The 1,135,206-nt window shown below is 45.0% G+C and overlaps 8 protein-coding genes, 6 long non-coding RNA genes and 1 other non-coding gene across 48 annotated transcripts; 12 read left to right on the top strand and 3 right to left on the bottom strand.

Moving 5' to 3' along the window:
- Positions 1–2,747: 2,747 nt before the first annotated feature.
- On the bottom strand, positions 2,748–91,387 carry CLCN3 (chloride voltage-gated channel 3). 9 transcript variants are annotated; one of them, XM_045164977.1, is made up of 15 exons: positions 91,146–91,387; positions 80,202–80,377; positions 33,540–33,697; positions 30,458–30,557; positions 28,996–29,183; positions 27,855–27,977; positions 26,567–26,773; positions 24,502–24,582; positions 23,043–23,588; positions 21,426–21,612; positions 18,331–18,729; positions 13,180–13,396; positions 6,707–6,782; positions 5,178–5,358; positions 2,748–5,136 (listed from the first exon to the last, which is right to left on the bottom strand). In XM_045164977.1, the coding sequence occupies exons 2-14, from the start codon at positions 80,359–80,361 to the stop codon at positions 5,200–5,202; spliced, it is 2,601 nt and encodes an 866-aa protein (XP_045020912.1). In that variant the 5' UTR covers positions 80,362–80,377; positions 91,146–91,387; the 3' UTR covers positions 2,748–5,136; positions 5,178–5,199. The 9 variants fall into 9 exon arrangements, 8 of the variants coding, with proteins under 8 accessions (XP_045020912.1, XP_045020911.1, XP_045020913.1 ...); XM_045164976.1 differs by having other exon boundaries at positions 2,748–5,358; XM_045164978.1 differs by lacking the exon at positions 91,146–91,387 and adding an exon at positions 90,934–91,115 and having other exon boundaries at positions 2,748–5,358.
- A 19,337-nt stretch (positions 91,388–110,724) lies between these two features.
- Positions 110,725–241,420, top strand: NEK1 (NIMA related kinase 1). Of its 6 annotated transcripts, XM_045164970.1 has the most exons (34): positions 110,726–111,165; positions 114,558–114,706; positions 115,109–115,205; positions 122,938–123,035; positions 123,906–123,989; positions 124,106–124,173; positions 124,294–124,380; positions 126,610–126,664; positions 128,911–129,111; positions 133,566–133,626; positions 137,017–137,168; positions 151,766–151,825; positions 152,058–152,117; positions 152,212–152,259; positions 152,426–152,500; positions 158,058–158,221; positions 169,526–169,628; positions 195,720–195,803; positions 196,227–196,310; positions 196,672–196,749; positions 197,629–197,724; positions 200,500–200,631; positions 202,514–202,579; positions 202,660–202,888; positions 205,304–205,456; positions 209,258–209,434; positions 213,662–213,782; positions 221,967–222,055; positions 223,274–223,521; positions 229,023–229,165; positions 234,478–234,689; positions 235,889–236,019; positions 236,190–236,322; positions 240,191–241,420. In XM_045164970.1, exons 2-34 carry the CDS (start codon positions 114,590–114,592, stop codon positions 240,202–240,204), a joined length of 3,720 nt encoding a protein of 1,239 aa, XP_045020905.1. In that variant the 5' UTR covers positions 110,726–111,165; positions 114,558–114,589; the 3' UTR covers positions 240,205–241,420. The 6 variants fall into 6 exon arrangements, with proteins under 6 accessions (XP_045020910.1, XP_045020905.1, XP_045020906.1 ...); XM_045164971.1 differs by lacking the exon at positions 151,766–151,825; XM_045164972.1 differs by lacking the exon at positions 195,720–195,803 and having other exon boundaries at positions 110,727–111,165.
- On the top strand, positions 161,827–161,933 carry LOC123465621. Its single transcript, XR_006640896.1, has one exon. It is a non-coding gene; the product is annotated as a U6 spliceosomal RNA (small nuclear RNA).
- A 23,669-nt stretch (positions 241,421–265,089) lies between the features above and the next one.
- LOC102391771 lies at positions 265,090–274,132 on the top strand. 2 transcript variants are annotated; one of them, XR_006549719.2, is made up of 5 exons: positions 265,090–265,384; positions 268,586–268,731; positions 269,379–269,519; positions 271,024–271,497; positions 272,181–274,132. It is a non-coding gene; the product is annotated as an uncharacterized LOC102391771 (long non-coding RNA). The 2 variants fall into 2 exon arrangements; XR_006549718.2 differs by having other exon boundaries at positions 265,101–265,384; positions 271,384–271,497.
- Positions 274,133–321,194: 47,062 nt separating this feature from the next.
- SH3RF1 (SH3 domain containing ring finger 1) lies at positions 321,195–479,947 on the top strand. 5 transcript variants are annotated; one of them, XM_025281298.2, is made up of 12 exons: positions 321,195–321,354; positions 322,704–323,191; positions 427,374–427,649; positions 428,366–428,461; positions 446,970–447,272; positions 448,292–448,402; positions 456,081–456,229; positions 457,191–457,361; positions 459,599–459,855; positions 460,896–461,200; positions 465,781–466,073; positions 478,036–479,947. In XM_025281298.2, exons 2-12 carry the CDS (start codon positions 322,799–322,801, stop codon positions 478,202–478,204), a joined length of 2,523 nt encoding a protein of 840 aa, XP_025137083.2. In that variant the 5' UTR covers positions 321,195–321,354; positions 322,704–322,798; the 3' UTR covers positions 478,205–479,947. The 5 variants fall into 5 exon arrangements, with proteins under 5 accessions (XP_025137083.2, XP_044795610.1, XP_025137085.2 ...); XM_025281299.2 differs by having other exon boundaries at positions 321,196–321,354; positions 322,709–323,191; XM_044939675.1 differs by lacking the exon at positions 448,292–448,402.
- A 53,090-nt stretch (positions 479,948–533,037) lies between these two features.
- On the top strand, positions 533,038–553,963 carry CBR4 (carbonyl reductase 4). Of its 3 annotated transcripts, none has more exons than XM_006061824.4 (6): positions 533,038–533,254; positions 534,045–534,066; positions 535,303–535,423; positions 536,051–536,187; positions 539,074–539,208; positions 553,035–553,963. In XM_006061824.4, exons 1-6 carry the CDS (start codon positions 533,246–533,248, stop codon positions 553,211–553,213), a joined length of 603 nt encoding a protein of 200 aa, XP_006061886.1. In that variant the 5' UTR covers positions 533,038–533,245; the 3' UTR covers positions 553,214–553,963. The 3 variants fall into 3 exon arrangements, with proteins under 3 accessions (XP_006061886.1, XP_006061885.1, XP_006061884.1); XM_006061822.4 differs by lacking the exon at positions 533,038–533,254 and adding an exon at positions 533,400–533,880; XM_006061823.4 differs by lacking the exon at positions 534,045–534,066 and having other exon boundaries at positions 533,039–533,387.
- Positions 553,964–569,916: 15,953 nt separating this feature from the next.
- PALLD (palladin, cytoskeletal associated protein) lies at positions 569,917–938,580 on the bottom strand. Of its 9 annotated transcripts, XM_025281296.3 has the most exons (23): positions 938,433–938,580; positions 925,247–926,275; positions 779,850–780,028; positions 770,583–770,649; positions 769,043–769,148; positions 767,688–767,762; positions 763,224–763,365; positions 762,142–762,165; positions 747,638–747,757; positions 744,853–745,162; positions 600,953–601,459; positions 596,066–596,201; positions 593,038–593,136; positions 592,245–592,295; positions 590,794–591,015; positions 587,804–587,953; positions 583,631–583,725; positions 581,965–582,097; positions 575,456–575,663; positions 573,355–573,520; positions 572,873–573,006; positions 572,701–572,745; positions 571,672–571,797 (listed from the first exon to the last, which is right to left on the bottom strand). In XM_025281296.3, the coding sequence occupies exons 2-22, from the start codon at positions 926,209–926,211 to the stop codon at positions 572,732–572,734; spliced, it is 3,903 nt and encodes a 1,300-aa protein (XP_025137081.3). In that variant the 5' UTR covers positions 926,212–926,275; positions 938,433–938,580; the 3' UTR covers positions 571,672–571,797; positions 572,701–572,731. The 9 variants fall into 9 exon arrangements, with proteins under 9 accessions (XP_025137079.3, XP_025137080.2, XP_006061887.4 ...); XM_025281294.3 differs by lacking the exon at positions 572,701–572,745 and having other exon boundaries at positions 569,917–571,797; positions 938,433–938,579; XM_025281295.3 differs by lacking the exons at positions 572,701–572,745; positions 592,245–592,295 and having other exon boundaries at positions 569,917–571,797; positions 938,433–938,579.
- On the top strand, positions 606,472–606,991 carry LOC123332736. Its single transcript, XR_006549716.1, has 2 exons — positions 606,472–606,611; positions 606,867–606,991. It is a non-coding gene; the product is annotated as an uncharacterized LOC123332736 (long non-coding RNA).
- LOC112583824 lies at positions 647,413–648,700 on the top strand. The gene is made up of 2 exons (XR_003108077.2): positions 647,413–647,574; positions 648,457–648,700. It is a non-coding gene; the product is annotated as an uncharacterized LOC112583824 (long non-coding RNA).
- LOC123332735 lies at positions 876,738–878,255 on the top strand. The gene is made up of 3 exons (XR_006549715.1): positions 876,738–876,845; positions 877,668–877,755; positions 878,134–878,255. It is a non-coding gene; the product is annotated as an uncharacterized LOC123332735 (long non-coding RNA).
- On the top strand, positions 899,721–902,594 carry LOC123332733. Its single transcript, XR_006549712.1, has 3 exons — positions 899,721–899,852; positions 901,316–901,410; positions 902,468–902,594. It is a non-coding gene; the product is annotated as an uncharacterized LOC123332733 (long non-coding RNA).
- LOC123332734 lies at positions 929,900–936,244 on the top strand. Of its 2 annotated transcripts, none has more exons than XR_006549714.1 (3): positions 929,900–930,038; positions 930,223–930,357; positions 936,186–936,244. It is a non-coding gene; the product is annotated as an uncharacterized LOC123332734 (long non-coding RNA). The 2 variants fall into 2 exon arrangements; XR_006549713.1 differs by having other exon boundaries at positions 930,223–930,419; positions 936,186–936,241.
- A 12,134-nt stretch (positions 938,581–950,714) lies between the features above and the next one.
- Positions 950,715–997,820, top strand: DDX60L (DExD/H-box 60 like). Its single transcript, XM_044938439.2, is given in 5 exon segments — positions 950,715–950,771; positions 951,704–951,772; positions 952,698–952,732; positions 952,734–952,790; positions 997,568–997,820. Coding segments are annotated over 5 exon segments (381 nt in total). The 3' UTR covers positions 997,731–997,820.
- Positions 997,821–999,643: 1,823 nt separating this feature from the next.
- DDX60 (DExD/H-box helicase 60) lies at positions 999,644–1,055,247 on the top strand. Its single transcript, XM_044938438.2, is given in 30 exon segments — positions 999,644–999,748; positions 1,004,088–1,004,204; positions 1,008,706–1,008,903; positions 1,009,301–1,009,358; positions 1,009,599–1,009,759; positions 1,011,413–1,011,562; positions 1,014,257–1,014,376; positions 1,015,262–1,015,372; positions 1,021,222–1,021,331; positions 1,022,415–1,022,560; positions 1,022,659–1,022,772; positions 1,024,989–1,024,993; positions 1,028,755–1,028,814; positions 1,028,816–1,028,854; positions 1,029,397–1,029,525; positions 1,030,536–1,030,629; positions 1,030,632–1,030,678; positions 1,032,185–1,032,313; positions 1,032,315–1,032,343; positions 1,036,383–1,036,530; positions 1,041,078–1,041,087; positions 1,046,954–1,047,096; positions 1,050,219–1,050,291; positions 1,050,294–1,050,322; positions 1,050,904–1,051,072; positions 1,051,075–1,051,103; positions 1,051,803–1,051,907; positions 1,052,039–1,052,108; positions 1,052,111–1,052,182; positions 1,054,404–1,055,247. Coding segments are annotated over 30 exon segments (2,871 nt in total). The 3' UTR covers positions 1,054,505–1,055,247.
- A 3,606-nt stretch (positions 1,055,248–1,058,853) lies between these two features.
- On the bottom strand, positions 1,058,854–1,134,810 carry ANXA10 (annexin A10). Of its 5 annotated transcripts, none has more exons than XM_044939669.2 (13): positions 1,134,563–1,134,810; positions 1,085,052–1,085,146; positions 1,079,020–1,079,133; positions 1,077,569–1,077,702; positions 1,077,315–1,077,405; positions 1,076,264–1,076,343; positions 1,068,124–1,068,279; positions 1,067,240–1,067,293; positions 1,067,056–1,067,149; positions 1,066,101–1,066,196; positions 1,065,521–1,065,579; positions 1,061,520–1,061,642; positions 1,058,854–1,058,990 (listed from the first exon to the last, which is right to left on the bottom strand). In XM_044939669.2, the coding sequence occupies exons 4-13, from the start codon at positions 1,077,617–1,077,619 to the stop codon at positions 1,058,922–1,058,924; spliced, it is 873 nt and encodes a 290-aa protein (XP_044795604.1). In that variant the 5' UTR covers positions 1,077,620–1,077,702; positions 1,079,020–1,079,133; positions 1,085,052–1,085,146; positions 1,134,563–1,134,810; the 3' UTR covers positions 1,058,854–1,058,921. The 5 variants fall into 5 exon arrangements, with proteins under 5 accessions (XP_044795604.1, XP_044795601.1, XP_044795603.1 ...); XM_044939666.2 differs by lacking the exon at positions 1,077,569–1,077,702 and adding an exon at positions 1,091,478–1,091,559 and having other exon boundaries at positions 1,134,563–1,134,808; XM_044939668.2 differs by lacking the exon at positions 1,077,569–1,077,702 and having other exon boundaries at positions 1,134,563–1,134,808.
- Between the last annotated feature and the right edge of the window lie 396 nt (positions 1,134,811–1,135,206).

The raw sequence follows: 1,135,206 nt of genomic DNA, 5'->3' as shown, positions 1-1,135,206 counted from the left end.
CCCATGGATGGAGGAGCCTGGTAGGCTGCAGTCCATGGGGGTCACAAAGAGTCAGACATGACTGAGCGACTTCACTTTCACTTTTCACTTTCCTGCACTGGAGAAGGAAATGGCAACCCACTCCTGTGTTCTTGCCTGGAGAATCCCAGGGATGGGGGAGCCTGGTGGCTGCCGTCCATGGGGTCACACAGAGTCGGACACTGCCGGGAGCCTGCGAGAGACATTCCACTCATGACAAAGGTCATGAGGAAGGAGGCTCGGCACACGCAAAGGTGGGATCGAGCCTCGGGAGTGCCCCCGGATATTCTCGAGCATCTACCCCCAAAAACCAGAGTCTGCCTACTTTATTGCTTTGTGCTCTCACCTCTGACTTTACTGGGGGCTGTCCCCCACCACCATCTCGCTCTCTCTGCCAAAGAGTTAACTTACAGCTCCAATTAATAAAGTTCCTGGGCAATTAGGAGTGTTTAAATCCAAACCCCTCAGATGGCTCTCTAACTCGCCTGACAAGTTTACCCGGACACCTACAGCTATGCATACGATTGTTTACAGTCTCCCAGCCTCGAGAGGCACGGGAAGCTTAAGATATTCAAATAGCTTAGAGCCTCTCAGAGAGTTAGAAACTGTCAGAATAAAACTAGTAAAAGATTTCATTGATGAGCCAATGCTTGTTGCCAAGTTTTCACATCCCCTGTATTGTATCCTTGAATATGTATTAATTAATAGTTGGTATGTAGAAAAAATAAGTAGTGGCCTTGGTGTTAGTAACTTTAGACCCTTAAGGTAATAAATTCTTTCCTTTGTAAACCCATTACACATCCGCTCTATAGGAATGCAATTTTATCTTCGAAAGATGGCGCCAAACCTTAAAATAATTACTCTTAGAGAAAATGTCTTTGTTGATAAGTCCTTGTCAAGAGTCATAAAATGTTAATAGGCCTTCTGGCCAGATGATGTAAATCACCTAAACCATTTGTATACGATAAATTTGCAGGAAAGAAACCCTGGTTTTTGATAAGCATCAAAGACTGCTGACTTTGCATCCCCTATTATCTATGTGTAACTTAGGGTATATAAGCCCCTGTTGAAAATAAAGCTATGGGCCTTGCTCGCCAAAGCTTGGTCTCCCCATGTCATTCTTCCCCTCAATTTTCAGCTGAGTGTCCATCTGGAGCGCGGATATCCTCTGCAACCATTTATTTGCCTGGGCTTCTAAGACCCACTCGAGAAGGTGTCTAAGGTGGGGCACCTTTCACTATTTGAGAGGGCGCCTGCGGCCTCCATGGTCAGAGCTAACCTGGTGTCACAGGTTATATTGGTTTTCTGCGTAAACCAAGCCACTCAGCTTCTTTTCTCCACTGAATTTTCCTACTGAGCTATCCTCTTTTTATTACTCTTTATATCTCTAATTAACATCTGAATAGGTCGCATAGCCTTCTCTCCTTCGAATACCCTGGATCAGCCGGGGCTGGACCTCGGCAGGACACGACTGAAGTGACTTAGCAGCAGCAGCAGCCTTCCAAGGACTGAGACTTGTTCATTCAAGAGCGAGCTCCTGCCAGCCCACACCAAACTTCCCCTTCTTACCTCCTTCCTGCACTGGAGGCCTGGTCCTTCAAAGTTTCACCCGACATTTCCAGGTCCTTCCAGTGGCTGCTGTGGCTCCCAGGTGCCACCTGCCTTCCTGTTCATGTTCACACAGTACCTGGGTTCTTCCATGAATAAAAGCAGCTTCACCCAATTTAACAAAACCGTTACCCAACTCAGACTTAGCTAAGCGCACACCTGGAGCTTACAAACTGTCTTCCATACAACTTCTCAAGCACGTGTAGAACGATCCAGCCAAGAAAAAAGTGGAAGTGGTGAAACCTCACCGAAGACCGTGCTCTCATCTGTGTCCACATGGACTCACCCCGTGTCGCCAGCGCAGCGCTTTCTGCTCCCTGGCATCTGCAAGTCCTGTGTATGCAGACAAGCCAGCTGACACCCCAACCCTGCCAAGCCCCTGCCCTCGTCCCTCCAGCACGAAGACCTACCTGGTGTCCTAACACCTGGCAGTGGGTCCCACCCGGGGACAGGTGCTCCTGCCCCTCCCACGGGAAGCCTTGTCAGCCCGCTGTGCGCTCAACCCCTCGTCACCACGACCAGCATCCCTACCCCCGAGGCCATGTCGTGCCCCTCTCCCCCCGGCTGGGGGATTTCTGCCCAGACACTGACCAGAACAGCACGAGGCTGCCCAGGATCACATAAACACATGTGCTTGACAACCGCAACACCAACTCATGACATGTACCAGCATCTGATGCTCGTGCCCAGCAGTCCCAGGAGCACACTTGTGCTCAGTCGTCGAGTGAACAGCACGAGAGGAACAAAACAAGGTGTCCTGGGCGTGTCAGGACCAGGTTCACTCCCTGGACGCCATGGATACCGCTCCACAGACTGTGTGTCTCCCCTCCCCGTACGCAGTTCAGTTTGCAAACCTCCGTGCTTGTTCTCAGAAACAGTCTGCAGGTGACTTACCTGTCTCCTTTGAGGTGTGTGGTCCCTGCACCCACACGCGTGCTGGTGCACACACCCTGCTGTCAGCCTGGGCTCTGCCGGGTCCCCACGACTCCTGCTTGCCAAGGACAGCAGTGCCTCGCGGCCCGAGAGACGCGGGACACCCCGGGAGGCTGCACGCTACCCGACACACAGCGGCCGTGACCCCGGGGCACGCTGACCGAGGGAATCAAAGGCCAAACCACACGTTGTCATATAGATTTTAATAGGTTTTCTGATTGACTCATCACAGTCACCACGTGTACTGTAATGATATGCAGCTTTACTACACTAGTATAAATAAACAGATAAATACAGCTCTAGGCAACATCGCAGATGAACAAACTAGGCATTCATGAGTCAGAACTGAACACAGTTATTAAGGAGAAGAGATGCTGACACCCTGCCCATTCTCATCATACCTTCTCAGAAAAGGCACTCCAATGAGGCTCCGCCTGCGCTCCACTGGGCCGGGCACTTCCACCGCATGGTCTCCAGCTCCCCTCGTCGGGCTGACACGCAGACACACCCAACACACCAAAAGGAAAAGTGGAATGGAGTGACAGACACAACCACGAGTGTGCTGGAGGCACAGCCCGCCCCCTGCATCTCAGCAGGAAGGGCACACACTGAGGAGAGAATTGGCATCCGCCCAAGATGTCAGTGTGAAGCAGGACCCGAAATCGGAAAGTAAACAAGGGAGACAAAACACGCCACGTGTGACGCGGTGCGGCCACGGAACCCGCACACTCACCGGGCCTCAGGCAAACGCACGGATGAGAGGTTGAGAGGAGACCAGCTGACCGTGGTTCAGGAAGGGCTGTCTCCACACGCTGGGAAGCAAGTGCGGAGGTGGCCGGAAGGGGGAAACAGGACACAACACTAACTGCAGGCAGAGCAGAGCTCAGGTGTCGTGGAGTTCCTAACGTCTGCTCACCTCTCAGTGGTTGTTCTCATATGGCTTCGAGATCTTATAAATCCTCAGCATCATAAAATCTTCTGTGATCTCCCAGACCTTACAGGTTTATTAAGAATCAAGAGGTGAACAATCACTTCCAAAATATAAAAACAGCTCATTGCAAGATGTGTTTCAGAAAAATGTCTGTCTCTAAAAATTCATTTTGCCTCCCAAGATGCATAATCCAGAATTTTCAGGTCGGTGCTTCAAGTGAACTGCCTTTGCTGATGTGAACTGAGACCATGATTAAGACAGGTATTTTCCAAAACCCCAAATTCCAAACATATGCAGTACATTTTCAGCCCACTGTGCAAGAAAGTGCAGCATGGATTCAAAATGTCACTGGACACCTGGACGTGACCTCCACGAAGATTCACAAGTTCTGTTCAGATCAACATTTCAACTGCTACCTCTGCCATTCTATTGTTTTCTTTTCTGTTTAAGGTTAACATTATTTAACTTTTAATCTGCGAAACAATACATAGTGTTTCAGCTTCCAGTTAATGAGTCAAAATGGACAAGCCGGAAACACAACCCAGAGGATGGCAGTGAGAGATGAGAAAAGGTTTCCGTACACGTGTGATCACAAAGAAACAACCACACCACATCTTAGACCCTCGTTCCCACTGTAAACTTTGTTCATATCTCCATATTTCTGAGTTAGTCTATAAAAATCACATTAAAAAGGTAAAAGTATTTAAGTGTGATATTAACTGATCTGTATTTTATAAATTTTAATCCATAAAAATATAAATAAGAATGGTAAATTTTTAAGAAAGAAATATACATTTAGTGCAAGTTATGAATTACATTTCTTCTTCAGTGTCAGCAGTAAAATACCTTAAGGAAAGGGGAAGAAAAAAAAAAAAACCAGACTGATCTAATTTCAAGAAAAAGAAAATTCCAGTGTTTAAACATGCAACTCATAGCAGGTGCAGCTCGACACAACACTTCCTTCTTGTCACTATCAAAGCAGCATCATTTCCTTACGCTCAATGGTACTTGTGTTATAGGAGTTTTAGAAACAGAAAAATCTGCGTTAAGACCAGTTCACATTATCCATCAAGTCAGAGAGGGTGAGAAAAGCAAGAAGAACACTGTCCATCCTTATCAGTCAAGTCCCCTGTGGTGGATGCTGAACCCCTCCCCCTGCAGAGCTTCCACGGCGCCTCGGCCCCAGTTGTGGTACCAGGCTTGCCCCAAGCACCTCGTGTGGGGACACAGCACCCACTCCCTCCCTGTGACGAGACCCCGGTACGACCACGCACATCTCAATATGAGAAAGGACTGCTCCCCACGTGCACACCACTCTCAGAGGCTTGGTGACAGCTCGCGGGGGAGGGGAGAGGAGAGGAAGAAGCTCGTCCGGAATGTAGAAAGGTAATGCTTTACCTGTACAGTTCAGGAGTTAAACACAACAGTTTTGATTTTAAAAAAAAAAGGGGGAGGGGGGGGGCAAGACCTTGCAGTCTTAGAGATGGCTCAATTCAGAGGGATCCCTTCTGACAGGGGGCCTGCCGGCCTCTCCGCAGGGCCAGAGAGGACGGGGTCGGGTCAGGGCCGCCTCCAGCGCTGAGCGCATGGCTGGGACGGCCCCGCACTGCTTGCCGGCGCCGGTGGGGAGGCCCGGCCACCTCCGCCGCCCCTCCCCGCACCACCGCAGCGTCGGCAAACCCGCCGCAGGAGCCGGTCCTGCCTCCGGGTCAGAGCGAGCTGCTGCTGAGCAGGCAGGCCTCCTCCCCGGCCTCCTCCCCCTCCTCCAACGCGGAGCTCAGTTGAACATGATGGAGGCGGGGTCTTGGTTTGCCGTCTGGGCCATATGACGGAGGATGTCTTTTTTTGTGATGATACCAAGGAGGCGTCTGAAAAGGACAAGCAGAAGGTTACCATTAAAAGGAAAGGAAAGGAGAAGCTAAACCCACAGCTAAATCCTTTCGGCTGACAGAAGGAGAGCAAAGCAATCAGCCCGAGTCTGTATTTTCAAACAGTATCTTGGTCGAGTAACTCAACACCCAGCAGCCATGCTCGGAGGTATAGAGCATGATGCCCCTAACCGCTCAGTGTCCCTGCCCTGAGACTGAGAACCGGACCGCGGAGGCAGAGCCTCTGAGTCACGTGAGCCAGCGCGTGAGAGAGCAGAATGCAGAACAAGAAGGGGCGCTAAGCCCACCTGAGGAGAACAGCTCCTTCCCACCAGGCTGAGAGAAGAAAACATAATGACCAAGTCCCCTTTAGAGTGCACTTTTCTTTAAAGCCAAAATTAACTGTCTTTAAAAAAACTGATTTAAAGAGTGCCCAGCGGTATGCCGAATCTTCATGAAAGCACATACAATTCAGGTAAAATGCACTTAAAATGGTCAACACAGAATTTCAATCCCAAACTTCAGAACCCCAAGAATAAATCTCTAGGATGACCCAAGTTTCTACTACAGTCATCGATGTCTTCCTTTTCTGATTTTAGTCAAAAAAGGTACAGTGCTTTTATGAAAGTCTGAGTTGTTAATGCTTACGTTAAAAGGTAGGTGAAAAAAAAAAATCAAGAAGCACTCCTAGAAGATTATCACAGATGAAGCAGAAAGCAGAAGGGATGAGTAGTTACTTATTTTTCTGGCCAGTGGTTTCTTCAAAAAGGATGCATGGAGATCAGTGCTAGATTGAAGTCTACAGGGACAGGCCTCATGGAGGGGTGACAACCAGGCAAAACAGCCCAGCGTGAGACTGCCAGAGCCAGACAACTTAGAGAACTCAAAATCCTCTTTAGTCACGACTCCACTGGGACCCACAGCCACACGTGACCCTCAGCTGCTGCCCACACTCTAGAAACAGCCTACAGAGGGTGCTGGAGCCCAGGCCCCGGGATCTGAGGCTGTGTGGGGCGGGTGGGCCGCTGAGCTGGGTAATACCACGTGTGCACACGTGGGCTTAGACTCCCCACGACACAGCCAAGACCAGGGAAGAAAGACAGGGACGGGCTTCGGGGGGCTCCTGGGTGGAGTGGGGATATCTGCTGTAGGATTGTACAGACCACACTGCCTACAGTCCTAAAGCCAAGGAGAGGCTCTGGTGGCCAGGAGGTAGGCCTGCTGCTTCCCAGGGCAGGGTGTGCACACACCCCCGTGTGAGGAGGAGGAAAGGTCTAACAAAGCTGATGGGGGAGGCAAGGGCATGGAGCCACCCCCCGCCCGGTCTGGGGAGCAGCCGCGTGATCACCAGGGGCTCGGCGCGCCGCGTCAGCTCCTCCAGGTGTGCTACCATGTTCTTCTTGGTGATGATCCCCAAGAGGCTCCTGCAACAGACCACGTGATGCTAATGACTGCGGGGGACTCGGGGAGGGGTCCTACCATCATGATACAGAGGGCTAGAAAGAGCTAAAATGTGATGGGCTTCAGAAAAATACACACAGAAGTGCTCTGAAACCCCAAGTACCACTGCATTACCTCTACTGGCTTTTGCATGTGACACGATCCTACTTTAAATACTGGTAGGTAGCTGTCCTTCTTAAATTAAAAATCAAGATTATAAAAACTCAAAATGAAAATGACTCCAAAAAAAAGTACAAAGAAACGCCATTGATATAGAGCTGCACAACTATGAACTGCAACTTCAAGTTCTCTCCACAGAAGAAAGTGCTTCTCTTTCCTCAAGGGCCAGCCCCCGGCCCTCCTCACTGCATCCACCTTTATAATGGAAGTCAATGAATTCAACTCATCTCAGGGGGTATACACAATGGGTGTTGAGAACCTTAAAAAGCTTTCATCTTTAAATTCTGGAAGCCCCTCCAGGACACCCTGCCATCTGGCTAGGTCAGTTCTGTGTCACACTGCCTCAGACCACCCCGGCTTCCTGAAGAACAAACTTCAGCAGGGGACCTGCTCAGTCAAGGGCTCTGGGCCCACGGGAGGCTGCTTATACAGCGGTCAGTCACGGGGCAGGGAAGGCCCCCAGGGAGGGATGGGCAGGAAGCAGGCAGGGAAGGGACTGGGAGAGGCAAAAACCGCTTCTTTGCAAATGTCTTCTCATCTTTTACAACGACGCACTTATCCTTAAGAACAAAGACAAGCTGAACAGTTCTCAGAGCGTGGGAGCACGTCTCCCTCTAATAGCTCAGAACATGCCCCACATAAAATAAGCACCCACTCAGTTCTAAGAGAAACAATCACCAATTCACCTGCATATATAGTTGGAATCAAGAAAAGCGAGCATCTTGACATTAAAAGAACCCCAGTTTAATTCTTACTCGTTCTTCTCTACCTGATTACATACAGTGATTAATTTCAGTGAGTAAGTTAGTAAGCTCTGCCAAACCTCGAGGTACTACGCAATGAGGTCAGTCATGAATTTATTAAGGACAAAATGGCAAACTTATACATTTATAAAGTAATCTTTGTATTTACAAAGTAACGGCCATAAAAGGAGGAAATACATATGTTTCCTCTCTTTAGTTACTGGAGAAAAGCAATTTCAGAGTAATAAGGACAAACTTAGTACCGCTTTATTAATTTCAGAAGTCTGGGGAAAATCAATGCAAAATCTGACTCCCGTAAAAGATGATTTTGTTCCTTGGGGCGCACAATGCTGTAAGAGCAATAAAGCTCGACCAGCACCCTGCCCCAAGGTATCTGTGTCCAGAAACACCAGGCCCAGGAGCCCCTCTGCCCCCCGGCTTCCTCCCCCAAAGGTGCATGTTTGGAAAACCATGTTTACTGTCCGCCCCGTGTGCGAAGCTCCACAGTAAAGAAGCCTCTACAGCATTTGATCCAACACTTTCCTGACCCACACGGCCACAGAACTCGTTCTGAGCAGTTCCTGTGAACGTCCTGCTGGTTCCACCAAAGCTGAAGGATTCTGAGAGATTCTGCTTACCAGAACACGAAACGTGGGCAAGACCCTCCCCCCAACCTCGTTTTCTCCTTTCATCTGCACATCTGGATTCCTCAAGTCTTCTTCCCCCAAACACACAGCTGTTTTCCACCTCTAAGGACTCAGTAAGAAACCCTAACATGTTGACCATTAGACTCTCCACTAAAATGCAGAAGACACGCGCTCTCTTCTTATATCAACCTATTTTCCTTAAAGGACAAAAATAAGGAAAATGTAATTACGGCACCTCCCACCCCAAGCTGTCTTGTAAAAAGGCAGGCTCAAGCGAGAACCTGATCTGTCCGCCCTGACCAGCGCCCTCCACTCACTCCTCTCTAGCGCCTGTGCCACTCAACAACCTGGCAGGGTCAGCGGAGTGCACGGCGGTAACGAACGCCAGGGCCTGGGACGTGCTTCACCAGGACTGCGCAAGGACACGCCCACTGTCACGACTGGGGAGGACCAGCCACAGGAGGCACAGAGAGCAACACGGAGCAGGTCAGAGTTGAGGACGACCTGGCCTGGCTTCTGACTGAGCCGTTTATTACTAAAGGGACCCCCACCCGTAAAGCTTTCGAAAAGGTACTCCATTTAGCGTCTACTTATTAAGCTTTTAAACAATGAAGTTTGGTACCATTATTCTTTAAACAACCCTAAACAAAAGAAAACAGCTATTCTGCTGACATACATCTCTTCTCCCATCAGTATCTGTGATATCTGATCATCCAACGCCCTGCCCATCACTGAAGATAAGCCTGAGGGTAAAACTGCCTTGCACACCAGTTATAAACCTGGAGGCTCACACCCAATAGACTTGTTTGGTCGATGGCCATTTATCTTTCATTAGTTGTAAAATAATGTAACATAAAATCCAGATTTCTGACGACACATCAATAACTACAAGATATGCCCCACATAAACAAACCCAGGTTTACGCTGTCACCTGACAGCTGACACGCAGTTCACCCCAGTTCCCAACCTTCCTGCCCCAGCCTTTCTGGAGCCACTGCTACGCTCAACCCCAGGCCAGCTGATGCCCATTAACTGGAGCAAACCACAAAGTGGGAGGATTTCCCCTACTTTCTCATTTCCCTATGGTTACACTAAAATAAATGGAACAAAAATAATCCTTAGAAAACCTCAAAAGTCTCATTTTAGGGAAGGGATGTAAGAGGAAAGCTGTGAGAATCTGCTTTTCTCCCCCACAGGGAGTTGGAGAGGAGAAAAACCTTAATTTGAAGCAACTAATCATGAACATGAAAAATACAGTCAACTAATATTTGCAGAAAACCAACCATGTGCAAAATTTAGTGCCAAATAGCCTAGGAGGCCAAACCACATGCCTGTAGCTACATAAGCTCATGGTCTGGTGCCACGACTCCAAGTGTGAGGCACATAAACCAACCTTAGCAGTCCACTCAGTCATATTTGACCACTGGTTACTAAGTCAAAATGAGTCAACTCAGTCATCGCATATATACACGCACAAACATGGCTTTGCAAACATGGGATGCTGGTTTAAAAACTAAAATTCAAACATTCAAATGCAGCAGTATCACTATGTGATGAACAGCGAAACTGTAAGTGTCATCGTGTCACACGGGACCAAGAGAGCCTTTATACTGAAGAGAGACACTTGAGCACGTTAACACTGAAGGAAAATTATTTTATAGGATAATGTGAAAATATCTATTAAATTTTCAATGCATTAACTTTCAAATTTTTCACTTTTAGGACTTTATTCTTCAGATCAGTTTTGTTCAGTCACTCAGTCATGTTGACTCTTTGTGACCCCATGGACTACAACATGCCAGGCTTCCCTGTCCATCGCCAACTCCTGGAGCTTGCTCATGCCCATCAAGTCGGTGATGCCATCCAACCATCTCATCAACTGTCGTCCCCTTCTCCTCCTGCCCTCAATCTTTCCCAGCATCAGGGTCTTTTCCAGTGAGTCAGTGCTTCATATCAGGTGGCCAAAGTATTTGAGCTTCAGCTTCAGCATCAGTCCTTCCAATGAATATTCAGGACTGATTTCCTTTAGGATGGACGGGTTGGATCTCCTTGCAGTCCAAGGGACTCTCAAGAGTCTTCTCCAAAAAAAAAAAGTCTTCTCCAACACCACAGTTTAAAAGCCTCGATTCTTCGGCGCTCAGACTTCTTTATAATCCAACTCTCACATCCATGCACGACTACTGGAAAAACCATAGCTTTGACTAGATGGACCTTTGTTGGCAAAGTAATGTCTCTGCTTTTTAATATGCTGTCTAGGTTGGTCATAGCTTTTCTTCCAAGGAGCAAGCTTCTTTTAATTTCATGGCTGCAGTCACCATCTGCAGTGATTTTGGAGTCCAGGAAAATAAAGTCTCTCACTATTTCCATTGTTTCCCCATCTATTTGCCATGAAGTGATGGGACCAGATGCCATGATCTTAGTTTTTTTAATGCTGAGTTTTAAACCAGCTTTTTTACTCTCTTCTTTCACTTTCATCAAGAGGCTCTTTAGTTCTTCGCCATTAGGGTGGTGTCATCTGCATATCTGAGGTTATTGACATTTCTCTCAGCTATTTCTTCCTGCATATTCTTCAGATATGCATATATAAATTAGTACATACGAATGTTCACTGAATATTCTTTGTAACAGTATAATTCAAGAGAATGGTTACAGTCAACTAGAAGGCAGGACAATGAACTGACCATAATCCTTGGCAAGGCTGTAAGCTCTCGGCATCCTGCCCACCATCATTTGCTCACTGTTATCACACTGACTACTACCTATTTCCTGTTCTCCCCTTTCGTGAGCAGTATTATTATGGTTGTTTTGTTATTTCTCATCAATGCAGTCTGAGGGCATTTGAACCAGAAAACTTGCCCTTTGGTTTCCAGAACAGTGAACATTCCTTCAAGGCTAAAGACACTTTGGACTGTGAACATCAAGCCGGGTGCAGTGGCTGAGGAAGACCATGGAGCTCTTTCATAAGAAGGATAAGGGTTATGATGTGGCAGGAAGAGTGTGCACAGATGAGTATTTTAGTCGCCCAAGGAGTCTAGACTACCTGATGTCAATTCTCAGCCTTTCTATTATTAGCACACTCTGAGAGTTTTAAATATTAAATTATGCGACGACGCTCGCATCTAGAGGCCACATGGCACCATTCTGGGGGGCGATATGTACGCAGAAGTTGCAGGGTAGGTCTCTGTGGAGAACTCCTTGGAGGAAGAGCCGACAGAGACGGCACCGGTAAGCCTGCAACGCCCTGAGCTGACCAGCCATCCTGCAAGCTCAGAGCAACCACAGAGAGCCAAGGAAGCCCTGGGACTTTGTTCTGGACACCCTGAACCCACCACCACTCCCAGCAACTACCTTGCCGGGCTTGGCAAGAGTACCTCGACTCTATCATATAATAAAAAGAAAACCCTTATCTTGGGAAAAAACAAAAAGAGAACTCCCTGCCCTTGATCAAGAGCTCATCCCTCCATTGATTCCTCCCTGCTTCCTGGAGTTACCTTCAGTGGCTAGCACAGTGCAAATACTAGCCATGAGTCACGCTCTCTAGCTTCTATTTGTATTCCAGACCCTTATGGGCTAATACATTATCCAAGAAATCACGGCACTTTCCTGGTGGTCCAGTGTTGAAGCCTCTACTGCCAATGCAGAGGGCATGGGTCCCATCCCTGGTTGGGGAACTGAGATCTCACATACCACACAGTATGGCCAAAAACAAACAAAAAAAGAAATCACAAAGAAAGAGATGGACTCTACTGGTCAACAATCACATCAAACAGCAAGAGGCAGGACTTCTGAGCTGGGGGGCTACTGCTCCTGGGACTACCTGTGCTGACCACCGGCCTGGGCACAGCGTCCCACTTGGATGACCACCTCCATCCAGAGGGGCCGCAGGGGGGCTGCAGCCAGAGGCGCCCACCTCCTGCCGTCCCCTAGAGAGGGCCTGCCTATTCTGTCTGCGCAGGATGGCTGTGGGACTGCTGGGTCCTCCCGTGTGCAGGGTCTCCAGCAGTCTCACATGGTGCGGGCCAACTGCCCCACCTACTCCACCCAGCCTCGCTGTCCTCAGCCTTCAGGTGCGGGCTCCAAGCAGAAAGAGCAGCGTGGTGGGAACCAGGGGGCCGGAGAGAAAGGGCGGCAGGGAGGCACACCGCAGGCCCGGGGCGGGGAGCGGCGCCAGGCAGCAGGCTGTCGTCAGGGCCAGAGGCGCAGTGTCTCCCTGCTCCCCAACTCCCACCAGACCATACTTCCCCAAACTCCCACGTGGAGAAACACGGCCAGGTTATGTGCGAAGGGCAGAAAACCAATGTGTGCATTTTAAATACATAAGTGTTTATCTGCCAGACTGTATTCACAGGATTTGCAGATGGAGACTGTAGAAAAATGGAAACAGAGCATTTGCAAAAGGCTTTCAGCTAATCCACCAACTTTGTCTAATTATACACAATTTCCCTCACCACACAATTAATCAAACAGTAAACAGCCAGCTATTCAGAAAGTTATTACTGTCCTAGAGACAGACACTCTGACCATGAAATATCTACAAGAACAGGCTGCTGCAGTGCTCCATGCAGTGGGGTCCACTGCTCTCCGAGAAGGGACCCGTCAGCTTGGAGGCCCCCCAGTCCCTCTGCGACCCCCTAGGACACATCACCTCCCTGCAGCCCTGAAGCGTTCCTGGTTCAGCAGAGACCTGGCAGTCAACACTTCGCCCACCCTTGGTAAGTGGGACTCTGAGGGGCTAATCCTGAACGGCAGACCTCCCCCGGGGGCCCCCCACCTGACCCCAAGGGCCCCGCACGTGAGGGGGACACACCCACCCGTTGTGCGTGACGAGGCACTGCCGCAGGCCCAGCTTCCGGAAGATGTCCACCACAATCTCCATGGGTGTGTGGTCTGTCACGGTGAACGGGCTCATGTCCAGGATGCTGCGGAGCTTCAGCGGCCGGGGGCTCTCGGCCGGCAGGGACGGGGTGTGCTGCGCGAAGCACACACGCGAGCTGCCCACAATCCCCTCCTGCTTTTTCCGGGCACTTTCTACAGAGACAGAGAAGACCACCCATTACACACTGACAGGGCTCCTTCTGTTTTAATAGTGACCTGCTTATTCACAGCCTTAACAAACATATCCTTTAGACCTCTTCATTTTTTCCTCTCTTCCTAACCAAGAAAAAAAACCCACTGAAAAGCTATTTCGTGATCTCCTGTACTCAACAGAATCAGAATCCACTAATAACAAATCATCTTTGTGCAAATAAAATATTTTTGGTGTAATCATTAGCACGGCATGATTTTCACTGCTGCTGTCTAACACTGACGGACCAGGAAGCGTGCTGGGACCATGGGACCTGACACCTGCACAAGCAATGAGACAGCCCTCACTAAGGGAGCCTCCCCTCCAGGGCCCACCCGTGCCAGATCCACAGAGAACTCCAGCCTCCGGCCAGGACCGACTGTCTGTCCTCTGCTGTGAACCAGCTAGTTCGTTCTCTTTTCTGGCATTCAAGCTTAATGTTCTTGGTGAGCCCTGAGTGGGGTGAAACTATTCATACAGTCACGTTCCTGAAGGACACCGGCCAACTTTCAGGGCTTATCTGTGAAGGCCGTGAATTCCTGCTCCTGGGGCCCCGCTGCCGGTGCTTCGGCCTTGTGTCTGCTTCCTCTGCCACCTCTCAATGTGCGAGACAGGACGTGGCCAGGAGGCAGAGCACTGCCGAGGAAGAACACAGGCCACGGGGCGGGAGGAGGAAACCCACAAAAGGGAGAGCATACACAGGGAAAATGAAAACGCTCGTGTTCCTGCTGCTGAGTCAGTGTGAATTCAAAACTGCGTACACATTTGGTATCTGTCATAACTGAACATTATTTTGAACAGAAATTTTGCTACAAAAACATTTAAACAAACATACTAAGCATCAGTCCTGCATGAACAGTGAGCACAACTCGTAGACACAAGCTGCAACCCTTTCCACTCTTCCCGATCACTAAGGCCCAGCTTCACCGTGCGGTAACGCCCAGCAGGGTTCTAACACTGGGACTCCCGAGCACACCTCGAAAGCATGAGGAAGACACAGGGGAGAAGAAAGCCTCTTAGCAACTGACATAAAGGACTTCTGAAAACTGCTTGTTGAGCTGCTGTCAGCCCAAGGAAGCATCAGGTTACTGGCCCATCATGAATGACAGTCATTTGAGTGCTTTTAGAAAGCTAACCCCAATGGTCAACCTGAAACCTTAACTGAGCACATATTATACCATTAGTGCACCAAGCAGAAAGACTGCTTAAATATACATCCAATGATAACACAATCCCAGAAGAGTTTAGAAAAACACTAGTGATGACTGTAATTCATTTACTTTTTTCCTGGAACTATGGGCCTTTACACCTGCACAAGCAAGGAGACAGCCCTTACTAAGGGACACAGAGGCACACGCCTAGGGAGTCCATCTGGGACTCTAATGTGTTGTCTGAAGAACACCACTTTTATATGAAGGCCGGCATTATTCACACAAGCACACTTACTGAACACGTACTAAGTGCCAGGACACCTAAATTTGGTTTTTGGGGAAAAAAAAATTGTTTTTGAATGTCATTCAAAGGCTTTTGAAGCAGAAATCATCATCTGAGTTTTGACGTGATTCACTTTTTTTTTAAGGAGTGCATGCAGATACAGAGTTACACTTCCAGGGGAAGGGCTTACTTGTATTAATTTAGGAAACAAACAGGTCTCTATATTCATAGCATGGTGCTTCAACTACCTGAGCAGGTACAAGGCTCCTTTTAACTCCTACAAAGAGATACACAAGAGACTAGTCCAGGGACCAGCGTTTGGATTCCTGAGTAAGCACCATTTCACAGTCTGGGGTTGGTAACCCTGCTGTGGGGAGAGCCTGAGCAGGGTCTCCCCCAGGTGCGCTAAAGCTTTACATGGCACAGAAGCTCCTGAGGGGGCAGGAGAGCCGTGCGGCGAGGGGGCAGCCTGCCCCTGTGCCCCACCTTTCTGACCCTGGCCACTCTGTCCATGCCATTCAAGTTCTCACACATGAACAGTCTCCCTGTAAAACCCACAGTTCCTAGTACACAAACGGAAAGGAGCAGGTCCACTTTTACACCCTAAGGTGGAAAACAGAAAAGACAATTCCATTCACACTATAAGTACTGTTAAATATATGCTTCATTTTGCTTTTTATTTACTTCTTTATTAGTATTTTGGTCACACCACAGGGTATGTGGGATCTAGTTCCCTGACCAGGGATCGAACCTGGGCCCCCTGAATTGGCAGCATGCAGTCTTAACCACTGGGCCACCAGGGAAGTCCTGTGCTTTATTTTAAAGAAACAAACAACATCATGCCTTACTAATACATCTGGACCCAGAAAGGCAGGAGGCGTGTCTCTCCATTTGGACTAAACTTGAACACAGTAAACTGCTGTTCACTCCTGGTGAGGGCATGTGGCAGAACCACGACTTAGAGTCTGAAAATATCTTACGAAATTACACGTGTGTCGCTCTCTGACTCAACAACTCCATTTCCAGTATTTGCCTACTTCTGTGCACAGAGAAAACATCAACTGCATGAGGTTATCAGCTGTGTGAGGAAGCAGTGTTTATCGCAGCAGAAGAAGGGAAACATCTTAAGCGCCCCTCAGCGGGAAGCTGACTTATAATCACAATGGATTTCATGGCACCTCCACCCAGTGGCGCTAAAGCTGCTGAAGATAAAACATGGTCTGGAGAGAGGCGCAAGAACACACTGTCCAGTGGAAAAGATGAGACACAGAACAGTGCACGATACAATCTGCTGCTGAAGAAAAAAAGGGAAAAACACACACACTGATGTACCTGAGTACAGAATGCTGCCCACAGACACGGCGGGAGCACGCAAGTGCCTGCCTGCAGAGGTAACCGGTGACCATGGCGTCACAGGTGAGAGGTTTTCACTGTATGTTTAACCTTCTTGAATTTGAACTTTGTGTGTGTACTGTCTACACATAGACTTAAAAAAACAGTTTTAATGAAAATAACATAAAAATGGGGAATTTATAAACAAATCTGGGGAAAAGTGGTCTTTTAAATCTTGAGTTTTCCTATCTCCAGACACAAGACAGCTCATGACTGACTTCAGCATTCTTTCTTGCTAAAGTCTTTTTAGAAGTATCTTATATAAATATATATAAACAATGTATTATCTTATATAAATATATTGAACTACATACTATATCTTACATAAATATAAACTACATACTATAGTTTATGTAAATATACATAAACTACATATTATATCATATATAATATGTTGTTTATAACATAAAAAACCTAGTGCACAGGTCTATTTTTCCCATTCAAAAACTAAAACTTCAGCAAAATATATGTGCATGAACATTTAAGGTATGGTACAACAGACCACAATGTAATCAAGCTTTCTAACAACAGGGTTTGATAACTCATAGACCTAAGGCCCCTCGAGTCCCTGAAACCTGTCATGACAATATTTTATTTCCCAAGACAGTAATAAAAAATATTTTAAAATATATCCACAGAATCAATGGGAGTACAAATAATTCTTAACTTTACCACTGTCTTATCTTTTAAAAACCTGGGCTTTTTCCTTTAAATTTCTAACACCAAAATTCCGACCCTTTTCTTCTTCATTTACTATTACAGCTTACAGTGTAAAAAAGTAAAGAAGGAAGCTCTTCTCTGGTGGCACGTCGGCCGTGGTGGCGGCCCAGAGGTGGACGCACCTGCGCGCAGCCCTGACGCCACACACACTGGAACCCGCACTCCGTGGCCTCCAGAAGAGCTCACAGCGCCAGGACCGCTGGGCTATGGAGGCCTCGAGGCTCTATCTCCGCAGCTGAACTGGCTGATCTCTGCTGCAGACTTGCTCTCCTGTCTCTGCGTGAACAGCTTTTGTAGCTGACAGTTTCCAGTCTTTCGTGACTGGAAAAATACTGCTCATCACACCATCAAGCCTTCCCTCGTAAATGGTGCAAGAACTCAAATACTTTACAACCCTTCTGCAGCAGTCAGAGAGATCAGCTGGAGGGAGGTGCCAGGTTCACAGGAATGACCTTTGGGGACAGGCTGAATGCTCTGCGTGTTCAGCTCCAAGTCCTCTACTGAACACTGGGAGTGGGTATCAAAGCAACAGCTGGATGAAAATACCCTCTGTCACCTCTGGGGTTTTGGGAAGAGCAATCAGACTGTAGAAAAGGAGTCAGATTATGCAGAAGTCTTACCAGCCTCATCAATACTGCAGGACTACAAGGAAAGGGGATAAATAAATTTTGGAAGAACAAAATTGGCTTCCTCCTCAGAAATGGTTTATCTCCAAAAAATAACACAGATGGCTAATAAACTATCAATACATTTTCAGGAATGTCAGCACAGAATACAGAAGGACTTCCTTTTTTATCCTGGCACTTAACCAAAAATAAAATCTCAATTATCTTTTTCACTTGAAACTATACATTACAAATTAATAGTATAAATCTAAATTCCAAAATCAAAAAAAGCAATACACTGTGGATTGGATATGAAACAGACCAAAGATGATGGGATTTTCAATAACTTGCATTCAAATATGAGAATGTATTTAGCTGAATACCTCAACACTTACTAAGGCCTCATAGTACTAGTTCATGTTATTATGAAAACTGTCAACAAAACTTTTCTGGTCAAGTAGTCTGACTCCAAGCTTTCGAAATAATGCCAAATCAAAAGTTCAAATAATATTTAGGTGGGAAACAACCCATGGAAGCATAAATGCCTTTCCTAAAAAAATCCTAAGAGATTAAGAGATACACAATATACCACTTGCCCCCACAAACTAAACAGATTATATTTTCCAGTTTCCCTTTCTTTCAGAAATCTGTTATATATTTATATCTGGCCACCTAGGTACCCAGATACCGACAGCCAGTCAGAGATGGGCGTGTGTCTGTGTGTGTGGGTTTCTTTAAAAGGGTACCTATGGCAATGGTCAGGTCTCTCCTGAGGGCAAAGCCCACGAGTCTCTGCGACTCCCTGGACATGATGACAGGAAAACCGTTGTAGCTGGTCTCATTGATCATGTTCTCTATGTCGTCCACCGTCATGTTGTCCTGGGTCAGCACGGCCAGCGGGGGGTCGCTCCTCCGAGGTCTCATGACATCGGCAGCCAGGGTGGTGTGGGTGAACTCTTCTTTGGCATCCAGGAAGGGGTACCCATTCAGCCGGATGTGGGCTTCATAGATGCCTTCCCTCCCGAAGGCGTCGCCCACCCATTTGCTAGTCATCACCGCAGCCATGAGGGGCACGATGTACTCCAGGCCTCCCGTGAGCTCAAAGACGATAACCACCAGGGACACGGTCATCCTCGTCACGCCACCTGAAAAACAGGAAGGGCCCGCGTCAGGAAGCACAGGCCTCACCAACCCACGGTGGCAGAACTGCTCCACGAGGCAGGTGAGCCCAAACTATGAACACAACTTAGTGAAGAGGACCACGACTATTGTGGTAAGATCCCGAGAAACACACATCTTCTTTATAACCTTTCAAACCTGTTATACTTCAGATTAAAAAAAAAAAAAAAAAACACAGCTGACCAGCTAAAACGGTCTGCTGTTTTGGTTTAATAGCGACATAATCTCACCCCTATGAAAGCTGATGGTTAATTCTTAAAACAGTTTAGTGAAGCGTATCATAGCTAACTTATTTACCACCCACTTACAAATTAAACTCCTGTGGGTAGAATATTAAATTAATGCATCTGTCCTCTAAATCTCTTCAAGATGAGTGAAAATGTTTGGACACCTTGTAATTTCTGTTAATACTGTAATACCCCCTTAGAAAGCCCTTCTGAACCATTCTCAGTGTCCACAAGACCACCACAGGAACCCACCCTTCCCTAACCCAGGCCTCTCCACCCACTGAGCTGTCTGCCCCCCATCTCCAGCTACTCATACCTTATCTTATTACAGTCCTGCTTGACTCATTTCCAACTGTGGAGACTTCGGGTGACCCCTTGGTGCAGAAACCACCACACACTCAAAACCAAACTCCTCCTCTTCTCCAAAGAGCTCCCCATGCAACCTCCCTGATGCCAACACCAGGCACCACGTCCCTCCTGACAACCGAGTGGCCACTCCTGATTCATCCCTTTACTTGGGCACCAAGACTCTCAATTCGTCCGCTCAGATTTGCCCTGCAAATCTCTGTGCAGGGGTCCCTTTCACAGTATCTTCACTCCTACCAGCCTAGTCGGCCCTCAGGACTCTGTTCCTCAACCTGAGTCGTTTCGTCTTCCTTTGCTGACTGCAGCCCCCATTACCTTCCACCCACCTGACTAGCCGCATTCCCAGGTTAGCCTCTCCTCAGTGCTACTTCTACCACGCTGCTTCTCTGCTCAACACCCTACCAGGGGATCACAGTCTATACAGTACCAAGCTTAACCTCACTCTTTTTGTTATTAGCCTAAGAGCAGAAGGCAGAAAGAACCCACTATATATGACATATCTGCATTATGCTATGGATGCCCCAAGCAGTTTACAAAAGCTTCTATTATTTTTAACTACACGCACATTTTATCAGGTATTATGCTAACAGTTTTATATGCGTATCATTGTATATAACCCCCAACAGCAAGAGACAAGTAGTTATTACTTCCATTTTGAAGAAAATAAAAAATCAAGAAGTAAAGGAACTGTCCCAGAGTCCTCACGTTGAAAGTGGCAAAGCCACAACCCTGCTACAGACCTGACCTATTCCAAACACAAACTCGTCCTGATGAGAATCACGCTCCTCCTCACCAACACAACTCCACTTCCTGAGGTGCCCGCAATGCTCTCTCCTGCAACACGGCCAGTTTCTTCCAACCCCACGAGCGCCAGGCCCAGCATCCCAGTTCTGCTGTCTGCATACTCCCAGCCTCGTGAACGAAGTCGCCCCTTGCCAAGCCCGCGCCTCTCTCAGCACAAAGTGAACGTCCACCCGAGCCGAGCCCCTGCTACCCGCTCACCTCGAGGCTCTGCTGACCCCGGTGGCACGAGGGCCTGTGTTCACACTTCTTTCTGTGTCATTCCCCACTTCCCCATGGCACGGATGAGTACCTGCTTCTCTAGAGAGAACCACTCTCTCCGTCACTTTCAGCTACAACACACCTGAAGATCAGTAACTACACAATTTTAACTCACTGAACAGAACTAAGTCAAAATACCAAGTATAACTAAATATAGCCAAAATTATGCTGACATTTTAAATATAAAATAAGTAACAATTTTTCATGTTTAAGAGGATAAGAAATAGATTCTTAGGAATTTAATGCCAGTATTTTGCTTTTCTTTTCATTAAAACAGAAGCTATCTTTTCCCCTTCTGCTATTGATGAACCTTAAGCAGAAGCAGCCTGATAAAGAAATCTTTTACTACGGCTCACAGTCATCACCGCAGAGCTGGGGTGAAGGTGCTCGGAGCTCTGCTGGAGTGTGGACCCAGGAACCATGCCAGAGGTCACAGGTAAGCCAAGCAAAGAGTAAGCAACTCCTCGGACAGGACTAGACAAGCCTATGTTATCCGAGATGTTTGCTGTCATAAAGCGTTACACGGTATTGAAATGAAGTTAACCACACCTACAGTTTTGCACTAACACGTGCTCTGCTGCTGCTGCTAAGTTGCATCAGTCGTGTCCAACTCTGTGCGACCCCATAGACGGCAGCCCGCCAGGGTCCGCCGTCCCTGGGACTCTTCAGGCAAGAACACTGAAGTGGGTTGCCATTTCCTTCTCCAATGCATGAAAGTGAAAAGTGAAAGTGAAGTCGCTCAGTCGTGTCTGACTCTTCGTGACCCCATGGACTGCAGCCCACCAGGCTCCTTCATCCATGGGATTTTCCAGGCAAGAGTACTGGAGTGGGGTGCCATTGCCTTCTCCGAACACATGCTCAGGGACAGGTAAAGTGAAAACTAGTTCTACACAGGCTGATGTCCCCGCTGTGCCCTTCTCCCTGACCCCACTCCTCTCTCAGCCAGCCAGCCAGCCACACACACACACACACACACACACACACACACACACCCCCAGTCTCGTTACCTAAGCATGCGGCCGCGCCGACCATGGCATACAGGCCGGGGGTGATGCAGTCAGCGCCGACCTCACACCACTCCTTAAAGATGAACCAGTCGTGGTGATAGTAGGCCAGCTGCTCCACCGCGATGCCCACGATGCGGCCGGCGATGGCGCCAATGGCCATGCTGGGAATGAACAGGCCAGACGGGACCTGCGACAGGGCAGATGCTCAGTGAGGCGAGTTCTCTGCGCACCTGCCCTGCATAGGTAGTGGGACTCTCCTCTCACAGGGCAAAAATAAAGCTGCAGCAAACCCCTGCAACAGTCTCCCTAACAATCCCAACTGAGTTACAGAGTAACAAACCACCTTCTCCAGCCCAAAGAGATGGTAACAAAACGTCTCCTTAGAAGGGACCAAACAGGCATCTCATTCTCCTGCATGTTAGAGCTTCAGCCAGGGTGGAGGAGGGTGGGGGTCTTAGGGGCCTGCTCTGCAGTGACACAGGAGGCTGAGCTGGGGCTCCCCACACTGGAGAGCCACACCCTATTTCCTGGGAATCTGGTCTGCAGTACACAAGGAGGAATTCAGGGTGTTAATCAGCTGACCTTAAAACAGATTATCCAGGATGATGGGGATGGGCCTGAAGTATCACAAAGGCATTTTAAAGGTGAAAGAAAAATTTAGAAGCGTTGTGTCAGAATGCGGAGATAAAACGAGATATGACCAGACACACTGGTTCTGAAGAGAAGGAAGGGGGCCATGAGCCAAGGCTCCTGGAGGCTGGAAAAGGCATTAAAACTGATTTTCCCCAGAACCTCCGTCACTCCTGTGTACATGGTAACTTCAGCCCAGCGAGATCCAATTTGGAGTTCTGATCTCTGCGATTGTATTAAATGTGTGTGATTTTGTGGTGACTTGTGACAGCAGCAACAGGAAGCTAATATAAGTGGCTTTAACACATGATCACAACTCTGACACCACTCCCGAAGTAGAGAGTATGTCCTCCCAAGAACCCGGGACCTTGGTGACCATATGCAGAAAGAAAACACAGCAGGCGGCATATGCAGGAGACAGCTTGGGCTGGGCTAGAAACGGTCCTCTTAGGACCCTCGCTGTGGGGACCCTGAGCTGCCACGAGAGGCACCTACCAGGCTCACCCACCCACATCCCACCCAGGCCACCATGTAGGAAAAGGCAGAGACAGGAGAGAGACAGACAGAGGGACAGACAGGGCAGGAGCCCTGGCGGTCCATCCCAGCTGTCAGAACCTGCTCAGCCCTGCTGCCTGACATACAGGTGGCTCTGAGATGCCCGGCCCCAGCCGTGTCTGTGGACAGCCACAGAGCTGACCACACACAGCCTCGCTGCTGAGTACCCCTCCTGCTGACCCAACAGCGAGAACACAGCGAGCAGCTCTCTTAAGCTGCTGGGCTTGAGGTCAGCTGCTATACAGCAAGACACCGTGCTCAACAAGACATCCTAACAAAGTCTTTTTCCCACAACTAAAAATTAAACCCCAAAGACAGCTTTCTCGGCCTGTATTTGTGACTCATCTTCAGATAAAACCTTCGTTTCTCTTTCCACGTACAAGTCTTGGACCCGCCACGGTTACCTCAGGATCCCCTCACACGGACACTTACCTTGATACCAAAAGTGAACACAGTCATTATGATCTTAAATATGAGAGCCAGGCACAGCTGCCATATGGCGGAGTACACCCCCAGGCCCGCAGGACGGTCGGGGATGTCGTCCACGATCTTGCTGGCATTCATGTCGTTCCTGTAGTCGCACAGGGAGGAGGACTCCAGGGGTCCGCAGTCCGTGAACAGCTCTTTGATCAGCTCGCTGGTGTTGAGCCGCGTGTACGGATTGGGGAAGGCGACCACAGCGGTGATGGCTGCCACCACGATGACCTCGAGGACCGGGTACTTCCCGAACTTGGTGGACTTGCGGCGGCGACACCAGGCAATGTTGGCCCTGATAAAGAAGGCTCCCCAGAGCCCGCCGAACACCCCCAGGAGGATAAAGGGAAACAGTTCAAACAGGTACCATGGAGTGTGATACTCCACGTAGAAGAGGACCAGGCGGCTGTTACCGAATGGATTGATGGATCTCAGAACAAAGGCAGCCACCAAAGCAGCAAAGAACGACCTCCACAGAGTCTTCAGAGGAAAGTAATAGCTGACCTAGGAAACCAAGGGAGAAATTAATGTGGTGATTTTAGAAAACTGTTCTGATAGGTTACAACTTAGCAGTAAATATGAACGCTCTAAATTTTTCTGCAGCTAGAATTTATACATAATGGATTTTAATGCAGTAAGAAAAACACCACTATCTTAGTAACCTTGGCTATCACACCATTACAAATTCACAATATTGACTGATTATAAATGTCTAATAACCATTTAAAATACCTAGCATTGTGTTATTTTCAAAATGAGCTTCACCCCAGTTCAGTCATGTTAGTTAAGAATAAATGTACCATTGCCGCTCCTGTTAGTTCACAAAGAAAGGATTAAATTTCCCTCTTCTCTACTGAAGCAAAAAGAATGTAAACAACTGGGGGAGAAAAGTAAATTTTAAACCATTTCTGAGTCACAATTTTGTGTAAAAACTCTCAAGCACCAATGAGAGAACAAAAACAAAATATTCCCCTTAAGTGACTAGAATTATTTCCTTAAACATCAATAAGAGCCACAGAAGTAATCACACACAAAGGTTAAAAAGATGACTGAGAAACTGATTAAAAATCTTAAATAAAAACAAAGCTATAATTTAGCAAATAAGGACTGTTTCAAATATTTTCTATTAAATCTAATTCATTTGTGCTTACTTTTAATCAGGTCAAAAAGGTTAAATTTTAAATAACCACATACATGGATAATATTTTTTAAGACTTCTCAATAAAGAACATACATATTACTTTTTATGACTTTTTAATGGAAGAAAGAGTGAAAAGCAACTATGAAACAAATTTGAAAACTCAGAAACAAAGTATCTATCACACCAGCTAACAAGACTGAGAAGTGCGCCAAAATACACACGTCATGGTGCTTGTGCCTCACTTTATTGCTGGTGGCGGCTGTGGTCTTAACTTACCTCTTCCAGACTGAACAGCACTCCTCCGATCGGTGCGCCGAAAGCCACAGAGACGCCTGCAGCGGAGGCAGCCGACAGCACCTATGAAGACGATGCAGCCATTTCATACGCTTACAGACTCAGCAGGCCAAACTCAGTGTCTGCGTGTACTCAGAGAGTCTACATCCCCAGCCAAATTTAACTCACATGTCACCTTCCTCTCCAAGCAAACACAAATATTTCTTCTAAAAACACTTTTTTCTCTTCTGCTTTAAAAGTCATTCAAATATTCAATACTCAGTCAAAAAACATTTGCATGAGATATACCAACATAAACAGGATGTAAAGGAGAAAAGGCAATGAAGTCAAGCATCAAGATGCCTGCATGCCCGCGTGAGAAGACCAGCAAGCCAGGACTGGGGCTCAGGGAGAGCCGTTTGTTTTTAAGTAGGATATCATTTCTTCAGATTTCAGGGCTCACTGCTTCATTACTATCATTACTTCAGTCCACATTCTAGTGAAATGACCAGGGAACTGCAAACCCATCCCGTTTCCCTACATTTTCAGTCAACTGAGTCCCCTGAAGAGATGGCTGCTGCCACCACGGGAGCCTCATGTGAAGGTGCAAACCCCAGCTGCCCCGAGGGCCCAGGCTGACCACCCCGAGACCCCAGCACACAGGCCACGGGAAGGAAGGAACAGAACTCAGGGTCCCCCTCCAGCTCCCACCAGCATGAAGTCAAACACACACAAAGTCACTGGGCATCTACTCATAATTAACCACTTTTCTGAAGAGTCTTTATTCCTTCTACTAATTGACTCCAGCAAATATCTGAGGCTACCAATACATTTCCTCAAATGCTGAATTTGTACATCTTTGAAAGAGAAATCTGAAACAATAAAAAATTAAATTCTAAGTGTTATGAGCATGAACTCCATAGTCAGGTTGCTGGTTGATAAATTAAAAATGAACAAATACTTGTTTTACCTAAACTGTACCTGGCCCGAGAATGCAGACTCTGACACGGAGAAGCAAGTCTAACTTACCATTTCAGTGTTTTTTTCCCAACAACCCGACTGTAGACAACACACCTTACAGAATTCTCTGATTCTACCTTTAACAGAATTTATAATCAAGCTAGCACCTATGTATCTACAACTCACAGATGTTTTAATTTGTTCCATATAAGTATCTAAGAATCATTTGAACATATCAAAAGAAGTGGGCAAAGGAAGAAAATCAAAATATGAGGCCTAAATGCTTTCAATTAACGTGAAAGCCAGCCATGTATACTCCAAGGTGTCAGAATTAAGTTAAGTCATAAACATCACAATGTGTCTACACCAAAATCCAGGTAAAGTTAATTTCTATAATATTACCTAATAAGGTAATTTTTGCACTTATAATGAACAAATAACAAATCTTCCCCCACAACATCAAGGTCCAACAGCAAGTAATGGAAGTGAACTGACAAATGCAGTCCGGAGCTAATAAGAAGGTGCAAGGAGCCCACTTTTCTTCTAGAAAATATCCACAGCAACCTGGAAACATCAGGTTTCAATGTCTCCACGATCTCAGGATGACCTAAACAAAAGGGCAAAGGACGCTGCCCTAAAAAGCTGAGTAAAGAGCGGGTGCTACATGCCCTTCACTGTGAACCAGTATCAACTTCAGGTGGTTTGACGCCCTCTGGGTTCCCTAAGGAGCCGCAAGCTCCCTGAGGTGGCACCCCTCCTCCAGAGGAGAACAGCTGGTGAGATGCCCCACCCTAGGAGGAACTCTGACGGGGAGAACCAGGAGAGAAAGCGATGCCACATTTGGGAAACACGTCAGAGAAGGAAAGGTGTAAGGTAAAGCAAAAGCAAAGGAAAATATTTCTGAAATCCTACTGAAACCAACAGACACCAGGCCAACTCCAGAGACCATTCAGAAAGGGGGAAGGAGTACAAGGAAGTCTCACGTTACAATTTGAATCTGAGTACAGAACTTACCCAAAAAGGAGACAGTAAAATATGCGAAACTGTTCATGGACTAAGTGTATGTAATGGATATTCACCTGTTAAATAAATGACAGAATACACTCACCTCTCTTTTTTTAGCTTCATTTGTGCTGTACTTCGGAAAGAGGTAGGAAAAGATGTTTCCACAGCAACAGGCCACATGGACCAAGGGCCCTTCTTTTCCTAAACTCAAGCCTGATGCCACAGCCAGTACTAATGTGACGGTTTTAATCATTAAAGTCCATTTTCCCAAGTAGCCTCGGATGATGAATCCACTCAAAATAGTTTTAATCTACAAAGGAAAGATCAAAGCAGCTAATTTCCTTTAAGAAACTGCAAATTTCAGTGGGCAATGGAAGACTCACAATTCATTTTCTGAAAGTCTGAACTATTATGCTCTATATAATAAATCTGTAACGTATTCTAACTCTCTTCCCCTGCAAGGGTAGGAGGCAGCCCTAGCTCATGAACAAAACTGAAATACCAGGCCATGATAAGGGGCTACAGGCTTCAGTACGGGGGTACAATTACATAACCAGCTAATGGTAAATTGCAATATTTCTACTAGAGAAATACAATACAGTTAGATACATTTCAGACACTCTGTGTCAGAAATAAAGGTATTTTGCCTTTAAAGATATTATGTCTTCTCAGAGTAGAATGTGTAATTACGTGTAATATTTTCTTATATATTAAGAAGGATGTGTGACAACTGGTGAATACTATATGGTATTGTTCCGTATTAAAGATGTTCCTAATACAGCTTTACGATCACAAACATTGCTTTTAAAAGCTATGCACTAGAAAAAGTTAGTAACTTATTCAAGACAGAAAAATAATAAGGGGGAGGAAAAAGAAGTAAGTTCATGTTCAATCCTAAACGTATTCTTCACATTATTACTGATAAAATATAAAACCTCAAACTTTATACTATGATCAAATATTTAAAGTATAAAATCGTTATAAATATTATTTGCCAAATTCAAGGATTATCTTATCTAATTAAAAAAGTTATAAAAAGAGAATAAATATATTCAAATCCAATTCATAAGAGAAAAACATCAACTAATTCACCAAAGAATTTTAGGCTGACTTTTTCCAAGTTCTTGGTGTTTAACTGAGTGCTGATATTTGTTTAGTTATGTATTACATTAGAGCGAGAAGAAAAAAAAATCGACCTCTCCAGAAAACAATGAAACAACTATGGGGAAGGATTTCTTTCAAAGTCTACTATCAGTGGACATTTTAAAAATTTTCTTTCTTGTATGACAGACCAACTGTTTCCCCAGCAAAACCATTATCTCGCCTCCCACGGGCAAAAACCTAAGCATCAGGATCACAAAATGTTAAGACACTGAGCACTGCAGGCTTACCTCTGGGATGCCAGAGCCACAGGCGTATGGTGCGAACACCTTCACCAGGGAGACGGCAAGAAAGGCGAAACTCAAGGCCCAGAAGATGTACATCATGTAGTTCATGATGTACGAGCCAGGACCCTGAAACCAAAAGGGTCAACAGAACGAACTCACTAACAACTGACGGGCACTGCTAATCCCAGTGCTTCCACCCAAGCAACTTGCGGCAAACTCGGCAAAGGCTCGTGGTTTACTGCCACAACTGTAACAGCTCTATGGAGCAAACTATTTAAGTAGAATCTAAAACATATTTGTATACATAGAAGGAGACAATCTATTTAATATTTTCCCTAGCTGCTTTCTGATCCCCAAAGTCTTGTTGCCAAGAATCTCAGCTGCACTTCAATCTCTGCCAACCCACAAACCAGTTTTTGAAAACAGTTGGTGAAGACAAAACTGCCTTCACACTCAGCTTTCATCTGCAGCAATTCTGGAGATCAAGTGAGAGACAGTAACTGCCCATCTCATTCTTTCCAGCTCTAAGATTCAACTACAAGAAAATTCTAAAAACATATCCATAGCTCCTCAAAAACATATACATATAAAATATATATATACTATTCTAACTTCTAAAATGTTCTTCATACATATATATGACATTCTGACTTTTAAATGTTCTTTATAAAATATCATCAACAGTAAAATAACCATGTAAATTCTGTAATGCCACAAGGAAAAATCTAAGGATTTCTATAAAATTATCTCCAGTTAAAAGACTTACTTTATAATTCTTGATAACCTATACTTCCCAAACAACTGTGATATAACAATGTTAATGAGCAGTTTTGATAACTTGGCTTCATATTAACCTCTGTGTTTATACAGCTCCTACTGCACTTCATTTCCACAATAAAAACACAGTTTACATCATAATGCAGTAGACTTGTTTGTGACTATGCAGTTAACTAATACCAGAGCTTTTGAAACAATACTTAAATTCTACTCACAGCAATGCAGTCTCATATTTTCCATTCTACCCTCTTCATACACTTCTCTATTTCCCTTTAGGACAGGTGCAGTCCTCTAGCTTGTTAAGTGAACTAGAGACCAGCTTCACTGTACTGACTGTTAACCCACTCGGACACAGCGCAGGACTCACCTCGGCCTGGCCTATGATCAACTCTGCCCACGTTTTCCACTGTGGACACTTGTCCCTCTCTTCGAACGTGGTTTCATTGGACCCCCAGCAGCACTGCTCGTGGTTGTACCAGAGTGCGCTCAGGCAGATACCCTCCTTCAGGTCCGTCATCCAGTCGGCCGCAATGTCTATTAACCCAGCCAGTGCCCCTGCAAAAGATGTTGGAGACACTGAAGATGGTCCACTTCTGGGGCGTCCAAAACTGTCAACTTACAGGGTCAAAGAGAGCTGGGGACGCCCTACAATAAATGGTCATGTGGGAAATACTGCACAAACCTATGAACCTAAGGTTTTCAAATCTTACTATATGTACGTTTACACTACTTCTTAACAACCGTAAATAGATATTCTTAGAATTGTTCTTCTTTGAAATTAAAACTAGTTAACGTCATTGAAATTGACTGTAACTTTTTATATGTGTCTGACTCTTTCAAAGGCTGTCCCTTGGCAGAAGAGCCTCATCTCTGGCTGTGACATCAGAGTTTTTACTGGTGTTTTTTAATTGGAAACCCAATTCATAGACTTACAAAGGATCTTAAGCTCACTATAATGGAATAACCACTAGATTTAGTGAAACTCAAGGCAGGAATGAATTACTGTGACAAATAATCAGGTTTTTTCTTTTAACAGAAAAATAAAACATCTCAAGATCATATTACAAACAGAATACAAAGAATACACAAATTGATGGTCAAAATCTAAGTCCTTCTCATATAAGGTGAACGGGTCACATAAACACCTCAGAATCTCAGGACGTCCCTCTATTCTCTCCACAATTGTATATTTTTCTGTCATGCTCTTCAGGACATACTCTTCCATGGTGGAAGCTCAAAGTCAGTAAAGCAGCCCTTCCTGCTGGTTTGTACATCTTCCACTGCTATTCCAGTCGCGCCCAGGGCTGCTGAGCACTCTGCGGCCCACTGGAGCCTAAAGTCCGGCCCTAGCCGTGGCCTGCCCACTTGTGAGCTGTGACACCTCGTCAAGTCGCTTAACCTCTCTGTGCTCAGCCCCCCATCTGCACGAGTCAGACCACGGGACTGCCATGAGGTCTACATACACACAAAGCTTTTGGAACAGGGCATGACCCATAGGAAGCACTCAATAAATATTACCTATTTATTATGATGTTAACACTAAAAGACACTTTACCGACCATCTGGTGCAAACTAGGTATTTTACAGATAAAGACAATGAGTGAGAAAGATCAAACTGGACACTTAAGGTGATCGAGCCAAGCCCAGAGCTCTGAGCCTCCCGCCTCCCACTCTTACATTTAAGGATTTTTTTTTGAAGGAAAGAAACAAAATAAATGCTTCTAAAAATCCAAAAGTTTCTGGGGAAAAAAAAAAAACTGCAGGTAGGAGGGGAGAACTATTTATCGTCCTGTTAACCAGAGCAGCATTGCGTGAACAGTCCTCTTTACCTGATGCCAACCCTGTGAGCGTTACCACGAGCCACCCTGACCACGCGTCGTACAGGCTTTTTGTCATCTCCCATGCTGATTCTTTCTTTTTGCTGTTGATCTGAAATTAGAAACAGTCATGCTTCATTCTTCAAACTGTGAGTAGCAGCCACAATTCTAGAATCCAACAATTTCCTCAGTTACTATACATGGAACAGTACTTTCTCAACTAAACAACAGAGTGAGTGAGTTTGGGGCAGAAACAGCAGGTCAGACGGCTGCCGCACCTGTGAACCAGATGACAACCATCGACCCAGAGCCTCAGAATGAGAGCGAGGGCCCCACTGTCCAAATGGATGCTGACCCAGATTGCTTCAGACTGCACCGAAGTTAGCTGGCATACACCTTTTATAGTGACAGAAATAAGACGTTACAGCTCAAACTGGCTGTCACTCCCTGCTCTTCCTCTGGTTCCAGCAGTTAAGTGGCATGTAGTGGTCCTAAAAGGCAAGGGCAGTGACGAACAGTACTGTGCCCGTAAACGCAGTACCACACAATGCTGTGAATACAGGGGCTGCGAAGCATTCAGGCCTGTAGCATGCCAGTGTGCCAATGCCACAGGCGGGGTGCCGTCGCTGTGTGAGGCAGAGGATGCTGACAGAGGTGACGCCAGCTCTCATCCGTAGACGCCCAGGGCCAGTCTGCTCTCTGTCAGCATGTGCTTCACAAGAAGCCCCCGGAACTGCCAACCCCTCCCTGTCCTGCTGCCTGGCTGCTCCACATGCCACACTCTCAGGCCAGGCATTCCCTGCTCCACCGACCCGTGAGAGGGCTACAGCCAGAATTCAGTGATCTGATCCCTTTCAAACATCTGGTCTATTTCAAGCCACAAGGCCACATTCAAAAGGCTGAATGAGGCAATTTTACTCCTCCTATGTTATAAGCAACCAATTACAGATATTCACCTTGCTTTAGGGTTGAAGGTAGGTCATTCCTTTCAAAAATAATAAACCTCACATTGCTTTTTCTTAAAAACTTTTAATGTTTAATAAAATACAATATTAAGCAGAAATTTGAAAGTCATCTAAACGTTCATCAATACAGTATTGGTCCAAAAAACTGCAGTTACATCTATGTCATGAGAAACTCTGTAGTCATTAAAAAAGAATGAGATAAATGCAGTATCATGTGGGGGAGAAAAGCAAGGCATCCATGTGTATAGGATGCTACCATTTATCTAAGAAAAGTAAGTATATAAATATATATGATTGTATTTTTAAAAAATAAAGGGACAACGTGACACTGGAAGCGCAACTCCTGAAGGCTACGTGTAAAGACTGCACACAGCACTTCTCACACGCCGTGAAGGAGGAGGCCTGAGGAAAAGCCTCTGTGTGGTCTTTCTGAGCTGCAGCATAAGCCACTTTCACGGAGCGCCATTCTTACTTGAACAAAAAATACTGCAACTATGGTTTTTCAGACTTGGAAATCTTTTGAGGTATTTTTCTCAAAAAACGAACCAAGTAAGCTTGTCATTTAAAGTAAAATGTGTATTTGGTTCCAATGACAGATTTTGAGCTTCAAAATAAAAATGAGAATTTTAAAGAACTTATATCCATTACTGTAAGAATGACAGATACCAACAGTTAAAGACTTTTCCAAGGAGATTAGTGTTGACATTAACAAATGTGGCTTTTTTGATACTGCATACTGATAAGGTACAATGAACATGTCAACTATTCAGAGAACTGCATGAATCAAGTGAATCAGTATTTGCCAAAGAATCACGGCATAATGTTACAAAATCATTCACTCAAAGTTCAAGGCGAACCAAAGGATTTTAATGTGACCAAAGACAAGAACTTCGCTGATACAGTTTTAGGTCACACACTGCAGCTAGCCTTTAAGAAACTAACCACATGTCCCTGTCACTGTCTTGCAGTATCAAAGAAGAAAATCCACAATGACCTGAAAAGGTTATTAAAATACTCCTGGCTTTTCCAACTACGTGGCTGAGGTTGGATTTTCTTCATGTACTTCAATCGAAACGCCCAGCAGTCTGCAGCAGCAGGTAAGAGAACCCAGCGGCTCTCAGGAGACCAGACAGTAATGAGTGAGGTTCATGAAGATGCAGTCCAAGGCCGCTCTCTCACTGAGCACTTTTTATCTCGGAAAATAGCTATTTTTCATACAAACATTGTTTGTGTTAACACATAATGAGCTTGTTATTGTTACTTTTAAGTGTATGTTTTTGAAATTTTTCAGTTTTATCATCTAATATGGTGTCATGTCTTATTTCCAGAAAGGGTGAATATTGACTAATGAATCTCAGAAGCAGTACTTTGCATCAACAATATAATCTAAGTCCAATTTCAGGTTTAATAGATATATAAACATTATTATGAAAAGTAGTAACTCATTTGTACAAGCAATTATTACATCTATGAGTTAACTTCAGAGCTCAAATTTGCAAATGGCCTTTTAGAATTTGGAATTTTATTTTCAAGAGATTTTTTTCTCTTAAAATTTTTGAATGACACTATCAATAAACCACAAACAACAACAAAAAAGATAACATACGTTGTAGTTTCTAAGCAAAAGCCATTCTTTTATTATTAGTACTGTACACCAACATTCCATATGTCCACACAGGACTCAATTTGAGAAATAGCTCAGGATTTAAAACCAAGAAAGGAGATAAAATAGCAAAGCCCGGGGAAACTATCTCCCCAGTAACCTGCTTCTTTTTCCAACAACTGAAATTATGTAACACATTTCCTCTTTGGCCTGATGCTCAAAGTCAAGAGCCATGCTGACTGCTACTTCCTGAACTTGGCTTGATCTTCCTCAACTCTTAGGCCTCTGCCTTTCCCTCCTATTCTGTCTTCTTTGATTGTAAGCTGCTTCAAATCCCTTCCAGAAAGATAAAGGATATAAATAAACTTTTAAAACTTATAGAGAAAAAACCGTATTACTTATACTATGTGGAACCTGACTTAAGTGTGCTTGTACCACTGGCAGCCTGAGATCACTGGCAGAAAGACAACGTTATTCAAGGCTCTCTCTGTGCGCTGCTGTTGTGAAGATTACTGAGCAAACGTACCCGTCGATGCCTTTCTCTGTCTTTACACTTCTCTCGCACCCAGTCGATGGTGTGGAAGTCATCATAGGTGCCAACCCCGGGGATGGGCTCGTCCAGAAGATCCAGCAAGTGCGTGGAGCTGCTGATGCTGCCCCCGTTGGTCATTGTGTAGTGAGTTCCTGCAGAGCCAACAAGGAACAATGAGCGTGTTCTGTGAGCGACAATGGAGAGCTATGCGGCTCATTAGTAATTCCTAAAGAAATAGGATCACTTGAAATAATTACAATCAACAGAGGAAGGAAAGCGTTAAAAAAAATGCATCTCAATCTTGGAAGTAAGGAAAAGGACTAGGGCACATCCTGCCCCACTCACATGAGAGTATGAGAAGCCACCTTCCTAAGTCATCTGAGGGACGCCCTGGGGAAGGGAGTTCTGCAGGACTTCCTGGTTACCACCCACCAGGGCACAGAATCCACAAAGTGAGAACATGGGGCAGAGGATGGATACACTGAAATGTATGGATACATTGAAGATAAAGATGGATACATTGAAGACGGATACATTGAAGATGAAGATGGATACATTGAAGGTGGATACATTGAAGATAAAGATGGATACATTGAAGAGGAAGGTGGATACACTGAAGAAAATTACAACTGCCCTCGCAAAAAGGCAACTGTATTCTGTCCAGGAGAAAAGACAATGCTCAGTGGAGGTGTGGGTTGTGGTCAAGATTCTGTCCCAGGAGAACTTCTTCCTCTCCCTGACAATGTCTCTCTCCCTCTTGAAAAGCCTCCTCTACATCAGCTGTGTCAGCAAGCAGGTTCCCTCGCTAGAACTCAATATATAATATTTGACCAGCGTCCACTATGCAACAGACTTGAGGGTACAAGGAAGGGGACTGAAAGACAATTCACAAAAACACAACTGGCTCTTAAATTTGAAAAGAAATTCAATCTAACACACAAAAAAGAAACGCAGAGCAAACCTTCAGTATCATTCTCCTCTATCAGACTGGTAAAGATTTAAAAAGTTGGCCAATGCAATGAGTTGGCAAAGATACAGGGAAAAGAGGTCCTGGAACAAAATCATTAGGTTCAGTATCAACCAGTGCAAACTCGTTGAGACAGGAAAGCTGCACACGTGCTGTCCAACCCAGCAAGCAAAGTCCGGGAACTCTTCCTGCACTTATACTTGTGTAAGCCCATAAACTGTGCACAGTGTGGGCACAGAACCGCACTAGAGCTCTAGGAAGAAAGCGAAACAAACGAATGCCAAAGTGCTCACAATCTAAAACTGGGGTCAGCAAAAGAGCCAAAGAGTCTATCTGCTAGGCTTTGGAGGCCGAAGAGTCATAACTACGCAGCTCTGCCATGTTGAGTCCAAGTCTGCCATGTCAGTGCAAAAGAAGTCCTAACAACACACAGATGAGTGAATACGGCTGTGTTTCAGTAACAGTTTATTTACAGGAGAAGAGCAAGATTTCACCTAATGCCTGACCCTATTTTCAAAGGCAGTGTAGCAAGTTTAACTGGAAAATTATTTGGTTAAATTTATTTTGGGTTAAATGTTATGCTTATGGTATATTTAAATACAGAGAAAATACTATGAAGCAAAATGAACCAACATGTTAATAATGGTTGCCTCTGGGAAGTAGATTTGTTAGAAAAGGCAGAGAAGGAACTTTAATTTTCTGCATAGCTGTCACAGGTGTATCTATACCCACATATACACATGTGCATGTGCTCAGCTGTGTCTGGCTCTTTACGGCCCCAAGGACTGTAGCCTGCCAGAATCCTCAGCCCACAGAATTTTCCAGGCAAGAATACTATAGTGGGTTGCCATGCCCTCCTCCAGAGGATCTTCCCAACCCAGGGATCAAACCCGGGTCTCCTGCACTGCAGGCGGATTCTTTTTCATCTGAGCCCCCATAATTTCAAACAGGTGATCTTCACATAATTGATTACAGATTACATCTTCAAATTATGCAGCAGTAATAGATTTTATGCCAAAAAATAAACATCTAAAACTATGTTGTTTTAAAAGAAATGTACGAATTGATACAGAATATAAGGAGTGGCACTATACTAATGTTTAAACAAACACCATAAAAAGAGACTCAAGAAACCCATTTAGTTTATTTTGTGGTTTTATGGAAAACCAAAATTCCAGACAGCAGAATTCTCAGACTACTCTTGCAGTCTGATGGTTTAAACGAACTTGTCCTCTTCTGTTTACAAAGAAACTATCGGAAATGTTCAGTCATTCACAAAAAACGACCCTGGCAAAGCCAGAACCTGCACTTTGCCCAGCACTGTGAACAATGCCAGGCTAGGGCAGGAGAGGCTCCTCAATCAGCCAGGAGCGGGAGGGAGAGGCGCTCGGAGCCCCCACATCCGTACAAGGACTCGTTTTTATTACTGTCCAGATAGAAGGAAATAAACTATACCGGGCTGCAAGTTCTGTTCTTTGATCATTCAGAGGCAGTTGAAACAAGCATTATCACAGAAAGGGTTATTAGTATTTCAAACGATGTAATACTGAATACTGGGCTTCCCTGGTGGCTCAGCAGTAAAGAATCTGTTTAGAGACATGGATTTGACCTGTAGGTTGGGAAGATCCCTGAAAGAGGAAATGGTAACCCACTCCAGTAATGTTGCCTGGAGAATTCCATGGACAGAGGAGCCTGGCAGGGCTCCAGATGGGGTCGCAGAAGAGTCAGACACAACTGAGCCACTCAACAACAACAAATACTGAATATTCTACAATGAACTTAGCATTTCTTTACTTCTACCAGATAGAACGAAGTCCCTCTTTCCTCTCCACTTACAACATTTGAATGCTCGGCCTGGAAAGGTTTAAGATTCTAACAGGAGACTGAGTAGTGTACTCACTTCAGTGTTTTGGCAGAAGCACTCCAGGATAAATAATTTCTCATTCTGGCTAAGGTTTAAAGGCCCAGTTCCTCAATGGCCCATGCCTGCTCACGTAAAACACAAGCCCTAAACCCTCCACCGCAACCTTGACATGCTCCAGGTCCCTCTCCCCCTGATTTTATTCAGTAGTTTCCACTTTGTCAAAACTAACTGAAAGGCCATAAATTTTCTTAAGAAAAAGCAACTGGAGAGTAAAAACAATGACAGCATTTATAATGCTTTGACAAATTTCCACATCTCTGGCTCCACCCTCTGTATGATAATATTAAAAATGGTCGTTTTGAAGATATTTTTGGAGGGAAGCATCAAAGCCTCTGTGATACCACTCAGGAAGACGTCTGGGGTAGTCTGCCCCCAAAGCATAAGCAAAACAAACTGAGGGAAATTCTATAAGGTAAGTGGCTTGCGATCTTCAAAAATGTCAGTCACGAAAGACTAGCTGCACTAGATAAAAGGAGACCACAGAGACGCGCAACTGAACTCAGTCTGTGCCTGGGATGGGCAGCGCAGGACCAGGACAGCCAGGGCAACACTCAGTACACTGGAGAACCATTGGAATAATGACTGAATAACAGGATCAGCGCCAACTTTCTGATTTTGAAAACTGTACTGAAGCTATGGACGAGCTATACATCCTTTCATAAGGAAACACACACTGAAGTATTTAGCAGTTGCAGTGCATCACATCTGCATGTGCGCATGCTCGGTCGCGTCTGACATTTTGTGACCCCAAAGAGAGCCCTCCAGGCTCCTCTGTCCATGGGATTCTCCAGGCAAGAACGCTGCAGTGGGTTGCCATGCCCTCTACCGGGGGATCTTCCTGACCCAGGCATCAAACCCACGTCTCCTATACTGCAGCCAGATTCTTTACCACGGAGCCACCTGAGAAGCCCCATTGCGTCTGCATCTTACCCTTACAGGGTTCAGGGAAGAAGAACATGGTGCATCCCATACGTACAATTAACAGTGTGTGACAGGGAACGGCACACACGACAGAGAGAGACAGGATGAAAGCATGAGGTAAAACGCTAACACTCAGGAATCTAGGGGAAGGGCTTATGAGACGCTCTGCACTATTTTTCAACATCTCTAAGTCTGAAATTAAAAAGAATTTTTAAGTCTACTGTGATATATTTTGCAAACTTCAAACTTTGCCCTATTCACTCTTATCTGGGTAGAGATGGAGACACGCATTACTGATCTTAATTATTACTATTCTACACAAAAAATCAAAAGCAAAATTTCTGTACCACCTAACAGGCATCGACACAGTAAATTAGCAGCCGCAGGCTAAGCATTCCCAGCCGCCTGCAGCATGAAGATACTAAGCAAATGAAGCGTGTATCCCCAACAGGCTTCTGAACTAGGGAGGAGAGAGAAGAGACTAGCATTCTTATTTTCGGGGGCAGCAAAGGCCTAGTCCCCCACACATTCACAGAAGCCGTGTGTCCTGCCTCAGTGACTTTCCAGTCACTAGTCTGTAGAAACTACCCCAACATCGAACATACAGAACTGCACAGTAATTAAAAATTTGTGAAAATCAGAAATAAAGCATTCAAGCTTTTCCCACCAGCGGACCCCATGCACCAACATTTCATGTCTGGGGCATCCCTTGACACTTCTGGGGCTGCCACGGCATGGACAGGTAGGAATTCGCCTGTCAGTCTGTGTGCCCGGCAGACTTCCGGGAGGTCAGCCTGTCCCCTCAGGCCTATTTGCTTCCGCCAGACACAGTGACAGTGCACAGGAGAAGAACTGACGGGTCTTCCTGCTTTAGGGGAGCCCACACGTTTATCTGTTTAGATGCACTGTCTCCCCTCTAATTATTCCTAAAAGAAGTCTGAGTCCTTCTGTGACTCTTGACATCAAATTGGTTTCGGAATTAACAAAGATCGGTTTTGGTATGAAAATAAAAACTTTTTGCTAGTTGATTAGAATATTTCTTTGGCTCTGATAAACATGATGAAAAGGCATCTGCAGAGAAAGGCAAACAGTCCAATCTGGCTTTAACCTCTCTCCTTGCATTCTGCTTCTTACTGGGCTATAACTGACAACTGAAAAAAAAAAAAAATCTATCATATTCAATGCAAAATCGAGTCTGCTTTAGGATTGCTAGATAAAATTCAAGAATTACCTGGCTATTAAAAAACAAGGGGGGGGGGGTTTCAAACTTTTACTTCATATGTGTGTGACATCATTTCACATATTTTCTTTTATACTTTGTTCTACCAAACATGGAAATCTGAGTAGTTTAAAGAAGAAAAGAAAAGCCTGGGTCCTACTCCAAACTGGATAGGAACATTCGTTTCTCACAGGATCATAGAAATGCCTATGCATCATTGCATGTTAGCAGTAATTTCAAAGATGTTACGTTTCCTAACAGTAACAATGGCTTTTAAATATTCCTAATTATTATTTGTGTACAGTTCACTGCAATCTATATTTCACTTAAAGATTACCTTACAAATGATAAAATGAGACAAACACAAATGACTTACATCTCTGTGTTAATAAAATCCTTGTAAGCAGGAGTGTAAGTTACCCAGCGCCATCGCCCCACTCCATTTCATGCGTGACACAGCACACACCTCAGAGGCAATGCCACAAGCACAAGTGAAAGCTCTCTCACAGGCAAAGTGCATCTCCTTTTCTTTCCTAAAACAGTATTTCAAGGATCGGGAAATTAGCAAATTGTAACAGGGCTTCCCAAATCAAGCGGTGAGGCCGCACTCCCTCATAAGACCTCTCCCTGCCCTCCTTGACAACTCCTCTTAGAGCTGGGGGAATACAAAGTGACACCATTTACTTGGACTTCTCTCCAAGAATGTGCAGCGCTCATTGACGCAGACACACCAGGACACCTTTTGGAAATCATCCAAGTTCTCTGTCCAACAGTATCTCCTCATCCTCTGTGCACGTGCTTCCCACCAATTCAGGAAACGCCCTCCACCACAGGGAAAATCAGAGTACAAGATTCAGCACTATAGCTCCTGAGTTTCAAACTCAGGCTTCTGAAACCAAAAAGAACAGGCAAAATCTTAAACGGCAATACTTCTGAGTTGTAAGCAATGGGATTCTGGGTTTCAGAACGTTTTAAGTAAAAAGGAGTTTCTGAAATAAGCCTTGGACTGAAAAGAGAACAGACAAGAAGCAAGTCTATACAGTTACGTAAGGTTTGCGGGGGAAGCAAGGAGAGGGAATTGAGTAAAGAAGAGAGTTAAAACAGTTAAACTGGCAACTGGCTTCACCTTTCCACATTTTCTACAAGAAAAAAAGGTAAAATCAAACTAGCCACATGTATTTATAAACTTTCCATTACTTAGCATATTTTCACTACTCAACATACTTCGTAAAAACCATTTCAGGTCATTAAATGCATCAGCACATCATTTTCAATGGACTTCAAGCTGCTGTATTTAATTGCTATGATGCACTATCATTTAGGTTAGTTTGCATTACAAACAGCATATATAATGAACATATGTGTACCTACTTAGTCATCCTCTTTCCTAATTTTTAAAATTTTAACCTTTTTCTTGTTCTTAACTTTCTTTCCCAACCCTATGTCCAGATATTCAATATTAACAACCAGATGTACCTCCAAACTGAAAATAACTACATTATTTCCAAACTGAAAACAACTACATTACCCAGTATTGTCCTCAGGTTAGGTTAGTATCTATGTGATGGAGCTTCATTGTCTCTGCCTACCTCGAAACCCTTCTCCCATCTTTCTGAAACAGAACACATTATTTTTAGGAAACTTCTATTCCTCAGGGCATGCAGACTTGGTGGGAGAGTCAGTCAAAGCATCTTCACACTTCCCTCCCTCCCCAACCCCAGCTCGCCATTCTCATCAGAATCGACCTCCTGAAGAAATAAACCATAGCCATCACCGTCAACAAAAGAGTCCGAAATGCAGTACTTGAATGAATGCAATCTCAAAAATGACAGAGTGATCTGTTTGTTTCCAAGGCAAACCATTAAACATAACAGTAATCCAAGTCTATGCCCCAACCAGGAATGCTGAAGAAGCTGAAGTTGAACAGTTCTATGAAGACCTACATGACCTTCTAGAATTAACACATGAAAAAGACGTCCTTTTCATTATAGGGGACTGGAATTCAAAAGTAGGAAGTCAAGAAACACCTGGAGTAACAGGCAAATTTGGCCTTGGAGTACAGAATGAAGCAGGACAAAGGCTAATAGAGTTTTGCCAAGGGAACGCACTGGTCATAGCAAACACCCTCTTCCAACAACACAAGAGAAGACTCTACACATGGACGTCACCAGATAGTCAACACCGAAACCAGACTGATTATATTCTCAGCAGCCAAAGATGGAGAAGCTCTACACAGTCAGTAAAAACAAGACTGGGAGCTGACTGTGGCTCAGATCATGAACTCCTTATTGCCAAATTCAGACTTAAATTGAGGAAAGTTGGGAAAACCACTAGACCATTCAGGTGTGACCTAAATCAAATCCCTTATGATTATACAGTGGAAGTGACAGATTCAAGGGATTAGATCTGATAGACAGAGTGCCTGATGAACTACGGACAGAGGTTCATGACATTGTACAGGAGACAGTGATCAAGACCATCCCCAAGAGAAAGAAATGCAAAAAAGTATAATGGCTGTCTGAGGAGGCCTTACAAATAGTTGTGAAAAGAGAAGCAAAGGAGAAAAGCAAAGATATACCATTTGAATGCAGAGTTCCAAAGAATATCAAGGAGAGATAAGAAAGCCTTCCTCAGTGATCAGTGCAAAGAAACAGAGGAAAACAATAGAATGGGAAAGACTAAAGATCTCTTAAAGAAAATTAGATACACCAAGGGTACATTTCATGCAAAGATGGGCACAATAAAGGACAGAAATGGTATGGCCCTAACAGAAGCAGAAGATATTAAGAAGAGGTGGCAAGAATACAAAAAAGATCTTCAGATAATCATGATGGTGTGATCACTGACCTAGAGCCAGACATCCTGGAATGTGAAGTCAAATGGGCCTTAGGAAGCATCACTATGAACAAACCTAGTGGAGGTGATGGAATTCCAGTTGAGCTACTTCAAATCCTAAAAGATGATGCTGTAAAAGTTCTGCACTCAATATGCCAGCAAATTCGGAAAACCCAGCAGTGGCCACAGGCATGGAAAAGTTTTCATTGCCATCCCAAAGAAAGGCAATGCCAAATGCTCAAACTATCACACAATTGCACTCATCTCACACACTAGCAAAGTAATGCTCAAAAATCAAGCCAGGCTTCAACAGTACATGAACTGTGAACTCCCAGACATTCAAGCTGGTTTTAGAAAAGGCAGAGGAACCAGAGATCAAATTGCCAACATCCCTTGGATTATGGAAAAAGCAAGAGAGTTCCAGAAAAACATCTATTTCTGCTTTATTGATTATACCAAAGCCTTTGACTGTGTGGATCACCAAAAACTGTGGAAAATTCTGAAAGAGATGGTAATACCAGGGCACCTGACCTGCCTCTTGAGAAATCTGTATGCAGGTCAAGAAGCAACAGTTAGAACTGGACATGGAACAACAGACTGGTTCCAAATAGGAAAAGGAGTTGTATATTGTCACCCTGCTTATTTAACTTATATGCAGAGTACATCATGAGAAATGCTGGACTGGATGAAGCACAAACTAGAATCAAGATAGCTGGGAGAAATATCAATAACCTCAGATATGCAGATGACACCACCCTTATGGCAGAAAGTGAAGAAGAACTAAAGAGCCTCTTGATAAAAGTTAAAGAGGAGAATGAAAAAGTTGCCTTAAAATGTAATATTCAGAAAACTAAGATCATGGCATCCAGTCCCATCATTTTATGACAAATAGATGGGGAAACAGTGGAAACAGTGACAGATTTTATTTTTTGCAGCTGCAAAATCACTGCAGATGGTGACTGCAGCCATGAAATTAAAAGACCCTTGCTCCTTGGAAGAAAAGTTATGACCAAGCTAGATAGCATATTAAAAAGCAGAGACATTACTTTGCCAACAAAAGTCCATCTAGTCAAGGCTGTGGTTTTTGCAGTGGTCATGTATGGATGTGAGAGTTGGACTACAAAGAAAGCTGAGCGCCAAAGAATTGATGCTTTTGAACTGTGGTGTTGGAGAAGACTCTTGAGAATCCCTTGGACTGCAAGGAGATCCAACTAGTCCATCCTAAAGGAAGTCAGTCCTGAATGTTCATTGGAAGGACTGATGTTGAAGCTGAAACTCTAATACTTTGGCCACCTGATGCAAAGAACTGACTCATGTGAAAAGTCCCTGATGCTGGGAAAGATTGAAGGCAGGAGAAGGGGATAACAGAGGATGAGATGGTTCGATGACATCACCGACTCAATGGACATGAGTTTGAGTAAACTTCAGGAGTTGGTGTTGAACAGGGAGGCCAAGCGTGTTGTGGTCCATGGGGGTCGCAAAGAATCAGACACGACTGAGCGGCTGAACTGACTGTTGACTGACTGACAGTGATATACAGACAGAAGAGTCTATTTTTTTTTTTTTTTTTTTTTGACACCTGAACTTCAAAAGGATAACAGGACACAGGACAGTCCCAGATCTTAGAGTGTATAAGAAAGCATGATCTGAAAGCAGGAGCTCCCAGATTTAACACTAAAACTTTCCTGGGGGTCTGATGCCAGATGCCGTGACCACCCTTCTACTGCCCATGGCTGGAAAACAATGAAACTAGAGAAAAGATCACTTTCTCTGCAGCATGGCCCAGTAGAGAAATCCCATGACCTAATGCACTCTGAGGTCAGAAAGACCTAGATTCAAATCCCAGGGCTGCCACATAAGCCAGCAGGAACTACCTACTAATCTCTCAGGTACCTAGGTAATGTCACCTACCTGTAGGCTGTGGTATGTGAACTGCAGATAAGCCGTGTAAGATACCTACTATTATATACTATATCTGACAAACAGTAGGAAATCAATAAACACAAGTTACTGTTTCTGCTCAAATATTTTGGAACTTAAAATGGGCTTATTATATTACTCACATGGTATTAAAATTAACCAAAAGACTGACAATATGACGAACAGAAGAAAAAAATTGTATTACAAATATGAGCAATAATTTCTTCTTAGAACTATATACTGAGCAAAGTCCTATAGATTTTTAACATAACTTAATTCATTATACCTGGTATGGCCACAAAAACAAATCTCTAAAATGCACAGTAAATGACCAACCTTTCCATAAAACAGACATCTTATAATTTAAATATCACCAGCAATATTTCATAGTTCAAGTATCAGCAAGTACGATGTGTTTTAGTGATTCTAATTAGTGAGTGAGCTTTCTTGCATGAGTGAGCTTTCTTGCAAAAATAACTTTATTTATAAGAGGACTTTTGTCTTTTTTCCCCAGACACAATAGTTTATAATATTCATGCATTCCAATGTAAACACGTTTTATTAATACCTGTAACCTAAACAAAGAGTTTTTAAATTACCTGCAGGAAAATTCCACTTTAAATGTATGTTATTTATGTTGTTTTGTTTTTTGTACTGAAACGTCGTTGATTTACAATGCTGTGTCAGTTTCAGGTACACGGCAAAGTGGTACAGTTATACGTGTGTATCTGTTCTTTTTCAGTCTTTTCTCTTACAGGTTATTACAAAATATTGAGTACAGTTCCCTGTGCTATACAGTAGGTCCTTGTTGGTTATCTATTATATATATATATATATATATATATATATATATATAGTAGTGTGTATATATTAATCTCAAATTCCTAATTTATCGTTCTCCACCCCTTTCCCCTTTGGTAATTATGACTTTTGTTTTCTATGTCTGTGGGTCTATTTCTGCTTAGTATGTAAGTTCATTTGTATGATTTTATTTGTGTGTGTGTGTGTGCTCAGTTATGGCTGACTCTTTGTGATCCCAAGGTCTGTAGCCCACCAAACTGCTCTAAGGGATTCTCCAGGCAATAATACTGGAGTGGGTTGCTATTTCGTTCTCCAGGGGATCTTCAAGACCCAGGGATTGAACACGTGTCTCCTGCTTTGGCAGGCGGATTCTTTACCAGAGTCACCAGGGAAGCCCCATTTTATTTTTTTATAGTCTACATATAAGTGATACCATATATTTGTCTTTCTCTGTCCATAATGCTTCACTATGATGATCTCTATGTCCATCCATGTTGCTGAAAATGATACTATTTCATTTTTATGGCTAAGTAATATTCCACTGTATGTATGTACATCGTCTTTCTCCATTCGTCTGTTTATGGACACTGAGGTTACTTCCATATCTCGTCTATTGTAAATAGTGCTGTTATGAACCTGGAGGTACATGGATCTTTTCGAATAATGGTTTTTTCCAGAAATATGCCCAAGAATGGGACTGTAACATCATATGGTAGCTCTATCTTCAGTTTTCTAAGGAACTTCCATACTCCAGAGTGGCTGTGCCAATTTACATTCCCATCAGTAGTGTAGGGTTCCCTTTTCTCTATATCCTCTCCAGCATTTATTGTTTGTAGATTTTTTGATGATGACCATTCTGACTGGTCTGAGGTGATAGCTCATTGTAGTTTTGATTTACATTTCTCTATTAATTAGTGATGTTGAGCATATTTTCATGTGCTTTTTGGCTATTTATATGTCTTCTTTGGAGAAAAGTCAAATTTTTTATTAGGTTGTTTGTTTTTTGTGATATTGAGTTACATGAGCTGTGTATTTGAGATTAATCCCTTGTCAGTCGTGTCAATTGCAAATGTTTTCTCCCATTTCGTAAGCTGTCTTTACATTTTGTTTACAGTTTCCTTTATTGTGCAAAAAGCTTTTAAGTTTAATTAGCCTCCACGTTTATTTTCATTTCCATCACTCTAGGAGGTGGATTCAAAAAGACAGTGCTGTGACTGTTGTCAGAGTGTCTGTCTACTTTCTCCTCCAGAAGTTTATAGGCACTGTGAGTTTACTCTTGTGTTTGGAGTTAGAGAATGTTCTAATATCATTATTTCACATGTGGCTGGCTGTCCAGTTTACCAGCACCACTTACTGAAGAGACTGTCTTCTCTTTTGTATATTCTTGCCTCCTCTGTCAAAGATAAATGCCCATATGTGAGTAGGTTTATCTCTGGGCTTTCTTTCCTTACTTCTGATCTGTATTTCTGTTCTTGTGTCATGATTACTGTAGCTTTGTAATATGCTCTGAAGTCAGGGAGCCTCATTCCACCAGTTCCATTTTTCTTTCTCAAGACTGCTTCGGCTATTTGGCATGGGGGTGGGAGGTGGGGGGGGCGGGGCTCTTTCCATACAAATTGTAAAATGTTTTGTTCTAGGTCTGAGAAAAATGCCACTGGTAATTTGATAGGAATTGCACTGAATCTGTACATTGCCTTGGGTAATATGCACATGGAAAAGCAAATGAAAAGATGCTCACAAATTGGAAAAGACCGAAGGCACAAGGAGAAGGGGGTGGCAGATGGTTAGATAGCATCACGGACTCAATGGACATGAATCTGAGTAAACTGGGAGAAAGTGGAGGACAGAGGAGTGTGGCATGCTGCAGGCCACAGGGTTGCCAAGAGAAGGACATGACTTAGCCAATGAACAAAAACAAAAATCACTAATTATTAGAGGAATGCAAATTGAAACTTCAGTGAGGATCACTTTACACTGGTCAGGATGGCCATCACCAAATCTATGTCATTCTGACAGTACTGATTCTTCCAATCCAAGAACACAGTATACCTTTCCATTTCTTTGTGTCATCTTCAATTTCCTTCATCAGAGTCTTATAGTTTTTGTAATACAGTTTTTTTTGTGTCCTTATGTAGGTTTATTATTTTTAATGTAATAGTAAATGGGACTGTTTTCTTCATTTCTCTTCCTGATCTTTCATTGTTAGTGTAGAGAAATGCAACAGATTTCTGCATATTAATTTTGCATCCTGCAACTTTACCAAGTTCATTAATGAGCTCTAGTTTTCTGGTTATATTATTATTTAAATAAATATTTTCACCAATGGGAAAAGAACAGTCTTCAACAAATGATGCTGTGACAACAGGCTACCTACATGTAAAAGAATGAATTGGACCCTACCTACCTCACACCATAAATGAAACTTAACTCAAAAAGGATCACAGGCCCAAATGTAAGGGCTACAATTATTAAACTCTTTTAAAAAAGGGAGAAGAGTAAGTCCTTGTGACCTTGGATGTGGTAATAGCTTTGCAGATAAAATTCCAACGCACAGATGGAAAAGAAAAAAACATAAATGAGACTACAACAGAAATAAGATAGTCTTTCCCACCTAGAGGCCATTAAGACTGTTGATGGTGCCTTCTCCCAAAACACGCATGTGCACTGAGCTCAGACAATTAACAGGACTTCACGTCACCAGCCCTCTCTGCCTTTGGCTCCAGACCAAGGTGGCCGCGACAGTTGTCACGGGCCCTGCCTTGGTCCTGCCACTCAAATCCCCGTGCTTCAGCAGAGGTCAACGACAATAACACATCCCATTCTCATCCTCAGATTGCTCCAGACTCATCTGAGGCACAGGAAGCCAAGCCAACTGACCCTCCACAGGGACTTACTCATAACCCGGTTATCACACTATTTTTCTTGCTCACAGCTAGAAACATTTCTGACATAGTGTACAGATATGTACCCTAAGTAAAAACAAAGTTTAGCATATTTACTAGTTGGCATATACTCTGATACTTTTACTATTTGCTTCCTTCTTTTTTTTTTTTCTTTCTTTTTTTAAATACTGGTCACAACCTAACATGTTAAAACTTGTAATTTGACAAAAAATAAACAATAGAAATACAGACATTTATTATTATCTGGTTTCCCACCAATAGAAACGTTTATATTCCCACCCACTAGTCCTCAATATGTATTTGCTGAACTGAGCTAAAAATGGTATGTAATTGTTACGTCTTAAACTGAACTAATTAACCAGTAAATTTCACTGTCATACACCGTCAGCAGTCTAAAAGGAACATCCAAATTCCATGCATCATCGCTCAGTCATATCTAACTCTTTAGTGACCCAGGAGACTGTACCGCCAGGCCCCTCTGTCCCTTGGGGATTCTCCAGGCAAGAATACTTGAGCGGGTAGCCATTCACTTCTCCAGGGGATCTTCCTGACCCAGAGATCAAACCTGGGTGTCCTGCATTGCAGGCAGATTCTTTACTGTCTGAGCCACCAAGGAAGCCCATCCAAATAATAGTCCTGCATACTGAAGCAGGTATATGCTTGTTTACTAAGACTAGTACTTATTAACTCTGGAGTCAATCTCAAAGATGGGAGAGCAGTGACCCTTGCCATTTAACCTCAGAGGCAGATTACTATCCATCACACACACACATATTGTTATTGTAAATTATGAAAGAAGGCAGACAGAAATCTAAAATTCTGCACATTTCCTACAACCCAGTATCATGTGTCCCTTAAATAAGAGCAGGAAGTCTAGTCCCCAATACATTTTTTTCTTCCCTCTGTGACATTACTGATAAGAAACAGTCACTTTGGTGAGGGAGGGGAAAGTGAATGCTCTAAGTTGATAGTGGAAGTTCCAGAATCTTAACAGACTTCCAAACGAAAGATTAAAGACGTAATGGCAAGCACAACGCTAGTACTTAATAGGTGGTCAATTAAACATCTGCTGGATAAATATGATAAAGTATTTGCTCTTTACATTTGTTCTGCCATCCAGTCATATTTAGCTCCCATCTGTTTGAACTGCAAAAACCTGGAAATTAAAACCAAATGCCAAAGAAGCTGACAGAAGATACACAACCAGTCAGTAGCGATGCTACATTACTCAGTTCACTGTTTCCTTCTCAGTTCTATTGACCTCAAAATAAAAAGCCAAGATCTTGAAGGTAGGGATGATGAAGTGGGGATTAAGACACCTGTATGACTGGAAACAAGTTCTGTGCTCATTTATTCTCTCTGCGTGTAAGATATGTGCATATCATGTGAATAATAAAATCCACGAAATTTGCTCTCTCCAATGGCAAAGAATAAACTGACAAACTAAAGTGAATCTCCATTCTTGATCTGATTAAGGTTTTAAAGGACTACCAAAAAAGTATAAATTAAATGTTTATTAAAAAACAGACACAAAACTTTAAAATACAATTTAAGCCACCAGTCTCCCGTGGCCTCATGTCAGCACAAAACAGTAATCTCAATGCTGGTAAACCAGCCAAAACCATAAACCTAAAGTATGGGGCCAGAGACTTGCTCACATTTTAATATCTAGAAATACAAAGCATTTTTAATTTACAAGTCATGAGATGGAATAAAATTAATCATACCAAGTGTCAGTTTTAGAGAACAGAGCCAGACACAGTAATATGAAATACATTTACTGATGATTTTAAATTCATATACTATGTGCAAAATAAACTTAAAGGCAGGCTTTGTTTCATACTATTATTTTATAACAGAAACACTTTTTGACATCAGGAAAAGAATCTCTGGGCTTTCCCAGGTGGCACAGTGGTAGAGACTATGCCTTTCAATGCAGGGGACGAAAAGATGCAGGGCCAATCCCTGGGTCAGGAAGATTCCCGAAGTAGGAAATGGCAGTAGGAGTCAGTAGGAAATGGAGTAGGAAATGGCAACCCACTCCAGTATTCTTGCCTGGAGAATCCCATGGACAGAGGAGCCTGGTGAGCTACAGTCCATGGGGTCACAAAAAGTCAGCAATTGAGTGAGTGAGCACACACACACACAAACAATCTCCATTTGTTCCTGTAATTTACACTCCAATGAACCAATCTGTAAGAAGAGATTTAATTTTCTAGGGCTAGAAGATTAAAGGCAATAGACATATAATAAGGATTTGAATTCTAAAATCATTTTTACAAAAGAACCTATAGAACACCCCTATGGCAATAAGAGTATCATCCAGAACATGAATATTCAAATAATGAGCAAAGAATGTAACTACTGATACTTTCAGGAGGGAATAAAAATGGACAAATTCATCTGTTACAAAAGGAAGGAAAAAAGCTTTACTTAAATTTGTCTCTGAGCTAATAGATGTCAAGAAACAACTTCAGTTACAAACTAAAAAAACTAACTTGGGAATCCCCCTGGTACAGTGGTGAGGACTCCGCACTTTCACTACTGTGGGCCCGGTCTTCAATCCTTGGCCAGGAAACTAAGATCCTACACGCCACAAGATGCAACCCGCCCCTGCCAAAAAAAAACACACTCAAACTTATAAAGGAAAGGCATACCTCTTACTGTTTAAAACTGGTTCGTCTGGCATTCAAGGTCCGCTGGGACCCAGCATCCCGCCACCTTCCTATAGGACCCTATGACTGACCCCATGACACCACAGCACTAACCAGCACTCAGTCCCACTGGGTCACTTACTAGCCTATCCTCCCACCAGGAACGCACATCAAATCAATCCCCTGTGGACGTGCCAACTTTGACAACACTCGTCAAAAGGAGACTCACCTCCTCCCTCACTGCCACGTGTGAACAGATTCACAGAGCATGCAGTCTGTATCATTCATGAGAAATGTGTTAACTCCCTTGGGTTCTGTGTTTTTTAAAAACTGGGAAGCCTTCCTACGTCCCTACCAGGCTGCACATGACAAGTTACTGCAGGGACGTACACAATGCAAAGCAGTGTTTCTATGACTAGAGTATGAATCTCATCATCTGCTTCGAACCCTGACTCTTCTTGCACATTTCTGTACTTCAGTTTCATCAACAGGAAAATGAGGATTATAACAGTTCCTACTCCACAGTCTGTGAAGATTAAAATGGTTTGTTACACATCAAGGAACTGGTAAAGGTAAAGCACTTAAGTCACTTCAGTCATGTCCAACTCTCTGTGACCCCATGGACTGTAGCCCGCCAGGCTCCTCTGTCCATGGGATTCTCCAGGCAAGAATGACTGGAGTGGGCTGCCATTTCCTCCTCCAGGGCATCTTTCCGATGCAGGGACTGAACCTGCATCTCTTGTGTCTCCTGCATCGCAGGCGGGTTCTTCACCACCAGCACCGCAACAGTGTACACCTCTCAGTTATTAGGTGTATCACTAACCCGACCACCTCCAGTTCTCCAGCACCCGGGTGTGCCTTACACACACACACACACACACACACACACACGAGCTCAACAAAAACCTGAATGAAACAGTATTCAAATAATGCTAAAAATCCCAAAGATCAAATCCACTATAAGGGCCTGTTAGAATAAATAAGAATTCTACCTCCAAACTACCTAAACTTCAGGAAGGAAGTCAAGAGTATAAAACTAGCAGTCCAAATCCAAATCCAAAAATCAAAAAAAAGTAAAGATTTTTTTTTCCCCCCTGATAAAGATGGAAGAGGGCTTCCATGGTGGCTCAGAGGTTAAAGCGTCTGCCTGGAATGCGGGAGACCCAGGTTCGATCTCTGGGTTGGGAAGATCCCCTGAAGGAAATGGCAACCCACTCCAGTATTCTTGCCTGGGGAATCCCATGGAGGGAGGAACCCGGTAGGCTACAGTCCACGGGGTTGCAAAGAGTCAAACACGACTAAGCAACTTCACTTTCACTTTCAAAGATGGAAGAGACATTTTATGAAAGAACTTAATAGTGTCTGTATAGGAAGGAAATATACCCCAAAAGATAACTATTTCTAAAATGTCATCTTAATTTCTAATACATCAAAAATATATTAACTAATTGTATTTTTATATCTACATACATTTGTAGCATCTATATTATTCACTTAAGTTGGAACCTTCATCATTTACCATCTCACCTTGACAAGGAACATTAAATTTAATTTACTCCACACAGGTAATTCCTAATTCCAGCACTCAGTAATTCAGTAAACAGTCACATTTGCTTTATTGATATCCTTCACAATTTTATACTTTGGTTATCTGCCTCTTCACTCTTTCCCAGCCCCAAGAGATCTTTACGGTCATTGCCATTTTGTCCTCCTAGGGTAGCTGACTCTTTTCTTGATTTATATTTCTCCACTCCCAGTTCCTTTGTTTGACCCAGGGTTAGAAAAGGTCATAAATTAAGGAAAACCTCTTATCCATAGATACTAGGATACTACAGAACAGTCAAGTAAGCCTAATAACCAACTGATTTGTACTACAATGACACAATGTTACTTCGAAAATATTGGCTTAGGTTAGCTGGGAAAGGTCTCCTTAAGGGACTAGGAACCCATCTGTGATGCAAACAGTGGAAGAGACTTAGACTTTAGGCAAGATTTCTAAAGGACTATTTGTGAAAACATAATAGAAACAAAAAGCTTCTCTTTTAGTAATAACCATATCAGGAACCATGCCTACTTGCACATAAGCTTTGGCTGACTTCTTATTACTTGCATATCTTATACAGAGGTGAGGTACATACCTAAGCCATGGTAAAGACTGTCAAACCTGCCACGGGGAATTTAAATTTCCCAACCACATGTCTCCTGGTTTATTATAAATTATAAATCAACAAATGGATGTTGCAACAGCTCAAAGAAAACACAGTTTAACTGCTGATTAGCAAATACTGTGACAGTTGAGCAGTCACATTCATTCACATCCCTTCCTGTTTAAAGAAATTCCTACCAGAAAAGGGATGATGAGAGCATAGGAAAAAGGAGAGCAGGAGGAACATGTTAGAACTGGAAAAACAATCCCAACAATTCCGGGTGCAAAGTCCATGAGAAAATTTAATTTTCTTCTTTATGCTTTTAGGTATTTCCCCAAATGTTCTAAAATAATTTATATATATATATAAACATGTATATACACACATAAACATATACATACTTTACTAAAAAGGTAACTAAGAGAAAAGCACAATATATGTAACATGATCTTCATTTTCTCAAGCATGCTTTTATTAACAACAGAATACCACAGGATGGTACAACTGTTCAGAGCCTAAAATATTGTCTAGAAGACACAATTCAATAAATTTGTTAAATATATTACCTTTTTTTAATCCTAATGGAACTTAATACCAAAAGAAGGTGTTATCAGAATAAAAACTATATTTTATACGGTCAGGAAAATCATGACTTCCTTACTTTAAAAAGTGAGTTTATAATATGAAGGTTATAAATTCAAACTATGAGGGTCAATTTTTTTTTCTAAAACTGTCTATTTTTAGAACAATCAGTTTAAGAAAAATGAAAAAAGGGCAGTTTAATTAACATGTAATCTGTTCTGGCAGTGCCTGCCGAAAGATTTACATGAATGCTGGGCGCTTTTCTGGTTTTTACAAACTACTATTATTTTTTCTGATGTGTGACAATGACTCCATATGTTGGTATCATTCCATTAATTTTTACCAGATACCTATGGAAGACAATGTAGTCACTCAGCTGAAAGCACACTAAATAAAAAATATTGACATGAAAATGTGTTCCTCTTTAAGCAGGTAGAGCTTCTCCTAGGAAGTGACTTCGGGGTGCAGAGCTCCACAGTAAGCGACAGCAGCCGAAACCCAGTGGCACCTGAATTAAGGAGGAGAAGCACCGCCGCCCGCGCCCCACGACAGGACCTGTGCGCGCAGTGACGGCGGCTGCGCTGCGCACGGAGGGAACCGCCGACCAGGATCTCCATCGGCCTCACCGCGGCCGGGACCAGCCCCACAGCCCGCGTTACCTCGCTTGTGCAGCTCCCGCAGGGGGATGCAGTCTCCGCCCCCGTCGTAGGGCAGGTAGGGGTCGGAGGCAGCGTCCATGGCCGAGGTCCGCAGAAGCCGAGGGAAAGCTCGCGAGCTCACCGCCCGCGCGCGCCCCGGAACCCCGCCGCAGCAGGTTGGGTAGTCGCCATGCCCGACCTGTCGGCGCGCGCAACCTCGCGGGCTGACGTCACCCAGGCGCCACGGTTGCCAGGGCGACGGGCTCGCTCCCCATCAATCAGGCCCCGCTACGTATGATGGTGACTAAGCCCAGGGGTGACAGACCAAACAGCCTCCACAGCAAGGGGGCAACTACAGCAAGGCAACAGAAACCTACTTCTCGATTTCTGAATACAGAGCTGTGCAAAGAAATTATACGTGTACACAGGAATGAACCTTTTCATTCCCAATGTAGGTAAGTGGGAATGGCATGCTAAAAAGGCCACGTGATTTTACCGTATAAATACACAAATTTATATGTAACCACGTCACGTGAATCATAAAGACAAAGAAACAGAAGATACCAAAGTCTTCAAGACACTTGGCTTTAAAGTCTATTGTTAAGTATCTAAAATGTACTAATGCATACTTCTACTGTGGCTTCAACATTTCAGTAACTGGACCATTACTAATCCCCTTCAGCAGCCTCCTTCCTTCAGGAACCAGCTAGTTAAGAAAGACATCGAGGTTTAAGAAAGAAACTTAACATCCTAGGTAACTTTGCTAGTTGTCAAACTATGCAAAAAGAGACTTACTAGCTGGGAGATTTTCCTCTCTCCTGACTTCTACTTTTTCTGTCTCACAAAGATTTTCGTTGTGCTTTGTAAAGGTGGGGGGATGGGGCTTTAGTGAAATATGTCTCAACGTGTACTCTAATGGTCTCCTTACTAGACATTTTACGAAATTTAGAAATAAGGGAACTCAGGCTACAGAACGTTTCAAAATGTATCATTTTTATTTTCAAAATGTATCATTTTTATTTTTCGTTGTATGACCAAGTTGTAAATCAGGATAAACAGGTTAAGAGAGTGCCCCCAAATACCAGGAAAACTTGCAGAGAGCTTTTCATCTTATAAAAAGGCAGGGAAGAATGTAAGTAGTATAAAACTAAATTACTTATAAATGCCATACAGAATGCATTTTTTTTTAAGTCTTTTAAGAGTAGAACTTAACATACCAAAGTATGTTTCGTTTCAAACTGTCATTCCAAAAGAAAAAAAAGCTGATGCTCATTTAATCCAAGTTCAAATTTTTACAGCTGCCTCTCAGGTGATTCCTCCCCAGACTACAAGATTCTTTTCTGAAATAGCTATGATGGGGCAATGCCACTAAACAAAAATTCATTAGAAGCTGTTCCACAGGGCTCGGGGGTTTTGTAAAATGTATTTTTGTAAGCACTGAATGTGCCAACCCTAAGGTCTACTCCAATTCAATGATTTTATATGAGAATCGCAGGCAAGAGAAGGAAAGAAAGGACTCAGACGACAGTAAAGATAGGAGAGAGATATCCAGCTTGTCTAGTTGTTGCTCATTCGCTCAGTTGTTTCTGACTCTTTGCAACCCCATGGACTGCAGCATGCCAGGCTTCCCTGTCCTTCAGTATCTCCCAGAGCTTGCTCAAAATCGTGTCCATTGAGTTGGTGATTCCATCCAACCATCTCATCCTCTGTTGTCCCCTTCTCCTCCTGCCTTGGATCTTTCCCAGCATCAGGGTCTCTTCCAATTAGTTGGCTCTTCACATTAGGTGGCTGAAGTATTGGAGCTTCAGCTTCAGCATCGGTCCTTCCAGTGAATATTCAGTGTTGATTTCCCTTAGAATTGACTGGTTTGATCTCCTTTCTGTCCAGGGGACTCTCAAGAGTCTTCTCCAGGACCAGAGTTCAAAAGCATCAATTCTTTGGTACTCAGCCTTTTCACATCTGTACATGACTACTAGAAAAACCATTTGTCTAGTACATCTTAGTTATTATTAGTGATTTGGGAACTTTTTGCTGCTAAGTTGCTAAGTCACTTCAGTCGTGTCCAACTCTGTGCGACCCCATAGACGGCAGCCCACCAGGCTCCCCCGTCCCTGGGATTCTCCAGGCAAGAACACTGGAGTGGGTTGCCATTGCCTTCTCCAATGCATGAAAGTGAAAAGTGAAAGTGAAATCGCTCAGTCGTTTCCGACTCTTAGCGACCCCATGGACTACAGCCCACCAGGTTCCTCCGTCCATGGGATTTTCCAGGCAAGAGTACTGGAGTGGGGTGCCATCACCTTCTCTGGGAACTTTTTAAAAGTTAGATTAAATCAGTTTTTTTATTTCAAAAAGTTTGAACCTCAGAAAGACATACCTTCTTATAAAAGCCCACCTGGGATTTGTGAGTAAAAGGGTTCTGGGAAAGGAATATAAACAAGTTACTGCCACAGGAATGTTCTATCTAATTCTCTCTGGTTCTGGTATTAGCATTTATGATATGACTATGGGTGGCTTTTTCTGTTTTCTTCATATTTTCTTGGAAATGATATTTTTTCCCTTTTTTACACATGGAGAAAGGCATGAGAGCCTAGCCCACGCACCACCCTACTCCCCCTCGACAATCCTGTCCTGTCCCAGCCCACAACCTCTGAAATGATTTTTTTAAACAAGGAAATCTAACTTTTAAACAAAGAGCCAACTTTGCTAAATTAACCAAGAGTAAATTTGGTCCTTTTGGTACTTTGGTATGTCAAGTTCTACTATTACAAGACTTTTAAAAATGCATTCTATATGGCATTTAGAAATAATTTTGTTTTATACTACTTATATTCTTCCCTGACTTGTTATAAGATGAAAAGCTATCTACAAGTTTTCCTGGTATTTGGAGGCACTCTCTTTTTTTTGGAGGCATCTGTTTGTCCTGATTTACAACTTGGTCACGCAGGAAAACTAAAAATGACTGCTAGCCAGCAGTAACTAAAGGGGGAAGAATATTTTCCCTATAAAATACATTGACGGCGTTGCATAGGTAAACATTTTTGTAGCCTGAGTAAAATGAATATTTTTAAAGAACACTGTATTTCTGTATGTAGGCATGTATATATTATATACAGTGTATCTGTATAGAGTTAAATTTAGAATGAGATGCAGTAGACTTAATTGTTATCACTCAGTATAGAATGAGATGGAAGTGGGGAGGCTGATGGTACATTCAGTTTTTACTGTATATAGCTCTACATTGTGGAAATTTTTAAAAACAAATACATTACTCATTAATTTTGAAATAAATCTTTTAAAATAATCTGAAAATTTAAAGAATTTCAGAAGTAAACAAATTTCTTATGCTTATGGGGTCCATGGGTGCCACATTCTCTTCCAGTAAAAGCATTATTTAGGCTCAGGTGCTTTCTAATTATACTTTAGAAAAAAGGACAAGGTAAACTGGAAGGTGTGGCCAAAGAGGACTTTGACACAGATTAGGTGTTATCAGACTAAGAACCTGAATTACAGCTAAAGAGAGAAGACACATTCAAGAATTCCAAGGCACTGGGGTGGGGTGGGGGGATGCCTAGATCACCTACAAATCGGCACTTGCCATCTGCCTCTACGTGAGATCAAATTCTGAGCCGCTGCAGCTGCTGACCTTCAACACCCCCTGAAAAGAGTGCAGGGTGGAGAGCAGGAACGGAGCACTCTGTGCTCTGGGAAAACTGGCAGGACAGGTCTTCAGAGGGTTAGGTATTTTCAGAAGCCAAATTTTTGAGCCCATTTCTCACATCTCTTCTTATCTAGAAAAGCACTGAAATCCTCCATGGTGACCTCTGCTCCTCATGACTAGCCATGAGCCTGCTGATGACCCTCACCCGTCCTCTCACCCTCACCACCACAATCACATACTCACCTCCCCGCCTCCCACCTCTTTGGAGCAGTTTCTCAGGGCTATCTGAGGTGCTGTCTCCCTGACTATAGTCATCATTTTGCCCCAGATAAAGTTTAACCCACAATTCTCACACTGTGCATTTTAAGTCAACACTCAGGACAAAACCTCTGAAGAACCAAAACCAAGAATTGGCAGCACATAAAAGGACTTAAAACTTCAAAGGGAGAAGGTGTCTCTACTTCCAAACACGCCCTGATTCTACCCTCAAACTGATGTGGGAGTCTGGAGGTATGTGAATCAGGGAGGCAGGTATACACAGGATAGTGTGTAACCATACACTATAACTACACATGTATAGCTATATATAATCTTTCAGCCCCTCCTAACCCACAGGACCCAAAAAATCTACATTAGAAGTACTTTAAAAATAAAAGTATTTTTTTCCTTTAGATCTAACTACCAATTTACCAGAAACAAAAAAACATAGAAACATGTTAAGTGAGAGCTCAGGAACACAATTAGGAGAACCCAAAATGGGAAACAAATGACCAGATTTCTTCATCAACAAATGAATGAAAAATAAATAACAGGGGCCGGGGGGAGGGACCTGTAGAAATTTTTTTTAAAAGATTTAAAGGATTTATCAACCAGTTTCAATGTAACAACTGGGAAATGATTGGGAAAATGTGAAATAGACAAGATCACTGATTATAAGGAATTACTTATTTTTTAGATGTAGTAGCCTTTAAAAGAATCATCTTTTACACATACATAATGCAATATATACAGAAAAACCACCACCACTACCTAGAGCTGAACAGTAGTTAAAACAGACCTCAGTGCAGAGGTTGGCTCGATTTTCCACTACTAACCAATGATATGACTGTATCATCAAGACATCATAAATAAGTCATTAGAATTAGTAAGAGTTAAAGTGGATAAATTTTTAAAAATCAATATTCAACGAACAACTGAACTTCAAAATATACCAGCAGTTAGCATGTTAAATTTTAAAATAAAAATTGCACCAAATAGCAATAGCATTTAAAAATTACCTAGAAACAAGTGTAATAAAGAATGAAGACAAAAGTCAATAGGAAGACTAAAGGCATTTAAAAAGACAAGTATAAAAAAAAAAAAAAAGACAAGTATATGGAGAAGTATATCATGTTCACGAACTGAAAGATTCAAACCGATCTACAGACTTCATAAAATGACAGTCAAAATCCCAACAGGAACTAACAACACTGTGTATCAACTATATTTTTTAAAAAAATAAGATTTTTTTGTGGCAAACTCTGCTAAAACTTACATGGAAATAAAAAGGCCTGGGAATAATTAAGACACTCTTAAAGAACAGGGGAGACTTGCTTTATTTACCAGGCACTGAGACTATTTATAGACTTATAGTGATTTAAACAGAGTGCTTTTGACATAAAGCTATGAAAATAACCAAAAGTACGTAATAGGGAGTCTAGAAATAGACCCTCCTTTATATATGACCCTTGATATATAGCAGAGGTGGCACTATAAAAGACTGTGTAAACAATGGTTTTCTTAAATAAGTGGTATTTGGACCACTGGCTATTTCCATTAAAAAAAAAAAAAAATTATATACACCCTAATCCACACACATTTACAAAAATTGCTCAGATGATTATAGACCTGAATGTGGAAGGCCAATGAAGCTCTCACAAAATAACAGGGAGAAATATCTTCATGACCTGAAGACAGGGAAATTTTTCGTTAAGACACAAAAACCATTAGTCATAACACAAAACATTATTATCCAGGATCATATTACAATTAAGAACATCTGATGAACAGGGTCTGTCCATTAGGAGAATGTTACAACTGAATGTATGTATCCCACCAAAATGTATACAGAGAGAAATAATCACCAGTGTGGTGCCATCTGGAGGTGGGGCCTTTGGGAGGTGATTAGGTCATGAGGGTGGAGCCCTCATGAATGGGATTAGTGCCCTTATAACAGAGCTCCCTGGAGGTCACAGAGAAGATGGCAGACCAGGAACCAGAAGTGACCCCTCTTCACCAGACAAGGAGTCTGCCGGCCTCTAGAGCTGTTAGAGACACCCAGCCTGTGCTATTTCTGTTAGAGCAGGCCAAACAGACTAAGACAGAGAATAAGACACCACCCACAGAATAAAAGATACTTACACTCATGTAATGGGAAGCCTGTATATTGGAAACGACTAACGTTTACATATCTCTAAGACACACAGGTCGATAGAAAAATCAGCAACTTGAATAGGTACTTCAAAAAATTGTTTTCAAATAGTCCATCAGCATAAAAAGATGCCAAGGAAATGCAAATTAAAGCCACAATCAGAATCCATGACACAGTCAGCAGATGGACAACAGCAAAAGTCAGACAACACCAAGCAGTTGATAAAGGTGGAGCTGTCATACATGCTCACCTGAGTGTAAACTGAATCAACACTATAAAAAATAAAGCCTACAACCTGACAAGTTCACACCCAGGCCAACGAAACTTGTGCACATACCCACCAGGATACATGAACCATATTTAAAACAGCAGTGTCTGTACCCAACAGAAACAGTTAAGAACTAGCAGACCCATCAGTAGCAGAATGAATATCTATACTGTGGTATATTGACAAAAAAGAGTGACATAGACTAGGGCAACGTCACAACAGCTACTCCCTGCAACAAAGAAGATTCTTGAAAATCATGCTTTGTAAAAGCAAGAAACAAAGGCATATGTAGTGTATGATTCAATTTATTTAATCTTAAAAGCAGGGTATGCTACATGACAATCCTGATGATGCATACCTAGATGATCAAACCATAAAGGAAAGCAACAAAGTGACCAGACAGAGAGATAATTGTATTTATCTCTAGGCAAAGGGAAAGGGGTGTGGTCAGGAAGCTGCTGGAGTGCAGTCATGCTTATTTTCTTAATCTGAGCAGGTTGCAAAAGTGCTTGCTGTGTAGTAACTCATTCTGTACAAGTATGCTTTATGCATCTTTTTGATGTGTGTTATAAGTCACAATTCAAAAGTCTTTGAGTTAGAAATTTATCCTGCCATCTCTGAGTCTGTTAGCATTTAGTGTGAATTTATTATTCTTTTTTCTTCCCTATCCTAACCCCCTCTAGTCGAATCTTATTTACAGTCCCAAACAAGTTACAAGTAACAGGTTCATAATGATCTACACTGACAGGTTCATAATAATCTATTCTGACTTTCATTTGTTCTAAGCATAGATTCTTTCAAGGAATATCCTCTAAATGCTAGTGTTTTAGAACTGTTTAAACAAGTCCACTGACTCCCTATGATTTTAGGTATTAATATTTACCTCAACTGATGATTTTATAGGTTTACTTCATAACTTCTGAAGCCTTTTCAATTCTTAACTGGAACCACTGCACAAAACAGGATTTAACTGACTATTTTCTCAATTCTCCCAAGAACAGTTCATAAGTAATTGTCTCCATGCACAGAGCAATAATTCATTATATCATGACATTAGGGTAAGGAGGTAGAGTATGCTGCTGCTGCTAAGTAGCTTCAGTCATGTCCGACTCTGTGCAACCCCACAGACAGCAGCTCACCAGGCTCCCCTGTCCCTGGGATTCTCCAGGCAAGAACACTAGAGTGGGTTGCCATTTCCTTCTCCAATGCATGAAAATGAAAAGTGAAAGTGAAGTTGCTTAGTTGTGTCCGACTCTTAGCGACCCCATGGACTGCAGCCTACCAGGCTCCTCCATCCATGGGATTTTCCAGGCAAGAGTACTGGAGTGGGATGCCACTGCCTTCTCCAGGTAGAGTATAATACTAAACAATTATTTATTGACCTAGTAATTTCAGTAACTTTCTATGGACTTCTTTCTGTAGAACAATTAACAATAATCACAGGTGACATGTGAGGTAAATATCATCACGTTCTATAGATGATAATCAAAACTAAGCTCACATCTTCCCAATGATCTTTCTGAGAATATCCAACCACCATTTGATTGCCATTGGTACAACAGACTAATTTCATTAAGGCACCCCTTTACCACGGAGAAGGCAATGGCACCCCACTCCAGTACTCTTGCCTGGAAAATCCCATGGACGGAGGGGCCTGGTGGGCTGCAGTCCATTAGGTCACTAAGAGTCGGACACGACTGAGCGATTTCACTTTCACTTTTCACTTTCATGCATTGGAGAAGGCAATGGCACCCCACTCCAGTACTCTTGCCTGGAAAATCCCATGGACGGAGGGGCCTGGTGGGCTGCAGTCCATTAGGTCGCACAGAGTCGGACACGACTGAAGCAACTTAGCAGCAGCAGCAGCAGCACCCCTTTACCAGACCAACTTCTTTTTCCTAGTTTGTTAGTAACATCTTGAATTACAGCACTTCATAAACTTAGTATGGGTTAGCTCTCCCTAAACACATGACCTTACCTATATCCATGCACATAAATTCAGGAAGTCCCCTACTCCACGTATATTAGGTAGGAGATACAGGTGCAGAGAAAATTTACAAGTTAGTTGGCAACAGAATCTGAAGGGTGTCATATGTATTAAGAACATGACAGTGCTTAGAATGAGTATCAGATGAAGCCTAGAATTATTTGCTCATTTCTAAAAATAATTCTGAGCGGAGTGTTTGAAAGAGTTTTGACCTTCTCCTGACAAACAGCCATTAAATGATGGTGGCCTTGTTTTATTATGAACTTTAAGAATTTCTAAAAACTCTTTTACTGAGGACTCATGATATGGCCATTTCCTGTTCTTTTAAAGGGTTGAGCTTATGTTGCCAAATTCAACTTTAAAGGCAAATGCCTCACTTGTTAGAACACCACCAATGTTATTGGGAGATGCCGGATGAAACTAAAATCAACTTGTCACCTGCTGAAGACCTCATGCACAAACATAACCTCTGAAAAGCTGTACCACAGTCAAATTATTCTAACTCAGAATAGATTTCTTAGATTTCTGAGCTGTACCATAATCTTACACCATCAGTAATTTGTTTCTGCTTACAAATTGCCAGGCGAGGATACTGAGTTTACTAAAAAATTACTGTTGGATTATGTTATTAATGTGTTTTCCCTGCAGCTGATACCAAATAAACTTCATTATTCTTATTCACAGAAACTGACCAACTCCAACCATCTTAGCAGCATTTAGAGTCTTTAGCAACAATTCTACCATCCATTTTCAAAATGTATTCACTACACATTAACTAATGTTAATAAATGCCTTCCTCCCAATAATTTTTTTCCAGGAATTTAGAACACATTCATGTATTCAAATATTATGCAGCCATTAAAGCTAAGGTATGCTTTTGTAACATAAGGCAATGTTTTTAACATTAACTGAAAAAGGTCCCAGGTTCCACCTTGTACATGGCACTACCAGCTTCACATGCTAATAACACAGAACTCTCCCTTGCACCCCCAGCCCCCATCCCGTCAGCACATCTGGCTTGATTCACCTGGGATTCTCTATTGACTCCATCTGCTCTGCAAGTCACTCTGCCCATCAGAGAAGCCGTCACCTCCCTTCTGACCTACGACACTCACCTCCCTGCTCTCACTACCTTCCAATCCACATGGCAGCTAAACAATCTTCTAAAATGACTATCACCATGCTCCTCCCCCATCACTCTTTAGGGAAAAGGCCCAACACCTAAAATGCAGAGTTTCAACCTTGCTTAACCACCCCTCCAGCCACAGTCCCTTCCCACTCTAGCCCCTAACTCCATCCTCCCCAAGGATCTCCCGACTGTACCCACACTTGTACCCCAACTCCCAGCACCCCACTCCTTGCCCCCATCACCTGCTCGACTCCTCCTTTTTCACTTCTCACCTCCGTTGATGCATCTTAGATTCCCTCACTTACATGTCCTCACAACCATACTGCTGCTTTACAGCATTTACCTTAAGACCACTGTCACTTTTTCCTGTGGGATTACTATTTATTTCAGCGGTGCTTTCTCTCTCAGTGGAGCCCAGACTCCATGAGAGAGACTCACATCACTCTTGTTCACTGCTCCATCTCCAGCACCTGGCGTGGTAGCTGGCCCATAAAGGAGCCTAACAATTACTTGCTGGATGGAAAATACATAGAAGTCTAAAAAAAATACACCAAAACTGTCAGTTACCTGTGGGTAGCAGGATTATGAGGGATCTTAATTAAGCATGTTTAATTTCTATCAATTGCATTTTCTACAATAAGCACATTTTGCTTTTATTATTTATCAGTTAATGCTTTTGGACTCATTTTTTTTAAATAAACATTACTTTGGACTAATTCTAGATGTGTAAGACAGTGGCAAAGACTGTACAAAGAGGTCCTGAGTATCTCTCGCTCAGCTTCCCAGACTACCATCCCAAATATTCATTCCCAGTTAATATCCTATGTGGGCTTCCCTCATAGCTCAGTTGGTAAAGAATCTTCCTGCAATGCAGTAGACCCTGGTTTGATTCCTAAGTAGGGAAGATACTCTGGAGAAGGGACAGGCTACCCACTGCAATATTCTTGGGCTTCCCTTGTGGCTCAGCTGGTAAAGAATCTGACTGCAATGCGGGAGACCTGGACTCAATCCTTGGGTTGGGAAGATCCCCTGGAGAACGGAAAGGCTATCCTCTCCAGTATTCTGGCCTGGAGAATTGCATGGACTGGATAGTCCATGGGGTTGCAAAGAGTCGGACACGACTGAACAATTTTCACTTTCCCTTCACTTTCACAATGTCCTGTGTGTTCAGGGCATGTTTTTCTCAGCTAAGAAACTGACATCAGCACACTTCCACTAAGGAAAGCCCAGACATTCTCTGGCTTCACCAGCCTCTGCCACTGTCCTCTCTCTACCCCAGGGTGCCATCCAGGACACCACACTGCATTTAGGTAACACATCTCTCAACTCGTCTGGTCTTGACAGTTTCTCAGTCTCTCCTCCTTTGTAATGACCTTGTCCCCATCAGTCTGGCTTTGTCTACAGTTCCTCCTGTGCTTAGACTGGGGTTATGAGTCTTTGGAAAGGCAAGTGTCACCAAGGCAAGTGGTCTTCTTGTCACATGCTGGGGGTATGCGATGTCCACACGGCCTCACTGGCAGTGGCACCTCCAGGATCTGGTATGATGGTGTTGGCCAGCTCCCTCCACTGCGGAGTTCCTAGCATCCCAGGCTCTAGTCTTGGGAGGTCAGCCACCACATGCAGCCCATCATCAAGGGAGGAGGGTAGAAGGCAGCTCCTCCTCCTCAAGGGTGGACAGCTACAGAAATTATCCAGGAGACTTGTCTTTTCTCCCCCACTTATACAATGTTCAGTCATTTATATCAGTTCCTATCATTTACATTGCATAAATGAACTCATTTACATTGATCTTACACTTTGGATATAATCTGCTGCTGCTGCTAAGTCACTTCAGTCGTGTCCGACTCTGTGTGACCCCATAGTCGGCAGCCACCAGGCTCCCCCGTCCCTGGGATTCTCCAGGCAAGAACACTGGAGTGGGTTGCCACTCTACCTTATTTTTGTGCTCAAGTGGTTCCAGGTTTGGCCACAAGGCGCGCTCTCAGGTTCCCTCCAGTGTTCCTTTGACCGTCCTGATCCTTTTGTTTCTGAGCATTTCCTTCCTTCTCGTACTACACACCGTGTATCTTCCCTGCCCCAGGTCTAGAATCAGCACTTCTCCAAGGCAACCCGAGTCATCACTAAACCCTGCAGTTAACTGTATGAGATTATTATGAATCCAGGATAACCTATGTGAATGTCATGATGTAATCTACTTGACTAAGTACAGATAGCCTTTGAGAACCCAGGCCAAAACTGCCACAAAGGACTCACACATGTAACAGTAACATTTCCACAATGTCTTCTACTATATTCTTCTATTTTGTTTCCAAGATTAATCTGAGTTGGGTGAGTAGACTAGATATTTCACATTTATTTTTTAGATAAGAAAGATGACAAACTCAAGTGCTGGCACGACTAACTCCAGGGCACTGGATATAACGTAGCCCACCTCTTCTATCCTGTGGCTTTTCCCTCCTGATGACTCTTCATTTGGGGCCCCCGTGTGACACCGTTGTGACAACGTGGGTGTGTGACAGTTCCTGCCACTCCACTGGCGCCACATGTGTCCAGTTAAACCAAAACTTTTCTCAATACACCTATATTAGTTCAATAAATAAAAAAGGAAAAAACAAGACTCCTAAACATTATAAAGTAAACCTAGCTAATATGTTAAACAGGATGAATATTTTATAAAGCAGTAAACTTTAAACAAGCTTCTACTGGATGTATGCCAATATATTAGACATTTTAAGAAGGGAGAAATAAACCACACCCATGGCTGACCATGGTTGACTAATATCCCAGTGCCACAAAGTTTAGAAATAAAGAAAATAAGATTGCTCATCAAGAGTTAAGAAATGCCATTAGTACATAATGGATAAGCCCTAAATAGAACAAAGCAGACAGAAAAACAAAGGATAAATATACTGAAAGATGGCAAGCTTAGTCCAGGAAGAAGGCAAGGTACAACCAAAATAAATAAGAAAAGCCAAGAAAGCAAACACAACAGAAGCAACGTAGCTCACGACACAGGAGGGTCTAACCCACACCTGAGAAGTCAGGGAAGGCTTTCCAGGGGCGTGAGGTAAAACCTGAGGAGCAAGGCACAGGTAATGACAGGCGTTACAGGCAGAGGAAAGGTGTGCAGAGACCTGGAGTTCAGCCAGCCAGGCACAAGCTCAACTCTAACATTCGCAAGGCCCAGCAAGAGAACGTCACAGAATGTTTGCCATATGGCTAAACATTTCAGTTATAACGCAAGTTAAACTGTTCAGAAAACACTTTCGATCTTTCTATATGGACAAATACACCTTACAGTCAGTTGGAAGTTTTGGCTCACCGTTTTATAAATCTGCAGACAAATTGGTGACAATTTGCAAAACAACAGAAAGCATTAACAAGGGGCTTCCCTGGTGGTTCAACGGATAAAGAATCTTCCTGTTAATGCAAGAGATGAAGGTTTGATCCCTGATCTGGGAAAATCCCACACACCACGGTGAAACTCAGTCAGCGCTGCAACTTCCGAAGCCTACACGCCTAGAGAAAGCGTGTGCTCCACGGTAAGGGGAGTCACCGCAGTGGGAAACCTGCACCGTCACAACCAGAGCCCCCGCAGCAATAAAGACTCAGCACAGCCAAAAATAAACAAACAAAAATAATTGTAAAGCATTAAAAAAATTCCATCATCCAGAGAAAAATCACTATTTTGGTTAATCTCCCACCAAACGTGTGCAGGGTGTGTGTACGTGTGTGTATTCAGTATTTTGAGAACTGGGATCACATTATACATGCAGATTTTGCCCTTTTTATATAAGCCCTTCCATTCACATAGCTTATAAAATACCAGACAGCAAGGCACCATACTCAGTTCCCCATGTGCATTTTGCAGCTGGCTTATCTCAAGTCAGAACTCCCACAGTGCGGTCACAGAGCCCTGGAGACACCAAGGTCTGCAGCATTTTTCCTGAGATGAGACTTCTGCGCGGGCCACCTACCACAACGGTGACAGATGAGCACAGGTTCAGTGGTCTGAAAGGACACGATGTGTTCTCTTCCACTTATGGAAGTCAGAAGTACACAGTCCAGGTGTCTGCAGGGGCGCCCCTTCTGGAGGCCCAAGGGAGAATCACCTCCACACTGTTCTCAGCTTCCTTCCCTGGCCGGCGGCCCCTTCCTCTTGTTACTGAGTCCAGGCTCCCTCTGCTCGCCACATGACAGGCCAATGAATCTGAGACGTGCTGAGGCAAGGAAGAGCCAGCAGCCCAAGAAGATGGCAGGCTAGTGCCTCAAAATAACCATCTCACTGGGGTGTGGAAGCCAGGTTCTTGTATAGATTAGAGAGAAAGAAGCAATGAGGAACTAAAGTCAAAAGGCAGGAACGGGAGATGCAGTGGGGAAGTAAAGTGAAAGGGTCTTCAGTCTAGCAAAACATCTTCAAGGGAGCGGCCAGCCTTTGGAAGGGGTGTGTTTACCTCATCTATTCACAGGTGTTCAGGGACAAGCTCTCTCTCCATGAGCTGAACAAAGGCACTTTAGTTTACAGCCAAGCAGAGGGGCAGAGTTCTCCAGGCAAGCCATTGAGTATGATGAAAGCAAGTCAAAGAAACAGTTTCCAACATGGGGTCAGAACTGGCTTTCTCCTGCAACTCTCTCAGCTGGCCAGCCCCGGTTTCAGACTCATCCTCGTGCCCCTTCCATTTAAGGATGCTTGGGATTTCAATGGAGCTACCCAGATAATCCTGGATAATGGCTCCATTTCAAGATTCTTTACTTATTCAAATTGCAGAGTGCCTTCTATAATGTAAAGTAACATATTAACAGGCTCCAGGAATCAATCACAGGGGTGGGGGAGGGAAATTATTCAGCCTCCACAAGACTCTCTTTTTCACTCTATTCATAGCGCAAGAGCAATGCGCAGTAGGTAGTGGCTGGCGTTCAGCACAAATCCCAGTAGCACCAGAACCTCCCTGCTGGCTCAACTGGTAAAGAATCCACCTGCAATGCAGGAGACCTGGGTTCGATCCCTGGGTTGGGAAGATCCCCTGGAGAAGGAAAAGGCTACCCACTCCAGTATTCTGGCCTGAATTCCATGGACTGTATAGTCCATGGGTCACAAAGAGTCGGACACGACTGAGTGACTTTCACTTTCACAAGTGACACCAACACAGACTGGTGGGCACTGAATTCTCTACCACCACATTACCATTAGACAATAAAAGCCTGATTCCCTCACAAATGCCCCTCATGAAACAGCAGAAGCTATTCAGTTTATGAAAGTGCAACTCTTGAGTGGACATCCTTTTAATGGAAAGAACACACAAAGCCCTTTTGCATAGACTGTTCAGCAATGGTGTCATCTTGAGGAAAAGCAGATATTAAATTTTGGGAAAGGTGTATTCACCAGTGGGGGCCTGACACCTTCCCAACAGATGAAGACTTCTGATAGGATTGTGGGATTATTGGTGGCCACACTGAAAAACATGACTCACTGGTTTTGTGTAATAAAAGAATGTGAACATTATTAGCAAGATCTAAAGAAATCTGTTATGGGCTGAACTGTGCCCCACCAAATAGGTACGAAAACACCCTGCCCCGCCCGGCACCCCCCCTCCCCTCCCCGGCCCCAGCACCTCAGAATGTGACCTTTATAAGAGTAATTCAGGTTAAGTAAGGTCACTGGGGCGGGGCCTAATCCAGGAGCATTAGTAAACTCATGCCATCAGGCCGCAGATATACACAGACCATGTGAGGACACCAAGAGAAGACAGACGCTTACAAGCCAAGGACAGACGCCTCAGAAGAAGCCAACAGCCCCGCCAACACCTCTGTCTCAGGCCTTCAGCCTCTAGAACCGTGGAGAAGTTCCCAGGTCTGTGAGGAAGTTAATTTCTGTTGTTGAAGGCACCCAGTCTGTGTTAAGGCAGCCCTAGCAAACTAATAAACTAGTGACAACTTCCAAGTGACTAATGCATATTATAGGGGTTTCCTAGGTGGCTCAGTGGTAAAGACTCCACCTGCCAATGCAGGAGATGCAGGAGACTCAGGCTTGACCCCTGGGTCAGGGAGATCCCCTGGAGAAGGAAAAGACAACCCACTCCAGCATTTTTTTCTTATTTATTTGGCTTCACCGGATATTAGTTGCAGCACAGGGGATCTAGTTCCCCGACCATGGACCAGACTCAGGCCCCCTGCACTGGGAGCTCAGAGTCTGAGCCACTGGCCCACCAGGGAAGTTCCAGCACTCCACTGTCCTTGGCTGGAGAATCCCACGGACAGAGGACCCCGGCAGGCCACAGTCCATGGGCTCACTGAGTCAGACACGACTGAGCGCTATGCAGATTACAAATGCATGTACGGGTGACAGAGTCACTCAAAGCACAAGATGGGCTCATGGATTTTAATTAACACAATGCAAAACTTTCATCACTATGGGTTCAGTTGCCATACTGCAATTAACCTTTAGGAAATTATCATCTGTTGAGTTTGGTGTAGTACCAAAGAAGGAAATCCACAATGATCTGAAAAGGCTATTAAATTATTTCTTTTTTATCTAACTATATATTGGGTTGGCAAAAAAAAATTGTTTGAGTTTTTCCATAAGATGTAATGGAAAAATCTGCATGAATTTTTCAGCCAACTCAATATTTGTATAAGGCCAAATTTTCTTAAATATTTCTCAGATGTTTCAACCAAACAACACATCACAAGGCTTAGTGGGGAAACAGATCTAAGAATCTAGATGTTTTGTTTCCTATGAAACAGACATTAGACATAGTTATAAAAACATGAAACAACATCACTCTTCTCAGTTTATTTTTACTTTTGAATATACAGCTAATTTTTAGCTTAAAAAAGTTATTAATGTACTTTTGCTATTTTTTAATGAATTTAAGAGGATTGATATTTTGGTTTTAATTCTTAATATGGTAAATATTGATACTGTAATCATCTGGCCCCATCACTTCATGGCAAATAGATGGGGAAACAGTGGAAACAGAGGCTGACTTTATTTTGGGGGGCTCCAAAATCACTGCAGATGGTAACTGCAGCCATGAAATTAAAAGATGCTTACTCCTTGGAAGGAAAGTTATGACCAACCTATCAGTTTTAATATGATAGCGTATTAAAAAGCAGAGACATTACTTTGCCAACAAAGGTCCATCTAGTCAAGGCTATGGTTTTTCCAGTGGTCATGTATGGATGTGAGAGTTGGACTATAAAGAAAGCTGAGCACTGAAGAATTGATGCTTTTGAACTGTGGTGTCGGAGGAGACTCTTGAGAGTCCCTTGGACTGCAAGAAGATCCAACCAGTCCATCCTAAAGGAGATCAGTCCTGAGTGTTCATTGGAAGGACTGATGTTGAAGCTGAAACTCTGATACTTTGGCCACCTGATGCAAAGAGCTGACTCATTTGAAAATACCCTGATTCTGGGAAAGGTTGAGGGTAGGAGCAAAAGGGGACAACAGAGGATGAGATGGTTGGACGGCATCACTGACTCAATGGACATGAGTTTGGGTAAACTCCAGGAGTCGGTGATGGACAGGGAGGCCTGGCGTGCTGCAGTCCATGGGGTTGCAAAGACTCGGACACGACTGAGCAACTGAACTGAACCTATATTAAAATTTAAAAAAAAACAAAACACCTTGTTAGAGTCCTCAATAATCTTTTAAGAATAGAAAAAGATCTTGAAAACAAAAGATCTGAGGACTACTGCCTTAAGAGACATACTTGAGTAAATTAGTCAAAGCCAGGCATTTTGTGGATACATGAGAGAATGTTTTGTTTTAGCTTTTTTCTTTTTAAAATGTCTATGGGTAGCTACTTCCTTTCAAATTTATCATAGCTGCAATTATTGTGACCTTGTCACATGGAATATAAGTTCTGGACCTTCTGTTCATCATGTACTTGTATCTTCCAGTAGATACAAAATGATTTTCAAGAAAGGCCCCTGACCCTGCCCATGAGTACAGCCTCCACTTTTCATTAAGGGGACTTCTAGTGCCTTCTATTCAGTCTTAGGTTGTGTTAGGCTTTTCAAATGCTTAAGGAAAATGAGCTGAATATAAGTACGTAGATGTTATAATTCCAAAATATAATTCTAAAATCACTGCTATGTAATGTTATATAAAACCTTCCAGCAAAAAAAATAAAATGACAACAGTGATACACTTTGATGACTTCTGAAACTCCATGCTGTCCGCCTGTTCCAAAAGAGTCTGAATTATATCTATGGATCCTGCCAGAACACCATCAATAATCGATGCCTGTACCATATAGTAACAGGCCCTCGTGGAATCAGGCCTTGGGATTCAAGCTGGTGATGTTAATGGGTGTTATTACAAAAGCAAGCCCTGTGGAAACCACTGCTGTTTACTGCAACCACAGTCCTGAAAACCAGCCTAGCGCGTAGGAAGGAATCATTCCATCATGTCGCTCAAAAACGGATTACCTTAAAATCCGTAACAGGGAATCTGCTGAGAAACTGATTGAGTTTTTCTCTCATAAACACCAAGAATCACTTAACTAAACACGTTTCCTAGTTTCACTCACCACTACAAAGCTTAGAGCCAAATTCCCAGTCTCCCCTCAGAAAGTACATAGCTATTAAGCTTTCACCAACATTCATCTCTAGATTTCCTGCATTTCAACCTGTTTTCCTTTTGCTCCATTCCTCTCAAAAACATAGTTAAGTCCTGAATTCTGTGTGTCCTTACATGCTGCTTTACGTCTTTTCTTTCAAGAGACGTAAAACATCAGTGATTAATGTATTTACTCATTGTAAATACATTAGCAGTTTTCATCTAACAAGATCTAAGATCCTGGTTAATATGAATCCACTTCTAAGCAACAGCTCAGTTGGCGGGGCTAATGCCCTGCTTCCAGGTTTGCAGGACTAAGGCCTGGACCCTGGACTGTAAGGTCTGCCAAACCCTGAGAGGCATCCAAGGAGAAGGCCAGCCAGCTTCTGGCCTGGCCCCTCAGCTTCCACTTCCCAGGCCTCCTGCCCTGAAATCCCTTGTGTAGACAGTACTGGTGAACATGCCACCCAGAGCGACATGAGACCCAAACACAAACATTCTGAATAAAGCTACATCTATTCAAATGAAATGCTGGACTCTCTGTAAGAGCTCAGAAGGGAAGGGAAGTTCCAGCAGAAGTGGACAGGTCACAAGACCAGGACAGACAGTCCACCTTGCAGTCCCATGTGCCATGTGGCTCTCCGAGTTCTGAGGCTCAGCTTGTGGTATGCATGTGAAAGAGAACACAACAATCTTAACATGTGGTGTCTCTGCATTTCAGACCCTGTGATTATGTGCCCCGTGGTCTTGGGAAAGAAAAAAAAAAAACAGCTTACGTTTGAATCTAGTATTTCCAAATGTTTAAGGTTCTTTATATCCATGGGGTGGCAAAGCATCAGACATGCCTTAGCGACCACACAACAACAGACACGGAGGGGTCAGGAGTGAGCCCTCTGGATGCTTCCGCTCCTGGAACGCTTTCCCTTGGACTGTGATGCTGCTGCTGCTGCTGCTAAGTCGCTTCAGTCGTGTCCAACTCTGTGCGACCCCATAGATGGCAGCCCACCAGGCTCCCCCGTCCCTGGGATTCTCCAGGCAAGAACACTGGAGTGGGTTGCCATTTCCTTCTCCAATGCATGAAAGTGAAAAGTGAAAGGGAAGTCGCTCAGTCATGTCCAACTCTTAGCGACCCCATGGATTGCAACCTACCAGGCTCCTCCATCCATGGGACTTTCCAGGCAGGAGTACTGGAGTGGGGTGCCATTGCCTCCTCCGGACTGTGACACTACCATTCACAAACAATCTAGAAACGTGGAAGGGACTCTTGACACACCAAGTAAGCTACACTATTCACATTTCATGCGTGATAAAAAGGGACGTAAGAAACTAAACTTTAAACTCATTACCGTCATCAACACAAACTAATCATTGAGAGTTACTTTGCTGAACAGTGGCTGACTCTAGTTTTCAGTTTTCTTACTCCCAGTGAGGCCAGTACATTTAAGAATAACTCACGGTTATGCAGAGGAACGCATGTGTGTTTCATTTTCAACGAATCAAGAACCATATGGCTTTCTTTAATGAATACAACTCAGACAACAAAATCTTGGCCCTTTCTTCCTGCTACTTGTAATGAAAAATTTTGCATTCTCCACAGAATTTAAATTACAGACTAAAGTGACTCACTCAATATACTTAAACACATATCAAGTCTAATTTTTCAGCTTTTCACTAGTTTATAGACTTTTGATACTACCAATTAGTCATCATTATCATTATGGACAAGCTCTATTTTTTAATCACAGCATATTCTGTATCATTTAGGATTCACTCTGAGCAGATAAGGCTGATCTCATCTTTGAGATCCATGGGTCCATCTTTTTAAGCTATTTTCAAAACAAGAGCTATGCAACATGTAAGTAACTCGATTATTCACTGGAGTCAGGGGACTCCACAGTGGTTTATCTCTGCAACCTAAATCTTAGTCCAGTGTTGTATTCCAGTTTTAAATAGGGCTACATTTCTTTTTGATACTACCAGGAATGTTCCCAACATCTTACCTGAATGCTAAATTAAAAGGAAACTGGTCAAGTTGGGGGACAGAGCCTAAGGCACCCAAAGGGGAAGGAACACAGAAGACAGAAGAACCACTATGAGTTACAGAGGAAAGCTCTAAGGCAAAGCGACTGGCTGGGGTTACACAGCTAATAACTGGCAGAGCCATGATGTAAGTGCAGGTCTGCAACTGGAGAGCCAATGAACATGAGGTTTCTATCCAACACACAAGCCGAACACCAACAGTTCTCTCTAGTGATTGATGACTTTTTGGTGTTCTAAAGAGAAATTAAGTCAAAGACTATTTAACTCTCAACCACGTGTCCCACTGTCCACTTCCATGCTCCAGACTCAGAGATGACCTCTGCCCTCAGACACCTGTCCCAGCCCAGATGGAGAGGTCTCCCTGGGGCCGCACTTCCTCCAGGACAGCCCTACCCAGCTACTGTGAAGAGAACCATGTCCACTCTGCTGAGAGAAGAGCTAGCACCAATCCTACCAGCTACATTCGCTGTCTCACAACATAATCCCTTTTCTCCCAACTGGGCCCTCATGCATTATCTCCCGTTCTAGAACGCTCTTCACAATTCTAAACAGGTATCAAAATAATATCCTTTTGGAGACTTCCTGCAGCCCAGTGGCTAGGACTTCGCCTTCCAATGCAGGACGTGTGGGTTCGATCCTTGGTTGGGAAGCTAAAATCCCACATGACTCACGGCCGAAAAACAAAAACATAAAACAGAAGCAATGTTGTAATGAATTCAATAAAGACTGGAAAATAGTCCACGTCAAAAAACTTTTAAAAATTAATAGTAATGTGCTTTCTTCAAGATGTAACATTTAGAACGTGTAACCGCCCAAGTTTACACTGACATAGCTGTTGTCAGCTGCTGTTCCACAACCTGCACCTTCAACCAGGCACTTCTGAGGACAGACTGTGCGTGGAAAACATTGATAGCTGCTTACCCCCGGTCGTTCCAGCTTCTTCCGCTGACAGAACCTTCATTTTGTGTGGCTGGTAAGATGCCTAACCGCAGGGAACAAATGAGGATTGTTCTAACCGGTCAGCAATCCTCCTAGTCAGTGATCAGTCTAGGTGTGGGCATGTAACTCAGTTCTGGCCAGTGATGGAAGAGGAAGTCTACTGATGGGGTTTTTGAAAAATATCCTTCCTGGTTAAAAAAAATAATAATAACAAAAGACAATTCTTCTTTGTCCCCTTGCTCCTTCCTTCTGACTTGACACACTCTAATGTGGAAAACTATAAATGAAGACATCACCAATCCTGGGAAGATGCAAAGAGCTGGTCCTCCTATGTCTTTCTACGACCTTCAGTTTCTAAAGCGCTTCATATAAAGGGCCAGGGAGCTACTTAAACACAGAAAAATGGGTATGTTCTCAAATTATGAATACATGTGTTTATCTGGTTTATAACTTTGTAATTAAAATTAGGGTAAAAAAAATCCACCAACAATGAAGAGAGCAAATGACCAGTAACAGCAAAACACTGTTGTTGCTTTTCTAAATCAAACATTCAAGATACAAGATACAAGATACAACCTGAACTGCCAACACTGAAAAGAAGTCAAACAGGTACTCCCAGACAGCCTTGTCTATTTACCCCGAGCCATTTCCGGTTCACAGCAGCACCATGACGGTGCCCTCCAGCTGAGAGCTCTCGCCCATCTCCTGGGGCCACAGAGACAAAAGCACTTGGGAGTGGACTTGAAGGGGCCAGCATCCTGGAGAAAAGAGATGCAACACTTCATACCAGGATACCTTTCTCCTCAGTTCAGTTCAGTTGCTCAGTCGTGTCCAACTCTTTGCGACCCCATGAATCGCAGCATGCCAGGCCTCCCTGTCCATCACCAACTGACCTTTCTCTTCAAACAGCTACAATTCCTAGACTTCAGGAGAGAGAGGCTGAGAAACCAAGCACAGAGCAGCGGTTTGGAGCCTGAAGCAGAGAGCAGAGCCGCCATCAGTCTCAGCCAGGCACACAGAGACCGAGAGCCTTCATGAACATGCCAGGCTTTCTCCTAGACCCTCAGGGGCTCTGCCCTAAAACTAAAGTGAGCCAAAAACAGACTAAACCTCAGGAAGCCTGAAACCAGGCTGTAAATTCTCTCCATCTTTGATGGGATCATTGCAATTGGCTCCCAGACTACCCGTCTGCCAGAAACTCTATATACACTCTGGTGAAGATGTCACCTTCACCAGAGCACCTGTAAGTATTTGCACACAACATTCAGCATTCACTAAGAATTACAGAACCCATCTGCTGCTGCTGCTGCTAAGGCGCTTCAGTCGTGTCCAACTCTATGCGACCCATAGACGGCAGCTCACCAGGCTTCCCCGTCCCTGGGATTCTCCAGGCAAGAACACTGGAGTGGGTTGCCATTTCCTTCTCCAACGCATGAAAGTGAAAAGTCAAAGTGAAGTTGCTCAGTCGTGTCCGACTCTTAGCGACCCCATGGACTGCAGCCCACCAGGCTCCTCCATCCATGGGATTTTCCAGGCAAGAGTACTGGGGTGGGGTGCCACTGCCTTCTCCAACCCATCTGCAGTCAAGGTCAAAAGACAGAAACCAAGAGGAAAAGAGCAACAGATATAGACTCACAGGTGACCTTGACATGAGAAGATTCAGACATGAACTTTTAAACAAGTGATTAATACAGAGGTGAAAAAAAGCACACGCATACACAAAAACCACAGAGAATTTCTCCCAGAGTACAGAAGTCTATTTAAAAACAAGTGGGAATTCTATGGCTGATAAATAACTGAAATTCAAAACCTGACAAAAAATAATGAGACAGCGCTACACACCTGTGACAAAAGCCAGCCTCCAGAGCACGGACACAGCATCAAACACCAACAAGAACAGCACAGCGGGAGCTCTCAGTCACGGAGAGTGGGAGAGTGAACAGGTGCAGCCACTTTTGGCTGCTGCTTAAAAAACCACACGCAATACTTGATCCAGCTATCTATCACGTTCCTTGCTATTTACCCCAATGAAGTGAAACATCCAAATCTAAAAAAGAAAATATAGAAGAAGGCATAAGAGACACAAGTAAAAAGATGTAGCAAATGTGATTGGCATCTTAAAACGAAAGCAGAGGGGGAATACTAGAAACAATACTTGAGGACACCAGGTCAGAATTATCCAAAAATGAAATTAAAAAAAAAAAAAAAAAAAAAACAGGTCACAATTCAGGAAGTGCTAAACCCCAGCCAGGATAAACAATAAGAAAACTACACTTAGGCACACTATGACTAAGCTTAAGTTTCAGAAAAACCAAAGACAAAGTAAAAGGCATAAAAGAAGCCAGAGTGGGGGGAAAATACAACTGACAACTGACTTTTCAACAGAAGGCAAATGCCATGAGAATTATATCTTTGAAGTGTTCAAAAAAGATCAATGTAAATCTGGAATACAGCTGCAAAAATATCCTTCAGAAATAAAGATGAAACAAAGGCTTGTACAAAAACTAAGTGAAATTACTGCTGCTGCTGCTAAGTCACTTCAGTCGTGTCCGACTCTGTGCGACCCCATAGACGGCAGCTCACCAGGCTCCCCCGTTCCTGGGATTCTCCAGGCAAGAACACTGGAGTGGGTGAACTTACTGCTAGCAGATTGCAATTAAAAGAAATACTAATGAGAGTTCTTCAGGCAGAAAGATAATTATCCCAAATAGAAACACGAAATGCAGGACAGAATAAAGAGCACCAGAAAAAGTAAAGTTGTGAAATCTAAACAGGTATCAGCATAATACAACAACAACGTCTTGTGCAGTTTAAAATATATAAAGAACAACAGCACAAAAAGCAGGAGGGGAGAAAAGGAGCTAAAGTATCCTAAGGCCCTTACATTTCCCATAAACTGGTAAAAGCACTCATTTATACCACCCCAACCATGAAAACTGGAAGGAATCCACTAACTTTAAGTTTCATCCTAATTCTTCCAATATTTTAGCTCTGTCAAATGACTTATGTGATCCTTCAGCTGTCATGAATGAAATGAAGGCATATAACCAAACTTGATGACTCATTTTATTTGTAATTAATTCACTCATTCAATAAATAAGTACCAACTATATGTCCAAAGGCTTCCCTGGTAGCTCGGTGACAAAGAATCTGCCTGCCAATGCAGGAGATGTGGGTTCGATCCCTGGGTCAGGAAGATCCCCTGGAGAAAGGAATAGCAATCCACTCCAGTATTCTTGCCAGGGAAATCCTATGGACAGAGGAGCATGGAAGGTTATAGGCCATGGGGTCACAAAGAGTCAGACATGACTTTGAGACTGAATAACAACAACAAATATGTCAAGAAAGAAAAGTACTAATTTACAGTAGAACTAATAAGAATACATGTTATAATCTCTAGAGTAACCCATCAAACAAAACATAAGAGAATGCATAACTAACAGTATTGGAGGGAAGAGAAAGGAAGCAAGATGGAAAAAAAAAAAGCCAACTGTGACAAATAGAACAGAAATAGAAAGACAGTAGACTTGAGCCTAAATATATCAGTGGTTACATTAAATGTAAACAGTCTACATTTACATAAAACCAATGCGAGAAATGAAACTCATATATATGCTGGGTTTCGGTACATCCATGCGTGCTCAGTCCCTTCAATTGTGTCCAACTCTTTGCGACCCCAAGGATGTAGGCTGCCAGGCTCCTCTGTCCATGGGGATTCTCCAGGCAAGAATACTGGAGTGGGTAGCCATGCCCTCCTCCAGGGGATCTTCCCAACCCAGGGATCAAACTCTTATGTCTCCTGCATTGGCAGTTCTTTACCACTAGCACCACCTGGGCTTTGGTACAAAGATAGCCAAATATTTCAATGTAACAGAGGAAAAAGTCCAGAAACAGACCTATAGAAATATATCCACTTGATAGATGAGAAACAGGTCACTCCAACACACTGGAAAATGGAAGATTTTTCAATATATGGGCCGAATAGTTATCCATATAGGAAAAAATGAATCTGAACACTTATATCACATATAAAAATTAACTGCAGTTAGATTATAAAACTAAATGCAAGAGACACACAAAAATAAAACTTCTAGGAGACAAGAAGAGAATACCTTGAGAATACCTTGAGGTATGTATGGGAAGCTATCTTAACACAGAACAGGAAAAGTATAAAGAATAAAGGAAAACATTAACTGGGTTTCATTAAAATTGACAGTATCTTCATCAAAAGATTCTATTAAGAGCAAGAGAAGACATCTGCAATACATAAATCTAACTAAGGACTCAATCAGAATGCATAAAGACCTCTTAGGCAAAATGACTGAACAGGCACTTCAAAGACTCTATCTAAAAAGCCAAACAACACACAAAAGGCATTTAAACTCATAAGCCATTAGGCAACTGTAAATCAAACCCAAAATTTGAGACTACTGCACCCACATCAAAAGAGCCAAAATTTTTAAACCGATAACATCAGGTATTAGTGAAGACGTGACGCAAGCAGAGCTCACACACTGCTGACCAATGTCCAGACTGTAACCACCTTTCACAGGGTCTGACATTCACACACCTGTCACCCAAGAGGCCATCTTGAGGGACAAATCCCACACAACTGCATACATGATATGCACTAAAATATATGTACCTGAAAATTCTCAGCACCATGATTGTTAATAGCCAAAATATAAGAAAAATTAATTTAAAAAACCTAAATGTGTTTCACAACATATGACGGATAGAACAGATAAACTGAAGTGTATTTACAAATGGCATACTACATGGCAATGAAAATAAATTAACTGCTGCTATATTCAACAACATAGATGAATCAAAACACAAGTAAATGGCACCAGACTCAAAAGAGTATATATAGTATAAATCCTTTTATATAAAGTTTAAATACCTGCAAAGGTAATCTGTGGTGACAGAAATCAAAATAACAGTTACCTCTGAAATTGGAAGGGGGAACACGGGCGGACTGCTGGGAAACTGGTCATGTTTTATTTCTTAATTGAGGTATATGAGTGTAACTACTTTGTAGAAATTCATTCATTTCCATGCTTGTGACATGGTGATTATTGTGCTGGCTAATTTTATGTATCAACGAGGCTGGGTAAAGAGATGCCCAGATAGCCAGTGTGTCTGCGAGGGCCTTTCCGGAAGAGATGAGCATTTGAACTGGCAGACTGAAAACTCTGCTCTTGCTTGAGCGGCCCTTGGACATCAGCACCACGGGGCCTGGGCCCTCAGGTGCGGACTGGGCCTCAACTCACTGGCTCCCCTGGTTCCCAGGCCTTTGGATCTGGACTGGAACCACACCACCAACTCTCTTGAGCTCCCACTATGCAGTTGGCAGCTGGTGGGACTTCTCAGCCTCTGCCATCACATTAGCCAATCTTTCATAATAAATCTCTTTCTATATGTCTCTGTCTCTCTCTATATATAATATATACCCCATAAGTTTTGCTTTTCTGCTTCAACTACAGTTGTGTACCTCTCTGCAGTATATTATACTGAAATTTTTAAGTTTATCCATATATGAGATTTTCTTTTGGGCTTCCCTGGTGGCTCAGTGGTAAAGAATCTACCTGTACTGCACGCAACTCAGGTTTTATTCCCGGGTTGGGGAAGATCCCTTAGAGAAGAATACGGCAACCCATTCCAGTATTCTTGCCTGGGAAATTCCATGGACAGAGTAGCCTGGTGGGCTACAGTCCATGGAGTTGCAAAAGAGTTGGACAGAACTGAGTGACAAAACAACAAATGAAAAGTAGACACCAGTGGTAGCTGTACAACATCGTGAATGGACTAAATTCCAATGAATTGTACACTTTAAAATGGTTACATGAATCACTGCAATTAAAATAAAAACAGAGGCTTCCCTGGTGGTCCAATGGCTAAGACTCCAAGCTCCCAATGCAGGGGGCTCAAAGTTCAACCCCTGGTCAGGGAACTGAATCCCATATGCCGCAACCAAGAGTTCACATGCCACAGCTAAAGATTCCACATGCTGCAACTAAGACCCAGCACAGCCAAATAAATAAGTAAAAATTAAAACAACAAAAAAGCCATCCCAAAACCCAACCTCAATAAAACAATGTCTAAAACAATTCATGATGACAAATATTAAGAGCTATAATGTCACACTTACCCACTGCTGTGTCACCATCTAACAAATTGTCATCTTCAGAAGTCTGGAAGTCCATAATAACACCTGCCCCGTCTAAAAGCTCCTCATCACTACTCACACTGGTTATACTGTTGTAGCTGTTTCTACAGTAGCCTCTATGGAACAGCTGCTCAGACTCCATTTAGCTGTCTGGTTATCTGAAAAAAAAAAAGTTGGGGGGAGAAATGGCTTTAACATTTTCCCAACATATAATAAAAACCATCTACTTTAGCAATGTAAAGAAAACTTCTGATCTCATATTAAAAAAAAAAATACTAACTTCATTACTGTAACAATAGCTAACTCTATTGGGTTAAGTCTTTGGGGATCATTTAATAATTCTATTCTCACCAAGCAGTTGTAAAAAGGAATGAAGAACTTCTTCAGGTAATGGTATAAAGTAGTCTCTCAGATCCATTGTTTCAAAATACAAAGTACAGAGAAGTGTTTACAATATACTATAGTATACGCAAGGGCTTCCCTGGTGGCTCAGATGGCAAAGAATCCACCTGCAATGCAGGAGACCAGAGTTCAATCCCTGGGTCAGGAAGATGCCCTGGAGAAGGGAATGGCAACCCACTCCAGTATTCTTGCCTGGAAAATCCCATGGACAGAGGAGCCTGGAGGGCTACCGTCCATGGGGTTACAAGAGTTGGACATGACTTAGCAACTAAGTGACAACCACAGTATGTGTGGGGCTTCCACCCAAAGAATGGGGGCTGTGGTAGAGGCTGACCTGCAGCATATAACTGGCTGTGTGTGCACAGACCACCTCTGGAGAGAGTTCTAAGAAAGTTGCCCACAGGAGAAAGGGACAGTGGCTGACGCACCAGGTATGAAAGGGAGACACTATGTACCTTTTGGATATCTCACCAGGTGTAAATATTAATGTTAAAGTAATGTCATTTAAACATCTGTAAAATTCCATTCTCCTTTCATCACTTTAAAATTTAAAGCTTCAAAGCCCATAGTCAAATATCAGCCATGAAAATATGGTAACAGGTCACTATTTGCATTTCTTTCCATAAGAGAATTAACAAGCAAGAACATGTTTTCAAGGCTCTTACTCCGTGCTTTAAGAACCATGTAACTCCTGAATAGCTTGGTGTTTTAAATGCATCTACCTACTTGCTCAACATCAAAACAAGTGAGCGAGATACCAGCAAGAGGTTCAAAAGGTTTAGGGGTGGGACTTGAAAGCTAGAATCGCAGGAGCAGTTCATCCAGTAAGCCTGGTAAAACGAGATTTGTCAGCTCTGTCACGATGAGCACACACATGAGTAAAGGTGAGTGGAACTATGCATGGTCCACTTTCAGTGCTGAAATCTAGCACAGAAGACTTGAAGGTCAAAACACTCTCTAGTCCTCAGGATATTTTCCTCTGGCCAGGTGGGGTTGGGGTGGGGGAGAAGTAACCTCTAATTAAAAATTACGGGGTCGCAAAGAGTCAGACATGACTGGGCAACTGAACAACAACAACTTTTAAAAAGATGTATAAATTACCTAATTTAAAGAGAAGTTAAGAGAAGGTGGAGCTGGAGAGCTCTGGTCTGAACATCTTTCGCAGTAAGTAGAACATAATACACAGATAACAGTGATCAAATATCAGACTGTTGACTTAATCAAGCAGGTAAAAAGAGAGATGTATTCAGTGTTCAATAAACAAGGCCTTTCGACAACAGTGCTAATCTGGTCGTGGTAAAATAACCAAAAACTAGCACCTAAGTTACAAAGAAAATCTTAAATATTTACTGCTTTACAACTTTACTGATGTTTCATGATTACCTCTACCAAAAATGGTCTATTATACAGAGATCTGTTAGAATATATTAATTAAAACAAGAGTTTTATTTCAAGGTAAATGTTAGAATAGTGTGAATATAACTGTTCATGCTAAGAACTTTGCAGTGTCCACAAAGGTGATAAAATTAAATATTGTGGCTCTTGAGTAAAGAACTAAAAGTTTTTTTTTTTTTAAAAAAAGCATTAACAATTCAAAAGTCATTTTCATTTTGATGTAGCAAAGCACATCCACTAAGGTTTTGCAAAGAACACAGACACTATTCACTTCTTTACGTGACGGTCACGCTGGAAGCGCTTAATACTTGTGATAACGTGCGTCAATGGACATGCATTTGCTAAAGGCTGTACAACACCAAGAAATCACGCTCAAGTAAAACTGTGTCCTGAGCCCTCCATTAGCAAGTCCCAACACAGCTCCTCCATTTTGTCCCTGGAAGTCTCTCAAAAACTGTTAGTGATAACTTGTAACTTAACCCTTTCGCAGTGTTTAAAAAACTTCATTTCACAAACTTTACCTCTGATACATCTAAACTTCACAGCTTTCTTTGTAACAAGAGCAACCAACTCCGTTTCAAAGTTTGTTAAAATCAGGTCTGTGTGGGTTCTTATTTCTATAAATTCAATAACTTTAAAAAACTATTCTTATTAACCCAGAAACCTGTAGAGCTGAACTGTCTGACCAGCAGCCACTAGCCCTGAAATATGGCTCTAAGGAGAAGTATCTACTAGATTCCTGTGATTTCATAAAAAAAGGAATGCCGAATATTTCATTAATAATTTTATATTGATTCCGTGATGAAACAAATGGGCTTTCCCCAGTGGCTCAGCAGTAAAGAATCTGCCTGCAATGCAGGAGACACAGGTTCCATCCCTAGGTCAGGCAGATCCCTTGGAGGAGGAAATGGCAACCCACTCCAGTATTGTTTTCTTTTTCCCCCCTCCAATATTCTTGCCTGGGCAATCCCATGGACAGAGGAGCCTGGCAGGCCACAGTCCATGGGGTCGCAAAGAGTCATATAAGATTAAGAACGCATGTGTCTGCTATAATAATACTTTAGATATAACGGGTTAAATAAAATATATCATTAAAATTAATCTCACCATTTTCTTAATGTGGTTACTAAGAAATTGAAAGTTATACATGTGGCTTGATTTGCAGCACAGGTGTTTTTATTGCACAACACCGCTATAAAATAGTCAAGAATCTATGAAAGCATAAAGTAAGTACACAGAAGGAATCTGGACACCAGTGTTAAACCGCTTCAGGTTCTAAACTCCATCCCCAGGCTTGATCACGAAAGGGTATTTAAACCGTAATACAGCAACTGAAATTCTGCATATAAAAAAAAATGATTACTACAGTCTTATTTTTCCTTTTAAACTGTTAAAAACATATTTAAAACCATTTCAAATCATTTTAACAGACACAGTGACTTGCGAGTATACTCCTGTAGAGCTATGAAGAGTAGAGCTAATCCGAGAAAAGTCCCCAGGGAGAACACTGGTGCGCTGCGGTGACTCCCTCAGTGATCTGTGCACCGTCACCCCGGCCCTTCGCATCTCTTCTCCACCCCGCAGCCAGCATGATCTTTTCCCAGGGCAGGCCTGATGCTCACCTCTCCCCATGCCATGCATTAAGGCCTTAATCACTTGTCACCACATTTTGCCAGCAAAGGAATCAACACAGCAGACAAGCTCGTGCAGCCAGGCCTCTCCCACCTCTCCCAGACACACACCGTCCTCTGGGCCCTGCGAGGCTGCCCTGGTGCCTGCCCAGGCTCAGCTGCTCCCTGGGCATGGAAAGGGCCCTCCCCTCTTCATGGAGGTGACAGTCCCATGTATCCTTCAGCTCTCACCTCAAGCACCCTCTAGTCAGTGAACAAACTGTCCAGCAGAGTTTATATGTCAGGCACCACCCTAAGCACACTACAAACTCATTTAGTATCTGTACTAACCACAACCACAGCCCCAAAGGCTCTACTGTCATCCCCATCTCACAGGTGAGGACACTGACACACGAAGAGCTGCAGTAACTGCTGCAAAGTCGTGTGCTGTAACGAAAGCTGCCTCAGCACCCGTCCGCCTGGGCTGGCCGCCCCGACCAGGCCCAGCGCAGCGGTGAGTCCCTGCCTCCCTGACGGCACATGCCCAGGTGCAGTGTGGCCCTGCTTCGCGGGATAACTGACGGCTGTCTGCCCCCCGGAAGGCGGCACAAGGCCTGGCCGTGCCCATTTCTGCACAGCACCATGTGCCTAAGAGGGCTTCACTTTTTTAAACTTTTTACTTGGAGACAATGGAGATGAGATGGCTGGGCGGCATCACCAATGCAATGAACATGAACTTGGGCAAACTCTGGGAGACGGCGAGGGACAGGCAGGTCGGCCTGCTGTGGCCCATGGGTCGCAAGGAGTCGGACACGACTGGGAGACAGAACAGCAATGGTGATTTCGCACGCAGCTGCAGTAAGGAATTCAAAGAGCTCCTGCGTCGCCTCCCCTGAGCATCCCCAACGGTCACGCTCTGACACTGACACAGGGCCTCCCCTCACGAGGACCCCTCCTGCTGCCTCTACAGCCACAGCACTCTCCTCCAGTCCCCCAGCACCGCCTCCTAACCCCTGGCGACCTACAGCCCGCTCTCTATTTCTGTAACTCTGCCGTGTCAACAGCACTGCACGAATGGAGTCGTGTGGTCCACGCCTTTGGGGACGTGTCCACTCGGCACCCAGCAGGGCTCTGCAGAGCCGTCCAGGGCTGGGGTCTGTCAGCAGTCTGCCCCTCTTTATGGCGGAGTCGTGCTCCGTGACACGCACACCACGTATGTTTGTTTAGCCATTCACCTGTGGAAGAACATCTGGCTCTTTTCCAGGTTTGGGCTATCACAAACAAAGCCACAATAAATACCCATGTACAGATTTCTTTGTGAACTTAAAGTCTTCATTTCTCCGGGATAAAAGCCAAGGACTGCTATTACTGTGCCATATGTTAACTGCATGTCTGGCTCCTAAAGAAACCGCCAATTTAACATCCCTCCCTACGATGTCTGGGTGAGTCTGGTTTTCCACATCCAAGCCGGCACTCGGTGGTATATGTGTTTCACCATTCTGACAGGTGTGTTTTGGTATCTCGTGGTTCTTTTAACGTGGTTTCCCTAACAGCTAATGTTGAACGCATTTTAAGTGCTTACTTGCTACCTGCATATCCTCCTCAGCAATATGACTCTTCATATCTTTTGCCAAATCTAACTGAATTGTTTTCCTTCTCAGTTTCATATTTTAGAATATGTATCTTAGATACTAGTCCTTTGTCAGATGTGTTGTTTGCAAATATTTTCTCCCACTCTGTAGCTTGGTCTTCTTCTTTCTAACAGGGTCTTGTTTGTTGTTTAGTTGCTAAGTTGTATCTATTCTTTTGTTACCTCATGGACTGTAGCTCACCAGGCTCCTCTGTCCATGGGATTTCCCAGGCAAGAATATTGGAGTGGGTTGCCATTTCCTCCTCCAGGGGATCTTCCTGACCCAGGAATCGAACCTGTATCTCCTACATTGGCTGGTCTATTCTTTACCACTGAGCCATCAGGGAAGCCCTTTAACAGGGTCTATCATGAAGCCAAAGTTTGATGAAATTCAATTTATCAATATTTCCCTGAAGGATTATGCTTTTGGCATCAACTCTAGGAAATCTACTACCAAAGATTTCTCCCAAATTTTTTTCCTAAAATTTTTATAATTTTACATTTTATATTTAACTCTAGTCCAGAGGACAAGATAGTTGGATAGCACCACTGACTCAATGGACGTGAGTTTGAGCAAGCGCCACGAGATGCTGAAGGATAGGGTAGCCTGGCATGCTGCAGTCCATGGGGCTGCAAAGAGTCGAACACGACAGAGTGACGGGACTACAACTGTAGTCCAGGTTGAGTGAATTTCTGTATAAGCTGGAAGACACAGGCTGAGGCTTGTTTCTGGATGTGTGGATGTCCAGTTGCTCCAACGCCATTTGCCAAAAAAGTTATCTTCCTCCCACTGAATTGTTCTGGGGCCTCTGTTAAAAATTAGTTGGGCTTATTTGTGTGAATCTGTTTCAAAGTCCTCTGTTCTGTTTCCGAGTTCTCTGTTCTGTTTCGTTGATCTGTGTTTCTACACCTACAGCAATAACACACAGTACTGACTACTGGAGCGCCTGACGCTGGAGAGACTGATTTCTCACACCTGATTCTTACTTTCCAAAATTGTTTTTGTTATTCTAGTTTCTTTGCTTTCCCATATTTATTTTAGAATAGTCTATCTGTATCTACAGAATTTTCCTGGATCAGTTAACTATGGTGTGAATAACAAACTGATCTATCTGTACTTGGATGATGTATGAGAACTGAAATTCAACGAGACCTAAGCTGAACACAAACCTGCTTGTCCTCCCCCTCTCACTATCTCAGTTTACAGCATCACCATTGACCTAGTAGGCAAAGTCAGTTTTCCGAGTTACTGATTAATGTATTTGACAAACTTTTTGCTGAGCAACCAGCATGTGCTGGGGGGTCCTGAGTAAGAAGAGGTCCCTATTCCCAAGGTGGTGAAGGTGCAAGACACACATGTAACTGCACACGGTATGAGAGGCACACAGGAGAGGGGCACAGCAAGTCCACGCGATGCCAGGAACAAGCTGCTGCCTGGGAGAGTCTGCAAACACTGAAAGAGGACACAGTGCTGCAGGGTTAGGATGGGTTAGCTAGGCCAACCATGCGGCGACAAGCTGATGAGGGGGAAAAGCAACGTAATACAAACTGCTCGGGCAGCTCAGTAAGAGGTGGGGACTAGAGAGTAGCTGGGGAGGCGCCCAGAAGCAGGAAGAGGCTCTTGGGTTCTGCTGAGGAACCAATTCACTCACTCATGTCAACACATGGTAAACCACAAAGTCTTTAAGAGAAGTCACCTGATGGGAAGTGAACTTTAACAAGCCAACCGCTGCAGCAGTGTGGAGGACAGACAAGAAGGGCAGGAGACTGAAGACCAGCTCTGGGAAGGGGTCCAGGGGCCCTTACTCCAGGAGACCCTTCAGCAACCCTGAGTATAACACAATGAGGGCATCACTGCACTGAGTCACAGTGACATGACAGAGCAGAAAGGGCTGTAAGGACCGCAGAGGAGGCCATGGCAACTAACAACACACGAGGAAGGGAGCAGGGGAAATCTAGATTTCCGCTTGGTTTCTGACTTTATTAACTGATTCAAAAGAGCTGGAAGAAGCAAAGCGTCGTCTCCTGAAGCTTACAGGACTGAACACCAGAGCGTGCTTTCCAAACGTAGGATCAAGGCCAGACTAGAGAAGGGGGTGGTGACCCTGAGCACCAGTGTGGTCCCCAGACTGCACACACTGAGCAGTGCGGCCCAGAACGGGGGGCTGGGGAGCAGAACAAGGGAGACTGGACATGCGACTCAGGGGCCCAGAGCTGAGGGAGGCACAATGAGTCTTCAGAATTCCAACAAGGCTCTGGGCTCTCATCAAGGGAACTGGGTAGGGCTAAGGACCACGGCTAAGCTTCCAAGGCGTGTCTGTCAGCTGTCTGAGAACAGCAGGCACAACCAGAGAGGGGCAAAGGAAATCCCGGGTGTCCGCAACCAAGAGATGAACGAGAGTCTCAGGATTGATGACAGCAGCGAGGGGGATCCCTGAGTGATCTATCACTTGGCCCCAAGGAGCTTTCTGGTAGAAACATCACAGGAGCTAAATGAGCAAGATACTAGTCCAAGATTAAAATGTGACCATGAATTTCAACAGAATCACTTATTCCTTTACTGAAGCAACTGTAAAAAAATAAAATATAATACAAATAAAATTTTTATTGATTGATGGCATAAATTACATTTCCTAGTGTCCTCAGGGATATGAAAACTTTTTCCTACAAATTTGTAAGTTTGTAAATATAATAAAAGGGGACACATGTAGACACCAGAACTGTTTGAAGAGTTCAGAGAGAAGACCACATCCCACTGTAGCTGATGATGACAAGCATTCTTTGGAAGAGATACATGACCTGGATCTTAAAAATGAGGGGAGAGGGCATTCCCTGGCGGTCCAGAGGTTAGGACTCAGAGATTCCAGTGCTGGTGGGGACCTGGATTCACACCCTGGGTGGTGAACTAATGTCTCACAAGCCACCACGACACAGCTGGATGGAAAAAAAAAGGTCGGACCTACTGGGGCAGAGATGAGAGAAGAGGTTAGTCAGGTGAAGCAAAAGCACTAGCATGAATCAAGCTATGGAGTCAAGAGGGTAACAAAGACATTTATGAATGAGAGTTATGCACAGAACACAGGTCCAGCGCAAGGTTCATGGGCAAATAAGTTTGGGTAATAAAACACACCCCCTAGAAATGTCAAGGCTAAGAGCCCGAGCAAGGTTCTTGAGAAAACAAAACTTATTAATAGTTTCTCAAATCTATTTTACAAAGGATCAGTTCCTCCATCCCTTACAACATCATGAAACGTAGATCACATCAAAACATCACCAGATTAAAGAATGTATCCTGATACAAATAGTCAGTACTTACAAGAAATGACGATAATTAAACTGATTTCTTCCCAATGTAACATTTGTTGATATTTTATCCTACTGTCTATTAAGATAGCTGCATGTCTAAATCACTGCACCTTTTGTATTTTTCTTCAAAAAAGTACTAAATGCATAACCTGCTAAAGGAAGTGGCTATCTATTCTGAAGAAAATTTCCTAGATTCAAAATATTTTTTAGATCCAGTAAAAAAAGTTAAATGCCAGATGATTTTAAAAGGAAAAACACACATACAAGTATAAAGCTCAGACTATCACAAGCAAAAAGGTAAACAACCCAACAATAAGATGCGGTGGAAGATGTACACTTTGAAAGCTAATTTTCATGACTTTATAAGACAGAAACTGTTCCACTACTTCCCATGAGGGCAAGAAATATGTTTACCTGACTTCATTCCAATCAAAGCTGCAGATCAAATCTCTCTATATTTCAGTAATGCAAATGGACAGTTTCCCCATGTAGATTCACCTTTCATTTTATTCTTAACTGAAGAACAATGATCTTTAAGAATCAAAATGTATCATAGCTACTATGCTTAAATATACATGTGAAAGTATAATTTAAAAAAACACAACAGTTTATTGAGTCGTGGAAGAAGAATTTTAAAAAAGGATACTCCAGAGCTTCTATGATTTTATATTACTTTTATATTGAAGAATGAATGGACCTATGATACCATCTCTCTCACCCTACCTTTGCTTCCAGAATTTTGTTGAGTCTTACTTGCCTTGAAGGGCAGCCACTGATAGTACGAGGTCTGAAATCACACTGTCAGGCTTCAGTCTCCAGTCTGACACTAACTGAGACCTTGGGCAAGGTAGTCAGATCCTCTATGCATCAGTTTCCACGTCTCTATGATGGGAAAAATCAAAGTACCAACTCCAAGGATCTGACATGAGAACTCAGATAATACACAGAACCACTTCAGAAAGATCCTTAACCACAGAATTTGCTCAGTAAATGCTAACCCTTATCATATTTTAGGTCCCTGCTGAAAAGTTTGACTAGAAACTAAGCTGAAAGTTCCACAAAGCAGTGACAGTGGCCCAGCTTCCCAGGACGCTGCTCTAGCAGCTGACCCACCACAGAGATCAAATCCGGCTTCCTGAGCAGGCTGAAAATTATTACCAACAGGTCACAACAGGAAATGGAAAGCCTATCACCAACATGAGCTGGAAAACTGCCAACTCACTAACACAAAACCATAACGCGAGCAAATCTTTCCCCTGAACTGGATCTATCCAAAGCTAGGTTATTTGCATATGATTGAAAATATATGCTAAAACTCAAGTTCCAACTAAAGATGTAGGTACTATACATTCATATTGACCTCTTAAAATAATTTCAGGTGTTTTTCAAACAAAGAATCAGTCTTTGAAGAGTGTGGGGGGTAAGGTGTGGGAGGAGATGCAATCTGCTCTGGGTTCTGCCAATAATAGGCTGTTCCTATCAACCAGAGGTCATAAACTGCAGGCTTAATCTGAGTAAATATCTGCACGGCACACACCTGGCTTTTAAGCCCTATTGTGTAACAAAAAACAATCAGCACTGGCACCTTTTAAGGTGAAAATCAACCATCTATACAGGAGCATTTTAACTCCTGCATGTCCTCCCCTGCTACACAGCATCTTCTAGTGACTCACAAAGCAAGTAAAATAGACTGACATCAAATTATTTATGTAAAGACTCAACAATCCTTTGATTGTTGAATAAGCCACATAAACCACAGTGATGCTGCAGGAACTGAAATGCATGGCTCAAAAAGTTTATAGTTTGCAGAACTGAACTTCTGAATTATCCAAAAAGAAATAATAAAGTGTAGTCATTCATAAAAAAATTTATCTCATAAAAAAGAATTTTCTTCCAAAGGAAACACAAATTCCAGCCCCTAATATGCATAAGGTGTACGTAACTGTCTTCTATGAGCTCCAGTTTTAAAATGCTGTGCAAATAAACCACATTATATAGAAAGTCAATTTCTGTGTCTACGGTGGTTTCCAGTCCAAGTTTAAGATCAAAACACAAATGCTATGTATACACACAAAGTATGGTTTGATATACACATAAATCTTTTAAAAAGTGACACTGAACAGTAAGTTTATATTTGGGCAAATTTCGCGAACGTGAAACCCACAATCTCGTCCTGGCAACTACGTCCACTCTGTTCAAAGGTCTTTTGGCAGTTCCTGAAGCAGGTGCAAGCTTAAAAGAACGGTCTCGGGCCTCACCTGCCGCTGGCGGGGTCAGCGTCCCGCAGGCCAACCCGTCCCAAGATCTGGATGGCGAGGCAAGCGACGCCGGCCCCGCCGGCTCCCGGCCCCCGCCCGCCGCCGCCACTCACCTCGCCGCTCAGCGGCAGAGCAGCCCCGGGGCCGCGTCCTGCGCCGCCGGCGGGCTCCGCATTTGAGGGCGGCCGCCGCGCCCAGCCCCACAGTGACTGCGACCCACGGGCTCAGCCAGGCGGGAGCCGCATCAGGTTGGAGCCGCCGGCTCTGGGGCCCTGGACTCGACCCGCTGCTGCCCCGAATCAAACACGACCGCCTTAAAGCTCACCTCCCTCTGGAGGGACCACAGCTGCAGCCATGCTCCAACTCGGGGAGAAACTGGAGCGGCCGGCCGCCAGCACCCCTCCTCGGCACTCGGCCCAACTCCGGCCACAGGCTGACGGTACCGCAGGAAGCGCTGCGGTTCCGAATCTTCCAGTCCGATCCACCGACCCCGGGAAGCGGACAGGAGCGGCTAGAGCAGGGCCGACAGGTGCGTCGGCGCCTGACGTCACCGCGTAGCCGTGAACGGCCGTTCAGCGTCCAGCCCGGTTGGAACCGCGTCGGTGCCCATTGGGCCGTGAGGGGGAAGGGGGCGGGACTTGTGGAAATAGTAGGCGGGGCTTATGGAGGCAGGGGGCGGACTTTGTGGGAGCAGTGGGCGGGTCGTGAGGAAGGAGTGGGACAATCAGGTGGGAACAAGGGCGGACCTGTTGGGAACAGGGGGCGGGCCGTGTAGCTGCAGGGGCGGGCCTTAGGGGTGGTGGGCGGGCCGTGTGGAGGCAGGAGGCGGGGCTCGGGCGCCTTGGGGCGGGGCCGATTGAGGTGTGACCTTTCCCAGGTGGTTGGTCACGTCCCGCAGGCGGTGGGGTCCTCCTGGTGGTGACCTCGCGAGAGGACAGAGGCGGCACCTGACCGCACGCGCCGAAGGGCGCTGCGCGAGCCCCGGGCTGGGAGACCCTGCGGCCCCCGCAGGCGAGCCTGCAGTGGCGAGAGCGCTGGTTCTGGAGACAACCAGCCTGCCAGCCCATACAGGGGGCCCCGATACCGCGTCGGCACCCGGTTAGCCGTTACGAATTCTCAAAAATGCTTGGAAATTGACTATTTTGGAAAAAACACGCAACCTGAGGAGGATTTGAATGGCAGAGCTGAATGGACTTCCTCTCGGCAAACGGTTGAGGAACTCCTAGGTGTGCCAGTGCGGATTCCAAGAACAGGGAGGGCTGCTCAAGGACAGGCCGGTATGGGGCTCTGCGGAGTAGGGACGGCCTGAATCTCAAAGGGTGACCTCTGACCTGGAGCTGGGGAGAGGGGATGGTCAACAGCACCTGGTGGCAAAGAAAGGTAGAAGGGTAAAGGCGAATGGTACCCTGGTGTTACCTGATTATAGGTGGGAGGGGGATAGGAGGGGAGATGCAGGAGTCAGCCATTGTGCCCACGACTTTTGTGTTTTATCCCAGATAACTGGCAGCTGTTGGAAACCTTGTTGTTGTTGTTGTTATTGAGTAGTTTTTCTTCCCCAAATTTTTCTATGAAAATTTTCAAACACAGAAAACCTGACAGATGAAATGAGTTCATTGAAAACTCATAAATGGTTTTTCACTTATTTAAGGTATATGATAAATGCTCTAAGATTTTATGTTTTAGAAGTCTAAAGTCAACTTACAGTAACTGCATATAACAGGGAAATGTTTTAATCATGGGCATGACAGGATCAGTCACCTAGATTCAAAAATTCTGCTGTGTTAGCTTCATTTGTATTGAGGTGTAATTTTTTCCCCTGAAGTTATAAAACTCTACCCAGAGTTTTATCTCCTGAGAATAACAACCTCTGGGCTTCTGTGGTGGTCCAGTGGTTAAGAATCCGCCTTGCAATGCAGGGAACAGCCATTCCATCCCTGGCCCAGGAAGATCCCACATGGCTCTCAGCAGCTAAGTCCATCAGTTCAGTTAGTCACTCAGTCACGTCCAACTCTTTGTGACCCCATGGACTGCAGCACGCCAGGCCTCCCTGTCCATCACCAACTGCCGGAGTTTACTCACAGTCATGTCCTTTGAGTCGGTGATGCCATCCAACCATTTTATGCTCTGTTGTCCCCTTCTTCTCCCGCCTTCAATCTTTCCCAGCATCAGGGTCTTTTCAAACAACTCAGTTCTTCCAATCAGATGGCCAAAATATTGGAATTTCAGCTTCAGCATCAGTCCTTCCAATGAATATTCAGGACTGATTTCCTTTAGGATGAACTGGTTGGATCTCTTTGCAGTCCAAGGGACTCTTAATATTCTTCTCCAAAACCACAGTTCAAAGGCGTTGATTCTTCGGCACTCAGCTTTATTTATAGTTCAACCGTCACATCCATACATGACCACTGGAAAAACCATAGCCTTGACTAGATGTACCTTTGTTGGCAAAGTAATGTCTCTGCTTTTGAATATGCTGTCTAGGTTGGTCATAACTTTTCTTCCAAGGAGCAAGCATCTTTTAATTTCATGGCTGCAATCACCATCTGCAGTGATTTTGGAGCCCAGAAAAATAAAGTCTGACACTGCTTCCACTGTTTCCCCATCTATTTGCCATGAAGTGATGGGACCAGATGCCATGATCTTAGTTTTCTGAATGTTGAGCTTTAAGCCAACTTTTTCACTCTCCTCTTTCACTTTCATCAAGAGGCTCTTTAGTTATTCGTCATAAGGGTGGTGTCATCTGCATATCTGAGGTTCTTGATATTTCTCCCAGCAATCTTGATTCCAGCTCGTGCTTCATCCAGCCCAGCGTTTCTCATGACGTACTCTGCAAATAAGTTCAATAAGCAGGGTGACAATAGACAGCATTCATGTACTCCTTTCCTGATTCAGAACCAGTCTGTTGTTCCATGTCTAGTTCTAACTGTTGTTTCCTGACCTGCAAACAGATTTCTGAAGAGGAAGGTCAGGTGGTCTGGTATTCCTATCTCTTTAAGAATTTTCCAGTTTGCAGTGATCCAAACGGTCAAAGGCTTTGGCATAGTCAATAAAGCAGAAGTAGATGTTTTTCTGGAACTCTCTTGCTTTTTCTATGATTCAGTGGATGTTGGCAATTTGATCTCTGGTTCTTCTGCCTTTTCTAAATCTAGCTTGAACATCTGGAAGTTCATGGTACACGTACTGTTGAAGGCTGCCTGGAAGAATTTTGAGCATTGTGTGTGTGTGTGTGTTAGTTGCTTAGTGGTGTCCGACTCTTTGCAACCCCATAGACCCACCAGATCCCTTCATCCATGGGATTCTCCAGGCAAGAACACTGGAGTGGGTTGCCATTTCCTTCTCCAAAAGGAACTATAGAAAGGAAGAAAGTGAAGTTGCTCAGTCGTGTCCAACTCTTTGCGACCCCATGAACTGTAACCTACTAGGCTCCTCCATCCATGGAATTTTCCAGGCAAGAGTACTGACTTGAGTTGCCATTTCCTTCTCCATTTTGAGCATTACTTTGTTAGCATGTGAGATAGGTGCAATTGTGCAGTAGTTTGAGCATTCTTTGGCATTGCCTTTCTTTGGGATTGGAATGAAAACTGATCTTTTCCAGTGCTGTGGCCACTGCTGAGTTTTCCAAATTTGCTGGCATATTGAGTGCAGCACTTTCACAGCACCACCTTTTAGGATTTGAAATAGCTCAACTGGAATTCCATCACCTTCCACTAGCTTATTTCGTAGTGATGCTTCCTAAGGCCCACTTGACTTCGCATTCCAGGATGTCTGGCTCTAGGTGAGTGATCACACCATCATGATTATCTGGGTCATGAAGATCTTTTTTGTATAGTTCTTCTGTGTATTCTTGCCACATCTTCTTAATATCTTGTGCTTCTGTTAGGTCCATACCATTTCTGTCCTTTAGTGTGCCCATCTTTGCATGAAATGTCCCCTTGGTATCTCTAATTTTCTTGAAGAGATCTCTAGTCTTTCCCATTCTGTTGTTTTCCTCTATTTCTTTGCACTGATCACTGAGGAAGACTTTCTTGTCTCTCCTTCCTATTCTTTGGAATTCTGCATTCAAACAGATATATCTTTCCTTTTCTCCTTTGCTTTTTGCTTCTCTTCTTTTCACAGCTATTTGTAAGGCTTCCTCAGACAGCCATATTGCTTTTTTGGATTTGTTTTTCTTGGGGATGGTCTTGATCACTGCCTCCCATACAATGTCATGAACCTCTGTCCATAGTTTATCAGGCACTCTATCAGATCTAATCCCTTTAATCTATTTGTCACTTCCACTGTATAATTGTAAGGGATTTGATTTAGGGCATACCTGAATGGTCTAGTGGTTTTCCCTACTTTCTTCAATTTAAGTCTGAATTTGGCAATAAGGAGTTCATGATCTGAGCCACAGTCAGCTCCCTGTCTTGTTTTTACTGACTGTATAGAGTTTCTCCATCTTTGGCTGCCAAGTATATAATCAGTCTGATTTCTGTGTTGGCCATCTGGTGATGTCCCTGTGTAGAGTCTTCTCTTGTGTTGTTGGAAGCTGAGCCATGCTCTACAGCTGCTGGGTCTGTGCTGTAGGACCAGGTAGCACAGTACTGAGTCCGTGTGCCACCCTCCTGAAGCCGGTGTGCCCCGGAGCCCATGCTCTTCAACAAGAAAACCCACAACATCAAGAAGCCCGTGCGTCAAAACTGGAGAGTTGTCCCCATTCACAACAACTACAGAAAGTCCACAAGCAACAAGGAAGACCCAGTGCAGCCAAAAATTAATTAATTTAGAAAAGAGTAACAACGTCTCCTGGAGAAGGCAATGGCACCCCACTCCAGTACTCTTGCCTGGAGAATCCCAGTGATGGGGGAGCCTGGTGGGCTGCCGTCTATGGGGTCACTAAGAGTCAGACACGACTGAACAACTTCACTTTCACTTTTCACTTTCATGCATTGGGGAAGGAACTGGCAACCCACTCCAATACTCTTGCCTGGAAAATCCCATGGATGTAGGAGCCTGGTAGGCTATGGTCCATGGGGTCACTAAGAGTCAGACACGACTGAACAACTTCACTTTCACTTTTCACTTTCATGCATTGGGGAAGGAAATGGCAACCCACTCCAGTGTTCTTGCCTGGAGGATCCCAGGGACGGGGAGCCTGGTGGCTTGCCGTCTATGGGGTCGCTAGGAGTCGGACAGGACTGAAGCGACCTGGCAGCAGCAGCAGCAACAACCTCTCCAACACAATCACAGTATCACAGCTAGGAAATTAACAGTAAATCCCTAATATTATCTGATAGCTAGGCTATATTTAAATTTCACCAGTTGTCAACAAGAAAAGAGTCTTTTGCAGATTTTTTTTCAAACCAGGATCCAGTCAAGTTTCAAACATTGCATTTTGGTTATGTTTCTTAAATCTCTTTTATTCTTCAACAGTCCCCTGCAATTTTTCATAACACTGATGTTTTAAAGACACCAGACAAGTTGTCTAAAGAATGTTGCAAGATGAACAGTTTGGTTTTTTAATAATAATAGTAATCGTGGTTTCTGTAGATTGACCGTGTTCCCAAAGAAGATCCTCCCACATCCCACCCCACACTTTATTTGGGAATAGGGTCTTTACAAGTGTGTTCAAGGTGATGGGCCCTAATCCAACATGCGTGACATCATCAAAACAAAAGAGACACAGAGAAGATGGGCACATGAAGATGAGGTCGAGACTGGGCTTATGCAGTCCAGACAAAGAAGTTCCTGGGGCACCAGAAGCTGGAAGAAGAAGGAAGGACTCTTCTCCAGAGCCTGATTTCAAACTTCTGGGCTCCAGAAAGGTGCAAGAATAAATTTCTATTGTTATAAGACCCCCAGTTTATGGTAATTTGTTACAGCAATCTTAGGAAACTAATATTGGGTTGACCAAAAAGTTCATTCAGATGTTTCATACGATGTTATGGAAAAACCCAACCGAACTTTTTGGCCAACTTAATGTAATGGCTTGAAACATTTGGAAACAATACAGAAAGTCTAAAATGCAAGCTAACTTAGTCCTTGTACAACCGGACCAACCTCAGTGCTCAAAAACATACTATTAAGTATATCTTGCCTGTCTTTTCAGGGACATTTTAGGCACTACAAAGATGCTATTGATACATACGTCAAATGATGGAGGAAACTATTCACCAGAAGCCCTGTTAAGAGAACTGGCTTGGTCAGACTTTTTGCAGTGTTTAGAGGGTGCCGGCAGGCTAAGTCACTTCAGTTGTGTCCTACTCTGTGTGACCCTATGGACTTGTAGCCCACCAGGTTCCTCTGTCCATGGGATTTCGCAGGCAAGAATACTGGAGTGGGTTGCCATTTCCTTCTCCAGGGGATCTTCCCTACCCAGGGATTGAACCTTGGTCTTTTACATCTGCATTGACAGGTAGGTTCTTTACCACTAGCGCCACCTGTAGGAAATCCTAGATGTGTCTCAGCTGGTTCCTAGAAGAGGAGTTTGTCTTCCTTTTGAGAGAAGAAAGGGAGGGGAAGGAGCAAGTTGACCAGAAGAAGGTGGGGGTAAGTGCTGGAGGAGAGTTAGCTGTCAAGCTTTGTACAACAGGCTCTGCAAGAGAGGCTGCTTTGCTTCCAGACCAAGTTGCATCAAACTCTGTATCACACACTGGTTTTGGTTACATACACTTTGGGGGCCCTCCAAGGAAAGCACAAGAGAGTAATGAATACCTGATTGGAGTGTATTTTTCTGTATCTTACCCAGAGATTACCTGCATAGTATGGTATAGGAGGTTACCTCGATGCAGTGGTGGTGGTTTAGTCACTAAGTTGTGTCCAACTCGCGACCCTCTGGACTGTAGCCTGCCAGGCTCCTCCATCCATGGGATTCTCCAGGCAAGAATACTGGAGTGGGTTGCCATTTCCCTCTTCTCAATGCAGTGGTACCCTCAAAATGCACAGGCAGACAACTGTCCCAGAGGTCAGGGAAAGCCAACACACCCTGAGAAGCCAGGGGGGGAAGAAAGAAACACACTCAGGATAGGCTGCAACTGGAATGGAAAGATTTAAGGCTGTGGTCATGCAGCATACATATGTCTTGTCTGTCTTTGTGGCCTCCCATGGATTGTGGGGTAGTTAGAACTAGAGGTGAGCTTTGAGTAAGAGTCCAGAAATGGAAGGTGCTTCAGGCCCATGACACACACCATTGGAGAGAAGCAAGAGCTAGAGTGCCTGAGCATAGCCCAGGTTGCCAGTTAACCTGTTGAGCCCTTCTGGGGCAGGACGTGCGCAACACAGAGTGTCACCGCTGGGTGGCAGGATTAAGACCCGTGTATGCCGGTGTCTTGTGGATATTTAGTGTGCCATGAATATATGGTGCTTGATACATGTCTGATGGGTCTTGTATGTTTAGTGCCTTGTGAACATGTCACATCTCCTGGTCCTTCCAACTTTTTCAATCTCAGCTCTCAATTCTGCTGCTGCTGCTAAGTCGCTTCAGTCGTGTCTGACTCTGTGCGACCCCATAGACAGCAGCCTACCAGGCTCCCCTGTCCTTGGGATTCTCCAGGCAAGAACACTGGAGTGGGTTGCCATTTCCTTCTCCAATGCATGAAAGTGAAAAGTGAAAGTGAAGTCGCTCAGTCGTGTCCGACTCTAGCAACCCCATGGACTGCAGCCCACCAGGCTCCTCCGTCTATGGGATTTTCCAGGCTAGGTAGGCCCTAATGACCTGTCCACCATGCCTCGCAGCTGAGTAATTTGCATCATCTGTGTTTTGTCCATGAGCTTAGTCTGTCCTATTTATTTCTTTTCTCCAAGGCAGAATTGAATATTCTCAGACGACACAGTCCTGGGTTTCAGGGCTTGTATGGTGCCCCTGTGGTGATGGGAGTGCCCACAACACAGTCCAACTTCTCAGGACTCTTTCATTGCTGGTATCATGATAGAATGTGTGAAACCATGGTTATATCTAAACACGTGCATCCATGCATGCTCAGGCACTCAGTCGTGTCTGACTCTGCAACCCCATGGACTGTAGTCCACCAGCCTCCTCTGTCCATGGTATTTTCCAGGCAAGAGTACTGGAGTGGGTTGCCATTTCCTCCTCCAGGGGATCTTCCTGACCCAGGGATCGAATCTAAGTCTCCTGCATTGCAGGTGGATTCTTTACCACTGAGCTACATAGGAAGCCCATATCTAAGCACAGTTTTCTCTTATTTTACTTGGGACACTTTTGGACAAGTTTTGTAGGTTCTTTTTTCAGAAAAAATGTTGGAAAGTAATTGAAAACTTTTCTAAACTAAGTGGATTTTTTCAAGAGATTTACAGACATATGTTTTCTTCTCTCACTGCAGATAATGGTGCCTAATATGGGGAGAGGTGCTCAGATTTGCGCCTAGACAATAGTCAGAGCCATGTAACTTTGGTATCATATCCACCCTGAGGAACTGTAGTTACCACTATAGTTAATTGTATGGTATATTTGAATATTGTTTAGACACCAGGTACTAAGAGTTCTCATCACAAGGGGAAAAAAAAACAAAACATGGTTTTCCTTTTTTCTTGGTATCTACATGAGATGGCAGATGTTAACTAAGCATTGTGGTAATGATTTCACAATATATGTGAGTTAAATCATTACACTGTACACTTTGAAGTTATGCAGTGCTGTACATCAGTTACATTTCAGTAAACTGGACAAACCCAAACCAAGGAATAAAAACTGACAAAAGCCTATCAGTCCACAGGAAGTACTTGGAGGCAGAGCAAAATACGTTGCGTGAATAAAGCCAGGCTCCTGTACATTAAATCATAGTTTCTAGTGAGAACTGAGCTGAAGCACTAATAAAAAGAGCTCTACCAAGACTTCTATTAGCTCTATTCCTCTGCTACTGACCAACCAACAAAACCTTTAAGCTCTCAAGGAAAGTGAAAGAGTAACTCACAGTGCTAAGAGTGTATTTACTCCAGCCACGTCTGGTGCCCTGGTATATCCAGGGCATGGTAGGCATCGCCCACCAGTGGCTGTGATGGCAGCCAGTCCTTCCTGCCAGGACTTCTGTCCTTCTGGAAGAGGCAGTTTGGAACGTACTATTTTATAGGATTAGCAAGAGAAGTCAGAAAAACACTGGGGAATCCTATTTCAGTTCTTCCTAGATTCTTGCTCTCTGGCCCTAGTCAAATTGCTCTGAGCTTTTCCTGAAGTGAAAAACCTAAAGATATGATTGTTTGCCATAACGACATTAAAAATACATTAGAAAAAATGTTCCACAGAAAATCAGAGATATGAACAAGGTCGTATAGATGTACTTCATACGTTTGTGAGCTCTCTCAGAAAAGGAACTTTTATTTAATCGCCTACGTTTCAGGCACGTGGGCAAGAGGGAGAGAAAGGAGCCGAGATGTTCTATTAGGAAAATGGAGGTGTGATTCTAGTCTGGAAATTCTTGATATCACCAGTATTGGGGAACTAGTTGAAAAATGGCCTTTTCTTGTCTTTGGCCTTTTCCCTAAGGAAGAACGTGAAATGAATAGATTTGCAGTCTTAATTACATTTTGAAGGCTTTGGCATTACTGACAGTCTTCCAGTTTCATGATTTTTTCCTGTGCTTATCTATGCTCAGGTCATGTCCAACTCTTTTGCAACCCCATGGACTGTAGCTCACCAGGCTTCTCTTGCCTGGGATTCTCCAGGCAAGAATACTGGCATGGGTTGACATTTCTTCCTCCAGGGGATCTTCGAGCCCAGGGATTAAACCCATACCTCCTGTGTCTCCTGCATTGACAAGTGGGTTCTTTACACTGAGCCACCAGAGAAGCCCAAGATTCTTTCCTACAGATCCCCTAGCTAAGCCTCCCTGGAACTTGACACTGTTGAGTTAGGAAAAAATGCACAGTGTGAGAATTGTGAGTTAAGTTTTATTTGGGGCAAAATGAGGACTGCAGCCCAGGAGACAACACCTCAGACAGCTCAGAGAGACTGCTCCAAAGCAGCAGGGGAGATCAGTATATATATGATTGTGGTGAAGGGGGAATACATGCAATGAAGCACATATTTTTCCAGAAAGTTTCTGCTGGTCTCATGAAGCTTTGCCAGCCACAAGGAGCAGACGTCACCATGAAGGATTTTAGTGCTGTTCTAGATATGAGGAGATACAAGAATTGGGTTCATAAAGTCAGCTCCTGAGACTGTCTAACTCTCTGAAGACCTGTCTTGCCAGTTTTTCTCCCCTGGGCACCCAGCGTGTCATTCCTGCTCTCCCCCTGGAACTCCTTTTCAGGGAGTGCTGAAGGTCAGCAGCGGCAGCAGCACGTGACTTAATCTTTGGAGAGGCAGATGGCGAGCGCCCATGGCAAGTGTCCTTGTGTAGTTGACAGTATTCTCTGAGCTATTCAACCAAGCCCATCCCCAGTTCAGTCTCATGGTGAGACTCCTCTCTCAGGTGCTGCACAGCTCAGGGCTCAGTGTTTTATTTTACTCTTCCTAGAAATGACTGTGATCTCCCTTCTCAGAGCTCCCCCTTTTCCAACCCGGAAAGCAAAAAACCCAAGACCTGACTGGATGTTTCCTCTTTGCATATCGAGCTAGGCCTTCTAGACTAAGACAAGCACGTGCAGCAGGCTGCTGCCATTTCACTCCGAGCACCCTCCAGCTAATGCTTAGTTCACGCCGCACACCCAGCACAAGGCCTGAGTAGGCCTTTAGGAGTGCAGCTCAGAACTGAGAGCTCCCACCTTAGAATACAGAAAAACGGACTGTGCAGACACTGACCTTTTTTTCCTCTCAGATTTGAGCATCACATGTTTTCAATTTTAGAGACTGTGTTTGTTCCTATTTAAGGCTTTAGGTCTCTCTTCCCCAACAAAAGATGGCTGGTGTGTCAGGATAGTTTGATCCAGTACATACACCTACATAAGCACGTGACTTTTTAATAAACTCCCAAAGGGAAGGTACTCAGTGTAAGTGGACCGCCAGCCACCTGCTCTGATTTGTTGTCGAATTGTTTCACTGCTGCCTGCTTTCTGGAAAGAATGAACCACAATACCCCATCATCCGGCATGGCACTTAAATCACTGTGTATGAATGACTGGGTGTATTTCTGAAAAACCTCAATAGAAGAGAACTCTGGAAATCGCCCCCTTTCCCCTTGCCTTGTTAGATGTTGTTTTGTCACCCAGTCGTGTCTGATGCTTTTGCAACCCCATGGACTGTAGCCTGCCAGGGGTATACCACTATTAATAAAGGTGGGAAGAATTTTCATTTTTTTTCCTACCAGAAAGAGGTCTACAAGTATAACTTTATAACTATATTTAAGATAGAAGTTCTGTTTATTATCATAATTTTAAAAAATTAATTTAGGAATTCCCTGGTAGTCCAGTGGCTAGGACTTGGCGCTTTCATTGCCATGGGCCCAGGTTCAATCTCCACAGTCAGGGAACTAAGATCCCACAGGCTGTATGGCAGGGTTAAAAAAAGTGAATTTAGTGTTGGCATTTCTTTTTTTTATTTTCTTCAAATGGAAATATTGTTGAAACCAAGCAGGATCCTGTGGGGTATTCCTGGGGACAGACCCCATGCTTCCCCAAACCATGTCCCCTGCCTCTTGTTTGTAGAAAAACATCAGCCTTCTAGGCTTTTCCCAAGTTCCAAAGAGCCAATTTAATCAGAGAAGTTAGAAAATACACAAAGGAAAATACTCAAACAAGATGGAAAAATAAGAGTTTACCCATAAAATAAAGTCAAGGACTTTTACTTCCTCCTTAGTGGCTAGAGGTAATTTCCTAGAGATAATCTCTAGCAGGGAGATCAAATCAGCCCATCCTAAAGGAAATCAACCCTGAATACTCATGGGAAGGACTGATGCTGAAGCTCCAACACTGTGCCACCTGATGTGAAGAGCTGACTCTTTGGAAAAGACCCTGATGCTGGGAATGATTCAGGGCAGGAGCAGAAGGGGGCGGCAGAGGATGAGATGGTTAGATAGCATCACCGACTCAATGGACATGGGTTTCAGCAAACTCCGGAAGATAGTGAAGGGCAGAGAGGCCTGGTGTGCTGCAGTCCATGTGGTCACAAAGAGTCAGCTTAGCGACCAAACAACAATGGCTGAAGATGATTTCCTAAGCCATACCCTTGAACTGTTTTGTAGTACTAAAACCCCCTCCTGTCAGAAGTTAACTGTGTGCTGATCACGAGCATCAGACCCCAGACTGGTCGGAGCCAGAAAACTGATAATTGAGTTTCCTGGAATACTACCACGTCAGCTCAGCATCAACCAGTCTGTACATAAGCTGATCACACTGTCTTCAACCCCCTCCTTCCCCTGGCCTTTCAAAACCCTCCCGAAGGCCAGGCCGGCAGGGAGATCAGGTCTTTGAATCACTAGCTACCCCTCCTCCTGGCTCCATGCCCTGGGATGAACTCTGCACTCTCCCTCCTCACACCCTGGCTTCACAGAGCAAGGGTGACCAGACCCTAGTTTGGTTTGGTAATGTTGTTATAGAATTTTTTGATTACTAAAACAACTGATTCTTTCTAAAACTGACACATTGAATTACAAATCAATAGTTAAATGGAAAAGAAATCCACAAATGGATACAGATACAGATAGTAAATGTAATATATGATAAAGTTGACATTTGAAATCAGTGGAAAAGGAAATCACATTTGATGAATAATTCTGGCATTATTAGATTTCCTCCAAAAGAATACAAAGTCATTCTCCCTATGTTACTCATATATAAAAATAAATTTCAAATGCATTAAATCTATTAGACAATTGAAATACAAGAACACTGAGATTATTCATCGAACTTTGGGGTGAAGGAATACTGGCTTGGCAAGATGAAAAACGTGAATGACAAATAAAAAGACTGATAGATCTTGGGGGCACAGGGCCCCCCAATTTGACCACAAATTGACAAATTTCTATATGATCAAAGATACCATCAGATCAGATCAGATCAGATCAGTCGCTCAGTCGTGTCCGACTCTTTGCGACCCCATGAATCACAGCACGCCAGGCCTCCCTGTCCATCTCCAACTCCCGGAGTTCACTCAGACTCACGTCCATCGAGTCAGCGATGCCATCCAGCCATCTCATCCTCTGGCGTCCCCTTCTCCTCCTGCCCCCAATCCCTCCCAGCATCAGAGTCTTTTCCAATGAGTCAGCTCTTCGCATGAGGTGGCCAAAGTACTGGAGTTTCAGCTTCAGCATCATTCCTTCCAAAGAAATCCCAGAGCTGATCTCCTTCAGAATGGACTGGTTAGATCCTTGCAGTCCAAGGGACTCTCAAGAGTCTTCTCCAACACCACAGTTCAAAAGCATCAATTCTTCGGCGCTCAGCTTTCTTCACAGTCCAACTCTCACATCCATACATGACCACAGGAAAAACCATAGCCTTGACTAGACGAACCTTTGTTGGCAAAGTAACGTCTCTGCTTTTGAATATACTGTCTAAGTTGGTCATAACTTTCCTTCCAAGGAGTAAGCGTCTTGTACTTTCATGGCTGCAGTCACCATCTGTAGTGATTTTGGAGCCCAGAAAAATAAAGTCTGACACTGTTTCCACTGTTTCCCCATCTATTTCCCATAAAGTGGTGGGACCGGATGCCATGATCTTCGTTTTCTGAATGTTGAGCTTTAAGCCAACTTTTTCACTCTCCACTTTCGCTTTCATCAAGAGGCTTTTGAGTTCCTCTTCACTTTCTGCCATAAGGGTGGTGTCATCCACATATCTGAGGTTATTGATATTTCTCTCGGCAATCTTGATTCCAGCTTGTGTTTCTTCCAGTCCAGCGTTTCTCATGATGTACTCTGCATATAAGTTAAATAAGCAGGGTGACAATATACAGCCTTGATGAACTCCTTTTCCTATTTGGAAGCAGTCTGTTGTTCCATGTCCAGTTCTAACTGTTGCTTCCTGACCTGCATACAAATTTCTCAAGAGGCAGATCAGGTGGTCTGGTATTCCCATCTCTTTCAGAATTTTCCACAGTTTATTGTGATCCACACAGTCAAAGGCTTTGGCATAGTCAATAAAGCAGAAATAGATGTTTTTCTGGAACTCTCTTGCTTTTTGCATGATCCAGTGGATGTTGGCAATTTGATCTCTGGTTCCTCTGCCTTTTCTAGAACCAGCTTGAACATCAGGAAGTTCACGGTTCACATATTGCTGAAGCCTGGCTTGGAGAATTTTGAGCATTACTTTACTAGTGTGTGAGATGAGTGCAATTGTGCAGTAGTTTGAGCATTCTTTGGCATTGCCTTTCTTTGGGATTGGAATGAAAACTGACCTTTTCCAGTCCTGTGGCCACTGCTGAGTTTTCCAAATTTGCTGGCATATTGAGTGCAGCACTTTCACAGCATCATCTTTCAGGATTTGGAATAGTTCAACTGGAATTCCATCACCTCCACTACCTTTGTTCATAGTGATGTTTTCTAAGGCCCACTTGACTTCACATTCCAGGATGTCTGGCTCTAGGTCAGTGATCACACCATTGTGATTATCTGGGTCGTGAAGATCTTTTTTGTACAGTTCTTCTGTGTATTCTTGCCATCTCTTCTTAATATCTTCTGCTTCTGTTAGGTCCATACCATTTCTGTCCTTTATCAAGCTCATCTTTGCATGAAATGTTCCTTTGGTATCTCTGATTTTCTTGAAGAGATCCCTAGTCTTTCCCATTCTGTTGTTTTCCTCTATTTCTTTGCATTGATCGCTGAAGAAGGCTTTGAGAAACTGCCAGAAATATTTGTTTCAGACCATAATAAATGGTTAATTTCCACATTGTACAAATATCACCTATAAATTGATAAAAAGATACTCAAATAGAAAAAGGGGCAAGTGGTATAAAAGGCAGACCCATGGAGGAAATTTTAAAAATTTGCAAAATTAAGAAACATCCAGAGGAAGTGGTAGATGGTCTGCAAACACGGCCACTTTTAACTCCCTGCCTCCTTATAAATCGTGACTGGCCTTGAATCTCCTTTTCACCAGGAATGTGCAGAAGTGACACCTCGCCCTTTCCTGGCCTCACCTTTAAAAGGACTAGCAGAGTCTATTTCTAACTTATGGGCGTCTCTGGTGGTTCAGTGGTAAAGAATCTGCCTGTCAAAGCAAGAGACATGGGTTCAATCTCTGGTTGGGAAATCCCCTGGAGGAGGACATGGCAACCCACTCCAGTATTCTTGCCTGGAGAATGCCATGGACAGAGGAGCCTGGCGGGATACAGTCCATGGGGTCGCATAGAGTGGGACATGACTGAGCACACGGTTTACTTCTCCCTTACTGTGAGGGCAGCTTTCTGAAAGGGGTGTGGCTCTCCTGAGACTGCAGTGCTGTGTGTGTCCTGCGCCCCACATAGTGGAGCAGCAGAGCTGCCAGGCAGCAGGGTCTGCAGTTGAAGGAAACTGAGTGAGTGGTTCTAGCTGGAACCACAAAGAGCAAAAGCACCACCCACAAGAACCCCGTTTGACTTCCTGGCCTCAGAATTGTGAGAAAAAAGAAATCACTGTTGAGCTTTTGGCCACTAAGCTTTAGGGTGGCTTGTTGCACACAGAAATATGACCAAAGCACAGGAGTACCTATTAAAGTGAAAAAAAAATTTTTAAAGCATACTTTTTGACCCAGCAAGCTCACTTTTCAGAATCTATGAAGATAAATAACAGTGCCACTGGAAACCATCTCTAAGTCTATTGAGTGGGATCTAATTAAATAGATTCAGTACATCCATCTCATGGAGTATTGATACCATAAACAAGAATTAGTTGATCTCTGCAGAAATGTTCATGATGTACTGTTAAAAAGTTCAGGTTACAAAAAAAAAAATTCAGGTTGCAAAATAATGTTTATACTATAATCTCGTTTTTTAAAAGATTAAAACTAATATATATGCACATGAGTTCATTTATGTTTTCATGAATTTAGAGAAAAATGTAGATTATATGCATGAAAATTAAGAATTTTCATTGTTCTGGGGAGTTCTGGAAACAGACTGCATGTGGACCTTACCTTGCATGTTTATGTCTGGAGGTTGTTGCAGAGAACAAAGACATTTTGGTTGTTTGAAAGAAAAAAAAACAATAAAAATTTTAAATAAAAAGAATCAAAAAAACTCAGACACATTCTCGTTGTCAAAGAAAAAAAAATTACAGAGGTATGTAAATCAGAAAGGGAAATAATCAGGTAATCCTTCTAACTCAGGTTATGAAAACAAGTCCCCCTAAAATTGAGTTTCCTTAACCAAGTCTATGATTTATCTCTCTACCCCAAATTTTATCCCCCTTCTTGTCTCCTCTGACCTCAATTCTGTGCCCACCAAACACTCATCAGCCAGATGACTCAAACTGCTGTTGAGAACATCGTTCAAATACTAGTGAGAGTCACTCAGTCATGTCTGACTCTTTGCCACCCCCATGGACTATACAGTCCAAGGAATTCTCCAGACCAGAATACTGGAGTGGGTGGCCTTTCGTTTTTCCAAGGGGGTCTTCCCAAACCAGGGATCGAATTCAGGTCTCCCGCATTGCAGGCGGATTCTTTACCAGCTGAGCCACAAGGGAAGTTCAAGCACTAACGCTGCTATTATAGACACCATCATTAACTACAACTCAGGTGGTTGCTCCAGGGAAAGATGAGATCACAGACCCCCTAGCCATGGACCACCTGGCTAGAAAATGATAAACCAGAGACGTCTTGACTCCTGAAACCATGATTAAGAAATGTCACAAGACAATGGTTGACCCCAGCGTCTTTGTCCTTCCCGTTTAAAAAACCCAACTCAGACAGCAAGGGGGCGTGGCTCTAAGGCTGGTCTCCACCCCCTTGCTTGGAGTCAGTCCTGCACTAAAGCCTCCTTTGCTGCAAACTCCTGCCTTTCTGTGCCTCTGGAGTTCGAGTTCAGCTTTCTGTGCCGCGAGAGCCTGATCTTCGCCCCATTACTGTAAAGACTAAACTGCTTTATTTACTCAACAATACATCAAGGGCAAATAGCAGGGGAAGAAGTGGAAACAAAAACTGGTCTCTAAAATCACTGTGGACGGTGACGACAGCAATGAGATTAAAAGATGCTTGCTCCTAGACAGCATATTAAAAAGCAGAGACATCACTTTGCTGACAAAGGTCCATACAGTCAAAGCTGTGGTTTTTCCAGTAGTCATATACGGATGTGATAGCTGGACCACAAAGAAGGCTGAGCACCAAGAATTGATGCTTTCAAATTGTAGTGCTGGAGAAGACTCTTGAGAGTCCCTTGGACTGCGAGGAGATCAAACCAGTCAACCCTAAAGGAAATCAACCCTGAATATTCGTTAGAAGGACTGATGTTGAAGCTGAAGCTCCAATACTTTGGTCACCTGATATGAAGAGCCATGCCTGAGTGTGTGCTACCTTGCTTCAGTTGTGTCCGACTCTTTGTGACCCCATGGACTATAGTCCACCAGGACCCTCTGTCCATGGGATTCTCCAGGCAAGAATACTGGAGTGGGTTGCTCTGCCCTCCTCCAGGGGATCTTCCCCACCCAGGGATTGAACCCATGTCTCTTATGCCTCCTGCATTGGCAGGCGGGTCCTTTACCACTAGCACCACCTGGGAAGCCCCTATGAAGAGCCAGTTTATTGGAAAAGACCCTGATGTTGGGAAAGATTGATGACAAAAGGAAAAGCGCGCGGCAGAGGATGAGATGGTTGGATGGCATCACCGACTCAGTGCATGTGAATTTGAGCAAACTCCAGGAGATAGTGGAGGACAGAGGAGTATGGCATACCACAGTCCGTGGGGTTGTAGAGTTGGAGTTAGTGACTGAATAACAACAACATCAAGGGCAACTTTCTGTGTCAAAAAATTCTCAGTCACTCTTTTAATATTTTCAGAATACTCCTTTGTTTGACTTCATTGTAATGTATTGTCAATTTCATATTGTTAGACATCTACATTCTTCTTAGTTTTTCTGGTTATAAACAATGGTTGCTTTGTCTTAGAAGTGAACTTGCTGTCTAGGGTATGCCTATAGCCAGCATGCCTTCTGCAAAGACTCTAGCAGTTTATGTTCTCACCAATAGTTTATGACAGAAGGCTAAAGAAGGAGCTGACTAAGCATTCTTTATGAAAACAACAAAATGAATTTACTTATGTTAGTAATTGGCAATGTTTTCATATTGTTTGCTGAACAAAGGGATGTGGGTAGAGCCAGAGTCACTGTGCATTCAGACACCAAAATTCCTACTGACTGGGGGTGGGAGGGGTCACAGGAGGTTAGCTGAAAAGTTCAGAAATGAGGAAAACAAGTGTTTCACATGGAGATGGAAGAGAGGAGATAGACCAATGGTGACTTGCCTAGCTTGCCAGGTTGGATGACTTGCAGTGCCATCTTCTGGCAAAGAAGCCAAAAAACGTTCAATTTCCATGCTAGCAATAAAGTGCTTCTTTAATACAAGCAGGGCTCAATCACACTGGAGAACCCAGAGAGGCTTAGACTTTGGTGTGTTGCAGAGGACATGAGGGGAAGGAAACTGATTTCTTGGAAGCAAATATATGAATCATTTACATGTGAGGTCTCTGGCAAAATCTGTGGTGTCTCTGCCAGCTACACACAGCATGTATGAAAAGTATAACCTGGAGAGAAATTAAGACAGCTACACCACCATCCTCCTTCAGCTTCAAGTTTGGATTCTCCAGTATCCCGGGCTACTCTCAGAAAGGCAAGTTAGCAAAGGGCTACTCAGGACTACACCGAACCTGATCCCTTATTACAGAAAAATCTGTCTCCATCTTTGAAACTCCTGCAATGGAGAAGGGTACTTAGACCACTGAACCTTTCAGTGTACCAGTAAGAAACACATACAACTCAGCAGATGTAAAGGTGTGGAAAACCACGTTATACTTATTTGTTTTTTCTTTGTTTCTTAATTTTTTTCTCTTTAAACCATGTTATATTAAAAATTCAAGACTTAAAAATACTCTTTTGCTTTAATCATCCAAAATATAGTCGGATTAGTCTTGCTTTTTAAAAACATTCTATTTATTTATTGAGGTACAGTGTACAATATTACATATGTTTCAGGTGTACAACATATTGATTAAAATTTTTTACAGGTTACATTTCAGTTATAGTTATTAACCAACAGTATCTATGTTTCCCTGTGCTGTATAACATGTATCTTTTACTATTTATTGTATACACAGTAGTTGTACATCTTAATCCCATATCCCTATCGTGCCCCACCTCTCTCCCCACTGATAACTAGTATGAATAGTTTGTTTTCATCAGTTTCCTTTCTTTTATATTCTCTAGTTTACATTATTTTCTAGATTCCACATGTGACATCATTACAGTATATGTCTTTGATTTATTTCACTTGTCTTGCTTTTTAAAGCAAAATCAGTTTTCAAAATGTGGCATCCCTGGGCTTCCTTGGTGGTTCAATGGTAAAGAATCCGCCTATCAGTGCAGGAGATAGGTCCTTGGTGTGGAACGGATCCAACAAGCCACGGAGTAACTGGGCCCTGTGTCGCAACTACTAAAGCTCGTCCTCCCGAGCAAGAGAAACCCCCGCAATGAGAAGGCTGCACGCTGCACCTGGAGAGTAGCCCCCGCTCTCTCTCTCAGACAATCCCATGCAGCAAGAAATACTCAAAACAGCCAAATAATTATTAAAAATGGGACATCTCTAACAAAGCTAAATTAAGTCCCTTTTCCCTTGCATATGTGTGGGACGATAACAGGCTTTACTCCACATCACCTTGCGTAGCGGTCCCGTTGCCGCCTGGCCTCACTCCTGGGAATGAGGACGCTCCTGTCCCTCTGCGCCTCCCTCCCCTCCTCCCGCAGCCTGCGGCACCTGCAGCGCCCTGACCTCCGGAGCCCGGCCCCGCCTTGGCCCCGCCCTGGCCCCGCCCCCGAGGTCCTTCCCGGCCGCCCCCGCTCAGCCCCCGCGTTCGCGCGCTGACGTCACATGCCCGCGCCGGGGCGCCCCGCCCGCTGCTCTGCCTCCTGTGAGGTATTGGGGCGTCCTGTGAGGAGTCTGAGGCGGGACCTCTAAGCGCTTCTCCACGTCGCCCGAGTATCAGGTGTCCGCGTGGCGAGGCGGGGGCACGAACCGTCAAGGAGCCCCCAGACCCAATGCGCCCGCCCCGCAAGGCTGCTGGCAGCCGCCGCTGAGAAGTTGGGGGCGGCGCCCGGGGCACTCCCCCTGCCGCCGTTGCCAGGGGCTCGGAAACCGGTTGGTTCGGTCCGGAGACGCGGAGTCGTGTCCCGGGGTGTTGGCCCGGGCGGCGCAGGCTGCGGCCCGATGCGCTTTCCGGACCGCGGAAGGTCTGCTCTGCCTCGCTGAGCGCCAGGGGAGGCGGCGGCCCGGAAGGTGCCCACGGCCTGAGTCCTGAGGTGAGCGGCGCTCTGGGAGGCGTGACGTGCAGAACTGAGAGGTCGTTCTCTTGCGGGAGACCTCGCCCTGACTTCCTTTTGGGGAGGCTGCGGACTCCTGCCCTGAGGTGCACGGAAATAGCCGCATCTCACTGAGATGTTAATTCTCTAAGGAACAGCGTTACTAAGCAATACTTGGACGTTATTAATAGGCGATATAAAAAAGAAAAGCGATAGTGAGCATGGAACTAAAGTAATATTAGAAGTGTTGTTATCGATAGCAAGTCATTTACGTTGCTTATCTCTTGTCTCCAGTCTTAAATTGCATACACGGTTTAATTAGAAAACGAGTAGCAGTTAACTGGTTAGCTCATAATCTTACATTCCACTTCCCGTAGTTTCAAACAGTCTACATGTACGGCATTGAAAGTTCTAATACTTTTAGAGTTCATAAGGCTTAAAAAAAAAAAAAATATATATATATATAGGCCTAATTTTTATTCTTTATTGTAAGATCCGCCCCAAAACAGAGATTTTTGTTGTTGTTCTTGCCATGGTAAATTACATCGGAGATACCTTGAAGGATTAAAAATAATTGGCAATCTCTGCTAGCAATGGCCTTTTCTTATGATGCAGCAGTATTATAGAGACCATGGAGGGAAGCCATATGTGGAGAGAGTAGTTCTTTGTTTCTGTTTTAGATTTGTCTGAAATGAGAGGATCCACAGATCTGTTTCAAGATTGCTCACTTTTTTTTTTCCTTTGGTGAGAGATAAGGAGCCTATTTTGTGGAAAAATAGGTTTTTCTACAATAAGAGTCACCAATTGGGAGTTTCGTAAAGGTTATGGAACTTGGCCAGGGGAGTTCTTTTGAGGTTATTTTCATAATGCATTGATACTGTGTTCCAGGTAAATCTTAACTGTAATCCCGTGGACATGGCATCATCTCATGAATATAAATCATTTACATGTTCATACTTTCCACTAGGGAAACTGTTTATTGTCTGAATAGTCTTACAGAGAGGACTAGACTTCAGAGAAGGAGATTATTTTGAACCAACTCTAGTAGGAATCCCATTTTTGTCTTCAGCTTTTTTGAATTATTAGAAATGAGACAGGGCCTTTCCTCATTGAGGAGTTAAATTGACCTTCTCCTTCAGCCTAAAATGGGATTTATTATTTTGGGAGAACTATATGTGTGGATCATAGTTGCAGTTAGTACCGTAAGTTCTTGAAAGCTGTTAACATTTCTTCACCAGTGTTTCCCTTTAGGACAACTTGCTTGTCCGTCAAATAGCTGAAGCAGCTGAAAAGGCTTGATTCAAGTTCCATATTATTGAGGATACAGTTTTTCATCATATACTGTTAACATTTTTCACATTTGGTGCACATCATTTTATTATATTAAACCTTCATGACTTAAAGATGTTCTTGTAACATGTGAGGAAAGATGTCTAACTTAACTAACAGACTGCTTTTTCTGGAACATAGTTGACATACTTAAAAAGAGTGATGTCATATAGAAAAATTTGAGGGACATTTAACTTTTATCATCTGAAGTTTGTGTTGGTATAAAGTGAAGAAAATGGATTTAATTTTTTTTTTTTTTTTTTTGCCACATGGTCCCCTAGTTTTTAAAATACTGTTTGTTTCAAAATCCATCTTTTGCTTTCAGATTTAAAATGTCACCATGGTCATCCACCAAATTAAAAAAAATTTTTTTTTAATATATTTCTAGACTCCCTGTGATTTGCCTCTTTCATAATTAGCTTTCTAATGTCTCTTGATATCAAGTAAACAAGTCTTCCTTCATTGTTCTTTTTTTTTTTTTTCAGTATTGCTATGGCTGTGGTGGTGGTGGTTTAGTAGCTAAGTCATGTCCAACTCTTTTGACCCCATGGACTGTAGCCTGCCAGGCTCCTCTGTCCATGGGATTCTCCAGGCAAGAATACTAGAGTCCGTAGCCATTTCCTTTTACAGAGGAACTTCCTGACCCAGGAATCAAACCTGTGTCTCCTGCATTGCAGTCAGATTCTTGACTGAGTTATGAGGGGAGCCCTTAAGTTTTCTATGGCTATTCTTGCTCTTTTTTTCATGTTAACTTTAAAAATCAGCTTGTCTGATCACTCTCACACCCAGAGCTTATGTTTATATTAGGGAAGCATTAAATTTAAAGATTAAGAATTAAAATCTTTCTGATATTGAATCTTCTTTTCCTTCCATGTCTTTTTGTTTGTTCTTTATTTTTTCTGTCCTCAATATTTTTTGATGGTTTGTTTTCCAGATTACTTAATCCTGCTGGCTGTAATGGCTGTAACACCCATGCAATGAGTTCTTAATTCCTGGTATTTTATATTTTACTTTTAGGAGTTCATTTAGTAAAGATACATTTCAGTTCTTTGTTGAAATTCTCCTTTTTTTAAAAAAATCACTTATTGTTCCCTCTTATTTTCTTGAACATATTAATCAAGGTTATTTGAAGTCTCCTGCTGATAATTCCATTTTTGAGTCATTTGTGAGGACTAATCTGTTTTGGTCTTGCCTTGTGTTGCATAGCTTAGGAGTGGGCTGTCTGACAGGAGAGACATTTACATGCACATTTTTGGACTAGTTCTGTTCTTTTTCCTCCTCCTCAGGATTTTTGCAGCCCTAAACTTTGACCGCTTTCTCCTTAGCGCCTAAGGCTGTTGTTTTATATTCAGGCTTTGTTCTGTTGCAGAAATTTAATCTGAAGTTCTTTTATAAGAACAAACACTGGAAACAAATGTCTAATGAGAGGGGATTAGACAAATAAGTTTAGGAAGTAGTCTTATTAAACTTGTATTCTTATTGCAGGTAGTAAAGTAATCCTGACAATAATTACTGTAGGAAAAAGTCAGCTTCTTTCTCCATATATGACAAGTCTATGTAGTATTTGACTTTTCAAAGTATTCTTATAGAATTTAAATATCACTAGTTTTCTCCTTTTAGCTATTCCTACATTGCATGAGTAAAAGTGAGGTGAGGTTTATTTAACTTCAAGTAGATTTTATATATATATATTTTTTAAAGAAAAATAGTCACTGAGGCATTAGAATTTGAATTAAACATTATAATTGTTATAGATGTCATGGTTTATCTCTATTCAGATCAATTCAGTTCAGTTCAGTCGCTCAGTCGTGTCCGACTCTTTGCGACCCCATGAATCGCAGCATGCCAGGCCTCCCTGTCCATCACCAACTCCTGGAGTTCACTCAGACTCACGTCCATCGAGTCAGTGATGCCATCCAGCCATCTCATTCTCTGTCGTCCCCTTCTCCTCCTGCCCCCAATCCCTCCCAGCATCAGAGTCTTTTCCAATGAGTCAACTCTTCGCATGAGGTGGCCAAAGTACTGGAGTATTAACTGATACTATTTTTATTTTGTATGTCTAGCATATCTGTTAAGATGCCTTAGAGAAAGAACCATGGAGAAATACATTAGAGTGCAGAAGATTGGAGAAGGTTCATTCGGAAAAGCCATTCTTGTCAGATCTACAGAAGATGGCAGACAATATGTCATCAAAGAAATTAATATCTCAAGGGTAAGTGTATTTTTTTGTTTGGTTATCCAAGTAGAAGTCTGGTTACAAACAGATTCATTGTTAGAGACAAAAAAAAAAAAAGTATGGCAACATATAAAGAGAGACTGTTGTAGTTGCAGAGAAAACCACTCACTTCAGAAGAGTCTATGAATCCTTTTAGACTTTTTTCTGTGATGTGTGCTGGTGTTTATGTGTTTAAAAAAGATACATCATCTACTGCTCTGTAACTTAATCTAATGTGAACATCTTAAAATGTATCTTTTTGTGCATTCAACTCATTCTTTTTAACTTCTGGCTATATTTTATTACTTTGGGTGTGATTTATGGTAACATTATTTTTAACCACTCTCTTTCTTATATCATTTATTTACTTAATTTACTATTTTTCCCCTTCTATTTCAGATGTCCAATAAAGAGAGGGAAGAATCAAGGAGAGAAGTTGCAGTGCTAGCGAACATGCGGCATCCAAACATTGTCCAGTATAGAGAATCATTTGAAGGTCAGATACAGACTCCTAAGCCTTGTGACGACTGCTGCGTACTTTCCTCTTAAGGATCTTTTTGTGAATTATTCTCAGAAAGAAAAGTATATTATTTCTGCTTGAATACACATGCATATGAGTGTCAGCCTTCTTCTCCGATAGTACTAATGCCACCCTGTCCCTTTGTAGCTTAGTACTGAGTCACGTCACTGAGGTTGCTTGTAAAGAGGCAGTGTGGTAAGTACAGAAATTTAGACACAGCAGGAACAGTCATCTTCACCTTTTAAAACTAAACTCCCTTTAAGTGCTGCCACCACTGCCACTGAGAAAATGTTGTCATTTTAGAAAGTACCCCACTTGTTAGTGTTCTCCTGTATATGTCATTATTATAATATTGAGATACTGTATTAAATACACCTTGTATATAATATATATGTGTATTATATATAAAGTATTCTCAGGTGCTTAAAATATTATAAAATATTGCTATTTTGGAAATATCTACCATTATATTTGGTAATGCAGGAACTAAGGTAAGACAAAGCTTCTCTAAAGGGAGGTCAAGGTGGTTTATTCATTCCCATTATTGTCAGAAATTTCTGTCCATTGCAAAATAAAAAAATAGTCTAGATTGAAAGTAGAAGATAGTTTAAATGACCATTTCAGGCTCTTATTACATACAAGTTTCAGCATCTGAATTAGAGTATCGTTGTTCCCAAATAAAGTTATCTACTAAAGTAGAATATACTTTAAAAAAATATATGAATCAGTTAACACCTTATGTCATAAAGTGCTCAGTTTATTTTATGATGACAGTGAAGTAAGGCTTTTATAGCTCATGGTAGAGAGTACAGTGTTAACCGTCTCTTCCTTCCCAGGGCCTTGAATTTCCTTTATCTTTCCCCTAGTATCTACCTTTTAGTTTCTTTTTGCTTTCATCACCAGGATCTTAGTATTTCAAGAGAAAAGGTTTAAATGTATGTCAACAAATATTCTATCAGACGTTTTACTTAGAAGCATCTGAATGGTTCAGAAGGGATGGCACAGCCTTTAAATAAGGTTATATTACTACTGCCATTTAGCTTTAAAGGATTAAATGCTCATGGGAAGTGTATTCAGGAGTACACACGTGCATGGACCCCAAGCTCCCTGTTCCTTCCACTCTGCTCATTCTCATTCCTTAAGGATAAGCTTTGCAAATAATCCCATGTTGATTCCTTACTGTGTTTTCTGTGCCTTTGTGGAACAAACAAGTATGTAGCTTTTGATGTTTAAAAACAGGTGGAATAAAAAAAAAAAAAAGCAACAGGTGGGATCATATGTATGTATGTCTGCTTCTAGTTCTTTACACTTAATATCTCATGGGCGTTTTCCCATGTCACTGTGTATTGTTGTGCCCATTCTTTACAACTTTCTTGTAACATTGCAGCGTTTCTCATTGTGTGCACTTTATGGCTCTATCACAATTTGTTTAGCCCATTTCCTGTTATGAATACTTAGGTTGTGTTTAGAGTTTTACTGTCACAGGCAGAATTATACTGGACATTCTTGTCTAGGTGTCTGTCCTGTGGCTGTATTTTAGGAGTGGAATTGCTAGACTACAAGGAGTGAGAGTTCCTGTGTCTCACAGAATCTCCAACCTTGGCTTATACCCATGTTCATTATCAAATTTATAAGATGTAATTTTATCTGGTGAGTCTATTCATTTGGTCACAGTTCCTTTTTTCTACCCCATCTGAACCATCTTCTCATTTTATCATGGGCCTCTTTGGTTTCTTACAGACCTTGTGGGAGCTCTGAAACAGCAAATTTTTCATTTTTCTCTAAAACGGTAAAAAAAAAAAAAAAAAAAAGAACATTTTAAACCTTGAGCAAGTTGTTTAAAAAATGAGCAAGTTGTTTAAAAAAGTGGAATTCTGATGATGTTTTGAATGGCTGTCATGAAAGATGAGGAAATTACTATCTTTGGAGTTCTTCCCCACTGATTTTTGTTCATCTTGACAGAGTAAAAATCATCACATCAGTTCAGTTACTCAGTTGTGTCTGACTCTTTGTGACCCCATGGACTGCAGCATGCCAGGCCTCCCTGTCCATCACCAACTCCCAGAGTTTACTCAAACTCATGTCCATTGAGTTGGTGATGCCATCCAACCATCTCATTCTCTGTCATCCCCATCTCCTCCCACCTTCAATCTTTCCCAGCATCAGGGTCTTTTCAAATGAGTCAGTTCTTCACATCAGGTAGCCAAAGTATTGGAGTTTCAGCTTCAGCATCAGTCCTTCCAATGAATATTCAGGACTGAGTTCCTTTAGGATGAACTGGTTGGATCTCCTTGCAGTTGAAAGGACTCTGAAGAGTCTTCTCCAACACCACAGTTCAAAAGCATCAATTCTTCGGCACTTAGCTTTCTTTATAGTCCAACTCTCACATCCATACATGACCACTGGAAAAACCATAGCTTTGACTAGTCATGCCTTTGTTAACAAAGTAATGTCTGTGCTTTTTAATATGCTGTCTAGCTTGGTTATAACTTTTCTTCCAAGGAGCAAGGATCTTTTCATTTCATGGCTACAGTCACCATCTGCAGTGATTTTGGAGTCCCCCAAAATAAAGTCTGTCACTATTTCTACTGTTTCCCCATTTATTTGCCATGAAGTGATGGAACCAGATACCAAGATCTTAGTTTTCTGAATATTGAGTTTTAAGCCAACTTTTTCACTCTCCTCTTTACTTTCATCAAGAAGCTCTTTAGTTCTTCTTCACTTTCTGCCATAAGGGTAGTGTCATCTGCATATCTGAGGTTATTGATATTTCTCCCGGCAGTCTTGATTCCAACTTGTGCTTCATCCAGCCCAGCATTTCTCATGATGTACTCTGCATATAAGTTAAATAAGCAGGGTGACAATATACAGCCTTGACGTACTCCTTTTCCTATTTGGAACCAGTCTGTTGTTCTATGTCCAGTTCTAACTCTTGCTTCTTGACCTGCATACAGATTTCTCAGGAGGCAGGTCCAGTGGTCCACTGGTATTCCCATCTCTTTAAGAATTTTCCACAGTTTGTGGTGATCCACACAGTCAAAGGCTTTGGCATAGTCAATAAAGCAGAAGTAGATATTTTTCTGGAACTCTCTTGCTTTTTCAATGATCCAGAGGATGTTGGCAATTTGATCTCTGGTTCCCCTGCCTTTTCTAAATCCAGCTTGAACATCTGAAAGTTCACGGTTCACATATTGTTGAAACCTGGCTTGGAGAATTTTGAGCTTTACTTTACGAGCGTATGAGATGAGTGCAATTTTGCGGTAGTTTGAGCATTTTGAAATAAAATCATAATCTCTAACAATCTTTTGTTCTGAAATTTTAATTCTTAGACTGTTTTGGCCTTGATTCTATGTTTAGACAGAGTGAATTCTTATTATTAATTCTTTTATACCTTAGTTACCCCTTTTCAGAGAAATTTATCTCCTACTTGTCGGGATTTCATCAGTTTTTTTTCATGATGAGCAAATGGATGATGTATTCCCTCAAAGCAGTTACTATTTGCATTTCTTACAGTGTCTAACTCTTGTTTTTATACATGATAGGTATCTTTAATGATACTTTCCTCCTCAAAAGCACATTATATCTTCTGGTATTGAATGTTTGTGTAGAAAAGTTTGACTTCGGCATAAAGCTTCTCTTCTTTTTGAAGATAATTTGCTTTATCTTTTCTTGATTCTCAAAGAATTCTTTCTTCAGAATTAAATTCAGCAGAATATGACTTAGTATTAATACTTCTGATTCATTTTCCTTGGAACATTTTGAACCCTTTCTGTCTGCAGATTCTGGTTTTCCTTTGTTTAAGGAAAGTTTTCATCTCACTATTTTTAAAAAAATCCGTTTATACCTTAAAATGAGGAAGGACACTCCAAAATTTGTCATATTACAAATGAATTCTTTCTTGTAAAGTCTCTCGTGTTACAAGATGTGCTCTCAAATTTTTTAAAGAACGTTACATAGCAAAATGTTTTTGGGGAAGAAGACTAAACTGAGTTAATTTTGAGTGCTTATAGAGGACCTCCGGAGAAGGCAATGGCACCCCACTCCAGTACTCTTGCCTGGAAAATCTCATGGATGGAGGAGCCTGATAGGCTGCAGTCCATGGGGTCGCTAAGAGTCGGACACGACTGAGCGACTTCACTTTCACTTTTCACTTTCATGCATTGGAGAAGAAAATGGCAACCTACTCTAGTGTTCTTGCCTGGAGAATCCCAGGGTTGGGGGAGCCTGGTGGGCTGCCATTTGTGGGGTCGCACAGAGTCAGACACGACTGAAGCGACTTAACAGCAGCAGCAGCAGAGGACCTCAGCAGAATCAGTTTTTAAAAGAGACATCAAAGAAATTTAATATTGGTGTCATAATTGCAGATATCAGATACTGTTATAAGTCTTCTAAAATCACTCAAATTGCAGTATGATTATGTTGTAACAATAATGCATATGAACTCTTTAGGATGAATTTTTGAAGTCCCAGTATTTTGCATATGGGGATTAGGACACGGAAAAAATTCCACTGACAACATAAACAGATTTTAAAAGTGCTTTCAGTTAAAAGTTAATGAAGATCATGTGTATTGGGAAAACATAGGTGAATCAATAAAGACATTGATATTGATGAGAAATGTGAAAATTTTGGATAAAATTTTTTGTAAAATTGGAGAGTGGGCTGAAAGTATTTCCAGGTGTATAAATTTATAATTAAATTTTAATATTAAATATGATAAATAGATACCTTTGGTCTATATTCTTAACATTTGTAAATTTTAAAAATTGATGCTATCATTGAGAAAGTCTTGTGTCACTGTATATTTGGGTATCTGTGTTACACATGTTTGTTTACTCTGTGAATCATGTATTGCTATCTATCTTTAGTTGTCTGCAGCTATCATCTTCTAATTGGTTTCATATTTTTGTCTTTGCTTTTTGTCCTGTATCTTTAATGAAAAAGCCTCATATATGGAGCTGTGTGTTGGCATTCAACTTGTTCCCCATTGGTGCTGTCAAAATCCAACTTCTCTAGTTCCTTAAAGAACCCTTTTCTTTCAGGCTAAATTTGGATTGCTTTTTGCTGTGGGTAATAATAATAGAAAATCTGGCCAACATTGGGTTAAGTGAGAAAGATATTTAATGATCTTACCTAACAGGAAATCTAACAGATGGGCAGTCCTGCATATAGAGCGTATATGACAGGTTAGACTCTGTCTAATTTCTACTCTGGCATCCTTAATACACACGTTTTTAGGCCTAATGCTGAGCCTTGTCCTGAGATGACACTTTGTAGCTCCAGGCGGCGCCTGCATCCAGAAGATGCTGAAGAAACGGACTGAGGGCTGTCTGTTCCTGGGACCAGTCAAGCTAGGTTTCTCACAAGCGCTTGTTCAGATTTCCTCTTAGGTCATAGTGGGCAAAATGGGGTCACTGACTACTTCAGTACTAGGGAAGACTGGGAGTTAGGGGATCTGGGGTTATTTTCAGCTTCTCAAGTGAGGGGCAATGAAGGGAGAAAAGTATTAGAATTTTGAGGTTAGCCTTCCTGCAGGTGTGCTCACTGAGGGGTCAAGCTTCCTGTTCGCTATTAAACTCCTGGTGGTTTTCTAATAGGCATCAAGGCTTTGTCACTTGCTTAACAGTCTTTTTGCCTCAGTTTCAGGCAGTTTCTAGGTGTTCATTCTTTGAGGGGGGGGAGGGGTTTGGAGGGTGTCTCTTCAGTGCTGTGTGAGTCCCTTGGTGACAGGGGTTGTGTTTTATATTTCTGTATCCCTGGCATCTCACTCAAAGTGCCTGCCACATATTAGTAGTTGGTACCCAGATGTTTGAATGATGGAGTACAAAACAGACTAGTATTTCCCTCATGGAGAAAAGACTTCTCTGTTAACCTTAGGTTTAGCTAGTATTTATCCCAAAACAAATAGTAAATGTTTAAGCAACAGAAAATATTACAGAACTCAGGTATTTTCCTTCAGGATTGCTTCTCCATTCCTTTCTCAGGTCCTCTTTAACCTGTCCTTTCTGTCTCTGTGTCTGTCTGTCTGTGTCTATCACACACAGATACATCTTTTTTTTTTTTAATCTTGTAATAGTTTTAATTTTTGATAAATGCATATTGTACAGAATTCAAAGGTTACATAACAGTAAAAAGTCTGCCTTCTACTTCTCTTTAAGTTACCTGTTTCTACCTCTTGGTGGTACCCATTGTTACTACTGTCTTGAGTTTCCTTCCACATGTACTCTAAGCAATGTTAAGCATATGTAAGTCATAGCATACTATGCTTAATTTTTTATGTATGTTTCGCATGCTGTGTAAATGGTGACATTCTATACATATTTTTTATAAGCAGTTGATTATAAGGTTTTCTGCATTTTTTTCCACATACTGACTTCTCATATGTGTATTTGGATGTTCTTTTCATGTCAATTATAAACAGTTATACAGCTTAATTAGCTCCTTCATGTAGGTTCCCAGCCCTTGGCACATTAGAAGCAGTGTATCCAGGAAGAATGTGGGCATGGAAAGTAACAAGACCAGCACCCAAGCCTACCGAGAGTAAGGCTATGAGCCTGAGGCAGCAGGAGAAGTGAGCTCGAAGAGGGCTGACCTTGAGCTGTGACAAGTGACCCTGGCCGCTCCTCCTGCCGGGGAAAAGGTCCTGTAGTCCTATTCCTGTGGAAGAATGAAGGCGGGGAGAAGGATGAGAGGTGTCCTTCTTGTCCTGTCTACCCCTGGAAGGGTCATGGATGTCTTTTTTTCTGTGGACTGAAGCATAAAGATGATTAGGGAAGTGCCCCATCTTTATGTTTGTTCACAGATATAGAAAAAGAGAGTTCCCTGGGCGTAGAGACTGTCTTTCGTTTGAGTCATAGCATCTGTTATTGTGTTTATTTGACATTTAATTAAGTGCATGAAACAAAGGTGAAAAGTAATTGTCAACTGGAAACCAAGATTACCTATTTCTGACAAATGTGTGGAAAAATCTGTTTTTTTAAGATGATGTTTAAGAAGTTATATCTATTAAGTGAAATCATATATATCTGTCTGCATTTTGTACATATTCCAGATATGTTTATGTCAGTGAGGACATCCAGTGATCTCCACTGGATTGGTGTATTCTTGGTAGAAAAATCATTAATGATGGAGTTGCCTGTTAATCCAAGTTATCACACAGTCTATACAACCAGTATACATACTTTGCCTTTTGCATTTCTTCTGTGTCTCTATTTTTAGTTTAGTGGAACACATTTAATTAATTGCTGCTTTCTATTAAACCTTTCAGTTCAGTTGCTCAGTCGTGTCTGACTCTTTGTGATCCCATGGACCGCAGCACGCCAGGCTTCTCTGTCCTTCACCAACTCCCAGAGCTTGCTCAAACTCATGTCCGTTGAGTTGGTGATGCCATCCAACCATCGCATCCTCTGTCATCCCCTTCTCCTCCCACCTTCAATCTTTCTCAGCATCAGGGTCAGGATCTTTTCTAATGAGTCAGTTCTTCACATCAGGTGGCCAAAGTATTGAGTTTCAATTCAATATCAGTCTTTCCAATGAATATTCAGGACTGATTTCCTTTAGGATGGACTGGTTTGATTCTCCTTGTAGTCCAAGGGACTTTCAAGAGTCTTCTCCAACACCACAGTTCAGTTAACCTTTAGGTACCTTTAATATAGCTATGCTTTCAATAAACATTTTAAAAAAGAAATGTAATGTTTATATTTTGTAGAAAATGGCTCTCTCTACATTGTGATGGATTACTGTGAAGGAGGGGATCTGTTCAAAAGAATAAATGCTCAGAAGGGCATTTTGTTTCAAGAGGACCAGGTGAGTTAGCATATAGGCTATTGAGTCTTAATCCATGAATGTTGTTGAGAAGTCATTCAAAGCTTATTTTTTATACATGTGTTTCTTTATAACTACAGGTGCTGACTGAGTTTTGGCCGCATACTCCAGCACTGCAGTCACATTTCTGCTCTCATGAGATGTTTTATAATTTATGTTGGCAACTTTTCTTGTGACTTGTGGGTTTGGTATCATGTTTTGAGAGTCCTGTGTCAGTCAAAGATATTATAGAAAATCAGCCTCTGTTTTCTTCCTCACTTTGTTCTTTAATTTTTTCATTTTTAAAAGTGCCATCTACTTGGATTTTCTTTTTTTGTTTTTTTTTTGGTGTTAGAAGCGAGGTAGAAATTCAGCTTTTTTACTTTCAAGTGGCCAACTGCAGAGTGTGTATTTATATGTGATGAATGTAGGGCGAGAAAGAAGTCAGAGGTATCTTCCAGTAGTCCAGCTTGATTTTTTTCCCTCTCGTGATTTTTACTTTTGTAGAAAAGTGGTATATTTAACAACAAAGAAAAGTCACTCACCATCATACTATCCTAAAATATAAAGTATTTCCATTTTTCATTCTTCTCTGAAAATTTCTTTCCATATTAATTCTGATTTATAAAATATGCTTTAGGAGCAGTTCTTACATTTAAATGTAGTGTGTGTACTGCATGTAATGTGACTGTTGATTTGAATATCTACCTGATGTAAATGACATTAATTACGATGAAATTAAAAATTATAACTTTTTTTTTTAAGGATTTAGATCCTCTCTTCCCCAGATATTCCTGAGTTCTTTTAATGAACAAGGAAAGACTAATGTGAAATATAAATTTTTAAAGAAATGATCTGATTTATCCCCCCTAGATTTTGGACTGGTTTGTACAGATATGTTTGGCCCTAAAACATGTACATGATAGAAAAATTCTTCATCGAGACATAAAATCACAGGTATGTTTTTTCTGTCACTACTAACTTCTAAGTAGATTCGGACATTGGGTCAGCATTGTCTTGGGCAAAGACTGGACTATAACAATATTTCTGGTTTTTTTCCTTCTCTTTTACAGAACATATTTTTAACCAGAGATGGAACAATACAACTTGGAGATTTTGGAATTGCTAGAGTTCTTAATAGGTAAACTTTGGTTTGATACAATGTTTTCAGTGAAGTTTTAATCCATGGTGGTATACTTGTGATAATTTATAATATCTTTAAGTATCTTAAGTTTCTCCAATAATTCTCTTTTTGTTCTAGTACTGTAGAGCTGGCTCGAACTTGCATAGGGACCCCATACTACTTGTCACCTGAAATCTGTGAAAATAAACCTTATAATAATAAAAGGTATTTAAAATGATACTTATTTCATGTTGTATAATATTTTCTTTAAATCTTTCATTGTTATACTATATTAGGTTTCAGAATATTATTCTAAAATCATTAAGGGACATATGTCCACATATGTATGTATTCATATGTATATATACTTTTTTAATGTATAATGAAGGGAATTGTAAAGAAGCTGTTTCACTCTCTTGCTGAAGGAACTATAGAAAGAATTACTTTCTTATCTAAGTTATAATGGGAAACAGTGCTTTCTTTGTCTTTCTTTTCATAATAGTTACCTCCTGTTGAATGACAATAATTGATATTTATTGAACACTTGCTGTATACCAGATACTGTTTTAAATGCACTGTATATATTAACTCTTTTTATCTTCACAGTAGCCTTGTGAGTTGTAGGTATTTGTCATTCCTCCTTTCCTTAGAAGGAAAACAAATGCAGAAAGAGGTGAAGTGACTTCATAGTCCCAGGCATCTGACTCCCAAGTCCAAATGCCTAATCACTGAGTCATAGTATGGCTAACAGATTGAATAGTGTGTGTGTCAGGAAGAGGAATTCTGCCACTGAATTCCAGTTACCTTTTCTTTTCTCTCACACACACACATTTAAAAATCCCAACCCAGAAACATTCACCTTAGTTTTGAAAGCACCCTACAAGGCTAAAAGGAGGTGGTGGCTGGCAATAATGCATGTATTCAGGATTGCTATCCACCCTGCCCCCCTTTTCTTTTGAGGGTAGGGAAACTGTATTTCAGACCTGAGCAGAAGGGATGAAAGCATCATCTGAGCAATGTATTTAAATCAGTTACGATGATCAGTCAAGTCCATGGAGTGTTTTATTAGTGGATATTCTAAAGGAGAGCAGTATTTTCTTTGAGCTAAAGTAATTTTACATGTTAATGCTGTTTCAGTGTCTTTTGGGTGATTCAGTTATGAAAATATTAGTCTTTAAATTTGAAATGGATTTAATCATCCCTTGGAGAATTTTATATAAAATTTATTTTATGAAAAAAATGCTTTAAAACTGTAGTGGATAAACATCATTAATTATGCTTGTAAATTCATATTTTCCCAGATGTTTCTTAAAGAATTTTATTAATAAGATCATTAATGTTTTTCGGAGAAGGCAATGGCACCCCACTCCAGTACTCTTGCCTGGAAAATCCCATGGGCGGAGGAGCCTGGTAGGCTGCAGTCCATGGGGTCGCTAAGAGTCGGACACGACTGAGCGACTTCACTTTCACTTTTCACTTTCATACATTGGAGAAGGAAGTGGCAACCCACTCCAGTGTTCTTGCCTGGAGAATCCCAGGGACGGGGAGCCTGGTGGGTTGCCGTCTATGGGGTCGCACAGAGTCGGACACGACTGAAGTGACTTAGCAGCAGCAGCAGCAGCATTAATGTTTTTATTTATAGCTTTTAGTTTATAACATGTTCAAGTTAGTAAAGGCTTTTTACATTTACTTTTTTATCTTAATGGAATCTTAAAATTAAACAGATTTTGGGGTTACAGTTTTGACTTTGTAGATTTTTGTGAGAGATTGGGTAGATAACTTTAGGATTTCAATAATGGGCTTTATTCTTTTCCAGTACATTCAACTTCCAAGAGCAGTGGTTTTTGCTTTTTTTGACTTGTGGCTCTGAATTGTGAGGGTTTGTTTTTTTTTTTCTCTCTTAAAAATAGAAATAGTCTTTTAGTTATAAAAATATCTGTTTATTTAAGATAAAAGAGCAGAAGAGACTGTGGATAAAGATGATACTGTAACTAAGTCTTGAAATTAGAAAATAAATTAATGTATTTACTCTTTAACATTTTTTAGTTGGTTGTCACAGATTTGTTTCAGATTTACTTTTAGTAAATGAATATTTTCTTCATTAAAGCAGTATTTTACTTTATAATATTTAAGAAATTGTATTTTGCAAATGATTAAATAAAGCATTTTGATTTTTTGCAAAATAAGAAAACTGAAATATCTGAAATTTACTGATTTTGTTTAAATATTGTTTTGTTAATGATACTTAAAGTAATTATTTAGGCAACTTATTTTTCTAATCTGGGATACCTGCTTTTGTCATTTAGTTATGGTTGAAATTTTAAGTTTGAAAGAACACGTTTTATGGAACCTGTATTTTTGCAAAATATTTTCAAGCTGCTTTGTCTTCTTAAAGTGAAAATCTTTTAAAGTAATTTCTGATCCTTGGAGATCTCTCATTTTTCTGTTTTCTAGTGATATTTGGGCTCTGGGGTGTGTCCTTTATGAGATGTGCACACTTAAACATGCAGTAAGTAGAAGTTTGTGAAATATTTTACAAATTGTGTAAAAAAAACCCTATAATATTTGTTTAAAAAAACTCATTTGCCATCTTTCAGATGACCCACTTGTACTAGGAATTACTCTTCTCTGTTGGTTTGTAAATTTCTCAGTATTTTCTGAGGTGTAAATCTAAATCAATTTTCCCTTAACATATGTGCGTATTTCACATATGCATGGTTATATATGTTGTTATAATATCATATATCATACTTCATTCTAGAAAATTATTTCTAAAGACAAATCTGCTATCTTTTAAATGTTAATTGCATAATGAATTTGATATTTTGGCTTAACAGACTATTAATTTCATTTTAGTAATTTTTCTCAAAACATCCAAATTATTTGACTTTAGAATTGAAATTATCTAAAGAACAGTTTTCAGCATATTTAGGGAGAGGTGATTTTACTGATGCAAGTAGTCTTTAATTCAGAGTATTTTAAAATTTTTACTTTTTAGGTGGCACATTATTTACCAAAAAGGGGAAGTTCTTGTTCTAAGTAGGTTCAGTTTTAATCATTTTCCATATTAAAATCTTGTTTTTTAAAAATGCTTTCTCTACTGATTAAACAGTAACATATTTTTATTACAGAAAACTTAAAGGAATAAATAAAACCATAAGGAAGTGAATAAATATCAAAAGTGATTGCTCTAGTCAGTAATGTCTGCTTGTAAATTGTTTCTCTCCAGATTTTCTTCTAGAATAATTTATAAAATGAGTTCCATTTTTGGTTTTTTTTTCCCTCATAAGTTTCATTGTGTTGTATAAGCAATTTTCTAGCCTATCTTTATTGCCTGATGTTATTTGAGTATTTTTTTTTTTTGCTGTGTTTTTTCATGGTTGCATTGTCTTCCATTGTATTACCTTAAGATTTTATTTTTCTTAAGGAAAAGAGCATAGACTGCCAAAGTGCTATAACCTGGTAGATATCAGATCTACATTTTAAGAAATTGGTCAGTTTTTCTGTGACATATAGTGATTTAGGTCTAAATCTATATATTTTTATTTATTTGGTGTTTTTTTTTTTTTTGGCTGCACCTTGCCATTATGGAATCTTAGTTTCTGACCACGGAATTGAACACTGGCTCATGGCTGTGAATGCAGAGTCATAACCACTGGACCCGTCAGGGAATTCCCTAAACCTATTTTAAAAAGTCTTTTCATTTGCATTGTTCTGTCACTGTTGCTTCTGTATTTTGGAGTTATTTACCCTTAAGTGGACACATGAAACTCAGTAAGTCATTAATCTTTATTTTATGAAGAGCTTATCATTTGAGAGATAAGCGAAATTTCACTGTAGTGAAGAAATAGAGTAATAACCTGTTTCTGCATTTAGGATTCCTTCTTAGGTACATAGACATTTCTAGACGATTGAATTGTACTCACATTTTAATAAATAATATCATATTTTATGTGCTAGGAGAACTCAACATTTAAGAGAACTCTTTTATACTTTGTATAATTACCATTGCCTACTTCATACTATTTTAACATAAGTGTACAACTGTTCCATACCATTTTAACTGAGATCTCAAAAGCTTAATTTTACTCTCAAAATCTAAAATCCTTTTAGATTTTAAACTGCCCACCTTTTTTTCCCCCCACTTCAGTTAGAGTTTATATTGTGTTTAATCCTAAAATATATGTTTCCATTGATAAGGTTTATATTCCCCTTTGGAATACTTGCCATGTTGATGACTCCATATGGCTTTTGGGAGCATCACACAATTTTTTAATTATTTTTAATAATGAGCAATGTATAAAAGGAAATTAATTAATACCTTTATTTATTTCATTTTCCCCAAAGGCTTTTAGTTCTCTAGTTAATTTCCTATTCTGGTTGCTACAGCAGGGGCACAGGAAGGCAGATCTTACATGAAGAGTACCAGGTGTGCTTGTTTTACCACCTTGGTAATTGTTATCTTTTATAAACCCTTTACTTTGATTAGTACCTGTCTTCCATCTTTCAGTTTTTTGAATATGTAAAAGCTAATCTTAGAGCAGGTTATACCATTTCATGAGAACTGGTATTTTCTTTTAAATGTGTTCGTAAATAACCAAGTGAATCTTGCTCTGGAGAGCATGTGCTGATTAAAATATTGGAAAGAAGGTTGCAGTTCTGTTGTTTGTTAATAGGAAAAACTCTATTTCTCATTGTTGATACTCACATTTTCAACCTATGTTTCATATGTTTCATTTATTTTCTCAATTTTAGTTTGAAGCTGGCAATATGAAGAACCTGGTACTGAAGATAATATCTGGATCTTTTCCACCCGTGTCTTTGCATTATTCTTACGATCTCCGCAGTTTACTCTCTCAGTTATTTAAAAGAAATCCTAGGGATAGACCATCAGTCAACTCCATATTGGAGAAAGGTTTTATAGCCAAACGCATTGAAAAGTTTCTCTCCCCTCAGGTATGTGTTTTTTTTTTTTTTTTTTTTTTAATTTTGTAGTTAAATTGAGCAGCAGGGTTGTGGAGCTTGACTGGGGCGTGGCCTCTTTTGTTTGGAGGAGAGCTCTTTGCAGCTCTGGGTGGTGCATGCCTTTCCCAGCTGTGCTGGAGTCACTTTCCTTTCTGTTTTCCTGCTACTCTTCCCCTTCCTGTTTGCTTTCCAGTTGTGCATTTGCATTCCTCCTCTGTTTCCTCTTAACACTTACTGCATAACTTCTGATACCTCTCGTCACCATGTGTATAGCAGTTTTTATACATCAGGCAGAATTCAGTTCAGTCCTGACCCTATGTACCCGGATGTGGCATCAGATCCTACAGTTCAAGGGCTCAGTCTCTCCCACAGGACCACCCCCACTTCAGAAGCCATTTGTAAGTGGCAGGTTGTCACCTGTGCTTCTGACCATCCGGTTTATGTGTCAGGTTCCCATGACCCCTGCCTCTGGTTCCATTGATGTGCTTGCTGGAACAGTTCAAAGGACTTGGAGAAATTTACTTCCATTCACCAGTTCATTATAAAGCATATAGTAAAGCATATGCTTGCTGGAGCAGCTCACAAGACTTGGAGAAATTTACTTCCATTCACCAGTTTATTATAAAGCATGTAGGTGAACGGCCAGGAAAAAAGGTACATAATGATGAGGTCTGGAGTCATCCTAAGTGCGGGAACTGGGGTCCCCCCTTGAATGTTTGCCAATTCAGAAGTTCTCTGAACCTTTTCCCTGGTTTTTTATGGAGTCTTTATTAGTAGGCATGATCAGTAAATCTTTGGTCCTTCGTGATTGGTTCCAGCCCCTTTCCTCTCCTGGTTAGGGGAGGGCAGTGACATTGGAACTTTTAACCCTCTAATCAGGGAGTTGGTTTCCCTGGCAACCAGCTTCCATCCTTAGGTGCTTTCCAAATGTCATCTCATTAACAAATTTTGGTGTGTCTCAAACGGGCTTGTTTTGAACAACAAAAGGCACCTTTATGTGCTTCTCACCAAGGAAATTTCAAGGATTTTAGGAGCTGTGTGCCAGGAACTGAGTGCTTACCAAGTATGTATTTCTTAGTCAAAATATCACAAAATTATTCCTCTGTCTCTTCAGTTTCTGTTGTTTTGTTTTCTAGTTTTGTTTTTTTAATTCTGGTAAAATAGATATAAGATAAAATTTATTAATATCACCAGTTTTGAGTGTACAATTAAATGCGTTCATAGTGCTGTGCACCCGTCACCTCATCCATTTCCAGGTCTCTCTTCCTCTTAGAAAACTGAGTCTATACCCATTAATCAGTAACTCCCCTCCGCCTCTCCCTGGCCCCTGGTATCCATCTTTCTATATTCTCTGTCTTCTTGGGTTTCTAACAGTAAGACTATTCAACATTTGTCTGCCTCCCTTTCCTCACCTGTGAACAATGGGATTATAAATGTATCTAATTAATAATGCCTTGAAGTGGTAACCAGAGTCAAAAATGATAATGCTTGTGAAGTGCTTAGTGTCTAATACTTATTAAGTACTCAGTATACCCAATATATGTTAAGTATTATCAATATATCACTTTACTATGCTAATATATTATCTTTATAATTGCTCTTTCTCTAGTAGAAGATGATTGCAAACCACTGTGTGTGGGCATGTATATGTATGTATAATAGATTGCTGACTCATGATTCCTCCTCTACTACTTGCGTGCAGGTGTATAATAAATACTTGTTGAGTTGAATTTTTTTATTTTTTATTTTTATTTTATTTTTTAACAATACAATATTGTATTGGTTTTGCCATATATCAAAGTGAATCCGCCACAGGTATATATGTGTTCCCCATCCTGAACCCTCCTCTCTCCTCCCTCCCCATGTTGAGTTGAATTTTAATTGAACACGATTTATCAGAAATCTATCTCAAGTCAATTAGTATTGGCACCCCATACTCTTGCCTGGAAAATCTCATGGACGGAGAAGCCTGCTGGGCTGCAGTCCATGGGGTCGCTAAGAGTCGGACACGACTGAGCGACTTCACTCTCACTTTTCACTTTCATGCATTGGAGAAGGAAATGGCAACCCACTCCAGTGTTCTTGCCTGGAGACTCCCAGGGACGGGGGAGCCTGGTGGGCTGCCGTCTATGGAGTCGCACAGAGTCAGACATGACTGAAGCGATTTAGCAGCAGCAGCATGGTCACCTGAAAGTGGAATTATCTTATATAACTTGTGTGACCTTTGTTGATTTAAATGATCACTGTTAAACTGTTCTATGAATCAGATATCTAGCAAAATCATAGTTTTATTACTTTAAATGTTCATGAGATGAGAGGGAAGTGTCATATATCCTCTGACTTTTAACAGAATATCCATATGAGCAAATAATCTTAAGGAAACAGAGCTGTGGATTTAACTGTTACTACCAAGATAATACATTAGTAAGCAAGAAAGCCCGTTAAAATTTGGCAGTTAAAGGCCACTAATATAGGACATAGCTACAATCTCTGAAGTGTGGGTGTTGTACAAGACTCCTTTGTTACAAATAACATTTTCAAGCACAAATTGATGGTGCAGTGTGCTATTGTTTTTGACAGCTACTGGAGAAGAAAGAATCAGTTCAGTTCAGTTCAGTCGCTCAGTCGTGTCTGACTCTTTGCGACCCCATGAATTGCAGCATGCCAGGCCTCCCTGTCCATCACCAACTCCCGGAGTTCACTCAGACTCATGTGCATCAAGTCAGTGATGCCATCCAGCCATCTCATCCTCTGTCGTCCCCTTTTCCTCCTGCCCCCAATTCCTCCCAGCATCAGAGTCTTTTCCAGTGAGTTAACTCTTCACAGGAGGTGGCCAAAGTACTGGAGTTTCAGCTTCAGCATCATTCCTTCCAAAGAAATCCCAGGGCTGATCTCCTTCAGAATGGACTAGTTGAATCTCCTTGCAGTCCAAGGGACTCTCAAGAGTCTTCTCCAACACCACAGTGCAAAAGCATCAATTCTTCGGCTCTCAGCCTTCTTCACAGTCCAACTCTCACATCCATACATGACCACAGGAAAAACCATAGCCTTGACTAGATGAACCTTTGTTGGCAAAGTAATGTCTCTGCTTTTGAATATGTTATCTAGGTTGGTCATAACTTTCCTTCCAAGGAGTAAGCATCTTTTAATTTCATGGCTGCAGTCACCATCTGCAGTGATTTTGGAGCCCAAAAAAATAAAGTCTGACACTGTTTCCACTCTTTCCCCATCTATTTCCCATGAAGTGATGGGACCAGATGCCATGATCTTCGTTTTCTGAATGTTGAGCTTTAAGCCCACTTTTTCACTCTCCACTTTCACTTTCATCAAGAGGCTTTTGAGTTCCTCTTCACTTTCTGCCATAAGGGTGGTATCATCCACATATCTGAGGTTTGATATTTCTCGCAGCAATCTTGATTCCAGCTTGTGTTTGTTCCAGTCCAGCGTTTCTCATGATGTGCTCTGCATATAAGTTAAATAAGCAGGGTGGCAATATACAGCCTTGACGTACTCCTTTCCCTCTTTGGAACCAGTCTGTTGTTCCATGTCCAGTTCTAACTGTTGCTTCCTGACCTGCATACAGGTTTCTCAAGAGGCAGATCAGGTGGTCTGGTATTCCCATCTCTTTCAGAATTTTCCACAGTTTATTGTGATCCACACAGTCGAAGAAAGAATGACTTCAGTCAATCTCTCTGAGTTTCTTTTCTCCCATACCAACAGTTAGGACAGACAAATAGATAGTCTCAAGGCTGAAGCACTGGAATTCAACTCAGTTCAGTTCAGTCACTCAGTTGTGTCCGACTCTTTGTGACCCCATGGACTGCAGCATGCCAGGCCTCCCTGTCCACCACCAACTCTTAGAGTTTACTCAAACTCATGTCCTTTGAGTCCGTGATGCCATCCAACCGTCTCATCCTCTGTCGTCCCCTTCTCCTCCCACATTCAGTTTTTCCCAGCATCAGGGTCCTTTCCAAAGAGTCAGGAATTCAGCTAGCCAGCAACAAAAGAAAATACTCAAGCCTGATATGTACATAGAATATGTAACATGGAAAGAAAAGAGGGCAGATGATGGCTACTAGTAACAAGAATGTTTGACAGACATGCTTAGTAAATACATGGTATCTCGTTATGTACCCACCACTTAGATTTCACTGTTCACCAGAAATGTTCTGTTCTTCTGATGATTTTTCTGCTATATATCTGCATTTGATTAATTCTAGAAGAAAGCTTGTCCAGAGAAATGATAAATAAGTTGGTAAGATTGGAAAGAAATTAACATAAGAGAAATTTGATGAATGGACAATTTAGATTTTAGTACAGTTTATTTGGCAGCATAATTGTGACTGAAAAAGAAAAAAAATGTATTCTGATTAATGGCTAGGTATTTTTTTAATTTGAAAATTTCACATCTTTTCTAACTTTCCCCCCACCTCTTTCAATTTAAGCTTATTGCAGAAGAATTTTGTCTAAAAACATTTTCCAAGTTTGGAGCACAACCTCTACCAGGTAAATGGAATTTAACATGAATCCTTTCCTGTGTTTGTGATAATCAAATACAGTATGTGTTTGATACTAATTATATTGGAGATATTTGTAGATAAAATAAGTTGGGGTAGTTGTATGATAAATCTAATCCAGAGGAAATGAATCCAAAATTTTTTTATGATATGTGATAAGTTAATAACAAAGTTTCCATTTTATCTGCCTTCATTTAAATGAATTCTATTTTGAAATCTTCTTTCTTATTCAAGTGTTCAGCTTATATTCTGAGAATATTGTTATGAAATGTTATATAATGCCCTAAGTGCAAATACTTTTTTTTAATTTATTTTTTTTAATTTTTGATTGTACTGGGTCTCACTGGCTTTAGTTGCAGCAGTAGTTGTGGAGCATGGGCTTAGTTGCCCCGAGGTGTGTAGAATCTTCCCTGACCACAGATAAAACCATGTCCTCTTCATTGACAGGTAGATTCTTATCTTCTATACCACCAGGGACGCTCCAGTGCAAATCTTTATGTAAAATAATTTTCTTTAAGAAATATTTAATATTGTAAAATACTTTAAAAGTAAATCGGTGTGAAGTCAGACACCTTAGCAAGGATAGTTATTCTTTTAAATATGGGCCATCAGCAGTGGAGTTATTTGTTGGATTGTCAGCATGGTTATATATTGTTTATGTATATATCTTTTTGAGAGGGAAATCATTTATTCCCCATGGAGTGATTTCAGATGGATTTTTGAAATCCATGGAAGTTATTAAGACTTGAAGATTGTGGTTTTTTAAGCATAATGCTTTGCATGTCATACTCCATTGTGAGTAAAAATACATTAATAAAAATGAATTCCATATCATAAAACTTGAGCCCATAACAGCTGAACATGGAGTGGCAATGTGCTCTTGGGAAGGCCAGATGTGTCAGCTCTTCTTAAACACCTCTAAGCCTAAAGAAGCTGGCCATCCTGACAATCAGCCCAGTGGGAACCACATTCATGAGACAGACACAAGGCAGGGTCAGCATGTCCCTCTTGGCGCTCTTGTCTCATGAGAAGTCACATCTTCATCAAAGCCTCCTTGTCACACAGACAGGAATCCCTGGGTCAGCACAGTCTTCCCAGTGGGTGAGCCTCCCGGGCAGTGGAGCGGGATTCCCTAGTGGGAGGAGCTGGCTGGAGGAGTGTGTGACTCAAGGTGCTGACATAGGAGTTGTCGAGCCCCTCGTGGACTCCCTTCCTGACAGGAAACTTCCTCCTCCTGGGAGGCGCACCTCTGAAATGGGGAATACTCAGAAGCCAGATGAGAGCTGAGTAGCCCTCCTTCTTCTCTAGGGGGTGCAGGGTACTGTTCCTGTGGTCTCCTGGGACCCCTCCTGTTTGTGCTTTGGTGCCTCTTGCCCTTTTTCTGGCACGCATGTGGTTATGTTAATATATGCAGCCAGGTTCCAGTGGTGTGGCTGTGTACCTGTCTTCGAAAAGAAGCTTACAATTCTCAGAGGCAAAATTTTTTTCCTCACATTTCCTAATTCCTGTCACACTACAATTGAAGTATGTGTTTAGAAAAACTTATTCTCAGGTCTTCTACACACGTTAATTGTGAATATAAACTGCCAGTCAAATGGCTAATGTTGCTTTTATTTTTATAAGCATTCACGAAATTGAGTAATATGTCATTATAAAAATCAAAAAGAAGAAAATAAAAATTACCCTACTCTTAATACATTTATTTGGTATATATATTTCAATAACATATGCATAATGATTGGAAATTGGGGTTGTGTTATAAAGAAAGATTGGGTTTTTTTTAATTCACAATATTATATCTTGATCATTTTCTAATACAGTTAAACATTCTTTGAAGAACAGAGCTTAATGGTAGTATTTCCTTGTAAACTCCTAGTTAAATTTTTTTCTCCATTCCCCTCCTAAAGAAGAAGCATGCTGGTTGGCAGAGATCGATCACGTGGTTCTCAGACAGGGTGTAACCCTGGGGTGGAGGGCAGACTGGGTGGGGAGTAGGGCTGAGCAGGGAGAAAGAGTCAGGGAGGAAAGGACTTCAGGGAGGTCTAATGGCACCCCACTCCAGTACTCTTGCCTGGAAAATCCCATGGACGGAGGAGCCTGGTAGGCTGCAGTCCTTGGGGTCGCGAAGAGTCGGACACGACTGAGCGACTTCACTTTCACTTTCCTGAATGCAGCTGGGACTCTTTGACCTCCTTTAGTCTCTTTGAGGGAGAAGGAAATGGCAACCCACTCCAGTATTCTTGCCTGGAGAATCCCATGGACAGGGGAGCCTGGTGGGCTGCTGTCCACAGGGTCCCATAGAGTTGGACACGACTGAAGCGACTTAGCAGCAGCAGTCTCTTTGAGGAATGTGAAGTGTAGACTTCCATTTTCATTACTTTAGTCTTCACAGTTTATCTTCAGTTTGCCATTGTTCTAAGACTAAACCCTGTCTGGGCTTCAGTAAATGTTTAATATTGATATATAATGCTGAATGTGTATATATTTTTGTGGTTCTCTAATTAGTTTTTTGACATCAATTAATAAACATTGTCCTTTTTGTAATTTATTTTTTAATTGAGGGATAATTGCTTTACAGAATTTTGTTGTTTTCTGTCAAACCTCAACATGAATCAGCCATAGGTATACATATATCCCCTCCCTCTTAAATCTCCCTCCCACCTCCCTCCCCATCTCACCCCTCTAGATTGATACAGAGCCCCTGTAAACATTGTTTCTTGATATACGTTGTTTTCTGAACATTTTGACCAGTTTCTACTTCTACCAGCAGTGCATAAAATGTACTCGTTTCCTGGGACCCTAAGCTATAGTGATTCTTTTAAAGTACCTGTTTTTCAGTGGGTCTGTAGGTGTAGGCATTACTCAGACTATATAAGAAGCAAATATTAATTCTCATAGTGATGGAATTATTGTTTAACAGTTGCTCTTGAAGTTTATGTTTTGTTTTTGAGAGTAATTTCTAAGATATGGAAAATTCTTTATAAAATTTATTTTTAATGTCTTTATTGGAATGTAACCCACATAAAATTCAGTTTACCCATTTAAAGTCAATGATTCAGTGTGCTTTAGTATATTCACAGATTTGTACAATCATCATCCACCATCAGTTTTAGGGGTGTGCTTTTTCTATATGCGAAATTTCAGCATCTTAGAGGAGTGTCGCTTTTTGCTTCTTTCAGAAAGTGGCTTTAGTGTAAAATAGTCACTATGAAGGCATTGACACGTGGTAGGGAGTGAAGGAGATGTTTAGTGAAGGGTCTCAAACTGAACACTGTCAGTGATTATGAACATGAAAAAGTTCTTTGTTGAAGAATTTTGAAATTGAAGATTTAACACTAAGAACTCTGAAAATAATTCTTTGTATTATTTTCTCATGTAGCTAAAAGACCAGCTTCAGGACAAAGCTTGGCTTCTATTATGTCTGCTCAGAAAATTACAAAGCCTGCTGCTAAATATGGAATACCATTAACAAATAAGAAATATATAGATAAAAAATTGCATGAAAGAAAACCACTCCAGAAATATAAACAGGTATGATGTGGTGATGATATTAGAAACTGTATATTAGTAATGTTCAATTTGACCTTATTTTATTGCAGCTCAGTTCAGTTAATCTTGATGTCTATAGGATTGTTTTTATTGAGTTATTAAAGAGCATTGCTGTTCACTGCTTCACCAGTCTTCTAAAACTTAGGACACTTACAGAAGTCATGAAGAGACATTAAGTAGATACATGAAGTAAAGTATTTGGTGCATTAAAAACAAAGTGACATTATAAGTGAAATCGTTGTTGAATAACCTAAGCAGAACCATTTGTTTTTGTGCATAAAATAAATAAACATCTGAGATAAACATCATAAAAATCTGGGGAAAATTTGAATTTAAGGATTCATGATGAGATAATTAAACATGTGGAGGGATATGACCTTATGGTCTGTCATGTTTCAAAAGAAAATTAAGGCCTGTAGCATTTAGGTGCTGTGCCTAAAAACGTAGGTTAGTTGCAAGAATTTGTCATTTTTCTTCATGTCTGTAGCTGCTGTATTCTCTGGAATATGGGACCTGTTGGTTTTGCTCTATGTCTGCACATACATGTACACAAATGCTCAGAAAAAAAAGTTTCAGTACATAGGTGTGCTATAAGACAAACCTCACAGTAGGGGAGTTCTTTGTCTTTGGCATGCATGATGTGTGCACTGTCCAGCTCCAGGGTCTTGAGCAGGGCAGTGAAGGGTAAATTTCCAGCTGAAGGGCACTGTGACAGCTGGCACCCTGGGTTTGTGGATTTTACTTTTTTTGTTGTTGTGTTTGTTGTTTTTGTTCAGTTGCCAAGTTGTGTCCAACACTAGTGACCCCATGTACTGCAGCACGCCAGGCTTTCCTGTCCCTCCCTATCTCTTGGAGTTTGCCCAAGTTCATGCCCACTAAATCAGTGATGCCATCCAACCTCATCCTCTGTCGCCCCCTTTAGCTCCTGCCCAGCATCAGGGTCTTTTCTAATGAGTCATCTCTTCGTATCAGGTGGCCAGAGTATTGGATCTTCAGCTTCAGCATCACTCCTTCCAATGAATATTCAGGGGTGATTTCCTTTAGGATGGACTGGTTGGATCTCCTTGCAGTCCGAGGGACTCTCAAGAGTCTTCTCCAGCACCACAATTCGAAGGCATCAATTTTTTGGCACTCAGCCTTCTTTATGATCCATCTCTCACATCCGTACATGACTGCTGGAAAGACCATAGCTTTCACTATACAGACCTTTGTCAGCAAGGTGATGTCTTTGCATTTTAATACGCTGTCTAGGTTTGTCATAGCTTTCCTGCCAAGAAGCAATTGTCTTCTTATTTCATGGCTGCAGTCACCATCTGCAGCAGTCTTAGAGCCCAAGAAGAGGAAATCTGTCACTGCATCCATGTTTTTCCCTTCTGTTTGCCATGAAGTAATGGGACTGGATGCCATGATCTTAGTTTTCTTAATATTGAGTTCTAAGCCAGCTTTTTCACTCTCTTCTTCCACCCTCATCTGAAGACCTTTTTACCTTTTTAGTACCTCTTCACTTTCTGCCATTAAAGTGGTATCTGCATATCTGAGGTTGTTGATATTTCTCCTGGCAATCTTTATTCCAGCTTGTAACTCATCCATCCCAGCATTTCACGTGATGTGCTCTGTATATAAGTTAAATAAACAGGATGACAATAAACAGCCTTGTCATACTTCTTTCTCAATTTTGAAGCAGTCTGTTGTTCCATATAAGGTTCTAACAATTGCTTCTTGACCCGCAAACAGGTTTCTCAGGAGACAGGTAAGATGGTCTGGTATTCCCATCTCCTTAAGAGTCTCCACAGTTTTTTAATGATCCACACAATCAAAGGTGTTAGCATAGTCAATGAAACAGAAGTAAATGTTTTTCTGGAATTCTTTTGCTTTCTCTATGATACAGTGAATGTTGACAATTTGATCTCTGGTTCCTCTGCCTTTCCTAAACCTAGTTTGAACAACTGAACATTCTTGGTTCACATAATGCTGAAGCCTAGCTTGAAGGATTTTGAGCATAACCTTACTAGTATGGGAGATGAGTGCAATTGTCTGGTAGTTTGAACATCCTTTAGTAGTGCCCTTCTTGGGAATTGGGATGAAGATTGAACTTTTCAGTCCTGTGACCACTTTTGGGTTTTCCAAAATTGCTGACATATTGAGTGTAACACTTGAATAACGTCATCTTTTAGGATTTTAAATAGCCTGCTGGAATTCCATCACCTCCACTTGCTTTATTGGCAGCAGTGCTTCCTAAGGCCCTTTTGACTTCATACTCCACAATGTCTGGCTCTGGGTGAGTGACCAAACCATCGTGGTTATCAGGGTCATGAAGGTCCTTTTTAAACAGTTCTTTTGTGTATTCTTGCCATCTTTTCTTGATCTCTTTTGCTTCTATTAGATCTTTACCATTTCTGTCCTTTATTGTGCCCATCTTTGGATAAAATGTACCTTTGATATCTCCAGTTTCTTGAAGAGATCTCAGGTCTTTCCCTGTCTGTTTTCTCCTCTGTTTCTTTACATTGTTCGTTGAAAAAGGCCTTCTTGTATCCCCTTGCTGTTCTCTGGAAGTCTGCATTTAGTGTTGGTATACCTTTCCCTTTCTCCTTTGCTTTTTGTTGCTCTTCTTTCCTCAGCTATTTGTAAAGCCTCCTCAGACAACCACTTTACCTTCTCACATTTCTTTTTCTTTGGGATGATTTTGTTTATTGCCTCCTGTACACTGTTACAAACCTCTGTCCATAGTTCTTTAGGCACTCTGTTTACTAGATCTAATCCCTTGAATCTATTGTCACCCCCACTGTATATTCATGGGATTTGATTTAAGTTGTACCTGACTAGCCTCATGAATTTCCCTGCTTTCTTTAGTTTAAGCCTGAATTGTGCTATAAGGAGCTGATGATCTAAGCCACAGTCAACTTCAGGTCTTGTTTTTGCTGACTGTATACAGCTTCTCCATCTTCCGCTACAAAGAATACAATCAATCTGATTTCACTATTGATCATTTGATGATGTCCATGTGTAAAGTCGTCTCTTGTGTTGTTGAAAAAGGGTGTTTGCTATGACCAGTGAGTTCCCTTGGCAGAATTCTATTAGCCTTTCCCCTGCTTCATTTTATACTCTAAGACCAAACTCCAGTTATCTCTTGACTTCCTACTTTCACATTCCAGTCCCCTATGATAAATAGGACTTCTTTTTTTGGTGTTAGTTCTAGGAGGTCTTGATAGAACTGATCAGCTTCAGCTTCTTTGGTCGGGACATAGACATGGATTACTGTGATATTGAACGGTTTGCCTTGGAAGCAAACTGAGATCATTCTGTTGTTTTTGAGATTGCACTCAAGTACTACATTTGGAACTCTTTAGTTGACTATGAGGGTACTCCATTTCTTCTGTTGGATTCTTACCCACAGTGGTAGATATCATGGTCATCTGATTTCAGTTCATCCTTTCCTGTCCATTTTTGTTCACTGATTTCTAAGATGTCATTGTTTACACTTGCCATCTCCTGCTTGACCACATCCGATTTACCTTGATTCATAGACCTAACATCCCAGGTTTCTATGCAGTACTGTTCCTTACAGCATCAGATTTTACTTTCATCCCCAGACATGTCCACAGGTGTCATTTCCTCTTTGGCCCAACCGCTTCATTCTATTAATAGTTATATAATCATACTATTAGTAGTTACATCAGATCAGATCAGATCAGTCGCTCAGTCGTGTCCGACTCTTTGCGACCCCATGAGTCGCAGCACGCCAGGCCTCCCTGTCCATCACCAACTCCCGGAGTTCACTCAAACTCACGTCCATTGAGTCAGTGATGCCATCCAGCCATCTCATCCTCTGTCGTCCCCTTCTCCTCTTGCCACCAATCCCTCCCAGCATCAGAGTCTTTTCCAATGAGTCAACTCTTCGCATGAGGTGGCCAAAGTACTGGAGTTTCAGCTTCAGCGTCATTCCTTCCAAAGAAATCCCAGGGCTGATCTCCTTCAGAATGGACTAGTTGAATCTCCTTGCAGTCCAAGGGACTCTCAAGAGTCTTCTCCAACACCACAGTGCAAAAGCATCAATTCTTCGGCTCTCAGCCTTCTTCACAGTCTAACTCTCACATCCGTACATGACCACAGGAAAAACCATAGCCTTGACTAGACAAACCTTTGTTGGCAAAGTAATGTCTCTGCTTTTGAATATGCTATCTAGGTTGGTCATAACTTTCCTTCCAAGGAGTAAGCATCTTTTAATTTTATGGCTGCAGTCACCATCTGCAGTGATTTTGGAGCCCAGAGAAATAAAGTCTGACACTGTTTCCACTCTTTCCCCATCTATTTCCCATGAAGTGATGGGACTGGATGCCTTGATCTTCGTTTTCTGAATGTTGAGCTTTAAGCCAACTTTTTCACTCTCCACTTTCACCTTCATCAAGAGGCTTTTGAGTTCCTCTTCACTTTCTGCCATAAGGGTGGTGTCATCTGCATATCTGAGGTTATTGATATTTCTCCCAGCAATCTTGATTCCAGCTTGTGTTTGTTCCAGTCCAGCATTTCTCATGATGTACTCTGCATATAAGTTAAATAAGCAGGGTGACAATATGCAGCCCTGACGTACTCCATTACCTATTTGGAACCAGTCTGTTGTTCCATGTCCAGTTCTAACTGTTGCTTCCTGACCTGCATACAAATTTCTCAAGAGGCAGATCAGGTGGTTTGGTATTCCCATCTCTTTCAGAATTTTCCACAGTTTATTGTGATCCACACAGTCAAAGGCTTTGGCATAGTCAATAAAGCAGAAATAGATGTTTTTCTGGAACTCTTGCTTTTTCCATGATCCAGCAGATGTTGGCAATTTGATCTCTGGTTCCTCTGCCTTTTCTAAAACCAGCTTGAACATCAGGATGTTCACAGTTCACGTATTGCTGAAGCCTGGCTTGGAGAATTTTAAGCATTACTTCACTAGCGTGTGAGATGAGTGCAATTGTGCAGTAGTTTGAGCATTCTTTGGCATTGCCTTTCTTTGGGATTGGAATGAAAACTGACCTTTTCCAGTCCTGTGGTCACTGCTGAGTTTTCCAAATTTGCTGGCATATTGAGTGCAGCACTTTCACAGCATCATCTTTCAGGATTTGGAATAGCTCAACTGGAATTCCATCACCTCCACTAGCTTTGTTTGTAGTGATGCTTGCTAAGGCCCAATTGACTTCACATTCCAGGATGTCTGGCTCTAGGTGAGTGATCACACCATCGTGATTATCTGGGTCGTGAAGATCTTTTTTGTACAGTTCTTCTGTGTATTCTTGCCATCTCTTCTTAATATCTTCTGCTTCTGTTAGGTCCATACCATTTCTGTCCTTTATCGAGCCTATCTTTGCATGAAATGTTCCCTTGGTATCTCTGATTTTCTTGAAGAGATATCCAGTCTTTCCCATCCTGTTGTTTTCCTCTATTTCTTTGCATTGATCGCTGAAGAAGGCTTTCTTATCTCTTCTTGCTATTCTTTGGAACTCTGCATTCAGATGTTTATATCTTTCCTTTTCTCCTTTGCTTTTCACTTCTCTTCTTTTCACAGCTATTTATACGGCCTCCCCAGACAGCCATTTTGCTTTTTTGCATTTCTTTTCCATGGGGATGGTTTTGATCCCTGTCTCCTGTACAGTGTCACGAACCTCATTCCATAGCTCATCAGGCACTCTATCTATCAGATCTAGGCCCTTAAATCTATTTCTCACTTCCACTGTATAATCATAAGGGATTTGATTTAGGTCATACCTGAATGGTCTAGTGGTTTTCCCTACTTTCTTCAATTTCAGTCTGAATTTGGCAATAAGGAGTTAATGGTCTGAGACATAGTCAGCTCCCGGTCTTGTTTTTGCTGACTGTATAGAGCTTCTCCATCTTTGGCTGCAAAGAATATAATCAGTCTGATTTCGGTGCTGATCATCTGGTGATGTCCATGTATAGAGTCTTCTCTTGTGTTGTTGGAAGAGGGTGTTTTTTATGACCAGTGCATTTTCTTGGCAAAACTCTATTAGTCTTTGCCCTGCTTCATTCTGTATTCCAAGGCCAAATTTGCCTGTTACTCCAGGTGTTTCTTGACTTCCTACTTTTGCGTTCCAATCCCCTATAATGAAAAGGACATCTTTTTTGGGTGTTAGTTCTAAAAGGTCTTGTAGGTCTTCATAGAACCGTTCAACTTCAGCTTCTTCAGCATTACTGGTTGGGGCATAGACTTGGATTACTGTGATATTGAATGGTTTGCCTTGGAAACGAACAGAGATCATTCTGTCGTTTTTGAGATTGCATCCAAGTACTGCATTTCGGACTCTTTTGTTGACCATGATGGCTACTCCATTTCTTCTGAGGGATTCCTGCCTGCAGTAGTAGATGTAATGGTCATCTGAGTTAAATTCACCCATTCCAGTCTATTTCAGTTCGCTGATTCCTAGAATGTCGACATTCACTCTTGCCATCTCTTGTTTGACCACTTCCAATCAGGCCTAAATGGATGAGTTCCATTATATCCTTTCACCTTCTTTTCTTTAGTTACTACAAAGCACCCATGACTCCTGGCATCCCCTCATTACGTAGTTTCTCAGCTCCCTGAGGCTCTGGTCCTACCGTGCTCCAGCCCCTGCCTCTGCAGAGCGCCCGAACTATTCCTCAGAGCCCTCAGCGAGTCCATGGTCAGCAAGATGCCCTGCATTCTCAACTTGTCAAGATCTCTGCACCTTTTTACTCTAAAACCTGGCTTGTCACACACACTGTTGTGCCGCTCTCTCGGGGACCATTTATTTTCTCTCTGGTCCCTCAGTCCTGCTGGGTCTGGAGGAGGACGATCGCGTTGTGTTCCTTGATGTCGTTGCTGGATTTGCCCTGGCTTCCTAAGCCCCGCCACCAGGCTCTGTGTCATGTGCTGCTCCTCCCTCTTCGCGGCGATGTCACGGTTCTTGGTGACTTCAGTGTCTTGAGATGATGATCCTTTTGGTGGTACACTGCCTTTTTGTTTTCTGATTGTTCTCTTTGATGATCTTGTCTCCTGCCTCACTTTGGATCTCTCCCCTGTGGCATGCCATCACATTTGTCATCAGGAAGAACACCTACTTCCTAGTCTCAATTACAGGGACCCCACTCTGACCACTGCTTCCTGTGTTTCCAGCTTAGTCTCTGAGAACCTGCCTTGAAAACGTGTTTGTTCTGTTTGGATCCATGGATCTTTCCTGGTTTCATCATTGTTCATCCTGTCTTTGTTTTTATTTTCCTTTACCAGCTTTAATTTCATGTTCTCTCATGGTAATAGTTTCCAAAGCTTTTGACTGCTCCGTCCAGTGGATGTGGTTGGAGGAAACCTGCAGCCCTCTGGTCTCACTTGAGTTTAAACCTACGGTGTCAGGTGTGCACTGTCACTGCCCCCCGCACCCCCCCATCATGTTTCCGCGGGCCAGTCCCTCTCCTACTTTCTAGATGGTTATCTCCTACTTTTCCTTGTTTATCCCCTCAGGGTGATGAACGTTGCTTCCTATTTCACTGAGAAAAAAGAGCCAAGTAGAGGAAAATTGCCCACACTCAGCAGCACTCCTGCCTGTCAGTCCTGCCTGTTGCCAGTCTCCTGCTTTCTTCCTTATACTTGGAGGATCTGTCTGTTTTGATCTAGAGTCGACCTTGCTGTTTGTATGCCATCTCTTACTATTATTTTTGCCTTTTAAAGGACTTCTCTTTCTCTTCTGTATCATATTTTTCCTCTGTCCTTAATCATTCCTGTTAGCAAACAAATGGGCTTCCTTGGTGGCTCAGAAGGTAAAGAATCTGCCTGCAATGCAGGAAACCCAAGTTCGATCCCTGGGTCGGGAAGATCCCCTGGAGAAGGGAATGGTAACCCACTCCAGTATTCTTGCCTGGAGAATCCCATGGACAGAGGAGCCTGGTGGGTGACTGTCCATATCATATCTTCAGTCTTGTTAAGAAAGCCCTTCCTTCTCTCCCATGTCTCTCTCCAGCCACTTCCCTGGATCTCTGCTCCTTTAATGGCAGAACTTCCCGAAGGCTTGTCTGAATGTCTCCGCTTCCTTGTTTCCCCTTCTCTCTTGAACCCCTTCTGCCCAGAGCTTGCTCTGTCACAGCTGTTGGGTCACTGCTCCTGGCAAGGACTTCTGGGAGCCCCAGTGGTTCCATCCAGTGGTCAGGTGTCTTCTTCCTCTGCCTCAGTTTCGGTTCACTTGGTTACCCTTTTTTAAACTTTTTGTTCACTTGAGTCCAGAGTATCCCACTCTGCTGATTGTCTCCCTCACTGCCTACCTGCTCTTCTCGCCTCCTGTGTGAGTTCCTCCACGTGTCCCTGACTCAGATGCTCAAGTGGTTCAGGAGGCCGGCCGTGGACACCCCCCGGACAGCCTCGCTCTCTGACAGCACCTCTAAACCCACACCCCGATCTGCATCTCGAGCCTGGACTCCTTTCCTGAGCTCCAGACCTGTCCTGTCCTTGCATGTCTAAGTGGGTTCTGCTGGGCTTCTCAGCGCCAGTGTGTGTAACTGTGCGTTGTGTGTAACTGTGGGTGCCGGGCCGCATGGCCTCCCCAGGCTGTGGGTCCTTGTCTCACTACACACTATTAGAATCGCTGCTGACCCCTGGTCACTGTCACCATCATATCCTCTCCTCCTGCCTGCAGAGTCTGTTCCCAGTGTGACTGCTGCTCACCACTCAGTCTCACCCTGGGCCAGGCTACCTTGCCCACTTCAGTGTGCCCACACTCAGCAGGCTCAGGGCAGCTCTGACAGCAGAGGGCGATCGTTGCCCTTTCCTGTTTGAGACTGCTAGTGCCCCTGCACGTCCTGAAAACTTTCTTTGTTCCAGTTCCTGTAATAATTACAGCTGTTTTCTAAAAGAAAAGGAGTGGTTATTAAGCCATCAGAGGGAGCTCCATGAATGTGCTTCAGTATTTTGGCTCTCATTTTAGCAAAAAAACACAAAACAACACATTTTCTTTTAGTATGGATGTTTTACATATTTTCTCTTCTTTGTAGATTGTGTTCTGAAAATACCTATGTGATCTCAGAGGAACCCCTTTGGCATTTTTATTTCACAAATATTTGAGCATCTTATATCTGTGACAGTCTGGTGCACTGAGAGATAATTTTTCCCTCCATGTGACTTACCTAAAAGTACATAGGTGTCTTAGTTAAACCTTCTCTTGTTGCAAATGGTTGTATAATCTGGTTTAAAGCTAGTCATGTATAATGAGCTGCTGTTATCACTCAGGTTAATATTTTTAAGATTTTGAGTGTCGTGTTTTCACAGATGTTGAGCCCAGTGCTCGATTTGCTAGGCAAGTGTTAACCTGGGAAACTTGTCAAAATGCAGGGCTCTGTGTCCAGAAATTATGATTCAGCAACTCTTGAGGATACGTGTTTTTTGAAAATAGCTTAATCAAGTTATCACTCACATACTATAATTCATCCATTTAAAGTCTGAAATTAAATTATTTCCAATGGATTTGCAAGAATTGTGCAACCATCCCCATAATCAGTTTTAGAGCACTTCATTGCCTCCCCTCAAATCCTTTTCCATTAGCATTCACTCCCCGTTCTCCACCAAACCCCATAGCCCTGGGCAACCGCTGGGCTAGTCTACTTCTGTCTGTGTGGATTTGCTTGTTCTGAATGTGTCATGTGAATGAAGTCATGCAGTGTGTGGTCTGTTTATTGCCAGGTAATTCTCTTGTGTGGAAGCAGTATGTGTTTTTACAAAGCTTCTAGGTAGCGTCCCCCACTAGTTTAAGTTGTATGTACATAAAACGTACTTTGAAATGTTAACTTTGTAATACCATGAAGAGCATTATCTACAGCTGGTTTTTTTTTCTTGTAGTTTAGTAATAGTGCAGCCAGAAGCAGTCTACTATTTAAAAAGTGGGGATTGCTGTCTATTAGAGGTGGCAGAATCATTTTAGTGAGTGAGGAGCGGGCACTTTTTTTTAAGTAATAGAATGGAAAGTAACAGACTCAGTTAAACATAGTAAAAGTATTTTATGGAATGTATATGTGTGTATTTTTATTGGGTCTGAATGTGAAATATCTTTCTTACTGTGGGTTGCTTTTAGAAAAAGTTTGAAAGCTACTGTTCTTTAAGTATTTCAGTATTATTGTCATCTCATTAACCCTAGTGTTAATGGGGTTAGGTGGTGAGATACATGGTTGGCTTAAGGGGAAAACTGAAATAACTAGCCTAAGTTTGGTTAGGAGTTGGGATCTAATAATACAGTGAGGAGGTGGGATAGTTCTGAGAACCTATTGCTTCTGTCATTTTGTCAGGGAGCAAAGCTACTATTTATTAATAGTCATTGTGTGAGATTTAATACCACTTACCACATTGCTAATGTAACTTTGAGTTAAAACATCTATAAAATGGATATTTTATGATGGTCATTTAATTAAAATGACAAAACACAGTAAAAGAAAATCATTATTCTCCTCTTACCAGTTTATCAACCCATTATCACATAGTTTAAATATCATCATTTTATTGTACTCAAATTAAGTAATGTATTCATTAAATTAATTGCATTTCCTAAGAAGGAAGTTATGTTGAAATTATGTATCATGTTGCTTTTTTTTTTTTAATAAATTTTTATTGGAGTGTAGTTGCTTTACAATGCTGTGTTAGTTTCTGCTGTACAACAAAGTGAATCAACTTTTTGTATGCACTAGTCCCCTTTTTTGGATTTCCTTCCCATTTAGCTCACCACATAATATTGAGGAGAGTTTCCTGTGCTAGACCGTAGCTTCTTACTGTTATCTGTCTTATACATAGTAGTGTGTACATGCTGGAGAAGGACATGGCACCCACTCCAGGGTTCTTGCCTGGAGAATCCTGTGGACAGAGGAGCCTGGAGGGCTGCTGTCCATGGGGTCGCACAGAGTCGGACACGACTGAAGTGACTTAGTATGCATGCATGCCTTGGAGAAGGAAATGCCAGCCCACTCCAGAATTCTTGCCTGGAGAATCCCAGGGACGGTGGAGCCTGGTAGGCTGCCGTCTGTGGGGTCGTACAGAGTCGGACACGACTGAAGCGACTTAGCAGCAGCAGCAGAAGCAACTTAGCAGCAGCAGCAGCAATGTGTACATGTCAACCCCAGTCTCTCAGTTCATCCACCCCTCTCATATTGCTTTCTAAAGTGGGCAGAAATTTTAAATATCTTTTTTTGTTTTAGTGAAAGAAAACTTTTGATCCCTTTCTACTTCTTTTCTGTATGTTGTGAGCTATATAATATATCTTAACAGTGATATGTTGGGATTAATTTTATTAATTTCATATTGATTGTGGATCATATTTTTTTGTATTATTCTGAATTCACTTTTAGAGTTTTAGTGCTTATCTGTTATAGTCATTTTACAAAATTTAGGAAATTGAAGCAGTAAGTGGCAAATGAAAGTAATTTCTTATAACATTGACTTTTGTCAAAATACAGCCACTACTAAAATGGAATTGTTAGTGGAGATACTTTACTGATTTAATCAAATGCTGAGTTATTTTAATAATAATGTAAATGATCACTGAAATAAAGTAACATTTCCTTTCCTTTGAATTGAAGCCTAACAGGTCAATGTTTTTATACAGTGTTTCTTTTTATATATTTTTTCCTAAGGTAGCTGGAAAATTTTAAAACTGATGCATTATACATAACTTAAGAGTTTTCTGTAAATACTTTTAATCTGTTTTTGGTATATTCAGAACTGTACTTTGAATTGTTTGGAAAATTGTCCCTGTAGTAGGCTCAACATTGATCACAAAATTGAGTAGCTAGCACAGGATATAAAAGAAAGAAATCCATGGGTCATTTATACTTACGAGCACACATGCAGAAATCCTTAAAAATGTTTTTAAAAAAAGTTAAGTTAAATCAAGCAATTAAGGAAAAGACTGGCAGATTTAATTATATAAATTACAGACTTCTGTACAGTTTAAGATACAATAAATAGCTGTTCAAAGACAAAACTTACTAAATAGGATACATTTCAGAAGTGGAAAGATAGTTCAGTAGTCGGAAACTGGTTAATTTCACTGTTAGCAGATTAGAAGAAAAAATCATATATAAATTATCTCAGTAGATATTGAAAGTTCAGTAGAATTTAACTCTTTAAAAAAGCTTATTTGGTTGTTTACATTAACCATGTATAACTTTTTGTATGTCCATCATACCTCAATAAAGTAGTTTTAAAAAAAAAATTCAAATTTCTTTGATTCAAGAAATAGAGGTGAAAATTCTTAACTTGACCCAGTTATATATACCAGAAACCTACATCAGGCATTATACATAATGATGAAAAGTTGGAAGCATTTACATTAAAGTTAGGAACAAGACAAGGGTGTTTGTAATGACGCTATTATTTGATGTTTTTCCAGAACCCTAGCCCATGAAATTAAAAAGAGAAAGAAATAAGAAACATAAATATTGGGAGAGATGAGAAAATATAGACATTTACAGATATGATTCCCTACCTAGAAAATCCTAGTGAAGCAGCAGAACACTGTTAATGAATTCAATGATGTGGCCTGATAGAAGTTGAGCATGTGACAGTGAATAATTAGAAAAGGAAATAGACACTCCCTCAGTTACTATAGAATAGCCCTGCTGTGAAAAGTGCAGGATAACTGTGCAAGAAAGGACTCCACATCAGTGGAATGTTATTTATCAATGAAGAAAGCAAATGCAGATAAATAAACATAATAACAAGGGTTATTCTGAAAACAGTGTTGAGCAACAGAAGTGAGATACAAAGGAATATATATTGTATGATTCCGTTTATATAGAACTCAGAACATTTAAAAAAAATAAAACTATATTGTTTAGGAAAAGGTATCCAAGTGGCAAAGCAACAGAGACAAGTCAGGTAGTGATTAGTGAAGTGGGGATGGTGGCTGTCTCTCTTGTGGAAGGACATGTGGAGGTTTTCTGTGTGTTGGCATTATTCTGTTTCTTGACTTGGGTAGTAGTTACTGGGTTTTTCCTTTATTTTTGCTAACCTCTGTGTATCTCCTTTATCTACTTTTTTATAGGTGGCTTTATCATAGTTAAAAAAGAAGATGGATAGATGACATAGAGAATTCCAGAAATTGGAATTTATTATGTGATTAATGTGTATTTGAATTTATTATGTGATTAATGAGGCATTTCAGACCATTGTGGAAAAAGATGTATCAGCCAAGAAATGGCTATGAGATAACTGGATTTTCTGGAGAAAAAAATTAGATTCCCAACTCATTCCATGAACAAAAATTTATTCCAGATAAATCTAAAAATAAAAATTAACTTTAATATTTTAAAATCTAAATTTAAGTTAGATTATATATAACTTCTGAATATAAAAATGAAACTATCCAAGTGGCAGAAGCAAATGAGGTCTGAAGTGTCTTCTTTAGTAAAATAGTTTATGCTGATACCATAAAGGAAAAGACTGGCAGATTTAATTATATAAATTACAGACTTCTGTACAGTTTAAGATACAATAAACAGCTGTTCAAAGACAAAATGTAAAAAAAATCTGCAAATCTGAAATACTCTTTATTTTTCATAATATACAAATAGCCCATAAAATTAGAACAACTATAAAATAAGATGAACAATTAGTGTATTAAAGAAGAAATGTAATTATCTAATATACTGGAAAGTAGTCTTTCCAGATATTAAAAATTTAAGACATTGATAATGCTCATTATTTGTGAGGTTATGAGAAAACAAATTCCTTGATGAGAGTATAAGTTGATGCAGCTTCTTAAGGTGGCAGTTTTTCTCAACACTTAAATTTCATTATTACTTTATGATTCCATTTAGAAATTGCCCTTTCGAAAGAGTTGCATATGATACAAAATGTACCTACAAGAATGTTTCTAACAGTATGGGGAAAAATTAGAACCAACCCAATGTCCTTCCTTCAAGAGTAGTTGAATAAATTAATTATATCCATGGTTTGGCATATCACCATTGTTAAATTGTTTACCACAATGTGGAAATGTCAGGGAACATTGTTAATAGTGAAAAACATTTTCCCATCGTAATACCTTGTTTATTATATTTATGTAAAAAGTATAAAAAGCTAAGACTATGTGTGTATGTATATACACATATATATAGTTATGTGTGTATTCATGTTCATAAAACAGTCTCAGAAAAGATATTTATGAAAATGTTAACAATGGTTATATCTGGAGGTGGGGAGAGAAGTTAAGTGTTAACTCTTATTTCATTTTTTTTTTTTAAGAAAAATTTCTTCAGAGTTGGGCTTTCTAGATGACATTCTGTTTTCATAACGTTAGAGAACTTACAGTTAGCATCTCTACCTGAGTACACTTTTTACTGGATGATTAGGGAAGACCCTTTTTCCATGGTTTCTTTGGATCCCGTGTTTCTCTCTTTTTTGAACAAATAGTGTATTAGACACTTAAGTGGTTCCTTTCTTTTTTTTTTTTTTTTTGAAGGATAATGTATTTTGAAAGAGAGTTATGGCAGTATTGGCTTTACGTTTTTCTTATTTTAAATTTCCATACATTTGAATTTTTCAAATGGATACCTCAAAATCCTTAATCTAATTTGTAGTTTTACTTTCTGTCCAGGCCCGTCAAACCCCAGTGAAGAAAGTGAATCCTGGAGAAGAAAGGAGGAAACTGTTTGAGGTATAAACACATCTGTGTGCTTATTTCACAGCTTTGTAAAACTAATTATGAAAAAAAGAAACAAATTTTATAAAACCTCCAAACCTTTCCTCCTTATTTCTTTCAAACAAATACCTCTAACTTATTTCTGTTTTTAAACCTTCCAGGATATACGTCTACCATCGGTATGCTAACTTTACTAATTAAGCTAGAAAAAGTATTATTTATTATCGATAATTTTTTTTTTTTTAAGGAAGCACCAAGAAAAAGAAGACTGGAATTGACTGAAAAAGAAAAGAAACCTAAGGATCAGGTAGTTATTTCACTGTTATTTTTCTTCTCCGACCAAGTTGGAGATGATAATTGTTTTAAGAGTTCTAAGAAGTTTGTCTTTAAAATTATTGCAGGTTAGTCTGATGAAGGCTGAGCAGGTGAAAAGACAGGAAAAGCAAAGGGTGAGAGGATTGTCCATTTTCCCCAGCACACTCCACCACCTCCCCACACACATGCCCCCCCTTTTTCAAAGGATTACCCTGGTTTCCTTTTTATTACTAAGTATATTTCATGTACTTTATATTAAATGCTTGAAATGGTGTTTTATTTGTTTCTTTCCCCACAAAGTTGGAGAGAATAAATAGGGCCAGGGAACAAGGCTGGAGAAATGTGCTGAGTGCTGGTGGAAGCGGTGAAATGAAGGTAGGTCTTGGGTACCTGTACATGTACACTGCTGCTCTTTAACTCCGGTTTCACCCTGCTCTGTGAAATGTATACACCTGGCTTGTTTCTACTAGAGTTCTTCAGCATCTGTTAGGACTTCTTAGTCTTCCTGCACGTACTTATGTAACTTGTACTGATAATTCATATGTGACAGTTAAAATTGCTTAAAAAGTTTGCTGAGAAGGCTATGATTCACCATTCCTCTGCCATCTTTTTAAAATCACACACCTGGCTGTGTGCTCTAGTCACACAGAGCTGAGGACCAGACTGCAGTCTCCCCACTGCACACAGCTGCTGCAGCTTCGTCCCCACACTTGTGTTCTCTTCACCTGATGGCCCCTGCCCACCCACCCACCCTCCCCACTCCCACTCCCCACTCCAAGCATTTACTTAGATGATCAGTGACCCAGCTAGCCATGGACCTAGATAGGTTAGTTCAGACATTTTCTTTGGGCAGATCCAGACTATATAACCTTGGGTAAGTTATTTCACTTTTCTGAGCCTTAATTTCTTAATTTAAAAAAAAAAAACGAAAAATTTCAAGAGCAGTGCCCAGAGCTCAACTCTCAAGGGCTCACCTGTTAACTTCCTTTTCCCTTCTTTGTTCTGCCAGTCTGAATCTTGCCTTTCCTCTCTTGCACTCACAGCATCCTTTCCAAATCTGTGGTAGGCTGAATTCTAAGGTGGTCCACAAATTCTTGACTCCAGGTATTACACCTAATGCTCTCCCCTCCACTGGAGTGTGGGGAAGACTGAATTTGGAGTGCAGCAGCTGCCTTGGTCAGGCTGTGTCCTATGGCATTGCTGATGCTATATCCACTGCTGTGGTTCCGTCACTGCTTTATTATAAGACTCCCTCATGGCAAGCTGGAAGGTTAGAAGGTCAGGGGGACAGCTGCTGGCCTGGAAGAAAGCCCTTGTTCACATGGCAAGAAAGTGTAGGCATTCTCTGGGAGATCATCTGCTGGCTCTCTGACCGACAGTCAGCAAGAACGTGGTAAACTTAGCCATGACAGCACAAGGAGGTAAATTCTGCCAGGAACCAGTGAGCTCGGAAGAGGTTCCTGAGCCTCAAATGAGAATTGCAGCCCTGGCTGACACCTTGGTTTCTGCCTGGTAAGACCCTGAGCAGGGTTCTTATTCCTCTGTATTGTAATTTTTAATTCACATAATCCAATCAACTATTACTTAAGGTCTTTAAACTGTGACTTCCTGGGACCCATCTCAATAAACTTGATGTTTAGGCACCAATTAGATATTTATTAAGTAGAATTGATTACCATTCTCACTTGTTTCTTTTTCCCTAAAATTTATGATTTGAATAAAAGTTTCTCTGTTTTATGTAGACATGGGCTTCCCTGGTGGCTCAGATGATACTATATAATAATCGTACACATTCATTTTTTACTGCTGTGCGATAAATGACCACAGACTCCATGGCTTAAGGCACAGCAATGTGCCTTAAGTTGTCTCAGGTGTGTGGACATGGATAGTGGATCCCCTGCTCAGGGTCTTACCAGGCAGAAACCAAGGGGTCAGCCAGGGCTACAATTCTCATCTGAGAATCTGCCTGCAATGCAGGAGATCCAGGTTCTGTCCGTGGGTCAGGAAGATCCTCTGGAGAAGAGAATGGCAACCCACTCCAGTATTTTTGCCTGGAGAACTCCATGGACAGAGGAGCCTGGCGGGCTACAGTCCATGGGGTGGCAAAAAGTCCGACATGACTGAGTGACTAACACACACACATTTTTTTACTGTACTATCCACTGTACTGTGACATTGAACTTACTACCCTCTGAATGATAAGGAAGTATCAGATTTGGCCCATTCTGAAATAACTAACCCGTATCTTCTAAGATCTGAGAATAAAAACTTACCAGGATACAGGCCCTGAGATCTGGTCAAGTATTTTATATCAAGTTCATGATTAGTGTTTAGAATTTGGTCATGTTTTTCCTCTCCCTTTGCATATGTCTTCTTTATGCAAGAAAGCATCTTTTTTCCTATGATGTTTAAAGCTGTATTTAATCCTAAAGTCCAGTTTTATTAATGTTTGATAATAATTAGTGTTAGATATTATGTGCTTATTAAGTTTCTGCTTTGCTTTGTAAACTTCTATTCTGATTTCTGTGAGGATTAGTAAAACTATTTTCCATGACATAAAGCAAATTCAGTGCTAGTTTCTGTACTTATTCCGCATGAGGTTTGTAACAGTTAACTTCTTGGGCTGTTTGATTTCTGTACTATTGATAAGTACCTGGAAGCTCAGTAAAATTTGAATTGAGTTAAGGAGATTCCCCAAAATAAAGATGAAACAAAAATAAACATGAAGGGAAATATTTCAGAGTTCATACTATTATTATATACTTCTAAATATTAAGACATTTTGCACAGTATAAATAACCAACTGTTTTTGATTACTTAGTGTCTGCAAAATCTAGGACTTACCTGCTTTATCCATTTTTTTCCTTTGGTTCTTCTGATAGGTATTTTTTCCTCTTTTTAAAATTGCAGTTGATTTGCAAGGCTTTATCCGTTCTTTATCTATCTTTTATAAATCTGTGTTCTTAGAAAAATTATGAAATATTCTTTGTATAGTTTGATTACATAGATAACCATGACATGTAAGAGACATTCTGTTGTTTGACACTATGTTGGACTACTACTCAGTAATGAGAAGGAATAGTCTATTAATACATGCATTGACATGGGTCAGTCAAAAATGTACTGAGTGAAAGAAGCCAAGCACAAGAGTGCATATTGTGTGATTCTATTTATATGAAATGGTAGGAAATGGCAAACCCAGTCTCTGTGACAAACAGATCAGTGTTTCCTGGAATGAGGGGCCTTGGATCCAAGTGAGAAACAGGGAACTTTTCTGGGTGATGAATATGCTTTCACTTGTGGTAGAGGTTCCATGGGTGTCTGTGTTTATTAAAACATCAGTCCATGCTTATAATTGGTGACTATAAAGTGAAAGTGAAGTCGCTCAGTCGTGTCCGACTTCTTGCAACCCCATGGACAGTAGCCTACCAGGCTCCGCAGTCCATGGCATTTTCCAGGCAAGAATACTGGAGTGGGCTGCCATTTCCTTCTCCAGGGGATCTTCCCAACCCAGGGATTGAACCCGGGTCTCCTGCATTGCACACAGACGCTTTACCGTCTGAGCCATCAGGGAAGCCTGGTGACTATAAAGTGATGTTTAAAAGATTCCATTGTTTCAGTATTCCAGTACAGTGTTTTCAGCATTATTTTGAGTATAGATATCTTCAGAAGTGAAGTCGCTCAGTCGTGTCTGACTCTTTGCAACCCTATGGACTGTAGCCTACCAGGCTTCTTCGTCCATGGGATTTTCCAGCAAGAGTACTGGAGTAGGTTGCCATTTCCTTCTCCAGGGGATCTTCCCGACCCAGGGATTGAACCCAGGTCTCCCACAATATAGGCAGATGCTTTACCTAGGCAGATATCCTAAAAGATATGTGTATATACATTATTTTTGCTGAACAGAAACCTTGAACCTCAAAGTTAAGGTGATACTAGTGCCAGACACTAAACTCCCAGGATATAGGAGCTGTGACCACCTTTTTTTTTTTTAATAATAATTTTTTTTTTAAAGCACCTCAGCAGACACAAGATCTGCTGGCACATTTTAAAAATAATTTTTATTATATTTTGACTGCGGCATAGGGCATACAGGATCTTCATTCCCCAACTAGGGATCAAACCTGTGCCCCCCTGCACAGGGTCTTAACCACTGCTCTGCCGGGGAAGTCCCTGTGACCACCACTTAGCAAAATTCTGATTCAGGAAATCTTGCCTTGAGATGCAGGTTTGAAAATGTGTATGAAGATCACCTTGATGGAGTTTCCTGGCTAATTAAGTATCTTCCTTGTTTCTAACAACCTTCATTTCTTGCTTTTCAAGCTTCTTGAATCAGTTATCTGTATTTATCTTGAGCTAATTTTTAAAAATCTAGGCTTCTTATAATATTGTATGTAGCTTCCTTTGTCCAGATGTTAACACAAATTTTACCTCATTGGGTACTGAGATGTCTTTTGTTTGGTGCTTGTATTTTTCTTAGCCCGACTTCCCCATTAGGATGTCATCACCTGAGAGCTCCTCCCCATCTCCTGTCAGTGTTCTGGCTTCTGCTCTCATCTGAGTTTGAGCACATCCCCTCCACTTGAGTCACATCCGTTTGTCTTCCTTTCGGTGCTGTTGGCCTTGCGTTTGAGGGTCCTAATTTCCTCTTCACCTTGTAGTTCTTGCACTCTGAGCCTCTGTATCATTGTGCGCTTACTCAGCTCTCATCTTTCTACCTGTTTTCCGAGAGTTTTCCATGTGCTGAGGCTGCATCCTACACCTTCGCCCTCATCCTGTGTTACCCCCACAGAGAACCAGTTCCCTGTAATGCTGGCTTTTTCTCTGATTGCCTTTCTTTACTCACAGGCTGCTTGGCTTGGCATCAGTGCAGCAGCCTTCCGCTCAGTTTCTCTGCCTTGTTCTCTCTCTTATTCTTGTTTCTCCTATGTAATTTGACTTACCTGCTTAAAAACGGTCTTAGTGCACTTTTCCTGCTATAAAGTGTATCTGTGCTTTCTGTTATTGATTATGTGAACTCACACACCCTGGTCAGTCAGTTACCTGTAGTGACCTTTTCTGACCAAGTGTAATTAATACTCCCTGTTTGCCTTCCTCATAGTTACCTTCGTCTTCATATGTCCTTTATCTCCCTACTGCCAACATCTAAATGTATACCTTCTGTTGCTTTTTTTTTTTAACTTTAATACCATGGATCATATTTAATCATTTAATCTATCTGTGTTACCTTGTGTTAAAGGCTGGGTTGAGTGTTTTTCTCCAGTGACTTTTTTATGGGTATTTTTATTTCTCTTTTTTTTCTGTTTTGTAAATTTACTCAGTACTTACTACTGTGGCGAGGGTCTGTTGCCATTCATTTGGAAATGAAATGTTTTTCTAGCTTTATACTTTGTTTCCCAGTTTGTTTGTAAAATGCTTAAGGATGGATATATTGTTTAGCTTCTTTTAATTACACTTAGAGTGTATTCCAGTGGTGTTTATATCTTCATTGCTTGTTGAATTGGATTTGAAGTATGTTAATTGCTGTATGTTTTGTTAGGTATAATTTTGAGTGTTAAAAAAGCAGGCTCTGTTTTACGTATAAACTATACATATTTAACCTTAATAGGATGGGATCACATAAAATATATAAGAAACTTGTTGCAAAACTTAAGACTAGTTTTTTTCCCCACAGTTACATTCATTTAGTGATATTTTATGTTTTTGTTATATTGAATTGTGCTTTACTGTTAGTAACAAGGTATACTATTTTTGATTGTTAATGGTTATAATAGGAAAACATTTTTCTCTAGGCTCTGTGTTTATTAGTATGTTAAATTAGATAATTTGCTTTGTAAGAGGCAAGTGTTGAGGTTCACTTTTTTCTTTTGAAGGTAGTAGAGACCTTTGAGGTCTTGTGAGATAAGCATGTGAGAGCTTTCTGTTTGATTCCTAGGCTCCCTTTTTGGGCAGTGGAGGGGCCATGGCTCCATCATCTTTTTCCTCTCGAGGACAGTATGAACATTATCACGCTATTTTTGATCAAATGCAGCAACGAAGAGCAGAAGATAATGAAGCTAAATGGAAAGGAGAAATACATGGCCAGAGGCTTCCAGAAAGGTATGGCTGTTCTGCAGAAGTCACTGTGCTTTGCTTTAGAGGGAGTAGTGGAAGTCATGTTGTATATTTATTGACAGAGGAGTCCCACCTGGAGTACATCTAGGATTTCCCAAAGGGCTACAGATCACCACCAACCCTCTGATGCTGATGCTCTCGGAAAACTTGAAAAGGTTTAAAGGTGGTGTCTAAACAAGTCAGTATCAACGTGTTGGAGTGTGATGATCCACAAATTCACCCTTTGGTATAATTTTGTCTTTTGTTGTGTACAGCCGAATAACACCACTTCCTGGCTGTTTTCTCCATTATACATAGACTGTCTTTTGCCATCTGAATACAGTCATTTTCTTCTGTGCAAATTTGGCCCTTGACTACATGTGACAAACATGTAGCTCTTCACTTAGGCCTAATTTATGGCTTATATATGTTATAGCTTATTTATGTTATAGGCTGAACATACTATTTAAAGGAACCTGATAACTTTGAACCAGCATATGGTTGTAATAACTTTATCTATGTGCTTTAAATAAATCAGAATATATTTAAAATGGAATTGCATTCTATGCAGAACTCCAAAGCATGTTTTGAGTCTTCCTTTTCCACATCACTTAGAACCCCACTTTTCTCATGGTCATTTCCTCTTCACTTTCATCTCTGATTGATGACTCACTGTGATCCTGTTGGCTAGGTTTTTCCTTTTTCTCCATAAAATTAATTTAATCTGGTGGCACTCAAGTTTTAATTTGTATGCTGCTGCTAAGTCACTTCGGTCGTGTCCGACTCTGTGCAACCCCATAGACGGCAGCCCACCAGGCTCCCCCGTTCCTTTTTAAAAAAGTATGCATATTTCAATTTTTTAGATTTTCTTCTATAAAAATACTCTGGTAAAGGAAGAACATATCATTTTATGAAAATTTAATTTGTCATTTTTACAAAGAATTTTTTTGTGATAAAAATCTTTATGGTTCTCCCAGTTATAAAAGATTATTAAAAGGTAATTGAGCAGAGGTAAATAACTGAGGTTCATATAAATTAATATTATGAATTATGTACCATAGGCTGAAGTATTAAGCTAGTTGTAAATACTTCACATTTTTTGAGAAAAGAGTGCTACAGACTTACACATGTGCATATTTTTTATGAAATAGTAATGAAGATTTGGTGTGAGGTTTTTATCCTGGGGTATTATTGGTCTTTCTAGTATATAATTTGTATGGCTTTGTTTTAATTTTAATCAAATCTCCTAAAATACATGTGTATAATATAAAAGAAAATAGGGAAAGTTGTGTTATGCTTCTTCACACTGTTCATCTTCCAGCACATTTGTTGATTCTTCACAGTTCGAGTGGCAAGCAAGGGACTGGATTGTTGCATTTGCATCAGGCTCCCATATAGTCGGACACGACTGAAGCAACTTAGCAGCAGCAGCAGCAGCCCATATAACCTTGAAATATTTACATATATTTACACTTGAGTTTCAAGTTGTGTTCAATGGCTGTGTATCTCAGTTACTTCTGCCTCTGGAACACAGCTTCCATTCAGTCTTTGTTTGAGTTTCATTATTTTAATTTTCAGCTTTTAAACCATTTGTGGCTGTGGAGATCCTCTGTCATTTCCTTTTTGCCAGCTTTGGTGGGCTTAGCATTACTCAGACACATGGTATACATTCTCTTACATTGCTTTGAACCTGTTTTTATAGATGATAGATATTATTTATTGAACACTTACTGTGAATCAAGTTATATTTATTCATCACAGCATCCTTTTAATTACGTATTACTCTTTTAATCAAAATGAAGAAACTAGGACCTGCAGAGATTTGAAACTTGAAACTAAATAGTGGATGCTTTAATGATTATCCATGATCTCAAATACTGAATGAACTTTTGTGTATACTCATTGAATTTCATTTTATTTTTTTCTGAGAACATGAAAGAATTGGTAAAAAACTGGAGGTCATCAAGTATCATATAATTTTCAAGAGGCAGATTCTATAAATTAGACTAGCTTTCTCCATATTGATTATAGGCAAGACTACAAATAGAGCCTGCAAACATCCTAAAAGGAAACAGTCATCACCACAGTGCAGTATAAATTCACAGAGAATAGATTCTGTCAGATACAGCTTTTATTTCTTCTTAGATTTATAGACTGGAACTGTAGTTCTCAAACTGTACTGGGCAACCTGTAGCATCACAGTGGCTTGGATATTTCTCAGTTTTGAGGAACACACAGCTGTATCTGTCAAAGTGTAGAGCATAGCGTTAGCAGCTTTGACCTAACTAGTCATTGACTGGAACTGCTAGGTATTTCTGTTGGCCTAGAGGCATTGTGAAAATTTTACTTGGATACCTAGTAGAGTATACAAACTTCATTAGGATACATCTTTTAATTTCATGCAGCCATGAAATTAAAAGATGCTTGTCCCTTGAAAGAAAAGCTTTGACTAACCTAGACAGCGTATTAAAAAGCAGAGACATTACTTTGCCAACAAAGGTCCATCTAGTCAAAGCTGTGGTTTTTCCAGTAGTCGTGTATGGATATGAGAGTTGAACCATAAGGAAGGCTGAGTGATGAAGAATTGATGCTTTTGAACTGTGGTGTTGGAGAAGACTCTTGAGAATCCCTTGGACTGCAAGGAGATCAAACCATTCAATCCTAAAGGAAATCAATTCTGAATATTCTTTGGAAGGACTGATGCTGAAGCTCCAATACTTTGGCCACCTGATGCGAAGAGCCGACTCAATGGAAAAGACCCTGATGATGGGAAAGATTGAAGGCGGGAGGAGAAGGGGACAATAGAGGATAAGATGGTTGGATGGCATCAACAACTCAATGGACATGAGTTTGAGGAGGCACCGAGAGATGGTGAAGCACAGGGAAGCCTGGTGTGCTGCGGTCCGTGGGGTTGCAAAGAGTTGGACATGACTAAACGACTGAACAACAACAAGGATACGGTCGCCGGGGCGTCTCAATGTAGACATTGTAAGGTGAAGAAATATAAATAAAGGTTGTTAGGTACATTAGTCATTGGTTAAGGAATTATATTCAGAGGATGCTGGTTAATAGTTTGATGTTGTCCAAACTTAGAACGTTTTAGAAGCACGTCCTCTTGAAAGTTTTCATTTTTAAGGAGGACATAGAAAAAGTACTCACAGGATATAATTATCATATTTCCAGAAGACATGAAGTGAGATAAATAGTAAATATGTTGTATGTCTCCTCCAGTTCGAATATTATGATTCTTTTGGCTTGAACTTTGTTGTATCATTGACATTACAGAGCATTTTCTCCACACTGTCCTCACTTTCATTTTTATAATTTGTATGTCATTGGCCTACCTGGTCAGTTCTTTTCCCTGACCAAACTGAATCAGCAAACTGAAATCTGTAGTCCTCTAAGACTCATTCATATTATCTTTCTCATATTTTTGATAGCCTGTATTTGCTTCTTCCTTCTTTATCGTGTTATTTTTCTTCTTCTCATTTTATCAGTTACTTTGGCTAGTCTAACTTTGCTTATATCCTTGTCTTAATAACACACCTCCTGCATTAGCTTTAGACTTTAATCTTTACAGCAATCTTAGTTTCACAACAAAACTGAGGGTGGTACTCGCTTCTGCAGCACATATACTAAAATTGGAACGATACAGAGAAGATTAGCATGGCCCCTGCACAAGGATGACATGCAAATTCGTGAAGCGTTCCATATTTTTGTGCTGGGAAAACTGGTCAACCACTTGTAAAAGAATGAAACTAGAACACTTTCTAACACCATACACAAAAATAAACTCAAAATGGATTAAAGATCTAAACATAAGACCAGAAACTATAAAACTCCTAGAGGAGAACATAGGCAAAACACTCTCCGACATACATCACAGCAGGATCCTCTATGACCCACCTCCCAGAATATTGGAAATAAAAGCAAAAATAAACAAATGGGACCTAATTAAACTTAAAAGCTCCTGCACAACAAAGGAAACTATAAGCAAGGTGAAAAGACAGCCTTCAGAATGCGAGAAAATAATAGCAAATGAAGCAACTGACAAACAACTAATCTCAAAAATATACAAGCAACTCCTACAGCTTAATTCCAGAAAAATAAATGACCCAATCAAAAAATGGGCCAAAGAACTAAATAGACATTTCTCCAAAGAAGACATACAGATGGCTAACAAACACATGAAAAGATGCTCAACATCACTCATTATCAGAGAAATGCAAATCAAAACCACTATGAGGTACCGTTTCACACCAGTCAGAATGACTGTGATCCAAAAGTCTACAAGCAATAAATGCTGGAGAGGGTGTGGAGAAAAGGGAACCCTCTTACACTGTTGGTGGGAATGCAAACTAGTACAGCCACTATGGAGAACAGTGTGGAGATTCCTTAAAAAACTGGAAATAGAACTGCCTTATGATCAGCAATTCCACTGCTGGGCATACACATTGAGGAAGCCAGAAGGGAAAGAGACACGTGTACCCCAGTGTTCATCGCAGCACTGTTTATAATAGCCAGGACATGGAAGCAACCTAGATGTCCATCAGCAGATGAATGGATAAGAAAGCTGTGATACATATACACAATGGAGTATTACTCAGCCATTTAAAAGAATACATTTGAATCAGTTTAATGAGGTGGATGAAACTGGAGCCTATTATACAGAGTGAAGTAAGCCAGAAAGAAAAACACCAATAAAGTATACTAACGCATATATATGGAATTTAGAAAGATGGTAACAATAACCCTGTATATGAGACAGCAAAAGAAACACTGATGTATAGAACAGTCTTTTGGACTCTGTGGGAGAGGAAGAGGGTGGGATGATTTGGGAGAATGGCATTGAAACGTGTATAATGTATGAAACGAGTCGCCAGTCCAGGTTTGATGCACGATACTGGATGCTTGGGGCTGGTGCACTGGGACGACCCACAGGGATGGTATGGGGAGGGAGGAGGGTGGAGGGTTCAGGATGGGGAACACATGTATTCCCCATGTGGGGAATAAATAAATAAATAAATAAAACTGTGGTGGATTATTTTCAATATTTGGCAAAACCAATATAATATTGTAAAGTTTAAAAATAAAATAAAATTAAAAAAAAAAAAAAAAAACAACTGAGGGTGGTGCAGAGGTTTCCCATGTGCTGTCCCTTTACCCTTGTCAGCTTCTCTCACCAGAGTGGTATTTTTGTTACAACTGATGAACTTAGGTTCAATTAGCTTTTACAGTTAGAACCTCAATCATGTGAGATCATCTTCTGAAACCTTTGAGTGCCTGTCTTGTTTTTTTTTATTTTGAGTGCCATTGTTTTTTATTTTGAGTAAAGTAACATATGTACTTTACTGAGCTTTTACTTTCCTAAGCCCTTGTCTCTGTATAGCTTTATTTGAGTAAAGCTGAGAAGAATTCTGCTTCCTCTGATAGACATTATGGCACTTAAACAGAGGAGGAAGCTTAATGAATACACCCTCAGCATCCTTTTTTCATTTCATTAACCCTGAACCACCCCAACTCTTCTATACCATATTGACTCATTTTTCATTACTCAGACTATTTCTGTTACCTAGATTGCTGCCTATTTTCATGTTTTCACCTCTTGAAATAATTTTTAATCATCCTTCAAAATTTTTAAATTTCCTTTATCAGTAAAGGTTTTGAGTCATAGATATGAGGTACCTTACCCAGACCCACTTATGCATGCATTTGTAATAAGATGGAAAATAAGTTACTCCTTTTTTTCTTGTCAGAATAAAAAGGAGTTTATTTCTTTTTAGCCTTTTAATGTCTGTATTTCACTTTCCAAATTCCTAATTTTTTTACTATGTATTTGTGGCTTATACAATATTTATGTTAATCATTCCTTTACTCTTAATCTAGATTAGAGTTCTATTAATTATAAGTGTTAATAATTTTGGAACTCAAGAGATATAGTCTGTTTAATTTGTCTAAAATAGAATATGCACGTGTAAATTCTTAATAATGTTTAATGAAGAGAATGACTGTAAAGAAGCTCATTTCCCTCTATCCCTCGGAACCTTGTACACATATATAATTTGTGTTCACAGTTCAGTACTGTTTTACTACATCAGTGGAGGATAAGAATATGAGTATGAATTCTTCATTTTGGTATATATTAAGTAGTAAATGGAAATGCGTGTGAAAAATGAAGACAGTATAGATTTCTAAATATTATAAGGAATCATAGAATCAATTATAAACTAGTTTTGTCCTCTGTTAATAAGGTATATTACTATACAGTCAGCAAAAACAAGACCAGGAGCCGACTGTGGCTCAGATCATGAACTCCTTATTGCAAAATTCAGACTTAAATTGAAGAACGTAGGGAAAACCACTAGGCCATTGAGGTATGACCAAAATCTGATCTGTTAAAGTCATACAGTGGAAGTGACAAATAGAGTCAGGGGATTAAATTTGATAGAGTGCCTGAAGAACTATGGACGGCAGTTCGTAACACTATACATGAGACGGTGATCAAAACCATCTCCATGAGAAAGAAATGCAAAAAGGCAAAATGGTTGTCTGAGGAGGCCTTACAAATAGCTGAGAAAAAAAGAGAAGTGAAAGGTAAAGGAGAAAAGGGAAGATATATCCATCTGGATGTAGAGTTCCAAAGAATAGCAAGAAGAAATAAGAAAGCCTTCCTCAGTGATCAATGCAAAGAAATAGAGGAAGACAATAGAATGGGAAAGACTGGAGATATCTGCAAGAAAATTAGAGATATCAAGGGGCATTTCATGCAAAGATGGACACAATAAAGTACAGAAATGGTATGGACCTAACAGAAGCAGAAGATACTAAGAAGAGATGGCAAGAATACACAGAAGAACTATACAAAAAAGATCTTCATGACCCAGATAACCACGATGGTGTGATCACTCACCTAGAGCCAGACATCCTGGAAGGTGAAGTCAAGTAGGTCTTAGGAAACATCACTACGAACAACACTAGTGGAGGTGATGAAATTCCAGTTGAGCTATTTCAAATCCTAAAAGATGATGCTGTGAAAGTGCTGCACTCAATATGCCAGCAAATATGGAAAACTCAGCAGAGGCCACAGGACTGGAAAAGGTCAGTTTTCATTCCAATCCCAAAGGCAATGCCAAAGAATAGTCAAATTATTACAGAATTGCACTCATTTTACACACTAGCAAGGTAATGCTGAAAATTCTCCAAGCAAGGCTTTAACAGTGCATGAATCAAGAATTTCCAGACGTTGAAGCTGGATTTAGAAAAGGCAGAGGAACCAGAGATCAAATTGCCAACATCCATTGGATCATAATAAAAGCAAGAGAATTCCAGAAAAACATCTACTTCTGCTTCATTGACTATGCCAAAGCCTTTGACTGTGTGGATCACAACAAACTATGGAAAATTCTTCAAGAGATGGGAATACCAGACAACCTTACCTGCCTCCTGAGAACCTGTGTGCAGGTCAAGAAGCAGCAGTTAGAACCAGACGTGGAACAACGGACAGGTTCAAAATTGGCAAAGGAGTACATCAAGGCTGTGTATTGTCACCCTGCTTATTTAACATATATACAGAGTACATCATGCGAAATGCTGGGCTGGTTGAAGCACAGGCTAGGATCAAGATAGCTGAGAGGAATATCAATAACCTCAAATATGCAGATGACACCACCCTTATGGCAGAAAGTGAAGAGGAATTAAAGAGCCTCTTGATGAAGGTGAAAGAGGAGAATGAAAACGCTGGCTTAAAACTCAGCATTCAGAAAACTAAGATCATGGCATCCAGTCCCATCACTTCATTGCAAATAGATGGGGAAACAATGGAAACAGTGACAGACTTTATTTTCTTGGGCTCCAAAATCACTGCAGATGGTGACTGCAGCCATGAAATTAAAAAATGTATGCTCCTTAGAAGAAAAGCTATGACCAGCCTAGACAGCTTATTAAAAATCAGAGACATTACTTTTCTGACGGAGGTCCATCTAGTCAAATCTATGGTTTTTCCAGTGGTCATATATGGATATAAGATTTGGAGTGTTAAGAAGGCCAAGCACTAAAGAATTGATGCTTTTGAACTGTGGTGTCAGAGAAGACTCTTGACAGTCCTTTGAATTGCATGGAGATCAAATCAGTCAATCCTAAAGGAAATCAGTCCTGAATATTCATTGGAAGGACTGATGCTGAAGCTGAAGCTCCCATACTTTGGCCTCCTGATGCAAAGAGCCGACTCATTAGAAAAAAACCCTAATGCTGGGAAAGATTGAAGGCAGGAGGAGAAGGGGACGACAGAGGATGAGGTGGTTGGATGGCATCACCAACTCAATGGACATGAGTTTGTTCAAGCTCTGGGAGTTGGTGGTGGACAGGGAAGCCTGGGCTGCTGTAGTGTGTGGGATTGCAAAGAGCTGGACACAACTGAGTGACTGAAAACAACAAAATTCCTTTGATAGATTTTTATATGTTGGACACACCCTGCATTCCTGGAATTCCATTTTATACATTTTATATCTTCAGATACAGATACATTATTGGTAATAGTTGATACTCAATGATAAATGAGAATAAAAAAGAAATAATAGTAAGCAAAAATCACTACAGGTTTTAAGTGTGTGATTAAAAGCAGTGAATTATGTGTACCTGATCATTTAAACTAGTTTAGGAAAAGCCATTCAATAAAGCAGAACTTAAATAGATTACATAAGTAAATAAAATAGATCTATATATACATAAATGGTGTGAACATTCTTTTAATCAAAGCTGTTACGTGTGTGGTCATGTTCTTATTAAAATAATTTGTTTCTGCTAAAGTATTTGAATTATTTGATTTAGTGAATCTGATCAGCCAGTGAATATAAATTATTGTATGTCAGTTGAAGGCCCACACTGACAGTGGACATACTATCTTAGGATGGGAAATCAAGCATAAAAATGTTATCGATGTTTTACTTATGTAAAGGTTAAAAGATGAGTCAGTTCAGTTAGGATACAAAGCAGAGATTCTGTCTAATTGTATGCAGTCGTGTAAGCATCCAGGACGCCTCAGAAGAGCCTTATCAGTAGACACAGTTTCAGGTGACGTGTCTGTTGTCGTACTCTTTGAAAGTTTATCTGCCCTCTTTAGGCCAGTCTTATATAAATGGGGCTGTAACAGCCTTGCCTATATATATGAAGGACATTTTCCTAGCCATAGCAATCAGAGAAGAAAAAGAAATAAAAGGAATCCAAATTGGAAGAGAACTAAAGCTGTCAATGTTTATGGATGATACGGTACTATACATAGAAAGTCCTAAAGACACTACCAAAAAACTCCTAGAGTTCATCAGAGAATTTGCTCAAGTTTCAGAATGCAATATTAGTAACCAGGAAAGACTCTTAACCAGGTATAGAGATGATCTAATCCTAGAAGATTCCGGTGGTGAAATTTCACAAGAATCTGTTGTAAGCACTACGTAAGTTAAGTGAATCTTAGGCCATTATCATCCATAGCTTTATGGTGAGTCATTTAAAATTTTTACAGCTTAATTTCACATTTCAAATTTTTATGTATCTCAGTACAGTTGACCCTTGAGCAATACAGGAGTTAATCTGCTTGTACTTATAGTCATCCCTCCATTCTGAGGTTCCCCTGCATCTGTGGATTCAACCAACTATGGACATGTTCTTTAGTTGCTCAGTCGTGTTGGACTCTTTGCAGCCCCATGGACCGCATCACACCAGGCTTCCCGGTCCTTTACCATCTCCCAGAGTTTGCTCAAACTCATGTGCATTGAGTCAGTGATTGCCATCCAACCACAGGATGCCACTAGTCCTGTAGTATTTACTATTGCAAAATATCAATAATAAGTGGACCCATGTGGTTCAAACTTGGGGTGGTCAATGGTCAATTGTAATTGTTAACATATAAAAGAAATGACTGGGGTATGAAAATCAGAAATGTTTATTGGAAGAGAGAAGGCATTATTTCATGTATTTTTCTGAACATAATTATGGTCCTAGACACATGGTCCTACACTATAGGAAGCTGGTGCACTTTCATAGCCAATATCCAAGATGCACAGCCAATAACTCCCTGATCTTTCTTCCTTACTTACAAATTACTGCAGTTGATACTATGCAGTGAGTTCTCTGTTTACGGGGAGTTAGTTTTATTTATTTTTGTATCTTTCTTGCTTAGCACACGGTAACAGGCATAGTATATATTAGATGTACAAGGAAATACTTGGAAAGTTCCATATGTGTGCGTGCATGCTCAGTTGTCTCTGACTTTTTGTGACCCCAGGGACTATAACCTGCCAGACTCCTCTGTCCATGAGATTTTCCAGGCAAGAATACTGGAGTGAGTTATTATTTCCTTCTCTTGGAGAATCTTCCTGACCCAGGGATCAAACCCGCATCTCCTGTGTCTCCTGCGTTGCAGGCATGTTCTTTACCACTGAGCCATCAGGGAAGCCCCATAAAACATACTGTTTTAACCATATTTAACTGTACAGTTCTGTGTCACTAAGTACTTTCATGTTATTCAAGTCTCACCATCATCCATCTCCCTAATTTTTACCTTCCTAAACTGAAAGTCTGTCCCCATTTAACACTAACTCCCGACCCCCAACCCCTGACTGGGGGTTGGGGTACTTTTGTGATTTTGACTATTCTCGGTACCTTGAAATGTTACTGATATTTTTTCATTGTTGTCTAAGCCCAACATGTTTACATTGTTTTGTAGCTGTCAGAGAAAGTTACAGAAACATAATCAGAAAAGATTGAAACAAATAAATGTGCTTTTAGATTTTCCCCCAATCTGTCCATTTTACTTTTTAATAGTTATGACATACAAGGAATTCAGATTTCACTTTTTACCCTAATTTTTAAAATTCACACAAACTTTTCATTATTTTTGATGACCTTTGAAATTGCTGCTTTGCAGCTTTAATCTTACTTTTCTGCTGATCAATATATTTGATGCAGAGTTCTGAAATAAGCTTAACTGCTAGAAACTATGGAGAGTCTTCTATAAGTATGGTCTGAAATAATTTTATGTGTCTATAAGTAGCATAGATTAAATAAACACAAAAGAAGACTTGTTAAGATTTGGTATAGTAGCGTAGATTTTGCCCCTTTTTAAAATAATAGTGACTGATTTAGGTAGTTGATACTGATATGTGTGTAGCTATTGATTCATTAAATAGGAAGACGACTTCATATCAGCCTTCATATTTTGCAAATATTTCTAAAGAAAATATTTCCGTGTAATTTTAAACTTTCTGTAATATTTGATGTTCAGAATTTTTAGTTTTGCTGTTTGTCCGAATTCCTCAGGCAGAAGGGGCAGCCAGCTATGGAAAGAGCAAAACAAGTAGAAGAGTTTCTACAGCGAAGACGGGAAGCAAAGCAGAACAAAGCTCGGGCCGAGGGGCATATGGTAGGATTTTGTTTTTGAGATTTTTGAACATAGTGTTCAGAGTGAAGGACTGAAACAAGGTAGGTATAAATGACAAGAGTCACCATCCTTTTCAAACACTACCTCTGAATATTTGCAGGGTGTTAAACCTCTCTTTGTGCAATTTCTTTTATGCCAAGTGTGAAGTTCTGTTGTTGCCTTAGTTAATTGAAAGTTCATAGTTGCATTCTTCCTTTTAAAAGAGTCAGAGTAGGTATAGCAACCCAGATATTTAGGTTAAATAAGTTCTTACATTGCTTTTTTTGGCCCTAGATGCTTTTTGTTTTAAATACTTTAGCAAAGAATTGTAGAAGAAAAATGAGAAACAAACATTTGGATAGGTATACATGTAACTGTGCATTTACTCAAAAGCAAATTAGGACCAAATGAATTTTAAAGCCTCTAATTATTCAGTCAGGTAACTGAATAAGTCATGTGTTCAAGAAAATACTAAGTTTTTAAATGATCATTTTAGTAGATGTTGGTTTTGATACGCACATATTCACAATTGTGGTACACTGCCTTTTCACCTTTTCTCCACAGAACAAATGGTGACTGTTTCTGTCAGCTCAGCACCCCGTGAAGCAGCACGTTTATGTAGGAAATAGGTCAATTGTATAGTTAAATGTTTTTTTATACTTACATGTACTATAAGTTGATAAGTAACATCATTATGAGTTAATATAATTATTCCAATTTAGGATATTTTTTCTTTGAAATAATATTATTGAAAAATAGTAAATTTTTTAATGATTACCCCCTTTATATTTTTAACACCCATCAGCTTGTTTTTCTAGTATCTGGAATTAATATGTATATGTATCCTTTCTGTGGACAGAAGAGAACCTGCTTTATTTTTCGCTTGCCCCATTTCTCCCATGTTAACAGCATCTGGAATTTTAGTTACAGATATTAATTAGAAATATTTTCAAACAATTATTAGACTTAGCAAGATGTACACATTTCTCACCTCAGAACTGTTTCTTACATCTACTGTCCTTCCCTGAGTTTATTGTCTTCATGATGGAGATGACTCTTGGAACCTTTGAGAGAGAAATTGTCCAAGATTTGTTGGAAATGTACTTATTTTGTCTTCACACTTAAATGTTAATTTGTAGTAGTGGTCTACTGTTGAATTTGCTTACCATTTATATGTCTGAAAAAACATTTTGCCTTGTTTTTTGAAAAATATTTTTTCTGAAAATAGTATTATACATTGAGAGTTCTTTCTCTGTCCATTCTTTAAAATGTTTCTCCACTTACATCCTGGCAGTCCTGTTCTGACCAGCTGGCATTCTTACGTTTTCCTCAGTGTTTGATGTGTCTTTTCCTTTAATGGCTTTTAACATTTCCTCTTTATCACTGGAAGTGAATTGATTATGATATAGCTTGGAAAAATTCAGCCATTATTTCTTCAAAACTTTTTTTTGTTCTCCTCTTCTTTTTGCTTTGGGTGTTGAGCACCTATACGCCAGCTCACTGATGCTCTGTTCATCTCTTTTTGGTCCCTTTCCAGTGTTTCATTTTGGGTAGTTTCTGTTGCTAAATCTTCAAGTTCACTAGTCTTTTTGTTTGCTTTTTGCAATCTGCTCTCCTTTTAACCCCATCCAGACATGTATTTTTAAGATACTTTTTTTTTCTCTTAAAGTTTATTTGGGTCATTTTTATACTTTCCATGTCTGTCTGTATAATACGTAACACTTTTCTCTCCTTTCTTGAACATGTGGAATGTAATTATTATAGCCTTCTTAATCACCTTGTCTACTAATTCTTACCTCTTTGTCATTTCTGAGTCCGTTGGCTATTTTTCTTCTCATTTTGGTCATCTTTTCCTGCTTCTTTACCCACCTGGTAATTTGTGGTTGGATGCCAGGCACTGTGTATTTTATCTTGGATTTTTTGTATTTAACTGTGTGGAGACTTTACCCTGGGGTGCAATGTTGTTAGTTAAAGATAGTTTGAGTCTTTCAGGGCTTGCCTCTAAGCTTTGCTCGGCAGGTGGAGCACAGCCATTGATCTAGGACTCACTTGGCTGCACCACTGAGACAGTGCCCTAGTGCTGTGATACTATGTTGGTGTCCTCCAATACTCTGTTGACTTGAAGGCCTTTCCAATCTGGCTGTTGGAAGCGTGGCGTGTTCCCAGCCCTCAGTGAGCCTGAGGAATTGGTGTTTTGCTCAGTTGCTCATTTGTGTCCAACTCTTTGCGACCCCATGGACTGTAGCCTGCCAGGCTCCCCTGTCCATGGGGATTCTCCAGACAAGAATACTGGAGTGGGTTGCCATGCCGTCCTCCAGGAATCTTCCCAACCCAGGGGTCGAACCCAGGTCTCCTGCATTGCAGGCCAATTCTTTACCATTTGAGCCACCAGGGAAGCCCAGGAACGCTGCAGTGGGTAGCCTATTCCTTCTCCAGGGTCTCTTCCTGACCCAGGATTTGGTGAGGTCAGGCTAATTGTCACTCAGAGGAAACCTCTGCAGCTTCCAGCACTCTCTTCCTGCAGATATTAGTGCTCCTCTACCTCCCACACTCTGACTGCCCTTTCCTTGGCTCAGGGACCCCCTCTCCCTGTGCTGCAGCCTAGAAATGGGTAGTGACTGAGCTTACCTCACTTGTTCTCCTCTCCCAAGGATCACTGTCTTGTGCTGCCTGTTTGCCCGTGTTTGAAAATCATAGTTTCGTATACTTTGTCCAGTCTTTCCTTGTTGAAGGTGGGAGGGCACATCTGGTCTGTATTACTGACTGCAGGTGAAGTCTTGGGTGGTGGTTTGCTGGATGAAGAATCTAGGTTACAGGCTCCCCCCAGACCATATTAAAGCTGCTGCCTTATCATCATCTCATTGTGACTTGTGAGCATGGTGACGATGTTCTTTGTGCTCCTCTGTAAGGGATTTTCATCTCTGAAAGCATGTTGGACTATTTGTTTCTACCTTTCATATTCTGAAATAATCACGAGTATTTATCAGTTTGTTTTTTTTGACTGACCTGACTTGATGCTAATCAGATGTTCTCAGTCTGAACACTCACCTTTAGTTCTGGGACATTCTCAGTTACCATTTCTTCAGGTATTGCTGCTTCTCCTTTTTCTCCTTGACAAAGCTCCTATAAATGAATAGATTGGAACCTCTGCTTCAAATGTCTTTTGTTCTGTTCTTCTGTTTCTTTTTTTAATCCCTTCCTCCCTTCTTACTGTTTTGGAAGGATTCCTAGCCCAAATTTCAGCTCATAACACATTCTTTCATTTTGTCTGCTCTGCCCTTCAGCCTATCCAATGAGATTCTCTTAACTTTAGAAACTTGTATTTTCATGTCCATGAAGCTACTTAGTTTTTCTTGAAAGCTCCCTGATCATGTGCTCATTTCTCTTGTAGTACTCTAGGTATTGTAGGGTCTTGTTCTTGGTGCTCTCTTGGCAGTGTTGGTGTCTTCAGTGTTTTAAGTCTGTGTCCTGTTTCATGGTACTGGTGTTCCTTGCACGGTTGGTGTTCTTGCTGGTGTAGTCACGTATGGGGCTCTCTGTTTCACTCTTCATTGCCTCTGTTCGGGTGGGCCCCTGGCGAGATGGTACATGCTGCTCTGCTCAGTCCTCTGCCCAGTTTTCCGTCAGAGTAGACGCCAGGTGGGACACATTGCTGTTCTCCCAAGCAGATCCCTGGCAGCTTATTTTCTGGGCTTTGGAGAGCCCCTTCCTTCCTGGTATCACCAGTCACCTGGAGCACTGGCCTGGCCTTTCCCTCCAACTCTCTTGTCATTAGTGTCTTTAGGGAGCTGCTGGGGCCAGACGAGCTCTTCTGGAAGCATGTGGCTACTGGCCCCTTCGCACCCCCTCGCTGAGGCCTCGCCCCACATGCTGTGCTCGTGTTACTTGTCATCATAAACCCATTTGTGTACTTGCCTCACCTCTGGGTTCCTTCCATTCTTGGGATTGCCCAGAGTTTTGCTTGTTTTTGAGTGCTGATGTGCATTCACTTAACACAACAACTTCTCTAGTCTAGAATTTTGCAGGATGAGAGGCCATGGTTTCGTTCTTCCATCTTACAGTCAGAAATTATTATTTTCACTATGTTGTGTTATTTTTAAAAAAACGTGCTTTAGGGACCTCCCTGGCAGTCCAGTGGTTAAGATTTAATGCTGTCACTGCAGGGGACGCAGGCTCAATCCCTGGTCCGGGAGCTAAGACCCCACATGCTACATGGCCAATTAATAAATAAATGCATCCAACTAAATCTTTTAAAAAATTTTGCTTTAGAGATAAGTGATTTTTATGTGACTTTTCAAGATTCAGTTTTTTAAAGCTATTTAGGATTTCTTTGTTCCCTAGGTGACAATATATATACATACATAAAACTTTAGAAAAGTGAAGAATTTTTACTTTTTGGTGTATTTGGGTGTGTACATTGTATATTACTTGTTTTATTCACTAATTAAATAACAAAGGCAGTGTGTTAAACATTTTGGGGACAGTAGGTTAATTAACTGATTGAAGACTACTTAATTAAAGCTTAACCAGACATAGTTTGTCTCTGGAGTAGTTTAGAGTCTCGAGTTAGACAAGAATATGTACACTGGAGACCGAGCCAGAGAACCAGAAGCAAGGGCTGAGTGGGGAGAAAAGGTCTCGCAGATTTTAAGTTCTAAATTGAAACGTTTTTATGATGAGATAGAGGGCCTGTTTAAAATTGATCTCTCCTTTTCCATGCTTTGTGACAAATTACCGTAAACCAAGGAGCCTAAGAGCAACAGAGATTTATGACCCACTGTTTCTCCAGGCCAGGACTCTGGCACATTGTGATCGTCCTCTGCCCCTCGTCTCCTGAAGCCCAGGTAGCAGTGTCAGCGGCTGTGCCTTCATGGCGTCAGCAGGCCGTCCCTCCCTCTGCTGTGGGAATCAGGTCTCTGCTATTGGAGAGATTGACTGAGACCATGCTCAGTTGTTTGCCACATAATCTCAGCAGCAAAGAACTCCATGTGCATCAACTCCCTGCCTCCTGCTTCTTCAACCAGCCAGGGAAACTCGGCACTTAATAGTCAACCCACTGTTTTAATGCCACTCATCAGAGGAGCCTGGTAGGCTGCAGTCCATGGGGTCACGAAGAGTCGGACACGACTGAGCGACTTCACTTTCACTTTTCACTTTCATGCATTGAAGAAGGAAATGGCAACCCACTCCAGTGTTCTTGCCTGGAGAATCCCAGGAACAGGGGAGCCTGGTGGGCTGCCGTCTGTGGGGTTGCACAGAGTCGGACACGACTGAAGCGACTTAGCAGCAGCAGCAGAAGCATCCCATTTAATGTGACTCAGTCCTGGGGGTACACCCCATAGTATTCCCAGCCCTGGGGATCATCTGTGCAGGGCTTGCAATTCTGGGGAGTAGGTGAATGTCAGGAAACCTTGGGAGCCGTCTCCAAGTCCTGCCCTCCATGGTCCCTTTGCCTTTGACTTTAGAGAGTGTGTCAGGGACAGCAGATGAGGTGAAGTGGAGGAGCTGACTTCAGCAACATACTTGAGGGAGAGCACTACCCAGGAGTCCAGACAGAGCTCTGTAAAAAATTGGTTGATTAACATGAAGTTTAAATACAGTGATATTCACCAGTGTTAGGTGTGTGTCTGGATGAGTGCTGACAAGAGTATGTAGTCATATAATCCCTGCCACAGTCACGGGATAGTGCTGTTCCATCATTTCTTAAAAGCTTCCTCCTCTTACCATCAGGAAAAAAAAATTGAATGTGATATGATGGATGACAACTAAACTTACCATAGTGATCCTTTCTCAGTGTATGCGTATATTAAATTATTTTGTGCACCTTAAACTAATGATGTTATATGGCAATTGTATCTCAATAAAACCAGGCTTCCCTGGTGGCTCAGATGGTAAAGAATCCACTTACAATGTGGGAGACCTGAGTTCATTCCCTGAGTGAAAGTTCCTCTGGAAAAGGAAATGTCATCCCGCTCCAGTATTTTGGCCTGGAGAATCCCATGGACAGAGTAACCTGGCAGACTACAGTCCATGGGATCGCAAAGAGTCGGACGCGACTTAGCAACTACACACATATCTCAACTAAACAGGAGGAGGAAGTTTCCTCCTGCCTCTTTGCAGTCAGTCTGCTGCCAGCCATAGGCTGCGCTCTTGTTTCTTCTAGAATTTCATATAGAAATATCTTACAGTATATATGGTTTTGGGGTGGTGTGTATCCTTAGTTCTTTTTTATTCCTAAGTCTTAGTCCATCATGTGAGTATACCTTAAATTGTTTATTCAATCCTCAGTTGATGGACGTTTGTGTGGTTTCTAAAAGAGATGGTTTGAAAACTCTTGGGAGTCACTGGACTGACTAGCCCATGCTCCTGGGAGCCCTTCTTTCTGAGTTGGCATATCCCTCTCTATTATGTGTAACTCAGTTAGTAATATTTTTACACTCAGGTTTCTGAACACTGCTGGAGAAAGTCACAGCTGTGATGGCCAGTGTTAGATGGGTTTATGGCCTCTAGTTTCAGCAGAAGTGTGGTCCTTTTCAGCACTCTGTTAAATCTCCATGGTCAGCAGCCTATTCCCTTGTCCATTTGCTCAATGATTTCATCCTTCTTCCTTCTCTGTGAAGATAATCATTACAGAGAAAGTTGGCTTATGAACCCCACATTTCATCAGATTTTTCTGCCTCCGTATTTAAAAGTGAAATGAAAGTCGCTCAGTCGTATCCGACTCTTTGCGACCCCATGGACTATACAACCCATGGAATTATCTAGGCCAGAATACTGGAGTGGGTAGCTTTTCCCTTCTCCAGGGTATCTTCCCAACCCAGGGATCGAACCCAGGTCTCCCACATTGCAAGTGGATTCTTTACCAGTTGAGCCAACAAGGGAAGTCCAGGAATACTGGAGTGGGTAGCCTATTGCTTCTCTAGCAGATCTTCCCAACCCAGGAATCAAACCAGGGCATTGCAGGCGGATTCTTTACCAACTGAGCTGTCAGAGCTATCCCTCCATACTTATAAATTTATCTACAATTATACCCAGTACTTCCTTGTTTTCGCCAGTCTCAGAGGAGGATAATAATTTCTTCTGTTCAAAAGTAATCTTCCCATTCCATTCTTCCCATTCTATCCTATTTGATGATTATAAGGCTACTAACTGTTGACATTGGTCAATTTACTGGGTGCGTACTGTGCCAAAGAATGCTCAAACTACCACACAATTGCACTCATCTCACATGCTAGTAAAGTAATGCTGAAAATTCTCCAAGCCAGGTTTCAGCAGTACGTGAACTATGAACTTCCAGATAGTCAAGCTGGTTTTAGAAAAGGCAGAGGAACCAGAGATCAAATTGCCAACATCTGTTGGATTACTGAAAAAGCAAGACAGTGCCAGAGAAACATCTACTTCTGCTTTGTTGACTATGCCAAAGCCTTTGATTTTGTGGATCATCACAAACTGTGGAAAATTCTGACAGAGATGGGAATACCAGACCACCTGACCTGCCTCTTAAGAAGTCATGCAGGTCAGGAAGCAACAATTAGAACTGGACATGGAACAACAGACTGGTTCCAAACCAGGAAAGGAGTACGTCAAGGCTGTATATTGTCACCCTACTTATTTAACTTACGTGCAGAGTACATCATGAGAAATGCTGGACTGGATGAAGCACAAGCTGGAATCAAGATTGCCGGGAGAAATATCAATAACCTCAGATAATGCAGATGACACCACCCTTATGGCAGAAAGCAAAGAACTAGAGAGCCTCTTGATGAAAGTGAAAGAGGAGAATGAAAAAGTTGGCTTAAAACTCAGCATTCAGAAAACTAAGATCATGGCATCAGGTCCCATCACTTCATGGCATATAGATGAGGAAACAGTGGAAATGGTGAGAGACTTTATTTTTTTGGGCTCCAAAATCACTGCAGATGGTGATTGCAGCCATGAAATTAAAAGACCCTTGCTTCTTGGAAGAAAAGTTATAACCAAGCTAGACAGCATATTAAAAAGCAGAGACATTACTTTGCCAATCCATCTAGTCAAAGCTATGGTTTTTCCAGTGGTCATGTATGGATGTGAGAGTTGGACTATACAGAAAGCTGAGCGGCGAAGAATTGATGCTTTTGAACTGTGGTGTTGGAGAAGACTCTTGAGAGTCCCTTGGACTGCAAGGAAATCCAACCAGTCCATCCTAAAGGAAATCAGTCCTGACTATTCATTGAAAGGACTGATGCTGAAGCTGAAACTCCAATACTTTGACCACCTGATGTAAAGAACTGACTCATTTGAAAAGACCCTGATGCTGGGAAAGACTGAAGGCGGGAGGAGAAGGGGACAATAGAGGATGAGATGGTTGGATGACATCACCATCTCAATGGACGTGAGTTTGTGTAAACTCCGGGAGTTGGTGATGGACAGGGAGGCCTGGCGTGCTGCAGTCCATGGGGTCGCAAAGAGTCAGACACGACTGAGTGACTGAGCTGAACTGAACTGAACTGCTATATGTCAGGCATAGTTTTGAGTTCTCTACCTGTATTAACTCACTTCTCACAGCAGCACCCTGAGGTGGGTTCTGTAGTGTTCCCGTCTTACATCTCACTGAGGCAGAAGTAGAGAAGCTAACATGACAGTTTGGGTTTTACAGAGACTGAATGGTAGATTGCGTGTTTAAATGCCATGTTCTGACTGTAGAACCCATGCTTTCGTGGCTTTATTTTCTGTGCCATACTGTCTGTTTACTTGAGGGTCCTCCTTACTCCATCACTTGTTTCCTCTCCCTCCTGATCATTTCCTTCTTCCCTGATGCCCTCCCATAGCCTATAAATACATTCATGTTTCTCACATTTCTGCTCCTAGGAGGACCTCTTCACAGCTGGCCCCTCAAAGGAATGAAGCACTACTCTTCATTGTTGATCACCCAGTGTTCAGAATCCTGTTGATATAGAAGTTATCACTGTCCATCTTCTCAGATATAATATAGTATTTTCAGTCTTTATCTTATTTGACCTTTCTGTGACATTTGGTCTCATGAGTTACTGCTTCTAAATTTCTTCACTGCCTTCTATGGTACCAAATTCTCCTTGTTTTTCTTTCTCTGTTTTTTTTTTTTTTTTTTATTTCTTAATATCTTTTCCTACAGGATTCTTTTCTGCTCATTTTTTAAAGGCTGATATTTTCTGGGGTGTTCTGTCTTTGGTTATTTTCTCACTATAAATAATACCCTGCAGTGATCTCATTCTACAAGGGACCAGTGACCTCACAGTCTGTCTCAGTTACTCAGACTACTCTTTAATTTCTATCCTGTCTAGCTGCCTTCTGGACATCATTTCCTGGGTGTTTCATTGGCACCTTAATTTTTAAATTTCCTTTTATTATTTAATGTATAATACAATAACTTTCTTATACCATTTTCTTATGACTTTTTTATAATACAATAACTTTCCTTTTATTATTTAAATTATAATACAATAATGGGTTTGCCTTGTGACTCAGCTGGTAAAGAATCTGTCTGCAATGTGGGAGACCTGGGTTTGATCCCTGGGTTGGGAAGATCCCCTGGAAAAGGGAAAGGCTACCCACTCCAAGTATTCTGGCCTGGAGAATTCCATGAGACCCCATAGTCCATGGGGTTGCAAACAGTCGGATACAACTGAGCAACTTTAACTTTCACAATAACTTCATTTTTCTTCTCCAGTTCTATGAATTTTAGCACAAGTATAAATTCACATACCCACCACCATAGTCAGGGTATAGAAGAGTTGCATAATCCCAAAACTCTTTTGGTGTCTCTCAGCATAGTCATGCTGTCCCTATACCATCAACAGCCTGGCAGCTATTGTCTGTTCTCCATGACTACAGTGTTGTCTTTTCAAGAATATCTTATGTGGTATATATGTATGGTATCAGTTCAGCTCAGTTCAGTCACTCAGTTGTGTCCAACTTTGCAACCCCACGGACTGCAGCCAGGCTTCCCTGTCCATCACCAACTGCCACAGCTTGCTCAAACCCATGGCCATCAAATCAGTGATGCCATCCAACCATCTCATCCTCTGTCGTCCCCTTCTCCTCCTGCCTTCAGTCTTTCCCAGCAGCAGGGTCTTTTCCATTGAGTTAGTTCTTCGCATCAGGTGGCCAAAGTATTGGAGTTTTCAGCTTCAGCATCAGTCCTTCCAATGAATATTCAGGACTGATCTTCTTCAGAATGGACTGGTTGGATCTCCTTGCAGTCCAAGGGACTCTCAAGAGTCTTCTCCAACACCACAGTTCAAAAGCATCAATTCTTTGCTGCTCAGCTTTTTTTATAGTCCAAATCTCACATCCATACATGACCACTGGAAAAACCATAGCTTTGACTAGATGGACCTTTGTTGGCAAAGTAATGTCTCTGCTTTTTAATATGCTGTCTAGGTTGGTCATAACTTTTCTGCCAGGGAGCAAGTATCTTTTAATTTCGTAGCTGCAGTCACCATCTGCAGTGTTTTTGGAGCCCAGGAAAATAAAGTCTGTCACTGTTTCCCTTGTTTGGAAAGTATGAAAAGGCAAAAAGATATGTACGGTATATATAATGAAATATGAACCTTATTGGTTGACTTCTTTCACTCACCTTAATCATTTTCATCCAAGCTGTTGCATTTATCAGTAACTTTTTCTTTTATTTTTGAGTGATTTCCATTGTATGGATGTGCTATGGTTTGTTTATTCATTCACTCATTGAGGGACATTTGGGTTGTTTCTAGTTTTTGATGATTATAAGTACTGCTGCTTGTATCATTCATTTACAAGTTTTTGGACAAGTGTTAAGTTTTTATTGGGTAAGTACCCAGGAGTAGGTTTACTGAATCATATGGTACATGTATATTTAACTTGGGTTTTCAAAAAAGTCAAACCATTTGCTGGAATTCTTGTACCATTTTACCTTCCTACCAGGAGTAAACAAGAGTTCCACTTGCTTTGCATCCTCATCAGCATTGGGCATTGTCACTATTTTTTTATTTTGGCCATCTAATTATGTATAAGGGTATCTCATTGTGATTTAATGTGCATTTCTCAAAATGTTAATGATGTCGAATTCCTTTTAATGTTCTTATTTGTGATCCTTATATCCTCTTTAGAGAACTGTCTGAATAATTTGTTGATGTTGATTGATTGTTATTGGTTTAGCTTTGCGTGTTCTATATATTCTGGATAAGTCTTTTATTTGGTTGCCAGGGTCCATCCCCAGCTGATCCAGGGTATTCGAAGCAGGGATGGCGTCGGCGACCTATTTAATTATTTATTCATCAAAGATATAAAGAGTAATAGAATGAGGATAGCTCAGTAGGAAAATTCAGTGGAGAAAAGAGGCTGAGTAGCTTGGTTTACACGGGAGACCAATAAAACTTCAAGACAAGAAGTTTGCACCACTTACGTAGGCCGCAGGCGTCCTTCTGTTCTCCCGAAGGAGAGGAGACACTGAGGCCTCCCTGGTCGGATCTTAGAAGCCCAGGCATAATTAGTAAGCATGGCGGATTCCGCGCTCCAGATGGAGACTCAGCCAGAGTGAGAGAGAGAGCGACATGGGGAGACCAGTATTTCGAGAAACTGATCCCAATTCTTTATTTTCCAGAGTCTGTTTTTATACACTGAGATGTTATACAAAAGTCACGCGGGGACAGCAGTCCTGACTTTTATTAAAGTCAGGTGCTTCACACAAATATATACAGAGGTCTTAGGTGTGTTACATCATCTTCTGGCCAGGGGGGCCTGCTGACAATTTATGACCCTCTCCTTGTGACAGCGGTCAGTCAACACTTATTTCTCCAGGAGTGATTATTCTTAAAACAGACGTCACTCAAATAAAGTTACATTCCTGTAGGGTGAGGGTGTAGTGGGTTTTAGTTAAGGAAAGAATTTACTTGGCCTAAGGTCTAACGTGATTTATATCAAAGGTTAATACTTATTTCTTCTATATATTCATTAATGTGTGTAAGGGCAGGGGATATGGAGACTTAGCAAAAAACATTGGCTCAACAAATGAAAAACTCTTCACCAATACAATTTCTAATCAGCCCATTATACTTATACTAATAGTTTTCTAACTTTTCTAAGGAACCTGTTTTTAGAAGGTTTAAAGCATCTCATGCCTCTCACAGTTGGGAGGCTGTGAGCAATCACATGTGGCCGGACAAGCCTGTCAGGCAGGCTAGAGAACCTTCAGAGGAGTTTGTAGGTTGAAACACTCCTGTCACGCCCAGAAATTATTATTAACTGGAGCTCTAAGTTAACTCCTTCTCCGAAAGAGGTGGTGGGGGACAGCCCCCCGTAAAGTCAGAGGTGTAGGTGACAGCACAAAGTAGTAAAGTAGGCAGGCTCTGGTTATGGGGGTAGATGCTCGAGGATTTCCAGGGGGACTCCTGAGGCTCAATCCCGCCTTTGCGTATGTCGAGCCTCCTTCCTCATGACCTTTGCCATGGGCGGAGTGCCTCACGCTGGCCCCCAGCATTTGGTAAGTAACTTGCCAGTATTTTTTAAGTGGTAGTTTGCCTTATCATTCTCTTAACAGTATTTTTCACAGAACAAAAAGTATTAACTTTGATAAAGTGTTTTCAGATTTCTGGTTTATGGATCATGCTTTTGCTGTTGTGTCTAAAAACTTTCTGCCTATCCAGCAGTCGTAAAGATTTACCCCTACTTTAAAAAAAATTTTTTATAGTTCTACTTTTAACCTTTAGCTCTATGATCCATGAAGGATGGATGTTTCCATATAAAAAAAAGAAAATGTTTTTATTATGGTAAAATACCCAAAACATACAATTTTCTGTCTTAATCATTTAAAAATACACAATTCGGTAGCATGAGGTACATTCACAGTGTTATCATCTTTCTGCTTGATTTCTGTTTATTTTGCCCTTTTCTAGTTTTTTAAGGTTATAGCTTAAATAGCTGAGGATGAGACTTTTCTTTTTTTCTAATATTGGTAGCACTGCGTTAATTTCACCCACAAATTGTGCTGTGTTCTGTTTTCATTTTCATTCAGGTCAGAATTCATTCTGATTTCCCTTGAAATTTCTCTTTGGCCTGTGAATTACTTAGAAATGAGTTGTTTAATTTCCATGTGTTTGGATGTTTTCCTACTTTTGCCTGTAACTGTTTCCCAGTTGTATTTTATGATCAGAGGACATACTTTCTTGAACTTCAGTCATTTTACATTTGTTAGGATTCGTACTTTGACCTAGGATATGATCTATATTCATGAGTGTTCCACATGCACTTGAAAAAAATATGTACTCTGCTGTCGTTGGGTGGAGTGCTGTGTGTTTCAGTTAGACACAGAGAGTTAATGGTGCTTTTCAGTACTTCTTGATCTGTGCTGACAGTATGCCAATATGTTTGATATTAAGGTAGGAGAGTTGAAGTCTTCAAATATAATTGTAGATGTATCTGTTTTTTCCTTTCAGTTCTGTGAGGTTTTCCTTTCTATTTTTTTTATTTTTAAAAAGCATGATCACATTTAAAATTATTGGGTTTTTTTGGTGCATTGACTTTTTTTTTAATCAAAATATAATCTTTTTGTTCTTTGTATTAGGCTTTTGTTTTTGTTTTTCTGTGTAACAAATTAGTATAATTTAGTGGCTTTTAACAAAGCAAAATTGAACACAGTGCTCATCTGCTTAGAGTTACTTAATGGTTGTCTAGTGTTTATAGGGTAAATTACACCTGGGTAGCTTCCCACGAGGCTTCTATCCTTTGTCTTTCTTACTGCTCTTGATTCTCCTGTTCCCTTTTTCATCCCTTACACTTCAGCATTACCAGACTTTGCAGTTCCCTGGTGGCACAGTTTCTGGATTTTGCCTGAGATTCCATCTCGCTTATCTTCATGGAGAGAGCTTATGGTTCCTTTCTGTTGCCTTGTTGATTTGTGGGCTATGGCTGAGGATGTGGTAGAGATTCCAGGGCAAGAGTAAACATGCTTCTACTGCCACTGTGTTGGTTTCCTGCTTAGGAAGGGATGGTGGTTAACTGTAGCAACAGTTACTGTTTATTTGTGCAGCATCTTAGTTTACGTAAAGTTTTCTGATTCTGTGACCTTTGTGTATCTTCATAGAGTAGACACTCCATTACTGCTGTGAGAAAACTATTGATCCTGTGCTGTAGGTCTGTACTGTACATTTATGTTGCATGGGCTGAAACCGGGAAACATGGTCTCTCCCCAAGTTCATCAGCTCTGATGAATGAGCTGGGGAGTCTTGAGGAGAGGCATGTGGCAGACATCTCAGGGAGACCTTTGCAAGCTGCTCTGAAAACAGTCAGGAACCTGGGACCCGACTCTCATATGAGGCGCAGTCAGTCAGCCCTGCATCTCATGCAAGAAACCCTCCTTAGCCCAGCAGTCTTGATGCCGGAAAGAGCCACTTAATGTAAATCCCCACATTTTGTAGTAAAGAGAGAAAAAAAAGCTTGTTTGGGATTTTACCTTGAAAAATGCCATTTAAAAAATTATTTTGTCTTATATTTATCAGAATTTTGTATATATTTGCAAGTCTATATTCTCAAAGTAACTTGAGAAGGATTATAATTTTTCAGATAGAATTTTATAATGAGTAATATATGTTTTTTATCAAATCCAAGTTACAACTATAAGGCATAGTGTTATATATGATTAAAAGAGAAAAAGTTGCTGATCTAACTTGATACAGTGCTTTTTATCACTTAAACTTTTTGTTTTATACTTGTTGAAATAATTCTCTGATTTTTTTTATTATATTGAGCATTCGTAAAAAGGAAAATGAATAAAATAAATTGGTAAAGGTGTTCATTCCTAAATCTACTTTACATTCATAATTTGTTTTTCCAATCATTCCTTTTAAAATTAGGGTCATTGCTATTCATGTTTTCCCAAATATTAAACTCTGTACCACCACGTGCCCTGAGATTTCAGCATTTCTTAAGAGGACCCAAATTTTGTTTCTGGTATTTTCTTTCAAGAGTCAGCAAGCTTTGGTGCTGGTGCTTTCTTGCTGTCATCAGAGGGAATCAGTGGAAGGTCTTCAGTAACTACTAGGCTCCTGTTTCCTCTTGAACAAGCCACTAAGTGAATTTTTTACTTGAAACTGAGGAACTAAGGTTGCCCAGTTATGACACTAAGAAAGAAGAAAACTAATAAAGTTCATATGTTTACACCTATGTTATAACTGCTGCCTGGCCTACAGTTTATAAGATTATAACAGATCATGAAGATGCCATTGATTATAAAGATGCACACCATTTCAGAGATGTTAAAATGTGAAAAATTTTCATGTTAGGATTGATGAAAGATGGTGTACCCTTCACTTCAAAATTTCTGTATGGTTTACTTTTATAACTGTGTTATGAAAGAAGGCGATTTTTATTTTAAAGAAATGGTTGAGATTTTAGCAGTTTTCCAAAGATCATTTCTGAATTTTTTGATTCCAGTACTATTTTGAAGGACCAACACCATAATTCCTTGCAGTTTTTAAGAATTCACATAACTTATTCAACCACTGAGTATTTGTAAATGGTTTTTCATGTAATTTGAATTATTTTCCAGCATCACTATCATTATTTTCATGAAATCCTTTCATCTTTAGCAAGTTTTATAATTTCCTTTGTCAGTCAGTTTGTATTAGACATGCATTATATTGTCAGATATGAATGGGACAGACTAGAGATCTCTTCAAGAAAATTAGTGATACCAAGGGAACATTTCATGAAAAGATGGCCACAATAAAGGACAGAAATGGTATGGACCTAACATAAGCAGAAGATATTAAGAAGAGGTGGCACAAATACACAGAAGAGCTATATGAAAAATATCTTCACAACCCAGATAATCATGATGGTGTGATCACTCACCTAGTATCTTCACGACCCAGATAATCACAATGGTGTGATCCTGGAATGCGAAGTTAAATGGGCCTTAAGAAGCATCACTACAAACCAAGCTAGTAGAGCTGATGGAATTCCAGTTGAGCTATTTCAAATCCTAAAGGATGATGCTGTGAAAGTGCTGCACTCAATATGCCAGCAAATTTGGAAAACTCAGCAGTGGCCACAGGACTGGAAAAGGTCAGTTTTCATTCCAATCCCAAAGAAAGGCAATGCCAAAGAATGCTCAAACTACCACACAATTGCACTCATCTCACACGCTAGTAAAGTAATGCTTAAAATTCTCCGAGCCAGGCTTCAGCAATACGTGAACCATGAACTTCCGGATGTTCAAGCTGGTTTTAGAAAAGGCAGAGGAACCAGAGATCAAATTGCTAACATCCGCTGGATCATCGAAACAGCAAGAGAATTCCAGAAAAACATCTATTTCTGCTTTATTGACTATGCCAAAGCCTTTGACTGTGGATCACAATAAACTGTGGAAAATTCTGAAAGAGATGGGCATACCAGACCACTTGACCTGCCTCTTGAGAAACCTGTATACAGGTCAGGAAGCAACAGTTAGAACTGGACATGGAACAACAGACTGGTTCCAAATAGGAAAAGGAGTATGTCAAGGCTGTATATTGTCACCCTGCTTATTTAACTTTTATGCAGAGTGCATAATGAGAAACCCTGGGCTAGAGGAAGCACAGGCTGGATTCAAGATTGGCCGGGAGAAATATCAATAACCTCAGATATGCAGATGACACCACCCTTATGGCAGAAAGTGAAGAACTAAAGAGCCTCTTGATGAAGGTGAAAGAGGAGAGTGAAAAAGTTGGTTTAAAGCTCAACATTCAGAAAACTAAGATCATGGCATCAAGTCCCATCACTTCATGGCAGATAGATGGGGAAACAGTGGCTGACTTTATTTTTCTGGGCTCCAAAATCACTGCAGATGGTGACTACAGCCATGAAATTAAAAGACGCTTACTCCTTGGAAGGAAAGTTATGACCAACCTAGACAGCATATTAAAAAGCAGAGACATTACTTTGCCAACAAAGGTCCATCTAGTCAAGGCTATGGTTTTTCCTGTGGTCATGTATGGATGTGAGAGTTGGACTATAAAGAAAGCTGACTGCCAAAGAGTTGATGCTTTTGAACTGTGGTGTTGGAGAAGACTCTTGAGAGTCCCTTGGACTGCAAGAAAATCCAACCAGTCCATCCTAAAGGAGATCAGTCCTAGGTGTTCATTGGAAGGAACTAAGGCTGAAACTCCAATACTTTGGCTACCTGATGCAAAGAGCTGACTCATTTGAAAAGACCCTGATGCTGGGAAAGATTGAGGGCAGGAGGAGAAGAGGACGACAGAGGATAAGATGGTTGGATGGCATCATCGACTCGATGGACATGGGTTTGGGTGGACTCTGGGAGTTGGTGATGGACAGGGAGGCCTGGTGTGCTGTGGTTCATGGAGTCCCAAGGAGTCGGACACGACTGAGCGACAACTGAACTGAACTGTTGGATCATCGAAAAAGCAAGAGAGTTCTAGAAAAACATCTGCTTATTGACTATGCCAAAGCCTTTGGCCATGTGGATTACAATAAACTGGAAAATTCTGAAAGAGATGGGAATACCAAACCACCTGACCTGCCTCTTGAGAAATCTCTTTGCAGGTCAGGAAGCAACAGTTAGAACTAGACATGGAACAACAGACTGGTTCCAAGTCAGGAAAGAAGTACGTCAAGGCTGTATATTGTCACCCTGCTTATTTAACTTATATGCAGAGTACATCACGAGAAATGCTGGGCTGGATGAAGCACAAGCTGGAATCAAGATTGCCGGGAGAAATAGCAATAACCTCAGATAATGCAGATGACACCACCTTTATGGCAGAAAGTGAAGAAGAACTAGAGAACCTCTTGATGAAAGTGAAAGAGGAGAGTGAAGAAGTTGGCTTAAAACTCAACAGTCAGAAAACTAAGATCATGGCATCCATTCCCATCACTTCATGGCAGATAGATGGGCAAAAAAATGGAAACAGTGACAGACTTTATTTTCCTGAGCTCCAAAATCACTACTGATGGTGACTGAGTGACTGAATCGACTGACTGACTGGCTGATATTGTCAGATGTTTACAACGTTGAACAATCAAGAGAGACTGATCAGCAGAGACCTCGATGTGATGAATGAGGAGAAACATATTATTTGGGGACTACATTCATAGTGGTCATTACTGCTTATTTTGGGGCTCTGACAGCATTCAGCATTCTAACTGCTGAGACTTTTACATAACAGCTATACCTACAGAACAGTACAGTGATGGTTATTTACTCTTTAAGAAAAATATATTAATACCACTGATTTAAGGAAGCACATAAATATCTTTCCATTAAGAAATATTAATGTTCATGACTTGTTTGTACAGTTTGAAAATGTATACACCTTTACACTGTGGTTTATTCTAATAGCCAGTTGTAAAATGCCTATTTTGCTGAGAAACAGAAGCAGTTGTAAAGAGGTTGTGACAGATACACATCTGAAACCTAAAATGTGTTTTCTCATACTAAAATCTCTTTGTAAATAATCAAACCTAAACAGTTAAGTTTTAAGTCTTAAAGATTAACCTTCTGAAGTTGTAAAACTGCTGTAGTTAAATTATTTGATCAGTACCTTTTGTTAACTGCTTTATATTGGAATAATCCTAATGAATTACAACATTGTTCCTGTGGCAAAATGAAATCAAAATTTCTGTCCTGTGAACAAGCATTTGGAACATAAATAATTTTTAGGTTGAATTGTGATTTAAAGTAACCAGGTATTTCAGAATAATTCCATGTGTTTGTATGCAAATTCAAAATTTTCCCTTTTCACGTAATATTAATAGAAAAAATGCAGGTTAAGGAAACTCTTAACAAGTAGGACCTCAAGCCAAGTGGTTTGTCTTTCTCTGAACAGTATTCATAAAAATTAACTAAAGTTACTTAGAATCTAATCCTGACAGGAATTTTCTGGAGTGGGGGTTTTGATTCCCAGGTCACAGGTTTTGAAACTGACTCAGAGTCATGTGTAGTTTGCCCAAGATCACTTGATATGTCTGGAGGCAGCGGGCAAACCCAGTATGTCTGACTTTGAAGATCATTCTTCCAAGTAATTTGCTTTGCTGTTTGTTCCTAAATCCCATGTTAGTGTTTGCTTTACTTTAGGTAAAACTTGTGAACTTGATGATTTTGTAGTGCAGGGATAGCAAACATTTCCTGTTAAAGGGCAGATGGTAAGTGTTCTAGGCTTTGCAGCCCATATGCTGTCCTAAGTAATGGCTCAGCTCTGTGTGGCAGAGAAAACTTGAGCGAATAGGCGGAGCTGTGCTGGTGAAACCTTCAGTCAGCTGACTGGATGTGACCTGAGGATTGTAGTTTGCTCATTCTTGTTGTGAAGTATCCTAGCAGCAAATTAGTTCTTCATCACTAACTTGTTTATTTTGAGAAGATATTTTTTTCAGCTCTTAAAAAAAAAATTACTTCGTTGTCCTGCTCAAATACAATTTTTGGTACATAGAAAAGAAGATATTTAATATATGTATAAATTATCAAGCAAAATAATAGACCCAGGAGGTAGAACACTAAGTTTGGTCTGTGTACTGTTCCATAATCTAGAGATTGGCAGGTATTTTTCTGTAAATATCTTAGTCTTTTCAAACCATAATATCTCTGTCATAACTAGCTCTGCATTGTCACATGGTAGTAACCATAGGCACTGTGTGAATGAATGAGCATGACTGAGGTCCAGTATAATTTTACTTAGCGACTGAAATTTGGATTTCATATCATTTTCATATGGTCATGAAATACTTTTGTTTTTTTGACCATTTAAAAATGTGCAAAACCATTCTTAGTGTATAAAACATAAAAACATAGGTGGCGAGCTGGATTTGACCTGTAAGCCGTAGTTTGACAACCTCTGTTCCAGAGTTTGCCTCTGGGATTGCTGTAAAGACTAAAACATAGTCGTATGGTAATTCTGGAACTTGGTGCACAGTTGAACCTTGAACAATGTGGGGATTAGGGCGTTGACTCTCCTTGCAGTTGAAAACCTGCAGGTAACTTAAACCTATGCTCTGTATACTTGATTCCTCCAAATCAGGTCTGCAGTTCAGCATCCATGCATGAACTCAACAACTGCAGGTTGTGTGTTTACTATTGAAAAACATCTTTGTATCAGTGGACCCACCCACAGTTCACATCCACAGTGGTTAAGGGTCACCTGTACGAGTCTATTTTTTTTAATATATTTTTTTAAATTTATGTACATATTTAACATTTATATAGTTGATGAATAAATACAAATTTAAAGGCATAACTTAAATATATTCATGGTTCTAGAGATTTTTAAATTTTATATACTCATATATCAAAGTACATATATATATATGATATAAAACTGGAGAAGGAAATGGCAGCCCACTCCAATGTTCTTGCCTGGAGAATCCCAGGGACAGGGAAGCCTGGTGGGCTGCCATCTATGGGGTCGCACAGAGTCGGAGACAACTGAAGTGACTTAGCAGTAGCAGTACTAGTCTTACAGTGGGAGTATATTGTAGTACCCTCACTACTAAAAAATAACTTCTCCACTCTTCCAGGACCTACTTTTTCCTGCTCTTCCCTCTAAATACAGTAACACTCTGGAAATCACCTCTCCTATATTTCATGAACTGAGTGTTGGACATGCCTGCAGTCCAGATCCACCATGAAAGTGAAAGTGAAGTCACTCAGTTGTGTCCAACTCTTTGCGACCCCATTTACTATAGCCTACCAGGCTCCTCCGTCCATGGAATTTTCCACACAAGAATACTGGAGTGGGTTACCATTTCCTTCTCCAAGAGATCTTCCTGACCCAGGGATTGAACCTGAGTCTCCCTCATTGTAGGCAGACGCTTTACCATCTGAGCCACCAGGGAAGTCCCAGATACACCATAGACATAGATAAAAAAACAAAACTAAACAAGAAAAGAAGGCCGAGTGCCAAAGAATTGATGCTTTCAAACTGTGGTGTTGGAGAAGACTCTTGAGAGTCCCTTGGACTGCAGGGAGATCCAACCAGTCCATCCTAAAGGAAATCAACCCTGAATATTCATTGGAAAGGCTGATGCTAAAGCTCCAGTCCTTTGGCCACCTGATGCAAAGAGCTGACTCATTGGAGAAGACCCTGATGCTGGGAATTATTGAAGGCAGAAGGAGAAGGGGACGCCAGAGAACAAGATGGTTGAATGGCACCACCAACTCAATGGCCATGAGTTTGAGCAAACTCCAGGAGATGGTGAAGGACAGGAAAGCCTGGTGTGCTTAGTCCATGGGGTCACAAAGAGTTGGACTCGACTGAGTGACTGAACAACAACAAAAAACAAGAAAATCCTCTCACTCGCCAACATACTAGGAAAGAGGAATCCCACTGTCTGCCCCAGGGGGTCCTGGTGGGTGGGTTAAACTGTGGGCAGCAGTGAAGCCCCAGGCTGTCCCAGCCCCATTCCACAACTAAAGCATGAGCAGGTGACTTGGAGGACAGTTAGACCCACCTGTGGCAGCAAAGCCCTGGACTATCCCAGTCCACTTAACAGCTAGTACATGAGCAGATGATCCATCTATCCACAGCAGTTTACACAAAGCTCTGTGTCCCCATGCTCTGCCTAATGACAAGGAGACCAAGCTCAGTGGCAACCCCCCCACCCCCGCCTCCCATCAGGATATCTTCAGTAACAGCAGGTGACCTGGAAAACAGCTTCATCTTCACAGAATAATACCAGGAGGGCCTGAGCAGGAGCTGCATCAGCACCAGAATAATGAAGCAGACCAGAGTAACGTTACAAGAGTTCAGAATACCAGACTTGTATTGAAGTAAAGCCCACAAAAGCAGGCCAGAACCTGAATTTTAGTAAATTGAATCCAACCACAACCAAGTAGGATTTAGTCTGGAAACCCAAGTCTGTTTTGTTCTACCCTGTCAACAGGCTAAAGAAAAATCATGTGAGCGTAACAGTTGATGCAGAAAATCTTTTGACAGAGATCAACATACATAATATAAACTGTCAGTAACTGAAAATCAGTGGGATTCTCCTCAACCTCATAATGCACATCTATAAACAAACTCACACCTAACTTAATACTTACAGGTAGAGGACTGAATGCTCTCCCACTACAGTCTGGAAAAAGACAAGGAAGTTAACTCTCACCACTTTTAATCATCATACTGCTGGCAGTTTTGGAGAAGGCAATGGCACCCCACTCCAGTACTCTTGCCTGGAAAATCCCATGGATGGAGGAGCCTGGAAGGCTGCAGTTCATGGGGTCGCTGAGGGTCGGATACGACTGAGCGACTTCACTTTCATGCATTGGAGAAGGAAATGGCAACCCACTCCAGTGTTCTTGCCTGGAGAATCCCAGGGACAGGGAGCCCGGTAGGCTGCGGTCTATGGGGTCGCACAGAGTCGGACATGACTGAAGCGACTTAGCAGCAGCAGCAGCAGCTGGCAGTTTTGGTTAGTGCAGTAAGGAACAAAAAAGAGAGTAAAGGCATACAGATTGGAAAAGAAGGAATGAAACTATTACTGTTTCCAGTTGACATGATTATCTGCATAGAATATCTCAAGGGCTCTATACCAAAGCACTCCTAGAACTAAAAAATGAACTCATTATAGTTACATGATATAAGGTCATTTCACAAAAGTCAACTGATTTCTGTATGTTGACAATGAAGAAATGGAAACTGATATTTAAAAAACAGCAATATACCATTTACAATTGCCCCAAACAAAGTGGGGGGAAAAAAGTATAATAATAATAAACATGTAAGATTTGTGCCATGAAAATGATAATATCTTGACGAAATTGTTAAATATTTAGAGACACATGCTGTGGTCGTTAATTGGAAGACTCAATGTGTAATAAAAAATGGCAAGTCTTCTTAAATTTGCAATTCTTAGTAAAATCTCAGAAACATTTTTAAATAGATTTAGACAAGCGTGTTTTGAAATTTATAAATTAGGTCGAAAAAGTAATTGCAGGTATGGACTGTGAATTTTAAATCATTATGACTAGGCTCAAACACATCTTTATTAATCAAAGTAGGAACAATTACAGTCAACACATTTTTGCAAATAAGAAATAAGTTTGTTTGTTCCTGTAGTGTAAAAATCTGTGCTTCGGGATTGAACGAACTCTTGGAAAGCATTTTCTGCCTCTTGCTGATTATGGAAGCATTTTCCCTGCAAAAAGTTGTTGAGACGCTTGAAAAAGTTTTAGTTGGTTAGCAAGGAGTCAGGTGAATATGGTGGATGAGGTAAAGCTTTGTAGCCCAATTCATTCAACTTTTGAAGCATTGATTGTGTGATGTGCAGTTGTGCATTGTTGTGGGGAAGAATTGGGCTCATTATGTTGACCAGTGTTGGCTGCAGGCATTGCAGTTTTTGGTGCATCTTACCAATTTGCTGAGCATACTTCTCAGATGTAATGGTTTCACTGGATTCAGAAAGCCATAGTGGATCAGACGGGAACCAGACCACCAGTGACCATGACCTTTTTATGGTGCGAGTTTGGCTTTGAGAAGTGCTTTGGAGCTTCTTCTTGATCCAGCCACTGAGCTGCTCATCACTGGTTGTCATGTAAAACCCACTTTTTGTCACTCATCACAATCCAGTCAAGAAATGTCTCATCGTTGTTAGACAAAAGTATGAACCTTGACTTCAGCCTCACACTGTATAAAACAGAACAGTTCATGCACTCTAATGTAAAAGAGAAAATTGTAAAACGTACAGGAAAAGAAGAAAATTTAAGACCTAAGACTAGACAAAGAGTTCTTAGACTTGACACTAAAAGCACAATCCATAAAAGAAAAACTTGATAAATTTGACTTCATCAGAATTTAAAACTTTGGCTCTTCAAAAGACCCTGTTAAGAGGAAGAAAATACAGGTTATATATTGGAGGAAAATATTTTTAACCTCATGTTTAACAAAAGATTTGTATCGAGAACATATAAAAACTCAACATTAACTGTACAAAGTTATATAAAACTTTGTATATGTTTGGCACAGTGGTAAAGAATCTGCCTACCTATGGGCAAAAGACAGTCTAAACCTTTCATTGAAGAGGATATGCAGATGGAAGATAAACACATGCAAAGATGTTCAGCATTATTAGCCATTTGGGAAATGCAAATTAATTAAACCACAAGAATGTATCACTGCCTACCCAATTGTGATAAAAACAAATGCTGATGAGGATGTGGAAAAAGGGAGTCATCAAACATTGCTGGTAAGGATGTTAACTGATACAGCCTCTTTGCAGAACTGTTTGGCAATCCGTTTTAAAACCGCAGATGGATCTGCAATACCAAGAGTAGGCAATTCTACTTGTCCCAGAGAAAACTTATTTTCACAAAGGAACATTTTGTTGTTGAGTCACTAAGTCATGTCTGATTCTCTGCGACCCTTTGGACTATAGCCCACCAGGCTTTTCTGTCCATGGCATTTGCCAGGCAAGAATACTTGAGTGGGTTGCCATTTCCTTCTCCAGGGGATCTTCCCAACCCAGGAATTGAACCTACTTCTCCTGCATTGGTAGGCAGATTCTTTACCACTGTGCCACCAGGAAAGCCCAAGAAACTTTTAACATGAGTGTTATTAGCAACTTTACTCTTAATAGTCAAAAACGGGAAATCCAAGGGTCCTTCAGCAGGTGAATGAATAAATAAAGCATAGCATTTCCATACCTTAGTCTACTACTCAACACTCATATAGAACAAACCATTGAGTCTTGTGTCCAGTGCCTTGAATGGACTGCAGGGGAGTAAAATCAAGTGAAAACCGTCAACTGGAGGAGGATACATACTGTGTGTTTATATATAGAAGTTGTTGAAATATAATTGTAAAGATGGAGAATAGATCAGCAGTTGACAGACAGGGATAGAGTAGAAAATGTGGCTGTGAAGTGATACAGTAATGGTACAGTTAAGTATCTTGATTTGATGGTGGTCTAACAAAGCTGTGTGTGTAATAAGATGGTCTGTTGCAGATACAAAAATGTGCATGTGTAAGCAGTGAAATCCTGTGGTTCATGCAGGCCCAGCTTCCCAGTTTGGATAGTGCACCGCAGTAATACAAGATGATACAGTTCGGAGAGACTGGATGAAGGGTACATGGGACGTCCCTGTACACTCCTTTTCTTCTTTCTGTTGTTAGCTATAATATTTCAAACTAAAATGTTTGAATTCCTACATGGGCACATAAGGAAATCTGGAGGAAAATACTGTTAAACTTTAAGTTTCTCTGATGGTAGAATTTTGAATGTCTTGCCTTTATTTTATATGTTTCCTATGGTGAACATATATGATTTTTATGAGAGAAAAAGATACTGACATAAATAGATACAATCAAAACTAATTTCCAGTGGAAATAGTAATTGCACAATTTGCTCAAAAGCGTACATTTGCACTGTGAACTTGGAGGCCATTGGTAGCCTTGGAAATTTTTCAGAGCCATAGTGGGATCAGAACCCAAAGTGCAGCAGATTAAAACATAAATGGGAAGCAGAAAAATATAGGTGACAAATACAAAAAGTATACTTTTAGCAAGCTCATAGAGGCGAGATGGGCAGAGGGAAGAGGGCTTCGATTAGTAAGCTGGGAGGCTCTTGGAGCACCGCTGCTGCTGTAGGAAGAGGGCGGGGTCCTTACGAGTCATTTTGGCAAGGAGCTTATTGCACCCTTGGGATACACCATGAGATCATGAGTCCCTGTGTGGTTGGGCGGGTCACTTGCAGTCTAGATATGCGGCGTGCATGCGAGCAGGGAACTGCAGCTAGCACATTCCCTGTCGTGTGTGTGCTTAGTATGTAAGCAAACATGTAGACATGATGGGCCTTTGTAGAGAGAGATTTTGATTTGGAGTTTAGCTGACCTCCAAAGCAGTTTTTAAAACTCTGTTGACTTAAGTGGCTAATAAAAGTGTAGCTGGTCTCTATTAATATTGACTAAGTTTGGGATTTAATTGCTTTTTTCTGTTCCATGAATGCATTGGTTAAATTGATCAAGGAAAATGCCAGGGTCTGTTTCCAGTTTATCAGCTAATCACCTAGATGTGATCAGTACTTGCCAGCAAAAATAGTGGCCCCAGGCTGTTCCTAGGTAAGATGCTGCTGTAGCTATAGTCATTCTTTAAACTTAGTACATTACGTGACGCACAGGGCATCCTGCACAACCTGGCAGCTCTCTATGGAGGCAGGCCCAGCTCTTCACGAGGAGGGAAGCCAAGAAACAAAGAGGAAGAGGTACGCCTCCCGCATGCTCGCTGCCTGGCACCGTCACTTTGAGTTGATTGCCTTCCTTTCCTGCATGGTTTACGTTCTTCACGGTGATTGGAGGATTTGTAGGTCTGTAGGGACCTATTAATAATATATCTTGGCTGACATACTGTGTTATGATTTTGCTCCATAACTGCTTTTCCGTATTCTGATTTCAATTTCTTTAAATAAAATTAAAAATTTTTGTCACTGTAATGTATTTCTTTTCATAAATAAATTGATCTAAATTAAACACTTGAAAGCTAATATTACATTTCCATTAACCAGATCTCAAAATTTTATTTCTTATATTCCCATTAACACTTTTCTTTAAATTAAAAACATTTTAGCAATAAAAATATTGGTAATTTTTTTTTTAATTGAAATGTTGCCTTTTTTTTCTGTTTGTAGGTTTATTTGGCAAGACTAAGACAAATAAGATTGCAGAATTTCAATGAACGCCAACAAATTAGAGCCAAGCTTCGTGGTGAAAAGGCAGGTTGAAAATCTATTTTTCAAAAAGTACTTGAATGACATTATAATATATTGAGATTAAAAATGCTGTGCCACTAACACAAGATAAAATCTCATGAAGACAGTGAAAGTCAAAGACCAAAAAAACTATATAGGAATACAGAAAATTGTATTTATATCATATAAAAGGGGACATTTTATATCACTCTCTTTTTATCTGTTTTTCCCAGTGTCCATAGGAGTTGATGGTTCTGGAGAGTTTGGTTGTAGCTCTGAATAAGTTACCATTTTTCATTTTTAGATGTTTATTTATTCATATAAACTCTGCAGTGAATTTGAGGTTCTATCCTAAGTGCTGCTGTGCTCACTACTTATTTTGTAGAAGGAAACTGACAGCTCTGAAGATCAAGAAGGAAGTGAGGAAGCCGATGTGAGGCGTAAAAAAGTGGAAGCCCTGAAGGTATGTACTGGAAGGTGATAGGGGTTTTCTTAGAGAAAAGGGAACCCAATAGAAAATTATGTTCTTAAGTCTTTCATCGTTAAATCACCTTATTCTTTTGCCTTAATTTTTCTTTGTCCTCGCTTTGTTTCTGAAAAGTAGCATTTCTCTCTTTATATCTTATTTATGGAGAACAATTTGATGAAAGCATGGCATAAATACATGAAACTATCACACAAGTAATCTTAAAAAGAGAAAATGGCAACCGTGAAAATGAAAAACCATTTCTGTGAAGACAAGTGTGTGCATAATCATCATGTTTTAAAACTTTTCCGTGTTTATTTCCTTTTGAATGTACATTCATTTATTTTCACTCCAGAGATACTTATTGAGCAGCTGCTGTGTTTTGACACCTGATTTAGGTGCTGGGTTTGCAGCCTATTTGTATTCTGGAGGGGCACCCCCCCACCAACACACACACACACATACTCTCAGCCACACTGTCTCACATAGACATGCATTCACATGTACTGTTGTTGTTGTGTAGTCACCCAGTCGTGTCTGACTCTTTGTCACCGCATGGACTGTAGCCCCCCCAGGCTCCTCTGTCCATGGGATTCTCTAAGCAAGAATACTGGAATGGGTTGCCATTTCCTTTTCCAGGGGAATCTTCCTGGCCCAGGGATCAAACCCAACTCTCCTGCATATACAATGATTCCTTTATAACTGAGCCACCTAGGAAGCCTGTACACATATACACTTACACACAACTCTAACCAAAAAAGATTAATGTGTGTTTGTATGTAAGCATATATGGAAATACTTTTTAGACCAGGAAAGAAAGGCAAACCCCATGCCTTTCTTTCTGGCGTTAATTTTGTGGATTGTCCTCCTTTCCAGGCCCAGGCAAGTGCCCGTGCAGCCGTCCTGAAGGAGCAGCTTGAGCGCAAGCGGAAGGAGGCATATGAGAGAGAGAAGAAGGTGTGGGAGGAGCATGTAAGCCAAGGCCCCTGTGAGGACCCTGCCTTTGCCACCGTCCCAGCTCTCAAGGGAGCTGTGCCAGCCACAACCCTGTGATTCTGTGTTTTTATTCTCATTCATTTTCCTGCGTCTCTGTCTCTTTCATCATTTAAGGATGATGATCTATGTGGAAGTTATTTTGGTGTTTGATGTGAGGTGAGATAAAATAGCATTTGTATTTATCTATACTTCCAATAGTAGTTAAGTTGACAATTTCATATATTTATAAATCTGGCCTCAGTATTTGGTGAAATTTTGAGTTTTGTCATTAGGTGTCACTGTTAATTTTTCAGCAACGAGTGTAATTGACAGATAAAATGGAAACAGTTTTACAGTGATAATTAAAAACCTTTTGTGAAGATATAAACAATATAGAAAAGTCTTTTGACTGTATTAACCTGGTGATAAAATAGCTAGCGGAAAAAACTTCAAAGCAGCTTGTTTCCTAACCCTCACTTATGAAACTTTCAGATCAGTGTTTTATTCCTTTTGCACATTAAAAAAAAAAAAAAAGTTTGATTGAATTTTTACAAAGCTTGTTAGAATGAAGTAGATATTCTAAAATTAGCCAGGTAATCAATTTGTAACAAATTGGGTTATATTTGTTTTGAAGTTTTATGTTTTTTCTTCTATGAAACTTTTCTTCTTAACTTAGTTAATTTTTATGTTTTTTTTTATGTCAATCATCTTTCTGAATTACAGACTCAATCTAATGTTTTCTTCTTTCACAAATTAAAAAATACACGATGGTCTTCTATCTTACAGTCTGGTTAATGTTGAATAGCATTAACATTTCTATCTAAAAATAATATATCCATGATGTTTACACAGAAGGCTCAAGTTCTCCTGTATTAATAAATGTATTGCTTGGCTTATAGTGGTGTTGCCACATCTCAGTAGTTACTCTGAATTACCCTTAATTTTTTAATAACTGAGTTAGTTTTGTTTTAAAGTAATTATGAGAGTTAGGAGGATGTTCTGTTTGTTTTCGTTATTTGGTTTAGATTTCATTTGCCTTTCTTTACTTGTTATCTCAGGTTCTTTATGTCTGTTTAGTTGACCTGGGGAGAGACAAGTAGATGTTTGATCATAAAGTGTAAGCATTTCCTGGAGGCTGCTCGGGATCCTTCTTATTAGATGCCAGTGACTTTCTTAGACCATGGATCAGATATCTTCAGAGACTCTGTCTGTACTAGTCATTAGCCACATATGTGGCAGCCATATAGATTTTAATGTAACACGGAGTAGATTTTTAATAATAATGTGTGAAACATTTTCTTCATTAAAATACCTTCTGTTGATTAAAAGAAAAGATTTTTTTTTCCAAGATGAGTAGTGTGAAAAGAATGTAACAGCTCTCCCTCCTGTATCTTGATCCTGCTGGACTGAATTTGGTGGTCTTTGTTCTCATGCCCTGTTTAACTCATAACATTTATCAATAAGTATTTTTGTCTATAACTTAAGTTTTCTCTTAAGGTCGAAGTTAATATAGATTGTGCCTTTGGTGTTGTATCTAAAAGTCATTGCCAAACCCAAGGTCATCTGGATTTTCTCCTGTGTTATCTTCTAGGGGTTTTTATATAAAGTTTTGAATTTTACATTTAGGCCTGTAATCAGTTGTGAGTGAGTACTTGTCGGGGTGTCAGGTTGTTTGTGTGTTTTCCTGTGGGTGTCCAGTAGTTCTAGCATCATTTGTTGATAAGCAGTCTGTGCTTTCTCCAGTGAATTGTCTTTGCTCCTTTGTTAAATGCAGTTGACTGTATTTGTGTAGGTCTGTTTCTGGGCTCTCTGGTCTGTTCCGTTGATCTGTTTTCATTATTATTACACTGCCTTGATTACCTCAGCTTTCAGTAAGTCTTGAAGTCAAGTAGTATCATTCCTCCAACTTAGTTTTTCTCCTTCAGTTTTATGTTGGCTGTCTCCATCTCCTCTTGAACAGAATAGTTGTTGGTATAAAATGAAAGACCAGAGAACTAAATGCTAGAATTGGATTACTATCTTATGCTTAGAACATGCTCAGTAAATACTAGTTTGAAATATTGATATTGATACTTTCTCATCAGAAATTCTTGTTTACTTGTTTCAAGAAGAGATAGAAGTTGGGAGTGACTTGCTGCCGTGTTCCTGTGAGCAGACTGAGAAATGCCATTTCCTTATACTTACTGAAAGTTCAGAACATGATTTCACATTGTTTACAGAGTCTCCATGGCAAGATAAAAGCAAAAACATGTGAAAATAACAAATGGTATTTTCAGTGAAGTAAATCTTATTACCTGTAGTTTTCACATCTTCCTTTCTTATTTATGTTGACATTTTATAATCAGGGCTCTCATGATGGGTAACTGATGTTCACGTTAAGATTGTGCCAAACTTTAGAATTTGCAGAAGCATCCTTTTTGAAATATAAGATTAGTAAGTAAGCTTTTTTTGTTTTTGCCAGATTTTGTAAGGGTTGAAATTAGAGCACTAATGTTTAATCTTTTAGAAGGCAATTTGTAAAACATTGTTAATGCAGTGGAAAGGAGTTATTTAGCACCATGGGACACATGGCTGTGTATGTGAAGCCAGAGACGTGTCTGTCTATTCACTGATATTTCCCCAGCACCTAGTACATTGCCTTGCACAACAAAAGTTGAGGAATGAAAAAACTTCTTGCAGTTAGAGTGTATAGGCAGTGATCTTATATATATACACCACTTTGTCTCTTCATGCAAATGTAAATTTGCCAATGTGCTTACATTCTAATTACAGTTGGTGGCCAAGGGAATAAAGAACTCTGATGTGTCTCCGCCTTCAGGGCAGCAGGAAATGGGGGGTTCTCCATCAAAGCAGCCGATGAGACCTGTTATTTCCGTGACTTCGGCTTTGAAGGAAGTGTGTATGGTAAGCTTTCTATGATTTAGAATTCCTCAAAGTCAAAGAATACTAAAGGGACTAAATTTAATTAAATTACCTTAATTCCTAATGTCTGATTAGGTTTTTCTAGGGAAAAAATTCTGAAGATTTTCATGTATGGTTTACTCTTGAGTATTGGAGCCTCACTGCTCTTAGGTTTCACATATAAGACCACCTGATAGATAAAAATATATTAAAATGATTCCCTAATACTCTAAAAGACTCTTGAACATATAGAAATGTGTGAAAAATAATGCAAAAAAAACACTTTTATTCCCTGGCACTCAAAATTAGCAGAAGTTCATTTCTTGGTATAGCAAATGTTAGAGGACTCAGCATAATTGCACTTAATTAATCAGTTATTTCTTTAAGTTTCTACTTTTGAATCTCTATCATGCCATATGGAGTGTAAAACAAAGAACTGTGGGTAGGTAAAAAGTTTAAACTTGGAAGTACATATCGGGTATCCATCGCGATGAAATGTGAAGCACTCTATTCTGAGGTTGAGGGAAAGGGACTCCTGATGTGGGATTCTAGCCTGGAACTCAGCAGGCCGAGGAACAGTCTCCTGAGTCGTGTTACACATTAACCTGATTCTTTCCTTTCCTGGTTGTTGAAGTCTGTGCCTATTATTTGTTGATTTCATTCAGTTTTGGCAGACAGCACTGATATTATTGGCACACCAATTTTCTGAAGCCTCTGTGTTTATCTTGGAAATAAGATTATGTAGGAAGTACCAGTCTTGGTTAACTCTCAAGAACTTCCTGTAGGAAAGCACTGTTGCTCAGGCAGGGTTCATCTCCTCTCCTCTCTGGTAACGACTGTGTGCTGCACTCTTCACTCCACCCCTCAGATGCCATGTGTGGGCCCTGCCCGGTCCCAGTCTCACCCCATGTAGCTGCTCACCTCTCTGGTTGTAGCGACTGCTAATTCCTGCCATTTCACTGGGTAAAATGCTCTTTGTCTGATTTACAGGTATAACTCTGAAACTGACCACTATTTAATAAAATTTGAGGTAATCCATGTAACCAAATGCTTTTCCTTTATGGGTTTTCTTGGTAAATATCACTTCCTTAAAACTTTGAGAATTGCTTTTCCTTACCCTGAGTCTTCCAGGTACCTTTGATTTCATGGTTTCTGTAACTACTAATTTCTCTTTTTTTATGTATTTCATATATTAGTTGGTCTAATTACTTTGATTATACTAATCAGAAAACAAAATTTATTTTAGCGTTAGCACAAAGTACATAGGACTCTTTACTGTTACTCTTTGCTTAGGGAGAAAAGCCAGTTCTCAATTATGTTTAATAACTCCGGGAGTTGGTGATGGACAGGGAAGCCTGGCGTGCTGCGATTCATGGGGTCGCAAAGAGTCGGACACGACTGAGCGACTGAACTGAACTGAACTGAATGGCTTAATAACAATATATGTACCTGAAACATAAAGACAGCTTACAAACAACACACACTCTCTTGATTATTCATCTGTCAAAACATCCCTAATTCTAATTGAGTATAAAAATTAATTTTAAAAAAATTTCTGCCATAAATTTATATTTATCAAAAATCAGGTGCCAAAGTGGAAGAGGATATAGTTAAATAAGAGGAAGGGGATATAGTTAGATATCTGATCTAGTAACCCAGAAATGTGACAATAATTGAGAATTGGCCATTCTAGCATATATCACAGCTATTAGATGATAATAAGTAATTATTTCTCATTGCTGATAATGAAGGAAGCTATGTTAACATTTTACAGGAATAAAAAAACAAGGAGCATGGAATGCTAATGAAAAACAAAAAGTAAAAATATCAAAAATTTTAAGGTATGCTTTAAAATAACATTATTTCTTACTCTCTGTGTTTAAAGGACCGAAGTCTAACTGATGCCCAAGAAACCTCAGAAGAAATGCAGAAGAGTAACAGTGCTGTTTCAGTAGGTACAGTTTTCAAATTTCCTGTCAATCAGTCCACTTAATCATATACTATTAAAATACAACATTTTAACTGTTTCAGAGTAAACGAGAAATACTACGTAGATTAAATCAAAATCTTAAAGTTCAAGAAGATGAAAAGGGAAGGCAGAGTCGTCCTGAAATGGGTACAGTAACTGTTCATGAAGATGCCAAAGAGCTGGAAAAAGAAAAGTCAGTTTCATCGGATCGAAAAAAATGGGAGACAGGAGGCCAGCTTGTGCTTCCCGTGGACGAACTGGCCCTGGACGCTTCCTTCTCTGTGACAGAAAGTACGTATGAGTGTGCCCAGGTGCCGTCTGATCCGCCCCCACCCCCATGTGGTCGGACACTGAGGAAGCCCCTCGTAAAGGGGCTGAGAGCCTGGAGGGGGTTCTGTTATAAGTGAGACATGGAGAAAACCATTCGCTTCAACATGGGAGGGCTTTCACCTTTTTTTTTTTTTAACACTCTTTTAAGCTTTCTCTTTTTAAACATTTTATTTATTTTTGATTGCACTGGATCTTTGTTGCTTTGCTTTCTCTAGTTGCAGCAAGCAGAGGCTGCTCTCTTGGTGTGGTGTGCAGGCTTCTCAGTGCAGTGGCTTCTCTTGTGGAGCACAGACTCTGGGTGCACAGGCTTACAGGCAGTTGCAGTACATGGGCTCTAGAGTGCAGGCTCAGTAGTTGTGGCACACAGGTTTAATTGTTCCGAGACATGGGGAATCTTCCAGGAGACCCATGTCTCCTACATTGGCAGATGGATTCTTATCCACTGTGCCAGCAGGGAAATCCCACGAGAGGATTTTTCCCAACGATCTGTGATGTGAGAGCAAGAACGAATGGCACGCATGTAACCTGTGTTACTCCAGCCCTTCCTCCCACCTTAGAGTCACCTGTTACCAGGAGTAATTCTTCGTGAGAATCAGAAGAGTGCACTTGGGCAGAATCTGGGAAGGTCGGGGCGGTATTGAGCAGGCCTGTGGAGAGTCTCATAGGCCATCCCTTTGCTCAGCGAGGATTCCTGAGCCCCTGCCCTTGTCTCACGTTGTCCCGGCCCTGGAGTGCAGCAGGGAGCTGACGAGACACATGCTGGTGGGGGTTCGCCTTTTAGGCGGCTGATCTGATCACCGCCTGAGTGCTGTTTTTTGTGGTTTTTTTGATGGGCCATTTTGGTAGAATTCCTTCTTTTTAATACCCTGAAGCAAAGTTCACAGACTCCACAGCAGGCAGTTATGTATTGAGTCCTACTGTCTCACACAGACACACACACACACAAGCTTGTAAGGGCTTCATGGGAAGTCTACAAGTGTGTCAGAGGAGTAACTTTGAAAAGCAAATGAGGATGTATCAGGGAAGGAAAATTGAGAGTGCGATATGAATTTAAAGGGAAGAGAGGAGGGCAAGATGAGGGCTAGAAAATCTGCACGGTGTTTGTCAGAGGAGGCCTTGTGACCTTGGTGAAAGCAGTGTCGCTAGAAGTCAGGGGGCAGAAGTAGAATCTGGGGATTAAGGAGTGAGTAAAAGGTGAGGGAGGAGCACCTTCTGGTAGCTGAGCTGTGAGGGCAAGGGAGGGATGCAGTGCCCCCTGGTGGAACCTTACAGAAAAGAGCCTGAGAGTCAAAGTACAGCCTGCCATGCTTCTCGGTATCTGATTGACCTTGGTTTCAGGGAGCATGAAAATCCAGTGTCCTTTCCCATGCCTGAGCCAGGCTCCCTGTGGTTTTCATGCCACTTGCTTTGTCCTGTCTGCCTCCTCACCGCTCACTTCGTGTCACTGGAGTCTAGCCACTTTATTTCACGGCCCTCCTCCCCTCTTTTCTTAAGTCATTTGCATGGTGGCCTTGTTTCTTTCCTCACCCCATTTCTGAATTCCTCCATGTAGCAGAGCTCTTCACAGTGTTGTCTGTGTACAACTCTGGTCCCCACCTTCCATCCCTCACCCCCTTCACCTGACTTCTCAGCCCCTCAGCCCCATTCAGCTGCTTTGTCACCTCTATCAGATACCATGTGGGTAAGTTATGGGTCTCTTCAGTGTTGTTTGATCTTTTTAACCATCCTTTTAAAAATCGTTTCTTACTGGTAATCATTTTGCCTAAACAAAACCAAATATTGTCTGATAAATTGCAGGTATTTACTTTCATGGACAGGTACACAAAAATATGTATCATGTATTTGGTCACCGTTGAAAGTTGGTATCACTTACATAACCCATAATATTTGAGAGTATATCCTGTCTATTACTGCTGGGTACCTATATGCTTCATGTATTAATTATTACCAAATGTTCTGAAGACTCAAACTTCAGTAGGTGATTTTCTCTGTTTTGCTTTGCAAAATTTTATTCAAAAGGTTAACCCCAAATTATTTATTGTCAAATAGGAAGTGTCATTTGCTTACTTAGATTAAAGAAGATAAAACAAATTTTCTTAGAGTACTTTTCTCTACTTTTAATCCATATGCATGTTTGTCTTAGGATTTTTTTTCTATTCTCTGCAATTTATAGAAACAAAATATTAACATATTTTATCTATTTTTGTACTATCCCAAATTATTCTTAGTTTAAAATTTTTTTTCTCAAGTAAAAATGTTATAGAAACATAACTTACATTTTTTCCATTTTTATATTTCCTAAAACTAGAATCTGCCTTTAATGCAATGTTGTTATTAGATTCTATCACTGAAATTTTTTATATCTTTTTATTTTAGAACATACAGTGGGAGAGGTTATTAAATTAGATCCTAGTGGATCTCCAAGAAAAGTCTGGGGGAAAAGTCCTACAGATTCTGTTCTGAGGATACTTGGAGAAGCTGAACTACAACTTCAGACAGAACTACTGGAAAACACATCTATTAGAAGTGGTGAGCAGAGAAGCTATTTTTTTTTTATATTAGAAGTAATGTTAAAAACATACTTAGTTACCATTTTGTGTATGTGATGCCTGAACACTTCAGATTTACTCTCTTAGCAGCTGTACATTTAGTGGTAACTGTAATTAACCATGCTGTGTGTTAGAGCTCTAGAAATTTATGCATAAACATAAATTTAAACAGCTGAAGGCTTGTACCCCTTAGAGACATCTCCCTGTTTCTCCTACCTCTGAGGCCCTGGCAACCACTGTTCCAGTTTCTGTGAGTTCGGCTTTTTAGATTCCATTTATATATATCATAGAGTATTTATCTTTTTGTGTCTGACTTATTTGTAACATTTAGAATAATATCTTCCATGGATTTCCTTCATTCTTATGGGTGAATACTATTCCATTGTGTGTGTGTGTATCTGTATATATACACACATACCCCATTTTCTTTATCCATTCGTTCGTGTACACTCAGTTTCTTTCCATGTCTTGGCTACTGTGAATAGTTCTCCAGTGAATGTAGGAGTGCAGATTTCCCTTCAAGACTCAGATTTAATTTTCTTTCAAGAAATACTTGGAAATGGAATTGCTGTATAGTTCTATTTTCATGTTTGAAGAACCTCAGTAGTGTTCTCCAGAGGGGCCACACCAGTTTACATTCCCGCTAACAGTGCACAAGGGTTCCCATTTCTTCACATCCCCACCAGTATTTGTCGTCTCTCCTTTTCTCCTTTTTTTTAATAATAGCTATGGTAACAAGAATGAAATGATCTCTCATTGTGATTTTGATTTGCATTTCCCTGATTATTAGTGATATTGAGCTCCTCTTTATATATCTGTTGGCCATTTGTATGTCTTTGGAGAAATGTCTATTCAGTTCCTTTACTTTTTAAAACAAATTTAATTTTTATTGAAGTATAAATTTACAGTGTTGTGGAAGTTTCAGGTGTACAGCAAAGTGCTTCAGTTATATATATATACAGAAAACCACTCTTTTCTAGATTCCTTTCCCATATAGATCTTTACAGAATATTGATAGAGCTCCCTGTGCTATACAGTAGGTCCTTGTTAATTATTCTTTGCCCACTTAAAAATTGCTATCATGAATTAATAATGGTAAAAAAATTTAATATGCCAGTTTTTTTTTGCGGTTGAGTTATATGAGTTCCTTAAATATTTTATGTTAAACTCTTATCACATATATAGTATACAAATAATTTTTATTATTCTGTAGATTCCCTTTTTATTTTATTGGTTTTTCCTTTGCTGTGCAGAAGCTTTTTACTCTGATGTAGTCTCGCTTTTTGTTTTTCTTTTTTTTTCTCTTCTGTTGCTCATGCTTTGGTGTGTTATCTAAAAATTTCTTAGTAAGATGTATACAATCTTTTTTTGAAGTGCCTAGTCAAGTGTGTTGCTTATTTTTCCATTACGTTGGTTTTCCTTTGGTAGGTTACATGTGTAGATTATATCATCAATAGTTGGAAATAGTTTTTTTGTCCAGTATTTATTTGATCATTTCTTTTTCTTCTCATTGCATTTGAAAGCCTCTAGACCAGTCTTCAGTCCTCGTGGTGCTTGTTCCTGGTTTTAATAGATACTTTTTTATAGCAGAAGAGTCAGACTGAACAGATCACAGGTGTGACCTCTGCCACTGTCAGACTGTTGGTGAGGCTTGGTGAAGGGAAAATGTTCCAAAGCATGAGCTACACTGTAATTTTGTTCTCGTTGACTAGGAAGAAGTAAGGTAAAACAGCTCACAGATACCTGTTCACAACTTTGTTCCCTAAGTGGGTTAACTGAACCAGGCAGCTCCTGCTGGTCCAGCGTTACAGATGGACTGTGGGCAGCAAAGAGGGCCTGCCTGACTTTAGTGGTGATGATGAACTAAGCTGAGACAGTGAGCAAGGCTCTCTGCTTTTCCCCACCTACTTCAGTCACGTGTGTTCAGACATGGCAGACAGAAGATGGAATTGTTTGCTGGAAATATAGTGGGTTGAGGACCTTTGGAGGAGAATGTTTTTAATGATGGACTCTTGGATAAATTTTAATGGGGAAGGTGAGGAGAGTATCTGTGGTAGGATCAGTGGGTTGTGAGTCCTGGTCGGGTTTGGGTGGGGTAGCAGAGGGTGATGAGTGGGAACACAGGATGTTAGGGGTTAGGAGGTGGGACAGTTAACTTTGAACATTCTGAGGAGCTGTGTTTATTGACAGGATTTCTAAGATGTGAGCATGGAGTGACTGAGGTGGGGGGAAGAAAGCATCATGGGGATGAATTGACCAGCCCAGATCCAGGAGGCTTGTTCAAGGTGTAGACATAACTCTCACAGGTTAGCTAAGACAGAACCCGGGTGGGGGTTCCCAACAGTGAACTGGAGAGCAGCATCTCCAAGGAGTGATGTGGCTGACTTGGGTGTCTTCCAATCATTGCAGTGAGCTGTTCGGGCAAATCCATGCTCTCCAGACAGCAGTGAAAAGGATGGAAAGTTTCTGAGCATTTGCCACAAAAACACACAAAAACTTGAGTTCATAATTTTAAAGATAGCACTCTGATGTATATATATACACATATATGTATGTGTGTATGTAATTCTGACATTTCTGTATAGATGTAAAAGTTTCACCCAAAGGAAGAGGCAAATAAACCATGTTAACCACCTTAGAAATTTATTTTTATTTTTAAATTTTTTCACCACTTGGTATTTGTAGCTTTATTATCAAGTAACTGTATTATTTTGTAACTATTGTCAAGCTTCAGTATGTTTCAAATAACTAAATGCTGCAACTGAGACATTAAAAATGCAAACTAACTTACCAAAATAATTGTATTCTGAATATTATATATAATATTATACATTTTATATTATATAAAGGGTTTTTATACAAAGTTAAGGTTTGTTTATGATCATTGAAAATCTGAAATACATTTGAACAAAGTATTCCTATGCATACATATGTAATCACTCAACAAAACCATATATGAGTGGTTTTGAAAAATAAAATTACATTCATACAACAAAGGTGAAATATTTTTATTAATTTGACAGTATTATTACAGAACTACATACATATGAATGATATGACTTAATTCTGTATATTTGCAGATTTTATTTTAAGAAATAAATTTTATTTTAAGAAATTTGTATAGTTCATAATCATTAAAATGTCTATCCACAGGCATAATGTAGACCCAGTCCCAGTGAATAGAAGAGTTTTGATGGTCAGTCATATCATCTGTGTATGACACCATAATTTTAGAAAAATATCCTATTCAGTTGTACAGTTTGATACATCTTCATAGCTCTGCTTGTCATCAGTAATTACAGATGAGGTACAGAGCTTAGAGGAGAATGTACAGAGAACTAGGTACTCAGGAAAGAGTATCACTGGTTTCTCAAGTGGAGAACACCATAAACACCCAAACACAGTAAATTAGTCATTAAACTAAGTGTCAGTCCTTCAAAAAGGTTCGTACACTGTTGTGTCATACATAGCTTTGATGCTGAAATGTCTTAAGTTCAAAATACTTTTAAACTGAATGAGAGCTGTGATTTTTAAGTAAAGTCAAACATTTTTCTAACTGATCTGAAAAACCTGAAAAACAGTATCTTTATAACAAAAATGCCTTTGAATTTAAATTTAATTTGACTATCATGTGCCTTAATCATTTATTAATTTCTAGTACATAACAGAACTTAACTAGTAGTTACCTGCTGTGAGAGTGAACTTTGTTCTAAATGCTATTGCAGATAAAAGTCAAGTCAGTGTGAGAACATAGCATGATTTTTCATTTTTGTTGTTTCAGAGATTTCTCCTGAAAGCGAGAATTTCAAATCCTTAATTATTGAAGAAGAAAAAGTAAAATGTATTCCACTTGAAATGAACCCACCAGCTACTCTTGATTCTTCTGTTGAGACAAACAGTCCGAACATTAGTGAAGCATCTCCACAGACAGCATTGAAACCAGAAGGAGATTTGGAGGGTATGTTTTCATGGGGCAAAAGATTTATTTGGTTTAATAATACTTCATTGTCTTCCTTATAAACAAACCTTCAAAATATTTGTTTATGTTTGGGTGATTCATCTCACATTAGGTTCACTATTTTTCCAGTACCGGGTCTTTTTTTAATCACCACATTGCAAATCACCCCAAAACGTAGTGTTAGAACAACATCCATTTTACTCTGTCTCCAGTTTTAGAACAACAGCCAATTTTACTCTGTCTCCTCATTTTGTGTGTTGGGAATTGAGTTAAGCCCTGGCTCACTCCCGTGCTTTTCTAGTGCATGTGCTGTCATCTCTGTGATGACCTGGTCTCATGGGTCCAAGAGGGCTTAACTGGTGTCCTGACTGGTACAGCTGAAAGACGGTGAGGCCTGCCCCTTCCTCTTCATACAGCCTCCAGGCCTTTCTCTGTACTCTGTCCAGCAGGGTGGGTCCGATGTCTTCCATGGCTCACAGGTACACAGGCAGAAGCTGCTTATACTCGTAGAAGCTAGTCTCCGAACTGGCACAGGGTTGCTTCTGCTGTACTTCATTGGTCAAAGTAGTTACAAACAAGCCTGGATTCAGAGGGAGGGGAAACAGACACCTCTCAAGGGTAAAAGGGTTAAATATTTTGTTATTGTTGTTGTTGAGTCATTTAGTCGTATCCAACTCTTTGCGACTCCATGGACTGCAGCACGCCAGGCTTCACTGTCCTTCACCATCTCCCAGAGTTTGCTCAAACTTCTGTCAGTTGAGTCAGTGATACTGTCTCATCTTCTGTTGTCCCCTTCTCCTGTCTTCAGTCTTTCCCAGCGTCACGGTCTTTTCCAGTGAGTCGGCTCTTCATACCAGCTGGCGAAAGTATTGGAGCTTCAGCATCAGTCCTTCCAGTGATGATTCAGGGTTGATTTCCTTTAGGGTTGACTGGTTTGATCTCCTTTCAGTCCAATGGACTGTCAAGAGTCTTTGTTTTTGTAGCCATCTTTAATGTTAATGTCTGCCCTTTTACCAAACTTATTTACATCCCCTCACATGCAGAATACACTGACTGTTCATAGCCACATCTTATTATGACATTGGCTCAGATGTTGTCCTCAAGGTCAAGTCTGTGTTTAAATGAGGTTCTTTGGGTGCAGTTCTTTGAATACATTTACTTTCAATCTGAAGACCTAGAGAGTTCTTTTCACTTGCTTTTTCACTCATAAATCTAACAGTGATGAAGAGGATGTGAGACTCCTTGTCAAAAATAGGGAAGGTACAAGATTGTGGGTACATAGAAATGGGATCCCACCAGGAGTAGCTTGGCCGGCTTGCTTCCCTCCCACCAAACATTGGTACCCTCAAAGGCTCTTCTGTTGGGCTATATCTTTCCTTTCAATCATGCTGGGGAGTGCTTCTGCAAGTATTAATGATTTTGTGAATTGTGTATGAATGTTACTGACATTTAGTGAAAAACCACTGGGGTTTTTGGTTTGGGTTTTTTTTTTTTTTTGAGACTGTGCCCTGTCTGCCTGCAGTTTCTGTGAGGAAGGCAATTGAGATGCTCAGCAATCTTCTTGTCCAACAGCAAGAGTCAGAAAGACAGACCTTTAAATCCTCAGTGCCCCAGCAGAAGGTCTTACGGCCTTCTGTTTTTGACCTCTGTCTTTGCCCTGAGACCTCAGGCATACTTTGCCTGAGGTTAGTGTCTATCTGGAGGCATCTTTTCCCTTGAGAAACTTCCTCTTCTGAGTTCTCTTCATGAGCTAAACTGATCTTTCTTCAACTCACCTTTTTCTCCTTGTAGTTTATAAGTGGCTGCCTTAGGAATCTCATTGGCACTGTAAATGGTCTACTCAGATAGCTCCTTAGCTCGGTCACTGAATCTCTTAGGTGCATTTTCTTTCATCTTTTTTCATGTCACAGGGCCACTTTCTGCCACCAGGTCACAAGAATGCCCTTTCCTCCAGCCTCCAGTAACTGCCTTTCATGGGCCAGGCTCTCACCACAGCCTCCTTGAAACCTTTCAGTGTCAGATGCTGGCCTGTCCCCAAACTAGTGCACATATCTAACCTTTGTTGTGTCAACACCCTATCTACAGATAGGAAATTCTGTTTCAGTTATCTCTCACTGCAAAGCAGTTTGCTTTCCAGACTTAGTGACTTAACTGTCTTGATTTATCTCACACTCTGTGGATCCAAAATCACTGCAGATGGTGACTGCAGCCATGAAATTAAAAGATGCTTACTCCTGGGAAGGAAAGTTATGACCAACCTAGATAGCATATTGAAAAGCAGAGACATTACTTTGCCAATAAAGGTCCGTCTAGTCAAGGCTATGGTTTTTCCTGTGGTCATGTATGGATGTGAGAGTTGGACTGTGAAGAAAGCTGAGCGCCAAAGAATTGATGCTTCTGAACTGTGGTGTTGGAGAAGACTCCTGAGAGTCCCTTGGACTGCAAGGAGATCCAACCGGTCCATGCTGAAGGCGATCAGCCCTGGGATTTCTTTGGAAGGAATGATGCTAAAGCTGAAACTCCAGTACTTTGGCCACCTCATGAGAAGAGTTGACTCATTGGAAAAGACTGATGCTGGGAGGGATTGGGAGAAGGGGACGATGGAAGATGAGATGGCTGGATGGCATCACCGACTCGATGGACGTGAGTTTGAGTGAACTCCGGGAGATGGTGATGGACAGGGAGGCCTGGCGTGCTGCGATTCATGGGGTTGCAAAGAGTCAGACACGACTGAGTGACTGAACTGAACTGAGCTGTGGATTAGGAACTGGGACATTCCTTCTCCTCCTCATGGCATCAGCTGGTATCGCTCAGTGATTTTGAGCCATCAGCTGTGCTTACTTGGGTGGGAGATGCTGTCACTCCACACCTGGCATCTCGGCTCAGCTGGGCCTGCGCTGCTGGGTCCCACTCCTGTGCTTTAAGTCTCAGGGCCTTGCCATGTTGTCTCTCCAGGGTCCTTAAACTGCTTTCTTGGTGGTTTAAGCTTCCAGATTCCAAAGTGGAAACTGCTGATTTTCTTAAAAGGCTGGATGTGGCCAGGCCTACAGGACTCCAGCTGTACCCCACAGGTCGAGGCAATCACACTGCTGATCCAGACTGAAGGACTTGGGATGACAGAGCCCCCTCTGGATGAGAGGAAGGCTGGACATCTGCCACATGTGTGACCTTGTAGTCTTGAGAAATAGTCTTGTTCATTAGAATCTTAGTTAATTGGTATCTTATGAGCTGGGACACTTTTTCTGCAAGAGCCATGTAGTAAATATCGTTGCCTTTGTGGGCAGTACAGTCACAAATCTAGTTTGTGGAATGAGTCACATTGATGTGGCTTAAGGTGCCAGAGAACAGTTACTCGTTTAAAAAATTTTGAGCAGGACACCCCTCCTCCAAGTACTTAACTTGTAAGGGTGACCAAAAAATCATTTGAATAAAAGATAAAAATTTTAAGGATTGGTATAATACCAATCATCTCTCTAAAACAGGAGAACTAATTAGAAACTTTTAAAATAGAGAAGGAAAAAAAGGAATGGCCATGGTGGCTGAAACAAGAAAGTATCGATAATTTGGATAATTGGACAGGAAAAAGAGAAATTAACAAACGAAAAGAGAAACTCTCTTCTCATTGCTGTTAACTTTCAGGATATATCACCCAGGTGAAAAATGAGCCACTGCCAGAGAACAGAGATAGTTCCCTGGTTATTAATTATTTGAGGGTTTAGGAAAATAGGTTTAGCATCCCAGTTATATTTGCCTTTTCACTGTGAAAGTCCAGGTAAGAGGGTTTTTTTGTTTTGTTTTTTTTTTTTGATCATTGAACTTTCCCATCAGTTACTAATCAATCGTATTATATTCTACTTTCTGTCCATATTTCTGGCCATAGATAGTGTTAATTCTATAAGTTTTTATGTCATCTAGAAAGCAATTTGTATATTACTGAAATGTTAATGAAGAAAAACTTTTCGATGATAATGAAAAATACAGAGTACACTATATTTCTTCTGGGTATTTTTATTGCAGTGAAAATGCAAAAGGAGAAGTCTGTTATTTCAGAAACAACTAGAGTGTAAAGACAGTAAGATTAAGGATCTATAGATAAACTACTGAGTTTTTGTTGCAATTACTACATTAGCCTGAAACGAGGTATGATCATTTATAAGAGATTTATTCTGTTTTCTCTAAGTGGATTTTGCTTTGAGACCTGTTTCTTGCCCTGTTTTTGCCTGGCAGAGCCTGATGACTTGGAGGCAGAAGTGCTGCAGGAGCCAAGTGGAGCAGACAGAGATGGTGGTTTGCCCCAACCCGTTCTCGACATGTGGGTCACTGAGAGAGAAGGAGCAGAGGAGGTTGAGTACGTCACCTCTTCCCTTGCATTTCACACCTGCTCCCTTCATGTCATGCCTTTCATGGAAATACTGGAGTAACACTATATTACATTAAATCAATTACGAAAATAGTTAATTTGGGAATAAGTATCACATTCATGAGGTTCAGAAATCAGCAAGTATATAAAAATATACAGTAAAAGGTCTGTTTCCCACTTTTGTCCCCACCCAGCAAATTCCCACTCTGTCCTCTTTTCAAACATGATTAATATATACAGAAGCAAAAGCGAAGATATAGCCTCCCTCACTTTTAAATGGACTTCCCTTGTGGCTCAGATGGTAAAGATCCGCCTGCAATGCGAGAGACCTGTGTTTGATCCCTTGGGTTGAGAAAATCCCCTGGAGAAGAGAAAAGCTACCCACTCCAGTATTCTTGCCTGAGAATTCCACGGACAGAGAAGCCTGGAGGGTTACAGTCCATAGGGTCACAAAGAGTCAGTCACGATTGAGCACCTTTCACCTTCACTTTTAAATATAGTTGTCATTATAAGGCACAGAGTTTTTTCCACCATTTTATGTCAGTAATTGGGGAATTTTTTCATATTAATACACAGAGGGCTTCCTCTTTTTTGCTACTTTAAGGCTATGTCATGTTCCAGTATATGGATATACCATAGCTCTAATTAGTCTCCTATACTAGTTGCTATGACAGATGATGCTACAGTGGATAACCTTTAGTGAGGTTACTTTGCATGTATATAAATATAGTCGCCTGCCCTTCCCACCCAATTCAAGCTTTCATGTAAGCTCTGCACTGTTATTGGTAAGCTTATTCCTGGCTATATCATCTTGTGATTATTTTATTAATGATAACTATAAGATGGTATATATGAAAGCTTACACCTTCTTTGTGTTGGTTTTGTTACCACTCTCTTATTGGGATCCTACTATTGTTCATGGAGACTTTCAGTTGAATCTTTTGTATGTTTCATATGCACAATCATATGAAAATAATGATGGCTTTCTGTCTTTCCAGTTTTTTTCACACTCATTTCTTTCTCTCCAGTTGCATCACTTAGTACATTTTATACAGTTAAATATTGGAAATAGGGTTCCCTCTTGTTCTTAACTTCAGTGAAATGTTTCTAATGTTAACTATCATTAGGCATGACTATAATTTCTAGCTCAAGCAGTGTCTGCTCATTTTACTGGCTAAAAAGTCTGGAATGTATTATATCAAATGACTTTTTGGCATCAGTGGAACCATTCATGTAATTGTTTTCCCTTATCTATCAGCATAATAAATTAATAGGTTACCTAATATTGAACTATCCTGCATACCTTAGTAAACTCTGCTTGGTCTTCTGTTTGCTAATTTTAATGTACTTCTGTTTGCTAATACTTCATTTTGTGATTTTTTTTTTTTGCCATTAATTTTTAAAATTAATTTTTATTGGAGTATAGTTGATTTACAATGTTGTATTAGTTTCAGCTGTACAGCATAGTGAATCAAATATACATATATCCACTCTTTTTCAGATTCTGTGCGCATATAGGCCATTACAGAGTATTATCTATTTTGTATATAGTAGTGTGTATATGTCAATCCCAGTCTTCCAATTTATCCCCTTCCTGTATCCCCTGGTAACCATAAGTTTGTTTTCTACAATTGTGTCTTTATTTCTGTTTTATAAATAAGTTAATTTGTACCTTTTTTTTTTTTTGAATTCCACATAGAAGCAATATCATATATTTGTCTTTCTCAGTCTGACTTACTTCACTCAGTATGACAATTTCAGGATTTTTGTATTAGTACTTGGGAGAATCCTCTTATAGTTCCCTTTTGTCTGGGGAAATCACTGTCATATTTTGGTGTTCTTGTTACCTTCCTTCTTAAAATAATAATTGGAAGTTCATTCCTTTGCTCTGCTCATAACAAGGGTTGTCAGATGTTTTCTGTAAAGGGCCAGATAGTGAACTTTTTTGGCCCTGTTGACCATATGCTCTGTGATGTGGCTGTCCGGTGCTGCCTTTGATCTGCAAAAGCAACCATAGGTAACACATAAACAGGTGAGTGTGGCTGCTCCAGTGCAACTTTATCTGTGAAAACAGGAGGTGGGCTGGACTTGGACGTGGATACAGAGAAGCATGTGCAAGAATGTTTATTTCAGGAGAGTCACAGGAAATCATTTGAAATAGTCTGATCAGGAATAAGGAAGTGGCTCAAAACACTGTTCTAAGTGTCCTGCTGAGCTACTTCAGGTCCTAAAAGATGATGCTGTTAAAGTGCTGTACTCAATATGCCAGCAAATTTGGAAAACTCAGCAGTGGCCGCAAGACTGGAAAAGGTCAGTTTTCATTCCAATCTCAAAGAAAGGTAATGCCAAAGAATGTTCAAACTACTGTACAATTACACTCATTTCACAAGCTAGCAAGGTAATGCTCAAAATCCTTCAAGCTAGGCTTTAACAGTACATGAACCAAGAACTTCCAGATGTACAAATTGGATTTAGAAAAGGCAGAGGAATCAGAGATCAAATTGCTAGCATCTGTTGGATCATAGAAAAAGCAAGGGAATTAAAAAAAAAAATCTACTTCTGCTTCATTGACAATGCTAAAGCCTTTGACAGTTTATCACAGCAAATGGTGGAAAATTTTTAAAGAGATGGGAATACCAAATCACCTTACCTGTCTCTTGAGAAAACTGTTTGCAGAACAAAAAGCAACAGTTAGAGCCAGACATGGAACAATGGACTGGTTCAAAATTGGAAGGAGTACATCAAGGCTGTATATTGTCCCCCTGCTTATTTAACTTATATGCAGAGTACATCATGCCAGATGCCAGGTTGGATGAATCACAAGCTGGAATCAAGATTTCTGGGCGAAACAGAAAACTCAGATATGCATATGATGTCACTCTAATGGAAGAAAGTGAAGAGGAACTGAAGAGCTTCTTGATGAAAGTAAAAGAGGAGAGGGAAAAAGCTGGCTTAAAACTCAGCATTCAGAAAGCTAAGATCATGGCATCCATCGTGGTAAAGATGGGGAAAAAATGGAAACAGTGACAGATTTTATTTTCTTGGGCTTCAGAATTACTGTAGATGGTGACTGCAGCCATGAAATTAAAAGACACTTGTGCCATGGAAGAAAAGCTGTGGCAAACCTAGATAGCATATTAAACAGCAGAAACATCACTTTGCTGACAAAGGTCTATCTAGACAAAGCTGTGGTTTTTCCAGTAGTCATGTTCAGTTGTGAGAGTTCGACCATAAAGAAAGATGAGTGCTGAAGAATTGATGTTTTTGAACTGTGGTGCTGGAGAAAACTTTTGAGAGTCCCTTGGACTGCAAGGAGATCAAATTAGTCAATCCTAAAGGAACTCAATCCTGAATATTCATTGGAAGGACTGATGCTGAAACTCCAATACTTTGGCCACCTGATGCAAAGAGCCGACTCATTGGAAAAGACCCTGATGCTGAGCAAGATTGAGGGCAGGAGGAGAAGGGGGCGACAGAGGATGAGATGTTTGGATGGCATCACCAACTCAGTGGACATGAGTTTGAGCAAACTCTGGGAGATGCTGAAGGACACGCAAGCCTGGTGTGCTGCAGTACGTGGGGTCACAAAGAGTTGAACATGACTTAACAAAGTCACAACAACAAAGTATACTGTGTAATGGGTAGTATGCAGCACTGAAATTAAATGGAACTCCTTGTATAAATACGGAAATATGTCCAGAGTATTTGATGATATTGAATAAAAAGCATTTCCATATATTAGAACAATACTGTGATAATCCTATAAAATGTTCTTAAGTGCATATATGCTGCTAAGTCACTTCAGTCGTGTCCGACACTGTGCGACTCTATGCCGTCCCATAGACGGCAGTCCACCAGGCTCTGCCATCCCTGGGATTCTCCAGGCAAGAACACTGGAGTGGGTTGCCATTTCCTTCTCCAATGCATGAAAGTGAAAAGTGAAAGTGAAGTTGCCCAGTCCTGTCTGACTTGTAGTGACCCCATGGACTGTAGCCCACCAGGCTCCTCCATCCATGGGATTTTCCAGGCAAGAGTACTGGAGTGGGGTACCGTTGCCTTCTCAGCATATATAAATGTATATAAATTTAGGGGAAAAGTTTAATAAGATGTATATAAAACTGATAATAGGAAAAGCAACTTGGATTTTCATTGTTTGAGGAAATCCTAAAAGGAAAAAATTTTTTCATTGAGATAAATATATAAATATATTTATTTATATAAATTTTATCATTTTAATAATTTTGAAGTGTACAATTTTATACTCTATGGTTCCAGTACATTTTCCTCGACCCCAGTGGAACCCTTGTACCTATAAGCACCCACTCTTCATGTTCACCTCCCCAGCTCCTGCCACCACTGATCTGTCTTCATGGATTGGCCTATTCTGGACATTTCCTATAGAATCACAGTATGTGGCTTTTTGTATCTGCCTTCTTTCACTTAGCATACTGCTTTCAGGGCTTGTCTGTGTTGTAGGATGTATCAGCTCTTCATTCCTTTTCATGAATAATATTCCTTATATGACTATAGCCTATATTTTTATACATTGTGCAGTTGATAGCATTCAGCAGATGATGGTGGTCATTTCCAGGGTAGTTTCTGCCTTTTGCCTGTTTTGAATGGTGCTTCTGTAAACATTGTGTACAAGTCTTTGCACATCTGTATTGAGTTCTTTTGAGTATATATCCAGAGTGGAATTGCTGTAGCAAATGGTATTTTATGTTTCCCTTTCTGAGGAATCAAGCATTACATTTTGAATGAAAAAATATATTACTTGTATGATTAAAAATAAATAACTTTTTAAAATAAAAATAAGAGTTACTTAAAATTTAAAACTGCAAAAGTAAAAAATTATTTAAATTTGAAATGAACTAAATGAGTTCACATTTATGGGACTTCCCAGGTGGTGCTAGTAGTAAAGAACCAGCCTGCCAATGCAAGAGACATAAAAGATGTGGATTTGATCTCTGGATTGGGAAGATCTCCTGGAGGAGGAAATAGCAACCTATTCCAGTATTCTTGCCTGGAAAATCCCATGAATAGAGGAGTCTTGCAGGCTACAGTCCATGGGGTTCCAAAGAGTTGGGAGGAGAAGGGGACGACAGAGGATGAGATGGCTGGATGGCATCACCAACTTGATGGACATGAGTATGAGTGAGCTCCGGGAGTTGGTGAAGGACAGAGAGGCCTGGCATGCTGTGATTCATGGGGTCACAAAGAGTCGGACACGACTGAGCGACTGAACTGAAGTGACTCAGCAGCAGAAAAAGTACTAGCAAAATTAAAATTGCCTTATAATCAAAAAAAGAAAAGCCATCCCCAAGAAAAAGAAATGCAAAAGGCAAAATGGCTGTCTGAGGAGACCTTACAAATAGCTGAGAAAAGAAGAAAAGCAAAAGGAAAAGGAGAAAAGGACAGATATACCCATCTAAATGCAGAGTTACAAAGAAAAGCAAGGAGAGAGAAGAAAGCCTTTCTAAGTGATGAATGCAAAAAAAATAGAGGAAAACAATAAAATGGAAAAGGCTAGAAATCTCTTAAAGAAAATTTGAGATACCAAGGGAACATTTCATGCAAAGATGGACAGAGTAAAGGACAGAAGTGATATGGACCTAAAAGAAGCAGAAGATATTAAGAAGAGGTGGCAAGAATACACAGAACTGTACAAAAAAGATCTTAATGATCCAGATAACCACTTGGTGTTATCACTCACCTAGAGCCAAACATCCTGGAATGCGAAGTCAAGTGGGCCTTAGAAAGCATCACTACGAACAAAGCTAGTGAAGGTGATGGAATACCAGCTGAGCTATTTCAAAACCTAAAAGATGGTGCTGTTAAAGTGCCGCAGTCAATATGCCAGCACATCTGGAAAGCTCAGCAGTGGCCACAGGACTGGAGAAGGTGAGTTTTCATTCCAATCCCAAAGAAAGGCAATGCCAAAGAATGTTCAAACTACCACGGAATTGCACTCATTTTACACGCTAGCAAAGTAAAGCTGAAAATTCTCCAAGCAAGGCTTCAACAGTACGTGAACTGAGAACTTCAACTGGATTTAGAAAAGGCAGAGGAACCAGAGATCAAATTGTCAACATCTGTTGGATCATAGCAAAAGCAAGAGAATTCCAGAAAAGCATCTACTTCTGCTGTACGCCAGAGCCTTTGACTCTGTGGATCACAACAAACTATGGAAAATTCTTAAAGAGATGGGAATACCAGACCACCTGATCTGCCTCTTGAGAAATCTATATGCAGGTAAAGAAGCAACAGTTAGAACTGGACATAGAACAACGGACTGGTTCAAAATTGGGAAAGGAGTACGTCAAGGCTGTATATTGTCACCCTGCTTATTTAACTTATGCATAGTACATCATGCACAATGCTGGGCTGGATGAAGCACAAGCTGGAATCAAGTTTTCCAGGAAAAATATCAATAACCTCAGATATGCAGATGACACCACCCTTATGGCAGAAAGTGAAGAGGAACTAAAGAGCCTCTTGAGGAAAGGGAAAGAGGAGAGTGAAAAGGCTGGCTTAAAACTCAACATTCAGAAAGCTAAGATCTTGGCATCTGGTCCCACCACTTCATGGCAAATAGATGGGGAAACAATGGAAACAGTGAGGGACTTGGCTCCAAAATCACTGCAGATAGTGACTGCAGCCATGAAATTAAAAGACACTTGCTCCTTTGAAGCAAAGCTATGACCAACCTAGACAGCATATTAAAAAGCAGAGACATTGCTTTGCCAACAAAGTTCTGCTTAGTCAAAACTTGTTTTTCCAGTAGTCATGTATGTATGTGAGAGTTGGACCATAAAGAAAGCTGAGTGCTGAAGAATTGATGCTTTTGAACTGTGGTGATGGAGATCTTGAGAGTCCCTTGGACTGTAAGGAGACCAACCCAGTCAATCCTAAAAGAAATCAGTCCTGAATATTCATTGGAAGGACTGATGCTGAAGCTGAAACTCCAATATTTTGGCCACCTGATGCAAAGAACTAACTCATTGGAAAAGACCCTGATGCTGGGAAAGTTTGAGGGCAGGAGTAGAAGCAGGTGACAGAGGATGAGATGTTTGGATGGCATCATCAACTCAGTGGACATGAGTTTGAGCAAACTCTGGGAGATGCTGAAGGACAGGCAAGCCTGATGTGCTGCAGTCCATGGGGTTACAAAGAGTCGAACATGCCTTAGCAACTGAACTGAACTATAACCAAAAGCCCAGAAATAAATTACTGGTACCTTTGGAATATACTCTTCTCGTCTTTATAATTTTGTTAACAAATAGTACATGAATTTAGTTCCCAACATTTATTGAGAGAAAAATTGTGAATTCTTTACATAAATCAGTTCACTTCCTTTAAGAGTTAAAACATTTGTGTACAAACTCTTCTTTTTATTTTACTGTGCTGAGCAGCATTGTTTTAAATCTAACACCATTTTATATCATTTGGTCTGAAAATTATTTTACTTACTTAATAATATACCTTGACCGTTGATGCATATCCGGTTATACAGATCTGTACTTCGTCTTTTAAATAGTTGCAAGATATTGCATGGTACTTTTACGTATTGGAGAAGGAAATGGCAGCCCACTCCGGTGTTCTTGCCTGGAGAATCCCAGGGATGGGGGAGCCTGGTGGGCTGCCATTTATGGGGTCACACAGAGTCGGACATGACTGAAGTGACTTAGCAGCAGCAGCAGCAGCAGTATGTTATTATCGTGTTCTGTTTTCTGCTATTATGAGGCATTTTGATTAAAGTGGTAGTTCTTAATCATTACAACATTTTGCTATAGTGGGATACATTTTGTTGTAAAGGGATACAGCTTGCTCAGCTGTATCCCTCAAAGCTCCTGACACACAGGGCTAGGGCAAGGCCTGAGAATTTGCATTTCAGACAGGTTCCCATGTGTTACTGGCATCTAGGGGCTTCACTCTGGGAACCATTGTGGTGAGAATGTTGAGGCTGGTGTCGTGAATGAGCCTGACTGGTGGAGGTTTGAACGGCTGAAGGATAGGATGTGCTTGTGAGGGCCACTGTAACTGTAAGTGAGAAGAATATTTGGAAGTGGGATCACAGGACACTAGTGACCTGTGCTCTACTTGTCTGTGTTTGAGAGTATCTCTATTGCAGGTAAATTTTGTTTTTGTAACTGGTGTATCTATTTATGGCAGATTGGAAGATAGGATCACCATTCAACAAAATGAACTTTCTGAAGATAAAGCCCCGAGCAGTGTGGATCACCTTAGTGAGGTTCATGTAGGTGAGCATCACAGCATTGGCCTGATTACTTTCTCAAAGGTTGTTAGCATACCTGTTCCATTTGGACTGTATGTTAATAGAGAGCATTGCTTACCATTCACCTTAATCACTTAAAAAATGTTACAGGCATAGTGCACTGGACTCTGTATTTATTTTTTATTACATTTTTGGGGTAGAGTTGATTTATAATACTGTATTAGCTTCAGGTGCATAGCCTAGTGATTCATTTTTTTAATTTGCAGGTTAGATTCCATTATAGGTTATTACAAGATACTGGGAATTGTTCCTGTGCTAGACAGTAGGTTCTTTTTGGTTATTTATTTTGTGCAGAATACAAAATGAATAATAATAATAATTGTTAATGATTGATAAAATATATCACTATATTGATAACTATATAATTATTACAATAGTTATATAATTATTATAATTAATAATAATTAATCCCATACTCCTAATTTGTCCCTCCCCATCCGTCTCCCTTTTGGTTTATACATGTTTGTTTTCCATGTCTGTGAGTCTGTTTCTATTTTGTATATAGATTCATTGGTATTATTTTTTGGATTCCACATATAATGATATCATACAGTATTAATCTTTCTCTGTCTGACTTATTTCACTAAGCATTATATTGTCTTAATCCATCTATGTAGCTGCACATGGCAGAATTTCAATCTTTTTTATGGTTGCTGTACTCTGCATTTGTAAGCCTGTATTGTTTGTCAATGTGGGCAATAAAACCTTTTTGATCAGTTATCTTACTTAATGTTCAAAACAAAAAGAATTGCTTGCCAAAGCTAAGCCATTATCTGAGGACATTAAATAAGTGGTCTTCTTATTTCTAATAGTATTAATTAAAATATAAGAAGTACAGTTTTTTAATATCTTACCTATAGAAATGAAGTTGAACTGGAACTATTAAGTATGAGTGTTTAAACAGTATTTTCTCACGTGTCTTTGGATTTGTGTCTACATTTTCTAACTTCTGATATAATGGAAGTATTTAACAAATTAAATCTCCTTTCTGATAATAAAACATACCCTGGGGTTGAAGATTATTTGTAAGGTAGTGAAATCACATACATATTTTGATTTTGGTTTTCTGATAGACATGGAGTTTCTTGCCTATAATTCATGTTAAATACTGAACTTTTTCATTATCACTTAGAAAGCTGAGTATTGTATAGACTGTTCATGTAATCTTTCCTTTATTCCACAGAACCTGGAGTGGATGATTCTCCACCCTCTAAGCGCGATATAGATAAATCTATGCAACCAGAACCATTTTTCCATAAAGTGGTTTATTCTGAGCATCTGAAAGCAGTTTCTCAGGTTCAGTCAGTTCTCTGTTCACCAGAAGAATCCTTTCCACTTCGATCTCACTCTGATTCACCACCAAGAAATAAAAAACAGAATTCCTTGCTGATTGGACTTTCAACGGGTCTATTTGATGCAAACAACCCAAAGGCAAGTATGTTCCTCAAATGGAAAACTATCCATTTGATAACATTTCACATTTATTATTTTTCTTTGATAAACTATAATATTGACGGTGTTTTTCTTTTTATCTATTTATTTTTTTACTTTTTGACCCTGACATGTTGCATGTGGAATCCTAGTTCCCTGATCAGGGGTAGAATCTGTGCCCCACTTCAGGGGCATCAGGGAGCCTTAACCTCTGGACCGCCAGGAAATTCCCCAAAGTTCTTTTTTTTCAATGTTAAGTCATTCTGTGCTTGTCCTTTTTTCTGTTAAAGGAAATTCTTCTTAATCTTTGGAGCCTAACCTCCCTCAGCCTCTCGAGGAAGCTGTCTCTTTTTTCTTCTCTGGCCTGTGTTGTGAACTTCTTTCTCTGAGATGGGCCATTCCATCCACACCCACACTCTGATGGTTCCCATCGTGAACGGTAAACTTCCATGAGCTCACATCCCCCTCAGCTCACACCCCACAGCTTTTTGTTGTGTCTTTGCTTTTTCCCCTCTCCTCATTTCCCAGTACATCATAGTGTGGCTGTGAGCCACTCCTCCATTGAAGCTGCTGCTGCCAAGATCATCACTTACCAGCAGATCTCCTATGCTCTTTTCTTTCAACAGTTGAAATATACTCTTCTTTTATAATTATTTTATCTGTTGCCTTCTGGCATATCTTGTGTCACTCTCCAGTTTCCTTTCCTTGACTGCTACTAACAGATCTCCTTAAGAGGGTGTAGATTCTTTTGTCGTTGGGTGAATTGTTCTGTCAATGTCAAGAATTAAGTCCAGTGTTGGTGTTCATGCTTTCTTTGTCTTTACTGATTTTTTTTTTTTTTTTTGGTCTTTAATACTTTCACATTAACTCTTAGTTGCTGAGAATAGAATATTGAAATTTTTAACTAGTATAATCATGTGTTTCTTCTTTCAGTTCTGTCAGCTTTTGCTCTATGTATTTTGAAGCTCTGTTATTGAGTGAGTAAGACTTTAGTTTTGTTCTGTTTTCTGGATGAATTGATATATTTATTGTTAGGAAGTCTCTCTGTGGGATAGTGTGATTCAAGTCTTCTATATCCTTTCTTCTCTTTCTGTTTGTTTATCAATTACTGGGAAAGCACTGTTGAAATTTCCAGTCAATTGAATATAAATTAATAATATCTTCTTAATAAATTGACCCCTTTATGATTATGAAATGACTCACTCTATCCCTAGACCTACACCTTTGTTCTGAAATATACTTTGCCTCCTGGTTTTAATATAGTCATTCTAGCTTCCTTATGCTTAGTGTTTACAAGGAACAGATTTTTACATCCTTTATTTTTTAATTTTATTTTTGTGCAAGGTTATTTATTTACTTATTGGGTGATCTGGGGTTTGTTGGTACACACAGGCTTTCTCTAGATGTGGTGAGTGGGGACACTCTTCCTTGCAGTTCGTAGACTTCTTATTACAGTGGCCTCTCTTGTTGCACAGCACAGGCTCCTGAGGCAGGCTTCAGTAATTGTGACACACAGGCTTAGTTGTTCCGCATCATGTGGAATCCACCCAGACTGGAATCGAACCTGTGTTCCTTGCATTGGCAGGTGAATTCCTAATCACCGGACCATGATGGAAGTCCCTACATCCTTTCCTTTTAATCAGACTTATTTCATATAGATTTTTTGTACTTGTCATGTAGTTGAGTCTTGCTTATTAACCATATGACAGTCATTTAATCAAAGTGGTTGGGTCATTTATATTTAATGTAATTTTTGACATTATCAATATGATTGAATTAAACTTATCATTTTGCTATTTGTTTTCTATTTGTCTCGTTTCTTTTTGGTTCCTTTTTTGCTTTTATTCTCCCTTTTTGATTGAGTTTTTTAGTGTTTTATCTCTACTGTTTGCTTTTGGTAGACTTCTCAGTTTTCAGTATACATCTTTAGATTATCACGGTCTCTATTCAAATAATATTATGCCACTTCATTTATAGCATCAGAACCTTACAACAGTACATTTCCATTTCCACTCTCTTGCCTGTCCTTTGCCTGTGGAATTGTCATGTATTTTATTTCTTCATGTATGATAAATTCCATAATACATTTCTATATTTTTGCTTTAAGCATTCTATTATCTTTTAGAGAAAGTAAAAATTATGACAGGAAGTCTTTTATATTTACATGTTAACCATTCTTCATCACTTACTGTAGAATTTGAAGATATTTGGGTTCAGTTCCTGGGTCAGGAGAATCCCGTGGAGGAGGAAATGGCAACCCACTCCAGTATTCTTGCCTGGGAAATCCCATGAACAAAGGAGTCTGGCGGGCTACAGTCCATGGGGTTTCAAAGAGTCAGACACAGCTGAGCGACTGAGCACATACACATTATTTTTCTATCACTTTAAAAAATTCGTTAACGCCTCTTAGGTAGCCCTGTTGGTAATGAATTTTTTTCAACTTTTATTTTAAAACATTTTAATTTTACTTTTACTTTGAAGGAGCATTTCCACTAGATCTAGACTTAGACTGTCTTCTTGGCTGCATTGTTTCTGATAGGAAACACCATATATAAAGTGGCAGCTTTCATAAGACAGTTATAACAGTATCAGTAGAATTGAAAGTGTAACACATAAATGATTATTGAAGGTAAATTTGTAATGAGTCAGGAAAAAGTAGTTTAAAGATGAGATCTTCTCACAATCTGAGGTACATAAGGATAGACACTAGGTTGCCCAATGGAAAACCTGCTTGTCCTTCCCACTGCTAAGTTGCTTCAGTCGTTTCCGACTCTGTGCAACCTCATAGACGGCAGCCCACCAGGCTCCCCCGTCCCTGGGATTCTCCAGGCAAGAACACTGGAGTGGGTTGCCATTTCCTTCTCCAATGCATTAAAGTGAAAAGGGAAAGTGAAGTCGCTCAGTCATGTCCGACTCTTAGCGACCCCATGGACTGCAGCCTACCAGGCTCATGGGATTTTCCAGGCAAGAGTACTGGAGTGGGGTGCCGTTGCCTTCTCCGGTCCTTCCCACTAGACCTTCCTTATCTAATGGGATAGTGAATAAGGGCTTGAGAGAGACCAGATGTGTTCCACTGATACTTTCTCAAATGGGGAGTAGAGTGGAAGACTGATCTCTATAAAAACTTGAGAATTTCTTGCCTTGGTACAGCAAATACAGAGTCAGGGGAAGTATTAATGTACAGTTCACAAAGAGCACAAGTGCCTTAAATGTCTTCTTTTGATTTGCTAAACTATCAGTTCTTAGATAATGTCCATAATTTTTGCCTTTGTTAAGTGTTCATGATGTTTTGATGTTTTAATTCCATTTTTAGCCTTGTTTATGGGTTGAAGTGAGCAAATATTTGTAGAAGCTATTTTGAGGGTTTAGTGTTATAGTTGAATTGCAATAGGTAGACATTAAACAAATGTGCTCATCATGAACAATTTTGTAGTATAGTTGGGGAATAATACATAATTTTATATGAAAAATACTATAGATGAAAAACTGAGTTGATAGAATTAAGTAGCATTTCATGTGAAGTTCTAATTAGTGTAACTAGCACTTAATTCATTCACTTTTTACATGGTTGTCTTCATTGTCAAGAAAAAATAGAACCAAGGATGAGAAATCCAAAAGAACTGCATTTTTAAAAATGTTTTGAGGTTTTCTAAAACTTTGCTTTCCATAAAGATGAGATCTTCTCACAATCTGAGAGGATTTATAATGGTACCAAATGTTAGCTGCATAAATTATGCTACAAAAAATTGTGGAAAAAATTAGTCTAACTAGAAATGAAGTAAGATTTCAGGCAACATGTTCTGGATTAGTAGCTATTTTCAGGAGGATTTCTTTCTGTGGATGTCAGAACTATAGAATATTATTGAAACAGTATGAAAAAGATCTAGTAGACTCAGAATTACAGAACTAAAAGTGTTCCTATATAAAATTCTTCTGTATGAAGATGAATGAAGATGAATATCCTACCAGAAACAGTGATAGTCTGTCAGAAAAGACTGTGAATATTAGGATTTTAAATACAGGACCTGTAGGAACTGTTGGATTGATGAGTGTGTAAACCTGTTCCGAGAGGTACATACCTCTTGAAATTTCTTTCTAATTCTGTTATTTTGTGTTGGGCTATGTAGTTTATTTAATGAAGTTGATTTTAATGAAGGAAACTAGAATTGAGGTGATTTTACCAGGGCTAAAATTTATTTCAGCTTAAAAAATACTGTGTCCCTTTGTGTGGTCCCCTTGTATTTAAATATATAATGCATATATGCTGTTTGTTTTTATTGATCAGCATGTATCTGGGTAAACTGTTACTGGCTGCATGTTTTGCAGCCTCTGGGTTTCTAATATACATGGCTCAAACCATTAGAAGAACAAAGAAGTCAAGTATAAATTCTGCTGACAGTACCATTGTTAAATATTTTAACCAGGCAGTATGTATCTGTACCATCTTGTACCATATAACCATTTTTTTCCTCTTGTGTGCTGTAATATGTAAATTATCTTCAAATAATAGAAATCTATTCTTTTTTATTCTCAAAAGCAGTTTGTACCAGTAGATTTGGCCAAGTACATACCTTTTCTTACTCAGTTAACATTGTGTGTTCTGCACAGTCTCCTATCTGGTGTTTGAATCTTATCTGGGCCTTAACAGTCATGTTTCAGGTCTTACAGATCCTGTAGGGTTGACCCAGCCCTGAGACTGACTTCTCTAGATGTGTGTATCATAGCCCTGTCTGTCCTTCACTCTGATTGTTGAGAGTGCTGGACAGGGGCTATTCCTATTATTCTGGCTGTGTGCAGCACTAATTCACATTTTAAGTACCTCCACTGTGCTGTTCTTTCTCATCTCAGTGTGCTCAGTTCCTCTTCACCCTGTTGCTCCTGGTGCTTCTCAGCGTGAACATCGAGTGCCTGTCTTTCCAGCTGTCTTTTCTGGTGGGAAGGGTACCACTCGCAGTCCATTGCTCAGGGAGGCAATAGTGGGAATTTCTTTGCTCTAATTGAAGGCCTCTGATTTAATCAGTGTTGACCAGTAAGATAAAGTAATAGAAAGGGTAACCAGTTTGTGTGGGATGGTGCTTAGCCAGTTTGGACAAAAGCACACAGAGCATCTTGGACAGTGTACATTTCAGAAAGTGAAAGGAAGAATCAGCAGACATGCCATGGCAGAGGGATGGAGAGCCGTGAGTGAGAAAGTCCTGACCCAGCTCCAGCTCCACTCCACGTGTGCTCCCCAGATAAAGACCCTCTGTGACTTATAAAGGCCACTTCTCAGAGAAACCCAAGCAGAACTCACTCACAGGCTTAGTTTCATCTTTGATAAAATACTGAGCTAAAGTTTAAGAGAAGTAGATTCTCAGCTTAGATTGAGAAGCTTTTAGCTCTAAACGGGTGGTTGATGCATATATATATATTATTACTAGCTCCAGTTTTCTAATTTTTTCCTCTCATTTTAATTTTCTCACTGTCTCACTCCTAATAAGAAATCTGTTGCTTTTTTTCAGATGTTGCGGACATGTTCACTTCCAGACCTCTCCAAACTGTTCAGAACACTGATGGATGTCCCCACTGTGGGAGATGGACGTCAGGACAATCTTGAAATGGAAGATGAGCATGTTAAGGAAGGGCCGTCAGACTCTGAGGACATGTGAGCACAAATACCTTTAGATACCAACTCTAACAGAATTTCTGAGTGTACACATGTTCTAGCAGGGTGACCCCGCCACACTTTTCAAGCATGATCTGTAGCTGACCTTTCACTACTCCTTTAACTTTTTAGAACGTATTTAAAGTACAGTGAAGTAAACTTTGGTATGTGTGTCTGCCTCTAAATACTGTAAGTTAACTTCACTTGAGGAATGTAAGGACATGGTCACCATTGTGTTCTCCGCCATTTTTATTCTTTTTAGTTTTATTTTTTATTTATTAATTTTAATTAATTATTCATTAACTTTAATTTTATTAATTAATTTTTGCCTTTGCTGGGTCTTTGTTGCTGCACGTGGGCTTTCTCTAGTTGTAGCAAGCAGGGGCTACTCTTCATTGAGGTGTGAGTACTTCTCATTTTAGTGGCTTCTCTTATTATGGAAATGACCTCTAGGGCCATGGTTTCATTAGTTGTGACTCATGGGCTTAGTTGCTTCACAGCATATGGGATCTTCCTGGACCAGGGATTGAACCCATGTCACCTGCATTGGCAGTGGATTCTTAGCCACTGGAGCACCAGGAAGTTCTCTGTGTTATTGGGCCCTGAGTACCCATCACAATGCTTGACATGGCTGGTGCTTCACTGAGTGAATGTCAATAAGCTGATGACTGTTTGTAGTGTGAGGCCACATGGTGCAGGGACTGCAGTGGGAAACTGGAAAGCGCTCACTGCTCTTCCCCAGGGAGATGCCAGAAAGCTCTGTCCACACATCTCTGCTGGGTGTGACTCCAAACCACAGCAGTGGGGAGTTAGCAGGTGGAATGGGGTGTGTGTGTGTGTGTGTGTGTGTGTGTGTATGTGTTTGCATACACACACACATACTCCCCTGTGAGTTCTACATGTAACTTAATTGCTTTCACAAAATTCCCTCCTTATTGATTCCTGATGAATCTTACTTAAGCCTGGAGGAAAATTTAACCAACACTTCTAAAAGCGGCAGGAACTGGCAGTGCTTAGACAGTAACACCCTTCACCTCGCCTGATGCCAGTCAGCCTGCTCAGCATCTGACACATGCTGCTGACCTTTTGGGGAAATAAAACCAGAGAGGTTGAGAAGTGTATTCAAGTCATCAGGAAAGTAGGTTGCCAAATGTTACTGTTTTTATTATTTATTTTTTGATCTTTTGAAATTTCAGGCCAGTTCAGTTCAAGTCACTCAGTCGTGTCTGACTCTTTGTGACCCCATGGAATTTAAGTTTCTCCTTTTTACCTCTGCCTTTCCATAGAAAGAATGTATGTTTTGATCTGATTGAAAGCTTGGTACCAGTCTCACAATTTTTATCCCTATAATTCTTGAGCCAAGACCACTGTATCTGATGCATTTTGTTTTTTCTTTTTGTTTTTCTTAAGGCTTGCCTGTTAGTTTTTAAATTTTTTTTTTTATTTATTTTTTATTTTTTTAAAGGGAAACACATGTATACCTGTGGCAGATTCATTTTGATATTTGGCAAAACTAATACAGTTATGTAAAGTTTAAAAATAAAATAAAATTTAGTTTTTAAATTTTTAACCAGACTTTATCTTTTCAAGGTTGACTTTTGAATTCCTTGGTGGTCCAGTGGTTAGGACTCCACGTTTTTACTGCCGGGGCCCAGGTTTAATCCCTGTTTGGAAACTAAGATCCCACAAGCCATGCAACATAGCAAGCAAAAAATAAAAGTTGACTTTTTTTCATATAGAGTTCTGTAGATTTTAGCTGGTACCCTCAAAATTTGGAAGAAAAGTCGCCTTTTTATCTTTGCTTCTGCTTGGCTATGGTTGCTCATTAAGCACTTTATGTTGTATTTTTATTAAGCCAGTTGGAGAACAGGGCAACATTTCAGCACCTCTGTGGTTGACAAAATCCTGGGTAACAGTATTCTTCCAAAAAATTTTTGTAAGTAATCAATTTCTATCGGAGTAGCTATAGCTTATTTACGGATATTCTTTTAATTACTGGTTGATAATTTTATTTTCAAAGTTAGAAGCTTTTAATATTATTTTGAAAATTTGAAAACTAAGTTTTTTCCAAGAAAGTTACTCCATATATAGGGAAATTTGACTTGACATTTTTCTTTGGGAAACATATTTCTTGATCCAAACTTTATATGTTCATTTATCCAAAAAATCTACTAAAAAGAAAATTCAGGACCAGATTTTAAAGTCCCCAAGACAGTTTTTTCAGTGCTCGTATCATAAAAGATCTTAATCTTCTTATTAAAAGGGAAAAGTTGGCTTAAAATTCAACATTCAAAAAACGAAGATCATGGCATCCGGTCCCATCACTTCATGGCAAATAGATGGGGAAACAATGGAAACAGTGACAAACTTTATTTTCCTGGGCTCCAAAATCACTGCAGATGATGACTGCAGCCATGAAATGAAAAAATACTTGCTCCTTGGAAGAAAAGCTATGACCAACCTAGTTCAGTTCGGTTCAGCCGCTCAGTCGTGTCCGACTTTTTGCAACCCCATGAATCGCAGCACGCCAGGCCTCCCTGTCCATCACCAACTCCCGGAGTTCACTCAGACTCATGTCCATCGAGTCAGTGATGCCATGCAGCCATCTCATCCTCTGTTGTCCCCTTCTCCTCCTGCCCCCAATCCCTCCCAGCATCAGAGTCTTTTCCAATGAGTCAACTCTTCGCATGAGGTGGCCAGAGTACTGGAGTTGCAGCTTTAGCATCATTCCTTCCAAAGAAATCCCAGGGCTGATCTCCTTCAGAATGGACTGGCTGGATCTCCTTGCAGTCCAAGGGACTCTAAAGAGTCTTCTCCAACACCACAGTTCAAAAGCATCAATTCTTTGGCCCTCAGCCTTCTTCACAGTCCAACTCTCACATCCATACATGACCACTGGAAAAACCATAGCCTTGACTAGACGGACCTTTGTTGGCAAAGCAATGTCTCTGCTTTTGAATATGCTGTCTAAGTTGGTCATAACTTTCCTTCCAAGGAGTAAGCGTCTTTTAATTTCATGGCTGCAGTCACCATCTGCAGTGATTTTGGAGCCCAAAAAAACAAAGTCTGACAACTGTTTCTACTGTTTCCCCATCTATTTCCCATGAAGTGATGGGACCAGATGCCATGATCTTAGTTTTCCAAATGTTTAGCTTTAAGCCAACTTTTTCACTCTCCTCTTTCACCTTCATCAAGAGGCTCTTCAGCTCCTCTTCACTTTGTGCCATAAGGGTGGTGTCATCTGCATATCTGAGGTTATTGATATTTCTCCCGGCAATCTTGAGTCCAGTTTGTGCTTCCTCCAGCCCAGTGTTTCTCATGATGTACTCTGCATATAAGTTAAATAAGCAGGGTGACAATATACAGCCTTGGCGTACTCCTTTTCCTATTTGGAACCAGTCTGTTGTTCCATGTCCAGTTCTAACTGTTGCTTCCTGACCTGCATATAGGTTTCTCAAGAGGCAGGTCAGGTGGTCTGGTATTCCCATCTCTTTCAGAATTTTCCACAGTTTATTGTGATCCACACAGTCAGAGGCTTTGACATAGTCAATAAAGCAAACACAGATGTTTTTCTGGAACTCTCTTGCTTTTTTGATGATCCAGTGGATGTTGGCAATTTGATCTCTGGTTCCTCTGCCTTTTCTAAAACCAGCTTGAACATCTGGAAGTTCACGGTTCACATATTGCTGAAGCCTGGCTTGGAGAATTTTGAGCATTACTTTACTAGCGTGTGAGATGAGTGCAATTGTGCGGTAGTTTGAGCATTCTTTGGCATTGCCTTTCTTTGGGATTGGAATGAAAACTGACCTTTTCCAGTGCTGTGGCCACTGCTGAGTTTTCCAAATTTGCTGGCATGTTGAGTGCAGCACTTTCACAGCATCATCTTTCAGGATTTGAAAGAGCTCAACTGGAATTCCATCACCTCCACTAGCTTTGTTCATAGTGATGCTTTCTAAGGCCCACCTAGACAGCATATTAAAAAGCAGAGACATTACTTTGCAAACAAATGTCTGTCTAGTCAAAGCTATGGTTTTTCCAGTAGTCATGTATGGGTGTGAGAGTTGGACCATAAAGAAAGCTGAGTACCGAAGAATTGATGCTTTTCAACTGTGGTGTTGGAGAAGACTCTTGAGAGTCCCTTGGACTGCAGTGGTACCTAGCAGATTTGCCTGGTATGTTAGTATGATAATGAAATGCTAAACTAAATGCTCTGAGAAGGATGATCCAAAAGATTAAATACTCTCTCTCTTCCTCATTCTGATGAGATCATGACATTTGCTTTTCTGTAGCTGCTGCAATGTCAAAGTATAGGTGTTTGTACACATAAGTACAAAATAAAGATATTTCTGCATTAAAAATTATTTTTCTGTTAATGAAAGTTTTGTATAAGGTCTCATAATAATATTATTTTAATTCTTCAGTATAAACTTGTTTATTTCATTAGAGTCTAAACTTCAAGAAAGGCCTTCATCAGTCTTGTGTTCTGTTTAATATTGCTTTTCTGCAAGTTGAAATCCTCAATATGGGTCCCTCGTCTTTCAGAGGACTTCATGCATCTAGCATTCGAATTAACTCTTAGTCTACAGGTTTTTCCATTTGCTTGCCTCAAGGAGAGAGAGCAGCTCCTCAGGAATGGAGCTGCTGAGTGCTTCTGGGATCTTGAAGAAGTGAGCAGAAGGCCTAGCACTAAGTCTCGTATTTGTCATTTATTGACTGTCTGGCTTTGACAAGTCACTTGAGCACTTTGATTCATAGTTCTCATGTTTCTAAAGTGAGTTTTGTGTGGATAAAATTTAAATAATAGGATAAACCGCTTTAGAAATTAAGGCGTTATATGAATGTAAGGTATTACTTGTGTAAATCAGTTCATTTCCACATTTGTAATTGAATGAAAGCAGAAGAGGGCATGACCCCTCACCTCCACCCCAGTGAGGTTGGTGCGTAGCTGTCATACATCCACACCAAGATTTTGCTGAACCTTTAAAACTATATGAAAATAGAATATTTAGTCTGGCCCTTAAATGTTGAAACATTTTTTAAAACTTAAGGAATTAATAATGTTGATAGTTACATGATTCTCTTTGATGAATCAGGACAGCTTTATATAAGCCATCTTTTGGCTTATGTATTCCAGAACATGTGTTGTATACTTTATCAGTTGTGTGAATACTTAGTTCCTTTGTTAAATACTACTAATAGGTGTTTTCCAGATCACGAGTATTTTAAGTGGAAAGGAGTGTGTGCATATCGAATTGAAGTAAAATTTCAGAATAAAGAAGAGTTTTGGTGATATTGTAGTTTTTAAATTACAGTGTGTTTGAAGAGGCTGACACAGACTTACAGGAGCTCCAAGCCTCCATGGAGCAGCTGCTGCGGGAGCAGCCAGGGGAGGACTACAGTGAAGAGGAGGAGTCGGGCTTGAAGACCAGTGATGATGCCGAGCAGGCCGCCAACGGCACGGACGCGGGCGAGGAGGACGACAACCCCAGCAGCGAGAGCGCCCTCAATGAGGAGTGGCACTCGGGTGCGTGGTGGCCCTGACATTGAACAGAGTGTCTCTCTCTGACCTCTGACACAAGCCACTTCCAGCCTTGAATAAGACTGACTCTGCTCTGCATCCCTGACTCTCTTTCTCACAGTGTGCATGCATTGTTGCTCCATTTCTTTTCCACTAAAATATGGCTCAGTGGTAAGGAACCCACCTGCCAGTGGAGGAGACGTGGGTTCCAGCCCTGGGTCAGGAAGATCCCCTGGAGAAGGAAATGGTAACCCACTCCAGTATTCTTGCCTGGGGAACCCCATGGACAGAGGAGTCTGGTGGGCTATTATAGTCCATGGGGTCGCAAAGGACTGGACATGAGTTAATGACTAAACAATAACAACAACAAAGTATGGAAATGCTTTTTTGAAGCATTTTTATTCTGTTATCCTTCACTTCTTGACTTATTTTCCTGGTAATAAAAATGGTAACTTAATTTTCTTAGCTGTTTGTGTTTTACAAAGGGCTTCCACATATAGTGCTCAACCAGCAGGATTAAACTAAACACAGTTTTTAAAGCCTTGATACTTTGTTTTTGATTTGCAAACATTCCTTATTCATATCATTGACCCTAAGATGCACAGAAAAATTGTGTATTTAAACAGTGATTTATTTGAGAAGAACAGATAATGTGAAAAGGAATAATATTGTATTAATTTTCCTTTTATTATAATTTTTCAAATTACTTTGGTTGAGCATGTACATGACATAAAACTTACAAAGCACTTATAATCCTTTTTAGATGCTTTCCAAGTTTTATGATACGTATCTTAGGTCATCTGCATGCTCTTTCATGTTTTGCCCCATATTTAATATCAAGTTTTTAAAAATAGTAGTTAGGATTGGTTGCTTCAGTATAGAATATATGGGTATGCTTTTTCCTTTTTTTAAAAACTCAAGTAGCTGACATCTCTTAGAATGTTTTTATTCTTAATCTGATTTACTGCTAATGTCTGTGAAAGAAAACATTTCTAAAGTATCATTGTTATTAAGACATTTATATATACATATGTTGGTTAACTATATACACGACAAGTATTATAGTGACAGAAACTTTATATTGAAAGTATATTGAAAGTACAAGTAGTCTATCCCAGTCACGGGAGTAGAATCAGTCATGGCAAGAATTATTTTATTCAGTCTTCTAAATCATGAAATGTCTTCTTTTTATTTATGTGTTTTAGATAACAGTGATGGGGAGATAACTAGTGAATGTGAATACGATAGTGTCTTTAATCATTTAGAGGAACTGAGGCTTCACCTGGAACAGGAAATAGGCTTCGAAAAGTTCTTTGAGGTTTATGAAAAAATAAAGGCAAGTAAAATGTCAGCTAAAACATTTAATTTAATTGTGAAATCTTCTGTGTTTGAATTAGTAGTGAAATGGCAGTGATTTTTATTGATCAGTAGACTTACTGGAAATAATAAAGCCTCCAATAAGAGAAGGTTAACATTCAAATATTTATATTTGGAAATTTGGTATAGGCTGTTCATGAAGACGAAGATGAAAATATTGAGATTTGTTCAACAATAGTTCAGAATATTTTGGGAAATGAACATCAGCATCTTTATGCCAAGATTCTTCATTTAGTCATGGCAGATGGAGCCTATCAAGAAGGTAAGATTTCCTCACATCCTTATATTTTAAATAAATTTGCAAAAAATGAAATGACAAATGTAAACTGATTAGATTATATCACATGCATTTTGTGAAATATGTATTGGAATTATATTAATATCTAGTACTTTTAAGCAATTAACTGTATAAGGATACTACTTGGATTCTGGGATAAACTTTTATTGGCTTGTTTTTTAAGTCAATAATTTGCAAGTAATGTTTGAACTGAGATTTTTAAAAAGCCTCCTTTTTGGACAGCTCTAGAAATTAGAATACTTTCTTATCAAGGAGGTGGAATTAAATTTTTGACACATGTAAAATTTCTCCTAAATAGTACCAAATGTAATGTCTTCTGTTGACAGTAAGTGCAGTTCATCTATCATGATTTGAGTGTAAACCATTTTTATATTTCAAAAATATTTACTTGTAGAATCACTCAGAATGTGTTGACTTTATTAAAAGTTATTAAAGAATATTTTTTCTCATTCACTTGGTCATGGCAGAGCACTAAGCATTGAACCTAGAGACCAGAGTTATAGTCCCGATTCTATGACAAGCTGGTCATGTAACAGGAAGTGATTTATTTTGTCTCAAATTAGTTTCATTTGCTATCAGATGGAGCATGACCTCCCATCTCATGCACTGTGATGGGTTTTCAGAGTGTTTATGGAGGCTCCTGGGTACCTGGCACTTCATTTTTGTGGCCAGTGAAGGGCATGGTCTACTTACATGTTGTATACCATTTCCTTAGGAAAAAGACATAGGAAAGAAGGTGTAAAGCCATACATAAAATGCTCATCCTGAAATGTTTTCAGTGCAGTAGGGGCTAGAGAAGGGAGGTTGGATTGGGAGAAATGAAAAGAGACGTAGAGGATGTGACTTGTGGGGAAAAGAACAAAACAGCGATTACTGTGTTAGGATAGACTGACCATACTAGGAGCTTCCTGTGGAAAATTAGTCTTTGTGATGAGACACTGTGACATGTTTAAGACACATGGATGAAACCAGTGAAGGATTTAGAAGTGAAAGGACAATGTAGTGGAAGAAGCACTTTGTGGTGAGAAGTCTGGCCATGGTGCCATGTGTTGCCAGCTGCAGTGAGATGGGAAGGAGCACTTGATGGAAATGGTAGAGGTATTTGGGCATGAGGAGGTGAGAACTTGGACTGCATGTTCAGAGGAGTGCTCAGATGACATATTTCAGAGGTAGGATTTTATTAAAATATGTGGTATTTGGACTCATGAAAAATTAAGTTTGCTAAAATCGGAATTCAAGAGTATTTTATTTTGGGAGAGACTTTATAATTATGTAGACTTATTTACATTGACTATAAGCTCAGCAAAAAATCTTTCTTGAATTACTTTAATGGAGGTAAAAGTCTTGTTAAAATTCCAACTAGAAAATCTTTCAGGTACAGTAAGTAGTCTTACAGCTTTAAAACCCACTGCATTTTCATTACTTTTCTTCATAAGCCCACAGAGTAACTGCCAGGGCCATTAGTGGCAAGGAACCAATTGAATGTAAACCAACTTCCTTTATAACAGTTCGTGCTACTTGTGTGCCTGATTATGTAGTAGTTAAGAATTATCACAGATAGGCACAAACAATCATGTTTTATACTCTCAGTGGTTGCTATGGAACCTGTCAGTGGAAATTTAAGGCATCTCTTCTTTATTAAAAAAAAGAAGTCAGTGGACAATAATACCACTTAGGGGAAAAAATACAAGAACGTACTTATCCAAATAAATATTTACTATCTTCGAAGCAGAGATACAGACTTATTCTAATGAAGATACTCCATTACACAAAATATCTTGAAACTTCTCTTTCATAAATTCCCTGACATCTTATATACCATATTCTTTTGATCATCTTTCTTGATACACATCCATTCTGAGAGCTTTCAGTTTTTTTGAGAAAAGCTTAAAGTTACTTGTAATCAAGTTTAGTAAATAAAGTAGGTAATCAAGATAAATAATACGTGATCTTTTTGTTTTAAGTATCTTACCATGCAGTAATGAACCTAACTTTTATAGTGAGTTTAAAAACAGATTCTGAATATTTTGAACAAGAAAGTGAAAGTAGCTCAGTCATGTCCAACTCTTTACGACCCCATGTACTATACAGTGGGAAGCCTTTCCGTTCTCCAGGGAATCTTCCTAACCCAGGGATCAAACCCAGGTTTCCTGCATTGTGGGCAGATTCTTTACCAGCTGAGCCACAAGGGAAGCCCATTTTGGACAAGAATTCATTTCTAAAAATATTTGTCACAATTAATATTATTACTTTAAAGGTATGATTTGTAGACAGAAGTTGAGGATTTAAAATGTTGATGCTTAATTTGGCCATAGAAATTTTCATAAGATTTATTTATATTCTATCTTGTTCATCCAAAAAAGGTTTGACTACATTATATATAGTACACTGTGTATACATACATATATATACATATATACACATACATACATAGAGAAGAAGATGAAATTAAGTTAAAAACAAGTGTTTGGAAAAGTCAACATATTAGGCAAATGAGTGCAAGCAATATAATATTAAGCCAAGTTGAAGTAGGAACACAAACTCATAGTCAAAGAATCTACAATTTGGGAAAATAATAATCAGCACCAATTTGGTGCTGATCTTGGTAGCAAAGCAGGAAACCTAATTAATTAGCCTAATTAATTACTTGAGACAAAATGTGTCAGTTACTCAGAGGACAGTGTTTCCTGGAATTGAAACAAGGAACAATGTCCAGTGATTCTTGAAAAGAGCAAACTATGATAGTGTTCCTCCAACTGAAGTAACATGTGAATTCCTCTAAAAAGGAAAATACTTTTTCAGACTCCAAGAATCTAAGTCCATAGACCTCAGTGAAAAACTCGTCTTAGTCTTTGAAAATGTCTGTCCATTGTGAATTACTGTTATGGAACATGTGGTTTTTTTCTATATATAAATAATTATTTTTTATCAAAATGAAAATATAAACATTATCTGACACTTGTATATTCTTGACTTATTTGAGATCATGAACTCCATTTTATGAAACAGTCCTATAATAGACTGAAAGCATGCTCAGTAACTTTTACAATATTTGGATCTCATGGGGCCCTTTCCATATGGCATATGGAAGTTAATGGCATGAGGCCAGAAAAATGATTGTATTTGAGTGAATCTATGGAGAGTATCAAACTAGTTCTGTTCATATTCAGACTCTTCATCCTTCAGGTTAAATTAAGCAGTCTGTTTAATTTATTCCTTAGTGTTTTTTAGGCTAATGAAAAATTGGAGATAACCACAATGTCTTTAAACATAAATGGTTAATTTAAATACACTATATCCAAAAAATACTACACAGCCATTGAAACTGTCATGGAACTTACCCATAATTTATTCTTTTTCAATGCTTTATTGTAAAATTTTTATGATACGAAAACGTTGAAACCGTTTTACAGTTACCTCACATATGTCCACCACCTAGATTCTGCCATTAAGCATTTTATAATCTTCCTTTATCCCTTATTTATCCATCTTTCCATCCATTACGTGTTTTAAAGGCAAAAAGTCGTGTCTCACAACTGCATTGTTGTAATTTTTTAAAGCGTATTTGTGTATGCATAGTAAAGCAGTCTGGAAAGTTTTATATAAAGTTATTAGCCTTGGTTGTCTTTGGCTTATAGATGATTTTTGCTTCCCACTTAATTCTTTATTATATTGTTTGCATGTTTTATAAGGAGTGTGTGATATTATAATAAAAATTCCAGACATTAAGGCTGTTTTTCTTTAGCGTGACCAAAAAATGACTTTTTTACCAAGTAAATACATAGAGCTTGATTTTCAGCGAGTGAGTTAAATTTCTTTCCTTTTTCTACAGATAATGATGAATAATCCTCAGAACTTTCATTAACTATCAGCTGAATGAAAGCATTTAAATTTTGGTTCATCAGAATAACAAGCTTCAGTGGGAAATGTAGCAGTGTTTACAAATGAAATATTAGATTTCAGATGGGCATGCTGACTATATGAAAATGATGGAAAAACATGCCATTTTTCAATTAAGATTCTAGTTTTATATCTATTTTGTTTGTTGAGTTATAGTTACTTCTTACAGAATATGTAAGTCATCCAACCAAAGTTTTAAGACACAGTGATTCTGACTTGACTCAATGGCTTTGAAGAAGATGAATCATGTAGCAGGGTAACTTCGACTTTCAGCAGATGTCTTTGAGTTGGAAGAATTACTTCTGTTTTGAAAAACCTACCAACAGTTTTTTATTTATGCATTTAAACATGACTCTCTTTTTCTGTCTACTTGTCATCTCCAGCAATTCTGGGTTAAATAACCTTTTCAAGGGCTATATTTAAATCTTTATTTTTCAAAGATGGACCTTCCAACCTTAAAACATATTTTCTCAATCCTTTTTCAACCAGTGTGTCTCCTGAACTAGCTCAACCAAAACAGGATACCGAAAGAGTCTTAGAAATCATTGAAAGATTTGATTATGAAAGAATAGCTAACATGTATTTCCTGATAATTACAAAGTTGGTTCATTAGTTCCATTTTTACTTGAGGACCAGAACCAGGAAGTTTACCTTTAAACTTAGTCTGTGGACTTGAACACTGACCTAGCATATAGCATAAAGTTGCCCTTTTTGTTTTCAACTTTCTCTCATGCATGTGCTTTTTAATTTAAATGCAAAGGAGAAAGGAATCGTTTTTACTTTAACACTGTGACAATTTTGGTAACTAGTATTCCAAAGTGGGGAAATGTTCACCTCTTTTAATTACATTATGAGATTTAGTTATATCATTAAGACAGTGGTCATACAGCTTCAGTGGCAGTATGCCAGGTAGTACATCATTAGAGATGTCTGAAGTTCAGATGCTTTTTGTAATAAAAGCAGAATATTGGAAACCCTGAGAACAAAACAGTCTGATTGACATAATATATAATTTGAACCATAAAATCTTATCTTGCAGCACTATCAGTACTCTGCTGAATTTATTATGTATATTATTTCTAACATCCAGAACTAAATACTTGATTTTTATATGTTTGTTTATTTTATGATGTTACTATTAAATTTTTATTATCGACCTGAAGTACACTGTTGGTGTCTTTTATTTATTAGCACTATATTCAATAGGGTGCTTTTACAAAGAACTTACAATTCTCGATCATTTTACCGAAGATTTCCTTTTTTTTTTTCAATAGAAGAATATCTGAATTCTATACTATAATTCTCTACAGTCATGAATGATGAGAATGATTTGTGCATGAGTAGTTTTAAATTCTTAACTAACCTCGAAAAGCAAGTGGCAGTAGAACACAGTAGAAAGAATTGTTTAGGCATGTTTCAAAGGATGTCATCTATAGGAATAATGAATAGGATATGTGGCATCTTCAGTCAGTTGGTAGTGGGTGGATATAGGCTGTTATTACAGAAATGTCTGTACCAGTGGGAAAGAGGGTTTTTATTGTTAAATATGGTCTGCTGTAGGTGGTATAGAAGTCTTGAAGCATCTGTAGATTCATAGAATGATAGAGCAAGCAATAGCCATCAGAATAATTTACTGTTACCTGCATTTCATATCCAAGGGCACTGCATTGTCACATGAATAAATTCACTTATATAGATGGCTACAGTCAGATCATTTCTTGTCTTTACCCTGTGCTGTTAGTTACACATTCTTTTAAAATTTATCTCCTCTAAAGAGTGATAAGAAATAGATTCAATAGGAAGCAGTATACTTAGCATTAATACATAAAAGAACTCTATGGAAATGTCCTGTTTCTGGGAATAGCACACTGTTCTAATTTACCTTTCTGTTTAAAACATCACATGCATGCATCTCAGTTCAGTTCAATTCAGTTGCTCAGTCGTGTCCGACTCTTTGCGACCCCATGAATTGCAGCAGGCCAGGCCTCCCTGTCCATCACCAACTCCCAGAGTTCACCCAAACTCATGTCCATTGAGTTGGTGATGCCATCCAGCCATCTCATCCTCTGTCGTCCCCTTCTCCTCCTGCCCCCAATCCCTCCCAGCATCAGAGTCTTTTCCAATGAGTCAACTCTTCGCATGAGGTGGCCAAAGTATTGGAGTTTCAGCTTTAGCATCAGTCCTTCCAAAGAACACCCAGGACTGATCTCCTTTAGAATGGACTGGTTGGATCTCCTTGCAGTCTGAGGGACTCTAAAGAGTCTTCTCCAACACCACAGTTCAAAAGCATCAATTCTTCGGCTCTCAGCTTTCTTCACAGTCCAACTCTCACATCCAGACATGACCACTGGAAAAACCATAACCTTGACTGGACGGACCTTTGTTGGCAAAGTAATGTCTCTGCTTTTCAATATGCTATCTAGGTTGGTCATAACTTTCCTTCCAAGGAGTAAGTGTCTTTTAATTTCATGGCTGCAGTCACCATCTGCAGTGATTTTGGAGCCCCAAAAAATAAAGTCTGACACTGTTTCCACTGTTTCCCCATCTCACACACTAGCAAAGTAATGCTCAAAATTCTCCAAGCCAGGCTTCAACAGTATGTGAGCCAAGAACTTCCAGATGTTCAAGCTGGATTTAGAAAAGGCAGAGGAACCAGAGATCAAAATGCCAACATCCATTGGATCATACAAAAAGCAAAAGAATGCCAGAAAAACATCTACTTCTGCTTCATTGACTATACTAAAGCCTTTGACTTGTGGATCACAACAAACTGGAAAGTTTTTAAAGAGATGGGAATTCAGACTACCTTACCTGCCTCCTGCGAAACCTGTATTCAGGTCAAGAAGCAATGGTTAGAACTGGACGTGGAACAAAGAATTGGTTCCACATTGGGAAAGGAGTACGTCGAGGCTGTATATTGTCACCTTGCTTATTTAACTTAAATGCAGAATACCTCATGTGAAATGCCAGGGTGGATGAAGCAGAAGCTGGAATCAAGAATGCCAGGAAAAATAATCAATAACCTCAGATATGCAGATGACACCACCCTTATGGCATAAAGTGAAGAGAAAGTAAAGAGCCTCTTAAGGAAAGTGAAAGAGGAAAGTGAAAAAGTTGGCTTAAAATTCAACATTCAGAAAACGAAGATCATAGCATCTGGTCCCATCACTTGATGGCAAATAGATAGGAAAACAATGGAAACAGTGATAAACTTTATTTTCTTGGGCTTCATGATTACTGCAGATGGTGACTGCAGCCATGAAATGAAAAGATGCTTGCTCCATGAAAGAAAAGCTATGACCACCCTAGACAGCAAAGGTCTGTATAGTCAAAACCATGGTTTATCCAGTAGTCCTGTATAGATGTGAGAGTTGTACCATAAAGAAAACTGAATGCTGAAGAATTGATGCTTTTGAACTGTATTTTGGAGAAGACTCTTGGACTGCAAGTAGATCCAACCAGCCCATCCTTAAGGAAATCAGTCCTGAATATTCATTGGAACGACTGATGGTGAAGCTGAAGCTGCAGTACTTTACCTACCTGATGGGAAGAACTGACTTACTGGAAAAGACCCTGATGCTGGGAAAGATTGAAGGCAGGAGGAGACGGGGATGACAGAGGATGAGGTGGTTGGATGGCATCATCTACTCAATGAACAAGAGTTTGCGCAAACTCCAGGAGTTGGTGATGGACAGGGAAGTCTGGCATGCTGCAGTCCATGGGGTCCCAAAGAGTCAGACACAGCTGAGCGACTGAACTGAATTGATTCAAAAAAACTAAATAAAGTTGGCTTTTTATCCATAAATTAGCATGTACTCTACCCTTTATAACTTTATTGATGGATCTTTCAAGACTGCTTATGTATGTGTGTGTTTCATATACACTTGAAAACAGGTGAAGTAAGATGATGAATTGAAAGGCTGGCACTTTGAAGAAAGCCTCAACCCCAGAGATGAGTACAATATTTAAGAAAAAGTGGGCACTTCTGACTGGATTATATGTCCAGTGCCTAACTCTTGGGTAGATCAGACTCATAGATTAAAGGGGCAAAAGTAAGGCCAAGTATCCATCATGTTGGAGGATCCTGTAGGAAATTCCATGTTAAGGTGAGGCTCCAGAAAGCTCAAGGAGACCCCCAAACTCAGGGACTGTCAGAAGACAAGAGAAAAGGACCAGAGATCCCCTCAAAGTTGTAGCCACAGACTAGCCCTTGATTGCTTTTGTATCTTGAGCACCAAAATTTGGGTGGATTGGGGAATTTAGATTCAAACATAGTTTGAGGTGGTTCCCAACTGGTACTGGTCCATGAACCTAGCAGAACCCATTCCAGCGGCTCTCTGAAGGAAGGCATATTTATTTTGTGTCTTGTAAAACAAATAAAAATGTAAGAGCAATGAATACAGAGTTAAGGATAGAATGGTACAGAAGAAATTAAGGCAATGTAAGTGGGAAATTACAGGAACAGGATATGCACAGACTTTAGATTTGGAATTATCAGAGATGTGTTGTTAAACAACTATACTTACTGCGTTTAAAAAGTGATGTAGATTTGAAGAACCAAATAGAATTCATTTAAATGAAAAATACAATAATCAAAGTTTTAAAAGTGAGTGAACATGCTTAGCAGTACAGTATACATGGCAGGAAAGAGAATTAACAAACTGGAAGCAATTATCCATAATAAAGCACACCTAGAAAAAGACGGAATGTATACAAGAGAAGGAAAGGAATTCAGTGAGAATGTTTAATGTATGTTTGATTAGAGTCCTAGAAAAAACAAAGGGGTAAAGTTATTCATAGAGAGAAAGGCTGAGCATTTTTCTGAACTATTGGAAAACTCTGATCCACAGATTGCAGATGAACAGTGAATTTCAAGGAGGATAGAGTAAGAGATGCATGCCGGGTGTCTTCAAAGTAAACCTGTAGAATAGAAGACAGGAAAAATCATAAAAGAAGTTGAAAATAAAAAGACATACTACACTTCAAAGGAATGTTAAAGACTGACTCTTGGCTTTTCAACAGTAGCAGTGAAACAGTGAAATGGTACCTTCAGTGGGCTAAATAATTGTCATTCCAAATTATGTAAATAATAAGGATGTCTGATAAATAGATAAAAATTAATTTTGACTCCACTGCTGGCCATAAGTAAAATACAGGAGATTTACCTTGCCACCTTTAATAACTCAAAACACTGGACAAAATACATGAAGCAGTGCTTGTCAGACAGTGGGTAACAGACAACAAAAGGAAACAAATGATTAAACCCTGTGATTGCCCAGGGTTACTGTATAAAAATAGGATGGAGGTCATACAAATAACTCTTTAAAGGGGACTCGTAAAAATAACTCCAGAATCTCCCTAAATTGAAAGTGTAGAAGTTAGAATTTAGAGCGAGGAAGCAGCCAGAATTTGCAATACAGAGTTTCAGAATGAAGAGAGTTACACAGAGAAGCAGTAAAATCCCCAAATATTTGGAAAATAAACGTATTTGTTTTTTAAAATTGAAATATTGTTGATTTACAATATTGTGTTTCTGGTGTACAGCAAGCTGAGTCAGATATAAATCATGGGATGGAAACAATATTTCTTGCAAATGGAAATGACGTGAAAGTGAGGGTAGCAATAATCATGTCAGACAAAGCAGAAGTTAAAGTCATAAAGATAAAGGACACTACATAATCCTAAACTAATCAATACAAGAAGAAGATATTACATTATTTAACATACATACCCCCCCCCATAGGAGAGCCTAAGTACATAAAACCAGTATCAATGGACTTAAAGGGAAAAATTGACAAGACTACAATAACAGTAGGTGATGTTAACACTCCATTGACATTCAACAGACAGAACTTCCAGGCAGAAAATAAAACAACAGAGATTGTAAATGAAACAATAGCGCAGTTAGACTTTAAAGGAGATTACATCCCCAAGCAACAGAACCCATGTTTTTTCAAGTATAGACAACATACTAGGGCATAAAAGAAGCCTGAACAAATGAAAGAGGATAGAAGTCATTTCAATAAGCTTTTCTGAACGCAACAGCACAAAAACAGAAACCACAGAAAGAGAAACAAGAAAAAATGATTACATGAAGAATAACCAACATGTTAATAAAACACCCAATGGTTGAATAATGAAACTGGGAAACTTAATAACACCTTGAGACAGTGATAGCCATATAAATATCTTTGGGATGAAACAAAAGCAGTCTTAAGAGGGAAGTTCATAGCAATAGAAGCCTTCATCAAAAAGTAAGAAAAATCCCAAGTAAACAACCTAACCTACCACCCAAAACAATTAGAAAAAGAATAACAAAACCTAAAATCACCAGAAGGAAGGAAATAATAAAGATCAGAGAGTAAATAAATAATACGAAACAAAGAAATAATAGAAGAATTGAATAAAACCAAGAGCTGGGGGTTTTTTTGTTTTGTTTTTTTGAAAGAATAAAATTAACAAACCTCTGGCCAGACTCACCAAGGATAAGAGAGGACCCAAAAAAGAAGTGAAAGAGACGAAGTAGTAACTGATAACTACAGAGACACAAAAAAATCATGAGAGACTGCTTGTAAGCAGTTATATGCCACAAAGTTGGACAACCTAGAAGAAGTGAACTAATTTCTAGAAAAAAAACAACCAGTCAACAACAAATCAAGAAAAAAGAGACAACAGAAGAGAGAGATCACTAGTAGTAAAATTGAATTCATAACTTTAAAAACTGCCAGCAAACAAGTTGAGAACCATGCAGCTTCACAGAGAATTGTAGCAAACATCTAAAGGAAATCTAATACCTATCTTCTTGAATTATTCTAAAAAGTTGAAGAGGATAGAATGCTCCCAGATTAATTTACAAAGCTACCATTATCCTGATACAAAACCAGACAAAGACACTGCAAGAAAACTACAGTCCAACAGAGGACTAATATCCAGAATATATAAAGAACTCTCAAAACTCAACAGTAAAATCAGTCTAATTAGAAATAGGTAGAAGACACGATAGATATTTCACCAGAGAGAATATACAAATATCAAATGTGTACATGAAAAGGGGCTTAAGATCCTTAGCTGTTGGAAATGAAAATTGACAATGAGATGTCACCACACACCTATCAGAAGCAATGAAATAAAAAATAGAGACACCAGCAAATGCTGATGAGGGTGCACAGAAACCAGATTGTGGATATCCTGTTGAAGGGAAGGTAAATTTGGCAGTTTCTTATGAAGCTACATCTGCCTACTATGCAACTGACCCAGATATATCAGGCATTTATCTAAGGAACCGTTAAAACATACGTTTTCTAAAAAACATATAGAAACTGCTCATAGCAGATTTATTTGCCATAGCCAAAATCTGTAAACAACCCAGAGTTTCTTCAGCAGATGAATGGTTAAATAAAACTGGTACATCTACCTCATGGAATACTACTCAGCAGTGATAGGAACACTACTGATACACAGAACAACTTGGATGACTCTTCAGAGAATTATGTCAATTTTTTTAAAAAGCCAATTTCAAAATGTTAGTTACTATATGATTCCATTTGCATAATATATCCAAAGTAACAAAAAACTTAGAGAAGATCATCAGTGTTCGTCAGGGAGTAGGAATGAGTGTGTTTACAAAAAGGCAAGTTGGTGGATGCATGTGGTGATGTGACTGTTCTTTATTTTGACTCTGGTGATGAATACATGAACATATATGTGATGAAATTGGAGATATACACAGTTGGTAGATGAGAACTTGGGGAAGTTTGAAAAAGAGATGGATTATGTCAATGCCAGTATTCCTGGTTGTGATATCGATTGTACCATAGTTTTGCAAAATGCTAACATTTGGTGTAACTGAATAAAATGTATCTAGGATCTCTATTTCTTTAAACTGCATGTATATTATAGTTACTTCAGAGATTTCAATTAGAACATAGTTATTGGGCTTCCCTGGTGGTCCAGTGGTCGGATGTCCAGCTGCCAGTGTGGGAGACATAGGTTCAATCCCTGGTCTTGGAAGACGGGCACCTGGGACTGCGCACCACAGCTCCTGAGCCCACACTCTAGAGCCCGCAAGCCGCAACTGCTGAAGCCCATGTACCCTAGAGCCTGTGCTCACAAGGGGAGCCACTGCGATTGGAACCCACATACCGCAACTAGAGAGAAGGCCCCACATGTTGCAACTTGAGATAGCCTGTGTACAGCAACAAAGATCACCACAGCCAAAAATAAATTAAAAAATGTAAAAAAGAAAATAATTATTATGACTATATTACATATGTTCAAAAAATAGATCTGGAAGAAATAAAAGACCCAGTGAAAACCTTGAAACCTACCACATGTCACATGAAAAATACCCTGAAGAGAATAAATGGCAGGTTAGACATTGCAAAGGAAGGAAACCATGGCAGTGGAAACTAGATTTCTAGTAATAAAACTGAGAAAATAATAGTAGTAATGATAAGAGCAGCAGGGAGCTTTGGAACAAATCCAAGTGGCCTAATTATGTCTAATTGGAATCTCTGGAGAAGAGAAAAAGGAGGAGATATAAAAAACATTTGAAGAAAGGGCTGAAAATTTTCCACGTTTGATTAAAACTGTAGAGAGAGATTCAAAAAACTCAACAAACCTCATGCACAAAAACTGTGAAGAAAATACACCATGGAACATATAAAGACACAAAATTTTTAAAGTACATTGAATGGTTATCTGAATAGTCTCAGAAAAAGTATTTGAGAAAATGCATTGCCTATTCTTAATAAGAAATCTAAGCATCTAGAAATACAAGGGAATTTTCTTAACTCGATAAAGGAAATCTATGAAAAAGGCCACAGCTAACGTGATATGTGATGAAAATTGTAATGTTTATTTCCATTTGACATACTGCAAGTTTCAGTTAGTACAATAAGACACTAGAGAAAATAGAAATAATCCAGATTGCAAGGAAGGAATATAACTTTTTTTTTTAACAAGTAGCAAGATTCTCCATGTAGAAAACATGATTAGATCTACAAAGTAGTTGCTAGAACTAATACATGAATTTAGAAAGAATGCAGGATCTGAGCTCAATAAACCAAAATTGACTGGTTTCCAATATTCTAGCAACAGTCAGAAATTGAATTTTTAAATCGCCCATTTAAATTGCATAAATTATTTTAAATACTTTAGAAATACATCTGACAAAGTATGTAAATAGCTTTATACCCTGAGAAGTACAAAATATCACAGAGAAACTTTAAAAGACATAAATAAATGTAGAGAGAAACTGGATGCCAACTATTCTCATTTCTCTTCAGAATTTTACTGGGTGGGGGGGGTCTTGGTGCAAAATATAAGAAAATTGGAAGTTTTGAAAAGAAGGAAAATCATTTTTCATAGATAGAACCCTTATGTGCGTAGAAAACCCCCAAAACTGAAATTTTTAGAATAAATGATTTTAGGCTCCTAGATTAAAAAAATAGTAAATTATATTTCTGTGTATCATCAAGAAAAATACAGAAAATGAAAAGTTCTATTTATGATAGCATTAAAAATATTAAGCAACAAAAGATATGTAATCCTCCAAAGGGGAAATTGTAAAATATTATCAAGAGTCAGGAAAATGAAAGTAATAGAGTACCACATTCATGAATGAGAAGACTCAACAGGATAAAAATGTCGGTTCCTACTGAACTGATATATCTATCGATTTAGTGCAATCACAATCTAAATCTGAATTTGTAAGGTCATTGTTGAATTTATATAAAAATAGAAAAGGCCAGATATAGTGAAGAGACTTTTAGAAATAAAAAGAGAGGCTAGTTGTTCCAGATGTCAAGACTTATTATAAAGTTATAGTGATTAAAATATGAGGTTATAGTGCAGAAAAAAATCAGTAGGCCAATGGAAGAAGATAGATATCCCAGAAACAGATTCATCTGTATATGGATATTTGAAATTCATAGAAGTGTCACTTCTGGATTATAGAGAAGAGTCTCTTATATAATTGGTGCTGGGACAGTGTATCTAATACAGCAAAGAAGAGAGGAAGGAGCAAAAGGGAGGGAGGGAAGGAAATAAGGAAGAGCGAGATGGAGGGAGGAAGGACATTGGACCCTGATTTACTCCATGCAAAGATCAATTCCAGCCAAAATATTAACGTGAAAAATAAAACTAAAGTTTTCAGAAGCAAACTCATGGTAGGGAAGAATTTTTAAGCAACTCTTAAAGTACTAATTATAAAGGAAAGATTGATTAATTCAAGTACATCAAAGTTAAGATTTTCCATTACTCAAGTCCTCGTCACAACAATCATAAGAAAAAGAAAGGTCTCCAGATTGAAAGGGAAGAGGTAAACAGTCATATGCAGAAGACATGATGCTGTATGTATAAAACCCTAAAAACTCCACACAAAAACTAATAGGACTGATCAATGAATTCAGCAGGGTAGCAGACAGCAAGGTAGCAGGATATGATTAACATGCAGAAATTGGTTGCATTTCTTTACACTAACAATGAGATATCAGAAAGTTTAAAAAAATCCTTTTAAAATCACATTTAAAAAGTTAATACTTAAGAATAAACAAGACCAAGGAGGTAAAAGGCCTATGCTGAGAACTATAAAACGATGGTAAAGGATTGAAGATGATTCAAAGAAATGGAAAGATGGTGCATACTCTTGGATTGGAAGAATTAATATTGTTAAAATGGCCAGACTAACCACAACTATTTACAAATTTAAAGTGATTCCTATCAAATTATCTATGACATATTCCACAGAACTAGAGCAAATAAGACTCAAAATGGCTTAAAGACTTATAAGACACGATATCATAAAACTCCTAGAGCAGAACATAGGCAAAACACTCTGGCATAAATTGCACCAATGTTTCCTTAGGTCAGTCTCCCAAGGCAATAGAAATAAAAGCAAAAGTAAATGGGACCTAATCAAATTTACAAGCTTTTGCACAGCAAAGGAAACCATAAACAAAATGAAAAGACAGTCTACAAAATGGGACAAAATATTTGCAAACAATGCAACCACAAGGGCTTAATTTTCAAAACATACAAACAGGTCATGCACTCAATAACAACAACAAAAACAGCCCAATGGAAAAATGAACAGAAGACCTAAGTAGACATTTCTCCAAAGAACACAGACAGATGGCCAAGAAGCACATGACAAGATGCTTATCATCATTAATTATCAGAGAAATGGAAATCAAAACTGCAATGTGATAACACCTCAGACCAGTGAGAATGGCTATCAAAAAGCCTACAAATAATATGTGTTCGTGAGGGTGTGGAAAAAAAGGAAGCCTCCCATACTGTTAGTGGGAATGTAAATTGGTATGATCAAGAGGGAGAACAGTATGGAGGTTTCTCAAAAAACTAAAAATAGAGCTACCACATGATCCTGCAATCCCACTCCTGGGCATATATCCAGACAGATCTGTAATTCAAGAAGATACAGGTCACCTCAATGTTCATAGCAGCACTATTCACAATACCCAAGACATAGGAAAACTTAAATGTCCATCAACAGGTGAATGGATAAAGAAGATGAAATGTGTATGTTTGTGTGTTTGTGTGTGTATCAGTTCATTTCAGTTCAGTTGCTCAGTCGTGTCTGACTCTTTGTGACCCCATGGACTGCAGCACACCAGGCCTCCCTGTCCACCACCAACTCCCAGAGTTTACCCAAACTCATGTCCATCGAGTCGGTGATGCCATCCAACCATCTCATCCTCTGTCATCCCCTTCTCCTCCGCTTCCAATCTTTCCCAGGATCAGGGTATTTTCAAATGAGTCAGCTCTTCGCATCAGATGGCCAAAGTATTGGAGTTTCAGCTTCAGCATCAGTCCTTCCAATGAACACCCAGGACTGATCTCCTTTAGGAGGGACTGGTTGGATCTCCTTGCAGTCCAAGGGACTCTCAAGAGTCTTCTCCAGCACCACAGTCCAAAAGCATCAATTCTTCGGTGCTCAGCTTTCTTTATAGTCCAACTGTCACATCCATACATGACCACTGGAAAAACCATAGCCTTGACTAGACAGACCTTTGTTGGCAAAGTAATGTCTCTGCTTTTGAATATGCTATCTAGGTTGGTCATAACTTTCCTTCCAAGGAGTAAGCATCTTTTAATTTCATGACTACAGTCACCATCTGCAGTGATTTTGGAGCCCCCCAAAATTAAGTCAGCCACTGTTTCCCCATCTATTTGCCATGAAGTGATGGAACCAGATGTGTGTGTATGTGTGTATATACATATACATATATAGTATGTCAATTTTATATTATGTTTATATTCAGCCATCAGTTTAGTTCAGTCGCTCAGTCCTGTCCAACTCTGTGACCCCATGGACTGCAGCACACCAGACTTCCTGTCCATCACCAGCTCCTGGACCTTGCTCAGACTCATGTCCATTGAGTTGGTGATACCATCCAACCATCTCATCCTCTGTCATCCCCTGCTCCTTCTGCCTTCAGTCTTTCCCAGCATCAGGGTCTTTTCAAGGGAGTCATTTTTTAAATATTTATATTCAGCCATAAAAATGAAAGAATGTGATTTGCAGCAATATGGATGGACCTAAATTTATCATATTAACTGAAGTAAGTCAGAGAAAGACACTTATATGTGTAATCTAAAATATGACACAAATGAACCTATCTTCGAAACAGAAACATTCTCACTGACATCGAGAACCAACCTGTGATTGTCATAGGATGGGTAGGGTGGTGCTGGAGGATTAGATTGGGAATTTGGGTCCAGTTCAGTTCAGTTGCTCAGTTGTGTCCAACTCTTTGTGACCCCATGGACTGCAGGACGCCAGACTTCCTTGTCCATCACCAACTCCCAGAGCTTGCTCAAACTCATGTTCATTGAGTCAGTGATGCTATACAACCATTTTATCCTCTGTTTTCCCCTTATCCTCCCACCTTCAATCTTTCCCAACATCAGGATCTTTTCAAACAAGTCACTTCTTCACATCAGGTGGCCAAGGTATTGGAGTTTCAGCTTCAGCATCAGTCCTTCCAATGAACATTCAGGGCTCATCTCCTTTTTGATGGACTGGTTGGATCTCCTTGTAGTCCAAGGGACTCTCAAGAGTCTTCTACAATACCACACTTCAAAATCATCAATTCTTTGGCATTCAGCTTTCTTTATAGTCCAACTCTCACATCCATACATGACCACTGGAAAAACCATACCTTTGACTAGACGGACCTTTGTTGGCAAAGTAATGTCTCTGCTTTTTAATACGCTGTCTAGGTTGGTCATAGCTTTTCTTCCAAGGAGCAAGTGTCTTTTAATTTCATGGCTGCAGTCACCATCGGCAGTGATTTTGGAGCCCAAGAAAATCAAGTCTGTCACTGTTTTCATTGTTTCCCCATCTATTTGCCATGAAGTAATGGGACCGGATGCCATGATCTTAGTTTTCTGAATGTTGAGCTTTAAGCCAACTTTTTCACTCTCCTCTTTCACTTTCATCAAGAGGCTCTTTAGTTCTTCTTCACTTTCTGCCATAAGGGTGGTGTCATCTGCATATCTGAGGTTATTGATATTTCTCCCAGCAATCTTGATTCCAGTTTGCGCTTCCTCCAGCCCAGTGTTTCTCATGATGTACTCTGCATATAAGTTAATTAAGCAGAGTGACAATATACAGCCTTGACGTACTCCTTTCCCGGTTTGGAACCAGTCTGTTGTCCCATGTCCAGTTCTAACTGTTGCTTCCTGACCTGCATACAGATTTCTCAGGAGGCAGGTCAGGTGGTCTGGTATTCCCATCTCTTGAAGAATTTTCCACAGTTTATTGCGATCCACGCAAAGGCTTTGGCGTAGTCAGTAAACCAGAATTAGATGTTTTTCTGGAACCCGCTTGCTTTTTCCATGATTCAACGGATGTTGACAATTTGATCTCTGGTTCCTCTGCCTTTTCTAAATCCAGCTTGAACATCTGGAAGTTCACGTATTGTTAAAGCCTGGCTTGGAGAATTTTGAGCATTACTTTGCTAGTGTGTGAGATGAGTGCAATTGTGCAGTAGTTTGAATATTCTGTGGCATTGCCTTTCTTTGGGATTGGAATGAAAACTGACCTTTTCCAGTCCTGTGGCCACTGCTGAGTTTCCAGATTTGCTGGCATATTGAGTGCAGCACTTTCACAGCATCATCTTTGAGGATTTGAAATAGCTCAACTGGAATTCCATCACCTCCACTGGCTTTGTTCATAATGATGCTTCCTAAGGCCCACCTGACTTCGCATTCTAGGATGTCTGACCCTAGGTGAGTGATCACACCATCATGGTTATGTTATCCAGGTCATTAAGATCTTTACCTGGGTCACCCTGGAGCCTGAGCAGTGTAGACCCAGGAGGCACACGCTGCCGTGAGCAGGGGCAAACCTAGTGGTGCATACACTGTGAGCTCTCCCCACACATGCCAGTGATATTTGTTTGCTGTGTCCCTCCCTCCCCACAACACAGCTGAACATGTGAGCCTAAATAAGTGACAACCTTCGCCTCTTGTGTCAGGGTGGAAATTAGACACTGAAGAAGAGACTTGCAAATAGAGGAACCCAAAATAAAGAAGACAGAACGTCTCTGGATATGACGGGTGCAACAGGTTAGAACCCTGTAGTTAACATTGACAGCATTAGAGGGGTCCTATAGAGAACAAGCACAAGCTGGAACAAGCAACTGTCTGAACCTGAACTGACCCCACATTACCCACACAGCTCCAGAGAAATTGCTAGATATATTTTGACTATTATCACTTGTAAAGTTTTTTGAATTTAAGTTTTTTATTACACCTTTAATTTTCATTTTTATAACCTACTATTATGAGATGAATTCCACCATGGATAGTTTATTGTTTTGAACCAAGTATTTCGCCCGGGGTTCTTTAACCTACACCAGCATTTCCAGTTATTTTCCAAATTTGGTTTCTGATAATCTAGTGAAAGATGACTGTGTGCTAAGAGCAGGAAACTTGTCTTATCCAACTTTCATCTTTGGGGCCTATTTAGGTTCTGATAGGAGTAAACAGGAGAATGTTGGATACCACCAAAAAAAGATATCCCACGTCTAAGGGCAAAGGAGAAGCCCCAGCAAGATGGTAGGAGGGGCAAAATCACGTTTAGAATCAAACCCCATACCCACCAGAGACACTTAGAGGGCTCAAACAAAACCTTGTGTGCACCAGGACCCAGAAACTCCACAGAGATTGAGCCAGAACTGTGTCTGAGTGTCTCCTGTGGAGGTCCGGGTCAGCAGTGGCCTGCCGCAGGGGCTCTGGGTGCAGCAGACCTGGGTACGGCGTAAGCCCTCTTGGAGGAGGTCGCCATTAACCCCACCATAGAGCAGCCAGAACTTACACAGGACTGGGGAAACAGACTCTTGGGTCCTGGAGGTGCAAATTATTATATTTAAGATCCCTAAAAAAGGAGATCATATTGTATAGCACAAGGAAGTATATTTGATATCCTGTAATAAACCATAATAGAAAAGAAAAGCAATGGATTTCCATTCCTCAAGAGACACCAGAATGGAAAAGAGAAGCCACAAAGTAAAAATTTTGATCAGTATTTAGAGTATATAAAAAGCCTTTATGGTCAATAGAGTTGATAAGATGATTGACCTCATTGATACATAAGGAAATGCAACTTAACCACAGCACAAAGCCATTATACCTTCATTAGATTAGCAAGAATTAGATGAATCCAATACTTGGTAATTTTGTGGAGCAAAATGCACTCATATGTTGTGATGGGAGTATTAATTGGTACAACGATTTTGGAAGCAATTTGATATTGTCTTGTAGAAGGTTGAAGATACGCAGATCTGACGATTAGTATTCCAGTCCTGGGAATATAACCAACAGAAATGTGTGTGCGTGTTCATGAGGATTCATGCCAAAAGTGCTCAGTGCAGCATCACTTTTAGCAGCTCCAACCTGGAAGAATCCCAAATGTCCATCAACATTTGAAAAAAGGTATAGCTAAACTGTACTATGTTTGTATGAAGGAATATTCTACCACATTCAAAAACATGAGTGAACCTTAAAAAGTTTTGAGTGAATTAATCAAGATAACAAAGAACATATCCAACAAGATTCCACTTACTCAAAGCCTCAAAGAAAAAGGCTTAGGGAAACAATCATAGAGGGTAAAATTATAGAAAAGAACAAGGAAGTAAATTATCATAAAAGGGAGAAGGGGTTGTAGTTAGACACAGGACCAACCATTCTAGACAAGTGACCTGGGATACATATTCATTTCCATGATTGTAATATGCCAAAATGCAAAATGAGTGCCTGCAAATGTGTATTCAATTTTCTTGCTGGGCATGTAGTAAGAAGACCCAATTCCCAGGCTTGGTTAGCTGCCTGATTAACTCAGTTGACCTAAGGCTGTTATTTACCTGCCGATTGACCTGAGGTCTCCCTGAGGAGACCAGTGCTCCGGATCCTGAGCTCTCAACTGCAAAGTGAGTGGTTTCATCAAAGGACAAATTCTCTGCAGGAATGTTTCATAAACTGTAGGTCACTGAAAATGTTAGCAAATTCGTCCCTCTTTCAAAATTGTTAAAAACTTGCTAAAGACCTTTGCCTTGTTCTCATTTGAATTTGTTTTTCAAGGTGTAAAACTGAAATTTTGAAGGTATAGTGAAAGACAGTACTCTCAGCCAGGAACCATGAGGAATGATGTCTCTAAAAATGTTCTACTAAGAGTTGGTGTTCCACACTGAGACAGACTCCTTGGAGCATTAACTGCACTTTCATAGTTGTTTACTGAGTTGTAAGAATAGAAGAATTCCATCTCTGGGAGGGAGTTATAGGTTCTATTAACATAGTGTGTGTGTGTGCATTTAGTCGCTCAGTCGTGTCTGACTCTTTGTGACCCCATGGACTCCCCGCCAGACTCCTCTGTCCATGGGGATTCTCCAGGCAAGAATACTGGAGTGGGTTACCATGCCCTCCTCCAGGGGATCTTCCCAACCCAGGGATCAAACCCAGGTCTCCCCCATTGTAGGTGGCTTCTTTACCATCTGAGCCAGCAGAGAAGCTCAAGAATACTGGAGTGGGTAGCCTATCTCTTCTCCAGGGGACTTTCCTGACTGGAAGATCCTGATTCCCACCAGGAATTGTACCAGGGTCTCCTGCATTGCAGAGAAATTCTTTACCAGCTGAGCTACCAGGGAAGCCCTATTAAGATTATAAATAGGTTGAAAATTGGGAAAAGGAGTACAACAAGTCTATATATTGTCACCCTGCTTATTTTACTTATATGCAGAGTATATCATGCGAAATGCCAGGATGGATGAATCACAAGGTGGAATCAAGACTGCAGAGAGAAATATCAACAACCTCAGATATGCAGATATCTCTAATGGCAGAAAGTAAAGAGGAATTATTTAACTCCTATGCAGAGTACATCATGAGAAACGGGCTGGAAGAAGCACAAACTGGAATCAAGATTGCTGGGAGAAATCTCAATAACCTCAGATATGCAGATGACACCACCCTTATGGCAGAAAGTGAAGAGGAACTAAAAAGCCTCTTGATGAAAGTGAAAGTAGAGAGTGAAAACGTTGGCTTAAAGCTCAATTCAGAAACTAAGATCATGGCATCTGGTCCCATCACTTCATGGGAAATAGATAGGGAAACAGTGGCAGACTTTATTTTGGGGGGCTCCAAAATCACTGCAGATGGTGACTGCAGCCATGAAATTAAAAGACGCTTACTCCTTGGAAGGAAAGTTATGACCAACCTAGATAGCATATTGAAAAGCAGAGATATTACTTTGCCAACAAAGGTCCGTCTAGTCAAGGCTATGGTTTTTCCAGTGGTCATGTATGGATGTGAGAGTTGGACTGCGAAGAAAGCTGAGCGCTGAAGAATTGATGCTTTTGAACTGTGGTGTTGGAGAAGACTCTTGAGAGTCCCTTGGACTGCAAGGAGATCCAACCAGTCCATTCTGAAGGAGATCAGCCCTGGGATTTCTTTGGAAGGAATGATCTTAAAGCTGAAACTCCAGTACTTTGGCCACCTCATGCGAAGAGTTGACTCACTGGAAAAGACTCTGATGCTGGGAGGGATTGGGGGCAGGAGGAGAAGGGGACGACAGAGGATGCGATGGCTGGATGGCATCACTGACTCTATGGACATGAGTTTGAGTGAACTCTGGGAGTTGGTGATGGACAGGGAGGCATGGCAGGCTGTTATTCATGGGGTCACAAAGAGTCGGACACGACTGAGCGACTGAACTGAACTGAAAGAGGAATTAAAAACACACTCAAATTCTAAAAACTAAGATCATGGCATCTGGCCCCATCATTATGTGGCAAATAGAAGGGGGAAAAGTAGAAGCAGGGACAGATTTTATTTTCTTGGGCTCCAAAATCACTATGGACAGTGACTGAAGCCTCATTAAGACACTTTCTCCTTGGAAGCTAAGACGAACCTAGACAGCATATTAAAAAGCAGAGACATCACTTTGTTGTGATGTATGTATACAAAGTCTGTATGGTCAAAGCTACAGTTTTTCCAATAGTCATATACAGATGTGATAGTTGGACCGTAAAGAAGGCCGAGCACTGAAGAATTGATGCTTTTGAACTGTGGTGTTGCAGAATACTCTTGAGAGTCCCTTGGACTACAAGGAGATCAAACCAGTCGATCCTAAAGGGAATCAATCCTGAATATTCACTGGAAGGACTGATGCTGAAGCTGAAGCTCCAATACTTTGCCACTTAATGGGAAGAGCTGACTCATTGGAAAATACCATGATGCTGGGAAAGATTGAGGGCAGGAGGAGAAAGGGGCAGCAGAGGATGAGATGGTTGGAAGGCATCACTGACTCATTGAACATGAATTTGAGCAAACTCAGGGAGATAGTGAAGGATAGGGAAGCCTGCCTGCTGCAGTCCATGGGGTCACAAAGAGTCAGACAAATTTAGCAACTGAACAACAACAATTTACAAGGCAAAAATACAGGTAATGCAAGACACAGTTTTAAAAAAAAATTGTATCTAATATTTATCAAGATTTTAAAATGTGCATTTATTGTTAAAAACACTGTTATGATTATTTAATTATACTTAAATCAGTGTCCCCAATGATTAGAAAGGAAATCAAGCATAAGAGGACTGCATTTTATGATAATTATAGCAATTTTATAAGTTATTCATCAGAAAACATTCTAGAGAATTCATATGAAAATGTTGGTTCTGTGTGCTACTCAGCAGAGTCAGGACTCAACAAGATTACAGGCATGTCCATTATTTCTTTGCACAGCATAAATGCCAAACTGTCTTAATTATCATAGCTTTAGAATGTATCATGAGCATCTGTTCAAGTCATGATGGAATAACAAGGAACAGATTTACCCTCTGTAAATTTCAGAGCTCTCCAGAGAATCAGAAGAGATAGGAAGCATGTTTATTATAAGAAATTGGCTCACATGATTATGGGGGCAGGAAATACAAAATCTGCAGTGTGGCCCAGGCTCAAGCTTCAGGCAAGGCAGTGGTGCCGGTCTAGTTCTAAGGCCATTAGCCTGGAGACTGGAGACAGTCAGTGGTGCAAAGACTGGTAGGCAGACACCCAGAAAAGCTGGTGATGCAGGCGGAATCTCAAGTCTGTCTGCTGGAGGAGTTTTCTTGTGGTTGGCGGGGCCCGTCTCTGTTCTCCTCAGGCCTCCAGCCGATCGGATGAGGCCCAGCAGGTTATGGAGGGCACTGTGCTACACTCAGCGTCCACTGGTTTTAAACTTAATCTCACACAGAAGCACTCTTCAAGTAAAGATATAAAATTAACCTTCACACCCTCCTTCCTTAAATGGCTTCAAAAACAGACAAAGTACAGTGTGCACACACTGGCCACAAAACCCTACAGAACTATGATCTCTGAGTGAAAGGCAGCAGAGGAAGTGAAACTTGTCATTGCCCAGCTTACTGCCTGGGCAAAGCTGTGAGGATGCAGTACAGAGAGGGAGTCAGACAGACTGTCTCCCTTGGTCTCCCTTGGATGAGGAGACAGAGCGGAGAGTTTGAGGACACCAAGGTGGCTGAAACTTGCAGAATAAAGCCCTGGCTGGGAAAGAGCTGCATGTGAGGAGTTAAAATGAATGCAAGTCTTCCCTCAAGTCCCCACCTTAGTCCTGATTTGTGTGTGTCTGTGTGTGTGCGTGAGTGTGTGTAGACTCCAGGGAAGGTACTACTGGAATGGAACAGGTAGAACAATCTTTGGAGCAAAGAGAAGGCCAGGAAGCATTTGCGTCCCCACCTTCTGGAGTGGAAAAACCTGGCAGTACGTGGGGCATTGGGTAGACGACTCAGAAAAATATCACCTCAGCTGTTCAGTTGCTAAGTCATGTCCAGCTCTTTGTGATCCCATGGACTGCAGCAGGTCAGGCTCCCTCGTCCTGCACTGTCTCCCAGACTTTGCTCAAACTCATGTCCACTGAGTCAGTGATGCCGTCCAACCATCTCATCCTCTGCCTCCCCCTTCTCCTGCCCTCAATCTTTCCCAGCATCAGGGTCTTTTCCAGTGAGTCAGCTCTTCACATCAGGTGGCCAAAATGTTGGAACTTCAGCTTCAGCATCAGTCATTCCAATGAGTATTCAGAGTTGATGTCCTTTAGGATTGATTGGTTTAATCTCCTTGCAGTCCAAGGGACTCTCAAGAGTCTTCTCCAGCACCACAGTTTGAAAGCATCAATTCTTCGGCACTGACCGTTCTTTATGGTCCAACTCTAACAACCATACACCACCTCAATAGCAGTGCAGAATTCTTCCTAGACCCAAGACTGTTCTGACCCTAACCGGATCAACTTGAAGGTAAGCCTCAAAAGGATCAAATTGTTTGCAAGAGTGAGAGCTTAGAGCCTTCTCAGATCTTTCCTGAGATAGTTCACAGCCCCGTGGCAGGCACATAGCCTTCCAATTCCCCGGGAATATGTCAGAGCATTCGGAGTCCCTGTGGACTGCCATTCCACAGATATTCCTTTGAAGTTTTCGGTTGCGTGCTACATCACTTTTGTCATGTGCGACTCTTTGCGACCCCATGGACTGTAGCCCGCCAGGCTCCTCTGTCCGTGGCATTCTCCAGGGGATCTTCCCAACCCAGGGCTCAAGCCTGTGTCTCTTCTGTCTCCTGCCTTGGCGGGCAGGTGCCTCACCACTAGTGCCGCCTTTTGTCCCCAACTGTTGGCCACTGCCTGAGGCAGACATGATATTCAACACGTGCCTCTGATTCTTTTGCACAGATGGCTTTTGGAGAAAAGATCTTTGCACTTAGTGAGCTCTAAGTCAGGTTAAATAGAACAGCCCTGCCAGTGGCGTCTTCCAGGGAACCACCAAACCAGTTATATAATCACAGTTCTCTGGGAATGAGGCTTTGAAGGAGTTGCAATCTGGATTTGCCCCCTCTAGTGGGTGCTAGGCTGCTGTTTTTCATTGGGATTATGAGCTGCTGGTTCTCCAAGCTACTGCAGAACCTGAGAAAGGGAGATGAGAGTAAGGCAAGTTAAAATACCACCCATCTCACTGCTCTTGCTGAGATTGTCAATTTTTAAAAAATAAATGCTCCCCAGATTGCTAAAGCCTCTGTTTAATTTCCAGAGCTCTGAAGAAGTTAAACTTGAGCACTTATGCCAATTTTATCATTGCTTTGATGCAGGAGAAATTTTTCAGTAGCTCTCCATTTTTACTTACATTAGACAGCAAAAATTTATAGTATAAATTTTATATAGTATATAGCAAAGATGTATATTATAAACTCTAAAACATCCATTAAAAGACAAAAAGAGCTATGCTATGTATAATAAACCTAAACCAACAAGAGATGAAATGGAATTATAATGATTATTCAGTTAACAACAAAAAAAGAGAATAAGGGAAACATAGGAGAAATGGGATAAGTCAAGAACAAATGAGGAAATGACAGATTTAAACCCAGCCATATCTATATCAATAATCACATTATGTGTCAATGGCTTAAACATCCAAACTGAAAAGCAGAAGATGTCAGTTTGGATGAAAGAAAAATAAGACCCCAGTCTATGCCTGTCTAAGTGAAACACAGTTTAAATGCATATTGAATAGATAAAAGAAGCTCCTGGGTGCCAGTGGCCTGAGGGCAGCTGGTCAAGAAAAGTCCCAGGTTGTGACTGTTGGGGACAGAAGCACATGAGGCCTTGTGACCCACAAGGTGGTGGACGGTGACCAAGGTCAACCCAGGCACTACAAACACAGTTAGACGAGTGTCAGAGCACACCCAGACTTTGAATCTTCAAAGTGAGTCATTTAAGAGAACATGGCATACGTGATACTCAAGGTGAAAGCGACTAGGTTGGCATGAAGATTGTTGAAGGGGCCACGCTGGTCCAGCGCCTGTTCTCACAGTCTCCACCAGGAGCTGAGGTGACATCTGGGTGCGGCCTCTGCGGTCTTCTCTGACGTTCTACTGTCCCAGACATTGCTAATTCCTCTTCCTCTGTGAACACTTCAACACACAAAGCTCTGTGCCACCTACATTGCAGAAAAATTATTGCTTGAGTTTTCCTTCCCACAGGGCTTCACAGTGCCCTTACAGCAGTGACTGTCTTATTCGTCTTTGCGTTTCTGACGTCTGGCCCCATGGCTGGCTTCAACTAGGGATTCAATAAGTGTTCGTTGAATGAATGAATACAGAAATCCTTTACAGCCTGTGGAAATTCTAGAAAATAAATTTTATCTTCAGTATCAAGTTTGAGTCTTGTATTGATTAGACAAAAGCAATGAAAATGACAAACTCCCTGTAGCTGGCCAATAAAAGTGGTTGAGGCACGTCAGGTAACTCTTACATTTGGCTCAGAAAGCTTCTTACTGAAAATAGAAACTCAAGACTTCAGTTGAATAAAGCATTCCTGATGGAGAGCACTTGATTAAAAAGAGCTCATTAACAAAAAACAGTACTGTTTTTATAAGGACTAAGCTCCTTTCATCCCGCCGTGGTTTGGTCTCACGCTTCAACAGATAGCACCTTTGGCAGTCGTGGACGCCTGCTCCGCCACTGGCCGTGTTTGCAGGGGCTCAGGCCCTTCCCTGACGTCACTCTGGAAGAGATGACCAGCCGCTTAGCTGGTCACCATTGTTGCTTCTGAGCTCCAAGGGGGGCCATCTGGTGAGATCACAAGGACTTCAACAAAATGAGCTATTTCGTTTTTGTTTTTTCTTGATGACACAAAAATGCTTCTCAGAACACTAAAACTTTGGATACTTGGAATGGAATGTACCTGATGAAAGGTGACCTATAGATATTCTGAAGAGCAGAAAAAAAATCTCTGGGATGGGATGAATACTTTTGACTTTGTTTTCAGCTTAGACATGGGGAAAAAAAAATCTGTTTCGCAGATTTTAGTTTCTCTCTCTTGAATTCCTCTTTCCCAGCAATACATCAGCCATTCTGCCCATTGTATCCTCTCTGAGAATCTGTCTTCAGATTGTTTTTCTCTAAATAGGCAACAGCTTTTCTCTGGCCCATGCCCACTAGAGCCGCCACCCCACCCTACAGAGGTTCTGTGAGTCCTGTCTCTACTTGCAAAGACCATTCTTGCATTTTCCAAGGGAATTTGGAATTTGTCACTTGTATCTATGTAAATCATTAGTGGTCACTCTTTAAAGTTTTCTTAAATTAAAAATGCTCTGTGTGGATTTTTTTTTTCTGCCCCATTGGGGACTGGAAAGGCAGAGAGGTGGGTCATAGGAGAGGGAGGGTGTGTTCTGAAGCGGTTCCCTGAATTGCAGTGCAATTGTTTTAGTTCTTGTTGCCATCTCCACTCTTCTTTTAAAGTCAACCAATTCATGAGTTTAGCCAAAGGCCATTACAAAATACAGTATCATGTTTAAGTTGAAAACCTTCCCTTTTGGCCACAGAAATTTGTACAAAATTTTCACGTTTCTTTGAGATATGTACTCACCTAACCAGATTGTGTCATGGGGAGCAAGTTGCTTGCTTGTTCCATAGTTGTGAGCTCCACGGTTGGGAAAGTGACTCTAGCTCTCCTTGGCTTCCCGGGGGTGTCCAGTTCATTGAATGGATGTTTTATGATATATTTGGGGCAGTTAATACAAATGAGAAGCTTCTTTAGGTCACAGACATGAAACAGTAATCTACTCTGAGGAAGTCACTTGGACTCATGGAATTTGCTCCAGAAAGAAGTGATTTCTAGCCTGAGGACCTCGGTCAGGTCACTTCGGTCTGTACATCTGTTAAATAGGGCCGCCTCAAAATCCTGCTGAGTGAGATATCATATAAATGCCTTGTCGAGTGAGACAGCATGTAACATGCGTCTGGCCCTCAGTGAGCACACATAAACACACGCAGGCACCCCTTTTCCCTTTCGCATTCTGTCTTGAACAGTTCCAAAGTCAGTGTGATGTGGCTGCAGATGCATGGACAAACAGAACAGGCTGAAAGATTTTCCTCATTCAGCACTGCCCTAAAAATTTCCTACAGCCCCTTTTTGCTGAGATTTGTGCTCATTTAATTCCATTATACCCAATTAGTTAAAGACCCTTGGGCAAATTTATGATCCAGGCTTAATATTTTTTTAAAATAATTTTGCTTGTTTGCGGCTGTGCTGAGTCTCCGCTGCTGTGCTTGGGCTTTCTCTAGTGGGGACTCCTCTTCACTGCAGTGCGCCAGCTTCTCACTGTGCTGGCTTCTCTTGTTGCAGCTCCTGGGCTCCAGAGCACAGGTTCACTACTTGGGGCATAGGCTTAGTTGCTCTGCGGCATGTGGAATCTTCCCAGATCGAGGCTCGAACCCATGTCCCCTGTTTTGGCAGGCAGATTCTTAACCCCTGCTCCACCAGGGAAGCCCCATCCAGGCTTAATATACATTTCTCATAAGTGAAATCATGTGTAATTATTAGTCAAATCCATTTCACCTACTGTCGGTAATCAAGGCTGTAATCAAGTCTTTCAGTTCCTCTGAGTATGGAGCCTAAACAATAAGGTGTTTGCCTGAATTGTTTCCCAGGAGCATGGAGTCAGCTGTGCCTAGTTCAAGCTGAGCTGGTTGAGACTGGATGGGAACCCAGACCCTACAACTGGGCCTGTGCCAGTGTCCACTTCGTGACCTCTAGACCATGCAGAGGCCTGTAGACCAGGTATGCTTCCCTGAATGTTGATTATGCACCTGTTTCCAATCCCCTTTCCCACGCTCTCCATGCCTCAGACTGCCCAGCTTCTTTATTTGTTATTCTATAAATATCACGAGCCTATTGCCTTCAGGGGGCAGATTTGAGGTCTGGTATTCCATGTCCTCCCTTGGCTGCTTCCAACCCTCTGCTTCAAATCTTGGCTCTGCTTTGGGCAAAATGAACCTGATTCAGTAACACAAGCAACTAGTTTATTGTTGTTGTTGTTTTCGAACTATAAAGTGTGTAATTGACCTCATTTGTCTCTTTCCATTGGCCAGTAGAAAACTTAGAATCAAATTTGTTGCTTAATCTTTAGAAATATATGTCCTTTTGTTAGCTTCCTTCCTAGTTCTATTTTGTCTATCCATTTTTTCATATTACAACATATTTTTACCGACATGTAATTACTGTGATCTTGATGTATATCTTATAAGCTGTCTGTAATCCTGGGAAGCATATAGGAGACACAGAGAAATATGTATGATTTGTCATCTTCCATGGCAACAAACATCAGTTGGAAAGGGGAAGTAAAAACAGAAAACTAAAGCACCTTGTTCATTTCCTTTGACAAACCTAATAATGGAGGATTCCCTGTTCTCTGTGCTATTTTCCCCTCAAAAGCGTGCTCATCAAAACTTATTTAGCCTTCCTGTCCTGGTTTTGTTTTAATTATTATTACAAATAGAAAAGGAATTGATTTCAAGGGTATGGGGTAGGTCAGGAAATCACTAGGAGTGCTGGAGAACCATGCCTAAGAAACCACCAGGCTCAAGGGGGTCACAGTGCTAACTAAGGCAGTCAGACCAGTTCGGGTGGGATGCTGTGGTTCTGAGCTGCGGCCCCTGCCTGCACCGTCCCCTCTGTCACACAGCTACTCTGTGGCCCCTTGGCCAGCTCTTAGCTTTCTTTCCTCAGCAGAGCTGCTCCTGATTCAAAGTCCTGGGTGGAGCCACTCACTGGCTGAGGCTCATCACATGACCCTTGTCTAATTGCAAAGGCACCCGGGAAATGAGTTCTGGTTTTTAAGCATCTTCTTTCTGATATGATCTTTTTAATCTTTACAGTGAAAAGAGGGTTCTGTGTCTTTCCACACTCACCCAATAGAGAATGACCCCAAAATAAGAATGTTCATACCTTTGCAAAATGACAACTGTCAACTCCAGTGTACCCTCATTTGCCTGCCTTACAGCCCGCACATGCTTTTTGCCCCCATACCTACATTTTTTAAAAAAGGATATTATCAAAAAAAATAAAAAAAAAATAATAAAAAAATAAAAAAGGATATTATCTAACAGCAACAGCAAAAAAAAAAAAAAGCACATTTCTATCGCATTCTCTTCCCAATGGTATACAACCCAAAGCCTTGTCAGTTACTGCAAAGAGCTTCCTCCTCCTCTGGTGTGGCACAACTTGGTCCCAATAGTTCTATATTCTACTTAAGTTCCATGACTAATAACACACCCTATATAAAATACTGTGGAAAAGGGAGAAAGAAGCTGAGAAGGTAGCTTGTAGGGTGGCGATGCTTTAGTTGCTCGGTCATGTCCAACTCTTGTGACCCCGTGGACTGCAGCCCACCAGGCTCCTCTGTCCGTGGGATTTCACAGGCAAGAATACTGGAGTGGGTTGCCATTTCCTTCTCCAGGGGATTTTCCCAACTGGGGGATTGAACCCACACCTCTTGCGTCTCCTGCATTGGCAGGCAGATTCTTTATCACTGTGGCACCTAGAAAGCTCTTGGTCAAACCTAGAGACGAGTGGGCTTGTCTCCCTCATAGCCCCTCCAGAAGCCCCTCTGTGGAGGGTAGGGGTGGTGATTTGGGGTCCTAGAGATCTGACACCCCATCCTTTGTCTTTATACCAAAGGAGAGAGGAAAGGGTGTAAGGATTGTCTGTCTTTTTTACTGATATTGATTTCCAGAACATAACAAATGTGTTTGCTCATAGATATGTAGATAGAAAGAGTCTTTTCTCTCTGCATCCGCATATGCATCTCCCTCTCTGAGGAAAGAAAAATGATTGAAAGAAAATATACCAAATTGGTTAACAGTCATTGTCTCTAAGAAATACTTGACTTTTTCTACTTCCTTGTTACTGTGCTTTCTAAACGTTCTGTAATGAGCTCCTTTATTTATATCTGCAAAGACATAATATAAAATATTTCTCTATTAAGTGTAAACCATCTTATCTCTTTGCTCTGTGGCAAACAATTAGCTAAAGCACTGATTTAACATAAAACCAAGAAGATGGATTACTTAAGGGCTTCCCAGGTGGCACTAGTGGTAAAGAACCTGCCTGCCAATGCAGGAGCCACAGGAGACGCTGGTTTGATCCCTGGGTCTGTAAGGTCCCCTGGAGGAGGACATAGCGACGCACTCCAGTATTCTTGCCTGGAGAATCCCATGGACAGAGAAGCCTGGTGGGCTACAGTCCATAGGGTCACAAAGAGTTGGACACGACTGAAGCGACTTGATGCAACACTTGGGTTACTTAAAACTCTATTTCTTTAGAGAGAAAAGGGCTTGTGTTAGCTGAGCAAGTATGCTGCTGGCTGTAAACGCCAACTCTATGGCCCTGCTGATGGTGGGAAGCTGTGTCTTGACTGTTGGTGTCAGCGTCCTAGCTGTGACATTGTCCTTTGGTTTTACAAGATGTTATCACGGAGAAAAATTGAGGAAAGGGTATGTAGGATCTCTCTGCATTATTTCTTACAACTACATGTGAATGTACAATTATCTCAAAATAAAAAATTCAATTTTTAAAAAGCCCCTGAAAGGTACCACTTTGCTATTTCTTAGGTACATTAAAGGCCAAAAGTCTCCACTGTTACTATGGAGGTGATTCTGGAAGTAGATATTTAATATCCTCTCAGTACTCTTGCCTGGAAAATCCCATGGATGGAGGAGGCTGGTAGGCTGCAGTCCATGGGGCCGCGAAGAGTCAGACACAACTGAGCGACTTCACTTTCACTTTTCACCTTCATGCATTGGAGAAGGAAATGGCAACCCACTCCAGTGTTCTTGCCTGGAGAATCCCAGGGACAGGGGAGCCTGGTGGGCTGCTGTCTATTGGGTTGCACAGAGTCAGATATGACTGAAGTGACTTAGCAGCAGCAGCAGCTTCATGATGTTGATAAAATTTTTGTTGCCTTGTCTTTTAATACTTTAGGCCACAGAACTGCATAACCAAATATCCATGACCAAGTGGAAGAGTATTCTGTCAAATAAGAACATGTATTGTTGAGGATCAACTCTCCTCAGGCCTCCTGTGTTTCTACACTGACTGCTCTCTGCTCTGGGCGATCCTTGAGGGAGGTGTGTTTTGTGAACAGCCTTGGAAAATAGTGCCTCCATTCAAAGCAAAGGACAGGCATGTGTATTGCCCAGTAAAAAGTGTGTGGGTTCCCCGGGCTCGGAGTCCCATCTGTAACACATCCCACTACATGTGGAGGTGTTATCTGATCTCTTTTGGTCACCTGAAGGAGCTGGGGTTCGGGGAATCAGTGACAACGTGGAAATCCCACTGGTCCTCAAGCAACTACACTGTTGTAAGTTCTGCATGGTCCTTTGTCTCTGACCCAAGAGTCCCCCGTCTTCTAGCAGCATCCATGAGACTGGACTGGATGCTGCATGTGGGGTAAACGCAGACCCTTGGGAGCTCCTGACAGTTCTGGTGATTAGTCTGGGTGTTGATAGAGATGTGACCTCTGGGATAGGAAGGATGAGGGCCTTGTGGACTAGCTAATGGGATTTAAGGAAAATCCATGGGAACTGACAGGAGGCATGCTCATGGAAATTTGTAGTCAACAAAGTAATACGTGGCCTTTCCCTTTATTTGGTTTTAAGGAGGAGAAATTGGGAAGAAGTTTGCAGATGGGGGTAGGTTTAAAGACAGCTGCACCAAAGGTTCCTTGGTGGTTGCTCTCTGTGCTCACATGGAGGAATTCCTTCCAATCTGACAGGTCCACCCATTGTAACAACCAGCACCTAGATTTGCCCTGGGTAGGCAGAAGAGTCTCCCCCTTCAAATAAAAGTCACGAGAGCTGCACCTACACAATGTATGAAAGGAAGGAAACTCATGACTGCTGCAGGCAGAACCCAGGTAGGTCATCAGAACGGGGCTGGTTTGTGTGGGAAATGAAGCAGCTTTACTAAGAAAGCCTGGCCACAGTCATGTGCCTTGTGGCTCAGCCCCTCTCACAGCCCCTCAGGACACCCCTAGGTCCATTTGGAGATGAGAGAACATTTGCATAGGGTCCTGGCTGCTGGAGAAAAATTCTGACTGTTCTGGGAGGTTCTCAGAGGAACACATCAATGAGGCTCTGACTAGTACTGGGGCTCTTACTGCACTGGTTTGGGTTTAAAATGCTGGTGGAGGTGACCAGTAGGATGAGAGCCTGCCGGCAGGTGAAGCTGACGAAACCTGAGGATGTGAACTGTGGGGACAAAGCATGGCTGCTGGTGGCTCCCTCGGGGTCACTCCTGCAGAAGTCCATCCTGAGGTGCCGGTCTCGAATGAGCCCAGCTGGATCCATCCTCCTACTGGACACAGCTGCACATCCCCATCAGGGATTCTGCGCCAAGCAGAGGATTCTTGGGTCTGCAGCTGAGGCCATGGCTGCAGCCGAACCTGGGATTCCTGCCACAAGCTGCCCTTGGTTGTGTAGGGTGGGAGGCCACCGTGCCTGGGGTATTACCTCTGTGAGGACCTGGCAGATTGAATTCATCAAAGCTTGGATCCTTCTAGAGGCCATTGGGGATGCCTCATCACTGTTGACACTTTTCTAGGTTGCAGTGTGGCTGCTATGGTCTGAGCAGCTGGGACTGCCCGCATCCCTGTGGCTCTGGGGACTTCTCTGTGGCAGGCTTTTGTCTTTCCAGATGGTTCATCTGAGGATGGTGCACTTTTGTCACAGGAGCTATTCGCCATGGTGCTGAAGATCAAGGCATGCAGTAGACCTGCCCCACCCCCAGCACCCACAGGCCCCAGATACTGCTGAGCACTTGAAAGGTCCGAGGCAGTGTGGCCACAGAGTCAGCTTCCCCAGGGAGCCGTCAGCGCCTCTCGACTGCCCCTAGATAGTGTCTGCACAGAAGTGGTGAGGAGCTCTCTTTTGGACATTCAGGATTCTGTCCCGGCAGGCCTGGGCAGGCTGTCTTTCTTTCCCCTGAGGGCAACCCCAGTCTGGCCCAGTTTGTTCACAGTCTGGGAGGCAGCCTGTCCAGAACAGGGGCTGAGGAACCAGGCTGAGTTCTGGTTCTGATTTGGGGCCTGTCTGGCTGGGGGGCTATCCTGGGTCATGAGCCCAGTGGCGAGTGCACACCTCACCCAGCCTTCCTGCCATGACCCCAGGAGCTGATATGGGGGTGTAGCGGGCCTCTCTAGGTATCATAAAAAACACCCTCATCTCTCTTGCACCTAACCTGTCCAGACAAGAGGTCTGCATGCAAGTAGGAAATTATTAGAAAAATAACTGCTGAGATGGGCCATGATCTTGTGGTGCTAGAACAGAGGAAGGGGATACCCAGGCCCTGGGAAGTACAGGTTTGAGGGAGAAAACCCTGACCCTCTTCATTTTTCCAAATCGCCCTGACACCCTCCGCAGGAACGGAAGTGCACAGGGACATTAAGTGCCTTGCTCTTACCTAGTCCTGAGTCTCCAGCCCCTTCCAGACAACTCCACCCAGGATCTGATATCCATCCCCCTTAACCTGACATGCATGCAGTTCCTGTAACAACTTTGGGGTCTGCTGGTGGCCTGGACGAAAGGACAGGTTGGGCTGACAACCATCAGTCAGTCCCACTGAAAGCGCAGAGTAGACCCAGCTCTTCTGCTGCACTGCTGGAGCCAGCCGGAGATGGTGTCTGAGGCTCTGCCAGCCATGCTTCCCAATGGATGTGGCACCAACGCTTGTAAACAGCGCTGTCTTTTCAGCTGCTTCCTGGAGACTGTAACTTTTCATAGGTGCCAGCGTTCACTCACCTCCCTCCTGGAGACGTACTGACGTGCATGTTGGGAGTCATCTTCAAGATCTGCAAGTGTTTGTGGGAACACACCTCCGCCCTGCAAGGTGTCCAGGTAACTTCACCCCTGCCAAGACTGTTCTGGAAGGTAGAATGGCCCATGACTTCCGCCTCATGCAATTGCTAGTCACCCTGCTATATGTGGAGCAAGGCCTCCAGCCAGGAGGATTTCTGCAGTAGACTCTCATGGTTCATAGCATTTCTTCAACTTGGAGTGGGGCCTCTGGGGGCACGGTCAGGGTTCCCTGTGTGGTTTGGCCTTATCCTGGTGCTCAGAGTCCTGTGGGTAGTTAACTCTAGAGAGAGGCTATCTGAGAAAGTTTGAGTATATTTGGTCTTAGCCTCTGTCAGATTAATCAGCTTGGCTGATGAAGGACAAGTTCATGGAAAAATGTACCAGAAGCTGAGATGGTTGGGTTGGATGGTGACCCCCTTCCAACCCCCTGCCCCCCACAAAGATACCTGGAACCTATAAATGTGACTGTATTTAATATTTGTTTTAGTTTATCTGGTTGCTCCAGGTCTTATCTGTGCATGTGCGATCTTTATTGGGGCATGTGGGCTCTAGTTCCCTGACCAGAGATCAAACCTTGGCCCCCTGCATGGGGAGCTCAGGATCTTAGATACTGGATCACCAGGCATGTCTCAAATGTGACCTTGTCTAGAAAAAGGTCTTTTCAGAGTAATTAAGAATCTTGAGATGAAATCCCAGCTTATCCAGATGGGCCCTCATTGCAGTGACAAGTCCTTGTAAGGGACAAACAGGAGAGACAGAGGAGGAAACAAGAAGAAGGCAGAAGCTGAAGCGCCACAGCTCAGGTGTGTCTACCCGGAGCCGCTGGAGCAGAATGCGAGGAGGCTTGGAGCCTTTGGAGGGGACAGCCTGGGCCACCAACTTGATTCCAGACCCCGGGACTCTGTGCAAGAATAAGTTATGCTGTTTTGAGGCACCTAATTTATGGTTATTTACTGGGGGTTTCAGGAAATGAATACAACCATATTGAGATGAAGTTTAGTTATTGGTGGGGGAAAATTCTCCATGAGTGTCTCATTTTTTAAGTGAAATATAATTGATTTATAGTTGTAATAGTTTCAGGAGTATAGCAAAGTGATTATATATATATATATATATATATATATATATATTCTTTTCCATTATGGTTTATTGTAAGATATGAATATAATTCCCTGTGCTGTATGTTAGGACCTTAACTATCTGATAATCCCAAACTTCTCTTTGGTAATCATGTCTGTTTTCTGTATCTGTGGCTCTAATTTGTTTTGTAAACTAGTTCATTTTTATCATTTTTTAAATTCTATATATAAGCAATACCATCTGATATTTGTCTTTATCTGACTTACTTCAGTCAGTAAGATAATCTCTAGGTCCATCCATGTTGCTGCATATGGCATGATTTTGTTCTTTTTTATGGCCGAGTTCTATTCCATATATTCACATATATACCACATCTTTATCCATTCATCGGTCAATGGACATTCAGATTGCTTCCGTGGTGATTACCTCAGTTTTCTGTGTCTTAAAAAGAAGGCAGTGAGTGCCATTTGTCCCGAACTTTCTTTCTGAGGGACAACCTTGGATAGCGTTGTTGTTTTGACTGTGGGTTAAATCTCAGCCTCTTTGCAGTTACTAACAGACGCTTTTCTGAAGTCTTCTGCAGTCAGGCTGTGACTGCCACTCGAGCTCTGCTGCCAGCCTCTGCAGACGCCTGACTTAATTCCACCCCCTCCTTTGAGCCTCTCTAAAATACGTGAGCACCACTTATCAGAGAGGCAGATCAGCTGTAAAGAGATTAATTTATTATAACATTTTGTATTTGTGTCCGTGAGGAATGGGGAGTAGAGAAGAGAGAAGTTTTTGCTTTTAAAAATCTGCTGTCTGCGAATGGAGACGAGGCAGGTAGGAACATGAACACGTGTTGTTATCTTTGCAAAGTCCCGTGGAGTCAAGAGTGCTCTCGTGAGAACAAATCACCCCTTCTTGTCCCCTCAAATTAGACGAGGAGCTGATTTGTCAACAACTCTTCTGCAGGCAAGAGACATACATTCCTCTCCTGGTGCCCTGCCAGCCTGGAGAGCTGAGATAAGGAGCCATACTGGCGTGTGTTGAACACTATGAAATGATTACTGGCGCCCTCGGTGGTTAAATGTCCTCAGCCCACCCTGCCAGCCGTGCTGTCGTCACAGCTCCGAGCAGGTGGGAGGATGAGGACGATGGGGTTGTTGATGAGGGCTGGCTGCAGGCAGTGTGAACCAGAGGCAACTCCGCACACGATTCTCCCTGCTCAGCGCCTCAGTCAGCTTTGGGGCTGGGGGCGGAGCCAGAGCGGCGCACTGCTTCCGCGTCAGGACCCTCCTCCCTGCCACATCCCCTGAACCTGCAGGACCTGGTCACCCAGAGACCCACAGCCCTATGCGTGCTGCAGCTGAAGGGTGTATTCAGTCCAGAAATTCACAGGATTTAACTGAAGTAAAAGTCCAAATCCATTATGATTGTACAGTAGAAGTGACAAATATATTCAAGGGGTTAGATCCGATAGATGGAGTGCCTGAAGAACTGTGGACGGAAGTTCGTGATATTGTTTAGGAGGTGGAGATCTAAACCATCCCCAAGAAAAAGAAATGCAACAAGACAAACCGTCGTCTGAGGAGGCCTTACAAATAGCTGAGAAAAGAAGGGTAAAGGAGAAAGGAAGAGATATACCCAACTGAATGCAGAGTTCCAAAGAATAGCAAGGAGAGATAGGAAAGCCTTCCTAAGTTAACAAGACAAAGAAATAGAGGAAAACAATAGAATGGGAAAGACTAGAGATCTCTTCAAGAAAATTAGAGATACCAAAGGAACATTTCATGCAAAGATGGGCACAATAAAGGACAGAAACAGCAAGGACCTAACAGAAGCAAAAAATATTAAGAAGAGGTGGCAAGAATACACAAAACTATACAAAAAAGATCTTGATTGCCTGGATAACCATGATGGTGTGATCACTCACCTAGAGCCAGACATCCTAGAGTGTGAAGTCAAGTGGGCCTTAGAAAGCAGCAGCATGAACAAAGCTAGTGGAGGTGACAGAATTCCAGCTGAGCTATTTCAAATCATAAAAGCTGATACTGTTAAAGTGCTGCACTCAGTATGCCAGCAAACCTGGAAAACTCACAGTGGCCCCAGGACTGGAAAAGGTCAGTTTTCATCCTAATCCCAAAGAAAGGCAATACCAAAAAATGTTCATACTACTGTACAATTGTTCTCATTTCACATGCTAGTGAGGTAATGCTCAAAATCTTTCAAGCTACACTTCAATAGTATGTGAACCAGAAACTTGGAGATGTACAAGCTGTATTTATAAAAGGCACAGAAACCAGAGATCAAATTACCAATATCTGTTGGATCATAGAAAAAGCAAGAGAATTCCAGAAAAAAAAACCATCTATTTCTGATTCATTGACTATGCTAAATCCTTAGACTGTGTGGACCATAACAAACTATGGAAGATTCTTAAAGAGATGGGAATATAGACCACCTTACCTGCCTCCTGTGAAAACTGTATGCAGGCTAAGAAACAGCAGAATCAGACATGGAACAATGGATTGGTCAAAACTGGGAAAGCCGTACATCAAGGTTGTATATTGTCACCCTGCTGATTTAACTTATATGCAGGGTACATCACACAAAATGCCAGGCTGGATGAATCACAAGCTGGAATGAAGATGGCCAGGAGAAATTATCAACAACCTCAGATATGCAGATGATACCACTCTAACGGCAGAGAGCAAAGAGAAACTAAACAGCCTCCTGATGAAGGTAAAAGAGGAGAGTAAAAAACTGGCTTAAAACTCAACATTTACGACTTCCCTGGTGGTCCAGTGGTTAAGACTGGGAGCTCCCAATACAGGTTCAATCCCTGGTCAAGGAACTAGATCTCACATGGTGCAACTAAGACCCGGCGCAGTCAAATAAGTAAGTTTTTTTTAAAAGCTCAACATTCAAAAAACTAAGATCATGGCATCCGGTTCCATCACTTCATGGCAAATAAATGGGGGAAAATGGAAATAGTGACAGATTTTGTTTTCTTGGGTTTCCAAATCACTGCAGACAGTGACTGCACCCATGAAATTAAAAGACACTTGCTCCTTGAAAGAAAAGCTATGACAAACCTAGACAGCGTATTAAAAAGCAGAGACGTCACTTTGCCAAACATCCGTACAGGTGAAGCCATAGTTTTCCAGTAGACATGTACAAATGTGAGAGTTGGACCATAAAGAATGCTGAGCCCCGAAGAACTGATGCTTTTGAACTGTGATGCTCAAGAAGACTCTTGAGAGTCCTTTGGACAGCAAAGAGATCAAACCAGTCAATCCTAAAGGAAATCAGTCCTGAATATTCATTGGAAGGACTGATGCTTAAGCTCCAATACTTTGGCCACCTGATGCAAAGAACTGACTCAATGGAAAAGACCCTGATGCTGGGAAAGATTGAAGGCAAAAGGAAAAGGGGGTAACAGAGGATAAGATGCTTGGCTATCATCACAGACTCAATGGACATGAGTTTGAGCAAACTCCAGGAGACAGTGAAGGACAGGGAAGCCCAGTGTGCTGCAGTCCATAGGGAAAGTTTCACGCTTTCAAACATACAGACTGTGAGTGGGGTCTCAGAAGCTCCAGAAGCCACTTCCCACAGTGATATACAAAAGCATCACCACCAGCAGCCATCAGTTTCTTTTTTTTATTTTATTTTATTTTTAAAATTTACATAATTGTATTAGTTTTGCCAAATATCAAAATGAATCCGCCACAGGTATACATGTGTTCCCCACCCTGAACCCTCCTCCCTCCTCCCTCCCTATACCATCCCTCTGGGTCGTCCCAGTGCACTAGCCCCAAGCATCCAGTATCGTGCATCGAACCTGGACTGGCAACTCGTTTCATACATGATATTTTACATGTTTCAGTGCAATTCTCCCAAATCTTCCCACCCTCTCCCTCTCCCATAGAGTCCATAAGACTGTTCTATACATCAGTGTCTCTTTTGCTGTCTCGTACACAGGGTTATTGTTACCATCTTTCTAAATTCCATATATATGCGTTAGTATACTGTATTGGTGTTTTTCTTTCTGGCTTACTTCACTCTGTATAATAGGCTCCAGTTTCATCCACCTCATTAGAACTGATTCAAATGTATTCTTTTTAATGGCTGAGTAATACTCCATTGTGTATATGTACTATAGCTTTCTTATCCATTCCTCTGCTGATGGGCATCTAGGTTGCTTCCATGGCCTGGCTATTATAAACAGTAGCAGCCATCAGTTTCTTCCGAGGCCCAGCGATGCCCAGCCACGGAGGGGGACAGGGGCCAGAGCCAGGCTGCACTTCATTTTTCAATTGGCCTTTGGGATAAGCTGACATTTTTTGCCTTTTTCTGAGACCAGAGAGGCAAAATTCCATTGTAACATCTTCTCTAGAATTCTGGCAAGAGTGGTGTCCTGAGGGCATTCATTGGCCTGCCTTGACGTGCCGCACAGGACAGAACCACACACATGTAGCAGCCGTGTGAGGAAACCCCAACGGTGTGGTCTTTCCTGCAGAAGCAGCCATCTTTCTGGGGATCCTCTCCCAGGGATGACTTAGCCTCATCTCGTGGCAAAATGATTGCTTTCTCTCACTCTGCTTGGGCAGCCCTGTGAAAATAAGGCAAACTACTGACCTGGCCGTATTAATCTCACTCTCATTTTTCCTGAGACCTATGGGTTGTCTCACCCATAATCTATCTGGGTAATTTCAAGACATCATTCCACTTTTAATTACTTTCTGACATTCTGATGTCTTCCTTTGACATTTAAGAAAATAATTCACTTACAAACAAAAATGGTTTGCCGATGGCTTTTTTCCCCAAAAGAGAAATTTCCAGAATAGGCTATAAATTAAGATAATCAGATGTACTGTTTCCTGGAGATGAATCTCAGGATTTGACATGTTTGGGGGACTTTATAGAGAGCTTTTAAGACCCTCCAAACTATGACTCCTATTTTTCATCTCACCTCTATTTTTAGGTCTAGAAGGGTGAAGACACTTGTCTGTAGAAATGAAATTGGATCCCTGAGAACTGGGTGTCGGCAGGGCTCCAGGCAGGCACTGTGTGGCAGGAACACACAGGTCACACACTCGGCAGAGAGTCCGAGGCCTTTGGTTGCAGGTCCCAGGAGCACGTTGCTGGCCTGCAGCCAGAACCATGAGCTGTTGGAGCCCTGTGCACTTTGGATCCCTCCTCCAGGAATGTTGCTGAAGTTCGAGGTGGGTCTGTGAGGGAGCCCCTACAGGACTCATGTGCTCCCTGCTCAAACTTCAGAAACTCAGGCTCCATCTTCTCCTACTCAGTGAATTTCTACTTATTCCCATCTTGGGCTTCAGTTTTTAACAGAAGAGTTGGTGCAATAGGAACGTTCCTGTACTTCACTGCGAGAGAAGCGTCTGCACAGGCTTAGTGCATTTATGAGCATGAATGCTGTGTAAACTGTTTATACCTCTTGGGTGAGATGTGAAGTCTGGAGGTGACATGTATGTGTGTCAGAGGCCCCAGGGGAGGGTCTTTCTGCTTTGATGTCTCTTTGTTTTACCATGCCATGAAGGGACAAAGGGGCAGTATGTTTAAAAAGCACAGGCTTTAGACACAGAAGCAGCTCTACTGCTAATCAACTGTGTGATGTCTGGGAAGTAATTTCCTTGGGCTCACCTATTTCTTGGGAATAATGACATGGAATTTCCTTAGGTTGCCATGAGAGTTGCCTGGTGACAATACCAGCCTTGGTGGACAGTCAGTGAAAACTGACGCAACAGCTCTGGAAGATGTTATTCCAGCCTGCTCGTGAAGCACAAATGAAAACCACATGATCCTTTCTGAACACCAGCGGTGCACGAGAGACACACATGCTCCCTGTCCTGCTCTCAGCAGCGGGGAATCGCTGAACACTCTGTGCGTGCTCAGTTGTGTCTGGCTCTTTGCGACCCCATGGGCTGCTGCCTGCCAGGCTCCTCTGTCCAAAGGATTTCCCAGGCAAGAATACTGGGGTGGGTTGCCATTTCCTAATTCAAGGGACCTTCCTTACCCAGAGATCGAACCCACATCTCTCGTCTCCTGCGTTGGCAGGCAGATTCTTTACCCCTAGCTCTACTAGCATCACCTGGGAAGCTGAACACTATAAAACATACAAAGTACACAACTCAATAAGCAAAAGACATCCCACTTATCCACCATGTGTAAAGAACTCCTACAACTCAGCAACAAAGACGAACCAGTTTTTTAAAATGGGCAAGAGATGGTATTTCCTTGGTGATCCAGTGGCTAAAGACTCTGTGCTTCCAATTCAGGGGCCAGGGCAATGGTTTCAACCCCTCGTCTAAGAACTAGATCCCACATGCCACAACTAAGACCCAGTGCAGCCAAATAAATAAATATATTTTTTTAATGGGCAAGAGATCTGAATAGACATTTCTCCAAATAAGATATCAATAAGCACGTGAAAAGATGCTCGACTTCACTTGCCATCAGGAAGATGCAAACCAAAGTCACAGGGAGATGCCCTTCACATCCATGAGGATGGCTGTGATTACAAGACAGATAATAACACGTGTCAGAAAAGATGTGGGTAAACTGGTATCCTCAGACACCGCTGATGGGAGGTGTAACACGGTGCAGTGACTTTGGAAAACAGCATGGCATTTCCTGGAAAGGTTAAATATAGAGTCACCCTATGACTCAGCGGTCCCACTCCTAGGTATATACTCAGTTCAGTTCAGTTCAGTCGCTCAGTCGAGTCCGACTCTTTGCGACCCCATGAACCACAACACACCAGGCCTCCCTGTCCATCACCAACTTTTGGAGTTTACCCAAACTCATGTCCATTGAGTTGATGATGCCATCCAACCATCGCATCCTCTGTCGACCCCTTCTCCTGCCCTCAATCTTTCCCAGCATCAGGGTCTTTTCAAATGTGTCAGCCCTTCGCATCAGGTGGCCAAACTGTTGGAGTTTCAGCTTCAACATCAGTCCTTCCAATGAACATCCAGGACTGATCTCCTTTAGGATGGACTGGTTGGATCTCCTTGCAGTCCAAGGGGCTCTCAAGAGTCTTCTCCAACACCACAGTTCAAAAGCATCAATTCTTCAGTGCTCAGCTTTCTTTATAGTCCAACACGCACATCCATACATGACTGCTGGAAAAACCATAGCCTTGACTAGACGGAACTTTGTTGGCAAAGTAATGTCTCTGCTTTTTAATATGCTATCTAGTAGTTGGTCATAACTTTCCTTCCAAGGAGTATCTTTTAATTTCATCACTGCAATCACCATCTGCAGAGATTTTGGAGCCCCCCCAAAATAAAGTCTGACACTGTTTCCACTGTTTCCCCATCTATTTCCCATGAAGTGATGGGACCAGATGCCATGATCTTCATTTTCTGAATGTTGAGCTTTAAGCCAACTTTTTCACTCTCCACTTTAACTTTCATCAAGAGGCTTTTTAGTTCCTCTTCACTTTCTGCCATAAGGGTGGTGTCATCTGCATATCTGAGGTTATTGATATTTCTCCCGGCAATCTTGATTCCAGCTTGTGCTTCTTCCAGTACAGAGTTTCTCATGATATACTCTGCATATAAGTTAAATAAGCAGGGTGACAATATACAGCCTTGACGTACTCCTTTTCCTATTTGGAACCAGTCTGTTGTTCCATGTCCAGTTCTAACTGTTGCTTTCTGACCTGCATATAGGTTTCTCAAGAGGCAGGTCAGGTGGTCTGGCATTCCCATCTGCTTCAGAATTTTCCAGTTTGTTGTGATCCATGCAGTCAAAGGCTTTGGTGTAGTCAATAAAGCAGAAGTAGATGCTTTTCTGGAACTCTTTTGCTTTTTTGATGATCCAGCAGATGTTGGCGATTTGATCTCTGGCTCTTCTGCCTTTTCTAAAACCAACTTGAACTTGTGGAAGTTCACAGTTCACGTATTGTTGAAGCCTGGCTTGGAGAATTTTGAGCATGACTTTACTAGTGTGTGAGATGAGTGCAATTGTGTGGTAGTTTGAGCATTCTTTGGCATTGCCTTTCTTTGGGATTGGAATGAAAACTGACCTTTTCCAGTGCTGTGGCCACTGCTGAGTTTTCCAAATTTGCTGACATATTGAGTGCAGCACTTTCACAGCATCATCTTTTAGGATTTGAGACAGCTCAGCTGGAATTCCATCACCTCTACTAGCTTTGTTCATAGTGATGCTTCCTAAGGCCCAATTGACTTCACATTCCAGGATGTCTGGCTCTAGGTGAATGATCACACCATCATGATTATCTGGGTCATAAAGATCTTTTTTGTACAGTTCTTCTATGTATTCTTGCCACCTCTTCTTAATATCTTCTGCTTCTGTTAGGTCCATACCATTTCTGTCCTTTATTGAGCCCATCTTGAGAAACCTATATTCAGGTCAGGAAGCAACAGTTAGAACTGGACATGGAACAACAGAATGGTTCCAAATAGGAAAAGAAGTACATCAAGGCTGTATATTGTCATCCTGCTTATTTAACTTATATGCAGAGTGCATCATGAGAAATGCTGGGCTGGAAGAAGCACAAGCTGGAATCAAGACTGCCAGGGGAAATATCAATAACCTCAGATATGCAGATGACACCACCCTTATGGCAGAAAGTGAAGAGGAACTAAAAAGCCTCTTGATGAAAGTGAAAGAGGAGAGTGAACAAGTTGGCTTAAAGCTCAACATTCAGAAAACTAAGATCATGGCATCGGGTCCCATCACTTCATGGGAAATAGATGGGGAAACAGTGGAAACAGTGTCAGACTTTATTTTGAGGGGGCTCCAAAATCACTGCAGATGGTGATTGTAGCCATGAAATTAAAAGACGCTTACTCCTTGGAAGGAAAGTTATGACCAACCTAGATAGTATATTGAAAAACAGAGATATTACTTTGCCAACAAAGTCCATCTAGTCAAGGCTATGGTTTCTCCAGTGGTCATATATGGATGTGAGAGTTGGACTGTGAAGAAAGCTGAGCACAGAAGAATTAATGCTTTTGAACTGTGGTGTTGGAGAAGACTCTTGGGACTTCAAGGAGATCCAACCAGTCCATCCTAAAGGAGATCAGTCCTGGGTGTTCATTGGAAGGACTGATGTTGAAGCTGAAACTCCAACAGTTTGGCCACCTGATACGAAGGGCTGACGCATTTGAAAAGACCCTGATGCTGGGAAAGATTGAGGGCAGGAGAAGGGGTCGACAGAGGATGCGATGGTTGGATGGCATCACCAACTCAATGGACATGAGTTTGGGTAAACTCCAAGAGTTGGTGATGGACAGGGAGGCCTGGTGTGTTGTGGTTCATGGGGTCGCAAAGAGTCGGACTTGACTGAGCGACTGAACTGAACTGAACTTGCATGAAATAGTCCCTTGGTATGAAATGAAAACACATCCATGGGAAAATGTGCATGTGAATCTTTGTAGCAGCAATATTCAAAAGAACTGATAGTGGAGTAACCCAAACGTCCCTCAACTGATGAATGGATGAAGAAGATGAGGTCGTGCGTTTAATGCAATGTCATTTAGCAGGAAAAAGGAGTGAAGTGCTGTAGTAACATGCTACAACACGGGTGAGCCTTCTACTAAGTGAAAAGGAAGATCACATATTGTGTTATTCTGTTTATGTGAAGTGTCCAGAATACACTGATCTGTAGAGACAGGAAGTGGATTACGATTGCCTAGGGCAAGGTTGAGTGGACTTTGGGGAAGGAAGTATGTCGCTTTCCCAGGCTGCCGTAACTGGGTGGCTTCGAGATGTATCCTCTCACATTTTTGGAGGCTACAAGTCTTCAATTCCCCCTGGCTTGGCCCTGCTCCCCAAGAGGGCCTAGAGAGGAAGGTCCCAGGAACCTGGGGAAGACACCTTCCTTACCTCATCTAGTGTCTGGTTGGTTGCAGTCCATGACTTTCCTGGGTTTGTAGAAGCATCGTGCTGGCCTCTCTCCCGTCTTTCCATGGCTTTCACTCTGTATGTCTCTGGGGTGTCTGTGTCTGTATGTGCAGAATAAGGATACCAGTCACATTGAACTTCGGGCCACTCGAATCTAGTGTGACTGCGCCTTAACTTGATGGTGTCTACAACGACCCTGTTTCCGTATTAGGTCACCCCTTCAAGTTCCAGGGATTAGGACTTGAGCACATTATCTCTCAGGGGACACGATTCAGTCCACAACGTGGAGAACTAGGGGGACGCTGCTCATGGGCCCAGCGTTTTTTCAGGGGGAGGTGAAGATGTTCTAGAATTGTGATGATGGTTGCCCAACTCTACAAATATGCAAAAAACTATGGAATTGCACTCTTTAAACAGATGCATCATATAGTCTGTGAATTATATCTCAATGAAGCTGTTATTAAAAGTGCAACCTTAAGGCCTGGCTCCTGCCCTGGTTTGAAGTCCAGTTAAGGCCACCAGTTTGTTCATGTGGAACAAGCAAGCAACAGAAATCACTGTGGAATGAGATCCAGTCACCAGGATGCTGCTCATGTTGTAGGTACTTAGAAATGGGGGATACACGAGGGCAGCATGGCCCAGAAAACTCCCAGACAAGGTGTGAGTCAGACACAACCTGAAAAGGTGACTCAGATTTCTATTCTTTCTCTGGGGATCTAGAATGGCTTGGAGTCCCCTCTATGTGTGCAGGGTCTAGAGGGCCCTTCTGGCTTGACTACTTCTTCCTCTCACGGGGGCACCTTGGGTCCTGGTTGGAGGCCAGTTCTAGGAAGTCGCATTTGCATATTGCAGGAGTGGGAAGGGCAGAGCAGACCTAGAGGTCCTGAAGCACTCTGGTGTCTCCTGTGAGGCTGGAAAGGGGTTCATTTGCCTGGTTTTGAATAACCAGGGGAGAACTGGTTTTGCATCGATTTCTGAGCTCTGTGTGACTCATTGATGACTTTCTTCCCCGTGTGGTACCCTCAGGCCCCTCCAGATGCTGTGGGCACACCTGAGAGGTTTTCTGTACCTGTCTGTCTGCAGTTGCACAGGCCTCGGCAAGCTGAGGGCAGAAGGAAGTCCCATTTGTTACAGCATCTCCCTGACAAAAGCCAGCTCAGGAACACAGTGACCCTCAGGAAGGGTTTTCTTATGTGAATTTGTTGTTCAGTTTATGTCTAGCTCTTAAGCACTGGTTTTGTTTTACTTACACCTGCTTAATGCTTGTCTTAATTTCCGGGGAAATTATCGTAGAACATTGTGGACGTAAATCTTGATGGAGAACAGTTTTCATTCACTGTGCAAAGGTCAAGTACAGTGAAGATACTAATTAATCATTACTGTAAGTAATGCTGTTCAGTTCAGTTCAGTCGCTCAGTCAGGTCTGACTCTTTGCAACCCCATGAATCGCAGCACGCCAGGCCTCCCTGTCCATCACCAACTCCCGGAGTTCACCCAGACTCACATCCATCGAGTCAGTGATGCCATCCAGCCATCGCATCCTCTGTGGTCCCCTTCTCCTCCTGCCCCCAATCCCTCCCAGCATCAGAGTTTTTTCCAATGAGTCAACTCTTCGCATGAGGTGGCCAAAGTACTGGAGTTTCATTACCTAAGACCATCATCATTGGATTACAGAGGACACTTTTATATCACAAATTCCCTTTCCTTTCAAGAAGAATATGGGGGTATTTTTATAGCAGATAGCATATATAAAAGGGCTAGGGGCTCTCAAATTTAGTTGAGCCATCACATTCCTGGGGCATCTGTGTCTAAAGCACATTCCTGAGCCCACTCCTGGTGACTCTGTGGAGGGCCCAGGGAGCAGCGTCACTCACAGACACCCACAGGGATTGATGCAAGCAGCTCCTTGATCACACCCGGGGAAAACCTAGTGCAGCAGCCAAAGCTGAAGATTGGGGTCCATGAGAGAAAGCATATAGAAACGGCCAAGCTCAATGTGTGTGATTTGTAAAAAGTTTCATTGAAGTGTAGTTCATTCACAACATTGTATTAGTTTCAACACAAAGTGACTCAGGTATATGTATCTATATATTCTTTGTTATTTCTTTCCCGTTATGGTTTATTACAGGATATTCAATGTAGTGCTCTGCGCTCTACACAGTAGGACCTTGTTGTTTATCCATTCCGTATATGAGTTTGCATCTGCTAATCCCAGTTAATCAATCCTACTTTCCATCTGCTAAACTCCCAGTCCTTGCCTCCCCCACCTCCCTCCTCCAAGGCAGCCCCAAGTCTGTTCTCTAAGCCTATGAGTCTATTTCTGTTTCATGGATAAGTTCATTTGTGTCTTATCTTAGATTCCACGTATAAATAATATCATATGATATTTGTCTTTCTCTGTCTGACTTACTTCACCTAGTATGATAATCTCTCAGTCCATCCATGTTGCTGAAAATGGCATTATTTCATCCTTTTTTGTAGCCGAGTAATATTCCATTGTGTATGTGTGCCACATCTTCTTTATCCAGCCATCTATTGATGGATATTCAGGCTGCTTCCATGTCTTGGGTGTTGTGAATAGTGCTGCTGTGAACACTGTGCTGCATGCGTCTTTTCAAATTGTAGTTTCATCTGGACATGTGAGTGGCTGTAATATACCTTACATTTATTTTGAGACTCTTGGCAACTGTTACCAAAAAAAGACAAAGATGAAAATTTACACAGCTCTTACTATTAGAAAAGTGAAAGTGTACTGTTTGTTAGGAGAAAAGTGTTCTCCTGACCGTATACACTGTAGAATATCCTTGTAAGTGGTCTTCACAGAGGAGATGCTCAGATTCACTGGCTGGGGGGTCTGGGAGGCTGTTGTCTGAGTGAGAGGCTGTCACCCATGGCTCCATCTCAGGGGCACAGCAGCAGGAGCAAGTGGAGCCACGTGCAGATAAGTTCTGTGCAAGAGATATTTACCTGCCATTTCCTGTGTGTCAGACAGTCCACCGAATGCTGGAGGAGCAGGGAGGAAGAGGCTAATGGCCTGGTGACACAGGAGCTGGAGGGAGAGGCAAAGGCAGTAACCTGAGCTGGCAGCTTGTGGACGGGTGGGGAGAGTCCAGGTGTGGGGCTAGCCGAGCAGAGGGCGGGCCCTGACAGCAGGGTGAGCCATGTGCACAGGTCTGCTCAGCTCACAGAGTCAGACGCCAGAGAGGGGCTCCCTCATGCTGATGTCAGCAGGACCAGCCCTCCACACAAGCTCAGTTTCAGATCAGGGCATGAGAAAACATGACAGTGAGTCAAAATTACTCTCACAAAATTCCTTATATTGTCCGTAAAGTAAAGCATATATACATCCAACAAAGGAAGAACTGTGCAGTATGTGATACATAGAACACATGCAAAACGCGATTTTCACTTTACGTTGTATGATTTAAATCCTTTCCTTCTTCCTACCCACTGTCCCTTAAATTGCTTCACATAAATTAAAATCACGGGTGATGAGATGGCACTGAAATGGGTGATGCCCTCAATAGAATTCCTCCTTTTTTGCAACAAATACAAAACCAGGGTTCCACTGAGTGGTACATTGAACACTTTTCAATGAAATCTGAAGTCTGCCTTACTTCACTCAATATGACAATCTTCAGGTCCATCCATGTTGCTGCAAATGGTATTATTTTGTCCTTTTTTAATGACTGAGTGATATTCCATTCTATGTATGTACCTTGCCTTCTTTATCCATTCCTCTGTGGATGGACAGTTATGTTGCTTCCATGATCTGGCTATTGTGAATAGTATTGCAATGAATATTAAGGTGTATGTATCTTTTCAAATTATGCTTTTCTCCACATATATGCCCATAGTGGGATTGCTGGGTCATATGCTAGTTCTACTTTTAATTTTTTAAGGAACATCCATCTGTTTTCCAAATCAATTTACATTCCCACCAACAGTGCAAGAGGGTTTCCTTTGCTCTACACCTTCTCCAGGACTTCTTGTGTGTAAATTTTTTGATAATAGCCCATCTCCAGAAGGAAAGAAGAGGGTGAACCAAAGCAGAAACAATGCTCAGTTGTGGATGTGTCTGGTGGTGAAAGTAAAGTCCGATGCTGTAAAGAACAATACTGCATAGGAACCTGAAATGTTAGGTCCATGAATCAAGGTAAATTGGAAATGGTCAAACAGGAGATGGTGAAGTGAACATTGACATTTCAGGAATCAGTGAACTAAAATAGACCAGAATGGGCAACTTTAATTCAGATGACCATTTACCTACTATTGTGGGCAAAAATCCCTTAGAACAAAAGGAGTAGCCCTCATAGTCAACAAGACTTTGAAATGCAGTACTTGGGTGCAATCTCAAAAACGACAGAATGGTCTCTGTTCATTTACAAGACAAACCATTCAACATCACAGTAATCCAATTCCATGCCCCAACCCCTACTGCCAAAGAAGCTGAAGTTGAATGGTTCTATAAAGCCATACAAGAGCTTATAGAACTAACACCATAAAAAGATGTCCTTTTCATAATAGGGGACTGGAATGCAAAAGTAGCAAGTCAAGAGCTACCTGGAGTAACAGGCAAATTTGGCTTGGAGTACAGAATAAAGCAGGGCAAACCTAACAAGAGTTCTGCCAAGAGAACACACTGGTCATAGCAAATACCCTCTTTCAACAACACAGGAGATGACTCTACACATGGATATCACTGATGGTCAATACCAAAATTAGATTGATTATATTCTTTGCAGCTGAAGATAGAGAAGTTCTATACAGTCAGCAAAAACAAGACCGGAAGCTGACAGCAGCTCAGATCATGAACTTCATATTGCCAAATTCAGACTTAAATTGAAGAAAGTAGGGAAAACCACTAGGCCATTCAGGTATGATCTAAATCAAATCCCTTACAATTATACAGTGAAAGTGACAAATAGATTCAAGGCATTAGATCTGATAGACAGAGTGCCTGAAGAACTATGGACAGAGGTTCGTCACATTACACAGAAGGCAGTGGTCAAAACCGTCCCTAAGAAAAAGAAGTGCAACAAAACAAAATGATTGTCTGAGGAGGACTTACAAGTAGCTGAGAAAAGAGAAGTGAAAGGCAAGGAGAAAAGAAAGATATACCCATGTGAATGCAGAATTCCAAAGAATACCAAGGAAGAAAAGAAAGCCTTTCTAAGTAAACAAGGCAAAGAAATAGAGGAAAGTGACTGAATGGGAGACTAGAGATCTCTTCAAGAAAATAAGAAATACAAAGGGCACATTTCATGTAAAGATAGGCACAGTTCAGTTTGGTTTGGTCTCTCAGTCGTGTCCAACTCTGCAACCCCATGGACTGCAACACAACAGGCCTCCCTGTCCATCACCAACTCCCGGACTCAAACTCATGTCCATTGAGTCAGTGATGCCATCCAACCATCTCATCCTCTGTTGTCCCCTTCTCCTCCCGCCTTCAATCTTTCCTAGCATCAGGGTCGTCTTTTCAAATGAGTCAGCTCTTCGTATCAGGTGGCCAGAGTATTGGAGATTCAGCCTCAGCATCAGTCCTTCCAATGAATATTCAGGGCTGATTTCCTTTAGGATGGACTGGTTGGATGTCCTTGCAGGCCAAGGGACTCTAAAGAGTCTTCTCCAACACCACAGTTCAAAATCATCAATTATTTGGTGCTCAGCTTTCTTTATGGTCCAACTCTCACATCCATACCTGACTAACTGGAAAAACCATAGCTTTGACTAGACGGACCTTTGTTGGTAAAGTAATGTCTCTGCTTTTTAATAAACCATCTAGGTTGGCCATAGCTTTTCTTCCAAGGAACAAGCATCTTTTAATTTCATGGTTACAGTCACCATCGGCAGTGATTTTGGAGCCCCCCAAAATAAAGTCTCTCACTGTTTATGTTATTTCCCCATGTTTTTGCCCTGAAGTGATGGGACTGGATGCCATGATCTTCGTTTTCTGAATGTTGAGTTTCAAGCCAGCTTTTTCACTCTCCTCTTTCACTTTCATCAACAGGCTCTTTAGTTCTTCTTTGCTTTCTGCCATAAGGGTGGAGTCATCTGCATATCTGAGGTTATTGATATTTCTCCTGGCAATCTTGATTCCAGCTTGTGTTTCATCCAGCCCAGCATTTCTCATGATGTACTCTGCATATAAGTTAATTAAGCAGGGTGACAATATACTGCCTTGACGTACTCCTTTTACTATTTGGAACTACTCTGTTGTTCCATGTCCAGTTCTAACTCTTGCTTCTTGACCTGCATACAGATTTCTTAGGAGGCAGGTCAGGTGGTCTGGTATTCTCATCTCTTTAAGAATTTTCCACAGTTTGTCATGCAAAATAAAGGACAGAGATGACAAGTTCCTAACAGAAGCAAAAGATATTAAGAAAAGGTAGCAAGAGTACACAGAAAAACTGTACGAAAAATATCTTAATTGCCTGGATAACCACGATGGTGTGATCACTCACCTAGAGCCAGACATCCTGGAGTGTGAAGTCAAGTGGGCTTTAGAAAGCATCACTATGAACAAAGCTAGTGAAAGTGACAGAATTCCAGCTGAGCTATTTCAAATCATAAAAGCTAATGCTGTTAAAGTGCTGCACTCAACATGCCAGCAAATCTGGGAAACTTACCAGTGGCCACAGGACTGTAAAAAGTCTGTTTTCATTCCAATCCCAAAGAAAGATAATGCCCAAGAATGTTCAGACTACCACACAATTGCACTCATTTCATATACTAGCACAATAATGCTCAAAATTCTCCAAGCGAGGCTTCAATAGTACATGAACCAAGAACTTCCAGGTGTACAAGCTGGATTTAGGAAAGGCAGAGGAACCAGAGATCAAATTGCCAACATTCGTTGGATTATAGAAAAAGCAAGAGAGTTCCAGAACAACATCTACTTCTGCTTCATTGACTACGCTAAATCCTTAGACTGTGTCACAACAAGCTACAGAAAATTCTTAAAAAGATGGGAATCACCTTATGTGCCTCCTGTGAAACCTATATGCAGGTCAAGAAGCAACAGTTAAAACTGGACATGGAACAACAGACTGGTTCAAAATGGGGAAAGGAGTACGTCAAGGCTGTATATTGTCACCCTGCTTATTTAACTGTTATGCAGAGTACATCATGAGAAACGCTGGGCTGGATGAAGCACAAGCTGGAATCAAGACTGCCGGGAGAAATATCAATAACCTCAGATATGCAGATGACACCACCTTTGTGGCAGAAAGTGAAGAGGAACTAAAGAGCCTCTTGATGAAAGTGAAAGAGGAGAGTGAAAAAGCTGTCTTAAAACTCAACATTCAAAAAATGAAGATCATGGCATCTGGTCCCATCACTTCATGGCAAGTAGATGGGGAGACAATGAAAACAGTGACTTAGTTTATTTTCTTGGGTTCCAAAATCATGGCAGATGGTGACTGCAGCCATGAAATAAAAAGATCCTTGCTCCTGTGAAGACAAGCTATGACAAACCTAGACAGCATATTAAAAAGCAGAGTCCAAGCCATAAAGAAGGCTGAGTGCTGAAGAATTGATGCTTTTGCACTGTGGTGTTGGAAAAGACTCTTAAGAGTCCCTTGGACTGCAAGGAAATTGAACCAGTCAATCCTAAAGGAAAGTGAAAGTGAAACTCGCTGTGTCACGTCTGACTCTGCAACCCCATGAACTGAAATCCATGGAATTCTCCAGGCCAGCATACGGGAGTGGGTAACCTTTCTGTTCTCCAGGGGATCTTCCCAACCCAGGTCTCCTGCATTGCAGACGGATTCTTTATCAGCTGAGCCACAAGGGGAGCCCAAGAGTACTAGACTGGGTAGCCTATCCCTTCTCCAGCAGATCTTCCCAACCCAGGAATCGAACCAGGGTCTCCTGAATTGCAGGTGGATTCTTTACCAATTTAGCTATCAGGGATCCTAAAGGAAATCAACCCTGTATATTCATTGGAAGGGCTGATGCTGAAGCTGAAGCACCAGCTGATGCTAAGAGCCCACTCATTGGAAAAGACCCTGATGCTGGGAAAGATTGAAGGCAGGAAGAGAAGGGGACAACAGAGGATGAGATGGTTGGATGGTGTCACTGACTCAATGGACATGAGTTTGAGCAATCTCCAGGAGATGATGAAGGACAGGGAAACCTGGCATGCTGCAGTCCATGGGGTCGCAATGAGTCAGTCATGACCGAGTGACTGAACAGCAACAGTAAGAAAGCCATTCTGACCATTGTGAGGTGATACCTCTTTGTAGTTTTGATTTGCATTCCCTAATAAGTCCATTCTGAAAGAGATCAGCCCTGGCATTTCTTTGGAAGGAATGATGCTAAAGCTGAAACTCCAGTACTTTGGCCACCTCATGTAAAGAGTTGACTCATTGGACAAGACTCTGATGCTGGGAGGGATTGGGGGCAGGAGGAGAAGGGGACCACAGAGGATGAGATGGCTGGATGGCATCACTGACTCGATGGATGTGAGTCTGGGTGAACTCCGGGAGTTGGTGATGGACAGGGAGGCCTGGCATGCTGCGATTCATGGGGTCGCAAATAGTCGGACATGACTGAGTGACTGAACTGAACTGAACTGAATAATTGGTGATACTGAGCATCTTTTCATGTGTTTGTTGCCCATCTGTTTGTCTTATTTGCGGAAATGACTATTTAGGTCTTCTGCCCATTTTTTGATTGGGTTATTTGGTCTTGTTTTGTTTTGTTTTTGATATTGAGCTGCATGAGCTGTTTGTATATTTTGGAGATGAATCCATTGTCAGTTGCTTCATTTGCAAATATTTTCTTCCATTCTAAGAGCTGTCTTTTTGTTTTGTTTATGGTTTTCTTTGCTGTGCAAAAGCTTTTAAATTTAATTAGATCCCTTCATTGTGCAAAAGCTTTCAAGTTTAATTGGGTACCATTTGTTTATTTTTGCTTTTATTTCTATTACTCTGGGAGGTGGGTCATAGAGGATCCTGCTGTGATTTATGTCAGAGAGTGTTTTGCCTATGTTTTCCTCTAGGAGTTTTATAGTTTCTGGTCTTACATTTAGATCTTTAATCCATTTTGAGTTTATTTTTGTGTATGGTGTTAGAAAGTGTTCTAGTTTCATTCTTTTACAAATGGTTGACCAGTTTTCCCAGCTGCTGCTGCTGCTAAGTCACTTCAGTTGTGTCTGACTCTGTGCAACCCCATAGACGGCAGCCCAACAGGCTCCCCCGTCCCTGGGATTCTCCAGACAAGAACACTGGAGTGGATTTCCATTTTCTCCTCCAATGTGTGAAAGTGAAAAGTGAAAGTGAAGTCACTCAGTCCTGTCTGACTTGTAGTGACCCCATGGACTGCAGCCTACCAGGCTCCTCTGTTCATGGGATTTTCTAGGCAAGAGTACTGGAGTGGCTTGTCCACCACCACTTGTTAAAAAGAGATTGTGTTTTCTCCATTGTATATTCTTGCCTCCTTTGTCAAAGATAAGGTGTCCATAGGTGCGTGGATTTATCTCTGGGCTTTCTGTTTTGTTCCATTGATCTATATTTCTTTCTTTGTGCCAGTATCATACTGTCTTGATGACTGTAGCTTTGTAGTATAGTCTGAAGTCAGGCAGGTTGATTCCTCCATTTCCATTCTTCTTTCTCAAGGTTGCTTTGGCTATTTGAGGTTTTTTGTATTTCCATACAAATTGTAAAATTATTTCTTCTAGTTCTCTGAAAAATACTATTGGTAGCTTGATAGGGATTGCATTGAATCTATAGGTTGCTTTGGGTAGTACACTCATTTTCACTATATTGATTCTTCCAATCCATGAACATGGTATATTTCTCCATCTATTTGTGTCATCTTTGATTTCTTTCATCAATGTTTTATAGTTTTCTATATATAGGTCTTTTGTTTCTTTAAGTAGATTTATTCCTAAGTATTTTATTCTTTTCATTGTAATGGTGAACGGAATTCTTTCCTTAATTTCTCTTTCTGTTTTCCCATTGCTAGTGTATAGGAATGCAAGGGATTTCTGTGTGTTAATTTTATATTCTGCAACTTTACTATATTCATTGATTAGCTCTAGTAATTTTCTGGTGTAGTCTCTGCAGTTCAATTCCAGGAAAATGAATGACCCAATCAAAAAAATGGGCCAAAGAACTAAACAGACATTTCTCCAAAGAAGACATACAGATGACTAATAAACACATGAAAAGATGCTCAACATCACTCATTATCAGAGAAATGCAAATCAAAACCACAGTGAGGTATTATCTCACGCCAGTCAGAAAGGCTGCTATCAAGAAGTCTATGAACAATAAATGCTGGAGAGGGTGTGGAGAAAAGGGAACCCTCTTACACTGTTGGTGGGAATGCAAACTAGTACAGCCACTATGGAGAACAGTGTGAAATTCCTTAAAAAACTGGAAATAGAACTGCCATATGACCCAGCAATCCCACTGCTGGGCATACACACCAAGGAAACCAGAATTGAAAGAGACATGTGTACACCAATGTTCATCGCAGCACCGTTTCCAATAGGCAGGACATGGAAGCAACCTAGATGTCCATCAGCAGACAAATGGATAAGAAAGTTGTGGTACATATACACAATGGGATATTACTCAGCTGTTAAAAAGAATGCATTTGAATCCATTCTAATGAGGTGGATGAAACTGGAGCCTATTATATAGAGTGAAGTAATTCATAAAGAGAAACACCAATATAGTATATTAACACATATATATGGAATTTAGAAAGATGGTAACAATGACCCCATATTCGAGACAGCAAAAGAGACACAGATGTAAAGAAGAGTCTTTTGAACTCTGGGAGAAGGTGAGGGTGGGATGATTTGAGAGAATAGTATTGAAACATGTATATTATCATATGTGAAATAGATCGCCAGTCCAGGTTTGATGCCTGAAACAGGGTGCTCAGGGCTGGTGCACTGGGATGACCCTGAGGGATGGGATGGGGAGGGAAGTGGGAAGGGGGTTCAGAATGGGGAACACATGTACACCCATGGCTGATTCATGTCAATGTGTGGCAAAAACCACTACAATATTGTAAAATAATTGCCTCCAATTAAAATAAATAAATTAATTTTAAAAATAATAAATTTAATTAGATCCCGTTTGTTTATTTTTGTTTTTATTTTCATCATTTTCAGTTACCACTGTGAAAAATTTAAAGCCTATGTCTAGATAACTTCTTTGCTGGTGAATGTTTAGTTTTCTTAACATTGTTTGTTGAAGAGACTATCTTGGCTGTATTGCACTGTTTTGCTCCTTTGTCAAAGATCAGTTGACTCTATTTATGGGCTTTTCTCTATTCTATTCCATTGATCTATTTTTTTGTTCTTCTACCAATACCTCACTGTCTTAATTACTATAGCTGTACCATAAGTTTTGGAGAAGGTAATGGCAACCCACTCCAGTACTCTTGCCTGGAAAATCCCATGGACAGAGGAGCCTGGTAGGCTGCAGTCCATGGGGTCACTAAGAGTTGGACATGACTGAGCGACTTCACTTTCACTTTCCACTTTCATGCATTGGAGAAGGAAATGGCTACCCACTACAGTATTCTTGGCCTGGAGAATCCCAGGGACGGGGAGCCTAATGGGCTGCCCTCTATGGGGTCATACAGAGTTGGACACGACTGAAGTGACTTAGCAGCAGCAGCAGCAGCAACCATAAGTTTTGAAGTTAAATAATATCTTTTCCTCCATATTTTATTTGTTGTTCTGGGTCTTTTGCCTCTGCATGTAAACTTTAGAATCAGTTTGTCAATATCCACAAAAAACTTGCTGGAACTTTAATTGGGATTACATTAAATCTACAGGTCAAGTTGGAAATAACTGACATTTTTACCATATTGAGTCTTCCTATCTATGAACATGGAATATCTATTTATTTCTTTAGTTCTTCTTGATTTCCTTCATCAGAGTTTTGAAGTATTCCTCATGACCTGGGACATATTTTTTTTAGATTTATATTGAAGTATTCCATATTATGAATTGCTGATATCAATTATATTGTGTTTTTAATTTCAAATTATTCTTGTTTATTGCTAGTATATAGGAATGCAATTGGTTTTTGTATATTAACCATGTATCTTGCAACCTTATTACAATAACTGATTAGTTTCAGGAGTTTTCTTGTGAATTCTTTTAGATTTTCTACACAGACAATCAGGTCAGCTGCAAACAAAGACAGTTTTATTTCTTCCTTCTCAGTCTGTATGCCTTCTATTTCTTTTTATTGTTTTTATTGCATTAGCTAGGACTTCCAGTATGATGTTGAAAATGGGTGGTGAGAGGGTGCATCCTTTCCTTTACCTAATCTTAGCAAGAAGTCTTCAACTTTCTGACCACTAACTATGATGTTAACTGTAGAGTTTTGTATATGTTATTTAGGAAGTTGAGGAAGTTTCCCTCTACTAATGGTTTCTTGAGAGTTTTTATCATGAATGGGTGTTGAATTTTGTCATGTGCTTTTCCTGAACCTATTGATACAATTATGTGATTTTTTTTTTCTTTAGCTTGTTGATATGGTGGATCACAAATGTTGAAATAGACTTGCATCCCTGGGATAAGTCCCATTTAGTCATCGCACAGAATTATCTTTATACATTGTTGAATTTGTTAGCTATCCTTGTTGAGGATTTTGCATATATGTTTAAGATAGATATTGGTCTGGCATTTTCTTAATAATTGTTATTTCTTGATAATGTTTTTACATGGTTTTTGTATTAGGGTAGTGGTGATTTCATTGGATGAGTTAGGAAATATTCACTCTGCTACATCCTCTGAAGGAGATTGTAGAGAATTAATATCTCTTTCTTCAATATTTGGAAGAATTCACCAGTGAGCCTGCCAGGTTCCTCTGTCCATGGGGTTTCCCAGGCAAGAAAACTGGAGTGGGTGGCCATTTCCTTCTCCAGGGGGGTCTTCCTGACCGAGGGATCGAACCTGCATCTTTTGCATCTCCTGCATTGGCAGGAGGATTCTTTACCACTAGCACCCCCCTGGAAGTCGAGAAGAAAATAGGATCATATGAATTGCTCAATTAAAATCACAAAAGGCAAAAAAGAAAAAGACTAGAAGATGAAACAAAGGAACATAGAACAAGAATATAAGTAGAAAACAGTAACAACTATGATACACATTAATTCAACCGTATCAGTAACCATTTTGAGTGTCAGTGGGCCAAAATACACCAAACTAAAGGCAGAGACTAAGTGGATCATACAAGACCCAACTATATGTTGTCTACAAGAAACCAACTTTAAATATAGACATGTAATTAGAAGTGAAAGGATGGAGGAAGGTATACCATGTAAACACAAACAAAAAGCAATCAGGAATACCTATGTTAATTTCAGACTGAGTAGACTTCTGACTAAAGAAAGGTATCAGAGATTTAAAAAGGGCATTATGTGATGATAAAGGGATCAGTTCTCTAAATCTCATACCAGTCCATAATGTGTATGCACTTAACAACCATTTCAAAATATGAGGCAAAAACTTACTAGATGAATCTACTATTATAGGTGGAGACTTCATTTCTATCAGAAATGTACAGCTCTAACAGGCAGAAAGTCAGTGAGGACACAGTTGAAATCAAGAACATCAATCATCTAGATATACTGGACACATGTACTATTTCAACCAGCCACAGCAGGATACACATTCTTTTCAAGCTCACCTGAAATTTTTTTTTTTTTTTTAAATTTTTGGCCATGCCACGTATCTTGTGGGATCTTTGTTCCCTGACCTGGGATTGAACCCAGACCTTTGGCAATGAAAGTACCAAGTCCTAACCTCTGAACTACCAAGCAAACTCTGAAGCTCACCTGGAACATTTACCAAGAGAGACCACATTCTCAACCATAAAACACACCTTCACAAATTTAAAAGAAAAGAAAGCATATAATGTCTATTCCCAGAACACAGCGGAAATAAGCTAGAAATAAAAAAATGAAAGATAGGTGGAAAATCCCCAAATACTGAATGTGGAACAACAAACTCCTAAATAACATGGATTAAAGAAGAAATTTCAGCCCGCCAGGTTCTTCTGTCCATGGGGTGGGAAGAGTCGGACATGAGTGAGCACACATGCACTCCGATCTTCTCCCCCTTCTCAGCACGTCAGGTATGCTTCTTCTTTCTTTTTCAGTTGTTGCCCTAGATGTAATGCTTCCCAGGTGGTTCAGTGGTAGAGAATCCACCTACTAAGGCAGGAGACACGGATTTGATCCCTGGGTCAGGAAGACTCTCTGGAGAAGGAAATGGCAACCCACTCCAGAATTCTTGCCTGGAGAATTCCATGGACAGAGGAGCCTGGTGGTCTGCAGTCCATGGGATCCCACAGAGTTGGACATGTCTGAGCAATTAACACTTTCCATGTATTATTGCTGTCATTCAGTTCCAGATGTTCAAGCTGGATTTAGAAAAGGCAGAAGAGCCAGAGATCAAATTGCCAACATCCATTTGGGATCATCAAAAAAGCATGAGAGTTCCAGAAAAACATCTACTTCTGCCTTACTGATTATGCCAAAGCCTTTGTATGGATCACAACAAACTGTGGAAAATTCTTAAAGAGTCGGGAATACTAGACCACCTGACCTGCCTCCTAAGAAATCTGTATGCAGGTCAAGAAGCAACAGTTAGAACTGGACATGGAACAACAGACTGGTTCCAAATCAGGAAAGGAGCACGTCAGGGCTGTATATTGTCACCTTGCTAATTTAACTTATATGCAGAGTACATCATGAGAAATGCCGGGCTGGATGAAGCACAAACTGGAATCAAGATTGCCGGGAGAAATATCAATAACCTCAGATATGCAGGTGACACCACCCTTATGGCAGAAATAGAAGAACTAAAGAGCCTCTTGATGAAAGTGAAAGCGGAGAGTGAAAAAGCTGGCTTAAAACTCAACATTCAGAAAACTAAGATCATGGCATCCAGTCCCATCACTCCATGGCAAAAAGATGGGGAAATAATGGAAACAGTGAGAGACTTTATTCTGGGGGGCTCCAAAATCACTGCCGATGGTGACTCTAGCCATGAAATTAAAAGACGCTTGCTCCTTGGAAGAAAAGCTATGGCCAACCTAGACAGCATATTAAAAAGCAGAGACATTACTTTGCCAACAAAGGTCCATCTAGTCAAAGCTATGGTTTTTCCAGTAGTCAGGTATGGATGTGAGAGTTGGACTACAGAGAAAGCTTAGCACTGAAGAATTGATGCTTTTGAACTGTGGTGTTGGAGAGGACTCTTAAGAGTCCCTTGGACTGCAAGGAGATCCAACCTGTCCATCCTAAAGGAAATCAGTCCTGAATATTCATTGGAAGGACTGATGCTGAAGCTGAAACTCCAATCCTTTGGCCACCTGATGTAAAGAGCTGACTCATTTGAAAAGACCCTGATGCTAGGAAAGATTGAAGGCAGGAGGAGAAGGGGACAACAGGGCTAGGGGCCTCAGAAAGGGGTCAGGAGGGCAAGGGTCATAGCCTCCAAGTTGGAGACAGTATGGCACACAGAATCCATAGATAAGGGGAAGGACTAGGGGAGACCCACCTAGGTGACTAGGAAGGCCAGATTTAGCCAGAGAGAGAAATACAGGCTATCCAGTTAAATTTGAATTTCAGATAAATAATGAATAATTCTTTTAGTGTAAATGTGTCCCATGGAGTCTCTTTTATCTGGTGATCCTACAGAGAAAATACACACACCCATCTGGCCTTCACAGGGTGACAGGGAATTAACAGTTGAGCTGAAGCCTATATTATCTTCAAGGCTGTGAGAGAACGAACCTTTGTAGCTGAGAAACCTGGGTGGGGCTTGAGGGGGCAGGGCAGAGAAGCTGGGATGAGAAGTTGAGAATTTTCCAACTGATAACCTTGTCTTTCTACAGGGCCTCCTATAGCTCATGTAATTGCTGCTGTGTAAGAGGTCACTGCCGGGTGATCAGCACTGCAGGTAGGGAAAGATGAGCCCAGCACGCTGTGTGTGTGTGTGGAGGGGAGGGGGCAGGCAGCCACCAGCAAAACACAAGCTGGAGGAGGGCACCGAGTTCCACGGAGAGCTGGCCTGCCATCGCCCAGACTCAGAAACACGACCTTCATCTTAAAGAGCGCAGCAAGCGTGCTGAAAAAGAGTATGGCACTGTTAAGAAGTAAAGAGAGGCCTGAAAAAACAAGTGGAGAAAAATCTCTTGAAGCAGTAGAAATGCCAGGACAGAAACCACAGAGCAAATATAAGAGGACCAGAGGTAAATGCAGAAGTTGTAATGTACACATAAGCAGGCATTTGAGAAAGAGAAAAAGCAATCAAGGGAGGAGAGATGATATTTAAGCAAATAGGTGAAGAAAATCTTAACAAAGCTAAAAAAATACTTGCATCTTCAGACAGAAAGGATTCTTTGCGTTCCAAGGAATGAGGATCCAAAAAAAAAAAAAAAAAAAGAAGACACAAGACAGATTTCGGTAAAACGTCATCATTCCAAGGATAATGATAAAGTTTCAGTCTCCCAGACAGGAAAAACAAGTCATTGACACAGAAAGAGAGTCAGGCTGGCTGTAGATTTCTATCTGCAGCTCTGAAATCAGAGGTCAGCAGGATAGTATCTACTGTCAGCGTGGGTATAAAGCAAAACCTAACCGCATGTTACTTAAGAAACCCACTTTAAACAAAATGAGAAAGGTTGAAATTCAGAGGATATAAGAGAGGCCATTAGATAAATATAAACCAAAAGAAGCCAATTCTGGCCTTTAATACGGGAACAAGCAGGATTCATATTATGTAATGGTACAAGGCAAATTTATAAAATAGGTGTAACAACCATAAACCATGTTCACCAATCAATATAGTAGTTAAATATATAAAGCAAGAACTATTAACACAATGTAGTAAACATGCAATTATAATAGAGGATTTTAGTACATATTTTTCAGGGTCAGACAAATCTAGACAAAAAATAAGAAAAAGAGGAATAGAATAAAAGGACCAACAAATTTGACTTGCAAGATGTGTGGAACTTGTAGAGTTTATTTATAATATGGGCTTCCCTGATAGCTCAGTTGGTAAAGAATACACGTGCAATGCAGGAGACCGCAGTTTGATTCCTGAGTCAGAAAGATCCACTGGAGAAGGGATAGACTACCCACTCCAGTATTCTTGAGTTTCCCAGGTGGCTCTGCTGGTTAAAGAATCCACCTACAATGCAGGAGACCTGGGTTCGATCCCTGGGTTGGGAAGATCCCCTGGAGAAGGGAAAGGCTACCCACTCCAGTATTCTGGCCTGGAGAATTCCATGGACTTCAGTCCATGGGGTTGCGAAGAGTTGAACACGACTGAGTGACTTTCACTTTTTCTATACTATTAAGATGGTGTTAGGTGTATAACATAGTGATATGGCATTTTTGTAGATTATGCATCATACATGGTTATTACAATATTATTGACTCCAGTCCCTGTGCTGTATGTTACTTATTTGGAAACAGAACTTGGTACTCTTAATCCCTTTCATGTACTGTATTCATCCCCTACCTTCCGTCCTCGGCAACCACCAGTTTGTTTTCTGCATCTAGGTGTCTGTTTCAGTTCTGTGAAGTCTATTCTTTGTTTTGTTTTTTAGATTCCACATTTTTGTGTGGAATCATATTGTACAGTGAAAACATATAGTATAGTTGACCCTTAGAAATCATGGGCTTGATGGGCTTGAACTGTACTTAATCCACTTATATGAAGATTTTTTTTCTTTTTTTTTTTTTTAGGATTTTTCAATAAAATATTGGAAAAAAATTTTGGAGATTTATACAATTGGGAAAAAAAGTCATGGATGAACCAAATAGACTAGAAATATCAAAAGAATTAAGAAAAATATATGTCATGAATGCTTAAAGTATATGTAGATACTAGTCTATTACTCAGGCATAGGTTATATTTAATATAAAATTAATAATGTATTAGTTTTCTTACTGTTTTGTAACTTTGCTTCCAAAGAAGTACCTTACTGTTAAGTATGTCTCTGTATCTCTCATAACAGAAGAAACTGCATATAAGCCTCATATATGCAGAAAAAACTGCATATAACCACTCACCACAGGTGAGTGGTTTTTTAAAAGCTATAAAACAATATTTCTAATACTATATTATAAATAGGACTGCATGTCATAAAATTACTACAATTGATTCATTAGTGTATAGTTAGGCTACCATAAAAACATTACCACATATTTCTTCTTCATCTTATCTTTTCATTTTTGATGTTCAGCGTTAGTTGTAAAAACAACATCTACAGTGTCGTATTGTATCAGATAGTATTGATGCTGGTAGTGAAAGACAGATGATTCATCATGCAGACAGGCAACATGATCTTAACAGTATCGACAAACACAGTACCAGTGATGTAAATGGATTTTCTCTCCCTTACGATTTCCTTAATAACATTTCCTGTTTTCTAGCTTACTTTATTGTAAGAATACTGTGTCTAAGGCATATAACGTACAAGTATGCATTAATTGTCCATGTATGTTATTGGTGAGGCTTCTGGTCAACAGTAGGCTATTTTTAATTAAGGTTTTGGGGCATAAAAGTTATATGTGAGTTTTCTATTGCCAGAAGGTTGGTACCCTTAATCTCTGTGTTATTCAAATTTCAACTTGTATTTTTTTTGCTGTCTGATTTATTTTCCTAAGCATAATATTCTCTAGGTCCATCCATGTTGTCACAAATGACAAGATCTTATTCTTTTGGGGGGCTAAGTCGTACTCCGCTGTATAGACCACTTTCTTTATAGACCACTTCTTTATCTGTTCATCTGTTGGTGGACATTTGGGATTCTTCCGTGTCTTGGCTACTGTGAATAACGTTCCAGTGAACACAGGGGAACATATATCTTTTTGAATTAATATTTTCCTTTTCTTCAGATAAAAACCAGAAAAGGAATTGCTAGATCATATGGTAGTTCTATTTTTAATTTTTTGAGGAACCACTTTACTGATTTCCACACTGGCTGCACCAATATACATTCCCACCAACAGTGAACATGGGTTCCCTTCTCTCTCCATCCCTGACAACACTTTTTATTTCTTGTCTTTCTGAGGATAGCTATTCTGACAGCAGTGAGGTGATGGTTTATTATGGTTTTGACTTACATTTCATTGATGATTAGTGATGTAGAGCATCTTTTCTTGTGTCTGTGGCCATCAGGATGTCTTCTTCAGAAAAATATCTATTCAGATCCTCAGTCCATTTTTTAAGCTGGTTTATACGAGTTCTTTATATATTTAGGGTATTTACCCTTACTGTGTTAGTCACTCAGTCATGTCCATCTCTTTGTGACCCTGTGGAGTGTAGCCCACCAGGCTCCTCTGTCCATGGGATTCTCCAGGCAAGAATACTGGAGTGGGTTGCCATTCCCTTCTCCAGGGGATCTGCCCGACCCAGGGATCAAATCTGGGTTTCCTGCACTGCAGTCAGATTCTTTACTGTCGAGTTACCAGTTTCCTCCCATTTGGTAGTTGCCTTACTGTTTTGTTGATGGTTTCCTTTGTTGCATGAAAGCTTTTCAGTTTGATATAGTCCTATTTGTTTATTTTTGCTTTGGTTTCCCTCGCCTGAGGAGACAGATCTGAAAAAAAATATTGCTACCACCAATGTCAACGTTTTTTTTCTTGGAGTTTTGTGTTTCCAGATCTTACAGGTAGGTCTTCAAACTATTTTGAGTTTATTTCTGTATGTGGTGTTAGGGAGTGTTTTAATTTCATTCTTTTACAAGTAGCTGTCCAGTTTTTCCCACACCATTTATTAAAAAAACTGTCTTTTCTCTGTTGTATATTCATCTTTTTTGTTGATTAACTGACCATGATGTATATACTTCTGGGCTCTTTCCTGCTCCATTGATGTGTGTTTCTGGTTTTGTGCCAGTAGCATACTGTTTTGGTCATTGTAGCTTTGTAGTGTAGTCTGAATTCAGGGAGTCCGATTCTTCCAGCTCTGTTTGCCTCACTTAAGCTTGCTTTGGCTATTTGGGATCTTTTGTGGTTCCATATAAATTTTAGGATTATTATATTTGTTTTAGTCTGATAGTCATTTGACTTCAAACACATTTGAAAAGCTGAATGTTTTTAATTCTTCCCCAGCACTTTATGTTTTGAACAACGTATTTTACATTTTCTTGTGTATCCTTTTATTACTTATTATAGTTGATTTTACAACTTTAGATTATGGTTTTTTAAGTGGTTGATAAGCTGCCTTTATATTTGCCTTTCCCAGTGAGATTTTTTTCCTCATATATTTTCTTATTTCTTATTATGGCCTTTGCTTAAACATGATCCTTTAACGTTTCTTTGAAGGCTGCTTCAGTGGTGATAAACTATTTTAGTTTTTGCTTTTCTAGGAAACTCTATCTCCTTCAATTCTGAATGATAATGTTGCCAAGTAAAGTATCCTTGATTGAAGGTTTTTTCCCTTTCAGCAATTTAAATATATCATGCCACTCCCTTCTGGCCTGCTAAGTTATTGCTGAAAAATCAGCTGATGGACTTACGGGGGATTCTGCTGTAAGTGACTCTTTGCTCTTCTCTTGCTGCCTTTAAAATTCTCCCTTTGACTTTTTTCATTTTAATTGTAACATATCTTTGTGTGGATCTCTTTGGTCCATCTTGTTTGAGACTCTGCTTTCTGTACCTTGATATCTGTTTCCTTCCCCAGGTTAGGGAAATTTTCTGTCATTATTTTATCAAATACATTTTGTGTAGTCTTCTCTCTCTTTTCCTTTTGGGACCCCTATAATGTGAATGTTGTCTCAAAGGTCACGTAAACTCTCCTCATTTTTTAACATTTGTTTTTCTTTTCACTGTTCTGATTGGGTGTTCCCACTATCCTGTCTTCCAGGTCACTTAAGCGTTCTTCTGTATCATCTGATCTACTGTTGTTTCCCCTAGTATAGTTTTCATTTCAGTTAGTTTATTCTTCAGCTCTGACTGATTCCTCTTTCGTATTTTCTAATTCCTTATCCAGGTTCTCACCATGACCTGTATTTGTTCCCAAGGTGCATGAGACTAGAGCTGAAGGTGAAACTGGCGGGTTAGCCAGAGCACAGGTGCATCTATCTGCTGCCTCTGTCCTGGGACTCAGAGGTACCTAGCATTCACACTGTTTAAGAGCGGAATCTTGGCTTCTTACAGCCCTCTGGTTCTCCCAGTTGTAAGCTCCTCTGGTTTTCAAAACCCATTAAGCGGACTCACCTTCCCAGTGCCGGTCGCCAGGGCGAGGGTGCCCAGTGTGCAGCTTGCAGCCTCACTCCTCAGTGAACCTGAGTTTGTGGCGTCCCCTTCTGCTTCGGGTGCCCTGTGCAGGGTGTGAGTCCTAACTGGACCGCGGCTCCACCCTGCCACCTTTCCTGACATGGCTTTTTTCTTCACGTGCTCGGTTGTGGGAGAACTGTTCTGCTCATCATTATGTCGTTCTCAGAGAGAGCTGTTTCATCCATCGTTGTAGCTCTGGTGCATCTGTGGGATGAGGTGAGCTCAAGGTCTTTCTACTTTGCCTTCTTACTTCTTCCTACTCTGCCTCTCTTTTGTATTTTAATGGAACGTCTATAAAAGTTAATTTCGTCTTTGCTCCCAAATAATATCTAAGATATCTGAGCTGATTCACAAAAGTAGAGATTTTATAACCCTCATTCCCTGATTGTTATTTTTTTTAAAGGAACTCCTGTCCACTCCAAAACCCTCCAGTTATTAGAAATTAAGATCCAATATCCTAAATAAACTTTTGTCAAAATGTAAATAAAACTGAAATTATAAACCACCTACAAAGTAATGATGGAGGAAGCTTCATACCCAAACATACATGACACTGTTCAAACTATTCCAACTGGGAATTTATAGCCTTAAATGGTTTATTATTAAATAGAAAAATAAATTTAGAGCTCAGTCTAAGAAATAAGAACAGCAAGATGAACCAAAGGAAAAAAAGTTGAAAAAGTGAATAAAGATAGAAATTAAAGAATAGAAAGCAACAGTAGTAGAAAGGATGCATGCTATGTCATTTCAGTCGTGTCTGACTCTTTGTGATCCCATGGACTGAGGCCCACCAGGCTCCTCTGTCCCTGGGATCTCCCAGGCAAGAATACTGGAGTGGGTAGCCATTCCCTTCTCCAGGGGATCTTCCCAACCCAGGGATTGAACATGGGTCTCCTGTGCCTCCTGCATTGCTGGTGGATTCTTTACCCACTGAGCCACCAGATAAGTCCATCTTAAAGCTGATTTCTTGAGAAAGACCCCGTGAGTAGACAAGCTCCTGGCCTGATGAGGGAATGAGAGGGAAGTCATGACAGCCACTGCAAGTAGCTGGCCCAGTGGGCACAGGCAGGACGTGCTCACCCTGTCCCACCACTGCCTTGGGCCATTTTTGTCAGAAACATTTTCTTGCTCCTGGTGACTTTTCTGGTAGAACATGGCTTTTCACCCACTTTGGTCCTAACAGTCACTCAGTAATGTCCAACTCTTTGTGACCCCATGGACTGTAGCCCTCTAGGCTCCTCTGTCCTTGGGATCCTCCAGGCAAGAATACTGGAGTGGGTTGCCATTCCCTTCTCCAGAGCATCTTCCCAACCCAGGAATCGAACCTGGTCTCCTGCATTGCAGACAGATTCTTTACCATCTGAGCCACCAGTGAAGCCCTTGGTTCTAACAACCGTCCCATCTTTAGGGACCTTGTGGCTTGATCACATTTAGGTGAAAGCGCTGCCTCATCAGCTCGATGCTTCCCCTCTTCCCAGCACAGGCCCTTCACTGCAGCTCAAAACCAGCGCTGAGGAAGGGGCCGGACTGCCCACTGCGCCTGTGCCCCCACCGCCAGGCCCCCCAGAACCTCTGGTGGTCTCTCCCGCCGCACTTTCACCGTCTGCTTCTCTTGATGTCAGCGTCTGTCCTGGGAGATGCCCATGGAGGCCACCACACCACGCCTTTCCCTGGAGCAGTGCGTGCATTCGCCAGCCTCTGAGACGCTCTGGCCACCATACTCCTTGCCTGCTGCTGTTTGTACGTGGGGTTTTGTTCGTGTGTTTGTTTTCTTTTTTAGAATTCAGGTCACCCTGACAGGTAGCCCTCTCTCAAGGAATAATTTCAAGATGACCCACGCCCTGCTACCTAATGGTGCTATGAGAGAAACAGAAGCTGTCAGATGCTGGAAACACTCCTCCCTCTGCCGCCAGCCTGTCTTGCTGCCCTTGGAAGATCTGCTCCAGCCCACCTGCCCCCTGTGGACTCCAGAGGGGGAGATCCACTCTCATGCTGTAGTCACAGGTGACCCTTGACTTCAGGACACTTGCCTGGTCCCACAGCCAGGAGAAGAATGCCAGGATCCTTCTCTATCGAACGTCCACATGGGTGAGTATACTTCTCGATGCTCACTTCAACCAGTTTGCCGGGGCAGTGGGGGACCCAGCACACCCCACACTCCCGCCTGGCCTTCCAGCTCTAGGCCAGCTCTCTCGCCCCATGTTGGAAGCCTAACTCTCTCCTTTCTCAGCTGCAGGAGTCATGGGACTACCGTGGGGTGGCTCATTCTCTCCTTTCTCAGCTGCAGGAGTCATGGGGCTACCATGGGGGTGGCTCATTCTCTCCTTTCTCAGCTGCAGGAGTCATGGGGCTACCGTGGGGTGGCTCAGATGGTAAAGAATCTGCAATGCGGGAGACCAGGTTTGATCCCTGGGTTGGGAAGATGCCCTGGCTACAGGGGGGGAGCCCAGGACAGAGCAGGTGTCCATGGGGATGCATGGTGGGAGCAGTGTGACTGTCAGAGATGAGTGGGAAAAGTGTCTGGATGAGGGGTTTGCACTGGAAGCCAGCATGAAGGATGCCCACAAATCGGGGTCAAATCAAGCCTCAAAAGGACTAATGAGAGAAACGCCTAACCCTCTGGATATAGCTGAAACCCATGAAGGTGTATATACATGTATATATGTATATAGATAAATTGAAAGTTTGAGAAGTAAGAGCATATTTTTGTCTCAGAATACTTCCTAAGAAAATAGTTGAGAGAGAAAAACGTAACTCTGCAGTGGAGACACCATCTGAAACAAGCTGTGTAACTGCCCATCACCAAATCCACATCATGTGCCCCTGGTGGACCCCAGGGCAGGAACACAGCATGGCTTCTGTGAATTTTCTTCTGAAGGGGCATAACCCAAATAATGAGGAATCGTTTCAAACCCAAGTTTCTCAAAACATCTGGCCTACAACTTTCAAGAAAATTCAAGAATGAACAAAGTTTTCCAAGTTGAAGAAAGGGACATGCTAGCTGTGTGCAAGGTATGATTCTGAACCGAATGAATTTTTGCTCCAAAGGACATTGCTGGGGTGGTTCCTCCTCCTCCTTGTTCTTGTTATTAATTATTGATCAGACTCCCTGGTGGTGATGTCTGAGGCCAGTGTACCGATCCTAGTGGTGGTGCTGAGGTTTGCGGGAGAAAGTCTGTGAGGTGACGTGGCATCATCTTTGGCAGCTCACTGCCAGATGCTTCAGGAGAATGAAAGTTCCTTATCTTGTATTTGCAACCTTTGTTTCACAATTAAACAAAATTTAAAAGTTTATGAATAGAAAATGAAAAGACTAACAATTGGGAAAACTCTGAGCAATGCCTATATCACAGAAGCACTGATATTTTAACATATGAGGGGCTCTGATGAAGATAAAGAGAAAATAAGACACAACCCACATGGCAGGGGAACAATAAACAGAGATTACCTCATTGTTGTCAGGGATGAGCAATTAAAATATTAGCCATCTAACATAAGGTACCTGTCAAACTGATAAGAATTTTAAAAAGTGGCAGCCGGAAAGGGTGACTTGGGATGTGGAGTGAGTATTTTCATCCTAAGAATGGTAGAAATGTAAATTGTTTAGTTTTTGTGGAGTGAAATCTACCTATATCTGTTAAAAATGGATATTACATCACAACTAGTAGAGAGATAGGTTCTGGAGATTGAATGCACAAACCGTGATACTAGTCAATCCTAGTCACTGTATTATAAACCTCAAAGATACTGAGATCTTAATTGCTCTCGACACAAAACAGAAATGCTCATTGGGTGACATAAGATAAGGGTTAGCTAATGCCAAGGTGGGATCACCTTGTGATGCTCACGTGTATGAACCAACATGTGGTATACCTCACACTCAACAGTGCTATATGTCAATTATATCTCAATTTAAAAAATCCTTTAATGCATTTCCCTTGATGCAGAAATTCCATCCTGGAAAGCCTATTCTGTAGAGATAAGAATCTTCATTGCGATTTTGTTTTTATTTTATTTTTAAAAAATTTATTGAAATGTAGTTGATTTACAATGTGTTATTTTCTGCTGTACAGCAAAGTGAATCAGTTATATGTATACATATATCCCCTCTTTTTTAGATTTTTTTTTCCCATATAGGTCATTACAGAGTACTCAGTAGAGTTGCCTGTGCTACACAGTAGGTTCTCCTTAGTTACCTAGTTTATATATAGTGGTATGTGTGTGTCAATCCTCATCTCCCAGTTTATCCTTTCCCTTGTAGTTTTGTTTTTAGTAACAAAAAGCAGAACAGTAAATGACTATTAGCAGGGAAATGATTGGGATTCAAACAGCCCATGTAGAACTATGCAACCATGATAACTAAGGAAAACTCTTCACCAGTTGACTAAAAGGGCTTCCTACAATATATTTGTAGCAGGGGAGAAAGGCAAGATGCAGAGAAATATATAAGATATATTCCTATTTTTCAGCACAGTTAATTTCCCAATGCATATAACCATTTATTTTGTTTAGTTATAGGAGCAGATTACAAAATGCTCACCCTCGTGGTTACTGCACTATACATTGGTTTGGGGTGAGGAGTGGACACAGATAAGAAGGAGAAGATGGATTTTGATGGTATCACTCCATTTTGACTAATTTCTATTGCTCTACACACAGTCCTTACAATCTGGATTAACTGATCACTGAGACACCAGCAGTTTGGATGAATTAATAGAGAAAGATGGCTACCGTGAGACAGTGACAAATAACAGTTGGTAGATCCACTGCCCAGCAGAGGAGGCTGGAGCCAGAACCAGCAGCGGGAGGCAGAATGAGTGATGAACACAAAAAAGTTCAGGAAAAAGTCTGTGAAGACAGAGGTCCCAGGGAGGTTTAAGAGAATATTCACAACTGATGCTTGTTTTATTCACCAAAGGGGAGTGAGGGGCTGGTGAGCAGAGGAGGAAGAGAGTGAGCACGAGGGGTGAGCATCAGAGGCCAAGGACTCATGTGGACTCAGGGTTGGCGCTCAGGAGAGACTCAGCTCATGGGAGGTGGGTCTGCAGCTCAGGGCAGGAAAGGTGTGGGCAGAGCAGGGCTGTGGGGGGTCCTCCTCTCTCCATCCTCCCACCCTGCAGCTCTTCCAACCCTCACCATTAGACGTTTGGGCAGCTTCTGGTTGGGAGGAAGGGGAGAAAGACAAAAACAAAAGACTAAGCACAAGATTTAAAAACCTAACATTTTTATATTTTTAAGGAAAAAAATTCCTTAATTTTGTTGTTGCTCAGTTGCTAAGTCTAACTGGTGTCCAACTCTTGTGACCCCATGGACTGTAGAGCGCCTGGCTTCTCTGTCCGCCACTATTTCCGTGTTTGCTCAAATTCATGTCCCTTGTGTTGGTGATGTTATCTAACCATCTCATCCTTTTGCCTTCAGTCTTTCCCAGCATCGGGGGCTTTTCCAATGAGTTGGCTCTTCATATCAGGTGGGCAAAGTACTAGAGTTTCAGCGTCAGTCCTTCCAATGAATATTCAGGGTTGATTTCCTTTAGGATTGACTGATTTGGTCTTATTGCAGTTCAAGGGACTCTCAAGACTCTTATCCAAAAGAAAGTTGTGGTACATATACACAGTGGAATATTACTCAGCTATTAAAAAGAACACATTTGAATCAGTTCTAATGAGGCAGATGAAACTGGGGCCTATTATACAGAGTGAAGTAAGTCAGAAAGAAAAACACCAATATAGTGTATTAATGCATGTATATGGAATTTAGAAAGATGGCAAAGACAACCCTATATGCAAGACAGCAAAAGAGACACAGATATAAAGAACAGACTTTTGGACTCTGTGGGAGGAGGCGAGGGTGGGATGATTTGAGAGAATAGCATTGAAACATGTATATTACCATATGTGAGACAGATCGCCAGTTCAAGTTCGATGCATGAAACAGGGCACTCAAAGCCTCTACACTGGGACAACCCAGAGGGATGGGATGGGGAGGGAGGTTGGGGGGTGGTGTTCGGGATGGGGGACATATGTATACCATGGCTGATTCATGTCAATGTATGGCAAAAACCACCACAATATTGTAAAGTAATTAGCTTCCAATTAAAATAAACAAATAAAATTTTAAAAAAGAGTCTTATCCTAAATACCTCAATGTAAAATAATCATGTCAAAACTAAAAACAGAGATACCATATGATCCAACAATCCCATTCCTGGGCAAGTATCTGGATAAAAACATGATCTGAAAGGACACATGCATCCAAGTGTTCATTGCAGTGCTGTTTACAATAGCCAGGCATGGAAGCAACCTAAGTATCCATCAACAGAGGAATGGATAAAGAAGATGCGATACATATGTACAGTGGAATATTGTGTGTGTGTGCTAAGTTGCTTCAGTTGTGTAAGTGATTCTTTGTGACACTGTGGACTGTAGCCCACCATGCTTCTCTGTCCATGGGATTCTCCAGATAAGAATACTGGAGTGAGTTGTCACTCCCTTCTCCAGGGGATCTTCCTGACCCAGGGATCAAACTTGAATCTCTTACATTTCCTGAATTTGCAGGTAGGTTCTTTACCTCTAGCACCACCTGGGAAGAAAAAGAATGAAATAATGCCATTTGCAGCAACATGGATGGACCTGAAGATTATCATATAAGTGAAGTAAGAGAGACAGAGAAAGACAAATATCATATGATATCACATGTGTGAAATCTAAAAAAAAATGATACAAAGGAACTTAATTACAAAACAGAAATAGTCTCTAAAATACAAAACTGAGGTTACCAAAGGGAAAAGGTGAGGAGGGATAAATTAGGAGTTTAGGATTAACATATACACACTGCTGGATATAAAACAGATAAGCAACAAGGGCAAGAACTATCTTCAATACTTTGTAATAAACTGTAATAGAAAATAATCTGAAAAGGCATGTATATATACACACTATATACATCTGAAAAAGTATGTGTATATACATATGTATATATATGTATATACACTAGAAGAGGCTTCCCTCATAGCTTAGTTGGTAAAGAATCCACCTGTGATGCAGGAGATCCCAGTTCGATTCCTGGGTCGGGAAGATCCGCTGGGGAAGGGAACGGCTACCCACTCAGTATTCTGGCCTAGAGAATTCCATGGACTGTATAGTCCATGGTATTGCAAGGAGTTGGACATGACTGAGAGACTTCCACTGTACATACACTATATATGTGTGTGTATGTATACATGCATATATATGTATGCTGCTGCTGCTGCTAAGTCGCTTCAGTCGTGTCCGACTCTGTGCGACCCCATAGACGGCAGTCCGCCAGGCTCCCCTGTCCCTGGGATTCTCCAGGCAAGAACACTGGAGTGGGTTGCCATTTCCTTCTCCAATGCATGAAAGTGAAAAGTGAAAGTGAAGTCACTCAGTCGAGTCCGACTCTTAGCGACCCCATGGACTGCAGCCCACCAGGCTCCTCCGTCCATGGGATTTTCCAGGCAAGAGTACTGGAGTGGGTTGCCATTGCTTTCTCCGATATATATGTATACACACACACACACATATATATATATATGGTATGTGCTAAGTCACTTCAGTCATGTCCAACTCTTTGTGACCCCATGGACTGTAGACCACCAAGCTCCTCTCTCCATGGGATTCTCCAGGCAAGAATACTGGAGTGGGTAGCCATGCCCTTCTCCAGGGATCTTCCCGACCCAAAGATCAGACCTACCTATCCTGTGACTCCTGCATTGCAGGCAGGTTCTTTACCACTGGGCCACTGGAGAAGCCAATATATATATATCTATCTATATCTATATCTATATCTATCTGTGTGTGTGTGTGTGTGTGTATAAATCTAAATTACCTTGCTGTACAACAGAAACTAACAACATTGTAAATCTACTACAGTAATAAAATAATGAAATACATAAATAAAATAATCATACTCTTACTACTACTAAGACTAGTGAAGTTTTACTAAGCTCTTACTAAGTGCCATATAGATACACCAAGTGCCTCAAATGTCTTCTCACTTTTAAGTTTCACCACAGCCTGTGAGGTCGGTACATTGTCTCCATTTTCCAGATGACGAAACTAACGCTGACAGAGATTAGATAACTGTCTTAAAGTCATGTGAGTAAACTTTCTAAAGCCCTTCTATTCAAATCTGAGTCCACAGTCCTATTTATTCCATTTGTACAATAATCGATATTTGCAATTATGGCCTGGAGTCATCTGTAAATGTTAACCTCTTGTGTTTTTTATTTCAAAAAATCAGGGAAAGGTATACGATCTCTCCGATACTTTCATCCAAATAAAAATTGGTTTTCCAGAGTGACCCATATTTCAAGAATTCTGGATAGCTGAAGCTTTATCTGTACTCTGCAGTTTCTTACTAAATTTCAGTAATTAGAGTTCTACAAATTGCTTGCAATTGAGTTGCAAGTAAAATTTTTATGAAATGCTATAAAATATAGTGGTTATAAATTCTGAGTGCTACATAAATTCTATCTATTGCCATTTCCTCGCAAACATCAATTTTAAAAAGGTTTTAAAATGTTTTTGGCAGAATCTTTTTTTCAATGTAATACTTCAATATGTACTTTCTTGGCAACCCATGAGATTTCCTGGAAGTTCTTGCTGCGTATACACTTACTATGTAAACATAAAACTTGACTCCCCAGTATAAGCATCAGCCATTTGCAAATGCCAGCAGGCTTTATAAGCAATTCGTCGTCTATAGGGTCATCATCTTTTCCTCATATTTTTTTCTAATGCTTGGAGTTTGGGCCACAGAACTCTTAGAAAGACTATTTTCAATTTCCTTTTGCTTTAAGATCTCCCCATCTTTTGACTAAACACTCCTTCATCTTCCTGGAGTAAATCTGATTTAAAATGTCTAGTCAGCTTATTTGATCACATTTCCTCCAATATGTCAACGTAGCCATAACTGCTTTGAACATTTAACCTTTCCTGAACCCCAGAACAATTGTACAACCACACATAACAGTGTATACAGTTCCTTTTCATTTATCAAAGGAAAGAATCCTTGGGGAATAAAGATTTGACAGCTCCAGTTACAAGATAATTGTAATACTTTAAAAAAAGAGAGAAAAAGAGATGAGACAGATGGTGTACGCTGGAGACATGTGGAAGTTTGCTTGAAAAAAGCTTCAGAAATTCAATTGACACTGAAAAGAAATTATGCAAATCATCATTTTTGCATAAAAGCATCATGGAAAACAGGCAAATTATCTTAATCTGTAGTCTTCCACAATCTTGTCTAAGAGAGAGAATATCAAGTGGACTGATACCCTCCTGGTGTCCTATTTTTTAAAAAGCTCTGTAGCCACTCATACTTCTTATTTATTTTTATCTATTTATTGGGTCCACTCACTTTAAATCACAAGGAAAAGAGATTAAATTGAGTGGGATGGTTAAGAACATCTTCTACTTTGCCATGCTTAGGTCTAAGTCATTAATATAAACCATTGATACATTTTTTGATGAGTTATTCAGTACTTTTATCATATATTATGGAATTTACACAGGGGAGTGCTTTATAATAAATTTACTAGCTATTTCATCAGATTAATTTATGTGGAATTAAAGGATAATGGAAATTTAATTTTAAATATTATGCTTGTTACTTTAAAGCAAGATTTTCACATTGCACCTTTAAACTTTATATGCTTGTCTGATTTACACATTACCCAAAATTTACAAAACAAGAAAATAAGTTCTGAGGCCAAATAAGCTATGAGGACAGGAATTCTAAGAAAGAGTGTGAATGTTGGGGTGAAAATTCTGGCAGTGTAGGTTGAGGGGACTGAAGGACAGAAAATTAGTGAGCAATCTGATTTCAGTAAAAGGAGGACAATCACATCCTGAATTCAGGCAAGTGTTGGAAGAGCAGGTTTGGAGGGTAACAGCATCAGTATCTAGTGTGATGATCACTGTGCTTTTAAGAACATGAATAAATATGTTTATTTGGGAGGAAGAAGGAGCAAAGGTGACCTGTTAGCTGTAGACAAAATAAAATGTTATGATGGGATCATTTCAACTCATTTTGAGATCATGGAATATAGGCTTGTGTCTGAGTGTACATATGAATCAGGGAGAGTAAATGGAGAAAGGCCCACATTTTTGACCCAATATTATAATGAAAACAGAAACCAAGGTCTTACATTATGAGTGTTCCATGAGTGTGAGTGTGTGTTTAAACTGGCCCATTTAAATGCCATTAGAAAAGTCAACCTTTATATTTAATTTGAACAGAGAAAGAGAAGTCTGAAATTTGATAAACAACAACCTCAAAGATATAAGGCACTCCCCTTATATTTCAACCTCAAATATATAAGGTTCAGATGGTAAAGAATCTGTCTGCAATATGAGAGATCCAGGTTTGATCCCTGGGTCGGGAAGATCCCCTGGAGAAGAAACTGGCTACCCACTCCAGTATTCTTGCCTGGAGAATTCCATGGACAGAGGAGCCTGGCGAGCTACAGATGGGGTACCAAGAAAGATGATGGAATTTCATTTCCTGAAGATGGTTAGATAAAGTGATGGATATTCAGGAAGACTGCTTTAGAAGCAAAAAGATCACTTCAAGGTTTAAACTTTCAAAGTGAAAATGGAGTTTGACAAGAGAAAGTATTTTTCACAGAAAGGAACACATCCTAGTACAGTTTCTTCAGATAAGTTACATTTATGTTTGAACTTGGGTCAGCTGTCTCTCTGGCATGCTTCCAGTGACGTTTCACAGTATAAGTTGGGGACCTTCTGAGGCTTGATGTGGATGACCCTGGACCACATCTGGGTCCTGAGTTAACTCAGGGCAGCCATGCGTGTTTCTCTGGGAAAGCTAATATTTTGGCTCCCTTATTAACTGATATCCTTTATATAAAAATCTGTGCAGCTTTTATTAAGAGGAGAGGCCGAGCCCTGGACAGTGGGATGGGTAGGAAGAGGGGAGACCAGAATGAAAGTAGGTTGCAACACACAGGTCCTTTCTGTTTCAGTGGCAAACCAGCACTGGCTGGAGCTCCTGTACGCTTCCTTGGCTTTATCAACCAAAGCCCAGAGGGCCCTTGATGGACTAGCTTCCCTGCCCAGCTCTGGGTGACTAGGTTGGTCCTTTCTTAACTGTGGTCCTAGCGTCACTTTGTTAGAACAGTGTGATTCCCAAACCCATGCTGGTCCTGGTAAGAGAGCATCCCTAGGGATGGGCTGGAAGCCTGCATTTTGAAGGAGCTCTGCTGGTGATTCTGGCTGCTCTGAACCTCAGGACCCATCCCTGAAGCCTGGGTTAGGATTAGAGGCACTTAGAGAGCCCTGGCTCCTCCCCAGTCAAGCAGCTCCTCAGACGTCTCAGGGAGACTGGAGGAAGGTGCCATTCGCCACCCACTCCTCACCCTTGCTCCCCAGCATCCATCCTGATTGAGCTGAAGTCCGCAGGGAGGGAGGGGCCTATAAATACTCCATCTGCTTGGATTTTTTTGCCAGACAGTGGAGTTTGCAGCATCTTCCCACTCCTGAGACCAAAATAGCCCCTCTGGGTTTGCCTTCTCTGAGCTGTTAAGAGCCCTGTTTCCTGACAACCGTGGTGCCTCAGGACTCCTGTCTTTCTACATGGTGATTCCATTACCCTTAGATGTCCTTTATGCAGTTAGGATGTAGATAAATATTTAACTGGGGCTTCCCAGGTGGTGCAGTTGGTAAAGAGTCCACCTGCCAACACAGGAGACACAGATTCAATTCCTGGGTCGGGAAGATCCCCTGGAGGAAAGCAACGGCAACCCACTCCAGTATTCTTGCCTGGAGAATTTCATGGACTGAGAAGCCCGGCAGGCTACAGTCCATAGGATCACAAAGAACTGGACACGACTGAGCAACTAAATGTGCACATATACATTTGTTGCCACTTGCTCAGAATGTCACTACTACGTCCAGGGCAGACCATGGAGACATGAGCAGAGGCAGGCAGGCTGACGAGGAGGGCCAGAGGCCAAGATCCATGATGCTTGAAATAAAGGTGCAAAGAAGACAAAGGGAAGTAGGTAGAAAGTGAAACATTTGGGGGCGGGTAGCTGGCAGACTTGTTGATGGAGAGGAAACTGGAAAAATCACCATGACCCATGGGTTTCTGGTTTAAACACTGGGTACATCATGCTGATATTTACCAATATCGTGACAACTGGAGGAGGAATTAGTTTTTTTTTTCCCCTGTAATAAATATTTATTATGAGTCAAAGGAAGTTGCTTTTAGCAAATATATCTCCCAAGCTTTTTATTTAACCACAAAACTTAAAAATCAAATGGGAGATTTCTAGAAAATTACACAAACATTTGTGGTAGAAAAGTTATGTAGGTTTTCAATTTGTCATTAAATGTCAATAAACATAGATAAGAACTGTTAACACAGTACTAATAAATATGTCAGGTCCAGCTTTGCCTCACCTGGATAATTTCCAAAGTGTCTCTTTGGTTATTATAGTCTTGTGGAATTACTGAAGTATAAATATTCTGTTACTTTAACTTTCTGAGGTGGTAAGGCAATGGCACCCCACTACAGTACTGTTGCCTGGAAAATCCCATGGACGGAGGAGCCTGATGGGCTGCGGTCCGTGGGGTCGCTAAGAGTCAAACGACTGAGCAACTTCATTTTCACTTTTCACTTTCATGCATTGGAGAAGGAAATTGCAGCCCACTCCAGTGTTCTTGCCTGGAGAATCCCAGGGACGGGGGAGCCTGGTGGGCTGCCGTCTATGGGGTCACAGAGTCGGACACGACTGAAGCGACTAAGCAGCAGCAGCAACTAACGGTGCCCAGCAACTTGCTTTTTTAATATATTTATGTTGGGAGAATTAGTTTCTGTCTTTACAATGTTTCCCATCAGACATCACTGAATTTTGATTCATTTCAATTTTAAATAAGTCTGGTCACAGTTTGAGGCTTCAATATTTTTATAGTACATAAAGTATATAGCTGATATACAATATGTTACAGGTATACAATATAGTGATTCATAATTTTTAAAGGTTATATGGGCTTCCCTGGTGGCTCAGATGGTAAAGAATCTGCCTGCAATGAAGCAGACCTGAGTTTGATCCGTGGGTTGGGAAGGTCCCCTGGAAAAAGGAATGGCAACCCACCCCAGTATTCTTGCCTGGAGAATCCCACGGACAGAGGAGCCTTTCAGGCTACAGTCCATGGTATCACAAGAGCTGGACACAACTGAGCAACTAACATTCTATTTATAGCAATTATAAGATTCTGGCTTTAGTCCCTGTGTTGTACAATATACCCCTATAGCTTATTTCATACCGAATAGTTTGACCTCTTAATCTTCTCCACCTGTATTGCCTCTGCCCCCTTCCCTTGCCCAGCTGGTAGCCACTAGTTTGTTCTCTGTATCTGTGAGTCTGCTTCTTTTTTTATGTTATCTTCAGTAGTTTGTGTGTATTTTAGGTTCTATATATAAGTGATATCATACAGTATTTGTCCTTCTCTGACTTACTTCACCTAGCATAACGCCCTCCAAGTCCATCCATACTTTGTGAATGGCAAAACTTCGCTCTTTTCCCTGCTTTACCCATTCATCTGTCAATGGACACTTATGCTGCTCCATATCTTGGCTATTGTAAACAGTGCAGCTGTGAACACTGGGGTGCGTGTATCTTTTCTAATCAGGGTTCTCCATTCTTTTCAGGTAAATACCCAGGAGTGGTGTTGCTAGGTCTTATGGTAATTCTATTTTTAGTGTTTTGAGAAACCTCCACGTTGTTCCACAGTGGCCACACCACTATACATTCCCACTGACTGTGTAGGAGGGTTGGAGGAGGAATTAGTTTTGAAGGAAGTTGGTGAGCAGACACACATATGTTTCTGTATGTGTGAGCACGTGTACCAGAGCTTAACAAAGAGCGTGCTGGACTGGGAATGGAAGAGTCTGACTCATGTCAAAGCATCATCACTGCCAGCAGGAACTTCTTGACACCTCATCTTTCCCCGTCTGCAACTGGGGGATGATTATATCTGTCTTCACCACTTCAGAGGGATGCTGAGAAGACGAATGAGATAGCGTTGGGGATAGCACTTTGAAGTCTTGGTTGGATGAGAACTGTAGGAATCCAAGCTATCATTATCATGTCAGGGCGTGTTTATTTCTCATGTATCTGCTCAGAGTCACAGGGGCCGTGCGCATATCACGTGTACATCCTCTCCTTCAGGTTCAGTTCCCAGAAATGGTCAGATGAACGTGTTTTTCTTTCCCTAACCCTCCTTTCACCTGTATTATTCTCTTGACAGAATTTTGCAGTTATTACTGTTGCTGCAGACTTCTTAAAAGACCCTGGAAAGAAAGGATTTTGCCCAGTATAACTTTCCTAGGTAATTATAAAGATAATGATGTTACCTTACTATAAAAGAGATGTACAGGTTATAAAGAACCAGGGCTCTGCCTCACAGAATGCTCAACAACAGTCTAGGAGAGGTATGATTTTTTTCCCCCACCATTTGACAGAGGGACGATGGCTCAAGAAGTTCAAATAATTGACCTAAAACTTCATTGTACAAGTTGGAGTAATGGAAACTAATGAAAGAATTGTGTTCTAAAAAACAGAGTGAATGAGCAGCAGGGGTATTGAAAGAGCTGAGCCGTGTCCCAGGTGATACTTGTGGAATCGTGTGGGCTTCTTTCATCCCTTGTATCCCAGACAGTCTCCAGGTCTTTGATAACGGGTTGCTGTTTTCCAGTCACTAAGTCATGTCCACTTCTTTGCGACCCCATGGACAGAGGAGCCTGGCAGGCTACAGTCCATGGGATTTCCCAGGCAGGAATACTGGAGTGGGTTGCCATTTTCTCCTCTGGGGGATCTTCCTGACCCATGGATTGAACCGGAATCTTGTGCATTGGCAGGCAGGTTCTTTACCACTGAGCCACCAGGGAAGCCCTTGATGAGGGGTGCAGCTAGGCATTTTCTGGTCTAGAGTTTCAAAAGCTGGACCATTCCACTCAGGGCCTTGTGTGCGTGCATGCTAAGTTGCTTCAGTCATGTCCGACTGTGCAACCCATGGACTGTAACCCATCAGGCTCCTCTGTCCATGGGATTCTCCAGGTAAGAACACTGGAGTGGGTTGCCATGCCCTCCTCCCAGACCTTGTGAACTGTTCTCTAAATACAAGCAAGTAACTAAAATAAGAATAAAATAAAACATAATTGTCCCTTGGTCTCCAGAGTCACTACCCGGTTAAGTGTCAGCTTTCCCTTGCAGGTCACACAGCCCACTCAGGGGTGCCTGAGGTGACCTGCGAAAGACATCCTTGGGACAGCAGGAAGAAACTGGACTTGGAATCCAGACATGAGGTTGAGTCTTGGTCCAAAGTGGCTACTTGTGGTGAGTGAACCTGTTTGAGTTTTGGTTTTAATAACCATAAATGACACATAATATTTACCTATTTATTGACTGTAACTGTCCGATCAGCCTTCCCTTCACCCACTTTGTTTCAGATGCAGAAATTGATAGACTAAGTAGTCACTTTCAAGGTGACTTGGTGGATTAGTGGTTTAAAACTGCTCTGTTCTGATCATGTCCCCCCTTGTCTTTCTCAACTCAAATGCATGCATGTATTTGTTCACTTCATTTTTTATTACATGCAGATGCTTTTAGTGTTCCAAACTTGGTAGTTATTTTTTTTTCTTATTAAGGTTTACATTTATTTGTCAGATAAATACACATTCTAGGAGCTAAAAATGAAACATTTTCAAATAGTGTCTACATTTTACGATTCAGTGTTATGAAAAACTTGAAATAAGTTACTTTACTTTGAAATCAGCAGTGCTCAAAACCAAATCATTTCCATAGCTCCCTCATTCTGCTGCTTGATTTTGCCTCTCTGTGCATCTTTCATCACCTTTGACATTGCTCACTTCTTGTTTTAATCAATAGTTTAAAACTTAAGTATGGGTGATTTACAATGGTGTGTTAATTCCTGCTGTACAGCAAAGTGATTCTACTATACATACACATACATCCTTTTTTAAATCCTCTTTTTCGTTGTGGTTTATCGCAGAATACCGAATACAGTTCTCTGTGCTTTACAGCAGGACCTTATTTATCCATCTTCTGTATATGTATTCATTCTCTTCTAATGGAGGGCAAGTGGGCTGTCTTTCCTGGCATTCATGCAGTAGATTGTCCGCATATTCAACCATTAGCGCAAAGCTAATGAGAGAAGGGGCTTCCCTGGTGGCTCAGATGGTAAAAAAAATCTGCCTGCAATGTAGGAGAAGTGGGTTCCATCCCTGTGTTCCATCCATGGCTACTCACTCCAGTATTCTTGCTTGGAATATCCTATGGACACAGTCCCTGGGATCGCAAAGAGTCAGACACGACTGAGCGACTAACACACGCACTCGGAGGGAAGATGGACGGCGGCAGTGAGGACTTGACCACATCTCAAACGTCGAGCAGGTGACTGCAGCCAGTGAGGGAGCGGTGACTGAAGGGTCACAGCGTGTTCTTACTCGGGTGGTTCTCATTTGTCTGCGGTGGTTTTGCCGTGGCCCCAGCCGAACCTTAGAGGAACATCCACTCCCTTCAAATGGTTGAGCTGGATGAAGGGCAGGCAGCGGTTTCTCGCAAAGGAGTATGTGTCCCCTTTTCTCCTTATTTTCTGCACACCTTTGAGGAAAGGTAATTGGGAAAAATGTTTGTTGAGTGGACGGTAAATGCAAATAAAATGACAATTTTGAGATCAATGACAAAATTTTAACTTGTCTTCCCTCTAAACTGAGTATGAGAAACAACCCCCCACACCTGTGGACGACGTTTTCCCACAGGACCTTTCGGTTAACAGGTGTGTGTCTGGCGTTACAGGTGTGTGTGTGGGGGGGGTGGGGGTGGGGGGAGCGAGGGTAGGCAGAGGCCATGGGGCTGGTTCCGGCCAGGCTGACCCCGGGTCCGGGGCTGGGCCGGGCTTCCCGTCCTCCCCGCTTTCCGGGTCCTGGCCCGGTCCCAAGGCTCGCGGCAGGGTCTGTGTCCAGGGACCCGGCGGCGCCTGCGCCTCCTCTGCGGCCAGCGTGTCCCACCTAGACCTCCCTCCCAGCCTTTGAGGCGGCCGCTCGGGTCCCCTATCCGTCCCTTCCCGGGACCCGACCCGGACCTCGGCCCCCGGCAGGGCCCAGACGCCGGAGGAGGGCGGGCGGCGCTCCCTGCCCCTCCTCCCTCCTTCCCTGCCCCTCCTCCCTCCTCCCTCCTTCCCTGCTCCTCCTCCCTCTCCCTCCTCCTTTCCCGCCCCTCCCTGCCTCTCCCCTCCTCCCTCTCCCCTCCCCCCTCCTCCTTCCCGGCCCCGCCCCCTTTCCCGCGCTCCTCCCCTTCCCGCCCGGACCCGCCCATACCCACCTCCTCCTCCCGGCCCCGCCCCTCCTCCCCTCCTCCTTCCTGGCCCCGACCCTCCCCTCCTCCTTCCTGGCCCCGCCCCTCCTCTTCCGCGCTCCTCCCCCTCCCGCCCGGCCCCGCCCCCTCCCCTCCCCCTTCCCGGGCCCGGCAGGCGGCGGCGGCGGCGGCGGCGGGAGCGCGCGGGCGACGAGCGGAGTCCAGAGCTGCCCGGCGTCCGAGGCAGGCGAGCGGGAGAGCGCGGGGCGTGCGGACAAAGAGGGCGCCACGCTGAGGTAGGACCCCCTCCCCGCCCCGAGCCCCCGGCCCCGAACCCCGCGCCCCCAGGGCCGGGTTGGAGAGGGTCGGCCGGCCGGCCCCAGGCACTGCAGCGGCAGGCGCCCGGACGCCCGGCGGGCGGACCTGGCGACGCGGCGCTGCGGGCGCGCCTGAGCCCCGAAACTTCCGAGGGTGCGGGGCTCGTGTCCGGCCAGGCCCGGGGCGGCGGCCAGGCGGCGAGTGGACCCACCCGGTCCGGCCCTGCCTTCCCGGCCGCTGGCCGGGGCGCGAGGTCTAAGCGGGCGGCCCCCTGCAGCAGCCCCGGGGCGCGTCTACGCGGGCGGCTCTAGCACCTGGCCCTGCGGCGTCGACGAGGGCCGCCCTGGGCACCTGGCCCCAGAGTCTGCAAGGGCGGCCCCCTGCCTCTGGCTGCGGGAGCGTCTACATTGGCGGCGCGGGCACCTGGCCCGGCGTCCACGCGGGCCCGCAGTACCTGCGTTGAGCAGAGCCTCGGCCAGGCCCCTGCCCGCGTCCACACCGCCACCTGGCTCTCCTGGGCACGCCTACACTGAACTAGGGGTCGAGGAGAGCGGTGCATGGTGTGAATGCTTTTTCCTGAATGGCCCCATTTTCATATTCTGCTCGCGGTTCCCAGTCTAGCATTCCATTCTCAAATTCTTTGGGTGATAATTTTGCCAGATTTTCTGAATGGGATTAGCACAGGCCGTTCAGAAATCGCTTCCGAGTTTGTCAGCCGCTGCCCTGAAGGGTGGTACGTTTATATTTGAGCTGCTTTCGGGCCCATCTTCAGTGTGTCTTTTAGAATTGTCAACCTTCAACTCGTTTTCCTTGGGTAAGATTAAACAATTCTATTTTTAAGACCAGCGAAGAAACATGTATTTAATACTGGGGTCATTTACCACCAAAGTGGCTTGAGTGCTGGGGAACTTGGTTGGATTTAAAAGGAATTTCAGGTGGAGGAAACAGTTCATTTGCCACTTTAACCTTCTCAGATAAGTTGAGGACTTAGTTAAGGCCTCAGGTTTCACTTTGAAAGCCAGAGAAATTATGTTTCTATTGCATTTCATAAATCCTATTTATGTCAGGAGTCCCCTGTGGTACTTGATAGCTGTTCCTGCACAGTGAACTAGATGTCTTCACGGATTTATTGTGAACTGCTTAAAAAGCCTATTTTGTTTCCAGTTGTTGACTCTGGAGTTCAGGCACCATGTATTCCAAAGCGAAGCTCCATTCTCTCGGGAAGCACTTCTGTGTGCTGTTGGGTTCCTGGCTCTTCTTTGTACCTTTACCTGCCAGTGATGGTCCTCCTTCTCTGTCTTTCCCTCCTCTTCCCCGGGGGCCCCAGAGCAGCGTCTGACATGGATGTTACATGAGCCCCTTTGAGAGCTGCACACAAGTATGCGAGTCACTGCTGCATTTCCTTTGGTGAACTAGAGGAAGATGGATGAGTCGGCCCTGCTGGATCTGCTGGAGTGCCCTGTGTGCCTGGAGCGGCTGGATGCCTCTGCCAAGGTCTTACCTTGCCAGCACACGTTCTGTAAACGCTGTTTGCTGGGCATCGTCGGTTCCCGGAATGAACTCAGATGTCCCGAGTGCCGGACTCTGGTTGGCTCGGGTGTGGAGCAGCTTCCGAGCAACATCCTGCTGGTCAGACTTCTGGACGGCATCAAGCAGCGGCCGTGGAAGCCCGGCCCCGTGGGGGGCAGTGGCACCAACTGCAACAGCGCCTTGAGGGCTCAGAGCAGTGCTGTGGTCACCTGCAGCCCTAAAGATGGCCCAAGCTCACAGGGTGGACCCCAGCCGCGGGCGCAAGCCTGGAGCCCCCCGGTGAGGGTGAGTAGCCCGCGGAGGCAGATGTTCGCATGTCTTCTTTATTCGTTGGGTGTTTTCTACATCAACTCATGGCTGAAGGAGCCACATCATTGGAACAGATAGGAAATTATGCGTCAGGAATTTTTTCTTTTTTGGAATGAAATTGGATGTAAATAATGGTTTTGTTTTTAGAATTCTCTCCTGGATGGTGGGCCTCTATTGCCTTTTAAGATAAATTTTGAGAAACAGTAGCAATTATTCAATGAAATCTAAAACACAGCAGTTTTTTATGCTGAATGTAAAATGGAAATTTGTTGTGGTTTTACCTTTTTGATGGCATTGAAAGAGTCATAATTATGCATGTATGTGTGCATATATGTATGCATGTTATAAATAGGTGTGTGGGTAGGTCCTAAGTGGGAAATTGAGCTTTAATTTTATGTGGCTTGGAGCCATTCTATGGGTTTTATGAATGCACAGCACAGAATTTTCTGGTTGGAGGAATTTTTAACAAATCATGGCCACAGGTAGCAGAGTTTTGTTGCTGTAGCAACAGATTGTCATTGAGAGCCATGCTAAGACAGCAGAGAATCTAGCTTTATGTTGACTTTTATAGGGATTGAAACAAAATGTTTCCATCAGATTTTTCTGGGGTTTTGGGTTTGGGCTGAAATAATTTCAAGTGTGGCTAAATATCTATGTGGTACAGTTACCACAACAGAACTTTCTAGAAGGAAGGTAAAAGATTTTGAATAAATCTGAATTATGTTGCAGTTGACGACATCCTAATGAAGCATGCTTTTCTCATTTTTGTAAATCTCAAAAGTAGTTCTGGACATTTAAAGCAATTCTGTTTGTGTTTTTTTTTTTTTAATCCTGAAAGAAATGATTTTGATGAGTGGCCAAATTGAGAAAATGCAGTTTTAAAGAACAGTTAATCTGAATGAGAATATTTTTTTTGCATACTCATAGTAAATACACATAACTGACCTTTTCATGTAATGTAGGAGTGACCTTTGGGATGGTGTTGAATAGTGTCAGCTCACAGGTGTGGCTCCATTGGAGCTGTTAACAGAAGGGCTGTCTTTCTACCGTTCTTCTCCTTCCTTCTCAAGCCTGACTCTTACTAATTGTGTGTTTGCATCACTAGATGGTAAGTACAGAAAGTGTGTTAATCGCTGGAAAAGTTTTATCCTCAGGCTATCAGATTTCTCTTAAGTCACATTTACTGTTTTTTTTTTTTTTAAGACAGTGAGAACTTTGTGTTTTGGAGGTTTTCTTTGCATATTTGAAGCCCCCTAGTTATGAAATTGCTTATAGGGTTTTCTTAGATTTTTTTTTTTTTTAATGGAGTTTACCGGATTAGCATTCATGGACGCATGAATATTTCAACCTTAGAACCTCTGATCAAGTTGGTCGTTTCTGAGACGCCTGACCCAGGTCTGCTTCACTGAATTAGGGATTGGATTTGCTTCTTGGAAGGATTTTGTTTCCCTGTTAATTATGCTGGAGAGTCATAGCTTCTGGCTGTGAATAGAAGCGTCTCATCAGTTGACAGGTTGCCTTACCTGTTGTGAGGAATGTGGTGAATGTTTGATTACTGATAAAAAGAAATTTAAGACAAGGGCTCAGCATTCAACGTGGTGTCCTTTGAATTCTAAGGTTTTGTTTCTTTCTTACGTAGAAACTGACAGTGTGATGCTGGAATGTTCATTTATTTGAGCTGCTAATCTCCAAAAATTGACCAACACTTTTCTTAGATACATTATTTTGAGGTTTTGATGATGTCAGTATTATTATTCTGACTGATTATGATTTTCCTAATTTACTTTGTGTTTCTTCTTTAGCATAAGAGAAATTACTCGCCAAGAAGCTCAACTGAGCTTGAGCCTTATAACTTAGATAAGGCAGTTGAGGCCATTAAAAATAGGAGGTGATGTCTGTTACTTGGGGTGGGGCGGCAGGGGGACGACACTGAGAGTGGAGGACAAAATAACAAACAAAACCGAAATTATTCGGTAATGTGGGTGGATGCAGATGCTGCAATTCTTAAAAAAAGAACTTTCTCCCCACCTAGTCTAAAATAATTTCTCATTAGCAGTTACTAGTACCTTTTACTTTGAAATATTCAAAATAACCAGGTATACAGGAACAGCACCAGCACCTAAAAGATAAATACATTTCAGAAAATGTTCATTTCTTATTTCTTTTAAAAAATTTATTTAACAAAGTGATTCAGTTCTACATACCTTCTTTTCATAATCTTTTCCATGGTGGTTTACCCCAGCTTCTTGACTATATTTCCCTGTGCTCTTCAGTAGGACCTATTGTTTATCCATCCTGTATATACTAGTTTGCATCTGCTAATCCCAAACTAGGAAATGCTGCTTTTGAAAGTGAGAGCCCTGGAGTCGTCCACCAGCCCCTGGGGTGTCCCCTGAGGTGAGAGAATCCCAGATCCTTAACTGTTCTGACACCAGCCAGGGGATGTGAGAGCCTGTACCCACCGTGGCGGAAGCTGGTGCTGATAGCATGTGTTATGCTGTTTGGTTATTGGTTATGATCCTGTGAAGAGCTGACTCAGTGGAAAAGACCCTGATGGTGGGAAGAAGAGGGGGCAACAGAGGATGAGATGGTTGGATGGCGTCACTGACTCAATGGACATGGGTTTGAGCAAACTCCAGGAGATGGTGAAGGACGTCTTCACTCCAGGGAGGCCTGGCTTGCTGCAGTCCACACAGTTGCAAAGAGTCGAGCAAGACCGAGGGACTGAACGACAGCAAATATGTTCCTTGTTCCGTTAGATTGTGGCCATGTGGCTTCCTCACGCGAGTGTCTCAGGGAGACTGGGTGTTATCAGCAGATGCGAACATTTCTGACATATGACACACATCCTGTTCCCAGAATTTTAGTGATTTTTGCCTCATGTGCGTGTGTGCTGTCCCTTCAGTTGTGTCCAAATCTTTGCAACCTGCTAGGCTCCTCTGTCCATGGAATTCTCCAGGCAAGAATACTGGAGTAGGTTGCTGTGCCCTCCTCCAGGGGGTCTTCCTGACCAGGGATTGAACCCAAGTGTCCTGTTTTTTCTGCATTGGCAGGCAGGTTCTTTACCCACTGTGCCACCTGGGAAGCCCTTCTTGCTACATTTTGTTATTGTTCAGTCACTGAGTTGTGTTCAGCTCTTTGTGACCTGATGGACTGCAGCACACCAGGCTTCCCTGTCCTCCACTGTCTCCTGGAGTTTGCTCAAACTCATGTCCATGGAGTTGGTGATGCTATCTAGTCTAACCACCTCATCCTTTGTTGCCCGCTTCTCCTCCTGCTTTCAATCTTTCCTCTCATCATCATCTTTTCCGGTGAGTCGGCTTTTCGCCTCAGGTGGCCAAGTATTGGAGCTTCAGTTCAGCATTTGTCCTTCCAATGAATATTCATGGTTGATTTCCTTAGGATTGACTGTTTGGATCTCCTTGCAGTCCAAGGGACTCTCAAGAGTCTTCTCCAGCACGGCTGTTCGAAAGCACCAATTCTTTGGTGCTCAGCCTTCTTTATGATCCAACTCTCACATCCATACATGACTACTGGAAAAACCATAGTTTTGACTAGATGGACCTTTGTCTCGTATGAAGGATCAAATGGAAAAGTGTTGGGTCGACGTCACCACAGGGAGTTGGCAGCTCTTTACTTCAAGTAAAGAATTCCTGTGATCCAAGGGCCAAAGGTGACCAGGGGAATGAGGTGCAGGGTGGGGGTGGCTGTAGATAACTGTTTACATGGACTGGAAAATAACTACTGAAGATGGGTGTTACATATATAAGTATATGCACAGTTAGACATGGACAGCATGTTTGAGTGGTTCCTATAGAATTATGACCAATGGAATAGATTTCTGCTTTCTGAGTGTGGTTCCACTGGTTCCATAGCTGATACCTGTGCCTGTGTCTGTCTAGGTGTTGTTACATAACAACCTCACACTGCTGCTCCCTCAGCGTGAGCATATTCAGCAACCTTTGATCACACGACCCCTGGTTGACACTAACTTGTATTTCTTGTAGTCTTTCCTTTATCTGGCAAATATTGATCAAGCACTTAACTAGGTGCCAAGCACTGCCCTAGCTGCTGAATAGATAGAATTGGGCAAACCAGATGCAGATTCTGCTTAAGAACTTGTGTGTCAATCTGGTGGGGAGACACACCTTTGATAGTGTGTAAACAGTGCAGGTAGGTCATTCCAGGTGCTCAGTGTTAGGCAGGGAGCTGGGTAGAGGATGGATAAGGGGCAGGTTTAGCGTGAGGGTGTATGTGTGAGAGAGAGAGAGTGGAGAGAGGATGGGCAGGGGCCTGGTTTAGGGTGAGGGATGTGTGTGGGTATGTATTCATATTCACAAGCTTCCCAGGGGGTGTGTGTGTGTGTGTGTGTGTGTGTACGTGTGTACTCATAAGCTTCTTGAGGCCAAGGCGTTTGAGTTGAAGTCTTCAGGGTGAAATGTTAATTAGTTGAGAGGGGTTGGGCAGGAGAAGGGTTAGTGGTCACTGCTCGGAGCCAAAAGGAAGGGCCTCTGGGCCTGAGATAACCGTCAGGCTCAGGCAGAAAAGGTCGGAGCTTGGTGTTCGGGGACCGGGAGACGGGGAAGGCGAGGAGTTCTAGAAACTGGGGCGCAGGTGAATTCCTTTCTCCTGTTTTCATTTCTCCCTGGTTACACTTCCCTCTGTCCCCGGAGCTGACTGTGAGGGGCTGAGTCGTGTCCTCCCAGACCTAGAAGTTGAAGTCCTGTCCCTTAGTTCCTGGGACTTCCCAGATGGTTCCACTGAGAAGAACCTGCCTGCAATGCAGGAGACATGAGTTGGATTCCCTGGGTTGGGATGATCCCCTGGAGAAAGAAATGGCAACCCACTCTAGTATGCTCGCCTGGAGAATCCGATGGACACAGCAGCCTGGAGGGCTCCAGGCCCCGGGGTCGCAGAGTCAAACCTGACTGAGCACACACATAGGGAGGCAGCAGGTGGGGAGGCTGCAGAGTGTGGGGTGAGATACAGGGGCATCCCTGTGACTGAGGGCGGTGACCCCAGAGTGAGCGTCTGGTCAGGGGGGAGGAGGTGGGTGAGAATAGGCAGGCAGGACCAGTTCCCCTGGCAGTTGGGTCACTGGGCACAGGGTGAGCATCCCTCCTGGACAGACTTGGGTGTTCCGGCGGCGGTTTGGACAGGGGATGGTGAGGTGGGGAGGTTTTGATGTTTCCGAGTGGCTGAGTCAAAATAAACAAAGGTGTTGCTCGTTTTTGCCAAACACTATCACAGACGTTCTTGACCTCTCCTTATTTACTGATTTATTTCCTCCCTGACCCCTGTTCTGTCCTTGTGTCTACCCCAGCCTGGCCGCTACCTTGTTCCTGAGTCAGGAGGGCAGTGAGGCTCAGGGCTGGACTGGGCAGGAAGCCTGCGCCCAGCAGAGAAACGCCGAATGACTCTTGTTTTGTACCACAAATGGATCGTGGATCTTACCGTGTAAATCTCAACCAGCCCTTTGCGGTTAATATTGGAACAATATTGTTATTTTTAAAATGTAAATTTCAAAATGAGTTCCTGAAAACATCCTGGCTGTCAAAAAAAATCCCTCACTTTGGAAGTATAATGTGTGTCTTTCTTTATCTCTTTGTATATGTTTGTATGTGTATACATCTGGTTGTTTTGGTTCTTTACATAAGTGGAATTCCATACTCTGCGTATCTGATGACTAGAATGTGGCTGGGAAATCTTGTCTGAGCACGTATACATCTACCTTCTTAAAAAGAAGACACCTTTTTCATTGAGCTGTACTATACACACAGAAGAGTGCATGAATTGTGAGCACGCAAGTCACTAAATTAACATGCTTCATTCTTTTTAAATGACCATGTAGTGTTTTTCTCTCCATTTAAAAAATTAAAGATAGTAAGTACTCATCTAGAGGATGTACAGGGGGAATGAAGGCTTCTACTCTCTCTGATCCTAGTCTCCAGAGGTGACCACTGTGAGGGGTTTTTTTGGTGTGTTTTCTTCCCTAAGGAAAAAGCTGAGTAGAGACAGGATCCTGTTATACATGCTATCAGCACGTGCAGTCTCCCACAAAGTGGCGTCACTCTCAGAGCGTGTCAGCGCTCTCACTGCTGCACAGGAAGAAATCCTCATTTTGTGGACGTGGGGAGGGTGGCTGGAGAGGCCCAGGAGCTGGTGCAGGGTCCCTGGGTGCCACTACAGGTCCCTTACCAACCGCCCTGGCCCTCTCAGCACTGCAGCCAGCGGGGCTCTGTCCTCCTCGCTGTCCCTGGCTCGTGCTTCGTCCTGATAGAAAAGGGCCAGTGGATCCCTGCATGGCCGCAGGCCGGCCCTGTGTTCCTCTCCTGCGGCCACTGTGACAGAGTGCCCCGAGCACTCTGGGTGGTGGAGAACAACCGCCATCCTGGGGCCGGATCCGACACCCGGGTGTCCTGCTTGCCCCGAACCCGCGGGCCTCTCCCAGCCCCGGGGTCTCGCAGCAGACCCTGCTGTGGTCGCCTGCTGCCCACACGCCTCCCGTCCCCGTCCCTCTGCACGGGGCCTGGCGCCCGCGTGTCTGTGGCCTGGTCTCCCTCCCACGGTCTGGCGGGCGTGGGGTGCTCGGCCTCCAGGGCCCCGCCTGGCCACGGTGGAGACACTGCACGCCTCTGCGAGGTGCGAGGGCCCGGGCACCACTCGGTGTGAGTCAGCCAGCCTCTCCGCAGCTGTGCGGTGTCCGACTGTGGGGCTCCTTCACTGTGGAGCCCAGCCCTCAGCCTCCCAAAGCTTTTGTCATGGTGTGTATTGTTGTTTAGTCGCTGAGTCATGTCTGACTCTTTGCAACCCCATGGACTGTAGCCCCCCAGGCTCCTCTGTCCATGGGATTCTTCGGGCAAGAATACTGAGTGGGTTGCCATGCCCTTCTCCAGGGGATCTTCCTGACCCAGGGGCAAACCTGTGTCTCATGCATTGACAGGCGGATTCTTTCCCACTATGCCACCTGGGAAGCCCTCACACTGTGTATACCCCCTCATTTTTTTTTCTCAATTTCAAAGACTTCTGAGAGTTGTGACCATAAAAAGAGAACTTGCGAGCTCCACGCACGCTGTGTGTGGGGCCGTCCTTGCCCTGGCCGTCTCTGTGCCTGTACCCCACCCAGAGGATGGGGCGCCGGCCTCCGGGAGGCTGGCGGGCCTGTCACTGCACACACGGGCAGCCGCCAGTGGGCTCCTGGGCCCGCAGGGCGGAGAGGAAGGCACCAGTGGCCGCTGAGCAGTAGATTATTTGAGTTGTGAAACGTGGGAAAAGGCCGCAGTAAGCAGTGTGCGCGTGAACTGTTAAGTTGCATTTAGTAGACGTTTAGTAGAGTGCCGAGAGGCTTGGTCTGTCAAGTTTCAACTTTCTTCTGTTCAACTAAGGAATTAAAAATTTCCCCAAGTATTTTTTAGCAAGGACAAAAATTTAGAACACTGTATGTTCACTGTTTATATAATTCAGCAATGGATGAACAGGGGTGACTTTTCATTAGTGTGTTTAAAATGTACTGAGTGTTCCTGGACATCAGAGAACTGCCAGGATGAGTTGCAAGTTTGCTGGAGGGGCTCCAGGCATGCTACGTTATGTCCTATGTCATGTCTGACCCCACGGACTGTGGCCCACCAGGCTCCTCTGTCCGTGAAATTCTCCAGGCAAGAATTCTGGAGTGGGTTGCCATTCCCTTCTCCAGAGGATCTTCCCGACCCAGGGATCGAACCTGGGTCTCCTGCATTGGCAGGTGGATTCTTTACCACCGTGCCACCTGGAATGCCCAAAGTGCTCCCTACCTGGTGATAATTCGTATGAAGGAAGCTTGTCCACCTCCACAAATAATGCAACAGCAACGGGGCAGAACCTCACTGTGGGAGCCAGCAGCTTGGTATTGATATAAGGTTCCTGGAAGGTGTTTGGACACTAAGGCTACAAGCTGGATGTTAGATTTCTTAGGAGGAGATTATATTTCCATAGAGCTGAAAATCTTCTGACTCTGCTGATTAAATAACTGCTTAGTTCTTAAACATGTATCTTTATAGAACTTTAAAAATTCTTTAACACATTGACCACATAGAGGAAACAAAGTCAGGAATAAGTTAAACCTCAGACCTTAAATTTTTATTTGCTCAGCTCATTTGAAGGGGTATTTAGTTACCAAATGTCTCAATTTTTTTTTGTTTTTTTTGTTTCCCATGGCTGAGTTTGTCTTTTAAACACACTGATATATTATTTCCAGCATTTCATATGTTTTTACTTTTTCTCCCCCACCATTGAGCAACAGTTGCAGAGCTTAAGTTTTTGAGTCTAAATATATTTGCCATTTTTGGTCAGTCTAATTACTTTCGTTCAGTATTGTGTATTTCATTGCATGTAATACTATTAGCACTTTCGTTTTTCTATTTTCTACTTATTCTTAGGACAAGTCCAAAATATTAGAAGATCTTGAAAGCCCAGACTCTCTTGTACAAGGGTAGTGATTTTGCTGAAAGTGAAATGTTAGGTGAAGGTCATCAGTAGGAGACAGTGTGGAATGTTTACAGAGTCCAGGAAAGTACAGCTGTGGCGTGGGGCTCTGGTCGTGCTGCTCGCGCTGCGAGGATGTCCCGAGATGGGGCGTGAGGACCACCTGTGCGGTGCCAAGTGATGGGGCCATGGCATCAGTTCCGGCTTGGTGACTCGCCACCAGGGATTTCTCTTCCACGGGCCAGGGTTTCCTTTCTTCTAAAACTAGAGGTTTGTGTATCTGAGTTCCTGTGTAGCCCTGAGAATTTTGACCTAATTGCCCACGCCAAGACCAGCTTCGATAGTGAGCGTTTAGGACGGACTGAGGCTAGTGTCTGGAGATCGTCTGGGTGAGACGACAGGAAATGTGCCTCAGTGTCACCCCGGGCCCGCAGCTCCTGAGTGTCCCCGGAGGCGCGTCTGTGTCTTCAGACGGGTGGGAGGCACACCGCGCGTTGAGCAGGGGGACGCGCAGGAAGGCAGGGGCAGCTGGGGAGCCCAGCTGGGGGCTGGGGTGCTTGCCGGGCTGCCTCTGTTCTGCCTGCTGGGGTCCCCAGGGCTGAGACTGGAGTGTGCCCAGCCAGGTGTGCTGCCCTGCAGGGGTCTGGGCGCCCTGCATCTCTGACCGGTCCCGGCATTGTGTTGATGCTGGCAGTGGGGGGCGGGGGAGTGGCTGAGCTTCTCGGGGGGCAGATGAGCCTGGGGCGGCAAGGGGTTGGGGGGGGCGCGCAGCAAGGGCAGCCGTGGACCTGCTCCTCCTCGTGGGCACACTTGGCTTCGGGAGTGAGGATGGAGGCAGTGGGTTGTTTGGTGGAGTGGTCAGGAGGCATCGGGAGGCCATGTGGGCGGTGAGCTGAGGGCAGTGGGAGCAGCCAGGTGGAGGGGCTTCATTCAGGGCAGGGGAGGTGCCAGAGAAACGAGGCTGCTTCAGACGGTGCAGGGGCATGGGGGCGCGGCTGCTCTCTGTGTCCTGGGAGGACGTGATGGCGGGGGACTGCGCCCCTCGTTTCCCGTGCAGCTCCGGGCACCTTCTTTCCTCAGCCTGACATCTCCCTTTTCGGGACGATGAGGGCCTGCAGTCCAGTGCCCGGGAACCTGTGAACACCGTGAGTGCCTTCTGGTCCTCTTCCCAGAATGAGAGCTTTTCATGGCCCGTGTCAGTTATGTTGCGAAGTAAGCTGTGTGTGTGCACGTACACGCCCTAGTGCACGCAGGCTTGTGTAGTCTGGTGATTTCCTTAATCGACATCTGTCATGCTCATGTCATCGGACGTTTTGTTCTCTTTTAAGCAGGCAGCTTAAACTTGAGGTTCCCAAGCTGTTCATGAGTTAGGGACTGTTGTCACCTCTGGTTTCGCCCTGGCTCTGCCATCCACTCGGGCTGACCCTGGGCTGGGAGAGGAGCCTGGGGGCCTTGTGTCTCTCCCTCCTCCTCCTGGGGCCCTAGCGGCCGTGGAATTCCTGACGTGCTGACCATCCATGACTGTTTCTTCTTTTCTCCCTGCCTCCCTATTTCTCTCTCTCTCTTTGATGACATGGGGGAAATAATAGCTGAAATAATTAAAAATGCTTGTCTTTTGATTCTGTTCTTTGGCAGAGTTTTGAAAAATCTTAGATTCCCAAACATCTGTCAGGGAGACTAGATGAGCTTTGTAGCTTGGTTCTGATTTTTAAGAGTTAGTGTTAGGGAAGATTATGATGTCCCTACCTGGGTCCCTTAATGGATGTTGGTTGTAGAATGTGTGCTTTATTCCTTGAGGCTGATTTTTGTTTACCCTGCTCACCCTTTCCTGCCCCTCCTTTGAGAGTGCCCACATCATGTTTTTAGATAGATACTCTGCTCAGCTTATCTGTGTTTTGATTATTTTTATCTTCTATCTAGAGTAGCTGATGGCTTTTTAAAATGTGACTAGGCTCATCTCTTTTAATTAAAAGACGTTTGCTCCTTGGAAGAAAAGCTATGACCAACTTAGTGTATTAAAAAGCATAGACATCACTTTGCCAAAAAGGTCCATCTAGTCAAAGCTATGGTTTTTCCAGTGGTCATGTATGGATGTAAGAGTTGGACTATAAAGAAAGCTGAGTGCAGAAGAATTGATGCTTTTGAACTGTGGTGTTGGAGAAGACTCTTGAGAGTCCCTTGGACTGCAAGGAGATCAAAGCAGTCAGTCTTAAAGGAAATCAGTCCTGAATGTTTATTGGAAGGACTGATGCTGAAGCTGAAACTCCAATACTTTGGCCGCCGGATGCAAAGGACTGACTCACTGAAAACACCCTGATGCTTGGAAAGATTGAAGGCGGGAGGAGAAGGGGACGACAGAGGATGAGATGGTTGGATGGCATCACCAACTTGATGGATGATGAGCAAGCTCTGGGAGTTGGTGATGGACAGGGAAGCCTGGCGTGCTGCAGTCCATGGGGTCAGACACCACTGAGTGACTTGACTGACTGGGAACCATCTCTCAGTAAATAAGTGCATTTATGTAGCTGATAACTTTCTGATGAATTTTGAAAATGAAGCAACAGTGAAGAGCTTTGCTCTGCTTCAACTTTTAGTAAGTTTGGGGGTTTTTTTGTTTGTTTTTTTTTAATGGAGCTTCTATTTTTAGTTAAAATATTCACTTCCTGTCTTTGTAGGGTAAGAAAGGACACTGAGTGGACATTTTAGGAAGACGGTCATCTATTGCACTGTAAAATGTCTTTTGGAAAGGACATTTCAAAAGCTTGTTGGTAACTTAGTCCAGAGCCTCACAGGAATCAGAGCCCGGAAGTTCTTGTTCTGTTTTGTTGTTGTGTCACATCCAGCTCCAAGTCCTTGCAGTTTCATCGGATTCCTCTCGTCCTGTCCCTCATGGGAAAGAAGCGCTCCCTGTACCACCCGGCCGCCTCCCGGGCCATCCCTTATCTGGCCTAAACACTGCACTTCCTTTATGCGTCCCCGGAGGACCCATTTCCTGACATTTTAGTCATTTTAGTTGCTCTCCTTTGGAAGCCCGCCAGCTTCTCCCCTTGCCTGGATTCCTGTCCAGGGGTGCCCTGAGCCTGCTCATGGAGTTCTGGGAAGAAGAGAGCCTTGCCCTGGGGAAGGGCCGTCACGTGAACCTCCTGAGTGCGATGCTCCTTCTGTCTCTGTAAAAATAACTCCCTGTGTGGCTGACTCATGCTTGCATAGACACTCAGATTTTCTCTTCTTTTAAGTTTGGTTTTCTCCTATCTCTTATGTGAGCCCTTGGTTTTTGCTTCCCAACTAAACCACCTCCCATCTCTGCTGTCCTCACAGCGGTCAGTAGCTCTCCATGGGAGAAGTGCTGCTTCTGTAACAGTAATTGTCGCTTGTGGACCCTTCATCTTAAAAACATACTTAATTTGTTCTTGTATTTATTTAGAGTATTGTATTTATTATATTGAACCAGAAGGCTTGAAAGTTCAAATCTTTACTAAATACCTCCATTTGGTTATTTTTTGTTGTTCAGTCGCTCGGTTGTGTCCAGCTCTTTTTGACCCCTTGAACTGCAGCACGCCAGGCTTCCCTGTCCTTCACCATCTCCCAGAGTTTGCTCAGACTCATGTCCATTGAGTCGGTGATGCCACCCAACCATCTCATCCTCTCTTGTCCCCTTCTCCTACCCTCAGCCTTTCTCAGCAGCAGAGACTTTTTCTCTTCGCATCAAGTGGCCAAAGTATTGGACCTTCAGCTTCAGCATCAGTCCTTCCAATGAATATTCAGGGTTGATTCGGTATTTGACTGTTTTCTAATTAATGATGTTTCCATTTTGTCTCCTGTACCAAGTTATATGTTACTTGGGAGCAGGAATCTTGTGTTTTATGTCTCTTTTCTGACTTTTACAGCTGAAAAGGTAGTGGGCGTTTGCTCCAGGGACCACATCTTGATGGGCTTGAAAGTTCATATCCCAGAATCCTACATCCACTTGGACCCTTTTATCTTCTTCCCACACATGTACTTTTGACACCTGTAACTGTATTTGTTCTCCACGGTCTGAGTCAGCTACGAAGGTATTACCAGAGGCTATGGAAACTTGACTGCCATCAGACCCTCTCTGGGGGGTGGCCCTCAAAACATTTGTGTGACCCCCACCACTGTGGTCTGGTAGTCATGTTTTCCTAGTTTATTAGAAAGAATGTTCTGCTGAATTGAACCAGAAGCCTTGTTAAAGTATGTGATCTGTTATTTCCTGTCCCCCCACACAGATTGTCACTCTGACACAAGGGAAATAAAATGGATCTAATAGGAAGTAGCTCCCAAGAATGACATTTATCTTTATTAAATACTTGCTTAATTTTGAAAAATTTTACTGAAGTATAGTTGATTTTTCAGTTGCTAAAGAATCTGCCAGCAATGCAGGAGACCCTGGTTCAATTCCTGGGTCTGGAAGATCCGCTGGAGAAGGGATAGGCTACCCACTCCAGTATCCTTGGGCTTCCTTTGTGGCTCAGCTGGTAAGGAATCCGCCTGCAATGTGGGAGACCTGGGCTCGATCCCTGGGTTGGGAAGATGCCCTGGAGAAGGGAAAGGCTACCCACTCCAGTATTCTGGCCTGGAGAATTCCATGGACTGTACAGTTCATGGAGTTCCAAAAGGTCAGACACGGCTGGGCGGCTTTCATCTCGCTTCACGTAGTTGATTTACCGTGTTGTGTGTGTCTGCTCTCCAGTTAGCGGTTCGGTTATATGTATATATTCTTTTGCGTTGTGGTTTGCCGTAGGATATTGAATACAGCTGCCCGTGTTGGGCAGTAGGACCTTGTTGTCTGTCCATCCTATGTATATGGGCTTGCGTCTCCTAATCCCAAACTCCCAGTCTGTCCCTCCCCAGCCCCTCTCCCCTTTGGCACCCAGAAATCTGTTCTGTGTGTCTATTTCTTTTTTGTGGATAAATACATTTGTGTTGTATTTAAGGTTCCACTTACGAATGATGTCACGTGGCATTTGTCTTTCTTTTTCTGACTTATAATACTTTGCTGAGTGTGCTAATCTCTGGGTCCATTCATGCTGCTGCAGATGGCATTGTTTCTTTCTTTTTGTGACCGAGTAGTATTCCGTTGTATATATACACACCACATCTTCTTTGTCCTTTCCTCTATTGATTGATATTTAGGTTGTTTCCATGTCTTGGCTATTGTAAATAGTGCTGCTTTGAACAAAGCGATACATGTATCTTTTCGAATTACAGTTTTTTTCTGGATATGTGCCCATGAGTAGGATTGCTGGATCATGTGGCCACGCTATTTTTGTTTTTTGAAGAACTTCATGCTGTTCTCCATAGTGACTGTATCAATTCACATTCTCACCTACAGTCTAGGAGAGTTCCCTTTTCTCCACACCCTCTCCAGCGTTCATTGTTTGTAGACTTTTTAAAGATGGCCATTCTTACTGGTGTGAGGTGATATTTCATTGTAGTTTTAACCTGTATTTCTCTAATAATTAGCAGTTTTGAGCATCTTTTCGTGTGCCTGTTGACCATCAGTGTCTTTTTGGAAGAAATGTCTGTTTAGTTCTTCTGCCCATTTTTTTATTGTTTTGTTATTGAATTGTATAAGGTGTTTGTATATTTTGAAAATTAAGCCCTTGTTGGTTGCATCATTTGCAAATATTTTCTCCCAGTCCATAGACTTTCTTCTCATTTAGTTGATGCTTTCCTTTGCTGTATAAAAGCTTGTACATTTGATTACATCCCATTTGTTTATTTTTGCTTTTATTTTTGTTGCCTTGGGAGACTGACCTAAGAAAACATTGGTACGATTTATGTCAGGAAGCGTTTAGTCTGTGTTCTAAGCGTTCTGTGGCGTCTTGTCTCATATTTAGGTCTGTAAGCCATTTTGAGCTGATTTTTGGGTGTGGCGTGGGCATGTGTCCACTTCATCAGTTGGCGTGTGACTGACAGCAGGGCTGAAGTACCGAACCCCTTCCGGTTGCTCTGCCTGCACCTCTGCTTTAGGGGTGAAAATGTTGCCTGTAATAAGGCTTGATGTTGGTGTAGATGATGGAGATACTGAGTAGTCCCTGTGGTTGGCAAGAAGCACAGGTGATGATGTGGTTAGCAGTGAATGGCACCTCAACACCCCAAATCTTGCAAGAGGCAACACACAGGGTCAGAATTAAATTAAAATTCCTAATAATGAAGCAGAAAAGGGGCAGTTAGAAGAAAAAATGAGCTCCAAGGGGCTCTGCAGTTCTCGAATCCTGAGCCAGGTATGGTGAAAACATGATCCTGGTTTCTCTGGTGAAGACACCTGGAAGACTGATTCCCTGTGGTTGTTAGTATGTCAGGTATGTAACTGCAATGCGTGGAAATACTTTGAGTTATCATGACCTCTGTCAGGAGGCTGAGCTGTGGGGTGTCCACAGATAAGTAGCACTAGCTCGACCCGGTGTTTCTTGACGGATGAGGGCACGGTCCGTCCTGAGGAACAACCCATCAGCAAGGCCTGGGGACCTGAGCAATGCCTCGCCAGCAAGGCCTGGGGACCTGAGCAATGCCTCGCCAGCAAGGCCTGGGGACCTGAGCAATGCCTCGCCAGCAAGGCCTGGGGACCTGAGCAATGCCTCGCCAGCAAGGCCTGGGGACCTGAGCAATGCCTCGCCAGCAAGGCCTGGGGACCTGAGCAATGCCTCGCCAGCAAGGCCTGGGGACCTGAGCAATGCCTCGCCAGCAAGGCCTGGGGACCTGAGCAATGCCTCGCCAGCAAGGCCTGGGGACCTGAGGAATGCCTCATGCTGGGTTTCTGGGCGTGCTGTAAGTGTAGGTCTCTGTCAAAGGAGCGGCATGCTTCGTGAATATTTATTATGCAAATTCGCGTGTGTTGCTAGGTTTATTTAGGTTTCTCTTTGTGATCCTGCTTTCTTTACTTCCTGGACTGAGAGGCAAGTTTGTTTTTCATGTTAAACTGATACATAAATTTCTCAAGCCCCGCTAGCGACTTCGTTCTCCTTCTAGTAGCGGCATCAGGTCAAGGTCTGGGTAGGGAGTCCGGGCATTAACTGCTGGCTGGTGTCTCATGTCTGTGCAGCTGCAGTCCTGCTGCCGTCCACCCATCCCCTCTGTGACTGGGGGGTGTTGGCCAGGGTGGGATTTATTCAACATACCTTATGTTCAGGTGGCTCAGCGATCAAGAATCCGCCTGCAGTGCAGGAGACACAGGAGGCCTGCATTGGATCCCTGGGTCTGGATGATCCCCTGGAGGAGGGCATGGCAACCCACTCCAAGTTGCCCTGAAGAATCCCATGGACAGAGGAGCCTGGCGGGTTCCAGTCCATAGGGTCGCAAAGAGTCGGACTTGACTGAAGCGACTGAGCACACATGTTCAGTGATAAATGTTGAAATTTAGAAGGTTTGAAAACAGGTTGTATTTTGCTCCTTCAGTACACGTTTTTTTCCTCTGTGACTGGATTGAAAGGTCACCATTTCTTGGAAGTTACCAGACACACTGGTAACTTAAACCAAAGAATAGAATGGGTAAGTTAAAGATAGAGCAAGGCCAGGATTGATTTTAAATTTGATACCTCATATCAGTTTTCCTAGTCAGTTGTGTGTAATCTGACAAGTGTGCAGAGTTGCCAGTAATTGTAGCAGTCACGTCGTGGGTAAGCCATCCACCAGGCTGGGGAGGAATTAGATCACAACTGTCTCTTGGCAGCTTTAGAATGAAAATAGTAGCAGTTTTAATGACAGCAAGTCCATTGTCAATGGTGCAGAATGATATTCAGAGCTCATCCTTTGGGATTCAGGAAGGTAAATTCTTGACTACCTGACCTTGGGGAAACATTTGTAGCAAGATGTTTTGTGATCTTGAAAGAGTGAAGGCATATTTTAGTAACTTTGTGTTCTGTCGGTCACGTCCAGGCAAGCTGTGGCACAATGTCCCCAGTGCTTGCATTGATGTCCACAATAGTTTGCATTGATGCCGCTATTTGGAAAACAACGCAGTGGTGCACTTCATGAGCTGGAAAACTCAACACGCCCTAAAATGTGAAAATTCAGTGCTGCTCTTCACATATCAAGTAACAGTCTCCAGCATCAGGTTACTTGCCTTCCTGTTACATTTCACACAGACCGGACGCTAGAGTCCTAACCCTGTAGACCTGCGATCTTTCAATTACCGCTTCCGACTGATAAGTACACTTATTTGGCACGAACACACATGAATAAAGGTGACCTGAACAATATATAGTTTTGATTAGTGAATATGCTGGGCTTCTCTTTAAGGTTTGACCAAAGAAGGATACCACCCACAGTAGCACAGAGTTTTCTTTAATAAAAACAAAGGTTAAAGATGGGAACTGTTTCTCGTGAACTGTGCGGTGCTAAGTCATTCAAGAGTAAGGCAGCAGTTTTCTGGACAGGCTGTGCTTTCCTTGCAGAGGAAGGAAGCCACCTTTGTTCCGTGGCCCTGCCGCATACCTGACAGGTGAGGTCACCCGTGTAGCTGATACGCCTTTCCTTTCACGCAGGGCGGCCGCGGGTCCTCCCTGCGCCTCTGAGCTCCCACAGACCTCGGAGCCAGGTTTATGTGTACCTGTCCGTGAAAAGCTTCTGAAGGACAAAAGCCAACCCCAGGGGCTTTGTGAGCCGTGAATGGACAATAAAGGACTGTGCTTCTGTTTCTCAGATAGCCTGTTGAAGAACAAAGGAGCTATTCACTCCTATGTGACTTTCATGTAGTTACAATGAAGGAGGGAAGGACGGTCGGCGTTGTTGCGTGCTTGATCTTAAGGCTGCTCAACTGAGATCTTTGGAAACAATCGTTTTCAGTTATTCAGACTGATGAAGTCACCGAGGGATGTGTGCTGCTATGTCTTCTTACGTCTCGTTCCTTTAGGAAGAGGTGAATTTAAGACGTAGGTCCCCACCCCCTGCAGGTGCAAGGTGAAAGCATTTAGAGTCAGATGAAACTCTAACTGCTGAAACTGTCTCCTAACTAGTCCCCTAACTCATCCTCTTGCCGCTGCCATGTCTCTCAGGGCCCCTGGCGTTTCCATCAGTGTGACATGACGCCTCTTGTTTAAAGGTGCACAAGCAGAGTACCTGAGCCCTGCCCTTTCCTCCACCTTATCTTTGATGCCTGTGTTGTTGGTTCCAGTCACACAAGTCTTCTTGTCATTTATTAAATCACCAAGGCCTGGGGCTTTGGCACCTGCTCTTTGCCCTGCCTGGCGGGAAGGGCTGCTTTTACACACTTATCAACACGGCTCACTCCCCTGCTCCAGCTTGCTCTCTTCCTCAGAAGGTGTTCTCTGACCACCGTATCCAAAAAAGTGCCTGGTCTCCTCCTGTCACTGCCCTGGCCTCGCCCTGCTCATTCTTCTTCATGGCACTTTGTTCTTTTTCAGTCGTTCGGTCGTGTCTGACTCTCTGTGACCTCCTGGACTGCAGCCCAACAGGTTCCCTGTCCTTCACCATCTCCCAGAGTTTGCCCAAACTCATGTCCATTGAATCAGTTATGCCATCCAACCATCTCGTCCTCTGTTGACCCCTTCTCCTGCCCTCAGTCTTTCCCAGCTTCAGGGTCTTTTCCGACGAGTTGACCCTTCACATCAGGTGGCCAAAGTATTGGAGTTTCAGCTTCAGCATCAGTCCTTCCAATGAATATTCAGGGTTGGTTTCCTTTAGGATTCACTGGTTTGACCTCTCAAGAGTCTTCTTCAACACCACAGTTCCAAAACATCAGTTTTTTGGCATTAAGGCTTCTTTAAGGTCCAACTCTCATATCTGTACATGGCTGCTGGAAAAACCATAGCTTTGACTATCTGGACCTTTGTCGGCAAGATGATGTGTTTTAATCCAGTGTCTAGGTCTGTCGTAGCTTTTCTTCCAAGGAGAAGAAAAACTTGAAGCTTCTTGTAATTTCTTGGCTGTAGTTAACGTCCTCAGTGATTCTGGAGCCCAAGAAAATTAAGTCTTTCTCTGTTTCCATTGTTTCCCCATCTGTTTGCCGTGATCTTGGTTTCTGAATGTTGAATTGTAAGCCATCTTTTTCACTTTCCTCATTCCCCTTCATCCAGAGGCTCTTTAGTTCCTGTTTGCTTTCTGCCATTAGGGTGGTGTCATACTGGGGACTCCTGACTTGTTTGTTCTTTCCTTTAAATAGATGGTAAGCTCTTGGAAGGCCAGGATGTACACTCTTTTCCTGTCTCTCATCCCAGCAGCTGGAGCAGACCCTCAGTAAAGAATCTGTTATTTGAACAAACCAGTGAATGAGTTTTACTTGAGGTATGTTGGGCTCCAGAACTCTGCACACCTCATGCTGAAAAAATGTGGCAAATGGAAAAATGATCGTGAATCATTCAGATGTTTAAGTTGGAACAGAGAACTTTTGTAGATGAGCACATTCAAGTGTCATATTTGCTTGTTTGGCCATTCATTTGGTATTATTTTGTTTTATGGGGATAAATGTAGAACGGTTTAAAAAATTATCTTGCTGAGAGCCCTTTTGTTCAAACCAGGAGATGAGCGGCGTGACTTGGGGCTGTAGCGGACCTCTGTTTTTAGCTTTCGGAAATGATACACGCCCTTTATGACTGATGGAGCGCTTTGTCAGGCCTCCTTCTGTTGAGGCTACCAGGATAAAGAGACCACGGAGAGGAACATGGTGCTTTTCATGTGTTTCTGCAAATACCATGCTTCACTCACTGCTGGAGGAGGAGGGATGTTGTTTTGTGTGCCCACGGCTGCTGGAGGAGGGGGTGGAGATGCCATGTCATCGCGGCTGTGTCGTGACTCCTGAATACTCCTGCAGAGGTTTGTGGGGGATGCAAATCAACCCTAAGATCCTGTGCTTTTAGCCCAGCCGAAGGGTGGGTTGGTTCTTCTTGGTTCGTGTCAGAAGCGACTTTCCTTTTCCAAGGATGGTTGCGGCTGTGTTCGTTACACGTGGGATTCACCGGAGCATCCCCTAGGGGCCCTTGTGTGTCACCAGGGACCACACACACCCCACATGCTCCTCTGGGGGGTGGCCACCGGCGTGTGTCTGGCAGGGGGTCTTGTGTTTCTCCCTCCCGGAAAATTCTGTGCTTCCCTCTCATTGGCACTCGATCTGTTTCCACGTAGATTTAGAGGCTGTCCCTTCTGCTGTTGCTGGAGAGTCACCAGAAACAGCTCTAAGTGGTTCTCTGAGGTCACTGTGAGTGTCCTGTAGGTCGTGCTGGAGGGCCCCTCGGTCCCCTCTGGGGGTGTCACGGCCCCCTGCCCCAGCCCTGCTCTGGTGACACTGTGTGGCTGACTCCCTGTCCCCATTCCGCTCCGTGCTCAGCTCCAGGGTTTGCGGTGCTGCAGGAGGGATGTGCCACCCCCTCAGACTCCAGTCCCCTGGTCAGCAGCCCCTCCATAGTCTCAGAACAGTGAGCCTGTTCTCTGTGCCCCCGTTTGTTGTGGGGCCTCCTCCACCCTTGTGGGTCGCAGCTATCCTCAGGAGCTTGGAGCCCAGCACAGACCAGGGAAGCTGGGTCCACCTTCCACCTTCAGGCCTGCCCTGTGAGACTGGTCACTGTCCCCAGCTGGGCTCACCTCTGGCACTGCTCTGGACACTGCCCGCTGTCCATTCGCTCCTTCCGTTGACGTTGATCAGGAGGAAATCCGCCAGCTGGTGCCACCACGTTTCCTATCCACCTCCCGGCTGCAGGCCATCAAGCGTGGCTTTCTCTTCCGTCTTCTCACTTCTTGTTTCCTCTTCCTGCCCCTCCCGGCCCGTGTCTGATTCCAGTATCCAACCTTTGTCCTCAGACATCACCTTTTCCCATTTTCCCCAATCACCCCATTGTGCCTTACTCTGTTAAAGAGCTGTTAATGTCCTTTTTTCTTTTAAAATGTAAAAAAAAATTATACATTTTTTAAAGGTTGCTTTCAGTTTGTAGTAATCACAGGGTATTGACTAAATTCCCCCTGTAGTACAATACATCCTTGAACCTGTCTTACACCCAGTACCTCTCCCCACCTCCATAGCCCTTCCCCATCCTTACTGGTGGGCTTTCCAGGCGGCTCAGTGATAAAGAAGCCTCCTGCCAATGCAGGAGACACAGGATTGATCCAGGAGTCGGGAAGATCCCCTGGAGGAGGAAATGAAAACCCACTGCAGTATTCTTGCCTGGGAAATCCCATGGACAGAGGAGCCTGGAGGGCTACAGTCCGTGAGATAACAGAAGAATCAGACACAACTGAGTGACTGAAACGACAGCATCGTCACTGGTGACCACGAGTTTGTTCCCTAAATCGGTCAATCTGCTTCTTTTTTGTTATAGTCACTGCTTTGTTCTGTTTTCCTTAGCTCTCTTTTAACGTTAACCATGTTTGATTTGGGATAGAAAAACCAGTGGAGCATAAAGCATGGGGTAAGAGACGGCTTGCTCGATACTTTCTCTAATTTTTCTGCGAAATGGAACTTTGTCTTCTCCCACCTTCCTTTCTGGATGGAGAGCCATCAGATTTTTCACATTTTTCACCAGCAGTCTTGCAAGATGGTCATGTTTCCCAGGAAATTATTTTATAGATGAAAACACTTCAGTTGGCTTGTACTTTCGGAGTAAAGCAATTGCTGGTTAAGTGACTTGCGTTAGTGGATCAGGCCCAGTTGATGCACATGTGTGCCTCTCTGAAAATGAAAGTTGAAAAATTGAATTTGTTCCTTGGTAATTTGATTTGTAGGAAGTGGGGAACAAAGGATTCCAAACAGGGCTTTTAAAATCAGTTCTAATTAATTGTGTGTGCAGAGGCATCGGCGGAGATGGGGAGGCAATTAGTCTAATTATGATTAAAATACAGTTGCGTGCCTCAACAGACCCTCACCCCCATGGGCCTATCTTTCTCTGATTTCTGTTTTAGGCAATCAGTGGATTTTTTGGCCATTAAGCATGACCTGATCAGAGTCTGTGGAGCAGAAGAGTGATGGGCTGCAGAGGAGAAGGGCTCGTGCCCTCCTGCTCTGTGATCACGAGTGCCCAGCACACCCAGGTGGGATGATTGAGGTGTGCTGGGGACCATTTTTGTTTTCTAACTACTCACCTCCCTCCCATACCCCCCCCAACCCCCCTGTGCCCCCTCACCCCCGGCCAAATCTTATTTTTGAAAAGCTAAGCTCTCTCTGAAATATTTTTCTCATGCTCCAGTTTGGAGTAAACTAGAAGTGAGCCCGGATCTCCCTGGTAGTTCAGTCTGTATACCTGCAGTGCAGAAGACCTGGGTTTGATCCCAGGTTTGGGGAGGTCCCCTGGAGATGTAAATGGCAACCCACTCCAGTATTCTTGCCTGGACAATCCCATACAGAGGAGCCTGGTGGGCTACAGTCCATGGGGTCGCAAAGGGTCAGACATGACTGAGCAACTAAACCACCCAGAAGTGAGTCCTGTTCTGCACATTATGAACTGATTTGAGTTTCAGAGCAAAACTTGAGGAAGTAGACCCTTGCCTGGCAACTTACTCTTAGCATGAAAGACGCAGTTGCTGGCCAGGGGGAGAGGCTGGGGCCACCTGGACTTCTGAAGGCCTTTTATACCCACCAGGTCTTCATCTGCTGCAGTTGCGGTGGGTCTGACACCCCTGACAAAACTTTGTTTTTTTTTTCTTTTTGATGTAAGCAGTTGGTGTTTGCACAGGAGAAGGAACCAAAGACATTTTCTGCCTTTTCATTAAAAACTAACTGCCCACTTTTCTCTTCCACACTTTAGATTTTATGGGAAGAACTGTGCTAGGTGGTCTTCTGCATATACTCCCCTGCTGCCCTCCCTTTGGTTTCTGGTGGCATTAAAAATGATTTATGAATTACATTTGTGTTTTATAGGATATCCTGCCATTACAAAATGACAGTCTTTATTACTGACCTACCACAGCGATTTTACTTTTCCTTTCAGCCGCATTTGCTGTATTTCTGCCCATATTATTTGTAGCAGGAACTGAGGTTGACTACCATTGCCATATTGATAGCTGGACCGTGTGGTTTGCTCCTTGCAGGCTTTCTCCCACAAGAGTGGGACTTTGAGGGTGGTTGACTGGTGGCGTTAGGCCAGTTGGACCTTCGTTTTCTAACTGCTTTGGTCTTCCTGCTGTTAAGAACGTAAGCTTATTGAATTGCTGTCAGTACAGTGGATGTAGGGGTTTGTTCAGTTGCTCAGTCATGTCCAACGGTTCTTTGCAACCCCATGGACTGCAGCACGCCAAGCTTCCCTGTCCTTCACTGTCTCCCGGAGCTTGCTCAAATGCATGTCCACTGAGTCACTGATGCCGTCCAACCATCTTGTCCTCTGTCTCCCCCTTCTCTTCCTCACCTCAACCTTTCCCTCATCAGGGTCTTTTCCAATGAGTCGGCTCTTTGCATCAGGTGACCAAAGTATTGGAGCTTCAATTTCAGCATCAGCCCTTCCAATGAATATTTAGGAAAGATTTCCTTTAGGATTGACTGAGCGATACACAAATTTTGACAGAGATAGTTAACACGGACATTTGAATATGTCACTTCTTAGGCAGTGAGGCTTGTGTACCAGCATGGGGGCCTCTGTTCATGCTTCATCCACAGACACAGGCTTAACAGAGTGGATCTGTTCAGAGGTGACAGTTTCATCTTCCTCCCTTCTTGGAGGCTACTCTGTTGAATAGTTGGAGTTTGAGAAGTTTATTCTTTAATCTTGGAAACAAAACCACTCTTCTTTTTATGGTAAACGTAAGGAATTCTTTTAACATCTAGCGCAGTCTAGGAATTCGGTTTGTAATAAAGCAAAAGGTAAATGTATTCTTTTAATTCTTTTAAACAGATGTTTGTGTTTATAGTATTGTGTTCACCTCTTGTGTGTTGAATCATTTTTACATATGTGGAACCTGCGTTTTGCATCACCTTTACTAAAAACCAGGAAACACACAATTTTGGCTTTGCTATAATTTCAGTACCATTTTCACACAGAGCCTTATTTACTGTCCTTTTTGTGTCTAATTAATAAACTGTTCATTAATAGTACTGTTTAAAGACATTAAAGGAATTAACAGGTTATTGCCAACAAAGGTCTGTCTAGTCAAGGCTGTGGTTTTTCCAGTGGTCAGGTATGGATGTGAGAGTTGGACTGTAAAGAAAGCTGAGCACCAAAGAATTGATGCTTTTGAGCTGTGGTGTTGGAGAAGACTGTTGAGAGTCCCTTGGACTGCAAGGAGATCCAACCAGTCCATCCTAAAGGAAATCAGTCCTGAATATTTATTGGAAGGACTGATGTTGAAGCTGAAACTCCAATACTTTGGCCACCTGATGCAAAGAGCTTACTTATTTGAAAAGACCCTGATGCTGGGAAAGATTGAGGGCAGGAGGAGAAGGGGACGACAGAGGATGAGATGGTTGGATGGCATCACTGACACAATGGGGATGAGTTTGGGTAAACTCCAGGAGTTGGTGATGGACCAGGAGGCCTGGTGTGCTGCAGTCCACAGGGTTGCAAAGAGTGGGACACGACTGAGCGACTGAACTGAACTGAACTGATCACTGAAAACCACTGATGAATTTTAGAAAAGCTTAGCACTGGGGTGGCCATTGTGTCTTGGTTAAATATGTGCACTGTAAAAAAAAAAAAATCATCATTTTGTCCTGTGTCTTATTTTATTAGACAGCCTTCCCATGTTCTGTCTTAAGTATTGTCTTAAATATTCCCGTTTGCATTTTGGTTTAGTTAGGGCATGAGGTGTTGTTTGTCTTTCCCCTTCAAGTAATTCTGCTTATTGTTAGATGAATTTAAAGTATTAACTTGCAGTGGGGAGAATTTAGATTGAGTGACATCCTGCCATTGGGACTATAGTGAATTCTTGAGTCCACAGGCAAAAAAAAAAAAAAAAAAAAAAATAGTGTGAAACTCCAGAATTGGGTAGAAAGAGATCGTCTGTATAGTGGCTTTAAAAACACAAAACAAAACTGGGAAGAGCTTTTACAAAAGCAGCAGGAAGTTCTTACTGAATCAGCACTCGGCCATTGTGTGGAGGGTTTGCAGATTTCTAATTAAGCCAGTGGATACTTACAGTCCTCAGTTCACATGGAAAAATGTGAAAGTGGTGGTGAGGCTGCTGCCATGTGTGTGTGTGTGTGTGTGTCTGCATGTAATGACTCAATAGCGAACATTAGACAAAAAAAATAGTGTCATGCGTGAAAGCAGCAAGAAGAATCCAGATAGAGTGGCCTGAAAAAACAGTAGGATGACTACTGAAATGTCATTCCATGTAATTTCGAGATCAGACATAGCTCAGGCCCCAGCATAAGGTGGGCCTGTGGAGGCCTGTTACTAAATCAGAAATGGGCGGCAGTGCAGCTCAGAACCTCGCTTACTACTCTTTAGTCGGTTACCCTCGGGATAGACTTTGCATACTGACTCGTCATCGCCAGGGTAGCTCAGTCATTTGGGTGAAAACCTGAATGTGCAATTTGAAAGTGAGAGTTGACCATAGTCCATACAGTGCCTTACATTTGTGGTTGGGTGGGAATTTCTAGACTTGCAGTCATCTTTTGGAAAACAGTGACATAAAAGGTCAGAGATAAATTCTGATTCGAAAACGTACAAGTAGGAAAAGCTCAGGACAAGAAAGCAAGACTTTCTGAAATCCCTGGGCCTGGGCTGCCAAGGCTGATTTGAATGTCAGGCACCCTCTCAGTTTGCAGCTGAAGGAGGTAACTGGAGAACGTAGATAACAAGATCAATAGTCAGGGGAGTGCTGGAGATATTGCTTAAAGACTGAAATGATAGAATCAGCCTAGAATGACCGAAATCCTGTCTAACTTGAAATGATTACTGAGAACATATGAGCTTTCGCCCTTTCGCTTGCTCCGTCTGCTGCGTTTTGCCTTCTGGTGTTGGTCTGAGGTTGCATTGAAAATGACATCTCAGAGATTCTCCTTGAAAAACACTAATTCAACTAGGGATTGTTCAAAAAGTGTCAAATAACAAGTGGAGCTGAAGCCTGGACAGACCACTCTGATGGAAATGAATACTCTTCCCTGTGGTGCTATTTTTCTAGACCACCTGGATCAGAAACACCAGGGTGCTTATTAAAAACGCAGATTTCTGCTCCCTCCCTCCCTGCCCAGACCCACTGGTTTTGGTTTCCTGGGGCTGGCACTCCGAAATCTGTATGAACAAGTTCTTGGGCTAGTGTGTAAGGAAAAACACTTCCGAAATATAAATGCACATTTTTGCTCATAAGACACAGTGATTGAAGGTTTCAAATCTGTCTTAACTTTGGAAATGAGGAACATTTTGGAAGTGGTATTTCACCCCAAAATTACTGCTTGATAGAAATGATTATGCAGATGCTGGAACTTGGGCCACTGCACAAGCGAGGTGTCTGTGTGAGGAGAAAAGTTTTCATAGAAAGCGTTTGCATGTTTGTAATCAAATTATCCCTCGGTTTAATGATCACAGTGGCTTTAGGCAGAGTATTTCCCTTTTGGAGAGAGTAACAGAGAGTCATTTACCATAATTTTTACTCCTTTTTTAGAAAAAGTTTTCTAATTCAACCAGAGAAACATTTGATCCCATCCCTCCTTTGCCACTAAAGGGGACCCTATTTATAATATTTGGAGCCTGTAAATATTATTAGCAGGCTTCCCTGGTGGCTCAGTAGTAGAGAATCCACCTGCCAATGCAGGAGACTCGGGTTCGATCCCCTTGAGGAGGGCATGACAACCCACTCTAGTATTCTTGCCTGGAGAATCCCATGGACTCAGAGGAGCCTGGCGGGCTATAGTCCATGGGGTCCCAAAGAGTAGGACATGACTTAGTGACTAAACAACAACAATAACTATTATTGTTTATATCTGAAATCTTTAGGTTTTATTGGAGATGTGATTGAACTGAAGCTTCATCTCTTATTTTTCAAAATTAATTTTTGATGTTGTGCTTTCAGCTGTTTTAACTACTTGGTTGCAAATTTAGGGACTGGCCGTAAGGGCAAAGAACAGGTTGGCTTCATGGGCATGGAGAGCTGTGGAGGGAACTGGCCTCCCAGCCCCAGCCCAGGTGCTGGAATGACTTTCCCCTGGGCTCTCAGCCCCAGCTTTTGAGTTTTCCTCTTAGAAAAAAGCTAAGTTCTCCTTTTAGTTTGGATGCGTTTCTGGAACCGCTGACCTTGGGCCCAGCCCGGGGTGTCCGGCCTGCTCCGTGTTGTGTGTGGAGCTCAGGTGCCCGTGTGGGCAGTGGGCCTGTGCTCAGCCCTCCTGCACCTCCTTTAGCACGGGGGTGATTTAAAGCACAGACAGCACCTCCACAAGATAAGGCCAGACAGTCCTAGCTAGAAGTAATCCTAGCTGAAGTTCACAGCTTGTGCCCAATAGTGTGTTTGTTGAAGAAAATCTATGTAAGCTCCTCCTACGTGTTATCCAGCCTGCATTTCCTGTATTAATTTGAAGGTTTAAACTTGGGTCCATTTCACATAGACTTGAGCCATTGGCATAGCTTTAAATTTGTTGTTTTGTTTAGTCACTCAGTCATGTCCAACTCTTTGTGACCTCATGGACTGCAGCACGCCACTTCCCTGTCCTTCATGATCTCCCGGAGCTTGCTCAAACTCATGTCCATTGAGTCGGTGATGCCATCCAACCATCTCATCCTCTGTCGTCCCCTTCTTCTCCTGCACTCAGTCTTTCCAGCATCAGGATCTTTTCCAGTGAGTCAGCTCTTTGCATCAAGTGGCCAAAGTATTGGAATTTCGGCTTCAGCATCAGTCTTTCTAATGAATATTCAGGGCTGATTTCCTTCAGGATCGTCTGGTTTGATCTCCTTGCAGTCCAAGGGACTCTCAAGAGTCTTCTTGAACACCACAGTTCAAAAGCCTCAATTCGTTGGTGCTCAGCCTTCTTTATGGCCCAGTTCTCACATCTGTACATTACTATTGGAAAAGCCATAGCTTTGACTAGATGAATCTTTTTAGCCCCCAGTAAAATTTTCTAGCTCCAAGGAAATGTTTACGAAGAAGGCTTCACTCCCTTCCGAGGCCCCTGCTTTGAGTGGGATGCTCTCGCAGTGAGGCCTCAACTGGTCACCCGGCTAGTGCTGAGCGTCAGCTGTGTAGGCGGGAAAGGAAGCATGCAAGCTGGCGGCCCAAGTTGCCATTTCTCAAACCATTTCCTTAGATAATTAAGTGAAACTCAGTTCACTGTAAAACTCATTGAGAGGTTTTAATTGACCTTCAGAAAGTTGACCATCTTACAGTTCCAGGAGTAATTGTCTGTGCTCTGTGATCCTTACTTGTTGGGGTTCATTATATATTTTTAAAGAGAAGATTTTCATTGATGGATCTTGTGTTATAATTTGCAGTTAATTATTTGCAGTTCCCTGGGGGTATTTTAACAGACTGTACTCATTTCATTGAGATAGAAATGCTTGATAACGGAGGCAGATGTTGCTAAAACGGTTGGAAGGTTTAAACCTTAGATGATGCCTTTTGATTTCTTTGAAAAAGTCTGTGAAGGGCTATTTAGTGAAAAAGCATGCTTGCCTGTTGACTGGCTCTAAGGTTCTCCTGGCAGTTGTCTGTTTTGCATTCGGAGCAACCCTCGTGACTGCGAGCTCACCCGCCAGCCACTCTCTGGCCTCCTTGGGCCTGGCCTCGTGGGCATCAGTTCTTTTTGCAAGTGGCTTGCACACCCAGGTGCAGAATGTCCCTCATGGTGTACTAGAGATGTGTGACGTCGATAGAAACAGCCCTTTGTACAAAGCGGGTTGATTGGTAACCTTCCTTATTGGTGTAATCGTGGCCAAAGCAGTAACCTAGGTATGGTTTGTAAAGGCAAAAATCCCACTGAGAGATGGAGGTGAATAGGAAAAAGATCACTGAAGCATTTCTGAGATGACCTAGGTGTGGTGTAACGTTTAAGAACTGGCTCAGGTCAGGCTTGGTCTGTAGATGTATGTGATCAGGCAGACTTTTTGTTTTAATGGGCTAGTCATCAAAATTAAATGTTTCCAACAGTAATAATAATAAAGACCTGACCAAGCACAGCAGTGGTACAGCTCTCAGTTTCGAAGGTGTGTGAAAGACTGTGGTATCTCAAAGCTGCAAGGGGATTATCAAGGTAAAGAAAAAGAGTCAGCATGGGAATTCTTTACCTGTCCATCTTTATTCCTGAAATGGTTCAATAGCCTGAAAATCACGTAGGAAGCAAGAGGCCAGGGAGGCTCTAATGGGGCAAAAGTGAGGTGGAGGGAAGCATGGTTGGGACCAGCGTTCTCTGGCCGAGGTGGTTCCAAGTGGACCTGAGGGTCCCTGCAGCGGGACGTTTTGATTTAGTCCTGAGACCCAGGACCGTCACCCGGGCAGCCGAGGTGGTGAGTGGTGCCTTGTGAAGGGCATCCAGGGCTGATCCCTGGGCTTGGTGCTGTCATTCTGACCTTGAGAAAGTCCTTTTGCTCAGAAGGGCAATGGCCCAGGGTCCAGCCTCTTCTGCAGCTTGGATGCCCTCTCCCCAGAGAGGGCGGGTGGTACCTACCGTACAGCACAAGGAGCCCTACTCAGTACTCTGTAATGGCCTTTATGGGAAAAGTCTAAAAAGAGAGGCTGTACATGTACGTGTAGCTGATTCGCTCTGCTGTACACCTGAAACTAGCAGCTCTGTTAACCGGTTATACTCCCGTAAAATTGTTTTTTAAATGTAAAGCTCCACATGCACATTTTATCACACCAGCCCCTGACTAGGCTATTTTTCAGTAGTGTAGATACTTTTTAGTATGTAAACGTGGTTCTTCTCTCTTCCTTTAAAAAAGTCTCCCTGAGTTTTCTTTAGCAAAATTGTGTCTCATAAAGATTTCAGAACTTTGCGTTTGTAGCAGGCTGGTCATTGATGTGGGTAACCTCCTATGAGCATGGCAGCCTTTTTCACTCTGGAAACATGTTTTGCTTTTCTTCTAAGTAAATAAGAATCTCCTTTGGATGATGATGCTCTGTGAAAGGTTCCATGATTGTAAGCATGACCCTCTTCCTGCCTGGTCACATGTCTTGTGTGTCCAGGGGAAGCCTCTTCCAGGCTGGGTTCCCGTCACATCGCTCCTCCTCCGTCTGCTGATGCTGTCCCTGCTCCTCGCCATCAGGAGACGTTAATCAGTGTGCACTTCACACAGCCAGTTGGCACCACACATTTGGCTCCTTCTGTTGAATCTATAGTTGGCTGGCAGATTGTGTGCTCATTGAGAACAGGATATGTGTGTATTTGTGTTTGTTTATATGCGTGTTACTGGCAGAGGATAAGGCAGGAGCAGAGTTGGGCTGGTTAAATACAACCATCTCTCTTCCATTTTCTTTTTTTTCCACCTCACTATGTACCATTTTTATGTGTTCTATTTATTTTCTTAAAAAAAATTAAAGTATAATTAATGTACAATATTATACATTACAGGGCTTCCCTGGTGGCTCAGTGGTAAAGAATCTGCCTGCAATGCAGGAGATGCAGTCCAATGCCTGAGTTGGGAAGATCCCCTGGAGGAAGAAATGGCAGCCCACTTCAGTATTCTTGCCTGGAGAATCCCATGGACAGAGGAGCCTGGCAGCTTACAGTCCATGGGGTTGCAAGAATCGGACATGACTTAGAGACTAAACAGCAGCAACATTATATGTTACAGGTGTACAATATGAAAGCAAAAGTCACTCAGTCGTGTCTGACTCTTTGCAACCCCATGGACTATACAGTTCATGGAATTCTCCAGGCCAGAATACTGGAGTGGGTAGCCTTTCCCTTCTCCAGGGGATCTTCCCAACACAGGGATCAAACCCAGGCCTCCCGCATTGCAGGCGATTCTTTACCAGATGAGCCACAGGGAAGCCTGTGTACAATATAGTGATTCACATTTTTAAAAGGTTATAATCCATTTATAGTTATTATTAAATATTGACTGTATTTCCATGTTGTACAATGTAGCCTTGCAAATTTTTTTATAACTAAGTTTGTACCTCTTAATTCCCCACCCCAAATTGCTCCTCCCTTCTTCCCTTTCCCTACTGGTAACCATTAGTTTCTTCTCTGTGAAGAAAAGAGCAGCAAGTCTGGTTCTTTTCTGTTTTATTCAGTAATTTGTTGTATTTTCTTGATTCCATATGCAAGTGATACCATACAGTCTGTGTCTTTCTCTGACTTACTTCACTTAGTAATGACACTCTTTAGGTCCCACCACGTTGCTGTAAATGGCATTGCCTCACTCTTATTTATGGCTGAGTAATACTCCATTGTGTACATGTACCACAGCTTCTTTATCCGTTCATCTGTTGATGGACACCAGGGTTGCTTCCGTGTTTTGACTACTGTAAATAGTGCTGCTGTGAACATTGGGGCACATGTCTTTTTCAATTAGTGTTTTTGTGTTTTTTTGGTTATATACCCAGGAGTGGAATTGCAGGATCATATGGCAACTTTATGTTTAGTTTTTTGAGAAAAAATTATGTGTTACCCTTGGAGCCTGTGTATTTAACATTTTCTTTTTAGAGTGGTAGGGTATGGGGTACATGTTTGCACATCTCTCCCTCGTGTTGTGAATCCCCTCGGCCCTGGTGGCATGGTGGCTGGCCTGTGGGAGGAAATAGAGAGGGTGAGTCACCAGGTGTGTGCGTGCTGAATCTCTAATCCCATGAGCGGAGTAATCAGGTGAGGGCCCCTTAGCTGATGACCGAGGGTGTCACTGAGGACAGGCTCAGCCATGACTGGTGACGGACGAACCAGCTGTCTGAGGGCCCCTCGGGACCACACTCACTGCTCACTCGTGCCATGGGCCCAGTGGGGGGCTGGGGCGGGGCCTGTGCATGGGGTCCCCCAGAGCCCCAGGACCACAGAGGCTCCGTCTCAGCTCCTGCTTCTAGGCGGGGATGCTAGCCAGGCTCAGCCTTGCAAAATCCCCCCCTGCCCCACCTCCCCCTGAAAGTGACACATTTCACTCCTGCTCAGTCTGTGGTCCGAACCTTTGCTGGGCCCTAACCTCGCTTGAAGGCGTGGGAGGCACAGCCCCAGAGGGCGGGGCATTGGAGGCCGTGAGCAGCCTGGCAACTAGCAGGTGGGGGACCCAGCCTCTGCCCCAGCATAGTGACCGCACGGTGCCCACAGCCGTGGGGAGTATACGGCAGGTGGCCTGACGGTGTCCAGGACGGTTTTGTCACTTATGACACAGAGCATGTGTCCTTGGAAGAAAGTAAGCAAACTCCCCCGACTGTGTGCTCATTATTATGTGATTTGTAATTGTTGATATGATGTGCTTTTATACAAGGGTGGAGAAGCAGGGATGGTAGGAACATGGACTGTGGAGTTAGGCTGCTTGGATTGCTGCAGAGTTCCTGTGTGATCTTGGGTGAGTTACTTCACCACTCTGTGCTTTAATCGCCTCCTATTTAAATGGGATTAGCAGTAGCACCTATTGTACAGAGTCACTGTATCATTTAAAGCTGTGTGTGTGTACTGCCGTTAGAATAGCCAGTGTAGAACTCAGAGTAAATGTTGAATAACTGCTAACTGCTATTTTTTATTATGAATTTCATTGTGCCACGGAGTACATGACATCTCTAAAATTATAAAGAAAAAGTCTGATGGCCATGTTGGCCTGTGAGGGTGTCAGTGTGTTATTAGAAGTCAGGTTATACTGATGCATGGATGCTTATCAGTGTTTATAATTTTGTGCTCATAAATTTCCTTTGTGTTCATCAAGAATTGGGGAGGTGTTGCTCTGAGTCCTGTTTCCCACAGTAGGGTTAGCGGTGGAGTCCTATTTAAATGACTTATTGACTAGAAACATATTAATTAATACCTCATCCCAAACGTTATTGACCAGAGATGTTTCAATATTCACTTACATAACAAATCTCTGGCCACAGGCATTAGTTTCTGCAAAAATCTCCAGGTCAATAATGTGTTAAGAATATAACATGAAAGAACTTGATTTAATTATCAGATATGTTTGTAACCAGCAAATCAGTGAATGAGAATGCAAGTGTGGAAACCCGAGTGAGCGGTCTGGCGTGTAAGCTCTGGAGCAGCAGTGGTCCGGGGAGTGGTCTTGTCCCCCAGGGACAGACGTGGGCTGCATCTGGACCTTTGTCATCCTTGACAGGGGAACGTGGTACTGCTGGTGTCTCGTGAGTAGAGGAGGCACAGAAAAACCTTTGGCCTTGCGAGTTTTACTCTGGAGTGGTTTGGGTGAGGACTCTGCGATCGCAGATTAAGTTGCTGATTATCTGGAGTCTATGAAGAAAATCAGACTATGAATTATTGTGGTGAAATACAGAACTTTCATTTATCCAGAAGCCAAATCACCCCCCCCCCAAAAAAAACCCTAAAGTAACCAGATATGTTTTTCATGGCTTAAAATGACATTTCTTTTTATCAGCAAGTGAAGGAGGTGAAGAGTGTAGCAGATCAACACTTAGAAGAGCACCTGCCCTGCAGTTAGCTTTCCTGTTCTAGTTACCATTAGCTGTGAGAAAGAAGACCATGAATAATCGTATTGAGTATGGTTTAAAATTTAAGTTATTTTACTCTAATTCTTTAGAAACGGTATAATGCACATCTTAATTACCTTCCAGATAACCAGAATATTAAATTAACCAGATCATCCCGTTTACTCAGAGCATCCAGTGTTGCTATAATCTGCTCTATATTGGTGGCTCATTGGTGAAGAATCCGTCTGCAATGCCCAAGCCTCAGGAGACTTGGGTTTGATCTCTAAGTTAGGAACATGGCCTGGAGGAGGAATGGTAACCCTCTCCAGTATTCTTGCCTGGGAAATCCCATGGACGGAGGAGCCTGGTGGGCTGCAGTTCATGGGGTCACAGAGAATCAGACACGACTGAAGTGATTTAGCATGCACGCATGCTCTGTATTAGGGCTTAATATTTATATGCAGGCAGTTTCCACCATTGATCAGCAGACTCTTAGGTTCTGTCATACTCAGAGTTGCAGTCCTGTGAAATTGTTTGATGGGCATGAATCTTATTGGCAGTCTCAGCGGATCACCAATGAATGTAAACATATCTTGGCGCAGCCAGCTTTCAGGACGGGAGCACAGGGTTCCCGGGTTCACCCAGCATCGTCACTGGGTGTCACGGTGACGTGTGTGTGGTGCTGTTTCAGCCGGAAGGTATCTGGCCCAGCTGAGTTCATGTGCCCCGGCCACGCCAAGGACGTGGTGTGACCCACAGCTGCCCTTTGATCTTAACTCCGAGGGCTGGAGAGGAGAGGGCGGTGGCAGGAGGAGGCCTAGATCCTGGGCCATCTCCGCCTTCCTTCCAGCTCTGTCGTGTGGTCCTGTTGAGGCTCAGTGTCCACCATCTGAGGGATGAGGGCGCCCTGTCCGCCCACAGCTGTCGGAGGCGGAGCTAATTCTGAGGCTTGGTGGAAGCGATAACGCTCCATGACTTCATCTACCTTTTTTTTTTCTTCTGGTTCTTGCTTCCTTTATTTTATTCCTCATGTTGGGCACAGTGATCTTTTCCAAATGTGGATCTGGGCACTAACAGCCCTGCTTGAATCTCTCATAGCCCTCCACTGTCTGGAGCAGAGAGCCCCACGAAGCCAGCCCTGTCCACAGGCTGGGGACCGCCGTCCGATTACCCCTCCCCTCACTGCTCCTCATCGTGCCCTTCCCACCAGCTAGCATTTAGAGCGGCTGATTGGAGGCGTGCCTGCCCGTCTACCTTTGTTCAAGCTGCTCCCCGACAGCCTCCCTTCTCTTGTCCACCTGTCCATCTCCCTGGCCTCGTGCCCCCTCCCTTCAGCAAGGAAGCCAGCTCTCTCTTTTGCCAATAATAAATGTACTATGTTTTGGATATATTTCCATTGTGGAATTTTTAAAAACTTGAAAAACATTTGTTTCCCACTTTTTCTCCTTCTAGACTAACAGGTTTTTAAAGAAAGGACCTGATGCTTATATATCTTTATGTTTCTGAAGTCAAACAGTGCCTGAGAGGTAGTGGGTAATTGATGAATATAGTTGAAGGAAGCAATAATTGAAGAGAGATGGTCCAGGCAGAAGTAGAAAAAGATGGCAGTTGTTCAGGACTCTGACGGAACGGAAGTGGTAGTTGGTGCTTACAGGTTGCTGGAGGGGGAATGAGGATCCTGTCATAGCTTTGGGGCAAAGCTAGTCTGGGCAGGTAGAATCTTGAGTGGATTAGGGGTTTATCCTCTTACATTTGGTGCAGCAAACATGACTGCAGTGTCATGAAGACGGCGGGAAGGCGGTGACAGGAGACAGCTGCTGGAAGCCACGTGCGGGCTGTTCTCAGCGCGTCCATGGTTGGCCCTGTATCCTTGCCTCTCCCGTTTGTTAATGCAGAGATGCGGGTGCGGGGAAGATGAGCAAGCCCAGGGCCAGTGGCTCATGTGCAGAGCTAGGATCCACCAGGCTCCGAGCTTGTGCTCTTCACATGGCCTCAGCATCTCTCGTAGCAGGTGGCTCATTGACCAAAGACTGTGTTTTTTAACCTGTTGAGCCTAGTACATTGTTTCTACTTAATGAGTATAAACTTCAAGAAGTAGATCTCATGTATAGAATTTTTTTTTGGTAAAAGGAGAGTCACTGATATTTGAACAGTTACTATTTTAAGATTGAAAGTGTAAGTGTTAGTCACTCAGTTGTGTCTTTGTGATCCCATGGACTGTAGCTCGACAGGCTCCTCTGTCCATGGAATTCTCCAGGCAAGAATACTGGAGTGGGGAGCCATTTCCTTCTTCAGGAGATCTTTCCTACCCAGGGACTGAACATGGGTTTTCCACATTGCAGATAGGTTCTCTACCTTCTGAGCCATCAGGTGATTAAAGGTGAGATTTTGAGTTTAGATGGAAATATTTTTAGACTTTTATTGAGAGACAGAGTGAGAAAGATTTAAAAGCAATTCCCCATCCCTTCTAAATTAACCTCAGTTTATTTTCATAGAGTATTCTTTTTAACTCAGTGGATGAAAGAAAAAAGTAGCCTATGGAATGCCTTTTATGAATCTGTTGCTTATGTACCGTGGATAGAACCTCCACAGCTGTTTGAAGGCCAGCGTTTTGAGTGAGATATATTTTGACTGTTTATAAACATGGTAAGGTTTGTTTAGATGTGGACCATTTAAAGCCATCTTGAGTTGAAAATGGCTTCTTTTAAATGACCTCTTCATATAAATACGATTAGAGGCTACAGTACATTTCCATAGCTGTGTTGTTTCAAGTTAGTCTTAATCCTAGTTGCAACTTGGTATTGATTATACATTTGATATTTACAAATAGATCCCATAAACTCTCATGGGCTGAGCTGGGGCTGGTTTTGTTTCCACATGTGTTGAGTCTGTACTGGGCGCGTGGTGAGTGATGCCCTGTGATGTTCTCATTCTCCTGTCTCAGCGCTGGTTAGTCACAGGGGTGTTAGGAAAACATTTCTGAGAGCAGTGAGGTTGAAGTCTTAGAGCTGTCAGTGCTTTGGGACGTGTAAATTTAAAACAGTTAATGTGTATCTGCGACCCTCTAGAAGAGAATAATATATACATCCTTTCCCAAACATCAGTTCAGTTCAGTTGCTCCGTTGTGTCCCACTCTTTGTGACCCCATGGACTGCAGCACTCTAGGCTTCCCTGTCCATCACCAACTCCCAGAGTTTGTTCAGACTCATGTCCATTGAGTTGATGACGCCATCCAACCATCTCATTCTCTGTCACACCCTTCTGCCTTCCATCTTTCCCAGCATCAGAGTCTTTTCCAATGAGTTGGCTTTTCGCATCAGGTGACCAAAGTATTGGAGCTTCAGCATCAGTCCTTCCAATGAATATTCAGGATCCTTTAGGATTTTTTTTTTTTTTTTGAGATATACCAGTTTTTATTTCCAGGTATTCCAAGGAACACAGTCAATTTGGGAAACAAAAAAGTCATTACTTTAGAGTAAATTATTATTAAAATTGCTCTTTAGAAGCCTCAGGAACTGTTCCTCTGATACTTATTTAAAGGAAGCGACCAACAGAAGTATTAGAGAATTGAAGTGAGTTTGACAAACCTATTCTTAACTAAATTCACATATTTTAATTATTCTGTGCGAGTCTGTTCATTTAATAAAAGAGGGAAAACTGCAAATATGAATCCATTTCCTTCAATTAAAAAATAAACAAAATAAGGTGAGTCCATTTTCCTACAATTGAGGTTAGAATTAAATTGTCATGATTTATTTTTCTTGGAAAGTGCGACAAATGAGCAAGCGCTCAGATATCTTTGGTTAACTGAAAGGAGGCCTTGAGGGTTTCTGGAGAAACTCATTCTTTTGAGATAAAGTAAAATTAACTTAGTTGAAGTGTAACCATAGGTTAACCTGCCTGTAGCAGAATAAATTATACCTACAGGGGACTTCCCTGGTGGCTCAGATGGTAAAGCATCTGCCTACAATGCGGGAGACCCGGGTTCCATCCCCGGGTCAGGAAGATGCCCTGGAGAAGGAAATGGCAACCCACTCCAGTACTCTTGCCTGGAGAATCCCATGGATGGAGGAGCCTGGCGGGCTACAGTCCATGGGGTCGCGGAGTCGGACACGACTGAGCGACGTCACTCATAGGAGCCTTAGAATCTTCTGTGGAATCTGCCCTGAAATGTGTGTGTAGCAGGTATCAGACACTTTGTGCAGCTAAAAGAGCTCTTTCATGGGGGCTATCATGCTTTTATTATTATCATTTTTAACTCAAAGTGAAGGTATCTTCTAGATTGCCCTCTTGGAACCATCTGAAATTTCTTTCAAGATAAAAGATAAAATTTTAGCACTATAAAACTCTAGGAGATATTTATGGAATTATTCAGCTGAGTTAGTCTAGAAATCATGAATTGAAGCAGGAAATCCAAGGAATTTGTGTGTGTGAGAGAGAGAGAGAAGGAGGGAGAGAAAGAATCTGCTGTATGTCTATGTATTTATATGTAAAAATAAAATAGTATGTGTACTAAAGTGCTCAGTTGCTCAGTCATATCTGACTCTTTGCGACCCCATGGACTGTAGTCCGTCAGGCTCCTCTGTCCATGGGATTCTCCAGGCAAGAATACTAGAGTGAGTTGCCGTTTCCTTCTCCAGGGGATCTCCCCAACGCAGGGATTGAACCCGAGTGTGCTGTGTCTCTTGCCTTGGCAGGTGGATCCTTTACCACTGAGCTATCTGGGAAGCCCGTATGTACTAATAGATGATTGCACATTGTAGGAGGCACAGCACTGACCCCTCCCAACCCTGGGACTGGTGGGTATGTTGTCACGTGGCAAAGAGGAATTAGGATCACAGGCCGGATTAAGCTTGGTAATCAGCTGTTCTGAGGTGAGGAGATGACCCAGGAGTGCCCAGATGGGTTCAGTGGAGCCCAAGGGCCTTTAGAAGGAGGAGGAGAGCAGCAGAGAAGGTCAGAATGAGGCCAAGCAAGAAGCACTCCAGCCTCTTCTCCTACTTTGAGTTGGATGAAAGACCCATAAAGCACTGACCTCCATATGTAAGAGGGTAAAGGTCAGAGAGGAGTGCAGTCTTGTCTACATTTGATTTAAATGAGCCCGTCAAGATCCACTTTGAACTTCTGACCTTAGAACTGTAAGATGATAAATTTGGGTTGTTCGAACCTATGAAGTTTGTAGTAATTTGTTACAGCAGCCACAGCAGACTGATACACATGTCAACTGTGAGCTGTTCAGGTCGACTCCCTGTGTTTGATGATCCCCCAGTATTTTCTTGCGCAGACTTTTAGTTCTTCTAGAAGATACGCATTTAGCGTATGGATTCAGTGGTGATTTGCTTAATGCCCCTGGAAACAGTTAAAAAGTGACAACAGTGAGACAACTTGTTGAAGAAAAATAAGGATTGAAAATGCATTCAGTTACTTGCATAGGAAATAAAACCTTTCATAAAATTCAGATCAGGCATTTGGAATTCAGTTACTTCATGACTCCAGAGTCTGTGGAGTTGCTGCCGTTCACTCTTATGCTTTTTTTTTTTTTTTTAAAGTTTTCCTCATGAATGTCCTGACTTGAAGCATTTAGGGGACAGAAGCTTCTGCTTGAGAATCCAGGATGTTATGTTTCCCTCTGGGAAGTTGCACTGCAGCTTTTCATACCACTGCTCTTTGACATTCCTGCCCCTTGACATTCCTCTGGAAGTGTCCAGGTTTATCTTGATGGCGCTGCCCCGCTGCCTGGGGCTGCCAGCTCTCCGCTCTCAAGGTGTGTTTCCAGTCCACTGGTGGAGGGGACTTATGACCAGCACGTGATACAATGAGATGAGTCGTGCAAAGATGCTCAGGGACCCCCAGCTACCCTGCCGAGTGTTGTCCAGAGTGGAAAATCCTCATGCGGCTGCTGGGGGCTCCACTGCAGCTTGTAAAGCATAAATCCCAACTTGACACACCTGTTAAGAAAACCCCTTACTTTTGTCATCGTTGAAGGCCCCCAAGAATTATTTTACTGTGTACCTCTCAGTGAAAGATGGAATATTTGGTGACAGATGCAGTATATTCAAGAGGAACATTTTTAAAATATGTGAAATAGAGAATAGTTCTTTGTTTCTCATTTGCCATCTCTAATCTATTTAGAATTGAGTTGATCTGAATTGAGTATTCTGAAAATAGATGATGGATTGGTATTATAATCTAATGGTTTTTTTTAATCTCCTAGTCCTATTTAGCATTTTGTAATTGAAGTTAACTGAACTATTTAAATTCTATGTTATGTGTTTTTAAAACCAGTTTGGTAATTGGGGTGTATACAACTTATATTTGGAATTAAGGATAACTAATTGGACTGCAAGGAGATCCAACCAGTCCATCCTAAAGGAGATCAGTCCTAGGTGTTCATTGGAAGGACTGATGTTGAAGCTGAAACTCCGGTACTTTGGCCACCTGATGCGAAGAGCTGACTCATTTGGAAAGACCCTGATGCTGGGAAAGATTGAAGGTGGGAGGAGAAGGGACAACAGAGGATGAGATGGCTGGATGGCATCACCGACTCAATGGACATGGGTTTGAGTGAACTCTGGGAGTTGGTGATGGACAGGGAGGCGTTGCGTGCTGCAGTCCATGGGGTCGCAAAGAACTGGACACGACCAAGCGACTGAACTGAACTGAAGGATAACTAATACTATTTTTACTTATTCATCTGTCATCCAGTCACAGTTTTATAAAACTGACTTTTTTACCTTCATGACAGTTTTGGTGCACTGAAGACACACTTATAAAGACACACTTTCATTATCTACGTAGTTTCTTTTATCTGCGTAGTTTCTTTTAAGTTGATGGTGCATCATGGCCAATTGTTTAGAAAGTTTCTAAACTAAAGATTATTAGCTGCTGGTTTGTGCTGTTTCCGTTCCTCCCTCTGGGGATGGAGGGTGGTTAAATGAAGTTAGCGTGAGCTGTGATTGTGTCATTAATAATTTAATTCATCTAAGTATTCTTTTCTCTCCTATCCCCCCACTCTTTTAAATCAAATATCATCAAAATTTTCTTCCTGATAGCATCTTACGTATTTTGCTTTTCACTGTCATGGAATGGTGGTGTTTTGGTGACCAGGAAAAACTTCGTATAGAGACACGACAACTGTGGTGGAAAGCAGACTCGTTTTGGTTTATGAATTCAAAGCTGAATTGTAAATGTCAAGTGATTGTGAAAAACAAACCCCGTAGGAGTTGAACTTAATTTCAGAAGCAAAATATACCCTTTTACGTACAGCATGTTTTGCCTTGTTTGGAAGCTGCTTCTTCATTCACTTACCAAAGGTACTTAACCACCCACCTCTTTCATTCACGTTAAATGCACGCAGCAGGAGAGGAGCGTGAGTCCCAGCCTGGGATGCTCTGTGGTCAGATGGTCCTGGCAGCAGCAGTGGGTGCCGTATCTCCCCTCGGGGGTGGTCAGAGCGCGATGCTGGCTGGCCTGTGGCATCCTCTCCCTGCAGTGCACCACTGAGGTCATGGCCTCTCCCTCCAGGTGCCCTCACTGCCCCTCCAGGTGCCCCTCACTGTGTCCCCTCCAGGTACCCTCACTGTGTCCCTCCAGGTGCCCTCACTGCTCCTCCAGGTGCCCTCACTGCCCCTCCAGGTGCCCTCACTGTGCCCCTCCAGGTGCCCTCACTGCCCCTCTGGGTGCCCTCTCTGTGTCCCTCCAGGTGCCCTCACTGTCCCTCCAGGTGCCCTCACTGTGTCCCTCCAGGTGCCCTCACTGCCCCTCCAGGTGCCCTCTCTCTGACCCTCCAGGTGCCCTCACTGTCCCTCCAGGTGGCCTCACTGTGCCCTGCCCCTGGCACCTGAGTGACTGAGCTTACTACACAGCCTGGTTCTGTGGCTCCTCTTCCTCCCGTGCCAGCCTCCACCCGGGGTTTTTTCTGCCAGCCCACACGTGTGACATCAGTCTGGACTGTAGCAGGGTCACCTTGTCGATGGCCCAGTGGTGACGCCTTCCTCACCCTGGGCCATGAACTCAGCGCCAGCAGACTCTCCTGCCAGGGGGCCACCCGCTCAGGTACCGAGGCTGCAGGGGACAAGGTGCCCTCCTCAGCCCACCGTGTCTGCTGTCGCTTGTTCAGGGCCTGTCGCCTTGTGTGCCCAGCCTCACCGCAGGGCCATGGTGATGTCCTTTCCCCTGCTCCGGGACTGACGCGCCTGGGCCCCCTCTGCGCTCTGTCCTTACCCCCAGGCAGTGTGTGCACAGCACAGGGGTCTCTGCTGAATGGGTGATCCACCCCAGCACCCCGTCCCCCGTGGAAGGCCACTGCGTGCCCCGGGACGGCCCCGAGGGACTCCAGGTTCAGTTCCCGTCCAGCCTCCTTGCTGACGTCTGCTCTTCAGCCTTCAGTCTCTGCTGCCCTGTCTGCACCACAGCCACCAGCTGGCCACCATCCAGCACCCTCGCCGTCCCCACCCTGCCAGGGCTGTTGGGACCCCCCGTGGCTGCCCCGTCACCTCCTGGGCTCACTTTCCCGAGCCACAGACAGACAGTCTCGAGGTCCCATTTCCCTCGCAGCTCTGCGGGATGGACTCTGAGCCCTCTCCTCCACTCCCAGCACTGGGGGCCTCCCGGTGACACGTGGAGCACAGTCACAGTGACTGTGTCCTAGGGACACCTGGAACACAGTCACAGTGACTGTGTCCTAGGGACACCTGGAACACAGTCACAGTGACTGTTTCCTGGTGACACATGGAACACACAGCGACTGCTTCCTGGGGACACTTGAAACACAGTCATAGTGACTGTGTCCCAGGGACACCTGGAACACAGTCACAGCGACTGTTTCCTGGGGATACCTGGGGACACCTGGAACAGACAGCAACTGCTTCCTGGGGACACCTGGAACACAGTCACAGTGACTGTTTCCCAGGGACACCTGGAACACACAGTGACTGTTTCCTGGGGACACTTGGAACACAGTCACAGCAACTGTTTCCCGGGGATACCTGGAACACATAGTGACTGTTTCCTGGGGATACCTGGAACACACAGCAACTATTTCCTGGGGACACCTAGAACACACAGTGACTGTTTCCTGGTGACACCTGGAACACAGTCACAGTGACTGCTTCCTGGGGACACCAGGAACACACAGCGACTGTTACCTGGGGAGACCTGGAACATAAGCACAGTGACTGTTTCCTGGTGACACCTGGAACACAGTCACAGTGACTGTTTCCTGGTGACACCTGGAACACACAGTGACTGTTTCCTGGGGACACCTGGAACATAAGCACAGCAACTGTTTCCTGGTGACAACTGGAACACAGTCACAGTGACTGTTTCCTGGTGACAACTGGAACACAGTCACAGTGACTGTTTCCTGGTGACACCTGGAACACACAGTGACTGTTTCCTGGGGACACCTGGAACACACAGTGACTGTTTCCTGGGGACACCTGGAACATAAGCACAGCAACTGTTTCCTGGTGACAACTGGAACACAGTCACAGTGACTGTTTCCTGGTGACATCTGGAACACACAGCGACTGTTTCCTGGGGACACTTGGAACACAGTCACAGCGACTGTTTCCCGGGGACACCTGGAACACATAGCGACTGTTTCCTGGGGGTACCTGGAACACACAGCAACTATTTCCTGGGGACACCTAGAACACACAGTGACTGTTTACTGGTGACACCTGGAACACAGTCACAGCGACTGCTTCCTGGGGACACCTGAAATACACAGCGACTGTTCCCTGGGGAGACCTGGAACACACAGTGACTGTTTCCTGGGGACACCTGGAACATAAGCACAGCAACTGTTTCCTGGTCACAACTGAAACACAGTCACAGCAACTGTTTCCTGGTGACACCTGGAACACACAGTGAGTGTTTCCTGGGGACATTTGGAACACACAGTGAGTGTTTCCTGGGGACACCTGGAACACACAGTGACTGTTTCCTGGGGACACCTGGAACACACAGTGACTGTTTTCTAGGAACACCTGGAATATAAGCACAATGACTGTTTCCTGGTGACACCTGGAACACAGTCACAGTGACTGTTTCCTAGGGACACTTGGAACATAGTCACAGCGACTGTTTCCTAGGAACATCTGGAACATAAGCATACGACTATTTCCTGGTGATACATGGAACACAGTCACAGCGACTGTTTCCTGGTGACACCTGGAACACAGTCACAGCAACTGTTTCCTAGTGACGCCTGGAACACACAGTGACTGTTTTATGGGTACACCTGGAACATAAGCACAGCAACTGTTTCCTGGTGACACCTGGAGCACGCAGCGACTGTTTCTTTGTGACACATGGAACACACAGCGACTGTTTCCTGGTGATACCTGGAGCACACAGTGACTGTTTCCTGGTGACACCTGGCACACACAGCAACTGTTTCCCGGGGACACTCAGAACACAGTCACAGCGACTGTTTATGACAGCAGAGCCACACGGGACTGGCCGGTGGATCTCAGGGGCGGGTGTGCACCTTCCCACTCTTGAGGGCTGTTTGGAATGGCGGGGGGTTCTTTGCTGGTTATAGGTAAGGTCCTGTTGGCTTTCGGTCCCTCAGGGGCCACGATGCCGAGCAGGATGGGACAGGATCCCTACCTCTCCTTGTCTCTGCAGCTGCTTCTGCCACCATCCTGCTCAGGGCCTTTGCTCAGCTTTCCCCGTTCCTTTGCCCGAGTCACTCCCTTTCTCACTTGTTCAGGTCTCTGTCCATGAGTCCCTGCTCCTCAGTCCTCTTGCCGATGTCCCTCCAGGTCACTGCGCCTTTCCTCCACTTTGTTTTTCCTCTGTACCTGATGCAGCCTGATGTGAGCTTGGCATGTGTTTGTGGGTCTGTCAGTCCTTCTCCTGCTCTGGAGAACAAGCTTGTGAGTGACTGGAGTGCTGTCCTGCCCTATTCGCAGTGTACAGCCCCCCAAACCTGCTGTGACTGCCCAGTGTGGCTGCCCTTCCCCGAGGAGTGGTTTCTGGAGGTGACATTGTGGGGGGCTGGGAGCAAGGTCTGATCTTGGTCTGATCTTGGCTGCTCTCACCCCTCGCCGCTGGCCTCTCTCCCCCAGCCTGCTGAGACTGTTCTCTGTCTGCCCGCACCTCCATTTCCCACCATCCCTGGGCCTGCAGCTGTACCAAGGCTGATATGGCTAGCCCCCAGAGTGCTCCTGGCCTTGGCTGTGTCTCCTCCTCTGTCAGTTAAGTAGGTGACCTTCGGTGACTTCTTAGGAGAGGGGCCCCCTGAGGTGTGGGCTTCAGCATCCTATGGGAGGCTTAGGGAGTGTGCACGTGCAGGGGGACCTGTGTCACCTGCAGGGACATTGGAAGTGATGTCATGTGTGCCTCCCCCATAGGGGCTGCAGCTGTACAGGCAGGGGGTGCGATGGGGTGGAGCTCTTTATAAGCCTCATGCGCCGGGGGCGCCGTCCACCCCACTCACATCCAGGGGCGCTGTCCATGCCATGTGTGTCCTGGGGCTCCATCCACCCTGCTCACATCCAGGGGTGTCGTCCACACCGCTCACATCCAGGGGCGCCATCCACACCGCTCACATCCAGGGGCGCCGTCCACACCGCTCACATCCAGGGGCGCCGTCCACACCGCTCACATCCAGGGCGCCGTCCACCCCGCTCACATCCAGGGGCTCTGTCCACACTGCTCACATCCAGGGGCGCCGTCCACACTGCTCACATCCAGGGGCGCCGTCCACACTGCTCACATCCAGGGGCGCCGTCCACACTGCTCACATCCAGGGGCACCGTCCACACTGTGTGCATCCAGGGGTACCATCCACTCTGTGCACATCCAGAGCACTGTCTACACCACTTGCGTCCTGGGGTTCTGTCCACTCCGTGCACATCCAGAGCACTGTCTACACCACTTGCGTCCTGGGGTTCTGTCCACTCCGTGCACATCCAGGGCACTGTCTACACCACCTGCGTCCTGGGGCTCCGTCCACTCCGTGCGCATCCAGGGCACTGTCTACACTGCCTGCGTCCTGGGGCTCTGTCCACTCTGTGCGCATCCAGGGCACTGTCTACACCACCTGTGCCCTGGGGCTCCGTCCACTCCATGCGCATCCAGGGCACTGTCTACACTGCCTGTGTCCTGGAACTCCGTCCACTCCGTGCACTTCCAGGGCACTGTCTACACCACCTGCGTCCTGGGGCTCCGTCCACTCCGTGCGCATCCAGGGCACTGTCTACACCACCTGCGTCCTGGGGCTCCGTCCACTCCATGCGCATCCAGGGCACTGTCTACACTGCCTGTGTCCTGGAACTCCGTCCACTCCGTGCACTTCCAGGGCACTGTCTACACCACCTGCGTCCTGGGGCTCCGTCCACTCCGTGCGCATCCAGGGCACTGTCTACACCACCTGCGTCCTGGGGCTCCGTCCACTCCGTGCGCATCCAGGGCACTGTCTACACTGCCTGCGTCCTGGGGCTCTGTCCACTCTGTGCGCATCCAGGGCACTGTCTACACCGCCTGTGCCCTGGGGCTCCATCCACTCCATGCGCATCCAGGGCACTGTCTACACTGCCCGTGTCCTGGAACTCCGTCCACTCCGTGCACTTCCAGGGCACTGTCTACACCACCTGCGTCCTGGGGCTCCGTCCACTCCGTGCGCATCCAGGGCACTGTCTACACCACCTGCGTCCTGGGGCTCCGTCCACTCCGTGCGCATCCAGGGCACTGTCTACACCACCTGCGTCCTGGGGCTCCGTCCACTCCGTGCGCATCCAGGGCACTGTCTACACCACCTGCGTCCTGGGGCTCCGTCCACTCCATGCGCATCCAGGGCACTGTCTACACTGCCTGTGTTCTGGAACTCCGTCCACTCCGTGCACTTCCAGGGCACTGTCTACACCACCTGAGTCCTGGAGGCTCCGTCCACACTGCAGACATCCAGGGGTGCTGTCCACTCAGTGTGCATCTTGGGGCTCCATCCACGCTGCACATGCCCAGGGGTGCCATTGCACCCTGCGGGGTCCTCGTCAGACAGCGTCCAGACCGCCTTTTCTCAGCAGATCTGGTGACTTAGGGGTGCGATCGGGAGCAGGACAAATCTCCATAAAAGTTAAAGTGTCACAGAGCGGAGAGTTGTTAGCCTCCATTCTCTCTCACTTTTAGTTGTAAAATGCAGTTTAAAAGGTGAAAGATTAACACAGAAACAGTAAATTGTCTGAATTTTATCCTCAGATTATGAGTTCCACTTTTATTAGAGTGAACTTTGTTTTTATTTTGTTCCGGTATGTATTCCAACCATGTTGTTAACTTGGAGTTAAACTCTGTTACCTTAAATTCCTGTTAGGGAGTTGTCAAAATATGTGGAACAACTAACAGCTTATATGCAGGTAATAATTCACAATAATTCAGTCACCACGTTGCTGACTTCCTGTTGCAGAATGTTTTGCCTGGGAGTAAAATAAGTCAGCCTTATAAACCAAGCACATGGATTGGGCATATGTTATGATTACACAGCACACGTCACACTTCACAGTGTGACTTGGAGGAGCTAGTGAGGTTCTTTGGATGGGGGAGGGGAAGGAGGCTTACTTTTAGAAGGGCAAATTGTACAGTTGATTATATTGGAAGTCTGTGTATCCAGTAAGCACCGAGGTTATGTTTTAGCTTAGCACTTTCGTGTATGTGCTATACAAAGGTGTTAGAATTGTAGAATGTAGATACTGTGTCAATGATGAAGTAAGAAATTCATGACAAATTTTAAGGAGGAAAGTATGACACATTTTGTCATCTTGGATTTAACAGCTGTGCCCTTTTTAAGAGTACCTATGTGTTATCCACTCCAGCTTCGAGATGTAATTGATGCACAGCTCTGTGTATGGTTAAGGTTATACCATAATGATCTGCCTTCTGTACATCATGAGATGATTATCACAGTAGCTTTAGTGAATACTCATTTCATAGATTGGAGAAGGCAATGGCAACCCGCTCCAGTACTCTTGTCTGGAAAACCCCATGGACCCCCTGGTAGGCTGCAGTCCATGGGGTGGCAAAGAGTCGGACACGACTGAGCGACTTCACTTTCACTTTTCACTTTCATGCATTGGAGACGGAAATGGCAAACCCACTGCAGTGTTCTTGCCTGGAGAATCCCAGGGATGGGGGAGCCTGGTGGGCTGCCGTCTATGGGGTCTCACATAGTCGGACGCGACTGAAGCGACTTAGCAGCAGCAAAAGCAGCATCTTGTAGATTAAATAAAATAGAAAAAAACATTGTCTTTGTGATAAGAACTCTTAGGATTTACACTCTCAACAACTTTCATATATGACCTGGAGCAGTCTTAATTGTATTTGTCGTGTTGTACATGACACCCCTAGTACTTCTTTCTCTCATAACTGAAATTTTGCACCTTTGACCACCTTCATCCAACTCCCCCCACCCCACCTCTGATAAGAAGCCTGATCTTTTTTTCTGAGTTTGTATGTTTTTGAGGTATAACTGACCTGCATAACCCTGTGCTGGTTTCAGGTATACAGTATAGTGATCCAGTATTTCTGTGTATATCAAAGTGGTCACAGACAGCTGTGTTCTCTTACTATAAGGCGTCATTGTGGATTATGAGGTACATTACTAAGAGTATAGTCTTTATAGGTTGTAATGAAAGGCTGGTGCGGAGGTTTTAGCCTACTGTGAATTTCACCAAACCTCCTTTTCCAATGTCAACATTTTCTAAATTTTCCCAGAACAGACTTGTTAGTATAGTGGATCATGGTAAAGCTTAACTTATGCATGAATTGTCTTTGATGGAGATCAAAACCGGCAATTTGGGCAGTTTTTGAGTTTTGGTTTTGTGAAAAGTAGATCTAAGGGCATCCAGGTTCGAGTCTGCTGTATGAGGATGCAGCTATTTCACTGTCTAGGACACTCGTTTGGAAAGACCAGTTTTCTGTGTGTGTTTGAAGGCTTCTCTGAATTCTGTTTATAAACATTGTCAGGAGCAGAGAGTGTCCGGAATCTTCCACCTGAAAGAAGGACGACAAAAGGAGTAAACCGCGCCGGGACTCGCCGTGGTTCGGGGCCACGTGTCTCAGCCCCATGCCTCTGGGATTACTCGCGGTCCTCCGAGAGCACGGAATGCGTGCTGTCAGCAAGTTGCGCGGCGCATCTCAGGCGGCGTGTGCCTCCCACTTCTGGTGAACCACTCAGGGCCTTTCAGTGGTACAGCTGAGTTGTGTTTAAACCATTTTGACACGTGAGGTCCAATTTTAACTGAACTTTTAACAGAATTTTAATGTTAGCCTTGCAGCAGAATTGTTTGTCCGCCCTTGAAGGCACATTTTACCTATGCCAGACCTTTGATCTCATTCATTTCCATGACACTCGAGACCTCTGCTTTGACTGTGTTCTTGAAAATGATGGTCCTTACCTCATGAAGGGTATGGATGGTACTCTTTTTCTGCAGTCACGTTTTCATGGAAAGTCACATTCCAGAGTGATCTGGGAGCCGGGCAGTCAGCTGTCTGGCTGAGGACTCGTGTGGTGGAAATGACTTTCCCCAGAACCGGGTGCCCAGGTGCCCAGATGGGTGCCCAGGTGCTGGACATGGGCCAGCCCACGAGTTGCTGAAATGTCCAAAGGCCAGACCATGGCTGCTCTCATAGTGGAACAGGGGTCTCCTCCAGCCACTGTCTCCAAAATGGGCACTCGAGAAGTGCTAGAAGACGGGAATTTATTTGCAGGAGAGAGGATCACCCAGAAGTTCACTTGGCTCATTCATGCTGACTGAGGAAAGCTAAGTGTAAATGTTTAATGCTGGAACTCATGAAATGACATGCATTCAGAATGAGAGGGAGTCTTCATCAGTCTCCCTGTGAAGAGGCAGCCAGCTCTTGGCGTTTTTCTTCCAGTTACAAGAAGTTCATCGTGAAGACAGAAAATTATGTCTGTTTCAATTTCACTGTTAAAACAGTCAGAATTATGCACAGCTTGGGACACAAGCTATTTCCTGTCTTAGTTTTCTCTAGTTGTAGACAGGCAGTGAGGCGGAGGCATCCTGGCAGACAGGTGATTCACTTCGAGTTGAAGTAAGTTTAGTGTGTCTTTAAAGTATTAATGAAAAGTTCCTCTTTTGTTTTTTTTCTTGCCTCCCTTCTGTTTTCCCCCTAATTTAGATTACCACAAGCTAATTTGAATTGATTGCATGGGTGTAAATTATTAAAAAACAACAACAACAAAAAAAACCCTGTCTATCCAGCTCTCATTTTTGTCACCGAGACAAGATAAAAACCTCAGAATAGAAAGCATGACATTTAAGTGAACACAATGATTTTACACAAGATGACAAGTAAATAATTGATTTCTGGTGGTTGCTGGCTTGATGAGAGAAGGCAGAGGAGCTCAAAGGAAGAAATATTCCTGCCTTGCACACTAACAAGCCCCTGGTTTCTGCAGCAGGAGTACAGGGACCCCGCTGTGGGTGGGGAGGGCAGCTGCGTCCCCGCCCTGCCCACAGTGGCCACAGGGAGCAGAAGACAGTGGACACAGGAGAGCAAATGCAAGCTGCTCTTGTTCACGTCCCTCCAGTACTTGGAGAGGGTATCGAAGGAGAGTGTGTTCATTTTTAGCAGGCAGTGTTTAATAGCCTGAAAATAGCTCCTTTTAGGAAGGAAATCTTGAAACTCAAGCATCGGCTCCTTTCCTTGGCATCAGTGGGAAAGAAGGTATCTTCGTGGATGCATATTTGTCAGACTGTTGTATTACCTCAATACCAGAACCCCCTTTTCTCTCTGTAATTTTTATGAAGTCTTTTCTTAAATGCATCAGTGCCCCCTACGTTACTTGGACTAAGACCGCACAGAGTAGACGACCCTCCCCCGATGGCTTGGCACCCCTGCCCTGTGCTCAGTGTGACTTCACTTCTCCCCCGATCCCAAGTCACTGTCTTTCCCTGACTTAGTCACTTCTTCCATATTATTCTCCTTATACCTATCAGACATGCCTTTTAAGTGTTCATATTTTTTATGCATTGAGAAATCAGGTAACTGGGTTTACTGTGAGTTCTCTTTTATGTAAGGAAGATTATGAAGGAATTTGGGTCTTTGGCTGGAGGACTCAGACTTCTGTGCCCAGGGCTGTGCGTTAGAGGGTGGATATGTCCAAAGTCTGATTTCTAAAGGGCGCCATGGAAGAACAGTTAACCCCTAATTAGCCTGAGCAAAATCTGCTTCTAGATTTTGTACTTCTGTGGTGGTGGTTTGTGGTTTAGTTGCTAAGTTGTGTCTGACTCTCTGAGACCCCATGGACTATAGCCCACCAGGATCCTCTGTCCGTGGGATTTCGCAGGCAAGGATACTAGAGCAAGTTGCCATTTCCTTCTCCAGGAGGTCTTCTTGACCCAGGGATTGAACCTATGTCTCTTGCATTGCAGATGACCTCCTGCATTGCAGATGGTTTCTTTACCACTGAGACACCAGGGAAGCTGCATCAAATTTGATCTTGATGCAAATCCTGGCTACTGCTTATTCTCCATAGGAATGAAAGTGTTCATATTTGATTTCTTGTTGAAAATTCAGTCTGTAGACTGTTATTGCACTGAAGTGATTTGGAGAATTGTGGCATGTTTCCCAGGGTAATTGAAGAGACCCAGTATTTTTGAACAGTAATGATAGCATTTTTTCCCTCATTTTTAAAGCATTTCTTTTTATTGTAGTGAAATATGTATAACATAAAATTTACCATTTCAAGTGTATAGTTCTGGGACGTTAAGTCCATTCATGGTGTGTACCCACTTATAGAACTTTCCATCTTCCCTACTAAACACTTTCTCCCCGCTCTGCACCCCAAGGCCAGGCCAGTGTTTTATTCCTCATTGTCAGACACACCTGATCTCATCCAGTCCAGCTTTGGGGCTTTTCATTCGTCCAGAGCCCCTGGTCAGTGCCTGGCCAAATGCCCTCCAAGTTTGGGCTCCTTTTCTATTTGTGTGTGTGTGTGTGTGTTTTAATTGACATATAGTTGATTTACAATGTTATGTTAATTTCTACTCTGTGGCAAAGTGATTCAGTTATATATACATTTTAAAAATATTCTTTTCCATTGCAGTTTATCATAGGATATGGAATATAGTTCCCTGTGCTATATGGTAGGACCTTGTTTATCCATTCCATATATAGTTTACATCTGCTAACCCCAGCCTCCTACTCCATCCCTTTGCCAACCCCCTCTTCCTTGGCAGTCACAAGTCTGCTCTCTATGTCCGTTTCTGTCTCATAGATAAGTTCATTTGTGTCATAGTTTAGATTTCACATATAAGTGATTTCATATGGTATTTGTCTTTCTCTGTCTGATTCACTTCACTTAGTATGGTAATCTCTAAATCCATCCATGTTGCTGCTAATGGCATTATTTCATTCTTATGGCTAAGTAGTGTTCCTGTGTGTGTGTGTGTGTGTGTGTCTTACCACATCTTCTTTTTCCATTCATGGTGAGAAACTCAGACCCTTCCCACGAAGATCAGGTACAAGGCAAGGATGTGCCCTCTCACCAGTCCTTTTCCAGACATCATACTGGAAGTCCTCGCCAATGTAGACGTAAAAGGTACACGGATTGGAAAGGAAGGTATAACGCTCTTTGTTCCCCCCATTCACTCTTGGTCAGTTCTGCTTGTATTTCTTCATTCTTTAAAACAAACAAATTATTGTCTTTGTTCACAGTTGACATGACATGATTGTCTATGTAGAAAATTCTAAAGAATTGATGGAAAAATGCCTAGAACTAATAAGCAATTGTAGTAAAGTTGCAAATAATAAAATTAGTTTATAAAAATCAGTTGCTTTCCTACATACTAGCAACAGAGAAGTGGGATTTGAAATTAAAAACACAATACTATTTACAGCATAATCTCCAAATATGAAGTATGTATAAATCTAACAAAATACGTACAAGATCTATATGAAGAAAACTGCAAAACTCTGATGAACGAAATCAAAGAACTTAATAAATGGAGAGATAGTCCATTTCCATGGATAGGAAAACTCATTATTGTCAAGATATCAGGACTTCCAAACTTGATCTCTAAAGTCAATGCAATCCCATTCAAAATCCCAGCAGGTTACTTTGTGAATATCAACAAACTGATTCCAAAATGTGCATGTAGAATAGGCAACACAATATAGAAAAACAAAAAAGTTGGAGAAATGATGCTACCTGACTTTGACTTAGTATAAAGCTACAGTAGCCACCATTGGGTGGTATTGGCAAAAGAATTTTCAAAAGAACTGACAGGTTGATGAGTGGAACAGAATATAAGGCTCAGAAATAGACCCACACGAATACAGTCAACTGATTTTTGATATGGGAGCACATACAATATGGTGGAGAAAAGATAGTCTTTTCAATAAAAGCCAGTAGAGTAACTGGACATCAGCAGGCGGTGAAATGAACCTAGGCACACACCTTATACTTTTCATAAACTAACTCAAAATGGAATATAAAATGTAAAGTTATAAAACTCCCTAGAATATAACATAGGAGAAAATATAGGTGACCTTGGATCTCATGATGTCTTTTTAAATACAACACTAAAGGGCATGATCTATGACAGAAACACTGATAAGCTGAACTTTATTAAAGTTTAAATTTTTTTCTACAAAATACACTGTCTGGACAATAAGAAGAAAAGCCACAGACTGGAAGCTAATATTTGCAAAAGACATACCTGATGAAGGACTGTTATCCAAAATTTGCAAAAACTCTTAAAACTCAACAGTAAACAAGCAAACAACTAGGGGTAAAGGGGTTAACTGTATAGTGATGAAGGGAAACTGAGCTTTTGATAGTGAGCATCATGGACGAAGGAGCCTGGTAGGCTACAGTCTATGGGGTCGCAAAGAGTCGGACACGACTGAGCGACTTCAATGTCAATGTCATAGTGTACATAGAAGTTGAAATATAATGTATGTGAATTTTATATAGTATTATAAACCAATGATGCTTCAATAAAATAGAAAAGAAAAACCACCCTTTTAAAACCGGGCAAAACACCTGAACAGACATCTCACCCAAGAAAGTAAAACAGATAGCAAATAAGCATATGAAAAATGCTCCACATTATATGTCATCAGAGAAATGCAATTTAACAATGGTACACACCTGTTAGAATGGCCAGTCTCCCACAGTCTGCATGGCACAGCCCCCCTCGCCCGTCCAAAATAAGAATGGCCAAACTCTGGAATGCTGACAACACCATATCTTACTGAAAATGTGGAGCAACAGGAACTCGAATTCATGGCTGAGGGGAGTGCAGAATGGTGCAGCCACTTTGGAAGGCAGTGTAGCAGTTGTTTATAAAACTGCATATACTTGTAGCAGGTGGTCCAGCACTTGCACTCCAAGTGAGCCAAAACGTACGTTCATACAGATGTTTGCTGCTGCTGCTGCTGAGTCGCTTCAGTTGTGTTCGACTCTGTGAGACCCCATAGATGGCAGCCCACTGGGCTCCCCCGCCCCTGGGATTCTCTGGGCAAGGACACTGGAGTGGGTTGCCATTTCCTTCTCCAATACATGAAAGGAAAAGTGAAAGTGAAGTTGCTCAGTCGTGCCCGACTCTTTGGAGAAGGCGATGGCACCCCACTCCAGTACTCTTGCCTGGAAAACCCCATGGACAGAGGAGCCTGGAAGGTTGCAGTCCATGGGATCGCTGAGGGTCGGACACGACTAAGTGACTTCACTTTCACTTTTCACTTTCATGCATTGGAGAAGGAAATGGCAACCCACTCCAGTGTTCTTGCCTGGAGAATCCCAGGGACGGGAAGCCTGGTGGGCTGCCGTCTATGGCGTCACACAGAGTCGGACACGACTGAAGCGACTTAGCAGCAGCAGCAGCAGCAGCCCGACTCTTAGTGACCCCATGGACTGCAGCCTACCAGGCTCCTCCCTCCATGGGATTTTCCAGGTGAGAGTACTGAAGTGGGGTGCCATTGTCTTCTCCAACACAGATGTTTAGAGCAGCTTTATTCATAATTGCCAACATGTGAAAGCGATCGGATATCCTTCAGTCAGTGAATGGATAAATTGTTGTATATCCAGACAATGGAATATTATTCAGCACTATAAAGAATAAGCTATCAGGCTGTAAAAAGATATGCAGGATCCATAAAATGCATATTACCAAGGGAAACAAGCCAATCTGGAAAAGCTGCATATTTTGTATTTCAACCATGTGACATTCTGGAAAAGGCAAAACTGTGGAGACAGTAAAAAGATCAGTGGTTGCCAGCAATGAAGGGGGGCAGGTGGAAGAGTTTCGGAGCAGTGACTCCATCCTCTACCAGATACTGTAATGACTGGTGAGTGCCGTTATACATTTGTCAGACCTACAGAATGCCCAACAACTTCAGATGTGAATTCCGACATAAACTTTGGACTTCACATGAGCAAGATGTGTTAGTGTCGGTTCACGGATTATCGTAAGCGCACCTCCCTGGTGGGGTTGCTGATGGTGGGGACTGCGAGGGGGCAGGGGTAATGGGAACTCATTCTTTGGCTTACTTTTTTTCTGGGAACCTAAAACTGCTCTAAAAAGAGAAAAATAGAAATGATGAAAATGTATTTAATATAAATATTAAAAAGAGTGCTGAATTTATCGTGTCATTCTATTGCTTCAGACTAGAAATTTTTACTTTTTCTTCTGTAATGATTATATCTTTCATAGACTCTTTTAGAAATGAGATAATGAAAATATCCCAGAAGCATTTATTTCTCTTCAATACTATTAACAAAACACTAAGTCATGGTATGAAAGGTGAGAGATTAGCTACATTTAGAAAGAAGTATCTGAAACTGGATTTTGTAAACTTTCTTGCATTGTTGGCATTAGGATGTAAAATGTAAATTAATACCATGGTGCAAAGCCCCACTTGTGAGTGTGGGTCAAAGGGGTGACCATGCAGATACTGTCTTTGGGTGGGGTCAGCACAGTTTTGTGCTAGATTCCTTGGCATCTGACAGACTGCCCAATATAAATGGAAATAAAACTTCTAAATGCTTTTGTCTGCCAGCCACACACATAACATTTGTATATTCATAGTCTAGTCTGTAATTGTCCACTATGAAACATGCTGTGGACACACACAGGACTTTATTCAAGTTGAGGTAACTGGCTGTCTAAGAAGGATCGTGAGCTTCCAGATGTTTAGGCTGGATTTAGAAAAGGCAGAGGAACCAGAAACCAATTGCCGACACCTGCTGGAGCATCGAAAAAGCAAGAGAGTTCCAGAAAAACATCTACTTCTGCTTTATTGACTATGCCAAAGCCTTTGACTGTGTGGATCACAACAAACTGTGGAAAATGTGAAAAAGATGGGAATACCAGACCCTGACCTGCCTCCTGAGAAATCTGTATGCAGGTCAGGAAGCAACAGTTAGAACTGGACATGGAACAACAGTCTGGTTCCAAATCAGGAAAGGAGTACGTCAAGGCTGTATATTGTCACCCTGCTTATTTAACTTATATACAGAGTACATCATGCGAAATGTCGGGCTGGATGAAGTACAAGCTGGAATCAAGATTGCTGGGAGAAATATCAATAACTTCAGATGCGCAGATGGCACCACCCTATGGCAGAAAGTGAAGAAGAACTAAAGAGCCTCTTGATGAAGGTGAAAGAGGAGAGTGAAAAAGTTGGCTTAAAACTCAACATTCAGAAAACTAAGATCATGGCATCCAGTCCCATCACTTCATGGCAAATAGATGGGGAAAAACAATGGAAACAGTGAGAGACTTTATTTTCTTGGGCTCCAAAATCACTGCAGATGGTGACTGCAGCCATGAAATTTAAAGAAGCTTGCTCCTTGGAAGAAAAGCTATGACCAACCTAGACAGCATACTAAAAAGCAGAGACGTTACTTTGCCAACAAAGGTACAAAGGTCCGTCTAGTCAAGGCTATGGTTTTTCTAGTGGCCATGTACAGATGTGAGAATTGGACCATAAAGAAAGCTGAGCACTGAAGAATTGATGCTTTTGAACTGTGGTGTTGGAGAAGACTCTTGAGAGTCCCTTGGACTGCAAGGAGATCCAACCAGTCCATCCTAAAGCAGATCAGTCCTGAATATTCATTGGAAGGACTGATGCTGAAGCTGAAACTCCAATACTTTGGCCACCTGATGTGAAGAACCGACTCATCAGAAAAGACCCTGATACTGAGAAAGATTGAAGCCAGGAGGAGAAGGGGATGACAGAGGATGAGATGGTTCGATAGCATCACCGACACGATAGACTTGAGTTTGAGTAAGTTCCAGGAGTTGGTGATGGACAAGCAAGCCTGGCGTGCTGCAGTCCATGCGGTCGCAAAGAGTTGGACACAATTTGAGTGACTGAACTGAAAGAAGAATTTGACCTAGTTCCTCATCTACCATAGATCTGGCTGATGTGGTACCCAGCCTTTTCTGAATTCTCCAGTGAATGATGGCAGCATGGTGACGTTGGATTTAAGTCCATAGAGAATGGATTGAAATTCCAAACCTGCACAGTTATGGACAACAGTGGAGACTTGTTTTTTAAGCAGTGTATCAGTTCAGTTCAGTCACTCAGTCGTGTCCACTCAGTCATGTCCAGCTCTTTGCGACCCCATGGACTGCAGCACACCAGGCTTGCCTGTCCATCACCAACTCCCGGAGCTTGCTCAAACTCATGTCCATCGAGTCGGTGATGCCATCCAACCATCTTATTCTCTGTTGTCCCCTTTTCTTCCTGCTTTCAATCTTTCTCAGAAGCAGGGTCTTTTCCAAAGAGTCAGTTTTTTGAATCAGGTGGCCAAAGTATTGGAGTTTCAGCTTCAGCATCAGTCCTTCCAATGAATATTCAGGACTGATTTCCTTTAGGATGGACTGGTTGGATCTCCTTGCAGTCTAAGGGACTCTCAAGAGTCTTTTCCAACACCAATATTAAAAAAAAAAAAAAAAAGGCAGTGTATAGATTTTAATATTTTTTCTTAATTTTTTTTATTATTTTTTAAATTGAAGGATAGTCGCTGTACAGTATTATATAAGTTACAGGTGTACAGCACAGTGATTCACAGTTTTTAAAGGTTATAACTCCATTTATAGTTATTATAAAATGTTGACCGTGTTCTCTGTGTTGTACGCTCTATCCCTGTGGCTTATTTTATGCCTGATAGTTTGTACGTCTCACCCCTGACCCCTGTGTTGCCCCTTCCCCCATCCCTCTCCCCACTGGTAGCCACTAGTTTGTTCTCTGTATCTGTGAGTCTGCTTCTTTTTTGTTATATTCACTAGTTTGTTGTATTTTTTAGATTAGTGGACTTTGCATGGGACTTTTGGATTTAAGGGTGTAAATGGTTTTGGTCTCTTGTTTTTATTTGCATTGTCTTGTGAAAATAATTCTGTTTTGATGAACAAGATTTTTTTTGAGTAGCATCAAAATAATGAAATAATTATGCAAAGTTATGCATATTATTATGAAAAGAAATGTTTTTCATAAACCACTTAGGTAAATGAAATTCTGTTTCAGTAGGTTTTTAAAAAAAATTTAAACACCCCATTAGGCTTGCATCTTTTTTGGAAATAATGAACTGAAGTCTGCATTATGTTTGATTGTCATTTATTAAATTAGCATTGCTTCATTATCGGCCTCATATTATGCGTAATCATAGGTTAAGCCATATCTAGAGAAAGAGCGAAGGTGTCACACAAAATGTTTTGTCTTAATGTGGATTAGAAGGTGAAGTTTGCAGTTTCAGATGCAAATGATCCTTTGTGGTAAGAAGGTGGAAATAAGCAGGAAGGTAAACATTGGAGGAGGGACGGGAAGGAGAAGCGGAGGGAGGAGAAGGGTAAAAAGGTAGAAAGGCTCTTGGGGCTGGGGGTGAGCAGGGAAGGGGGATGGGAGAAAGGAAAGCCTGGAATACTCACTGCGGCCCTTGTGCCAGCCTGCCTGGTGTGTCATGGATAATCTTATCTGCCTTTTTTGTTGTTGTTCAGTCACTCAGTTGTGTTCAGCTCTTTTCAACCCCAGAGACTGCAGCACACGAGGCCTTTCTGTCCTTTACTATCTCTTGGAGTTGACTCAAACTCATGTCCATTGAGTCAGTGATGCCATCCAACCATCTCACCTTCTGTTACCCGCTTCTTCTGCCCTCGGTCTCTCTCAGCATCAGGATCTTTTCTAATGAGTCGGTTCTTCGCATCAGGTAGCCAAAGTATTGGAGTTTCAGCTTCAGCATCAGTCCTTCCAGTGCACATTCAGGACCAGTTTCCTTTAGGATGGACTGGTTTGATCTCCTTGCAGTCCAGGGGACTCTCCAGAGTCTTTTGCAGCACCAAGTGTGAAAGCATCAATCTTCGACTCTCAGCCTTCTTTACGCTCCAACTCTAACATTCATACATGACTACTGGGAAAACCAGAGCTTTGACTGTACAGACAAACTATACTTTGTTGGCAAAGTAACCTCTGCTTTTTAACACGCTGTCTAGGTTGGTCATAGCTTTTCTTCCAAGGAGCAAGCATCTTAATTTCATGGCTGCATATCTGCCTCTACTGTCTCCATTTTGCATCTCATGTCACAGTGTGAGTTAATGGTAGAAACAGGGTTTGAACACATATGATTTCACTTTTCTAATAATAGCGACTCTCATCATGGGCCAAGCCTGATGTTGAAAATAGTACAATTACAGGCTCCATATAGCCCCTCTCTTTCCTCAGCTTGAGTCCCAGTGGGGAAGATGGCTCCAGGGGCTCCACAGTGCCCTGCAGGGGATGCGAGCTGTAGATGGGAATGCGTGGGAGAACCTCAGACAGACCCGGCTTCAGGGAAAACTTTGTGGAGGTGGGTCCTCGTTTGAGAACTGAAGGACAAAAGCAAAGACCGCTCTCCTCTCCTGGGACAAGCTGTCTGATTTTTATTTTGTTTGGTGTGTGTTTCATCTTTTCCTCCATTGCTTTTTTTTCCCCCCAACTTGTTTTTATTTTCTGGCCTTAGAACCCAGAGTCTCAAGGAAGTTCTGAGGCCATTATTCATTACTGGGGGGTGGTGCACAGTGGGGACTCAGCCTGCTTCTTGGCTTTGGGGGCTCTCTAGGAGCTGGGTGGGTGCAGGACAGAGCAGGAGGCAAACCCGGGCAGCTGCAGACCCCACACTTGACACAGATTCAAGCCTTAGTGTTATCTCATCTTGTCCTGGGGGTGTCAGGATGTGGTGAACTTTGTGTAACTAAAATGCCTGTCATTTACTGGCCTTTAGGTTATGTGTATTTGATTTAACAGGAATGAAAAATACTTGTTTACTCAATCATTCGGAAGGAAACATTTGACCTAATGGGCTTCCCTCGAGGCTCAGATGGTAAAGAATCTGCCTGCAGGAGACCCGGGTTGGATCACTGGGTCAGGAAGTTCCCCTGAAGGAGGAAATGGCAACCTACTCCAGTGTTCTTGCCTGGAGAATCCCATAGACAAGAGGAGCCTCGTGGGCTACAGTCTATGGGGTCAGAGTCAGATACAACTGAGTGACTAACACACATATTTGACTTAATAGAAACATTTTTCAAATTTTGTTAAAACTTTGTTAAAGCTAGTATTAAAATACATTGTGTGTGTGTGTGTGTGTGTGCATGCACATATGGTTTTTAGAAAGCTTTGTGTTTGTCTTCCTAAAAAGAAGTATGGCTTTAAGGTTGATTTTTTGTCTTTTTCTCCTGCCCAGTGATAACTGTGGGCTTCCCTGGTGGCTCAGATGTAAAGAATCTGCATGCAGTGCTGGAGACCCAGGTTCCATCCCTGGGTTGGGAAAATGCCCTGGAGGAGGGCATGGCAACCCACTCCAATATTGTTGCCTGGAGAATCCATGGACAGAGGAGGCTGGCAGGCTGCAGTCCATTGGGTCACAAAGAGTCAGACACGACTGAGCACAGCACAATGATAACTGCGTCCTGGGTCGATGGAGAGTTCCTTTAGGAACACAGTCAAAGGGAGCAGAGGGGGAGGCCCAGTGGGCTCTGTAGGCAACAGAGGACAGATGTAATCCCAGAGAAACCGGAGTGGGTGGGAGGGCAGAGGTCATTTCAACTCTGGGCAGCAACTGCTAGCACTTGGCAGCCTGAGCCAAGTAGTTTGCATGTTTGTGATGACTTGTTTCAGAATGTAGGAGTCTTGGTGGGATGCTCAGGAGCCAGCAGACCCTGTGTCTTTGTCCCTGCCCTGTTTCTGTAAAATGACCACGGTCCTGAGTGTGGTTTCCCTGGTTTGTCAAGGCTCGCTGTATGTCCCATGAGGCAGCTTGTCTCCTGAGAGCTTGGGGTGGGGTGGCTCAGTATAACTCGCCTTCATGGTGCAGGCCAGGTGGTTGACAGAGACATTTCTCACTTCATGTATTTAGTTTGATTAAATCCTGTGTGCAGTCTTCTTGGACGCTAGACTCCAGGGCAGTGTTGGCAGGATCCTGGGTGAAGTCACAAAGTTGTTGCCGGAGGCTGGAGGCCTGCCAGCACCCCCGTGCCTGGAGTCGCCTATGACGCACAGCGGTATCATTTTCAGGTCGCTGGGAGTGGGGTGTCGTCCACATTAGCTGGTGGTTCCTGAGTCTGGTCACGTTTCCTCCACACCCTCTCCAAGTTGCCCTTTAGTTCCATTCTCCCGATATCCCGAAAGGACTGATCTCAGAGAGTTCGGTCACAGGGCCTCTCCGGCTGGCCACCCTCCAGATCCCGGCACTCTTTATTCCCCTTAGAAACATGAATTAAAAATGTATTTATTGTTCTTCCGTTGGTGGTGAGGGCAAGACCCCATTGTAAAAGGCCCCAGTGGGCTGGAATTGCTCTTTCAGGTTTTTTTTTTTTTTTTTTTTTTTTTTTTGCCACCAAAGTGGATTTGAGAACTCCTGTGGATATGGTTTGCTTGTTTTCCCAAGTCAGGATTTGGGTTTTTCCCGTGTGTGTGTGTGCGTGTGTGTTTTGTTAGGAAATTCCTCACATATTCCTGGTGTTATCTTTCCTTTCCTTGAGTCAGAAAACTTTCACTGAGCGTCAGAGTGGTGTGTTGGCGAATTTCAAGACAGGGAAAGAACAGAATGTATTAGTCCTGTTAAGAATGTCATTGAGCTCCTCGCCGAGTTATTGGCTGTGTTACTGAGTGAGAAACTGAGGCAGGGGGCTTTTCTGACCAGTGAGTGTGTGTCAGCGCGTGAATGAGATCAGACGCTTTAAAAATAACCCCCGGAGGATGTGCTGTGGGGTACCCTGGACGCCTCTTATTAGGGCTGTGCATTTGACAGGTCTGTAAAATGGCCTCCATTTTGGGGTGATTGTATCTTGTTTTTGCAAAATCAGAGTTCTGAATGTAAAAGAGACTGCATTGAGGCACATGGGGCAGTTTGCCACGCTGAATACTGCCTTATCAGTGGGATTACAAAAATACAGGCTCGTTCTTGCGATAGGAATGTGACAACTCATTTCTTTTCCTCCAAGACCGTCCATGTGGTGTTAATTTTTGACCTGATTCATAGGGCCTCTGATACCCTCCATACAGAGTGTGTATAAAACAGCTAGACCAACCATCATTCACTTGCAGCTCTTGCCAACAAAGAAATACTGTGTACTAAATTTGAATCTAGTTTCAAAACAAAGGTCAACATTTTAAAACGCAGGATTTACTGGAACGTAAATAGTGTGTTTAGTGCAGCAGTTCCTCCTGACTCCCCCCTTATTCTGTCAGGTAACGCCACAAATTTTCATCTTAATATATGATTCCTGTCTCTCCTTCATTCTTTGATGATTGATTGATACCCGAGGAAGGAAAGCCCACCCTCTTACAAAGCCTTCTCTTCAGCAAATCAACTTCTCAGTATGTCAGATTAATTCAGATTTCAGAAACAACATAAGCAGGAGCCCAGCCTCATCAAAGGGGGACAACTAGGCAAGATGCCGTTTATTTGTGTAAATTAGGTGTGTGTCAAATAATCATCTTCATACTTGTGTTGTTGCCAGCATGCTGCTGCTGCTGCTAAGTTGCTTCAGTCATCCAACTTTTTGCAACCCCTTGGACTGTAGCCCACCAGGCTCCTCTGTCCATGGGATTCACCAGTCAAGAATACTGGAGTGGGTTGCCATTTCCTCCTCCAGGGATCTTCCTGGCTCCAGGATCAAACCCACTTCTCCTATGGCTTCTGCATTGCAGGCAGATTCCTTACCCCCCGAGCTACCAGGGAAGCTGTTGCCAGCATATTTGGAGCTTTGTTGCTGCTGCTGCTGCTGCTGCTGCTGCTAAGTCGCTTCAGTCGTGTCCGACTCTCTGCGACGCCATAGACGGCAGCCCACCAGGCTCCCCAGTCCCTAGGATTCTCCAGGCAAGATCACTGGAGTGGATTGCCATTTCCTTCTCCAATGCATGAAAGTGAAAAGGGAAAGTGAAGTCGCTCAGTCGTATCTGACCCTCAGTGACCCCATGGCCTGTAGCCCACCAGGCTCCTCCATCCATGGGATTTTCCAGGCAAGAGTACTGGAGTGGGGTGCCATTGCCTTCTCCAATTTGGAGCTTTAAACCTGGCTTATTTGGGGACATTTTTATGTTTCTGGGTTGTTGGAGGAAAGAGACAAAATTTAATTGTACAAATACCGTTTTGATTTGGAAGATGCGAGGGCTTTGACAGAATAGGGCGACGATGCGATTGTCTGCTGGGAGTTGTGTTGGATTAGTGTGATTAAACAAGATGAACACCTCAAGGTTAAAAGACACTCTAGCTCAAGACCTCTAGGAACGTGAATGGGGCTAGTGTTACAGGCTTTGGAAGCAAGCCTTGTAAAGCATCCTTCTTGTCTCACGTTCGATGGGGGGTTTGTTTTGGCCTGTTTACTTCATCTCACTCAGCAGTCCCCCGTGACGTGTTACTTGTCCCCTGAGTTGTTCTTTCCTCAGGATTTAAATGAGGGAAAAGTCAGAATGAGGGAGAGGGGGGTGGTATTTTTTGAATCCTTCTCTGTGCCAAGCTCATGCCAGGTGCTTTCTTCACAGGGGTCTTAGAGGATGAAAACGTTTTAATTCCTGTTGTGCAAAAAGTGCTCAAGATCACACAGCCCTGGCTGTCTCACACATGGCCTGTGTTCTTGCTTCTGTCATATTCTTCTAGCCCCCCTGTTCCTTTTAGGGGGTCTGGAGGGTGTATCAGAGCAGCTGTCTCCTGATTAGAGTGAGGAAAAAGAAAGAGAATTATTTAGTCATTCATTCAACACATATTTGTATATGCCAGATATACGGATATATGTATATTTGTATATGTATATTCTAGGTGTGTCCTCAACCAAACAGGCTTCCTTTCTTTTATTTAGCTATGACTTAACACATTTATGGGCTTCCCTGGTGGCTCAGAGAGTAAAGAATCTGCCTGCAATGCAGGAGACCTGAGTTCAATCCCTGGGTTGGGAAGATCCCCTGGAGCAGGAAATGGCAACCCACTCCAGTATTCTTGCCTGGGAAATCCCATGGACAGAGGAGCCTGGCGGGCTTCAGTCCCTGGGGTTGCAAAGAGTTGGACATGACTGAGTGACTAACACTTTTATATACTTTATACATTTGTAGACGATCATTCTTATTTGAAATGGGGGTTGTTGAACAATTAGAGCACAGCCTTAAGATATCTCTGTTTCATTGTTGAGTCGCTAAATCATATCCAGCTCTTTGTGACCCCATGGACAGTTTCTTTACTGCAGAACTTCTTGTTGTTGTTTACTAAGTCATGTCCGACTCTTTGCGACCCCATGGACTGTAGCCTGCCAGGCTCCTCTGACCATGGCAAGAATCCTGGACTGGAATGGGTTGCCATTTCCTTCTCCAAGGAAACTTCCCAAGCCCTTAATACACTTATGTCAGTCTCCTGCAGGATTTCCAAGCTGAGTTGATCATAAACTCTTTTTTCCTAAGAGCTGCTAGCCCAAACAGTGTCGAGGAGAACTCGCACTGCTGTCTAGGTACAGAATGCTGTATTTCCCTCCTGTAGGTTTTTTTTTTTTTTTTTTTTTTTTCCCTACTCAGAAAGCACACGATTATGTCTTTCAAAGTTCTTTTTATTGAAGAACGCCTTTGCATTTCTTTTTTAAGATATTGAAATATAGTTGATTTACAATTTTGCATTAGTTTCAGTTATATAGCAAAATGATTGTTATATATATACATGTATCCAGTCTTTTTCAGCTTATTTTCCCATATGGGCTATTACAGAGTATTGAGTAGAGTTCCCTGTGCTATACAGTAGGTCCTTATCAGTTGTCTATTTCATATATAGTAGTGTGTATATTTCAATCCCAGTATCCCAATTTATCACTCCCCCTTACTTCTTGGTAACCACAGATTTGTTTTCTACATCTGTGAGTCTATTTCTGTTTTATAAATAAGTTCATTTTTATCAATTTTTTAGATTCCACATGTAAGTAATATTGTATGATATTTGTCTTTGCTTCAGTGTTTCTAATGATAAATTTATTAAATGTTACTTTAGGTGCACCGATTAAATATCTGAGGATAACAGTGTGTCTAAGGAAGCTTAAACTGATTCTCTTTTTGTCACAAAGTTGCTAGATAAAATTATTATGTTACTTCTTTAGAAATAGGCACTTCCGCAGGCCTTGAATTAACTGATACTTTCGTTTCTGAAGGTAGGTATTTACTTCCATTGTGTTTTCAGAGGTTCAGACAATTGTCACAGTGCCTTAAACCCAAATAATAATTATAAGCTGTCTGCAAGCTGAGGACTTTTGTTCATTTTAAATTACCCTCTGTAAAGAACCACATCCCCTCCTTTGGAGGAGATGGTAAATTGAAATAGCCCTGCCTGCCCTGGACTCTGTTTCTTGAGCACAGAGGTTCACTGTTTGAGCTTTCAACGTGTGTTCTATTTGCCTGGATGTGTGGGCACAGGAGAAAACAGGGCCCAGAACCAAGGTTGATCTCATCCCAGGAGCCAGCCCCTGCCGAGGAGGTGGGCGTGAAGCTGAGGAAGTGGGGGAGAAGCAGCCTTTGCCAGGGCCATGGCACTTGCAGCACCCTCCGCCTTCCTGGCCCCCAGGCGTTGGGTGGTACAGACCAAGCCCTCTACAGATATTTACTGAGTGACTCAACTGTGGCCTCCTCTTCCAGAGGTCACTGAGAGTTCTGGGGAGCTCAAGGTGACCTCGGTCTCAAGTGGGCATTTGCCAGGCATTGTGGTAATGTAATAGTGGCCCGTGCACAGCCCTCAGCACGTGGCCAGTGGTGTTCTTCAGTCACCCTACAGCCACTCTGTTACCAGGCGACAGTCACCACAGGGCCATTAGCAGTCCTGCTCAGCCATTGGTCAGGGCTGCAGTGCCGCCCCCACGTGAGCAGCCCTTAGTGGCCCACTCAGCCAGCCGTCGGGGAGCGGTGGTCGTCAGGCTGAGCAGTGAGATAAGAGGCGGGTCTGTCTTCTCACCCAGCCTCAGGCCAGCGGATGAGCTGGGGGCCCAGGAGCAGTCTGGGGGCTCTGTCCTGCGGGCTCCGTCCTGTGGGCTCCAGAGCCTCACCAAGGCCGCTGCTGGCCAAGCCCAGGCCTGCAGGTGGCAGCGACCCTCTCCCCCATCCCCGCCTCTGTGATCTGATGGCATTGCCCATCTGCATGGGACCTGCCCCATGTCTGGGCATCCTGAGGAGCCTGAGGCCAGCTGGGCCCTAGGTGCCCGGCCCCCTCAGCCATGACCGCTGGACGGGTCTGGGGACCTGGCCCCCAGGACCGTTCTAGTGGTCCTGAGGTACTTGGCCACTTTACAGCTGGATAAACTGAAGCTGGAGACCGTTAGATATGTGCCCAAGGCGCATGTCTCAGAACTGGAGGGGCCTGGGTGCAAATCCAGGGGGTGGACTCTGCTCCTTTGGGCTTCACCAGGGTCCCGGGCTGTCAGGGTTCTTCTTGTCTCAGCCAGTGAGACCTTCTCCCCAGAACTTTTAATAGTAAACCTCCTATTTCCATTGGAAAGATTAAAATCCACGTATGATTTGACTGGGAAACCGAGGCTGTGGGTAACTCGGCAGTGTTTTCTGTGTGACTTCACAGAAAGTTACCATGGAAACAGTAACAGTGTTATGAATGCAGAATTATAACCTGGAGCAGGAAATTAGCAACCTGAGGAGACAGAGCTGAGAAATAGCAGACAAATTCAGCAGCATGTTGTCTTTTCAGTCATGTCTGACTGTTTGCGACCCTATGGATCCTAGCTTACCAGGCTCCTCTGTCCGTGGGATTCTCCAGGCAAGAATACTGGAGTGGGTTGCCATGTCCTTCTCCAGGGGATCTTCCCACCCAGGGATCCAACCCACATCTCTTGTGTCTCCTGCATTGGCAGGCAGGTTCTTTACCACTAGCCCAGTGTGAGGGCTAAATGCCTGCCCTCTCAGCCTTCCCGAAACATCCGTGTGAAATTACTCTTTTTACTTTCCCCAGTGTTGTTACTACTTTCAGAACTTGTTGAAAGTAAAATAATTCCCATGTGTGCGTATGTGTTTTCAGTTCAGCATATACTGTTTTTTTCCACCCCCACCCCCCACAGGATCCTGCCTTTCCAGACCCCTCTAATCCCTTCTTGAAGATATTCCCAGTGGAGATAAAGTGTTTCCTGGGTTTTGCATCAACAGATTCCCTGTGGAGTGAGTTAGCACTGGTATTTGCTGATTGATAAAGCTGATTCTGGCAGCCAGATGGAGGGAGTAAAGTTAAAAAACAACAACAAAAAAAACATTATTTTCCCAGTAGAAACTTAAATTCTAAATTATGTTGTTCCTGTCGCTGTTAAGTAAATACAATTCTTTCCCAAAAATGCTTATTTCAAAAACATTTGTAATATGTCTTAAACCTTGTCATAGAAAATTCTTTAGATCACTGGTAAGTGGAGGTGGTGACAGTCACCCCGTCCTCTCTGTGTATCTGGAGTCCTCTGGTGGGCCCTGTGTCTGCCTGGCTCCAGGGCACTCTGGAGATGTCCCTTCTCTTCCTGCTGCTCTTTAACTGTGAAAGGACTGAGGACCCCAGATAGGAGCCTCCCCATGGCTCTGCCCCTAAAGCTCTAGAAACTTGTCAGCTGACTCACGTGAGTTAGCCCCACAAATTCCTGTGGCTGCAGAAGCATCTTTCTCCCTCATGTCTTCTGGGACCTGAAATATCTTGCTAATCTGTGATCAGGAAGAGAAGAGTAAGTAGAGGTGGAGCTGTCTTTTTAATAAAAGGGGATTTCAAGTGACGAGAGAAGCTCAGAGAGAGTTGAACTGGTCCCAGCTGTGTGTGTGCAGGTGATGGTGACCTGTGATACCCAGGAGAGACCGTGAGGTATGTGTGCCATGAAACTTACGTATGTGATGGAAGAGTCAGAGCACGACCAGTACCGGGAGGTAATGTTGTTCTTTCACTGCTCTGTTTGTCTACCAAGTTGTGTTTATCATTCACTTGTCTTGTAGAGATAGAGTTGTGTGCTTTACCAAATGTGTACAAATATTTTTGAAAAAATGGAAATATACTCATCATAATGTGTTTTTTGTTGTGAGCTGTGGCTCATTCTTACTAATGTATAAATTTCCTTTCCAATCTTTACTTTGAATTAAGGGTTACTTAGAAATGTTAAAAAAATTTTTTCCACATGGAAAAATTTCAAATTTATCCATGCATTATTAATTTTAATTGCCTTGTGACTAGGAGATGTGGTCTGTATAATAACTGACCTTGAAAATCCATTGAGAGTTGTTCTGTGACTTGGCACATACAGAGGTTTGCAACATGTATGTGAAAACAACTTGAAGTCTCCTAGGTGTTCTGCCTCTACTGCACTGAGCACGCTTTGGGATCTCCTAACAAATGATGGGTTTATTAGTTTATCCTGTATTTTTATTAAATTTTATCTGTAGGTTGAGGCAATTTTAATAAATATATGATATATAGATTTGTTATAACTTCCTGTTAATTTTTGTCATTATATAGAGGCTCTCTTTCTTATTGAAGTGTGATTGACTTACAGTGTTGTTATTAGCTTCTGATGTACAGCATAGTGATTTGATGTTTTTGTACATTGTGACATGATTGCCATGATTAGTCTGGTAACCTCTGTCACCATACAGAACTGGGGCAGTGTTACTGACTGTATTCCCTACGCTGTGCATCACAGCCCCACGACTTATTTTATAACTGACTTCCTACCTTTTAGTCTTCCTCACCTGTTTCCCTCCTCCCCCCCAACCCACCCCATATGACAAGCCCCAGCTTGTTCTCTGTAGCCTTGAGTCTCTTTCTGTTTTGTATGGTAGTTCATTTGTTTTGTGTTTTAGACTTTACATGTAAGTGAAGTGTTTATCCTTCTCTTACTTCCTTCACTTAGCATAGGTCCATCCATGTTTTTGCAGATGGCATCATTTCATTTTTTTTTTATGGCTGAGTAACATATTCCACGGCTCCTTTATCCATTCATCTGTTGATGAACACTGCAGGGGCTTCCCTATCTTGGCTATTGTAAATAATACTGCTATGAACATTGGGATGCATCTATCTTGTCAAATTAATGATTTGGTTTTTTTAAAGATACATGTCTAGAAACAAAATTGCTGGGTCATATGGTAGTTCTATTTTGTATTTTTTGAAGAACCTCCCTGTTGTCCATAGTGGCTTTTCCATCCCCATTTTAGATTCCATTTTACACACGACTTCCATTCCCACCAACAGTGCAGAGGGTTCCCTTCGATCCACATCCTCTGCAACATTTGTTTTCCTTTTGATGATGGCCATTCTGACAGCTGTGAGGTAATACCTCACCGTGGTTTTGATTTGCATTTTCCTGATGTTTAGTGATGTTGAGCATATTGGTTTGATGACTGGCTTTATAGTATAACATGAAGTCAGGAACTGTGAGGCCTCCTGGTTTTTTCTTTTTTTGTGATTCCATAAAAATTTTAGATTTTTTTTCTCCTTCTGTAAAAAAAAATGGCATTGGAATCTTGTTAAAGATTGCATTGAATCTATAGGTGACTGTTGGTAGTATAGACATTTTAACAGTAGTAATTCTTCCAATATTTCTTATCCTCTTTAATACTCATTTCCTTAATATATTCATTTATGCATTTTTAAAGTTTTATACAAATTGGATGATCTAAAAAAGGTGAATTAAAGATTTATTTCTATAGGAACACAGATTTCTTTCTAAATATTATATAAATCAGGATCCATATGTTGAATCCATATAGAATATAATATTAGAAGTTGGAGCAAAAACAAATCTATAGATTTTTTGGACATGTACAAAGGTATATAATTTAAAATACACATTTATATTGACCAGCCCTATGGAAAATTATAGCATATAAAAGAGTAAATAACTTGGATTTTTGACACTACTGTGTGTAGATGGATATACACTGCAGAAAAAGAGCAATAATATTAATATATTTAAGGTGTTATATATATATATCCATTCATTTGCTGGTAGTCTAAAAATGAGGCCTTTCATTTGTGGTTTAAAGTGATGAAAATTAAACAGTAGCTCGACAATTTCTGATTATAGAAAATACATGAAATTTGGGTTCAGAGGACTCTGTTTTTAACCTTTTCATTAGGTAATTTACCTTATTCTCTGGCTCAAAAATAATGCCAGAAAGGGTGGAAAATCTTATCTGATGCAGTAACTTCGGGCCATTTGATTTTTCTAAACCACTGTTATGAAACATTTTTATTTTCCCTTCAAAGGAGAACTTTCTCATTATGAGGTGTCACTGCTTATTTAGCAATTCCAGCAAGTAAATCAACTGTAGTTTTCTTATACAGCAAACGAAAAAAACAACTGTTGGAACTTTTCCTGTCTTCTCTTCCTCAGTGTCCTATAGTCAAGAGTTAACTTTTCTTCATTTTTTAAAAGGATATAGTACTGTTCAGGCTTCCCTTGTGGCTCAGCTGGTAAAGAGTCTGCCTGCAATACGGGATACCTGGGTTTGATCCCTGGGTTGGGAAGATCCTCTGGAGAAGGGAAAGTATAAGTATTCTCCAGTATTCTGGCCTGGATAATTACATGGACTCTGTGTGTGTGTGTGTGTATACATACAGTATATACGTATATATATAGTGTATATATACACGTGAATGTTTAACAAAGCGTGGTCCACTGGAGAAGGCAATGGCAGACCACTTCAGTGTTCTTGCCTTGAGAACCCCATGAACAGTATGAAAAGGCAAAAAGATAGGACACTGAAAGATGAACTCCCCAGATCGGTAGGTGCCCAGTATGCTACTGGAGAAGAGTGGAGAAATAACTCCAGAAAGAATGAAGAGATGGAACCAAAGCAAAAACAACACTCAATTATGGATGTGACGGCTGATGGTAGTAAAGTCTGATGCTATAAGAACAGTATTGCATAGGAACCTGGAATGTTAGGTCCATGAATCAAGGTAAATTGGAAGTGGTCAAATAGGAGATGGCAAGAGTGAACATCCACATTTTAGAAATCAGTGAACTAACATGGACTGGAATGGGGGAATTTAATTTGGATGACCATTATATCTACTATTGTGTGCAAGAATCCCTTAGAAGAAATTGCATAGCCAACATAGTCAACAAGAATTCAAAATGCAGTACTTGGGTGCAGTCTTAAAAATGACGGAATGATCTCTGTTCATTTCCAAGGCTAACCATTCAGTATCACAGTGATCCAAATCTATGCCCCAACCACTAATGCCAAAGAAGCTGAAGTTGAATGGTTCTCTGAGGACCTACAAGACCTTCTAGAACTAACACCAAAGAAAGATGTCCTTTTCATCATAGGGGACTGAAATGCAAAAGTAGGAGGTTAAGAGATACCTGGAGTAACAGGCAAATTTGGCCTTGGAGTCCAAAATGAAGCAGGGCAAAGGCTAACAGAGTTTTGCCAAGGGAATGGATCGGTCATAGCAAACACCCTTTTCCAACAACACAAGACTCTACATGTGGACATCACCAGATGGTCAACACCAAAATCAGATTGATTATATTCTTTGCAGCTGAAGATGGAGAAGCTCTATACAGTCAGCAAAAACAAGACCTCAGTCCATGAACTCCTTTTTGCCAAATTCAGACTTAAAGAAAGTAGAGAAAACCACTAGACCATTCAGGTATGACCTAAATCAAGTTCCTTATGATTATACAGTGGAAATGACAAACAGATTCAAGGGATTAGATCTGATAGAGTGCCTGGAGAACTATGGACAGAGGTTCATGACATTGTACAGGAGACAGGGATCAAGATCATCCCAAGAAAAAGAGGCAAGATGGTTGTCTGAGGAGGCCGTACAAATAGTTGAGAAAGGAAGAGAAGCTAAAGGCAAAGGAGAAAAGGAAAGATGTACCCATCTGAATGCACAATTCCAAAGAATAGCAAGGAGAGATAAGAAAGTTCTCTGGACTTCTTAACTAATCAGTGCAAAGAAATAGAGGAAAACAATAGAATGGGAAAGACTAGCGATTTCTTCAGGAAAATTAGAGATACCAAGGGAACATTTCATCCTAAGATGGGCACAAAAAAGGACAGAAATGGTATGGATGTAAGCAGAAGATACTAAAAATATATGGCAAGAATACACAGAAAAACTATACAAAAAAGATCCTAATGATCCAGATAACCGTAATGGTGTGATCACTCACCTAGAGCCAGACATCCTGGACTGTGAAGTCAAATGAGCCTTAGGAAGCATCAGTGCAAACAAAGATAGTGCAGGTGATGGAATTCCAGATGAGCTATTTGAAGTCCTAAAAGATGCTATTAAAGTGCTGCACTCAATATGCCAGCAAATTTGGAAAACTCAGCAGTGGCCACAGGACTGGAAAAGGTCAGTGTTCATTCCAATCCCAAAGAAAGGCAATGCCAAAGAATGTTCAAACTACTGCATAAAATTGCACTCATCTCACATGCTAGCAAAGTAATGCTCAAACTTCTCCAAGCCAGGTTTCAACAGTACATGAACCGAGAACTTCCAGAGCTTCAAGCTGGATTTACAAGTCTGAGGAGCTAGAAATCAAATTGCCAGCATCTACTGGATCATAGGAAAAACAAGAGAATTCCAGGACAACATTTACTTCTGCTTTATTGACTACGCCAAAGCCTTTGACTGTGTGGATCACAAAAAACTATGGAAAATTCTTGAAGAGATGGGAATACCAGATCACCTGACCTGCCTCCTGAGAAATCTGTGTGCAGGGCAACATGCAATAGTTAGAACTGGACATGGAACTACAGACAGGTTCAAAAATGTGAAAGGAATGCATCAAAGTTGTATATTGTCACCCTGCTTATTTAACTTATATGCAGAGTACATCATGAGACATGCCAGCCTGGATGAAGCACAAGCTGCAATCAAGATTTCCAGGAGAAATATCAATAACCTCAGATATGCAGATGACTCCACCCTTATGGCAGAAAGTGAAGAGGAACTGAAGAGCCTCTTGTCGAAAGTGAAAGAGGAGAATGAAAAAGCTGGCTGAAAACTCAACATACAAAAAACTAAGATCATGGCATCTGATCCCACCATTTCATGGCAAATAGATGAGGAAACAATGGAAACAGTGACAGACTTTATTTTGGGGGGCTCCAAAATCACTACAGATGGTGATTGCAGCCATGAAATTAAAAGATGTTTGTTCCTTGGAAGAAAAGCTATGACTAACCTAGACAGCATATTAAAAAGCAGAGACGTTACTTTGCCAACAAAGTTCTATCTAGTCAAAGCTATGGTTTTTCCAGTGGTCTTGTATGGATGTTAGAGTTGGACCATAAAGAAAGCTGAGCATTGAAGAATTGATGATTTTGAAGTGTGGTGTTGGAGAAGACTCTTGAGAGTCCCTTGGACTGCCAGGAGGTCAAACCAGTCAATCTGAAAGTCCTATATATTCATTGGAAGGACTGATGCGTAAGCTGAAACTCTAATACTTTGGCCACTTGATGCAAAGAACTGGCTTATTGGGAAAGCCCCTGATGCTGGGAAAGATTGAAGGCAGGAGGAGAGGGGACAACAGAGGATGAGATGGTTGGATGGCATCACCAACTGGATGGACATGCGTTTAAGCAAGCTCTGGGTTGGTGATGGACAGGGAGGCCTGGCGTGCTGCAGTCCATGGGGTCAAAAAGAGTTCAACATGACTGAGCCACTGAACTGAAGTGAACTGATACTACTATTTTAACCATACAGTGCTAGAAAAGTTTCATTATTTATTTATTTATTATTTATTTGTGGAATGAGTACTAAGTCTGTTTATGATTTTAATATAAAATGTCAGTAATTTTATTCATATTTAAAGAATTATTATGCCATTCCAGATTCACTTTTATAAAACATAATACAAGCACAGTTATTCTATGGTGGGCCTTTATGTCATTAAAAGTAAAAATTATAGAACTATAGATGATTGTTTTTAATGCTTTCAGCAAGGGCAATTTCCTCCCCTATTGTTCTGGAGATGAGAAGTGGCAGGTCAAAGTGTGGGCAGAGTTGGTTTGCTCTGAGGGCCTCTCTCCTTGGCTTGCAGATGCCATCTGTCAGGGCCATCACTTGGTCTTCCCTCTGTGCCTTTTATGTGGCCTTTGTTTACTTTGGGTGTTTCTTTTTCATTATTTTAAAGTAAAATAGTCAAAACTATTTTAAGAATTTTAAATAGTTGATAATAACAAGACTTGTTGGATAAAACCTCCTGTTGGATGAAACTAAAGCAGGAGTAGACAAACTCACTTGTTAATATATGGGTAGACTTTGAGGAGATAGAGTAAATGATCAGCTTGTTAAAATAGAATGCAGAGCCCTGTGGGGGACTCAATAAGGTGAGTTAACCCTCTTGCCAAGGAATAGCAGGAAAGCAAATTAAAATGTAAAAAAGTGTTCTTGGAGCCACAAGGTGTCTTGCAATAAATGCATGGAAAAATAAACGGACACATCCAGGTGTTAGAGTAATGTTCAGTGCTAGGAAGGAACAGGCTGTTAAGCCACGCAAAGACAGAGAGGAGTCTTAAGTGCATAGTGCTACGTGAAGGAAGCCCATTTGATAAAGCTACTTCCTGTATGATTCCAGCTCTGTGATATTTTAGAAAACACAAAAGTATGGAGTGAGTGTGGAGATGAATGCTTGTCAGAGAGTAAGATGGGGAAAGAAGAATAGGTGGAACACAGATGATCTTTCTAGCAGTGAAAATACTCTCTTGGTATGATAGTACAGTGGTGGATACATATCATTGTACATTTGTCCAGACCCATAGAACATGCAGTGCCAGGACTGAAGCTTGATGTAGACTGTGGACCTTGTGTGGTTATGATGTGTTTACATAGGTTCTTGAGTTATAACAAATGTGCCATTCTGGTGGGGAATGTTGTTAATGGGAGAGGCTATATACGTGTGAATTGGTCGAGGGCATTTGGGAATTCTCTGTACCTTCCTCTCAATTCTGATGTGACCCTAAAACTTTTCTTTAAAAAATTGTCTTTAAATTTAGGAATATTCTACTTAGAGACATTGGGGAGGTTATAAGATAGTGAAGAATTATGGGGCCAGGATCAGGGAGGACGGAGGCTCTTTCTCTGAAACAACGTCAGGGTGAGTCCAGAGTACTAGTCCCTTAGGCGTCTGGCAGAAACAAGCTTAAATCCTCTCTGGAAGAATATTATGTTATCCTAGCCCTCAAATTATTTCTACTAACAGTTTTCCAAAAACAACATCTGACAGTCAAAAATAAACATTGGAGAAGGAAGGACAACATTAGCAAACCTTGAAAAACAGTAGCAGTGGAAAAATGCAGATGCTTCATAGATTGGTATTAAGAGGAATAGACTTCCAAATGGTTTACTATTTTCAAGGAAAGACAGGAATTCAAGAGAACTGGAAAGTATAAATAAGAACCAAATGAAAATTCTAGAACTGCAAACTAAAACAACCAGCAGATTAGGTATAACCAAAGACAGATTTAGCAACCTGAAAAATAGGTAAAAGAAATACTCAAAGTTAAACACAAAGAGCAAAAGGATGAAAAACACAGAAGAGAGGTGACAGGATGTGGTGAGAAGTTTTAATGTACTTATAAACAGAATCTGGAAAGGAGATGCGAGCTCATATGGAACACAGTGATATTTGAACAGGAAGTGACTCAGAACTTAAATGATAACTTCTATCTACAAACTCCACAAATTCTGTGAACTCTAAGAAGGATAAATAAAAAAACAACTGCTACCAAGTCATATTGTTGTAAAACTCATGGAAGCAAAAAGAGAGAGAAGACATTAGAAGCAACCAGAGGGGGGAGAAAAAAGACAATTACTTTCCAAGCTACACTTAAGTCAACAGCTGACTTCTTAGCATAAACAGCAGAAGCCAGAAGGTGATGGGGTGGTATCTTTAAACTGTGGAAAGAAAATACCTGCCAACCTAGAGTTCTCTGCCCAACAAAAATATCCTTCAAGTATGTGGGTGAAATAAACACATTTCAGACAAACAGAAATTGAACGGTTTTGTTGCCAACAGATTTTAGACTAAGACTATATTAGGAGGGGTTATTTAGGTAGGAGCAAAATTATCCCAGCTGGTCAGAAATGCAACTGTAAAAATGCCTATGAAGAGAAGTCTAGTAACTCACTGTATAAAATAGTAACAGTGTCTTGTTGGAGTAAAATACATGGAGGGTTAAAACACATGCCACATGGGCTTTTGAAAATGGGGAAATGGGACGTCCAATGGGGCGAGATGCAATGACACTCCTCCATGTGTGGTGAGGAGGGGGAGGAGCAGCCGGCACTTCCTGGCTCTCCTGGGGAGCAACAGACTTGCTCTAACCACGTTAGGAATTTGGTGTGAGTGCAAACTGTTTGGATAGGCATATGCCATGATCCAGCACTTTCACTCCCAATGTACTTATTAGTAACAGAGGTTCATACAGAAGACACATTCAAGAATGTTCATGACAGCATATTTATAGTAACTAAAGCCTGGAAAGAACACACATGTCCACCTAGATTAGATGGACAGATTGTATATGCCTACCGTGGATTATGCATTGATGTAAAGGAATAAGCTGACAAGTACACGTAACCACACAGATAAATTTCACACATGGAGCATGGAGCAGAAGCAGCCTGACACATCAGAATCCACACTGCATGATTCACTGAAGTAACATCTTGTAAAGGGCTGTAGAGCCATCGCGTCTAAGGCTGCGGACCTAGGTAAGAGGCAGGATGGCAGGCGCCTTTAGGAAAGGAAGGGGCTGCTTGCTACCAGGATCAGCTGGAGGCTTCCTGCTCTGCCGGGGTCTGTCTCTTGACCGGTAGTGATTACGTGTTTCTCGGTGTGGTAGGTCTTTCAACTGCAGCTCTTGTTTTGTGTATGTTTCTGTGGATGGTTTACTTCACAACAAGGAGGTTAAAATACACACTCAGTCCTTTTTGAACTGTATGGAAAGTCCTTAGATGGAGAATTGTCTTGACTTCATAATCTCTGAGTGTGTGTGTGTGTGTGTGTCTGTCTCTCTTTTAATATCTTGGAGGTTCTCTCGGGACAAGTTCTCAACAGCTGTAGTGCTCACTGCTGGGAGTCAGCTAGTCCCTTGGTCCCATTTGTAACTCTGGCCCGAATAAGAAGAAAATCCCCATCCTTTATGTTGCCTTAGTACAGCAGATAAAGATATTTTTAAAATATTTTACCAAATATCCAGGGGGGAAAGGGCAGGAGAAAAACCCAGGAGTAAACCTGGACAGGATTCTTCCTTTCAGGTTTCTAGTCCAACAGCAGCTGATTTAGTCCTGAGGCTCGTGGGCTGTCTTCTTCCATCACCCAGCGAGTGTCTGTTACCTCCTAAATAGAGACCTTGTCCTCAGTCCAGGCCCCAGACCCAGGGGCCTTCTCTTCAGTTGACAGGGAGTCCGTGGGGAGACCTCGCCCCTCCCGTGCATGGATGGCGGGATGTGACTGTGGATGGAGCCTCGCCATAATGATCACTCGGGCACTCAGCAAACTGAGCATCCTTTGCTTTTGTTATTCAGTCCCTCAGTCATGTTGACTCTTTGTGACCCCATGGGCTGCAGCACGACAGGCCTCCCTGTCCTTCACCATTTCCTAGAGCTTGCTCAAACTCATGTCCATGGAGTTGGTGATGCCATCTAACCATCTCATCTTCTGTTGCCCTTTTCTTCTGTCCTCAGTCTTTTGCAGCATCAGGTCTGTTTTAGTGAGTTGGCTCTTTGCATCAGGTGGCCAGTATTGGAGCTTCAGCTTCAGTCCTTTGTAGCATCCTTACTAGTGGAGCCAAGTCTGTCTGTCCCAGAGGGAGCAGTTCCAAACACCAGCTTTAACTTGCAGACTTAATATCTCTGTATACTGTTGTGGAACGTAACAGCCCTGGAATAGCCACAGGCACTTGTTTATACGAAAGGAAAAAGGACTCCTCAAATCACTGTGGGTGTGAGGTCCTCAGGCTTTGTCTGCTGGAGGGTGACCCTGGGTTCCTGCTGACACTTCAATCCAGGCGTGCCCAGGGGCGCCCTGCGGCCCTCCATAGCCTCAGATGCTCTGCCTGCTCATCCTCCCTTCAGCCCGAAACATGATTGTGAAGAAACTTGGGAAGGGTGAACAGTCTGCCTGAGAGCATGCAGCAAACTCAGCATGGTCGAGAGGGGGTCCACGACTCATTTTTTCCCCTGCAGGCCCCCCTTTTTCTGATGACACAAGGGAGATACTTGGTTTATTTTTAAGTTGGGATTCTGTGCCAAAGGCCCTTGAAACACAGAATTTTTGGCTTAAATCATCTGCAGAGGAGAGGGCGGCAACCGTGCCTTAGTGCTTGTGCTGTGGCTGAGTCCTCCCCCGCGGGGACTCGGCCTGTCCAGCTTCTCAGCCAGAGTGTGATGGGCAGGGAGCGCCGGCTACTCTCCTGGCTGTGCCTGCTCGGCCCCACGTGGGGACCAGCTCTGTGAAGGAGCTGCAATGCCAGCAGAGTGTCAGTGCTGGATGCTGAGGCCACGCTGCTGCGGTCAGACATGTCTGACTGCAGGGAGCCCTTCCTGAGTTGATTGAAGTGGTTTGGGGCAGACATTGTGTTCATTGTTGGGATCAGTGGTCACTTTATTCTGAAGGCGCTTGAATGTTGCGTCAGTGGAAATAGAATTGTGAAAAGCACAGAGAGCTTCGGCTTAGCCGCTTGGCAAAGCTTCTACTTGAACCATGAAGAGTCTCTTCAGAATAACTTTTAAAGCCAAAGCTGTCTTTACCAGAATGAGAGAATTTAAATGTAATCCCAGAAATTTTCATTTGTGCGTGTGTGTATAAATTTTTTTTCTTTTCCATGATACATAACTTGCTGAAGATGTCAAGGCAGCTACATAGTTCCATTGAAACAGTCAGTTACAAGTGATCCATTGATAAAGTAATTCCCTAATGACGCAGCCGCCAAAATATTGGAGCAGAAAAGAGCATGTGTTTCACACTCCTTGCTGAAAGCTTGATGCACACACACAGAACTGATACAGGGAATATGGAAGAAATTATCTGGCCAGTTCTGGCCACTTCTGCACAAAGCTTTTCATTTAGAATTTACTGAACTGTGGCAGGCAGGTTGAAATTATTAAATAAGCCAGAAAAGCTGTAAAGATTTTGGGTATGTCAATGTTTGGGGATGTGGGCTTTTTTCCTGTTAGCTGTTCAGCGAATTATAATGATTACAACTGCGTTTTCATCCTTTTCTGTACCGTGCATGAGGGAAGGGGTCCAGAAGTGATGGAGGAGACAGGTGTGTGGCTCCCCGGCATTCCTGTTCCTGGAAGTACCGGCTTTGGTCCACCCCTCAGTCTCGCGGCTCCATGGGCGTCTCCCCTGCTGCAGGGCAGGGTGCATGGGGCTGCCTGGTGGGGCAGGGACCCATGGTCTCTGGAGAAGGCAGTGATGGGACGGCAAGGCTCGAGCATGTGCACCAGCTCGAGGCGTCTTTATTGTGTTGGATTTCACATGAAGAATGAACGGGTCCTAGGAAGGCTGTTTTCATCCACTCGTGCCTTGGAGTCAGGGATGTCATGTTCATTTCCAAGGCCTGCTGTTGTCAATCCCCAGCCACAAGCCTGGAGAGAAGAGGCTGGGACAAGGCAGAACAGGGCCCCTCTCTTGGGAGGCTCTGGGGAGGGGTCCTTACCTGCCTTCCCAGCCCTGGGGGACTCACTGCCAGCCTCCCTACCCCGGTGTTCTCTAAAGGCGCCTGCATCGCGCCCCAGCCCCTGTCCCTCAGCACGGCCCCTCTGCCTCCATGTGGGCTCCGTGTCCGGGCACCACTGCTTGCACAGGGGCTCAGCCCGCTCTGGGGTGACACCATGTGGACAGGTCACATCTGCAGGGCCCTATTTCCACTTGCAGCCTACTTCCTCCTCCTGCATCCTGTGGACACAGCTCTTTTTCCTCCCTCTCCTTTCCTGTCCCCACCAATTTGGAGAGTGAGGGTCAGTGACTAGTGTTCACCTTTCAATTAAAATATTTTCCTGAAAGAAAAGAAGGATGCTCCCCGAGAGTCATAGTTCTCTTCTGTGCGGCTAAACTGTGCAGCTGGACTACAATTCACTCCTAAATTTTTAGAATTCTCTCTCTGTTGTATATAAGATATTTCAATTGAGACGTTCTGGGGTCAAAAGCTATGATTTCCTTCTGGCCCTTCTGTCCTAGGATTTGTCCCTGCCCAGCCCTGGGCTCCCCACCTGTACGGGCCGTGTCTTCCTCGTACATCATTTTACCTGCAGAGTCCAGCGCGGAGCTTCGCGTCAGAGGCGTACCTTCTGAATACTTGTAGGGTGTGAGAACTGTGAAAGAACAGCTTCTTTGTATGCACGAAAGGAAACCTTGATCAGTTCACTTCAGTTCAGTCACTCAGTCGTCTCCCACTTTCTGTGACCCCATGGACTGCAGCACGCCAGACTTGACTGTCCATCACCAATTTCCAGAGTCCACCCAAACCCATGTCTATTGAGTTGGTGATGCCATCGAACCATCTCATCATCTGTCGTCCCCTTCTCCTCCTGCCCTCAATCTTTTCCAGCATCAGAGTCTTTTCAAATGAGTCAGCTCTTCGCATCAGGTGGCCAAAGTATTGGAGTTTCAGCTTCAACATCAGTCCTTCCAATGAACACCCAGGACTGATCTCCTTTAGGATGGACTGGTTGCATCTCCTTGCAGTCCAAGGGACTCTAAAGAGTCTTCTCCAACACCACAGCTCAAACGCATCAATTCTTTGGCGCTCAGCTTTCTCTGTAGTCCAACTCTCACGTCCATACATGACTACTGGAAAAACCATAGCTTTGACTGGAAGGATGTTTGTCGGTAAAGTAATGTCTCTGCTTTTTAATATGCTGTCTAGGTTGGTCATAACTTTTCTGCCAAGGAGTAAGCATCTTTTAATTTCATGGCTGCAGTCACCATCTGTACTGATTTTGGAGCCCCCTCAAATAAAGTCTGCCACTGTTTCCACTGTTTCCCCATCTATTTGCCATGAAGTGATGGGACCGGATGCCATGATCTTAATTTTCTGAATGTTGAGCTTTAAGCCAACTTTTTCACTCTGCTCTTTCACTTTCATCAAGAGGTTCTTTAGTTCTTCTTCACTTTCTGCCAATAAGGGTGGTGTCATCTGCATATCTGAGGTTATTGATACTTCTCCCGGCAATCTTGATTCCAGTTTATGTTTGTTTCATCCATCCCAGCGTTTCTCATGATGTACTCTGCATATAAGTTAAATAAGCAGGGTGACAATATACAGCCTTGATGTACTCCTTTTCCTATTTGGAACCAGTCTGTTGTTCCATGTCCAGTTCTAACTGTTGCTTCCTGACCGGCATACAGATTTCTAGAGAGGCAGGTCAGGTGGTCTGGTATTCCCATCTCGTTCAGAATTTTCCAGTTTGTTGTGATCCACACAGTCAAAGGCTTTGGCATAGTCAATAAAGCAGAAGTAGATGTTTTTCTGGAAGTCTCTTGCTTTTTTGATAATCCAGTGGATGTTGGCAATTTAATCTCTGGTTTCTCTGCCTTTTCTAAAACCAGCTTGAACATCTGGAAGTTCACGGTTCACGTATTGCTGAAGCCTGGCTTGGAGAATTTTGAGCATGACTTTACTAATGTGTGAGATGAGTGCAATTGTGCGGTAGTTTGAGCATTCTTTGGCATTGCTTTTCTTAGGGATTGGAATGAAAACTGACCTTTTCCAGTCCTGTGGCCACTGCTGACTTTTCCAAATTTGCTGACATATTGAGTGCAGCACTTTCACAGCATCATCTTTTAGGATTTGAAGTAACTCAACTGGAATTCCATCACCACCACTGGCTTTGTTCATAGTGATGATTTGTTTGTAGTGATGACCAAAACTTGTCCCTTTCGATTGAAATGTCATTGTAGAAAGCAGATGACACAGACGGCATACTTGCAAAAATGTGGGATGAGGAGGCTTTCATCTTGGTGGTCCTGTAACTAGGACCACTTGAAAACTAGGAGGAGCCAACAAGAATTTGAGTCAGGACGTAAAAGCCTTATCTTGCAGATAATCCCTTACATGTGTAATCTTGTTAGTTGCTGTTTTCCACTGGTTTCTCTGGAGGTGGTACTTTCCAAGCTGTAATTCAGAGTACACCCTGGGGCACAAGATCTGTCTTGGCATATTCCTTGTTGAGCCAATGTGCAAAAAAAAAAAAAAAAGCAGCGCCTCCTACCCCAGCTGATAGGGAAGTCAGGGATCTTTTCTGGACCAGTGTCATCATCCAGAGATAGGCATCTCCTCCTGAGCAGCTCCTGGTCATTAGTGATGGCTGTGGACTGAGGGGAAGGTCCTGAGCCTTCAGTGAATGCAGGACGTCATCATGTTGTTCAGTTTAAATGACTGTCTTGAAAGAAGAGCAGCTGACCTCAGCAAGGCTCAGGAGGCAAAGAAGTTGTGATGGGTGAAACCCAGGTCTGGCACCCCCCAACCCTCCCCCTCCCTACCTCACAGCCCGCATTGGTTCCCCTCCAGGACCTCACTGTCCGGTTTTCTAGAATCTTCCAGCTTCAGGGTCAGGCGTGTGTGGGTGTGCCTGTGTGAGGGGCCTGGCATTGCCAGTGGAGCTGGAAACATGTCAGTATTTAGTGTTGACTACAGAGCATTGGTGTGACGCAGTCAGGAGTCGGTTTGGGAAGATGCAGGTGACCCCCGGGAAAGCACCTGCTCCAGCACGTGGACTTTGGAGGCATGGGGGGGTCACGGTCTGCCTGCCCACAGGGGGCTCGGGTCTGGTGCCTCCAGGAGTGAAGGTCTGCGTGTCACCAACAGCTGTGCTCAGGCTCTCGGTGCTTCACCCCCCACCGCCGGTCACGATTCAGGCAGAAGCAATGACATGAGCTTTTATTGCTTTTAAAAACAAACAAACCTTCCTTTGAGCCCTGCTAATGGACAAAACCTGTCAGCTCAAGCTTTGTACGCTCATAAACTTGGTGATGTTATAGAAATGAACCATCCCTTTCCTACATACTTCTTCTCTTGGCGAAGTCTTCCAACAAGCACTCATGTTTCTTGTTGACATAAAAAATTTCTTTTTGAGCAGTTATTAAAAAGGTTTGGAAAACACCACTAAAAGCCACCTTTGTCCTTTCTTTTTGTGGCAGAAAAAAGCTGTTCCTTGACTACTGACCTGTGCTCTAGCTCTTTAGGGAGGTGGAGGGGCTGTCTAAGGTCTCCCTGCCTCCTTTCTGTCCTTCTTCAGCAAGAAAGGAGTGTAGTCATTAACAGGGACCCAGAGCAGTCACTTGTGTACAGGAGACGCTTTTCCCTTAAGCCCTTTGTAAGTCACACTAGAGCAAGACTGCACCTGAAGATCCCACACAAGTCTATGATTGGGACAAATAAAGTATCTCCTTTATTGTAAATTGTGAAGGTTGGTTTTTATGTTATGTTAGTTTCCATTCTCTCAACATCTCCATCATCATATTTTTGAGGAGTTTTGAATTTTCAAGGTGATGTTAGGTAGGAAATTAAGAATACTTTGGAAGAGAGGATGTTTTGGCATCTTAATTATGCATGTGTTGAAACAGGGGTCCTGCTTCACAGGTCCTCGTGTCCAAGCACTTGCTTGGGAGTGATTTGTTTCCATCAGCCTCTTTTGTAAATGATTATGTCTTTCCTGATTTGAATATGAAAATCTACTCTATCTAGCAAATCAGTGGTAATAATGTATTTCTTTTAATTTATATAATAAGACACAAATAACCAAAATTATTAACTTGATTGCATTCAGTCAAGAATATGTAGTATATATGGTTTCCCTTGCTGTGCAAAAGCTTTTAAGTTTAATTAGGTCCCATTTATTTTTGCTTTTGTTTCCGTTACTGTAGGAGACAGATTTTAAAAAATATTGCTTTGATTTATGTCAAAGAGTGTTCTGACTATGTTTCACTCTAGGAGTTTCATAATATCAGGTTTTGTATTTTTAGGTCTGTAAGAGATGATTGGATGGCATCACCAACTCAATGGACATGAGTTTGAGCGAACTCTGAGAGATAGTGAAGGACAGGGAAGCCTGGCATAGTGCAGTCCATAGGGTCACAAAGAGTTAGACATGACTTAGTGACTGAACAACAACAACAAGGCATTTGGAGTTTATTTTTATAGATGGTGTTAGGAAGTGTTCTAATCTCATTCATTTACATGTAGCTGTCTAGTTTTCCCAGCACCACTTATTGAAGAGACTATCTTTTCTCCATAATGTATTGTTAACTCTTTTTGGTAGATTGTCAGTAGGTGTGTGGGTTTATCTTTGAGCTTTCTATCCTTTTCTATTGATCTATATTTCTGTTTTTGTTCCAGTACCATACTGTCTTAATTACTGTAGCTTTGTAGTATAGTCTGAAGTCAGAAAGTATGATTCCTCCAGCTCTGTTCTTTCTCAGTATTGTTTTTGCTATTCAGGGTCTTTTGTATTTCCATTGTAAAATTATTTGTTCTAATTCTTTAAAAAAATACCATTGGTGATTTGATAGGGATTACATTGAATCTGTAGAGTGCCTTGGGTGGTATGGTCATTTTTAACAAAACTGACTCTTCCAATCCAAGGATACAGTATATCTTTACATCTGTCTGTGTGGTCTTCAGTTTTGCCCATCAGTGACTTATAGTTTTTGGAGTACAGGTCTTTTGTCTCCTTCAGTTCAGTTCAGTCGCTCAGTCATGTCTGACTCTGTGCAACCCCATGAACCCCAGCACACCAGGCCTCCCTGTCCATTGCCAACTCCCGGAGTTCAGGAAACCATAAACAAAATGAAAAGATGACTCGCAGAATGGGAGAAAATGTTTGCAAATGATGTGACCAACAAGGGATTAATCTCTAAAATATACCAACAGTTTATGCAGCTCAACAACAACAACAAAAGAAAAAAAAACTTATTCAAAAATGGGCAGAAGACCTTGGCAGACACTTCTCCAGAGAAGACATACAGATGGCCAACAGGCCCATGAAGAGATGCTCAACTTTGTTAATAATTTGAGAAATGCAAATCAAACGGCAATGAGGCACCACCTCCACTGCTCAGAATGGCCCTTTTAAAAAGTCTACAAATAATAAATGCTGAGGAGGATATGGAGAAATGGGAACCCTCCTACACTGTTGGAGGGAATGTAAATTGGTGCATCACTATGGAGAATAGTATGAAGCTTCCTCAGAAAACTAAAAACAGAGTTGTCATATGATCTGGCATCCCTACTCCTGGGCATGTATGTGGAGAAAATTCTAGTTTGGAAAGGTACATGCACCCCAGTGTTCACAGCAGCACTGTTCACAGTAGCTAAGACGTGGAAGCAGCCTAAGTGTCCATCAGCAGACGACTGCATAAAGAAGAGGTGGTAACCATTTTCTACACATTCATGTGTCATCAGGGTGCCTCAGATTTCACCATTAGTTTAATCTCCTTCACATCCAGGAGGAAAGAACGAGGCCCGCCAGGCTCCTCTGTCCATGGGGTTCTCCAGGCAGGAATACTGGAGTGGGTTGCCATTTCCTCCTCCAGGGGATCTTTCTGGACCCAGGGATCGAACCATACCTCCTGCATCTGGTACATTGTAGGCAGATTAGTTACCACTGCACCACCTGAGAAGCCAGAGGGGACAGTGATTATGTTAAAATCTATTGAGACAAAGAGTAGAAGTGTCTGAGTTTGCTCCACGTGCACAGGACTCTGACATAAATTCGTATTTTTCACTGTCTCACAGTGTATTTGAGGTGCTTCTACTCAATCTTGTTTACTTGGGTAGACAGAGTGACAACCAAAGCCTAAAGCAAGTAAAGGAAAACAAAACCAAATGAGGTTGGGAAAGCGCTGGGATGAGACCCCGTGGGTCACGGTGCATGGGGTGCCCACCTTGCTCTCTGGCCATGCTTTTAAGCTCTGACCTGGGCAGAGGTTGTTAGCATCCCTGATGGTGCAGGGCGCAGAGTGACCTGTTAGCACTGTAGTGGGCTAGTCTGGTGATGGCTGGAGTCAGGAGGTGGGTCAGTATTTACACGAGTGGGCCTTGGGAGAGCCTGGCTGGCACACGCTTCTCCTCAGCAGGTGCTCGGTTGACCCTTTTCCTTCACTGCTTCATTCTTCGGGCCCGTCCCAGGCCGAGCAGCAGCACGTCGGATGTGGAGGGGAGGAGCTGCTCCGGCTGCCTGGGCTGCATCTGCCTCCTTGGCCCTCGCTGTGCTCCACATGGTGTCCTGGCCCCTGGGCTCAGAGCTGCGAGGTTTCCTGTAGTTGTGCCTGACAATCCATGCCGGGGCTGAGGCTGAAGGTGGAGGGGCTAGGGGCTGCTCTGCATGCAGGCGAGGGGTCCGCCACCACCCCGCCGTCCTCTAGGACGCTGACTGCAGATGGCAGCAGAGGGCTCTGTCCACACGGTCATCTGGGGTCACCACCATGGCTTCTGCTGCAACTTGGTGGGAGGAATAAGTTTTAGGGGAAAAAAAAAAAAATACAGAGTTCTGATAAGATGCTGTTTGGAAGGTCCAACCAAGTCTTTGAAGTAGAACACTGTAAAATGTATTCAAAGTAAATCGTATTTCACTTGGAAGCAAACACAGTTCCAAGAATGAGCTGAGGTAAACAGAGGGTGGCCTTGCCTGGCATCACGTGGGGCCGTCTCTGGGCCAGGCCCCCAGCAGCCGTCTCCCCTGGCTGTGAGCCCTGCAGTGCTGCCTGCTTTCCTCGTGTGACCCGAGCAGTGTGGGGAGTCCCCTCAGCCGGATGAGATGGGGCCGCACCTGTCCCGTGGCCTTGTACCTCCTTGGACTGGCCGGGGGAGCGAGGGTTGGCTCTGGGTTCACGTGCAGTGTTGGCTTTCTTACTCCTGCAGTGAATCACCAGAAACTTTGGGCTGAAACAATGCAAATTTATTTCCTTACAGTTTGGTAGGTCAGAGTCTCCCTGGTCTGACCCCAAGGCGGAGGCGAGCCCGAGTGCTCCCGGGATGCTCCAAGAATGTTTCCTGCCTTTTCCTCGGTCTGGAGGCCATGCGGCCCTAGGCTGGGGTCCCCCTCCACCTTCCCACCTCGTGAGACGCAGCCAGTGTATCGTGTCCATAGCCGGCAGCATCCCCCCCATCACCTCTTGCCTCTGCCTCCCAGCTCTGTGGGAGTGTTTCTGATTATCCTGTGATTACCTGTGGCCCACTCAGTCCAGGACAAGCACCTCAGCTGAAGGTTCTGAACTGCACCTTTGCCAAGTCTCATTGGCCCACTGAAGCAACATCGCAGGGTTTAGGGTCCTGACTTTGGCACTGACCAGCTGTGTGATGTTGGCATTAGATTTGCCTTTTTGCCCCAGTGTGCTGGAGTTGGTCTAAATAATTGTGTGGGTTCCTTCCAGCAGCAGCACCCTGTGAATCTGTGCCTCTGAAGAGGGATCAGGTTCATTGTTTCTAAAATTTAACTCTCATGGACCCTGTCTGTGAGAACCAAGGCTTTAATGCCTTTACCCATCAGCTTTGTGAGTATCTGTGTATGTATTCAGCCCATGCACACTTTTGATATTTGCTATTCAGTCACACAGGGGACTGTATCAGTGAAACTATGTTTAGAATCTTTTATCTGTTTTCTTACCCCTTAGCTCCATGGAAACTGGTCTCCATGTATGTAAGCAACTTGAAAATAAGAGTTATTTTAAAACATTTTAACACTTAGTTTACTTTTAAAATAGTAGATTATACAGTTAACATGAAGTCAAAATGATGTTGTTTTTCAGTCTCTAGGTTGTTCCAACTCTCTGTGACCCCATGGACTGCATCACACCAGGCTTCCCTGTCCATCACAATCTCCCAGAGCTTGCTCAGACTCACATCCATCTCATTTAACATCTCATCCTCTGTCACCCTCTTCTCCTTTTGCCTTCAATCTATTCCAGCATCAGGGTCTTTTCCAGTGAGGCAGCTCTTTGCATCAGGTGGCCAAAGTATTGGAGCTTCAGGTTCAGCATCAGTCCTTCCAATGAATATTCAGGGTTGATTTCCTTTAGGATTGACTGTTTTGATCACCTTGCAGTCCAAAGGGCTCTCAAGAGTCTTCTCTAGCACCACAGTTTGAAAGCATCAGTACTTTGGCACTCACTCAGCCTTCTTTATGGTCCAATGCTCACATCCATACACAACTACTCAAAAAACTGTAGCTTTGACTATATGGACCTTTGTTGGCAAAGTGATGTCTCTGCTTTTTAATACATTTTCTAGATTTGTCATAGCTTTTCTTCCAAGGAACAAGGGTCTTTTAATTTCATGGCTGCAGTTACCATCCTCAGTGATTTTGGAGCCCAAGAAAATAAAGTCTGTCACTGTTTGCATTGTTCCCCCATTTATTTGCTATGCCATGCTGGAGTCCATGGGGTCACAAAGAATTGGGCATGACTTAGCGACTGAACAACGTTTCCCATGAAGTGATAAGATCATATGCCATAATCTTAGTTTTCTGAATGCTGAGTTTTAAGCCAGCTTTTTCACTCTCCTCTTTCACCTTCATCAAGAGGCTTTTTAGTTGCTCTTCACTTTCTGCTATAAGGGTGGTGTCATCTGCATATCTGAGGTTATTGAGATTTCTCCCGGCAATCTTGATTCCAGCTTGTGCTTCTTCCAGCCCAGCATTGCATGTGATGTTCTCTGCATGTAAGTTAAATAAGCAAGATGACGATATACTGCCTTGACGTAATCCTTTCCCAATTTGGAACCAGTCCGTTGTTCCATGTCCGGTTCTAACTGTTGCTTCTTGACCTGCATACAGGTTTCTCAGGAGGCAGATAAGGTGGTCTGGTAGTCCCATCTCTTTTAGAGTTTTCCACAGTTTTTTGTGGTCTACACACTCAAAGGCTTTAGCATTGTCAGTGATACAGAAGTAGATGTTTTTCTGGAATTTTCATGCTTTTTCTATGAAATGTGCCTCATTATCAAATTATTAACTTGTAAAATGGCTTGAGTGAAAGTCACTCAGTCATGTTCAACTCTTTGCAACCCCATGGACTATAGTCCACCAGGCTTCTCTGTCCATGGAATTCTTCAGGCAAGAATACAGGAGTAGGTTGCCATTTCCTTCTGCAAGGGATCTTCCTGACTATGTAAAATATATAAAATAGCTTATATTAGAGTAATCCTCTTCGTGATGTGGACATATACAATGGATTGCGAATGTTCTTTTGTGTTTAAATAAACGTTCCTTGCATTTACAAATTTATTGTGTGTTTGTTAAGATCAGCATGGAGATCTTTCAGTGCTTGATTTTATAACTTTTTTTCTGCTCTTGCAAATGCTGTCATTTTTTTTCGTTTTTATCTTCTTATTTAAGTACAGAATGAAAAATATCTCCTTGGTCCAAGAGGCTGTTTATAAAGATCTGTAGGGTACAAGCTGAGGAAATCTTTAATAAAACATCTGTTTTTCAAAAGAATTTAACAGTGGAGGACAAAAACTTGAGCAAAGACTTCTCTTCAGTCCATTTGTGTCCAGCAGGCAGACAGTGGGAGCTGGTACAGGATGCCTGGCATCCCTGTTCAGCCTCAGAATAAGGATGACACAGACACACTGTACTTAGGGCTCATCTTCCTTTCCAGCGTAACTGGCTGGCACCCCTGTGAAGAGTGGCACACGTCAGCAGTGTTCTTGGCTGTGGGTTTGGAGTAGGTGTTTGGGTGGGAAAGGAGGCGTGTCTCGTTGAGGAGCACAGCTGAGAGGGGCCCAGTGCAGCTGGGGCGGGTGCCGACGGGCGGGGCCGCCAACCCCTCCCCGAGTCCTCGCTGTTGGCCTGGAGCCGCCGTGGGGAAAACCCTTCCTTCTACCCGCAGTGAGCTTGGGCGGTCGTGACGTCCCTTTAGCTTTAGGCCCAGGAGCTGCAAGTAAAGAGTAAGTGTAATACTGGTCTTTAACGTCAGCCTGTCAGGCTTGTAAAGGCTCCGTCCTGAGGTGAGTGTGAGCTTTGGGGTCACCAGAGGTATAGCTTTGGCTTCTGTAGCCTTTTGGTGGGAATAAGGGTGGTCCCCGACCTGCCGGCTGCTGCGAGCGTGCAGCGCGCACCGTCAGTGCTCGGCCAGTCCTGCTGTCGGCTTCCCTTTCCGGTTCTCTTCTCCCAAGCCTTTGGAGCGCTTCTTTCATTTATGTATGTATGTTTGCTGTGCTGGGTCCTCCCCGCTGCCGGCCTTCCTCTCCTTGCAGTGCACAGGCTTCTCGGGTGGAGCACAGGCTCTAAGTGCACGGGCTCAGCTGCTCATCAGCATGTGAGATCTCCCCAGACCAAGGGTCAAACCCGTGTTCCCTGCATTGACAGGTGGATTCTCACCCACTGTACTACCAGGGAAGTCCCCTTTTAGGGCCTTCTAACATGACTGTAGACCTTGTGTATTTAGAGACCATGTTACTAATACTCCCCTTAAGCTGGGATACAGAGAAGGAACAAGGTGCTCCATTATGAAGGTAAAGGAACAGCACGTGAAAGCCAAGGTCCAGTTGTTTAAGAAAAAGGGGGCCCACGCTGTCGCCACAGTCACACGCCTCACTTCTGTGCAAGAACCTGTGATGCCTTCACCCGTGTGATTCCACCCTGAGACGCAGGAGAGATGAACGTTGAAGTGTGATGCTGCATCCTGGCAAGTCAGGCCCGCAATGGCGGCGTGGTGGGCCTGCTCTTGTGTTTCTACGAGACTTCATGAGAAAAATAATGGCTTTGTGTTAAACATCTAAAAATCTCCTCTTTCTGATGAATCAAGTTTTTGTGACTGTGGTTTTAATAATTCTTGTGTCACCCCTCCATCCACCTGTTTAAAGGAGCTTGTCAGTGAGTAGATACTTGGTCATCAGCAGTACACGTTGATTTCTGAAGTTCACATGTCAAGTGACCGCCACGTTTCTCAGCAGTTAGTGAACTAATCCCTTTTTGAGCGGAGGGAAGGTGTGTATGTTTTTATTTTCTTCAAAGCTAGACTGTTAATTCTGCCGCTTCTTGTGGTCTGCAGCAACTAGAGGTCGACTCTCACTGCGCAGTCATGCCGACGGGAGCGCCAGAACTTCTTACAGGAAAGTGAGGAGCATGATCGTGGACACAGCCTAGGCCCCCTCCCCCCATTTTTAAACAGCTGAAATTACTGTATACATATGCTCCTTTTTTATGTCCATAAAGGAACTTATTATTAGCACAGCAAACGAAAACCTGTGTATTTATTGTGAGAGACGGAGCCTGAATGACAAGCGGGTGAAGTGAGGATGTCACTGACCTTCTGCTGATACTGCATTAATGTGCGAGAGTCCATGATTTGTGCAACTGAATATCCTCATCAGTGAGGCGGGGCCTGGAGCTGGCAGTGAGGGGCGAGTGTTCAGGGTTCACCAGCGTTACTTCATTTTCTTTTAAAGGCTACTATATGGTTGGTGAAGAAAACTGTAGGAGGCTTCAGCTGCTGTTTACAGTGCTTGATTTCTAAAGTGAGGTTGTCAGTATAGGGTTATCTTTTGTGTTGTTCGTCATCTTTGAATGTTGAAAAACAAGATCATCTATTACAATTTATAGTGAGTCCCTTTGAACTTTACACACTGCCTTCCTTTTTCTTATGCCTTTTATCTTTGAAGTTGTACCTATTCATGATAGAAAATAGGCAACCACACAGCAGAGTCTAAAGTGAAAAATACAAGTATTTGTCCTTTCATCAGATCAGATCAGATCAGTCGCTCAGTCGTGTCCGACTCTTTGCAACCCCATGAATCGCAGCACGCCAGGCCTCCCGTCCATCACCAACTCCCAGAGTTCACTGAGACTCACGTCCTAAATTCCAGAGGTAGATGCTTACTCTGTTTTCTGTAGTTCTGCTGGTTACCAGTACAACCTTATAAGATGCTTCCATTTCTTGATTGCTGAGCCTTAAACAGTGTCAATTTCAGATACCCTGTCATAAAGTTCAGATGTCTTCTCGCACCTCCCACCTCCTCTTCCCGAACAGCTGGGTTTTGTTCAGCATATGATTTTTATTTTGCATTATTGCAGTTGATAACATTCCCTTCTGTGGCTCTAATTAAGGCTTCTTTGCTGTGTGTGGAGATTAATTCTAAAAATTGAAACCCCATAAAAACAGCACTTGCAGTGTTGGGATTCTATAACCATTAGCCACGGCAGTGGATCTGGGCCCATGAAGAAGGACACATAACCTGTGTCAGGGATCCTGCCCCGCTGCAGGTGGGATGGGTCCAGCGCCTATGTCTGGTGGGTCCTCTTTACATTTCTTTCCATTTTCCTCATGTCTCCCCAATCATATGGGAGTCATATTTCTTGCATCACGTGTCATCTCTCTAGTGAGTGGGTGTAGGTTTGCATAGGAGTTGCCTCTTTGAATAATTTTTTTTCATCTGAAATGCACAGGGCGTAAACCTCCTGAGATTTTGTGTGTTTAAAGATGTCTTTGTTTTGTCCATGCACATAAGTAACAGGTTAGCTGGCTAAGATTTTCTGATCATGTTTATTATAAGATATTGAATATAGTTCCCTGTCCTTATTGTTCATCTGTATTATATATAGTAGTTTGTATCTCTTAATCTCATACTCACAGTTTATCCCTCCCTGCCTCGCCCCATTGGTGACCATAAGTTTTTCTATGTCTGTTAGTCTATTTCTGTTTTGTAACTAAGTTCATCTGTATCATCTTTTTAAGATCGCATGTATAAGTAATATATGATATTTGTCTTTGTCTGTCTTCCTTCACTTAGTATGATAAGTTCTAGGTCTATCCATGTTACTGCAAATGGCATTATTTCATTCTTTTTAGTTACTGAGTAATATATATATATATGAATATATGTATGTATATATATGTGTGTATATATATGTATTCCACATCTTCTTTTCCATTCATCTGTTGATGGACATTTAGGTAAGTTCCTTTCACATCTCGACTGTTGTAAACAGTGCTGCTGTGAACACTTGGGTGCATGTATCTTTTCAAACTATGGTTTTCTCCAGATATATGCCCAGGAGTAGGATTGCTAGATTATATGGTAATTCTCCTTTTAGTTTTTTAAGGAACCTTCATAGTGTTCTCCATAGTGGCTGCGCCAGTTTACATCCCCACTAGCAGTGTTCTGTGGTCTTCCTTTTCTCCACACCCTCTCCAGCATTTGTTGTTTGTAGAGTATTTGATAATGGCCATTCTGACCTGCATGAGGTAGTGCCTCATTGTTCTTCTGATCTGCATTTCTCTAATAATTAGCAATGTTGAATATCTTATCATGCTCCCATTAGCCGTCTTCATGTGTTCTTTGGAGAAATGTCTATTTAGATCTGCCCCTTTTTTGTTGGGTTGTTCAGTTTTTGAATATGAGCTGTTTCTGTATTTGGGAAACTAAGCCCTTTTAGGCTGCATCGTTTGCAAATATTTTCTCCCAGGCTGTCGGTTGTCTTTTTATTTTGTCAGTGGTTTCCTTTGCTGCACAGAAGCTTATAAGTGTAGGTTGGTCTCATGTGTTTATCTTTGCTTTTACTTCTGTTCCTTTGGGGGAGTGGGACACTCACCATCTTGATCGTTAGCCCTGCCTTATTTTTCTATCCAGCCATTGAAATGCTTTTAGTGTATTTATAAGTTTTAATAAAAGAATTTGACTATCTTAAAAGTGAATATAATTTGACTACTCACACCAAAAGCTTTTTGGTCTGTTTTTTACTTTTTTAGATATCAACTAATAACTTTCGGTTTGAGATATAGTTCACATACTAATAAAATTCACCCATTTACAGCCACTGAAATTTTCCTGATTTCACTTGCTTTCAAGTCTTCTTCTCTAAGTTCTTAAAATTTCTGGTATGCTAATACATGTTTGCTGGAAAAGGTCAGTTTTCATTCAGTCCCAGAGAAAGACAATGCCAAAGAATGTTCTACCGCACAGTTGTACCCACCTCACATGCTAGCAAAGGGATGCTCAAAATTCTCTAAGCTAGGTTTCAACAGTATGTGAACCTTGAACTTCCAGATGTTCAATCTGGATTTAGAAAAGGCAGAGGGACCAGAGATCAAATTGCCAACATCTGTTGGATCATAGAAAAAGCAAGAGAATTTCAGAAATATATCTACTTCTGTCTCACTGACTTTGTGTGAATCACAGCAAACTGTGGAAAATTTTTCAAGAGATGGGAATACCAGACCACCTGACCTGCCCCTTGAGAAACCTATATGCAGGTCAGGAAGCAACAGTTAGAACTGGACGTGGAACAACAGACTGGTTCCAAATAGGAAAAGGAGTACATCAAGGCTGTATATTGTCACCCTGCTTATTTAACTTATATGCAGAGTATATCATGCATAATGCCAGGCTGGATGAAGTACAAGCTGGAATCAAGACTGCCAGTAGAAATATCAATAACCTCAGATATGCAGATAACACCACTTTTATGGCAGAAAGCAAAGAGGAACTAAAGAGTCTCTTGATGAAGGTGAAAGAGGAGAGTGAAAAAGCTGGCTTAAAACTCAACATTCAAAAAACGAAGATCATGGCATCTGGTCCCATCACTTCATGGCAAATAGATGGGGAAACTATGGAAACAGTGACAGACTTTATTTTATTGGACTCCAAAGTCACTGCAGACAGTGAGTGCAGCCATGAAATGGCTCCTTGGAAGATGTCGCTTCCTTGGAAGAAAATCTATGACAAATCTAGACAGTATATTAAAAAATAGTGACATCACTTTGCCAACAAAGGTCCGTATAGTTAAAGCTCCGGTTTTTCCAGTGGTTATTTATAGATGTGACGGTTGGACCATAAAGTTGAGCCCCAAAGAATTGATGCTTTTGAACTGTAGTATTGTAGAAGACTGTCAGGAGTCCCTTGGACTGCAAGGAGATCAAATCAGTCAGTCCTAAAGGAAATCAGTCCTGAATATTCATTGGAAGGACTGATGCTGAAGCTGAAGCTCCAATACTTTGGCCACTTGATGCGAGGAACTGACTCATTAGAAAAGATCCTGATGCTGGGAAAAATTAAAGGCATGAGGAGCAGGGGATTACAGAGGATGAGATGGTTGGATGGCATCACTGACTTGATGGACAGGAGTCTGAGCAAGCTCCAGGAGTTGATGGTGGACAGGGAAGCCTGGTGTGCTGCAGTCCATGGGGTCACATGGGCTGTGTCGGACATGACTGAGTGACCAAACTAAACTAAATGCATGTTTTCCCTCTTTTTCTAGAACTTCTATGTGTTAGTCACTCAGTCGTGCCTGACTCTTTGCAACCCCATAGACTGCAGCCCACCAGACTCTGTCCATGGGATTTCTGAGGCAGAAATACTGCAGTGGGTTGCTGTGTCCTTCTCCAGGGATCCTCTGGACCCAAGGATCGAACCTGGGTCTCCTACATTGCAGGCAAATTCTTTACCATCTGAGCCACCAGAGGAGACTCAGGCAAGTAAACACCTGTGTTTAACCACAACTGCATACCACCTTGATTTGTGGTGTGTTCTCTTCCTTAGATTTCCTTGCCTAGATCAGATAAAACAACCAAAGGACAAGCAGATGCCCGTCTCGGTGCCCTGACCTTCTGTTGGGTTGTTGCATATCAGTGGATACTACATAGGCCACCCCACTGACTTCTTATGCAGAGTTTCTGGTTGTAGGACCCCAGACACACCCTGGCGACTCAGCCAGAGGGTATGAGGCGGGTCGGGGGGGGAACAGGCAGAAACGCCTCTCCTCTCTTAGGATTGTGAGGTTGCTGTGAAAGGGTGTGGGGAGGAGGGACCTCATCTTTCAGTAAATGCACTTACTGTGTGTAAGGCCCAGATCTGGGCCCTGCAGGGGACTACTCAGGACCGTGTTGGAGACTATCCCTGTCCTCAGAGTATTTTACGTCTTGTACTGTTACTAGCTAAGAATGCAAGTGTATATTTAAAAGGTGCAGTAAAGCCAACAGGGAACCATAGATGACCGTCGGGTCCAGAAGGAGATGTGCATCTCTATTAAGCAATAAGAAAGGGGTTGGACACTTGTATTTGAGTTGTGTCTTGTAAGGTAAATGGGCTTCTGACAAGTGGACGTGGGGTCTGGGGAAGAGGGCTCTTCAGATGGAGAGAGTGTCGGAGAAAAGTCCCAGGGGTGGGGGAAGAGAGACTGTGTTAGACTGTGTCTAGGGAGTTAGAATATTGGATACCTACTGAGAAAGGAGGATGAGGTATTTGAGAAAATTGTTTGGGATCTTAAGTGTCAGGAGAAGAGTTTGAATTGAGTTTGCTGGAAGGGAATTGGAAAAAGCCTAATCTGATAGAAATGATAGTTTTAACAAGATGAGTGTTTTAACAAGATGATCTCTTGGCGTGAAGTCCAGTGAGTTGATTCTGGTCTGCCCACTGGGCTATCAGGATGCTAATGGGAGACTTTGCCCTGGTCTCACTGTGCTCACAGCCTGTGGACAGGACAAACTAGTTCCTTTACCCAAAGAAACATTCAGTTATAACACATTTTTAAAAACATAGATATGTAGTAGATATTTAGTAGATTTTTAGCTATAATTGAATCCATTCCCATGGCCATCTCAAATGATCAAATTTCTCATCTCAAATTTTATTATGAATGCAGCTAGAATGATCAGTTATCTTCTTCTGCCATATGTTGTTGTTGTTGTTCAATCGCTGAGTTGTATCCGAGTTGTTGCAACCCCATGAACTGCAGCACACCAGGCTTCCCTGTCCTTCACTGTCTCCTGGAGTTCGCTCAAATTTATGTCCATTGAGTCTGTGATACTATCCAACCATTTCATCCTCTGTCTTCCTCTTCTCTTCCTGCCCTCAATCTTCCCCAGCATCAGTGTCTTTTCCAATGACAAAATGTGGTCCACCGGAGGAGGGACTGGCAAGCCACTCCAGTATTCTTGCCTTGAGAACCCCAGGAACAGTATGAAAAAAATGCCATTTGTATTAAATGCTTATTACAAGTCGTCTTGCTTAACTTATACTCGCTGCTATATGTTTACTCATCTAGAAATATAAAAAATAATTTATCTCTTTATGATTGATTTTGGTTGACTGTTCGTGTTAGTTGCTCAGTCATGTCTAACTCTTTGTGACTCCCTGGACTGTAGCTTGCCAAAATTTCCCAGGCAAGCATACTGGAGTGGGTACCCGTTCCCTTCTCCAGGGGATCTTCCCTACCCAGGGATCAAACCTGTGTTTCCGGAATTGCAGGCAGATTCTTTACCATCTGAGCCACCAGGGAAAGCCCCTCATTTTGGTTGAAAATACCTTTAATTCATATCCTATTGTTAGGTTATTTAGAGAAAGAAGAGTTAGATTTGGGCTTATCAGAAGTGTCTTAGTAAATCTTTCCTTTTAAGTTTCTCTCATTTCTTATTTTTGGAAATCATTATACTTGAATTGGAATACTGTTTTGTTTTTTTTTTAAAGAGTGCTTCAATAAAATCGCTCATTTCAAAATAATAATCTGCTATTGATAAAAAGTACTTATTGCACATGGGTATTTCTTTTCCTCTTATATCATCATATATTTGGAGAAACTAAGGGATAAAGACAGTGTTTTTCAGTAACACTCATCTCACTACAGAGTATTTTCAAGTATTTTAAGCATCCTTTTAAGACAGACTTAGTCAAAGGTGAAAGAGCTTAGTTGAAAAGGCCAGGAGATTGTACTTGGAATTCTTTTTGAAAGCCCAGATCCCAAAGCTTTTGCACCCACGAGTTTGTTTCCTTACTGAAGATGTTGATGGTGCCGTCTGGGTTCCCAGGGTTGGCTTCCATCCTTAGAGTAGATTGTTCCACAGTGAGAGAGTGTCATGCTCTGTGATTCCGTGCCGTCTTCACGCTGGCTCAGCCAGCAGAGCCGTCCTTTGGAAAGCAGTGACCGTGACGGGCACGTTATGTGTCACTTTTGCACGCAAAGCACGCGTGGTGAGAGGAAGGGCCGAGTGTGTGTGGCCCACAGCCGAGCTGCCTCAGCTCTCCTGTAACCTGGACCCCGGGGCGTTGAGGTCGCATTTAGGTCCTTCACATCCCAGGTGTCATCTTCCCAAATGTGCCATCAGTGACCCTGCCCACACCTCATCCCCTCTGCATGCTGGAGAGCCCACCCCTAAAAAGGGAACAGAGACAGGACCAGCAGGAATGCAAGCACCCTCTCGGATGGTCTGGTAGCCACAGGAGTCATCGAGATCACAGGTTGTCCTGTCTTCCTTTGCCTTTGGGCAGAACTCATCTTGTGAGAAGTTGGATTCTTCCAAGTCTCCAGTGACAGAGGTGTCATAATCCACTGCAGTATTGAACAGCCCTTGCTGTCAGGAAATCCTTTCATCCCACTTAAATAATGCATGCATCCGTTTCAGCCTGGGTTTTTCTGTCAGCAAATACGGAGCTGACTTACTCTGTCTGCATGAGACTTCTCTGTTGTATTTGAAGACTGACTGCCCCACGAATACATCTCAGCTTCTGCAGCTTGTCTTTCATAGTATTTTCATATATTACGCAGAGAGAATAGGTGAGATGTGGGTAAAGTCATCTGTACCTCTCTCTCCCCACTGAGAGCCCTGTGTTCCTTCTGTTTTTGGATTTCAGACTGTGTCCAAGCCATCCAGGGAGAGGCCCCTGGCACTGGTGTGGGGTCAGATGACCACAGACACCCACTTCTCTGCCTCAGTGATGGGTTTCCTTCCTGTTGGGCGCTGGCCTCCACTTCTGCACTGCAGGTCCTTGTTTGCCCAGTCAGGCTTGTAACTGACTGAGATACTTGTATATCTTTCCCCCACGTGCGCACATAGTTACAGACCTGGCATATGCGGTCATTTCTAAGGTTTTTTCACTGTGCTGCCACTGGTTCATTTTTAAAACATTTTAATATTGAAGTAAAACTTACATTAAGTGAATTACAGTGTGGAAATCCTCAAGTGTGGAATTTTACTGAGTTTTGACACATGTCTACAGCTGACTAACCAACATCCCAGCCAAGATATAAAATACATCTATTTTCTCATGCCTTGTGAGGGTTTCTTTACAGTAGTTTGGCTTTACCTATTCTCAAAGTCATATAAATGTAATTTGTATATATGTATTCTGATACCACTCTAATGGCAGAAAGTGAAGAGGAACTAAAGAGCCTCTGGATGAGGATGAAAGAGGAGAGTGAAAAAGCTGGCTTGAAACTCAACATTAAATAAACTATCATGACATCAGTCCCATTACTTCATGGCAAACAGAAGGGAAAAAAGTGGAAACAGTGACAGATTTTATTTTCTTGGGCTCCAAAATTGCTGCAGATGGTGACTGCAGCCATGAAATTAAAAGACACTTGCTTCTTGCAAGGAAAGCTATGACAAACCTAAACAGTGTAATAAGAAAGCAGAGACATCACTTTGCCAACAATGGACCATATAGTCAAAGCTATGGTTTTTCCATTAGTCATGTACGGACATGAGAGTTGGACCATAAAGAAGGCTGAGTGCCAAAGAATTGATGCTTTCTAAGGGTAGTGCTGGAGAAGACTCTTGAGTCCCTTGGACAGCAAGGAGATCAAACCAGTCGATCCTAAAGGAAATCAACCCTGAATATTCATTTAAAGGACTGATGCTGAAACTCCAATCCTTTGGTCACCTGATGCAAAGAGCCAGCTCATTGGAAAAGACCCTGATGCTGGGAAAGATTGAAGGCAAAAGGAGAAGGGGTTGACAGAGGATAAGATGGTTAGATAGCGTCACGAACTCAATGGACGTGAATTTGAGCAAGCTCCAGGAGATAGTGAAGGACAGAGGAGCCTGGCGTGCTGCAGTCCATGGGGTCACAAGGAGTCGGATATGACTGAGTGACTGAACAACAATTCTAATACGTGTTTATTGTGATACATGTTTATTCTGGTTTTCCATTCATAAGTGTCAGTAAGTTGCCCTTTTCTCCATTTTAAACTAGCTGAGGAGTCCAGCGCTCATCTTCAGCAGGTGGACCACCTGGGCTCAGTGTTCGCACTGTGAATAGTTTTGCAGGGAGCATTTCTGTGCAGATCTTTGTGTGGACACAGCTTCATTTCTTGGATTAACACCCAGGACTGGAATTGTGGGGCCACGAGTAGCTGTGTTTGTAACCTTATAAGAAACTGTTGAGTAGTTTTCCAGAGTGGTTCCACCATTTTAAATGCCCACTAGCAGCGTGCGTGAGTTGTTGGCTCTGTATCATTAACATTTTCTGTTGTCAGTTTTTTAAATTTTAATCATCCTAATGGGTATGAAGCAATAACCCATTGTGGTTCTAGTTTATATTTCCCTGATGACTAGGGGTGTTGAGTACCTTTGCAGTTCCTTTTTGAAGTGTGTTTTCAGATCTTTTGCCTGGTTTTCAGCTGAGTTGGTGGGTTGTTATTTATTTGCAGTTCTTTATATTTCTAAATTCAAGTCCATTGTCAGATACGGGTATTGCGAGTGTTTCCCCCTGTATGTAGCATGAATTTTTATTTTTTTATTGTCTCGTTTGATGGACAGAATTTTTCGGTTTTGATTAAGTTCAACTTGTGAATTTTAATGTTTGGTTAAGATGGGGGGGCAAAGGAGACCTACCTCATTAAGATATTATTCTGTGTGTTTTCCTGGAAAACTTACAGGTTTAGATTTTACATTCGATTCTGAGATCCATCTCAAGTTGTTTTTATATGTGGTGTGAGGTAGGGGTCTGTCCTATGGACTTCTAAGAGTTCCACATCCATTGTTGAAAAGACGTTCTTTTCCCCAGTTAAACTGCCTTGACACGTGTACTTGGTTGTCCATATGTGTATGGGTCTGCTCCAGTGCTGTTTTAATTCTGAAACTGTGAACTGTCTTTCACATTTAATATCATGTTTAAATTATATGAGCCTCTCTCGCCACTATATCAATGAAAACACTGGACAAAAAAAAAAGAAAAATCTAACCCAGGCAGTTGAACTAGAGGTCTCACCTGACCGTCCTGTTCAGTATTGAAACCTGCTCCCATATGCCCCTGCCCCCATGCTTCTGGCTCACCCACCTTCCTGGCTTTCTGTGAGGGTTGGACAGGGGCCTTGCAGAGCCCCTCAGTTATGGCCGTTCTTCCCTGTCTGCCCATGGCCCCGGGGCTGGTGGGAGGAAAGGCAGGCTTGGGGCAGGGCCCTTGCCAGGAACCCAGGTGTTTCCCAAATAGAAAGTCGATGCTTTACCAGGAAATAGCCCTCATTCTGCCATGAATCCTCAAGACAGCAGATCAAGTTACTGTCACTAATTTTCCCAGTAAATTTTGCTGCTCTCTGCAAAATATTGTAATTATTAAATGTGATGAAATAGAGAACTAACAGGGCAACGAGCGGCATGAGTTCCCTTCATTTTATTTCAGTGACTGCCTCTCAAGAGCTCTCTTCCCTTTGAAACATTTGTAAGATTTGTTTTCTGTAATGGTTTGTCAGTTGGGCGCTCCATTTTTAAGGCCATCCAAGAAAAAATACAATATATCAGCTGTGTGACTGCTTCCTCATAACCGCCAGAAGAGTCTGTAAGAAAGATGTTTGTTTACTGTGGTTTGCTGCAGGCTTGGCTTCGCGTTTTTCAGATGCCAACAGTTCACTCAGTGCAAAGCCCTCAGCTGCCCCCTTCCAGAGCGTGTCACATTTTCAGCTTTGTCTGCAGCACACACTGAGGGGGATGCCAGTTAGCAGCGGCAGCTCTCGTTTCTCCAGGTGCTCCTTGTGCACAGGTGCCAGGTTCCCTGGCAGCCCCCGGGGCTGGGGAGTGACCAGCCTCCTTCCTCCCCCTGCTCTTCCTCTGTCCACTGTGCGTGTCCACCACGTGCTGGGCCCAGAGGAGGGGCTGGGGACAGGCCACATGGGTGTGCAGCCATGCATCCCCATGGAGCACGACTCACAAGCATGGGGGGTGTGGTCAGTGTGTCCGTAGCTGGTGAGCCTGACCTACCGTAGAATCGTTTTGAAGCAGCTGACCCTGTGGATGTGGTTTTTCCCATGTAGCCATCACAGCTCAGTGCTCAGCCCACCAGGTTCATTCCTCCCTTATTCATCCAGCAGGGCTGTGATCACGGGCACCCAGGTGGGTGCTTGTGAGGAGAGATGGCAACCTGCAGCCCCTGTGCCCTGGTACCCTGGTCTCATGGGGACCAGGCTGGGAGCCAAGTAAGGATGGTGTGCAGCGGGCTCAGGACGAGCAGCCCCTCCTCCCACCCTGAGAGTGGGGTGGGGACCTACCCCCGGCGGCAGCATTCAGTCTGGTCCTAAGGCAGACATGGCCCATACGTGTGAAAATGGACCGTCCTGTGGACCTTCACCCAGCCCCGAACTTGGTCTTATTTATGGGTGATTCCAGCATCTGTCCCAGACAGACAGGAAACTGTAAGCAGGGGAAAGCCGGCCTCCTTGTCACCTCAGGATGTGTCCCTCCAGGGACATACTGGGGACCCTCCAGGTAGGAACAGGGTGGGGGCCGGATGCCCTTGGTGAGCTCCAGTGGAAGACTGTCCCATCTAGGCTGCCTCATAAAACACCCCAGATGGGGCAGCTTGTAAATGACAAGCACGATTTCTCAGCACTGTGGCATCCAGCAAGTCCAGGATCAGCTGTCTGGAGGAGTTCCTCCTGTCCACTGCTTGTGCCCCTCACTGCGCCCTCACCGGGCAGAAGGGATGTGGGGTTTCTGTGGGTACTAATTGCACTGCTGAGGGCCCCACCTCATGCCCTGAGCACCCACCTCTTCAGCATCGCCTTTGGGGGGGGGGTTCCAACATCCGAATCACAGAGGCACACAGACATCAGACAGTGGCACGGAGGCGAGGCGCCTCCGAGACTGGAGGTGATGAAAGCAGACTGCTTCACCTGCGGAGGGTGTCCACACAGGGGCTCAGCTCTTTCTGGAAGTTTTTGGAAGTCAAGTTGCAATCAGCCAAAGTTTATACCAGTTGAGATACAACTCAGTCATTAAACTTTACACATTTTATTGCTGTTCCTATAACAAGAGTATCTTCTAAATGTTCTTTTTAGTAGGCCATTGAATCTTTTTTACTTTATGGAGCAGTAAGAAATGCATGAAGGAATTTGAATTTAGAGGGGCTGTTGTGCATGTATATCTGGGCACTGGCATTTAGAGTCTATAAAATCAATTGGCAGTGAAGGTTTTATTTACATGTGAGGACCTCAGCTAGATCACCACGCTGCTCTTTGCCAGATGTACTGGAGTACACCCGATGGGGCAGAAGTGGGCCAGAAAGCAGTGAATCAGAAGTGTTTGTGCGCCGCTCTCATGAGGATTTAATGTCCTATAAAATACCTGCGTATATAATGGAGAAGCAAAAATATTAGAAAAGTAAAACAGGCCCATGTCATAGTTATTCTTTTTTATAGGAGGAAAGCAGTCACTGTTTACTGAAGTGTGTTTTTGGGTTAAGAACTGTTGTCAAAGCTCACATTGCCTGCGATGCCCAGCTCTTTGACAAGGCCTGCGGGCCACTGCAGAACGTGCTTGGCCGCCACCTCTGGCTCTTTCTGGCCGGCTCTGCTCCTGAGCCTCCCTTTCATATGTAGCCAAGTGAAATGTAAACTCTGCAGATGCCGGGGACCTTGCCCGGGAAGCAGTTTGGGAAGGCAGCTGAAGGTCTGGGGGCCAGGCAAGGCTGCGACCCCCAGCCTTTCCAGGAGGTGACCAAGGGGCCCCTGTGGCTCCCAGCTCTCGGGATGATTTTGGCACAGGAAAATGCAGTCTTGCTTGCTTTTCAATCGCTTTACTCTTTATCCTTCATTGTCTGCCGTCTCTGTGGGGATCAGCCTTTTAAAAATCAGTGAACTTTGCTTGGTTTGAAATCAGGGTGAGATTCATTTTATTTAATACAGGAAGTTTTCTTTGGGGAAGTCCGACACAAACTGACTTTGCAGTCTCTTGGAACTTAATTGAATCAGCGCAGTGGAGCAGGACAGGGCCAGGGGCCCAACGTCCATTGGTGGCTTAGAGTGCCGTCGACCCCTGGCTGCCTCCTGCAGGGCTCCTGGTCACTGAGCGAACCCAACCCGCAAGGCAGTGTGTTTCCGGTTGCAGGCACCAGGGTATAACCAGGCTGTTGCCTGAAGTTTACTCCTGCCACTCACTGTGTTAAGAGTACTGGGTGATCTTTGCTGTTCAGTTGCTCAGTCATGTCCAACTCTTTTCAACTCCATGGTCTGCAGCGCAGCAGGCTTCTCTGTCCTTCACCATCTCCTGGAGCTTGCTCAAACTCATGTCTGTTGAGTCGGTGATGCCATCCAACCGTCTCGTCCTCTGTTGTCCCCTCCTCCTCCTGCCTTCAATCTTTCCCAGCATCAGGATCTTTTCACATCAGGTCGGCTCTTCGTTATCAGGTGGCCGAAGGTTTGGAGCTTCAGCTGCAGCATCAGTCTTTCCAACAAATATTCAGGGTTGATTTCCTTTAGGATTGACCTCCTTGCAGCCTTTGGCACTCAGCCTTCTTTTTGGTGCAGTTAATGTCAGAATTTAAGTTTTTAATGCGTTTTTAAATTTTATGCCAGGAAGCCAGACTTGGTGGTACTTCCACATCCTAAAAACCCTGAATAGGGTGAAAGTCTGGCTAAATTAGCCTTAGGAACAGAATGCCTTCTCAGGGTCCGGGGGTGGTCTGCTGTTCTTTCCTCGTGTGACATGGTTTGTTTGCTCTTGGTGACACACACACACACGTATGCAATTTTTTATGTGGGATTGTCTTCCTAAGACAAAGTGTGTATTTGATCTGGACCTATTAACAATCACAGTGAAACAGTTGAATTTTCAGACATTTTGGGACAGTTCTTTCATTAAAACTCCCCTCTTTCCTTCAGGGAATACCTCAGTTACCATGTGCCAAAGCATTATACAACTATGAAGGCAAGGAGCCTGGGGACCTTAAGTTCAGCAAAGGTGACATCATTGTCCTGCGGCGACAGGTGGATGAGAACTGGTACCACGGAGAGGTTGGAGGGGTCCACGGCTTCTTCCCCACCAACTTCGTGCAGATCATCAAACCGTTACCTCAGCCCCCGCCTCAGTGCAAAGCACTTTATGACTTTGAAGTTAAAGACAAGGAAGCCGACAAAGATTGCCTTCCATTTGCAAAGGTAAAGTTAGAACACATTGCCTTCTGTTTGCCAGCTCTTCTGTGTACCTCATGCATGAACTATGGCCTGTGCAGAAAAATACAATAGTTTTATGTGAACTCTCTCTCTGTGCTTCTAAAAATATGTGGAAGTAGGCTTCTCAGATCAGAAAGACAGTAATTTTGTGCACAGAGTGTTCTCTATGAAAGATAATTTTGGTTGACGCTCTGTATGGTATCATTTTCATATTTTGGGCCTAAATGTAATTCTAAGCTATGTTTTCGGGTGGGTGCATGCCACTTGGGGATTTTAATTCCCTGAATTATGAATAACAAAATGAAGCATCATTACTTCCTTATTTTATATGTAAATTTCTTTGCTGAAAAGCATACCAGACTGTATCTACTGAATTGATAAAATGCTCTGTGATTATGACCAGAATGTTGTGTTTTTTTTGGTAAAGAAAAACAGTAGGATGTACATTTAAAGAAGGTGAGCAGAGCCTGAGAGTCCATCTAGAACTGGAGTTCAGGGTGTGGGTGGGATGGCAGGTGCCGACAGGCTGCTAGTCTGGTCTGGTGCCCTTCAGTTCATCACCTCATTGTGGTCACATCCCAAAGACATGGCATGGCATCTTAATTCATGTGCTCTTACAACTTGAGTCTCCTGTTAAAAAGAAAATTAGGTTGTGCGCTTCCTAGGGTCAGGTGGAGTAATGTCCGTTAATGTCTCTTTAGGACGACGTTCTAACTGTGATCCGCAGAGTGGATGAAAACTGGGCTGAAGGCATGCTGGCAGACAAAATAGGAATATTCCCAATTTCATATGTTGAGGTGAGTCAGCATCTGGAAGCATCAATCGTGTTAGTATTCTGCTTAGCAGACCAGTCTTAAGTGTGCAGGGTGAGCTTTCAGGAGTCCTCACAATCATTTCTCAGTATACACACGCATCGCCTCACTGTTGCACACCTTAAGTGATACAATGTTGCATATCCCTTTCTTGGATAAAACTAGGGAAGGAAGAAAGACAAAAACCTAGTCTACTTAAGAAAAAAAAAAGCCCTCACAGCAGAAAGCCCCAGGAATGCCCCTGTTCTAGACTGTGGGATGGAATTCTTCTATCCTGCCCTACAGTTCCTGAGGACCAGGGGACTATGAGGTGTTTGAGCTCTGTACTTTGTCCCCTGTTAAGAGCATTGGCGTGTCTGTCGAGTGGGACCCTGAGCTGCCTGCAGCCTCTGTGTTCCATTTGCAGTTTTGGGGTCAGAGGGTGGTGAGGTCCTGACTAAGGTGGGAGATGCGTGTATCTGTGTTTTTATGTGCCACACCTCAGAACTCAAACACTGATATGCAGCGTAGCCTCCAGTCAGCATTAAATAAGCGATGAACTGCCCACACTTCATCCCAGCAGCCACTTAGCCACCCTCCCCACTTTAATCAGCTTTATTCAGAAACATACAGCCAATCCGATTCATCAAAGTCTCTTTAGGAGTATGTATTAAGTAATATGTTGTATTAAAGAATAAATGAGCTAAATTAAAAATGAACTAGGGAGTTATAATTTACAGTAGGCCTTATAACATCATGGGCTTCCCTGGTAGCTCAGATGGTAAAGAGTCTGCCTGCAGTGTGGGAGACCTGGGTTCAGTCCCTGAGCCGGGAAGATCCCCTGGAGAAGGAAATGGCAACCCCCTCCAGTATTCTTGCCTGGAGCATCCCATGGACAGAGAGGAACCTGGCATGATACAGTCCCTGGGGTCGCAAAGAGTCGGACACGACTGAACGACTTCACTTTCACTTTGTAGCATCATATATAATAAAGTTTCGTGTCCTTTAGTCATAAGAATTTCATACAAAAAACAAAGGGGTATTTATATATAGTTAGGACTGATTTGCGTTGTTGTGTGGCAGAAACCAATACAAAATTGTAAGCAATTTTCCATCAATTAAAAAATAAAATTAAAAAAAAAAAAAAGGATTTAATGCCAAAAACAAAGTTGAAGACGTTTCAGAGACTGAAACACCAGCCAAGACAACTCTGCAAGGTTAGCTGAGATCCCAGAAGGCTTCTGGGAAGAAGCAAGTTCTTAGCGATGTCTCTGTGGTGGGTAAGGTAGCGCTTCACCAAGAAAATGGAAAAGGTGCCTTTTTACAGCAGAAGGGACACTCACGCAGGTTGACCAGCGTGTGCACAGGCCAGAAAGTAAGAGGCGCATAGGCTGTTGGGAAATTGAAGGTAATCCTATTTTTAAGATGGCAACGCATGTATCTTAAGCATGTAACAAAGTAAAACCACATCACTTTTGTTCCTGCCTTTTCACCTGTGGCGTTTGTTTTGACATGATCCTGAGAACAAAAACGACAAATTGTGTCATTAGAGCCATCGTTCGCCCATGTTTTCAAAAAATCTACTTCGACTACCATATAACCATGGAAAGCTAATTCAGATTGTGTACACGCCTTGAGTTTTGTTCATATCCTTCAAATGTTCTTGTATATGACAATTGTTTTTCCTTCTTTGGAAGTAAAGAACAGAGGAAATTCGCGGCTCTCAGGTAACCCTTCCTGTACATTGTTTACGTATTCTAACTGTGGTCATGGAAAGTTACACGCGTTTCCGGGTATTTGGATGGTTACTGTTGGGAGCATGGGTACACGAGCTTAGTAATGAGAGCCTGTCTCCACCTGTATGAGCTGAGCTACAAGCCAGCACTTGGCGTGCAAGTGCTGGCCTCCACACCAGGCAGGTGTGCAAGAGGACTACCGTGCTTTTGTTACCAGGTGGGTGTAGAATTGCGTGACGGGCATGAATGATCCACCCACAGCAAACCTAGAGTCACTGAGAGTCACTTGAGTCATGGGGATTATTTACTCTGATTTCGGTTGGGAAGATAAAGGTCTGCCCAGGTTGAAAGTACTTGTATTCTCCTGCCTCTTAATTTCACAAGAGTAGTTTCCTCATTTGAACCGCAGTTTTGCCAGTTGAGACGAGTGAACAGATCGTCTGTCTTGGGGGGAAGGTGGGGACTGTGAGCTTGTTGTTGATGTCTGGACGTTGGATAGACATTTCTGGCACCTGGAGATTGGCATGGGGTTCAGCCTTTAGGGGAGGAGGTGGGTAGATTTCAGTAGCAACCTACAAAATTCAACTGTTCAAGTAAAGGACAGGTGGCTGTACAGGGCAGCCTCACATGGCGTGAAGCCAGCTAGTGTTGGGAATCACAAACTGGGGCTCTTTCCTGAGTAATGTCTTTCTCTTGCACCATAAACCCTTTCAGGGCTCAGACTGTCCCCGCTGTAAAAACAGACGATGTTACAGAAACCCAGTTGTAAATTATTTTCTTACACCTTGTAGACAAACATTTAGGTCTGCACCGTGTTAGGTGCCTCTGATTTTTGCATGGTGCTGCCCCAAACTTACCCCTGACGATCAAGCAGATGTGTGTGATGATGTATCTCAGGGGGCCTGACCCCACTGTGTCCTGTGCACCACGGTCCAGAGCTCAGATCAGACGTGACCCAGAGGACTGCCGCACAGTCCTTAAGGGCCCCAGTGTCCCATCACATGAGGAAGTCAGCTCAGGGCCAAGTCTCCAGAGCAGCATCTGGGCTGTCACAGCCTCACCAGCAGGGCTGGAACCCCAAGTCCTGCTGGGCGGCTGGTCTGCAGAGATGCCCGCGGGTGGGACTTGCCTGAGGCAGCAGCTCTGACCGGTATGGCCAGGGTCGGGGGCGGGCCTGCAGCAGGATCTTAGGCTCGAGTCGGGAGCTCAGCATCAGCAGTGGGTGAGGAGAGAGCTGAGTGGGGAACCCAGGGCGTTAGAGGCACTGCTGGGGTGCTGTCCCCTCCCCTGTGACTCCCCACCCCTCCCTCCATCTCCTGTCTCAATCCCACCCGCCTCCAGCACCAGGACTCTGTATCCTGCTCCTGACCTGTGTCACAGGAGGTGACAAATGACCTCTGATTAAAGTACCAGAATCTTCAGGGTTTGAATAGAGGAGAGTCTGGTGGGAGGTGAGCAGGAAGAGAAAGGCCATGTGAATGTCCTCAAATTCTGCCCCTCAGGACTCTGTGAAGAGGAGGGGTCTTTGCCTTGATTGCATCATACCCCCCCTGGAGACTTGCCCATTGGAGCCTCGAGGCTGTGGATTCTGTTCTTTGGATGGATCTCCCTGGACGTGGGAAACTGGGAAGGAAGGAAGATAGACGTTCCCTGGGGAAACCCAGGGGACTCTTGGAGAAACCACATCAAGATATGTGTAAAAGGCTGTGTTTGTCAAGGACTGAATGTGGTTTCAGAAGAAACCAGTAGCTTGCTACTTTCTTTGTTCAGAAATACCAGGCTCCTCCAAAACCGCACGGAAGATTTTAACACCCTCATTAATTCAGAGCTGACTCACTCACATTTCAGGGTCATTTGGACAAAGATGACATGACTCTTAGCATGCCAAAAGTTGGGATGAAGTAAGTGCTAAATATGGCATTTTGGACGATACTCAAACATTGTTGTGTATTGTGGGCTTATGAGCTGTACATTTTTATTAAATCTAGTCATGCATGTAAACTATCACTCAGTTTTTCCAACAAAAAAAATTTATTTAGCAACTCTGCTACAGCTGGAATGTAAAAGTGGAGGTGGCGTGAAGTGGGCATGGCCTGTTGGACTGCAGTCTTGTTTTGTGGTTGGTGCTGGCAGGGGCGGGGTGGTGTGGGGGTGTGTATCCCTCAGTTAGATCTCTGCCCAGTGACCCCTCTGCAGGCACGCCTGCCCTCAGCACCTCGTGCAGAGTGATTCTTCCTCTGCAGCTGCCCTGCCTCACACACAGGGCGCTATGGTCCTGGAAGAACTTGGACTCTGAGCCCAGAGGCCCAGGATCCCAGTCCTGGCTGGACCAGCGGTTGTGGAGTGGCTGTGTCCTCATCTGTAAAGCAGAGCCGCGGGGTGAGCCGGGCTGGTGGCGCTGTGCACTGGCTGCCCTGTGAGCCGCGGGGTGAGCCGGGCTGGTGGCGCTGTGCACTGGCTGCCCTGTGAGCCGCGGGGTGAGCCGGGCTGGTGGCGCTGTGCACTGGCTGCCCTGTGAGCCGCGGGGTGAGCCGGGCTGGTGGCGCTGTGCACTGGCTGCCCTGTGAGCCGCGGGGTGAGCCGGGCTGCTGGCGCTGTGCACTGGCTGCCCTGTGAGCCGCGGGGTGAGCCGGGCTGGTGGCGCTGTGCACTGGCTGCCCTGTGAGACGTGCGTGCGCTGCACGTGTCATCTCTGCACCGCACAGTGTCCCCCGTCTGTGTCTCCTCTGTGGGTGTTGCCCTCGGCCCTGTGCACCCCTTGGTGGGACTTGAGCTCCTGGGCCCAGCATCTTTCCCTCTGGCTCACCTGGGCTCCCATTAACAGTGCTACTCCTGGTTGCCTCACCGAACGCTGGTCGAGTGGGCAGCCTAAGGACCTGGTGACCTGACACCGGAAACGAACTGGACGTGGATGTTGCTGACATTCACCTTTTTCAGCGAGAACTGACGTGTTGTCGCCAGGTTATCTTAGTGTTCTTCTCCGCCACCGCCCCCGGCCTCGGATGCCGGGTAGCTCCTCCTGGCTGCCGCCCCCGACCTCGGACGCGGGGTAGCTCCTCCCAGCCGCCGCCCCTGACCTTGGACGAGGGGTAGCTCCTCTCGGCCGTTCCTGCCCCGTCGCAGCCTGGCACTCTCGGCTGCTGCCCCTGACCTCGGATGTGGGGTAACTCCTCTTGGCTGACTCCTCTCGGGCATGGGGTCCTCCCGGCTTCTGGCCCTGACCTCGGACGTGGGGTAGCCACCCGCGCTAAATGCACCGGTCGCAGCCACCCGCGCTAAATGCGCCGGTTGCACCTGCCTGCACTAAATGTCCGAGGTCAGGGGCGGTGGCCCGGAGGAGCAACCCGACCTCCAAGGAGCGGTGGCTGCAGGGGCCCAGGAGGGCCTAGAGGAGCTATTCCACGTTCAAGGTCAGAAGGGGCGGCGGTGAGGAGATACCCCTTGTCCAAGGTAAGGAGCAGCGGCTGCGCTTTGCTGGAGCAGCCGTGAAGAGATACCCCACATCCAAGGTAAGAGAAAACCAAGTAAGACGGTAGGTGTTGCAAGAGGGCATCAGAGGGCAGACACACTGAAACCATACTCACAGAAAACTAGTCAATCTAATCACACTAGGACCACAGCCTTGTCTAACTCAATGAAACTAAGCCATGCCCATGGGGCAACCCAAGACGGGCGGGTCATGGTGGAGAGATCTGACAGAATGTGGTCCACTGGAGAAGGGAATGGCAAACCACTTCAGTATTCTTGCCTTGAGAACCCAATGAACAGTATGAAAAGGCAAAATGATAGGATACTGAAAGAGGAACTCCCCAGGTCAGTAGGTGCCCAATATGCTACTGGAGATCAGTGGAGAAATAACTCCAGAAAGCATGAAGGGATGGAGCCAAAGCAAAAACAATACCCAGTTGTGGATGTGACTGGTGATAGAGGCAAGGTCCGATGCTGTAAAGAGCAATATTGCATAGGAACCTGGAATTTAAGGTCCATGAATCAAGGCACATTGGAAGTGGTCAAACAAGAGATGGCAAAAGTGAACGTCAACATTCTAGGAATCAGTGAACTAAAATGGACTGGAATGGGTGAATTTAACTCAGATGACCATTATATCTACTACTGTGGGCAGGAATCCCTCAGAAGAAATGGAGTAGCCATCATGGTCAACAAAAGAGTCCGAAATGCAGTACTTGGATGCAATCTCAAAAACGACAGAATGATCTCTGTTCGTTTCCAAGGCAAACCATTCAATATCACAGTAATCCAAGTCTATGCCCCAACCAGTAACGCTGAAGAAGCTGAAGTTGAACGGTTCTATGAAGACCTACAAGACCTTTTAGAACTAACACCCAAAAAAGATGTCCTTTTCATTATAGGGGACTGGAATGCAAAAGTAGGAAGTCAAGAAACACCTGGAGTAACAGGCAAATTTGGCCTTGGAATACAGAATGAAGCAGGGCAAAGACTAATAGAGTTTTGTCAAGAAAATGCACTGGTCATAGCAAACACCCTCTTCCAACAACACAAGAGAAGACTCTACACATGGACATCACCAGATGGTCAACACCAAAATCAGACTGATTATATTCTTTGCAGCCAAAGATGGAGAAGCTCTATACAGTCAACAAAAACAAGACCAGGAGCTGACTGTGGCTCAGATCATGAACTCCTTAATGCCAAATTCAGACTTAAATTGAAGAAAGTAGGGAAAACCACTAGACCATTCAAGTATGACCTAAATCAAATCCCTTATGATTATACAGTGGAAGTGAGAAATAGATTTAAGGGACTAGATCTGATAGAGTGCCTGATGAACTATGGACTGAGGTTCATGACATTGTATAGGAGACAGGGATCAAGACCATCCCCATGGAAAAGAAATGCAAAAAAGCAAAATGGCTGTCTGAAGAGGCCTTACAAATAGCTGTGAAAAGAAGTGAAAAGCAAAGGAGAAAAGGAAAGATATACCCATCTGAATGCAGAGTTCCAAAGAATAGCAAGGAGAGATAAGAAAGCCTTCCTCAGGGATCAATGCAAAGAAATAGAGGAAAACAACAGAATGGGAAAGACTAGAGATCTCTTCAAGAACATTAGAGATACCAAGGGAACACTTCATGCAAAGATGGGCTCAATAAAGGACAGAAATGGTATGGACCTAACAGAAGCAGAAGATATTAAGAAGAGGTGGCGAGAATATGCAGAAGAACTATACAAAAAGATCTTCACGACCCAGATAATCACGATGGTGTGATCACTCACCTAGAGCCAGACATCCTGGAATGTGAAGTCAAGTGGGCCTTATACAACATCACTACGAACAAAGCTAGTGGAGGTGATGGGATTCCATTTGAGCTATTTCAAATCCTAAAAGATGATGCTGTGAAAGTGCTGCACTCAATATGCCAGCAAATTTGGAAAACTCAGCAGTGGCCACAGGACTGGAAAAGGTCAGTTTTCATTCCAATCCCAAAGAAAGGCAATGCCAAAGAATGCTCAAAATACCGCACAACTGCACTCATCTCACACGCTAGTAAAGTAATGCTCAAAATTCTCTAAGCCAGGCTTCAGCAATACATGAACCACGAACTTCCAGATGTTCAAGCTGGTTTTAGAAAAGGCAGAGGAACCAGAAATCAAATTGCCAACATCTGCTGGATCATGGAAAAAGCAAGCGAGTTTCAGAAAAACATCTATTTCTGCTTTATTGACTATGCCAAAGCCTTTGACTGTGTGGATCACAATAAACTGTGGGAAATTCTGAAAGAGATGGGAATACCAGACACCTGACCTGCCTCTTGAGAAATCTGTATTCAGGTCAGGAAGCAACAGTTAGAACTGGACATGGAATAGGCTGGTTCCAAATAGGAAAAGGAATACATCAAGGCTGTATATTGTCGCCCTGCTTATTTAACTTATATGCAGAGTACATCATGAGAAACGCTGGACTGGAAGAAACACAAGCTGGAATCAAGATTGCCGGGAGAAATATCAATAACCTCAGATATGCAGATGACACCACCCTTACGGCAGAAAGTGAAGAGGAACTAAAAAGCCTCTTGATGAAGGTGAAAGAGGAGAGTGAAAAAGTTGGCTTAAAACTCAACATTCAGAAAACAAAGATCATGGCATCTGGTCCCATCACTTCATGGGAAATAGATAGGGAAACAGTGGCAGACTTTATTTTGGGGGGGCTCCAAAATCACTACAGATGGTGACTGCAGCCATGAAATTAAAAGATGCTTACTCCTTGGAAGGAAAGTTATGACCAACCTAGATAGCATATTGAAAAACAGAGACATTACTTTGCCAACAAAGGTCTGTCTAGTCAAGGCTATGGTTTTTCCTGTGGTCATGTTTGGATGTGAGAGTTGGACTGTGAAAAAAGCTGAACACCAAAGAATTGATGCTTTTGAACTGTGGTGATGGAGAAGACTCTTGAGAGTCCCTTAGACTGCAAGGAGATCCAACCAGTCCATTCTGAAGGAGATCAGCCCTGGGATTTCTTTGGAAGGAATGATGCTAAAGCTGAAACTCCAGTACTTTGGCCACCTCATGTAAAGAGTTGAATCACTGGAAAAGACTCTGATGCTGGGTGAGATTGGGGGCAGGAGGAGAAGGGGACGACAGAGGATGATATGGCTGGATGGCATCACTGACTCGATGGACGTGAGTCTGAGTGAACTCCAGGAGTTGGTGATGGACTGGGAGACCTGGCGTGCTGCAATTCATGGGGTCGCAAAGAGTCGGACACGACTGAGTGACTGGACTGAACTGAACTATCTTAGTGTTACATTCGGACACCACCATCCTCAAAGCACAGAGTCTCTCCAGTGACTTCTGGAAGTTCTTTGGTTTTGTTTGTTTGTTTTTAAATGAAGCTGGATGAGTGCTTGGTTATGCCTAGTTTAGACTTTTCCAGACTAAGGTAACAGTACTGACACCCTGTGGATTAGATCCTGCAGCCTGTCCAGATTGTCTCCCTGATTGTTTGTGAGATGAATTTTTAGCTGCTTGGTACTATTCCTTTGGCCCACTTTGAACAGAAGTCGGGTGGCCTAATTGTTAAGAATCCTCATTTTTCTAAACTAACTTTATGGCGTTATCAGTGACACACAAACCATGCATGTTGAAGGTATAATGATTAGGTGGTGTTTGTTGTTTTCAGCTTTCAAAATCAGCCTGTAGACAAATCTTAGGAGATACTTCTGTGGCCAGAGAACAGAAGTGTTTCATCAGCCCTGATTACAGAAAACCACATGTGTACCTCCAGGAGCATAGGTGCGGCTTCCAGGGGAGTGAGAGCTGTGCACGCAGGAGCTTGGGAAACGTCGTCCGTGTTCCAGGGAGTTACACATGAAGGTTTAGGTGCAGAGTTTGAATTTGCCAAGGTGCCTCTCAGAGGAGCCAAGAGCATGGTTCACTTTACTCCACCTAGAGTCTTTGCCCTAGAGAACGAGAGCCAAGGATCACAGCCCTTGGCTTTGATCTCTCAGTCAGCGAGAGCAGACTGAACGATATAAAAGGATATTCTGTGATTCATATTTAAGGGAGTATTCTTTTCCTTTCAGATGCAGAAGTGAAATGTTCAATTCATTGAAATAATTTTTTTAAAACAAGAAGTGTAGGAAAATTGGGGAGAAGTTGTAAAGAGAATTACTATATTGCTTGGCTTCCCCAATACCCCTTCAATTCTGAAGTAATTTTTATAAAGTTGTTGGAAAGTCAGGAAGACAGTCAGTTGTCATACTTTCTCCTTGAATTCTGAGGTAAATAAATTTTTATAAATGCAATTCAGCGATACCATTTAGGAATCAACGAGGGAGACTTAGTGAATGCCCAGCATCATACGTTCATTCATCTGCAAGTCGCGCTGGCCGAGTCCGCCAGCCCTACGTTGAGTAGTGTCTTCAGCCCCTGAGCTCTGCCCTGTGCTGAGGCATCTCGGGTCTTCTGAGTGTTGTCTGCTTGGTGTAAGTAATAGTGGCATTTCGTTTTACCACAGTGATGGAAGTGAGAGCTAGGACCCTGAAGTTCTCAGGGCAGGTCGGCTCTGGACGCCAGGAAAAACCCTGCTCACTGTGGACAGCTGGAGGCAACCTGCCCAGACCTACTCAGAAGTAAAGGAAATGAGGCCAGGGTTTACTCGGCAGTTTACGCTCCATCTATTACGCAGCAGCCTCTTTCCCATTTAAGAGTTTCCCTTTGTTGTCCGTGAGGAAAACCCTCCGAGAGCTGAGATTCTAAAGATGGGTTAATGTTTGCTTATTTCTCGCTGCATGAGCGGGCAGTTCCATAGAACATAAACACGCTCGCGTCCTGTTGAGCCTGGAGCAGAGGCCAAGTGAATGACCAGCTGGTGTCTAATGTATGCGGTGCTTTCCCCCGGAGTCCACCAGTTCTTTAGCCTGGCCATATCCCCCTGGGCCCTAGCTGGGCTGGTCCCTTGGAATTTCTGTCTTTACAGCTCATCAGGGATTTTTTTTGTCCATGTGTCTGTGGAAACACACCTCTCTTCGGGGTCCTGATGGAAACTGTCCTTTCTCAGGAAGCTGTTCTTTCCTGATTCTCTTTTGTGGAAACAAAACACAAAGTCCTTGCATCAGACTTCCCCGGGTGCAGCTTGTGCATTCTTACAGCCTGGCTTGTGCCTAGAGGGTAGTGATGTGGTGCAGGATTCCGTGTTTTCCTGGTAGCCTCGTCGTATGTGAAGAATGCTGTTAATCATTTTATTTCTATGACATTATTGTGTTGCAGAGGATTTGGGGAGAAATAACTCTTAGGCCCATCGCATGTCATTTTGGTAAATATTCTTTCATTCTTGCTCTCTGTGCTTTAATGACAGTACATGTCTGATTCTGCCTTTCTCTGCATAAATATAGTGCTACTCTCCACCAGTTTTTGTGACTGTGAAATAATTCTGGGAGCTACACTGTAGTTTAGTTATTTTTCCATTTTAAAAATAAGTTAAGCGTCTTGTTTGGGGACACCCATCCAGTAACTGAGAGGTGATCTGTGGTCTTTCTCCAACAGCCTGGGTCTGCCCTAGACTCCTGCCTTGCTGTTGCCTCCGAACTCATGTGCTGAGAGCTAGTCTTCGTAAGGCTGGCACAGAATCACTATGATCGTCAAGCTTCACTTGAGAAGTGTTGAGGACATTTTGATATTTTATCAAGAATAATGACAGCTTTTCAAGTTTGAACACCCAGAAGGTTGATTTTCAGAAGTTATGAAATATTCAACAACATCAGATTACTGAGGTCATCTTTTTTAAGAGGGAAATCATACCTTAATCAAAACCACCATATTTTAAGGCCTTAAATTTTGTCATTTGAAATTCTTAGTACATTGTTCGTACATACTAAATTTGGTAGTAACTGAGGCTTTCTAATAAGCAAGAGTTGAGGCCTGTCCTGTGTCCTGAGAGAGACAGGATGAGTGTGTGCCCTGTTCTGCACATGTGTGTGGTCTGTTTCATCTTAAGTATGAAGCCCCTGGGGACAGGCCCCTGTGGTGAAGTTGATGAGCTTCAGAAACTGTGTCAGGAGGTGCGGAGCAGCCGCCCTGATGACAGTGACGTGGCGGGTTCCCTGCCTCATGGCTGTGTGAACAAACGTTTCTCTGCAGGTGGGCAGGAGGAGGGAAGTCCCACACCCCCGTGCAGCTTTGGGGCTCTGGCCCTCCTGGTGTGGTCGTCCTGGTGGTGGCTCTCCCCGTGCACCCGCTCACCTGGGCTGGGCCACCCTGTGTGCCTGCTTTCCATTTCAGGTGTCCACTGCCAGGCTCCGCGTCCTGGAAGGGGGCAGCCTCTCGCCTTCCGCAGGCCATTCCCCTGTCTGCACGCCCCTCCCTCCTGCCTTTCCTGCCAGAATTTCCAGGGCTGGCTCCCCAGTCCCTCTGGTCGTCGCCCTCCTGACTGCTGGCTAACTGCGTCCCCTCTGCTGTCCTCTTGCTTTGTTTTCCCAGTGCTGGCGACTCCTGCCGTGATGCTTCCTCCTTCCTTTCCTTGTAAGAGTTACCATCACGACTGCTGCCCCTGTCTCCTGGCTCCTTGGGCTCCAGGGCGGCGGCTGGGGGTCGTCTTCTCACCTGCAATTCTGGGCATCCTCCTGGCCCTGTGTCTTCTCCAAGTTTCCTGCCGCTGCAGAGACCCCAGCTAGCAATACCTGCAGGGCATCCACACTTGGCTTGCAGAGTGTGTGCATGTGTGCTAAGTCACTTCGGTCATGTCTGATTCTTTCTAACCCTATGAGCTGTCGCTTACCAGGCTCCTCTGTCCATGGAATACTCCAGGCAAGAATACTGGAGTGGATTTCCATTTCCTCCTCCAGGGGATCTTCCCGACCTAGGGAATCAAACTTGAGTCTCCTAAGACTGCTGCAGACTGCTTTTGTTTCAATTGTTGTTCAGATGGAAAAATCAGGGTATTTTACAGAAGCTTAAGTGTGTAGCTTGCTGGGCTTGTGACAGTTGCTCGGAGAACGTAGGGGCAGGGGATGTCCCGTCCAGGTCTGACTGCAGTCGTAGGCCTGAGGTCTCGGCCTCTGTGTGCTCTGAAGGGGTGAGAAAAGCCATTTGTACATCGTATATATGTAACACTTTCTAGATCGTCAAGTCCAGCTATGTGTGATGTCTGAAAAGTAGGAGACGCATGTGGAGACAGGACAAGTGACGGTCAAGCTGGGTCTCAGGTCACGGTGAGAGTAGGGCGCGTCTGGGTGTCGCGCCATGGTGGCGATGCGCATTCCCCTGCCCCTGGGTACGCAGGGCGGAGGTCCCCATCCTGGTCCTGAGAAAACGGAAACCTCATTTGAACGTCCCCCAGGACTGCTCAGCTGCGGATACAGAGACCTGAGTCCCCCTGGGCCTTTCGCCTCCAGGCTCGGAGCATTGCTTTCTGGAGAGTACTTTCCTCAGCCTCCTGAATGAAAATCCTTTCAGGCTTTTGATGGTATCAAAAAGACACTCCCCCTGCTTCATCCCTTACATCTCAAAACCAGAAACCTGAAAAAGAACACTCCAGAACCTTCCAGTGTATTTATTTACTGACAGCCAGGCCCACCAGAGGGGAGGACAGTTAACATGCTCTCAGAGCTCAGGGGCTGGGGCTCCCCCTCCTGACTGGACGTGAGACAAGTCCCAGAGTGCCCTTCCCGGTCCTGTGGCACACGGCGCTGGAGTGCTGTGCGCCCAGCCAGCTGTGCCAGCTCAGGACACATCAGAGCCGCTGCGTGGGGCGGGGACCCTTGAGGTCCTTCCTGTCCCACACGTTCCTTGAGTTCAGTGAACCTTAGGAGGTGCCCCTGAGCCCCCCGTGCATCTTGGGGGGCCACTCACGCTGAGCCCGTCTCGGCTGGGATGCGGGGCAGGTGCCCGGAGCACACTGGGTGGCAAAACTCGTACAAAAGAAGAAGTGCCTATCTCAGAAACTTTCATATTGATTACATGCCATAGTGGTGATATCTGGGTTTTATGAAATGAAATGCATTATTAACTTTACCTGCTGCTTTTGATTCTTTAAAAGGGGCTACTGGGAAATTTCACACCACAGCTGCACTACTGCTCTGCTTCTCTGGGTAGCTCTGGTCTAGAGGCCGCCCTCCCCACCTCCGCCCGCCCGTGGTTCTGGGGCCCCAGCGTTTTTATTCTTTCAGCAGATCTGTACAGATGCCTAAATGGAGCTGCTACCTGGGGAAGGCTTTTTCAGACCCATTTAAAGACACCCCTGAGTAACCCTTCCAGTCTGCTGGTTATTCCTCTGCTCTGGGGGAGCCTTGTTTTATGAATAAAGACAAAGTTTGCTTTTGTATTTAGATCATCCAGAAACAAAAGCCTTGTTACGCAAATTGCAGAGAACAATGAAAGACTGATGAACATACAAAATCCCTGTTGCCACTGTGTGAGAGCACCTTGCAGGAGAGGCAGACACTTTCCATTTCTGCTTCACGGAGGCTGAGGCATGAGTCCCCGCCACAAAGCATCTTCCCTGGGGATGGGCACTGGCCTGGCAGTGCAGCAGAGGGGTCTCTGATGAGACCCTCACTTGTGAAGGGGGGTTTTCAGAGATGGCAGGAAAGGATGGGGTTATGTAAATTGCTGGGCCACATGGAAGGAAGAATGGTCTGTCCCTGTCTCTGTCTTTACACAAAACAAAGTGTCCACATGGTTAAAACACCCAGAAGGACAAAGGAAGGAACCATAAACACACTGGGAGAAAAGTGATTTTATTTTTAAAAAATAATTGTAGAAAAAGAAGATTTTTAAAGTATGATGTTAGCTTAAGATACCATAATGGAAAAGATGAATAAATTTGCACATCCAAGAAATATTTATGTATGACAAATGTATATCATTACAAGCTGAATTGGAACAACATTTCTAACTCAGTGGATATATGTTGTTGTTCAGTTGCTAAGTCGTGTCTGATTCTTTGCGACCCTGTAGACTGCATGCAGCACACCAGGCTTCCCTGTCCATCACCGTCTCCCAGAGTTTGCTCAGATGCACGTCCATAGAGTCGGTGATGTCATCCAACCATCTCATCCTCTGTTGTCCCCTTCTCCTCTTGCCCTCAATCTTTCCCAGCATCAGAGTCTTTTCCAATGAGTTAGTTCTTCGCATCAGGTGGCCAAAGGATTGGAGCTTCAGTTTTAGCATCAATCCTTTCAGTGAATATTCAGGGTTGATTTCCTTTAGGATTGACTGGTTTGATCTCCTTGCAGTCCAAGGGACTCTCAACAGTCGTCTCCAGCACCACAGTTTGAAAGCATCAGTTCTTTTATATTCAACCTTCTTTATGGTCCAGCCCTCACATCCATACATACCTACTGGAAAAACCATAGCTTTGACTAGATGGACCTTTGTCAACAAAATGATGTCTTTGCTTTTTAATACAACGTCTAAGGCAATGGCACCCCACTCCAGTACTCTTGCCTGGAAAATCCCATGGATGGAGGAGCCTGGTAGGCTGCAGTCCATGGGATCGCTAGAGTCGGACACAACTGAGCAACTTCACTTTGACTTTTCACTTTCCTGCATTGGAGAAGGAAATGGCAACCCACTCCAGTGTTCTTGCCTGGAGAATCCCAGGGACGGGAAGCCTGGTGGGCTGCCGTCTCTGGGGTCGCACAGAGTTGGACACGACTGAGGCGACTTAGCAGCAGCAGCAGCAGCATAAATGTATAAGAAAAATACCAACTCCAGAAAAATGGATAGTGTGGGAATAAGCAATTCCTAGGGAAAGAGAAAAACATACTTAATCTCATTAATAGAGAAAAACAAATTAAAAGAAAATACAAATTGCCTCTTCATCTGATAGAGATTTTTTTTAAATGGTAATGCCTAATACTATAACTGATAGAAATTTTAACAAAACATCAATACACCTGATACTGCTAACAGTATGAGAAACAGGGACTTTTCATTCACTTTTTCGTCAGAGGTGATGAGAATGGACACTTTTTTGAAAGTGCAGCTTGGTGGTGTCATTCAAAAATGCTTTAGGCTGCGCTTTAACCTGCAGCTTCACTTCGGGGAGTTCGCCTTGTGGGTGTGGCTGCTCAGGCAGGATGCGCGACAGGAGATGGGTGGGCAGCGCGCAGCCAGCCTGCCTCTGGTCACAGGAAAGGCCTCTCATGAGACGCTGTGAGCGGAGAGACTGTAGTTTCTTTTGTGTTAAAATTAACCAGGCAGGCGCTTAATTAACAACATCTCCATGGAATGTACATGCAAGAGAGTGTTCCGAACTGTCAAACAGGAGAGGTCTGGGCAACAGGCCCAGGGTGGTCAGCGGAAGAGATGCAGGCAGAAGCTGGCCGAGGCCTGTCACCTCTCACTCCTGATCATCGACACCATTTCCTGTTTAAAATAACCAACACGTGTTACTTACATAATCAATATTTACAGTCTTTACTTGCCTTTTATTGAAAACCCGTCCCGTTGAGGAGCAAACACTCGGTTATGAATTAGACGAGGTTCCTCTATGCAGACCTGCTGTGTCCATGCTCTGATGCTCAGAATCTAGAGACCAAGTCCCCTGTAAAGCTTTATGAAAAACGGTGACTGTCCAGCTTTGGTCTCATTAGATTTTTTTTGTTCTCATTAGATTTTTTTGTTCTCGTTTAGAAAAAGTAAAGTCCTGTCTTTTAAAAAGACAGTATTCTCTTTGAGAAAGAGGCCAACCACACACACACAAAGTATCTTCATATTTCTTAAATTGCCTTGTTATTATGTCAGTATTTTCCCCCATGTTTATTGATGCCTCTCGTAAGACTAATTCTTTCTCTGTTTCAGAGTTTCCCCAAAGGGGATATTATTGGTTTTCAGATCGACCAATCCCATGCGTCCCTGCTGTCCACTCCAGGGTGCTGCGTTGCCCCTCGTGTCCACCCTTGACAGCTGGTCCACACCCAGGGCTGGAGGACGGTGTTCTAGGGCACAGAACAGGTGTCCTGAGGCTGGGGAGTGTGTTCATGAACATGGGTTGTGGCCAGAGAAGGGTGTGCAGAGAAAGCTGCACAGAAGTTCAGACAGACTTCCTCTGGGAGATCGCTGACCCCTGGGGCTGGCTGAGAGGTTTTAGTTCCTAAGATGTCACAGGGCAGCCAGGTCAGTAAAGGCCACATACAGCCTGTGGCCAACTTGAATTCAGATTGCATTCCAACAGTGTGTAAGCACAGCGAAACCCTGTATGTGTGTGTGTGTGTGTGTGTGTACTTGAAGAAACAGAATTCCATGACGTTCCATGGAAAGTCATCGGGTCCTTGCTTTCCTGTCTGATTAGCTCACCGTGGAAGGAGGTGTGCCTGGACCCCTGAGCTCTAGCATTGCAGAGCGGGTCTTCCGTCTCACTGGGTGATGGGTTTGGGGTAAGAAGGATGGAGGAGTTGGTCTGTCTGATGGGATCTCAGACCCTCATCCCCAGCCTGGGCAGGAATAAGAAGCCTCTGCTCCGTGCCCAGGCCTGGGCCACGCCTGCCGTGGAAACAGAGGCTTTGCTTCCTTGGGTACTTGATTCTTTTGGAACCACACCAAAAATGAGGTGGCTAGACCGAAGCAGCAGCATGAATTCTGATGAGATTGGGTGTTTTCAGGGTAGTATGGCAGTAGAGGGCAACATCGTGAATCCTGGGTCTCTTAGCCACATGCCATGATGGTGCTGGAATACGGCTGCACCTTCCTAGCAGCCCAGCCCCCATCCCCAGCACAGTGGCATTGTGATCCATCCCACCCCCCCAGCATTTGGGCATTACCGGGCACTACTCCCCACAAGTCTTGAAAGTTACTACGTGGAAAGAACCCTTGCCTTGAAGGAGGGATGAGCTCATGCTAGAAAAACTGTCAGACCAGGTTCTGACTGAGGCCCCAGGGAGCAAGGGTTTCAGGGCTCGGACACCACGCCTCCCAAGCTGCTGCTGCCAGAGCAAGAGTGAGTCCTTGAACATCACTGACTGGATTCCCGTCCTTCCAGGAGGACATTCTCAACCATAGGTGGGAGACAGCCTTAGCCTGTTAAGATGTGACAGTGCATTTGGAAGGAGGATGGAAAGAGGTGTCTGCAGAGTGCTGGAATGGGACAGTGTCCACTGTCCTCGGGATTTCCAGGTTCCCTCTGAGTAGTTGGGCTTCCCTGGTGGCTCAGATGGTAAAGAATCTGCCTGCAATGCAGGAGACCAGGGTTCAGTCCCTGGTTTGGGAAGCTCCCCTGGAGAAGGGAATGGCAGCCCACTCCAGTATTCTTGCCTGGAAAATCCCATGGACAGAGGAGCCTGGCGGGCTACAGTCCATAGAGTGGCAAAGAGTTGGACATGACTGAGCAGCTTTCGCGTCTGAGGAGTTTACTTGTCATCTGCACGTTGGTTAAGAGATTACACTGCACTCAGTGATTCCCATTACTGCACTGTCTGGGTGCAGCTGGCTGTCATGGAAGCTTTCTGGAAGTATTGTTTCTGCCCTCAGGGAGCCCAGGCTGCCTGTGTTTTTCCTCTCTTGCTGGCGTTCCCAGCCCTCTGGGCAGCTTTGCCCTGGCTTTGCACTCAGGCAGCTTTTCAAACAGGCCAGTTTACCAGTCAACAGGACTTGGGTTTCAGATCGTAGCCTGTAATAATTCAAAATGTAAGCTCAGGAAAGTAATGGGCATGTAACAGAACGATGGTAATCAGGAGTTTCCACTGATGTTTCTGGGAGGCCCCTGCACAGGGCAGGGAGGTGGGAAGTGAATTCCCCTGGAAGTGCGGTCATGCTCACGGCCACGGTCACGGCCCGGAAGCAGCCCGGCTGAGCCAAGACCGTCAGGCTGACCACGCAGCCTGCTTGCTGCTCACCGTTCTCTGTGTTTCCTCTGGAGGCTGAAATAAATCTTTGTTACCATATCTATGGCTGATTCATGTTGAGGTTTGACAGAAAACAACAAAATTCTGTAAAACAATTATCCTTCAATAAGAAATAAACTTAAAAAGACAGCCAATCATGGAAGTCATGTTTATGTATACAACCCAGAACTTGATACAATAAGCTGTCATTAAGTGAAAAAAGCAATTAGATATTCTGAAGATTCTTGAGGGGGGATATGTTCTCAACCTTGTGGTGTTAGGTTGGAATTGCTTGTTCTTGGTTTAGCATGTGTTTGTGATGTAGGAACAGTGCAGTCCCCATATTGAGACAAGATGCTGCACATGGGAAAAGCGTGTACTCGCAGATGCAGACTTTGAAGGACTGACACTCAGCTTTAGACACAGGCGTGTCGAGAGTCCCTGTCGTGTGACCTCATCTCTCTTGTCGCTTTGCAGTTTAACTCGGCAGCCAAGCAGCTGATCGAGTGGGACCAGCCCCCCGGGCCAGGGGTCGCGGCTGGGGAGGGCGCCCTGGCCACCACCCCGAGCAGCACGGCCGCCAAACAGCCAGACGGCAAGAAGAACACCAAGAAGCGGCACTCGTTCACCTCGCTGAGCATGGCCAGCAAGGCATCGCAGGCCTCCCAGCAGCGCCACTCCATGGAGATCAGCCCCCCGGTCCTCATCAGCTCCAGCAACCCCGCGGCTGCGGCGCGCATCGGCGAGCTGGCCGGGCTCTCCTGCAGCGCGCCCTCTCAGGTACGGGCCGCGTGCCGCTTTACGGGGGTGTGAATTCCAGCAGCACAGACTTACCTGTAAAGATCGGCCATGTGCTGGCTTCCCCACCTTGGCAGCACCTTGTCCCGGGGATTTCAATGTTCCTTCAGGTCCCCTGGGAACTCATTCGGAGCCTGTCTTTGTCTTGAGCATCTTCTTCCTAATTGTTGGAACTGAGGAAACTAGGTTTAGGATTAAGTTCTTGTTACAAAAGCCCAGCAGTTTTGGTGTTACACTGTTTGCTGGAGAGCAAGGTTGCAGGCAGTCACCTTCCTTCCGCCTTTAATGGCGGAAGAAGGACGGCCCATCTGGGCAGGAGCCACCCTCCTCCAGATGTCTGCAGTCATGCTGGGGTGCAGCAGGAGGGAAATCGATCCCATAGCCGAACACAGGCATGAAGGGACCTGAATAACTCTGTTTTTTCCTAATGAATTCATCTCAGGTAGTGTTCTGGATAAGATACCTTTGAACACAGGTAGTTTGGTTTGGCATCGTTCCCTGAAGGGTTTTGTAAATAGTTGCCTGCAATCCGCCAGCACATCTGGGCAGCTGCATTTTAATTACGGGTCCCCACGGGAAGGTGCAGGTCCTGAGACGTGATCCTGAAGACGCACCATGTGCCTTAAGCGTGTACGTAGATTCAGTGTGCTGGCGGACAGGTGAGCATCCAGAGAGCCCCCCTGAACTGGATCCTTGGGGAGGTGCCAATGGGCTGGCTTGTCCTGCACCAGACAGGTCAGGCCACAGCCATGTAAGGCAGTGGCCATGGGATCCTACACATGAGATGTCGAGACCACTGTTTATCAAGCGACTCCTTGGCGTCTGAGACACATATGCCCACCACACCTTTGGGCTCAGTAACCTGAACACGACACTGCCTTGCCCCCGTAACAGACACTATAGGCTTTGTGTGTTTCATTGTGACTTGGCTTCCCGAGGTTAGCTGGTCTCGTCTGTTTTGTCAGGTGTCTTCCTTGTATTCACTGCTGTTTCCTTGGCAGGTTCACATAAGTACCACTGGCTTGATTGTGACCCCACCCCCCAGCAGCCCCGTGACCACCGGCCCCTCATTCACGTTCCCGGCGGAGGCCCCTTACCCAGCCACCCTGGCAGTGAGTATAGCCCTCCCCTCCACTCCCCTACCCCTGCCTGCTGGCCTGGCCCCTCCACCCTGCTGACACTTACTGAAGGTGGCGGAGGTCTCTATCTTTCACCTCTGTCTCTGTTAATTTTAGCAAAAAATTACATAGGCTCAGGCCTGCAGCTGGCACTTTATTTTAGCAGTGGAGGTGGGTGGCCTGAGGCGACAGAAGGAGCCCTGTGAAGCTCTTTCAGTGTTCATTAAAGTTCAGCCTGATTCTCTGCAGGCTTATTACCCTTTGCTTCTGTCAGGTTTCTGGTTGGGCTGGTTTATCCAGGGACTGAGGAGGCTGGACTCCCCAGGCCGGGTGGTGCCTTGGTCCCCAGAGCAGGGATTCTTCTTGGCTCTGATCTCAATTCCACTCTGGGTCCCTGGTCTCCTGTTGGTCTGTGTGGCCGGAGTGCCTGGGAGCTCTCAGATGAGTGATTCTGCCCACAACCCCGCAGCCTGCAGACACAATCTGACTTGGGGGGACAGCCTAACGGAGGAACAGAGAAGGAGCAGGGCAGTCCTGGGAGGCTGATGCAAAGAGGAACCCCGAGGGGAGAAAAAGAGACAAGGCACGCGACCCTGGGAAGCAGAAAGCAAGGCTCTAAAGGATTGCGCCTCCTGAGCTTGCAGGTGAACTGTGGGGAATGAGCCTGTCTTGTCCAGGACACAACCCTGTTACATGTTCAGACTCTTTCTTCCAGTGCGAGGGGAATGAGGAGAGAGGAGATCACTGACTCCCCTCCCCCAAGGGGACCCACCCTCCGCCCGCCTCACAGAGTCTCTGCTGGGTGTGTTGCCCGGGGAAGCTGTGGCCAGCAGCGGGGTCAGGCCTGGGGCAGGGAGCCAGCCCAGTTGTGTGTGAATGATGCAGCCAAGAGGTCACTCAGCCTCCTTGGGCCTCTGTGTCCCCTCCTGTAAGATGAAAGGCATCCTGTCTGCCCTGGGGAGGTGGCACCGCCTGGGGCCTGGTGGGGGCACTGGCAGCTGCCCATCACCCTCTGTCAGCGCAGTGGCAGCTGTGACGTGCCCGCCGCTTTGCTCGGAGCCTGGGGTGGCTCATCGTTAGGGCCTCTCTGTTCTCTGCACGGGGTGGCGAGGCTTCCCAGGGGTGGTTTGTGTTCAGGTTGTGGACTTTGTATATGTTGTGAAGGTGGAAGACTGAAGGCCAGACTTGCATCCACCCCAGGCCGGGACCTCACAGCTTGTTGTTGGCTCCATCTACTCGTATTTTCCTCATTTCCTTTTGCCTCATTTTTCTTTTATTTATCATGTCTTGATACATTTTATGAATAGTTGAAAGCTGACTTTGAAATAAAGTGGGCAATAAATAAATGCAGGATTAGTATCTAGCGACTTCCCTTTCACTTTTCACTTTCATGCATTGGAGAAGGAAATGGCAACCCACTCCAGTGTTCTTGCCTGGAGAATCCCAGGGACGGGGGAGCCTGGTGGGCTGCCGTCTATGGGGTCACACAGAGTCAGACACGACTGAAGCGACTTAGCAGCAGTAGATCCTAGTACACTAGAGACTAGTGTAGACCTTTGAAAGCTTTCTGTAGAGTTAAGTAAGCATGTTCCTGTATGTAAATAGAAGTTAGTAAGTTCCAATTAGCATTCAAGCCGTTTTTTGTTAATGTTTCTGGAACAATTACAGCTTCCTTGATACAACAACTGTGTAGGGTGGGAGAAGTTGCCTTGATTCCTCTGGGGAGAAGAGAGAGTCAGGTAACTTTTACGGAAAGGTGGTTTCCCTGAGGTTCCATTGGCCCTGGGTGTTTCACCCAGAATCAAGTTTCCCAGTCTTCCTGCCCTCTCATCCCCAGAGAAGACGCTGTCTGTCCATCCTTCCTTCCTTCCCACCCACCCCAGTGCATTCACACGCTGTTGGAATTTCCATTTCCAAGTGACCTTTTCATGTGGCAAAATTCTAACTTTATTTACTAAGGGAAAATGGCTGATTTTTCTGATTGTAGAAAAATTAATTCGTGGAAAAGATGTAGAGCTGGCTGTGCTTCAGCCCTTGTGGGCTGATTATTTTGCAGTGAGGGAATGGCCAGTTGCTCTTAGCTGGGCGCACGCTAGGGCATCCTGGGCACCGATCACAAGAGAGCATGAACCCACAAAATTAATTTACACTCAGCCACTTCATCTCAGGATCGTATCAGAGAGCCTGAATGTTCAGCATGAGGATTTATTAACATTGTGTCTCTGCCACTTCTGCTTAATGGAAAACTAATTATAAGTAGACCCACGGCCTGTTGTCCCAGGAGACGCCTGGCTCTCAGAGCCCAGAGTCGGCAAGCAGGAGTGCTGGATTCAATGTGTTAGGTTTAAGTGGGAAAATCTCCATAATAGGTGCCCTCTGAATCGCCCGTCAACCTGGCAAGTGTCCTGTGTCAAGTGTGAGGTCTTCCCAGCACCTAGGGTGCAGTCACAGCAAGAACAGGTGGCATGATGGGAAGGCAGCCGCCCTTTCCCTGGTGTGGGTTTTAGGTGCTGAGGCCATGGCTGGACCGGGCAGCGAGCAATGTTTCCAGCACTGTTTCACAAGGTAAAACTGTTTGATCTCTTACGCAGAATGAAACTGTGAGCGTGTTGTCCTAATTGTCTCACATGTGATAGTTAAAATGTTAAATATCTAATACTGGAAACAACACTGGTATTCCATGTAATTCACACATCCACTATATTCACAGCAGGGCGGGTTTTCTTCTGCCTGGTTCTGTGGGGAGGAGAGTGCAGATCTTGCTCCTGTGTCCTCTGCACACCAGCAGTGGAACTTGTGAAACAAGGAAGGGTGACCCCCGGGGCCAGCCAGGAGGTTTTAGTCACAAGATGTCACAAGGTAGCCAGGGCAGCGAAGGCCGCACGCAGCTTGTGGCGAACTTGAAGTCAGGTTGCATTCTAAACGTGTGTAAGCACAACTAAACCGTGTCTGTGTGTGTGCGTACCTCAGAGTAAATGATGTTAGCTTCTCAGAACAGCCAAGAGGTACTTGGCCACTCTCGCCCATGGTGGAGGGTCCAGAGGGTCAGGGCAGGGCCCTGGATGTAGGGGCGGGACCGTCACGCTTGGCATTTGGAGAGGCAGAAGTGGCGCCTTTGGAATTGGCAGGATGTGGACCAACTTCACAGTGACCACAGAGAGGGGCTCGGCATCTCGGGGACCAGGGTCTGCTGATCTGTATGACTGTCCTGAGGGCGGTGGAAGCACAGGAGGTTTTCTCATTGCTGAAGACCACGTTGAGCATCTGCGCATCCTGTGGGCAGAGCTGGGCACCAGCAGCACGGGGACAGCGAGGTGGCGCGTGGCTCCACAGCCGCGTGGATCCTAACCACCAGAGCCTGCCCCCGAGCCTCCACTCCTGGGCGCCAGAGCCATGTTGCTGAGAGCTCCGTGGGCAGCACGTGGCCACGCGCATCGTTTCTGCAAGTCGGGGAGCACACATGCACCCCTCTCCTCGTGAGTCAGAGCTGGGGCCATGTATCCACAGCTGTGAGAGGAGGTCCATTCCCAGAGAGAATTAATTAATCTTCCTAATTACCAGATCCTTAATTACACCTCCCCTTCAGACACCATCTTCCAAGCATCTGTTTCTAGCATTTTAAGTACTTTCATTTTTTTTCTGTTTTTCGTAGCTGTGCCTACCACTGACTGGCTTAATTCTACTGGGTATCCAGATGAGACAAGAGCTCACCTCCCATCTTCTTAACTGTACTGAATCCTGATGCCTGTGCTTTTTTAATCACTAGTATCAGTGCTTCCATTTTTCTACTTCCTACTCATCGTTTAAAAAAGGCAAGATACTCAGTTGCTCACACACTGCTGTGTGCACGGGGTTGACGCTGCAGGAATTAGGGACAGCACTCCCCGAGGGGATGACCAGCCACCGTCCCTCTATTGGCCGAGCAGCTGAGTTCACAGCACAAGCAGAGTGTTTACAGAGGTTGAAAGTGGATTCATTGGAATCGGATGTTTAGGAAGGATGGAATTGGAGGGCGTTTAATGATCTTTGCTCAGAGGACCCAGAAATGCCCAGAGTCTTACACTGGCGTCACTTTCTACCCCAGAAGAGAGGGGGGTGCACACATAAAGGGCAGTTGGGAAGAAAATGGACCCTTAATGTAGCCTGGAAGAGAGCGGGGATATGTCTGTGTAAGGCTGAATCACTGCTGTGGGGAAGAAACTGACACAACATTGTAAATGAACTATCCTCCAATAAAAAAGTTAAATAAATAAAGAGAAGACAGATCGTTTACAGCCAGAACCCCAAGCTCCAAGCAGAGCGCTTTCCTGGTTAGCGGCCCATAGTTAAGACCTCGTGGAGCTTAGCGCCTGGGCATCTCAGCACTTGTTGCTGGAAGGGGAGAGGGCGGGGGGCGCCAGTGGGGGGGGCGGCACCAGTGAGGTGGGGCCCACAGCACGGCCTTGGATTCTTCCTCACTGTCCCCTGGCTGATGTGGCCTGTTGGGGCTGGTCGCAGGAAGGGGAGGGGGAAGGGGGCACCAGCCAAGAGGGGCCCACAGCACAGCCTTGAACTCTTGCTCACTGTCTCATGGCCTGGCGGTGGCCTGGAGCCAACCACCTGGACAGGATGCTTTTGTTCTTGCAGGGAAACTGAGGGTGGCCTGCAGGGGCTGAGCGGGGACTGTAGTCTGCACAGAGTTTCTGACACCAGCCCCCGGCTGCCTCCTTGTCCCAAGATGAGTGGGTCAGGAACACAGTCTGGATGTGGTGGACCTGACCGTCCCCCATCGGCTGTCCCCCAAGCCATGATTTTAGGGAGACCACGAGGATCTCCAAACACCAGTGCCAGTAGCAGAGGGTCTGGATCTGCAGAAGCACAAGCAGAACCTCATCTCAGCGACCATGGGGCCACGGCCAGTCCCCTGCGTCGGATCCCGGAAGCCTGGCCACAGCCTCCTGAGCCTCAGCCCTTCCGCAGGACTCAGTGGAAGCAGGAGCTGCAGAAGGCCCCGGCGAGGGGGAGGCTGCGGTTCCCGCGGCACGGCTCACAGCAGGCTCCTCCTGGCATCTTTGTCCCCGGGAGGCTGCGGTCCCCGCGGGACGGCTCACAGCAGGCTCCTCCCGGCACCTTTTTCCCCGGGAGGCTGCGGTTCCCGCGGGACGGCTCACAGCAGGTTCCTCCCAGCACCTTTGTCCCCGGGAGGCTGTGGTCCCCGTGGCACGGCTCACAGCAGGCTCCTCCTGGCACCTTTGTCCCTGGGGTCTTTCAGTGTGGACCATTCACCAGCACCCGTGGGGCCTGCTGGCCAGCCCAGCCCTGGACGTGCCCAGGCCCTGGCATCTGACCAGCCTCACGGGACAGCCACGTCAGGGAATCCAGTTGGGATGTCTGCTCTGTGTGCTTAGCCTCCAACACACGCACACACACACACACACACACACACACACACACACGTGTGTGTGTGTTCTCCCGAAGATTCGCAGCCCAGTGCTGGAGTATGCCAGATGTCAAGTGAGTCTAACTTACGCTTTGTAAAATTCATACACACCAAACATTTCCTTTCTGTACTTGCTAACCATAGGAGATGACCTTTTCTTCAGTTCAGTCACTCAGTCGTGTCCAACTCTGTGACCCCATGCACTGCAGCATGCCAGGCTTCCCTGTCCTTCACCATCTCCCGCAGTTTGCTCAAATTCACGTCCATTGAGTTGATGATGCCATCCGACCATCTCATTGTCTGTCACCTTCTCCTGCCTTCAGTCTTTCCCACTATCAGGGTCTTTTCCAGTGAGTCAGCGCCTCACATCTGGTGGCCAAAGTATTGGAGCTTCAGCGTCAGTCCTTCCAGTGAATATTCAGGGTTGATTCCCTTTAGGATTGTCTGGTTTGAACTCCTTGCAGTCAAAGGGACTCTCAAGAGTCTTCTTCAGCACTACAGCTGGAAAACATCAGTTCTTCTGCACTCAGCTTGCTTTATGGTCTGACTCTCGTGACCTTTTCTTACATTTTGTTGACGTAATGTGGCCTATGTTTTTATCGGGCCTATAATTTCCTTCTCTTTTCCTGCCTTCTTCTGTCTAGAGCCAGTGAGTACAGGCTGTGCTGACATGAAGGTGCAGGTTCCCTCTCTTCCCTTTGCCAGTGGAATTCTCCTCAGAGCCGCGTGGGCCCTTGACTCTGAGTCCTTCCGGGGTGGGTGGCCCGAGTTCCTTTTGTGCACTTGTCACCTGCGCCTCTGCAGCCACACAGCTACGTATGAGGTGGGGCCTGGAGAGACGCAGAGGCGACGGCTCAGTGGTGACCTCAGGCCGCTCCCGTGCTGCTGTGTGCGGTGGCCAGCCGGGCCCAGCTGGGTCACGTGCGATAAGTCTACCGGGGTTAGCTTTGTTTCTCCCACTTTGTCCTGGGCTCAGCAGCTCAGGTGCTCGGCGTTTTCCTGGTTAAGGGTCCTGAGGGCTCCAGGCCCCGTGCGCCCCCCTGCAGTCCCGGCGCAGCCTGCTGTGTGACTGTCCGCCTGGCCTTGCCCGCCCTGGGAGCGCTGTCAGCGCGTCTGTCCTGCCTTGGCCGTGGGACAGACCCATTGTGGGAAAATGGAACATAATGGGCGCAACCGTTGCTGTGTGCATCTAGAAATTTGAGGTTCTTCTCTCCTGCAGTGTTTCTGGAACCGTGTAATTTAACAGGCAGATGAAGTAACTGCTGATGAAGTGTCAGATTTTTTTTCCACACAACAGAAACCCGTTGGTGTTCTCCGTGTTCAGAAACCATGGGGTTTTTCTTCCGTTATTCTGACATGGAGACACCACATGCCCTACCCAAGTTGCAGTCTTCAGCCTCTTTATTTCTCCTTTGATAAAGTTTTACACCAAGTGGTTCAGAGATTTGGGGCAGCTGGGCGAGGTGGGGGTTCAGGCAAGTCTGTGTGTGCCTGTTCGCTCAGTATCCAGACCCTAAAGAATGATCTGGGCTGTGTAGATTAGAAAGTAGCAGGCGCTCCATTGATTCTGAAAAGGCATGGAGTCCTGTGGGCAGAGCCCGTAGAGGGACCGGCAGCTGCTTGCGGTATACTTGTTAAAGATTACCAGCCTTGATAGTCCTGAGCTTAAAAAGCCGGCAGAGCTGACAAGAAAGGGGTAAACAAAAGCAGCAAGCATGGCCCCGCAATTGTGGCTCACTGCTGTTTGTGGTTTTAGAAGCCCAGATGTCCAAGGAGATTTTCTTCCTGGGCGTGACATCCGAGATTTCCTTCTGTGGGCATGGTGTACAGTGCAGCTGGACCGTCTGCTACTTTGTTGACGTTTCGGGTTGCAGAAACAGTCACAAGTTCATCCCCAGCAAGCCCTGTGCGGTCAGAGCTGCCCCTTAGAGGGCATTGGGATCCTGATCCTAGTTTGTGCTTAGAAGTGCCATTAATCTTGAAATTGCATGCAATCTTGTAATTTTTTTTCTTTCCCTCCTCCCAGTTGTGATTACTTACCTGTTTGCTAGAAGGGTTTCTGTGGCTCTAAGGCCTTGAAGGGGAATAGAGAGGAGTCTTTTAAAAGGAGGCTTGGGTATAGTGTGCAGGTGCTACTCTGTAGATTCCACCGATGCCTTTTTTTTTTAATGGGTTTCTGATTCCTTTTCCCTCCCACTTACTGGAAGAGATGTAAATAAGTCATCTGTTCCTTCTTTTTCTTTCTCTCTCCAGACGCTGAATCCTCCTCTCCCCCCGCCCCCTCTCCAGGCGGCCACCCCCACGGGCACTGCTGGAGCTGCTGCCACCGGGATGGGCCCCAGGCCCGCAGCTGGACCCACTGACCAGACCACACACCCGCGGCCACAGCCCCGCCCCAGCGTGTAAGTGCGGGGGTCCTTTCTGCCCCGGACCGAACCCAAATAGAGAGGCAGAGAACTGGTTTTTCTGAGGGGAGCTGGTGCCAGACTGGTGCCAACTGTGTTTGTGATTAGGAAACTCATGCTCTAAGGCTGAGCCTTCTTGGCCTTCCTCTGCGAGTGCTACCCGGGCTTTGTCCCCACCTTCATCCGCAAGTAAGGGTGCGAGGGGACAGGGAGGGCCCCGCACAGGTCAGACCTAGAGGAGGTGCAGCGGTGCCCGCAATGAGTGTCCAGAGTTGGGTTGCTCCATCCATTCTGCCCATGGCCCAGTGCAGCCTGCGGGTGGAGGCCCCTCTGTGCACACTGACCCAGGAAACACTTGGTGCCGGTTCATGTTGCCGCCGCTCTCCCTGTGTCGGTGGCTGTCACCTGTGCAGACGGGCTGTTGGGCTCTGTCCGTGATCTGGACTTGCTTTGCCTCTGACTTGCAAGTTCAGCGTCTACCCCGAGTGAGCCCACGGACGCAGGAGCTGCCCGTTGCTGGTTCAGTGTGCACGGGGAGGCTGTGTGCCAAGCTTCCCAGAGGGATTTTGGACCACATGTCCTCGACAAGGCTGCTTCCCAGGTCTCAGCAGGGCTATCTGCAGGCCCAGTTTCCCAGTGGGCATCTGATGCCCTGCTGCAGGTGTGCATGCTGGGGGGTGGCATCAATTCCTCCACACCCACGAGTACCGTTTGGTGGGATCATCACCTTTGCACCGGGAGGGCCAGGTGGGCGGTTCTGAGTCACTCGGCTTTGCCTTTTCAGAGTGGATGGCTGCCGTTCAGTGGACAGTGATCGAGGCTGCCCACAGATTAAAGGATTCTACTTTCTGTTTACTTTTGTACAAAACGTTCAAGGCTTCGTGCCAGAGAAGAGTTCTGCGCATCGTGTGGTATGTCTGTTCCTCACCTTGAAATCAGATGTTTTTTCCTCTTCTAGGTATGTTGCCATTTATCCTTACACTCCAAGGAAAGAGGACGAGCTGGAGCTGAGGAAGGGAGAGATGTTTCTCGTGTTCGAGCGCTGCCAGGACGGCTGGTTCAAGGGGACGTCCATGCACACCAGCAAGATTGGGGTTTTTCCTGGCAATTACGTGGCCCCGGTCACGAGGTATGGCTCCGAGCAAGTGGCTTGCTGAGCCCTGAACACAGAAGCTTTGTCCTTTCCCATGATTTCCAGCCTATCCACAGTTCCTTCTCATGTTACAGTTATGTGTTACACAGCCTGCATTTTAGAGGTCTCTGCCTGTATTTGCCAAAGTCCCTTCTAATCCTCAAGATTTTAGCTTACTCTTCACATGTGACATTGTAAGTTTCTCCCAGTACAGGTGCTGGTTTTAAATTATTTGCTTTAAGTTGCATGTGAGAAAACTCTGCTACACTGTTTTCAGTATTTTTCTGCTAGGAAATTAGTGCTGTTTAATATAAACACAAGTAATGTTATTAATCCTCTTGGTTATGTGATGCTTACCTGACACCTGGCACACAGAGTTCTGTGTTCTGCATATTAACACCAGGTCCTCAAACAGCTCCCTGGTGTACGTGCTATTATGATCCCCACTCAACAGGTGAGCAGGTTGAGGTGGAGAGGTTAAACAATTTGAGGTCACCCGGTGAAGCAGTGCTGAAAGCCAGGTGTGTATTCCAATAGCTTGGTGATTATGTCTGAATTCTCAATTACTTTTTAGAATGCAATCAGAACTGAAACTCCTTTAACATGACATGAGTCCCTCACCCTTCTCAGGGGAGGGCAGTTTTGCTCCCCAGGGGATTTTTGCAGTGTCTGGACATGCTTCTGATCATCACGATGGGGGAGCAGGTGCTACTCGCCGCCAGTGTATAGAAACCAGGGATGCATACGCCACCCTGCAGGGCACAGCACAGCCTTCGCAGAAGGGAGCTGTCTGGCCCCAAATGTCACCGAGACTGAGAAACCTGTTCTAGGATAGTCGGAGGCGAGCACTTGGAGTGTGTTGATATGCACTGTTCACTTTATTTAAATCTAGTCCCCATTCCGGGCACTGAGGACGCTTGCTCTGGGATGACCGTGATGACCTATGATGGGGTCAGTGCTAAGAAAACCCCAGGTTTTGGCCACTGGGCTCTTAATAAATGGTCCAACTTAATTGTGTTAAATCATTTCTCAAAGGCCCTGATTTTGAATAAGTGGCTGAATGAACTGACATGCTGTCAGATGTCAGTCTCAGTCCTCAGGCTGGCTGGCAGCCTAATCCACTGAAGATCGCTGTCATGGCAGATGGCAACAGAACACTGGCTCCAGTTAGACTTGCAGATTTCTCATCAGTGTAAACCTTGTCGGTATATGCTAAAATCTACATTCACAGCCCAGAAGATGGTAGCTCTGTCTTCCCTGGTGGGATAAAACAAACAAAAACCACAACAACCAAGGGAGATAAACCAAGCAACAACCACATGTCGACTTTCTGAAGAAAACATTTTCCTAAGACTCAAATACGAACTATCAAAAGTCTCTGGAGAGACACTTCCTGATGGAAAATTCTCTGTTATTCCTCATGGTAAATAATGAGGTTTGAGTTAATGAAGCCTTCTGCTTGGTAGAAAGTTCCTATCTGTAGAACTGTTGTTTAAATGAATGTAGACTATTAAAAAGTGTGTTACATGAAGCTACACTGAGCCTAATTTAATGAAATCAGCCGGTAAACGTTTGTTGAGGATGTGGCACTGTAAGCACACATCAGGAAGGGTGGGAAACAACCATTGCCCGCGGCCCTGCCGTCAGGGAACTCATACTGAGTCAGGCGTATTTCACTGGGAATTGACTAAAAAAACTCCACATCATGTTTTGTAATCAAGGGTCATAGAGGAAATCCACCTGAAACAGGAGAGTCCCGAGGTCCTGGGCCTGAGGCCAGGCTGCTCGGGATGACAGGATTGAAACGCAGGTGAGGGGGAGGTAGGGTGGAGGGAGCCAGAGGGACAAGACAAGAGTGTGCGCGCGCACGTGCGTGTACACGGGGCAGGTACAGAGAAGGCGTACGTGAGCCCAGCTGTGACAGCCTAGACACTGCTCTGACAGGCCGGAGAGGAAGCGTGCAGGCCCTGGAGGCCCGGGGGAGAGTTACCTGCAGAGGGGAGCCGAGCCGAGGAGCTGTGTCAGCAGCTGAGTGCTGTGCGATCTTTCTCCCCTCAGAAGAGGCTTCCAGAGCTTTCTCTGCCTCGGGACCGCTGTTCTTTGAGTGTGTTGTTCTTACCTTTGGTCAGATAACTGCATTCTTCAGGGTTACGTCTTGAAGCCCTGCACCATTTTCTTTGGCGTTGGTCGTCCTCTCTCCCTCTTGCTGACGGACTGGGTTTCTGTCTCGGCAGGGCCATGACCAGTGCTTCCCAAGGCAAAGTCCCCATGTTGACGACTGGCCCAGCGAGTCGCGGGGGGGTCCCGGCCAACCCTCCCTCTACAGGCGGGCCTGCCCAGAAGCCCCCGGGGAACGGCGTGGCTAGTGGTCCTGGGGTCCCCACAGCTGTGGTGTCGGCAGCTCACGTCCAGACGAGCCCCCAGGCTAAGGTCCTGCTGCACGTGTCCGGACAGATGACTGTCAACCAGGCCCGGAACGCTGCAAGGACAGGTGGGCGCTGGGCCGAGGCCCCGGGAGAGGGGCCTGAACAGCCTCAGACCTTCTGCACCAGAGGCTGCAAGGATGTGAAGACAGTCTGAGGATGGTGGAACTTTAGGACAGTCTGAGAGGGCAAGGTGGAACTAGGACAGTCTGAGAGAGGAAGGTGGAACTTTAGGACAGTCTGAGAGCAAGGTGGAACTTTAGGACAGTCTGAGAGCAAGGTGGAACTTTAGGACAGTCTGAGAGCAAGGTGGAACTTTAGGACAGTCTGAGAGCAAGGTGGAACTTTAGGACAGTCTGGCAGAGGGAGGTGGGAGAAGACAATGAATAACAGGAAGTGGGCCCAGCACAGCCTCAGCACCATCACTTTATATCGGCTTCATTTGGCTTCGCCTGCCCAGGTTGTGAATCCAAGCCTGGTCTCCAGACCACGGGTCTGAAAGAAATTATTACTAGGCGGGTCCTGAGAATGTCGATAGTACTTGAAAATGTGACTCCTGTGGTCGAGACCAGCGATCTGGGGTCCCACTGCCTTGGAGGCAGACCCCCGTGGACTGCCCTCTGGGTGCTGGGATGAGCTTAGTCACCGCTCTGTTTCAGACACAGTCAGAGTAGCTTTCTTCTTCCTGAAGCATTTAAAACCTCCCAGGGGTCTTGGTTAACAGTGATAGAGAAAACATGTTCAGTTCTATCCGAAAATCCAGAGGAGGAAGGTAGGTTCTGAGAAAAGGGAGAATAGGAAACAGCACTGGGGCCAGCCTGCTCTGCCCTGCCGGGTGTGTGGGGGGTGGTGCCTCGGCCAGAGCCGGGGGGCCTCCTGCACCCCTGGGTGTTGTCACCCTGCAGTCGCTCGGCAGACATGGCAGCAGACACTGTGTCATGGGACAGAGTGGGGCGCTGACCTGGGATCAGGGAGGGGATGATGTCCAGGGGCCCCTCAAGGGTCAGAGCATGTACACCACCATGGTTTCTCATCGCCGTGACACGCGCAGGGCTCAGTGAGCAGCGAGGCTCCAGCTCACGCTTTCCTCCTCTCTTCCTTTGTCCAGTCTCGGCGCACAGCCAGGAGCGTCCCACGGCGGCTGTGACACCCATCCAGGTTCAGAGCACCCCGGGGCAGTCCCACCACCCCCTGACGTCACCGCAGCCCCCAGCCCCGCTGGGCCCCCCTGCCCATGCGGCTGCCAGCGGCCTGGGCCGGGTTGGAGGCCCCCTGGCCTGCGCCACAGCCCCAGCGAGCATCCCTGCTGCTTCCCTGGAGCCCGAGCCCAGCGGCCGCCCTGCGACCCTGCTCCCGGGGACACCCACCTCCCCTGAGAGCGGCTCGGCAGCCAGGCCAGACAAGGACGGCAAGGTGAGCCCAGGTGGCGGCTGACCCGTTCACAGTGTGGGGAGGTGGGGTTCCATTCAGCTCTGGGGCTTGTTCCCTAGCCGCTCACTCCCCTACCCCCTCGCTGCCCTGAGCTCCTCCCGGTGAGTGAGCTTTGCTTCTGGTTAACTGTTCTGCAGACACGCACTTAGGATATGAAAGAGTTGAAACTGTTGATCCAAAGTGTTGCTTGTGGATTCATTGTTCCTGCACTGTATTTGATTATAATCTGTGTGGATGTGGATAGTTTTTCTCTTGACTTAAGATTTAGGGGGAAATTAATTTCTAATTTGATCTTTTTTTATAAAAAGATCCTTTTGGGCCTGAATTTCAAAGAAATTGTAAGTGGGAAGCTGTGTTTGAAAGACTGACCTATGGTTGGGTTGTAGACAGAGGCGTGTGTGGTGCTTAAACATGCACAGAGAGAGCAGCATGCAGCAGACTCTGGTAGTCATGCTGCAGGCGTGACTTCCACCCTGCTCATGCATGCCCCCCAGACCGCTTGCCAGCTCTGGGAAGCTGTGGGATCACACCTGCTTCCATGGTCATGTACGTCACTCTGTTTAAATGACCAGGGAGCCTGTGAACAGGGCTTTATAAGGAAATAAACTTAACAGCCTACTAAAAAGTTAATATTTAATTGTTGAGTTAACATGAATGCTTTTGCAAAAGATCGGTATCAGTTCAATGTTTATGATTAACTACATTAAACTTGTACTCAGGCTCACGTGGTCAACCCTGCCAGGATCTTCAGAAAGTAAACTTACTTTACAACTTAGATCTGAAGGTTCCAGGACAAGGCGTCAGGGACCATTGTCTCAGAGAATCGGGCTCTGGAGCCCAGGCTTCCGAACGAAGGATTCATAGAATCTGCAGGATGCCTGTGCTAGGGAGAATAACAGCCCCCAAGGAGGTCCATGTCCTGATCCCTGAAATTCGATAATACATTTCCTTACGTTGCAGAAGGGGTCTTACAGATGTGATTCAATTAAAGGTTTAAAGACGAGTGGATTAGCTGAGTGAGCCCAATATAATAAGCAAAGGGATCTCCTTATAAGGGAGGAAGAAGATCAGGGCCAGAGGGAGATGACACCAGAAGCAGAGAGCAGTGACCTGTTTGCTCCGCTCAGTCCCCCTCCTGACAAGTGGCCACTGGCCTCTGCTAGGATGCCCTGTGGTCCCTGTGTCCTGTTGCGGAGCATCAACACTGTCTTCAGGCAGCTCGAACTCCTGGAAAGTTCCGTCAGCACACACCTATCTCCCTGTGACTTCAAACCCTCGCTCTGTGCTTTGAGGGACTGCATAGAAAACGATGGTCTCCTTTCTATGTGATCCCTGCAAAAAGTTCAGGGTTATTGTCTTTTCTTAAAGGCTTCACTCTTGAGGGTTTTTCCCCCCCATATTCTTCGTATCACAGATTTATAATTTCCCTTTCTAAATCTGCCACCTCATTTAATGTTCCCAATTCATTAAAGAGATTGTCCCAATGGCTATAAACTCAGTGACCCATGATTAGTGCAAGGAGCGTTACTTCACCCCTATCACTCCATCCTCTTGCCAGGACACTCGGAGAGAGCTTGGCGGATGCCTGGATGAGATCCAGCTGTCTCTCATTCTCCCATCCAAACAGTCCCCCAGTCGCCTCACCATTTCTGCTGTAACCGGTTAGCCCGCATCTCGTGGAGGAGACTTCCTTGGTCTCACTTCCTTTTCTGAGTCAGCCTTTCATCAGATACCCTGTTTTAGGATTTCCCAGGTGGTCTGCAAGTGCTGTTGTGGCCGTCTATGAAAATGAGGACCACACATGTCTTTCTTTGGCATGTTGAGTTGACCTTGGTCCCAGATTCACCTCGATCTGTCAGAGATCGGTTGTGTTCCAGCTGTTAATTTCCTCAGTCCACTGGGGTGGATCAGCCTGTTGGGAGGAGTGGTTTCATCTCTGAATCCCAGTTCCTCCCCTGTTTCCCTCCTACCAAGGTTTGTTCTTGCTGTCTAGTCTGAAAGGGACTCTTCATGCATCTGAGGACCACCATCCACCCCAGGCACCAGATCCATGTCTTTCTTGTTCCCAAAAAAACTTTAAAGCAGCATACACCCCACCCCCACTTTTTTCGGTCATTCTCATATTTATACGTTTAAGTTCATTCTGGCCTTCAGCATCTTGACTTGCCAACACCATAGTATGTTCTTCTTGGGGGCCCTTCTCCTGATCTTTTTGTGGAGGCCTTTCTGCCACTTCCTGGGGCATCATCATCACTTCCTGGGGCATCACATAAGTGCCTTCATCATCGGGTGCATCTGCCCCTTCACCAGCTGGGGTGATTTACAGTGTGTGCTTGGAGCCGAAGCTTCAGGATTTCCTTCTGAATTTCAGGCCATGCATATATTTTCTTGTAACTTTTAAAAATCAATTCTCACTAATTACTAGAGAAATACAAATCAAAACTACAGATTTATATCACCTCACACTGGTCAGAATGGCCATCATCAAAAAGTCTACAAATGAGAAGGCTGGAGTGGGTGTGAAGAAAAGGGAACCCTTGTACACTGTTATGAGAATGTAAATATGATGACTAGTGCAGAGAACAGTGTGGAGGATCCTTAAAAATTGAAAAATAGAGTAACCATGTGACCCAGCAGTCCCATTGCTGGGCATATACCCAGAGGAAACCATAACTCAGAAAGACGCGTGCACCCCATTGTTCACAGCAGCACTGTTGACAGCAACGGAGACATGGAAACAGCCTCAGTAGCCATCAGCACAGGAGTGGGTCAAGGAGGTGTGGTACATGTACACAGTGCCCTATCACCCAATCACAAGGAAGAACAAAATAATGCCGTTTGCAGCAACACAGATGGACCTAGAGATTGTCACAGAGTGAAGTACGGCGGACAAAGACAAATATCATATAATATTGCTTATGTGTGGAATATAAAAAGAAAAAGGGCACAAACGAACTTATTTACAAAACAGAGTAGAGTCGCAGATGTAGAAAACAAACATGGTTAGCAGGAGGTAAGAGAGGGAGAGACAGATTGGGATTGATATATGCACACTACTGTATAAATAGATGACTAATAAGGACCTAATAAATAGCTCAGGGACCTCTGCTCAGTGTTCCGTAATGACCTCTATGGGAAGAGCCCCTGCCCTGCAGGTTAGCAGTGCTGTGGGCCACGTTGGGTAAATGGGGCCTGTGGTGCAGACCGCCTGGGGTGATTGATTGTCTGATAAATGGTTACCTTTATTTCCTTCTACCAGACTGTCTCTAACTGAACTCTGTTATTATGGATCCTCCCCCACCCCACCCCCTGCCACCGCGCCCAAGGGATATTTGACTGAGTTTGAACTAAGTCAGTATTCAGGAAGAATTCCTCGGTGTTCTGTCTCCTTGAGGGCTGCTTATAGTTCTCCTTCCCTGTTAGTGGATCTTAATAGTCCCAGTTTGCCTAGAGAGCGTTCTAAAGGGTTATTTCTCTCAACTATTGTATTTTCGGACCATGTTTTCAGTCAGAGGACTTGATGACGCAGTTGACACATTAGTAAAGCAATTTAAAATGATGGTTGTTATTACTTTGGGCATCAGAAGAATATTGACACTTGGGGTCTGGGCACAGAGAAGAGCCAGCCCTAGATCTGGTTTCCTAGCAGAGCAAGACCAAAAGGAAAAGACCACAGGAGACCAAGACCCATGAGGTGGCTTCTATGGCTTGAGGTTGATGGGAGTAATTCTCATTTATACACTTGCTTGCAAAAAGAGACATAAAATGTTTTTATTATACTGATGGGCTTTTTTTTAAATTTTGTAGTTGTTTTTGGTAAAGAATCCGCCTGAAATATAGGAGACATAGGTTTGATCCCTGGGTGGGGAATATCCCCTGGAGGAGGAAATGGCAACCCACTCCAGTATTCTTGCTTAGAGCATCCCATGAACAGAGGAGCCTGGCTATAGTCCATGGGGTCGTAAAGAGTTGGACACGACTTTGTTTTTTTAATTAAAGAAGTATTTGCACAACAGATATGGTTTGACTTCTGTTATTATCAGTTTGTTAAATTTCATCAACGTAGTGATGAGTGAATATGACTTAGCCCTTCACCCTGATCAAGACATCATCCCCTATGAGGGATAAGCCTCAGGTCTATGGCTGTGGAGTAAGATACTAAAATGCAAGTGAGTTTATGTTAGTTGAGTATAGCACACAAGAATTGAAGATTTCAGGAAATTAAAGCTATCGTCTGAAATTTCCATTTTGTCCTAAAGTGTCTACTTTGCCTTCGCCAAGCCTGGAAAGTGAATTGGTGGGATTTTGGTTTCCCATCCTTTTTATCTGCTCATCCCACCTCCATGGAGGTTGGTGATGAGCACTTGAGTGTCCAGAACCAGGGAAGATGCTCAGGTGGGTGGACGTTGTGCAGAGAGGTAAAGGGCATTGAGCACACAGCCCCAGGAGCCGGACCAGGAGTCCCAGACACCCTCAGGGGTCCCTTGGAAAGCTCAAATCTGAACTTGAAACTCTACCAACAGAACCATGTCTCCAACCCATGCACTTTTTTTTTTTCTTAGAAAGAGAAAAAGGGGCTGTTGAAGCTGCTGTCCGGGGCCTCCACCAAGCGCAAGCCGCGGGGATCACCGCCGGCCTCACCCACGCTGGATGCCGAGCTGGGGGCCGAGCTGTCCTGCGGGCCCCCGGGTCCCCCCTGCGCCTGCCCTGGGCCCTGCGATGGGGACACCGTGGCCCCCGGCCCCCAGCGCAGGGCCTCCTCCCTGGACTCGGCCCCAGTGGCGCCACCCCCCCGGCAACCCTGCTCGTCCCTGGGCCCCGCGGCCAGTGAGGTGCGGCCCGCCGTGTGCGAGAGGTGGGTTCTCGTCATGGGCGCTGGGAGCCGGCAGGTCTGCGGCACCCGCGGCGTCTCCGGCTCCTTCCTGGGGTCTGCGGTGACAGCCGGCGCTGGCTCCTGTCCCCCTCGGGTGACACGCTCCATCTCTGCGGTCCCCTCTACATCCTCACCCCTTTCCATCATGTCTCCAGAGCTCTCCTCTACGGGGCAGTGGTCACGGCAGCGCTGGTCCCTGCCTTCTCCTGGCTCCTCGTTCACGGCCAGCCAGCCACCCTCGTTTCATCTTTGGCCCTTTTTATCGAAGGTTTATGAACACCACCGCCTGCTGGTTGTAGGGCTCCTGGAGTGTTCCGTCCCCCAGAGTTCTCTTCAGCTTCTTCCTGAGCCGGAATGTGGCAGAGTTCTGCTGGCCCGACCCCTGCTGCCCTGCTGACGGGACTCCGTCACCCGCAGAACAGTGCGCCCCGGTCAGGGACTGTGGCCTCGTGTCCCCTTTACAGATGAGAGCTTCCTGTCTGTTCGCCGCTGGGGCTCTCGGAGCGTGTTAGGAAAGAAAATCCACTTAATAAAACAGAAACCTGCTAGGAAAAAAATAAAGCCGATCCGAGAGCAAAAAACAAAAACCAAAACCCTGCTCGGATCATATGAATTAAAAGTGCGGCATGGTCTGTTGCCTGAGAAGACGGCATGAAGCACTCTGAAACTAGAGGACTGTTTTCCCATAACGTTAGCATAAGTATGTAAGCATCTGCTGGAGGAGGTGCCATCTGTCTCTGCAGGCTCGAGTCCCCCTGTCCCTGCGTCTCACACAGAGCATGTTTCTCATCTGTGGTGGTGTCGCCTTTGGGGCAGTATTTTCTGTTAATGATTCAAGATCTTACTGTAAAGTGTTATACTTTACAATGACTTAAATCCACCTGAACTCTGTATTTCACATGAAATACCCACTAAACCTGAGGCCTGCACTCAGACAGTTTGAGGGGCTTACTTTATTACCCAGAAGTATCTCAGGAAAGAATTAAACAATCTATGTGCCTTAAATACAAGGTACACCATTCGCTGTGGACTTTTATGGGGGCATGAGGTAGTTCTGTGTGGTTCTGACCCTTCTAAAACCAGTTTTGAAATGAGACATTACCCTAAAGTGTTTCTGCCTTACCCATGAAACCATTCTGTCTTTCCCGTCATCCACTGGGCTCTCAGCAAAGCTTTGAGGTTTTGTCCCAAGTTCACGTCCCGCTTCTTTCCACGAGTCTTGCTTTTTCCTTCGGTGTCTCTTGGCTCTCGAGGGAGGGCGCCTCTGCTCCTGGACCCAGTCCAGTGACTCGTTGACTCCCTCTGGGCCACAGAGGCGGTTCTGAGTGCAAGTCCCTCTGCGAGCTGAGTCTTCCCGCTCTCCTGTCATTGGTGGTGTCCCTGTGTCTGCTGTGGGGCTGCTTCACTGCACCAGACACCGCCCTGCCAGGCTCTGGCCAGCACTGCCACCTCCCCGCCCCCTGCCCCCAGCACTGGCTCTTTCCAGAGGCCAGGTGTGCCAGCCTCCAAGCTTCTGCAGCCCGGCCTTGCTCATGGGGGCTCCTTGCTCACAGAAGGTCGCCTTGCTCACAGAAGGCTCCCACAGTCCAGGGCATCTCAACAGGAGGGGCCGCAGCTGGCTGCCCCTCCAGACAAGGAGCAGGCGGATTTACTGCTGATCACGTGGGCAGGGCACGCTGGGATCCTCTGCCTGGTATTTTATGGAGGCATTTCCATTTCTACAAGTGGGAAAGTGGTCTTTGGAGAGAATTTCTGCCCCGCATTTATATTTTTATAATCCACGTGCTCAGTGGAATATTGAATATAATAGCCAGCCTTACCAGCTTCTCACAGCCTTTTTGCCATCCTACAGCGATGGTGATGGTATGTGTCTAACTCAGCTTCGTAGGTCTGCCTGACTATAGACACAATAGGAAAAATGTGTGGAAGCGAGTAGCATAGGAAAACAGTCTATTATCCTGTTATCCACTGGGAAGGAAATTTTTTGGTTACTCAGAAACTTCCAAGGATGCATTTTAGGGATTACCTCTTTTGGAATTTAAAAAATTTCAACCTAAGAAAAAGTACTTCATGCTAAAAATGCAGGGAAGGTTAGCTTTCACATCAGTCTAATTTAGGAAGCATTTCAGGATCTCAGCGTCCTCAATTCACCAGAGTCTAAATGTCACGACTCCTGCCCCCACAAAGTGCGAGAGTGTGGGGCTCTTCTGGTAGAATTTTTCCTTCTAGAGTTCCAGAGAAATATTTTTAATGTGTAATATCAGTCTAGTATGAGATAGGATTCATCTACAGATGAGAGTAACAACAGGAATAAAATTTCCTCTCCAAGTGGGACCCTGCCCCTAAATCTCAAGTGGGAGAAGGGGAAGCTCTGCTTATGTCTCACACTATGAGGAGGGAGGGAGGCGCCTGGAGGTGTGCTGGCAGATCTGGTGCCAGCTGAGCCTGTTCTCTGAGGAGCAGAAGGAATCTTTTGTGTTTGTGAGAGAGACTGAGGAAAACAAGCACGGAATGCTGTATTCTGGGGGCGGAATAGAATTGATGACAGTGGAGATAATAGAGCAGATATTGAAGGCTCTATTTTGGAAGGACTGAGGAAAAACAATTAGGAAATTGCAAAGAGAAAGTAGAAATAAAATATTTCAGAAAGGATGGCAAATAAAGTACATGTGACAGTTTTTTTTTTTTCTACAAAAAGAAATTACAGATAAAGGACACACAGCAAGTCATCTTCGTATATTTTTAAGTTTAGGATTTAAACTGATAACCATGTACCTATAAGCCCATCTGCTAAACTGGAAAAGGACCTCTGCTCCTTGATCAGGAACCATACCAGAAAACATACAAATTGGACAGAGATAGATTTATAGAAAGGCAGCTGGGCTTAAACGATTAATTTGAGGCTGTGAAAGTGAACCCCCTGGATGAAGCAATGAGTGTAAGTCACTCAGACTTCAAGCAAACTACGAAGCAGGCAAGTCTGGTTTTGCTAGTGACATGCCGTAGTAGAGGTCAGCCACCCAGACAGGACAACAGGCACCCTGCCTCCCAGAGCCTGGGGACTCGATCTGGGCAAGATCCGGAGAGATCAGAAACAAAAAAGCGTGAACTGCAGAAAACATGAGAAAGACCAAAAAATTAAGGAAGTGGGAAATTTGTGCTAATGAAAGGCTACGAGTGCCCATCTAAGCAGAGACTGGAATGCCTGAGCCTGGAAAGACTGCCCTGGGGGTGTCCGTGGAGCTGCTTCATACAGCAGGCGTCCCTTTCTTGCATTCCACCCGGGTCAGCATCCCCCAGATCTCAGTGTCGCATGAGAGGCAGAGGCCCTCTCGGGGCCGGGCCTGTGAGCTGCCCTCCGCGCCCTCTGTCACCCCCAGGCTTTGTCCGAAAGGAGCAGGAGGCACGTAGCTTTTGATGGTTTTCCTTCCTTCCGCGCTCCTTCCCCGTCTGTGTTCTTTCCTTTCTTCTTTCTTTCAGCTTTCCATTAATTTTTAAAAATACGTATTTGTCTGGCTGCACCGGGTCTTCGTTGCAGCATAAGAATTTCTAGTTGCAACCTGTGGGATCCACTTCCCTAACCAGGGGTTAAACCCTGGCCAGGCTCCTGCACTGGGAGTGGGGAGTCTTAGCCACCAGACCACCAGGGAAGTCCCTTCATTTATTTTTAAATTCATTTATCTTTTTTTAAATTGTGGTAAAATGTCGATAAAATGTGCCATTTTTTTTTTCAGGGATACAGTTCAGTAGCATTAAGTACATTCACATTGTTGTATAACCATCACTGCCATCCGTTTCTAGAGCTTTTTCGTCACCCTGTTAAACACTCACTTCCCATTCCTGCCTTCCCCAATTCCTGACAAACCCCCTTCTCGTTTCTGTCTCTCTGGGTCTGACTATCTCCACACCTCATAGGTGGAATTGTGTGTGACTGATTTCACTCAGCATAATATTTTGAAGGTTCATCCATGTTGTAACTTCTGTCAGAATTTCATTCCTTTTTGAGGAACATTGTACATTTGGAAAAATCACTTTGCTATACAATTAAACCTTTCCTTTTGTCGTTGGACATTCTTATGAAGGATTTTTATGTGTACTGTGCTAAGGACCATGCACAGGGCTTCTGGAACCTGGTCAGGGATGAAGTTTCCTTCAGTCACGGGGCAGATGGAGCAAGGCTTTGAGAGCCTGTTGGATGTGGGTGGGCTCTGGGTTTGTCCGAGGGCGCCCCCAGGGGACCGTGTGAGCCAAGGCCTGGGGTTGGGGGCAGAGGCCATACCTGGGGGCTGTGTCCCGGTGCCCAGGTGTGTGTGTGCATTCATGGGGATGACCATTAGCTGTGGCTGCAGAGAATTGAGGCCATTGAGCGCTTCACATGCCAGACTGGGGAGTAACCTTGCTCCGAGGAGTTGGGAAGCTGTAAGGAATATTGAGCGAGAAATAGCTGCAATTAGAGCTGGCAGTTAAGAAAGTTAGTATTTTGATCGTATGCAGAATGCAGTGGGGACAGGAGGAGACTGGAGGCTGGGAGGACAGGCAGGTTATTTGCTCAGGTGGGACAGGTCAGAGCGGCGAGGCTGGGATGCAGATGTGGAAGGTGGACCCCAGGTCCATGGCAGTTGTGGGAGAGAAGTATGGCCCCTGAGGCGTGGGACGCCCCAGAATCCCTGCTCAGAACACCCGAGGGGTCGTGGCTGGAGCAACGGGTTTTGGGCTCTGTGGCTGCACTCACGTTGCCTGGGGTCAGTGAATATGGACTTGGCAAAGCTTCTCCGTGCTTGAGATGGTGGCCCGCTGTGCCCAGCATTGGTCTTGAGCATCCCTGTTGGGAATCTGTGTGCATACCGCTCTTCGAGCCAGGGCCGGGATCTGAGCAGAGTCTCTTCTGCAGCCAGTGGTCTCCCTATGGTCCAAGGTCATGGTTCTCGCTCCTCTCAGCCCAGGAGGCTCGTCACTCAGCCATGAAAACCCACTCCCCTGGGGATTTGTCAGGAAGATTGTGGTCTTAGCTCGGCAGCAGTTCAAGTTCAGAAAATGTTTGATGAAGTTGGTTTAGTGCATTTTCTAAAATGCAAATGTCAATCTAGTCACTTTTTTCAAGAAGGGCTTTTGTTCCATTTCACCTTTAAGGCAGCTCGTGGAGGACCAGGGTCGATACGTTTAATCAGAGATTGGCTCTGAATATGATGAGTTACTTGTGTGCTTCTTCCTATAATTATGGAGCTTTGCTTAAATGTTAACCTGCCCTGGATGGCAGCATGGCTTTTCACAGGCTCTTCAGCCTGTTGGCATTGGAGCCGAGACACCTACTCATCTGGATCCCTTCCTCCAGAGTAGCCCACAATGGACTCGTTCATCCTGCTTTGCAAGCTGTCAGAGAAGGGCTTCCACAACCCTGGCTCTGTCGTTCTAGAGTTGGTCAGGTGTGTGGTCAGGTTGCTGTCCTCCAGGTCATACCTCCTGGAAGCACCAGGCGCCACCCGCCCTTGCCTGAGACACACGGTCATGGCGGGAACTGGCGCTCAGGGTGTGAACTCTGTGACAGATGAGTGCTGAGTGCATCATACCCCTGTTGTCCCCACATCATCTGGTAGCACCTGTGTGGTCACGGCCATCCTAGTGCAAAGATGAGGAAATTGAGGCTCAAGCAAAAGCTGCTCTGAGCATAAGCCCCAGGCCCACTTCTCACGAGAGGCCAGGCCTCCCCCCACAACCCGCAGGCTTGCTCACAGCCTGTCCTGTCTCTGGCTTCCCAGGACCTCTCTTACGAACAGCCAGGCAGCCTCTGTGCTGCGCTTCTGCTCAACACCCCGGACGGCAACTTGGTTTCTGAGCCCAGAGTCACCCAGGAATGGTCCAGGCAGCCGCTGGGCCTTTGCAGAGATGCCTTTATTAATCGAGTCATAGCCTGAGGCTCTTGCTCACGTCCTCGCATGAATGGATTCTGGTCATTATGGGTTGGAGGCTGGTAAAACCAGTGATCTTCCAGAAGGATTGCGCTCTGATGGGTTTCATGAGGTTGGGGCAGTTGTGTAGACCCAGTTCTGACGACCATTTTTTCAGCCATGACATTCTCTATGTGCTGTTAAGAGTGAGTCCTAGGAGGCTAGGGGTTTGTTTTCTGACTTTAAGAGCCAAATGAGAGTAGAAGCTCAGCCGCTTTTATAGCTCTGTTGTTGTTGTTGTTTAGTTGCTAAGTTGTATCCAACTCTTGGCAACCCTGTAGCCTGTACCCACCAGGCTCCTCTGTCCCTGGGATTTCCCAGGCAAGAATAGTGGAGGGGGTCACCGTTTAGGCTCTAAGTTCATTTTCTGACTTTGAGAACCAAATGAGCGTAGAAACTCAACCACTTGAATAGCTTCATACTCACTGATTAGCATCAGCCAGCAAGAGAGGTGTGTCCACATTTATAAGTGTAACATATTACTCCAGAACTCAGAGGCTAACTTAACTGTGAACATGTATTGTTTCACAGTTCTGGAAGTTAGGACTTTGGGGGTGGCGTACACGACTGGTCCTAGCTTAGGGCATTTTTTGAGGTTACTGTCCAGACGTCCACCTGAGCTGCAGTCTTATGAAGGCTTGAGTAGGGAGAGAAGACCCCTTCCAGGTGGCTGCCCACATCACCAGCGACTTTTGGAAAGAGACCTCTCTTACCTGGCCTGCACGTCTGTGCACAGGGGGATGACTCAGCTGGCAGCAAGGGTGGTTTCCCGGAGGCTGCGGAGTGGGGGCCGCCGCACACCCGTTAGGACCCTGCCTCAGCACCCCAGATCATCATTTGTGCAGGCTTCTGTCGGTCACACAGGTGGGCAGAGACCACACAGAGTGAGACACAGCTCACCTCCCCAGGGCTTCCATGGCTCTTGAGCATAATTTTGCAGAAGGAAACAAGCCTGGAAGCAGGGGATGCTATGCTAAGTCATTTCAGTCGTGTCCGACTCTGTGCAACCCCATAGACGGCAGCCCACCAGGCTCCCCCGTCCCTGGGATTCTCCAGGCAAGAACACTGGAGTGGGTTGCCATTTCTTTCTCCAATGCATGAAAGTGAAAAGTGAAAGGGAAGTCGCTCAGTCGTGTCTGACCCTCAGCGACCCCATGGACTGCAGCCTTCCAGGCTCCTCCATCCATGGGATTTTCCAGGCAAGAGTACTGGAGTGGGGTACCAGGGGGTAGCTGACCTTAAACCAGCCAGGCTTCAGGAATCTTGAAATGATAATTACCCCTTCTCCCAGTGATCCCTGAGTTGAGAACGCTCGGAGAAGCAGTCCATTGGTCAGACCCGTGGCAATCAGATTGAGCAGGTGGCCCCAGTCCCCCTCCTTGTGTGAACCTTGGGACAAGCTGCCCCAGAAAGAGCTGGGTGTGTAAGGAAGAGCTTCCCTGGAGTCCATCCTCATCCAGCTCAGTCCTTGGTCACTTGTGGACTTTTATGCACATCCAAGCGCTGTTTACTGCAGGTCTCTACTCAACAGGGGACGGTAGCAGTTTGGGTCGTTTTACCAACATTGTAGGCAGGCTTGTGCTCTGTCCTGCTCTGTCAACATCTGAGGCATGCATGCTGGCTTTGCCTGACTCTGAGCAGCTGTAACTGAGCCCCCACCTTCCCTCTCCCTCCCCGACTTCTACTGTCATCATTCTATCATCTGCCTCTGCCTCCCTGCTCCCCCTCCCTCCCTCATCCATCATCCTCCCCTTCTGTCCTCCTGCCCCTCATCATCGGTCTGTTCCCCCGTCTATCATCTATTCCCCCGTCTATCATCTATTCCCCCATCTATCTTTGATTTATTCTCTCTCCCTGTATCATCTGTCTATCTATTCTCTGTCACCCATCTACCATCTATCTGTTCCCCTGTCTATCATCTATTCCCCCATCTATCTTTGATTTGTTCTCTCTCCCTGTATCATCTGTCTATCTATTCTCTGTCACCCATCTACCATCTATCTGTTCCCCCGTCTGTCTATCACTTACTCTCTCTCCCCGCATGTACCATCTCTCCCTCTGTGCTCTGGAGCCTGACTGTCTGTCATCTGTCTGTTCTTTGTGCCATCTCTCTGTCACCCACCACCTCTCTGTCACCCACAGCCTCTCAGTCACCCACCGCCCCTCTGTCACCCACCACCCCTCAGTCACCCACCGCCTCTCAGTCACCCACCACCCTTCAGTCACCCACCGTCTCTCAGTCACCCACCACCCCTCAGTCACCCACCGCCTCTCTGTCACCCACCGCCTCTCTGTCACCCACCGCCTGTCACCCACAGTCTCTCTGTTCACCCACCACCTCTCAGTCACCCACCGCCTCTCTGTCACCCACCACCTTTCAGTCACCCACCACCTCTCTGTCACCCACCGCCTCTCTGTCACCCACCGCCCGTCACCCACAGTCTCTCTGTTCACCCACCGCCTCTCAGTCACCCACCGCCTCTCTGTCACCCACCGTCTCTCTGTCACCCACCGCCTTTCAGTCACTCACCGCCTCTCTGTCACCCACCGTCTCTCTGTCACCCACCGCCTCTCAGTCACCCACCACCTCTCTGTCACCCACCGCCTCTCTGTCACCCACTGCCTCTCTGTCACCCACCGCCTCTCAGTCACCCACCACCGCTCTGTCACCCACTGCCTGTCACCCACAGTCTCTCTGTTCACCCACCGCCTCTCTGTCACCCACCGCCTATCACCCACAGTCTCTCTGTTCACCCACCGTCTCTCTGTCACCCACTGCCTTTCAGTCACCCACCGCCTCTCTGTCACCCACCGCCTGTCACCCACAGTCTCTCTGTTCACCCACCACCTCTCAGTCACCCACCGCCTCTCTGTCACCCACCTCCTGTCACCCACAGTCTCTCTGTTCACCCACCACCTCTCTGTCACCCACCGCCTGTCACCCACAGTCTCTCTGTTCACCCACCACCTCTCAGTCACCCACCGCCTCTCTGTCACCCACCGCCTGTCACCCACAGTCTCTCTGTTCACCCACCACCTCTCAGTCACCCACCGCCTCTCTGTCACCCACCGCCTTTCAGTCACCCACCACCTCTCTGTCACCCACTGCCTCTCTGTCACCCACCGCCTTTCAGTCACCCACCACCTCTCTGTCACCCACTGCCTCTCTGTCACCCACCACCTCTCAGTCACCCACCACCGCTCTGTCACCCACCGCCTGTCACCCACAGTCTCTCTGTTCACCCACCGCCTCTCTGTCACCCACCGCCTATCACCCACAGTCTCTCTGTTCACCCACCACCTCTCAGTCACCCACCGCCTCAGTCTCTCTGTTCACCCACCGCCTCTCAGTCACCCACCACCTGTCACCCACAGTCTCTCTGTTCACCCACCACCTCTCAGTCACCCACCGCCTCAGTCTCTCTGTTCACCCACCGCCTCTCAGTCACCCACCACCTCTCTGTCACCCACTGCCTCTCTGTCACCCACCGCCTTTCAGTCACCCACCACCTCTCTGTCACCCACTGCCTCTCTGTCACCCACCACCTCTCAGTCACCCACCACCGCTCTGTCACCCACCGCCTGTCACCCACAGTCTCTCTGTTCACCCACCGCCTCTCTGTCACCCACCGCCTATCACCCACAGTCTCTCTGTTCACCCACCATCTCTCTGTCACCCACCGCCTTTCAGTCACCCACCGCCTCTCTGTCACCCACCGCCTGTCACCCACAGTCTCTCTGTTCACCCACCACCTCTCAGTCACCCACCGCCTCAGTCTCTCTGTTCACCCACCGCCTCTCAGTCACCCACCGCCTCTCTGTCACCCACCGCCTTTCAGTCACCCACCACCTCTCTGTCACCCACCGCCTCTTTGTCACCCACCGCCTCTCAGTCACCCACCACCTCTCTGTCACCCACCACCTCTCTGTCACCCACTGCCTCTCTGTCACCCACTGCCTCTCAGTCACCCACTGCCTCTCAGTCACCCACCACCTCTCTGTCACCCACCGCCTGTCACCCACAGTCTCTCTGTTAACCCACCGCCTCTCAGTCACCCACCGCCTCTGTCACCCACCACCTTTCAGTCACCCACCGCCTCTTTGTCACCCACCGCCCGTCACCCACAGTCTCTCTGTTCACCCACCGCCTCTCTGTCACCCACCGTCTCTCTGTCACCCACTGCCTTTCAGTCACTCACCACCTCTCTGTCACCCACTGCCTCTCTGTCACCCACTGCCTCTCAGTCACCCACCACCTCTCTGTCACCCACCACCTGTCACCCCCAGTCTCTCTGTTCACCCACCGCCTCTCAGTCACCCACCGCCTCTCTGTCACCCACCGCCTGTCACCCACAGTCTCTCTGTTCACCCACCGTCTCTCTGTCGCCCACCGCCTTTCAGTCACCCACCGCCTGTCACCCACAGTCTCTCTGTTCACCCACCGCCTCTCAGTCACCCACCGCCTGTCACCCACAGTCTCTCTGTTCACCCACCACCTCTCAGTCACCCACCGCCTCTCTGTCACCCACCGCCTTTCAGTCACCCACCACCTCTCTGTCACCCACCACCTCTCTGTCACCCACCGCCTCTCAGTCACCCACCGCCTCTCTGTCACCCACCGCCTGTCACCCACAGTCTCTCTGTTAACCCACCGCCTCTCAGTCACCCACCGCCTCTGTCACCCACCACCTTTCAGTCACCCACCACCTCTCTGTCACCCACCACCTGTCACCCCCAGTCTCTCTGTTCACCCACTGCCTCTCAGTCACCCACCGCCTCTCTGTCACCCACCGCCTGTCACCCACAGTCTCTCTGTTCACCCACCGTCTCTCTGTCGCCCACCGCCTTTCAGTCACCCACCGCCTGTCACCCACAGTCTCTCTGTTCACCCACCGCCTCTCAGTCACCCACCGCCTGTCACCCACAGTCTCTCTGTTCACCCACCACCTCTCAGTCACCCACCGCCTCTCTGTCACCCACCGCCTTTCAGTCACCCACCACCTCTCTGTCACCCACCACCTCTCTGTCACCCACCGCCTCTCAGTCACCCACCGCCTCTCTGTCACCCACCGCCTGTCACCCACAGTCTCTCTGTTAACCCACCGCCTCTCAGTCACCCACCGCCTCTGTCACCCACCACCTTTCAGTCACCCACCGCCTCTTTGTCACCCACCGCCCGTCACCCACAGTCTCTCTGTTCACCCACCGCCTCTCTGTCACCCACCGTCTCTCTGTCACCCACTGCCTTTCAGTCACTCACCACCTCTCTGTCACCCACTGCCTCTCTGTCACCCACCGCCTCTCAGTCACCCACCACCTCTCTGTCACCCACCACCTGTCACCCCCAGTCTCTCTGTTCACCCACCGCCTCTCAGTCACCCACCGCCTCTCTGTCACCCACCGCCTGTCACCCACAGTCTCTCTGTTCACCCACCGTCTCTCTGTCGCCCACCGCCTTTCAGTCACCCACCGCCTGTCACCCACAGTCTCTCTGTTCACCCACCGCCTCTCAGTCACCCACCGCCTGTCACCCACAGTCTCTCTGTTCACCCACCACCTCTCAGTCACCCACCGCCTCTCTGTCACCCACCGCCTTTCAGTCACCCACCACCTCTCTGTTACCCACTGCCTCTTTGTCACCCACCGCCTTTCAGTCACCCACCACCTCTCTGTCACCCACTGCCTCTCTGTCACCCACTGCCTGTCACCCACAGTCTTTGTGTTCACCCACCGCCTCTCAGTCACCCACCACCTCTCTGTCACCCACCGTCTCTCTGTCACCCACCGCCTTTCAGTCACTCACCACCTCTCTGTCACCCACCACCTCTCTGTCACCCACTGCCTCTCTGTCACCCACTGCCTCTCAGTCACCCACCGCCTCTGTCACCCACCGCCTCTGTCACCCACCGCCTCTCAGTCACCCACAGTCTCTCTGTTCACCCAGAGCCTCTCTGTCACCCACCGCCTCTCAGTCACCCATCTCTATTTCTCCCCCACAGGCACCGGGTGGTGGTCTCCTACCCGCCGCAGAGCGAGGCAGAGCTGGAGCTCAAGGAGGGCGACATCGTGTTTGTGCACAAGAAGCGGGAGGACGGCTGGTTCAAGGGCACGCTGCAGCGGAACGGGAAGACGGGGCTGTTCCCCGGGAGCTTCGTGGAGAACATCTGAGGGCGCCGGGCCGGACCGCACCTGCCTCCACGGCCCTCCGATGGCCCGCGGCACTTGGCCCCTTGCCTTGGTCACCTGCCGCCTGCCTTGAGCCGTCTGATTCACTCCACAGAGGAACCTAGCTGAGATGGACAACTGTTTACAAGGCTTAACTAATTTATTTGCTTTTTTAAACTTGAATTTTTCCTGTAATAGATGAATTCTTTGGATTATGATTTTGAGAAGTTATTAATTTATGAAACAGTAGCCGATGAGAGGCTGGGTGACCCCTGTTGGGAGCAACAGAGCCCCCTCGGTGCAGAAGACGGCCCCAGGGCTGCCCTGGTGGCTCAGGGTTAAGAAGACGGCCCGCCTTCCCGGGTCACTCCCTTCCTTGGGTCCGGGATGCCGGCTGTCGCGCCTGGCCGTCTCTCTGGGAAGTCAGGGCCCGCGAGTGAACCCAGGGCACCGAGTGGGGCCCGGGTGGCGAGGTGGGCACCTGTCTTTCTGGTTGGGTCTGGAGTCACCCCAGAACCCAGTCCTCACTTTAATTGTGAGGGTCTCCGATTTCCTAGGAGAAGGGGGAATAGAGCACAAGCCTTGGACAGCATGTGTTCAGAAGCAGGTTGAGTTGCGTCACAGAAGCGGCCGGCTCGGTGGCTGGAGTTGGGTCGCGGGTGCGCCGTCTGCGGGCGGCCCTGAAGGAGCCCGTGCTGCCACCGCAGGCGGCCTCCGCGTGAGGCCCACAGGCGTTCGCGGGGCCCTTCCCATGCCCCCACCCCCGCGTGGGGCTGCACCCACACAGCAGCCGCAGGGGCGCCGCGGCCGTGCGGCTGGGCTGGGCAGCCCCTCGTCTGCCCAGGTCACCCCGAGCGCCGCTGTCCCCGGGCGGCCGAGGCCCGGGCTGTGCCCCTCGCAGGCTGCTGGGCACGGGTGGGCTGAGCCCACGGCCCCCGCCACCCCTCTGCACAGCCATGCCGCCCCCGCCCCAGCCAGCCACACAGCCTGGCTCAGGGCCCCTCACAGCAGAGCCAGGGAGGCGGCCTGGCAGCGGCAGGAACAGCGACCACAGTTTTCTCATGAGAAAGCAAAAACAAAAACCCTTCTCATTTTTTACCTTTAAGAATTGCAACTAGGGAGTCAAAACATGGACTGAGAGTCTTCTTGCAAGCAGTTTTATGGTCTTAAAGAGATATATTATGTGGTTGAAATGAAATCATTCCTAAATTAACCATTTTTTATAAGACACTGTACATTATGTTCCTGTGTATTGAATTTTTTAAAAAAATACTTTACTGGGATATTCATGTAATATATAAAGTTTTGGTGAAATGAACTTCAGCTAGAAAAAAAGCTGCCATCAGCTTTCATTTGTGTAAGTTGACACCAATGTGTCATAATATTCTTTATTTTGGGAAATTAGTGTATTTTATAAAAATTTTAAGAAGTAAAAAGACTACTACCGGATAAGATCACTTTTTTATCTGTCTTTTCTCCATATTTTAAGCTATGTGATTGAAGTACCTCTGTTAATAGATTCCTGGTATGAAGTTGGTTAAAATTTCATCTGTTAATAGATCACTTAGATAATATAATGTTGGGTTTTCTGTTGGTTTTTGGGCACAGTAGATGGAGACTTTGTAACAAGGGCTTGTTACTTGGCGATAGGGTAATGATAAAATTGCAGTTTATCATTCCTTTTCATGTTAATAATTTGAAGACTGGAGAAAAGGTTCAAGATTAAAATTTGATGTTCAGACTTTATGACTCCTTTACTTTTTTCTTTTCTTTTTTAAACATGGGACACATTTGACATCATTTCTACTTCCTAAAGATTCTTTGCATATACCTCAGACAAATGGCATCTACAATAATCAGCTTGCTGGCTGTGGTGTATTTTAGCCCTCCCGTCAGCGAACCTTGTTTATTGAGGTTTCCCCGAGGGTTATAAAGTGTGTGTAGCATCTCACCAGGGAGCGGGTGACACGCCTGCTGCCCTTTCCCCGCTCACGGTGGCTACATCGTCGGATGACTCCGCAAGTCTTTTCTTAGCTACAGGAGGACCAGACCTAAACCACCTGTGCCACGGCCTGTAAGTCTCAGCAAGGCTTGAGAACATCATCTGCAGACTCACTGTGACTTTAATCTCCCCTGGAAACCACAAAGTCCTAAGTTTAAAAAGACTATGTCTACCAGGTTAAAAATATATGCATTTTCCTAATTTAATTTTTGTTGTTGCTGTTGAGTTCCTAAGTCGTGTCCAATTCTTTGTGACCCCGTGGACTGTAGCCCCCCAGGCTCCTCTGTCCATGGGATTCTCCAGGCAAGAATACTGGAGTGGGCTTCCATTTCCTTCTCCAGGGGATCTTCCCGACCCAGGGATCAAACCCACATACCTAACATCTCCTGCATTGGCAAATGGGTTCTTTAGCACTAGTGCCACTTTAGTTTTGCCAGAAGTGACCTCTAACCAGGTGGGCAAGACAGTGATGGCTTAGTTTCCTCCTGTGTCCGCCCCGTCTCCTCCCTGGGTGACAGTGAGGAGGAGGACACCGCAACCCTGTATTGAAAAGTGGTATTTTAACACGTGCATTGTTTTCACCTCTGCTTTCAAATATTTCACTTCTTCCTCCCAGAGTGCACGCATGTGGCCTTGGCTGAGTCTGACTGTGTCTAGAAGGCGCCAGTGAAGGTGGGGTTTCCCTGTGGTGCATGGACATCTGTGTCCCTGTGAGAGCAGGGCAGTGTTTTCATCCTCCAAAACCCAGGCAACTATTTCCATTCAGAGCTCTCTACAATATTAGGGTTCAAATTTAGAAAATGCTTTCAATAGATTTTAGAGTAAGTTGTAAGCTCATTGTGTGTATCTGTGTGAAATTTTTTAAAATGGTTTCAAGCTGGTAAAATGATGCTCTTATTAAGCCTATCCACATTGCTTCTTTCCAGATGTGCCAACCCACCAGAATAATGGAGGGGATGTCCCATAAGGGTTGCCATGCCCAGGCTGAGCGTGGGCTTGCCTGTCCTTGACTCCTGTGAACGCCTGGCTCTGCCCCTGGTGGTGAGTTGCACCAGAGACTGGAAGGAGCTAATAGGGTGGCTGGTGTGAACTGTGGATGTCTTAAAATGCCCTCTTTCTGGTTTACAAGGGAATATTTCACTTCTCTTGTCTTTCCTGCTAATAAGTTGTATTAACTTTCTGACTTGGCTGTTTAGGTTTCTGTCTTTAAAACAGCACCTCGATCTCACCCGATGCCAAGTCTTGTTCTGCAGCCGTCTTGACCCAGGCGAGACCTGCAGGTGGCAGAGTGGTCGGTGGGCCAGCAGCCACTGCGTTGCCCACAACTTAGAGAAGCAATTCAGTTCCAGAAGGCTTTGACCTTAAGTTGAATCTGTCTGGGTCTGAGACCCTTGTAAAAGCACTAGAAGAAACCAGGGGAGACTTCCAAGGGAGACCTTTCTAAGGGTGACTTAAAAACCAGAAGCCATAAAAAAAGAAAACAGGGATAACGTCAACTACAGAAAACATACCTACATGACAAAGACCTTACAGTCAACAGAGAACAGTAGGAAAAAAATTTTGTAACTCTTATGGTAGACAAGGATTCCTTTATATATAAAGAGCTCATGGGACTCAATAAAAGTGAAAATCCAAAAGTAAAACTGACAAAGAATGTGTGACAGAAACTACCAATTGCCTCTCAATATCTGTTGCCTGCATCCCCCCTTATTAACTGATTCCTGGGCAATGCCCTCAGTTGAAAAGCCACATGTTCCAATTTCCTTCAGATACAGCCACGTTACTGAGTCATTGCTGAGATGGAAGCTAAGTGTCAAAGGGAACTTCTGTGACGCTTCTAAAAGGGAGGAGGCACACACCCTCTGGCTGTTTTCTTTTTCCTTCTTGCAGCCTGCAATGTAGACATGAAGGCTGGTGCTCCAGCAGCTATCTTGAGTCATAAGTGACCTTTAAGATGGAAGCTACATTTTAGCTTGATGGGGGAGAAACAGAAAGAAAGAAGATACTTGAGACCCTTATAACCTTCCAGCCTTCATGCCAGCCTTAACTACTCATCTTCAGATATGGTCTGTGTGAGAATAAACCCCTTGACTGTGGTCTGATCTCTCACCCACAGTCAACCTGATGCCAGTATTACCTAGCGGTTCCTCAAAAAGTAAATGCAAATATACTAAAAGATGATCTACCTCATGTAGATGTGCATGAGCAACTATGAAATATTTTTACCTATAAAATCAGAAACTAAAAAAATTAGAAATTAAGAGCACATATTTTGCTGATGAAAATGTGATTTGATTAAAAAAAAAAAAATTAGGGAGAGCAGTCTGGAAAATATCAAAATTCCAAATGCATTCACCCGTTCTGAGAATCTGTTTTCCAGAGGCACTTATTTGTCAAGTGTAAAATGCCAGTACCTTGTCCATCACGGCAAAATATTGGCAACAACCCGTGTCCAGCAATAGGACGCTGGTGATGTTTGTGCAGAGAAAGCTGCACAGCCATCTAGAGCTACACAGGTAGGGGACAAAGGAGGCAGAACGTGCTGCCGCTAGTGAGAAGTCAGGAGGCGGGGAAGAATGCATTAGCTGTTAGCTCATACTTGGTGCAGTGTCAGAAGACACAGGGAATTGCCAGGGTGCTGGTCTCCACCACTCAAGATGTGACCCATGCCAACTTCCTTCCTGAATCTCCCCTCAGACAGACAGAGAACCTCAGCTCCCGGCCTGTGGGGATCACAGAGTCAGAGGGATGAGCAGACATTGGAAATGCTTTAGAGAGTTGAGATCTGAGAAATCAAGGGATACCCACTTCAGAGAGAAATATTGATCATCTCACTGCTGAGTCAAGAGCAGATAGAAAAATGACATTGCTTAGGAAGAGAAGCACCACCCCATGTTTCCACCACTGATGTGAGTGAAAGCTCATTGTCCTTAAGAGCCCAGGGTAAGTAAGCCTGACGTGATTTTCCACAAAGGATCGGCTTTGACTCCTCCCGTTACTTTGAGAACTTGAGAACCAACTGACTTGTTTCATGGTACAGTGGATTCCATGAAGACTTTCCAAGATAAAATAGACTCATACCCAGATCAGCAGTGAGGTACTCCTGGGGCCCTGTGTGTGTTCCCAAGTGCAGAATGCTAAGAAACTCCTGCCACAGTCCGGAGCCAGGGGCAAGATCAACATAAGAATCTTAGGGTGCAGGCATCCAGACTTGGGTCTCCTCGAGGACGGATGTGAGACAAGCAGATTTCTGCTGGTGCCTTCAGTCTATGTGTGTTCATGCGGAAACTTCCAGTGGAGTTATCGGCAAACCTCCGCAATGCCCTGCATCACCCACCAAACAGACTCAGGTGTGTAGCACGAGCTTGTAGCCCAGGTGGATGAGCAAGCGCTCTCTGCTGGCCAGACTCCATCTCCCGGACCTCACGCGCTCCCTTTGGCCCCTGCAGAATCAAGGGGCCCTGCATGTCACACCCTCTCAGCACAGACGCTGGGGCCAGAGATAAGGAGCAGTTAAAAAGAAATAGAAAACAAAACCCTCCTCATGGAGCAGAAAGTGAGCAGGTAGGGTGTAAAGTTCAGAGTGTCTTTGCTGGCCCTGGCCTTCCTCCAGCTCTCTCTGTAGCTTCTCTAGCTCACGCTTTAAGGAGTTCCATTATTTTTGTAAGTGGAGTCCCTGAAAGACCTGCTATCAAAGGAAATCAGTATGCCACACCCTGCTGGCCCTTAAATCCCGAGACCTAGTTGATAGCTAGAAGAATCTAAAGGCAGTTGAACATTGGAGTTGCTGTGTACAGGCTGGGGATTCTGAATATAGGTGGGCATAGGGGAGAAATAAACATATCACTGTTTGTTCTCCAGAGCAGTGCCGTCCGTCTGTGCGGGCGAGTGACGGGATGTCTCATACCTGCACCTTCCAGTCCGAGGGCCGCCTGTCTCCTGTGGCTGCCGTGACCAAGGAACTGAATCCCTCTAGTTGGATTGCATTTTGTTGTAGCTCACTCATGTCCAACTTTGCAATCCCATGGACTGCAGCACGCCAGGCTTCCCTGTCCTTCACTATGTCCCGGAGCTTGCTCAAACTCATGCCCGTCGAGTCGGTGATGCCATCCAACCATCTCATCCTCTGTCACCCCCTTCTCTTGCCCTCAATCTTCCCCAGAATCAGGATCTTTTCCAATGAGTCAGCTTTTTTGCCAAAGTATTGGAGCTTCAGCCTTAGCATCCTAAGTTTCAATGTAAATAGTCACAGATAGCTAAGAATTGGGTGGAGTGACAGATCTGAGTCAGAAGGAACATTGAGGCCCCCTAAGCCTGTGGTGTGTGCAGTAGATGCTGCTTCTCTGCGGACAGAGGCCAGTGAGTCCTCCGTGGCTGCCTCACATCTTCCAAGTGTGTCTCCATATGATGCTGAGCTCACAAAGGGCCACGAGGGTGAACATGTGACTCCCTGGGGCTGTCAGGGCAATGGTCAGGGCACTGCCTTCTGTGAGCTAATGAAAGTTGTCTGCAGATTGGGGTTGAGGTTTATAGACAGAACACAGAATTTGAGCCCTGTAATTACACATGAAACAGTCCCCTCCCCTGGGAACAAGGCCATGCTTCTCATTCCCCCCCACCCCCAAAAGGTCAGTTCCCTGCAGGCTGGAGCTTTATCTTGACCATCAGAGCTAGACCTTTCCTTCTGCCCGTGGAAATTGAAAGCTTGGTGGAATTACCTTTTCCCTTTTTTTTGAGCACTCAAGGAGGTTACAAGACATAAAGCAAAAACATCCTTTTGGGTTAGACCGGTGTCCTTATCGGTGATGTCACTGGAGCACATTCAACAGATTTCGGAGAGGCAGCTGCAAAGTGAAGACAGTGGCCTGGCTGCCAGCTCCCCCTCGACACCCAGAGTCACCCGGGGTCACTTGTGAGCACCCCCGCCTTCCCCTCCTATGGAAAGGTCTAGTGAGTGCTCTGCTGGGACCTGATGCTCATGGAGGATGCTGGTTTTGTGAGGGAGGGTCTGGGGCTTCCCTGGTGGGTCAGACAGTAAAGAATCCGCCTGCAATGCGGGAGACCTGGGTTCAATCCCTGGGTTGGGAAGATCCCCTGGAGAGGGGAAAGGCTACCCACTCCAGTATTCTGGCCTGGAGAATTCCATGGACTGTACATTCCATGGGGTTGCAAAGAGATATGACTGAGCGACTAAGCATGGCATGGTCTGGGGGTAGCCATCCTTCTGAGGTTTTACAAGATGTCAAGTGACAACACCAAGTCCGTGGTCCTTCTTGTTGATCAACTGCCAGCTTTAAACCCCTCCATTTCAATAAGCCCACCTTGGCTGTGGAAACCCTCCATGTCCAGTAAATAAAGACGGACACAGAGAATGATTGAACAGACACAGCACTTAAAAATCCACCTGCTGTTGCTGGAGACACAGGAGACACAAGTTTGACCCCTGGGTCAGGAAGATCCCCTGGAGGAGGAAATGGCAACCCGCTCCAGTATTGTTGCCTGGAGAATCCCATGGACAGGGGAGCCGGGCGGGCTCCAGTCCACAGGGTCCCAAAGAGTCAGACACGACTGAGTGACTGAGCACGCACATCGGGTACCAGAGCAGTGGGGCCCACACAGCACTGCACCCGGCATCCCCGGGGCACGGACATGGCCTCCCTCCGCCCCTGGAGGGGGCAGGCTGCTTCGCCTTCTGGCCCTGGCCACGCGGCCCTGGGCCCCTGTCAGTCCATGTCCACAGGCAGCTGGCCCCGCCGGAGCAGCAATTGTGGGGCTGCTGTGATGTGGCGGCCGTGGCGGACATCAAAGCTGGGCTCGAGTTTCTGCCCTCTCAGTGGGACGGACCCGCCTGTGGTTTCCCTGCCCACCAGGATAGAGGCGTGGGCCTGGCCTGTCATCACCCTGGCGCGATGAGGCTGTCGCAACAGGACTCCACACAGCAAAGCTGTAATGATCCTGCCACCGGCTGAATGCACCCAGCGGCGTAGGCAAAACAGAACAGACGCAGAACTAGATGCAGAACTTTAGAAGTCAGAATCATATCCTTTGATCCTGAACTGACTCGTGCCAGAGAGGCACTTTTTCTTTCCTTAAAAAAAATCCTGTTTCATATTATTTCCGTCCTGTCTCACTGACTGTGTGCCTGCATCTCTCTCTGCCCTTGCCCCTTCATGCAGGTGTTGGAACCCCAGTCCTCAGGGTGATGGGGGTGTAGTGAACCCCCTTGGTATGGGTGTTGACTCGTGGAGCTTGGTGTGCAGTAGAAATGCTCTACCAACCATCCTCCTGAAATTCCCATCTGAAGAGCCTTTGAGGTTTTTTTAATTGTTGTTTGTTTTTACCTTTTCTCTCTTCAGTTTTAGTTGTATGAAGTCATTATCAAAGTTCTGGTATACAATGAAAAACTACTCAGCTTAGTTGAATCAGAGTAGGGGAAAAGCTTATTAAATGGTTCACTTAAATTCAGATTCTTAAGGGGCTGAAATATATTTTCTTTTTTTAAAAATTATTTTAATTGGAGGATAATGGCTTCACAGTATTGTGTTGATTCCTGCTATATATCAACATTAATCAAGTATACATATATCCCCTCCTTCTTGAACCTCCCTCCTACCCTCCCACCCCTGAAATACATTTTTAGTTGCCTGAGATTAATAACACATATGCCCTGCTCTATTTCAAAACCAACTCCATATTTATTGAGCAAATTCTTACAAGCCAATGCGTGTTTGGCTACTACAATGATACGCATTGTGAAAGACACAGAAGGAATTATTTTTTCATCCTAGAAATTTGCAGATTGCTTATGAAGACATGTACAATAAAAAATGATAAAAGTAAAAATTAGGTAGGATCATAGAAAACAAGTAGGATATCAAGAGGAAGGGATAAGTGGAAGGAACACTGTCCCTGCCCTCAAGGAGTATACAGTATGGATGGGGAGAAAAATGCAAACTGAAAGTGACAAGAAATATTAGAAGACAAAGCATCACTGTAGTAAGTCTGAGGCGGAGATGACAAACCCGACATGAGATCAGAGAAGAAGCAGATGGAAGAGGGGAGAGAACATTCTAGATAAAAAGGTGCCAAGAGCTGGATGATGAGGATAGGGAGGTATCTTCTGGAGATTATCAGGATGGAGGAGACACAGGAAGGACCAAGCGCAGGGGCTCAGCAGTGAACACGAGGCAGCTCGTTTGTGGGGAGAGGGACCCTGGGGCTCACACAGAAAGCATGTGCTTTGGAGGGAGCTGAGGGCCTGATGCTGCCGAGTCAGGAAAGGCCAGTGGGAGGTTCACCTGGGGCTGCTGAGGATTTCCCGAGACAGAAGCAACGGGGACAGGAGACAGGCTGGCCCTGTGTGTGAGATCAGATGGGGAGATGGGAGCTTGGGAGTCCAGGAGATGGGAGCTGTCCTCCAACTCCCAGAGGCAGAGGGGACTCAGAGGAAAGAACAACTGGAGAAGACGCTTAGAGAAGAGAGCCAGGACGAATAGATGACTGAAGAATAGAGGAGATGGAGGAGAGGGGACAAGAGCAATGTCTGAGATCTGCATCACCATTGCCATGGCAACAGTGGAGCCTTCGAGAGCGATGGTCATGAGGCAGGAGGAGTGGGTCCAGGTCAAGATGGGAAGTTCCATTTTGGGACTGTTGAGTTCGGAATGATGGCGGGAGTTTCAACTGTAAATTTACTGCTGAAAGCATGACGTTTACACTCAAGTTGGGCAGCAGTGAGAAACTGCCAAGCAGGTGACTTTAAACTCCTTCAAGGATGAGGGCTGTGTGTGGAGCACGAACCAGAACCACCAGCTGCAGTTTAGAAAGGCTCCTGGGATGGAAGCTGTGGTCTAGTGATGGGCAAGAAGAGGGTCAGGGTAGGTCACAGGTCCCAGCCACCCGGAGAGCAGCTTCCGGCAGGAAACGCCAGCAGGACCCAGGGCAGCAGATGGAGACACTGAGGAAGAAGTTGTATTTCCATCTCCTCTACCTGGAGCCCTAAATGGGGGCTTCCTTTTGACCTTGGAGAGGCTCTGCTCTCAAAGCTTTGGAACCAAACCAAGAAATTCCTGGCAGGCGTCCTCATCCCTTTCTCTCCTCTTAAAAAAAAAAATTTAAAATTTAAAACTGTTCCTCTTTGAGAAAAGAATGCAAAGGCCTAGTAGACCCAGTCAGAGCTGAAATAAAACCCCTGTGTGCTTGCTGTAATGTGTGTGATGACATGGAGATTCTGCCAGCAGATCTGATGGGGGTTGGCAGGCGGGGAGGATGTCTGTAGAATCACACGGACATCTCACTGAGCACAGCCTGAGAGCTGATGCTAAACATGAGGGTGTTTCTTACACTGACTGTTCTTGTGCACAGTAAGGACAGAGAACTTCAGAGATAGCCGCCCTGCCAGCCGCTGTGCTGGGCATGGAGCTGTGTGCAGAGAACCTGCAGTCCGACCGCAGGAGAGATTTCAGCAGGTGCCCCCACTGTGAACACTGGCACCCATCCCCCTTGCTGTCTGGACCCGCATCTTGGCCGGATGCTCCCTTCACGCGATTTCTTCCCATCTCGAATCTTTTTCTCTGCTTCTTATATTACACCCTCCTCTCTGGGCATGTGGCCATGGAGAGAGAAGAAACACATGTTGTTGGTGGTTCTGTCTACTAACTGCTGGTGCTTTCTCAAGATCAGGAACATGGGGTGACTTGAAAATGTGTTTCCTTCCTGACAGGACAGAAAGAGAGGAGAAGAACCCAGAATTGTTTGTTTCTCCCTCAAAGCAAAGAAACATCCTGGGAGCCAGAAAACCCCACTGATCCTCAAAGACGGCGAGTCCGGACCATGGATTCCTATGTTCCAAAATGCGCAGATGGACCTGGGGAAGGTGTCCCCTGATGGGGCAGAAGGTCGTCCCGGGCTGATACAGACCGAGTCCTCAGTCCTGCCCTTCCTCCACAATCCTGATGTAGAAATAGAGGGGCCACCGATGTCACAGGTACCCTCCTTGCAGGAAGGGGCAGCATGGGGCAAGGCTGGGCAGGGCAGTCCTCTGGAAGCCCCGTGGGGATGTTCAGAGATCATTATCACATGCGGCCCCTCAGCCCTTTTGTGCCTTCTGTCTTCTCAAAGAAGAGTCTTCTGCAAACTAAGAAGTGCAAATCGAACAGCTGAGAGGATGGCACAAGAGCTGCACCCAACAGGGGAAAGGAGATCTCAGATGCCCAAGAATCGTCAGATGCAGCTGATCCTGGGGATAATCTCAGAGGAATCATGAAAAATAACAGAGCCCTGAGAGATAAGGAAATTGCAGTTGTAATTTTCAAAAAGGGAAAGAAGGTAGGTCCTGTGAGGCATAGACGAGTTAGGTTGATGTTGACTCTTGGCCAGAATCTTGAAGGACGTCTGAGAAGATGGTTTTCAAGCTCTCACAGAAGGCATCAGCCACCCTGAAGAGCCAGCCCCGGCCTCAGAAAACACGTGGGGTCAGGCGCACTCACCTCCTTTCCCAGCAGAGCCTCTGACGGCAAGCACGTGAGTAAGATGGCTGATGGTCCACAGTCCGGGAAGGAGCAGATGAGAAAGGAGACTGGGCTCACTGACTGTTTTTACATCAAACCAACAGAGACAAATTCTAGCTAGTTTAAGCTGAGAAGGCATCTTATTCAAGGATATAGAGCCGCTTACTAACTCTGGGAAAGGGCTAGAGAGTCGAGTTTGGGCATCACACACAGAACCACATCCAAAATCATGGGGTTGGTCCCATGAGGACACAGAAGCTTGTCAACAGTGACCTGGACACCACCATTCCCACCACCGACACCATAACCCTGGTGCCCCTAAGGCCATTGGACTGTCCCCACTCTCTTGCGCTCCTGGGTCAGAGTTCAGCATGATGCCCTCCACCATTGGAGCCCAGATCACATGGCCGTACCCCAGCTGCAAGGGGCACTGGGAAAGCCAGCCACTGGCATTTTCCACCTTTCATTCTGGGAGCTGGTCTGCACTCTAGAAAGACTCTTAAGGTAGATAATTACCCCAAATAGAAAAGGGGCTCAGATCATGGTGACCACAGAGATTGGCTAATGTCCTGCTACCACTCACAGAGGTTGAGGGACAGGGTAATTGGGCAGGTTTATAAATGGTTGAAGGATCACAGAGTTGCTAATTAGCCATCCTTTTTCATCTAAAGGAAGGTTGTTACTGGCATACCGCAGAACTCTGTGTTTCTGTGCTACACAAGAATTTTTTTTTTTTAATCAGTGGCTTATTCTCTCTGCAGGTGACATAGAACTAGCATGGAATGCTAATACAGCCAAGGGCAAAATCGGAATCACAAAGGATCTCTGGGAGTCTGAATCAGCCAGCTCGCGTGACAGGACACAGTCTATCAGTAAGTAAATGGCAGGCTCTGTTTTCAGGTTTTCAAAACCCAACCACTCAAATGTGTCGCTGCTGCTAAGAAACAAGCCGTCATTTAATGTGGTTGCCAGGAAAGCTAATTAAACCCTGGGCTGCATAAATGGGCACACAGTGCTCGGAACAAAGCCGTCTGGCTCCACGTCCACAGGCCACAGCTGAGCCCTGTGCCAAGCCCCTGGCACTGCGGTCCGTGAGGGCAGGCCAGCCGCAGATGCCCAGAGGGAATTCAGGAAGGGAAGTGAGCTCAGCACCCAGACAGGAAGAGGGGCCTTGGAGGGACCAGTGCGAGAGGGGTTAGTTCAGTTCAGCTAGGTCGCTCAGCTGTGTCCAACTCTGGACTGCAGCACACCAGGCCTCCCTGTCCATCACCAGCTCCCGGAGTTTACTCAAAATCATGTCTGTCGAGTCGGTGATGCCATCCAGCCATCTCATCCTCTGTCGTCCCCTTTTCTTTCTGCCTTCAATCTTTCCCAGCATCAGGGTCTTTTCAAATGAGTCAGTTCTTCACATCAGGGGCCAAAGTATTGGAGTTTCAGCTTCAGCATCAGTCCTTTCAATGAATATTCAGGACCGATTTCCTTTACTATTGACTGGTTGGATGTCCTTGCAATCCAAGGGACTCTCAAGCGTCTTCTCCAACACCATTCAAAAGCATGAGTTCTTTGGGGTCAGCTTTCTTTATAGTCCAAGTCTCACATCCATACGTGACTACTGGAGGGCCGCCAGTTACCAAAGAGTCTGAGCGTGGGAGAAGGGTGAGATATAGCCCACAGGGTGTCAAGGGCTGAAACTGAGGCCAGGCTAGCCAACCATAGGGCATCCTCAACAACAGGAAGAAGCTGTCCAGCTGAGCTGGAAGAGCCTGGGGTGGGGTGGGGGTCACACCTACCTGTCCCTGAAGGTGTTCAGGTGAGGGACCATGGCCAGCAGTCAAGGTGCTGTTGAGGGACACTCAGCTAAGCTTGGACTAAATGAGCTTCATTTTGAAGCTTTCTTAGTTTTAGTATTTTTATTTAAAAATATTGAGATATAATTGACATGTAATACCAAGTCGTCAGGTGCACAGCATAATTATACGGTATATGTATGTATTGTGAAATGATCGTCCCATTGTCTAGGTTACAGAATTTTTCTTCTCGTGATGGGAACCTGTAAGATCAACTCTCTGACCAGCTTTCACATATGCAGTACAGTATTGGTTTTTTTTTTTCAAACTTTAAACTTTTATTTTGTATTGGGATATAGTCAGTTAACTGGAGAAGGAAATGGCAACCCACTCCAGTGTTCTTGCCTAGAGAATCCCGTGGACAGAGGAGCCTGGCGGGCTGCTGTCCATGGGGTCACACAGAGTCGGACACAACTGAAGCACCTTAGCGTGCATGCATGCATTGGAGAAGGAAATGGCAACCCACTCCAGAATTCTTGCCTGAAGAATCCCAGGGACGGAGGAGCATGGTGGGCTGCCGTCTACAGAGTCGGACACGACTGAAGCGACTTAGCAGCAGCAGCCGCATAGCCAATTAACAATGCTGAGGCTGTGGCTCAGCTGGTGAAGAAGCCGCCTGCAATTCAGGAGACCTGGGTTCGATCCCTGGGTTGGGAAGATCCCCTGGAGAAGGGAAAGGCTACTCACTCCAGTATTCTGGCCTGGAGAATTCCATGGACTGTATACTCCATGGGGTCACAAAGAGTCGGACACGACTGAGCGACTTTCACTTCCACTATAGCCAATTAACAATGCTGGGATAGTTTCAGATGAACAGGGAAGGGACTCAGACATACGTATACATGAATCTATTCTCCCCCAAACCCCCACTTCCATCCAGGCTGGCACATGTGGAATCTAAAAAGAAATGATACAAGTGAACTTACACAACAGAAAGAAATTCACAGACTTAGAAAATAACTTATGGTTGCCAGGGCAGGGAGGTGGGGTGGGGGGAAGGGATAGTTAGGGAGTTTGGGAAGGTCATGTGCATACTGTTATATTCAAAACAGATAACCAACAAGGACTTATGGTATAGCACAGGGGACTCTACTCAAAGTTATGTGCTGGTATTGTTAACTGTAGTCACCTTACAGTGTATTATACCCCGGGACTTAGTTATTTTGTAACTGGAAATTTATACCCTTTGACTCCCCTGATTCCCCCACTGTTGGCGAGTGGTATTTGTCTTTCTCTGACTTCTTTCACTTAGCATAATCCCCTCCAAGTCCACCCATTTTGTTGCAAATGACAGGATTTCCTTCTTTTTCAGGGCCGAGTAATATTTCATTGTATGAATGTATATATGCTGCTGCTGCTAAGTCGCTTCAGTCGTATCCAACTCTGTGCGACCCCATAGACGGCAGCCCACCAGGCTCTCCGTCCCTGGGTTTCTCCAGGCAAGAACACTGGAGTGGGTTGCCATTTCCTTCTCCAATGCATGAAAGTGAAAAGTGAAAGTGAAGTCACTCAGTCGTGTCTGACTCCTAGCAACCCCACGGACTGCAGCCTACCAGGCCCCTCCGTCTGTGGGATTTTCCAGGCAAGAGTACTGGAGTGGGGTGCCATTGCCTTCTTCGTGAATGTATGTATATGTGTGTATATGTATGTGTGTATTTATATATATACATATACCACATCTTCTTTACCCATTTATTTACTGATGGATAGTTAGGTTGCTTGTGTCTTGGCTATCATAAACAGTGCTGCTATGAATATTGGGTACATGTATCTTTTCAAATTAATGTTTTCATTTTTTTCAGACAAATAAGAGTAGAATTTCTTTGTTAGATGGTAGCTCTATTTCTGGTTTTTTGAGGTGCCTCCATTCTGTTCTCCATCACGGCTGCACCAATTTACATTCCCACCAACAGTGAAGGGGGGCTTACTTTCCTCCACAACCTCTCCATCGTTTATTTGCTGTCTTTTTGATGACGGCCGTCCTGACAGGTGTGGGGCTGATAGCTCGTTGTGGCTTTAGTTTGCATTTCCCTGATGGTTAGTGATACTGAGCATTGTGTCACGCGTCTGTCCGCTCTCTGTCTTCTTTGGAAAACCTCTCTTCAGTTCTTCTGACTGTGTTCTAATTGGATTATTTGCTTTTGCTATTGAGTTGTATGAGTTCTTAAATATTTTAGAGAGTAACTTCGTGTCAGATACATGGTTCCCATTTAGTAGATTTCCTTTTCATTTGTTGATGGGGTTTTTTGTTTGCTTGTTTTGCCATGCAGAAGCATTTAGTTTAAGGCAGTCCCACTTGTTAACTTTTACTCTGAACTTTCCATTTTAAGATTATATTTTTTATGAAAATGTGAGGCATTAGGAAGGTAACACGAGCAGCTCTAATGTGCCCATGAGCATTTTAGATGTGACCTGGTCTCTGCTGGATACTGGAGTGGAGGTGGGAGACAGCCTCGCTCAGCTCAGGGCTGAGCGTCCTGAGGGCTAGTCTTGCTTCCCTCTCCCTTCCTGCTGAGGCAGACAGTCGCGCCAGCCTGCAGCCGCACGTGGGGCAGGCAGCAAGTACAAGGAGCCCAGAGAAAGCGGATGAGAATGGTCAGCTCCAGGGCTCTTGGAGGAGGCAGTCCAGGCCTCTCACCCACATTCCAAGGGAGAAACCAGGCAGAGCACCAACAGAGGCAGTCGCGATGCTCAGGAGGGCTACACCAGCTGGGCAGGGTGGGGCCTTCGAGGCCCTCAGCATGGTGGGTGCCAGGTCAGGTGCAGGCAAAAGGGGGAGATGGGAAGAAAGAGCAGACCCCACACTGCCACCTCAGACATGCAGGTGACACCACCCTACGGCAGAAAGCGAAGAGGAGCTGAAGAGTCTGTTAATTAGGAGAGTGAAAAAGCTGGCTTAAAACTCAACATTCAAAAAACTAAGATCATGGCATCTGATCCCACCATTTCATGGCAAAAATCCCACCATTTCATGGGAAAAAGTGGAAACGGTGACAGATTTTATTTTCTTGGGCTCCAAAATCACTATGGGTGGTGACTGCAGCCATGAAATTAAAAGATGTTTGCTCCTAGAAAGGAAAACTATGACCAACCTAGAAAGTGTATTAAAAAGCAGAGACATTACTTTGCTAACAAAGGTCCATCTATCAAAGCTATGGTTTTTCCAGTAGTCATGTACAAATGTGAGAGTTGGATCATAAAGAAGGCTGAGCCCTGAAGAATTGATGCTTTCGAGCTGTAGTGCTGGAGAAGACTCTTGAGAGTCCTTTGGACTGCAAGGAGATCAAACTAGTCCATGGTAAAGGAGATCAGTCCTGAATATTCATTGGAAGGACTGATGCTGAAGCTGAAGCTCCAATACTTTGGCCACCTGATTCAAAGAGCTGACTCCTTGGAAAAGACCCTGATGCTGAGAAAGATTGGAGGCAGGAGGCGAGGAGGACGACAGAGGATGAGAGGGTTGGATGGCATCACTGACCTGATGGACATGAGTTTGAGCAAGCTCTGGGAGATGGTGAAGGACAGGGAAGCCTGGCACACTGCAGTCCATGGGGTCCCAGAGAGTCGGACACGACTGAGCGACTGAACAGCAGCACGGCGGGGCTGATGACATGAGGGTGGTGGTGGCTGGTAGTGTTTGTGACCTGTGACCGTGTGAGAGGCCACGTGTCTCTCTCCTGAACATCTCCCTGAATTCGGGTCAGGAAGTGCCAAGGAGAAATTTGTATGCAGGTCAAGAAGAAACAGTTAGAACCGGACATGGAACGACAGACTGGTTCCAAATTGGGAAAGGAGTATGTCAAGGCTGTATATTGTCCCCCTGCTTATTTAACTTCTGTGCAGAGTACATCATGAGAAACAAAGTGTGAAGGCTGGAATCAAGATTGTTGGGAGAAATCTCAATGACCTCAGATATGCAGATGATACCACCCTTATGGCAGAAAGTGAAAAAGAACTAAAGAGCCTCTTGATGAAAGTGAAGGAGGAGAGTGAAAAAGTTGGCTTAAAACTCAACATTCAGAAAACTAAGATCATGGCATTTGGCCCCATCACTTTATGGCAAATAGATGAGGGAACAGTGGAAACTGACAGAATTAGTTTTTTTGGCTCCAAAATCACTGCAGATGGTGACTGCAGCCTTGAAATTAAAAGATGCTTACTTGGAAGAAAAGTTATGACTAACCTAAGCAGCATATTAAAAAGCAGAGACATTACTTTTCCAACAAAGGTCCGTCTAATCAAGGCTATGGTTTTTCCAGTAGTCATATATAGATGTGAGAGTTGGACTATAAAGAAAGCTGAGTGCTGAAAAATTGATGCTTTTGAACTATGGTGTTGGAGAAGATTCTTGAGAGTCCCTTGGGCAGCAAGGAGATCCAACCAGTCCATCCTAAAGGAAATCAGTCCTAAATATTCATTGGAAGGACTGATGCTGAGCTGAAACTCCAATATTTTGGCCACCTGATGCGAAGAACTGACTCATTTGAAAAGACCCTGATGCTGGGAAAGATTGAAGGCAGGAGAAGGGGACGACAGAGGGTGAGATGGTTGGATGGCATCACCGACTCAATAGACATGGGTTTGAGTAAACTCCGGGAGTTGGTGATGGACAGGGAGGCCTGGCATGCTACAGTCCATGGGGCCACAAAGAGTTGGACATGACTGAGCGACTGAACTGAACTGAACTGAACTGAGTGCCAAGGAGCATGACAGCAGAAGATTCCTGGGAGTTCAAAGTCTGACTGGTCCTGGGCCTGCTCATCACACCCCAGAATGCAGGAGAATTCTCTGCACAGGAGTTGGGCTCTGTGACTGGGATCTTTGGGGGCTTGGTGGGGGCAGGGGTTTCCAGTGAGTGCAGAGGGCTTCAAGTAGCCTCACGGTGGCACTGGCGACGCCTCTGATGTGCAGGCTGGACTTTATTTCTCTGCAGCTGTGCTGCATTTGCTGGTGAGGTAGTGGAAACCCAGGCTCGGCTCTTGAGGGTATGAGAACCCCTTCCAGCCTCGAAGCCCCTTCTGGGCAATTCCTTGGTCAGTTCTGGATTTTAACCTGTTCAGGGCTGGTCTCCCCCGTCCTTCTCCTGGTGACCCCGGGGACGGGCTGTGCTTCCTGGGGCGCGTCCCCTTCCCTGGGAGGCGTCTTGTCACCTTGCTTCAGGTGTCGTCCTGGCCCCGTGCCTTCAGCACTGACCTCCTCGTCTGCTCTCTCAGGAGGACTGTGGTGCCTGCTCCCCGCTGACCGTCCCACACCAGCTGGGCTGCGACCACCACCTTCACCCGGTTCCCGAGCAGCTGTGGTTCCCCGCAGAGAGCTGAGGGGGGAGCAGGCGGGTGGCTGTCTGAGACCCCCCCTCAGTGCAGGCCTGCCCTCCCCATGATCCTGCAGGCAGGGTAGAGGCTGAGGCCACAGCCCTCGGCTGTCGCCCCCTGTCCTGCCCCCAGCCCCAGGTGTCTCAGCCCCGGGGTTGCAGCCCCCGCTGCCTACACCTTCTGAAGGGCCTCTCCACCTTCCTGTCTATGCTCTGCCCCTGCCCTGTCCTGTCCAGGAAATATTTTCATCGGTTTTTTTCTTGATGGGGAAATGACCTTCTACCAAGGCCTGTGTGTTTAGAGGTTAACACCTGTCCTATGCACTCCTCCTCCAGGGTTTCACCGTCTTCTTAAAGCCAAGCCCTTTGGGAACTCAAGACCGAATGCCACTTCTCTCTCTTCCCACCCACCCCCACACATGCCCACCACTAGCTCTTGCCAGTGTCTTCAGCTTCAGATGTTGTGAATTACGGCTCCACTCAGCACCTCGCCCACTGCTGTGTTCAGGCTGTCTCCACCTTCTCCTGAGCTCATCACGGCATCAGACTCATGGGTAGAGAACCAACAGGTCCTGGAAGGAAAAGAACCTCAGCTTCAAATTTTAAACCTTCTATAACCCATATGCCTCCTCTCCAAATAAAGGGAGGTGTGAGTAAAAACCAAGATGATCTGGGTCTAATTTGCCTTCGTCCTGGTGTGACTTGAGCAAGGAGAAGCCGGGGTGCCCTGTCATAGCTCAGAGTAACTCATCACAGCGGTCGGTGATTCTTTGTTCACACACCGTACCCCGGAGAAAATCACAGGGTCACCCTACCTTCCCTCGAATTCAGTGGAGGCTTAGACCACCTGAGCTCCTGTTTTCATCCATAAAGTCTGGGTCCGTTTTGAAGTTGGCACTGTGGTCCTGATCTGCACTGTGGCTTCTTATCATAAAGACTTTATGTTTCAGAGGAAGCTGGGCTTCTGTGCTCGGAGTCTGCAGGGCCCATTTTCTGTCATCTCCGTGGTACTCTCTGCAGGTGTCCACACGGGGCCAATGGGGCAGGCTCAACGGCAGTGACTTTGGGGGGGTGTTCTGGCCCCAGGACATCTGTGTGCACCTGCTCGCTGTGGTCCCTGGCCTCTGGGGGTCACTTTCTTCCACTCCGCCTAGCCCACCATCGCCAGCGGCCTGCATCTTGTCCGCTCCAGTGGCATCTCATCAGTGTTGACGGGCGTTTGGTGGGGACCCTCATGGGCAGTGGCCTGGGAGATGCAGCTGCGTGGACCCAGTTGGGGCTGGCTTCTTGGGATGCAGGCAGAGGGGAGAAAAAGCAGATTACGGGATTCTAACGAGAAAGGGGACATTGAGGCTATTTCATCATTTCCCCTGCGCTTCTCCACGTGGGGGCAGAGTTGGCACCTGAGGCTGACAGGATTGCGAGAGGTGGGGGCTCTTTAGGAAAGAACAGGGAGACACTGCCTGGGGAGAGTCCCCTGGCGTTCTTACTTGTTACAAGTCATCAATCCTTATTTCTCCTGGCAAAAAAAAAAAAAGAGAATACAAAACTATGTGGACAGAATTAGTTACGAGATAAAGAAATCATAGCAGATTACATATTTTAAAAAGCTAACAAATAAAACCACAAAATCCAGAAATGATTATTTGAATTAACTTACAGCTGTCTGTACTTCTGTAAAACATTTTCCCCCTACTTTCCTTGCCTGTATAAACTGTGTCTGGTGCAAGACATGGACGCTCATGAGGGTATCCAGTGTTTTCAGCCTGAAAACCACAATTCCAGATGCTTCGGTTGACGGCCAGGACACAACTCATGCACTTCCTTGGTGCTTGGCTAGCTGGGCTGCGGGGGACAGCATCTGGCTCCCTTTTCCCAGAGCCCTGAGCCCTGTGGAGGAGAGGGGCCCCGTTCCTCTCTGCCTGGGCTCTCTCGCTACCCCCACCTGCAAAGCAGAGGTGGTGACCGCGCCGAGAGAATGACTTCTGTGTCTTGACCCTCATGAGGGTGCAGGGACCTGCTCTGCACCCAAGGAACTCACCCATGGGGCTGGCCAAGGGTATAGCCATTATGCCTGCTGTGCTGGACACAGCCTGGCCGCAGAGAAGGGGCGCCGGGAGTCCTTACAGGTTGTCCTTGAAGGAGAATGTGGTGATGTGGGGTTCACAGGTGCCGGGGAAGGGACGTGTGGAGTGAGTTCCAGGTCTGGAGATGGAGCCCAGCCCCTAGGGTGGCACTGCGGCCTGGGGTCCCCAGATGCTGGGAGGGAGGGGGACATAAGCATGACTTCAGGGTCTCTGCTCCCCCCTTGTCCCATGGGGGGACCTGGGGCCCCAGGGCTCTGGCAGAAAGGAGCAGATTTCAGGAGGTCTGGTTTTGGGGTGCTCCCAGGGTTGAATGTTCAGTCTCGTTTATTCCTGAAAGTCCTGGCCACCTGGTACAGGACACTCATGAGCTCACACACCTGGCTGTTGGCAGAGGAGGAGCAGTTGGAGCCCCTCAGACAGCACAGCCCTAGGGGAGCAGATGGCGGGCCCCAGGGTCTCTCGGAGAGCTGTTCCTGAGAGAGTGAGCTGTGGTCTGCATGCTAACTGCATTCAAGGGCTTGGAGCCAGATGCAGCTTAGCTTTGGTTTGTTAAAAGCTGCTTTATTGAGAGGATTTCCTCTTGGGGTCTGGCTGGAGGAACTGTCCACTCTCCCCCCACCCCCTGCTGAAGTCTGAAGCCCACAGGTGGACCCCAGGACCCCGCTCTTCCAGAGGGGCCGCTGGTGCCTTTGGTCTCAAAGGCCGATGCAGCGAGCCTTGCTGGGGCCACACTGCACCCACCACATGGCCGGTGGTAATAATAGTTGTCTTCCCAGTCAACACGTCAAGTCGGGGGTAGAGGAGCCCTCTGTCGACTTTGGAAAATGCTGGATTTCCCAAGGCCTAAATCATAGGCCATCCTGAGCCCACTGAGGAGGCTTTCAGCTGGTCGTCCAAAGGAAGGGAGCAGGGAGCTGGAGAGCTTGGGGAGGGGCTTGGAGGGACTGTCCCTGGAGCATCTCACCCTGCTTCCTTGGTTGAGCATCCAGGAGAAGATGACTGCCCCCAAGACTCACAGCTTGGGTGTGTTTGCACCGTGACAGCAGGTGATGCAATGGCCCTGCCTGGGAACCAAGCCAAGGTCAGGAACACAGTGTGGGCTGGATAAAGCGGAAGTTCCCGTCACTGGACTGTGTCCCACCTGACCATCCACAGGGGAGTGTGTCCTAGGGGCCTGTGACTTCCCAGACTAGTGGTGGCCTCGGGCGCACGTGGGACTGCAGCTGGCAGGAAGGATCAGTCCACCCCTCTCTGTCCCATGACTTCATGCAGTCCGGTGACCAGCAAAGCCTTTTGTTCTTGGAGGGGACAGGAACTTTGCAAAGTGGAGTCACTCCGTCGCTTCTGTAGGTCACCTTCCCAGACTTGCCTGACCTTCAGGAGCTCAGTCTTTGGCTCAGTTTTACACGTGTTTTTTGAATTTTTTTTTAAATGATGAACTACTGTGTGCCGAGCATATAGGAGAGTGCAGAAAATAACATAATAGGGATCCAAGTATCCACCAGCCTGCTTTAGCAAGCACTAACATTTTCCCCATTTGTATCAGACATTTGTACAACTGCATTTAGAATTAAATCCTCTGCGTATCTGTTTTTGTTCAATGGAAAAGCACAAACGTTCAGTTCTAGTAGGTCGCTGGGTATACACAGCAGCCTCTTTGAGCCCCCAGATAATGGAAACGTTGTGGATCTGTGCAGAGAAGTGAAGCCCCAGATATGTGCCTTAACCAGAAAGATTGCCGGTAAAGATGGTCTCAGTGCCTGAGCGTGTTTTCTTGGATTTACAGTCCAGATTTTCTCCATCAGTCTGCCAAGTGTCCCCAGGGCTAATACCCATCCCCACTGAAAGCAGGACCCCCTCCGGCTCTGAAAGTTCCAGGTGCAAAAAAGTACAACTGAACTGCTCAGGGTCTGGTCCCCACCTAATAAGAAACAATACTAAACATTGCAGAAAGTTACTAGCCCTTTAAACGATGTGCCGGACCGTTCAGATGTCCATGTCCCAAAGCTAAATGTTTGTTCTCCGGCTATAGAGGCTGGAGTTTTCAGGCTTGAGAGAGAAAGACGGCTCTCCGAGAATCTAGCCCTGAATCCCCAGACCCACTAGTTTCCACCAGACTGTCCTGAGGCTGTCTCCCACTCGGAAGGCTTGGCCGCAGAATTACATTTTTCCACCTAATGATGCCCTTTTTGCAGTTTCTCCATTTTTCCACAAAAGGCACCCTCTTCTTCCAGCCGCGTGATCTGGCCTCAAGCGTCTGTCTCCTTGATCCTCACCCACCAGCATCTTCCCTGAAAACATTTCTCATGTCTGTCTGGTCCTCCGCACGCCTCCTGCTGCCACTCAGATTGGGGCGTTTTGACCATGTGGTGGCTCTTGCAATTGAGTCTGTCTTTGCCCGTTGCCCTTTTAGCCCAGTCTCGGCTCAAAATTATTTTTAAAAGGAGCATTTTGTGCCCGCTTAAAATAATCCAGTAGTTTCCACGGCTGACCAGGGACCCATTTTGTACCCAGAATCAGCCTATATTTTTCCTAGTCATTTTTTTATTAATTAATAGACGTCTCTACTCTTGGCTGCCCTGGGTCTGCGATGTGGCGCACAGGCTCTTCCTGCACGTCGGCTCCAGTTGTGGAGAATAGAGGCTCCTGTAGCTGCTGTGCACGATTTTCTCACTGCAGTGGCTTCTCCTGTTGCAGAGCACAGGCTCTAGGATGAGGCCTCAGCAGTTGTGGTTCACGGGCTGAGTTGCTCCACAGTTTGTGGGATCTTCCGGGATCAAGGATGCAACCTGTGTCCCCTGCATTGGCAGGTGGATTCTTTACCGCTGGACCACCGGGAAAGGCCCCCTCCTAATCTTTTCTGTCTGCACGTATGTTTCTTCGTGGGTCCCAGACACACGGCGCTGCTTGCCCTCTCTGATCCTCTGACTCCTCTTCAATTATTTTCTCTGCCTGAGTCTCCTTTTCTCTCTTCCGTTAAACTAACCAACCCTCACTGGGCGCCCACTGGGAGTCGGGTTATGTGAAATATATGTGTGTGTGTTAGTCTCTCAGTCGGGTCTAACTCTTTGTGACCTCATGGACTGTAGCCCACGAGGTTTCCCTGTCCATGAAATTCCCCAGGCAAGAATACTGGAGTGGGTTGCTATTTCCTTCTCCAGGGGATCTTCCCAACCCAGGGATCGAACCCAGGTCTCCTGCATTGCAGGTAGATTCTTCACCATCTGAGCCACCAAGGAAGCCCATGTGAAATGACACCTGCCCGTATAGACTTAGAGCCTAGTGGGGAAAGCAAAAGAGTAAACGGCAGCCAGGCTGTGGTGGTGGTACCACAGCGTGGAAGCATGGGGACCCCAGACCCAGGCCTGGGAGTCAGAACAGGCTTCCAGGGAAGAGGCACACAGGTGGTGCTGATTTGTTCTTTAGGTTAATGGGGAAGGGGAAAGGAGGAAAGTGAGCCAGGGAAATGGCAGCACTGGCTTGGAGGAGCACCGGGGGAAGCCATGGGTTCTGGGCACATCTCAGCAGGACCATAAAGACTTGCAATGCATCAGATATTGGGTGCAGGAGAGGTGAATGGACACCCTTCTTGACTTGAGTGCCTAGAAGAACAGAGTTGCTCTTTAACAAGCCCCCAGGACGCTGGGGGAACAGAGGGGCTCAGCCTTTGATGTGCTGAGCTTAATGCAAAGTGACCTGGCAAGGTTTCAGTTCAGGAAGACCATTCAGTAAAGACTTGAAGGAGGTGAGGGAAGAAAACACGCCTGTTTGGAGAGCCAGAGTCAGGCAGGCTCAGCCTAGGCATGTCCACTGTTGTCCGTAAAAGATCCTCCTCTGGGCAGCAGCTGGAGCACACTCATCCCGACAGCCTCCCTCCAGTGGAGAGAGTGCACCGTGTCCACCCTGGTTACTCACAGGTATTTACTGAAAAGACGAGGGGAAGGAATGTTGTTCCAACCGTCTTCCCTTCCAAGCAGGCGATCCTTGCCAAGACCCTCTGCATCTGTGGGCAGAGACCTGGAGGTCTGAACCCTCCTTTTCAGGGTTAGCAGAGCCTCCTGCTGCAGAATCAGTTGCGATGGTGGTAAAACCCGCACCTCCGACCCTTCCCCAGACCTCCTCGAGCCAAATTCTGAGGGGAGAAGCTGGGACCTCTCGGTTACAGACTCGTCAAGAGACTCTTCTGAAACGAACATTTAAGAAGTGCTGACACTGCAGAAGATGACCACTATTCACGCTGTCCCTCGTCTCTAGCCGTGATGGGGTGAGTTACAGCCGCTCTGCAGACTCACGGAACACGCGCTCAGCACCTCATCAAGCCGCCTGGCTGAGCAGGAAGCCGGCTGGCCCCGAGCACCATGCGCTGTCCAGCCGCTTCGGCAGGCGAGTCCTTGTGCCAAACGCCTCGCAGCCGGACTCCGCAGCGAGAGGAGAAAAGTACGCAAGTACAAGTGCCAAGTCTCGTTATCCCGGGGGTTTTCAAACGACAGCTGTAAGTCTGTCTCACTCTCAACTGTAATGCAACAAAAGGCATACTCCCTTCACACCGTCCGAGCCACAGAAAGGACCCAGAGTTGCATGTTGACCTTGGACTCCGTGTCTAAAGAGCCCTTCATGGCTTGTCTTCCAACACCAGACAGTGTCTGCTCCCGAGGGGTAGTGGTTCCCCCTCGGTGCCCACAGTGCCTGGCACACAGCTGTCGCTTAGCAAGCGCCTGGATGGAGGATGTGACGCACTCTCCACGCTTCCTGAGATGAAAAGCCCGGTGTGCACCCACACCATCTGTGTGGGTCTCACTTGTTTTCGCCTTGTCTTCCACACACCCCCATTCCGATGGTTCACTCCTCTCTATAGAAATCTGTGCACTTTTCATGGAAGATATTACTTTCTGCTGACCCCACAAAGAATTGGCAGGAGCCCTCGGAAAGGAGGATACTGTAATTGTTCTTGTGGGGTTCCATGGGGGATAAATTTCTCATGATTCATATTCCAGACGGACTTCAGTTCCCCAGGGCAGTCATTCCAGAAACTTTTCTCAGCCTTTTTACTCTAAGAAATAAAAATAGTGATTTAGGGCTCGATTGCTCCCATGAGAGACTCCCCTGTTCATGATGCAGAGCGGGAGCTGGGGCAGAGAAGAAGCTGGCTGGGAGGCAGGACGAGGGGCCCTGGGGGTCAGGAGAGGCTGTGGCCAGCCTCTCTGGAGGGTGAGGGCTGGGGGGATGGGGGGACAGGCCAGAATCGGGTTTGTCCTCGTGATCAGGCTGCCCAGGAGGCTTGGGCAGCAGGAGCCCATGGACGCAATGCACTGAGACTGCAGGCAAAGTGGGTGCATCCTGTCCTTCCCCAAAATGGTACTCACACACCAGGCTGGTGCCCACAGCTGGTGCCCACGGCTATTCCATGCCACTGGCTGTGGACTTTACTACAGGGGTCTGTGTTGCTCTTAGTGGCTCAGTCGTGTCCAGCTCTTTGTGACCCCATGGACTGTAGCCCACCAGGCTCCTCTGTCCATGGAACTCTCCAGGCAAGAATATTGGAGTGGGTTGCCATGCCCTCCTCCAGGGGATCTTTCTGACCTAGGGATCGAACCCAGGTCTCCTGCATTGCAGGCCTCCAGGGAGGGGTTCAGCTGTCGTGTTTCTTGAGCTTTTACTAGGCAGATACATGAACTCTTTGAACAAATATCTACGTCAGCATCTGTGCTGGGTGCTGGGGACACAGCTGTGAACAGGGATGAGCACGAAGGACGGCTGATCCATGAACTCTTATTCCGCAGCCTCAGAGTCAAGCCCTGGGCATGTATTTCTCCCAGGCCTATTGTTGTTCTCAAGGGGACATATTCAGAGTCAGTGGATCAGAGTTAATTTTTCAGCAGTTCTTGCGACGGTCAGGGGAACCCTCTCTTCTAAGGATTTAAGATCTAATGCATGATTGAGAGTCAGCCCATCAGAAGTGCCCCAGGCGTTTGACTCATATAAGGCTCAAAGTTTCAGTGTCAGCTGACAGGATGGTCCACTCCTGGTACCAAGTGACCAGAGGGGCCTGCCTGGCCAGCAGCCAGGCCCTCCCTGGACCTGCCCTCACCCTCGCTCTGGGGCTCTGGACCCTCCTGGTCTTCCTGCTGCGAAGGGATAAACCCAGTGTCTCACCAGCTCTCCTCCTGGGTCTGTTCCTGCTCTGAGCCCCACTGTTTGTCTACAAGCTTATTCTGGCCTTAGAGCTGGACTGGAACCAGCTCCTCATAATCCTGGGCTCAGCTCACACGCCTCCCGGGAGGGATCCGTCCCCATTACTCGTCTGAGAATGCTCTTTATCACTAGTGTGTTTCTTACTCTACAGAACAGACACTTCAAGTTCTGTAGGAAGTTGGAAGTTCCTTGAGAATAGGCGGGTAGATGGCTCTCATTAAATAAGTGACATGGATCACGTTTCCTCCACACTCACCAGCTCTCTAAGGATGTCTGTGACTATCACCAGGATGCCGCGGACTGGACCACTCTCTTGAAATCATATCTGGAAACATGGCCCATGACCTAGAGGCTCAGAGCCTGAGTAACCTAAGGCATAAGATGTTTTGTGTTAAATGGACTTGAACTAAATTAGCACCAGACCAGTAACTGGGTAAATGACATGTGACCCCAGAATTCCCTTTAATGGGGCTGGACAGCGGCCCTGGAAGATGTGCTCAAAGTGGCCACTTATTAAAAGGGTGATGTCACCCACGTTCCTTTTACTAGAATGGAAGCTAGAGCCCAGGGAGCTGGTGCCACTCCAAAAAGAGAACCAGCATGGGCGGGTGATTGAAACGTGATGGAGGGAGATGTTGCAGCTGCTCTGTGCTCTGTGTCCCCTTGAGACAGGATGTTGGCAGGATGGGGCCCTTCTGCAGCCTGCGTGGTAGCTGTGCTTGCTCAAATGACAGCCTCACCATCAAAAACTGACAAGGAGAGAATGAAAGTCTCCCGTTTTCTGTGTCACACACAGATACCCTGTTGTTTGGCAGCTGGTTAAAATTCATATTTCCCTTGTCTGGTTTTTAGTGACTTTGGAGATCCAGCTAACATGGGTCTCCCTGTCTCTGCCCACTTGGCTAACCAGCTGGTCACGCTTGCTTTTCTTTGTGTGTGACTCTTTTCCTTCTCTCCTTTTCACAGCACGGTATCAGCAACGGTGTATGATTTTCCTCAGTGGCATGACCATCAAGAGAAAAGATTAGTCAGCTCCTAGGAATTTGAGATTTTGCTAATCCTGCTAGAATGGGAAATTCTAAGTATTTCAAAATAGACTTTTCCGTTGGTGGAGATTCACTGACAGATCCTGGACTGTAAAGTGCTAACTTGGGGAAACGAAGGCTGGCTTCAGTGTCAACGTGTTCGTCACACCTGTGAAACCTGTGGGATGGTGTCCTTTCTCCTCCTGGTGAGGAGAGTGGTCCAGCCATGGGAGCGGGGCGGTGGGCAGCCTCGCTCTCACCTCGCCTGGGGCTTCTGCTTGGTCCACAGCTGACAGGGACCTGCAGCTCAGAACCATTCACTGGCAGCTGCAGCCTCAGGCCTTCTCCCCACTTCACCGGGAAATCGCCAAGAAGGCAAGACAGAGCCTTCTGGCTGCATAGATGCTGCCTCAGGAGCATGCAACCATCACCCTGCGCTGAGCTGAGAACCCAGAGCATGATGGGAATTTCTCACCCGGACAAACCCAGGAGATACCTCCTGAGGTGTGTAGGAAATTTGTCACAAAATAGATTGTTATTGATATGAATTTTAATTGACTGTCAGGTCATTGCTAATTCATCCCTGACTTAGGCAGAAAAAAGTTAATTGTTAAATTGAGGAGGATTTTTTTGTTTTTTACATGAGCGTGATCCTACAGCTGCTGGAAATCTTGCAGAGGGGAGGGTAAATAAACCCAGGAGCAGGTTGTGCTGTTTTCAAAACTTTCTGCCTGAGAAGGAGTCTGGAGAGCTAGGAGGTTCATTTTGGAAGATCAGTCTTCTGTGCTGACAAGGGATTGGATCTGCTATGGCCAGAATCAGGCCAGACCAACTGATGCTCTGAGGCAAGGCTGTGGGACGGGGCATATCAAACAGAACCAATACTGACCTCACTTGGGGTTGAGAAGCTGAATCCCAGGTCCTTGATCTCTCCTCCCATTGTCCTGGGTTCCCTACCGCCCCCCATACTCTTGGGTCCCTGACCTCCCCCTTCCTCCTGGGTCCCTGACCTCCCCCCCAACCTCCTGGGTCCCTGACCTCCCCCCCAACCTCCTGGGTCCCTGACCTCCCCACCACTTTCCTGGGTCCCTGACATCCCCCCAATTCTCCTGGGTCCCTGACCTCCCCCTTCCCTCCTGGGTCCCTGATGTCCCCCATCCCCCTGGGGTCCCTGACTTCACCCCATCCTCCTGGGGTCCCTGAACTCATCCTCCTGGGGTCCCTGACCTCCCCCAATCCTCATGGGGGTCCCTGACCTCCCCCCCAACCTCCTGGGTCCCTGACCTCCCCACCACCTTCCTGGGTCCCTGACATCCCCCCAATCTTCCTGGGTCCCTGACCTCCCCCCATCCTCCTGGGTCCCTGACCTCCCCCTATGCCCCTGGGTCCCTGACCTCCCCCCATCCTCCTGGGGTCACTGACCTCCCCCCATCCTCCTGGGGCCCCTGACCTCCCCCCATCCTCCTGGGGTCCCTGACTTCACCCCATCCTCCTGGGTCCCTGACCTCCCCCCCAACCTCCTGGGTCCCTGACCTCCCCACCACCTTCCTGGGTCCCTGACATCCCCCCAATCTTCCTGGGTCCTTGACTTCACCCCATCCTCCTGGGTCCCTGACCTCCTCCCAAACTCCTGGGGTCCCTGACCTCCCCCTATCCCCCTGGGTCCTTGACCTCACCCCATCCCCCTGGGTCCCTGACCTCCCCCCATGCTCCTGGGGTCCCTGACTTCACCCCATCCCCCTGGGGTCCCTGACCTCCCCCTCATCCTCCTGGGTCTCTGACTGCACCCCATCCTCCTGGCCTCAGGGGAACCCTCTTGGTTTTGTCCCTACCTATTCCTCTCATTTCCTCCTCCCCCAATTTTTCCCCTGTGTTTTCTCTCCTTACATTCACATTTTCCCTCTTTCTGCTATTCTCTTTCTGTAGATCTATTACACATATACTTTAAAATGTTTAAAATTCACAGTTGAATCAGCACACATCCACATACTAAAATGAAATCGAGCATCCTTTTTGGGAGTTTATGCTGCTTGATGGATAATGTTGATCTGTCCTCTTGACATGCCACCCAGCCTGCTGTCTTCTCATATCATAAAGGTTAGAAGAGAATCTCTCAGCTTCCCAGCTTTTCTAGAATCCTGCTCTGGTTAAAACCTGCCTGCAGTTTCTCAGGCCCGACAAGACTGTTAGAAAGGCTTTCCCCAGGAGACCTTGGGCATGAACCCTCCCCAGGAGACTGCAGGCTCGGAGGGGAGCTGCGGTCCAGGTTGAGGGAATCTGGTGCCTCCCCCACCATCTGGTCCCTTTGCTCCGGCTCCCTGGAGAGTGAGACCCCCACATCTGAGCTGACCCACCCTCTCCCATAATGGTGGGTAAGGGTTCCATGGGGGATGAGGGTGGAGATGGAGCTTGAAGCATCGCAGTGGGTGATTACAGGCTTCACAGTTGGTCCTTGTTGCCTTCCTTGGCTGCTCTTAAACCCCTGGAAGTTCAGTGCTCTCTCCCAGCTCAGCTGAGCTCCTGACAACCATGTCACCCAATTTTAGTCAATTAAATCTAACAGGAAGTTGGCTGGATGGTGTAGGAGAAAACATTTACTTTCCTGCTCAGTCAGGCAGAGAATTGTGGATGGATGGGCAAACATCATTCTGCCTTCACCCTGCCTAGAGGACAGATGTGATGGCTGGAGAGGCAGCAACCACTGTGTGACCATAACACGAGAAGCCCAGTCCTTACAAATCCTGAGAAAGGTTGAAGGAGCCTGTGTTTTGATAACACACCTGAAGGTGAAAGTAAAAGCTGTTCAGTCATGTCCAGCTCTTTGCGAATTCTCCAGGCCAGACTACTGGAGTGGGTAGCCTTTCCATTCTCCAAGGGATCTTCCCAACCCAGGGATCTAACCCAGGTCTCCCACATTGCAGGTGGATTCTTTACAAGCTGAGCCACAAGGGAAGGCCATTTAAGCCATTGCAAAGCCTTGGGATGCCTCTCCTGGCATTTTATCTTATGCAAGGACCCGAAACTTCTATAATGATTTTAAAATATATCTTCAAACTACCTGACTCTCTTCCCATCAGAACATAAAGTCTAACACCCTTCCCTTCAATAATGGGGCAGCTTTAGCTCCCTGTTCCTAATAGAACACAGTAAGCAGGATGCTGAGGCCAGGTTACAGACAGGGTGTGTGTGTCTGTCTCTCTCTGTTACTCTGTCTCTATCTCTCTCCTGCCTTCAGGGCTCTTAGTGGACACAGAAGATGTCCAGTTACACTGAAGCCACCATGCTAGAGAGACCACAATGGTTTTTAAACATGAGCACAATCTTGCCACTGCTGACCATCTAAGGCAGGGGATGGTGCATCCAGGCTGGAGACAGACAGCAGAAGGTTGAGCAGTAGGATTTGGGTTACTCAAGATTTAGTGTGAATCATTCTGGGGGGCTTGGGAGGCAGGGAGACTAATGAATGCTGTTAATTATCCTGCTAAGTGTTTTCTGTGACTGGAGGCTACTTGGTTGTAGAGGCAATTCTCTCTTTATTATGTATGAACATATTTACAAGACCCATGTGGGCGTCGGTGACTGGGGACCCCCATTGCACAGGTGTCCAGGGTGATAACAGCGAGCAGTCTGGCCCTGCTGCCCCTTCCCCTGCCGGGGCTGTAGGTCCACTGCGGTGATGCAAGGTGGACACTAAGTCTAGAAACAAAATTATTTCACCATGTAATATAATAAACTATTAGTCATCTACTTATCTATGTTTCCAGAATTTGCGGGCCACCCTGCAGACATTGAAAGTGAAGTCGCTCAGTCATGTCTGACTCTTTGTGACCTTGTGGACTGTAGCCTGTCAGGCTCCTCTGTCCATGGGATTCTCCAGGCAAGAATACTGGGGTGGGTTGCCATTTCCTTCTCCAAGGGATCTTCCCGACCCAGGGATTGAACCCTGGTCTCCGGCACTGCAGACAGACTCTACCTTCTGAGCCACCAGGGAAGCCCATTGAGCGGGGAGTATATGGCAGAAACAGAGGAGGAACTAAAGAGCCTCTTGATGAAAGTGAAAGAGGAGAGTGAAAAAGCTGGTTTAAAACTCAACATTCAAAAAACAAAGATCATGGCATCTGGTCCCATCACTTCATGGTGAATAGATGGAGCAAATCATGGAAATAGTGACAGACTTTATTTTTCTGAGCTCCAAAATCACTGCAAACGGTGACTGCAGGCATGAAGTTAAAAGACGCTTGCTCCTTGGAAGAAGAGCTGTGACAAACCTAGACAGCATATTAAACAGCAGAGAAAGCTCTGTCCCTCGTTCCTGATAGGAAGGAGACAGTTGTGCTTGAAAGAAAGGATGGAGTTCGCCAAGCCTTGCAGAAGAGAAAGCAGTACTGTGCAAGTGCTGGTTTTTCAAAGAGGATATTTTAAATCTCCAGTGCTGCAGAACCAGCAGAAAAGGAGGCAGAAACTTCATTTTGCTAGCTTATATTTTCAAACATTTAAAGAATGTGTTGAATGCTTCCGTTGATTGAGTGAAGCGATCCAAAAAGGTCACACAGGGTTTGGCATCTTCAAAATGGCGATTGTGCTTCTGAAAATGCCCCAGAAAAATTAAACATGTTGTGAAGGATGAATTATAGCCGGACGTGAGTTGTCTTGTTAAAACGTCATCCCTCCTCCCCAGCAGCCTCCTTCCCGTCTCATTAAGCCAGCTGCCTGGCTCTATCCTGACAATTATCATGGTGATTTACTGCTCAGTTGTTTCTGGGAGCTGCAGGGGGAGGGTGTCCCATCTTCTGTGTCTCATGGGGGCCAGTCAGGCTCAGCTGCAGCAGTAAATACAGCACTAGAAAGCCGGGGCTTAGGAATGCGTTCTGCCTGCTGTTAGAAGCCGAGATATAAAACGAGATTTATTTGCAACAATCTGATAGAGAAAATTGAGTCTTGGGAATTGATGTCCCAGAAAGCCTTTCAAGTCAGCCTAGAGTCACCACATGACGTGAGTCACACCGCAGAATAGGGAGGAGTCGGGGGAGGAAAAAACTGAGCCCTGACATCTACTGCGCCCACTGCTAAGGATAAAGGGATTGACCAAACTGCAACCCGTGAACTGTGGTCACGGTTACAAACTCCCCCATCGGCTCTCTCCTGACAGTTGGATAATTTGGGCCTTCAAATCAGTGCTATAACTCAGCTTTTTAAGAGGCAGTTCTTCCGCAGATTTGATGCCAAATAAACTCCCCCCCACCCACCCTGCCATGGCTCTCTCCTTTTCCCGAAAGGTTTCATCTAATGTCTGTGCATGCGTGCGTGCTCACTCAGTCGTGCCCGACTCTCTGTGACCCCATGCACTATAGCCCACCAGGCTCCTCTGTCCATGGGATTCTCCAGGCAAGAATACTGGACTGGGTTGCCATGCCCTCCTCCAGGGGATGTTCCCGACTCAGGGATCAAGCCTGCATCTTGCTTGGCGGGTGGATTCTTTACCACTTGAGCCACCTGGGAAGCCCTTCATCCTAATAAATAATTTCAAATAATTGTGATGGTTCTTCTGGTATTTCACATTTTAGTTTTTTAATTTTTCTGAGAATTCCTATTGAAATTTGAATTTGATGGTACAGCAATCCCCAGCTGATGTTTTTAAATTGTGTGTGTGCTCAGTCGTGTCTGACTCTTTGCGACTCCACAGACTACTGTAGCTTGCAAGGCTTCTCTGTCCATGGAATTTTCCAGGCAAGAATACTGGAGTTGGTTGCCGTTTCCTTCTCCGGGGGATCTTCTTAACCTAGGGATGGAAACTGCATCTCCCGTGTCTTCTGCATTGGCAGGCAGTTTCTTAAACCAACTGTGGCACCTGGGAAGCTGAAATGAGTGTGGAGATTAGACATTTATGTTAAACTTCATTTACTCCGGTGTTTGTTCAGCAGCCAGTATATTTATAACAATGTTAATGTATGTCTGGCCTTGCTGGGCTATGATCAGAGAGAAGATACATGTGATTTTTCTGCTGGTGCAACTTGCTTCCAGGATACATTTCAAGTCTATGTATGTTTGCAAACTACCAGAGGTCGCTGCTGCTGCGGCTAAGTCGCTTCAGTCGTGTCCGACTCTGTGCGACCCCATAGACGGCAGCCCACCAGGCTCCCCGGTTCCTGGGATTCTCCAGGCAAGAACACTGGAGTGGGTTGCCATTTCCTTCTCCAACGCATGAAAGTGAAAAGTGGAAGTGAAGAGTTTCAGGTAAAGAACATGCAGGTTACTCTGCAACCAGAGGTTGCAGGTAAAGCTAAAAAAAAAAAAAAATTAAAGTGGAGGTTCATGAGTCTGTGAGGACTTTGCGTCCAGAAAGCCCCTTCCCTGTGAGGCTGACTTCCAGGCTTTGGAATAAGCCAGGGTCCGAGCTCAGGACAGCAGGGAGTAGGACCAGCGTCCCTGCTAAATCCTCTGTTCCCCACAGATCCTCAGTCCCATCCCCGCCTCTCCCCCTCCACATTTGGCCCAAAGTCATTGTTTCAAAAGCTACAGCACCTAGACTCCCCCTCCTGCTCCTGCAAACTTGTCCCTAATTTACAGCTACTTCCATGAAGAACCAGATGACGACTTCAGAAGGGAACACTTTTGGCAGCTTTATTGCCCCCTCCAGCTGCGAACAACGGTGGCGACAGCCTTCACGATAGCTGGCACAGGGGACTGTCACTCACTGTGTCCTCAGCAGCAACGGGGTGCCCCGGCCCCACACCCGGGAAGGGTTTGTGTCAGAATCGTGTGAGCGTGTCTTGTTCTGCTTGTTTTGAACATGTACAATGTCACTGTCCGTGCAGAGTGCATAATAGTCAGAGTTTGGTCATTTTGGTCTCCTGAGGACTCAGTAAAGAATCTGCCCGCAATGCGGGAGACCTGGGTTTGATTCCTAGGTCAGGAAGATTCCCTGGAGAAGGAAATGGCAATCCACTCCAGTATTCTTGCCTGGACAGTCTCATGGACAGAGGTGGGCTACAGTCCTTGGAATTGAAAAGAGTGGGACACAACTGAGCAACTAACATTTAATTTGGTCATTTCATCTTATTTTCCCATGAGAGGTGGGAAAAAATGATTAATCGTGTGGTGGGTGAGTCTTTCTTTGGACCATAAAGTGTAATTGAATCAAGAATTTCTCAAAACAATGATATGTCAATGATATGTCTCAAAACAACTCAGCGTTTATATTTATATTAATATTATATAATATTAAAATAAATATATATATAATATAAATATTTTATATTTATATTAATAGTTTGATCCATTGCTCTAGTTGAACAAGACCCTCAAGTTCTAACTTTCTAACTAAAAGTCTGAAAATACCACAACTACTTTCATTGTTTCATTGTCATTCATCTGGACATTGTCCCCTGCTTTCTTCCTCCACACCCCACACTCACTCTTCCTTTAGTTATGCCGAACTGACTTTGCTGATGGAAAAAAAATGCACAAAAGGTCGAGAGTTAGGTTTTATTTGGTGGGCAAAGCTGAGAACTTAAGCTGGGGACACAGCAGCTCAGATAGCTCCAAGGGACTGGTCCCAAGAGGCAAGGGAGGAGCCAGGGTATGAAGGAGTTCTTGCATCAAAAACCAGGTAGTCCGAACATCAGAAGATTCCTGTTAAAGAAAACCAGACATCTCAAGGAATTTAGGGCTTTCCTGTGTATGGGAAGATGCAGGAGTCTGGGCTAACTGAAATCATAGCTCTGACTGCACCTCGGCTGTCTGGGCCACTGTCCGCTTTCCCGTCCTGAGTCCCCTCAGGGTGCAGTGTTGGGGGGTGGGGGGTGGGGGGGTGGGTGTAATGCTGTAGCTCGATGGCCTGGCTGCAATGTCCTTTGTTTACCGTATGGCAGGTGACATTTTTCATTAACAACTTTCATAAGCAAAGTGTCTATCCAGCTTAAACTGTCTGAGAAATTTGAAGGAAGACAACTGTCGATTCCGTATCAGGAAAGATGTCTGGATAGTCAGTTTTCTTTGCTTCTGCTTCCTAAGGCTGACTCTGAGAAGGGTTTTGTTTTGAAACAGTCATGGGCTCACAGAAAGCTGTGAGACCAATTCCCCGAGCTCCATGCTGTCCTCCCCCATCTTCCCTGGATGGTGACATCTTAGGTCACCACAAGCCGGTGTCAGAGTAGTGACCTGCTAACTGGGTGGCAGCCTTGCTCAGTTTCACCAGTTTCTACAGGCGTTTGTGCACACGTGTGCGTGCATGTGTGCGAGACTGGCCTTTTTACTCAGCTCACTGCCCTTGGGTCCATCTGAGCTGTGTGGTGTTCCTTCATGTGGATGGTTCTAGATTCCATTTAACCACTCACTCTTCAAAAGATATTCAGGCTGCTTCCAGGCCTCTGTGCTCACACACTAAGCTGCTATGAACACAGGATTTTGTCTCTGAGTCTGTGAGCAGGAGTGCTCATCTCTCTGGAACACATGCCCAAGTGCGCAATTGCTAGGCTCTTGGGCTGAATGCAGAGCATACGTTTAGTTCTATGAGAAACTGCTGAGCCGCATCCCAAGGGTGGCTGGAACGTTTTGTTTCTTCCAGCAGTGCCAGAGAGGAGCATGTCTTTCTGGGAGCATCTTGTGTTTTGATCCCATCTCCCTGAACACCGCCCAGTCCCTCCAGACAGGAGTGGTGGAGGAAGTGGAGTCATGGAGCGCGGCTGAGCCGGGCAGCCCTCTTCTCCATGAGGGACAGTCTGTATCTGTGGGCAGGTCGGGCTGAGCTGCTGGGATGGCCATGTTCTCAGGGGTTGCTGGGGCGGTGGTCTGGGTATGTCCACAACCCTGACGTGAGGAGCTCGAAGGTGTCCACACCTGAGGCCTCGGCCACAGCCTCTCATCATCACTTGGGAGCCCCCAGCCGCTGCTCTACACATGCTTTCCACACGCTGTGCGCGGCCCCCTGCAGCCCTCCAGGACCCATGTCCTCAGGCGACCAGCAGACCTACACTCCCCCCTGGGACCACCTCATCCCTGCACTGGGCAGGTGGGCAGCCACCAGGTCCACTTTCCACTGACAAGGGAGGTGTCTCAGCCTTGACACTCACAGAAGAAGTGCAACCTCTTGCCCTTTCCGTGACAAACTATCTGATGTGAGCAGGAGCCGTGGAGCAAACTCACCTGCCAGACGTGAGCCTCAGCCTAAGCCCAGAAAGGACCTCCTCGCGCTGTCTTCCTGCCTCAGTTCCTGTGTATATTTGACTGCTCCAGCTGTCTGGGTCCCTGACTCCCTCCTCCCTCCCCGCTCATAGCTCTTCCCCGGGAGTAGTTTGGGGACGAAAAGGGAGTTTTTTCCATCCAGGGTGCAGAGAAAGCTCCCCACGTCTCTACTGCCGCCTTCTTGACTTGGCACCTCAACAGTGGTTAGGACTTGCCTTACTTAGTTATGGTGCAAATGCCAGCTGCGGTCACAAAGGCCCCGAGGTAACAGTGGTTTAAGGGACACAGAAACGTATTTCTCTCTCTGGACTCAGAGCCAATTCGACAGCTCTGCATGTCAAGCAACCACTTGCCTTTGTCTGGTTTCGCCACCATCCTGAACAGGCTGCTCCAATCTTGTGTCAATCTGGGCAGCCCTCTCCCTCGTGTTCACACCTCAGCTGCAGGAAGTGGGGGGGCAGGATGAGAGAACACACTCCTCCCCTTCTCCAGATGACCAGGAGACGGCCCACATAATTTTTGCTTATATCATATCAACCTCGCCCTCAGTTGGCTGTGAGAAGCTGCCAAGTGTGGTCATCATACTAGACAATTGTGAGGTTGGCGGGGACGTGGGTGGTCAGAACTGAACTTCAGACAGTGAGGAATGACTGGCAGGGTCGGGTACGCTGCCCCCTAGGTTTGGCGCAGGAAGGAGTGGTGTTGTCTTGGGCGGTGGTTCTTGGCCAGGGGCAGATTGCCCCCAGGATACGTTTGGCCCCGAGTGGAGATGTTGCTGGTGGTCGTAACTGGGCATGTGTGTCCTGGCATCGAGTGTAGATGCTTCTCAACACTCTGCCAGGCTCTCAGGTGAGGACCCAACCGTCGTGCAGCAGTGGCATGGTGAGAGCCCTAGTTCACCACATGCTAACAACTTCTCTCAGCTTTCCTTTTGTTCTTTTCTGGAAATTTTTCTACAGCTAGTGTCCTCTTAGGTGAGATTAGGGAGGTGTCAATGTGCTTCCCAGGTGGCGCTACTGGTAAAGAACTCACCTGCCAATGCAGGAGATGTAGGAGATGCTGGATCAGGAAGATCCCTCTGGAGGAGGAAATGGCAAGCCACTCCAGTTCTTGCCTGGAGAATCCCATGGACAGAGTAGCCTGGTGGACTACAGTCCATGGGGTTTGCAAAGAGTCAGACATGACTGATGCAACTTAGCACACACGATGTGCTTCCAGCAGATGACAGTTTGCTGTGGGCTGAATTGCAAGCCTCTAAATATATATGTTAAAAATCTTCCCTGACACAGTAGTGTTAGAAAGAGATGGAGAGGTGCTTTGGGAGATGTTTGGTCATGATGGTGTGACCCTCCTGAATAGGATTCGTGCCCATATAAAGAAGATCCCAGAGAGCCCCTCACCCCTTCCTCCACATGCGGACACATGGGAAAGGCTCCAGCCGTGAACCTGGATGAGGCCAGGGATGAGTCACCTCTGATCTTAAATATCCAGCCTCTGTGAGACATAAACGTCTTTTGTCTATAAGATGCCCAGGATGGAGTGAGACAGACTGTAAGGTGCTGATGCTCTGTTTGCTGTTGATCATTATAAGGAAGGAATGAAGCTTGCCACCCAGCAGGCACAGTTCTGTAGGAGTTACTGCCAGCCCAGCTTCAGTCCTGAAGGTGAAGCCTCCCTTGTCTCGGTTTTCCCCCACTGTTTAATAATACACATCATCCCTCTAATACAGAGGAAAGAAGGAAATCTATTCAATTAGAGACAAGTGTAATTTCATACAATTAATCATAGTCTTCTTAAGGGAAATACAAATAATTTGTTTTTAGTAGGAAGGAACCTGTAATTATTTGGTGATGGAGGAAAAACTGCCCATTAGCACACTGTGATTGCTTTGAATGTGAGGAGACACGCTGCTGCTTTTGCTGTTAGTCTTCGGCATGAAATGCTGGGCGTAACATCTTGTGATTTCGGGATCTGATGACCTCCATGGATGACATTAAACATGTGGCTTGGCGTTTCAGGACACAAATCTCAAATAATCAGCCTGAGAGGACAGCACCAAACCCTCCTGGGGGGTTGCTAGCATGAGGCATGGCCTCTTGAATAAACTCGAGGTGGAGATGTGAGCCTGGTGGAGCCAGAGGGGTAGGGTAGGAGCAGGTCCCAGCTGCTGCAGTGACCACTCAGAAGCTGTGTCCTGTGAATGGAAAACCAGCCTCTGGAAGCCTCTGGGATTAGGACATGTCAGCCACGCCCCACTGACACTTTTTATTACTTCAGGGGGTTGCTGGGCGTCACACATTTTATTTTAGACAGAAACAAGCCAAGCTCCTTGTCTCCTGTCTCCCTGGATCTGAGACACCTGTAATGTCCTTCATGGGACATGACTGTAGCCTCTCTCTATTTTTAAAAAAAATTTTGTTTATTTATTTGGCTGTGGCAGGTCTTAGTTGCAGCATGTGGGATCCAGCGCCCTGGCCAGGGATTGAACCCCGGCCCCTGCATTGGGAGCATGGAGTCTTAGCCATTGGACCACCAGGGAAGTCCCTGTAACCTCTCTTAAAATATCCATTTCACAGCAAGTCACCAGTGAAGTGTGCTCAGTCACTTCAGTCACATCCAACTCTTTTGTGACCCCCACGGACTGTAGCCTGTCAGGCTCCTCTGTCCATGGGATTCTCCAGGAAAGAATACTGGAGTAGGTTGCCAGGCCCTCCTCCAGGGGATCTTCCTGACCCAGGAATCGAACCCACGCCTCGTACGACTCCCACATTGGCAGGTGGGATCTTTACCGCTAGTGCCACCTGGGAAGCATTTCACAGCAAGTCATACACACTCTTGCATTTTGTTGCATCTCTCTCCTCTATTTTTCTTTTTGTATCTTCACTTGTCTTTCCAATTAGACAGTAAAAGCTTTGAGGGGAAACTTCCTTTCTTACTGTGGTACATATATACAGTGGAGTATTAGCCATAAAAAGAATGAAATAATGTGATTTGCAGCAAAAGATGGATCTAGATATTATCATACTAAGTGAAGAAAGTCAGACAGCGAAAGACAAACATCATATGATATCATTTATCTGTGCTATCTTAAAAAAGATAATATAAATGAGCTATTTACAGAACAGAAACAGACTTACGGTAACTAAAGTGGAAGGGAGGGGAGAGATAAATTAGGAGTTTGGGATTAACATATACACACTTCAGTTCAGTTCAGTTCAGTCGCTCAGTCATGTCCGACTCTTTGCGACCCCGTGAATCGCAGCACGCCAGGCCTCCCTGTCCATCACTACTATATATAAAACACTTCCCTGGTAGCTCAGCTGGTAAAGACTCTGCCTGCAATGCAGGAGACCCTGGTTCGATTCCTGGGTCAGGAAGATCCCCTGGAGAAGGGATAGGCTACCTACTCCAGTATTCTTGGGCTTCCCTGGTGGCTCAGAAGGTAATGAATCCATCTGCAATGCTGGAGACCTGGGTTCTATCTCCGGGTTGGGAAGATCCCCTGGAGGAAGGCATGGCAACCCACCCTAGTATTCTTGCCTGGAGAACCCCCATGAATAGAGGATTTGGTGGGCCGAAGTCTGTGGGGTCGCAAAGAGCGGGACACAGTTGAGTGACTAACACACACAGATATATAAAATAGACAACCATGCAAGTCCCACTGTATAGCACAGGGAACTGTATTCAGTGTCTTGTAATAACCTATAATGGAATATATATAATCTGAAAGCAAGATAAAACACTTTGCTGTACACCTGAAACTAACACATTGTTCTCAACTGAACATGTTTGACTGTTCTCAGTTGAAGTCTCAATGAGACTATTAGGAAAAGAACTTCCCTTTCTGTACTCTGTTTTCCCGTGATGTCTAGTACAGGTCCTGACATGCGCCAAACATCTTTACTGAGTGTTGTCTTACTTTCACTTTGTATCACAGCTGTTAAGTGTGCTCTTGAAGTCATCCTGACCCAACGATCAGGAGACTACACACAATTCAACTGTTCTCAAGGAGGAATACAAAAGAATTTGAAACATAACAGAGAAAAAGATCTGGATTTTATGTGATTATGAGCTATTTTAAATAGGGACATATATAAACATTAAACCAATATACAGAACTTTAATTCATTGTATCCACTGATATCTAGTAAAAATCCCTTAAAGTAGAATGCATGTGAAGTGTTGAGCCCATGTGGCAATGAAGGGAGCTTTTTTTGTATTAAAAAATCAATTGACTGGACTTTCTAGCGAGGAGGGGCCAAGCCAGCCAGGGCCTTGGACACAGACGTCCCAGTCGGGGGTGGGGTGTTGGGGACGGGGACTTGAGGAGGCTCCCTTGAAGCTGGGAGACTTGGCAGGTGAGCTCACCCTCCAGCCAAAGGTGGTGGAAATGGGGGTGGGGTGTCAGGACTGAGGGCAGACTTAGAGCCACTTCCGGGCCACTGAGCCTCGCAGACACGCTGCCCTGGGGGCTTGATCTTAAGTACCTAGCTGGCCTTAACCGTTAGAAATTGGGGGACAGACGTTTTTTTAAAGTGGTTTCATAAAATTTCAGGCATTGCACTCTTCCACTCCTGTATTCTTGCCTGGGAAATCCCACGGACAGAGAAATCTGGTAGGCTGCAGTCCATGGGGTCATAAGAGTGGGACACAGCTGAGCGACTCAGCAACCACACGGTGCCTGCTGGGGCCATGTGCGCCGAGTGGCGTCCTCAAGGGGAAGCACCAGCACCGCCTTCCCTGACAGTCTCCCTCGTCAATGAAGAGAAGTCTTATGCTAGGCTGTGTACTCCTTATGCGTAAACACCGTGTCCCCTAGTGAACCTCGTAACCTACTGGTGGACGGTAACTGCTGTCGCCACTCTTGTGATATTTCTGAGTTATTATTCTTTTACTTCACCAGCATGATACTCTCAGAGGAGCCTGCTCTGATCTCAGACCCCCACACTGGGTTACAGTCCTCTGTTAGTGTCCTGTCCCTCCCCCTCACAGGCCCTCCACTGTTGCAATGAAATAGCAATTGCTTGATTAATTGTTTCATGCCTGTCTCCCTTGCCAGATTATTTCCCCAATGAAAGCAGGAACCAGGTCTGTTTTAATCATAGCTGCAGCCAACACTGGTTCTTGCCCATAGCAATAAATTCTTTTTAAATGAGTTATTTCATTCTCTCATCTATTCATCCATTAGCTAATGCATTTAGCGTTCACAAGCTCTCGGAACTGTGCTACAACCAGGGACACAAAGCATAACATGATCGGGTCTGCATTCAAGGAGCTTATGATGTAGTGCAGAGGTCTTAACCCATGAAGGCTAACCTGGAGAACCTGGTAAAAACAGTGGTCCCTCTCCCCAGAAACGACCATATTCATTTAAAATGGAACCAAGATTTTGTAGGTGGCTTGCAATGTTTATAGATCCCCTGAAGTCTGTTCACTGTCTTCCTAAAATTCACTGAATTCCAAGGTCCTGCCATGAACACACACAAGTTGAGACTTCCCTGGAAGTCCAGTGGTTACGGCACTGCTCTTCCACTGCCGGGGCACGGGTTCAATCCGTGGTTCAGGAACTAAGATTCTGCATGCCCTGCTCATGGCCAAAACATAGAAAAATAAAAAAGACACACACGAGTTAAGTAGAGGGGTGAAGGAGGGCATCAGAGTGTCCTGCTGGGTTGAGAAATGCTTCCCTGGAAAAGATGTTTGAGCCCTGTTCTGAGTGCTAAATCTGATCTCATCAGAAATAAGGACTAGAAGTGGAGCAGACAGAGTTTGAAACTGCACGACTCAGAGTGGGACTTGAACCCACTGTCTTTTCATCGAGATCACACACCTGGTCTCAGGACTGAAGGAGGGCCAGGTTCTTTATGACTCACTCCAGGAAGAACTCAGTGAGAGACAAAGCAGTGGGTAAGAAGTGGATTTATTTAGAGAGATATACGTTCCATAGACAGTATACAGTCTGTCAGAAAGGCTAGAAGCCCTGAAATATGGGATGATTAGTTTTTATGGACTGGGTAATTCCATCAGCTAATGAGTGGGCACATTAGTCCAACTATTTGGTGGAAGGGGTGGGGATTTCCAGGAATTGGGCCACTGCCCACTTGTTGGGCTTTTCTGGTCAGCCTGGGAATGATCCTGGCCCCTGGGAGAGTGTCATTTAGCTGTGTTATACATGGACATCACCAGATGGTCAATACTGAAATCAGACTGATTATATTCTTTGCCGTCAAAGATGGAGAAGTTCTATACAGTCAGCAAAAACAAGACTGGGAGCTGACTGTGGCTCAGATCATGAAATCCTTATTGCCAAATTCAGACTTAAATTGAAGAAAGTAGGGAAAACCACTAGGCCATTCAGATATGACCTAAATCAAATCCCTTATGATTATACAGCGGAAGTGACAAATAGATTCAAGTAAAGTGACAAATAGATTAGATCTGATCAACAGAGTGCCTGAAGAACTATGGACAGAGGTTTGTAACACTCTACAGGAGGTGGTGATCAAAATTATCCCCAAGAAAAAGAAATGCAAAAATACAAAATGGTTGTCTGAGGAGGCATTACAAATAGCTGAGAAAAAAAGAGAAGCTAAGGGCAAGGGAGAAAAGGAAAGATACACTCATTTTAATGGAGAGTTCTAAAGAATAGCAAGGAGAGATAAGAAAGCCTTCCTCAGTGATCAATGCAAACAAATAGATGAAAACAATAGAATGGGAAAGACAAGTGATCTCTTCAAGAAAATTAGAGATACCAAGGGAATATTTCATGAAAAGGTGGGCACAATAAAGGACAGAAATGGCATGGATCTAACAGAAGCAGAAGATATTAAGAAGAGGTGGCAAGAATACACAGGAGAACTATGCAAAAAAGATCTTCATGACCCAGATAACCACGAGGGTGTGATCACTCACCTAGAGCCAGACATCCTGGAATGTGAAGTCAAGTGGCCCTTAGGAAGTATTACTACAAACAAAGCTAGTGGAGGTGATAGAATTCCAGTTGAGCTATTTCAAATCCTAAAGATATGCAATTAAAGTGCTGCACTCAATATGCCAGCAAATTTGGAAAACTCAGCAATGGCCACAGGACTGGACAAGGTGAGTTTTTATTCCAATCCCAAAGAAAGGCAATGCCAAAGAATGCTCAAACTACTGCACAATTGCACTCATCTCATATGCTAGCAAAGTAATGGTCAAAATTCTCCAAGCCAGGCTTCAATAGTACGTGAACCATGAACTTCCAGATGTTCAAGTTGGATTTAGAAAAGGCAGAGGAACCAGAGATCAAATTGCCAGCATCCGTTGGATCATAGAAAAAACAAGAGAATTCCAGGAAAATATCTACTTCTGCTTTATTGACTATGCCAAATCCTTTGTGTGGATCACAACAAACTGGAAAATTCTTATAGCGATGGTAATACAAGACCACCTGACCTGCCTCCTGAGAAATCTGTATGCAGGTCAGGAAGCAACAGTTAGAACTGGACATGGAACAACAGACTGGTTCCAAATTGGGAAAGGAATATGTCAAGGCTGTATATTGTCACCCTGCTTATTTAACTTCTATGCAGAGTACATCATGTGAAATGCCAGACTGGATGAAGCACAGGCTGGAATCAAGATTGCTGGGAGAAATATCTGTAACCTCGATATACTGATTACACCACCCTTATGGCAGAAAGTGAAGAGGAACTAAGGAGCCTTTTTATGAAATTGAAAGAAGAGAGTGAAAAAGCTGGCTTAAAACTCAACATTCAAAAAACCAAGATCATGGCATCCTGCCCCATCATTTCATGGCAAGTCGCTGGGGAAACAGTGGAAACAGTGACAGACTTTATTTTCCTGGGCTCCAAAATCACTGTAGATGGTGACTGCAGCCATGAAATAAAAAGATGCTTGCTCCTTGGAAGAAAAGTTATGACAAACCTAGACAGCATATTAAAAAACAGAGACACTACTTTGCCAATAAAGTTCCATCTGGTGAAAACTATGTTTTTTCCAGTGGTCATGTATGGATGTGAGAGTGGGACCATAAAGAAAGATGAGCACTGAAGAATTGAAGCTTTTGAACTGTGGTGTCAGAGAAGACTCTTGAGAGTCCCTTGGCATGCAAGGAGATCCAGCCAGTCCATCCTAAAGCAGATCAGTCCTGAATGTTCATTGGAAGGAATGATGCTGAAGTTGAAGCTCCAATACTTTGGCCACCTGATGTGAAGAACTCATTGGAAAAGAACCTGATGCTGGGAAAGATTGAAGGCGGGAGGAGAAGGAGACGACAGAGGATGAGATGGTTGGATGGCATCTCTGACTCAATGGACATGAATTTGAGCAAGCTCCAGGAGTTGGTGATGGACAGGGAAGTCTGGGGTGCTACGGTTCATGGGGTTGCAAAGAGTCGGACACAACTGAGCAAATGAACAACAACAATATCCAGAGACAGTGTGAGACAAGAAGACGTGGTGGGGGAGGGCGTGTTGGCCGGAACTGGCCAGCAGGTTGGGAGGGGGTGACTCTGTGCTGTGGGGTGGGAAGCTGCTGCAGTGCCTTATCCCTGGGGCGGGAGGACCAGACGTGACTTCAGGAGGAGCTGTCTGCTGAGGATTTGGGAACAAATGGAAGGGCAAGATCCTGGGGGACAGTTGATCCCATGTACCCGTCATTCAGGTCCAGGACCTGGATGCAGGTGAGACTCTGGGGTTGGTAGGAGTGTACGGGCTGGAGTGGCACTTAGGGAGGAGAGTCAGCAGGGCTCAGGGACTGACTGCAGGTGACCTGTGTGCAGGATGGTGGGAAGAGACTCCAGGTTTTTGCCTTAAGCCGTTGAGTGCACATTGAAATAGTTTCCTAGGGTGTCCTTGGGCACAAACGCCCTCCTTTTTTGCATGGATGCCAACCTGGCAGAATAAGGGTGCTCACAGGGCACTTTTTTTCCCACTCAAAATGAAATAAGCTTTTGTAAATGATTGAAAGGACATTTGTTACAACTTAGACGACCCAGCAGATTGGCTAGGAGAACGTCCAGAGGAAACCGATGCTGTTGTTTCATCACAAAAGTTGTATGTTAGGCAGCTTTCTAATATCCCTCCTGAGAATAATAAGGAGCGGGGCTGTACCCTCGCCATATGGGCACTGCAGCTACCTGGTAGGGTGGAGATGCTTACTATTGGGTGTTACAGAACTATTCCCCCAAAATGTCAAAACATAATTATGAATTTCTCATAAATGTCTATAGATTAGGAAGCTAGGGTGTTATACATCTTGACTTATGATTAAAAAGAAAACAAAACCCATGAAAGAAACCCACGTACAATTAGCTGTCATTTCAAACTTCATTTGGAAGGACAAGTGGGCTTTCGATGAATTTTTTAAAATACCAGCTTCATTGAGATTTAATTCATATACCATATAATTCACCCATTTAAAGTGTTCGGTGGGGAGCTTCCCTGGTGGCTCAGTGGTAAAGAATCCGGCTGCCAGTGCAGGAGACTCGGATTCGATCCCTGACCTGGTAAGATGCCACACGCTGTGGAGCAACTAAAGCCGTGTGTGATAACTACTGCGCCTGTGCCCTAGAGCCCGGGAGCCCCGACTACTGCTCCCACGTGCCCCAGAGCCCACGCTCCACGACAAGGGAAGCCACCGCCGTGAGAAGCCCGCACGCTGCAGCAAGGAGTAGCCCCTACTTGCCTGCAGCTAGAGAAAGCCTGAGCAGTTTTGAAGACCTAGCACAGCCAAAAATAAAGGGTACAGTGCTTTCAACTACTTTTTACTTACTAAAAATATTGTTTTTTTCGAGATTTCCCTGGCGGTCCAGTGGTTAAGACTCAGCGCTTCCACTGCCAGGCACCCAGGTTAGACCCCTGGTTGGGGAACGAACATCCTGCAAGCTGTGTGGTATGGCCAAAAACTATAAAGTAAAAAAAAAAAATTTTTTTAATTATACGAACGTAAAAAAAAAATTACTTTTTCCTAAAATTCTTTCATGAATCAAATAGTGTTCCTTTTGTAACAAGAAAACTAATGCAAAGTATGTATATTTAAAAATGTGTACGGTAGTCTTTATACATAAGGAATTTTCTTGAATATCTCCAATGATTGCAGGGAAGAGAAAATACGTTCTGGCAAGCTACAGTCCATGGGGTTGCAAAAGAGTCGCACACGACAGAGCACACACACACATGTCCTTAGATTGGTTCAAACTGAAGTGTAAAATATGGTCATCGCACTATCATGAAAGTGACACGTGGAGTGAGGAGGGAAGCCCAGACATGGCCTGCCCTCGTGGCCCTGTTCACTGTCCTACTGGGGAAGAAGACCCAGTTTAATTCACAGACCCTCGCTCCACTCTCCAGGGCTCTGGGAGACCCTGCTCCTGCCGTAGCCACCTCCCCGCCCCCTGCCTGATGGCTGGCAGGTGGTGACGAGTGTCCTCACCTGGGCGGTGGTGACCCTGCACTCAGAAATTGCCTTGGGCTTTAAACTGAAGGTACTTGCATAGGAACAGCTCCAGCTAAGCACTGGTGTGTGTACACAATGAGGATCATCGGAAGGCTTCGAGAATTTGAATGTCATCCCACCTCCTGTGTATATAATCTTTGTGGTAGATGCAGTACGTCTAAAAACCAGGCTTTTTCCAAAACAGCGTGCAAGAAAACATGTATAACATTTTAAAATTTGAGACTGACAGAACATTTTTTTAGTTTATTTTTTAATTGGAGTATAATTGCTTTATAATATTGCATTGGTTTCTGCCATACAACAACATGAATCAGCCACAGGTGTACATACGTTCCCTCCCTCTTGAAGCTCCCTCCCGCCTCCCGCCTCATCCCACCCCTCTAGGTTGTCACAGAGCACCAGGTTAAGCTCCCTGCATCATACAGCAAATTCCCAGTGGCTGTCCATTTTACATTTGGTAACGCATATGTTTCCGTGCCACTCTCTCAATTCTTCCCTCCCTTTCCTTCCCCCACTGCGTCCACAAGTGTGTTTTCTATGTCTGCATCTCCACTGCTGCCTGCAAATAGGTTCATCAGCCCCGTCTTTCTAGATTCCATATATATATACACATTAATATTCAATATTTTTCTCTTCCTGACTTCACTCTATTTAACAGGCTCTAAGTTCATCCACCAGAGAAGGTGATGGCACCCCACTCCAGTACTCTTGCCTGGAAAATCCCATGGACGGAGAAGCCTGGTAGGCTGCAGTCCATGGGGTCGCTAAGAGTCGGACACGACTGAGAGACTTCCCCTTCACTTTTCACTTTCATGCATTGGAGAAGGAAATGGCAACCCACTCCAGTGTTCTTGCCTGGAGAATCCCAGGGATGGGGGAGACTGGTGGGCTGCCATCTATGGGGTTGCACAGAGCCGGACACGACTGTAGCAACTTAGCAGCAGCAGCAGCAGCAGCAGATTCATCCACCTCACTAGAAGTAACTCAAATGTGTCCTTTTTATGAAATATGAGTAATATTTCATTGTACAGACTCTGTACCACAGCTTCTTTATCCATTCATCTTGACAGAACTCCGGACAATGATTGCACTTTTCTGCTTTGCCCCATGATGCTGGCTTACAGGAATATAACTGGCATGTAGATGGACACATATGTTGGTAATTTGTCTAAAAGTGGTTTCCCCAGATTACACATGGGTGTATAGTGGCAGAGGGGCTCAGACAAATTTGGTCTAACCCATCATGATGTCACTACTAGACCATGTTCTTAAATTCAGCTTTTATCTTGTGACTTCTGGGGTTTCAGTGCCTCCTTATTTAAGGCCTGCATATGATTTTAAGGCTTCCCTGGTGGCTCAGATGGTAAAGAATCTGCCTGCCAATGCAGAAGACCCAGGTTTGATCTCTGGGTTGGGAAGATCCCCTGGAGAAGGGAATGGCAATCCACTCCAGTATTCTTGCCTGGAGAATCTCTTGGACAGAGGAGCCTGGTGGGCTATAGTCCATGAGGTCGCAAAGAGTTGGACACGACTGAGAGACTTAGCTTTCACTTTGTTTGCTTTAACCACTAGGAAACCCAGACTCACACGTGCATCGCTTCTTTAGTACTGCATAGGTCCTTACAGCACGGCTTGATTGTTGTAGCCTTTCCATTGACCCATGTCATTGTTCTTGCCTTGAGGGACAAGGGTGGTCTCTTTTACCTTTAAAATTCATGTCTGTATTTTTTAAAGATGTTTGTTAATCTGACATTTCCCATGGGTCAGGAGTCCTGGCACCACGTCTCACAGATCTGGAGTCCAGGAGTGCCTGGTGCCGACTTCTCCCCTGCAGCGTGGATGCTCGTCCCATCTCATGGAATGTTCACAGAACCTACCTCCTTGTCCCTGTGGAGCTGGACTCCTTACTTACGCGATGGCTTTAGCTGTGGCTTACTCTCAGCCTCCAGGAAGCATTCACAGCACAGCTGTTTGCGTCCCTCCTAGAGGCAGCAGGAATGCCTCTCAGGCCCTGAATCCCCTGCGGGCATCAGTCTTTTGTTTGTTTGTTTGTTTTTTCCATTTCATAAAATGGAAGTCTGGTTGACTTACAATGTTGTGCCAATCTCTGCTGTATAGTAAGTGACTCACTTACACACATATGCATTCTTTTTATATTGTTTTCCATGATAGTTTATCACAGGATACTGAATGTAGTTCCCTGTGCTACCGTAGGAGCTGGGTGTTTACCTATCCTGTGTATACTAGCTTGCGTCTTCTAATCCCAACTTCCTAATCCATCCCTTTCCTTCCCCCAACACCTTTGGCAACCCAGACTGTCATCTATGGCTGTGAGTCTGTTTGTTTCACAGATAGGTTTATTTGTGCCATATTTTAGGTTCCACATATAAGGTGTATCATATGGTATTTGTCTTTCTCTTTCTGACTTAATTCACTTAGTATGATAATCTCTAGTTGCATCCATATTGCTGCAAATGGCATTATTTCATTCTCTTTATGGTGGCATAATAGTCCATTGTATATATATGTACCACATCTTCTTTATTTATTTAGACCGTTAGGTTGTTTCCATGTTTTGGCTATTGCAAATAGTGCTGCTGTGAACATAGGGGTGCATGGATCTTTTTAAATTATTATTTTCTGTAGATATACACCCAGGAGTGGGATTGCAGGATCATATGGGAGCTCTAATTTTAGTTTTCTGAGGAACCTCCATATTCTTCTTAATAGTGGCTTCACCAACTTACATCCCCACTAACAGTGCATGAGGGTCCCCTTTTCTCCACTCCCACTCAGCATTTGTTATTTGTAGATTTTTTAAATGATGGCCATAAATTTGACAGGTGTGAGGTGATGCCTCATTGCAGTTTTTATTTGCATTTCTCTAGGAATTAGTGATGCTGAGCATCGCTTTATGTGCCTACTGGACATCCGTATGTCTTTGGAGAAATGTCTATTAAGGTCTTCTGCCCATTTTTCAGTTGCTTGCTTTTTTTGCTGTTGAGCAGGCTTTTAGTGTCTTTGACTTCCTCCTCAGCAATCAGCCAGAGAAAATGCTGTTTTAAGAGCATCACCCGATTAGACTAGGCTCACCCAGATCATCCACATATTTTAAGGTTAATTGAATTGTGGTTTAATTACGTCTTCAAATCCCCTTCCCAGCGGTTCCTAGGTGAGTATTGGGTTGAATGGGGTAGAAGAGGGAGGGTCATTTTTAGGATTCTGCCGATCACAATCCCTATATGGAGGACTATTCAAGTGTGAACAAAACCATGGCATGGTTTCCCGAGTATATTTTTATTCTGAAAAGAGCCATAGTTGCAGTGTCCCATCTTTGTGTAAGAAAGAAGGACAAACAGGTAAGAGGCCTGCATTTTCTAATATTTTAAAAAAGAAAGAATGGAAGGATAAATAAAAATCAATGAAAACAATGTTTTATATGGGTAGGAAGAGAACAGGAGACAGAGGCAAGGATGAAAGCGTGTTCTCTGAACGTGCCTGCTTTGTTGTTTACACTTCAGACAAAACTAAATACTAAATCATAAAGCAATTTCTAAAAACGGCAAACAACCCAGTATCAAGTTTGTGTTGTAACTCCTCAGAGGAGAAATATTCAAAGTGCTTTTAAATCACAGTATTTTGACACTACCACTATCTACTTTAGGGACAAAAGATAACCGCATTAAGAAGCTTTAAACTGCAGCCAGTGTTCTTGTCAATGTTAATATTGGTATTGCTGGAGTTGTTTTCTTCCCCAATTTTAAAAATTGTGGTAAAACACACATAGAATTTAATTTACTTTAACCATTTGTAAGTGTACAGATAAGTGGTATTATGTAACATCCATATGATAACAGACATTACCATTACACCTCTCCTGAACTCTTTTCCTATTGCAGAACTGAAACATCGTATCCACTAAACAACTCTTCTTTCGTCCTCCTGCCCAGTCTCTGGCGGTGGCCCTCCTACTTTCTGTCTATACCATACTGCCTTCTCTCAGTGCCTCCTGTATAGGTAGAATCATACAGTATTTGTCGTTTTGTGACTGGCTTATGTCGTTTAGTGTAATGGCCATAAGGTTCAACCAAAAGTGAAAGTGAAAGTCTGATTCTTTGAGACCCCATGGAATTCTCCAGGCCAGGATACTGGAGTGGGTAGCCTATCCTTTCTCCAGTGGATCTTACCCACCCAGGAATCAAACTGGGGTTTCCTGCATTGCAGACAGATTCTTTACCAACTGAGCTATCAGGGAAGCCCTTAAGGTTTAACCAAGTTGTAGCATATTGCCAAGTTCCTTTTTCAGGCTTAGAAATATTACAGTGTGTGTGTGTGTGTGTGTGTGTGTGTGTGTGTGTGTGTGTATGTGTGTGTGTGCACGCACACGCTACATATACTTATCCATCATCTATCATTGGTCACTTGGGTTGCGTCTACACTTTAGCAACGCTGTTATGAACATGGGCTTACAAATGTTGCTTTGAGACCTTGCTTTCAATTCTTTTCAGCATCTACTCAGAGGTGGAGTTGCTGAATTATGTGGTAAGACTTTTTTTTTTTTTTTTTGAGGAACTACTGTTCCATTTTCCAGAGCAACTGTACCAATTTACCTTCCCATCAGCAGAGCACAAGCGTTTCAGTTTCCGTACATCCTCTCCAATTCTTGTTGTTTTTATAGTAGCCGTCCTCAAGGGTTTGAAGTTTTACTGTGTATTTTTGCAGGCCACTTCACATCCCTCTTGGGGCTAGGTGGGACAAAAATGATACTGTTTGCTTAGCTCCATTTATTTGTTTGGCTCTTCCCCTGCCTTCTTTCATCTGCATCCAGTCCTCTAACCTAGCTTCTCCGTGCATTTCTTCCTCCTTCATTGACCTCCCTTTCCTCTGAGCTCTCCTGTTAAGATACTTCTGCAGGTCATGATTGTGGTCGCTCACTAGTGTTTCATGTGGATTTGTCCTGTTGCCCCACCCGATCTACTTTTTACCAGTGGGGACCAGGGCTTACTTTTCTGAGACATTTCATATCATGAAACTGTAGCAAGCATAATGGTAATGAATGGTAATGAAACTCAGCTTTCACCTTATTAACCTGGGGAACACTGACCATGTCCTCTTTAGAATTGCAGGAAACTATGAGGATGCTTGAGGCTCATGTTTTGGATCTAGGCGACCATTCACTTGGCTAACTTCTTGAGCTCCTCCTGTATATTCCTGACTGGACACACTTGCCTCTGCAACAACACCCTCTGAGGAGAACGGGGGCCTGGGTTGGGCAGGGGCAGGTAGGATGGGCTCTGACCCTTGCGTCCCACTCCTTCCCCAGGGAGGGCATTGGGGTCTGGGGTGTGCCCTCCACTGCGGTCACTCCTTCTGGGGAGTGAAAGCAAGTCCACCTAAAACTAAGTTCATTTGTCCAGTTTTTGATGGACCTCTCTCTCCAAAATGTTAGTCCTTTTCTTGTCCAACACCTGTTCCCCTCAAGATGAAGAAGAATTAAGGGACAGATGGGAGTTGAAACTGAGCAGGACCCTGTGGGGCCCTCCCAGGTATAAAAGCTTGTCACCGATTTCTTGTTGGTAGGAAAGAGGCTTTCAGCATCCTAGAACTTTCCTGAGTTCCAAAGGGCAGATTCAAACAGTTACTCGTTAAGGTATGGGGAAGCAGAAAGAAACAATAGCTGAGATGGGGCAGGGTCCTGGTTCCTGCTCAGAGGACATGCATAACAACATGATACATGTCTCTGAGTTGTTCTGCAGGAACTAAGGCCCTACCCAGTTAGATGGTAACTTCCGGCTGAGCGCAAGCATGGGGACCCCAGAGTGTTTGGAACCAGAGGCTGATGATGGAGATACCTAGAACACCACTCTGTTACCTCACCACCACCGAGTCAGAAGAGGGTTAGGTACTCTGCAGCCTGGTTATTCATCATTTAGTCGTGTCTGACTCTGTGATCTCATGGACTGTAGCCCGCCAGGCTCCTCTGTCCATGGGACTCTCCAGGCAAGGATACTGGAATGGGTAGCCATTTCCTTCCAGGGTGAACCTGGGTATCCTTTGGGTCCTGCACTGGCAGGTGGAAGCTTTACCGAGCCACCTGGGAAGCTCCACACACTACGCAAACCTCCTCGGAAATTTTGCCCATAACAACACATTCTCCAAAACTGTTACCGAATGCAGTTCCTGTGCTAGATGCACAGTGGGGCCGATGATACCGACGGTCGACAGTCTGGAGCAGAGATAGGTTTATTGAAGGGCCATGCAAGGAGACTGGTGCCTTGTATCCAAGGAACCCCCAAACTCGCTGAAGGGTTTCAGCAAAGCATTTTTAAAGGTATGGCTGGTTTTGCAGACCTGGCACAGAATTTCATGTTCTCACAGATGTCCAAGTAGGCCAGGTCACAAAGACCCTATAAACCTACAAGACAAATATTATTCTTTGTTTTAAAACTTTTTTTTTTTTTTAATCTCTATTTGGTTGGAAAAATGTTAACTTTTAAAGGGCTGCTAAGTCACTTCAGTCGTGTCCGACCCTGTGCGACCCATAGACAGCAGCCCACCAGGCTCCCCTGTCGCTGGGATTCTCCAGGCAAGACTACTGGAGTCGGGTGCCATTGCCTTCTTTTAAAAGGCAGAGACTTGATTATGGGCTCCCTTGTATATTTTAGGCTATAGGCAACATTCTTAACCCAAAGCAGAAACCATAGACTACAAAGGTTATAATAAAACAACTGACCCAATATGGGGTCAGATTTGTTGTTCCCTTTTACAGCCTTGCAATAAAACGTTCTGCTCCAAACTCCAAAATTTTGGTTTGACGGGCTTCCCTGGTGGCTCAGATGGTAAAGAATCTGCGTGCAATGCAAGATATGCAGGCAGGACAGGAATCAAATTCCACAGCAGGGGGACTGGGGTCTGCTGGGAGTCTGACCCACGTGCCACTCCTTTGGGTCTCAGCTAAACACAACCTGGAGCATATATCCGGGGTCCTCATGCCCGAGTCCCTGCCGGCACGACCTTGATTTAACCCATAACATCCAGAATCCAGCAACCCGATGCCCAAGGCCCACTTCCTACAGGGCAGACCCCCGAGCCTGGAGCCCTTCTCTCCCAGGACCGCCCCACGCCCTTCCGCCTGCACCAAGACTACAAGTCCCAGCGTGCAGTGCGGCCCTTGTACTGTCCCGCCGGCCCACGCTGGCATCTGCCGGGGGCGCGCCGCCCGGAGCACGCGCGCGCTGACGTCGACGCGCCAACGTGACCAGCGGTCGCGGCGCTCTGGGTTTCTGGGCCCGCACCGGTTCCAATACGGCGGCGAGAGCCGTGGGCCCGCGATTCAGTTTGAGCGCGCCGCGCTGTGTGAATTTGCGAGGCCGTTGGGAAGGGCCGTCTCTTGTAGCCTCTTCCCCCGGGCCTGCGGCTCCGCGTCCCAGATGGACAAGGTGTGCGCCGTGTTCGGAGGCTCCCGGGGCATCGGCAGGGCGGTGGCCCGCTTGATGGCCCAGAGAGGCTATCGACTGGCCATCGTCGCCCGGAATCTGGAGGGGGCCAGAGCCGCGGCCGGGGACCTGGGCGGTGGGTACCGACCGGGGTCGCACCCCCTCTTCGCGCGGCTGGTGTGGGTACAAGAAGCCGTCTTGGGCGCTCTCCCCGCCATGCTGGGCGACGGGCGGCACAGGCGTGCTCGGGTCTCGCGAGGAGGCCCGCGCGCGTGTGCGCATACGCAGGGAGGGCCGCTGGCGGCTGCACTAGTACGGGATGTGCGTGGGCTCGCCTCCCGGCGTCCACAGCGTTGAAGCACTCTTATACCCTGATGACCTTCACCAAGGGACAGTGAGATTGTTCCGGCAGATTCCGCTTAAATTTCATCCCCCAACCTGTATTAGGAATGGATTCACAGTTACTTTGCGAATTTCAGTCTCTGGCTGGTAGTGAGACGGGGTGCTGTGAAGGATCGAGCTCGCAGCTAGAATTAGGAGGGCTGGGCTCAGGGGCACCTCGTTCACTGTCGGGGCACCTTTACGCATCGTCGCCCCGACTTCACATAAGTCTCCAGAGGTTTAAGAAGGTAATTTTAGTGTTAATGTACCACGCAAGGTTAGCCAGAAAAGAATTGTTTACCTTTTTTTTTTTTTTAAAAGGCAGAGTGTTAAGTGGTATAATGTTGAATAAAGAGTGCTTTCTTTGAAGTTTAATTTTCTTTTTTTTTTTTTTTTATTTAAACATTTCCAGAAAGTGGACTTTAAAAAAACAGGTAACAGTTTTTAGTAAAATTTTTTTCATGATTTGAGCATTTTAAAAAACAGCTTCCTGCTTTGTTTCATCTTTTCTAATAGTCACGCTATAATAATGGCTATATAAGATTGTGTTATAGTTAAACAGAAAAACCCTAGAGTTTATTTCAAAGCGAGGAAACCAGTTCGACAAGAATGTAACTGAATTAGACATTAAGCTTATATATGCAAGCGTATTCAGTCATGTCCCACTCTTTGCAACCCCATGGACAGTAGCCGCACCAGGCTCCCCTGTCCATGGAATTTTCCAGGCAAGAATACTGGAGTGGGATGCCATTTCCTTCTCCAGGGGATATTCCCAACCCTGGGATTGAACTCGTGTCTCTTGTGCCTCCTGTATTGCAGGCAGATTCTTTACTGCTAAGCCACTGGGAATGTCTCAAGTTTACAAAACAGGAATATAAAACTGAGAGAACTGCTGAATTAAATGGCATAGGGTCAGTGTCAAAACTGTAAATATTGGTAGGTGACTCATACAAAGTGCTATGAACATGAGAAAGGTGCTCCCTGACTTTTGCTGATTAAAAAAGTGTTTTAAGGTTTACATTCTGTTGCATTACTTTGCTTCTGCTTGTTCCCCACCTTCCTCCATCCAGTTTCTTAGACTGAACCCCATGAGATCAGGAATCTGGGACTTAATCGTCCTTTATCTCAAGTTCTGGATAGAACAGATCTAAGGCCTCCATGGTGGCTCAGATGGTGAAGAATCCCTCTGCAATGCAGGAAGACCCAGTTTGGATCCCTGGGTTGGGAAGATCACCTGGAGAAGGGAAATGGCTACCCACTCCAGTATTTTTACCTGGAGAATTCCATGGACAGAGGAGCCTGGTGGGCTACAGCCCAAAAGGTTGCAAAGAGTCAGACCCTACTGAGTGGGACATGACTGAGTAATTGACACTATTACACTAGCTCATAGGACTTGCCTGGTGGCTCAGATGGTAGAGCGTCTGTCTACAATGTGGGGGACCCGGGTTCTATCCCTGGGTCGGGAAGATGCCCTGGAGAAGGAAATGGCAACCCACTCCAGTACTATTGCCTGGAAAATCCCATGGATGGAGGAGCCAGGTAGGCTACAGTCCGTGGGGTCGCAAAGAGTCGGACATGACTGAGCGACTTCACTTCACTTCACCGACACTAGCTCATAGTAGATGTTTGACAAGCTATACTTTATTAGTAACTCTAATTTTGTTGTATAGGAGATCATTTGGCATTGAGCTGTGATGTTGCCAAAGAACATGATGTTCAAAATACATTTGAAGAGATAGAGAAAAATTTAGGTCGCGTTAATTTCTTGGTAAATGCCGCTGGAATTAACAGGTTGGTCACAAACTTAAGTACATTTCTAATTTTTTTTCCTCCTAATTTTCTTTTGATTAATATGAGTTAGTATATTAACTTGTTTTACTTCTAATTGGAAGGAAAGTTATGTATTTTAAAATTTGGTCTGTCAAGCTGCACACTCTTTTCATTTTTTTATATTGAGATTATAATAAGGGTTTCGTTTAGTTTTTTTGCGTGTCAAAATGTTATTTTATTACAGAGGAAAAAAACCCTTTTAAACTAAACGTGTGCTATTGGAATAGTTATATGTGTGTGTAGTACAGGTAGAATATGATGTCTGGGAAGTGTACAGATTAAGGGTACAGTTTAGTTTTAACATTGTAATCAACACCCATATTGAGCTGAAGAATTTTACCAGAAACCAAACGACTCTCTTGTTTTCTTCCCAGTTAGTACTTCCTGGGTTACCACTGTTGTGACTATATATGTTTCCTCACAAATCAAGTTTAAAATGGGCTGTCCAGGTGTTCTAACTCAGAGGCAAAGCTTCTTATATTCTACTTTTAGAAAAAAAATATTATCTGTTTCTTGACTTTTTAATTTGTCTTGCCCCTTTTTAAAATCACATAGGATTGTTTTGGTTTGATTTTGCTTTTTTGGTAGGGATAACCTCTTAGTAAGGACAAGTACTGAAGATATGCTGTCTCAGCTCCATACTAACCTCCTGGGCTCCATGCTGACCTGTAGAGCTGCCCTGAAGACAATGATTAAACAGCAGGGAGGGTCCATTGTGAATGTAGGTGAGTCTTTACCTCTGCGTGTATAGTATTATCTCATGGCACCACAGAAATTTAATCAACTGATTTGGAGTTTATTTACCTGTGAAACTAGGACAGAATGTGTCTTTATTACCCATGGAAAAAGGATTTTATTAACTGATTAATAGGTGAAACAGGAATCATCAAATCACACCCTTCTAGTGGTGAAGTAGGTGTTACGGAGTGACACCACCAGGTACTGGGGAAGTGACAGCACACGCGGGAGACACCTGGCCTGGGGCACCCTGCTTTGGTGTCCAGAGGCTGTGGAATAGTTCCGATCCAGCAGGTTGTTGCTGTGCACAAATGTGGTTCAGTTTGACCAGCTCTTTTGCATATTTAAGAAAAATTGGACATCCTGATTCTTACATGAAACCAAATGTTCAAAATGTGATTAAGGAATGAAAAACTTGTAGTTGGTGAGGGCTGAAAAATGACTTCTGCAGCAGCTGTGTGCGTCACTAGTAAATCCAGCACAGGGGTCTAAGAGGAGTTTTTCTTAAGAGAATAACCTTTTCAGTGTTTAGAATGGATGTTAAGTAACTCCTGGGCTTCAGTTCACCTGCCCCATAGGGCAGAGTGGAGTGTGTGCCTGTAGACTTTAAAAATGCAGAGTGACTTGAGATTTCGTTTCAGTGTGGTAATTTGAGAATAGCAGCATGCCTGCCATCTCCCATTTAAGTGGTGATCCCTTATAGGCCATAAAAAAGGGATGCTGCTCCTTAGAGTAAGTGACCCTACTCTAAAACAGGAAGTGTCCTTCCAAGCCAGAATACAGAGTGCTTCCTTTTTGAAATTGACCAAAGGAAAGAATATTGTGCTAATAAGAATTAGAACGTTTTGGATATTTACCCTTAAAAATATGAGAGGTCGATTTTCTTCTGAAAGATTAGTAACTGAGCTGACTTTTGCTTTCTGACATAGCCAGGTAATGATCTGGGTTCTTGTAAGCTGGTATACTACCATGCACATCTCTCCTGGTAAAGGGGGGGTATTTGTTCAACTCTGAAACATCCCCTCTTTAGACATGCACAAAACAAATCCCCTATCAGCCTTTTGCTTACATGCAGACTTTTAGACTTGTGCTGTAAGTCAATAAAATAGACTACTGAAAATAAGTTAGGGGTCTCTAGGCGTCTCTATGACCAAAGAGGTTACTGTAAATTTCTGGAAAGGACGTTGGTATTTCAGAAGTTATCACTTTGCAGAGGAACAGCTGTGTGTGGTGGAACCATAGCTGCTTAAGCCTCCTGCTCAGCCTTGCCTCCAAGTCTGTATTTTTCTTTTTTGTGTTTCTCTTTGTTTCTCTTCCTCCCCCAAACCCCACCTGCATTTCCTCTGTCTGATCAGAGTGTCTTTTCTCACTCTCTCTGCACTCCTTTCTGTTCCTTTGTCATTAACATGTAACAACTAGTGTGGATAAATATGTTATCCTTGGACTTGCTGATCATAAGAAGTATTTGGAGTGTTTTTTTTTTTTTTTTTTTCCCTCTAAAATTCAGTTCAGTCGCTCAGTCGTGTCCGACTCTCTGTGACCCCATGAATCGCAGCACGCCAGGCCTCCCTGTCCATCACCAACTCCCGGAGTTCACTCAGACTCACGTCCATCGAGTCAGTGATGGCATCCAGCCATCTCATCCTCTGTTGTCCCCTTCTCGTCCTGCCCCCAATCCCTCCCAGCATCAGAGGCTTTTCCAATGAGTCAACTCTTTGCATGAGGTGGCCAAAGTACTGGAGTTTCAGCTTTAGCATCATTCCTTCTTTTGTGAGGTTCTTGGTTACTTTTTATATTACCTGAAGGAAAGTTACATGGCTCAAAATAGCCTGGAGTTAAAACTCCCTTCCAGGTCCTCCCCACCATTCTATGCAAAAGAAAGAACTCTCTCACCCAAAGTAAAAAATGGACATCAAGGTTGATTATGACCAGCTCCTAGCCGGTCCAGCCTCTGGCCGATCTCCAGAATTCTTTGCCGCAGCTCTTTAAGAGATAACTACTCTGAACAACCTTGCAGAAGAACAGGCCCCCTTAAGACAGTAGCTTTCCACATACGTGCCTATATATACTTACTCTTTTCTTGGGTCAGTGCAGCGGCTCACTAATCGGAATGCTGCCCCTTTTCGCCTCATTAAAGGTGATCTGTTCTTGTAAAGTGCCAGTCTGGTTCTTTTTCCGAACCTCGCCTTCTCTAACTCTCTTACCTACATTACATATACAGGTCATTGATGCAGAAAATGACTTCCCCAATTTCTGTTCTGCAAGAATTTATTTGCATACAGTTGATACTTGGGTTATAAGTTATTCTTTTATATAATTGAGCCACCCAAGAATCTTTAACTAGGCAGTACAAGTTGATACATCTCTGAAAGTAACTAAATTACAATTTTACAAAAAGTTTACAGTAGAAGCTTTGCTAATTTAATCAACAGTAGTTGAAATTTAGTAAAATTTATCTTCGAATGAACTGTTTTTTAGCTGGAAATAAAAACTTCATGCAATGTCATAAAATCAGCCTTTACCTGGCTTGTCCGTTTGGTTTTAACCTCTTCCTCCTGGAAGCCTCTATGAACTCGGTAGGCTTTTTATCACGCTCCACCTCCTCAGAGATGAGCATGAGTGCTGTCATTTAGTGGATCAGTTCTCAGCCCCTGCCTCGTCCTCCGGGTTCTACATGAGCTTCTTTCGGCTCCTGTTTCTGAGCAGACTCAGACTCTAAGTCTTGCTACTCAAATGACAATGGTTAGAATTCCTCATTTTAGCAAAAGATGAGGTAAGGGTTTGTACCTTGTTTGTTTACTATAGACTGTCTGAACGTGCAGAATAATAACCCTATGAATGTAGTTTGAATTTGCTCTCATTTCTTTTTCTAGGAAGTGTTGTTGGTTTAAAAGGCAATTCCGGCCAGTCTGTATACAGTGCCAGTAAAGGAGGATTAGTTGGATTTTCACGTGCTCTTGCCAAAGAAGTAGCAAAAAAGAAAATTAGAGTGAATGTAGTTGCACCAGGTGAGTGGAAACGTTTTTCTTTTAATTTATGTGAATCTATGGTTTTATAAATGGAGAAGGCAATGGCAACCCACTCCAGTACTCTTGCCTGGAAAATCCCATGGACAGAGGAGCCTGGTAGGCTGCAGACCATGGGGTCCACTGGAGTGGGTTGCCATTTCCTTCTCCAATGCATGAAAGCGAAAACTGAAAGTGAAGTCACTCAGTCGTGTCCGACTTAGCGACTTCACTTTCAGTTTTCGCTTTCATGCATTGGAGAAGGAAATGGCAACCCACTCCGGTGTTCTTGCCTGGAGAATCCCAGGGACGGGGGAGCCTGGTGGACTGCCATCTGTGGGGTCGCACAGAGTCGGACATGACTGAAGCGACTTAGCAGCATGGTTTTATAAAATAATAGCAAAGACTGGTCTTGTGTCTGTAAGCACTTCTCAGGGGGTTGGGGACAGGAGCCGGGACCCCACAAAGAACATGGAGCATGGTGGTGGAGGGGTTTGAACTCTGTCTGATGGGGCTGGGGGCGGAGACTCAGGCCAGGCACGCTGTGTCTGTGCTGGACACAAGAGAAACTCCCCATTTAAAAGTCAGGCATAACTTGGGACTCTCAAGAACTGAATGTATGAATGTCAAGTAAGTGGGATGAGGCGTATTGGTGATGTATATACTGCAGTTGAGCCCAGGTTGTATCCCTTTGCAGAACTGTTTGCATTTTAATTGTCTTTGTCCTCTTTCGGGATGTGTTACCGATTTGCTGCTCACTGGGATACAGTGTTTGCTAATTTAGACATTGTCAATTTGTCAAAGCAGAACTTTTCAAACAATGCATCCATTCCCTAACATAGTCCCTGCATCTAGATTAAAGAAATAACACATCTCTATATTTAAAATATCTGAATAGCACTGTCATACAATGTACTTTTCATAACAGTACGAATCAGAGGAGGTAATCCAACAAGGCTGCCTTGGTGATGTCCTTTGCACATTTCATGACATAATTGCCTGCAGTAACTGCCTTACTGATAACCTGAGAGACTGCGGGTTTGGTTCCAGACAGCCCAGTAGAGCTTGTATCACAGTAAAGCAATCAGCAAACCTTGTTTCCCAGTGCATATAAAAATTATGTTTATACTATACTGTAGTCTATTAAATGTGCAGTAATACTGCATCTAAAAAACCAATGTTCATACCTTAATTTAAAAATACCACAAGATCCTCTTTGACCCATCTCCTAAAGTAATGGAAATTAAAAAAAAAAAAAGCAAATGGGACCTAATTAAACTTAAAAGCTTTTGCACAGCAAAAGACACTATAAATAAGATGGAAAGGCAATCCTCAGAATGGGAGAAAATAATTGCAAACAAACAACTGACAAAGAATTAATCTCTAAAATATATAAGCAGCTCATGTAGCTCAATATGGGAAAAATAAACAACCCAATCAAAAAATGAGCAGAAGACCTAAACAGACATTTCTGCAAAGAAGACATCCAGATGAGCAATAAACACGTGAAAATACGCACCACATTGCTCAGTAAGACACATGTACCTCAGTGTTCACGGTAGCACTATTTACAGTAGCTAAGACATGGAAGCAACCTAGATGTGAATCAACAGCTGAATGGATAAAGAAGCTGAGGTACATATCAGTTCAGCTGTTTAGTAGTTCCGACTCTTTGTGACCCCCATGGACTACAGCACGCCAGGCCTCCCTGTCCATCACCAACTCCCGGAGCCTACATAAACCCATGTCCATCACACTGGTGATGCCATCCAACCACTTCCTCCTCTGTCGTCCCCTTCTCCTCCCACCTTCAGTCTTTTCCAGCATCAGGGTCTTTTCCAGTGAGTCGGTTTTTAGCATCAGGTGGCCCAAGTATTGGAGTTTCAGCTTCAGCATCAGTCCTTCCAATGAATATTCAGGACTGATTTCCTTTAGAATGGACTGGTTGGATCTCCTTGCAGTCCAAGGGACTCTTGAGTCTTCTCCAACACCACAGTTCAAAAGCATCAGTTCTTTAGAGCTCAGCTTTCTTTATAGTCCAACTCTCACATCCATACATGACTACTGGAAAAACTATAGCTTTGACTAGACGGACATTTGTTGGTAAAGTAATGTTTCTGTTTTTTAATATGTTGTTTAGGTTGGTCATAGCTTTTCTTCCAAGAAGCAAACATCTTTAATTTCATGGCTACAATCACCATCTGCAGTGATTTTGGAGCCCAAGAAAATAGTCTGTCACTGTTTCCATTGTTTCCCCATCTATTTGCCATGAAGTGATGGGACTGGATGCCATGATCTTAGTTTTCTGAATGTTGAGTTTTAAGGCAGATTTTTCACTCTACTCTTTCACTTTCATGAAGAGGCTCTTTAGTTCTTCGCTTTCTGCCATCAGGGTGGTGTCATCTGTATATCTGAGGTTATTGATATTTCTCCTGGCAATCTTGATTCCAACTTGTGCTTCATCCAGCCCAGCATTTTGTATGATGTACTCTGCATATAAGTTAAATAAGCAGGGTGACAATATGCAGCCTTGATGTACTCCTTTCCTGATTTGGAACCAGTCTGTTGTTCCATGTCAAGTTCTAACTGTTGCTTCTTGACCTGCATACAGGTTTCTCAAGAGGCAGGTCAGGGTCTGGTATTCCCATCTCTTTCAGAATTTTCCACAGTTTATTATGATCCACACAGTCAAAGGCTTTGGCATAGTCAATAGCAGAAGTAGGTGTTTTTCTGGAACTCTTTTGCTTTTTCAATGATCCAGCGGATGTTGGCAATTTGATCTCTGGTTCCTCTGCCTTTTCTAAATCCAACTTGAACATCTGGAAGTTCATGGTTCACGTACTATTGAAGCCTGGCTTGGAGAATTTTGACCATTACTTTGCTAGCATGTGAGATGAGTGCAATTGTGCGGTAGTTTGAGCATTCTTTGGTATTGCCTTGCTTTGGGATTGGAATGAAAACTGACTTTTTCCAATCCTGTGGCCACTGTTGAGTTTTCCAAATTTGCTGGCATATTGAGTGCCGCACTTTCACAGCATCATCTTTTAGGATTTGAAATAGCTCAACTGAAATAGCTTAATTCCACTTCCACTAGCTTTGTTTGTAGTGATGCTTCCTAAGGCCCACTTGACTTCACATTCCAGGATGTCTGGCTCTAGGTGAGTGATCACACCATCGTGATTATCTGGGTTGTGAAGGTCTTTTTTGTATAGCTCTTCTGTGTATTCTTGCCACCTCTTCTTAATATCTTCTGCTTCTGTTAGGTCCATACCATTTCTGTCCTTTATCGAGCGTGTCTTTGCATGAAATGTTCCCTTGGTATCTCTGATTTTCTTTTTTTTTTTTTGCCAATATTTTTTTTTTCAGTTTTTTATTTATTTATTTATTTTACTTTACAATATTGTATTGGTTTTGCCATACATCAACATGAATCCGCCACAGGTGTACATGTGCTCCCCATCCTGAACCTGCCTCCCACCTCTCTCCCCGTACCATCCCTCTGGGTCATCCCAGTGCACCAGCCCCAAGCTTCCTGTATCCTGCATCGAACCTGGACTGGCGATTTGTTTCACATACGATATTCTACATGTTTCAGTGCCATTCTCCCAAATCATCCCACCCTCCCTGCTCTCCCACAGAGTCCAAAAGACTGTTCTATACATCTGTGTCTCTTTTGCTGTCTCACATACAGGGTTGTCGTTACCATCTTTCTAAATTCCATATATATGCATTAGTATACTGTATTGGTGTTTTTCTTTCTGGCTTACTTCACTCTGTATAATAGGCTCCGGTTTCATCCACCTCATTAGAACTGATTCAAATGTATTCTTTTTAATGGCTGAGTAATACTCCATTGTGTATATGTACCACAGCTTTCTTATCCATTCATCTGCTGATGGACATCTAGGTTGCTTCCATGTCCTGGCTATTATAAACAGTGCTGCGATGAACATTGGGGTACACGTGTCTCTTTCAATTCTGGTTTCCTCGGTGTGTATGCCCAGCAGTGGAATTGCTGGGTTGTATGGCAGTTCTGTTTCCAGTTTCTTAAGGAATCTCCACACTGTTCTCCATAGTGGCTGTACTAGTTTGCATTCCCTTTTCTCCACACCCTCTCCAGCATTTATTGCTTGTAGACTTTTGGATCGCAGCCATTCTGACTGGCGTGAAATGGTACCTCATTGTGGTTTTGATTTGCATTTCTCTGATAATGAGTGATGTTGAGCATCTTTTCATGTGTTTGTCAGCCATCTGTAGGTCTTCTGTGGAGAAATGTCTGTTTAGTTCTTTGGCCCATTTTTTGATTGGGTTGTTTATTTTTCTGGAATTGAGCTGCAGGAGTTGCTTGTATATTTTTGAGATTAGTTGTTTGTCAGTTGCTTCATTTGCTATTATTTTCTCCCATTCTGAAGGCTGTCTTTTCACCTTGCTTATAGTTTCTTTTGTTGTGCAGAAGCTTTTAATTTTAATTAGATCCCATTTGTGTATTTTTGCTTTTATTTCCAATATTCTGGGAGGTGGGTCATAGAGGATCCTGCTGTGATTTATGTTGGAGGGTGTTTTGCCTATGTTCTCCTCTAAGAGTTTTACAGTTTCTGGTCTTATGTTTAGATCTTTAATCCATTTTGAGTTTATTTTTGTGTATGGTGTTAGAAAGTGTTCTAGTTTCATTCTTTTACAAGTGGTTGACCAGTTTTCCCAGCACCACTTGTTAAAGAGATTGTCTTTTCTCCACTGTATATTCTTGCTTCCTTTATCAAAGATAAGGTGTCCATAGGTGCGTGGGTTTATCTCTGGGTTTTCTATTTTGTTCCATCGATCTATATTTCTGTCTTTGTGCCAGTACCATACTGTCTTGATGACTGTGGCTTTGTCGTAGAGCCCGAAGTCAGGCGTCTGATTTTCTTGAAGAGATCTCTAATCTTTCCCATTCTGTTGTTTTCCTCTATTTCTTTGCATTGATCGCTGAGGAAGGCTTTCTAGCTCTCCTTGATATTCTTTGGAACTCTGCATTCAGATGCTTATATCTTTCCTTTTCTCCTTTGCTTTTTGCTTCTCTTGTTTTCACAGCTATTTGTACGGCCTCCTCAGACAGCCATTTTGCTTTTTTGCATTTCTTTTTCTTGGGGATGGTCTTGATCCCTGTCTCCTTTACAGTGTCATGAACCTCTGTCCATAGTTCATCAGGCACTCTGTCTATCAGATCTAGTCCCTTAAATCTATTTCTCACTTCCACTGTATAATCATAAGGGATTTGATTTAGGTCATACCTGAATGGTCTAGTGGTTTTCCTTATTTTCTTCAATTTCAGTCTGAATTTGGCAATAAGGAATTCATGATCTGAGCCACAGTCAGCTCCCGGTCTTGTTTTTGCTGACTGTATAGAGCTTCTCCATCTTTGTCTGCAGACAATATAATCAGTCTGATTTTGGTGTTGACCATCTGGTGATGTCCATGTGTAGAGTCTTCTCTTGTGTTGTTGGAAGAGGGTGTTTGCTATGACCAGTGCATTTTCTTGACAAAACTCTGTTAGTCTTTGCCCTGCTTCATTCCATATTCCAAGGCCAAATTTGCCTGTTACTCCAGGTGTTTCTTGACTTCCTACTTTTGCATTCCAGTCCCCTATAATGAAAAGGACATCTTTTTTGGGTGTTAGCTCTAAAAGGTCTTGTAGGTCTTCATAGAACCGTTCAACTTCAGCTTCTTCAGCATTACTGGTTGGGGCATAGGCTTGGATTACCGTGATATTGGGTTTGCCTTGGAAATGAACAGAGATCATTCTGTTGTTTTTGAGATTGCATCCAAGTACTGCATTTCAGGCTCTTTTGTTGACCATGATGGCTACTCCATTTCTTCTAAGGGATTCCTGCCCACAGTAGTAGATATAATGGTCATCTGAGTTAAATTCACCCATTCCAGTCCATTTTAGTTCTCTGATTCCTAGAATGTCAACGTTCACTCTTGCCATCTCCTGTTTGACCACTTCCAATTTGCCTTGATTCATGGACCTAACATTCCAGGTTCCTGTGCAGTATCGCTCTTTACAGCATAGACGCTCTTGCCGTCTGAGCCACCAGGGAAGTCGAAACATGTATTACTGTATGTAAAATAGATGGCTAATGGGAAGTTTCTGTATAACACGCAGAGCTCGGCCCACTGCTCTGACAACCTGGAGAGTTGAGATGGGAGGGTGGGAGGGAGGCAGGATCTCGAGGGAGGGTTTATATCTGTACCTGTGGCTGATTCACGTTGTTGAACGGCAGAAACCAACACAACATTGTAAAGCAATTATCCTCCAGTTAAAAATAAACTAAAAAATAATTTATTGCTAAAAAATGCTAACCGTCATCTGAACCTTCAGCGAGTCAGTCTGTAGTGCTGACATCAACGGTCACTGATTACAGACACCACAACAAATACAGTAATAATGAAAAGTCAGAAATCCTGTAAGAATCGCCAAAATGTGACCCAGAGTCATGAACTGAGCAAAGGCTGTTGGGAAAATGGCACTGATGGACTTGCTTGATCCAGAGTTACCACAAACCTGCAACTTGTAAAAAACCCAAAAATGCAGTATCTGCAAGGCCCCTTAAAACGAGGTCAGCCTGTACTCCAGAAAGCAGCGTTTGTAGAGAAGAAAGTGTTAATGTCACAGGTCACGTACGTTTGTTTTCAAAATGGAGAAGATGCCTTTCACTGGGTGTCACTGCGCCTCAGAGAGCTACCCCATATTCACATTAGAATTTCAACACAGAGAGGAATTTGAAGGAAAAAAGATACTTTACGCAGACTCAGGAGGGAGAATTCTTCTGAAAAGTGACTCTGAAGTAGTTGATTTTCAGTGATTGCAGCTGTGGTTGCTTCTTCAGTGAGTGAAGGGCCTCTGTGTGATTCCTTTTATATCGTTACAAACTTTAAGGCTTACCGTGTTTTTCATAATATGATTTTTCTAAACTGTCTGGATCTTCCAATTTTATAACTTTTACCTTTACGTTATTTGCCTTTTGACAAATTACTACTTTATAAATATTGCCTGGATTAGTTGAGACTAATAAAAAGGTGCTAAAACTCAAATCTGCGTTCTCACTCGTGAGCTGGTATGACGGCAGGCTTGGTTATTGTGCTTTCAAAGACGATGGATACCCTCCTGAACTTTCGCTAGCTGCCAGGGGACCTCTGTCCCAGCTTGCCGAGGGCACCGTGGCCAGTGTGCTGGGGGTTTGTGAGGAGGCTGAGGGCGACCTGGGCCGCTCTGCCCAGTGTGGCCCAGAGCTGCCCACCAGCAGGGACCTGTCAGGAGTGGCCTGCGTCCCCGTTGAGTGTTCAGTCAGACACTGGCTCCATATCCGTAAACATTTGAGAAGTGACTCGGTATAGGTGCATTCTTTTTCTAAAGGTAATCCCGAAGTGGCCCTGTGGTCTTGACAGCGCTGTGAGGCTGTGTGTGCTTCGTGCGGCCCAGTGGGGTGTTAGTGTGAGCCAACTTTAATGTGCAAAGTAGATGGTTTGTGGGTTGGGGGGTCTGTTACGTGCTTCCCACTTTTCGGACTGCAGCAGTGTGGGTGATGGAGAGTCAGCTCCGGGTCACAGTGAGCTGCAAGCTGCATGCTTTGGGCGTGATGCAAGTGTGCCTCACGTCTAGTAACTCATTCAGCAGACTCCCCGAGTGTGTCCCGTGTGCCAGGGCTGGCAGCGCTCCAGATTTAAACACGAATAAGGTGTTTGTGTCACAGGGAAGTAAGTGCAGTGGGAAAGACAGGCGTGTAAACAGATAATTACACTGGCATGTGATGAATGCAAAGTAGGTACCTGCATGATGCTATGGAAACGCTGGAGAAGGAATGCTTAATTTTGTCAGTCAATTAGTTGTTAAGGCAACAGACTAAACAGTGCGAATCCAGTTGTGTCCAAAGGGAAATTTTTTGAGGGTTAGGGAAGTGTGCTTGTATAGCCTTTCTAGAGATATTACTTTCCACTGCAATTTACACTGCAGGAAAGAAAAAACCTGTTGCCAGAAATGTGGACATTGAGTAGAGTGACTTTTATTATATTATATTGGCTGTAGTGTAATATATGAAATTGACTATGCTTTAAGCCTGGTATGAATATGCTTCATTAACCAGCAGTGAAGTTGAAATTAACATTAACAAGCTGAAATGGTAGCATCTAATTGATTCTATGGTTATTTGTTAATTTTAGATGGTGATTTCAACCAGATTCTTCAGATCTTTGAACAGAGCTGAGAAACATCAGAATTAATATTTTTATATTTTTAAATTTATTTATTTTTTAATTGAAGTATAATTGCTTTCAGAAGTTTGTTGTTTTCTGTCAGACAGTAACATGAACCAGCCATAGGGTGTACATATATCCCCTCCCTCTTGAACCTCCCTCCCATCTCCCTCCCATCCCACCCCTCTAGGTTGATACAGAGCCTCTGTTTGAGTTCCCTGAGTCACACAGCAAATTCCCATTGGCTATCTATTTTACATATGGTAATGTAAGTTTCCACTTTACTCTCTCCATACATCTCACCCTCTCCTCCCCTCCCGCCTTTCCCATAGGTCTATTCTCTATGTCTGTTTCTCCATTGCTGCCCAGAAAATAAATTCTTCAGTACCATCTTTCTAGATTCTGTGTATATGCATTCAGTTCAGTTCAGTTCAGTCGCTCAGTCGTGTCCGACTCTTTGCGACACCATGAATCGCAGCACGCCAGGCCTCCCTGTCCATCACCAACTCCCGGAGTTCACTCAGACTCATGTCCATCGAGTTGGTGATGCCATCCAGCCATCTCATCCTCTGTTGTCCCCTTCTCCTCCTGCCCCCAATCCCTCCCAGCATCAGAGTCTTTTCCAATGAGTCAACTCTTCGCGTGAGGTGGCCAAAGTACTGGAGTTTCAGCTTTAGCATCATTCCTTCCAAAGTATACGATATTTATCTTTCTTTTCCTGACTTACTTCACGCTGAATAATAGGCTCTAAGTTCATCCATTGAGTCATCAGAACTGACTCAAATGTGTTCCTTTTTATGGCTGAGTAATACTCCATTGTGTTTATGTACCACAGCTTTATCCATTTATCTGTCAGTGGACATCTAGGTTGCTTCCATTTCTTAGCTATGGTAAGTAGTGCTGCATGAACATTGGGTTACATGTGTCTTTTTCAGTTTTGGTTTCCTCAGGGTATAATGCCTAGGAGTGGGATTGCTGGGTCATATGGTGGTTTTATTCCTGGTTTTTTAAGGAATCTCCATACCATCTTCCATAGTGGTTGTATCAGTTTATATTCCCACCAACAGTGCAAGAGGGTTCCCTTTTCTCCACATGCTGTCCAGCATTTATTGTTTGTAGACTTTTTGATGATGATCATTCTGACTGGTGTGAGGTGGTATCTCATTGTGATTTTGGTTTTCATTTCCCTAATAATGAGTGATGTTGAGCATCTTTTCATGTGTTTGTTAGCCATCTGTATTTCTTCTTGGGAGAAATGTCTGTTGAGGTCTTTTTTTCCACTTTTTGATTGGGTTGTTTAATATGTTTATTTTTAATGTTAGTTTTCCTGGTCACCTTCAAATGGAGATTCCAATTAAGGAAAAATCAGTTAAAAAGCAAATCATAATAGGAAAAACAAAGAACAAGCAAATTAATAAATGAGCCTATCATTTGCTTCCTAATTTTTAACTTTTAAAAGATAAGTTAGTTGCTAATTTTGGTATTACATTAGCTATAAATTTCCTGTCGTTGATGAATGTTACTGATTATTATTGAGCATGAGAAACAGAATATTTGATAAATTGAAACTATCTATTTTGGATACATTACTTTTAAAACTGTGTTTTCAATAGATAATACAAACATATGGCACAAAATTCAAAAGTACAAAGAAGCTTAAAGTGAAAAGTGAGTTGTCTTCTGGCCATTCAGTGCCTTCCTAAGAGGCAACCTCTGCAGCTGGTTTTCTCTGTGTTTCACTTACAAGCTAGTAAAGTGTATGTGTGACAAGCTAGTAATATGTGTGTGGTGTGTGTGTCATTTTCTGTGCAGTTCATCTATAAGCCAGTTAGGTGTGTGTGTGATGTGTATTGTTTTCTCTGTATTTCATATATAAGCCAGTTAGGTGTGTGTGTGGTGTGTATAATTTTCTCTGTATTTCATGTATTATCCAGTAAAGTGTGTGTGTGGCATGTGTAGTTTTCTCTGTATTTCATATGTAAGCCAGTAAAGTGTGTGTGTGTATAGTTTTCTCTGTATTTCATATATAAGCCATTGACATGTGTGTGTGTTCTGTCCATGAGGCAGCCTCTGCGATAGCTGTGAGGGACTGGTGCAAAGAGCCAAGATACATGGGAGTTTTTGTGATGAAAGCCAGGTCATCAGAACATCACAAGATTACTATTTACTAGAGAAAACCAGACCTCTCAAATTAAGGAATTTAGTGCTTCTCTGTGTATGAAAATGCAAGTGTCTGGGCTCCCTGAAGTCACTCCTCTGACGTGCACTCGGCTAACATCCGGGCCAGCGTCCTGGGCTCCCATCCTGAGCCCCCTGCAGGCGCAGTGTTGGGGCGGGGTCCCGCTGGGCACGGCCTGCAGTGGGCAGCAGCCTGTCCGTGTCTGCCCGGAGGCCCTCAGGGCTCAGCGATGCGGGCGCCGATTGCAGCAGCCTTTGCTTGCTCATGTAGCAGCAGCACGTGTCATTCACAATACATATGTGTAAGAGTGTTCTGTACCTTGCTTTCCTCATAGAGCAATCTCTGCTGGAGTTGATTCCATGTTGCTACATGTAGAACTGTTTAACTTCTTAAATAATAGCTTTATGGCAGTGTAACTGACATAGTGTAATTCGCCCATTTAGAGTGTCTGATGTACCGAGTTGAGTGCAGTCACACAGTTGTTCCATCATCACTGCAGCCCACTTGAGAACACGTATTTTCATCATCCCCAAAGAAACCCTGGAGCCCCGAGCGTTCGGGAGTCCCCATTTCCTTCAGTCTCCCCAGCCTTTCGCGGCCCCTCACCCGCCTCCCGTCTGTCCGCAGAAGTGTGGCTGCTGTGGCCGCTGCGCACTGTGCCGCCCGAGGCAGAAGCCGGCGGTGTGTTGCACGGGTGCGCGGGCGTCCTGTGACCGCTGCCTCCCAGGGGGCGCTTCCGCTGTTGTTCTTGCTCTTTTGCTGGTTCAGCTGCTGACACTGCAGCAGTACTTGTGCAGGATTTATTTTGCCCGCACGTGAGTGCGTGTCACAGGGGACTGAACCTCCGAGGACTGAAGCGTGTGACATTTGGACAGATGGCACGGCAGTCACGGATTTCTCTGGGGACCCTCAGTGTCTTTTTCAGTTGAGGCGCTTTTGTGCTCATGACTGGGGCCGAGGCTGGCTGGCAGGTGCTGCAGAGGCTTGGCAGACGCGCGGCAGACACGACTCCCGCTGCTCTCCGGCGCTGTTCGGCGGGCAGCGGTTTGTCACGCCGCCTCCCTGGGCGTTTTCACAGACATAAGGTTAGGACACACACACTTGCTCTGGTGAAAATCTTGGTCTAGCTTTTGGCGACAGTCTTGTTTTATCTCCCTAAAAAAGTGTCTGGGATTATTTTAATTCTTTCTAGGTCCTAGGAACTTGTGTCAGAGGACAGACATCTAAGCAGGGAGCTTTATCCTGCAGGTGGCGGTGCTGGTGCCTGAAAGAGGCTGACATCCTGGTGTCTTATTTAAGTGTAAGATCTCTGCTATAGATCAAGCTGTTCAAAGCTAAAATAGTAACCAAGCCATATGGAAGTGAGATGCTGTTTGTTTATATTCTGTAGCTAGCCAGGGCTTCCCTGATGGCTCAGTGGTAAAGAATCCACCTGCCAATGCAGGAGACATGGTTTGATCCCTGAGTCCGTAAGATCCCCTGGAGAAAGGAATGGCAGCCCACTCCAGTATTCTTGCCTGGAGAATCCCATGGACAGAGGAGCCTAGTGGGCTACAGTCCATGCAGTCCCGAGAGAGGCTGACATGGCTGAGCGACTAAACGGCAACAACAACATAGCTAGCCAAAAATGGGTGAAGGAAGTTCGTTTCCTTGGGAGCCGACAGATATAAACCCTCACTGGACAAGAACCATGCACTTGCTTTTATGAGGAAGACTCTCGGTTCCTAAGGCATTCCTGTCTGGAAGAAATGTACCAAGCATGTTGTCATGGATGTGAAGTGCAGCAGCCGCACCCGTGTCCTCAGCTCAGCTCCTGTCCCTCCGTTCCCTCACTGGCTGAAGGAGAGACGGCTTTGCAGCCACCGAAGCCTCTACCTGGTCAATGGCAGTCACAATGACGTCATCTTTGCACAGTGGCACCGACTGGGGTTTTTCATTTTTATAGCCCAGCTTGAAAGGCATTGTACATGTGTATGTAGTAAATGAGCAGTAAAGCAGAATTTCCAGAGCTTTATAAAATGGCAAATTGCTTTGGGAGGGAGTCCTCTGGGGTCGAGGAGGGAGCAGAGGTTGGGAAACAGTACAGGCACAAATGTGGGTGCATGGAGCGTTTACAGACTACTGATATCCCTGCACGGGTCTTCTGAGACGTGACAGAGTCCGGGAGCCTGTTTATGTGCAGTGCCCTGGTTGTGAACGTATTTATAATTCAGGACCCTGTTGTTCACGAGCTGCAGCATAAAATAATAGTGAAATTTGGTAGGGGCCTGGACTAGTTTCCCTAGAGACTAGCTTCATGCTTTTGATTTGATTCCTTTATATTTTTTAATTTTATTTGACTTTGGGAGATGATATGTATGAATTTTAAGAAGCTGCAGCTAGAGACTTAGGGCAGTTAAACTGCTGTCCATGATGTAGTGGTGAATACATGGTGTGATGCATTTGTCAAAACCAAACAGCTGTATAACCCAGTGGGTGAACCCTGACGTGAGCCGTGACTTTCTGCCGTGCCACTGTTGGTCCGTCATGTAGCACACTCAGGCAGGGTGTTGATACTTAGGGGGTCCTGGGGGAGGCAGGGTGATAGGGGCTTGTGTGGGGATTCCCTCACATTTCTGATCAGTTTTTCTGTAAAGCTGCAGCTGCTCTAGAAAATAAAGTCTGTTATTTGAAAAAAAAAAAAGCTTCTGGCAGTGAGAGAACGGTGCCTGGGTTTGGGACAGGTTCCTACTCTGCTTGTCCAACATTGTGTCCAGGAGCAGATGCCAGCGCCAGGGATGGCTGCCTTCCTCACAATCTGGCCTCTGCCCCCAGCTCTGGGCTGGCAGCCACTGCTAGGCTCCCTGACTTACAGTTTCTTTGAGGAGTTTGTTCTTGTTTAATCACTCAGTCGTACCTGACTCTGCGACCCCATAGACTGCAGCACGCCAGGCCTCCCTGTCCATCACCAACTCCCGGAGTTTACTCAAACTTATGTCCTTTGAGTTGGTGATGCCATCCAGCCATCTCATCCTCTCTTGTCCCCTTCTTCTCCGGCCTTCAATCTTTCCCAGCATCAGGGTCTTTTCAAATGAGTCAGCTCTTAGCATCAGGTGGCCAAAGCATTGAAGCTTCAACGTTAGGAATGGAATTGAGGAATTGAATTCTTATTCATGTTTATATCCATCCACTTATATTGTGCTAAGAGTTGGACCAAATATTTGGTGGTCAAATATTTTAGTGTTGAGTAACTCTTCATCGAATTAAAGTCAATAAAAGATAAGGACTTGAATGTTTGATTATTAGCAAAATTCTGTTTCCTGAAACAAGGTTTATTAACGATCTCAAATTAAATTTCCAGCAGTGAATGTTTCTAATTGAGCAAGTGTTTCTTAGTGTCTGCGTTTTTCAACTAAACACGAAAGCATTTCTCTTTCAGGATTCATTCACACGGATATGACGAAAGGCTTGAACGAAGAACTTTTAAAGAAGAATATCCCTCTGGGAAGGTTTGGAGACGCCCTTGACGTGGCCCAGGCGGTCGTATTTCTTCTCGAGTCTCCATATGTGACAGGGCACGTCCTGGTGGTGGATGGCGGCCTGCAGCTTACCATGTAGCCGGCTCCTGTCACTCTTGTTGGATCACGGGCAGTCTCTGTTACACCTGTGTTTGCTAATCAGACCTGCTGGTGCTACAGGTGTTGATTTCTGTCTTCATACAAATCTGTCTGTAAAGAACAGTGGGAGAGCAGCTGCGTTTTCCAAATGACACGGGTCTCATGGGCAGTGTTAGTGTACAGTCCCTCCTCACAGGGATCACCTTCAGGAGCCCTGGTCTTCAGATGTTCCCTCCCCTTACGAAAACAGTGTCTGCGTGTAACCTCTGTGTACTTTACATCATCTCCATTGTTGTTCAGTCACTAAGTTGTGTCTGACTCTTTGCAACCCCTCACACTAGCCGGCCAGGCTCCTCTGTCCATGGAATTTTCCCAGCAAGAATACTGGAGTGGGTTGCCATTTCCTTTTCCAAGGGATCTTCCTGACCCAGGGATCGAATCTTTGTCTCCTCAGTCTCCTGCTTTGGCAGGTGGATTCTTTACCACTGAGCCACCAGGGAAGCCAGAATCTAAATCATTCTTAGATTACATATAATACCTAACACAGTGTAAATGCTGTGTAAATAATTGAAATACAGTGTAAATGCTACGTAAATAGTTGATTTTTGGAGCTTTTAAAAACATATTTAGAAATTTAAAAACTTTAAACAATATATATTCTATCCATAGTTGGTTGAACCCATGGCTGTAGAAGCCGGATGCAGAGGGCCTACTGTCTACATTTTGCTAATAAAAACAGATGTTATCTTAATTTATGCATTTTGTTACACAAGTAGGAAAAACTACGAGTCTGATTGTCATTAGATACTTGTGATAGCTTTCGGTGAACAGTGTTGGATTGGTGATCTCCAAAGAAGAAGATTTAACTTTGGGACCAGGGACCAGGGTTGATCACTCAAGAGCTTTTGTGTAGCAGAGTTTTATTACAGTGGAAAGGGACTGAGAAAGCTTCTGACACAGACATCAGAAGGGGGTCGGAGAGTGCCCCCTCACTAGTGTTAGCAAGGGAGTTAGGTACTTCTTAGTTAATTATTACAATAAATCAAAAGAATTCCTCAAGTTTGTGAAAATTTTACCAGACCCACTCCCACAATTTACATTTTAGGATAACAGGATTAGAATTTAACAATAGAAAGATCCTACCAGACCCAGACCCACTCCCATAATACACATTTTAAGATATCAGGATTAGTCAGAAGGTTTTCAGGAAGGAGAAGCTGTCCTCAAGCAGGATACATTGTTGTTACATAATCCTTAGAACAGAGTTTAAACTGAGTTGTTTGTTGTGTAATCATCAGTTGCGGGCTTAAAGAAAAAAATGTTTTATGTGACTAAGACTAAAGAATGTAGAGAAAAAAAAGTTTCTGTCCTTTCCTCCTCCTTGAGAACCCCAGACCCCTCTCTCCTCGGCTTCCCCTGGACTTCTTATCAACCTGCCTAGGAATTGACTCTCTCAGCTGCATTGGGCCGAATACTCTAGAAGGTAACCTGGCAGGCCAAGTGCAAGTTAAACAAGTACACCAGAGCAGGAGGACTTGAAGGGCATCAGGCAGGTGCCTTAGCAAGCCCGCTGGAGTTAAACACTGTAGCCCTTTGTCCGTCCCCTGAATAGTCAGCTGTTACACAGGTTGAGAAGAACAGTTAGACACAGACGTGACTGGAGTCTGGTTTCTTTGGTGGCGCTGCTCCTGGGTGAGAGCTGGGTACAACAGACTACGCCGGACAGAGGAGCCTGGTGGGCACAGTCCACGGGGCCAGAACTGGACACGACCAAGCGACTGAACAGCAGGTGTGGATGGCCGACGTGTCCTGTGGGAATCTCAGGGGTGGCGTGGTTAACCCTTGCTTTTAGTACCTGGTCCAGCTGTGAGTTCCATAGACCTCATCAGCTTAGGATGTGGAACTGGTGTTTCTTGGGTTGTGTTTTTGTTTTTTTTTAATTCCTCAAAGCTCTCAATTAGCTGGCTTCTTAAAAACAGCATAAGAAATAATGACATTTTAAAAATTAAGAATTTTTGCATTAATGAATATAATGATTCTTATGTGAAATTTTAGAAAAATAATAATTGTGAACAATCATTAGTAAATATGCAGTAATAGTGCAGTGTCTTTACAAGGAGCAGGTAAAGCATTAGTCTTGAATGAAAATACTTGTCTGAGATTAGAAATGTCACAAATTGAGTGAAGACATCAGATACTTATTTTGCATTGATCTCTTGTGAGAATAGCATGATAATTTTAAATATCACTGGGTTCATGTTATTTTTATTATTGTTTCAAATGTTTTAAATATTGCATTTTAAAATAATCTTTTTACAGATTTATTGGAGCTGAACATGATTTTATGTAAACAGATTAATTTTATTTAAAGTCAGTACAAAGGTATGAATAGGATATATAAATAAATGCAGGCTGATAAAAATAATAAAGTCAAATCTGTGTTCTAAATCAAGATTCGTGATTCCTTAAAAATTCTTTTACACTGATCTTCAAAATAGCCTTTACTTGGAGAAGTCTATTCAGGAGGTAAAGAGGTCAGTGTCTTATCACCAGGTTGTCTGCTCAGTGCAGACACGGCAGTCCCATCAGAACTGACCGCGTAGGAAAGCAGCAGGCGGCTGTTTCAAGTTCCGCAGAAAGGACATGCCTTGCCAGCGCTGACCCCGGGCCAGCTTCCCTCTCTGGCTCCTCAGGAGGCTGCCTTGGCTGGCGGTCAGGAAGGAAGCAGGTACCACTTGAAATAATGACACTGAGGTGTGAGTTACAGATGGATTTAACATTCAGTTGTCCACCTCTCCTGCCGACATCAGACTGGTGGAGGGTGGACTGAGGACGTGAACAGGCACGGTGAGCCTCGGCCCCTTGGGTGCTCCTGGCCAGATGCTGCAGCTGGCTGTCGGCTGTCAGTCACGTGCAGAGGTTCGAGAGCTTCCCTGACTTCTTAACAATAAAACTCATCTGCAGGTGTTTTCTGGCGCTTCCGTGCCAACAGTCCAGCCTGACTCAAAGGCTTTTTAGAAACTGGTTTATGGTTAAAACTAGGGTTAACATTTTTGCATGGAACATTTTTAAATTTGTGCTTCTATTTTTTTTTTCTTCCATAATCAGTTTATAAGAGGATTTTAAACTGCTTTCTAGGAGAAAATTGTATTATAAATTTTGGGGTGATGATTTACGTGAAGATGATTTAATGCGCATGCTTGTGTTATCTAGAATGAAGTGAAACTATTCTAGAATTTGCGTTATGCCTTACATTGCTGGCACATATTCCCAAGTTTTAAAGACAGAAATATGTGTAAGTTTAAAAGTCATACCCCAGCCCTAACTTGACAAACGTATGATACTTAATAATTTTTAAATTTGTTTTATATAATTAATCTTTCAGCTACACTGAATAAATAATCTTTCAGTTACACTGTAAGCGCCAGAGGGCAGAAACCATCCTGTGTTTCCATTCCTTTGTTTAAATAGCTCAGTAAATATTGGTTGAATATCTACAAGGAGCTTGTACTTCCTTTCATTCCTCCACCTTTTCTGCTCAGCCCTGAGTACATCGGGTACATTTCAGAAATGCACCAATAAATCTTACATGTTTTCATTCAGGGTCATCAGTCTTCCTTTGTGGCTCAGCTGGTCAAGAATCCGACTGCAATGCGGGAGAACTGGGTTCTATCCCTGGGTTGGGAAGATCCCACGGAGAAGGGAAAGGCTACCTACTCCAGTGTTCTGGCTTGGAGAATTCCATGGACTGAAGAGTCCATGGGGTCGCAGAGTCAGACATGACTTAGCGACTTTCCTTTCACTTCATCGGTCATTACATGATGCTATGGTGGTGTGGTGGGGTGGGTCACTGAACTGCATCTTGTTCTCTCAGTACACATCCTGGAATAGTCTGTCACTCAGCTTCCCTTCTGTCTATTTATCTCTGATGCTTACTTTCCACTCCTAACTATTCAAATGCTAAGCTCATCAACTGTTTTCTCTTAGGCAACAGAATTGACTCTGTGATAATTGAGTAATTACCACCAATTTAATTTGGAATCCTTGGACTGATAATCCAAAGGGGGATGGTATCGGTATCAGCTGGAAAAATACTTCCCCCGGCCCCCCCCGCCCCCCCCCCCGCCCCCTGCAAAGTTTAAACACGTGTCAGCAGCCCCGTCCCCGTGAATTTTGCTGGGGTAGGGCGAGGTGAGGAAAACCTGGAGATGTTTTTAGGAAACGTTTTCAGTGATTCAAAGTGTTCATTACTTCGGTAAGTTCCGACTGTATACGCGACACTAGTCATGGGAAGTACAGTGGTGGGGAAAACAAAAACAAACCCGGGTTTCCTGGAGCCCACAGACTGATGGGTTCGGTCGGGGGCAAGCAGACCTTAAACCAGTACCAGACGTCAAAGAACAGCTGAGGTGAGCACGGGAGGGGCAAGAAGCTCCTGTTTCACCGACACTCCTGGTGGGGACTTGTCCTGTTCTGGCAAGACAGCTGAACTGAAAGTGAAGCCTTGTTCACAGGGAGCAGCATGCAGTCAGCTCGGTGCGGAGAGAAGCTGCTGAGATCACCTTGGTAGTGGTGGTTTAGCTGCTCAGTTGTGTCCGACTCTTGCGACCCCATTGACTGTAGCCTGCCAGGCTCCTCTGTCCATGGGATTCTCTAGGCAAAACTACCAGAGTGGGTTGCCATTGGTGGCTCAGACAGTAAAGCGTCTGTCTACAATGCGGGAGACCTGCCTTCGAGCCCTGAGTTGGGAAGATCCCCTGGAGAAGGAAATGGCAATCCACTCCAGTACTATTGCCTGGAAAATCCCATGGACGAGGAGCCTGGTAGGCTATGGGGTCGCAAAGAGTCGGACACGACTGAGCGACTTCACTTTCTCCAGAGACCACCTTAACCCAGCTGAATTGAGGTCGTGCAAGTAGCCAAGAGTCGGACACGACTGAAGCAACTTAGCAGCAGCAGCAGCAGCTTCAAGTAGCCAAGAGGTGACCTCAAATACGTATGCACTAGGAACGTCCTGGAGGGTGTTGGGAAGAACAACACACACAGCTCATCTACGCATAAATGGTAATGAAGGCATGAAGAGTGTGCCAGGTCAGAGCGAGGAGCTAACGCTGACAACTGCCTATCCGTGTAGCACCTGATACAGGCCACGAGCCCCATATAGTTCTTGGCCAGGGAGATGGGGTCTGTGGGAGCCCGGGGAACCACTTGCAGTTCACAAGGGAGGCGGAGCCCGGCGAACCACCAGACATTCTCCGCCAGGGAGGTGGGGTCTGAGGAGGGGGAAGCCAGGCAAGTCACGTGGTGTTCTCCTCAAGGGAGGCGGGGCCTGGGGGGGAAGGCCAGGCAAGCCACGTGGTATTTTCCTCAAGGGAGGCGGGGCCTGAGAGAGCCAGGGGAGTCCAGGAAAGAGCCTGAGACTAGCTAGCAGATAGGAGCAGTGGGTCAGGACACCCTGGTTGAGGGAAGGTTTTCTGGAAGGAAGGCATTCTGAGTGTCATTTCTGCTGGATACAGTGAGTTGCAAATAAAAAGAGCTGCTGCTGCTAAGTTGCTTCAGTCGTGTCCGACTCTGTGCGACCCCACAGACGGCAGCCTACTAGACTCCTCCGTCCCTGGGATTTTCCAGGCAAGAGTACTGGAGTGGGGTGCCAGTGCCTTCTCCATAAAAAGTGCTAGTAATCCTAAAAGATGATGCTGTCAAAGTGCTGCACTCAATATGCCAGCAAATTTGGAAAACTCAGAAGTGGCCACAGGATTGGAAAAGGTCAGTTTTCATTCCAATACCAAAGAAAGGCAATGCCAAAGAATGTTCAGAGTACCACACAATTGTACTCATCTCTCATGCTAGCCAGTACTCTTGCCTGGAAAATCCCATGGATGGTGGAGCCTGGTGGGCTGCAGTCCATGGGGTTGCTAGGAGTCAGACACGACTGAGCGACTTCACTCTCACTTTTCACTTTCATGCATTGGAGAAGGAAATGGCAACCCACTCCACTGTTCTTGCCTGGAGAATCCCAGGGATGGGGGAGCCTGGTGGGCTGCCGTCTATGGGGTCACACAGAGTCGGACATGACTGAAGTGACTTAGCGGCAGCAGCACATGCTAGCAAAGTAATGCTCAAAATTCTTCAAGCCAGGCTTCAACAGTACATGAATTATGAACTTCCAGATGGTCAAGCTGGATTTAGAAAAGGCAGAGGAACCAGAGATCAATTTGCCAACATCTGTTGGTTCATCGAAAAAGCAAGAGAGTTCTAGAAAAACATCTGCTTCTGCTTTATTGACTATGCCAAAGCCTTTGTGTAGATCACAATAAACTATGGAAAATACTGAAAGAGATGGGAATACCAGACCACCTGACCTGCCTCCTGAGAAATCTGTATGCAGGTCAAGAAGCAACAGTTAGAACCAGAACAACAGACTGGTTCCAAATTGGGAAAGGAGTACTCAAAGCCATATATTGTCACCCTACTTATTTAACTTACATGCAGAATACATCATGCGAAATGCTGGGCTGGATGAAGCACAAGCTGGAATCAAGATTGCAGGGAGAAGTATCAATAACCTCAGATACGAAGTTGACACCACCCTTTGGCACAAAGTGAAGAGGAACTGAGGAGCCTCTTGATGAAAGTGAAAGAGGAGAGTGAAAAAGCTGGCTTAAAATTCAACATTCAAAAAAATGAAGATCATGGCATCTGGTCCCATCACTTCATGGAAAATGAAAGGGGAAACAATGGAAACAGTGACAGATTTTATTTTCCTGGGCTCTGAAATCACTGCAGATGGTGATTGCAGCCATGAAATTAAAAGACACTTGCTCCTTGGAAGAAAAGCTCTGACTAACCTAGACAGCATATTAAAAAGCAGAGACCTTACTTTGCCAACAAAGGTCTGTCTAGTCAAAGCTATGGTTTTTCCAGTGGTCATGTATCGATGTGAGAGTTGGACTGTGAAGAAAGCTGAGCGCCGAAGAATTGATGCTTTTGAATTGTGGTGTTGGAGAAGACTCTTGAGAGTCTCTTGGACTGTAAGGCGATCAAACCAGTCCATCATAAAGGAAATCAGTCCTGGGTGTTCACTGGAAGGACTGATGCTGAAGCTGAAACTCCAGTACTTTGGTCCCTGATGTGAAGAACTGATTCATTGAAAAAGACCCTGATGCTAGGAAAGATTGAAGGTGGGAGGAGAAGGGGACGATAGAGGATGAGATGGTTGGATGACATCACCGACTTGATGGACATGAGTTTGAGCATGCTCTCAGAGTTGGTGATGGACAGGGAAGCCTGGTGTGCTGCAGTCCATGGGTCGCAAATAGTTGGATATGGCTGAGCAACTGAACTAAGTGATGCAGGAGTCTTTGGTTTCTCGAACAAGAGTGAATTTGTGGGCTGGTGGGTTCAGAAGGCAAAGCTTATGAGGGAAGAAATTAAATTTGGGACTTTAACTGCCATTACAAACCTCGGTTCCCTGTGGGAAAAACCCTGTATGTCCACATGCTTAGCAGAAAGTGCAGTGGAGCCCGGGACAGTGCAGGCATATGTCCCCGTGGAACTGTGTCCCAGGTGCTTCCACCGCGGCCAATGGCCCTGAGCACTTGCTGCTGCTGCTGCTGCTGCTAAGTCACTTCAGTCATGTCCGACTCTGTGTGACCCCATAGACGGCAGCCCACCAGGCTCCCCTGTCTCTGGGATTCTCCAGGCAAGAACACTGGAGTGGGTTGCCATTTCCTTCTCCAATGCATGAAAGTGAAAAGTGAGAGTGAAGTCGCTCAGTCGTGTCTGACTCTTAGCAACCCCATGGACTGCAGCCCACCAGGCTCCACCGTCCATGGGATTTTCCAGGCAAGAGTACTGGAGTGGGGTGCCATCGCCTTCTCCGGAGCACTTGCTATTGGACAGCATATGAGCAGATGGCACCTGGAGGCTCAGACCTGTGCTGTTGGAGGCTCACCTGTCCATTGGCGGACACTTTTCAGACCCTGGGATGTGGCAGGAGTTCTTAAACACAGAAAGGAAGGGTTGGTTAAACTGTGTTAACATCAAGACCCTCCTCTGTTATAGCAAAACACCATAATAGCAAAAAAAAAAAAAAAAAAAAAGGCTGATTACAAACTGAGAGGGGATTTTATGCAACACAGATAACCAATGAAGAGTATCCAGTGAATGACAAATCATAATAACAAAGTGGGAAAATGGACAAAAGATACAAAATGAGAATTTTACAGAAAAGGCAACACAGCCAACAGGTATTGAACATTAAGTTCAATAATTGAATATTAAGTTCATTAATTAGCGGTATGCAAATCAAGACCATGCTGCGAGTTCACTTGACATTCAAGTGGCAAAAATAATCCCTGATCTTTAAGGGATTAATATTAAAATCCGAGAAGCCCTGCTCCATATCACTGGAATTATCAAACTTTTTTTTTAACAGCGAATGATCTTTTAACATTGCAGCTTCTGACTCAGCAGATCTGCAGGGAGTCTGTGAAGCTACGTTTGTAACAAATGTCTAAGTTGACGCTGACGGCCTGTGGACTGCAGTTCCGCTTGCCAGGTGGTGAAGGCTGTAGGGCAGCAGGGTCTGCTGAACGTCACATGTCTGTTGGGAGTATAAATTGGTAGACATTTGGGGAAAATGGATAGGTAACCTGTAAAGTGAGCATGTAACCCTAGTGTTAACCCAAGTCAATTCCTGTACTTGTGCACCAGGAGACGTGTATGTAGCAGAACCTGTCAGGTCTCTACCCAGATTTCCTTGGAACTCTTGCCATTTCATTTAAATTGCATATTAGTCTTGGTATTGCTGTGCTTTCATTCCCGTGGCAAACCACCTTTGTGTCTTCGTCAACAGGGTGCCCAGGGATGTGCCTGCCAACAGAAAGCCTGGATTTTATATCCCCTGGGGGCAGGCACTGATTATGCCTGGATTTTATGTCCCCTGGGGGTAGGCAGCAGGTATTCTGCACTTTTTGCACGCATGCTCAGTTGTGTCAACTCCTTGTGAGCCCGTGGACTGTAGCCCGCCAGGCTTCTCTGGCCATGGAATTCTCCAGGCAAGAATACTGGAGTGGGTTGCCATGCCCTTCTCCAGGGATTCATTGGTATTGGGGGGGGGGGGTACATTACTATGCCAGTCTCTCCCCGACTCTCCCCTGATGGGACAGCTTGAAACTATGATTCTGTGTCTTTAAGGTTCCCACATTTGATTCAAACATGGTTACCTTCTATAGGACTTTGCTTAATATCACACTCTTGAGTTCCTTTGTCCTGGGATTGTACCTTCCTACTTTGATACAGGTTTTCCCTGGTTATATGCTCTCTTTTTAACATGGTATTCATTGTTGTTGTTCAGTCACTAAGTTGTGCCCAACTCTTTGCAACCCTACTGACTGCAGCATGCCAGGCTTCCCTGAACTTCACTATCTCCTGGAGTTTGCTCAAACTCACATCCCTTGAGTTGGTGATGTCATCCAACCATCTCATAATCTGTCACCCCCTTCTGCTGCCCTCAATCTTTCCCAGCATCAGGGTCTTTTCCAATGAGTTGGCTCTTCATGTCAGGTGGACAAAGTATGGGACAAAGTATCAGTGCTTCCAGTGAATATTCATGGTATCCTTCTGTTATTCAAGGTATAACGTAGGATACCTCTCTCTACAGGGCTTCCCTAGTGGCATAGTGGTAAAGAATCACCTGCCAGGGTAGGAGACCTGAGTTAAATCCCTGGGTTGGGAAGATCCCCTGGACAAGGAAATGGCAACCCACTCCAGTATTCTTGCCTGGGAAACCCCATGGACAGAGGACCCTGGGGGGCTGTAGTCCATGGGTTCACAAAGGGTCAGACACAACTCAGTGACTAAATAAACTTGATGGCCACAAGGTGAGATTACTTCATGGCCCATTTTTTTAAAATTGTAATTTCATTTGCATTTTATATTGGAGTAGAGTTGATCTCCATTGCTGTGTTTCTTTTAGGTATATAGGACCTGATTGAGTTATACATAAAGTGAAGTGAAGTCACTCAGTCAGACTGAGACATGACTGAGTGACTTCACTTCACTTTGCGACCGCTTAGACTGTAGCCTACCAGGCTCCTCTGTTCATGGGATTTTCCAGGCAAGAGTTCTGGAGTGGATTGCCATTTCCTTCTCCAGGGGATCTTCCCAACCCAGGGCTAGAACCCGGGTCTCCTGCATTGTAGACAGACGCTTTACCGTCTGAGCCACCATTGTTTGGGGGGGGTTCTAAATCCCACAAATGTTGTGACAGTAGGCTTAGTAGAGTTCCCTGTGCTATTAAGTTCTTTTTAATTATCTGTTTGATACAAGTTAGTGTGTATGTTTATGTCAAAATCTTATTTTATCCCTGGCCCCTCCCATTTAAAAAAAATAAAAAGTTGTATTCTATGTATGTTAGTCTGTTTCCGTTCTGTAAATTAGTTCCTTTGTGTGGATTCACAGATTCGATGTGTAAGTGATACTCTATGCTATTCTTTCCTCTCTGACTTACCTCATTCTGAGGTAAGGTCATCTCTCGGTCCATCCATGCTGCTGTCAGTCACACTGTTCCCTTCTGTTTTATAGCTGAGTCATGTTCCACTTTAGAGTTATACCATTTCGTCTTCCTTTTTCTCCAGATGGACATTTTGGTGGATTCTGTGCCTTGACTGTTGTAAATAATGGTGCCATGAAAGTAGGGATGTGCATGTCATCTCGAGTTATGATTTTCACTGGGTCTCAGCGTCATAGAGGTGAGATGAGTGGATCATATGGTTCCTCTGTGTTTCGTTTCTTAAAGAAACCCCGTAATGTTTGCTTGTGGCAGCCCGTTTCCATCCCCAGCAGGAGTGAAGGAGGATTCCCTTTCCCGGACTTTCTGAGCAGCATTTACTCTGTGTACGTCTCTCGGATGGTGGCTGTTCTGATGGGTGGGAGGAGACAGAACCTCATAGTGGTGATTTACCTTGACTTACCAATTAGTGATGTGGACTGTCTTCCTATGTGCTTTTGTAAGTCATAGTGAGAGTCCCATTTACCTGTTGAAGCTGGCTTCTTGTAAGTCTGCCCTGTTTTGAGTTCTTCTCTGATGGTCTATCCCAGGACATTCCTTGAGGGCAGGAGTCCTTTACAACCCCACAGGCCTTGTGAATATGAGGAGCCTGTGAGCACCGCCTTTCAAGTTGTTGTAACGAAAAACCGCCACAAGGGGAGCTTTTTTCCTGCCCCACTTCTTGCCCCACTGTGGTTCCTCCAGCAACCAGAGCCTCAGGGAAAGTCCCTTCCTAGGTTGTCAATGGAATGCAGTGTGCAGTAGAAACACCCAAAGCCTGAGTATCACTGCATCTTCCCTGGAGCCATTCCCCTGTGGACACATCCCAATGCCTGCAGCATCACTCTGCTGAGGGGTGCTGTCATCCACAGGAGGGGCAAACCCTATGGAAGGAGGGTAGAAGCGGGAACACTCCCTGCTTCTTGAGGAGCCATGGAACCCAGGGGACGTCTCGGTGCTCCTCCAGCCTGGAGGCTCCCCATTGGCTTGGGTGAAATCAGCTTGGTTTTGAGGCAGGAGTGCCCACCTGGTCTGGAGATGGTGGACTGCTGCAGGGTCCCTGGGCACGCCAGGTCCATGGGGCCATGGGGTTGTCTGACTGGCAGATCCTCTCCAGTTCCTTGGGACCCAGGCCTGCTCGGCCTGCAAGGGTGATGGACAGCCCACCAAGTCCCCGAGGCGTGAGGGGAGTACTGTGGGCGTTTAGTTTTCATGTTCATTCTGGAGGTGTGTCTAGGTAACCGACAGTGCTGTGGGCTCTCTTTTGGGTTTCTTTACACGTATTTTGTTTCCTAACTAGGTGTCCAACACCCTCCTTCCCTTACCCACAGAAGTACCTGAGTTCTTTTTCTGGTTGTCTTCCAATCTAGGCTGTTATAATAGTGTGTTGACACTGGTGAAAGAAATCAAAGAGGACACTAATAGATGGAGAAATATACCATGTTCATGGATCAGAAGAATTAATATAGTGAAAATGAGTATACTACCCAAAGCAATCTATAGATTCAATGCAATCCCCATCAAGCTACCATGGTATTTTTCACAGGGCTAGAACAAATAATTTCACAATTTGTATGGAAATACAAAAAACCTCGAATAGCCAAAGCAATCTTGAGAAAGAAGAATGGAACTGGAGGAATCAACCTGCCTGACTTCAGGCTCTACTACAAAGCCACAGTCATCAAGACAGTATGGTACTGGCACAAAGACAGAAATATAGATCAATGGAACAAAATAGAAAGCCCAGAGATAAATCCATGCACCTATGGACACAAGCCACTCCAGTACTCTTGCCTAGAAAATCCCATGGATGGAGGAGCCTGGTAGGCTGCAGTCCATGGGGTCGCTACGAGTCGGACGCAACTGAGTGACTTCACTTTCACTTTTCACTTTCACGCAATGGAGAAGGAAATGGCAACCCACTCCAGTGTTCTTGCCTGGAGAATCCCAGGGACAGCAGAGCCTGGTGGGCTGCTGTCTATGGGGTCGCACAGAGTTGGACACGACTGAAGTGACTTAGCAGCAGCAGCATGGACACCTTATCTTTGACAAAGGAGGCAAGAATACACAATGGAGAAAAGACAATCTCTTTTACAAATGGTGCTGGGAAAACTGGTAAACCACTTGTAAAAGAATGAAAGCAGAACATTTTCTAACACCATACACAAAAATAAACTCAAAATGGATTAAAGATCTAAACATAAGACCAGAAACTGTAAAACTCTTAGAGGAGAACATAGGCAAAACACTCTCCAACATAAATCACAGCAGGATCCTCTATGACCCACCTCCCAGAATATTGGAAATAAAAGCAAGAATAAATGGGACCTAATTAAAATTAAAAGCTTCTGCACAACAAAGGAAACTATAAGCAAGGTGAAAAGACAGGCTTCAGAATGGGAGAAAATAATAGCAAATGAAGCAACTGACAAACAACTAATCTCAAAAAGATACAAGCAACTCCTGCAGCTCAATTCCAGAAAAATAAATGACCCAATCAAAAAATGGGCCAAAGAACTAAACAGGCATTTCTCCAAAGAAGACCTACAGATGGCTAACAAACACATGAAAAGATGCTCAACATCACTCATTATCAGAGAAATGCAAATAAAAACCACAGTGAGGTACCATTTCACGCCAGTCAGAATGGCTGTGATCCAAAAGCCTACAAGCAATAAATGCTGGAGAGGGTGTGGAGAAAAGGGAACCCTCTTACACTGTTGGTGGGAATGCAAACTAGTACAGCCACTATGGAGAACAGTGTGGAGATTCCTTAAAAAACTGGAAATAGAACTGCCATACGACCCAGCAATTCCACTGCTGGGCATACACACCGAGGAAACCAGAAGGGAAAGAGACACGTGTACCCCAATGTTCATCGCAGCACTGTTTATAATAGCCAGGACATGGAAGCAACCTAGATGTCCATTAGCAGATGAATTGATAAGAAAGCTGTGGTACATATACACAATGGAATATTACTCAGCCATTAAAAAGAATACATTTGAATCAGTTCTAATGAGGTGGATGAAACTGGAGCCTATTTTACAGAGTGAAGTAAGCCAGAAAGAAAAACACCAATACAGTATACTAATGCATATATATGGAATTTAGAAAGATGGTAATGATAACCCTGTATGCGAGACAGCAAAAGAGACACAGATGTATAGAACAGTCTTTTGGACTCTGTGGGAGAGGGTGAGGGTGGGATGATTTGGGAGAATGGCATTGAAACATGTAGAATATCATATGTGAAACGAATCGCCAGTCCAGGTTCGATGCATGATACTGGATGCTTGGGGCTGGTGCCCTGGGATGACCCAGAGGGATGGTACGGGGAGGGAGGTGGGAGGGGGGTTCAGGATGGGGAACACGTGTACACCCATGGAGGATTCCTGTTGATGTATGGCAAAACCAATACAATATTGTAAAGTAATTAACCTCCAATTAAAATAAATTTATATTATATTAAAAAAGCAATAGTGTGTTGAGTCAGGTTTCCTTGTGCTCCAGGGTGGGCCCATGTTGAACATTTTATGAGTCGTGTTTCTATGTTCCTGGGAACCAGAAAATCTGTCTCCACCCTGCACTTTCCCTTTGGTAACCCTATGCTTCCTTTTGAAGTCCGTGAGGCTGTCTGTCTTTTGGAAATGAGTCCTTTCGTACCATGTCTCGATTCCATGTCAAATGGATACATCAGAGTTTTTGGTCCCTGTGTCCCTTCCTTCACTTTGTATGCTCATGCCTGCTCTCCTCCCTGTGGCCTGAAGTTGCACAGTTTTCCCTGTTCATGGCTGAGTCATATTACACTGTGTATACGTCCTCTGTCTTCTGTACCCGTTCATGTGGATGTCCCTTCCTGGGTTTTCAGTGAGTGCAGTGTGCTGGAAGAAGCACCCAAAGCCTGTGTGTCTTTATCTGGGCATGGGTTGTTAGAGAGTTTTGAATAGGGTTTCCACGTTCTGTAGAGTTGGGTTTCACTTAGGATCCTGCAGATCTTAGGAATTTGATTTGCCCAACGGCATCTTTTTTTTTTAACGTTGTAGTTCCCCCAAACTGCCACAAGGCGGCAGCATTTCTTCATGCCACACTTTTTTTTTTTTTTGCCCCGGTAATTTCGTCCGTCTTTTATATTGGAATAGAGCTGGTCTCCAATGTTGTTTCTCCTAGGTGTATAGGAACTTGATTTTGGTATACAGACACATACGTTATTGTTTTTGGAGTTCTAATTCCCACATATGTATTACAACAGGTTTAGTAGAGTTCTGTTTGCAATTTGGTAGGTCCTTTGTGATTATCTGTTGGATATATGTTACTTTGCATAGGTTTATCTTTTTTTAAATCAGTTTGGTTTTCCATGCCTGTAAGTTTGCTCTGTTTTGTAAATTAGTTGGTTTGTCTGAATTCATAAACTGTATGTTCCAGTGCTGTTTTATGACAGCAGTCTTTGACTTCACCAAGCATGGTGCTATCTCGGTCTATTCGCCATGTGTCTGTTTCACAGCTGAGTAGTGTCCCAGTGAGTAGTTGTGCCATGAAGTCTTTGTTTTTCTCGGGGTGGACAGTCTGGTGGATTCTGTGTCTTGAGTGTTTTCAATAGCAGTGCTGAGAAAATGGGGTGGAAATGTCATTTCGGATGATGACTCTCTCTGGGTGCCAGCACAGGAGTGGAGTTCCTGGATCCCGTACCTGTGTCTAGTTTTGCAAAGAACCTCCATGCTCTTTTCACTGTGGCTGCACCCATTCTCCCCGCCCCCCCCCCCCACCACCCCTGGAATAGAGGGTGAGTCCCCTCTCCGTGTCAGAGGGCCATGCTGGCCTGCCCTGTGAGGTGACACCTCACTGGACTTGGGATTTGCCTTTCTCTCGTGATGAATGTTGCTGAGCATGTTTTCATGGGCCTTTTGGTCATGTGTATGCTTCCTTTGGGAAATCTAGATTTCTATACATACATAAATGCCTATATTCATGTGTTTTTTTACAGAGCAGCAATAGTTATGTATATGTCAATCCCAATCTCTGAATTCCTCCCACCCTCCTCCATTCCCCCTTGGTATCCATACCCATGTTCTCCACCTGTTTCTATTTCAGGCTGGAAGTAAGGTTACCTATGTAATTTTTTAGCTTTCCCATGTACACGTTAGTAGGGTATTTGTATTCTGACTTTCTTCACTCATTATATGACACTCTCTAGGCCCACCTAAGTCTCTACAAATGGCAGTTTCATTCCCGACCATCTTTCAGTCTGTGCCCTTCGCTGGCTGGCTCTGCAGTTTCCTGTGGCCTGGACGAGTGTGCAGCCTTGTAAGGATTTCTGTGTTTATACTCGTAACTCTGGTGACAGAAATGCTCATTTGCTTTCAAAGCTGAGTGAGTCTGGTGCTGGACTCAGAGTTGAATAGCTGGGGTCCTGACGAGGCGTCCACACCCTTCACTCCCCAGGGAGCAGCTCAGGGTCAGTCCCCTCTTGATGTGGGTCACTGTGCCAGGCGGTGGGGTTCACTGTGGGGCTGACGTGGGGTTTCCCCATTCACCTGAGGTCACTTTAGAGGAAACTTGTGTGTGTGTAGCAGTAGATCTGGTGTGCCTGTGGGGAGGAGTATGTTCAGCATCTTGTATTGACATCTTGAGCCACAGCGCCCTGCACTTAGTTCCTGAGAGAGGTGATGGTTAAATGTGCGAAGATGCTCCCTGTGGGGTCACGCACATACCAGGTAAAGTGCTGAGGCGGGTGCGGTTTCGAGCAGCTCCCAAGGCCCCCTGTGGGTGCACCCACCTTGCCTCTCCCCCACACCACATCCAGGCTCTGTGTGGATGGGACTTTGCAGACCCCGCATCTGGTGGTCCCTTGAAGCATGGGTTCTCCCGACAAGAGTTAGTGTGTGTGAAGATGTGTGCCAAGGGTCTTGGTGCTGGGCTTGGGGACAGAGGGGCTGCCATGCCAAGGGGTGCGGGTGGCCCGTGGGAGCTGAGCGCCCCTCGCTGACAGGCCCTGTGAGCTCTGTCCAGTGGCCGCGTGGAGTCGGAGCCCATTCCGGTCTCCTGCACCCAGGAGAGCGTGCAGTGCAGTTATCAGTGGATCTAGTCTGCAGGGGTTCATCAAGGCTGTGAGAGAGACCGGAAACTGAGCATGCACTTCACAAAACTGCAGCTCTTATTTGTTAAATATTTATTGTTGTTAAATCCACATTACACCAGCACAACAACCCAAAGTAGCAGGATAGTACTTATTGTTTTATAAATACATGAAAGGTGGCAAAATAATGCTGCTTAATCCCAAACCCAGCAAATCAGCAAAACGTCACATTCGGGAAAATTTGGCAAGTATGAGAAGACATCAGTCATAATTCTGCAAGAGAGAGAGGTCCAGGAGAGCCTCGCGTGCCAGTCTGCCCAGGCTGCAGGTACCGGCGCTCACACTGGGCACGCAGAACTTGCTTGGTGTGTCTAGAAGAAGTGGAGAGCTGTGCGTGTCAAACAGTGAAATGGGCTACACGGGGGCACACAGGTACAAAATCATTAAAAAATACTACATATCGAGTAACTGAGCTAAGAGAGTTTGACATCTTTGTCATAAATAATGAAAGATAAATGTGTTTTGCATAAGGAATACAGTGTGTTCTCTTCATAGCAAAGTACCATTATCATATCATAGCAGGCCCCATTTTCTCATATTTAAAGTTGATTGGTTCCGACTTAAAACTGTCAAGTCTGGTCAGAATCCGCTCCATCCAGCTGACCAGGGTCAGGGGCACTCAGGATGGCCTTGGGATGACTGGGAGCCCAGCACCTTCTTCAGTCAGAGGCCCCATGGCTGCAGGGAAGTGAAATTATGCTCCCACCCGCCGCGCGGGCGCCGTGGGGAACATGCACGCTGGCGCCCACCTGGCTCTAGCTCAGCCCTGTGCCCCTCAGCAGACGAGTGCCCACAGGCTGCCTCCGACCCTGACGACCTCTCCGCTCAGCCCATTACCAACTTGCTCTGTGCATCCCAGCTCCGGCTCCGACCCTGTGGTGTCCCGAGAGTCCCCCACCGCTGGAACCCCAACTCCCTGACTTAGGAACGGCAGTGTCGTAGATGGAATTTGAAGAGAACCAAGGGAAGCCTGGCCTCCACTGGCTCCCGCCCCCCTGCCTTCTGCGTGGACACCGTCAACATGCACCTTGCATTTCGCCCTTCTCCCCTCTGCTCCTCCCTAGCCCCTCACCCCCGACACGCCCCGCCTGCCGCGGTCACTTGGGTGGTCGAGACGCCCTCCGTGGAATGGTCTGTGGTCTGTTTCTGCTTTCCTCAGAGTACGTTACGCATTTCAGCATGTAAGCTCCCTACCAAGGCAACACAAAAGGAAAATACACATTAAAAAAAAAAGCTAACAACGAAGGTCTTAACCTTGACAGAAACTCAGGATGTTGCTAGAACTGCAGCAAGTGGTTCCTTCGTACGACTTAGTAGAAAACGGTTTGCACAGACAAGGCACTTGCGTGGGTTTCTTGGTCGTGCCCTCCTGCTGTGGGGCCGCCTCCGGGAAGCGCCCGCGCTCACGCTGGGTGGCAGTGCTGAGCCAGTGTTGAAGGCACTCAGGACAACACGGAGCGGGGGCACTTTTCCGTGAGGGCTTTGGCTTTTCAGACCCCTTAAATCACAGCGACTCCCGGAGTTTGAATTGGCTGATCAGTGTGAATTCTGTGCAAGGCGTGCGTCTACTGGCGTCGTGTGCACAGCCTCTGTTTTGGTTTACAGGAAGAAAAGGAGAGTTGAGGTGCCCTTTTGTCTCTCGGAGTCGAGGTGCACTTGCGTCCCGCGGCAGGAGGCGGGTCCGGGTGGCGCGGTTTGGGTCTGTGCTCCCGCGAGGGCGCCGATCACAGGTCCTCGCTCTCCACCAGGCCGGGGCTCAGCGCCAGCGCGGACGGGCCGGCCTCGGGCTGGAACGCCGCCCGGATGTCCAGGCCCTGGTCGGAGAGCGCGGCGTAGCGGCTGGCTGACGGCCGCACCCGCTTCGGCTTGGCGCTCGGCGGTGGCTGCTGCCACTGGGCTGCAAGACACCCGAGGATGCACAGGTGAGGGCCGCGGTGGGGAGGGCTCTGCCCTGGGGCACGGGGCCTGTGGTGGGGCCAGGCGCGTGCTCGCAGCACACCCCACACGCCCCCGAGGAGGCCTGAAAGGCCCGCATGGTTCTGCACCTCACGCCCCTGTCTCAGAGCTCGTCTACACGGGCTGCGAAGACAGCAGGGGTAACATGGCCAATGCAGCTCACCCGCACCTTGGTACTCGCTGCAGCCTGGGGACTCCTCGGAAATGGCCACTAAGCTTCCTAGCTCCCCTTTTAAGAAATCTTCAAAGCTCACGGGTAGGCATGCCACAGTAGCGAGAGTCAGGAATTCTGGATGGACTCGGGAGGGGGCGCTGGCTGAGCTCATAGTTACTCAAGTGTCTCACGGAGGTATTTCTTAATTCAGAAATCAGTTCTGAATTTTTCCTCGGGGTTTACTTGTCACAGAGTGCTACGGTGGCTAAGTGCTACTGTCATAGAGGGATACTGACCTAGTCTGTCAACTCAAAAGGGATGATTTTTTAAAATCAGGGACGCGTGTACACAAGGAGACACACACAAACACACAAGCCTACTGCCAAACTACTTCAGACACCACCCCCACACACACACACACACACGAAGCGCTCAGCCGTGGGAAATACGCCCTGCAGCATCAATGGGCCCCGTTCAGCGTGGGTCCCGACGCTGTGCCGGGTCAGGACACAGGAGGAATGTTAGAGGCGGCCCCGTGCACCATGCGGTAATGAGATGAACACGTCTGTGACTATGCCTGAGCCTAGCGTTAGCTCCTAGAGGCGCGGGGGGAGAAAGCACAGCTGGGGGGCCCACGCCAGAGAAACAGGCACATGCGGCACTGCGACACGCAGCGCTTCTGAACGATACTTGGGCACTGTTCTCCTGGCGAGGGTCACTATTACTGTCGGGAAGCTACAAACAGAAAGAGAAAGAGCACGATGAAGTCTCGGAGCAGGAGGCTCTAGGGCTGTATAGGACAGATCAGTGTCTGCGGTGCGGACCGGGAGGCCTCGGGCGCCCAGCACAGGGAGGTACTTACTGTACACGTCGAGTCGGGCTGTGCAGGACACAATCCCAGCCTCGTTCTTGGCTGACACCGTGTACCAGCCCGCGTCATCCTTTGTGGCACCCTGGATGAGCAGGCACACGTAGCCGTGGTGGTCCTGGTGCATGCTGCAGGAGAGGGCCTGCTGTGAGGGCTGCCGGGCTCCTCAGCAGGGCTGCGAGCCGTGGCTCACGGCACCCTGCGTGTCCTGCAGCGGCTGCGGCCACTCCAGCAGGTGAGCATGGAGTGGACACCTGCAGGCTCTGCCCTAACCCCCCTGGCAGGCGGGTTACCTTCCCATGTATGAGGCACAGGGGAGGCCTCACAAAGCCTCGCAGGTGGGGCTGGGAGGCCCGCATGGCCCTTGTACTCTGGGGTGGCCAGCTTCTCCAATCCTGGGGTGGGGCGCCCCATAGGGGTGAGTCCTGCTGCCTCAGGAACCCCAGACCCGAGGGTGGGCAGGGCCCAGCACTCACCTCACGCGGTCCGTGCTGTGAGTCAGTGACTCGTTCTCCTTCTTCCAGAATATCTGTGGTGGGGGTGCCCCCGACACCCGGCACTCCAACCTCACGGGGTAGCCGTCCGCCACACCCGTGTTCTGCAGCTTCTCCAGAAAGACCGGTGGCTTGTGCGCTTCCTTAGCTGGAAGACAGGAGACAGGTGTCCTGCCTGGGAGACCCAGGCAGTGCCACGGAGCCTGCAGGTGCCCTCAGCAATGCGGGGCAAGAGGCCCATCCTCCGCCAAGGGAGTCCTTCACCCGGAGAGAGCCCGTGCTCACCCCACACCTCCTCTTCCTCTGCGAGGTCGAGGCTGAGAGCCCTGCACCCACCCCACAGTGCCTGCCTGCGTGGTTTCAGGGGCCTCCTGCAGGCTGGCAGTCGACCAACAAGGGTGCCGGGCTTCCTTAGTCCACCGCTGCCCCCTGGTGATGCTGAGCCCCGGTGTGCTGGGGTCAGATCCACGAGCAGCCTGCCCTGCTGTCTGGGAGATGCTGAGGCTCTGCAGGACTGTCTGACCCTGCAGGACTTCTAGGTTCTGCTGCAGGGAGACGGGCAACAGTACTGCACGGGGCGGGTGGGGGAGGGGCCTTCATCAGGCGCCTAACGACTAGCGAGATGGGCTGTGCCCTGCAGGCCCCGCTGGCCTCGTGGCCACTGTGCAGCCGCCAACAAGAGGGAGAGCATCCGGCCTTCTCCCCGCTCCCCTCAGGGACGGACACATCATAGGTAGAGGCTCTCCCCCAGACCTGTAAATAATGAGGACCCTGTCTGGCCTTAAACCGTGTAGGGAGTTAATTTTTACTGGACTTTTTCACCTGAGCTATTCTGGGGGACACAGGTGGTGGGAGAAGACCTCACTTCGTTTTCTTTCTGGGTCTTTGCTTTCCTAAGAGGATAAAGATGGATGGACCTTCACGTCACAACAGCAGACAGCTGCATTCAGAGGCTGTGCTGGGCCGGGCACGGGGACGCAATGCTTCGTAGGATGTCATCCTTGTGAAATGATTAAGTCCTTAAACTGTGAGCATTACGGCCCATTCTACAGCAGGGAGAGTGAGCAGCAGTGATGGGCTGGCCAGAGGACATGGCCAGGAAACAAGGACCGAGCCCCGACTTCTCCCAGAAGTGCCAACGGGGACATCTCGGGCCCGAGGACAGGCATGGTCCACAGAGCCAACTGCACAACAGTGAGCAGCGGCGGCCGGAGGAGGGAGCGAAGCGGAACAGCCCACAGGCTGACTACACTTCTGTGTGCGTGTGTCTCGTCAGGAGCATCCTCAGGAGGAGACACTGTCTCTACAAAGAGCTCGGGGTGCTCGGACCTGGAGGAAGACCAGGGATGGGATGGCTCCAACTCCACAACCAGGGGAGGATGTGTCTCCATAGATCCCGCCTCTGGGAAACATGGAAGAAGCCCGCTGCTTTGTAACACACACAAAGTGCTCTGCAAACAGAGGAGAGATGCAGACACAGCACAGGCTCCCCACACGGCTCCTGGAGGGCTCTGCACGCAGCGTGAGGAATGGACACAACACACCCCCCACTCCTGTTGATTCTCTAAACATTTTCATACACTCATTTTCCTCAGCTAAAGTAAAAAATTATATCATCCAGGTCTCCTGCGTTGCAGATGGATTCTTTACCAGCTGAGCTACCAGAGAAGCCCCACTGCTAAGTTAACTTTATAATCCTTATTAGTATATCCTATTTTTCCTATGTTTGCGTTAATGAAAATGATTTGAAATGTTAAATGATGAAGTCACTGTGGCTGACTTAACAAGTGGTGTACATGCAGAACGTGTGTACAAGCCCCATCTCACACACCGCTGGCTCGTGGAGGCTGGGGGTTGCTTTCTGCCCCGAGAAACCCTTGGGGCCCAGGAGGAGAGACACCCAGCAGAGCTGCTCAAAGCCCCTGCTCCGGCCCACCTGCTGATGGGGAGGTGAGACAGGTCTCATTCCAGCCTCTGACTGGCTACTCTGATGAGGCCCGCTATTCTCTCTGCTGAGTGTGAGGCGCACACTGGGGTCCTTGCTGAGTCTCCTCTCGCCCTGAGCGTGTCTTCCCGGGCCTACCTGCGACCACGAGCTCCAGGCAGAAGGAGTTCTGCCCCGCCCGGTTGGTGGCCACGCACGTGTAGATGCCGGCGTCCCGGGCTGAGACGGGCTCGATGACGAGGGAGTGCACGCCGTTTTCCCGTACCAGCATCTTGTGGGCGCTGTCCTGGCGCACTGGCTTGCCATCCAGCAGCCAGGTGAGATCGGGCGTGGGCAGCCCACTGACCTGAGGCAGAAGGGAAATGCACATGAGTTCCTCTGATGCCAAAATGGGTCGCTCCATCCACAGGAGACAGGCTCTTAGTGTCCGCCCTGGTTCTCTTCTTAGCACAGACAGGTTCACTTCTAAACACCTCCTCCAGGGCAACGCGGAGGAGAGTGAGGTGGGGTCCTCAGGGGGTTCGGTGTAGAGTCTGAGCGTCACTGCATGGGGCCCAGGTTCAGTCCTTGGATGGGGAGTTAAGATCATTCTTTAAAAGAAGCAGATGTTTTTTACACATTCACAGTTCCCTACGGCTTCCCCGACAGCTCAGCTGGTAAAGACTCTGCCTGCAATGCAGGAGACCCTGGTTTGATTCCTGGATTGTGAGGATCCCCTGGAGAAGGGACAGGCTACCCACTCCAGTATTCTTGGGCTTTCCTAGTGGCTCAGCTGGTAAAGAATCCACCTGCAATGCAGGAGACCTGGGTTTGATCCCTGGGTTGTGAAGATCCCCTGGAGAAGGAAAAGGCTACCCACTCCAGTATTCTGGCCTAGAGAATTCCATGTGGTGTATAGTCGTCCATGGGGTTGCAAAGAGTCTGACATGACTGAGCGACTTTCACTTTAACATATAAAACTAAAATTAATATTAACCCCTTGGTATCACCTGATTAAAATAAAATTTTCCCTTTTGACTTTGTATATGTATATTTATGTTTGTATTCATTTTGGTTCTATAACTAAAATGTCATTTTAGAGGTGGTCTGTGTGAATTCTTACAGACCCACGATAAATACACGCATATAAACATACACACTGACATCTGCGTACTTACACTGTGGAAAGAATTATGTAGCAAATGATGCGGCTGACAAGGGATTCATCTCCAAAATTTACAAATGGCTCATGAGGCTCAGTATCAGAAAATGGAGAAGATCTCAACAGACATTTCCCCAAAGAAGACATACAGGAGGCCAAGAGGCACATGAAGAGATGCTCAACATCACTAAATATACTGGAGAAATTAAAACTAAACTATTAGAGAAAGGCAAATAAAAGATATGAGGTGTTACCTCATATCAGTCAAAATGGCCACTGTCAAAAAGCCTACAGACAATAAACACAAGGGTGGGGTTAGGAAAAGGGGACCCTCCTAAGGTGCTGTGCAGGTGGGGTGTCATGGGAGCAGCCCCTGCAGGGAACTGTAAGGAAGCCTCTTTAAAGTGTTCAAGTAGAGACACCACATGGCCAGCAGCCCACTCCTAAGGGTATATGTGGAAAAAGAAGGAAAAAAAACAGAATTCAAAGTGTGTGTAATAGTGCACTATTTACAACAGCCAGGACATGGAGGAGACCTAGCCATCCCACGACAGGCGAGTGGGTGGGTGACGGGCCAGGGCATGGAGGAGACCTAGCCATCCGACGACAGGTGAGTGGGTGACGGGTCAGGGCATGGAGGAGACCTAGCCATCCCACGACACCTAGGTGAGTGGTTGACAGGTCAGGGCATGGAGGAGACCTAGCCATCCCACGACAGGCGAGTGGGTGACGGGCCAGGGCATGGAGGAGACCTAGCCATCCCACGACAGGTGAGTGGGTGACGGGCCAGGGCATGGAGGAGACCTAGCCATCCCACGACAGGTGAGTGGGTGACGAGTCAGGGCATGGAGGAGACCTAGCCATCCCATGACACCTAGGTGAGTGGGTGACAGGTCAGGGCATGGAGGAGACCTAGCCATCCGACGACAGGTGAGTGGGTGACAGGTCAGGACATGGAGGAGACCTAGCCATCCAACGACAGGCAAGTGGGTGACGGGCCAGGGCATGGAGGAGACCTAGCCATCCCATGACAGGTGAGTGGGTGACGGGCCAGGGCATGGAGGAGACCTAGCCATCTGACAACAGGTGAGTGGGTGACGGGTCAGGGCATGAGGAGACCTAGTCATCCCACGACAGGCGAGTGGGTGACGGGTCAGGGCATGAGGAGACCTAGCCATCCGACGACACCTAGGTGAGTGGGTGACAGGTCAGGGCATGGAGGAGACCTAGCCATCCCACGACAGGTGAGTGGGTGACGGGCCAGGACATGGAGGAGACCTAGCCATCCCACGACAGGTGAGTGGGTGACGGGCCAGGGCATGGAGGAGACCTAGCCATCCCACGACAGGTGAGTGGGTGACGGGTCAGGGCATGGAGGAGACCTAGCCATCCCACGACAGGTGAGTGGGTGACGGGTCAGGACATGGAGGAGACCTAGCCATCCAACGACAGGCGAGTGGGTGATGGGTCAGGGCATGGAGGAGACCTAGCCATTCAATGACAGGTGAGTGGGTGACGGGTCAGGGCATGGAGGAGACCTAGCCATCTGACGACAGGTGAGTGGGTGGCAGATGTTCATAAACAATGGAATATCACTCAGCCGTAAAAAGGAATAAAACTGGGTCATTTGTAGAGATGAGGATGAAACTATACAGTTTATATACAGTCTGTTACAGAGTGAAGTCAGAAAGAGAAAAACAAATACTGTATATTAATGCATATATATATATAAAACATAAATATGGAATCTAGAAAAAGAGTACTGATAAGCCTATTTGCAGGGCAGGAACAGAGATACAGGATGCAGAGACTGGACTTGTGGACACGGGGAGAGCAAGGAGAGAGTGTGATAGACAAACTGAGAGTAGGAGTAACATATACACACGACCACGTGTGAAACAGAGTCGGGGAAGCTGCTGTAGAGCACCGGGAGCTCAGCTCGGTGCGCCGTGATGACCTAGAGGGGAGGGATGGGGGGTGATAGGAGGAAGGCTCAGGAGGGAGGGGTCAACATGCAGTCACAGGAGAGCCACGCTGTTGCAGGTCAGAAACACAATGCTGTAAAGCCATTATCCTCCAATCATAAAAATAAAATAACAGAAGTGATACATTTGCATGATCAGATATGATTCAGCCACGAAAAAGAAGGAAATAATGCCATTTGCTGTAACCTACCGGGGGATAATCATAGTAAAGTGAAGTAAGTCAGAAAGAGAAAAACAAACATCATGTGGTTATCACTTACAGGTGGAATGTGGGAATGGATACCAATGAACTAATTTACAAAAGTAGAAGAGATGTACAGACTTAGAAAAACAGACTTATGCTTACCAAAGGGGAAAGGTGGGGTGCGAGGGGTAAATTAGGAGGTTGGCACTAACGCGTACATGTAAATACATAATCAACACAGACCTACTTTATAGCAAGGGAGGTGTACTAAACATTGTGTAAAAAACCTATATATGGAAAAAACCCCTAAGATGAATATCTACATTTATAACTGAGTAAGATTCTGTATACCTACAACAAACATGACATTGTACATCCACTTTACTCCAAATACATACATACATATATATATGTTAAAGTTAAAAAAATTAAAGAAGTAATGAGACACAAGTTTTTGGTGGCTTCTTGTAGCACAGATCAGATCAGTCGCTCAGTCGTGTCCGACTCTTTGCAACCCCATGAATCTCAGCACGCCAGGCCTCCCTGTCCATCACCAACTCCCGGAGTTCACCCAGACTCACGTCCATTGAGTCAGTGATGCCATCCAGCCATCTCATCCTCTGTCGTCCCCTTCTCCTCCTGCCCCCAATCCCTCCTAGCATCGGAGTCTTTTCCAATGAGTCAACTCTTCACATGAGGTGGCCAAAGTACTGGAGTTTCAGCTTTAGCATCATTCCTTCCAAAGAAATCCCAGGGCTGATCTCCTTCAGAATGGACTGATTGGATCTCCTTGCAGTCCAAGGGACTCTCAAGAGTCTTCTCCAACACCACAGTTCAAAAGCATCAATTCTTCGGTGCTCAGCCTTCTTCACAGTCCAACTCTCACATCCATACACGACCACAGGAAAAACTATAGCCTTGACTAGACCAATGAATGTCTCTGCTTTTGAATATGCTATCTAGGTTGGTCATAACTTTCCTTCCAAGGAGTAAGCGTCTTTTAATTTCATGGCTGCAGTCACCATCTGTAGTGATTTTGGAGCCCAGAAAAATAAAGTCTGACACTGTTTCCACATCTATTTCCCATGAAGTGGTGGGATCAAATGCCATGATCTTCGTTTTCTGAATGTTGAGCTTTAAGCCAACTTTTTCACTCTCCGCTTTCACTTTCATCAAGAGACTTTTTAGTTCCTCTTCACTTTGTGCCATAAGGGTGGTGTCATCTGCATATCTGAGGTTATTGATATTTTTCCCGGCAATCTTGATTCCAACTTGTGTTTCTCCCAGTCCAGCATTTCTCATGATGTACTCTGCATATAAGTTAAATAAACAGGGTGACAATATACAGCCTTTGCGAACTCCTTTTCCTATTTGGAACCAGTCTGTTGTTCCATGTCCAGTTCTAACTGTTGCTTCCTGACCTGCATACAAATTTTTCAAGAAGCAGGTCAGGTGGTCTGGTATTCCCATCTCTTTCAGAATTTTCCACAGTTTATTGTGATCCACACAGTCAAAGGCTTTGGCATAGTCAATAAAGCAGAAATAGATGTTTTTCTGGAACTCTCTTGCTTTTTCCATGATCCAGCGGATCTTGGCAATTTGATCTCTGGTTCCTCTGCCTTTTCTAAAACCAGCTTGAACATCCGGAAGTTCACAGTTCACATATTGCTGAAGCCTGGCTTGGAGAATTTTGAGCATTACTTTACTAGCGTGTGAGATGAGTGCAATTGTGTGGTAGTTTGAGCATTCTTTGGCATTGCCTTTCTTTGGGATTGGAATGAAAACTGACCTTTTCCAGTCCTGTGGCCACTGCTGCGTTTTCCAAATTTGCTGGCATATTGAGTGCAGCACTTTCACAGCATCATGTTTCAGGATTTGGAATAGCTCCACTGGAATTCCATCAACTCCACTAGCTTTGTTCGTAGTGATGCTTTCTAAGGCCCACTTGACTTCACATTCCAGGATGTCTGGCTCTAGGCCAGTGATCATACCATTGTGATTATCTGGGTCATGAAGATCTTTTTTGTACAGTTCTTCTGTGTATTCTTGCCATCTCTTCTTAATATCTTCTGCTTCTGTTAGGTCCAAACCATTTCTGTCCTTTATTGAGCTCATCTTTGCATGAAATGTTCCTTTGGTATCTCTGATTTTCTTGAAGAGATCTCTAGTCTTTCCCACTCTGTTGTCTTCCTCGATTTCTTTGCATTGATCGCTGTAGCACATTTACACTCTAACTTACAAACCCAAAAAAGCACGTCCACTAACGCACTCCAGCTTGACACCAGCACTACCCACAACAGCCAGGACAAAGCAGCAGCCTTGATGTCCATCGACAGAGGAATGGATAAAGAAGATGTGGTACAGATATACAATGGAGTACGACTCAGTCATAGAAAGAAGGAAATAAACGTCAGTTGCCATAGCCCGGGTACATCTAGAGATTGTCATTTTAAGTCAGAAAGAGAAAGACATATATGATATTGCGTGTATATATATATATATACATATATATGGAATCTTGAACAAAATGATACAGACGAACTTATTTATACAGATGAACTTATTTATAAAGCAGAAACAGACTTACTGATGTAGATAATGGATTTATGGTTACCACGGGAGAAAGGTAGGGCTATCCAGGTAGCTCTTATGGTAAAGAACCTGCCTGCCAATGCAGGAGACATAAGAAAACTCAGGTTTGATCCCTGGGTCAGAAAGATCCTCTGCAGAAGGAAATGGCAACCTGCTCCAGTATTCTTGCCTGGAGAATCCCATGGACAGAGAAGCCTGGTGGGCTATAGCCCATGGGGGTTGCAAAGACTCGAATACAAGTGAAGTGACTTAGCACCCACACAGCAGGGAGGGGATAAATTGGAAGATTCATATGGACATATAAACAGTAGTATATTTAAAACAGATAACCAACAAGGACCTGCTGTATAGCACAGGGAACTACACTCCCTAAATGGGAAAAAAACTTGAAAAGATACATGTGTATCACTGAATCACTTTGCTGTACATCTGAAACTAACACAATATTGTAAATCAATTATACCCCAATGTAAAATGAAAATAATAAAAAAATAACTACTCTGGAAAATAAACTCCTGTTAAGAATTCTTTTATCCTTTTTAAACATTTCTGTAAGTCCAGAGTAAACTCTTAAGCGCCTCACGTTTATGTTCTGTAATTCCACAGATAACCAGCAGAGGGAGCGGAAATAATTTCATGAAACATTCATACTTCTGAGCTGAAATTTAAACTTAAGGTCAATTAAAGGGGCAAAACCAGAGAAGAGAGACACAGAACTGGGGGGAGGTTGGGCACACGCACTCACCTTGCAGTCCATCCTGCAGAGCCTGCCTTCCTGCACGGTCAGATCCCCGGGCGCCTGCAGGAAGTGCGGGCGGAAGAAGCGCTCCTGGATGGGCTCCCCTTCGTCAGCACTGTCTCGGGACCTTGAGCGTGGCCTTCAGACCAAGAGTCAACATACGGGAGATGGGGGTGGGGCGGAAAGATGATACGGAAAAACAGACCGATAGACGGCAGGTCATTCTAGGGTCCCAGTCTAAACACAGGGGCAAAAACATCATTTCCTTACCTGCTTACCTGATCCCTAATCTCAACCGTTTACACCATAAAAAAAGTCAGGAGGCAAAATCGTGTTTCATTTGGGAGTTTAATCCTAACCCTTATGACTAGTATAAATCATGAATTGGGAAATGGGAAAAAAATAGGTTAAAGATAGTTTTAAAATATTTTTAAAGTTGAATGAGAACTGTATGAGAATTAGCAGCTCATTTACTACAAAATTTTTCAGTATCAATAACTATAACTTTCCACTGTGAGTGAAAGTTTATAGGAAATCAGAAGTTATTTTTTTTTTTAATTAATATATTTCTAATAAAATTCCTTTTCATATTAACCAGGAAAACAAGTGAATTTTTAGGCAGGTCTAATGCATCCGTTAAAATTGTGTGAATCTCCCAGATTTTGTGTATCTTTCTTGTTTTTGAGTATGTTTCTAGAGGCACCTTTAAGAGTAAAATGATTTAAAGTGATTGCAGGGAAGATGTAATAATCAAAGGGCAAGATGTTCAAACTAATTCTGCCAGTGATCATCAGGAAGTAAGTTATGAAACACTTAACTAGAAAAAGCAAAAGCAAAACAAAAGAATTAGTATAATGGGCTAGAATTATCCACCCTTCAACATAGAGTTCACATATCAGATCTAGTTTATGAGCACAATGCTCCTCCAGGAAACTGCTTCCCATGTGACCCACGAACAGCTGAAATGTACTGAAGGCCCGGGAAAAGCAGATGGACTTGCTCAGCTGTGCTGTGCTCACAGCTGGCACAGGTGGCGCTGTGCGAGGGTCCTGCCCTGGAGGCCAGCATCACAGCTGCGAGCCCGAGGCCTGCAGCTGCCTCCCAAACACTGGCAGAGGCCTTGGAGGGTGGACCTGCTCGTTATTTCTGCTCCTCCTGCAGCTTCTCTGGCGTGCCCTCCCCTGCCTCTGTGGCCCTCCAGGACCCAGTCCACCTGGAATCCCCTGGCAGGGTCCCCAGGCCAGCAGCCCAGAAGCTCCTTTGAAGCCATGCCCATCACTGGGCACCACACGCCCCGCCCATGCTTGCATGCCCCGGCGGCTGCGGGTACGGAAAGTGTCCAAAATGTGACCAGTCTGACCTTGAGGTCTGGGTCTCGGGTAAACTTGTGCACTGAGTGACGAGAGCACAAACCTTCAGGTGCGAGGTGGTCACAGGCAACCAGAGGCCCGCCTTGAGGGCGGCGGTGAGGGACGTGCAGCCGGGCCTGGGCACACCCGTGGTGACGTGGCTGCCACACAACACGCCTCCTGGCTGGCGTTCCCACCCCAGCCACAGGGAGCCCCAGGCTTCCCCACACGTGCCCACTCTGTCGGCTCCCCACAGTGCAGATGGTGCTGGGTTTAGGAGCCAGCGAGACCCCAGCAACACCCGGGAAGGGCACAGGACGTACCTTCTGCCGTGAGGGTGTCCGGCCGGCGGGCGGGGGCTGCGGCCTCTCTGGTTCACGGCCTGGACCATCAGCCGCCCTGTGCAGCTGACGCGGCCCTGCGGGGACAGGACCACAGCGGTGAGCGATGCCTGGAGCCAGCGCGGTCTCCTCAGGCCCATGGGCCGTGCCAGCGCCATCCCCCGCCCGCCCCCCAGGACTCGGTGTGTGACTCCACATTCATCTGAAGCACTTGGATAAGAAGGGCCCCCTCCGACGCTTGGCTCGGCTTTGTTTCATCTAGGATGCCGTTTAAGACAACGACCCCCTGTGAATTAACTGTCACTTGCCAAGGTCTCCCGAGCCCATGAACATTCTTCCCATGAAATGAGTGCATTTGAGATTTAGGAACCAGAAGCAAATCCCTGAAACATGAGGGTCAGATGATAAAGGATAGTTAGATAAGCTATCTAATGAAAAACTATATTTTATCTTTAAAACATTTTTAATTTGAATTATAGTTGATAGGTCTACAATCACCCTGCCCAACACACCCAATCTCATCTGAAATACAGTGGACTTAACATTAGTTTCAGGTATAAAACACGAGTCAACGTTTTTGTTGCTTATACCCCGTCTAAAGTGGTGACAAAGCATGGCGGCACGCTCTACTGTATCTGTCAGCAGAAAGCCTGACGCGTGCTGTCCTAGGGGCATGCAGCGGTGCTGAGGGGCCCGACTACAGGAACAAAGGACCCAGGGGCTGCAGCTTCCTGGCCCAGGCTCCTCTTTCTCCCCGTGGCTGGCAGAGCAGCAAAGCAGATTCTCTCCTCCACTTGCTCCTCTCAAGGCCCAGGAACACGAGCGGATGGACTTCTAAACTCTGACGACGACCGAAAGGGAGGAGCCAGGGCAGGAACCTGAGAAGCGGACTAATCATTCATTCTTGTCCTCGGTGAATTCGAGCTCCCAGCTGAAGGGCAGCCCTGTGTGCGCTCATGTCACGGTTGACCACTGAGCCCCACAGTCATCCCAAGTGGCCTACATACGGGAGGCCAGAGCTGAGGGTCGCATGCGTTCGCAACTGCCTTCTGAGTTCCCCTGGGAGTGGGCTGAGAGGGGAGAGGAAGCTTGCGGGGGACACAGAAGGAGGTGCCACAGCCGGGTGCAGGGAGGGGCCCTGCACGTCTCCACACAGCCTGCACGTCAGGCCCCAGGCCCCAGGAAAGGCACGGACTCACACTAACAGTGCAGACAGGAGGGTGAGGAGGCCCCAGGAGGAACAGCTGCAGGGAACACACAGCTCGCATGGCTCTGAACCACGAGGAAGAACCCTCCTTCACTGAAGCCACCACACCCCTGAGTACCGTGCAGCGCGCTTCGGGAGGGAACGACTCCCGCCCTGCACCAACTGCGTCTCAGGTTCTGGCCATGTGACAGGAGTGCTCCCATGCTGACCCTGGCACACCCGGGGACTCCCCGACACAGCCTCACATCTGAGAATCACACTGACCCATCCCCCGTGTACTTGAGTAGGTGCACGTGCCTAGGAGAGCCTGTTACAGATAGCACAGCTGAGGAGTCACCGTGGCTGGTCTAACAGGTGGACGTGGAAGCCCCGTGGTTCTTTCCGGAGCTTGAGGACAAGAGCTGTGCGTGCACACAGATAGTGCCCCTTGTTCTCAGGACAGGGTTTCCCTACTTTCTGCTCTGCTGCTTCATCACAGGCTCTGGGCCCCCTCAATGCTCTCTGTTCACTTTTAACTGTCTTATTAACACATGAAGGAATAACAGAAGTGAATGCGTGAAGTGAAGCTTGGAAGGAGCCAGGAAACCCTGTAACGCTGAAACAGAGTCCATCAACAAGCCAGTCTTTTGAGTGTTAACTCTGCTGCCCACAGCTCTTCTGTTCCTACCAAGTCCTCGGCTGAAAGCTGACACAAGTCCCAAGTGTGAACTCTGAAGGTGGTTCTGGGCAAGATGCCCAGAACCATGAGGAGCATGTGATGCCTGGCAAGGCTGGTTCTTCACCTGCTGTGCAAACAGCATCTGCCTGTCCTTGCTCACAGAGTCTAACTGAGGGCCCAGGGCTCAGGACAGCCAGCCACTTGGACACACAGCACAGCTGGAGAAAGCACAAACCACAACGGCCATTCCAGCCCCGGGCAGGACCAGGGACCTAGCAACGCAGAAGAGCAAAGCCAAACATCTGGGTCTGCATTCTGCCGTGAGTTCAGGAGGCATGAGACTCAGCAGAGGCAGGGCCTGCGGTCCCAGTGTGGCACAGGGGGACATGGCGCAGCCCCTCCTGACCTCGCTAACCCCTCGGCTGCTTGTCTCCTGGGAGCCGCCAGGCAGGGATGCTCTCTGGTGGAAACCTGTCAACAACACCTCACATGCCTCTTCTTCCCGAAGACCAAGCAGGTGGGAAAGTCTTCTACGAAATAAACTGCTGGCCATGTTCGCCTCCCTCTGTGCTTCTCGCCCCCTCTCGTGGCTACTCTTAGGACACTGTCAGGAAAGCTGGGCTCAGGACTTCGCTGTGGCCAGGGGCTGAGACTCTGCGCTCCCAATGCAGGGGCCTGGGTTCCATCCCTGATTAGGGAACCAGATCCCACATGCCACAACCAAGATTCTGCACACTGCATCTAAGCTCCATCACCCTGCATGCCTCAAATAGACCCAGCACAGCCAAATAAACAGACTAAAAAGGAAAAGTGGGCTTCTGGTGCCCTGATGTAAATGGTCACTCCCCATCTCTTTGTCTCCAAGAGGTAAAGCATGAAGAATCAGAGGAGGTGATCTATAGGGCGTGGCCGGCTCTTCGCTGAGGCAGCAGAGCTCAGGGCCCCAGGTTGAGGGTGGGGGCCTCCTCCTGGCCCTGGTGTGGCTCCCGCCAGCCAGGCTGTGGTGGTGGTGGTGGGAGGGGGTGGATCTTTAGCTAAGCCCCATTGCTGTCCCAGATCACACCCTGGTTGTGGTGAAATCTGTGGGACCTCAGTTCAGTCTAATTTTAACACTGCTGCAGTAAGGTATTTTTAAGTGACAGTGTAACCTTAGGAAAGGATAACGCTGTTTGCAACACTGTATGCACTCGTAGAAGTGTGCAAGGGCTGCTAAAAGTACCTGGATCATTTAGTAACACTTAGCGTTTCTTTCAAAAGAAATGAAATATAGAATGATACAAATAGATCAGAGATTTTTTTTTTTAAAAGGATGACTTGTGAGCTATCTCCATCAGTTACCTAATAAAACTGTTAGCTTTCTTTTTTAAAGGACTGTGTTATTTACAGGCTTCCTTGATAGCTTAGTTGGTAAAGAATCTGCCTGCAATGCAGGTAGACCCTGGCTCGATTCCTGGGTTGGGAAGATCCCCTGGAGAAGGGAAAGGCTACCCACTCCAGTATTTTGGCCTGGAGAATTCCATGGACTGTGTAGTCCATGGGGTCGCAAAGAGACGGACACGACTGACTATGTGCTTTCTGTAGACTTTGTAAAGTACCCTGTCAAGTGTTTAAGGCACAAAACCACTTCTTACACATGTCTGTGGATCCAGTACAGTTCCTAACATATACAAGATATTCTCTAAAAAAGAATTTGCAGGCTTGAATTGGAACCTGGTAGCCAGTAGCTGCCTACTAAATTTTAAGTAGTCAATTACTTTTTTGACCCTAAATCTAAAGGCCAATACAAGAGAAAACAAACCCAAATCCCGAGTGTTCTATTTATATTCTATCAAAATTATAATTTGTCTACTTATAGGTTATTTAAATTCCACTGAATTAAGTGTGTGTGTATTTCTTCTAAATATTTAATTTTTGAGTCTTCCTACCACATCCTACACATACCCCTCACTCCCCTCTCCTGGGAATGTTATTCTACATGGAATCATGTGGTTTGTGCATCTATTTACTGGCTCATCTTCTGTCTCGGGACCTCGTCCTCCCTTGAACGGCAGCCCCACACCCCAGGAGAGGTGTGCACAGCAGTCTCTTGACATTGTGGAAATAAATGGTGCACCTCTGTGCATCATGCACACAAACGTCTAATGGAGTAAACAAACACTCAGGAAAGGAAATCTCTCTGCTGGGAAACCAAGCTGGACAGAGGACGTGTGGGACCAGTGCCCCACCAGGCGAGCCGCCTCCGGGGACCGCACCAGTGCAGAGCAGAGCCAAGGCCACCCACGCTTCCCACCTGAGGGTTCGCGGCCATGACTGTGTAATTGCCGTCGTCCTCCAGCGTGGAGGCCGCGGTGTGCAGGGAGCAGGTCCCGCTGGGGTCGCTGCGGATGCTGTAGTGATCGTTCTTGGGGGAGATCTGCTTTCCATCCTTAAACCAGTAAATCTGCGGGAGGAGGCAGAGAGAAGGTGAGGCCTGTGTGTGTAGAGGGGGTGGGGGGCTGCTCTGAGCTCCTGCGACGGAACAGGATACCTGGGCAGGACCTTGACTTCCGAGGGACAAGGGGAGACAGCAAACAGGCTAGTTCTATTCTAGCTTCAGAAATCACACGTTCTCTTTCTTTCTAGAAGATGTACAGGGATTTCCCTGGTGGGCCAGTAGCTAAGACTCCTGCGGGAGGCCCAGGTTCAATCCTTGGTCAGGGAACTAGATTCCACTTGCCCCAGCTAAGATCACAGAGCCTGCATGTTGCAGTTAAGACATGGTGCCGCCAAATAATAAAGTAAGAAAAATGTATATTTTAAATAATAAATTAAAATAATATTAAAATAAGATATATTAATAATATATTAAATTATTAATAAAATATATATATATAAAAGACATACATAAGCGGCATTTACATTCATTCATTATTTACATGGAAGACAGTGATGACTTCTCAGCTGGCATCACAGTTTTCTTTTTGCTTCTGTTTTCAAATGTCCTAAGTGAACATGTATTACTTGTAAAGGTAAAAGCATTATCTCAAGATGAAAAAAACCTGACCCTGAAGTCCAGTCAATTCGTCTGTGTCAGACAAACAGAACAGGGTGAGAGGGCGGGGTGGGGGGCGCAGGTGGGGGGCACAGGGTTGAAGGTTACAGTCCACCAGCTCTCCCCACTATGTTAAACACAGCAGTATTTAAACGTACTAATTTTCAAATAATACTTGGAGTGATAGAACATTGTGAAAAATACAATAAAAGTACATCTTGATTAGATAGAAATGTTCTAAATGGTCAAACCATCTCTTTTACAGGTCCCTCCTCCCCTCTCTCACCTTTAAGCAAGATCCCAGGTCATCGGTTTCTCACGTTTTGGTGGTTATATCTGAGCTGGTCATGAACTTCACAGCAGAAGAGAGGCCACAGTGATGGTCACAGAGCCGCAGCCCCAACACAGTCAGTACACTGTGTCGGTCGGAGGAAACGACCGCCTCGCTTTTTAAGCAGGATGCGGTCCCCTCCGTTCTCTGCAGCCCAGGGCACTCCTAACTGATTCCCAGCAGAGGAAACCTACTTCAGAGCCTGCCGTAAAATGACCTTGCTCCTGCATGTGCATCACCTGGCAAGGTGAGACGGCAGCTGGCCTTTCACTGATACTCCTGTCAAAGCCTCTGAATCTGAAAAACCGTTCTTAAAGCTTCTATGTCTAAGACAGGAAAAGGCTAGAAACAGACTACACGAAGTAAGTGCACCAACAACCAGGGTCTGGGAGCTGCAGCTCTTCCCTCCCTAGTTTCTATGGAAACTATGTTACCAATATTACCAGTCTCCAGAACCTAAAAGTTCACCATAGAAACAGACTAGTAACTTTGAGTTCTAAAAGCTAAGTTACCTACAGGCTGACACTTCATAATTATCATGCTCTTACTGGTTGGATTACTTCCTGGAACAAAGAGGCTCTGATCAGTATATAATTTATCCCTTTCACATTCTTGCTGCTATGCCAGTTCTTTAGAATTCTTTTTTCCCCTTTAATTCTACTTTTCACCTGTATTATACTTAGTAGACAACTTTCAAGAGAGAATTAAGAGACGTATTGTGCTGAGCTGCTCGGTCATGTCTGACTATTCTCGACTCCATGGACTGCAGTCTGCCAGGCTCCTCTGTCCATGGGGATTCTCCAGGCAAAAGTACTGGAGTGGGCTGCCATGCCCTCCTTCAGGGGATCTTCCCGACCCAGGGAATGAACCCAGGTCTCCCGCATTGTAGGTGGACTCTTTACCATCCAAGCCACCAGGGAAGCCCAAATTAAGAGACAGCGCCAACATTCTACCAAGACTGCTCTGAGACAAAAACAGTGTGAACTAGAACTCCGCTTCAGTCTTCTCATGTTTCAAGGGAACAAGCCTGTCGAGGGCAGAATATCCTGGGAGAGTGTCAAGGTGGAGCTTCCGTTTCTCACTGTGCCTCCTACTGTCTTCTCTCCAGTCCTAGGGAAAAGTGCAGTCCTGTGTGCTGTTCCGTGGGGCCGTGAGCGGTGATCCTAGTCTCTGTCTAAAGAGAGGGCCACCTGCCACCCGGTGTCCCCGTGTGCCTGTAGGACAGGGCTCTGGCTGGGCCAGCCCCCGCTGTGGTACTCCTGCCCCCTCTGCCTCTGTATACACACGAGGCCTTGGCTTTGTGGATTAAACATGATTCCCATGGGTAGTGGCAGCTTCGCTCCTCTGTACAGTACAGAGCACAGGTGGGGTTTAAGTTCAGGCCTGGCTGCCACAGCCCTCTGGCCTTGGGAAAGCTTGTCAACCTGCTGGAGCTGAGCCTGACCCTAACCCTGCACCCTGGGTGTCACAAGAGTGACTCCATGTGAGTGAGAGACGGGAGGGTATGAGGCGCTCCTTGCCAGTTACTCTCCTAGTCTATCTGTCCTGTTCTCTTAGGTCCCATTCTATCCTACCCTATTCTGTTCAATCCTGTCCTAGTCTAGGGGCTTCCCTGGTGGGTCAGACAGTAAAGAATCTGCCTGCAATGCAGGAGATGTGGGTTCAATCCCTGGGTTGGGAAGATCCCCTGGAGGAGGGTATGGTAACGCACTCCAGTATTCCTGCCTGGAGAATTGCACAGACAGAGGAGCCTGGCAGGCTACAGTCCATGGGGTCACAAACAGTAGGACACGATTGAGTGACTGACACTTTCACAGTTTCAATTCCGGCACTTGTCCTCCTACCACGCACCCTGCAGGCTGGAAGCCAGACCCAAGCTCAGGGCACGCAGCTCTGAAGAGGCTGTGTCTCCACTCACCTTGGGCTTTGGGTTGCCGGCCACTCTGCACGTGAACGTCGCAGGCATACCCTCAAAGATCTTGTAATGCTTCAGCTTCACCTCAAAGAAGGGGGCCACTCCGCTCTCCACAGACGTGTCCCCAAAGGGTGCCTCGTCCCCTGACTCCTCCACGGGGGACCGCTCCAGCCGGTACTCGATTTCACTGATGAGCCTCTGCTCGCAGCTGGAGACCTTGTACTCCTGAGTCAGACGGAGGGGCTGCGTCACCGACTGGGCCCCTCGTGGTACACACTGCCCCGCCGGACTCAGCCCCTCTCCAGTCAGGCTCCCAGAGGACAGCGACGTGTTTACTACAGAATTCAACGAGTCTGCACTCCAGTCACTCCCACATGAGACAAAGAACGCCGGGAAGGACGTGTGCTGTTTCAAACCATCCTCAAGTCCTATCAACCGAAAAACACCGCAGCCACACAACTAGCAGAATGAGTTTCTTTCTCTTCTTTCTTAGAACGGGAAGAAGGAACAAAAAAGGCAACAGTTCCTCCTAAACTGCTCATAAGGGTTAAGCACTGACGCCACGCTGACCCATCCCTGTCTGAGGGCGGGCGCCTCCCAGATGGGCAGCTGAGGCTCACTTGGCCTTTTCTCCAGCGGTGATGGAGACATGCTGCCTTACTTCCTTCTGACAATCCTCCCCACCCAGCTTCCAACTTTCCCTCAGCTCCCCAGCTCTGGGCAACCATTCTCCACCTTCTTTAAAAGAAAAAGAGGTCTGACAGTCCAGTCTAATATGTGGTTAAAAAAATAGGCATCAAGTGCCCGCCAGCATCCTCTGGTAATGAAGGGGTACCAAGAGACCTCTTGCTCATGAAGTATAGAAAAGAAAAGGCAGCCCATTATGAGACATTCTCTATTTAATATTAAATGAAAGGTTGTTTCAAACAAGGCTTCCTCTTACTCACTCTTTAACAAACAGTCTGGCGTGGGGCTTCCCTGGCGCCCAGTGGTTAAGACTTGGCACTATCAGTGGGGGGCAGGGTTCGAGCTAAGATGTCACACGCCACATGGCACGCCCCAAAACCCAAAAAAGTCTGTTGGCTTGAAGGAAGAAATTCAGCAGTATGCATAAAACTGCAGGAAATACTCAAGTTGCTTTGTCTAACTATTATCAAATTAATCATTTAAGAATTAGCTCTTTTTTCTCCTAGAAAACTTTTAACAAATGGGAAACTTCTCACGATTTAAAATTCAGAGCGTTCATAAAAGACAGAATAAAATTCAAGTCTGTAAATAAATGACGTGACAAATCACACTGCAGTAACTCTGTGCATCTGATACTGAATGAAAACAGACGTGGTGAGTGTATCAGTAACGAACGTGTGGCAGGAAGTACAGACACACAGGAACATGAGGGAGAACACAGAAAGCGGACACGGAAGGACTGGGAGGAGAAGAGAGGTGAAGGCGACCTTTTGACCGTCCAGAGGGCTCTCTACAGAAGCGCGAGATGGCCAGGGGTCCTGAAACAGCAGAAAAGGAGTAGTGAAGCCCAGTAAGAGAAGCGGCAAGAATCCAACCAGATTTCTAGCTTTAAGGGAAACTCTGGTGGGAGCAATATTTAACACAGAAAAACTAAAAGATTTTGGAGGTTGATCCATTTCTCAATAGACAGGAGGAAGAGTTTACGTGATCCTTTAAACTTGTGTTCTAAAGTTTTCTTTTATCTTAAAACTATTCAGTATATAAGGAGACTCCAAACAGAACCAGTGGAGATGATAATCAGCTCACAGCAAATCCATGAAGGATTCTGGTGTTAGCAGGGGACAAAGCAGATTCCCTGCTCAATGCTGATTTTTAACTACATTTGTGAAGAAAAACATTCTTTTCTGTACATAGATACTTCACCTGGATGAGATATTAAGAATGTAGTTGAAAATAGTCATGAGTGATTTCACATAATTTCAGTGAACGTATGTTCCTCCACACAAGCCTGTTTTGCATTACAGCACAGGACAGGGAAATCAGAAAGATACTTGAAAGAAGAGAAACTAATGGATAAGACAAAAAGGACAGGTGTCATCGACGGAAATAACTCCATCACCCCCTCAACACAGGGCACGCTCACTAGCCGCTGGCCAGAGGCAGCCTGAGACCCACCCTCGGTTCTGCACAGAGCTGGCCCCAGGACCGGGTCCCCAGAGAGGCTGGGGGTGGCGGGCGGAGAACACTCTGCTCTCCCGGGAAGCTGGGAGGATCGCATACCTGGTTGGCCGCCTCCTCTTCTGGCTCCTGGACGTTGAAGACAGTCGCACTGTCGGCACCCAGCAGCCGCCGAGCCATCCTTTCTTCGTAGGTCAACCTCTAAGCAAAGAAGCCACACGAGTCAGAAAAATCACACTGCTGCCGCGCTATGAGAACACGAATGCAAAGAACAAACGGGTCTGTGGTTCTCTGGGACTGCTCCTCTCCACCTCCGGACGCCTGTGCAGACAGGAACCCTCTGCTCCCTGTGTTCACCTGCTCCCACTGCCCCTCCAGTCCTGACCCTGTGCTGAGAGTAGGGTGACCCATTCTGAGAGCCATCAGCTAACAGAGCAGACTGAAGGTGAGCACAGCAAGCAACAGGGCAGAAGTCACCTAAAAGCGCGTGTCCCGTATTTATGCCTAATGATAAATATGAAGACAAAGACCTTTACGTAACAAGATGTTTTCTACAGGACGTGTAAGGTCATAGCTATCACAGGCTTCAGAACAGCTCCGAGCCTGGGAAGGGAGTCCGAGGCTGGTGGGCAGTGCTGCTTCGAGAGCTCTTCTGCGGGGCCAGGCACGGGGGTGAATGCAGGCAAACACAGGAAGTTGTGAAGGCTGGCTGCACACGCTGACCTAGAAGAGGGGCTGGAAGTGGCCTGCTGACCTGACACCCACGGCCTCGAGCCTAAGGGGAGACTGCTCCCAGCGAAGGTGGTGAGGCTCCTGCATTCAGTGACCAGGGCTTTGGGCTGAACACAAACCAAAAGGCCCACTTATGTTTGGTCTGATGGGCTGATGGGTGCCCTTGAGTGCTGGCTCCAAAACAATCATCAGCCCATTCATTGGGGCATTTTAAAAACAAGCTTTTGATTCAAAATAGAGAATAATTAGTAACGCAAAATAAAAATTTAAAAAAATGTGTAAGTTATTTCAGATGAGCTTCCAAACTTCTGAATCTAGACACAGACTCTCCTAGAAACTCTCTAATCAGGAAAATATGCTGGGTAAACCGCTGCTTTCCAGTAATTGCTGGTTTTAGTCCCAGCGGAAACCGGGAAGAGAAGCAGGACGCATGCCAAATGGCAAACAGAACTGAAGTTCCAATGACCTTGTTTTGGGAAAAAGGGGCTGAGGATGAGGAGGTGGAGGAAGGCATCTGTGGCACAGGGCAGCTCGTCCACATGCTGTTGTTTAATTTTCTCACATGAGTTAAAAAATCATGGATTCAGTTTTCAGACAGTTTTATTTACCTTTTTAAACGCCTGCTCTCGTAAAAAGCCTTCCTAATATTTGGGGAGGGCGGCCTGGAGCCACCCCATTCTTCTGGAGTGGAAGCATCACTCAATATTCAGGCCCACGTCAGACACACTTGCCACCGCCAGCAGCCAGACTCACTCACTGCTGTGTTTCGGAACCACTCGCTGCGCCGTGTGAATAAAGTCCATATATGAAGACGCCAGAAATGCGGACAGAGTCACGTGCAGCATCAGGAAAAAGCTGTTTGACAGTCACATTTTCTAAGAACAGAAACCTTACTTGTCCTTTTAAAATTCTCAAATGTGGAAATGTACGGAAAATACTGGAAATGTCATTCATTGCTGAACAAATACAAATAATATATATGTCTATGCAAAAGAGATATATGACATATATATGTAACAAATATAAATACATGTAGTGTAATAATAATAGCTTATAGAAATCTATTCTTTTAAACCAAGAGATATTAGTTCATAAGGAATATTTAAACAAATAAACAAAAAAACCTTGAAAAAGCCTTTACCTGGCTTGAGAAAGATCCCATAAGTCATTGTTTTAATCTTTCAAAGGCTCTGGTTGACAGAGCCAGGGAAAACTTCCAGAATGTGTTCATTTCCACATGCAACCACTTGTTTCAGGGAGAAGATATTTCCCCTGTGTGAAAATCTCAGTGAGGTGAGTAACGTGAGGTCTCTTTAGCATGTCAGTCTTCCTCAGCCCCAGTAACTAAGATCAGTACCCAACCCCCTCCTCTGGGCCCCAGCCTCCCAACCCAAGCAGTCTGTGCTCACATCTTTATCTATCAGGGCGGGATAACTGCAGTTCCTAGAAAACAGAGTCAGCACGCAGGCTTTCCCCTCTGGAGAAGGTGCTGAGGGAGACTTTACACAAGAGGCCCCTCTCTGCTTCTACTGAAGAGCCAGGCCAATGCCCCAAGTAAACCACATGGGTCACTGGCCCCCACCTAAGAAATCTCATTTCCTAGACTCGTTTGCCTATGCCCTTCAGGAACTCGGACGTGATGAGGGGCAGTGAGCCCAGGAAATAAGCCAATACCTGACAAGGAAGCACTGCGCCCATGGAGGAGGCACCTGTGTGGACTGTCTCCTCGTCTATCTACAACCCGCAGCCTCGGAACAGTGACCACTCCCTTCCAGAACTGAGCTGAGCTGCCCTGAAAGACCAGGACAAGTGTGGTAAAGGAACCCGCACCTGGAGAGTCTAGACCAGATTGGCATGGTCTCCTAAGGTGTGCGGCCTTCTCTGCAGAAGCAGGGCAGGGCAGGGCACAGAGCCCAGAACTGAGTTCCCATCCACTGCCTCTGGGCAGAGACAGACCATGGGCCACAGCCCCCAGCTCTACCCTCCAGCGGGACAGGTTCCCTCTCTCTGCCTCCCACCCAAGGACTCACCAAGCCCAACCCTGCTTAGCTTCCAAGCAGGACAAGCTCGGGTGTGATCGGGGCAGTGTGGCTGTAGACCGTCCCTTTTCTCTGTAGTGTTGGAGGTCCTCGCTGAGCTGTGGCCTCAGCCTTCCTGCCCCCTCTACCTCCAAGCTGCCGTATTCCCCCCAGCCCCCAGGAATGGTTCATGGAAGGAGGCAGCAAAGCCTCCCCCGATGTTCTCCCCTCCACAGGCTAACATCAACCCGGAGAGGCGCGTGGGGGCTGGGGGGGGGCTACACCAGGTGTGAGGATGAGGCTCCAGCCCTAAGGCTGGTGAGGGCTGGCTCCAGGGACTGCCCCTGCTCATCATGTCCCCGCCGTCTACCGCCCCCTACCGGCTGCCCGTTGTTCAGCAGGTCCTCCTTGAAGCGCAGCTTGCGTTCCAGGTCCTGGATGACCGCATCCTTGGAGCCCTGGATCTCCTCGTCGGAGGCCATCCTGGCAGGTCTGCTGGCCTTCTTGGGAAGCCCCCTGTGGGAGAGCACACAGCAGAGGCAGGGTCAGGGTTTGGTCCAGCAGGCACACCCAGCCCAGTACTGGGGGCCTCCGGCGGGCTGTCCACCCTGGGCCCACACCCCTCCTGCTGGGTGTGGACCAGTGACACAGACACAACCGCTGGCACACGCTGGCGTGTCATGGGGTGAGATGAACACCGAGGTAGAAGAGGCAGCAGCAACATGTGGCACCGTCTGTATGCAGACCTGGGTTTCTGCCACGACAGGGTGTGACTTTGGGCATCAACCGTGACTATTCATTGAAAAGACGGACTAATGCTGAAGCTAGAGAATAAATCTAAATCACAGAACACACCTTGCGGCAGGAATTCTAGGTGGGACAGGAATGGATGCAGGCCGGGAGGGGATGGAGGAGGGATGAATGGAAGAGGACCCTAGGATGCTGTGTGGAGCCCCTGGAGCCTGCCAACACTCCTGCCAACCCGCTGGTTGGGGCCTTGCTCCATTCCAGGCACCAGAGCAGACTGTGCATCAGCCTTAAGCCACTATTCTTGCGAAAATCGGCTCCTGCAGTGGCGGTGGGGAGGTGGTGCTGCCAGGCAACAGGAGGGGAGGGTCCAGGTGGAGCTGGACTGGGAGGACTTTATCATAGAGGGGCGGCAAGAGCCAGCCCGGGGGGTTGGCGGAGCACCCTCTCCGTTTAACAGGGAACCTGTTTGTCTGAGACTATCTCGTTTGGACTAATTACTAACCTGATTTGGCAAACACTAAGAAATTATGTTAAAACCTGAGCACAGACTAAGGCTGAGGCTCTAAGGTCAGGGAAAAAGCAGGATGCAGCATCTGCCCCCAATGTGACACCCATCGACTTCCGAGGAGCAAAGAGCCACTTCTCAGGAATAAAAACGTGTCTGCTGACAGAGATGCTTTCCCTTCACAATGGTTTGTACAATTAAAAGTTAAGACATCTCTTCAAAGTTACCCAAACCAGCACTCTTCACCGCGCCCGGGAGCCAGTAACAGCCCCGCCCGCCCGGGGTGCTGACCTGGCGTGCACACGGCCCTGCCCCGCGTGTGCGCCAGCGACAGCACGACCACCGGCCCCAGTGAACAGTGCTCGCGTGCTTGGGGTAGGAACTGCCTCCACTGGAGACGCTCCGCTGGCTGGACAAGTGTGTCTGTAATCAGCTTGGGGAAGGGCGGTGACCCCACGACCTCGGGAAGGAAAGTGGGGAGGGACTGGATCCACAGAAATCCCCTAAATCCTGACCCACATGAAGGCCGTGGGCTGTGGGGAGGCCGTCCAGCCTCCCTGCCTCCGTGGTCCGGTGCTGCTTCTGCCCTCTGCCCGGCCCTCTGTTGCCCAGACATAAGATGCAAAACCACATCTCCACAGACTGTTTAGAAGCTACTCTTTTACGGATGAGAACAAGACGATGCTAAACACAAAACAACAAAAATAGCCATTAGTGCAAATGATGATTAAGAAAATAGAGGTATCTGATTTGCTGTACGGCTCAGGAAACTCCAACAGGGGCTCTATATCAACCTAGAGGGGTAGGACGGGGTGGGAGATGGGAGGGAAGTTCAAAAGGGAGGGAATATATGTATACTTACGGCTGATTCATGTTCAGATTTGACAGAAAACAACAAAATTCTGTAACGCAATTATCCTTCAATTACAAAAAAAGAGACAGGCAACTGCCAGGTGGAGAACTCAGTACCTGGGAGGGGCTTGTGCCAGTGCTCAGAAGTCACAACCACTGTCTGTGTTCACGACGGTCTGAGAGAGCACATGGGCAGCAGGGGAGATTCTTCTTACACCTAAATGAGGACTGATGTCACTCCTGGAGGGGTAACCCAGGCCAGGGCTCAAAAGGAATGAGCTCCCATTTTTCAGAGGGAAGACAGAGTAATTAATGTCAACATGAGTGGCATACCAAGCTTGGCATCCAAAACTGCCCCCCAGGAATTCTATGGTATATGCCCTCTGGTTCCAAGGGGGTACAGGTGTGACCACTCTGCCTGTCTGGCTTTGAATACTGTGTTAGCTCCTGCACCCCCAGGGCCTGCTCTGAGTCTTGGTCAAGAGAACTCACTGTTGCCTCTCGTGGCTGTGCAGGAAAACTGCACAAGTCACAAAACAAGGATTGGGATGGACATGCACATACGGCCATGTAAAACGGATGCCATGTAAAATGGATAACCAACGAGGACCTGCTGGATAGCACAGGGGACTCTGCTCAATGTTACAGGGCAGGCTGGATGAGAGGAGAGTTTGGGGGAGACTGGATACATGTATACGTATGGCTGAGTCCCTTTGCTGTCCATCTGAAATTCTCCCAACATTGTTAATTGGCTGTACTCTAATATAAATTAAAAGCAACACTAAAAAAATAAAATAGAGATATCTGAAATTTGCATCTACGATTTTGGTATCAGATAGGCAAAGAAGCACAACAAAAAACCAACCAAACTAACGGATTCCTACTTCACAGAGTCACTTGTCATCAGTCTACTTACGGGCACTTGACACACATGGCAAAGCTGTCCAACCAGACAAACAACAGGTAAGTGAAGCCGAGTCTGCTGTTACAATCACTACAAGTGCCCCACGGAACATAAACAAGTAACTGAAGAGAGTCAACCGACCAGGGTTGGGCAGTTCCTACAAATTCAAGGATGCCAACTGGTCATGGCAGCCCTGAAAGGGACACTCCAGTCTTGGGCAAATCGGAACGGATTTACTTGAGTTATTATGATGGCTAAAAAGTTACTTTTTCATTTTTAATTCAGAATGCAAACCAGTGATCCCACAATTTTGCAGAGGAAAAAATGTTCCAAAGGTCACATGTATCAAACCAAAAGAAAGAATTCTTTAAGTGTGTGTGATTTTGCAATAGGAAATTTGTTGCAGACAAAAGGGTGACCACACAACTGTGGCTTCTAGGCTGGCATAGAGCTGGAGGCCTGGGATCACCATTGAACATGGTGTCGGAGGGCCCACCTCCCCACAGCCATAAAATCAGAGTGATGTCCCCATTAGCTTTGAAAAAATTGCAGGAGCTGCTGGTCTCCTCTCTGCTAATAATTATAGAATACCATGACTCCATATGAGTAACCATGACAGACGCTGCTAAGAGGTAAGCACTTCTGTTACTTGAGATGAGCCCTTAAAACTGTTGAATACAAGGGAATTTCAAAGTTGGAGATCAGAATACACTACTATTTCTGCCTAAGATGGTAAAAGGTGTGACACTGCCCCCTTGTCCAAGGTGGTGGTAGACTCATCTTTCATCAAATTCCAACCGACAAATGTTGTTGTTGTTCAGTTGCTGAGTCCTGTCAGACTCTGAGCCCCACTGACTGCAGCGTACCAGGCTTCCCTGTCCATCACCATCTCCCAGAGTTTGCTCAAACTCATGTCCATTGAGATGGTGATGCCATCCAACGATCTCATCCTCTGTTGTCCCCTTCTCCTGACCTCAATCTTTCCCAGCATCAGGGTCTTTTCCAATGAGTCAGTGCTTTGCATCAGGTGACTAAAGTATTGGAGCTTCAGCTTCAGCATCAGTCCTTCCAATGAATATTCAGGACTGATTTCTTTTAGGATTGACTGGTCCAAGGGACTCTCCAGAGTCTTTTCCAGAATCACAGTTCTAAAGCATCAATTCTTTGGCACTCAGTCTTCTCTATAGTCTGGCTCTCACATCCGTACCTGACTATTGGAAAAACCACAGCTTTGACTAGACAGACGTCTGCTGGTAAAATGATGTCTTTGCTTTTAAAATCGCTGTCTAGGTGTGTCATAGTTTTTCTTCCAAAGAGCAAGTGTCTTCATGGCGCTTTCATAGTAAGAGGACAAAGGGTATCACGTAAGAAAGAGACAAAGGATTGCTCAGGCCAGAGGTTGGGAAGCCCGTGATTACACCACTACCATCCTCGCTTCCCTCCTTATGTGACTATTTATAATCACCTGACTGAGCTTTTCCCCATAAGGACCTGAGAAGCAGCCAGATCTCAATCACAGAATTCCTCAGGCAGCCTTTAGAAAATGCCTAAGAAAGCAGGACGCGCCTAGCAGGCACTCCTAGACACACCTGGAGGGCAAACAGCAGTCTCGTCGCAAAGGAGCCACAAGCCCACCCCAGGGTGGGAACCTGCTGTGAATGAGTGTAACTCGAATTCTAGGGTCCCCTCACTTTTATTCCCATAGGAAACCCCACTTAGGGTCTCCTTTTCTCTCTGAAGAGTACTGGGATCCTGCCAGCCCTGAAGCAGGATTCCAACAGGGAGGGTTGAGATGTGGCTCTGCGCTGGCCTTGGCCAGCACGCAGTTCTGACCTCCTCAGTGGATGGGTGAGTGCCAGCTCTTACTACCCTTCAAGACGTGCCAGACGCCTCCCCGTGGGTTTGTTTTGCCAGCTTAGATTTTAGAGGGCTGCCACGTCAGCACTGTGACCTAAGGAAAGCCATTCAGAGAATCTGGCAGAAGACGATGGAACCCTGTAGAGATGGGGTTGGGGGGCTGGCCCATCCAGGCCCGGGACAGGGCCTCGCGTATCTGCATCAAGTGTAGCCACTAACTGGTCTGTCCCCTCCAACCACTGCCCGGATGGAAACGTGTGCTTGGGCGAGTTCACCTCCTGATCCAGCGCACGCAGAGACTGCAACCTCCCCTCGGCGCGCACCCAGCCCTGACCTCGGCCCCCAGCAGCTGGACCCCCACCGCGTGCAGACCGGTGCAAAGGGGTGGTGGGCACTCACGCAGCGGGGGCGGCGCGCGGCAGGCCGAGGGCGGAGACCCCGGTGGAGACGGTGGTGGCGGTGGCGGGCTGCGAGGGCAGCAGGGCGCGGAGCAGCGCTGCGGGCGCGGGGCCTGGGCGAGCGGCGCGGGGCGCGGGGCCCGGGCCGGGTGGAGGAGGAGGCGGCGGCGGCGGGAAGAAGTCGGGCCCTGTGGCTAGCGCCGGCGGGCTGAGCGGCGGGGGCGGCGGCGGGAGCGCGCCCCACTCGGGCTCAGAGGTCGGCGGGGACGCGGGCGCCGGGGACCGGGGCGCGCTGGGGCTCAGGCTCTGGGCGGCAATGAACTGCTTGGGGCGCGCGTAGCTGAAGGAGCTGGAGGCCTGCATGGCGGGCGCGGGGCGGGCAGCCAGCGCGCTCATGGGCTCCGCGCGCGACTCCGGGGGCTCCGGGGACGCGGGCGGCGAGGGGCGCGCGCGGGCCTCGCGCTCCCGGCGGATCTGCTGCTGCAGCTGCTGGATCCTGAGTGCGTCCCTGCGGGGAGAAAAGGACACCTTAAGATGTGTGGCAGGGACAGGGCGCGGCGACCGCGACCCCCAGGAGCCCGAGGGCCACCAAGGACACCGCTGACCAGCGTCTCACCGGACTCAGACCTGAGGCGAGCCGAGCCGGCTAACAGGTGCCAGTGGACGCTGTCTGACCCCCGAGAGCCACAGCACTGCATTTTAACAGAATCAGAATCTATTAAGCGGAACACTTCTAACCTGAGTTCTCACCCTCTCATCTGGGGCCAACGTTTTGGGAAAAATTTATCACAATGGGAAAGTTAAAAGAAACACCCGATTTAATTTATTTTTGGCAGATTTAGGTGAATCCAGTTTGCCTACCTCATTGCTGTCAACTCTGTAATCAATAAATACCACAGGCTGATCTGGGGGTGGGGTGGGTTGGGGGGAGACCTACTGTGATTTCTGCTTTTGCTCCCTAAAAAACACATGCCGTTTATTCTACCCCAATTTTGAAACTGCCAACTATTTGCACAAATCTTAATACATACTGACATTTGGCATCATATCTGAAACATACATGTAACACCCATCGTTCATGTGCGGGGGGTTCAATAAGCAGTAACAAATGATTAATTTTACAATGTGCTGTGCTGTGTCTCTCAGTTGTGTCCAACTCTTTGTGACCCCATGGACTACAACCCTCTAGGTGCCTCTATCCATGGGATTCTCCAGGCAAGAATACTAGAGTAGGTCGTCATGCCCTCCTCCAGGGGATCTTCCCAACCCAGGAATCTGAAGCCAAGTCTCTTGCATTGCAGGCAGATTCTTTACTGTCTGAGCCCCCAGGGCAGCCCAAGAATACTGGAGTGGGTAGCCTATCCCTTCTCCAGAAGATTTTCCCAACCCAGGATAGAACTGGTTTCTTCTGCATTGTAGGTGGATTCTTTACCAGCTGAGCTACCAGGGAAGCTCTGCTATTTTAAAATAATGCAGCTTTAATTCCTCAAGTATTTTCCACCAAGCAGTTTGAATTTTTTTTGATAAAGAAGTCAGCAAGTAGCTAGCAATCAGCTAAAATCGTACTCTCATTTTACTCAAAACCTTTCCTTTAGAGCTGAGTTTTACATCTAAGATGTTTTCCTTTATCCATACAGTGACCACATCTGTCAGAAGAAACGTCAACAGAAGGTGGCACTCTAAGCGCAAATAAAACAGGAACAGTCCACGGAGAGACAGGGCTATGCTAACTTGAAACCATTTAAAACTAAAAAGCAACCCTCCCATTGAAACGTGTATCACCATATGTGAAATAGATCAGTCCAAGTTCAATGCATGAAACAGGGCACTCAAAGCTGGTGCTCTGGGACAACCCTGAGGGATGGGATGGGGAGGGAGGTGGGGGGTGGTTCGGGATGGGGGGAACACATGTACACCCATGGCTGATTCATGTCAATATATGGCAAGAACCACCACAATACTGTAAAGTAATTAGCCTCCAATTATAATAAATTAATTAACCCCCCAAGCCTTCCTTATCTATAGGTATTAAATCTTCAAACTCAAAGCAATAAGAGGGACTGAAGCTCCTGATCAAAGGGGATCAAAGTTAAAGGGGATTCAGATCTGTTATCAAGTGTCACTAGATACAACATCGGCGAAGGAATCGCTCAACTCCTTCCCACGAATCGATTCCTGGCTATAATTTAACAGTGAGGTGATTACAATGAAGCTCATGAAAAGATGCCTCTTCAGGAACTGGAAAGTGTAAGGAGAACAGGGCTGCACATGAGACCCTGAGCAGAGCAGCCAGGCTTCCAGCAGCGGTGAACTCTGGGCGGTCCCAGTGAGATGGGCTGAGACTGGGATGCTCTGCTGCAGGGCTTGCACCTGGACACACCACTCCTCGAATAACGAAAAACTGCAGGGTCTGATGACACCTGCGTGTCTGCTCAGTGGGGCAGATTATGGACCACGAGAGACAAAGAGACCAAAAAGCCCAGCTGCCGCTTCTGAAGAGCCAGGAGCAAAAGCAGGTTCTTCGCAGGCTCCCTGCACACAGCACCACCAGAGGGATGGGCAAGCCACCTAAGCCACCCCTCTGCCCCGTCTCCTGGACACACCACTATCCTCACCCCACACAAGGCAGCAGCTCAGCCTCTCTCTACTTCAGGAGTGCGCAAGCAAGGGCACCTGTTACTTGTTCTTGTTCCCCACCTGGCCCCTGCCCCTCTGCAGCAGCAGGGGCCCCAAGAAAAGCCTTGTATGAATTTCTTGTCTGGCCACTGGTTGATTTCTATTGATTAAGGAAGGCCAAGAGCACTGGTGCGTAACACTATGGAGCCTGGTTTGAATGCTTTAAAAGCAGCCGTGCCACTGCTGGGATATACCAGATGCTGAAGCTCATCACAGAATTCTGTGGTTTGGGTAGACTGAACTGACCCAGGAATGGGACTCATGAACACCACCCACCAATGGTGACTTTCTGACTCCCCAGATGCTCCTTTCTAACCTCCCTGCCTTTACTTTCTTAATTCCTACTCCCCAGAAGATGCGTCCTACCCCTGGACCATCTATCCCCCCCCCTCCCCCCCACCCCCCACCATTCAGCTGATCTGCCCCAGGACTGGAACTGCCCCATGTGCTCCAAGGAAGGCACGCTCCACGCTCAGCTAGCCTCCTCTGGGCCAGCTGGGCTCACGACGGCCAGGGCTTCAGCTCTCTCTGAGGTATTTCCAGCCTGGCTGTGTGAAGCTGCCCTGGCACATGGCTCTAGACATCACGCTGTCTCTGTGTTTGTGTGGGGACTCCCCTGCCCCAGGTCAGGGATGGCCCCTGACAAGCCAGGCTTCTTCAAAGAAGCCAGCCAAGGAAGCTCAGACCATCACGATGCTGGTTCTAATGTTGTCCACAGGCTCAAGCCTACTCATCCAGGCATTAAAAACCCCCACCACATTTGCTAACTTGCAAGGGCTTAAAATTGCTGAGATGCTACTGTTAGCAGTAAGTGCCAGTTCAAGAAGCTAGTGCAGTTTCTGTTCGTTTCACAAGAAGTCAGCAGGCATCCCGGTGATCCGTTCCTAGAACACCCTGCATGAAGAATTGGGCCACTCCCCCCAACCCCCAACTTTGTGCAGGTGAGGATGTAACAGGCAGGGCACTGCAGGGCTTGGGGGAGGGAGGGCTGAACAATCATTTTGAATCTGAACGTTTCTGACTTGGTTTCTGTGCAAATTCTAATATTTAAAAAAAAACAACAACTGAAATAAATGATTTTCACACCTGGATTCTGAGATGACGAAATGCACGAATCTAAGTCACTTTCTCAATTCCCAAGTTATTTTTATAAAACTTGGTTTTCACAGAGAGACAAAAAAGCAAACGAAATGAAAGGTCTCAGAAAGGCAAGCTTGCCTGTGGCTTCAGGAAATCACCCAGAGTTTTCTGTCACTCTGACATCAGTTTTAGAGATGCTTTCCTGGATCTAACTCCAAAGCAGGGGGGAAAAAGCAAATATAAACAAGTGGGACTACATCAATCTAAAAAGCTTCTGCACAGCAAAGCAAATACCATCAAGACACAAAAGCAATATACTGAGTGGGAAAAGATAGCTGGGAATTGTATATCCTGTGAAAGTGAAAGTTGTTCTGTCGTGTCTGACTCTTTGCGACCCCATGGACTATACAGTCTATGGAATTATCCAGGCCAGAATACTGGAGTGCCTTTCCCGTCTCCGGAGGATCTTCCCAACCCAGGGATCTAACCCAGGTCTCCTGCATTGCAGGTGGTTTCTTTACCAGCCTATATCCTGTAAGGAGTTAATATCCAAAATATATAAAGACTCATTCAACTCAACAACAAAAACACAAACAACCCAAACAAAAAAAAAAGGCAGAGGCTCTGAACAGACATTTTCCCAAGGAAGATGCCAACAGGCACATGAAAAGATGCCCAACATGGCTAATCAGCAGGGAAATGCAAATTAAAACCACAGTGAGGTGCCGCCTCACACATCAGAACGGCCTTCATCAGAAAGGCAAGAAATAATAAATGTTGGCGAGGATGTGGCAAGAAGAGGAAATTTCTACTGCCTAGCACAGGGAACTCTGCTTGGGATTCTGCAGTAACTTAAACGAGAAAAAGAATCTGAAAAATATTAATAGAAAAAATTTAAGAAAAAAAAATTCTGCTAGCAGGAATGTAAACTGGGGTACCCACTATGGAAAACAGTATTGAGGTTCCTCAAGAAACTGAAAATCAATGACTACAGTATGATCCAATAACTCCACCTCTTATTTATCTAAAGAAAATGAAAACACTAATTTGAAAAGATATACACACCCCACTGTTCATAGCAGCATATTCACAATAGCCAAGATGTAAAATCAACCTAAGTGTCCACTGACAGATGAATGGATGCAGAATATGTGGTATGTACACACAGTATGTATGTATGTACACACGCATGTACACAATGGTGTACTGCTCAGCCATAAACACAAAAAGAAATGCTGCCCTTTCGTGATGACGTGGACGGACCTGGAGGCTCGAGAAAGACAAATACCATGTGACTTTTACTCACATGTGGAATCTAAACAAACAAAATACACGGGTAAAGCCATTAGTCTAGCTGTTACCGGAGGGAAGCGGTTTGGGGGCAGTGAAAGGGGTGAGGGGTCAAGTGTGACACGCAGTGACACCCACTCTGCAGTGTGTATGACATGGCACTATCACACTCTACACCTGAAACCCACATAATAAAAATGAAACACTCAGTATTTGTAAAACGCCTTTTAAAAAGCTATTGGTTAAAAAACAATTCATCACTTTTTTGGTTTTCCCATTTTTTTTTGCTACCCTTTCTCTGAAAATGAAAGAAGAATATGAACTGATGTGAGTGTCTTGGGGACTCTGGGTAAGGTGGGAAACTTGGGTGAAGGCTCCCAGCCTGAAGCAGGACAGTGAAGCCATCCTGTTAAAGCTGCCCCGTCCAGCCCGTTCCGTCCCCCTCCTCACCCCACCACACCCCCAGTTCAGAAAGTCTCAGCAGTTCTCTGCTCTTCCCTCCTTCAACTCTGAAGAACGAGCTCGTGGGACTCTGATCACGTGCCACAGCCCGTGTACAAAGGGGAACCCGCTAAGTGACTTGTTCAAGGTCACACCAGTTCCTGGAGAACCAGGTAGGTGCGTGGAGGAGAACCGGGACCTTTCACAGGGTTTCTAAGGAGCCTGTGTCCCTTTCCCTCCTGAGGACCCTTCACTCGCATGCCTCTTTGCTCCCGTAGCAACCCGCGCCTTTCGGATCTGAACCATCGGGCAAAGTTTTAAATGTCTACAGACGTAGGCATGGACTCTTTCCAGGGTGAGGTGGTGCAGCTCTGGCAGCTCCGGAGGGGATGCGTCAGGACTAATGAGGGGTCCTCTCTCTGTCACAGGAATCACGAGTCTCCATCCTCCCACTCCCGACAGTCTGGGCAGGGCTGTCAGCAACAACGGATTTACGGATGGCTGCGTGGGGAAGATTCAGATTTGACTGAGATAAACAGAGCTGTGGAAACCACTTTCAGTTTCCGATTCTGTCCTCTCTCCTGTCACCTGATGAAGCCAGCCTTGGAGAAGCCAGGCAGCTGGGTGGCAAGGCGTGTGGGGGCAAAGGCTGGCCCGGCAGGGGCACGACAGGGGACCCATCGGCGAGATGCATGCTGTCCCCGTATGAGACCCACAAACACCTCTCACACAAGCGCGGCCACGCCTGCCCTGGCTCCCTTTCAGAGAGGACCACGTTCTTCCTGCAGGGACTGCCCTCTTCACGGGCAAGTGGACAACGGGGGCGCCTGGGGATGGGGCCTGGAGACCAGGGCAGGGACTGAGCCGGGGTTAGGCTCCCCACCTTCTGCTCACAAAGCCACGGGGGGTGGGAGGTGGGTGCTGGCCTGGGAGGGTGACTGACAAGCCCGTGGGTTGGGGGGAAGGGCCGGGGGGCTCCAAAGCCATGGGCTGCGTCGTCCCATCCCGACTGCTCAGTAAACAGAAAAAGGTTATGAAAATGCTAGTTGTTATTACCACAGATAGCTCTGTCCCTGGGGGCCGTAGCCCAAGGTCAAAATGAACGCTGTGAAAGCAGACTTCTGGAAAACAGCTTCTGTGTGATTTGGAAAGTCCCAGGGCTCACGGCGATGGAGATGGAGCAATCACAAGTGTCCGCAGGGACTCCTGGGGTCACAAGGCTGGAAAGCAGTCATGCTCTCAGAGTAAACAGGCTGTGGGGTGCATGCGTTCTTTCCCTTCCGACTGTGACACAGAAGCCCTGCACCCTGTGAACCAGGCCCTGCAGTTCAGAAGGACTTTAAGGCAGGGATGTGACCCGCAGCCTGCTCCCAGCACCCACCGCTCACAGACGCGGGGACACATCACAGTCCAGCACGAGCATCTGGCGTGTTCAGTCAGGTTGCCCGACATAGGCCCACCTGGGACCGCCCAATGCCAGGCATTTTCACATGAAGGCAGGTAAGTGAACTTGGGATAAAGTGCTGGGTGCTCCCACAACGGAGTCCTCTTCGACTGGGATGAGCTCAGCATTGTATGTCTGAGAGCTCAGCAGATTAATTCTGGGTGCTTGCAGACAGGATACAGAATACCCAGAAGGGCTTCAGTCAGGCCTGTGTCAGGTCCCCCTGTGACTTGCTTCAGCAGTCCCTCAGCGGCCTTGTCCTGCATGGATGCTTCAGTGTGGTCTCCACCACAGAAACGATGCCCATTGGGCGAGAGCTACCCAACACCTGAGTACTGCCCCTGGAATCAGGTATACAAGGGCTTCCCAGGCGGCTCAGTGGTAAAGAACATGCCCACTAATGAGGAGACCAGGGTTCGATCCCTGGGTTGGGAAGATCCCCTGGAGGAGGAAATGGCAACCCACTCCAGTGTTCTTGCCAGGAAAATCCCATGGACAGAGGAGCCTGGCAGGCTGCAGTCCATGGGGTCACACACAGTTGGACACAACTGAGCACCTCTAAGCAGACTACACAAGAGGTATACAGGTCACAGTCCAGAGGACAACCACTTAGACCATCAAAACAAGTTAGCCAGGAGCCAAAAGAGAATGCAGAGAATGCACCCACTGGATTCAAGGGAGGCTGTGAGTGTAAAGTTAACTATTAACATGTATTTAGAAGCATCCCCCAGGAAAAACAAATGCGAAAAGGCAAAATGGTTATCTCAGGAGGCCTTACAAATAGCTGAGAAAAGAAGAGTAGCTAAAGGCAAAGGAGAAAAGGAAAGATATACCCATCTGAATGCAGAGTTCCAAAGAATAGCAAGGAGAGATAAGAAAGCCCTCCTCAGTGATCAATGCAAAGAAATAGAGGAAAACAATAGAATGGGAAAGACTAGAGATCTCTTCAAGAAAATTAGAGATACCAAGGGAACATTTCAAGTAAAGATGGGCACAATAAAGGACAGAAATGGTATGAACCTAACAGAATCAGAAGATTCTGAGGTGGCAGAATACACAGAAGAACTATACAAAAAAAGATCTTCATGACCCAGATAACCATGATGGTGTGATCACTCACCTAGAGCCAGACATCCTGGAATGCAAAGTCAAGTGGGCCTTAGGAAGCATCACTATGAACAAAGTTAGTGGAGGTGATGGAATTCCAATTGAGCTATTTCAAATCCTAAATGATGATGCTGATAAAGTGCTGCCCTCAATATGCCAGAAAATTTGGAAAACTCAGCAGTGGCCACAGGACTGGAAAAGGTCAGTTTTCATTCCAATCCCAAAGAAAGGCAACGCCAAAGAATGTTCAAACTACCACACAATTGCACACATCTCACATGCTCGTAAAATAATGCTCAAAATTCTTCAAGTTAGACTTCAACAGTATATGAACCGAGAACTTCCAGATGTTTAAGCTGGATTTAGAAAAGGCAGAGGAACCAGACATCAAACTGCCAACATCTGTTGGATCATCAAAAAAGCAAGACAGTATCAGAAAACCATCTACTTTTTGCTTTATTGACTACACCAAAGCCTTTGACTGTGTGGATCCCAACTGTGGAAAATTCTGAAAGAGATGGGAATACCAGACCACCTTACCTGCCTCCTGAGAAATCTGTATGCAGGTCAAGAAGCAACAGTTAAAACCGGACATGGAACAACGGACTGGTTCCAAACTGGGAAAGGAGTACGTCAAGGCTGTATATTGTCACCCTGCTTATTTAACTTATAAGCAGAGTACATAATGCGAAATGTTGAACTGGATGAAGCACAAGCTGGAATCAAGATTGCTGGGAGAAATATCAGTAACCTCAGATATGCAGATGACACCACCCTTATGGCAGAAAGTGAAGAGGAACTAAAGAGCCTCTTGATGAAAGTGAGAGGAGAGTGGAAAAGTTGGCTTAAAACTCAACATTCACAAAACTAAGATCATGGCATCCGGTCCCATCACTTCATGGCAAATAAAAGCGGAAACAATGGAAACAGTGACAGACTTTATTTTCTTGGGTTCCAAAATCACTGCAGATAGTGATTGCAGCCATGAAATTAAAAGATGTTTGCTACTTGGAAGAAAAGCTGTGACTAACCTAGACAGCATATTAAAAAGCAGAGACATTACTTTGTCGACAAAGGTCCATCTAGTCAAAGCTATGGTTTTTCCAGTAGTCATGTATGGATATGCGAGTTGGACCATAAAGAAAGCTGAGCACCAAAGAACTGATGTTTTGAACTGTTGTGCTGAGGAAGGCTCTTGAGAGTCCCTTGGACTGCAAGGAGATCAAACCAGTCCATCCTAAAGGAAATCAGTCCTGAAAATTCATTGGAAAGGCTGATGCTGAAGCTGAAACTCCAATACTTTGCCACCTGATGTGAAGAACTGACTCATTGGAAGAGACCCTGATGCTGGGAAAGACTGAAGGCAGGAGGGGAAGGAGACGACAGAGGATGAGATGGTTGGATGGGATCACTGACTCGATTGACATGAATTCGAGTAAGCTCCGGAAGTTGGTGATGGACAGGGATGCCTGGCACACTGCAATCCATGGGGTCACAAAGAGTCGGACACAATTGAGTGACTGAACTGAACTGAACTGAAAAGCATCCCCCTAAGGCTGGGGGAAATGTCTGTGTCATTTTCCCCTCAGCTGTTTCTGCTACCCTGAGTCCCAGAAGCAGGGCTGTGAAGCTCAGGCTTGTACGATGAATGATGACCTTGGGAAAAGGTCCTGCCTCTTAAAACAAACAACCTAAGGGCTTCACTCGCCTGGAAGAAAAGGCATTCTCCCATGTTTCTCCCCTCCAAGCATTTTCGGCTCAGCATTGCCCTCTCCCCTCACATGTAGGTGCTTGCCAACTGCTGGGTGCATTTAATTAAAGTCTCCAGATTTCTGCCAAGTTCAAAAGTAGCTGCTCCATCGGCCCGCGTGGCACTCAGGACACTACAATGACTTTCTGAGGGGTAAAGCCACCATCACACAGGTTATTCACAAGGAAATGCAGAGTCCACCAGAGAGAGAAATGTTCAAGGAGTTCAACTCCAGCTTGCCCACTGGCTTTTTATGACATCAGACAATTCACTTCTCCCCTCTGGGACACAGCTTCTCAACTATCTGCAAGGTCCTAATAAACTCTCAGGTCTACAAGCCTTACTCCTTAGTCCAGCAACATCTAAACATTATAAAGAGACTGATTTAAAGGAACTTGTGAAGAACTAACCAGGTCCTGCTATGGTGCTTATTGTATACACGTAATAACCTTAGGCACATGCTGTTTTCACCTCCCTGTCAACTGTTTTGGAAAAATGAATGTATGTCCTGGCAAACATAAATTGGCTTCAAAGGCATGAAAGGCAGACTAAAATAATCCCACAGTAAATCCTTCTCCAAGAGGAAGGACAGGTCTATGCAGTGAAAAATAATCACCTACTGGTTAACACGAGCTCCATTTCCTTTTCTTAAGGCAGATACACCTACAGATACACCCCATCCCAAAAGGAAAAAAGCGGCTTTCGGGTTCTGTGTGGCTGGGTGTGTTTCCACCGCAAGGTGCGGCCCTGAAGTGTGAACTCCCTATTGTGTTAGTAGACGTTTCTCCTCTTCCTACACAGAACCTTTTCTGTCCCTTGGCCACTCTGACCTGATGCTGTAAACATTTTAACACAGAAAGGGGTTCCTCACCCTAAAGGGGTCCCCCAGCCCATCCCCTCCCATCCTCGCCTTGCTGCCCTGCAACCCCCAGCCTCTTTCCTGGAGCCCTCTCCTCCTCTGACCTTTGACACCAGGCCCATCCTCATTCCCTGACCTCTGACCAGGCCTGGGCTCCCCCACCGTCTCCCCCAGCTTTCTGGCCCCATGCTCTGTGCCTCCCTGACTGCCTCTGCGTCACCCTTAGTCCCTCCAGGGTCCAGAATGCCAACTCGACAACCCACTTCCATGTGACAGAAACGCAGTACTTGACGTCAACTCCGCACATCTAAGTCAGAGTCCTGCTCAGCCCTCACCCGTGTCTCCCCCATAAAAGATAGGACGTTCAAGGGCAAACACACAACCAGGCCAGGCCGTGAATAATTTTCAGTGAGGACGACAGGAAGGGGTCTCCTAGTCCTCCGACAGCCGACTGACCACGCGGACGGGACCCCCCGAGGGAAGGCAAGCACCCAAGAGCCAACACATGAAAACAAGCCACAAGAGAAAGATGAGCAGGCGGACAGGCGTCTCGGCCTGGGGCAGGCCACCTGCAGACTAGTCTCACTGAATTTCGTGTACTAACGCCTGCCTCGCCCCCATTTCTGGCTTAGGTTATTTGAGACGCTCTCTCACACTCTGAAGAAAGTGGCCTCGGGCCCCGCCATTCCAGCGTCCTTGGTGTACAGACACGGAAATGGACACACGAGAGGTCCGACGGCTGCACAGGCCTCACCAGAGCCACCTGCAGGTGAGGACACTCTAAGTTCAATGCAGCTGCCCTGATGGAAGCTGGCAAACCAGCGCGGGGACGAGCCCATGCCTGCCCCCAAGCTGCGGAGCAGACCCTCCAGAGGACAGGGAGCCAGCAGTCCCCAGCGCTCATCTCTGCAGTGGGAACCAGAGCAAGGTGGAGGCAGTCTCCTCTTTCTGCTTTCACAGCCTTCTACACTTGTGGTCTGAGGACGTTTTAACGTTGGGCACAGAAAAAATACGATGGTAAAAATATATATAAAATTCTTAAAACATAAATTTATAAACATGTAACTCTTAAAACATATAATAACTCCAGAAGCTACTATTCTAAGAAAGGTCACATCATAAAAGAAGACACAGAGCTGGTGTCCGAGCAAATGCACATTCCGGAAGGCCAAGGGGGTTGGTCCTGCGCGTGCGTGCGTGCGTGTGCGTGCGTGTGTGTAGGGGGCAGGGGTGGGGGGGACGGCCCCCACCCCCACCTCTCCTGTCACCACTGTTGCGGGTATCTCCTGTGCCATGGCCGTCACCGGGCACCTTCCAGGTACCAAGCACCACTGTACGTGCGAGTACATACTGCCTCATTTAATCTTTTTAATCCCCCACAGATCCTATCTTCTCCACTTTACAGAAGAGGAAATGCAGGCACAAAGATACCCTGAAAGAGCTGTCAAGGTTACACACCTGGAAAGTGATGCAAACGCAGATTGAACCCAGGCGTCTGGCCCGTGACCACGACCCTGGCCTTTCTCGTTAAGGCGGCAGGTTTATCCAGATCCACGTGTACTGAGGTCTCTCCAGCCACAGAGGACCTTCCTGGTGTGGGTTCTGACCACGGCAGTGGGCGTCTGTCCCTTCTATGCCCTGTTCTTCCTTGTCACTGGGACCTAGACACTGCAGTGGGGCTTGAACCAGATACACAGAGAACCTGCCACACGTGCTGAAGATGTTCATGTGTGTAACGGAGTTACTGACATAATACCCAAGGAGGTGACGCTGACGTCTACGCCAGGCTTGACAAAGGTCCACTCACTGGAGAAACTCTAAGAATATACTAAGTAACTTGAAGGAGTTAAGCTGTGAAACTAAGAAATTAATTTGCTCCCAGAATTTCTTATTCCTGTATTTGTATTATCAACCAGCATATGTTATACTGAGGGACTAGTAAACGTTCTGTGTGTGTGCACTGCTCAGTCGTGTCCAACTCTGCAAACCAATTGTAGCCCGCCAGGCTCCTCTGTCCATGGAACTTTCCAGGCAATGCTCCTGGAGCCATTTCCTACTCTAGGGGATCTTCACAACCCAAGGATCGAACCTGTGTCTCTTGTATCTCTTGTACTGGCAGGCAGATCCTTTACCACTGTTCCACTCATACCTGTAGGAAACATTCAGTCTCTACTAAACATCAACTATTCAGAGCTACCCAATCTCAGTCTAAAACGCAGTAGAGGGACAGAAGGTGAGACACCGGTGAAGAGTCTCACTGCATATTTCACAAGTTAAAAGTGAATCCAAACTTCTAGGAACATTCAGGAGACAGGCCACCTAACACATAAAAACCCAGCATGGGTTTCAGGGCACAGAAGTTCCCACATACGCTCAGTTCTGGCCTTTACTGTGCTCTTGGAAGAAGATGCTCCTTGAAGAGGCAGAAAGAAGAATGCGGTGAACAGCTGGCACTGAGCCCTTAGGACGGCTCTGTCTCTTAAACCTGCCTCTTCTGGCACCCCTGCCACTGGTGCCACACCTCCCTGCAGAACTGAGGGCCACCAGGGACTTGGAGGCCTTGACTAAGACAGCTCTCAGCTTCCTCCTGTCTGTGGAATGCAAAGCTGAACTATTTTTAAATCGTCTTTTTTAAATATGTTTAAAATGCCTCCCAGTGTAAAATGCACTCTTGTGTCTTTCAAGACTGGAATCTGAATACCACTCATTTGCTAAGTTACTCCATCCCCTGAGAGACTGAATCACTGAAGATGCTGGATTTTTAAACACTGTTACCTTTTACATGCTGACAAACAACACTACTTTATAAAGACGACTTTCTAGGTTTGTGTGAGCACAGGCCCGTCTCTGAAGAATGAAGCATTCTGAGTTAACGACTCGTGATAACTAATGACTTCAGCCTCCTGAGGGTAAAGCAGTGAAGGAATGCGCAGCTGGGCCCAGGAACTCAGCGCAATCCAGCTCCTCCGAGAGGTCAGCTGTTGCTGGTCTCCGTTTCATCGTCCGAAGGTTCACGGTGCGGATGCGCCGTCACCTGACCACCAGGCTCCAGCCCCACCCTCTCAACCAAGAAGAAAAACGTTCTTGAAAAAACTCAGAATGGCACTCTGGCAGGCTCGACAGATATGGTCAGTGAAGAGACTGCTGACTGTGGAAGGAATCATCAATTTTAAGTGGCTGTGACCCTCTGTGCTTTGACCGGCTGGCCCTGACATTCCTTAGTGGTGGGGAGGAGCGGTGCTGGGGACGGTGCCCAGGGGTCTTCCCTTGACAGGCAGGCCCACTCCTCCCAGCAGGAAATGGAGTCTATCCAAACATGTCCCGGGAAGAACTGTAATACATGTTCCCTTCCTGAGAAATGACTAAAACCACTAAAATAACCCTTAGATTAAAAAACCCAATTATTTATTGAAATGACTCTTAAGAAAAAAATGAGGGAGATTTATTAGAACCACATGAGGTTTCCAGCAGGACTACACATGACTCTGTTCAGTCCAGAGTCATTCATCTGGTGTTGCAGCAAGTGGGATTTTCTGTAACGTGGTCTTCAGGCCCATCTCCAACACAGGGAAAGCCTGCAACATCTTGAAATGCCTTTTGGAAGAAAAAACTTCACGGAACGTACAGCTGTTGCATTGCACTTGTTTACTGAACTTCACAGATCTTTTCCAAGACACGTAGACACTGAAGTCTGCCGCACACACTGGGCTTACGATTACACTGTACTGTCTCACACGCTCGCGGCCCCTCACTGAGAGAACGGTGCACACCTGGACGTGCTGCTGCTGTTTGCTCCTGGCTGCGCCGCACAGCTTGTGGGATCTTAGTTCCTGGACCAGGGACTGGACCTGGGCCACAGAAAGTGCCAAGGCCTGACCACTGGTATGCCAGGGAACTCCCGTGTTCCTTCTGAAATAGAAGACAAATACTGGGAAAAGCCACGGCAGAGAGTACAGCACCTACGTGACAATGCACACGGGAGGGTGAGGGGTCCAGTGGGGGGGGCACTGGGCCTCCCACCCCGAGTATGAGGCCCGTTTGTGTGAAGTGAGGAGCTGACGGAGTAACTGGGTTTCCTCACTCCCGGCCTCCTGAGGGAAAACACCAAAGTGTGAACATCTTGCACTAATAATTACACCAAAAAGTCTTTTCTAACAAGAATATAGATAAAAATTTTAAGGAACGATGGGTCCAATTCATTTGGCTTCCATCCAGGGCCACCTCCTCCCCCACAGGTGGGGTGAGCCTGGCTCAGAGCAGCACAGAGCTGAGTTCAGAGGGTCTGTGTCCCTGTGTGTGTGTGTGGGTGCGTGCTTACCTGCATATCTCAACATGTGTCATACATCCACACGTGTCATACATCCACACGCGTCATCTCTACACGTCATATATCCACAGGCGTCACATCTCTACACGTGTTATACATCCACAGGCGTCACACATCCACAGGCGTCACATCTCTACACACATCATACATCCACAGGCGTCACATCTCTACATGCGTCACACATCTACATGCATCATACATCCACATGCGTCATACACCCACATGCGTCATATCTCTATACGTGTTATACATCCACATGTGTCATATGGCTACACATGTAATGAGATACAGCCATATGAGCATAATGCATATTTTCAGGTTTAAATATGATAGCATTATTACCTGAAGATGATAGTTCTGAGTAAAAATGATGCAAAATCTATTTAATTGCACTTATATTCCTAACATGACCTTCTGCGTATGATCTACTGCCTTGGTTGTGACTACCAGTAAACAAAATGATGTCTGTAATCTCAGAAGCATAAGCAATTCAGACCAAGGAACCAAGGAATTCACGTCTATTTTTGTTGCTAATACCTTCTGCGTAAATTCAGATTAATGTTACAGTTGTAAGTACAGAGGCAGAAAAGAATGAATTGATGAGTGGCTTTTTTTTTTTTCTGTGGATATTTATCAATCTATAAAATATGGTGTAAGACATTTAAAGTCACTTATGATACATGTTTAATGACCTAATAATGACTAAATTTAGCGAGACCACCATGTTGTCCTCTTTTAAAAGTTGCTACTGTGTAGTATCAGGAGGATGCTGGGACCCTGAAGGGGTGGGCACTCCCTCCTCCACTGCTTCCAGGTTCGGGGTAGCCCTCCTCGCCTGTATCCTCAGCCCCCACCCTTCCTCCCTTTGATGAGTGTGGGGGTAGATATGACAATACATCTGTGAAGGGGCAGGTAAGCTTTTCAACTCAAGGCTGAGGTGTCAACAAGCTCATGACATAGGCTTCTCCTCGAGTACAGATCTGAGGCTTGGATCTTCTTTTCTGACTCAATTCATCACTCGAATGGTCCCAAACTTGAACACGGAGAAGCAGTAACCCCTCAAATATCTATACATCATTCACACATCCTAAATCTGAAATAATATCAGATGTACGGCCCCCCTTGCTAAGAAATCAGCGCATTTTCAAGGCAGCAGTCATTTGTTCAGACTTCTCATAGAGGATGGTATGGGTGGTCTCAGGTTGACTCAATGTAATGACAAAAAAAGGGTTAAACAGGGACACTCCCCTGAGCAAGGCACCTGGAGGACCACCTACCGATGGGCACCCCGGGCAGGTCCCTTCTCGCGGGGGGCCTTCCATGTCTCTCTCCCCCTCAGGGACTCTGGCAACAACACCTTTATCCACGTCTTTTCAGACCAGTCAGGGTTGAGTAACCGCACCCTCCCCTGAAGACAGAAAGGTTGTCTTTATCAACCTTTGTAAATTCAGCTGATCTAGACACTTAGTTTAAATTTATCCTCACCCAGGGCTTGCAACGTTTTAACTTTCTTACCTTGTAACAAAATACCACCATCAAATTTTGATTAAAGAGTTTGGTTAAAAACAACAACAACAAGTCAACATAGTCTTTTTGACCAACAGAACCTAACATTTTCGCTTTTAGAACTAAAGTACAATGATAGTTCTGAAAATGGATAAGGTCATAATACAACTTTGTCTCTTTGAAAATGAACTCTTAATTGTAACTAACAACTGCAGACGTTGCTACACAAGATTTCTTTTTATCTCTTTTAAAATTAAATTGTATTTCTTAAAGAAGTGCCCATCATAAAAAAAAACAAAACATGCCAAAAAAATTCTACTGGGTTTTCCATATGCAAAATAAGCCTTCTTGGCCCCCAATTCATACCGTATACAAAACTTAACTTGTATCTTCAACTTAAATATGGACCTAAAATTATAAAATCTCACAAAGAAAACATAGGAACATCTTTGTGACTGTAAGTCAGGCAAAGGTTTCTTTGAAAGAAAGTGAAAGTCACTCAGTCATGTCCGACTCTTTGTGACCGCAAGGACTACTGCCCACCAGGCTCCTCTGTCCATGGAATTCTCCAGGCAGGAATACTGGAGTGGGTTGTCATTCCCTTCTCGAGGGGATCTTCCTGACCCACGTCTCCTGCACTGCAGGCCGATTCTTTACTGTCTGAGCCACCAGAGATTTCTTTGACAAATACCAAAAAGCGTGGTCAATGAAAGGAAAAAAAAAAAGATAAGACTTTTTCTGCCCTTCAAAATGCAAAGGCTACAAAAAGCAGGCTGTGAGAAGCAAGTTTTCCCTCTCATTTCCGCATTGCCCCCAGCTTCCAGCACACACCCTGTGCGTCCCTGGCCCCTCCCGGGCCAGCCTGCGTGAGGACGGCACACAAAGACACAAGGCATGGTGGCTCTACTGCTCTTTGTAGCAAGAGTTTTCCTAAAACACAAACTTCCATATCTGATCCACTTCCTCACCACTCGGTGCCACGCTCCTGGTGGCCTCAGCCGGCCACGCACACAGTGGGGGCAGGATTCTTTGGGAGTAATCAGTATCAGTTTATTTAAGCAAATATGGAAAAGGAACAGAGTAAACATTTTAATTTGCTTGCCTTGGTGGAAACATGAAACTTCCTCCACTATCCGTCTCCCTGCACGACTCCGGCCACGCTTCCCAGCTCGGCTGGGTCAGCTGTGAGATCTGGGGCCTGGCACCAAGACACTGTCTGCCGTACACAGAAACCAGTTCTTCAGCTGCTCCTGTGCCTGTTAAGTGTTCTCAAATGATGAAATTCTCTTTTAGGTAAAAATGAGAATCTCCTCAGTCACTTTGATAATTAGAGAAGTATGTTGTTGTTCAGTCGCTCAGTCGTGTCCGACTCTTAGCGACCCCATGCACTGCAGCACACCAGGCCTCCTTGTCCATCACCATCTCCCGGAGTTTGCTCAAACTCATGTCCTTTGAGTCAGTGATGCCATCCAACCATCTCATCTTCTGTCATCCCTTCTCCTCCTGCCCTCAGCCTTTCCCAGTTCAGGGTCTTTTCCAGTGAGAGAAGGTATTTGCCTGCAAACATGGCCCCACTACAGAGCCCAGTTCACTCCTAATGACCTGTTTAGTAGCTTCAAAGACAAGAAGAGGACCTGTGTCTCCCTCGAGCTCACTATCCTGCTTCACAGCTTTTACCACTGACACGTCTTTTACACTTATGGCCTGCTCGGCAGCCCTCCACCCACTGGTTCTAACCCTGGAAGGGTGCGGCCTCCAGGGAGCTGGGGGGTCCATGGCCTTGGCTCAGGGAGGAGGGCCCAGGGGAGCCTGGCACACAGCCTGTCCTCAGCGGGCCCTTCTGCACCAAAGAGACCCCACTGCCCTGCTGTGAAGGGCGGGCACACGGTCAGCAAGGTCAGCGGACACTCCCGGATGTGACACAGGGGGATGGCCATGGAGAGTATCTAACATTGCTTCTTCTGCACTGATGTGGGGGTGGGGGGAGGGGTGGCGCAGGCCTGTGAGACTCTCACTCTAAACCCTCGAAGCCTGTGCTGTCCGATCGTGGTGACCGCTGGCCGCTGAGGCTTGGCCACAAGGCTGACCCGGCCCGAGAAGTGCTGTGAGTGTGAACCTCACACTTATTTCTGAAGATTTAGTTCAAAGACAGACAGTGTAAAAATGACCTCACTCTCCCTGTTTACATTACATGTTGACACGGTATTTTTCATCTATTGGGTTAAACATGACACACTACTAAATTTAACGCTTCCTTTTCCTTTGTGGTCCGACTGCTGACTGACACGCTCAAGCTGTGCCCGTGGCCTGTGGATGTGTCGGCAGCTCACACCCGACTTCTGGACCTCGCTCCTGGGGCTGGGCTCTAACCGTTCCTTGAGGCTGCTCCCGAAGATCTCGTCTCTGCACAGTGAGTTACCCCCAGGACAGGTGCCACTGAGCGGGACTCTGCAGGGCCTGGCAGTCTGAGGGCCCGCCCTCAAGCACCAGGCCTGTGGGAGCAAGGACACGGTGGCTCAGGACAGGGGCACAAGCCAGCTCCCAGCGACTCACTCGTTTTCTAACTTGTTTGCCAACTTTCCAGCAAACAGTATCAGAAATTATTCTAACACGGTGCTTCTGACCTGTCCCACTCTTCTCTAAGACATTCATGTGCCTGCTTAGGGCCCGTGGTCAGGGGGCCCCCATCATCTCAGGCCCAGTGCCCCCCTTTAGGCAGTAAGGAGAGAACCCAATTTCACAGGGAACCTACTCTGCTAAAGGTCATGCTGCAGGGCCACGGTGATACGGGAAGGTCAGCCCCACTGCCTACCGGGAACATGAGCATCGTTGGGTAGGGGCTGGGGGTGAGGGGCTGTGAGGAGACAGGCCTGGGGCCACTGGCTTGAGGGGAAGATGAAATGCACAGAACACAGCAGAAGTAAAAATGATGCAGCATGTCACCCAGAGAGGGAGTGACCAAGTCACAGAGCTGAAGTTTCATCACAAATTTGAATTTTCCCTCCAATTTATAAACGGGTTTCCCTGGTGGGTCAGTGGTAAAGAATCCACCTTTGCAATCTCTGCAATGCAGGAGACCTGTGTTCGATCCCTGGGCAGGGAAGATCACCTGGAGAAGGAAATGGCAACCCACTCCAGTACTCTTGCCTGGAGGATCCCATGGACAGAGGAGCCTGGCAGGCTTCAGTCCATGGGGTCACAAAGAGTCAGACACAACTGAGCAACTAACACTTTCACTTTTCCAATTTATAAAAATGTTGAAATAAACACTTTAATGTCAAAGTACAGAAACAACTGCCTATGCCCTTGAAATGCAGACTGTTGTTATACCTGGAGTAGGTTTGGGAGGGGGAGAATCTAGACTGAATACTGTGAGCAGAACAGCGCTCTTCAACATGCTCTGACAGACAGGCTTGCAAGGGCCTCCTGCTGAAAAGTCTGTTCTGAAAAGTTAATACAACCTCCTCAACCACCGAACAAAGTATCTATCTGCTGACTGGAGAAACTGTATCTCAAAGGAAAGCTGCCAAGTTAAAAAGAGATCACAAAGGATGCCATTTCCATTCTCTGAGAAAATGTTAAAATGTTAATAAAAGTATTACTTATGCTTGATCAAACTTTATAAAAATGAGATGCCAGGAAAAACATCGACCAGCACACTAGTGAGTGCAGGGCTGGAAGGGCCTCCTGGTGTTACTGAGGCAATCTGGCTAAAAATAGCCAGCAGCCCCCCTGCTTGGCAACCATTCTCCCCTGGAATTCGGCTGATGGAAATAAAACACACAGAGAGGCCTGGCCCCCCGCCACAACATTACATCATTCTTCCTTATTAGGAAAGCTTCTTCAAATCTGACATTCTGCCTGAAACAATCAGAGCTTAATTCTCAATGAGCAATCCCAGGCGGGGAGCTGGCCTAATCAGAAGGGTCTGAACGTCAGGAGGAAGGTGGGTGAAGGCAGGCACGTTTCTGCCATGGCATTTTCCTTCTCTAAACAGTGGCACTGTAATGGGAAGCACTGAGGAGCTTTCATGTCCCAGAGAAGGCACACGGAAGAAGCGCGTTGACTGTAGTCCTCAAGTGCTCGCTTCTACATGCATGAAGTAGGCACACGTTACAGTGAACAAAGGGGCTTCCCTGGTGGCTCAGACGGTAAAGCGTCTGCCTACAATGCGGGAGACCTGGGTTCAATTCCTGGGTCGGGAAGATCCCCTGGAGAAGGAAATGGCACCCCACTCCAGTACTCTTGCCTGGAAAAGCCCTTGGACCAAGGAGCCTGGTAGGCTACGGTCCATGGGGTCGCAGAGTCAGACACGACTGAGCGACTTCACGTTCACATAGTGAACAAAGAGGGGAAAAAAGAAATTCATCAACTCTTGATTTATCACAATTGCAATACTGGTTCTGACCAAGCATTTTGGTATCTCCCTCTAAGATGATGTTGTGGAAGTTAAGAAGCTAAGATCTCCCTCTCACCCCCAAAGACCCATCACTATTACGTTTGACTTGCAAGACAACTTCGGGTAACCCTTTGGCCTGAGATGTTACCATATTAGCACGTTAACCTGGCAACAAAAGCAAAAATAAACAAGTGGGACTACATCAAACTAAAAAGCTTCTGTAGCAAAGGAAACCACTGACAAAATGAAAGGGCAACTACGGGATGGGAGAAAATACCTGTGTATCAACTATTTGATAAGGGGTTAAAATCCAAAATATATAGGGAACTCAAGCAACTTAGCTTCAAACAAACAATCCAATTAAAAAATGGCAGAGTAACTGACTAGATATTTTCCCAGAGATATTCAAAGAGCCAAGAGGCACATGAAAAGATGCTCAATATCACTAATCATCAGGGAAACACAGATCAAAACTACAATGAGATACACACTCACACCTGTCAGGATGGCCCTCCTACACTGTTGGTAGGAATGTACCTTAGCACATCCAGTAGGGAGAACAGTATGGAGTGCAGGGTCCTCAAAAAATTAAAAATAGAGCTGCCATAGGATCCAGCAATCCCACTCCTTGGTGTCCATCCAAAGGAAATGAATTTATTATCTTGAAGAGTTATTTGCATGCTCATGCTCACTGAAGCACTATTTACAACAGGCAAGACATGGAAACAACCTAAGTGCCCATCAACAGATGAACGGATAAAGAAGATGCAGTGTGCATACACACTGGAATATCACTCAGTCATAAAAGAGAATGAAACTTTGTCGTTTGCAGCACCGTGGATGGACTCAGAGGATATTATGCTAAGTGAAATAAGTCAGACACAGAAAAACACTCTGTTATCACTTATGTGTGAATATTAAACAAACAGAAAACTTAATGGACAACAGATTGGTGGCTATCAGAGAAGGGGGTGGGGGAAATGCGTGAAGGAGGTCAAAGGGTACAAACTTCCAGTTAGGAGGTGGGGAAGTCCTGGAAATGTGACGCACTGCACGCTTGTTGCTGTTCAGCTGCTCAGTCGTGGCGTCCGACTCTGCAGCCTCATGGACTGCAGCCCGCCAGGCTTCCCTGTCCTTCCCGTCACCAGCACCATAGTACTGCATGGTGACTACAGTTAACAATACTGTGTTGTATATTTGAAAGTTGATGAGAGCAGATCTTAAAATTCTCACAAGAAACAAAATTTGTACCAACACAAGGTGATGGATGTTGGCTTATTGTGGAGATCACTTCACTGGAAAAAAAGAGAATCATACTTTAAAATGTTATAATTAAATTTGTTTGCAAAAAAATATGCTAACTGATCTAGACTTTTTAAGAAAGGTAAGATTTACAAAGTTAAGATGTAATTGTAAAGTAAAATTTAATGAAGGCAAACCTCCGCCTTCAATAATCACCTTTCCATAAATACAAATGGGGCTATTCATCAGTGTGCTGATTCTCTCTGATGTCTTTCTCTCATCTTGACGTAAGGCTTATGTTCATTGAAAAGAAAGGGTTACAAAAAGTCCACAGTGGTGCAGGGAACCATTACATTCTAAAGCAATCAACTGAGAAACCAGCAACCCTGAGAAGCGAGAGTCCACCAGGGACCCTGCCCAGTGTACAGCGAGCTCCTCCTGGTGGGCAGGCAAGAGAACAGACTGCGCGCCGCCCCCCAGCAGAACCAGCTCAGTCACGCACTCCTGGGGTCATGTGGTGAGGACCGCTGTTCAGAGGAGGGCTGTGGACAGAGGGGAGACAGGCTGGGAAGGCAGTGCTGATCAGTCCAGGCAGGCACTTCAAGATCTCGCTCATGACTAAACTTTTCTGACTTCAATGCTTTCAAAGGAAAGAAAAACAAACACCCCCGGATGTCTTGACTTGGGACCCGGCTGGGCCTCCCTGTTTCCATGTGGGCTGGGCGTGGCCCTGGGAAAGCAATTCCATTTAAAGAGCGCAGAGCTTCTGGGCTCCTGGGAGCTTCATCCATGGCCCGCTCACCGACTCAGGGATTAGAGGCGGAGTGTCCCTTGCAGGCGGGTCAGCCACCAGCCTGGGTTCAATCACTGGCTGAGTGCCCTTGGCCACGTCAAGTTCCCGAGCCTGTGCCTGCACCCTTGAGGGGCAGTCATAATGCATTTCTGTCCTGGGCTGAGAGGGTGAGAAGAGTTATGACATATGGAATGCACAGAGCTCAACTCAAGCACACTTCAGGAAGTGCAGCAATTCACCTCCAGGACGGCCGTGTACATCAGTGTCCAGACAGGGACCCTTCTGTCCAGGGGAGGGTCCTGGGCTGGACAGCACTCGCCCCCACGGGCAGACTGACGGTCCTGGGAGAAGTGGACCCTGGGGCACCCCCTTAACACTCTGCATGCCAAGGTCCCAAAATGCAGAGATGAACCCATTGAGAAAATCAACTAAATGTGTGTGTCAGTGGTACCAGAGGGTGTGAGATTAGGCACAGGAAGAAGGCCTTAACGAAACCACCACTGACTGCAATTTACAGCACTTCTCTTAAAACACACCTGACAGCAAGTCACACGATAACCTCCCTGTTCTGCTCAGCTCAGAACACTTTTCAACATCACCCCAAACACACTGCTGCTGCTGCTAAGTCGCGTCAGTTGTGTCCGACTCTGTGCGACCCCATAGACGTCAGCCCACCAGGCTCCCCCGTCCCTGGGATTCTCCAGGCAAGAACACTGGAGTGGGTTGCCATTTCCCTCTCCAATGTATGAAAGTGAAAAGTGAAAGTGAAGTCGTTCAGTCCTGTCCGACTCTCCGCGACCCCGTGGACTGCAGCCCACCAGGCTCCTCCGTCCATGGGATTTTCCAGGCAAGAGTACTACAAAGATCCATTTACACGGTCTCGGTTACATGATAGAGCCCCTCCGCACAGACACCCGGGAGGCAGGCGGGAGTTACAGCAAAGAGACAAGGGTACAGGGTGCGTCCCAGGCACAGGCGAGCTCGGCACCTGCCTCTCCCTCCACCTGGGAACAGCCAGCGTGGAAACACGCCTGTTAAACATGAGCTTCAGTGGAAAGCATTCTGCTGGCACCCTCTCCTCCTCCTGGCCCTTGAGCAGCTCCCTCTTGCGAGCTCTTGACTATATATAGTTGAGCTTGGGAGCTGGCCGTGACCCGCGCACACAGCTGGCCGCCTGGAGCCCCCCAGCACCTTGGGCCTGGGGAGGACAGGACAGTGGCCGAGACCCTGCCCTGTGCCCCTTCAGGCCCTGACACCGCGGAGCTGGCTCCCGGGGCTTCGGCCTGCAGAACCCACCCCAGGTCCGTCCTGACAAACTCCTGGGGCTGCCGTGGGACCTTGGGGAGCATCTGGATGCATTTTTGTGTTCAAGGGTGTGTATCCCCCACCCCCGTGTGTCCATTCGAAAGTGACAAGAGTGTGTCCATCCAAGGGCCAGAGCGGCCCATCCGCGACCGGCTGGGCATCACTGTCCCTGGTTTTCGGCAAGGCTGCGGTCTATGTAAGGACAGGCCCACGTCTGCTCTATTACTCTGTCACCTGAAGCTCAGCACACGGTCCATGGATGAGCCCACAGACCAGGGCAGGCAGGAGGGAGCAAACGCTACCCTCGCCCCCCTATACCTGTGTGTGGAGCCACATGGACAGTCGCCTGGCCTGAGTGTGAGTGCACACGTTCTCTGTGGGGCTGGTGGCTGCACTCACCCCGCCCACTCCTCGCACTTCAGTTCTCTCCTCCACATGAGGGGAGGGGACTGGGGACAGTGCTCTGCTGTCATCTCTCTTCCTGTGACTAAATGGCGTTATCACGGTGCAGCTCCTCCAGCCAGCACCCCAGGACCACCCCTGCACAGCCCCCCTGACCTCACCAAGACACCTAGCTGCCCCATCTCCGCCTTTCCCTCTCCCAGACCACCTCCCACCGCATTCTCCTGGAGCAGCTCAGAGTTTCTTGAGCGGTGCATTTTGTAACTTCCTGACTGGCCTGCCCTTAGGACAAGTCCTGAGTTCCCTGACCTGGGCCTGCTGGCCCCATTCTTGGGGTTCAGCCTGACCTTCTGGGGTCCTCCTGACACAGCACCTGGCCTCGCCCCCATCCCTTCTTCAGGTGTGGTCCAGCCAGCTCCCCCGGTCCCACCCAGGGAGCAGTAGCTTCTGGTCTCTTGTCCTCACCTGTCAGCCTCGCCCAGGGTGGCCCTGTCTCAACTGCATCCCGTCTGTGACAGCTGGAACCAGAGTCTAATGCCAGGTTTCCTATTGAAAGTCATCTCTGACACACACGAGAGGCTGGCGACTGTGTGGTGTGAAAGGAGAAGACGCTGCGACAACCGCTGGTCTGGGAGGCCCTCCCCAGGCTGCCCGCTCATCTCTCCATCTCCTGATGCTCATCAGTTGGCTGTGACCTCTCTCCACCCTCACAGCAGGGTGGTCTTCTGTGTTTCCCCCCAAGAGACTAGAATTACGAAAACTGATTTTATGAATCCTAACCAGCTTTTTTTTTTTTTTTTTGCCAAGTTTAACAGTGAATAAGCAGTATTTGCAAATCAACTGAAAAATAAAAGGTGATTTCAGCTCAAAGTCCTACATCCATTAGTGTCAATGGGTCAAATTAAAGTATTCTGAGTACAGTGTGTAGATTGGCATGCCCAGGAAGCACTAGAGGGAGTGAGCAGAGGCGGGGACCACTTACTTATTTCATCTGAAAGTCCACAAAGTAGAGTCACTCTGATGACTGGAGCTCAAGGCAACACTTAAAGCCCCTGGAGAAATAACCCCAAATTCAAGCTTGTACTTTCTGACCCTTCTTCATCCATTCCGTCATCAAAAAGTATTAACTCCTAGTTATAAACTAAGACCTGGGATGTGACTGGGACGTGATGACTACAGTTAATAATACTGTGTTGTGTATTCGATAGCTGCTAAGAGTAGGCCTTAGACGTTTTCATCACACACATACAAATCTTTTTTGTAACCGTGTATGGTGTGGGATGTTAAGTAGATTTACTGTGGTGACTACTTCCCGATACACACTACAAATGCAGAATCATTACGCGGTGCATGCGAAGCTAACAAAATGTTACGTGTCAATCACATCCCCTGATGAAAACGAACTTCAGACTTACAGGGAACACAGACTCTTGTCTGCACCACTGACGCTGGGATTGTCTTTCCCCTCCATTCTGTCTTCTGGCCTGGGCTTCTGCTCCAGGCTGGGCAGCAGCCTCGTCATGAACGCAGCCTGTTGTTTGTTGTTCTTCACTGTTACCTTGATTTATTCAAATGCGGGCAGCACAGCAGGTCTGAGATAAATCCCTCTGCACTCCCACTCTGCTGGCATGGTGGTGGGGTGCGGGGGGAGCCGTGTCCTTGGCCCCTGCAGACCCCCAGCCTCGCTGGCAGCCTTTACATCTGACTTAGGAAGGCAGTGACCTCCAAGTCAGCCGCATGGTCAGTGAGAGCTGAATCCTGGCGGCTGGACTCCCGCCGTCTGCCCTAAACAGCATGTCAGCAACTGGATGGTTCAACACTGACTTCTCTGCTGGAAAGGGCCAGTATGTAGGGTTTCCATCAATGTCACCAATGGCTTATCCACTGGGCATAAGAAACCTATAAGGTTTTTTTCCATTTTTAGCCTTAATGGTTTTTTGATCAATTACTTATTAAAGTGCTAACTTTCAGTAGAAGTCAGTTTGGGATGAATACAAAAAATCCACGGGGATTTTCCAATTTAATTCAAGAAACTAGACAACTGTCCTATCAACTCTGCAAATAAAGTTTTGTTGTACCTCCTTCTTCCATCTGACACATGCAGGTCACATCTGATTTAGGGGGACGGGCGGGAACAGAGAGGTCGCAGCCTCTGAAGCAGTGAGTCACGCAGTGTGAGTGTGGGGAGTGTGCCAGAAGCACTGGGACGCTCGCCTGCGGGAGGAGGGGCGGTGCGCGTGCACATGCCTGGCCACTCCCAAGCTGCACCAGGAGAGCAGGCAACAAGCGACAGTCAGCGATGGCGACGTCAGAAAACACCTTGGTGACAGAGGAGACCAACATCTCCAACAGCGGCTGGATTTCCCAGGCTTTTCAAACAGGTTGGTGTGTAAAGAACTGTCGTCCTGAGAGGATGTCTGGGGGTGGGGGCGGGGGGAGCTTAGAGTGTGGGTGCACAGCTTCACAGCCCAGGAGACGCTTCACTCTTGTTTCATGAACTCTCGGTTGCAGGGGGGCATCGTCCCCAGGAGCCTGTCTAGCCCCTCCCTGGAGCAGGGGGACACAAGACCGCACAGGCCCCATATGCTGCCCCACTCCAGGCTGGCTGGTCAGGGACTAGGCCATAAAGCTTCCCAGCTTCAAGGTCAGACAAGACCCACTCTGCCTGAGGTCAGACTCTCTGCTGCTTATGATCTCAAGTCCAAGCAGGATGAAGGGAGTTTGTGAAACAAGTATACTGAACACCTTGGTAGGAGTTTATGACTTTAGATTTCAGCAGATCCACTCCTAAGTGGACAAAATGAAAGAGAATAAATGTCCTCCAGGTCACTTGGTGGGTGTGTGTGGGGTGAGAGGAAGGGACGGGGCAGAGTGCTTGGGTTCTTATCCTCCTGTGTGCACAGCGCCACACCAGCCATGCGTGGTCTGGACCCCAACACTGCCACTCACTGTATGTCTGCAGGTCTCACTGTCCTCTTCTCTCAAAATGGGGATAACAGCACCTACTTCTATGACTACCTGGCAAGTTTACATGAGATTGGGATGTAAAAATGTTAGTATCCCTTCCCTTTCCTTCAATATTCAGAAAATACGAAGATTAAGTTTGGTTTGCATGAAATCCTCTCTAGGATCTCAGAACCCAGTGCAGTATTTGAGGCAGACTTTGAAAAGCAGACCCAAATTCTCCACAGGTTGGTCCATGAACCCACCAGGGCCCAGGAGAGACAGCCCCTGCCCTGTGCTCACATCCATGTCTGCCGAGCAGCAGAGTCCACGTCACAGCCACAGGTTTCCCGCCCATCACGGCTGCCCCTGCGAGGAAACACGGTCTGACTCCTGCAAGAGCAAACAACTAAGCGTCCCCAGCACTGAGTCCCCGGAAGGGGTGCCGGAACCCCTCAGGGCCCGCTCACCCCTGAAGCTGTGCACTGCAAGGAAGAATGCAGGCCAGGGTCAGCGCCCCGCCTGGTGCCACGTGACCGCCCAGGGACAGGGCACACTGGGCTGCACGCCTGCTCGGGAGTTAAGGTCTCACTCAGCACTTGCTGCTGCGACGAGAAAAGCCCTCAGCTCGCTGCAAGGTCACCTCCCGGCCTGTCCCAAGGGTGTGTGGGGCCCTCATGTTGCCTTTCAGGGGAAAGGCCACGTGTGTCCGCAGTAAAGGCGGATGCTAATCCGGTCACGAAATAGGCAGAAGGCATGAAGGAACGTCACTTCTGGCCTGAATTCAGAGCTCCAAGTAGCTTTGGACACTGATAAAATACAGAAATGAAGTAGATTCATAAAACTGAACATTTCATTACTTTGCTAAAGATCAGGATTCAGGATATTTCATAAAGTCAGATAACTTGTCTTCAGGATATTTCAGTGTGGAGTATGTTCTCTGAATCCATGCCTTTCCTTCCCACTAATTACCACACAGGAAGAAACTCTGCCTGAAGGTTTGAATTCCACCAGTGTTGAGAGCTCAGAACTCAAATGGACATACAGCTCTAAGTTTGACAAGTACCCCGACTTTCTGTTTTCAGTACTGTCTCCGTTCTTACCCTGAATGTAGTTATGTTTTGTGCAAAACATGTTATCCTCAATGACGGTGTGAGAGAAGATGGAGGCACAGAGGGGAAGAGTCCAGGTACAGCTGTGCCCAAGCAGCATGGCATCCTTGCTGGGCTGAACGCCAGTAAACAGAGGCCCCTGCTGCCCAGTCTCCGACCACGAGAGTGGTCCCCATGCTCCATCTGACCCTGAACTGTGCATGTGCCCAGCTCTCCTTGCTAAGCTCAGAGCACCCAGGACAGGCCCTGAGACGAGGGGCAGCCCACAGCTGCAAGGTGACCCTGAGCTGACAGTTTACAGCATGAAGTTGTGCGTCCCTGTCACTCTTAGGCGGTGGGTCTCATCTTCTCCTCTGTCACAATCTGGGCGTTGCTCTCCAGTCGCAGGCCCTCTTGGCTCAGCTTCCTCACAAGCAAAATCAGTAGAGCAGGCTACATTTTTGCTCTAAAGTTCAGATTATCTGCTACAGGAAGTGAGAAGTAATCCTGAATAACACCGACCCAGAAATGGGAGATCAGGGTGCCTGAGTCAGCTCTACTGCTCAAGAGCAGTCTCCTAACATTTTGGGACACTGTTCTCTTCCTAATTTTTTTCAAAAGGAATATTCATTGCAGGAAGTTCAAGTCTCAGAAAGTCAAAGTGCTGGGACAATGAAGCAAAGTGGAGAGTCTTCCCCCAAACCACCCAGCCTCCCAGCTCCCCTGCCCACCCCAGGGGCCGGCACTGCTTGTACTCAGAGCTCTCTCCCCAGGGCCTCCATGTGGGTACCTGCACACAGCTCCCAGTTTGCTGGTTCTGTGTGTTGAAAGCAGCCGGATCGTGTGTGTGCATCTTCCTTGGTGACGTTTCATCACCATCAGGGGGTGACGACTGTCAGGGACACCCCTCTGCGTCAACCCCCGGCTGAGCAGGCACAGACAGGTCATGCTTTATCAAGGGCACACGCGTCCTCCTCAAGGGCTCACTAGCACGAGCTGTGACGATCCTTGTTCAATGTGAGCGCTCACTTTTAGCTTTCTATGGGAAAAGTTTCCGGACACTGTCAGATCAAAGGGTGTGTGAATTTCAGTTAATGAGTGCAGCCATGCTGCCCTTGAGAAGATCTTATGACCTTATCTTTATCTGTAAAAGGACTGAATGTTCTAACTGAACATTCAATGCAGCTCAACTGAGACACTTTAAAGCCAGAATAGGGTGGCACTGAGACCCAGCCGCCTGTCAGCAAGTCCACTCCTTCTAAGCCCTGTCCTCACGAGCAAGTATCGAGACTGTTTGTTTGGCTTTGGTCTCAGTTGCCGAAGAACACTTTTCCCCTTGGCAGCTCTGCTAGCCAGAAATGGAAGTGCCGCTTCGTCCGCAAGGGGGTAAGAGCGGCTCCTGGCATCTGCTGCGCCATCACTTTCCACTCTCCCTTGTTTAAGGGACAGAACACTCCCTCACAGTGTGGGTCTCAAATTCAGGGTGTGTCAGAGTCACCCAGGCCTCAAGGACCCCCCTCAGGGCTTCTAATTCGCCAGGTCTGGGTTTCTAAAGATTTTCCAGGTGGTGATGGTGTGCGGAGCACGCTTTTCAGGATGCTCTTTAGTCACCGGGTGCGTTTGTATGCTGTTGCCTCAGTCACGTCTGATTCTGTGGCCCCATGGACGGTAGCCTGCCAGGCTCCTCTGTCCACGGGATGCTCCAGGCAAGAATACTGGAGTGGGTTGCCATGTCCTCCTCCAGGGGATCTCCCTGACCCAGGGATGGAACCTGAGTCTCTTATGTCTCCTGTGGTTCCTACATTGCAGGCAGGTTCTTTGCTGATGAGCCACAGGGGAATCGCTGGGCATAAATCTGCAGTTCGAGGACCACCACCTGACTCAGAAGACTGAATTTACGGGAGTTTGGATAACAGTCAGTTACCATTAACTACAACACCAAGGCTTCTCTCTGCTCCAGGTCACCACTGGGCAGGAACAAGCCAGCTGCCCCGCCCACGTGGACGGGTCACCGAGTCCCCCTTCTGCCCCACGCTCACTCTGCACAGGAACTGGGACTTAAGTGCACGTAACACAACCACAAGAGAATTCCACCTCTTTGCACTTCTCACAAAGGAAACTGTTGACCAAATGGTAAAAGGGACTGACACTTGATGCCTTCTGGTAATCACCAGGTATGTACAGATCCTTAAATGACACGCCTCAGATGGACAGACTCAGCTCTCAGTGACCCATGTTCTCAGTGACCCACGTTGTGAAAGCAAACGGGAGAAAACAGGCGATGGGAAACTGAACCTCCCCTCTGGGTGCACACACTGGACTGCAGGGCATTGCCACAGACTTCCTGTCCTAGGTCTGGTATCTGAGAACGATTGTGCAGCAGCTGTGGAGGTGAATCAAAGAACAGCTTCATGTTCTGTATTTGTGACAGGATGGTGGATTCTGCTGGAAGGAAGAGTGCAGGTCGCGGGAGAAAGACCCAGAACTGCAAGGCACACGTCACACCACAGGCTCTTCACCTGTCAGGTGTGACCCACCACACTCACAGTGGGTTTTCAGAGCACACTGAACTCATGTTACAGTGGACGGTTTAGTGACGAAAAGACCAGAGGACCGTCGGCCAGGGGGAGAAGACAGAGGTGCAAAGATGCCTTCCTGGAGCATGGATGCACCATCTGCAAGGCCAGGCAGAGGCGGTGCCTCAGCCCTACCCCACCCTCTTGGAAGGGGCTCCTTGGGCACATCGGCACTGTCCAGGCGGGCAGGCCCACCAAGGTCCAGGGGCACGTACTGTACTGTCCTCTAAGGCTAAGCCTGTGCTTCTGGCCAACGCCTTCCAAGTCTTGGTCAGTTGAGTTTTTTACTTGAATAAATCTTTCTTTAAAAAGATTTTTTAAATGATTTTAGAGTTTTTTAAACTCCTATCTTATAGGTGATCAAAATCAGACACTAGTGAAGAAAGTGACAAGTAGGTCCCGGATTCCTTTTGAAAGCCTCTGGAGAGAGTCTACAGCCCCGTGCTCGGTCTGTGAACGTGGCCCTCCGGCAGAGCGATCTGCACATTTCCTGTGACTCTGGCGTGAGAGCCTGGCCAGGCCTTCTTACCCGCTCCCCACGGGGCCCTGCTCTAGCCATGAAGCTGAACACCCCACTGTCCTGCACACACACGGCCTCTGGACCTGCCACTCAGCGGCCTTCTGCACCCACGGTCACTTAAGCCAACTTCCCCCGCCACGCCTTGCTTGCTGTCTCCCCAACCCTCCCTGCCCCTGGAAGGCTGGTCGTGCTCCTCCAAGGCCTCCTCATCATCCACCGCAGGCCTCCCCCCACCCCCACTCACTCGGGGTGGGGGGCGGGGTATGTGCTCCCCGAGTCAGTGGGTAAGTGCCCAAGTCTCTGCTGAGTGGCTGACACTGACTCGTGCGCTCACTTTTTAAAGCATAAGGAGAGGTTCCCTGTACGTCTTCCCGTGTTCCCCGCATGTCCACCGTGTCACATCTGGAAATCATCCTTCCTGATTAGGAAGTTGGCAGGGAAGACGGGCCGTGGAAAGTCACAGCTCAGGTTCCGTGGCACAGCTGTTTCCCCCTCACTGAGTCTAACAAAGCTCAGGTCACATTAGAACTCCATGGGTGCCACCATAGGATGCCAGGCAGTGGGGTCTTGTGTTGTCAGACTCAATACAGAAGTACACTAAACACTCTGAAAATGGACAGTACCATTAGGTATCTGCTGAATCAATGTATAAAGAAGTCATCTGCACTCAGGTATCGAGACAGGCCAGCCAGGGATTGCCTCTACCACCAGGCACGTCCGCTCATGAGAGCCAATTTCTGATGCAATTGAGTCATGGCTATCTGGAGGACTTGTGGCCGAGGGCGGAACAGAAAGAAACACAGAGCCCCTCTGCCTATGGACGCGTAGCTGCTTCGCGGCTGATGACGCAGGTAAGTGCACTGACAAGGCCGGCTTCCTGCTTGCACCGGGAAGCAGAGTGCCGAGACACGGCCGGACCTGCCCTCGGCGCCAACACAGGCGCCCGTGGAGATGCTGCGGCGATGCCTGTGGCAGTGGGAGGGCCCCAGGCTTGGCAAGGTGTGCAGCTGTGGCAGGAAGTCTGGGTTTCCGCACTACCGCTTCTGGCCCAGGTGCCAGGTCTTTGGCCTGGGCTTGCTCCCCACTGACATCACTGGATCCATGCCACGCCCCACAGTGGCCTCCGCATTTGATGAGCCCCGTTTTCCAGCTCGGCTGCGTCTCCCAGAACCTAATATGGAAGACCTCTGAGTCACGGGCTAGACCGCCTCGGCAGTTAAAAAATAGCAGAGTGTTTACTAACCACACTTGGCAACCAGCGCCTGTTCAAGGAGGCTGCCTGCTCCACAGCACCGCTGCCCAGCCCGGCAGCTCTGACCGTAGCAAGGACCACCCAGTCCTGTGCATCCCGGGCTCCAGCGCACGGGACCTCCGAAAATCAAAGGGAAACCTGAAACGCTCTCTCTAAAGTATGAGAACATCACTAGAGCTCAACAGAGAAGACCAGCTCCTAACCAGGTGGAACCAGAGATTTCTGCAAACTTTCTTGAGGCCTGGCTTAGAGGTTACTGCAACTCATTAATTATCCTGTGTTTCCCAAATTATACTCTATCTGAAGGGTGTTATCTCCTGAAATATAAATCGGCACACAATGTTCCAGGAGGCTTGGCAGTACATCTCATTTTTGCTGCATGGTGCACGGCAGTGAGTCTTGTGGCAGACACAATTCCCTTCCGGCAAGGCCGCAGGGCCAGGCTCAGAGGGTGGAGCTGGGTCAGTCGACACGGTGTATCTCCCTGGCCACCGTGCACCGTGAAATACATGCACAGCTAACACAGCTGCACATTTGTGTAAACACCACTCTCACCGTCCTGGGGTAACGGGAACCTGAGGTGTTTGTGGAGCTTTCCTTTCTAACACCCTTTTGCTGATGATGCACAGGCTGATACTCTGAACGAGAACATGGCACTTCCTGTCTGAGATCCAAGCTTTTCCTGGTCTGAGACCCGGGAACCGTATCCCAGAGTCCTCAGTGTTCAGTCCAGCTCCCCTGGAGAGCAGGCTGACGAGGGACAGAGGTGGGCGAGAGGCTCTCATCTCTGTCCCCACACAGCTCAGGGAGCCTCGGGGCATCTCAGCCAGCCTACTCCACTGTGGCAGGACAACAGAAATGGGGGCCAACGCCGGGGCTCCGGGGGGACAGCCGGCTGTGCACGGCCCGAGCCAGAAGGACCTGCTCGTCTGAAGACTGGGTCTCTGCGGGTGGTTCAGGAGGCAAAAGGGGGTGACCTGAGAGCGACAGAGTAGAAGGTCACAGGGGCATGTCCAGCCCGCAGCGCTGCATCATCAGTGAGACAGACCTCCACTGCGCGCAGGCCTGCAGGTGGCTCTGGCCAACACCAGGAAGCCCGGACGGTCAGCCCGACCTGTGGCTGCAAACACCGCAGCTTTCAGTCTATCTGCTGGGAACTGCAGTGCCCACAGGGCCTCCCTGACTCCTAATTTCAGCTGATGCCTGCTGGCAACAAAAGTGATTGTCTGGCTTTTTTTTTTATTAATGAAAATTGCAGAAGAGAAACTATTTGAAACCAGACCTAATTACACTGATGGAAGGATGAATGGATTATTTCAAAGTCAGAACAGGATCCAAGAGACTCAAACCAAAGATTGAGCGCAGCCCCCCCGGACACTCAGCCTTCACTGCAGCGTCAGCCTGGCCGCGCGACTCTGGGACTGCACACAACTGCTCTCTTACGTCAAACGCAGGGGGCCATTATCGCTGCACAGCACAGCTACGGCACTCTTCACTATCAGTGTACGTTTCAAATACACCCCGACTACAGATTCAGGTAAAGACAGTAGTAAAACTGAACTCACTGGGGCACTGAGTAAACACTCAGGAGTCCAGTCTGATTATCCTGCTCTTTATTCACATTTCAGAGAAGTATTTGGCTTAGTAACTAGAGAAGATCAAAACAATGGGAGTAGAAAGAAAATAAACCCACAGGTAGAAGGAGCCCCAGGCAGAGGGGCAGAGCCACGTGGGTCCTGCTTGGGAGCTACAGGGGGTGGGGGGTGGGGGGAGGGAACCCACCCAGAGGCCTCCATGAGCACTGCCTCCCCAGATGAGCCGGAGTCCGGAATTCTCAACATGTAACACTGACCTTGAACAGCTTTCCTCCTGAACCTGCAATCAGCGCTGTGGATCGGACTCTACCAGATCTGCCATGTGTGAGGAAGCCCCCAGGAAACCCTGCAGCCATGCGGGGTGCACACTTCCAAATGCAGCAGCCCCCCACTCCACCCTTGTGGGGTGGGGGAAGAGCTGAAAAGAGAAACCAGCAGGAGCCAAGGGACCAGCCCTCCTGCAGCTTCAGGAAGTCTTGGCCGAGTGCATGCGTCACACTGTCAATCTGTCCAGTGGAGCGCAGGACACCGGCCCCGCCCAGCACCCCTGCAGGGAGCACGAAGGTCCTGAACTGTGACATGAACAGGAGTCTGGCCTCATACCGAGCCCCGGGGCCCCACACTCTTAACCTTGATATGCCTGTCACGGGTGCATACTCGGGCTTTCCTCAATCTCCAAGTATCAACTCATTCCACATAATTTCTCACTCGTTGGTACCCTGGAGCAAGGATGCCCACTGGGGTAAAGAAAGTCTGGCAGCTTTGTGCGAGTGGAGGGCACTGGAGCGCACAGTGGCTGCGGAGTGGCTCTGAGGGGAAGCAGTACGATTCTGTCTGTCTGCAAGCTGACAACCCCGCCTCCCCCCGCCTATGCAGGAAGAGGGGCCAAGGATGCTAAGCTTGGACCACTTCAGTTGCATCCCTGGAGGATGCTTCTGCCTTGCAAAGAGACCTGTGGGGTCAGGTACCACTCTCTCTTGCAAATAAAAGCTCCCCTTGGGGCGTCCCTGGTGGCTCAGTGGTAAAGAATCCACCTGCCAATGCAGGAGACACAGGTTCGATCCCTGATCTGGGAAGATCCCACACATCTTGGAGCAACTAAGCCCGTGCACCACAACTCCAGAGCCTGGGAGCCGCAACTATTGGAGTCCATGTGCCCTAGAGCCCATGCTCTCAACGAGGGAGGCCACCAGAATGAGAAGCCTACACACAACACCTAGAGAACAGCCCTTACTCTCCACAACTAGAGAAAAGCCTGTGCAGCAACAAAGACCCACCACACTCAAAAGATAATTTTTTTTTTTAAAGCTCCCCTTAGAGAGACAACACTCAGCCCCTTGTCCCCTGTCTGGGCATCCTGACCCCACCTGCCAAGACAGTTTACAGGTGCTGGTGCAGACAGTGCGCGCACACTCTCTGTATGACACAACTGTGTGAACCCCGAGAAAAGATGGAGGGCACCCGAATTTGCTTCTCGTTTGGTAAGTGCCTCAAACAGACACTTGTACACATCCTACACAAATACATCCATGTATAGTTAAGAAGACAGGTGGAAAACGACACTACCAGGAGAAACCACAAATTTCTCCAACTCCAGTTCTGAGTTAGTTCACCTGTGGTTTTGCTGGACATGCTTTACTTCAATGCTCTTCCACTGGACAGGTTTTTTCAGACCAGAACTTAGTCAGGTGACAGGATCTCCATGCCACTTTCCAACACTGGGAGTCCCACGTCCCCACTCTCCGCTGTCCTTTGGGGCAGGGCCACTCCTCCCAGGGATTATCTGGGGGGATAATCCTGCGGCTCTGCCCAACTCCAACCTCCCGGAACACTGCACATGGCTGTTCACTTGCCTCCCGGTCACCTCTCTGGTCCAACACGCCATCTGCCTTTCCCTCGGGGCTGCTCCAACTCTTGCCCTCGCTCACTGCCCAGCAGGACCCTGGGCACGATGCCCCCCTCACCACTCACACACCACCAATGCAAAGTGCAGCTAAGCTCACCTTCTAACTAGAGAATGAACGATGACTGCAAACCCTTCAATCAATTCCTCTGCCACCAGCTCACTGAGACCACAGAGCACAGGCACCACGCAGAGCAGTGAAGCTTCCTTCAGGTCCCTGCCAGGCAGCGACACAAGAGCGCACACAGTTGAGAGCGGTCTCACAGTCCAGACTCGACCTCAGCGTTCCAGAGAGGAGCGGGGCTCAGTGAGAGAACCACCAACAGAAGGAGCTGCTGTCTCAGAGCACCCCAGAGCAGGGAGCAATCGCTGACGATCAGGTAGGAGATATGCAATGACATTTCTGGGTCAGTGTGCAGGAGGTGGACTGCAACAGTCACTCAGCAGACACTCACCACCATCTACCAAGTGTAGGCTCCACTGCATGTAAGGCACACAGAACAGCAGACCCTCCCCTCTGGAGGTCCAGGGGACGGTGAGTCTCTGGGGTCCAGGACAGACCACCAGTCAGGTGCAGGTGCCTCTCCAGGTGACCGTCATACCTCCTCTCGGCAAACACCCACTCCTACTTGCAGGCAAAGACCTGCTTCCTGCTTCACTGAGGAGACAGGAAGACCACCCTCCCCTCCACCCACCCCCTGCCCCACTGCTACATCTATCCATACTGCCCCCTGGCCCGCGGACCCCACCTACTTTCCAGAACCACAGATGAGCCATCTCTCTGAGGTGCTCGATGAGGCATTCTGACCCAGGCTGTCCCTGTGTCTCTCCGGAGCTCTGGTGGACGAGGTAAGGTCCACACGCCTGGGTGCCTCCCCAGGCACCTGGCTGGGATGTTAGGCCGAGAGCGGCTGCGCTGTAACAGCCGCTTCTACAAAGTGCCAGGCCCTGCCTGGAGGAGCACCGCCGCCCCACTCACTCCCAGACTCACTCTGTCTGTCCACAGCTGCTCCTCCGCCTGTCTCCCGCCTCCCTGGACAGATGCCCAGCTTCGTGGCTGCTCCTTCCGTTGGGGTCCATCTCCTCCTCTGCCCCCAACCTCAGCACAGCACTGGCTGTAGCCCTGGATGGTTAGCTCACTTTGTTTATGGCTTGTCTCCCATCACTAGGGGACAAGCTGCATGAAGGCAAAGGTTTTGCCTACTCAGGTGTCCATGTGGGTCCTGACTTTCTTCCCAGAGTCCAGCCAGGGCCTGGGGCTTGGGAAGTGTCCAGCAAGACCTGTCCAGCCCTGTCTCTGCAGACCTGCTGGCTCTGGGTAAACTCTTACCCACTCACTTGCATCATTTTTAAGATGGAGACGCTGACAGTATTTACTACGTGGGATTACGGTGAGGATTAAATGACATAAAGTATGTTACACACTGTAGCACACTTTCTGGTAGGAGGTAAGTGCTCAATGGTATTTACAATATGGTTATTCAGAATATTATAATTATACATCAGCATTCAAATTATCTGAACCCAGGAGACATTTGTTTGGGACTTTCGTGCACTGGTATCAAAAATGAATGAGTGAATGAATAAAACACCCGGGACTTTTCTTTTATTAAAGATTCTGAACCTGACTTCACAGACACTGAACGCACAATCTAGCAGTGATGATGCGCAGGCTCTAGAGGAAAGATGTTCACAGTAACGAGGTCACGTCGACCATCAGGCAGCCCCCGCTGATGGGCCATCAGAGGAGGGCCCGGCCTGCCTGGTGGACCACTGGGCTCACCATGCCCACCCACTCGGGGGCCAGCTACTGCTATGACCCCCCACGCCCCAGCTCTGTGGCTCCAGGGTGGGTCTCTGTGGGCACAAGCGGAGCATGAGAGGAAATGTGTCTTTCTAGGTGCCTTTATCTTCAATGGTTTAAATGGAGAAACAGAAGGTGAGGGCTGGTCACTGTTGCTGGAATTAGAATCTAGAAAAAAATAAATCAAGTTGGAGTTCTGAGTGATTCCCCACAAACCTGTGTTATCTATGTGGCTCCATGCTATGGTTTCACTAACAAAACAGAATGCTCTGACCTGTCCTGGGAACCCAACCACAGGGGACATGGTTCCACCAAAGAGTTTTCAGAGTTCCCAGTGAAGGATTTACGGACACACATTCCCCACATAGCCCATCCTAAAGTGGACGGCGCTTACGGTGCGTGTGCCACGAAGAGTGGGCCAGCGTGCACACTCTGTGCCCAGAGGTCCAGGGCTTCTCCTTCCGGCGGGGTGTGGGCACCTGGTCCCCATTCTAGACAGCTGGACACATGCCCCTCGGGGTCCGGGGAGTGGTAGCTGCCTCCCCAAGTTTCCTTCCTCCCCCAGCCACAGGTGTCAGTTCTTTTTAACATGGTTTTGTATGTCTTATCGCTCTGTTTTGAAAACGTCTATGTGGAAAAAAATTAGAAAGTTTTACCAAGAACTCCTAAACTTTGCTCATTTCTCTGGCTGACACACTTGGCCTGCAAAGGGCAGCTTCTCCCTCAGGAGGAAATCTTTCCCATCAAATAAGCCTTTCCGCTTTCCCTAAGTCCAGGCCACGCTGACACCAGTGCCTTCCTTTCCTGCAGCGGAGGCACTCTAGCAGCTGGGCCACCGTGCACCAGGTGGGCCGACACAGAGCTGCCGTGAGCAAGCACCCGCATTCTCAGCCCACCTCCTGGTCCTTGGGACAGGACCACACACGCAAGTCAGAAGGGTGAGGGTCACCCGTCACCATCAACCGCAAAGCACTGCCAGCAGCGAAGATGTCCCGCTGAGGGGGAAAGGGCCTTCCATGATCGGGGGGCTGCAAAAAGCCATACAGGGCACTAGCGTCAGCAGTCGTCTCTCCCTCTTGACCCCTCAGGCCTGCCTTCCTGCTGCTTCCCCTCCTGCCTCTCCTACAAGCCCCAGCTCTTGCTCTCTCCTGGAGCAAAGGGTTCTCACCCAGCACCTCTCATCCTTCATCCTTCCACACAACCTGACCAGAGCTGCCCCAGGAGACAAACCCGACGGAGTGCAACCCTGCAGGGCATTTCTAGAGCCAGCAACCTGGGAAGCAGAGAGGGGAAGGCCCCAGGCCCACTCTGCGTCCACCAGCCTGCATCTTTACTATCTGGGGGCATTCCACTCCCCATGTCTCCGAAAAGCTGACATGCATGAACGCAAGATGTTTACATGAAAATGTGCTGAGTGACATACTTTTGTAGTGTATATTCAGTGTCTACTTCCCTCATTTGCTTGAAGAAGAGAATTACTTTGCCACCTAAAGAAGAGTAGACAGCCTGAGAAATAAACCTCCGTCGCCCAGTGTCTATCTGGATCTTCTGAAACATGCTGAAAAAGCACATTACACGTTGATATGAAACTGTTTACATGAAATACACACAAAGGAGATGGCGATGTCTAAAACATATCTTCATTGTTTCGAACGACTGTGAATGGAATCTGGAAACTGGGGGAAGAAAATCAACAATTGTTTGGACAGTCAATAGTTGTGTGAATCAATTAGTAACTTTTTAAAAATAATGACTCCAGCATCTTGAGCAACGTAGACTCCTTGATAATTTCCAGGAAATACTTCATAATTCAGTAATAATGAGTGATTTTAAATATAATGGAGTGTAAGACTTACTATGGTCTATGGAAAATATTTTTGGAAAAAAAAAAGGCACTATTCTCAAAAGTAATACAAAGATTCCAGCTCTTGAGAAAATAACACAATAAAGTTTTTCAAGATCAAGTGCAATGCAACGTGGTAGGTGGCATTCCGCCGGTACTACAAGAGTCAACTGAAACCCAGAGCCCACAAGCCTATAATGAAGCGCCGCAGGGCTCCTTTAACTAGGACACCGACCTATTGTTCCCCAAGTCAGTGTCCTCACCTGGGAACTCACCGAGTGTGTACTTATTACACCATTCCATCAGGCAGGCTACTGACCAGACCAGCTGTCGGAGTATTATGATTCATGGGTTTCACAGCCACAGAAGACAAAGTTGTGTTATTGTCAATCATCTACTCCCAAGTCTTCACCCAGAGCACAGAGTGTTCACACAGCCAACAAGGCAGTGAGGCTGCTCACATGCCTAGTTTCTTACTAAGGGATGTGGTGTGGGCCCCAGGCAACATCCCCTCCTCCCTCGTATTCAAAACACAAAGTAGACTAAACACTAAGTAACTCTTATTTTGTACAAAATAAACAGAATAAACAAAAATACAGCTAAGGGGTAAGTTGGAAGGCATGTTGATCATATATTGATTACACAGCAGGGGTCTATTTCTGATACAGTCATTCCTTGGAGTGACTCCTTGGTCACTCCAAGGCCCAGGGTCGCCTACTTTTACTAAACCAAACCCGGGAGAACGGACCAGGGAAAAAACAAAATTCGGTCAAACCTCTCATCACTAAATCAAAGCTCACCAGCTTTTCAGGAGAAAAAGCCTTTCGTTGGTGATGAGAAAAGTCAGTAAAAAGTTGATGACTTTGTATTGTGCTCAGAAGCAAACCAACATCCACTCCCTGGACGACCAATCCTTCCTTAGGCAGTGGCAGTTACTGCGACAAGACCCTTTATAACACCAACCAAGAATGTGTTCTCCAGGGCAGAGCCCAGCAGTGTCCGAGGCCCGCGGACCCTGCGAGTAGGGTGTGGGGGAAGGGTGGAGGGGTGTGGAGGTGAGGGAGGGGGGGAGGTGAGGGACGGGGGGAGGGGTGGAGCAGGATGGGAAGGGGCGGCCCTCCCCGCGCACGCCACCAGGGAGACTCTGCGTCTTCCCGCCTCTCAGGCCAGGGTGTGTCCACTCTGCCCGTCCCTGGGACCCTGGGACCCCAGGTCTCAAACAGCCCGGGCTTGTCCAGGCTCCTGGAGACCCAGTTCAGACGAGTTCGGAGCGCAGAGAGCCTGGCTCGGCTGGGGCCTCGGGGCGTCCCCTGGCAAGCACGGCGGCTCCGGACCCAGCACACTCGCCGCCCACAACCTCACCCCTCTCCGCGGGGAAACAGACCTGGGCGGCGGGGGTCCCTGAGCTCCGAGCGCACGGCTTCCCGACCACGCGCCCTCGGCCGGCCGGCGCCTCCTCCCTAGATTTGGGACTCTTGGCGCGCCGGCGCCTGCAGAGAGCAGCGTGAAGAGAGGGCCGAACTCCCCCGGCCGCCCGCGGCGGAACGAGGTCACCCGCGCCCCCTTCCCCGCAGGCTGCCCGCGGTCCACGGCCGTCCCCTACTTTTTGGCCCCGATCCCATCTCAGGCTCCCGGGCTGCGCTCCGCCCGCAGGGCCGGGAGGACTCCGCGGGCCGCGGCGGGCTGGGCCCTGGGCTGCCGCCCGCCAACCAATCCCCTCTTCCCCCTCCGCAAGGCCCCCCTACCTGCCGTCCGGCTGCGGCCCGCCGCTCCGGACCCTCAGAGCCACGGGCCCAGGACCCGCGTGGAGTGCACGCCAGCCGGGGTGCCTCCGGAGGCCGGACGCCCCGCCCTAGCGCCTGGGCAATAAGAGTCCGCGGGGAGGGGGCGGGGCGGGGCGGGGGCGGCCCCGGCCCGGGAGGAGAGCGGTGGGGAGGGGAGAGAAGGGGGCGGGAAAAGGGGGCGAAGGGGAGCGGCGGGGAGGGGAGAGAAGGGGGCGGAGGGGAGGGCCCGGCGGAAGGCAGCCCCCCAGCCCCCGCGCCCCCCGGGTCGGCCCCGAGTCCCGGGCAGCACTGGGACTAATGGGCTTTCGGGAAACTTCCAGGAGTAATGGATAACGGGAAAGAATCCCACCTTTTTTTTAAGCCAAGAGGGATGTCGGCTGCCTGCCCGGTGATCTGCCCCAGGTTTTTATCTCCTTTATGAGAGCGGTTAGTCCCTGGGCTCCGGGCACATTCCAGCGCCCCGGGCGGGGGTTCAGGGTTCAGCTCCCAGCCATCAGTGCCGTCAGAGTCGGTGCCGCGCGTAAACCCCACAGTACAAAGATCGTGTGGAAGGCTGCTTTCTTGTTGAAGGGGGAGTTCAGTTCGGGGATACTTTCTAGGCTTCCACGAATCCGTTGACTCTGTTCGCTTATCAATGACTAACTGAATTCAGGGCCCTGAGGGTGAGAAGCGCTGGGCGGGCCGGTTTCGCAATGTCTCAGGAACGCGGTCCCTATCCTGTGATTTCTCGGTCATAAACTTCTAGAGGCCCCAAGTCACTTGGTTTAACCCAGTACGCAGGGATTTCTCTGGAACTGTTTCCAAGGAGGAAATGGACTCCTAAACTCCAGACTTCCTCATGTAAAACGTGTGGCTTTCGGTGGACTCCACCCTAAAGCCGAGTGGGTGTCTTCTCCTGTCACTAACCCAGCTCAGGACCCTGGCTCTTGGCGTCCCTGAGCAGTTGGGTCAGCAGTTATTTCTGGCCTGTTCCTCCTACACAGCACCCACTCCTTGACCATCAAAGCCACAGCTCTCCTACTCACGACCAACTCTCAGAAAAACGAACAGATGAACACTAACGGTTCACAGTTGCTGAACATCCAGGGTTGTGCCTGGCCCTTTCTGCAAAATGGTCACCAAGAAAATGCCAGTCATTTCCATCTAGGTGTGCAGGCCACTGGCTGCGGTAACTGGTCCAGTAATCCCATCCGTGTCTTCACTATTAATATGGAACAATAGGGTTTCTGGGTTCACAGACCTGAGACAGGAACTCTACCGTCTCTCTCTCTCCCTGAAATACATGATTTTTAGATTAAACATGATGTCTGTAAGATACCCAAAAAAGGACGTTTGCCTGTGATTGAACCCTCGGAGATAAAACACTCTGTTAGAGGGTGCAATGTTCATGTCCAGACTCCCGCCGGTGCATCTCAACACACAGTCAGTGCACAGATTAGAGCATCACTCACAGATGAGTCTGTAACCTACAACACGTTGTAGCCATCTTTCCAGGTCTAGTACACAACTTTATTCTCTCTTGATTTTTGCAAGGAACAGAGGTAAAAACCACAGGACGTCACTGTTTAACTTTGCCTTTCAACTTTGGTGTGCTCATTCCCAGGCAAGTGGCTGTTAGGGATACTGGAATGATACCACTTGTGTTCTGCAGGGTTTTCTCGAAGGCTGGAGTTGACATTCTGAAATGGGAGTTAGGACTTAGTGGTCTGTGCCATTTTAACTGTGGAAGCCTGGAATTTAAATTTTTTTTCATAGTAATGGGATTAATTTGATGAACTTTAAAGCTACAGTTCTTAAATGTTATGATTTTACAATGTAGAAGTCCATTCTCAACACAGAATTCTTTTCTGTTAGCACAGAAAGAACATAATGGATAAGCCTCCTGTGTGCTGTGCTGTGTTTAGGTGCTCAGTCATGACTGACTTTGCGACCCCATGGACTGTAGCCCCCCAGGCTCCTCTGTCCATGGGATTCTCCAGGCAAGAATACTGGAGTGGGTTGCCATGCCCCCCTCCAGAGGTCAGCATGAGTTACCACCAAAGAATTGATGCCTTTGAACTGTGGTGCTGGAGCAGGCTCCTAATAGTCCCCTGGACAGCAAGTAGATCAAACTAGTCAACTGTAAGGAAAATCAACCCTGAATACTCATTGAAAGGACTGATGCTGAAGCCAAAGCTTGAGTATTTTGGTCATCTAATGCAAACAGCCAACTCATTGGAAAAGTCCCTGATGCTGGAAAAAGACTGAGGGCACAAGAAGGTGTCAGAGGATGTGATGGCTGGATGGCATCACCAATGCAATGGACATCGGTGTTGGGCAAACTTCAGGAGATGGTGAGGGACAGGGAGGCCTGTTGTGCTGCAGTTCATGGGGTCATAAAGAGTCAGACACAACTGGATGACTGAATAACAACCACCACCACCTCAAGTGTTACCTGGCTTGGGAGAGTGTGCAGGATGGATTAGATCCACAGGGTTGGTGAACTGCTCCTGTCTGGGGCAGCACGGAAGGCTGATCCAGAGATCTACCGCCACTGCCTGACGCCAACTCAGGAGCCCAGAAACGGGGACCAGTTTCTACTTCTCCGAGGTCCAGCAGAACTGAGAACGGAGTTTCAGTTCTGAGTTTCAGAACTGAGAACACCGAGTTTTCAAATGCTCTCAAATTTTTAAAGTTTCTATGCGTTCAGCGGTGGAGGCATGGGTACATCTTAGCGATCACACTGGCATGTCCAGGATTTGTGACAAGTGCTATCAGTGCTGATAGGAGTGCTGCCAAGCTTGAGAAAGAACACCCTCCCTTCGTGCACACTGAGACCCTGACCAGCAAGCTTCTCTTTAGAATTCCTCCTCACTGTCCCTGAGCTCCAGCTTAGAACTGTCTGGCGGGGAGGCAGCAGGAAAGGGTAGAGAACACCTGTATCCAGTCTCACCCCGAAGGACTGTATCTGGGAGCCTCACTGCCTCGCCTGGGGGCGGGGGGCATCTGGCTGAGTCTCCTTTAGAGTTTCCATCTCCAGGGTCACTTGGCACACTTGGGCTCAAACACCTAAGCTTAAAATGTTCAGATTTAATCTGAGATGAAGTAATGTGCTCAGTTGTCTGTCTGGAGAGGAGTATGGAGCAGTGAAGCTAATCTTTCAAACCATTTTTTTTTTTTCCTTTTCATAGTCTCATGAAAAGAGTAAAGTGCAGGTATTTAAAAAGCAAAATGGCAAAAGACACCTAAAAGCAAACGGCATCCCTGAACAAACATGATCCTGTTGGAGGGGCCGACTCCCAGGTTCTCTCCAGATGCAGACACAGAGCTCTGACTGCTGGCAGGCACCACACGGCCCCTGTGTCACACACGCTCATAGCTGGGGCTAATGCTTTACCAAGTGGATACTGTGCCCTCTCACAGAATGTCCACTGGAAAAACTACCACAAGTCAGCACCCAGCCGTGTTTTTCTAACATGTGAAACCAAACATCTCTATTTCCCTTCCTTTTATATACATGGAGCAGTAAAAGAATGTGAGTGTATCTTCGGGTGTTTTGCTTAAAATAATATTTCAATGAAAATTACCCAAACCTTGAGATGTTCTCAGAAGATTCTTGGCCAGTGGGCTGGCGCATCCTCTGTTGGGAGGTTTATGCTCTCTATTTCCTCCCGGTGATGGATGGTGAATGAAACAGATGTTCTGATAGCAATTCAGTATAAGGGTCTATTTCCACTCACTTCTGGTGCTTTGATATTATTTTTAAAAACCTGTTCCTTTAGCTCTTGTTGAGTTTTTAAAACCTACAAGATCTTGGCTCCATGGCCCATTTCTTCAATTGCAGAGATTACTTTTGCAAGGAATTCCAGATATGCTCAGCAAACAACAACAGACTAAGAAAACAGCAGAGCAGTTCTATATTGTGACTGATTTGGGTTCCAACTATAATAGTATTTTTGGGAAAATGTTTCTGAGAGGAGAGTGCTTAAGACCAGCCTTTGTTCTATGTATGTTTAAAATGAGCACCTTTAAGAAGTCTTGGACGGCTTTGAGTTTGGACTCTTTGTAATTAATGACATCATTTAAGAAACAAACATATGTTTCTGTGTCAACTATCAAATTATTTTAATGAAAGTACGAAATATTTAAAAACATGGATCTCCTCAAAAGGCTAAGCCTGTGCATTATCTGACCATGAATATGGACCAGTGGGGTAGAAGGAGGGCACAACTCCAAGGACAATTCATACTTTCAACATAAAAGCAGGGTAATGTGTTCCAGCGGCCCAGAGCTTTCTGGCTCTTCAGTTTGTACATAACTTTTTATCAAGGGCAGGAGAAAGGCTGGGGGTAAATACATGGGGCTGTTTGTACTTGTGTAAAAGTGACTGGAGCCCAGTGGACATGAAATACCATGTGAGAGGGACCGTGGCCGCCAGAAGGGCTGCAGTCGTGGAGGTTAGAGAAAGATGGTGAAATCGGAAACAGAAGAACAGGCTGAGCTCGCCTCCTGAGTACAGGAGGCCTTGAACCTGCAAAGGATTCCAGGCAAATCACAGAGGCAGACCAGCGGGAGCCACGGTCCCTCCTAGGCCGTTGCCGTGACCTCGAACTCCGAGTTCTCATCTGTAAAATGATGGAAAGGCATTTCCCTTGGCTTGCCCTTGAGAAGATAAATGAGATCCTGCCTGGGCAGCCCCACCACAGTGCTTGGTAAGTGGAGCAGTGGGTGGAAGGGACTGGTTTCTTTCTTTTTTTTAACAAAATGAAGCCTAGTTTCTTTTCTTTTTTCTTTCTTTCATCTCTTTTTGTTTTGTTTTTGTTTCTGTTTTTTATAAAACACAGTATTTAGGAATAGAGTAAAAAGTAATAATCTGATACCATGCCAGTCATTTGACACGTAGTCTCCCATTTTATCTGCTTCTTCAACCCATGGGAGGTCTAGCTGTCACCAAACGCCCCTTCATGGAGGATTCTGAGCACAGAGAGGCCAGGTAACCTGGCCAAGGAGACAGAGCAGGCCAGGGCAGAAGGAATAGCACAAACTGTTAGCTCTAGAGCCCATACTCCAGGCCGTCCACCTCTGGAGTGAACGGTACGTGTGTGTGGAAGGTCCGTCAACAGTCAGGACTCCATGATCCCCATCAGCAAATCCTTCCTCTTTCTCACCGAGTTGTACCATGCACAAGAACGTCTGCTTGGCCTGCTGTGGCTCAGGCAGTTCTGAACACGTCCTGCTGCACTCACAGAGAGTCTGACTCATTCCCCCCAATGCCCACTTCCCAGGCAGAGCGGCTGGGCTGGCTCCAGTGGAGGCACCCCTAGATTCCACGGGGCTACTGAGAGGAATTTGCCTTTTTCTGTGATTCTGATGAGGAAATGACGAAATACCGCAGTCAACTGGCTGGTCAGTTTAACTCCATCCTGCATGAGAAAAGCCTTCAGCTGAGTCCTGGAGACGCAGTCACTGACAGACGCGGAGGACACAGCGTGGCACTGCGCATCCGTCGCAGGGCAGTTTACGGAGTTACGGGGGAGACTGCTCTTAAAACCGATGATGCTGTGACACAGAGTCTTGTGTTGCCTTTTGTGTAGATTCCTCCGGACACTTGGAAGATGAGCGGACCGGCCATCATCCAGCTCTGCTCCCAGAAATACAGGATGTCAGGCAACCTGGTCTCGGAGCCCGTGCTGGTGTTGGGGACCACTGGGGCCACGTCACAGGAGACGAGCCTCTTTCCCGAGCCCTGAAACGCCCCTCACCAAACCCCTCACTTCCTAAACCGGAGGGTCCGTCCAGCGCCTTGCATTAATAAACTAATCCTCTGGCTCAAATTCATGCAATTATGTTATCTGAAGTGCTTAATTATTTTCGCTTATGGAAATATGACTGGGTGCTGCAGTGAACGGTTTTCTAGCAGAGATTCCCAAGTACTAAGAAAACTGTTGGGATTATTTCATGGCACAGATCTCTGATACACAGAAAATGTTGAAACCTAGGCTCTGGTATTGAAAGGGAATGAGGATAGAGGGTGCAATATGGTGAAATCAAATACTCCAATTAAATTTGCTCTAAGAATAGAAATTTAATGGACACATTTTATATTGGAAAATCCTGACTGTATATTCTAAGACACTAGAGGAAACATTGATAACATCAGTAATTAAATGACTTATTTTATCTGATATATAGTTTATGTGTTTGATCAGTAAAACAACTGACTTAATCACACTGATACTGCCTGTTAGGGCTATTAAGTGAGTTATATGATATCATCTTGATACAACAAAGTATTAGATTTCAAGAGAAAAAAAGACTTTCCTCTACAATGGCACCCCACTCCAGTACTCTTGCCTGGAAAATCCCATGGGCGGAGGAACCTGGTGGGCTGCAGTCCATGGAGTCGCTAAGAGTCGGACATGACTGAGCGACTTCACTCTCACTTTTCACTTTCATGCATTGGAGAAGGAAATGGCAACCCACTCCAGTGTTCTTGCCTGGAGAATCCCAGGGACGGGGGAGCCTGGTGGGCTGCCGTCTATGGGGTCGCACAGAGTCAGACACGACTGAAACAACTTAGCAGCAGTAGCAGGAGCATAGTAACCTCAGAAAGAGTTAACCGAATCTGAGGTAATTTGGTCACTTTATGGGATGATGTCAAGAGAGTCTTCAAAGAACTGAGTGTCCTGGCAGTGTTTTCAGATGGGCTTGTCTTTTATAACAAGTACCGAATTGTGATGAGATGTGCACATGAAGAGTTGAAACAAAGAAGACCGTGCTGAAGGAAACTGGAGTTTAGGGCACCTGTTTAAAACTGTGCACACTGGTAAATATATATATATATCATTGTGTGTATCATATATATATATTTATATATATATAAATATATAACAGACAACCAACCAGGACCTACTCTAGAGCACAGGGAACTCTGCTCAATACTCTGTAACAAACTAAATGGGAGAAGAATTTGAAAAACGATACATGTATATGTAGAACTGAATCACTCTGCTGTACACCTGAAATTAATACAACACTGTTCATCAACTATAATATAAAATAAAAATTTAAAAACAGATTAAAGAAGAGCCTCAGGGTTCTCATGTATAAAATGAAGATATTGATACTATTATCTCCTTTGCATGATTGATGCAAAGATCAAATGTGTGAAAATGAACACCTTTAAGAAGTTGTAATTTTGGACAAAAGTTGACAAAGTGAGATTTGAAAGCTTTCAAGCAGGAGAAGCAGGAAGACAGCATCCACTGGGAAGACTTCCGGTACTGCTGCCTCCTTCAGATCAAGCCCTCTGCACTGAACAGCCTTGCTGGACATGGGTGTGTCAGTGGCGGGACCGGACACTTCCCAACCACTGCCGCCCTTGGCTCCTGAGTCCATGGGTGGTGGCATGGATTCCGCCTTCCCTGTGGGCAGCTGATAGAGGGCTGGCCTCCCTTTGGTGCCTTGCCCCCCTGTTGCTTGGGGAAAAGCACCAAGAAAAAAAGAAGTGAAAGGGGGCTAGTACTCCGTTACCACCAGGCCAGCCAAGGTCAGGATGGCCACTGTCTGTCACTTTGGGCAGGGCTGGCTCATGCGCCAGTAGGTGCCCTGGCTCATGTCCTCCCACCTGTGGCAGCCCACAAACAAATTTTAAGTTTTACGTACTGTTTAACTCAAAAGGAAGAAAAACGAATACATATGACTGTTACCATGCTAACTATGTAATAATAAACCTAACCTGGATTCCATCTATCTTTATGCTGATGCTGTTATAAAATTCAGATTTTTTTAATGGAGGAAGAGACCTCAAAGGCAGAAGCACCTGGGGCCCATGAACGTCCCAGGTCAGCCTGGTCACTGGTGGCTGCTGCTCATCTGTGCCCGGCACACGTGTTTCATTGGCTATAAATCGCGTCTACCCCTTTGCCTGAGACGGCTGTACTGTGTGCGAACCTAAGGCAGTTGGTATCACACACTTTTCAATAAAGAAAACAGGTCCTGTGTTCTCAGACTCTTTATTGCCTAGGTGGGAGACAGCCGGCTGTTAACAACAGGTGCTTTGCAGTGGCTCATTCATGTGGACGTTTCTTTTATGAGTTAATTAGTCATAACTCCCTCATGAGCAAAATGCACATCTGGGAAAATAAAACTGCCCACTGAGAGTGAGTTACTGGTGTGTAGGTGGGGCACAACCATCCCTTAAAAGGCTTAACGAGAACCCTGATGCACTCAGAAGCTGGACTGCCAGAATGGACATCATCAAAAAAGCTACAAACAACAAATGCTGTGGAGGGTGTGGAGAGAAGGGAGCCCTCCTACACTGTTGCTGGGAATGTAAACTCATGCAGAACAGTATGAAGGTTCCTTAAAAACCTAAATACAGAGCTACTTACGTAACCCAAAAATCCCGCTCCTGGGCATATATCTGGAGAAAACCGTAATTAAGACACATGTACCCCAAAGTTCATAGCAGCCCTATTTACGGTAGCCAGGACATGGAAACAACCTAAATGTCCATCAACAGAGGAATGGATAAAGAAGATGTGGTACATTCACACAATGGAATAGTATTCAGCCATAGAAAAAAATGAAATAATACCATATGCAGCAACGTGGATAGACCTAGAGACTGTCACACTGAGTGAAAAATGTCAGACAGAAAAAGACAAATATGATATCATGTATATATGAGATCTAAAAAATGGTACAAATGAAATTACTTACAAAATAGAGTCATAGATGTGGAAAACAAACTTATGATTACCAGGAGGGAAAGGATAGGGAGGGACAAATTGGGAGATTGAGATTGATATACACACTATTATATAAAAAACAGATAACAACCTACTGTATAGCACAGGTTGTTGTTTGGTTGCTCACTTGTGTCTGACTCTTTGCGACCACTTGGACTACAGGAAACCAGGCTTTCATGTCCTTCACCATCTCCTGGAGCTGGCTCAAACTCATGTCTTTAGTCGGTGATGCCATCCAACCATCTTGTCTTCTGTCGTCCCCTTCTCCTCTTGCTTTCAGTCTTTCCCAGCATCTGGGTCTTTACTAATGGGTCAGCTCTTCGCATCAGGTGGCCAAGGTATTGGAGCTTTAGCTTCAGTATCAGTCCTTCCAATGAATATTCAGGACTGATCTCCTTTAGGATGGACTGGTTGGATCTTCTTGCAGTCCAAGGGACTCTTTAAGAGTCTTCTCCAACACCACAGTTCAAAAGCATTAGTTCTTCGGCCCTCAGCTTTCTTCACAGTCCAACTCTCACATCCATACATGAGCACTGGAAAAACCATAGCCTTGACTAGATGGACCTTAGTTGGCAAAGTAATGTCTCTGCTTTTCAATATGCTGTCTAGGTTGGCCATAGCTTTTCTTCTAAGGAGCAAGCATCTTTTAATTTCATGGCTGCAGTCACCATCTGCAGTGATTTTGGAGCCCAAGAAAACAAAATCTGTCACTGTTTCCATTGTTTCCCCATCTATTTGTCATGAAGTGATTGGACCAGATGCCATGATCTTAGTTTTCTGAATGTTGAATTTTAAGGCAGCTTTTTCACTCTCCTCTTTCACTTTCATCAAGAGGCTCTTCAGTTCCTCTTTGTTTTCTGCCATAAGGATGGTGTCATCTACATATCTGAGATTATTGATATTTCTTCCAACAATCTTGATTTCAGCTTGTGCCTCATCCAGCCCAGCATTTCACATGACGTACTCTGCATAGAAATTAAATATGCAGAGTGACAATATACAGCCTTGATGTACACCTTTCCCAATTTGGAACCATGTTGTTCCATGTCCAGTTCTAACTGTTGCTTGTTGACCTGCATACAGATTTCTCAGGAGGCAGGTCAGGTAGTCTGGTATTCCCATCTCTTGAAGAATTTTCCACAGTTCGTTGTGATCCACACAGTCAAAGGATTTGGCATAGTCAATAAAGCAGAAGTAGATGTTTTTCTGGAACTCTCTTGCTTTTGTGATAATCCAACGGATGTTGGCAATTTGATCTCTGGTTCCTTTGCCTTTTCTAAATCCAGCTTGAACATCTGGAAGTTCTTGCTTCACATACTGTTGAAGCCTTGTTTAGAGAATTTTGAGCATTACTTTGCTAGCATGTGAGATGAGTTAAATTGTGTGGTAGTTTGAACATTCTTTGGCATCATGTTTCTTTGGGAATGGAATGAAAACTGACCTTTTCCAGTCTTGTGGCCACTGCTGAGTTTTCCAAATTTGCTGGCATATTGAGTGCAGCACTTTCACAGCATCATCCTTTAGGATTTGAAATAGCTCAGGTGGAATTCCATCACCTCCAGTTTTGATTGTAGTGATGCTTCCTAATGCCCACTTGACTTCACATTCTAGGATGTCTGGCTCTAGGTGAGTGATCACACCATAATGGTTATCTGGGTCATTAACATCTTTTTTTTTTTATAGTTCTTCTGTGAATTCTTGCCACCTCTTCTTAATATCTTCTGCTCCTGTTAGGTCCATACCATTTTTGACCTTTATTGTGCCCATCTTAGCATGAAATATTCCCTTGGTATCTCCAATTTTCTTGAAGAGATCTGTAGTCTTTCCCATTCTATTGTTTTCCTCTATTTCTTTGCATTGATCACTGAGGAAGGCTTTCTTATCTCTCCTTGCTATTCTTTGGAACTTTGCATTCAAATGGGTTTATCTTTCCCTTTCTCCTTTGCTCCTCTTCTTTTCTCAGCTATTTGTAAGGCCTCCTCAGACAACCATTTTGCCATTTTGCATTTCTTTTTCTTGGGGATGCTATTGATCACTGCCTCCTGTACAATGTTATGAACTTTCGTCCATAGTTCTTCAGGCACTCTATGAGATCTAGTCCCTTTGATTTAGGTCATACCTGAATGACCTAGTGCTTTTCCCTACGTTCTTCAATTTAAGTCTGAATTTGGCAATAAGGAGTTCATGATCTGAGCCACAGTCAGCTCCTGGTCTTGTTTTTGCTGTCTGTATGGAGCTTCCCTATCTTTGGTTGCAGAGAATATAATCAATCTGACTCAGTACTGACCATCTGATGATGTCCATGTGTAGAGTTGTCTCTTGTGTTTTTGGAAGAGGGTGTTTGCTATGACCAGTGCGTTCTCTTGACAAAACTCTGTTAGCCTTTGCCCTGCTGCATTTTGTATTCCAAGGCCAAACTTGCCTATTACTCTAGGTATCTAAGAGCCATGCTGTGTTGGGCCACCCAAGATGGACGGGTCATGGTGGAGAGTTCTGACAAAACATAGTCCACTGAAGGAGGGAATGGCAAACCACTTCAGCATTCTTGCCTTGAGAACCCCATGAACAGTATGAAAAGGCAAAAAGATATGACACTGAAAAATGAACTCCCTAGGTCGGTAGGTGCCCAATATGCTACAGGAGAAGAGTGGAGAAATAGCTCCAGAAGGAATGAAGAGGCTGAGCCAAAGCAGAAACAATCCAGCTATGGATGTGTCTGGTGGTGAAAGTAAACTCTGATGCTGTAAAGAACAATACTACATAGGAACCTGGAATGTTAGGTCCATGAATCAAGGCAAATTGGAAGTGGTCAAACAGGATATGGCAAGAGTGAACATTGACATTTTAGGAATTAGTGAACTAAAACGGACTGGAGTGGGTGAATTTAACTCAGATGACCATTATATCTAATACTGTGGGCAAGAATCCCTTAGAAGAAATGGAGTAGCCCTCATAGTCAACAAAAGAATTGGAAATGCAGTACTTGGATATAATCTCATAAGTGACAGAATGATCTCAGTTCATTTCTAAGGCAAACCATTCAATATCACAGTAATCCAAGTGTATGCCCCAACCACTAATGCCAAAGAAGCTGAAGTTGAATGGTTTTATGAAGACTTACAAGACCTTCTAGAACTAACACCCAAAAAAGATTTCCTTTTCATCATAGGGGACTGGAATGCACAAGTAGAAAGTCAAGAGAGAGAACAGGTAACTCTTGCTGCGGCTGCTGCTAAGTTGCTTCAGTCGTGTCCAACTCTGTGTGACCCCGTAGATGGCAGCCCACTGCTCCGCCGTCCCTGGGATTCTCCAGGCAAGAACACTGGAGTGGGGTGCCATTTCCTTCTCCAACGCATGAAAGTGAAAAGTGAAAGTGAGGTTGCTCAGTCGTGTCCGACTCTTTGCAACCCCATGGACTGCAGCCTACCAGGCTCCTCTACCCATGGAATTTTCCAGGCAAGACTACTGGAGTAGGGTGCCATTGCCTTCTCCTAGGTAACTCTTAATACTCTGTAATAACCTATATGGGAAAAGAATCTAATAAGGAGTAGATATATGCATATGTATAATTCATTTTCCTGTATAGCAGAAACTAACATTATAAACCAACTATGCTTTATTGACTATGCCAAAGCCTTTGGCTGTGTGGATCACAATAAACTATGGAAAATCCTGAAAGAGATGGGAGTACCAGACCACCTGACCTGCCTCTTGAGAAACCTATATGCAGATCAGGAAGCAACAGTTAGAACTGGACATGGAACAACAGACTGGTTCCAAATAGGAAAAGGAGTACATCAAGGCTGTATATTGTCACCCTGCTTATTTAACTTATATGCAGAGTACATCTTGAGAAACGGTGGGCTGGAAGAAGCACAAGCTGGAATCAAGATTGCCGGGAGAAATATCAATAACCTCAGGTATGCAGATGACACCACCCTTATGGCAGAAAGTGAAGAGGAACTAAAAAGTCTCTTGATGAACATGAAAGAGGAGAGTGAAAAAGTTGGCTTAGAGCTCAACATTCAGAAAACTAAGATTATGGCATCTGGTCCCATCACTTCGTGGCAAATAGATGGGGAAACAGTGGAAACAGTGGCAGACTTTATTTTTTGGGGGCTCCAAAATCACTGTAGATGGTGATTGCAGCCATGAAATTAAAAGACACTTACTCCTTGGAAGGAAAGTTATGACCAACCTAGATAGCAGATTCAAAAGCAGAGACATTACTTTGCCAATAAAGGTCCGTCTAGTCAAGGCTATGGTTTTTCCAGTGGTCATGTGTGGATGTGAGAGTTGGACTGTGAAGAAAGCTGAGTGCCAAAGAATTGATGCTTTTGAACTGTGGTGTTGGAGAAGACTCTTAAAGAGTCCCTTGGACTGCAAGAAGATCCAACCAGTCCATCCTAAAGGAGATCAGTCCTGGGTGTTCATTGGAAGGACTGATGCTAAAGCTGAAACTCCAATACTTTGGCCACCTCATGTGAAGAGTTGACTCACTGGAAAAGACTCTGATGCTGGGAGGGATTGGGGGCAGGAGGAGAAGGGGATGACAGAGGATGAGATGGCTGGATGGCATCACTGACTCGATGGACGTGAGTTTGAGTGAACTCTGGGGGTTGGTGATGGACAGGGAGGCCTGGTGTGGTGCAATTCATGGGGTTGCAGAGTCGGACACAACTGAGCGAATGAACTGAACTGAACTGATACTACAATAAAAATTAAAAAGACAAATAAAAAAGCGGGACCTCCTCCTGCCACATCTGGAGAATGCGGGAGGGCCAGGGTGAGGGCCACACGGGAGGGCTTCTCCTGACCTGTCTGCGGCTCCCAGTCTCCATTCAGACACCACACCTTCCAGACTCCCCTACCCATCCTGGGTCAGGGGTCCACCTCATGTACAGAATCTTCTGCTTGTCATTTTTCAAATCCCGAAAGAGTCCCTTTTCAGTTCCAAGTTCACAGTTGTAAGAGAGCACTGTGGCTACCCCCAAACACCTCTATTTGGTAAAAAACTTCCAAGTTTGGCTCATTGTAATCAGATACCTATTCAGACTTTATTTTTTAGCCTGAGTTGTTTTATCTTTTCTAGGTTTATTGAAGTATGATTGACGAATAGAAATTGTACATGCCTAAAGGGTACAATGTGATGTAAATTTACTTTGTGTAATAATGATCAAACTAATTAATATGCCTATCACCTGAGTGACCATTTGTGTGTGTGTGTGTGTGTGTGTGTGTGTGTGTCTGTGTCTGTGTGTGTGTGAACGCTGAGATGTGCTCTCTGAGCAAAATTCCTGTTACACCAGGCTTAAATATAATCAGTAATGAAAGACCTCATCTAGGCCTGCATCCTCTTGGAAACGAGGTCTTTAGGTCAAAGTCCCTTAATTGCACAGTCTCCTTGACTGGGCTGGATGGCCTGATCCTTAAGGCTGTTTCCAGCACAACGACTGTGGGACTAGCCCCCAGGTCAACCCACTCTGGCCTGGGGGTAGGACTTTCACAGCACCTCTTCCAGCTGGTGCTAAGGTGTTACATGAGGTGCTACACTTCTCAGTTAAAGTCCACTGGCCTTATCTTTATCTTATCCTTTAAATTGCATATTTGTTTATATTTTTAATCTATGCAATAACATAATGCATGTATGTATTTTACACATACACATATATGTATGTACACATAGAGAGAGCTCAGAGATACTGTGTGTTCAGTTCTAGACCTCAGTGATAAAGTGAATAGTGCAATAAAGCAAGTCCCATGAACTTTTTGGTTTCCAAGTACATGTAACAGTGGTGTTTATGTGGTAGAACAGTCTATCAAGTGTGCAATAGCATTGAATCTGGAAAAAAAAAAAGTTTGTACCTTAATTTAAAAATATATCATTGCTAAAAAATGCTAACATCTGACAAGCAGGTGCCACAAGACTTCAATTTATAAAAAGCAACACTCTGTGAAGCACAATACAAGATCTGACTGCCTACACAAGATATTTTACTAAAGGGGATACATGGGACCTCCGTGGGGGTCAACTGATTAAAAATCCACCTTCCAATGCTGGGGACTTGGTTCCATTCCTGGCCGGAGAACTGAGGTCCCACATGCTGTTGGGCAGCCAAGCCCACGAGCCACAGCTCGAGAAACCTGTGTGCCAGAATGGAGACCCAGCACAGCCAAAAAAGAAAGAGATAAAATGGAAATAGAGGGCATACGTGACCCCCCAACTTCACATCCCATGGCTTTAAGGTACAAAGAAACACGTAAGCAGCAAGCAGCGCAATTTGCCAGGTGAAGTGTGGCAGAGGGTCAGCCTTGGGACACCACCTCTGGGGTCAGCTTCAGTATGACCTGGCTCAAAGACACAGAGCTTCAAACTTGCAAATTTCCTTGAGATGAAGTAGTGGGGTCCACTTTCCACTAGTTTGGGGAGGGAGATGGAACAAGTGCAGGTAATTCCTTCCAACTGTTCTGCTTTACAGGAGGTTCCTTAACTACCCCAGACAGCTGAAGGCCTGAGGGAGCCAGGAGCCTGCCCAGCCTGCACGTTACTGGAGTCTTACGGGTGCAGCTCTGGGTCTGCTGTTAGGAACCTGGATGTTGTGGATAAGTGGAGAGGCTGACCTGCCAAATCTTTGTTCCTACTGATGTGGAAGGACCCAGAACCCACAAAAACACAGAGACATTAAATCACTCCACAATGTTCGCTGAGATCCTCGCTCCGCAAAGCACAGCACTGTCAGACTCCTTACTGACAACATGTATTTCAACATGTGTGTGTCTGTCTTCCACATTTGTATTGACCCAGGTAATTTTTGGAGCTATTTCTGTATTTATCATCCTCCTATTCAAACTGAGAAATTACCACTTGGATACCTTGCTTCTTGAAGCCAGCCTTTTATTCTCTCAGTTGAAGTGGAACTTCTTTCTCATATCTTCAGACATTTTTAAGAGAAATGCCATCTACCTGGGACTCGCAAGCATGCCCGCCAAAGCTTTTATTCACACCTACTGAGGTAATGCAGGTTCACACCCAGGAGTTTAAGCTCCTGGGTGTGAACCCAATGTTTTCCCTTGTAGGCATGCCTCTGGGCAGGCGATGTAACCTCTCTGAGCCTCAGTCTCTCCCCCCCGAGAAATGGGCACAGCAATGCTGCCCCACCATGCAGTGTGTTGAGGACCCAGGGAGATGCCCTGTCGGCAGGCCCAGCACACAGGGCGCGGCTGTCCACACAGTCAGCAACTCTCACGGTCACTGAGAAACACAGCCACGCATGAGCTTATGTTCCATGTGAGCAACTGGACGAAGCAACTGTTACGGTGTCACCTCGGCTGAGTCCGGAACACGGGTTACTGATGGCCAGCTGTTTAAGTCACCACAGCCAGGGGAAGGGGGGAAGGGGCAGCCAGTGGAACCATGATGGCAAAACACCCTCTAGAGACTCAGAGACATCGTTCACCCCAGCAGCGACTCCTCCATGAACTCAAGTGACATCGCCCATGATGCATGTCAACGCCTGTGTCTGTGTGTTCACACCTGCATGAGACGGGGCTGGACGAGATTACATCTAACGGCTGTAATTATTGAATAGTTACTGTAAGTCATCACAGGAATTTCCACGAAGGAAGGCTGATTTCTTTGCTTCCCTGCATTTTGATAGCTGTAAAGGATCTGTGCATTGTCCTACGTCTCCACTAGCTTCGCCCTGTAAATAGAAGAATTCAAACGAGCAACTGATGCTAAGTGCTTTCTCATCACCCAGAGTCCCTAGAATCCCTCTCAGTAGCAGAGGGACCGTGGCGGCTGAAGCACTGTGGAAAGACTGGATGGATGCACTGCTCTGGCTGCAAGCAGAGGTTTGCTGCCAGAGGTGGTCAGCGCTTTGAGACCATGCCATATGGGCACCCTGTATCTTCTCCCCTTGAAAATGGGGGGCTGCTCGTGAGGCCGAGGAGCCCTGCATGAAAATCCAGCCCTGGTCACCCCATGTTGACCAGATCAAGGGACATGGGCCAGGTCTCTCTGCAGTTATATCTCCCTTAGTTTACTCTCAGAAAACTACAACAAGCTTTTTTAGGTGGTGGGAACAAATAATTGACATATCATTCCTAAGTAGAAATCACAGTTCTTGACAACACAAAAGCTGGTAAAAAGATCATTAGGGACAAAAAGAGAACACTGTGAGTTTATCTGCTATTCAGATAAACACTGAAATCTCAGTTCTTTCTTACCCTGGAAACTGTCTCTTAGGGTGCTTTGCTTTTCAATTTAAAAAGTGTTTATTATGAAAATGTACCGTAAAGGCAAGAAAAAATGAATCCAAATTCATAATGCATTAACACTGATACGTTTTCCATGTTCTTTTCCTGTTTCCTGTCTTCAAAGCAAAGCTATACAAATAGTGTGCCGTCACACAAGCTTTTCCGCTTCATTACGTTGCTTCTCACAAACACACGTGCTGTCCCTGTCTGAATCACAGTTGGTTTTAGTGGCTGCATACTATTCTAGTCACTGAGACGAGAGAATTAACATTCTGTACTTTTTGACTCTAGGATTTTTTTTTTCCCTTTCTTCTGAGATTGTAAAAATGCAGGAGATATTTTCAGGCTTATAAACTCATTCCTCTTTTGAATTATTTCCTCAGGGAAAATACTGAAAAGTGTGACTGTGAGAGCAAACACTGTTGGTGTAACTGTTGACATTTATAGCTACATAGCTTTTTTACAAAAATTCACTTCTTTGTTAGTGACGGCAAGCGTGATCTCATAAGACTACCTCTTGTTCCTGCGTGTGGGTTTGGACGTGCCCCTGAGCGCACCCTGATGCAGGGGTCAGTCTCAGAGGCTGTGGGGTTCCTGCCCTTTGCCTTTGGCCAGCTCCCTGCCCAAACCCCTCTTTTCCACGAGGCAGTGTTTTAGAAGTTTCAGAACCTAGAGTGGGCTTTCGGTTGTGTATTTGGGGTGAGCAGAAAGGGGGTTCATTTCCCTGCCTACCTTCAAGTTATCAACAGTTCAAATTATTGTGGATTTAAAAAATTCTGATCCAGAGTCAGCATCCCATATCTATTCCTAGTTTTGAGCACAAACACATTGATTGCTCAGGAAAGAGAAATCACCACCTCTCCATGCTGGTTTTGTGCCATGAGGCATTTCTCACTGTGTTTAGGGCAGAAATTCCTCTTCTAAGCCTCCCCTCCTCCTACAGAAAAGTGCTGAAGTGAAGTCAGTACTGCTCAGCAGCTAAGGTCGTCTAGCCCTTGCAGAGCCTGGGAGACGCGGCTGAGAAGGGCGCTTGAGGCACTGGTGGTTTCTCTGCATCGTCTCCTGCTCTGACATCGTCACTAATGGCCCACGTTTGGGTCAGACAGTGTGTCTCCAGGGCGTTTCCCCAGTTTGTGAGAAGGTTCACTCTTTCTCAAAGGACACAACTCCACGTTCAGAGCATGTCCGAGACTGGGAGTCAAGGTATCTCTGTGACTTCTGGGAAACTTTCACCATTTTCAGCTAAAACTTTCATAAATTAGACATAAAAGGAGTGCCACGGTGCTTCTGAGGTATAGCTTGTGTTTTCCCATGTTGAACAAGAGAAGCTTGTTATGTCAGCTGCTCTGAGCATTTCTAAACATCTCTCAGATGCTGGTCTACCAGATGGCAGAGACATAATGTGCATTTCTCACCGCTGCTTAAAGACCAGAGATCCTGCTTGCCCTCTGTATTTAGTGTGAGCAAGTGAAACCAGACTCCTTTGACATTTTTCTTGGCTTATTTTCACTCTCCCAGATCGCCTAGAACCTCCACTGGCTTCTATCCTGAAATCCTGCAGTGCCAATTTCCTTATTTGGTTGCTGGAGCTGCTCTTTGCCTGGGTCAAACATTCTGCTAAGCTTGCAGCCTCCTTGCAACCCCCGCCCCCGCCTACTGCACCCCCCCCAACACACACACACACACACACACACACACGCACACGCACACGCACTCACGTCACTGACTCAGCCTCCCCTGCCTTCGTGCGCCAACCACCCAGCACTTATGCCCATTTAAGGAGTGCCTGTGGAAACTGTAAGGGGCAGAGAGCTTTCAGCTGTCTGCAAACTCTGCCCTGTTGCACACACTCCGAGTCACCGCAGAGCCTGTGTTTCACATGCATGCCCCCTTCACGGGGCAGGGCACGCATCTCAGGAGTGCAAAGGAGCTCGAAAATCCTGAGGGCGCCTCATTGCGGTTCCGTGGTTCCTCAGAGTTCTGGCTCCTCTCCTCCTGTGGCTAGGGGTAGAGAGGTCTGGCTTTGTTTTCCACTGTCCCCAACCTGGGGAGCCTGCTGGACACCCCATCTCAGGTCTAAAGGGATGGGCCACCAGGCCCAGCTGGACATACCGCAGGCCCGCCCCACAGGGTCCAGTCCCCCACCCGTCTGCTCTGTTTACGGGGCTGCAAACAGCTAGCTCCTCTAGGGCAGAGCATACTTTCTGATCCCTGAGCTCAGACCTGTGGGGAGGGCACAGCTCTGTGCATCTCCTAGTGAAGAAAGAATCTGCCAGCCCGTCCTATAAAACACAGCCGTGCTCCTTCCCATGCAAACAGGGAGAAATTCCTTGGGCAAACACACGGCCTTTCGGCTCCTAGAACAAAACGGATGGTGGTATTTATTATGTCAAACAAACACATCATCCACACTGCAAAAGGAAACTTGGAAAAATCAGCTGAACAAAGCAGTTTTCAAGGTTCTGATCCTTTTGCAACTGGCTCCGTCTAACTTGACCGAGAGACAAAGACCGAGCAATTTTCCCAGGCGGAGGCGCTGGGGTGATTCAAGGCCCACAGTCTGTTCCCAAGATTTGCTGGGCAAAGCAATCAGAGCCATTCCCAAAGGTAAGTAATATAAACATACAGGATATCCTGTCACTTCACATCATGGCTCATTTAGCACTGAAAGTAGTCTGTGCTTCCCCTAGTCCACTGTGCTAATAGCTGAAGCCCTGTTTCTCCCAGGCACTGGACCGGATGCGGCCACCAGACTTCACGGCGGCCACCTGGTCATCACAGGAGCAGGCCACGCCCCACAGAAGCATGGTTCTCCTGCGCCCTCATTGCTCGGTCCACTCTGCTTACTGTGCTCACCAGTGACCAGTGTGGGAACAGCATGCAGCTGAACGGAACTCCCCAAGTATGGGACCCTCTGCTGTGTAGAGCCGTCTCCGACTAGGGGACAGGCAGGATATAGATTGTAAATACACTTCCTATCAGCCCCGCTGGCTGTGCCCTCAGGGACTCATGTGCCTTGTACTAGGCTGGTGAGTTCAAACTTGTCCAGGGCTTAGAGACAAGGAAGCTGTGACGCTGTTATACGTAATTCCATCATAGAAGCACCACACAGGACTTTCCTGGTGGTGCAGCGCGTACGAATCTGCCTGCCAGTGCAGAGGACATGGGTTTGAGCCCTGATCCAGGAGGATCTCACATGCTGCGGGGCAACTAAGCCTGCATGCTGCAGCTACTGAAGCCCGCGCGCCTAGAGCCTGCGCTCTGCCACGAGAGCTCATCGCGACGAGAAGCCTGCGCATCGCAACTAAAGAGAAGACCCTGCTCGCTGCAATTCGAGAAGAGGCCGCACAGAAACACAGACCCAGCACAGCCAAAACTAGATAAATAAATATAAAATGAAATAACACGCAGTGATTTCACTAAAAAGAAAAGAAACCCCACAAGGCTACTAAAAGAAAATGGCACAGTATGCCTGCAGTCGTGGAGCAGTCACAAGCATGCTTCTCAGAGAAAGAACTCTGTGAAAGCCTGTTTCTGAGTTTTTAAAATGAATGTTTACATTTATACATCCATCCTGGTGTTGCTGAGAAGAAATCTGGTATCAGCCACTGTAAGATTTAAAACATTCATTGTTTGACAGGAGGAAAGTTTTAAACTGAGAACATTATAACATGATTTGGGAAACACCATCAAGGTCTGCTTTCAGGCCAGTGTTCTGGGGAGCCTCGTGAGGAAATACGGACATCAAGAAATGAGCCCAATATTGCATGACATCCCTTATATGCAGAATCCAAACAAAAATGATACAAATGAACTTACAAAACAGACACAGGCTCAATGGACTTAGAGAAGGAACTTGTGGTTACTGGGGCTGGGGATGAGGGTGGGGAGAATGGTGGGGAGGAGGCACAGTTAGGGAGTTTGGGATGGACATGGACACACTGCTGTATTTAAAATAGATTATCAACAAGGACCTACTGTATAGCACAGGTAATTCTGCCCAGTACTCTGTAATAACCTAAATGGGGAAAGAATTTGAAAAAGAATAGACATATGTATGTGAATAACTGAATTACTTTGTTGTACACCTGAAACTAACACAGCACTGTTACTCAACCACGTGTTCTGTGCTGAACTCTGTCATATTCGACTCTGTGCGACCCCATGGATTGTAGCCCCCCAGGCTTTTCTGTCCATGAGATTCTAAAGGCAAGATACTGGAGTGAGTTGCCATTTCCTCCTCCAGGGGATCTTCCCAACCTAGGGATTGAACCTGCATCTCTTGCATCTCCTGTTTGGCAGGCGGATTCTTTACCATTGCGCCATCTGGGAAGCCCCAGCTGACCATACTCCAATATACAATAAAAAGTTAAAAAAATGAAAAAAAAAGAAACTAGCCCATGCCTAGGCTTCCAAACCCATCTTTGTGCCAGTTCTGCTGAAGAGCAGCTGTGTCAGTTTGGAGCAAATCCCTTCATCCCTGTGACCCCCACTTTCTGAATCTCTGACACGTCGGCACCATTTCCAACCAGAATTCCCAGTGTGGTGAGAGCTCCAGACTGCCAAGCCCAGCAGAAACGCTGTATTTGCTCAGGACAGACCTTACAGGCTATTGCGTAATTGACTTCCACCCTATTGCCCCCACAAACGTGGTAAAGTGGAGGAATTTGAAGTATGAGTGCTCAGGGAAAAAACCCAGAACAATTAGATTAAAATAATTTGAAATAATTTCCTGGAACCTAAACTGCTAAACTCTCAGAAGGAGAAAGGTGATTATCCTTACGGTTTTGACCTGTGGGTCCCAAATTCAGCCAGAAATTTAGGTTGAGTTACAGCAGCCTTTCTCTGAGTGAGTTTGGGATCATGAACTTTGTGAGGCTGGTCTGCAACTAAACACTGAAGGCAGAACCCATTACTGGCAGATTTTAAGTACATTTTTGGGTTGTTGCTTCATCGCTCACTTTCCCCTCCTGGATCTGGTCCTTTCTAGGCCGCGTCGCTGATCCTCCTGACCCCTCACATCACAGCAGGACAGACAGTCTTGAGGGATGCTGTGGGACCCCTGGGGAGGCACAGCTCAGAGACAGGAAGAAAAGGCCTGGGTGCAGAGTACCTGATCCCAGCAACAGTTACTGGGAGTCAAGAGGCAGTCTGAGCCACTGCGGAAGCCCATAATCAGGTCCACCAGCTGTGATGAACCTGACTGTGCTTTGGTTTCCTCATCCTAAGCAGACAGCAACCACTTTGCTCTAAGGCATGGGAGGGTTCTCAAGATGCTTTTATTCTTATTTACCCTTAGAAGCAGCCCTGATCCTAGCAAAGTGCTGGAGGCATGACATGGTAAGATGGGCACTGACTTGAAAGGGAGAAGACCATTAGCTTCTGTGAGTCCAGTTTAATCCATAATATTTTCATATGGTCCTTTTCCACTGATTTAAATCTTTACTTGCAGTTATATGTTCCTTTGAGGAAAAAAATGGGCATTGTTTGTACCTTCAAATACGAGGCAGGAAATAGATTCCAATTTCTTCTTTTTTAAATGATCATCTTTGTCAAAAGAAACCACATCACAGTAGTTTCTGCAGGGGCAACATGCTTCTGCAGCAGCATTCCAGTCCTTGGGGTGGATCCTCCTGCCAGGCCCGCATTCTTTCCACAGTCTGGCAGCCTGGCTGCTGGGGGCCATGGGGGAGGGCTGGGAGCCGGGCTTTTCAGGCTCACTCTCATCCTCAGAGGTACAAGCTGGATTTAGAAAAGGCAGAGGAACCAGAGTTCAAACTGCCAACATCCGTTGGATCATAGAAAAGAGAATTCCAGAAAAACATCTACTACTGCTTCATTGACTATGCTAAAGCCTTTGACTGTGTGGATCACATAAACTGTGGAAATTTCTTAGAGATGGGAATACTAGACCACCTGACCTGCCTCCTGCAAAACCTGTATGCAGCTTAAGAAGCCACAGTTAGAACTGGACATGGACAATGGACATGAACAATGGGCTGGTTCAAAATTGGGAAAGGAGTACGTCAAGACTGTATATTGTCATCCTGCTTATTTAACTTACATACAGTGTACATCATGCCAAACGCTGGGCTGGATGAAGCACAAGCTGGAATCAAGATTGCCAGGAGAAATATCAATAACCTCAGATACATAGATGATACTACCCTTAAGGCAGAAAGTGAAGAGGAACTGAAGAGCCTCTTGATGAAGGTAAAAGAGGAGAGTGAAAAAGCTGGCTTAAAAAAAGTTGGCTTAAAACTCAGCATTCAAAAAACGAAGATCATGGCATCCAGTCCCATCATTTCATGGCAAATAGAAGGGAACCAATGGAAACAGTGATAAGCTTTATTTTCTTGGGCTCCAGAATCACTGTGGATGGTGACTGCAGCCATGAAATCAAAAGATGCTTGTTCCTTGGAAGAAAAACTATGACAAACCTAGACAGCATATTAAAAAGCAGAGACATCACTTTGCTGACAAATGTTTGTCTAGTCAAAGCTATGACTTTTCCAGTAGTCATGTTGGATGTGAGAGCTGGACAATATAAAGAAGGCTGAGCATCAAAGAATTGATACTTTCAAACTGTGGTGCTGGAGAAGACTCTTGAAAGTCCACTGGACTGTAAGGAGATGATACAAGTCAATCCTAAAGGAAATCAGTTGTGAATATTCATTGGAAGGACTGATGCTGATGATGAAGCTGCAATACTTTGGTCACCTGATGCAAAGAGCTGATCATTGGAAAAGACCCTGATGCTGGGAAAGATTGAGAGCAGGAGGAGAAGGGGACAACAGAGGATAAGGTAGTTTGATGGCATCACCAACATAATGGACATGAGTTTGCTCTGAGCAAACTCCAGAGGGACAGGGAAGCCTGGCATGCTGCAGTTTATGGGGTCGCAAAGAGTCAGACACAGCTTAGCGACTAAACAACAACAATATAAATGATGCCATATAGAATTTGTCTGTCGCTCTCTGTCTTACTTCAGTTAGTATGATAATATCTAGTTGCATCCGTGTTGCTGCAAATGGTACTATTTCATTCTTATTTTTGGCTGAGTAACATTCCATTGTATATATACACCACATCTCTATCCATTCATTTGTTGATGGATACCTAGGTTGCTTCCATGTCTTGGCTACTGTGAATGATGTTGCCATGAACACTGGGGTGCACGTATTTTTTAAATTATAATTTTCTCTGGATATATGCCCAGGAGAGGGATTGCTAGATCATATGGCAACTCTGTTTTTAGTGTTTTGAGGAAGCAAACATGTTTTGAATACTCACTCGTTAAAAATACTTCCTCATCTACTGGTGACAAAAGAGGACAGAGGTGTCTAGCCTTCCCTCCGGCAAGAGGCATGATGGCGCCACGAGACAGACGGGGGCTGCGGCCTCAGGGGAGGGTCTGTGTGGAAGTCCTGTGGTGCCAGGAGCCAGGGAGACGAGGCAGGAGACCGAGAGGCCCCCACGGCGCCTGCTGGGTGCTTGTGTGACTTCCCACACAGGCTGGACCACGAATCCAGGCATGGCTGTCCCCTTCAACACTCTTCCTTTTTTGGGGGGTGGGGGTAGGGGAAATGTTGGCTCCTCACAAGGGCCACTGCAGTAATGGTTGCAGCCCTCTCTCGTCTTCCCCCAGCCCCTGGTGTCTCCCTGTCTCTCAGCACCTCCGCGTTTCGGGGGTTTCTGTCATCTGACACATGGTCAGCTGGGGCTCTCTCAGCCCAGCGTGTGTTCAGCATCGTGCTCTTCCCGGCTCGTCCTGGGCCCACCCCCCACGGCCACGCTTTTCTGTCCTGAACTTTCAGCCCCATGTCTGCTCCTCGTCAGCAGGCTCCTGACAATCGTCTCCTGTCCTCCCAGGAACCTTCCTCCGTCACTGAGGCCATTTCCCCTCTCCTCCCTTGTCACCCATTTCTGTACAAGCAGGGCTCTGTCCTCCCTGCCTCCGCATCCTCCTCTTTCACTCCCTCTCACCCTTCATGGCCTTGCTTTCCCCCAGGCGCTGTACCCACATCGGGCCTCAGAGGCCCTCCCGGTCACCAGGGCACCACACTGCCGAGCCTCTTCCTAACACTGCCCAGTCCTCAAGCCCGTGGGCCCAGCCCCGGCCTGCCTGGAGGCCGACCTCCGCCATCGGCCGTGACGGCTCTTCCGGCCTCTGCCCGGCTTTCCTGGCCACTCCCGCCTGCTTGGGTCCATGAGCCCCCTCGTTCTGTGTCCGACTCTGACCTCTAGGGACTTCTCAAGTGCCTGCCTCCTCTCTAACAGGCTCCCCCTGGGCTATTTCTCACACGTCTCGTGTGTGGGACACTATTGGAATATGTCTTTAACCTCAACCTCTCTTCTCAGTTTCAGAAATTTCCTTCCAGTCCCCTCTACGACACACCCACCGGCACCCGGAGCACAGGCCCAGAGGAGACGTTATCCTTCCCCAGGCTCCACTCCCATCGCCCTGGTTCAGATTCCCATCACCTGCCACTTGCACCGTTACAGTCCCCTCCTACCTCTTCCTCCAGTACACCTTCTGCAGAGTGCGTTTCCTAAAACACAAAGCTTATTTTAGAACTTTTGTTTCAGCTGAGAGGGCTGGCCAGGTATTTCAATCCATCACTGCGAAAAATTTAGAAATGTTTGATGAAACATAAATCTCATCTAACACACTGAAGTACTCTCAGGAAGTAAGGATCCCTGTGGGTGGAGCACGGAGTGGAAAGCAGAGCTCTGAAACCTCACTCACCCTGAGGGAACTTTCCAGAAGCTAGAGAATGGGCCTCAGTTTTCATGGCCTCATAAAAACCTCAGACAGAAGAAAAGACCCCAGGCTGGCTTCAGGTGCGGACTTTCATAATCATAGCACCCTCCCTGGAGAGTGGAGGCCTCCCCCAGAGGCCCGCAGGGTCAGCATGGACCAGCCGCCAGGACTGTCCACCCACGAGTGTGGCCAGAACCTGGCAAAGGACGTTGTCTCATTTCAGGAGAGCAGGGGGAAAAAGTCCAGAGAAGGTGAAACCACAAGAGACCCTTTGTCTAGACTTACAACCTAGACTACCGTCATGAAAACAACCCCCAGCCTTGAATATAGTCTGAAACAGTCCCAGGCTTGCAGTTTCTTTAGATGACTAGCAGAGCAGACCCTCCCTGCAAGGAATTCCCACAGACAACCTTCCAAGGAATACCAGTGGCTTATAGTAACAGTAACGACAAGAGTAAGTGGATAAAATCACAAAGGACGCATGGAAACGCGGTATCCAGAGCAAGAACCAGGAGAAAGAACAAAGAAACAGACCCGCAGATGCTTCCAATACTGGGTGGAAGTATTAGATACAGGGTGTATAAACGTAATACCATGTTTAGAGAAACGAAACACATTTTAAACATTTCCCTTGTTCAAAGCCCTGAGTTGCTTCCCACTGCGAAGGCTGGAAACACTCGGCCTGCCTATGGTCTTCACAGTCAGCTCATCAGGACACGTGTCCTCTCACACACACACTCAGCTTGTCACCAGCGCAATGCAACACTCCTCACCAAGCCCTCTCAGATCTGCCCAGAAGGAGCTGGGGTATTCTTTCTCACACCTCCACGGATGCACTGCAGTAGACAGCAGCATGTCACATTACAGAAGGGTCAGTTTTCCTCAATGGACAGCAATCTCTTGTGAATCTACAGCTTGTCTTTTCTTTTTTTAAAATCTCTTTGATTAAATTAAAAAATCTCTGATTAAAAAAAAATCTCTGAAAGTGTCATGTACCTGCCCTGGTACTTTCTACACAATTGAAATCAACAAGGTTTGCTGACTCTTGTTCAATACAAAGTCACTCACCATGTTGAACAGTCTCCGAGGCACTCAGATTTGTGCAGCACAAAAGCAACATTTTGTATTCGAGCTTCTCACTGGTTCCAAAATCTCACTATGAGGCCTTCAGTTTCCTCACTGCCCCCTGTAAAGTCCACGCTCATTTTTTACCTTCAAACTGGTTCATTTGCTTTCCCCACCTTGAAGCTCTTCCCCTCCCTCTGCTCCTGGAAATGCTGTCTTCCTCACTTTGTTTTGGGCTCACGTCCTGCATTGTGCAGTAAAGTGCTGAGGGTGGTACCTGAGTGTGCAACCCGAGCCCTAGGCCCTCAGGCAGCTCAGGGGCTTGTTCATCACTCAATGTGCACGTATGAGAGAGGGAGTGAGGCTGAAGCAGCCTCTACAGGGCACAGCGTGGAGGTTCTGCAGAGCTAAACAGCTGCCATCTAACACAGCAGTCCCACTCCTGGACATATGCCCAGAGAAAACTCGAATTCAAAAAGATACATGCACTTCAGTGTTCACAGGAGACATGGAGACAACTCTCTGTCCTTCAGCAGAGGAATGGATAAAGAAGATGTGGTACACATATACAACACAGTATTCAGTTCAGTTCAGTTCAGTCGCTCAGTTGTGTCCAACTCTTTGCGACCCCATGAATCGCAGCACGCCAGGCCTCCCTGTCCATCACCAACTCCCAGAGTCCACCCAAACCCATGTCCATCGAGTCAGTGATGCCATCCAGCCATCTCATCTTCTGTCGTCCCCTTCTCATCCTGCCCCCAATCCCTCCCAGCATCAGGGTCTTTTCCAATGAGTCAACTCTTCTCATGAGGTGGCCAAAGAACTGGAGTTTCAGCCTCAGCATCAGTGCTTCCAAAGAACACCCAGGACTGGTCTCCTTTAGGATGGACTGGTTGGATCTCCTTGCAGTCCAAGGGAGTCTTAAGAGTCTTCTCCAACACCACAGTTCAAAAGCATCAATTCTTTGGCGCTCAGCTTTCTTCACAGTCCAACTCTCACATCCATACATGACCCCTGGAAAAACCATAGCCTTGACTAGATGGACGTTTGTTGGCAAAGTAATATCTCTGCTTTTGAATATGCTATCTAGGTTGGTCATAACTTTCCTTCCAAGGAGTAAGTGTCTTTTCATTTCATGGCTGCAAATGGCATTATTTCATTCTTTTTATGGCTGAGTACAAAAAGAATGAAATAATGCCATTTGCTGCAACATGGATGAATCTAGAAATTATCATATTAATGAAGTAAGTGAGAGAGCAAAAGACAGATGACATCACCTATATGTGGAATCTAAAAAAGTGATATAAATGAACCTGCCTATGAAACAGAAACAAACTCATTGACAGAGAAACTAAACTCAATTTCTGGTTACCAAAGCAGAAAGCGGGGCTGGGACAGACCGTATGTTTGGGATTAACAGATACACACTACCTTACACAAAATGGATAAACACCAAGGACCTACTACACGGCACAGGGGACTATATTGAGTATCTTGTAATAACCTGTAATGGAAAAGAATCTACATATAATATAGATTACATAAAAATAATATATATCACTGAAACTAACATTAGATTACAAACCAACTACACGTCAATAAAAAGTTGTTTGAGAAAAAAAGTAAGTAAAAGTGTGCATGTCTGTATGGATGTGTGTGTGTGTGTGTGTACACATATGTCTGTACAGATGTGTGCACGCAAACACATCTTGTCAATTCAAATGAGTTGTCAGTCTCAGGAAAAGAAGAACAAATATCCTACTTTTTCTTTTTTCTTCCTGAAATCCAACTGCTGCTTGATAAAAGTTGCTGATTAAATGACCAGTTCTCCCAGATGGAGGGAGACCATGTAGGTAAATCTTAAGGCAGGAGTACAGTGGTAAGTGATCAGCAGCCTGGCCCTGTCCTTAAACATGCTGGGTGCCTGGGTCTCTAAGCTCCACAGTGAATATTGCTGAGTATCTATGATGCCGTTCTGGACGCCGGGTCGCTATGAGAGATGCAAATGTGAGCAAGGAGATCAAATTCCCTGGTTCCCGAGACCATTTATCCTAACAGGGGAACAGAAGCAAAGACCTGCGGTGGTAAGGCACTAAATGCCAGGACCTCTCAGGAGGTGGAGCAAGGACCTGTGACCAGGTCACAAGTTGCTCCCAGGATGAGCCAGGAGGAGCGTGACGGGGCAAGCATTCCAGCATGTGGGCAAACCAGACACAGAGGCCTGAAGTTGTGCAAGAGCCCTGCACGCTTAACACAGGAAATCCGCTCTCCCAGGAGCCTGAGGGATGTGGGCCAGTCTCCACTTAGAACATGGGATCACAATTCCCTAAATACTTCCGCTTTTCCTTCTCAGCCTGGCTTCCTCCAGAGCAGCCCCTGGGCTCCGGCCTCTGCTTCAGCCTCTCACTGCTGGGGGAAGGGCTCCCGGTCTGACACACTGGGACACACGCAGCTCCACCTCCAGCTTCAGGCTAAAGTTCCCACCTGGGAAGCCCTTAAGACAAAACTAGAAGTGGTCTTCCTTCATGGAGGAGATACACATCTGCCTCTCTCCATCCTGCACTCAGGATTCTGCCACAAAAAGAAAGTTTCCTTTTAGGACACACAGGTTCACTGTCGTGGACCATAAACTGTCATACTCACCTGGTGACAGCGCACAGCCAACTAAGCGCTCTGCCTCTTCAGTAAGAAGGCAGCTGTGCCCTCCGAGACAGGTGCTGTGGCCGGTAGACCACGGCTGCCACCAAAGGTAAGGTGAGGACTCTAGTGACGTGATCCCAGGTCCACATCTGTCATCACCTTGAACCAGAGGTACCCACACCGCAGAAGGTTTTGATGCTACTCTACACTGAGATACAATGGTCTTGAAATTCTGAATACTGTTCTGAAAAACATGTGTCTGGGGGCCCTCGGCCCATCTCTAGACAGTACCAGACATGCGGCACCCGCTGCTTTCTGGGCCACCCAAGTCTGGACAAACGGAAGGGGACTGTTTCAGCTACTGCGCACCCAGGCTGTGCCAAGCAGCGCCTTGCTTCTGAGTCAATGCAATTTATTTCCAACTTGCCGTAGAGGTAACACGCTTCCCTCTTGCATCAGGGAAATCAACCCTGCGTGGGTGACTTTTCTCCCAGGTGCGTGTGGGGCGCTGTTTTCAAGAGCCATACCTGTGTCACTAACACTCAGGTCCCACGCATGGTGAATCATCACCAAGAAGCCAAGCCCGTTCACAATGCTGCAGCTCAATATGCTGTGAATGGAAAAGACAACAGCACCTCGCCAGGGAGACGTGCCCGGACAGCAGGCCCAGGAGCCCTTGGGCTTTGGGAAGATGGCTCCAGACATGCAGCCCCCACCCCGTACAGTGGTTCACCCTGTGCCAAGGCCCCCCACCCCCGGCCAGGCCAAGGGCAGTGGAGGGCCTCTGTCCATATCAGCCCAAGGTCAGAGGAGGGACCCCTCCAACCAGGCCAAAGGCAAAGAAGGGCCCCCACCCTGAGCAGACCAAGCTCAGTGAAGGGCTCCTCCACCAGGCCAAGGTCAGTGGGGGGTCCCCCTAACCAGGCCAAGGGAAGTGGAGGGCCCCCCTAACCAGGCCAAGGGAAGTGGAGGGCCCCCCAACCAGCCCAAGGTCAGTGGAGGGTCCCCCCAACCAGGCCAAGGGAAGCAGAGGGCCCCTCACCAGCCCAAGGTCAGTGGAGGGTTCCCCCAACCAGGCCAAGGGCAGCAGAGGGCCCTTCACCAGCCCAAGGTCAGTGGAGGGTCCCCCCAACCAGGCCAAGGGCAGCGGAGGGCCCCCCACCAGCCCAAGGGCAGTGGAGGGCCCCCCAACCAGCTCAAGGGCAGTGGAGGGTCCCCCAACCAGCCCAAGGGCAGTGGAGGGCCTCCAACAAGCCAAGGTCAGTGGAGGGTCCCCCCAGTCAGGCCAAGGGCAGTGGAGGGTCCCCCCAACCAGGCCAAGGGCAGTGGAGGGCCCCCTGCTCCTAAACAATGTGGTCCAGAAACTGATCTATGAACGTCCCCCATCACGGCTGTGACAGATCCAAGAAGAAGAAATAACCCGCCGGAGCATTTCCAGCTGGGGTGCAGAAGCTGGCACTTCCGGGGGAGCCAGCTGTCCTGGGCAGATGGCCTCTTTCTGCAGAGCCTCACTCACTGTGGAGTGCTTTGTGTTGGTGAATGCTGCCTGTCCTGTGAGAATCTAGAATGTGGACCAGGTGGCGTGTACTACACAGGTGAGTGAGAATGGATGCTCCCCATGATTAGGGGTTCCCAGGAGGACACCTCACTTCTGCAGGCCAGCAAACACTCCCTATGTAGTGAGTGGACGGAGGGATAAAGGTTTTGTGCTGAGGCTGGTGTGGAGGCTCGCTGGTGGCCACCCAGCCAGATGATTCGGTCGACCTAGAGATGGATCAGAAGAAGGCAGCGCCGGGCACTTCTGGGGCCACACCTGCCCTAGCCGTGAAGGGGTCTTCACTTGCTCACAGGGACCCATTTCACAGCTGGGGGTGCCTCAGCAGAGGGCTTGCCAGGGAGTGGGTGACCGCCCACAGCACAGGTGTTCCCATCCCATTCCTCTCCTGGGCACGAACTCTCCACTGACAGTTTAATAAAGACAAAGCTGACCACCCTGTCCCCACTGCCAAGGCCAGTCAGAGCTGGGCAGCCCCACAGGTGTGCCCCGCACGTGCCCTCCTCACCTGAGCTGTGCCAGTCCCTTCATGCCAGCCGTCCCCATGGGGCACCAACCCCTGGACGCCTCTCCCCACGGCCCGCTCCCCTGCCTCAAGCTGCACTGAAGGGGAATCACACTGTGGATTCACCCCTTTTCGCCTGGCTTCTCTTGTTCTGTGTTATATTTGTGAGGTCCATCCGCGTTGCAAAGGGCTGTGCTTCACTTAACTGCTGGATGACACATCACTGGACAACCACCCTCCACGTTTGCTCCACTGTCTGACTGCTGAGGCGGTCCCCGTTCGGGGCCATCGTGACCAGGCCTTGTGTGTCCTGGTACAAGCCCCGGGGGCACATGAGGGAGGGTTTCTCTGGGGAATACCTCCAGGAGTGGATGCCAGGTCACAGAGCGTGTATCTCATTGAGTCTACCGAGTGACACACGGTCTTCACCACATGCTTTCCACACCATCTACTCCCACCAGCAGAGTGTGGAATGGTCACTTCAGTCCTTACCAGCACCTGGGATCATGAGGCTTTTTCATCTTTTTCCCAATAAGTTGAGAAGGGAATAGTATCTCCTTGTTTTCATTTGCATTTTCCTCATTTCCAGTGAGGCTGAGTAACTTCTCGAGGTTATCGGCAATCTGAATTCCTTCTTCCGTGAAGTCGTTGTTCCGGTCTTTCACCTAATTTACTTTTCTGTTGCTGATTGTATGAGTTCTTTATTTCTTTGCAGGAATTTGTTTGATAACTTGTGCATGCAGGTAGAGGACCGTGAGTTGAAGATGCCCTCCACTCCGTGGCCTGCCTTCTTACTCTCTTTGTGATGTCTTTTGACGGTCAGGAGTTTTTTTATTTTAGTGAATTTAAATTCATCAACCATTTCCTTTTATGTCTTGCTTAACCCATCTAGGAATTAATTTTTGTATATGGTATAAGGAAGAAATTCATTTAAAAAATAGAAGCATACAAGCTGACAAGTATTATTCATAAAAAGAGGAACTTTTAGCAGAAATGTTTCATATTTTCCTCCTTTACTGCAGCTACAGAGCCTGCCTCTGATGAGAGGCAAAGAGATTGCGTATCTTGCTTACAGAGAATAGAGTGTGAACCTGCTAATTCATTGGGAAGTAGGAGTCTGTGTGTCTGAGGCCCCACGTAGGGAGAGTTCCCAGAGCACATGTGTGTGAATCATATTCATGCACAGTTACATAAATGCTTGAAAAATCCTGGACAGTTTTTATAAAAATGTATAGGAAGCAGCTATGTTGCTACCTGTGGGGAATATATTATTAAAATTTTGTGCCTCAGGGGAAAATAACCTAATGTTTAATATTAAATTACTAGAGTTGTTTAGTAGGAAAATGGCATCAGATATACCAAACTTTACTTACCAAGTGTTGCAAAGTTCCACGAGGAATTTACTGACTGTGGGATTAACAGGCAGCAGGTGGGGGATGGGAAGCGTGCTGAATACAGCTGTCAAACAGCAACAAGGCACACACCTGACGGCAGCTACACCTAGAATTTGGCTGTGGGTTGGACTGTGAATTTGGTCTGATGTTTCTTTCACTGACTTTTTCCTTGTGAGCTACCATGAGGAGTGGCTCACCTCCGCTGGACACTGGCCAGGCTCTCTTAGGTCTACCCCTTCTTCCAAGCCCTCTCTTCAGGGTAAAGACGGGACAAAAGGCCAGTTCTCATACCTCTGCTTTCTTTTCCTAAGGCACCTACTCTTTTCCAAGCTGAAAATGCCTAAAATTTCCTTGGTTATGAAGTTATCTCAAAGTAACATCATTCAGGGTGATCTGATAAACTCACACACTAGGAATTAAACAATTCCCTGGAAAGGACAAAGATGAACACATAGATGAATAGTTCTATTTATCCTGCTTGGTTGTCTGGTTATCTAAATATAGTGAGTTTTTGGACAGTCACCAATATGCTCCATAGTATTTGGTAAAGAAGGTTAGAATCAAAGACAGGATCAGTGTGGTGTAGACACAGGGATTTCAGAACAAGCACACATTCCTCCAAAATACCTGGAAGTCACTTGATTGGTTCTTTTTTTCTTTGCTCATCCAACTATGTATTCTTCAAGATTAGGAGTTTTTCAGAGAGATAAAAAAGTTAACAATCTTCAGAGATTGTACCAGATCAGAAACACAAGCAAACTAACATTCCTACTATACTGAATTATGTTTATTTGTAAGCAAACTAAAGATAGCCCAGGCTTATCTTTGTGAATTTCTTGGGAAGTCAAGTTTTCTCCTTGAAGTGACCTCCTGGCTTCTATAGAATAAGGCGGTGTCCACAGTCACATCCACCAGAAAAGGCATTTGTGGAACGAGACAGACTTTGCTTCTCAAAATCTATGACAGGGAAAGTACACTGTGGTTTCTGTCACAAATTTACTGCCAGCACCAAAAGGTGAGAGAGGGTCCCGTCCATGTGGTCAAACTACTGTTACAAGAAATTCCGTGATCACATCCCCAGAATATGACTAAAGACTCACTCCTTGGAAGGAGAGCTATGATGACAGAACAGTCAGCAAAGCAGAGACATCACTTTGCCAACACAGGTCCGTATAGTTAAAGCTATGGTTTTTCCAGTAGTCATGTACGGAGGTGAGAGGTGGACCGCAGTCCATGGGGTCGCGAAGAGCTGGACCCGACTCAGTGACTAAACAACATCAAATTGAGATGAGAATTTGAAAAAGGATATGTGTGTATGTATAACTGAATCACTTTGCTGTACACCTGAGATGAACATAGCATTGTTAATTAACTATGCTCCAGTATAAAATAAGGAGCTAAAAAAATAAAGTGAAATACAACATATATATATATATATATATATATATATATATATATATATGAGATCCCTGGGTTGGGAAGATGCCCTGGAGAAGGGAAAGGCTACCTACTCCAGTATTCTGGCCTGGACAATTCCATGGACTACAGTCCATGGGGTCACAAAGAGTCAGACACCGCTGAGCAACTTTTACTTTCCCTTTCATGGGAGATAAACCATTTGAAAACCCAGCAGCCACCAGTCTCACAGATGGAACCCCACTCACCTCAAGGATATTTACGAGCAGAGGGTATGGCTCAGGCCCTGGTGGATGGAGTCTCGCCTGGCGCATGTCTTGATGACCACACGCTAATGCAGCCGTGTCAGTAACTCCTTCCATCACCAGTGCAGAACAGGCAAAGTATTCCATGCCCACGGCGGCAGCCGTGATTCAGCCCCTCGTCTGCCCCCAGTCACCCTCAGTCACGCAGGGCCCAGCAGGACCCCGACTCTGCGAGTCAAGGAGGGAAAAGCATGAACAGCCGCAGCAGTGCCCACAGATTTCCTGCGTGCCCTGCAGAGAACAGGGCAGAGCACAGGACACTGCCTGGGGTTCACAGCACACTTGCTTCATAACTCCACCTCACCTCACTTGCGAAGTACCGTGGAGGAAAACCTCAGGCGCTATGCTATGTACAGCCTGGCAGCTTCCAAACATTTTGATCACAAACAACAGTAAGGGCTTTTTTTTTGACTGCCCATCACAGCTTGCAGGATCTAAGTTCCCTGAGCAGGCACAGAACCCTCAGTCCCTGCATTATAAGTGTGGAGTCCTAAACCACTGCATTACCAGGGAAGTCCCAATAAATACATTTTTAATCCCAATATACACACATGACATATTTACTTTATAATTTTAAAGCAAAAATTTCACAAAACAATGCCTGGTTTGAGATATGCACTCTTGATTTCCCTATGCTTTGATTTCATTTCAAAGTTTCCACTTGAGAACCTTTACAGTGATTTCACAGTAAGCAGTGGCTGTAAAGAACACTCCCATGGACCTCACTTGTCAAATGACGACAAGACTCTGCAGACACCTTGTGAGACCCTGAGGAGAATGGACTTCCATGGCTCCACGAGTTCACTGAGCATTTCCTGTATGCCAAACACAGAATAGCATACCTTCTCATCTGTCACAGATTGTTAACCTGGCAACCCCTTCAGCCTCAGTTCTGACCGAGGCCTCACAGGCTCTGAACAATCAACCAACGCCCGGGGTGATGTACCTGCTCCAGGGAAGTGCTGACCCACTCAGCAGGCCAGAGACCAAACAGGACAGAAAACCCAGCTCTGCCTCCCTCCTCACGATTATCCCTCCAGGGGAGGAAGGAGTCGGGCCAAGGCCATGAGGGGCAGAGGGCGTGGGGGTCCTTGGACTCCTGCCCTGGGGAGGGGACGGCTGGAGGAAGGTTCCTGGGATCCAGGCTGCTGAGTGCTGGCCCAGCCTGGCTGGGGAGGAGGCTGTCTGTGGGGGTCATGAGGACAGGAAACCTACTCATGAAGGAGGCCTCTGAGAAGGAAGCTGGGGAGAGGAGCCCGGGGGCACCCCAGCCAGAGGCAAGTGTGGGGGACAGAGGGAGGAGGCTACCCATCACCCCCAGTCCACCCCACAAGTGGCCAGGGAGGATGGCCTTGCTTGGGACACGACGGTAAGACACAGGATTGCAACTACTCTAATGAGAGGAGAAAACCATGTCAAAGCCACTGGAAAGCTCTGGGGTCCCCTGGAACTTCACTGAGTCCTCACAGGGAAAAGGCAGAGTGGAGGCAGAGGCTGCCTGTGGGGGTCAGTCATGTCCTCGGAGGACTGAAAGCATCACGTTGCAATCTTGCGGCGACTCCATGGCAAGACCGCTCTGTGTCTCAGTTTGATGGATGAGGACCCTGATCTTCAGAGGACGGTTCAGTAGTCTCTCGACAACGTGCCACGGGGGAACGGGGGTCAGGACTGTAGCCCAGACAGCACCAGTACACGCCCTCCCTTCTCTCCACACAGGATGGGGTGCTGGGGGACAGCAAGGCAGAGCTGGACAACTGAACCTGAATACTCTGAAAGCGCTGGTCTCCATTCTATACATTCACTTATACATTAAAAAAAATATTTATAAACCCTTATAGTTAAAGCTATGGTTTTTCCAGAAGTCAGGTATGGTTGTGAGAGCTGGACCATAAAGAAAGCTGAGCACTGAAGAATTGATGCTTTTGAAGTGTGGTGTTGGAGAAGACTCTCCAGAGTCCCTTGGACTGCAAGGAGATCCAACCAGTCCATCCTAAAGGAGATCAGTCCTGGGTGTTCATTGGGAGGACTGATGCTGAAGCTGAAACTCCAGTACTTTGGCCACCTCATGCAAACAGCTGACTCATTAGAAAAGATCCTGAAATGCAAACTAGTATGTCCACTATGGAGAACAGTGTGGAGATTCCTTAAAAAACTGGAAATAGAACTTCCATATGACCCAGCAATCCCACTGCTGGGCATACACACCGAGGAAACCAGAACTGCAAGAGACACGTGCACCCCAATGTTCATCGCAGCACTGTTTACAATAGCCAGGACATGGAAGCAACCTAGATGTCCATTGGCAGATGAATGGATAAGAAAGCTGTGGTACATATACACAGTGGAATATTACTCAGTTATTAAAAAGAATGCACTTAAATCAGTTCTAATGAGATTGATGAAACTTGATCCTATTATACAGAGTGAAGTAAGTCATAAAGAAAAACACCAATACAGTATACTAACGCATACATATGGAATTTAGAAAGATGGTAACGATGACCCTATATGCGAGACAGCAAAAGAGACACAGATGTATAGAACAGTCTTTTGGACTCTGTGGGAGAGGGCAAGGGTGGGATGATTTGAGAGAATAGCATTGAAACATGTATATTATCATATGTGAAACAGATCGCCAGTCCAGGTTCAATGCATGAGACAGGGCGCTCAGGGCTGGTGCACTGAGCACCCACTGGTGACCCAGAGGGATGGTATGGGGAGGGAGGTGGGAGGGGGGGTTCAGGATGGGGAATGCGTGTGCACCCATGGCTCATTCATGCTGATGTGTGGCAGGAGCCATGACAATATTGTGGAGTAATTAGCCTCCAATTAAAAAAAAAAAGTACACGAGGCTGAGGATGGTAGGTAGAGTATTCACGTAAATACCTGAGAAGGTTGGTTACCAAAAATCAAATTTTCAGAGAGAGATGAACAGCTCACCTGTAACTAGCTCACCCGTAACTAGCTGCCTGGCCTTCCTATAGAGCCTGTAATGCAGCCTTAGTATGAAAGACTTTAAAGGCTATCTTCCAATTACCCAGAATTTAACATTTTAATGATAAAAATAAGACAGCTTTCAAAAGCAGGGCCAATTTCTTCGATGGTGTTTTTCTAGACAGTATGCATACTCCAAGTGGTAATTCCCAGCTGGTTGTTTGCACCTGTCTCTCTGAAACCACCTTCTACTCCCCATCTCTAGCTGACACCATCCTCCTCCCTCTGTGCCTTAGAGGCTGACCTACAGGGTCTGCATGAGGTCTCGTGTTCCTCTGGCTGCTGATGGCATTTGCTAAGGGCCAGCACAGTAGGGATGCAGGCTGCAGGAGTGGGGCCTGGGCGTTTGTTGTGGTGCCCCCCTGCACCGCGTGCTGGGTTCTGAAAATCCCTTCCTCTTCTTGCCCTTTAGGCTTAAGCAACATCTTGCTGGTTCCTAGCTGGGCACTGCTGACCTCGACACATCTCACACCCTTAAAAACAGACCCTTAATTTTTTTAACTGGAGGGTAGCTGCCTTACAATGTCGGTTTCTGCTGTGCAGTGATGTGGGTCAGGTCTGGGTGTGCATGTGTCCCCTCCCCCATCCCGTCCTGCTCCTTGGGGTCATCCCGCGGTGCCGAGCTGAGCTCCCTGTGCTGTACAGCAGCTCCCCACTGGCTATCTGTTTAATACATGGTAGTCTATATGTGTCGATGCTACTCTCCCAGTTAGAGAGACCCCGTACTTTGCAAGACCATTTGTCCTTGCTAGGATCCTAACTGATGCAAAGATATATATTCCTTTTTTATGGTTATTTTAATTTTGGATGAAAACAAAAGAACAGCTTGTAAACTCTTTCAAAAAAAAAGAAAAGAAAAGACCCGATGCTGGGAAAGATTGAAGGCAGGAGAAGAAGGGGATGACAGAGGATGAGTTGGTTGGATGGCATCACCGACTCGATGGACATGAGTTTGAGCAATTCCGGGAGATGGTGAAGGACAGGGAAGCCTGGCGTGCTGCAGTCCATTGGGTCACAAAGAGTCAGACATGACTCAGCAACTAAACAACAATAAACAACAATTCTGAAGAAAGGACTGCTCTGGAGAGGCCCCCAGGGAGGACGTCCTCTGGGCCCTGCACAGGGCGGGCAGTGGGGCACAGTGTGCAGGAGGAAGTGGGCCTCTGAGCCCTCCTGCTGGGGGTGGGGAAGGTGCAGGTGCTGGGGTCATTCCTGTGGCTCAGATGCCAGTAGCTGATGGAGATGGCAGCATGACGGTCACAGGAGCAGGAAATAGACCCAAGTGTGCATGGAGACGCGGAGGATGCCTCACTGAGGGGTCAGGAAGACGAGCGGCGGCACAGTCATCCGTGGGAAGGGTAAGACCCAGCGACCGGAAGCCGTCCTTTCTCCCCAAAATCAATGTTTGATTTTAAACCAATATCTCAAAATCGCAAGGGATTTTTTAAAAAATTGATACATGAATGCAAAGTTTATCTGAGATCAAACAGCAGGAAAAAGAGAAATACCTGGTATGCGTATGTGTGACATCCGTACTAACAAACAGCTCTTGAAGGTACAATAACCGAAACAGTGTGATGCTAGCTCAACTGTAGACAGAGAAGACTGAGGAGCAGAACATCAGGAAGATGTTCCCAAGCATCATCATTTGGGCGGGGGGCGTTAAATATGCCATTTCAAATCTGTGAGTGTGTGCATTATTCAATAAACTCCAGGAAAACATAAATGCCGATCCATACCTCACACTACTGTTGTTGCTAAGTTGCTCAGTTGTGTCCAGCTCTTTGTGACCCCGTGGACTGCAGCCCACCAGGCTCCTCTGTTCATGGGATTCTCCAAGCAAGAATACTGGAGTGGGTTGCCATTCCCTTCTCCAGGGGATCTTCCCAACTCAGGGATTGAAGTCACATCTCCCCCCATTGGCAGGTGGATTCTCTACCATTGAGCCACCAGGGAAGCCCACTATATGAAACATAAATTTCAGATGATTTAAATTCTTCAATTAAAGAAAGTTAAAGTACAAAATCTCAGTTTAGAGCAGAAACAGGATTTTGAGGCTCCCACGTTCCTGGTCTTCACAAAACCAGAGGAAGCCAGGCCCAGGGTTACTTTATGAAGTCCTGTTTTTGCCCTTAGCCAGAAGCCCTTCATTAATAATAAGATGTTCAAATATCATCTAAATTCATCACTGAAATAAATCTTAAATTTGTATATTTCAGAAATGATACTTTCTCAAGGGCAGCATTCAGTTCATGAGAAGGATGTGCATTTTACAGAACAATTTAAAATGATACAAGTCAAGTCTTAGAACCCTCAAAATGAGAACTAAGACGAACAGGCGCATTGGGTTTCCTGCAGCACCTCCCCCCCCCCAACCGGTGTTCACAGCTGTTGCATTCGGGATGCTGGCCACTTGGACACATGTGCGTGGGGCTGCTCTGGGGTTTAGGTCTGCAAGTCCTAATGACCCACAGCGCCATCAGAGAATAAACTAGAAAAGGATGAATACTCGAGGTGTATGTGTGTGTGGTGTTACACCTGTACAAATAGCCGTGAGCAGATTTTAGAGTTATTTTAAAATAACTAAAACAGTGTGATCAAAAGGGAGGGGACCTATATATAGCTGATCCATGTTGATGTATGACAGAAACCAACACAAAACTGTAGTTATCCTTCAATTAAAAATAATTTTTAAAAAGTGTAACAGCAGCTCCGGCCTAGGTTGGCATGTGCGTCTGCCCCACAGAGCTCCTCTGAAATATAACCTGCCTGCAGTATCAGAGCTGGAGGGAAAAGCAGTTGGGGTTGGTGTCTATCCAGTCAGCCTTTTTTCTATTTTGCTGACTACACAAATGTGTGCCTGCAATATTCTAAAATACTCAAACTAAAATTGGGTTGTCCTTAATAGTACATTTAATCTGTTTTTCAAATGTTCCAATATTGGTGCACATACTTCCAGGCCAATCCGAGAGCCCCTACCATACTATTTAATCATTTTTTACTGGCCTCACAGGACTCCACTGCCCCAAATACTAATGTGGTCACTTCCCAGGTCTATGCAGCTTTCCATGTGGTTTTCTGATGCTACACCAACAACTTTATTCAAACTAATTTTAAAACTCAACATACTGACCAAGAATTAATACAACTCAATACCAGAAAAGCAAACAACCCAATCAACAAGTTGGAAAGGGACCTGAAGAGACATTTCTCCAAAGAAGACATTCAGATGTCTAACAAGCTCATGAAAAGATGCTCAACATCACTCATTATTAGAGAAACGCAAATCAAACCTACAATGAGATACCACCTCATATCAGTCAGACTGGCCCTCATCAAAACGTCTTCAAACAATAAATGCTGGAGAGGGTGTGGAGAAAAGGGAACCCTCTTGCACTGTTGGTAGGAATGTAAATTGACACAGCCACTATGGAAGACGGTATGGAGATTCCTTAAAAAACTAGCAACAAAACCACCATATGACCCAGCAATCCCACTTCTAGGCATATACCTTGCAGAAACCAAAATTGAAAAAGACACATGTACCCCAATGTTCACTGCAGCACTGTTTACAATGGCTAGAACATGGAAGCAACCTAGATGTCCATTGACATATGAATGGATAAAGAAGTTGTGGTACATATACACAATGGAATTTTACTCAGCCATAAAAAGGAACACATTTGAGTCAGTTCTAATGAGGTGGACGAACCTAGAGCATATTGTACAGAGTGAAGTAAGTCAGAAAGAGAAATACAAATATCATATACTGACACATATATATGGAATCTAGAAAGATGGTACTGAAGAATTTATTTGCAGGGTAGCAATGGAGAAGCAGACATAGAAAACAGACCTACGGACATGGTGGGTAGAAGAGGAGGGAGAAGGAGAGATGTATGGCGAGAATAACATAGAAACTTACATTAGTATATGTAAAATAGACAGCCAGTGGGAATTTGCTGTGTGACTCAGGGAACTCAAACAGGGGCTCTGTGACAATCTAGAAGGGTGGGATGGGGAGGAAGATGGGAGGGAGGTTCGTGAGGGAGGGAACATGGGTGTACCCATGGCTGATTCTTGTCGATGCATGACAGAAAACCACAAAATTCTGTAAAGCAATTATAGTTCAACTAAAAAATTTTTAAAAATGTAAAATAAAACTCTACATAAATGTCTACTCTTTATTAGAATTTATAAATAAATCAGTAAGTAAATATTTATATGTAAATAAATAAATTGGACTCTGTCTTCCCTCCCTCCTTCATTTCAGAACCCACAGGGCGATCACCCACTTTCAGCTTTGTCATCGTCTTTCCCTGATGTGCTGCGACCTCAGTCCTGAGAGGGACACTGTCCCCTGCGGGGGGTGGGATGCAAGGCCTGGAGCACAGACACAGAGCTCCCGGGCTAGAGGAGGGGTTAGGGGTGAGCCAGAGACAGTTCATTCCTTGAAGCAAATATGGGGGCTTCTAGATGACTCCTGCAGAGAAGGCAATGGCATCCCACTCCAGTACTCTTGCCTGGAAAATCCCACAGATGGAGGAGCCTGGTGGGCTGCAGTCCATGGGGTCACTAAGAGTCGGACATGACTGAGCGACTTCACTTTCACTTTCCACTTTCATGCATTGGAGAAGGAAATGGCAACCCACTCCAGTGTTCTTGCCTGGAGAATCCCATGGATGGAGAAGCCTGGTAGGCTGCAGTCCATGGGGTGGCACAGAGTCGGACACGACTGAAGCGACTTAGCAGCAGATGACTCCTGAAGAATTTCCAAGTAGTCACTGCTGCCCAGAGTGAAAGAGTAAAAATGTCCAAATTCCTCTCTGGTTCCAGAATCAGTGCTCTGGTCTAATTGTGACCATCAGTCCAAGGAAAGAATTTCCACTGAATTAATTCAGTGATCATGACACATTAGCACAGGAGACAGGGGTCCGAGGACGCACAGTTTATTCTGGCTGAGGCACCGGCTTGGCACCCACAGCCAGGGAGGACCATGCATCACCCCATCTTCTGGACAGACAGCCACTTCCTCACCCTGCTCCCTCCCACAGGCATTGGAAGCACACAGCTCCCCCACCCTTAAAAAAAAAAAAAATGGGAAAATAGTCGAGGAGGATGAAAGAGCCAGGGCCCCATGAACAGGAGCATGCTGGAAGTCCATCCTCGGCCTGGCCGTGCCCCCACTGTGTCCTGGAAGGGTCTCTGGGGCAGGAAGGAGCCCCTGCGGCCCTGTGGCTGGCTGGGCCTCTAGGCAGAGATGCCTGAGGCTCTGCAGGTCTGCTTAGGGCTGTGGGGCTCTCATGGCCTGGCCCTCTGCATCCCCGACCACTGCTCAGCCCTCTGGTCTCCACAGGGAAGGGCAGGGAGCCCCGTGAAGGGCCGGGCCAGCAGTTGACCTGCTGGTGGACTCGTTCCTCCTGCCCGGGCCCCGACTCAGGACCTGGAGTTACTTCTGCGCTGACAGGTCTGAGTCTTGTCTCCTGCCCTCCTCCCCTCAAACTGCCTACAGGCATCTCCACGGGTTCCTACCAGAGCCTCCAACAGCAGCCGTGACTCCCCTTGCTCCCCCGGGGGTGGCTCTCCCGGGGTCAGGGTCCTGGGTGCAGGGACACATGAGCGGCCTCCTTCGTTCCTCTCGCCCGTCACTCCCTCCGGGCCCTGACAGTCATAACACAGGGGTTCCCGCTATCCTAAGAGCAGAGGACACAGCAGACTCTTGACCAGACTACATGGCCAAAGTGTTTTTGGAAAATTATTCTGTTCTCCATGGAACTCCACCTCATCGTATTTTATTAAGTAGTCATCACGTCCACCTCCAGCACTCAGTTACTTGACAAATGCGTGGGCATTTCCCAGGTCCCAGGAGCTGCTGAGGGTGTGGCACCGACATTACCTTTCTCTGTCCTCAAGACAACCTTGTAAGGAGCCCACAGTCGTGGGCCCTTCCCAGGGATGAAGCCTCCAAGGCGTGGACAGCGCAGCCACTCCTCCAGTGCCTGGTTACCCCGCTTCACTTCCAACCCTGACGCTTTATTCCGGTCTCGCCTGCTCACATGCCTCCCGGGCACACCAGCGCTGCTCACCCCACTCACGCCACAAGCTGCCCCCAGGTCACCAGGGCTCCCTCCTCCCCCACACTCTGGGGGACGCCCTGCCATTTCACTGGCTCCTGCCCCAACTAGACTCTAATCTAGAGGTCAGAGGTCACCAAGATATGCGCTTATCTGTTCCAGAGCCGAGTGAAAACACGGCTGGTGCTCAGGAACTACAATTTAACAGCAACAACAAAAAATGATAAATATTGCCATTACCCAAGAAAAAAGAACGTTACCTAAAGGTGTCTTTTGCATCTCTCTTGAGTCCATATTCTCCTCTGTTCACTGAGAACAGCCTATCACCTGTAACTGTGGATAGAAGTTCAGTGTTCTGGTTTTCGCTTGACCAGGGGTTGGTCCACATGGGCCCCGCCTGCTCTTTTAGGTGAAGCTTCACAGCACACCCAGGCCATTTCCCTCTATCCCGTGTGAGGCCGGCTTCTCTCCAGGGGTGAGCTGAGCGCCTGCCACAGAGAGGACGCAGTAGGCAGACCCCAAACGTTTACTCTGCAGCCCTTAACGAACAAAGGGTGCTGATCCCTGTTACAGACACAGGGTAGATCCAGCTCCTGAAGAGGAAACACTTTTGCTCATTGTTTCAGTTTTTAATTTGAATTTCCTTTTCACTATTAATTTCCTGACACTATCTGTGTACTTTTAAAATTAAGCATCTACCCAAGGTTTGGGAGCAGAACCCCCGCACACATAATTTACTCTGCATCACAAAGCAGACGCCAAGTGTACCTGAGAAGCAAGGGCAGAGGCGGTGAACACACTGAAAACTCTCTTTCCCTTTTGGAGAGCTTCTTCTGCACCCCAGGGTTCCCTTGTAATGCACGTCTCTGGATGATGCTCAGTGTCACAGGGAACGTTAGTTCCAGAGACTGTCAGTGGTCTGGGCCAGCGGGCTCGTGGTCACCTGGACTTTCTGGGCCAGTGGGGATGAGGGGGCTGGGTGTAGGAGCAGGTCGCTGCAGGCACTCTCCCTGCGCGGGAAGGTGGGGAGCATGCAGCGCCGATGGCTGCTCGAAGGCTGAGGCAGCGACCACAGCCTTCTCATCACTCTCCATCCAGCCGCAAAGCCGTCAGAGGGTGAATTAGAACCACATACTTTCATGCAGAGGCAGGAAGACACCCAGCTGTCACTTGAGCTTGTCTGGGTCCAGCCTCATTCTTGGCTTCTGGGAGTCCCAGCTGTCTGTCCTGGCCCTCATTTCTCATTCTGCTCCCCGGAACCTGCTGGGTTCCCAGACCTCCCAGGACGTATGACCCTAACCATCCCCGGGAGCTGGGGAGGGGTGTCCGCTGCCTGCCGACAGCCGGCTCAGCCCCCTCCGAGCCCAGGCAGCGCTGCCTGGCTCCCTGCCACTGTGTCCCTGCGGCGCTGTGCCAGCCCTCCTGGGTGCCCTGCACACACCTCTGCTGGAGCCCGGGGCCTCCTGCCCTCCCCCGGGAGATGACACACAGCCACAGGATGCAGCGGAGCTCACAGCCTTTCTCTGTCTTCTCTAGTCTCGCAGCCTCAGCAAGCACAAGCCAGGCACTCACAGAGCCGCTGTCTGGGAACCTTCTAATTTTCAGTCCACACTGGAGTCAGGGAAGGCCCCAGGGACCAGCATCCGCACCACTGGGAACCCACAGCCAGCAATTCAGTCATCACAAAAGCTGAAAACGAGCCAGCAGGTGGCTGGCCCTTTCTTCTGGGTAAGTTTCATCATGTCGACACTGAAATTTTTGAATGTTTTCAAATACACAGTCTCGTCCAATGGTTCTTTTTGAAGCAACACATATCACATACGTGTACACATGTGCACACGCGTGTGCAGGTCTTGCAGTCTGTGGCCTGGCCTGTGGACGACTCTCACAGTTGCCCCTGCGCTATCCATGGCCAGGCATCTCAGGACAGGAGGGGAGGCAGACAGGAGGAGGGGAGATCCCTGAGCACGTGTGGGGGAACCTCAGAATGAAAGCACAGATAAGAGTGTGACAGTGATGTGAATCTCAGCAATAAGCAGTAGGGTACTCACCAAGTGAGCGCTCCGTAAGGTGAGGGAGGAACAGGAGAGTTGGGGTGAGGTCTTCAGGGGGCAAGACGGTGCCAGCCAGGACCTCAGCTTCAGGTCAGGGCGCCAATCCTCGAGCTGGGGACACAGTGTGCACAAGAGGGCCCTGCTCCACCTTGGGCGCCAGGGCAGACCTGGGCTGCCTGATGTGCAGAACCAGGCTCAGAATCCACAGGACATTAGAGAAGGAAACAAGGAAGCAGAGCAGAATTCACACTGCACAAAAGAGTCATCAAAGCTATCGAAGAGAAAGTGACACAGGGCTTACACCCGGAAACGGATCTCCTCAGGGTCCAGGCGTCACACTAGGACATCACAGGGAGTGTCTGGAGCCCAGAGGTGACTAAGGACGTGCACACACTTGGAGGCTCTGGTACGCGGGCAGGAACATAAAACAGGGCAGAGCGGCAGGAGTTTGCATGGTGCATTCAACACCAAAGTCACAGAACTCATAACGTGTGTTCACGGTTACCCAGAATCAGTAAGGCAGATGATGGGGGTGTGTATCAGACACCAAAAATGAGCATACATTTCTAAACTGCAAAACCAGGCAACATCCCATCACCGAGATGAGGAGAGTATTTCCTTCCCAACATCCTTTGTAGTGGAGAGTGTGAAATGAACAGTTCAAAAAGAGAGGGATTTCAGGTTTGTAACGTATTATACAAACCTAGACAGTGTATTAAAAAGCAGAGACGCTACTCTGCTGACAAAGGTCTGTACAGTCAAAGCTATGGGTTTTCCAGTGATCATGTATGGATGTGAGAGTTGGAATATAAAGAAAGCCGAGCACCAAAGAAATGATGCTTTCAAACTGTGATGTTGGAGAAGACTCTTGAGAGTCCCTTGGACTGCAAGGAGATCAAACCAGTCAATCCTAAAGGAAATCAACCCTGAATATTCATTGGAAGGACTGATGCTGAAGCTGAAGCTCCAAATACTTTGGCCGCCTGATGCAAAGAGCCGACTCGTTGGAAAAGACCCTGATGCTGAAAAAGATAGAATGCAAGAGGAGAAAGGGACGACAGAGAATGAGATGGTTGGATGGCATCACTGACTCAATGGACATGAATTTGAGCAAGCTCTGGGAGTTGGTGACCGACAGGGAGGCCTTGCGTGCTGCAGTCCATGGGGTCACAAAGAGCCGGACACGACTGAGTGGCTGAATTGAACTGAACTGAGTGATTGAACAACAACAACAACAAATGCATTATACAAAAATCGAACAACAAAAGGGTGATAGGATTCTTTTATCTCTATATAGTAAGAAGAGTAATGCTGCTCTTTTAACCCAAAAGGTAATCTGGGATGAGGGATACACTGCAATAAATACACAATTCCTACGGATCAACTAACACGGGCTCCATCAGCAGCAGGTAATCAGGAGGAGGAGGAGGTACAGTCTTGACGTCTGGTGCTTAACTCATTTAAATCAACAAAACTCTCACGGAATCCCCGTTTTTCTTACTGAGTCGTAGCGTGGTCTCATAAGCATCGAAACATTAATGATTAAAAATTCACTATCAATATACTCTTAGCAAGTGTTAAGAGCCAGTCTGTCTGGGTCTAGGGCTGGCTCCTGCCCTTAACAACACAGACAAGCTGTTAAGTCTCTCTGGGTGCACTTTTCTCATCTGTAAAATGAAAACAATAGTTGTGTCTTCCTTACAGTGAGAAAGGAACAAATGTGCTGGTATTTCTGAGGCATCGGGACAGATCAGTACTATGGAAGGTTTATGGTGCAAAAGTCTATTGAGCATCTGCCGCTCTGAGAGGATTCAACAGAGGCTAAGTCACAGTTATGGCCACAGGTGCAAAGACGCAGCTTAAGCCTCTACTCTGCTTCTTCAGGCTTACAGTCAACTTCCCATAAACAGGCCACACACACTGGATCCAGGGCTTACACAGGCACTCCATCTCTCTGCCCTAATCTGTAGCATAGTAAGAACCTGAATCACTCCCGCAGAGATTAGGGTGTCCTTTTGGAGACAGCTAGGCGACACACATGTGCTCAACAGTGTCCAGCCTCTCACGCTCCCCTAGGGCTCAGACTGGAAGTTACAAAGAAGGGATTGACTAACTATTCTTGCAAAAAAACAGAGACTGGAGCATTTAAAGACTTTTTTAGAGAAAACACATGAAAGAGATCAGAGGAAGGAAGAGCTCTCTGGACTGGGGTTTCGAGTCCTCCCCCCAGCACCCCAAGTCCATCTGAAAGGGAGAAAAGTGGACATAGATGGATGGTCTGAGGTTAGGTGGGCCTGGTACCCACTCTGGGTGCTTAAGGCTTACTGTTAACAGGCTGAGATGATCATAAGGCATTGGCAGAAGTATTTTCTTTCCATAAGTCAGCTGGCTCCCGGAGTTTAGGGCAGGATTGCTGATTCCAGGAGCGGGTGGAGCCCCCAGGGTGAGTGAGGAGGTGGTGAGCGTGCCAGGTGTGCAAGTGCCCCTGTGTCTACCACTATGAGGCCTGTTCTCTCAGGAACAAATCACTGTCAAACTGAGAGGTGGGGGCAGGGGTGGGAGAGGAAAGTCTGTTTTTGGATGAACAACGTAACTGTCTCATTGTGGCTTTCTCATCTGTGCGCTGGGTCGGGTGACCTTGATGGTCTCTCAGCCCCAGCCACTACTGATGTTATCTGAGTCAACGCATATAACCCCGAAACCACTGGGTTTCTCTCATTCTTGACTCCTTGCTTTGCCCGCCAACGTCTACTGTTGTGAAGGTGTCCCACCATCACTCAGCCCTTTGACTTAAAATCTACCAGCCTGGAGTCCAGGGCTCCTAGTTCGAGTCTGAGGGAGCTGAATATACTGGTCTTTGGTGATGAAGTTGGCCAGAGGGCAGCTCTGTGGAACAAGGTGCCTTTACACATTTTCCTAAACCCTGTCTCAGCATCACAGTTGTCTTGGGGCAGAGACTATCTCAGGCACAGACAGCAGGAGAGCTCGTGTGAGGCTGACTGGCAAGTAACAAAAGGGACAGTGCTACAGTGCTCCCCAAAGGCTCCGTGGCTGTGCTCACGGCTCCTCTTCTGCATCTGCCTTCCCCAGGCCTCACTGAGGCTTGCTAAGCCGTTTGAGTCTTATATTAACTCTGTTCAGAAGGCTGAAAAGCCTCTTGGCCTGTCTCCTCTGTCTCTCACTATTTTCCTGATAAACCTCTATCAGGACCAATCTCAGTGTGAGATGATAGAGACTGTGCGTGTGTGTGTCTCCTTGATTTTCCAATGTCCTCGGCCAAAGTCATACAAATATTTAAAATGGAGGGAAACACTGTTACTCCTCATCATTGAGTTAGCTGTGGCTAAGCTTAATTGGGGTTTAGTGCACAGAAATGAAATCTAACAGATTGCGAATCCAAATAATCAGTGTACTAGGAATGTTTAAAATGTAAGGGAACTAAGTAAAATCAAAGAAAATCAAATCCAACTGTATATACAAAGGATAATACATCATGATGAAGTGGGGGTCCTTTAACATTTGAAAACCAATTGTGTAATTCGTCATATTTTAGAAAATTATATAATCATCTCTATAGACACGGAAAAGGCAGTTTATAAAATGTAACATTCTGATAAAAATCCACAGTAAACTAGAAACAGGACAGAAATTTCTCAACCTCAAAAAGATTATGAAAAACCATAGCTAACATCATACTTAATCATGAAAGACAACATCTTCCTAAGATCAGGAACAAGGCAGGGATGTCTGCTCTTACCACTTCTGTTAACATTCAATGTTTTATTGAAGGCAATATGGCAGGAAAAAGAAATAGCAGGCATCTAGTTTGGAAAGGAGAAGTAAGACTGCCTTTATTCGCAAACAGCACTATAGCCTATATAGAAAATCTGATAGCATTTACAACAAACCTACTAGAATTAATAATTAAGTTTAGGAAGGTTACCTAGTATGGGATCAATATACGAAAATCAACTGTGTTTCTATACACCAGGAATGGAACCACCAGAAACTGAAATTAAAATTAAAATGCTATGATAGAAATACAAACCACTTAGGAATAAATCTAACAAAACATGTGCAAGATCTGTACACTGAAAACTACACACACAGCTCAGAGAAACTCAAGAAGACCTGGTCAACGGAGAGAGATACTCGGTCATGAGCCAGAAGACTCAGTCTGAAAGATGTAGATTCTCCTCAAATTGATGTGTAGGCACAAAACAATCGCAATTCAAACCCCAGCAGGTTGTCTGATAGAAATGGACAAGCTGAGTCTAGAGTTCCTATGGAAATGCAAAGACCTGAGAATGGCCAAAACACTGTGAAGCAGATCAGAGGTGCAGGGCTGACGTGGTCTTTTTCAGGACGTGTTGTAAAGCGTCAGAAGTTGAAACAGCGGAGGACTGGCCAACAGACAGACCAGTGCGGCAGAAGGGAGTCCAGACACAGACCACACATCTATGGACAACCAACTTTTGACAGTTAGACAGGCAATTTAGTGGAGAAAGGATAACTTTTCCAACAAACAGTGCTGGATATCCATGTGTGCAGGAAGAGAGAGAGAGAGAAAAAAAGAACTTCAATTTAAACCTAACACCATATACAAACATTAACTCACTTCCCTGGTGGTCCCGTGGTTTAGAGTCCACCCTGCAATGCAGGGGATGCAGGTTTGATCTGTGGTCCAGGAACTAAGATCCCACACACTGTGGAGCAACTAAACCCGGGCCACAACTAGAGAGTCCATGCCCTGCGATGAGAGAGGCCGCGTGCCACAGCTAAGACTTGACACAGCCAAATAGACACACAAACTCAGAACAGACCATGTGTCTAAATCCATAACATCAAACTGTAACATACGTGCAAAAGAAGACAGAGGGGAACATCTTTGTGAGCTTAGATTAGGCAAGATTTCCCTAAGTATAATGTTAAAAATGTGACCCAAAAAACGTTGAAATGTTTGACTTCATAAAAATGAAAGACTTCAGCTGTCATTTTGGGGAGAATTAAAAGATAATCCACTCCAGTATCCTTGTCTGGAGAATTCCACGGACAGAGGAGCCTGGCGGGCTACAGTCCCTAGGGTCACAAAGAGACATGAGGGAAGTGACTCTGCACAGCAACAACAAAAGATAAACCACAGACAAGGAGAAAAAACTTACAAAGCACATATATCATAAAGGACTTGTATCTAGAATATATAAATGATATAATAAGAAACTCAGTAACAAGAAGATAATGAGAAAACAAACTATCCAGTTAAAAAAACAGGCAAAAATATCTGAACAGATACTGTCAGATGCGCATGTGAAAAGACGCTCCAGTCATTAGCTATTAGGGAAACACAAATTAAAACCACACTGAAACACAATTACATACTTACTAGAATGGTCAAAATTAAGAAAAACTGATGATACCAAATACTGGCCAGAATGTGGAAGAACTAGAATTCTCACACACTGATTGCAGGAACGTAAACATGACATACCATTTTGGAAGACAATTTGGTAGTTCTTTAAAAAGTTAAACATTCACCTATCACATAACCTAGCTGTTCCACTCCTAGGTTTTTATCCAAGCACAAAGTTTAAGTCCATTAAAAGACTTATACACAAGTACCTTTGCTTTAATGATAAAAAAATTGGAAACAATTTAAATATCTATCAACTACACACATAAACAAATCATAGTATATATCACATGTAGAGATATATCACATATATTATATATGTGTGTGAGGAGATACATATTCCATTGCATGTATATTCCATGATATATATAAACCTGTCAATAAAAACAAATAAACCATTCTATACACAATATGGATGCAGTTTGAGAAAATTATGCTGAGTGAAAGTAGCCAGACAGAAGAAGAGTACATGGAGTATCACTTTATTTTCATGAATCGCTAGAAAACAGAGGTGAGCATGCAGGGACAGAGAGCAGACAGTGGTCTTCCAGGAGGGGAGGGGGCAGGCAGAGGGGTTCCCTGGGGGTGGGAAGACACTTCTGAGAATGATGGGTGTACCTGCTATCTTGACTGTGGCGACGATTCCAAGGGCAAATATACATGTCAAAATGTATCTAACTGTACCCACTAGATGTGTGCTGTATTTATTGCATGTCAGTTACACCTAAAAATGTTAAAAACTACCTGAAATTAAAACAGCCCCCCAGGCTGTGAATTCTACTAGTGAGAGCAATGCGACCACTTTTCAGGGTGACAAGGAACTGGGGTGAGCGCGTGGCAAGGGCTTTCTTGACCTGATGGTAGCACCACGGTGCCTCCATTACAGCCATTCATATCTGTGAGTTTATACTCTAAGTAGATGACTATTTTTATAATTATTAAGCCATATATTTGTTTTGCATGATTTTCTGTACCTGTGCTTTATTTTACCATAAAAAGTATTTTTTTTAATCCCTAAAAAATATAAAAACAGGTTAAGAAAACAGCGGCTTGAGAGGAAGAGACGCATAAAATGTGACCCAGCTGACGACAGGCGTGTTTCCAGCTTTTATTCCCCAGGCTCCACAAGGCTGACGAAAAGGAAATTGAAATGATGTGTGGTCCAACTGAACGGAGTTAAACAGACATGCACCAGGGCTGGCATTTAACTACCATTTCCTCAGTGTGAAGGGAGCGCAGTGAATGCTATCTGAAGTGGGTGTGTCCCAGTGACCTTTCCCACCAAAGTCGGGACAGGCGGCGGGTGGGGTCTGCAGGGATCTTAACAAGGAAGAAGGGCAAGGGCAAAGAGAAATGCCAATAAACCCACAATGAGGTATTAGCTCACAGCAGTCAGAATGGCCACCAAACAATAAATGCAGGAGAGGGCGTGGAGAAAGGGAAACTGCCTACACTGTTGGTGGCAATGTACATTGGGCAGACACTGGAGAACAGGGTGGAGGATCCTTACAAAACCAAAAACTCAGTCCAGCAATCCCACGCCTGGGCATATGTCTGAAGAGAACCATACTTAGAAAAAACACATGCATCCCAGTGTTCATGTGCTGTGCTAAGGAGATTCATCTCACATGCTAGCAAAGTAATGCTTAACATTCTCCAACCTAGGCTTCAACAGTACCTGAGCTGAGAACTTCCAGATGTTCAAGCTGGATTTAGAAAAGGCAGAGGAACCAGAGATCAAATTGCCAACATCCATTGGATCATAGAAAAAGCAACAGAGTTCCAGAAAAACATATACTTCTGCTTTATTGACTATGCTAAAGCCTTTGACTATGTGAATCACAACAAACTGTGGAAAATTGTTAAAGAGATGGGAATACCAGACCACCTGACCTGCCTCCTGAGAAACCTGTATGCAGGTCAGGAAGCAACACTTAGAACTGAACAACGGACTGGTTCCAAACTGGGAAAGGAGTACATCAAGGCTGTATATTGTCACCCTAGTTATTTAACTTATATGCAGCGTACATCATGTGAAGTGCTGGGCTGGAAGAAACACAAGCTGGAATCAAGATTGCCGGGAGAAATATCAATAACCTCAAATATGCAGAGGACACCACCCTTATGGCAGTAAGTGAAGAGGAACTAAAGAGCCTCTTGATGAAAGTGAAAGAGGAGAGTGAAAAAGACAGCTTACAACTCAACATTCACAAAACTAAGATCATGGCATCCAGTCCCATCACTTCATGGCAAATAGATGGGGAAACAATGAAAAGAGTGAGAGACTTTATTTTCTTGGGATCCAAAATCACTGCAGATGATGACTGCAGCCATGAAATTAAAAGACGCTTGCTCCTTGGAAAAAAAGTGTTGACAAACCTAGACAGCATACTAAAAAGCAGAGACATTTCTTTGCCAACAAAGGTGTGTCTAGTTAAAGCTATGGTTTTTCCAGTAGTCATGTATGGACGTGAGAGGTGGATCATAAAGAATGCTGAGTCCCAAAGAACTGATGCCTTTGAATTGTGGTACTGGAGAAGACTCTTGAGAGTCCCTTGGACTGAAAGGAGATCAAACAAGTCAATCCTAAAGGAAATCAATTCTAAATATTCATTGGGAGGACTGATGCTGAAGCTGAAGCTCCAATACTTTGGCCACCTGATGCAAAGAGCTGACTCATTAGAAAAGACCCTGATGCTGGGAAAGATTGAGAGCAGGAGGAGAAGGGGATGACAGAGGATGAGATGGTTGTATGGCATCACAGACTCAATGGACATGAATTTGAGAAAGCTCCAGGTGATGGTGAAGGACGGGGAAGCCTGGCGTGCTGCAGTCCATGGGGTCACAAAGAGTCGGACACAACTGAGTGACTGAACAACAACAAAAGTAGCTTCAGTCGTGTCTGACTCTTTTGTGACTCCAGGGACCTTAGCCTGCCAGGCTCCACTGTCCATGGGATCCTCCAGGCAAGATTACTGGAGTGGGTTGCCATGCCCTCCTCCAGGAGATCTTCCTGACCCAGGGATCGAACCCATGTCTCTGACATCTCTGACATTGGCAGGTAGAGTCTTTACCACAGGCACCACCTGGGAAGCCCTCCTAGTGTTCACAGCAGCACTACTTACAGCAGCCAAGCAACCTAAATGTCTATGGACAGATGAACGGATAAAGAAGATGTGGTACATTCACACAATGGAGTATCATTCAGTTATAATGAAGAGTGAAATAATGTCATTTGCAGTAGCCTGGATGGGCCTAGAGATTATCATTCTAAGTACAGTCAGACAAATATCATATGATATCACTTATAGGTGGAAAAAAATGATACAAATGCACTTAGAAAACAAAGACTCATAGGCATAGAAAACAAACTCATGGTTACCAAAGGGTAAAGTGTCGGGGAGGGATAAATTAGGAGTTTGGGATTAATATACACGCTATTATATATTAAATAGATAACTAACAAGGACCTATGTACAGCACAGTGAACTCTACTTAATATCTTGTAGTAACTTATATGGGAAAATAATCTGATAAAGAATGTATTACTGAAGCACTTTGCTGAAGATCTGAAACTAACACAACATAAATCAACTATACTCCACTTTCAAAAAAAACTATAAAAGGGGGAGGAGCAGGAGACCATGACAGGTGGTTTGCGACCAGCTGGGATCATGGTCTGATTTCACCCCCAGAAAAGCCCTTGCCTGCCTTCTGCTTCACTCTCCTCATTTGAAATGAGCTGACCTCATGTGAAATTTTGCGTGAATTAAGTGAGAAACATCTGTCCCGCACTTACAGAGGATACCTGACATGCAGAAAGCAGGTGACTAGTATCACAACTGAATTTTAAACTCACAAACTTCAAATCTTAGCTCAGTCAAGGACGCAGGTGTTTCCAGGGCTGTAACAGGACCTGCCAGAAGCAAACCATGTAAAGCGTGGTTCCATGGGGCTGCGTCAGACACGGGGCATTGACTGGACAGGCTGGGCACCCAGGGCTAAGCAGTGCTCCTCCAGGCAACACCTGCTGGGGCTTCGATCCTAAATATGTCTTGAAGTTCAGGCAGACAGAGGACAGCGTCTTCGAGTTCTAATTCTGCCCATAATGCCTGCCATAATACCAGTGTCATGCTCTGAACACTGGACCTGAACACCTCTGAGAGGTACTGACAGATATTGGCTTTTGCCGCATTTTGCATCTGTGGCTAGGGATTCACCCAAACACATGTCAAAGTCATGTGATAACCAGCTCTTCAATGCAATAAAATGTGTACTTATGAGTTAAGAATTTAGAGGATTAGTTCTTTGCATTTGGTTTTAGGGGCTAGGTTTTGGTTCTTAAGAACTTGTTCTCTGGTCCCTGAAGCTCTGGCTCTAAGTTTATAGAAAATGGGGCCTCCGGAGATGTTTGTGGAAAGTCATGGAGAGCCACCTGATCCAGGGCTGCTCTGGGGAGGAGCAGACAGGTCTGCGTCCATGGAAAGAGAAAAGCCCAGGAAAGATTCATTGCCCGTGAAAGCCAGGGCCACTGCCTCCTCCAGGAAGGAGGAGTGAGTGGGAGTCCTCTGCTCAGCTGGGATCCGCTCTGAGGGTCCACCTGCTGCAGAAGGAGGCCACCTCAAGAGCTCCAGGCCTGCGGCTCCTTGACTGTGGGCCACGAAAATCCCATGGCCTAGCACCATGCTCCGACCCGGCGGCAGGGTGGGCAGGCTCAGCCCCCGCCTGCAGACACCCAGATGACTCTGTCCTGAGCACCCGAACCTGAACTAATCCATGAACAAAGCCATGAGCGTCCACGCGCGTGTTCACAGCAGGACCCGACTCTACAGCTCCTGATGACGCGGAGGAACTGTGGGCCGTGCTTCTCCCCCCACACCCTGCTCCGACCCTCGGCCCCACCCTCCGCCGCCCACACAGTGGGAGGAGCAGGAGCAGACGGGCTGCAGTCCAGGAAGGGCCCTGCACGCGGGAGGAGGCGGTGTGGGCCGTGTGCAGGGCTGATGTCCGTGGACAGCGGGGGCCACGCTAAGCCTGAGACAGTTAAAGGCTGAGACAGGACACTGCCCACTCAGGAGAAGCACAGCTCCACCCCGGCCCTGACCCGCCAGCGCTCTGGTCTCCTCTGGCCCCCTGCTCCCCGAGATCTGCCTCTTCTGATGGAGTACCAGCACCACGCCCCGGGCCCCACGTGCAGACATGAAAGGCTTCCTTCCCGTCCCAGGCCCGCAGACAGTCTGGGGCACAGGCTCCTTGGGCCATGGGAGGCTCCTACCGGAGCGGGCAGAGTGCTCGGAGGGGCTGACTCAGCCTCCCTGTCACAACCCTGCCCTGTGAGGGAGGCAGGCTGCAGTTCCTGGGCTCCTCCTCCCAAAGCTCACACAGACAAAGCAAATCAGCCCAGGTCACAGTGAGGACATCTGGAACTGACGTCCCTGGACACTCACAGGCAGGCATGGATCTCCACACGCTTCCAAGACTGAGCGTGCGAAAATACAAATAGAACATATGCCTATGAATCATGAACAGACAAAAGTAGAAATGTTTGTAAGAAAATTTGCTGAAACCCACTGTCTTGAGTCTATTAAAGACTCTCTCCTGCGTCTCCTCTGAATCTTGACCTTTATTCTAAGAGACAACTGCTTGTCTTAGGGCAAGTGTCCCCGGTGCAGGGTGACTCGTGTGGATACCAGGAGAGCTGTTGCTGGTAGAAGGGCCAACTTGGCTCTCCTTTTTTTGACAAGGATTTCAGACACTACAGTTTGACACACTAGACTTTGTCCAGTAACGTGTGGCTCCCGGGGTGGGACTTTGTCGGCCCAGCCAAGCCTGTACTCTCACGGGCTGTAAAAGATCTGCGAGCAAGATCTGCAGAGACACAGCTAAGGAAAGGTGAGTTCTAATGGGATGGAAGAGGAAGGCAGGCAGGATTCTTGGAGGAGGGACTCTTAGGGTGGGTCTTGAAGGGTGAATAGGAGTTTTCTAAAAGGAGAAGTAGGGGACAAAAGGGAGATTTTAGGAGGTTACAGCATGTACGGAAGTCTAAACCACAGCTAGGCAGTGATGCAGACATGGCTAGAAAGACCACCCCATTGTAGCAGAAAAACAGCCCTGGACTGAGGTTTCCTGCTGTGGGTTCAGGGACGCTCAGGAAGGCAGGGACATGGTAATACAAGACACGGGAGTGTTATCAACACCAGAATGTAGGGAAATCATGCCTGTTGACATTTTGGTAAAAAAAAAATTTTTACAAGGTGACACAAGAGAAGTTAACACTGTATTCTCTGGGTACTGCCACTCTGGAAGCTGTTTCTCAGTTTCCACATTCACAGGAGGAGAAGTTATGAAAGGGGAAAGCCATCATACCTGCATGCACAGAACAGGGAAGAAGTGAGTGAAGAAGAGCTGGGCTGGAGGGAACCCAGTGGCGTCAGCTGACCACAAACACGGTGTGTGGTCTGTGCCACAGGGCAGCGGTGAAGGCCGAGATGTTCCCCTGAACAAAGCACAAAGGTCCTTCGTTTGTGCCCAATTCTTCTCAGGTTCCCAAGGGTCATACCAGTTCTGGGGGCCACAATTTATTTATTTGAAAAATTTCATTTATTTTATTTGGTTGCACTGAGTCTTAGTTATAGCATGTGGGATCTAGTTCCCTGACCAGGGATCGAACCCAGGCCCCCTCCACTGGGAGCACAGTCTTAGCCACTGCACCACCCGGGAAATCCCTAGGGGCACAATTTAAAGGGGTGAAGCTGTCTGTCTGGATGGGGGGGTTGTTGGAAAGTCAAGTCATAAAAGCAAGATTTGTGATGTCTTGAGATGTTTACCCTGAGGACAGGACTGCTCGTGGGATTCATGGCCACATTCAGTGCTTGGTGAGCTGCCACGGCAATCAGAGAGTAGCCCTGTCCTCTGTCAGAACTGACACTGAAGCTGGAACTCAGGGGGAGGCCAGCTTGGGCTGGACACAGGAGAAACAATGGTAAACCACAGGGACACGGTGAGGGGAGCCTGAGGTCATAGCCAACAGCCTCACTGTGAAGGAAAGTGAGTCATTCTGCGGCCCAAGACCCGTCAGCTGATCCTTAGAATAGGGACCAGACCCTTCTCCTGCCTCCATTGTTCCCATCTGCCGGCTCCTCCCCCCGCCCCCGGCGAGCAGCGCCCCAGCCCCTGCAGACGCCCAGGAGACGGCCCCAGTGCTCCAGGTGGGTCCCAGCACGAGCTGGATGGCCCCCTGAAGGGCACCCCCCAGGGAACATCAGTGTGGCGGAGGGGCCACCCCGAAGAGCGCTTTCAGATCTACGCTGCTACAGCATGAATTCGGTAAAGGAGCTGACCACGAGGATTTTGTTTAACAGAGCTCTCATGCTCGTTACAGAGAAGTCTAGCTGATTCACAACATTGTGTCAGTTTCTGCTGTACAGCAAAGGGACTCAGATATACACACATATCTGTTTTCATATTCTTTCCCAGTCTGGTTTATCACAGGATGCTGGATAGAGCTCCTGTTCTGTACAGTAGGACCTTGGTGTTTGAAGTGAAGTTGCTCAGTTGTGTCCAACTCTTTGCGATCCCATGGACTGTAGCCTACCAGGCTCCTCCATCCACAGAATTTTCCAGGCAAGAGTACTGGAGTGGGTTGCCATTTCCTTCTCGAGGGGATCTTCCCAACCCAGGAATCGAATCCAGATCTTCCGCATTGCAGGCAGATGCTTTACCATCTGAGCTACCGGAGAAGCCCCAAATATTTCTTTGAGCACCTTTTTTTGGGGGCAGGGAGGCAAGAATACTGGAGTGGGTTGCCATTCCCTTCTCCAGGAGATCTTCCCAACCCAGGGATTGAACCCGGGTCTCCCGCATTGTAGGCAGACGCTTTACCGTCTATCCCGTATTCACTAGTTCGCATGTGCTAACCCCAAGCTCGGCATCCTTTCCTTCCCCATCGCACTCCCTCCTTGCCAACCGCAAGTCTGTTCTCTCTGTCCCTGATTCTGTTTCATAGACAGATTCATTTGTGTCATATTTTAGATTCCACATGTAAGTGATATCATATGGTATTTGTATTCAACTACACTTTAGTGAAAGATAAATTTTAAAAAGGGAAGTCTAGGAACTCAGTGCTTGGGGTACAAAGGTGGAGGCAACGCCGTGTAGTGGCCAGTTTCTCCCCAGGACCCTCTGCAGTTACCATCAGTAGGGCCATGTTGGCACTGCTCCCCCACACCTCCCATTTGCCAGGAGCCAGAGGTGCCCTGGGCGGGGCGCACACGGTCTGCCTGCTCGGGCCCCTCCCCTGCCGAGTGGAAGTTGTGAGGTCCCAGTGGAAAGGGAGGGGGTCATGTGGGTGTGTCTCCTGAGCAAGGGCAGAGGCCACCCAGGAGGCACAGATGGATTATGTAAACACTCTAAGCATCTTCACTCACTGTGGCCCACCATCCTCTCCCCAACCCATCCCCTCTCTGAAGGAGCCTCACACACCCATTAGTAACTCAGCCATTCTCTTGGCTCACAATCTGAGGAAAAGGGCTGAACTGCTGACCTCAGGAGCCCCATGTCCAGACCCGGAATCAACACTTAAAAGAAGGCCCAGCCCAGGACTTCCCTCACAAGCGGTGAACTGCAGACGACACATTCATTAATTGGAGCTCTTTTCTGGCTCCCGGTAAGTCTGTTCTCTGGGAAAGAGATTATGATCTTGGTGCAGAGTAAGCTGGCCTGCAAACCGGAAGGCTTCTGCAGGGTCAGCTGGCCCAGACTTCATGTCCCTGAGCATGTGACCAAGCTCACCTCAGGGGAATGTTAAAGAGATGCCGTTAGAGCCTCGGGTGCCCTCTCTCTGGGTCACACGGTGCCCCCAGCCCGGACACTGACCCGAGTCGTCCTCGGCACGTCTGGACGATGCTCCCAGTGCATCCCAGTCCCCCTGGAGTCCCTGTCACAGCGCAGCTGGACCTCGTGTCAAGTCCCGTGGCCACGCTCAGGGGCAGGGGCAGGGGCCATGCTCAGGGTGGGGGGCTTCCGGTTACTGAGACCGCTTTCTCCTCCTCCTCATCCCTTCAGCATCACGTCCACATATTGAAAAACCTGCTTGTCAGATACTGTGCTGTGTGTCTTACGTACAGTATCTCATGTGTTCATCACCCCTTTTATCCTTATCCTTCAGATGTTTGAACTCACCCGTCCAAGTCAACGCTACCGAGGGTCCGGAATTCAAAGAAGCCTTTTCCGACTCCCATGCCTGTGACTACAATAGAGGCCCCAGGGGGAGCCTGCCTGCTGCGAAGGACAGTCTTCTTGCCATGAGACTGGACGTCGTGTGAAAATGGTGTATAAAGCCCTGTGTCCCAGGAGGCAAAGCTGTCAGACAGGAGAGTGACACTGGGAGTCACCGAAGCCCCACCCAAGGGGGGGGGATGGGAGAGATGGGAGAGAAGGGGGCTCCATTCAGGCTCCATGCAGTCAGAGAGGCTGGAAGGGAGCTTTCTGCCCAACACGTGGATGTCAGCTGCAAGGGTTGGGGGTAAACATTCCTCGGGGCGGGGTGGCGACGGGGCGGAGGGGAGGGGTTCCTGATCTAGAAGAAAAACTGTAAAATGCTCCTAAGGGCCAAGGTATGCAGGGAGGATTGTCGTCCAGGGGGAGTACATTTACAAAATATATTTTAAGCTAAGTATCACATATAATGTGAAGTGGGCTTCCCAGGTGGCTCAGTGGTAAAGCATCCACCTGCCAATGCAGGAGATCCCTGGGTCAGGAAGATTCCCTGGCAGAGGAAACAGCAACCCACTCCAGTATTCTTGCCTGGGAAATCCCATGGGAGGAGGAGGCTGGCGGGCTACAGTCCATGAGGACACAAAAGAGTCAGACATGACTGAGCACACACAGCACACAACATAAAGAAAAAGAATCATGAGCGCCTACCCCTCACCCCTCCCCTAAGTCACACATCTGCTTATTCCTCAGCTCATCTCTCAGCATCTTTCCTGAAAGCCTGTGACTGGACTCGGAAGCCTGCCCTCTGCCTCCAGTTACTCAAACCCCCTGGAGCCCAGAGGCCTCCATGTCTCACTCTGGCCCTCCCTCCACGTGGAGCTGCCTGACAGCTCTGAAGCTGCTCTCTCGTGGGTGAAAAGGAGGCAAATCGTCTACTTTGAGGAATTCTTTGGGGAATTAATTAACAACAAAGTGGAGGCTCCAGGCAGGGCACTTGCACATCAGAGGTTCTCTGCAGTGTCTAAATTCCATGGGGCCTAAATTTCATGGAAAGACACTGGAATATTTAACTGTACATATGAAATCAATGCAGTGATGACTCTCAAGCTCTGAGATTACATAGACATCAAAATGTTTGCATAAAGAATGACAATTTTTACATATTTTAACTGCAAATGTGTACATGTTTAGCAAATCTTAGCATTTCTATTATGGAGCAATTTAAAGAATCAGAATTAGTGAGCACTTGTGTTTGAGCCTTAAGGTATCTCACGATGTTTACAATTATTATGAGACAAATTTCTACTGACTCCTCAAAAGTAGACCTGTCCTTCCTTCTTTCCCTAAAAACAAAGATCACAGGGAAGTTAAGACTTTCAGTTTAGAGAGTGGAATAGAGAGCATTACAACTCTGAGTGTAATAAGGTCTGAACACAGCTCATTAGGAAAGAATGTCTGGAATCATAACCCCTGGGGGTCCCAGACCGATGGCCAAGAAACAGAGAGAAAACCATGTTCCCTTGGCCACGAGGGTGGAGCACCTCCTTGGGTGACTCCCAGGCATCTCCTGAGAAAAGGCCCTACGCGATCCCATCATTCACAGGAGTCAGTGAACAGGATCTTAAATGGAGAGAGGATCTCAGGGTTTCAGGCACAGACGAAGCGGGGATTGGAGAGCACCCCATGGAGGAGCACAGGCCAGGGCTCGGCGGGGAACTCCCAGCTGGAGAGAGGCCCCTGCCTGCGGGCCAGAATCGGAAAACACTGAGGGAAAGGCCCAGCCCATGGGGATGTGTGTCCTCACCCGCTTCCGTATGAGAAACTAGAGGCCTTTCTTCTCCCCGTAGGGCTCTACCACCCCAGATTCTGAGGAACAAGGACCTCTGTGAGATCTGAGGGTCAGGTTAACATCTGTGACCCCTGCACATCCAACCTGTTCTCTAGTTGAAAGACTGAGAACAAGAAATGTGTCTGATGACGTTCTAAACGTCACACCACCTGCTTTCCTCCTGGTAATCCCCATTGCCCGATCTAGGCTGAGCTGTCCACTCATTCTGAGAGGCAGAACCCTGGGGAAGCGAGGAGATCATTCAGAGTTGTAAGAAAAGCAACAGGCAGTGTGCTCTGGTTTCAGTGTCCACGGCCAGGCAGTTGATGGATGAAATAGAAAAGCCTTCTGCCAGCCTCCCACCATAGGGCAGTGGGTGCCAACCCCAGTCGGAGGGGCAGCAGAGACTTTCCATCATGCTTCCCCCCGAGAAACCCTCCTTTCTTACAGGTCCCCCCACCTCCCAGGAGATAGAACAAAGAGGTGGGTGTGTTCCTTTGAGGCTGAGCATCTGCCCTAGAGACAGAATTAACCTGGAAAAGCTGAGGTCTGGATGTACCTAGAGATGATGATACTAAGTGAAATAAGCCAGACACAGAAAGAGGACTATCATATAAGGATGATATGCAGGATCTAAAAAAATGACACAGATAAACCTACATGTAAAACAGAAAAAAACTCACAGATATAGAAAAGAAACTTAGGGTTACCAAGTGGGGAAGGCGAAGGGATCAACTAGGAGTTTGGGGTTAACATAGACACACTGCTGCTGCTGCTGCTAAGTCGCTTCAGTCGTGTCCGACTCTGTGCGACCCCATAGACAGCAGCCCACCAGGCTCCCCCATCCCTGGGACTCTCCAGGCAAGAACACTGGAGTAGGTTGCCATTTCCTTCTCCAGTGCATGAAAGTGAAAAGTGAAAGTGAAGTCGCTCAGTCATGTCCGACTCTCAGCGACCCCATGGACTGCATCCTTCCAGGCTCCTCCATCCATGGGATTTTCCAGGCAAGAGTACTAGAGTGGGATGCCATTGCCTTAGATAAACAAGGACCTATGGTATAGCACAGGGAATTCTTCTCAATACTTTGTAGCAACCTATATGAGAAAAGAATCTGATAAAGAATAGATAGGTGTATATGTATACCTGAATTAGTTTGCTGTCCACCTGAAATGAACAGAAACATTGTAAGTCAGCTACACTCCAGTATGGAATAAAGATGCCTACGTCTGAAGCAGAAAGGGGCCAGGTACCTTGAACAGGTGAGCTGAGGTCTACCTTCCCATCAGATGGCTCCCCTTGTGGCTCAGCTGGTAAAGAGTCCGCTTGCAATGCAGGAGACCTGGGTTTGATCCCTGGGTTGGGAAGAGGAAGGAAAGGCTACCTACTCCAGTATTCTGGCCTGGAGAATTCAATGGACTGTCCAGTCCATGGGGTTGCAAAGAGTTGGACACGACTGAGCGACTTTCAGTTACTTAATTATAGATAGAGCATACCAAGTTCATATGCTATAAAGCTGCTTTTCTGCATGTGAAAGGTAGTATATTTTTAAAAATATATTTTATATTCCGTTTATATTTTACTTTACATTGGGATATAGCTGATTTATATGGTAGGGGAGTTTGAAATCTCCCACACACAAATATGCAGTGGACTCTGGAAGTGGGGGCTGCAGACAGGCTAAGGCTGGTGGGTCAGCGTCACCAAGCACATACTGTCTTTACATTCATAACCTAGGAAATGCATTTGCACAGGCTGACCTGTGGATCTGTGGTCTGGCATTTATTTCTTGATGAGAGAAATGAGGGACTGAAACGATCCACAAGCAGGGGACGTGGGAGGAACAAAAAAAAAATTTGAAAACCTTTCAAATTTATTGTTCATGGTTACAAGTTTCCTTGGGAGACATAATATTTTTTTCCCTCTTCTAAAAAAATAACTTGGACTAACCTCAGAAAGCTGGGTTTAATGTTTCTCATACTGTTTCCAGGCAGACTAAAATACCGACAAGTCCGTATCCACAGGGGGAGAGGCCCGCACTTCTCCAAGGCTGAATGATTCACGCTGGCGAGCGTCCGACAGTGCCAGAGATGCCTGACGCGCCTTCTGAGCTCCCAGGAGCCCAGGGGTGGGCTCCTACCAAGGCTGCCCTACCCAGGATCCCCCTTGAGACAGAGTTGTCACTGGAAAGAAGACCAGAGCCAGGGGCCAGCAGTATCCCCATTTGCCTCTGACCTGCATGGGAAAGCATTCGGAGCAGCTGCAGAAATGTGAAAAAGGCGACATCTCAGATGCTCACCCACATCGTCTCCAAAGCGACAGTTCTTGAGCCTGAATTCTTCAGTTGCAAACACTTTAAAAATGAGACGAAAGCAGGAAGGTGTCACCAGGATCGCCGAACCATGCGTAAAACTGGTAACTGGAGTATTTGAAAGAGTGTTCTCAACAGTTTTATGACTCAATAGATTTCTGTGAAAAGGCTACCATGTTGTCAGTCCCTCATGTTGTTCTTACATTTCCTTCTGGTCCATGCATTGGAGGTCTGCATGCAGACACACAGGATCTGTCCTGAGACTTAGGTCTTTCAGAAAGTGATCACGGTGCTAGTCTGAATCATAAACATGGCTATTAGTAAACTGATGAGTGCAAGTTGTTCTCAGAATCAAGTATTGAAATAACTTCTTAAAGTTTCTACCATTATTCCAAGGCATCAGATAGCCATCTGATGCAAAGGACGCTGACACAGCCTCTGGGCGGTGAGGACATCGCAGCCTCCAGACCTGGGCAGCCCTTCTGCAGCAGGCTGGCCCTTCAAGATTTTACTCCAAGACATTTGCTGGCGTGGAAACAGAGCCCCTGCCGCCTCTCGACGTGCAGTGTGAACCTGAGTAAACGGCATCTCTAGCTGGCATTACACGGCTTCTCTGCTTGTCTTCAAAACAGACCCCTTGGAAGATGTGTTCACAGTCTGTGCCAGCTTTGCCACCGTTCAGTTCTCTCCATCATGTTCACCCCAGTTTTTGTCTCCATGATTCCTCGAAGCTTCCCTTACTAAATTAATAAGACCTCCTTTTGACAAATTCAGTCCCTACTTCTCAGCAGCTCTGATGGGACCAGCTCTCAGTCTGACCGGAAACCCCTTTCTCTTTTGGCACACTCTCTGGGGAGTCCTGTCTCACCGGGGGTGCTCCCCGTCCACTCCTGAGGCTGGGGAGTCCTGTCTCACGGGGGTGCTCCCCGTCCCCTCCTGAGGCTGGGGAGTCCTGTCTCACCGGGGGTGCTCCCTGTCCCCTCCTGAGGCTGGGGAGTCCTGTCTCACGGGGGTGCTCCCCGTCCCCTCCTGAGGCTGGGGAGTCCTGTCTCACGGGGGTGCTCCCCGTCCCCTCCTGAGGCTGGGGAGTCCTGTCTCACTGGGGGTGCTCCCCGTCCCCTCCTGAGGCTGGGGAGTCCTGTCTCACTGGGGGTGCTCCCCGTCCCCTCCTGAGGCTGGGGAGTCCTGTCTCACGGGGGTGCTCCCCGTCCCCTCCTGAGGCTGGGGAGTCCTGTCTCACGGGGGTGCTCCCCGTCCCCTCCTGAGGCTGGGGAGTCCTGTCTCACGGGGGTGCTCCCCGTCCCCTCCTGAGGCTGGGGAGTCCTGTCTCACTGGGGCTGCTCCTTGTACCCCTAGGCTTTCCATGGCCTACATGGAGCTTCTGGATGAAGGCTGGTCACCACAGGTTGAGGGTGAGTCTGGTGACACTGATAGTTTGGTTGAATCCTGATTTTTGATTCTATCTAAAACCACACAATTGTTTTTCTTTACACGATTCCCATATAAAAATCACCACCATGTAATACGCTTAAGAAGCTTCATAATGGAAAATAATAGTCAGCATAACTTAACAGCATGTGGAAAGTGATATTTGGAAAACCACAATTATGATCTTATCTCAGATTTGTTCTGGAAGACATTAATAGTAATTTTACTGAAAAACACTGAGGAATTTGCATTCAGAGCAACTCATCTGAATGAACCTAAAATGCAATCATTGCTCTGGGCCTAGGAAATAAACCATGGCAAGAGAAAGTACACCAAAGGTGTGCTCGTGTATACAGTCTTGGTCAGGATGATGAAAACTTTAAAAACACCGGGTGGAGCAGTGTTGATCATATGCCCAGAAACATTAGCCATGGATGAGGTTCTCAAGGGTAGATTAACGGTGATTTCTTATATGAGTTCTGGTCTCCTTCTCAGCTTCTTCTATTAAAAAACCAAGAAAACAAGTCCTGGTGCATCCTTCTAAAATGTTTACTGGGGCAATTACCATAGACTGTGAGCGTTCAAACAAGTAAAACTCTTACTACACAAAAAAGTTTGGGACTTTTTAATCCTTTCTGAATGTTTTCGTTTAAAGTATTTGTCATATTGTTTCCTAGTGTACATATATTGTATAGCACATATTTGTTGTATCTCTCCTCTTTGGTCACTAAGTCGTGTCCGACTCTTGCAACCTCATGGACTGTAGCCTGCCAGGCTCCTCTGTCGATGGGATTCTCCAGGCAAGAATACTGGAGTGGGCTGCCATTCCCTTCTCCAGGGGAGCTTCCCGACCCAGGGATCAAACCTGCGTTTACTGCATTGGCAGGTGGATTCTTTACCATTGAGCCACCTGGGAGGCCCAGGCTTTTCCAAATGGTTTTGTTTTAAGAGAAAAAGTGCACCAAGTACAAAAAGCACAGGCTGCGGTCAGCTTTGTAAAACAAGTGACAGCCTCGCCACGGGGCGAACACGACCACAGTCACAGCCCGCCCCCAGGTGTAGGTGGGCTGTCTCTTGCATCCCACTCCCAACTGTGGGATGGTGACAGGGAGGCCCCCACCTGACTGAGCTGTAGCTCATGGCTGGGGCGGTGGGATGTCACCCCATGTCGTGGCACCTGACGTGGGACTCCGCGCGAACCAGAGCTGGACTCTCCCCAGCCTGGAGAGTGGTGAGGCAGCAAGCTGTGACCTGCTGTGGGGACGGCCGCATGGCAGGACTTCTGGAACAACCCAGCTTGCATTGACGGGGCTTGCAAAAGAAGCCCCCACCCTGCTCTGCAGGGAAAGGAGCTCAGGAAACTGCCCGGAAGAGCCGGGGAGCCCATCTGCCCCAGCTGAGCTGCCAGAGGAGATGCAGCCCTGCAGACACCACGCCCGCGGCTGGAGACCCTGAGCAGAGGGCTTGGCCGCCCCTCGCCTGGACCATTGACCTGCGGACACCGTGAGACTACACGCAGAAGCTGGCTGAAGACAGTGGTCAGAAGCCAGCATGCTGCACAACTCAACAAAGCTTCTTTAAGGACTGGATGCATTCTCTCCCAAACTGCTCCGAATCACCTCCTACACCAGGAGTGTTTGAACGACTGATTCGTCTGCCCTGTGCTCAGTCACTGGGAAGCTGCTAACTGCACACTGCTGGTCCCACCCTGAGGAGGGTTTCTGATTCAGTCACTCTGGGCCCAGCCAGAGACCCTGCCTTTCCCACAAGTTCCTAATGCCAATGCTGCTGGTTTGGGGACTGCATTTCGAAAATCTCTGTCTGTACCAATTTACTTTCTGGATATACTGTTCCAGTTTACCTCTCTAAAGCAAAAGGACTGCAGTGAGTACTTTTCAAAATATTACCATCAAAAATACTGCAGCCTTTGTCTCAACATCATTTTCTCCTCGCCCTCCATCCGTCATCCATATTTCTTTTTTCTGATGAAACAATTACAAATGAATTCTGAGAATAGAACTCAGTGGGAATATGGGATAAGAAGTGATGAGAAAGGGGTTTGGCTGTGCCCAATACTTGAGTCATCACATGGTGGTAAAGACACTAAAATTGTACTAAAAGAGGGTCAGTCTCTGTGGCAAAAAATATTCTTTTTCTAGAAGCTGGAATTTTTCAAACTGTTGGGATTCCTTTGATGATATCAACAGTATCTCAACCACAAGATGTCAATATTCTCTGAAAAGCTAAAATTTGGCGTGGGCAAGCGATTTGGCCCCCTGAGACTAGGGGAGAGACAGGATGACCGGCCACCCTGGCACTCCATCTGCTCCACAAAGGACCCTGGCCTCTTTGTCTGCACACGATTCAATCGCCTGTGCTCTCCACACACGGGGACCACATGGTCCACACCTCCTGGCTCAGCTGTGGACCCAGGCCTGCTGTCTCAAGGTCGGAGCACGCATCCCAGTGTCTGACTCGAACCTGTGGCGTCACATCACATCCTTCACAGTAAGAGTAACACCTACCATTAGAAATAGGCTGTGAATCCTCTACCTTCACTGTCTTCTGTCGATTTCTACACTTTTGCTAAGAGCCACACATGCTTTTGTGGGTAAGTAGAAACTGACCTTCACACACTTGCCCCAGGCAGGGCTCCGAACAGGACATCCTCTCCAGGGGGCCATGTCTGCCATCCATGCCGCTGGAGTGAGCGGGACACTAGCCCTTCTGCCCTTCTGCCCGGGAGATGGGAAACCTCAGGGCACAGATGACAAATCGGTAGTGACAAGAGCTCTCTGCTGTGAAGTGCCTTGTGTGTGTCTCTCTGTCTACACATGGAGATGACTTGTAACAAGCAGACTCCCAGTGGACCTGCAATGTGCTTCATTTCAGAACTGAGCTTCGAAAGTCTCCGCTTATCAGAGGAACCCAACTCGGCCCTGGCTCTCGGCGGTGGGTGTCCCGCTGTGGACACTGGCTCTGGACACTTTGCCGCCTGTACACAGCTTTGGATCCTGCAGGTTCCTTGCTTGCACAAACATCCAGTCCCTCTTCTGAGACCCTCCTCACAGCATCCTCATCAAAGGCTCTCAGCCAGCAGCCACCGTCTCCCCTTCCTGTGACTGCTCCCTTTTCCAGACAGGGTCTTCATAGCTTTACTGTTTTCAAGTTGTTATCATGTATGTTCTTGGCCTCCTGATATACCAACTTACTTCTTTCTCATTTTAACAGACTATTTTTTTTAGAGCAGTTTAGGTTCACAGCCAGCCTGAGCAGAACAGTATAGAGATTCTTTTGTATGATGGCTCAGCGGTAAACAATCAGTCTGCCAGTGCAGGAGACACAGGAGACGCAGGTTTGACCCTTGGGGCAGGAAGATCCCCCGGAGAAGGAAATGACAGCCCATTCCAGTATTTTTGCCTGGGAAATCCCATGGACAGAAGAGCCTGGCGGCCTATGGTTCATGGGGTCACGAAGAGTCAGACAGGACTGAGTCACTGAGCACACACGCTGCCCTCCCCCACACACATGCAGAATCCTTCCCACCATCGACACCGCCACCAGATGGGATGTTTGTGACAACTGATGAACCTATGCTGAAGCGTCAGGATCACGCTGAGTCCAGAGTTCACAGAAGGGCTCACTCCCAGGGCTGTGTGTTCTATGGCTTTGGACACAGGTGAAACGACATGTCCCCACCACTATGGCTAAAGTGGTTTCACCCCTAAAAATCTTCCATGCTCCCCTATTCATCCCTCCCTTCCCCGAACCCTTTATCTCTTTTCTGTCTCCATAGTTTTGTCTTTTCCAGAGCATCACCGAGTTGGAATCACACAGTGCCTTTCCAGACTGGTTTCTTTCATTCAGTCATCAGCATCTAAGTTGTGTCCACGTCTTTTTTCACGGCTTCACAGTACGCTTTATTTTAGGAATGAATCATGTTCCACTGTCTGGATGGACTAGAGTTTATTAATTCTGAAAGTAATGTCTAAGCCACTGAAATAACTTGCACAAGATCCACAGGTTCCTAACATTTTTCTGCCCTGGGAAAAGAACTGCTGCTATGCCCATAAACTGACCAGAGATGGAGAAAGGTTTGCTATTCATTCAAATATTTATTTCCTGAGACGTGCTCTGCTCTTAGGGCTGCTGACGCTGAAAACGCGATAATGAAACACGGCCTCTGCCCTCAAGGCTGCGCCTTCTGTGTCCCGGCCTGCTTTCTGTCTCGGGCTGGACTGCGAACACTGGCGTTTCAGTCCCTCTCCTGAAGAAGGGAGTGGTCTGTCCAGGGAAACCTGATAATCCACACAGGCTTTTAGAATTCCCATGCGCATGCTGTGTGCTTAAGAGGGAAAGAAAGAAAATAAGGAAACTAGACCCGAGCTGGTGAAAGAGGAGAGTAAAGTGATGAAAAACAATGACGTTTTACTGGCCAGGAGGAGGTGGGGGTGCACGACTCGCTTCATTCTGGACCCAGGACTTTCCTGGCCTCAAGGTGGTCACCATAAGGGAAAACTTAGCAAGCGGGTCTGAGGCATCAGCTCAATGTTCCTGGGCACGCATGGCAGGAAAAAAATTAAACTTGAAAAGGTTGACTCAACCTGTGTCTTCTCTCCTGCACACAAGTCTAGGCGTCTCCCCGAAATGTTACTCTTCCCTGGGATGGTTTTGATCACATTCAAAACAGCGCAGGTAGTTCTTGTATCAATAATGCTTTTATCACCAACAATGAAAATCACTTGGAATCTTGTTAAGTGGAATGCATTCAATTTAAAAGCTGATGGACCATACTGGAATGAAGAAGGAACAAGAACAGCAGGAGAGAACTAGTTTGGATACACCCTTCTTGAGACATTAGAAAAAGTGCTTTTAGGGATTTTCCTGATGGTCCAGGGATTAGGACTCTGAGCTTCCACTGTGAGGGGCACGGGTTCCATTCCTGGTTGGGGAACTAACCTCCCACATTGCCACATGGCACAGCAAAAAAAAAAAAAAAAAAAAAAAAAGTGCTTTTAAAAGGAAACATTATTAAAATACAAATATGTGCATGTATCCATATAGAAACACATAATCTAAAATAAAATTTCAGCTGTAACCTGACTGTATCAGGGCTTCCCTGGTGGTCCAGAGGTTAAGACTCCACCTTGCAATGCAGAGGACACGAATTTAACCCCTAATCCTAGAAGATCCCACGTGCCACAGGGCAACCAGGGCCCTGAGCTGCAACTCCTGAAGCCCATGCACCTGGAGCACAGGTTTCACAGCAAGAGGAGCCGCTGCAGTGAGAAGCCTGCACGCCACAACTGCAGAGCAGCTCCCGCTCGCCACAACGGGAGAAAGCCAGCGCAGCAGAGACCTACTGCCGCCAAAAATTATAAGTAGACAAAATTACTGAAAAACATCAGGCACCATTATTTACCCAGCATCTCGCAGACTCTAAACTAATGAGATCACCTCTGTTTGTACTTTAACTAACATACCTTATATAGAGTGCGGTATCCCCAAATAGTATTTCCTATACAAAAAGATGAGTCAAAGGAATGTAGTAAAAGAAATGTTGGGCCAGGAAACTCGGGCCCTGGGCCCCGGTTTTGATGGTGATGATGCCTTGGATTTGCAGCCATGTGCCAGGCACTGGGCTGAGGGCTTCTCGTGAATGTTCTCTCATGCAGTCATCTCAACAGTCCTGTGAGTGCTATTATCACATCATTCTCTAAATGATAAAGCTGAAGTTCAGAGAGCGTGAGGGACTGAGTCAAGGTCATGGCCAGGTGGTGGGGACTCACACTGAGGCCTGACCCCAGAGCCTGCACGTCCTCTTGCCACAAGACCCCCTCCTGCCGAGTGGCTTACGATCAGCGGTCTCCTCTTGTTTCCCAGAAGAAGGGAGGCGCTGAACAAGTGACCCTGGAGTGTCTCTCTAGCTGTGAGCTTGTCCGAATCTTTTGGTCCCTCACTGGCAGCCCAGGAGACTAGAGTCCTATTTTTCCCAGGACTTCAGCTTGACTCAGTTTTGTTCTGTTTCACACTCGTGAGACATTCGGGGAGTATGTCTATGACGCCGGGATGCAGCGGCCAAGCAGGTGCCCTGTGGACCTGCCACTGTGTGGAGCACAAAGCCCTAATGCGACGGGACACCTGCCTCCTGGTGCCCGTCCCTAAACAGCCCAGCAAAGGGAAGCAGAAGGGAGGGCCCCCCGAGGACAGCCCCACAGCTCATCTTCCTCTAGACAGCAATGTCTAGAACCTCAATCAGACCCTCCCTCTCCCTGAGGGTAGGCTCTCCTGGATGGTCTGCAAAGGGATGACCCCCATTACTGACGGAGGTCTTCCGGGCCCAGGGCTCTCACAGGGTGGGGTGGGCACAAGAAAACAGACCCCCGTGGAGCTCACTGGCTGGTCTTCCTCCAGGAGACCCTCTATTGAGCACGAAGGCCACACAGACTGAGGAAGCAGCTTCCAATCCGCTACACTTGGAAACTGCCAACCTCCACCCCGCCCGCCCCGTTTACCTTGAGTTGGTTTTGGAAAACCCAGGAGATGACAGACAGATGGAGGGCACCTGAAGGCATGCTGAGGATTGCAAGGCTGACTCACAAAGTCCAAATGAAGCAGCCTTTTATCTGTGGGCCCCCTGCCAGGCCAGAACAAACCAAACAGGCAGAAAACAAGAAAGGCTGAAGGTTGGAGGCCCTTCTGTGGCTTCGTTCACACTTTTGGTATAGTGGGACCTGGGACCTGCTCCAACCTGCTCTGTTTGACCTTAAGCTGCTGTCAGACCTTGGGTCACACACAGGTCACACACTAGGAATCGAACACAACAGAATCTTCATGTCCGCTGCTTAGACCTTGGATCACACAGCTCACACACTAGCAATCGGATACAACAGAATCTTCATGTCAGCTGCTTAGACCTCAGATCACACAGCTCACACACTAGGAATCAGACACAACAGAATCTTCATGTTAGCTGCTTACAGACCTCTGATCACACAGCTCACATACTAGGAACTGTATACAACAGAATCTTCATGTCAAGGGGAGTGGAATTTTGAGCAAAGGAGACACTTTTCACAGTACTGCCTGATGACAGAATGAGAGACAGCATCGTTACAGTCTTTACCAAAATCTAGAGGGTCCCTGTGTAAAAGTCTCAGGTGTAAATGGACTAAAGTAAATTTCTGTCCTCGACACTTGTGACGATTGACACCTTCACAGACAAGCCCCTTCTCCGGAAAAGGACAGAATAGTGATGAAACCAGGCATCGAATGGACAAATGCCACCCGGTGAGACGGTAAATACAGCTCATCCTTTAAACCCGCTTGTGTTTATCGAGTGTTCATGTGCGCCAGGACTGGGGCAAAGCCAAGAGCAAGACAGACGCAGCCTGTGTCTGAGAGCTCTAGTCTGGTGGGGAGACCACCCTCAGAAAGAGTGCAGGAGGCCCCCAGGCAGGAGGCCCCTCGGCCGGCCGGCCTGTGCCTCCCGGATCGCAGGACACAGGGTGTCGGGAGGAGGAGCTGGGCTTGGAGCTGGAGACTCGGAAGTGGGAAGGTGGGGGATTCGGGGCAGCACCTGCGTGACTGAGAACAGGGCGTGAGATGACCCAGTGTCCTCGGTTGCTTAAAGGAAATCCAACACCAGGCAGGAAATGACTCGTTTTGGTGCTAAACAGGGATGATAACTAACTACCCACTGGAGTGTCTGGTCAGTGTGGGGAGGGCTGTGTGGTGAATGAAGAGACGGGCAGTCAAGTGCAAATAACACAGGGGTCTCAGCTGACCTGTGCAACCTGCGAGATCTTTGAAATGCTACACAGACTATTCAGACTCCTATCACTCCTCTTACTGACTCTCCCACACCCTCACTGGAAACACTCCTCTAGCGGGCTCATGTGTGGAGCATAAGACTGCCTCTGGAGACAGAACTCCTGGGTCAGGCGTGTTCACGGAGCAGAAACTGCCTCTGTCCCCACGATGCTCATGGGTGTGGTCTCGCGACAACGAAGCGTTTACAGCGTAAAACACCTCGATGCCACTGTAATACTCTCAGCACACACACTTCTCCTCTGTGACTGCTTCCTTCTCCAGGACAAACACAGCCTCAATACTGAGCCGGGGCTGGGAGAGCCAGGCCACCTCCTTTGAGGGGGAAAGAGGGGTGGGCGGAACCAGTCTGGGTTAGACAGAGAAGGCAGGGCTGCTCAGAAGTGGGTGTGGAGCTCAAGGAGGAGCTGGGAACAGCGCTGACTGCCAGGGTAGTGCACAGTGACCTGCGTGTAACTAATACTCACCCGTCGCCTGCATGGGGAAGGCAGTGGCACCTACTCCAGTCCTCTGCCTGGAGAATCCCATGGGCGGAGGAGCCTGGAAGGCTGCAGCCCATGGGGTCACTGAGGGTCGGACATGACCGAGTGACTTCACTTTCACTTTTCACTTTCATGCATTGGAGAAGGAAATGGCAACCCCCTCCAGTGTTCTTGCCTGGAGAATCCCAGGGACGGGGGAGCCTGGTGGGCTATGGTTCATAGTGTCACATAGTCTGATACAGCTGAGCGACTGAGCATGTGCGCACGTACTCCCTTGCAGAGAAAAGTCAGTAGAGCACAGTGCACACCGCTGCCCACACCACTGAGCGTGTGAGCCTGCGGGGACCCAGTAAGCCTGCCTGGGGGCCAGAGCACAGGGTGACATGCATCCTCCCCATGGCGTCCTGGTCTTGGGCTGGCTTCGGAGTGCTCTGGCAAACAGCAGAATGAAGTCAGCTGCTGCTGAAGTGTCTCTGTCCACTCTCCCTCTGCTGTGCGACGTTCCTGTCCGCCCTCCAGGATGTGCTCCAGTCAAGCTTCCCAGGACTGCCAGGCCTCAGCAAAGAGGTACCTGTGTTCCAGGGTGCTGCAGGGTGTATTACTCACGCTCAAGAAAATGGTTCTTCTCAAAAAGATTACATACCCAGCACAGTCCTAGAACTTGACTTCCTCACTAGCTCAGAAGCCAGCAACCTCTATAAAAGATGTGAAGGCAAATAGGAACAGTCTTCTCAAGTTGTCACCACTCTCTTTAAAATTTCTTCCATGTTTGGTATCTCAGAAATACGACAGCAGCAGCAACTGGGGGGTGGCTCCCCACCACCCAGAGTTTGATTTGTATGGACACGGGCTGTAAGGATTCTGAAGCCCAGGGGAACAGTTAAAACTTGGGATGAAGATAATCAAGCCCATATGGCACTTAACATTTTTCTCTATTGAACAAAGGTCACTTCCTCCAAGATACTATTTTGAGCAAGTAAGATTTCTGTAGTTGTGCAAGACTGAAGCTAATTAAACAGCACAGCAAAATGGAAAATAGATGTAACAGAACATTTAAAGAATTTTAATGACATCCCGCCTGTTTTTCTAAACTCATTTGTAGTTGCCATCGCTCCCCGCCCTGAAGTTCATGAGGGGTGGTAAGGGGAGGGCTCGTATCCACTTCATGTCACTGGCGTGGAAAAGCCTTTCAAAGGGAAGTGCGGCTGGGGAGTCTTGCAGAGTCTTTTCCTACACAACCTGGCCAGCGCTTTTGACTTCCACTCTTGAACTCTTTTAAATTAACGTTTTCCATCTCTCAGAAGAAATTTCTATCTCAGCGACTCTGACTTCAGCTTTTTTAATGGTCCTTTCTGGTCATCTCATGCTCAGTTATCCTGAACGCACCTGCTAGGTTGCCCAAGAAACTTCATATCTGTTTCAGCTCAGAAAAAAAATCACAGCATGATGATGCGTGTTGGAGACGAAAATCAAAGTGAACAAGCAGAGACAGCCATGATTACACTTGTAAAGTCTTTTTACAACGTTATATCCACAATTCAAAGTGATCACATCTTTCTGAAACAAAGTTTCAAATCAGACTGGGATGAGACAGGTTTCCTTTCTTCAAAAGCGCATTCACAGAAAGAAAACACAGACGTTTTAAAAGGGACCAAGAAGGGGAAACAGAGTCTCATCACTATTTCTCTCCTGCCCCAAATCATCTTTTCAAACATCTTTTAGAATGTTTCTCTTTCCAAGTGTCTGAGACAGCACAGCAAAATGGACATGTGTTCTGAGTAGCATACATCACACAAAGCTCAATATACCCAGCACTCAACCATCTATTAAGCACGGCCTGGACCATTTTCTCAAATCCTCCTGACACAGTAATTAATTAAGAGGAAACCAGATGAGAATGATGCCTGCTGTATATATAAGAACCCTGGCAACTGCAAGTCAGGCGTTGTTTCTAACATAAGAATGCTGACGTCTGCTAGTCAGGGAAGAGAATAGGCGGGCGGATGCTGCATGCGAGCCTGGGGTTCTGGTCTCAGCAGCGAGGACGCAGCCGCAGGACCGGCTTCTCATGGGGGACGGTGTCTCCCGCCGATGCCGAGCCCACATGCGGAGGCAGCCAGCGACTCCTGAGCCTGTGCTCATCAAAGAGGCTGTTTCCTCTGCCTGGACTTTAGGCCGGAAAGCCTTCTTCTCATTTCCTAAGAAAGCTTTATAATTTAAACTGTCCAACAAATACTTTACTTATTCATTTTGCCATTTACATCGTGTAATAATCTCAGTACTGCATATTAAGTTAAAAAAAGCAGAATAACAGAAATGACAGTGAGTAATGTGCTATCAGTCGGAGTTGCTGTGAACACGAGGGTCAACAAGGATTAACGCAGGGGGAGGCCAGAGGCGGACGGAGCAGCCTGGGTGATGGACGTTCAGGCCGGCGCCGGGTGGGGCAGCAGGAGCCGTGTGGTAAGGGAACACAGAGTCAGGGAGGAAACTACAATTACCACCGCCGCGGGCCGTACGTGACGCCTCCCACCCCAGTCTCTTAGGTGCCCCCCACCCCGTGGTCACGTCACCGTCCTCACGCGTGTTGGCTGAGAGTGAGATCTTAGTTACAGCCAGCGACTTCGGCAGCATCGCTGACTCCAGGCCCAACTCCTGACCGGTCTTAAGCTCCCCTTTTTCAATCAGCTTCTGATCATGAATCAAGGAAAAATACACCACGGAACGGCTTTGCACGCTGATACTAGGACAAGGGTGATGTGGGTTAGACATGTGAGCGAGGGGATCAGACTTGGTCTGTGCTTGAGCTCATGGACACTGCCCCAGGGAGCCGGCCCGCAGCCAGGAATGCGGGCGGCCCGCGGCCACCACTGCCGGAGCCCAGCCCCCAAGACCCAGATGGTGGCGCCGGTCTTGGTCTCTGAAGCAAGATGCTGGACCTCCCAGCAGTCAGGGAAGCAAGAGCGGAGTGTTCCTTCTCTCTGCCCCTCGGTCATGGTGGGCTCAGGAGTCATGGGCCCTGGGACTCGGGGAGCAGTCTCCCCAAGAGGTACTCAGTGACTCGATGGGCTTGGGGGGTCAGTGAGGCTGTCCCCACTTTGTGCAGAGACCAGAACCTGAGCAGGGTCACAGCAAGGACTTTGGGGAGAGTAGAACAGCGAGTTCTCATCTTACTGAGGAGCACTTTGTTAGTAAGGGAGTTTCTCCCAGGAGACACCCTGGCACCTGTGGCCTGTGTGATGGCAAACACAGTGCACACAGAGCCTTCCCCAGCCTCCTCCCCACAGCTTCCTTCTGACGGACCCAGATGCCGCAAGAGTGTTTCTTTAGTGCCTCACCCTCCAGCTGTCTTCTGCATCTGACACTCAAAAATAGTAATACTCACATACAATTTTATTTTTTAAAAAAAGCAGGCTCCAGTATGTTCGACATCAGCCGTCTCTTGAGCCATCTGAGCTGGGGCATTCTGTTAATTCCCCGGTCCTGAGCACTAAAGACGAGCAGGTCCCCAGTCTGCCCCACTTCCTTTGGAGGTCAGATGAGATCGGGTGTTTGAAGGGGAGGGAACGCAGACCAGCACCTCACTCTGCAGAGAACCCCGGCAGCAAGCAGAGCAAACATGGGTATCTACCCACGTGTGTCTGTATGCCCCCAAGGGCTCAGAGGGTGCTAGTGACGGAACGGGGTTCGGGAGAGCCCCGTGTGCGCACCCTCTGCACCCATCAGATGAAGGTTGGGATGTGCGACAGCCACGTCATACCCACCCTGTCGCTCTCCAAGTCGCCCGTATTGTCTGCCCTCCTCCATCTGCCCACCACTACTCTCAGCTCATTTTGGACCCTCGGGTCACTAGTAACTGGACACAGGCCCTTGAGGGTCTCTCCTGGAGCATTTTTAAGCGTGCTGGGGCAGCCGGTGATCTGCGCGTGTGAGCTCCCCAACAGCCTCCCTACTCCCCCTGTGTCCAGTTCTGCTTTCTCAGACAATGGACGGAGGTTCTCTGAGTGCTGGGTTCCTGAGCTGGGAGCAGTCTCAGCGATTGGGGTGACTCCAGGACCCACTGCCAGGGTCCCCACTTTCCTGCCCTTTCTGGGAACAAAAAATGGACCTGAGATGCAGTTGTAGTCAAGGATACTTCGGGGAAAATCCACTGGAAAGGAATGTGTCCAGAATAAAATAAATAGAGCCTCACAAGACATACGCCTGTGCCCCACCCTCCTGCCCTGGACGCTGGTGCGAGGACTTGCTACCTGGGGATGCAGCCATGTCACAGGCATGGGGATGCCACATACACCCTCAGGACTGCAAGCCCCCGAAAGAGGCCCTGGCACCAACACGTGGGTGTCATGTGTGAGTGTGTACGTGTGTGAGTGTGTGTGGGTATGTGTGACTGTGTGTGTGTGTGTGTGTAGGTGCCATGTATGAGTGTGAGTGTGTGTATGTGTATGTGTGGTGTATGTGGGTGTTTGTGTGTGTGGGAGTGTATGGGAGTGTGTGTGTGTCTGGGGTTGTGAGTGTGTCTGTATCTGTGAGTGTGAGTGAAGTGTGAGAGTGTTAGTATGTGAGTGCAAGTGTGTGGAGGTGTGTGTGCGGGCTTGTGAGTGTATGCGTGTGTGTGGTGTGTGTGAATGTATGTGTGAGTGTGTATATGTACCTGAGTGTGGTGTGTATGTGTGTGTATGTGTGGGGGAATGTGGTGGTGTATGTGTGGATGTGCAAGAGTGTGTGTGTGAGTGTATGTGAGTTTGTGTGTGGATGTGTGGAGTGGGCATGTGTATGTGTGTGAATGTGTTCAGTGTGTGTGTGAGAGAGTATAATGTTTGCCTCAGTATGCACATATAACAAAACTAAGGCATATGATTACTAAGGCAAACACCTTAACAGCCTCAAAGCAATGGCATTTTGAGAGAGGAAAAATGGAACCAAAACTGAGGCACTGAGCTGAGACACCAACACCTGCTCTGAGGCAGAGGCCCACCCAGGGCTCCTCCACCCCAGGGGACAGCTTTGGGGTCTTCTCTCTGCGTCCCCTTTGACAAGCTTCAGGTTAACCTGTGGAAGCTGGTCGAACGTCCGGCGAAATGGCGACACTGGGGAGAGGAGTCTGGAGCACGAATGCGCCCATTCCAGAGTGCATGCAGACACAGCCGCCCCATGAGACGGAGCACGCGGAGGGCCGGGCACCCGGGGGGTCCAGGAACTGAGGAGGCGAGGCCGTCTGGACCCCGTGAGCTCAGAGGGACGCGGACTGAGTCAACAGGACGTCATTAGGGGCGAACTGCCCGAACTCTGCTCCTGTCTGAGCTCCTTGAAGGCTAACAGGCTCCACCTTTGATGCTCCTGACACTGACCCTGACTCCCAGGGAGAGCATTTCCCACATTACGACCCGGTGATGGGAGACTCCGCACCCCCGCCTCCTCCTCCCCATCCCCTTCCCTCCTTTTCTTAATTCTGCTGCTTAGAGGAATAGCACGAGTTTTTTTTGGCAGGTTTCCTTTCAGAGAATATTGTGTTCCTCAAGGCTGCTTTTTAAAAACCAGTAGCTTATCTGTGATAAACGCTGATGACAGACATGGAATAATACGAGAAAGTGGCGCCCGGAGCAGAAAGACGCTCATACCAGAAATACATTTGGACAAGAGAAAAGGAGCCTGGCAACTCTGTACAATCTCGGGCTGTGCCATGCCTTCCCCTCATCCCCAGCAAACCTTTTAAGACAGAAACAAGGCAGGACATACAGACTGTGGCTGAGACGCCCCGCGGGGGCTGTCTGACGGAGCTCTCGGCTTACTGACCAGCTTGGTGTGCCAAGGCCCCTGTGGTTCCCTCCACTGCTGGACACATAACATTCTCAGCTCCAAAAGAAACCAAACTCCAGGACTTACACCACCACTAATACTGAAACTTAAACTACTGAACACTGTCTTTTAGAAATAAATGAGTAGCTATAGTTAGTTGGGCTTCCTAATTAAGATGTAAATTTGAATCTTAGGTACAATTTCAAAAAAGGTCCCAGACTCTCTGATTTTTAAGGATAAAACTGATACCTCAGGTAATCAGGATTTGGGATTCTGCTAGTGACAATGACATAGCTGGTAAAATCATTTCACTTTTCATTAGTTGCTACTGACTAAAGCAAATAATGGGCGTCCCTGATGGCTCAGTGGTAAAGAATCTGCCTGCAATGCAGGAGACACAGGTTCGATCTCCGGGTCAGGAAGATCCCCTGGAGAAGGAAATATTCTTGTCTGGAGAATCCCATGGACAGTGAAGCCTGGCAGGTTATAGTCCATGAGGTCTCGAAGAGTCAGACACGACTGAGTGTCTGAGTACAAAGCACGAACGCACACTAATATTTGATAATTGTATTTATGATCGAATTGTACTCATCACATTGGTCATATTTTCCAACACATGTCAATAATTTTACAAGATGAATTAGTGGCACAAAAACAGACCCAAAGATGAATGGGGCAGGATACAGAGCCCAGAGGTAAACACACTCACCAGGGTCAATTAATCTGCAACGGAAGAGGCAAAAACAGGCAATGGAGAGACGAGAGGCACTGCAATAATAATAATAATAATGGTGCTGAGAAAACCGGACAGTAGTATGTAGCGGGCTGGCCAAAGAGTTCATTTGGGTTTTCCCAGAAAATGTTATGGAAAAACCTGAAGGAACTCTTTGCCAACTTGCTAAAAGAATGAAATTAGAACTTTTCTCACACCATAAACAAAAATAAATTCAAAATGGATTAAAGACCTAATGTAAGACCAGAAACCATAAAACTCTTAGACGAAAACATACACAGAATACTCTGACATAAATCACTACCAATGTTTTTTTAGATCTAAGGCAAAGGAAATTAAAGCAAAAATAAACAAATGGGAACTTAATTAAACTTAAAGCTTTTGCACATCAAAGGAAATCATGGACAAAATGAAAAGACAACCTACTGAGTAGAAGAAATATTTGCAAATGATATGACTGATAAGGGGTAAATGTCCAAAATACATAAACACTCATATGACTCAATAGCAAAGAAACAAACACCCAATTAAAATAACAGAAGACAATTCTCCAAATAAGACAGATGGTCAACAGCCACGTGAAAAAATGCTCAAAATCACTATCAGGTAAATGCAGATCAGAACCACAATGAGATATCACCTCATGCCTGTCAGAATGGCCATCATCAAAGAACACAAACTATTAATGTTGGTGAAAACGTGGAGAACAGGGAATTCCCCTACACTGTTGGTGGGAATGTAAATTGGTGCAGCTGCCATAGAGAACAGTATGGATGTTTCTTAAGAAACTAAAAATAGAACAACCATATGATTGAGGATCCACTCCTGGGTATATATCCAAACTCAAATGTGAATGGTCACTTGGTTTTTGACAAGGCTGCCAAGATAATTCAATGGAGAAAGAACAGTCTCTTCAGTAAACAGTGCTGGTATTAATACAACTAAATATTCACACACAGGAAAGAAGCTTGACCCTGACCTCACAGCACATACAGAAAGTAAAGCTTTGATCAATGGATCAAAGACCTAAATAGAAGAGCTAAAATTATAAAACTCTTAGAAAGAAACATTGAAGTAAATCCTCATGATTTTTGGATTTGGCAATGGTTTCTTAGAAATGATACCAAAAAGTACAAGAGAAAAAAAAGGGACTGCATCAAAATTAAAAACTTTTGTATATCAAAGGACACTCAAGAGAGTACAAAGACAATCCCCAAAATGAGAAGAATATTTGCAATTGCATATCTGATAAAAGCCAACTAGCCAGATTATAGAACAAACACACTCCAACACCCCAATTAAAAGATGGGCACAGGACTTGAAAAGATATATCTCCAAAGAGAATGTACAAATCTCCATGAATAGATGAATGGATTAACAACATGTGGTAAATTCATACAGCGAAATATTATTCAGCCCTAAAAAGAAGGAAATACTGAATAGTGAAATCCACGCTACAATATTTGTTGCTGCTGTTCAGTCACTCAGTCATGTCTGGCTCTTTGTGACCCATGGACTACAGCGCGCCAGGCCAGGCATCCCTGTCCTTCACCATCTCCCGGAGCTTGCTCAAACTCATGTCCATCGAGTCAGTGATGCCATCCAACCATCTCATCCTCTGTCGTCCCCTTCTCCTCCGCCTTCAGTCTTTTCCAGCATCAGGGTCTTTCCTAATGAGTCAGCTCTTCCCATCACTTGGCCAAAGTACTACAGCTTTAGCTTCAGCATCAGTCCTTCCAATGAATATTCAGGACTGATTTCATTTAGGATTGACTGGTTTCATCTCCTTGCAGTCCAAGGGACTCTCAAGAGTCTTCTCCAACACCACAGTTCAAAAGCATCAGTCCTTCATAGCTCAGCCTTCTTTATGGTCTAGCTCTCACATCCAGACATGACTACTGGAAAAACCATAGCTTTGACTACACGGACCTTTGTTGGCAAAGTAGTGTCTCTGCTTTTTAATATGCTGTCTAGGTTTGTCATAGCTTTTCTTTCAAGGAGCAAGTGTCTTTTAATTTCATGGGTGCAGTCACCATCTGCAATGATTTTGGAACCCAAGAAAATAAAGTCTGTCACTGTTTCCACTGTTTCCCCATCTATTTGCCATGAAGCGATGGGTCCGGATGCCATGATCATAGTTTTCTGAATGTTGAATTTTAAGCCAACTTTTTCACTGTCCTCTTTCACTTTCATCAAGAGGCTCTTTAGTTCCTCTTCATTTTCTGCCATAAGGGTGGTGTCATCTTCGTATCTGAGGTTATTGATATTTCTCCTGGCAATCTTGATTCCCGCTTGTGCTTCATCTAGCCTGGCATTTTGCATGATGTACTTTGCACATAAATTAAATAACCAGGGTGACAATATACCGCCTTGATGTACTCCTTTCCCAATTTGGAACCAGTCTATTGTTCCATGTCTGGTTCTAACTGCTGCTTCTTGACCTGCATACAGATTTCTAAGGAGGCAGGTAAGGTGGTCTGGTACTCCCATCTCTTTCAGAATTTTCCACAGTTTATTGTGATACACACAGTCAAAGGCTTTGGCATAGTCAATAAATCAAAAGTAGATGGTTTTCTGGAAGTCTCTTGCTTTGTCTATGATCCAATGGATGTTGGCAATTTGATCTCTGGTTCCTCTGCCTTTTCTAAATCCAGCTTGAACATCTGGAAGTTCTCGTACTGTTGAAGCCTAGATTGGAGAATTTTGAGCATTACTTTGCTAGTGTGTGAGATGAGTGCAATTGTGAGGTAATTTGAACATTCTTTGGCATTGCCTTTCTTAGGGATTGGAATGAAAACTGACCTTTTCCAGTCCTGTGGTCACTGCTGAGTTTTCCAAATTTGCTGGCATGTTTGCAGCACTTTCATAGCATCATCTTTCAGGATTTGAAATAGCTCAACTGGAATTCATCACCTCCACTAGCTTTGGTGTAGTGATGCTTTCTAAGGCGCACTTGACTTCACATTCCAGGATGTCTGGCTCTAGGTGAGTGATCACACCATCATGCTAATGAAAGTAGCCAGAGACAAAGGTTATATACAGTATGATTTTATTTATGTGAAGCACGCAGAAGAGAGGTTGCTTAGGGGTGGGAAATGGGGGTTTGGGAGGAGGGCTTACTCTAGAAAGCACCAGGTTTCTTTCAGATGAACATATTCTAAAAAAGAGACTGTGGCAATGGGTGGGCCTACCGTGTCTACACTGAGAACCACTGAACTGTATGCTTTACATGAGTGAGCTACATAGTGTGTGAATTACGTCTCATTAAAGCTGTTAGAACAAGGAAAATGAATTAGGCAGGTAGTTAATAAAAGCTAGCTACGTTTCAGCACTTATCCACTTAAAAGGAAGAGACAAGATAAAGGAATCACATAAATTTATACAGTTTCAGGAGTATGAATGAAAATATTTAAGAACTGGATTAAGAGTACCAAGAATCCATGTCTACATGAGGTCCTGAAGCCTTCCATTAGTTTCTAGTCTATCTGATTTACGTGCACAGTGTCAATGTTCTTGTAAGAGTGAGAAACACTTCTGTGAGTTCTCCAAACTATTCCACCCTGAAGATGGAGCTCCTAGTTTTCTAATCACATTCCAGTTAGGATTTCTTTCATATGAATCCATTTCAGTGGAGAAAACAATTCGTTGTGAAGAATACACTGTCAGATTATGTAAAATAAACATATCTTGTGTATTTTAACTGGTGAATCATGTTCTACACTTTGATTTGCCCTCAGATAACCTTGGTTTGACTAGGAATGGCATTATTTTAAGGTCAGAAAAGGGAAGAATTGCACTTTGAGCTCATGGTTACTTTTGGAGACATTTGTAAACATCCTACACTTTTCTGAAATTTCTGATTATGCTCCCCGACCCTAAATATCATTTCCAACAGACCCTGAACTGCTGGACTGGGTGGGCAGCAACTGGCTTTCTCCAATAAAAGGCTACCGGCCTGCCCTACATCAGCTCAGGTTGTTCTGGGCTCACCCCCAGCAACACACATTAAGTTTCCTCTCTCCCTCATGACTCACGGCTCCTCTGAATCATCGCTACACTTGTTCTTCAAGTTATTCACCACCTGGCACTGAGTCTAAGTCACTCACCTGCATGGAAACAAGAGAGGGAAGGGGCTTCAGGAGAGCTGACCAGTAAGAGTTCTGCAGAAACTCCCTGTGGAAGAGGGTCTGTCCTGGGCTGCAGACATGGACAGGGGTCCTGGGCTGCCCGAAGTTTCCAGAGTTCTTTGTCATGGGAGGAGATGCAGACAGGCCTTGGTGAACTTAGAAACTTCTCCTTCATGACAGATCAGTTGGTTATTAAAGGGCTTTGAGGGTCCCCTGTGGTCCATGAGCAGTGTTTCCTGCATGGCTATAGCACTGAGCCTGCCCCAGAGAACAGACTGTCAACATTCTGCAGCCTTATGTAAGCATAAGCGTCCCCGCCCCAGCCATTTCTCTCTCTCTCTTTCTGGTTGTGCTATGCAGCAGGGGGATCTTAGTTTCCCAGCCAGAGACTGAACCCGTGCCCCCTGCAGTGAAAGGGCAGAGTCCTGACCACTGGACCGCCAGGAAAGTCCCTACTCCCCTCATTTCTGATATTCAGCATAAGTTCACACATGTAATTTTCAGGAACTCTAGGGGACTTGAATGAAAACCAGAACTCCTAATTGGTCAGTGATTTTTCCACCAAATTTTTTTCCTCACTACATTTTCAAGGTGAAGCCGGGGTGGAGGGGTGGGAGGGAACATAACCTAGGAAAAATTCACTTGTATTTTGCAAGGTTTGCGAGTTCATTATTTCAGAAACTTTCTGTATGTGCAGTCAAGGAACAAAAGAGTCATTGTCCACATTGCCTTAATGAAAATAATGCCAACAAAGGTAGGCAGCACCAGCTGGGTGCCCGCCCTGTGGCTCCGCTCTGTGCCAGCACATTGTCCCTAAGACCACAGTCCCATGAAGCAGGCACATCGACACGCCCTTGACTCGAGGAGGAGCTGAGATGGGGCATGAGAGGCTTGTTCAAGGTCATCTAGTCTGCGGTAGGGGGCTCTCCTCAGGCTACACTGCTTCCTGAGACTGGAGTGTCCCTTTAACAACAAGGTCCACAGCCACAAATAGGCTTTTACTAAAATGTGGTGGACTCAATGGATGCATTCTATTTTTGTTTCTCTCTTAGGTCAGGGGTGTTAGAGAGGAGGGAGGGAGAGAGAACCACTGCAGTTTCACTGGGATATGAGTGAAGGGAGCCTCACTGACTTCCAGGACAGCAGGGTGGCAACCAGGTGCCCCCAGGAGCTGACACCAACAGGAAGGACGCTCCCTGAGCAGCTGAAGGCCTGGCCACCAGCCTCCTCCGAAGGCGGGGGACGGCGGAGCAGAGGGCAGCCTGGGGGTTCCTGGGAGACCAGCTCCACCCATTCCTGGAGCCTCAGCCACACCTCCTCCTGTCCTTCAGAGTCAGGAGGCTTCCACTGTGGGGACAGTCAGACCCAGTGACACCTGGCCCAGCAGAGGGAAGGGGTTGAAGATGAGCTCAGGAATTAGGTGGGTGTGTCCACCTAGGGATGAGGTCAGCCCCCTCTCCCCCAGCCTCCATATGTCTGCCAAGCAGTCCCTGCTTGTCCAGTCTTGGCCAGGGAAGGAAATGAACACTTTTTCTTCTGGAGAAACTGAGCAACCTACGAGGAAAGGCCTGTAGACCCTGGCATTTGGGGTCCTCGCTGAATACTAGGGGGACCGCTACCCGCCAGCAAGCCACAGCCAATCAGACAGTTTCCAGTCAGTGATCATGAGATATTTAAGGAAAACCTCAGACACAGAATTCAGGGCAAGTGGATACAAAAAAGAAAGCAAGCAAGAAAGAAACTTGAGGGAATAGAGAAAATGCCGAAAATGGTGGGGGACAGCTAAGTAACAACAATAATGTCAGTCACGCGCCGCCCCCCCCCCCCCAATAAAAACATCCAATGATTAATAGCTGCAGAGAGATACAGGGCACGATGTCATCCCTGACACAGCAGGATGCCACAGAAAATCTAGAGAATGAGAAATTAGACTTGGGAAATAAAGTATGACTGCAGAAATGACAAATTCAGCTAAAGGTTTGGGAGACAAAGGTGAAGAGATCTACAGAAAGCACAATGAAAATAGGCAACAAAAAAACAGAAAATCAGAACCTCACAGGCCTAATGCAGCAGTTCTAAACATCAGGATAATACAAGTTTTGGCAAGAGAGGACTGAGAGACTGGAGAGGAAGCAAAAAGTGATAGGAAGAAATTTGCAGAATAAATTTTCAAATTGCAACTATCCTACCTAAATATCCTGTATAAGGCTGGAGAAATACTGTGCATCACTGAGGAAATCTCAGAGCCCCAGGATCAAAGATGAGATCTGACAGGTTTGTAGAGTGAAAAAATAGCTGGTCACACACAAAGGTCCAGAAAGCAGACTGGCACTGGACTCCTCCATGTCAACACTGGAAACTGGAAGACTCTGAAGCAATTTCCTCAAAACTTTTAGGAAAATCTACCTGTCCCTTCAGACCCAGCCAAACTGCCAAATCAGTGTGCCGATAAAATAAAAACATTTTCAGACAACCAGGGTCATTTGTTATTTGTTATTCCGTCACTAAGTTCTGTCCAATTCTTTGCGACCCCAGGGACCGAGCATGCCAGGCTTCCCTGTCCTTCACCATCTCCCAGAGTTTGCTCAAACTCATGTCCACTGAGTCAGTGATGCCATCCAGCCATCTCATTGTCTTTTGCCCCCTCTTCCTCCTGCCCTCAACCTTTCCCAGAACCAGGGTCTTTTCTAATCAGTCAGCTCTGTGCAACAGGTGGTCAAAGTATTAGAGCTTCAGCTTCAGCATTAGTCCTTCCAATGAATATTCAGGGTTGATTTCCTTTAGAATTGACTGGTTTGATCTCCTTGCTGTCCCAGGGACTCTCAAGAGTCTTCTCTAGCACCACGGTTGCAAAGCATCAATTCTCTGGCACTCAGCCTTCTTTATAGTCCAACTCTCACATCCATCCATGACCACTGGAAAAACCATAGCTTTGACTCTATGGACCTTTGTTGGCAAAGTGCAATCTCTGCTTTTTAATACATTATCTACGTTTGTCACAGCTTTCTTTCCAAGGAGCAAGTATCTTTTATTTGGTTACAGTCACCATCCACAGAGAATTTGGAGCTCAAGAAAAGAAAATCTGTCACTGTTTCCATTTTTTCCCCATCTATTTCCCGTGTAGTGATAGGACCAGATGCCATGATCTTAGTTTTTTGAATGTTGAGTTTTTAAGCCAACTTTTCCGCTCTCCTGTTTCACCTTCATCAAGAGGCTCTTTAGTTTCTCTTCACTTCTGCCATTAGGGTGGTGTCATCTGCATATCTGAGGTTGTTGATATTTCTCCTGGCAATCTTGATTCCAGATTGTGCTTCATCCAGCCTGGCATTTTGTATGATGTTAAATAAGTTAAATATGCTGGATGATGATATACAGCCTTCATGTACTCTTCTCCCAATTTGGAACCACTCTGTTGTTCCATGTCTGGTTCTAGAAGCCACTGGTCCTTTATGCTTTCTTTGAAAGCTACTGGAGGATGTGTGCTTCTGGCATATGAGAGAGGAAAATGAAAAACTGAAACACTGGGCATTTAGGAGCCAGGAACCAAGAAAAGAAAGAGGCGAAGGCACTGCGAAGATGACAGTGAAGGGGAGTCAGGAGGAACAGCTGTGCCCTGCGCCACAGAGCAGTGGTCACAAATGGAGAGAAGAATGTGGGGCCCGCCAGGGGACACATCTGCATTTCAGATACTTTCACAGTAATAACAAGAAAAGCAACGTTTAACGCACCCCAACGTTTACTGCAGCAGTTTTCACAACAGCCAGGACCAGGAAACAACCTAGATGTCCATCAACAGATGAACAGATAAAGAAGGTGTGGTACATACACACAATGGAATATTACTCAGCCATGAAAAGGAATGAAATAATGCCATCTGTAGCAATGGTCCACTGCTAGATATTATCATACTAAGTGAAGTCAGAGAATGACAAATACCACATATGTAGAATCTAAAATATGATGCAAATGACCTTATCTATGAAACAGGAACAGACTCAGAGACACAGAGAAGAGACTTGTGGTTGCCGAGGAGGAGGGAGGGATGGACTGGGGGTGTGGGCTAGCAGATGCAAGCCATTACAAACAGAATGGCAGCACAGGGAACTACAGTCAGTATCCTGTGACAAACCATGATGGAAAAGGATATGAAAAAGAATGCGTATGTACATGTATAACTGAGTCACTCTGTTGCACAGCAGAAATGAAGAAAACACTGTTAAAACAGAATTTTCTCAGTTAAAAAAGAAAAAGCAGCAACAGTGTTTAGAAGGTGCTGACTAGCTGCCCTGGTGGTCTCAACAAGACCCGACAAGGCTACAGATAGTTCATCATAAGAAGAAGGCCAGGACCAGGACAGGAAATAGACTGGGTGAGCCTGAGCACTGTTTCCCAGACACGCCAACCATCAGACTGGCCTCCCACACCTGCACAAAGGTGCCGAAACAATTTCTCTGTGACTCACGCAGCTCCTTACTTTGAAATGTTACATCAGTGTGACACACCAGGTTGTATAAGTAGCAGCAATTAAACATTTTCAGAGGAAAAATGCCCAACGTGTCTACTTACTCTTCATGTAGGACAACAGTCACTGCTCCCATAAGGATAAACGTCCACCCACCATGTGCCTTTGTCAGGGGGGGAGTGTCCAGCCCACGGTGGAGACTCTCAGGTTATGACCGTATAGAGTGGTTTTTCCCTCCTGTAATCTCCACGATAATCTTGTTTCACCTTTAGACAATGTTCTGATTATACACTCAAGTCAACGTGGACCATAAACGAATAGACTGTTTCTTAGAACAAGACATGCTCACACCACAGGCAACCATAGACAAAAACAAAAAAGGGAACCCGCCAAAACACAGGAAATATTAGTAAATTATATGACCAATAAAGGGTTAATACCCAAACTATACAAACACCTCACAGGACTCAACAGCAGGAAAAAAAAAAAAAATGAACAGTCTGATTAAAAATGGGCAGAGGACCTGAACAGACATTTTTCTAAGGAAGACACACAGATGGCCAACAGACACCTGAAAAGGTGCTCAGTCTCACTAATCATTAGAGAGATGCAAACCAAAGCTGCAAGCAGGCATCCACTCACACCTGTCAGAATGGCCATCAGCTAAGTCTGTATCTGACAAATTCTGGAGAGAGTGAGCAGAGAATGGAACCCTCCCACACTGTCAGTGGGAAGGTATTCGTGCAGCTACCATGGAGAACAGTAGGGAGAGTTCACAGAACTTAGAAGCAGACCTACCTTCTGGGCCAGTGATTATACTTCTGGACATTTATCTTCAGGAAATGCAATTGCTATTTTGAAGAGACAGCTGCACCCCATGTTTGCTCTAGCTCCATTCACAGCAGCCGAGACACGGATGCAGCCTAAACATCCATCAGTGGACGAATGGTAAAGACTGGAGGGTGTCCCCTCTCTCTCCCGCGCTTCTACACACACACACACACACACACACACACACACACACACACTCTCAATATTCAGCCATAAAAAGCAGGCAATTCTGCTCTTTTTGAGAACATGGATGGACCTTGAGGACAATATGGTACATGACAGACTGAGAAAGACTAAAACTGTATGACCTCATTTTTATGTGGAATCTTTAAAAGAAAATCACAAAACCCAAAAAACTGGAACTCACAGATACAGAGACTAGATTGATGGCTGCCAGAGTCTGGAGATGGTGAGGGGTAGTAAGTGAAATGGCTGAAGAGGGATCAAAAGCTACACACTTCCAGTTGGAAGATAACTAAGTCTGGGATGTAACGGATCACATGTTGGCCACAGTTAACAATGCTGTGCTGTATATTTCTAAGCTGCTAAGACAGTTGGTCTCCAATGTCCTCCTCAGTGATGGGTATTAAATGGACTTATTGAGGTGGTGTTTCGCAATGTTCACATATATAGGAAACACACTGCACATCTTAACTAATATGGTGTTGCATGACAATTATTGCTCAAGGAAAAAAAATTAATAAAAAAAGATCAAAAAAGTTGATGTCTATAAATTTCATGTGAAAGTAGATCACAGGGGAAATTTGACACTGGGGGAAAATGACTCAACCTGGGAATAAATCCAGAGTAAATGAGAGATTGCTCACAACCAAGTGGGACGCAGAGAGCTAGAGGAACTCAGTTATTTTCTCATACAACCCTAAATTAGTTTGTTTTAGACTCTGTGGAGTTGGATCATAAAGAAGGCTGAGTGCCAAAGAGTTGATGCTTTTGAAGTGTGGTGTTGGAGAAAGCTCTTGAGAGTCTCTTGGACTATAAGGAGATCAAGCCAGTCCATCCTAAAGGAAATCAGTCCTGAATATTCATTGGAAGGACTGACGCTGAAGCTGAAGCTCCAATACTTTGGCCACCTGATGCAAAGAACTACCTCATTGCAAAAGACCCTGATGCTGGGAAAGATTGAGAGCAGGAGGAGAAGGGGATGACAGAGGATGAGATGGTTGGATGGTATCACTGACTCAATGGACATGAATTTGAGTAAACTCCAGGATATGGTGAGGGACAGGGAACCCAGGCACGCTACAGTCCATGGAGTCACAAAGAGTCGGACACGGCTGGGTAACTGCATGACTGAACAACAAGACCCTGTGGAGTGTACGCTGCAGGCTAGGAAGGATCTGGGAGACAGAGGAATTCAAAACTTTAATTTATCATCTATAGATGCTCACATTGTTGGAGCAACTTCTGGTCATTTTCCAGAGGTCAAGCTCTTAAGCAAAAGGCCATTCAGCTCAGGCCAATCTCCCACCCAAACCCACGACACAGAGCCAGCCTGGTGGGATGGCTTCCCCAAAGACGCCCAGTTGGGGCCTGTCCGCGATGCCTGTTGTCTGCCTGGACCCCCTCAGCCACAGAGTTCCACCCAAATCCAGCTCCAGGTCTGAGGCTTGGTCTATATCTGGGTGGCATCTAGCTCATCACCAGCCTGTCTGCACCCTGCCAGGCGCTCAGGTAGGAGGAGATGCTGAGAGATGCGGGCCCGGATGCGGAGCAAGGGCGGACGGGCAGGCGGCCCCAGCTCCAGGGTTCCCGTTTCCGAGGCGCCCTCCTCCTCCAGAAGAAAGGCGGCACTGCAGAGCCGGCCCCCCTCACTCCACCCACTCACGACTCTGGGAGAATTCCAGTTTACTTACACTGCTTCCTACGGGCTGTGTGCAAGCGGTCTTTGGCCTTTCGTTACGTGTAGGAGAAAGCCTTGCTGTTTCCCCATGGGTGACACACAGTGGCCAGGGGGCAGTGGCCCTTGGCGGAAATCAACTTCTCAAGTAACACACGGACAGGGGCCATCTCACTGCTTCTAGAAACTTCCGTATGCCATTTTTGGGTAAAAATGAAAACTTCTTCATTATCTTTCTCTCCAGCAAGACAGCTGTTTAGTGTCAGACTGTCACAGTAAGGACGAGACCAAATACAGTTCTTAAATGCAGTTTAATGAGAACACATGAAGTGAAACTCCTGCTGTTTCTCTAGGAGGCCTCACTGTGGAACCCGCTCCTCTGAGTGTGAGACTGCTTTGTGACATAATCCACACTGGCTGTAAAGGACGCTGCTCAAAGGAAACAACAGCTTCGTGAAGAAGAAGAGGGAATCAGACGACAAACACAGTCTCCCAGAATGAGGCTTCCGCCCCGGGGCCAAACTGTCCAGAGGGCCAAGCTACCAAATCCAAGTTAGAAACGACAGGAGACCTTTCTCTATGCACTGCATGGCACTCAGGCCGTGTTTGATGGCTTTTGTTTTTCTTGCTGCAGACGGTACTGCACACAATGATACATCCCAGAAACCAGATGGCACGGGAACTATTTTCCAACGAAGAGAGAAACAAGGACAGGGAAATATTTGTGGTCTTTCCAGAAATCTTTCACAACCTTCACATTTAATGGCTATTACTAGGAAAGCAGAAAAGTTTGCAATGATAGCCTAGCCACATAATTACCCATATGTGACCGATTTCTAAAATCTTCTGAGATAAAAAAGCACACCAGTGAACTGGACCTACTCTTTTGTGGTTCCCAACATGCAGAGAGAAGGGAAAATACTTGGAGAATATGCTAGTGAATCCACGGTGTCACTAGCTTCATACCAGGAGGCTGGAGTCACAAAGACCATCTGCAAAGATACACCCTCAGTCACATAGACATATGAGGGGGACCCACGGGATGCTGAGAACTGAAGCAGCGCATAGAACAGGCACACTCCAGGGTTTCTGAGTTAAGATGGGGGAGAGACGCAAGAGACAGAGACACTACTTGAACACTTTTGTTTACAAAGGCTTTTGAGCATCATCAAAAACCTTCAGAGTCAATACATATCCTTCCCACAGCCTTGATCACAGGAGGCGCCCACATCACCCTCGTATGATCTCCACACCCAGGGTCAGAAGATGTAAACCTCGCACAGCAAAGCTGCAGGTCCTGACTACAATTAATTCATAGCTTCCTTTTGAAGAAGGGAGCAAACGTGTGTGTCAATTTACACACGGTTATCCAGCCAACGTGTCTCATGAAAATCTACGTATTTTATCCAACTCGTTTAATAAGGACCTTATTCGTAAAACCAAATGAAAGAATATCCAGTTCCCTGCCACATATGGAAAAAGTTTTCAAAAACCAACATCCATTCCAGCGCTCTCCACGAGGTTTGTGTAATCGTAACTTAAGTCAAGTAAGGAAACAGTCATCCTTAGGTTTGCTGAGAAAATGAGCAGTCTGCTTTTACACATGTAAGAGGAATTAACTCAAATAAAGCTCCCTGTGACTAATATTTTCACCATTAGGTGATGGATTCTGTTCAGTGAAGAATCTACATGTTCACAGAAAAAAAGAAATGGATGGTAAAAAAAAAAACAAAAAACAGAAACAAAACTGGCAACCCAATGTTGGTCTGTTGCAGCAGACAGAAATAAATTTTCTAGTAGTAAAAGTTGTAGACACAAACTGAAATTCAATACCGATGGGTTAGAGACTCATTAGCTGAGAATGACTGCCTTACAGTATGAAAATCTAGGAAAGAGGCTTGTGCAATAAAAACCCACTCACAGTCTTCCCTGGGTGGAAGAGGTGGATAACCACAGAACGAACACACTGCTACGATGGAAATAAAATAAAATAAAAACACACTGCTACGAACAAACAAGTGTGAACTGGACTGGAGATGGCCATCTGCTTCTCAGTACTGATACTGTGCCTGGGTTGCTGGGCGTAAAACCCCAGCAGGTGACCCCGGGCGCCTGCCGGTCCTGCCCCGCCCCTCCCCCAAGGCAGCCTGGCCCTGCCTCTTCTCCCGGCCCCCCTGCCTCTCCTCCTAGCCCCCTTGCTCTGGGCCCACAGAGCCCCCTCTGCAGGGTTATCTGTGGGGTCCTTATTCCCACACAACACCCCGCCTCCTAGAACAGTGTCACTGGAAATGCTTCTGTACTGTAGCACATTACTGAAGTCTTGAGAATGTTAGGAAACCTGTTTTGATCCTCTCTGGATCATGTGGTCCAGAATGGTCCTGCGTGGTCCTGGACTCCCCAGTCCACTCCGAGGACAGTGCTGATCCCCCCGGGTGGCTGCCTCTCTTCAAGGTCTCTGCGCCCGCCCAGCACCCCTCTCCCCAGCTTGACGCCAGCCCTGGCCAGGTTAGGGTGACAGCTTCACTGCTTCCCCTGGCCGTCATCCATATAAACGTTTCTCTAAAGTGTCCACTTTGGGCTTCCCTGGAGGCTCAGCTGGTGAAGAATCTGCCTGCAATGCAGGAGACCCTGGTTCGATTCCTGGGTTGGGAAGATCCCTTGAAGAAGGGACAAGCTACCCACTCCAGTATTCTTGGGCTTCCCTTGTGGCTCAGCTGGTAAAGAACCCACTTGCATTGCAGAAGACCCGGGTTTAATCCCTGGGTTGGGAAGATCCCCTGGAGGAGGGCATGGCAACCCACTCCAGTACTCTTGCCTGAAGAATCCCATGGACAGAGGAGCCTGGCGGTCTACAGTCCATGGGGTCACAGAGTCAGACACAGACAAGTGTCCCCTTTGGACTCCCTGACCACCTTCTCCATGCTGTGACAGCCTGTCCTGCACCTCCACTGGACACTCAGACATCCCTGGAATGCCTCAGCCACTCGCAAGTTCCTCTGTCTTGAGGTTTTGAACTTTGAGCATCCTCTCCCCCTTCGCTTGCTTCCCCATCTCCCTGTTCTCCCATCTCCCCTCCTGAGTCATCTTCATCCTTGGTGTCCATTCCCTTGACTCCTAGCTCTTTTCCCCTCAAGCCCCAATCCGGCTTCACCTGCTTCCCTTTCTGACCCAGCAAGGGCCCGGCCGGTGGTGCCAGCCAAGGAGAAAGCCTTGATGCGGTGTTCACCTTGGAGGGCAGACCACGGCTGTTACCGAGTCCTGAGACCAGGCTCCCTGGGGGCACCGCGGGCCAGTGTCCAATCCCAATGGGTTCTCCCCATTTCCACAAAGCACACAAGTCCTATCCTGGACTCCCTGACCTCTCTCATGGCTGGCCTCAGCTTTGCTGGCTCTTATTCATCCCATTCGCCACAGCCCCTCTTCCTCACTTGGCAGGTATTTTCCTGACAGTATTGTTATCTGACTCGGAAACTCAATCTTCCTTTTTGCGTCTCTTCTCCTTCCCCAGTGCTTCTGAGCCGGAAGTTTCATCCTACTTTCTATGCGAGGCCCCATGTGGACTGGCCACTCAAGGCTGACCTGTAAAATATCTGGCTTATCTGGGCTTTAAGATGGAAATGTCTGACTCCTGTCACTTTTATCCCAATGCCTGAGACACGCCTTTGGAGGAAGGGGGTGTGGTTGGTGGAGAGGAGAGGAGCACAGACAGTGAGTGAGGAGCAGAGTCTGTCTGGAACACAGGGTGTTCTCCAGGGAGGGCTCCCAGGATGCGGTCACAGCCCACGGGGAGTCCAGGAGCCTCTGGCGTCTGGGAGGAGAGGAGGGCTCGGGGCCGGGGCTGGGGGTGGAGGGGGGCGGGGGGCGGGGAGGGGGGGAGCTCATGGGGCCACAGCCTCCTGCCTCCAGCTGTGCTCAGAGCTGACCAGCCTAGGTGACTGAGCTGAGGCTGTACAGAGGGTGGAGGATGGCAGAGACAGGCTACAAATGGGCTTATTTTGTTAATGAATTTTTAAAATTGGATTTTTAAAAAAACTGTCTCTTTTTTTTTTTTTTCTGGTCATGCCACAAGGCATGTGGGATCTCAGCTCCCCAGTCAGGGACAGAACCCGGGCCCCTGCATTAGAAGAGTGGAGTCTTAACCACAGGACCACCAGGAAAGTTCCAGGGCTTATTCTTTTAAAATAACACTTGTAAGCATAAAAGAACTCATACTAAAAAATCAGTTGGGAAATCAAGTGAACAAGAAAACATCACGTGTTCAGAAGCCCACCTACCTGAGAGCTCCTGGTAACATCTGCTGTATTTCCTTCCAACACACAGTAGGAACTTTTACTTATTTTTTTGGCTATGCCGCGTGACCTACAGGATCTTAGTGCCCTAACCAAGGACTAAAAGTGCCCTCAGCAGTGACAACACAGGTCCTAACTGCTGGACTGCCAGAGAATCCCACATAACACACATTTAGTTTGTTGAAATAGTACTTCTTTTTCTTTCACAGTATGTATTCAGGTCATACATCAGTTTCTTCTAGTAGTTTCTGCTCAACACTTTTGTTAATATTTGGACACCAGATTCATAGCACTGTCTCTGGGCATGTGGTTCATACACGGCTCTGTCTTTCCTCTGAGCCAGATCTGCCTCTTTAAAAATAAAAGGTCTCTAGCCAGCAGGGACTACATTTTCCAGCTCACTTTGTGATCACCCAAGGGGTCCTCATATGCACTTAGACGAGATGAGATGGATTCATTGAAGAGGCATTGCATCATCATGCACTCGTTCACAGAAAGCACCTAATATTTAAGATGAACACAAAGTATTCTTCTGGATGGCTGAGAACTACTTCAAATATACATAGTGTTATCAGCAAATACTTCCAACTCTATTTTAGACACAAGAAGGACTCAAGCTTCTTTTAGGACATGTCTGTATCTTTAAGGACCTCATCATACCTGCTGGGGGAGGGCTCTCTTTGACCTTTGTTCCTTACTTTGCCCCCAACCGCTTTCCTCATTTTCTCTTTGTTCTGTGTGTTTAGATCTAGCAGGTAAGGCTTAACCTAGGATAGGACCTAGGAGACCATTTGTGTTCTAAAGCCAACCAGGCAGAGTGACAGAATTCAAGAGCGAGATCCTGAACCCCAGCCAGGAAAGGTGAAAGGAAGGAAAACTTCCAACGTGCTGACAGGGCTGCGCCTGGGGCCTGGGCCGCGTCCCACGTAAACAGGATGGGGAGGAGCAGCCAGCAGCCCTGGAAGGTAAGCAGACGTCCGCGTCAGACAGTGCCGACCGGTCAAGGACACACAGCTTGAAGCAGCAGCGTGCCTGCTCTCCGGCCAGCAGGCAGCAGGGTGCAAGGGCCCCTCGCTTTTCCACACACCTCATGCTCTCTACAGCGTTGTAAAGTAAGACATTCATAAAAGGTGACGCAGAAGAAACGAAGTGAAAAGCCTCCCAAATCAAGTACCCTGGATGTCCTTCTCTACTGTAACTCCATCAGTGGGATTTTAATTTGATCCACTAAGCTTAATTTTAATTTTAACTAAATCAAATTTAATTTTAATTTGATTTACTCAGCTTCTAGGACAAGCGGGTCAGTGGGAAGTACCATCAAGTGAGTAACCTCTGTGGTTGGTGGAGACAGAGACTAGAGACCCTATTGTGTACCTGGGTCAGAAGTAACCCTGAGGAATGAGGTCACTCTAAACGGGAGAGACTTCTTGCTCTTTGTGGGTCTGTTCTTCTTTCATTCATTCAAAATATTTCTGCGCATTTACAGTCTGTCAGGCCCTGACCAAGGACCCAGCAAAACAGCAGTGAGGTCTTCCACGGTAAGAAGCATCCCCATGGGAGAAACATCACCCAAACCAGCCTGCAGGCAAGTGAGCAGAGATCAGAAGCAGCTCCGTGCTGTGGGGACAGCAGAGAGTGTGGTTTATGGGGACAGCTGGGGACGCCTCAGGGCAGGTGGTAACAGGGAACAAAGGGGGCAGCCAGCCGTCTGCAGCCCAAAGACATGCCAGGGAGTGAACACTCCAGGCAAGGGGACGCCATGCCCCAATTTCGTGTTTAGGAGCAGGGTGGGGACCATGGGGAGCTTCCAGGCAGGGCAGGTCCGGCTCAGCTGATCCTCTGATGAGAGGGTCCAGGCTGCCCCTCCTACTCCTGTCTGCTCTAACCACTGCTCCTCATCATGCGGATGTCAGCCCGGAACTGGACCAGGCGACACGGTAGCAGCAGTGCATTTATAGGGCCTGTCCCGTTGTAAGACAAGCGCTGCAGGAAGAATCGGGGTCTTAGGGTGGGAGCGAGAGCAAGGAGGAAGACGCAAGGGTCCCCAGGAGCAGCCCATCTGAGAAGCCATTTGGCCCTTTCAGGTAGGAATCCTGACACTGCTTCCTCCGGCAGCCGGGGCGGGGCAGTGAGAACGCAAGCAGAGGAAGCTCCGCCCACACCTCGGGCAGGTGACCGAGCAGGGAGCGCTGCAGGGTCACGGCGCCATCCACAGACACAGGTTGGGGCTCTGAGGCAGAGGGAGGACCCGCGCTCGGCTCACAAGCGTGCACTGTCTCCCCGTTGAGCGGTCCTGCGTCCAGCACAAGGACGTGCCCCGGCTTCCCCTCCTCCCGTCGCCTCTCGGACACCTCATCGGCTCCTTCCACACACACAGGAAGAACGTCAAAGAAGCAGGAAGTGACAGGGTCTGACAGCAGCATCCGCTCTTTCCACACCTCTGGGCCTGGTGCAGGGGATGCGCTTGGTGAGCGGACAGGACCTGCTTCTCTGTGCTTTCCGAACGCCGCCTGCTCAGTGTGGCCCTGAGGTGCCCCCCAGGTTTTCCCCGGAGATGACACACACCTGTGTCTTTCAGGGACTGCTTTTTGGCAAGAATAAAGAGACAGGGTTTTGTTTCCCATTAACAAACCGAGTGGTGTATTTATGTTGCCTCTTCAGGCAGCATTTGTAGACTTACTCTGAACAAGGATGATAACATGACAAGTAGCTCACAAGCTATTTTACCTTCCTTCCCTCCTCTTTGGCTCTGATAAGCACTGTGATTTCAGCCGCACTTCACCTCTCCTGTGCACTGCGAGGGACGACGCTGGGTGTCAGACACGGGGACTCTCGGACACTCTCACGACTTCCCTGGGTGCAGTGAAAGTGCCCTCTGGTCTATGGTGTGGTGTGTGGGCACCTGGATGTCACTGAACGGCTATGCTCAACCCCAGGGAACTCACACCGGGGGAGGGGCAGAGTCTGCACCAAGGACACCGCCTTGGGTGTGAACAGGCGAACCCACAACCCTGGGTGTTGGGGGGGGCGCACCCTCAGGGCAGAGGCAGCAGCAGCCAGGGGCTGGGAGGGCGCCAAGACCTATGCTGGGGGTTTCTGTTCTAGAATCTTGCTGCAGAAAGGAATTCAGGACATTTCTATCTTTTCATTTTAGTCTTTTTCCCCACCTCTCATGATTGCTACTGAGCTCTTTGAGAGGAAAAATACAAAGAGATTTTCCTTCTAACAATGACACTATTTCAGGAATTTAACAAATAAAATACCCTTTTCAGATTCACTTAATAAGAGTAAATATTTAAATTCCTACTATTTTCAGTCCCTCCTAATTGTTTCCTATTTGTTTGCTTACAAATGATTCAGATGAATGGTATGCCATAAAGTTCCCTACCCACCCCTCAAATATAAGCCTCTCCTTTTCTATGAAAAGGAGTAAAATCATGGGTTGATGAAAAAAGATTCAAGTGGACCAGTTTTTCCACTGCTAATCCTAAGATTCAAAATTTCATTTTTTCCCAAAGTATGAAAAGAAACAGACATGTATAAGAATTTTACTTAGTGGTTACATTAATCATTGACACCCTGGACATCATTCCACATTACCTATAGATGTCATTCAATGGCATTCCTATCAATGGATACAACCTTTAAAACAATGAGCCAACCTTCTCAGGTAACAGAGAAAGGGGTGGAAGGCCTCATACCAGACCTTGGCACTGGTTCCCTCAACCACTTCTGTATTGTTTGACCTGCCGCTTCAAGCATGCACTCGCTTTGTGATGAAAACAAAACCCAAAAAAGTGCTACAATTCCTAAGAAAATTTAAAAATTGATATATATGTTGGAAGGGTCAATCACATGTTATTTCCTCCATAGTAACTGGAAGGTACTCATACAACATGGACATCACGAAGGGATGCTCTAAGGATATACTTACACACAAAGATTTGAAAACAGAAAGCAGGACAAAACCTGCTACCAGCAATGTGACTTCTAAGCTACCAAGTTTCCCTCAATTTCCTCATGAAGGGAATTTAGACACTGAAATCCACCCTCCCTGGACTTGACTTTAAACTCAACACCTGACTAGTAAGCAGATCATGATGTCAGTCTGCAAATTTGTGCCCGAGCCATTCAAGTAGCTCTTAATAACCACAGAAGTGTTCCGTCTATCTTTTATAGACATCCCCCCACACAGTTGAGTCAGCTGAAGAGCTGCTGAAACCCCTGAGATACGGAGACTGCGAGGCCTGTGAATAGCCCCTTCTGTTTGCTCTCCTGTGATTTATACTCAAGAACCAGCAGGTCTTGTCAGTGGACATCTTCCCTCTCTGCCCCAGGAGGGCTGGTCCCTTGCTTCATCCAAAGCACTACAAATACACACTCTGGATGCAAAGATAAAAGCAGACGGCAGAGACAATTAATTCAGTGGGCTGGAGCTACAGGGGCATAAGCCTCTCTTCAGGTGGCGTCTCTGAGCTGCTGAGACCTGTCCCGCATCTCAGGGGGGCTTTGTCTAGGTGAGGAACATGCTACTGTACACAACTGAGCAGCCCACCACCCACAAAATGAGCCCGGCAGATACAGGAGGAAGCCTGAGGTGTTCATTGTAAAAGATAATAAAAGCAAGTTCTGAAGCTGCGATACAGGGCAGTGCAGAAGTTTCCTTTCACAGAAGTGCCTGCCCATCTGTTGACTCAGGCACTAGTCTGGCTGATTTGTTATTTGAGTGGTCTAATAATGCCCATGAAACTGCCCAATAAACAATAAAGTGATGAACAAATGCAAGATGCCATCCTAATCTGAAAACTGGCCTGTTCCCACAATGAGCCACAGGCAGGGGGAGGAAGCAGTCACTCCTGTCCTGAGGCTGCCTTCCTGCCCCACAGCACACCCCTCCCCCAGACAGCGAGGGGAGCACAGGCCCTGGGGAGTCCATCCTCGTGGCAACATGGCCTCAGTGATAGGACTCTGACATTCCCGCTGACCTCCGTCAGAGCAGGGACTCAGCTCTGCTCTGCTCAGAGGGATCCCTTAACTGACTCTCTAATGGGTTCACCACCACCCTCCCCAGAGGCACCAGTGCAAACTGCGCATATAAGCATCACCATCCTTTTGTAACAGTGGGAACCAAGTAGGAAGGTGGTGTGGGTGGAAGCATGCCTTTCGTGGAACCCTGCACCCAGCGGCTTGTGCTGGGGGAGGCGCTCTCCCTCCACCCCTCCAGCAGCCTGCCACACCTGGAACCTCCATCTTCAGCCACAGGCTCCGTGCTTAGTCAGGTTTCCTCACCAACTCCTCCACTTAAGACAGTGGCAGTGATTTTCACAGGCCGGCTCTCAGCAGGCCCTTCCCCACCTTCTGAAGACACCTCTGCCCCGGGCAGGACACCTTCGCAGCTGAAACCAGCTACAGTTTTTAGCAAAAGGCAGGTTGAACCAAGCCTCTCACATACTTCTCTGCTTTGGGGTGTTTTTTACATTTGAGGTGCCCCATTGAGTAACAAGGTCACACAGCCGGGACACCTGCCTGCAGGAGGCTTTGCCCAGGGGGAGGTCTGGACCCCAGGCCCCTGGCAGAGGCTGGACCATGGACGTGCAGCAGGGGTACTCACAGCTTGGGCTTGGCGAGCAGAGGCGGGGGCTCCTTCACGGGGGACAGCAGGGCGGGCGGGCTGGGGAGAGCGGTGCCGCCCTCAGCTCGGCCATTCACCATTCCGTTCACTCCGCGTGCGGGGTGCACACAGGTGGCTTCCCTGTCGGAAGCAGAGCTCAGCCCCGACTCAGGGCCGCTCTTGGGAGGGGCCTCTGCTGGCTTCTGCGCCACCAGCTCGAAGGGGCTTGCCTCCCATAGGGGAGAGGGCAGCGGGAAGTGGCCACTGCCGGACTCTCCTGCTGAGTCGTAGCCGCAGGCGTCTGTGCTGGCTGAGGGAGGGAGAAGAGGAAACTCGGTGAGATGGCGTGGCTGCAGCCCCTTCCCACCCCACCCACAGCCTAGAGCCCAGGCGGGGGGCTGCTGCGGGACAGTGTTGGAGGGGGCAGCGGTGGGGCAGGGCAGGCTGGTCCCCCAGGCTGGACTTCATCTCCCAGGTGGCTCACAAGTGGGACCCCAGCTACTAGGTTATTAACAAATTTCAAACAAGAGCTAAAAAAAGATGACAACAGACTACTGGTAACAACGACCTTATATGCAAGGCAGCAAAAGAGACACAGATGTAAAGAACAGACTCTTGGACTCTGTGAGAAAAGGCAAGTGTGGGATGATTTGAGAGAATAGCATTGAAACATGTATATTATCGTATGGAAAATAGATGACCAGTGCAAGTTTGATGCGTGAAGCAGGGCATCAAAGCCGGTGCTCTGGGACACCCTGGGGGATGAGGTGGGGACGGAGGTGGGAGGGGGTTCAAGATGGGGGGCACACATGTGCACCAGTGGCTGATTCATGTCAGGGTATGGCAAAAACCACCACAATACTGTAATTATCCTCCAATTAAATAAATCTGGGCTTCCCTGGTGGCTCAGATGGTAAAGCATCTGCCCGCAATGTGGGAGACCCAGGTTCGATCCCTGGGTCAGGAAAATCCCCCTGGCGAAGGGAATGGCAAGCCACTCCAGTACTCTTGCTTGGAAAATTCCATGGACTGGGGAGCCTGGTAGGCTGCAGTCCATGGGATCGCAAAGAGTTGGACTGAGCAACTTCACTTTAAATAAATTAAAAAAAGAAAAAGACCACACAAATGCTGTCAACGGATGCCACTTCATCCTCTCTGTTTCAGCCTAGAACACCCTACCTGTGCTTCGCTGAGCTTAGCTCAGGCTACAGAGGTTTTCTGTGCTGAGCAGTGGGAACTCATTCCTTCACTTGTCTGTCCTAAAGCCAAGCGAGGCTCTCAGGGAAATGTCTTACGACCTCATAGGGAATTATTTCCCGTTCAGGGGACTGCTGCAGCTGTGACTCAGTGCAGAAATCACTGCTCATTTCCCAGGACAACAGAGCGTCCTGACACAGGGTGTGTCTTCCGAGGGCCCTGTGCCCCGCCCAGCGCCCAGCACCCAGCAGGGCTTCTGGAGCGTCCTGAAGGTGCTCCCTGGGGTGAGCAGAAAGCTTGAGAACAGCTCTTGATCACGTTTGGCCGAGAGTAGGTTTACCCTTGAGAAAACCGGGAAATACTACTTGCTAATCTCAGTCACACAGACGTGGGGCTGGCGCTTTGGCTGCATGGTCAGAGCACTGCACCGGTGCTGGCGCCATTCGCTGGGACCGTCTTCAGCCCGAAATCAAATACTGGGCCCCCTCTGTGGCTCCGATCACAACCCTGGAGCCTCCTGTTAACAGAGCACTCAGTCCTGCCAGCACAGCCCTGTGAAGGAGAACTTTACAGTTCCTTTCTTACTGAAGATGAAGAATCAGGAATCCCTCCCACCGCCCTAAACTGGTTTGTCTGTGTCTCTGCCGCCCCCTACCAACCAGCTTGCCGGCTTCTAGAGAAATCCCTTTAAACTTCCAGAGCACTGAATCCACCTCCAGCTGACGACTGCATCCTGACCGCGGTGCTAGGTGCCGCCTTGGTCAAAGAGGTATTTTATAACCGTTGTAAAATAAACAACAGAAATATCGCCATAAAACCCAACTAAGGCTACTTAATAATAGCAGAATACTCATGTTTGACTCTTTTGTGACCCCATGGACTATAGCCCACCAGGCTCCTCTATTCATGGAATTCTCCAGGCATGAATACTGGAGTGGGTTGTTATTCCCTTCCCCAGGGAATCTTTCCCACCCAGGGATTAAACCCATTTCTCCTGCATTGCAGGCAGCTTCTTTACTACTGAGCCATGAGGGAAGCCCCAGAAAACAGTTAACTAAAGGTTAAAGCAACAGAGGAAAAGAATGGTTTCAAGCTTTCCCTAAGTGCTAAGTTTCTGAGTTTACAAAAATGCCCCGATATTCTTGGAGGTTGGTTTGAACAATAAAATGTGCTGCTTGAGTTCTTCGTAGGACTCAGCTCTCAGTGGAATCTGGTTTCTACGATCTCTGCCGTTTCTCTGGGTCTACTGAGTGGGGTTAAACAGTGACTGACTCGCCCTGGTGCCTCCCGATCCCTGCGTCATCCCGGTAGGCAGAAAGACACGGGCAGCCAGCTCCATTGTTCCCAAGACAGAGAACACACACCCGAAATAGCTGCCTACGTGTGTTCTCTCACCACACTATCATCACCCTGTGTTTTCAGCTCTTGTTTCCCACTGCCCAAACCCCGTCCCCAACCCACTCCCCCCGCCTCCCAGCGCCCCCCACCCCAGCCTTCTGTTTTGTGATGAAGCACGGATTCTTAGCATGACTCCTGGAGGCTGGGCAGTCCTCCGGGTGGTCCTTTCTGCAGTGGGGACCTGGCGTACCTGAGGTGACCACCAGCTGGGCAGTGCTGGCTGCTGAGCCGTAATCATTGCTGGCCGAGCACGTGAAGATGCCAGCGTCCTCGGGGAATGTCTCTGCGATAACCAGGGTGCAGATCTCCTCTGGAAGGAAGAGAACCAAGTCACTCATAAGAAGGCACCCACAGGGTTGCTCCCAAGAAGCCAGACTTCTGCCTTCTAACCCAAGCAAATTCGGTAACAGTTATCATGGGGTCACTTTATGAAGTATTCACAGTGGAATCTCTTGACATTTAATTTAGCTGTTCAACCTGGTGGCAAAGCTTTGGTGTCAGATGGATGCTTGGTGATTGTGGCCAAGCTCTGTCTTCATCAGCCTTGGCTTCTTCGCCTATAAAACAGGGATAACGTACTCCTCGTGAGGGTACTACGACGAGCACACAAGAGGTTTGCAACGTGTGTGCCCGTACGCTCGGTACGTGGGAGACGCCAGCCCTGCCTCGTTTGGCTGATGCTCATGAAGTTTCTCAATAACAAAAGAGCTGCTCAACTGAAGCCCTTACTGGGGACATCAAGCTTCACTGAGAAGCTAACAATGGGGAAAAGAGAACACAACGGGGAAATGTTTGCAGACAGTTACTCCGGAAGCTATTGTTACACAGCGTGGCTGTCTTCTGTGGGGTGAGAAGCTCAGACTCTGGGACCAGAGACCGGGAGACCGGGGCACGAATGAGGGTCTTGCCACGTGGTGCCTTTGTGCCTCTGGTCTACCTCTTACCTAAAGATGGAGACAGTAAGAGAATGTACCCTCTGGGTCTTGTATGGACCATGACTCATAAATCATCCATCACAGGGTTGTCATGAGGGTCGATGCGGGTAACCATCACAACGGTTCAGAGTTACGGAAGCCCTTCTCAGCACGAGGTACCACTATTAGCACGGAACAGACATGAGTTTAGATTTAACCCTCATGCCAACCTTGCAAGTTGCATTTCCTATGATTAGCCTGTTTTACAGATAGGAAAGCTGAAGCATGGAAAGGCTGACTGATTTACCCTAAGTCATGCAGTTCATGAGTGGCAAAATCAGAATTTGAACCAAGTCAGGCTCCAGACTTCACTCTCATGACCATCTATGGTTGTGACAAGATACGCACTATGCTTAGGGCACTGCCTGGTGACTTAGGGTGACTGCTACGTCGTAAGGAACTGTCGGTGGTTTTGCTAAAAAGAAGCTTAATGTAGAGTGCAGTACCTATTCCTAGTTAATCAATGTATGCATAATATGCATTGTCATTTTGGGAGTCTATTACCTATTATTACATGGAATGACGGTCTATGTTGCATCAGTGACATAGGACGGCTGTGTTGGTAAATGTTAAGAAACGTTGTGTATTTCTGATTCCCACAGACACCAATTAATCGTACATCATGCGGAATACGTGAGACTGTGCTGTGGCTTGTTTGCAGGAATGGCTGCGGCTGCTCCTGCTACACCCAGGCCCAGGCACCCCCACACCAGGCTCTGCAGTCCTGTCCCAGGCCTTGGATCGGGGGTTCCCCTCTTACACTCAGGCCCCACTCATACCGGGCTCTGCAATCCTGTCTCAGCCTGGGATCTGGGGGGCTATCTCCTATACCCAGGCCCTCCACATGGGGCTCTGTAGTCCTGTCCCAGCCCTGGGATCTAGGGGTTCCCCTCCTACACCTAGGCACCCCCACACCAGGCTCTGCAGTCCTGTCTCAGTCCTGGGATCTGGGGATTCCCCTCCTACATCAAGGCCCCTCCCCCCCCAACACCAGGCTCTGAGGTCCTGTCTCAGTCCTGGGATCTGGGAGTTCCCCTCCTACACCCAGGCCTCCCCCAACACCAGGCTCTGCAGTCCTGTCTCAGTCCTGAGATCTGGGGGTTCCCTTACTACACCCAGGCTCCCCCCGACACCAGGCTCTGCAGTACTGTATCAGTCTTGGGATCTGGGGGGTTCCCCTCCTACACCCAGGCACCCCCCACACCAGGCTCTGCAGTCCTGTTTCAGTCCTCGGACTTGGGGGTTTTCCTCCAACACCCAGGCCCCCCTGCACTGGGCTCTGTCCCAGTCCTGAGAGTCAGCTGGCCTGGCAGCTGCTTTAACCTGGGGGCGGTGGGAACGACGTCCCTTTGGAGCCAAAGTCTCGGGGGCCCTGTCCCTCTGCTTCATCTCTGCGAGCGCTGATGGACCCTTGGTGACCTGGAACTCTGGGCCCCCCAAGCTGGGATGGGCCACTGCCCATCACCCGAGTCCACTGGCTCATCCCAGCTACCCTGGAGGCTGGCCACGCCCACCACGTGCGCCCATGGGGGCGGGGCCAAGCCTGACATGGACCACAGAGCTGCGAACGGCTGAACCACAGAGTCAGGCGCCACACAGTGGTCGCCCCATGGAGGCACTGGTGTCTGCGCCCCTGGGCCTTGTAGCAAGAGCTGGCAGACCTTGGTGGGGGCTGTGCTTCCCTGCCTCTGACAGCCCCGATGGCATGCTTCTCAGAGTTCAGAGTAAGGCATCTCCCCTGGAGCCAACCACCAGGGATGAGATTAGCAAACTGGCCTCAAAACAACTTATGCTGTAAACATGGTGGGTTTATAAGAAGTACTATCTTATAATAAAAATACTGCTATTTATTAAAATTACATCTCTTAACTTTTACATACCAACAGAAGTAGGAAATGCAAAAGTAGACCAATTAAGGCTTCCTTGGTGGCTCCATGGTAAAGAATCTGCCTGCCAGTGCAGGAGACACGGGTTCGATCAAGCCCGTGTGTCACAATTATTGAGCCTGTGCTCTAGAGCCTGGGGACCACAAATGCTGAAACCCAACTGCTCTAGAGGCCATCCTCTGAAACAAGAGAAGTCACTGCAATGAGCAGCCTGAGCACTGCAGCTATAGAGGAGGACCCTGCCACCCTGCCGTCGATGCTACTAGAGAAAAGTCCAACAGAGATCCAACACAGTGAAGATGAAAAATAAGTAAATAAAAAGTAGACCAATAAAACAGTAAATAAAATGAAAGTAAGTCTTCCTTTATATCCCAAGAGAGCTTGTTGACCTTGACTTCAATCGCAAGACATGCTGAGTTATTAATAACGTACTGCTTTCTTTCAACAAACAAAATTATTTTCCCTTTTTGAAATAATGGTATCATTGGAGACTTCCTGTGCTATGAATAGTGGGGAAATGCTGGGCACTATGCATTTTCTCTTCTAGTTTGTTGTAAACGAATGGGGGGTTGCCATCCGCTTTCATAAGTCATGATCCACAGTTTAAAAACACTGCCCTAGGGGGCCCACTGGAGTTCCTGGCTCAAAAACCATCAAGGAATCCTGTTAGATGGAGCTGTTTGGTGTACTAGGAAAGGGTTTTCAGGGAAAGGCTTGAGAACATTTATAGCACATGACTATCACTGATGCAAAGGCCCAGTGGCCAGAACGGGAGGGTGACAGGGAGCAGGGGGAGGGTGCCCTGTGTGTTCGGACTGCACTGCACACACTTCCAGGCTCCCCACCGACAAGAAAGACACGAAGCTAGAAACAATTCCAGTCGGGCAGGTCACATAAGACGAATCTTGGAGAAAGTGATTTATCCGGAAGTGCATCAGGGACTGGGGATTTGTAAACTGAACACATAAATTTGGGCTACAAGGACTAGCTCAAATTGCTCATTCTTTTGGGCGAGGTCCCAGGGGATCCTCCCAAGGTCACAGTTAATTAATGTTGAGGCCAAAATGCTGAAGGCCACACCCTGCCTCCCATGAGCTCCTCAGCACAAGGCCTTTAGGTGTTCTGCATTTGCTCCTCGTCCAGGAGAAAGGAAACTCAACGGAAATGAAGCTGTGAAAGGCGGGAAAGGGGGAGTTTCTTGGATCTGAAGATCCAAATTACTCTCACTGTCCAAGTAACTCACTGCAAACCCACCTGCACGAGCAGGTGGGCTCTGTGTCCTCCAGGTACCAGACACACTGGGAGGATGCCAGACCCGCCCCAAGGGCGCTGTCACATGGCCCTGCTGGTAGGAGAAGAGATGGACAGCCCCGTCTACGGAGATTTGGGGAAAACCCCCCACCCTCCACCCTGTCCTGGCCATTCTCTGGGAGGTGGGCAGCAGCATTTGCTGCTGGGTGCCCATGCCCCTCTCCCCATCACACTGTCCTGGAAGATGGAGCTTCTGGAGACAGAGAAATGCCTGAAAAGCTTTCCTTGCAAGCACGGTGTCTACAGTTCATACAGAGCTGTGCTGTAAAAGTACCTTTTAAATCAGGATAAAATCTTACCTAGCAGGGATGAGAGAAATCGGTCTGGGAGCAATGACCTCGTCAACTCTCAGAGTGCCTTCTTATGTTATCTACAACTTTGTGATTTTTTTTTTTAAGTCATGCCATTTTAAGAAAACCCCAGCTTGTTTATACAGCTGCCCCTTCTCACCCAGAGGACCCTTCAGAGAATGAAAAGGCTTCGTGTTTCAAATCTGACTCAACAAACTTCATTTTCCAGAAATTCTCAGGAACACTTCTCCTGCATAAAATGAGGTATGTTCATGCATAGAGCTGATGACCGACTGGACAGTTTACATACAGAACAAAAAAGTCAGAATAAAAAAGCACGAGCAAGTTCTTTGGTTATCTTCAGACGTTGCCACATCTCAGGGACTTTTACAAGATAAAACTTTAGTCCAACGTCCTAAAAAGTTGTTCAGCTTTGCTTCTCTTGGAAAATTGCATCCAAAAGTGACACAGGCTCATGTTTTGCTGAGAAAGCAGCATCTTGGCTCATATGCTTCTGACATTAAGGGAAGAAGAAAGCCAGGAAGACAGGGCACAAGCCCAGTGCTGCACCCAGTTCTCACCTGGGACCATCTTCTTTGAACAAAGACCGTAAGACACCCGTGAAGTACATTTTGGTGAGGGATGGGAATCAGGAAATGACTGCTTGTCTCAAAGACAGAGGCTCACTTGCTTGTATTAAAAAACTGCCCTTTTAAAAAATGGAAAAATTTAAACTTACTAATGACTCTAATTATGATCTATTTGAATCCAATTTTCCTAACTGGAAAGCTTTGATTTGAAGACATATAACAACTTACTAAGTCAGAAATCTTTTTGCTGATGGTAAATTCTGTCTTTTTCACTATTACTTAAAAGATACTTAATCACATAACTACCTCTCAGAGGTTAATACCAAATTTCATTCAACTTCTTGGTCATGCTTAACTCTTCATCAAATACAAACAAAACCATTTTGTTCGCAGAAATATAAAATGAGGAAGCAGCATGGATTATATTACTGGATCCTCTGGGTAACTGGGGGATGTTTTCATAAATGTCTTCCTTCACAGGCCTTTTTTTCCCCTTTGGGGTCCAGCCTAACTAAATATAAAATGCAGCTTTTACCTTCCAAACCACATAATTTGGCTAACGCAACTATTAATAATAATGAAAAAAAAAGGACTCTGGACTAAAGTTAGAAAGATGTGATTCAGTATGGGTAACTATAAGACATATACATTTTTTTAAAGGACTTCCTGTGATAAATCATAATGGAAAAGAATATGAAAAGAATGGATATATATATATATGAAACTGAATCACTTTAACATACAGCAAAAACTAACATTATAAATCAACTAGACTTCAATAAAAAAATTAAAAAAAAAAACGCATAGATTAGGGAGTAACAATGAAATGAACCCCAGCAGACTCATCAATAAACCTAAGAAAAGAAAGATGACCAGTTCTTTAGAAATGCCCCCCAACACCCACCCCAGCTGAATCTTCCTTTACATTTGATTTCCCTGTATGTTTACCACGTATCTATAGCTCCTTCAAAAGTGTGCCCTTTAGTTTTACTTTGTAACTTATTTTGATTGGAGTGTAGTCGGTTTGCACGTTGCATGGGTTTCAGGCGTACAGCAGAGTGAATCAGTTATACATGCACACACACCCACTCTCCTTTAGATCATTTCCCCACACAAGTTGTGGCACTGAGCAGAGCTCCCCGTGCTACCCAGGAGGTCCGTGATGGTTACCTATCTTACATATAGTGGTGTGTGCATGTCAGTCCCAATCTCCCAGCTTATCCCTTCCTAGCCTCCTTCTCCTTCGGTAACCTAAGCTTGTTTTCTACATCTGTGACTATTTCTGTTATGCAAATAAGTTCATTTGCATCATTATTTTAGATTTCACATGAGTGACATCATATGATACTTATTTTTCTCTGACTTCACTTAGTTTTTAAATGTTGACTAACAAGCATTTTGGAGAAGAAAATGGCAACCCACTCCAGTATTCTCGCTGAGAACATCCTACGGACAGAGGAGTCCAGGGGGCGGGGTCCCAGTCCATGGCACCTGAAAAAGTCAGACACGACTGAGCACAAGCATTTATCTTGTCGTGTAAAGAAAAGGCCAACTTGCCACTGTCAGAAAACACTTGAGCTTCCCCAGGTGTTTACCAAAGTACACAGGGGTCCTGAGTGGTCAAGGCTGCAAGGTCTCCTGGGAAATCTGGGGCTTCTGGTTGGGTGGGGGCTCATGTGGAGGGGCTGAGCACAGGCAGGAGCGGGAGAGCTGGCCAAAAGACCTGACAGTGTCTGCGTCTGTCACGTGACTGCTTTGAAGTTTAACCCGGCTGACTTTCGGCTCTCAGCTCTGGGTCAGATCAGAGCACATCCACGAGCAGGCACACGCGTGCTCCCAGCTGATCCCGCAGGCAGGGATGGGGGTCAGGCCAAGCAGAGATGCGACCTGGGTCAGTTCACCTGCCTCCCTCATCATCTGTCGTCAGGGCAGGAGATGGGCTCTGGGCCTGAGCTCTGAGTGGGGAACGCAGCACTGTGTCTGCCCTCGTCACATCCCAACGCGGCCGTGCCCCGTTGGTGCCCCCAGCTCTGCTCGCCTTTGCTGTCGCGCTCCTTCCTGCCCCGCGTCTTGCTCCGGCCGGTGAGTTCTCTCGCTGCCAGGAGCACACCCTGCAGACAGGTGGTGCAGGGCAGTCCTTGAGGCACGCAAGTCTGACAGATCCCGAGTGCCGCTCTGCGTGGAGCCAGAGGCTCGCCTGGGGTCCGGCTCTGCGCTGGAGGTCACATCACAGCAGCACGTGGAAGGCCTGCCTCACCCCTGTGTGCTGTGAGCCTGCTCAGAGGCCCGGGCTCTCTGATCCAAATACTGTTGTGCGTCGAGGCAGCCTCCTCGGGTGTGGGGTGATCATAGTCTCGTCCCGGGCCCTGTGACTTCACATGACGCATGGCCATCAGTGTGTCTAGACACATTGTGCGTTCAGGGTCCCTTCAGTCTGGACACTGACTGCCTCCAGTTTGGGGAATAAACATAGTATCTCACTGATAATCCCTCCCCTTCATCCTCGCCTCCTGCAATCCTAGTTGCGAATGTGCGGTCCACCCGGGTGGGTCTCTACCGTCTGATTTTCATTCCTTTTCTCTCTTACATCCCTCCTCTGTCTTTTCCTCCTTCTTTGTCAGACATTTTCCCACCTTTTGTTTCTGTTCCCAGTCTTTTCATTCCACGAACTCCTCATTTTCTGAACACCCTCCCCTCCTCCCAGCTCTTGTATTTTTAGTTTTGCTTCCTGGATGCGCCGATTCTCTTGTCTCTCTGATGATAGCGGTGCTGTTTCACAATTTCTCTTAGTGCATCTGCTGCCTCCACGCTGCATTCTGGGGAGCTGATCCTGCTTTTCCATACCATCCCAGAGGCCAGTTTCTCCATCTGGGTTTGATCTCTTCCCATCCTCATGGTTCTGAGCCATGTGGAAGCTCAGAGCAGCAGAGAGCACTGGGCACCCAGGCCTTCCCGTAGCTGCCTCTGTGTTGGAGAAACTCCTGGATTGTCACAGGTGGGTTTTTCTTCTTTCGGGGTGTTCCAATTGCCCAGAGAGGAGCCCCAGCATCTCGGCCTAGCCGGCCTTCCCAGGGCCAGGGCAGTGGGTCATGGGGGGAGGCAGGTCTCAGGTCCTCAGAGTGACGGGGTCCTTCTGTCTCCTGCTTCAAGTCTTTCCCTCACTCCCCAGACATTAAACCAGACTTTCTTGGTTCACAAGACCCTAAGTGTCTCAGCAATATTTCATGGTGTTCCAAACCAAAAGATGCAGTGACAGTCTTGTTTGCTAAAGTAGTTCTTATCAAGAATGTAATAATATCTAGGTCTTAAGAAGTTACTGTTTTTAAAAATACACATAAGTTGAAGGAAAATATCAGTATTTTATTCTTAAATCACCATGATCACTCATGTGTGTATGAGTGTATGTGTGTATGTGGACCTGGACCATGGCACAACTCCTCCTAGAGTCATGCTGGACCAGTCACCCTCCTCTCATGTCCACGCTAGACCCCCCACCCTCCACTCACGTCCACACTGGACCCCCCACCCTCCTCTCACATCCATGCTGGACCCCCCACCCTCCTCTCATGGACTCCCCCCCCCTCACGTCTACACTGGACCCCCCACCCTCTTCTCATGTCCACATTGGACCCCCCACCCTCCTCTCGTGGACCCCCCACCCTCCACTCACGTCTACACTGGACCCCCCAACCTCCTATCATGGACACCCCCCCACGCTCCTCTCACATCCACACTGGACCCCCACCTTCCTCTCACAGTCCACACTGGACCCCCCACCCGCCTCTCACATCCACACTGGACCCCCTACCCTCCTCTCACGTTCACACTGGACCCCCCACCCTCCTCTCACGTCTACACTGGACCCCCACCCTCCTCTCATGTCCACGCTGGACCCCCAACCTCCTCTCATGGTCCACGCTGGACCCCCCCACCCTCCTCTCACATCCACACTGGACCCCCAACCTCCTCTCACGGCCACACTGGACCCCCCACCCTCCACTCATGTCCACACTGGACCCCCCCCACCCTCCTCTCACGGCCACACTGGACCGGCCACTCTCCTTTCATGTCCTCACTGGTTTGCATGTGGGACTTGCTCTTCATCACACACACACCAAAAACTCAGTTTCACAAAATTCAAAGGACTGATGCTGAGGCTGAAGCTCTGATACTTTGGCCACCTGATGTGAAGAGTCGACTCATTAGAAAAGACCCTGATGCTGGGAAAGACTGAAGGCAGGAGGAGAAGGGGGCGACAGAGGATGAGATGGTTAGATGGCACCATCAACTCAATGAACATGAGTTTGAGCAAGCTCCAGAAGATGGTGAAGGACAGGGAAGCCTGGTGTGCTGCAGTTCATGGGGTCACAAAGTACTGGACATGACTGAACAACTGAATAACAACCACCATATTACCGAAGAGAACATAGAATGATCTAACATTGTGAGGCAGAGCCGTCTCAAGCCAGCAGTCCTTATCTATATGTCAAGTCTCACTGTTTTGTTGAAAATATCCACCATCTCCAGCACCTCTGTTGGCAGGTGTGGCGCATGGGGTGTCTGGCCACACAGTTTGGGAACCACAGGCTTTATCCAACCCACTTTTGTTTAATCTATCATCTTAACCTGGAACTGTATTCAAACATCCTCACAGTCACCCTCTAACCACTCAACACCTCACTTCATGTAACAAAATATAATTCATTCACATGTTGACTCAGGATTCCATTCTCGGGAGCTAGGAAGGTGAGTAGCCCTGGTGAGCAGAGAGCCACACTTTCTCAGGCACCACCTCCCAACCAATAAGACAGGTTTTTGGAGTTTGGATTTTGCATGCCATGAGACAATGCTGCAGGAGCAACTCAGCACAGTCTGTGGCCATTTCCAGCTGAGTCAGGGCCTGCTGCTGACAGCCGTCACGCAGGTCTTCTGTGCCCTGCTCCCCTCCTTCCCCCTCCCTGCCCCCCATACACAGGTCTCTGAAGGACTCAACCAGGATAAGGTCAGCATGTTAAAGAGGCTGGGGCAGGCTCTCTGAGAGACATGTGGGTCCTGAGCACACTGACTGCTGTGGACTGAGCTGCTGAGGAGATGGGGATGCAGGCAGACCTCTGTCTAGACAGGAAGGCAGTGGAGACACATCAGACTGACGCAGCACAGGAGAGACGAGAAAAACCTGCTTCCGTTGTGTAATGTAACTGGAGGGAATTGGCTATTTCCTTCTTTATCTAAACATCTAACCCCTCCAGGGGCTGCGTCCAGGGACCAGTGAATTTCAGTTTCATTTCCAGGTCTTATCTTACCCAGGAATAAGAGAAAGGAAGGAGAATGAAGAGAAGAGAAGAAGGGACATACAAATAAGTGAGGGAGCAAACGGGGAAAGAAAGGAAGGGAAGAGGCCAGCCAGGGAGGACAGCACAAGAGTGCGCGGGTCAGGAAGTGGGGCGAGGCTGGATGCATTCTGAATCTCAGCCATCTTTCATCTTGGCATTTGGAGACCACCCTCAACCTAGTCCTTTAACAAAATTTATCTCCTCTCCATGGAACAGTGGCTAAAAAATAGCCAGGGGGGAAGTCAGTTCCTACATACATTCCAAAAGGCTGAAGAGCTCACAGGTCTGTCCATGGGATGAAGCTATCCATCCAGTCATTTAAGGAAAGTAGAAGGTTCAATACAAGTTGAGTTTTGTACCCTGGAAGCATCAGTCAACTTCAAGGGCAATGTTAGACCTCCGCCTCCCAGTAAAGGAATCATAATCATATGTGGTTTTGTCAGGCAAGCCAGGACACTGCTCAGCTACAAATATGTGTTAATATTTGCTTGTTGTGAAGTTCTAACTCAACAGCTCATGTAAGCAGTCACTTGGATTGTTGTTCATGTTTATGGATTTTATGTAATTCTCCATGCCAAGGGTAGACTCCTGAAGCCAAATATTGTAATAGTCCTCCATGAAAGAAAGGAACAATCCAGCTGTGTTGTGAGGAACACAATTGTGGAGGAATTACAGAGGTCAGAGAAGACTAGTTGTGTTTTTTTCCATAAATGATGACTATATATGTGGTTTGCCTTGCGCTGACAGATTTGCTTGAAATACTGTTCGACCAAAAAAATACTGATACTTGTCTTCAGCAAATGCTATTATTGTGGTTGGAATGAAGGAATCTGTATTTCTAAATGCTTCCAGATCAAATCGAAGGGAAAAGAAAAATAGGAAACTTGAGTGAGCACAGAAAGGGCAGACTTTTCGATACGTTCCGAGGATGTGCCGATTATAAGGAAGGCCTTCCGTATCCTGCTCTCCCTGGCATGACCTGTCACTAACCCAAAGGCGTTCAAGGACATTCTAGAGGTCAGACTACCCTATGAAGCTGCTCAGCACTGGTTTCACTAAATAGTTCAACCAAATTCTAGAAGCAAAACAGCAAACATAACAGACAGGCATGTGTGTTGTGTGAGGGGTGGGAGTGTGTGGAGTTTCTCTCCCTCGTCACCAAATCCTTCTTAGTTGGCATACTGTTTTCAATTTTCAAACACACACGTACTCAGAAACTGAGCTATGCAATTTCTAACCAGTGTTTTGAATTTTCATATGATGCTTAGTTTATGATTTTCCAACACAGATCACGAAAGACATTTAATAAATCATATCACCTGTGTAGGTGATGACAATGGATAAAACATGATGAAAGAAGTTACATGAATTCAAACAGAATTCAAACACAATGAAAGAGTTGCATGAATTCAAACAGAATCCAAAATACAACCTCAAAAGCACTCTTAATCCATTTCACCAGAAATACTTTCAGAATGTTTGGCCCAAGACTTTAGTTTTATTTGTAAATAAATAAAGTATCAAGAGATAACCTTCTCCATAGATTTGTTCATACAAACTTTCTTGTGGGTAACGGAGAAATTTGATTCCTGTGTTTATATCCATTCATCTAGTCTATTTAAAATAGCAATGTGAGAGATGTGCCCTAACTCCCATAGGGTTTCCACACCAGTTCACACAGGAGACTGAGCCTCAGAAGTTCCCTCTATCAGGGAACAGCATGATCATTAAACAGCATCAGTTTTATATGAAACCATGTCACAGACAAAATATGCAGTTGTGTTTCCGTAATTTGGAAAGTGACCACAGCACCTGCTGTGGGGACTATACATGTGGGCGCTGGGTTGGGAGCAACGCAGAACAAGAAGGCATCACATCAGCGTTTGCAGAGCAGAGAAAACAAGAAACAAAATGAAAAGACAACCCGAAGAACTGGAGGAAATATCTGCAAACAAAGCAACAGATAAGAGATTAATCTCCAAGATATACAAACAGCTTATGCAGCACAATGCCAACAGAACGAACAACCCAATCAAAAATGGAAGACCTAAACAGACATTTCTCCAAAAAAGAGATGTCCAAAAAACACAGGAAAAGATGCTCAGCATTGCTAATTATTAAAGAAATGCAAATAAAAACCACAACGAGGTATCACCTCACACTGGTCAGAATGGCCATCATCAAAAAGTTTACAGACAAAAAATGCTGGAGAGGATGTGGAGGAAAGGGAAGCCTCCTACACTGCTGGTTGGAACGTAAACTGGGGCAGCCACTATGGTGAGCAGTTAGGAGGTTCCTCAAAAAACTAAAAAGAGAGCTACCAAATGACCCAGCAATCCCACTCTTGGACGTATATCCAGAGAAAACCGTAATTCAAAACGATACCCGCGCCCCAGGGTTCACTGCGGGACTATTCACAATAGCCAAGATATAGTACTGGTTAGTACTTTGGTTGCTCAGTCATATCCAACTCTGGCAACCTCGTGGGACTATAATCTGCCAGGCTCCTCTTTCCATGGGATTCTCCAGGCAAGAATACTGGAGTGAGTTGCCATCTCCTTCCCCAAGGGATCTTCCTGACCCAGGAATCGAACCTGGGTCTCCTGCATGGCAGGCGGATTCTTTACTGACTGAGCTACAACGGAAGCCCAAGAATGGTAACAACCTAAATGTCCACTGACAGAGGAGTGGATAAAAAAAGATGTGGGGCGTACATTCAGTGGAATATTAGCCACAAAAAGAATGAAATAATGCCGTTTGCAGCAACAAGGATGGTCCTAGAGATTGTCATACTGAGTGAAGTAAGTCAGACAGAGAAAGACATCGTATGATACTGCTTATACATGAAATCCAAATACATGGTATGAATGAACTGATTTACAAAATAGAAGTAGAGTCACAGGTGTAGAGAATAATCTTATGGTTACGAAGGGGAAAAGGGGGAAAGGGATAAACTGGGAGACTGAGACTGACATGTACCCACTAGTACACATAAAACAGTACACGTAAGGACCTGCTGGATAGTGCAGGGAACTCTACTCAGTACTCTATCATGACCTATACGGGAAAAGAATCTAAAAAAGAGTGGATATATGTGTGTACTGTGCTTAGCTGCTCAGTCGTATCTGACTCTTTGAGACCCCATGGACTGTAGTTTGTGAACATATAGCTGATTCACTTTGCTGCACAGCAGAAACTAACAGTATTGTAAATCACCTGCTGTCCAGTAAAGATTTAAAAGAAAGTGGAAGGCATCAGATCCACTCCAGTCTCCCCTCAGGGTGCTCTGAGCATCCCTCATGGCTGGATCCTAACTGGCTCACATTCTGCTCCTTAGGCCCTCTGCTGGGGTATGACAGCTTCGGGACCAACCGCGGCCTTTCTGACCAGGAGGCTCCAAGCTCTCCAAGGAGGGTCAGAGCCGAGTCTGGCTCCTGAAAGACGCAACCGTGGTGAAGCACAGACATATCATTCCTACCCTTCAGCAAGAAGACTGAAGCCTGTGACGTCACTGCTGGGAAAAACACTGAGACAGTGTCCTCCAGGAGGACCTGCTAGGAAACACGTGACAGAAATCTCAGCTTCTCTTTAGACGTCAGTTTTGTCTGTGAGAAGACAGGCGAGAATGAGAAGAGTGAGGCAGGGCAGGAGACCCGGATCCTGGAGCACACGGCTCTGATGAGGCCAGGGATGTGTGAGTGAGACACCGCAGGCCGAGATGCCGTTACCCTGCTGCAGCACAGGAAGTGTTCATGGCTCAGGGCGCACATGCGGAGAGCCTGGGGTCACTCTGCTGACACCTCAGGACACACAGAGACCCTGCGGTCACTCTGCTGACCCTCAGGACACACAGAGACCCTAGGGTCACTCTGCTGACCCTTAGGGAGCATAGAGAGACCCTGGGGTCACTCTGCCGACACCTTCAGGCTGCTCTCGCAGGAGACGCATCCCAGGCTGCGGTCTAGCTGGTGGTGTCTTCTGTTCAGGACAAATGTTCCGCATCTTAGCAGCATGCTTTTTTATCTCTAGCTTAGTTTGCTTTCTGAGTATAAAAGACCATGGTTTTAAAAGCCTTAAGTCACTGAGCCCGATCTCCTTGTCTGAAAGGAACTTAATGTTTCACTAATAAAACAACTGGATGTAAAATGCAGTGTGCAGACCCCAAAATAAAGAAGATATTGTCTGTAAGGGGGTTTCACATTTCCAGGGAACTGCAAAAACATTGTTCTGCATGTGGTTTAAAACGGAAACAAAGAACTATTGAAACTGAAGATACATTAGCAGAGAGAAAAAAAGAAAAAGCTTCTTACCAGGTTCAGCTGTGGATCGAGGTTCTGTTCCCCACATGAGAAAAAAAGAAATCAAAACAGAGCATTAGAGTCAGTTTCCGTTCATACTAAACCTGCCCATCCTTTCCTGTGACCTTGTCTAGGACATGTCTGCAGAAACACTGCAGACAAGCCCCATCGTACAAGAAAGAGGGATGGTAGATCAATTTATATTCCCATAAATAAACTAAAATTCCCTTAACAGCTCTCACTAGCAAGGTTTTCATCTGCAGTTCACAGAAGGCTCAGAGCCTCCTAAGATGACTGGCCCAACTTTGAATTCAAATGTGGATTTGCGATTTTGAGGAAGAAGAAAACAAAACCTCAGTCAGGGCGTGTGAGGGCCCACAGCCAGCAGGATAGCTTTAACGTGCTGGAGCCCACGTCCCCTCACTCTGAGATCACAAACCTATGTACCTCACACCACTGTCCATAAACAGATACACAACCAGGCCTCCTGTACAGCACAGGGTCCTCTACCCCATACTCTGTAGTGACCTATATGGAGCAAGAGTCCAAAAGAGGATGGATGGATGTATGCTGTGCTTAGTCACTCAGTCGTGTCCGACTCTTTGCAACCCCATGGACTGTAGCCTGCCAGGCTCCTCTGTCCTTGGGATTCTCCAGGCAAGAATACTGGAGTGGGTAGCCTACCCCTTCTCCAGGGGATCTTCCCAACTCAGGAATCAAACTGGTGTCTACTGCATGGCAGGCAGATTCTTTGAAATCTGAGCCACCAGGGAAGCTCGGATGTATGTATATGTATAGCTAAATCACTTCGCTGTACACTTGAAACTAATTCAGTATTGTTAATCAACTACATTTTAATAAAAATAAAAATTAAAAAATATCTAGAGGGGTGGTCTGGGGTGGAAGGTTCAAGAGGGAGGAATAAAAAAAATAATTTAAAAGTAATAAAATCCCCCCAAAAAAAGGAAACAAAGAAGAAATCCACGCATGTCAGTGACTAAACCCTTCCTGGTTCTCCTGGACCGGAGACAAGGACCTGGTCAGACCTGGGGGTGGTGTTGTGGGCAGTGTTGTGAGGGGGCCCCTCTCCTTACTTTTCTGCAAGATCCGGAAGTCCGGTGAGTCCTGGATCTCGCTGCCTTGTCGGAACCAGCAGACCTGCAGCGGGGGTGTGCCACGCACACGGCACTCCAGCACGACCACCTGGCCCTCGGACGCACAGATGTTCTGCAGCTCCTGAAACACCGGGACACACCCGTCAGGTCTGGGCTCACACAGCCACAGAGCACGGCCTCATGACACAGAGGAACACTTCCCAAGCTCAGAGGAGCAAGCACAGGGTGTGCACCATGTCCACGAACCCCTCCTCAGGTCAGGAGAGCACTGTATCCCCGGTGATGAAGTGCGGGAGGTCTCGGGGCCCGCTCTGCAGTGCACGGGCTCCATCACCCATGGAACTTCTCAGTGTCGGCGTGACCTGTCTTTATCTACATGAGGATGCACTGGTGCAATGCACCCATGCTCCATCTGGGGGTAGAATCCTGGGGGACCAGACAGGAGGGGAAGAAGATGCCACGTGTCCACCAGAGGCGCTCGCCAGGCTCCTCTGTCCATGGGATTCTCCAGAGAAGAATACTGGAGTGGGTCGCCATGCTCCTCTCCAGGGGATCTCCCCAACCCAGGGCCTGAACCTGGGTCTCCCATCTGTGCCCCAAGCTCCGACCTTCCCCCAGGACCCTCCTCTGTCCACCAGCGTCCTGGGGCAGCTGCACCAGAAGGAGGGGTGGCATTTCCTCATCTGCAGGTTCTTTTGTGTTTTTAATACTTAAATTTATTTTTAATTAAAGGATAATTGCTTTACAATATTGTGTTGGTTTCTGCCAAATATCAACCTGAGTCAACCATAGGTATAGATGTACCCCCTCCCTCTTGAACCTTCCTCCCACCTCCCTCCCCATCCCACCCTGCTAGGTTGTCACAGAGCCCTGGTTTGAGTTCCCTGAGTCACACAGCAAATCTCCCACTGGCGATCTATTTTACCTGTGGTAGTGTATATGTTTCTACACCTCTCTCTCCCCTCATCTGACCCTCTCCTTTCTCCCAGACCTGCTCCCTGGGTCCATAAGTCTGTTCTCTATGTCCGTGTCTCCATTGCGGCCCCACAGATAGGTGCACCAGTACCTCTTTCCAGATTCTATTCACCTGCAGGTTCTGAGCAAAATAAAACGGGAGCACTTCCCCCACCTGACCTTCCGTGCCTCCTCCCCCTGACCAGCACTGTCACCCTGGTGCTCCACCCACTCCAGCTCCAGACTAATAAACTTTTACAGCCCAACAGACCAGAAACGAGTGTGGCTTCATAGATGCAAAGAGCTGACGCTTGTAAACCGGCTACTGAAAACCAAAGGAATAACTGGCCCTTCCAGGTGCCTCCCTTGCCTTCTTCCCCTGGCCATGGGCCCACTGAAACTTTCTACTACCTACGTGTGTGCCTACAGGGTATAGCATCTAATAAAGGACATGTACAGCTCTTGAAGGAAGTCAGATACAATAAATGATTATGCATAGAACCAAAGGAAACAAATTCACACTAGGAAGTATGCTTTTTTTTTCTTGTTTCCATTTTTGCTTTTTATTTTACATTTTCCTCAAGAGATGGCCAATGGTATGCTGGGGAAAAACAGATCCTGCACCAACTGGCCTCCAGTGCGTGGGCTCTGGCCCCGTGGAAACCCTGGAAGTCCACAATGTGCACAGAAGCAGGGAAGTCTAATGTACTTGGTGAGAATTTTGGTGCCAAAGGCCTTTTTTGGTAAACGAAAAGGTGAATATTATTACCTACTTCTGAGTCCATTCTCTCTTCATTCTTAGTTTTAAATGTAGAAAAGTTTCTGGTTTTAAATTGACTTCCACTTTCTGATTAGTCCAGAGAGCAGTATTTCGCAGATCAGCAGGGAAGATGTTGCCCTCGGGGTCCAGCTAGTAAGGATGGAGTCATCGATGTCCCCAGTGTGTCCAGGGAGCATTCACAGCACCTTACAGATGCTTCACAAATACTCTTCACGTGTGAGCTTCCAGACACCTAGGGGCCTCTAGTTTCCTCTTAGGATTGTGCATACTGTTCACACTGGAAAATCACAAAGGTAGGACCTGGGTAGAAACGAGGCACGTCACACACACAGGTCTCCGTAGTTTTCCAAGGTCTGCCACATGGCTCCTCCTGAGTGAGCTGCTTCTCCTGACCAAAGCCACATCAGCACGGCTGACGTCAGAAGGCTGGTCTGGGGCCCTGGGGGTTTGAGGTCCACAGGAGGGCATCGTGTGCTATTGGGTCCACCTGGTACCAAGTCTCCCTGCAAGGTCCACGGCTCCAGGGAGAAATGCCACTGGGGGGGCCGCTCTCCTGGCCCCGAGCGTGTCCCTGGGGCCCATGAGCTGCTGCCCCACCAGGTCGGCGGCCCCGGCTTCAGCCCCAGGGACGCCCACCAGGGGCGTGGGGGGACACGGATGGAGGTGCCCAAGGACTGGCAGAGCCCAGGCCCCCGAAGGACGGAGCAGGGCAGGGAGGGGCACCGCCCCCAGGAGAAGGGTGCTGCAGGCATCCGTGAGGAGGGAGAGGCCCGCACTGCAGGTGGGGACAGCCACTCTGCTGTTTGCGAGTTAAAAACTCAAGCTTTAGAAAAACGTGGACTCCTGGTTTCCTTCTCTATTAGGCTCCGAGCACGCCTCCTGGCTTCCTTTGGGGTGAAGGGGACACTGTGCTGGGGTCTCTGCCCCAGGAGCTGGGCTACGCTGCTGGGACAAGGATGGGCTGGGGCTGGCCTGGAGGAGTTCTGCAGCCCTGCGGGAGGAAAGGGACATCTCAGGTCCCTCTCTGCCAGGTGCCCCAGGACAGGTGTGACACCTCAGCCCGGAGGTGCGCGGGGCCCTGGCTCCAAAACCAAGAGCGTTTCGACAACTCAGCAGGTCACACAGATTTCACGGATGGGGCTGCGTGTGAACAGCTCCTGAGCGCCACGCAATGTTCGTGCCGGCCGCTCTGTGAAGGACTTCTGCTTTGGGCATGGACGGACGGATGCCCCTGCGCCGTTATCCCAACACCGCTGTTCACAGGCGGGACGGGACTTTTTCCTTCTTCGGGTATTTTATCCTGGGTAGGGGGAGGTAGACCCTCACCGGTGCTGTCGACAACCCTCATTCATTGACTGTGTCCTCCCTGAACACTCTGCAGGAAGAGGTCTTTAACCAAGCTGGCTGCAGGCTGGCTTAGGAGGAAGCATCACTCCCTGGACGAAGACAGAGACTCTTCTCGGCTGTCTTGTGGAAGATTCACAGATCTCAGATAACGGACCACAGAAACCACTGTCATGTTCGTCTTCCGTTACTTGGGGTTGATCCTGTGAGGTGGCTGAGGCCGGGGCCCACTTCTGAAGAACCTACCCTGCCCTGGGAGCCTCGTGTTGCTGGGGCATCTTGTGGGTGCTCTCGGGGCCTCATCTGTCTGTCTGTCCAGGCTTGAGCCAGCCCTGCCATCCTGGCGTTCTGCTCTAGGGAGTCCTGACATCTCAGATCCTAATACCATCTCAGCCTGCCCCTGCAGGAGGACCCCGGCTACTCTCACCACTTTCTAAGCCACAAAAGATTTAGAATCAGACTGCCAAGTTCAACAACAAACGTAGATAAAAACGAGGATCTGTTGGAATTTGAGCTATATTACACTGAACTTAGAGACTGGCCTGGGGTGCACAGACATGGGGCACCTCTTCAACTGTGCCTTTTAAATATCTTTCAGTCCAAAAAATGATACAAGTGAACTTACATACAAAATAGAAATAGACCCACACACTTAGAAAACAAACTTTACTGTTACCAAAGGGAAAGGGGGGGTGGATAAATTAGGAGATTGGGACTGACATGTACAGACTACTGTCTATATAAAATAGATAACCAACAAGAAGCTACTGTATTACACAGGGAACTCTACTCAATATTTTTTAAAACTTTATAAGGAAAAAGAATCTAAAAAAAAGTACACACATAACTGAATCACTTTGCTGTACATCTGAAACTAACACAACACTATAAATCAACTCAACTCCAATTATAAAATGTATAATTTTCTCAGAAAGAGGTGGGGAGGAGACAGAGGAGAAACACCCCATGGGACCATTTCTGAGCTTAGCTGACCAGCTGACCAATGTCATCATGCCTGGCGATGCAAAACACCCACTGAGACAAGCTGAAAATCTGTCAGTTGTTTCTTAAACCATCTACAAACCTTTTGGTTTCCCAGGTTCCCATCCACCATTCTGTCTTCTCCCGTGCACTGTTTGGTTTTCCCAGTCTATTCTGACTTCTATCAGGCCCAGCTTTCTCAGACCTTTATATGATCACGGTCACACAGCAGCTGTGCACTGAGTATCTGTTTAGCCCCACAGGTAACCTCGGTAAGAACCTGTTCATCACTTGTTTTAATGTTTAAAGACTATACATGAGGCCACAGGGGAATGGAATCAAAGCCCAGAGCAAACTCAGGATGAGACGTGCAGGTGCCTGACCTTGGTGAAGACGGGCGGGAGGCAGGCGGCAGCGGGTCCATCCGGCCGGCAGAGGAACAAGGTGGGGCTGGGGGCCTGGAGGGCAGAGGCACGTGGGTCAGACTCGGAACACACAAATCACGAAAAGACGGACCACACAGGCGCCAGCATGGCCACTGACAGGGCTAAGCATTCACTGCTCACCTGCCAGTGCCTACATAGCAAACGCTAAACAAGTCCAATGGTTCACAGAATGGTTTCTGCAAATCCCACTCTGCTTTGGGGGTTAACAGGGAGTTTCTATTACACATGCCACCTTGAGTGACTTCTACTGCTTGACCCTTTCCTCGTGTCTCATCTCAGATGTGCTTTCTCTACAGTTCACATTCCCAACATACCACAGAGTACGTAAGAGCTAGTCGCTCAGTCATGTCCGACTCTTTTGCGACCCCATGGACTGTAATCTGCCAGGCTCCTCTGTCCACAGAACTCTCCAGGCAAGAGTACTGGAGTGGGCTGCCATTCCCTTCTCCAGGGGATCTTCCCAACCCAGGGATCGAACCCGGGTTTCCCTGCGCTGCAGGTGGATTCTTTACCACTGAGCCACCAGGGGAGCCCTGTAATTTGTAAAACACCCATGGGCGCTGGCGCTCAGTGGCTGGAGGGTACACTGATGTTCGTTAGACAGACTTATGACTCAAGAATGAGCTCACATTGCAAAAGTCTTGGGTTTACAGATGCCCATCATAGCACCAAGGCTAAGTATCACATTTGATTTAGAGACATCTAGATTCTAATTTTTTACATAAAAAAAGCTTCAGGTCTTCTGTGTTTGCAAAGTGAATTCACTACAATGACCCAGTCGTGGGTACTGTTGTTCTTCTTGGATAAAGCAGTCATACGATGAAATGAAAGCAGGATGAAAATGCACAGTGAAGTGAAGGAATCTGAATATTCCTGTATTATCTGTTAAGCTCTCAGAGGACACGTGGACTTCTGAGCTCTATCAGGTGGACTTTGTGGATAAGGTGGACTTTTCTCATTATCTGCTTTGTTTTAAATGAGCTAATGAATTTGGCTACATGGAAGATGGCACACATGTGAGTGAGAATCAAGCAGTAACAGCCAAGACAGATACCACTTTATCAGAGTATTAGCTTCGAGAAAAAGAAATTCCCAAAGGAAACACAGATGTTGATTAATCAGTGGTATGTCTCAGATTAAAAATTATTTTTAGTGCATTAAAAGGAAGAACTTAACTTATCATTGTCTTTCCTCCCAGTTGTGTGTCCATTGAGGAGATATTTCAAGGGAGGACTAGTTGGGGTCTTGACGCTAAAGAGCCTGATTCCCCTCGGGCTGTGGATAAGGCTCACCTGCTGAACAGGGACTGACAGAGGCTGGATCACAGCTGTGGTCACTCCTGACTTTGGAGATGATGATCCAATGGTCAAGGACACGGAAGTGGTTTTCTTCTGAGCTCTGGAAAGTAAGGAGTGAAGACTTGGGTCAGAATTTCCTAAGAAGGAATTATTCTTTGAAACATTTCCACAGAACAGGCCAGTTTCTTTATGTGTGCTCAATCTGCTTCAACTGTAACTGCTTCAGAAATGGGGACCCACAACCCATAGTTAGAACAGTGGTGCTCAGTGTATATTCAGACGGTCCCCACAGTCATCAGCAAAATAAACACACAGATGAAAGTAGCTCATGAACTATGTATCTCAGCTCTTATTAGAAAGCAGAAAGTATTGAACTGGAAAATCCTAAGAGAAAAGATAATACTTAGAAGAGCCCAGTCTATAGCAGTAAGCAGATAATGTTTAGGAAATGTTTAGGACCGGGCATCTATATTTAATTCAAAGTTCTGGTGGTTGGTTTTCAGTACAGCAACTGCTCTTCGTTCCAGTTAACCATTGTGTAAAGTTGAGAATGTCTTGGACTGTGGTCTTTTCTTAGTGCATAAAAGTTAAGAGTTGTTTCTAGGCCCAATTTTGCTAAGTCACAGGCTATGTAATCTCAAGTGAGTCATGTAACTTCACTAAACTTGAGATCCTTGTCTGAATGCACAGGTAGCAGAGTGTGTGATCTTATTAAGAGCCCTTTAACACAAATGCTCAGTTAGCACTCAAGTCATGTTTCTTTGCCACCCCATGGACTGTAGCCCACCAGGCTCCTCTGTCCATAGGATTCTCCAGGCAAGAATACTGGAGTGGGTTGCCATGCCCTCCTACAGGGGATCTTCCCAACCCAGGGATCAAATCCATGTCTCCTGCATTGGCAGGTAGATACTTTACCACTCAGCCACCAGGGAAGCCCCCTTTAACATGAATGGTCAGTGATAATTTGATACTGAATGGCTGTGATTGTTATGTATATACTAGTAAATCAAACATATTAGTACAGTCTCAAATTCATGGAGTTTTCTACAAAATCTTGGTAGCTTTTATCTTTGCAAGATAATTAAGATCCTAACATATTACTAATAATCCCTATGTCTTTGTAGGGAGAATTAAATTTTGAGATTTTCATGACATGATCTAACTGGAGATACACTTTATCCAAATGGAAATCCATTTCTAGCCTAATTAGATATTTTCTAATTTATGTGATAAGTTGTCATTTACATTTTAGTAATGATTTAAGTAATTTTCTCTCAGTGTGACTGCTCCTTCTACACATTTATAAGCAGTCAGCTGTCCTTGGAACTAACGTTGTGGATGGTTAGACTTTGGGACACAGATGATGAAATGCAGGTTTCAAAGTTCAAAAGTCAAAGACTGTGTTCCAGGTTCAAGCCTCTGATCTCTGACCGACATCAGCTGACCTCTGCCTTCAGTGCACAACACGAGTGGCGTCACTGGGCGCAAGTCTGCTGACACTTTCTACTTCACTGACGGGATCGTATACACTTACTGTGGCATGGCTCCAGGTTTTGATCTGAAAGCTAAACTTTCACTGTCAGAGTCTGTTGAACTGGCACCTGAGTGGAAAAAAAAAATAACAAACATGTAGGTCTATAACCTATTAACAAATAACAAAGATCTATACCCGCTTCCAAGGGCAATATTCTTCATTCAGACAGTAACATACAGAGTCTTACTTTGAAATAGAGAATGTTTCATACCATTTTTACTTAGGCTATTTTTTCAGATAATCAGTTTAAAAAAGAAATACTGAAAAAGTTTTCTTCAAGTCAGCATGTGTTTCGTGTCAGATTTATTATTGGTTTCATTTTTGTCCCTTTGGGCATTGTAACCATACTTTTAAATGGCTTAGAAACTATGGAATCAATGTGTGTGTGTCTGTGTGTAAAGAAAGCCATGGTCTTAAACTTCAGCTCTTTCCAGCAGATTGCACGGTAGCAGGAGCAGTATGTGTGCTCAGTCGTGTCCGACTCTTTTGCACCACCATGGAGTGTAGCCCACCAGGCTCCTCTGTCCATGGGATTCTCCAGGCAAGAACACTGGAGTGGGCTGCCACTTCCTCCTCTTAGGGGATCTTTCCAACCCAGGGACTGGACCTGTGTGTCTTGTATCTCATGCATTGGCAGGAGGAATCGTTACCACTGTGTCACCTGGAAGACCAGATTACACGGTGTGGATTATCAATACCTTCACTCATTAATGAGGAGATGCTTTCTGACTCTGACCAGCTGGAACTTGACTGTGGCTTCACTCTTGAATGGGGGCATCTCTAGTTTGGATCATACCCTCCCAAGTTCATTTGCTTCATTGCTGTGTTTAAATTAAGGGTCACCTCATTGGGTTTTCAAGCCAAAAGGCAGGTTGTACTTAGATTTTAATACTCATGTATTTTGTGACAAGAGATTTTAGGTGACATTTAGAATAACTGTGATGGTTAGAAGTACATTCTTGATCATTCCTTTATGAGACATATTTAACACGAGTTATTTAAATTATCTATTTAGAATACCTTAAAGTAAAATAATATATGCTTATAGAAAAGTAAACCTGGGAAAGATTAAAGGCAAAAGGAGAAAGAGGCAAAAGAGGATGAGATGGTTAGATGGCATCACTGACTCCATGGTCTTGAATTTGAGCAAGCTTTGGGAGACAGTGAAGGACAGGGGAGCCTGGGGTCCTGCAATCCATGGGGTTGCAAAGAATTGGACACGGCTGAGTGGCTGAACAACAACAGGAAAGTAATCAAGCAGCACAGAATTGTGTGACGTCAAGAGTGCACACCAGGACATCACGTCCCTGATGCCATCCTGCATTTGCTAACAGTCTGGCTGTAATTTTCAGATAAACTGAGTGTATTAACAAGCGTACAGTGGACCGCCCTGTTATCAGTGGGGGATACATTCCAAAACTCCAAAACCATCAGCTCAGTTGCTCAGTCGTGTCCGACTCTTTGCGACCCCATGAATTGCAGCACCCCAGGCCTCCCTGTCCATCACCAATTCCCGGAGTTCACCCAAAATCATGTCCATCGAGTCGGTGATGCCATCCAGCCATCTCATCCTCTGTCGTCCCCTTCTCCTCCTGCCCCCAATTCCTCCCAGCATCAGAGTCTTTTCCAATGAGTCAACTCTGTGCATCAGGTGGCCAAAGTACTGGAGTTTCAGCTTTAGCATCATTCCTTCCAAAGAAATCCCAGGGCTAATCTCCTTCAGAATGGACTGGTTGGATCTCCTTGCAGCCCAAGGGACTCTCAAGAGTCTTCTCCAACACCACAATTCAAAAGCATCAATTCTTCAGTGCTCAGCTTTCTTCACAGTCCAACTCTCACATCCATACCTGACCACTGGAAAAACCATAGCCTTGACTAGACGGACCCTTGTTGGCAAAGTAATGTCTCTGCTTTTGAATATGCTCTCTAGGTTGGTCATAACTTTCCTTCCAAGGAGTAAGCGTCTTTTAATTTCATGGCTGCAATCACCATCTGCAGTGATTTTGGAGCCTCCCAAAATAAAGTCTGACACTGTTTCCACTGTTGCCCCATCTATTTCCCATGAAGTGGTGGGATCGGATGCCATGATCTTCGTTTTCTGAATGTTGAGCTTTAAGCCAACTTTTTCACTCTCCTTTTTCACTTTCTTCAAGAGGCTTTTGAGTTCCTCTTCACTTTCTGCCATAAGGGTGGTGTCACTTGCATATCTGAGGTTATTGATATTTCTCCTGGCAATCTTGATTCCAGCTTGTGATTCTTCCAGCCCAGCGTTTCTCATGATGTACTCTGCATAGAAGTGAAATAAGCAGGGTGACAATATACAGCCTTGACGTACTCCTTTTCCTATTTGGAACCAGTCTGTTGTTCCATGTCCAGTTTTAACTGTTGCTTTCTGTTGACCTGCATATAGGTTTCTCAAGAGGCAGGTCAGGTGGTCTGGTATTCCCATCTCTTTCAGAATTGTCCAGTTTATTGTGATCCACACAGTTAAAGGCTTTGGCATAGTCAATAAAGCAGAAATAGATGTTTTTCTAGGACTCTCTTGCTTTTTCCATGATTCAGCAGATGTTGGCAATTTGATCTCTGGTTCCTCTGCCTTTTCTAAAACCAGCTTGAACATCTGGAAGTTCACAGTTCATGTATTGCTGAAGCCTGGCTTGGAGAATTTTGAGCATTACTTTACTAGCGTGTGAGATGAGTGCAATTGTGCAGTAGTTTGAGCATTCTTTGGCATTGCCTTTCTTTGGGATTGGAATGAAAACTGACCTTTTCCAGTCCTGTGGCCACTGCTGAGTTTTCAAATTTGCTGGCATATTGAGTGCAGCACTTTCATGGCATCATCTTTCAGGATTTGAAATAGCTCCACTGGAATTCTATCACCTCCACTAGCTTTGTTTGTGGTGATGCTTTCTAAGGCCCACTTGACTTCACATTCCAGGATGTCTGGCTCTAGCTGAGTGATCACACCATCGTGATTATCTTGGTCATGAAGATCTTTTTTGTGCAGTTTTTCTGTGTATTCTTGCCACCTCTTCTTAACATCTTCTGCTTCTGTTAGGTCCATACCATTTCTGTCCTTTATCGAGCCCATCTTTGCATGAAATGTTCCCTTTGTATCTCTAATTTTCTTGAAGAGATTTCTAGTCTTTCCCATTCTGTTGTTTTCCTCTATTTCTTTGCATTGATCGCTGAGGAAGGCTTTCTTATCTCTCCTTGCTATTCTTTGGAATTCTGCATTCAGATACTTATATCTTTCCTTTTCTCCTTTGCTTTTTGCTTCTCTTCTTTTCACAGCTATTTGTAAGGCCTCCCCAGACAGCCATTTTGCTTTTGCATTTCTTTTCCGTGGGGATGGTCTTGATCCCTGTTTCCTGTACAATGTCATGAACCTCCGTCCATAGTTCATCAGGCACTCTATCTATCAGATCTAGTCCCTTAAATCTATTTGTCACTTCCACTGTATAATCATAAGGAATTTGATTTAGGTCATACCTGAATGGTCTAGTGGTTTTCCCTACTTGCTTCAATTTAAGTCTGAAAACCATTAACAGCACCAAACCCAGTCAATGGTATTTTTCCTATACAGACATACCTAAGATAAAGTGTAGTTTGCAATTTGGGCACAGTAAGAGTTGAACAACAATAACTAATGGTAAAACAGAACAACTGTAACAGTGTAATTATATTACAGTTATAATAACGACAACGGTATATGACTATGGTACCTCTCTCTCGTAAAATATCTTATTGTATAAATCTAATGCCTTCACATACTGGGTGTAAATTTTAGGGTTTGAGACATAATAGCAAAACAATGTGGATTTCTTTTGCCTTCTTCACTACCTTATGGATTGAAGGTCATTCTCACCATCCATCTTGGTGACCTCAGCATATGGTTTTCTCCCCTTTTCTCACTAACTCTCACCTTTCACTTAAAGGAACCCTGCGTGGCTTCCCTGTGGCATGTCCAAACTGCTAGCATCACTCCCCTGATGCTGTGGGGCCATTTTTAGTAAAATTATGGTCAGTAAACACAAGCCCTGGGCCCTCAGCCTGACAACCTCGGTGACTGACAGGCGGGACAGGGATAACTCACGGCCCAGGGGCCGAAGCTGAGGTGAGCAATCTCCTCAACCCTGCTCAGACGGCGCAACATTCAAAAGTGGTCAACTGTTTACTTATGGAACTCCCTGTTTAATATTTTCACACTGCAGCTTTCACTTTCCCTGAGACCTCAGATGAGGGGAGACTGTATATCTGTGCACATATTTGCACAAACAGAATCACACTACATGTGTCTCTGCAGTTGGCTGTCTGCCTGCAGTCAGCAGCTTCTCAGCTGTTACTGAGGGTGAGCGCCCTGCTCAGGTAGTTGTGGGTGTTCGCCATCCTGCACCCACTGAAGCCCTCACTCCAGAACCAGTGCTCTGCAAGAAGAGCAACCACCACAGTGAGAAGCCCGCATACCACAGCTGGAGAAAAGCCCATGCAGCAACGACGACCCAGGTCAGTGAAAAATACATAAATAAAATATTATTAAAAAAAAAAAACAACAGACAAGCCTTTGGAGTTTTTTAAAAGAAAAAACATGAACACAAAAAACAGAAGCAATTATTGAAGGGCACCACTTTATCCAATGTGTCTGCACTATAGCGTCACTCTTACCGGTTAACCGCACTGCTCAAACTAAGAAGCTCTTTACTACTGGCGAGGAGCTGATCCCACCTGCTGCTAAGGACATCTGTCCTGAACTTTTGGGAGACGCTGCAGCTCAGAAGGTGGCATGTGTTCCTCCTTGGCCAGCACGGTAACTAGATGAGCTGGTGAAACAGCAGAGGGTGCTGGGGCAGGACTGCTGGGGGGGTGGGGGGGTGGGTGAGTGAATGCCCGTGGGACGCAGTCCAGGCTGACGAGTCTGCTGACATGGGCAACAGACAGCAGTGCTTGTTTCCGTGCTATATGTTTTCCAGGAGGATGTGCAAGAGGACATGCTACCCGCACTTTTGTTGCCAGCCAACACCACAGCCACTGAACTGTTAAGTCTTGGAATGACTATGAATCAGGAAACGGAGGGGGTCACTGTGCGTCAGTATACACTATCGGCATATACACAGATGGAGCGGCTGCCGAGACTGGAAGGCTTTCTGGTTTCACTACTCGATCAAAGACTTCACTTCTGGATATGTCTACCTCCTGTGTCATCCACAGAGAACCAAACACTGGCTAGCCAGAAAATGTCGCCCAAACATAGCAGTGCTTTGCACGATGTGATTAAAATGATCAACCACACTAAATTACATGCCCTTAACTCACGTCTGTTGGCATAGCCCTGTGAGGAGATGAACACCGAGCACACACATCTGCTCTTGTACACAGAAGGGAGAGGGCGTTCTAAAGGCAGTGCCCTGGCCAGTCTCTGAGTTATGAGAGCCACTCCAGAGATTTCTTTTAGAAAAATTGTCACTGCTGGCAGCACATACCTGTGACACAAAGTGGGTCCCAAACCTTACTCACTTGTGTGACATATTCAACCTGTTCAATGAACTCATTCTGTCACTTCAGCTGTGCTCAAGTTGGCAGATAAAGCAGCTGTGTTCAGAACAAACTGGAATCACGAGGGCAACAAGTGAGGATTGGGAGTTTGGACAATTCAAACATCAGCAGAGAGTCTGAAAGAGACTGAGCCACAGCCTTCTTTCTCCCAGCTAGAGCATGATCACCTATCTCAGCTTTTCAAAGGAGTTTGAGCATTACTTTACAACCACAAAAGACCCGGGAGCTGGGAAGGAATGGACCCATGACCCATCTGTGAACAGGCCAGGTGAATCAACTTTGTCCATGCTAGAAGAAGATCAACTGCTTGAGACTGCAAATGATGGTGGCCTTAAGAGTACGTCTGATACAACTTCACATCTCCAGCCATTCTGGATTAAAGTCAAGGTGGAATATGCTGAGGTTTCTACAAAAGTACCAAAAAGCCTGCTTCCATTTCCAACATCCCATCTTTGTGAAGCAGGGTTTTCTGACAGCAACCAAAACGAGATGATGGAGTAGACTGGACATGAGAACACACTCTGGGTGTTCCTGTCACTCCCGCTGCCTCTAGATGGGACCATCCAGTTGCAGGAAAACAAGCTCAGGGTTCCCACCGATTCTGCACTATGGTGAGCTGTGTGATTATTTCATTATATATCACAATGTAATACTAACAATGAAATAAAGTACACAATAAATGTAATGCAGTTGAATCATCCCAAAACCACCCCCACCCCTGACCCTCAAAAAATTGTCTTCCACGACACAGGTCCCTGGTGCCAAAAATGTTGGGGACTTGAGCATCCTGGGCACCACCATGAAATTGTTGACGGCAGCGCCTCACCGCCCACACGCTGCTGGGGGAGTCCATTTCCTTCTCCCTTCCCAGACTTGGTCCCCTGGCACCGTACTCTATCTCCCTCTGCAGGGTCTGTTTTCTCTCTTGGATTATTTTCACAGAAGGGAAAAGAAGTCTTTCACACAGGCTCTAGTAAGTCTGCTATGAAAACCAACAAGCAAACAGACTGCAAAAAGCATCCTGACCCTGTGCTCCTGTCCAAATTCCAGTCCCAGCCCTGTGGCATCTGGGCAGGACCTCCGGGCACCACCCAGGCGTCCCCACGTTTCCTTCCATGTCCGAGGACTTCGGTGCACTGGTCCCTCCAGTGCTCATGGCCCCTCTTGTTGAAATCGCCATCAGCACCCGTAGCTGTGCGTCCTCGTCCTTTGCGAGAGACCTCCCGCAGTGGGGGACCAAGTCGGCTGGCTCTCCCTCCCTGCCTCCTCAAACACTGACCTGCTCCACCTGCCCAGGGCTCCCCCTTTGCTCCCTGGCCAGCACCTCCTTGCCCTGGTGCACCCAGGTGGGGGGTCATCCTCGGCTCAGACAGTCCATCTGGTCCTGTGCCCTGGGCCACCATCTACTTCCTGAAACTTCCAGGACACGTCCTCACCCCGGGCAGTAGCTATACCCACACATTCCCCTGCCTGGCTATGTCCACTCGGCTGTCTAGATGGCCATGCACACAGGTCACCCACTCCCCTCTGCGCCCAACTCCCCATCTTCCCATCTCATGATGGGCCACATCGTCCACACCAATGGAGAAGCCAAAACCCCTGGGTCTGCTGGTTGCCGTGACCCCTCGGCCCACACCTGCTCTACCACGTGGCTGTGGAGTCTGACCGCCTCTCCCTCTGTCTACACAGCGTGCCTCCCCAGTATCACCATCTCTCCTCGGGCCTGCTGCAGCACGCGTCTCACTGGGCTCCGATTACAAGCCAAACTTCAGTTTAAAAACAGAAATCGGGCACTCTGACTTTTCAGTGTAAAGCTTCACAGGTGATGATTTTATGTAGAGTAACGGCCAGCTTGCTGGCGGTGCCCACAAGGCCCCACATCCCGTGTGAGCTGGCCGTCGCCCAGCTGCCCCTCTGGCCCAGGACACACTCGCTACCCCTGCGGCGACACCCCAACCACGCCCGCATGTCCGAAGCAGCTTCCCCTCGGCCTTCCCAACACTTTCCTCAGAGTTGGGACCGAGGGCAGATGCCACCCCTCAGAAAGACCTCCCGACTTTCCCCCGCCACCTCTGCTCTCTTCCAGGCTTGCTGGGGGCAGGCCCTTCACCTCCTGGAGCATTCCTGAGCAAAGGCAGAGGCCTAGCCTGTCCAGCAAGGGTCCCCACCCCGCACCCAGACCTCTGCCTGCCCTCTAGGGGCCTCTCGGGGAACACGTGGCCACTGCCCCAAAGCTCAGTGATGTCCTGAGATGTTCCAGACGCACATCCCAGGCCCGTGCTGGATGGGCTGATGACCAAGTGACCCCAAGATCCTGAGTTCACCTGTGTCTTCCTCTGTGGCTGCTAAGAAGGGGTCACACTGCCTGGATCTAGTCCTTGAGGCTCAGGTAAGTGTGTGTGTGTGTGTGGGTGTGTGGGTGTGTGTGTGTGAGAGAGAGTGTGTGTCTGTGAGAGACAGTGTGTGTATGTGTTTCTGTGTGTGTGTGTGAGAGACAGAGTGTGTGTGAGGTCTGGAGCTCTACAAGTCTCTACAACTCCTCTCTGCAGTTTCCCCAGCCACAGAAGGGGGTGATTTTCCTAAGCACTAAATGAGATAATCCATGTAGAAATGAAGACCAGTGCCTGGTTCCTAGCCAACACAAGGAGAAAAAGTTCATTACTGTTCTTAAGCTGAAATTTTCTCAGTACCATTCTAAAATTTGATGCACAGGACAGTGACATTTAGACAGTTTCCAACCAGTAGGCCGTTACATTTTTAGGGATGGTTTTGTTGAGGTCTCTGAATCTATAAGAAATTTCCTAGCCTCTGGTAACCGGCCCCATACTGTATGCTGAGAGCAACAGCAACGAGGTTCAAGAAACAACAGAGACGCCCCAAGTCTCATGGAGTAAGGAATGCAGAACCATCCTTTCCATTCAGTCATAAGAGGAGGCCAAGAGTTTGTGTGAAATTCTCTCCCATCTCATGTAATTATTCTTAGAGGTAAAAATACACCAAAATCAGGCTTTAAAAAAGCTATCGCCCTGACTTCACGGGGGCAAGGAGCAGTTTCCTACAGCGCTTTCCAATAGGCTCTTTAATCTGGTTCCGCCCAGACCGCTCCTCCCATCTGGTTCCTCCCAGACTGCTCCTCCCATCAGCACCGGGATCTGAAGCCGGACCCGCGACCACACGTGGCCAGTGTAACTGGGGATGTTTCCCCATGTTAAGTAGCTCATGCAGGGACCCCAAAGGCAGAACAGGACTGCAGTGTGGAGGGCTGCCATGCTAAAGACCACATTCAGTGAAATCAAGTTAGAGTCCATGGCATCCAGGGTCAGACCCTGAAAGAGGTCTACAATTAATAAAAACAAGAATATTCAAAAATATTCAATCCTTTAACTTTCCCGTGAATGATATCCTAAGTCTTTAGAGCTGAACATTGGTTACAGAGCTAGTACTTCAGTATGTTCCCATTCTTGATCTACCAGAGAAACTAAAAATAAGTCGGATATTTAGTGTTATAAATTTAAGTTCACATGGCTGAAATGTTTTAAATGAAAAGGAACAAATGCTGACATCAGACATCATTGATGTATGCCCAAGTGTCAGAACAATTTCATTTACCCATAAAGCTTCTGGGACAACTGAGGTTTGATTCACGAAGTTGGAAAGTCACATTCATAAGAAGTGATGGGTCCCCTCTCACCCACACCCTGCACCCCTGGGTACCTTCGATGAACACCTCGGCGGAGGTGCTGTCGGAGCCACTGGAGTTTGCGGCCAGGCAGGTGTAGCGTCCTGTGTCGTCCTCGAAGGCCTCGGCAATGACCAGGGTGTGCAGGTCGCCCCCGTCCCAGAGGATCTGGATGTCGGGACTGCTGTGTAGCTCACTCCCTTCACAGAACCATCTGCCGACCAACAGGAGTTGCAGGATGGGAGGGAGAGAAGGAAACGAGATGTTTACAACAACAAAGCACTAGCAAGAGGTGAGAGGCTGTATAATGAGATGCTCGAGTTCCTGACATCACTGAACACTATTACATTTGGGACCATGAAATGCATGGCTAGACTCCTCCCCTGGGTCTTCATCATAAAGCGTCTTGTAATTTCATCAACGTGGAATGAAGGAACATCATCAAGCTGGGAAAGCGCCAGTTACAAACTGAAAGGAACACAATTCCAAGGGCCTTATAGATTTTTATCACTAATGCCTCTCACACCTGTTACAATGTCATCTACTGTTCTCCTCTAGAAAAAAATATGAAAGTGACAAGAACATGGTACTCAAAAGATGTGATATGTCCAGGGAGACTGAGGGTCACACTACAGCCCCGGGCAGCAGAGTGCCTGCTGAGCTGCCAGCTGGGCAGATTAATACCCGCCATACCACTGCTATTTGGAGATCTTTCCAGTGGCACACCCAGCCGTGTGGGCAGGGGCCATGGTGGTCTGTGATTCATTCTTGCTGGTCTTACCCCTTTCCATCCCCTGGGTCTATGATGTGGGAGGTGGCAAGAGGCCAGACCATTTTCATGAGGGTTCCTCCTCACAAGCCGAGCACCTCAAACTCTCAACAGGATTTTTACCAAAAAATAAAATAAAATAATGAAGCTTCCCTAACCCCCTCCCCTTCAAAATGAGATTTAAAGAAATATGAAGGAACGTCCACCAACAAGTAAAAGGATTGACAACTATCCAGTTGCATCAGATCCTAATCAGCATCAGAGATTTTCTGAATCTGAAGCTCTAGAAAATTCTTTGGACTTGGCCTCCTTTACATGTCACTGAAGACTAGTCTTTTCTGCACTTAGACAGCATACTATAGATATCTGTCTGTATTAAATCTGAAAGCAAAGGTAATAAATTGAAGAAAGTAGGGAAAACCACTAGACCACTCAGGTATGACCTAAATCAAATCCCTTACGACTATTCAGTGGAAGTGAGAAATAGATTCAAGGGATTAGATCTGAGACAGAGTGCCTGATGAACTAAGGATGGAGGTTCATGACATTGTACAGGAGGCAGTGATCAAGGACATCTCCAAGAAAAAGAAATGAAAAAAGGCAAAATGGTTGTCTGAGGAGGCCTTACAAATAGTTGTGAAAAGAAGAGAAGCTAAAGGCAAAGGAGAAAAGGAAAGATATATCCATCTGAATGCAGAGTTCCAAAGAATAGCAATGAGAGATAAGAAAGCCTTCCTCAGTGATCAGTGCAAAGAAATAGAGGAAAACAATAGAATGGGAAAGACTAGAGATCTCTTCAAGAAAACTGGAGATACCAAGGGAACATTTCATGCAAAAATGGGCACAATAAAGGACAGAAATGGTATGGACCTAACAGAAGCAGAAGATATCAAGAAGAGGTGGGAAGAAAACACAGATGAACTATACCAAAAAGATCTTCATGACCCAGATAATCACGATGGTGTGATCACTCACCTAGAGCCAGACATCCTGGAATGTGAAGTCAAGTGGGCCTTAGAAAGCATCACTACGAACAAAGCTAGTGGAGGTGATGGAATTCCAGTCGAGCTATTCCAAATCCTAAAAGATGATGCTGTGAAGGTGCTGCCCTCAATACGCCAGCAAATTTGGAAAACTCAACAATGGTCACAGGACTGGAAAAGGGCAGTTTTCATTCCAATCCCAAAGAAAGGCAATGCCAAAGAATGCTCAAACTACCACACAATTGCATTCATCTCACATGCTAGCAAAGAATTTTGAGTAGCTCAAAATTCTCCAAGCCAGGCTTCAACAGTATGTGAACCATGAACTTCCAGATTCTCAAGCTGGATTTAGAAAAGACAGAAGAACCAGAGATCAAATTACCAACATCCATTGGATCATCAAAAGAGCAAGAGAGTTCCAGAAAAACATCTATTTCTGCTTTTTTGACTGTGTGGATCACAACAAACTGTGGAAAATTCTTCAAGAGATGGGAATACCAAACCACCTTACCTGCTTCCTGAGAAATCTGTATGTAGGTCAAGAAGAAACAGTTAGAACTGGACATGGAACAACAGACTGCTTCAAAATAGGAAAAGAAGTACATCAAGGCTGTAGGGGAGAAGGCAATGGCATCCCACTCTGGTACTCTTGCTTGGAAAATCCAATGGATGGAGGAGCCTGCTAGGCTGCAGTCCATGGGGTCGTTACGAGTCAGACACAACTGAGAGACTTCACTTTCACTTTTCACTTTCATGTATTGGAGAAGGAAATGGCAACCCACTCCAGTGTTCTTGCCTAGAGAATCCCAGGGACAGGGGAGCCTGGTGGGCTGCCGTCTATGGGGTCGCACAGAGTCAGACACGACTGAAGCGACTTAGCAGCAGCAGCAAGGCTATAGATTGTCACCCTGCTTATTTAACTTATATGCAGAATACACTATGAGAAACACTGGGCTGGATGAAGCACAAGCTGGAATCAAGACTGCTGGGAGAAATATCAATAACCTCAGATATGCAGATGACACCACCCTTATGGCAGAAAGCAAAGAAGAACTAAAGAACCTCTTGATGAAAGTGAAAAAGGAGAATGAAAAAGTTGGCTTAAAGCTCAACATTCACAAAAGTAAGATTGTGACATCTGGTCCCATCACTTCATGGCAAATAGATGGGGAAACAATGGAAACAGTGACAGACTTTATTTTTGGGGGCTCCAAAATCACTGCAGATGGTGACTGCAGCCATGAAATTAAAAGACACTTGTTCCTTGGAAGAAAAGTTATGACCAACCTGGACAGCTTATTAAAAAACAGAGACATTACTTTGCCAACAAAGGTCCATCTAAAAGCCATGGTTTTTCCAGTAGTCATGTGTGGATGTGAGAGTTGGACTATAAAGAAAGCTGAGTGCTGAAGAATTGATGCTTTTGAACTGTGGTGTTAGAGAAGACTCTTGAGAGTCCCCTGGACTGCAAGGAGATCCAATGAGTCAATCCTAAAGGAAATCAGTCCTGAATATTCATTGGAAGGAGTGATACTGAAGCTGAAACTCCAATACTTTGGCCACCTGACGCGAAGACCTGACTCATTAAAAAAGACCCTGATGCTGTGAAAGATTGAAGGCAAGAGGAGAAGGGGACAACAGAGGATGAGATGGCTGGATGGCGTCATGGACTCAATGGACATGAGTCTGAGTGAGCTCCAGGAGTTGGTGATGGACAGCGAGGCCTGTGTGCTGCAGTTCATGGGGTTGCAAAGAGTTGGACACGACTGAGCAAATGAACTAGCTGAACTGAAAGGTAATAAAACAAACCGGTTTGCTAGTACTCAGTGTATTAACCACAGAAACTATGCTAAAAAGACAAACAAACAAACAAAAAACACAAGCACAGGATACTTAGAAAAGAACAGCCATGACTTTGGGAATTAAAAACCATTTGAAAAACCAGCCAATTGAGCAATCATGTAATGCAAGGCATACTGCTTTTGAGGCAACTGAGAAGGGCAGTATTCCTTGATCCTGGGCAGTTGGTGGTTTCCGTTTCCAAAAAGTCCTGGAGAACATTCCGGCCTAAAACTATCTTCTAGCTCCTTCCTCTTTGCTCTCTCCACAGTCACAATCCAGGTCCTCACTCCCGAGGACTGACTGTGGCTTAAGCATTGCTTGATCTGAAGTCTTCTAATTGGCCTCGTCATAGCTGGCATGCTGAGGACTCCTCTCTAGCCCGTGTCAGGCGAGTGCATTTGACACTGCCCTGCATGAATCGTCCCCTCAACTACAGGTCTGCTTTCCTGTAACTTGGGCCCAGCTTCTTTTATCACACTCCTACAGAATCCTGCATGGATTGCTCGTCCCCTACACAGCCCTCAAGTATTTTCTGCTTCTCCTCCCCTCTCAGGAGCTCTCTCCTCACCCTCTGTGTTCATCCCACCCTGGGGCTACTCTCCTCACAGCCAAGTGAATGGTGCTTTCAGCACACCGAAGTCTCCAGAGCACAGGCTGGCTGGATGCCCTCTGTGTGAATGGCACTGTGCTAAGTGCCAGAGGCCCTGGGAGGAGTCATGCCCCGTGGACTCTGGAACCAGCCAGAGTCTAGGTGTCTGTATGGCACCTCGAGTGTGCTAACCATCCATAAAAAGATAAGAACCAACTGTCAGAGGAACAATAGAGCATGAAAAAAATGCAACAAAGGTTTAAAAGAAATGACAGTTAATCACCCTGGTCAGACCTGCTCCACGGGGACAGCTCTGCCAGCCACGCCAGCGGAGTGGCACCCTGATCTCGTGCAGCACGCTGTCTATAGGCCCTCACCAGTCTCCCCAGTGCCCTGAGCCAGGAAATTGTTTTCATGTTTTTAAAGGTTAGGAAAAACTCAGAAGAATAATAGTTTGTGACACATGGAAGTTACATAGAGGACAGATTTAGAGTCTGTAAGTTTGAGGAAGAGAAACTAAAGAACCTCTTGAAAGTAAAAGAGGAGAGTGAAAAAGTTGGCTTAAAACTCAACATTCAAAAACAAACTAAGATCATGGCATCCAGTCCCATCATTTCATGGCAAATAGGGAAACAATGGAAACAGTGACAGACTATTTTCTTGGGCTCCAAAATCACCACAGATGGTGACTGCAGCCATGAAATTAAAAGATGCTTGCTCATTGGAAGAAAAACAATGACTAACCTAGACAGCATACTAAAGAGCAGAAATACTACTTTGCCAACAAAGGTCTGTCTAGTCAAAGCTATGGTTTTCAAGTAGTCATATATGGATGTAAGAGTTGGACCATAAAGAAAGCTGAGCACCAAAGAATTGATGCTTTTGAACTGTGGTGTTGAAGAAGATGCTCGAGAGTTCCTTGGATAGCGAGATCAAACCAGTCAATCCTAAAGGAAATCAGTCCTGAATATTCATTGGAAGGACTGATATTGAAGCTGAAGCTCCAATACTTTGGCCATCTGATGCGAAGAGCTGACTCATTAGAAAAGACCCTGATGCTAGGAAAGATTGAGGGCAGCAGGAGAAGGGAAGGACAAAGGATGAGATGGTTGGATGGCATCCCCGACTCGATGGACATGAGTTTGAGCAAGCTCTGGGAGTTGGTGATGTACAACAGGGAGGCCTGGTATGCTGCAGTCCATGGGGTCACAAAGAGTTGGACACGACTGAACGACTGAAGTTTTAGGGGCTCAGAGCCATGCCCCTGAACTCACCCAGTATCTATGGCAGCCTTCATGCTGCAGCGACACCTGGGTCACTGGGACAGACTGCATGGCCCACAAATCCTGAAACAGTTACCATCTGGATTTTATAGGAAAACGGTGATCCCTGAGCCAGCAGCATCAGCACCATTTGGGAGCTTGTTAGAAATGCAGTATCTCTGGGGGTTCCTGAGAAAAGTAAAATCAGAGCTACCTATGATCTAGTAACCCCACTCCTGTGCATATATCCAGAGAAAGCTCTAATTCCAAACAATGCATACACTGTACCATTCACTGCAGCAATATTCACCTACTGTGAACCTAAATGTCCACCGACAGGTGAATGGATAGAGAAGATGTGGTACATATATACAATGGAACATTACTGAGTCATAAAGAGGAATGAAACAATGCCATTTGCAGCAACACAGATGGACCTAGAGATAATCATACTAAGTCAGGTCAGAAAGAGAAAGACAAATACCATATGGTATCACTTGTATGTGGAATCTAACATATGACACAAATGAACCTATCTACATAACAGAAACAGAATCCTGGACATAGAGAATAGAGCTGTGGTTGCCAAGGGGCAGGGGGTGGTAGAGGGTTGGATTTGGAGGGTGGGATTAGAAGATGTAAGCTTTTATACACGAGATGGATAAACAACAAAGCCCTACTATACAGCATAGAGAACTATATTCAATACCTTGGGATAAACCATAATGCTATGCATGCATGCTAAGTCTCTTCAGTCGTGTCCGACTCTGTGCGACCCCATAGACAGCAGCCCACCAGGCTCCCCCGTCCCTGGGATCCTTCAGGCAAGAGTACTGGAGTGGGTTGCCATTTCCTTCTCCAATGCAGGAAAGTGAAAAGTAAAAGTGAAGTCGCTCAGTCGTGTCCGACTCTTAGCGACCCCATGGACTGCAGCCTGCCAGGCTCCTCCATCCATGGGATTTTCCAGGCAAGAGTACTAGAGTAAGGTGCCATTGCCTTCTCCAAACCATAATAGAAAAGAATATAAAAAATGTGTGTGTGTGTGTGTATATATATATATGTATATATATATTTACACACATATAACTGAATCACTTGACTGTACAGCAGAAATTAACACAACATTAACATACTTCAGTACAAAGTTAAAAAATAATAACTAAATTTAAAACAATACAGAATCTAGAACCTCACCCCAAACCCATTGAGACAACTTGGATTCTGGTGATTCACACACACATAAGGGGTGGAAGTTCTGGCCTGCCACGAGTGGGCCATGCCAGCCTGATCACAGGGCCCTGGCTTTCCCCTAAGGGGCCACGCTTCTTGAGCACAGACACCAAACTGCGTGTCTTAATCTCTGACCCTCTGCACACAAGTGCCCGTGAAACTGTATTGCTTCTCTCTTCTCTACAATGCAAAATGTATAGCATTATTCACTTGGCAATTGATATTACATCATTTCCTACCCTCTGTGTTCTTTATACCATTATCTGAGACCTAATACATTTATGGCTTACTTTCCCATCTAGAAAACGGACTGTTTTTCACTAATCCATAGAGTACTGTCATAGTCACAGCATCCTGGCAAAAGACTAAGAACATTTAGTCTTCTTTAAAGAAGAAGAGCTAACAGTCGAGTCTGTTGATTCCATTTTGACCTTAAAGTCACCCTCCATTAAATTCTTGTTGCTAGCACAGCTTAAACTACAGCGTAAATACACAAAATCGGTGCAACAAAGGTGTGTGTAGGGGGTGGGGAGATACAGCCCAGGTGTGACACTCTGTCCCCTCACCACCCCCCGACCCTGTCCTGAGGCAGACGTCACTAAGGGTTACAGTGTCCTCAGCCAATGAAACTAAGGATTACAGTGTCCTCAGCCAATGAAACTAAGCATTACAGTGTCCTTAGCCAATGAAACTAAGGATTACAATATCCTCAGCCAATGAAACTAAGGATTACAGTGTCCTCAGCCAATGAACCCGAGTGCCTTGCGGTGGCAGGTCTCATAGCAACCGAGGTGCAAGTCTGCAATGAAACACCCCTGCCATCCTCACCTCGGTCTCTTTCTAGAAAATACACTGGTTTTCCTCCAGATCCTAAAACCGCCTCTCTTCATTACAAGGAGAGGGTGGACAGAGGGCTGGGTGCAGAGGCAGCCTATGGACACGTGACATGTGCTTAGCGCCTACTTGGGGAGCATTCCATTGAGGGACGTCTGCATGTTTTCTCATCCCGTTTCTAACACCTGGAAGCCATTTACTCAGTGGACAGGACAGTGTACTGGGAAATCAAATCCGACTATCTACACACCCATTCTGTACCTCCAAGTCTCAGCTTCCGGCATACTGCTAAGCTGCTAGTATAAAATGGGTAAAACATTCCATACGAACTCACAGTTAGAATGAGGAGATGATAGAAAATTTGGGAGCTGTAATAGCTTTTAAGAGCTTATCTGATACAAATTAATGGAAAGAGCATGAATCTTTATTAACTGCCTATTACATGCCACATGCTTCACAAACATGGCCTGGTTTTATCTGCCATCAACCTTGTGAAGTGGTTTGTTACTGTACTGAAGATACAGGCAGCTCCCATTTATCCATAGAACACTGACAATTAAACACAGACAAATGTGTGTTTCAACTGTCTTCAACTGTGTCTTTCATTGTCTTCAAACTTTTAGTTTCCTCTTTCATCAAGCTTTTAAAACTATGGATAGAAACAAGCTGTAATAAAGTTTCCTGGTTCTTTCTCTAATCTTGATGGAGTCACTAAGCAGCTATGTAATTGCTACACCACAGCTGCTGAGGAGCGAACCTTGAACCTCAGTGAGCATGGTAAATCCCCAATCAAAAGTATTTAGACTTGCTCAAGTCAGAGTAAGCCAGTTGAGACCGGCTGTCAAACTCTAAGGCCATAAACAGGGTATGAAAATAAGCCTGTATTAATTAGGAATAAAATGTAAACAGGCTAGCAGATGCAATCTCACTCATTCATTCCCTCATCAACAAATTATTAATTCAACCAGCAAAGGGCTCCCTGCACTTAAATTCCAACATAGAAGCTGACCACGGTACAGACGAATAGATCTGATAGACAGAGTGCCTGAAGAACTATGGACAGAGGTTTGTGACATTGTACTGGAGGCAGTGATCAAGATCATCCCCAAGAAAAGAAATGCAAAAAGGAAAAATGGTTGTCTGAGGAATCAAGGCTATGGTTTTTCCAGTAGTCATGTATGGATGTGAGAGTTGGACTGTGAAGAAGGCTGAGCACCGAAGAATTGATGCTTTGGAACTGTGGTGTTGGAGAAGACTCTTGAGAGTCCCTTGGACTGCAAGGAGATCCAGTCCATTCTAAAGGAGATCAGTCCTGGGTGTTCTTTGGAAGGAATGATGCTAAAGCTGAAACTCCAGTACTTTGGCCACCTCATGTGAAGAGTTGATTCATTGGAAAAGACTCTGATGCTGGGAGGGATTGGGGGCAGGAGGAGAAGGGGACGACAGGGGATGATATGGCTGGATGGCATCACCGAATCGATGGACATGATTTTGGGTGAACTCCGGGAGTTGGTGATGGACAGGGAGGCCTGGCGTGCTCCAATTCATGGGGTCGAAAAGAGTCGGACACAACTGAGCGACTGAACTGAACTGAACTGAACTGAGGAGGCCTTACAAATAGCTGTGAAAAGAAGAGAAGCTAAAGGCAAAGGAGAAAAGGAAAGATATATCCATCTGAATGCAGAGTTCCAAAGAATAGCAAGGAGAGATAAGAAAGCCTTCCTCAGTGATCAATGCAAAGTAATAGAAGAAAACAAAAGAATGGGAAAAACTAGAGATCTCTTTAAGAAAACTGGAGATACCAAGGCAACATTTCATGCAAAGATGGGCTCAATAAAGAACAGAAATGGTATGGACCTAACAGAAGCAGAAGATATTAAGAAGAGGTGGACAGAGTGCTTGAGCAGGTGCTGCTGCCGCTAAGTCACTTCAGTCGTGTCCGACTCTGTGTGACCCCATAGACAGCCAGGCTCCCCCGTCCCTGGGATTCTCCAGGCAAGAACACTGGAGTGGGTTGCCATTTCCTTCTCCAATGCATTAAAGGGAAAAGTGAAAGGGAAGTTGCTCAGTTGTGCCCGACTCAGTCGTGTTCAATTCTTTGTGACCCTAGGGACTGTAGCCCGCCAGGCTCTTCTGTCCATGGGATTCTCCAGGCAAGAATACTAGAGTGGGTTGCCATTCCCTTCTCCAGGGGATCTTCAGTCCCATGCAGGGACTGAACCCGGGTCTCCTGCACTGCAGGCAGATTCGTTACCACATTGATTAGCCATCAGAAAAGCCTGAAGGTTCATTATAGCTTCTCACGTATAGATTCAGCTTGTTCTGGGGCTCCGCAACCCCCACGCCCCACCCCCGTGGCACTAGTGGTAAAGAACTTGCCTGCCAATGCTGGAGATGTTAAGAGATGCAGGTTCAATCCCTGGGTTGGGAAGATCCCCTGAAGGAGGAAACGGCAACCCACTCCAGTATTGCCTGGAGAATCCCATGGACAGAGGAGCCTGGTGGGCTACAGTCGATGGGGTCGCAGAGTCAGACACGACTGAAGCAAAGAATGCAAGGGACAAGCTAAGTAGTGAAGTCCCTCGTGGGATTTTTCCACCTGGAGGACTGAACAGATTCATCTTGCTCTGGATAGAATACTTGGGCTGAAATTAATCTATTAGAGACAGTATTATATTGATGGACTTGTTTCCTTTTTACTCAAAAAGGATTATAATACATAGGAAAAAAGGATTGCAGTAATTAGAGCTTTGTAAAATGACATGTTTCTTCATATTATTCTGTGCTGGGATTTTGAAATCAACAATGTTTTAATATACAAATACCCGCATATTTCTTTTTGTTGCAAAATGTCTTTTTTCCAGCCTAAACATGGGACAGTGCCAGAAATTCAAGGTTCCTCTTATGGCACTGCAGGATGTGGGAGGACTGAAATTTGAGAAGGTGTTTTACCCAGAAAAGCTTATATTTAATTGTTCACTTTCTACGTTTCAAGGGGAGGTGAGCTGTAAGCCTGACTTGGCCTGAGTACGATGCTGGCAGAGAGGGCCTGCATGTGACTGCAGCTCTGGGAAGCCTCTGCTTGGGAAGGCAGTGGGGAGGAGGATAAGACACATCAGGGGCACTGCAGCTGTTTCTGAGCGAGCGGCTGCCTTTGGGGACCACCAGTGGTTTCCGTCTTGGACAGCGTAAGGCTCACCTCCCCCGTTTCCTGCCCTTCTGCCCTGGGCACCTGGCAGCCAGCCTCAGAGCGGCACACTGCAGCTGGCTGTACATCTGGGAAAGCTCAGAACACCGGTCCTCCAAGACTGAGGAACAGTGCTGATCTTTACGACAATAAATCCAACTGCTAAATGAAAGGAACTAACAAATCCACTGGCCAAGCAGAGTTTATACTTCTCGGCATGGAGATGATAGTTTATGTTAAAAAAAACCACATATGGCACCACTCAACTTCCACACTGACTAGTATCTATTCTAATACTATCACTTAAAAGGAAATATATATTTTAGGGACTGACGGTTTTTTTGGGTTTTCTTATTTTTTGTACCACACTGATGTGTCATGGAAAATTTCTGCATCCTGAATTTTAAACATGCTGTTTTTAAAAAGAACAAATCTGACTTATTAAACTTATAAAGTCTCATCAATGGATCTTGACTAATACCCTCCAACTCGGACAAGGAAAACGGTAACTCTCTGAAGTCAGTTAATTAAAACAATGAGAGCTTATGAAATACAAACTTTTAAAAATGGTTGAGTTATCATTTTCTCCTCATAAGGCAGTTTCCTTAGGCTCAAGGGGAAGACAAGTTATGCTCAAAGATTTCTGCTTTGCTTCTCAACTCCACTGATCTGTACTTTTCAGAAAAGTGTGTGGTGATCATGTGTGTGTGCTCGACTGCTCAGCTGTGCCCGACTCTTTGGGACCCTATGGACTGTAGCCCGCCAATCCTCTGTCCATGGAACTGTCCAGGCAAGAATACTGGAGTGAGTTGCCATTTCCTCCTCCTGGGGATCTTCCTGACCCAGCGATCAAGCCTGTGTTTCCTGCATTGCAGGCACATTCTTTACCCTGAGCCTCTTGGTAAGCCCGTCTGTGGTGACCACATGCTAGCCAATCGGGCCCACAGCAGTCCCTTCAAAGTGCAAGCAGCCACATGGCCTTGTGGAAGCGCGTGTTGGGAGTAAACCAAGGAACCAGTTTCTTTAATGCTAACAGAGTGGAAATCAAGGGTGGGGAAGAGCCCAGAGACAGGAGTGGTTCAGCAATGACTCTGTTTTCCAGGAGCCCTTGCTCCCTAGGAAGGGCAGTGCTCTGCCCTAAGGTGGAGAATCACCAACACGGAACCGGCAACCTCTACCCAAGACAAACCTCGCTCACGCTGAGCTCACAGGCAGGCTGGCCGCAGACATCCCATTTTATACGTCTTCAGTTAAGCAGCAATTAACTTTTACAGAGCATTTTTTGTCTTGTCACCAAAGATTTCTTAATTCTTTACATGTGTTCACATGAACCGCAAGACACACCATGTTTATTCTGTCGAGTGGATTTATAGGCAGACCAAAGTGAAGTTAGTCCTTGGCTAAATTTACTATGGCTATAATTTCATGACCGCCTAGCTCGAGGGCCAACAGCTAAATCTGTGTGGACAACAGATGTACTTTAACCTTATGGTCCAAAAGAGACCAATAAATAGATTGATGTCTTGAAATTCAAAGCACAGGAAATGATAAAATAGATTCTGAACCGAAACCAGACTCAAATCGAACAATTCTTACCTCTAATCATCACTTTGTCTCCCAAGATGGGAAGATTAAAATAGAGGAAGACCAAAGAGCTCAGATAAAACAGAACCTAGAGAATGATCTGACCTTGTCTTGTTCTGACCGTGACAGGCCACCTCACGTCTGGATGCTGCGTGCAGACAGATGTTTAATCACGGTCCTGAGACACAACTGTGCGAACAGGCAAGTGGGATCCACACCAAGTCTGTGCACTGCCAGGGGCTGTTACACTCTCAGGCTGCTTCTAATCAGTTCCACACTGTGGAATTAGTTAGAGGCTTAGGGTTGGCAGGCTGCAGTCCAGTTCTGGTTCCGCCCGGTCCATAGACCAGCCCAGCTGAAGGAGACGCAGACCTCCTCTCTTTGGGGCTGAGTTTCCTTGTCTGAGTCTCCTCCTAGATGTCCCTAGAAACTAGTTCTGCCGCCAGTGGGCAGATACCATTGAAAAGGATTCTGGGGCCAAATAGGTTTTTAGATCACCGGGGGAAACGGAGTTCAACATCTGTCTTCACTACAGAACTTTTTGGAACTCTGGGCCAATGTGCACTTTCCAGATAGAAAGATGGCCATCCTACTGGACCACAGAACACACGCTCTGAGAATCAGGCTGAAGGACCAGCGTGACATGGACACAGACTGGGCTGAATTGTCACTTGGTTCCCCACTAACTCTCTGATAGTGACATGAGGAACAAGAAGGGAGAGAGGCCCCCAACCCTCCTGTTGCTCATTCACAAATTCCCAGCTGAGAAAACAGGTTCATCCTCAGCAGTTGTCTATGCAAGCACAAAGCTCAGCATGACCCAACAGGTTGCTTCAGAGCTACCTGCCTGGTAACTCATGCTGACGTTCCGAGCCTGGAAGCCCGGGCAGAAGACGCCTCACCAGACCCAGAGGAGCAACCTCAGCTGGTTCGTGCTGCAGGGCCGTGGGCAGTCGGTACCTGTCGCTGCATCAGGGCTGCATTCTGGAGGGAATACAGTGGGAGGCAGTTTATGAGAAGCACACGGTGCTTCTGGAGCGGGTCCATTCCACACAAGGATTGTCTCAGAATTAGGAGACCCCGAGGACTAAGACCAAGGCCAGCACAGGGCAGCCAGCCCTCCCGCATCCTTGACTCCACCCAGAACAGGTCACCCCACTTCCACAGGGCCCGGAGTCGGTGTCTGACGAACAAGGCCATGAAGACCCTCCCCCAGCAGGGGCACATGCCTCCCAAGGTCAAGGTCCAGAAGCTGTCACCCCGGCTCACCCCAGTGTTTGACATGTGCCTGAGCTTCTGGCCTTGATGGTGCTGAGGGGCGGGGGGGTGCTCCTCTTTGGAAAGGCTGCACCTTTAGGGGAGAAAGACCTTCCTTTTCTCTCTCGTCCCCAAGGAGCCTCAGCCAGATTGGGGAGGCAGCCTCCTGCACCTTGAACCTTATTCCAGCCTCCAGAACCTCCAAGAGGCCAACGTGCACCTTGAGGGGTCTCGGACACATGGAAAGCAGAATGTGTGTGAGTTAAGTTCTTGTGCACGCCGGCCTGGCAGGGACCCTATGCACACGTGGGCCTGCAAGGCAAGCTTTTCCTGGGGTACTCTTGGCAAGGCCACCTGCCCCACATCCCAGTGCCGACCCTGGAGCTCAGCCTGCGTGCCTTCCAGTAGTGTGTGCAGAGGCCAGCTTACAGGGAAACAGTCAGGTCATGAGAGGTCAGCAGTGTAGGAGCTCAGTGCTCACGGGTCAGCTTGCGGCCTGTGCCCGCCTCCCATCTCGTAACCCAGACCAGGATGCCTTCTGCACAGGTCATACACATACACACACACACATACACACACACCCAACCACTGTCAACCACACAGCCACAACCACCACATACAATCACAACCATGCACACACAAAACCTGCACACACAATCACAAGTACTCACAGCCACAAACCCATACACAAGCACACACACTTGTACACACTCACAACTACACACACGCACTACACACACAACCACACACACACAACCACACACACTCATATACAACCACTCACAAGCACACACACAACCACAACCACCACACATACAAACACACACAACCACACACATTCATACAGAACCACACACATGACCACATGACCACACACACTCATATATGACATACACACATAACTGCACATACACACACAACCACAATACACAACCACATACACTCATACACAACCACTCATAAGCACACACACAACCACAACACACACACATACACAACCACACATTCACACAAAACCCCATACACATAACCACACACACTCATGCACAACCATACATATATAACTACACATACACACATATACAATCACATACCACTCTGGATTAAGCAACAGACACACACCTGGAATGGACTTCGGGGAAGAGCCTTCCACCCCTGGAAACACTGTGTCAGTTACCTGTCTGCTCCAGCCACACTGGTGACCCCTCAGGAGCAACTGCCCTCCTCCACCAAGCTGGAACGAATACTGCCTCAGAGTCTGAAGAGTTCTGTTCTCCGGGAGCCCCAGCCCAGCTCCAAGCTGGTGGAGCTGCTTCAGGGCGGGCTGGCCACACCTCATTTTATGTGGCTATCTGAACAACGAACAAAGTGGCAGGTTCCACTGCAGTGGTTTTCAGAGCAAATTACTGGCAGCAGGCATTTCATTCCAACAGGCTACATGTTTCAAAAATGTTAAAATTAATGTTAGGCTTGGATACAGACTAGAATCCTTCTCTTTGAAAAACAGATAGACTTTTAGAATGAAAAAGCTTTCAGACAAGTAGAGCCCCTCAGCCACCATTAGCCCCATGCTATATCCCACCATTTAGAGTTTATACTCTGCCTCTCCCAAAGCTACTGTGATCACACAACACACAGTTTGTGAAAACCAGCTTCAAAAGCACTTTTTCCAAGTGCTTGGCAAAAGACAAATCAAAACGAAAACTAAAACCAGTACGAGGTATCGGTTGTGGGAGGGAACAAGGCTTCCACATACGATATTTACTGGTTACAGAACATGGTAACAGTTCCTTTGCTTGCACAGCAAATAAATATGCGTGCTTTGCAGTTAAAACCTGTCACTGCTGCTAAGGCCTCCATGTGTGTGCTGCACAGGACACACCATGCTCTTTAACAGTGTCCTAGAGACTTGTCATGTGCCGGATTCTGGTTCTCAGAGCCAGGGCGTGACTGGGCCGTCAGGAGCATGTGACCTCCGGCTCCCGAGAATTGTGTGAGACAGGAAGAGTGACCAGAGGCCACTCTGTCCCTTCAAGTCTGTACTTCATGAGAAAGCCCTTCCTTGCTACCTAGCATCCTAGTGATACATCCACACTGAGGAGACAGGAGCTCAGCATGCGCTGCAGAGAGGTGCAGGGTCTATCAGTCAGTCCATCAGTTCAGTCACTCAGTCGTGTCCGACTCTTTGCGACCCCATGGACTGCAGCACGCCAGGCCTCCCTGTCCATCACCAACTCCCAGAGTCCACCCAAACCCATGTCCATTGAGTCGGTGATGCTATCCAGCCATCTCATCCTCTGTCGTCCCCTTCTCCTCCTGCCTTCAATCTTTCCAGCATCAGGGTCTTTTCAAATAGGTTGGGTCTTTTCAAATGAGTCCGCTCTTCGCATCAGGTGGCCAAAGTATTGGAGTTTCAGCTTCAGCATCAGTCCTTCCAATGAACACCCAGGACTGATCTCCTTTAGGATGGACTGGTTGGATCTCCTTGCGGTCCAAGGGACTCTCAAGAGTCTTCTCCAGCACCTGAGCTACACGTGAATGCTGTGTCACACTCATGTCTCCTCTCAATTCCTTTGCTAAGAATAATCACACTCTCCCTTAATGTTTCATTGGTCCAGCTTTTCCACCTTATATGAAGCTGGTCTTAAAAACACTTGCCCACATATGAGGTTAGGTCAATTTTTCAGGATCTGAAAAAGTTCCCAGAAACTTCTTATGGCTAAAACAATTCCTTGTGCACAGAGATGAAACTGACAGATGTGAACTCCTGAGTTCCTTGTCATGAGATGTATTGATACTGGAGGAATAGGTGGCAGGGATCTTATAGAAAAGATCTGAGAACTAGATGAGTTAGTGGTTGGGAGATTAGGAAGACTGGGCCTACAGTCTTTCTCTCAGCAAACAATGGATTGACAGCTGATGAATGAGAGTGGGTGAGAAGGTCTAAGCCTGCTGTGCTGAACACTGAAGAATGGCACAATCCTCTTGATTATGATACACTGAGGAGATTAGCCTAATTTAATCACAATAATGAGCCCTTCGGGTGCTTTTTAATTAGGATGGTTCACTGGGGATACATGAACACATTCGGGATCCCCGCCCACAAAAACTCACACACGCAAAATGCTATGTTTCTTAGTTTCTAAACAGTTTGCACCACACAATATCTTTTAAAAAAACAATTTCATACTCTGTACAAAAATGTGGGTCAATAGGTGACAGAGTATTTCCTTTAAAATAAGGGCTTTCAAAACTTAGTCATATTCCTTATCTATTTGATGTGTACTAGAGGCCTCCAATGGCACCCCACTCCAGTACTCTTGCCTGGAAAATCCCATGGATGGAGGAGCCTGGTAGGCTGCAGTCCATGGGGTTGCTAAGAGTCAGACATGACTGAGCAACTTCACTCTGACTTTTCACTTTCATGCATTGGAGAAGGAAATGGCAACCCACTCCAGTGTTCTTGCCTGGAGAATCCCAGGGACGGGGGAGCCTGGTGGGCTGCCATCTACGGGGTTGCACAGAGTCGGACACGACTGAAGCGACTTAGCAGCAGCAGCAGCAGAGGCCTCCCTGGTGGCTCAGATGGTAAAGAATCCACGTGCCAATGCAGGAGATGCGGGTTAGGTTAGGATTAGATTAGGAAGATCCGCTGGAGAAGGGGATGGCAACCCAATCCAGTATTCTTGCCTGGAGAATCCCATGGACAGAGGAGCCTGGTGGGCTACAGTCCATGAGGTCAATGATTCTTTGACAGCTTTCTGAATATCCTACCCTTTCCCCTCATTGTTTATATTATCCTTATTTTTCCCACACTTCTTAGAGAAGTCATACCACTCTTTTTGTAACAAAATCCCAACTTTTGTCTGTATTCACTACAGGAGAGAGAGAGAGTGTGTGTGTGTGTGTGTGTGTGTATGTGTGTTTCACAAGCTCAGTCCCCATTGTCCCCCCACCAACACAGCAACTTCTCAGCCTTTCAGCTTCTGTGCAGAGGGTCCCACCCTCTTCTGCCCTGGCATATGCTGTCCATTCTCAGTGCTGAGGGAAAACAACAAAACTAAAGGAAAATCAGCCCCTTAGGTCATTGTGCACAATCGCTATCTTTAAGTTTTCACTTTTTGTTCAAAAGTAACTCTCCTGAATAGGATGCAAAATGTGTACCTGTGATCAGTACACATAATACACAGACATTCATCATCATGACCTCCCATCTCTTGAACTGGACCCCTGCCACAGAGGAGAGGAGTAGAGATTCCTCCTCTCCCCAACCTCTTCCTCTGAAAAGTATTATTATGACTTCTAAGTGACTAAGAACTCAAAGTATTTAATAGCTCTAGCATTCTGGTAGGATTATAAAGAGATTTTCAGCCAATGACTAAAGAGTTAATCTTAGACATTTCAAAGAAAAATGTTAAATCTGTTGCCAGGTCGTTTGCTGCAATGTTAAAGCTAAAAGAATGAGTTTGTCCAACACTCTGGAGCCTAATAATGTAATTGTAACTAATAAACTGAGGAGACAGAATGGTTCTAACACAGCTTTGCACATGATTTATTGACCCCTGTGCAATAATTCTTCAGTGGTTCATATAACCAGAATTTACAGACTTATTCCTAACTTCAGGAAAAATTGACTTCACTCTTGAACCCGATGTCTTCTTGCATCAATCTTTGAACTGCACTTATTGAACTAAAATCACAATCCTGAGAAGGCCTCCCCCAACTCCCTGGGGCAGAGAATCTGCTTGTTTAAAATTGTGACTGTATCATTTCATCTTCGGAAAGCCGTTTATAAGTATTTTATACACTTAGCAAATGATATCATCAGAACGTGCACACTGCCTGTGAAGGAGGGAAGAACGGGGTATTCAGGAAGCACTGTTGTGCTGTGTAGCTGTGACACACGGTACATGGAAGGTGTGCAGGACTCTCCGTGGAGGAGGTGGCAGAGGCCAGGGTCGGGAGTGTTCCAACTGCGAGCTGTTTGAGCGTGTAAAGAGAAGTGAATACAATGAAAAATACAAGCAAGCACTCCTACACATTGAAAATGACTAACTAATATGGGACTTGGAGAAGGCAATGGCACCCCACTCCAGTACTCCTGCCTGGAAAATCCCATGGACGGAGGAGCCTGGTGGACTGCAGTCCATGGGGTCACTAAGAGTCGGACACGACTGAGCGACTTCCCTTTCACTTTTCACTTTCATGCATTGGAGGACGAAATGGCAACCCACTCCAGTGTTCTTGCCTGGAGAATCCCAGGGACGGGGAGCCTGGTGGGCTGCCGTCTATGGGGTCGCACAGAGTCGGACACGACTGAAGCGACTTAGCAGCAATATGGTACTACTTAGGGACTGGTGTAACCTTTAAGAAGACAATTTGGCAACATTTAGATTCCCATTCATCTGAGCCGGGGGCTTCATTTCTGGAAAGTCAGGCTCATACAAGGGCACAGGACACATGACACATACATGTACATGGATGTTCATTATAACATCTTTTTAACATATTAGGAACACAATCATGTTGCCCTAAGCGTCCTTGAGAAAGGAAATGGCAATTCAACTTTGGCATCCCACACAAGGCAGGCTTTAAAAATACCTGTCAAAAGTGCATGGTCTGTCCAGTAAACCACCAGATTGGAGAAGGGACAGTAGACTTCTTGTGGGGGGGCAGACAAGAAATGCACAGCTTTTTAGTTATATTGAGAGGAGAGACTGATGCTGAGCAAACTAGAAATTTTTCACTTTCCATTTTGTAGCTTCCTGTATGATTTTTTTTTTACCATAAGCAAATATTCCTCATACACATTAAACGTGTTAAAAGTGTACAAGAAGGAAAACTAAAGAAAAAAGCATGGTACTATTAGAACCCCAAGCTATGTAGCATTTTCAAACTGAAAAGGAATCCATACTTCTGAGAACAATAAAGGAGACCTGCATTATCATTCTGTCACTTATTAACTTCCTGTGGTCTTTGACTCATATTCTATCTGTCCCCACCTTGCAAGGCTGTCACAAGGCTGAAACAAGGTAGTGCACGTCGAGCCTTTGGTATGAGGCTGGACGCACTGCACTTAAAACGGTTGCCAGCTGCTGCAACTTCAGACAAAAGCTAAGGGCACCATCCCGTGTGGGGGCAGGGCTGAATGCTCGTCCCCAGTGTCTACTCCCTGCCCCCGGCTTGAAACATCTGCCCTGACTCTATCTGCGAAGCTTCTCACCACATGCCTTCTAAAAACATGGTCCCAGCAAGGATTAAAGGGACTTGACTAAAAAAATCAAATGTTAGTAGATTGTCCCCTACACTGACATAGACGGTCTGGGACTGGATCTCGAGGTGCAAACAGATGCTGAAAAAAATTCACACCAGCCGGGGGATTCTCTTGTCTCACTTCGAAGAGTAGGTGAAAATGCCAAGTGCCCAGAAATGAGCCTTTATAGAATGTGGCACATTAAGGTTGAATTCTGCTGTTTCTCCTTAACAACCAAGCAACAGCTGACAGGAAAACTCTTGGCTCTGCTGAGTAAAGGATGCCCTGGAACCAAGACAGAGCGACGCCTGCAGGCCACAGGGGTCCGGGCCCCCTGCCTCACCTTTGGGCTGGATGGTGAAGATCCAGCTAAGAGGACACAGCAGCTCCTCCTGGACAAATGCAGATGTGGCTCCTCCAGGGGCCGCGGTGGGCAAGGGCACGAGCGCTCAGACTAAATACAATATTCCAGATAGGGCCACACAATGGGACTAGGGTAGCTGAGGGCCAGAGGTCACTTCCTGCTACAACAGTACAATGGTGCTTCCAACCAAGCTGTGCAAGAGACACCAGCACACAGTAGGAGCTTCAAGAGGGAGCCTTGAAAGCAGATGCCTGGTGTAAAAATATTCATGCTAAGAAATTCCCCTCTTTGGATGTATGAGGACGAATTGGCACATCCTTCATCTTCTAGGCAAACGTAATTTATAGTTTCTTTTCCTGAGCGCATCCTCTCCTATTTATACCCATGAGGACCAAGAAGCCTTTACTTATGACCTACTGGAGAATTCCAGTCCATCTCTACAGTGAAAGGACCCATGTTCTCCCTGCCACCTGCCAGAGTTCCAATTTTCCTCTTAATCTGTAAAGTAGCTGTTTTTAATGAATATGGATGGGTCTCAGAACTGAACTGCTGTTATTGAATGAGGAGCTTTCCTCCAGCAGTCCTGTAAACTGCTCAGAGTTCTCCTCTGTCTGGATGTCGGAGGCTCTGGTGGGTGAGAGAAAGAAGAGTAGTTAATGGGATGGCCCGATGAGAAGCGCAGCGGGAACTCTCTGGGGTGTATCAGCTCTTTATAGGAAGCAGGCAAACCAGAGAACAGGAGAGAGTTCATGTCACATCACTTTCAGAAGCTGCAGCCCCACAGAGCGCACTGAGAGGGAGAAGGGAAAGGCAGAAATAGAGCGGCATTGCTCTAAGTGCAGTGTGGATAAACAAGGAAAATGTATGAGTCTTTACCCTGGGCGTGCAAAGACAGGTGGTTACATCCTGCGGACCTGCGGGGCTTCTGTGACAGTACAGTTTGGTACACCCTCCCCCACATGTTCAAGAGCCCCTCTCCCACTCAGGCTTATTATTGGGGGATCAACTGTCAGGCTGTCTGCCTAACAGCCTTAGAAACATCTCGTCTTCTGTAAAATTTTAATAAACCTGCACACTGAAGAAAATAGCCATAAAAGCAATGAAATAATACCATTTGTAGCAACATGGATAGACCTGGAGATTATCATACTAAGTAAAGACAGACAGCCAAAGAGTAATACTATGTGATATCACCTACATGTACAATCTAAAAAAATGATACAAAGGAATTTATTTACAAACCAGAAACAGATCACAGACTTAGAAAAAAAAATATGGCTACCAAAGGAGAAAGGCTGGGGGGCAGGGATAAATTAGGAGTGTAGGGTTAACATATACACACTACTATAAATAAAATAGATAACCCACAAGGACCTACTATATAGCACAGGTAACTCTGCTCAATATTCTATAATAACCTAACTGGGAAAAGAATTTTAAAAAAATAGGTGCATATACATGTGTAACTCGGTCACTTTGCTGTCCACCTGTAACTATCACATTGCTAATCAACTATCTTCCAATATAAAATTAAAAAAAAATGTTTAAAGCCTACTGAGGTATGCAGTTCCTTTTATACGTGATGATCAGCAAGCACCTCTAAGAAGGCTGAAGAAAAGAGGGTCCATGAGAGAGACTGACACAGCTTCTCAGTGGGGACCTTTCCAGTTTCCTTCTTTCTTTCCCAAACTATTTTGACTACATAAATTGAGAAGCAGATTATTTTTTCATAATATTTTACATATAGGTATACTTTTTTGTGCTATTTACCTAAATACCTTCCATTTTTTTTTGAGGACTAAGATCCTATCATATTTAGACTATTATGTAGAGAAGGTATCTGTAATTTTTACATTGTAATACATGTTACATGTCATGGAGCACTATACTCTTGAATGACGAGACTCCTGCAGACGTTACCCTAACCTACTGAGATGATCTACTGCAACCGTCAAGGCTAAGACACTGTTTATCTTGTGGCCATTTCTGGCATCTCTGCTTGGAGCTCTGGACAGCAGTCTGATGCCTGTGACATCAGAGAAAAGCAGGGGCCTTGGGCAGCGTGGTGGCGGAGGCCAGATCTCGATTCACCCTTGGAAGGCTGTGTCTACCACTTCACCAGTGGTGCCTGAAGACCAGTCTAATAATCTCATGTTGGAGTCAGCAGGGATTCTGGAGAGAAGAACATTCTGGGGTGGATGGTAACGAGCCACGGAGGGACAGGTGACCACCGCCTTAGAGCGGCAGCCCTGTGCCCCCAGCATGCGTGCCAAGGCCTGGGCACACACCCGCTGCAGTCCTGTGTGGGGGTGGGCTGTGGGGCCCCTCTGGCACCAAAGGGCTCATGGTCAGGCCCCACAGCCCTCCTCCACAGGGAGCCCCCCAGGAAGGCCGCCTGGGGGTCTTGCCTGCTTTTCCTGAAACTGCAGGTGACACTCCTTATCTAGCAGAAAGAATACTATCTCTGTGACAAAGAAGGAGCACTCCAGGGGTGGTTGAGAGTGACCGTGAGCAAGGGTGTCCAGCACAGGGTCCCACGTGGACTCACACTGCCATGTCCTGTCCTGCATCACCAACAGCCTTCATCAACCCCCACACAGGCTGGGTGGTGGGAGAGGATAGGCGACCCACCAGAAAAGCCTGTTCATGGAGAGGATTCAAGGACACCCCCCCCCCCGCCCCCATCTAAACCCCAAGACAGACTCGGCGCTCCACCAAGGCCTAAAGGACACCACTGTCCAGAAAGCTGTCCAGCTCGTGCCCAGCACCTGCAGCCAACAGCGGCCCTCATGTAACTGCTACCCTCTTTGAAGGCTCCACGTGGCTCAGAAAGGAGACTGGCCTCCAGCAGCGAGGGCTCTGCACTGGGCAGGAGCCTGGCTCTGTCCTTCCCTCCAGAGACTTGGCAGGTTCTGAGCTCTGGTCCCGTGGGGGCCAGATGGGTGCTGACGGCACCTCGGTCACAGGAGAGTAAGGGAGACGATACATGGACAGCAGCCGCCGACGGACCCAGTGCAGACTAACCACGAGAGCTGAGAGCCCCCGAGACGCCCAGTGCAGACTGCACCACGAGAGGTGAGAGCCCCCGAGATGCCCAGTGCAGACTGCACCACGAGAGGTGAGAGCGCCCGAGACGCCCAGTGCAGACTGCACCACGAGAGGTGAGAGCCCCCGAGACGCCCAGTGCAGACTGCACCACGAGAGGTGAGACCCCCCGAGACGCCCAGTGCAGACTGCACCACGAGAGGTGAGACCCCCCGAGACGCCCAGTGCAGACTGCACCACGAGAGGTGAGACCCCCCGAGACGCCCAGTGCAGACTGCACCACGAGAGGTGAGAGCCCCCGAGATGCCCAGTGCAGACTGGACCACGAGAGCTGAGGCCCCCCGAGACGCCCAGTGCAGACTGCACCACGAGAGGTGAGACCCCCCGAGACGCCCAGCGGGTACTCTGCTTGGCCCCCCGTTTCCACGAGGTCACCCCCGCCTGCAGGCAGGCACCTCCCCTGAGCTGTCACCTGGCTGCCTCTGACACCCCTCACTAGTCTGCTTTCCTAAACGTGCCAGCTCATGGAGGGGAATTTTGCTTTTTCAGCAGAGTTTCAAAGTGCCCCGGCAGGACACTGGGGGTCTGGACGCCTGGCTCAGGAGAGCCTCATGCTGTGATGATGACCAGGATGAGTGCACTGGACACCGGACCAGGCCTGCAGTGAGCCGAGGCACGGAGCCACAGCCTGACCAGGGACGTTCCGGCCATCACCCGGCCATCACCACTAACGCCACAAACGCCAGTTTCTGGATTCCAAGTTGTTGGTTGCTTACATGTCACAACCAAAAGAAAAAATAATTGTTTCCTGTGAATTATGCTCGAGTCAGACAATCTGGGTATGAATTCTGCCCAAAAGCAATACTTCCCCAGTGGTTAGCAAACCAGACTGCGTTTCCTTTTCGGTTTAATTTGACCCAATTAAGGACAGGGAGGAGAACTCTGCCGTAATGCTCTGAGAGCCTTTAACAAGTATTCCTTCATAGCTGGCCAAGTCATAACATAAAAGGGAACTGCTTATTTCAGCAAAACTTTGGCTCTCATGTTTGGATAATATTCCAAGGCTCCAAATGGAGCTCCACCAAGGTCCAAACATTCCTCTCCCTGCGGCCCAAACACCGAGCTGTCTCCTTACAAGCTCTCACCTCTGCTCACAAGGTGACGTACATACCTGACAATCACTCAGGAGCTTCTATTTGGAAATTTCCCTCCTGGGGGTCACAGGACAGCCAGGACCAAATGGGGGAAAACACCATGTCTTTGCATTGTGCCCTTGACTGTGAGAGTATCTGAGTCCTTCCTGTCACTATCACAATCTTTGTGTTTCTTAAGAAATCTGCAAAGAGCCAGCCTGTCGTGAGGGCGGCAGCAAGTGGAACATGTACCCCCTCCCCCCAGCCTGGGAGGCCATGGGTCCATGGAAAGTGTCAGCCACACTGTGAGTCTGCTTTGATCCCAGAAACCTTTTCCTCCAGGGCTGCTCTTCCTCCATGATTAAGCACACATGAAAGGATCTAACGAGGAACCTCACAGATTGGAGAACCCCAAGCCTTCGGTGACTTCCAGAGGGCAGGAACAGGGCCATGAGGAGAGAGGCTCCAAGGGCCCAGACATGGGGAAACGGAGCCCTGTGCAACCACTCAGATGGATGTCTGATGTCTGATCAGGGAAGGGTCATGAGACATACGCTGTGGAGAGGAGTCAGCACCATGCCCGGTGGGCTGTGGGCCCCGGCGGATGCTGATCACACTGTTCCCTGGGCACCTGCTGGCCCACTGGACTCAGCAGGCTTTCAAAGAACAAGAGCATGAGCTTTCAGAGTGGCAGGACCCCAGGAGGTTTCTTTCTGAGGGAGCTGGCTGGACTTTCTCTCAGAGAGGCCAGTAAGTGATGTCCAGCTTGGGTGCCCGGGTCCGGAGGGGTCCCCAGAGGGACCGGCCGGGGGGGAGTGTCATCACAGGACTCTGCTGACTCAGGTGCGGGCCCACCGTGTGGCTGCGCCTGGATGGGCTCCGGGAGGCAGGCTCTCTGATCGGGAGAGATGGACAGAACCTGGGGTCACAGCTCCCCAGGAGCCGAGCGGGGCGCTGAGGCAGGAGTTCAGCGAGGGAAGCGCAGGGCCTGAATGAAAGGGTGAGCCAGGGCTGGCCAGTCTGTGGCCAGTCTGCAGGCCACAACTGGGTCCTGGGGGTAGGGCGTCCATGGCTGGCTTCTGTGCCAGCTTCGTTACAGGGAACAGGTGGGTCAGAAACTAAGGTCCCACAAGCAGGGAGGTGCGGCCAAAAATGTCAAGAAAGGAGAGTTTAAGGGACAGTTTCTTCTGATGAGATAACACCTCAGGAGCGCTTGGGAAATACAGATTCCAAAGCTCCCCTCGAGCTTCAGGAATCAACACCATTTGGAGTCAGAGCCTGGGAATCTGTGTTTGTGCCAAGCAACACCCCTCCCGCCATGTCCCAACCATGGGATTTTTAGGAATTCTAAAGCTTTAAGCCCACCGAAGCCTGTTCAAGCACAAGGAACTTAAAGGCAGGAAACTTGCTCAGTTACAAGCATAGCTGTGCGACCCTGGGGGTCACTGGACCTCATGAGCCTCAGCTCTTCATCTGTAAAGTGGGGACAATGCACTTCTTCACAGGACAGTGCTTGGGCTGATGGAGAGCACAGTGCAATCTGTCAGTGTGAAGGTTTATGATTATCGTGTTTTCGAGCCCAAGTGAAATCTCGCAGGCTTCCAGCCCTGTAGCTAAGACAGCTCTGGGTTTCGGTCACTATCTTTGAACTGACGTCCCTAAGGGGGTCGGTCCTTGGCTGTGGGTCTCCTGGAAGGCCCTCCAAAGGTCTGTCATTTCAGCCAGCACTTTCCACTCTGCCTGGTGGTCGGTTTGAAGGCCCTGTGCTGTGGGATGGATGGATCTATGCTTTTCAAATCCTGGAGTCATGAGGGAGAAGGGCTTTGAGGGGCAGTAGTCTCAGGGGTCAGCTCCCACAGGGGTAAATCCCAGGGACATCTGATGTGCTAAGCTCCTTGGGACAGTAGCTGGCGTGAAGCTCTAAGAAGCAGAAGAGCAGGATCAGAGGCCCAGGGCAGCTGATGAATGTGAGACGTGGTCAGGAGCAAAGGAAGGAGCAGCTCCACAGGGAGGCTCCAGACGACCACTGGAGGAGATGATCGTCATCACATACGGGCCGAGCCATGTCCAGCAAGCGAGGAGACGGCTCATGACGACAAAGTGAGGCTCGGCTGCCACTCACAGCCCGGGGGAGTCAGCCATACCCCCAAGGCCCAGGGGGAAGGCAGTGTCAGGCCGGGGTCGCTGCCACACCCTGTGCAATGCCTCTCATGGCTTGAGAGGCCTGGGGCGCTGGACACAGCTCGACAGACAGAAAGAAAGATGATGGAGCTGCTGGCGAGCAGAACTCTGAGATAAAGCAAAGTGATCTGGTGTCATTTAACCCAGAGGAGGAGCCAAGGTCAGACGCAGAATCCAGAGTGACCGTGGCTCTTCACACCCCGAGGAGGAGGCCAGTTCAGTGGGACCGTATATGTTAAGGAAAAGAAAGCACGGTTTGTGATGAGCGTCCCAAGTGTGGTCAAGCTTGCAAGGCAAAAGAAAGATCCCTTTCCCAACCTGGGCAGGCAGAGATGATGAAACATCAACTCAAACCACAGTGAAAACCGGAAAGGAAGATGGTGCCAAGTGGCTTCAGAATCAGCCCTGGCCCAGAGCTGGGCTTGGGGACAAGCAGTTAACCTCTCTGTGCCTGCGTTTCCGCGTCTGTAAAGTAGGGTCATGGTCCAGAAGGCCTCCCAGGTCCTTCCTCCTCAGCCTGCAAAGTCACCTTCTGTGGGCCCTGGGGGAACGTGGCGTCTGTGTTTAATAACATGCTAAAGATTCTCCTTCAAGGAAGCAAAGACAGGACCCGTGCAGTGAGGGTGGAGGCCTGATCTGGGCTTGGAGACCAGCTGCACAGTCCTGCGGGGCGTCCTCTGCTTCTGGGAGGACAGGAAGGGAGAGGAGACCCAAGTGGAAAGGAGCATGGGGAGGCCAAGGAGCCAGCTGGGACTCGGAGGGTGCAGGAGGCTGTGGTCGGGCAGCAGCGGAGAGGAGGAGCCTGTCCAGCTGACAGGCCACTGCGGGAACACGGGGGAGGGGCTGTGCCCGGCAGGAAAGGCCCCGGGTCTCCGCACGGGACTGGGTGGGCTGCCCGGGTTTCCGTTTTCCCTCTGCTGTTTATTAGCCCGTGATCTTGGGCAAAATGCTTATCCTCATTAGAACATCATTTCCACGTAATAAAATGGGGGTAACAGATCCACTTCATGGTGTTTTCGTGAGGATTAAACATGATTATGTGCCTGACACGTAGCAAGGACGGAAAAACCACCATCATTCTGAGGTGGGCCTGCAAATGGAATTAAGGCAGAGAAAAAAGAAACCTCCGTGACTCACAGCTCAAAGACAAGACCTGACGCCGGGCTGCTTCCGCAGACGTGGACGGTTCTCCCCGCTCCTCCCTCGGATCCCAGGAGCACCGAACTTCCTGGGAGGGGGTGCTATTACTTCCCCACTTCAGGGCGGGGACACTGAGGAGCAGGGCAGCTGAACCTCAAGGCGCTCAGCTGTAACTGAGCTGTTGAGATGGCGCCATCACTCAGGCTCCTGGATCCAAAGTTGCTCCCGTTCTCCCAACATCTAACCCCAGGAGAGAAACCAGGAGAAAGTGGGAGGTAGACACGTCTTCTAAAGTGACAACCTAGTCAGCTGAGTAATTTGGGAACAGGAGACTGAACTGGTCGTTCCTCCAATGACCCTGAGCCTTGGAAGCCCGCCAGAACCCACCTGGCACTGGGAAGGCAGATGGGCTGGGGCTCCTCCGGGCAGGCCCAGCGGGTACTGTCGCAGGGACGAGCCTGTCCTCCCTGCCCCACGCAGAGGGTGGGCGTGAGCGGCCAGCTCTCATACTCCCAGTCGAACAGCAAGCCTGTGCTGTCTCTGAGCAGACCCCCGGGCCCCGGGCCACGGTCACAGCTCTCCCAAGCCCCGAGGGAACTGGAGGGTCTTTCCTGAACCACTCTGCTCTTTCTCCCTCTTGGCACAACGACCCCTGCTGAGCTCTCCCCACTGGATGCCCCCCAGGCCCAGAGCCTGTCCAGGACTGGCCTCTCCTGTTCCACCTCCTCCCCCGGGGATGGGACTCTGTCTGCTGAGGCCGGACACGCAGCCCTGGGCCTCGACGCTGGGCCCTCATCCCTCATCTCCCTTCTCTCCGGAATGCACTCACACTCTCCGGCTCTGGGATTATTAAAAATAATAATAATAATAAAGCGAGGTGGGGGGAGTATTTTCTTTTCAAAATTTTAGATAGAGTCCTGCTGGAAGCAAGCAACATGACTAAATGACTTCTTAGAGTCCCTTCCAGCCAGTGATTCACCAGACCTAGAATTTAAGCTGGAATGGACTGTTATATTCTAGGCCAAATGTCTCATTTTTGCAAATAAGGAGAGTGCAGTCCATGAAGGTTAAGAGTCGTGGGGTCCACTTGCTGCCGTGGAAGGAGCACAAGGTCTGAAGCTAGACGCTCCGTGTCTGACCAGACTGGACCGGCCTCACGCTGCGTGCCCTGGAGTGGGGAAGACGCAAGGATGCTCTGCTCCTCCTGCCTCTGCACCTCATCCTGGCAGTCAGATGACAGCACACCCGTGAAGGACACGAGGCGACGTCATGAACTGGTCCATCAACATGAAGCGGTTTGCTCAAGGTGGCCCTGGATGAACGCTGTCGTTTGAGTCTCATCACACACTGCTGCCTTCTTGACATTTCGCCAGGGCTCTGGCTGTTTTTTCTCATAAACCATACTAATTTGACCTCCACAAGCGTTCCTTTAAGCCCCTCGAGGCACAGACTCAAACAGACCAACTTGGAGGAAGCTCAGCCTTCCACCGCCTTGGGGTCATGGCCCTCTGACCTAGATCCAGAACTGCCCAGGGACAGGGTGCGCTTTCCCCGGAGCCCTCCCGCTGCTGCAGGCCAGGCTGGGTCCTGGGGGCACTGCTTGGTGGTCTGTAGAGGACTGTTGGGCCACAGCCTGTACCCTGAACACTGGAAGAGGTCGGCAAACTAGGTAACAGATACTGTCTCCTCCAAGCTCACACTGGATAGAGCTGGGAACTAGCTCAGCCACAAGAGCTGGCTCACTTGCCGGTTTGTGGTCGGGCACAGAGGAGAGGCAGGAGACGGCAGCCGGGCCCCAGGGGATGACGCATGGGCCTCCGAGGGCTCTACGCCCCCACCCCACCACTGCTGGAGCCTGGAAAGAGCATCCATGCCCGTCGGCTGATCACGAGGTGAGGCGACCTCGGCAGGTGGGCCAGCGCCAGCTCTACACTCTTCCCAGGCAACGTGCATCCTGCCACTGCAACCGCCTGGCCCACGGGGCCACAGGGGCAGCCTGGACCTGCCCCTTTCTTCCCTGACAGCCCTCTACACTTGACACGGGGTGCCTCCCCTTCATCAGAGAGAGCCAAGCCTCTTCTCTGACAATGGTTTCCGGCCCGTGAACAGCCCAGCAGAGAAATCCTGTGTCCCCTGCTTTCTGAAGCATGAAAACTGTGTCACGTTTCAGGAATAATGCTGAGGTCAGGCCTACAAGAAACAGACAATATAGATCTTTTGCTCTAAGCAATAAAAGAGCAAAAAATGGGGAAAATCCCATGAGCCAGTTCAGCCAACAATTTTCACGTTGAAAAAAAAAAGTTAAAAGTCCAAGCTGGAGCCATGTGGATACATTTTCTTTACCCTATACTTCAGGCGCCCATAACCTTCCTTTTAAATCATCTCCAAGCAGCCCCAAGTCACGCCAGCCGCAAATCACGAGGTGGCTTTGGTCTCGCGGCAGTGGAATGTTCTGCAGCGGACGGGCTGCTTCCCGGGCGCCGGGGGGGAGCCCCCAAACCCGCGAGGCTGAGAGCACGCATGACATCAGAGCTCAACCATCCAGGAAGGGGCTGCGCAGGCCGCAAACCACAGCGGGCAGATAAAGCAGGGAACAGCCTTGCTTAGGAAAACATTCGCGAATACCACAGGCAGCTGGCAGAGGCAAGTTTAATTACATTCACAGAAAGCCACTGTTTCCTCCACCCCACAGCCCTGGTGCCGACCAGCAAGTGGGGAGAGCCCGGCAGCCCAGCCGGCATAGAGGGCCAGAGGAGCCCAGCGGATCACCACTTCCCCCCATCTGCGCTCTGTGTCACGCCTTTATTGGCCCCAGCTGTGGAGTCGCTCAATAGGCTCTGAAAGGGTTTTCAAGCGAACTAGACCTCAGGAGTAACCTATCCTTCAATTTATAGCTGGAGATCAAGAGCATCCATTATTCAATTCATGATTAATTGACAAGGCACCAAGAGCATCCTGGGCATAAATGAAGCCACAGCGACTGCCATCTGCCTTCACATCAGGGGCCACTGCAGCTTTCACTCGTTTATTTATTTATTGTTTTTAAAGGAAGCGTTCAAAGAGTTAACTATATAGTGTTTGAAGGGCTGGTAAATGTACTGGATGTGCCTCTGGGCACCTCAGAGGAACAACGTTCAACAGACATTGGTAAAGCATGATTAAAGCTCAAGGGGAAAAATGGTCCAAATAAAAATGCTATCTTAAAGAGTATTTAAGTGGCATCTTACAGTAACTGCTAAAGTGGGAGTCTCAGGAGAGACTGCAGAATCTTTTATGAGACAAGAAGGATATGCCTGAAGAGTTCCCTTGGCTTTTCTAATTTTAGCCCCAGAGAGCATGGCTGCTGCTAATTCCAGTCTATGATTCCACCTAAGTGAAGGATTACCAATATCAAGAAGGGAAAACAGGCCCAGTGAAACCACACTACAAACAAATAAACAAGCAACAAATGAAAACACTGCTGATCAAAGCAGGCCTCATTCTTAAAGGAACAGTGAAAAATTACACTGTCATTAGTGGCACTAATGTCCAGTGCCTAGTCTTTTCATGCTATTTTATAGCCTGGTACTGCATTGGCAGTAACCTTCACCAGAACCCACTGTCCATTTCAGGAGGAGGTGAGGGGAGGGCCCTAGTGCACGTTCATAATATCTTCATGGAACCTCTAAAACAATGGCCCGAGAAAAACGCAAGGCTCCAGAGTTGATGAAAATAACCTGTTTGCCTTTGTTAGGAGCCAGGACCTGCCTTTAGAAATTGCTGGGGTCATGAGATCTCTTGTAGGTTTACTGGGAGCAGAAACAAACAAGCACCCACTGAGCTCCCCCTGGAAGAGTGAGAAGGGCCATAAAAGTCTTTTCATCATGTGGAAAGAGACTCAGGGTAACCTACCAGCATGTTTCACAGCATTCCAGTACCCTGAGACTCTCTCCTTCCTCTCCTCAGGCAGTCCTCCCCACCCCCAGCCCATCACTGCCACCACGGTCACCCTCGGCCACCCACAGACCACCTGCCCAGCAGGAGGGCAGTGACTTCAACATCCCTGTGAGCCCAGGTGTCAGGGTCTTCACGTTCATGGCACAGGAAGTTTGGGGGAAACCTCTTCATAAAATCATGCTGGTTAGCTCTGGATTAGCTAGTTTCAAGAACTCACCAACACGGAGTACTTATGAAACAGTGACAGCAAAGCTTTCCATAAAAACCATCAGATTTTAGCTAGTCTTTCTAGGGTAGGCGAGTCATCAGGAATGCATTCTTCCCATTGTGCTCGGCCTGCCACTTGTTCCCTGAGAGCGCAGCCAACTGCACACTAACCAAGGCGCGAACCCCATCCCAGGGCCTTCCAGGGGAACAGGAGGACTCCGCCAGACAAAGGGTTGCAACCAGGTGACACCCAAGAAAACAGACAAACAATCTGGAGGCAACTGGAGAGCGTCCAGTGAGAGAGCTCCCGGATTCCTCGTGGAGAGAGGCATCCCGAACCCTCGGGCGAAGCGTTTCCAGCTGAAGTTCATTCAGCCCCGGATCCGCAGCCAGGCTGTCAGGGAGCGCTCTCCTGGGAGAGGTTCCGTCTCCTTGGACCAGCGATGGAGAGACTGCAGGGACATCGGGCTACACCAAACCGGTGCGAGCCGCTCCAGGAGCACAAACGCTTGAAAGAGCTTTGGTCAAAGTGTCACTTTTAAAGGAAAAGGACGGGGGCGGGGGGAACCTCAGCCTCTTGCCTCTCTCCCCTCCCCCACCCCTGCTCTAACCGCAGAGAAGTCTAGGGCGCAGGACCCCCTCCCCGACCCCAGAGCCGACGGACAAGGAAGGCTAGGCGGGAGCACGCGCTGCCCGGCCCCGCCGACCTGCCGGAAGGCGGCCTGGACTCCGCGCTCCCCCCGGCCCCGCGTGACCCCGCGCCCCGCGCCGCCTGCACTAACCGGCCGCGCCGCAGACACCTCCTGCCCCGAAACAGCTCTTCTCGGGCCTCTCAGGACTCAGTCTCCCCGGCTCACAGCACCGGCCTCTGAATTCGGTCTCGTTGGCGGAGCTCCGGGCACTGAGAGCGCGCAACCGGCGGCCAGGAGCCGGCGCGAGGGCGGCGGGAAGACTTCTCGGTTTAGTCGGCCAGCGGTGGAGGGGGGCCTGAGCGTCGGGGCCGGGTTGGGGAGCGGAGGGGTGTGTCCTCGGGCTGCTGGGGAGGGGGAGGGGTGTGCCTTGGGGGATGGGGAGGGTGTACCCTGGGGTTGGGGAGGGGTGTGTCCTGGGACTGGGGAGAGGGGAGGGGGTGTGTCCCGGGTTTGCAGGGGAGGGGGAGGAGGTGTGTCCTTGGTGCTGGGAAGGGGGGAGGGGTGTGTCCTGGGGGGTTGCTGGGTGGAGGAGGGCTGTGCCTGGGTCTGGTGGGGGGAAGGAGGTGTGTCCTGGGAGATGATGGGGAAGGGAGGGGGATATGTGTCTTGGAGCTGGAGAGGGTGCCATCCAAGGAGGGGAGCACAGAAATAACGCGGGGCGAGCGCCGGGGATGGCGGGGTGGGGAGCGGGGGCTGGGAGAACTGAGAAGACGGCAGCCGAGTTTCAGGGGCTCTGCGCCCTCTGCACATCTGGCGAAGCCTGCTTCTCTGCCAGGGTAGAGATCAGCCCTCAGCAGGTAATAAGCAAGCTGCACCGGGGTTTCAGAAGCATTTCCCACAGACCTCTGTTCCTTTAGTCAAGGTAAGTGTCTCTCAGGACCGTTTGGGGAGCGGTGAACCTAGGTAGTAACTGGTAGTGAATCTGTATCATTTATAGAAGAACTCACCTTCTGCATGACCTTCCTTCTAGACCCTTCTATGCCCAGTGCCCTCGGTTACACTCTCCATCTGCATTGTTCTTGTGAATTAAACTGCTTCTCTGATGTTGTCTTGCTGCAAAGCTATAAATTAATTACTACATCATCCCCCAAGCCCCTAGGAAGAAAAATGCCAAGAATAAATCCGGGCTTTGTTCTTTTTCATGTTGAACAAGTCTGTCATTAATCAAGCCTTCCCACCCCATCCAGGGAACAGACCCAAGACTGCCAGACAAGTGTATGTCCGGCGATCCTACTGTCTTTCTCTGCAGTCTTACGCCACGGTGACTCAGCTCCCACACAGATGGCCTGCTGGGAAGATGACAGCACAGACAGGGCCAACTGTTTCTTAAAGACCTAAGACTCACCAGCTCTAGCCCGCTGGCAGACACAGCCTCATTTTTAAACATTTGCAAAAATTGTCTCCTGCCTTGCAGTCACAGAACTGCTTGTGATTGGTCAGTCTGAGAGAAAGCCAGGGCTGTCTTTGGAAATTTAAGGAAGAAACTCATAAGACCCACGAAGCTATTAATTTTAATGCATCGTATAACATGTCAAAGGCATGACACACTTGAAGTCAATTAGAAACCATTTCAGAAAGTGTGTTCCAGAAATGGAATCATCTTGAAAGGTCTAACACAGAGATAGTGCAAAAAACATTTTTTGAAATGAAAGTAAAATGTTGAGAGTCTAGCGCCTTTTTATTACACTAAGGAAGTGGTGGTCATGAAACAGCACACTTTTCCTCCCTTATTAAATGCCCCCCTTTCTTTGGGAACCAGTGTAAGGTTAATAGAAGTGAAGATTCTTTTCGGATATGAAGCGTCTGGCAGGTTCAGTCCCTTTTTGTGTGTGATGAGGTCCTGTTACGTTTTCTCTACACTTGCTTCTCCAGTCTCTGAATAACTTAGGGAAAGACTTGTGTCCCTCACTTGCATCAAGTGAAGCCGTGGCCTTGCTGGGGAAGGGGGCTATCTCTAGTAGACATGGCAGGTCCTAACTGCCATTCTCACCCCCAGGAAGGGCTGTTAGGATGACCTTTCCTCTATGAATTAAGAGGGACACTTCACTGATCATGTTGCCCTGGCAAACAGGAGGATCAGTGTGTCAGTGGGGACCAAGGCCACAGGGGCCCTGGCAGCCACTCTGCAACACTGCGCACAGTTCAGGAGCCGGAAATGCAGAGAGACCGCCACCACGTAGAACTCTCAGTCGAAGATGGCAGCCCTCTGGGCGTCCTGAGTTCAAGCGTGGGTGAAGTGGAGGGTCCACACCAGGAGGCCCCTGGAGAGTGTGGCTCTAGCTGCAAAGGGCCCTGGCGCCTCCGCCTCCTTTGATGTGTCCAGAGGAGCCATCAGAGCGCTAAACCTTATATAGAGTTTCTTGGGTCAGGAGAGGAACAAGGGAGCTGGGAGTGTTCTCAGAGTGTGGTTTGCTGTGGACCTGTCTCCAGGATGGGTGGGGAGCTTGCTGAAAATGCAAATTCCTCAGGCCCTACTCAGAACAGCTGAATCATAGGATCATCCTGCCTGGGGGTTCTGATGTCACTCTGTGTGTGTGTGTGCGCAAGCATAATTGAATATTTTGAATAAGAAATATTCGTGTAAATTAAATAAAGGTCCAGACACCATGGTCTTCCTACAAGAGGCCCTTCTGTCCAGTCCACACCCTTCCCTGGAGGTAACCACTGATACTCATTTTTTTTCCTGCAGACTTCCAAGTTTCATTATGCATATACCTGCAAATATAAATTCCTAATCTTTTTTCTTTATTTTTTAAAAATGTATGCAGAACAATTACTGTCTTTTAACTTGCTCTTTCATTTAAATATGTTTTTGGATCTTTTCTATATCACATGCTCAATCAATCAGTCATTTGGAAACATACATTTATTAGGCACCTACTACATGCCACACCAAAGAATTGATGCTTTCAAATTGTGGTCCTGGAGAAGACTCTTGAGAGTCCCTTGGACAGCAAGGAGATCAAACCAGTCAACCCGAAAGGAAATAAACCCTGAATATTCATTGGAAGGACTGCTGCTAAAGCTCCAGTAATTTGGCCACCTGATGCAAAGAGCTGACTCATTTGAAAAGACCCTGATGCTGGGAAAGATTGAGGGAAGGAGGAGAAGTGGGCAACAGAGGATCAGATGGTTGTATAGCATCACTGACTCAATGGACATGGGTTTGAGCAAGCTCCAGGAGATAGTGAAGGACAGGGAAGCATGGTATGCTGCAGTCCATGGTGTCACAAAGAGTCAGACACGACTTAGTGACTAAACAACAACTACATGCCAATTGAGGCTTCTCTGGTAGCTCAGCTGGTGAAGAATCTGTCTGCAATGCAGGAGACTTGGGTTCGATCCCTGGGTTGGGAAGATCCCCTGGAGAAAGGAAAATCTACCCATTCCAGTATTCTGCCCTGGAGAATCCCATAGACTATATAGTCCACGGGGTTGCAAAGCGTCGGACATGACTGAGCGACTTTTACTTTTCACATGCCAACTAGGGCTTCCCAGTTAGCTCAGTAGTAAAGAATTTGCCTGGCAATGCAGGAGACTCAGGTCTGACCCTGAGTCAAAAGGGGTCAGGAAGATCCCCTGGAGAATGAAATGGCTACCCACTCCAGTATTATTGCCTGAAGAATTATGTGGACAGAGGAGCCTGGCGGGGTACAGTCAATAGAATCACAAAGAGTTGGACATGACTTAGTGACTAAACAATAAACAGGCCCAAGTACTGTTGTATATCATAGGGATATGGAAGTCAACAAAACTGACGACAATTTCTGCCCCATAGCATCTATAACTTGGGGGAGGCACATAAAGCAGACGGTAAACATATAAGTTATATGTTGTGTTAGAATATAATAAAAGTAATTGAAAACATAGAACAAGATAACGAAGATTGGAAATGTCAGGCGGGGACTTAGATTTTAGATGGAGTGGTCAGAGGTGGCCTTGTGGAGAAAGTGACATTTAAGCAGTTAACGATGGTGAGGGGTGAGCCCTGAGATTCTCTGGGGAGGCTGAGGGAACGGCTTGTACAGACGCCTTGAGGTGGGAGGCTGACCCGCACGTTCGAGGTACGGGGAAAAGGCCACGCAGCTGGACACAAGCAAGGTGGAATGTCAAAGGAGGGGAGGGAAGTCAGGGGGCCACAGTCAGCCGTCTCAGGGTCTCAGGCAGAGGAGAGGCGCAACGCGGATCGCTCTCATGTGTCACATCTCAGGGCATTGTCCCGGACAAACGTCACACAATTGCAGCAGGGCCCGAATGAGCGACACTGAGCTGCTTCCAGGACGCGGCTATTAAACAGTGTTGCAATTTCCACATATGACAGTTTACCCTCTCCAGCATGTGTCTAAGGGATTCATCCCAGCAAGTGCGATTACTGGGCTGTACATTCCTAATTCTGGTGGACACGGCCCTGTTGCCCCTCAAAGGGCTTGGCCAGCCCACACTCCCACCAGCAATGCTGACCACTGCCTGTTCACCATGGCCTTGCCTGCAGAGCACCTCGGCAAACGTCAGAGTGTCCACCAGTCAGATGGGTGAAGAGTGACGTCTCAAGCAGATTCACAGGGACTTCCCTGGGCATCCAGTGGCTAGGACTCTGTGCTCCCAATGCAGGGGGCCCAGGTTCAATCCCTGATCAGGGGACTAGGTCGCCCAGGCCGCAACTAAGAGTTCTCATGCTAAAGAGTCCACTTGCCTCAACAAAGACCCTGTGCACCACAACTAAGATTTAGCACAGCCAATAAATAAATACAGGAAAAAAAGAAAAAAGGCATACTCACAGATCTTGAAATCAAACTTTACAGTGACCAAAGGGGAAGCGTGAGCAGAAGTAACAAATTGGGAGATTGCAGTTGACATATACACACTACTATATATAAAATAGGTAACTAATGAGAGCCTACTGGATAGCACAGGAAACTCTGCTCAATATTCTGCAATGACTTACATGGGAAAAGAATCTAAAAAAGAGTGGATATATGTATATATATATATATATGTATAACTGATTCACTTTGCTCTACAGCATAAAGTAACACAATATTGTACATCAACAATAATAAATATTAAACATAATAAAAATTAAACATTAAAAAAAAGATGATTCTGACGGCCTTTCTGTGACATTCAAGTAGTTAGTTGGCTACCTGAGTATCATCTTTGGAGAAATGTCTCAAGTCTTTTCCCCATTTTAAATCATGTTATCATCATTGCTGTTGAATATAAGAATTCTTTATGTATTCTGGATATTGGCCCTATAGCAGATACATGGTTTGCAAATACCTGCTCCTGGCTTATAATCTGGCTTTTCACTGTGGGCTGTGTCCTTCGATACCCAGAAGATTTGCAGTTTAACGTAGTCCCCCTACTTGTGTGATTTTTCTTCTGTTGACTGCGCTTTGTCCCACAAACACTTTGTGATAGTCATCTTCTACCTACCTACCTACCTACCTACCTGTCTCTCCCATCAGGAAGCTTCCATAAGCCTCTTATCCCTATCCATCAGAAGGTAGACAGACTGAAAACCATAATCACAGAAAACTAACCAATCTGATCACATGGCCCACAGCCTTGTCTAACTCAGTGAAACTGGGAGCCATGCCATGTGGGACCACCCAAGATGAACTGGTCATGGTGGACAGTTCTGACAGAATGTGGCCCACTGGAGAAAGGAAGGGCAAAGCACTTCAGTATTCCTGCCGTGAGAACCCCATGAACTGTGTGAAAAGGCAAAAATGTATGACACTGAAAGATGAACTCCTACATTAGTAGGTGCCCAATATGCTACTGGAGAAGACTGGAGAACTAACTCCAGAAAGAGGGAAGGAAGGGAGCCAGAGCAAAAACAACATCCAGTTGTGGATGTGAGTGGTGACAGAAGCAAGGTCCAATGCTGTAAAGAGCAATATTTCATAGGAACATGGAATGTTAGGTCCATGAATCAAGGCAAATTGGAAGTGGTCAAACAGGAGATGGCAAGAGTGAACATTGATATTCTGGGAATCAGCGAACTAAGATGGACTAGAATGGGTGAATTTAACTCAGATGACCGTTATATCTACTACTGTGGGCAGGAATCCCTTAGAAGAAATGGAGTAGCCATCATGGTCAACAAAAGAGTCTGAAATGCAGTACTTGGATGCAATCTCAAAAATGACAGAATGATCTCTGTTCGTTTCCAAGGCAAACCATTCACTATCATGGTAATCCAAGTAAATGCCCTGACCAGTAACTCTGAAGAAGCTGAAGTTGAACAGTTCTATGAAGACCTGCAAGACCTTCTAGAACTAACACCCAAAAGAGATGTCCTTTTCATTATAGTGGACTGGAATGCAAAACTAGGAAGTCAAGAAACACCTGGAGTAACAGGCAAATTTGGCCTTGGAGTACAGAATGAAGCAGGGCGAAGGCTGATAGAGTTTTGCCAAGAGAACACACTGGTCACAGCAAACACCCATTTCCAACAACACAAGAGAAGACTCTGCACATGGACATCACCAGAGAGTCAACACTGAAATCAGATTGATTTTATTCTTTGCAGCCAAAGGTGGAGAAGCTCTATAAAGTCAGCAGAAACGAGACTGGGAGCTGACTGTGGCTCAGATCATGAACCACATTGCCAAATTCAGACTTAAATTGAAGAAAGTAGGGAAAACCACTAGACCATTTAGGTATGACCTAAATCAAATCCCTTACAATTACACAGTGGAAGTGAGAATTAGATCTTAAGGACTGGATTTGATAGACAGAGTGCCTGATGAACTATGGACGGAAATTTGTGACATTGTATAGGAGACAGGGATCAAGACCATCCACAAGAAAAAGAAATGCAAAAAAGCAAAATGGCTGTCTGAGGAGGCCTTACATATAGCTGTGAAAAGAAGAGAAGTGAAATGCAAAGGAGAAAAGGAAAGGTATATCCACTTGAATGCAGAGTTCAAAAGAATAGCAAGGAGAGATAAGAAAGCTTTCCTCAGTGATCAATGCAAAGAAATAGAGGAAAACAAAAGAATGCGAAAGACTAGAGATCTCTTCAAGAAAATTAGAGATACCAAGGGAACATTTCATGCAAAGATGGGCTAGGTAAAGGACAGAAATGGTATGGACCAAACAGAAGCAGAAGATATTAAGAAGAGGTGGCAAGAATACACAGAAAACTGTACAAACAAGATCTTCATGACCCAGATAATCACAATGTTGTTGTGATCACTCACCTAGAGCCAGACATTCTGAAATGAGAAGTCAAGTGGGCCTTAGGATGCATCAAAGCTAGTGCAGGTGATGGGATTCCAGTTGAGCTATTTCAAATCCTGAAAGATGATGCTGTGAAAGTGCTGCCCTCAATATGCCAGCAAATTTGGAAAACTCAGCAGTGGCCACAGGACTGGAAAAGGTCAGTTTTCATTCCAATCCCAAAGAAAGGCAATGCCAAAGAATGCTCAAACTACCACACAATTGCACTCATCTCACACGCTAGTAAAGTAATGCTCAAAATTCTCCAAGCCAGGCTTCAGCAATACGTGAACTGTGAACTTCCAGATGTTCAAGCTGGTTTTAGAAAAGGCAGAGGAACCAGAGATCAAATTGCCAACATCCATTGGATCATCACAAAAGCAAGAGAGTTCCATAAAAACATCTATTTCTGCTTTACTGACTATGCCAAAGCCTTTAACTGTGTGGATCACCACAAACTGTGGAAAATTCTGAAAGAGATGGAAATACCAAACTACCTGACCTGCCTCTTGAGAAATCTGTATGCAGGTCAGGAAGCAACAGTTAGAACTGGACATGGAACAACAGACTGGTTCCAAATAGGAAAGGCATACATCAAGGCTGTATATTATCACCCTGCTTATTTAACTGATTTGCAGAATACATCATGAGAAATACTGGGCTGGATGAAGCACAAGCTGGAATCAAGATTGCCGGCAGAAATACAGATAACCTCAGATATGCAGATGACACCATCCTTATGGCAGAAAGTCAAGAAAAACTAAAGAGCCTCTTGATGAAAGTGAAAGAGGAGAGTGAAAAAGTTGGCCTAACACTGAACATTCAGAAAACTAATATCATGGCATCTGGTTGCATCACTTCATGGCGAATAGATGGGGAAACAGTGGAAACAGTGGCTGACTATTTTTCTGGGCTCCAAGATCACTGCAGTTGGTGACTGCAGCCATGAAATTAAAAGACGCTTACTCCTTGGAAGGAAAGTTATGACCAACCTAGACAGCATATTAAAAAGCAGAGACATTACTTTGCCAACAAAGGTCCATCTCGTCAGGGCTATGGTTTTTCCAGTAGTCATGTATGGATGTGAGAGTTGGACTATATAGAAAGCTGAGCGCTGAAGAATTGATGCTTTTGAACTGTGGTGTTGGAGAAGACTCTTGAAAGTTCCTTAGACTGCAAGGAGATCAAACCAGTCCATCCTAAAGGAAATCAACCCTGAATATTCATTGGAAGGACTGATGTTGAAGCTGAAACTCCAATGCTTCAGCTACCTGATGCGAAGAGCTGACTCATTTGAAAAGACCCTAATGCTGGGAAAGATTGAAGGCAGGAGGAGAAGGGGATGACATAGGGTGAGATGGTTGGATGGCATTACCAACTCAATGGACATGAGTTTGAGTAAGCTCCGGGAGTTGGTGATGGACAGGGAGGCCTGGTGTACTGCGGTTCATGGGGTCGCAAACAGTTGGACATGACTGAGCGACTGAACTGAACTGAGCTGACCTACTGTTTTGAGACGCCATTTTCATCAGGTATTAAATGCCTGTGTATGGTTGGGGCTATTTCTGGTCTTAGTTCAGGTCACAAGCATCACTGCCCACTGTGTTAATTATTGAGGCTTTCACTTTCAGTACCCAGTGAGGCTCATTCTCTCATGGCTCTTCCAGCTCAGAGTTCCCATTTATCCTTATTTATTTTCCCATATGAACTTCAGAGTAAACAAACAATAACAGTAGAAACCTTTAACAATATTTGTATTACTAGAATGAAATTTACATGATTAACATAAAGTTACATAATTAACAAAACATCTTTTTGTTACCAAGTTTTCCTAGTTGAAGAAAAGATCTTTCTACTTGTTCAAACTTATTTTATGATTTTGAGAAATTTTTTACAGTTTTCTTCATATGTGTTTTGTACATTTATTGTTACATTTATTCTCAGCTATTTAATTTTTTATGATTATAAATGAGGTCTTTTATTTTTTAATTTGTTATTGAAGTATAGTTGATTTATAGTGTTGTGTTAATTTTTGCTGTACAGCAAAGTATATACAAATATATATATATGTATTTTTTTCCATTATGGTTTATCCTAGGATATTGAATGTAGTTCCCTGTGCTACAGTAGGACTTTGCTCTTTATCCACCTATATATACTAGTTTGCATCTGCTAATCCCAACTTGGGATAAATGGAGTCTTTTATCTCCTTTCATCTTCTTATTGAATGTAATCAACTAATTATCGTGTATTCATTTTTAACCATTCTGTTACTAAATTCTGTTATTGTTTATAGATATTTTTCATGTATTTATAGTATCATCTAAAAACAAAGATTAACTCTGCTCTCCAAATTTTATAATTTTAATTTTCCTCTTTTCTTATTTCATTGTCTATTAGGCACATGTTAAATAACAGTAGTAATAATGGACATTCTTGCTTTGTATTTGATGTTTTGCACATTAAAAAAAGTTCTGGCATGTGGGATCTTAGTTCCCCAACCAGGGGTTGGACCTGTAACCCCTGCATTGGAAGCTCAGAGTCTGAACCACTGGACCACCAGGGAAGTGCCACCTGATACTTGATTTTAGTGGGGAAGATGCCTCCAGTCTTTCCCCAAGAGGTGTGGAATGGCCTCTGGGCTGAGAATAACACATTTTATTATGTTAAAGAAATATTAACTTATTCTTATTTTATTGAGGGCTTTTTTCCTTGGTCAAGTATGATTATTGACTTTTGTCCAAATGTGTTTTTTAAAGTATCTTTAGAAATGGTCATATAATGTTTCTCTTTAGATCTTTCAATTTGATAGAATATAATAAATTTCCTAAATGAGCTATTCTTGTATTTCTATAATAAACTCCACTCGTGTCATGGTAATTATTTTTTAAAGTGCTGACTGATGCAATTTGCTAATATTTTATTTAAAAATTTTGCATAGGATTTAATAATTGAGATTTTGACAATTGTTTGTGTGTTACTGCATTGCAATCAAAGAATATCATCTGTAAAATTTCTGTCTTTTGGGATCAGTTGACTTTCTTTGTAGCCTAATTTACAGACAATTTTTATGTATGCTCCTTAAAAAGTCAAAGTGAAAGTCACTCAGTAGTGTCTGACTCTTTGTGAGACCATGGACGATACAGTCCAAGAAATTCTCCAGGCCAGAGTACTGGAGTGGGTAGCCTTTCCCTTCTCCAGGGGATCTTCCCAACCCAGGGATCGAACCCAGGTGTCCCGCATTGCAGGCGGATTCTTTACCAGCTGAGCCACAAGGGAACTCCAAGCATACTGGAGTGGGTAGCCTATCCCTTCTCCAGTGGATCTTCCTGACCCAGGGATTGAATTGGGGTCTCCTGAATTGCAGGCAGATTCTTTACCAACTGAGCTATCAGGGGAGATATCAGTGTGCTCCTGGGTCACTTGAAAAAACAGTGCTGTCGATATTTTCAGGATATAGACCTGAATAACAGATATCTTATTAATGAGGTTATTTATGTCTTCTTCGAATTTCAGATATTTTGATTTGAATTTATAGCGGAGTGAGTTTTAATTTATGTATGTTTCTCCTTCACCCACTGTAATTTCTACTTTATGATGTGGATGCTACATCATTTGGTGAGTATATATTCATAGGTGGCTTCCCTGGTGGCTCAGCGGTAAAGAATCTGCCTGCTAACTCAAAAGACTCAAGTTCGATTCCTGAGTCAGGAAGATTCCCTGGAGGAGGAAATGGCAATCTGCTCCAGTATTCATGCCTGGAGAATCCCATTGACAGAGGAGCCTGGGGTACTACAGTCCATGGGTTGCAGAGTCAGACATGACTCAGCGACTACACAACAACAGTGCCCTCGTGATTGTCACAGCTTCATTTTGAGTTGTGTCATTTGGCGTTGCAAGGTGCCCTTTCTCATATTACATCTGTCCATTGGCTTGCATTCCGCCTTATCTGATGGTAAGGGCACAGCCTCATTTTGTGTTCAGTTCCCCTGCCTAGTGTGTCTCTCCTTAGGCTTTCACCCTGTCCTGAGCCACCTGAATTTATTTGTGTCTACGATGGTGTGATCACTGACCTAGAGCCAGACATCCTGGAATGTGAAGTCAAGTGGGCCTTAGAAAGCATCACTACGAACAAAGCTAGTGGAGGTGATGGAATTCCAGTTGAGCTATTTCAGATCCTGAAAGATGATGCTGTTAAAGTGCTGCATTCAATATTCCAGCAAATTTGGAAAACTCAGCAGTGGCCACAGGACTGGAAAAGGTCAGTTTTCATTCCAATCCCAAAGAAAGGCAATGCCAAAGAATGCTCAAACTACCGTACAATTGCACTCATCTCACAGGCTGGTAAAGTAATGCTCAAAATTCTCCAAGCCAGGCTTCAGCAATATGTGAACCATGAACTTCCTGATGTTCAAGCTGGTTTTAGAAAAGGCAGAGGAACCAGAGATCAAATTGCCAACATCCGCTGGATCATGGAAAAAGCAAGAGAGTTCCAGAAAAACATCTATTTCTATTTTATTGACTATGCCAAAGCCTTTGACTGTGTGGATCACAATAAACTGTGGAAAATTCTTCAAGAGATGGGAATACCAGACCACCTGATTTGCCTCTTGAGAAATTTGTATGTAGGTCAGGAAGCAACAGTTAGAACTGGACATGGAACAACAGACTGGTTCCAAATAGGAAAAGGAGTACGTCAAGGCTGTATGTTCTCACCTTGCTTATTTAACTTATATGCAGAGTACATCATGAGAAATGCTGGACTGGAAGAAGCACAAGCTGGAATCAAGATTGCCGGGAGAAATATCAATAATCTCAGATATGCAGATGACACCATCCTTATGGCAGAAAGTTAAGAGGAACTAAAAAGCCTCTTGATGAAAGTCAAAGTGGAGACTGAAAAAGTTGGCTTAAAGCTCAACATTCAGAAAATGAAGATCATGGCATCCGGCCCCACCACTTCATGGGAAATAGATGGGGAAACAGTGGAAACAGTGTCAGACTTTATTTTGGGGGGCTCCAAAATCACTGCAGATGGTGACTGCGGCCATGAAATTAAAAGATGCTTACTCCTTGGAAGGAAAGTTATGACCAACCTAGAGAGCATATTCAAAAGCAGAGACATTACTTTGCCAACAAAGGTTCGTCTAGTCAAGGCTATGGTTTTTCCTGTGGTCATGTATGGATGTGAGAGTTGGACTGTGAAGAAGGCTGAGCACCGAAGAATTGATGCTTTGGAACTGTGGTGCTGGAGAAGACTCTTGAGAGTCCCTTGGACTGCAAGGAGATCCAACCAGTCCATTCTGAAGGAGATCAGCCCTGGGATTTCTTTGGAAGGAATGATGCTAAAGCTGAAACTCCAGTACTTTTGCCACCTCATGCAAAGAGTTGACTTATTGGAAAAGACTCTGATGCTGGGAGGGATTGGGGGCAAGAGGAGAGGATGAGATGGCTGGATGGCATCACTGACTCGATGGACGTGAATCTGGGTGAACTCTGGGAGTTGGTGATGGACAGGGAGGCCTGGGGTGCTGCAATTCATGGGGTCGCAAAGAGTCGGACATGACTGAGTGACTGAACTGAACTGAACTGATCATGTTTCCTGCAATGTGATCCCTGCCACCCACCTCCTCAAGGCCTCTGGCACCCACTCTCACCACTGGCGGGCTGTAGCTTGCTGCTCCTCCTTTCCAGGGGACCCCTCATCTTCAGGGAGAGCCTGGCACTCTGTGAGACCCCCAGAGCTAGTGGGCTTTCTTGAGTACCTATGTGCTGTTTCCTGAACAAAATGTCTGTATGTGTCATTTAGGTTTATATTTACACTATTGTTTTTCAGGGGTCCCCACTATTTCTATAATAGAGTGACTTTAAATGAGAGCTTTGGATGCAGGTTAGAATGGTGATCTTGGTGGTGGTACAGGTAACACCCCCAGGGCAGCCTGATACAGTCCCTCTGATCCTCCCATCACACTGAGTGTACAGAGCAGGGATCTCCCTCATACAGATGGGAGAGGGTGAGGCGAGGCTTCTCAATACTTTGTTCCTTATCCTTTCTTACACAAGCAGTCAGACAATGCAGCTTTCAGATATACCACAGAGGGGCCTGGATGTGGGGATGGATGCTTTTCGGGGCCCACTTGGCAGAGCTTCACATTATAAGAGGTAAAGTGAGCATAGATTTATTTTTCTTCTGAAAATGCTAACCTTGCTGAAACTCTGGAGGGTTTTCTTAGTGGAATCTGCTCTGCTGAGGACGCTTTAACAGAAAAGCTTTGTCTCTTGAGGACAGTGAGAGTATGGTCCTGCCCTCCAGGTCTGGGTAACCTCCAGAGTCCCCTTCCACTGGAATGCTCAGGCAGGACATCTCAGGGTCCAGATGTATCGTTTCATTTCCAAACTTAGGCCCCAGAAGAATGATCTGCCAGGAGATGGTAATCACTGACATTCATATTTAAAATCACCCAAGGGTTATGTAACAAGATGCTACCTCACAGAGAAACTGAGGTCAGTGCCCAGTCTCAGCACAATAATGCTACTTCTCTTTGGGGTTAGGGACAAGGAGATTATAATCAGCTTCAAATTGCTGCATGTTAAAGGAAACAGAGTCCCTTGGACTTCAAGGAGATCAAACCAGTCAATTGTAAAGGAAATCAACCCTGAATACTCATTGGGAGGACTGATGCTGAAGCTGAAGTTCCAATACTTTGGCTACCTGGTGCGGAAGAGCTGACTCATTGGAAAAGACCCTAATGCTGGGAAAGATTGGAGGCAGGAGAATAGGGCAACAGAGGAGATGGTTGGATGGCATCACTGACTCAATGGACATGAATCTGAACAAAATCTGGAGATGGTGAAGGACAGGGAAGCCTGGCATCCTGCAGTCCTTGGAGTCGCAGAGAGTCGGACACAACTGAGCCACTGAACGACAATAAAGGAACCCCTCCCTCTCCCCAGAAATAAGCTTCTGACTGGGCGACAGTGATGTTGGAACAAGTTTTGAGTCTCGCAGTGAGGAGGGAAGATTCACAGGACGATGTCCTCTGTGCATCAGCTTGATCCAGTGTTTAGTCTGTGCTTATGAAGAATGGGCCTCTGCAGGCTCTTCTGAGGCAAACCCATCCCCAGGCTTCCAGAGGGTTAGCCACAGCCAGGCAGAGAAAGCACAGCAAAACGAACCCATGTTTTGGGTGCAGGATGACTAAGTCCCCCTGTGCGGCTCTGAAATGTGGTTCTCAAGTCGTGTGCGTCCAAATCAAAGGTTCTTGAAGAAATGCAGGTTGCCGGGCCCTCTGATGGGACTCAGAGGGCAAGGCCGGTGATCTGGGGTTTAAACCTGCCTCCTGGGCGAGCTGATGGGCATGGTCCGCGAACCCGACCCCGACACCCCCTGGGCCTGATGTGACTTCATTATGGAAGAGGTGGGGGTTAGAATCCAGTTGAGATCTCACTACCTGGGCTGTTGGCACACTCTTGTCCTTTATGATTCAGAGGCATATTCAGCTGGACATGTGGTCAGGGTCAGCATTTGAGGTCTGGACTGTTCTCCCAAGGAGCGTGTGCTCTCCCTGGGATGGGAGGGTATCCAGGTTGGGTGGCACCCCCGGGTGGGAGAGCCTGTCCTGGCCCATCCCCAAAGCCCCCAGTGCCGTCCAGCAGACACAGCCCTGACCGTGGCAGTCCACGTGCACTGCTGTGAGTCTGCATCTCTTGGTGTCCACGGGCAGGGTCTCTGAGACACTTTTTGGTTGGTTTCCTGATGTTCGGCCCACGGGAGGACACTCATTTTGGAGATGCCTTTCATGCAACAGAGAAATGAAGTGTCATTGATCAGGAGTGCTGATGGTGTGGTGAGTGGGGTGTGGTGGCTTGGACTCCCTGGGTCCACTCTGTTTCTCGGCGGCTGTGTGTGGAGGCTGAGAGCCAGGGAAGGTGTGGATGGGTGAGAACGCTGAGGGCACACGCCCTACCCTGGCCCTGTGAGGTCTGTACTCTTTGCCCCCAGGTCCTGGGGTCTTGTTGACCACTCGCTTTGGCCACAGGAGAAGCTGCTATTTAGAAGCGTGGCTGAAGAGGCCCGAGGTGGCCCACACCCATGGATCCTGTTCTTCTCAGGAATGCATTAGCAGCGAGACCCACGGTGTCAGCTTGACTCCGAGCAGACCTCTCCGACACCGTGAGGAGATAACCCCAAAGCCTGCAATAAATGATCAACACAGCTTCCTCAGCCACTCTCACCCCTTTAGATGCCCCTGATCCAAGCTGGCTGTGTGGAGAGAGCCCCATCACAAGTGAGGAGCAGCAGAAGCCAGACGTCCCCAGCTCAGCTCCAGACTGTGGGGTGTCAGCTCAACTTGGGGGTGGGTCAGGCCATCCTGGTCGGGTAAGGAAGCGACTCCCACTGCAGCTGGATGGTAACAAGGCCCTTGCAGAGTCTCTGGGCGCTCCCCGTTGGTCCCCACCCTCCACTCCTGGTTCCCTTCAGCCAGTCCCATCAGAGCTGCAGTGCCTACTCCTGCCCATCTGCCAGCCCAGCTCCTAAGTCGCTGTCTGCTCAGAGGCTTAGTGGGTGCTTCCCCACCACTCAGCAGAGAGCCCCATGTCCCTGAGGAGGGGCTGGCCCCACCAGACCGGCGCCCCCTGGGGAGGGCAGTCAGGCCCGGCATGCTTGGGGCTCAGCCTCCTGACACCCTCACACAGGATCAAGATCCAGGTGTGCAGGGCGTCAGCTGTCGCGTGCGACCAACAGAGCTGTGCCTTCCAGAAACCTGAGGATGAGTGTGCGAGGGCTCGTCACGTGAAAACGTGTACGAAGGGTTCGCTGTGCGTGGATTTATCAAGACCCAGCAGACAGTGCGTTGAGGTGTGACGGGGGGTGACCCTTGTGAGTAGACACACCGTGTTCATACCCCAGGCATCCTTGTGCAGGAAGAACTCTTGTGGCCGGCTGGGGCGGCGGGGCATTCTGTGCCTGATGAGGCCCTTTGGGGCCTTGACCGTGGTGTGGTGGGTACAGCCCCATCCACACACAGACACACACACACACACAGAGACACACACACACACAGACATAAACACAGACACACAGACACACACACAGACACACACATAGACACACACACACACACACATAGACATACACACACAGACACAAACACACAGACACACACACACAGACATAAACAGACACACACATAGACACAGACACACATAGACACACAGACACACACACACATAGACATACACACACAGACATAAACACAGACACACACACAGACACAGACAGACACACAGACACACACACACATAGACATACACACACAGACACAAACACACAGACACACACACACACAAACACACACACACACAGACACACACACAGACATAAACACACACAGACACATACATACACAGACACACACACAGAAACACACACACAGACACAAACACAAAAACATACACACAGACACACACACACACAGACACAGACACACATAGACGCACACACATAGACATAAACACATACACACACACATACACAGACACACACACACAGACACCCCCCCCCCCCCCACACACACACAGATACACACACACACAGACAGACACATGGACACACACTACATTCAGAAGAGATGCCCGTCTCTCCTCCTAACAGTTGAATTTGACTGGCTGTTCAAAACTCTTCCTTTTTGCACAGTGAAGAGGTTAAGTAGTGACTAAGAGAGGTGGCTTAGTCGGTAAAGAATCTGCCTGCAATGCAGGAGACCCGGCTTTGATCCCTGGGTTGGGAAGATCCCCTGGAAAAGGGAATGGCAGCCCACTCCAGTATTCTTGCCTGGAAAATCCTACGGACAGAGGAGCCTGACAGGTTACAGTCCATGGGGTCACAAAGACTCAGACGTGACCCAGCAACTAACGCAAGAGGGGTGGGTAACTGGAGTGCCTTTGAGCTGTGTGGGCATCACTGGGTGGACCACCTGTAAGCACATGGCTAGTGCAGCCCTCGCATTCCGGCACATGGAGGTGGGCACACACATGACCTCTGTGCCCACTCCCCATGCAAAGCAGGGGTGACAGAGCCGCTTTGAGCCCCCGTGTGAGTCCGGGTAACGCCCTGCACATCTCCCACTCTCTGTACTGCACTCAGCATGCCATGTCCTTGCCGCGCTCTCCCCCCAGCTATCCTGGGAGGCAGACCCTGGGATCCCCATCCTGCAGAAGGGAGACTTCTCCACCCTCAAACAGCCGGCCTGTCCCCCCATAGCCTCCCCTACTCTCGCTACAGTCTCTTCCTTTTCTTCCCCAAGATCAATAAAGGACGTTGCTGGTGACTTCTTCATGCTGCCACAGTAGGGACTTCAGAGTCCTGTTTAAACATCTCTCTGTGTCCAGAACTTGGCCTCTCACGGTATTTCTCTCTCAAGTTGGAAGATGGTCACACCCAGGCCCAGCCTGCTTCCCTGGCTTGGGTCACTTGTTAAGAGACCAGCCTCTCTGTTCTGGGCAGGCTCTGGGGTTCCGGAGGAGAGGACCCAGCTCTCCTTGGCGTCTGTGTCCTTTAGGACGAGGGCGCCTGTATGTGACATTGACCCTGCCTACCTGCTGGCCGAAAGCAACGTGAACCACGTACACGGATGACTTACAATGGGGAGAGACGTCTGGTTAGGATGCTACGGCAGCATCATGATGTCAGGGATGTGGTTCCTTCTGTTGCCCTGTGGCCTCATTCCTAAGGTGGGTGTTTGGGTGCTGGTCACTGCGCCCCTCTTCTGGGGAGAAAGGAGAGGCAGCAGGGTACGTGGCAGCTGCCCTTTGCTTCTGCCCCTGGCTCCATGGGGCCTGGGTGTGCTCCATGGCCACTGGTGGCTGGAGCCGTGAGGGCTCTCTCACTGGGGAAGGAGGAGGTGCGACTGTGGGCTGAGAAACGCACTGGGCCACCAGATCACTCCGAGAGCCTCTTGCGCATCCCGTGGCAGCCACCCCCCAGACTTAGGGGCTGAAGCCTCTCCCGGGAAGCTTGTGAAAGAGTCTGATTCTGGGAGCCATGGTTAAAGAGTTTGTTTTGTAGATTTGGGGCAGGGCCCAGGAGCCCCCACTTTGTTCATGCAGCCCTTACTCCTCATCTGGGAGATTCTGATCAAGGGGTTAGGGACCCATCTGCCTCTTGGGCTCCAGTCAGAAACCAGGAGGAGAGATGGGGTGTCTGGGGAAACCCGCACAACTCACATTCAAGAACGTGAACCCCCCTGTTTCTCCTCTAGTGAAATAACATGATTCTAACCTGCTTCTCCGACTCCACTGTGGGATTTGTGGAGTGAAAGAAAGCAAGTCAGTTCTCCTTTGTAACAAACAGGGATGAAGTCGGCAAACTAGCCTGTTAATTCTGTGAACAGTCCTCTGAATTAATTTTGGATATTTTTCTAGTCTAGGATTCATTCTTTAAAAAGAATAGCTAATGTAGTTTTGCTTTTAATCCTTAAAGCCTGAAATGAGAAAAGGTTTAACAATCTCAAGAGACTCACGCGGCCATTAGAATTGCTTCTCCCATGATTTAAAATAAGTCAGAAAGAAGCCAGGGTGTGCAGAGTGCCACAGCAAGGCACGGGGTCTATGGTGACAAACTCTTTGGTCACAACATTAAGGTTGACTCCTTGAAATACGTCCCAGTTCAAATTCACAGCCAAAAGGCACATGTAAAATAAAAGGGCAAAAGTAAAAAACACTAAGGTTATCCTCAAAGCACAAGGACTGTTAAAGAAAAACAGAAAAGAGAGGGAAAATGGTAACACCATCATTCCTTCCTTAACAATCACATCATAAATAACTTCCCCCAGCCAGCAGCAAACTCTTTTCATCCACAGCCTGAAGGCAGAGACCTCATATATTAACTGGGATATTCCACCCTGGTTTGACCACAAGGCAGTGATTATTTAAAAGTGAAGGCTCCTGCTGATGTGTTTTTCAGAGTGAGTCTCCTGTGGGGTTCAGAACAACTGATGTTCGTCACTTTAGGGGCTGACACCCCATGGAAAACATGAGAGGAATCACAAGCCCTCCGCCCCCCCAAGCTGGGTGCAGCCACGGGGACTTCAGAGGTCACGGTCCTCAGCCTGAGGACCCCAGGTCCTTCCTGGGGCTGGCGTCCGGCCACCGCCTGCGAGGTGGCAGTAAACGCTCTTGAATATCAGCAGAGGGTGGACGTAGAGGAAAACCCCACCCCACGCAGAGAGGAATGTGAGCCCGGCCTCCGTGCCCGCTGAACTGTTGTCTCAGAACCTCAGGACTCCCGTCCTACTAAATGCACTCAGCCCGCCACCTACCCTTGGTGCCCCTGCTCTGCTGTTGCCCTTGTGAAATGTGAGGAGATGATCTTCACGACCCCAAAGTGTATGTGGCTAGATCGTAATCTCCACAAATCATGTTCTCCTCGATTGATACCTCAACCCTGCACTACAGGCCACAACATAGCTTTAAAAGAATAAAAACCATGTGTCTGTTTTCACGATATTTGGACAGAAAGTGTGTGAAACTGAAGTGTGAATACAGTATCTATTCTCAATGTCTTTTACACTAATTTAAAAAAATTTAAAAGTAATGTTTGTAAGAACTTTTTTTTTCCTTTCCTAATTCAGCATTCTCCCTAGGAATGAGGGCAAGAGTCCTCAGTTGTCTTGCAGGAAGAATGGGCCAACCCCAGACACAGGGTTCACTCCCTCGGGCAGAGACTGCAGCCCATCCATGTCTTCCTTCTGGGCACTCGTGCTGGCGGGCCGGGCTATGCCTAGTCTGAAAACCTTGCTGCCTCCTGTCTTAAATACCCAGAGCCCATCAGAATGGTGCTCAGAGCCCATCAGAATGGCACTGCACGGCTCTTCACGCCTGCATTCACTTGGTTCTGCAGGACCCTAGCAGGTCCTCGAGTCAGCACCGCCCATCGGCGTGGGGCCCCCCTGAAGGACTGCAGAGGGATGACCCTTTGGAAAGAAGAGGGCCTGGGTTGTGAGGATCCACTTAATTCATTATCCTCTTGGCTCCTTTTCCAGCATTAGTTTCTTTTCTTATGATCTTTAAAAAAATATTTTTTATTGTGGTAAAAGTCACATAACATAAAACATACTGTTTTAACTGTATTTAACTGTATAGTTCTCTGGCACTAAATACATTCACATTGCTATGCCCGTCTCACCATCAGCCATCTCCCAAATTTCTCACCTTCCTAAACTGAAACTCTGTCCCCATTAAACACTAAGCCCCCTCCCCCGACTCCCCAGCCCGCTGGCATCCACCAGTGTACTTTCTGACTCTTCTAGGTACCTCTTATATTTTCTCATGATCTTTTAAAAACAACAATGAATAGCACCCCATAAACCCCAGCCAGTGGAACAGAAGAGTGGTCCAGACACATCTGGAAGTGACCTGAGCAGGGGGCTCCCCACAAAATCAAGGCAAGACGAGACCCCTCAATAAACACGTGTAAAAGCATGCGTGGGACTTACAAAGCTTTTTTCCACCAGAGTTCCATCTGTTATTGCTGCTTTATGGTTTTCCAGATTAGACTAAGCTATTTCAAACCCATATGGTACACGTGAGCCGTCCCCAGAGAAGAAAGATCTCTGGCAGAAGCCTCTTGGGGCAGCGGCCTTGCCCCTTGGCTGGGCCCTGTGGGAGCCTCAGGGCCCCCTCGGGCAGTACTGTGACTGTCCCATTAATTTATTGCCATGATTACTTCTTAAATATGAGTAACAGAATCTGCAGTGTCTTTTTTAATAACACTAAAGTCCGGGACTCTTAAGAAAAAATGATTAAGACCAATGTAGCGTCATAGGATCAGAGACTGTCCATCTCCTTCATGAGACGGGAGACTCTCAGCCAGCTTACGTGGGGTGCCATCCTCAGTTTTATCAGGTGGACGTTCCTTATGAGGTTCTGTGAGTGCAGGAAGAATGGCTGAAAGCAGATTCTCCGACTTCTGCAGCCCTGAAATGAGTTCCCAGCTACGGACCAGGAGACTCGCATTGCTAGGGCTTCCGGGCGTGGGAGAACACAGCTGTTCTGCTCAGCTTTCTTGCACAACGCCGGCTTGACTTTGTGTGACCCACGTATTACTTAGGTGGTTCCAAAACTGCGTTTTAAAATAATGTTTGGACCTCTGCCCACGAATTAGTTCAGTCTGACTCTGCCGCTCTTATCTGTAATGAGTCCTTGTGTTTTCACAGCCAGCATGGCCAGAGGCACGCTAGTGTCTCTTGGAGGACGTGGGTCAGCCACGCCCTCATTATTCCTAATGACTTCAGATCCAAGAGCCTGCCAAAGCGAGGGAGAGGTCTTCTCTCCCCCACTTTCTCTAGAACATAAATACGGATGTTTCACAACCAGACCCTGGCAACCAATCCCTAAAGCCTGCATCCATTTCTGGCACTGTGATCTGGAATTCAGGGTGCAGCACAATTAACCTGAGAGGGCGCTCACAGGCACCCAAAGACGAGGGAAAGATTATGCGGATAGGTAGCGCTGAAGACTGGGGATTCTGATAAGAGTTACAGTAGATGCGCTTTGACGGTCGCAGCCGGCCAAAACCTCTGGGGCCGCGGTCCCCGACACTGATCTTAGCAGTGTTGGAGTGTCTCTGTTCATCTTGGGCATGGAGCTGGGGTGGTCGACTCATCTGTGTTTGTCCCGACCTTTCTTGGTTTCAGCACCGAACACCCTGCGTCCCAGGAGACCCTTTAGTCATAATGAGATGCTTGGTTACCCTCCAGGTGCATAGGCGTTGGAGATGAAAGTGCATGTGATGCATTTCAAAGAGTGATGTTAAAAATGAATGTTTCTGTTGTGCCTTCTCCCAGGACATGTGTATGTTATTCTCCACTTGTCACTGAAGGAGGAAGAGGCGTTTCAAAAGTGGCACCCTCAGTCACTGCACCAGTCAGCGGGACTTCCTGATGCTGGTAGCCCAGCTGTCCTGAGGACGCAGCACAGACAGCACTTAGACCCCAGGACAGCTCCAGAGACCCCTCCTTAAGGCTGAGCGCCCCTTCCCCCACACCTGCTCCTTCTAAAGAGGACTCAGTGCTGTGCTGTCTGGCTGCTGGCCGGAGCAGACTTTTCAGGGAGCTCAGCTCAAGGAAGTGTAGTGTGATTCCCTTGCGCTCAGCCTCTAAAGAGTTGCCAGTAAAACAGGAAAGTCATTTCTTCCTGAAGATATTTTTGGTGACATGTGTCTGTTTCTTGTGCACGGGTCACCTGCTGAGAAGGACTTGGAAGCAGAGGTGAATTGAATTAAAGAGCCTGCTTTAATTCAGCTTCTATTTGGGGCAAACGCCTCAGAGTGTGGACCCAAAGAACCATGCACAGCTGCACCTTGGATGGAATGATTACCCCAGAACACACTCACCCGCTGAGTTATGGAAACACGGACCGAGGCCTCGATGGGAGAAAAACTGTGGTGGTCCTTGGAGCATCGTGTCCAAATCAGAGGAAACTGCAGACCTTCCTCCGGGCTCAGTTACCACCGTTACCCTGAGGAAGCCTGTGCTGAAGCTGGATGGATGTTTCTCGATCCCCCAGCTTCGTTGAGAGGCCCTGCTCTCAGCGCCTTGGAGAGAATGCTACGCCCTTAGCGGAGGACAGGAAGGAAGTGGGGGTGGGCGTTGGGACGGCTGGAAGAAGCCCCGGGCCCCAAGCACAATCTGTAGTTGGTGGGAATGCAGGGATTTCAGGAGGATGCATCCTGGGAAGGCTGCCCCTTCCTGACCCTCCAGAACCTGTTACATGGATCAGAGCAGCGCTAGGAAGACAGATACCAAAGAGGCCAGAGCACAACATGTAAGTTGGGGCCCAAAACCCAAAAACCCAGCAGCAGCAGCAGCAGCAGCAGCTCTGAGATGGGAGAAGGGCTCGAAGAGAAGCAGCGTGTGCTGAGGGTTCTCCTGTGACGACCTTCCTCCCACTTCTGCAGTTGTAGCTCAAGGGCTTTGGTAATGGCTTGTGTTTCTCAGGGAGCAAGGCTGTGCTGATACAGGCCACAGGGTCTTAGGTCTCAGGGAGACTCACACGGTGACACTCCATGAATATCACAGTGTTTGGGAGAAGATTAATGCCGACGACATCAGATGTCTCAGATGAGGTGGAGGGCAGTGGGCATGCTTCAGATGTGCCCCAGGTGTGCAGGCCACTGTGCTCCCAGGGCATGGAGCTGGTCGCAGCCTGGGTGTGTGTTGGGGGGGCCCCTGGTCCAGACCACACACTGCTGGATGCTGCTCCTGCTGGGACCCTATGCTGAAGGACAAGCTGGCCCCTTGGTGGGGGGACAGAGTCCTCTGTGGAGTTGTGGGGTGAGCCCATGGGCAGGGAGTGGCTCTTCAAGTGGCAGGACCCACCACGCCCACACTTGAGAGCAGCCCGCGGGCCGTGCTCTCATCCTGGTGGACCAGGAGGCAGAGGAGCAGAGCCTGAGGGCGTGGAGGCCCTGTTACATCCCTGTCCTCAGGGTCTCTTACCCTAACGGCAAGGTTTTATTTCGCTGGTGCCAGCACAGCTGAGTTCTCTCTTGACCATCAGGAGTGGGGAGGCGCAGGAAGAAGACCCTCAGCTCAGTTCCTTCCAAGGACGCACTGGAGTCCTGACAACAGAGAGAACACTCCCTCTGGGGAAGACATCAAAGAGCAGGATGGCTCTTCTAGCACCGGGGTGTAAAGGAAGGGAGGTGGGGAGGAGGGGCAGAGGCATGATCTGAGCTGGACGCATGCCCCCATGGGTGACACACAGTGGGAGGGGACATCACAGATGCTCCTCGAGGAGTGAGGGGTTCCAGCCCTTCATCAGGCACCCCAGCCCTGGGGACCTGCACCAGGACGACGAGCTGCTCAGCTGGGTCTGAGAAGCAGCAGGGCTCAGGACAGGAAAGCCGGAGGGCGCTGGGAAGCCGGGACTTCACTCCTAAAGGCTGGGCATATGCTCACTCCCCTGAGTCCCAGCATGGGGGCAGCAGAGAAGCACCTGGTGCCCCCCCACCCCCAGCTCCTGCCAGCCCCCCACCCCAACCATGGAAGCCCCTGTGGATCTGGGGAGGCCCCCCTGCCTTGCTGGGCTCCAGCTCTAACCCTACTCGGCCCCCATCAAGGCGGTGGCCACAATGCCATGAAAAACGCTTAGCCTGCACTCGCTTCACTTCCCAGCCTCCTGTCAAAGCCACTGGCACACACAGTCTGCACAGGGCACTCCTGCCCAAGGACACACGCTCACACAGGGAGAGGTGACCGCCTACCTTTTCCACAGAGACAGAGAAAGTCAGATAAATGAGGGGGCTGGGGAATGCATTCCAAGTGAAAGAACAAGATAAAACTACAGGAAAAAAAAAAAAAAACAAAAACCAAACCCTAATGAAACAGAGGTAGGTAATTTACCTGATAAAAAGTTCACCAATCATAAAAATGCTCCCTGAACTTGGAAGAACAGAGGAACACAGAACTTCAACAAAGCATCAGAAAATACGAAACTTTCCTGGTAAAGAATCTGCCTCTCAATGCAGGGGACCGGCGTTGGATCCCTGGTCTGGGAAGATCCCACATGCCTCAGAGCAGCTAATCTGGTGTGGCACAGTTGCTGAGCCTGTGCTCCAGAGCCTGTAAGCCACAACTAGTGAGCCCACGAGCAGGGACTACTGAAGCTTGTGAGCGCTGGAGCCTGCTCACTGCAACTGCTGAGACTACGAGCTACAGCTGCTGAAGCTCATGAGCTCTGGAACCCATGCTCTGTAACAAGAGTAGCCACTGGACTGAAAAGCCCGTGTGCCCCTGCCCTCCACAATTAGAGAACACCCATGCAGCTTTCAACAAGGCCCTGAGCACTACCGACAAATAAAATTAATTAATTTAAAAAAAGAAAAAATGCAAAGAAGACCCGATCAGAGCTGAAGAACACAGTCCCTGAAATGAAAAATACACTGCAGGGAATCAAGAGCAGCTTAGATGATACAGGAGAAGAAATCAGTGGGAAAGAGTAGAAATCCCCCAATCACAACAGCAAAAAGAGAACAAGACTTAAGAACAATGAGCATAATTTAAGGAGCAACGTTAGCAACTCACATTAGCATGATAGGCTTCCTGGAAGAGAAGAGAGTAAGAAAGGCAGAGAACACATTTGACATAAGAGTGGCTGGAGACTTCCCTGACTGTAGGATGGAAGTGGACGTGTAGGTGTAGAAAGCACAGAGTCCCAAACAGGATAAACTCAAAGGGATGTACACCAAGCAATGTTATAATTAAAATGGCAAAAGTGACAGAATTTTAAAGGCTGCAATAAAAAGCAAAGAGTCACCTATCACTTCATAAAGCTGATTTTCCAGCAGAAACTCTGCAGCCAGAAGGGAGTGGTGGCATACTAAAAGTGTTAGAGGGAAAAAACCCTAAAACCAAGAAGAGTCTACCCAGCACGTCCATCCTGATATTCAAAGAAACTGAATACAACAAGCGTTCAAATTGAAACACATGTTCACTTCTGCCTATCTCACTGGTTAGGGTTCAGACAACTTCCACCTTACAGTCAGGAAGGTGGCAGAAGAGCCTTGCTTCCAGCAGTAAGAACTAGTACAATCTTCAGAGGGCACTGTGACAATTATTACAGGAGTTTAAAATGTATCCACTCTTTCACTGAAAAAAATTACATTCCTAGAGGTCTGTCCTGAGAAAAAGGCAAAAGCTTCAAACACGCACCACAACCTATGTTTGTATTTGCACAGCAAAAATGTCCGAACTATAAGCAGTAAACGCCTCTGGTGGCGGGGATTCCCTTTTCATATATTTTAAGCTACCCAAAACATTTTATGAGGTGAAAAGTCTTTTTTTAGTTTTGGGGGACAGTGGTGCTGAGGTCAAATGGTGGCAGGTGCAGAGCCGGGGGTGGGCTAGGGCACAGACGGGCACTGCGGCCCAGCCCCCATGCTCTGCAGGCCCATCTTTGGTCCAGCGGCGTTGCTCGTCTGCCGCTCATTTTCTTAGGTTCCAAGACTGGCCTCCATGCCAGTCTTCAGGTCCACTTGCTTCCACACTGGCCAGAGCCCTGACTTCACACTTAGCTCCCTGCAGGATTGGGACCCTCACTGGAAAGCAGACAGCCGCCTGGCTCCTGAGTCCTGGGGGGAATGGCAGTGCTGGGAGGCTCTGACTTTCATCTGGACTCGCCTGGAGAACTTGTTACAGAGACACTTTCCATTCCCAGAGGTTCTGCCTCTGGTTGAGCCAGGGGCCAGGCATCTCTCAAATGAATCTGGTAGCAGTCAGGCCCGAGGACCTTGGGACCAGGGACTGAAAACAGGGCCCAGGCCGGAGCACAGGGGAGATTCTTGAAGGGCTTGTGACGACTGTTGGACGTCCCAGAGGGTGGGTTGGCCTGCTTGATATCCAACACAAACATTCTCAGCTTCAGAAGGCATCTAATGCAGGATTTAAAATAAACATAGGATAAAACTGACGCTGGGCTGCTTTTCTCTCTCCTGATGACCAGAGTGGACACTGGCAGCCACGCAGACATCTGACCAGCATGAGGCTGTGTTTCCACTTCCGGGAGCAGCACAGCTCTGCAGAAGCGAATAAGCTGCGAGCTGGTTAATCCTCTGTCTGCCTGGGGTCCAGGAGCCTCGCTGAGCCATGCCTGAGTCTCAGCTGAGTCACCAGCAAGTACACAGTTGGCAGCAGATGCGGCCCCAGGACAGCTCTGCCCGGTTGCCACACAGGAATTCTCAGAGACATGCACTTCCTTCAACCTCTTCCCTATTAACCACACACAGTCAGTTCAGTTCAGTTCCATTGCTCAGTCATGTCCAACTCTTTGTGACCCCATGGACCACAGCACACCAGGCCTCCCTGTCCATCACTAATGCCTGGAGTCTGCTCAAACTCCTGTCCATTGAGTCGGTGATGCCATCCAACCATCTCATCCTGTGTCATCCCTTTTTCCTCCTGCCTTCAATCTTTCCTAGCTTCAGGGTCTTTTCCAATGAGTCAGCTCTTTGCATTGGGCGGCCAAAGTATTGGAGTTTCAGCTTCAACATCAGTCCTTCCAACGAACACCCAGCACTGATCTCCTTTAGGATGGACTGGTTGGATCTCCTTGCAGTCCAAGGGACTCTCAAGAGTCTTCTCCAACACCACAGTTCAAAAGCATCAATTCTTCTGTGCTTAGCCTTCTTTATAGTCCAACTCTCACATCCATATATGACTACTGGAAAAACCATGGCCTTGACAAGACTGACCTTTGTTGATAAAGTAATGTCTCTGCTTTTGAATATGCTGTCTAGGTTGGTCATAAATTTCCTTCCAAGGAGTAAGCATCTTTTAATTTCATGGCTGCAATCACCATCTGCAGTGATTTTGGAGCCCCCCAAAATAAAGTCAGCCACTGTTTCCACTGTTTCCCCATCTATTTCCCATGAAGTGATAGGACCAGATGCCATGATCTTAGTGTTGAGCTCTAAGCCAACTTTTTCACTCTCCTCTTTCATTTTCATCAACAGGCTCTTTAGTTCTTCTTGACCTTCTGCCATAAGGCTGGTGTCATCTGCATATCTGAGGTTATTGATATTTCTTCCGGCAATCTTGATTCCAGCTTGTGCTTCATCCAGCCCAGTGTTTCTCATGATGTACTCTGCATATAAGTTAAATAAGCAGGGTGACAATATACAGCCTTGATGTACTCCTTTTCCTATTTGGAACCAGTCTGTTGTTCCATGTCCAGTTCTAACTGTTGCTTCTTGACCTGCATACAGATTTCTCAGGGGGCAGGTAAGGTGGTCTGGTATTCCCATCTCTTTCAGAATTTTCCACAGTTTATTGTGATCATGCACACTATTAATATTCACACTGTGACATTGTAAATTTCACTTTATAGAAACAGGCCCTCTGCTCTCTCCAGACTCTCTGTGCCTCCACCAGGCACAAAGAGTCCATGAGTTCAGCTCTTCTTTTGTCATGTCTAGAGATGCTATGACTCAGAAGCTCGTCCATCATTTTGTCAGAGTGCTGCGCTTATTGTTAAGCCAGGCATGTGGTGATTTCCATTAATAAGATTTTATGAGATTTCCTAAAGGAAATTCACCCTGAACATTCATTGAAGGATTGATGCTGAAGCTGAAACTCCAATACTTTGACCACCTGACGTGAAGAGCGGACTCATTGGAAAAGACTCTGAAGCTAGGAAAGATTGAAGGCAGGAGGAAAAAGGGATGACACAGGATGAGATGGTTGGATGGCATCACTGACAAAGTGGACATGAGTTTGAGCAAGCTCTGGGAGTTGGTGATAGACAGGGAAGCCTGGTGTGCTGCAGTCCATGGAGTTGCATAGAGCTGGACACAACTGAGTGACTGAACAACAACAATGAGATTTCTCTGGTGCTCAGACTCCTCCTTTGATTGGCTGCCAATCTTGTCTAAACCAAATTAGAACCCAAGAGTATATGGATGGTGGATGTGGGGTTTGCTCTGGTGCCTTTGGCAGTCCCGGATGACAGGGACATCTGGCTTGGTATCTGCAGGCGTCTTTGTTCCTCTGGGTTTCCATGGCACTGCTGGGGTCACTGTCCCACCCTCAGCTCCCTGGAACTTGTCAGCTGCGCTGACCTTCCTCCCCTCCTTGCTCCCATCACAGGTCTCATGACCTTGTTTCTAAAGGAGGAGTTTTAGTGTAAGGTTAGAAACATCTACCCTGCTTCATTGACTAAGATACAGCCTTTGACTGTGTGGATCACAGCAAACTGCGGAAAATTCTTGAAGATATGGGAATACCAGACCACCTTACCTGCCTCTGACAAAGCTGCATGCAGGACAAGAAACAACAGTTATAACTGGACATGGAACAACAGATTGGTTCAAAAGTGGGAAAGGAGTACGTCAAGGTTGTATATTGTCACCCTGCTTGTTTAACTTAAATGCAGAGAACATCATACGAAATGCTGGTCTGGATGACTCACAAGCTGGAATCAAAATTGCCGAGAGAAATATCAACAACCTCAGATATGCAGATGATACCACTTTATTGGCAGAAAGTGAAGAGCCTCTTAATGAAGGTGAAAGAGGAGAGTGAAAAAGTTGGCTTAAAGATAAACATTCGGGCTTCCCTGATGGCTCAGTGGTAAAGAATCTGCCTGCCAGTGAAGGAGACACAGGTTCAATCCCCAATCCAGGAAAATCCCACATGCCTCAGAGCAACTAAGCCCGTGCACCACAACCACTGACCCCGTGCTCTAGAGTCCAGGAGTCATAACAACTGAGCTCAGGCACCATAGTTACGCTCTAAAGCCTGTGCTCGGCAATAAGAGAAGCCACCATAATGAGAAGCCCATGCACTACAACTAGGGAGTAGCCACCATTCCTGGCAACTACAGAAAAGCCTGCGCAGAAGTGAAGACCCAGTCTAGTCAAAAATAAAGAAATAACCTCAGCATTCAAAAAGCTAAGATCATGGCATCCGGTCCCATCCCTTCATGGCAAATAGATGGGGAAACAATGGTAACAGTGACAGACTATTTTCTTGGGCTCCAAAATCACTGTGGATGGTGACTGCAGCCATGAAATTAAAAGATGATTGCTCCTTGGAAGAAAAACTTGACAAACCTAGAGAGTATATTAAAAAGTAGAGACATGACTTTGCTGACAAAGGTCCATTTAATCAAAACTATGGTTTTTCCAGTAGTCATGTATGGATGTGAGAGTTGGACCATAAAGAAGGCTGAGCACCAAAGAATTGATGCTTTTGAACTGTGGTGTTGGAGAGGACTCTTGAAATTCCCTTGGACAGCAAGGAGATCAAACCAGTCATTCTGAAAGAAAATCAATCCTGAATATTCATTGGAAGGTCTGGTGCTGAAGCTCCAATACTTTGGCCACTTGATGCAAAGAACCAGGTCATTGGAAAAGACCCTGATGCTGGGAAAGATTGAGAGCAAGAAGAGAAGGGGACGACAAAGGACCAGATGGTTGGATGGCATCACTAACTTAATGGACATTAATTTAAGTAAACTCAGGGAGTTGGTGATGGACAGGGGAGCCTGGCGAGCTGCTGTCCATGGGGTCACAAAGGGTCGGACAGGACATAGTGACTGATCAGCACGAGGCACCTAACATAGGGTAGCACTCACCAGGCTGTGTTCCATGAGTAACTCCACGAGGTGGCTCTGGATCTAGAGGATTTTCTGCCTGAGGATGTGTGGGGAATTCTGCAGTCTCCCCTCTGCTGGGGATTTATAGGGTGCATCAGCACAATCCACTCTCTGAAATGTCAGCAACTGGAAAAACAGACTGTTTGCCTTTAATCCCAATACTTCCCAGACCACTGGGTTGGCCAGAAAGTTTGTTATTTTTGTTAGCTGGAAAACATCAAATGAACTTTTTGGCCAACTCAATACTTTGACCTTTGGACACTTTTTGGCATCCTGGGACATTTGGGGAAGTATTGCAGGAGACCAGCTCCACCACACTGAACAGGCCCCCTAAGCTGGTAAAATCTATGGGCCTCATATATAATGAAGAAATAATACTAGCCTGTAATGGGAATTACTCTAAAAATCAGTAGAAACACCCTAAGGAAAACACAAAGGCAAACCTAAACAGAGTTAACATGGAGATTTCTTATATTCTACAAAAAAATGTTCTTTCCTATACTTATTGATAACTTGTAATATAATGTTATTGATAAAATTGTACATAATTACTAATTCATAATTAACTGGGCACATTTTCATCTGAAGGACAGGTGGTTACTCTCTTGGAACTCTGCTGCTAAGTCACTTCAGTCGTGTCCGACTCTGTGTGACCCCAGAGACAGCAGCCCACCAGGCTTCCCCGTCCCTGGGATTCTCCAGGCAAGAACACTGGAGTGGGTTGCCATTTCCTTCTCCAATGCATGAAAGTGAAAAGCGAAAGTGAAGTCGCTCAGTCGTGCCCGACTCTTAGCGACCCCATGGACTGCAGCCCACCAGGCTCCTCCATCCATGGGATTCTCCAGGCAAGAGTACTGGAGTGGGGTGCCATTGAGGAGCATATCAATAGCCTTAAAAAGACTTCAGGACATGAAGTCCCCTACGTAAATGTTCTCGGATGACGAACAGACTGCTGCTGTTTTTTCCTTCAGGAAAATCAGTCCTGAGAGCCTGTGAACTGTAGCTTAGGCAGATCAGGAGGTTTGTCTGTAAGAAGGTGGATGGAAACCAGGAGTGTGCAGGTGGCTCTGGGCTGCACAGGCTCTCACCCTTCAGTCAGCACATCACTGGAGGCCAGCCTGGACTCGAGGGGAGCAGAGTCCCCACCGAGGGTGGCTCAGGAAGACCTGCACGTCACAGCCTGGTTTTAACATGGAACCCCCGAAGCTGCCCTCCAGGAACCACATTTTTCTGTGGCTCCATGGATGTTAACAGTTCCTCACTCTAATTTTCCTTCCAGCATTTGAGGTGACCGAGAAGGCCCATACAGGCAGGGCGGGGAGCAGAGCTGAGCTGCTGGGGTTGAGTCAGGGGTGACCCACCTGCACCTCCACTCCTGGAGCCCCTTCTGGTGGGGCTGCCTCCCCACTTCGTGTCTCCGGATGGCTGGAACAGCCTCCAGACACCCCTCTGGAATTCCGTTTCTCTGGCTCCTGAACATATGTCCCTCATGGCACTTGTCACTTGGACACACCTGTGTGTCCACCTGCCCGCTGCCCGCCCTGGACACCAAGCGCTGTGCAGTGGGAGGATGTGTGCTCTCCCGTGCTCGCTGTGCAGCCTGTCTCAGCGCTTGCAGACATTCATGGTGGCTGCACGGACACCTGCAGGCTCGCCCTGGCTACAGGGTCCCTGTCCTGGGCTCTGATGTCCCCACTGTCTGTCTCTGCTCCTCCTGCCGTTGGAGACCTGAGGGCAGAAACGAGGGAGGGCTGAACACCTGGAGGCCCAGGCTGTGCAGACGGGGAGGTGCTGCGCCCCAGGCCACCGGGCAGGGGCAGTGGCCAGGCCCCCTGGCCAGGAAGGGAGCCAGGCAAGATCCCAGGCCAGACTGCGCGATGGCCGAGGCCATGCTTTACTGCACACCTGCTGTGTCCTTGCATGGACCTTCTCTTGCTCATGCTGACTGAAGCTTGTTCAGTTACCCACAAATGCATCCTCCTCTTTGTTCAGATCAGGCAGCTGAGGCCTCAGGGAACCCAAACAGAGGACAGATGTGGGGGGCCTCCCTCCCGGGTCGTGTCCAGCTCCAGGGCTTCTCAGCGCGGCCCCCGGTCAGTGCTGGCAGTGCTGAGGCCTGGCTATTCCTCACCAGCTGGGCGTGGCTCCGCTTCTCATGTGGAGGAAGAGTCACTGCTCTGGGGATGTGGGGAGAAGAGGAACCCCGCCTACAGCTGGTGGGAACAGAAACTGGTGTAGCCACTATGGAGAATAGTGTGGAGGTTCATCAAAAAACCAAAGTTTTCGTATGATCCAGAAATCCCACTGTGGTGCACAGACCCAGAGAAAACTCTAATTGCAAAAGATACGTGCTCCCCAGTGCTCACTGCAGCAGTTCACAGCAGCCAGGACATGGAAACAACCTAACTGTCCATCAGCAGATGAACGGCTAAAGAAGATGTGGTACATACATACAATGGAATATTACTCAACCGTAAAAGAATGAAATAATGCCATTTGCAGCAACATGGGTGGGCTGAGAGATTATCATACTAAGTGAAGTAAGAGAGACAAATATCATATGATTTCACTTACATGTGGAATCTAAAGAACTGATACAAATGAACTTATTTACAAAAGGAATAGACTCACAGATTTTGAAAACAAACTTATGGTTACCAAGAGGAAGTAGGGGAAAGATAAATTGGGAGTTTGGGATTAACAGATACACATTACTATATACAAAATAGATAATCAACAAGGACCTACTGTATAGAAACAGAAACTATATTCAGTATTTTGTAATATCCTATAAAAGATATAAAATAATATTCTATAAAAGAAAATATGAAAAATTATTATATATATATATATATATATATATAGCAATCACTTTGCTACCCACCTAAAGATATCACAACATTGGGAATCAGGTACATGCCAATAAAAAAAAAAAAAAAGAAAGGCCACTGCCTCTAACACACGTGGACTGAGCTGACACTCCCGAGATGCTCTGGATCACAGTGGCCATGAGCCACCTTGCTGACCTGCGCTACTGGTGCCTGAACAGCCCTGCTCTGAAACAACCCATCCTGTCTCCTCCAGTCTGTCAGCATACAGACACATTATGTGTTGGATCTTTTATTGTTTATAAATAAATAATGTGTCAAAAAGCTGGAAATTTTGGACCTAGGTTGTAACCAGCTAAGCATATAATGGAGAAGGAAGGAAAGAAAGGGTTTATGGCAAATCCAAACTTGCAGAAGGGAGAAGGAGTGAGACAAAGGAAGTGGTGATAAATCATGATTTCTCAATACCCTTGCATCATGTACAGGAGTCAGTGAAGGACGCTGTTGGCCAGGCTCTCCCCAGGCAGAGCTGACTCTGCATCATGACACTACACCCTTGCTCAGGAGTCAACTTCTGCTTTGCAAGGAAGACCCCCTCCAGTGTTCCAGAATACACCCACTACTCTCCTGAGACAACCCAAGGCTCCCAGCCTCCAGTCCCCTAGGAGCCACCAGTCACAGGGTGGATCTTCCTTATACCCTCTGCTGGACTGTGACGACATAATAAATATCCTGGTTTCTGAACAGAAGACCTTTACACATCCTGCCCACCCAACCATCATGGCTTTTTACTCTGCTCAGTCATTATTCAAGAAACAAGACTTTCTCAGTGACTGAGAAGGCACTGGACATGTGACTGAACACGTGACCGAGAAGGCACTGGGCACGTGAATAGGAAGGCACTAAACACGTGACTGAACACGTGACCGAGAAGGCACTGGACACGTGACTGAACATGTGACCGAGAAGGCACTGGACACGTGACTGAACACGTGACTGAGAAGGCACTAAACACATGACTGAACATGTGACCGAGAAGGCACTGGACACGTGACTGAACATGTGACTGAGAAGACACTGGACACGTGAATAGGAAGGCACTAAACACGTGACTGAACACGTGACTGAGAAGGCACTAAACACGTGACTGAACACGTGACCGAGAAGGCACCGGACATGTGAGTGAACACGTGACTGAGAAGGCATTGGACACATGACTGAACACATGACTGAGAAGGCACTACACATGTGACTGAACACGTGACCGAGAAGGCACTGGACACGTGAATAGGAAGGCACTAAACACGTGACTGAGCACGTGACTGAGAAGGCACTAAACACGTGACTGAACACATGACCGAGAAGGCACTGGACACGTGACTGAACACGTGACTGAGAAGGCATTGGACACGTGACTGAACACATGACTGAGAAGGCACTACACATGTGACTGAGAAGGCACTGGACACGTGACTGAGAAGGCACTGGACACGTGACTGAGAAGGCACTGGACATGTGACAACATGTGACCGAGAAGGCACTGGACACGTGACTGAACACGTGACTAAGAAGGCACTGGACACGTGACTGAACACGTGACTGAGAAGGCACTACACACATGACTGAGAAGGCACTGGACACGTGACTGAACACGTGACTGAGAAGGCATTGGACACGTGACTGAACACATGACTGAGAAGGCACTACACATGTGACTGAGAAGGCACTGGACACGTGACTGAGAAGGTACTAAACACGTGACTGAACATGTGACTGAGAAGGCACTAAACACGTGACTGAGAAGGCACTGGACACGTGACTGAGAAGGCACTGGACATGTGACAACATGTGACCGAGAAGGCACTGGACACGTGACTGAACACGTGACTAAGAAGGCACTGGACACGTGACTGAACACGTGACTGAGAAGGCACTACACACATGACTGAGAAGGCACTGGACACGTGACTGAACATGTGACTTAGAAGGCACTAAACACGTGACTGAGAAGGCACTAAACATGTGACTGAGAAGGCACTACACACGTGACTGAGTGGCATTGACCACCTGAGTGAGAAGGCACTGACCACGTGACCAGGAAGGCACTGACCATGTGACAGGTAACAGATGGTATGGATTAGTGCTGTGCCTTTAAAGCATAGAAAGTCAGTGCTACCCTCATGGGTCCCTGATGATTTTATACCAGGTTGGCAGTGACAGTCTCAGAATTTCTCTAGGGAAGAGTGCTATTTGTTGGACAAGCTTAAAATATACAGTGGAGGCCAAATGATGTGGAGACTGTGAGGAGGGGTTAAGACTTCTGGGGAAAGAGCTGGGAGTGAAGGTTTCCACTCCTGGAGGGGTCAGCAAACTCTCCTCTGGATGGCACTTGGTGCACATGGATGCCCTTGTTAAAACTTGTGAAAGGCTGCCTTTTACACCCACGGGGCCAGAGAGCAGCAGCATGCATGTGTGCAGAACAGAAGCAAAGGTGATCACGAGAGAAAAAGCAAGGGGGTTGTCACATGCCTCCAGGGGTGTTGGCCTCTACAGGCCTGGCACCAGGAGCCCCTAAAGTGTGATCCTCTTGGCAGCAGGAAGGTTTGGCTCATGTCTAGATTACAACACAACTCACAACTGCATGGAACCTGTTCTCCTGGATAGCTCCCTGAGCTTCTCTGTTCTATACCTCACCCCAGGTGATGATACTGAATAGAAATTTCAACTTCTTGTCTTTACTCTTGAGCTTTCAAGGACAATGGCATTGATTCTGGGCCACCTTGGAAGTGGAGGGGGCTTGAAGGGAGGGAATCAGTTTCACACAGGAAAGATCGTGGGCCTTCAAAACCCTCCTGTCGTCTCAGGAGGAAATGAGAAAGAAACTGCCTTTAAAACCCTGGCTCAGAATTCTGTGAGAAAGTTGAGCCACTTTGTGACCTCATCCTGAAGCTTCCAGAAGCACCTAGGCTTTCCCTGGATGCCCTCTGCCTGATGGCTTTCCCTGGGGGTCCTCCACCTGACAGACAGGGCTTTCCCTGGGGGGGTCCCCCACCTGACAGGACTTGGCCCACGCTGTTTGGCCCTGAGGGGTGAACCAATGAGAACCCTGCCCGTGGCTGCTCCCAGTAGGGACTGAGGAGATCACTTTTGAGAAGCAAAGGCCATGGTATCCAATCCTATCACATCATGGGAAATAGATGAGGAAAAAGTAGAAACAGTGACAGATTTTATTTTCTTAACTCCAAAATCACTGCCGACAGTGACTGCAGTGATGACATTAAAAGATGCATGCTCCTTGGAAGGAAAGTTATGACAAATTTAGAAAGCATATTAAAAAGCATAGACATTACTTTGTCAACAAAGGTCCATATAGTTAGAGCTATGGTTTTTCCAGTAGTCATGGACAGATGTGAGAGTTGGACCATAAAGAAAGCTGAGCACTGAAAAATTGATGCTTTCAAACTGGTGTTGGAGAAGATTCTTGAGAGTCCCTTGGACAACAAGGGGATCAAACCAGTCAATCCTAAAGGAAATCAACCCTGAATATTCATTGGCAGACTGATGCTGAAGCTGAAGCTCCAATACTTAAGGGGTCACCTGATGCAAAGAGCTGACTCATTGGAAAAGACCCTGATGCTGGGAAAGATTGAAGGCAGGAGGAGAAGGGGATGACAGAGGATGAGATGATTGGATGGCATCATTAACTCAACGGACATGAGTTTGAGCAAACTCCAGGAGATGGTGAAGGATAGTGAAGCCTGGTGTGCTGCAGTTCACAAAGTGCTGGACATGACTTAGCCACTGAACAACAACAACAACTTCCCATCTGTTTCCACCACGGATGGCCCATAGGGGCAGATGAAAGCTTCTGCACAAGGGGCCATTCTGAGAGCCAGTGAGGGTGTGTCTGAGAGCAGCTGGTTTTACCCTTGAAACATCTAGGATTCAGGGCTTTCCAGAAGCCCCTGCATCCACTCCAAGTTTTCATCTAAATGTGAAAACTTACTGTCAATGAGCAGATGAAGGCTTCACAGTTTCTCTGAGGGTGAAAGGAATACTTGAAAGAAGAAATTTGCTAAAGGAGAAGAGTTTTACCTGAAGGGGTTTTTGACAGAGATTGAACAAGGCTAGTCATTAAAATATCTCACACTTCAAATTACCAGACTGTTGGTGAATACTCCAGCCACCTTGTCTCCTGTGTTGCATCCAAAGGAGGAGCACGTTGAGTTCAAAGACTCGGAAAGACAGTGTGGTTTTCTGGAGCCGTTTCTCCAGGAAGCGATGGGTGTCTCATGCCTGGCATGCTTGCTTCAGCCTCATCATTCATGCCCTTCTTCCCATCGCCTCCTGTTGCTTTCAACCCTCACTTCCTTCTCTCTTAGTCCAGGGCCCTCCATGGTGTCTCTTTTAGTAAAAACCAACTTCACCTCTTTCTTTTCCCAAATCACCTCTCCATTTTCACTTCTGTCCCTCAGACAGCAAACAGTCTCTTCCAAGGACTTCCCTGGTGCTTCAGTGGCTAAGATGCCAAGATCCCAGTGCAGGGGCCTGGGTTCAGTCCCTGGTCTGGGAACTAGATTCCACAACTAAGAGTTTGAATATCACAACTAAAGATCCTGCATGCTGCAACTAAGACTCAGAGCAGCCAAATACACCAAAGAAAACAAAACAACAACAAAGAAAAACCCTGTTCTGTAGAAAGAAGAGGGAAATTACAAATGCTTTTTATATATCTTAAAACCTTCTCATACATATAATGAAAGCCCAAATTAAAGAGTACCAGAAAGCACTGATCTTCTGTGAATAAGACTTGTTTATTCTTATTTCTTCAAATCATTTAAAATTAATTACTGAATTTCATAGAAAGTAAGACCCTTCATATTTTGTCTACCAATCATCTTATGTTCCACGAATAAAATGCTGCCAATGATTTCTTTAAGCGACACTGGGGGCTAGAGGTCTTTCAGTTTGAGAGACATTAAAATATGAAAAAAGCGTATCTTAGAACCAATTAAACATACTGGCATTTTCTTACCTATTCTACAAGTAGCTCCTATTTTTTAGACAGGTGTGGTGATACAAAAATTCCACAAGCGATTTGCTCTTTCCAGACCAGTTTCCCTTTCACAGGGGAGCACGGGTCATCTGTGATAGAAATTGCCCAGGGCTGCTCATTACAGGGCAGATTTCAGGGCCCCATGCAGACCTACTAGAGCAGAATCTGTCGCAGGATCTGGGCAGCATGATTTTTCAAGTTTTTCAGGAGATTCTAACAATTAGCCAGAGATGAGAACTTGAAAGTGGCCCCAGATCAACACAATGGTGTCCCTTGGGTGCTTCTGAGACATGCAGAAGCTCAGCCCCCAGCCCAGACCCACTGAGGCCAAACCCACACGTGACCTACATGGGTCCACTTAAGTCAGAGAAGCCCCAGACCCCAGGGCTTCTCAAAGTGTGGTTTCTAGGCCAGCAGCAACAACAGCACCAGGGCCTCATTAGACGTGCAGATTCTTAAGCCTCAACCTAGACCTCGTCATTTAGAAACCTGTGGGATGGGGTGGGGTGGAGCCCAAGTTCCCTGTGTGTTAATAAGCCTCCAGGTGATTCTGATGCGTGACAAAGTAGGGGACCCTCGCTGTCACCCAGCCACGTCTTACACACACCTGACAACAAGTGCTCAAGGTAAGTCAAGGCAAAGGGATTAGGCTGGGGCAGATGCCAGCTCTGCAGTCATGGTGATTAAGAGGCATTAAGTAGCATCTCAAGGGGTAAGTAAGCCTTTAATCCCAGATGTTAAAGTCACAGCAGATAGAACACTTGGGAAAAGACAGGTAATCAAACACTGGTGAATGTCCAGCTCTCATTTTTAAGTGAGTCAGAGACAGTAAATTCATTCTAAGCCTGAGGAATCTTTTTAGCTTTCATCTTTTGCTTTAGCATTTTTTCCCCTGACTCTTCAAAGCATCTACTTGACAAAGCCTTCTTATTACTAGATCCCTATAGAACCTAAGAATTTCTACTTTCAAATGCTGCCAACCTCCAGCTCAAATTCAGGGTGAAAGAGTGGGTCCTGAACACTCCTTTTCCCTACTATGTGAAGCACACCACTGACGATGCGAAGGGTCTGCAGAATGATGGACTGTTTGGATCGTCGTCAGCACCCACATCAGTCCGGTGACATGGGGTGCTGAGAACTCAAGATGAAAGGGCAGCCCTTTCTCTCGAGGAGAACACAGAGAATTAGGGAGACAGACACAGCCAGCAAATAATCTCACCACAATAAGATGCACTGAGTGCTGAATGCACGAGGCCATCATTGACTATAAAACCACCAGCCAAACAGCAGCTCGAAGATAGATGAGGATGGTGAGAAGAGCAAGGAGGAAGGTCAGGGAAAAGCTGCCTGAGGGTTTAAGGCAGGATGCTGAGCGGTGACAAAATGTGGCTGGGACACTCATACAAGCCTCTTCTAAACACGATGTCTTACAGTCAGTTCTGCGTCCACTGAATTGACTGGGCATGAGAAGTGACTCGGCTGATTCAAAATCATTCATGAAAAAAATCTCTGACTTCGGAAGGTTTTATAAGAACCATATTTTCAGTTCTCCGGTGAATGTCTGCGGCTTCTCAGCACACCCTCTTTATGATGTCCAGCATTCCGTGGCTGTGTTGTTTATGCCAGGAGTATGCTTAATTAAGTGCCTGACAACACCAATAAGATCAGACAGCAGGACATGGCACAGATCATCCAAAAATGCAGCTATCCTTTGGCCGAGGACAAAGCTTACAAACCAGAGAGATGTTTCCCAGGACCCATTTCCCTCTGACTGCAAATCCAAAAGTAAGAGGTTCTATTCCTAGGAGAAAGACCACAGTGGCCATGTCTCTGTGTGTAGAGTCAGCGTCGGGGTTCACGCTCCACGGCAACAACCTTACGCTGCTTCGTACGTTCTGAGAGGAGCGCTCTTGTGCTCTTTGTTTTGTTTTTTGTTCTTTAAGAACCACGTGTTTTATGTATTTGGTGTTTCGACCTCAGGGTCATTGTGTTTTAGTGCTCACATTGTCCCTTCTTAGCCGAGTGGGAGCCTTTCCAGTTGGCTCTGTGTCCTTTGAGAAGATCCCCTTGGTCCCTGATAGCTTTCCTCCTTCCTGGCTCAAAAGAGCGACCAACATTTAACTTGTCCATTTCTGGCGCAGAGTTGAAAGCAGCAGTTTCTCCAAAAACCTTCATCCTTCTGTGGCAACTGGAATCAGAAACTTTGCTTCAGGATGCTGGGGCCCTTTTACTTTTGGGCTGCCACTGCTTCCAGGCCTCTGAAGTGCACAAAACTAGGAAACACGGGCAGTTTTGTGTGAGAGAGAATACTAGGAGCTTTTTCCAACGGAAACTTCAGCTTATGGCATTCTGACTCAACTCTGTATACCTTTTCTATTACAGAGAATCTTGGTTCTTAAGGGCACGATCATTCACTTTTCCTACAATATAATGTGAACAGCTTCAAGATGACAATGCTAGTAGCATGGCTAACAAAGGAACTAATGAATGAAAAGAAAGATTTCTCTGTGACTTTTTTTCAAAATGAGGTATCATCGGCTCTAACATCATACTAGTTTCAGGCGTGTGACATAATGATTTGATATTTGTATATATTGTGAAATGATCACTACAGTAAGTCTAGTTACCATTCATCACCTCACTAGGTACAGATATTTTTTCCCTTGTGATGAGAACTTTCTCCAAAGGAGGAAAGGAAAGATATATCCATTTGAATGCAGAGTTCCAAAGAATAGCAAGGAAAGATACGAAAGCTTTCTTCAGTGACCAATAAAGAAATAGAGGAAAACAATAGAATGGGAAAGACTAGAGATCTCTTCAAGAAAATCAGAGATACCAAGGGAACATTTCATGCAAAATGGGCACAATAAAGGACAGAAACGGTATGGACCTAACAGAAGCACAAGATATCAAGAAGAGGTGGCAAGAATACACAGAAGAACTATACAAAAAAGACCTTCATGACCCAGATAATCACGATGCTGTGATCATTCACTTAGAGCCAGACATCCTGGAATGCAAAGTCAAGTGGGCCTTATGAAGCATCACTATGAACAAAGCTAGTGGAGGTGATGGAATTCCAGTTGAGCTATTTCAAATCCTAAAAGATGATGCTGTGAAAGTGCTGCACTCAATATGCCAGCAAATTTGGAAAACTCAGCAGTGGCCACAGGACTGGAAAAGGTCAGTTTTCATTCCAATCCCAAAGAAAGGCAATGCCAAAGAATGTTCAAACTACTGCACAATTGGACTCATCTCACATGCTAGCAAAGTAATGCTTAAAATTCTCCAAGCCAGGCATCAACAGTAGGTGAACATGAAATTTCCAGATGTTCAAGACTGATTTAGAAAAGGCAGAGGAACCAGAGATCAAATTGCCAACATCCATCGGATCATCACAAAAGCAAGAGAATTCCAGAAAAACATCTACTTTTGCTTTATTGACTATGCCAAAGCCTTTGACAGTGTGGATTACAACAAACTGGAAAATTCTTAAAGAGAGGGGAATACCAGACCACCTGACCTGCCTCTTGAGAAATCTGTATGTAGGTCAAGAAGCAACAGTTAGAACTGGACATGGAACAAGAGACTGGTTCCAAATAGGAAAAGGAGTACATCAAGGCTGTATATTGTCACCTCACTTGTTTGACTTATATGCAGAGTACATCATGAGAAACACTGGGCTGGCTGAAGCACAAGCTGGGATCAAGATTGCGGGGAGAAATATCAATAACCTCAGATATGCAGATGACACCACCCTTATGGCAGAAAGAGAAGAACTAAAGAGCCTCTTGATGAAAGTGAAAGAGGAGAGTGAAAAGTTGGCTTAAAATTCAATATTCAGAAAACTAAGATCATGGCATCTGGTCCCATCACTTCATGGCAAATAGATGGGGAAACAGTGGCTGACTTTATTTTTTTGGGCTCCAAAATCACTGCAGATAGCAATTGCAGCCATGAAATTAAAAGATGCTTGCTCCTTGGAAGAAAAGTTATGACCAACCTAGACAGCATATTAAAAAGCAAAGACATTATTTTGCCAACAAAGGTCCATCTAGTCAAAGCTATGGTTTTTCCAGTAGTCATGTATGGATGTGAGAGTTGGACCATAAAGAAAGCTGAGCACCGAAGAATTGATGCTTTTAAACTGTGGTGTTGGAGAAGACTCTTGAGAGTCCCTTGGACTGCAAGGAGATCCAACCAGTCCATCCTAAAGGAGATCAGTCCTGGGTGTTCATTGGAAGGACTGATGCTGAACCTGAAACTCCAATACTTTGGCCATCTGATGTTAAGACCTGACTCATTGGAAAAGACCCTGATGCCACAAAAGACTGAAGGCGGGAGGAGAAGGGGACCACAGAGGATGAGATGGTTGGATGGCATCACCAACTCAATGGACATGAGTCTGAACAAGCTCCGGGAGTTGGTGATGGACAGGGAAGCCTGGTGTGCTGCATTCCAGGGGTTGCAAAGAGTTGGACATGGCTGAGTGAGTGAACTGAACTGAGGGGAACTTTAAAGATGTACTATTTCAGCAACTATAAAATATACAGTGAAGTACTGTTAACTATAGTCACATGCTGTGCGTGTGTGCTCAGTCGCTCAAATGTGTCTGACTCTTTGTGACCCCATGGACTATAGCCCAGGTTCCTCTGTCCATGGGATTCTCCAGGCAGGAATACTGGAGTGGGTTGCCATTTCCTTCTCCAGGGGATCTTCCTGACCCAGGGATCAAACCCCTGTCTCCTGCATCTCTTGCACTGGCAGACAAACTTACCACTGAGCCACATGGGAGTAGTCATCTGATGTACATGACATCAACTACAAGTCTGTACCTTTTGATCCCTCCACCCATTTCTCCTTCCTCCCCCCACCCCTGCTTCAGGCAAGGCAACCACAAACCTGTTCTCTGTATGTATGAACTTGTTTGTTTATTTTAGATTCTACATGGAAGTGATATTGTTCGGTTTTGTCTTTGTCTTATTACAAAATAACAGATCTTAGGCAGAGGGACTTCTAAAAATAGGACTTCCCCTGGACTTTCTCCCACATCCCTGGAGCCTCTCTGCACCCACCTGCTCCGCATAGACCTTTCTGAACTGCAGTGACCTCTCTGGTGCCCTTCTCCCCACTGATGAAGGCCAGGGGGTTTCACTTATATGACCGCAGTATTCTTAGACATTCACTTGCTCACACGTGTTGTATGTGCTATTGTGGGCATGGGGTACCACATTGGAAGAGATGGAGCCATGGCTAAGAAGGGGGGTCTAGTGGAGGGAGATGTACAAACTCTTTCATCTGAGATCAGTAACTTCAGGTAGCGATGCATAGCATGCAGTCAGCAGTGAGCCGAGGGGTCAAAAGAGCTGGGGTGGCAGAAGTGGAAGTCAGCCTGCTCCGAGCCGGCCTTCCTGCCACAGTTGCTCTGCGCTGTGACCTGTGAGCGCGAGAAGATGAAGGCTCTCAGGGGCTTTTCAGGCAGAAGGAGTTGTGAACTCTCAGGCCCTGAGCTTTCCTGGGCTTGGGAATCTTGAGAAAGGGAAAGAGGTGACGTGACTCAGAGCCCCGCTGTTAGAGTAGAGCCGGCTGGTGCGGGGGGAGGAGGGCTGGGTGAGGCTGAGTGGTGGGCTCAGGCGGCCTTCCCTGGCATGGATTCTGGTCTAAATGCTATAGAAAGCCTCTGATGGGTGACAGCAGGCTGGTATCACAATTGATTCATAGTTTTTGAATATCTCTCTGACGGTCACATGGAAGAGGAAAGAGCGCCATTGTTTTCCGAGGTGTCTGCTGCTGTGGGGGACATGATGCTGATGGGGGGCAGGGTCGCACAGGGAAGGGCCAGGCTCGGAGGGGATGCCCACTGGCCCTGTTGATGGCGGGGGCACTGACCGGAGCCTGGTCCCGGGCTGTGCGGATGGCGCAGCCACCTGCTGAGACTGCACGAGGAAGAGACTGGAAGCAGGTGTTTCTGCCTGGACATGTGGGTTTGGAGGGTGCTAAGTGTCCAGAGCTCCCAGCAGGCTCGAGAAGGAGGATGCACCCACGGGAGGAGAGCCCCCTAATATTTCCCAGACGTGTGGGCAGGATCCATCCTTGGGAGGAGACGGCCCAAGTCTGCAGCCTGGTTTCCTAAGCAATCAGACAAGGCTCCACGGATAACCACCCTCCTGGAATCTCTGCTTTCCTCGCTGGCGAATACCCACCCCAGGATAGCCATGACATGATTTAAACTGTGCACATAAGGCTTGGGGGAAGCTTGACGCACAGTGAAGACGGGCTTGTGTGGGGTGGATGGTCACAGGCCGTGTGGGGAGTCCCCACTGGCGGGGCCTTCCACTTGCTACTTTAGTGTTCCATTACTTTCAGGCCTCACGAGCCTCTTCCCCAAGTGACTAAAATTTTTGTGTAATATGAATAAAATGCTTCTTTTTCTGAGGCTTTAAAATTTTCTCTGAAATATGCATAACCAAGAACCTACCATCTTAAGCCCACTTGGGTATAACTTCAGTGGCATGAAGTGCTTTCACATGGCTGGGCAGCCGTCACCAGTGTCCATCTCCAGAACGTTCATCGTTCCAAACTCAGACTCTGTGGCCATCTTACAAACTCCACTTCCCCCTACCCCTGCACCTCCACCAGAGCCAGCCGCCCACCCCCTCTGTCTCCACGACCTGGCTCCTCAAGGGACTGCACATAAGTGGAACCCCACCGAATTGTCCTTTGCGGCTGACAGTTCACTGAGCACAGTGACCTCCAGGTCCATCACCAAGGTTTCAGGTGTCTCAGGGTCTACTCCCTGTAGCCTCAATCCTAACCCTAACCCTAACCCTAAGTGTTAGCCGTTCAGTCTTGTCCGACTCTTTGTGACCCCATGGACTCTATCCATCAAGCTCCTCTGTCCATGGGATTTCCCAGGCAAGAATACTGAAGTGGATTGCCATTTCCTCCTCCAGAGGATCTTCCCAACCCAGGAATCGAACTCAGTTCTCTTGCACTCACAGGAGGTCTTTACCGTCCGAGCCACCGGGAAGCCCAGCGCTAACCCCCACGCTCTGCTGTGCACACCGGCCACGCTGCCTCTCCCCATCACTTGTCCAGCGGCAGTCGGACAGTTCCCGCCTGTCACTTACTGTGACTAATGCTGCTGTGAACACGGGCACCACATTGGAGGAGTTGGGAGGTAGTGTATACATTCAGTTAGCTATTAATTCATCTACTCATGTTCTCCCTCAGCAAACACTCCCCAAGCACACGCGCACGCTGGCATCGATGGTGCGATGCTTACACGAAGGTCTGTAACCCTCTTAGTGTTCACAGTTTTCTCAGGAGGTGACAGCCTTGTTCAGAACATGAGCTTGTCTCCAGGTCTACAATCCACAGAGGAAACTTTCAGGCCCTTCAGTACAGCAACCCCCTCAGCGAGCAGTTTTTCAAGGCTGCTCTTGTACATGGCATGAAATTTTCCTCAATCTTGCATTCTGTTGCATAAAACTGTACTTCTAAAAATGCTAAAAATTGTCAGTGGGTAACAAGGAGAATACAGAAAACAGAGAGATGTGTCTGGCCTAGTTTTCCAAATTCTGGGTCTGTGGAAAGTGGTACCTTTCATTTTTGGAGTCAGCTGGAATTCAAATGAAGTCAAGGCTTGTCATTAACATTTTTTCCTTAGCTATAGTTTTGACTATGAGTTGGTTGAGAAGTTACATAGATATTAACATTGTGTTCATGGTACCCAATCAACTCTTGAAGTGGATGGACTTGAGGGATAACTTGGAGAGTGTGTATGTGTTTAGTGAAAAGACAAGTTCTCCTGCTGCAACATGGGTCTACAGAGAGTGTCCTGCTGGAGGTGGTCGGACCCAAGCAGAGTGGACAGGCGCTTGGGGGTGAGTGTGGAGTGTGGGCCATGGCATAGATGAGGCTGCAAAGCAGATAGTGTTGGGATGCCGTGGAGGGGGTGACCGATGAGAAAGGACTAGGCAGGATGGGAGGCTGCAGCGAGGGGAGTGCGCCAAGGCCCAAGATCACTGTGTTTTGTCTGCTGTTACTTTAAAAGAGTAGAGCGAAGACTCTGCTCCAGGGAACAGCAATCAAGCTCAAAAGAGAGCCGGCAGAAAGCCTGCATAGTCCTCCAGAAGCCTCCATCCTGCTCGGCTCCTTGTTGCCCCTGAAATGTGAGTGGAGGAGAGCTTTCCACTTTGAGGCGTGTTGTTGGGAAAGGACTGACCAAGGTTCAGAAATTAAGGAGATTATCAGTCCAGGACAGAGGTGCTGTGAGCAGCTGTGCTCTGCAGTCTGGCCTCAGGACACTGGGTCTTCAGTATTTCCACGACATGACTGTAGAAATACGTCCTGCTAGCTGGGTCTACTTTCCTTTTTTTTTTTTTTTTTTTTGGGTCTACTTTCCTTAATGGGTAATGCTCTGGCTCAGATCTTTGTGAGGAAAAAAGGTTCTTTTGTCTCATAAAATGTTACAGATGCTGCCAAGGTAAAATGCTTTAATTTTATTCCTCTCTCAGAAGATAAACATGGAAAAATGCAATTGGCAACTTAATCTAATATTTAAGATTCACTTTAGGTCCACAGAACATCTAGGGGTTTGTTTTCAAGGAACATCAGCATGGGGACAGGGGACAGACAGGGGGACAGGGGACAGACATGGGGACAGGGGACAGACAGGGGGACAGGGGACAGACAGGGAGACAGGCCGGGTACAGCAGGGCGGGATGAAATTGGGCGTTGCCTGTGCAATGATGAGGAGAAACCAGCCCTGGCGGCTCCTGTCTGAGCTCCCTTCAGTTCACCACTTGGTGGGTTTTCCTCTTTTGCCTCCAGAAAGCAGCAAAGGGCGAGGCCCCTACACACCAAGTTCCAGAGACAAGCAGGACCCAGCTTCCGCCTGGCCCTCAGAACAAGCTGCCTGTTTGTCCACTGATCAGGAGTGCTCACTCTGTGTCATTTCAGCCACTCCAGATCTTTCTATAATCGCAGAAGTTATCACCAGGATCAATTCACACCCTGACATTTAGAAATTGCACAAAGAATGGGCGAGCACTACACCGCTTCTGACATCGGGGCTGAACTGAACGCCTACCTAGGCTGTTCTTGATGCAGGCGTCAGCATCGGTAATATTTTCCCTTCATAAAAGTCCCCGAGAATTTACAGTCAGCAGATGAGATCATATCTTGAAATGGTTAGGATCCACAAGAGGAGAAGGTAAGGAGGGCCTGTCTGCACCGGCGCTCCTGGTATTGAAATGCCTCCGGCACCATCCGGCCTCACACTGGTCCCCGGGCGCCGGGAACAATATTTGCCCGTTGCCATGTAGACGGGGCGGCTGCCAGCTCCTCCATCGGCCTGGACCTGGCCTCTGCAGATAAGGCGCTTATTGTTCCGCTGAGTGTGTGTTGATAAGATGCTCACCCAGGAAGGTGACAGAGAGACCTTTCTGCTGGGACAAAGTAGAGCCACTTGGAGACATTTCTCTGTTGTCCCCCTAACAGCTGCTGCAGAAAGCAAGCCAGGATATGACTTCTTTTCTTTGTTTAGTGAGAGTTTTCCCTTACAGGAATGCACATCTGGAAAGATCAGCCTAAACTGCTTTATTACAAAGCACCCTATACCTGAAATACAGTGGAATAATTCACCCACCCCAACTGTGAGAACCTGCTAAAATATGATGAAAGCATTCCTTGGTGCCTTCATGTATATGTAAAATATACACTTCATATATACATATATTCATTATTGCTACTTAGTGGAGGTTTACATTAGGGAAATTTCCCAAAATTTCAAGGAAAGCAGCTTGGACTGGAGAGGTACAGGCACACACCCCATCTCCAAGCCTTGTGAGCACATGTACACATACACATGCATGGAAGTTTGAGCAACACAGGACTAATGTAAAGCACATGCCAATTTAGGCAGGATTTTAAAACCTTCAAAAGCAGATGTTTTTGTTTTTGTGTTCAGAGAAGTGCCCTACTGTTTTTTCAACTTGTACTGAGTGTGAGTGCATTTTTGTGGGATTGTGTGAAGATTCTTCAGACCCTCAGTTGAAGTTCATGTAATGAACAGAGGCACAGTAAAACAAGTGCATTAGATATTTTTAGCAAATACTTTTTGGTAATGATCTCAGTGTGCCAAATACTAAGAGAAAAATGGAATCAATTCTTTGTCTTAACAAGTAGGATGCCTCTTAGGGCTCAGCTGTAAAATTCCTCAAAAAGATCATTTACTATGATACTAATTATCTATGTACCTCTAATTTGCTCTTTATCACTACTTAAGTAAAGCACAATGGACTTTTTGCTATATATTTGCTTATTGATTATTAATAGAAATAAAAACTAACAAAATAATAGATTCATAATAAAAGTTTCTTACAGAACCATAAGGGACCACAGTGCTTTAAGTTCTGTGCTAGAATACTGAGAAATCTCCACTCTCATCCTGGGTATTTTTCTAAGTGAAAATGAAAAGGTTTTCGGATAATTGAAAAGAACCTCAGTGCACATCCCAGGGCGGGGGGTGCTTCCCTGGTGACTCAGATGGTAAAGAATCTGCCTGCAATGCCAGAGACCTGGGTTTGATCCCTAGGTCAAGAAGATCCCCTAGAGAAGGGAATGGCAACCCACTCCAGTATTCTTGCTTGGAGAAGCCCATGGACAGAGGACCCTGGTGGGCTACAGCCCATGGGGTCACAAAGAGTCAGACACGACTGAGTGACTTCACTTTCACTTTTTAGGGGCCATCCCAACAGGCGGAGTTTCTGGTATTAAAAGAGCGATCTCTTGAGCTCAAACATAGGAGGACCCAGTGATGCTACTGAAAGCTGGCTATTTCTGAAATGGAGCCGCAAGGAACGATGACAGGGCAGGTGAGATGCTGATGCTGGCGGAGCCCCCAGAAAGGGGCTGTGGGCATGGCCCCCGCTGTTCCGAGTCTCCTCCCCAGTTGTGACAAGGGGTTTCCAGGGAAGGGTCCATCACGTCCACAGCCTCAGTGCCTTCGCTGGCCTTTTGGGCTACATGGGCATTCTTCATGCTGCGTGCATGAGAAACACACCTGTGAATGATCCTGATATTTCTATCAACCACACTGTTAAAAGGGAGCCTTTCTACACTGCCAGTGGGAATACAAGTTGGTGTAGCTACCATGGAAAGCAGGGCAGAGGTTCCACGTGCACGCTATGTCGCTTCAGTTCTATCTGACTCTATGACCCTACAGACTCGGCGCCTCTGTCCATGGGACTCTCCAGGCAAGAATACTGGAGTGCGTTGCCATGCCCTCCTCCCGGACCCAGGGATCAAACCTGCATCTCCTATGACTCCCACCTTGCAGGTGGATTCTTTAACACTGAGCCACCAGGGAAGCCACCACAGAGGTTCCTTAAAAGACTAAAAACTAAGAAACATGCTCTAGCAACCTCACTCCTGGGCATATATCTGGACAAATCTCTAATTTGAAAAGACACCTGTGCCCTAATGTTCACTGCAGCACTAGTTACAATAGCCAAGACATGGAAACAACCTACATGTCCATCAACAGGTGACTGGATAAAGAAGGTGTGGTGCATATACACACTATAGTACTAGTCAGCCATAAAAAAGAATGAAATATGCCATTTGCAGCCATATGGAGGGACTTGGAAATTGTCATACTAAGTGAAGTAAGTCAGAAAGAGAAAGACGAATATATGATATCACTTTATGTGGAATCTAAAATATGACACAAATGAACTTACCTACGAAACAGACTCCCAGACACAGAGAACAGACTTATGGTAGCCAAGGGTTGGGGAGGGATGGAGTCGGAGGCTGGGGTTAGCAGACGCAAACTATTATACATGAAATGGATAAAGGAGGCCCTGCTGTATGGTACAGGGGACGATATTCCATATTCCATTATAAACTACAATGGAAAAGAATATAAAAAGAATGTATGAATACCTATGAATATATATATGTATAACTGAATCACTTTGCTGTATAGCAGAAATGAATACAATGCTGTAAACCAACTGTACTTTTTTAAAAAGAACATACAACTCTTTTGCTCAGCACATTCTTACAGCACCTGGTAAACTGGGGTTGGAAGGAAAGAGGGAGATTGCCATCCTCCTGTGTCTGCAGGAAGAACCGTATTTATTAAACAGAACATGTTTATGTTTTCATGGACTCATGGGTCAATACAATTTCAAAAATACAGGTACTTAGATTCGGTCATTATAGGTAAGTGTCTCCCTACAACCTGGAGAAGGGAATGGCAACCCACTCCAGTATTCTTGCCTGGAGAATCCCCAGGACACTGGGCTACAGTCCATGGGGTCTCAAAGAGTCAGACACGACTGAGTGACTAACATGGACATGGACATGTCCCCCTATAAATACTGGAAGAAGTTTATAGCAAAGTCTAAATCTAGAAAAGAGTGTGAGCTAAAATTGGTGTCTCTGAATATATATTACCTTTTAGTAACTGAAACTCGCAATCTCAGAGAAAATTTTCTGTTGGATGATGGCCAAACAGATTAGCTAAATGCTAACAGGCCAGAGCCTTTCTCTTAGCTTATCTCTGATCTATTTCACACTATTATAATCAAAATACCTCCTTTGTGTCCAGAATTTGGTCACAGGATGGGTCAAAATTCTATGGGTATTTTATGAAAGGGTAAAAAAAAGCACTCTATAACATAAACCACACTAACTCTGCAACAGACACCAGGATTATTTGGCTACATTTAGAAGACAAAATTTTCTCAGTGCTATAAAATTTCATGGAGCATATAAAAATAGAGCAAGCAGTCAGCTTTTTGATTATGACAGCTTTTCCTTTCAATTCAAAACAGATTCTCTTCTTTGAGCTCCTCTTTGTTCCCCTGTGGCAGACGGTGATAAGGTAAAACACACGGTTCAGTAAAACACTAGAAAAGCTGGGAAGCAACAGTCCTGCAGCCCAGGAATGGTCTCTTCAGAGTGTAACCCTGACTATGCGCCTTCTTGCTGGAAGCCCATGGCTTCCTCACCCTCTCGGTGACCTTGGAGCTGGCTACCAGCCTCTCCAGCCTCACCCAGGCCCTTTCTGGAGCTTTCCTGCTGCAGGCCAGTTGGACTGGTTTTCGAATAAAGGCCCTGCATCCTACTTCACCTCCAGCCTCACACCGGTGACTCTCTAGGCCTGAGGCTGAACATCTCGTCTGCGGGCCTCCAAGCCTCAGCTGAGGTGTGCGTGGTCTGTGCGGCCAGAGCCCGTGGGGTTCCTCCTCACATCATGCAAGACGTGGGTCATCACCTGCACGCACAGGGCCGGGACGGGCTGTCAGCGTCCCCGACCATGTCCTCAGAACCTGTGATAATGTCCAGCTGGCACAGGTAAAGTCTTAGCAGATATTTGTTTAAGGAACAAGTCTGGGCAGTAGATACTATGCTGGTGGCACTGGTCAGGAAAACAACAGCAGCAGTGGAAGGGCTGGTGTTTTCTCCTGGGTAATGCAGTGCTGCCTTTAGGGAAACGTGGCTTTTCTGGGGAGCAAAGATCATGAGACTGGATCTGTTTTTGATCAGTCCAGAGCCCCAGGACTTCAATCTAATCTGGAGTGATTTTCTCTAAAAACACGAAGACTGAGGCCTCACGTTAGCACTTACATAAATCCCTGTGGAATCTTGGGGGGTGTAGTATACAACCTTATCTAGCCCGCTGTTTTCACTGATCCCCATCCCTGGCTTCAGCCTCCAAACTCCTAATCCCTGCAGGGACTCCTGTCACTAGTCTCCGTCAAGAACGTGGACAGGCTTGTATTTTTATTCCCTATTAGGCCACATACAGATTGTATCTTGTGTCTCCACAACCTGAGAGCTGTGTGTTTCATCACATTTCTGTTTGGGCTGAACAGAGTGCCAGGCTCCAGAGACTGCCAGATCCCCAAAGAGCAGACAAGTGTACAAATGAATGAGTGATAAACTGTTAAGGGGCTTCCCTGGTGGTCCAGAAGTCAGGGCCCCATACTTCCCACTGCAGGGGGTAAGGGTTCCATCCCTGGTCAGAGGCCTACAGTCCCACATGCCACCGGTGCAGCCAAAAAAAAAAAAAAAAAAAAAAAAGCAGTTATACTTTTACAGAAAGAATTATAAGGAGATTGTGACAACACACCCTGGACAAGCTTGGGCCTGGTCACCTCACAAGCTCCGGCTGCAGCAACACTAGAACAGTAGGCCTGGGGATGCTCACTCGGCCTCTTGGGAGAAGGCCCTGAACTACATGCTGCCCTGGGCAGCACAGCGTGGCCCCTCTCATCCTGTGGAGGCCGCGCCAGCTTGCCTCCCACGGATGTCTAGAGTCACCTCCCAGTCAGTCTGCTGCTGCAGGACACAGGCGGAACTCAGCACCTGGGGAGGGGGAGCTGCTTCCTTCCTTGGGAGGGCTGAGCTGCCTCCTTCGTGGGGTCTTGATTGTAATTCCCATCACAGGAGACAAAACGTTCATGTGTGTGAATCTGCAGACAGGGAACCCCCCACTTGCTCACATGCATTTTAACTGAGGAAGAATGGGCTTCTCTTGCTAGAACTTCACACCTGAAATCTACGCATATATTAAAATGACCAACATAAAGGCTTCCCTGGTAGCTCAGCTGGTAAAGAACCCACCTGCAACGCAGGAGTCATCGGTTTGATTCCTGGATTGAGAAGATCCCCTGGAGAAAGGATAGGCTACCCACTCCAGTATTCATGGGCTTCCCTGGTGGTTCAGACGGTAAAGAATCCACCTGTAATGTGGAATCCCTTGATCCTTGGGTTGGGAAGATCCCCTGGAGGAGGGCATGGCAACCCACTCCAGTGTTCTTGCCTGGAGAATCCCATGGACAGAGGAGCCTAGAGGGCTACAGTCCCCGGGGCCACAAAGAGTCGGACACGACTGAGTGACCAAGCACACACACAACACAAAGGAAAGCTGAGGGAGGAAATGAACAAGCTGCTTTACAAACTAGGGCTCCTGGGGCTCCTGGGTGTGCCTGGTTGTGATGAGATGTGGCTGCCATCACTGACATGGGGTGAAAGCTGTCTGATGTCAGGACAGACACCCTGCAGGATGTCCAGCTGTTTCCAAGCAGCTGCACCTCTGTGGCTCCTTAAGTGACCCTGTGTCCACCTGCCGACTGTTCCCCGGCTCCATCCTTCAGGCTGAGCTACAGGGCCCTCTGTCCCATGTCCCTGGGGTCTCTGCTCAGATCGCTGATAGGATCTGAACAGACCCTGATTCCTGTCCTGTTTCTGCCCCCAATTCTCCGCCTGCTCAACTGCCCCTGCCGATGGCCACCTGCCCTCCATCAAGAAGTCCTCCCAGCTCTGCTGCCAGAAATCAGGAGGAGCTCTGCTCACCCCATCTCCACAGCCATGGCAAGCCCCATTTCTAGCTGGACCATCTCTTTCCACTCACATCCTCTCCCGCAGTCTGTCCTGAGTCCAGAGCCACATGTCCCTTCTGAGAGAAACCTCAGGTCACTTAACTCTCTTAGAATTTCCCAGTGAAACCAGAACAAGAGCATCAGGTCCATGCACGGTCCAGCTGTTTCTCTGCCCCTCTAACCCAACCTAGGACCCCCTCTTCTGCCTTCCTCTCTGCTGAGTTGTGGTCCCCGGGGATGTTCCCCCACTGGACCACACACGCCACTCGAAGGACCCTGCATCCCTGCTGTCTCTCAGGCAGCATCCTTCTTTCCCTCAAGAATCAGAACCATCTGAAATGATGCTACTTACTTACTTGTCTATTTTTTTTTTTTAGCTGTCCCCGTCCTCTGTCAGATCATAACTCCTTGAAGGCAAGAACTCAAACTGGTTTGTTCCACATGACCCCTGGGTGTCCCACAGCCCCATCAGTAGTGGGTGAAGGAATGAAGGAATCTGAGATATTTCTCATCTTCTTCACCCTCTGCTTCCTACCTGACATGCTGCAGGTTCAGAAATGATGCATTAAATCACCCAGCACAGCACCAGGAACATAAAGGACCTGAAGTGAGGTGTGGTGTCTGTAGGGAAGTGTCCCTCAGGGTGAGGTGGAGGGAGGGCCCTGGCATAGGAAGGGGTGCTCATGGCTATGGTTCAAGTTCCTGTCTATTTTATTGTGTCCATGACCTGGGAGCTTCCCACCAGCTTCTCTGAGGCTCAGCTTCTTCATCTATAAACTAACCTGGCTGTTACGATGACGGAGCTTAGGCGAGGTCTGAGAAGGCTGAACAGGCTTCTAAGTGAGATTTTGTGATTATGTAGGGTAATCCTTCAATCATGATGGAAGAGATTGTGGTATCTGATTCTCCCCTCTGGTTTTTCCCTTGAAATAGTCTTGAATCTCATACCTGACCTCACTGAGTCCAGGAGGGAGGCTTGGGGACCCTCATTAAGAAGGGGAGGGATCTGTGAGCAGGGACGGAAGTTGTCAGAAATTAAGGGAGACTCTTATGGAAATGTTTTGAACAATTTCTTTCTAACTTAAAAATGACTTTGGAAAAGCAGTCACTTGGCTGCCCACCCTGACCAAGTGGCCAGCTGTTCACAAGTGCCTTTCCCAGCTTTCTTCTGGGGAGGCTCTGGAAGTGAGGTCCTGCATGCCAGCTCCTCTGCAGCTGTGCTGGGAGGCCCAGGGGACAGGGGCACCCCACACAGATGCCCCAGGTGCTTCACCCCACTGATGGCGCATCCTCGGCTCCCTCAGGTAACTCGCTTCCTCAGGCAGAACAATACCAGCCGTCTCACCCTCCGGGTGGCTGTAGCAGAAGGCCACAACTGGAGGCGTGTACAACACACACGCTGACTTCCACTTCCTGGGGCTGGGACGTCCAAGACCATGGCACAGCAGCCTGGGCTTTGAGGAGGCCTTCCCAGGCTGTGGAGGCCCCTGTTCCCGTGTCCTCACGTGGTGGGAGGGGCAAGGGGTGCACGGGGGCCTCTTTTGAAGGGCGCTAATCCCAACTTCATGACCTCTCACCTCCCACACAGGCCCCACCTGCACCTTGAGTGTTAGGTTTTCAACACAGGAATTCTGGAGAGACACAAACATTCAGATCACAGCCCTCTGTATCTATCAGAGTTCTCCAGAGAAACACAGCTAACAGGCTATATCTGTATCTACCATTACCCTCTATTCATCCATCTATCTGTTGAAAGAGGAGGCTCGTTATGTGAATCGCTTTATGCAATTACGGATACAGAGACATGCCACCACATGGCAACACATTGCCAGCCCAAGGACCAGGAGCTCTGATGTCCAGGACAGGAGAAGATGGGCATCCACTCAAGAGGAGAAAGGGGGAGAGACAGTGCAGCCTTCCTCACCCCTCTGTTCCATCTGAGCCTTAAGACTGAATGTCACCTCCCCACCCCACTCCCCAATCCTGGGGAGGACAGATCTTCCCCACTGAGTCCACAGATTCAATGCTGGTCTCCTCTGGACACACCTTCAGCAGCCACACCCTATATGACACCTTACCAGTGCTCTGGGACTCGCTTAGCCCGGCCAAGTCAATGCAAAATAACCATCACAGCAACCAACATCCTAGTTGTGGCAGAACAGTTATGTGTCTGCCTGTGTTTTTCAACAGAATAAAATCCTTGTCCATTTCCAGCTTGGATCAACAAATGGCAAATCCTCTTTCTGTGAAAATGTATTTAAGTGTAAGTTCTCTGGGGATAGGATCGGGTCTGCCTTCCCCAACGTGGTCACACCTGGTCCTCACTGCAAGCCTGGCACTTACTGGATGTTCAGTAAATGGTGATCGGATGTAAGTCTGAAAGGTTCAGTGAGATTCTCCCCGATCTCCCGACAGCAGGCCCACAGACACCCCTCGGGAAGGTACTATGACTCAAACCATTTGAGTGTTTTTCATTTATTTGGTTACTAAAAATCACTGTCCCGATAATTGTACTCTCTGTCTCCAGTGTAAGGAAAACCTTTCAGAGGAAGTGTCAAAGGAAATCTGTCTGGAGAAATGGATAAAAAAGATGTAGTACATATATATTAATGCAATGGAATGTTACTCAGCTGTTAAAAAGAATGAAATATTACGGCAACATGGATGGACCTAGAGATTGTCATACTGAGCGAAGTAAGTCAGAGAGATATTGTAAGACATCCCTTAAATGTGGAATCTAAAAAGAAATGATACAAATGAACTTACAAAACAGAAACAGACTCAGACTTAGAGAAGGAACTTATGGTTGCAAGGGGGCAGAGGGGAAGGGATAGTGGGATGGACATGTACACACTGCTGTATTTAAAACAGATAACCAACAAGGTCCTCCTGCAGAGCACAGGGAACTCTTTTCAATACTCTGTAAAAACCTTATGGTTACTGAGGGGAAGGATGAAGGGAAGGAATAGTTTGGGAGTCTGGAATGGGCATGTACACACTGCTGTATTTAAAACAGATAACCAACAACGTCCTCCTGCAGAACACAGGGACCTCTTCTCGGTTTCATGTGGCAGCCTAGGTGGGAGGGGAATTGGGGAAGAATGGATACATGTGTATGTATGGCTGAATTCCTTTGCTGTCCACCTGAAACTATCACAGCATTGTTAATCAGCTGTACCCTAACACAAAAAGAACAACAACAAACCCCGTCTGTCCTGGATTGTGTGTGAATCTGATCTATTCAGATCCTTTAACCACCCCACATCAAAGGGAACCACACTTCTTGTTACAGGTCTTCAGAAGAATATTCTACAACCTGTTTCAGGTCACCTGTCCTGAGGTTACTGCATTGAACACCATGCTCCTTCAAGTTCCACCTGACATTATATTTTGAGGGCACTTGTATTAACTTCAATAAAATACATGTTGAAAATTCTAAAAGACGCTACTTAAAGTTCACATGGACTCAACTATTTTTAAAGTATCAGGTAAAATGCTTATATATTGTTTTCAAGAGACTAAAAGTTTCGCTACAAGTGGCTCTAATATTTTCACGGCAATAAACACCTTCAGGAGAAACATGCCTATTTGAGCACGTTCTCTTACAATGTTTCAGCTGTGTTTGAATTTTGACATAACTCTGTTTTCTAGTGATAAACATCCAGTGTCAGGGTGGGGCCGTGGTTTACCCAGTTCAACAGCAAATTGTTTTCGCATCCTTTGTCAGAAGGGTTGGGCCAGTACGCCATGCTCTGTATCCCAGTCACTCCTCTTTTCAGAAAAACTGCGCTGAGCATCTCCATTTTCTCGTAGTCTTCCTATGACATTGGCTCACTAACCTGAGAAAGTGACCTGATTTTCAGGGATTAAACACCCCTCATGAAAAGAACCTTAAGGCAGGTACCTTACCGGAAACTATAAAGTGTGAAAAATTTGTTATGGCTCAAAACCCAGGGTTTCTTTTGAACTTTACTGTGTTTTCCTGGAGAAAACACTTCTGCTTGTGTTGTCAGAGGCATTTGTGATCTAGGGCAAGTTAGAGGGAGGGTTTCTGGCGTGGTGTTGGGACCACTCCTCTGGAGTGAATCAAATCACAGGATAACCCGTCCCCTCCAGCTGGCCCCGGGGAACCTCTCAGCCTGCGGCTTCCGGCTGTTCTGTGGAGTCACACTGACCCTTGAGACACACCTAGGTCACGTTTTACAATACGCGGCAGACCATTATTGCTTCCTCTGGCATTTCCTCTGTAAGGCTGATTACAATGAGCCCCTGGCGTTGTGACAGCAGATGCCATTCCAGAGAAATTCCATGTTCACTTCTATAACAGAATGTTAGATGGGGCTTTTCTGGCTTCAGCTTCCTGGTGCACAAGGGTGGTAGACGTCACGTCCGAGTGCGGGTGTGTCACAAATCTGCCTATCCGGGTTTTCAAAGAAAATAAGTAAAACTCATTTCAAGACTCTTGGGCCCTCCAAGGCTGATGCGATGGCTCAGAGAAACATGGCACGGGGAGTCCAGGAGTGAAGTGTTCTGGAGTGGACTTGGGTGTCCTTGAGCATTTTCAGATGAAGGAACCCTATAGGGTCACATGAGGTGAGCACGTAGCCATGGAAACAGGAGGCAGAGCCCTGGGAGCAGGGGTGCCCCGAGTCCTGCTGCCCTGCACTCCATGGGAGGTGCCCGTGTTTGGAGCAAGGCTGCAAACCACAAGCTGAATGGCCCGTTTCTGGTAGACTTTCCACAGTGGTCCCAAGAGAGGTGGGACACCCCAGCCTTTGAGGGCACAAAAGCACCAGGGTAGTGCCCCGCGCTCTGACACCATTCCTTATGCTTGCTCCTAGGCACTGATGCTTGCTTGTCCCTGTTTTCTCAGAGTCCTTGTGGATGGCTCTGAGTTGGGCTGTGATGCTGTGAAGGCTGGTGCTCCTCTCAGCTGTGACTCCCAGGGCAGAGGACGTCCTCCACCCCATGTGTGGGACGTGTACTCTGGCTCTTTCTGGGTGAGTCCTGCTACCAGAGACAAACTTGCAGACACTGACGGCATCCTGCTGTGCTCTGCCTGTGCTCATTCAGACACTCTGCCTCCAGGAGACACGTGTTTAAGAAATGGAAGATACATGTGAACAGAGAGGAAGCTCCTTCGCTTCCTTAGACATTCCTTCTTTGAGAGGTACGCATCCCATGAGCACAAAGTACATGCTGGGAGTTGTGCTGAGAGGCTGTACACATCTTCTCTCTAATCTATAGGACGGATCTTGAGGCTGTTCCATCCACACGCCACGAAGAGACGAGGTCTGAGAGTTAGATATTTTGTCTTCACAATGATCATGCTAAAATTGCAAATTGTGTGGAATTTATTAAACTTGCACAGCAATTTACAAGGTAAATCTCAAGTGTCATTGGTCCATTTGACTGATTTTTATTGAAACATAGTTGATGTGCAGTAATATATGTTACAGGTATACAATATAGTGATTCACAATGTATTGTCTGTCTTCCCCATGTTGTACAGTATATCCTTGTAGCTTATTTTATCCCTTCAGGGGATCTTCTCAACCCAGGGATCGAACCCACACCTCCTTCATTGGCAGGTGGGTTCTTTACCACTGAGCCACCAGGGGAGCCCTGTTTTAGCATGATATCTAACATCTATTAAATATTAATGCATAATGAGTATTAGCTCTTAGATTTCCCTGAAGATGTCCACAGCTTTCTTACTATGGTGTTTTGCGATTTTGTACCCAGAAGGATAATGTTTGCCATTGAGTTTCCAAATAGGGACAATGGGCAGATGAACTGGATAGACTTGCACTGGCCAGTCAGTATTTGGAGCTCCTGCACCTCATGGGTGGGGTGAGATAGCTCAAGGTTCCAGGGGTTCATTGTCTCTCAGTATTAAACTGCCTTAAACATAAAATCTCACACTTGTCCGTAGTTAAATCTATCTCCCTCTTTTTCACCAACTCAAAAAACCAACCAAACTTCCCATCTCTTCCTGCCTCAAAAGGAAAACCCGGGGTAGCTTAGTGTTATCTGCATGATGGAAATGTTGCAGCGCACGTCCTCCTCCAAAGTGCTAACTGCAGCCTCCGAGTCTTCCATTCCTGGCAGTGGTCTTGAGGGAACATTGCTGCCTGATGCTCCATCCTGTAACACAGATCGAGCCTTGGCTTCCTCCCTGCAAACCAGTTCACTACCTGTGGGATGGCTGCTCTAAACCCACTATTCACACTGGCTGTTTTCCAGCAAGTTGCGAAATGTGGCCAACAGTTTGCTGATCCAATTAAAACAAAACGACACACACACACACAAAACAAAGACGTGAAAACAAAAACATCACCCTGGTTTATCTCAACTGCAGTCCAGGCTTTTGAAGGTCCGAATAAATTTATGTTCAGTTTTGTACCCCTCAAGGAGAAGATAATCAGTCACAGTTTAGTGCTATTGGAGCTGCACTACCGTGTTTCTTTTAATAATGAATGCATGAAGTACTCAAGAATTCAACTTGCTCACAAAAAAATTGTGACTCGATTTATAGTTTGAGGTATAATCATGGAACCTTCTTATGAATGAGGTCATACTGCCAATTAAAAAAAGGTAGCTAACCACTTGCTAATTTTAGCCTTGAGTTTCTTTAAATTACTAATGTGATGGGAAAAACCTGACCAAACAATTCACAAAAGAGAAAATCAGAAGACTGATAAACATTTCTAAACACAGTTAATATTCAGAGAGTGCAGATAAAAATGGATTTACTTTTTAATCTATCAAATTAATCAGTTCAGTTCAGTCGCTCAGTCAGGTCTGACTCTTTGCGACCCCATGGACTGCAGCATGCCAGGTTTCCCTATTCTTCACCATCTCCTGGAATTTGCTTAAACTCATGGTTGGTGATGACATCCAACCATCTCATCCTCTGTCTGCCTCTCTTCCTACTGCCTTTAATCTTTCCCAGCATCAGGGTGTTTTCCAATAACTCAGTTCTTCGTATCAGGTGGTCAAAGTATTGGAGATTCAGCTTCAGCATCAGTCTTTCCAATGAACATTCAGGGTTAATTTCCTTTAGGATTGACTGATTTGATCTCCTTGCAGTCCAAGGGACTCTCAAGAGTCTTCTTGAGAATGAATTCTTCAGCGCTCAGCTTTCTTTACTGTCCAACTCTCACATCCATACATGACTAATGGAAAAACCATAGCTTTGACTAGATGGACCTTTGTTGGCAAACTAATGTAATAGAGACTGAAAAAAAGATTCTTCAATTCAGGCAAGAATACAATGATTCAACTGTCTCTTGAACTGGCTGGTATGAAGATACGCTGGAATAATCTTTTGCAAAACAGCAATAAGTTTATGACAGGTACAAAAATTCAAACTATGTAACAAAATCAAATTACAGTGCAGAGATAATGTGAAACTCCCTTCACTGAATTTAGAAAATGTAAAATTTCTTCAAGTGTCTGAGGACTTTGTAGTGGCTACACACCACTGTTGACAAATTATCTTGTAACTCAAAACATGCACTTCTGCCCTAGTAACAAGATACTTGGTTAGAAACCATTTTTTCCTCCACAAAGTAATGGTGGCATAGAAGTAAAACATTCCAGTTCATTGAAAGAACCTGAATTTGGGGGAGAACATCAAACTGAAAAATAAGACTAAATTACTAATTGAAGAATTCATGACATGTGCCTCTTAGCAGACACAACTAAATACTGACCTCCTCCTACAAGACACAGAAATTTGCAGAACACACATTTGGTTTTGAGAACCCATGATTAGTAAACCCATAGCCGAGTGAACCCACTTAGCAGGTGATGAGTCCAGTCTCAGAAGTCCAGGCAAGTGTCTGGCATGGAGACAATTGGATGCTCAGAAACATCTCCACCTTGAAGTTCACTTTGGTTCCAGGGACCTACTGTGTTTTATCAGTTCAGTTCAGTTCAGTCCCTCAGTTGTGTCCGACTCTTTGTGACCCCATGAACTGCAGCACATCAGGCCTCCCTGTCCATCACCAACTCCCAGAGTTTACCCAAACCCATGTCCATTGAGTTGGTGATGCCATCCAACCATCTCATCCTCTGTCGTCCCCTTCTCCTCCTGCCCTCAATCTTTCCCAGCATCAGGGTCTTTTCAAATGAGTCAGCTCTTCACATCAGGTGGCCAAAGTATTGGAGTTTCAGCTTCAACATCAGTTCTTCCAGTGAAGATTCAGGACTGATTTCCTTTAGGATGGACTTGTTGGATCTCCTTGCAGTCCAAGGGACTCTCAAGAGTCTTCTCCAACACCACAGTTCAAAAGCATCAATTCTTCTGTGCTCAGCTTTCTTTAGAGTCCAACTCTCACATCCATACATGACTACTGGAAAAAACATGGCCTTGACAAGACTGACCTTTGTTGACAAAGTAATGTCTCTGCTTTTTAATATGCTTTTTCTAGGTTGGTCATAACTTTCCTTCCAAGGAGTAAGCATCTTTTAATTTCACGGCTGCAATTTGACGGAAAAGTCAGTTTTGCTTCAATTCCACATTTGGCTTTCCCCATGTCCTGAAAGGCTTTATTCTATTTTGTCCAAGATGATAAAGCTAGAGTAACTAAGATATTTGAGGCTGGGGAAGCTCAGGTGACTTGGGTGTGGGAGTTCTCTCTGGTGAGTGGTGTGATTGGAGTACTTAGCACTTTTCTTTGTTTTCTACCTTGTTGAAGATTTTGTGGTTTGACATTGACTCAGACATAGGATTGATGCTTTTGAATTGTGGTTCTGGAGAAGCCTCTTAAGAGTCCCTTGGACGGCAAGGAGATCCACCCAGTCCATCCTAAAGGAAATCTGCCCTGAATATTTATTGGAAGGACTGATGCTGAAGTTGAAGCTCCAATACTTTGGTCACCTGATGCGAAGAACTGTCTCACTGGAAAAGACCCTGATGCTGGGAAAGATTGAGAGCAGGAGACGAAAGGGGCTGACAGAGGATGAGATGGTTGGATGGCATCACCGACTCAATGGACATGAACTTCAGCAAACTCTGGGAGACAGTGGAGGACAGAGGAGGCTTGCAGGCTGCAATCTACAGGGTCGCAAATAGACGGACACGACTTAGTGAATGAAAAACCAATGACAACAGACATAGGAAACTGGGTTAGTATTGACACATCCCTTTTGGGTTAGTATTCTTCCTGGGGACCTTCCTCCCTTTCTCTTTTATGATCACTGCCCTTTTCCCAAGCCTTCATGAATCCCAGGTCCACATTTACGCTGGGCACTGAACAGGATATTTTGGACCAGGGAAAGGTACCATGCTTGGAGAAAAAACTGGGGACTTTAATCCCCAATGGCTCTGGCTAAGTTATATAATTACTCTGATTTTTCTCTATTTATGAGATGCTTACACAAGAATATTGGGAGGAATAAATGTATAAAAATTTTGTAAATAGTATAATTCTAAATACATGGGTTATTATCAGCATCGTGATCACCTTCTTCATTTGGGGGATAGAATTGCTATGTCTTTTGCCAAATGCCACTGCAAAATAAGATATTTAGAAACTCCTTGGTTTTCTGAGGGTTAGTGAGTTGGTTTTTAAGTTCCAACTCTCATTTTTTCCTTGAACAAATGGCCACAAATGTCTAATAGGTACCTTCTCTTAAACTGAATAACCATTTGATGCATAACTTTGGTTTTGCATCTCTCACCAGAATATTGAAATGAATTGTGGGATATATTTTTCCCTAGAAATAGGATACCTCATTTTAAAAAAATTGTTGGGAGAAATCTTAATAAGAGGGAAAGATTGCACTGGGTTCAAAATGTCAAGATACTGTAGTACTAGATATTTGAAAAATCCATGGGAATAAAGGACAGACAAGGTCAACTGGTCAAGTAGTTTGTTTTTAAAAATGGTGTTTATCTAATTGACATTATCATCTCCAACACACATTTAGCTATATAAACCGTTAGCTCGAATCTGTGTTTTGAGACTGTACAAACACTTACATGGAAACATCTGATTTTAAAAAATGGTTGCACACCCACCAGGATGAACATCTGTTTTCCATTGACTGCTTTCTGCCTTTGGCTTAGAATGCAGTAACACTGACTTTTTAAAAAGAGGTGTGATATTACAATCACTTACAAGTATTACAGGAATATCTTTGCAAAAGAAAATAAATTCACTCAAAAAGCATAGAATGTGGCAGTTTAATTAAACAGTAGGTGGCATTCTTGTGGTTTAAATCATCAGGTGGGTGTTTTTTCCTGGGATAGTTATTTTCTCCTCAAGCTTCAATGGTAACTTTCATTTTATTTACCAGCTTCCCTAGATTGTATTTAAATAGTTAACTGTAAGAATACAAATATTTAAGATAATTTTTAAGAATCTTTAAAACAACCAACATGGAGGAAAGTGTTTTATAGTGATTTCACTAGATCTTTATTTTCCTGTATTGTTTCTCAGGACTCTCTGCCTCAGAGCTCTCCTCTTAGACTTTTTCGAGATTTTCTCTCTCCTACAGTGACTCCCAACTGGGCCCACCCACTGGATAACACCCAGGCCATTTCAATCAGACCCTCTAGGGCGGGGGACTGATTGAGCCTCTTCTGAGAGTCTTCTGAGACTCGCACTCAGGGTCTCTCTTTAGAGCAAATGAATCACCAGGAAGAACTTACGTCTTCAAAAATCATCTCAAACAATTGCTTTTTTCCTCTGGATACACCAGAAAACGAAGAAGTATAAAAAACAAGATCTGCTGAGAGCATTAGAGCTTTCCCTGTTTTTCTTTTTTTCTCTCCTGCGTCAGAGGGAAATGATTCCTTTCCCCTTTTTTCATCTGATAAGAGCGGAGAAACAGCTCTTTCCCTTTGAATCTGAGCAACAATAGTAAGTATTAGCACTTAGGGACTGAACTCTCCCCTCCTCTTTCATCTTTCAGAATTCCTCATCAATGGCTGCAGGGGAGATGCGTGTGTCTCTTTAGTTTTTTTGCACATCAAGCCCTGGTGTACTTGGTCTAGTAGGTTCAGGGAAGATGTTTCTGGGTACTCTGAGGGCCACACACTCTCCAAGCGCTCACCCCAGTGTCTCTTGCTCTTCCAGAATAGGGGCTGCTAAGGTTGCTATTAATACATACATTTACATAACAATTATTTTAGCTTAAAAAGCTGATTTTGCAAGCTTTTGCATGTGTGTGTGCACGTGCACACACACAGCCCACTTGGTTTTCACAATAATTCCAGGCACATTTACCAGAGGTAAGGTTAGCCTTTCGGTTTCATGAGTGGGGAAACCGGTGCAGAAAGGCTGAGTGAGTGCCCAGCACACGGTGGGCATCTGTCCTCCCCTCCCCACCACACTGGTGACTCCCCGCAGGGTGAAGGCCTGTCATCAGATCTGCAGCTGGCCCAAGGGTGGCAGAATCAGAACTCTAAAATATTTCAGCAGCTTGGAACGACAGCCAAGAAAACCCCAAAGGTGGAATTTAATGGGAAAGAAGATAAGGTCTTCAGTTTAAATTAAAGTGCAGCTCTGGGGGGTGGGGGTGGGGGTGGGGCGCCTAGCCTGTTCACGTTAACTAAATGTACGATTATGAGATAAGCACAAGATGGATGGAAACACTTAATGCAAAGTCGGGTGGCTTTCTTAGCACTGATGGGAGGAGAGGTCTCTCCAGGAGCTGAGAAAAGTCCCATATTCTTCTCTGAGCTGGAGGGAAGCCATCAGAATGTCACACTCTGCTTTAGCCACCGTATTTGAGAGGACAGTGACCAGACTGGCGCTTGTTCAGAGGAGGGTGAGTACTGTCAGCCCACACCCCGGGCACCCTCAAATCCCAGGTCCTCCTGGAGCACCCCTCCTACCCCAGCACCTACGGAAAGTTTAATGGCCTTAAGAACAGCTGTGAGTTTACAGGGGTGGAATGTTCCCCATCACTTCTGGCTCTGAGCTCTTGCCTCTTTGGAGTCGAATCCTAGGGTCCCACTGGGCTATTCCTAGTCTCCTTTCTGCAGAACCCATGAACTTGGCTTCTGGTTCTGATTTCCGCAGAGTCCCACTTGCACGAGGCTCTTCGGTGCTAAGAGATGTTACTGATAGTTTGGGGAGACAAGGAGGGTTGATGGAGCAAGAGCAGTAGGAATTTTAAACTGAAAACCAGACATCCCCTTCTCAGGACGCTTTACTTGCCGGCCTGCCTCTGGGAACTCCTCCGTCTGCTGATGTGCTCTCAGGCCCCCTGCTCTGGGCTCCCGGCACTTCCCCTCCCCTCCTGAGGGACTCCACATGTTTCTCCCATCATGGCACATGGTGGCCCACTGTCCTCCAGCCTGGCTCCCCAGCTCAGCCCTGCCAACCTGTGCACATTCGAGGCTGTTCCCACGCGCTCTCGGCAGTACTAAAGACTCCTTCCCCCACCCACTCCAACTCTCCCAGGCAGGAGCCATTCTCTCCAGAGTGGACTTGGACATTGAAGTGTCTTTTTATTCCTCTGCTAAACCAGGAAAATAAAGGGTTTGAAAATGGCTGCTTCCTAATTCATACATTTAACTTATTTCAAGCAATTAGCCCATTTCAAATTGCAGTGTGTGGGAGCATTCCCCCTTCTCCATTGTAACCATGTATGAATAGAAACTGTTCTTTATTTTGAAGATGGAAAATGCATCTTAAGTAAACTTGGTTGTTCTGTCATTACAAATGAATACTGGGGGTTACAAGAATGCAATCTTTGAGATCAGGAAAGAACAGTGCAATGGCGTACACATGGGATGGAGCTGGGGCAGCTGAGAGAACAGGATTCACAAAGGGTTTTGGACGCACTTTAGAGGAAGGTGGCCATGAGCTTGATACAGTTTGCTTCCTCTGACCTGGAGGAAGCAGAAGAGAAACAAACTTGACAACCTTGAGCTCAAGTAAAAGAAAGTAAAGAAGATAGTCATTTACGGCTAGGTGCTCAGGCGTTAGACTCTAGGGAAGGATTCTGAGTTTTGGAAACCAGAGAGGGTGAAGAGGAAAAGAAACAACTCCTGGGGGAGACAGTCGGAGCTGTGGGTTGTTTCTGGAAACCACCGCTTGCTTCCCTTTCACAGCCTAACTGTCCGAGGCCTGGACAGCCCCATCTGAGACAGCAGACTTGCATTTGTCCTGATGACACTGGCCTCTGCTGGGCTGGATGGTGGTGGTCCAGAGGCGCCTGTGGCGTGTTTGTGCCCACAGAGTCCCGGAGATGTGAAGTCACCCTGGCCTCCCAGCACAGGGAAGCCTGAGCAGCGCTGATGTGTCAGCTGAGAACTCAAGTCCTTGCAGCGTCAGCCGTGATGCACATGTGCAGACTTGGGGTCTGTCCCCAAGGCTGGAAAGGCTGGGGGCGCCTTGGTGTGGTGTGTGTACGGCCGGGTGGAAGGGCACCCTTCAAACCAGGGCTCACACTCTAAGGATGGGTGTTGTAGCTGTCATGGACAAGGACTCCTGAAAGCCACGCATTAGCTCTAGAAGAGGACTCTGATTTTGTTGTTGGAAATGCTCATCTGAACAATGGCAGAAAAGCAAAACTAGAGGAAAAAAGTAAAAGTCAAAATGGCAGATACATTGATGAAACTTAATTTCTGCTGATTCACTGGAAAAGACAGACTCATTGCAAAAAACTCTGATGCTGGGAAAGACTGAGGCCAGGAGGAGAAGGGGGTGACAGAAGATGAGATGGTTGGATGGCATCACTGACTCGACAGACAGGAGTTTGAGCAAACTCCAGGAGATAGCGAAGGACAGGGAAGTCTGGTGTGCTGCAGTCCGTGGGGTCACAAAGAGTAGGAGACAACTTAGCAACTGAACAACAACAAATCCCTGCTGAATTAAGAACTGCACCCTAAGTAACAATGAGTCTGCATAGCTGCATAAATGCTGCTGTGCGTTTGTACCGCATTTTCCATTGTTTTCAGTATAAATGTCATTGAAATGAACACACTCATTAAGGGGGAGACTGTGCCATGGGCTTTGCCCCCAGGGAGTTGGGACACAGAGACAACTACAGACTACACCATGAGTCAACAGTTTCCACGACAAGGACAGTCCTTTCACAAAAATGCAACAGGGGAGGAGGGCTGGGTGGGGAGAGGAGCAGGGCCAAAGAAAAACTCCAGCTCCGTGCTGTGGAGTCCAGATTATTCTGGTGCCAAAGGCCTTCAAAAATGAAGGCCAATGAAAAAAACGAAGATCATGGCATCTGGTCCCATCACTTCATGGCAAATAGATGGGAAAACAATGGAAACAGTGACAGACTTTATTTCCTTGTGCTCCAAAATCACTGTGGACAGTGGCTGCATCCACGAAATTAAGACACTAGCTCCATGGAAGAAAAGCTATGACAAACCTTAGCAGAGACATTACTTTGCCAAAAAAAGGTCCATATAGTTAAAGCTATGGTTTTTCCAGTAGTCATGCATGGATGTGAGAGTCGGACAATAAAAAAGGCTGAGTGGTGAAGAATTCATGCCTTTGAGCTATTGTGTTGGAGAAGACTGTTGAGAGTCCTTTCGACTGCAAGATCAAACCAGTCAGTCCTAAAGGAAATCAGTCCTGAATATTCATTGGAGGGACTGATACTGAAACTCCAATACTTTGGACACCTTATCCAAAGAGCTGACTCATTAGAAAAGACCCTGATGCTGGGAAAGATTCACAGCAGGAGGAGGAGATGGGAGCAACAGAGGACAAGATGGTTGGATGGCCTCACTGATGCAATGGCCAGGAGCAAACTCTGGGAAATGGTGAGGGACAGGGAAATCTGGCGTGCTGCACTTCCTGGGGTCGCAAAGAGTTGGACACGACTGAGCGACTAAGCCACAACAGCCTTCACGCCCAGACCTGCAGGAAGCTCCTCCCATCACGACAAGCGCCTCCCCCCATGGAAGCGCAGAGAAGTGGGGACACAGGTGCCTGCGTGCTGCTGAGCCAGGGAGGGACTTATTCCCTTCAATACTAAGGAGTCATTAAAAGGTAAACGAGGAAGCAAAGAACGGAGAATGTGAAGAAAACGCAAGCAAACCTGCTCTTCTCTGGAAAATGCTGGAAAATGCACAAACCCAGGGAGGCCTGGAACGCGTTTTAAGTTGTCCGTGTGTCTTTAGCCCCAGGTCAGAGCACGGTCACCATTGGGCAGGGTTGCTCCATCCTGAAGCCCGTTCAGGGCGGACGTCAGGGCGTCACAGGGCGGACGTCAGGCCGTGCTCAGGACAGGAAGCGGGGCGGGGCGTGGGGAAAGCTGACCCCTGTGCTGAGAGTCGGCAGCTTATGTGGACTCTGAGGCGCGCCTCGCGTTCATCCCCAGCCCCGCCGGCACGTGCACGGCTGCTGAGGCCCCGGCCTGGACAGCCCCTTCAGGGCCCTGACTGTGGGGAGGCCTGTGGGCCGGCCGGAGCGTCTGCGAGCCAGGAACTCATCCCCCGCCGGTTCTCGCCCTGGAAGGGCTTGGTTGTTAACTGTTGGTTGGTTGGTCGAGAGAAGTGCGCTTCTTCAGCGTTAGGGTCCCTGCGGTGCAGCATGGTTTCCTCCACATAGAGGATGGCGACCCCGAGTACGTGCAGCCTGTTTCGTTCGAAAGAATAGGCAGGAGCTCGGGAAGGACGCCCAAGTTGGTTTTGAGCCCGAGGGCCCGTGTCCCGTCAGTTCGCTGTCCATGGAGGCCGTGGAAGATTTTCCCTGACCCCTTAGACTGCGACAGTGGAACCTAGACTCTCTCATTTCCTAGCTAACACGTGGGGACAAGTTCCTTACTTCTCTGGGCCTCGGTTTTCCTCATTTGTAAAGTGGGACAGCACAGCCGTTGTGAAAGTTAAACAAATGAGGTCAGTAGAATTCTTCTCCCCTTCCGTAGAGCCTTAGCAGGCTTAAGACTTAAACCCCAAATGTCAATTCTGGAAACTTTTAATAGCTTCGGCGTACATTATACATTTATCTAGATCTTCGGGAAAGGTCTGTTTCTTATAGCCCTAAGATGAGAATTTTTTGGTGAGAGTGGGGGTAGCTTTCATTAGGAAGATTTTTCCCTAAAGGACTGGGATTATTCCAAAAATCCCTGTTTTAATTTGAAATTCAATAGGAAACTAAGATTTTTTTATGTTCACCTTCGTGTGACAGCTTCTGTTCTGCAGATCGAGAACAAGCTGTGGCAGGACAGTGCAGGGAGGACTGACACACGGGCCATTTCAAAGACTGTCTAGAGCTAAAATTAATTTCATAATTTTAAAATGTATTTGACCTGAACTATGAATGTCATGACTTCTTTTCTTTGTGAAATCTTCAGGTTCTCTTTGTAGACTCACCTTTTCATTTTAAAGGCAAGGGTTTTAAAACATTTGACTGTATTTGAGGTAGGAAGGAGGGAGTGGAGTGTCAACTGACTCAGAAAAATTGGTTCTGTACTTCCAATCAGGAGGCACATTTCACAATTGTGTATATTATCCACAATCATTCTCATTTTGCTTCAACTTACTTATTTCTTTATCTTAATACTGTACTTAAGTAAATATTTCACTAAGTATTTACTTATAAAGTCTATATATTAGAGCAATTCAAACAAAAAATGCAGCTAGCTTTGATATTGCACTCTCCTGTGTTAAAACATGGAAGGGATCCAAGAATATAAAATATCTCGCAGAAAGTATCTTGAACAGTTAATCTCACTTTAAGGGGATTTCTGACAATAGAAACAGGTTATGCATGAATGTGGCAATAAGCATAAATTATGCTGAACTGGTTTCTAAAGAAAACAAAGTTCTCCGTGTGAACCGTCACCCATTTTTTGAAGCTTTGAAATAAGTAGATAACATTTTCTCTCTCATTTTCATCTGCCTTTGTAGTTTGACTCTGAGCCAGGAATTGAAGAAGATGTACTGGGCTCTTGCAAAAAGCTTGTTCCCACAAGATTGCTAGCCAAATTCTGCAGACTCAAGATGTTTCAAGAGTTTGGGTAATCATCACAATTTTTGGAGTCCTATCAGAGGTGAGTAGAAATGCCAAACCTTGAGGGTCTCAGTATTTGTGTCAGTATGATTCAGTTGGAGGTATTTCTGTTCTTGGCTGGTTGACAGAAGATAATTATAAGGTTTCTTAATTGGAAATATAAAGCAATACATGTTGGTTTATAGAGCATTCCAGCAAAACAATTTGCTCCATATCCAGATGAGCAGAAAGCAAATTAACACATTCCCAGAACTACTAAGTGAAAATTCAATGTAGAAGAATTGTTTCAATGTTTGAAAACATTTTATCAATTGATGGAGTCAAAGATTTGTCACGGCCAACATGTTAAGGGCTGTAGGTGAGGGCTGCTTTCTCCTGCCTCAAACGCTCCTTCTTTTTGCATTCTCACCTAAACAGCACAAAAAATCCCCAGAGGCATCTCATTTTAAGAAATGTCTGCAGTAAGGACAGTTTGTAGATGCTAGCCTCTAGGAAATGTTTGTCAACACTAAGCATTTTAGAAGCTAATACAGGGAGGTGATAATGGGAGAGGGAATCAGATGGGAAGTTTCACACCTTAAATGCCAAGAGTGCTTGCTGCAAGGTTTCCTGCAACCTGGCTGGGGGTGGGGGTGGGGTGAGGGAGTGGGAAGAAAAGCCTCTAGAGCCAGTGGTTTCCTTTTGTTTTGCTGAAAGGGCAAAGGGCATTCATTTGGGTTAAAGGATAAACTGAAGTCAGGGGTGTTTTGTGAGAGAAGCAGGAGAGTAAGCCTAATGGGGAAATTCAATGATTGAATGTACTGCTCCAATAAAGAGGAGCAGAAAGCTTCTCCCCTTAAGACTCAGGGCAGTTCTACCTGACTCTCCTTTTATGAAGGCACATCAGGAGGGACTCACAAACAACCTGGATGAAGTGAAGTCTTTAACTGACTCTGAGGTGCTTGGAGTCCTTTTTGTTGTCATCTAGTCACTCAGATAGGAACCTGGAATGTTAGGTCCATGAATCAAGGCAAATTGGAAGTGGTCAAACAGGAGATGGCAAGAGTGAACGTCGACATTCTAGGAATCAGCGAACTAAAATGGACCGCAATGGGTGAATTTAACTTAGATGACCACTATATCTACTACTGCGGGCAGGAATCCCTTAGAAGAAATGGAGTAGCCATCATGGTCAACAAAAGAGTCCGAAATGCAGTACTTGGATGCAGTCTCAAAAACGACAGAATGATCTCTGCTCGTTTCCAAGGCAAACCATTCACTATCACAGTAATCCAAGTCTATGCCCCAACCAGTAACGCTGAAGAAGCTGAAGGTGAGCGATTCTGTGAAGACCTACAATACCTTTTAGAACTAACACTCAAAAAAGATGTCCTTTTCATTATAGGGGACTGGAATGCAAAAGTAGGAAGTCAAGAAACACCTGGAGAAACAGGCAAATTTGGCCTTGAAATACAGAATGAAGCAAGACAAAGGCTAATAGAGTTTTGCCAAGAGAATGCACTGTTCATAGCAAACACCCTCTTCCAACAACACAAGAGAAGACTCTACACATGGATATCACCAGATGGTCAACACCGAAATCAGATTGATTATATTCTTTGTGGCCAAAGATGGAGAAGCTCTATACAGTCAACAAAAACAAGAACAGGAGCTGACTGTGGCTCAGATCATGAACTCCTTATTGCCAAATTCAGACTGAAATTGAAGAAAGTAGGGAAAACCACTAGACCATTCAGGTATGACCTAAATCAAATCCCTTATGATTATACAGTGGAAGTGAGAATTAGATTTAAGGGAATAGATCTGATAGATAGAGTGCCTGATGAACTATGGACTGAGGTTCCTGACATTGTACAGGAGACAGGGATCAAGACCATCCCCATGGAAAAGAAATGCAAAAAAGCAAAATGGCTGTCTGGGGAGGTCTTACAAATAGCTGTGAAAAGAAGAGAAGTGAAAAGCAGAGGAGAAAAGGAAAGATATAAGCATTTGAATGCAGAGTTCCAAAAAATAGCAAGGAGAGAGAAGAAAGCCTTCCTCAGTGATCAATGCAAAGAAACAGAGGAAAACAACAGAATGGGAAAGACTAGAGATCTCTTCAAGAAAATCAGAGATACCAAGGGAACATTTCATGCAAAGATGGGCTCGATAAAGGATAGAAATGCTATGGACGTAACAGAAGCAGAAGATATTAAGAAGAGGTGGCAAGAATACACAGAAGAACTGTACAAAAAAGATCTTCATGACCAAGATAATCACGATGGTGTGATCACTCACCTAGAGCCAGACATCCTGGAATGTGAAGTCAAGTGGGCCTTAGAAAGCATCACTATGAACAAAGCTAGTGGAGGTGATGGAATTCCAGTGGAGCTATTTCAAGTCCTGAAAGATGATGCTGTGAAGGTGCTGCATTCAATATGCCAGCAAATTTGGAAAACTCAGCAGTGGCCACAGGACTGGAAAAGGTCAGTTTTCATTCCAATCCCAAAGAAAGGCAATGCCAAAGAATGCTCAAACTACCGCACAATTGCACTCATCTCACACGCTAGTAAAGTAATGCTCAAAATTCTCCAAGCCAGGCTTCAGCGATACGTGAATTGTGAACTTCCAGATGTTCAAGCTGGTTTTAGGAAAGGCAGAGGAACCAGAGATCAAATTGCCAACATCCGCTGGATGATGGAAAAAGCAAGAGAGTTCCAGAAAAACATCTATTTCTGTTTTATTGACTATGCCAAAGCCTTTGACTATGTGGATCACAATAAACTGTGGAAAATTTGAAAGAGATGGGAATACCAGACTACCTGACCTGCCTCTTGAGAAACCTATATGCAGATCAGGAAGCAACAGTTAGAACTGGACATGGAACAACAGACTGGTTCTAAATAGGAAAAGGAGTACGTCAAGGCTGTATATTGTCACCCTGCTTATTTAACGTATATGCAGAGTACATCATGAGAAATGCTGGGCTGGAAAAAGCACAAGCTGGAGTCAAGATTGCCGGGAGAAATGGCAGAAAGTGAAGAGGAACTAAAAAGCCTCTTGATGAAAGTGAAAGAGGAGAGTGAAAAAGTTGGCTTAAAGCTCAACATTCAGAAAACAAAGATCATGGCATCTGGTCCCATCACTTCATGGGAAATAGATGGGGAAACAGTGTCAGACTTTATTTTTGGGGCTCCAAAATCACTGCAGATGGTGATTGCAGCCATGAAATTAAAAGATGTTTACTTCTTGGAAGGAAAGTTATGACCAACCTAGATAACATATTCAAAAGCAGAGACATTACTTTGCCAACAAATGTCCGTCTAGTCAAGGCTATGGTTTTTCCAGTGGTCATATATGGATGTGAGAGTTGGACTGTGAAGAAAGCTGAGTGCCGAAGAATTGATGCTTTTGAACTGTGGTGTTGGAGAAGACTCTTGAGAGTCCCTCGGACAGCAAGGAGATCCAACCAGTCCATTCTAGAGGAGATCAGTCCTGGGTGTTCTTTGGAAGGAATGATGCTAAATCTGAAGCTCCAGTGCTTTGGCTAGCTCATGTGAAGTGTTGACACATTGGAAAAGACTCTGATGCTGGGAGGGATTGAGGGCAGGAGGAGAAGGGGATGACAGAGGATGAGATGGCTGGATGGCATCACAGACCGACTCCATGGACGTGAGTTTGAGTGAACTCTGGGAGTTGGTGATGGACAGGGAGGCCTGGCATGCTGCAATTTATGGGGTTGCAAAGAGTTGGACATGACTTAGTGACTGAACTGAGTCACTCAGATGTGTCTGACTCTGTTATCCCATGGACTGCAGCACGCCAGACTTCCCTGTCCTTCTCTGTCTCCTGAAGTTTGCTCAAACTCATGTCCATTGAGTTGGTGATGCTATCCAACCATCTCATCCTCTGTAGTCCCCTTCTCCTCCCGCTTTCATCAGGCTGTTTTCTAATGAGTCAGCTCTTTTGCATCAGGTGGCTTAAGTATTGGAGCTTCAGCTTCAGCATCAGTCCTTCTAGTGAATATTTAGGGTTGATTTCCTTTAGGATTGACTGGTTTGATCTCCTTGCTGTCCAAGGGACTCTCAAGAGCCTTTTCAAGCACCACAGTTCAAAAGCATCAATTCTTTGGCGTTCAGCCTTCTTTGTGGTCCAACTCTCACATCTGTGCATGACTACTGGAAAAACCATAGCTTTGACTTTATGGACCTTTGTCAGTAAAGTGATGTCTGTGCTTTTTAATACCCTGTCTAGGTTGGTCAAAGCTTTTCTTCCAAGGAGCAAATCTTTCAAGTCTTGTAAATTACACACATGCTGCTCATGGGATTATTTATGGGGTGATGCACTGGTTGTGTTTTTCTATAGAAAGAACATGAGCCTGGACCGTGGGCTGAGTCCACTGCCTTTGCTCTGTCACCTTCTGTAACGCACATACTCTGAGACCAGTTTTTGGACATTTGTCTTTCATATGTAGTCTCCCACTTTGCAGGCAGATTCTTTATTGTCTGAGCCAACAGGGAAGCCCTCATGTGCTTACCATATTTTTAAGAATAGTGGCTAAAACAACAAGGTCCTATTGTAGAGCACAGGGAACTATATTAAATATCCTGGAATAAACCACAGTGGAAAGGAATATAAAAAAATGTATATGTGTATAGCCAAATCACTTTGCTGTTTAGCAGAAATTAACCAACATTGTAAATCAACTATATTTCAGTTAAAAAAAGGATAATGGCTAAAAATATTCAATGACTATTTTGCAGATTTTGATACAGATCATAGGGAAGATTATTTGTCAGATAGTTGCAGGGTGACTATGATCCCTTTGTTTGCCTAACCTTGCTGAGTTTCTCCAGTGGGGATGAGCAGCATTTGGATGTCCCACCTGGTTGTGCCTCACTTCCCTGCCTCAGGGTTGGGATGTTCACACTGTGTGCCACAAACATCGTCTGTCTGTTGTGATGACACACTGCAGCGTGGTATATGCACACACACCAACACCCCCACCCGACCCCCACCCCCACCTCCTGAGAACCCATGGCCTACGACATGAAGTTCAGTTTCCTGAATCTCAATTATTCCAGAAAGTAAATAGCAGCTCAGATAGTAGGAGGAGAACCCAGTGAAGACTCAAGAAATCTAGACTGAAGTGTTAATACTGAATTTTTTGGAAAAAGTCATTGAATTCTTTGAACCTTAGTTTATCCATCTGTTAAATGGTAATAAACTTTCTAGTTAAGAAATCCTTATGAAAAATCAAGAGCTCTTATGTACATTAAAAAATATTTATTTTTTTTATAAAATATAAATAGGGAAATAGTATTATGAATATTTCTCAGCAGTCTTTATCTTAAGGTAATGAAATAGATGACGATTAGCAGGAAAAAACCTATTATGTTTCAGACACTGTTCTAGGGGCTCTAGAGGGTTAAAAGGAGCATAAAGCATGGATCATATACTCCAGTGTTAGTCACTCAGTCTTGTCTAACTCTTTGTGACCCCATGGAATGTAGCCTACAAGGCTCCTCTGTCCATGGGATATCCCAGGCAAGAATGCTGGAGTAGGTAGCCATTCCCTTCTCCAGGGACTCTTCCCAACCCAAGGATCAAACCCAGCTCTCCTGCATTGCAGGCAGATTCTTTACCATGTGAGCCACCAGGGATGGTATATACTCTAGAGGGAAGAATAAATGTGTAAGATCTAAAAATGACAACACAGGGATAGTAAATGATTAGAACCAGGCATGTGATGTTAGCAACACATACTAGAGACATTTAGAAGAGAAAACATGTTCAATGAAAATGAGAAAACCTAAAAACTATGAAGGAATCACCTCTCCTGTTACATTGTTTGAGAGACACAGTTGTCTTTCATCATAATACAGATAGAACAGTGTTGGTCTTCTCCATGTGAATTTTTTTTTTTTAAGCATAGATACTGTATTTTGGAATATCTTCATAGTATTTTTATTTTTATTTTTTTTTTACTTTACAATATTGTATTGGTTTTGCCATACATCAACATGAATCCACCATGGGTGTACACATGTTCCCCATCCTGAACCCCCCTCCCACGTCCCTCCCCGTACCATCCCTCTGGGTCATCCCAGTGCACCAGCCCTGAGCACCCTGTATCCTGCATCGAACCTAGACTGGCGATTCATTCCACATATGATATTATACATGTTTCAATGCCATTCTCCCATATCATCCCACCCTCTCCCTCTCCCAGAGTCCAAAAGACTGTTCTATATATCTGTGTCTCTTTTGCTGTCTCGCATACAGGGTTATCGTTACCATCTTTCTAAATTCCATATATATGCGTTAGTATACTGTATTGGTGTTTTTCTTTCTGGCTTACTTAACTCTGTATAATAGGCTCCAGTTTCATCCACCTCATTAGCACTGAATCAAATGTATTCTTTTTAATGGCTGAGTAATAGTCCATTGTGTATATGTACCACAGCTTTCTTATCCACTCATCTGCTGGATGGACATCTGGGTTGCTTCCATGTGGGCTTTATCCCAGGGATGCAAGGATTCTTCAATATCCGCAAGTCAATCAACGCAATACACCACATTAACAAATTGAAAAATAAAAGCCATATGATTATCTCAATAGATGCAGAGAAAACCTTTGACAAAATTCAACACCATTTATGATAAAAACTCTCCAGAAAGCAGGAATAGAAGGAACATACCTCAACATAATAAAAGCTATATATGACAAACCCACAGCAAACATTATCCTCAATGGTGAAAAATTGAAAGCATTTCCCCTAAAGTCAGGAACAAGACAAGGGTGCCCACTTTCACCACTGCTATTCAACATAGTTTTGGAAGTTTTGGCCACAGCAATCAGAGCAGAAAAAGAAAGAAGAGGAATCCATCCATGTGAATTTTTTACAGATTGTAGATCTTGGGAACATAAGTGATTAACACTGCCCTTTATGGGAAGCATTAAGCGGGTGACCACTTACAATAGGAGGACCGAGGAGAGCTGAGAGGACCCCATGGCTGCAGTTCCAATGTCCTCTGACCCCTGCTGCCCGCCTCCGGTTCTGGTCCTCTCCTGCTGGCTTTGGTCCCTGGGTCCTGCACTAGGGGGCCGGGCACCCTTGGATGTGGTCTAACCTCAGCCAGGAGCCCTGGAGACCCACCCCTCAGGGTTTGCCTCTGACTGAAAGTCTGGTGAGTGTGTCAGCCAGAAAAAGGTTTCTACCCTTGTCTGTCTTAAGATGGTCATAGACCCTCAGTCCTGAAGAGATGCCCACATTCAGACAGCCTGATGAACCATGCAATATATTACATAAGACTATTTGTTGTTGTTCAGTCACCCAGTTGTGTCCAACTCTTTGTGATCCCATGGACTGCAGCACGCCAGGCCTCCCTGTCCCTCACCATCTCCCGGGGTTTGCCCAAGTTCATGTCCATTGCATTGGTGATGCCACCCAGCCATCTCATCCTCTTATACCCTCTTCTCCTTCTGCCCTCAATCTTTCCCAGCATCAGGGTCTTTTCCAATGAGTTGGCTGTTCAAATCAGGTGACCAAAATATTGGAGCTTCAGTTTCAGCATCAGTCTTTCCAATGAGTATTCAGAGTTGATTTCCTGTAAGATTGACTGGTTGGGTCTCCTTGCTGTCCAAGAGACTCTCAAGAGTCTTCTCCAACACCACAGTTCAAAGGTATCAATTCTTTGGCATTCTGCCTTCTTTACCACCCAGCTCTCATAACCATACATGACCACTGGAAAGACCATAGCCTTGAGTATATGGACCTTTGTCAGGAAAGTGATGTCCTTACCTTTCAACACACCATCTAGGTTTGTCATAGCCTTCCTGCCAAGAAGCATCTTCTGATTTCATGGCTACAATCACCATCCACAGTGATTTTAGAGCCCCAGAAGAGGAAATCTGTCACTGCTTCCACATTTTCCCCTTCTACTTGCCATGAAGTGATGGGGCCTGATGCCATGATCTTAGTTTTTTTAATATTTAATTTTAAGCCAGCCTTTTGACTCTCCTCCTTCACCCCCATCAAGAGGCTCTTTGCTTTCCCATGAGAGTGGTATCATCCACATATCTGAGGTTGTTGATGTTTCTCCCGGCAATCTTGATTCCAGCTTATAACTCATCCAGCCCAGCATTTCTCATGATGTGCTCAGTGTATAAGTTAAATAAACAGGATGACAGCAAACAGCCTTGTCAAACTCCTTTCTCAATCCTGAACCAGTCAGTTGTTCCATGCAAAGTTCTAACTGTTGCTTCTTGACTTGAATACAGGTTTCTCAGAAGACAGGTAAGACGGTCTGGTATTCCCATCTCTTTAAGAGTTTTCCACAGTTTGTTGTGATTCATACAGTCAAAGGCTTTAGCATAGTCTATGAAACAGAGGTAGATGTTTTTCTGAAATTCCCTTGCTTTCTCTATGATACAGCGAATGTTGGATATTTAATCTCTGGTTCCTCTGCCTTTTCTAAACCCAGACTGGACATCTGGAAGTTCTTGGTTTGCATAATGCTGAAGCCTAGCAGGCAAGATTTTAAGCATGACCTTACTAGAATGGGAGATGAGTGCGAAAGTCTGATGGTTAGCACATTCTTTGGTACTACCCTTCTTGGGAATTGGGATAAGGATTGACCTTTTCCAGTCCTGTGGCCACTGATGGGTCTTCCAGATTTGCTGACATATTGAGAGCAGCACTTCAATAGCATCATTTTTTAGGGTTTTAAATAGCTCTACTGGAATTCCATTGCATCCACTAGCTTTATTGACAGCAGAGCTTCCTTAGGCCCACTTGATTTCACACTCCAGAATGTCTGGCTCTTGGTGAGTGACTACACTGTCGTGTTTATCTGGGTCATTAAGATCTTTTTTGTACAGTTATTCCATGTATTCTTTCCATCTCTTCTTGATCTCTTATGCTTCTACTAGGTCTCTGCTGTTTCTGTCCTTTATTGTGTCCTTCTTTGGGTGAAATGTTCCCTCAATATTTTCAACTTTCCTGAAGAGATCTCTAGTTTTTTCCTTCTGTGTTTTCCTCTATTTCTTTGCACTGTTCATTGAAGACAGTCTTCTTGTCTCTCCTTGTTATTCTCTGAAACTCTGTGTCATTCACATATTTATTCATCTGAAATTTCTCATTGTCTGGGGCCAAAAATTGCATTTATACTCTTCTTTCTGATGTGAGCTTCCCTGGTGGCTCAGACGGTAAAGTGTCTGCCTGCAATGTGGGAGACCCTGGTTCGATCCCTGGGTTGGGATGATCCCCTGGAGAAGGAAATGGCAACCTACTCCAGTACTCTTGCCTGGAAAATTCCATGGACTGAGGAGCCTGGTGGGCTACAGTCCATGTGGTCATAAAGAGTCAGACATGACTGAGTGACTTCACTTCACTTCTGATGTGGCAAAGCCTTCCCCACTGTTGAAAACGCCTGTCTTTAGCTGTGACATCAAGCTCCCCAGACTCGTCCCCCTCTGACCTCTCCCAGCACTGGCTCCTGGTCCCTGAGCAGGGGGCTTCCCCTGGGACTCAGGCACCACACTCTGTTGGCCTGCCCCCCGCCCAGGGCCCAGCTGTCATGCACCGGACACCCTTCCCAGCTCCATCTCCATGTTGGACCAGGCCAGACCTTTCAGGAGAATGCTTTCCCTGGAGCTCAAAGTCAAGGTAAACATCTGACGGCCTTTTCGAGAGACCTTATTCTTAGTTTCAGTGACTCACCAAATCATCAAACATATTTGTGAAATGTTCTTTGATGGCCTCTCCTTTCTATTGCTCTAGATTTTTTCTCCTTTTGTTTCTTTCTGGCAACTTTCATAATGACCTTCTAATTGATTTAACAGCTTCAAGTCTCTCCCCAGCAATTAATTCTATTCACTGCTGCCAGGGTTAATGTTTTCTTTTAAAATAATTGAATTAAAAGGTAATAAAAGATTATTGTAAAAATTAAAACAATAGCAGGATAGAATGGAAAAAGTGAGTTTCCTCTTTATTGCCTGAGCTCCGGCAGGTCTGATGGATATTCTTCCAGACTTCTCTCTAAGACACGTGGACAGAAACATGGTTGCCCTCATGTCTCAGTGCTTCTGTTGAAAGGTTGGGTGTTAGCCTGAGTCTTCCTTTGGGTAACTGATTTTGATTCTTTAGAAGCCTTTAGAATTTTCTTTCCATCTTGAGATTTCCTTTAGAGCTCTGTAAGTCTTGTAAGATTTATTCTGCCCCAGGCGTCTGGAGACGCCTGCATTTCTTCAACAAAGACTAATTTTCTTCTATTATCTCTCTTAGTGTTTTCCTTCCCCGCATCTTCTCTGTTTTCTCCTTTCCCAGCTGGATGGACTGTGGCCCCATGACTCTCCCTGGAGTTAATATCCTTTTGTCTGTATTTATCATCTCTTTTTTTTTGTGTGTGTGATCTACATTCTCAAAACCTTCATTATTTTTCCTTTCATATGAGATAATTAGTCTTCTTTGATTATATGGACTACCCACTGAAATGTTTATTTTCATAATTCTATTTCAAATGTCACTATGTCCTATTCTTTTTTCCCCTAAAGGATGCATTTTTATTTTACTAACGATCTATCTCCTTATTGGTAACTAGGAGTACAAAAAAATCTTAAAATTCTCCTAAAGCTACTTCGGCTGCTTCTTGGGATCAGTCCTGTTTGTTCATGTTGATGAGCGGGAAGCAAAGTTGTTTCATGCCACTTGGTTTCTTGTAATACATGGCGATTCTCATGGTGTTAGATCATACAGTGAGTCAAGACCCAGGATGGCTGGTATGAGTAATGCACTGTGTTACCCTGTAGCAGACAAGACCTTATTTCCTGTGGACTCTCTGCAGTAAGAGCAGCGCTAGGGAGGGGAGGTTCCCATTGAAGACACCCTACCTCACCCTCAACACATCAAGGCAGGAAGGAGCCCCCCAGGGATGGAGCGCTTTCCTGGTGGACATACCCTCAGGAGCGCAGCTGTCATGTTGACCGGATGGCCTGCAACATGTCTATGCAGACAGTGTTGTGTCAGCACTAAGTTGAGGAAGGACTTTCCAGCAGCGTTCTTCATTGTTTGGTGAGTTTTCCGAAAGTGTGGCCTGTTCTTTTGGTTCATGTCTAGCCTTCATATGGGGAGGCTCTTAGGCCACTGGTGGTCGGAAGGTAGGGGATGTACCACCGAGAGTCACACCCTCATGACTCCGCACCTGTGCTCCATGTCAGCGTGCGGCACCGTGTCATCACTCTGCTCGAGGGGGCATGACATCCACACCCGATGTTCTCTCCAGAGACCTGGTATGCATGCATGCTCAGTCGTGTCCAGTTCTTTGTTACCCCATGGACTGTAGCCAGGGGTAACATGGCTACAGGGATTCTGTCCATGGGATTCTCTAGGCAAGAATACTGGAGTGGGTTGTCATGCTCTCTTCCAGGGAATCTTTCCAACCCAGGGATCGAACTCTAATCTCTTATGTCTCCTGCATTGGCAGATGGGTTCTTTACCTCTGTGCCACTTGGGAAGCCACCAGAGACCTGGAGGCAACATTTAGTCTAGTAACTTGTTCAAAGTAATCATAAGGCCCTGGGCCTAACTATCAATTTTAGATATATCACCATCAATTTAAAAATTATATCTAGTATTTTTTAAGCAGTGTTACTTGTTATTCTAAAACAGTCATGTTACCAAATATATTAACAGATAGTAGAAAAAGAAAAGTCATCACACAGTCCCCTAATTATATACATTCATTTATATGTATACATACTTGTATATATAAAATCAATAAATTTCCCTGCTGTAAGGAATCACTAATAATAAAACATCTCATTTTTTATTGCTCATGCCTTGAATTAGTATGGATACTAGAGAGAATATTTAAATACAAATATTATATATAATAATTATTATATAATAATATATATAAATAAAAATATATTTTCTATTTAAATATAAAATATTTAAATTTAGGAAATTTAAATATATATAATATTTTATAGCTTATACAAGAATTTCTTCCATGGAGAGAATTCTCAGTTGGAAATATCTAGATGTCAGATATCCAGAAAAGACCAAAACTCTGATTCAAAGTGATGTATGCAGTCAAATGTTCATAAGTTTACAACAGGTAAGACCTGGAAGCAACCTAAGTTTTCATGGGCAGATGAATGGATAAAGAAGATATGGTACGTATATGATGGAATATTACTCAACCATGAAAAAGAATGAAATAATGCCATTTGCAGCAACATGCATGGAACTAGAGGTGATCAGATTGAATGAAGTCAGATAGAAAAAGACAAATACCATATGATAATACTTATACATGGAATCTAGAAAAAGATACAAATGAACTTATTTACAAAACAGAAATAAACTCATAGACATAGGAAACAAAGTCATGCTACCAAAGGGGAAAAGCAGGGGGAGGGATAAATTGGGAACTTGGGATTAACAGATGCAAATTACCATGTATAAAGTAGATAAACAATGAGCATTTACAATCTAGCATGGGGAATTATATTCAATATCTTGTAATAATCTGTAATGGGAAAGAATCTGAAAAAGAATGGATGTATGTATACATATAATGAATCACTTTGCTGTACATCTGAAACGAACACAACACATAGTTGTAAATTAACTATGCTTCAATTTTAAAAGAGATGGTGCCAAAACTTCAGAGGAGGAGAATGTGGTCCTGATTATTGGAGGAAATCAAGTCAGTACCCAAGCGAGAAGGGGAGGCTGAGCAGGGGTGCGGAGAGGCCAGAGCAGGATGGGGAGGGCCCAGGAACAGGCACATCTGGGGAAGTTCCGTGATATCATTTCATCCCCGGTTATCTGCTCTCTTAGCTCACATATACTGTGGTGTTCTGGTGATCTCGCATCTGTTTCACAATAGCTTCTATGAAGACGATCAAGCTCATGAAGGAAAACATTTTAAATGTGGAACCTGGGGAGATGCTAAATTCCCACATTAGAGTCCCTGGGAGCAGCACAGAAGCCTCAGTTGGAGAAAGAGGAGCCCAGGGAGTGAGGAGAGAGGTGGAGGCAACCCTTGGGCATGTTCTGGACTTCACAAGCCCTACAATTGGCCAGAGAGGGAGACGATCATATCTCTTGAGAGGCAAAAACCTGCAATTACAGCTAGCAGTGCTGTCTGTCTCCTGAAAGTCCAGCTTCCTGGATGACGGACCAAGTCCTGTACCTCAGACACTCAACAGAACTTGACCTTCAGGGCGTGTTTATAAATGTTCATCTCCTGAAAAGCACATTCCTAATCCATGCGACAGTCCTTCAGTAACATGAGAGAGGAAGGCCACTGGGCCATTTGCAATGAGACATTTATTTACTGAGAAGGTTGAGATTATTGTTTAAGATACTGGGCTCCCACTCTTTGAGGTCTTAGCTAGCTGTCCTCTGTTGCTGACTGCAGTGGATAGATTGTGTGTGTGTTAGTCGCTCAGTCATGTCTGACTCTTTGGAACCTCGTGGATGGCAGCTTGCCAGGCTCCTCTGTCCATGGAATTCTCAAGGCAAGAATAGTGGAGTGGGTTGCCATTTCCTTCTCCAGGGGATCTTCCCAATCCAGGGATAGAACCCAGTTTCCTGCATTGCAGGCAGATTGTTTACCATCTGAGTCACCAGGGAAGCCCAGTGGATAAGTTAGCATTAACTGTTACTTTTCCATTTCTGTACAATTAAATTCATCTACTCTTCTGGAGAGTAAATCATCATCCAAGATTTCATTCGATTCTTCTAAAATGGAACTATTCTTACCAGAACCTGAGGACCACAGCAGCTGCTGAAATAAAAATATTTTTAAAAATGATTGATAAGCATGAAAGTGAAAGTCACTTGGTTGTGTCTGACTCTTTGTGACCCTATGGAATTCTCCAGGTCAGAATACTGAAGTGGGTAACCTTTCCCTTCTACAGGGGATCTTTCCAACCCAGGTCTCCTGTTTTGAAGGCAGATTCTTTATCAGCTGAGCCAGAAGGGAACCCCAAGAATACTGGACTAGATAGACTATCCCTTTTCCAGCGGATCTTCCCAACCCAGGAATCGAACTGGGGTCTCCTGCATTGCAGGCAGATTCTTTACCAACTGAGCTATGAGGGAAGACCTACTTTGAAAAGTACACACACTGTATGGAAGCCAGTCTTCTTTAAAATGAAAATAAACATCTGGGCCAATATTTTAGGTAAAGAAGATATATATCTTGCTTTGATTTCTTTAAAGATTTATTTTCATTTATTTATTCTGGCTTTCATTTTGGAAAACAAAATTGTCAGTACTCAGTCATTTCTTTGGTAATTATTTGACCTAAAATCTCACCCACCTCCTTCAGTTTTGTGATTGTCTTTGTCCCCTGAGACTTTCCATCAGAGAAGCTGTGGTTGACCTGGACCTCAGGTAGCTTTTAAACTTGAAATATCTCAACTTTTTTCACATTATATGATAATTCTTTGGCTTTAATAAATCAGAGGCAAGTTGAATTAGCAACTTACCAGGTTAATTTTTGGAGGGGGAAGCTTGCTGTGTCTTGTACTTGCATTGGTGTCCACTCTGTCCAAAGAACAGACTCAGAGACGATGTCTTGGCCACTTGAGGACTCGGCCTGTGGTAGCTAAGTCCTCAAGTGGGATAGACTCAGAGACGATGTCTAAGGTTCACCTGCAGTGGCCAAGTCCTCAAGTGGAAGAAGATAACAAATGGTTGCTTTCAATCACTGAGTTTTGGGGTGGTTTGTCATGCCCCATTAGGTGTACAAAACACCACTTCAAATATTCAATACATAAACCACCAAGGATTAGCAAGGCTGCCGAACAGCCAGCTTTTGGTGTTGGTAACCCCAAATACACCATTAACCAGCTATGTCTTTGTGTGATTATACACCTCCTCCAGCCTCAGTTTTCCCCCATATAAGATGCTGATGCAGTACTTGTGGAACTCACCCCAGGGAGCTCTCGTGAGGTCTAGAAGAGAGAATGGATATAAAGTCCTTGGAGAAATGCCAGGCATATATAACGCTCAGTTCCATGCTCCTCATTATTTGGCTAGTTGACAGAGAATGTACAAACAAGGACATTCCACAAATGACATAAAATGTGTTTTGCACCTTCACATCAATGTGATTCTTTTACCAAATAATAGAATTGGAGTAAAGTTTAATTCAAAACTCTAAAACAGTGAGATGTGATAGGGAGCAAAGAGCTGGAAAAATCACTTCTGAGCCATGAGTCGCCCAGAACTTAGCAATCTCAGGGTACAGGGTTTCAGGACCTGTTCATGCTGCTGTAACTGGGTTAGAGGACTATGGATCATCTTCTAAGAGTGGAATGGGCCATCAGAAGGAGCACGCATCACTGTGGTCCCAGCTAGGAGGAGAGGACACACCACATCCCAGATAACACAAGAGGGTTTCGTGAAAGGATGGATCCAAAGGTGTCAGCGTCTCAGGAAACCCTAGGGCTGACGCATCACCAAGGACTGCCGGGCAGATGGTCACACCCTTCTGCCTGCAGGGAGGAGCAGCTTCGAGACCAGGCACACACCATTACCTTGAGGGGGCCTTCGCTGGGTGGAGGCTAAGCTTGAAGGGAGGAAGCCAGGGGTCTAAGTACCTTGAATTCCTCTCCTTCTTGCCCCTGCCAGGGCTTCCTGGGGGCTGCACCCACTAGAGCCCGGAGTCTGGCGTGGCCCATGCAGGTCATGTCCTGGGTCAGGAGAGAGGGGTGAAGGAGGGGAAGGAAGGCCCCCCACACAGGGCAAAAGTGCCGTACTTTTATTACCTCAGCTGCAGTGTTGTGGCATCTTGGGCCAAAGGGATGTGTGCAGGTTTCCTTTCTGATCCATGAAAACACAGGGACCCAGGGGCTGCTTCTCCACGTCCCTGGTTCCTGAGCTGTAAGTCAACAGGGCCAACCATGAGTGTCGCCCCACACTTGGGAAGGGCTGTGGTCAGTGCCAAGGGGAGCAGCCCCCGGGGAGGCTGGGCAGCCAGGGGAGGCTGTTTGTTAATGGACCCCCGGGGTCCCCGCTGGACCTGCATGGCCCTGGGGCTCCTGCTGGCCCAACACTCTGCTCCCCAGCTTTGCTGTCTCTGCTCCTTTTTCCTTGGAGCAACTTCTGGTGCCCCTTTCTGATTCTCTTTCTGGAGCTTTCATTTTCCTTGGTAATTTTTTAACCTGACTTCAAACTTGCTCACTGCTCTGCTAATCTGAGCTTCGCAGACCGTGTCTGACTGACTAAACAGCCACTTGGTGAGGGTTAAGGACCACTCTCCACCTCAGAGCCCCAGGTTGCCAGGGTTTCCCATCCTTATCATCCGTCACCTGCAGCTTGAAGCAGAGGTTCTGGCTCAGGTGTGGGCTGTGTTTAACACTGAGAGGGAACCAAGTCATGTTTCTGTAAACCTACCTCGGGGCAAGCTGGCCTCTGAGACCAACACGAGGTCAGGGGACAAAAGACAGAGCTGATGTGCAGTGTGGGCACGGGAGAGGGTGGACCCAACTCTGCTTCAGTTTGGGTCACAGTTTACTCTGATTCCACAGACGCACAAAAATAACATTGCAACCTGAGCAAAGTGTAATGAAAGACAGGTTTCATCTGGGTTTAATCTTTTTATGATTCGTCACAATCTGGAAGCCAGAAAACCATCAAAAGGAGAAGAGAAACACATGTGTGACAGTTGAGAACTCGAGGGAGACCAGTGGAGTCAGGGACTGCTGAGGCCCCAGGGGCATTTGGGAGGCAGCTGGTGGAGAGTTGGGCTATGCTCCCAGAGAAGTAGGGGGGCATGTGGGCAGCTGGACCCCGAACTGGAAGGCTACGGGTGGCCTCCAGGTCTCCTTGGAAGATACACCTTTAAATTCCAACGAGCTAAAGCCATTTTACACAGTATGCTGGATGAATGCATGTTCAGATGTTAAGATCCACAGATGAAAGGGACTAGGTGCGTATGTAATTTTTTAATTGGCAACATAAGTATTACAGGTATACACTGTCTATTATATGGTGGTAGTAAAGCTACTTTGACTCGGTGTGGGAGAGACACGCCTTGTTAATGGATTCATCTTTCTACCTGCATTGGCCTGTTAGGAATTGGAAAGAAACGCAATCCAAATTCAGTAGTTCTCATACCAGAGAGGTTCTATGGGTTGTTTTCCTGTGGTGCAGCTGCTGTTTAAGTGAAAACACCATCTCTGATCTGAGGTAGCACCTTACCTTGTTCCCTTAGAAAATAGTGGGACAAATGAAGCACTTAAATCAAATGCTCCATCTGCCTCCAATTAACATTTTTCTCAAACATTAGGACCTAGGATGGAAATGTACTGGTCAAGATGTCTGTGGAGAGGAGTGTATACAACAGGGTAGCACCTATTTCCCATAAATGAAATAGACCAAAACCTGAGGAAACTGGCATTTTCCCAGAGACTTCCCAGCTTCACCGGTAACGCCATCCTGTCTGGGTCCCCACACCACATGGGCCCTGGAAGCTTTTATGCTGGACTGAGGTGTATCTGCCATTTGGTTGTATACATGGACTTTTCATGTAATCACCACACTTATCCTATGTGTTGCTAGAAGTCCATTTAATTCTTTAAAAAGGATGAAGTGAAAAGAAAGTGTTACTTGTTCAGCCATGTCTGACTCTTTACAACCCCAAGGACTGTAGCCCGCCAGTCTCCTCTGTCCATGGGATTCTCCAGGCAAGAATTCTGGAGTGGGTTGTGATGCCCTCTTCCAGGGGATCTTCCCAACCAAGGGATTGAACCTGGATTTTCTGCATTTTAGGAGGGTTCTTTACCATCTAAGCCATCAGGAAAGCCCCCTTCTTAATAGCTACCTGTCCAAAGTTTAAATGATTGCTTCTGTAAGAAGTTGTCTTACTGTGTGTTAAGTTACAATGGCCTTTTTTAAGAAGAGGCTGATCTGCAGTTAACTAACAGGCTTGTTTTCTGAGGCCTGCCCCCCTTTCTCAGGCAGTGATGATCTGTCCTTGCTCTTGGGGCAGAGATAGGTCCACGTGCAGGATTCTGGCTGACGCATGCCAACACATTCCTGATCAAAGTGCGGCTGCTGAGCATGGGAACCGCACAGTGTCACAGTGGGTCACAAAGCACGTCTGTCTGTTCTGCAGGGATTACTGCTCTGTTTACCACAGACTGGGCTAAACAGCTTTGCCAGTGGACAGTATGGCCCGTCTGTCTGTTCTGCGGGGATTACTGCTCTGTTTACCACAGACCAGGCTAAACAGCTTTGCCAGTGGACAGTATGGCCCACTGCCCACATGCTGCATTAGCATAGAGGTGCTCCCCCCACTGCATCCACACCACGAGGGCCTGGGAGTGGGCACTGTCCACGGTTTCCTCAGGAGGACCAGTGACCTTTGACCATGGCCCTTTCCCTTTGCAGGTCTCCTTAACCGTATCTGGGGCAGTGGAAAGAAGCCATTCACAGAAATTTAGCTTTTAGAGAAATAGCAACTCCTGTGTTGGGCATTTGTAAAGGTAAATTTGGGCTCATCTCTCTGTTGGGGGTGCCCTTATGAATGAAGTGTTGTACATCCCACTCTACTTTGTCTGGCAGAATAGCATAGTGGACAGTTCAGTTCAGTTGCTCAGTCGTGTCTGACTCTTTGAGACCCCATGGATGGCAGCATGCCAGGCTTCCCCGTCCATCACCAACTTCCGGAGGTTACTCAAACTCATGTCCAGCAAGTTGGTGATGCCATCCAATGATCTCATCCTCTGTTGTCCCTTTCTCCTTCTGCCTTCAATCTTTCCCAGCATCAGGGTCTTTTCTAATTGGGCATTTCCCCTAAACTCATGTCTTACTGTATGTACTAGGGAAGAACAAATCCAACTCATATCTGATCTTTGTCTTTTACTTAAACCTTTGTATTCTGTTGCTTTTGCTATGAGTTAATAGCTAATAGGTGGCACTACTTGGAGAAAGAAATGGCAACCCACTCCAGTATTCTTGGATGGAGAATCCCGTGGACAGGGGAGTCTGGTGGGCTGCTGTCTATGGGGTCACAGAGTTGGACATGACTGAAGCGACTTAGAATGTATGCATGCATTGGAGAAGGAAATGGCAACCCACTCCAGTATTCTTGTCTGGAGACTTCAGGGACAGGGGAGCCTGGTGGGCTGCTGTCCACAGGGTCCCATAGAGTTGGACACGACTGAAGCAACTTAGCAGCAGCAGCTGCTAAGCAGCAGTGGTAAAGAACCCATATGCCACTGTGGGAGACATAAGAGATGTGGGTTCGATCCCTCGGTCAGGAAGATCCCCTGGAGGAGGGCATGGTAACCCTCTCCAGTATTCTTGCCTGGGAAATCCCATGGATGGAGGAGCCTGGCAGGCTGCAGTCTGTGGGGTCACAGAGAGTTGGACACGACTGAAGAGACTTGGCACAGCACAGCAATCACTAAAAGACTGTTCCTTGCAGCCAGAAAGACACAGGAGAGCCCATCCTCAAGGCTCTGCCTTTTAAAGCTATGACACTTTCCATTCATAGAGAAAAAGTTGCCGAACAGAGAATAACATTTGTCTTGATGGAAGTTTACAGGAGCATCATGACCTGACCTATGAGGAGAGCTGCAAGAACAATGGAGTGGGACACTGAGAGAAGCAACAACCAGCTACACCGCCTCCCATCTAGTAGAAAAGAAGCCTGACCTCTAACTCAGAGAGGATGGTTCTTTGGGATTCTAGTCCATCTTCAGTCTGCTGGCTTTGCAACTAAAGTCACTATTCGTTTGCCCCAACAACTCGTCATCTCTCAATTTATTGGCTTGTCCTGCAATGAGCAGTGAAGGAAAGTTACATGGCTCAAAATAGGCTGGGGTTAAAACTCCCCTCTGGGTCCTCCCCACCATTCTATGCAAAACAAAGAACTCTCTCACCCAAAGAAAAAAAAAAGGACATTAAGGTTGATTACACCCAGCTCCTAGCCGGTCCCGCCTCTGGCCGATCTCCAGAATTCCTTGTCCCAGCCTTTTAAGAAATAACTACTCCGAACAACCTTGGAGAAGAACAGGTCCCCTTAAGACAGTAGATTTCCACATACATGCCTATATATACTTACTCTTTTCTTGGGTTAGTGCAGCAGCTCACTAATCTGACTGCTGCCCCTTCTGCCTCATTAAAGGGGATCTGTTCCTGTACAGTGCCAATCTGGTTCTTTTTCCGAACCTCGCCTTCTCTAACTCCCTTACCCTACAAGCAGGATGAGCTTAGACTCTGTAACATTAGTTCCAAAGATAATAACATTGCAGTTCATTGAATGCGGCATGCCACTCACTACAAGCCATCATTATTTTATAAACCCTTAAGAAAGAAAAAGAGAGCATGTAGTAACTATGATGCAAATAACTCAACTAAAGCAACAAAATAAACAGCTCTGACCAAATTTGTGTGTGCAGAAGCAAAGACAACCACACCATGACTGTGGTCTGGCAGTGATTATAAAGTGCCCTTTTCTGCAAGATGTGTTCTGATTACGAAGACGAGAAAATGTGACAAAATACGTCTTAGAATCCAAGAATTATGATAGTATCTACCTTATAGGAATAAGTGAGTTTATAAATAAAAGGCTCCCAGGGGTGTTTCCTAGATGGGGAAACAATGGAAACGGTGACAGACTTTATTCTTTTGGGCTCCAAAATCAGTGCAGATGGTGACTTCAGTCATGAAATTAAAAGATGCTTGCTTCTTGGAAGAAAAGCTATGACCAACCTAGGCAGCATATTAAAAAGCAGAGATATTACTTTGCCAACAAAGGTCTGTCTAGTCCAAGCTATGATTTTCCAGTAGTCATGTATGGATGTGAGAGTTGGACTATAAAGAAAGGTGAGTGCAGAAGAATTGATGCTTTTGAACTGTGGTATTTGAGAAGACTCTTGAGAGTTCCTTGGAACTCTTGGAGATCCAACCAGTCCATCCTAAAGGAGATCAGTCCTGAATATTCACTGGAGGGACTGATGCTAAAGCTGAAACTCCAATACTTTGGCCACCTGATGCAAAGAACTGACTCATTGGAAAAGACCCTGATGCTGGGAAAGATTGAAGGCGAGAGGAGAAGGGGACAACAGAGGATGAGATGGTTGGATGGCATCACCGACTCAATGGATATGAATTTGAGCAAGCTCTCAGGAGTTGGTGATGGACAGGGAGGCCTGGCGTGCTGCAGTCCATGGGGTTGCAAAGAGTTGGACACGACTGAGCAACTGAACTGAACTGAGGGGTGTCTGGCATTCGCTAAGTACTCAAGGAGTGTTGACTATTAATGTCACTATATTTATTATTATTACTGGGGAATGACTACAACTTTCATGAGGTTCCAACATCAGTAGCTCTGTAAGAAAAATGAAGAGGACGTGCTCTAATTGGTGACTTAAGGATAATCAGCAAAGGGCTGAGAAACATGGCAGTGACATTGCAGCATAAGCTGCCTACGCTTTGGTGGTGTGACATCTCTGCACGAGGATGCACAGACACGTGTGGTGTTGCTCACACACCACCCCCAGTCTCTGTCTTAACTTCCCAGGGCTCCCGATCAGGGTCTGGCAGGCCCTGGACAGGAGTGAGTAGGCCTGACCCTGGCCTGATCCTTGTGTCTCTGAAGAGTCCCTTCTCAGTACTGCCATTCCAGGCACCTTGCTGCTCTGTACTGGTCCCTTCATCATTACCAAATTCACTCAGTAATCTGGAGAATTCTTAACCTCTGTAGGTAGTAGTTCAGAGTCCAAAAGGGAAACAGAGGCATTTGCCATCTCACCCCCCAGACTTCACATCTTCTGTGCCTTTTCTGCGCAGAAGCATGACTGGAGCATTCTCTGAAGATGCAACTGGTCTGTGATAACGTCTATGATGGTAAAACTGATTTTGGAGACCTTTCTGGCTTTTACAGGAAGAATCAACTACCTCAGACAGTGAATTACCTCCCCAACCCCAGCGCCCTCCCTTTCTCCTTCATCCCCTCCTCCTTCTTCAGAGATTCTCCTTCATTACTTGGAAATCCTTCCCCCACACTTGTTTTCTATTTTTCCGTCAGAGAATACTTCTCCAATTCCAGCAATCAAGGCTAAAAGCTGTTACCTTAGGGGAAAATCCTCATTCCCGAGGTTATTTTTATTTAGGGTTTCGGGCACACATGTGGATCATATAACCCGTGACTGGAAACTTGTTTATGTGGCGTACTTTGCTGTGTGCTGGTACACAAAACCAGACTTCACTGTTAGAGCTCATAACCAAGTTTCCACTTGAAACTAGTCATTTTTCTTCCAAGAACATGCTGATGGGTTTATCAATGCTCAGGTGACTCTACAGTTTACTCCTCTTCCCTGGAGAAGGAAATGGCAATCCACTCCAGGACTATTGCCTGGAAAATCCCACAGACAGAGGAGCCTGGTAGGCTACAGTCCATGGAGTCGCAGAGTCAGACACGACTGAGCGACTCCCCAGCAGATATTAAATAGGACACTATTTCTTGGCTCAAAGAGACTATAAGTAGGTTCCAATCTTTTTTTTTTTTTTTTAATCGATGACGGTTTGTTGCAGGAATGGGGACCCCTTCCAGGGCTCGAAAGGGGGCTCTTGTCTAACACTGGGAGATGAACTGTCCATAGAGACACACATGCTGACAAAGCAAGGGACACTATTGGGAAGGGGCGCCTGGGGAGAGGAGAAGGGCAAGGGAGCCCAGAAGGCCTGCTCTTATGTGGCTCGCAGCCTCGGGTTTTACGGTGATGTTAGTTTCCGGGGTTCTCTGGCCAGTCTCTCTGACTCAGGGTCCTTCTTGGTGGTGCACGCATTGCTCAGCCAAGGTGGATGCCAGCGAGAAGGATTCTGGGAGGTGGTAGGACACCTGGTATCTCCTTTGGACCCTTCCCAAACTCTTTTGGTTGGTGGTTGCTTGTTAGTTTCGTGTTCCTCACCGGGGCCTCCTGTCATAAAATAACTCATGCAGATGGTTACTGTGGTGCCTGATAAGGCAGGGCTGTTGCAGTCAATGCGTTTCCCCGCATGTGTTCAGCAGTTAGCTGTGATTTTCCTGAGAGGAGGTGCACTCAACGTCCTTCTACTGCAACATCCTGTCTCCAGAACCTCTTAAAGCAACTAAACTTAAATAGGAATCATTTCCATTGCCTCACATGACCGGTACAACATTTCTGCACCTTGGTCTGCTTGAGAGCTGGAGCAAGTCGCAGACTGATCACTGTATTTGCTACAGCTGTGTTTATAAAGCAACTGCATCGAAAGAATGCAGCCTCCACGTGGAGTTAGAGGACTGTTGTAATTATGCCTGAGCAGATGCAGAAGTCCACATGTGGCACTGCCCCTGGCAAACGAAGAGATGGCAGGGGTACTTAGGGCAGTGCGGCAGAAAGGATTCCAGACGCTGAGCAGTTTCCACAGTGAAAGGATCTAAAACTGGAGTCAGATTCTTTCAAGACGACTTCTTCACAATTGTTGGCATTAGAGTAAATGAAACTTCCAAAAGGCACATTCTTTTCCTTTCGAGAGCCTTGCTGTATGGTAGAATACTTAGTAGGAAGAAAATACAAAATCAAAGCCAATTATTTAGCTGAGGGAAAAGCCTGCCTTTGTTACTCAAATTGCTTTTGGAATTTTCTTCCTGCTGAAATTATTGGAATACAAAAACAGGGAGTGGTTGAATTGTTGGGGCACCTTTTTCAACAGGCTTTAGCAAATATTTAACAAGCAACTGTGAATTAAACTCAGGAAAATTGTTGAAGAGTTTTAAAAGCAGCAAGAAAACAATAGTTGATGAGATTTGAGTTTTGAAAGGCTCTCCAAGTTGACAGTAATGCATAATGAGGCTGACATTTGGAAAGAGGATGGGGAGACAATTAGCCATAGGAGGGAGGGGTGGCGATGGGAAGAAATCACCTTCCTTGGCTGAGAGCACATTCCTGCAGCAGGAAGGAACAGAAGGCCACATGAGGTGAAGGTTCTAGAAGATGACAGTAGATCAGAGAGAGGGGAAGGGTTCCATAACCCACCATGACTGGGGGGTGATTCTGATTTCCAGACACTAACCTAGGACTCCTGCCCAAGCAGGGTCAGGAACACCTTCAAGAAATATTGTATTCCTGAAAGAATTGTTTGTTCAGCCTGTGATGTTTACACATTCCCTTTCCATACCATTGTGGATACTTAGTACAAAAGAGAACTGCAGCATGAAGACTTTAAAAAAGATGAAGCAGATCCAGAGAGTTTTGAAAAGGTAGCTTGTAGGGTGGTGGTGGTTTAGTTGCTGAGTCATGTCCGACTTTTGTGAGCCTGCCAGGCTCCTCTGTCCATGGGATTTCCCAGGCAAGAATACTGGAATGGGTTGCCATTTTCTCCTCCAGAGGATCTTCCCAACTCAGAGATCAAACCCACGTCTCTTGCAGTGAAGGCAGATTCTTTACTGTCTGAGCCACCAGGGAAGCCTGATAACCCCAGAGGTAAGTAATTTTATTATTCCCATTTTACCAATAAGGAGACTGAGGCACAGAAAGGGTAAATGACTTGCTGAGGTAATTGGAGATTCACAGAATCTGATTGTCAGCCACTAAGCTCTTCTGTTATTTGTTCCACACAGCATGTGTGTGTGTGAGAGAGAGCTGGACCATAAAGAAGTTTAAGTGCCAAAGAACTGATGCTTTCAAATCGTGGCGTTGGACTCTCCTTGACTGCAAGGAGATCAAAGCAGTCAATTCTAAAGGAAATTAACCCTGAATATTCACTGAAAGGACTGATGCTGAACTGGAAGTTCCAATACTTTGGCCACCTGATGCGAAGAGCTGACTCATTGGAAAAGACCCTGATGCTGGGAAAGATTGAGGGCAGGAGGAAAGGGGGTGACAGAGGGTAAGATGGTTGGATTGCATCTCTGACTCAATGGACATGAGTTTGAGCAGACTCCAGGAAATGGTGAAGGACAGGGAAGCCTCATGTGCTGCAGTCCATGGGGTCCCAAAGAGTCAGACGGGACTTAGCGACTGGACAACAACAACAGCACAATACTTTATGCATAAGCATATTTTTAATTCTAAAGGGATTCTTTGTAACTACCTTTATTTCTTAGGAAAATTTATATCAGTGTTTGTTTATTGATTGGTTTTCTCATTAAATTCAGAAACTTGGCCCCTGAAATGGACTCTGAAATGATGAAATCAATTCTTTAGAGCAAGCACTACTGGCTACTGCTACCATACAGCTAGATACTGGGGACTTACAATGGATTCAGGTTGTGGCTAGGGCAATACCCCATGTTTGCCTTGGACATCAGAGGTACTTCTTGGGACATGGAGATGTCAGCTGTGCAAGTCCTCACGTGCAGTGGGCCTGTCATGGTATCGTGGGCCATGGGTCGACAAGGGAGCGGTGACAGGCAGCTGCCGTCACTCTATAATGTTCAAACCACAGGATAGCAGCTGCCCACAACGAGGGCAGTGTTTCCTGGGCTAAGGAGTTCATACAGGTCCACAGAAGGATTAGTACTGATGTCTTCAAGTGCGTGAAGCCTTGCAGAGGTAGGACTAACTTTTCAAGTGAGATTACAAGGGGGCCGATCCTGTGGGGAGGCAGGGATTGAGCAAGAATGCAGAGGCTGGGAAGAGGACAGACAGCATGGTGGGCTGTATCCTGGTCATTTATTAGCTCTTGGAATGCAGGGCTCAGAGATAGGTCTGTGTCTCTGTGGTGAAACTGAAGGTGCTGCCCTGTTGCTTCACCTCTTTTGGCTTCTGGTTCACTGGCAGTTCAGTGTCAGAACATGTATTGTACTGATATAAAAGATGAAAATTTTCAATTCAGTGCAAATATACAGAGAAAGGAAAAAGATGGAAAGAATTAAAGGAAATGATAATTAAGAATGGGACAACAGGAAACTATAACTAACTGGTGTCATTTCCCTTCGACTCTGTCCCATTCTGCTTGCCCTTGTCACCCAGCTACGATGGTGGCGGGGAGACAGTTGGTTTTTGCAATTCTCATTAATTAGACGTCTGCTAATTCTAAAATGGTACTCTGTGTGTGTGTGTGTGTGTGTATGTGTGTGTATTTGTGTCTAAACATGCACATTCTTTCTTAAGAATAAGAAGCTCACAGACAAGTCTTTGTATCCTCGGCAGCCAGATGACACCACAAAAGATCTTTGGCATAAGACCGAATACATGTAGTATTTTTAGGAACACCATGAATTTAAAATAAGAATATTTTCAAAAGCTCTAAAATATAACTGAAACAAGCCAGAAAACACTCATGTCTCATGAGGGCAAATGGGTAAGCATCAATGTGTTTAATTCTCTCTGACACCCAGACTCGAGGCATGTTCTGGATGTGCTTGTGGATCTCACCTGCCATCCGTCAGAAACATGGCTGCAGAAAGTACCAGTACATCATTGGGAGAGGACAGGGGATAAAAAGACTACGCTTTTCAGTGAGTAAAGAGTAAGGTAACTTACACCCATGTCTGCCCCGCCCACCTGGACACAGAACATCGCCGCAGGATCGCAGCCCTTGGACCCTCCTTCCCCATGTTCTTTGGAACCTGCAACAGCATGGCAGTGCCACAAAACACGACAGACAGGACACCAACACAGCCAGTGTCCCGCTCCTGGCATCTACCTGAAGGGAATGAGGTCACTTTCTCATAGACAGGTCCACTAACTTGATGACTGTTTAGGTCCTTTCCAGATTTTAGAAACTACGCTGCTATGACCATTCATATCCGTGCATCCTTATCCATATGGTCACTTCCTCCAGGCATAAACACACACCTAGGAGAGGTCCATTCATTCACTTACTCAGCACATGCTCACTGAGCACCTGTTACCTACAGGCAGCATTCTAGGTCCAGGGACTCGACAGCGAGAATCAGCTGGAGGTCCCGACACTCCAGGGGTTTATATTTCACTAAGGGAGACAAACAATAAAATAAACAAAACAAGTGTAGAGTGTACCAGTAAGTTCTATGGAGAAAACCAAAATGGAATCTAAAAAATGATACAAATGACCTTATTTACAAAACAGAAATAGACACTCAGGAAGCAAACAAGGTTCCCAAAGGGGAAAGGGGAGGAAGGAAAAATTAGGAATTTGGGATTAACATATACAGACTACTTTATATACGGGCTTGCCTGATGGCTCAGAGGGTAAAGAACCCGCCTGCAGTGCAGAAGACCTGGGTTCAATTCCTGGGTTGGGAAGATCCCCTGGAGAAAGGAAAGGCTATCCACTCCAGTATTCTGGCCTGGAGAATTCCACAGACTGTATAGTCCATGGGGTCACAAAGAGTCAGATACGACTAAGCAACTAACATTATCAGTTTATATATAATATACACAGACTATTGCATAAAACAGATAACCAACAAGGACCTGCTATATAGCTCTCAATATTTTGTAACCTGTAAGAGAAAAGAATCTGAAAAAGAATCTCTATATATACAGAGCTGAATGTATATTCACTGTATAAACTGAATTACTTCACTGGACACCTGAAACTAACTAACAGTGTAAATTAACTCTACTTCAACTACACAAAACAAAAGAATGGGCAGGCCTGTTCTTTTCCCCAGGTCAGTCATAGAAGGCTGGCTTTGAGGCAACATATGAGGAGAGAGATGGAAGGTCCAGGCCCGCATGCACCTGGGGATGAACATCGCAAGTGGAGGGAAGAGCAGGTGTGGAGGCCCTGGGCATGCACAGTCCAGCAAGGATGCTGCTGTGGCTGCGGTGGATGAGGCAGGGCTGAGAATCACCGTGGTGTTGGAGAGACGGGGCCTTTCCACTGCATATATGACTATTTTACTCTGAGAGCAAGCAGCAGGCACCAGACAGCTTTGCACTGTGCTGTGATCACAAGCCCATGAAAAAGAACCAAGCCAGGTGCAGTGTTGCCCGTGATGGTGGGTGGAAACCGTGAGCAGATAAGGAAGGCGGTGTGGATGCCCAGTGTGGGGGGAGAGGGTGGCGGCTGAGCAGAGCCTCTCTCGGGGAGGAGGCAGAAGGCGGTCGGGTTCTGGGTGTGGAGGGAGCGCCCCCACATTCTCCGGATGGATGGGGAGATGTGAGGTGGGAGGGAGACGGAAGCGCCTGTCCGGTGCCCAAGCATAGACGCCAGCAGACTTCCGGGTGGATACTGCACAAAGTCCAGAGGCTGCTGCTTTAACTCCCTGTGTGCCCTAGCATCATATCCACGCTCTCTGTGCCCACTCACATGTCACACTGCAGCAACCCCTGAGTGGTCAGTGGTCACGCAGCTCCTCTGAGGGTATGGCTTGCTGTCGATGTTGACAACTGTCTTCAACAGAAGCAGCAGCCCTGGGCTAAGCCATGTGGATTGTGACTTTGTAAGCACTGCAGCCTCAGTACCTGCCTGCCACGTTTTTCTCAACTAAAGTGGCCAATAAAGGGGACACATTGCAACCTGAACCCCTTCGAGTGAAAAGCGAGCCAGCGGCTTGTTTCCATGTCTGCTTTCTTTGGAGGAGGTGGGAATTTCCACCAATCCTGTTGGGCTTCCTAGGTGGCGCTAGCGGTAAAGAATCCACCTGCCAATGCAGGAGATGTAAGAGACACAGGTTGGATCCCTAGGTCAGGAAGATCCTCTGGAGAAGGGAATGGTAATCTACTCCAGTATTCTTGCCTGGAAAACCCCATGGAGAGAGGAGTCTGGCGGGCTACAGTCCATGGTGTCGCAAAATCGGACACAACTGAGTGACTGAGCAGCCAATGGCGCTGCATAGGTTTGATAGAGCTCATCCCTCTTGTTTCGGCTTTGGTGATGATCAAAGTTTTGCTAATATAAACTAACTGGAGGTCTGCAGGTGCTGGGGTTTGACTGTAAAAAGAAAGAATTTAATTACTTTTAATTATGTATATAATTGAAACTTTATTAGGCTAATAATGACCTAATAGGCATCTTATGATTATAAGCAGGTATGAGTCGTTGCCCTAGAAGACTGAATATTTCTGGACTATCGCTGGATTCTACTTTCACTGCAGTTAAGTCGGTGTCTAAAAATGGCTTTTTTCCTTATGAGTTTGCACACATTTAGCTTACAATGTAATTCGAATGTGAGGATGGTTTGGAATACTGTTCAGAAACTGGGAATAACTTGCCTTGTTTGTAGTTGATAGAGAGTATCTTCCTTCCCTGTCTTTATGTATTTATTTATTTTTTATCTGTAATCAATATTTATTCTCCAGCTTAGGAACTTCAGTTTTTTTTGTTTTATTTTTTATTTTTTTAATATAAATTTATTTGTTTTAATTGGAGGCTAATTACTTTACAATATTGTATTGGTTTTGCCATACATTGACATTTTTGGTTTATGTTGATTGACTTATTTAACAGTATTAACTGAATGCAAAATAAAAGATAGAATAACCAGGAATAGCTATGTTTTAAATAGATCAATACTGCAGAAATTACCAGGGTACCATTTTCTTTAAAGATAGGTGAAGTCTGAATTCCAAAGCTGAAGATGTTCAAGGTGAGTCATTACAGGGCATGGCCAGGAATTCAGGACCTGGGTTCTGTTCCCTAGGACCAATTGATTCTTTTTCTGTTCCTAGGTAAAAAAATTTCCTAGCTTTCTTAATTTCTTTATATTTACATGGTTTAAAAATGGTTGCCGTGATGAAATATTTTTAAAGTATAAAGTGAAAATGGAAGGCCTCATTTTAATAATACCAGAGGTGCTTTGAACTAAAATTCTTCATGAAGTTTTCGCCAACTCTGAAAAGTTGCGAGTGGAGGGGGAGGGGGTCGGGGAGGTGAGGGGTCATGTGTTCGCCCTGTTGTCAGCTGTGCATGAAAAATAGGGGACATCTGAGCTGAGGTAATAATTCAGACTGTTGACAATTAATTTGCACATAACTTAAGTTGTAGCTAAATCGTATGTAACTTCAGTTATTGTAGATAAGCTTTAGTTCCATCAGCTTTTCTCTGCTTTGCTGGGGTTTTGGTGGAACTGTGCAAAAGTAAAGAAGGAAGATGAGATTTTTCAGTCCTGGTTGTGATTATAGCTGGTCCTTGTGCTGGTTATACTTGACAAGGAGGGGTGAAGTGACTGGGTATGATGAGGAAATGCCTTCAACCGTGTGTCCTTCAGTCCTCCCTGGAGGTGGGCCCCTTCGTCTGACTCTGTAAGCTCACTGGTCCAGGACCCGGGTCCAGATGGCTCTACTTGGGCTAAATCTAAGCAGCACCAGGCCTGCAGTTTGGTGAGCCACAGGCTGGTCTGGTCATCTGTCCCCTCCTGGAGCCTGCAGGAGTGGGTCATGGCGTGGCCCTCACTCAGCCCCGTCTGAGTTCCTGTTTCAGTGACTCAAGTCCTGAAGGGCAGACGTGCTCCCCAGGTGCAACCCCTGGTCTGGTCCCTGGTCCCCACTGCCCTGCCTTCGTGGGGCACCTGCCTCTAACTCCGCCTTGGCCAACATCCTGCACCTCCAGACCCGTCACCCATTTCCCAGCCCCACGCGTCTCTGGGCCTCTGTCCGTGCTTGGCCCAGGTCCCTGGACCCCTGCTCTCCACAACTTCTGTCACCTGCTCCAGGGCCCTCGGAGGTGGCCTGCTGACCACCAGGCCCGCCCAGTGTTGGGTTCAGAGACCCCTGATGGACTCAGTGGGAGCCGGGCTCTAAACTGCCCCGGTTCAGGCAACCTCTTTATTAACATTTGTCTTCCTTATACAAAATTCACTTCCAAGAAGGTTTCCTCTTCATGATCTCCAATTCTCATGGAGGAAAGGAGCTCAAAGGTTTTAGGCATTTGGTGCATTTGCAAATGCATGGCAGAAGGACCAAGATCTTTGGAACAGAGATTAAGAAACTTCAATGTATATTTACACTTTCCACCTAAAAAAACCCCTCAAAGGATAACAAAACAACCCAGCTAACTTTAAAAAATGGTGCATTTTCATCAGAAACTTAATTACTCTAGAAGGGCACAACTTTAATGACTAACATTGGTCATGGGCTTTGGCTGACTGGGAGATGACAAGAGAAACTAGTTAATAATCCTGTAGCTACTAACTAAATTAATTCTCCCCTTCCCCTAAGGAGAAAAGGCAGAAGCCTGAATTGGATGGCCCCCAAATTATGAAATGGTTAAGTGAACTTTAACACAGAAGTTATGGTAGGCTCACTTGAATTAATCCTTTGATGGGTAAATGGATTACTTTTTGTTAAGAATATGTTTAGAAGGGGGCTATTTTGGAGTCAATGTCAGAGTGCAGTTTGAATACATTTGGAAGGGGCTATTTTGGAGTAACCCTGGGATTTCTTTGGAAGGAATGATGCTAAAGCTGAAACTCCAGTACTTTGGCCACCTCATGCGAAGAGTTGACTCATTGGAAAAGACTCTGATGCTGGGAGGGATTGGGGGCAGGAAGAGAAGGGGACGACAGAGGATGAGATGGCTGGATGGCATCACTGACTCGATGGACGTGAGTCTGAGTGAACTCCGGGAGTTGGTGATGGACAGGGAGGCCTGGCGTGTTGCGATTCATGGGGTCGCAAAGAGTCGGACACGACTGAGCGACTGATCTGATCTGATGATCTGATTTTGGAGTAAACATCAATGGAGCTGTGTGCAGTTTGAAAACCTGTGGAACCGTTTTGAGTGACATATGAATGTATTTCTACCAAATAATTATTTGTTCCCACGGTTAGTGGGTTAAAGACATCTAAATAGAATCCAAAATAAATAATTTCACTTCTATCAAAAACAAAGTGATAAGAACATTTTTTTTTATAGAAAAGATAAATAATGGCTATACAGAGTCCATGGAATTCTTCAGGACAGAACACTGGAGTGGGTAGCCTTTCCCTTCTCCAGGGGATCTTCCCAACCCAGGGATCGAACTGAGGTCTCCTGCGCTGCAGGCGGATTCTTTACTAGCTTAGCCACAAGGGAAGCCCAATGCAGAATTTAGGATGAGATATTTAATTAAACAAACTCCTTAGGAAGTTTTTTGCTGCCCCCTGCTGTCAGCTTCTAAAAGACATGAAAACCATGTAAAAAGGGTATCCCAGGTGGCGCTAGTGGTAAAGAACCCGCCTGCCAATTCCATCCCTGGGTCGGGAAGATCCACAGGAGGAACGCAATGGCAACCCACTCCAGTATTCTTGTCTGGGAAAACCCATGGACAGAGGAGCCTGGCAGGCTACAGTCCGTGGGGTCACAAAGAGCAGGACACGACTAAAGCGACATAGTATGCACACAAACTGTAAAAACTGACTCAAGGTGAATTAGTTGAACAAATTGGTTTGAAAAAAAAAAATTCTTTGCCTCTGACTCCATCAGTTCCTGTTGGTGATGCTGACTTACTTCATGTCTGTGAGTAATGGTCTGTCAGCCCAAGGAGCCAGCTGCAGCAAAGTGTGCATCAGTGGGTGCTGATGAGCAGTAGTTTGTGACTTGTGAAGTGCTACATTAGTAAGTACCAGCCTTGCAGCTTGGAGCCAGTGATGTCTTCCTTACCTTTTTGCTGAATTTCTTAATTTTGAATTAATTTTTATATTTATGTAATTTAGGTAAAACACTTCATTAATAAAACCAAAACTTCCCAAGTAAATGCATTAATGGCTTATTTTCCATAGTATAGTCCTGACTTGAATTGTTATTTTCATTTTGGCATATGAAATTAAGAAATGAGAGGTATTAGCCATAAAAGGTAAGAGTAAAGCAACAGTCACTAGATGCAAGGCACTGTTTTATTTTTTCACATGCTCTTTTATTTAGTCACAAAATACAATGGGAGTGGGTATCATAATTCTCACTTCACGGATGAATAAACTGAATCACAAAATGACTTGTCTAGGTACACATTTGGTGAAAAGTGGAGTCGTGATGGGAGACCCCAGGGTTGTTCCTCTTAACCTCTTGGCACAGAAGGTACAGATGCTATACCTTCTGTGCATATAAAAGAATGCAGAGAAATCACAGCGGCCATGGTGGTGTCAGTGATCAGTGATTGCCACTGACCGCATACTCCTCATCTGCTGTTCGTCTGCTGTCCGCCCTCTCATGGCCGCAGCTCGGGCATGGGCAACTGGCCTGTCCATGCCCTGCCTGGCGTCTCGGTCTTCACGGGTAAGTTCTGCCATGTTGAAGGTGTGGTGCGCTCAGCATAGTGAACATGCGCCCATGGACCCCACGCTCAGACTGGACACACTTGGGGCTGACCTTGTGACAGGTCACACATACCCTGTGCCTTTCATCTGCCAGACAGCTTCTGGTTTTAGCCACACTTTAACCATATCCAGTAAATATTCAAATTATGCCCAGTACTTGACTATACCAGTTGGCATCTTACTGGCTACCTTTGGGGCCCCCTGTAGCAATGTGCTGTTCTGCTGTCTGCTTGCCCCATCCTTTGCACACCCCCCCGCCCCCCCGACTTAGCAGCACTGGTTCAGAATGGCAGATCCACCTGCCAGGGACCAGAGCACAGCTAGTATTGTTGTCTGCCATGACGAGATGCCTCTGCCTTGTGGGTCCTTGAAAACATGACCTCATGCTCCAGGGGGCTCACTGTGTAGGAAATGAAACACTGACTAGCTGGAATACATTTGCCTCCTTAGGTAGGTAGTGGGTTGGTCAAACCTGAGTTATTTTACAGAGGCAGCACTACACATACATATGTAAGAGGGAAACCCACGTCTCCAGGATGGCCCCAACTGAGTGTCTTCAGTCTATGGAACAGAGCATGCAAACATTGCCATCAGAGCCCTTCAGTGAGGAGAACCTGACTCCCAGCTCCAGGGGCTTACACGCGCTGATTAGCAAATCAGCTTCCAAGTTTGAAATTACCTGAACCCCTTAAATTTTGCCCTGATCCCTGGAGCTGGTACATGGATTTGAGCTGTGCCTCCTGTCTCCTTGCTGGTTGACCTCACAATGAAGCATTTTCTTTCCTCAAAAGAAGTGCTTTCCAGGGCTACCGTATTGGCTCCTATGCATGTCCAGCAGCCAGCCTTTGCTGGGTAACAATGTTTGGTGACAGTGAAGGGACCGGGTGTCGTGACCCCCTGCCATGGCCCTGCAGCCCCCGGGTATATGGCCCTCAGCCCTGACTCTGAGTGCCCACCTTGACCGCACTTGTCTGCAGGAAGGGGTGTCAGTTTCCTGCCTCCCCACCTCCGGACTCGGGCTCCTTGTGCTGCTTTGGGTCAGCTGTCTTTTTGACCAGTAACCTTGCTGAAACATGCCTGTGCCTGAACTGTCTAATAAGGATCATGGGTTAGAGCCCCACCTTGGGGGAAATATAAAAAGTCCTCAAAAGTTCTGGTTAAACGTAAGTTGCAGCACTATCTTTTTTTGACCCCCCTCCTAGAGTACTGAGAATAAAAACAAAAGTAAGCAAATGGGACTAATTAAAAGCTTTTGCACAGCAAAGGAAACTATAAACAAAATGAAAAGACAATACACAGAATAGAAGAAAATATTTGCAAATGAATTGACTGACAAGGGATTAACCTCCCAAAATATACAAACAGCTCAAGCAGCTCAATATAAAAAAAAAAGACCAATCAAAAAATGGGCAGAAGATATAAATAGACATTTCTCTAAAGAAGACACACAGATGACCAAAAAGCACTGAAAAGATGCTCAACATCACTAATTATCAGGGAAATGCAAATGAAAACCACGAGGGATCACCTCACACTGGTCAGAATGGCCATCAGCAAAAAGTCTACAGACAATAAACACTAGAGAGGCTGTGGAGAAAGTGAACCCTCTCACACCATTGGTAAGAATGTAAATTGTTGCAATCACTATGGAGAATAGTATGGAGTTTCCTTAAAGAACTAAAAATAGAACTCCCATATGACCCAGCAATCCCACTCCTGGACATATATCCAGAGAAAGCCATAATTCAAAAAGATACATGCACCCCAGTGTTCACTGCAGGACTATTCACAACAGCCAAGACATGGAAGCAACCTAAGTGTCCACTGACACAGGAATGGATAAAGCAGATGTGGTACACATATTCAATGGAATACTACTCAACCATAAAAAAGAGTGAAATAATGCCATTTGCAGCAACATGGATAAGCCTAGAGAGTATCATTCTAAATGAAGTAAGTCAGAGAAAGACAAACATCATATGATATCACTCATGTGTGGAATATAGGTAGGAGCTGGGGATTAACACACACACAGTACTACATAAAAAACAGACAAACAACAAGGACCTACTGTATAGCACAGGGAACACTACTCAATATTCTGAAATAACCCAAATGGGAAAAGAATCTGAAGAAGAGTGAATATATGTATATGTATAACTGAATCTGGTGTGCTGCAGTTTATAGGGTCGCAAAGAGTCAGACATGACTTAGTGACTGAACAATAAATGAATCACTTTGGTGTACACCTGAGACAACAGTGTAACTATACCCCCCAATTTTTTTTTTAAGTTCAACTTAGAGTTCTGAACCCTGGGTTAAAGTTCCAGAGTCTTGGGTTTCTTTGTTCAGGTTGGTTTATGTCTGTTTGTTCAGTTCAGTTCAGTTCAGTTCAGTTGCTCAGTTGTGTCTGACTTTGCGACCACATGGATTGCAGCACTCCAGGCTTCCCTGTCCATTACCAACTCCTGGAGCTTGCTCAAACTCATGTCCATCGAGTCAGTGATGCCATCCAACCATCTCATCCTCTAATGTCCCCTTCTCCTCCTGCTTTCAACCTTTCCCAGCATCAGGGTCTTTTCCAGTGAGTCTGTTCTTCACATCAGGTGGCCAAAGTATTGGAGTTTTAGCTTCAGCATCAGTCCTTCAAGGAACATTCAGGACTGATATCCTTTAGGATTTACTGGTTGGATCTCCTTGCAATCCAAGGGACTCTCTAGAGTCTTCTCCAATACCATAGTTCCAAAGCATCGATTCTTAGGTGCTCAGCTTTATAGTTCAACTCTCACATCCATACATGACTACTGGAAAAACCATAGCTTTGACTAGATGGGCCTTGTTTGTTAGCATTGGCTAATGGGGGAGGCTGTTGGATGACTGAAGGAAAACTTTTAAACCTGATTTAATGAAGGCCCTCTGACTCAGGAGACAGAAGACACTGCTCCCTGATTGACAGTCGTTGCCCCCGTGACCTATAGTGGTTTCACAGGTGTCCATCCCAGAAGAACATACCCTGTGCCTGGGAGAGAGGAATTTCCACCCAAGACACCTCCGTGGGATCCTTTTGCTCCAGTCATCCTGAAAGCAACCTTTCAAATGGGGAATGTTAATAGCACACCTGACTGTAGTCCCCTGGCATGTATTCTTGCAGAACTGGTCAATGTTTAGCTATAAGCCAATGGAAATGAAGAAAATTATTTTCTTTGTAACACTGCCTGGCCCTGGTATTAGGTGAAATCTCAGGGAAAATGGCCAGAGAATGGGTCTTTGAACTATGGTACTATTTTAAAATTAGACTTGTTTTATTAGAGGAAAAATGGGGTTAATCCCATTATACAATCATTTATGCCTTTATATTGGAATAAGAATTTGCAGAACAGATGTAAGATTGTGGTTCAGAGGGAAGAACCTCAGAAAAAGCCTGTGTTCATCGAGTCAAAGCTGAACAATGACTGACTGCATGCAGACGCCCCTCCAGCAGCCCCTTGCATGGTCCCCCCCGCCCACGAAGGGGGTCTTCCTATGAGCAGTGCAGAAGGTACCAACAGCCCTCCCAGGGCTGCCCTTATCCGATCATCATAAAGGAATACTCTTTCCTCCTGGTACCCACCAGGGTGCTCAGTTTGCCCAGGGAGCACTCTACCCCAGGCAGGGCATTTCTATTAGAGCAGGTCCCAGAAGGCTTAGATGACCAAGGCCAACACAGGGGACTCTGACCAAGGCCAACACAAGTTTCGGCTTTAACTTATACAATTGGAGCAATAATAAGCCATCTTACTGAGATGACCCTCAGAAAACAGAGAATCTCTTTACATGTTTTGCTATTCATCACCCTAACTGGGCCGCATGCAGGCCTTCATGAACACCCTCCTGTGGAGAAGCATAGGATGGTATTAGGGAAGGCTCTGAATCACATGGGAGAAGGAAATGGCAACCTACTCCAGTGTTCTTGCCCGGAGAATCCCAGGGACAGAGGAGACTGGTGGGCTACAGTCCATGGGGTTGCACAGAGTTGGACATGACTGAGGTGACTTAGAATGCATGCATGCATTGGAGAAGAAAAGGGCAACCCATTCCAGTGTTCTTGTCTAGAGAATCCCAGGCACAGTGGAGCCTGGTGGGCTGCCGTCTGTGGTGTCACACAGAGTTGGACACGACTGAAGCGACTTAGCAGCAGCAGCCTGAATCACAACCAAATCGTCCAATCAGGACTTGGGAGGCATGGGTCATGCCTGGAGATGACCCAGAAGGGACCCCCGTGACCCAAGGGGATTGATAAAGGCTGAACCATCATAAGGAATGTTTAATAACAGACCCCAACAGGGGTCCTGAACCAAACAGCTTAAACGAGATCCAGGAGTACAGCAAGGGCCCCAGGGGAACCCCTCCTCTTCCCTGAGAGGGCTGAAGGCTGACAGACGATATACTGATGTGGATGTGGAATACCCAGCTGGACCTGCCCTGATGCCCTGTAAGCCTCTGCCCTCCAAGCTGCACCTTTACAGTTGGAAGACCAAGCCTCACCTAGATGTCCTGAAGAAATTCTGCAAAAGGTAGCAGTGATGTTTGGAATGACAGAAGGCCAGAAAGAGCCAAGATGGCTGTCCCAGTAGCAGTAAAACTCTGTCCAGGGGACAAGGTGCCAAATTTAAGTAAGTAAGTAAGTATCAGTCATTTAGTCATGTCTGACTCTTTGCCGCCCCATGAACTGTAGTCTACCAGGCTCCTCTGTCCATGGGATTTCCCAGGCAAGAATACTGGAGTGGGTAACCATTCCCTTCTCCAGGGGAGCTTCCTGACCCAGCAATTGAACCCAGGTCTCCTGAAATGCAGGCAGATTCTTTACACTATGAGCCATCAAGGAAGTCCAAATATAAAGCAACAGGCATCTAAAGAGGCACATGAAGGAAGGTATAAAGCCTCTGACAATCACCTTCTTTAAATATCCATTATTCAGACCTTGTTGATCTTCATGTAACACTTCCATCCCAACCGTACAAAAACCCAGGACCAGAGATAACTGTTCTATTCAGGATTTGAGGGCTGATATGCAGATGACACCACCCTTATGGCAGAAAGTGAAGAGGAACTAAAAAGCCTCTTGATGAAAGTGAAAAAGGAGAGTGAAAAAGTTGGCTTAAAGCTCAACATTCAGAAAACTAAGATCATGGCATCTGGTCCCATCATTTCATGGGAAATAGATGGGGAAACAGTGGAAACAGTGTCAGACTTTATTTTTGGGGGCTCCAAAATCACTGCAGATAGTGATTGCAGCCATGAAATTAAAAGACACTCCTTGGAAGGAAAGTTATGACCAACCTAGATAGTATATTGAAAAGCAGAGATATTACTTTGCCAACAAAGGTTCATCTAGTCAAGGCTATGGTTTTTCCAGTGGTCATGTATGGATGTGAGAGTTGGACTGTGAAGAAAGCTGAGCGCTGAAGAATTGATGCTTTTGAACTATGGTGTTGGAGAAGACTCTTGAGAGTCCCTTGGACTGCAAGCAGATCCAATCAGTCCATCCTAAAGGAGATCAGTCCTGGGTGTACCTTGGAAGGACTGATGCTAAAGCTGAAACTCCAATACTTTGGCCACCTCATGGGAAGGGTTGACTCATCGGAAAAGACTCTGATGCTCAGAGGGATTGGGGGCAAGAGGAGAAGGAGATGATAGAGGATGAGATGGCTGGATGGCATCACCGACCCAATGGACATGAGTTTGAGTGAACTCCAGGAGTTGGTGATGGACAGGGAGGCCTGGCGTGCTGTGATTCATGGGGTCACAAAGAATCAGACACGACTGAGTGACTGAACTGAACTGAAGACCAAAATATGATTGATAAAGTTTGCAAGGGAAGAGCACACAATTTCTCAACCAACTCTAAACTAGTTAGTGTTTGAAGTATCAAAAAGACAAATAAATTTACTGCCAGATGGAGGAGAGGCATTAACTAGGGTGACCGCAGCCACCCCTAGAAGGTGCTTGTGAGGATTCCTAGGAATGGCTGAGTATTTCATCTTTGTACTCCTGACCTTGGACTCAGCCAAACACAAACATGAGGCTCTTAAAGGAAATGACAATAAGCCATTAATCTGGACGCTGCGCTGTCATAATGTGTTCCACACCACCAAGGAGAAACTTTTAAGAGCCCAGCATTTGGTTGCCCAGGTATTTTGTGTATGAAAGATGGCGTGAGTCTTGGAGCTAACTCAATACTTAGATACAATCAGAAGGCCTGAGGCTTACTTTTCTAAACAACTGGGCGCCTACATCAAGGATTGCCAGTTTGCCTCTGGGCTGTGACTGCAACCTTTCACAAGGGGCTGAAAAATGAACCCTCGGCACACTCCACATCATGCACTGCCTTTACTAGAACAAAACAGTGGATGTGGGCTTACTTCGGGGAGATGGGGCAAAGACCAGGGCACACCACTCGACATCCTGAATGTCACTTTACAGGCACTATCGACTCTAAACCCAGCCACTCTGCTCCCCAGGACAACAGGAGAGCCTGCTCACAACTGTATACAAATAACTGAAGACCTGAGCTGACTGGTCAGCCTTTAGAAATACTCTTGGATGGGACCAGTTTCACAAACAAGGGAGGGGGGCATGCAATTGTAGCTCATCAGGAAGCCCTGGAAGCAGAAGCCATCGTCTGGGTCCATCTGCCCAGAGCTCACTGCTCTCATCGTCTCCTGCCCTGAGCCTAGGAGCTAAGAGACAGTGACCACACGTACTGACTCCAAGTTGGCCTTTTCCGTCGTATGTGTGCATGGGGCCACCTGGAAAGAGAGGTCCACTGATGTCAGGAAGGAGAGAAATGAAACACACAGAGGAGACACCAACCTTATTATTAATAAATGCTGTTAAAATGCCAGGAGGAGCAGCTGTTGGGAGCTGCTTGGGTCACTCAAAACGGATCATCACTTAACTAAAGGAAATAATTAGGTGGATATGAGGGCACAACAAGCATCCAGAACCAAAGACCCAGATCCAGAGACCCTACCACTAACTCTGAGTGTGTGGTAGGGTCACATCCTACCACATCCTAACCCATCCTCGTTGAAGCCTCGGATCTGGAAATGGATCATCCAGAGAGCATGCACAGGGAGTTCATGCAGACTCTGGGGACTTAGATGGCGCTCAGGACGAACAGCCACAGAGGCCAGGTTTATGATGAGTTTATCCCAAACATTTAATGGACAGAATTTTACTCATCTACACCGAGGAACCCATGATGGGAGGTCTGCGAGATGCCATGGACTCCAGCAGTTCATTGTTGGTCCATAAACACAAATGAGCATCCGAAAGGTAAACCAAATTGCTGATCTGCACCAGAAACAATCCTAAAACTGGGCCACCCTGATGACAAAAGGGATACATGCCCAAGGGACAGAACCAGAGGATGGTGGCTACAGAGACTTCACTGTACACCAAGTGCCAGGGACACTGTAGAAACATCTAGACGCTGGTGATGTCATCACAGTGGCAAGGCTTTCCCACATAGGACAGAGAAAGTTTCTGCAGTAACAAAGGCCTTCCTCTGAGAAATAATCCCTTGTATGGGGTCACCTCTTCTGATTCAAAGTGACAACAGAGGAGCTCTCATAGATGAGGTGACTCAAAGGTGTCAAGGCCCTTGGAACGTGATGAAGCTCATGCTTCTTGGAGACCTCAGTCCATGGAGAAACAATGAATCATTCCTTCAAAAAGACAGTTGCCAAGACAAGCCAAGAAACCAGAGTAACCTGGGATAAGGTCTGACCAGTTGCCCTGCTGAGGGTCAGAGTGGCCCTGAAAACAAGCTCCTATTGAGCCTGTACGCGATGTTCTACGGGAGATCTTCCTGAAGGTCTCAGTGGTAACAGCATTACATTTGATAAAACGTGTACAGCGTCTCGGTGCTGTCTTCTCTTCTACACATAAATATGTGTCTAGGGTTTCCCACGACGTCCCCTTGCACTGCACAAGCCCTAGGACTGCATCCTCCTCACACTTGGACAAACCCACACAGTGAGCACCCGTGCAGGCATGTGAAATAGCCCCTGTGACGTCCTTCTGGTTACACATCCTCCAGGAAAGCCAAAGTAGTCGCACCCTGGCCACCCCAATCCTAGGTACTTTAAGTAACTCTTCAAAAGGAAACAGCTAAGACTCCACCTGGCCAAGACGAGAAGACAGTAGCATCTCAAAAGCAGACTATTTTGACCTAAGAGTCTGGTACAGGCCTACATAAATCCAAATTCAATCACTAAAATGTTAAAAACAGGTTTTCATGGATTCCCAAAGAAATAAGATCTGTTTTGAAGGACTGTTAAAGTTAGGAGCCATAGTATCTCAGGGTTAATCCTCTTACTCATCAAATTCTGTCCTCATTGTCCACCTCCTACATTTAAAGAGCACCACCGGCCCCGCCCCCGACTCATAGGATGATTGCCTGAGACTTCAGAGTTCAAGGTGGGACACACAAATATTTATTAGGTAAGTGCAAAACAATTTCATTCTTCTTATAAAAACCCACATCCATCATCAGCAGGAAGCAGCTAGCAGAGGCCCTCACCCCTACTTCCCTCAAGACAGAGGCGTGAGCAAAGAAAAAGCAGGTAAAACATCACCGAGCTTAAATGGACATAGCTCCTTGCATAGGTGTATTGAGGAAATCTGCAGTTACTGTAGGGAGACCGCACTGCGCAAGTTCAAGATGGGTTCACACCCCCACACCCCCCACCCCATGCCCCTCCAACCCCCTGCACCCCAGCCATCTCCAGGATGACCACAAACCCAGCATTTTCAGTCTGCAGATATCAGAGCATAGAAAAGCTGCCACACTTGCATTTTACCAAGCAAGGAGTCCCTAAGTGAGGATGACCCGGCTCCAGCACGAGGTACATACTGTGGACTATCATCAAGGCAGCTTCCAAGCTTGAAATTTCCTAGACCCTTAAATTCCACCCTGATCCCTGGATCGAGAACCGGATTTGAGCCTTGGCTCCTGTCTCCCTGCTGGTCCAACTTACAATGGAGCTTTTCCTTTCCTTAAAAGCCAGGGCCATAATACTTGCGTCTGTGCACTTGGGGAGCCAAGCCCTTGCCTTGTAACAGTAATCTCTTCTCTCACACTAAAGTACCAGTGAGGTCTACGCAAAGCATCTAATCTCCGCAACCAGAGTCCTACCTGACCCGAGGAGGTGGGTTCCCAGTGACTCTGCACTCCAGGTGGACCCGACTACCTTCTGCCACTTCTTGGCTCCGCAGCTTCTGGATGAACCGGGGAGCGGCTGGTGGGTGGTGGGCGCTGCGGGGCGGTGGGGATGAGGGGCTGCGGCTGGGCCGGGCCACATCCTGGGCCACGGGGTGGTGATGCCTGGGCTCTGGGGGCCTGGCCCCAGCCTCCACGTCCTGCCTGTCCCGGGTGGGGAGATGCCCGGGTGCCGGGGGCCTGGCCTCGGCCTCGACGTCCTGCTGGTCCCGGGTGGGGCTCCGGCTGGCCGAGGCGCTCCTCGGGTCTGACGGCTGGTTCTTAGGGGACAGGTACCCGCTGTCCGGGGACGAGGACTCCCCGTCGGGGCTCCTGGTTCTGGGCTTGGCAGCTTCTCGGAAGATGGAGGTCAGCTCCTCTATGAGGGTGGCCGCCTTGTCATTCAGCGGGCTCTGGGGGCCAGCCCTGCCGGGGCGCGTAGCCCTGGGCTTGGCAGTGGTGCTGGGGGCCTTGGCCACCTGCTTCCCAGCCTTGCGCAGGCTCCGGATGTAGCTGGGCCTGGCCAGCAGGGGCGAGACTCCAGGCTTCCTCCGCGATGCGGGTGAGGAGATGCGCTGGGCTTGCTCCGCTGGCGGAGGCGCGGCAGGTACCTGCCTGCGGTCCCCAGGTATACCTGGGGACGCACGCTCGCCCGGCCGGGCCTCCAGAGGGGCCGGTGGCTTCCGGCGGCTCCTGGGCGAGGGGCTGCAGTGCTGCGGGACCTCCTCGCAGTCGTCCGTCTCGGAGCTGGCTATGGCCCTGCGGGCCAGATCCAGACTCTTGTGGATCTCCTCCTGGCTGAGGAAGGCCGACAGCCCGGGGAAGAAGGCCGCATTCTCGCCATCCTCCAGCAGGTCTGAGAGCGAGTCGTAGAAGGAGTCGTGGGAAGACGTCTCGGACATAGTCGAGAGGCGCTCATGCACTCCGTCCGCTTCCACAGGAAGGCCGGTGTCTTGAACACAGGCTCTGAAGGACAGGAGACACACCTGCGTTAGTAGGAACGACTGGGGTTGTGTGTGTGTGTGTGTGTGTGTGTGTGCGCGCGCGCGCGCGTGTATGACCACGGTACTACTCATCCACAAGTTGGGAGAAACATAAAGGGGAAAACATACTTTTAAAATTATTTCCTCTATAAATTGGAAAAAGCGTCGTGCATACCTGTGTTTATCATTGACCGTTTTCCTAATTTTTTAAATTCAATTTTTATTTATTTGACCGTCTGGCTTGTGGGATCTTACTTCTGGAACCAGGAATGGAACCTGCACTGCCTGCAGTGAAAGCATAGAGTCCTAACTGGACCCTCAGGGAAGTTCCTTGTTCATTATTTTAATTTGATATTTGCCCCCGAGTGAATACTAAGCATCTCACGGTGCTGTGCTGTGCAAGTTGCTTCCGTCATGTCTGACTCTTTGTGACCCTATAGACTGTAGCCCTCCAGGCTCCTCTGTCCATGGGATTCTCCAGGCAAGAATACTGGAATGGGTTGCCATGCCCTCCTCCAGGGGATCTTCCCAACCCAGGGATCAAATTCACATCTCCTGCATTGGAAAGAGGATTCTTTACAACTGACACCTTGGGGAAGCCCAAGCATCTCACTAAAGCTCTTTAAATAATTCAGGAGGGTGACCCCGCCATTGGTGCTGTGAGTGGTCCAGGGCTTCTGACCCTCAGGCCCTCCTCCATCGCCCCACCCACCTCTCTTACAGCTCGAATTTCATTGATGTTATGAGAATAGGAGTGTGTTGATATTTTAAGCAAATCTGACTCTGCTTATGTCACCCTAAACCACAAAATGCACTTTGATTTGTTTTCATCAGTGTTTAGTTTTTGATGAAATTTTTGAAACCTTTTCATCTCTTCCTTTCCTGGTGTGCCCATATGTGCATTCACATTCATTCATTCATTCATTAGTTAATTCAAGGCAGAGCTGAAAATTGATTACTAAATTTCAGGTGCAGAGGGACAGTTGTGCTCTAGTCAGCAAATTTCCCCATAAAGGGGCAGATAATCACTGGACTGCTCAGCATGGGGGAGGCATTTACCAACAGCCATAATACAGATTATTTCCCTTAAAAACTGTACAACTAGGGCTTCCCTGGTGCTTCAGTGGTTAAGAATCCACCTGCCAATGCAGGGGACACAGTTTCGATGATCCCTGATACGGGAAGATCCCAGATGTTGAGGAGCAACTGAGTCCGTTCACTGTAACTATTGAGCCCGTGCTCTAGAGCCTTGGAACCACAATTACTGGTCACACGTGCTGCAGCTACTGAAGCCCTCATGCCCTAGAGTCAGCGCTCCGCAACGAGAGGAGCCACCGCAGTGAGAAGCCGAAGCACCACAGCGAAGACCCAGTGCAACTAAAAATAATAAATTAAAAAAACCAACACCCCAAACAAGCAGAAGACTGCAAAACTGGCAGGCCCAGTTTAGAAAGAAAAAAACTGAGAGGGGAGCCAAGACTCCACCCCATATGATGACCCACACTGTTCGTCTCACACTTGTGGTTTTAAAGAGGTGCCACCTGATGGGATCCGGTTGTCTGAATCAGGTGTTGCTTATAAACTGCTTGCAGAGTGAAAGAAAAAATAATAGCAGGAGGGCATATATAGTCCAGGTTTAATCTGTGACCCCAATATTGCTGCTAAAACATGCACAGGACTCAGGAAAGCACTCAGAATGTGGATGGAAGGAGAGGTTTCTACGTGGCGCAAGCTCACCAGAATAGTATGCCTCAGAGATTTCTGTGTTATTCAACCAACACTCAAATTAAGAGGCTGTAAGCAAAGAACTTCCCCGGTGGCTCAGATGGTAGAGCGTCTGCCTACAACACGGGAGACCTGGGTTCAATCCCTGGGTTGGGAAGGTCTCTTGGAGAAGGAAATGGCAACCCATTCCAGTATTCTCACCTGGAAAATCCCATGGACGGAGGAACCTGGTAGGCTACACCCCATGGGGTCGCAAAGAGTCAGACACGACTGAGCGATATTTACCTTAAGCAAAGAAGTACAACTGCAGACATCTCCATTATAGTCCCTAGGTTACATGGCTTCTTCCCCACAGTACTTCTGGCAACTATGTGTTGGTGAGAAGACATAGAAAATGCAGCACACCACGAGTGCTGGGGGCACATGGAGGGGCAGGTGGCCCAACCGGAGGAGGCACAGCTGCCACTCAAGGAGCTGCAGGAGGAGCTGGGGTGGGCCTCTCGGTGCCCTGGTGGATGAGGGTGACCTACGACTGGGAGATGGGCATCTTCAGGACCCCCAACACCTACTACAGGGGTAGCTACTTCAAGGCACCTCAAGAGCCCCATCTGTGATCCCTGTGCCTGACACACAATGAGGCAGAAAAACATAAAAACCTTGAAATTTGGAGCAGAGATAGGTTTATTGCAGGTCCTGTAAGGTGACGGGTGGCTTCTGCCTTAAAAACTGTAAACTCCAAAAGCTCTCAGCAAAGCCCACATCTCGGAAAGGGGGAGGAGGGCATGGTGCGTTGTGGCAAATGTCTTGGTGTCAAAGCCTGTGTTTTTGAGGCAGGGCACCATCACAGTGCTCTTGTAAATGTCCACCAAACCAACTGTCCTCTCTGATCTGAAAAGAAAGGCCAGGCCCCCAGGTGCAGCTGCCACCCTCCCCTGCCCCCGTCCTGGCCAAGAGAAGGCAGAGCTCAGATGGTGCCTCTCAAGGCCAGGTCCCCAGACCCGTCCAGCGGTCATGGCTGAGGGGGCCGGGCACCTAGGACCCAGCTGGCCTCAGGCTCCTCAGGATGCCCAGACGTGGGGGCAGGTCCCATGCAGATGGGTGATGCCATCAGATCACAGAGGCGTGAATGGGGATTGGCTCACTGCCACCTGGAGGCCTGGTCTTGGCCAGCAGCCTTGGTGAGCCTCTGGAGCCCACAGGACAGAGCCCCCAGACTGCTCCTGGGCCCCCAGCTCATTCTCTGGCCTGAGGCTGTGTGAGAAGACAGACCCGCCTCTTATCTCACTGCTCAGCCTGACGACCACCGCTCCCCGACGGCTGGCTGAGTGGGCCACTAAGGGCTGCTCACTGACCGGGCCTGGGTCCCTTCACGCCTCCGACTCTGGGCCTGCTTTCAGATGATGGTGTGTCCCCGCGGTCCTTGCCTTTTCCTGCCTCCCGCTTCCACTACGTCGTGGAGGAGTTGGCAGGTGGAAAGGTGTTGGGCTCGCTGAGGAGGGAGGTGGTGCTTTCTGTGTGGGTCGCACCGCTCCGAGGGCAGCTGCCCGCTGTGGGGTGGAGGATGGAGACACGCATGTGCCGGGTCTGGTAGACGTAGGAGTGCACAGCTTGGTCAGGGGCTGAGAGGTCACAGGGAGGAAGGGCAGAGGAGGTAAAATAGAGCCAGGCACGGGCAGCCCGGAGCACGCCGCTGATGGTGACGGACGCTGCTGGCCCTCAGAGGGCCCCATCCGGGTGTCGGGCGAATGTCACGGCAGGACAGAGCGTGGTCCTGCTCAGCGCTGGGTGGGGCCTCGGGGGCCCCGCCCCCAGAGCAGCCGCAGTGCTTGCTGCAGCGGCCGCCGGCTCTCCCGGGCCCCAGCCTGCCTGAGACTCGGGGCCACACGCGGAGTCGACACACTGACCTGCAGTCACCTCTTCTCTCTTCCTTGCTTTACTGGGAATCAAAATAAAGCAACTTTATGGGGGCCAAAACGGAAAGAAAATGCAGCTCACTGAAAAGCAAATAAAGATGGCGCGAGGTGAGTGTCCGCTGCAGAGCGGCGTGGACGGCGGGCAAGTCTGGGTGAGGCTCCCGCACGTCTGTACATCTCTGCCTGCTCTGTTCTTTCTGAGGGAAGCAGAATCTCCTCAAGATCCTTCCACTTCCCCTCCATCTCCTTCGTGTCTTCCCTGTCAGTGGTTTAGTCGCTTGTTTTCCTCTAGAGCCTGTGGGTCCAGCCTGCGCAGGAGAAGAAACGCCTCCTGCGGGTTTTGGTCACTCATCCTTTCCCAGAGTGAGAAGCGGACATGAATTCCGTCGACAACTGTTTTTTCCTCACTGACTATACAAAGAAGAAGGTGAGCCAGGCAAGGTTCGTCCTCTGTCAGGAACCTTGATCCAGGAAGAGGGATTAGACAAGGTCAGAGAAACCAAAGAGGAGGAGGGAGGGACGTGGTGATGGCTATTGACACGGGAGATCTGACGGTGGGAGAAATCACACAAGTTTCGCCATGTCACTCCTTTGCTCCCTTTTCCCCACTGGGGCCCCCACCCCATAAGAGGAGGTCCACATGTAGGAGGCAGGCTCCCTGTGCACTCCTGGGTGTCAATGAAACGTGAATTCTCGGGTCTCATGCCCCACGTCACTCGGACAGGTCCTGTGTCCCTGTGCCCAGCTGTCCACTCCCTGCTGTGAACAGTTGTATTCTTCCATATCCCCACGCTTTGCACATGCAGTTTCTTTGCCCTTCCTGTCTGTTCTGCGTTTCCAACTCCAGCTCCTTGAAAACTGTACTTAATTTCACTTCTTGTTGGTGACCGCCCAGTCAATCAAATCCACTCCTTCTGAGGGCTTCCCTGGTGACTCAGTGGTAAAGAATCCACCTGCCAATGCAGGACTTATAGGTTTGACCCTGTGATAGGAAGATCCCCTGGAGAAGGCAGTGGCAACCCACTCTAGTATTCTTGCCTGGAGAATCCCATGGACAGAGGAGCCTGGCGGACTACAGTCCCCACAGTTGCAAAGAGTTGGACATGACTGAGGGACTCAACAACAACCTTCTTTGCAGGTATTTTGCTATACTCTCATTTTATTGAAGTATGAGGTAAGAGCCCTGTGAAGGTCAGGAAAGCAGGTGTGTGAGACAGGTGTGTGACAGCCTCTGTGTGGCAGACATCTGGCAGGGTGTAGGTCACGATCGTGGCAGTTGAGGAAGAACCAACCTGGTGTTTGAACCGGGTTTGAGTCCTGGGTGGGATTGGACAGGAGAGGGAGCCACACGGCCACGGCAGATGCAGACCTGTCTGTGACCTCCTCTTGCTCTCAGCCCCTGGCCCCAGACTCCTCCCTGGGCTGGGATCTCTTCAGTGAGGAGGCGTTCTGCTCTTTGCCTGGTTTTGTCACCTGTCTTATCAGTGGTCACTCAACGCCTGGGCTCTGCTTTCTGAGAAGGACTTGATAAAGTAATCAGTGTTGCGTGTTCATAGCCATTAACAAGTACACACAAACTATATATAGGTGTTACTGTTCAAAAACAAAAGTGGTAGGTCTGGGAAAAAAAAAACAAAAACCCTTATCTATAGAGACAGTGATTTTTATGGTTTTCATGACCATCAAGAAAAGTTTGTTGTGAAAATATTCAGAACCAGATAGACATTCCTTTTCTGGCACGTCTACTATTAGATGAGGGGAATTCTGTGAGTGTTGATACCCTTCATCATGGGTCCCAGCAAGTTCAGAGTTAAATTCTGAGTCATAGAAATACAAATGTTTTTAGTCAAAGCATGTTTCTGTCTTACTTTCTTATTCACCAGCAATGATTCTCTGAGTGCCTACTACATGCCTGTTTTGCAGGCTGGGGACACAGCCATGAGGAAAGGGGGCTTCTCTGCCCTAAGGAGCTGCCATTTTAAGAGGGAAAAATAAAAAGTGGAAGGGCTCCACTGTTGACTCAGACAGTGGAGAGTCTGCCTGCAATGCAGGAGACCCAGGTTCAATCACTGGGTCGGGAAGATCCCCTGGAGGAGGGAATGGCAACCCACTCCAGTACTCTTGCCTGGAGAATCCCATGGACAGAGGGGCCTGGTGGGCTACAGTCCATGGGGTCGCGAAGAGTCAGACATGACACACACACGCGAAAACTAGGAAACAGAAAGTGTCAGGCTCTGATTTCTTAGGCTTGGTTTGGTCGTCAATCTTTTGTTAGTTGATCTTGGGAAATTGTAATGTGTTTTCATCTGTTGGATCATCTCCCAAAGTTGTTAGGGAACAAGTGAAGCGGGACGGGCTGGATGGGTGTTTGCAGGCTGCCGTTGGTGTCACAGACCAGGCCGTTCCACTGTGGGAGCAGGGTGGCAGTGCCAGCAGGAGGACACTTTAGCCCAGCAGTGCTTCAGACTCTTGAGCCGTGCAGTGGGGAGCTGCGGGCACCCTCCTCCAGCCGGTGATGATGATAATCACATGTGATGCCAAACTCTCAGTCATGAGCAAACGTTCAGGAAAGCACAGGTTTGGGAGGGTCTGAAAAAAAACACCAGGAGGCATCGTAGCTGCCTGTCGGTCTTGACCTTCGGCAAGCAGCTATCCACAGCTGACGTATCCCAAGGAAGCACCGCTGTCAGGCGCTAACTCCCGTGGTCACCTGTGTCGTTGCATCCCTGTGCATATTTCATCCATTCTTAAGGAATTTCTTGCCACTCAATTTATAGGTTATTTCTAACTGTTAATTTTATGGTGCACAACTTCTCCCTAAGTTCACATTATCTGGCCTGTTGGACACATATTCAACTATGAAATATAGAGCCTATAAGTAAGTTTTCACTGAACATTTAATATTTTTTATGTGTATCACATTCTGACATAAGCAATTTTATCTTCTTAAATTGTCTCAGCATTGCTATCTTGGTGTTTGGGAAAACACTTATTTTTGAGTTCCTCAACATGTAATAGACTTATAAATGTATATGATTCACAGATGAATGCACAACTAATAGAAAAGACAGAAAGATAGATTTTAAAATTATGAATAACATTTGTGTTTAGAGTTGCTGACCTTGGGGGGTAATTATCTGAAAACAAGATCTATGCTGCCCAGGATAACCCTCTATTTTGTGGGTCAGAAAAGACTTGTGGACACCCCCTGCACCATCTCCAGAGGCAAGCACATTGGCTGCTGAAATGTATTCATAAAAAAATTCCCTGACTGAGAGGTTGAGGGAGACAAAGTACCTCATGAGAAGCAACAGGGTCTTGGAGGGAGAAGAATTCAGATGCAAACAATAAAAGCTCACCTTCCCCAAAGAATGCCATTTCCAAGTTTTGAGCTGAAGGCTTTCCCAAACTGATGATCTGACTTGCAGTGGTTGGACAGATCAGCTTTACAGTGCTATGAAAGTGATAGGCCTTCAGTAGAAATTGTACTAGGAAGTTTGAACTTGTTTCTTTTCCCCAGCCAGTGACATAATCCCATCCTCTCTGGAGATGCTGGGAAGTGGCCACTGTGCCCAGTCAGCCCCATGATCATGAGGGTAAACAACTGATGTACTTACAACTCTTCTGGACCCAGACAACCCCTCTGCTTTTCACTGTCAGTTCAGTAGTCAATGACTTACACAAGATACTCAACACGTTATTGAAAAGCAGGCTTTGTGTTAGATGGTTTTGCCCAACTGCAGACTGATGGAAGTGTTCTTGGCACACTGAAGGTGAGACAGGCCAGAACCTGTGGCCCTTTGCTGTAGTGCTTGCATCTGGACAGTCATCTCCTCAAGCAACAAAATACAAACAAACTATAAGGGCCTAAAAATAACTGCATGAGTGATAGGGGCAAATTATGGATGTGCATGCTCAGTCACTTCAATCATGTCTGACTCTTTGTGAACTTACGAACCATAGCCCACCAGGCTCCTCTGTCCATGGAATTCTTCAGGCAAGAATACTGGAGTGGGTTGCCTTGCCCTCCTCCAGGGGATCTTCCTGACCCAGGGACGGAACCCACTTCACTTACATCTCCTACATTGGAAGGCAGGTTCTTTACCACTAGTGCTACCTGGGAAGCCCTAAATTATGGATGGCAAGATACAAAGACACCACAAAGCCCAACTGCCACTTCTGAAGCATTTGAAACAAAAGCAGGTACATGCACATGCCCTCTGCACACACCAACACCAGAGGGGTGGGCAAGCCACCTAAGCCACCCTTCCAGCTCAACCCCTGGACACTCCACTACCCTCACCCCATATAACAGAGCAGCTTGACCACCCCCCTTAGGGAGCAAGTGATCAAGGGAACCTGTTGTTTGTTCTCGATCCCTGCCACTGCAGCAGAAGCCCTAGTAAAGCCTTGTCTGAATTTCTCCTCAGGCCTCTCATCAATTTCTATTGATTAAGGAGGCAAGAGCCCTGGTTAGTAACAAAGGTGGGCTGGGCTGGTAGGTAAGTGAGATGTATTCAAAGCATTTTCAACTTGGGATGGGTGTGCCGGGAGCGAGCCCCATGTAAGTCCAGGAAAATCTATAGTGAACCATTGGATCCTGAGAATAATAGGGTAAACACTGTTTTTCTTTTGATTATTTTGATTATCCAACCTATGGCATAAAAACATCCAATTGTTTGGCCAAAGTTGAACCGGCAAGAAATAGACTTACAGTTGAAACCTACGTGGAACTGCCATATTGTCTTTTCCCAGTGAGCACATTATGGATATTTACTTGAATAATTTAGATAAAGGGAGCACTTTTGCAGTAGTTTATGGAATAGTTTGTAGGTATTGATGAGCTACTACAATTTTGAAGGGGAAAAGTCTTTGATGTTAGAAAAAGACTGACAGGCAGCAAGGATCACTCAGTATTCTAAACCACAGGGGCCAGGTCCTTTACAGAGTCCAGACAGTGGCAGCAACATTTCACAGGGCATTTAAAAGTACATAGATACTTAGATATAAATACACAGGAAGGTTGCAAGATTGGAAATCAGGCAGTGGGCGCTGATTACATCTGTGGTGGGTAAGGAGTCATGCAGTTAGGGGAATCTTTGGTTGCTGTTATCTTTGGGGTAGGAGTGGAAATTCTGAGTGATTTCAATGTTTAATTTAGCATTTTGCTTTCTGTTTATTTTCCTATTTTTTTTATTTTTTTTTTAATTTAATTTTATTTTTTAAACTTTACATAATTGTATTAGTTTTGCCAAATATCAAAATGAATCCGCCACAGGTATACATGTGTTCCCCATCCTGAACCCTCCTCCCTCCTCCCTCCCCATTCCATTCCTATTTAAACAGTTACTAAAAGTATTAAAAACCATTGGTACAAAGATTCAGGACTAAAAATATTTTAAAATAAAACCCAAACTATTAAAACCAAATTTGCAAAAGCTTTAAAACATTTTTTTTTTCTTGTTCTGGAAGCACATGCAGTTCCTATATGAAATTTCTTCCTTCTGTTGAATTAACATTTTTAGGTTAGGTCCAACATGGAGCTGCTCCTGCCTGGGGCCCATGTCACCAAACCGAAGCACGGGGAACTTCTGTGTCCTTAAGGACACTCTCTACTTAGTCACTTAGTTGTGTCCAATTCTCTGAAACTCCATGGACTGTGTTCCGCCAAACTCCTCTGTCCATGGGATTTCCCAGGCAAGAATACTAGAGAGGGTTGCCATTCCCTTCTCCAGAGGATCTTCCTGACCCAGGAATCAAATCCATGTCTCTAATATCTCCTGCATTGGGTTCTTTACCATCTGAGCCACCAGGGAAGCCCAAGACCTATCTCTTCTCCAGGGGAACTTTCCTACCCAGGAATCGAACTGGGTCTCCTGCATTGCAGGCAGATTCTTTACCAGCTGAGCTACCAGAGACACTCTGCTTGAAATATTTGCATGCGGTCAGCCAGCCCCAAGCCAGGCCAGCGCTGGCTTCCCAGTTTACCTCCTTGCTCGTCTCGCCACAAACAACAGTGACTCTGCAACCCCAGCCAATCAAGTTATTTCCATTTTTCTCTTCCCTGTTCTCTTCCTATAAAGCTTCGTGCCTTCCTCCTCAGGGTGCAGCTCTTCCAAAAGAGGCTGTCCACTTCATTAAGGGTTAAACAAAGTGTGTTTATGTTACCTCAGTTGTCTTCTTTAATCGTCATTTATTTGTTTTTTAATTTCTCCAAGTATTTAAAGAAGTTTTTATTTTATTGGGTCTTCCCAGGTGGCGCTAGTGGTCAAGAATCTGCCTACCAATGCTGGAGACCTAAGAGATGCAGGTTCCATCCCTTGGTCAGGAGGATCCCCTGGAGAAGGGAATGGCAACCTGCTCCAGTGTTCTTGCCTGGAAAATCCCTTGGACAGAGGAGCCTTATGGGCTACAGTCCATGGGGCCGCAAAGGGCTGGACATGACTGAGTGCACACTCACACCACTGTAATAGCTTCACAATGTTGTGTTAGTTTCTGCTGTACAACAAAGTGAATCAGATGTAATCATCATTTTAAAATCAATCCTCCCTTCCTTCCTTCCTTTCTTTGTAATGTTCTTTTTACCAAGGGCCCTATAGGACAAAAGGCAAATATGAAAACTTTATTAAACCCTGTTTGATGCAAAAAAATGCACAACAATTTTATCAACTATTTCTTAATAAACACATGTGGATTCCACTCTTTCCTAATCTTTAAGCAAGTTGTCATCACAGGGAGGCATGGCATATTTTTTCTCCAGCTTTAAATACTCCCAGACATCAGAGTCTATCTGACAAGTTATTACAAATAGCCCATCCCCATGTGTGCTCAGTGTATTGTATCTCAGCTTCAGAGACATAACATAATAGCTGGTTTCATGCCCACAACAGTTATATGAAGTGTTTCCAGAGAAAGTGTTTGCAGTTACTGGTGTCCTCTTCAGATACCATCTTATCCACCATATTGAATCTGTGGGAGCTGCTGTACTGGAATTTAACTGGGGCATAGCCGTCACCTCCAGATGCCTGAATTACTGGCTAGAGCTCAGATATCACAGTTCCCTTTGATGTCACACACACACACATATATCAGTGAAGTGCAGGCTCTTGTCTTGGCTTTGGAGATTTCAGCTGGTATCTCTTTAAGTATGTGTCAGATTTATTTTGAATCTTGACTAATTCTACCCTCTACATTTAAACAAAAATGAGGTAAAGAAATCAAAGTGATTGTAACTGTCCCATGTAATCCAGATTTCTCTTCTACTGTTAAGTATGCTCTGACCCTTTCAGCTTTAGCAACACGCAGTGGTTTGAACGGAGCTGAGATGGGGACCTTAAGTCATTCTAGACATGGGAATGCAGGAGGACAGATCTGTGTGTTCTAGGAAATGTAATCATGTATTCACAGATACATATTGCCTAAATGAATCTCTTAGGCCTTGTCTGCTGTTTATAATGGAGGATGAAATGACAACCCACTCCAGTATTCTTGCCTGGAGAATCCCATGGACAGAGGAGCCTGATGGGCTTCAGTCCATGGGGTCCCAAAGAGTAGGACCCCACTGAGCACACACGGGGATGGGCTATTCGTAATAATCTGTCAGATAGACTCTGATGTTTAAAATATGGGTAATGGAGGTGGGTTCTGTCTTTGAGTAAAAAGTATATTGGAAACCATATCTATCCTGTAATAAGGATTTCATTTCTGCACATTCATGATCGAGGGAACTTGGTCAGTGTTAAATTGTCAGGCAGTGGGCTCTGGGTGTGGACACATTATTCATACTAGAAGGTAATTAGTATTTTTAGCAAATGTTGAAAAAGTAACATGAGCCTGAAATCATTCTGTATCAACGTCATCTATTGGATTCAAGACAATTTAATGTGTAACTTACAACAACATGATATAAAATTTTACTGTAAAGCTTAAATTTGACTGTACTATAGTTTCCCTTGATAAGCTTTATCTTTAAAAAAAAAAGGCAAGCTTTGTGCATAGATAGAATTTAAGATGTCTGCCTTTACTCTCAACATTTAAAAAATTCTCTGAAAGTGTAATTAACAACTTAAAATGTTACTACAACCTAAAGTATATCATTTGAAGCCATTTGTAGTTAGCTTAAGTATAGGCAGGGTTCAAATTAACAGCATTCTTACTTTCTTTAAAACAAAGCACAGACACAGACTTGATGAATGTTGGCTCCATCATTACATTTGATCCTTTTGGAATGAATAGCACCAATTTAGTTTAAGATTATTACAGACGAGGCAGTTCCCTGACAGCATAGGTAGAAACAAAGCCTGCAGGTGAATCTTATATGGTCTCTGTTCTTGAGATGAGTACAGAATTCCCATTACTTTTTCTCTCCAAATAAAAGAGAAATCAAGCCATCTTCTAAACAGTGCTATATCTTCTGGCAAATGACTATAATGTTTTCAGCATTTAATAAAAGTTTAAAAATATTGCCTTACTAGTTAGTACATTAAGACACATTTTACAGACCTTTTCGATCCTTGGCTCCTCGAGGACCCCCCAAAGGTGATGGCTCTCAGAGGACTGTTTCTTCTTTCCCGGGGGAGCAGAGGTGGCCTCGTCTCTTCGTGACACACTGCTTGGTCCGTGGTCACTTTGAGGCAACTATGGCCTCATATCCCATCTGTCCTCATCCTCCACTCAGCTATATTTGGTAACTGAACTCATGTTTCCGCAGACGGCCCTGGCCAGGGATTCCAGCAGCCCAGCTCCGAGGGCTGGGTTCTTAGAAATTAAAGGCTCTAAGTGTAGAGGGAACTATATTTATGGATCTAATAAACATGGGATTTACGCGTGTTTCTCTGCTCTCTGACCTTGTGACTGGAAATCACCACCTGTCTTTTAAACATATTCTCAATTAAAATGTGCAGTGTGTGAATCTAAGGAGAAAAAGTGACCCTCTTAAGGAAGGCTCTTCTGACTATAATCTTCTGCTCTGTGCATTTAACTTAGTCACATGGTAGATTATCCTAAAATATCCAGTAGCTATTTAGAAATTAAGGCACCTGTCAAATGGAGAGGAGAGCCCCCCGATCTCTCACTTCAATTTGTTAATTAAAAATTGTCATATGACTTTGTGTATATGCAGGACATAGTCCAGCACAGGATTAAGTAGACACGAGATAGACATGAACACACTGGAGCCTGAATCTTACACACATGGCAGTGCTGAGCACTCAGTCCAGGGCTTCGCACATCCTCACTGGCGAGCAAGTATCTGTTGATAGAATGAATAGATGTTGAACAGATATTGTTCAGGACAACGCTGAACTCTCTTACACTTGTAAAAAAATGTCTCATTGCGTATTCTGTAACATCACATTGTAACATGTTCTAATATTTTGAACTTCCAAAGAACAAAACAGAAAGCTTTTCTGTTCCAAGGTCAGGCAGCAGGGTCAAATAGAAGGGGCAGAAAATAATAACACAAAAGCTCCTGGTGCAGTAAATTTGGAAATGAAGTGCCACTTCTTCCTTTGTCTGGATAATATTGTTCTAGTCGATGCAGGTTCTTATCTAGATAATTTTTTTCTTTTCTTTTTAAAAATATTTTATTTTTTAAAAACTTTAAAAAATTTTTATTGGGAGATATTTACTTTCAAAGAAATTTTTTTCTGATGGTGGAACACTTAGAAAGGGCTGCTCTTAAAGTTTCCTTTACAGGTAATGCTGGTCCTTTCTAATCAGTCCTTGAAAATAGGCACATTCCTAGGCTGTTTCAATGCCTTGAGGCGGGTTGGGGGTGGAGTGGCTGGTAAAAACAAAAGTGTTTATATTTCCTTCTTACTAAAACCCTTAAGATAATAGTAAAAACCCAGAAGGATAAAAGTTGGGAGAGAAGACAGTAGAAGATTCTAGAAATGGACAGAATGGCTGGGAAATGGCTAATACATAAATGAATGGTTTAATTAAATTGGGAAGTTAAGTGCCTGCAGGAGGAGGTACCTTGGGGAAGCAGTGATTTGTTCAGAATTACAGAAAGACTGAAATTGGAGGCACCTGGCCCCACCCTGAACATCATTTTAATTGTCAAGTCTTGGTGTTGCTGGATTTGACTGAAAGAACCCCCCACTGAACAGTCAGACCTGCAGCTGTTTCCACACCCTTAACCCTTGGAGAGGACAAGAGCTGTGTTCTCTGGAGTGTACAAGACAGTCCCCAGGACCGGGGCCACAACACAGCAGAAGGAAAGGGTGAGGCCCAGAGTAAAGTTTCTGGGAGCTGGGTGGGGGGAAGGAGCAGAGGCTTGGACTAGTGTCCTATTTCTAGAACAGAGGAATGATGGGAATGTGGAAAAACAGTAACATTCGATATAGCTTGGCATTGCTGTGTCTGTGACATGAATATCTGTACTTCTGGTGTCTAAAAATGTCATGATCAAAAATTAAAGAAAACCTCTGTTGTGTCCTGCGGCAAAGTGCAAGTGAAAGAGATGACAGGAATCAAAATGTTGTGAGTTCTCCAGGGTGTTACCTTAGTTAAGGAAAGAGTTGCTGAGAGCAAGGAGGCTGGTGGTTACAAAGGCCAGTGGACAATGAATGCAGTAGCAATCTCCTCCCCTCCCTCTTTTCCCCATTCTCTCCTCCTCCTCCGTTTTAAGATAAGTGGATGCTAACCCTATGACCCAAGCTTCATCTCCATGTTTTAACAGATTTTATTGTTGTATTAATGGTAAATTATTCAGGAGGCACCACGTGTTTTTTCTATCTGCACCAGACTGCACCTAGGCAATAACTTGCAAATCCTGGCTGCATTTTAAAACCCACCTAAAGTGTATGCTAGGACGTGCACACTCGTACTAATATTTTTCTCTTATTAACACATTACCAAGAAGATGGACATCCTTGCAGTTTTTAGGAAGAGAAGAGAAGGGAATGCAGTCTAGTGAGCATTCACTGTGCTGCTGCTGCTGCTGCTAAGTCGCTTCAGTCGTGTCCGACTCTGTGCGACCCCGTAGACGCCAGCCTACCAGGCTCCTCCATCCTTGGGATTCTCCAGGCAAGAACGCTGGAGTGGGTTGCCATTGCCTTCTCCAGTGTATGAAAGTGAAAAGTGAAAGTGAAGTCGCTCAGTCGTGCCCGACTCTTCGCGACCCCATGGACTGCAGCCTACCAGGCTCCTCCATCCATGGGATTTTCCAGGCAGGAGTACTGGAGTGGGGTGCCATTGTCTTCTCCGGAGCATTCACTGTACACAATGACAAAAAGAACCATTAACGTATTACTGATAAATTAGTGGCTCATCCTTTTTCATTGTTGTGGAGTCATTCACAAAGGAATGAAAATTCATTTCCCCTTCCTCTTTCTGGGAAGTATAGCCAAGTTTTATGATCTTTAAGGTGCCTTGGTCACAGGAGACAATTCAGACCTTTTTGTAGAAATGAAAAGTTAAAAGTTGCAGGTGTGAAAACCATCAAAGCAACTGAAGTTGGTGTGTAGGATGGGAACAGTATTGTTGGTATATCTGCAGGGAGCTGGGGGCTGGGGCTTCTGGGGAAGATGCCTTCTCAGAGCTTGGAGGGACAGAGGGGTGGCAGGTTCTGTGATGGCCCAGGAGGCTGATGAGAGCACCGTGGCCTGGCGGCCGAGTGGCAGAGGTGGGGTCCTGTGCCTACCGATGGACTTGGGGCGGACAGTACATCTCACTGTGACTCTCAGGTGGGTGTGCTGTTTCTCAGCCCAGAGGGAGGCCTGGCCCACATGTCCCTGGAGTGCCAGTTTCTCAAAGGCCTGGAAGCCATGAGACTGTAAGAAGAATAAAGAAATAAAAAGATAGCTTGTGGTCCTGAGAAGCATCAAAGATAGACACGATTTTATTCAAAAAGATAAAATGACTTTTCCTGAATAATGTGAGCATGGAGCAAACCATGCTTGTTTAGCAGGTATTGTAAGAATCGGGACACAAAAGTTCTTTTCCTTAGAAGAGACTCTTGACCAAGGCTCTTAAGTTATCATGGGAAGGGTCTGGGGATGCTAAGGATGAGACCTGTGTGTACACAGTCATGCCATGTGAGGTCCACTTTTATTTACTGTCAGAGCCATTTCTGTGAGCACCAAGTCTGGGGTGGGGTTGTGACCCCTCCCCTAGGTCTCACTTAGTTCATCTTCCAAGTGGCTTCTTCTTTGTGTGACAGTCCCTGCTCTTTCCGAGGCCTGCACTGAGCAGCCCGCCCTCTGTCCACGTGTTCTCAGGGAAGCCTCCGGCTGTGGCTGAGCTCCTGCTTCCCTCCAGGTGTGTGGCCTGTATCCTCAGCCTACTGTCTGTGTCCCTGCCCCAGGTGTACCCCACCTGCCTAGGGCAGGCTAGCTTCACCACCCACCCACCCCGTTCTCCTCACAGGTGACCCAGTGGGCCTGCTCCCCCTTGATCAGCCTGGACTAGTTAAGTGTTACTTCATAATGTATTATTGAGAAAATCAATGTCTTAGAACAATAAATATATATCGCCTCACACTGTTTCTGTGTGTGAGGAATGCTGTCCAGTCTGAGCCTGCTGACCCCGAGGTCGGGGTATCATGAATTGACATCCAGGTGTTACACGTGGCTCCTTTCTTCTGAAAGCAGGACTGGGCTCTGGAATCTGCCTCCAAGGGTGTGACTCATGTGCATATTTCGGTACACAGGTAGTTTAAACTTCCATTTAGATTATAAGGACCCTGGTTGTTCGGACAAACACTAGGCAAAGGTAATCAAAGCTTTTGTGATGGAAGGGATGTGAAAAGGACCTGCCCCTTCATTCTTCTTTGATGTTTTCTCACCCTGGGGGCCCAGAAAGCTCAGAAAACCCTCTGGTTTTCCAGCAGCTGATCCCCTTCCCCTCTTTCTGAATATTTTCCTTCCCCCTTTACTCGTGGTATCGTCTGCCAGCAAACAGGGATCATGGGGCAGCACATAAAATAGTAAACTGAGAAATCAAGAATCAAATAAAATTAGAGGCATAAAATGCTTGCAGAGTTGTTCTAAGGACCACTTGTTGGCCCGTTTGGCCATCCTGGGAACAGATGTCCTTCAAACCATGGACAGGCTTCCTACGTCTTCCTCCTCCTATGTATGTGGCTTGGACACAGGTCACAGGATCAGGTGTGACCCAAAGCCTTGTTTGTTTAAACAGGTTATGTCCATCTGTGTGTGTGTGTGTGCTCAGTTGCTCAGTCGTATCCGACTCTTTTGTGACCCGCATGGACTGTAGCCCGCCAGGCTCCTCTGTCCCCTGGAGAGGGGTGCCATTACCTTCTCCAGGGGATCTTCTTGACCCAGGGATCAAACCTGCATTGGCAGGTGGACTCCTTACCACTGAGCCACCTGAAAAGCCTTGTGTCCATCTGTACACAGCAGTAAACTTCAGATTTGTCCCTCTTGAGTTACGCTTTAGGAACTGTGATTAAATCTGCTGCATTCGTGTAGCCTAAGCCTGCAGGTAGTCTTTTGATCACAGGCTTCTGTTACTTGGGATGTTTGCCAGTTTGTGTACGTGCACAAAAATGACTAGAGAAAGGTAACTTTATCACAGTATTCATCAAAGGAGAGTTGACATTTCTGAGAATAGATTCTATAGTGCATATTTTAAATGGATATTGTGGCCCAGTTAGGAATTATGATCTTCAGCAGAAATAATCTCATTTTCAGCTTGACTCTTAGGGTCCAACTGTAGAGAAGTTTTACTCTTCAGGGCTTAAAAACCAGTGACATTAATTTCAAAGTGGTGTTTATTGGATTTAAGCAAAATACATTTAACATTTTTTACAAAGAATAACATGGGTATCATTGAATAAAGAGAAAAGTACAGATTGTGTTTGGAATAGTGATATAAATTTTGAAAAAAAATTAGTAAATAGAAATTGTATATTGAAAGAATACTATACCATGGACAACTGAGTTTTTTCCAAGTTATAGAGGTTGCTGAATTAACACCTGAAGATTTAATTAATTCTCCATATTGATAAGTCAAAAGAGAAAAGCTATATGGCCATTACCATAGGTTATTAATGAGCCTTTGGACAAAATTTAACATCCACTCTCAGTTAAAAAAATCCCTCAGTCGGATGGGGAGAGGAGGATTCCCCTGTCATATGGTACATTAGTTATATTGAAGGGTATGTGTATGTGGTCCAGCCTTGTATATACACAGATTCATTTACACGTACCTAAGATGCATCACATAGTGACACAAAGAACACTAACCACAAAATGCATGCCTTAACCTATTCTGAAGAAAAGAGGGGGCAGAGTAAGGCAATAAATGGAGTGCTATGGGAAGAATTGATTTTGTAATATAAAAAAATCCTCCATAAAAATATTGTACAAATGTTGTACAACCTCAATTAAAACAGTGTTTTTTTGTGTGTGGAACTGGGAAAACTGATATGAGTTTATCCAGAGGAATTATTGTGGCAAAATATGCAGGAAGATTGTAAGAAAGGGACCGGGCTAGAGGGGAGCTCTTTGAGACCAATGACATGCACGCCAGCTCCTAGTAGATGAGAAATAGGGGTGGAATGATGGCTTGAATGGGATGACATCTTACTCTTGTATAGGAAGAACATTTCCCTGAAATGGCTGCACATAGTCAATAACTACATCTGCTTCTTGTTCTTGTCCAATTCCACTGACCTGGCCTTCATTACAGTTTAAGAACTGATAACCACTTCACTTCCTGCAGCAGAAAGCAAGCTCATTAGGCTCACACAAATTGAACAGAAAAAGGGATGTGGGATGAGTGAATAAGTAAGCAGTTACAGGACTATATTCAGGATAGAATTAGGATAAGAATAGTGTACACTTTGGTGTGTGTAACATCATCGTTATATAGATATGTATATAAATATGCCACTATATATCGATGTTTGTTATTTCTCTCTTTCTGGCACATAACTGACACATTTTTAAGTTTTCCTGGAGGGTGACAGTGGTCAGCCTGGGAGCAAGTGCTCTCAGACCGTGTGAGCAGGCCTGGGCAGGACATGACCTCAAGGTGGCCTTGCAGTGTTACTTCTAAAAATGGCATCAGACATTATCTTGACTGTGATTGTTCTTTCTCTTTATTCTTTGCCTAATTAACTGTAGTAATTTTTAACATGTACTTTCTAATATACCAAGAAGTGAGATGGAAAACTGTCCCAAATATATTGTTAAGGGCAACAAGCACATTCCATCCTTGTTATTCTCTGTGGAGGGTTAGATTAAAGAAAACTTTCAACTCTTTTTTTTCCTATACTTGGCATTTGTGTGCATTCATTACATGAACCATCAAAAAAAAAAAAAAAAAAAGATAAGTTAACCACACAATGAGCTAAAGCCATTTTAATTTTTTGACATCCTTTCTTGCCTGCTGAACCTACAAGAGAACAAAAAATTTTGAAGTCATTTGGGTATAAAATAGAGAGTAATCAAGAAATTCTGAATTCAGTATGTTTCAATTCAGAGAGTTAAAAATAAACTTCACTGATGTTACTACCTTAAACCAGAGTCCCTCTTCTATGGGGCGGGCCCTGCTTGCTGATTTGCCGCTGTTTAATCTGAGCAAATGGCAGATTAAATGACTGCATCTGCGACCAGTCCTCTTTGCCTGGCCGACATCAAAATGGCACGTCCTTTGACCCACTTCATCCCAGGTCTGCTCCAAGGACATAATCTCAACTATAGCAAGAGCTGTATGCAAAACACATTCAATTCCACGTTGTTTACAGTAGCAGGAAGCTGAAGCAACTCAAATACAGTTTGTGGAACAGCTTAGCAAAGTCAGGGAGTTTTGAAGTAGCCAAAAAAAGTGACTTTTTTGAAGTATTTACATTAGTTAGGAAAAAGGAAAACAGAAAAGAAACCAACAGTTTTTACAGTTTGAATATAACTTAATTAAAACAATCTTTGCATGGCTGAAAGTTCTAATGGTTTACTTTGAAATGCTTTGCTATTTTCAACAAATGTAGACTTCCCCAAACTTGCTTTTTGTTGTTGTTGTTGTTGTTGTTGTTGTTAGAGGGGAAGGCAGATCTGCCAGGATAATTCTATGTCTAATAGTGGCTTTGAGACTTCACAGCCTCCTCCCAGCTGACAGCCTCTGCTTCTCCTAGAGTTCTAGTTTTCTTTGCCTTGGGGAGACATGGGGTGGGGAGCATCAGACTTGCCTGGGGAGCATTTGCTGGAACAAGCAGGGACATGGGGACAGCTGCCCACAACTTCAGGGGCAGCTCCCCACGAAGCCTGCCCTGGACCATGTGGCTGGGACTCTGGGGGGAAAGCAGACAGGAAGGAAGAATGTGTCAGAGGGGGAAAGCAGCTGTTGGAGCAGAGAACGATTTAGATGCTGAAAAAAGGCCAGCGTGGGGGCCAGTTGCTGTCCACAGAAACCCTGGATCCGCCCTGGCCTGCTGCGGCTGGACTCGCTCTTTGCTCAGCGCCTGCTATTCTGGGAAGGAATCTGCAGGGAGCTGGCGGGTCTTCAGCCCCGAGGTTTCCTCTGATGGACTGATGAGCAGGTGTTGGAGAAGCCTGTGTCAGAAATGTCACACACCCGGGGGCTCATGTTACTCCTGTCACTGGGACTGTAGTTTGGCTAGAACGTGTGGTTTCTTATCAAGGAGTCTTCCTGCAGGAGGAAAGTGGAGGAAGTTATTTACAACACTCCAGGCAATTGCTTGTCCATAGACACAGCCTATGCTAGGGTCAATACCATGTTTATCTCCAATTTATCAATTGAAAATTGTACCCATGATTGTACAGCTGATATATACCTGAATATAATCCAGAATGACCTTTTCAAAGAAAGGGTGTTGACACTTTAATCCTAAAAAATATTAAACCCCCTTGAGTTAATTTTATCTCACCAGCAACTTGTCAGAAAAGCCATTACAACAGTGATCCTGTTGGTATTAAAAGGAAAAAAGCATATATAAAGTGTTAGATGGTCAAACACTTCAGGAGTATAATTTGTTATGCTATTTTTATATTGTTTTGTTTCTTGATTTTTCAAGAAAATTTACCCAAAGCAAAAGAAACATGTATATGAATTATTCAAATTTTCAGTAAAAACAAGGAAACTTAAATAAGCCCAAAATGTCCAATAGAGTTCCCACCATGTTCAGAGTGACCACTGACATCCTTCTGTAGGGTCTGGGGTCTGCCTCCTCACTTTACTTTGGCGGCTCCCCTCGTCCACGGCCACCCTGATCTTTGGTTCAGCCACACAGGTGTCTCTGCTGTCCCTGGATGGTCTCACTGCCTCAGTGCTGGGCTGCCCTTCAGCCAGACACACCAGCTTCCAGGGAGGAGAATACACTGGATCCTTCCCTCCTTCACAGCTTCAGTCAGAAGTCATGCTTTTGGTGGGCTTCCCTATCCAACAGTCTACAGTTTATCCTCCTTTCTCCTTCAGCACCTTACATCCCTTCACACCTGTGTTTTTTGTCTCTTGTAGTTTCTCTTAATCTAACACAATGTTCTTCTTGCTTCTCTTATTATTAGTTATATTCCCCACTAGAACAGAAGCTCTAAGTAAGGGGTTTTGTGTTTTGTTTGCTTTTCCATCAACCATGTATAACAAGTGCCTGGGACATAGTCTTTAGATTGTCAATAATGCCTGCAAAGGAATGCCTGGAAAATATGATGTTTGGGTGCAACTGGCCTGATGTTGCTGTTGCCACTCAATCAGATTATCCAATTTTCACATACTTGTTGCTGTTGTTCAACCACTAAGTTGTGTCCAACTGTTTGCAACTCTTTGAAACCTGATGGACTATAGCCCATCAGGTTCCTCTGTCCTTGACTATCTCCTGGAGTTTGCTCAAAATCATGTCCATTGAATTGGTGATGCTATCTAACCATCTCATCCTGTATCACCTGCTTCTCTTCTTGCCTTCAGTCATTCCTAGCATCAGGGTCTTTTCTAATGAGTCAGCTCTTCCCATCAGGTGGTCGAAGTATTGGAGCTTCCGCTTTGGCATCAGTCCTTTCAATGAATATTTGGAGTTGATTTCCTTTAGGATTGACTGGTTTGATCTTGCTGTCCAACGGACTCTCAAGAGTCTTCTCCAGCAACACAGTTTGAAAGCATCAATTCTTTGGTGCTCAGCCTTCTTTATGGTCCAACTCTCACATCCATGCATGACTACTGGAAAAGCCATAGCTTTGATTAAACAGACCTATGTCAGCAAAATGATGTCTGCTTTTTAACACGCTGTCTAGTTTTGTCATAGCTTTCCTTCCAAGGAGCAAGCATCTTTTAATATTATGGCCCAGTCACCATCAGCAGTGATTTTGGAGCGCAGGAAAATAAAATTTGTCACTGTTTCCATTTTTTTGTCATCTATTTGCCTTGAAGTGATGGGACACAATGGCATGATCTTCGTTTTTTGAATGTTGAGTTTTAAGCCAACCTTTTCACTCTCTTCTTTCACTCTCATCAAGAGGCTTTTAAGTTCCTCTTTGCTTTCTGCCATTAGAGTGGTATCATCTGTATATCTGAGGTTGTTGATATTTCTCCAGGGAATCCTTATTCCAGCTTGTGAGTTATCCAGCTGGGCATCTCACATCTTGTACTCTGTGTATAATTTAAATAAGCAGGGTGACAATATACAGCCTTGATGTACTTCTTTCCCAGTTTTGTTCCCCATGCTATGTAACTCTAAATTAGATATTGAACTTTGGAACTATTGGATCATTTTTAGTAAAAATAATTTAATGATTAAATGTTGTTGTTTAGTTGTTCAGTCATGTCCGACTCTTTGTGACCCCATGGACTATAGCCCACCAGGCTCCTCTGTCCATGGGATTTCCCAGGCAAGAATACTGAAGTGGGTTGCCATTTTCTTCTCCAGGGTATCTTCCTGACCCAGGGATGGAAGGATGTGTCTCCTGCATTGGCAGATGGATTTCTTTACCACTGAGTCACCTAGTAAGCCACAATGATTAAACAGAAACCTGCTGAAAAACCAAAAAAGAAAAAACCCCACACAGCAAACAAAAAAACCCCAAGGCACTAAGACCTGCATCTGCCTCACAGCTCAGGGAAGGATCCCCAATCTAGTGCCCCATTCATGGTTCCTGAAGAGAATAATAATAAGAAGAACAACAACAATAATAATACTTGCATCCTATTTCTTTGTCCTTGGCCTCTTTACCAGAACTAATTCATTTACTCATTTAACACCTCCATGAGTTGGGCCATATTTTCTGGATTGATTACACAGATGAGAATTTGAGACCAATTCCCTACCTCATCTGCTATCCTTGGAGCTAATATGTAGGGGAGCTGGTATGAGACAGATGATTATCTGAATCAGAATACTCATTTGTCACCATGAAGCTATGGTGTTTGGGAGCACTAAAAAGAGATGAAATATGAACAGGCAGATCTAATCTGAAAGCTATGAAGTGTGGTTAATGGATTTTAAATCAGGGAGTTACATAATTAGGCTTACACGTGGGAGGAAGTACTTGGGCAGACAAAATGCGGAGCTCGTTCCCATCAAGGGAACGGGTGATACAAAAGGAACGTAGAATTCAGCTGTGTGTGATCCAGAGGCCACTGTGGGCTGAGAGGTTCCATCCCTGGGTCGAGAAGATACCCTGGAGAAGGAAATGGCAACCCACTCCAGCATTCTTGCCTGGAGAATCCATGGAGAGGGGAGCCTGGTGGGCTACAGTCCATGGCGTCACAGAGTCTGACATGCTGAGGGACTGAGCATGCACACAGAGATGTAATAAGAAGAGCAGATTTGGAAGGGAATAGTGTAGCTGAAGTCAAGGGAGAAGAGACCCTTTCAAAGAAGAAATGCCATGAAAATCTCAGATATTGACAACAGGTCAGTAACTCAAGAACTAAACTGGGCTGTTTGGATTTGGCCATCCATAGCTTGTCGCTGGTGGTGTTTGGCAGAGGAGCTCTATGCAGATTCAGTATAAAGGTAGGTCAGCTCAACCGCCTTCAGGAGTTTGAAGGAGAAGGAGTAGAGATGGAGCGTGTACACCCTGCAGGTTTCCGCAGGGAAAGAGAGGAAGTGAAGTGGGGTGTGGGCTCATTCTCACAGGTGTTTCAAAGATGGAAGTGGATTGGTTATTTTAATGGAGTTGATGGTAAATGTTATTTGTACTGAATTCTTTCTGTTGTTGTAACAAATTCCAACTAACTTATTGGATTAAAACACACAAATTTGTTTTCTTTAAATTATGAAAATCAGAAGTCTAAAGTCAAGGTGTTAGCAGGGCTGTGTTACATCAGGGGGTTTGGGGGGATCTGTTTCCTTGTCTTTTCCAGCTTGTAGAGGTTCCTCAATACCTGTCATGTGCCCACTCCCATCTCTAAGCCAGTAGCATGGCACTTCTCTCTTCTCTAACCACCTGCCTGAGATCATATTGGGCCTCTTGGATAATCCAGGATAATCTCCCATCTCAAAGTCCTTAAATGAATGAATGACATATGCAAGTTCTTTTGGCCATCTAAGGTAATATTCACAGGTCATACAGATTAGGGCATGGACTTCATTCACTGGGGGCCATTTATTTGTCTACTATAGTCCACTCTCTGCCCAGAAAAACTCACGTCTATTTCACATGAAAAATATAGTCACCCCATCCCAAAGTCCCCCAAAGGCTCAACCCATGATGGTATCACCTCAAGTCCAAACTTTCATCTAAATCTTATCAGCTCAGGACATCCAAAGATCATCAGCTAAATTATTTAAATCAGGTATGGGTGAGGCTGCTGCATAGGAACCATTCTCAGCCTTTGATTCTCACTCCTTTTTGTCAAAGTAGCATGGAGCTAGAAGGCAGGTTATCTGTGCCCAAGATGGAACATTGTGACAGGGTCAGGGTACCAGTTATGAACATCCCTGTTCAAAAAAGAAGAAAATGAAAGGAAAAAAAAGAAGTTACTGGTTGGTCCCAAGAAATTAAAATTTCTAGCAAACAATCCTCTGTGGCTCTGGGCTCTGCCTTCTGGCCTTGAGGTTCTGACCTAGGGGTCATCCTTCCTTTTTCTTGAAAGGTATCGCATATCCTGAGCTGGGCTGTGGCTTTTTTCTCAGCAAAACTTTCTCTCTGCTCTTCTGCTCATCCTGAGGCTGTCTTTTTACCCTTTGTTATGGAGGCTGCTTATCCAGTTTAGGGAATTATTGTATTAGTTGTAGGTTTGTTGTGACCTTGGGAGGAAGTGAATTCAGGCTCTTCCTGTGTGACCATCTTGAACCCTCCCTCCGTCACTCTTTACTGTCTTTATGGGACAGATTACAAGGGAGTACTGATTCTTCAGCTGTCAGGCTCAAAACCTTCAAGGAAGCTACCTTTGAGCTCTGTGTCATTTGTCATATTTATGATTGCTTTAAGTTTTTTGTGTAATTATTTGATTAGTGTCCATCTTAGCCACCAGATTGTTTATTCCATGAAGTTTGTTACCATTAGTGTTTTTGCTCATTCTCTTTGTTGTTTTAAGTATAAGTGCATTTTTGATTTTTCTTTTTTTTCCAAGAGTGCTATTTACATAAAATATAGTCAACTTAGAGGTGACAAAATAAAAGACATTAGCCACATTTAGTAAATATTCTATTCTAAGGTCCAAATAGCAACCACAGTGGGGTAGTTTTCAGTCTTTGACATTTATAGTTTATAAAACCACAATATTGTGAGATACTCAGATTCAACACTATTAAAAATAATTGGATTGCCCTCTCTTCTTTCCCTAACAATAAGTAAGCTATGTGTTTATTTTGAAAGTATTGATGGTTCACAATAATCCTTTTCTTAAAGTTAGCATATCATGCAGTATTTTTCAGGAAAATGACAAAACTAATATTGAGTGAAACAGCAAAAGTAAGTACTTTGAAACAAAAAATAACGTGCTGTGAAATTTTCTGCTCTGTGTATCTGTGTATCTATAAAATGATAAACATATAAATGGTCATTCAGCATACTTACTTAGAGCAATTTGGTGATGGTGGGAAAACATTATTTTCCCTATGGCTGTCAACAGGTGTTATTACCAGATGGTTTCCAAAATGAATCAGATTTCTGATGTTTTGCATGCATATATATTACATATGTTTGTATCCAGAATAATGGCCTTAGAATCAGATTTTAAGTTTAGATCCTGGCTCTGACTTTTAGCACTGGACATATTACTTTGTCCCACTGAGCCCAGTTTTTCTTGTTATGAAATAGTAATGCACTGTGTCTTTATGTACAATAGTTGTAATACTGAAATGAGGTTATTTTTAAAATTCATAGCAGACTGCCTGCTATGATAAGTACTCAACAAAGAGGATTTCCCTGGTAGTCCAGTGGTTGAGAATCCACCTTCCAATCCTGGAGACCCTGATTCGATCCCCAGTCAAATATTCATTGGAAGGACTGATGCTGAAGCTCCGATACTCTGGCTACCTGATGGGAAGAACTGACTTATTGGAAAAGACCTTGATGCTGGGAAAGACTGAAGGCAAGAAAAGAAGGGGACAATAGAGGATGAGATGGTCAGATGCCATCACCAACTTGATGGACATGAGTTTGAGCAAGCTCAGGGAGTTGGTGATGAACAGTGAAGCTGGAATGCTGCAGTGCATGGGATTGCAAAGAGTCGGACACTACTGAGCAACTGAACTGAACTGATTCAACAAAGAGTAGCTGTTGATATAACTACAGCAACAATGATGCTGATAATAAAAATAATAATAGCAACAATGTCCTTGTAGAAAATGTAGTCATAAATCTGTAATGTTTATTTTAACTGGTTGATTTTTATTTTATATATTCCAGTTTACTAAATGATTTTGTTGAATCTAACTTTTGTGATTGGTGGAGACTCCTTGCTTGTCACATGCTTACATGAGAAGTCATTCAACAGGGACAGTAGCTTCTTCTACCTGGTAGAATGCTGTCTCGCAGATTTTATGAGACATGAAGGACAGTTTGCATAGTTCTCCTTAGATAGTCTTAATGAACTAGCCAGGACTTCAAGTGTCATGCTGAAGAGGAGTGGTGAGAGGGGTAGCCTTTCTCTGTAGCTGATCTCAGTGGGGAAGCTTTGAGTTTCTTGTGCATGCTAAGTTGCTTCAGTCATGTCTAACTCTTTGTGATCCTGTGGACCATGGCCCGCCATGATCCTCTGTCTGTGGGATTCTCACTGTTAAGTATAATGTTTCCTCTAAGTTTTTTGTACATGGTCTTTATCTAATTGAGGAAGTTCCCCTCTATTCATAATTTATTGATTTTTAAAAATCATGAGTGGGTATTGGCTTTTGTCAAATGTTTTCTCTTCATCTGTTGATATGATCATTTGATGTTTCTTCCTTAGCCAGTTGATGAATTTTAAACCATCCTTGCATACCTGGGTAAATCCCACTTGGTTGTGAAATAGAATTCTTTTTATACATTGTTGAATTTGATTTGCCATGATTTTGTTGAGGACTCTTCAGTCTGTGTTCATGATACATGTTGGTCTGTAGTTTTCTTTTCCTGCAGTGTCTTTTCCTGTTTTGGTATTAGGGTAATACTGACCTCACAGGATGAAGTAGGATGTATTTCCTCTACCTCTGTCCTCTGAAAGAGACTTTCAGTTCAGTTCAGTTCAGTTCAGTCGCTCAGTCATGTCTGATTCTTTGCGACCCCATGAATCACAGCATGCCATCACCAACTCCTGGAGTTCACCCAGACTCACGGCCATCGAGTCAATGATGCCATCCAGCCATCTCATCCTCTGTTGTCCCCTTCTCCTCCTGCCCCCAATCCCTCCCAGCATCAGAGTCTTTTCCAATGAGTCAACTCTTCACATGAGGTGGCCAAGTATTGGAGTTTCAGCTTTAGCATTATTCCTTCCAAAGAAATCCCAGGGCTGATCTCCTTCAGAATGGACTGGTTGGATCTCCTTGCAGTCCAAGGGACTCTCAAGAGTCTTCTCCAACACGACAGTTCAAAAGCATCAATTCTTCAGCGCTCAGCCTTCTTCACAGTGACAATTGGTATAACTACTTCCTTAACTGTTGGGTAGAATTCATCAGTGAGTCTATCTGTGCCTGAAATTTTCTGCTTTGTAAGGTTATTGATTATTGATTGAATGTCTTTAGTAGATAGAGGCCTATTCATATTGCTTATTTTTTCTTGTGTGAGTTTTGGAAGATTGTGCCTTTCGAGAGATGGGTGCAGTTCATCTAGGCAATCAAATTTATTGATGTACAGTTGTTCACAGTATTCTGTGATTATCCTATTATGTCCATAGGATTGTCATGAATGTTCCCTCTTCATTTTTGATATTAGTAATTTTTGTCCTCTCTCTCTTTCCCTTAATTAGCCTGGCTTAGTGGCTTATCAGTTTCTGAACTTCTCAAAGAACCAGGTCTTGATTTTATTGTTTTTGTCTGTTAATATCCTGTTTTCAACCTCATTGATTTCTGCTGCAATTCTTACTTTTTATTTATTTTCTTTTGTTAATTTTGGACTAATTTTGCTCTTCTCTTTCTGTCATGGCAGTCCAAGCACAGGCTGGAAAAGAATTTCCAGACACAGCATTGCAGAAGGGAATGAGTTTATTAAGAGCAAAGAGCAGAGATAAGGAGGGTACTGAGAGCTCAGAGGACTGACCTCCTGACAGACCAGGGAGAATTAACAGTTTCTGTGGTTTAGTAGCCAGTTTTTATAGCCTCAAGGCAAATAAAATTCATGCTGTAAGGTTGGCATTAGGTGATTGGTTAGGGCACTGTAGGGTGAGCACTGAGGTGGGCCTTTTACCTAACTTGGAGTCAGGAAGCTTGCTTTTGTCAACAGTGAAACAGAGGCTCAGTTAGTTCTGGAGGTGACCTTGGCACTGGGCTTGCACCAGTGGCCTAGTTTTCTAAAGTAGAAGCTTGGATTACTGATTTTAGATCTTTCTTTTCTAATGTATGCATTTAATACTATAAATTTCTTTCTAAGAATTGTTTTCACTGCATTTCACAAATTTTGATGTTATATTTTAACTTTAATTTAGTTCAAAATATTCTAAATTTCTTGTGAGTTATCTTCTTTGGTCCATGTGTTACTTAGAAAAGTGTTAAGCTCCAGTTATTTTGGATTTTCCAGTTATATTTCTGTTATTGATTTCTAGTTTAAATCCATTTTCAGCTGTGAGAAATATTATATGATCATAGACTGATGTCTTTTTAATTCTTTGAAAATAAAAATTAAAATAACTTACTTTTAAACTACTTTACTTAAAATAAAGTATATCATTATAAGGAATGGAGATTTGCAGAAAATATATAACCCATAATCTCAGTACTCAAAGAAAACCATTCTTCAGTTTTCAACATTTTATTATAAAAATCTGCAAACATAAGAAGTTGAAAGGTGTGCCACAAGTATCCATAGCCCCACCATCTAATTCTATGATTACATTTTATTATATTTGCTTTACATATGTCCATAAATTTTCTATGCCTCTAGTCACCCATCAATCATTTATTATAAAGAAGATGGAGAGGGACACATTTCAAAGGAAGTTGCAAATGTTCAGTTCAGTCACTCAGTTGTGTCCAACTCTTTGCGACCCCGTGGACTGCAGCATGCTAGGCTTCCCTGTCCATCACCAACTCCTGGAACTTGCTCAGACTCATGTCTGTCGAGTTGGTGATGACATCCAACCACCTCATCCTCTGTCATCCTCTTCTCCTCCTGCCTTCAAACTTTCCCAGCATCAGGGTCTTTACCAGTGAGTCAGTTCTTCCCATCAGGTGGCCAAATATTCGAGTTTCAGCTTCAGCATCAGTCCTTCCAATGAATGTTCATGGTACATTTCCTTCAGGGTTGACTGGTTTGATCTCCCTGAAGTCCAAAGGACTCTCAAGACTTCTCCAACACCAAAGTTCAAAAGCATCAATTCTTAGGTGCTCGGCTTTCTTTATGGTACAACTCTCACATTAATCAGATCAGATCAGATCAGTCGCTCAGTCGTGTCCGACTCTTTGCGACCCCATGAATCGCAGCATGCCAGGCCTCCCTGTCCATCACCAACTCCCGGAGTTCACCCAGACTCACGTGATGCCATTCCAGCCATCTCATCCTCTGTCGTCCCCTTCTCCTCCTGCCCCCAATCCCTCCCAGCATCAGAGTCTTTTCCAATGAGTCAACTCTTCGCATGAGGTGGCCAAAGTACTGGAGTTTCAGCTTTAGCATCATTCCTTCCAAAGAAATCCCAGGGCTGATCTCCTGACGGACTGGTTGGATCTCCTTGCAGTCCAAGGGACTCTCAAGAGTCTTCTCCAACACCACAGTTCCAAAGCATCAATTCTTCGGCGCTCAGCCTTCTTCACAGTCCAACTCTCACATCCATACATGACAACAGGAAAAACCATAGCCTTGACTAGACGGACCTTTGTTGGCAAAGTAATGTCTCTGCTTTTGAATATGCTGTCTAGGTTGGTCATAACTTTCCTTCCAAGGAGTAAGCGTCTTTTAATTTCATGGCTGCAGTCACCATCTGTAGTGATTTTGGAGCCCAGAAAAATAGTCTGACACTGTTTCCACTGTTTCCCCATCTATTTCCCATGAAGTGATGGGTCCGGATGCCATGATCTTCATTTTCTGAATGTTGAGCTTTAAGCCAACTTTTTCACTCTCCACTTTCACTTTCATCAAGAGGCTTTTTAGGTCCTCTTCACTTTCTGCCATAAGGGTGGTGTCATCTGCATATCTGAGGTTATTGATATTTCACCCGGCAATCTTGATTCCAGCTTGTGTTTCTTCCAGTCCAGTGTTTCTCATGATGTACTCTGCATATAAGTTAAATAAACAGGGTGACAGTATACAGCCTTGACGAACTCCTTTTACTATTTGGAACCAGTCTGTTGTTCCATGTCCAGTTCTAACTGTTGCTTCCTGACCTGCATACAAATTTCTCAAGAGGCAGATTAGGTGTTCTGGTATTCCCATCTCTTTCAGAATTTTCCACAGTTTATTGTGATGCACGCAGTCAAAGGCTTTGGCATAGTCAATAAAGCAGAAATAGATGTTTTTCTGGAACTCTCTTGATTTTTCCATGATCCAGCAGATGTTGGCAATTTGATCTCTGGTTCCTCTGCCTTTTCTAAAACCAGCTTGAACATCAGGAAGTTCACGGTTCACATATTGCTGAAGCCTGGCTTGGAGAATTTTGAGCATTACTTTACTAGCATGTGAGAAGAGTGCAATTGTGTGGTAGTTTGAGCATTCTTTGGCATTGCCTTTCTTTGGGATTAGAATGAAAACTGCCCTTTTCCAGTCCTGTGGCCACTGCTGAGTTTTCCGAATTTGCTGGCATATTGAGTGCAGCACTTTCACAGCATCATCTTTTAGGATTTGGAATAGCTCAACTGGAATTCCATCACCTCCACTAGCTTTGTTCGTAGTGATACTTTCTAAGGCCCACTTGACTTCACATTCCAGGATGTCTGGCTCTAGGTGAGTGATCACACCATCGTGATTATCTGGGTCGTGAAGATCTCTTTTGTACAGTTCTTCTGTGTATTCTTGTCATCTCTTCTTAATATCTTCTGCTTTTGTTAGGTCCATGCCATTTCTGTCCTTTATCGAGCTCATCTTTGCATGAAATGTTCCTTTGGTATCTCTGATTTTCTTGAAGAGATCCCTAGTCTTTCCCATTCTGTTGTTTTCCTCTATTTCTTTGCATTGATCGCTGAAGAAGGCTTTCTTATCTCTTCTTGCTCACATTAATACTTGACTACTGGAAAAACCATAGCCTTGACTAGATGGACATTTGTTGGCAAAGTAATGCCTCTGCTTTTTTTTTTTTTTTTGTCAAGGAGTAAACCTCTTTTAATTTCATGGCTACAGTCACCATTAGCAGTGATTTTGGAGCCGAAGAAAAGAAAGTATCTCAGTTTCCATTGTTTCTCCATTTATTTTCCATGTAGTCATGGGATTGGATGCCATGATTTTAGTTTTCTGAATGTTGAGTTTTAAGCCAACTTTTTCACTGTCCTCTTTCACGTTCATCAAGAAGCTCTTTAGTTCCTCTTTGCTTTCTTCCATAATGGTGGCATCATCTGCAGATCTGAAGTTATTAATATTTCTCCCAGCAATCTTGATTCCAGCTTGTGCTTCCTCCAGCCAGCATTTCACTTGATGTACTCTACATATAAGTTAAATAAGTAGGGTGACAATATACAACCTTGACATACTCCTTTCTCAACTTGGAACCAGTCCCATGTCCAATTATAACTGTTGTTTCTTGATTTGCATATAGATTTCTCAGGAGGCATGTCAGTGGTCTGGTATTCCCATCTCTTGAAGAATTTTCCACAGTTTGTGGTTATCCACACAGTCAAAGGCTTTGATGTAGTCAATAAAGCAGAAGTAGATGTTTTTCGGAAACTCTCTTGCCTTTGCTATGATTCAACGGATGTTGGCAATTTGATCTCTGGTTCCTCTGCCTTTTCTAAATCCAGTTTGAACATCTGAAATTTCATGGTTCATGTACTGTTGAAGCCTGGCTTGGAGAATTTTGAACATTACTTTGCTAGCATGTGAGATGAGTGCAATTGTGCAGTAGTTTGAGCATTCTTTGGCATTGCCTTTTTTGGGGATTGGAATGAAAACTGACCTTTACCAGTCCTGTAGCCACTGCTGAGTTTTCCAAATTTGCTGGCATACTGAGTGCAACACTTTCACAGCATCATCTTTTAGGATTGGAAATAGCTCAACTGGAATTCCATCACCTCCACTAGCTTTGTTTGTAGTGATGCGTCCTAAGACCCACTTGACTTCGCACTCCAGGATGTCTGGCTCTAGGTGAGTGATCACACCATCATGATTATCTGGGTCATGAAGATCTTTTTTGTATAGTTCTTCTGTGTTTTCTTGCCACCTCTTCTTAATAACTTCTGCTTCTGTTAGGTCCATACCATTTCTATCCTTTATGTGCCCATCTTTGCATGAAATATTCCCTTGGTATCTCTAGTTTTCTTGATGAGATCTCTAGTCTTTCTCATTCTATTGTTTTCCTTTATTTCTTTGCATTGATCACTGAGGAAGGCTTTCTTATCTCTCCTTGCTATTCTTTGGAACTCTGCATTCAAATGAGTATATCTTTCCTTTTCTCCTTTGCTTTTGCCTGTCTTCTTTTCTCAGCTATTTGTAAGGCCTTGTGAGACAGCCATTTTGCCTTTCTGAATTTCTTTTTCTTGGGGATGATCTTGATCCCTGTCTCCTGTACAATGTCATGAACCTCCGTCCATAGTTCTCAGGCACTCTATCAGATCTAATCCCTTGAATATATTTGTCACTTCTACTGTAAAATTGTAAGGGATTTGATTTAGGTCAAACCTGAATGGTCTAGTGGTTTTCCCTACTTTCTTAATTTTAAGTCTGAATTTGACAACAAGGAGTTCATGATCTGAACCACAAGCAGCTCCCAGTCTTATATTTTTGACTGTATAGAGTTTCTCCATCTTTGACTGTGAAAAATATAATCGATCTGATTTCAGTATTGACCATCTGGTGATGTTCATGTGTAGAGTCTTCTCTTGTGTTGTTGGAAGAGGGTGTTTGCTATGACCAGTGTGTTCTCTTGGCAAAATTCTATTAGCCTTTGCCCTACTTCATTCCGTACTCCAAGGCCAAATTTGCCTGTTATTCCAGATATCTCTTGTCTTCCTACTTTTGCATTCCAGTCCCCTATGATGAAAAGGGCATCTTTTTTTGGTGTTAGTTCTAGAAGGTCTTGTAGGTCTTCACAGAACCTTTCAACTTCAGCTTCTTCTGCATTACTGGTTGGAGCATAAACTTGGATTACTGTGATATTGAATGGCTTGCCTTGGAAATGAACAGAGGTCATTCTGGCGTTTTTGAGATTGCACCCAAGTACTGCATTTTGGACTCTTTTGTTGACTATGAGAGCTACTCCATTTCTTCTAAGGGATTTTTCCTGGTGGTAGTAGATGTATCAGTCATCAGAATTAAACTCACCCATTCCAGTCCATTTTGGTTCACTGATCCCTAAAATGTCGATGTTCACTCTTGCCATCTCCTGTTTGACCACTTATAATTTGCCTTGATTCATGGACCTAACATTCCAGGTTCCTATGCAATAATGTTCTTTACAGCATTGGACTTTACTTCCATCACCCGTCACATCCACAACTGGGTGTTGTTTTTGCTTTGGCTCTGTCTTTTCATTCTTTCTTATTTCATTGTCTATTAGTCCATGGGGTTGCAAAGAGTTGGACACGACTAAGCGACTTTCACTTCACTTCACTTCACCCCATGGCCTGCAGCATGCCAGGCTTCCTTCTCCTTCATTATCTCCCAGAGCTTTCTCAGACTCATGTCCATTGAGTTGGTGATACCATCCAACCATCTCATCCTCTGTCATCCCTTCTCCTGCCTTCAGTCTTTCCCAGCATCAGAGTCTTTTCTAATGAGTCAGCTCTTAGCATCAGGTGGCCAAAGTATTGGAGCTTAAGCTTCATAATCAGTCCTTCCAATGAATATTCAGAATTGATTTCCTTTAGGATGGACTGGTTTGATCTGTTTGCAGTCCAAGGCACTCTAAAGAGTCTTCTCCAACACCACAGTTCAAAAGCATCAATTCTTTGGCACTCAGCCTTCTTGTGGTCCAACTCTTACATCCATACATGACCACTGGAAAAACCATAGCTTTGACTAGACAGACCTTTGTTAGCAAAGTAATGTCTCTGCTTTTTAATATGCTATCTAGGTTGGTTATAACTTTCCTTCCAAGGAGTAAGTGTCTTTTAATTTCATGGCTGCAGTCACCATCAGCAGTGATTTTGGAGCCCAAGAAAAGAAAGTCTGGCACTGTTTCCATTGTTTCCCCATCTATTTGCCATGAAGTGATGGGACCGGAAGCCATGATCTTAGTTTTCTGAATGTTGAGTTTTAGGCCAACCTTTCTTTCCGCTCTTTCACTTTCATCAAGAAGGTCTTTAGTTTCTCTTTGCTCTCTGCCATTAGGATTGTGTCATTTGCATATCTAAGGTTATCGATATTTCTCCTGGCAATCTTGATTCCAGCTTGTGCTTCAACCAGCCCGGCATGTTGCATGATGTGTTCTGCATATAAGTTAAGTAAACATTGTTCATACCTTAATTAGAAATACTTTGTTGATTAAAATGCTAACCACCATCTGGGCCTTCAGTGAGTCATAATCTTTTTGCTGGTGGGGTCTGTGGCCTTGCTGGCTGCTGACTGATCAGGGTGGTGGTTACTGAAGGGTGGGGTGGCTATGGAGATTTGTTGAAATAAGACAACACCGAAGTTGGTAGCATTGAATTGACTCTTCCTTTCATGAACAATTTCTCTGTAGCTTGTGATGCCATGTGATCTAACTCACAGGAGAACTTCTTTCAAAATTGGGGTCTCTCCTCTAAAACCCTGCCTTTGCTTTATCACCTAAGTTTAAGACATGTTCTAAATCCTTTTCTTCCTTTTCAACAATCTTCATAGCATCTCCACCAGGAATAGATTCCATCTCAAGAAGCCATTCTCTTTGCTTATCCACAAGAAGCAACTCCTCTGTTAGTATTATGATCAAATTGCAGCAAATAATCACATCCTCATGCTCCACTTCTCATTTTAGTTCTCTTGCTGTTTATTTCTTCTTCTTTTTTTTTTTCACATTTTTGGGGGAAGAGTTTATTTTTATTTATTTTTAAAATTAATTTTTCTGGAATTGAGCTGCAGGAGTTGCTTGTATATTTTTGAGATTAGTTGTTTGTCAGTTGCTTCATTTGCTATTATTTTCTCCCGTTCTGAAGGCTGTCTTTTCACCTTGCTTATAGTTTCCTTTGTTGTGCAGAAGCTTTTAATTTTAATTAGGTCCCATTTGTTTATTTTTGCCTTTATTTCTAATATTCTGGGAGGTGGGTCATAGAGGATCCTGCTGTGATGTATGTCGGAGAGTGTTTTGCCTATGTTCTCCTCTAGGAGTTTTATAGTTTTTGGTCTTACATTTAGATCTTTAATCCATTTTGAATTTATTTTTGTGAATGGTTAGAAAGTGCTCTAGTTTCATTCTTTTACAAGTGGTTGACCAGTTTTCCCAGCACCACTTGTTAAAGAGATTGTCTTTAATCCATTGTATATTCTTGCCTCCTTTGTCAAAGATAAGGTGTCCATAGGTGCGTGGATTTATCTCTGGGCTTTCTATTTTGTTCCATTGATCTATATTTCTGTCTTTGTGCCAGTACCATACTGTCTTGATGACTGTGGCTTTGTAGTAGAGCCTGAAGTCAGGCAGGTTGATTCCTCCAGTTCCATTCTTCTTTCTCAAGATTGCTTTGGCTATTCGAGGTTTTTTGTATTTCCATACAAATTGTGAAATTATTTGTTCTAGCTCTGTGAAAAATACCGTTGGTAGCTTGATAGGGATTGCATTGAATCTATAGATTGCTTTGGGTATACTCATTTTCACTATATTGATTCTTCCAATCCATGAACATGGTATATTTCTCCATCTATTAGTGTCCTCTTTGATTTCTTTCACCAGTGTTTTATAGTTTTCTGTATATAGGTCTTTAGTTTCTTTAGGTAGATATATTCCTAAGTATTTTATTCTTTTTGTTGCAATGGTGAATGGAATTGTTTCCTTAATTTCTCTTTCTATTTTCTCATTATTAGTGTATAGGAATGCAAGGGATTTCTGTGTGTTGATTTTATATCCTGCAACTTTACTATATTCATTGATTAGTTCTAGTAATTTTCTGGTGGAGTCTTTAGGGTTTTCTATGTAGAGGATCATGTCATCTGCAAACAGTGAGAGTTTTACTTCTTCTTTTCCACTTTGGATTCCTTTTATTTCTTTTTCTGCTCTGATTGCTGTGACCAAAACTTCCAAAACTATGTTGAATAGTAGTGGTGAAAGTGGGGACCCTTGTCTTGTTCCTGACTTTAGAGGAAATGCTTTCAATTTTTCACCATTGAGGATAGTGTTTGCTGTGGGTTTGTCATATATAGCTTTTATTATGTTGAGGTATGTTCGTTCTATTCCTTCTTTCTGGAGAGTTTTTATCACAAATGGATGTTGCATTTTGTCAAAGGCTTTCTCTGCATCTATTGAGATAATCATATGGTTTTTATTTTTCAATTTGTTAATGTGGTGTATTACATTGATTGATTTGCGGATATTGAAGAATCCTTGCATCCCTGGGATAAAGCCCACTTGGTCATGGTGTATGATCTTTTTAATGTGTTGTTGGATTCTGATTGCTAGAATTTTGTTAAGGATTTTTTCATCTATGTTCATCAGTGATATTGGCCTGTAGTTTTCTTTTTTTGTGGCATCTTTGTCAGGTTTTGGCATTAGGGTAATGGTGGCCTCATAGAATGAGTTTGGAAATTTACCTTCCTCTGCAATTTTCTGGAAGAGTTTGAGTAGGATAGGTGTTAGCTCTTCTCTAAATTTTCGGTAGAATTCAGCTGTGAAGCCGTCTGGACCTGGGCTTTTGTATGCTGGAAGATTTCTGATTACAGTTTCAATGTCTGTGCTTGTGATGGGTCTGTTAAGGACTAAATAGACATTTCTCCAAAGAAGACATACAGATGGCTAACAAACACATGAAAAGATGCTCAACATCACTCATTATCAGAGAAATGCAAATCAAAACCACAATGAGGTACCATTTCACGCCAGTCAGAATGGCTGCGATCCAAAAGTCTACAAGCAATAAATGCTGGAGAGGGTGTGGAGAAAAGGGGACCCTCTTACACTGTTGGTGGGAATGCAAACTAGTACAGCCACTATGGCGAACAGTGTAGAGAGTCCTTAAAAAACTGGAAATAGAACTGCCTTATGACCCAGCAATCCCACTGCTGGGCATACACACCGAGGAAACCAGAAATGAAAGAGACACGTGTACCCCAATGTTCATTGCAGCGCTGTTTATAATAGCCAGGACATGGAAGCAACCTAGACGTCCATCAGCAGATGAGTGGATAAGAAAGCTGTGGTACATATACACAATGGAGTATTACTCAGCCATTAAAAAGAGTACATTTGAATCAGTTCTAATGAGGTGGATGAAACTGGAGCCTATTATACAGAGTGAAGTAAGCCAGAAAGAAAAACACCAATACAGTATACTAACACATATATATGGAATTTAGAAAGATGGTAACGATAACCCTGTATGCAAGACAGCAAAAGAGACACAGATGTATAGAACAGTCTTTTGGACTCTGTGGGAGAGGGAGAGGGTGGGATGATTTGGAAGAATGGCATTGAAACATGTATAATATCATATGTGGAATGAATCACCAGTCCAGGTTTGATGCATGATACAGGATCCTTGGGGCTGGTGCACTGGGATGATCCAGAGGGATGGTATGGGGAGGGAGGTGGGAGGGGGGTTCAGAATGGGGAACATTTGTACACCCGTGGTGGATTCATGTTGATGTATTGCAAAACTAATACAATATTGTAAAGTAATTAGCCTCCAATTAAAATAAATAAATTTAAAAAGTTAATTAAGTTATTTTAATCGGAGGCTAATTACTTTAGAATATTTTTGTGTTTTTTTGCTATACATCAGCATGAATCAGCCACAGGTGCACATGTGTCTGCCCTCTCTTGCTGTTCCCACCACATCTGCTGTTAATTCTTCCACTGAAGGGCTGAACCCATCAAAGTGATCTATGAGGGTTGGAATCACCTTCTCCATTAACTCCTGTTAATGTTGATATCTGGACCACTTCCCCTGAGTCACAAGTATTCTTAATGGCATCTAGAGCAGTGAAGCCTTTCCAGAAAGCTTACAGGTTACTTTCCCCAGGTCCATCAGAGGAATTACTATCTGTGGCAGCTGTATCCCTACAGAATGTATTTCTTAAAAAAAAAAAAAAAAAAAAGATGTGAAAGAGAAATGACTCCTTGATCCATGGGCTGAAGAATGGGTATTGTGTTAGCAGACATGAAAACAGGCTTAATTTTGTTATACTTTTCCATCAGGTGGAGTAGTCAGTACTGACATGTTTATTAAGGTCACAGTCTTTTATGGGTACAGTTCATGGTTCCACTAAACAATTACAATAGTGACATCAAAGATCTTTGTTTATAGATTGCCATAATAAATTGAATAATAATGACAGTTTGAAATATTGTGAGAATTACCAAAATGTGACACAGAGATATAAAAGAAGCAAATTTTGTTGGAAAAAATGGTAGTGATAGAATTGCTCAATGTAAGGTTGCCAAAACATTCAATTTTGTAAAATGTGCAATATCTATGAAACACAATAAAGTAAAATGCAATAAAACAAGGCAATCCTTTATGTTATGGAAATATGTTCTCCCAGTCTGTGGCTTGCCACTTGATTTTCTTAATGTTATCTTCTTCAGATGACCAGTCAGCTTTTCTGATGAAATCTAATTCATCATACTTTAATAGTTGTTGTTCCTGTACCACTTAAAAAAATAAAGCCTCTAAATCATATAATCATATTTAGTTCTAGGAGTATATAGTTTCAACTTTTGAACTTGAGTCTAAGATGTATTTTGAATTACATTTTTTGTGTATGTGGTTTGAGTTAGAGTTTGAGGTCCAGTTATTCCAGTATCTACTGTTGAGAAGATTTCTTTTTCCTTCAGTGGATTACTTTGCTCTTGTTGTTTTGGTAAAAAATCAAATGACCGTATATGTCAGTTTACTTCTGGATTGTCTACTCTGTTTCAAAAATTGACTTGACTTTGTTTGTTCCCAGTATCACAATGTCCTAATCAATATAACTTTATAGTAAATCTTGAAATCAATTTTGTTCTGTGCCGTTCTTAGTCATTCTTAGTGTGTCTGACTCTTTGTGACCCCATGGACTGTAGCCTGCCAGCTCCTCTCTCTATGGGATTTTCCAGGCAGGAATACTGGAGTGGGTTGCCATGCTCTTCTCCAGGAGATCTTCTCCCCTCAGGGAAGATTGTTTGTTCTGTGTTCAGCTTTGACTATTCCTCAATATGACTGTGAATTCTTGTCCTTAATAAGAAAAAGATATAAGAGTAGAGAAACAGGCAAAGGATTAGAAAAGTCAATTCATAGAAGATAATAAAATGATCCATACGTATACGAAACCCAGGTTCCCCTGGAGAAGGAAATGGCTACCTTTATCAAGATTGAATAAATCCCCTATATTACTAGTTTCTTGAGAATTTTTATCATAAATAGGTGTTAAGTTTTTTCAAGTGCTTTTTCTATCTGCATTGTTATATGCTTTTCCTCTTTTTTAATTTCGTGTATTACATTGACTGAATTTGGAGTATTAATTCAACCTTTTATTCCTGGGAAAATTCTACTTGGCCATATTTTTTTTAAAAGATATATAAGTGGATTTAATTTCCTAATATTTTGTGTGTGCATATATTCATTCATGAAGGATACTGATGTATAATTTTCTTTCTTTTATAATGTCTGTCAGGCTATTTTCGTATCAGTATTATACTGACCTAGTAAATTTATATTCTTTATATAATATTAAATATTATATAAATTCTTTATATTGCTAATTTATGACTTCTGTCCCATCTTATGGATTAATTTATCTAGTGATTTATTAGTTTTGTTGATGTTTTCAAGGACCCGGCCTTGGCTTTTTTTGTTGTTGTCTTGCTGGGTCTTCACTGTTGAGCAGGTTTTTCCAGGGAGCAGGGGCCACTCTAGTTGTGGTGCTCAGGCCTCTCATTGCAGTGGCTCCCCTTGTTGCAGAGCACAGGCTCTAGGGCTCATGAGCTTCGGTAGTTGCAGCATGTGGGCTCAGTAGTTGAGGCTCTTGGGCTCAATAATTGTGGCTCCCCTGACCCAGGGACTGAACCCCTGTCTTCTGGATTGGCGGGCGGATTCTTTACCACTAAGCCATCGGAGAAGGCGATGGCACCCCACTCCAGTACTCTTGCCTGGAAAATCCCATGGATGGAGGAGCCTGGAAGACTGCAGACCATGGGGTCGGTAAGAGTTGGAAACGACTGAGCGACTTCACTTTCACTTTTCACTCTCATGCATTGGAGAAGGAAATGGCAACCCACTCCAGTGTTCTTGCCTGGAGAATCCCAGGGATGGGGGATCCTGGTGGGCTGCCGTCTATGGGGTTGCATAGGGTTGGACACGGCTGAAGCGACTTGGCAGCAGCAGCAGCAAGCCATCAGGGAAGCCCTGGTTTTGTTACTTTCTCAAGTGTTTGTCTGTTTTCTTAAAAAATTCATTAATTTCTACTTATATTTGTTATTTCTTTCTCTTGGAGTTTCTTTATGTTTTTTCCCCTCATTTATTAAATTGGAACCTCAGGTCAAGACCTTTATTCTTTATGATTTTGAACATTTAAAATTTATTTTTAATCATTGCTTTAGTGGCACATCACAAATTTGCATCTACTGGTTGTTTCTTCCCCATTTAATTAGACGTATTTTGTAAAATACCTCATCATTCTTGTTTGAGAAGGGATTAGCTAGAAGTGTGCTATTTTAATTTATAAATACTTGTTTTTTTCTAGATATGTTATCACTATTGGTATCTAATGTAATTACATTGTAGTCAGATAAGTTATTCCTGTATAATTTCAGTTATTTTAAAATGTTGGGGCTTGTTTTATGGCCTATTTGAATGAATGTGCCATGTGTTTTTGGAAAAAATACATCTTCCATAGTTTTTGAATATAGTGTTCTGAAAATGTCATCAGGTCAAAATGGATGATAGGTAAAACTCATTTTTATTTGTGATGCAATGAAGTGAAAGTGAAGTGAAAGTCTCTCAGTGGTATCTTACTCTTTGCGATCCCATGGACTGGAGTGGGTAGCCTTTCCCTTCTCTAGGGGAATCTTCCCAAGCCAGGAATTGAACCCAGGTCTCCTGTATTGCAGGCAGATTCTTTACCAGTTGAGCCACTAGGGAAGCCCAAGAATACTGGAATGGGTAGCCTATCCCTTCTCTAGCAGATCTTCCCAACCTGGGAATCAAACCAGGGTCTCCTGCATTGCAGGTGGATTTTTTACCAACTGAGTTATCAGGGAAGCCCCTATTTATTTGTGATGATGGATGTCTATTTTAAGGACATCCAGAAACATGAGGAAAGAGAAGAAATTTCATCAACAGACTTTTTCTTGTCTAGATGCCGTCCTTAAATTCTAGGAAGCTCTTTAGACTTCAAAACTCACCAGGAATTTTATTTACAGCCCAGTAAAATGGCACATTCAACAGAGGCACTACGCTTTCATTGTTTCCTTTAATTAAATATCCCCAACAAGGTAATTTTCTGGCTTTTAAAAATTACAAATTGAATGGATTCCAATTTTAACAAATCTCAATCTGAATATAGAATTTCTCCTACCCTGATAAGCAATTATTGCTTTAAGCAATCTAGACTACTTCACTGAAAAATAGAACTTTTTTATCTGTTTATTAAAGACTTGTGTTGTTTAAGGAGGAAATACATTACCTGAACGACTAGGTTTAGTCTGTTTAGAGTGACCTGCATCAGCTTCCCAAAACAGATATAACAGATCCATCCACTTGCTACTTTGATCCCTATTTGAACTCAGAGAGTAAAAGAATTGGAAGTTGAGAAGTGAAATTGATAGATACTCTAAGTAGTGTTCAGTTCAGTTCAGTTGCTCAGTAGTGTCTGACTCTTTGCAACCCCATGAACTGCAGAACGTCAGGCCTCCCCGTCTATCACCAACTCCCGGAGTTTACTCAAACTCACGTTCATCGAGTTGGTGATGCCATCCAGCCATCTCATCCTCTGTCGTCCCCTTCTCTTCCTGCCCCCAATCCCTCCCAGCATGAGTCTTTTCCAAAGAGTCAACTCTTCCCATGAGGTGGCCAAAGTACTGGAGTTTCAGCTTCAGCATCAGTCCTTCCAATGAACACCCAGGACTGATTTCCTTTAGGATGGACTGGTTGGCTGTCCTTGCAGTCCAGGGGACTCGCAAGAGTCTTCTCCGACATCACAGTTCAAAAGCATCAGTTCTTCAGCGCTCAGCTTTCTTCACAGTCCAACTCTCACATCTATACGTGACCACTGGAAAAACCATAACCTTGACTAGACGGAACTTTGTTGGCAAAGTAATGTCTCTGCTTTTTAATATGCTATCTAGGTTGGTCATAACTTTCCTTCCAAGGAGTAAGCGTCTTTTAATTTATTGGCTGCAGTCACCATCTGCAGTGATTTTGGAACACCCCCCCCCCCCCAAAAAAAAAGTCTTGTGTACACCTGCTTAAATATAGAAGACAAATGTATTTAAATCCTAATTTTGACCTATGGCATACATTTGTGAAATGACAGTTGAGGATTCAGACCTCTACTTAACCTATGGTCCTTGACTATAATTCAGAGCAAAACATTGGACCACACTGATTCTGATCCTATGACCCTTTGATTTCTAACTAATAATATTAACTGCCATGAAGTGAAGATTTCAAAGTAGTGTACATTTCCCCCCTCACTGCAAGAAGCTGAATGTTTATGTTGTGATTTCTTAAACTTCTTTCACTGAGGTCTGTCTTAATTCTCTGTCTTCAATACAGTGCTAACACTGGTATTCAAACAGGGTTTTCTGGATGCCTCTCATGAGAGTAGAAATTATTCTTGGAAAAGCATTGCCCATGTTTCCTGATAGTTTCAAAGGAAGCCTGGATGACCTCAAACACTCCTTTGTAACTTCTTTATCATACTCACCCAGAGGATGGGGGTCAGTGTTATGTTTCTACCAGGGCAAGAATCTGATAGCCTCAGACCTTATGCATATGTTATGCAAAGCACAGAAAGAAACAAAAACATTTTAAGAGGTAATTTACAGGAACAATTATCATTGTGTTGTCCTCACATTTTATTTTATTTCTCAAAATGACTTAATTCAACATTCTTTCCATCTTTTTCTAAAAGATTTATCAGAGATAGTCTCAGAAGAGGTAATAAATTTAGTGATAGTAACAATTGTTTTTGCTAGTTTCTTTTCTAAATAATCTGTTTTAATTTTCAGAATAATCCTATGAGATACAGGGTGTTTATATATCTCTATCTGTTTGTGGTATTATCACATCACCTGTCAAAGAATATTTAGAGTATAGAAATAATTTTCTCACATTAAATACCTAATGAAAGATCTACAGTGAATGTCTTTCTTTTAATTTTCATTTTATATTGGAGTAGAGTTGATTAACAGCATTGTATTAGTTTCAGGTATACAGCAAAGTGATTCAGTTATGCATATACATGAATCATTCTTTTTCAAATTCTTTTCCTATTTAGGTTGTTACATAATATTAAGCAGAGTTCCCTGTTCTATACAGCAGGTCCTTACTGGTTATCCATTTTAAATATAGCAGTGTGTACATGTGGATCCCAAACACCTGAACTGTACCTCCCCCCACTCTTCTCAGTAACCATCAGTTTGTTCTCTAAGCCTGTGAGTCTGTTTCTTTTTTTTTTTTTAATTTTATTTTTTAACTTTACAGTATTGTATTGGTTTTGCCATATATCAAAATGAATCCGCCACAGGCATACATGTGTTCCCCATCCTGAACCCTCCTCCCTCCTCCCTCCCCATACCATCCCTCTGGGTCGTCCCAGTGCACCAGCCCCAAGCATCCAGTATCGTGCATCGAACCTGGATTGGCGACTCGTTTCATATATGATATTATACATGTTTCAATGCCATTCTCCCAATCATCCCACCCTCTCCCTCTCCCACAGAGTCCAAAAGACTGTTCTATACATCAATGTCTCTTTTGCTGTCTCGTATACAGGGTTATTGTTACCATCTTTCTAAATTCCATATATATGCATTAGTATACTGTATTGGTGTTTTTCTTTCTGGCTTACTTCACTCTGTAAAATAGGCTGGAGTTTCATCCACCTCATTAGAACTGATTCAAATGTATTCTTTTTAATGGCTGAGTAATACTCCATTGTGTATATGTACCACAGCTTTCTTATCCATTCATCTGCTGATGGACGTCTAGGTTGCTTCCGTGTCCTGGCTATTATAAACAGTGCTGCGATGAACATTGGGGTACATGTGTCTTTTTCAATTCTGGTTTCCTCACTGTGTATACCCAGCAGTGGGATTGCTGGGTCATAAGGCAGTTCTATTTCCAGTTTTTTAAGGACTCTCCACACTGTTCCCCATAGTGGCTGTACTAGTTTGCATTCCCACCAACAGTGTAAGAGGGTCCCCTTTTCTCCACACCCTCTCCAGCATTTATTGCTTGTAGACTTTTGGATCGCAGCCATTCTGACTGGCGTGAAATGGTACCTCATTGTGGTTTTGATTTGCATGTCTCTGATAATGAGTGATGTTGAGCATCTTTTCATGTGTTTGTTAGCCATCTGTAGGTCTTCTATGGAGAAATGTCTATTTAGTTCTTTGGCCCATTTTTTGATTGGGTCGTTTATTTTTCTGGAATTGAGGTGTAGGAGTTGCTTGTATATTTTTGAGATTAGTTGTTTGTCAGTTGCTTCATTTGCTATTATTTTCTCCCATTCTGAAGGCTGTCTTTTCACCTTGCTTATAGTTTCCTTTGTTGTGCAGAAGCTTTTAATTTTAATTAGGTCCCATTTGTTTATTTTTGCTTTTATTTCCAATATTCTGGGAGGTGGGTCATAGAGGATCCTGCTGTGATGTATGTTGGAGAGTGTTTTGCCTATGTTCTCCTCTAGGAGTTTTATAGTTTCTGGTCTTACATTTAGATCTTTAATCCATTTTGAGTTTATTTTTGTGTATGGTGTTAGAAAGTATTCTAGTTTCATTCTTTTACAAGTGGTTGACCAGTTTTCCCAGCACCACTTGTTAAAGAGATTGTCTTTAATCCATTGTATATTATTGCCTCCTTTGTCAAAGATAAGGTGTCCATAGTTGTGTGGATTTATCTCTGGGCTTTCTATTTTGTTCCATTGATCTATATTTCTGTCTTTGTGCCAGTACCATACTGTCTTGATGACTGTGGCTTTGTAGTAGAGCCTGAAGTCAGGCAGGTTGATTCCTCCAGTTCCATTCTTCTTTCTCAAGATTGCTTTGGCTATTCGAGGTTTTTTGTATTTCCATACAAATTGTGAAATTATTTGTTCTAGCTCTGTGAAGAATACCGTTGGTAGCTTGATAGGGATTGCATTGAATCTATAAATTGCTTTGGGTAGTATACTCATTTTCACTATATTGATTCTTCCAATTCATGAACATGATATATTTCTCCATCTACTAGTGTCCTCTTTGATTTCTTTCACCAGTGTTTTATAGTTTTCTGTATATAGGTCTTTAGTTTCTTTAGGTAGATATATTCCTAAGTATTTTATTCTTTTCGTTGCAATGGTGAATGGAATTGTTTCCTTAATTTCTCTTTCTATTTTCTCATTATTAGTGTATAGGAATGCAAGGGATTTCTGTGTGTTGATTTTATATCCTGCAACTTTACTATATTCATTGATTACCTCTAGTAATTTTCTGGTGGAGTCTTTAGGGTTTTCTATGTAGAGGATCATGTCATCTGCAAACAGTGAGAGCTTTACTTCTTCTTTTCCACTTTGGATTCCTTTTATTTCTTTTTCTGCTCTGATTGCTGTGACCAAAACTTCCAAAACTATGTTGAATAGTAGTGGTGAAAGTGGGGACCCTTGTCTTGTTCCTGACTTTAGAGGAAATGCTTTCAATTTTTCACCATTGAGGATAATGTTTGCTGTGGGTTTGTCATATATAGCTTTTATTATGTTGAGGTATGTTCGTTCTATTCCTTCTTTCTGGAGAGTTTTTATCACAAATGGATGTTGCATTTTGTCAAAGGCTTTCTCTGCATCTATTGAGATAATCATATGGTTTTTATTTTTCAATTTGTTAATGTGGTGTATTACATTGATTGATTTGTGGATATTGAAGAATCCTTGCATCCCTGGGATAAAGCCCACTTGGTCATGGTGTATGATCTTTTTAATGTGTTGTTGGATTCTGATTGCTAGAATTTTGTTAAGGATTTTTTCATCTATGTTCATCAGTGATATTGGCCTGTAGTTTTCTTTTTTTGTGGCATCTTTGTCAGGTTTTGGTATTAAGGTGATGGTGGCCTCATAAAATGAGTTTGGAAGTTTACCTTCCTCTGCAATTTTCTGGAAGAGTTTGAGTAGGATAGGTGTTAGCTCTTCTTTAAATTTTTGGAAGAATTCAGCTGTGAAGCCGTCTGGACCTGGGCTTTTGTATGCTGGAAGATTTCTGATTACAGTTTCAATTTCCGTGCTTGTGATGGGTCTGTTAAGATTTTCTATTTCTTCCTGGTCCAGTTTTGGAAAGTTGTACTTTTCTAAGAATTTGTCCATTTCTTCCACGTTGTCCATTTTATTGGCATATAATTGCTGATAGTAGTCTCTTATGATCTTTTGTATTTCTGTGTTGTCTGTTGTGATCTCTCCATTTTCATTTCTAATTTTATTGATTTGATTTTTCTCCTTCTGTTTCTTGATGAGTCTGGCTAATGGTTTGTCAATTTTATTTATCCTTTCAAAGAACCAGCTTTTGGCTTTGTTGATTTTTGCTATGGTTTCTTTTGTTTCTTTTGCATCTATTTCTGCCCTAATTTTTAAGATTTCTTTCCTTCTACTAACCCTGGGGTTCTTCATTTCTTCCTTATCTAGTTGCTTTAGGTGTAGAGTTAGGTTATTTATTTGACTTTTTTCTTGTTTCTTGATGTGTGCCTGTATTGCTATGAACTTTCCCCTTAGGACTGCTTTTACCATGTCCCACAGGTTTTGGGTTGTTGTGTTTTCATTTTCATTCGTTTCTATGCAAATTTTGATTTCTTCTGTGATTTGTTGGTTATTCAGCAGCATGTTGTTCAGCCTCCATATGTTGGAATTTTTAATAGTTTTTTTCCTGTAATTGAGATCTAATCTTACTGCATTGTGGTCAGAAAAGATGCTTGGAATGATTTCAATTTTTTTGAATTTACCAAGGCTAGATTTATGGCCCAGGATGTGATCTATCCTGGAGAAGGTTCCGTGTGCACTTGAGAAAAAGGTGAAATTCATTGTTTTGGGATGAAATGTTCTATAGATATCAATTAGGTCTAACTTGTCTATTGTATCATTTAAAGTTTGTGTTTCCTTGTTAATTTTCTGTTTAGTTGATCTATCCATAGGTGTGAGTGGGGTATTAAAGTCTCCCACTATTATTGTGTTATTGTTAATTTCTCCTTTCATACTTGTTAGCATTTGTTTTACATAATGTGGTGCTCCTATGTTGGGTGCATATATATTTATAATTGTTATATCTTCTTCTTGGATTGATCCTTTGATCATTATGTAGTGACCTTCTTTGTCTCCTTTCACAGCCTTTGTTTTAAAGTCTATTTTATCTGATATAAGTATTGCTACTCCTGCTTTCTTTTGGTCTCTATTTGCATGGAAAATATTTTTCCAGCCCTTCACTTTCAGTCTGTATGTGTCCCCTGTTTTGAGGTGGGTCTCTTGTAGACAGCATATGTAGGGGTCTTGTTTTTGTATCCATTCAGCCAGTCTTTGTCTTTTGGTTGGGGCATTCAACCCATTTACATTTAAGGTAATTACTGATAAGTATGATCCCGTTGCCATTTACTTTATTGTTTTGGGTTCAAATTTATACACCCTTTTTGTGTTTCCTGTCTAGAGAATATCCTTTAGTATTTGTTGGAGAGCTGGTTTGGTGGTGCTGAATTCTCTCAGCTTTTGCTTGTGTGTAAAGCTTTTGATTTCTCCTTCATATTTGAATGAGATCCTTGCTGAGTACAATAATCTGGGCTGTAGGTTATTTCCTTCCATCACTTTAAGTATGTCTTGCCATTCCCTCCTGGCTTGAAGAGTTTCTATTGAAAGATCAGCTGTTATCCTTATGGGAATTCTCTTGTTTGTTATTTGTTGTTTTTCCCTTGCTGCTTTTAATATTGGTTCTTTGTGTTCGATCTTTGTTAATTTGATTAATATGTGTCTTGGGGTGTTTCGCCTTGGGTTTATCCTGTTTGGGACTCTCTGGGTTTCTTGGACTTGGGTGATTATTTCCTTCCCCATTTTAGGGAAGTTTTCAACTATTATCTCCTCAAGTATTTTCTCATGGTCTTTCTTTTTGTGTTCTTCTTCTGGGACCCCTATGATTCAAATGTTGTAGCATTTAATATTGTCCTGGAGGTCTCTGAGATTGTCCTCATTTCTTTTAATTCGTTTTTCTTTTTTCCCCTCTGATTCATTTATTTCTACCATTCTGTGATTCATGGGGTCACAAAGAGTGGGACACGACTGAGCGACTGATCTGATATGATCTGATCTTCTAATTCACTAATCCTATCTTCTGCCTCTGTTATTCTACTATTTGTTGCCTCCAGAGTGTTTTTGATCTCATTTATTGCATTATTCATTATATATTGACTCTTTTTTATTTCTTCTAGGTCCTTGTTAAACCTTTCTTGCATCTTCTCAATCCTTGTCTCCAGGCTATTTATCTGTGATTCCATTTTGATTTCAAGATTTTGGATCAATTTCACTATCATTATTCAGAATTCTTTATCAGGTAGATTCCCTATCTCTTTCTCTTTTGTTTGGTTTGGTGGGCATTTATCCTGTTCCTTTACCTGCTGGGTATTCCTCTGTCTCTTCATCTTGTTTAAATTGCTGAGTTTGGGGTGTCCTTTCTGTATTCTGGCAGTTTGTGGAGTTCTCTTTATTGTGGCATTTCCTTGCTCTGTGTGGGTTTGTACAGGTGGCTTATCAAGGTTTCTTGGTTAGGGAAGCTTGTGTTGGTGTTCTGGTGGGTGGAGCTGTATTTCTTCTCTCTGGAGTGCAATGAAGTGTCCAGTAATGAGTTATGAGATGTCTATGGATTTGGAGTAACTTTGGGCAGCCTGTATATTAGAGCTCAGGGCTGTGTTCCTGTGTTGCTGGAGAATCTGCTTGGTATGTCTTGCCCTGGAACCTGTTGGCCCTTGTGTGGTGCTTGGTTTCAGTGTAGGTAAGGAGGCATTTGATGAGCTCCTGTCAATTAATGTTCCCTGGAGTCGGGAGTTCCCTGGAGTCAGGGTTTGGACTTAAGCCTCCAGGTTCCAGTTATTGGTCTTATTTTTACAGTAGTCTCAAAACTTCTCCTTCTATACAGCACAATTGATAAAACATCTATGTTAAAGATGAGAAGTTTCTCCACTGTGAGGTTCACCCAGAGAGTTTCACAGTCTTACATAGAGAAGAGAAGAGGGAGGAGGGAGTTAGAGGTGACCCGAATGAGATGAGGTGGAATCAATAGAGGAGAGTAATCACTTCCTTATGTGCACTCCACAACTGGGCCACTCAGAGATGTTCATGGATTTATATACAGAGAAGAGAAGAGGGAGGAAGGAGACAGAGGTGGCCAGGAGGATAAAAAGGGGGAATGAAAAGGAGAGAGACAGATCTAAGCAGTAATCAGTTCCCTAAGTGTTCTCCACCGTCTGGAACACACAGAAATTCACAGAGTTGGGTAGAGTAGAGAGGGTTTAGGGAGGAGACACAGGCGACCTGGTGGAGAAAAAGGAGAGTCCAAAGGGTGAGAGAGCAGTCAAGCGAGAAATCTCGCTCCCAAGTAAAAAATGGGTCCTGAAGATTGGGTTCTTAAAGGTACAAAATTGGTAACAAATATCTAAAAGCAAAAATTAAAAATATAGAGTAGAGTTTGGAATTTCAAAAATACAATGTTAAAGAAAAGAAGAAGGAAAGGAAAGAGAGGAAAAGAAAAAAAAAAACAAAGTCACAAAAATTATAAAGAAAATATAGGTACAAAATTGATAACAAATACCAAAAAGCATAAATTAAAAATCTAGAGTAAAGTTTGGAATTTCAGAAATACAATATTAAAGAAAAGAAAAAGAGAAAGAAAGAGAGAAAAAAAAAGTCACAAAAAGTATAAATAAAATATAGGTACAAAATTGATAACAAATACCAAAAAGCATAAATTAAAAATCTAGAGTAGAGTTTGGAATTTCAAAAATACAATGTTAAAGAAAAGAATAAAAAAAAAAATAAAAAGAAAGAGAAAAAAAACAAGATCAGAAAAATTATAGAAAATATATATATGAAGTTTGCTTTAAAAAAATAGGGTCTTTTTTTTTGTAAAGTAATAGTAGGTTATAAAAGTGAAAATTAAAGGAGTAACAGAGGACTTAAAAATTTTTAAAAAAATTTAAAAAAGAAAGAAAGAATGATTGTAAAAATAGTTAAAATATATCTAAGACTTTCTCTGGTGTTGTTGTGGGTATTGTGGGGTCAGTTCATTTTCGGCTAGTTCCTTGGTCCAGCTTATATTTCTCAAGATCTATAGGCCCCTTCCTATGTAGTCGGTACTAACGACAGGGTTTTAATCTATTGCCTGTCGCTTCCAAGGCAGTTCCCTCTGTTATAGCTTCTTCTGTTTGCTGGTCTCTTCAGTGTCTGATTTCCACCCTAATACAAAGGGGGTGGTGGTGGACACTTTTTTTTTTAGGCTCTCTTGTTCAGTCGAGCTGTGGGGAGGGAGGGACGCTGCAAACAAATAACACTGGCGTGTGCTCGCAGTGCCTCAGCCACACTGGGCCTGCCCCCGCTCACGGCACGTATAGCCTCCCTGCACACACTGCTCAGGCTCTAGGTTGCTCTGCTGGGAACCATCTGAGGCCGGCCCTGGGCTGCCTGCACCTCCCAGGTCTAGGCCGCTCAGGTTCCGGCACTCGGGTAGTCCTCAGAGGCACAGACTCGGTTGGGCCTGCATTTTGTGCCCTTCCCAGGTCCGAGCAGCTCAGGTGATGAGGTGTTTGGTGAGCGTGGTTGCTGCGACTTATTGCCTCCCCGCTGCTTGGTTTTCTGGGTGTACAACTGGCGCACCTTCTCAGGCGGATGTTGACAGTTCAGAACCCCAAGAAGTCTTAGTTAGCAAAGAAGCCTGCTTACAGTTTTGTAGATAATGTCTCTCTGGGGCTGCGATTGCCCCCTTCCGACTCTGGCTGCCTGTCACGGGAGGGGGATGGTCTGCAGCCGGCTATCTCTGTTCAGTCCTTTGTTCCCTGCACAGGCCTGGCGGTGTCTTAGGTTAGGGCTGGCTTTTCACGTGGTAGATATCCCACAGTCTGGTTTGCTAGCCCAAATTAGTTCGCTCAGATAGCGCTCGGGGCATTCAGGCCAGATCCTTACTCTAAGCGATGCGGTCTGCTCCGCGCCTCCCTGCCCAGCCCCTGCTTGCTAGTGGTGGATGCAGGCGTCTGTGCTGCTTCTCCACTGGGGGAGTTACCATTGGGCTCTTAATCTGTGGGTTTTAATTGTTTATTTATTTTTCCTCCCTGTTATGTTGCCCTCTGTGCTGGACGGAGCTCTGTCCCTACCTCTTTTGTCTCTTTTTTTGTCTTTTATATTTTTTCCTACCTCCTTTCGAAGACAATGGGTTGCTTTTCTGGATGCCTGATGTCCTCTGCCGGCATTCAGAAGTTGTTTTGTGGAATTTACTCAGTGTTAAAATGTTCTTTTGATGAATTTGTGGGGGAGAAAGTGGTTTCCCCGTCCTATTCCTCCACCATCTTAGCTCCTCCTCTCTGTTTCTATTTTTTTAAAGAAGTTCATTTTTTTTCAGTTTTTTAGATTTCATATATAAATGATATCATATGATATTTGCCTTTTTCTGTCTGACTTACTACACTTAGTATGATAATCTCTAGGTCCATCCATGTTACTGCAAATGGCATTATTTCATTCTTTTTAGGGCTGAGTAATATTATGTTGTATATATGTACCACAGCTTCTTTATTCACTCTTCTGTTGATCTGACATTTAGATTGGTCCCATGTGTTGGATATTGCACTTAGTGCTGCAGTGAACATTAGGGTGCATATATATATTTTTTGACCTTTAGTTTTGTCTGGGTATAAGCCCAGGAGTGGGATTGCTGGATTATGTGGTAGCTCTATTTTGAGTTTTTTGAGGAACTTCATCCTGTTTTCCTGGATTCCCTGGTGGCTCAGATGATAAAGAATCCACCTACAGTTCAGGAGACCTGGGTTCTATCCCTGGGTTGGGAAGATCTCTGGAGAAGGGAATGGCAACCCACTACAGTATTCTTGCCTGGATTATTCCATGGACAGAAGAGCCTGGTGGGCCACACTCCAAGTGGCTGCAGTCAGACATGACTGAGTGAGTAACTTCACTTTCATATTCTATTTTCCCTAGTAGCTACACCAATTTACATTCCAAGCCCCATGCTGTTTGTCTCTGAGTTTGAAAACCACCTTATAAGTGTACAAATGGTAACAAAAATCAGTGAAAATTTGCTGTTTTGAGAGACATCCTTCATGACAATGAAACATTCATAAAGTCCTGTGTTTTGGTTTACTGTTTGATTTTGTGTTGTCTCTGTCATTAATTTTTTTTTTAGGTTTTTAAAAGAACTATAAATTATATTTTCATAGTGAGAGAAGGTACAGCCATCAGTAAATCTTTATTTTGTCTGAGAAATGCCAGACTCAGAATGTTAAAAATGCAGCAGAAGTACTCTGTTTGGTCTCCCCTTAAGAATAACCTTTTTTTCTTTTTTTTTTAAATTGAGGATTTTATTTTCTGCAAAATTATTTCCTACTCCTTTGACTATAGCCATTTCCCTAAAAGTAGTTATTTTATTCATCAGCATTTGGACTCAGTCTATGAATGAGCATTATAGTTGTTATATGTTGATAATTGAGGGTGGTATAAGGATGGAGGTCATACTACTTTCTGTAATTTTGAAAACTTCATAATCCAAACAACCCATTGTATTTTTTAGTAAAAATTAATTTGGCAAAGAGTTTAAGCAAATTACAGCTTAAATGAAATTGTCCCAAAGACACATACAGGTGATTTTACTTAGTGTACATTGTAATACATACAGAATTTATATATCTTATTTTTTCATAGTTGGAAAACTAAAGCCATAATTTTAGAGAAAATTACATAGCTATTATCTACTCTTTTATACACTAACTAAAAATATTGTGGTGCTCTGTCTCCTCGTTCAAAAAGCCTATTGCGTAATAATTCAGAATCCGAGCTCTAGAAATGGGACTAGTGGCACATCTGGGGTTTCCCTTCATTACTGTACCACTCCAGCCAACACATTTGAAGAGTTTTTTCTCATATGTGTAAAATCAGGATAGTAACAGTGTGCTTCCTCATAGGGTTCTAGTAAAAACTAAATGTGGCCATAGCTTTAGTGTAGCTAGATGCTGCTCAACATGTCATAAGCCCTTGATCAATATGATCTTTTATTAGCTATTTCTTCATAATATCCCCATCCTGTGTACTGAAAGCAGTTTGTTAGCATATGCTAGATATTCAAGAAACGTTAGCTGATTTGATGAATAAATACTCATTTTTCAATCAACAAAGCAACGAAACTGCAATTCACTTGAATGTAAGCAAAGGAGAGAATCAAGAAGGAAGAAGCACAGAGAACTCAGTGTTCTTTTCTGCTCTGCTGTCCCCGGTGCCCAGGTTTTGTGTGTGTCTGTGTCCTCACCTGCTACCTCAAGTGGTTAGCAGGATGTTGCCGCCTTTACTAGGACTGGGGAAAGCGGGGAAGCCCTAAGTTTGAGGCGTTTGGTCACGGGCATCTTAAATTTGAGATGTCCATTCACTACACATCCAAGTGGAAATGCTGGTAGGCAATCGGACATGTGTCTGGAGTTCTAGTAATTTCAGAAACCAGGAACACTGCATCCCAAGGTGTATGCTGTCAACTGGGTTGACATTCCTTCTCTGTCCCCAGACTGCACATCGTGTCACCAAGGACAAAGTAAATGTCTTGAGAAAACATGCTGATGGATTTTAAATATTGACGACTCCTTTCCTAGAACAGTAGTTCTTTAAGCCCTGTGCAGTCGCTTTTTATGAACTGGATTTTTTTTAGCCTGGAGTACACCAGTATCCAGACTGAGACTGCATACAAAGTTTCCTCTGAGTGTGAGTGTGTGCACATGCCTAGGGGCACATTCAAGGAGGCATTTTTTTAATGGAAAATCCATGTTCATTAACAGATTCTTAAAAGTGTGCTATGAGACAAAAAGTATTTTTAAAATTCAGAATTTCTCCAGCATGCATAATGTGAACACACAACAACAGAAATGTTCTTTTATAAAAGGCAGTTTAGTAAAGCGGAACCATCACAAGCTTTGGTGTTTCCAAGGTTGTGCTAGTGGTAAAGAACCGGCCTGCCAGTGCAGGAGAAGAAAGAGATGCATGTTTGATCTTTGGGTTGGGAGGATCCCCTGGAGAAGGAAATGGCAACCCGCTCAAGTATTCTTGCCTGGAAATCCCATCAACAGAGGAGCCTGGTGGACTACAGTCCCTGGTGTTGCAAAGAGTCGGATAAGACTGAAGCAACTTAGCACGCATCCATGCACATATTGCAAGCTTTGATGCCAGTCCTCCTGGTAGAATCCAGGTAGCATTAGTTACCATAACAAAGTCTTGGTCTCCAGCACGTGAATGGAGAGCATCATAACACTTACCCCGAGAAGCAGCTGGAAGATTGAACAACTTTAAGCACAGAAAGAGACTGAAACACAGGTGCACAGTGAGGTCTCCCCAGATTCATTTCTTTCCCCCTTCTTACTCACTTTCTCTGGTGATTAGAAAAATTAGAAAAGTAAGTACTAAGTGGAGCTTCAGATAATACTCTCTCTGCATTGTTTTCTAAAAAAACAAACAAAAAACCCATTAAGTTAAATAACAATATTTTCTCATAAGCATTCTGATTTCCCCAGTTTTTATTTATTTTATTTTTTGCTGTGCTGGGTCTTCATTGCTGCAGGTGTTTTTCTCTAGTTGTGGTGAGCAGCAGCTGCTCTCTAGTTGTGGTGTGCAGGCTTCTCGTTGTGGTGGCTTCTCTTGCTGTGGAGTCTAGGCTGTAGGACACATGGGCTCAGTAGTTGCGGCCTCCCAGGCTCTACAGCACAGGTTCAGCACACAGGCTTAGTTGCCTTAATACCTGTAGAATTTTCCCAGGTCAGGGATTGAACCTGGGTCTCTTGCATTGGCAGGTGGATTATTTATCACTGAGCCACCTGGGAAGGCTCTCTCCCTGTTTTGATATTTAATACATATAAATTAGCCAGAGGGCAGGGGTAAGTTCCAAAGGAAGGACGCGGTGGTCAGAAGCCAAGGGCATTTCCAGAGTGGAGACCCCGGGTTGGGGGGGGGGGGTGGTGCAGCCACACCAGCCACACCTGCTGATGAATGACTGTCTCCACCCAGAGGCTTCCCCGAGAAGGGACAGCACGTTCTCAAGATGCCAACATCAAGTCATGCAGACATCATACCCGGAGCCCCAAGCTTCCCATCCGTGGGAAGCAGAGAAGCCTGTCAGAAAAGAACACTTTTCGAATGTCAAATAATTCAGAAAGATTGTTTTTTACTCAGCAATATTCTTAACTGAAAGAAAACATACAGAAAAAGTTGTTTACATCTGACTACACAGAACTCCAGTAGTGGAATGATGACTATCCCTTCATGTTTTACTTTATTTTCCAGAGTTTCTTAGGCAAATCACCTTTTTCCATTTGAGGATCAGAAAAAGGAAGAAAGGGGTTCTCTTCCCTAGCAGTTCATCACAATCAACAGTGGTGTAAAACTTTGTTTAAGGAAACTAGGTTGAAGGTACAACTAATTTCTCATTTTGATTTTTTAGGTGAAAAATGATAATTTTACTGACCTCCTCAATTAGGAAAACATGCACTAAATACAAGATTGCTCTTCCATTAACTGCTACAAGTTTCTAACCTGCCAGAGTCTATCCTAATATGGTTCCCAGAAGTGAACATTAAGTCTTATCTGCCATCTGATCAATCTAGGTCTCATTAAGAGCATAATATGCTGAGATGCGGGCAGTTTGTCTCTGGTTGGTAAGGTCACAGAAGGCAGCCTTTAGTCTGGTCTGAGGCACTAAACCCCTCAGAACAGTTTCTTATAGATCAAAGTCCATCAAACTTGTTTTTCAAAACCGAACCTTTCAGTACCTCTTCCATAGTCTCTTTCCGTGTTAAACGTCCAAAGTCAGGGACTCATGCTAACATCTTTCTTTCTCCTGTGGGTTGCATGAAGCTTTGCTATGTCCTCTGAATCATCATCTTACTCTAAAAAACAGAGAAAGTCATATACAACACCTTCAGTGAAATATACATCTGTCCCAGATACAAAAACATGACTGCTCCCCAGGTGAACGTGGTCATCAGTTCCTCCAGCTGTCCTTCCTATAGACGGTCACCTGGCACTCTTGAGCGCCTTCTGTGCTTTGAGCAGGCAGTGGAAGGCCTAGTCTTGCGTGGGGATGGGCACGGCGGTTTGTGTGGACATGGTTCTCTCTGTGTGGCTTTGCTGCTCCACTGCCCTGGCTTGGACAGCCTGTTCTTCTAGGATTGGGTGTGTCTGTGTGTTCTTAAAAATGGTAACTGTACTTCATACCAGCTTATTTTTTGTTTCAAGATGAGAAATAAAGAGCATGATCACCTTTAAAATAGATTCATGTTGTGGGAAACTGCCATATAGTGCAGGGAGCTCAGATCAGTGCTCTGTGATAACCTAGAAAGGTAAGATAGTAGGAGGGAGGCTAGATGGGTGGGAGGGAGACTCAAGAGGGAGGGGATATGCATATAGCTGTTGTGGATGTGTCTGGTGATGAAAGTAAAATCTGGTGCTGTAAAGAACTGTATTGCATAGGTACCTGGAATGTTAGGTCCATGAATCAAGGTAAATTGGATGTGGTCAAGTAGGAGATGGCAAGAGTGAACATTGACATCTTAGGAATCAGTGAACTAAAATGGACATGAATGAGGGAATTTAATTCAGATGACCATTATATCTACCACCATGGGCAAGAATCACTTAGAGGAAATGGAGTAGCCCTCATAATCAACAAAAGAGTCCAAAATGCAGTACTTGGGTGCAACCTCAAAAATAACAGAATGATCTCTGTTTGTTTTGAAGGTAAACCATTCAACATCACAGTAATCCAAGTCTATGCCCTAACCACTGATGTTGAAGAAGCTGAAGTTGAGTAGTTCTATGGAGACCTATAAGACCTCCTAAAACTAACACCAAAAAAGATGTCCTATTCATCATAGGGGATTGGAATGCAAAAATAGGAAGTCAAGAGATGCCTGGAGTAACAGGCAAGTTTGGCCTTAAAGTCCAAAATGAAGCAGGCTAACAGAAATGAAAGGCTAACAGAATTCTGCCAAAAGAACGCATTGGTCATGACACGCACCCTTTTCCAACAACACCAGAGACGACTTTACACATGGACATTACCAGATGGTCAATACCAAAATCAGATTGATTACATTCTTTGCAGCCAAAGGTGGAGAAACTCTATACAGTTAACACAAATAAGACCTGGAGCTGACTGTGGCTCAGATCATGAGCTCCTTATAGCAAAATTTAGGCTTAAACTGAAGAAAGTGGAGAAAACCATTAAGCCACTCAGGTACAACCTAAATTAAATCCCCTATGATTATACAGTGGAGGTAACAAATAGATTCAAGGGATTAGATCTGGTAAACAGTGCCTGAAGAACTATGGACAGAGGTTCATAATATTGCACAGGAGGCACTGGCCAAAACCATCTGAAAGAAAAAGAAATGTAAGAAGTCAAAGTGGTTGTCTGTGGAGGCCTTACAAATAGAAAAGAAGAGAAGCCAAAAGCAAGGGAGAAAGGGAAAGGTACCCCGAACTGAATGCAGAGTTCCAGAGAATAGCAAGGAGAGATAAGAAGGCCTTCTTCAATGAACAATGCAAAGAAATAGAAGAAAACAACAGAAGGGGAAAGACTAGAGATCTCTTCAAGAAAATTGGAGCTATCAAAGAAACATTTCATGCAAAGACAGGCACAATAAAGGACAGAAATGATAAAGATATAACAGAAGCATAAGAGATCAAGAAGAGATGGCAAGAATACACAAAAAAACTGTACAAAAAAGATTTTAGTGACCCAGATAACCAAGAAGGTGTGGTCACTCACCCAGAGGCAGATATTCTGGATTGTGAAGTGAAGGGGCTTAAGGACGTGCTGCTGCTAATAAAGCTAGTGGAGGTGATGGAATTTCAGCTGAGCTGTTTAAAAATCCTAAAAGATGATGCTATTAAAGTGTTGCATGAAATATGTCAGCAAGTTTGGAAAACTCAGCAGTGGCCATAGGACTTGAAAAGGTCAATCTTCATTCCAGTTCTCAAGAAGGGCGGTACTAAAGAATGTTCAAACTATTGTACAATTATGCTAATTTCACATGCTAGCAAGGTAATGGCCCAAATCCTTCAAGCTAGGCTTCAGAAGAACTTGAATTGAGAACTTCCAGATGTACAAACTGGGTTTAGAAAAGGCAGAGGAACCAAAGATCAAATTGCCAACATTTGCTGGATCATAGAGAAAGCAAGGGGATTCCAGAAAAACATATACTTCATATGTTTCATTGACTATGCTAAAGCCTTTGACTGTGTGGGTCATAACCAACTGTGGAAAACTCTTAAAGTGATGGGCATACCAGACCAATTTACCTGTCTCCTGAGAAACCTGTATGTATGCAGGTCAAGAAGCAAGAGTTAGAACCTTATATGGAACAACTGACTGGTTCAAAATTCAGAAAGGAGTACATGAAGGCTGTATATTTTCATCCTGCTCATTTAACTTATATGCAGAGCACATCATATGAAATGCCAGGCTGGATGATGCACAAACTAGAATCAAGATTGCTGGGAGAAATATCAGTAACCTCAGATATGCAGATGCCACCACCTTTATGGCAGAAAGCAAAGAGGAACTAAAGAGCTTATTTAATGAAGGTGAAAGAGGAGAGTGAAAAAGACAGCTTAAAATTCAATGTTCAAAAAAACTAAGATCATGGCATCCGGTCCCATCACTTCATGGCAAATAGAAGGGGAAAAGGTGGAAGCAGTGACAGATTTCCTCTTCTTGGGCTCTAAAGTCACTGTGAATGGTGACTGAAGCCATGAAATTAGAAAATGTTTGCTTCTTGAAAGGAAAGCTATGACAAACCTAGACAGTGTATTAAAAAGCAGAGACATCACTTTGCTGACAAAGGTTCATATAGTCAAAGCTATGGTATTTCCAGTGGTTATGTACAGATGTGAGAGTTTGACCATAAAGAAGTCAGAGTGCTGAAGAACTGATGCTTTCAAACTGTGATGCTGGAGAAGACTCTTGAGAGTTCCTTGGACAGCAAGGAGATCAAACTAGTCAACCCCAAAGGAAATCAACCCTGAACACTCATTAGAAGGACTGATGCTAAAGCTGAAGCTCCAGTACTTTGGCCACCTGATATGAAGAGCTAACTATTGGAAAATACGCTGATGCTGGGAAAGATTGAGGGCAGGAAGAGATGGAGGAGACAGAGGTTGAGATGGTTGGATGGCATCATGGATTCAATGAATATGAGTTTGGGCAAACTCTGGGAAATGATGAGGGACAGGGAGGTCTGGTATAGTTGGTATATGCAGTCCATGGGGTCACAAAGAGTTGGACACAACTTGGAGATTGAACAATAGCAACAGCTGATTTATGCTGTACAGCAGAAACTAACACAACATTGTAAAGCAATTACATCCCAAACGAAAAAAAAAAAAAAAGATTCATCTTGGAGTAATGCCAGATCTAATTAGTTGATGAATCAATCAGGCCCAATTTTCAACACACTGCTTTTTTACAATATATCTGTTTTTTCGAAGCATGAGAGCATTCCTGTCTTTCCTTCCTCCCTCTGATGAGAGCATGTTTCTGTGTCATCAACCAAGAAACTTGGTTAACATTCTGTTCTGTTCTTAGAACTAGAAAACCCATTTATGCATTTATTTTTTTTTTCTGTTTATTATAAAATTATAAGAAAAATTGGAAAACTGAAGAAAAATAGATAATATATACTCCTAGCCTACCTCTCAAATTGATGCTGATAACTATTAGTATTTTACTTAATTTCTGCTACTGTTTTATTTTAGGGCATAGATTTTGTTGTGGGTGTTTCTCTCTTTCTTTTTTTCACTTAAAAAAAAAAATTTGAGCTGGGTTGTCATTGCAACATGTGGGGTCTGGTTCCCTGACCTAGGGGTCAAACCTGGGTCCCCTGTGTTGGGAGCACGGAGTCTTATCCACTGGACCACCAGGGAAGTCCCTGTGGTTGTTTCTTATATGATTGCAGTCATACTATATATACTGTGCATTATTTTACCTTAAAGGTATTTTCATTTTTCTCACAGCACTGTGAAAAAATAATTTTTATGACTTAAATATTGTTTGAGTGACCTACTATAGTTTATATAATCGCTCCATTATTACAGAGAATTAGGATAATTTTCAGGTTTTATATCATAAATGCTATTGATCTCAAGAATTGTGTGTTTAAAGATTTCCTTCTAATTTGGAATGAAATTCTTAGATTTTCTGAAATGGAAACTGGGATTATTGGCCAAAAAGCTACTGGAAATGTGGGGATCTTGGTACCTCTTGTCAAATTGTCATGGAAGGCAGTTAGTAACACATGAGGGGTAGCCCGCACACGAGCGAGTTAGTGCTCCTGGAGCCCTAACCCCTCGGCTGTCCCTTCTGCTCCTTTTCCGGGCATTGGCCAGTTTCCCTCCCTTCCCCACCTGCAGGCGGGGTGGGGAGACCCTTGGCTTCCTCCTCCTGCTGCTCTCTCTGCCTTCCTCCTTCTGCACAAACCGGAGCTCTAGGGGCCAGTCAGCCCACAGGGAAGTGGGGCCTTCCTAGAGGTCAGGCTCCCCTTCTCCAGTGGGCAGCCTGGCTTGGAGTGCTGTGCACGCCCGGGAACCATGGGCACTGTCTCTTCGGTGCTCCCCAGGGTGCTCCCCCCAAATCTGGTCTCCTCTGTAGGCTTTCTTCTCCTTTTGCCCCCACCCCCAGTCTCATCTCCCTGACCTGTCCCCTGAAGCCCGAAGCAGCAGCTTCCGCCCCCAGACTAAGCCCAGGCCTTTGGTTCTTTCTGTCACAGACTTCCCCCAATAGATTTCCATATGTTGTATTTCTGTTTGCATTTATTACTAGATAGTTTTAAATTTTTCCTTTGGTTTACTTGATGACCAGTTGATTATTCAGCAGTGTTGTTTAATATTTTGTGTTTATTTTTTCCATTTTAAAAAAGTTTTTGTAAGTTTTCCACTGAAAAATTTACTGGTAGCCTCATGGGGGTTCTCTTGTATGTAACAAGTCATTTTATTATTGCTGCATTTAGGATGCTTTCTTTATCCTTAAGGGCTTTCCAGGTGGCTCAGTGGTAAAGAATCCACCTCCCAATGCAGGAGGCAAGGGTTCGATCCCTGGGTTGGGAAGATCCCCTGGAGAAGGAAATGGCAACCTGCTCCAGTATTCTTGCCTGGGAAATCCCATGGACAGAGGAGCCTGGTGGCCTACAGTCCACAGGGTCACAAAGAATTGGACATGACTGAGTGACTAAACAGAAACAACATAGACCTGGTTAGGAGGATCTGGGTTTCTTCCAGTTTAAGACCCACTTTGCAGGCCTTAAGTGCTCATAAGGATAACTCCCTGGGCTGTGGGAGGTGTCAGAGCATCCTCACCTCAATAAAAGCTTATTTACAAACACAGGTTCAAGAGGGAGGGGACATGTGTATACCTGTGGCTGATTCGGACTTCCCAGGTGGCTCAGGCGTAAAGAACCCCCTTGCCAATGCAGGAAACGAGGGTTTGAACCTGGGTTGGGAAGATCCTTGGAGAAGGGCATGGCAACCCACTGCAGTATTTTTGCCTGGAGAATTCCCATGGACAGAGGAGCCTGGTGGCCTACAGTCCACAGGGTCACAAAGAGTTGGACATGAGTGAGAGACTAGACAATAACAACAGTTTTATCCTGAATCTTTACCACTTTAGTGTTCCTGTGCCTTGGGTTAATCTTAGTCAGAACTCTCTGGGCTTTCTGGACCTAGATGTGTTTCCTTCCTCAGATTGGGGAAGTTTTCAGAGACTATTTCTTCTAATAATTTTTCTCTCTTGCTCTTTCTCTTATCCTTTTGGGACCCCTATAATGAAAATGTTATTCTGCTTGATGTTGTCCCCCGGTCCCCTGAAGGTAGCTTTGTTTTTCGCTTTGCTCCCCTGGCTAGGAGAGCTCCTCTGGTCTGTCTCCCAGTCTTTTGACTCCCTCACACCCGCCGTTGAGCCTCTCTGGTGTGTTTGTCAGCTCAGAAACATGACTGTTTGGTTTTTTGTATCTCTTTGTTGAAGTTCTCACTGTGTTTGTTCATCATCCTTTCTCTGAATGCAGTGAGCACTTTCAGGACTATGACTATGAACTCTTATCAGTTAGATTGCTTATATCGGTTTCATTTAATTATTTTTCTGAGATTTTTTTTTGTCTTGTTCTTTTGATTGGAACACATCTCCTTATTTTGCCTAACTCTCTGTTTCTATGTATTAGGTGAGTCAGCTCTCTTTTCTGGTCTTGAAGGAGCAGACAGCATAGTAGGTTGCCTGTAAGCTCGGAGGCACAGCCCCGCCTGGCCACAAGAGCCAGGTGCCCAGGGGCTGTGTGCCCCTCCTGTTGTGATGAGGCTGTGCAGGCAGGTGGGTGGCCCCTGGAGTGACTGCATGGCCCACCACAGCAGCTGTGGCCATGGTGAGTGTAGTACAGTTTGTAACACATTAATTTGGCCAGTTCTGAGGCCCTTATTAGGAGCTGCTAGTGTCCCTTTCTTGTCCAGTGCCTCAAGCCCACATCCCAACCACCTCCCAAATAGAGTTCACACACTCCAGGCCACCATGTACCTGCCCTTATCACCCCCAGGCAGGTGCGACAACCAGAACTGGTGGGATTTATTTGGAGCCTGGACTAGGCTGCTCACCCTGCCTCACCAGCTCCTTTGCATGGAAACCACAGGCCAGGCGCCACCCACTGTTCCCCTCTCCCCTGCCCCATGACTGACCCCAGTGCTTCCTCTGAGTGGCTCTGCGTGGTCTGCTCTCACCCTGGAACTCAGCTGAAAGAGCTGCTGGACTCTCTCTGGTCTCTCCTCTCAGTCTGCTTCTGCCTTGCCATGCCTGACTGAGCTGATGTGAAGGGGAGTCCCACACATTTCCCATTTATCACCACAGCCATTCCACGTGCATCTGAGGCTGGGAGATGAGGAGGGAAGTCAGGGGCCTGTCCTGGGGCCCAGTTCAGCCTCAACGCAATTGCTTCTTCATAAAAAGCCCTGCTCTTTCATATTCTGGTCATGGGAGTGGACTGTCCTCCACTAACCTTGTTGACTCAAGACCTTGAACCCATCTGGGCTCTTGGCTTTCTTCTTTACCTCAAGTCCTGCCATAATCCTGGGTGACGCCAGCACCCACTTGTCTGTCAATTTCACACCCTGGAGTCTTGCATCCTATCTGTGATTTTATCTTCTTACACCTGCTGTTTTTTCACCTCTGTTCATTGTCTACCCCTTGATTGTCCAGTAACACTTATGTCCTCCGCTTCCAAAATCCCAGATCAAAATATGTATCAGTATGTACTGCTGTTGGCAATTTGATCTCTGGTTCCTCTGCCTTTTCTAAAACCAGCTTGAACATCAGGAAGTTCACGGTTCATGTATTGTTGAAGCCTGGCTTGGAGAATTTTGAGCATTACTTTACTAGCATGTGAGATGAGTGCAATTGTGCAGTAGTTTGAGCATTCTTTGGCATTGCCTTTCTTTGGGATTAGAATGAAAACTGCCCTTTTCCAGTCCTGTGGCCACTGCTGAGTTTTCCAAATTTGCTGGCATATTGAGTACAGCACTTTCACAGCATCATCTTTCAGGATTTGGAATAGCTTAACTGGAATTCCATCACCTCTACTAGCTTTGTTCGTAGTGATGCTTTCTAAGGCCCACTTGACTTCACATTCCAGGATGTCTGGCTCTAGGTGAGTGATCACACCATCGTGATTATCTGGGTCATGAAGATCTTTTTTGTACAGTTCCTCTGTGTATTCTTGCCACCTCTTCTTAATATCTTCTGCTTCTGTTAGGTCCATACCATTTCTGTCCTTTATAGAGCCCATCTTTGCATGAAATGTTACCTTGGTATCTCTGATTTTCTTGAAGAGATCTCTAGTCTTTACCATTCTGTTGTTTTCCTCTATTTCTTTGCATTGATCGCTGAGGAAGGCTTTCTTATCTCTCCTTGCTATTCTTTGGAACTCTGCATTCAGATGCTTATATCTTTCCTTTTCTCCTTTGCTTTTCACTTCTCTTCTCTTCAAAGCTATTTGTAAGGCCTCCCCAGACAGCCATTTTGCTTTTTTGCATTTCTTTTCCATGGGGATGGTCTTGATCCCTGTCTCCTGTACAATGTCACCAACCTCTGTCCATAGTTCATCAGGCACTCTATCTATCAGATCTATTCCCTTAAATCTATTTCTCACTTCCACTGTATAATCATAAGGAATTTGATTTAGGTCATACCTGAATGGTCTAGTGGTTTTCCCTACTTTCTTCATCGAAAAAGCAAGAGAGTTCCAGAAAAACATCTATTTCTGCTTTATTGACATGCCAAAGCCTTTGACTGTGTGGATCACAATAAACTGTGGAAAATTGTGAAAGAGATGGGAATACCAGACCACCTGACCTGCCTCTTAAGAAACCTATAGGCAGGTCAGGAAGCAACAGTTAGAACTGGACATGAAACAACAGACTGGTTCCAAATAGGAAAAGGAGTACGTCAAGGCTGTATATTGTCACCCTGCTTACTTAACTTATATGCAGAGTACATCATGAGAAATGCTGGGCTGGAAGAAGCACAAGCTGGAATCAGGATTGCTGGGAGAAATATCAATAACCTCAGATATGCAGATGACACCACCCTTATGGCAGAAAGTGAAGAGGAATTAAAAAGCCTCTTGATGAAAGTAAAAGAGGAGAGTGAAAAAGTTGGCTTAAAGCTCAACATTCAGAAAATGAAGATCATGGCATCCGGTCCCATCACTTCATGGGAAATAGATGGGGAAACAGTGAAAACAGTGTCAGACTTTATTTTTGGGGTCTCCAAAATCACTGTGGATGGTGATTGCAGCCATGAAATTAAAAGACGCTTACTCCTTGGAAGGAAAGTTATGACCACCCTAGATAGCATATTCAAAAGCAGAGATATTACTTTGCCAACAAAGGTCCATCTAGTCAAGGCTATGGTTTTTCCTGTGGTCATGTATGGATGTGAGAGTTGGACTGTGAAGAAAGCTGAGTGCCAAAGAATGGATGCTTTTGAACTGTGGTGTTGGAGAAGACTCTTGAGAGTCCCTTGGACTGCAAGGAGATCCAACCAGTCCATTCTAAAGGAGATCAGTCCTGGGTGTTCTTTGGAAGGAATGATGCTAAAGCTGAAACTCCAGTACTTTGGCCACTTCATGCGAAGAGTTGACTCATTGGAAAAGACTCTGATGCTGGAAGGGATTGGAGGCAGGAGGAGAAGGGGATGACAGAGGATGAGATGGCTGGATGGTATCACCGACTCGATGGATGTGAGTTTGAGTGAACTCCGGGACTTGGTGATGGACAGGGAGGCCTGGAGTGCTGCGATTCATGGGGTCGCAAAGAGTTGGACACGACTGAGTGATTGAACTGAACCGAACTGATGTACTGCTGTATAAGAAACTACTCTCAAATTTAGAGGCTAAAGCAACAGCCTCAGACCTCTATTTTATGCAGAGCATTAAATTACCCTCACTGACTTTAAATACTTGAAACGAAGTGTCCTCTGCTCGGGTCCAGCTCTTATCTGTGGACTGGCGGATCTTCAGTCCATTTGTAAGTGGGTTAGCATCTGCACACTTTAAATGCTCACACTTTACAGCATACTTGACCCATTCATTGTTTCCTGCTCTTCTTTGAGGACATGTGTGATGCCATGGTCTGTACAACAGTATTTATAGTAGCAAACAGTTAGTAACAGCCTCAATCTCCAGGGTATGGACAGGCCAAGTAAATGCATAGAGTTTAAAGTGATCATAGAAAGTGATGTGAATGAAATGTTTGTAATTGCATAGGAAAAACTCTCTGTAGAATGATAATGAGAGGAAATAATAATCATCTGTGTTTACAGTATGAATGCATTATTTAAAATGCAGCATCTTTTAAAATTTATCTATTTTTTTTACCATGCCGGATCTTCATTGTTGTGCGGGCTTTGCTCCAGTTGGCAGTGAGCCAGGGCTCCTTTCTAGCTGTGCGGGCTTCTCAGTGTGGTGGCTCTCTTGTTGTGAGCGCAGGCTCCAGGGCACATGCGCTTCAGTTGCTGTGGTTCCCGGGCTCCGGAGCACAGGCTCAGTAGTTGTGCAGCACAGGCTTAGTTGTTTCGTGGTGTGTGGAATCTTCCTGGACCAGGGACTGAACCTGTGTCCCCTGCATTGGCAAGCAGATTCTTATCCAGTGCATCAACAGGGAGGCCCACAGCATCTGTTTTTTTTTTTTTTTTTTTTTTTTTTTTTTATGGTGGCAGACTGCACTGTTTTAAGTTGAGTCGATATAAATAAAAGGAAGTAAAGCCTTGATGCGAAGAAGTGCTGTTGCTGCTGCTGCTAAGTCGCTTCAGTCGTGTCCGACTCTGTGCGACCCCATAGACGGCAGCCCACCAGGCTCTGCTGTCCCTGGGATTCTCCAGGCAAGAACACTGGAGTGGGTTGCCATTTCCTTCTCCATTGCGTGAAAGTGAAAAGTGAAAGTGAAGTCGCTCAGTCGCGTCCGACTGGTAGCGACCCCATGGACTGTAGCCTACCAGGCTTCTCCATCCATGGGGTTTTCTAGGCAAGAGTACTGGAGTGGCTTGCCATTGCCTTCTCCGTGATGGGAAGAGGTAGTTTGGCTTTTTTTCTCCATTAGAGGGGAAGGCAGATATTCCAGGAAAATACATGTTTAAAAGTGGCTTTGAGACTCCACAGTCTCAATCCCAGCTGATAGCCTCTGCTTCTCCTAGAGTTCTTATTTTCTCTGCCTTGGGGAGACGTGGGGTGGGGAGCATCAGACTTGCCTGGGGAGCATTTGCTGCAACAAGCGGGGACATGGAGACAGCTGCCCATAGCTTCAGGGGCAGCTCCTCACGAAGCCTGCCCTGGACCATGTGGCTGGGACTCCCTGGAGAAAGCAGACAGGAAGGAAGAATGTGTCAGAGGGGGAAAGCGGCTGTTGGAGCAGAGAACGATTTGGACGCTGAAAAAAGGCCAGCGTGGGGGCAGTTGCTGTCCACAGAAACCCTGGGTCCACCCTGGCCCACTGCAGCTGGACTTGCTCTTTGCTCAGCGCCTGCTATTCTGGGAAGGAATCTGCAGGGAGCTGGCGGGTCTTCAGCCCCGAGGTTTCCTCTGATGGACTGACAAGCAGGTGTTGGAGAAGCCTGTGTCAGAAATGTCACACACCCGGGGGCTCATCTTCACTTTCTACTGGAGCCTGGGATTGTGTTTAAATGTTTTATGTATTTCTTCATGATGAAGAGGTCAGTATATTATTGGTGACACTTTTCCATAGGGATACATAAAAATTGATTAATTGCATTGTTTATTTATGATTTGTATATTTAATACTCAGGTTATTCTTACACAATTCAAACCAAAGCAAATTCAGTAGAGAAGAACTTTGTTGGTAATAAAGTGTTGACTTTATGATATTAAGAAAGCATGAGACTATCTTGGTATTAAAAAAAATCATCGTGGGACTCCCTGATGGTCCAGCGGTTAAGACTCTGAGTTTCTGATGCAACAGGTACAAGTTCAGTGCTTATTCAGGAAACTAAAATGCCACATGCTTCTTGGCAAGACCAAAAAATTCAATTACATCTGAAAAAGTAAGTCTTGAGATTCCTTAGAAAGCCACATGTTAGGTAAACTCCTAAAACAATAATAACAGCATAATCAGAAGAAAAAAGTAAAAAGTGAAATAGTGTAGTGTTCAACTGCTGCACTCTTGACGAATAATTTTCATGAACTGAATCACATCTCTGTGTGTGTGTGCTCAATTGTGTTGGACTCTTTGCGACCCCATGGACTATAGCCTGCCAGGCTCTTCTGTCCGTGGGATTCTCCGGGGAAGAGTACTGGAGTGGGTTGTCATTTCCTTCTCCAGGGGATCTTCCCGATCCAGGGATCAAACCTGCATCTCCTGCTTGGCAGGTGGATTCTTTATTGCTGCACCATCATTGACCTAGTGATGAAGGGGTGGTAGTCATCACTGGCTCTCCAGGCACCAGCCCACCTTGGTGTGTTCTGCCTCTACCATGGATCCACTCCCTTCATGGCTCCAGGAAGCCCCCAAGCCCCGTCACTCCATCCAACGGCAGCTGATGCATGACTGTTACAGAAATGCACAGCTGTTCTGTTCTCTGCCTGTTTCCACAGCCCCTCTGCTGTCTGCAGTGTCCCGTCTCTGAAGGGCCAGTCTTCCTGGGGAGGGGGGCAGCAGCCTGGATGTGCACATGCTTTGTGGGTGACATCTTAGCCGTGTCACCTTTCTCCAGGGGCACAGGTGTGACAGCACTGATGGTCTCATCTAAGGAAATCCCTTCTTTCACTGAAGTGCTCATCTTGGACTCATGGATGTTGACAAAATGCCCAGTGCGTATTGGGGTGAATGCTGTACAGACAGATGGTGCGGGATGCTGGGGAGTAGGAGGAGGTACCCCAATCCCAGACCATTCAGTTGCCTGGGGACACCCAGGGATCGCCTGAGTGAACAGAAATGGGAGTTGGCAGATTCTGTAGATGGAGTTACCGCTAGTATGTGTGCAGGAACTCAGAGGTGTGGGGCTGTTCTCCCATCTCTCAAACCAGGTATCCTGGTGGAGGAGGGGGCCACGGCTGAACAGCTGGTGGCCCTGCCGCCGCGGTTTTAGCTCTGAGGCTGGCCGCCCAGGGGCCCTGTCTGGGCATCTCCATGTGTGTCTGCCCCTGGCCTGGAAGGCCTTCCCTTTGGGTAGAAGGACTCCAGAGATCTTTGCTTTACAGATACCCAAACAGAGAGCCAGTAGCAGACTTGTCTACATCTGCTAACCCCCAGAAAGCCTTCCTGGGACATACCTCGTCCCCTTGGGAGTCCTAGATGTCATCCAGATGTCACGCATAGCAAGGACTCCTGTCCCATCTCAGAAGACATTGCTAGGCCTGAAGGGAGTGCTCTGGGCACCCGCCTTCCACATACACCCCTGGCAGCCGGTCTAATTGGTTTAGTTTAGATGACCAAGGGACTCTTCCAGAGCTCTGATTGAAGTTAGACAGTAGCACATGCCACCCTCCCACCTGCTGTGACTGTCACCATTACTACAGGCACCAATCAAGTTCTACCATCACTGTAGAACATGCAGAAGTCTTGGTGGAAAGGCATCAGCTATGTCTACAAACAGTTTGATGGGACACGAGCAGTGTGAACTTCCCCTGTGTCCAGAGAGAACACTGGGGAAAGTGGATCCAGATCGTCAGCTGCAGGCAAGGTATGGAGGAGAGCCAGCAGTGCAATGGAGAGGTGCTGACTTGGAGCTCACCCAGTAGGACCCACTTCTGGGAGGTCCCCAGGGGAGGCAGCTGGAGGGAGGGGCTGACACACAGAGGGGAGTTGTGATTGTTGACATGCTGGACAAGGTCCAGGTGTGGTCACAGGAGTAGGCTGTTGAAGTGGAAAGTGAGACTAAAACTTCCAGTGCTGTTGAAATATGCTGGGTGGAAGAGGGGAAGGACTGGGTCAGGGGTTGCTGAGGTTTCACTTCCTCAACTCATTAAAAACCCTGAACAACCGCAAAATACCATACATACCGAAACACTTCCCATCTCAACAAGTGAGCCAAAGGAGAAGCCAGAGTGAAATCAGTTGTCCTTCAGTGAAAGGCTCTCAGTTGAGGAGCTTCAAGGGTGGATCAGGTCACAGAGAAAACTGTGGGCAGACCTGTGGGCCAGAGAGGGTGTTGGATCTTGGTGTCATTTACTGCTGTGTTACCCTTCTAAGTTTTTAAAATCTCATTTATGAAATGATAAAAATAATAGTGCATATCTCCTGGCATTGTTATGAAGGTTACTGTGGGAACAAATGCAAAGAGGTCAGCATATTTTGAACACACAGTGGCTTTGGCTAATGCTACCTCTTATTATAACACAAAGTCCATATTTCTGCTGCTGATAAATGCGTTATCACTTTCTGACCATATTAGTTTACAATATTGTGATAAAGTACAACAGCTTAGTGGTTTGAAACAGCACCCATGCATTTCCTTACAGTTCTGCAGGTCAGTCCCATGAGGCTAAAGTCAAGGTGCAAGAGTGCTGGTCCCCGGAGCCTCTCCAGGAGAATCCGTTTCCTTGCTTCGCCAGCTTGTAGAGACAGCAGACTCCTTAAACTGTGGCCTGCCCTCCTCCTGACAGCCAGCAGTATGGGCCCTCCGGGCTGCTGGTCTCAGTGGGCCTCAGCCTGCAGTGGCTTGGAACAGGGTTTCGGGTCCCCACCAGGGCCTGTGGTTGGTCAGTGTGGGGAGAGTGCTGAGTCCGAGCCATTACACCACCAGGGACCAGGGACCAGGTTTGTCCTGTCGGCTGTGTAGAGATGAATTTCCTCATAGAGATGAAACTAGTAAAGTGTCTGTTAGGAGGAAAAAGACTGCCTATGTAGACACATGGGTGGGCTCAGAGGGACAGTCATGCCCTCATGGTGGTTTGGACAAGACCTGTCCTTCTTCTACCTGATTGAATGCTACCTCATAAATCTAATTAGTTACGGAAGACAGTTTGCCATTGTTTTATTCAAGGTAACATGCAACAGTGGGGTTCTTTTCTGTGATTTGAGAACTGAAACCTACAGTGACATTGTTTTGTAAGTAGTCTATTTTTTCTTTTTTCAAAGAGAAATAGACCAATGAAAATTTAGAAAATTTAGAAGGGATAGCAGAAAAAGTTATTACCCATAATCCCAGTATTCAGAAATGACTAGGAGTTGAGGATCTTTTGTTTTTGTTTTTTTGGCTTTTGCACTTTTATCTATTATGACAATCTCTGTATTTTAATTGAGGATATAGAACATTCATATTTATTTATTTATTATGATCCATTTTTGTTGGAGTATAGTTGCTTTACAAAATTGTTAGTTTTTGCTGTGCAGCAATTGATGCTTTTGAACTGTGGTGTTGGAGAAGACTCTTGAGAGTCTCTTGGACTGCAAGGAGATCCAACCAGTCCATTCTGAAGGAGATCAGCCCTCGGATTTCTTTGGAAGGAATGATGCTAAAGCTGAAACTCCAGTACTTTGGCCACCTCATGTGAAGAGTTGACTCATTGGAAAAGACTCTGATGCTGGGAGGGATTGGGGGCAGGGGGAGAAGGGGACGCCAGAGGATGAGATGGCTGAATGGCATTACTGACTCGATGGATGTGAGTCTGAGTGAACTCCGGGAGTTGGTGATGGACATGGAGGCCTGGCGTGCTGCGATTCATGGGGTCGCAAAGAGTCGGACACGACTGAGCGACTCACCTGATCTGATCTGATCTGAAAGTGAACCAGCTACACATATACATATACATATGTACATATATACATATACATATACACAGAGCACTGAGTAGAGTTCTCTGAACTATACACTATGTTCTCAATAGTCATCTATTTTATACATGGTATCAAGAGTGTATAAATAGTTCCAATCTCCCAACTCCTCCCACTCCCTCTTCCCCTCTTCCATCCATACATTTGTTCTTTATGTCTGTGTCTCAATTTCTGCTTTGCAAATAAGATCATCTCTATCATTTTTCTAGATTTCATGTATAAGCAATATTATTTGATATTTGTTTCTCTCTTTCTGACCTCCTGGAGCTTTCCTGTGAGGACATACAGGACCCTGGGGGAGGGCGACCAAGCTGGTCTCCAGTCTAGCCTCCCAACTCCAAGTAAATCCATCTCTGTCTTCAAAACTCAGTAGTTTGAGCTCAGAGGAAGGCCAAACTCACTGGCGTTGCTCTGTTCTTGTTTGTTCTGCAGTAAATACCTCCGAGGGAAGATACTTGGCTGGTGAAATTTTAGCACTTTCAAGTTCATATGTGTGTAATACCACCTCCTTCTCATTCTACCCCTAAAGGTTTTGGTGCATGCCTGTCCAGTTGTTTTGTGATCAACATTATTTTAAGTGTTTGAACATTGCTGACTGCTTGCGAGCAGTGCACAAGCTGTGGTCTTTTGATAAAAACCAGTGCTACTTCCGGATGATCTGAGACCATCCCTACAGAGCCATCCACCCTATCTTTCCTTGTGGATGATTTGTAGCCACCATTTGGTTTTAGTATTTTTATTTCCTTTTTTTTTTTTTGAAGTGTGATTGGAGAGGAAAAGAATTAGAGTGGGAAGAGAAAGTGTGGTAAATTCTGAGTTAAAGGAGACACGTGTATTCAAACCCAAATTGGGGTTTGTGGATGTATTTGCAAAATGACAGTCAAGGGTCTATTTCCTGACTGTGAATCAGAACACGACTGTGTTGGAACCCCCTTTAAAGGCTTCCATGGTATATGTTAACCAGTGAAACTAGAGAACGAAATGATGATTTCACAGTTATCTATCCATCCTCCCAGGATGCTGAGCATGCATATTTCAACTTCCGGGAACTTCGTGCCATGAGAACGGCATTAATCCTCCATCTTCAGCATGATACCAACATTGATGTTCAAACAACCTTTTCTGGGTGCTTGTCACAAGAGTGGATCACTTTCCTGGAAGGCAGTTGTCCATATTTTTGATTGTTGGTCAATGAAGGTCAATGCTGTACTCTTCTCTGTCCAGTCATCTGATATCTTTCTATTTTATGTGTACTTTATGCAGAGCAAGTACAAAAACCAGATGTTTTTCCATAAGGTAATTTCCACCGGAAAGACAAACTTTTAGAATTTCACAAAGTTTTCTATATTACATGACTTGGTTTTATTTTTACCTGTTTTATGGAAATTATCATAGGTTTAACAGAGAGGTATAGAACTGATAATAATAAAATAAAAATGCTGTCTTCTACTGGGCAGTTATTGTCATAACAATAGTGCTTGGCACTTTCTGTGGATCACTTTGTTTAATCTTCACAGTGACGCTGTGAGGGAGGTGTTAGTGTCATCTGTGTTTTGCAGATCATGAAATAGATACTTGAATAAATAATCTGCTCATTGTGTGTGTGTGTGTGTGAGTTGCTCAGTCTTGTCTGATTCTGTGACCCCATGGATTGTGGCCTGCCAGGCTCCTCTGTCCATGGGATTCTCCAGGCAAGAATACTGGAGTGAGTTGCCATTTCCTTCTCCAGAGGGATCTTCCCAACCCAGGGACTGCACCAGGTCTCCTGCACTGCAGGCAGATTCTTTACAGTCTGAGCCACTAGGGAAGCCCCATCTGCCCATTGTCAACCCCAGATGAATAATAGAGCCTGGATGTGAAAAGAGGCAGCCTGACCCCAGTGCTTCTGTCCTTAAGTGTGGCGTGTCATTCTGCCTCCACTTAGGAAGGCCAGACACACATCCATGTACTAGTGAAAGGGTGGTGACTATAGCAGCTCTTAATGAGACAACAACGGAGAAATTTGATGAAAAAGGAAAATAAATTAAATACAACTTTTCAAAAAAATTGGTCCAGTGGTTAAGAATCTGCCTTGTAATGCAGGGAATGTGGATTTGATCCCAGGTCAGGGAACTAGGATCCCACATGCTGCAGAGCAACTAAATCCACATGCTACAACTAGGGAGTCTGTGTGCCGAAACGAAGGATCCCATGTGCCACAACTAATACCTGATGTAGCCAAATAAATGCATACTATTTTAAAAAGAAAATTAAAAAAAAAAATTATTGGCCATGTTGTGTGGCATGTGGGACCTTAGTTCCCAGACTAAGGTTCAAACCCATGCCCCCTGCGTTGGAAGTGCAGACCTTAGCAATAAATGGACTGCTAGGGAAGTCCCTGACATAAAATTATTTCCTAACAGAAAAATCATTAACAGAATTTTCAAATTATTTAGAATTTTAATCCTGTGATCTTATTATTTTGCTGTATTGGTAAAATTGGTAATGACTGTAATATACTTTTGAGAGTTCAAAAAATGCTCACCAATTATAGAAATCTTGTTTCTGTCTAATTTTCACTACTTATAGTGAATTTAGAATATGAAGATAATTCTATATATCATCAAAATGATTTTTGAGTCAATTAACATTTCTAACTTTTTTTGAGTTTAGGGTCATACCCCTCTGGACATTGGAGACACCCATCATAAGATAGTTTACTATTCTTCCATTAGAGCTTCAGTCATTAAACTATTTCTAGCTCTAGTTGCCTGCAGTGAGCAGGAACAGCCTTGGGTTCTTTTTTTAATTAAAAAAATTTTATAGTGATATCAGATCAGATCAGTCACTCAGTCGTGTCCGACTCTTTGCGACCCTATGAATCGCAGCACGCCAGGCCTCCCTGTCCATCACCAACTCCCGGAGTTCACTCAGACTCATGTCCATCGAGTCAGTGATGCCATTCAGCCATCTCATCCTCTGTCGTCCCCTTCTCCCCCTGCCCCCAATCCCTCCCAGCATCAGAGTCTTTTCCAATGAATCAACTCTGTGCATCAGGTGGCCAAAGTACTGGAGTTTCAGCTTTAGCATCATTCCTTCCAAAGAAATCCGAGGGCTGATCTCCTTCAGAATGGACTGGTTGGATCTCCTTGCAGTCCAAGAGACTCTCAAGAGTCTTCTCCAACACCACAGTTCAAAAGCATCAATTCTCCAGCGCTCAGCCTTCTTTACAGTCCAACTCTCACATCCATACATGACCACAGGAAAAACCATAGCCCTGACTAGATGAACCTTTGTTGGCAAAGTAATGTCTCTGCTTTTGAATATGCTATCTAGGTTGGTCATAACTTTCCTTCCAAGGAGTAAGTGTCGTTTAATTTCATGATAAGGTGTCCTATAATCAGTATATCTCATTTTATTCTGTTAGTTCAATTTCTGAATCTGAGTTTGAAGAGTCCTTACAAAACTTCCTTACTAAACTTTCCATAAGAACAGTATTTTTTAAAGGAGGATTTATTTTTGGTAAAAAAATTTATATGAACACTCACCTTACAGAGGTAATTTCATTGATCACTTTGAGGACTATGTGAAATGCACATAAAATGCTATGTTAATGGCTGTGGCTGGATGCTTATTACCTGGGTGGGGATTATGCTGTTCTCTCTGCTTATGTTTGAATTTTTTCTAATGTAATATATTGCATTAAATGGGTAAATAGTTTCTTCTTGAGATGTTGAAAATGTTCTAAAATTAGATTGTGACAGTGATTGTACACAGTTTTGTAAATTTACCAAAAGCCATTGAGTTGTACCCTTAGAGTGAGTGGATTTTCTGTCATGTTAATTATACCATCATAATGTTGTTATGGACAGGGAGACCTGGCATGCTGCGATTCATGGGGTCGCAAAGAGTCGGACACGACTGAGCGACTGAAAAGAAAGAAGAAAGAAAAATGATGTTAAAAAATGAAATGGGTCCAGACAAAAATTAATTTGGTGAAAACAAACTAGTGCTGTTTGGCAGGCTTTAAAAACATTGTTAATACTCTGTAATTACATTTGGGCCTTAGGAAGCATCACTAAGAATAAAGCTAGTGGAGGTGATGGAATTCCAGTTGAGCTATTTCAAATCCTAAAAGATGATGCTGTTAAGTGCTGCAGTCAATATGTCACCAAATTTGGAAAACTCAGCAGTGGCCACAGGACTGGAAAAGGTAAGTTTTCATTCCCATCCCAAAGAAAGGCAATGCCAAAGAATGTTCAAATTACCGCCCAAATGTACTCACCTTACACACTAACAAAGTAATGCTCAAAATTATCTAAGCCAGGCTTCAACAGTAGGTGAAATGTGAAATTCGAGATATTCGAGCTGGATTAAGAAAAGGCAGAGGAACCAGAGATCAAATTGCCAATATATGCTGGATCATCAAAACAGCAAGAGAGTTCCAGAAAATCATCTGTTTTTGCTTTACTGACTATGCCAAAGCCTTTGACTGTGTGGATCACAATAAACTGTGGAAAATTGTGAAAGAGTTGGGAATACCAGACCACCTTACCTGCCTCCCGAGAAATCTGTATGCAGGTCAGGAAGCAATAGTTAGAACTGGACATGGAACAACAGACTGGTTCCAAATCAGGAAAAGAATATGTCAAGGCTGTATATTGTCACCCTGATAATTTAACTTATATGCAGAGTACATCATACAAAAATGCTGGGCTGGATGAAGCACAAGCTGGAATCAGGATTGCAGGAGAAATATAAATAACTTAAGATACACAGATGACACCAACCTTATGGCAGAAAGTGAAGAACTAAAGACCTTCTTGATGAAAGTGAAAAAGGAGAGTGAAAAAGGTGCCTAAAACTCAACATTCAGAAAACGAAGATCATGACATCCACTCCTTTCACTTCATGGCAAATAGATGGGGAAACAATGGAAATAGTGAGAGACTTTATTTTCTTGGGCTCCAAAATCACTGCAGCCATGAAATTAAAAGATTCTTGCTCCTTGAAAGAAAAGCTATGATCAACTTAGACAGCATATTAAAAACAGAGACATTACTTTGCTGACAAAGGTCCATCTAGTCAAAGCTATGGTTTTTCCAGTAGCCATGTATGGATATGAGAGTTGGACTATAAAGAAAAATGAGCACCGAAGAATTGATGCTTTTGAACTGTAGTGTTGGAGAAGACTCTTGAGAGTCCCTTGGACTGCAAGGAGATCCAACCAGTCCACCCTAAAGGAAATCAGTCCTAAATATTCATTGGAAGGACTGATGCTGAAGCTGAAATTCCAATTCTCTGGTCACCTGATGCGAAGAACCTATTCCTTGGAAAAGACCCTGATGCTGGGAAAGATTGAAGGCAGGAGAAGAACAGGATGACAGAGGATTAGATGGTTGGATGGCATCACCAACTTGGTGGACACGAGTTTGAGCAAGCTCCAGAAGTTGGTGATGGACAGGGAAGCCTTGTGTGCTGCAGTCCATGGGATTGCGAAGAGTCAGACACAACTGAGCAAGTGAACTGAATTACACTAGTGTAGTTTTTTTTTTACTTAGAAATATATTGTAACAATATTATCTTCAATATATGATTTTCTATAATTGGAGAGTAATGGAATGTTTTATTTATGTGATTTGCCTTCCTTTCGCAGAATGAAAAGAACATTGAGAATGCTTATAAGGCACTGATGGAGGAACTGGAGGAATGCCAAGCTTTAGCTTTAGGACGTCTTTTTGGAAATTTAAAATGGAAAACTATGATGGAAGAAGTACTGAAGCTTTAAAAAAAAGCTTATTTGAATGAATTGTTTAATTATTAAGAAATATGCAATAACAGTAGAGTTTCCATATACATCTCACTCAGCTTTCCCTAACATCAACATCTAATATAATGAAGGCACATTTGTCAAACCGGGAAATTAATATCACTATAATGGTAAAGAATGCACCTGCCAATGCAGGAGACACAAGAGACATGGGTTCTATTTCTGGGTGGAGAAGATTCCCTGGAGGAGGAACTGACAACCCACTCCAGGATTCTTGCCTGGGAAATTGCATGGACAGAGCAGCCTGGTAGGCTACAGTCCATAGGGTTGCAAAGAGTTGGACATGACTGAGCACACACACACACACACACACACACACACAATAATATTAACAGGCAAATATATTAATAATAGACTTTAATAGACCACTTTTGCTGATTGTCAAAAAATTCTAAAATTTTATTTATTTAAATATTTATTTTTATGGATGTGTGGTAGCTCTCTAATGCTGAATATTTAAATTGTTTGAAAACTGGCTTTAACAAATAACTTGAATGTCTTGGAGCATAAATCTTTGTACACATTTTGTATAACTCACTAACCTACATACCTGGAACTTTAATAGTCAATCCAAAAGTATCAACATGCTTAATGGTAATCATTCAGTTCAGTTCAGTTCAGTCGCTCAGTCGTGTCCGACTCTTTGCGACACCATGAATCGCAGCAAGCCAGGCCTCCCTGTCCATCACCAACTCCCGGAGTTCACTCAGACTCATGTCCATCGAGTCAGTGATGCCATCCAGCCATCTCATCCTCTGTCGTCCCCTTCTCCTCCTGCCCCCAATCCCTCCCAGATCAGAGTCTTTTCCAATGAGTCAACTCTTCACATGAGGTGGCCAAAGTATTGGAGTTTCAGCTTCAGCATCAGTCCTTCCAATGAACACCCAGGACTGATCTCCTTTAGGATGGACTGGTTGGATCTCCTTGCAGTCCAAGGGACTCTCAAGAGTCTTCTCCAACACCACAGTTCAAAAGCATCATGTTGCCAAATGTCTTTGCAGTAGCTCTGTACCTATTTATACTCATGGGCAAAATGGAAGAGAAATGACTTATCCTGTGATTTCCAGTGCTGCTGCTGCTGCTAAGTCGCTTCAGTCGTGTCCGACTCTGTGCAACCCCATAGACAGCAGCCCATCAGGCTCCCCAGTCCCTGGAATTCTGCAGGCAAGAACACTGGAGTGGGTTGCCATTTCCTTCTCCAGATTTCCAGTGCTATTAACCTTAAAATATACTTTGCTAATTTGAAAGTAAAAATATGCTATCTCATCAATATTTGTATTTCTTTTGTAAATTATCTACTCATCTCTTATTAAAGGCTTAGATATTTTCTTATTGAGAAAGAAGCTTCAGTCAGACATGACTGAAGCTCACTTACTTCAGTCATATCTGACTCTTTGCAACCCCATGGACTGTAGCCTGCCAGGCTCCTCTGTCCATGGGATTTCCCAGGCAAGAGTACTGAAGTGATTTGCCATGCCAAGTATTATTATCTCTTTTATTGATGAGCAATGAAGTCTCAGAGAGGGCCAAATAGCAAAGATAGAGCACATTCATAAGCTAATTAAAATCCATTCCTCATTGCTTACATGTGGAATCTAAAATACAACACTGATGAACTTACCTACAAAACAGAAACAGACTCACTGACTTAGAGAACAGACTTCTGGGTGCCATGGGGGAGAGTGAGGGAGGGGTGGGCTGCAAGTTTAGGACTAGTAGATATGAACTCAAAATGGATTAAAGATCTAAACATAAGACCAGAAACTATAAAACTCCTAGAGGAGAACATAGGCAAAACACTCTCCAACATAAATCATAGCAGGATCCTCTATGACCACCTCCAAGAATATTGGAAATAAGAGCAAAAATAAACAAATGGGACCTAATTAAAATTAAAAGCTTCTGCACAACAAAGGAAACTATAAGCAAGGTGAAAAGACAGCCTTCAGAATGGGAGAAAATAATAGCAAATGAAGCAACTGACAAACAACTAATCTCAAAAATATACAAGCAACTCCTACACCTCAATTCCAGAAAAATAAACGACCCAATCAAAAAATGGGCCAAAGAACTAAATAGAAATTTCTCCAAAGAAGACCTATAGATGGCTAACAAACACATGAAAAGATGCTCAACATCACTCATTATCAGAGAAATGCAAATCAAAACCACAATGAGGTACCATTTCATGCCTGTCAGAATGGCTGCTATCCAAAAGTCTACAAGCAATAAATGCTGGAGAGGGTGTGGAGAAAAGGGAACCCTCTTACACTGTTGGTGGGAATGCAAACTAGTACAGCCACTATGGAGAACAGTGTGGAGATTCCTTAAAAAACTGGAAATAGAACTGCCTTATGACCCAGCAATCCCACTGCTGGGCATACACACTGAGGAAACCAGAAGGGAAAGAGACACGTGTACCCCAATGTTCATCGCAGCACTGTTTATAATAGCCAGGACATGGAAGCAACCTACATGTCCATCAGCAGATGAATGAATAAGAAAGCTGTGGTACATATACACAATGGAGTATTACTCAGCCATTAAAAAGAATACATTTGAATCAGTTCTAATGAGGTGGATGAAACTGGAGCCTATTATACAGAGTGAAGTAAGCCAGAAAGAAAAACACCAATACAGTATACTAACACATATATATGGAATTTAGAAAGATGGTAACGATAACCCTGTATGCAAGACAGCAAAAGAGACACTGATGTATAGAACAGTCTTTTGGACTCTGTGGGAGAGGGAGAGGGTGGGATGATTTGGAAGAATGGCATTGAAACATGTATAATATCATATAAGAAACGAATCGCCAGTCCAGGTTTGATGCAGGATACAGGAAGCTTGGGGCTGGTGCACTAGGATGACGTAGAGGGATGGTACGGGGAGGGAGGTGGGAGGGGGGTTCAGAATGGGGAACATATGTACACCTGTGGCGGATGCATGTTGATGTATGGCAAAACCAATACAATATTGTAAAGTAATTAGCCTCCAATTAAAATAAATAAATTAAAAAAAAAAGTAGATATGAACTAGTATATATAGGGTGGATAAACAGCAAGGTCCTGCTGTAGAGCAGAGGGAACTATAGTCAGTATCCAGTGATAAACCATAATGAAAAAGAATGTATTTGTAGCTGAGTCACTGCTCTACAGGAGAAATTAGCACAACATTATAAATCAACTACACTTCAATAAGAAATTAAAATTGATTCCCAGTCAGAGTTGACAGCTATTTAGAGAATTGTGGGCATGGTTAAGGGGACCCACAGGGCAGCTGGACTCCCAAGAAGAGCCTATCATCTGTCTCTGAAGTCTGAAGAGCAAACATTTCTCTTTGGGCAAAACTTCGGCCGCGTTTGCCTGGCATGTTGAGTTTCTATGTGCTACTTTACAACTGCCACAGTAGACAGGAGAAACGAAAAGGAGAGGTGGAAAGAAGCAGATAAGGGAGAGACACAGCTGGGTAGAGACATGCAAGTTGGTGGCAGATGACATGACCAGGGGCCAGTACGCCACCAACTGACTGTGCTTCCGAGTGCATCTCACTGATCTGTTTTGATCGTCTCCACACTCGAAACCACGAAGCACATGGTCACTCCCCGCCATTCTAACTTCCATCCTACCCTCAAAGTCAGTCTTTCCTGAGGACCTTGCCACAGCAAGAAGCACAAGGCTTGGTCTCTGGCGTTGCTCTAATTAAGAGGCTGTGTCAGGATTTGCAGATGGTGGCTGTGAGAGAGAGCAGGATTAGCAGTGGCTTACCCCTGGGGTAGCGGGGGCTGCAGGGAGAATCCATGTTAAAGCTGTTTTGTAGCCTTTATAGCATTGGTAAGTGTTTGGTAATGTTTGTAAATAAAGTGTAGGTTGATGGGAAGAAAGAGGGGATCAAAACAGCCCTAAATGTGAAGTATAAAAAGGCCAGCTGTGGGGAGGAAGAGAGAGTATGTCTGTGACCTAAAAACAGGAGAGGAATTAGCCAAGTCTGGGTCCAGTGGGGTTACGGACCAATTGAATTAAAGGCTTTAATGTTTACACCACATATTTATGTCTGGTCACTGTTAGGATTCAATACATCTTGCCAAGTTTTAGCCAGATTGTTAAAGTTACCTCAGTATTTTTCTTTGAATATAGTAGAGAAGGCATGGAAATACTAGTTGGAGAAAGATTTGTGTTCCTCCGAACTTAGACCAATTTGGGTTTTAATGACCTTATTTTTGTCATGAACTACAAGATTTTTCTTTTTCTCCAACACTTACATGGCTACCTCTCAATTATCCATGGAGGTGATGGAGTGTATATAGCTACATTTTAATTTTATTGAGTTTTCTGTATCCCAAAATCTCCATTAATGCTGAGTAAATAGTGAGTTTAATTGGGACACGTTGACTGGCCAAGGGACAAATCTTGGATAATCAAACATTTGTTATTTTTGATAGCCTTTTAAAACAGTTTTGTTGTATATTCTTTACCAAGGTGAAACCATGGAAGACTTAAGTATAGCTGTGCAGATGGTGAAAAGGATCTGCTCTGTGATGGAAAAACACCCAGAGCTTTGGCAGGAGGCAGACTGGCAACTCATAGCCAGGTGCCTGCGGGGTTTAGGGTTCAAGGAGCTGGCGAGTTCTTTGCATCCAGTACATGATGTTTTCAGAATAGCTCCATTTTAATAGAGCAGCTGCTAGGTGTACAGAAAGTGTCTTGTACAGTCACCTCCTGTCAGACTTTTTCTATTGAAAATATTTGCTTCAAGTTCTTAATCATTATTAGTGATCCAGATGCCCCAACCTGAAAAGTGAAAGTAAAAGTGAAAGTGAAGTCGCTCAGTCATGTCCGACTCTTTGGGACCCCATGGACTGTAGCCTACCAGGCTCCTCCATCCATGGGATTTTCTAAGCAAGAGTACTAGAGTGGGGTGCCATTTCCTTCTCCAAGTAACCTAGAACTGGAACATTTTACAAATGCTTCTCTGGACAAGCAAATTGAATATTAGTCTCTGCAGACCCTTAAAACTAGTCCCGTGTTTAATTCTAGGAGAACACTAAAAGCTATATTGTGATTGTTCAGTTGTCTTTGTATGATTGTAGCTCAAGTACTGGGATGGGTATTTGAAAATCTTGATGTCTGCTATTTACTCTTAGTTAAGATAATGATTTAGATGGTAAAAGATTTTTTCAATAAATACTTCAAAATTTCAAAGATGGTAAAATGCTTTTCTGATAAAAATTAGTTTTCAGTCATTTTATTTTAAAAATAAAATAAATAATTTTGATCACTTAAATGATGTTAAAGTTTAAAATCACTTTCAAGTTGGGCTTTTAAACTAATACAGGTCACAGGAAAGGGCATAAAGGAGAAGAAAAAGGACAAATACTCACAGTGGGCCTTGGGCCAGCCCAGTTTCAGCTGCAGTACATGGGCCACCATCTGGTTCATGATGAGAGGAAAGATCCAGACCCCAGAGTTTAGGACTTCGTTCCTGACAACTGGCAGGTAATGCCTGAATTTTCTATTGTATAATTAAATCTGATCTCAGAAGCTACTCATGATTGTAGTTCCTCATATCATGTTTGGCATGAAATTCTTAATATTGAATCATGTCATTTAAAACTGCCACAGGAAATGTCAAATGTGAACTTTTTCCCACTTAAAGAAAGTGAATTTTCCATATCATCCACTTTTGTAAGTGGACCATCTTCTTGGAGGTGTTCTGGTGGATTCACATGTGGTATTTGAAGTTCTGACTGTATCATATGGAGCAGCCTCCAAGGTTCCCCTGAGTCAGTAGGGTTCCTGTGTAAATACAGAAGAGTGTACAGAGATTCAGGGAGGTTAAACAGTGTAGACAGTCATTTAGGTATTTACAGCCGATATCTGGGACCACAGTAACTGCTTTTCTATGTGTAAGAATAATATTGATGAATATAAAATTAGGAATAAAAGGACCTAATTGGTCTGCATTGGTCCAGCCTTATGAATTAAACATGCTTACCTACAAGAGAGCCATTTCAGAGGTTCACTCTCACAGGCTGTCTCATCAGCATCTGACTTTGTCCTCCTTGTGTTGGTGCTGGAGGTGCTGGTCGCCCACAGGCTCTCTGCTTCTGCTCGGGAGCGGGGCCCAGGTCCTTCCTGTCTGAGGGCAGGCCTGGGGCTGCCGAGGGCTTCCAGGAATCCTACACACACCACACTGCTTGATGCTGCCTTCGCTCTGAAGTGCAGCCCAGAGTGGACTTGGATTCAGATAGTGAGCAGGGTGGGCTTTGGAGGGCTATTCCGTCTTCTGCCCATCACATGGTCTCTCGATCCTTTGATGAATCATCATTTTGATGAATGAAAGCACAGGCTGAGGGATGAGAATCTGTTTTAATGAAGGACCCACAGGCCCTCTAAAGTAGGGCCATTCTTCTCTTTGCAAAGGAGAAGATAAGTAGTAAAATGGCTAATTATTGATTTTTTTTCTATTCAGCCACTTTTTCACCCTCACAAAAATACATATTCTTAGATCTTCATTTCTCTAAGCCAAGGTGCACTTAATGACAAGTCATCAGAAAGAAAATCTGCCCAAGAACAAGATAATTTGTTCTGACTCAGTCTCCATTTTTCACACAAAGCCCACCTTTGTATGCTCAAAAGCACTGTGGTTCCTTCTGTTGGGAGAGGCAGTGAGCTCCTCACAAGTTCTCTAGGATCTCTTGGCGTGTTTTCAGCTCCCAACCACTGCTTTGCGGCACAGTGTTACCTGGCCCAAGCTCGCTCTGCTTGCAGCAAGTCAGTAAGTCAGGAGGCAAGTTGTTGGGATAAGAATTTTAATCAGAAAGCCAGCAGACCCAGAATATGGCAGACTAGTGTCTCAGAAAACCATCTTCCTCAGTCCCAGTTCAGACTCCTTTTACACACAAGAGGGGAGGGGCCCATGGCCAATCGCCAAGAAGGACCATGCAGGTGGCTGGTTGACAGTTGCTCTTAATGGTCGCTTGCTTGGGGGAGGGGCCCAGTGTGGCGCCGACCCCCAAGGGAAACAAGCTGCTAGAGCCCACACCTGCCCTGGCGCCATTAGCAGGGAATTATGAGGGAGGTGTCTTCACGTACTGGTTTTGCTGTTGCTGCACCTGGTGCTGACGTGACAGTGCTCTGAATCTGCAGCAAGAGCTCCTGGACATCGTGGACAAGAACAAGTCTGCAGTCATCTCAGCCCCAAAGTCCTCTGGGAAGACCTAAGCCTCCTACTACTGCATGGAGAGGGTGCTGCATGAGGGCAATGAGGGGGTGGTCGTGTATGTGGCCCCCACCAAAGTACACCCCAGGGCTGGGGGTTGTTCCCAGGTGACAAGGGGGTGCTTGTGGACTTGGCCCCCACCAAGGTAACAAACAAGTGAATTTTCTCATTTACTCCTCAACCTCCTCTTTTGAAATAAGCCCATGGTCATGTGGTAGATTACCCCACTTTATTTTTTTTTCCAGTTTATTTTTTCAATTTTTATTGAGGTAAAATTGACATGTAACATATTAATTTCGGGTATACACCATAATGGTCAGTAATGGTGTATATTGTGATGTGATCACTACAATAATTCTAGTTACCATGAATCACCTCATACAGTTATACCTTTTTTCCCCCTTGTGGTGAGAACTTTGGACTACACTCTTGGCAGCTTTCAGGTACACAATGTTGTTCAGGTATACAGTGTTATTAAGAATAGTCACTATTACATCAAGGACTGACTTACAACTGGAACTTTGTACCTTTTGACCCCTTCCCACTTTCCCCTGCCCCCACCACCATCTCCACCAACCAGCAGTCTGTTCTGTTCCGTGAGTGTTACTTTATCTTCTGTGCTTTCTCCTTCCAGTTTGAGAGCCTAAAGTAACACTCTCCTTGGAGGGTTGTGAGGGAGAGTCTGGACTTGCAGCCTTTTCATTCAGCTTTTTGCTGTAACTGAGCGAGGTACCTCCATTTTGCTGGGCAGTGTGGAGTCACTAAGGACCCCGCATCACCTCTGCCCTCCATGGGGTGTATCTAGTCTGCTCTCAGGCATCAGTTCCTGGCCTGTTCCTCACGCCCAGTGGTTTTGCCATATTTGTTTTATGGCTGGAACCACCTGAAGTCAAACTTAACAACAAAATATGATCTTTGTTATTTAGATGAAAGTTTGATTTCCAGGCAGTATAAGTTTGCATATCCTCATTAACAACCCCTTGTTTTTAATGTGATTACTCTTAAGAAAGGCAGATTTAGTTGACATAACTTTGATTCTACAGATTAAAATGAGATCTCACTCCATTTTATTGATGTTTATACGAAAATGTAGCATTGAGTGACTTAGGGTCAGACTCAGAACCAGATTGATCAACATGTTAAATGAAATTAGCACTTTAGTTTTTATTGTAGCTTTTCCGTTTTTCACACTTTTGAAAGCAGTAAGTGTTCATAGTAAGAAATTAATAAAAAAATACATCAAGAAAAATTAAGCTTACTGGAAGTGGAATTGGTAATTCAACACAGTACATATTCCTTTTCTAAAAGTTTTAGAACCCAAAAGTTTAGAAGCCAAATTCCTCTTCTAAAAGTTTAAATCTATTTTTATTCCCTCTGGAAGTGTATGGAAGTATATATTCTCTTATTTTTTAACAACATTCCTATGATTTTAAGATTTTATTTCCATGCTGATAAAAAATTTCCATCTCATGTTAAATCTGAATTTCTGTGATTACTGACTGGAGAGTCTTCCCATATGATTTATCGGCAGTGATGTTTCTTTCTTCATGAGCTACTTGTTCATGAAATCTGCCCATTTTCTTTTTCTTTTAGTGAAGGGGAATTCCCTTTTTATTGATGGCCAGAACTGCATGTAATAAGTATATTTCTTTTTCTCTCCAAATTATAACCAATATACCTTTGTCATTTTGTCTTTTTACTATCTTGCAACTATATTAATGGTATTTTGTTGTATTTGTGTAGTTAGATTTATCAGTATTTCCATTTAGCTTTGCCATGTGTGTGCTCAAATATATGAAAATATGTGAAATTGTTCACTTTCTAGTATCTTTATGCTTATGTTTTAAAGTTTACATTTTAATCTAGGTGAAACTTTCTAGGGGCATAAAGTATGAAGTAGAGAGATATGTGTGGGTTTGCACATACTCAGATTCCACTGGCCGCCACATGCCTGGTCTGGGATGAGGATCCCTCACAGATAGAGGTCTGGAGGCCACCCCCAAATACGAGGACCACATGTCCACCCCACTGCCTAGCTCGGCCATTCTCCTAAATAGACTCACAGCTTCTCTCCAAGCCTTGATTGCCCAGGGAGCAGCTGTTTGTTTCTCATGTGTGGCAACACTTTCTGTTTTTCTCTCTGATGAAGCCGTTTTTCCCATTTTACTTTAGGTTGAGGCTATGACCAAGGTTCAGGCATAGTCACACAGCTGGTAGACAGCCTGTGGGTCAGTGTATGGGGGCAGATGGGAGAAGAAAGAGGTGATGAAGCCCCCTGCCCCCGCCCCCAGCAGCACGTGTTTTCAGACAGAGCCTGTTGTTCTCTGAGGTTTTACCGGTGCTCTGTCACAGGATTCAGTTCAGTCTCTCAGTCATGTCTGACTCTTTGCAACCTCATGGACTACAGCACGTCAGGCTTCCCTGTCCATCACCAGTTCCTGGAGCTTGCTCAAACTCATGTCCATTCAGTCAGTGATATTCAACCATTTGATCCTGTGTCGTCCGTCCCCTTCTCCTGTCTTCAATCTTTCCCAGCATCAGGGTCTTTTCCAATGAGTCCGTTCTTCTCATCAGGTGGCCAAAGTGTTGGAGTTCCAGCTTCAGCATTAGTTCTTCCAATGAACATTGGGACTGATTTCCTTTAGGATGGACTGGTTTGATCTCTTTGCAGTCCAAGGGACTCTCAAGAGTCTTCTCCAACACCATAGTTCAAAAACATCAATTCTTCAAATCTGTCACATGATAAATGAATCTCTTTCTTTATCAATCAGGCCCTTCTCAATTAAGCAGCAGCAACCATTGAGAATCGTTTTAACAAAAATCTGCCAAATAGGGAAAGTCTGTGTGGTGTTTTCACCTGGGACTATTGTCATGATGCCCTGAACTCTCAGGTAGGATGCACGCTAACTAATGCCTTGGTTACTGACGTACATGATAGCACTCAGGAGTCTGTCTCAGTAGAAGTGTGGTACCTTCCCAAGGTCTTGTACAAGTAATTTTCTTGAATTTACAAAAGACATCATCTGGTTTATAAGTGGATTGAAAATGATCTGAAAAACCCCATAGTATAAACAGTAAAAGCTCCTATTTCCATTCAGAATAACTGTTTCTTGATCTTTCTTGATGCTCATCATGGTTTCAAATGTTATATTTATGGATGGACTTCTGGTGTTAAGTAAATCAAACAATTTTCCTCCTTACTGAACTCACAGAAAATGGTTAAAGCTAAACAACATCCTGTCCCAATCATTGTTTATTTCTTTTTTTAAGATTATTTTTGATGAGGACCATTTTTAAAGTCTTTATTGAATTTGTTGCAGAATTGCTTCTGTTTTATGTTTTGGTTATTTGGCTGTGAGGCATATGGGATCTTAGATCCCTCACCAGGGATCAAACTCACACCGCCTGCATTGGAAGGTGAAGTCTTAACCACTAGACCACCAGAGAAGTTACCCCATCACTGTTAATTTTTAATAAACATTTTTCAACCTAAACTGAACCTCAGGGTCAGATTTTGAAGAAATAAATCTGTGACAATTAACTCCTTCTATTGTTATTACCTTGATTAGTCATAAATAAGAATTTAAACTTCAAATCTGATTTTACCATTTAGACCTACAAAAATTGCAGTTTCACAGTGTTCAGAAAAATACATTGCAGCTGTAGTGAAATGTTCTCTGAAACAGTATCACATTCTAGCTATTAGCAGCTCCATTTAGGAGTTTTAACTCTTTTATATTCTTAGAAGCACATCTGTATGTGGCAAGCGCTCAAAGTGTTCTTGTTTGCGGGTGCTCATCACAGTGCCTGCCTGCTTTGAAATTCTCCTGCTGGCTCCGTACCACCAGGTGTGGATGAAAAGGATCAGATACATCAGATTTGATGAGGTACGCTTGGGGTTGTTTCTCTGGGCTGGTTTCCTGGTTGTATCAGCGCTACACTGAAGATGTTTGCTGCTTCAGGGCTTCGTTGTCTGTGTGGAGTTTCTGTTGGGTGGCAGGGGACACCGGCTTCTCTGTGAACCACACCAGTCTGTCTTCAGGCTCCGTTTTCCTGTTCTGGCTTAGGACCAGGTATCTGTGTCTGTGGGCCTCTGGAACGCACAGGAGCTGTCTGTGGCGACCATGGTTTCAGGGGAGCAGAACTAACCACCAGGACATAGGTGTTCCTGGGCAGAGATTCCAAAATCCAATATTTGATCCCTAAAGCAAAGAATTGGGCCTCTAGCAAGGATGTCAGTTACATGAGTTATCTTTTCACTTGTGATCCCAGCAGGAAACCAACAACATACCCAAAACAGAACAGTGCAAGAAGAGCATTTTCCAAAGGTGTGTGAATAGTGGGGAAGGGGCACTGTGGGGTTAGAGCAGGAATGCCGGGCAAGGAGCCCACCCCTCCCCTAAGGGGACGAGGCCAAGATGTGGTCCTTGAGGCCCACAGGGAGGTTCTGTGCGTGCTGGCCGCTTGGGGAGGGCAGCTGCCTTAGTGAGGGTGGTGGGGGCTGGGCGTGGGCGGGCAGGAGGGCACAGCTGGCTCAGGGCAACCTGCCAGGAAGACAGCTGGTGGCACTAAGACCTCATCCTCATTCCCCTCAGGTCTCTTGCCCAGGCTTTCATTCGGCCAAATCCAGTGGACCCAGAGAACCCCAGAACCCTTTTAAAGTAGCCTCTGTGGCTCAGTTTCCCAGGGCAGAGAGAGCAGGATGGAAAATAGACATTTATAGGGTGAATGAAGGGTGCTGAGAATGTTTTTATAGCAGAGTAAGAGTATTTATTCAGAGAGGCTTACAGCATTATAGAAGAATTCTGCTCTAAGGGGCTTTCAGCTTAAAGGGGAAATGATGATAAGCCTGTATTTCACTTAACTTTTCTCATGTGAACTAGGAGCCACCAAGAAGGCTGTACTTTTGATTTGTTTGAAGCTGACTTCTTGTGTTTATTTCTGCTCAATTTGTATACACTGCATCTTGAAGGCCTTGAATATTCACATTTGCAAAACATCCAACAGCTTTGTCTTTGCACTCCAGTGCCTTGAACTGTCAGAGAAGGCAATGGCAATCCACTCCAGTACTCTTGCCTGGAAAATCCCATGGACGGAGGAGCCTGGAAGGCTGCAGTCCATGGGGTCGCTGAGGGTCGGACACGACTGAGCAACTTCATTTTCACTTTTCACTTTCATGCATTGGAGAAGGAAATGGCAACCCACTCCAGTGTTCTTGCCTGGAGAATCCCAGGGATGGGGGAGCCTGGTGGGCTGCCGTCCATGGGGTCACACAGAGTTGGACATGACTGAATTGACTTAGCAGCAACTTAGCAGTAGCAGCCTTGAACTGTTCTCTCATTTCCAAGCTCTGAAATGTGGGCACCTCATTTTCCACATGTGGAAAGTGACATGGGGCACCTCAGCTTCCACAGTTTATGTAAGGGTAAAGCTGGAGGTCTTTGGAGACTGATGGCTCTTCTGGCAGAGTCAGGGAAGAGTGCCATGTGTACAGACTGTAAGGCCACCATTCAGCTGAGTGGTGTGTTATCTGACTGTGTGTGGTCAGTCCCTCAGTCGTGTCTGACTCTGCCACTCCATGGACTATAGCCTGCCAGGCTCCTCTGTCCATGGGATTTCTCAAGCAAGAATGCTGGAGTGGGTTGCCACACCCTCCTCCAGGGGATCTTCCCAACCAGGGATCGAACCCGTGTCTCTTGTGCCTCCTGTACTGTCAGGTGGGTTCTTCACCATTGTGCCACCTGGGAAGTCAATAATAAATAGAATTCTCCAGGGAAGAATACTGGAGTCGGTAGCCATTCCCTTTTCCAGGGGATCTTCCTGACTCGGGGATCGAACTCGGGTTTCTTGTGCCTCCTACATTGCAGGCAGGTTCTTTACCATCTGAGCCACCAAACCAAATGGGCAAGGGAATTTCGAAAAATTATCTAATAACTGTGATAGTAAGTTCTTTCCAGTTGATTGTCAGGTGTCAGTGTAATCTGTTTAAAGGAAACCACTGTGAGATGAAGTATTTCCTGCCATATCATACACAAGGCTGTCACAGCCTTCAGCTATTTTGGCCCTCCAAATGTGACTTTCTGAGCCCTGAGTGTGCCCAGGAAGAACAGTGCATGCTATCTGGCAGCCATGGAGCTGCCACCACTCCCTATGGTAAACAAGGAACTAAGGATGTGAATAATCAAATCACAGGGCAGTGGCCCCGGATAGCTGAGATGCGTATGAAAGGGATGATTTCAGTGAGCCCAGACTCTTGCATCTTCCCATACACAGAAAAGTGCAATTCCTTAATGAGATATCTCATCTTCCCTCAGTTCAGTTCGGTTCAGTGACTCAAGTCATGTTTGACTCTTTGCGACCCCATGGACTACAGCACGCGTTCCCTAATTCGCAATAATCTTTTGATTTTCAGACTACCCGGCCCTTGTTGCAAGCTTCTATACTACCGGATTTCCCACCCTCCCCTCCCCTCCCCTTCCTGTCTTCTCAGAGCAGTTCTCTCAGGGTCACTTGAGATGCTGTCTCCTGGGCTTGAAGCCCTAAAAATTCCCACCAAATGAAACATAACTCTCAACATGTTTAGTTTTTAACTAAAACTTGTGTCCTGTGATTTGATTATTCACATCCTTATTTCCTTGCTCACCATAGGGAGTGGTGGCAGCTCCATGGCTGACAGATAGCAGGTATTGTTGTTCCTGGGCATCCTCAGGGCTCAGGAATTCACATCTGGATGGCAAAAAAGATGAAAATTTATATTTTATAAGTTGACACCACTTCTGAGACTCTTCCCTAAATCTAGTTCCATTTGCTTTATCAGGTCAAAGGGCATTCATGAATGCACCAAGTATAGAAGCAGTGTCTCCACAACGCCAGGCACTGTGGGTGTGGGAATGCCCAGGTGTGAGCCACAGACTCATGGGGCCAAAGGGATCAGACAGCTGAGCATATGTGTGACTGTGGCAGCCCACTTCCCTGCATGTGGTGGCGAGAAGGGGCCGCCTGTCTAACTGTGATGATGGCCGGGTGGGGGATGGGTGCAGCCTGAGGACAGCTCTGCAGTGCTGGTGGGAAGCGTCTTCCAGTGGGTGGCACCGAGCCGAACTCTACAAGTCCAAAAGCGGGTCAGAGCATTCTAAGCAGAGGGAACAGTGTATGTGGAAGCTCTGGGGTAGGAAATTTGTGTTCAGGTGACAAAGCGAAGTCCATTGTGTCTGGAGAGAAGTAAGCGCATGAAGGAAGAGGGGCTGGAATGAGGCTGGAGAGCCGGTTGGTGGGGGTGGTAACCTCCAACACAATGTTCGCCCTGTTCAGGAGTTTGTATTTTGTTCCACATGTAGTGGGAAGATATTGCGAAAATGTAACTGGGGACATGGCCTGATTGAGTTCATCCTCGAGACGTGTCTATTGGCTATGATGTGAAGAGTGCAGGAGTGGGCCCACGGGAGCTGGGAGTTCAGCCAGGAGGATATTGTGGATGACTTGGGGGCCATGGAAGTGGAGAAAATGCTTAGATTTGAAAGATATTTTGGAAAGTGAGTTACAGAGGAATTATTGATGGATTGGTTATGGGAATTAAAAGAAAGTGTGTGTTAGGATTTTGTGTTGGCTGAATTTGTCAGTGTTTATATAAACTTGGCATGGTTGGCAAATATGAAACCATGTATGATGATGATTCAAGCTTCCAGGTCTTATTTTCATCTGCTAATTTTTTTTAAAATACCAAAATTTATTTAAAACACATAAACTCTACATGTGAGTACAAAAATCTGTTATTTTTAAATCAACTGGAAAGTTATTTAACTTATTTAATCTAAATACTCTAAACTAAAACAACAAACAAAAGCCATTCACCAACTTCTCCCACACACACTTCTTGTAACTACATATGTGTTCTGTATATATTTGAGCTTGTTTGTGTGTGTGTGTTTTAAGATTTCACATGTGAAGTTATTGTTTGTCTTTTTATGTCTGACTTATTGATTTATTTCTCTTAGCATAATGCCCTTGACGTCCTTCCATGATCACAGATGGGAAGATTTCATTCTTTTTTTATAGTTAAATAATATTCCATTCTATGTATACATACTACAGTTTCTTTACCCATACATTCATCCTTCAGTGAACACTTGGGTTGTTTCCTATCTTGGCTGTTATACATAGTGCTGCAATAAACATGGGGGATGCATATATCCTTTTGTTTTCTTTGGATAAATACCCAGAAGTGGAATTGCTGGATCATATGGCAGTTCTATTTTTAGTTTATTGAAGAGGAACTAAAAAGCCTCTTGATGAAGGTGAAAGAGGAGAGTGAAAAAGTTGGCTTAAAACTCAACATTCAGAAAACGAAGATCATGGCATCTGGTCCCATCACTTCATGGGAAATAGATGGGGAAACAGTGGAAATAGTGTCAGACTTAATTTTTTTGGGCTCCAAAATCACGGCAGATGGTGATTGCAGCCATGAAATTAAAAGACGCTTACTCCTTGGAAGGAAAGTTATGACCAACCTAGATAGCATATTCAAAAGCAGAGACATTAGTTTGCCAACAAAGGTCTGTCTAGTCAAGGCTATGGTTTTTCTAGTGGTCATGTATGGATGTCAGAGTTGGACTGTGAAGAAAGCTGAGTGCCAAAGAATGGATGCTTTTGAACTGTGGTGTTGGAGAAGACTTGAGAGTTCCTTGGACTGCAAGGAGATCCAACCAGTCCATTCTGAAGGAGATTAGCCCTGGGATTTCTTTGGAAGGAATGATGCTAAAGCTGAAACTCCAGTACTTTGGCCACCTCACGCGAAGAGTTGACTCATTGGAAAAGACTCTGATGCTGGGAGGGATTGGGGGCAGGAGGAGAAGGGGATGACAGAGGATTAGATGGCTGGATGGCATCACTGACTCGATGGACGTGAGTCTGAGTGAACTCCGGGAGTTGGTGATAGACATGGAGGCCTGGGGTGCTGCGATTCATGGGGTCGCAAAGAGTCGGACACGACTGAGCGACTGAACTGAACTGAGCTGAACTGAGGAGCCTCTGGTACTGTTCTGAATGGCTGTAACCATCTCACATTCCCACTAACAGTGTACAAGGGTTCCTGTTTTACCATACCCTCACCAACAATATTTTTTTTTAATGTGTTTACTTAGTCTCTGAGTAATGGATGTTTAGGTTGCTTTTTAAAATATTTTTGTTTATTTTATATTTTTATTTTTTGGCTGTGCTGGGTCTTCACTGCTGCATGGGCTCTTCTCTAGTTGCGACAAGTGGGGGCTTCTCTCTAGTTGTGGTGTACAGGCTTCTCATTGCAGTGGCTTCTCTTGTTGTGGAGCGTGGGCTCTGGGGCGTGAGGGCTTCATTTGTGGCACATGGGCTCAGTAGTTGCAGCTCCTGGTCTCTAGAGCACAAGCTTAATTGATGTGGTGTGCAGGCTTAGTTGTGCCATGGCTTGTGGGATCTTCCTGGATCAGGGATTGAACCTGTGTCTCCTGGATTAGCAGGTAGATTCTTTACCACTGAGCCACCAGGGAAGCCTCCAGCCAACAGATTTTATTTGTGTTCTTTTTGGTGGTGGCTGTTCTGACAGGTGTGAGTGATATCTCATGTGGTTTTGATTTTCATTTCTCAATGATGGGTAAAGTTGAGCATCTTTTCATGTAACTATTGGCCATCTGTTTGTTTCCTTTGGAAAGACATTTTTCAGACCTCCTGCTCAGTTTTAATGGAGCATTTTTGTCTTTAATAGGTCCACTGTCTTGGTGGGGAAATTGGAGCAGAAATCTGGGAGCATCTCCTCATTATCCGCTGCCCCTTCCTGGCCCTTTCCACCACCATCAGCAACCCGGAGCATCTGACTTGAGTAGGCCTGAGCTTCGGTCTAGATAGAATACTTACCTGTTTTGAATGTTTGAATGTTATCTTTTCTATTTGTGTTCTGGAGAGTTCCATAACCACCTGATGAATCTCTTACCTTATCTCTGAATATTCAGGGAATAAACTCACCCCTCCTGGCAGGTGCTGAGCAAGGCCACAGTCTGTAAAGGAAAAAACCAAGGGTTCCCCCAGCCGGATCTTCCGCTGAGTAGGAAATTTCCCCCGTATCTCAAAAAAGGCTCACCAGAAGTGATTGATTTATTTTTCTCTTTTTTTGTCCTTTTGCAAAGAAATAAAATTAAAATAGTATAATGGCTCCCCTGCTGGCTCAGACAGTAAAGAATCTGTCTGCAATGCAAGAGATCCAGTTTTGGTCCCTGGGTCAGGAATATCCCCTGGAGAAAGGATAGTCTACCCACTCCAGTATTCTTGCCTGGAGAATCCCATGGACAGAGGAACCTGGTGGGCTACAGTTTGTGGGGTCGCAAAGAGTCAGACACTTTGACTGAGCAACAAACACACACACATATTGACACAGTCTGCCATGGACCTTGAGACTGCTTATGTTGTCCCAGTTTGCAGATGTTTAGAAAGATAGGGAAGCCTTATTAGTTGAGAGCCCCATATCATTTTTCCACTGTGCTAGATCTTTGCCTACTAACAACAATTATAGCAAAGACTCTGATTTGCCAAGTGCCTTTCTAAGTACTTGGCATATGTTGATTTGTCTTAGATGGCCAAAAACCCTTATGATTTATTATTTTAATTCCTGCTGCTAGATAGTTTTTCTGACTGCTATTATTATTTCCTTTTAAATATGAAAAACAAGGCACAGAGAGATTTTGTGATTCAACAGAAAGTCTCAGCCCATAGTAAGGAGGCTGGGATTCAATGTTAGGTCATCTGGCTCCAGGGCCTATTCATTTATGTACAAGTTTTAAGGCACATACAATTTTCTGTATTTTGAAGTACTTGATATTTCAGGAAGTGGTTCCATGTTCTGCATATGCTAAGTCACTTCAGTAGTGTCTGACTCTGTGCGACCCCATAAGTAATTTAAATTTTAAGGTGGCTACAATCTGTAAAATGGTACTGGAATCAAGCAGACAGTATGATTGAAAAAAGTATTGCTTCTACAAGAAATGCCAGCTGCCGTGCCAGTTCCCACAAAAACTACTTGCTGATGAAGCAGTCATATAAAGTGAGACTTGGTAGGTTTGACACATTCATAGGAATTTTGTCTCTTCCTTTCAAGTTATCCCATCATTGTGTGTCCATTCATTGGGAAATTCTTGCTCTTCACTTCCAGTGCTCTATGAAGAGAGATACAATGACTTAGAGAAATACATATGTTCAGTGAGCAATCATAAAATTTCCTTTGACCATTTTCACCTGTGTGCTGCGTTGACAACAGACCATGTGAGTGATACTTCTGCCACATTTGTTCTGACCAAAGGCTATTATTTATGTCATATTGCAGAGCTCCCTGGGTGGTACTCATCAGAATTACAGAATCAGTACTTTTAACAGATATTTAATCTGTTTTAAAAGTAACAAGAATAACTTCCCAGTTTTTATCTGTTCCTTAATGGTGTTCAGTTCAGTTCAGTTGAGTCGCTCAGTTGTGTCCGACTCTTTGTGACCCCATGAATTGCAGCACGCCAGGCCTCCCTGTCCATCACCAACTCCCGGAGTTCACTCAGACTCACGTCCATCGAGTCAGTGATGCCATCCAGCCATCTCATCCTCTGTCGTCCCCTTCTCCTCCTGCCCCCAATCCCTCCCAGCATCAGAGTCTTTTCCAATGAGTCAACTCTTCGCGTGAGGTGGCCAAAGTACTGGAGTTTCAGCTTTAGCATCATTCCTTCCAAAGAACACCCAGGGCTGATCTCCTTTAGAATGGACTGGTTGGATCTCCTTGCAGTCCAAGGGACTCTCAAGAGTCCTCTCCAACACCACAGTTCAAAAGCATCAATTCTCCGGTGCTCAGCTTTGTTCACAGTCCAACTCTCACATCCATACATGACCACAGGAAAAGCGACTTAGTAAACTAATGCTCAAAGTTCTCCAAGCCAGGCTTCAGCAATATGTGAACCGTGAACTTCCAGATGTTCAAGCTGGTTTTAGAAAAGGCAGAGGAACCAGAGATCAAATCGCCAACATCTGCTGGATCATCGAAAAAGCAAGAGAGTTCCAGAAAAACATCTATTTCTGCTTTATTGACTATGCCAAAGCCTTTGACTGTGTGGATCACAATAAACTGTGGAGAATTCTGAAAGAGATGGGAATACCAGACCACCTGACCTGCCTTTTGAGAAATTTGTATGCAGGTCAGGAAGCAACAGTTAGAACTGGGCATGGAACAACAGACTGGTTCAAAATAGGAAAAGGAGTATGTCAAGGCTGTATATTGTCACCCTGTTTATTTAACTTATATGCAGACTACATCATGAGAAACGCTGGACTGGAAGAAACACAAGCTGGAATCAAGATTGCCAGGAGAAATATTAATAACCTCAGATATGCAGATGACACCACCCTTATGGCACAAAGTGAAGAGGAACTAAAAAGCCTCTTGATGAAAGTGAAAGTGGCGAGTGAAAAAGTTGGCTTAAAGCTCAACATTCAGAAAACGAAGATCATGGCATCCGGTCCCATCACTTCATGGGAAATAGATGGGGCAACAGTGGAAACAGTGTCAGACTTTATTTTGGGGGACTCCAAAATCACTGCAGATGGTGACTGCAGCCATGAAATTAAAAGATGCTTACTCCTTGGAAGGAAAGTTATGACCAACCTAGATAGCATATTCAAAAGCAGAGACATTACTTTGCCAACAAAGGTTCGTCTAGTCAAGGCTATGGTTTTTCCTGTGGTCATGTATGGATGTGAGAGTTGGACTGTGAAGAAGGCTGAGCACCGAAGAATTGATGCTTTTGAACTGTGGTGTTGGAGAAGACTCTTGAGAGTCCCTTGGACTGCAAGGAGATCCAACCAGTCCATTCTGAAGGAGATTAGCCCTGGGATTTCTTTGGAAGGAATGATGCTAAAGCTGAAACTCCAGTACTTTGGCCACCTCATGTGAAGAGTTGACTCATTGGAAAAGACTCTGATGCTGGGAGGGATTGGGGGCAGGAGGAGAAGGGGATGACAGAGGGATGAGATGGCTGGATGGCATCACTGACTCGATGGACGTGAGTCTGAGTGAACTCCGGGAGTTGGTGATGGACAGGGAGGCCTGGCGTGCTGCGATTCATGGGGTCGCAAAGAGTCGGACACAACTGAGCGACTGATCTGATCTCATGGGAAATCTCTTCAGAATCCTCTGTGACCTGCTTAGCTAATGGGAGTCTTCTCTCCATGCACCTGGTCTGTATTTCCTGTCCGACAACAGTCGTGGTTGGCTTGCTGCTGAAGTTCCTTAAGAGCTTGTCTTCTTACTGGAATAATTCCTTGAAGACAGATTTTCTGTCCTTGTGGCTTGTAATTAACTGGATTGAAGTGTTTGTTACATGAATACAGGCACCCAGGGTGAGCACATTCTTTGGGTTCTAAGGATTTTATGTATCTTGCCTCCTTTAACCTTTGCAACAATAGGATGGATGCCTTATTGATACTCCCATTTGACAAGCGAGGGAGGTAGGGTGGAGAGAACCTGTACTGCCGAGGAAGGGGTGGGACTGGGTTGTGGTCTCAGACGGATGACCCCAGAGCCTGCAGCTTCATCGCTGTGTTCTGAACGGACTGGTGGACAGATGCGTGAGTGATCGACTGAGTGAGAATCATGTTACAGCCTTTGGGCTGTGACACAGTAGCTTCTAAGAGCAACGGAATGAGTTCAGTGCGGTAATTTTCCAATAGGATTTCATTAAGGGACTTTCTTTTTTGTGTGGCAATGGCTCCATCTACATCTAAAGAAAACCGAAATGTGGGTGAAATTGCTGTGACCTAACTCACACCCCAAAACTGGAGTAGTGGTGATAACCCACACATAGATAACAAGCCCCCTTTCTCTGTGTCCATCTCCTCTTCTCTTCTCTTTTCGCCTTATCTCCAGGCATCTCAGTGCAGCATTTACACAGTCCTCCGTTCTGTGTAGATGGTTCAGGGCACATTGTCTTTAGGTGGCAGTGAGCACAGGGATTGGGAGAACTTGGTGAGGTCGGCATCTTGCTCCAAGTGCCTGTCTGCTATCTCAGTGGCTATTAATGGATGGCTGGGAAGCGGACCCAGCTACTCTAACCCCATGTGACTCCTGCAAAGGTCATGCTGCTGCATGAGTCTCCTTTGCAATAGGAACCCAGCTTGGACAGCACTAAATGTGTGTTGACCGTTGTGTGTGTAGCGTGTGTTCACATGGAGTGTTTCCTACAGCATCAGTGGTAAAAGGCATGGCAGCCTCCCTGAACAAGGACACGATCTCTGATCTTGTGTAGTCGACCTCAGGTGGACGTGAGGAGGTTGGGTGGTGAGGCAACATGAACAGAAGAGCTGTCCTCATAGGTGTCTGTGCTGTGGCTGTGTCTCTGCTGTCACACAGGCGGCTCTAGAAGGAAGGGTGAGTAGCTTGGGCCTGCCTCCATGTGAAGCTCATTTCTGGAACAGGGTGGAGTCCAACCTTGTCACCAGCTATTTGGCCACTCGGGGACAGTGGGGGGGCTGCCCGTCTTTCTGCGGCCTGTGGAACTGTGTTTCCCGTCACCTGCGGGGTTGGGGACAATGCGATTTGCCAAAACACCTTCGTGGTGTGATGCTGTGTGCTCATAAGTGAAGGAGGGTGGGAACCTGTGACCTTTTATCTCTCTTCCTTGTCTCCCTGGGCTGGCTCATTAGTTGTCACACAGTGAACACCAGCTGAATGGAATGGTGTGGCCCAGCTTTTGGCCACGGAGTTGTTAAATTGATTAAAAAATGAAGACCTGTAAGTTGGTCATTCATCAGGCACATGGACAGTCAAGGTATTGGTCACATGCTGGGTGTTTTCCTAGGCCTGTGCCATGTGTTATATAGCTTAGTTCTGACAGCAAAGGCAGTACTTCTATCCATGGTGGAAATAAGGGCATGCAGGCTTTTGTAAGAGGCTAAGAGCCCTAAGAAACCAAATGCATTCTAGTGACCAAACCAGAACAATTATATCTTAAAAATTATGATAGTTCTTGTATTTATTTTATTTGGGCAAGATATTGTTGTTGTTCAGTTGCCTAGTCATGTCTGACTCTTTGAGACCCCATGGACTGCAAGTTGCCACTTTTACTTAGTAATAATAAGAGAACAAATGCTAACATTCCAAAGCAAGATATTCAAATACTATTTGGCGAAAAGCAATTTTTTATGTTCAGCTAGTTCACTGCTCAGGTTGAGATGCTGAACTGTGGTCCAGGCACTCACCTACATTCTGTTGATTTTTACAACCTCAGTCAAAGCCCAATTATTTTAATTGAAGTATGTTTGGCATAAAACCTTGTGTAAGTTTAAGGGGTACAGCATGTTGATTTGGTATATTTATTTATTTATTTATTTATTTATTTCGTTTTCTGAATGTTGAGCTTTAAGCCAACTTTTTTTTTTTTTAATTTTATTTTATTTTTAAACTTTACATATGCACTGGGACGACCCAGAGGGATGGTATGGGGAGGGAGGAGGGAGGAGGGTTCAGGATGGGGAACACAGGTATATTTATTTTGCAGTATGAAGGCCACCTGTGTCAAGTGTGAGTCCTCATCCTTTTTTCTTTTTTTTATGTGGTGGGACAATTAAGATCTAGTCCCAGCATGTTTAGGGCTCCCCAGGTGGCTCAGTGGTAAAGAACCTTCCTGCCAGTGCAGGTTTGATCCTGAGTCAGGAAGATCCCCTGGAGGAGGAAGTGGCAACCCACTCCAACATTCTTGCCTGGGAAATCTCATAGACAGAGAAGCCTGGTGGGCCACAGTCCATGGGGATGCAAAGAGTCAGATATGACTGAGTAACTGAGCACACACATCCTCAGCATGTTGGTGTTCATAATACAGCTTTGTTGTCTGTAGTCACTGTACTGGGCATTGGCTCTTCAGGTCTTACTTATCTCCTAGTTTAAAAAGTCCAAAACCTTGTGCTGAGGCGTTTGTCTTATTTGCTTTTACTGCAGTCTGTAAGGCGGCAAGAGAGATACTTGGATCCTATGTTGTAGATGAGGAACCAGCATTTAGAGGTGGAATTAGAATTAGATCTTCTGATTGAAACTTGACTGTACTTTCCAGCCTAACAAACAATTTTTTTTCAACTGTATTATTTGAAGTGGCTTTTTTTAGCCCTGAATTTCCAAACCTGAGTTTCATAACTTAGTAGCTGTTTATTAAAACTCATTTCTTATTGTCAAATAACTTTGGAGAAATCTGTGTACATAGCCCTTTCTTGAAGACATAACCTTTCCAATGAGAAACCTTGAGGATGCCTATTCATAAACCAACCCCCCACCCCCAACCTTTTCTTTTGAAGGAAATCTGCCAGCATTTTAGGGATCATAGTTTCACAGGCAGTGGATTTGTAGCAATAGTAGTTGAATCCAACAGAATTTACTGCAATACAAGCTTTTGGAGAACAGGACTTTTAAATTTATATTTTAAAATATCTGAGGAAAAATGAATTACATGGATATCCAGAGGGCTTAAAGCAGAACTGAGTCAGCGACCTGGGGAGAAGTTTCCTTGAGTGTTGTGAAGGTGACCTTCAAGTGATCTTCAGTTCAGTTCAGTCGCTCAGTTGTGTCCGACTCTTTGCGACCCCATGAATTGCAGCATGCCAGGCCTCCCTGTCCATCTCCAACTCCCGGAGTTCAGCCAAACTCATGTCCATCAAGTTGGTGATGCCATCCAGCCATCTCATCCTCTGTCGTCCCCTTCTCCTCCTGCCCCCAATCCCTCCCAGCATCAGTCTTTTCCAATGAGTCAACTGTTTGCATGAGGTGGCCAAAGTATTGGAGTTTCAGCTTTAGCATGAATCCTGCCAAGTGATCTTAGGACTTGAGAAAGTCAGACTTGCCCCTTTCAGGCTGGTGCTTAAAAGCCAGAAATCATATTCATAATGAAATCACTTTCACTTCTGGCACCAGGGTGGAGGCTGTGTGTTCTTGTCTGAACTGAGTTTGCAGATCTTTTAGACACCCCTCACCTCTACCCTCTAGAGAACTGACCCAGCTGCAAGGCCTCAGGAAGTATAAAACTTTGTGGCGGGCTTTTGGGTTTTTTCCCCTCTCTTAGTAAATCAGGGATACTCTTGGTTAGTACTGTGTTTCCATCAAGCATTTTAGATCAGGGATAGTTTCAGTGTCTGGGTTCACGATAGTGACTCTGAAGCAAAGGATAGAACTTCAGACGAAACAGAAAGAATATTAAATTTCTCAATTTTATTTTAAATGTGGATTGAAAAGTTTGGATTCCCTTCCAATCTTACCCTTTCACCTGGAGAAATGGTCCAGCTTTATGATACCTACCATATTTGAATTCTGGAGAAGTTGTCTCAGAGCTCAGGTAAACAGTAATTCTGCAATTGTTTTTGAATTGATTTTAGTGGATGGTAACTGCCATTCACAGAGATAAGCTATGACCCTTCCTAATTGTCTGCATCTGATCTTTGAAAATCACCAGTGGATTCTTTACAAAATAAGATTGCTCCTTTCTTGACAGCCTTCCTGCTCACAGTCTGTGTTTTCCTGTAACTGGGGGAAAAGCCCCTCAACTCCTGACCTTGCTTCCTCTTCTGCTTTCTGGGACAGGACCACCCTTCCATCTCCCACACTGTGTGCTGGGTCCTGGGTTTCTATTCTTGCCTTCCTCTCCTCTCATGCCCCTTCCTTCTCTCTGCCCGTCTGTGTTCACCTCCTGGTTGGTTTTGCTGCACACTCTTCTGTAAGCGTTCACCATTCCATTAGGTTTACGGGCCAGGAACAATGGGGAGATAGTTCGCCCCCTGTTTGTAAGACACTTGTAATTCTGTTCATGAGACATATTGTTGAGAAGCACTTGAATTTTCTTGCATGATTTTACTGAATTTTGTGGCATTCCTTTTCAAGGAGTTATGTCCAGAGGAATTCATTCATTTTGAGAACAAAATAGTCATTAGGAAGATGGATGCTAGAAAGTATAAAGAGAGCTTAAAGGCAGAACTGACAAGCTGGGTGAAGAATGGCCACGCCAACAAGGTAATTTTCACACATGTTTTGGATGAAGCATCTCTATGATCTTGTTTCCTTGAGTTATACTGTGCAGTCATGACTATTGTCTTGACTTTTTAATCTTCAACCTCCATTCTAGGATTTTCAGTTGAGCGTGAAGTCCAGTGGTTCTGAGATAGACCAGAGAGAAAGGACCTTGGTCCTTGACTTCTCCCCTGTCCCTACCCACCACATGTGCTCTGAGTTCTGATGGATGCAGGCAGAGGGAGCCCTTCCCATGGACCAGGTCATGATGCCCAGAGAGTGTGGGGCTGGAGTTACAGTGATAATAGCTGAGGAGAGCTTTTGACTTCTTTATCTCTTTTTCAGAGAGCTTTTTTTTTTTCTTTTATGACTTTTGTTTTAATTTGCAGAAACTGTTTTTGTGTTAAAACCTTAACCCAGGGTCATATGAGTTATGCATATTTATTTTAAGTAAGTTGATGATCTTTTTTATTTTGATGTTTGCTTTGTTGTCATATATTGAAGTTTCTGATTTTTGGGGTGTGACACATATTAGAATTCTCAGGTGAGCTTTTCCCATTATCTTTTAAACTTAGGTTATCTCCTCCTGCTCAGAAACATAATTTTATTTTATTCCACTTATTTTGCCAAGAAAAACCTTTAAAATATATTTATAAGAGACTTTTACATGATAAAGAGAGAAACTGATTCACTTCATCTGTTGCCACAGTGAAAGTAGCATTATTTACTACATAATCCTCTTCCTGACTGATTTGTGTTGCCTTAAAAAGTTGCATGTTAAATTGCACCTGTGTGCATGATTATTACTTTTTATCTTTTTGTTCTCTAGTGTATTTATTTAGTTCTTTTGCAATGTTTTATCTTATACTTTCATCTTTATTATTTTTGTTACATACTCTATTAAAGAACCAGAGGTATATAGATAAGATAGTGATGAATATGTTTTAGCAATAAGTAGGCACTCCTGTCTTCATTATGCAGAACTTAAAATAATTTTATTTTCCCTGCTACAGGCCAGAACGGTCCTGGAGAGTGTTCATCCTCCTTCAGTCCACGGTCGTGTGGTTGTTAGTTCAGAAAACATGACAGTTATGTTTCCACTTCTCCTTGTAAGCTAAGGGAAATTGAGAAGCTACCTGCAAGGTTTTTTCTGTGAGTCACTTGGTTTGTTTTTTATTAGATGCATTCCTTTAAGGATAAGAGTTATACAAACTTGACTATTGTAGTGTTCAATACGATTTTCGGTTCCCTTTTGTTATCAGACTACATATTTAAAATGACACCTTTCCAGTTCAACTTTAAATGTTCTCACCACAAAAGGAAAAAGAGATAACTTTGGGAGGTAATGGTTTTGTTAACTAACCTTATTATGGTCATCATTTTGCTATATATACCTGTATCAAATTATCATGTTTTCTTTACCTTAAATGTGTACAGTGTTATATGTCAATTTTGTCTTAATAAAACTGAAAACAAAAAACACAGAAAAAAGCAAAGGAGGCACTACAATTCACAGAAGATTTGACCATCAAGAAATCTAACTTCCTTCACTAATCGTAATATTCTCTGGTGAAATAAGTCAAACAGAGAAAGACATATACTCTATGATCTCACTTATGTGTGAAATCTAAATAGTCATACAAACGAGTGTACATGGGAAACAGAAATGGTCACACAGACATAGTAAACAAGCTTATGGCTACCAAAGGGGAGAGGGAAGGTGGGGAGGGACAAACTGGGAGCTTGGGATTAACAGATACAACTATTAATACTTTATATTAGATAGCCAACAAGGACCTGCTCTACAGCACAGGGAATTATAGTCATGGTCTTGTAATAACCCATAATGAAGTAGAATCTTCAAAAATACTGAATTACTATCTTGTACAACTGAAGCTAATATGATATTATAAATCAACTATACTTAGTAAAAAATAAAGTCAGGACTTAGATATATTTAGCTAATACTAAGGGTCTTTGGGGGCTTCCTAGGTGGCACTAGTGCTGAAGAGCCCGCCTATCAATGCAGGAGGCATAAGAGACATGGGTTCCATCCCTGATCGGGAAGGTCCCCTGGAGGAGGGCATGACAACCCACTCCAATATTCTTGCCTGGAGAATCCCATGGACAGAGGAGCCTGGCGGGCTACAGTCCATAGGGTTGCACAGAGTCAGACATGACTAAAGTGACTTAGAATGCACACAAGGGTCTTTGATTCTGTTACAAGACAGACATAAAGGCCACTGGAATTAAATATAAGAACAACTATAATAACAATAAAAATAAATTTTAAAATAGTAGAAACAATTTTTTGTTAATTTTTTCCCCCTCTCAAGAGTATACAGGGGAGCACCTCTCTTCTGTAGACAGAGAAAACGCACTGGAGTCAGCCCCTTGGCTGTGGGGTGCCCAACCTCTCCTACAGGAACATTCTCCAGGGGGCTCTGCTTGCTGCTGCCCCAGGAGGGGGACTTCCGATCTCCCAAAAGGTGGTTAGTGATGGGTCTGTGACCCAGAGCACCCCGTGTTCAGAATGAAGCTCGTAGCAATGGGTATTCAATCTCAACAGCCGTATGTCAGTGGCAGCAATGGCTGCCTGGAAGGTTGAATTGTCTTTATCACATCACTTTCAAGGCATGCCTTGTTTTCCTCTGTTTCCGAGTTTCATTTAGCGGCTGTGGAGAGAAGGGCTGAAAGTGTGAAAAAGTTTCTACGGCAAAAGCAGGAGTGCAGAAGGCCCCCCAGGGCAGATAAAGAGGCCCACGACATGGCGAACAAACTGCACAAAGTGAAAAAAATCCATGGAGAAATACAAGACAGTGTGAGTATGCAGCTCAGTACATTGTGCTGGGAAGGCCAAGATAGTCTCACGTCCCAGCAGGGAGGCCGCTGGCTGCACAGACCAGATAGTTGTCACTGGGACTTGTTTGCTGGCCAGTTCTGTGCTTGGAGAACTGTGTGTGCGGTGGGCCCCTCTGCCTCGGAGCCCTCATTCTGGGGCCCTAGTTCTTGGGGTCTAATTCTGACTCCTCTGGGTCTGAAATGCATCCCCCCACCCCCATCCTCATGTCCTCAGTGACGTCCTGGTCTCGAAGTGTCCACATCTTCCTTGGATGGTCACAACGTTCTTCTTGGAACCCGTCCTTGAGGCTCCCTCCTATACTGCAGCTGACGTTCAGGCTGATAACCTCACCCTCACTCGCTCTTCCTTCTGGGCTGTTGTCCACAGGCCAGCATGCATGGGCTTTGCCCTCACCTCTTCAGGTGTGCTTCCTACTACTCTCATCCGACAGTACCCCACACACGCCTCTCCCTAGGGCCGTGTCCCCCTGTACTGTCCCGTAATCTTGGGCCCTCCATCCCATGCCCCCAGAGCTTCTGTGCAGCAGCTCGCATCCCTCCCTGAGGTGTCCCCCCACCTCTGTTTGGACTTGACCCTTTCTCCTGGGCTCATGCTGCACTGCAGTACTTGGTGGGTCAGTTGTGACGCATTGCTCTCTTTCTCCTAAATTGTCGCTCCCTCACGGCAGGGACCATGCATTTTCCTCTTTTTATCTCCAGCTGTTATTTTATGTGGTGTCCTGCTACTCACAGCTTACAAAATCAATTACATTCTCATAAATGTCAGTAGAAAGGAAAGGTGCTTTTAATCAGGATGCCGGCCATCTGGGAAGAGGGTGGGCGGAGTATCTGCTAGAAACACCTCTGAGATCCCGCTCGGCCGAATGGCATTGAAACATGTAAATTATCATATGTAAACTGAATCACCAGTCCAGGTTCGATACATGATACAGGATGCTCAGGGCTGGTGCACTGGGATGACTCAGAGGGATCGGATGGGGAGGGAGGTGGGAGAGGGGTTCAGGATGGGGAACACATATACACCCATGGCGGATTCAAGTCAATGTATGGCAAAACCAATACAATATTGTAAAGTTAAATAAATAAATAAATTTAAATTAAAAAAATAAAAAATAAAATAAAAACCATTGAGCACCTAAAGTATAAATAAATAAAATAAAAATAAAGGGAAGGAGGGGAGTCATCTCAGTGAATCACTGAGAGGAGGGGGGTCAGTCGCCATCCCCACCAGGCTTGAGGACACCTCAGAATCTTCCTCTGGATGTTCTCTTGTTCACGTAGTTTGGTCACACAGTTTGCACGATTACTGAAGGGGAAGCTCGAGAAGAGGTCTGGTCACCTATTAATTACTGATTCTCATTTCTTCTTCTCTGATCTCTGTAGAGAACCAACCAGTCAGGCAACATATCATGTGTCCAGACTTGAAAGGTGTGCTTGGGCAGAGATGAGTAGAGCCTGGGGCGCAGAGACAATGTAGCTCTGCTAAGTGACAAGGAGAGGACTTCAAGCTGAGGAGGGCTTCCTGCAGAGAGCTGCGTACACAGTCCCAACGCACAGCTGGGCGGGTCACAGCTGTTCATAGCTATTTTGTAGTTACTTCCTTGAAAGTGGAAACAGCTTTTAGAGCTTCTGACTCAGATGTCTCACGTTCTGAGCAAGAGCAAGAGCAAGAGCAAGAGTAAGAGCAATCCTAGAGCAAGTTAGGATTTCCTGCTGACTCTTTTGCGTATCTTCCTTCCACCAGCTGTGCTTGTCTCCTTCGCCGTAACAGCAGGTGTCGGCCTTTTCAGGCTCTAGTCTTCCAGTAGCTTTTCTTCAGGGCTCTAGGAGTTATGGTTTCAAGCTGGATTAGTGACCAACAATTCTATAAAATAAGGAGAATGTTTTTGTGAACTAGGAATGCTGCTTGCCATCTTGGTACACAGAGGGTGTTGCAGCTCTCAGCCACTGCAGCCACCCCAATTCCCTGACCGTGCACTTGAGGGGACTCAGGATGAGCAAACCCAGGACAGTGGCCCAGATGTTAGCTGAGTGCACATCAGGAGTGACTTCAGGGAGCCCAGACTCTTGCATCTTCCTGTACATAAAAGGGCGCTAAATTCCCTAACTTAAGATGTCTGACTTTCTTTAACAGTGATCTTCTGATGTTCTGACTGCCTGTATCCTGACTCCTTCCTCCCCTCTTTGGAGCAGCCCCTCAGAGCTATCTGAGACACTACATGGGGGCCTCCGTTAATCCTCTGCCTGTGCTTTGCTGTCAGTCAGGCCAGGCCTGCTCGTCCTGGCACTGCCGCGGGGGTGAGGGGAATATCAGTGGAAGGGAGTTGGTGGTTTCTCTACTGCTTGATCAGTATTTCTCACCCATGAAACGGAGTTAAATCGGACGCTCGTGAGCACATTTCTCATAGTAGGAGCCATGTGCATAGTCAAGAGTGTCAACTAAAAAATAAAGTGCATCCTACAAGCTGAGAATTTATTCATTTGGTAGACATTCTGAGGACTTAGACCCAGGAGACAGCATCTCAGATATCTCTGGGGGGCTGCCTGAAGAGGGAAGGGAGGGGCCAGGATACACAGGAGTTTTTGCAACAAAGACCAGTGAACATCACAAGTTTACTGTTCACTAGAGAAAACCAGACGTCTCTAGTTAATGAATGTAGGGCTTCTCTGGGTATGAAGATGCAAGAGTCTGGGCCCCATGAATCACTCCTGTGACGTGCACTCAGCTCTCTGGGGCCAGTGTCCTGTGCTTTCCCATCCTGAGTCCCCTCAGGGCTCACTGATGGGGGGATGATTACAGCAGCTGAGGGTTTGCAGTGGGGAGCAGCTTCTCACCTTCATAAAAGACAAACCAAAGAAGGACCAGAGATGTGTGTGTGTGTGAACGGTGGTTCCCGTGAGGAGTGGTGGATGACGTGGTCTGACACCGGAGTCCAAGCCAGTGTGTTGGGGGTAGTGTCTTAGGTCTGGTCCCCATGGGGATCTGGACCTCATGCAAGTGATCTGTTGAGGGGGGTGTTTTTGAGGGGCCTGCAGGAAAGTGAGCAGAGTGGGGGTGCTTGTGAGGGGCCTGCAGGAAAGTGAGGGGCAGAGCAGGGGTGCTTGTGAGGGGCCTACAGGAAAGTGAGGGGCAGAGCGGGGGTGTTTGTGAGGGGCCCCTAGGAAAGTGAGGGGCAGAGTGGGGGTGCTTGTGAGGGGCCTTCAGGAAAGTGAGGGGCAGTGTGGGGGACTGAGGAGGACACATGAAGGTGTGCCTATTGCTGGAATGCTGCCAACCCTGGCCAGCATGAAGGGCTGGGGGTGCTGCAGAATCACGCTGGCCTCGGTCAAGGTGGCTGATTTGTGCACATATCATTCAGGTACCGGCTGGGGGCCACCTCCCCCTCAGGATCTGTTGTACCTTCCAGGCCCTGCTCAAGGCTTTTGTCAGTGGAGGACAGTATTGTCACCAGGAGCCCTTGAAATCCAAGTTCAGAACCTCTGTAGCATCTGCAGTAGGGGAGGAGGGGGCCTGCACTCCACCTGTGGAGCCTGAGGGCACCTACCTTCCTGCAAGCCTGTTGTCAAAGGGCTTCACAAGAGGAAGCAGTCACCAGTGTAGCAAGGGGCAGGGGGCCATACTGGGAGAACTGGGCTGACAAGAAGGGAGTCGTACTGGGAGAACTGGGCTGACAAGAAGGGGGGCCATTTGGGAGAAGTGGACTGACAAGAACTGGGGGACATACTGGGAGAAGGGGGCTGACAAGAAGGGAGTCATACTGGGAGAACTGGGCTGGCATGAAGCCTGCTAGACCAGGAGGAAGGAGGGGACAATTGAGGACTTTTCTGACGATGGACACAAGTTCCAGAGGCTGATGAGGGAGAAGACTGTTTCATGGCAGTCCAGGTGTTCGTAGAATTGAATGTCTTGGCAATGAGAGGGATCCGGGAAATCTTGGGCTTCCTGTGATGGCCAGATCTGACCGTTCATTACTTAAGATTTGTTTTTATTAAAACAGAGATGAATAAAGCCAGAAAAATCCCAGAAGAATGGATCAAAGCCTACTCCATGAAGCTGAGCATGATAACCTACTCAAGGTTCTTGAGAAGAACTGGGATATCCCTCAGGACTGCACATACATGGACCAGAAGGCCATCGATGCTGAGGTCAGCCCTGATGGAACAGTTCTCGGGGAGGTCACTCCACACTCTCCCTACTACTGCTCCATCTGGACAGGGCTGGGTGTGGTCCCTCAGTGCCTACCTTTCCAGAGCAGAGCTCCCTGAGCACACCCTTCTGGCTGCACCATAGCCCGCGGGCCTTGCAGAGTTTGTCTGAAAGGACAGGATGAGCTTTACAGATGAGTTCTTGCTTGTTAACTGTTAACCCTGCGGGTGCCTGCCCTTCCCTTATCTCTTTCTGTGATACTGTTTTGCATAGTCCAAATTCTACACTCTGTTCTCACATGCCTCCACCGAATATTTCAGTATGTGGATACAATACACTTGAAATAATTAATATATACACAGTTTTTCAAATGCTGAAGCTTTTTCTGTATTATAGTCAACTGCTCAGTCACTTCAGTCATGTCTGACTCTGTGCGACCCCATAGACAGCAGCTCACCAGGCTCCCCCATCTCTGGGATTCTCCAGGCAAGAACACTGGAGTGGTTGCCATTTCCTTCTCCAATGCATGAAAGTGAAAAGTGAAAGTGAAGTCACTCAGTCGTGTCCAACTCTTAGCGACCCCATGGACTGCAGCCTACCAGGTTCCTCCGCCCATGGGATTTTCCAGGCAAGAGTATTGGAGTAGGGTGCCATTGCCTTCTCCAATTATAGTCAACGTATGTCACCAAAAAGACATTGTCATATCTAAATATGGTATGCCATTTCTTCTTCAAACTGTTTTTTCATGCAAATAATGCATGCATTTGGTAGACAAATTTGACGTACAAATTAGTAATAATAGAAACCATGCCAGCACTCAGAAGTAACCACTGCCCTTCCAGGTGAGCCTCTCATATCTTTGTGACCACACACACACACACGCACATACAGGTGCACACAAGCACATGCACACACACATGCACATACCCCACACACACATACATCTATGAGTACATACCTGCACATGAATATGCATGTATATGTGTTCCATTGTGTGCATTTTTTGCAAATGTCTTAGTTTCCCTCTTTCTAAGAACCATCATTGTTTTCATGGCTTTGACAGCTCATTGTATGGTTGACTGTACAGTGGAGTTTATTTTGCCTTTGGATTCTTAGAGGTTTTGCTTTTTCCTTTTCTCTCTCTCCCATAAGCAGTATTTATTTTAACGTACATAACTGTGCACCCAAATAGACTTACCCCTTAGGGCTGGGATATTTTTAAGGCTGTCTGTGGACAATTTACAGTGAGAAGGAAGCCTCCCAGATGGTATAAGTAATATTCTCTCCTTTTTGGAGAAGTCTCTCTCCCTGGGGAGAACTGAGGCAAAGCTGACCTCACTCAGGCTATAGTAGCCTCCCCTGGGGTCTGTCTGCTGCTTGATCAATACATCTCACCCCTGACATACAGTGAAACAGCACGGGGCATTTTACTCCAAGATTCTGGAATATTTTCTTAGTTACTGTTGCACCCATATAATGTTCTTTATATATAGAATTAATTTCAAATAATTGGCCATGTTTAGCTAAATTGCCTTTCTTTGGGATTGAAATGAAAACTGACATTTGCCAGTGCTGTGGCCACTTCTGAGTTTTCCAAATTTGCTGACATATTGAGTGAAGCACTTTCACAGCTTTATCTTTTAGGATTTGAAATAGCTCAACTGGAATTCCATCACCTCCATTAGCTTTGTTCATAGTGATGCTTCCTAAGGCGCACTTGACTTCACATTCCAGGATGTCTGGCTCTAGGTGAGTGATCACACCATCATGATTATCTGGGTCATGAAGATCTTTTTTGTACAGTTCTTCTGTGTATTCTTGCCACCTCTTCTTAATATCTTCTGTTTCTGCTAGGTCCATACAATTTCTGTACTTTATTGAGCCCATCTTTGCAAGAAATGTTCCCTTGGTATCTCTAATTTTCTTGAAGAGATCTCTAGTCTTTCCCATTTATTGTTTTCCTCTATTTATGTGCATTGATCACTGAGGAACGCTTTCGTATCTCTCCTTGCTATTCTTTGGAACCCATTCAAATGGGTATATCTTTGCTTTTCTCCTTTGCTTTTTGCTTCTCTTCTTTTCACAGCTATTTGTAAGGCCTCCTCAGACAGCCATTTTGCTTTTTTGCATTTCTTTTCCATGGGGATGGTCTTGATCCGCATCTCCTGTACAGTGTCATTAACCTCTGTCCATAGTTCATCAGGCACTCTGTCTATCAGATCTCATCCCTTAAATCTATTTCTCACTTCCACTGTATAATCATAAGGAATTTGATTTAGGTCATACCTGAATGGTCTAGTGGTTTTCCCTACTTTCTTCAATTTAAGTCTGAATTTGGCAATAAGGAGTTCATGATCTAAGCCACAGTCAGCTCCCGGTCTTGTTTTTGCTGACTGTATAGAGCTCCTCCATCTTTGGCTGCAAAGAATATAATCAGTCTGATTTTGGTGTTGGCCACCTGGTGATGTCCATGTGTAGAGTCTTCTCTTCTGTTGTTGGAAGAGGGTGTTTGCTATGACCAGTGTATTCTCTTGGCAAAACTCTATTAGCCTTTGCCCTGCTTCATTCTGTACTCCAAGGCCAAATTTGCCTGTTACTCCAGGTGTTTCTTGACTTCTTACTTATGCATTCCAGTCCCATATAATGAAAAGGACATCTTTTTTTGGTGCTAGTTCTAGAAGGTCTTGTAGGTCTTCATAGAACCATTCAACTTCAGCTTCTTGAGCGTGACTGGTTGGTGCACAGACTTGGATTACTGTGATATTGAATGGTTTGCCTTGGAAACAAACAGAGATCATTCTGTCGTTTTTGAGATTGCATCCAAGATTTGAGATAGCATTGAGATTGCATTTCGGACTCTTTTGTTGACCATGATGGCTACTCCATTTCTTCTAAGGGATTCCTGCCCACAGTAGTAGATATAATGGTCATCTGAGTTTAATTCACCCATTCTAGTCCATCTTAGTTCACTGATTCCTAAAATGTCGACGTTCACTCTTGCCATCTCCTGTTTGACCACTTCCAATTTGCCTTGATTCATGGACCTAACATTCCACGTTCCTATGCAATATTGCTGTTTATAGCATCAGAGCTTGCTTCTATCACCAGTCCCATCCACAACTGGATGTTGTTTTTGCTTTGGTTCCATCCCTTCATTCTTTCTGGAGTTATTTCTCCACTGATCTCCAGGAGCATATTGGGCACCTACTGACCTGGGGAGTTTGTCTTTCAGTGTCCTATCTTTTTGTCTTTTCATACTGTTCATGGGGTTCTCAAGGCAAGAATACTGAAGTGGTTTGCCATTCCCTTCTCCAGTGGACCACATTCTGTCAGACCTCTCCACCATGACCCATCTGTCTTGGGTGGCCCCACATGGAATGGCTTAGTCTCATTGAGTTAGACAAGGCTGAGGTCCGTGTGATCAGATTGGCTAGTTGTCTGTGATTGTGGTTTCAGTCTATCTGCCCTCTGATGCCCTCTCTCAGAACCTACCATCTTACTTGGGTTTCTGTTACCTTGGACGTGGGGTATCTCTTCACAGCGGCTCCAGCAAAGCACAGCTGCTGCTTCTTACCTTGAACATGGGGTAGCTCCTCTCAGCAGCTCCTGCACACAATTGTACTCATCTCACACGCTAGTAAAGAATGGCTCAAAATTCTTCAAGCCAGGCTTCAGCAATACGTGAACTATGAACTTCCAGATGTTCAAGCTGATTTTAGAAAAGGCAGGGAAACCAGAGATCAAATTGCCAACATCCGCTGGATCATTGAAAAAGCTAGAGAATTCCAGAAAAACATGTATTTCCGCTTTATTGACTATGCCAAAGACTTTGACTGTGTGGAAAGCCTTTGACTGTGGAAAATTCTGAAAGAGATGGGAATATCAGACTCCCTGACCTGCCTTTTGAGAAACCTGTATACAGGTCAGGAAGCAACAGTTAGAATTGGACATGGAACAACAGACTGGTTCCAACTGGGAAAGGAGTACGTCAAGGCTGTATATTGTCACCTTGCTTATTTAACTTCTATGCAGAGTACATCATGAGAAACGCTGGGCTGGAAGAAGCACAACTGGAATCAAGATTGCCAGGAGAAATATCAATAACCTCAGATATGCAGATAACACCACTCTTATGGCAGAAAGTGAAGAAGAACTAAAGAGCCTCTTGATGAAAGTGAAAGAGGAGAGTGAAAGTTGGCTTAAAGCTCAACATTCAGAAAACTAAGATCATGGCATCCGGTCCCATCACTTCATGGGAAATAGATGGGGAAACAGTGGAAACAGTGGTTGACTTTGCTTTTCTGGGCTCCAAAATCACGGCAGATGGTGATTACAGCCGTGAAATTAAAAGACGCTTACTCCTTGGAGGGAAAGTTATGACCAACCTAGACAACATATTAAAAAACAGAGACATTACTTTGCCAACAAAGGTCCGTCTAGTCAAGGCTATGGTTTTTCCAGTGGTCATGTATGGATGTGAGAGTTGGACTATAAAAAAAGCTGAGCACTGAAGTCTTGATGCTTTTGAACTGTGGTGTTGGAGAAGACTCTTGAGAGTCCCTTGGACTGCAAGGAGATCCAATCAGTCCATCCTCAAGGAAATCAGTCCTGGGTGTTCATTGGAAGGACTGATGCTGAAGCTGAAACTCCAATACTTTGGCCACCTGATACGAAGAGCTGGCTCATTGAAAAAGACCCTGATGCTGGGAAAGATTGAGGGCAGGAGGAGAAGGGGACGACAGAAGATGAGATGCCTGTATGGCATCACCGATACAATGGACATGAGTTTGGGTAAACTCTGGGAGTTGGTGATGGACAGGGAGGCCTGGCGTGCTGCGGTTCATGGGGTCACAAAGAGTCAGACATGACTGAGAGACTGAACTGAACTGAAGTTAGCTAAATTATTATATGGTGTGCCTGATATTTTCATTTCATCATTTTAAAATGAGATTTAAATTAAAATGAGATGAGAGGTGATCATTATCACCCACAAGTGTTCTTGCTGCTAGAGACTCTGCTGACTGATGCAGACAGCTCTGGGGTGCTGTGGACATCCTGTTATCAAGAATTCTTATGTATTTTAAATCTAGACATAATATTCACTTAATGGAAATATCAGCTTTATGCATTTTTACTGATTTGATAAAGAACCAAACTATTATAATGACCTAAATTCTATAAAAAGAAGGAAAATTTGAAGAAGAAACTTGTCTAAAGCAATAAAGGCTCAAAGGAGAAATTATGAACAGTGTAGTATTTCTAGTTGAATTGTGGTGTTAAATCCTTAATCAATGAATGTTTCAGCTGTTTTTATAATTTCAGCTTTCACTTATGACAATGTGGCTTCTTTCCCTCTTTATGGCACATCCACTTAATTATACTGCACTTCTGGGGGATATCCAGGAGAGGATCATTGAATATGTTAATAAGTATACAATATTTTACAGTAATTTTCTTCATTGTATTGAAAGGTTGTTGTTGAATCATGCAAAGATGCCGGGATTCTTGGCCCCCGGAGGAGAAGAAGAAAAGCTTGATCTTTCAGAGCTTTTGTGTAATAAGTTTTATTAAAGTATAAAGGAGATAGAGAAAGCTTCTAACATAGGCATCAGAAGGGGGCAGAAAGAGTACCCCTCTGCTAGTCTTCAGCTGGATGTTATATAGTCACTAGCAGTCTGTTAATAAAAGAAAGGAATGTCTTAAAACTCAGAATGGCACCAGGGCCCTTACCCATAAGATGCATTTTGGGATAATCTTGGCACCAAATGGTTCATCCTGGGCCATAAAATGATTAACTTGAATCTTGAAGAAGGGCGGATCACCATACAAATAGTTTCCTTTACACAGATTAGGGGAACACTATCTGAGTATAACATACTGATTTATCAAGTAGGTTCTGAGCCATGAGGCAGAACGGACTTGAAGACAGAGTTTGGGGTAAATGCATAGTACATTAGCATAGCTTAAGACAAACATTTACATAAGAAAAATGCATTGGTTATCTCAAGGTTTGAGAATAGTTAACTTCAGATGAATCGAGGTGTCATTATGGCAACACAGTATTTTAAGAGAAACCTCTTTTTAAATTTGTATAGAGAAGGAAAAAAATATCGCTAGTTTGTTTCCTCCTGCCGCTTAAGAGAGATAAAAATGTCTGACACTTGCAGGCTATTTCCTCCATTTGGAGACCCCTGGCCTTCCTGCCTGTTACCCTTTCAGTATTCACCTTTTTTCTTTCTTTTCCTCAGAAGTGCATATTACAAATTTTTTTTTTTAGAAATTGCAAGTTTACAAATTTGCTTAAAATGGAATTTGTGAATGTTCATACCCACTTGTAAAGGATAGCCACTAAAATATCAAGACCTAGTCAGGCCAAGTTATCTAACATCTTAGAATCATTTTAGAATAACTTTCAAGAAATATGATTTTAGTTTTTTTGTGCCTTTATTGTCTTCAGTTCAGTTCAGTTCAATCACTCAGTCGTGTCCGACTCTTTGTGACCCCATGATTCGCAGCATGCCAGGCCTCCCTGTTCATCATTCCGGAGTATACCCAAACTCATGTCCTTCGAGTCAGTGATGCCATCCAGCCATCTCATCCTCTGTCGTCCCCTACTCCTCCTGCCCCCAATCCCTCCCAGCATGAGTCTTTTCCAATGAGTCAACTCTTCGCATGAGGTGGCCAAAGTATTGGAATTTCAGCTTCAGCATCAGTCCTTCCAATGAACACCCAGGACTGATTTCCTTTAGGATGGACTGGTTGGATCTCCTTGCAGTCCAAGGGACTCTCAAGAGTCTTCTCCAACACCACAGTTCAAAAGCATGAATTCTTCAGTGCTCAGGTTTCTTCACAGTCCAACTCTCACATCCATACATGACCACTGGAAAAACCATAGCCTTGACTAGACGGACCTTTGTTGGCAAAGTAATATCTCTGCTTTTGAATATGCTATCTAGGTTGGTCATAACTTTCCTTCCAAGGAGTAAGCATCTTTTAATTTCATGGCTGCAGTCACCATCTGCAGTGATTTTGGAGCCCCCCAAAATAAAGTCAGCCATAGTTTCCCCATCCATTTCCCATGAAGTGATAGGACCAGATGCCATGATCTTCATTTTCTGAATGTTGTGCTTTAAGCCAACTTTTTCACTCTCCACTTTCACTTTCATCAAGAGGCTTTTTAGTTCCTCTTCACTTTCTGCCATAAGGGTGGTGTCATCTGCATATCTGAGGTTATTGATATTTCTCCCGGCAATCTTGATTCCAGCTTGTGCTTCTTCCAGCCCAGCGTTTCTCATGATGTACTCTGCATTTAAGTTAAATAAGCAGGGTGACAATATACAGCCTTGACGTACTCCTTTCCCAGTTTGGAACCAGTCTGTTGTTCCATGTCCAATTCTAACTGTTGCTTCCTGACCTGCATATAGGTTTCTCAAAAGGCAGGTCAGGTGGTCTGTTATTCCCATCTCTTCCAGAATTTTCCACAGTTTATTGTGATCCAGACAGTCAAAGGCTTTGGCATAGTCAATAAAGCAGAAATAGATGTTTTTCTGGAACTCTCTTGCTTTTTCCATGATCCAGCGGATGTTGGCAATTTGATCTCTGGTTACTCTGCCTTTTCTAAAACCAGCTTGAACATCAGGAAGTTCATAGTTCACGTATTGCTGAAGCCTGGCTTGGAGAATTTTGAGCATTACTTTACTAGCATGTGAGATGAGTGCAATTGTGCAGTAGTTTGAGCATTCTTTGGCATTGCCTTTCTTAGGGATTGGAATGAAAACTGACCTTTGCCAGTCCTATGGCTACTGCTGAGTTTTCCAAATTTGCTGGCATACTGAGTGCAACACTTTCACAGCATCATCTTTCAGGATTTGAAATAGCTCCACTGGAATTCCATCACCTCCTTTAGCTTTGTTCATAGTGATGCTGTCTAAGGCCCACTTGACTTCACTTTCCAGGATGTCTGGCTCTAGGTGAGTGATCACACCATCTTGATTATCTGGGTCATGAAGATCTTTTTTTGTACAGTTCTTCTGTGTATTCTTGCCACCTATTCTTAATATCTTCTGCTTCTACTAGGTCCATACAATTTCTGTCCTTTATCGAGCCCATCTTTGCATGAAATGTTCCCTTGGTATCTCTGATTTTCTTGAAGAGATCTCTAGTCTTTCCCAGTCTGTTGTTTTCCTCTATTTATGTGCATTGATCACTGAGGAGGCTTTCTTATCTCTTCTTGCTGTTCTTTGGAACTGTGCATTCAGATGCTTCTATCTTTACTTTTCTCCTTTGCTTTTCACTTCTCTTCTTTTCACAGCTATTTGTAAGGCCTCCCCAGACAGCCATTTTGCTTTTTTGCATTTCTTTTCCATGGGGATGGTCTTGATCCCTGTTTCCTGTGCAATGTCATGAACCTCTGTCCATTGTTCATCAGGAGTATGTCCATTGTTCATCTGATAGACAGAGTGTCTATCAGATCTCGTCCCTTAAATCTATTTCTCACTTCCACTGTATAATCATAAGGAATTTGATTTAGGTCATACCTGAATGGTCTAGTGGTTTTCCCTACTTTCTTCAATTTAAGTCTGAATTTGGCAATAAGTAGTTCATGATCTAAGCCACAGTCAGCTCCTGGTCTTGTTTTTGCTGACTGTATAGAGCTTCTCCATCTTTGGCTGCAAAGAATATAATCAATCTGATTTTCGTGTTGACCATCTGTTGATGTCCATGTATAGAGCCTTCTCTTCTGTTGTTGGAAGAGGGTGTTTGCTATGACTAGTGTGTTCTCTTGGCAAAACTCTATTAGCCTTTGACCTGCTTCATTCCATATTCCAAGGCCAAATTTGTCTGTTATCCAGGTGTTACTTGACTTCCTACTTTTGCATTCCAGTCCCCTATAATGAAAAGGACATCTTTTTTGGGTGTTAGTTCTAAAAGGTCTTGAAGGTCTTCATAGAACCGTTCAACTTCAGCTTCTTATTGCCTTAATGTAAAGTATACAGATGTGTAGAGTCATGCCTGGTTTTATTTTTGTTCATTCTAATATATAAAGCAAACTGGAAAACAAACTTCATTATAATAGTTGCATGATTCCCATCTGCAATCAGGATTCTTTCCTAGCATTTGTCCTTATCTACTCTTGAGAGAAATAATAACCAGAATGCAATATGTTAGTCTTTTCTGATACTCATAGATGTATTTCTGAGATGAGGTGATTGTGGAGGATAGATTTGGGTCTGAAAAGGCTGCAGACGATTCCTAACCCTTCATGCTGCCCAAAGCTGACACGGGTCTGTCTAATGGCTCCACAGGCTTTCACCAGGTCAGCTGGTGACTTACTGGTGGAAACAGACCCCAGCTCATCTCAAGGCTGATCTCGGCACCTCTAGAATATCTGCACAGTGTATGTTAGAATGAGAGTCTGGCAGATAAAATTTTCTATAGTTCTTCAATTGTGAAGCATTTCAATTTGTTTGCAGTTTTTACGAAAATTGAATTTTTCTGTCAAATGTGATGTCAAAAACTGGAGATAGAAAATAAATAAAGCTTTAGTTAGCCTGAGGGATGGGATAGTTCAGAAGGTTTTGCTAATTCCTGTTAAATCCATATGAATACTCACACTTAAAATATACTTAAATGGTAAGCTGATAAATCTGGGTAATTAAAGCCTGATAAATGTCCTCTAATAAGACAAGTACATTTTGGGTTTGAGTTACTTGGCATTCTTTTCACCTGCCATTTACAGACATAACCTCAAACTTCAAAAAACAAAAAGAAATAAACTTAAAAAAATACAAGCAATATATTTACTGATTTTCCTGATATTTTATATTCAGTTTTTAATATTTGAATTCCAGGGCAAGATTGGAGAGAGTGATTTTGTGGGAGGCTGAAATAAGTGAAATGAAGAAAAGCCTTAGGAAGCATTACGAAGTTCTTCTAGACTGCACTTACACTGAGCACTCGGTTGTGGATAGTCAGGTAGGAGGAAAGGATGGGACTACATTTGGGGTGTGTGTGTTAATTGTGTGGCTGGGGCTGCTCCAGTGACACAACCATAGCCTAAGCAGCTTAAACAATAGGAATTTGCTTTCTTGGAGGTCTGGAGCGTGAAAGTCAGGGATCAGGGTGTTGGTGGGGTCGGCTCCTTCCGAGTCTGTGAGGGCCTGTGTCCCTGGTTTGTAAATGGCATTTGTAGTCCCCATCACCTGCGGGTTCTGCCCCAAACACAACGGCTCCTTGTAAGAGGACTGTCTGGTGCTACACTCTCCTAATCTGCTTGAGAGAAATAAGAACCAGAATGCAATGTTTGTATTTTCTGATGCTTTCAGGTATATTTCTGAGCACTGTCTTAATCATTGTTAAGTTACAGAGTGAAACCTTTAATTTGATATTTTTGACTCTTTGGTGTTTCAGACTTTAATGAAGATCTTACACAGACTGTGGGAAACGAGAAGAGAGGCTAGAAGCTGTGTGGTCTGTTACGGTGGGGCAGCAGGTACCATCACGGGTCGATGGAGATTAGGCAGAGACAAATGGTGGAGACACTCTTCAGGCTGAAGCACATCAAGGTTGGTGAACTTTGAGGATAACTTTCCTAAAAGCACTGTCTTCATCCTTTTGGACTGAATGTCCCCTGACAGCTTATAGGGAAATGTGCCCTGACATTACCGCTCTCCCCCCTGCAAGCTCCCTCCACTTACCAGGATGCTCTGCAAACACTCGGCATTTTTATTTTGTTCTTTCAATACATTTTTACATAGTTCATATACAAAGTATGTGCAATTTGGGATCCTGTCTGCTTTACCTTTGAGCTTCTCAGGTGGCTCAGCAGTAAAGAATCTGCCTGCCAACACAAGAGACCTGGGTTCAATCCCTGGGTTGGGAAGATCCCCTAGAGAAGGAAATGGCAACCCACTCCAGTATTCTTGTGTGGGAAATCCCATGGACAGAGGAGCCTGGCAGGCTGCAGTCCATGGGGTTGCAAAGAGTCAGATACAACTGAGTAACTGAGCACGCAAATGTAATCAAGTAAATTATTAATGAACATTACATAATCAACATCTTTTAAGTGCATCATAATATACACACACACACACACATATATACTCTACCTAGACATTTTCTTGACATTTTCTGGTTTATACATTTATATCAGCATTTCTGACTATTGAAATGACTGTTTCAGAGACAAAAGTATTATTAAGGCTCTAGAATTATATTGCTATTTTTTTCCCCCAGGATGGGTCTATTTGTTGTGACTGATGTTGAGTACTGTGGTTAAAAAGTGGAGCTGTGAGTATAGGTCAGAGAGTTTCCTGTTTGCCACCCACCACACCCCCAGCTCCGCACATTATTCACATCTTACATCATTGCGGTGCCTTTGTTACAGCTTTCATTTTCCTACAGTGTGGTCAAAATTACATAAAAGAATGACCCTAGAAAATGCTGAATGTGGGTAGATTAAAATTATTAATATCTGAATAAAAACTTTAAAAGAGCACACACACACACAAAAGAGGCTTTCAGTTCAAGACGGCAGAGCAGAAGGACGTGCGCTTATTTCCTCTGGAGAGAACCAGAATTGCACCCAGCTGTTGAATAGCCATCAACAGGAGGACGCTGGAACCCACAAATGAAAAAGAGAAAATGTGTCCCAATAGTGTGTGTATCAGAAGTGGGAGTTGTTTGAGGTAATGCCCAAAAGAAGGGTAAAATTACTGATCAGTTTTAGAATTTTACTACTATGGATTGTGTACATTTGTCAGAGCTCACTGAAAGAACAGAATTTGAGGGTGTAACTTCCAAACCCAAGAGGAAAAACAGCTGGCAGTAGAAACAGCCGAATCAATGAAAAATAATCAGGAAAGCATACAAAATGATTCGCAACACTGGACAAATAAAAGGCACAGTTTTAACTGGTATGTATATCATCAAATAGGACAATTATGTTAAATATATTGGATGTGTATAACTCTAATTAACAGGACAATATTTTGAACTTGGTTACCAAAATATCCAAGTAGGTATTGATTACATGGTACACATTTAAAACATAAGAGGAAAAGAATTGAAAGGGAGAAGTGCAATAATAACCAAAAGAAAGCTGATTCAGTAATAAGCAAAATAAGCTGATGCTTGTATGAAATAAAATATATTTTAAGGTAAAATAAGTACTTCAGGCATGGATGGCAACACCATTAGGAAGGTATACTAATTTAGCGTTTTTACATGATATCACAAGGTCAAAATGTATAAAGAAGAAACCATAATGGGAACAAGAAAATATAGAGTTGATCAATAAAACACTACACAGTGAAACACAGGTGCAGGTAAACTAGTGCTTAGAGGAAAATGAATAGCCACAAGTGACGAGAAGAGAAACAAGAGAGGGTATGAACAACCTTTGTTAAGTCTGGAGCAAGGTAGACATATGGCAGACTCCAACTGGTGGCTTCAGTTTCTTCTAAAAAAATGTGAGTCAAAATGGTATTTTCAAATAGAGGTAGGAAAGCAAAAACCTCAGGAAATATCCTTTTTCCTATATCTTATCTCTTCTGATGCCATTACATCTTATCTGCTGCTGCTGCTAAGTCGCTTCAGTCGTGTCCGACTCTGTGTGACCCCTGAGACGGCAGCCCACCAGGCTGCCCCTGTCCCTGGGATTCTCCAGGCAAGAACACTGGAGTGGTTGACATTTCCTTCTCCAATGCATGAAAGTGAAAAGTGAAAGTGAAGTCGTTCAGTCATGTCCGATTCTGAGCAACCCCATAGACTACAGCCTACCAGGCTCTTCCGTCCATGGGATTTTCCAGGCAAGAGTACTGGAGTGGGGCGCTATTGCCTTCTCCGACATCTTATCTAGAATCATCTAAAAACCTCCTTCAGATCATTCAGCTTCCACTCATCCACTTCTTAAGAGTAGTTCACAGAGCAGCCAAAGCAACAGTAGAAATATGAATAAACTCATGCTACTCTGCTTTCTCTTACAGTCTAAGCTCCTCAGAGTAGTGCTTTTAATGCTTGATGGGACCTGACCTGTGCTGTGCCACTGATTTTATCTCCTATTCTTTTCTTGTCTTGGAAATCTTATTTCTTCATTTTTGTTTTTGACTGTGCTGGGTCTCTGTTGCTGCTCGGGCTTCTGCCCAGCTGCAGCATGCGGGCTTCCCCTGTTGTGAGCACGGGCTTTAGGCTGTGTGGGCTCAGTAGCTGTGGTGCCTAGGCTTACTTGCTCCACAGCATGTGGGATCTTCCTGGATCAGGGATCGAACCTGTGTCTCCTGCAATGGCAGGTGGATTCATTACCAATGAGCCACCAGGGAAGCCCTAGAAATCTTTTAATGTAAAATCAATACTCCTTTTATAACCTATTGCTTTTATTTATGCAAAAATTGAATGCTTACCGAATGGCTTTGGTTTCATATTTTTTTGTAATCTAAAAGTGATAGATAATTGTAATATTAAGGGAAAACATTGAAAAGAAAGGAAACTGTAAGACATAACTATTTCAAATGAAAATGTAAAGTTTGCAGTTTTGGTTACATTGGCTACTCTCTGAACTTTTATATAACAAAAATGATTTCAGAGGGTCTAATTCAGTTAATATTCAACACCTTCCCATACAGCTGTGTTTTCTATGTTAAATTTATTTTTCTGTTTGTTTTTTGTTTTGTTTTATCCTCATTCACAGATGGTAACAGCTACATCAACTCTTTCTTTGGGAGTTAATATGCCATGTAAATCTGTTGTTTTTACAGAAGATTCTTTTTTTTGGATGCCTTAAACTTCCGACAGGTATTTATGCCTTTTGTTATGTCTGTATGCATTAGACTCTGCAACAACCATTCAGTGAGCCAAGATACACCATGCTTATTCTAAGGCATTTGGGGACTATAAAATACTGAAAATAGATTCTAGATATATGACATCTGATGCATATACTATTTTTAAAGATATTTTCCAGTCATTGATTAAATAGATTCATTTTCTTAAGAATACTCTTGCTTTGGTAAATATTATTGAACTGAACAAAAATGATATGAAGGATCATAAATGTTCTCAGTTAAGACTAGTTTCTGGAAATATATGGAAATAAGACAGAAATTTCTCCTGCTTAGAAGTCATGACTTTTAACACAGACGTTACTGAAGAAGTAAACACGTTTTAATAGTGATTTTGTGAAATCAGACAATACTTTGAATTTTGCTAAAATTAATAATGCCAAGACAAAATGCTTTCAGGATTTTTGAAAGTTTAACATTCCATATAGTCTAGGTAAGTGTGACGTTGATGGAGACAGGATTCGATCTAGGTGGGTGTGACCATTGATGGAGACAGGAATGAAGCTGCTGATGAGCTGTGTATCCTCTCTCCAGATGTCTGGCCATGCAGGCAGACGTGGGGAGGACCTCACAGGAAGTGTGTTCTTCTACAACATCCCATTACCCAAGACAGAACGGCTTCTGAGATCAAATGTGCCTGAACTGAATGACCAGTTTCCTCTAAGTCTTTCCTTGGTTCTCAGACACATGCTGTTAGTTGCCAAGCAGATGACAAGGAAGATGCCAATGCCAAGGTATTAATACATGTTTCAGAGGATCTAACTCAACTCAGTAAATAGAACCATTCCCCTCTATTGTGTGGTATTGCCTGAGCTCCATAGGCTGCAGGGAATAAAATGACAGTGTGCCTCACTGTGATGTTTGATTCTACTCCACAGAACCCTTATTCCTCACAAAAGCAATCTTGTAACCTCCATGCTTCCAAACATATGGAAAATTTAGCCCTTGACTTTACTGCTGTAATTACTCCTGGGCTCTACATATATTAGACAAGAGACATTATTTTTTCTGTAAATATATCTTGTCTGAAATATGTTAAAAGTCAATTTCAAAGAAGTAATTAATGGTTTAAAAATGTACATGATACTGAAATGTTTATAATTCTTGGTTCTATATTTTTATACCTTATGTTTACATACATATAATATAAAACATTATGTAATATTTATAATGTATTTTAATAATATATTTAATAAATATAATTTAATAATAATTTATTATAATAAATATGATACATTTTAATAAATTTAAGAGCAATATGGAATGCCTAATTTAAAGAGTAGAAATTCATCATTCCTTATACATGGTACATACGTATGTGAGCCACCATGTTTTATAATAATAGCATCTAATGGTCCCATGGCTGTTGCATCTGAAGACAGTACAGAGTCTGCCCCATGTCTAACCTCATACTTTGATCTATATCTGTGTAGGCATTGTCAGTTCTCCAATGTTCACTCATGTCCTTCAAGCAACCAAATATCAAGTGTGCATTGAAATTTTATTTTATATATTCTTTACAATTCTTGGTCACAGAGGTAAGATTTTTACCAAATCTAAGTGTTAGTTTTTGCCTCTATTGTACCAAAATTTGCTTTGTTAATGACTTATTTGTTGGATATTTCTGAGATTTAGAGACAGAGGTTAGCTGGTTGGAACTGGTTTTCAGGGATTCCCGAATCAAGAGTGCGTTCCCATTGGATATTCTGGGCTTGTCTCCCATTTACACTACCACGAACCTCCAAGTTCGTTTTAGTGAGCTTGCTGGTGAAAGGTTTATTTCACAAGTTGTGTGTTCCAACCAACATCAAAGGTAAGCAGAAATGCCTTTTCCATACTCCTACTCATTAAACTGTGCTTGTGCATGCACACCCCCCACACACCATAGGCACACCATCATACCACACACACAGAGCATACACACACACAAACCACATGCTCATACACACCACATAGACACCACACGCCATACAAATATACAGTCATCAGTCAGTTCAGTTGCTCAGTCATGTCTGACTCTTTGCGACCCCATGGACTACAGCATGCCAGGCCTCCCTGTCCATCACAAACTCCTGGAGTCCATCCAAACCCATGTCCATTGAGTTGGTAATGCCATCCAACCATCTCACCCTTTGTTGTCCCCTTCTCCTCCTGCCCTCAATCTTTCCCAGCATCAGGGTCTTTTCAAATGAGTCAGCTCTTCACATCACGTGGCCAAAGTATTGGAGCTTCAGCTTCAACATCAGTCCTTCCAATGAACACCCAGGACTGATCTCCTTCAGAATGGACTGGTTGGATCTCCTTGCAGTCAAGGAGACTCTCAAGAGTCTTCTCCAACACCACAGTTCAAAAGCATCAATTCTTTGGCACTCAGCTTTCTTCACAGTCCAACTCTCACATCCATACATGACCACAGGAAAAACCATAGCCTTGAATAGACGGACCTTTGTTGGCAAAGTAATGTCTCTGCTTTTTAATATGCTGTCTAGGCTGGTCATAACTTTCCTTCCAAAGAGTAAGTATCTTTAAATTTCATGGCTGCAGTCACCATCTGCAGTGATTTTGGAGCCCCCTAAAATAAGGTCAGTCACTGTTTCCATTGTTTCCCCATCTATTTGCCATGAAGTGATGGGACTGGATGCCATGATCTTAGTTTTCTGAATGTTGAGCTTTAAGCCAACTTTTTCACTCTCCTCTTTCACTTTCATCAAGAGGCTCTTTAGTTCCTCTTCACTTTCTGCCATAAGGGTGGTGTCATCTGCATATCTGAGGTTATTGATATTTCTCCCAGCAATCTTGTGTTTCATCCAGCCCAGCATTTCGCATGATGTACTCTGCATATAAGTTAAATAAGCAGGGTGACAGTATACAGCCTTGATGTACTCCTTTTCCTATTTGGAACCAGTCTGTTGTTCCATGTCCAGTTCTATCTGTTGCTTCCTGACCTGCATACATGTTTCTCAAGAGGCAGGTCAGGTGGTCTGGTATCCCCATCTCTTTTACAATTTTCCACAGTTTATTGTGATCCACATAGTTGAAGGCTTTGGCATAGTCAATAAAGCAGAAATAGATGATTTTCTTGCACTCGCTTGCTTTTTTGATGATCCAGTGGATGTTGGCAACTTGATCTCTGGTTCCTCTGCCTTTTCTAAAGCCAGCTTGAACATCTGGAAGTTCACGGTTCATATATTACTGAAGACTGACTTGGAGAATTTTGAGCATTACGTTACTAGGGTGTGAAATGAGTGCAGTTGTACAGTAGTTTGAGCATTCTTTGGCATTGCCTTTCTTTGGGATTGGAATGAAAACTGACCTTTTCATTTCAAAACCCGCTGGATTAGGACAGACATATTTGGGAGCCAGGGGCCAGTATCCCATAGCAGGACGCAGGCTCTGTCTTCAAGTCTGATACTAAGCTGGTTGGAGGGCAGGGAGATGGTGAGTAAAAATGTCTCAGTGATTTCCTGCTTTCCCCACTGTGTTCTTGACTCTGAGTTAAATCCCAGCTAATTTCCCACACTTCTCAGTTGATTCTGGCAACTTTTGCTTGTGTTTCTGATGTTTCTCTGCAGGGACGGGCCCTCATTCTGCCTCTGTTCCATCTTCTGAGACATCCCAGTTTGGCACTGTTTTAACATGTACAATGACAACTTTGGTCATAATAATGTTCTACAATATAAGAGCACTAAAAGTCACTTTTTTTTAGCCAAACGACTAGCCTCTTTTCTGATTCAGTCCATTTAAGGTTTTATTTTGTCTCTGGAAATGCCAGCAATTCAGTGCTAATTTATCTTTTCCTGAGCTGTAGGCTAAGAACACACCCAAACAAAGCACATTCCTTTTACGTTGCTGGCTCTTTTCTGTAGGTTAAACATGGGTGATAGGTTTCAGTTAATTGGAGGCCTCACACTGGTCACTCGGGCCATCGGGTAGATACCCCTCCCTGCATTTGGGGTTCCTGTGACCGCTGGAGGTCGGTACACACAAGCAGCCACAGCTGTAACGGTAACGCTCCCTCTAGCACAGGACCTCAGTGAGTGAGTTATGCGAAGACGAGGACAGCCGTGTTGTGCTGGCATTTAAACAACTAGGTGACACTTTCGACAGAAAACTTGGGAGAAAAGAAAGGCCCTGACTGTGTCCAGTTTTCCTGAGCCCTGGGCACCTGGGAAACTCTGCTGGCCCAGATGTCCCCTTGCGTGTCAGGATGTGGTCACCACCCCTTCCCATATGGCTAAGATGGGGCTTGTAGTGACTCCTTCTTACCCACGACCATCCTCAACATACCCTTGAGAGTCTTCTGCTTCGTCTCATGTAGGATGAGCTGGACTGATTTCCCCTGCTGACCAACCAGACAAACATTTGCTACAGATATTAGTCTTCTCCTGTCCACCCCACAGGTCTCTGAACTATATAACCCACCTTCAGGCTCCTCCTAAAAGCTGCCTGGAGGGGACCCCAGATCTGTCCCCACCCAGTCCCTGTGAGGGTCACTGTGAGGTCAACGGTGCCATCACACCACGTCCCCCACTCCCACACTGATCCTCTCCAGCCTCGTGTACTGACTCTGTGAATTGAAGCTGTTTCCTGCTGACCTTTGAGACCCTGCACACCCATGGTCAGCGTCTTCCCTTTGTGTTCGCCTCCTCCACTTACCGCGGTAAAATCTGCTTCCCTAAGTCCAGAGGTTTTTTTTCCCACACTATGTCAAAGACACAAAAGATATTACTTAGCTAAAGTATAAGTTTCACAATTCCTTGAACAATGTATATAAAGATGTCTTAAGGTGAAAAAGATCTATTTCTGCTTTATTGACTATGCCAAAGCCTTTGGCTATGTGGATCACAATAAACTGTGGAAAATTCTGAAAGAGATGAGAATAACACCACCTGACCTGCCTCTTGAGAAATCTGTATGCAGGTCAGGAAGCAACAGTTAGAACTGGACATGGAACAACAGACTGGTTCCAAATAGGAAAAGGAGTACATCAACCCTGTATATTGTCACCCTGCTTATTTAACTTATATGCAGAGTACATCATGCGAAATGCTGGGCTGGATGAAGCACAAGCTGGAATCAAGATTGCCGGGAGAAATATCAATAACCTCAGATATGCAGATGACACCACCCTTATGGCAGAAAGTGAAGAGGAACTAAAGAGCCTCTTGATGAAAGTGAAAGAGGAGAGTGAAAAAGTTGGCTTAAAGCTCAACATTCAGAAAACTAAGATCATGACATCCAGTCCCATCACTTCATGGCAAATAGATGGGGAAACAATGGAAACAGTGGCTGACCTTATTTTGGGGGCTCCAAAATGACTGCAGATGGTGACTGCAGCCATGAAATTTAAAGACACTTGCTCCTTGGAAGGAAAGTTATGACCAACCTGGACAGCATATTAAAAAGCAGGGACATTATTTTGTCAACAAAGATACATCTAGTCAAGGCTATGGTTTTCCAGTAGTCATGTATGGATGTGAGAGTTGGACTATAAAGAAAGCTGAGCACCAAAGAACTGATGCTTTTAAACTGTGGTGTTGGAGGAGACTCTTGAGAGTCCCTTGGATTGCAAGGAGATCCAACCAGTCCATCCTAAAGGAGATCAGTCCTGGGTGTTCATTGGAAGGACTGATGTTGAAGCTGAAGCTCCAATACTTTGGCCACCTGATGCGAAGAGCTGACTCATTGGAAAAAACCCTGATGCTGGGAGGGGTTGGGGGCAGGAGGAGAAGGGGACGACAGAGGATGAGATGGTTGGGTGGCATCACCGACTCGATGGACATGGGTTTGGGTGGACTCTGGGAGTTGATGATGGACAGGGAGGCCTGGCGTGCTGCGGTTCATGGGGTCACAAAGAGTCAGACATGACTGAGTGACTGAACTGGAACTGGAAGGTGAAAACTTTTTTTTTCAAGAAGTTTTTTTTTAATTAATTTTTTATTGAAGGATAATTGCTTTACAGAATTTTGTTGTTTTCTGTCAAACCTCAACATGAATCAGCCATATATACTCTCCCTTGAGAACCTCCCTTCCGTCTTCCTCCCCATCCCGCCTCTCTAGGTTGATACAGAGCCCCTGTTTGAGTTTCCTGAGCCACACAGCAAATTCCCGTTGGCTATCAATTTTACATATGGTAATGTAAGTTTCCATGTTACTCTTTCCATACATCTCACTCTCTCCTCCCCTCTCCCCATGTCCATAAGTCTATTTTCTATGTGTGTTTCTCCATTGCTGCCCTGTAAGTAATTTCTTCATTACCATTTTTCTAGATTCCGTATATATGCATTAGAATATGATATTTATCTTGCTTTTTCTGACTTACTTCACTCTGTATAATAGGTTCTAGGTTCATCCATCTCATCAGAACTGACTCAAATGTGTTCCTTTTTATGGCTGAGTAATATTCTATTGAGTATATGTGCCACAACTTCTTTATCCATTCATCTGTTGATGGACATCTAGGTTGCTTCCATGTCCTGGTTATTGTAAACAGTGCTGCAATGAACAGTGGGATACATGTGTCTTTTTCAATTTTGTTTTCCTCAGGCTATATGCCTAGGTGTGTGATTCCTGGGTCACATGGTGGTTTTATTCCAGTTTTTAAAGGAATCTCCATACTGTCTTCTATAGTGGCCGTATCAATGTACATTCCCACCAACAGTGGAAGAGTGTTTCCTTTTCTCCACACTCTCTCCAGCATTTATTGTTTGTAGACTTTTTGATGATGGCCATTCTGACCAGTGTGAGGTGATACCTCATTGTGGTTTTGATTTGCATTGCTCTAATAATGAGTGATGTTGAGCATCTTTTCATGTGTTTGTTAGTCATCTGTATGTCTTTTTTGGAGAGATGTCTGTTTAGGTCTATTTCCCATTTTTTGATTGGATTGTTGTTTTTCTGGTATTGAGTTGTATGAGCTACTTGTATATTTTGGAGATCAATCCTTTATCAGTTGTTTTGTTTGCTAGTATTTTCTTCCATAAGGTGGAAAGTTTTTAAGTTCTTATCGGGACTTCTAACAATATTTTTCTTCTTAGAGTTTTGGCCTGTATAACAGCTATGCTAAATGTCTCAAACGATTACTACTTTGACTTGAAATGCTAATGATTTTTTTTAATGGAAATAAAACCCAGGTTAAAATTATATAGCATCATATGCATCAAGACAATCAGTTGAAGTCTTGAAAGTAGTTTCAGAAGTCTAATTATGAACTGTTTCTACATGTCCTGCACCCTCCCCCGAGGCAGAACCCAGTTCTGAGCATGTGAGCCACATCCCTGAGCCCAGAGGGGCCGTCTCCCGGGGCTGGGCTGTGAGCTTGCAAAGTGTGCTCCCCGGGGAACAACACACTCCTGGGAACGTCACTCAGGTTTCTGCCTGCCTGTCTTCATCCTCACCTGCTGCCTCCAGGGTCTCGTTTGTGTGCTCACCACCCGCACCCCCCACCCCACCCCGTGCCACTGTGTATCCTGGGACTGCAGCCCTCTGTCGTGGGCTCACCCATCCCTGTCCCTGATTCTGTTCTTGCTACACTGTGGCTTCAAGCTCCATTCTCCCCAAATCTGACTCTGTGAGTACCTTTTCTCTGCTTCCCCTAATTTACCAAATCTTTAGAGACCAAAGGGATCGGCCTCACTGATGGTGCTAATTATGTGCTTGCTTCCAGAGAGACCTTGATGCTGCTGTTGAGCAGTGAAGATGGAAACCAGGAGCAAGGACTCCTCTGAAGCAGCTGGTAAGTGGCTGGTTCAACACCAACGCCAAGGAAAACAGTACCTGGGATAAGCTGCGTCACTAGGGTGGCTGTCAAATACACACATGCCTGTTTTTATGTCTCTCACACATCTCAGCTTGACAAGCATAGAGCTGGCTGCATTCTGCTGTTTTGTGTCTTTGTGGTGGTGGTTTAGTCCCTTCAGTTGTGTCCAACTCTTTGTGACCCCTTGGACTGTAGCCCACCAGGCTCCTCTCTCCATGGGATTCTCCAGAGAAGAATACTGGAGTGGGTTGCCATTCCCTTCCCCAGGGGATCTTCCTGACCCAGGGATTAAACCTGCATCTGTTGCATTTCATGCATTGCAGGCAGATTCTTTATCAAGTGAGCCTTATGTCTTTGCTTTCATTTAAAAGGGCTTTAAATGTTCACTTAGCTTTAGTTGGCCCAGAGTCTTGAATCGGGGAGGGGATGGCCACCCACCGGTTGTCCTGGTCTCCTGTTGGGACAGACATAAGCCAACCCACTTCTTGTAGGAATTGATCCTTCACATTCAGTAACATATATTTCAATACAATGATTTCCTTTATTATTCCAGTATACACAATTTAATAAATTGCTGATTTAGATATGTGCAAATCCAATCCCATATACTTTCATCAATAGGTTTTTCTCAAAGAATCTATTGATACTAATTATTCTTAAAATACTTTTAAAGAGAGAAAAGAAAATATGATTCTATAATTTCATGGTAATGCTCCTAACAAGGCAAATTAATCACAACCTATATGTGACGTGTCTGTGAAGATGACGGCGTACTCCAGATTCTCCTTTTCACTTAGTAGTCATCTGCGTCACCCGCACAGATGGCCAGCAGAGCCTTCTCATAGTGCCCTGATGCAAAATTCTGAAAAGGAGCAAATATAAGGTATTTGAAACGCAATGTCATAAAAAGAAGCATAATTCCTCTAAACTATACAGTGAGACACCGTGGGCCATTAACACCTCAAATATTGTTTATTTTTCCATCCTGATGTAATATGTCCTAGGGACTCTTCCCGGTGGAGGTTATTGAAAAGTAATGACATGGTCACAGTCAATAGAATGGGGTTTATATAAAGCTGATGGAACCCTAATGGTTTTTATTTATTTATTTTTGGCTGTGCTTGGTCTTCATTGTTGCCTGTGGGCCTGAATATGTTTTTATAAAGAATAATGCTTAGCAGTAGAATTAATTCTTCTCCTCACCTTTAGATAAAGAGGTGTCCTAATGTTGTTACAAATTAGTGTAGAGTCTAGAGGGCACACTGGACAATATGTCTCAAATGGTTTAAAGATATTTATACTCATTAATGCAGTCATTCTACTTCAAAAGGTCTATCCTAAGAAAATAATGATCAATTGTTGATGAGCCCAAGATTTGTGCTCCAAAACATATGTCATTATATTGTGTACAATAATGAAAAATTAAAAGATAGTATATAATAATATAGGGCAGTTTATGCTCTTTACAACTTATACAATGGGATCCATGATTTAAAGAAATATTTAAGTAGTAAAACTTTGATGTTTACATATAGTTTTAAAAAGAAAACACATACAACAAAATTTTACTGTTGGTTATCTGTGGTGAATAATTTGTTTTTGTTTCTCAGTCACTCAGTCGTGTCCAACTCTTTGCAACCCTATGGCCTGCAGCACAACAGGCTTCCCTGTCCTTCACCATCTCTCAAGAGTTTGTTCAAACTCATGTCCATTGAGTCAGTGATGCCATCCAACCATCTCATCCTCTGTTGTCCTCTCCTTCTCCCTTCAATCTTTCCCAGCATCAGGGTTTTTTCCAATGAGTCAGTTCTTCGCATCAGGTGTCCAAAGAATTGAAGCTTCAGTTTCAGCATCAGTCCTTCCAATGAAAATTCAGGACTGATTTCCTTTAGGATGGACTGGTTTGGTTTCCTTGCAGTCCAAGGGCCTCTTAAGAGTCTTCTCCAGTGCCACATTAGGGCAATTTAAATCCTTTTATCATCTTCTATAGTTTCTACATTATTTTCAAAAATGATAGTAATAAAAGTATTATAAAACTTATCTTTGTTAAAAGGCAACTCTCATGTTCATGTTCTCTTACACAGCCGTTACTTATAATTCACTGCTTTAAATGCACAAGGTTGCATTAATTATTTGTGAATATTAGTAGATTTTGAGGTGGCCATGGTTAACTGCTGTATAGTATTGAGCTAAGTTTATTCACCGAGAGAATGAGTTATGCATTTCTCAGTGAGAAATGTTCATCTTCACTAAAGGTTTAGGGCTTTGAAGGTGGATGTGAGAAGAGTCTTATCAGAGACAAAGGAGGAAGACGTCTCTTAAGTGCTCCAATAATCCTTCCTCTGAAACCATCTCAACTTCCTGAGGCCTATGAGGCCTCCTGGGTTATATGGTCTCTTGGTCCTCTGGTTGTCAAGTTTCTCCTGGATCTTTCAGTGAACTAAAAAGCTATTTTATGCAATGGAAATTTTCAAGAAACAATGTGGACAAGACAACAGGGCTTGTTCAGTGGCTCAGTCATGTCTGACTCTTTCCAACTCCATGGACTGTAGCCCGCAAGGCTCCTCTGTTCATGGGATTTCCCAGGCAGGAATACTGGAGTGGATTGCCATTCTGTTCTCCAGGGGAATCTTCCCAGCTCAGGGATGGAACCCAGGTCTCCTGATTGGCAGGTAGATTCTTTCCCGCTGAGCTGCCTGGGAAGCCCAGAGGACACAGCTGTGCTCAAAATATACCTTAAGATACATTACAGGCCCCTGTGCTTGGGTGCCATCTTGGAGTTCTTTATACTTTTTTGAACCATGGATCAAACATTTTCATTTTCCACTGTGTCCCCAAGTTACATAGATGGGCCTCCATATGCTGACAGTTCTTGGCTGGGCTTTATCAGGATCCAGAGTAGAGTCTACATGTGTCAGAGTGAAGACCCCAGGCTGCAGACTTCAGAGTCATCGCATCAGCACCCTCCAGGGCTCATGGGTGCGGGTGCGCAGAACGTTACGGCCCCAGCATGTGCGGGGACCCGACAGGCTGCCCTCCCCTCTGGTGGCACACAGGCAGTTGATCTCAGAAGGCGCTCTTCAATTAACGTGCTCTTGTTGCAGAATGCAGTCTTCTGGTGCTGGTGGTAAGGCCTCATGACCTGATCAGGGGATGAATAGCGCTCATGACCAGACCACTGACTTTTGCTTAAAACACATCAAAGAGGAGTAAGTGAGGTAAAGGGGTTTTCTTACCTATTGATGCTCTCAGGGTGCCTGACCCACTGATGTAGATGACTCCTTGATTGAACTTTTAGATTCCACCATAAAGTTATTTAAAGTTAGGCTCTCGTTTCAGTTTCAAAAAGGATGAACTATGGGTGCAGGTGGATGACAATTTGGAGACTTACCTTGATGTCGTGGAAAAGGGACTTCCCATATCTCTCTTTGTATCGCTTTCTTATGGTCATCAGGTCGATTTCACTTCTGGCGATTAGAATCCTAATCACGGTTTTATTATGGAAGCCGAAGTCCTAAGAGACACAGCCAAGTGGGGGTGACCACCATGAGGAAGCAGCACCTTAAAGACAGTCTGTCTGAAATGCACCCAGCCCTTTTCTGTGGCCATGCCCTGTATTCCTCAGACCGTGGCGCTGGCACCCATGAGCACTGACTCAGACTCCGCCTCAGCTCTGTGACCACCCCTGGCCATGGTGCACACACAGTGAAGCGGTCCATCTCCTCTGCTTTTCCAGTGCCTTGTCACCTCTATTTCCAGGGTCACAGCCTTGAGGCTGGCCCTTTTCATTTCACCAGGTTTTACAATAATCTTCCCTTTTATTTATTTTTAAAATTAATTTTTATTGGAGTATAGGTGATTTACAAGGTTATTTTCAGGTGTACAGCAAAGTGAACCAGTTATACTAAAACCTAAGTCGTCCAGCCATATCTGACTCTGTGGCCTCATGGACTGTAGCCACCAGGCTCCCCCGGCCCTGGGATTCTCCAGGCAAGAACACTGGAGTGGGTTGCCATTTCCTTCTCCAGATTTTATATAGTGTGTATATGCTGATCTCAAATTCCTATATCGATCCCTCTCTCCTCTTACCCGCTGGTAACCATGAGTCTGTTTTCTACATCTGTGACTCTATAATTCTCCCTTTAAACCTGGCCAGCCTCCTCCTCATCTCCCAAATGCTGCATTTTAGGATGCAGATGTGATCATTTGCTCTCTCTATGTAAACATTCTTCCTGGGTTGGGAGGCGGTCCCAGCTCTGGTTGATGAACCATTGGTATGTCTCTAAGATCACGATTATGTCTTTTTTTTTTTAATTAATTAATTTATTTTAATTGGAGGCTAATTACTTTACAATATTGTATTGGTTTTGCCATACATTGACATGAATCAGCCATGGGTGTACATGTGTTCCCCATCCTGAATCCCTGGGTTGGGAAGATCCCCTGGAGAAGGGAGCAGCTACCCACTCCAGTATTCTGGCCTGGAGAATTCCATGAACTGTATCGTCCATGGGGTCACAAACAGTCGGACATGACTGAGAAACTTTCATTTTTTTCAGTAATCTGTCAATTCAGGAACCATGGGTTTGATCGCTGGGTTAGGAAGATCCCCTGGAGGAGGGCATGGTAACCCACTCTAGTAGTCTTGCTTGGACAATCCCATGGACAGAGGAGCCTGGGGGGCTGCAGTCCATGGGGTTGAAAACAGTCGGACGCATCTGAGCAGGCGTGCACGCACATGCACTACTAGCAAACTCTGCCATAAGCTGAAGTGATGAAAATGAATGATTAACTGAGTTTCTGTATTTAAGTTGTGTAATTAGAGTGCATTGGGGAAAATCAGAGATGCTTTCCTTGGTGAAGGCTGGTGAAAACAGCTTTCCCCTGAACGTGACACTGGAGGGCCATGACTTGATGTGGTCCTGTGCATGAGATCTCTGACTGCTGGAACACAGGCCTCTCCTCCATAGCCCACGACACTGAGTACACACACCTTCCTTTTTGCACTGACACACCTCAGCAAAGTAGTTTTTATTATTAGGGGGCTCTCACTTGGGGCATAATTGGAATCAGTAATGTGATTATTTTCCCAAGGTAATTCACGAGCAAAGCTTTACTCTTGTTGGAGAAAGAAGAGTTGAAGTCATCCAATGTACATGCTAAGCCCTTTAGTCGTATCTGACTCCTGGCAAATCTATGGACTGGAGCCTACCAGGCTTCTCTGTCCCTGGGATTTTCCCAGCAAGAATACTGGAGTGGATTGCCCTGCCCTCCTCCAGGGGATCTTCCCGACCCAGGGATTGAATCTGTATCTCCTTTGGCTCCTGCATGGCAGGCGGATTCTTTACTGCTGAGTCACAGAGTAAATCCAGTCACCCATTGTTCAGTTGCCCATTTGTTTCTGACTCTTTGCGATCCCATGGACTGTAGCATGCCAGACCTCCCTGTCCCTCATTATCTCCTGGAACTTGCCCAAGTTCATGTCATTGAGTCAGTGATGCCATCCAGCCATCTCATCCTCTGACACCCTCTTCTCCTTCTGCCTTCAATCTTTCCCAGCATCAGCGTCTTTTCCAATGAGTCATCTGGTTTGCATCAGATTACCAAAATACTGGAGCTTCACCATCAGTCCTTCCAAAGAGTATTCGGGTTGATTTCTCTTAAGATTGACTGGTTTGATCTCCTTGCTGTCCAAGGGACTCTCAAGACTCTTCTCCAGCACCTCAGTTTGAAGGCATCAAATTCTTTGGTGTTCTGCCTTCTTTATGATCCAGCTCTCACAACCATATGTGACCACTGGGAAGACCGTAGCCTTGACTATGTGGACCTTCGTTGGCAAAGTAATGTCTCTGCTTTTCGATACACTGTCTAGGTTTGTCATCACTTTCCTGCCAAGAAGCAATCGTCTTCTGATTTCATGACTGCAGTCACCATCCGCAGTGATTTTAGAGCCCAAGAAGAGGAAATCTGTCACTACTTCCACCTTTTCCTATGCAGTAATGGGGCCGGATGCCATAATCTAAGTTTTTTTTTTAATACTTTGTCTTAAGCCAGCTCTTTCACTCTCTTCCTTCACCTTCATCAAGAGGCTGTTTAGTTCTGCTTCACTTTCTCCCATCAGAGTGGTATCATCTGCATATCTGAGGTTGTTGATGTTTCTCCTGCCTGTCTTGATTCCAGCTTGTAACTCATCCAGCCTGGCATTTCTTATGATGTACTCAGCGTATAGGTTAAACAAACAGGGTGACAGCAGACAGCCATTCCTTTCTCAAGTCACTCAATAGCCTTGCCCATTACACTTTTAGACAGATATTTAATCCAATCAGGTTTTCTTCTTGGAAATAGAATAACAAAGAAGCAGGGGACTGTGAGCGTCAATCTTCCTCCTATGTTCCGAGGATACAGAGGTTCTTGTACATAATAAAAATTACTGTACATAAGTATAAGTTAATAAATTATTCTTGATGATTAGCATGTTATCCACACTTTCTAGCTACCTCTAAGAAGCTGGTCTCTGAAAATCACTTGGAGGATAAAACACTCTATTAAAATTACGAGTCTGAGTGAACTCTGGGAGTTGGTGATGGACAGGGGGGAGGCCTGGTGTGCTGTGATTCATGGGGTCGCAAAGAGTCGGACATGACTGAGCGACTGAACTGAACTGAACTGACTGAATTTTTTAAATGATTTTCATTGAGTTTTCAGGGCTGTGATGTGTATAATGATTTGCATCAGACCTTATCAGTTTCTCAGTGTCTCATGCAGTTTTGGATGCAATGTGCATTGTCTCAGGCCTGTGAGCCTTTGTTTCTTTGAACATGAATGCACCAAAGGATGTGCAATTGACTATCACCTGAAAGTAAAAAACATCTGTACTTAATTACAAATACAGCTTTAGAGTTTATTGTCTGGCTGTTGCCTTTTAAGTAGTTTAAAAAAACCACTATGTTGAAAAATTTGTAGTGCTTTGACATTTTCTGCTTGACTCCATATGCTGTGTAATTGCCTGAGTATGAGGTGGTGGGGTGGGGGGTGGAGGCTGGGGTGGGGCGGGGGGAGGGTTTCTTTGGAAGCTGTGACAGCATCTGGCCTTTCAGTTTCTTCAGATGCTAAAAAAAATGCTGAAGCACACCTCCTGGGGGAAAGGCGCTAAGAAATACTTCTTAGGCCCCTCCATTTGATATAGAAAACACAGCATTATTTTTACTTGATGGGTCTCATTTTGGTGTGTAATACATCTTTTCACTTGAGCATATCTACTTTGAAGGTAATATATTTGCATACAAATTCAAAAATGGGAATCAATACTTAAATGATTGAAGTAAAACTAGTCCTTTGAGAAAGTATACATGACTTCTGGAGAAACATTAAAAATATGTGGGTCATACTTACATGGATTGCACTATACAATCTGTAAGCAAAATAGGCTGGTTTGTCTCGAATACAGAGAACTAGGAAAAAACAGAGAGAGAAGAAGAAAGTTTGAGAGTAACAATACATTTTTTTTTTTTTTTTCAAAATTTGGGAAATGATGAGAATACTTTTTTTTTTCCCCCAGTTATAATCCTTGAAAACTGATATTTTGTGAGTTCTCTGTGGGATCCCTCATTGTACACTATATTACAATGTCAACATTTCAAATAGTGGTCAAACCATAACCTCTTTACAAGGGAAGGAAATTAGCATGTATGCAATGAATTTAAAGATGTGAGATCCCAATGACCTGAGAAATCAAGGCTTCCTACTATGAACACTGACAGCTCTTAGGAAGAGTATAGGTTCATGAAAGACATCAGCTTGCCATTGTATCAGGAGCTGATGTATTTTTTCTCTACAGAGAATGTAGAGAAATGTCTTGTCTAAATAATTAAAATCAGGGGAAATTAACTCAGTCACTTTAATTCAATTGAACGCATCTTTATGTCAGTCAGAGCTAATCGACACTTGATGTATCAAGTAAATTATTACTCACCAGTTGCTACTAGCAGCTCTCGAAAGTATCCATCGTAACATTCATTAATGGCATCTACTATGTCTTGCCCAGAAATATTTTGAAATTCCTGGAAAACTTTAACAAATTGATTCAAATGAGATTATTATGAATATTATAATTTTTAAATGTAGGTATTGATTTGACTGCTTATACATAGGAAGGCAAATAAAGTGTAGGTATGTGCAAATAAGTGTTGGGTTGGAGTGGGCCACCTTTTAAATTATTATAGACTTCTGTGTGTTATGGATAGTAGAAAAAAAATATTGTAAAAAAATAAGAGAAACAGGGACTTCCCTGGTGGTCCAGTGGCTAGGACTCCAGCTTCCACTCCATGGGTTGTGGGTTTGATCCCTGGTCAGGGAAGTAAGATCCCTCATGCCGCGTGGTGCAGCCAAAAAAGAAAAAAAAAATACCAGTTAAAAAACAAGAGAAATAGAAAAGTATCCAGCAGTTTGGGGAAAGCCAAAGAAAGCACCTTTAAAACCAATACGGCAGCTTTGTGTGAATCACAGCTTCAGTAACAATGACCTTGGTTCCTTCCAGACTTGTTAACCTATGTTCAGCATATTCTGTTTAAGACAACACGTGACGCACTGAATGGGACACGGATGATACATGTAAGTTCTTCACCAAAACCAGAGATGGCTTTCAAAGGTTTAGTATTGAAAGGTTATTGTTGTTCAGTCGCTAAGTTGTGTCTGACTCTTTGCAACCCCAGGAACTGCTATGATTCAGTTACTGGAAGAATAAAATTCTACAGAAACTTCCTTCCTTAGCAGTGTTAATGGATGAGGCATGTTTGTACAAACATAATCTAAAATAGATGCCTTGAGAGAACTGGCTTTCCTCTATTTGTAACACCCCCTTCCCCCCAATTACCTACTTGCTTCTTACTGCATAATCAGAGAGGAGCTATAAAGAAGGAGGACATTACCCAGGCACAACTGCTGGTAGCTCTTGTTACACAGCATCAATTGCAGAAGCGTCTTGTGCTCCCCTGTCCTCTGCTGGCAGGCCTCCCACAGCACCTGAAATGCCGCAGGGCAGCCTGGTAGCACCGCAGCCCTGGGCTGCCCGACAAAGCCCCCATAGCTGCCCCCGGCACTGGTCCTAGTTACCATCGCGTCCTGAGTGGCCGTGGCTGGGTCTGTGTATCCTTCCTCCCTGGTTCCCTGGGAAGCAAGCACAAGTTTCCCTTGTAAGTGTCCTTTGTTTTTAAATTGGAACATGGCTGATTTTTCATACTGTTCATGTTCATGGGGTTCTTGCAGCAAGAATCCTGCAGTGGTTTGCCATTCCCTCCTCCAGGGGACCACATTTTGTCCGAACTCTTCAGTGTCATCCGTCCATGAAGCTCCAATACTTTGGCCACCTGATGTGAAGAGCCGATTCATTTGAAAACACCCTAATGCTGGGAAAGATTCAGGGCAGGATGAGAATGGGGAGACAGGGGATGAGATGTTTGGATGGCATCACCGACTCAATGGACATGGGTTTGAGCAAACTCTGGGAGATGCTGAAGGGTCTTTTCAAATGAGAGTATTTTGTACATTTGTTTCACTCCTGCCTCTTTATCATATAAGGAAAGAGCAGACATGGCCAAGCTGACCTAAGAGGACATTTCAAACAGGAAGGAAAGAGGGCTCACCACTGCAAGGTCCTCTGGTCCCTGAGGGTCATGAGGACACAGAGGAAAGAGAGGTGGGAGAGACATGTGATGACCCAGTTTATCTCGTGCTTCCTTTGGGAGGCCTGAAGGAAACATGCTTTTTGAACTTTGCGGGAATACTGAGTACCCTGTCTTTTGCTCTTATTGTTTTTTGGACTCTGCAAATGAACTCAGTGACACAGGACAGGGCAGGGGGCCCTGAAGACACCTCTGTGCATTATCTCCATCCGGAAGTCCCCTGAAGGATCCCAAGTGTCTCACCCGCTCCTGATGGAGAACCCTGACTGCTGGCTGAGAAGCACACAGGGGAGCCTGACAGGTGGAGGGGCTTACGGCTACAGCAGGCAGACCCTTCCGGCAGCCCAGGACAATGAGGCAGACCACAGTGGCTGGAACCGTGTGGGGGACACAGCTGGACATGAGGGGATTCTTCAGTGAGAGCAGAGGTGAGGCCAGACCATCATGAGAGGTTACCTGCTTCTGACCAAACTGAAACAGAGAAAGGGCTATACATTAACCCGTTGAGGCTCATCTTCTCAGTGGAATTTGCTCTGACTGAGCTGTGACACATCTTAATTGACCCACCATCCCCTCCCCTGCTGTATTCTTCATCAGCTACCATGCTGGGAAATGCACCGATTTACTAGCTTTCTCCTGTCTGAATCTCCCCACTAAAACTCAAGCTTCTTAAGACTGGGGTCTTTGCCTCTTTTGATAATTCCCAGTCATCCTTGGCACACTGAAGGCTTTTGATGAATACTCACTGAATCAATACTACTCAAAGGAAGGAAAGATAAAGAAATACCTTAGATGTCACAGAACTTAAACATCAGTTAGCAGAGATGGGAAGATTTTCTGGATCACCGAAGTGTTTTTAGTGATTTCCAATCACACGATGTAGCTAAGTTGTGAGAAATATTTAAGAATTTTCTGCAGTTCTGTGCATCTGATATTTTTTTTTGAGAGGTAAGAATTTTGGACATTTAACTTGAAATGGGGCCCATATGTGTACTTCTTTGTGCAATTGATTGCCAAAAGCACTTTAAGCAGACGGGTAGATTAAGAAAATGTCAATCAGCTAATGTGTGATGTAGCTTTTCCTACCAAGCAGATTTGGTCACATAAAAAACCTAAGTTAAGACAGTAGCCTGTTAGGGGATGCAAATGCCAGAGAAATGGCATAAACAGGCATTTGGGTTAGGAATAGAATAAACTCGTGACAGGAAGAAATTAAGGGGGTTCAAGTCTAGCCAGAAGCGTTGGGAGCAAGCACAGTGGCCGCTGCAGGTAGTGGGTCGCTGGAGGCCCCAGGGCAGCCGCCTGTGGAGCAGCACAGGGGATTCCTGGCAGATGCCCCTCTTCCTCTCTGTGGAGACACTTGTCATCTCTGTGTGATCATGCATGCGGATTAAGTAAACTCTAAGTGACTAATCCTTCATTATTTGACATATAATTAGATCTCCCATAAGTCTGGTTTAATAGAAGCAGAGCAGAGGAAGTGCTGTGAGTAAGTTCAGTGATTGGCATTCATTTTCAAGAAGAACGTGTTCTGATCGAGTGGTTTTCTTATTAGAAATAGCCCTGTTGGAAAATTCTTTGTAGATTAAGTTAGAGCACTTCTTTCCCAGAAAATATGACAATAATTTAAACACTTTACATTTCATGAACACCTTCAAGCTTCCAATCCCCACTCTCTATTAATTCACAAAAAAACCCAAGTGTGTCTGAATGTCCATGGACAGTCTTTCCTTTGATTCTCAAAGTGAAGATGCAGAGGGAGGAGGCGGATGTGATTATAACTGTTGGAGAATTTTAGAACATGGGCACAAGGAGGGAACAGAGAGAAGAATGGTTTCATGACCCTTAATTTACGGAGTATGTCTCTGGAATCTCAAGAAAGCAAAATGATAAACCCAAGGACACACACTGACTTATAGCAGAGCTGAGAGGAAAAGATACATAGATAATACCTGCTTGTTTTACAAACAGTATCTGTCATCTCTCTATCTACTTTCTACCTCTCTACCTTCTATCATCATGTATCTAAGGAATCTAATATATCTATCTACCTACCATCTATATTTCTATTTTCTACCTATCATTATCTATTTTATTGGGCTCCAAAATCACTGAAGATGGAGACTGCAACCAAGAAAATAAAAGATGCTTCCTCCTTGGAAGAAAAGCTATGACAAACCTAGATAGCATATTAAAAAGCAGAGACGTTACTTCACTGACAAAGGTCCATAGAGTCAAAGGTATGGTTTTTCCAGTAGTCATGTATGCATGTGAGAGTTGGCCCATAAGGAAGGCTGAGGGCTGAAGAACTGATGCTTTTGTTTTTTTTTTATAAATTTATTTATTTTAATTGGAGGCTAAAGAACTGATGCTTTTGAACTGTGGTGTTGGAGAAGACTCTTTAGAGTCCCTTGGACTGCAAGGAGATCAAACCAGTCAATCCTAAAGGAAATCAGTCCTGAATATTCATTGGAAGGACTGATGCTGAAGTTGGAACTCCAATACTTTGGCCACCTGATGTGAAGAACTGACTCATTAAAAAAGACCCTGATGCTGCGAAAGATTGGAGGTGGGAGGAGAAGGGGATGACAGAGGATGAGATGGTTGGATGGCATCACCGACTCAATGGACATGAGTTTGAGTAAACTCTGGGAGTTGGTGATGGACACGGAGGTCCATGGGGTCCCAAAGAGTCAGACATGACTGAGCAGCTGAACTGAACTGATTCATTGGAAGAACTGATGCTGAAGCTGAAGCTCCAGTACTTTGGTCACCTGATGTGAAGATCTGAATCACTGGAAAAGACCCTGATGCTGGGAAAGATTGAAGGCAGGAGGAATAAGGGGACGACAGAGGATGAGATGGCTGGATGGCATCACCAACTCAGTGGACATGGGTTTGAGCATTTTTCTATGTATCATTTATCATCGATCATCATCTATCTAAGGAATCTACCTAATGTATCTATTTGTCTATCTATTATCTATCTATGGAGAGAGCTTGAGGCAGAGAGAACAAGGATCCCAACTCGGGGGAGAGAAGGGTCTTGGTCCTGTGACAACACCCTCAGTTAGCTGGTTGTTTCAGTTGTCTCAGTTATTATCTACTCTTGAGTTTCACAAACCTGTAGGATGCAATTCCATTTCCTTTCTGTGAATATCTAGACAGATTCTCTGGTATGGGATATACCAGAGTTTGTGGTCAGTGGACATGCTGGACTTCATCAGTTCCCTAACTCACTTTTTATATTTTTCCAGTCCTCTAAGTTTATTGATTCGAATCCTAAACTAGGAGTTCCAAAATGAGTCATGAGTATAGAAATCATAATTTCTATACTTTTTATATCATATAATATATATTATATGATATATATTATAATATAATTATAATTTTTGACCAGTGGTCAAATTTAAAAATATTTAAAAATTTATGAGACATTGTACAGTTTTATAAGCATTACACAGGACTCCTGATCTTGAAAAATACTGTTAGTAAAGGATATTATACTATGCCTTTTATAAGTTTCTTATATCCAGTTTCAATTGTGAGTTAAGTAACTTCGGTAAAATCTGTGTGATACTCATAAGGTACAATTTAAGGGAAATATACTGTGAAACCTCCTAAATATATAATATTTAACTACACATTATTAATTTTCCTTGGCTTCTTATAAAATCTAGAACTCTCCTCATTTTTGATATTCTATGTTGAAAGGGCAATTTTAATGCTCTGAAAAGCTATTTTAAGGTTAAACACACACACACTTAAGTTCCAACTCTAGACATTGAACTTCAGAAGTAATACTTTATCCTGTAAAGTCATAATCAAAATCAGGTGAAAGCCAGTGATAAAACAAATTGTGTGTTATTTCAAAATAGGTATGTCTATACAGATAATATTATTGCATACACATGTGTACTCTATAAAAAATAAAGCATTATTGTTTAATTTCAGGAAAAAGGAATTGAAGTTTTGCCAAGGGAAAATACTGTGCACTGACTTTTTCCCTTTGTGACTTATTTTCTGTCATTTTTAATTTTCAAAACTGTGTGTTTTTCCTGAAATATAGAGCATTTGCTTTATAAAAATCCACTGCAATCCTCATTCTTGGGTATCAGTTACTTTTAGGTGTTTTGTAGCTCAGCCTTTGAAGAAGGGCAGCGATTCTGAGAGGCAGCGCACTTGATCACTGGAATTGTGGAGAGGAGTCAGACGAGGTGGAAACAATCCTGTTTACCATTGTGCTTCCCTGTTTGCAGGCTGGGCTCTTACTTAGCAGACGTGAAGTGTCTGCCCAGCCACAGGGCCCGTCTGAGCTTTCAGGGAGGAGGTGCTGTCAGCACGCTTCCCTCAGCTGGCTCTGAGATGCGGACCAGCAGTTATCTTTGTTTTTTTGCCTTAAATTTTTTGTTGTTGGTGTTTAGTTGATTTATAACGTTGTGTTAATTTCAGGTGTATAGCAAAGTGATTCAGTTATACATATATACATATCAGAAAGATACATGGCCCAGTGTTCACTGCAGCACTGGTCACAATAGCAGGACATGGAAACACCCTAAATGTCCGTCAACAGATGAATGGATAAAGAAGATGTGGTGCATATACACAATGGAATACTACTCAGCCATAAAAATGATGAAAAAATGGCATTTGCAGCAATATGGATGGAACTAGAGATTGTCATTCTGAGTGAAGTTAAGTCAGAGAAGGGCAAATATCGCATGATATCACTTATATGTGGAATCAAAAAATGGTACAAATAAACTTATTTACAAAACAGGTGCCGTGTTACTGTGGGATGTGCTGGGGATCAACTGTGGACCAGAGAGAAAAGAAGCCAGACTTGGAAGGAGAGTCTGGACTGAGATATAGCCCTAGTGGAATACAAAATAGTCCTTACGAAACACATTTTTACCCTACTTATATTTTTTTTAACAAATTGAAATACATTTCTGTTTGGATACTAAGAAAATAAAGATATGTTTGCCCTTAGATGTAACTTGTGGATTTATAGCAGCACTGTTGTCTTTACTCTGTTGGCACAGTACTAATGCCCATATGAATTTCTGACTGGAAACTGTCGTTTTAATTTACATTATGGAGTGTCAGTCCAAGAAAGCCAAGAAATGATGACCCTTCTAAGTTGAGAGAATCTTGTAACTAATCTTACAACATTTATAAGTTAGAAAATATTTGATTGATGCTTTTCCAAGTGAGATTATTTTTAATATTAATAATGATTATTAAAAACTTTTTCATATAAAAAGACTCAACTTCTGTCACAAATTTAAATAGGCTTATAGCTCAGTTGGTAAAGAATCCACCTGCATGCAGGAGACCACAGTTCAATTCTGGCGGAAAGATCTGCTGGAGAAGGGATAGGCTACCCACTCCAGTACTCCTGGGCTTCCCTTGTGGCTCAGCTGATAAAGAATCTGCCTGCAATGCAGGAGATCTGGGTTCAATCCCTGGGTTGGGAAGATCCCCTGGAGAATGGAAAGGCTACCCACTCCAGTATTCTGGCCTGGAGCATTCCATGGACTTACAGTCCATGGGGTCACAAAGAGTCGGACACAACTGAGCTGCTTATTATTATTTATTATTATTTCCCCAGCAGCTCACACAGAAGCCTCCTGCTGGGCAATGTAAAGCCAAGCTCTGTGTTCTCTATTGATGTTATCATTCCAGAGAGTAGAATCCTCAGAATAGGACTTGATGAATTGATATGGGCAGTTTTGGGAGGTACACAGCCACGCTGTGCAAATCCACTTTATTTTTTTTTTAATTTTTTTCCTTTTTTTAATTATAAAAAAATGGTATGTTAGATAAAATTTAGGGTGAAAACCCATCCATACTTTTCCATATTCCCCCATCCCAACACAAGCAGTTTTATTTGGGAATTACTACTTTCTAATTTATCCATATACATATATATTTTTTCACATTAGCTATAATGTGTGTACAAATTTTTATTTTGTCTTTGTACTTAAACTTTGTTCAAGATAGTCAATGTTTTTACAGTTATTCAAATTATACCTTTTTAAAAGGCTACATAGTAATCCCATTGATGTGTTATCATTTGGGTATTTATATTAGGCACTGAAACTATGCATCTGGGTTACTCCATGGTTCCCTGTTATACTTACTGTTCTACCTGAATAGATGTTTTAAAGTTTATTCTCTCAAACTGTTTTCTTAGGATAAATTATCCAATATTGGGAATCAGTGGGTATAAACATTTTTCTGGCTCCTGAAACATATTACTATAGTGCTTTTCCAAAAGGCAGAAATCTAAGTACAAGGTTGCTAGTAGTACATATGGGTATCTACTTCATAAAAACCATACTAGAAGTGTTAACTTTAAGTAAATAACATTTTAAATTCAATTAAAAATTTACCCCAGGACAATCCCTCAGTAATTTACAGACTTTGGAGGATCATTCACTTTCTGTCTGTTGCTTCAGGAATTATTTCTTCATTGAAGTTTACTAATGTCTGATCACAAAATCATTTTATATTTCTTTTTTTAAGCCCTTGAGCACTTTAAACAATATTTGATTTTGTTTTTACAAATGGAAAGTTTTACTTTAATTGTAAGGTCAATGGGTTTGCTTAGTTCTATGCCATTTGTTTTTCAATTGAACAATTTGAAAAAGTCAACTAGCCCATCACCAATCTCTCCTCCATTGGAGCAGCTAGTACTTGGCTTCCTCAGAAACCTTTCCTTTTGGATTTCTTTATTCCTAATTTTAAAATGACAGTAACTTGGGCACAAAAAAAGTTCAAAAAATTAAAATTCTTGGTGCTTGGCAATGAATGAAATTCTCAGTTGGTGTTAAAATCAGGCTGATGTATTTATTCATTTTTAAACTAAATGATACCAAATATTGTGAAGTACAATATGAAGCTTTTAATCACAATAAACACACATTTGATTGGTATGTGAAGCTACCCTGGATGAGAAAGATGACGAAATTGAAGATTAAGAAGGAAAATAAAGTAGTTATTTAAATTTGCACACTGCCATTGGTATTGTAAAGGAAAAAAATCATTATCAATAGTTGTGTTCTCATTTTAACTCTTTTCTATACACAGACTAGTTCTAGCCAGGGTAGAAATAATTCTTAATTCTTACCTTTGTCATGTAAAGTACTACGTAAAACTGCCCATTTTAAAAAAACAAAGTTTTGTAGAATCAAAAAAGAAGAAGAAGAAGAAGAAGAAGAAATCTCCCAAGCTAAAGATTTGAACCTGCAGTTTCAGAAAGAAAAATCAGTATATGGCTATGGGTCTGTCTACCACGGAATTTCCTGGTGGCTCAGACAGCAAGGAATATGCCTCCAATGTGGGAGACACAGGTTTGATACCTGGGTAGGAGGACTCCCTGGAGGAGGAAATGGCAACCCACTCCAGTATATTTGCCTGGAGGATCCCATGGACAGAGGAGTCTGGTAGGCTATGGTCCATAGGGTTGCAAAAGAATTGGACATGACCGAGCGACTAACACTGTCACTATTTTCCAGAATGGGTGGGAGATTTTCTGTAGTTTTCCCTGACCCCATGTCCCCTTGTTCTCTTTCATTCTGTAAATTCTATAACCTGGGCTGGAACATCAGGAACTCCATCCACTACTCCCTGCTAGAAGATGGCTGGTCAGCAATCCGACTGATAACACAGAAGGACGGTGGCAACTTTGCTTGTCTAAATTCAAGCCTCTGGCTTCCTGCACCTGTCATCAGACACTGAGCCTGTGTCTGAACAATTCGGTCAATACAAACTCAAGCAGAAGATGGAATTACAGACATAAAGAGCTGCTATGGAGGGCTCCCTGGTGGCTCAGATGGTAAAGAATCCCCCTGCAATGCGGGATACACAGGTTTGATCCTTGAGTTGGAAAGATCCCCTGGAGAGGGAAATGAAAATTCACTGCAGTATTCTTGCTTGGTTAATTCCATGCACAGAGGAGTCAGACATGACTGAATGATTAACACTTGTACTAAGGAGGGAAAACTAGTTTTTGTTTTCAATAAACCAGAATCTCTTAAATTAAAGTCATATGGGAGGCTCCTGGATCCCGGTTTCTTGTATTTCATCTGGTGGTTCTGACTGTTCACCAGCTGGGTGGGTGCTGGGTTCCTGATGCCTTAGACGGTGTGCACATTCTACTAATTGTAACTGTAATATTGTCAGTCTGTTAATTCCCTTGTAATGTATAATCAGCTATGCATTTATCTATAACTATGATATTTTACTTAGAGTAGACTGTTTTGAGGACAGAGATGGTGTCTCATTCATACTTGTTTGTCTCTATATTCAACCCAAGTTTCCATTGTAGTGCCTTGAATTTACTGGCATTCAGTAACTGTTATTACTGGAGTTTCCTGTCCTGATTTTGAAAACGAAACATATCTATTTTTCAGTAGTGCAAAGTGGAGCAAATCTAGGAATCTCCTACCTGGACCAAGCTCACGAGCATGTCTCTGAAGTGTCCTGAGGTCTCTGAGTAGATGTCCTCCTGCAGGTCACGGCTGTATTCTGGGGGAGAGCACACACATGTGGAAGGGTTAGTCATGAAGGAACCGCGCCTCCCTGTGTTTGCAGAGGTCAGTGCTGCTCCCATAGGGTGACATTTCTTGGTCTTCTGCCACCTTCTACTCACATGAGGCCCATGAACAGTCCACCCAACAAAACTGATCCCAATGATAACACAGGCCCAAGACTACTTTCTTATAAAAATACTATCTCTATTCCAAAATTTAAAACCAGCATTGAGAATCATTTCACATTCTGTAACCCTTAAAATTCAGGGCTGTCTTCTCTTTCCTTAGACCACTGCCTGGCCCAGCGGTCCCCCAAGTCTTTGTCTTGTCTTAATATTTTCAGTGAAGGGTCTTAATTCTCTCCCCCAGGAAAGTCTTGTTTTTGTTTGAGTGCAATGGAGCTGATTGTCTGGAACATTTTGTTCACGCTCAATGTCACATGATACATGATGCGATGGAACTTAAGGTCTTAAAGCTTTTTTGAATATGAAAGTCATTAACCTTTCCGCTTTTAAAATGCATAAAAATCAGATTCTGAGGTGGATTCAGTGATTATGAGGTTTATGAAAAGTGAAGCTGTTGCCTGGATTTGTAGAATTCACTGAGTGATCGTTACACTTTGCTTTGTTCTGTCGTCATAACTGTCCCTCTTGGGTGACAGACAAGGTCGTCCCTGAGCCGCTGTCCTGAGTGCACGCTGTCCTAAACTAAAGTCCACCTTGTAGAAACTCATCATTATTTTCCTGGAAACTTTGCTTCACTCAATTATCTTGGGGTTGCTTTGTTTTTAGTGCCCTAACCACCAACTCTACTTAGACAATTCATTAGTCTTGTGTAAGTGATATCTCACATGTGACTGTCTTAGATAATTCTTTCAAATACATAAACTGGAATATTTTGCCTGTTATTTGAAAAATATAAAGTTTATAATGTGTAAAACATATGTACAAATGTATATTTCCTTACGCAAATAGTAGGCTTCTCGCATCTGGAAAATTTCTCCGTTTGTTCTCGAAGCTAATATGTCAATGAGGCAGTTCTCATCAGTGCCTGCTCCCTGGAAGGACAGAGCAAGAGACACATGAAGGCACCTACACGAGGAGTAGCCCTGTAGTGAATGGATGCAGCCCTGGTGCTCTGTCCTTGATTCTGGGTCCCTAATTCCCCAAGAATGGTGCAGAGACCTCACCCCACCTCTCCCCAGGTGTGGAGTTTTGTACCATTTGCCTGAATATTTGGACTGGGTACTCTCTGCAGCCTCTTCCAGTCATGGGATATTCCTCCCTGATGGTGATTTGAAAGACAACACACCTTTTTCAGAGAGCTTCAGAAATCCATACCATTTTATGAGACACTGAAAAAATATAACAGTTTCATCTAAACATTGACATAGGACTTTCTCCTTAGGTTTTTAGTTACATCATTTTGCAAGAGGTACGGACTGACATATGCAACACTTAAAAAGACATTAGTTGAAATTCATATTTTATATAAGGCCTGTGCTGATCTACTGTTCTTCCCTGGTGGCCTAGCGGTAAAGAAACCACCTGCCAAGTAAGAGATGCTGGTTTGATCCCTGGGTTGGGAGGATCCCTTGGAGAAGGAAATAGCAACACATTACAGTATTCTTGCCTGGGAAATCACATGAACAGAGGAGCCTGGAGTGCTACAGTCCATGGGGTCACAAAGAATCGGACATGAGTTAGTGACTAAAGCAAACAACAATGCTGATTTGTGAATATGATAGCCATGACCCAGATCCCCTAATTTTCTCCCTTTCCCTTTTTGTGTTGTTCCCAGATGGGGGAAATCAGGTCATTGGCAGGCACCCCCCTGGAGTGATTGCAACCTCTCTACAGGTGTCTCATTCAGCATTTGGAAAGATCTGGAAAGATGTGAAAAGTCATCTGTCTCCCTTCCCTAGCCAACAAACCTCTGACAAATCTGTAGTCAGTTTCTTTCATGACTGGCCTGTAAGAAAGAATTGTTCTGATCCTTTAGAAGCAAGATTTTGCTACATTTGAGCAGTAGTTTTGGTAAAGGACTAATTTAGGGTCACAAAAATATAAATGTCATCTATGTTTTGTCTCTGCCTCAGCATTACTGACTTATTACTTTATGAGCCCAATTTATACAATAGTTTAAAGAGATTCACAAGAATGCTAACATTTCCATGTAACATAGAAAGACAAACCAGCTGATGCTTAGCTGTTTAGTCACTAAGTTGTGCCCTAATTTTTGTGACCCCATGTACTGTAGCCTGCCAGGCTCCTCTGTCCATGGGATTCTCCAGGCAAGAATACTGGAGTGGATTGCCATGCCCTCCTCCAGGAATTCTTCCTGATCCAGAAATCGAATATGTGCCTGCTTCATTGGCAGGTGAATTCTTTACCACTGAGCCATCAGGGAAGCTGAAAGCCATACTGGGGAAGAGACAAATGCAAACAGCCCCAAAAGAACCTCATTTCCTCTTTCCTCTTGGCAGCTCTGCACAGGGCCAGGTCGTGGGTCTGAGTTTGCTCAAAAGAAGAGTCAAGTGATCCTGCTGCTGGGCTATGGAGGCCTCCCCTTTTCATGACAACCTCCTCTCCCCAAGTGTTTCTCTTGTTTCTGACATGCCCCCTTCCCTCCCTGATCACACGTGGCAGTATCACAGGGTGACCCGCTCTACCTTCATGGCATGCCACAGCTCATGGGCATCATACGAGGGTGGGGGGTACATGAGGCTGACCATGACGTCCTTGAAGTGATTGGAAAGCTTCTCCTTCAAGTCCTCAACCAGGTCCTGTGCAGGGAAAGCAAATACTTGCATTACACCACCTCGCAAGTTTGTGGGGAAAACGGGATAATTGCAGAACATCTTCTAGCGGGATGCCCTTCTCCTTGCCCCTTCACATAATAGCTAGTTTGGTTTGGGTTCACATGTGTGTACGTGGGTTACATGAGACGAAGGACTTGAGGGTTTGAAAATGAGTGATATCACCGAGGAAACCAGAATTGAAAGAGACACGTGTACCCCAATGTTCATCGCAGCACTGTTTATAATAGCCAGGACGTGGAAGCAACCTAGATGTTCATCAGCAGATGAATGGATAAGAAAGCTGTGGTACATATACACAATGGAGTATTACTCAGCCATTAAAAAGAATACATTTGAATCAGTTCTAATAAGGTGGATGAAACTGGAGCCTATTATACAGAGTGAAGTAAGCCAGAAAGAAAAACACCAATACAGTATACTAATGCAAATATATGGAATTTAGAAAGATGGTAACGATAACCCTGTATGTGAGACAGCAAAAGAGACACAGATGTATAGAACAGTCTTTTGGACTCTGTGGGAGAGGGAGAGGGTGGGATGATTTGGGAGAATGGCATTGAAACATGTATAATATCATATAAGAAATGAATCGCCAGTCTGGGTTTGATGCAGGATACAGGATGCTTGGGGCTGGTGCACTGGGACGACCCAGAGGGATGGTACGGGGAGGGAGGTGGGAGGGGGGTTCTGGATGGGGAACACGTGTACACCAGTGGTGGATTCATGTTGATGTATGGCAAAACCAATACAATATTGTAAAGTAATTAGCCTCCAATTAAAATAAATAAATTTAAATAAAAAAAAAAAAAGAAAAAGACTGCCGGTGGCGCCCGGGTGGGAGGTGGCCTGGGTTCAGTCCAGGCGGAGCATCAGCTGAGAGGTGGGTGGTTCGCCTGTGTGCCCCGTCTGGTCTGCACAGCGAGGACAGCTCCCACCTCAGCGTTGACCTTACTAGACAGTGTTTGCTCAGGTGAAGTCCTTAACATGTTTTCTGACTGGTATGAGGCACTCAAAAGGTCTTTTTTCCCCCCAAATATTAGGTAATTTGCTGTAGGTTTAAAATGGCGGGTGCTAGCTGTGTTCTCTCTCCCCTCTTTTTTCTTTCTCTCCACCTCATTAGTTGTCTGTTCCCTTGTATTTCTCACAGCCTTTACAGTATCCAGTTGTCAGTGATTCCATGGCCTCTAACTTACGAATGCATCCCCAAACTGACGATTTTATGCCCAGTTACCGCTGCAGCCTCAGCCTCTTGTGGTCATCGCTCCTGCGGTCAGTGCCCAGGCCTCTGGAGCGCCCCCTTCTGCCCTCCCGTTTGCCCTCCCAGCACACCTGACAGGTGACCCTGGAACGTGCACGTCAGCTAGTCACTTCTCTGCAGAAAGGCCCTTCCCCACTCCAAACTCCAGGACGAATTACAACTACTTTTGTGCAGCTCAGCTCAGAATATAGCAACGTGCGGGTGTTTTATGTGACAGTCTCCAGGGCGCTCAATGGGCCCGTGGTGGTCACATCCCCGCCTTCACCTCCTGCTGCTGCTATCCCTGCTCCCCACCCGCTCCACCCTGCCGGCTTCCTGCAGCTCCTGGGTCTGCAGGCCGCTCCCTCAGGGCCCCGGCTTCCCATTCCCGTCACCTGCGTGTTCCTTTGCTGTCTGTGCTGTCGGCCTCCTTCATAGAGCCTGCTGTCACCGTTTACAATATGCCCTGGCCCCCAACACTGTTTATCACCAGGCTGCATCTTTTCTCCAGGGCACTAGTTCATTCTAACATGATATGCGTGCATGTGTGTGTTGTTTCAGTGTGTCTGACTCTTTGTGACCTATGGACTGTAGCCTGCCAGGCTCCTCTGTCCTTGGAATTTCCCAGGCAAGAATACCGGAGGGGGTTGCCCTTTCCTTCTCCAGGGGATCTTCCTGACCCAGGGATCGAACCTGGATCTCTGAAGTCTCCTGCATTGGCAGGTGTGTTCTTTGCCACTAGTACCACCTGGGAAGCTTGCTGTGGTGGTGGCTTGTTTTTCAGGACCTCAGAAGACAGTACTTTCATTAGAGAAAATAGATATTGAGTAACATGTTGAAGCAGCCAAACTTCTCAAGCTCAGAGCGGAGCCTTCAACTGCCTCGTCTAGTCAGCATCTTAAATGCTCTCTGGAGGGGCAGACACAGCTTTGCAGATGCAGTCTTCTCAAGGTGCCTCTACCCAGCCTCACTGCTGCTCTTTCCTGTTTGCCAAAGACTCGCCCCAAAGGGACTCCGTGGGCTTCACGGCCTGGGCCTAAGCTAGGCTGGTGAGCGGGTGCTGTTGAAGCGGATCTGTTGGAGCTGCAGCTTGGACAGCTCCACTTAAACTAAAAGTGACACGGCGGTTCCCTTTTCTATCTTCCTTTTACTTCTACCTAATTGTGTGCACTCAGGGCAAGACAAAGGAGGATGGCCAGCACTCTGCTTGTTGGAATGTTTTTAACTTCTATCGCTTTTCCTGCTGTTGTAAAAAGATACTTGCTATTGTAGCCATGTTGTAGATCTGTATGAAGTGTGACTGAGAAGTTGTCTTAATTGTGCCCACCCCAATAGTCATCCTGTAAACACTCGGGAAATTATATATTACATTATAAAAACACTTGTGCAAGCTGCTTTGTCACTGTGCACTGGTAAGTAAATTTTTAAAAAATGTATTTACTTATATTGACATATAGTTGATTTACAATGTTCTATTAGTTTCAAGTATACAGCAGAGTGATTCCTTATAGGTTGCTACAAGATATTAAGTAGAGTTCCCTGTGCTATACAGTAAACCGTTGTTATTTATCTATTTTATTTACACTGGTATCTATCTGTTAATCCCCAACTCCCAATTCCCCCCCGCCCCAACACCTTTCCCCTTTGATACCGTATGTTTGTTTTCTATGTCTGTGAGTCTGTTTCTGTTTTCTATGTAGATTCATCTGTATTATTTTTAAGGATTCTATGTTTAAGTTATGTTAAGGATTCTATGTTTAAGCTATCATACGGTATTTATCTTTCTCTGTTACTTCCTTTGGTATGATAATATCTCTAAGTCCATCCATGTTGCTCCAAATGGCAGTATTTCATTTTTTATGGCTGAGCAATATTCCATTGTACATATATACATATCACATCTTCTTTATCCATCCTTCTGTCATTGGACATTTAGGTTGTCTTATATATGAAAGTCATGTCTTGGCTACTATATGCTGCTATGGACACTGGGATGCACGTATCTTTAGAAATTAGAATTTTCTCCAGATATATGCCCAGGAGTGGGGTTACTGGATCGTAGGGTAACTGTTTTTAAGGAATTTCCATTACTGCTCTCCATAGGGGCTGCACCAGTTTGTATCCTGGAGTATTACTTCAGGTGACCTTGCCCCCTGTAGGAACCACTGTCAGATTGCCCAGCCCTTCAGCTGGGGCAGTCCCCCCAGCCCAGGGGCATCCTGGGTCCCAGCTTGCACCGCCCTGGGGAGAACTGCGTTGGGTCAGGGTCTGGAGCGCCACGTTCCTCACACCGACCAGTGTGTTGGCTATGTTCCAAGGCTTCTCTCGTGTGTCTCGGGGCTAGTAGCAGCAGCTCGTCTCTAATGTAAAGTATCAAATAGTAAGAAGTATTTATGGAACGTGCCCAGAACTGTACCTTCTTCAGCAGCTAAGAGAGTAATTTCCTCTCATCTTTGTTATTCATGTTAATAAAAATCAATCGTTAACATACAGGAAATCTATCAGCTCTCCCACAGGAAGGGAAAACTAGCCTTGTCCAGGTGGAAGAAGTCATTCTGAAAGTGAGCAGTGGGGGTGGTCAGGAAGCCAGACCCAAGGTCCAGCAGGGTGACTGGGGGGCAGCCAGAGGAAGAAATGAAGGAAAAGGGACATTGAGGCAGTTTGTCAGTGTTTTATTTTTTTAACTATTAAGTGTACCCTAATGTGATTTTTTTCCCTCCTTTTTATTTACAGGCAGAATGGACTCCAGTGAATGCAGTTCCTGTTCTATATCAGACCCTGGCTGGACCCGTTCCCTAACTCCAGGAGGTGAAGGCTGAGGGGCGGGAGGTAAGGTCAGTCTGCACACCTGGCGGGGAGGGAGAAGTGGGGAGCCAGGCCTGTGTGCCGGCAGAACAGGATGTGGTGTAGCAGTCTTGGAGGGGTGTCTGGGGCTGCCTGAGTGTGCAGGTCCTGGGGGAGTGCACGGAGCCCTGGCCAGGCAGTTTGCAGATGTGCAGGGCCTCCTCTTGTTGCAGTGGGCAGAGCAAGAGGTGGCCAGTACAGCTTGAGGATCAGAGTGCAGATGCTGGGCATTTGGTGAGAAGGGTGGGAGGATGGATTGAATTCGGTGCACAGATGGGTATTTTGCAGGGGAATCGACATTAATGCTCTGGTATTAAAGTAAGACAGCGGAGTTTTAGGTTTGGACTCCTCCTGCCTTCAGTTTAGGGATACCCAGGGTAAGGTCCTGGGGTAGCAGCTTTGGGGGGTGGGGTGGGGACCATTTCCAAATCCATCTGGGTACCACGTGGCAATGCCCAAATCAGGACTGTGTGAGCCAGGGACCCGCAGCAGTAAAAGTGATTAGGTAACTGACCTGATGGGGTCTCTCAGAGCCAAGGGGCCCCACTAGGCTCCTCTGAGGGTCCTCAAGTTCCCTGGAGGCCTGGGGCCCTAGCACAGGGGGTCTGACCACTCTGAGACCTTGGGCATGTGGTAAGGCCTCTTCCCTGGAGGATCCAGTGTCTGAGAAGGTGCAAACGCCTCGTTTCTTAGGTTTTTTTTTTGGTCTGTTTTAGGGCCATTTTGTAGAGAGTGATAAAGTGTTGCTTTTACCTAAGTTAACCTTATCTATGAAAAGCACAGATGTATGTAAATTTTTGGGATAAGAAGTTACTGAAAATGACCTCTCTTACAGCAGTATGCATATTACAGCAATATTGGGTGACTGATGCTGCAACTTGTATAGCTTTTACATTTTCTTCCAAAGGAAAACTACTCTGGGTATCATAGGAACATAAGAAAAGGAACAGTTTTACCTAGAAAAACAACAACAACTGGTTTCCTACTATGGCTTAATTCAGCTAATTTCATGAGCAGTGGTGGCTTTTTAGATGTCATTCATTCTAAAGCAGAGAACGCCTTTGTTTTGTGTACTGTGGTTGTTCAGAGCCTGAGGTTTGGAGATGGACTAAATCTTTAAGAACTAGTCTTACAGAGAAAGAGTATTTCATCGATAATGGTCAGTTGACAAAAAGTAATTGCTATTCCAGGTCCTTTTGGACTCAAGAGTTTTCATTTTTAATCTGTGGTTTAACTGCACAAAAAAGGAGAGAAATCCTTAATGGCACCTGCTTCGAAAACCAGTGCATGATTGCGTAAAGTATTCTGGACGGTTCTATTGCCTGAAACTATTTTTGAGCACCATTCTTTTCTAATGGTCTCTAACTGTAGCTTTGGGAGGAAAAGCTAGTGGGGAAGCCACTTGGATAGAGATGCGGGTGAGGACCTCAGGAGAACTGCAGGAAAAGATCTTTTTTCTGGGCCTGGATCATTAGTCCCTCTGTGCCTTCCCTGGAGCTGAACACGGGGTGTTCCCAGGCAGTGCTTAATTGGACCAGCTGGTGGTGCCGGGCTGTGAGAGCTTCTACTATATGAAGTGACTGATTTTTAAGAAAGGGCTGGTGGGGTCACACATCACGTACAGGCACTTCTGATGTGTCTCTTTCCCACATTCTGTGCCACATGTTTGAGGCAGAGGAACTGTCTTTAATGTTCAGTGAAGTCAGATACCTTTGTGATCAGAGACTGGAGCGCATACCAGACCCTGTTTGGAGGTGTCTCAGAAGTTTGCCTGGAAACGAGAGGGGTTGGGGGGACTCACCCGGCTGAAGGCACCCAGGTAAGCCTCAGCAATCAATAGCCTCTGGGTGTTGCAGCGCTGGGTCAGAATGTCGATCAGCAGGTCCTTGTCACAGCCTGGAAGAGAGTTGTGTTGGCAAGTGAGAGTACTGTGAGTGCCACACTGCAGGTAGGGAGAGTCCACGGTGCAGGGGTCAGGCCAGTGGGCCAGCTCATCCCCTGGTGCTCCCAGTGGAGGGAGAAGGCCCAGCTTGAGTGGAAGTTTCAGGGTACCCCTGCTGTGGCCAAGGTGCCTTCTGTATCCCCCTCTTCTGGTGCTACAGACTTTTCTATTTTAAAAGATTCAATAAAAATGGAGGGGAGGAGAGAATGTGGCCTTTCTCTCATCCCCTCCTACACCACCAGCAAAAGGCTTCCCTGAACTCCACACTGATTTGGTTTGAACAGACCCCATGTCCTTCTCACCACACGGCTCCTAATGACTTACAACAGATATGCATTGAGAGGAAAGTCACTGCTCTGGTCCTGCTGACAGCAGGTGAAACCCCCAAGGTCCTTGGCTTTTTTGGAGAAAGAATTCCCCACAGAAATGGGGTGAAGCAGGCACAGAGTTTATTGGCAGCACAGTTCGTACAAAGTGAACAAAGAAGCAGTTCATGTAGAGCAGGAGCAAAGCAGAAACACAGAACTAGAGAAGAGAGCAGCAAGGTCCCTAATGAGGAGTGTGCCAGAGATGTGATTTAAATCACTGATGTGGGGCACTTCTTCCAGGGCTCTGTTCTGCTCTGGCCAGTTATCTTGCCTCTTTCCCCACATCTGACCTGTCCCAGGGCCCATCCCATATACATGCTAATCTTTTAGCCAAGATGGATTCTAGCACAGAAAACTGTGGGAGGTTTGACAGCACTTATTATGATGTGAGAACTGGACCATAAAGAAGGCTGAGTGCTGAAGAATTGATGCTTTCAAACTGTGGTGCTGGAGAAGACTCTCAAGAGTCCCTTGGACAGCATGGAGATCAAATTAGTCAATCTAAAGGAAATCAACCTTGAATATTCATTGGAAGGGCTGATGCTGGAGCTGAAGCTCCAATACTTGGACTACCTGATGCAAAGAGTCAACTCATTGAAAAAGACCCTGATGCTGGGAAAGATTGAAGGCAGGAGAAGAAGGGGACGACAGAGGATGAAATGGTTGGGTGGCGTCACTGACTCAATGGACGTGAGTTTGAGCAAGCTCCAGGAGTTGGTGAAGGACAAGGAAGACTGGTGTGCTGTAGTCCATGGGGTTGCAAAGAGTCTGACGTAAGTGAGCGACTGAACAACAACATTATGGGATGGTGCACCTCCCTTTCTGACCCCTGAGGAGCGTTCTTGCACACTTGTCCCTGGTGGGGCGGGGTCTAGTTTCCCTGACCTCAAGAGTGACAGATGTGCTCATCCTCTCTCTTACTCCTGCAGAGCTCAGCTCCCACCACTAACTCTGTCCTTGGAGTATCAGGGAAGACACAGCTCCAGTTTAACCCACTTGACAAACTCCAGCTGCTCTGCTCAGGGGCCAATCTGCCCCTTACTCAGTGCAGACCCTCCAGAGAAGCAAGAGCCTTGGGGGAGGGAGCTGTGAGAGGAGGGAATCAGGCCCCTGCTTGTAACAGATGCCCTGCTCCTAGGCTCTGAGGCCTGCGCTTCCTCCTCCACCAACCCATCGACCTGGTGAAATGCCTGGATGTACAATCACTGCAGGGAGATTTAGCTATAATTGTGGTCATAAAGAACCGCCTGCCAGTGCAGGAGACATAAAAGATGCAGGTTCGATCCTCAGGTTAGAAAGATCTCCTGGAGCAGGAAATGGCAAACCACTCCATTTTTCTTGCCTGGAGAATCCCATGGACAGAGGAGCCCGGTGGGCTGTAGTTCATGGGGTCGCAAAGAGTTGGACACGACTGGGCAGATTAGCATGCACACACGCAGTCACAGTAGTGACCAGGAAGACATCAGCCGCCCCTCAGCTTGACCAATATTTAGATAGACTTCTTCTTATCATAAGCCTTGGATCTTTTCTTTTCTTTTTTCTGAGAGCATTTACTTTGGAAAACTTGTGGTTGTAAATTCTTTCTTTACTCCTTTGAGATGTAAATCTTCTCCCAACCACTTGCTGGAAGGCTAGAAATGCCTTCCTCAGGGCTTAGGACGCACCCCTTTGAGCCATAGTCTCTGAGTAAGACAGTTGCTGTCGTCGGGCCTTGTGGCAGGACGCACCCTCAGCACCAGTGGGCAGACTCAGATGTCCTCATTGCACGACCGGGCCCCCACCCTGCGTCCTCTGAACCACTCACTAGCTCAGCCCAGGGCTCAGATCTCACCTGCCTTTGTCCCAGAGGAGCTGGGGCCAGTCTCTCTCCTTTGGTAAGGGCATCCTGGCCTGTTGAGTTGTGTGTGGTACAGTTTTTCTATGACAAATGATGGAGATGAGTAGAAAAGCGAGTTGAAGTGCTGGGATGTTAAGCAGATTGTGTTTTGGGGATTTAACGCCATCCTGGAAATGCTGGGCTCATAGGAAGGTAGTGAGTTGGCTGTGGAAACGTGCAGTGAGCAAGGGTGAGGATTGGGTAAAGGTGGACGGTGGGTGTCTGAAGACCCAGTGTGGGGTGGGGTGTCTGTTCATGTGAGAGAGAGGGTCTGGCAGTGGCAGAGTGGAGGTGGGGAGGCAGAGAATCTTCTCCAAAGACTGGAATTTCAGATTTGTGACAAAGAGGTAGCCTGAAGTGAAGTGGCAACGAGCAGCAGGGTGCCCAGGCTCCTGGGTTACGTCCTGGACCCAAGGTACGTGAGATGGTTCCAGAGGAGTCTGTTGACTGCATGAACCAAAATGAATGTAGCTTTAATAAGCAGCAGAAGGTTTTTTTGTGTTGACCATCTGGTGATGTCCATGTGTAGAGTTGTCTCTAGTGTTGTTGGAAAAGGGTGTTTGCTATGACCAGTGTGTTCTCTTGGCAAAACTCTGTTAGTTTCATTCTGTACTCCAAGGCTAAACTTGCCTGTTACTCTAAGTATCTCTTGTCTTCCTGCTTTTGTATTCTAGTCCCCTGTGATGAAAAGGACATCATTTTTATTTATTTATTTATTTTTTGGTGTTAGTTCTAGAAGGTCTTATAGGTCTTCATAGACTTCAATCTCTTTGGCGTTAGTGTTTGGGGCATAGACTTATATTACTGTGATATTGAATTGTTTACTTTGGAAATGAACAGAGATCATTCTGTAGTTTTTGAGATTGCACCCAAGTACTGCATTTTGGACTGTAAACTTAGGAATCAATTTAGAGAAGTCACTAACATATCTGTTGAATTTTTTATGTTTTTATTTTCTAAAAGACTTAGTAAACATTTGTATAGTTTTTGCAAATTACAAGAAACTTTATTTGGTTAAAATTATTCATATTTATATTTCTATCAATATTTCAAGTTGTATTATTTTTATTTTGGTCTTAACAGAATAATTCCTTAATGAAATAGATGATATTGAACTTTATGTGGACCTTGTGTCCAGAAAAATTATTGAACTCTCATGCTGCTGCTGCTGCTGCTGCTTCTGCTAAGTCGCTCAGTCATGTCTGACTCTGTACAACCCTATGGACAGCAGCCCACCAGGCTCCTGTGTTCATGGGATTCTCTAGGCATGAACACTGGAGTGGGTGCCATTTCCTTCTCCTGAACTCTCATACTTCTAATAATTTTTTACTGGATTACCTTGGATTTTGAAATTTGCTGATAATGTCTGCTGCAGAAACAAAGAATTTTGACTTATTCTTTAGACAGTGTGTCTTTTTCTCTTTCTTGTCCTATTGTATTAGGGCCAGGAATTTCTAAATAAATTCTTGATGGTTTAACAGAAAAGCATAGCGTAATGATCCTTACCAATTTTATGGGCTTGTATGATGTATGGTTTACTCTTGTTATTCATGATGTGTTTCTACAAAGTCACCATGAACATGAGTTAGTAGATACTGAATGGTTGCTTCCAGGGAAGATATGGGAAAAACGAGCCACGAGGTGTAAAGGGACACTTCCTCCACTTGTATAAATAGTGTCTACACACACCCTACAGCTCACATCATATTATTGCTGAGTAAGGGCAGGGGCAGGTGGTGTTGGATCTAATTTAAGTAGCACCAAGGGTCCCACAGAGATTCGTTTTGTCTTGTGGGCAGCTTTGCCATGATTTAGGCATGTAGGTCAAAGATAGTTCCCGTTGTCCAGGATCTGACAGGGATGGTCTGGAAGTTACATGTGCTAACTGAGACAAAATAAACACAGGTGCTCTGTGCTCTAAGCGTGCATGGGCGGGGGAAGCAGCTGGTCACAGCTGGGGCTTGGCAAGTGCACTGTTAGAGACCGTTACCTGGGAGGCACTGCTTTTCCTTGGTGAACTGTTATACACTGTAAGACACATTTTATTACAACAACTCCCTTTCATTTGCATCAGACCATATTTTTGCTTTCTGATTTTTCTAAGTATTAATAAAACACAGAGCCAAGTCGAAAATCATCAAGTAGGATTACATCAAACTCAAAAGCTTCTGCAAAGGAAAAGACTACAGTTAACAGTACTGCATTGCATAGTTGAAAGCTGCTGAGAGAGTAATCAATGAATGTTCTCAGCATAATAACAAAAATGGTAATTATGCGATGAGAAGGATATGTAAGCTAACCTTACTGGGTTAACCATTTAGCGACATGCATGTCAAATCATCATGTGTACATACACCTTGAACTTACACTGTTGTATGTCAGTTATGTCTCAGCAAAGCTGGAAAGAACCCACAGTAGCCAAGGAGAACACTCGCAGTTGTCATTTTTGGTTGAACTTTGCCAGGAGCATCCAAGCATGTTGACCTGTGTCCTTGCTCTATCACCCTGAAGCATGCCTGAGCTGTCACATGCAGAACCTCCTGGAATCCTTCAGCTAAAACACTGACAAGCAAAAAGCTGCAAGTGTCGAAGTGAATCTGAATTCTGACCCTAAAATTGCAATGACAAGAAAACTGAAACTGGTGCAAAGAAAAAAAAGTTTTTTTTTCGATGAGTAGATTGCTCTGATCTATAGTTTTAAAGCAAAATATTCTCCAGAAGTAAGAGTTTATCCGTAACTTTCTATTACCCTGCCTTTAGATTTTTCTAGTGATGACTGATATTTCAAAAGGAATGGAAGCAGTGCAGATTCTTAAAGTGGACTTCAGAGCATATTCAAGTTCTTGATTGTTTTCCTCTGGGGTCCTGCTAGTGGACACACACACACACACACACACACAAACACACAGACACACACATGCACATAGTATTGCTCTCATAAAAGCAACCTTGTCTTCCAAGCTGACAGCTCGCTTTCTCCTGAAAGGCTTTGTATGTTTGGTGCAAATGTTCTGGTGTCAGTGTTTATCTCCCTGCTCACCAGCAGTCTCCTTAGCACAGGTTGACGTCTCACAGCTCTGTGTTGAATCTTAAAGATTAAATCTTTTTTTTTAAAAATAAACTCAACAACTTCCCCGTTCTCTCTACATTTCTTTCCTAAACTCTTGTTTGTTCATTGGACATCCACTTCTAAGGCGGGCGACCCAGCCTCCCCATCCTGGGAGCTCACAGACTGGTCTGCAGTTGACAGAGGTGAACAGGCTGGGTGAGGGGGGGTGGGGGCAGGGCCGTGCAGAAGGAGGTGTCTGGCCTGAAGAGTTTGGAGGACAAAGAAGGGCTATAAAGAAGAAGGCTCACTTGAGGGGGTTCCTGAAAGATGAGAATTTGAATGCCAAGTGGATGGGAGAAGAAAACAGCCTTCCAGGTGGGGTGGGGGAGCAGTGGGGTGGGGTGGGGGTTGCTGGGCCAGTTTGCAGGATGTAGAGGAGCTGCCCCTGGGAAACAGCAGAAAGAGGGCTGGTTTAGTCGGATATGGAGGTTGCAAAGGAAACAGGCTAGAAAACAGACATAGTGAGAAAGGATGCTTATCCCAGATAAAGTTTTTGACTTAAGAATTTCATTGAGTAGTAGTGGTGAGACACTTACGAATTTAAGGCAAAAATATATTGATCAGATGTGCAATGGTGAAAAGCAATTCTGTTCATCTTTTCTATTTTTTTTATTCGATTTCTTTGCCCAGCTTTTTGTTTGAATCTGTGTTTGCCTTCTGTAGGGCTTCCCTGGTGGCTCAGATGGTAAAGAATTTGCCTGCAGTACAGAAAAGCGGGTTCAATCCCTGAGTTGGGAAGATCTGCTGGAGAAGGAATGGCAACCCACTCCAGTATTCTTGCTTGGAGGATCCATGGACAGAGGAGTCTGGTGGCTACAGTCCATGGGGTTGCAGAGTCAGACACGACTGAGTGAGCATGCACACACAGTCATAAAATAAGGTAAAAACACAGAAAAAATGATCCCAAAGGAACTAGACATCCCCAGGCTCACCAAATCCCTGGAGCACGCCTCCCAGCAACTCAGCATCCAGCACGGGGTTGAAATTCGGAGCTGGGAAGATGGTACCCTGAACCTGATGGGGAAGGTCAAAGAGAGAGAGGAATTGGGTAATTCTCACCAAAGACTTCAGCGTGTTTTTCATATAAATAAAAACAAAAGTACATTCTATATGTTTGAATTACTCTAAGACACACACATGGGTATTTTAAACAGATGTGTTATTTGTATGTCAGTTGTGGCGACTTAGTTGTGTTCTTTTCAATCCCCTGTTCTCTCCCGTATTGGGATCTAGAAACTGAGAAACTAGAACTGATAGTAGAAAAGTGTAAGAATCAAATAAATACATGTCTTCTTAGTAAACAGTAAGCATTTTCTTAGGAATTGGAGACTACTTAGAAACTGAAAAGAGAACCCTATTATGGGGCTTCATTCCATTTAAATGCTGCTGCTGCTAAGTTGCTTCAGTCGTGTCTGACTCTGTGCGACCCCATAGATGGCAGCCCACCAGGCTCCCCTGTCCCTGGGATTCTCCAGGCAAGAACACTGGAGTGGGTTGCCATTTCCTTCTCCAACTCATGAAAGTGAAAAGTCAAAGTGAAGTCATTCAGTCATGTCTGACTCTTAGCAACCCCATGGATTGCAGTCTACCAGGCTCCTCCGTCCATGGGATTTTCCAGGCAATAGGACTGGAGTGGGGTGCCATTGCCTTCTCTGCCATTTAAATGAGTTACAGATTAATCCTTTGTCTTTTGCTTCATTTGCAAATATTTTCTCCCATTCTGACTGATATCTCTCCCTCTTGTTTATGATTTCCTTTGCTGTGCAAAAGCTTTTAAGTTTACCTAGGTCCCATATAGAGAAGGCAATGGCACCCCACTCCAGTACTCTTGCCTGGAAAATCCCATGGACAGAGGAGCCTGGTGGACTGCAGTCCATGGGGTCGCTAAAAGTCGGACACAACTGAGCGACTTCACTTTCACTTTTCTCTTTCATGCATTGGAGAAGGAAATGGCAACCCACTCCAGTATTCTTGCCTGGAGAATCCCAGGGATGGCGGAGCCTGGTGGGCTGCCATCTATGGGGTCGCACAGAGTTGGACATGACTGAAGCGACTTAGCATAGCATAGCATAGCATAGGTCCCGTTTGTTTATTTTTGCTTTTCTTTTCATTTCTCTAGGAGGTGGGTCAAAAAAGATCTTGCTGTGGTTTATGTCAGAGCATGTTTTTCCTAGGTTTTTCTCTAATAGTTTTATAGTGTCTGGTCTTATATTTAGGTCTAACCCAGAAAGAGAAAAATAAACATTGTATATTCACACATATATGTGGAATCTAGAAAAATGATACAGATGAACATATTTGCAGAGCAGAAATAGAGAGAGACACAGATGTCGGAGATAGACTTGTGGGCGTCGGGGTGAGGGGAAGGGGGACAAGCTGAGAGAGTAGCGTTGACATGTATAAATGGTTGTTTGTTGTTCCTCACTAAGTCGTGGCTGCCTCTTTGTGACCCCAGTGGACTGTAGCACGTCAGGCCTCCTTGTCCACCATCTTCTGGAGTTTGCCCAAGTTCATGTCCATTGAATCAGTGATGCCATCCAACCATCTCATTCTCTGCTACTCTCTTCTTTTGCTTTCAATCTTTCTCAGCATCAGAGTCTTTTCCAATGAGTTGGCTGTTCACATCAGGTTGCCAAAGGATTGGAGCTTCAGCTACCATGTGTTAAACAGATAGCCAGTGGGAAGCTGCTATAGAGCACAGGGAGCTCAGCTCGGTGCTCTGTGATGACCTAGAGGGGTGGGATGGGGGGGCGAGGGAGGTCCCAGAGGGAGGGGGTATATGTACACACGTGGCTGATTCACTTCACTGTACAGAAGAAACTAACGCTACATTGTAAAGCAACTATACCCCAATAAAAAATAAACAATGAGTTAGAAGTGGCAGTTACCACCACAGCTTTAAAAAAAAAATTCAGGGGCCCTAAAGTCATATTATATAAAATTGAAATATTGAATCAAGAATTGAAATTCACAAAAATCTAGATGATGCAGGTAGAGTGGAGGGTTTTTGGCAGAAACTTGCAGGTGCAGAGAAAGACATGAGCTTCCGAAGCCCCTGCTTTTACACTCTGTCGTGTGCCAATAGTAGAGTGACTCTGCATCCCTTACTTGAGCCCGAGCCAGCAGCACTGGGCTGGGTAGGAGCACATGCGGAGCAGGAACCGCCAGTTCAGGTGTGCTGAGAAGGGGAGCTCCCCCTGTTTGTTGTGAGTTTGCCCAGAAATGATGGGGAAAGAGCCTTCCCATGGTGACGGGTCTCTGGGCCCTTGAGCAGGCAGCTTCGCAGAGCAATTCTGCTGAACACACAACATTCTAGGGCCCATGGTCTAAGAGCAGAAAATTAATTAATTGATGAGCCTGGTTTCTAGTCTTAAGAAACATGCATATACCACTGCCAAAAGATTAATGAAAAGATTTTGGGGGAAGTAAGAGCACTGTTCACCTGTGTTAAAGCTAAGAAGTAAATTCAATTTGTGTTCCACTTGACCAATATTAATAAGTTTTTATACTCAGAGGCACAAACGTGTCTGTGAAACATTCTTTTTAAATCCTAGATGGACAGATATGTGATTAAAATATGGACATAGTTTAGGACCTTAGGATGCCCACACGTGTGTCTGCACGCCAATGTCCAGTTCACTTCTGAATCAGTGAAAGTGAAAGTTGCTCAGTTGTGTCTGATTCTTTGCGACCCCAGGGACTATACAGTCCATGGGATTCTCCAAGCCAAAATACTGGAGTGGGTAGCCTTTCCCTTCTCCAGGGGATCTTCCCAACTCAGGGATCGAACACAGGTTACCTGCATTGCAGGCAGATTCTTTACCAGTTGAGCCACAAGGGAAGCCCAGGGATACAGGAGTGGGTAGCCTATCCCTTCTCCAGTGGGTCTTCATGACCTAGGAATTGAACTGGGGTCTCCTACATTGCAGGTGGATTCTTTACCAGCTGAGTTATGAGGGATATCTCAAGCTTATTGGCGATGACCCAGAACTTACTTTTCTTGAGCCAACCCTCATTTCTATCCACTATTGCATAGAAGACGATATGAGTTTTATTTCCCTATTCACTATCATCCCCGTGAATGAAACTCAATTAAGAAAATAGACTTTGATTTTTCTTTCAGTCACTAAATTGAGTTCAGAAAGCAGACTCTAAGTTAAACTTCTAGACTGAGTTCTCTTCACCTCAGTTATTTTCTTTTGAATCTTATAATCCTAGAGCAATTTAAGATTTAAACTTTTGAAAGACAAGCCCTGCCTTTAAATGTGAAATTTATTCTCTGCTCTTTGTCACTGTCTTTTACTAAGTCCCTTTTGTCTGCGTAGCTTTTTCTCAGTTTTTTCACTGGGAAAACTAAAGGCTCACTGAGGCATGTTCATTGTAGGAGTTAGAAGGCTGTTGCACAGGTCTTGGGTGACAATGCCATTCATTGCCTGGTGACCTCGGTCTTGCTGCAAGTAAATCAGCTACATATATATACATACAGCCTCTTGAACCTCCCTCCCAGCCCCCCATCCCACCCCTCCAGGCCATCACAGAGCACCAAGCTGAGCTCTCTGTGCTTTACAGATGCTTCCCACTGGCCATCTGCTCATGTGTCAGTCCCAGTCTCCCAGTTTGTTCCTGTCTTAAAAGTGTAAAAGAGAAAATGTATTTGGAAACAGTGAGACATATTGTTACATATGTGTAAGTAGCCTAGGCCACCTTCATCTCTGAAGGTACAAATGTCCATCACAAAGCAGAGCATTTCATTCCTGGCTGGACTGGGGTCCTCCAGAATTCCGACTGCAGTGGGTGCTATAAAATGAAACTATTCATATATTTTGCAAAAGAAAAAAAAGAGGCACACACACATACAGAGCTCTAAAAGTAATACATAAGGAAAGTTGTTGTTCACTCGCTAAGTTGTGTCTGACTCTTTGTGACCCCATAGACTGCAGCATGCCAGGCTTCCCTATCCTCCACTATCTCCTGGATTTTGCTCAAATTCATGTCCATAGAGTCAGTGATGCTATCCAACCATCTCACCCTCTGTTGCCCCCTTCTCCTCTTGAACTGTCTATAGTGATTTATTAGACAAAATTTGTATGTGAAATAAAAATCCACAGTTTTTTCTTCATAGATTTTTAAAATCGTCACACAGACTACTAATACAATGTATTTTTACAATATAGTGCAAAAATTATTTCTTTCTGTTTACAAGTCTCATCTCTTTTGCCACTTAAAGTACTCTCCTCATCTATTCATCTTAGAAAACACTAAAAATGTTTTAGAAGTAAATTCAACACTAAAAGTAAAAAAGAAATTGTGAATGGTCAGTAATTCAAACAGTTTTCTAGTGAGCTCTTGTCATTCATGCCTATTTATATAGCATATTAAATCATTATACTCATTTCATATCGATTATAATGTTTCAGTTAAGCTTGGAGTCAGCAACATTGTTTCATGTAAGGTACCTGCTTAGGGTTCCTTGGAATGCTGCCCCCCTCTTTTAATGGTCATGTTTCCTTGTTTCATCAAGATGTAACTGACAGGTGGCGTTGTGCACAATGTGCTATGATGTCTGTGTGTGCGGTGAAGTGCTCCCCTCAGTACAGTCAGTTGGCACATCTGCCACCTCACATGGTCTGGCTTTCTTCTGATGAGGAAACTTGAGACCTGCTCTCTTAGATGTTGTTGTTGCTTAGTTGCTTCAGTCGTGTCTGACTTTGGGACCCCAGGTCCCAAAGTGTCTGATGGTAGCCCACCAGGCTCCTCTGTCCATGGGGTTCTCCAGTCAAGAATACTGGAGTGGGTTGCCATGCCCTCCTCCAGGGGATCTTCCAAACCCAGGGATCGAACCTGCATCTCTAATATCTCCTGCATTGGCAAGAGTGAGAGACTGTTATGTTAGGTATTTTTCAGAATGTATGCCTCTTAAAGTGAAGTCCCTTTTAATATATGTGTTCCTAATTTGTTCACGTCTTAGAGCAAATTGGAAATTTTGAAAAAGGGGACACTTTCCAATGTGACATAAAAAATAATGCATCTATCCATAAAAAATTTTTTTTTGCCTTGAAAATTGACAGATTTAGACATAGTGTCACTTAAAAATAAGTCCTAATGCCTGTCATTTCCCCTTGAATTCTTACTGCAAGGTAAGCAGAATATGATCTTCACTTCTACTCATTTGTGAATTTAGATTTTGACAGAGGAATGAAACATACTCCCTTTTAAAAAGACAGAACAAACTGCTTCATCAATTCACTATGCAGAAGGTTATGAGTAATTTGTAAATTTAAAATTGGTTCCAGAACCTACTCCCCTGAGTGAATAATGAATGGATTTCTTCAAGTGACAGGAAAATTTCAGAATTATCTGGAACTGAATACAGACTGGAAGACTCACAGATTGCTCATAAAGTTGATAAAAACATCTTAATCATCTCATATCAATAGGTGCATGGATCAGTGCATATTTCATATCTTCATAGCTGACCTAGGGGCCAAGATCAGTAAACCCATGCTGCTCCTTATTCAGCACCCACTCTTAAGTCCTTTCTCTCCTCTGCCTTTGCATCACCTGAACACTAACCACCTGGGAGCCTCAAGAGTTTTGACTTTGAAATGTCAGCTGGCCTGACTGGTGCCTGCCAGTAGGTGGGTTTCAGTGAATGACTTAGCGTAGTTTCAATGTTATTGGGATTCCTAGATCTCTAGGGAACTGAGGATTTTTAGAGCCCTGTAAGGATACCCTCCAGGAGTCCTGGGCCTTCATTCATGGGCATATTTTCACCTTTGGGGCACTGGTCCCTGGTCTCCACTGACTCAGTTCTGAACACCCCGCACCCACTCACCTGTCACTCCTGTCTGCAAGAACCTCCTGAACGATTTCAGTGGCTTGGAGACAAACAGCACCATGGGGTGATTAACCCACCGTCTCCCACCTTCCAGGAGCGTGTCCTTCAGTCCCTCTGCTCCCGGCAACACCTTCCTCGGGTACCCTTATCTCAGCCTCTGCTCCTGCTTCCTTGATGCTCCTCCCCACCCCACCCCCCGCCAGCCTCCCCACACCCAGTGAGCTGTCCCCGCAGCCAGAGAGGTCCCTTGCGGGTCAGACACGACACTTATCCTTCTGCCTCAAGTGCCCCGCCCAGAGCCGGGTTTCCCATGCTGGTTTTCTGCTCTGGTGCACAGTGGGGATGCTGTTCACGTGAGAAAAACATCCCGGGACACCGGGATTTACGCACACATCCCGGGGGCTGGCCTGAGCACGCTGCAGGGCGTCAGCAGAGCGCGTCCTCCCACCTCGGGGGCAGAGCAGGAGTGTGTGGGGGTAGAGCAAGAGCTTGAACCTCGGAGCATCAGTCAGTGTCCACGGCGACTCTGCCCGTGACTAAGAATAGATCACAGTCCAGAGGTTTCAACCGCGTAAGCAGAGCTCTGCGCACCATCCCAGGCTGTCTGTGGGAGTTCCTGCCTGACTTCCTCTCTCCTGAACCTCTCGGCTCCCGCACACAACAGCCCCACGCTGCAGCCCCAGGGAACTTCTGTCACCCACCCGTGCCCACCTCCGTACCCGCTCCCATCCCCAGACTCCTCCGTGACTCTGGGGAGCCTCCACTCAGGATTTGACTGATGGCTCCAAGGCCACGTGTGCAGGGGTCCCTTCTGACGTTCCCCTCCCCCCAGGAGTGTCTGCGCCCTTCCAGAGTGCAGCCGTGTGCCATCCCTTGCCAGTGGTTGGTACCCCATCAGGAAACGACCCTAATTTCCTCCTTCCTTCAAAATAACAGAAACCCACTCCTGCAATGCTGTGCAGGACCCCTGCAACATCTTCCTCGGGTACCCTTATCTCAGTCTCTGCTCCTGCTTCCTTGATGCTCAGCACACACACAAGCTGGAACAGTGGGCCGGAGTACTGCGGCACAGAGGGAAATGTTCCTCCTAACTCTCCCGGTATTCCCAGAGCACGAAGTCTCCTTAACTGGGCTTCCTGCATTTCATTGACGATGGACCTGAATGTGACTGGTCGTGCAAGGTTAGAGATTGAACATTCTCATGAAAAAAGGAAGAATATTTGGATTTCCAGGCATCAGTTTAGGAAGAGACACAAGAAGTCACGAGAATGGAGGTGACCCAGAATTACACTCTTTCCTCCCAGACTCTGGAGTCAGCTCAGATTGTACCTGTTCTGTGGAGTCTTCCCTGATTTTATCGTGTGTTACCTGTGGCTGACTTTGCTTATTAAACATGGCCTTGCATTTTTTTGCATTTACCTTTTCCTCCAAATTTTTAGTTTCTGCAGGGCAGTGACACTTCCTGCTTTTCAGAGCATTTAGGGCAGCACCTTATTCAGGAAGTGGGCCCTGAGGATGTCTGTAAAATGCTAAATAGAAAAGTGTATGGACCTAAAGGCATCTGCATGCATCCCCCAGCTTCAGAATCCGCTTTCCACACAAGCGGGCTGTGCTCTGCGCACCTTCACCCGGGCTTCCCAGGCAGTCGCCGCAGCCATCTCGTGAGACTGGGTTGTCAAGTGTATTTCACAGGTGAGGAGGCGCTGGGGCCAAGTGAGTGGTGTGTCAGGAAGCCCACACTCAGCTCCAAATTTATCTTCCTGGCTGGTGCTTTTTCCATTAGAGCTGGAGTTGATGTAAAATAAAATAACATGTATGGTTGAGGCCCCTTACTCATTTCTTTTTGCCAGGGAAAATGTCCCTATTTGCAAAGGTTCCTGTGGGTAAAACCAAAACTCTAAAGCATAAATTCTTACTCTTAAGCCAGTTCTATTAGAACAAGAAAGGGGTGTGTATGTGTGTGTGTGAACGAGGGGTTGAGGAAATTAGAGAAAGACAGCCAAAAATAGATCCAGTGGCTGGGCCACTGAAGTGCATTTAAGAACAGAATGTCTAATAGTTAACCTCATGAAGAGTGTTAGTCACTCAGTCGTGTCTGACTCTTTTGCGACCTGACTGTAGCCCACGAGGCTCCTCTGTCCATGGGGTTCTCCAGGCAAGAATACTGGAGTGGGTTGCCATGCCCTCCTCCAGGGGATCTTCCCAACCCAGGGATTGAACTTGGGTCTCCTGTGTCTCCTGCATTGGCAGGCGGATTCTTTTTTTTTTTTTTTTTTAACGATAATTGCTTTACAGAATTTTGTTGTTTTCTGTCAAACCTCACACGAATCAGCCACAGGTGTGTATATATATATATATATATATATATATATATATATATACACACACACACATACATATACATATATATATATATCTCCCCTCCCTTTTGAACCTCCCTCCCATCTCCCACCCCATCCTACCCCTCTAGTTTGCTACAGAACCCCTGTTTGAGTTTCCTTAGCCATACAGCAAATTCCTGTTGGCTGTCTATTTTACATAGTTTCCATGTTTGCATGTTACTCTTTCCATACATCTCACCCTCTGCTCCCCTCTGCCCAAGTCCATAAGTCTATTCTCTATGTCTGTTTCTCCATTGCTGCCCTGTAAATAAATTTCTTCAGTACCATTTTTCTATATTCCCTATATGTGGAGGCCTGGCATGCTGCAATTCATGGGGTTGCAAAGAGTCGAACACGACTGAGCGACTGATCTGATCTGATATGTGTGTTAGAATACGGTATTTATCTTTCTCTTTCTGACTCACTTCACTCTGTATAAAAGTTCTAGGTTCATCCACCTCATCAGAACTGACCACTGAACTCACCTGGAAAGCCCAAGGAAATATGCATCTAGCATGTAATAAAAATAAAGCTTGGTGATCTGATGACTACCATAACTACTGATATTAAGATGTGCTAAGTCATTTCAGTTGTGTCTGACTCTGTGACACTATGAACTGTAACCCGCCAGACTCCTCTGTTCATGGGATTCTCCAGGAGAGAATATTGGAGTGGGTTGCCATGCTCTCCTCGAAAGGATCTTCCCTGATATTAAGATAGGCTGAGTTATATTCTCAAATTGATGCAGAAGTGTTTATGACTATGAACCAATTACTAAATTAGTTTCTGTAAGATCTTTACAACTTAGTAGATGGATGTTAAGGAGTTTAAGAAAAGAATGGAGGAACCTGGATTCAACCACATGGTCTCTAATGATTGTGGTCCAAGAGTGTCTTCCCTCACAGGACTTTATATTTTGAGGAAACAGTTATGAAGGAAGATGTAACTGAAGATAACTTTATCTGAATAACAGGTATTGTGAACATTATCTTAATAATATGTAGTAGAACACTATAAAACTTAACCCTCCTCAGAATGAATTGATGGCATCAAATGACTGCTTTCTCTTGGAGCCTCAAAATATTCAATTCTTAACCCCAGGAATCTAAGATGCTCCCATGTTTGTAGGTGTGATTAAGTGAAGGGGTTTGAGGTGGAGAGTATCCTGGATTATCTGGGGGCCCTGAATATAGTTCTACCTATTGAGGCAGAGGGAGATTTGACTACAGCAGGTGATGTGAAGCTGACAGCAAGCTGCTGCGATACAGGCTGTGAGCATGAAGGAAGGGCATTGTGCAGGGAGGTAGGCGACTTCTAGCTGCTGAAAGGGTGAAGAGACCCCCCTTTCCAGAGGCTTCAGGAGGACCTGGGAAAAGCAGCCTGGTGAGACTGATTTCAGGTTCCTGACTTCAGAGCTGTCAGAGGATACGTTGGTATTGTCTCCACCTTTCTGATACTTTGTTACAGAAGTAAAACAGAAAATGAACCCTTCACCTTGGAATCCTCCTCTCCATCTGTCCTCCCAGCCTGAACTCTTAGCTCACGAACTTGCTCAATCCATTAGGAACCCCACCTCCTCGTCAAATGATACCCTTAAGCCAGCCCCCCGAATTCATAAATATCCAGCCTTCCTCTGTACCCTGAGACACTGTTAAGACTGTCAAGGTAGAACTTCCCCTTCTATTCAATCTGCTTTATTGCTGGAGTGCTTTGGTGCCATTTCTAGGAAGCCTGCATTTGATATGATACAATGAGGAAATCTGAAATAACATTCTGTCTGGATGAATAAAAGGCAATGGGTTATTACTGTTTTGTAAGTAAATAAAGACTGTCACTGAAGTTACCAGAAAGACTAGGTTTCATAGCTTAAAAGATCTTGGAAGCATTTCATATGACTGATGCCGATGAATGAGGATTGTAAGAAGATTATTGCTATTTGGTAACTCTGTCCAGGGTCTTTCAGAATAAACAGAAAAAGACATAGGGTTGAGATTATGAATTACAGAAGAAACAATAAGATATAGAGACATAATTTAGGACATTATATTTAATGTATACACCCCTAGGAGAGAGCGTAACTCTGGAAGAAAAACAATAATAAGAAATAATAAAATAAAACTAATAAATAATATAATCATAATAAATACATAACAATAGCAAAATAACATCACTATATAAAATAAATATAAAATAATTAAAAATAGAGAAAAATGCATCATAAAAAATTCAGGCAGTGAAAGAATCACATCCTTGTGATGTGATAAAGAAGGACCATCTTGTCTCAGGGAATACTAATGAAAAATATCAAGGTCAGCACTTAAGGGACAACATTTATACATATTCCAGTTGCTTACAAGGGACATAATCAAACGAATCTGAACTCTCCTTCATAAAATTAAATTTTAGAAGGCATTTGATCAGTCTTTCCAGACTTCAGAGGAAACAATTGAGGATTCAAAGTTTTAAACCCAGTGAACTATAAATTGAAAGAAAGGGCAAAAGAAGAAGTTACCACTTATATACCCTTTTCAAATCATAGTAAGAATGATTCAGCCCAGTAAAGCTGACACCGGAAGGAAGGAAGTCATGTGAAAAACAGAAGTAATTCCATATTCTTAGCACCTCAATCCAGAAATAATGGCACCCACTGAGTTTCCAGTATGTCTCAAGAATCATGGTAATTTACTACCAAAATCACTGCAGATGGTGACTGCAGCCATGAAATTAAAAGACGCTTACTCCTTCGAAGGAAAGTTATGACCAACCTAGATAGTATATTGAAAAGCAGAGACATTACTTTGCCAACAAAGGTCCATCTAGTCAAGGCTATGGTTTTTCCAGTGGTCATTATGGATGTGAGAGTTGGACTGTGAAGAAAGCTGAGTGCCAAAGAATTGATGCTTTTGAACTGTGGTGTTGGAGAAGACTCTTGAGAGTCCCCTGGACTGCAAGGAGATCCAACCAGTCCATTCTGAAGGAGATCAGCCCTGGGATTTCTTTGAAAGGAATGATGCTGAAGCTGAAACTCCAGTACTTTGGCCACCTGATGCACAGAGTTGACTAATTGGAAAAGACTCTGATGCTGGGAGGGATTGGGGGCAGGAGGAGAAGGGGATGACAGAGGATGAGATGGCTGGATGGCATCACTAACTCGATGGATGTGAGTCTGAGTGAACTCCGGGAGTTGGTAATGGACAGGGAGGCCTGGCATGCTGCAGTTCATGGGGTCCAGAGTCGGAGATGACTGAGTGACTGAACTGAACTGAACTGATGCCTTATCTAACTCCCAGGAATTAAACAATCAGAAGTACACACAAGATGCATGAAGCTTAGGTCACTTTCTGTTCAAGATCAAGAGCTTAGTGATGGGTGCAGACTAGCACCCACTCCGGTCTGAATCCACCCTCCCCCTCTGTGTGCTTTTAAAATTTAATTTATATTGGAATATGGTTCATACACAGTGTTGGTTTTAGGAACAGCAAAGTGGTTCAGTTATACATATACATGTATTCATTCTCTCTCAGATTCTTTCTCCATATAAGAATATTAGGTAGAGTTTTCCTGTGCTGTACGATAGGTCCTTGTTGATTATCTCTTTTATACATATTAGTGTGTATATGTCAGTCCCAAGCTCCTAATTTACCACTATCCCCAGTGTTTCCACTTTGGTCACCTTAAGTTTGTGTGTGTGTTTTTTTTTTTTTTAATTTATTTATTGATGGTATCCAGTCCCATCAGTTCATGGCTAATAGATGGGGAAACAGTGGAAACAGTGGCTGACTTTATTTTTTGGGGCTCCAAAATCACTGCAGATGGTGACTTCAGCCATGAAATTAAAAGACGCTTACTCCTTGGAAGGAAAGTTATGAGCAACTTAGATATCATATTAAAAAGCAGAGACATTACTTTGCCAACAAAGGTCCGTCTAGTCAAGGCTATAGTTTTTCCAGTGGTCATGTATGGATGTGAGAGTTGGACTACAAAGAAAGCTGAGTGCTGAAGAATTGATGCTTTTGAACTGTGGTGTTGGAGAAGACTCTTGAGAATCCCTTGGACTGCAAGGGGATCCAACCAGTCCATCCTAAGGGAGATCAGTCCTTGGTGTTCACTGGAAGGACAGATGTTGAAGCTGAAACTGCAATACTTTGGCCACCTGATGTGAAGAGCTGACTCATTGGAAAAGACCCTGATGTTGGGAAAGATTGAGGGCAGGAGGAGAAGGGGACGACAGAGGATGAGATGGTTGGATGGCATCACCGACTCGATGGACATGGGTTTGGGTAGACTCATGTGATGGACAGGGAGGCCTGGTGTGCTGCGGTCCATGGGGTCACAATGAGTTGGACACGACTGAGCGACTGAACTGAACTGAACTGATTTATTTATTTTAACTGGAGGATAAGTATAATACTGTGATGTTTTTTGCCATATGTCAGTAGGAATCAGCCCCAGGTACACATGTGTCCCCCATCCTGAACCCCCACCGACCTTCCTCCCCACCTTCTCCCTCTGGGTTTTCCCACAGCACTGGCTCTCGGTGTCCCGAGTCATTCATTGAACTCACACTGGTCATGTATTTTACACATGGTAATGCACATGTTTCAGTGCTATTCTCTCAAATCATCCCACCCTTGCGTTTTCCCACTGAGTCCAAAAGTCTGTTCTTTACGTCTGTGTCTCCTTTGCTGCCCTGCATGTAGGATGGTCAGTACTGTCTTTCTAAATTCCACATATGTGCATTAATATATAGTATTTGTCTTTCTCTTTCTAACTTATTTCAGAAAGAAACAGGCTTTGTTTTCTAAGATGTGGTACCTATATACAATAGAATATTGATAGATATCATGATATCTATATGATATTATGATAAGATAGAGATTACATTTAATGTGTGAATAGAATATTATATATATGTGCAATATATACAGGCTTTGTTTTCTAACCCTAGCCCTAACCCTAGGCTTTATTTTCTAAGATGTAGTACATATATACAGTTCAATATTACTCAGTCATAAAAAAAGAATGAGATAATGGCATTTTCTGCAATATGGTTGGAGTTAGAGACTGTCCTAAGTGAAGTAAGTTGCTGCTGATGCTGCTGGTAAGTCTGACTCTGTGCGACCCCAGAGACAGCAGCCCACTAGGCTACCCCGTCCCTGGGATTCTCCAGGCAAGAACACTGGAGTGGGTTGCCATTTCCTTCTCCGAAGTAAGTTAGAGAAAGACAAATATTGTGTGATATCACTCATATGGAATCTTAAAAATTTATACAAATGAACTTAAACAAAATACTGAGTCACAGACTTTGAAAACCATCCCCTTTACTTCCTTCCATGCATGGAACAGATTCCGGTGGGAATATTTTATCATTAAATAATTAACCTACACTTAGTATAATCATGTTAGTAAATAAGAATGTCTCTGACAAAAGTTAAAACATCATTTGTGATCTCATTGTCTACAAATTATTGGTAAATATTTAGTGGCAACAACAAAAGGAAATATCTGCCAAGTCCTCTTCTTGTGCTTTTCATATCTTTACATATAACTGTGTTTGTCCAAATGGAATCATGTTTTACATATTTGGTAATTTGCCTTTTCCTATGGGCTTCCCTGGTGTCTCAGAAGGTAAAGAATCTGCCCGAAGTGTGGGAGACCTGGGTTCAATCCTGTGTTAGGAGGATCCCCTGGAGGAGGGTGTGGCAACCTGCTCTGGTATTCTTGCCTGGAGAATTCCTTTTCCTAGTGTACCAGTCTATAGGAAATAGCTTACAGTATCTTCTGGTCTTTTCTTTGAAGATAAAATTAAGCAGCAGCTCTAAAAACACTACTCAACCTGACTTACAAATAATCTAATTAATAATAAGGTATCCTAACACTCTTTTAGTTCTCGTCTATATCATTTAAAGAGACCTGACTCATACATGTGTGCTGAGTCATGTCTGCCTCTGTGATCCTATGGGCTGTAGCCCACTAGGCTCTTCTGTCCATGGGATTTCCCAGGCAAGAATACTTGAGTGGGTTGCCATTTCCTTCTTCAGAGGATTTTTCTGACCTGGGGATCGAATCTGCATCTCTTGTGTCTCCTAAATTGGCAGGCAGGTTCTTTACAACTAGCGCCACCTGGGAAGCCCAAAGAGACCTGAAATCCACATCCAAAACAGAACAAAGTGTACGTGTGGGTTTGCAGACACTGGTGTTCTGAGGTGAAGGAGGCTTCTGTACCTCTTGCTCTCTGCCTGCCTACTCTGCAGTTTAAACAGTGCCTTTATGGTCTCTGTTTGATTCGAGGTTATCAACAAGGCTGTAGCAGGCAAGGCAAGTGTTCTTTGTTCTACATTACATATGAAAATGATGACTCAATATTTGTATAACACCCTTGGCTTAATAATTGGCAAACCAGAATAATAGTGTTCCGACGTTAAACCCAGTGCTTTCCGTGTATATCTTACTTCTCATTCCTATTCTCTCTCTCTCTTTTTTTTAACTCTTTGTTCTTATATTAAAAAAAATTAATGCTTCTTTCATATTTGTTTGTGTATTTTTTAAAAAGATTAAAAAAACCCTAGTGCCCATAACATAGTATAGAGGGAATAGAGATATCATAACTTCAAATTTTTAAAGGTTAATTGGGAAGCAAATTCAATATAGGATCCATAGCTCAAACTCAAGGAACATGTGGAGTCTTGAATTTCAATCATAAGATAGAGATTATGTTGCAGTTAATGAGCGAAGAATTGCATTTCAGGATTTATTATAACAGTTTCTACAAAACGAAGCTACTCCTAGATGAATGGTGATTTCAGCCACTCTACACTAATTTTATATTTTTAGAGGTTGGTAACCAGCAGTCTCAGGAGCAACCCCACATCCAGGGAGCAGTGACTGCGTGGGTGCATGAGGGCTGAGAGGGGCTACTCCACTTTCAAGGTTGGAGGGGCTGTGGTGAGGAGATACCCCTCGTCCAAGGTAAGGAGCAGTGGCTGTGCTTTGCTGGAGCAGCTGTGAAGAGATACCCCACGTCCAAGGTAAGAGAAACCCAAGTAAGACGGTAGGTGTTGTGAGAGGGCATCAGAGGGCAGACACACTGAAACCATACTCACAGAAAACTAGTCAACCTAATCACACGGACCACAGCCTTGTCTAACTCAATGAAACTAAGCCATGCCGTGTGGGGCCACCCAGGATGGGTGGGTAATGGTGGAGAGGTCTGAAAGAATGTGGTCCACTGGAGAAGGGAATGGCAAGCCACTTAGGTATTCTTGCCTTGAGAACCCCATGAACAGTATGAAAAGGCAAAATGATAGGATACTGAAGGAGGAACTCCCAGGTTGGTAGGTGCCCAATATGCTACTGGAAATCAGTGGAGAAATAACTCCAGAAAGAATGAAGGGATAGAGCCAAAGCAAAAACAATACCCAGTTGTGGATATGACTGGTGATAGAAGCAAGATCCGATTCTGTAAAGAGCAATATTGCATAGGAACCTGGAATGTCAGGTCCATGAATCAAGGCACATTGGAAGTGGTCAAACAAGAGATGGCAAGATTGAACATGGACATTCTAGGAATCAGCGAACTAAAATGGACTGGAATGGGTGAATTTAACTCAGATGACCATTATATCTACTACTGTGGGCAGGAACCCCTTAGAAGAAATGGAGTAGCCATCATGGTCAACAAAAGAGTCTGAAATGCAGTACTTGGATGCAATCTCAAAAACGACAGAATGATCTCTGTTCGTTTCCAAGGCAAACCGTTGAATATCACAGTGATCCAAGTCTATGCCCCAACCGGTAATGCTGAAGAAGCTGAAGTTGAGCACTTCTATGAAGACCTACAAGGCCTTTTGGAACTAACACCCAAAAGAGATGTCCTTTTCATTATAGGGGACTGGAATGCAAAAGTAGGAAGTCAAGAAATACCTGGAGTAACAGGAAAATTTGGCCTTGGAGTACAGAATGAAGCAGGGCAAAGGCTAATAGAGTTTTGCCAAGAGAATGCACTGGTTATAGAAAACACCCTCTTCCAACAACACAAGAGAAAGCTCTACACATGGACATCACCAGATGGTCAACATCGAAATCAGATTGATGATATTCTTTGCAGCCAAAGATGGAGAAGCTCTATGCTGCTAAGTCACTTCAGTCGTGTCCAACTCTGTGCGACCCCATAGACAGCAGCCCACCAGGCTTCCCCGTCCCTGGGATTCTCCAGGCAAGACACTGGAGTAGATTGCCATTTCCTTCTCCAATGCATTAAAGTGAAAAGTGAAAGTGAAGTCACTCAGTCCTCTATACAGTCAGCAAAAACAAGACTGGGAGCTGACTGTGGCTCAGATCATGAACTCCTTATTGCCAAATTCAGACTGAAACTGAAGGAAGTAGGGAAAACCACTAGACCATTCAGGTATGACCTAAATAAAATCCCTTACGATTATACAGTGGAAGTGAGAAATAGATTTAAGGGACTAGATCTGATAGACAGAGTGCCTGATGAACTATGGACTGAGGTTCATGACACTGTAGAGGAAACAGTGATCAAGACCATCCCCAAGAAAAAGAAATGCAAAAAAGCAAAATGGCTGTGTGGGGGAGGCCTTACAAATAGCTGTGAAAAGAAGAGAAGCAAAATGCAAAGGAGAAAAGGAAAGATATCAGCATCTGAATTCAGAGTTCCAAAGAATAGCAAGGAGAGATAAGAAAGCCTTCCTCAGCGATCAAAGCAAAGAAATAGAGGAAAACAACAGTATGGGAAAGACTATATTTCTCTTCAAGAAAACTAGAGATATCAAGGGGACATTTCATGCAAAGATGGGCTCAATAAAGGACAGAAATGGTATGGACCTAACAGAAGCAGAAGATATTAAGAAGTGGCAAGAATACACAGAAGAACTGTACAGAAAAGATCTTCACGACCCAGTTAATAATGATGGTGTGATCACTGACCTAGAGCCAGAAATCCTGGAATGTGAAGTCAAGTGGGCCTTAGAAAGCATCACTACAAACAAAGATAGTGGAGGTGATGGAACTCCAGTTGAGCTAGTTCAAATCCTGAAAGATGATGCTGTGAAAGTGCTGCACTCAATATGCCAGCACATTTGGAAAACTCAGCAGTGGCCACAGCACTGGAAAAGGTCAGTTTTCATTCCAACCCCAAACAAAGGCAATGCCAAAGAATGCTCAAACTACCACACAATTGCACTCATCTCACATGCTAGTAAAGTAATGCTCAAAATTCTCCAAGCCAGGCTTCAGCAATACATGAACCGTGAACTTCCAGATGTTCAAGCTGGTTTTAGAAAAGGCAGAGGAACCAAAGATCAAATTGCCAACATCCTCTGCATCACTGAAAAAGCCAGAGAGTTCCAGAAAAAACATCTATTTCTGCTTTATTGACTATGCCAAAGGCTTTGACTGTGTGGATCACAATAAACTGTGGAAAATTCAAGAGTTGGGAATACTAGACCACCTGACCTGCCTCTTGAGAAATCTGTATGCAGGTCAGGAAGCAACAGCTAGAACTGGACATGGAACAACAGATTGGTTCCAAATAGGAAAAGGAGTTCGTCAAGGCTGTATATTGTCACCCTGCTTATTTAACTTATATGCAGAGTACATCATGAGAAACGCTGGGCTGGAAGAAGCACAAGCTGGAATCAAGATTGCCAGGAGAAACATCAATAACCTCAGATACGCAGATGACACCACTCTTATGGCAGAAAGTGAAGAGGAATTCAAAGCCTCTTGATGAAAGTGAAAGAGGAGAGTGAAAAAGTTGGCTTAAAGCTCAACATTCAGAAAATGAAGATCATGGCATCCGGTCCCATCAGTTCATGGGAAATAGATGGGGAAACAGTGGAAACAGTGTCAGACTTTATTTTTCTGGGCTCCAAAATCACTGCAGATGGTGACTTCAGCCATGAAATTAGAAGACGCTTACTCTTTGGAAGGAAAGTTATGACCAACCTAGATAGCATATTCAAAAGCAGAGACATTACTTTGCCAACAAAGGTCCATCTAGTCAAGGCTATGTTTTTTTCCAGAAGTCATGTATGGATGTTAGAGTTGGACTGTGAAGAAAGCTGAGCACTGAAGAATTGATGCTTTTCAACTGTGGTGTTGGAGAAGACTCTTGAGAGTCCCTTGGACTGCAAGGAGATCCAACCAGTCCATTCTAAAGGAGATCAGTCCTGGGTGTTCTTTAGAAGGAATGATGCTAAAGTTGAAACTCCAATACTTGACCACCTCATGCGAAGAGTTGACTCATTGGAAAAGACTCTGATGCTGGAAGGTATTAGGGGCAGGAAGAGAAGGGGACGACAGAGGATGAGATGGCTGGATGGAATCACCAACTCGATGGACCTGAGTTTGAGTGAACTCCGGAAGTTGGTGATGTACAGGGAGGCCCAGAATGCTGCAATTCATGGGGTTGCAAAGAGTCTGAAAGGACTGAGCGACTGAACTGAACTGAACTTCAGCAGCAATCTCAAAGCACAGTCATCTGTTTCACAAATAGAAATAGGCTCCTGGTGATTAGAAATTCCTTACCTTTGTAACAGAGATCAGTGATAACTTTATCTGGTAAACTGCCTGTTCTTGAGCGTTAATGAGAAAAAGAGTGGCTTTTCTAGGCTACCGTTTTACTTCCTTTTAAGCCCTGAAAGACTGTTGTGGAAAAAGAATCATGATACTCTTTTCCCACCAGATTTTACCTTTATATTAATGCTTGATTCTAGCTGGGCTGACTTTTTTTTTTTTTCTTTTTTCTGAGTTAATATTAACTAAAGCAAGAGAATATGGTTTTTAAAGAATTTTCAGCTAAATAAAATTCTGGATGGATAATCTGTAAATAAGTTGTTTAGCTATAAAATGAAGGAAATTTGTATTTCTTTATTAAGGAAAATTTAATGCAAAGATTTTAGGATTTCATAATAATTTCAATAGATACAGCATATGACTAATACATTTTACACAGTAAAAGTAATGGCCAGTTTAGGGCATTTTTTGCTTTGAATTATTTTAAATAAATATCCTGCAAAGCAGTTCTGTTTCATTCTGTGAATGAAGATGTATACATCTAAAAAAAAAGCAAAACAAACACACACAAAAACACAAAAGCAGAGAATATTAGTGAAGATAAAATATGGAGTCATAGTAAATGTGGAAGCCATTCATCACTACAAGATTTCTTCATACACATTAGCTGTGCTTCTGCCATCATTGCACCAAGGATGAAGACAAAAGGACCACTTGGTAGCTTGACAAGTTTTATATCAGTTGGTTCACAGGTCTCTACTTCCTTAATGAAAGGCATGATGGTATCATAGTAAGGGATCAGGGAGACATTAGTTAACTTTACGGTTAGATAAAGTACTTTTAAATTGTGTAAAAAAGCAAGAGAGTTCCAGAAAAACATCTACTTCTGCTTTATTGATTACGCCAAATCCTTTGACTGTGTGGATCACAACAAACTGTAGAAAATTCTTCAAGAGATGGGAATACCAGACCACCTATATGCAGGTCAAGAAGCAACAGTTAGAACTGTACTTGGAACAACAGACTGGTTCCAAATCAGGAAAGGAGTATGTCAAGGCTGTATATTGTCACACTGCTTATTTAACTTATATGCAAAATGCTGGGCTGATGAAGCAAAACTGGAATCAAGATTGCCAGGAAAAGTATCGATAACCTCAGATACACATATGACATCACCCTTGTGGCAGAAAGGGAAAAAGAACTAAAGAGCCTCTTGATGAGAGTGAAAGACGAGAGTGAAAAGGTTGGCTTAAAACTCAACATTCAGAAAACTAAGCTCATGGCATCTGGTCCCATCACTTCATAGCAAGTAGATGGGAAAACAGTGGAACCAGTGAGAGATTTTATTTTGGGGGGCTCCAAAATCACTGCAGATGGTGACTGCAGCCATGAAATTAAAAGATGATTGCTCCTTGGAAGAAAAGCTTTGACAAACCTAGACAGCATATTAAAAAGCAGAGACATTTCTTTGCCGACAAAGGTCCATGTAGTCAAAGCTATGGTTTTTCCTGTAGTCACATATGCATGTGAGAGTTGGACTACAAAGAAAGCTGAGTGCTGAAGAATTGATGCTTTTGAACTGTAGTGTTGGAGAAGACTCTTGAGAGTCTCTTGGACTGCAAGGAGATCTAACCAGTCCATCGTAAAGGAAATCAGTCCTGAATATTTATTGGAAAGACTGATGTTGAAGCTGAAAACTCTAATACTTTGGCCATCTGATGCAATGAACTGACTCATTGGAAAAGTCCTTGATGCTGGGAAAGATTGAAGGTAGGAGAAAGGGATGACAGAGGATGAGATGGTTGGATGGCATCACTGACTCGACGGACATGAGTTTGAGCAAGCTCCAGGAGTTGGTGATGGACAGGGAAGTCTGGTATGCTGCAATCCATGGGGTCACAAAGAGTGGGACACAACTGAGCAACTGAACCGAACTAAATTGTTTAAAGTATTTAAAGGTAATTTTTAATTTCTCAAGAATACCTGGTTTAATTGCATTTAAATAGTGTTATGCTTTTAAATGAAAAAGTTGATCAATGTTCTGATAAATAGCAATCAGTATAAGAGATCTCATTGTAAAGAAAAGATCTCAGAACTCTCAAATGTTTAGGAAGGAAAAGATAATTCAGAATCTAATTTTATGGTAAATATGCCCCTATTTTTAATCTTCATAGTAACCTGTCAGCCAGGTGTCAAACCCCACAGTGATACTAGGATCTATTCAGAAAATGACAGCCACCTGCTCCAATGGGGGATCTAGTTTTATTTCATTTTTCAAAATAATACTCAATTGGTCACTTTTACACTTTGAAGTGTTGGTAATGCACCTACAGTTTTCCTAATAGGTACTTAAGTACAGTGCTCTTTTCTGCTATAAATTGCATTTAGCATGTTTTTATATTACTTTTCTTACTTTAAAAATGTAATAGCTATTCTTGAGAAATGTAAGTGTTAAAGCAGTACTAGTATTAAGATAATTTGAAAAAATTGAGAACATGTGTTGAGGAGACTAAAATCCATTAACATTCATGTGATGTCTTATATTACAGGAAAGATTTCTGCCACATAAATATGGGTGTGTTGGATAGGAGTCCGTGGTGTGGCTGCACCACAGAAGGCATATATTAGTCTTTCTGGAAAGTGAAGGTTGGTAGAGATAGATACTCATTTGATAGACAAACCCTAGGGAAAATGTGGCAAACAGTCAAGATGTTTATATAACACTAATAGTGGGATTTGGGTCTTCTCTGGTGGCTCAGTGGTAAAGAACCCGCCTGTCATTGTAGGAGATTAAAGTTCAATGCCTGGGTCTGAAAGATCCCTTGGAGAAGGAACTGGAAATCGACTCCAGTATTCTTGCCTGGAGAATCCCATGAACAGAGGAGCCTGGCGGGGTACAGTCTACAGGCTCACAAAGAGTCAGACACAACTTAGCAATTAAACAACAGCAACATAATAGCAGGATTTTAACACTGGTCGCTTCATTGTGCCGTTTTCACTGAGGCTGTAATTTTCTGGCAATGCAGTGGCCACCATTGGCGTCCACACTGCAGAGTGAAGTGGAGCACCTGGCTGGGGCTGCAGAGAAGGTTCTAGATGCCCATTTTGTAACTCAGCCACTCAGCAACCTAGGAGAGGGGAAGAGTCTCTAAATTAGAGGTGGGATTACTTGGTTGGAGGTGACAGTGTCCTGAGACCCTCTGCGCTGCCATGGAAACCAAGATGAAGGGTTCCAGGGTGGGGGTGTCTTTACCAAGGGAGCCGCTACAGAACTTGAATGTGGCCATGGAATCCTGACTAAATAGCGACTCACACTGGACAAAGCCTAAAGCTGAGACTGCCCAGCTGCCCGAGGTGGGGAGGGCGGCTTTCCTGGGACTGCCAGCCCCAAGTGTTTATTCCGTCCAGAGTTGGAAGGGAGGTAGGCATGAGTGCGTTTACCACCAGCCGAGTGAGGGCCACAAAGCAGGTGCGTTAATCCAGAGTTAATCTGAAGGGCTCTGTCTCCATGTCTTCCTTCAGGGGGTAACAGGAACTTTGAAAGCAGACAGATACACAAACCTAAGGAGAGGATTCCTGGAGCAAGAGGTGTCCTGAAACCACAGTGGCCCCAGAGGCATCCTCTGTGGCCACAGGGCATCTTGACTGCATGTTACTTAAACATCCTTGATCCACACGCTGTGGAGCTTATATAGACGCTGTGTTCACCTGAGTTATTTTGAAGAATGAGGTATTATGTCAATCAGAGGTAGTTGCTTTTTTATTGAAGTATATAGTTGATTTACAATGTTGTGTTTCAGTTGTATAGCAAAGTAATTCATTTATAAGTACACATATATCTTTTTTTTTTAAGAGTCCTTTCCCTTATCAGTTCAGTTCAGTTCAGTCACTCAGTTGTGTCTGACTCTTTGCAACCCCATGGACTGCAGCATGCCAGGCCTCCCTGTCCATCACCAACTCCTGGAGTTTACTCAAACTCATGTCCATTGAGTCGGTGATGCCCTCTAACCATCTCATCCTCTGTCATCCCCGTCTCCTCCCACCTTCAATCTTTCCTAGCATCAGGGTCTTTTCCAATGAGTCAGTTCTTTGCATCAGGTGGCCAAAGTATTGGAGTTTCAGCTTTAGCATCTTCCTTCCAGTGAAAATTCAGGATTGATTTCCTTTAGGATGGACTTGTTGGATCTCCTTGCAGTCCAAGGGGTTCTCAAGAGTCTTCTCCAACACCACAGTTCAAAAGCATCAATTCTTTGGTGCTAGGCTTTCTTCACAGTCCAACTCTCACATGAGTACTGGAAAATCCATAGCTTTGACTAGACGGACCTTTGTTGGCAAAGTAATATCTCTGCTTTTTAATATGCTGTCTAGGTTGGTCATAATTTTTCTTCCAAGGAGCAATCGTCTTTTAATTTCATGGCTGCAGTCACCATCTGCAGTGATTTTGGAGCCCCCAAAATAGTCTCTCACTGCTTCCATCGATTCCCCATCGATTTGCCATGAAGTTATGGGACCAGATGCCATGAGCTTAGTTTTCTGAATGTTGAGCTTTAAGCCAACTTTTTCACTCTCTTCTTTCACTTTCATCAAGAGACTCTTTAGTTCTTCTTTGCTCTCTGCCATAAGGGTGGTGTTATCTGCATATCTGAGGTTATTGATATTTCTCCCAGCAATCTTGATTCCAGCTTGTGCTTCATCCAGCCCAGCATTTCTCATGATGTACTCTGCATCATAGGTTAACATCATCATAAGTTAAATAAGCAGGGTGACAATATACAGCCTTGACATACTCCTTTCCCAATTTGGAACCAGTCTGTTGTTCCATGTCCAATTCTAACTATTGCTTCCTGACCTTCATATAGATTTCTCAAGAGGCAGGTCATGTGGTCTGGCATTCCCATCTCTTGAAGAATTTTCCACAGTTTGTTGTGATCCACACAGTCAAAGGCTTTGGCATAGCCAATAAAGCATAAGTAGATGTTTTTCTGGAACTCTCTTGCATTTTTGATGATCCAATGGAATTTGGCAATTTGATCTCTGATTCCTCTGCCTTTTCTAAATCCGGCTTAAACATCTGGAAGTTCACAGCTCACATACTGTTGAAGCCTGGATTGGAGAATTTTGAGCATTACTTTACTAGCGTGTGAGATGAGTGCATTTGTGGAATAGTTTGAGCATTCTTTGGCATTGTCTTTCTTTGGGATTGGAATGAATACTGACCTTTTCCACTCCTGTGGCCACTGAGCAGTTTTCCAAATTTGCTGGCATATTGAGTCCAGCACTTTCACAGCATCATCTTCCAGGATTTGAAATAGCTCAACTGGAATTCCATCACCTGCACTAGCTTTGTTCGTAATGCTTCCTAAGGCCCACTTGACTTCACATTCCAGGATGTCTGGTTCTAGGTGAATGATCACATCATCATGATAATCTAGGTTGTGAAGATCCTTTTTGTACAGTTCTTATGTGTATTCTTGCCACCTCTTCTTAATATCGTCTGCTTCTGTTAAGTCCATACCATTTCTGTCCTTTATTGAACCCATCGTTGCATGAAATGTTCCCTTGGTATCTCTGATTTCCTTGAAGAGGTCTCTAGTCTTTCCCATTCTATTGTTTTCCTCTAATTCTTTGCATTGCTCACTGAGGAAGGCTTTCTTATCTCTCCTTGCTATTCTTTGGAACTCTGCTTTCAAATGGGTATATCTTTCCTTTTCTCCTTTCCTTTATATGTTATTACAAATTATTGAGTGTAGTTGCTTGTGCTATACAGTAGGTTCTTTTTGGTTACCTATTTTATATGTAGTAGTGTCTGTATTTTAATCCCAATCTCCTAATTTATCCCTGCTTTCCCCTTTTCCCCAGTAACCATAAGTTAGTTTTTATGTCTGTGAGTCTGTTTCTGTTTTGTAAATAAATTCATTTGTGTCATTTTTGTTTTAGATTACATATATTTGTGATACCATATATTATTTGTCTTTCTCTGTCTGAGTTAGTGTGATAATCTCTGGGTCCACCCATGTTCCAGCGAATAGTGTTACTTTGCTCTTTTTACAGCTGAGTAATATTCCATTGTTTATATGTACCATATCCCCTTTATCCATTCATCTGTTGATGACCACTTTGGTTGTTTCCATGTCTTGGCTGTTGTAAATAGTGCTGCTCTGAACACTGGGGTATATCCTATTCCTCATTATAACCATTAGCTTCAACCTGTGACACCACTTAGGTTTTCATTGTTCTTCTGAGAGTTTCATGGGACTCTACCATTTTCAAGAATCAACTTTATATAAAATTAGAAGTGTTAAGTTTGTTGAGATGTAAAATGAAAACTGTAAGTCTTATAGGTATCCACAGATAAATTTGTAGTACTTTCCATTTTTTATCTCAGAAATTCATAATAAATGCTTTAAAATATTATTTATCCATAATTGTTTCTATCATGTAACATCAACAAGTTATTACTGAGCATAACAGTTTTCAAGACTTTATGGAATTTTTCTGATAAAAATCAGGCAGGAGGAACAAAGTCGACTGTCTCCTCAGTTTCTTTCCGTTATTAAAAGAACACTTATAGCATTAAATGCAGATGTTAGAAAAAATTATCAATTAAAAATTTAAGATTTCATGATAAAAAGTAGGAAAGATAGTAGAAGATTACACTAAAATTAACAGAAGGTAGGAAATGATAAAGACAAAGTAGAAATCAATAATGGGGAAGGCAGTGGCACCCCACTCCAGTACTCTTGCCTGGAAAATCCATGGACAGAGGAGCCTGGTAGGCTGCCATCCATGGGGTCGCTAAGAGTTGGACACGACTGAGTGACTTCACTTTCACTTTTTACTTTCATGCATTGGAGAAGGAAATGGCAATCCATTTCAGTGTTCTTGCCTGGAGAATCCCAGGGGCGGGGAAGCCTGGTGGACTGCCATCTATGGGGTCACACAGAGTTGGACACGACTGAAGTGACAGCAGCAGCAGCAGCAGCATTAGAAATCAATAAAACTGAAGAGAAAAATACATGAAATAAACGAAATGCAAGAAATGAAATCATAAGCTTGTATTCTGAACAACAATAGAATTGGTAAAACTCCAGCCAGGCTGACAAAAACAGAAAAAATACAAACTATAAATATGAATATACCTGAGACATCATTATGAAAAAGGAATGTTAAGAACGATTCCATGTCCATAAATATGATAATTTAAATTTCTTTTCCTTGGCAGACAAAAACTATCAAGCTTTACTCAAGAAAAACAAATAAGATGAATAGCCAGAGCCTATTCACTTCCCTATTCTAATTCATAGTTAGCATTGCATCAAGAGGAAGAACTTCAGGCACATAGTTTCACTGGAGGTTTTTATCAATCATTCAAGGAATAAATAATAGCCAATTTCATAAATTCTCTTATAAGAAATAGAAGAGAACACTTTCTACCTCATTCTGTGGAGCCAGAATTGCACTAACCCCAAATCTAACCATTACAAGAAAAGAAAATTACAGAACTGTAACTTAGTAGGTGATTGCAGCCATGAAATTAAAAGACAATTGCTCCTTGGAAGAAAAGCTATGACAAACCTAGACAGTGTGTTAAAAAGAAGAGACATCATTTTGCCTACCAAGGTCCATCTAGCCAAAGCTATAGTTTTTCCAGTAGTCATGTATGGATGTGAGAGTTGGCCCATAAAGAAGGCTGAGTGCTAAAGAATTGATGCTTTTGAACTGTGATGATGGAGAAGACTCTTGCAAGTCCTTTGGACAGCAGGGAGATCCAACCAGTCAATCCTAAAGGAAGTCAACCTTGAATATTCATTGAAAGGACTGATGCTGAAGCTGAAGCTCCAATACTTTGACCACCTGATGCGAAGAACAGGCACATTGGAAAAGACCCTGATGCTGGGAAAGACTGAAGGCAGGAGGAGAAGGGGGAAGCAGAGGATTAAATGGTTGGATGGCATCACCGACTCAATGGACGTGAGTTTGAGCAAACACCGGAGATAGTGAAGGATAGGGAAGCCTGGAATGCTGCAGAACATGGGGTCACAAAGAGTCAAACACGATTTAATGAGTGATCAACAAAAACTCTTAGTAACATAGATGCAAAAGTGCCCAATCTAAGAAAATCCAGTGCAGCATATGTAAAAACAATAAGTAGCATGACCAAATAAGGATTATTCCAAGAATGCAAGACTGATTTGATGTTCAAAAATCAATCAGTTTACTTTATTATACCAGAAATCAAAGGAACTAAAACAGCTGAAACAGATTTGAAAAAGAAAAACATAATTAGAGGAATAAGGCTGATTTTAAGAATTATTATGAAGTCACAGTAAGAATGGATTGTGATATTAGCTAATGTTCTAGAAAATAAGATGAATGGAACAGAATAGAGAATGAAGCAACAGACAAATAATCTTGAGTAAGTTGTAAAAGCAGTTCAATGGATAAAGAATAGTTTTCCCAAGAAATGGGCCTATAGAAAGTGAACATCAATATGCTAAAAATTTAAGCTTGACTTATACCTCCCACCTCATACAAAAATTAACCCCCACTTTCTCTTAGGCCTAAATAGAAATGCTAAGTGTGTGAAATATCTGGAAGAAAATATAGAAGAAAATCTGCATGACTTTGGGTTAGTCAAAAGTTTTTAGTCAGGACAACAAAAATGTAGTCTATAAATACAAAAAGATAAATTGAACTTTGTCAAAACTGAAAACTTTTGCTCTGTGAAAAATGTTAAAAAATGAAGACAGGGAATTCCCTGGTTGTTCAGTGGTTAGGAGTCTATGCTTCCATTGCAGGGAGCATGGGTTTGAAACCTGGTTGGGAACCTAAGATTCCACAAGGCTTGTGGTTTGGTGAGGGGGAAACAAAAAGGACAAGTAACAGAATGGGAGAAAATATTTGTAAACCATTCCCTCGTGGGTCAGTGATAAAGAATCTGCCAGCAATACAGGAGACCTAGGTTCAATCCCTGGGTTGGCAAGATCCCCTGGAGAAGGGAATGGCAACCCAACTCCAGTGTTCTTGCCTGGAGAATCCCATGGACAGAGGAGCCTGGCAGGCTACAGTCCATGGGGTCACAAAGAGTCAACACAACTGAGCAGCTAACACGTAAAGATGCTAAGAGATAAGCTGACACATTTTCAATGATGGTATGGTAAATAAGTATATGAAAAACTATTAACATCATTTATGTTAAAAAGTTCGACATAAAGCGACAGTGAGATATAGCTGCATACATTGCTGGGTGGAAGGCAAAACTGTGGGCTGCTGAGGAATAACAACTGGGAAGTTTCTTATAAAGTTTAAACACAGTCTTATCATACAGCCTGATGATCTCAGTCCTAGATATTTGTCTAAAAGCAATGGAACCCTATGTTTATTCAAAAACCTTAATTTAAGTGTTCTTAGAAGCTTTTTTTTTTAAATTTTATTTTATTTTTAGACTTTACATAACTGTATTAGTTTTGCCAAATATCAAAATGAATCCGCCACAGGTATACATGTGTTCCATTGGTAAAAGTTGAAAACAAGCCAGATATTCTTCAAACTGAATAGATAAACAGACTGCAGAACACCCATTCAATACTGCTTTTCAGCCATAAAACGACAACCTCTGAGTCATTCAACAAATTGGATACATGTTAAATGCATTCCACTAAGTGAAAGAAGCAAAATCCAAAAGGTTTGATAGTCTGTAATTCCTTTTATGTGAAAATCTGGAAACTCTAGTAGAACTAGAGTAATGGTAACTAGGTCAGTGTTTGCCAGGGTTTGAGGGCTGGGGTCTTTGTTGACTCCTGACAGGAAGTGTGTATGGTGTTTGGGGCGATGGAAGTGTCTATAGGGAAATATATTGGATCCATAACTCAAAACTCTTACAACTGTATACTGCAAAGAACATATTTTACCACACATGAATTTAACAAAATGAGCTGTGATGGAGAGGAACCTGACAGGGAACACAGATTGTAGCAAAGCTGTTTAAATTGCACGTGAACCTTGTAACCACAGTCAAGTGGATTGGGAGAAAGAAAGACCCCAAAGTAACTTGGGAAAATAGCGTTTGACCAGAAACTGACACTCAGGATGAAAGGAACCCAGATAGTGTCCTCTTCCTGGCAGTTAACCATGCGTTAAACTTCATGGACGTGTGTTTGCATGCGTGTGTGCTCAGTTGCTCAGTCGTGTCCAACTCTTTGCAATCCCATAGACTTTAGCCCTCCAAGCTTCTCTGTCCATGGCATCCTCCAGGCAAGAATACTGGAGTGGGTTGCCATTTCCTTCTCCAGGGGATCTTCCTGACCCAGGGCTCGAACCTGCATCTCCTGCACTGGCTGGCAGATTGTGTTCCTCTGAGCCACCAGGGAAGTCTTCATATACAAGTGCAATAGAGTTAAAGAAATGAGCACGTGCATTTTAGGTAGTTTCAGTTATAAATATGGAGAAGGTTGACATGTGGATCCTGAATTAGATCGAATGTATCAATATGAAAACAGATGATAGATAGCTAGAGAGAGAAACCAGCCACCATAGGTAACTGTACTGTGAACCAGCTGTGTGGACAGGGAGGTGCCTGCAAAGTCTGTTAGCATTCCTTCTGTCCCACTGTCTCTGCTGGCCCAGCTAACGTGTTTACCAAAGACGTTCTTTTCCATCTCCATGTGAATTGCCTTTCCTCCTCTGAGGTCCCAACCCCCTACCCCCAACATCCTCTTTGTCTTTAGCTGAGATGTTGTTTAAGCTAAGGGTCTCAGCCATTTTGGCGAGTGACTCAATTTTCTTGGGTCTCTCCCAGGTGTATATGCTTTTCTGTCAGGGAACATTTAACAGGAGTATTCCTGTGTGCTGTTTCCTGTCTCTCATAAATCCTCTGTTCCTTATCAGTTTCTGGTAATGAGTGGAGTGGCACACTGCTCCCAGGACTGAGGTCATGAGATAAAATGCATGCATGGATTTCCTTCAGTAAACATTCTCCTTACGACAAAAGTGCTTAGTCACGACCCTCTTTCTTGAGATATGGATTGTCTTCTGACATTATGATCATTGTTAATTCCTTGTTTCCTTGATAACAGTTGCTGTACGTCTGGGTTTCTGATCTTTATCATTGTCGAAAGAAATTCCTTGTACAACAGCCTATTACATACTTACAGAAAGATCATTAAAGCACCCTTGTTCCACCAGAGGCTTGGGTCCCCGTGACTTTCTTTCTCTCTCTCTCTCTCCCTCCCTCTGGCTAATTCTCTGGAGCGTGGAAACCCGCCAAGCTCACTCTCCTGTCCAGGCTTTCAAGACCTCTTCGAGAGGACACCTTGTGCCTTCGTGAGCAGTGCAAGCCCTGTTCAATGGTTTTATTGGTTCTCTATGTAAACCAGGGAATATTACTTTCTTTCTCTCTTTCACTTTTTTATCATCGATCTGGAACAACAGGTTCCAGTCCATTAAAGGACTGCAACACTTTCAACTTCTGTGTGATCTTCTCCTGTTCATCTGTCTCAGGCCCATTTAATTCTTAGACCAGCCAGAAGAACGTAGACAGATGGAAAATTCTTCCTCCCTGACAGGGCTATTATTTGTACTTATTTGGGCCTGTAAAAACTAAAATAACATTTTCCCAAAACCATTTCCAATCTCTGAAGCATTCAAATTATTCCAAATCAGTATTATATGTGAGAGAAAGACCAAGTTCACTAAGGGAGGCAATCAGAAGTCACTGACCTCCTCTTGAAGAAGAACTTGACACATCCCTGTACAGTCACCCTATGGTGTTTGGAATGTGTCTGAAATGACACAGAAAAGAAGTGCAGGGACTGAGGTCTCCAGGAGTTTTGTAGGTCATTAAATCATCGTAGGTTCAGGTGTGACCTTGGCTGCACCAAGAATTCTCACTTCAAAACCAGTAATTTGTGTGTCATTGAGGGTTCATAAATCTGACCCATCTTTGCTTTGAAGGGACTACTGTACTCACTGTGAATATTTGCCTTTTTAAAACATGAGCTATGTGCTTGATTAAACACACAGCTTGATTAAGTACACAGGTGATGAAAGGTACACAGAAGGTGTGTGACCCCACATACAGTGCCTCTATCTTTATCCACCCTTTTTTTTTATGTTTTATTTACCCTTTAAAACAATGACATTTTGAGCCTGGCAACTAAATGAAAGCTTCAGTTCAGTTCAGTTCAGTTGCTCAGTCATGTCCGACTTTTTGCAACCCCATGAATCGCAGCATGCCAGGCCTCCCTGTCCATCACTAGCTCCCGGAGTTCACTCAAAATCATGTCCATCAAGTCGGTGATGCCATCCAGCCATCTCATCCTCTGTTGTCCCCTTCTCCTGCCCCCAATCCCGCCCAACATCAGTGTCTTTTCCAATGAGTCAACTCTTCGCATGAGGTGGCCAAGTACTGGAGTTTCAGCTTTAGCATCAGTTCTTCCAATGAAAACCCAGGGCTGATCTCCTTTGGGATGGACTGGCTGGGCGTCCTTGCAGTCCATGGGACTCTCAAGAGTCTTCTCCAACACCACAGTTCAAAAGCATCAATTCTTCCGTGCTCAGCTTTCTTCACAGTTCAACTCTCACAGCCATAAATGACCACTGGAAAAACCATAGCTTTGACTAGATGGACCTTTGTTGGCAAAGTAATATCTCTGCTTTTTAATATACTGTCTAGGTTGGTCATAACTTTCCTTCCAAGGAGTAAGCGTCTTTTAATTTCATGGCTGCAGTCACCATCTGCAGTGATTTTGGAGCCCAAAAAAATAAAGTCTGACACTGTTTCCACTGTTTCCCCATCTATTTGCCATGAAGTGATGGGACAAGATGCCATGATCTTTGTTTTCTGAATGTTGAGCTTTAAGCCAACTTTTTCACTCTCCACTTTCACTTTCATCAAGAGGCTTTTTAGTTCCTCTTCACTTTCTGCCATAAGAGTGATGTCATCTGTATATCTGAGGTTATTGATATTTCTCCCAGCAATCTTGATTCCAGCTTGTGCATCTTCCAGCCCAGCGTTTCTCATGATATACTCTGCATATAAGTTAAATAAGCAGGGTGACAATATACAGCCTTGACATACTCCTTTTCCTATTTGGAACCAGTGTGTTGTTCTATGTCCAATTCTAACTGTTGCTTCCTGACCTGCATGCAGGTTTCTCAAGAGGCAGGTCAGGTGGTCTGGTATTCCCATTTCTCTTTCAGAATTTCCCACAGTTTATTGTGATCCACACAGTCAGTCAAAGGCTTTGGCATAGTCAATAAAGCAGAAATAGATGCTTTTCTGGAACTCTCTTGCTTTTTCAATGATCCATCAGATGTTGGCAATTTGATCTCTGGTTCCTCTGCCTTTTCTAAAACCAACTTGAACATCTGGAAGTTCATGGTTCATGTATTGCTGAATCCTGGCTTGGAGAATTTTGAGCATTACTTTACTAGCATGTGAGATGAGTGCAATTGTGCAGTAGTTGGAGCATTCTTTAGCATTGCCTTTCTTTGGGATTGGAATGAAAACTGCCCTTTTCCAGTGCTGTGGCCACTGCTGAGTTTTCCAAATGTGCTGGCATATTGAGGGCAGCACTTTCACAGCATCATTTTTCAGGATTTGAAATAGCTCAACTGGAATTCCATCACCTCTACTAGCTTTCTTCGTAGTGATGCTTTATAAGGCCTACTTGGCTTCACATTCCAGGATGCCTGGCTCTAGGTGAGCAATCACACCATTGTGATTATCTGGGTCATGAAGCTCTTTTTTTTGGTACAGTTCTGTGTATTCTTGCCACCTCTTCTTAATATCTTCTGCTTCTGTTAGGTCCATACCATTTCTGTCCTTTATTGAGCCCATCTTTGCATGAAATGTTCCTTTGGTATCTTGAATTTTCGTGATGCATTCTCTAGTCTTTCCCATACTGTTGTTTTCCTCTATTTATTTGCATTGATCACTAAGGAAGGCTTTCTTATCTCTCATTGCTATTCTTTGCAATTCTGCATTCAGATGCTTATATCTTTGCTTTTCTCCTTTGCTTTTCACTTATCTTCTTTTCACAGCTATTTGTAAGGCCTCCCCAGAGAGCTGTTTTGCTCTTTTGCATTTCTTTTCCATGGTGATGGTCTTGATCCTTGTCTCCTGTACAATGTCACAAACCTCCATCCATAGTTTACCAGGCACTCTGTCTATCAGTTCTAGTCCCTTAAATCTATTTCTCACTTCCACTGTATAATCATAAGGAATTTGATTTAGGTCATACCTGAATGGTCTAGTGGTTTTCCCTACTTTCTTCAATTTAAGTCTGAATTTGGCAATAAGGAGTTCATGATCTGAGCCACAGTCAGCTCCCAGTCTTGTTCTTGCTGCCTGTATAGAGCTTCTCCATATTTGGCTGCAAAGAATATCATCAATCTGATTTTGGTGTTGACCATCCATCTGGTGATGTCCATGTGTAGAGTCATCTCTTGTGTTGTGGAAGAGGGTGTTTGCTGTGACCAATGCATTCTCTTGGCAAAACCCTATTAGCCTTTGCCCTGCTTCATTCTGTACTCCAAGGCCAAATTTGCCTGTTACTCCAGGTGTTTCTTGACTTCCTACTTTTGCATTCCAGTCCCCTATAAGGAAAAGGACATCTCTTTTGGGTATTAGTTCTAAAAGGCCTTGTAGGTCTTCATAAAAGTGCTCAACTTCAGCTTCTTCAGCATTACTGGTTGGGGCATAGGCTTGGATTACCGTGATATTGAATATTTTGCCTTGGAAACAAACAGAGATCATTCTGTCATTTTTGAGATTGCATTCAAGTACGCATTTTTGACTCTTTTGTTGGCCATGATGGCTACTCCATTTCTTCTAAGGGATTCCTGCCTGCAGTAGTAGATATAATGGTCATCTGAGTTAAATTCACCCATTCCAGTCCATTTTAGTTTGCTGATTCCTAGAATGTCAACGTTCACTCTTGCCATCTCCTGTTTGAGCACTTCCAATTTGCCTTTATTCATGGACCTAACATTCCAGGTTCCTATGCAATATTGCTCTTTACAGCATTGGATCTTACTTCTGTCACCAGTCACATCCACAACTGGATATTGTTTTTGCTTTGGCTCCATCCCTTCATTCTTTCTGGAGTTATTTCTCCACTGATCTCCAGTAGCATATTGGGCACTTACCAACCCGGGGAGTTCCTCTTTCAGTATCCTATCATTTTGCCTTTTCATACATGCTTGAGGTCAGGGGAGGTGGCTTAGAGGAGCAACCCCATGTCCAGGGAGCAGTGGTTGCTCAGGCACAGGAGGGCTGAGAGGAGCTACCCCACAAGGTCAGGAGGGGTGGCAGTGAGGAGATACCGCTCGCCCAAGGTAAGGAGCTGCGGCTGCGCTTTGCTGGAACAGCTGTGAAGGGATACCCCACGTCCAAGGTAACAGAAACCCAAGTAAGATGGTACATGTTGTGAGAGGGCATCAGAGGGCAGACACACTGAAACCATAATCACAGAAAACTAGCCAATCTGATCACATGGAGCACAGCCTTGTCTAACTCAATAAAACTAAGCCATGCCCACCCAGGATGGGTGGGTCATGGTGGAGAGGTCTGACAGAATGTGGTCCACTGGAGAAGGGAATGGCAAACCACTTCAGTATTCTTGCCTTGAGAACCCCATGAACAGTATAAACAGTATGGAATGAAAGCTTAGTAGAATGTATATATATGTATATTCACTACCTCTAAAGAATTGAACAATAATTCAAGCGGATTACTTTTATAGTGGTGACAAGAACAGGAGTCATCCAACTCTAAAATACAATAGGATTCATATATTTTTAAAACCGTAACTAATACATATTCCTTAGAACAATATGTCTGCTGGGGTTAATGTGCTTTTTTTTTTTATAACTTGAAAAAATATTTCTTCCATGTTTTTAATCCTTCTCACTTAAAAATTAAATAGCACTAAGGTTGTAATTGATAAATAGAATGATAAAATACATTCATATCTTGTTACTTTATTACAAATTGCCACATAATAAACTGAAAAGATAATCCAGAGTGGCCTATGAGTGAAACTGATTCCCACTTTTTCTCTAACAGGACCATGTAACACAGAGTATCGTATGCACATATAGCCTAGAATCACTCTTTTGTACATCATACATGTCATGGTCTGTTAGCATCTTATTTTCCTGCTTCCTTCAAGTGTAGTGACCAGGATGTCTGAAGGTTACATAAATCAAAGCATAATGTAGAGACTGTACTCCAACTCCGTACAGTGATAATGAGACAGGAGGGTGCAGGGCTCAACCTTTGAAGGAATGACAGAGCCCAAAGACATGATGTAAACTGACTAGACCCAAATAGGCACACGATGGTGGACGGGTTGACCTCCACTTGACCTGGAGCCTCGATACGCACTCACTGGAATACAACAGCAAGCTGGGTGACACACCCCTGGCACCACGACCACAAGGTCAGAAAGTGGGCAGTGGCCCAGTTCCTGGAAATCACAGCCCCTTCCCTGAAATAGCTGGAATATTCCTCCAACTCCTTAACCTATAAAATTTCCCACTGCTATAAAAACTGACTCCCCATGCCCAGGGCCTGCTCTTGCCTTCTGAGATGACCCACATGCTGTCTATGGAGTGTGTATCTCCCTTAGTAAACCTTCTTTACACGACTGAACACAGACACATGCACACACACACACACACACACACACACTTTACCATGGCTCACTCTTGAATTCTTTCCTGCTCTAAGTCAGGAAGCCACACTTGGCAGCCATCCCAGGGCCTCAGACATGACCCACTCTCTTTCCTGTGTAAATAAGATGGGATGCTGACAAAGAAGATGAGTCTTAAAAAGCAGTCTTTTCTATGCCTTGGATGACAAAGGCACGTCCACAGGCTATAAGCAGGGTATTATGAATTCTTGAAGACAATCCCAAAGAGGCTCAAGGAGGGAGGTTGACAATGTGAACTCTGAAATACATTTTAAAAATTCCCATAATCTTTTTGCTTTTGATGAATGATTACAAGAAGTTTGCACTGATAGCAGAAATTAGTGGTAGATAGAGGGCTGGGTATTGGTCTAAAGGTAGTGCTATAGCAATGAAGTATCAGCAGGTAACACCCTCCAAACCATCTCTCTATCTGCTTTCTCCACTTCCTGTTATCTTGGGAATGCATGATTCATTAGAGTAACCATGAGTCTCATTGCTCAGTCATCGTTGCTTCAGTCTTTAATCTCGAGACTTAACAAAAGAAGTATAGTTTTTGAAAGTGATTTGTGATAATCTGATGATGTTCTTGTACTGTTTGTTAAGTGGGTTGATAAAATAAAAATATCATCAACCATATTTTTCTTGTTCCTTTGGTTTTACAACTCCTAGTGCTATTTATATTTGCAGTTGGTTCTGGCTTTGCCCTAATGTTATGAGAATGAGCACCGTGTATTAATGAGAGTAGATATATAATGTCAAAAATCTTCCCTGATAATTTGCAATCACCTGGAAACCTGGACATTTACAAGAAGTCAGCATGTCCAGAGAGGTATGTGAGAAAGGTGTCTTATCTTCCACGGACCCTGTAGTCTGTACACTATAAGCACTCTGGAAACTGAAAATGATGCTACAACATGAAACTGTGTTTCATTCTTGTTATCACAGTGAACAATGACTTGTAAACCAAGACCAGAAGCTTGTTTCCATGCTCCTCTATAATGTTTTTACCTCCTCCTCTGTAACTCACTCCAGAATGATGGTGGTCCCTACACCATCATCAATGGAATTCATGTTTTTGACAGTTGTACTCACTGTTGTGTCCACAAGACCCAGAAGTTTGAGCAGAGATAGAAGCAGGAGTCCAGGTAGGAGGCAGCTGCAGGAAGCCATCAGGTAATGATGATGGTGGTGTGGATGGCTGGATGTAGAGGACTGGTGAGAGGTGTTGTGTAGTGAATTCTGTGACTGTAGAGCCTACAGGTTCTGCTGGTGGATCATTGTGAGGTGTGAGGGAGACAGAGGGGCTTCCCAGGTGGCTCAGTGGTAGCGAATCTGCCTGCAATGCAGGAGACTCGGTTTGATCCCTGGTTGGAAAGATCCCCTGAGGAAGGAAATGGTAACCCACTACAGTACTCTTGGCTGGATAATTCCATGGACAGAGCAGCCTGGCAGATGACAATCCATGGTGTCACAGTGAGTCGGACATGACTGAGCATACACAAACTCATGAGAGTCAGAGGAGTCAGGAGTAACTCTGATTTTCAAGCTTTTACCTTTCTTTTCCTCTGACCTAAACCAAGGATGGAGTGAGTTTTTACTTCCTGAGTAGACACCCACTTGTATGAATCTGGGATTCAGGCACAGGTGATGAGTTGAGATGTACATTCCAAGAAGGCCCTGTGTGTAGATTGTAATTAAAGTCAGTAGATTGGATGCAATGACCGAAGGAGTGGCTATAAATAAGTTCAAGGATTTAGCCCTGGGGCTTTCCCTGGCAAAGAGCCTAAGTTAGACCTCACCCATATGTCTGCAAGAGAAGGCAGAGAATGGGGTATAGGTCAGGTCATGGAGGTCACTGCCAACATCCACACGACCTGTAGAGGGGGTGAGTGACAGCCCAGGTAGGATGGAGCCAGGGATATTCAGAGGCGAGGAGCTGGATAACACAAGTACAATACACTTTGGAGGACATAAAAAACAGAGTTTGCAATAACTGGTGAAGGAAGTGGGATTGTGAGAAACTTTTTAGCATGGTAGAAGCTATAAGGGCACTCCACTCCAGTACTCTTGCCTGGAAAATCCCATGGATGGAGGAGCCTGGCAGGCTGCAGTCCATGGGGTCGCTAGAGTTGGACACAACTGAGCGACTTCACTCTCACTTTTCACTTTCATGCATTGGAGAAGGAAATGGCAACCCACTCCAGTGTTCTTGCCTGGAGAATCCCAGGGACGGGGGAGCCTGGTGGGCTGCTGTCTATGGAGTCGCACAGAGTTGGACATGACTGAAGCGACTTAGCAGCAGCAGCAGAAGCTATTTACAGATAAAGAGAATTTATTCATATGAGAATATATTTCTGTTTCCACCCTTGGAACTTTTGCTGGTATTCAAATTTGCTCATGAATGTTATGAATACTTACACACATATATACGAATATACATATGTGTGTGTGTGTGTGTGTGTGTCTATGTGTACAAGCACGTTAGTAATGGTGCAGACTTAACCTCCTCTCTAGAAGCCGTGTGCTGGGATGTTGAGAGCCAGGGCTTCTGCATTAGTTGGGTTCAAATGCTGGCACAGCTACTTAATAAAACTGCTAATAGTAGTTCCCAGGTGTGTTTGTGCTTCAGGTCTTCTCAGAGCATTACCTGCCAAGTAATCCTCGAGAGACTCATATAATACAGGTGTTATTATACCACCTATTTTCTGTGCTGTGTGCTGTGCTAAGTTTCTTAGTCATGTCCAACTCTTTGTGATCCCACTGACTGCAGCCATGGGATTCTGTCCTCTGTCCACGGGATTCTCCAGGCAAGAATACTGAAGGGGGTTGCCATGGCATCCTCCAGGAGATCTTCCTGACCCAAGGAAGGAATCCACGTCTCTTATGCATATTCTGCATTAGCAGGTGGGTTCTTTACCACTTGTACCACCTGAGAAGCCCATATCACCCATCTCACAGGTAGGAAAATTGAGATGCAGAAAGCTTAAGTAAGGGCTTCCCAGGTTGGTGCTCAGTGGTAAAGAACCCGCCTGCCAAAACAAGAGATGCGGGTTCAATCCCTGGGTGGGGAAGATCCCCTGGAGGTGAAAAATGGCAACCCACTCTAGTATTCTTGCCTGGGAAATCCCATGGACAGAGAAGCCTGGTGGGTGACAGTCCATGGGGTCAAAAAGAGTCGGACACAACTGAGTGACTAAATAACAACCAAGCTTGAGTAAATGGTCCTCAGCATAGAGCCTTGGAGGTGAAGCTGGCCCTGAGTGCTTGTTCAGTAGTGATCCTACGGTTATGTTTGCCCTGCTCTTACAATAAAGCAGTCCATAACTGTTAAAGGAGTTTTGAAATATTATTAGCAATAATAATAATACTTATTAGCAATATGCTTATATAGGACTATAAGGAAAACGTGACCGCATAGACTTTTCCAGTCCAGTATGTATGAGTTCAACAGAAGCTTCAGTTGCAGTGGAGGCCTCACCCACATGAGTCATGAGTCTTGTTAAATCCTGGCATGTCAAGTTCAGACAACACAGTCCTGTGATAGTAAAATGCAATCACAGTATGAATAACCTTTTCTTATTATTTGTTCAGTAAGTCATACTGTAGATAAGCAATCAAAATCACATTTCTAGCTTGGAATATTTCTCTCAGGAGTCCCTTTCTATAGGAAAATCTGCTTTTAAAATGTTCTTGCCTTTGAATCAACTGCACTCCAATAAAAATTTTTTTAAAAAAGATCTTGCCCCTCCCAGCTTCTGCCTGCAAGGGAGGGAGGCCTTTTCAGCCTGAAGGCCCTCCTGGACTGAAAACCCGGACTTGCTTCTGATTTACTGCCCATCTGCCTTCCCCACCTGCCATTCATACCTGAGCAGCCGTGCATTTAATTCATGTTGTTGTTATTCAGTCCTCAGTCTTGTCCGACTGTTTTCGACCCCATGGACTGTCACCTGCCAGGCTTCCCTGTCCATGGGATTTCCCAGGCAAGAATACTGGAGTGGGCTGCCATTTCCTCCTCCAGGGGATCTTCTCCACCCAGGGATCAAACCCAAGTCTGTGCCTCCCGCATTAGCAGGTGGATTCTTTAATAATGAGACTTGTTTCATGTTAGTTGGGCTGAAATGCAGACTGCCTGGTTGCCATTCTAGACGTTAGCTCAGCTGCTGTTGTCAGACTGTTCTCAAGCCATTTTGGAAGCAAATCTATGAGTAACAGCATCTCTGTGAAAATACTGCTGCTAATTTCCTCTCTCAATTGGACTGACAAAGGGTCTGCTCTTTCCTTTGTAACATAACCTCTAATTATGTAGGATAATCACACTTAGGGGCTTCCCTGGTAACTCAGCTGGTAAAGAATCCACCTGCAGTGCAGGAGACCTGGGTCAGGAAGATCCCCTGGAGGAGGGCATGGCAACCCACTCCAGTATTCTTGCCTGGAGAATCCCCAGGGACAGAGGAGCCTGGTGGGTGACAGTCCATGGGGTTGCAAAGAGTCGGACATGACTGAGTGACTAACACACAGCAGTCACACTTAGATGTGTTTAACTTCTAACTGTGTATGTGTGATGGATACGGTTTTGGAGTTACATTCTGTTTCACCACTTCCTGCCTTTTCATTCCTGGAAAAATTATTTAACTTCTTTAAGCCTCAATATATTCATATGGAAACTGGTAGATAAAATTTTCCTTGAAGGTTGTGAAACCTAAAAACAATATGTTTAAAACCACTGAGCAGAATGTCTGGAGCCTCCAAGAAGAATGGAAGGATCTTTGCCTGTCCAGGAGTATTCTTGTAAAAAGATTCACAGTGACTGTCCCATCAGACAAGGCATGCAAAGCTCCTGCTGTTTATCACAGACTCAGGAAATTTTAATAGTGATAACTTCTCTCTGTGTAAAGTAAAATGTAAATTCAGGTGTGGAATATGTGCTCAACATATTATATTGCTTGTGATCTTCCTATGATTAACTTTTTTTCAGATTCAATAAATGTGGTAGAAATAGGAAAATTGTCAAAAGGAAAGGAAAAGGACTAAAATTTCTTTTGAGGCAAAAAGGAAGAGTGTTACCAAATAAAGGAGTCTATAATAAATAAAATGCTACTGTACAAAATGATGGAGGAGGAAATGATAACCCAATCCACTGTTCTTGCCTTGGAAATCCCGTGGACAGAGAAGCCTGGTGGGCTACAGTCCATGGAGTCACAGAGGAGTCAGACACGACTAAGTGACTGAGCACGCATACAAAAAGGGGAAATCAGTTGATGACAAAACAGGACAAAAACAGCCAACAGTTTTGGCAGAAGAATTGGGGCAATGTATGTGGAAGGGACAGTGTTTTTCTGTGGATAAGAGCTTGAGTTACAGTGACAGAGAGACCTGGTTTAGATACGGATTTGGGCATGTTTTAGGTAATGCTCTGCAGTGAAATTTCTTCCACTCCAAGAGACATGTTATGATACCATCTTCCTGATGGGTGATTTATATCTGGCTAAGTAGTAAATCAAAACAATTCCAGGCTTGCCAACATCATTTCATTAAATCTTGCTTTTAACAGTTTTACAGTCAAGCACACCTGTAAAATACTTACACCTGTAAAATACTTTCAGGAAAGTGAATTTACCTTCTTGATGTAACTAACCCAGTTGAATTACTTTAATCCCTGAGGGTCATCTAACTCCAAAACTCTGGAAAGTAATTTTCAAGGAGTGAATATGCTTCTTTCCTATAGAAATATAACTGCTTTTCTTTAATTCTTGCCTCTTGCTTAATTTCTGTTTAAATTTTATATGTTTTGTAACTGACATAACACATTATTTTGGTGGCTCTAAAGATAGTCATGTGTTTATACCAAGGGGGTGAATTCAGGTGTCATTCAATCAGAGCTGTTGAGAAGAAGGCTCAGTTGATAATTTAACTTTAGTTTAAACTTAATAGTTTAACAAGCAACCCAGTCAGTAATTATCTCCCCTATGACTTGAGGACTTTTACTTATTGTGCAAAAGCCTGCCTTTTGCTGAAGGACACACACCCAGAATGGAGATTAAACAGGTGAACTTGACCTCATATATGCCTCGTTAATATCCAATTCTTCCCAGTTAGTCCATAAATCTTAAGGATATATATATATATATATATATATATATATAACTGGATTTATAAATATGAAAGTATAATAACATGATTATATAAAACCATTTATCATCAAAATTTTCTGAGATAATTCATAAAACCTAATATTTATCTCTAAAATAGATGATCAGAAAACTTAAAATGAAAGTTTAGGTCTGCTGAAATCCAAGTCTTTAATCTCTGATATTCTTCTTTATCTACAGAAGCATGGCAAACCACTGCATTTCTTTAAAAGCTTGTTATCATTGGTAACTTTTAGTACTCTCTGAAATGTAATTTAAATATTCTATTAATATATCTTTTGATAGATTGGCATAAAATATTAATATAAAACCATATGTACCACACAGAATATAGTTTTAATTACTTCCAAATAATTGTACTTGAATGAAAAAAGAGGGAGAAATTTTCTATTCATCCACGTACAATTATTTGAAAGTAATAATTGGGAGAAAACAACTTCTTTTACAAATTAAATCATTTACTGTGCTGGCCTAAATTATGTAACAACTTCTGTTTCTATAGTAGAATGTAACTGCCTTACAATTAATAAGATGATAAAGGAAGTTTCAACTGCAAATAAGATCCTGAAATCTCAAGATAAAATTAAGATTCATGAACTACTTTTTAGGTTCCATTCAATATTTAATTTGAAAAGCAATATAAGTAAATAAAAATTTCTAGGGATTAATATTTTGTAAATAGGTAAATAACATCATTTTTGTGCCAAAGTTTAACCAAATAATTGTTTTCTTTTCTTGCATAAAATTTTTTCATTAAAAATAAAAGGCTTCTGGAAAGCATTTTTAATGATACAGATTTTTAGAAAATCCTCAACAAATGTATATATAATTTCCAAGGTTGTGTGAAGTGGATATCTTTTCAAATGATGTATATTTAAATAACTCAGTGTCTCTATAGGCTCTTCCAAAGTTCATGGACTGTTAGAGTAATTGGATCAAAGTGACTCAGACAAGGAAAAAAATTAAATGACTAAACTAAGTCTTACATTTGTTTAAATTCAAAATAATTGTTAAAAAATAAACTATATTTTCTGAACATACCATAGATTTTAAATAAAAATTAGCAACCAGGTTTACTTTTAGTTTCTTATAGAGAGAAGTAAGTATGGAGACAAAAACAGCTTATTACTACTTCAGTTAGAATTCTAAGTCAGGTAACTTTAGAAAGTAGGGATCACTGAATTGCCTCTAGAGAACAATACATTATTTCAAAATTAGCACAAATTTGATATTTAATAACACAAACTTTGTTTAATAGTTACATTGGACACCTACTCATTAAAACTTTAATGAAGATAAATCAAAACACCAATATTTCTTGTCAAAAATGTCAAGAACCACAAATGAAATTTTGTAAACAAGGTTTACACATCTTGAAAAACTGTAAAGTTTTATGGAAATAGCCATTATACTCACATAGTCTCCACAAAACATTTTGATGATAATGTTTAACTTCAGGGCAGATCAAACGGTGTTTAGTGTTTGGTCAGTTGAATAGATTTGTTTCACTGTGTCCCTAGAAAGAACTCAAGTTCACCGTTCAGTCCAATTTAAGTGTGTCCACTGTCCACTTTGGTTTCTCAAGCAAGAAAACAGAGGGTCAGTTATGGACAAGCATTTATTAATATACTGAGCCACCAGTCACAGGCAGAATTAATGCACAAAACAAGCAGAATCGGTAGCTTAACCCCTGGCTCTGTGTTGATTTAAGAAACATTAATTATCAAACCAATCAAAGCAGTGTAATCTTTTGAGAAAGCTGGTGACTTATGGAAAGTGGGTTGATTAACCACATAGTTAATGATTTATTTTCTGCTTTGTCGTTTTTAACACTCAGACATTTTCAGTTCCTCCAGCCTCTAGCTTCATGCTTCACATGGCTAGGTTTTATATGCATCTATACCATTCACTTGGAGAAGGAAATGCAACCTGCTCCAGTATTCTTCCCTGGAAAATCCCGTGGATGGAGGAGGCTGGCAGGCTACGGTCAATGGGGTCGCAAAGAATTCCACACGACTTAGTGACTAACACACGTACCATTCACTAAATATATTAAACTG

The sequence above is a fragment of the Bubalus bubalis genome, chromosome 3 (assembly GCF_019923935.1).
Source record: "Bubalus bubalis isolate 160015118507 breed Murrah chromosome 3, NDDB_SH_1, whole genome shotgun sequence".
NCBI classification, from domain to species: Eukaryota; Metazoa; Chordata; class Mammalia; order Artiodactyla; family Bovidae; genus Bubalus; species Bubalus bubalis.
The sequence above is the reverse complement of the archived record's forward strand: the minus strand, read 5'-3'. Positions and strand labels throughout refer to the sequence as shown.

What these genes read in the sequence shown, in the direction of transcription:
- CLCN3 (XM_045164976.1), bottom strand. Translation starts at nt 80,361, where the DNA reads ATGGAGTCTGAGCAGCTGTTCCATAGAGGCTACTGTAGAAACAGCTAC. An exon ending in ACAGAGAAAGGCATCGACGG is followed by an intron (nt 30,558 to 33,539) that starts GTACGTTTGCTC and finishes TTCTAATTTCAG; the next exon opens with ATCAACAGCAAAAAGAAAGA. An exon ending in TGCCTCGTCACGCACAACGG is followed by an intron (nt 6,783 to 13,179) that starts GTGGGTGTGTCC and finishes GGTCTGTTGCAG; the next exon opens with GAGCCTCTTGGGGATCATCA.
- NEK1 (XM_045164970.1), top strand. Translation starts at nt 114,590, where the DNA reads ATGGAGAAATACATTAGAGTGCAGAAGATTGGAGAAGGTTCATTCGGA. An exon ending in AAAAGTTTCTCTCCCCTCAG is followed by an intron (nt 129,112 to 133,565) that starts GTATGTGTTTTT and finishes TTTCAATTTAAG; the next exon opens with CTTATTGCAGAAGAATTTTG. An exon ending in AGAGTAACAGTGCTGTTTCA is followed by an intron (nt 202,580 to 202,659) that starts GTAGGTACAGTT and finishes TAACTGTTTCAG; the next exon opens with AGTAAACGAGAAATACTACG.
- SH3RF1 (XM_025281298.2), top strand. Translation starts at nt 322,799, where the DNA reads ATGGATGAGTCGGCCCTGCTGGATCTGCTGGAGTGCCCTGTGTGCCTG. An exon ending in ATTGCCTTCCATTTGCAAAG is followed by an intron (nt 427,650 to 428,365) that starts GTAAAGTTAGAA and finishes ATGTCTCTTTAG; the next exon opens with GACGACGTTCTAACTGTGAT. An exon ending in CTTACCCAGCCACCCTGGCA is followed by an intron (nt 448,403 to 456,080) that starts GTGAGTATAGCC and finishes TTCTCTCTCCAG; the next exon opens with ACGCTGAATCCTCCTCTCCC.
- CBR4 (XM_006061822.4), top strand. Translation starts at nt 533,701, where the DNA reads ATGGATTCACAGTTACTTTGCGAATTTCAGTCTCTGGCTGGTAGTGAG. An exon ending in GTCTCCAGAGGTTTAAGAAG is followed by an intron (nt 533,881 to 534,044) that starts GTAATTTTAGTG and finishes AAACATTTCCAG; the next exon opens with AAAGTGGACTTTAAAAAAAC. An exon ending in AATGCCGCTGGAATTAACAG is followed by an intron (nt 535,424 to 536,050) that starts GTTGGTCACAAA and finishes CTTTTTTGGTAG; the next exon opens with GGATAACCTCTTAGTAAGGA.
- PALLD (XM_025281294.3), bottom strand. Translation starts at nt 926,211, where the DNA reads ATGTCCGAGACGTCTTCCCACGACTCCTTCTACGACTCGCTCTCAGAC. An exon ending in TGCTGAACAACGGGCAGCCG is followed by an intron (nt 593,137 to 596,065) that starts GTAGGGGGCGGT and finishes TTCTTTGCTTAG; the next exon opens with AGGTTGACCTACGAAGAAAG. An exon ending in TCATGGCCGCGAACCCTCAG is followed by an intron (nt 583,726 to 587,803) that starts GTGGGAAGCGTG and finishes CTGTCCCCGCAG; the next exon opens with GGCCGCGTCAGCTGCACAGG.
- ANXA10 (XM_044939666.2), bottom strand. An exon ending in ACCTGGGTGCCTTCAGCCGG is followed by an intron (nt 1,079,134 to 1,085,051) that starts GTGAGTCCCCCC and finishes TTCCCTGCACAG; the next exon opens with GACCTGGTTGAGGACTTGAA. An exon ending in GATTGTATAGTGCAATCCAT is followed by an intron (nt 1,061,643 to 1,065,520) that starts GTAAGTATGACC and finishes TGTGTCTCTTAG; the next exon opens with GACTTCGGCTTCCATAATAA.